We start from the raw sequence: 1,153,433 nt of genomic DNA, 5'->3' as shown, positions 1-1,153,433 counted from the left end.
GACGGGCCCTGTCCTGCTGCCATGCTCACTAGCCTTCTCTCTGCTTCTTCTCCAAAGGCCTTGTAACTAGTACTTTCTCTGTTTACTTCCTTCGTTTATGGTCTGCCTCTCCTCACTGGGATGCAAACCCCCTGGAGGCAGAGAGTTTTGTTCACTTCAGCATTCCCAGCCCCTATAACAGTGTCTGGCCCAATAAAAATTTGTTGAATGTGTGAACTGAAGGCAGTTTCCTCAGAGGCTAAACGATCATCGTCTGGAACCCCTTCTTTTTAGAAGTACAATGTCCACTCATTAATGGAGTAGATACCTTTTTGTTTGTTGGCTATAAAATCAAATCCATTTGCCTCTTGATTTTCATTATGAAATTAAAGATGCATTTCTATGGAAGAAAAAAACAAAACTCCCATGGAGATTAAACAAGGATTAGGACAACTTCCAAGCTTTTGACATTCCGGGCATCACTGCCATGCTGTGTTTGCTTGCTGCCTTGGCATTCACCCATCAGTTCCTGCTCCTTTGTAATATTTGTAGCCCATGGTGGTGATTCTAATGCTGTCGCTCGCTCTCTCTCTAAGGAGGGGATCTTTTTTTCTTTTTAAATGCCAGATCCCCTTGCTTCCTATTCATAATGTTCTGAACTTTCTTCTCTTTTCCTTATGCCTAATCTATAATGGTGTTGCCCAAAGTTTACCAAGCACAGCACCTTAAGGATACAAACGAAGTTGCTACAGCATCAATTTAGATTTCCTTTTCTTACTCTCTTACGCTGCACAGTCTCATGCCCTGAAAGCACCTCACCTGTCAAATATTGCTTGGAGTCCTCAAAGATGAGCCCCACAACTTAAAGGTCAGATGTAGACACTGTTTGGTGTCTATCATGTTTTTTTTCTCTTGCTTTGGCTCTTCTTAGTTGATACACAGTGCCAAAGTCACCATCCGGAGGACCTTACCTCCATCGGTGGTGGCAGTGTCTACTGGGAGCTGCTGTCTCCTCATGCCCTGAAGGCTGCTGGTTCTTTGGGCGCCCAGGGAGTTCTCACCTCCCAGAAGCGAAGGAATGACCTGGTGCCAAGGGCACTCCTGCATTTGGCGTTGAAAAATACTGCTTGGGGTTTCCTTTTTAGTTGCTCTTTGTTTAATGTCTACCAGAGTCTTTGGGATGATGATTGACCCAATGTCTACCATTCTTACTAATGTTTCAAAAATTTTAAGGTCAAGTTTTGATCAGAACTCAAGCCCAAGATTCCATGAGCTTCCTGACGCAGTAGGCATACCTGAAAGGATTTGAATGATCTCATTAGGGAGGTTTGGGAATGGGAGCCTTGAGAAAATGATCCACATCTGGCTCCAAGGGATCACTACTTTTTTTGTATTGTTATTTTAATAAAGGGGCTGTTTATTAAATAACAGGGAATTGTTATTTTAATAAAGTGGGGCTGTTGCAGGTATCCATGGTAATTTCAACACATGGTTCAGGTTGCGTTCCATTCACTCATTCTTTTATTCACCAGATCCACTGAACACTTATTCCATGCTAGGTGTTGGAGATACAACGGTGAGCAATCCAAACATGGCTCCTGCCCATATGTAGCTCACCTACAGTCTGGTAAGGGAGGCAGATATTAAACAGGTCAGGTAAATGCACATTGATTACAGATGAGTTCAAAGCATTAAAGGAAAAGTCCAGGTTTTCTCAAACTGTGTGGGAGGTGGCAGTCGGACAGCCTGTAGGGGTATGGGAAAGGAGTCCGGGACAGCCTCTCTAAGGGACTCATAGTGAGGAGAGTTGAGATGTGGAATGTGGGTAGGAGTTATCTAGGAGTAAAGAAGAGAAGAATGTTCCAGGCAGAGGGAAAAAAAAAATACAAAACTTCTTAAGATCAGGCTTTCAGGGATCTATGCATAAAACGTTAATTTATTAATTACAGAATGGCTGACTGTGATATGTTAAGTCCAATTTAAACATGGGTTGTAGTAACATCCAAAATAACCCATCTTATTTCCTGTGATTAGGGCCACATTTCTTTGCACCTGCTTCTACTCTGATAATACCGGTGTTAAGTGGATATTAATGAGAATGTGAGAACTCTTTGGTTGAGTAATTTTGGGGGTCCATTTTTTTTTAATTTAAATCATTCCCGGGTGCCTCGGTGGCTCAGTTGGTTGAGCAGCTGACTTTTAATTTCGGCTCAGGTCCTGATCTCATGGTTTGTGAGTTTGAGCCCCGCATCAGGCTCTGTGCTGACAGCACGGAGCTTGCTTGGGATTCTCCCTCTCTGCTCTTTCCCTGCTTGTGCTCACTCTCTCAAAATAAATAAACATTAAAAAATAGTAAATAAATCATTCCCGAAGCTAGTCCTTCACTTAAGCCACAGAGTTTCGTGTTTCTAGGTATGTTTTCCAAGTAGTCATTGGCTTCATGCTTTGGTAGGCTGGGTCAGCCCATGGAAAGCCCCTAAGACTACAGATAAGGGAAATCCCTGGATCCTGAGACACAATTAAAGGAAAAAAAAAAACATTGCATAAGGAAGGTGCAATAAGGATTTCAGTATCGAGACCTTAGACATTAGGCCTTGGTGATGTGGCTTGATGATAAGTGGAATGAAGGCACTGTACATGGGTATAAGTTGTTTTTGGAAATTGATAGAGTTTTTTTTTGGCAGAGAGTGGGTAAAAGCAAGAAGCCAGGGATCCCCTTCGTGTGGAGACCTTGGGACCTGGCTCATTTTTCACACATTATGGACCACAAGAATAATTTGCACTCATGAGACTCTTTGCGACCATTCACAAACCCATCTCTGTTTCTTCTAAATCTAAACCTAAGACACAAAACGTGGATGTCCAAAAGACTGGTACTTCTGGGTGTTGTGTACGTGGCACATTCAGTGTCCCTCTCATATGCCAGTTTTGACAGTGTCCCCATATTTGTCTATAGAAGAGTATTGACTTGCACATGGAAGAGGTTTAAAACTGCCCTGTGAAGCACGCACTGGTGTGTCACGTTCATCCAGTCAGCTCATACTTACCGAGCACCTACCACGTGTCTGTCTGGTGCTGTATCATGAATTGGTGGTGAACAAAATAAAATTCCTATCCTCATGGGCTCGCATTTAATCGTGAGATACAGGCAACAAATGAGTACATATGTAAGTAGAGAAATGTGTCAATAATATAAGTGCTAAGGAGGAAAAATGACAGGAGATAGAGAGGGACTTGGGTGGGGGCATACTGCTTTGTACAGGGCAGCCAGCAAGACCTCTCTGAGCAGATAACAATTTAGTAAATATCTGAAAGGAATCAGGCAAGGGACTGTATGGTTTTGCGGCATCTTACACAGAGGGCACGGCAGAGGCAAAGAGCTGGGGAATAAGCATGTTTGGCTTGTTCAAGGAGTAGTAAGGCCGGCAGCAGTGGTAGATTGGGGCATCAGGATGGTGGTCGGGGTGGAATGGGGGGCTGAGGGGAGAAGGAAACTGTGTTAGGACATAAAAGACTGAGAGGTGGTCAGAGACCAGAACAAGTTGGGCAAGGTGTGGACTTTGGGTTTTAATCCCTGTGTGAGTGGCAGCCGTTGGAAGGTCTTGAGCATCATCTGTAACATGATCTGACTTATGTTTTATTCAAGAGACTTTGGGGGTAGCAGAGACCTGGGTTGTTGGGCTGGGAGTGGTTGTCTCTAGAAGGGCTCTAGGCCTCCCGCCTGCCTTCAACCAGGGCAACTTCATTTTGGCCTATTTTATGTATTTGGCTTCTGGATAGATTTTTTTTTTTTTTAAAGAAAGGTTCTTACTGTTTTCAGATTTCTGAAAATTACTGTTTTATGTTGCCTGTGATATTTATAAAAACAAGTGGCAAGTGGAAAAATTAAAGAGGTAGGAAATGAACATCTCATACGTTTTACTCCATTAAGGCAAAGAAGGAAACTACTATGAAGACATGAAGTGATCAATCTTAACCTTAGCTGGACCACCTGCTTTTAAGCTGGTTGAATTGTTCCTTTGTATCAACCACAAAGGAAAATGGCAAAATTAAAAGTGAAGGTTGTTTTTTAAAATTTATTATTTATTTTTTAATTAGACTCCACGTGCAGTGTGGGGCTTGAATTCATGACTCCAGGATTAAGAGTCGCTTGCTCTGCTGACTGAGCCAGCCAGCCGCCCCCAAAGTGATGGTTATTTAGAGAATTTATAATACCTTTTAGTTGTGTGGGAATAGCTGTCTGTTCAAAACGGGTGGATTGTTCACAGCTGTCTTCAGGGACACGTGCAGTCACTTCAGGAGCACCTGTAGTCAAGGTGGCAAATGTCTGCATGATGCAAAACTGAGGTTTAAAAACACACTATAGGGGGTGCCTGGGTGGCTCAGTCGGTTGAGCAGCCAACTTTGGCTCAGGCCATGGTCTCACAGTTCGTGGGTTTGAGCCCAGAATCACGCTAGCTGCTGTCAGCACAGAGCCTGCTTTGGATCCTCTGTCCCCCCTCTCTCTGCCCCTCCCCCACTTGCCGTCTCACTCAAAATAAACTTAAAAAAAATAAAAACACATTATAAATTATCATATGTAATAGAGTTGATTGTTTTTTCTTTTTTCCCTTTGCGTTACATTGGTGGATAGGAAAAAATAGATAGTATATAAAATATATATAATAACTATATATATTTACTATATAAAAATATATAGTAAATTGATATTGTAAGAAGTTTTCAGGAATTTTTAAATTTATTATCTTGGAGAGGTACTGCTTTATTAACTTGTTCCCTGACATTTATTGAGCGACAACAATGTGCTAAGGCCTGTGATTTAATATGATTGATTTGAAAAAGACATAAAGCCTTTCAACCTCAAAGCCCCAGTAAAAGTATGTCATTATTTATAGGAAGCCTGCCCCTCCTAGGCTCTCTGTTGAATATTTTGCATGCATTAACTTATTTGATTACCACAATCACCCAAAACTTGGCATTATTTTTATCCATTTCATAGGTAAGGAAACTGAATCACAGAAAGCAAAGCATTTGACTTGGCATCATAAAACAAAGGAGTAGGCGAGGTGATCTTGGAGGTAAATCTGTTGGCCACAAGGCTGGACCTTTTGCCCTGCACAGAGCCATCTCCCAGGATGGGAGAAGCAGTTTATCTGGAATGTTCAAGATGGAGTCCAGATCTAGGTGGTAGAGAGAGAAATTTGACATCCTCTGCACCTTCTGTGAAAACCTATCTTTACTTGAGCCCATCATGTGGTGATTGCATAGAAACTCTTTGAATGCTCTGGGTTATGGTACTCTTTATGAGCATTTTTGTGTTTTTTGGGAGATGGATATTTACCATCTGAAATAGATTGTTTAAAATATGACATAATAAAACCTCAGAACTTTGATCTCCATAAAATAATATTAAAGGTGCTTGTCAGTGAAGTATGCCCTGGGATGTGAATTCCTGCTATGGAGACATGTTTGTCAAAGTCTTTCTTCTCAGGAAATCACGACATCTTGGAATATTGGTCTTCAGGATGTTCAGTGCTCTAATAAATGTATTTCTTAGTCTTGAAGACATGAAAGCCTTGTCTATATTCTTTGGACCTTAAAGTGTTAAAAAAAATGAAATTGATTAAAGTTAGATATTGACACTAAAGAGGGGGAACTGACATATTAAGTCACAATGCATTCATTAAATGTTGATGGAAACTGAATTTCTTCAGCTAGAGTAAATCAGGCTGAAGAGGGACTAAAATAGCCTTGAATCATTTTATCTTCAGTACCCTCTCTCTACCTTCTCTTTCTCTCTCTGTCTCCCTTCATCACTCTTTTACTTTTCCTTCATCTGCAAGATGAAAAAAAAAAGTATGAGGGTAACCAAAAAATTTCAAAAAGTAGGATAAAAAAATAGGGTCCCAGCCCAGTAGATTTTTAAATACATGGTAAGTTTACACATATTAAAACAGTGCTTGGCCAGGAATGAGGCAGCAGGTGATGAATCAGATGAGAAGGTCAAGAGACAGACTTGCTTCCAGTTTAATAAAGGAAAACAGAATCAGGGAGTGGCTGGATGGATTATTCAAATGTAATTTTTGAATACTTTTCTAATTCCTTAGGAAAAAAGAATGACAATGTGTTTTCTCACTGCTTACATCAAAATACATTCAATATGAAGAAGATTTTAATGTAAAAACAAAACTCCATAAAGTGTTAGAATGAAAGTAAATATCTTAGGATGGCAAAGGGCTTTTAAAGTGTAACTTTGAAAGCAGAAATAGGAACAGCTGATCTATTTTATTAAATTTTAATTAAGAACGTCTATATGGTTAAAAATATAATACCCAATTGAAAAGCATATAAATTTGGACAAAATGTGCACTCATATAAAAGTTAACATCTTTATTGTATAGAAGAGCACCCTTAATGTGGAAAAGACCATCATTCTAGTATCATAATTTAAGTTCATGAACAGAATTTCACTGCAGAAACAACTGTTTAGTAAATGTTTAAAAAGTACCTTTAGGGGCACCTGGGTGGCTCAGTTGGTTAAGCGTCCGACTTCGGCTCAGGTCACGATCTCACGGTCCGTGAGTTCGAGCCCCGCGTCAGGCTCTGTGCTGACAGCTCAGAGCCTGGAGCCTGCTTCAGATTCTGTGTCTCCCTCTCTCTCTGACTCTCCCCTGTTCATGCTCTGTCTCTCTCTGTCTCAAAAAAATAAACATTAAAAAAAAAAGTACCTTTAAGGAGCACCTGGGTGGCTCAGGCAGTTAAGCGTCCGACTCTTGATTTCAGCTCAGGTCATAATCCCAGTGCCGTGGGATAGAGCCCTGGGTTGGGATCTGCACTGGGAGTGGAGCCTGCCTGCTTAAGATTCTCTCTCTTCCTCTCTCTCTGCCCCTCCCCTGCTCGTGCTTGCTCGAGCACTCTTTCTCCAAAAAACCCCCCAAATTCTTAAAAAATACTTTTAATATCACAAGTAATCAAATATATGCATATTAGAACAAAGAAATTCCAGTTTTTGCATATCAGGCTCCCAGAGATCGTAAAGCATAATTTCTAGTCTTTCTTGGGGTATAGGGAATTTGGCACCAAGGATGAGAAAGTTATATAACATTTCTGATAAAAAATTTGGCAATGTGCATCAGAAACTTTAAAAACATTTATAGCTTTTGACCCAGTAATCTCAAAGTATTTATCTTAAAGAAATAATTAGAAATGTAGACAAAGAGGCACCTGGGTGGCTCAGTCAATTAAGCGTCTGACTCTTGGTTTTGGCTCAGGTCCTGATCTCACACTTCGTGAGATCCAGCCTCACATCTGGCTCTGTGCTGACGACATACTCAATCCTGCTTGGGATTCTCTCTCCCTTTCTCTCTGCCCCTCTCCTGCTTGTGCTCTTTCTTTCACTCTCTCTTTCTAAATAAATAAAACTAAAAAATTGACAAAAATGTTTGCACAAATACATTAATTATGGCATTAAAAATGCCATAAATTAAGAACAGGAATCCCATTTTATTAAGAATAAATGTATATATGGGGCGCCTGGGTGGCTCAGTCGGTTAAGCGTCCGACTTCGGCTCAGGTCACGATCTCACGGTTCGTGAGTTCGAGCCCCGCGTCAGGCTCTGTGCTGACAGCTAAGAGCCTGGAGCCTGCTTCAGATTCTGTGTGTCTCTCTCTCTCTCTGCCCCTTCCCTGCTCATGCTGTGTCTCTCTCTGTCTCAAAAATAAATAAAACATTAAAAAAAAAGAATAAATGTATACATACACACATGAATACCAAAAGAAAATGCATCAACTTGTTAATAGTGATGATCTCTAGCATTATAGATTATTTCTATCTTTAAGCTTTTTTCTATAATGTTTATTTATTTATTTTTTTTTTTGAGAGAGAGAGAGAGATACAGAGCGAGAGCAGGGAACGGTAGAGAGAAAGACACAGAATCCAGTCTGTGAGCTGTCAGCACAGAGCCCAACGTGGGGCTCAAACCCCTGAACCATGAGATCATGAACTGAGCTGAAGTCGCATGCTTAACTGACAGAGCCACCCCAGCTGCTCCTATTTCTATCTTTAAACTTTTGTGAATTCTCTAAAATTCCTACAATGCTTAGGTATTTCCTCTACACTTAAAAAGGAGCAGTGAATGTTAAAAAAAAAAAAAAAAAAAAAGGTTCCTTCTCTTTGGCTTCAGACAAATTTGAAGCAAATCTTCCTCGGATGGCTACCCAGTAAATTATCAATCTTTAGTGCTTCAGTGTGAATTAATATGTCTATTTTTTCCTTTGTGACCGAAAGAAGAGCCCTCGGCAAGGCAGTCAGAGAGGGAAGGCAGACCCAAGCAGGTTGCTTTATCCCCTAAGTACTTTCGCTCTGTGGGCTCCTTCCTCCATAAAAAATGTCAAAAATCATATTTTATGATTTCATTGGCATATAGATGAATGTAATCCACTCTGGTAGATTGTATTCATTTTTTTCTTCCGACCTAAAAAGAACGTAAATTAAAACAGTTTTTTGTGGGTTCCCGAAAGGATCGTGGCCCTAGGCACTGTGCGAAGCTTGCCTAATGGAGGAGCTGGCCCCGGAGGCGAGGTAGGAAGTACTGAGGCACAGGAGCTGGGGATTGTGGGGTTTGGCTCATGGAGGAGTCGGTTCCCAAAAGGCAGGCACCATCTACTCCACTGGGTGGCCTTGAGCAGCTCAAGTTTGTCGTTTGTCCTTTGGAGAACCACTCAAATTTCAGGCTACTAGGGAGTCTTTTCTAAACTCTGTTCTGAATTGTGCATTACATTTCCAGGGCCCTCTCTGGGAAGGTGTGCTAGAATTATGTGACTTTCTGTTTGGGGATAAGAGTGGTTAACAAGAGGCAGGGTGACTTCCAGATTTCTGACCAGGGCACCTGGCTCAGTGGAGGTGCCATTCTTCAATGTAGGTCACAGGAGGAGGAGGCTTTCTGTTTAGATATGTTGAATTTTAGGTGACTTGGAACACACAGAAGGAGGTGGGGAGTAAAGTTCTTGGGGATGTCCTAGGACTCAGAAGGGAGCTGCGTGTTAGATTACAGGGCTTGAGCCATCAGCAGACGAGAGGCGGGTGATGATGGATGGGACCAAGGGTGAGTGACTGGGAGAAGACTGGTGGCCCCAAGAACAGAATTCCCGGGATGGGGTGGGAAAGAGGAAAATCTCAAGATAGTCATGTCGACACCAAGAGAGGATGCAGTTCCTGATGGAGGACATGACTCACAGTTTCAAAAGCCACAGGGAAGTTTAGCAGGATCATGGTTTAAAAAGGAAGGTGATTGAAAAGTTAGACGGTTATTGGTGACACTGGTAAGAATGTTTGATGCCAGGCTGGATTAAAGTGGGTTTAGGAGTAAGTTCATGGAGAAATAGATTACTCTTGTGAGAAGCTGGCTCTGAAAGGGAAGAAAGAATTAAGGTCATAATAGACATTACTGTCACTAATTTTCAGTTTCATTTATAATAAGGGGAATTAGTAGATCATGCTTATATGTTGAGCAAGTATGAGTGTTTTAGGTTGAATTGTGTTACCCAAAATGGCATGTGTTGAAGTCCTAACCTCCAGAGCCTCAGAATGGGACTTATTTGGGGAAAAGGGTCTTTGCAGATGTAATTAGTTAAGATGAAGTCATACTGGAATGGAGTGGGCTCCTCATCCAACAAGACTGGGGGTCCTTATAGAAAAGGAGAATTTGGACACAGATATGTGAACGGGGAGAAGGCCCATATGAACATGAAGGCGGAGTTTAGGTGATGTGTTTACAAGGGAGGGGACGGGGGAGGGGAGTGCCAAAGATGGCCAGTAAACCACCAGAAGCTAGGACAGAGGCAGGGGGCAGATTATTCTCTAATACTGGGTACATGCTCTGCATTCTCTAGGGTACATGGTCCTACAACAACTGGATTTCCTGCTTCTAACCTCTTAGAACTGTGAGACAATACATTTCTGTTGTTTAAGCTGCTCTGTGGTACTTTGTCACGGGAGTCATAGGAAAGACACACAGGCAGGCAGTCAGAGAGACACCTGCATAAATCCTAATTCTAAGGATCTGGCCAAATGGTATTGTTAGTGCAGCATCTTGCTTAGTGAGCACCGTGGGAAATGTGTTAAAGAATTCATGAAAATGCCTGCAAATCGGACTAGGTTGCATGAAGAGGGCCACATCCAGGTTTTTGGTTGTATCTCTCCTATTCAGATGTCATTTCTACATACTGCCTGCTAGAGGCAAAACTCGTTGTTGTTGTTTTTTAATGTTTTTATTTTATTTTTGAGAGAGAGAGAGACAGAGCACTAGCAGGGCAGGGGCAGAGAGAGAGAGAGAGAGAGAGAGAGAGAGAGGGAGAATCAGAAGCAGGCTCCAGGCTCTGAGCTGTCTGCACAGAGCCCGACGTGGGGCTTGAACTCGTGGACTGTGAGATCATGACCTGAGCAGAAGCCGGATGCTTAACTGATTGAGCCACCCAGGAACCCCACGTTTTTGTTTTTTTTTTTAATTGATCACTTCTCTATTACATAAGTTCAATAAAATCTAACATCACATAGCATAATTCATACAGCTCTCAGAGATAACCGTTACAGTAACTTGGCAATATAAATCTTGGTAGTATTGACAAAAAGTATTTATATAGATATTTCCAAGTACCCTGACTTGAACAGAAAAGTGGGAGTGAATAAGTAACAAATTGCACTCAACAATATCTTAACAAATTGATTTCCACTAAAATGAAAATGGAAAAAGATTCCTATCTTGGGTGAATATTAATTCTTATGCTCTTTATAGAGAGCTAAATTAATCTTTAGGGTGAAATTCATAAGTTAGCCAAGGAAAAACTATATGCATCAAGAAGAAGAGCTCAAAATTTATTCAATAAATGCAACTACTATTTAATTCTAACATGATCGTCATTTATTTTGGGGGAGCAAATGCATTGTCAGACAATCGCTATTTTATTTACTTTGTAAATGACTTTTGATAATGTTGATTATACTAAAAGGATACAAATAATGTGTCAAACAGGAGAAAGGTTCTTTTGTGTTTATGGATCGCCTGGGAAAAGCAGCTTATGAGAAGAGGGAACGTTCAGAGGTGGAGTATGAGGTGAAGAGGGAGAGAAAGGGGCAGTAAACAGATAGGTTACAGTTTGCTAAGCTGTGTGGCCTTGGGCAAGCCCCTTAACCTCTCTGAGCCTCAGTTTCTTCATTTCTAACAGAGCCTTAATAAGACCTACTTCACTATTGTAGATGAAAGCATCTAGCAGAGTGTCTGAGGCAGAGTAAAGGCACAATTGACATTTGCAGCATCTTTTTTTAATACTAGAACTTGTAATTGGAGGCAGTGTGGTAGAGCATGAAACATGAGTTTTGGAATAGGCTGATCTGGATACAAATGTCAGCTCAGTTTCTCATCAGTGTGTGGTTGGATTCGATCAAGTTACTGAAGTTCTCTGGGCTTCGTTTTCTTCATCTTTATACTCTTTATTTTATATGGTTATGTATTGATTAAAGTAACAAAAGAAACCGTCTGGCGTTGTGACTCTCAGGGTCACTGCTGGTCTCTATGACAATTTTATGAAAATAAGAAAATATCAAACACTTCCTCAAATGATTTTACTTCTACCTATTAGAGAATTTTCCTAATATACTGATGATTATAACAAAAAATACTTTGCTGTTTATATTAGTTTGCTGGAGTTGGCCAACAAAATGCCACAAGCTAGGTGGCTTAAATAGTAGAAATTCATTTCTCATGGGGCGCCTGGGTAACTCAGTCGGTTAAGCGCCGACTTCCGCTCAGGTCATGATCTCATGGTTCGTGGGTTCGAGCTGCACGTCGGGCTCTATGCTGACAGCTCAGAGCCTGGAGTCTGCTTCGGATTCTGCGTCTCCCTCTCTCTCTGCCCCTCCCCAGCTCACCCTTTGTCTCTCTCTCTCTCTCAAAAATAAACAAACATTAGAAAAAAGGAAGAAATTAATTTCTCACATCTAGAGTCTGGAAGATCAAGATCAACGTGCTGGTAGGGTTGGTTTCTCCTGAGGCCTCTCTTCCTGGTTTGGGGATGGCCACCTTCTCACTGTGTCCTCACGTGGACTTTTCTCTGGCACACATCAGTGGTATCCCTTCCTTCTCGTATAAAGACAGTCTTATTAGATTAGGGCTCACCCTTTTTTTTTTTAATTAAAGAAACATGTTTATGTATTTATTTTGAGAGAGAGAGTGAAAGCACAAGTGGGAGTGGGGCAGAGGGAGAGAGAGGATCCCAAGCAGGATCTACGCTGTCAGCACAGAGCCTGACACAGAACTTGAACTCACAAACTGTGAGATCATGACCTGAGCCGAAATCAAAAGTCAGATGCTTAATTAACTGAGCCAGCTAGGCGCCCAAGGGCCCACCCTTCTTATTTAATTTAACCCTAATTACTTCCTTAAAGGCCCTGTCTCCAAATATAGTCACACTGTCGGTTAGGGCTTCAACATACGCATTTGAGGGGGACACAATTCATTCCGTAACACTACTATCTGCCAGAAAATTGTCAGAATATACAAATTTATGGTATCTACACTTTGAATGTGGTACCTTTGTGTAGTGCGCAACCTGCAGAGCCTTACACAAGTCTGGCACATAATAGATGCTAATTTAACATGTGTTTCCTCTTCTTCCCTCTTCCTCCTATCTCTGTTTTCCTTTCTTCCTCCCAGGCAGGGCACTCCCATGGATAGATCTTGTAGCCTTACGTGGGCAGTCTTCATTCTGAATGGAGTTGCCACAACCCCTAATGAGGAGTCTCCATAGGGAGAAAAAGTTATTGAGACTGTTCCCCATCGGTAACTTGATTTTTCTGGTCCCCACACATTTCTGGAGTCAGGGTTGACATTTCTACCCTGTGTTTTTCTTTGTCCCACTGCCTCCTTATGTCCTCAAGCTGATTTCCTCAGTGGGAAAAGGCAGTGGACTCTAAACTAGCAGTAGCCAAATGAGGAAAGAGGCAAGGGAAGAGGAGCAGATGTGGGACCAGGTGCTGAAGAGTCTCTCCTTTAATCTTTGTCCCTCCACTGCCACTTACTCCCTGGAGGCTTGTCTGCCGTCATTGGTCTTTCTAGTCACACCGGTGCTTGTCATTATTTTTTTAAAAGTTTATTTATCTGTTTTGAGAGAGAGAGAGTGTGTGGACATGAGTGGGGGAGGGGCAGAGAGCGAGGGAGGGAGAATCCCAAGCAGGCTCCTCGCTGCCAGCATGGAGTCTGATGCTTGGACTCCTAAACCATGAGATTGTGACCCAAACCAAAATCAAGAGTCAGATGCTTAACTGACTGAGCCACCCAGGTGCCCCAAAGTGCTTGTCACGATTGATGGCCTCAACTTCTAAGAGTAGATCCATCCAATACCCGAGCCGGTGACTTTCATCTCCATTCTAGTCCACGTAAGCACTAATCGCCACCAAATTTTGCACCGTTCCCCAAACTCCTGCTCCAGTCATCAGTGTCTTCAACTGAAACCTCCTGTGCACGCGGTTGTCCTGCATGGCCCTCCGCCATGACGGTTCTTTGGTGTCACTGAGATCTCAGGTGTGCTGATCAAACCCCTTTCTCTGTATCTTACAGCTCCCTCCTGCCCTGTTCTTGCTCCTGGTCCCACTCAGATTCCACAATCATTGCAGTCAATGTGGTGTAGATATCCCGAATTCCCTTGAATCTTTCATTTTTTGTTACATTTATCTGGCGAAGTTCTGACCTTGAACCCAAACGTTTGCCTTCCTTGAACTCGCACCTGAGCAGGTGGCATTGCCACATTGTACTGTGTGGCAGTCCTACCTCAACCTCAAAATCGACTTGCTTTCTGCTCTCCCAGAGACCATTTTATGACTTGCTTCATATTGCAGACATCCCTCTCCTTCCTCATTTCTCCCACCTAGTTTTCAGCTGATGGACTTGTCTTCCTTGGGAAATAGAAGCCGTTATGTGGGAGCACCTTTGTCTTTCCATCACCTCATCTGCAGATAGTTCTTCCTGTGTCTGCATCCGTCCCCTTGCCCTTCTCTTCTGTCACTCCCTCCCTGCACGTGTTATCTTTGTGCCTTCTCCTCTTTCCTTACCTTGCTCTCTCCCCTTTCTACTGGATCACACAAGCATCCTCAGGCTCCTCCCTTAAACCCATCTTTTTCTTGTAACTGCTCCATTTCTCTGCTTCTCATCATTGTCTGACTTCTCAGAAAAGCTGCCTGTCTTTTGTCTTTTGTCTCCACCAAAAATACTGATGTCATTTTCATTGACTGCCCTGTATGATGGGTCCTCTTCAGTCCTCACTTTATTTGGCTTAGTAGCAGCAGTCCACAAAGTTGAAAACCCCCTCCTCTTTCACACTGGGACATAACTCTCTTCTAATTTTATATCTACCTCCCTACATCCTTCTCCTCTAGTCTACCTCTGAGTACCAGATATTCTCGGGAATTGGTCATAGGTCCTCTTTTTTCTCCATACTCCCTTGCTCGGGGGTCCTCTCTGTTCCCGTGTTTTTTTTTTTTCTAAATATGTTTTTTGTTTGTTTTTTAAGTAGGCTTCATGCCCAGTGCACAGCCCAATGCAGGGCTTGAACTCATGACCCTGAGATCAAGACCTGAGCTGAGATCAAGAGTCAGGTGCTTAACCAGCTGAGCCACCCAGGTGCCTCTGTATTCCCATGTTCTTAAATAGCATCTATGTGATGATGATTCCAGCCCCAACCTCTCTTTTGAGCTTCAGATCTAATGGTATATCTGACATCTCCACTTAGATGTTTTATAAGTATCTTAGTAATGAAATGTCTGAAATTCTTGAGTCACTCCTCAAAATATGTATTGCCAAGCTTTTACTTTTTCAGTATATGATTATCACCGAGTAGCCTAACCCAGAAATGGGAGTCATTCTTGATTTTTCTCTCTCCCCTACCTCTTCCATCTAATTCATCACCTAAGATTTTATACTTCCAAAACGGCTTTCCGGTTGGTCTTCATCTCTCCATTTCTACTGCCATCAACCAAGCGCAGCCAACGTCAGTTGTCTCCTGGACCACTGCTCTAACCTGTCTTGCCCATCTGTTCTTGCAGCCCTCCAGACCACTTTCCAACCACAGCATGGTGGATGTTACACAATGTGCATTTCATTCTGCCATTCCCTTGTTGAAGACTATTCAGAGACCTTCCACTGCTCTTGGAATAAAAGCTGGACACCATTCCATGTCCACACAAGCCTGCCCCTCATGGTTTAGCTTCTCCCATCTTTATCACCATCATTCTATGCCCCTTTGTCCTTACTTCACCTTTCACTTTTTTCCAACATGCCAAGTTCTTTCCTTCTGAATCAGTGAATGGGCTCTCACTAGACATTGAATCTGCTTGGCACCTTTATCTTGGACTGGACTCACAGTCTCCAGAACTGTGAGAAATAGGTTTCTGTTATTTATAAGTCATCCAGTCTATGGTATTTTTGTTATAGTATCCCAAATGGACTAAGACACTTTCCTTGGAGTTCCAGTACATGTGGTACCCTGTGTCTTTTATTACCTTCCCTTCAATCTTTGTAAAGCTATTTTTCCCCCAACTTTGAAGTCTCTCTTTTTTTTTAAATTTTATTTATTGGGGGGGGGGGGTGGGGCAGAGAGAGGAAGAGAGAGAGAGAGAACCCCAAGTAGGCCCCACACTGTCACTGCAGAGCCCAAGGCAGGGCTCAGACTCATGAACCGTGGGATCATGACTTGAGTCAAAATCAAGTCAGACCCTTAACTGACTGAGCTAGCCAGGTACCCTAAAGTCTCTTTTTAAATGTCTATCCCCTTGCCAAGAGGGTCTTGCCCACCATCTGTCAAGTATGTTCTTTCCTTCACACATTTATCATATTTGCAATTTCATATTTATTTTTTTATCCACTTGTTTAAGCCTGGCTCTCCCTTTAGACTGTCAGCCCCATGAAGGCAGGGACCCTGTTGGGTTGTCCTCCATGAGAACCTCTGCACTTAGCATCATGCTTGGCACCTAGTAGGCACATATGTTGCACTTTTGATCGAATGAACCAGCTGTTAAGATTTTGGTTCAGTCTGTTATTTCCCAATTTCACCTTTCTCACCTGCATTCTCTAAATTATCACCCTAAGATTTATAAAATGATTACAAGAAACATTATTATGAGTCATTATATTTTTTAAAAGTACGTGTTTCCATTTTTAATTAGTATCTATTAATTCCCTGCTAGGAAAGGTTGAGGAAATTAGCACTCTCACTTCCTTCCCCTTTTCTCCCACATCTCCTGTTTTTGTTAGTTATATTATTTTATTGTATATTGGCAATGTTTATACCATTTACACCTGTTTTTGTATCTCTAATTCCCTCAGTTACTTCATCTTAGTTTTCTACTGAAATGGATTAATTGCTTACCATCTGTATCATTTTAGGTTCTTGGTTTTAAACAACAAAATTTAACTTCAGTTAATTTAAGCAGGAAAGGAATTGATCAGAAGGATGATGGGCGACCCACGGGTGGGAAGACTACAGGGAATTCTGCTCAGAAGTTGGGCAGGGACCAAGGCAGACAGAGCACCGAGAAGACCCAGCCCGGGTCCTGCCTCGTGGTCGGCTAGTTAGGACCCACTGGGCTCCCGCTGGACCCTCTCTCCCTCCTTTCCTTTCTCCTTTCCCCCGTCCTTCCCTGGCATTTCTTCCTCCTCTTTTGCTGTCATGTGTTTGGATGTCCTCTTATTTGTTTATCCTTACCAAGAAGCTTTTCCAAACAGTTTATCTGTTTTCATGTGGTGTGGATGAATTCCCCTTCCACTGGGGCTGAAGCTTTATCCTTTCCCGCACTCAGTTATTTGAACGCTGGATATTTAGTTTTCGTTCATCCCTGTTTTTATTTTTATATTTTGTACCTGAGGGATGAGGAGAAATGTGGTTGAAGCTATGGGAAATCTTTATCAGAAGACCCATCTTCTGTTTTGGAATCTGGTTTTGTTAAATGTCCTCTACGAGAATTCACTTCAGCTAGTGAAGGTGGATTATATTCCCATGTGCTGGGGACTCTGTGCTCCAGACTATTTACCCCTCACCCCACCCAAGGCCCTAGAAGGGGCCCGGGGCCTTCATATCTGGCAGAGAAAATGGGCCCCGGGTATCTACTATTTTATCCATCCCTTCTTAGGAGCCATTTCTATTTTCTGACAGTTGGAAGATGGGACATATAAAGATACACCCTTAATTCACTTTTGTCCTGATTTGGAATAAAGTGCTTTTTTGACTTTTTTTGCATCTGGTGGGCCAGGGGTGGTTGGTGGTGGATGTGTGGAGGGCATGGGGCTGAAGGCCATATTTAGGAGCTGTGCTAGGCCAGAAACTTGTGCTTCATTCCTCAGCTGCCCCTTCCCTTGTTTCATTGGTGAAATGTCTTCTAATTGCTTGACTCTCAGCATTGGAGGAGGGAGAGGATCTGTTTATCTTCATTGGTTCCAGCATCCTGATAATAAACCTCTATTTGCTTAATCTGGTTCAAGTTGGATTTCTTTCACTTGTGAACTGAGCAGTACTAACAGATGTAGTGCCGTAGATGCAGGGTGCAGCCTTCTCCAGTGAAAATGAGGGGCCCAGCTTGTATCTTATCAACTCCCATACCCTGTCTGCACAGAGGTGGGTCATAGGGAGCCTGTTCAGAAGCATCTCTTTCTTCAGGGGCAGCATTGAATTATCTGCTTAATCGTTCATTTTGCAATCTCATAAAATGATAATGGTAAGCATAAACAGACCCAGTTCAGACTGGATAATTTTAAGAGCAGCATGACGGTTACTATGGGCATGACGTGTCAACTGGGTTAGGCCCAATTATTTGGTCAAATACCACTCTAGATGTGAAGGTATGTTTTAGATGTGATTAACATTTAAATCAGTAGACTTTGAGTAAAGCAGATCACCCTCTGTAACGGGCCTTGTCCAATCAGTTGAAGGCTGATGACAGAGGTCCCGTAAGGAAGAGGGAATTTTGCCTCTAGACCACCTTCAACTCAAGCCGCAAGATCACCTCTTCCCTAGCTTGCCAGCCTGCCCTACAGATTTTGGGGTTTTGGATTTGCCAACCCCCATAATTATGTGAGCCACTTTCTTAAAGTCTCTCTCTTTCTCTATACACACGTATACACACACCACACTGCATACCCACACCCTATTGGTTCTGTTTCTCTGGAAGATCCTAATTGATACAAGGAGAAATTACTGAATACCACAGGCACCATAGATGTTGAATATGCTTCCTAAGGCTCAACTGATGTTGCCTGTTGCTGACTCCTGTAGGGTTTGCCAAGATGACTTTGCTGCCAAGGAAGCAGGCAGACTCTGGAGTCAGGTTGCCTGGTATCAATCCTGAGCTCTGTTACTTACTTGGTGTGTGACCTGGGCAATTTACATAGTCTCCGTGTGCCTCAATATCCTCATTTGTGAAATGGGACAGATGTTCGGGTGTGCCTATAACATTATGTGAAGATTAATTGAGGTAATACATGCAAAGCATTTAAAATAGTTTCTGATACATAGAAGCTCCTTAATAGGTCTTGACAAATCTTATAGATCTATTGTAATCCCATAATGGAGCATAGGCTGGGCCTACAGAGCATACCCTGTATGCTGTAAAACGCCACCAGGGGGGTCTGGGTAGCACCTGATAATAAAACTTGGTCATATTTCTACCGACTGAAATGCACTTAGAGGAGTAAACATAGATCATAAACAACTGCCTATCAGTTCAGGTCAGTTTTTACCACCAGGTGGGTTAGGGAAGGAACTTGGTTTTCAGAGCTTTTGGGATTAAAAAAATTTTTTTTTAATTTTTTTAAATTTATTTTTGAAGCAGAGAGAGAGCAAGACAGAGCATGAGCAGGGGAGGAGCAGAGAGAGAGGGAGACACAGAATTCGAAGCAGGCTCCAGGCTCTATGCTGTCAGCACAGAGCCCAACACGGGGCTCGAACTTGTGAACCATGAGATCATGACTTGAGCTGAAGTCGGACGCTCAACCAACTGAGCCACCCACATGCCCCAAGCTTTGGGGATTTTATTTTATTAAAAAAATTTTTTTGATGTATATTTATTTTTGACAGAGAGCGAGAGAGACAGAGCATGAGTAGGGGAGGGGCAGAGAGAGAGGGAGACACAGAAATGGAAGCAGGCTCCAGGCTCTGAGCTGTCAGCACAGAGCCCTACAGGAGGCTCAAACCCACAGAACGCGAAATCGTGACCTGAGCCGAAGTCAGACGCTCAACCGACTGAGCCACCTAGGTGCCTGGGATTTTAGATCTATGGGGAGGGGCCCACAGACCCGCACCCTCTGAGTCTGTTTTGGAGATTCCTGAAAACAAGTCGGCTTGCCGGGAGAGCTTGTTGAATCTCTTCTGCTCAAACATTGGAGCATGTTATAAAAATAATGTCTGTTGAGGCATCGTTGATAAAGAGCTATTTTTTTTTAGACTCAACCAGACAATGATAGCAGTTGCTTCTGGAGATCTCTCCTGGTATAACCTCAGGGGAGAGAATTCCTGTCTTTTTGCTGTGCTGTTTGTCACAGTAAAGCGTGTGCCTCCCTCCGCTTCATGCTAAATCCTCCTGTTTCTTACACAAACTTCGAGACTGAGACCCAGACTGGGCGGTGTGCTGGAAGGAAGCCAGAAGCCATGAACTCTCGCTGGAAGGTGAGGGAATTAGAACCTATTCCTTTATCCACTCAACATATATCTTTTGAGCACTTACTCTGTGCCAAATAGTAGAAGCTCTATCTGTATAGCATTTTGTGGTTTATAAAGTGGGTTCACATCCATTGCCTCTTTAAGTAACCCTTTGAGGAAGATGTAGTAAATACTGTTATCTTTGTTTATGGTGAAGAAGCAGAATCTTGGGAAGTTCAAGTGTTACTTTAAGGCACAGAGGTAGCTGAACTGAGACGCCAACCCACTTCTTCTATACCAGACATAATAGAGGTTTGTACTTCATGAACATGGGGTGAATATACATTTTTGGGTTTTAATAGTAATTTATTTGTTATTGTAATTTGTGACATAAACAAATCACAATTTATTCTGAATGTTTCTCAATAGTCTTTGTTTCCAAATAGAAATATTAAATGGTGGCGAAAAGGGGGGAAAAAGGAACTTTCAGTATTATAAAGGATAAAAGAGAATCATAACAAATCAAAGGCAACCTGATACAGAGCCCAGTGACCTCTTCGGGATACCTGAAATATAATTAAACTGTATCATCCAGGCTTTTCCAAGTCGTCATTCTAAATAAGAGTATTATTTATAAAGAAGTACAAATTGACTTTTATATTCAACGTTGGTTAAATGAAGGTATTCAGTAGTCTTATTATTTTGTAATAAAAGAATCTTCATCTACCCTTCTCTCAGTTTGTGATGATTTATTTCTCTTCTAAATGGAGGAAGGCCTGTGAACCATAAGATGCTGGAACTAAACTGGTTGGCATTAGTGCAATGAATTTTTCTTCTGCTGAAGTATTTTTTTTAAGTTTATTTATTTTTTATTTTGAGAGAGAGAGGGACAGAATGTCCAGGAGAGAGAGAGAGAGAGAGAGAAGGAGAGAGAGAATCCCAAGCAGGCTCTGTGGTGTTATTACAGAGCTGACACAGGACTTGACGTGGGACTCGATGTGACAAACCATGAGATCATGACCTGAGCCAAAATCAAGAGTCGGACACTTAACCAACTGAACCACCCAGGCGTCCCTCTGCTGAAGTTTTAAAGTGAATATATGTTAAACCAAGTTCTTTTGAGGTAACATACACCTTGTGCTGTGGTCAGGAACCACTGATGTTACTCTGGAACTGTTACTCTTCTGCTAAACCTCATTATTGCACAGGAGAAGTGTTCCGCCATTTTGATTCGTAAGTAGGTCTTGTCTTCTGAGCTTCAGAGCTGCCCAGGGTCTACCTGTTAGAGAATCAGCACCTCTAATGTAGTTAACAGGCCAGTCATCCATTTTCACCTCAGCAGTCACTGTGGCTTTGAGCTCCTTTGTGGTGATAAGCATCAGTGTTTTCATACCTAGCTTCTGTAGTGACAGCAGGAGCTAAGGGGTCAGACTCCATTACCTCGTAGTAATTGGGTGGCTGGAGATCATTCTTCGTCATTGCTGAGTGATTGCTGGGCTAAGATGACAGTCTCCAGCTTGATAGTGTTGCTGGAATGGTCTGTAGACTAACCCAACTATAGTAACACTGCATTTGAATGTTTCAGAAAACTCTCATTTGTAAGACTTGAGGGGAGATTTTGGCTGGTCCTTTGGGTAAACAGGGATGTTTCTGTATTTGCCAAGGCTAGCAAATCTACTTGTGGATGAAGAGTAGGTTTCAACTTGTTACAACAGGACTTGGAGAGCTGAAGTGTAAGTCTGAAAGCTGAGCGTTCGTGTCCCAGAGTGACTGAGCTCTCCCAGAGTGGCCCCACGCATTGGAGGGCTGGGACTCAGGACAAGGAGATTGCAGGACGAGGCTTAAGTTTCCCTGGTGGTATTGGCATCTTTCCTCTGGTTCTTATTTTGCTCCAAAATTCTTCGTTGTTTTTGAGTAAATCTCTCATATCCAAAGATAGCATTATCTAAATCCTCATTCACTTGAATTAGCTCAACAGTTACATTTTCATTCTCCACTACCACAAGCACATCCATGATCCCATCCTGTGTCTCCTGACCCATCTTTTATATAAAGTTTCTGCAGTAGCTCTATGCCTTCAAGATTTTCGGACCCAGGAACACGGTGAGTCTGCATCAGTATGGTGGACAGCACCCTCACATTCATTTTCACCATATCTAATTCACTGTGCAATTGTCCAATCTGTTGTGGGACCAGTGTAATAGTAGAGCTCTTGAGAACAATTATAGAAAGAAGAGCTGGTTCAGTAGAATTCAATGAGATCTGAGCAGTCTCTTGTCTTACTGTTTCATCCTTGCATCTGAGGGAGGAAACTGAACACCTTTCTTAAGAAGGTCAAGCTATACTTCTTTCACTTCGCTTACATCCACACCTCCTGGGAGATGCTGTGACCAAATCTTAATGAAATTTAAGAGTCTACTCTGAATGTCTAATGGCAAGATATACCTGGGATTCAGCAGCTTAACTAGATTATCATTAATGAATTCCTTCTTCACAATCAGAGATTGAAAACTGGGACCACAGTTCTGCGTGCACAGATCAGTAAGTGACAAGGTCAGTTGGATTTCTTAATGATTGTAGTTTTGGGAAATCCTTTACTTCAGAGCTTTTATTGCATCTTTTTTGCCCATGATGGGCAGTGTTAATTATGACACACGTGCACGAACTGGCCCCAGTCTTCTGTCTGAATGCTAGCATATGTAGCCTTTTTGTATTTTGGGGTGTTCTGTCCATCACTTGTAGGATACAGATATGACATTGTTTCAGAGGCAGGATTCTGTTCATCTCATAGTAGGCATCAGTCAACATACATGGTCTTCCTAGAAGACCACTTAGGGATCAAGCCACAGAAGCCATTCTGGGTGGAAAGAGTGGTTGGGAAGAAATGGAGAGTCAGAATCTTGTAGCACAGGACGCTACTCCCACAGGATGCTCATGTGTGACCAGTTCCAAATGCTTCAGATTATTGGTGTTCCAGTTTAACTTCCAGACTTGAACTTTTCAGAGTATGCACTGCTATTAGTTCTTTCACAGAAAGACCAGGTTCCTCTTGCTGTGCCTTGAGGTGGTCGCTGGTTAGGAAGTCTTTCTCCATTGGTAACAGTCCTACAAGGCCCGCAGATGTAAGTTCCACTGCCCCCCGAGCTGTGAGATCTAGGCAGCCGCAAAAATCGGGGTGCCTGAGGCTGGTGTGAGCTCCTTTCTGTTGACGCTGGTGAGCAGGGCAAGGCAGAAAGAAAGTAGGAAGATGGCACTGCCAGCAGCCATACCTGGGGGGTATTTCAGCAGACCCCCTGCTGTATGTTAAATTAGATACCTGTCCCTCAGGCCACTGCTTTCAGACAAGCAGATACACCTCCTTTCACAGAAAGTCTGGGCACTTTTTTTTTATTATTATTTTTAATTTTAGTTTTTTAAAATTTACATCCAAATTAGTTAGCATATAGTGCAACAATGATTTCAGGAGTAGATTCCTTAGGGCCCCTTACCCACTTAGCTCATCCCCCCTCCCACCCCCACCCCCCAGTTTGTTCTCCATATTTATGAGTCTCTGATGTTTTGTCCCCCTCCCTGTTTTTATATTATTTTTGTTTCCCTTCCCTTATGTTCATCTGTTTTGCCTCTTAAAGTCCTCATATGAGTGAAGTCATATGATATTTATCTTTCTCTCACTGACTAATTTCACTTAGCATAATACCCTCCAGTTCCATCCACATAGTTGCAAATGGCAAGATTTCATTCTTTTTGATTGCCGAGTAATACTCCATTGTATATATACACCACATATTCTTTATTCATTCATCCATCAATGGGCATTTGGGCTCTTTCCATACTTTGTCTGTTGTCAGTAGTGCTGATACAAACATTGGGGTGCATGTGTCCCTTCGAAACAGCACACCTGTATCAGTTGAATAAATACCTAATAATGCAATTGCCAGGTTGTAGGGTAGTTCTATTTTTAGCTTTTTGAGGAACCTCCATACTGTTTCCCAGAGTGGCCGCACCAGCTTGCATTGCCACCAACAATACAAAAGAGATCTTCTTTCTCCGCATCCTCGCCAACATCTGTTGTTGCCTAAGTTGTTAATGTTAGCCATTCTGATAGGTGTAAGGTGGTATCTCATTGTGGTTTTGATTTGTATTTCCCTGATGATGAGTGATGTTGAGCATTTTTTCATGTGTCGGTTGGCCATCTGGATGTCTTCCTTGGAGAAGTGTCTATTCATGTCTTTTGCCCATTTCTTCACTGGATTATTTGTTTTTTGAGTGTTGAGTTTGAGAAGTTCTTTATAGATTTTGGATACTAACCCTTTATCTGATATGTCATTTGCAAATATCTTCTCCTGTTACATCATGTGCCTTTTAGTTTTGTTGACTGTTTCCTTTGCTGTGCAGAAGCTTTTTATTTTTGATGAGGTGCTAATAGTTCATTTTCACTTTTGTTTCCCTTGCCTCTGGAGACCTGTTGAGTAAGAAGTTGCTGCAGCCAAGATCAAAGAGGTTTTTGCCTGCTTTCTCCTCGAGGATTTTGATGGCTTCCTGTCTTACATTGAGGTCTTTCATCCATTTTGAGTTTATTTTTGTGTATGGTGTAAGAAAGTGGTCCAGGTTCATTCTTCTGCATGTCGCTGTCCAGTTTTCCCAGCAGCACTTGCTGAAGAGACTATCTTTATTCCTTTGGGTATTCTTTCCTGCTTTGTCAAAGATTAGTTGGCCATACGTTTGTGGGTCCGTTGTTGGGTTCTCTATTCTGTTCCATTGATCTGAGTGTTTTTGTGCCAGTACCATACTGTCTTGATGATTACAGCTTTGTAGTATAGCTTGAAGTCTGGGATTGTGATGCCTCCAGCTTTGGATTTCTTTTTCAAGATTGCTTTGGCTATTTGGGGTCTTTTCTGGTTCCATAAAAATTTTAGGATTATTTGTTCTAGCTCTGTGAAGAATGCTGGTGTTATTTTGACAGGGATTGCATCGAATATGTAGATTGCTTTGGGTAGTATCGACATTTTAACAATATTTGTTTTTCCTATCCAGGAGCATGGAATCTTTTTCCATTTTTTTGTGTGTGTCTTCTTTAATTTCTTTCATAAGCTTTCTAGAGTTTTCAGTGTATAGATTTTTCACTTCTTTGGTTAGATTTATTCCTAGGTATTATATGGTTTTTGGTGCAATTGTACCTGGGATCAATTCCTTGATTTCTCTTTCTGTTGCTTCATTGTTGGTGAATAGGAAAGCAACCGATTTCTGTGTGTTGATTTTATATCCTGCGACTTTACTGAATTCACGGATAAGTTCTAGCAGTTTTTTGGTGGAATCTTTAGGGTTTTCCATATAGAGTACCATGTCATCTGCAAAGAGTGAAAGTTTGACCCCCTCCTGGCCAATTTGGATGCCTTTTATTTCTTTGTGTTGTCTGATTGCAGAGGCTAAAACTTCCAATACTATGTTGAATAACAGTGGCGAGAGTGGACATCCCTGTCTTGTTCCTCAAGCTCTCAGTTTTCCCCCATTGAGGATGATATTAGTGTTGGGTCATTCATATATGGCTTTTATGATCTCAAGGTATGATCCTTCTATCCCTACTTTCTTGAGGGTTTTTATCCAGAAAGGATGCTGTATTTTGTCAAATGCTTTATCTGCATCTATTGAGAGGATCATGTGGTTCTTGCTTGTCCTTTCTTTTATTGATGTGATGAATCACATTGATTGTTGTGTGGATATTGAACCATCCCTGCATCCCAGGTATAAATCCCACTTGGTCGTGGTGAATAATTTTTTTAATGTATTGTTGGATCCAGTTGGCTAATATCTTGTGGAAGCATTTTGCATCCATGTTCATCAGGGAAATTGGTCTATAGTTCTCCTTTTTAGTGGGGTCTCTGGTTTTGGAATCAAGGTAATGCTGGCTTGATAGAATGAGTTTGGAAGTTTTCCTTCCATTTCTATTTTTTGGAACAGCTTCAAGAGAATAGGTGTTAACTCTTCCTTAAATGTTTGGTAGAATTCCCCTGGAAAGCCATCTGGCCCTAGACTCTTGTTTTTTGGAAGATTTTTGATTACTAATTCGATTTCCTTACTGGTTATGGTTCTGTTCAAATTTTCTATTTCTTCCTGTTTCAGTTTTGATAGTGTATGTTTCTAGGAATTTGTCCATTTCTTTCAGATTGCCCATTTATTTATGTAATTTCTCATAATATTCTCTTATTATTGTTTTTATTTCTGCTGTGTTGGTTGTGATCTCTCCTCTTTCATTTTTGATTTTACTTATTTGGGTCCTTTCCTTTTTCTTCTTGATCAAACTGGCTAGTGGTTTATCAATTTTGTTAATTCTTTCAAAGAACCAGCTTCTGGTTTCATTGATCTGTTTTACTGTGTTTTTTTTGGTTTCGATAGCATTGGTTTCTGCTCTAATCTTTATTATTTCTTGTCTTCTGCTGGTTTGGGGTTTTATTTGTTCTTTTTCCAGCTCTTTAAGGCATAAGATTAGATTGTGTATCTGAGATCTTTCCTCCTTCTTTAGGAAGGCCTGGATTGCTATATACTTTCCTCTTATGACTACTTTTGCTGCATCCCAGAGGTTTTGGGTTGTGATTATCATTTTCATTGGCTTCCATATACTTTTTAATTTCCTCTTTAACTTCTGGTTAGCCCATTCATTCTTTAGTAGGATGTTCTTCAGTCTCCAAGTATTTGTTACCTTTCCATATTTTTCTTGTGGTTGATTTTGAGTTTCATAGTGTTGTGGTCTGAAAATATGCATGGTATGATCTTGATCTTTTTGTACTTGCTGAGGGCTAATTTGTGTCCCAGTATATGGTCTGTTCTGGAGAACGTTTCATGTGCACTGGAGAAGAATGTATATTTTGCTGCTTTAGGATGAAATGTTCTGAATATATCTGTTAAGTCCATCTGGTCCAGTGTGTCATTCAAAGCCATTGTTTCCTTGCTGATTGTTTGATTTGATGATCTGTCCATTGCTGTGAGTGGGGTGTTGAAGTTTCCTACTATTATGGTAGTGCTATCAATAAGTTTCTTTATGTTTGTGATTAATTGACTTATATATTTGGGTGCTCCAACATTTGGCACATAAATGTTTACTTCTTGGTGGATAAACACCTTAAATGATATAATGCCCTTCTGCATCTCTTGATACAGTCTTTATTTTGAAGTCTAGACTGTCTGATATAAGTATGGCTACTCCAGCTTTCTTTTGTTGACCATTAGCATGATAGATGGTTCTCCATCCCCTTACTTTTTCAATCTGAAGGTGTCTTTAGGTCTAAAGTGGGTCTCTTTGTAAACAGCGTATAGATGGATCTTGTTTTCTTATCCATTCTGTTACCCTATGTCTTTTGATTGGAGCATTGAGTCCATTGACATTTAGAGTGAGTACTGAAAGTTATGAATATTGCCATTATGTTGCTTGTAGAGTTGGAGTTTCTGGTGGTGTTCTCTGGTCCTTTCTAACCTTTGTTGCTTTTGGTTATGTATGTATGTATGTATGTATGTATGTATTTATATTTTCATCTCTTCTCCCCTCAGAGGGTCCCCCTTAAAATTTTTTGCTGGTTTAGTGGTCACAGATTCCTTTAATTTTTGTTTTTCTGGGAAACTTTTTATCTCTCCTCTTTTGAATGACAGCCTTGCTGCCTAAAGAATTCTTGGCTGCATATTTTTCTGATTCAGCACATTGAGTATATCCTGCCACTCCTTTCTGGCCTGCCAAGTTTCTGTGGATAGGTCTGCTGCAAACCTGATCTGTCTTCCCTTGGACTTTTTTCCCCTTGCTGCTTTCATGATTCTCTCCTTGCCTGAGTATTTTGTGAATTTGACTGTGATATGCCTTGTTGATGGTCGGTTTTTGTTGAATCTAATGGGAGTCCTCTGTGCTTCCTGGTTTTTGATGTCTGTGTCTTTCCCCAGGTTAGGAAAGTTTTCCTCTATGATTTGCTCACATAACCCTTCTACCCCTATTTCTCTCTCTTTCTCTTCTGGGACCCCTATGATTCTAATGTTGTTCCTTTTAATGAGTCACTGATTTCTCTAATTCTTAAATTGTGCTCTTTTGCCTTAATCTCCCTCTTTTTTTCTGCTTCATTATTCTCCATAAGTTTGTCCTCTGTGTTGCTGATTCTCTGTTCTGCCTCATCCATCCTTGCTGCTGCGGCATCCATTCGTGATTGCAGCTCAGTTATAGCATTTTTTATTTCATCCTGACTAGTTTTTACTTTTTTTATCTCTGCAAAAAGGGATTCTAATCTGTTTTCAACTCCAGCTAGTATTCTTATTATCGTAATCCTAAATTCTGGTTCAGACATCTTGCTTGTATCTCTGTTGGTTAAGTCCCTGACTGTCGTTTCTTCCTGCTCTTTCTTTTGGGGTGAATTCCTTCATTTCATCATTTTGAAGGAAGAAAAGGAATTAATGAGGTAGAAAAAATTAAAATTAAAAAATTAAACACACACACACACAAATTGAATAAATGATGCTAGATCCTAGGTGTGTTTTGGTCTGAGTGTTGAAAGTAGCTTGAAAGGGGCACCTGGGTGGCTCAGTCGGTTGAGCATCCGACTTTGGCTCAGGTCATGATCTCACGGTCTGTGAGTTCGAGCCCCGCGTGGGGCTCTGTGCTGACAGCTCAGAGCCTGGAGCCTGTTTCGGATTCTGTGTCTCCCTCTCTCTCTGACCCTCCCCTGTTCATGCTCTGTCTCTCTCTGTCTCAAAAAATAAATAAACGTTAAAAGAAATTAAAAAAAAAAAGAAAGTGGCTTGATAGATTAGAGAAAAAAGGGAGAAAAAAAGAAAAACAAAGGAAATAGTTTGAAAATTTGAAAAAAATGAATGCACTGAAGTAGACTAAATTGAAATGATGGAAATAAAATAGAATTTGAAAAAATATACACAAAAGTAAAGAATATAGTAGAAAAAAATTAAAGAAAAATATTTTTAATAAAAAATAAAAATAAAAATGAATTTTTTCTCTTTATTCAAGAAAAAGAAAAATGAAAAACAAAAATGAAAAAAAAAAGGAAATTGTTTGAAAATTTGAAAAGTTAATACACTGAAGTAGACTAAAATAAAATGATGGGAGTAAAATGGAATTTGAAAAATTTACACAAAAATAAAAAATATAGTAAAAAAATTAAAGAAAGATATTTTTAATAAAAATTGAAAATAAAAATGAATTTTTTCTCTTTTTTTTGCTGAATTCTGTGGTTCAGGTTGTGCAGATTGTTTTGTTAATCATCAGATCAGTTTTATAGGTGTGCAGGATGGTTTAGTGTTGGTCTGACTGTATTTCATTGACAAGACACACAAAAAACTTCCATGCTGTTCCGCCATCTTGGCTCCCTCCAAGTCTGGGCACTTTTTAATTTGGACCCTGGTGAGGGTGAGTCCTTTAGAAATGTTTCTCAGTTTGTACTAAAGCCTTGTGGATCTCTGGACACGAGCCCTGTTGACTTTGAAAACACAATGTTTTGGGGGCTCATCCTTCAGATGCAGGTCTTAAGATTTGGTGTTCCCATGGGGTACATGCGTGGCTCAGTCAGTTGAGCATTCAAGTTCAGCTCAGGTCATGATCTCACAGTTCATGAATTCGAGCCCTGCATCGGGCTCTGTGCTGGCTTTAGATTCTGTGTCTCCCTCTCTCTCTGCCCCTTCCCTGCTTGTGCTCTGTCTGGCTGGCTCTCTCTCAAAAATAAATAAATAAATAAATAAAAGATTTGGGGTTCCCAATATTGGTTTCATACCTTTTGCTCCTCAGAGAGAAGCTCAGTATTTTGAGCTCCCTCACCATTGTGAGTTGCCACCGCAGGGTGTGGTTTATGGTGAGACTGTCTTCACTTCTCCTCCCTGCTTGGATGTGGGTTTCTTCTCATTTGCTGGAACTGTAGGAGTCTCTCAGCTAGTTTTGGCTTTGTTTGTTTGTTTTTTTTTTTCCAGAGGAAATTGTGCTACATGTAGTTGTAGATTCGGTGTGTCCATGGGAGGAGAAGAATTCAGGATTTTTCTTCGTGGCCATCATGAACCACAACATCTTTAGTGTATAGACATGTTTGAACCCATAAGGATCAGACTGTTGAGCAGTTGTTGATGCCAGCCATCAAATCAGGATTTAAATAGCTTTGGTGATGGGGCGCCTGGATGTCTCAGTTGGTTGAGCGACCGACTTTGGTTCAGGTCATGATCTCAAGGTTTGTGAGTTTGAGCCCCATGTCAGGCTCGTTGTTGTCAGCATAGAGCCTGCTTGGGGTCCTCTCTCCCCCAGCAGCCTCTCTCTGCCCCTCCCCCACTCATACTCTCTCTCTCAAAAATAAATAAACATTCTTAAAAAATAGCTTTGGGGGCACCTGGGTGGCTTGGTTGGTTAAACTGAATTCAGCTCAAGTCACGATCTCACAGTTCTGTGAGTTTGAGCCCAGCATCGGGCTCTGCACAGACAGTGTGGAGCCTGCTTGGGATTGTCTCTCTCCCTCTCTGTGTCTCAAAATAAATAAGTAAACTTAAAAAAAATAGCTTTGGCAAAACATCTTCCATGGAACCTATTTCAGCTTAAGGTGGTTAATCAGAAATTTTATATTATAAGGGCTTACCCTTCTTTGGAGGATGTGATGCATTGCCCAGACCCCTGCTTAAGGATTAAAGGGCTCAGTCCTCTAGCTACTGAGAAGGTTGTTGGCTAATATCTGTCTTTGGGAATTGCCACCTGGTGGAGCCCAAGGTTACACCCCCCCGACTGGGGACAGCCTTCATCCCATGGTGCTAAAATATAAAAGCCCCTCCCCCTCTCCTGGCTGGGGAGAACTCGGAAGGGCCATTCTTGGTCCAGACTTCCCTCTGGGGTTGGCTGAGACTTGTTGTACCTGCTCCATAGCCCAGCTTCCCCTCTGCCCTATCCTGCTCTGTTCCCTTTCTCCCATGGGCATTGAACCAAGGGCACTCCCAAATACACCTCTGTACCCAAATCAGCATCTCAGAGTCTGCTTCCTGGGGAACACAGCCTGCGAAACCAGGTCTCAGTAGGAGGTGAAAAAAAAATAGTTCTCAGATCCTTATTGTGTGAGAAAATACTCACTTTTGAGATTTTCTGCCTTTGATCATTAAAAAGGAAAGAGAAAAAAATGACCCTTTTGGAAATTTGCTCAGTCTTTCTGCTGAACCAGACACTCTGCTCTATATTGTTTCCCTTTATTTACTAACTTTCACCCTGATTTTAATTTATCTCAAAATAAGAAAACCCAAACCTTCTTGAGCCCATTTTTGCAAGTGTAATTTGTTGCAGAACAGAAAATGACAGGAGGACCTTGAAGGACAAGGCATTTGTTGGAACAAGAAATGCAGAACATTATAGCAGAATGGAGTACTTTTGGTAATGATGCATGGGGTTGAAATGATGTGAAAGGGAGGTCATTTAACCATGTAAATTGAATGAAGGAGCATTCCATGAGAATGACCCCAGGCTCCAGTTTTCAGAACAAGAAGGTGGTAGGTCTCAGAATGAGGTCACCCTAGCACACGTGGCACTGAGTCCATCCATCCACTTGGGTTTGGCAACCTGGTTTAATTCTCTGCTGGAGCATGGATTAGTTTTCATCTCAACAGTCCTTCTGCTTCTCGGAGGGTAAAAAATAGGCCCATTTTATAATATACTGCAAGGTATCTCAGGGTAAGAGCTATCTTAGGGAAGGAGGATTTTCACAAACAAATTGGCGACTCAATTGGAACTGGAGTTGCTGTTGAAGGTCTCAGGAACAGGTTAAAACAGTTGCATTTGCTGGAGAAAAGGAAGAGGAGGAAGGGCTGTTAACCGTTGTCATTGTTTTTTCTCTAATATTTCCTACCAAGCAACTGCTTTGGGATAATAACAAAATGATTTCACTATGGAAAAAAAATGCAGAGAAAAGGAACTGGAGCTGTTTGATTGGCTAATAATGAACATAAAGGACTTCATGCTTGTTGAATGGCAGATTGAAATCCAGTGAGTATTCATGCAGATCTTATGGGGGTGGTATTGGATGGGACCACAAATTAGTGCTGGCATTAATGAGATGGAGGCTGTAAAATACAGAGAGTTCCAATAACCAGGATCTCTGATAAGGCCCGATTGAAAGCACCCAGACCTTTCAGACAAGTTCTGTGCGAGAGCAGAGCAATAAACAACAAAGACATTCAGAATGGGGGAAAACTGGGGATTATATAATGGACTGAAGTGGTGTTAGGACGCTTGGTTAAAATGACACAGCGCAGCTGAGTGACAAACATAGCCTTGCCTAGAATAATGATTTTTAGAAACAGACATTGTTTAGATGCTACTCAAATGATCAGAGAGAAAAATTATGCCTTTTTATTGTAGGGAAGTTGGTCTAAATGAGGAACTGCCCTGTGACAATACCACTACTGCTGCACCTTATATGTGATGGACATCGTGGTTTGTGGTTCATGGCACTGTTAACACTTGTTATCCGGTCCCGTCCTCACAGTGTTTGCACACTGATAGTTGAATGCATGTCTGTGCACCCAGTTAGCTTTGGAATGCCATGACAGGAACCGGATCATATTCATTCTATGAGGCTTCTCCTCTTTCCATTTAATTGTTTGTGAATTCTCCGAAGTAATTTGTCTCAAAGAACACTGCCTCGTAGAAAATCTCCCTTTCCCAGCATTCTGGGATTATCTGGCATATAGAACAAATGCTGTTGTGGCAAAGTTATATTACATAATGGCATTACGTTGATAAATGAATGGAAGACACCATGTAACATTAACATGGGTGGCTTGCGTTTGCATGGGTGGAATTCTTGGATAACTTCAGTCTGCAAAACTCATCCACAGCTGCTGTAGGTATATTCTCTTTCCCAAGCAGGCTAATAAGGTTTTGCTGAGCATGTGTGCTCTTTATAGAACCTTCTGGCTTTCTAGAACTCCATCAGTAACTTTTTAGGAATTTGTCTCCATTTTGTCTCAGGTAAACCAGCTGGTGCCTCTCCTGCTGGTGCCACTCATGCTTATTTGTTGTTCAGTCTCCAGTCTTCTATTTCCTGTCCCTCTCGGGAAGCCCTAGGTCCTAAAATAGCTATGGACTGTCTTTTGTTCAAGGCACACACAATGTTGCTGTGCTGCTATAGGGGACACAATTGGTGGGAGAACTTACTTCGTTTCCCCGATGGCCACCATCTTGGTTTTGTTCTTCCACATCCTCATTTTCCATATTACCTGAGTTATTTCAGTGCCTTAAGGTCTTTTAAGGGCCTCATTGTGTATGCTGGCTTTTAACCTGCTTTTTTGTAGTCTCTCCTTTCTATTGAGGTTTGATATGTGTTCAGCATAGAGCCTGACATACAGTGTATGTTTATTTAGTAATGTTGAATTGAACTACCCTGTGTGAGAGAGGCCCTTTTGTATTCATTGTATATGTAAGAACAGTTAAACCAAGAGAAGTTATATCTACAATCTTAGATAAAAATTTACAGCTGCGAACCCCCTTGGAAATCAATTAAGCTTTTCCATCTCATCCCCATTGTTTGTATTGATAAGAAAATTAAATTAGAAGGAAATTGACTTTCCCGGTATCTAGTAGTTAGTGGGTGGTTTAATAAAGGCTAGAATCCTGGGCTGTGGTCAATGTCTGTGTCCCCATATGTCTTCTCAAGGTTAAAGACGGTAGACACAGAGATACTCCTGTGTGCATCATATTGATCTTTAAAAAAATTTTTTTTTTAGTTTATTTTGAGAGAGATTGAGAGCAAGCATGAGTTGAGAAGTGGGGGAGGAGAGAGAGAGAGACAGAGAGAGAGAGCGAGAATCCCAAGCAGGCTCTGTGGTATCAGCACTGACACAGAGCTCGATCTCACGAACCACAATATCATGACCTGAGCTGAAACCAAGAGTTGGACACTCAACTGACTGAGCTACCCAGGCGCCCCATCATATTCATCTTAATTTCAACATGTTTATGCCAGGCCTGGCATGCCAGTGGCTTTTTATTTATTCCTTGATGATTTCATGTCTTTCCATACCAAGAATTTAAGAAATGCCAGGAAGAGAGAGCCTGGAAGTCTTCCTGAACTGGCTGGTATGGAGTCATAGAATATAAAGGTCAAAAGAGGTTGTACAGGTTCCCTAGGTCAGTCATGCTCTAAAATTTTAGTCTCCATCTATACCATTCTGCCAAGTGGTCAGCTAGACTCTGTCAGAACATTCCTGGTCTCTCTCTCTGGAAAGAGCTGACTCTTGGGGTTTGACTGAAAGCCATCTCCCTGGAGCCTTCACTTGAGGACCAAGTCTACCCCTTTGAGGATGCTCAGAACAACTGAATTTATGGCCTCCATATCAGTTCTTCCAATTTGGTTCTCCATGATGTTTCTCTTTCTACATTAACGTTTTTTTTTTTTTTTTTCTACCAGTGTCTCCCAACCTTTTGAAATCTAAGGCAGATACTGAAGATGATATTTGCAGAGTACCCTAGGGTGAACCTGAGAGGAATTAGGAATGTCTATCTGGGGATTGGTGAAAAATTCATTACATTTTTTTCTTTATAATATATAATTATGAGAGGAAAATAAAATATAAAATACTAGGGAACATATTAAATATTGAAACTGTAGAAAGCTTCCAAATAAAATCTTTTCAAAGGTTTGAAAATGAAAGCTTAGTTTGATTCCATGAACATAACCTTTAGTATCAGGTTTTATGTTTGAAATGGCTACTTATAATTCCTGATCAAGACTTGTTAATGATGAATTCTTCAAATTCTCAATAGTTGTGATGGACAAGAAGCTGTGATTAAAAATTTAATACCATTTTTTCAGCCTGTAAAAGACATACAGCAGTTGAAATTATAGGCTCTAATAGCTCTTTCTTCACTTTCATTGACAAATATAATGTTGAAATTTCTAATGTTGGTGAGAAAGGACTACTAATCCAATTGAATGTTTTCATGTTAAGTATTTCAAAATATGCTGAAGCTCTATTTTGCAGAATGCATGTGCATTGTTAGAGCAGACGCTCAGCAGTACGGATATCTCCTGGAGGGGTATATCAGCTACACGCAGAGGGAAGTGGTTGTTATGTGTGAAGAAAGAGGCTCTGGACAGCACAGTGATCACACCCACTGGAGCACTCCTTCTACTCCCTGCCTCCACCTGGTGTCCTTAGGGTAACCGTGTCCTTTGGGCACCTGGAATAGGGACTGACTACTTCAGCAGCAGCTTCTCCACCCCACTTCCAGGATGGGGAGATGTGCTCTGCCTCTGGCTGCCAAAGTAGAGGTAGAGGTGATAGATCTTGTTTAAGCTCAGTATATCCAGGCCGAGTAGCAGGTGCCAATGTCACTTTTCATGTCTTCCTCCTGGGGGACCGTGAAAGGCATCCACAGACCCCACAATGCTTGGACAGTTCTTGCACAGAACCTACAAGAGCTTCCTGGGCCAGAGCTGGCTGGCATGGGTCTTCAGCTGTCCAGGTCCTGCTCAAGAGCTGAGTGATCCAGCTCCGGGCACAGCTTTAGAGAATTCAGAGCACAGCACAATGCCAAGGCACATGGACTGGGAAGATCTTTCGCTCATTGCTTCCATGATGTGCATTCAGGTTCTTTCATCATGATGATCTTTCTCTGAGGTCACGTCTGATTGATTTCTATCCTTTTCACAGCATGATGACCAGACCTGAACCCCAGGTGCAATCTAATCAGCAAAGAAGACCCCCCAAGGATTTTCGCCTCTTGAGACATAGATACAGTGCTTCTATGTCACATCCCTGGTATCTACGTCATGCCGTCTTGTATTATGTTTCTTGGATATTTTAACCTTTAAATGGCTAAACTTGTCTGCAAAAATAGCCTGCTCCCTGGCCACAAAGGTAATTTTTGTGTGAGTCAAAGGCAAAACCTTGTTTGAGTATAGGGAGACTAGCTGCCTCTAAGGTGACAAAACTCTGCCACATAAATGGTGGCATGTCTGCTTGCTTTGGTAAAGGACAGTGAGTGCAAATGCTAGTTAAATGAGAAGGCATGTTACTCCTATAGGCAATGGTGGTCATTTTTATTTGAGAAGGCAAGTAGCCTAATCTAGTTGTACCCTTTTACTTTGCTTTAGGTTAGGATTTTTCTTTTTGTAATTTCTCTTCCTTTTTTTATTATTTATTTTTTAAAAAATGTTTATTTTGAGAGAGAGACGGAGTGCAAGCAGGGGAAGGGCAGAGAGAGAGGGAGACACAGAATCCGAAGCAGGCTCCAGGCTCTGAGCTGTCAGCACAGAGCCAGATATGGGGCTCAAACCCACAAACAATGAGATCGTGACCTAAGCCGAAGCCGGACGCTCAACCAAATGAGCCATCCAGGTGCTCTCTCTTCCTCTTTTTAAATAAGCCAATTATATTGAAATACGTATAAAGAAAAGTACATCAATCATAAATGTACACTTGAATGAATTATTATAAAATAAACACTCGGGGCGCCTGGATGGCTCAGTCGGTTGGGCGTCCGACTTCAGCTCAGGTCACGATCTCGCGGTCCGTGAGTTCGAGCCCCGCATCGGGCTCTGGGCTGACAGCTCAGAGCCTGGAGCCTGTTTCGGATTCTGTGTCTCCCTCTCTCTCTGACTCTCCCCTGCTCATGCTCTGTCTCTCTCTGTCTCAAAAATAAATAAATGTTAAAAAAAAAATTTTAAATAAACACTCAAGTCAAGAAATAGAACATTACCAAGAACGTAGAAGATTTCTTACTTCCACTTACCAACCACTTCCCCTCCTTCTTGTCCAGAGGTAACCACTGCCTTTACTTCTAATGTGTAAGATTAGTTTTGCCTGTTTTTGGACTTTACAAATGGACTTATGCGGTATATATTCTTTTGTGTTTAGCCAATGTTGTTCAGGATTGTGTCTGTGAGGTTTATCTCTATTGTTGAGTGTATCCATAGTTTGTTCTTTTTCATCATTCTGTAGTATTTCAGTGTATGAATATGCCACATTTTACTTATCAGTCTATTATTATTTGGATATTTGGGTTGCTTCTAGTATTTGGCTCTCATGAATAAGGGTACTAAGAGCATTTGTGTATGTGTCAGTGGCCCATATTTATGATTTTAAGGGATGATCGTGCTCTGTAGCCACTTGGAACCGATCTGCCCTGCAGGGGAGCCTAGGCATTCTTCTCTCTGGGCACAAAAGCAAGTAGTAGAGATTCCTTCTCAAACCACTGATGAAAGATATCCTTCCTGATACATATCCCGAAGTTGTCCTCTGGGAAATAATAACTTTGAATTTCTGGGGTTTTTTCTTGATGAAGTATGTATGTATCTATGTATTATAATTTCAGTATAGTTAACATACAGTATTATAATAGTTTCAGGTGTACAGTATAGCAATTCAACAGCTCCATATATTACTCAGGGCTCATTAAGACAAGTGTACTCTTAATCCCCTCCTCTTTTTTAGGGTACTTTCCTTTCTTTGAATTCCAAGTGTGCAGTCCACATCCATGCAAGAGAAGAAAACAAAAGATTGAGTTGTGAGTGAGTTTCTTAAGGTACAGCCCATGGGACTTCCACAGAGTAAAGGTTGGACTCCACTGGTGACATTGGAGGTGACTTCCCACTCTGAGAGCCTGTAAACTAATGAGATATTTTAAAGGAAGCGGTAAGAACCCAGACAACTTTATTATTTCTAGATCTGTCTCCATGGCAATTGAAGCACAGCCCTTTCTTACCCTGTAGCATATTGTATCTCAGTTATTTGTTTATGCCCATCTCTCTGTCTTAGTAGGGTCTCCTCAAGGATCCAGATGAAATCTTTTTCATCTTTTTCGCTTCTGGCACAGTGCTTGCACACAATAGATTCTCTGCTTGAATTCTTTCCTCAGGGTTAGCACTGGAGAGCTGCAGAGCTGCAGAGAGGAGGCTGGAGATTGGTCCTGAGAACACACCAGAGCTTTTCAGGTACCTCCAGATTTTTCAAATTTGTTCTTCAGTGTGGATGATCCACTATTAGCACCAGAGGCACAAAATGGTTTAAAATAATAAAAGATAACGTAGTTAATGCTGATTGACTCTTTCTAGTGACCAGGCACCATTCTATCTGTTTTACATTTGTGGACTCACTTGATCCTAGCATATCATGCCTGTTTTCAGGTGAGGAAGTTAAGGCTCCAGCAGGTTAAGTAACTTACCTAAAGTTAACCAAATAGAAGGACAAAAACAGGATGGGAACCCAGGCTGCCTGGCTGCAGACCCCATATGACAGCCATTCCTCAATGTTGCGTCTACCAAGAGATGCATAAGACAAGTACCTATTGATTAGTTTTTGGTGGAGATTATTCTCACCTTAAGGAACAAGACAAGTTCCTATGCTAATAGTTCTCTGGATAAATTAAAACATATTCTAAATGGAAGCCTTGCATGGTAGTTGGGTACAGAGTCCCAAACCATGGTAAAGGGGGTGAGAGCATGGGCTCTCAGATGGATTTGAATCCTTACTCTGCCTCTTATTCCTTGTGACTTTGACAATTGACATAACATCTCTGAGCCCCAGTTTCCTTATCTACAAATTAGACATAGTCACTTTCACTTAAAATTTTTTTTTGAAAATGGAAAAATTACATAGAATACTTAGCATTACTAAAACAATAATAAACACTCGATAAATGGTAGTAATATTGGTAGTATTAGTATTTCTATTAGTGTTATAAGCTATGGCATGACAACGGGTCTTTTCTTTCTAGGGATGTTTCTTTTCTGAAAAACTGTTCATCTCTAGCCCTCTACAACCAGAACCTTTTCTCTCTCAGGCAATCTTAGAAGAAAATAGACTCCATCTTCTTCTCCAATACTCATTGTTGTATTGTGGCAAAGTATACATAACATAAAATTTACCATTTTAACCATTTTTTAATATACAGTTCTCTGGCAGGAAATATATTGTGCAGTCACCACCACCATTCATCTCTAGAAACTTTTGGTTCTTCCCAAACAGAAACTCAGTACCCACTGGATAATAACTCCCCATTCCTCCTTTCCCCAGGCTATTGGCAAACACCATTCTATTTTCTCTGTCTATGAATTTGACTACCCTTGCAGCCTGGTGTAAGTGGAATCATACAATATTTGTCCTTTTGTGACTGGTTTATTTCATTTAGCATAATGTTTTCAGGGTTCATCCATGTTTTAGCACATGCCAGCATGTCCTTCCTTTTTAAGGCTGAATAATATTCCATTGCGTGTGTATATATATATATATATATATATATATATATATATATATATACACACACACACCACAGTTTCTTTATCCATTCATTTGTCAAGTGGTTGCTTTAGCCTTTTGGCTATTGTCAATAATGCTACTAAGAGTATGAGTATACAAATACCTGTTTGAGTCCCTGCATTCAATTATTTTTGGCATATACTTAAAAGTGGAATTGTTGAATCATATGTTAATTCCATATTTAATTTTTTGAAGACAAAATTTTTTTTGCCACAGTGGTTGCACCATTTTATATACCCATCAGTAATGGCTTGGGTCCCAGTTTCTCCACATCCTCACCAATACTTCTTAGTTTCTGTATTTTGTTTTTGTTTTTGTTTTTGTTTTTTAATAACAGCCATCCTAATGGGTGTGAAGTGGTATCTCATTGTCGTTTTGATTTGAATTTCCCTAATGATTGGTGATGTTGATCATGTTTTCATGTGCTTATTGGCCATTTTTTTCCCAATACCCATTGTTATTCTTTTTTTTAAAAAAATTTTTTAATGTTTATTTATTTCTGAGACAGAGAGAGACAGAGCATGAGTAAGGGAGGGGCAGAAAGAGAGGGAGACACAGAATCAGAAGCAGGCTCCAGGCTCTGAACTGTCAGCACAGAGCCCGATGCGGGGCTCAAACTCACAGACTGCGAGATCATGACCTGGGCTGAAGTCGGACGCTTAACCGACTGAGCCACCCAGGCACCCCAACCCATTGTTATTCTTAACAAAAAGCATACACACCCACTCAACTCTGACAGTCTATGAATTCATGCCAGGCAAGTCGCCATACAATACAGTAGGTGGTTGTTTCATGTTTTCATACTTCAGTGTCCTCCTACTGAGCACATTGCTGGGCCATTGTAGGCTGACTTACTTGCAGTAGATGGCTAATCTCAAATGCTAGGCACTGATCTTTTCTGCCATCAGTTTCAGAGGGTACTTTTTCATCCATCTTTTGCCTTATTCCAATGGGCAAGAAAGTTTTCAGTAGGTATTACGTCAGTGTGCAGGTAAACCCCATTGAAAGAATAAATGATGCCTCTCATATCCAAATAAATGTAATGAATATATCTGAGCAGCCTTGACAATGTTGACCACTCTGTCCTTTTTGAACCTGTCTTCTCCTGTGGCCATCTTGACAGCATCCTCTCTGGTACTCAGCCTGTCTCTCTAACTACCACTCCTTCTTTTAAAATTTTTTTTTAACGTTTATTTATTTTTGAGACAGAGAGAGACAGAGCATGAACGGGGGGGGGTCAGAGAGAGGGAGACACAGAATCTGAAACAGGCTCCAGACTCTGAGCTGTCAGCACAGAGCCTGACGTGGAGCTTGAACTCACGGACCGCGAGATCATGACCTGAGCCGAAGTCGGCCGCTTAACTGACTGAGCCACCCAGGCGCCCCTAACTACCACTCCTTCTAAGTCTTCCTCCCTTTTCTTTGTTCTCTGCCCGTCATTAAATATTGGTGTTTTCCATTTCTGCTTTGTTTTTTTGTTTTTTTGTTTTTTTCATCTGTGTGGTCTTCCTTCTTTACCCACCTTTGTACCTCCATTTATATATGCGGAAATTCCCAAACATGTCTCTTGCCTAAAACTCTGAGCTGCAGACTCATTTATTCAACTGTCCATTTCTACACAAAAGTTCCATGAGCACCTCAAACTCTACATATTGAAAATGGAACCCATGGTATTTTCCCGAAATAATATTCTTCCTTGAATCTTCCCTAAATGGATCAAAGACACTGCCATCAACAAGTCACAAAACAGGGAAATCATTCTACATTCCCCTCTCCTTTACCTCCCCACATCCAGTACATCACTGCTGATCCTCCCACCTATAGTCTTTCAACACCTCCCCCCACCCTCCCACCCCAACACCCCCCCCCCCCCCACCCCGTGGTTTTTCTTGCCCTAGGTCTCTGAATTCAGTAAGATAATGCTTACAATGTGTTGGCTCTGTGCCCTGCACACTGTAGCTTTTTCTACTAGTAGTACTTGCTTCAAACCCTTGTTACCATTTACCTAGGCTATTGCAATTCTCACCTCTTCTTCTGCTTCTGGTCTTGTCTCCATCAAATCCATCCCTTAAATTCTCTCAATCATTATTAATTTTTTTTCACAGCACACATCTTGTCATCTCACTTCCCTGCTTAAAAATGCTTTAGCGACTCCCTATTGCAATTACATTTGTAAGCTCAGCGTACAAGGTCCTCCAGCATCTGGCTCCTGGGTAAAGTTGGATCCATATTTGGCTGCTTCTTCACAGAGCCCTATGTTCTGCCCAGAGCAAATGCCTATGCTTCCCTGAACATACCACACTGCTGCGCAAGTTTATGACTTTGCACACACTCCTCCCCATGTACAAAACATGTTCTTACCTCCTTTTCCTCAACCACAGTTCATCCCTTAAAACCTCACCAGGTGACTTTTCTTACCTGTTGTCTTCCCTGAGCTCAGGTTTTCCAGGATGGTTGACCACCCTCTCCTTTGTGCTATTGTAACGTATACATTGTCAAGGCAATTCAGGACTCCAATGAATAGGACAGAAACTGCTGACAGCATCTTAGATGGAAGTTTTTCCAGCTTTGAAAATAAAATGAATTGTCGAGGTCTAGACTCCACTGGAAATCCTGTCATAGTACCATTTTTCCCCCAGCTAACTTTGTAATTATTTCTTTAAAAATGTCTGCCTCCTGACTAATGTAAAACAAGGGGAAAGGCCTGGGTTACAGTCTCCTTTACCTTCACACTGCCTGGCATGGTGCATCATACCAGGTATTTATTGAGCGCTGTCTGTATGCCAAGCACTGCTGTAGGGGCTGTAGAGATCGTAAGGAACAGAATTCCTGCCTTCACCGAGGAAAGCCTGTGCACTGCCCACCATTTTCCTGTCCCCCCCCACCCCCAGCCAAAGGCTGATGTTATTCACGGAATTTTCTATGATTAGTAATATAAAGGGGGAAAAATCACTCAGAGAGAAAATACGAACTGTCAGATGAGAATGAAATTATAAGTGGTAAGAGGAGAATTAAATTAAGAACAGTAAGCATCATGGATTTATAAAAACAAGTCATGTCAGACAAACTTAATTGCTTTTCCTGATAGAATTACCAAATTAGGGGATGGCGGGGTACAGTATCCTGAGAGCAGTTTCCTTCAACGACCAGGTAATGAATATTATTTTTGAAGTTAGCAGAACCCTTTGAAATAGTATCTGTTGAAATTGTTCAAAATGAATTCAAATTGACTTTGATATGAGTCTGGTTCACCGACTTGACAGCAGATTGAAAAGGGGAAAAGCCAAGGCAACTACAAACAAGATGGCACTAAGCTTAAAGATATTGCCTAGCAGGAGCTTGGGGGGGTCTTTTTATTCAGATGTGTTTATCATGATCATTATCGGGGTCAAAGTATGATTTTGTGGCATTTAAAAGACATTGAGAGAAAATCACAGTACTTGGGGGAAGTCATTGCATGGAACACACAAATGAGATGGTTCTCTATTACCATTATGATGGTATGGCCCTCGGAGTGATCACACTCAGTGTTTTGCATAGTGCTTTAAACCCTTGCTCCTCAAAGTGTGGTCTGTAGACAGCAGGAGCCCGCAGAGCTGTCAGGATCTGGGAGCTTGTTAGAAATGTAGAATCTCCCACCCCAGTGAATCCAAATTTGCATTTTAACAAAAAATCCCCAGGTGATATTCGCGTGCACATTGGTTTGAGAAGCACTGCTGGGCTTGTTTCGTATTGTCCTTTGTGATTTGATTTTTAGACCCTTCTCAGAGGCGCAAGACATTGTGCTGATCTCATAAATGGGACTAAGCCCCAGTCTCAGTAATTCCACTTTTTGCCCTTTTTGCTTTGCCTAAAAGCAAGCATATGGGGGCACTTGGGTGGCTCAGTCAGTTAAGCGTCCGACTTCTGTTCAGGTCATGATCTCGTGATCCGTGAGTTCAAGCCCTGCATTGGGCTGTCTGCTGTCAGCACAGAGCCCGCTGCAGATCCTCTGTCCCTCTCTCTCTCTCTCTGACCCTCCCCTGCTTGCACTCTCTCAAAAATAAAATAAACATTAAAAAAAGCACGCGACCATATGAAGCTGATGGAGTTCTATCCTGGGGGCGGTTATTTTAGTGGGTCACACTGTCTTCTGTAAAGTGGCATTAACCACCTGTGCCTCCTCACAGTGTTTCTATGTGCCACACATGTACACCGTCTGTTTCCATCCTTTAACATCATTGAGAAATGTCTTACTATTCTCATTTCACAGGTGTGGACTCTGATGTTTGGAGTGTTAATATAAATGGCTTTGGGGCACCTGGGCGACTCAGTTGGTTAAGTGTCTGACTTCAGCTCAGGCCATGATCTTGCAGTTCCTGAGTTCGAGCCCCACATTGAGTTCGCTGCTGTCTGCACAGAGCTGGACTTGGATCCTCTACCCACCCCCCTGCCCATCCCCAGCTTGCATTCTCCCTCTCTCGTGCATGCTGTCTCTCTCTCTCAAAAATAAATAACCAATAAATAGAATAAAAAATGATATATGTATAATTGGCCTAAATTTATATTTTTAGTAAATGGCAGAGCCAGAGCCAGGATTTAAACCTTGGTCTGTCTGACTCCCAAACCTTGCTATTTCATATCTATGTATGACAGAGACTATGTCATGGCTATGCGTGACAGGGGTTTCAGACGCTGGCACAGAGAGGGGGATTCATCTGAGAACTGTTTATTGAGCATCTATGATATTGTAGGAACCACTGAGAGTATTCATTAAGGAATGAAACAGACCTGGGCCCTGCCTTTGTGAAGTTTATAATCTAGTAGAGATGGGAGTATGTGTGTGTGTGTGTGTGTGTGTGTGTGTGTGTGTGTGTGTGTGTGTTTAAAGTAGGAATAGTATGGGAGATATTGCTTCCAAACTTGTGCTATTTGTTGGGATAATGCAGATATCAAGAATGATGGAAAATTGCTTTAAATATAAGGTTAACTGGATGAATGGTAAACATGGGGGTATGGAAACATTAAAATACGTAACAGACTATCGAGTTATTAATGACAAATTTTAACTAACCATTTTGCTTTTTAAGGATTTCTTCCAACTTTGTAAGGAACCTTGTTGGGCCCTTAGAGAAATCCGTGATTCAGTGAATGCCAGTGAGAACTCTGGAAAGGAAAGGTGATGGAGGAGACTAACATGCCATCTCTTGCATTGCTGACCTTGGCCTAGTGTCTGGGTCCCAATGCCTTTTGGTATTTGAGACTGAACTAAGAGAAGGATGTTTGTCCTCCATGTGAGCCTGGTCTCCAGAAAACTGCCGGATGATAAGCATTATAGAAAATCCAGAATCCAAGAGTCCTTAGTGGGGAGATGGTACATTGACACATGGAGGGCTGAGCATCTTTTTAGAAGCTTTTCTCCTAGTGAACTGTCCTTTATCCCTCAAGTTTCTGATCTTGCCGACGTGGTTAGGAGGGTGATATCTGCCAGATGGTCCTGCACAGCGTTACCTTTTGCTTTAAAGTTCTCATCAAATTGTAATTTAAAAAAAATTTTTTTTAAGGTTTATTCATTTTTCAGAGACAGAGGCAGAACATGAGGCGGGGAGGGGCAGAGAGAGAGGGAGACACAGAATCTGAAACAGGCTCCAGGCTCTGAGCTGTCAGCGCAGAGGCTGACATGGGGCTTCAACTCACGAACTGTGAGATCATGACCTGAGCTGAAGTCAGGTGCCCAACCAACTGAGCCACCCAGGCCCCCATCAAATTGTAACTTTAAAAATGTTTATTTATTTTTTAGAGAGATAGAGAGAGACAGAGAGCAAGTGAGTGGGGAAGGGGCAGAGGGAGGGGCAGAGGGAGACACAGAATCTGAAGCAGGCTCCAGGCTCCGAGCTGTCAGCACAGAGCCTGATATGGGGCTCAAACTCACAAACTGTGAGATCACGACCTGAGCTGAAGTCGGATGCTTAACCAACTGAGCCACCTAGGCGCCCCGGATTGTAATTTTTTTTTTAATATCCATTTCTTTCCACAAGTCCTCAGCTCCATGAGGGTAGAGTATTTGTCTCTTGCAATAAATACAGTATCCCCAGGATCTTGCAGAGTGCAAGGCAAATAGTAGGTGATAAATCAATGACTCAATAGTTGTTCTATTAAAATTTGAAAAACTGGTATTTTTAAAAGTCCTTTTTACTTTAAAAAATGTAGCTCAATAAATATCCTTTATTTTCTTGTGTGTGGCAAAATACACATAACATAAATTTACCTTCCGACCATTTTAAGCATACAGTTCAGTGGCGTAAAGTACATTCAGATTATTATACAACCATCGTTACTGTCCATCCGCAGATGGATGTCAAAATGAAACTCTGTGCCCATTTAACACTAACTCCCTGTTTTCTCCTCCTCCCTTTCCCTGGAATAATTTCTGCCTCTGTGAATGTGACTATTTTAGGTACTTCATACGAGTGGGCTCATGCAGTATTTGTCCTTTAAAGACTTTTTTACTTTTTTCTTTCTGAGTTATAAAGGGGCGCAAACTCTGTGGTAGTGTTTATTGGAGTGAGTCTTCCCTTCATCTGACTTAAAAAGAAATATGCTTATTCTTGGCCTGTTCATATTGAAAGAATCAGAGGATAGTAGAAGAGGAAGAGATGTGGACAGACCATCCTCTCCAGGCTTCTTACTGTTAAGCTTCAAGTATAAGTTGCTAGCCTAAAATTCAGGGATGTGGGAATAGGGGATCAAGTATTTCCTCCCTGTCTGTTGACCTATTGAATGTGAGAATCCACGGCAGTGTAATTAAGATAGCATTTCCCCATCATTACTTATTTTCACATCTGACCCAGACTCCCGACATAATATTGAAGAGAAGATATGAAATAAATATGAAATAAAACAGATACGAAATAAAACAGAACAGACGTAGCAGAGATCCTTGGGTGGTAATTTAATACCTGAATCTGGGGCATGGAGAAGGGACTGGCTCTGGTCTTTTTGATCTAACAAGGCCAAGCAAGTTACATGATGCCTGCCTGTGCTTTGACTGGAATACACTTACCACACAACACACACACACACACACACACACACACACACACACACACACACACACACATCAATGGTTTAGAGATGACAGAGAGGGCTTGCAAAAAGTCACATCTACATATGCAACATCTCTTGACCAGCCAGTGAATTGACAGCAAATAGAAAGTAAAGATGAGACTTCTGAGGTCCATGTTTAGGCCAGCTATCTGTATATACTATTCTGAGTGACCTCTCTGGTTCAGAGATGAAGACAGGAAGGGGCAGTGGTGTTTGGTGGGGCTGAGTATTTGGCTGGGGCAGGAAATAGGATTCTCTCGAGGCTTTGGACATCAATCAGATTCTGGGGAGCTCACGGAGCCAAGAACTGAATAAGACACCAGTAAGCCCATTTGGGAGATAGGAAGGGCTGCAAAATGTGAAGGGAGTCAGAGGTCATTATCAGAACTAAGAACTTGAAAGATAAGAAATTAGTTAGCATTTAAACAAGCATAAGTGGGCTGAGGTGTGTGGCAATAGCCTGGTTGGAGTGTTTTCTGTGATCATGGTCCATCATGAGGATAATACAGGGAAGTTTAAAGGGCTAGGAAAAGTACAGACATATTGCCTGAATTGTTAAACAGGTCACATTTATTTTACTGTGTGGATGTGTCCAGTGTGCCATGTTGATGTCTCTTTTCCCTAAAACCCAACTCCTCCACATCTTAGATGTTAGCTTTGTGGCGAGCTTTATATCCCTATTACAGATCAACTAGTTAGATGCCAAACACTGTACTGGTTAAAATGGTTAAGGGGGCTTCTAGTAAGGTAAGTGATTTGCCTGGTATTAGAAATGTGCATCCCACTTTGAGAGTCCTGCAGGTGTCTGAGAAGCTTTGGGGCTTACACAAAACCATTTTCATGTCTTCAATACACATTTAGCTTTTACTTGTGCCAAGATGATAATGGGCTTCCATTCATTCCTTCAACTTCTTTTGACTATTGAAAGAAGTAGTTAGAGTTTGCTGAGAATCTTTGCACCCCAAGTGCAAGTAAGAATACATATATAATGGAATACATATATCATAGATATATATCTATATCTATATCTATATATGTCATGTATATTTTTATTCATGAAAAGATGGCTTCCAAAATCATTGAACATATTTATCTTAGCTTTTGCGTTCTCAGGTCCTACTGCCAGACCAGGTAATGCTTTTCTTCTTGGATCATATAGTATGTGCTTCAGTCTGAATAACATTAAAAATATTTCTCTTAGCAGGATGTGGTGGAGTTGTTTTCTTTTTTAATTTCAAATAACACCACTCCTTGAACTGGGAACAAACAATTCACTTGCAGCTCAGCTCTGCATTTATTTGTAATTTTCACATAAATCAACTTATATGAAAATGTATTCATAATTTGAGCTTTCTCTATAGCGATAAAATGTTTCTGCTTCTGTGGTAGAAAATAGCTTATTATGCAAACAACATTGCCACTCTTACATTATGCATGGGATTTACCTGGAGAACATCACAAAAGCTTTAAAAAAAAGGCCAGGGGAGGGTGTAGGGTACTTCATTTACTGCACCATTTACCTATAATAATTAGCTACAAATGAGCTAATATCTGTATTTAGCAACTTATTTAATATTGCTTTGGTTAATTCAGGGAAACAATGGAGGAAAAAGAAAAAAATACAAGGGAGGTCTCCTGATAAATGGTGCCTTTCAGGATGTCAGCCCAATGAAAAATGAGATCTGGTGGTTTCAAACTTGGGCCAGTGGTGGTGAGTAATTAATGGCCAACTCATTTGAACTTGTGTGCTTGATCTAATTTGGGATATTGAGAGTTCACACTGATTTGCCTTTAAAAAGGATGTCACTGTCAAATAAGGTGATTGTATAAGATTGATATGGAGAGCCCTGACTTGGATGTATAGCACAATTTATATTTAGAGAGGCAGGAGCGGTGTTATTCCTAAGCGTGTGTGTAGCGGTTCCACCATATCTGGAGGGAAAGCTGGTGTTCTTTCTATATAGGATTTAAATAGGGATCTTCAGGTATAAATGGTAGATGGTATTTATTTTTTCAATCACATCACAAATATGTCTTAAATGTCTTTTTGCTGTGTTCAGACCTGCGGATAAAACAGTAATACAGTATGGCCTCTGCTTTTGTATTACCTCTGTTGTGGTTGGGGAGGAATGGGAAGGCAAAGAACAAATAGCACAAATGAGTACAATAATTGCAATAAGAATGATAAATGCTGTGAAGGAAACATACAAGGAGCATGATTTAAGGAGTTACAGGGTGGTAGATATAATCTTTAACAAGTGACCTAACCTTTTTGAATATACTCTTTGTAAATTATAAAGGACTGCATATACATGAATTATCATCCCCCAGTTATGTACAGTCCTACTGGTTGCCTCAGTGCATCTGCCATCTTGAATCACTGTTAGTGGTCCATCTGGGTGATCCCGTTTCGAAGAACCAAACACCAAGAGGATTGCTCTTTGGTTGTGGCTTCTCAGAAGCCTTTGCAAAGCTTATTATTGCTCTATTGAGTCCAAAGGGTGGCTTTCTTTTCTTGGGCCTGCTATGGGGTTTCTGCTAACCTTTGTTCAGGTCTAAAATTGAGGGTCTTACCTGGAGACATAAGGTGGTACAAGGTAGATCAAGATCCAGTTCTGGTATCAGAAGCCTGGTGTTCCATTCCTAGCTTTACCCCTTAGGGGTTTCTTGACTTTAGTCAATTTACAGATTTTTCCAAACATCTACTCCTTGTCATGTTTAAAAACCGTATAACAATAATATCCTCCCTAATAATATCTGACAGTGCTTTTCCAAGTTATTATAAAGTGAAAATTTCTATGTTATTTAATAATTTCAGGCCATGGAAAGAAAGTGGACCGTTCCTTAGTTCATTTTACAAAGCCATTGTAATCTGATATTTATGTATTGGTTTCACTTAGAAATATGGTTGCAAAAAGTCTAACTAAACCTTAGTTTACTGAATCTAGTCCTGTATAAAATGAATAACACACCATGACTGAGTAGGATTTATTTCTGTAATGTAAATGTGTTTTAATATCAGAAAATCTACATGATAGTTTTTTAAATCAACAAACTAAAAGAGGGAAAAAATCATAGGATTATTCGATCATTAGATACTATAATATAATTTTATAAGATTAAATAGCCATTCTTGATAAAACTACAAGCAAAATAAGAATATAGGAAAACTTACTTACGCATGAAAAGATTATCACATTCTTTTAGCAAATGTAATAATCCAGTGATGAAGTTATTTTGCTTAAAATCAGGGACAAAATAGGGCTCCCGTCTATGACCATAGTTATTTACATTGATTTGGAGGTAGTAGCAAATGAAATAAGATGGGAGAAGTAAATGATAAGTATAAATATTAGAAGAGATGAGATTGCTGTATTTGGAGATGGTATGACTAGATATTTAGCAAACCCATGGTACTAAAAAAAATACTATGTTATATGGGAGCTTTTGGTGAGGTGTTTTGTTATTTGATGAATATACACAATATATATTTTTTCCTTTTATTCGTATTAGTCAACTAGAAATAGACTTTGAAAAAATCTTCCATTGATAATAGCAACAAAAATTCAAACTACATAGGAATAATTTTATAAGATTTGTACCCCCCTTAAAAAAAACCTAAAAAATCTTATTGAATAAATGGAGAGGCATACTTCAAACCGTAAAATTTTCAATTCTTTCTTTTTTATTTTATTTTTGGAGAGCATGAGCAGGGGGGAGGGGCAGAGGGGGAGAGAGAGAGAGAGAGAGAGAGAGAGAGAGAGAGAGAAAGAGAGAATCTTAAGCAGGCTCCATGTTCAGCACAGAGCCCAACACAGGGCTTGATCCCATGACCCTGGGGTCATGACCTGAGCCAAACTCAAGAGTCGGATGCTCAATAGACTGAGCCACCCAGGTGCCCCAAATTTTTAATTCTTTGGAAATCATTGAACACATATTTGCAATTTCATTCAAAAACCTAATGGGATTTTTAAAAAGAGAATAATTAAGTTCAAATGGCAGAATAAGTATCTTAAAATAGTCAAGAAAAATTGTGCAAAAGAATAATAAGACATACTTACTAGATATTAGAACTAATTTCAGAGCCATGATGGTAAAAAATTGTTTGGTATCAGCATCAAATCAGATGAATAGATCAGAGAAACATAGTTAAAAACACCAGAAAAAGATCCAGGTGTTGATGAGAATTTACCATGTATCAAAAGTGGCATTGCAGCTTATTAAAAGCATGGTTTATTTAATAAAAGGTCCTGGCAAAAGTGACTACCCATGTGGAAGACAACAAAATTTATAATCCCTACGTCGTCATATAAGAAATCAAGTCTGGATGTATTAAAGAAAGTAATACGATCTTTATTAAAATGAGTAATGCACTTAAGCTTTGACCTTGCAAAGTGAGTGGGCTTCTAGCCAATAGAAATAAAGCACTGGTATATGAGGACATGTATACTAATATTTATTACAGCATTGCTTTTATTGGCAAACAAACAAGAAAACTGGAAACAACATTACTTTTCATCAATAGGACTATTGAATAAGGAGATCCATATATTGGAATTTTATGCAACCATTTAAAAGAATGAATTCCACCTCTATTTATTGGTTTGGAAGGATGTCCATAATGTAATTCAAGAAGGAAAAGCAAGCTGCAAAATTATGTGAAGAGTATGATCCAATTTCTGTATCTATATTTTATATAAACCAAAAAAGGAATAAAAGGGCTCAGCTGGCTGTTACTATTGGTTTTCTCTGGGAAGAAGGTAAGGATAGAGGGAAATGAAGAGGGAGATGCATAACTTTTAAAAATATATTGTTAGCTTGTGTCACTTGTTACAGTGAGCACTTACTCCTTTTAAATTAAAACAAATTATTTAAAATGTTAAAAGACCAAATAAGTTAGTGCACTGTCAGATTGGCATTACTTCTTGCTTCTGCCTAAATTTTTTTTTTTTTTTTTTTTTGCCTAAGAATAGAAAACCACCTTTTTAAAAAAAAAATTTTTTTTTAACATTTATTTTTGAGAGAGGCAGAGAGACAGAGTGGGAGCAGGGGAGGGGCAGAGAGAGAGGGAGACACAGAATCCGAAGCAGGCTCCAGGGTCTGAGCTGTCAGCACAGAGCCTAATATGGGGCTTGAACTCAGGAGCCATGAGATCATGACCTGAGCCGAAGTCTGACCCTTAATCAATTGAGCCACTCAGGCGCCCCTAGAAAACCAGCTTATTGAGAATGGGTCAGTTCTCATCTAATTAGGTAATATTTTTCAAAATATACTCTGGGAAGTAAGCCTTCCCAAAGATCCCAAAAACCCAGATCCCCAAATCCCAAGCACTTTTCCTTTCTACTCAAATTACCAATGTTAAAACCAATTACATTGGACAGTGAGAACAATTTATAAAAGTTAGAATAAAAAGTCCTTTGGCTGGGAAATTATATGGGGTCAGCCTCCAAAAAGAAGAGGCCTAGGGCCTGAAAGTTCTCAAAGGACACCAGTCTCACAGCCAGTAATGCTATGCTCCAACTCTCATATCTGACTTGGAATATGGTGTTCTTCCTACTGCTCCACAATATTGCCTGTCAATATGGGCAAAGGGCACTAAACCTATCCCAAATGGAAATGTTCTTTTCTCCCACCAATTTAGAAGACCTTTGAGGGCTTTACAGGCTGTTGTACTGAACCATAAGTATCATATAGCTGTAAGTATCAAAATGTTCTGCTGTTTTGAAATCTCTGGTTTTCAAGATACTCAATGATTAGAAATTTTCATAGGCTGGCCCTGACCATTTCCTGCCAGAGTTGGCATGACAACTAAAATCAAATTGATGCCAACTTCTACCTGTCTCATTTTTCATGTTACTGCTGTCCTAGTAAAAATTAGAGTTGGTTTGGTATCCAGTAAGAACTGGGCATCTCTTAGTACAACGCCACCATTCCCCATATTCACTATGCCCCTGGTGTCTAATGTGGGGCGAGTTATTTAGGAGAGGCAAGCTGGTGGCATGGACAAAGCACGCTGGGGAATTAGCATAGTAGCCCAGGCCTTTGGAGTGTGTGTGTGTGTGTGTGTGTGTGTGTGTGTGTGTGTGTGTGTGTTTGCGTGTGTGTTTGCAAGGCTTAGAATTGCCTCAGTAATGATCACAAGCACTTTTTGATGTTTGCAACCTATGAATGCATGCCAACAAATGACTGACTGGCTGAGCTGGATGAGTGTCCCAGAGGATGGGTTGTTGGCAGCTGTTCTTGGTGTATCTTCAAGCATAGTTACTTGTGAGAGAAGAAATAAAATTGGAGCAAGAGAACAGCTTGGCTTCATTTCTCTCATAGTGAGAAAGGGTTGTGACTTGAAGTCATTTGTCTGTATCCTGATGTTAAGAGTAGCTCAGATGTAAATTTCAAATTAAATAAGAAAGTCTAAGAGAATGCATTATGAGCTCAGTGCTCAATGAACAAAATAAAAATGATTTCTGCCAAGGGAGCTAATTTTACTCTGGGGATGAGTTTATATTTTTCCCCTTTAAGTGTGCTTAGGATTCAGTCTTGAGGGTCAAATATTGACATTTATAAGACAACTTCTTATCCTATACAGCAATGGTAATGAAGAATTGTAAGTACATGAAACATTATGAACAAATCTCACAACATAATGTTAAGCACAAGAAGCCAGGCACCAAAGAGTATACTCTATGATTCCATTTACATAAAGTTCAAAAGCTGGCAAAACTCATCAATGGGGCTGAAAGTCAGGAAAGTGGCTGCCCCTGGGAGCAGGAGTAACAGGAAGGAGCATGAGGGGAGGTGCTTGTCATGCTCAATTTCTTGATCTAGGTGCTCAGTACAAGAAATTTGAAAATTTCATTGACCTGTATGATTATGATAAGCATACTTTTCTTATGTATATGTCAATAAAAAATAAAAATAATCAGGGGCGCCTGGGTGGCTCAGTCAGTTAAGTGTCCAACTCTTGATTTTGGCTCCCATCATGATCTCACGGTCGTGGGATCGAGCCCTGTGTCAGGCTCTGTGCTGACAGCATGGAGCCTGCTTGGGATTCTTTCTCCCTTTCTCTCTCCCCTGCTTGTGTGCTCTCCCTCTCTCTCAAAATAAATAAATAAACTTTAAAAAATAAATAAATAAAAATAATTTCTCGTGTCTTTCTTACGTGCTCTTTCTTTAATTGGCTTATTTAGCATCCTTGGTAGATGGCAACCATTCTTCCTCCTTTGTCTCACTTTCATTCTATGGATAAATCTTTAATAATGCTTACAATTGATTAACGTTAAACCATTTTTTTAGTCCTTGACTACTTAGAATGAGTTCATTTATTATAGTCTTTTCCACCTGATACTTTACTGAGGGGGGCAGACTAATAAAACAGGTGCAGACAGCTTGAAATAAATGTTAGACATGAGGAAAAGATGGCCCATTAACCTCACACAGTGAAGGGTACTACAATCTTAGGTAGAAAGGCAGCTTGCGCTCCATTCACAAATTTACTTAGGGCATGGTCATCTGACAAAGCTTTTAATCCCTGTCCTGGGTAGTTTGTTAATTTATTCTGTCTAGAGGTGGGGCATCGATTGGGAAACCTCTGGAGATGTTTTCTGGTTGTTTCATTTCAAGTAATTAAGTCTATCAGGGAGCATGGTAAGAGATGAGGACAACCCCGTCATGAAAGTAAAACCTCCAGCATCCTGGGGCTGTGAGACGACTTCTGCTGTGAGTGATCCCAAGTAAGGGTCACTTAAGAATGAATGAAGGAGGTGATGGAGACTGGTTGGCCTCTAGGTCAGGACCTCCTGCCTTCAGCTCAGCAGTGTCTTTTCAGACCATACCCCAGACCCTTCCTCCTGAGTCCACCCAAGCTGCCAATGGCTGCACTCACCTTTGGTTTGTTTGCAACTCTGCTGTCCTGCCTCTACTTCTGTTGTGATCCCTTGGTACCCACACCCTGCGCTCATCTGTCTCTTGCCGCTGAGTTGTGTTCCCAGGCATCATCCCTCTCTGTGAGGGATGGCTGTCCACTCCTTGGCAATTGCCTACCATTATTCTCATCTCCTCTCTGCAAGGGGACTCCACCTGAACTTACCTTGGAATGAATGTTTTCTCACCGGGGCTTGAACTATCCCTTCCTCATGGATCAGTGGCTCTTAGCTGCCAGTGAACACATAAAAAAAGAGCGGGGAGAAGGAGAAATAAGGAGAAACTCTGATTAAAGTTACCAGTCTTTAGGGTGCTTCAGTTCAAATGTTACTTCCTTACAGAAACCTTCTCTAACTTCCCTTTCTAAAGTGACCCCATCATTTTCTATCATATTACTCTCTTTTATTTTCTTCCTTACTACTGAAATTATCTTGCTCATTTGTTTACTTGCTTGCTATCAAATTCTCTACTCCTGTATGACTGTGATCTCTGTAAAGAGTCCCTTACCAGTCTTGTTTGCTGTGATATCCTAATGTGAACAGAACTTGGCACTATGGTAGCACTCAACTCATAATTTTTGAGTGAATGAATGAATGAATCTTTAAAAACACTCTGAAACTTGAAGAAAGTTTGAGTGACTCCCATTCAGAGTATAATGTATGAAAGTAAAATAGTCTCAATCGGTCCTCCATGTGATTTTGTCTTGCAAAACCCAACTGGCCAAAGACTATAGAACACCCACTTGGGACAGTTACACTGTGATGCTAATATAGTCTTTGTTGGGCTAATTTGAGGTCATTGGCCTATGATGGCCACAGTGCTTACATAGGCTAGCTTCTGGCTATGGAGAGGAATGTGGCTTTTAGTTACAGAGTCGGGAAGGCATGCAAGGTTAATTCTGAGTTAAACTTCAGGATTTGACTCCCCTGGGAGACCTAGAAATGGCTAAGATCTCACATTAATATGTAACCAAAATTTAAACTCATATTTCAGCAACAAGGAATAGTAAATAATGCATTGCTTCATGAAGATTTGCTTAGTTTATTTACTTACATTATTTATAGGTTATGTTGGGAATAGACTTGGCCTGCTCTGCTTTGTTCACAGTAACATTCCATAAATATAACAGCAAGCAATAAAATAGCATTGATTCAGAAGTGAGCTCATTGCTTTGTATAACATCAAACAGAAAAGCTGTGTTACAATGATAAATACTAAATCTTTAAAATATCTTTAAAATATCATTGGCTTTTTACTGTCATTACTTATGCAGTGTGTATTTCAGATTTTCATATTCAGTCTTGTACTTTTTTATGTGTGAGTTATGCCCTGAAGCTTTTGGTATAGTCTGTACAAAACTGGCATTTTGAAGTTTTGGTTAGATGGCAGAAGAACTTGATTCTGGCTCAAAAGACCATCGTGAACTGTCCAGGAAGATCTCAATAAGAGAACAAATGGCAGTAAAATGTAGTGGCTTTTTTTTTTTTCCTGTGAATGTGAAGTTCAAGCAATTCAAAAAAGTGAGGGTTTAAACAGAAACGGCTTTTTATTCTTCCTGTGGTACGGAATGTCTTTGTTTTCCTACTTGGCATCTCCTAGAATTTTCTCAAGATTGTGGAGTCTCATGGCCTTATGTTGGTCAAAGGAAGCCAGGATGGTGCTTTGCAGACAATGGGAAATAGGTATGTAGTTAAGATCTGGACTATGGAGTCAGGTAGCTCTGGCCTTTGGTCTGGCTCTGTTACCCTATCAGCACGTTGTGTTGGGCACATGTTGTGTGTCTTTGGGCAAGGGACTTAAGCACTTGAGCCTCAATTTGTTGTCTGTAAAATAGAGATAATACCATATACTTAATAATGTAATGAATATCCAATAAGATAATGTTTCTGGAGCACAGTGCCTGACACATATTGAGGGGACCGTAAGTGTTGCATCACTTTGGGGAGGGGCTGCTGAAGAGGAGGGGGAGATTTCCTGACTCTGTAACCAAAATTGAAAGTTGCAAATCACCTGATATTTATGATGGAAATGGATTGTATGAAGTAGTCATAATTATATATTGAACCCCCACCTTAATGCCCTTTGGCATAAGGCATGTCTGTCTTGGACCCTTTTCAAGGAAATTTATAAAAACTGGTATCACAAAAAAACCTCTCATAAAGTGCATTTATACACATCTATCTCCTTGGCAAAGGCCTGAGGGCAGTGTGAATATGTTTTAAAAACACAATCTGCAATGTTGCTGAGTCTGACTGTTGGGTAATTTTTTGATTTTTTTTTTTTTTAATGCCCTTATGAAGGCACAGTTGTATTTTTAAAACATAGTGACAAACTGAAGGAGGGGTGGGGAAGATGGGAGGAAGCAAGCCCATGGAAGGATGGAAAATAAAGAGGGCTGACAAATGGCCCCCAGGTGGAACAAGTTGGATCAAGTCTTAATTTATGGGCCACCACTTTCTACCCTGGGTCTGTTTTTGACATGCAGATTGGAAAGCAGTGGCTCAGACAGATCCCCATGTGAGGTGACCTAAATTACAGCCTCCGTACGCTGAGACACAGGGGATTTGTTACAAAATGATTTCTATCTCTTATGGTATCCTCAAGACTTATTTAATCCTCTCTCAAAGTGTGAAGAATACGTAAGAGTTATGGTATCTTGTTGGGAGTATCTTTTTTTTTTTTTAATTTCACCTTTTAATTTGAAAAGTTTCCTATCTGCTGAAAAGTCGCAATAGCAATATAATGAATTGCCATGTATGTTCACCTAGATCTACCTATTGTTACTATTTTGCCACTTTCATTGTATCTATGCCTATCTATGATATGATGTATGATATATAACGTATTTTATTTACTTATCTTTTGCTGAACCTTTGGGAGTAAATTGCAGAGATCATGATGGTATCAGTGAACATTTTCTTTTTTTCTTTTTGAATTTAAATCCAAGTTAGTTAGCATGCAGTGTAATAATGGTTTCGGGAGTAGAATTTAGTGATTCATCAGTTACATATAACACCCAGTACTCATCCCAACATGTGCCCTCCTTAATGCCTATCACCTATTTAGCCCATCCCCCCACACAACACCCCTCTGGCAACGCTGTTTGTTCTCTGTACTTAAGAGTCTCTTATTATGGGGCGCCTGGGTGGCTCAGTCGGTTAAGCGTCTGACCTCGGCTCAGGTCATGATCTCATGGTCCGTGAGTTCGAGCCCCACGTCAGGCTCTGTGCTGAGAGCTCAGAGCCTGGAGCCTGTTTCCGATTCTGTGTCTCCCTCTCTCTCTGACCCTCCCCCGTTCATGCTCTGTCTCTGTCTCAAAAATAAATAAACATTAAAAAATAAATAAATAAATAAATAAAGAGTCTCTTATGGTTTGCCAGCAAACAATTTCTAAGAACATTAAGTGCATCAACATCATGAACTTATTAAATCTAGTAAGTTTCATGTTGATACAAGGCCATTATCTAACATGCAGTCCATATTCAAATTTGTCCCTTATCCCCAAAGTGTCCTTTCTGGCAATTATTTTTTTTCACTCCAGGATCATTCATTGTATTCAGATGTCAATGTTTCCTTAGCCTCCTACTGGAGGCTGCAGGCATTCCTTGGTCTTTTCTTTGTATTTCCTGACATTGACATTTTTTAATAGGACTGGTCCCTTATTTTTTAAATGTCCCCCAATTTGGGTTTGTCTGATTGTTTCCTTATGGCCTATTTCAAGTTCTGCATCTTTGTTAGGAATACCACTGAAGTGATGTTGTGTCCTTCTCCGTGCCTTAGTGCAGGTGACGTGTGGTGCTGATTAGAAAATTTTCATCAGCACTAAAATATATCTTTAATAGTCTTACTTCTTATTTGTTAAAATGAATACTCTGGAGGATTTCTTAGTTGGAAAAATCTCCTTGACAATCTTACTACATGAAACATTTGCCACTGTTTCTTGGAACAATGGTTATGGAATCATCTTGCTTTATCACTTTATCACTAGATAGAACAGTGCTGATGTGTTTGAATTTTGAAATCTTAGGGACTTCCCTAAGATGCCTTATTATCAGGAGATTTAAACTATGTTGGAAGTCTGAGGGTGCTAATGAATCCCTCTTCCCTTTCTGTAGGTTCTTAACCAATTGAGAACACAAGGAGCAAAATGATGATCAGCTTTATTACTAGGAGAGCTGGAAGATGTGGCAAAGCCTTTTCCTTCTTCTACAAGGCAGAACCTTTGATACTTTCCCAGTCCTGACCTAACCATTCTCAACCCACATTTACAAAGGTCAAGACCTGGCCAGACCTGCCACAAACTGGTTGGGAGAGGAAACACAGCTATCCATGTTGTTGAGTACATGCAGATCTGAGAGGCCAAGTGCAAAGGGAAAGGGAAAGCGTGGGACATAGCTGGCCCCCACTGCCTGGAATGGCCCTGACTAATGTGCCCATGACTGCCCTGCTCTTTCCGGTCTCATCCTCTTCTGTGGAGAGGAGCCAGTGATAGAGGAGAGAGACAAAGTGCAGGTGTTTTCCCTAACGCTCCCCTAGACGACAAGAGATGAAGTCTTGACTCTGATGTAGAGTGACAACGTGAGGATGGATGGAAAAGGGCTCTTCCTATAACAGTTATTTCTTGGGTTGCACCAAGTGGAATGGAAAAATGTGAAGTCTAATTGCAAAGTGAAATCTCATCTTTTTAATTAATGCTGCAGACTGCCAGGGACATCAGCTTTCTTTTTCAACTTTGGAAAACCCATTGAAGAGCAAAACATTTGTCAACTTTGCCAACCTAGACTAGTCTCTCCCACACTGTTCCCCATCCCCCCTTTTAAAGAAATAATACATTCACGTGGTTAAAATTTTTAAATTTACAAAATCTCCTTTTCACCTTTCCCTCTACTTCTCTTGTACCATTCTTAAAATCTATTCTTTTTTTTTTTTTTTTAATGTTTATTTATTTTTTGAGACAGAGAGAGACAGAGCATGAACGGGGGAGAGGCAGAGAGAGAGGGAGACACAGAATCCAAAGCAGGCTCCAGGCTCTGAGCTCTCAGCACAGAGCCCGACGCGGGGCTCGAACCCATGAACTGTGAGATCATGACGCGAGCGAAGTCAGATGCTTAACCGACTGAGCCACCCAGGTGCCCCTTAAAATCTATTCTTGAATTCTGTGGCTCAGGCATTCATTTTTCAGACAAATCATTATCACGTGAAGCTTCCTTACCCTTCCATCCCTCCTGTCCATCTTGGTTCCCAGTCTTTTGATATTAAAGCCAGATCCTGGAAAGGGGTCAGTGCTAGACAGGGAGAAGATTCTAGACATATGTGTATGCATATTTATGTGCCTGCATTTCAAAGTCAAATAAAAATGATTTAAGAATTGCTCATTTAGTCAATAAATCAAATCATATTTATTATTTAGTTATCATGTGCCATGGATGACACAAAGAGTACAAAGAATGGTCCCCTGAATTCAGAATGCTTTGGAGTTTATTTGTGGAAGCAAAATTAATAAAGATACCTGCAGACAACTTCTAAGCTGTGTGATCTCATTTGTGGGTACTGAGGTCTTCTGGAGAGAAGACTAGTGTGAATGGTGGGCTCTGGGGAGAGCTTCATGGAGCTTCTAGCTGCTTGGAAAACCCATCATAGGCAATCAGTAAATCCTATCTCATGGAGGAGCTTTGGAGGACAGGACTCAGTGGGTGTTGGGGAGGAGGGCATTCTAGGCCTGACTACTTAAGTCACACCGACCTCTTTGCTATGCCTTCAACATGCCAGGCTCATTGCTGACTTAGACCCTTACTGTTTCCTCTGCCTGAAACACTTCTCCTAATCAACTTAGCTAATTTCTCAACTCCAACTCACTGCTCTAATGTCACCTACCCAATGAGACCCCCCTGGCCACCCTATTTAAAATTGGAACCCCCCTCCATGATCTGAATGCCCCTTATTCTGATGTCATTTTTCCATAGCTATTACCAGTTTGTAAGACATTGTACCATTTAATTGTTAAAATTGTATTGGTTGGGGTGCCTGGGTGGCTCAGTCAGTTGAGCGTCTGACTTCAGCTCTGGTCATGATCTTGCGGTCTGTGAATTTGAGCCCAACGTTGGGCTCTGTGCTGACAGCTCAGAGCCTGGAGCCTGCTTCAGATTCTGTGTCTCCCACTCTCTCTGCCACTCTCCCTCTCTCTCTCTCTCAAAAATAAATAAACATTAAAAAGAAAATTTTAAATTGTATTATTTATTTTCTGTCTACTCCCACTAGAAGGTAAGTACTGTAAAGCAGAGGTTTTGTTTTCTTCCCTGTTTGCTGCTAACTTAAGCAGCTAGAAACTGGCCCATCATAGGCAATCAGTAAATGTTTGTTGAATACAAGAATGAATAAAGCTATCCCTTCCTTTCCCCCAGATAGAAATTGAGGGGAGAGAGAGTTCATGGGAAAAAATTTAATCAGGTCATCCCTGTGAGCGCAAGACCTCTTTGCATTTCTAAGGGACAGTTATTGAAAGTATATGGCTCATGGCTGGGCCTCTTTCTTATTTTCTGCAGGCCTGAAGATACACAATTTGGAAATAGAAAATGAAGGGAGGAAACTAAACATTGTTCTGCATATTAATGTGACACAGTGACGCTCTTGAGAGAACAGCACCTTGAAATTTATGAGCAGTTAGAAAATGATTTTTCTTCATCTCTCCAGGTTTAGATGGTGTTGAAGAACTGCATTCCCTCCCTCAGTCAGCTTGTCCAGCCCCTCTGCGTTAAATCCCCCTCTATATGCTGACAACACCGACACTTACATCTCTTAGCCTGACATCTGCGTTTGCATGTCTGATCTAAATTGCCCCCCTCCCAGGGCTCCTGGGTGGCTCAGTTGGTTAAGCCTCTGATTTTGGCTCGGGTCACGATCACACGGTCTGTAAGTTCGAGCCCCTCGTTGGGCTCTGTGCTGACAGCTCAGAGCCTGGAGCCTGCCTCGCATTCCGTGTCTCCCTCTCTCTCTGTCCCTCCCCCACTTGCTCTCTGTCTTTGTCTCTGTTTCTCTTTCTCTCTCTCAAAAATAAATAAATGTTAAAAAAAATTAAAAAAAAAAAAACCTGCCCCCTCTCTCAGCTCCCAGTCTTTACCACCTCCGTTAATGGCTCCATCACATACATAGTGGCTTCAGCCCCAAACCACCTGGTCACCCGTGATTCCTTTTTTCCTCACTCTTGACATCTCATTCACTGGGAAGTCCTGTGAGTTTTTCCTCCAAAAGGTATTATATCCCAACACTGCTGACTGTCCATTTCTACCACATCACGCTAGTCCAGATTCACCATCACTTCTCTGAACTGTTGGCCAGCAACTCCAATGGAGTCTTCCTGCTTTCTCCCTTGTCCCCAAGTACCTCTTCTCACAGATCAATTGAGGGAATTCTATCAAAGATGTAACTCCGATTATGCCACCCTCCTGTTTAAACCCCTTTAATCTCATTCAATTTTACTTCAAATGGAATCTAAACTCCTTAACCTGGCCGGGGCTCCACCTGATCTGGCCCTTGCCTGCTTCTGCATCACCGTCCCACTTCTCCTTCCCTACATTGGCCTCATTTTCCTTCTTTGAATATACAGAGCTCATTCCTGCTTTGGATCTTTTGCACTTGCTTTTCCCTTTGTCTGGAAAGCTCTGTCCCAGAGCATTGCTGCACTCTGTTCCTTAGTCAGGTCACCTACTCAAAGAGCCCTTCCTGACTACCCTGTATAATGCCTTTCCACCCCCACCCTATCTCCTCCTATAATCATCTAGGTTTTATAAGCAGTATCAGGAATGATTTTGATTGTGTGTCTTGCATCAACAAAGTCCCCCAAAGAACGTTCTGTTCACGTGGGGCAGTTGAAGAGAGGTTAATAAAAGCACCATTTCCAAAGATTTAGGGAGGTGAAGGGGAACCAACCAGGGAAGGTAGTACTACTTGCAGCAATAATAATAGAGAGCTGTTAACACCCCAAGGCCTGAATGGCGCGGGGCTGGGAGCAGCTACTTGAGCCTGGAGAGAATAGCTGTAATTTACAGGAGAGGCCATTTGGCAGGACTGTGGCCCAGCAGACAAGGTGTCAAGGGAAATAAACACTCAGACCTAACTCTCCTGCTTCCGTCCAGACTTCTGCTGGTGCTCCTCATTGGCCTAACCCAACCAGAAGCTGAAGGGCAAGACTACCAATTGATGCAATCCATAAAGGTCAGTCTCCATGACATAAAGTTGGCTTGAAAAGAGGGGAGAGAGGATATGGTAGGGCAAACAGGAGATATGCACCACACCCCTTTATTGGAATGCAAGCTTCATGGGAGAAGCAACTGTCCCTCAAATCTAGGAGAGTTTCTGGCACATGTAGGTGCCCAACAAGTATCTGTAGAATGAATGAATGAGAATTCCTTGTCTTTGGAGGATGTGTCTGCTTAGCCCAACTGTTATTAGCTTATAAAATTGGGAGAATAAATAGATGTGCTTTCAGTTCACAGTGATAGAGCAGGAAGTCAGGAATGGATTGACTTTGGTAGATGTGTGTCCCCCTGATGCTGAGCAGTGCTATGCAGCTGGGAGCCTGCCCCTACTAACCCTCCCGCTGAAGCCCTGGTCAAAGTGCTGCTGTATGCTTCACTACTCAGACTTGGAGAAACATACCTTGGATTAGGGTGTGGCGGGGGATGGATTTGCAACTGAGGCAAATCTCCAGAAGGAGAGGCTGAGGTTTCCCGAAAGATGGGTTGAGATTCATGGGGAAGCACGAGGGAGGTACTTTAATAAGGGTGTGCAAATCTGAGGGTAGAAGTTCCTCGAGAAGGATTTAACTTGTTACCTTCTGTATGTGGCACCTGAAACGTCTTAGCTGTCTGTTATGCAATCGTTCTCCTTCAACTTGGAAGAGAGAATATTAATATAAAGACCATTTTTCTTAAGGAAGATACGCTAAAGGATCACTGCACATGTTCTTGTATTAAGGAATAATGAATAGTATGTGTAGATTTGTTATCAGCAGTGCTCCTCTCTTGACACCTCCTAATATATATATAATGAGAGACTTGTTCCTTTGTTTAAGGCCTAATGGAATTTCACCTGGCCAAGATCTAATGGAGCTTTGTCTTGAACAAAGGCCTAATGGGATTAGGCCTTGGGGAGAGGAAGTTCATTGTGGGCCTCTCAATTTTTGCCTTGGGAAAGGTTAGGGGTGGGAAGAGAGGAAGGAGGGAGAAATTGAGAAAAGGAGAGGGAGAGGTAAATGGAGCAAACTTTTCAGAAAGTGGAGATAAATTTTAATACCTTCTTTGTGCCATGTCACAGATACATAATTTCATGTATTCATTATGACAATATTATGATGTCAGCAGTATTATTGTTTCATTTCTACAGATAGGTAAACAGATTAGTCAAGAAATTAAGTTGCCCAAAGTCACATAGACAGGAAGTATGGAAACAGTCCCCTGTGTTTAGTCTTATACTTCTTGAATCCATTCTGTCCACCTTTAGAAAGAATTAGAATGAAAGATTGCTGGGAATTCGGTTGCGACCTGAGGAGTTCTACTTTTCTTCTTCTTTGCCTTGGCGTATTTCTGACACAGTAGACTCTGCTCTGTATGAGCTTCTAAGTGAGAATGAAAGGTTGAGGGGGCTCAAAAGGGGGGGGAGGAAGGGAGTTAGTACATTGGTGTTTCATACTTTTTCTGATAGGGAGCATACAAAATCTGTTTTGGTTTAAGAAAAAACCTTCCATAAGAAAAGTCCCTTTTTTTAAAAGAAGAGATAGTGTGTGAATTTATATGAAAAATATCTTCCTAACCGAATAATATCAACAATGATTAACAATGCATATGGATAATGCATTGGTGGGTAATCAAGACTGAATATCACATAAGTCAGAGTAATGATCATCATTTCTTGAATTTCAAGGAGAGGACAGAACTTTCTTAGAAAGCATGGAAATATTGGCTCAATGGATTTGCCCCATTGCATGCTGTTTTTGTAGTCAGAGAACACTCTTTGTGTAAAGGAAATTTGGGATTGGGGAAGGAGAAATATGTTAACCTAGACTTTCCTTTATTACTGGGTAAAAATAAGAGAGAAAGCATAACAGGAATAATTTTTGAAAGAAAGGTTTGTGCAGGAAGAAACAAAGCCATCCCTACCTGTATCGGCTATATCATGTTGAGGTTTTATTTACGTTCAAACTGATCAAGTCCACAGAGCATGCGGCAAGGCAAACCAACCCAGGTATGGTACACTCTTGTGCTATCCTCGATGACGTTGTTTTTGAGGTTTAGAGAAGATTCTGCTGCCTCGGTACCGAACCAAACCAGTAGTGTGTACCTACTAGCTGTAATACACGTCACTAATGCTCACTGATATTTCCAATTTTTCTCCCCTCCTCAGACTTATGAAAGAGTATGTTTTCCTTCCCTTCCATTCATTGGGTGGAACAGAGTGACTAGTTCTAGCTAATAGGCTGGAAATAAAAATGACATGTGTCCCTTCTGGGGAAAGGAATTAAATGCTGGTGTGTTATTTTCTGTCTTTCTCCTAGCATGGTCAACTAAGAAGTATCACGTTGAGTTGGAGAAACCCAAGACTGGAGCCTGGAATGGTGAGCCACTACATGGGGAACAGATGTCCTGATGAGCCCCCTGGACCTGTAGTGGATTTAGTGTGAACAAAACTTTCGTTGTGTTAATGCCTGAAGATTTGGGAGGATGTTTATTACCATAGCCTAATCTGGCCTAGTCTAATATCCTGGTAGGTGGATACACACACACACACACACACACACACACACACACACACACACACGTCAAGAAGAATGTGCAGAGCCAGCTCTTGGTTCTATTTCTAATCATATCTTCTAATTCTCACAAATTACACAGAGGATGGGGGTTAGAGATGACTCCTCTCCTCTCCCTGTTGCCTCTAGCTCCTCACCCGGGGTACTGGGAACCTTGGCTCTCAGGGTCACCTCTTGTGCTTGCTTCTCAGGTGGTCATCGCTCATACCCAAGCTACTTGTCCTGACTCCCCTCACTCCCTCCCGGGGTCTGGCAGCATTCCCTTCCTAGCCTCTGGTATGCATTTCAACCATTCTGTTTTGTTCTGCGGGTAGGGCTCAAGGTATTTAGGATTCTTGTGTATGGATAATCTTCAGGGCAGTGAGAATTTTCCCCTGTCAGGCAGGGATTCATAGAGTCATGAGGCTAAAAGAATCCAGTGCTCTGGATTGTGTGTACCTTGTTCTGCCCGTGTCTCAGGAAGAGGTGTTTTTGTGTATGGGGAGAGGTAGCAAGAGGGGGAAACAGACCACCCTTCCTGCCACACTAAGAGACAAGAAAATGAAGCCTATCTCTGGTAGGATTCTGTGGATTCGCAGTAAATGCCAATAATGATGACGCCTGACTTTTCATTTATATGGTCTTATTTTGTTTCTGCCCTAACCTGAATGTGGTGTCAAGGGAACTATTAATGACTGCTATTCAGGGACATGTGACTTGGTATTTATATATTACCTGCCCACTTCATAAAGTGCTAATGAATGTTTGCAAAGCTCTTTGAAATCCTCTGGTGAAAGGTGCAACGTTAAGTGAAAAATATTATTATTATTATTAGAAGGTAATAGACAGCTTTGAATGATTGGTCATAAGAATAACTGACATAGCATTAAAAGAAGTGCCAGAAATCATCCAGACGGTTCCAGCTCCTCCGGCCCATCAGCCTCCACATTACATATATTACACTGTTTCCCTGACACCCATTCTAATAACTGTATAATTCACACATTAAATCACCACTTCCAGGGAAAGGTTGAGCTCACTCACAGCTCTATTGATGGTGACACTGAGAGGGTATTAAATGTTGGAAGGTCTAAAATGGAGAAGTGCTCTTAGGTGGAGAGGCCAGATAGAGCCACTGAGTGGCCACCATGTTTAAGGGGATATGAGAAGGGAATGAATCAGAAGCACCTTGGAAATGGAGAGGAAACTTTAAAATAGATGTGAGATTGAAAAGCCGTGAGAACAATCAAAATCTGAAGTGAGATAGCCGACACATAGCCATACTCTTTATTGCGTGCCTTCTCTGGTTTGAAAAAATAACGATAGCACAGACAGGTTTTGGTTTCCTACTTCCTTTAGCTTCGAGTTGTTTAACATTTCTGTCTTCTGCATAACATTCAGTCTCAGAGTTGGCAAGTTAGGTCCGATCTTGCTAACTCTGGTTGGATGGCAGTGGCCGTCTAAGTGTGGTATTAAGAGTCATGGGGGCACATTTGGACTTGGCAGGAAAGAGTGCTGTGATGCATTAGCAATGTCTCTGCCTAGGGAGAGGGAGAGGAAGAATGGCATGTATGTGGGTGAGGTCTGACTAGAGGTAAAAATGGCCAAAAAGGACGGCATGGACTTAGTTCAAGGTTGCTTTTATTCTGACTTATAACCAAAGCTATTACAAAGTAGTCTAAGGAATGCCTCTTGGTCACCCGTCTCTGGAAGCCAGAGGACCTTGTGTTCCTGGTCCCATAGGATTGTAATAATCCATGTCCCCCACGAAGGAGCTCCTATCCCTGTCTAGCACCCTGATTTTTCTGACTTCTGCCAGGAGGCACTTCTATATTGCCTGGGTTTTGTTGCCAGTAGAGCTTATGCCCGTGAATTCTACAGGACTATAACCAACCAAGAAACAGTTCTTTTTTTTTTTTTAATGCTTATTTATATATTTTGAGGGGGGAGGAGCACAGAGAGAGAGGGGAACAGAGAATCCCAAGCAGGCTCCATGCTGTCAGTGCAGAGCTGGATCACGGGGCTCGAACTCATGAACCGTGAGATGGTGATCTGAGCTGAAACCAAGAGTTAGATGTTTGACTGAGCACCCAGGCACCCCAACAGAGAAACAGTTCTTAAACATTTACCACCCCTAGGGCACCACAAGAGGCAACAAGCCCAGGAACTGGGTTTGTCTGTGCTGGAAGCCTATTAGCTGATCATCATGAGTGTGGCCTGAGGGGTGGGCTTCTGATTAGGAATGCATCTTGGGGCGACAGTAATTCTTTCCAGAGACCTCATAGGGCAGGTGCTGTCTTCATTCTCACCCTCTGTTGCACTCCAGAGTGCCCGTGTCTCCTGGAGGGAGCGTTACATGATTCTGGTGTCCTGCATTTTGTGTCTGGAGCTCCAGTTTTTGCAGCTGTCACCTCAGGGATGCCCCTTGATTGCCTGGCTCTGGTGGCCAGGGGCGCTTGCATTCCTGGGCCCCAAGAGACTGTAACAATCAGAGAGATGGTTCTTGGCAGGCTGTCATCCCCAGGGCACTGCACAGACAGCAGACTGGGATACATTCCCCAGTCCTTCTGTAAAGGAGGCTTGTCTTGGAGTTTTGGTCTGAGGGGTAGTACTCCGGTCTGGCAAATATTTAGTGACCTGTGGAAATGCTCTCAAGAAACATTGGCTGAAGGAGCGCCTGGGTGGCTCAGTCAGTTAAGTATCCAACTTCAGCTCAGGTCATGATCTCGTGGTTCGTGAGTTCAAGCCCCACGTTGGGCTCTGTGCTAACAGCTCGGAGCCTGGAGCCTGCTTTGGATTCTGTGTCTTCCTCTCTCTCTGCCCCTACCCCACTCATGCTCTGTCTATCTCTCTGTCTCAAAAATAAATAAACATTAAATAAATAACAAATAAAGAAGCATGGGCTGTGGATGCCATCTTGGTGCTTTTCCTGTGATTTGTCCCAACTCATCAGTATCACCCAGGAAAGAGTTATATACTCATGTTGATTTGTGTGGCTGACACTCAGGGGATGCCTCCAGATCCCTGGCTCTGGTGGCCAGTGGGGCTTACACTTGCAGTCCTATAGGACTATATACATTTGCACACTTTAAAAAGCTGATGCCTGAGGGTCTGGCTTTAGTCATCATGAATCTAAATGCTGAAATCCTCCCCTTTGGGACATGACAGGTTTTGGCACATCCTCAACTACTGGGAGCTATTGAAAATATAATAGGCTTCTTGTTTGGATGAGCGCAGAGGTTTAAGAGAACACCAAGAGCTGAGGCAGGGTTGAACAGGTGTCATCTCCTACACAAGCCACTCTTCCAAGACTGGGAGAAGTGGTTGTTTCAGTCTATCATATAGAAACCACCATAGAGAACCAAGCAAAATTAAGGAACAGAGGAATATGTTCCAAATGAAAGAACAAGATAAAACCTCAAGGGGGAAAAAAGTTAATGAAATAGAGATAAGCAATTCATCTAATAAAGAGTTCAAAATAATGGTCATAGAGATGCTGACCAAACTGGGGAGTAGAAAGGATGAACACAGTGAGAACTTCATCAAAGAGATGTGAAATATAAGGTAATACCAAATAAAAGAAGTCACAGAGCTGAAGAATACAATAACGGGAGTGAAAAATACACTAGAGGGGCTCAACCGTAGACCAGATGAAACAGAAGAAAGAATCCATCAACTCAAAGACAAGGCAGTGGTACTCAGCTAATTAGAGCAGCAAAAAGCTAAAAGGCCAAGGAAAGGTGAAAAGAGCTCAAGGGACATATGGGACATCAGATGGATTAACCTTCCCATCACAGGGCTCCCAGGAGAAGGGAGAGGAGAGAGGCACAAATCCCATTTGAAGAAATATGGCTGAAAACTTCCCTAACCTGGGGAAGGAAATAGACATCCAGATCTAGGAATCCCAGAGAGTTTGAAATAAGATGAATCCTAAGAGACCCACAGGAAGACACATAATTAAAATGTCAAAAGTTACAGACAAGGAGAGAATCTTAAAAGCAACCAGAGAAAAACAACTTGTTACATATAAGGGAATCCCTGTAAGCTTAACAACAGATTTTTCAGCAGAAACTTTGCAGGTCACAAGAGAGTGGCATGATATATTCAATGTGCTAAAAGGAAAAAAAAAACCTTTCCTACCAAGAATCTTCTCCCTGGCGAAGTTATCACTCAAAAGTGAGGAAGAGATAAAGATTCCCAGACAAGCAAAAGCCAAAGGACTTCATCACCACTAAACTGACCTTACAAGAGATGTTGAAAGGACTTCTTTAAGCTGAAAAGTAAGGGTTCTAATTAGTAACAGGAACACATGTAAAAGAATAAATCTCACGGGAATGGTAAATATAGTAAAGGTAGTGGATTAATCTCTTATAAAGTAGTATGAAGGTAAAAAGTAGTAAAAGTAACTATAATTATAATAATTAGTTAAGGGATATACAAGATAAAAAAGATGCAAAACGCTGGGGGCAGAGTAATAATGTTGAGCTTTACAATGGGATCAAACTTGTTACCAACATAAAATAGACTGTTGTAAGTTGTCATATGTAAGCCTTATGGTAACCACAGAGCAAAAACCTGTAGTAAGGATGTTTTGCTCTTGGATGTCTCCTCTTCCTTCTAAAAACTCAACTTCTCTAAGGTGATGGGGGAGTGGAGGAAAAGACAGACATCTTCCTGCCATCCTGGGCAAGTTCACATCCTCCTCTTGGTTGGTTGTGAGTGTTCTTCTTGCTCAGTGTCCATAGAGGAATGATGTAGATGTTGGTCAGTCATCATTGTCCCCTGACCTGGGACTCACTCCCAAGTAGTTCCCTGAGACTTAGCAGGTCCTTCCAAGATACAGCTGCATCTTTCAGAGGACCCTGGGCTGGTGCATTCCACTGAATTTCTCTGATGCATGCACCTTATTGGCCTTAATGCTGTGACAGTCCCCAGTCTCTGCTCCCAGAGCTAATTCTTCAGCAGTGCAAGATCTACCTTGCATACCTTCTCAAACTCAAGAGAGTGGTCCTGGCTTCCTCTACCCTGGCAGTCTCATGCCTGCTTCTCCCACCCTGCCACATTGCTTCCCCATAATTATCTTTTACATGGTCACAAGCACTTGGGACAAGTCAGCAAGTCTCCTAGCTAAGCAGTCATAACTGGTAAATGAAAGGCTGGTCCCCTCTTCCTTCAGGACATCCTTTCATGACCAGTGAGTCTCTTGAGGCCCCTGTTAGGATGAGTGGAGGGAACAGTCTCAGACACTTCACTCCCCCTAATGCCACCTCCCACTCTTAACCCCCACTTTATATTGACTGGGGTGATGCAAAGGAAGGTAGGCAGTTGTAGGACTAATCCAAAGATATTTCTGGGAAATTCTTGTAAGCCCTGGAGGGAGGAAACTATCCCTAAATAATGGCACACTTACCATGTGGTATACTGGGCCTTAGCTGCAATCCTAGGACATTAAGAAAAGTTCTAGTATACTTTTGCATAGACTTCAGATGAGCATTCTAACTCTTTATAGCCAGACTGTGCTTACCTTTAAACTAACAGAGTACAAGATAAGAACTAAAATAAAAGGCAAAAGGTAAATAAAGAATACAATGAGGCAAGTTTAAAGTATAAAGCAAGATATTTAGTGCAAACATCATAAACTCATTTTAATAATAATTTTTATATCGTTTACTGTGTGTCAAGCACTATTCTAAATTTACATGTATCATCTCATTTAGTCTTTGCAACAATGATAAGAGATAAATTCTTTTATTATTAGCTCTTTATAGATGAGATAATGGAGGCATAGAGACATAATCTGTCCTTAGACACAAAAGAGTGCATCAGTAGCAAATATATTAAAAAGATATCGGGCTAATTTTTATAATTAGCATTCCATGTGCACCAATTATGAAAACAGTGTTTAGGCTACTATAGCAAAATCTAGAAATTTGAGGTGTTAGCTTCATATCCTTTCAAGAGGCAGTACAAGTGTAGTTGTTAAGGTGTAGATTCCAGAACCCAATTGTATGAGTTCAAATTTTAGCTCTCCTTCTACTTTCTTGGTAGCCATTTAGAACTGGGGTCCCCATGCCTCAGTTTTCAATAAGTGGTATTTAGCCTAAAGGGGTTGTTGGCAGAATTAGGAGAGTTAGTACGTCTAGAGCTGCACTGTCAAGTAGAAGTGTACAAGAGCCATATATTTAATTTAAAATTTTCCAGTAGCCCCATTAAAACAAAAGGAAAGGGGAACAGGTGAAATTAATTGTAATAATATATTCCACTTAACCCAATATATCCAAAATATTACCATTTCAATGTGTAATTAATGTGAAATTATTAATGAGCTATTTTACGTGTTGTTTTTTTTTTTTTTTCTTTTTTTTTTGTTCTGGCTCTTTGGAATCTGTGTTTTACACTTACAGCACAATTCAGTTTGGACTAGCCTCATTCAATGTGCTTATAGCCATGAGTGCCTGGTGGCTACTGTGTCCAACAGTGCCACTGTAGAGTGCTTAGAACAGTGTCGGGCGCATGGAAGCTGTCAAAGTTTATAAGTTCTTTTACCTTTCAAACATTTTTCAGATGGATCACTTTTCTCATTCTCCACTGACATGCATAAGGCCAATTTGTCATCATTTTTGCCAGGAAAGATGGATTAGCCTCCCAACTAGGCCCCCCCTGTATTCTCTAAGCTACCTGTACTTCATACTGAAGTTCAAGGCATGCTTTCAAAATATGTATCTGACCATACCCCTGCTCCATTGCCCCTGAACCCTCTCTCTACCACATTTCTCCTCCTCTTTGCCTTAGCCACTAACCTTGTTCAGTTCCTTGGACTGTTCAGTTCCTTGCTGAGTCCTCGGACATGCACTCCCATTTGTACCCCTCCTTATACTTCCTCCCTCCTTTAGATCTTTTGGGAACCCCTTTCTAGTAGCTTCCAGTCTCTGTCAGATGACTTTATTAGGATGCAGGCATAGAATCATGTTCTTTTTCCAAGGCTCTTTTCCTTGTTTGTAATTTTGCTTTCATTAGTGCAATAAATTAATTAACCTGTCTACTGCCCCGAGTAGACCACAAGTTCTTTCAGGGCAGGTACTACATCAGTTTTTGTTCACCATTTTGTCCCTTACATCTACCCCAATGCCTGGCACCTCGTGGGCCCTTGTGAAATATGTTTAAATAAACTATTTGAAATAACTAGATATGCAAATATTACCCTACAGAACCCTACAAAAACAGAATGAAGGGAATTTCAAACAAGGAGGAAAATGATACAAGGTCAGCTTTTAGTTTAATTTAAATTCTTAAGGATAAGAACAGAGGGATTCTAGAGTAGAATAACGCACCATGTAATAAGATTCAGAAAACTTCACAAACATGGAAATACCAACATTTAGACTGACATAAGACAAAGACATGAGCAGACTATGTCCTTAACCACCCTGAGCATATAAAATCAGCCTATAAATAAGAGGAGAAAAGGAGATGAGGAACAGGAAGGAATATTGTAAGCCAGGTTTTACTTCTCATATGCCTGAAAAATTAAGTATGAGTTGGGCATGAGGGAATATTGGTGGTAAAGGAAGTATGGGGCCTTTGTACCCAGATTTTCTATGATAGTCCTGTACTATTTTCTCTGTAAACAAATGAAATATCATGGAAATTCAAGTATCTCAGCAAATAGTAATTAAATGAAGTTGGTCAATGAGTCAACAAGTATTTTTATTTTCCATAAGCTGTGTGCTGGGAATATTGTGGAAAGCAAGGCAGCTTGGTCTCTTTTTCTTTAGGTTTAGGGATGACATCCATTTCTTCCTTCCTTCCTTTTCAGTTCTATATCAACTGAGCTCAGACCTGAAAACTAGGTTAGGATTAAAGTACAGTGTCCAGGTACGTAAAATAAGTGACAGTAAAGGTGGTTCAGTGAATCTCATCCATAAGGTAAGTAACTCATCCTTGCCATCTACCTATTAGGGGATGGTGGAGAAGCTGAGTTGAAGAGTTTTCCAATATTGCTCCCCTCTGGACAGTGGATGACTGTTCCTCTTCTAAGAAAACATGAAAAAATAGGTAAGAATGTCTACTCACTACCGACATGAAGTTTCTGGTCCCATCAATTGAGTGGAGTGAGAACACTAGAGAGAGGAGCAGGTTGGAGATGGGAGGATGCAGAGAGAACAGGTGTCTCCATTTTGGATGAGCTAAACAACGCCCCTATAATAAGCTCATCACAAAATCTCAGTGACTTAACCCAACATGGTTTTACCTCTTGCTCACACAATGTTGTGCATTTAGTGGCTCTCTAGAGTAGCTCACCTCCAAGCAGTGAAAGAAATGCAGTCACTTTCATCTTGTGGCTCTGTTGTCTCATCCCAACTTCCAGATTTCCAGGTGACTTCTAGATTGCCAGGGCAGTGGGAGAGAAATCCAGCATTCACTGCCTCAATTTGGAAGTGACATACGTCACTTTTGTTCACAGTCCATTGTGCAGAACAGAGCTAGTCCCATGATATTCCCTAACTGCAAAGAGGTCTACGATATGTTATCTTCTGTGTGCCCAAGAAGGAGGACAACTGGATGTTAGTGAACATTAGGAATGTCCATACCCACTTGATGCACTTAAAGTACCTCCGAAATTTCCAAGTGGAAATATGCTATAGGCAGTTAGGTACATGGGTCTGGAACTGCAAGTCTTGAACTTGACTGTGTGCAAAAGAATCATCTGGAGGAGATTGTTAAAAATTCAGATTCTTGGGTCCTGCTTTCAGAGACGACTTTGGTAGGTCTGGAGTTAGGCTACGGATCTGAACTTTTAGCTTCTGCAGAGATCATAATTTGATAAACACTGGTATGGAACTTTAAAAGTTCAGCAGCATAGGGATGGTACTTGGCTGCTGTGGGGGGAGATGAGATCACCTATGGAAAGAATTGAGGAGGGTAGGGGGTAAAAAAGAGAAAAAGATCCAGCCCAAAACCCTAAGAAATACCAAGGGAAGAGACTGTTTTGAGAAGGCAGGGTGGGGGCACCCATTTATGTCAGGTGCTACTGGGAGATGGTATGGGATGAGAGCTGAAAGGTTCCTTAAGTTTAGTGACAAAGAGCTAGAGCTGGAGGTTGACACCAGATCTGTGTTTGTTGAACAGCGAGTGCTAATAGAGAAATCGTGTGGACTACTTTTTGAGGAAGTTGGGCTGCAAAAAGCAGGAGAGAGGGTGGCAGGTGAAGTGAGTGGGTGGGATGGAGGGAATTAAAAAAAATATAGGTCAGACTTGAACATGACCAAATGCTAAGAGGAGGGAGCCAATAGTGACACTGGATTAACTTGGCAAAATAGGAGATGGGAGATCTTCACTAGAGTTTCTGAGGGGGTGGGGGGGATGGGGCACTGAAGAATGGGTAGGAGAGACTTGCCTTAGCTTGGCAGAGGGAACACTCCTTTGGAACAGGAGGGAGAGAGGGAAAGATGGATGTCAGCCTTGGGCCTTCATCGGAATCACCTAGACGGTGTGCTGTTGCCCTTGTCCCAGCCCTGAGATTCTGCTCTGATTAGTGTCCTGTACAGCTTGGGCTCCAGGATTTTAAACAGACTCTCCCAGCTGACTCTAATGCACCACTAAAACTTTCAGGTTTTCACTGGAGTAGAAACAGGCATGTTTATTAAGGTTCTTACAGATTCTTAGGTCCACGGCTTAGACGGCACTTCCCTAGAGAAGGCTTCCAGGACAGCTATTAATCTAGGACCCTGGATGTATGTTCCCATAGAGTGTACTTTGCTCCCTTCCTTCACTTTTAATTTCTTATTTAGTGCAGGTCTTCCTCACTAGACCGTAAGCATGCAGCAGTGGCTCCCATCTGCCCGCGTTACTCCTGAGTCTCCAGCTGGCAGAGCAGACATTTTGCGTCTTCAGAACAAATGCATCAGTCATACCGTGGTGTGGCAGGAGAGGGTACAGGTTGAAGGAACACTGGTGAACCAGGCAACTGTGTGCACAGGGGCTACAATTGTGTCCAGCCATGGCAGTGTGGGAGGAGCATGCATGCTGGTGCCTCTAGATGGAGAACTCACCCAAACAGCATTAATGTAAAAGCCCATGTAATTGTAGCTGGCAGACAAAGTTGACTGCAGTATAAGGTGGTAACAATATTGAGCATTTCTTGTATAATCAAGCATAGTTTTACTTTGTCTGTAGTTTAAAGCTGTTTGAAGTTTAAAATTACTTAATTATAAAATTCTGGTTTGTTTCCAAATGAATACAGAGACTAGAAAAGAAAGGAGCCTTTTTCATGAGACTATTCAAAAGAATAGAACTCCTTAAGGAAGCATTGCAATCCACATGTAAGTTTTTGTGCCTTCATCCGGAAGATCAACTCTGCTTATAGCAAGACATCTGTTATTTCTTTTCTTTCATCTATAATGGTTTAATCATATATGAACTCATAGTATATATGAATGAGGAGCTTATAGTATGGAAAATGAGGAATCAGAAAATCATGGACCCAACAACCCTTTTGAGACAGGTTTTTCCTAATCATCCCACCCATAAGACTTTATTTTATTATTTATTTATTATGTCTTTTTATTATTATTGGAGTTGATAGACGTACAGTGTTCCATTAGCTTCAGGTATACAACCTGGAGATCCGATGGGGTATCTGTTCTTTTTTCAGCCTTCATCTCTTAGGTGTAACCACAGACTCATCCCTGTATCATGGTTGTGATGTGGTTGGTATGTGTGATGCTGGGTCATAATTATATATAGCCCAGGAGTTTGCAAACTTTTTCTGTAAATATATGTTTTGTGGGCTGTACAGTCTCTGTCGCAGCCACTCAACTCCACTGTTGTAGCCCCCAAAGCAGCTACAGGCAACACTTACACAAATGGGCATGGCTGTCATGTTGCTTTTATTGCTGTGTAATAAGCTGTCACAAACTTAGTGGCTTAAAACAATACACGTTTAGGAGCATCTGGGTGGCTCAGTTGGTTGTGTCCAACTCTTGATTTTGGCTCAGGTCACAATCCCAGAGTTGTGGGATCAAGCCCCACATTGGGCTCCACACTCAGTGTGGAGCCTGCTTAAGATTCTCTCTCTCTCCCTCTCTCTCTCTCTCTCAAAAATAAATAAATAAACAAATAAATACAATAAAATAAAAATAAATTTAAAAAATTAAAAAAAAAAACCCAAAAGCCCAAAACACATCTATTGACTTACAGTTTCTATAGGTCATGAGTCAGCTTAGCTGGGTCCTTTGCTCAGGCTACAGTCAAGGTGTTCTAAGCCTCATCTGAGGCTTAGGATCTTCTTCTCAGTTCAAGTGCATGTTGGTAGAATGCCTTTCCTTGCAGCTAACTCAGAGCAGTGTGTTAAGGATAGATGAGCTATCTCATCTTACTCATCTCAGCAGGAGACTGGGGAGAGTCCTAAGCCATCTTTTAAGGGCTCACCTCATTAGGGCAGACCCACCCAAGGTAGTGTTCCTTTGGTTACCTCACACTGAACTGATTTAAGGACTTAATTATATCTGCAAAATCACTTCAGCTTTGCTATCCAGGGTAACACGATCATGGGAGTGATACCTCATCATATTCACAGGTCCCACCCACACTTGAAGGGAGGAGAGATTACACAGGGCATGTATACCAGGGAGTGGGAATATTGGGGGCTATCTTAGCATTCTGTCTACCACATCTGTGTTCAAATAAAACAGCAGAGATACACTGAAATGTGACTATCAGATATTTTTTTCCCCTGTCACAAAAATAGTACTCTTCTCTTGATTATTTTTTCAACCCTTTAAAAGTGTTAAAAATCATTCTGGTGGGCTGGAGAAAACAAACATCAGGCACTGGCTAGACTTGGCTGGTGGTCTGTACTTTGTTATCCCCTGATATAAGCTGTGGAATGGAGTAAGGTAGCTCTTGTGGCTTAGGGAGAGATGGTTCCCAGAACCAGATGCTAGATCCAGATGTTCTGGTTTTGCAATATGGAGAGCAGTGCTGGAGTTCAAGGGTGACCTGTTGGGGTAGGGGACACTAAATCCCTTCTGCAGAGGTTGCTTCCTGTGGCCTGGCAGGATCTAACAGAAGAGCAGAGCCACGGCCCTAATCATAACTCCCACATGAGGACACAGGGGAATCTGAGAAGCTGTGCTCAAAACAGGCTGTCCCTAGCCCGTTCTCTCCCCGTTACTTCGTGAAGACATGTTCTTTGTGCTTATTGATGCAAATTGTAGCTTCCTTGCATTTATCTGTTCATGTGCTTATTTTCTTTAAGACTTCAATGGAATCTTCTGTGGGGCTATTGCAACTTCACATAGTCAATCAAAGATCAGCTTGCTCTTTAGTTTTACTGAAAATATAATTCTGCTGAAATGGAATTTATGGCAAAAAAAAAAAACCCAACAAAAAAAGCATTGCTTTTCATATCACAAGGCACAATCATGGTTTCAGAGATGTGGATTGTACATCTAGGCTAATTTTCATATTGTTTAAAACCAAATTTTCATCTGCACAAACAAAAAGATTAGCAACTGCAAAAAACATCCTTGTTCTGGGAGCTCAAGGAAACTATAATAGTATTGTGTGATCTTATTATTTTTTCTTTATTTATTTAAATTCAAGTTAGTTAACACACAGTGTAGTGTTGGTTTCATTAGAACCCAGTGATTCATCACTTCCATATAACACCCAGGGCTCATCCCAACAAGTGCCCTCCTTAATGTCCATCACCCATTTAGCCCATCCGCCCCACCCACCTCCCCTCCAGCAACCCTCAGTTTGTTCTCTGTATTCAAGAGTCTCTTATGGTTTGCCTCCCTCTCTGTTTTTGTCTTATTTTTGCATCCCTTCCCTTATGTTCATCTGTTTTGTTTCTTAAATTCCACATATGAGTGAAATAATATGATACTTGTCTTTCTCTGTCAGTCTCTGACTGACTTATTTCAGTTAGCATAAAACACTCTAGTTCCATCCACATTGTTGCAAATGGCAAGATTTCATTCTTTTTGATTGCTGAGTAATATTCCATTGCATATATGCATAGCACATCTTCTTATCCATTCGTCAGTCAATGGACACTTGGGCTCTTCCCATACTTGGCTATTGTTGATAGCACTACTATCAACATTGGGGTGCCTGTGCCCCTTTGAATCAGCATTTTTGTATCCTTTGGATAAATACCTAGTAGTGCAATTGCTGGGTTGTAGGGTAGTTTTATTTCTAATTTTTTGAGGAACCTCCATACTGTTCTCCAGAGTAGCTGCACCAGTTTGCATTCCCAACAACAGTGCAAAAGGGTTCCTCTTTCTCTGCATTCTCTCCAACATCTGTGGTTACCTGAGTTGGTAATTTTAGCCATTCTGACAGGTATGGGGTGGTATCTCATTGTGGTTTTGATTTGTAGTTTTCTGATAATGAATGATGTTGAGCATCTTTTCATGTATCTGTTAGCCATGTGGATGTCTTCTTTTGAAAAGTGTCTATTCATGTCTTCTGCCCATTTCTTCAGTGGATTATTTGTTTTTTGGGTGTTGATTTTGGTAAGTTCTTTATGGATTTTGGATACAAACCCTTTATCTGTCATTTGCAAATATCTTCTTCCATTCTGTCAGTTGCCTTTTAAGTTTTGCTGATTGTTTCCTTCCCTGTGCAGAAGCTCTTTATCTTGATTAGGTCCCAGTAGTTCATTTTTGTTCTTATTTCTCGTGCCTCCAGAGACGTGTCTAGTAAGAAGGGGCTGCAGCCAGGGTCAAAGAGGTTGCTGTCTGTTTTCTCCTATATGATTTTGATGGTTTCCTGCCTATCTCACATTTAGGTCTTTCATCCGTTTTGAATTTATTTTTGTGTATGGTGTAAGAAAGTGGTCCAGGTTCATTCTTCTGCATGTTGCTGTCCAGTTTTCCCAACACCATTTGCTGAAGATACTTTTTTTCCATTGGATACTCTTTCCTGCTTTGGCACAGATTAGTTGGCCATATATTTGTGGGTCCATTTCTGGGTTCTGTATTCTGTTCCAGTGATCTATGTTCTTGTGCCAGCATACTGTCTTGATGATTACAGCTTTGTAATACAGCTTGAAGTCCAGAATTGTGATGCCTCCAGCTTTGCTTTTCTTTTTCAGGATTGCTTTGGCTATTTGGGGTATTTTGTGGTTCTGTACAAATTTTAGGATTGTTTGTTCTAGCTGTGCGAAGAATGCTGGTGTTATTTTGATAGGGATTGCAATTAATGTGTAGATTGCTTTGGGTGGTATAGAAATTTTAACAATATTTGTTCTTCCAATCCATGAGCATGGAATGTTTTTCCATTTATTTTGTGTCTTCTTCAATTTCTTTCAGAAGCTTCCGGTAGTTTTTAGCATATGTATCTTTAACCTCTCTGGTTATGTTTATTCCTATGTATCTTATGGTGTTCGTTGCAATTGTAAATGGGTTTGATTCCTCGATTTCTCTTTCTCCTTCCTCATTATTGGTATCTAGAAATGCAACCGATTTCTGTATGTTGATTTTATATCCTGTGACTTTGCTGAATTCACATATCAGTTCTAGCAGTTTTTTTGATGGAGTCTTTGGGTTTTTCATGTAGTGTATCATGTCATCTGCAAAGAGTGAAAGTTGGACTTCTTTGCCAGTTTGTATCCCTTTTATTTCTTTTTGTTGTCTGATTGCTGAGGCTAGGACTTTCAAAACTGTTGAGCAACAATGATGAGAGTGGACATCCCTTTTGTGTTCCTGACCTTAGGGAGAAAGCTCTCAGTTTTTCCCAACTGAGGATCATATTAGCTGTGGGCCTTTCATATATGGCCTTTATGATGTTGACATAGGTTCCTTCTGTCCCTACTTTGTTGAAGTTTTTTTTTTTTTATCAAAAAAGGATGCTGTATTGTGTCAAATGCATTTTCTGCATGTATTGAAAGGATTGTATGGTTCTGATCCTTTCTTTTATTAATGTGGTGTATCACGTGAAACATTGGGTCTTAGAATCATGATACACTCGTCTAGCCACAAATGTACTTAAGTGTTTATATGGTGCTTACTATGTGTCAAGCACCGTTCTGAGCACTATACAAATATTAATTTGTTTAATCCTCATAGTAGTTTTTCAAAGACAGTATTATTAGTATCATTATAAGCATACTGAGGTGCAAAGCACAGTTAAGTAACTTGACCAGTATCTCCTGACTAACAAGTGACTGATATAGGATTTGAACCCCAGCAGTTTTCCCTAGAGTCTGTTCTTTCAACCACTACCTGTACTACTTCTCCAGCATATAATAATAGTTTTCAAATGTTTTTCTGAATATGTGGATGTAATTTATGATGCACAACTAATTAATAAGATATTTTAATGAAAACACTGAAATTAGTGCAAAAATTCACGAAAGTGACATCCTGCCAGGTGACTGAAGTGGCCAATTAAATGACCATCTTTCCTCTGGGTTCAGCATCAGCAGCCTTGTTGATTAGTTCGTCAATGTGTCATCCAGTATTTCTCATGCCGGCTTTGAGATTCTTTTCCAATAATGGCAATATCAGAATCTTGGGAAGGATTGGCTACATGGCACACATTTACAACGGTTGTATTAATATTCATCAGATTTTTTCAATTGATGTAGAAGTTGTTATTGTAAAATATTCAAAATTTGTTACATTTCTATAATACGAGTGAAGACATTGAAATAATTGTGTGATTTTATCAAAGACAAATTTGGTCCTATTCAAACATAAGATTTCTGATACAGATGCCTGTTCTCAGAAGAATGCTAATAATGTTACAATCATCACGTGCTTAGTTTTTATCAGCTGAAAAAGTTCCATTGTCAAGACATTTATAAAGACCCTAAATCAAAACAAGGCCATTGCAATTTTCCATGACACTTTTTTTTTTAATGGAGAGACAAGTGTTTCTCCATGTGAATCTTTGCATTTTAATCAAAATTGAAGAACAGGATAAAAATGTGAATGGTTTCATTCTAAAAATAAAAGAATTTCAGAAGAAAATTTCTAATATTGTTAACTATTCATTGTGATGTGGATTTGGTGAAAGGGACAACAGGCTGGGAGGAGAATTACCCACCTTGAGAAGGGATATATTACAGAGCCTTGGACGGTTTTGTTCTATTTAGTAAAAACCAACAAAAAGTTGTTAAAAGGCCCTAAAAAGGATTATCTGAAGAAGGCATGGAATAATTTCTAGGATATTTTGTTTTCTGTTGCTGGGAACACTGTTCAAAATGGAATCCTTAAATTATTACCTCAATACTTGTTTGCTGAGTAGAAGCAGAAGAAAACAAAATTCTCCAGAAAGCTTTTCATGGAAAAACATTACTATTCCAAGATTTTATACCACGTGATATGTGATTCCAGTTCATCAGTTCATTTTTGCTGACAGCTTTTGGAGGATTATTAAAGTAATTGATACAAGATCTCTCTTGATAATCAAATGAATTACTCAGATTTTCTAAGAGATGTTTGAAAAAAAAATAAGAACAGTTTTTAACTTCACAAGTTGAATTCTACAAATGAGCACAAACCCTGTCATCAGCTTCCACAGAGATGATGAAAATGACAAAAATTGTATTAATCCATTTGTAATTTTTTGCAGAATTTTGTATTAATTCTTACCTACGTTTACTGTTGTTGGTTAAATGTAGAATTCATAAAATTTATTTTTTCTAATTTTTGAGGCTTTCTAACAAATTCACAAAAAGAAAAACACCGTTTGTCAGAACATGAATTTAAATTTGGGGATCTGTCAATATGGTCACCATACGAGTGTTCTGGACCAGAAAGAGTCTTGTGAGCCAGAAAGAATGAAGCAAAGGAGTCACAGAGTGGATGTACATGAGCAAAAGATGAAGTGTGAGTGATTTGAGGATTAATGGGGACTTTTTTCTGTCCAGAAGGAAAGCATAGCAGACATAAGATGATTCTTGATAAGGTAATAATCACTGACTATGATCAACCTGTAAGTACTTTAACCAGAACCGCTGAGCCCCAGGAAAGGGCTATTAGGCATTGTTAAAGCAATTGACCGCTGTCACTCCATCATCATTGTTTGTATGCCTGGAATTTCACACTCAGAACTGATCATGCTGTGTTAGGAGGCCTGCTGAAATTCACAAATTTAGAGGGGCAAATTGGCTGGATGATTACAAAACTGTAAGGCTGTCTTTTCTGAACTGAACATCGACAGATAATAAAACATCATAATGCCACATACATTATCCAGGTACTCTGCGTTGGGATAATGCTTGTAAATCTGACATTAGGCATGAAGAAAGGAAACAAATAGTCTAAAAGATCTGGTAGTTAGTATTTTGGAACAACCAAAGGTTTCTGGCTAGGAAGGTGAAACACACTCCTATTTCCTGAATAGAAAGTTATGAAATGGCTCATTCGTTTGTCCAACAAATATTTATTGAGCGTGTACCGTGTGCCAGGCACCATTCCAGGCACGACAGATACACTAGTGAACAAGCTTAGTCACTGGGCTAAGAGTCCAGCAAAGGCACAGAGAATGAGATAATAGTATTATGTGAAAGCTGGGTTGACCGTATATAAAAAAAAAGCATACATTTTTATGAAGAAGGGGTATCTAACTACGTTGTTACTATTAAACGTTACTGGATGTCATATAAATACAGTCAAACTTCTCATTAACATTTCTTTTGCATGGAAATTATATTTGACTAATACATGTTTTGCCAGAGGATTGCACGGGCTTCTTTTTTAAAACTGTAATCTTTAACTATTGCACAATCCCAGAATTCCGTTCATCTAGTTTTTACAGAAAATTTAGGCCATTATTGATGATCGGCCAAATGAAAACTCATAAAAAAGTGGTTTTAGCATATGTAACCTGGGAGAATTTCAGCTTTGAGGAAAACTCAAACTCCATGTAGTTCCACTTTATATCTTCTTATAGTTAAAAGTATATCCAAGGAATACAAATTAAAAAATTAATAGTTCTAATATACTGAATTCTAGATGTTTGCATTGTTTCTCAGATGGACCAGGAAGATATTCTGATAGTTTTCTGTAAAGGAATAGTCCTGAAAATCAAATAAAAATTCTGAGCACTTTACACAGTACTTGGCACATAGTAAGTACTCATTAAATATCTGCAGACATGAGCAGGCAAATTGGGTATGACAAGTTAGCATCATGATAATTAGGTAGTAGGGGCAGTTCCAGTTTTGTGGAATCGGAAGCATATGCAATTTTGGGAGCCCTCTTTAAAAAACAGAATTCAAAATCATACATATAAAATTAGGCATGAAAGTGAATATCTATTTAGAATGAGAAAATAAATCACCACAAATTATAATACTTTAAAGGACAGACAATTGTAAAAAGGGGTTCTTTTCACATTTTTGGCTTCTACCAGAATGTTTCGTTTTGTCATATTTAATCAATAATCTGCAAAAATATACAAAATGAATCTGAAATTAAGGCATACAAAAGAAGAATACAAATGCATTTTTTAGAAGGCTTCCATGGAGCTACATAATTATGTAATCAAATTACTCAGATTACATGTAGCGACTGAGGAATTTTGTCATCGGAATATTTGTTTTTCAGGCCATTTTGCTGTGTTGGTGGCAAATTTGCATGCCTTTATCTGGAGCTGCCAGACCATCGGGACAAGACGTTTCAGATATGGTAAGGCGTGATTCAGTATACACTGGGATGCATAAAACATGTGACTTCCCACACAGATGCACTCACTGTTGATTGTACCACTATAGGTTTGTATCCTACGGACACAGGGACTCCATAAATTCCATTTCATGAGATTCCCATCAGAAGACAGAAATAATACATGGCATGTTTATAATTATACATGCTGCATTACTGAGCATATGCCTAACAGAATAGAACTCCTGTTTTGACTAGGCATTGTTGACAATTGAAACCTCCACTTAAGTTCTACATGTCTGATAATTGGAAGAATTCTCCACAGTCTCGTTATATTTTCAATCTTGTTTTTCTGCCACTAGCCACAGTCTGCTAGCTAGCGCTGGGTGCTCCAGAACATGTTCATATCGCTGTTCTATCCCTGGTCCTAATTGTCACGTCCTGACACTAGGCGAGTCGGCACAGGGGGCTTGGGGGTGGACTGGAAAGAAGTCAAAGGGTCTCATTTTAGGTGCAGCAGTCGACTCATCTGCTCCCAGACTTGGGGCCAAGTACCGGGGTTTGGGTTTCATAGTATTGAGATAGCTGAATGGCCCCAGCGTATTTATGAGTATAGCTCCCTTCCCCAGACCTGCTTTCTGGCCAAGAGAACTTTACCAATGGGTTGGCACCTAGTATGAACTCTGATTTGCACAAATGGTGTGATAAAAGACATCCTTCCAGTCCTTTCTCTGCGTAGCTTATCAATAAAGGGAAATCAGAGCTTATATAGCAACTTGGTGATGGAGGCAGCCTGTCAGCAGGGATTGTATTTACGACCTTGATGCAGACTTGTGCAAGAGGAGGAAGTTGTTGGGGCATCTGGGTGGCTTAGTTGCTTAAGTGTCTGACTCTTGGTTTCTGCTCAGGTCACAGTCTGATGGTTTGTGGGATCGGGCCCCAAGTCGGGCTCTGTGTTGACAGTATGGAGCCTGCTTGGGATTCCCTCTCTGCCCCTCCCCTGCTCATGCCCTCTCTCTCTCTCTCTCTCTTGAAATAAATAAACTTAAAAAAAAAAAGGGGAGAGAAGGAAGTCCTCAGGAGGACTCTCTTCTGAAAATATTACTCCCTGGCACTGCGGTCATGCTCTAGATCCTTTGGCCCAGACCTGCCAATTCTTTTCCTATTCCTACTGCCCATTCCTACAGCCCCTGACTGGGGTCCTGTTCCATCCCGAATGCACGGCCTGGAGAGCTGCTACCCTCCTGCCCAGAGACTTTGCTCCCCCTCCCAGTCTCCAGATCCATCCAGCACTTGGATGGAGTGCCTGAGTTCAGTGCAATCTTGGACACGGAGATCAAACAGTGCCTTTTGCTCTCCCCGTAGAAAGCAAACCTGAGATGAAGCTTGCCTCCCAAGCTTGGACACTTCCCTTTTTCTCAATGGGTACTATCAAGGTTGTAGGATCTCTCCTACAACCGGGTGGGTTGTCACGGGTTTCCTGATGGAGCCCGTCACCGCTCTCCTCACATCAATCCCTGAAGCTGGGCACTGAGAAAGATGACGCAGGACCCACCTGGACCCAAGCTGTATGTTCCGAAGGCCCGTTGCAACGGTAAACCAAAACTGTTCCTTTCTAAGGCTTATGTGGACAGGTATAGGCACGCGCGCAGGCACAGGAGGACCAAGGTTGGGGAGGAGCCGTCTGCCCAGGATGCTGAGGGCCGAGGCTGGGCCCCGGGCTGTGGGCCTGCCCCCTGGCGGCTGATGACCCCAAGAGGGTGGTGGTGGTGGCACTTCTCTGAGTATTGCGAGGGGCAGAAGCAGACTACTCTGTGGATACCCAGCACTCCTGTGTTCAGGGTTCCTGTGATTACACATGGTCTATGCACCTGTCTTGCTCACAGTTTAACACTTGAATTTTTTATATGTTATAGGTACACACTGTTTAAAAAATGCCAAGAATGCAGTTTGACTCCTTGAGATCCAGGCTTCTGCTCCTGATAATAAGCAACAGACGCCACTTGCTCAGCACTTTCCCGGGTGCTCTGCCCGGACTCCAGGGAAAAAGCTCGTCATCGCACAGCACACTGGCCTGCTCTCGTGTGTCTTTCTCTTCCGTCTGGGGTGCACTTTCCCTCTTCTTCATCTGGCTAACCCTTCATCCTTCAGAACACTCCTCACTCCTCATGGTGTCAAGGCAGCTTCTCCTGACACCCCCAGGGTCTGGATTAAGTCCTGCCCCGTGTGCTTCTGTGGCAGCCCTGCCTGCCTCTACCATGACACTTACTCCACTGTCTTAAAACCAGGTGTCCATTCATCTCAGCTCCCAGGAAGTCTGTGGTGTCTGGAAGAGAGGAACTACGTCTTTCATCTTGATATTTTGATGTCTAGTGCCCCGTAAATATGCAGTAGATGTTTGTTGAGTGAATGAATGAGAATTATTGACTTTTTGGCGTCAAACTATTCCAGACCCTGGTGATCTCAAATCCATCATCATATTCTGCACAAACTGATTGAATATCAATCCCTTGCCATTGCTTCAGGTTGAAAAAAAAAAAAAAAACCTTTTGAAAACAGGATGTGCAATTGTAGAAAAACAAAACTGTTCCTACAAGCCACACATAAATATCAGTCTCATTATTTTATGATTATCCTTCACAAGTGACTAAGAAAATTTGAGATGACTGAGTTGCAGTCAGACTTGAACACATGCTTCAAGAATCGTAACTTTGTTTGCTAGTACAAAACAGTTTCAACTGAAAATGTCAGAAAGACATCATCTGGCCAGGAGAAGATTTGCAAATAGTGTTTTATTTCGTTTCTGTCAAAACTTTACCTGGTTTGTTCCTATATCCCAATCTTCAACTTCTGTTTCTCAGTGAAACCTATACCATTGTCCTTGGACTCTCTCCTTGTGGACATTAACCTGCCACACACATAAAACTCTATGTAATTTGTTCAATTCCACATAAGTTAATGAATACTTACTACTCACATTGTGCCATTATTGAGATAATTTCACGGAGTCAGGGTATTTGTATTCCGTATTTTTTGTTTCTTATTCTTTCATTTATTCACTCAACAAATATTATAAAGCTTTCACGTAAAGGCACTGCTCCAAATGCTATTGGCGGTGGGGGCGGGGGGGGGGGGGGAGAGATCAATGCATTCCTGATTTCAGAGAAATTATAATTAGTGAGATAAGATACGCAGGCATACCATATTTAACATCAACGTGAGCCGATACTCTAAGATACGTCCCATGATGAATTCCCTCATGGTCGGTTCTCCCTGCCTGTGGGGTTTACCCTCACAGCAAGCAGGGTTGTGCTAGAATGAAAGAGGTTTCAGACATAGGCTAATGTTTGAAAACAGGGCAAGTTACTAGACTCAGTTGCTTAACCTGTGTCTACTGTGTGTAGAATTATTGAGAAGCGTAAACGTGGAAGTGTGTCAAAGTGCTGGCACGGAACACTCAGTTCTTGTGCCCGTTCTTCCCCAAGCCTCGGAGAGGAGGAAAAACACGCCGCGTCTTCCCCTCTACTCCGCCTCTTTGGGAAGGCCATGTCCTCGGTGGAGTTAGGGGATACCGGTGCCACAGGCAGGCAGAGCAACTCTGATGGTCCCTTCCAAAGTAGGCAGAGAAAGCAGCCCTGGCCGCTGCCACACTCTCGAGGGAGGTCCCTGGGGACTTTTCCTTTTGTCCTGTAATTGGGACTAAGAGTTAAAAACAAGAGGAGCTAAGTCTATCCCGGTGCTAAAGAAAGTTCACAACGATCCAGCTGCCAGCCACCCTTCCCTGGGCTTGCAAGTGGCCACAGCATCAGCCCCAGTGCACCATGGTGCTCTCCCCTCGGCCTCTGCTGGAAGAAAGGGCAAGAAACGAGACTCAGAGCACCTTTGAGGTAAGTTTGAAACGGGACTGGACTTGTAATAATCAAGAGCGATTGGAAATTATAAAATCTGTCCAAGATGTTGTGGAAGAACAAGGAAGGGGCTTAGGTGCAGCGCAGCTAGAAGTAGTGATGGGAAGATACGGAATGTTTTCATATTTATACTGCTACCGAGTGTCCTTCGCAAACTCCAGGTGAACCCAGGGACACACATGAGAGAGCTGCTCATCTTGGGGGAATGAGTAGACAAGGACACGGAGCTCATGGGCAGGAACGCTGCTGCCCTCCCCACTCCCCCCCCCCCCCCCCGCCCCAGTCGTGGTCTGCTCTGAATACGACACCCCACAACCCAAGCAGAAGCAAGAGCCTCCCATTTAGGAGCATGAGGGATTGATTAAATTAAGTTGAATTTGAAAGACCTACCTACGTAAGTGGCTGGAGCAAGGATCCTGTTAATTTTTTTCAACCTCAGTTTGCTTACCTATAAAATGGGGATAATAAAAGAACCTCCCTTTGATGTTTCCTTGGGGTTGCTTTGAAAAGGAAATAAAACACTTAAAACAGTGCCTTGCATAATAGCGATAAGTGTGTGTGTGTGTGACATACATACATATATATATATATATAAATATATATAAGTATATAAATATATATATATAAATATATATATAAGTATATAAATATATATAAGTATATAAATATATATATATATATATATATATATATATATATATATATATATATATGTAAAGTAATGAGATGTTTCTTATATGTCCAAATTTATAAGGTAAAAATTATGCCTACAACTTCTGGTTTCCGCTTTGGCACATAAGGAGTTGAGAAGTTACCACTCACTCCATTCTAACAACAAGCAAACAGCCAAATAAACTGGAAAACAATAACTCTTTTTAGATCTGTCAGAGAAGTGAGGTCACAGGGCAAGTGGTTATCCTCAAAATTGGGAGGATAGTATATTTTATTCATGCAGTGAACATTTATTAGGTACCTAAGTGCGAAGATCTTTGATGCAAAATAGGTTAAGATGTTTAAGATGCTATGCTTGTACTTTACCTGCAGAGTTGGTGACCTTGATGTCTATCCAGGGAAATCCTGGAGAGGCTAAGTTTAGGCAGCAAATTCCCTGGATAAACAAGAAAAGCAAGTGGAGATACTGGACACACACTCTCATCCCTGTGCTAGTGAGGTCTGCCTGCTTCTTATGGCTGCAAATACACAAGCTGATGTCCTTGTACGAGAGGTTTCTCCCTTTGACTAGTTTTACCTAACCTAAAGGGCATGGCTATAATGGAGAAAATGAGTGTCTGCCCTGAAGGAGCCAAGATAACCTTGAAGGGAATAAATGAATGTGCATATTGATGGAGCAGTTTGAGTAGGTATTGATTCCTGGGAGCTGGTGCCTGGATTCTTAGCTCATATAATAGGTGGGAAGGGTCACTTACAAATAAAGCTATAGAAAACTTTTTTTTTTTAACTCAATAAACCCTGGGAGATCTTTTTTTTTCTTTATAAATACTCAGTTGATGGAGAATGCAGTGTGGCCTGTGGCTTGGTGGTTATTGATCTTTAGGCATGATTAAAAGAGCCTACAGGTAGCTACAGAGACAGTCCTGAGCACAGAGCAAACATGATTCCCTGTTAGGAAATTGATAAGGAAAAGAGAAATTCTCCTGCAGAAGGTACCTATCAGAAAGGAACTAGGTTGATTTTTCTTCTGGAAGGAAGGAGATGCCATTCTAGGAATTTATACCTCACTCTAAACTAAATAAAGTGCAAGAACCAAGGGCAAGAGTGAATGTGATGGGCTCTGGGGTTGTGCTTCTACTTCTATTCAGTTGTCCACGATTAAGTCACTTGCATTTATTTAATGTCTCATGCTCTCCAAACGGGCTTCCAAGATCTTTTTTTTTTTTTTCACATCACTCTCATAGCATGAGGGAGACAGAGAAGTCATATTTCTGGCCACTGCATGAGAGCAGAACAAGGCTGAGAGTCCGTTGGTGGATTCCAGGGAAAGAGACACCTAGTAATATTACAGTTAGAACATCCATTCACCCGTCCATCTGTCCATCCATCCATCCATCCTTTATGTATTTGCTGAGTATCAGGCATTGTGTTTCTGCCTGGAGATACATAGGTAAACAAAACATAAGTCCCTAGCTCAGGACCACTCAGTCTTGTGGGGAAGATAGCCGTGCAAGCAAATATAGCTATCTTCATCCAAATTTAATTTTAGAAAAGTTGTTGGATTGCCTATTTTCAATAGGAGAACCTACGCCTTTTTGTTTTAAATTGGAAAAATAATGTGTCCCTATCCCATCCAAAAATCCCAATCAGTTTCTCCAAGAATCTATCAAAACACTTGTAAACATCTATACAATTATCCAATAAACATTTCTGGTTTAATAGAAAACATCTTAAACACCAATCATCTAATGTTTAGCACTTAATGAACTCCTTATTGTTTTGTGCAGTATACGATGATACTGAAGAGCACTAGATAAGAATCATGTTTTACTTTTATATCTAGAAAATACCCTTCAATAACGTACCCTCAGTGCATCCCATCCTGATTGTGGCCACTGGTCCACTGAATATAGTATTTCTATAGATTTAAAAGATATCATGCCATGACCAGCAGACACATGAAAAGATGCTCAATGTCACTGATCACCAGGGAAATGCAAATCAAAATGACAGTAAGATGTCACCTCACGCCAGCCATAGTGGCTGAAATCAGTAACACAAGAAACAAGTGTTGGTGAGGATGTGGAGAAAGGGAAACCCACTGTTGTTGTTAGTGGGAATTCAAACTGGTGCAGCTACTCTGGAAAACAGTATGGAGGTTCCTCAAAAAGTTAAAAATTAGCACTACTGTATGATCCAGCAATTGCACTACTGGGTGCAATTCTTTACCCAAAGAATACAAAAATACGCATTCGAAGGGACACGTGCACCCCGACATTTATAGCAGCATTATCTACAATAGCCAAATTATAGAAACAGTCCAAATGTCCATCAACTGATGAATGGATAAAGAAGATATGGTATATGTATACAATGGAATATTACTCAGCCATAAAAAAGAATGAAATCTTGCCATTTGCAATGATGGATGGAGCTAGAGAGTATTATGATAAGCAAAATAAGTTAGAGAAAGACAGATACCATATGGTATCACTCATATGTGGAATTTAAGAAACAAAACAAATGAGCAAAGGGGAAAAAGAAAGAAGCAAACCAAGAAACAGACACTTAGCTATACAGAACAAACTTATCGTTAGCAGAGGGGAGGTGGGTGGTGGGATGGGTTAAATAGATGATGGGAATTAAGGCATGCACTTGTTAAGATGAGCACTGGATGTTGATGGAAGTGTTGAATCACTGTATTGTACACCTGAAACTAATATTATACCCTCCATTAACTGGAATTTAAATAAAAACTTAAAAAAAGTAAAAGATACCATGCCACGTCTATTGAAGCTTTTCAGAAGCAACGACACTATTAACATTTCCTTTTGCATTTTCTCATGCATAGAAAAAAATAGTATGCACAGTAGATGGGGATGCATACATGGCCAAATGTGGGTCCTTTGTGTGTGTACCTCTCTGAGCACACGTTGTCCCTTCTAATGTGTGGACTTTCCCAGACACGTTACACTTAACTGCTTTCTCGGATGCATCTTCGGTGACATTTTTTCTGAAGGTTGCGGGGTATGTGAGAACAGTAATGCACAATACAGAACGACAGGCGCTTGCACTGAGATCCTTTGGGGAGAACAACTGACGGGGCATGCTGCTCCCCCCTTGCCTGTGTTTGCACGCCACCTAAGCATACAAATTTGTTATGATGGGTTTCTGACTTGGGGAGAGGCTGCTGGGTGAAAATTTTTGCAATTCATTACAGCAAATATTCATGCTATGAATTCCCAGAAAACTAGGGACACCCATAATTTCAAGAGGGGTGTGTAGAAGATAATGTGGTCACACAGAAGAGTGAGAAATCCTGCCCGGGGAGGTCAGGGAACGCCCAGAAGGGGAGCAGGACCAAGGAATAGCTGCAGGATGAAGGCTCAGCAGACAGGCCAGGTCGAGTGGTCAAGCGGAGGGCGTTTTAGGCAGAAAGAAAACATGAGCAAAGTCAGAGAGGCAAAAACAAAACAAAACATCCCATGATACCGTGCTCAGGGAACCAAGAGTATTTTTGTATTGCTGAAGTATACGGCATAAGGGCAATGAGACTGGAGAAAGACACATTAGCCTGAATGGGGAGGCCCTTGTTCGGAATTTATTCTGGAAGACATGGACCATAACTGAACACCTTTAAGCCAGAGAGTGTTAGCATCTCATAAAAAAGTGCTCTAGAAACAAAACAGAAGCAGGATCTGAGGATAGAGACCTGTAGCCAGAGATGATGAGAACTGGAGCAAGGGCCACTGTAGTTATGACAATAAAGAGGATGGGATCGTCTGCAGGGATGCCTGAGAAATGGAATTGATAGGAGTTAGTGATCTCTGCGATGGAGAGGTCAGCACTTTTTATCTCCATGTCGTACATTAGGAAATTAAGATCAGGGGCTATGCCTTTTCCATTTAGTGTCTCCCAAACCTTACACGGTTGCTGGCAGCCACCCAATACATGGTAAATGGATAAATTCCATTGTTCAGCTAGCACATCTTCGGCGAGGTGCTGAGTGAATGGATCAAGTAATGAATCAGTGAAAGAATTAATAAATTAAGTGACTCTTTCCTTGGTAGGGTCTGATGGTCTCCCATAGCATTCTGGCTTCTCTTTTTAATGCCTACTCCTGTCTCCGTCACCCGGAAAGCAGAAGTCTCACCTGAAATATTGTAATATCCTCCTCACCAATCCTGCAGCCTCTCTTCTCTTGCCTCAAGTCCCAAGCGGGACCCATCTTGGAGTGTGGTCTCCTGATTTTCAGTCTAGGATTTTCTTGACCTCAGCTGAGCCCCAGCCACTCAGCTTTTTCATCGTTTCTCTCTCCCCAGCAGAAATAATAATCCTTATTCCTCCACCTCACACAGATGTTGGACAGATTGATTATTTAATGTGTGAAAATTGCTTTGAGGATGAAAAGTGCCGATTATTATTATTATTATGTTGTCTAAGAGAAACTCTGCCTTTTAAAGGGAGTCACAGAATGGTCACTGATGTTTCATTTGAATGCTTTGCATCTCACAGGTGCAATATTTATTTACCAATAAAGAAAAAGATCTCCACGTTGGAGAGCTCCCCGAAGCTCGTTCATCTGTTTCCAAAAGACATGACCAAATTACTCCCATGGAATGTAACCAGGGCAGGCTGGTTAAGGTCAATGTCTAGGCCTAAGTCAGTTGGGCGTTTGTCAGGCACTGATGGCATGGCTTTGCCTTTGTCAGCCACATGTCACCTCCAATGCCACTGACATCAGCCTAAGTCATATATAGGCATCAGGTCTGTCTATCTATCTATCTATCTATCTATCTATCTATCTATCTATCTAAATTTTCTTCCATAACAGTTTGAACTTAGAACTTTTCACCTTGGCCAGAAGTGAAAAAGGGTTTCTCAGGGGGCTCCTTTTTCATTTGTTTGTTTCTATCCTGGGGTGATTTTTATGCATATACCTCAGGAAGTTCAGTATTGAATGACAACAACGAAAAGAATATTTTGAATTTTCCTTTTGTCGTTATTGTTGTTTGGGGCTTGATATAAAGTCAGGGAAAGTTGTAAGAAAAAGTTTAAACTGCATTTAAATAATGGGAGGGCAGGGGGACCCTTAATTTGAAGTGTATGAATGTAGAATTGATGCTGGTGGCTTGATACACCAAGCTTGATGTGCTGCTAGTTTTCTTTAGCAACTTGGGCTTTTAGTGTGATTTATGCTTAAACTTTTAGAGTGAAATTTATGAACTGCATTAAGCGCTAAGGAAGAAGCATAAAAATCAGTAATTTGAGAGTCTGGAACAGTCGAGTGCTGTGTACAAATAGGCTAAATGGAAATAATAGACTAATAGACGTGTCAGAGAAAAGCAAATGGCTTTCTGACATCAAGGAACCAGAGCTTTGGGAAATTCTTTAATTATCAGCTAATTGGCTGGATGAGATAGTGTTGCTAAAGACGTATGAAATCCAAGAAGTGTCATTTGAAAATGAAACATGTTTGGGTAGGGACATGGTGAAATGGATGGCAGAGTTTCATGAAGGTGGTCAGTTGGACAAGAGTAGAGAATCCGAGGTGGTGCTCCATTTTAAGACTTTGCCCAGCAGGTGGCAGATGTGAGACTTCAAGACCAGGGGTTGGGTAGCTGGGCCACCATCTGCCTGCTAAACTCTGCCCCTCTGGCTGCTGATACATCATTTGGATGGGTGGGTGTGGCTAAGCAGCCATCTGGATCCATCTTCCTGAAATGAAGCATGTTACATGTGTGGCTGGAACAGCCCTCGGTGGCCTGGTCATTCTGGCCATTTGTTCTTGCCTTTTCCCAGTCGTGTGCCGGGCTCTACTTTCTCCCAAGTTTCCTCTGCCAGCCATACTGGGGGTGTCTATGTTCTTTTCCACCTGCCTTTTCTCTTCAATAGAAAGCAGTTGCTCTGGACACTGATCTCTACTCTCTTGGCTCTCCAACAGTACTAACAGATTGAGCAGGTATGAGGGAGTGAGGTTAATGTATAAGGTGCTGAGCTAGGAGTTTCATGTCTACCCTTCTCATGACCCTATGTGAGAGATGCCATTTTCTTTTTCGATTGACGAAGAAACAGAGCTTCAGAGAGAATGAGGAGCTTGCCTACAGTTCACAGTAAATTTTAGGGCAGCAACATACTCTTTTCCCCTTGGTATTTCTCATCTTGACCCTTATACCAATCCCTGCAGTGTTTAGAGTCCTTGGCATCATGGACGTCCGGGATTGTTACAGAAACTGTGCGGGCATCTCAGAGTATAGGAAAACGACTCAAAGTAAGGTGAAGCCCTTGCCTCGGTCCTCCAGGCTAGATAGAGATTCTCTGGGTTGGCATATTAGTCAGGGGTCTCCAGAGAAACAGAACCCATAGCATACAGAAAGATAAACAGAAGGAGATCTATTATAGGAGTTGGTTCACATGATTATGGAGGCTGAGAAGTCCCCTAATTTGCAGTCTGCAAGCTGGAGGCCCATGAATGCCAGTGATATATCACCTGTCCAAGTCCTGAGGCCTGAAAACCAGGGTAGCCAATGGTATAAGTCTGAGTCTAAAGGCCCAAGAACCAGTAGCTCTAATGTCCAAGGGCAGAAAAAGATGGACGTCTCAGCTCAAACAGCAAATTCGTCCTTCCTTCACCATTTTGTCCTATGCAGGCTCTCCATGGATTGGATAATGCCCGCCTTCATTGGTGAGGGTGACCTTCTTTTCTCAGTCCACTGATTTGAATGCTGATCTCTTTGGGAGACATTCTCAAAAACACATCCAGGAATAATGTTGTTGTACCAGCTCACTGGGCATCTCTTAGCTGGGTCAAGTTGACACGTAAAGTTCACCATCACAGCTGGGGTGGGGAGAGTTGGAGAAGAGGAAGTGAGGAGACGCTGTGGGTGCCTGAGAAAGGGAGGCTCTCATGCCTCATCCTCCAGCCAGGCTGGGGGTGAGGAACCAGGGAAAATAAGAGCCCAGCTAGTTTTAGCGGGCGGGGTCCAAGTGCAGAGACATCTGTGATCCCCTCTCAGGTGGGGATGAGACCCTGAGGAGCATGGCTGTGGGGTGCTTGATGGCCGGCTGAGCCCGGGCAGCCTCACTGAACTCCTCAGCAGCAGAGTGGTCCCCCACACTCGGGAGAGGCACAGGGTTGGACCAGAGCAGAGGAGGGGGCCTTAGGGAATATGGAGGGTGCTTGGTGGCGACTGTGAAGAGAGATGCAGCTGAAATCTGATGGGAAGAGGAGGCTCCTGGCTGTGCCACAGGGTAGAGGTGCCGGTCGGGACCACAGGCTGCCCGGCTTGCAGGTGCCACCTGGGAGAAACAAGAAAGAACCCTAGTTGACTCGGATCCGGTTTCTGCCCCCTGGTGGAACGGGGGCTCATTACAGAAGTGAAGCTAAATTAGGGAAACTGAAGTTTACTGTTTCGTGTTTGTGGAGTGGGATCTGCACCCTCAAACAGTGTTGAATCAGGGTTTTCTGGCTCCAAAAACCGCTTGCTTCACCGCACTAAGAGGAAGCAGCAGTGCCAGATCCTGGATGTGACACGGTCTGAAGCAACCGCTGGCTGAATTATCTAGATGTGTAATGTTACTATTTTCAACCAAGTCAGTTCAAGTTTGTTTTTCCCCACATCATTTCCCTTCAATTTAATGAGATTTTACTCAGTATTTTATTAAGGTGAATCACCGGGGATCTCTCTTCAAATATTTTCAACGCACTGGACAGAAAAGGGCTTTTTTTTTTTTTTTTTTTTGGGGGGGATGACACAAATGGCTTGAGGATAGCACGTGGTTCCCAGTCACGCCACACGTTAGGGCTTCTCACGTGTGAGTTATTCATCTTTTTGAAGCAGGTTTTCATCCTTTGCTATTACCCAACCATCCTCAACCCTCAGCATTATATTCAAGAAGAAGAGTTCCAAGGACATTTATATCAAGAAGCTATTGGTTTACGGCGCCTCACTCCGTAGCTGTTGATGCAACATTTCCAGGATTTCCTCGGTGTTCGTTTTAAGAAGTTAGTGTGGGTTGCTGGTGGCCAGGATGGTACTGATTGGTTCTCTGCCAAGGTTAGTTGGACCTCAGAGTAAGGACAGTGAGGTGATTGTGTAGGGGTTACAGGGACTCACATTCTGGGCAATGATGGCTCTCACCAGCACGCAAGCGAGGAAAGCACACACCAAGGATTTGTAACGTCTTTTCCTGTTTGTGACGTCTTTTCCACGGGGTGCCAAGCTGTCCTCAGCTCTGGAGGTCACCCTGGCAGAGAGAGAAGCATCTCTCCAGGGGTTGATAAGGCTCTCCAAACTTCGGCCTGTCCAGCTCTTACTCTGATCACATCACTGGCTTTGGTCTGGAGTTATAAACCACCTGCATAAAAAGAGAAGCTGAAAATGCACTTGAAACTTTGCATGTATATCCTAGGAAATCTATGCTCTCTCCATAACTCAGCGGGCACGAGAGCGGCTTCGATGTGCGTGCAATAGAGACGAAACTCCTCTAGAGGGCACTCACGGCTTCTCCATGAACCAAAGTCACACCGTCGCAGTTTTACAGAAATGGCACACAGTCTGCATGGGAGCAAAATCTATTTATATAAATAGATGAATATGGATATGTAGATTTTTTTCATCAGCAAATAGTACCTCTTTGTCTTTTTGTTTTTTCAGGATTCGTGAAAATGATGTGCATGTGGGAAAATAAAATATGGAGGATTGTTTTGTTTCCTTTGAGAATAACACTGAAGCCTCACCTCTAGGGGAGTTTGCTGTAGTTCACTGCAATGTCGTATTTATAATTAGCGGGAATGGGAGGGAAATTAAAGGATTCAACTGCTTGACTCTTCAGCAGCTGAGCTGTCGGCCCTGGGGACGTGCCGGGAACTTCATGTTTTGGCGGAGCTCTGTGGAAATCCTCAGGACTGGCCATTTGACCTCTCATTCGGCCACCTGAGGAAATCAGCTTTGGTTAGATTAGATGGACCATAATTGGCTTTTGAGTTGTTGAAGCACATTCTGGGTACACATTTCTCCATGTTTTGAAAAGCGTGTGTTTAACTTGGATCAGATCGGTGCGGAGAGAAGTCAGTCACTGCCTGGGTGGGTGGATGGGCCAGAACGCTGTTTCCCATGATCCGCTCCATCTCTCAGCGTCCGGTGACATTGTCCTGCTCAGCCCCTCTGCCCTGCGCCATCCTCCCCTTCCAGCCTGGGGTCCAGGAGAGGATTGAACCCTTGTTGGTCTGCAGTATAGTTTGCAAAGGAAGTTTGGCCTGGATGGTTTTCAGGATTCTTTTCTCCCCTTAGGGTCTGTGAGTCCATGAGTTTGGGGATTCTGAAGGGAAGAGAACATAAAAATGAGTCAGTGTGACTCCAACATTGTGAAGGGTAGAACTGTTTCCCTGCACGCATGTTCCTCCCAGAACCATTTTCCCTTCTCTTTAAATATGTGTATCAGAGCACGGTTTTCCTTTCTGCCTCAAATTCTTCAGTGGCTCCACGTTACCTTCCTGAAAAACTCCTTAGCACACACCATTTACAAGGCTCTTCAAGATCCGGCCCACAGCCTTGGCCCTTCCTCCCTCCTGAATGCCCTGCAGCTCTCCAGGACATCCTTCTCTCTCTTGCTCCCGGGCCCATACTATCCCTACCACCTGGAACGTACCCTCCGCACCAACATACATACACCTTTGCCTGGCTGATGTTTTTCATGCTTTAGGTCTCAGCTTAGCTGCTTCTTTCTCTAAGAAGCCTTACCTAACTCTCAAAGACTGGGTTGGATGCCCTTTCTTATGTAATCTTGCAACTGTTCCATCCTTAACCTTGTAGACTTGGGGTTTGTCCTTAGAAGCTGAAAGGGCTTCCCTGAGGGTGCCAGGTGAGTGCTATCTAAATCTTCAGATCCATCTAGACCAAAGTTCAGGAAGTCATCTTGTCTACCTGAGAACCCAAACCGTCTATCCTCACAATAGCCTGGGCGCTGAGAACTAGAACCGTACTTTCCTGCCCTCATTAACGTGACTTTGTACTTTGCCTCTGTCTTCATTAGCTTGACTTTATTTTTCCAGGAGTCTGCTGTCCAGGCAAAAGTTTAACACAGCGTCTGCCCAAAAGCTTCTTCCCAACTCCTCAGTGGAAAACATCAACAGTTTGTGCCTGAAGAGTCTTTGAATCCCTTGCCTCAAAATTCTCACTGTGCTGTTTCCCCCAATTCTGGGCTATTGTATCATGATTTTTATCCAGTCCAAACAACTTCTCTTCTTTGGAAAACCCATCTCAAATCAAAAGTCTAATTCTCAATAAATTCTTACCTCATTTATTGCCTTGGAATAAGTTTAAGTCTCTCTCTTTTTTTTTTTTTACAATCAACAGGAATGGGGATAAAGATCGTGATGTGAACGGTTATAGTTGACAAAACAGCTTTTTTTAAAAAAATAGCTGAGTCATTGTGTAAACTTAGCTCTTAACACAGCGTTGGGTGTACCAAGCCCAGATCCATCCACCCATCCTTATTTAAATTCTATAATGAGATAAGCAAGGAATGTGTGTTTAATTTCTTTGTTCCATCATTATTTGTTGCATGAATATTATTTACTAGTTCTGGGGGGTAGCATGGCATGGGGCAGGTGTGATCCCTTCCTCAAACAACTGGTTAATTTGGACTAGAAGGAGGGGCAGGTGGTTTTTCTGTCTGGCTGCTCTGTCATTGTTGTTCACTGCACTCCATGGCCACTTGGCACGTATTTTCTGTGCCCACGATGTAACAAGTTAGCACAATTTATGTAGTGGGCCATGTGAGAAGGCATGGAGTGAAAACTCCAATTTCAAATCCACTCTCTTTTCTCAAAGATTCTGAACACTTACTGCTTTCTGGATCATTCCAACATGTACGTGTTGGTTGATCATTATATGCGCAGCAAATATGTATTCTGTTCCACTTTATAGGTGCTCTCTTAGTTGCCATAGATACAGAGATAGATGAGGCTCTTTCTACCTTCAGTTGTTGCCTGTCTATTGGGGACATGAATAAATCAAGAAACACTGAGATGGGAATGCAGTGAACTCTGCCTGATTGTGCGGTGGGGAGAAGACAAGTCTGCCACTTATGTTGTGCAGGGTGTGCACCTCACAAGGGTTCCAGGTCAGGGGGACAGAAATGCAGCCTGTGGGCTCTGGTACAGGGCTACAGATGCCAGGGGAAGGGTTGCATTTTCATCCGTACAAGGTGCCATTCACTCACCAAGTACGGTGGCCCTCCATCAGATGGACTGTGTTTACCAAGAGGAAGTAAAAACTCCTTGTAATTTGCATGAAAATGCTGTAAAATGTATCCAGTGGTCATGAGGGAAGTAAGGGGATATTTGAACTGCGTTTAAAAGACTGGATAGAGGGGCACCTGGGTGGTTCAGTCAGTTAAGCATCAGACTCTTGATTTCCACTCGGGTCTTGATCTCACAGTTTGTGGGTTTGAGCCCCACATCAGGCCCTGTGCCGACAGCACGGAGCCTGCTTGGGATTCTCTCTTGCTCTCTCTGCCCCTCCCTGGCTTGTGCTCTCTCTCTCTCTCTTTCTCTCATACACACACACACACACACACACACACACACACACACACACAAATAAACATTAAAAAAAAAAAAAGACTGGATTGAAATTGCCTAAAAGAAGTACAGAAGTGAAGATGAGTTTTCCAGGCAGAGGGATAGACAAGTGCAGATGTACAGGGGAGGGAGAGAGGACAGTGCATTTGAAGAACAACAAGCAGTTTGTAAAAGAGACTGTTCAGGAGAATTCTGGGCTATTAGACCACAAGGACAGACAGGCCTGTCACCGGGGGGCAGGTGTGCTGAGAAGTCTGCCGTTTGTCCTGCCACTCTGGGGAGCCGCTGGTGGATCTTAAGTATCACCTCCAGATCAATAGGTTCAGCGTGCCTTAATCCTTCCTCGCCAGGCAGCCCTTCTGTCCCCCACCAGCTTCTCTGTTTCTCTGACCTCTCCTTTTCTTTCCTGCCGTGGCCACACGCTTTGGGATTTGATTATAGTGTGCCTTGTTTCCATCTATCCACTTCCTGTGAAATCTTCCTCGCCCTTGATCTCTCACCAGATGTAATGCTTTGTGACGACACGGAAAGCGCCTTATACTCCTGAAGAAAATCTCTCTATTAGCAGCGTTTCTCAAGGTATGGTGTACGTATGATCTGTGGCAAGTGGGGTGGTTTTAAGTAGCAGGCCAACAAATATTTGTCTTTGAGTATATTTATTTTGTAGTAGCATACATTTTACGCATATATTTATTTTAATGTGCAATAAGAAAAAAGTACGACAGGCACACCAGATCCATGGTTTCACTGATGTGTCTGTTTAGGATGCGGCTCAAACGAAGTTAATGAATGAGTTGATTTAGGGGCACCCGGGTGGCTCAGTCGGTTGAACATCTGACTCCAGCTCAGGTCATGATCTCACAGTTCATGGGTTCAAGCCCTGCATTGGGCTCTGTGCTGACAGTGCAGACCCTGCTTGGGATTCTCTCTCTCCCTCTCTCTTCCCCTCCCCCACTTGCGCTTTCTCTCTCTCTCTGTCTCTCTCTGTCTCTCTCTCTCCCTCTCTCTCTCTCAAAATAAGTAAATAAACTTTAAAAAAAGAGAATGAGGGGTGCCTGGGTGGCTCAGTCGGTTAAGCATCTGACTTTGGCTCAGGTTGTGATCTCACAGTTCGTGAGTTCGAGCCCCATGTCTGGCTCTGTGCTGACAGCTTAGAGCCTGGAGCCTGCTTTGGATTCTGTGTGTGTCTCTCTCTCTCTGCCCCTCCCCTGCTTGTGCTCAGTCTTTCTCTCTCTCAAAAATAAATAAAATATTAAAAAATAAAAAAAAAGAGAATGCGTTGATTTAAAGAAGATATATTCTGGTGGCTCACAGATGCGGTGGGCAAATGACGTATTTGAGATCTAGCTCAGGGCCATTTACATGCTAGTAATGGCTTAATAAATAGCTATTGGAAAGTGGACTTATTTTTATTAGTTTAGTACTGCATATCCAGGAGAGTTTACCTGAAAGGTAACAGGATAAGAACTTAGAAGGAAGGACGAAGGAAGGGTGGGAGACAGCAAGGCCAGCTGTGGACCTCACGGCCTTAAGGGGGTGCAGGGGTCCCTACCGCCGGGCTGAGGGATAACAAGAGGGGCTCAGAACCGTGTGTTTTCAGGGGATCGACAGGTGCCAGGAAGAGGTAGAGTTTCATTCCTCACAAATGAGGTTAGCCAGGGCAGGGAGGCAGAGTTGTGTCTTCGTCTGGTGGTCTCGCCCACATCTATCTCCACTTCGATGGTGCGTCGCATGCTTGGTGGTGACTGAACCCTCTGCCCTGCAGTAGACACAGCATTTATTTACCCATCCACAGCCCCGGTCTTCCCTACGATAACTTTATCTGCCCTTCCATTCATTTGTTCATTCATTCCCATTTATGAGACACCTTTTACGTCCCAGATTCTGAACTCACTGTCACCATCCTGTGTGCATCTATTTTTTTAAGTATTTATATTTTTGAGAGGGGGGGGAGGGGGGGGCAGAGGATCCGAAGCGGGATCTGTGCTGACAGCAGCGAGGGCTCGAACTCACCAACCCGTGAGGTCGTGACGTGAGCCGAAGTCCGACTGAGCCACCCGGGCGCCTCTGGTGTGTGTCAGTTCGGATGCAAGTTCTGCCTTGGTTCTCCTCACACTCTGGGCTTCACCACCTTTGGTCCCTGAGTGATCCTTGCCATCTTCCATCTTAGGGGCCTTTACAAACCTCCACTCATCCCCCCTCTGCTCTCGCTTTGAGCTAATTCCTACTCCCCCTTCAGCTCAAGAATCTTTCCCTTATCCTCAAAGATTGTCTTTGGTTCTTGAAGTGTTTTTACAAACCTCCACTCATCCCCCCTCTGCTCTCGCTTTGAGCTAATTCCTACTCCCCCTTCAGCTCAAGAATCTTTCCCTTATCCTCAAAGATTGTCTTTGGTTCTTGAAGTGTTTTTAAAACAAGGCTGCAAAGTTTTGACTCTTGTTCCATAGAGAGGCGGGGACTGTGTCACCTCCCGGGGGGGGGGGGGGGTGGTTGGGTGATCTTCTGACTGCTTCAACCACTATGATACGTTAGAAGTGAAGTTGTGTGACTTCTAAAACTAGGCCATAAAACGTCATGCGACTTGCACCTTTATTTGCTGGAAAACTTGCTTTTGGAGCCCTAAGCTGCCATGTAAGAAATCCAAGTACCCAAGGCCGCCATGCTGGAGAAGCCACACATGGGTACTCCAGTGGACAGTCTCAGCCGGGCGCAGCCTTCTAGCCATCTCTGCCCAAGTGCCACACATGTGACTGGGCTGTCTTGTACACTCCAGACCTGTCCACACCCCAGATGTATCCCAGTGAGTGACCTCCACTGATGCCGTGATTAACAGAACAATCGTGCAGCTGAGCCCTGCCTGCATTTGTGACCCACAAAACCATAGGCTATAATAAAACGATTGTCATTTCAAGCCACTGTGTTTAGGGTGGTGTATTATGTAGGCGATAGATCACTGCAACCGTGCTCACTATCTGTGTTTCCATAGTGTTCCATTTTGTCCCCATGGTAGAACTGACTGCACTATGGCTTAATTTCCTAATTAATTTCCCCTGTCTTTCATAACAGGAAATATAAGGGTAGGAATGATGCTTTGCTGGCCATTATATTTATTTTTTTAAGTTTATTTATTTTGAGAGAGAGAGCACAACAGGGGAGGAACAGAGAGAGAGGGATAGAGAGAGAATCCCAAACAGGCTCTGCCTTGTCAGTGCAGAGCCCAACATGGGGCTCAAACTCATGAACCATGAGATCATAACCTGAGTCGAAGTCAAGAGTTGGATGCTTAACTGACTGAGCCACCCCGGCGTCCCATGGCCATTGTATTTTAAATATCTAGCATCAGCTCTGCAAAATATATGGGCTTAATTATTTTTTAAAATTTGGGTTGAATTGAATTAAATGGAATGGAGTAGAGCTGATTACAGGTAGGGCGTCCATGCAGCTGTGTTTGCCTGGGACCTATTGACCTAATGTAATTACTGAATTACAGTTTCACTCTAAAATTTAAAAGATAAATTATACAAACACCCAAATTAGAGGGGTCTTTGTGGGATCAGAGAAAGCTCCTGAGCAGTATCCATAAGGTTCATTAGAGTTTGGATTTGGCTCTTGTTGGATAAGAATGTTAGATTTTTAGATGGAACTTTGAAGAAGGACTGTTATTACTGCCATCGCCACTATATTTTGATTATGTGCTCTATAATTAGATGTTGAAAATGCTAATGTATATTAATACTTGATTGATTTGATTACCCATCCTAATTATACTTTGATCACTTTTGATAAATATATTGATTCCTATTTTATTTACTTCACAGAATTCTTTGTATAACTATGCTTTGATAATATCTGATTACATCTTAATATTTGATTGCTTTCAGTAGTGCTTGTTTTAACCGTTGGGAAGTTGGATCATATTAGCTGTGAGGTACCTGACTAGTAGTCACAAACAAATGTTGCAGTAAAACCCGCCTGGGTGTGATATTCCCTGCTACTTAACCACTGTGTGACATTTGGTTGGTCACTTAACCTCTCTGGCTTTTTGGTTTCTTCATCTATAAAACGGAAAGGTGCTGGGTGGATTCAATGAGATAATATACATTAATAGGGTCTCCTGACCGCGTGGCACTGACATACTAGATAACTCTAATGTGTAGGCAATGCTCCCTACGCCCACCAATATCTGTCTGCATGAGCTGATCGGGATTAAGGCTTTTTTGTTGCTTGTGTTGTTTCAGGAGGGAGTTGAGGGGGAAGGAGGGAGTAGTTTGGGGTAGGGTCCTGGTGAGGAGAGAAGGGGGAAAGGAGAGGACGGTGTGGCACGATCTCCATCTTCCTAGTCAGGACACGGGGCACAGGTGTTCATGTAAAGAGGGCTGGCAAAAGGGCAAGCGGGGTGGAAATCCATGTCTGGCCACAGGGCTGCATTGGTTTTGGGGGAGGGGTGTCTGGTCTAATTCACACGGGTCCTGAGAGCCACTCAGAGGAGCCATATGAGCCAGTGGTTTGAGATGCAGTAGAAAGAGAGCAAACAGGTGAAAGACCTGTGTGCGTGAAAGACTTTATGTTACTCTAGGCACAAGAAGGGCTGTTTTAGGGCCCAGGAGGATACCCTCCCTGCCCCCTCCCAACACTGAGGCATTCTGCACTGCGTCCCGGGGTTCCTGATGGAAGAGGGCTCTGTCTGGCCAATCAGTGTGCTCATGAAGTTCAGAGTCATTGGTGAGTATGTGTGTTGCGGGGAGGGGAACGTGTAATGTTTGTGTGTGTGTGTGTGTGTGTGTGTGTGTGTGCAGGAAGAGTGCCCTTTACTGTAATAGCTAGAAACTATAGGCTCTGGGGACTCTGCCAACACTTTACATACATTATTACTTTTAATGGTCACGACAACCATGGGACAACAACCACTGGTGCTTTTTTTTTTTTTTTTTTAAAATCCCAGTATAATTAACATACAGTGTTGTATTTGTTTCAGGTGTACAATACAGTGATCCAGCTGTTCTCTACACATCTCGGTGCTCCTTAAGATAAGCGTGGTCTTCATCCTCTGCCTATTTCACCCACCTCACCCTTCCCTCTGCTAACCATTGGTTTGTTCTCTATAGTTAAGAGTCTATTTCTTATCTCTCTTTTTCTTTGTTCATGTGTTTTGTTTCTTAAATTGCACATATGAGTGAAATCATATGGTATTTGTCTTTCTTTGGCTGACTTACTTCCCTTAGCATAATACACTCTAGTTCCATCATGTGTGCAAATGGCAAGATTTCCTTCTTTTTTATGACTGAGTAATATTCCACAGTGTGTGTGTGTGTGTATGTATATATACATATATACATATATATACATATACATATATATATACACACAAATACCACATCTTCTTTATCCATTTATCAATTCATGCACACTAGATTGCTTTAATATTTTGGCTATTGTAAATAATGCTTCAATAAACACGAGGTGTGTATATCTTTTCGAAATAACAACCACTAGTACTTTTATCATCCTTATTTTACAGAAGGGAAACTGAGGCAAAGAAGGATTAAGTAACTTCCCCCAGGCTGACAGAGAGTAACTGGCAGAGGCAGTATTTGAATCCAGTCTATAGATGCGAGAGCCACTGTTCTTAGCCATCATCCCAATTACCTTCTCATCAGAGAAACCAGAACGTTTCCTAAGCACAGGTGAGCCTCCCACCCCTATACTTGGGATCCCTGGAAAGGGGAGAAGCTGAATTCTGGCATGATCCTCTTGTCCTAAAATTCAGCGAGATCTGGACATCTGTGTTAATCTCTTCCCCCAGTCTGGGGACACCCTGCATTTGCCTAGGGTGTGGTCCGTGCTTAGAACTCAGTGCGGGGTCTGTGTTCGGTGTTATGAATGTTTGGCTTGGTAGCTCCTTTCTTCAGTAATACTTTTAGGGATGAGAACATGGAAACCCCCTCAAGCAAGCCAGTGCCCCCTTTGGCCTCGTGTTGAGCCCGTCCTCTCCTCTGACCAGCCTGAGGTATACAGGACACTAGAAGGAGACCCGGGGTGGGTAATGGTCCTCCGACATTGGGCATCGGAAAAGGCCATTGGCTGCCCATTGGCTGGAGTCACTGGCTGCTTTCCAGAAGATCCAGAGGCCCTGGGAACTTGTGAAGCAATGACTAGACACAGCCCATGTGCATGGAGCACCAGAATGACTGCCCTGATGCTTAAAGGACACTCTTACAGAATCCCATATAAATAACCACAAATAAGTAAGTACCTTCCTTTCTTCCTCCACAGAAAACCCATTTACCCTTGTCCCTCACACTGTCCTTCATTATTCTATTTTATAACTTCTTGAGTATAGCATAGTTTTATTTTTAATGTTTGGGATTTTCAAAATTAAAATGTTACTTTTTTTCTTATATAGGATGTTAAAAACCTTTTGTCACGCACGGATTTAGAGGGGGAAAATAAAACCTTGAAGGAAACACTGTAAAATGCCAACATGTCTGTGGGTGATGTGATTGTGGGTTATTTTAATTTTCTTCGCTCTTCTCAGGGAACATGTTCTGCTCTTATAATATGAGAGGGAGTGGATTTTGTTTGTCTGTGTGGGTTGGGTGGGGTTTTTTTTTGTTTTTTTGTTTTTTTGTTTTTTGAGATTAGTTGTCTTTCCCAATGCAGTTTTAGTCTATCAAGTGCAGACTTTTATTTGGAATAATAATGATAGTTTTTGTTTCTATTTCATTTTACTCCCTGAAATTCCTCCATGACAGACCTGAACAGCTGAGAGGGGAGATAGATTAACGACCAACAGGACAGACCCAGCCAGCTTCTCACTGGAGAGGGGAACGGAAAGAACTTTGGACCGGGAGTCCGAAGGGTGCGTTCTAGTTCTGACGCCATCAAACATGGGGTCTCCTCCTGGAGTGGATCTCAGTCTCCTCCTGGAGTGGGTCCGATGCCCCTTCCAGGGCTGACCTTCAGGGACTCCTTGATGCCTTCTGGAAGTCACTGGGGAAGCAGGTCAACAACTAGCCGGCAGCTGAGTTTGTTGGAGTATGACAATTTCATTACCCGAGGAGCCTGGTAGTTCAGAGGAAGCATGAGAATGGCGCTCCTTTACTTCCTCTGAGTGAAGGCAGAAAGCTCAAGCAGTGGCAATCTGCCAGGACTTCCTGGATTTGGTAGTAGGAGCTGTGTACTTGAGGTAGCGACAGGCGTGGATGGGATATGGAGGAGGAGTATGGTCTAGGAAGGATGGATTTCTGGGCAGATGTGTAGAGGTGGGAACAAGCCCATCGCGGGTGGATGATGGATGGGAGACTAACAGGCAACACCACAAAAAGGAAGCTTGAAATGTCCCCAGCTGGGGAAAGTACAAAGTCTTGGGTGTCCTTCTCATTCATGGTGCCCTGCGGTAGCCACCCCAGAGCGCCCTCCATATATTCTGTGACAGTTAACCAATCACTTCTGTTTTTCTTTAATTTGGCTATAAGTTTAAAGTAAATATTGACATTTTCGAAGATATAAAACCAGTCACTCATCACAGTACATTTTAACAAAACCAAACAGTTTGGTGCCCTACACTTACAGAGGTTTCTTCTAATTGGATACAATGATGTGGACTGTGCTTTTTCATTTGCCTGATTAATTACTGCTCGAAAACCCTTGAAAACAGACATGGTCTGTAAGTGGTATCTGTTGTTTAATCGAGGACAGATGTTTTTAGGCTTGGAGAGTTACTCTTAAGTGAATCATTGAACTGTATGTTTTAAAGTGACTATACCATGCCAGCAAAAAAAAAAAAAAAAAAACAATGCAATTTTTACTAACATTCAAGTATGGTCATCGTAATTGTGGTTTGTCCTAAATTCACCAGCACCAAGAAGCCACACCGAATAGTAAATGGCATCACCATCCATCCTGGGGTCTAGGCTAAAACCCAGTAGTTTCCCACAATTTTTCTTACCTGTGCTTCCCTCCCCGGCCCCTGCTGCGTCCAAGGTCTCTTGTCAAGTTCATCGCCTAAGTATCTCTCCAGCTGTTTCCTTTTGTCTCTTCCTACCATCACAGCCTAAGTTAAAGCAAGTGTATCAGTTCAGCCTGGGAGGAAACTAAATTCACCCCAGATGGCTTGAATAAAGACTTTAATGGGAAGACTATTGAGGGCGCGTGGTCAAGGTTAGGGGAACACACAAGGGAGATGAGACACCCAGAGAGCAGGGATACCAGTATGCCAAGGACATGACACTCCTAGGCTATGGACAGTGGAGGATGTTGTGTTCCCAAAGCCCAGAGAGAGTGAAGGAGGAGGATGCTGTGTCAAGGAGGGGCACAGAGCTGTGGCCATGTAGCACCGAGTAAGGGAGTCGGGGTAAATACTCCAACCTTTCCCTCCTCCTGTCCTTCAGTCCCCTGTTACACCTCCTCTTGGCCAAACCAACCGAAGCTCCAGGGATTCAGTCCTCAGGGGACAGCCTTCTTTAAGCACAAAGTGGGGCAGAGACAGGTGCAGAGTGCAAATCTTAAGACTCGAATGAAGGATAACTAGCACAGCAACCAGGACCCCACCCTTGAACTACTACCAACAGCCTCTTTAAAAAAAAAAAAAAAATGTTTATTTTTGAGAGAGAGAAAGAGAGAGAGAGAGACAGAGACAGAGAGAGACAGAGAGAGACCAAGCAGGCACAGGGGAGGGGCAGAGAGAGAGAGGGAGACACAAAATCTGAAGAAGGCTCCAGGCTCTGAGCTGTCAGCCCAGAGCCTGGCCAACAGTCTCTTAAAGGCCTCCCTGCCTCCAGGCTTGTTTCCTTTCCTAATGACTCTCCAGGATATGACCAGAATGTCTTTCTACAGCAGAAATCACCAGGTCACTACCATACCTACAATCCTGTAGTGACTCCCCATTGCTCTCAGGATAAAATGAAACTCCTCAACATGTCCCACACCCCCGTTCAAATGTCGAAACCTACCATCCCCATGTGATGGTGTTTAGAAGTGGGAGGTGATTAGGCCATGAAGGTGGAGCTGGTGCCTGGGATAAGTGCCTCTCTTGGAAAACTCCCTCTTCCTCCTGTGTGTGCCCCCTTTACTCTCACACTGCTACCACACTCACAACACCTGACACCACACATCTAACCATTCTGCAACACCAGCGGGGTGTCCTATGATTCAGCCCAATTCTGATGCTGTCTACCCTGAGAGAGCATCAGCTCCCACAGGTTAAGGGTTCAGTCTTAAAGGACTTAAGGACTTAAAGGACTTTACACTTAAAGGACTGCCCCCTCTTCAGACACCAGTTGTAAGTCCAGGTTGTTAACCTGTACTTCTGACCAACTCCTTGTAAATCAAGGTTCCCTCGACCTCCTCCTTCCTTGGGTCTGATTAATTTGCTAGAGTAGCTCAGAGAACTCAGGGAAACATTTTACTTGCTAGATCACTGGTTTATTATGAAAGGATGTAACACCGGGACAGACAGTTGTAAGAGATGTAGGGTAGGCTTTGTGGGAAAGGGCACAGGGCCTCCATACCCTCTCCGAGCTCATCACTCTGAAAACTCCATGTGTTCAGCCACACAGAAGCTCTCTGAACCCTGTCCTTTTTGGGTTTTTATGGAACTTCATTACTTAGGCACAATCGATTAAATCATTGGCCACTGGTGATTGAATTCAGTCTCCAGCGCCTCTCACCTCCCCAGAGGCTGGGGTGGTGAAAAGTTCCAACTCTCTAACCACATGGTTGGTTCCCTTTGTGACCAGCCCTCATCCTTAGGTTACCTATCAGGTTTCCAAAAGTCACTTCCTTAACATAGCAGCCACACCTTCATGACTTTGTCACTTAGGAAATTCCAAGGGTTTTAGAGGCTCTGTGCCAGGACCTGGGATGAAGACAAATACATATTTCTTCTTATTAATCCCAACATCAAAATGCCCTCATATAGGAGGCCCCTATCCCCTTGTCTCCTTCTGCCATGTGAGGAGACAGTGAGAAGACAGTCTTCTAAGGACTAGGAAGCAGGCTTTCACCAGACCCCTAATCCACTGGCACTTTGATCTTGGACTTAGCCTCCAGAATTGTAAGAAAGAAATTTCTGTTGTTTATAAGCCACCCAGTCTGCGATATTCTGTTAGAGCAGCATGAATGGATTAACACACACAGTGTAGTGTCCTGTGAGCCACATTTTTATTTACTTCCCTACCGTCTTTCACTGTATGCATTCCTGAGACTGAAATGCTCTCTCCCATCACCCAGCCTTAGTCCATGCTGCCCTCTCCTACAATATTCTGATTCCCTCGTGCCCTACTCTCTTTTTCATCTGGCTAAATTCTGTTGCAGTTTTTTTTCTTTCTTTCTTCAGACTGTCCAGGGTTCTTCCTACCTTTTTATTTTCTTATAGTTTTTAAATTAGACCTTATTTTTTTAAGAACAGTTTTTGGTTTACAGAAAAATCAAACAGGAAGTCAGAGAGTTCTCCATCTACTTCCTTTGTACTCCCCAATTTCACCCTGTTGTAACGTCTTATGTTAGCATGGGACATTTGTTACCACTGATCAACCAATATTGATATGTTATTATTAACTAAAGTTCATAGTTTACATTAGGGTTCACTTTTATGTTGTATGTTCTGTCGTTTTGACAAATGCGTGATGTCACGTAGGCATCATTACAGTATTGCACAGAATAGTTTCACTGCCCTACAACTCCCTTGTGCTTCACCTTTTCTTTCTTTTTTTTTTTTTTTTTTTTTTAATTTATTTTTGGGACAGAGAGAGACAGAGCATGAACGGGGGAGGGGCAGAGAGAGAGGGAGACACAGAATCGGAAACAGGCTCCAGGCTCCGAGCCATCAGCCCAGAGCCTGACGCGGGGCTCGAACTCACGGACCGCGAGATCGTGACCTGGCTGAAGTCGGCCGCTTAACCGACTGCGCCACCCAGGCGCCCCGACCTTTTCTTTCTTTAAAAAAAAATTTTTTTAAAATGTTTTTATTTTTGAGACAGAGAGAGACAGAGAGAGACAGAGCATGATCAGGGGAGGGGCAGAGAGAGAGGGAGACACAGAATCTGAAGCAGGCTCCAGGCTCTGAGCTGTCAGCACAGAGCCCGACACGGGGCTCAAACTCCCGAATCACGAGATCATGACCTGAGCTGAAGTTGGACGCTTAATCAACTGAGCCACCCAGGCGCCCCTGTGCTTCACCTTTTCATCCTTCCTGTCTCCCCCTACACCTCTGGCAACTCCTGATCTTTATACTGCTTCCACGACTTTGGCCTTTTCCAGAACTTCATATAGCTGGAAGTTCCAGAACTTCATATAGTTGCACATACAGTGTGCAGTCTTTTCACGTTGGCTTCTTTCATTTAGGGATTTGCACTTAAGTTTCCTGCACTGTGTGTGTGTGTGTGTGTGTGTGTGTGTGTGTGGCTTACAGCTCATTCCATTGTAGGGATGGACCACAGTTTGTTTAGCTCTTCACATATTGAAGGACATCTTGGTTGCTTCCGAGTTTGGGCAATTATGGTAAAAGCTGTGGTGAACATCGGTATGCAAATTTTTGTGTGGATGTAACTTATTTGGATAAACACCAAGGAGTGCAAAAGCTGGGTTGTACAGTAGGACTGTGTTTAGCTTCTGAAGAAATTGCCGAACTGCTTTCCGAAATGGGTGTATCAGTTTGCGTTCCCACCAGCAGTGAATGAGAGTTCCCATTGTTGCACGTCCTCACCAGCAGTTGGCGCTGTGAGCGTTTTGGTTTTTATTCATTCGGATAGGTGTGCGGTGACATCTCATAACGGTTTTGATTTGCATTTCCTTAATGACGTATGGCGTTGCACATCTTTCCGTATGCTTATTTGCCATTTCTGCTCCAGTTCGAACGATCAGCCTAGCTGAAGCTTCTGCAGAAAGGCTTCTTCCCCCCATTGTTTCATTTAGCTTTTGTTGTGTAACAAGCGACTCCAAAACCCAGTACAACAACAAACATGCATCTGTGGGCCTTGTGGGATTCAGCCCATTTAGGCTGGGCTGCGCTGGGTGGCTGTGCTTCAGGTTGTAGTGGGTGGAGCTCCTCTGCTTTGCACTGTGTATTTATGCGTCTGCTGGCCTGGCTTTGCTCCACGTGTTTCACACCTTTCTTGGACTAGTGGTATAGACAGCATATATTTTCACGGCAAAGGCAGAGGTATGAGAAGCTAAGTGGAAACTGTTAAAGGCTCACTGGCACATAGCCAAAGGAAATCACATGGCAAAGCCCAAAGTCAAAGGGCAGGATAAGGCCCTAGCAAGGGTAAGGATGCCTGGAAGAGGAGTAAAGGATTGTGCCCAACAAGTCCACCTACCGCTGTCTACCCTTTTGGTCACAGTTACTCACTTCCCTCCAACACGTTAAATATCCTCAGCCCTATCCTAGAGCTCCAGAGAATGTCATTCAGTCACGACATTGGCTCACGATCAAGAGGTCATGATCTATATCTCGTCCAGCCAGACATGCCTTCTCTTGACCCAGATACTTATGGACAAAAATGACAAGTTATCTTATATACCTGTCATGTACCCAACACACAGAGGTGGAAAAATGGGAAGACAATAAACACTTCTGTTTGACATACTCCTATTTCTGCCCACATGCTACTGGCCATATGAAGTCACACGACCAAGCCCACAGTCAAAGGGCGAGCATGATGAAGCCGTGGCCAGGGAGAGATAAAGAATCGGCACAATGGTTTACCCCGAGGCAAATGACAGTGGAAGGACCCTTGTCCTTCATTTCCATCATCTGCCTTGTCACTCTGAAAAAGGCTTGAGAAAATATGTCCTTTTTGGCATCTGAGCAAATTCTTCAGAATGCTTCCAACCTGGAGAAAGTTGGGGGCTCCCAGGTTTATATTTCACACAGTTGTAGCCCTTCTTAGTCAAGGCTAGAAGTGCTTTTGCCAATAATACTTTCAAAAAACCTTTCTGAGTTTACAAATAAAAGCCAGAAATGAAAAAGTGTAAAGGAAGCACACTTTGTCTTAGAAAAATGAGATATGTCTTTAGTAATACATTTTTGCAAATGACTAGTGTTGAAGAGACAGTCAAAAACACCAACCAAAATTTTATTCCATACGTGTTTCCTTACCCATAGGATTTCAATAATTCAAGGTTTGGACCAAAATATATATTTTATAAAATAATTTATAAAAAATATTATCTTAGTAGTAATATATTGAAATTGATACTTTAATTTTCCCCAAATCTTTCTGAGTATGTAAGGTTAAACAAGGTGTCCTTCAGTGAAAACATCTGTGTAATTAGTATAATTTGTATAATTAGTGGTTAATGTGTAAGTCCAAGAAGGTCTTTTTAGAAGATGTCACAAGCACTGAGAAAATGAAGGACTAATGTCTGGGTACAGGCTTTATGCAGGTGTGATAGTTCCTAATTCTTTCCATTAAAAACAATTGCAATAGAAGGGGCGTCTGGGAGGCTCAGTCGGTGAAGCATCGGGCTTTGGCTCAGGTCATGATCTCACAGCTTGGCTCGTGAATTCAAGCCCCGCATCAGGCTCTCCGCTGTCAGCATAGAGCCAGCTACTGACCTTCTGTCTTCCTCTCTTTCTGTCCCTCCCCTGGCTCCCTTGCTCTCTCTCAAAAATGTTTATAGCAGCATTTTCAACAATAGCCAAATTATGGAGAGCCTAAATGTCCATCAACTGACGAATGGATTAAGAAGATGTGGTTGATATACACAATGGAATACTACTTGGCAATGAGAAAGAATGATATCTGGCCATTTGTAGCAATGTCAATGGAACTGGAGGGTATTATGCTAAGTGAAATAAGTCAGGCAGAGAAAGACAGATACCCTGTGTTTTCACTCATAGGTGGATCTTGAGAAACTTAACAGAAGACCATGGGGGAGGGGAAGGCAAAAAAGTTACAGAGAGGGAGTGAGGCAAACCATAAGAGACTCTTAAATACTGAGAACAAACTGAAGGTTGATGGTGGGTGAGGGGAGAGGGGAAAGTGGGTGATGGGTATTGAGGACGGCACCTGTTGGGATAAGCACTGGGTGTTGTATGGAAACCAATTTGACAATAAATTATTAAAAAATAAAATAAATAAAAAAATACTGTAATAGGATTGAATTGGGTTTTCAGCTGATAGAACTTTTACATTTAGCTTTGACAAGTACTCACTCTGTGATTTTAGGATTTACCTCAGAAGAAGTCCAAAGAGTTGAATGACATGGCTCCAACCAAATTCCTTCCAGTCCCATTAACTTTAATTTAAGGGCTCGATGTCTCAGCACATAGATCTGTTATAAACAAGAAAATAAAAGGAATAAAATGGGGGAAAACTTCTTTATGAGTTTTTAAATGTATTTTATTTTAGTGTACTCATATGTCAAAATTGATTTGGGACATGCTTCTCTGTCCCCGTCGCTGTCTGTCTGTCTCTGTCTCTCTGTCTGTCTCCATAGTTGCTGTCACTCTGGGCATATCCGGCTGCTGTGGGACAGTGCCCTTACTTTTTCTGCCAACCTGGTTGTCCAGCTAAGAGGATGTCCTCGTAGACCAGGGTGACCCAAACATGCAGCATCAGCATCACCTCGGAGCCTTTCCAAAATACAAGTTCTTGGGCCCCTCACGGATCCGTTGACTCAAAATCTCAAGGGGGGTGGTGCCAAAGTATTTGTATTAACAAGCTCTCCGGCTAACTCTGAAGCATGCTAAAGTTTGAGAACACTGTACTGGGTGCCACCTTGTTTCTTTTACAGTTTGGTCATTACCTGGAGGACTTGGCTTAACTGGCAGTTAACTGGATCGGTCTTCGTTTCTAAGCCGTATCCTGATGGCCACACCTTGACTTGATCTTTGTCTCCAGACTATATCTTACTTGAGAATCTTTCATTGGCTGGAAAGTCTGGGAATAAGAAGCAATTTTATTTCCCAGCCCAGGTGGTTCCGGGCTCTCTGTGTGCCTTCTGAATTCTGCGCACAACTTGACCAGTTCTTCTCTGAGTGGAACCATATCGTATGCAGCTGAGAGCAACCAGCTTCCAGTTGTGATCTTCTGGCCGTCGTGCCCAAGTCTCAGGCTCACTAGACACGTTTTCTGTCTTCCAACTTAGTTCCGGTGTAACAAACCATTCCAAAACTTAGTGAGCGGCTTAGCACAATAATTATTTATTACCGCTCACATGTCGGTGGGTTGAGGGAGTTTCGGCTGGGTTGCCTGGGTGGCTCTGCCTCTCACCGCAGGCAGGTAGAAATAGGTGATACTTCTTACGTCCTGGGTTCGGAACTGCCATACTATCCTTTCTACCCACATGCCCCTGGCTAAAGCAAGTCACATGGTCAAGCCCAAAGCCAAGGGGCAACTGTGATGAAACCATGACAAGAGTACAGATACAGGGAGGGGTAAGGAACTGAGGACAGAACTCCAAACTGGCACCCCCTCCAGGATAAAAGTAGGCATCTGTCTTATGTGTTGCCATAGCTTAAAAAGTTTGTCCTTCCAGAGCCTTTGTGTCATTGTTTTTTTGTTTTCTTCTACCACCAATTAGATTAAGTTCCAGAAGAGCAGAGGTCAGGTCACCATCGTGCTTTTAGAGCCCGGACCATGACTGGCACATAATAGGGGCTCAGTAAATACTTGTGGAACAAGCGGATGCCTAGATAAATGAAGGAGTACTTTCCTGCTGGGGAGCCGGCCAAGTTAGATCTGTAGAGACCAGGAACTAAGTGCTGATTTAGAAGCTTGTCTGGACATTTAATTTGAACCTTCAAGATTTTCATCAGTATGTCTTCTTAGGAAAATAAAAGCTTACCTTTGCATTTGAACTTCACAGGAGGCAAGTGATGGTTAGCATTTGGGAGATACTACGGACCAAAAAAGAGTAATAAAAGAAAAAAAAATGGAAGCAAAGGGAAACTGTTGAGAGGGAAGAGGTGATGAAATACCTGTGTGGGTTTTCATGCTGCTTTCTCTCTTTTTCTCGAACTTTTTCTTTCACAAAGGATGAGTGAGGAGTTCTAAGTAGTTGTCCCAGGGGCACCCTCCCGGTCACTGCCTGGGTTTTGTAGTTGAAGCCAAGAATCAGCTGGGGCCAGTGGTGTGGTTAAACCTCCCTGTGAAGTCTTGTTGGGGGGCTCTGTGACAACCTCAGTGAGCCACGTGGGATGGTGTCCTGTCTACTGAACCTGTTCACACCCTTCTACCTGTGCTCACGGCCTGGCTGTGGCTTCAGATAACCTCGGCAACATCTCTCCCCTGCCTAACCCACTCTTCTCCCCTCCACTCTTTCAGAATGTTATCGTTCCAAAGTAACAAGCAATGCTTGGGGCCAAAAGGAGAGAGAAATCTTTAAATTCCACCTGACTTAAAGATTGTTGAAAGTAGGTTGATTCGCTCTATCTCAACAGCCTCAACCTTCTCTACTTCTCCGCACAGCCCTTTATTTGGGTTGAATCTCATGATTTTGCTCATGCTGTGCTGTCCTCACCTGCCTGCCCTTACTTCCCACATACAACGGGCCTCACCCCATCCAGCCTTCATGCCGGGAAGCATTCTAGAGAGCACAGGCAAGGAGGTGATCTGCATGTGGATCCAGACGCCAGCTACTTACTAACGGTGTCGCGTGGGGGTGAGTATTGGACCTCTCTGAGCTGGTTTTCTCATTTGTAAACTGGGAAGAAGCGGAGTGTTGTTGGAGGCGGGGGTTAGACACAGTATATAAAGCATAGAAGGTGTGCAGTGACACGTAAGCTCATGAGGTGATAGGGCGTGTTAATTAACTCCATGATGGGAAGACTTCCACGATGTGTACATATATCAAATCATCATCTAGTACATTTTAAGGATCTTACGATTTTATTTGCCAATTATACCTCACTAAGGCAGGGGGCAAGGGAACTGCTCAGGGCACAACTTATGAAAAAAGAGAGGGCTTCACCTTCTTCAAACTTCTCAGACCAGAGTTTGCCATCTTGTATGACCTTTCATTATTCCATGGATTCATTCTTGCTTGCCCCACCACATTAAATTTCATTGTGAATAGAAATCATTGGTTTTATTTCTTTTGTATCCCGTATAGTATTTGGTGTATGGTAGCTGTTGATTAATTATATAATGCAATAAGATTAAATAATTTAAAAAAAAAACCCTACCTATTTGTGTATTTATTTATTTTTTTAAAAAACCTACCTATTTTCAATGTTGTGCAAAATGTTCTGTTTTGTGTGCAGTTTCCAGGTATTTGAGGATACAGGATAGAATTTTGAAGATCTCTTTTAAGATGCTTTACAGTGATATGTGACATCAGGATTAAGAAAAATATTTAAGGAGGCTGGGATTCTGACAGAGTTTGTTTATTCAACACATTTTTATTTAGTCTCTACCATATGCCAGGCTGGCTCTTCTAGGTACTGAAACCTGATGAGCGAGACAGAAAAATAAAAATCAAACAAACAGGCAAAAACTACTCTGCATTGAGCACCATGTTCTAGTGGTTACTGTTATTGGAAGCTACGATAACATTTCTTGGACTTCTATTGAGGAGGAAGTGCTGAGACATCGAGTTTCTGAAAGTAATAGATTTTCAAATCTCAATTTATTTGACTAAAAATCCTCTGGTCTCGGCACGGTATCCTACTGCCTCTCCAAGGGCAGTAGTGGAGAAGCTGGTTTGGGAGGGGGATGATATTGGAGAGAGAGGTGAGTACAGGAGGCAAAGGAAGGGTGGGGCATGAGAAAGGCTTGAGTGCACTGTCGATGGGGATAGAATATAGTGTAGCTGCTGTGTAAAAACACTATGGTAGTCCCTCAAAAAATTAAACATAAGATTGCCATATGATTCAGCCATTCTAATTCAGAGATATGCCCAAAAGAATTGAGGGCAAGGGGGCACCTGGGTGGCTCAGTCAGTTAAGCATTGAATCCTGATTTCGGCTCAGGTCATGATCTCGAGGTTTATGAGATGAAGCCCCATGTCGGGCTCCTCGCTGACAGTGTGGAGTCTGCTTGGGATTCTCTCTCTCTCTCTCTCTCTCTCTCTCTCTCTCCCTCTCTCTCTCAAAAAAAAAAATAGAGTTGAAGGCAGGACTTGAACAGATATTTGCACACTGATGTTCACAGCAGCCAGAAAGTGGGAGCAGCCCTCGATGTCTAACGATGATGAATGAATGGATAACAAAATGTGGCATTTACATACAATGGAATATTATTTGGGCTTAGAAAGGAAGCTACCACATGGATGAGCCTTGAGGGTATTGTTCTGAGATGAACCAGTCACAAAAAGACAAATCCACGTGATTCCTGTCATGTGAGGTCCTTAGAGGAGTCAGATTCATAGAATGGTGGTTGCCGGGAGAAAGGGAAGGATGGAGAATTATCATTTACAGGGTTTTAGCTGGGGAAGATGAAAAGAATTCTGGAGATGGATGGCGGTGATGGTTGCACGATAACGTGACTGTATTTGATGCCAGAGAATTGTGCATTTGGAAAGAATTGAAATGGTAAACTTTGCTCTATGTGTATTTTACCACAATTGAAACATCTTGACGAAGAGCTCTGGGAGATAGGTCCTTTAAACCAGGAATTATGGGAGTAGTCGTTTGCCCTTTTCTTCCCCCTGTGTATGGGCTGCTCAGAGGTCATGTACACATCTGGGGTCACGCCTGAGAAGATTCATTTTGGGCCCTGGCCGTTGCTGTCAGACTCAATTTGAAGAAATTCTTTGCCTCACGACCGATGCCCATTCACAAGAGGAAATGGTTTTCTTTTTTCCTCCTGGATTTCAGCACAGTTGGAACCAGTTCAGGGCTTGTAGACTCCAAGCTTCACAGTGGAGCAGTTTCCAAGGTGAGAGGGGCGATGAGAAGCCGTTAATCTAAAGCTGACCTTTTTCTGCAGAAGCGTAGAAATGCTCATTTGCTGCCCCGTGTGGAAGCCGAGCACTCCGTAAGTTGTTGTGAGCCCACTTGGGACAAGGCTTGTCGGCCAGAAAACAAGCAGAGGTGCGGAGGGAGGAGACAAGGCTTCTGTGAAAGGTCATGCCCTTAGCCTTCCTAGGGGCCCCACACAGGGAGCCCAGAATGTACTCCCCCCCACCACACCCCCCGCCCAGGGAGCCACTCAGCTTTAAAGGCCACTGGGGTTTGAGTCTCTTGAGTTTTCCCTTGGGATAAGATGCACTTTGTGGGGCTTAGAATGAGGGGGTGCTTGGGATGAGCCAACCCCTTGGAATATACCAGCAGGGGTGCGATTGGAAGCGATTGCTTGGCCCACAGAAAAGGCAGGCTTCACCTGGACTGCATTTCATGAAGCTTGAGAAGGTTGGCATACGGCCTCTGCTTCTGTGGGCGCCTGTTCTAGACTGTGCCCTCCAGGACCCTCTAGGACGGAAGAGAGTTCCTGACAACAGATTGACATACCCCAACAGTGAAGGATGTTCACGTTATCGCCGCAGCTCGTCCCAGGTTGATGCCTATTTTATTTAACCAACACTTCCGTAAGTGGTTTATGAATGTTTCCTTGTATAACCCTCCTAACAACTTCACGAGGTATCTGTACCATTGTATAGATGAGGACGCTGAGGCACAGAGAGGTTAAGTAACTTGCTGAAGGTGACCCAGCCTGTAAGAAATGGAGCCAGGCAACCTGGTGTCAAGTCTGTTCTCCTAACCATCATGCTCCACTGCCCTTGCACATGGACGAGCAGCATGTTGCGTAAGTCACGTCATCTCTCCAAGCCTCGCTTTCTTGCTGCAAAATGGGGCCAGCAATATGTTCTCATAGGGTGTTTATACAGAATGAACGAGATAGTACAGGGATGGTCTGATCATCAGTCAACTGTGACAGGTGACATTTCTAGAGGTTGGGAATCTGGCTCCGGAACGGGCACCTCCCCATAAGAGCAGATGAGTTTCTTCGCTGGATGGTGCATCTGAAAGACCATGGACTTGGGAGCCAGCCGCTTCTGGGTTCAGCTCCTGGCTCTGTTGCCTGCCAACTCTGTGACCTTGGAAAATCACTCAAACTTTCTAAATTCAGCTTTCTCATTAATAAATTTGGCGTATTGATTCACATATTCAGGATTGCCAGTATTTATAAAATAAATGTAGAGGGTGTTTAAAAATGCTAGTTTCCCTCACCCTTACAGTTTATAGCTTCATCTGTAAAATAACAGTGATAATACCCGTTTCCAAAGGTTTATAGCAGAAAAACACCTATCCCAGTGTTCATTATACCTGTAATGGTTATTTTTGGCCATAAACCTTGTTGAATCACTGTAACTGCAGGAGGGACGAGAATCGCAGTGACTGGACATCATTAGAGAGGCGTTCTAGTAGCCAAATAAGCAAACCAGGACAGTTTGTCTTAGTCTATTTCATTCCCATGTGTCACTGGCGTATGCCTAATCTCTGTTTTGGGACTTGGGCACCTGGGCTTTGGGGAGGACAGAGCTGAAGAAGTCTTTCTTCTCCCATCTTTCTCTCTGTAAAATCATGTCTTGACAACATCTTCCAGTTTTTTTTTTTAACACTTTTATTTTTGACAGACAGAGACAGAACATGAGTGGTGGGGGGGCGGGGGCAGAGAGAGAGGGAGACACAGAATCTGAAGCAATCTCCAGGCTCCCACCTGTCAGCACAGATCCCAACGCGGGGCTGGAACCCATGAACTGTGAGATCATGACCAGAGCTGAAGTCAGACGCTTAGCTTGACTGAGCCACCCAGGCACCCCAACATCTTCCAGTTTTGAACCAATGGTGGGCCACTTTTGTTCCAATAATATAGGGATCTCTAGTGGGTCCATGAATGGGCTTTAAATGGGGTGCGGAGACTCCCAAAACTGTTTTACATTTCTTCCATTAGAGGGGCCACAGCGTTTGTGAAGCTCCATGATTCCCCCTCCCCCACAAAGGTTAGGAAACGCTTTCTGAGAGAAGATGGATGTGGAAATGCTACCACATTTGGGAACTAAACACAACGTATATCTGTGAAGGGATGTGAGGGAGATTTCATTGGAACTTTTCCCACTTTCTTTAGGACAGAAGTTGTGCAATTTTCCCCCCAAGTATTTATTTTTGCTCCCAGGGGAGGAAGTCCTGTGTCTTTGCCCAGTGGACTCCCATCTCTGTACCTGCTCGGAGAGCAGATCAACTTGCCTTTTCTAGAAGGTCTTTGTCCTTGAAACCCTTAACTCAGTGATGAATGTTGGCATTAAAAGTCCACAGCCAAGCAGAAGCACACCTGAGTTGTTGAGTCTCCCTGGCTCTGTGAGATGGTTACTGGTTAGTGGCTCTGGGTGACCCTGTAAACTTCCCTGGGAACTACTGCAAACAGCCTTGCCCGACATGCTTCAGCTCCAGATGCCAGAAATCTAGTTGCATCACTTACAGATTTCTTCTAATTCAGCTCCTAAAGGGTCCTCATTTGTGGCTTTTAAAGTAATTTGGCCCCAAATAAGCATCATAGACTGATTGGCTCTGTTGGGCATTTGTTTCCCATAAATCCAGTTCAGCTTAGGTGAACCTCGACTGGGACTGGAAAGAGAATTTGTTTAGTTATGCTGGACTGTAGGCACTAAATTGGGCCATGTTGTCACTTCTCTTTGGTAATGTAAACAAGCCCACAGACTGCTCAGCTCTTGTCAGGGACTGTAATCGGTCAAGTCTGCTCGCTGAGCTATAACTCAGAAGGAAAAAGTCCGATAAGTTAGTCTGAGCCCCACCTTCCATGAGCCATCAGTTCATACATCACCCATGACAGAAAAAGGGCTTCATTCCCACAGAGTTAGCCCCAGAAGGGTTTTCCCGGTGTTAAGTTCTTAAAAATAGCATCTGGGCTTAGGACATTATTCTCCAAAATTTTACACAAGTGCCAATGATTCCACTAAATCAGCCTTGCAGGATAATTCCTCAGGGCTCCTTCTGTTTATTTAGGCCAGAGTGAATATTGAGGAAAGTCATATTTTGCAGGTCAATATTTTATTGCTCGATCCAGCCTACAAGATGTTCTACATCTTGAACACTGGTCAACAGGGGCTCTGAGGCTACAGGTTCACCTGCTGGTCATCTAGAACAGTAATCATTCAACGCATATTTACTGAACATCTACTCTGTGCCAGGCACAGGCTCAGACACAGGAACTAAAGCAGAGAAGAGCATGAACAAGCCTCTTGGTCTTTTGAAACTTATATTCTTATGGAGACAATAGACCAAGTAAACGAAATAATTACCAATAGATTGTGGGACTGTGAAGGAACTAACTAGGATGATGTAGTAAAGACTAGTGAAGATGGGGATAATCGTGGAAGGTGTCTCTGAGACCAGACATTTCAGCTGACCCTGCAGGATGCAAAGTGGTCAGCTGGGCTAGAGGGAGAAGTAAGCCCGCAAAGGACCCTTTCCTCAGCTTAGTATTCCTGAGGCTTCTTTATCCACCAGATTGTTAGAAACCTGAACTTCTGTCTCACTTAAAATATCGCTTGAAACTAGCTAGCTGTGATGTTTGGAGATTCAAAACATTATCCTGAGTAATTGAGCAGTTTTAGAGAAGAATCCCCTTCCGCCGACCCCCTGCGGGAGCCTGGGGGTTGTTCCTCCCGCAGGAAGCGTGAACCTAGATCACCCCCCTGCCTGGTTCACTGCAGTCCTGGGAGAAGACCAAGAAGAAACTTTGTTGATCCACAGGCTCCCGGTGGAGAAATTACTTCCTGGTTGTAAATTAGTCACCGGGGGGAGTTGGTTTTCCTTCCAGAGGTCAGGCGTGCTGTTTAGTACCATGATTCCCAACTTAGGGAGAACCGGGACGCCCTAATGTCATTTGTTAGAGTTCATGATTACCTCATCCTCTGAAAGCACTAGGAGTCTTGTGCTTGTTTTAAACCTTTAACTGGATACAAAATTCATTTCACTTTGAGGAGTTTTGAGAAATTGATGAAACCCCAGGTGTTGCAAAACCGTTGCTAAGAATTGAATAATATAATGATACGTTCGAGACTCTAATAGCCAGAGAGAATAGCTAGTTTCTTAAGATGCTTATGTAGCTCAGGGAGGGAGTCAATCTAATGATCTGAAACAAGGTAAACTTGGAAGAAAAAGTAAGCGTGAGGCTTGTGTTTGGAGAGCTATTTGGGTAAAACGGTGGGTGATATGCCTTAGCTTTGAGAAGTACCAGCAGTTTCTGGGATCACCACCATCTCACATGGGTAAATCCCAGACTGCTGCTCTCCTCTGATAGCCACGGTTCCACTGGACCCCATTCCTCCCTTCATGGGTGTGGAGGCGCTGAGACTTCCTCTCCTACTCCATCATGAAGCCCATCAAAACACTCCCTGAGAGATGCCCAGTGAAATCTTTCACCTACTTACTGTTATGGGTTTAATTGAATTCTCTAAAAAAGAGGCTCAAATCCTCACTCTTAGTGCCTGTGAATAGGACCTTATTTGGAAATAGGGTTTTTGCAAATGATGGGTTGAGGTAAGATAAGGTCATTAGGAGGACTTAATCCAATGTGACTGTGTTCTTATGAAAAGGGGAAACTTGAGAGACACGAGTAGAGTGACTGCAATGTGAGGATGCAGGGAAAATGCCATCCACAAACCAAGGAACACCTACGGCCACCAGAAGTGGGGAGAGAGGCCCAGAGCAGATTCTCCGTCACAGCCCTCAGAAGGAGCCAACATGGCTGATGCCTTAATTTTGGACCTCCAACCTCCAGAACTCTGCAACAATACATTGCTGTTCTTTAAGCCACCCGGGATTGTGTTACTTCAGCCCTTATAGGTTTTCTCAATCAATACGATGTAAACGTGTACTTGATACGAGAAACTTCTCAGACCCTTTGGCTCCTGAGGGATCCAGGGCTCAAACGTTTTTGTCATCACCACCATTATAGTCATTGTCACTATGTATTCTGAGTCAAACTCTATATTCAATGCTTTATTTCCATTATTTCGTTTATTCCTTAAAAGGGTAGATATCAATATATCCACCTCACAGGAGGGTAAACTGAGATAAGCCATCTGATCAGAGATGTGACTTGGTTTTAACTACAGTGGAGGGGAGCCCCGGACCTGGCTTAGGGGCCTCTGAAGGACTAGGAGCTAACATACTAAAATACACTTCCTTATGGGTAAAGAAGTCTTTGGGAGGTGGCCTAGGAATCTATCCACCAAAGACCAAAGACAAGATCATGTTTTTGGGAAAAATATGTTCTGGGTTTCATATACATGACTGGCTAATGAATCTTTGAAACATGTTCCTTAGTTAGTTGTTTGTGGGTTACCTGAGTCACTAAATTAAAATATTGCTTTACTTGTAACAGTTATTCAGAATTGTAAAAAACACGCAGAGGTGTGCTATGCTTTTGCTAAATAATGTTGGAAGATTTAAAAATCTATCTTTTCTTCCTGCTGGATGAAGCAAAGTGTTAATGGGTTATTTGATCACAGATTAGCAGAACGGGAACTAAGTGGGGGCAGGGGATGAGAAAAACCTTATGTTCTAGCACAGGTGCTGTTGTTTTTTGGGGAATGACAAGAGAGACAATTTCCAAGAAATCAAATAACCACCCTTTTTGGATTGATGGAGATGTCCCTCTCCATTCCTTTTTCTCCCCATAAACATTTGATTCAAAGAGTATAATCATGATACGTAAATGTGCAGAATTATTTTTTTTTAACTTCAAAACCCCAATTTTTACTGCAGAAAATTGTAATCATAAAATTGACATATACTTTGATCAGTTGTAAAAGCTACTTAATAGACAATCAAAAGAGACTTATTTTTTAATTTTCTTGGTTAACATATTTTCTGAGGCACTGTATTAATCAGATCTCAGTCACATGCAAGTGTGAGATGCTTAAGTCAAACTGGCTTACGCTCTGGAAAACAGTGTGGAGGTTCCTCAAAAAATTAAAAAGAACTACCCTATGACCCAGCAGTAGCACTGCTAGGAATTTACCCAAGGGATATAGGAGTGCTGATGCCTAGGGGCACTTGTACCTCAATGTTTATAGCAGCAGTCTCAACAATAGCCAAATTATGGAAAGAGCCTAAATGCCCATCAACTGACGAATGGATAAAGAAGATATGGTTTATATATACAATGGAATACTACTTGGCAGTGAGAAAGAATGAAATCTGGCCATTTGCAGCAATATGGTTGGAACTGGAGGGTATTATGATAAGTGAAATAAGTCAATCAGAGAAAGACAGACACCATATGTTTTCACTCATAGGTGGATCTTGACAAACTTAACAGAAGACCATGGGGGAAGGGAAGGGGAAAAAAAAAGTTACAGAGAGGGAGGGAGGCAAACCATAAGAGACTCTTGGATACTGAGAACAAACTGAGGGTTGATGGGGGTGGAGGAGAGGGGAAAGTGGGTGATGGGCATTGAGGAGGGCATTGGGATGAGCACTGGGTGTTGTATGGAAACCAATTTGTCAATAAATTATATTTAAAAAAATAAAAAAAGACAAACTGGCTTAAAAGGGAGACAACATGGGGTTAATGAAGTCATCTAATTGAAAAGCCTAGCGCAATTTCTAGTACTTAGTAAAGACAGATTTATGGACTTAGAACATAACCTGTCTCACCCATTGCTAATAAGTATGTGGTGTGAATGTAAATCTAAGTTTTTAAATGCTTATTTATTTATTTTGAGAGAGAGAGAGAGCCAGCATGTGGAGAGGCGGAAAGAGAGAGAGAGAGAGAGAGGATCCCAAGCAGGTTCCACACTGTCAGTGCAGAGCTGGATGCAGGGTTTGATCTCATGACCATGAGATCGTGACCTGAGCCGAAATCAAGAGTCAGATGCTTAACAGACCGAGCCACCCAGGCACCCCTAAATTTCATAGTTCTCTGTACATTATCTTTGGATTGTAGCAGTTTGAAACCACCTGATGTCAGCAGAAGAAGGGCAGTGTGCAGATACACTGCCAATGTTGTGTAATTTTTAAATTACCATTAATGTGTTGGCTGTTTTTGAATGCCAGGAGAGACATTTTCAAATTTAAAATTTGCTCATAATGTTTATGTTATCCTCAGATATTAGGATAAATGGAAAACAGACACAAAGTTGACTGAATAACTCTGGCTCTTCCAAATAAATTATCCATGATATCCCAAGAAAGTACTTAATTCTTGCCACGTGCCCGAAGACGACCAGCTTTGATGAAGTTGCTTTTCAATTGCACAGTTCTTCGACGGCATTTAGCTGGCCTGTTGGACTCTTGGGAGTCAGGGAGTGTTTTTTCTGCCTTACCGCCTAGGCTATTGACTGTCCCATCAAGGTGGTATGGCTACATGCCTACACACAGGGATGAGGCCTAGCTTCCAAGCTCTAGATTAGAAGACGAGTAGTATGACTTAACAGGTGGATCTTCCTATTGGATGGCAGAGAAATGCCTTTACTGAGATATTTTTCTTGTTTTAGAATCCTGGAACTTGACAGGGCAAATTCCACAGACTCCATGTTGCAGGTATTTTGGTCAGGGCCGATAAAATCTCCATCGGTTAGTGGGAGACAGGGGGATGACATGGAAAGAGCACAGGGATAACAGTCTGGGTTTTATTCCCACTCTGACATCATCTCGGAGGCTTTTCTGGAAGGATGGTGGTGATGCCGTTCACCACGGCGGAAGGTATAGGAGGAGGAACAGGAGGGAATTACACAGTCCCCCACCCACAACAGAGCTGCCCAGACTTCCACCTTATTTCTATTTGAGGTTGGAGTTGTGTTTCCTGGATTATCACACAGCACTAAGATAGCTTATCAGTTCCTTTAAAAGTGATAGGAACAAGGGGAGTCTGGATGGCTCAGTCATTTAAGCGGCCAGCTCTCTATTTTGGCCCAGGTTATGATCTCACAGTTCGTGAGATTGAGCCCCCTGTCGGGCTCTGTGCTGACAGCTCGGAACCTGCTTAAGATTCTCTCTCCCGCTCTCTCTCTGCCCCTCCCCCCACTTGGGCACACACTCTCTTTCTCTCTCTCAAAATAAATAAACATCAAAAAAAAAGTGATAGGAACAATACTCTCACTTTTATATGGTGCTCAGTCAGGAGGAGAGCTGCCTGGGCTCCAGAGTATTAGTAATCCCTGAATAATTACATTTACACAGACAATAACCCTGGGGGAAAATGCCCATTGCTGGGTGGCTTTGGTGGGTTTCAGTGTCAGCTTATTCAGAGGCCTCCAATCAGGCTGTGGTGGGGATTCCGATATCCTGAGTGAGGTTTTCTGAATAGGAACCACATGGTATGTTCTAATAATAAGGTCTCTGTAGGGCTGAGACCAGTCCATTGTTTTGTGTCTTCCTGGTAATGAGGACGGGGATTTAGAGTCTAACTTCATTTTCTCCCAGAAAGCTCCACAATGTTTAGGCACCTATATATGTTAAAAGAAAACAAAACGTTGCTCATTTTACTTCACCATCAAGCAACCAAATCCCCAGTGAAAATGATCAAATTGTAAGAAATAATTCCCAAATCTACCACTGGGGCCACTATTGGCCCAAAGTCCAGGAAAAATATCCTTTCATGTTTGTTTTCAGCCTCAGAAATCCCTCAAATTTGGCAAATGTGATTCTGATGCGAAGGGTCAGTAGACTCCTACAGGAGAAGACGCATATTCACTGCGATGTGGTTTTCCAGGCTTTCTCATCCAGCTGTCTACTCGCTTGCTCTGGCTAAGCACACGTAATAGCATTTTGTAGAGTCAACAATGACTGAGGCGCCTGGATGTCTCAGTCGGCTAAACATCTGACTGGCTCAGGTCATGGTCTCACTGTTCATGGGTTCAAGCCCTGCATGGGGCTCTCTGCCGTCAGTGTGGAGCCCACTTCAGATCCTCTGTCCCCCTCTCTCTGCCCCTCCCCCACTTGCACACGCATGTGCGCTCTCAAAAAAAAAATGACTATAACGCCTTGAAAGGTCAAGCTGGATTAACGAGAGAAGAAAGAGATGTCACAGCCTTCAACAGTGCACAGCGAATATGATTACTCGTAGAGTAATCACATAATGAAAGGCGTATGCAAAGACCCAGGAATGTCCCTTCTCATCGAAAAGATCGCATAAATCTCTCTTATTTCTTCTTTCCAGACTATTGAGTATGATGGCAATCAGGGTTGTAACTTGTGTGCCGGCTTTTGTCGTCATCGTTGTTGTTCTTTATTCTGGTTCCATGATCCTACTGCATTGTTAAAGGGTGCTCAGTAAACAAGGTAGCCATGTGCCAGAAGAACATAGTTGGAACCACATTTACAGACAGAAGCTGGCTCAGAAGCCAGGAGTCTGAGCACTAACCACCACTAACTAGCTGTGTGACTTTGAACAAGTCATTTAACTGTCCCTGCAAAAGGAGGGTGATGGTTTCCAACATCCCGTGTGGTTGTTCTGATATCAAATGGGCTGATGTAGGAGAAAGTGCTTTGTTAAATGGAAAGCACGGGACGAATACCACTTGCTACTACTGGTCAAATCTCCCGGGAAATGGTTCCATGTACTTAACTCCCATTGACTTCCTCCATCCCTCCTTTGGGCTCACTGACTTCTAGCGGCCCCAACAAGGGGTGCCCAGGCATTGAAACAATCTCCTCATCACCTACCATAGAAACAGTAGGGAAGCACGCAGGCACTCAAGAACATATTTGCAGGAACACTTCTGGGCTTTATATCAAGTTGAGAACTCACGTCAAAAGGCTGATGCTTGACCAAACTATTTTTTTTTCTCACTCTGCCCAGTACCTAAAAAGGATCATATAGTCCTAATTAGGCCTAGAGAGGCCCACAAAAGAAATGTGTTTCCAAGAGCTTTGGATTTATGAACTAAAAACTGTAGGCTACTGTGTATTTTAATATATTCAGAGAGACAATTAAGATAACTTTAGTTATGGTTTTGGAAAATAGTCTGGGCAGCATTCAACTGAGCATATAGCCGTTCTCTGTCAAAAACCAAACTGAAATGACATTTTTGGAATCAACTCACTCTGTTAAAAGCAACCAACCATCTGAAAACACTCAATGAGTTGGAATAAAGTTGTATAAAGTTTTGTGATTCTCAGGAGAGGAACAAAGATTTGGAAGAAAGCTTAGCTGCCGAACTGCAGGAACAGGCAATTCACAAAGAAGGGAGTTAAATGGCCTACGGATGTGTGAAAAAATGTCCGCTCTCACCAAACAAAGAAATGTGCATTAAAAGAACAAAACACCTTTAACAGAGATAAAAGTAAATTCCAGGACTCAGTGTCAGCCAGGTTCTATAAAAACGGGCACTCTTGCATCCTGTGGGTGGAAAGGTAAACTAGTGCAATCTTTTTGGTTTGCAGTTTGGCAAGATCGGAAGTGAAACTTTAACTTCCTAGCTCTGCTTCAAGAAATTTGTTCTCAGAAATTTATAGGTTAAAAAAAATTGTGAATGGTGTTCACTGTAGTCTTATTCATAATAAGGAAACTGGATAAACCTAAATTGGAAAAAGTGAAGTGTTCAATAATAGGGGAATGGTTAAATACATGGGGATCGAACCATTTGTTGGGGACTATGTGCTTGTATACCGCTCAATTCCTGTGTTCAAACCCTAGCCCCAGTAGGATGGGATTAGGCAGCGGGGCTTTGGGGAGGTGATTAGGCCATGAAGGTAGAGCCCCTCTGATGGGGTTAGTACCCTCATAAGAAGAGGAAGAGAGTTAGCTCTCTCTCTCTCCACCATAGGAGGATACAAGGTAAAGGCATCAGTCTGTAAACCAGGAAGAGGGCCTTCACTGGAACCCAGCCATATTGGTATCTTGATCTTAGAATCCCAATCCCCGGAACTGTGAGAAATAAATGTTCGTTGCTTAAGCCACCCAGTCTATACTATTCTATTATAGCAGCCCAAATAGACTAAGACATCACCCATACATAAAATGTTATGCGGTCTTTATATTTTATTATTTTGAAGTTTACCTGATAACTTGGGGAATATTGTTCTATTATATTCATTATAATGAAGAAGGACTGAAAATCTGCCTGCAGTGTGTAATGCCTATCTGGGAAAAAAATGTATAGAAAAAAGAGTGAAACTCTTATGTGGATCCTGAGAAAGGTAACAGAAACCCATGGGGGAGGGGAAGGAAAAAAAAAAAAAAAGAGGTTAGAGTGGGAGAGAGCCAAAGCATAAGAGACTGTTAAAAACTGAGAACAAACTGAGGGTTGATGGGGGGTGGGAGGGAGGGCAGGGTGGGTGATGGGTATTGAGGAGGGCACCTTTTGGGATGAGCACTGGGTGTTGTATGGAAACCAATTTGACAGTAAATTTCATATATTAAATAAATAAATAAATAAATTAATTAAAAAAAATAATAAATCAGAAAAAACTATAAAAAAAATAAAAAAAAAAGAAAAAAGAGTGAAAGGGAATATAATAAAACATTAACAAGAGTTTCCACTGTTAGATAAGGATATGCATGGCTTCCATTTTTTTCTTTATATTTGTATTTTTTGTATCTTTCGTATTTTTCAAATTATATCTAATTAACATGGATAAATTGTCATTTTAATAATCAAGAAAAGTATTATATTAAAAAGAGGAAAAATTTGGTATCCTCTCAAAACTGTCGGCTGAGCTAGCTTGCACTGAAAATGGAGGCCCCACCTGTCCGTTTAAAGAGGGTCATCCTGATCTCTGCGTGTTTCTCTGAGAAGGATTCCAGCTGGAGCAGGAGACGTGTCATCAGAGTGAACACACAGAATTTTTAGTCCTGTCAGCCATCAGAATCCTACTAAGTACAACAAGAATTAAAAAGGAAGAGGGTGAAAAAAAACCCTTGTAATTTTTCTGTTTTTTCAGTTTTTTCCCCTTCCCCCTCACTGTAAATTCTGTTAAGTTTTATCTTCACATTCTGCCCAATTGATATTCTGAAAAGGAAGATAAAGGGAGTTAGACATTTAGAACTTTCTTGATAAAGTTAATTAAAATGGCCCGGGAAAGGCATAGCTGAGATTTCTTTTTATCTAAGATGGAGATGAAAAGCCACGTATTTCCAGGATTTAATTGCACACTTGTGAGTCTATTGTTTCTAGTTTTGCTGGCAAAAAAAGTGCTTTCTCCTTTAGACCAAGTAGAAAATGACTCAAATCTTATCCATTTCTCTCCCCCTCCCCCCACTGCCCACCAAACAGGCTAGAAATCACAGTGCAGAATCAAGAAGAAAAGAGCTCGTCAGCAATAGTGCTGGATGTTTCCTGTTTGTCCCTCTGGATACACTTTGCATCCCTTACCCTGTTCTCTGTCCAAGAAGACTGGCCTTTACAGACTGCATCCACGGCCCATGCCCTGTGCATTCCCGTTAGGTTTGGCCAATGGAAGGCACAGGCAGGAGAAAGTAAAGACCTTCCAGTATTTATTCCCCTGGCTCACTGCCTGCCGGGCCAGGGCTTGTCAGTGGCTGCATCTTGTAGGCAGCCTCTTCCAACAGCAACAGCTCTCTTTGGGTTCATGGCTGATTTCCTGCTGTCTCTTTCAAGTAGGTCATAGTAACTTCCTGTTGATTCTAGCACCTGGGTGTTTTACCATCACTTGCTGATTTCCCTTAAACCTGCATGGTAAATAAATAGAGCCTGCATCAAACTCGGTTTTATCTCCTTTTTTGTATTTGCCCTCTCTTTCCTGCCAGGATGCTGAGCTTTAAAATATCTTCGGAGATAGTGCAGTTTCATTCTGTGTCATGACTATCCGTGAGAATGTTCTGATAGCACAGATGAGCCCACTTTTTTTTTTTAAGTTTATTTATTTATTTTGAAAGAGAGAGAGAGAGTGCGTGCACCAGTCGGGGAGGGACAGAGAGAAGGGGAGAAAGAGAATCCCAAGCAAGCTCCACACTGTCAGCGCAGAGACCGATGAGGGGCTCGAACCCACAAACTGTGAGATCATGACCTGAGCCGAAGTCAAGAGCTGGACGCTTAACCGACTGAGCCACCTAGGAGCCACAATGAGCCCACTTTTCATAATTATATGGTTAGCAGAAGAGTTTGTGAACATCTCACAGTGTGACAATGGTCAGTCTTGTGCCCTTGGGATTTATAATAATGGATCTTAGCAACTGGGTTTCACAAAATACTGGGGAGTCAAAACAGAGGTATGCTGGAATAATTTATTAGTAACAATGAAGAACTGAGTTTTGTGCATTAAACAAATAATAAGAATAGACATTGTTAAAAAAAAAAAAACGCTGTCATTTTTAATCACAGACATTCCAGTAAGCTTTCTTGAGATGTAGGGAAAGGAGGTAGAAAGTTCCAGCATATACACCTGAAGTTGCCTATAATTTGTATGTATCTTATCTACATGCCATTCCATAGGAATGGCCCTGGCAATATGCCCCTTATCTTTTATGTAAGGGTGGAAAAAAGATGGGAAACTGTTGTTGGATCACAAAGCAATTCACTAAGGAATTTCTCTCACTAGTAGCTCTATAGTTTGTCATCCAAGTTTCCATCAGTCTGTGTAGTATAAAGTCACTAATATTTTAATTAACATTCACTGATAAGTGCCTTAGATGAATTATCTTATTTAGTCCTCATACCCATTCACATATTACCAATAAAGAGTTCATCAGTGGGCTGAAAGGGAGACGGGCTTTGAAGAACATGGCGTACCTTCACCAAGGAACTCTGTTTGGGGTCTCCTGGTGTGAATGTGAGCTGGGTGAAATGCAGCACTCCTTACTGCTGAGGCTGAGACTAATAGATCTCAAACAGTGAATAGAGCAAAAGAGTTCAAATCTCTTGCTCTGGTCAGTTTAATCCAATTAAATTATGAGATCTAGAGGATACTGGGATGAATGAAATATAGTTCTGCCCTCCAAGAATCGGAAGCCTAGTTGGTAGACAGAGATATAAACAAATAAAGAGAGAACTGTAATAAAATGTGATTAAAATGATCATAGACCATGCTTAAAATTTAATAGGAAAACAGATGAGGGAGCAATTACATCTTTGGGAGGTAAGGAGTTTCATGAAAAATTATGTACCAAAGGTGACAGTTAAGCTTGACCTTGAGGGGTGTTAGGAGTTTCAATAGTGAAACTGGTGGAGAAAGAGGTGAGAGAGCCCAGCAGGGGTTTTCCTTCTTATTCTTACCAAAAGCTCAGAGTCTCCAATTGCCTTAGGTGTCAAATGGCTTTTTCAATATTGCATTTCCTATGATTTGTCTAGATTTCTTAGTCCTCTTTGGGTCTAAGGAATTAAAGTACCATTGAACGGGTGCCTGGGTGGCTCATTCAGTTGAACGTCTGACTTCAGCTTAGGTTTTGTGGGTTCAAGCCCTTCTTTGAGCTCTATGCTGACAGCTCAGAGCCTGGAGCCTGCTTCAGATTCTGTGTGTGTGTGTGTGTGTGTGTGTGTGTGTGTGTGTCTGCCCCTCCCCCACTTGTGTGCGTGCATGCTCTCTCTTTCTCAAAAATAAATAAATAAACATCTATTTAAAAAAAAAGTACCATTGGTAAAGAAGCTTTGGTTGAAAGGAGAGCAGGCTGGTCTGGAGTAAAATCCAACCATTGATTGCTTTCAGCAGGACCATGTACCAACCTGAGAAAACCATCTAGAGACCCCAAGTCTGAAATCTGACAGAAATGTATAGTCTGAGATGTGTACCACAATTCACAGGGCCTGCCTTTCACCTGGTTTTACAGATAGTCTTGGAGACAACTATCTACCGGAGATTTCTGTGGCCACATGGAGTTTGGATCATGAAAGTATTAGGGAAATATTAAGAAGGGAGAATTTATAGAAGGGATTTATCAACTCAATACTATTAGTCATAAGTATACTGTATTATATCAGACCCAGAAGAGGAAAGAGGATTTAGAAGATTGTCTAAGACGTCATGAAGATTGATAGAGTTTACTTGACTGAGAAAAGCAGACGAGTTAAATCCAGTTTTAGATTTTTAAATATGTGAGAGACCCGTGACTCTTATCTTTGCCCCCAGACAGATGTGAATTCTTTCTTGCTAAGACCCAAAGACCTTATTCACCACTGTCCTATGTCATCCTGTCTTAAACTCTAGACCTACTATTGTTTCTTGTTCTCCCAGCGTGGTCAATGGACATACACTCAAGTCAGGCCAGTGAGACTTGCGGACTGGGCAAGGCAAAGGGAAATGAAAAGAAAATTGGGAATTTTTTAGAACCCAAAATCAAGTCTCTGGATCAGCTTGGCTTCAGAAAGTAATGGGTTGTAACAACACCAAAAAAGATATAACACTTAGACATAAATGTGCAGATTTTATAAGGGAAAAAAAACCTTTAAAACACTTTTAAGGGGCACCTGGGTGGCTCAGCCAGTTAAGTGTCTGACTTTGGCTCAGGTCATGATATTGCGGTTCATGGGTCTGAGCCCCACGTTGAGCTCTGTGCTGACAGCTCAGAGCCTGGAGCCTGCTTTGGATTCTGTGTCTCCCTCTCTCTCTGTCCCTCCCCCACTCACGTTCTCTCTCTCTTTCTCTCTCTATCTCTTTCCCTCTATCTCCCTCTCTCTCAAAATAAATAAACATTAAAAAAATTAAATAAAAACACTCTAAAAAGATATAAAAGTAAACTTAAATGGAAGGAAATCCCTGTTCTTAGATAGGATGATTCAGTATCATAAATGTCATAGAGACACCAGGTCTTTCTAAGTTAATGTGATCCCTACAAAAATACCATTAAAACCCTTTCCTGGAACTATGCAAGTTGATAGTAAAGTTCATACAGAAAAACAAAACAAAACTTGCAAGAATAGTTGGAAAAACACTGGGGGAAAAGAGCTACTTACCAGATATTACAATGTACTTTATTATAAAGCCTCTGAAATTAAAACAACGTGATACTGACGCATGAGTAGATAGACCATTGGAATAGAATAGAATAGAAAGTTAAAGAATAGACCCAAATATATGTGGAAACATAATACACAATAAAGGTAGCATCTCCATTGACTAAGGCAAAAATAGATTTTTTTTAATGTTTATTTATTTTGAGAGAGAGAGTGAGAAAGAAGGAGAAAGACAGACTGCGTGTGAGCAGAGGAGGAGCAGAGAGAGGGAGACACAGAATTTGAAGTAGGCTCCAGGCTCTGCGCTGTCAGCAAAGAGTCCAACGTGGGGCTTGAACTCATGAACCGCGATATCGTGACCTGAGCCGAAGTCAGACACTTAACTGACTGAGCCACCCAGGCACCCCAGGCAAAAATAGATTTTTAATAAACATTGTGAGGACCACAGGATAGCTGTATGTAAGAATAAACTCCAGCTGGATCAAGAATGAAACCCCTCAGTGTTAGAAAATCTGGCTAACTTTCTCTTATAGGTATGAGGACATCCTTTCTAAATGCAACTCAAAATTCAGATGCAACAAGACTGATAATTCAAGCTACCTAGAAATAAAATATACTTGCATGGTAAAATAAAAAAAATCATGACAAAGTCATAAGATAACTGGGAGAAAACATTTGAAACAAATATCATAATTAAAGGACCAATCCTCCTAATGTATGAAAAGTAACGGGATGTGGGAGGTGAGAATGCTTCTCCAGCTTTTTCCTGACTTAATGTCAGTCTTCACCCTGGGTTTTCTATAGAGGCCCCAGTAATTAGCTTGCTGTTGGGTTGATCTGATTTAACATTTCATGGTCACTTTGTTGTTATTTTTTACTAACTTGTACTTTCACTCCCTGGGACCTGCTTGATTTATAAGTGTTTTCTCAGATCACATTCTGTGCTGGGCTCTGCACCTGGTGTTTTTCCTGGGCCAGTAATGACGACTGGTTTGCTGGGCTCTCATTTTGCTGTGGGTTCCTAGTGAGATCCGCCCCTGTGTGGGTGGTAGGAGGCTCAGGGAAGGGTGTTGGATTGAGAGAGTCCTTTAGCAGAGATTAATATTCAAAAATACACTTAGCTTACAGTCTTGGGGATTCCTGGGTGTTGTTAGACACAGAGGGCCCTTTCTTGGGTCCCAACAGAAATGGGTAAGTTTTCAAAGGAGGGGAATAAAATAAATAAGTTTTAGGTTATAGATACCTAAATCAAATCTTCATTTCCATTGTTGTTACTTGAGTAATCATAGTTGAATGCACACAGACTAAATTTCATTGCCATTGAAATAATTAAAGTGTCATGGATAGACAGCAGGAAGATAATGGTGTTCTGGAATGAGAATGTTCTGGAAAATTAAAGGAATGGTGCCCAAACTGCCCCACCCCCACCCCCTCATGATGCTGGGGAGCAGCTTTAACCAGAGATCCATGCTCACATCAGGTCAGACGAATGCATTTCCTGGAAGCGTATAGTCTTGTAGATCTTTGGTCTGGATTCTGAGCTAGACTGACCCATGACTTACCTGCTAATATGACTACAACAGCACTTTACATTAGTAGAGGGATTTCTATTTTTGAAAGCATGTCCACATTATTGATCTCATTGGATCTTCATATGACTCTGTGAAACAGGTAGATATTACTGTCTCCATTTTGCAGGTGGGATAACTGAGGCTGAGAAAGGCTAAGAGATAAGAAGAGACAGCCCAATGGATGACTGGAGTAAGAACTGGGGCACCTGACATAGACTCCATTGACCTGTGGTTCCTGAGCAACTCAGTTTATATGAAGTTTTCCAAGCCCCAACTCCACCTTCAATTAAATGAGAGGTTTGCACAAGGTGGCCCTTGAGGCCCCTTCCAGGGTTACTGTTACCAGGAACTGGTTAGTGGAGGGGAAACAGCATACACTACCCCCTGGGGCTGCAAAGTTCTCCCCCTTCCTCTACCCCACACCGTACAGAACCAAGAACTCACTTGAGATAGGGGGTTAGCTTTTTCCTACCGCAGACTATGGATGGAAGGCATACACTCTCCTGCCCAATGACAGGAAATTTTTGAAGTTTATTTTATTTTTGTGTGTGTGACTTTTTCAATTCCTCCTATGTAGTTTTTATTAATGTTTTTTAATGTTTGTTAATGTTTATTAATTAAGCTTTATTGTGTTTGCTTCGGCAGCATGTATACTAAAATTGGAATAATAAAGAGAAGGTCAACATGGCCCCCCGCACAAGGATGGTGTGCAAATATTTTCCAGCTTTATTGAAGTAGAATTTGCATACCATGAAATATATCCATTGTAAGTATATAATTCAATGTGTTTTTAAAATAAGTTTATGGAGTTGTGCAACCGTCACCACAATCCAGGCTTAGAACTTCTCCTTTATCTTAAAACATTCCTTTGGGCTCACTTACATCAGTCCCCACTCCCTTCTCCAGCCCCAGGCCACCCCAGATATGCCTTCTGGGTCTACAAATGTATCTTTTCTGGACATTTCACATAAATAGAATCATGCAGTATGTAGCCCTTTCCACCTGGCTTAACTCAGCATAATGTTTTTAAGATTCATTACATGGTAGTACACATCCATGTTTCATTTCTTTTTATGGCTGAATAATATTCCATGGTATGGATATACCACATTTTGTTTATAGGCTATCAGTTGGATATTTGGGGTGTTTCCACATTTTAACTCTTATGAGTAATGCTATCATGGACATTTGTGGACAAGTCTCTGTGCAGACATATGTTTTGTATTTCTCTTGGGTAAATTCCTAGAAGTAGAAATGCAGGTTTGTTTTCTTAAGTTTTTATGCAGTATTTGGACCTCTGCCTTTAATCTTTATACTTAAATAAAAGATTCATAGGAAATGTGTGGGAGGGAAATGTGTAGCCTGTTTTTATAGGCTATATTAATGCCTGGTAGCTGTTTGTTTGTTTGTTTGTTTTGTTTTGTTTTGTTTTGTTTTGTTTTTTAGGCAGGTTTCATGCCCAGTGTGGAGCCCAATGTGCTGAGATCAAGCTTCAGACGCTTAACCAACTGAGCCACCCAATGCCTGGTGGCTTTTACAAGAGTGCAATCTATCTTGAATCTAGTATAATCTAGTATAATCATACAGAGTTGCTAGGGCTGATTTGTGTCCTTCCAGAACTCCTATGTTGAAGCCCTAACTGCTGGTACCCCAGAATGTGACTGTATTTGGAGATAGGGCTGTTGGAGAGGTGATTAAGGCTAACTGAAGTCATCAGAGTGGGGCCCTAATCCAATATGATTGGTGTCCTTATAAGAAGAGGAAGAGGGATGACTGGGTGGTTCAGTCAGAGAAGCTTCTGACCCTTCATTTTGGCTCAGGTCATGATCTCGCTGGTTGTGAGTCTGAGCCCCATGTTAGGCTCTGCACTGACAGTGTGGAGCCTGCTTGGGATTCTCTCTCTCTCTCAAAATAAATAAACAAACTTAAAAAAAAGAGAGGAAGAGGAAGAGACCCTAGAGGTGCCTGCACACAGAGCAAAGCCCATGTGAGGACACAGCAAGTATGGGGCCATCTATAAGACCCAGAGACAGGCCTCAGGAGAAACCAAACCTGCCCTCACCTTGATCTTGGACTTCCAGCCTCTAGAACTGTGAGAAAGTAAATTTCTGTCGTTTAAGCCATCCAGTCTATGGAATTGTGTTATGGTAGCAACAAACAAACGTCGAGGACTAATACACTGTCCTACATGTTGCTTTGCAGGGCCTTCGGGAGGCCCTTCACACAGAGTGTTCTCTAGTGAAAACGAGCACTCTGTTGGGCTTCGTGCCCTCCTTTCACAGCTGGCTTTTATTCTGTTCCTTCATGGGGGGGATGGGGGGGCTCCTCCTTGCCTTACTCTAGGTCACGGTCACATCTCCAGTTACTCCCCAGGGGGACTGAGCCCAACGCCCCCCCTCCACGAATACTTTCTCCCGTTTGGAAGCAGTTCTCCTCAGAACCCCCATCTATCTGACTCTGCCTTTCTATGGCAAGGACCCCGGCCCCGTCTTCCAGCTACTGGGGACATCTTATCCCTCGTGCTAGAGGAAGAGCTCCTTGGGACAGGGAAACTGCCATTTGCATTTACTGGCCTTCAAACCTAACCTCGGGCTCCATGTCCGGCACAATCAGAGTTTTTTTAGTTAATTAAAACCGACAGCTCCAACTACGAAAATGTTGAAGTTTCAGAGCTCTGTGAAGGCATAAAATACTGGTTAGTGAAGTGTGAGGAGAACAAGAATGGCTACAAATGCGGAAACAGCAAAGTGCATACGTGGGAAAGTCAGCGCTAGTGACCTTCGACTGAGTCACTTGTCCACACCAAACCTCAGCTGCCGTATCCCCAAGGGAAAAGGTTGATCTAGCAAAGGTCTGTTTTATGGTGAACATGTTAGGCCCCTCCAGCTCTTGGTGAGGGCCGCAGGATTCCTGTCTTTGACGTGTCTCTCTGGTTATGTGGCTGGCTGGAGAAGTTCAAGGTCTAAATCACACTGCAACTCAATTAAAAATGAACTTAAAATGAATTTTGTGTTTCTGTTTTCCACGTAGAACTTTTCCAAGTATATTCAATTTAGTTAGAAGTGCTAGTGATTACCTTCTGGTGGCCCAAACCCTTAGGAGGCAAAGAAGATATAGGAACCTATATCACCCTCCTTTTGACAATGAACAATTTTATTTTATTTTTTTAAAAGTTTTTAAAAATTATTTATTTGCTTTGAGAGATAGATGGAGCACGAGCAGGGGAGGGGCAGAGAGAGGGGGAGACACAGAATCTGAAGCAGGCTCAGGCTCTGTGCTGTCAGCACAGAGCGGGACACGGGGCTCGAACCCACCAATGACGAGATCATGACCTGAGCCGAAGTCAGATGCTTAACGGACTGAGTCATTCAGGTGCCCCGACAATGAACAATCTTAAAGAAATGTGCACACATGCGCGCACGCACACACACACACAACTAGCTTGGAACTTTAGAGCATCATGTTCAAATCAGACTCCATCAGAATGCTTTGTGTGGGAATTAACACCATGAAAGAGAATAAATCACAAAAATTCCCCAAATGATAAGAAAAGAAAAGCGTGTGTGGTAAACAGCCCCAGAAGAGGCTGTGCAAGTGGCCCCTGACTTTCTTGGCCCGAGTTTTCACTTCTCCCTTGGGTTTCTTTCACATTTCCTCCACTCTTCCTACCCTACAGTCTCCAAGGATTTGTAGATCTTTATTTCTTTAGGCGGAGGCACAGACAAAAATGCTTTCCTTCCTTTTCACTCAGCAAACCTTTGAGAAAAATGAAAAACTAAGAGCGAGAGAGGAAGGGAGGTGGAGTATAGGGTCAGTATAGGGTCTCTGGTCCCCAGGCAATTAAATCCCTACCCCAGGCTGGCCAGCCCTCTGGAAAGCGCATAGACCCATGATCCTTTTCTTGTCTTCTGCTGGTCTATAACCACGAGTCTACACTATCTCCCTGCTTAAGGATGAATCCACCCAATTACCCTGAACCATCAGTGGCAAAGGAAGACCAGTTATGTGCCCTTATGTGGCCTTTAGGAAGTTCCCTGATCCTTAGTAAACTCCCACCAACATTGTTTTTCTTTCACTTCTATTTATAGCTCTTGTTTCATCTACTGAGCATCAATAATTGACCCGGTTAAAACCCAATTTCTTTCAGTTTCTTTCTCAGTCCGCATCTAGTATAGATGTTCTAGCCTGCAAATGGTGGGGAAAAGCAGATTTCCAGCCCTGATCATTATGGCAAGACGTGGTTTCCTTTGTCCCCTGCTCTATCTGATGGGAAGGGTCTCTTTGGTAAAGAGTGTGGGACTTTGTAAGTAAAATAATGTATTGGGGTTAATGTGTTGGGCTCCTCTAATCATATGCTTCTACATCAGAGATTCTGATAGGAATATAAAGACGAATGTCGTACAGTCTTTGCCTTTGAGAAACTCAAGACTAAAAAAAAAATACGTAAGCTCAACAAGAGGAAAGTCATTGTCTTTTGTAGTTGTACAGAGACTTTACCTCAAGAATATTTAAATTAATTTTATTGTTTACCTGGGGCTAAAAGCAGTTCCCCCCTTGCTAAAGTTGGCACAACGCTGCCAGGGCTTTGCCTGCATGGGTCCGGGGTCATTTTATAAAGGTAGTTAGCAAAAAGGGGCTAGCTCTGAGCTCTCTATATTAGGCACTCGATTCAATTTGAGTTCCGAGTTAATTCCCTTCATTAAGAAAATAATTCCGGGATTGCTTCACTCTGTCCTTCTAAGTGTTCCTTGGGGTGACTTCCTCTGGATTTGGCCTTACAAGTAGCCCACCCAACCCACTTGGCTGGTGCACCCTCCTTAGAGGTCTCCCTGAGCAGAATTTAGAATCAATGCAGCAAGAAGCTTCTCAGAGCAGTTTGGCGCACCCAGCCTCTCTGGAGAGGATAGTCATTCATTCATTCATTCATTAAAAGGATGTTTATTGAGTGCCTATTATGTGCCAGGTGTTATCCCTAGAGTGCTGAATTCAATTGGCAAGTTCCAACCCTTCCCTTCGAGCTCGCTGTCAGAGCCAGCAGACCAAAGGAAGACCAAAGACAAACAGTAAACTTAAGGAACTGAAAATAAATGGGACAATTATGAATCATGATGTGAGCCAAGGAGGAAACAAACAGGACACAGATAGAGAAAACCAGGGTCGGGGGCATGGACCATTTGTGGCTGTCAGGAAGGCTTCTCAAAGGAGGCAAAATTCGAACTAAAGCCTAAAGATGAAGAAAGCGTCCGAGCTGAGAACCAGTGTTGAGGTTTCCTAATGGGAGGAACAGCACCCTCAAAGACTGGGAAAAGGTTGTCAGATCCCAGGAAACAGAAGAAAGCCAGTGAGGTGGGGCTTCGGGCAATGCTTCCTTACCTTGTGCCTTGGAGGTTTGAGGATTAAACACCAGGCAGTGCAATTGCCTGACGGTCAGGAATTGGGACAAACGTCTCTTTCTCTACCTACCTGTACTTTTCTCTGCATTTTGTTTCAGACACACTTACTAAAAATCAGAGGATCCACATGTACATACACAGGGACATAAAGGATGAAAAGAAAATTAGAGGTGAGGAGAGGAGGGAAGGAATAATTGGAAGTGGAGGGGCATATGGTTCTCTTAGAGAAATCATAAAACATAACCCTTTAAAGGTAGACTCAAAGCCACAAAATCTTATTTTATTGTTTTATTTTCTTAAAACTCAGTTTGGAAAGTAGGCAATTAAAATATTCAAATTAAAAAGCCAAAGTAAATCACAGTTACGAGCTCTAAATCTACTTGGATTCCCCCGTCCCCTTTTTAAATGTAGAATCACATTTCCTGTCCACATCCATTGAAACCAGAGCAACAAAATTGTTTCCCATGGAAGGAAGATAGGGAGGGGTCTTCTCACAAAATGTCCCCTCAACCAGAGTTCTCAGAAGATCATGCATTGGACAGTCGGATTACTCATATGGGCATAAGTTCAGAGAGGAATTTTGAAATGAATTACAACAGTCGGAGAAAAGAGAAACCATCCGCAAAAGGGTATCTTTTACTCTGAGCAGGGCAAGCTATCAGTCGTTATGATTTGTCAAATCTGTAAACACACAGCACAGGTCTTCGTTAGAGATTGCAATGGGGAGCTCAGAGGGCCAGGGGCAGAGAGAAGGCCCCTGGAGGGCAGGGGAAGAGTTCACCCAGGTCAGGAGGAAAGAGGCTTCCTAATCCTCTCCAGCTACTCCCCAACCAGATGCACATATAGGAGGGAAATCTAAAGCTGTCCCTTTCTCTGACCAGTCTCCACTGTGGAGGCATTAGATAGTTGGTCCCAGGAAGGACCAGCGTAGCAGATAAGAATTAGGCCTTCCCCGGGTTCTGTCTCTATGTGTCTTTTCACCAGCAATAAATTAGAATTTGACTCCCCGGTGGACACCACTGGCGTCCAGTCACCTAATACATTTCAAGACCACCTCGACGGAATTTCCAGATGCCCTTAAATCAAGCCAAATCCTCAAAAAGCTGCCGACTTAGACTGTGCCATCTTCTACGGTTTTGATTAAACGATCCTAATTAAATTTCTTACCACCGTAGAGCATGTGGTCTGGGAATCGGATTTAATTTGATTTATTAAAATAATGAATCTTTTGAGTGAAATTTATATCTGTTTCATTATAAATTAATATTACAAATTTATATCTGCTTCAACCATAGATGGTTCACTCTGAAGTCTGACCGGGAGAGGGCTTTTCCCTTCATTCTTTCCTCATAAACAAAGACCATGTAGCTTCCTGCCCCAGTTTCCTAAGGGGAAGCCCAAATGGCAGCCAAAGTAAGAAGTAAAGCAGCAGCAGCAGCAGCAGCAGCAAGGCCAGGAACGGGGGAAGAGAGCCAAACACACCCAAGGGACTATGGGAGGACGTGGGGGGAGAGCGAGGGGAGAGTGAGGAAACCAGAGAGGAAGGATAAAGTTAGACTCAAGGGGAGCAGGTGATAACTCTTCCACCACTGTCTGAATTTTGCATTTAGCGTGAGTGTAAGACTTTCTGTCAACTAATGAACTAGACCTTCCTTGCCTTGCAGCCGTTAGGATGACACTGAGTCACATGCCAACTCCTAGAGCCAGGAGGGTGGGTGGGGTCTCTTGTCAGGTCAATCCATCACTTCCCTCCCTTGGCCTCCTTTTCTTCTTCATTTGGCCCTTTTGCTAAGCAGCTTTGGCAGGAAGGAACTTCATTCTCTCAATATCCATTTTACGATGTCAGAGAAACACTCTGATTAACCTTCTTTGGGTAGTCCAGAAACGATAGCTCCCAATGTCCGCTGACCACAGTGAGGACACTGGCGTGGTTAGTATGGGAGGTTGTGGGGGTAAAGTGGGCCACTTTAGCACCAGCTTGTGGAAGCTGAGCAGAGTTAGCTGTTAGTGGTGCACGACAGGAAGCTATGGTAAGTTTTAACCAGAGAGAGGCCCTGATGAAATGGTACCAAGGGAGCTCACTTTGGTAGAAGTATTTTGATTTTATTAGGGAGAGGAATCATTGGAGGTCCATATGCAACAAATGAACCTTGACCCATATTTCTCACTTAGTATAAACATTAACTCCAAATAGATCATAGACCCAGGGGCGCCTGGGTGGTTCAGTGGGTTGAGGGTCTGACCCTCGATTTTAGCTCAGGTCATGATCTCATGGTTCATGAGATCAAGCGCCCGGTTGGGATCTGTGCTGACAGTCAGGAGCTTGCTTGGGATTCTCTCTCTCTGCCCCCTCACCCACTAGTTCTCTCTCTCTCTTTCTCAAAATAAATAAACATTTTTAAAAAAATGGATCATAGACCTAAATATAAAACCTAAAACTATAAAACTTCTAGAAGAAAACATAGAAAACCTTTGTGACTTTGCATTATAGAAAGATTTCTTAGCCATGACACCAAAAACAAGATCCATAAAAGAAAACGTCAGGAGACAAGAAGAGCAGCGTGTTTTTCTTTTGTTGGGTTTTGTTTTACTTAGTTATGAATCATTTGCTACAGTTCTCACCTTCAAGTTTGATGGAGCTATGCATTCTTGGAGAGCAGAAAGGGTGTTTTGATGATCATTGTATTTTCAGGGTCTGGCACCATATTTGGCACATCATGGACACACAATAAATATTGGTTAAATATATGAATAAGCAAAATGTGGGATGATCACAAGATGGCCAAGAGGAAATTCTCTGAACAGAAACATGAATCAGAATTCCGGTGAGAGAACGGAGTGTCGTGATAATAGAAGCAATGCTTCTATCTATTATGTAGAGGCCGTGGGAAAGGCTGTGGGAGGCCATGTCTTCCCAAGGGCAAAGTGTAGACACAGAGGAGAAGGTGCTTGGGGTCGCCCAGTATTAGAGGCTGGGAGGATTAAGGGGGTTGGGAGGTGCTGTGGAGGAGACGAGAAAGCAGGATTGAAGAGGGAGGAAGAGGGCTAGGGCCATTCAGGATCACGCAAACCAAGGGAGGAAGTGTCTCAAAGAGTGAAGGGTCCAGAGTGTCAGTTACAGAATGAGACTGGGTAGAATTTCTCTCAAGAGGAAGTCCCGGGTGACCTTACAGAGAGATGGTTTCTATCACATGTAAAATTTGTATTAATAGTCAATAGAAAACATATCAAAATAGAGGAAACAGTACAGAAATTAATAAACTGTAGAACAGGTCTCTGTCAATTTAAGGCACCCAACATAAGCGAGAGCAAACTTTGGCTTCCCGTGTCCTTGTCAAGAAAATGTCATGTGAAACTTGACGTGCGAACATCATTTTAAAAATGGGAAAAACTTGACACTGTCACCTTCCTCAAATACTGTGGGTTTTGTGTTTTTCTTTTTTCATTCTTTTACTTTTGGGAATAAAGAAAATAGCTACAGAGAATTCTAACAGAGGAGCCATATATTCCCATCTAAGCCAACTATTTTGGAAACAGAGGCCATCCAGACTGGGTTAATGAGGTATTAATTCGAAGCAGCAACAGCCTTCATTAATAATAACTTGATATCAAGAAGAGTCTCTGACGTAAACTAGAACTCAGATGACCAGTTGAGAGTCCAGTACAGAACTTGTTAATAAAAGTGAACTTGGGGTTCCACTTGAAATGGGGATTATTTACTCGGCTAAATGTGCTGATGCACCAAAGAATGATTATGGAGCATAAGGGATTCATTTATTTGATGGAGAATAAAAGGCCAATTCATTTCACTGAAATTTGTGATAGGTGCTAGAGGAAGGATAAGAATGCCCTACGTTTGGGGGCGCCTGGGTGGCTCAGTCGGTTAAGCGGCCGACTTTAGCTCAGGTCATGATCTTGCGGTCCGTGAGTTCGAGCCCCGCGTCGGGCTCTGTGCTGACAGCTCAGAGCCTGGAGCCTGTTTCAGATTCTGTGTCTCCCTCTCTCTGACCCTCCCCCGTTCATGCTCTGTTTCTCTCTGTCTCAAAAATAAATAAATGTTAAAAAAATAAAATAAAATAAAATTGACTACATTGAACATGTAAAAAACATTAAAAAAAAAAAAAAGAATGCCCTACGTTTGCATGCAAACAGATACCAAAACTGTCTTATTGAGTGGCTTGCTTCAGATATACAACCAGAGGACTCTGAGAAAGGACTCTGTTGAAACAACAGTAAGAAATTCTACAGCCTAATAAATACCGCAGGGAGAGAGGAGTTAGAAATAGTGATAGTTTAAAGTTCAATTATAACAAAATTATTAGTAACTTAATAGTAATAGAGAGGGAAACAAAACAGTAACTCCTTAAAGAGGACTGACCAAAATATCCCAGAAGAGCAATATAAAACATGCCCATTTGTTTTTAGGCTTCTTATCGTTATAAATTATGGACTATCAAAGCAATAGCAAACCCATTAATCAAGACTGTAAACAATTAAAATCTTTTTCCAGATCCGGGAAAGCATCAAAATGATCAAGACAGTGCCAAAAAAAAAAAAAAGGGAACATAAATTTCAGCCAGCTCTTTGGATCTGGGAAGTGTTTAGGCTAACCAGCCAAAAAGTCAGAGAGCAAAAAGTCTAAACTAAGCTGATAACAACTGATCATTAATTAGAACTGAAGCCAACTATCTCAGTCTAGAGAAATATCTTGGCTACTCAGCTAAGAGCCAGAAAGCCAAAGGTCCAAGTTGGGTTCATGATAATTAATCATAGGCAAAGCCACTGCCCAGAAAAGCCCCTATTAATGAAGGGGCGCCTTTGAGAAGAAGCAGCTCCAAGAGAAGCTGGCAGGGACACCCCTTTGTATAGTAGGGATAGGGGACCCTTTCCACTCTGCTTAGAAGTTTCATCTAAGGCTGAAGCCCTGGAATTAATAATCACGTATAACAGATTCTAGCATTAAAGGGAAAAACTGAGCAGCTGATAACTCATCTTTATTGGAAGGTTTTTTAAAAATGAGATTCAGATCTTTGAATTTCATTGAAATAGGAAGAAGGTACACATAGGAGAGCAAGGGAGCAATAATGGAGATTATTTATATAAAAGGTGTCCAAAGGGAAATGAAATGTTGATAGCACCAAAAGTCAGCCACCAAAAGGCAATATGTAAAAACGACAGTATGTGAGTGTGGGAAATAACTGTGGAAGGGTAGTTTAGAGGGGATTTAAGAATTGGATGTCATTTATAAGTTCATGCATATTGATGTTTAAATTCATTTCTGCATCTGTAAGAAAGCATTTTTCCTATTTAATTAGAGAAGGCACAAGTACCTTCTCATGCACACATCCCCTTTCCTTCTAATATCGTATTTCATGGTTTCTGAGCTGCACGTTATTTTCACATTTTAATATCTCTGAAGTCAAGAATGTTTCCGACAGTCAATGACATGTGACAATTAATTGGAAGTGTTTTTACTTTCTTATTGCTACCCAAACAACGACATTTCTTACAATGGATGCCGTTTAGATATGATGTCGTTCACGTATAGCCCCTTGCAATGCGTGGTCCCCACGCAGCAGATGAACGATGTGGCTGCACATCCCCTGCTTCCTGCTGCAGAAGAGGACGCCAGCCCTTTCCCTTGGGGTCTGAAATGCAGAGAGCCGGGGCATGCCTGAGGGCCACTGATGCATGCATAGCTAAGCAGTTCCAAGAAAGGCTTGCATGGTCTAATGCGGAAGGAACAGGGGTGTTCTGGACATGCTGTGGGTCTTTGCACACAATGCAATTTGTGATCTTGCCAGCTCATGCTGTATGGAGCACAGTTTCTCTTTGGGAACGTAGGGGAGGTGTTGGGCGGTGCTTGGATTCTTTCCTCACACTATACACCTATTTTCTGCTAATGACTCATTAAAGCATCATAATAACACAGTAAAGTTGGCACTGCAGTATCCTCCCCATTTCACAGATGAGGAAATGGAGGGTCCCCTAGGTGGGTAATCTGCCATAGACCGCACTGTTGATTAAGTGCGGAGGTCAGCGCTTGGATGCAGGTCCGTGTGGCTTCAGAGCACATGCACTTGACCATTATATCACCCTGACTCAACCAAGACAGTCTTTGGACAAGAAATAGTGTTGGTGATTCTATAAGGATTGTGTAGGAGAGGAGGAGAGAAAAGAGAATGGGGAAAATTGATTTTAAGAAGAGTAGGTACAAATAAGGAAGACACTCATCCTCAAGCTTTGATTCCATCTCTGATTGCGTGTTTTCATCCCACGAAGGTGGCTCTGTGGACGGTGGGGCTGGTGGCTATGAACACACTGCTTCTATATCCATGTATGGAGACCCCAGGAACCTAAACGAACAAACTATTAGTCCCTGGGATTCAGATGGTGCAGAAAAGTACCACTTTCCCACCACCAAAAGGTACAAGTTTTATTCTTAGAAAAGTTGATTAAAATTCTGTCTTAATTGTCCAAAGAAGGACTCGAACACTATATTCAAGTCTGAACTCCATGTGTGAATGTATGTGGAGTGTATGTGCATGTGTGTGTTCAGAGACACATGCCATGTTAAGAGCTATAAAATATAATTACTTGGATAAGCTTGAACATGTGTGATATTTCACAAGTACCACTCTGATACATCTAGGTCATGTTTACATATTTTAAGACACATTAGGGTAATTTCCTTTGGGGAAAAATGTGCATTTTTTTCCCAAATTCTATGCAAATGGTAATTTTGAATGCGTAAGTACATTTTTGGTTAAAGAGAACATCACTGTCACTTAATATATTACTGGAGATATACACAGATGTTGTTTATGTTTGTGCTTTATGTAAATTGCCTTTCAGCGGAGGAGAAATGTATACATAAGATTTAAACTTGCTATGTTTTACATATTTAGTTTGTGTAGTTTGTTTATACTTCACGAAAGCAAATACAGGAAAGCAATAGAAACCAGCATATTGCATCAAACTTTCTGATGGTTTTAAATTAAATGCCCTGAATTTGTGAACCTTAACAAATGCTGAGAAATTATGAGGTAATTTAGGAAAAGTTTGTCTTCCACTGCACTCCCTGTATATTGGCTTCAGTGGTTAACTGGTCCTCTCACTGTTCCCTGATGCGGTTATTTCTACCATCGTTTCTTTGTTCATGGTATCTCTTCAGATCCCATCTCTGTCTCAGAATGCGCTTTCTGTGACCTCATCGTATCTTACTTGTATTAGTTTTCCTGCAGCTGCTGTAACAAGTAACTACAAACTTGGTGGCCGAAACAACAAAATTTGTTCTCTCGAAGTTCAGGAGGCCAAAGATCTGAAATCAGTTTCACTAGGCTGAATCAAGGTATCAACATGGCCTTTCTCCTGCAGGAGGCTAGGGGAGAATCCATGCTTTGCTTTTTTTTAGTTTCTGGTGGCCGCGAGCCATTCTGAATTTATGGCCATATCCCGCCAGTCTCTGTTTCTGTGGTCACGTTGCCTCTCTAATGTGTGTTTAACACCCCCCACCCCCCCCCACACCTGTGTTATATGGGCACTTGGGAATGGATTTGGGTCACCTAGGTAATCCAGGGTAATCTCTCCACGTTAAGATACTTAACTGAGTCATATCTCTGAAGATCTTCCCTTTGTTGTAATGTTTACAGGTTCCAGGGATTAGGACCTGAGACCTTTGGGTGGCCTTTATTCAACCTACGATACTACCCATTCTTCTAACCCGTCTCAAATGCCACCTTTTCCATGAAGTAGGAAAATGGAAAAACATCTGAGCTGGGAGCCAGAAGAGCTAGATCCTTGTTTTGACTTAGAACTAACATGCTTTGTTACTTTAGGCACCTCACTTCTCTAGACTCAGTGTCCTTTATTGTAAAATAGATGCATTAGATGAAATTCTGTCAATTGGGTGCCTTGGCATTTTGGGGTGTGGAGGACTTTAATACACTTAGCATCCCCGGCCCTAAATATCAACAGGGATCCCAGTCAACATGACATCCCCACCCATATTTGCCAGTATCTTGTGGTAGGTGGGGAACAATATTGCCCCAGTTGGCAGCCATTAAAATAAGACAGCTCTAAGATCCCTTTTCAAAAGAATAGTACATTTATTGCTGATATTCCCTTCTGGTTTAGAAGAAATGTCATGCCAATTAAAAAATATTGAAAAATAGCTTAAGTACCAACAAGAAAGAAAATCATCCAAGATAATTGCAGCCAGCATTTTGACATTATCCAGTCTTTTAAAAATCTACTTTTATACATTTTAAAACTCTGATTGGATCTCACCATACATTTGTTCTGTAACTTATCTGTTGCTCTAGACCATAAACTACAAACATTCTTCCATGTCATGAAATACTCTTCTGAGATGATTTTTAATGAATCTTACTATTTCATATATGTCTTTGAGGTAACACACTGAATCACATCACTCTGATCCTATGAATACAGTGTATCTTTTCTTCTTCCCCTGTTTTTGGCACCAGATTATAGTGTGCCTTTTATTCACCATTTTTTAATTAAAAAAAAATTTTTTTTTAATTTTAATTTTTTTTAATGTTTATTTATTTTTGAGACAGAGAGATACAGAGCATGAATGGGGGAGGGTCAGAGAGAGAGGGAGACACAGAATCGGAAGCAGGATCCAGGCTCCGAGCTGTCAGCACAGAGACCGACGCAGGGCTCGGACCCACGAACCGTGAGATCATGACCTGAGCCGAAGTCGGACGCTTAACCAACTGAGCCACCCAGGTGCCCCTCACCATTTTTTTTTTAAGAGAGTGTATAAGATCATAAAATCCTTGAGAGCAAGTACTGGAAAAAAAACTAACTTGAAAGTTTCTTGGGTGGCTCAGTTGGTTAAGTGACTCTTGATTTCAGCTCAGGCCATAATCTCACTGGGCATGGAGCCTGCTTAGGATTCTCTCTCTCCCTCTGCCCCTCTCCCCAGCTTGCATGCTCCTTCTCTCTCTCTCTCTCTCTTGCTCTCTCTCAAAAAATCTAATTGGAATAAAAATCAACTAAATGTTGGAAGCAAACGAAAGATCTTTAAACCCTTCCTATCTAAATGTATGCTTCTCCCCCTGGGTTCTATCCTGGGGGTGGAGATATCAACGATAATTATAAATAATACTTACGTAGCATCTTTATGTGTGAGGCACAGTCTAAGTGTTTGACAGCTATCTATTCAGTTAATCTTGGTAGGCAATCTTAGAAAAAGAGGGTGCCTGGGTGGCTCAGTCGGTTAAGTGTCCAACTATTGATTTCGGCTCAGCCATGATCTCGCAGTTCATGAGTTTGAGCCCCACGTTGGGCTCCATGCTGACATTGTGGAGCCTGCTTGGGATTCTCTCTCTCCCTTTCTCTCTGCCCCTCTCCTGTTCACATGTGCACACACACACACACACACACACACTCTCTCTCTCTCTCTCAAAATAAATAAATAAATCTTGAAAAAAAAAAGCTTTAAAAAAGAAAAAAAATGGAGGGACAGAGAGACCAAGTAACATGGCCACAGGCCACTCAGCTAATAAGTGGCAGAGTGGGGATTTCAGCTCAGGCGGTGTGGCTCTTGATGCCTGCACTCTTATCCACTGAATAACCATACAGACTCTTAATAAGGCAGAGGGAGAGAGAGAGAGAGAGAGAGAGAGAAATGGGGAAACCATGGTGGATGGTGACCTTGCCTCTATCTCTCAGGAGGAGACGAGTCATTCTGTGTCACGTGGGTGATGGTGTAAGCATTTGGCACACTTTGGGTGCTTCTTTTATATTGATTTAGCTGGGTTAGACACCATCAGCAAAAAGTGTTCTGTTATTTCTGTTCTAGAGCATTGTTTACTTCTAAGCTAAGAGAATCACTTTTGATTTTTCTAGTTAGGTATAAAGTCGTGTTTGAGACCTGGGTTATTTGGCAACTTATTTCTGATTTTCTTCCTTCCCATGTTTTAGTGCCCTCTCAAGATTAGCACCTCAGGCTGTTGTGCAGCTGGCCTGCCCTTGGGCTAGCTCCTTCTGGAAGCTGGGGGTGATGTTTCTCTGGCCGCCTCTGGCATCTGTTGAGGAGTGAGCACTCCTGCTTCTCTCTCTCATCAGCTTGTTGACTGATGTTAAGAGTGACCTTCTCTGGGGGTGCCTGGCTGGCTCAGTCAATAGAGCATGCGAGTCTTGATATTGAGGTTGTAAGTTCAAGTCCCACACTGGGTGTAGAGATTACTTAAAAATAAAATCTTAAAAAAAAAAAAAAAAGAGTGACACTCTCCAAACTAGAGAAATGGATGGTGGACGGTCAGGCCAAATATTATTTAAATGCCAATAAAATGCTTCACAATAGGAATCATTTAAAAATGTTATCTGTGTTGTTTAAATGTCATTCATGAATAATTATACCATCAGTGATGGCATGGTTCTCTGCTTGGAGGGATCACATTATTTTTTTATTTTTATTTTTTGGAGGGATCACATTAAATAAACAGATGAACAAAAGATCTCTAGCATCTCGTTTTGGTTCTTAGAATTTCCATCTCTCTGCTTACATTGTCCATCTGTTCTTGCCTGCAGTCTACTTCATCCATTAGAGCCCTTAGCATATTAATCAAAGTTTTAAATTCCCAGTCATAATTCCAGTATTTCTGCCATGTTTGGTTCTGATGCTTGCTCTGTCTTTTCAAATTGCCTTTGTTGCCTTGTAATTTTTTTTTCTTGATAGCTGGACATGATGTATGGGCCAAAAAGAACTGTTGTAAATAGGCCGTTAGTAATGTAGTGGTGAGGTGTGGGGAGGGGAAGCGTTTGACAGCCGAATGAGCAGGGTTCAGTGTTTTAGTGGGGCCTGTGCTCCTGAGCTGTGACCCTCAGGACTGCTCTGCATTGTTTTCTCTCCCTTTAGAGGGGGACCAGATGACTAGATCAGCTGCAGTTCAGTATTTCCCTTCCTCAGGCCGTTAGGCTCTGGTTAACCAGTTTCCCTCGATAGAGGCCTTATTAAGAAGGACAGAATGCTGTGGCCTCCTTCAGAATGATTCCTTTTCTCTTCCCCCCGCCGGAAGTTCAAGGGGATTTTTCTCTGATATTTGTTGTGGGAGTCTGGTCGAGCTCCAGGAGGTCACAATATGGCGGAGGTCTCCCTATCACCGGGTATCTTTGGAGATTTTTAACTCTCAGATCTGGCTCCCCTGAGCCTCCAGCAATTTGCCAGTCATACTTCCCAGTTCCCATCCAGCCCTGGTTCTTACCCTGGTTTCCCCTCAGGAGTCTCTGCTCTGTCAGCCACAATTCCCTATATATGCCTTTTGTTTCTCTGGTCCCAAGGGAAAGCATTTTGCTCTGTGTCTCCTCCTCTCTTTGGATCCACAAAGGGTTGTTGATTTTTCAGTCTGTCCAATTCTTACTTGTTACAGGGAGAGTGGCTGCTTCCCTACTCCTTACAAATGGAACCAGAATAAGATGAAGTGTCCAGAGGAACAAGAAGAATGTTTCAAGTTCTGCCCTCATGGAGCTTATTCCCTAGAGGGAAAGTGGACAAAAACCAAACAAACATAGGCTAGTCTCCAGTGTAGCGATGGCCATTAGGAAGAAAACTAAAGTGGCAGCAAGAAGACAGAGAGGCTGGGGCTGGGGAGGAGGAGAGTGGCTGTTTGGATAGGATAGCTAGTGACTTGTGAGCAGAGCCTGGAAAGCAGGAGCAAGCCACACGGATAGCTGAGAAGGACCTGAAGGCTGGGGAACCTCATGAGCTTGAGGTGACCGGGAAAGGCAGTGTGACTAGAGAGGCATGGACTCAGGGCTGAGCCATCAGATGAGACCGGAGGTAAAGACAGGGACTGGATCCTACAGGAGCAGAGCACACAGTAAAGAGCAGAACAGGAAGACGGTGAAGGGTTTTGAGTAAAGGAAGAGATAATTTGATTTGCATTGTATACATTTGTTGCAGTGCTGTGTGGAGGATAGACTGCGGGGGGCAGGGGAGATAGAGGCTGAGATACTGGGGAGCAGCCCCTGCAGCACAGCAATGATGGAAGCTTGATTAGGCGGCAATGGAAGGGGCCAAAAATGGTCAGATTCTGAACATAATTTTCAAAGTAGATTTGACAGGTTGGTTGTGGAATGTGACAGAATGAGGGAAATCAAAGAAGATTTCTAGTTTTTCACCCCTCAGGAGCAGGTACTAGTGGGGAAGGATGCCAAAACAGAATCAAATATTGAATTTGGTTTGCCTGTAAGATACTGAAGTAAAATGTTGAATTAGCATCCGGATATATCAGTCAGGGGACAGGTCCATGCTACAAATCTAATTTGGAGCATATAGATGTGATTTACATCCATGAAATAAACGACAGTCATCTGGAGCTGTGCTTTCCAATATGGTAGCTACCAGTAAACATATGTGCCTATCGAGCACTTGAAACATGGCTAGCAGGACCATGGAACTGAGTTTTATTTAATGTTAATTTAATTTTAAATATAAAAATGGACACATGATTCAGTTATCGGAAAACTTCAAGTGTGCTTGGAAAAACATAGGTATAGTTTTCAATTGTAAATGTTGTCAAATCAGGCATTTCCTATGAAAATGTAGCATCTGAAGGAATATGTACGTAAGTGTAAAATATGTACCATATTTCAAAGTCTTGGTGCCCCAAAGGTAAAATAACTCATTAATAGTTTTTTTTAAATATTTTTTAAAATTTTTTTTAATGTTTATTTATTTTTGAGACAGAGAGAGAGCATGAACGGGAGGTCAGAGAGAGAGGGAGACACAGAATCTGAAACAGGCTCCAGGCTCTGAGCTGTCAGCACAGAGCCCAATGCGGGGCTCGAACCCACAAACTGCAAGATCGTGACCTGAGCTGAAGTTGGACACTTAGCCGACTGAGCCACCCAGGTGCCCCTCATTAATAGTTTTAATATTAGTTACGTGTTGAAATGATCACCCTTTAGATATACTGATGTGAGTGTGCCATGAAAATTAATTTCACCTGTTTCTCTTTGCTTTTTTTTCAAAACGTGGCTACTAGAAAGCCGAACAATATATACATGGCTTGCATTATAATTCTATTGGATAGTGCTTAGCTAGTAAAAAAGAAATGTCTGAAGACTGAACCCTGGGGGTACTCTACTATATAGAGATTTGGGGGAGAGGGGTCATCCTATGAAGAAGCCTCAAAAAAAAAGCAGCCTCATAGGGAGACCAACCAGGAGAGTGAGGTGTTCTAGAAATGTGTTAAGAACAAGAAAGCAAGCAATTGTGTTGGAGGCTGCTGAGAGATTAGGTATAATGTAGACTGAGAAATGGTCACTGGATTTAGCAACATGGAGATTGTTAGTGAACTTGATGGTTTCTGTGTGTGTGTATGTGTGTGTACAGGTGTCACAAAAAGCTGATTGAGGTGTATTGTAAAAAAATCAATCATGGGGGCATGTGGGTGCCTCAGTCAGTTAAGCCTCCAACTTCGACTCAGGTCTATAATCTCACAGTTAATGGGTTGGAGCCCCCCATTGGGCTCTGCACTGTCACCTGCTTCAGATCCTCTGTCTTCCTCTCTGCCACTCCCTTGCTCATGTACTCCCTCAAAAATAAACATTAAAAAAATCAATTATATTGAGGAAGAATGAAATCATGCCATTTGCAGCAACGTGGATGGAACTGGAAGGTATTATGCCGAGTGAAATAAGTCAGTCAGAGAAGGACAGATATCATATGTTTTCACTCATGTGGATCTTGAGAAACTTAACAGAAGACCATGGGAAGGAGGAAAAAAATAGTTACAAATAGAGAGGGAAGGAGGCAAACCATAAGAGATTCTCAAATACAGAGAACAGGGGGGTGGGGGAGAGGGGAAAATGGGTGATGACCATTGAGGAGGGCACTTGTTGGGATGAGCACCGGGTGTTGTATGTAAGCAATGAACCACAGGAATCTATCCCCAAAACCAAGAGCGCACTTTACACACTGTATGTTAGCCAATTTGACAATAAATTATATTTAACAAAATCAGTTATAGACTACTTCTTAAAGAAATTTTGCCTCAGGGTGCCTGGGTGGCTCAATCAGTTGAGCATCTGACTCCTGATTGTGGCTCAGGTCATGATCTCAGGGTTCGTGAGATCAAGCCCTGCATCAAGCCCATCGAGCCCTATACTGACAGTGTGAAGGCTGCTTGGGATTTTCTCTCTCCCTTTCTCTCGGACCCTCCCCCATGCTCTCTCTCTCTCAAAATAAATAAATAAGTGATTTAATATAAAAAAAGAAATTTTGCCTCTCAGGGGAGCAGAATAATGGAGGTGTTGAGGAATAGGGGTTTAAAGGAAGGCTTTTTTTTAATCTAATGAGAAACAGATAATTATAATAGCTACTAGTTTTTTTATTCTTTATTAAGTTTTGACCTAAATAAATCATCTTACAAATATCTATTAGCTAGGAAGATGGTTCTAATTTATTTAATCTAAGTTGAGGAATGTTAAAAATTTCCAATAAATACATGTGTCTTGTTTGGCCCACGAAATCATTGTGAACAAAGAGGTCTAGAATGACCAAATCTCTTTCTAGGATTCTAAAATGACTAACAGAACGCATTGCATACAGTTCCCTAAAATATGAAACTGTAACATCATCTTTGCTGCAGTAGAAGTATGTGGAATTCTAGACCTTCAGAATAGAACACAGGTCCCAGACTTGTATTAAATTTTGGTCATCATGTCTTATTTTAATTTCCATCCTAGTACTTGGTGCAGATTTTGGTACATAATTAGCATTTAGTGTAATGGAATGAACGAATGAGGATGATCTCAGCATCCTGAAATACTAAAGGGTCTAGCAATACCCAAGAATTCACCAACAGATGGCACCATTCAATTCTTAATTCGAGGGCTGGATAGGGGGGAATGGAATCCCCGGGAATAGATCTTGCTGCTTCAAATTACATAATTGAATTATTAAAACACATTCGTGTATATTTACTTACTACAAACGTCTGTGTTCCTACTCTAAATTGACTCTTTCTTTAGCTCAGATCTTGAAAGATAAGGAAGTGAGATTGATTTGTAGATAAGAGAAAATCTCCATAGGTTATCATTATTAAAATATTTGTGAACACTAAGAAGTCAAGTTGCTAATTGCTCCCCCCAAAAGATTAATATCCTTGAAGGCAGTAAAACCAAGGATGTTTTGCATACATCTGGAGCACTGGCGAAACACTCCAGAGAGCAGATGTTGCCTTTTGCGGTTCTACTGTGTTCAGCCCGAAAGTGACAAGGACTAAACACACCCCGTGCTTTAAAAATGTAAAACAAAACAAACAAAACCCTGTCCCATATGGTCTGCACATCCAAAGTGTAAAATTTTCAAGTGCCATATGTGAACAGTGCTCCCACCATGACCCCCAATTACTTTTATTTTCTGCAGAATTGGTTGTAATTTTCATAACTTCCTACATTCATGGTTTCACTTGCAGGCCTGAGAAGAGACCAGTTGTGCTCTAAGACAAGTGTTGTGAGGAGGCAGGCCTGGCAGCTCCGGGGAGTGCGGAGCCCTGGTCACACGCAAGACAGACGGGACGACAGCAGCAGCAGCACAACCTCTCAGTTCCATTTACCTAAAATCTGAGAACAGTGGCTACTGCCACGATTATATTTTTAGACTCATCAAGAAGCCTCTATCTCAGAGGTGGATACATCCCTGCAGAGAAATGTGACTGACCAAAGGTAAGGAAATGGGTACCTTCAAACTGACGGGATCCTGCTATAGTAGAGCAAGACCCCGATGCCCACAGTGCCCAGCAGCCTCTGGCTCTCTAAGGAGGGAACTCTGGAGTCTGGTGGCTAAGGTTCAGGAGGAGTCACTCGGGGCTAACCTGGGCTTCCCCAGAAGATCAGTAAGATCCACCCAGGTTCTGATATTTTTGGTATGGCCAATACCTTGCCAGGAGGGTTATCACGGCGTTTCTTGAGAATAACACCACTCTGAATTTAAAAATGTATGTGAATTGGGGCCTGGGTGGTTCACTCGGTTGAGCATCTGACTCTTGATTTCAGCCCAGGTCATGATCCCAGGATTGTGGGATCGAGCCATGTGTCAGGCTCTGTGCTGAGCGTGGAGCCTGCTTGAGAGTGTCTTTCTGTCCCTCTACCTCCCTCATTTGCACGTGTGCACACTATCTCTCAAAACAACAACAAAAGTATGTGCATAAATTACTAAGTATTTAAATGACACACACAATTATTTTCTCTGTGTTTTTTTTTCCCACCTGAGCACTCCTCAATTGCTTTTGTGGGTTTCTTTCATCCTTTTTTTTCTTGTTTATTTATTTTTTATAATTTTTTTAACGTTTTATTTATTTTTGAGAGACAGAAAGAGTGTGAGTGGGGGAGGGGCAGAGAGAGAGAAGAAGACACAGAATCCAAACCGGGTTCCAGGCTCTGAGCTGTCAGCACAGAGCCAGACCCCACGAACCGTGAGATCATGAGGGGAGCCGAAGTCAGACGCTTAATCGACTGAGCCCTCCAGATGCTCCTAAGTTTATTTATTTTGAGAGACAAAGAGAGCACGCATACCAGCAGGGGAGCGGCAGAGAGAGAGAGGGACTCCCAAGTGGGCTCCATGCTGTCAGTGCAGAGCCTGATGCAGGACTCCATCCCACAAACCGAGAGATCGTGACTTGAGCCGAGATCAAGAGTCTGAGGCTCAACAGACCTCTTCCAGCTCCCGGCTCCTCCCTCCACCTTCTGAACCTCTCTACTTGAATGTCCCTTTAGTATCTCAAACACAATATGTGGGGGAAGAGAACACCTCATTATTCTCTTCCCAAACCTGCTGCCCTCTGTATTCACCGTGTGTGCATGTGAAAGTCTTTTGGCATAATATTTGATACTTAAAAAAAACCCACATGACTTATGTAAGTTATGAAGCATAATTATAAAACAGATATTCATGAAACCTTCTTTTAACTTAGGAATTAGCACTAAACCAATATTTTTGCATCTGTGTAGAATTTTATTGTCTCAACCTTCTGATGCCTTCTCACAGTGTGTTAATTTCCCATTGCTGCTTTAACAAATTGGCACAAGTTCAGTAGCTTAAAACAACATAAATTTATTACCTTACAGCTGGGGAGATCAGAAGTATAAAATGGGTTAGCAGGGCTGCATTCCTTCTCGGGGCTCCAGGGAGAAAGCTGTTTCCTTGCCTTTTCCAGCTTTTAGAGGCTGCCTGCCTTCCTTGGCTCATTGCTTCGTCCTCCATCTTCAAAGCCAGCTGGGTAACATCTTCAAATCTCTCTGTCTCTATCTGACCTCCGCGTCCATCATAATATCTCTTCTTTGACAATCTTGCCTCTCTCTTTAAGGACCCCTGTGATTATAGTGGATCCACCATATAATCCAGGATAATCTTCTCATCTCAAGATCTTTAATTTAATTGCATCTTTTGTCATGCAAGATTTCATATTCACAGCTTCTGGGGATTAGGACATGACATGTTTGGCGGGGGGCATTATCCTGCCTATTACATGTGGGTAACCACTCTCCTTATTGTGTTATTTCTTTAAGATTGTATTACCAAATACGTATGTATCCCTAAAATTTTTTAATTAAATTTTGTTTGTTTTTGAAGTTCAGAAAAAGTATACATAGTCTTCAATCTTTTAACTTAGTGTTATGACTCTAAGACCCACCCATGTTACATGTAGTTCATTTATTTATTTTTACTTCATAATGAATTTTGTTAACATACCTAAATTTATTAATCTATTCTACAGTTGATGCATCTAGTGCTGCTATGAACCATCTTGTCTGCTGGGGCAAGAATGTGCATGGGTTTAGGGGCGCCTGGGTGGCTCAGTCGGTTAAGCGGCCGACTTCGGCTCAGGTCATGATCTCGCGGTCCGTGAGTTCGAGCCCCGCGTCGGGCTCTGTGCTGACAGCTCAGAGCCTGGAGCCTGTTTCAGATTCTGTGTCTCCCTCTCTCTGACCCTCCCCCGTTCATGCTCTGTCTCTCTCTGTCTCAAAAATAAATAAACATTAAAGAATGTGCATGGGTTTCTCGAATGTCTTATCTAGGAGTGGAATTTCTGGTTTATAGAGTACATCTTAGGGTATGTTAAAAATAGCTGCTTTTTGAAAATTTACACTTCCACTGTGTATCATTGCTACCATCTCTCCATATCTTTGTTATGCAGGCAATGCGGTGGGTATGAAAGGAAATTCCATTGTGGTTTTAATTAGAATTTTTCTAATTACTTGTAAGAGTGAATAGCATTTCATATGCTTTTGGCCAATTATGAACTCTCTTCAGAGAAGTAATCCTTCATGGAAGGTGCCAATTTTTCCAGTTGTAGGACTTCTTTATATATTCTGTAGATTTATCCCCCATTTGAGAATTGTATTTCCAATAAATTCTGCCAGGCTGTAGCATGTCTTTTCTCCCTTTCCTTCTTTATGGTGTCTGTGGTAACACAAAGTATGAGTCGCTCAAATCAGACTCACAGGAGTGAGAGGTCTCACCCAGTGTTAAGCTTTTTTTTTTTTTTAAGCTTTATTAATAATTTAAAGAATACAGTTAATTTTGCAATAAGTGAAGCAAGGGGAGGTCTGGGACCATTCATATCATTTCTTTAGATCCTTTCTAAGCAATGTATGAGATTCACATCACTTTAACAGAAAGAAGCCATTTTGAAAAGAAAATGTGCTTATCTATGCACCATTAATCCATAGATCTCAAGTTTGTTTGCCATGATCAATTCTGGACAATCAGATATATCCTGCTAAAAGCATTCCATGGATAAAGACATTTCCATCCACAAATTCCATTAATTCTCATTTGCCAAGGCATCTATCATTAGTATGTTTACAAAGAGATTAGGCTGTGTTCTTTCTTTCCTGGCATCATTGTTCCTCATTCCCCACCTGGAGAGTGAATTACAGACCTGCTGCTTACCCATTCATTTCCCAGTGTCTTTGATTCATGTGTCTGGTGTGAAGTAAAAATTCAGAGCATTTTTTATGAGGATAACCAGTAACAGTCCCAATAACATTTATTGAATTTCATGATTTTTTTTTCCATAGACTGTAATCTATATGATACTCAAGTCTGGAATATGTGATAATTGGAGACTTAATTTGTGAATTCGTATGTGGTCAAGATTTGAAATATTCTATATGTGTTGGGGAACATTGTGCATTATGTCTTATCTCTATCGATAGGATTCTAGAACTGCCCAATAAATCAAGTTGGTTAACTGCAGTTTTCAAATTTTTACTTTGAAAATTTTCACAAAGATTTCTTGTGTTCTTGACTTATGAACAATTGAGGTAGAGGTGTTGAAATCTCCCAATATCTTATCTGACAATATTCTTCTGTGGTTCTGTTGATTTTTCTCTATGTATGTGAAGGTTTCATTTGGGTGTGCACAAATTTAAAATCATTCTGTATCCCTGGTAAACTTATAATGTTGTGACCATCCCATTTCCTAATAAGGATTTTGTCTCTAAGTTTTTCTCGTCTCATGGTAAAGTAACTATACCAGCTTTTCAAAGTTGTATTTGCCTTGTTTTTTTTTTAATCTTTTTACTTTCAACATTTCTAAGTCCTTATGTTTTAAGTGTGTCTTTTGTAAAGAGCCTATTATTATTTTTTTGTCTTCCAGTAAAAAAAAATCTTTTGTTATTTTAGTCAGGGTATATTTATTGTGATTACTGACATATGTGAACTTGTTTATATCATTAGTTTTTTTCTCCTTTTCTTTTAAAAGTTGATGACATCTTGTTTTTATGTTATTTCTTATTTTGTTTTTTCCCACCTACTGGCTTGAAAGTATGGATGTTTCTATTCTTTAGTCAGTATATTTGAAATGTTATTATTTGTATTTAACAAGTATGACTAAGTAGAGGTTAAGTTAATGTCTTAGCCTTTCTTCTGAAGAATAAAATTACTTTAGGACATTTTAATTTCAGTCACTCAATTTTTCTTTTTCTGGTGATGTCTGTTTTTTCCTTATTCTTGAAATATAGTTTTGTTGGCTATACAACTTTAGATTAATGGTAATTTTTCTCAGTATCTTTGAGATTTATTTTACTGTCTTTTGGCTTCTGACATGACATTGAGAAGTTGGCTGTGAGTCTAATTGTCTTTTTTTCTTTTTATAGGTAATTGGCCTTTCGTCACTGCCTGCTTTTAAGCTCTTCTCTTTTTCATTGGTGTTCTACAGTACCATTATTATGTGTGTAGGTGTGGATTTCTCTTTTTTTTTTTTTAAGTTTATTTATTTATTTTTGAGAGAGAGAATGAGAGAGAGCAGGGGAGGGGCAGAGAGAGGGAGACAGAATCCCAAGCAGGCTTCACACTGTTGGTGCAGAGCCTGATGTGGGACTGGAACTCATGAACCGTGAGATCATGACTTGAGCCAAGATCAAGAGTAGGAAGCTTAAATGACTGAGCCACCCAGGCACCCTGGTATGGATTTCTTTTTATTTATTTTACTTGGTACATGTTTTGCTTCTTGTATATGTGGACTTATATCTTCCATTGTGTTCCTGGAAAACTTTCAGCCTTTATATCTTTAAATATTGCTTCTCCTTCATTATTGCTACCATTTCATTCTGGAACTCAAAATAGGGTATGTAAGACCTCTTGGTATATCATTAATATCTCTTAATCCTTTGTCCATATTCATAGCTCTCTGTGCTTCATTCTAAAAATGTTTTTTTTTTCTTTTTTTGAGAGAGAAGGTGCAAGTGAGTGAGTGGTAGAGAGAGAGGGAGAGAGAGAGAGAGAGAGAGAGGGAAGCAGGGCTCACCCAAAGCAGGGTTTGCATTCATCCCAAGTGAAGCTAGAGCTCACCTGAATCATAGCACAACTTCACCCGATGCAGGACTCAAACTCATGAACTGTGAGATCATGAGACCTAAGCAAAAGTCAGATGCTTAACTGACCGAGACACCCAGGAACCCTTAAAAATGTTTTAAGATACATCTTCCAGTCTACTAGCTGTGTCTCCCTTAATCTGTGTCTGATCTACTGTTTAACACATCCATTGTACTTTATTTTGTTCTTTTTTTATCGTGTTTTATATTATGATAATGTTTACTGTAAAAAAGTTCTATTTAATTATTTCTTAAGTCTACCTGGTAATTTTTAATAGACTCTACTTTAAAAAAATTTTTTAATGTTTATTTTTGAGAGAGAGCACAAGTGGGGGAGGGGAAGAGAGAGAGGGAAACAGAATCCAAAGCAGGCTCCAGGCTCAGATCTGTCACCATAGAGCCTGACGCAGAGCTCGAAGCCATGAACCACGTGATCATGACCTGAGCCAAAGTTGGACACTTAACCGACTGAGCCACCCAGGTGCCCTGACTCTACTCTTCTTAATTGCTTATTTTTTTATTCCATCTTCTTTCTTTTGAACCCAACATACAGATTTTAGAAACATTTTTTCTAATAATTCCAAATTCTTAAGTCTTGAGGGGGTTAAATGTGTATTCTGGTTGTGTCTACTGATTCTTATTTATGGCATTTTCCCCTAGTGTTTAACTTTGATTGTAGTTCGTATTTGTTTGAAGGCAGTCTTCTGACAGGATAAGCATTTGCTTTTTCTAGTTACTGGGGGATCTCAAGTCCTGTGTACCTGTGACAACTTTAGTCTCCTTAAAGTTTTTCCAGCCTCACATGAGAATGTCCAGTTCGGCTCACTTGCCTTGAACTAGCCTAGACAGGACCGGAGGCATATTTTGACTCTGCTCCAAAGGCCAGTCATTTCCAACCCATAACATTTAGGGTGAGTTGAATATCACACAAGTGTGAGTGAAAGAAATCTCCAAAGTTGATTTTAATTTATTATATAACCAAATTACTACTGAAAAAAAAACTGTTTTTAATTGCTGAAAGAAATGTCCAAGGATGAAAAGTTTAATTCAGTTGTGATCCATGGAATCTGAGCTTTTTAATAAAAAAAATAAAAAGAAACTGTGGGATGACATTCACTCCAATACTAACATGTTTAGACTGTCAGCTAGGCTAAAGTGTGCATAACGTTCAGGGTGAAGGGGCTGCTTGAGAAGCCTAATTCTCTAGCTTACTGCAAATCTGTCAACTGACTGTGGGGGCCTGGGTTCCCCAAGTAGAAGTTAATCAATATATTAAATCTCAAACGATGTTGGGTGAATTGAGGGAAAACCATAATCTATTTATTGGGAAAAATGAATCAACTTGGATTTTGGTATCACATATATAAAACAACCAATTGTTTAATGAAATATTTCCCTATTGTTCTCATTTGGAGCAATCTCCTACTACACAGACCACTCAGCAGGTGGATTCAGACTCTGGAGTGGGTGAGAACATTGGGCAAGTTTCTTAAATTTGGAATCTTCTCAGAGGATTGATGTGACCATTAAACAAGTTAACCCATAGCAAACACTCACCATAGTACCTAACACAAAGTAGGAACTGAAAAATGATTCAGAAAGACCCTCCACACTGAATTCATAAAATTAATTGTCATTTTGTGACCTTTGTTCAGGGGATTTCTTTTCTTTTCTTTTCTTTTCTTTTCTTTCTTTTTTTTCTTTTCTTTCCTTTTCTTCTTTTCTTTTTAACCTATAGGAACAACTTAACTCAATGGAAATAAGTTAATGTTTTATCTGCAAAAAAGTGATCACAAAGTTAACTTTAATAAACCAAAAACCCCAATGTTCACTAATAATCACCATTTTATATGAAGTTCCCCGAAACAGAGTGTTTCTTGTGTGAATAACTTATGTTTCTTTCTTATAATGAAACCTCTGAGGTCTAGCTATGCCATCAAGATGTTAGAATATTTTCATTCAATTAACTTAAATTATGTAATGTGAAAATGAATGATGGCCAGAAGTCTGATGCCAGTGTAATTCTGGTGAGAAATTATATTTCACACATTGGTTTATTTAGCTAGAATTTTCTTTGGGTAGTAAAAATAGTGTTACATAGAAATTAGATGTATCTAACCTCACACATACTGCCATAAATGGCTCTTGCAAATCCTATACTCTGAGTGACAGTGACAAATCTCCCCAGAAGGCAATTCCACAGTAAAATAGGGTTCTCCCTGACCCACTCAGATGAGCCGTTCTTGATAGCTGAATGTTCTAAATAGCTGATCTAAAATAGCAAAACAGTGAACATTTCAACTATTTGGATTGGAACATTTTCTAATTGTATCATACCCTTATTTTTTTTCCTAAACAGATTGTATATGGATTATGATGCAAACTTTTCTTAATGACTCATGATACATCCTTAGTGGCCTGGGTGTTAAGGAATCAAAACTAGATCTTGGTATTTGAATTATTCCCTCCAGGTCACTCCCGGGTTCACTTTTTGCCTTATGAATTTGCCAAAGGCCCAAGACATAATTCTAATGACCTGTCACAAGACATCGTTCTGGCAGGAATATCATCTAGATCAGAAGAGATGGTAGTCTCAGCAGAATGGTCTTGCATTACCTTCTCTTCTTGCCATTAATGCAGTATCCTCCAGGATTTGGCCTCTGTCATTCAATGTGGAACCAGGAAAGGAACTCAGAGGATTGGTGAGGAGACAGCAAGAGTTGTGACCCTTCTGTGGCTCAGTTGACTGTATTTTGCAAATCTGGAAAAATGTCACTCAAAATGTCCAGGTCACATACTCATTGTTTAGCACAGGTGTGTGATAGCATTTCTCCCACGTGCCAACAAGTAGGGAGGTGGGTGGTAAAGTCAGTACGTTAAAGCTGGTCCTTGGTTGCTGCCATTGCTACATTAACTAGCATCATAAATGGAAAGGAAGAGGAAATTAAAATACTTAAATTTACAAAGGGATCTAGGATAAGGGTTGTCAAACTATGGCTGGTGGGCTCAATCCAGCCCACTGCCTATTGGATATGGCCCACAATTAAGAATGGTCTTTACGTTTTTTAATGGCTGAAAAAAATCAGAAAAAGAATATTTTGTGACAAGTGAAAATTGCATGAAATTCAAATTCTAGTGCCCATAAATAAAATTTTATTGGGACACAGCCATGTCCATGCACTTATGTTCATCTATGGCTGTTTTCGTGCTACAACATCAGAGTTGAGGAGTTACAACAGAGAGTGTGAAGACTGCAAAGCCTGAAATATTTACTCTCTGGCTTTTTTCCAAAAGGGTTGCTGACCACTGGTCTAGAAGGATAAATTTTCTTTGTCTTCTGCCTAGAAAAATCTTTTTTTGGACTGAGAAGTAGAGCTCTTTCCATGCTTACAAAGCTTATGAGCCCACCCACTCTTATAAATAATGGTGAGGAATTATCCCAAAATCTCATGGTGGAGATACCAAGAATGTGTATGTGTGTGTTTATGTGTACAGACACTAAGTACTTAAAATACCTAAATGTACTCCAAGTTAACCATCACATGTGATGATAATTATGAACATAAATTATTCTTCTAAAAGGATAATATTTATTAAATTCTGTCACTAATTTAAACAATTTAAACAATAGCTCAGTTTTTGTAACTTTCCCCCTAACCAGCCAGGGGCAACCATTTACCTCGGGGTGTTCAGAATTTATTAAAACAAGAAACAGAGGGAAAGAAAAGGTAAGGCCCAGGGTTAGACTATCAAAATGGGATTTTTTGTTTTTAAGTCCGTAGAAAGACAACGGTTTTGAGAATCTTGAACATTTTCTAAATTCCTCAAGCTCTTCTTTACTTATTAAGACCAATGCCTGGGGCACCTGGGTGGTGTAGTTTGTTAAGTGTCCTTCTCTTGGTCTCGGCTTGGGTCATGATCTCACAGTTCATGAGTTCAAGCCCCACATCGGGCTCTGTACTAATGTGGAGCCTGCTTGAGATTCTGTCTCTCTTTCTCTGACCATTCCCCACTTGTGCTCGCTCCCTGTCTCTCTCTCTCTCTCTCAAAATAAATAAATAAACTTAATATCTATCTATCTATCTATCTATCTATCTATCTATCTAGATATATATACATGACCTATGCCTGTGCATAGGTCTTATGACTTATAAGTCATAGGTCTTATCATAGGTCTTCAGACTTATGATAATTCATTGGTAAAAAGAATTCAGTAAATGATGTGAGGGAAGACTCTGACCCATGGGAAAAAGGGAAAGCGTGCCCACTTGGGCCCCAGGAGAGTGTGGGTAACAGAAGGATATATATATATATATATATGCCCACACTCTTATTTATTTTTGACAGACAGACATAGACACAGCACCAGCAGGGGAGGGGGAGAGAGAGAGAGAGAAAGAGAGAGAGAGAGAGAGAGAGAGAGAGAGAGAGAGAGAGAGAAACACAGAATCTGAAGCAGGCTCCAGGCTCTGAGCTGTCAGCACAGAGCCTGATGCAGGGCTCGAGCTCATGAGCAGGGAGATCATGCCCTGAGCCAAAATTGGACGCTCAACCGGTTGAGATATCCAGATGCCCCACAGAGGGACATATATTTAAGAAGCAACTGGTGAGACAAGTATGCTCTGGTTACTTCTTTCCAAGCCCATTTGGGACTCTTGGGGGAGATAATCATGATGTGTGGTCTTCCTCCAGTGTGAGGAAACCAGTTAAAATGGCAGCGAGGGGTGGACAGGTAGAGGGAGAGAGAGATTGAGTTAGCGTTCTGGAGCCTCTCTTGGTTCCTGTGTACTGTGGAAGGATCTAAAAGGTTCCCCAGGGCACGAGACAGTCCTGATAAAGAGATTAACTTCAACTAACTGAATAAATAATTCAAAGGAAGCAGCTTAAACTAGCCTGATACACCTTTAACTGCCTATAATTCTGTGCATGAATCCCACGTGTCTTCCCCTGTCTGCACACCTAGCAAGGTCAGGGCTAACTTATCAGTTATGGAGAATAGGCAGCTTTTTTTTTTCTAGAACACATTCTTTTTTAGAACACAGGAATAGTGGCGTGCTAAATATTTTGACTCTTTCGCTCTATTCAATGTTGTGATTTTAGTTTTGTTCTAAAAAGGGCTTTCAAATGTTTTCATCAGGCCCCTCAGTAAAAAAAAAGCTATTTTATATCACTATCTAGAACATGTATGCTTACACATATATCTGAAAGGTCATGAAATCAAACTTACCTTTACTAGGGGTGATGTATTCTCTGTTTTGTATCCTGTTCTATCTTTAAATGAATACCATTAATGGACCAATAAATTGATTTCATGACCCACTCTGTGTGTTCTGACTCACAACTTAAAATATACTGTCCTAAAGCCCTAATGGGGTGAATAAAGCATCTATTTCTTCACAATATAGCTCCAGATGCTGTGCTTTCATATCATCCCATCTTGATAACTTTACCACCCCTCACCCCACCCCCTTCCAGGCAGCAGTCATTTATTAAAGCTGGCTCCATAATATTTACTGTAGTGGTCAGATTAGCTTTCAGTGATACGTGATCAGAACCTAAAGCAAACCGGCTTAAGCCAAAAGTGAACATGTCATCTCATGTAACAAGGAAGACGAGGATCGTGCGGATTTCAGAGTCCAGAGACTGCAACATTTTAGGTCTCTCCCTTATGATTCTTCTCTTGCTTCTGTGAGTTGGCTCTATTCTCAGTCAGGTTTACTTTACAAGGCCAGGAGCACATCTCTGACTGTCCCAAGCAAACATCTCTACAGTTCACAATCTAAAGCTTTTTTAAAAATGTTTATTTATTTTTTGAGAGAGAGAGAGAGAGAGAGAGTGAGCGGGGGAGGGGCAGAGAGAGAGAGAGAGGGAGACACAGAATCCGAAGCAGGCTCCAGGCTCTGGGCTGTCAGCACAGAGCCCAATGTGGGGCTCGAACTCACATGCTGTGAGACCATGACCTGAGCGGAAGTCAGACGCTCAACTGACTGAGCCACCCAGGCACCCCTCTACAGTTCACAGTCTAAAGAGAAGGGAGGCCCTGCTCAAATTTCGTGGAAGGACTCTGAGTGGCCATGCTTGAGTCACGTGCACACCCCTGAACCAATCACAAAGTCCAGGGAGATAAGGAATTCTGATTGCATCACTGAGATCTCACTCCCAACCCTTGGCCAGGAGTGGAATTCCATGACTGACAGTCCCTCCGGGCCCACACGGAATGGGGGAAAGTGGGGTACTGTTATTAGAATGAGGCGAGGAAGTCTGCTCAAGCCAAGAGAAAACTCCAGGGAGACAGAAAGATATAGATACAGAAAGACAGGCCTTGCGTGGGTATGTATAGCACTCTCTAATCAATAAGGCGAACTACATTTAGTACCAGACTTTGTGATTTTTCTATGCCTACTTTGGAAGATGATGGGGGGGGGGGAAGGGCGGCACATGTAGGTAAGGAAGATTGTTGCCTGCGTTTCCTATCTTCAAGAGAGCTAAGGTTGCCAAATAGGTAAGTTCTTAATGGAAGAGGCAGAATGGCACAGAAACTAAAGAATTACTGAATCCTAGATTTTTATATACTAAATTAGACTAGCCAAGCAGACAACTACAAATGTGGTCTATATTTCAAGCCCAGTTCAAGTGGAGAAGCCAAAGAAAGATGCTAAGGGTGAGTTTTCTTCTTGTCCTTGATTACAGACAGTATGTCAAAGAAGTATATAATGAGGTGATTGTACAGAATGAATGGTTGGATAAAATCAGATGGTGGAGGAGATAAAGCAGAAAGAATTGCAGAGCCCAGTTTTGAGGAGAGTATGAGGGGCACGTGAGAGCTACATATTAGACGCTGATATTTACGATGATAACACTGTTGACCCATTTGCTGTAGGAATGTATGACATTGAGTTCATTTTCCATGCTGCATACTTGATTGTGTCTGTTAGAGTCAAGTTCTCTGGCTGATGCCCTCCAATAACTCACAGCAGGTGTTTGCAAGCCAAGGTCAAGTGTGCATTCTGTATTCCTGAGACAGAGGAGAATTAGTTGACCCACAGGAGTGGAAATTAGGACCTTTGCCTCATTGGCCCCCCATGTTACCAACAGAGCTAACCAGATACAGGCTACTTGAAAAGGACAAAAATTAAAATAAAAGATAACTTTGGCAGCAACTATATGGTAGTTTTCCAAAGAATTCCATATGACCTACAAACTGCAAGCGTACTTAAAAATTTTCAAAACATTCTGTGTGGCTAGTAGAGGTGAGAAGGGGAGTAAGAAGGCAGAAATAAGACAAGAACAAATCTGTGTTTTCTTTGTTCTCTAAAACCCTTTCCCCCACCAAAAGAACACATGGCCACGGTGCAGCAACTTACCATTTTTCCAGGGTCAATTCACTTTCCGTGCTGCTCTAAACCCTGCTGAAAGCCAGCTCCTTGGGGAGCCCCAGGAATTGGGGCTGGCCTCTCTTCAGTCTGCAAGCACTCAGAAGGAAATGCCCCTTGCTGAGAAAGGGGTGGTGTTGGGGGGAATCCATCTACTGTCAAGGAAGTTTCAATTAAATACGGATGCCAATTAATTTAATTTATATTTCTGCATGAAAAATGTCATTCTATAATACATACACTGGAAGGATGCCAGGAGCCCAGGTTAATAAATTACATCTCTACTGACATAATATGGAATCACAGACTAATCGGATGCTTATTAAATGCCCACCTGTGCTGGGGGCTGCACCTTGTAGAAATCCAGCTGAAATAAAGTCTCTCCAGCAGGGCCTGTCCCTATACTATGATCGTCTGACACCCACCCTTATCCCCCTCTGCTCCTAGCTTTGGGGCATTTCTCAGGAGAGCAACTCTAAAAGCGAATAATCAATATTCAATTGCCAGTGGTTATGAATGGGCGCATTGAATGAATAAGGGAATGAACGATGGAGAACTGTAAATAATCCACTCAAATTAATCAGGGCACAGGCCCATTCTGGTTAGCAGGAGACTTGCCATGATTATTTGACTATAGATTCAAACCAGCTGGTGGTGGGTAATACCTACTATTTCTGAAGCCGCTATCCTGAGCCAGACTGCTACATGTTTTATTTCGAGCCCTTACAGCAATCTTTCAGGGTAGGGGTTATTCTCTCCCACTCCCCTCATGTCAGAGACATGGAAGCTGAGATTCAGTAAGCTGGAAAGGGCCTTGCTCAAGGTCACATGATCAGAAAGAGGCACACTCAAACCCAGACTTGTCTGACTCTCAACTAGAATATTCTTTCCACTGTGCCGGTTGGTTTTCTCTGCATCATTGTTCTGTTCTCGTAGACAAGTGTCGCCACGGTCTCCATGGAGGATCGTTGGTGACTGCTCTGTTCTGTCAGTACTTGAGCTACATTTACAGTTAAATTACGGGAGCTGACTCTTACAAACACCCCCTGCCTCAGAAATTTACAGTGCCCTCCACTGGTTCACTCCCAGGTACTCGTTGCAGCGCTCTATAGTAGTGAGACAGATGTCACTCAGTTGTCACAAGTTCTCAACCAGTCACCTATTGTTTACAGTCATTTGTTTGCTCAACATTTACTGAGCACTCACTGTGTACCAGATACTCTGCTAGGTTCCCGGATGTAATAATGAAAAACGAGGCCAAACTAACGGGCAAGACAGATGTCCTATCTTACAGTGAGATATGGTAAAGGCTATGACATCACTAAGGGAGAACATTAATTTTGCCATTTCTTCAATCATGCACTTATTCCCTCTGTGACAATTTACTGAGGCTCGCTCTAACATGTGTGAGCTGGGACAAGAATAGACCTGGAGGCCACCAGCCTGGTCTGCCCTGCCCCTTCCTTCCCACCTCAGACTCCATCTTGCACTGCAGGGAGCCTCTCCTGTACAGATTTGGACTCCTTAGCCTGTGTTTACATGTTTTTAACCACTTGGCCCTAGAACCACTTATGACCAGGAAATGGCTTCCGTGAACCATACAGGTAAGCTTGAGTCTGGAGGCGAAGCTGGTATCTTAAGGCCCAGAGAGTGAGATAGAAAGTGAGGAAATAGGCTTTGGTCAGGTCCCTTTGGCTCCATTCATTCCTACCCCTGTGGGTGGGGGCAAGGGCAGAGGAGGCCCAGAGGGGTGCCGAGGATGGTCCTCAGACCAGCCCTGGCATCACCTAGAAGCTTTTGGGAAATGCAGAATCTCTGGCCCCTCTGGAGACCCTGGGAATCAAACTTACATTTTAACAAGCCCCCCAGGTGATTCCTATGCACCTTATGGTTTGAGAAACACTATTCTAAGGGCACTATGTCCAATCTCCTCTTCATAAATGACGACTCTGAGGCTGGCTAATGCACGGGGCAGGTGGAGGGACCAGCTGGGAACTGGGCTGCTGGGGGCTGGGAGTACACTTCTGGGCACTGTGCTATTTATTCTCCAGTGGTGGATATGTGCTAAAGCAAATTTGAGGAAAAATACCTTTCTAGTAACTCAGATTGACAGGGTTGTGGAATAAGAGATTTATAGTGAGTGAGTGACTCAAGGAAGAAAATTCCATTAAGTCCTGGGCAAAGTTATAAAAGGAAGGTAGGTGATAAGAAATCACTTCAGGAAGGAACTTCAGGGGAGGTTGAACACTTTCTGTTTTCTATTTTATTCCTGGATCCAATGCAAATGATCTGGAAAGGATTTCCGTAGCCAAAGTGACTTGTCCTTTAATTAATTTATTAATTAATTAATTTTTCACTTCTGCATTCCTTTGGCCTTGTCGCCTCCCTTTCCTAGTACATTTTTATTCCAACCCTTTCCAATGCATTCATTTTGCCTTCCTTTTCTTTACTCGTCTGTGGTAGTTTCATGCTGCTATCAATTCTTATTGATGAAAAATAAAAGAACACTTGCATACGTAGCTTTTCTTCATGCATAAAAATAGAAAGAATTGCATTTCAATTTTACAAGTACCCTTCACGCAGCTACAATGATGAACAGATTGCCAGTTGTGTTTCAGATTCTTCTATTCCACCTTCCATTCTCCATTTCTTCCCTACCCTCTCTTTATTTCCATCCCTTCTTTCCTCCCTCCCTTCCTCCCTACTTCCCTTCTTTCCTCCCTCCCTCCCTTTCTTCCTTCCTTCCCTCCCTCCTTTCTCTCTCCCTCTCTTTCTCTCTCTCCCCCTTTCACTCTTTCTTTCTCTTTTAGTGGTGTTTATTAAAGCAAATTCCAGACATCATACTATTTAACTCATTTCCTATAGAATTTCCTGGAGGCAGGGCCACCAGAGAATGTAGGCTGAGGAAATGATCCCTTATGATTGTGTTATTCACCAAAATATGGAATTTGTGTTACTGAGATAAGGAAAAATATAGAATTTCCCAAACCTCCGCATAATACCCCAGATGGTATAGATTTTATTTTCCATCTCTCTGTCTTCCCTCTAGAGTCTTCAAGGGGGGGGGGGTCTAAGAGAACTTTTTAATCCTCCTTTACTATTAAAGTAATAACAGAATAACAGAAAATTTGGATGTTTAAAAGATACATATTCTTTTAGTATTCACAAAGAGCATTCTGAGAACATCAATTTTGCAGTTTAATTTGTCAGTGTAAATTTGAGGAGCTCTTTCACGGCAAAGAACCAAACACATTTCCTCCCCTGGGCACACCCCCTGAGCTGATTGTTGTAAGGCACCTGGATCTAGCTATGAAAGCGTGGCACACAGTTGCTCTAATATTCACACGTGTCCGATCTGTGGAGTATCAAGTAACTCGAAGGTTTGGTTGTTTTCCATGAGTAAATATGCAACTAAATTGGAGTAAAATGCCCTCTAAATAAGTCAAATAGACAGGAGCTTTGAATGAGGGAATTCATTACAGTTCATGTCCTAAGGAAAAGAATCCCACTGTGGCACGGAGAATGTAATTAATGGGAGGTGAGCGCCAACAAATCACTCCTTAAAATATTAATGCTATCAAAGAACAGCTGGATCATGAGAGAAACTTGACCCTTGGGGGACTAGCAAACGCTGCTGTCGCAGAACTTCTTGCAGTTGTGATGTAATGGAATTCCTTTAAATTTAACAAAAATAATATAAAGAGGTGTGGTTCTGGGAAAGTTATTAGCAGTAAACATGTCTTTGCGGTTTTATCATCTTATTATGATCACTAGAGCTCACTCTTGCTGTGGTTCTAAATGACCTTTTCCCTTAATTGCTCAGGATATATACAATCCAAACAACACTCCTAACACACAATTAAAAAAAAAACACACACAACTTTAAGTCTGGCAAGGACATTTTTTTTTTTTGTAAATAAAAACACTGTACCCAAGAAATTTCTGCAAAAACAATTTTTCAGTATGCTTAAGTCAAGAAAAACTGTCCCATTGTATGTTTGTGGATAAAAGCCTGAACTTAATGTGGTTTTATTTAATAGTTATTATTGTCCCGAGCAATATGTATTTCTAAGACAGCAATATAGTAAAATATTTACACAGTCCTACTTACCATCTGAAATGTTGGGCATTGTTTTTACGTTTTCATAACTAACTGCTAATCCCAATATTTAAATGAAGGAATCAGAAGAAATCGTTTACTTGGAATATACTTGCACTTGGATTTTAAGAAAGAAACCGTTTTATTCAGAGTTAAAAAAAAAAAAAAAAAAAGCTTCTCTGAACTGTGGATCACGGGGAAGCCGCGGGCGTGGTAAATGCCTTTGACCGCACACTTTTTATTGCTGGTGCACAGCAAACTTTTGTCTCTTTTGTTTCACTTAACTTGCCAACATCTAAATCAGTGGCACGGGCATTCAGAGTGTTTGACAAATTGGTTGAGATACGTGGACCATATTCACACATAGCAGTAAACGATGAGAGGAAGTTCAGGACGCAGTAAAAATAAATGCCTGAGTTTAGCCTGGGTTTCACATAACATCAGTTTCATAAGGCACTTACGCCGCTAAAGGAGCGGTGCCCCCGAAAATAGCACACAGGGGACACATCATTTAAATAAATGTGTTTCTTTGCCCGAACAGAAGTTCAGATCTGCTCAATTATCATTAATTTTGTTCCCTTATTTCCTTTGTGGGCGTGAACGAAGTCGTGCTTTTTGAGGGTTTTCGAGCTGCCCTCGGCTGGTGGAGGTGACCGGCGATTCTTCACCCGCCCGCACGCAGGTTGGGGGGGCTGGGGGGGGGGAGTGCGTGTGTGTGTGTCTGTTTGTGAAAACGTGCCGTTCCTCTTAGAAATGGAAACTTTTCGGTGGAAAACTTAGTGCAAATGTCGCCGGCCCCTTAAAATCACATTGTCCTTTCTGAACCCTTAGAACAGGTGTCCCAGGATCGAGTCCGCATCTGTGCAACAGGCGACGGAAGATTCGACAAAGTTCAGTCGCCGCACCCGCTTTTTATTACACCCATACACGGCAACCGCGCGTCTCCACCCGCGCGCTGACGCGCGTGGATGGCAGCGGAAACCCGCAGCTCTCGCACTCGCTCTGCGGAGCTCTGTGGGCCGAGCGAAACTTGGTGTGTGTGTGTGTGTGTGTGTGTGTGTGTGTGTGTGTGTGTGTGTGTGTGTGTGTGTGTGTGTGTGTGTGTGTGTGAAGGCCTGATGCCCGCACGTCCAGAGCTCAGTCCTGGGGGAGCGCGGTGGGCGGGGGCCGGGAGGGGCGGAGGGGGGCGCACTAACCAGAAAGCGCAGGGGCATCGGCGGCCCGCGCCGCGCCCCCGCGGTGATTAGCTCCAGCGGCGCGACCCGGGAGGGCGGACTCTTTCTTAACCCTCGGCGTCTCCCCCTCCCTCTTCCTTTTTAAAGGACGCCTTGCAGGCAGAGCCGTCAGCAACCGGGAGGCCGTTTGTACTTGGCCGCGGCGGGGCTGACTCCTGCTCCGGTGACAGACAGGGGCGGGGGTGCAGGGGCCGCCGGTCCCGGGCGCCTGCACGTGGGGATCTCGAATTCTTCCTCCTTCGGGCTCCGCTCCGGATCCCCGGCGACGGCCCCGAGGAGGGGCGCTGCGTGGCGCTGGGGTCGCCCGCCCGGGACGCGATGGCTCCCTTGAGGAGCGGGGAGGGCGGCGGCCGAGGGTTCAGCGCGCCCCTGGCGCGGGTCGCAGTATGAGACCGGCGAAGGGCGGCAGTAGCAGCCCCAGCAGCAGCCTCTGCCGGCGCCTCCCGCGGGCCCTCGCCCTCCGACCCCGCGCACCATGCAGACGCCTGGCCTGCGGAGTCCGCCGCGCAGCCGCTGCCGCCTCCCCGGCCCCCGCTAACCCCCGCCAGAGGGGCCTCGGACGCCGCGGCCAGCCGCCCGCGCCGCGCCCCGGGGGAGGCGGCAACGAGGCGCTCAGCCCTCCGCTCTCCGGCCGCGCGCGTCCCCCTCCCGGCCGCCCCGGGCGCCCAGCGGCGATGTGGGCGCTGCTGGCGCTCTGGCTCCTCCTGGGCTGGCTGCGCTGGAGCCCGGCGGGCGCCCAGCAGTCCGGAGAATACTGCCACGGCTGGGTGGACGTGCAGGGCAACTACCACGAGGGCTTCCAGTGCCCGGAGGACTTCGACACCCCGGACGCCACCATCTGCTGCGGCTCCTGCGCGCTGCGCTACTGCTGCGCCGCGGCCGACGCCAGGCTGGAGCAGGGAAGCTGCACCAACGACCGCGGCGAGCTGGAGCACCCGGGCATCACCGCGCGTAAGTGCGGGCCCTCGGCCTCAGCCCGGCGCCCGCGGGTGTGCGCCCCAGGCGGTCCTGGGTCTGCGCGCGTTGGAGCGGCCAAGGTGGGGGCATCGGGGCCGGAGCGGGTGGTCGCGTTTCGGGTCAGGCGCCCTAATTGCTTTGCAATCCCGATTCCCGCCACGCGCGGTCTCCACGGGTCGGCCCGAGGAAAGTTTGCAAGGGACGGCGAAGACCACAGGGCTTGCACCCGTTGACCCCGGGCAAGACAGTAGTAGGTCTCGGGAACGCGGGAGGTCAGGGGAAGAAGCTACCGGGACAGCGCCAGGTCGGATTGCGGTTTTCAAGGGCGGTGGAGGCTCCCCATCGAGCGCCCGGGTCACCCGGGGAACTGCCGGCGCCCGGGGAACTGCCGGCGGCGGGGGCCGCAACTCTTGGGGAGCGCTCATCTGCAGCCCCGCAGGGCTAAAGGAACTACAGCCACGTTTATCCTCCCTCCCCACTTTTTTTTGGTGGATCTTTGGTAGCTATCCTAAGCCTGTGTCTCGTTCTCCCGACTTCCTTTCATTTCTCTGCATCGAATTACCCTCTCCGACCCACCCCCTATTGTCACGCCTTTCAGAAATGCCCAGGTCCTCGAGGTGGAGATTTAGAAACCAGGGTCGCAGGGGCTGCCCGCCCCCTATTCTCCTGTCGGAAAACACGGGTCAAATTTCCGCTCACTTCAGAGCGGAATAAATCAAGACCCCAGCAGAGGAACTTTACACCTTAAAAAAAAAAAAAAAAAAAAAAGGGAAAGAAAATAAAGCTTTCCACCTGAATGGGAACGTCTGGGAAACCCGTTGGAGCTTGAGGCGATGGTTTTACCGGTGGAAACCCGGGGAGCGGGCGGAGCTAAGAATGGGTGACACCCCAGAACGCCACAGCAGAGGTCTGAAGCGGGCACCAGAAGTTCCCCGGGAAAGAATTAATGGTGCCCGAAGTCCCCCCACTCCGCCCCAACCCCGCCCGCAGAGAGAGTAACGACCCAGAGGAAAAGCAGACCCTGGTTTGTCTTAGAACCCCATTATACTCTCAAGGACTTTAACTTCTGGTGGATTGGGGAATTGGTTTCTGGAGAGAAGATGCTGGGGGGAAAGCAGAGAACTCAAGGCCGTCCTGGTGTGTTAAAAAAAAAAAATACAGACTCGTTCCCCTGGCTTTCCTCCACTCACCCTGGGGGACCCATTTGCTTTCTGCACAGACTTTAAGAGCGCAGTCTGCATCGGGGATTCCGTCCTGGGCCTCCAGGCTCCGCCGTGTTGCCCAGGCCAGCAGGAGAGAGGGCAGCATCCACACTCACTGAGGTGCGGTTAGCCAAAATCTCAGGGACCTTGGCCTGTGACTGCCTCTTGCCAGCTGGGTCACTTGGGCAAGTGACTTAACTCTCTGGGCCTCTTCTCAGCTCTAAAATGCATGTATTGCTGGGGCGCCTGAGTGGCTTGGTGGGTTAAGCCTCCCATCTCAAGGTTGGTGGGTTCCAGCCCAGCATCGGGCTCTGTGCTGACAGCTCAGAGCCTGGATTCTGCTTCGGATTCTGTGTCTCCCTCTCTGCCCCCTCTCCCCTCTCCCCTCTCAAAAATAAACGTTAAAGAAAAAAAACTTTTAAATGCACATATTGCTCTCAGAGGAGACAAACTGAATTAAGTGAGTGTATGGATGTTTAGAACAGTGGGGGGAGTAAGTGGCTGGTCAGTCACGCTCCCCTCCCCTTCCACAGGGTGCTACTAAACATGGCAGAAGGGGCGGTAGACGGTAGAGCTTACACCGAGGAACCCCCAACCCTCGGGGTTGATAGTTCCCTGTCCATCACTGCTTGTGTGTCTTTGGGAAGGTCAAACATGAGTATGTTGCCACATCTGGAGAACAGAGTACCATGCCTTCCTCACCGAGTGTCCAGGAGAGCTGACTCAGGTCATAAGTAAGAGTCAGGCACACAGTAGGGTCTTAGTTTAATGCAGGTTTTCTTGGTTCTACTTCTAAGCTGGAGGCTGCATCCAGAGGTGGCCCTATCAGACAGGAGAGACACTTGGAGAATGTCCCAAAGGTGCCTCAGGGGTAGGAGATTTTATGTCTGCCGTGCACAGAGAGAAGAAAATGGGTTTGCTCTGACGGAGGGATGCCCTCATGGAAAGTTGGGGCCACCAACACCAAGAGCTACCTCATGATCTAAGGTTGGCCAGACCTTCCCACAGTTTGGGTGGAAATTGAGGGGAAGAGGTGTGGCAGCTGGGGTGGGCATCCCAAATCATTTCCAGGAAGAAGTGTCCAGAGATGACCATTTAAGATGCAGTCACAGACACAGTTCGTTTGGGCCCACTATGGAGTTCTTTAAAACTTTTATTTTTATTTATTTAAAAAAACTTTTTAATGTTAATTTTGAGAGAGACAGACAGAACACAAGTGGGGGAGCGGCAGAGAGTGATGGAGACACAGAATCTGAGACAGGCTCCAGACTCTGAGCTGTCAGCACAGAACCCGACACGGGGCTCAAACTCACGAACCACGAGATCATGACCTGAGCTGAAGTTGGACGCTTAGTGGACTGAGCCAGCCAGGCGCCCCTATTTTTATTTATTTTTTAATGTTTATTTATTTTTGAGAGAGACAGAGAGTGAGCAGGGGAGGGGCAGAGAGAGAGAGGGAGACACAGAATCTGAAGCAGGCTCCAGGCTCTGAGCTGTCAGCACAGAGCCGGATGAGGGGCTCAGACTCATGAATTGTGAGATCATGACCTGAGCTGAAGTCAGACCTTAACCGACTGAGCCACCCAGGCGCCCCGTGGATTTCTTTCTGTGGTTCTTTCCATAGTCTCGTAATGGAGGGCTCATCTACAGGCCTGGCTCTCTTTGCTTAGATTGGAGATTCTTGGATGGGAGATGAATTTTCAGCCTCGGAGATGGGTCAGAGCCCTCAGTGCCCCACTGTGGTAAAACTACCAAAAACCTGGGTTTACATCCAGAAGTTCTGGTAACCAAAAAACTCACACTTTCCCTCCCTCCAGTGCATGAACAGGAGGGTAGATTCTGTCCCTTCTGACTTCCAGATGTGCAATATAACGTCTAATTGCTAACAGAGGCTACAGTATCAGTTTGCTTCCTCCCTGCTCGGAGCAAGAATATTGGGTCATCTCAGTTTGCACTTTAGAGGTTACCAGCTCTGAGAGGCTGGGCTGACAGCGGTGGTCATACTGGGTCACTCACCTCCCCCCCCCCCCCAAAGGTGCCTGGAGTTTGGGAGACTTGTCCAAACACCTGTGTGTGTCTCTTTTGTTTTACCTTTTAGAGCCCGTCTACGTCCCCTTCCTCATCGTTGGCTCTATCTTCATTGCCTTCATCATCCTGGGCTCTTTAGTGGCTATTTATTGCTGCACCTGCTTGAGACCCAAGGAGCCCTCACAGCAGCCAATCCGCTTCTCACTCCGCAGCTATCAGACGGAGACCCTGCCCATGATCTTGACTTCCACAAGCCTCAGGGCACCTTCCAGACAGTCCAGCACGGCCACCAGCTCCAGCTCCACCGGGGGCTCCATCCGCAGATTCTCCTTTGCCAGAGCAGAGCCGGGCTGCCTGGTGCCCTCCCCGCCTCCACCTTACACCACGGGCCACCCCATCCACCTGACGCAGCCATCCGGTTTCCTGGTGTCACCCCAGTACTTCGCTTACCCACTCCAGCAGGAGCCCCCGCTGCCTGCGAAGAGCTGCCCGGACTTCAGTTCCAGCTGACGGGCCACAGCGATAAATCCAGCCCGTCGTACAACGGCAGACAGGTGGAGTGCTGTCGCCATTGCTGCAAGTATTTCTGGGGAAATTTCCCTGGGAGCCGGCGATGTCATGGAGGAATGCGCTAGGAAAAAACAGCGCCTTCTTAGTCTTAAGGTTCCCAGCTCCCATCACAGAACGGGTGCGTTAAGAGAATTGCTTTCTGGCCTTGAAAACGTGGTGATTATTACATTTCAACTTATGCTGCTTTTATTCAAAATAGGCACCAGATCAATTTACAGTTGCAAATTGGCTGAAAATGTATTAATTAGACAACTCAGCTATAATGTTTAGGAAAGGCCTACATGTTCTTTTGAGTTGTTTAGTGAGTCTTAGTACAAATATATACATAAATAAGCAAAGTAAAATACCTGATAGTAATTATTGAAGGTTCTCTTAAAAAAAAAAAATTAACAACTAAGCAACCTGAAGGGACAGTGAGCAACCCATTTACGATTTTGGGAGAAACCTAACCAAGAATAACGTTAGCATCGCGAGAAGAGTTACTTTTTAAATTAATAATTAAATTTTGTTTAAAATATAAGAGCTTTTTCAGAATACAAGATTTCAGTAACCACATGGAGTTTAAAATTTTAAATATTTACTCAGATATTCATTGTAAACAGATCTTATGTAAAAGCATTTCCCGCACCCACCCGAGGGAATATTTATTGCAGACTTTTTGTTCAACAGCATTTAGTGTTTAAATGAAAGTTGGACAGCTGAGTCTTAAAACATTTATTTGTAAAATGAGTCCTGTACAAATGTAAAGATTTGTAATTTAATGTATTTACCACATTGACGGTACTAATTATTTAGTAGTCCACACTGAAATTTGTTATGTTAATAATAACTGTGGCGTTCAAAGTCCATCTATTGGGTTATAATCACCGAATATTACATATCTTACGTGCCACTCAGTTCCATGTCTGATGATCACATTTGGGCATATATCCTGCTGGGTTAGAATAAATAAAGTACTATGTTTTTGTGAACTTGAAATTTTAGATCAAAGTGCTTCATTTTATCTTCTTAATGATACTCTCTGCTATTCAATAAAAGAAGATGTCTTCACTTACTTCATATTTTGAAATTAAAAAATCCTACACTGATTTTGCATTACGTTAAAAAGCTCTTTTCCACATCAGGGCTTGTGGAGAGCAGCGAAGGAAGTGAATTCTTAGAGATTTAAAAATCGGAACATTTCTCATAAGAGTCTGGATTTCTGGCTTCTCGTGACATGAGGAAGATGTGGCACTGAGGTTCCTATACTGCCATTGGGCCAGGCCAGCCCTTTTCAGACAAGACACTCGTCATTCACCAGCCTCCTGCCTGGTCTCCACAACCTGGCCCCTCTCCCTCAATTTTGTTACCTACTTGACCTCTGTGGGTGTTGTTTTGGAGCCCCGGTTTATACGAATTCATGCTACGATATGTGACCCTCAATAGCTCTTTTTATATATATTTTTAAATACAACCATTTTTATTTTTTTAAAAAGTAAGCTCTACACCCAAAGTGGGGCTTGAACTCAGGACCCTGAGGTCAAGCGTCACATGCTCTAATTGGCTGAGCCAGCCAGGCATCCCTCAGTAGCTCTTTTTATAATTTATTTTATTTTATGGAGAGAGTGCACAAATGGGGAGAGGGGCAGAGGGAGAGAGAGACTCTTAAGCAGGCGCCATGCCCAGCACAGAGCCCGACACGGGGCTCCATCCACGACCCTGGGATCATGACCTGAGCAGAGATCAAGAGTCAGATGCTCAATGGAGCCAGCCAGGCCCCCTTGAGTAGCTCTCTCTCTTTTTGTTTAAAGTTTATTTATCTTGAGAGAGAGAGTGTGCGAGCTGGGGAGGGGCAGAGCGGGAGAGAGAGAGAATTCCAAGCGGGCTCTGCACTGTCTGCACTGTGAGGATAGAGCCCAATGTGGGGCTGGAACCCACAGACTGAGATCATGGCCTGAGCCTGAACCAAGAGTCAGACGCGTAACCGACTGAACCACCCATGTGCCCCAGTAGCTCTTTTTAATAGAGCCACTTAGAATTCTAACCTGGGGGAGTTGTTTGGCCTTACCCTTTTGCTTTCTAGCTGAGGAAGCAAATTCAACGGTATTGTGCCTTTGCTCGGTCTGATGGCAGAGGAGCTCTGACTTCTGGTCCTCTGCTTTCTCCCGTGACCAAAGTGGTGACTTCAGATATCCCATATTGCCCAAAATAAGAAATGAAAGGAAGAAGGGGGGGGGCAGGTTGGGAGGGAGGCAAGAAGGGAAAGAGGGATGGCCGAACAGTAGAAGGAGAAACATTTGTGAGCATGCCTCTGGTACACACTCCTTTGTCATTAGACTGGTTTTATTCATGTTTGTTATATATTGCTCCTTTGATATTTTAAAAGCTAATCTCTACTGGGCTCTTATGAGCCAAAAACTATTCCAAATATTTATATGCGCTAATTCCTTTCATCCTCCAAACAACTTCAAACAGGGAGGCATTAGAATTCCTATTTTACGCACTTGGAGGAGTGAAGTCACTTGCCCAAGGTCACACAGTCGGTCCTGGAGCTTCATACAAAACCAGTCTGAAACAGCAAGGGAACGCCTACTTTGAGGTTTTGAAGTTTCTGTGCATGAAATCCACTGTGGGGTAAAGCATGAAACCCAGTCCCAATCTCCGAAGCAATGACTGTCAACTCTGTTGGGCCCAGTGAGCTCTCCTTAGAACAAATATTTTGTGCCATCCCTTTAACTGTCCTAAATTGAAATTTATAGGTAATATTAATCACTTACAGATACAATTTTTAAAAATCAATACAGTGTCTTAATGGTAAATAGGAGAAAGAAAAGGAAAATACTTCCAAATGCGACAGTTTCAGTAGACCTAACGAAGGTCCTAGATTTGCACCTCTACGCAGAACAACCGAAAAGCGATAGCTCCAAATCCAGACTGATGCAGGGTTGCTAGACTGGCAACCCACACCCCCTGTTGCATTATTGCTGTTAATGTGATTTTTCCAAACAAAGCAAGGTCTGATCTCCTTTTGATTTTCACAGTCGTTATGTATCTGGAAAATCCAGTGTATATTAAAACAGTGTCAAAGATACTTTATAGGTAAAATAGGATTAGGTTTTTCCACCCAAAGGAACATTCCAAAGTCACACCGACGGTCAAGTCTTTGTTGGGTGGACTAACCTGTGCACTGTAGGATCTCTGTCAAGACAAAGACCCACCAATGAATACCCATGACACCTGCCCCTCCCCCTCCATCCCAGCTGTCTCCACACAATTCCACAATGTCCTCTAGAGGGCAGAACCGCCTCCGCTGAAAACCATCTAGCTTGTCAGCCTTCTCTAGTGGCTGTACTTCTATTTGCCATCCCTCTGGAGAGCAGTTCCATTAGGCAAAATAATGCTAAGGAATTCAAAAGATTCACACCTGCAAACTTCTCTTCCTTAGCCGTGTGCGGCAATCAAGTTCGTGGGCTCCAAGCTGTTTAAAATATGGAGACGTTGTGTCCTCATCGTAACCTGGCACTCAGTGACGCTGAATCAAATCATATCCCCACCTACTTGTTGACATAATACATGCCTTTGGACTTCTCCCTGAACGATATGTAGCTGATGTTATTATTTACACACCCAAGGCAGGCAACTTGGCCATCCTGTGGCAGATTTCCAGATATGGTCCGTCCGGCAAGCATTTACTGGACACCGTCTCTGGGTGAGGCACTGTGCTAGGGTTTGGGAGTGTCAAGATGAATAAAACGCAGGTCTGATTCAAAAAGCCACTATCTCCACAGACCCAGGCATGACGGCAAGTCCTTGGGATAAGCTGTTACAGAGGCTCTATAAAAGAAGCACATTGTCTTTCCTGCTTTCCAGGAGCTCGCAGTCACTTAGGGGAAGATGAACCCACAAACCGACGCTTAGAATTCATTCTGGTAACTGCAATGATAGGGGATGTGTAGAGTGTCCAGGCGGCACATACAAAGGGCACCTCGCTTTTCTGGAGGGGTTGAGATCGAACCTGGGCCTCTGGATGCATGGGATCTGAGTGAGGAAGGCTGGGTGGGGGGGGGGGGGCAGAGAGCAGTGCTAGGAATGAGAGGAAGAGCATATTAAGCAAAGGAAAGAACTGGTAGAATGGCAGAGAAGCACCCACCAGCATAAAAGAACAAGGAGCAGTCTGGAAACTAGCCAATTCAAAGAGTGAGGGTGAAGAGATGAGCAGGCTCAGTATCAGAGGTCTTGAAAACTAGGGTGGCTGGATATACATCACATGTAAGGGGAACCTCGACGAGGTCCATGAAGGAGAGCAGCTTGATCACGTCTTCATTTTAGCCTAGAGAGCAAGGGTAACGTCAAATCACCTGAAATTTCCAAAGAGAGGCTCGCCACAACCTGCCACAGCACCAAAGTATGGCGGAAATTGGGCTGATTGATGCTTTATTACTTTCCCCAAGAATTAGAGTCCAAACATCCTAAAACCATGATTATTTTGAAGAACGGAAGTTCTACACTTTGAAAGGTACTTATGCAAATAATGGGTAACATTTACTAAGCACCACGTGTGTCTCAAGTCTTTATGAACTGTAATATTTAATCCTCACACCCCTGAAGTGAGGGTTGTTATCACGCCTGTTTTGCAGATGAAGAAATCAAAGCAGCAAGGTCAAACACTATGCCCAAGGCCAGACAATAATAGCAGAGCCAAGATTTGAACCCAGGCAGTCTGCTTTGAAATTCTACATTCTTTATGATACATAACCACACAGCTCCCTCCCCACTGGAATGCAAGTTCTAGAATTTCTAGAAGGTCTAATTTTCTTGGGAAAAAATCAGCCAACCAACTTTTCAGAAAATCTATTGGAGACAAAGTGATTGATTGTGTAATATTGTACAAATCCTATAGAGAGAGGGGATTATAACAGTCAGTAGAGCTGTGCTACAGCATGAAACACAGAATTAAATGTAAAGCGCGAATAGAAATACTAGATGACAAACACATCTCCCTTTACACATGAGAAACTTGGGAGACCAGATGATCTAGCATGGATTTTGGAGTTATAGTGCCTGGCTTAGTTTTCTGGGTCTGTCACTTATTATAAGCTGAGTGACTTTGGGCCACTTACTTCACTGTGTCTCAGATTTCTCATTAAAAAAAAAATTTTTTTTTAATGTTTGTTTTTGAGAGAGAGACAGAGCGTGAGTGGGGAAGGGCAGAGAGAGGGAGACGCAGAATCCGAAGCAGGCTCCAGGCTCTGAGCTGTCAGCACAGAGCCTGACACAAGGCTCACACTCACAAACCGTGAGATCATGACCTGAGCCAAAGTCAGATGCTTAACGGACTGAGCCACCCAGGCGCCCCCTCAGTTTTCTCATTTGTAAAATGGACATATTAGTGGTACCTTATTGCTTTGGGTTATCTTGAGAAATAAGTTAGAGTCACTGTTTCCAATCCCTTGCATTCTAGTGGGGAGGGAGCTGTGTTGTAATTAATGACAAATAATAGAAAGCAGATGAAATACCCTAGAATAGAAACAAAAAGGCTAAGAATTGTTGGCGGTGGGATGGGCAGATCTAACTGCTGATTGGAGTGCAGGGAACAGAGAAAATGGCCCTGTGGTTGATGGAGTGAGTCATGAAAATCCATGGCCCCTTTTGCTACCTGGCCAACCTCCCCACGTTGCCAGGGATAGAGCACTCTCCCACCCCGCTGCGTATTCATGACCTGTACGTTTTATCATCTGCTTTAGAAAAATGTATTTAATAAATTTGCTTTAAAATGAATCTTCATTTTAAAGCCAACAGATTGTACTTTTAATTGTCCAATTGGATCGATTGTTCCGTCTTATTTTCCTTGCCTATTTGCTTTTTCTTGGTGTTATTGTTAGTTATTCCATTTGGTGGAGAACTTGCCAGACTGACTTAAACCCGTAAGATTTCTAAAGTGAGATAATGAAAAAGGTTCCTGAAAGTATATACAATCACAGTTAAGAATTTGATTCAGTTCATTGGGCTGGGATCTGTTTACCTTTGCACAACCTAAAAAACTTATTTAGTATACACTCAGGAAAAATAAGAAATTAAACATAAACTATTACGGAGACAAACTGTTGACATAATTTGACATGGATATGGACGTTTTAAAACTGCAATTAGTTATTAATGCAATTATTCTGACAGAGTTGTTATTTGAAATCCTAGTTTGTACATGAAATAAAAACAATGGTAAAACAGATTTCCTATTTTCCAGAAATTTTGACTAGCCTCCTAATGAAATTGTCCAGGTTAGGAAGACCTTTTTTCATTAGAATGAGTGGCTCTGTGTTACCAAAATGGAAGCTGAGCTTAGAGATGCCATACGCACACAAACTTTAAATGGGGAAGACATGTTGAATTTATGAGAACGTTATTTCAAGTTTGCTGCTTCCTTTAGTATTTAGGGCGTATTAGCATCCGAAACCACGGGGTCAGTATAAACAGCGTGCACGTTTCGAGGGGGCGTGGAGATACAGGTGAAAATCGTTTGACATAATTCACAGGTAACTTTTCTGTACACGTTGTTTTGCTGTGGTTTTGCTTGGGAGGCCCACGTGCAGCCCATGTCCCTGGAAAGACTGAGGGAGAGGAAGCGGGGCCCTCAGCCCTTGCTAGTAAAACCAGAGGCTTCTCAAACTGCTCCCTCAAGTGTTTCTCTGGGAACGAATCCCATTCCGGCAGTTTCCAAAATCGCTGCTTCATTTGTTTCTCTTTTACCAAATGATGCTTGTTTCTGATAAGACTATTGTCCTCATACCCAGTGTTTCTTGTGCTTTTGTGTCACATGTGTAACATTTTTTGGTTACTTCCTTCACATGTTACTGGCTAAATGTGGCCATGTAGCTTGGGTAGGTTTGCTGAGGTGAAAGGATGGAACCGTGAATTAGCTGTTGACTTGTAGGCTGATTTAAATATGGAATGGGGATAATCCTGGGAGGCTTTTCTGACTGAAGAATCAAATACAGGAATTTTATTCAAAGAAACTGGGGGGAGGGTACTCAAATTAACCATGTCTCTTACCAAACTAGACTTCACATGTTCCCCCTCATGTCTCCTTTAGTTGGATTAAAAGGAAGGGCTATTTTCTAGATCACTGGGGTTATAAACAAAATGTTAAAATGCCATTAAGTGGAGACACCTTCTCAGACTATAATTACACTGGCTTTGAAAGTTTTATAAAGCAACAAAGTTTTTAAAACTAGCAATTACAACTGCAACAATTCCTTTATGTAATGGTACAGTTTATTTCATTTTTAATAACAATTAGAGGACAAAATGTTTAAAATTTGCAATTTAAAACATGCACATTCACAAAAGGCCAATGACACATAACACTGCATAGAACTGAATATTACTCAACTTTAATAACTATTTATGAAACACAGTGCATTGAACATCGAGATAAACAAACCTGAGAAAACTATGATCACAGATTCAATACTCTCCACTCATGCAGCTTCACAATTTCTACAGCAGTTTCAGCAGGAATGGTTTTTCATGGAGCTGAAAATACTATTTTATCTTAAATGCAAACTGCAATTTTCCATAGTAGCTGCCTCCCAAGGCTGCCTTTTTTTTTTAAACTTAATAAACTTGAAAGTGTGAAAAATGAAGCTTGAAATAGCTAAACAAACAGCAAACAGTATTTACTGCATTTATGGCTTCTATTCTAGAACCATGAAACATAAAAATATTTATTATTTTTTAATATTCTGCTCTCGGTTTTTGCAAGAGCAGATTTACCTATGGAAAGTTGCTGTTAATTCAAAGTAAGCATGTATAAAATCTAGCTTTTTCCCCTCCTTACGGGAGATTTATTTGCTGAGAAGTTTTGTGAGCTTTATTAAGAAAAGTTCTTAGAAGCAAGCTAAACAAAAGTTGCAATTAATTTTTTGCAAATTTGTTTGTAAAATAATTTACTTATTAAAAAATTTGTGCAGAGAACCGATTAATTTGTCCACTGAATATTGAATTCCAGGTAGGCCATGACAGAATTTTATAAGGCAGAAATAAACATCAAGATTTACAGCAGTAGCCATGCATTGGCCTGGACCACTTTAAATATTAATTCATGCAAACCATAAACCTATCAAAAACACAGCTGCTTTCATACAGAAAATAAATCAAGACGAGAAATGGAAAACATTTATTTCCTTTCCTTCAAAGTTTAACTTACATTCCATTTTAATAGCCACTGAAGGTTAATTAAAATGCAGCAAGTATAACTAAGTCTCTCAAGTGACTTCAGTTATTTTAATGTGAGAAAAATCAGATTATGATCTCTTAAAGAAGCATTATAGAAATGTTCATCATTAAAAAGCATTTATTAGGCACCGAACTGCATGGTATTACATTAATTTACAAAAAGAATTCCACAGATCTGGTCCACATGATGTGAATGGGGTGGGTGTTTTTCCGATAAATTTTATAAATGGTTATTTATAAGGTTATAGACTTATTTGATGAAATAAGTTTTAGAACCGGGAACTCTCATAGGGCAACTGTGCAAAAATAAACACTGATGATCACGTAGCACGGTAACAGTTAGGACATTGTTATAAATAATTTAAAAACTACAAATATACGATCTTTTACTTTCAGACTTGCACTCAGTTCCTGAAAGACTATTTTCAATGACAAGTTACAGGTGATGTACAGTGCACACAATGCAGAACAAATTATCATGTGATGTTCACATCTGATACGAGAATGCTGAACTGCAGAATTATAAAACAAAACTTCATGATCAGAATAGGTGTTGATTTCTGGAATTCACTTTTCCCCCCTGAAAATTAAGAGGAATGAGTGACTCCATTCAATGACCATATAATTCATGTAAATAAATAATATTATTGAATAGAATACACGTTCATCCGACTCGATGAGAAAAAGGTTTCCCATTAAATCTGCGACACTGCTGAAGCTGGCTCACGTGAGATATCGAGTGGGGTGTGGGAGGGTGGGCAGCAAATGTATCATTTTAAATTTGCTACATTCCTGAGAAACATCATTCTCCTGCTAACAATTTCTGCCAGATAGCATCTTTCTGGGTGTGAGACCCAGATCTATTTTTATATGTATATATAAAACATTTAGAAAGTTCATGCTCAATATCACCACGTACTACCCAACACTAAAGAAGCAACTCCCAGCTTTTCAATGTTAAATGAACGAGGATTTTCTGCTGTAAGTAGTATTTTCTGAATTGTAAACCTTGTAAAGCAACGGTGTTAGCATTTGCCAAAGTCCCTACAAGGGACTTTTTAATTGAAGAGTATGTGTCCTTTATTTCAGAAAATACAAGTTGAAAGTCATTTCAGCTGTTTGTTTTAATCCCGGTAAAACTGTGTTACTTTTCCCCTCTTTGGAAGGTTAAAAAACCAGAGGGTTTTCTCTAACACTATGAAATCACTGCAACCGTAATGCTGTGTTTTAAGTTTTACCAAGGCGACCACTCCCTGCTGCCCAACCCCCTCTCTCACCCAAGAAGCAAAGGAATTGACTTAATAATTCATAAATAGGACTAGAAATTAGCCATATTTCAGACCATGATCTCGTACGTTAATTCACCATGGGTATTCTCTTCTACTCATGTTAAGAGCTCCATAGAAATAATCCATGTTTTAAGATAAAAATAAAACTTTTCATTTTTTGAAGCCAGAAAATTCAGTTCCATTATATTCATCACATTTTGCTATTAACATTTTGGAGAAGGACGCCGCTGACGAGGAGGAGGAGTTCTGATCTGTACCTGCGAGGAAGTGCTTCTCTGGAACGGGGTACTTCATTCTTGTTTTTGGATTTGTGTGGCTTGGCCTTGACTATCACCACTGCGAGGCCTGGGAAAGCTGCTCCATTCAGTGGACAAAAGTCCGTGACTGCAGAATTTTGAAGGTGATCTCAGACTCTTCTTACACGTGTGGACTTTCTAGATGTTTCGATTCACAATTTTCTTAATCTGAACCCCAAAGGGGAATGCTCTAGGAAGTGAACTATGTCAACCCCTTGCTCCCCTTGGAATTATGTATGTGTTATAACCTCTCTTATTTACAGAAAATGGGGGGGGGGGCATACTTGTAACTAAATAGCTAAAAATACAGAGAAGGAAATGACGTATAACCTAATTTTAAATCTAGATTAAGAAAAAGGGTTAAAAGAAGGAGACATTATTAAACTCAAATCACCTCTTTGCAATTCTAGTTGACTTTTTTTTTTTTCAAGAGGAAGTTCTACCCATTTTGCTGGTAAGTCCACTTAAAGGCAAACAGGATTCTGAATAAAAGGCAGAAAGTTTGCTTCAATCTCTGAAGTGTATCTGAAAACTAGAATTCCTTTTTATTTTTATTTTTAAATGAAAGCATTATTTTAAAAATAGTATAGAAAACTGGTTGTGGTTTTTAAACAGCCCCTTCACCATTTATCGTTGGTAGCAAAATAGGCATTTTTAGGACATGTCTCAGAAATGCTGAAAATAATTAAATTAAACTGAACATACATTTAAAACCATAGCAACAAAATCTACTCGTGATGAAGACTGTCTCTGACTGTAAAGCAACAGGCTTGAGTAAAACAGGTGTTTTTAAAACGGGGAAAATGTACCACTGATTTGTCCCAATTAGCAGCATGTGACTAATTTGGGGGAGCTATTTGAAAAGTGAACTGTGAAGTAATTCTCAGTGTTAAGTACAGGGGTGGTTGCCATAACACGGCGTGTGCTATATAAGACAGCAGGCATCTCTAGCAGGAACTATAGAAAGAACCAAAACACAGGACAAAAGCTGAGCCTACGTACATTACAAAAGCCCATGCATTTATCTGACATGGTATTCCAAACACCTCGACAGAAGCACTGGGACTCTCGCGTAAATATGTAAGCAAATTTTTCTTGAGAGAGAAAACTTTAAGACAAAATGACATCACTCAATCTTCAGCGGAAGCCAGGGTTTTAGAAAAATCTAGAGACACCTCATCAGAAATGACTGAGACATATATACAGATTAAAAATCAGTGTCATAATGACAGAGTCACATTACCACGTGTGCCCTCCAACTTCAACAAGTAAACAAGACAAACAAGAAAGAAGCATTTGTAAGGCCAAAGGTGCAACATCACAGATTTGAGTAGCAAATGCCTTGAAATACTCATTTTTGCAAATCACTCTTACATTTGAAAAGTCAAGCATGCAGATCCTACAGCAGAACTGGAGGTAAACTTTCTTTTAAATTTCTGGGCAAATGACTACTGAATGAGAAATACACTTATTGAACTTCTTTGGCAAACATTTATCAAGACAATTTTTGACACAAACACTTATTAATGTCTTGTTTAGAAATTTTGCTCAGTAAGGTGAGTCAGTTCCTTAGAGAAGAGTGCTGGTTTTTTTTCAGCATATTCTGAAATCTAAGTCTGGATATCAAGAGTCCCTTTAAATTATTACCATTTTAGAGTTTTTAAATGGTTGGTTGCCTTGTGGTATATCCAATCAACTGATAGTCAGTTACAGCCCCAGAGCAACGCCATAAGACTCCTGACCTATTCTGTTTTAAGAAAGCATTCTGGCAAGATACAAGGTCATTTTCAATTTCTGCTTACAAAGACTCAGCAAATACTTTAAAAAATCTGAAAGAGATGGTGATACAGTATAGTGGCACAGTGCTTATGTCTATAATATACATGAATCTGAAGGTCAATCAACGAGATGAGCTCAGATCCACTTTCCCCTCCTTGGACCAGACTGGAATTGGTCAGCAGATTCTGGGAAGACCTGGGAGCTCTCCTTAGAGACCTGGTGGAGCCAGCCTCGAAGCCCCGCCCATCACCATTCATCGGGTCTCTGCTTTGTGGTGTCATATGCTCTAATCACTTCAGATTGTGAGACGATCCCGTTCTCATCTTGTGAGAAAGCATACCCATCTATAAGTTAGAGAGGAAACAGAAATGATCATCGTGAAGTCACTGGGAATCTCTATTCTGAGTTTTAAGTACTTATTTTCCGATCGCGGGGATCTCATATAGCCCTCCTGTCCTCAAAAGTGTGCACGAAGACATGAATTTTTAACATCCGGAGAAAGATGCAGACTCAGCTATAACAGGAAGAGTGGGCTGACTGCAGGTTGTCAGCTGAGATTCTATGAACTCTGCCCCACGGATGCTTTCAACCCCCCTCGGTCTTCCTCATGGCATCTCAAATCCAAGCCAAGCCTTCCAACTTTTGCTTCCTGGCTACTGGAGGGTGTGGGAGTCTAGTCAAGTGGGCACATGCATTTCCATACACATCAGGTGGATGAGCCAGAAGGAAGAACAAAAGTGAGGAGGATTCACAATTAAACACATGTAACTGCCAAAGGTGGAAAAGGGGACTCCTTCCTTGGGACATCATCCTTGGCTCTTGGCGTCTACAAATAAACTCATTTGTGCCCCAACATGGCTGGGGATAAGCAATGGCCCCCAAGGGGGTCACATCTTTAGAAAAGGCCTCTTGAAGTATAGAAAGCAAAAGCATTAAACATGAGCATACGTAAATGAAAATAAATTACATGTGGAAACAACATGAAACAAAAGATATATGACTAACACAAATACATTTACTACAGGGCTTTATATATTATATTCTCTTTTAGATCCTTGAAATGTTAAGAGGGCATGATACCTAATAATTTCTTACAACTCTAAATATTCATAAACATTTTTGAAGGGGGAAATATATGTTTCTGTGCCGTATGAAAGCTGAAAAAGCCCTTGCAAAGTTGTTCAAGTAGAAAAGATAACAGTACGGAGGGAGCTTTTAAGACTTAAGATTTATTTTACTAGTTCGTCTTAAGATTTAAGGAAGCAAGGGGCATGTGGAGATATTATTTCTTCAAGTGAAAGCAGCAGGATTTTAACATGCTTTGTCTTGTCTGCTGGAAATGAGAGGGTTGTGGTCAGAGGTTTCTCTCACTGGTCATTTATGTAACGTGTTGCAAGTACGCAAAACTGTTTTTCGGTGTTAATGTTAAAAAGTTGAATATTCCCAAAGCCCAAACCCTGCTGTCCTAAACGCTCTGACGTGACGGCAGAGAATTTATTTGCAAGTCAGAACTCAGATACTCACGGAGCAGGTTTTGTTGCAGCGATTCAGATCGGTACAAGTTCACGTGGTTCTTCTTAAAGACGTTCTTGAGCAGTTGCGCCCTCTCCGTGAGGCTGTGGGGCAGGTGCAAATGTGTGAAATGAATTATCAACTCGGCAGAGACCCCAGTGTGCCCACAGGACCACCAGAGAATCAGACTTAAACAAAAGACTGCTTGAGAGGTCTGCAGTCTAGGGATTCTTTTTGCCCCGTTTTCTCAGATAGCAAATGAGATTTCAAGTATTTAGATACTTCCAAGGCCAGCTTTCCCCAGAGCTAAGGAGAGTTTTGTTCCCAATAATCCAGCCAAAAGAGTTCTCCACCCCCTAGTTATATTTAAGTCAAATGGGAATACAGAACCTGTACAACACAGTTAATAAAAAAATACAAAATCTGCCAGCAGCGTCATTAACTTCTAAAATCCTGGTTGACTTACTACGTACGTACCGAACGTGGCATTTTTAGAGTCACAAAAATTATTACTCTTTTTCCTACTTTGCACATATTTTGGTACAAAATAATATTTTTTTAGTGATGCAAAGAAATCCTAAAAATTACACGAAGAAGAGATTTCATAGACATTTTAATTAGAAAAGTTCCATTACCTGCTCCAATGTGGTATGAAATGTGTTCCTTAATTTCATTTTAAAATAAAACTATTTTCAGAAAATAATATTAGGTAAAACAACAAGGAAAATATTTATTTCTCAATAAACCTTTTGAATAATCTCCACGGAAACCAATCCACGTAATTAATTATGTAACGCCTAAAAGCAACATTGCAAGAAATAATGCATCTGTTTTTTTCCACTGCATGTAGAATGGTGTCTCCCACAGCAGGAAGCCAATTATTTGTCAAATCAATGAGTTCAAGTAATCATTGTGAAATACACTTTAAACATCACACCAGGCCTCCCAATCATGCCATTTCTCCAGTGGTTGATGTATAAAACTTTGCTTTGATATCAAAGAACATAAGAATCCTAATAAGTAATCCACATGTGCTACAGCAAATGTTTACGCAATTTTGTTTTAATCACCGGAATGCGCTCAGTTGAAAAATTTCCATCTTGGGTTTTTCCCCCTCTATAAAAGTTTTAGTTAAATTGTCCTGTCAGCTTTGTGTTTTGCCAAATTTTCTGAAATCCTGAAGTGGAACAATTGTTATCATATACAAAGAATAAAAATAAAAGAATCCTCTGCAGAATGAACTCGTAATTATGCAAACGTTTAGGCTTTCGCTGAAGTAAAATATTTAGCAATGTTGACATTTGTAGTTATCTTCACATATTTTTCAAGTCGAGGGATGCTGTAAATGGTACTTGTTAGACATACTTCATTGTCACTGAGAATTAGCTACATTAAGGCAAGAAAGCTAATTAATCTAAAACTCTGGTGGATTTGCAAATAGTTGTAAAACTTGTTTTTGCCAGTGAAATAAACAGATATGGGGAATGAGAAGGGGCCATTTTTAGAGTCGCTTTTCTACTCTGTTCTTAAAATGATCTAACATTACAGACCCAGAGACCCCGAGGAACACTAAAACATGTAACTGCTTTGAGGAAGTCGGCAGCCTTAGCGGCAGGTGGTCTGATTTTGTTAGCAGAGCATTGCGGACGGGGTGCTGGGAAGTCTCTGGTGTTTAAGATGGAAATGACTACAGACAACTAGAGGTTGGCAATGTATCAGGATGTAGCTTCTTCTCCCCCAAATACATTTTCCAGGTTTCAGGCTGGCCTTCCTAAATGCATAATACTTTAATATTATAACATTAAATGTTAAGAAGGCAGATGTGGGAATTTTATCTGTCCTATTACAAAACTTAGATGTAGAAGATAATGTAGTTTGTAATAATCATTCATATGAGGCTATCCTCTTACTCAGCTGTTGCATCAAGTTAATGCCTAGTGTTCAAAAACAAAGCGCAGTAAGAAAGCTTTCTCAGGAAAGGAGTGCATTACTGGGGGCAGAGCATGGGCTTTGGAATCTTAACTTTAATTCTGAGTCTGTTACTTATTAGCTGAGGAGCCTCAGGCAAACCTTTCTTGGTTGTCTCATACACACCAGGAGGATAATCCCTAACCAATGGTGGGGATTCAGGGAATTGTATGGTTTCTAGCACAGTGACTGGCACTTAGGAAGCACTCCACAAATGCTAGCCCTTCCCAACCTTGCCATTCTCCCAGCTCCCAAGGAGTTTATTAAAAAAATTTGTTTAATGTTTATTTATTCTTGAGAGAGAGAGAGCCAGAGCGTGAGCAGGGGAGGGGCAGAGAGAGAGGGAGACACAGAATCTGAAGCAGGCTCCAGGCTCTGAGCTGTCAGCACAGAGTCTGATTCGGGGCTGGAACCGGTGAACTGCAAGATCATGACCTGAGCCGAAATCGGACGCTTAACTGACTGAGCTACCCATGGGGCTACCCAGGCGCCCCATGACATCTATATAAACTTTTAAAATTCTGGCAGGTGGGGCAGAGATCTACTCATCTTATGACCACCCGAGACAATCTTCTTATGTAAATCCCTTGCCAATTAAACCTGACACCTACCCATCTGGAGTGGCCTGCCTCTTCTTTCTTTGGTCTCTCTCTCTCTCTCTTTTTTAATGTTTATTATTTACTTTTGAGGGGAGGAGGGAGGGAGGGAGGGAGAGAGAGAGAGAGAGAGAGAGAGAGCAGGAAAGGGGCAGAGAGAGAGGGAGACACAGAATCCGAAGCAGGCTCCAGGCTCTGAGGCATCAGCACAGAGCCTGACACGGGGCTCAAACTCACAAACTGTGAGATCTTGACCTGAGTTGAAGTCAGACGCTTAACTAACTGAGCCACCCAGGTGCTTCTCCAAGGAATTTATTATAAAAAAAGAATCCACCAAAACAGAGATCATCACAAAACAGAAGACAACTTTGTGAGGATCCTTTTTGATGCCTTGGCTTATGTTCAACATAAGCTCAACACGACGTGTCTATTGCTGCATGTGAGTTTTGATTTACAATGCTTCCACTCCAGTTCCACAGTAGGGAAACTACTAGGTTTTTGTTGTTGTTGTTTCCTGGACAACACCGAACGCTTGCTTTAGTTCTTGTAGAACAGAGTCCCTCCTATGAAATATAAATGCCATTCACAGGGGGGTGCTTAATAAATAATAAGTGATGATGATTTGTATTTGTCTAGTCTTATCCTACCTTTTGGGAGCTACTCATCATTTCAAAATTATGCAGTTCTAGGCCCTTGATGTTTATGGGTACTGATGTTACTATCAAGTCAATTATACATTGCATTGGTGACACGCAAACATTAATGGATATGTTAAAAAGTTCAGCTTTTCTTGAACAGCTTAACGCTGTGAGAAGAACAAAATGACTTTAGATACCTTCTCATTAAAACCCCATCCTTTTTTTTTTTAATGTTTATATTTGAGAGAGAGAGAGAGAGAGAGAGAGAGAGAGAGAGAGGGAGGAGACAGTGTGGGAGCAGGGGAGGGGCAGAGAGAGAAACAGAGACAGAATGTGAAGCAGGCTCCAGGCTCTGAGCTGTCAGCACAGAGCCTGACATGGGGCTTGAACTCATAGACTACGAGATCATGACCTGAGCCCAAGTTGGATGCTCAACCGACTGAGCCACCAAGGCGCCCCTAAAACCCCATCTTAATTACAACTGTTAGTCAGTAGTTACTAAATTTTGTATGGTCTTTCATCATTTACATACCAAGCCATGCAAATTCTTAATTTGTGCAATGAAATTATGCAACTACCACTTAAATATTGTTACCTTATTTCCAAGCCCACTAAAATGTTTCAACTTAGATATTTGGTGGAGGTAAGGTGTTTCAACACACTGTGTTTTAAAATAATATTTCATTTAAAAGCACTACGGAAAGCCTAGGTAAAACCCCATTTACTGTCCTGGAATACATTGCCATAAGGTATTTTTGTTTATTTTTGAAGATTGGTAAATTTGCATTTGACTTTATATTGGGTTGACAAAGCTACTTTGGTTGACTCATTAAAATGAATCCCCAGAAAGTAAAAAACCATCCAGACATGGCAGCTGTCCTGTGGTAGGTGGTGGTGGGGAGATAAACAGTGATTATAACTGTCCTGATCTCTGCTCTGGAGGAGATAATACTTGTCATTCTGTCACTTTTCTTTACAAATGCTGAGTAGAACCATTATCACAGTGATAAGAGTAGGGTGGAGGAAAACATCTGATATATGCTCCTGTCCTAAACCTCTACGGAGGTTCGAATATAACACTGATAGAAATCCAGTGTGAAAACTGAGACACATAGTTTCTTTTCTATTAGTTTGGGGGCAATGTTAAAATTGCTTTTTTTTTTTTTTAAAGAAAAATAATATAGGGAAAGGCTGAGAGAAACCATCATCACCATCCACATGGCCAAGTTATCTGACATCCATACTTCCATACTCTCTTCTTTAAAGTCAAGGCTGTAGTCAGTGCTATCGATAATAAACAAAGTATGGAAAGAGAACAAATGTCCAAAGACGGATGAATAAAGATGTGGTATACACATACAATGGAGTATTATTCGGCCATCAAAAAAGAATGAAATCTTCCCATTTGGAACTACCTGGATGAAACTAGAGGATATTACGCTAAGCGAAATTAGAGAAGACACATATCATATGACTTCACTTGTATGAGGAATTTAAGATTCAAAACAGATGAACATAAGGGAAGGGAAGCAAAAATAATATAAAAACAAGGAGAAGGACAAACCATAAGAGACTCTTAAATACAGAGAACAAACTGAGGGTTGCTGGAGGGGCTGTGGGTGGGGGAAGGGCTACATGGGTAAGGGACATTAAAGAAGACACTTGTTGGAATGAGCACTGGGTGTCATACATAGGGGATGAATCACTGGAACCTACTGAAATCATTATTGCACCATATGCTAACTAACTTCTATGTAAATTAAAAAATAACAATAAAATAAAAATAAAAATAAAATAAAATAAAATAAAATAAAATAAAATAAAATAACATAACATGAAATTTCATGGCCTCAAAAAAAAAATAGTCGAGGCTATAGCGAAGGACAAATTAATGAGGAATGATCTGAAGATCCTGGGGAAAAATTCTATTTAGTAATGGCTGATGATAATATGCTGGCTTATGTCTACGGTTGGATAATAAAACATGATGGATCTCATTATCACATTTGCCTGTACAAGATGTATATGCGTGCTTCTCATGCTTATGAAAGGTATCCCAGACTGCTCTGCCTCCAATGAGCCCAGTGTAAACATCCCTTATTTTAAAGCACTGGGTTTTTGAATTCACGTTTGTTTGTGTTATTTTGTTTTAGAAAAGATGTTACACACAACTTATTGATGTAGATCTCCAGTGAGATCTGAGAGGCCTCTATTCCAAAAACAAATTATTATTTCTGCTATAAAATGTATGGATATTTATATCATAGAAAAAAAAAACCACTGTCAATGCCTTTATATATATAGAACAAATGGTTTAGGTTCTTCTAGCAAATATTTGCTATAAACCTGTGAGGAAAAATTGAATTTCAAACTTCTTTGTATTTTGGAATTATAGATGCTTATGCTCCCGAGCGTTGGGGCCTATCCACAAAAAAGTAACAGCAGAGACAGGGTTTCAGGGCATATAAGTTATTTTCTTAACCAAAAATAATAAGCTATACCTACTTAGTGATCAGGGGCAAGACTTGCATTTATTCTCCCAACATTTTAGACTTAAATTGAATTTCACCATAACCCAAGGTTGAAAGCAACATACTGTACTTAGATGATCAAACACATATCCCACCCCATCCCCCCAAATTTCATTGTAAGATTGGAGGGAATATTCCTAATTCACTGGATAATATGGTAATTGACCTACTATTTCCACTAAACAAGACTGTCTCAACCAAAATGTTTTAGTTTTTGAACATGAGTAAACATAAGACATACATTATTGTAAGTGCTAATCTGGATACAGTGCTTACAAGTTATAGTTTCTCTGATGCAGTTTCCCTTTATGTACAGTTTGACTTCACAATAGAGCCTAGTGGAGACTGAAACAAATTGGGGATGGCCAGCTTACAAGATGGCATCATTCTAGGACAAAGAAGTAAACCACTGTTACTTCTCTGGGCATGACTAATTTGGAGAGTGTAACCTGTATAACTCTAGGTTCTTATTTATCGAATTTTTATTTAACTACCCATGAGTCAACCATCTATTTACCACCCACTACTCAGCCATCATTTCACCCACTCATTCATTCGTTCATTCATTCCTCAGGTCATTCTCTTGACCACTCGATCACCCATTCAACAAATGTTTATCAAGTGCCGTTATGTTCCTGGAACCGTGCTAGGTGTTGGGTCTCGGTAAAGACTAAAAACGGGGCCTCTCTTTCGAGGAGCTCCTTCTAGTAGGGGAAACAAACACACACATTATGATACAATAAAGTAAATGTGACAACAGAGGCACAAAGTACCCAGACAGCAGAGTAGGAACTAATCTCATGTAAGAAAACCTGAGGTAATTGCGTCGGAGCCGGGTTTTGAAAACTAGGAATCAGGCCGCCCAGTCTGGAGGAGGGTAGCAGCTTCTAAACAAGGGAGCAGCCTGTGCAGACTGGGAGGTATAAACATGGTGTTTTGGAACTGAAATAAGTCTGACATCACTAGACTACCCAGAAATCACAATTTCACCCTCTTTGAAAACGTAGATAAGATTAGCTAACTTTCTTGAAATTTTACATCCATCTCATTCTCCAGGATTCCTAAAATAACCCTGGCAGTGGGGTGCCTGATCGGGCCAGTTAGGAGAGCATGCTGCTCTTTTCTTTTTTTTCTTTTTTAATGTTTATTTATTTTTTGAGAGAGAGGTAGAGTGTGAGTGGGGGAGGGGCAGAAAGAGGGAGACACAGAATCCGAAGCAGGCTCCAGGCTCTGAGCTGTCAGCACAGAGCCCAATGTGGAACTTGAACCCACAGACCCCTGAGATCATGATCCTGAGCTGAAGTCGGACGCTCAACCGACAGAGCCACCCCGCCAGGTGCCGCCGGGGTGACGAATTTGTACAGGACTGTCACGGCCATCCAGTGTGACAGTGCATATGAAGTGATCAGTGCAGCACCTAGCATGTAGTGAGCGCTCCACAAATGGCGGTGCAAGGACTTGTGCTAGAGAGGCACAGACTGGTGGGTGTGTGACGAGCCCTCCTGGCCTGAGGAGAGTGAGCCCAGGCTGGAAGCCAAGGTCTCAGCTTGAGTTCCCAGTCTGACACTTACTTAATCCTGTCAAACTGGGTAACAACAGTGGATTGTGATGACAGCGACAGACACCCGAGCAAAGCAGTTCCTATGGTGTAGACACAACTTGAGCTCATGTTAGTGCGAAGAAGGAAGAAAAAAGTAAATTCCTGGTATTACCTTCGTAATTGTGTTTTATTATAGACGGCTTTCAAATCAGTTTAATCTCTTTCTTATAATGCTTTGTGAATTTAGTACATTGGATTAGGTGTCTAACCTCGCTCTTTTGAGGGAGTAGTGCTGAGGAAAGGACTTGGAACACACAATTCACTTCATAGATGACCCATGCCAAGGTCAGTTCCTAATAAGCACTTACTGCTACTGTAGGGCACTTTGCCCTACGTCAAGCTCTGATTTTCCTGACACGCTATTTTATTACAGATACAGTGTCAAGCTAAAAGTCTTTTTTTCCTTTCATTTTAATAACACACTAATATTTGTAACCACCATTTATTTAAAGCTCATTAAGCACCACACACCAAGCTACCTGCTTGATCAATTAGATCTTATTTAATTCTAAAAACTATTCATGAGGTAGGTAATATTGCCCCCATTTTCTAGACGAGAAAACTGAGGCTCAAGAGCATTTTGCGACTTGGCTAAGGTCACACATAGCTTAGTGAGTGACAGATTTGATTGAATCTGCATCCCTCTGATTCTGAAATCTATCCACACTGCTAGTTCCATGTAAAATCATAAATATAAGTTTTACCACTTATTTCCAACCACGAATGAAAGACAAAAGTTCACTTGGAAAAGAACATATTTAGTGTGTCTTTTACCTCTTTCCAAGCACAACTGCCCCTGGGTCTTGAGATTTTGCCTCCAGCTCCTGAACTTCATCTACCAATGTTTTAAAAGCAGTTCTCTTGATACTGGAAAAAAAAAAAAAAAAAAAAAGATTTGCATGTAAATCTTCATACGAAGACTTCACACTTTACAAAACTGGTTTATTAATGTGCTGCTAGGTACAACAGTAATCAGAGTACAGGCCAGTTTTCAATAAGAATCTAAAAATTACAGTAATTTTGAGCATGATGCAATTACAGAAACAACAGTCTTAAAAGGAATGGTTTAGGTTTATAAAAGTTAAAACTCTCAGAGTTATTAAATAAGCATCATAGAATTAACTTTAGGGATATCTTTTTTTTTTTTTTGTGGGAAGAGACAGCATTTTAAAACTGATAATCGTTGAGAAAAATGAGTACAGTTTTAGTTCCTTTCATTCTATATTTTATATAAGCTTTGAAACAGGCAGGCAAAAACCTTTTTTTCCCACAACTATTGTTCATAAATAAAATATATATGTGTTTGGAGATAACAGAATTTTTTCTTCTACCTGGATTTTTCTGGCTGATTTCTAAAAATGTACCGTCTACTATTAATAGAAAATACTTGCTCTATATCTTATTCAGTCTTTGTATTAATTTACTTTTCTAATTTCTGAATCACTCATTTCTTCTTTATTTATCAGGCAGAACTAATTAACACTACGAATTCTCACTAACATCATTGAGCTGATGTTACAACTGGAGAAATCTGAGGGTTAGCACACATCTATACTTTTGTGTACACAGCCGAATAGTATACTTACACCTTGTAGGCCACATCAAGAAGCAGAGACGCCACGGGGATAAACAACAGGCCCATCCAAAAGACTCCGGAGCTAAACAACATGGCAGCCTGGGTAAACCATCAGAAACAACATTACTTTAAAAACTAAGACATACATCATCCGTGTTTAGTTTTTATATGATTTTAAGTAAAATAATTTAAAAATATTTCATTCTGCAAGAGGATATACAATAACTAAATCCAAACTTGTGCAGAATCTGGAATCAAAAGCCAAATGTGTTAAAACATGTCTTTGCTACATCTATTTTTTTCCCCCTCAAGTAGCTAATATAGCAGGGTTTTACCATGTGCCAAATCTTTTCATACTTTTATGTGAGATTTTTATTACTGTGGTCACTATGCGGAGTAATAAACTTTGACCTTCTTTTATAACTTAGAATATCAAAATCAATCTTTTGGAGCAAATGTCAAATATACTCTGGCTTAAATTCTCTTATACTACAACATGTAAAATAAATCCTAGTTAGAAACTAAATTTACTATTTCTGGCCAATAAAAATTAACTTTGCTTTTGTAAAATATTACATTAAAAATCATCCAGATAAATCATGATATGGTATAATCAAATTAAGATGTCTATGATATTAGGCAGAATAATCTTAAGTTTTGTTCAAAGATTTACATAACTTGCATTGATATGTCCTGTTACTGCTAAAGTCAAACCAAATATCTACTGTGTAAAACTCAAAGAAAAGTGTATTAAAAATATTTATAATCATTCCTTTGTATCAAATACTAAATGGCTATATCAGAACCTTTTGGGTTGCAAAGAAAATGATTCTATGCTTAAAAAATTAATAAACCTATTAGCTATTTGAAATTATAATAAAATCCCTTTGTAATGTAATTAGATTATACAGAGTTTAAAAGGAATATGCCATACAGTAAAACCAAAAGAAATACTTTGTTTCACTTTGAGTCTCTGTTTACTAGAGTAAGTTTTCAGTACCGATTTAAGTGCATAAATGTATGGGCAGAACTCCATTAAAAAGCAGTCAACTAATGCATGTACATTTGCACTCTACTCAAATTCACAAGGATTTTTTTTTAAACCAGGTGTGGCTCAGGACTTAAAAATGATCTAGGGTTTTATTCTTATAGGCCAATATGCAATTACATATTAACATTCCTAATCAATCAGTCCGTACCTAATACAAAGATTACTACTTTTAGATTATGTTTGAGATTACCTATTCATTCCGACCCTCAACTAAAGACCAGGTACTGATGTTTAATTTTTTTTTTTTTTTTTTTGCATTAACATGGGCTCATTGATATAGACTGTCAGTTCAAGGATGCTACGGTTTCTTTTTCCCCATATATACGATTAAATAGCTCTGAGCACGTTCAAAATAAAAACACGGTATTACAAAAGAATTTCAGAAAATAAATGTGGCCACGTGGATTCAATGAAATAGCACCTATATTCTAGACACCGACAAGACGAAAAATATTCACATAAAAGTCACTTTATTTTATAAGCAAAACATGATCTTCAACATGTTTGCTGACATCGTCTATAGTGAAAACCAACAATTACTATGTAATAGGAAATGTCTATCAAATCAGTGGGATTTGTTTAGATTGAAGGCAGCTTTTTAGTGAGGTAAGGACCGAGAAAAAAAAAAACAAAAACCACAACAACAACAACCCCCAAAACCCCCAAAGCAACCACATTTCTTTTTTCTCCTGGGGGGAAAAGGTAGCTAAGATTCTAAGTCGCGTAACGGAAAATGCCCTCATTTGCGTGGCTTAATTTTAATCTATTTTAATTTAGGGGCCAAAGAAGAAAGATTTATGCTTGCCCTTGCCACCTTGTATTAAATGTCGCTGGTGGAAAAGGCAAAAGTGGTGGAGACTCTGGGCTGCTAATTCTGACCATTGTGATGTTAACTATGAATGGGGAACAAGGAGCGCCCACTATTCAGTCCACCAGCCTTTGGCTTTACAAATGAACAACATGAATTGAGGGGAAAAAAGTTTTTCTGCGTCATATCTGAAAGCCTGTCAGATTTTTTTTTTCTTTTGCAGAGTTAATCCAAACCTAAAAGATTTAAAGCCGACATTCGCATTAAAGACAGAGTCTCTTTGTATTTTTTGGATGAAGGGGAGGGTGGGGGGGGGGGGGAGAAAAAATAAAATCCCACAGAGGTATTTCCTTCCTTTCTGTACAAGAAAGCTCCCCCTCAGTCTGTAGAGACCATTTTTGTCTCTAACTTTTCACATCTCGCCACTCGCAGGCAGGTCAGCTGGGGAAAGGCGCCCGATCCCCGCAGACAATGGGGGTAACAGGAGCGGCCTGTTCGGGGCTGGGCTCGGGCTCCCTCCGAGAGCAGTTTGCAAATTGCTCTGAACGTGGGAGACTGCTGGGCCATGCCAAGCGGCCCCCACGGCCCCTCCTCGAGGCCCTGTGAAGCCAAATGGAGGCTGCCACAAAAGTGGCTCCCGGGGGACTTGAGAAAGGATCAGCTGAAGTCGCCGCAAAGCCGGTAAACCGGAGGGCACAGGCCTGCGCTGGGAACAAACGAGCGCTTGTCTCTGCACAGCGAGGCTGGCTCACCATCGCACCGTGCGCGCTCCCCAAAAGAACTAACGCAGCCTGAGAACCTGAAAACGCAGGTTCGGAGGAAGGAGGAATTGCTCTGAAACTTCCACGTGAATGAACTTGCAGGGAAAGAACATTTGGGAAAGCAGGCGCGGACGGGTATTTTGGCCATGCCAAGGGGCTTGCCCAGATAAGAGGGGCTTACCTTCGGCCCCACCTGAGGCGATCCCCTAGCACCTAGTTCCCACACTAGAGAGAAACACTTCTTCCCCTTCAGGGCCCCCAAGTTCAGTCTTGTAGGAGAGAGAATTTACAGGTGCTACCTGCCTACACAACTTTGGGGATGTGGTTCTTAACGCTAACCTCTTTTTACACTATAAACGTCAGAGTGGTGCACTAGGATTCTTATTCTTGGATAAAGTACAGATGTTGTCTAAAAGACAGGGCCCTTTGGGGAGTCCTAAGACTATCTCCTTGGACCCTGATTGGAGCAGGACTGATGATAAACAGCCCTGGAAGGAGTCCTGGCTCTGCCCTTCCTTGCTCTCCCATTTGTGGTTAGTAACTCCCAGCCTCTGCTTCCTCAGCTAGAAAGCGGGCTGGAAGAATGAAACCCCATGGTGTTGGTAGAGTGGCTGCTTTTATTACTGACACAGATGAACAGACTTTCCTTTCATTTAATTTTGAAATTTCTTAAAACACCCCAGGTCTTTTTTACTTTCTAGTGATCTCTCCTATGAGCTTTGAGGAAGAAAATTTTTGTCACAGTATCAAATTAAGTCTGAGCCAGTTTGTAAATGTAATGGTTTTTGTCGCATTAATGTTACAATACATGCTGGTCTCAAGACTGAAACTGACCAAGGTAACTGACCACTAATAAATAAATTGCCATTCATCTCAATTTGCTAATTTAAGAAATGGAGACAAATTATCTTTTTCATAACAATTATTAAAGACTGTCTGGGCATAATATATTAATTTAGGAAGGGAAAATTATTCAGAAAAGAGTGTTATAAATCTTGCTTAGTTGTTTTTCAGGGAGGGCAGCAATATAAATTCCAAGGAGGCTAAGAGTTTATGTCAATAACAACCAAAAACCAAGAAGTGATTATTAAGTGTCTAGATAAAGCTTTATAAAAGGCCTTTCTAAGCTTAAAAACAGTACACACACACACACACACACACACACACACAAAACCTACAAAAAGAAATGCTGTAAAGAATGGATTTATAAAAATGTATAAGTCCCACATATTTTAAAAGAACATAACTAAAAAGTAAATGATAAACAAGAAACTGGGAGAATGCCACAAATATATGAAATTCTGCATTAATATCTGATAATAAAAATAGACCATTTGTCTTCATAAGAATAGCTAAGGTCCCAACAAAGAGGCTAAAGACCAGAGAAGATTTTCACAAAAGCAGCAGTAAGTAACGAGAAACATGGAAAAGTGCTGAGCTTCTCTGTAGTCATAGAAACACCACATATTAGATCAGATTTAAACAATTCACTATCACAGCTGGTGTGGGGGCAACAGCTCTTTGTAACAATTTATATTTCTATTGGCAATGTACTCACCTTTGGGAAAGGTATTTGGCAATGTGCATCAAGTACCTAAACATATTCACTCCTGTTAATTTGATAATTCAGTTTCTGGAACTATGTGCTGAAATTTGAGACAACTTTTGCATATAGGTTAGTATCCCATGAGACTTCTGTGGTCACTAGTCCTGAGACCACTACCCCCGAAAAGCTGATGTAATGTCCCAAGGCTTAGTAAAGGTATAAGCAAACCATAGCAGCACCCTCTTGAAGGGTCACATCACAAAGCAGCATATTTCAGGCTTTGAGAAATCACTGTAAAGACCTCTACTGAACCAACCTTCCTCCTGTCTGTCCGTCTCTCTGTCCTTCCATCCATCCTTCCATCCTTCCTTCCTTCCTTCCTTCCTTCCTTCCTTCCTTCCTTCCTTCCTTCCTTCCTTCCTTTCCTCCCTCCCTCCCTCCCTTCCTTCCTTCCAGTTTTATTAAGTAATCTCTACACCCAATGTGGGGCTCAAATTCATGAGTCACACTTGATCACCCAACTGAGCCAGCCAGGCACCCCTGAATGTTTTTTTTAATCAAGGTTTCTCTAAATGTATTTATCTACCATGGAATACTTTTGCCACAGTCTGCTTACTAGCACATCCCATGGAGCTAATTTGGGGGAATGCAAATATTCCTTGTGGGTTCTTTTAAATAGCAAAACATCACTAACAGGACACCATGTGGCTGGTTATGTAAATGTATACCCATATTAGAGATCCTTCCTTCCTTCCTTCCTTCCTTCCTTCCTTCCTTCCTTCCTTCCTTCCTTCCCTTTCCTCCCTCCCTCCCTCCCTTCCTTCCAGTTTTATTAAGTAATCTCTACACCCAATGTGGGGCTCAAATTCATGAGTCACACTTGATCACCCAACTGAGCCAGCCAGGCACCCCTGAATGTTTTTTTTAATCAAGGTTTCTCTAAATGTATTTATCTACCATGGAATACTTTTGCCACAGTCTGCTTACTAGCACATCCCATGGAGCTAATTTGGGGGAATGCAAATATTCCTTGTGGGTTCTTTTAAATAGCAAAACATCACTAACAGGACACCATGTGGCTGGTTATGTAAATGTATACCCATATTAGAGAATATTATCCTAGCTGTTAAAGACGCTGTTCACAGACTGTAATTATTAGAAAACTAATTGTCTAAAAGAGCCCTAAACAAAGGGAAAGGTAAGATATCCTGCTATTCTGTCAGGAGGCTTCTGGTATCACGTAAACACGCACCCTGAGAAGGTTAGTGTTTTCTATTGTCTATATGGGGATCAGTCACAATCTCTTCCCGTGGCTTACATCTCTTGCCTGTACTTCAGACTGTCCAGCTCTGAACCTGTACTTCAGACTGTCCAGCTCTGAACTTGAACGTGGCAGTTACTTTGAACTTGATCCGTCTCACACTGAACACACACTGTTCTCCCCCCAAACCTGCTCTTCCGTCGTGCACTCTATCTAGAGAATGGCTTCGTCACCAACTGTGTATGACGCAAAACTGGGCTCTAGTCTGGTCTCTTTATACCACCAGCTTCCGTTGTGCACAGTATCTTTGGACCTACTACGTACTTTTTGCCAACCCTGCTGCCATCATCCCAGTCCAAAAATGTGCCCACCCTTGCTAAAAGCCTGCAAGCTAGACCTCTGACTCCAGTGTTGCTCTGCTTCTAGCCTTGTCTCCACACTGAGGCCAGAGGGACACTTCCAAAGTACAAATTAGATTTTAGCACTTCTTGGATTAAACCCATTCAGTGGCTTCGTACCGCCCTGAGGATAGAGGGCAAAATCCTTAACATGATTTCAAGACCTTGTCTACCTGACTTCTGATGACTTCTCACAAGTCATCTTTCAAGCCAGCCCCCATCTCTAGCTATACACGTGTCTCAGTTCTTGGGATGTTCCCGTTTAATCAATTTTCACATCAGATTGCACTTCCTTCCTTAGACTTGGGTTAGCTGACACTACTTTGGGCTTCCGTTTTGGTGGCACCTATCACTCATTTTCTAGGTGCTTCTTTATCTTCCAGTTAGACCATAAACTCTGTAAGAGAAAGAAATACATCTTGATGAATTCTCACAACCAAAGTGCTTAACCAGTAAGCAGGTACTCAATAAATGTTGATTAATAAATATGTTCTTACAATCCAGTGTTTGGAGAGACTGAAAGTCAAGAAGGCTGGAGCCTTGGGACTATGCTCCTGAGATAGGGCGGTTACAGTTTGCTTGGTTTCTTGTGTTCTGGCAGGGAGTTATCCTGGGAGCAGCTATAATGAGGTGTTTATGTGATCTGGGGAGGTGGGAGAAAAGGTTGATCCGGCTCCTTAACAATCCTTTTTCAACCTAGGTTGTCTTTTCTGTTAAAAAAGCTGAGCAACATCCATTAAAAGCGACGTATGTCAAACTACCCCTTCCCTCATCGGAACCAACGAAAGATTTCAGTGAGTGAACTGGGGAAAAGTAGGATGACTGGAAAAGAGGACATTTTAGAGGGGAGTCGGGAAAGGATGCCGAACGTGCAGGAAGACAAGGAATGTCTCCTACCGACATTAATGAGGACTTTTAATAGCCACATGAATACTTTGCGATGTCAAATAAAAAGGAGGCGACATAATCCCAGCCTTCCCCGTCTCAACAAACACAACCTTTATTCTGCCAGCTGCTCTGGCCCCAAACCTGAGAAGCCATCTCTGCTTTCTCCTTTTCTCCCAAACTGCACATCCAGTCTTTGGCAAGTCTGTGCTGCTCTACTTAAAAACAGAGCCCATACCAATGTTCACAGCATCAATATTCACAACAGCTAAAAGGTGGAAATACCAACAGATACATGGATAAATGAAATGTGGCTTATACATACAATTGGATATCAGCCTAAAAAAAATGAAATTTGGACACAGGCTACAATAATAGATGAATCCTGAAGACACTATGCTAAATTAAATACGCTGGACACAAAAAGACATATACTCTATGATTCCACGCAAATGAGGCACCTAGAATAGTCCAATTCAGAGGCAGAAAGTAGGATAGTGGTTGCCAGGGGCTGGGGGGAAGGGGGAACGGGGAGTTTCAGTTCAGGATGATGGAAAAGTTCTGGAGATGGATGGTGGTGATGGTTGCACAACACTGCGAATGCACTTAATACCGCCAAACTTAAAAATGCTTAAAGTGATTGGGGTGTCTGGCGGGCTCCATCAGTTGAGCCTCCGACTCTTGGGTGTTGGCTCAGGTCATGATCTCATGGTTCGTGAGTTCAAGCTCTGCATCTGGCTCTGTGCTGATGGTGTGGAGCCTGCTTGGGATCCTCTTTCTCTCCCTGTCTCACTCTCTCTGCCCTCCCCCATGCCCTCTCTCTCTCAAAATATACAACTACGTAGACTTAAAAATTGTTTAAGATGACAAGTAGTGAATTATGTACATTTTGTCAAATAAAAAATGTTTAAAACTTGTAAGGATTCTAAGAACAAAACCGTCCTCCCTTGCAAATCCAGACTCTACCCATTTGCTAGTCCTTCTGCCCTGGCTTCAGTTCCCACTGTGTCTTCTGATCTTTGCTCAAGGTCATCTTTCCAGTGATGCCTTCCATGACCACCCCCACTTAAAACAGCACCCCACCATCACAATAGTAGTTTCTATCCTCTTTCCTACACCACGGTTCTCCATGGCACTTACTACCACCATCCAGCGTGCTACAGAACAGACATACTTGTTTCCGTCTCCCTCTCCTCCTCCCCCTTCCCTTCCAGAATATAAGTGCCTGAGGGCAGAGTTTTCGATTTTGTTCACTGCTGTATCCTTGGCAACTAGAACTGTCCTTAGACATATATTTGTTGAAAGAATAAATTGTTGGATCACCTGGGTGGCTCAGTGGGTTAAGCACCCTACTCTTGATTTTGGCTCAGGTCATGATCTTATGGTTCCTGAGTTTGAGCCCCATGTGGGGTTCTGTGCTGACAGCACAGAGCTGGCTTGGGATACTTGCTCTCTCTGTCCCTCCCTTGCTCTCTCTTTCTCAAAATAAATAAACATAAAAAAAGAATAAATTGCTTAATCAAAGTTAAGTGTACAAATTAAGTGTATTAAAAGAAAAAAAAAGACTGGACCAACATGTTAACAGTGGTTACCTTTGAATACTGGAATAATGTTTTTTCTCACGTTTTCCCTATTTTCCAAAGTGTATTTAGTGACTCTAAGCTACTCACATAAATCAAAATTATGAATTTTACTTTAATAAGCAAAATTATCATCAATTTTCACTGATACAGAAACATTCAAAATAGTTATGATAAAACCACTATTTTCAGGCAGATCCTAATCTCTTTTTCTGCATTTAGGATTATCTTCCTAGGCTTAGTTACGATAATGAGGAGAAGACATATTTGCTTTTTTCCCAAATGGTTCTCTAATTGGGAAGAACAGATGATTCAACAGTGACCCTCCTGTTCGGAAACATAAACAACTTGTTTCTTTGTGTTTCTGTCATTTGTCTGATTTTCTAGTTTTCTTCTCATTAACCATGTACATATCTGGCTAAAGTCCCTCCTGTTGCTGCTGTGAATGGGACCTTTCATTTTCTTTGTGTAGGAGGGCTTATCTTTGAAGATTTAGGGCTTTTCCAAGGGAGTTAACAAGTTTTGGGGAAAAAAAATCCCAGCACTTATTATATATAACTTATATATCCCACTACATGCTTCTTGGGATTTGGTCAGTAGGGTGTCGGACCCAAGAGGGCAACTGTTCTTTCCGGCCATGGCACCTCTGAAACATCTTGGTAGAGTAACCCTTCCTGTGCAGGGATGGTCTGTGCTATGGTGTGGCGACCCTCATATCTTGCCATCTCCCACTTCTCTCTTTTTTCAAAGCCATCCAGCAAGTTAAAAGCTCACTTAACTTCTCTCACCTGCTCCTCTCAGTTAATCCTTCTGGTCTCCTCTGTAAGCATCTTCCTCACAAAATCATTTTCGTCAAAAAAAATTCAGTGCTCAACCTCAGGTTTTCAGGTATTGTTTCTTTTCATACAAATTTTCTGGGTCTTTCCAAGCACGTCGCAGCTCTTGTCTCCCTACCATGCCTCAATCCTTCGTCTCTGCTCTGCCAGCTGGATATTTCTTCAGAAAAGGCCCACTCTGTGTCTGCGACGTCCACTCCCATCTCATCCAGCCTCAGTTACCCCAGTGGTCATTTTCTCAGTCCCTAGTCTCAGGGGAACCGGGAGAGCTGATTCACAGAACCTGAGATACAAGGATCCTTTTGGTACCTTGAAGGCTGAAATCCACAACTTGAGCATCTATATTTTTGTGGCAAAATATCAATTTTATGTAAATAGAATATGACTTAGTGTATCAGAACTGTGCCTCCTCCTGGCAACACAACCACGGATGTATGGGAACTTCATATCGGCTCATCAAAATCAACACTGCTTTCGGACATTACTGTGCCATTTGAATTTAAACTTGCAAATGTTTCTGAAAATGTCTCTGTGTCCAAGGCTTGGGAAACACCATGGTGTGACCCTGTCAATGTCTCTAAGTTGCGTGAGGCTTTCCCAGAGGCTTGAGCCTGTCTGTCTAAATTAATTGTGGTACCTGGGTGTGGGGTTGGATTTGGAGGTAACTAAGGATCACTGGGTCGGCACTAAGTGGTACATTCACCACCTGATACTTTAACTAACAGAGAAACTTCAAGCTCATAGGAACTTTGGCTTGAAGACATGAACTTCCACTGAAATCCTTCAGGGGCTACACATGTGGGATAGTGTAGCTCAAAACCTCCCTCTGATAAAACCCAAAGACAGAGGAATTCACATGCCAAGTTCCATGTTCTGGTGCTTATTACTGAGAAAGGTCTTTGATGTCTTATTTTAGCTGAAAAAAATTCTTGCAAATTTTCAATTATATCATATTATATTCGCGTCAAAATTTAAAATGTTTTTCACCCCTTGTAGTTTATTATTAGCATTTATCTATCACGCCCTCTGACCCAAATCTTTATTCTATGGTTTCAGGTACTTTCTAGAACACTATGTATTTCATCACAATGAAAAGCCATTTGCCATGGCTTAAAGTAATGATGTTAATGACACTTAAGGAGGTTTCTGTGACCGAGTCTTTGCTTAACTTTTCAGCTCTAGCTCCAGACATTCTCTACCTTAGCAACCCCAAAGTCCTTCTTTGCTTGGGCTGCCCTTTACTTGGAAAGTCTTTCTCCCCCTCTTCTGCTAGCCGCTGTGTATCCTGATCACGGTAATTAGCATCCATCATAATTACCTGTGGATCTGTTATTTTATCCACAAGACTCAATCTCCCCAAGAGGACCCTCTTTTTTCACATAATGATCCACTGACACCCATTATAGATCTTGACACACAGGTACTCTGTAAATCTCAGTTGTATTGAGCTGACTTGGGCTCTTACATAGGATGAATTATTACTTTCTCCATAAAAACAGACAGAGCAGAACACCCAGAAAATAACTAAGGAGAAGGGTGTTTCAAATAAACTCCAGTATGTTTGCAATTATTCCCAGAAGCTCTTGCTTACTCAGAGACAAAGGAAACCCTTGGCTTGGAATATTCCAAATAAACAATCAAAACTCTTAGCAAATAGGCACATGGCTCCAAATCATAGACAAATATGCAAATTAGATACCAGCTCATAGCATTTATGCACTTTCCCTCCCAGTGGACATTTCAGGATGGTGGTGAGGGGCTCAAGCAGGAGCGATCACCCTGGGGGACTCAGAACCAATATTCCATCTAGCTGTATGATGCAAGCAGCAGACTTTGTATCTCCACCCTCTGGCAAAGGGAGTAACGAGAAAATAAACGATTAAGAAAGATGTTCGGAGGCAGCGCAGTAAGAGTTAGTTGGGACCTGAATTGATAAGTTAACTTTTTTAAAAAAGGAAAGTAAAATTTCACTCTATACACGTATATACTGAGAGCTGAACATGCAAAATAATCTTTCTGAAAAGGAATCAAGAGCGCTAGGATATATGTAGCTCTGAAACTTTATTTTCTAGGGATCTAGTTCCCAGACAGTGAAAATAATTAAGAACAGAATTTGTTTTGTTTTAATCTTATTGTACTATTTAAAAAACTTAAAAGTACAAGAAAAATGAGAACCGAGTTAGTAACCAAATATTCTTTTTATTATAAGAGAGATAATTTAAAAATGTTATGATGTTCCAGGGGAAGTTGTGTAAGACAGGGTTCATTATCTCAGTGCTCAATCTGTTTACCTCTTCTTTCATTCCTGCAGGTTTTTATAATTTTGTGATGGCTCTTTATCTCAGAAAACATCAATCGTTTGATTACTAGTAACACAATCTGTGAAACATGCCGACCTATAGTTCAGATTGTAGAAAATTATTTTCAAAAAATTTTAAATTCACTCTCCAGCTTTATTGAGACATAATTGACATGTGACATTATGTAAGTTTAAGGTGTATGATGCGTTGATTTGATACATTCATAAATTGCAAAATGGGTACCATTAGCATTAGCTAACACCTCCATCCTGTCACATAGTTAGCATCTCTTTTAGGAAATTATTTTTAAGAAACTCAAAAATTCAAAAAGCACTCAGCTATAAGAAAGACACAGAAAGGTTGTTAAATGGCTTAGGTTGAAAAATTACTGACTTTCATGGCAAAAATTTCTAGTTGTTCCCCAGTATATCCCCTCTCCCCTTCTTAGATGCAAACACTTGATTCTTGGCTGGACACTTTGTCCTCTAGCTCAGACTCTATTCCTCTGGCTCTCTTGTTGCAGCTAGGTGTGACTGTGTTACTAGTTCTTGGCCTGTGAGATCTAAGTGGAAATGTGGTGGGTGCTGTCTAGGAAAGAGCATCAAAGATAAAAGGTTAATCTTTCTTCTTCTTCCCTTTCTTGTTGGCTGGAATGTTGGTAAAGTGGCTAGAGCTGAAGCAGCCACTTTGGACTATGAGGAAGTACACTAAGGTTGGCCAGTGCAGCAAATACAAGAAACCTGGTTCTTGATGATGGTGCAGCTGCCGTACCAGCCTTGGACTGCCTGCCACCACTAAACTTCTTTTACATGAGAGAGAAATAAGTTGCTATCATTTAATCCACCCTTTTTAATATCAAAAAAATATGCCATAACCATTGAGGAGGGCACTTGTTGGGATGAGCACCGGGTGTTGTATGTAAGTCAATCTGACAATAAACTATATTTAAAAAAAGCCATAAAATAACTTGGTATGGATGATACACGCTAGGAAGCTGAAGGGACAACATGGAACAAAGTAGCTTTTGACCACTCACTGATGATCTCTTTATCTTAAGATAAACAATCGTGTTCAGTTATGAGCTTTACTGAAGCAGATCATACAGTGACATTTGTGATTTCCTTTACGAGCATTTCTGATGGAATCCCAGGCCTGTTATCCAGAAACAAGCTGTGCTGGTCTCATGAGTGAGAATGCTGAGCTTGGGGGTGTGGTGATCTGCCCTCTGCCCATCTCACTGACTCCTTCCCACCCTCTCCACTCCAGCATTCCTGCCTCAGAGCATGGGCACCTTCTGTTCCTTCAGTCCTGAAATGCTGTTCTTTACGCACGTATCATTTTAAGTTTCAGCTTAATCATTCCTTCTTCAAAAAGACCATTTTGGAGCAGCCATTAGAGTCCTGCCCTTTAGCAAATTATCCTGTTTTCTTTCTATCACTTTGTGAAATCACCTTTAGTCACGCATTAACTGACTTAGTGATTGTTTCTCCCTCCCATTCCCTGGTCCCTTCAATCTGCATGCTAATAGGGATCTGGCCTAATTAACTGATTACCTAGCCACAGTGCTTAGCACCCATTAAACACTCAACACACATTTATGGAATGAATGAATACAAGAAATGATTCCAGAGAACAGTCAGAGCTCTGCCAGACTAACAGCAGGCTTTGTTCAGTTTCCTGTGGTTTGCTCACTGCCATGGCACTTTGGGTGTACCATATCATCTCTTACATTTATGATATCAGCACGCATCATTAGCAATGAGATTCTTCTTATCTTTCTAATGTTGATTTATTTTTGAGGGAGAGAGTGTGAGCGGGGGAGGGGCAGAGAGAGAGGGTGACACAGAATCCGAAGCAGGCTCTGGGTTCCGAGCCATCAGCACAGAGCCCAACATGGGGCCTGAACCCACGAACCATGAGATCATGACCTGAGCTGAAGTCAGACACTTAACCGACTGAGTCACCCAGGCGCCCCTCATTAGCAATGAGATTCTTAAGGGAAAGAACCAACTCCATTCATCTCTGTATCCTCCACTGCCTAATATGAAGCCTGGCATACATTAGTCACTCAATATACATTTGCCCTGCATTATCGGAAAATATGCTGTACCTACAGAAAGCAATGCCAGTTCTTGTAAGGACCCTAAGGAGAGCTCTAATTTCAAAATGTCCTGATTTGCCATTAGAGTTGTCATATCCATAGCTCTCTTTGCTTCTTCGTGTTTCTACGTAGGCTTCTCTCTACAAAATGGGCTTGGAAATGGCTATGCAACCAGCTGCCTTAAGGACTGTGAAAGTCTGGCCTGTCTCATTTACTGTCAGGGGCATGAGGGCTGTTGACCAATGGCATGTTTTCCTGGATGGGCTCCCAACTGTTGGCTCACTGAAGAACATCTGAGAGAGTTCGGCGTAGTTGTTCCCTCTAGTCTCCTTGGCTAAGCACAGTAACTTGGATGAAGCTTCATCGTATCGTAACACTGTCCCACCCCATCGGCAAGGGCTGGTCTTGTGACCAATAAATCATTACATGCTATCTAGGTAATTAAAAGCTGATAGATGAATAAGGACTATTTCAACCAGGAAATTCCTCATACGTAAAGTAATTTATCGTGTCGGTAAAGTGGGCAACGGCACAATTTAGGAAAATCATAACACTAATGTTGTTTATTAATACCGTTCCTACAGGGGTGACACCAAAGAGTTCAACAAAGATTTTTATTGTTTTTCAGAGAGACTTTACCAACCTCAATCAAGAGATCTGAAATTCTGTAAAACACATGCTTGTTCCTTAACTTCAATTTCCTTCGGTAGTTTTATAGATCCCTTAGGCCAGGGAAAGCAGAACCAGACGGCGCTTGGGAGGACTTTACAGTGCGTGTCTGCAAAGCCACGATGAATTTAAAAGTTTTGCCGATACTAAGCTTCTGGTATTAATTGTGATATGAAACGATCCTCGATGTAGCTTCCTTTTCAGTTTTTAATCTGGTGTACTAACCATAGTGACTAAAATATTTTCTTCTGGAAAAAAAAAAAACCCAAAAAACTCAGTAACATCATCTAGACAAGTCGGAAAAGCAGGCTAGCATATGTTTATATAACATAACACTTCTCCCCAGGGTCTACCTTGCCCCATAAATTGTTGTACTGGTGTGAAAAAATACAAGTCAGGTCTGAAAAAAAAAAGTCCTTCTCTTAAATCACAACCATATTTGTGAAGAGGAAGACAGCGACATATTTAAAGTCACAGCCAAGCCTGTCACACTATTTTCTTTTTCTTTTTCCTTTCCTCAATAATTTCTCATCGTCAGATGTTCTACCTTTGCATCATCCACTGCCCCCACTCCGATATCAATATTCGGTCGTAATAGTTAATATTTCAATATCTGTGGTACTGGAATACTTGTTAATCATTATCGTCGAATCTTTATTCTGGACAGAGATGCAGAATTACTGTAATGGAAACAAAGTGCAGAACTATAGGAAGGAATGTTCCCAAATGGGAACACCCTGCCACCAACTGAGAGCCACCCAATCTGGCTGTAGCTGGAGTAACTGAAGACTGCATTAAACTCTGAGATATTTGGGGGACAGATTTTTGGAACTTCACGCATGTAGAATGTGCTGAAGTAAGGGGGAAAGAAGTGATCTGATGGTGTGAAAAGAACCCCCGATCTGTGATAAATGAGTGTAGCTTCTGAGTACAGCTGAAGATAGAAATAATATATACAGACAACACATTCCTTAGTTTACTGACCAGATGGAAGTCTTTTGACTGGTGGCACTGATAGGAAAAGGCATCTAACATCTTTAAAGTTGATGAGGCTGGCAGGAAAGGCCTTAGTGGAGATGGGAGAAAAAACGTAAGAAGAAACAGAGAACGGTATGTAAGGAGGTTAAGGGTACAGACTGTGTCTGAGTTCCAATCTCAGCTCACTCAAAGCTCTGTGACCTTGAGAACATTATGTAACCACCTGTGTCTGTGAAATGTATAACACAACTTACCTCACCGGGTTGTATTAAATATTCATAGTGTTAAATGAGTGAAGGCATGGAAAGTGCTAGAACGGTGACTGGCCTTCAGTAAATGAGGACCTATTACCATCAGAGTGGCAACCGTACATTCTCTAATGATAATGGGATGATTGGGTTTTCAATTTTATGTGTATTTTTAAAAATGAGAATGGTATTATTTATACTGGTATCACTGTTAAGAAGAGCCAAGAGTCTAGGTTATGAAATGAGATGGAATTTCTATAAATGTATTTAGGAAGTTAGGTAGGTGTTGAAAAGGGATAGTTAAAAATTTGGGGACTTTTTAAGAGAGATGGGCCAACTGAGGGAATTTTGTAATTGGCCAACTTAGGGAAACTGATGAGGGCCCCAGGTATCCCAGGAAATAGATAAATCAGAGAAATCAATGGAGTGCAGGCAACATAATTCCAGGAAGGAAAGAAAAAAAAAGACTTTCCCACTTGGGAGTAAGGAAGATCAAGGGCCCCAAAGAGAAGGTATTTCGATCCTTAGGATGTTAGCGGAAACCAGAATTTGAAAAGAAAACCTGGGGTAACTTCTCTAGGTCACTTGCTATTGTTTTGCTTACCACAAAGGTTTATTATCTGGGTTTAAATAAAACAAGGAATGCTTGAAATCAAACACAAGTGCCTGGAGAATATGGTGTGTGCACAGTAAATGTTGGTTCCCTTCCCTTCTTAGTGTTGCAAGGATTTTCTTTCAACATGTTGAAAGATACAACTCTGTCTTCAGATGGGCTGCAATGATGAACTAAGAATGTAGATTGGAAAGGACTATAAAATCCTGATCTATGTGTGAAGATGCATCAAGCTGAATATAGAAGCATGAGACCTGTACCTGTAAGTTGCCTAATTTGTGTACAATTTGCACCCCGAGATCCTGTTAACTAGAGCAAAATAGTCTGTGCCCTTGCAACATTTAAGATGTTCCTCTGGAGAGAACTGAGTGAAGAGAAGCACACAGAGAATCTGAATCTTAGGAGTTGGAAGGCAGCCTTGGATGTGCAGATGATAGATTCTGCCTAAGAATCACTGGTGGCCCACTGGCACAGAAAGGGTTTCCTCAATGAGCCCAGCATCCTATTCTACCACTAGACGTCACTACATATTGGCTCTTTAGATGTTCTATTTGTGCTGAAATCTGCCTCTGTATCTTCTGTGCATCTCTGCTTTTTCATCTGTAGAGTGGTTATAACCAGTCTGCAGTGAGGATCCGGGGAACAGAGGACAAGCACTCCTAACGAAATTCACAGACAACACTATGGGGTCTGCCTTGGCTTCTTTCACTCTCACTCCTGCCATCTGGTCTGTTGGCAAACCCAATTGGCTCTACCTTTAATGGAGATTTGGAATCTGACCACTTGCACCACTGCTGTCCTCCTGACCCATGCCACTGCGATCTCCCGCCTGGGTTACTGTGATAACCTCTGCAAAGGTTTACAACACAGCAGCCATGGTCCTGCCATGAAAACCTAAGTCAGATCTAGTCACTTTGGCTCTTGATTTGGCCACAAGTAAAAGCCATTAGGCTGTATGGGAAACACGACTGAAATCTTGGCTCTTGGCCCTCCTTACCTGCTATAATTTTCTCTATAATACTTGTACTTGTCTATATGTTTCACTTAATTATTTGTCTGTCTTCTTCCACTAGAAAAGTGAGCTGAGAAGTACATGAGTTTTTGTCTGTTTTATTTCCTAATGAATCCAGTGTCTAGAGCAGTGCCTGAATGATTGAAGGATCTCAACAAATAGTTGGTGTATTGACTGAGTGAATGCATATAAAGTATTTAGAGAAGTTCCCTGGATACAGTGTTCAATACACTAAGTATTTAATATACACTAGGTATATTATTTTTCCTAGAACCTTGGTTGCCTTTTTGAATAACTGCTCTGTCTTGCTGATGCCACACAGTGTATCACCATCCCCTAAAATATCACCTGGACCAGGATGGGCCAGTAGGGCTATTATTTTCAGTTCTAGGAATTCTGGACTATCCTGTGGGCCCTTATTATGCTTTTAGGCAAGCAAACATGCATACATATTTAATTGATTGTTTCGTTCTGGGAGAAACTGCTGCCACATCAATATAGGAAAGAACTGGAGTCCTTGGGTAGAGTCTTGGAATTAGACACTGAGACTCGGTAGGGGTTGTGACAGAAAGTTACTACACACCACACCACGAATCCTGTGGAGGAGCCTTAAATCCCGGGAGCTACCCCGGGCCCCGTGTTTCATTATGTGGGTCACATAAAACATGTCGAGTTGAGGAATGCTAATATTTATACTTATCCTGATGTTATTTATAGTAATATATTACTATATGTAACACTCAATAATATATATGTAGTATATAATACCATTTTGCTATGAAAGTTAACAGATGAGTAAATCTTATTCAAGATGGCTGGCCAATTATATATATATACACACACACATATGTGTGTGTGTGTGTGTGTGTGTGTGTGTGTATAATTGGCCAGCCATCTTGAATAAGATTTATTTATTCATCTGTTAACTTTCATAGCAAAATGGTATTTTTTATATATATATATATATATATATATATATATATATATACACACACCATATATATATATACACACATATTATATATATATGGTATATATATATATATATATGGTATATATATATATATGGTATATATATATGGTATATATATATATATGGTATATATATATGGTATATATATATATATGGTATATATATATGGTATATATATATGGTATATATATATATGGTATATATATGGTGTATATATATATATATATATATATATGGTATATATATATAAGTGGTATAATACATACAGGTATACATATTGGTACATAAATAAATTTTTCATATATTTTCATGTTTGTATATATGTATGCTATGTATCTGGCTACACTCTTGACTGAAATATAGAATTTTAAGCTTAGAAAAATGTAAACCTAAGGGTAGTTGCTTCTTTCTGAAATTAAACTGGATTATAGTAGAACTAGTGACTCTCTACACATAATAAAAATGTTCAAAAACTGGGGCACTTGAGTGGCTCAGTTGGTTAATTATCTGACTGCTGATTCCCGCTCAAGACATGATCTCATGGTTCATGAGTTCTAGCCCTGCGTCAGGCTCTATGTTGGCAGCATGGAGCCTGCTTGGGATTCTCTCTCTCCCTCTCTCTCTCTGCCCCTCCCTTGCTTATGCTCTCTCTCTCAAAATAAATAAATAAACTTAAAAAAAAGTCCAAAAAATTGAGTATTGCTACAAATATTCTTGGGATCTAACCCTAGTGCCCAGGAAACAGTAAATGTAAATTCTCTATCCCTGAGAATATGAGTGGCATTCTTGTTAAACTCTTTTTTGGCAGTTGCCATGAGGCTCATTTGCACACGTGCATACACACACACACACACACACACACACACACAGCAAAAGACTTGGTAAGCACTAAGTACTATATAAGTTTAAAGTATTCTTTTCTTTGAATAAATTCAACAGTCTTACAGTCAAGTTTACAGCTAAATTAATCCGTTTTTCATATTTTCAATGGAGCCCCAGGTATTTAAACACTGTATTCAAAGAATCGGTAGTAATAACAAGAAAAAGAATCCCTGTTAGCACTTCCCACTGTATGTGAAGTGAAGAGAAACGTGATGGAGTACTGACATTCACTTCACTTTGAATTAAACACAGCATCACCGCAAATCTCAAGAGATGATATTAAGTTCTCTGTGTGGGTAATACCAGGAATTCTACAGGCAAGGGTAGAATTATATTTGGTTGGCAAAAAGCCAATCAAACTTCACACTTCTTTTAGAAGTAGGTGGTCAAAGACTCTGTTCTTGTCATCAAAGCTGTTGGCTACAGTGGCTTAAACTATCTGAATCTCAACATCTTCTGTGACATTCATTTTGAAGATAAAACATTAAGAAGTGAGGTAAAATGAGGTCTAACGAAAATGATATTGAATTGGAATTTTAACCTCAGGGAAAAGCAGGTCCGGTGAGACAGAGAACATCAAATAAAAACAAAGGACTGATTTTCCAAATGGTATCTTCAGACACACATAGTCTCTGATTTTACTTCTTCAGGAAAAAAGGACTCTAAGCAAGGTAAGCAGATGCATTCACAGCTTTCTGTTTTCCTCACAATACATGCTGTAAATTTTCCAGAGTTCATAGTACATGTTTCCAAAGAGGCCTTCACCTCTGGTGGAAGGAAGTACATGCTCCTTGATACGTCTGGTTTTGCTGTAATAGTATATAATACCTCTCTCTAATAAATTGAACCACAAAAATTTTTTTCAAACGTGTCTGCATTCTGCTAATTTATAAAAAGCAGGATGCTGTCAGATAAAATTTCATGAAAATGATCTATAAACCAGACTGTCAAAAGTGAAAGGTACTCAGGCAGTACTTAGGGGCAACAAATCCATGGAAACCACTGGAAATCTTTCCTGTGGCTGCAGGACAACAATGTACTGTAACGGAGCTCACATTTCCTTGATTTGCAAGTTACTGTGAGGTCACAGGAAATCCTGAAATGTTTTCCACATTTTCTTTTATACATTTTATGTCAAATTTCCTGCAATTGAAATCATAAACCCTCCTACTGCTGGAATCTCTTCTGAAGGAAAGGAGATCTTGTGACACTCCCCCATGAACACCTAATAACTCAATTCCTACCAGTGTAACCAGAACCTAAAAGACAGAATTGAAAATGGACTGTGATAAGGCTGAAACGTCAGATGCCCTAACTCGTTCAAAATGAAAACTAAACCAATCTCATTAAGACGACTCTAAAAGTGCATTTAATCTAGTGACGGTACACTTTTCCCTAGAATGAGAGATAACAGAAGAAATGACAGACTGTCCCAAAGACATCAGCTAACCATTTCTCCAAATCTCTGATTCAGAATGTATTTGTGGATTTATAGTCTAATTTTAAAATGGCATCTTCTAGATGGAGATTCTTAACATGAATAAAGCTCCTGACCACATTTTAGTGTTCCAGCTAGGCTTTTGAAAGGGTAAGTCAGATTTAAGTAGAATGTCCAAGTTTAAAATGTTCTCTCAAGATTTATCACTTGCAACTGTGGAAATTAAAAATAGCTTTTAAATGGCCAAATACTATTTTAATACAAATCCATGCCAAACAAGGTTCGTTAATGAACACCAATTTTTAAGATTAGTTGGATCGGGAGTTATCAGGACACATTACCTCTCCTGACATATCAGGGGCCATCGGAACAGCAGGCCACAGAGATGAGTAGATTCCAAAAAACACCACCCAGAGTACGATGCTGCCCCAAATCGCAATATGGCTGAACTGTGAAGGAAGAGAATCTGAGTCACGTGACTTTTAGGTAGGTCGGCTCCACAAACACTAATGAAGCTTTCACAAATTCCCTTATTAATTTTTTACTACCTCCATCAAATAGTATCTATAGGAATTTCTAAATAATGATGTGGGCGTGTTTAACTAGATCCTTCATCAGGGCTAATGCTAATGTCTTCCAACCACGGCTAGGATGTTTGTGCTACTGGCATTTAGAAGTGTTCCGTCTCTGTCTCCTTCGGGGGCTTTCTCCCCTGAATCTCCTCTTTTTCATCTGCTACCATCTTTAACCTCCTTTGTTTTCACTTTGCATGCTGTCTCTGGGAGAAGTTAGACACGTGGGAGAATGCTACCTGTATGTTGATGACGGTCAGCTCCACGTTTCTTGTGCCCATCTTTCTCCTGAACATCAAACTTTCATTTCTTTTTGTTTCTTGGGTCTCTCTACCTGGATACTGCAAAACTAATGTTCTAAACTGGAACATGTTTTTATCCAAACTGGGTATTTACAAATATCTGAGGACAAATTTTTGCTAATATTGCTGGTCTTCATAATGATTTTCCAGTGGATTTTCCGCCAAATGCATCTTGTGACACATTCTACTAAGAAAAGACTCTTAGTCAAATAAGTTTGGAAGCCTCTCTCCTTCCTGGGATATTCACAATACACAATAATATATTCAAGGCTCTGAAACTCTTGTGGTCAATAAACCTACTTTAGTTTTCTTTATTCACTGTTTCCAAATCAGACAAACTAGAATCCCCAGTTCTCCTCCTTCCACCCAAGACCCCTCACAATGAACAAACTGTGGGACCAGGGAACAGGGATACACAAAGTTAGTATAAATAACAACAATGTTCACAGTTAACACCTAAATTAACGTGAAATGCCTTGGTTGTGGAGAGAGACACTCTTACCCATGTCCAATATGAGGTCTCCAATCCAGCTTTCAAACACACGGTTATCACCACAAACTAAGACAGAAGGGAAAATGTTATTTTATTTCATAAATGTGACAGTTCCAATGATTGAAGTGAGGTTTATAAAGACTAAGTATTACACTGTGAATTAGACTATGGGACTGGTACATGATTCACAGCTTGCCTTGTATGTGCACCAAGCAAAGAAACAGGTGGGCTATCTGCACATGGTGGCCATGGCCACTCAGAACCGCCCATTAGCAGCATCACACTCCTGCCACCATTCCTGCTCTCCTCACCTGCACAGCCTCACGGTCCATCCACGAGGTTTGTGCCTGCCGTTTCCTGTACAATTCGTGAATGGTGAATGCAAACCTGCGGTAACTTGGATTCAAGTGTGCTTTAATTTGATTTTAGGGGCACCTGGGTGGCTCGGTTGAGCTTCCGACTTTGGCTCAGGTCATGATCTCACGGTCTGTGAGTTCGAGCCCCACATCAGGCTCTGTGCTGACCGCTTGCTCAGAGCCTGGAGCCTGCTTCAGATTCTGTGTCTCTCTCTCTGACCCTCCCCTGTTCATGCTCTGTCTCTCTCTGTCTCAAAAACAAATAAACATTAAAAAAATTTTTTTATTTTATATCATCTGTAATGGGGTGCCTAAGGTGGCTCAGTCACTTAAGCGACCGACTCTTGATCTTGGCTCAGGTCATGATCTCACGGTTCGTGAGTTCGAGCCCCACATTGGGCTCTGCGCTGACAGTGCTGAGCCTGCTTGGGATTCTCTCTCTTCCTCTCTCACTGTCCTTCCTGTGCTCTCTCCCGTGCTCTCTCTCTCTCAAAATAAGTAAAATAAAGTTAAAAACTTTTTAAAAACATTAAAGAAATATCATCTATGAGACTTAAAGCCTCTACTTTCCGAACTTTAGAGATAAATTCTAAAATTCTAATATAACTGGCTGTTTAGAAATTTAAACACTTACTCTGTAACTCTACTTACTTAAAAACCCTACCGATTAGGATATAAAAGCCTGTTATGCCCTCCGTGATGCACACACCCATTATTGACTCTGCTACTAACTCTGCAGTAAGGGAACCTGCTGTAATGAAGTGTCCTGTGTTTTCCACAGGGTGGCTCAAAGGTTAACTGGACATGCCCTGGAGTCACACTACTTGTGCTCAATGTGTCACCATTAGGCACTTTGGTCAAGGCATGAGGCAAGTTACTTGACATGTGTGTTTCCGCTCCTTCACCTGTAAACTGGGACTGATGTAGGTCACCTCCCTCACAGGGGTGTGGGTATAAAACACTAAGAACAGTGCTTGGCGCTGAACTGTTATCTGCTATTATCTTTTTATAATTAAAAATGAAGTTCTAAGGGGCGCCCTGTGGCTCAGTTGGTTGAGCGTCCGACTTCATTCAGCTCAGGTCATGATCTCCCGGTTCGTGGGTTCGAGCCCCACGTCGGGCTCTGTGCTGACAGCTCAGAGCCTGTAGCCTGCCTCGGATTCTGTCTCTGTCTCTGTCTCTCTCTCTGCCCCTCCCCTGCTCACACTCTATCTCCCTCTGTCTCTCAAAAATGAAAACAGTAAAAAAATTTAAAAAGTATAAAAAAAAAAGTTTTAAAGCCTGTCAGTAGTCAAAGGAATTCTGGGCACCGAAGGCGGTGGCAGTGTGACACCAGCCTCGCACGGGTGGTCAGGGCACGCTTGCTAGCTCTGCGTTTCGGGCACTTTCAGGGTTTGCAAATGACATTAGGGGCTTCCCCGTGGGGTCATAAAGCCAGGTTCAAGTGAAGCGTGTGGGCCTTCTCAGCAAGATATCTAACGGCAATTTAGGATTAATATCTGTAGAAATAAAACTCTTAAAATGTAAGTGCTCATTAACAAACCCTATAAAAGTTCAAAACTAACAGGCGTAGGTTGACATAAAGAAAAACACCTTCCTGAGACCTGAGTGCCTGAATGTGTCCCTAAAACACATCCATGATACATCCTCCGATTAATTTCTAAACGTACTCTATCAAGTAGTTACTTATTTGTTTTGGCACCCACGCTGCATGAGACCAAGTCACCAGCGCCCCTGACCCGACACACTTTCTCTCTCTGTCACTACTTCAGTTGGTTGATGTCAATGGAAAGAAGACCTCTGGAAAAAACTTAATCCCTCTGTTACTTACTGGCCTTAACATCCTATCACTCAGTAACTTAAACACTTGATATTTAAGCATCATAATATAGTTTTTCTACCAACTGAACCGGCCACACTGACAGCCACTTAGTATTTGGAGCAGCACACTGCTTTCATCGGGGGGTCATGGACAGGGACACAGGATTAGAGAGGAGGGAATGCTGGCCTGAGAATTCAGAGTTGAAGGTGAGTAGAAAACTTACCAGACACCAACCACGTGACCTCGGGCATTAGCAGTCAAGTAATAGTTTTGACTTTTAAGGTTAAAGTGGTTTTAAAACATTTTTTGGACCTTTATGGCAGGAACGGGATTGCATGCATGTCTGTGTCCTCTGTAAGTGTTTGGACAGTGACTTAACACAGTGGGTTCCATGCCTTGTGTGGATGAAATGTCCCTAAAGAGTGATTCCTCTCCCATTTCAGTCATCATGAGACTCTAGAATAATTACTGGTTAAATACCCAAGAACAGTATGATAATATTTGCCATAAATTCAGGAAAGCCAAAAAAAAAAAAAAAAAAAATTAAGGGCAGTAAAATAAAAATGAGGAAAAAGAGACAAGGAAGAGAAAAAGGGCAAATGGGGGGCACTAAGAGTAAAGAGGGAATACTGAGAATAGCAACCAAAGTCTTGTAAAGTCAGTGAGCCCAAATGACATATTAAGAACCTAACATAAAAAAACCTCTTAATAGTCAAAACATCTATTTTCATTTTTATTTAGATTATTATTTTTTAATTGATTTATTCTTGAAAGAGAGAGAGAAGGAAAGAGCACACAAAAGTGGGAGAGGGGCAGAGAGACAGGGAGAGAGACAGTCCAAGCAGGCTCCACACTGTCAGTGCAGAGCCCTTCACGAGGCTCAATCCCATGAACCGCGACATCATGACCTGAGCCAAAATCAAGAGCCAGATGCTTAACCAACTGAGCTACCCAGGTGCCCCTCATCTTATTTCTTTTTTAAGGGGAAGTGTAAACAACTCTAGATCCAGCAGTGCACACAGTTAAAAGGATTTGATCTGATATACAAACTAGGCAAATGTTCTGCACTCACCGTGTAAACAAAGTTTCCCAACAGCAGATAATCGGAGGTTTTCCCATTTCCAAATACGGTACCTGTATGACAGGAAGAGAGGCTTGTTAGAAATGAAAATAAATGAGGTCCTTTCAGAATCCTTTCAAATATAAATCAATTTACATGTGTTAAACAAAAGAAGGGGAACCAAGTGGCACACAATAGAGCCAGCAACTAGCGAATTAAAAAAAAATTGTAAGAAGTCTCACAAAATCGCTATGAATGTGGGTCACAAAGTGAAAACAATTTTTCCAAAAGCCAACATGAAGGAGGAAAACCGACTTGTTAACCAATTCTTAGGATCCATGAGATGGGGAAAAAAAAATCGAACTAAGTATTAAGCAAAGCCTAATGCTATGGACACTGAGACAGGAAAGCATCCTGAACCCTTAATAAAGAACTCTGTTAACAATATAGATGAAGGTTTTAGGGAGGCTTCGTACTTTCTCTTCATAAAGTTGTTGGCATTGGTCCAAAAGGGATTCATAAATGCAACTCACAGAAGACTGAGGGCACCAATATGATTCCAGGCATATAGCTCTTGGAAGGTCTGGCTGAATTTAGGGGCATATTTTAAAGTATTTTGTTATCCCAGAAATGACTAACTAATGTGGCTTTAGATGAAGGGAGTGGTAGCTAACAAAGAAAAATGATTACTGTTAAAAAAATTAAAATAATAAAAATAAATGAATAATCATATCATTGGCACCACGGAAAAATGTAAAACTCATGGCATAGGCAATACGATATCCTATTTATACAAATAGGCAACAATATTTATTCAAAGTCTCACGTGCAAGGACAAAATATGTTAACGTATGGGATGAACCAGGCAGAGTGGCACTGGTGTGAAAAGAAGGAATAATCAGGTGAGTTTGGGCGACACAGACTGGGGCTTGGTTCTGTGACTAATTGTATCACGTTGGTGTATAATCAATCTCCAGCCAACTCAGTTTCTTCACTTAAAAGATGAAGTGAAACGAACCACCCTGGAGGAGTTCTGAGATTAAAATGAGGCTTCATATGTAAGGCACCAAGCACAGTGTCAGTACTGGGAGCACGTGGTAGGGGCTCCATGATGTGGCTCTACCCTCTCTAAAGTTTTTGGTACAAGTAGTCAGGAAGGGCTGCTTAATGGCTTGGCAATAGAGAGGACTCCTTCCCTCTGTGGGGGTATTCCATGATTAGGGATATAGGAGCTGCCGTGCTATGTCTTATGAGTACATTGGGGACAAACTTGTAAGTGTCTGCAATCAACCTGCAAATTTCCATACAACCAAATTAACATACTCATAAATCTACAAAATAACTGGAAGTGTCTTATGATCACTTCCTGTTTTCCACGCATTTACATAGGTCCCTTAACCAAAATATATAAGTTATCAAAAATGATCACATTTGGGTCCAAGTAATAAGCCTTCTGGTCATGACTGGTTCATCATGAAGAAGCCGAAGATTCATTTGAAGATCACATTGAGAAAAAAAATTAAGAGCCTATTGTGGGGTTTGTTGGATTCAGCATTTGGATCATTCAGGCAAATCATTCGTTCTCATACTTTCTCATCTCTAGACTCCTTTGCACTTAAAAATTATTGAGGATCCCCAAAAGCTTTTGTTCATGTGGTTTATATCTATCGATGTTTACTAAGTTAGAAATTCAGGCAGAATATTTAAAAATACGTATTGATTTATCTAAAAATAATAGTAATAAACACAATACATACAATATAAACAGATTTTATAAACAATATTTCCAGAAACAGAGCAGGTTAGTGAGAAAATTGGGCACTGTTTCACATTTTTATAATCTAATGTCTTGCTTAATGGAAGGCAGCTGGATTCTCATATTGTTCTGGTTGAAATATATGAGGGAAATTCAACTTCACGGAGAGATGGAGTCATAGAGGAGTGTTTTAAGAATCTTCTCTAACGAGATTCTTTGATACTACATCAAAACTCAACAAGTAGTTTCGTGAAGGTTACACGTGGAACCTGAAACTGTATTAGTGAGCTTTCAGTGCTCTAATTACAGTAAGATCGGGGGTTCCACTTGACACTCTGAGTGGATCTTCAACCCAGGCAGGATTCTGCAGCCTCTTGAAAGTAGCTGGTTCAGGTCAGAACTCGCATGGCGCATAGGGCACTCTGCCCGGTTCAAGTCTCACTGGTGCGCAGCACAACGGCTTTCTGCTCCCTTCCCGTTTTGTCACGCAGAATATTAATGAGACGTGCACCAGGTTTCAGGATTTAACAAAGGTATCGGTTTTACAGCTTCTTCAAGGCATGCTTAAGTGCAACTGGCTTCTGTTGTTGTTCTTTAATGTGGGTGCCTGGCAGGGAAGAATACCACTGCCCAGTGGTCCGGTGGTACCACTATGTGTGCTAAGGTACCAGCAATTTTACCCGCCTTGCTTTTGTATCAGCCGTGAAAAAAGAAAAATCACATCTGGATAATACGATAAAAATTTTGAAATTTTGACCTCAGGTAGCCCCAAAAAAGGTCATGGGTATTTACAGGTGTCTATAGGCCATACTGTGAGAAGTAAGGAAATGAATATTTCGCTGTACTTTCTATAGCCTTACATTTCTTGTGTACCTCATCCTTTCAAGAGCTACAAAAACAAAAACAAAACCCCAAATCTAAAACCTCTCCTTATTTAAAAATTAAAAATAAGGCAAAAAAACCCCACAACAAACCCCTCAACATTAGAATGTTACAAGGTAATTTATGCCAGATGCCATTCATGTCATAAGAAGAGAAAGCACGCGTGCCCTTGACTGGGCTAGGTCTGGGTCTACAGGTGGCACCCTTTTTATCAACTGCCTCTGCTGATGGTAGCTGGCTCGGGCAGTTTCTGGGAAACTGTGAATATGCAAAGGGAGTCCTAGGATCTGTTCGCCAGGAGCTGGAGTTACCTGGTAATTCCTTTCAAACTCTGTCACTGTTCAGGTGTTTTTAGATGCTACTCGACTTGAGATACTTTGGATATCCAATTTCTGTTTTCTAATTTACAATGCTGAAATATCAAGAGATGGCCATGTGTAGTCTTTCATTCCTATATTGATTTTGCAATCTGAAAATAAGGTTTACGTAGGGAAGTTGTCTAAGGTCCTGCATTGTACCCTACATCTCAATGTCCCACGGCTCCAAAGAGTGGAAGCAATCTAAATGTCCGTCAGTGGAAGAATGGATAAGCAAAACATGGGAAATCCATACAACGGAGCATCATTCAGCTGTAAGAGGTGAAGTACCGATTCATGCTGCAACTTGAACCAAGGCCACATATTACGCGATTCCATTCTTCCAAAATGTCCAGAACAGGCAAACCCACAGACAGCAGTGAGCGGCTCCCAGGGGCTGGGGGGGGAGGAGCGATAGGGAGTAACTGCTAACGGGTATGGGGCTTCTTTAGGGGGTGATGGGAATGTTCTGGCATTAGACAGTGGTGAATTTGGGCAATTCTGTGAATATACTAAAAAACGCTGAATTGTACAGTTTAAAAGGTGAATTTTATGGCATGTGAATTATTATCTCAAGAAAAAAAAAATCCATTTTGGTTCTCCTGGCCCATCCGGGTCAAGAGGCTATACTCGAATTGGATTTTCTTACCACTCATTTCCATGGCTTAGAAAATGAGAAGTATTTAGTGCACTGGCAGGGAAATTAACAAAGAAATGAGATGAAAAATCTCTGATTCAGATATGAAGCCCTCACCCTCCTTGTAACATTTACCCCATACGTGCCACGTGTTCCCATGAAGGGACAGTTCACTAACTAGGTATTGTTTCAAACACTGCAAGTACAACATTGAACCACATGGGGAATCCCTTCTGGAACTCTGATTCTTTTTTTAATTTTTTTAAATTTATTTATCTTTGAGAGGCAGAGAGAGAGAGACAGAGAGAGAGAGAAAGTAGGGGAAGGGCAGACAGAGAGGGAGACACGGAATCTGAAGCAGGCTCCAGGCTCTGAGCAAGCGGTCAGCACAGAGCCCGATGCGGGGCTCGAACCCACGAACCATGAGATCATGACCTGAGCCAAAGTGGGACACTTGACTGACTGAGGCACCCAGGCGCTCCTGGAACTCTGATTCTAACTAAGGAGAAAGACAATAAAAAGTGAGCAAATATGTCACACCCTGGTAGTCAAAGACCTCACGAAGAGGACAGAGGATAATGAGGAGGAGCAGAAGCAGAGAAGGCAGTGTTGGTGGCTCTCTGGAAGCCCAGGCCTGAGGCACAGAGGGAGAGAACCCGCTGAAATATCTGGAGGACGAAGTCAGCAGTGCATCCAAGCGGCAGGCTGGGGCCCCGCGGCCAGGAAAGCAGGGAAGACACAGGTGGAGGAGTTAATCCCGGTGAGGGCTGTGCATTTCGTTCTAAACTCGACAGAAGTCTGTGGGTTTGTGAAGAGCGAGGCACGTGGTCCATGTCCCTTTTACCAGGACCACCTTGCCTGTGGAGAACAGGGCGTAGGAGGGCAAGAAGGGACCGGATGCTGGCTCTTCTATTGCCAATCGTTAACTCACAGCCGGCGGGGGAAGGCCTGCACTTCTAAAGGACGGACAGACCTGGGGTGGGGTAGGTGTCGTGTTTTCAATGCCTGTAGTTTAGGGGCAGAGGCCCCCAGCAGCCGGCTGCCTTCCTCGGGATCTCCAGCAAGGTCTGCTCCAGGGGACACGGCAGTACCAGCTCGAGAGTCACAGGGATCACTTTCTAAAGTGGCTACTTTATCATTTTTATGTGCAGAGGCGATTCACCATCATCCTCTCTCTCAGGACTGACGGAATAAAGTCACTCCCTCAAAACAAGCAGAGGAAAAGCTTACACTCCAAGATGACCATAAAAACATATTAAAAATCTCATTCAAGATGTCGGCTCACATCGACTTGAAAACACGAGTGTTGTCTTATCAGGTTCAGTATAAAGGGCTTGGTACAAGCCTCGCAGGTATAATAAATGGACTACATAAAATATTAGCACTACTGTCTTCAAGCTCTACATCAATGGAGGAAAAAAAGAGCCCTAAAATTTAACTCTCTGCAAGTTTGGAAAACATGAGAAGTGGAGAAGAAAGGCTTTGCATATATTAAATCACTTTGCTCCCAAAGGAATAATAAAAATCTTTAAAGTGTGTACAGTTTTTGGATGCATGTATTTTAAGTTAAGGAAAACAGCATAAAATGAAACACTGCTATAATTTTTAACATATATTGACATTGAGTTATTTTTCTAAAAACGTAAAAAGTCATCTCTTAGCATTCATATCCTTTCTACTTACCATACTGAAGGGCTTTTAGTGGAAACCAAAACAGAATAACTGAGTGGAAGAGGCCATTTAAACAATGAACCCAGAAAACCTGAGGGAAAACAAAAATCCATGAGAACCATTTGCGATAAACTAGCTCTGTGAACTCTGACCTTTCTTTTTATCTGTGAGCTAGATTCACAAAACGTGTTTCTGTCGGGCCACCACTGTGAATTAATAGAACTGACAGACACTTTCTGCCTCTTAGACCTTCATGGGTCATTTATTTATTTTTATGTTTCTCAAAATGTTTTCTCAGCTTCACTGAAATTTTTTCTGCTTTCTGAAAGCCAAGTATTAAAAGTTTAAATTTCTTCCTGCAAAGGAAAATAATATTTAAAAGACATGTAGATCCTGAAATTCTTTAGGTGCGACTGTTTTCATAATTCCAGAAGAACAGACTTTTGAAAAGACTATAATTTGGTGAAATCCCTACTTTCTCTTTCCCATGTGCAGTACAAGTGTAAATGCTTCAATGGTAAGGATGTAATGCATCCTTTCTCTCCCCCCACCTCTCTCTCTACACACACTACATGCTAGAAATAACAGGTACACCATTTGTGTGATTCTTTACCGCACTGCCACTGTTACTGAATTTATAAAAGGCTTCCACAACTTTTAACACCTGTCAACGTCAAAGTTCCTACAAGTGTAACGTCGTTTTAGTTAGTACTTTTCTATATCGATTGTACTTTAAGAACAAGGGAGCATGTATGGCCGGTACTTTCTCCGTGGCAGGGATGTGCAAGATTAAGTTATAGGAAAACCATTTACAATTCTTATGGTCCTTTGAAGTGCGGCAGTTTTGTCATTTAAAAGTGCTTCTTGCAAGCAAAACTTATGCTAAATAAAACTGGCATGTATTAATAGTTTTAAGCTGTTCAAACAACAGAAATTAAGTTGCCTGCCTCCCAAAATTTTCCACTGTGATCTCAATCTCCTTTGTTAGCTCACCCAGCCACAGCGGATTGTATGATCCAATTTACGCTCCAATACATTACACATTTGAACTTGTGTTACTCATTAACCTTTGTCTCTTCTCCTCACTATGTCATTACCACAAGTTTTTATTTGACAGAAAGCACAGGTGGGTGCAAGAAAAATTAGTTCTACTTTTCCATTTTCCTGACCGATACTTATTGTCACATGCTAATCCTTTAACCCCTGTCACGACCTCAGAACCTCCGACCCTTTTTACCATAACAAACGTAATCATCATCATTCAGGGCAACAATGCTTCTACACTGGGGATCCACAGCAACTGCTGTGTATACAACTATGCATTTTGTAGCCATTTGTCCCTGAATTTTAAAACACTTAGATGGGATTTAATCAAAGAATTTTCACTGAAATCATGAGACAATCCATAAATACTATTAAAAATGGTTGGCAACTTGTATATAAATATTCAAAGGATAGAGAAGTTGTATAATCTGTTTGTCTTGATCTGATGACTTTTGAAATGCATGGGCTCTGCAGACAATGAAATACTTTGTAAACAACAAAAGAACAACAAAGGATACAAGGAAGTATGCTTCCACACTGAAACTATAAACTACCTTTTCCCTGGCCACAAGACTGTCTAAAGTTGCCATGTGCAGAGGGCACGAAAAGATGTGACTTTCCAGGAATGGCTTTGGATACTCATGGCAGGATCAATTTATGTTTATAAGCAAGAGTACCATGGCCAAGTCTGTGGCTGGGAAGTTAACTCTTGAGAGAGTATCGTGGAGCCTGAGCTACGGTAGACTGGACACCTGTGACTGAGCTTGATACAACTGTCCAGGTTAGTGAGAATTACTGTTAGCATGCCAGTAGCCCTGGAACTTTTCCAGCTCTCAGATCACTTTTCCAGGAAAACAACAGTTCACAGTCCATTGTATCTGCTCTGTGTCTTACCGTCATTTGAAAATACCCACCACAGGTAACGAAAAGAATTTACAGCAAAGTGGTGCCATTTAATAAAAACTGGACATCATAAATAAATTTTTAAAAGTCCAAAAATCGGGGCGCCTGGGTGGCTCAGTTGGTTAAGCGTCTGACTTTGGCTCAGGTCATGATCTTGTATTTAGTGAGTTTGAGCCCTGCCTTGGGCTCTGTGTTGACAGCTCAGAGCCTGGAGCCTGTTTTGGATTCTGTGTCTCCCCCAACCCCCTCTCTCTCTGCCCCTCCCCCACTTGTACTCTGTATCTCTCTCTCTCTCAAAAATAAATAAAGGTTAAAAAAAATTTAAAAATCCAAAAATAAGACATTCAAAAATTAAAGCATGCATATTGCACATTATAAGCACTAAACATTTTCAGAGACTATTAGAAATACTTTTCAGAACCAGTGGCCCAGGACACTTCAGCTTTTGTTGTTGTTGTTAATTGACCAAGTTCAGTTATTAAAAACAATGCCAACAAGTCGTATCTGCACACCTGGATACGCATGCACAGTGCATTCATGAAGACCTTGTCTCAGAAGATGAATGACACCCTGGCTATCAAGTTAGCGTTTCCAGTGTGAGCTTAGCGGAAGTGAAATGCCTTTTACTTTATTCTCTTGGTGTACTGAGAAAAAATGTCCTTTGAGGGTTTTACAAATTAATAAACATTAAAAATATCCTATGGTAACTGTCCTAAATTCAAAGCATTGAATTTAGGTCACATCTGATTATTAGTAATATGCCAATAACCACGTACTGTACTAGATGGGAAAAGTTCTGTGAAGGTGTATTATATTCGTGGCTTTTATCATATTTTCAAAATAGCATCTACCTTGACGGTTACAAAATTAAACATTTTTCTTTCACTTACACTGAACAGAAACCTGAATTATTAACAAACACTGGTGGAAAGACTTTAAAATATAAACCTGAGGGAAAGTAAACTATGCAAAAATAAATGAGATATTTTTGTTGTTGGGATGAATAAACACCATGACCCCAAAGGATGACAAATAGTCCATGGTGTGTTATGTAGGGTACAAACTCAGAATGTGATTTTAGATAAACGTTAGATATTTTATCTTGTATTTAAAATTTCATGGGTTGGAAATACTGAGTATTATGACTGAGTTATTGGCCAGAGATTGTAATGCCCAATACAATCTAATATTCTTATGAGGTTGAAGTTATTTCACAAAACAGAGAATTGATAAAGAATGATACATCATCCACCCCGCCACCACTTTACACATGTAAAGACAGACCTTATCGGTCCTGGATGACTGACCCCTGGGAGGAGTGAGCCTTTCCCCACAACGCTGCAAAGACAGAAAGCCGGAGGGCCAAAAGGACACTCTTGTCTGTCTTTCAGACCCAATTTACTGCTGCCTGGCAAACCCCAGTGAACTGTGGTTACAAGTTAATTTTATAAGAAAACAAACATATAAAAACCCTTCTCAGTCCATATCAGAACCTGAGGCAAATATGACTTGCTGTGGTCAGAACCCTGGAGTTGTTTCCTTAGCTTTGGAAGACCAGATGCCCCATGTAATTAAAACAGGAGAGCAAGTCCCCCTGCCCGCCCCAAACATGCGCCGGGACATCCTGTCCTACCTTGGTGTTGAAGTCCAGTGCGTTCTGAGACGTTTTGTATAATTCAGGATACTTTAACATATTCTCTTTTCTGCATGATCTCTCAAATATTCCGAGCGTTAAGGGAGGCATTGCTGTAAACATCTAAAGGGCACAAAGTGGTTATTACTCCAAGCAATCTAACGCAGGGTGAACCTTTATCTCAAAGTATTTAATGAAACAAAAATAATCAAATGTCCTCAACTTACCACATTGTAAAGACCTATACACCATCTCTCAAACAGGATCTGTCCAGAGAAGCCATTAACAAAGGCAAACCAGATCTAGGAAGAAAACAACCCCAAATCCCTCAAATTAGAACACAGAAAATATAAATGCGTTGCTTAGAACCTGAAAACTCAACCACTGTATAATGGCCGTATTAACATATTATTTTCACAACTTTCTTAAAAATGGCATTTATTTTTTAATTTGAAGAGATGCTTTCAGAAGATATTATTTAAGTCAGAATTGGCTTTAGGTGTTGGGTCAAAAAAGAATCCTATTAATAGGCAATCATACATTAAAAACATTAAATATAACTTTATTTTCTAAAAGGTACTTTAGGGAATATATTTTAAGCCACTAAATTTTTAGAGGTTTAATTCCTTTTTGAAAGATTTAACTTTTGGTAATTAAATATTATTGTTTTTATTATAAAAGAACATTTGTTTATTTAGCAAATGAAATGATTTCCTATGACAATACCATAAAGATTTTCTTCTGTGTTGGCTGTATTCATATAGGTCATCTATATACATTCACAAGTTTACCTTACTGGAAAAGTGTTAGATAGTGTCATATCCTGTTCCTTTCCCTCTTAACAGTATAAAATACACATTTTCTCAAGTTGTTACATATCCTTTAAAATGACATTAATAGATGGACATCTTCTATAGCGTGACTCTAACTATTTTGGGGTATTTTGTTTGCTTTCAGCTTTGGTATTATATATAATTCTGAACTAAAATTTTTGTACAGAAATCCCACACATCTCTATTTTCTAAGGACGGATTTTTTTTTTTTTAGAAATAAAAGCTTTATGAAGGTATAACTAATATACAAAAAAAAATGCACACAGTTAATGTATACAATTTGTTAAGTTTGGACATATGTATATACTCGCGAAACTGCCACTGTAATGGAGGCAACCTACATATCCATCACTTCCAAAAATTTCCTTGTGTCCCTTTGTTTTTTTTAAGGATGAATTCTCAGAAGTAGACCTAACAGGATAAAAGTTGATAAACCTTTTAGCATTTCTTGATAATTATAGCCATCAGAATGTGAAATCTGAATTATATATTAAAAATATCTGGTAATGTGAATTTATGCTTTGAGTATAAATAAATCTTCAAGTATAAAGAAAGCATCATGTTCTTATAAATTTTGCAATTCTCTTAAAAATGGAAGACTTAACTTTGGATATAAAATTAAAAGACAATATAACAAAAAACTTTAACATGTTTAAGACAAACAGAAAATGAAGTGAATATTAGTAAGTCAATCATACATATATTACTTTTAAGAAAGCAGACTGAAAATGTAACTAAATCTCAAGTTGATCCAGAAGAAAGAGAAGCGTAGCCGGCAATGAGATTACATAACCACACACCCAAAACCAAACATAACAACAACAACAACAAAACCTGTTCCAGGAAAGCAGTCCTGACATGCCAGTCAAGTGAATTTTTGAATCAGACTTGCGGGGACTTTGCCACACTTCACGTTTCATTTAACCTCATTATGGAAGCATGAATTGCTACAAATTCACCATTTATCAATATGTACCCAGGCTGGCCTCCCTATGAACAGCTTCTGTACCCACATTGATCTTTTTCCTTTTTATGGAGGAAAGGATTGATTGAGCATATATAAAAACGAATGTCTGCTTCATGAGATGGAAAAGAAAACAAAGGAGAAGTAGCACATGAAAAATAAGTCCAAGTTGTGTTAGGGCTGTAACACACATTAACAACAACAATAGCAACAGCACAGGGACCGGAGTCACATCTGAAATTCTTGCTTACTTTGCTACATCTATTTACAGAAAAAAATTGAACATCTGCCCTAGACTAGTAGTCAGGTCATTCATGTGTGCGTGCTTTAAAAGAACTTAGTATCTTTAAATGAAGGTACATTTATTCCTTAGGGTGGTGCTGCTGACTTTACACTCTTTTTTTTTCTTTTTTTTTTAAAGTGTAAGTAGACACAAGATGACAAGATGAACTTTAATGCTCTCTTGCGTTTTCACATTTGGCCTTTTTCAGATATGGATTATGTAAATACGTATTTGTGATACTCTGGGTGGCGGTAATGTTCTCCCTGACGGGGTCTGTGATTTATTGTAGTAATACACTCTAAGAAGCTCCTTCTGATGCCTTAGAGTATGATAGCAATATATGGAATTATTAAACACCAAGTTTCAAATTATGGCCTCACTAGACTATGAAGATGTGGTCCAGTCTTTGTTGGTCGGAAAAAAAGATGCACACCAAATTTATCCAGTTGACATGACCTGGATCAAAAGGGTCTAGTAATACATGTATCTGCAGTCATCGATGCTGTGTACAATAAGAAAATTATGTTACGTTTGCGTGTGAGTAAACATTTGTAAATGTGAATGGTCTCCTACCGTCTTTGTATATAATATTCTGTGCTGATTCAAATGCCACTATGAGCCTGAAATTTAAGAACCTCCCTCAAATCAATAAATATTTACAGAAAGCTTAACATTCAAAATAATTTGCACATAAACGAGCAAGTCTGCATTCAAAGTTCATTTAAAGAGGCCTCACTGCGTTATGAAAGAAAAGCAGCAAGTTTTAAGTGGAAAGCTATAGACACATTTTTACCTTTTCATTTCTCCTATTGAAAGAAATGCGAACATGTTTTTAGAAATTACCTTCCTGCATTTGAAAAAAATTCTTATTCCAGTTTCTTTTTTAAGAAAGGAGACATGACTAGAATATGAACAGAATCCTTTACTATGGTATGCTGCACTTTCATACAAATATTTTGCCATTCGAGTGTACATACACTTTAAAAGAGAAAGGCCTTTAATAAAGAAGTCTACTGAAAGGATTTCAAACTAGTGTGATTTGTAGTGAAAAGATATATTAGAAACCTATCCCATACTAAATAAAACAACACCTAAATGACTACAAACACATAAAAGCCCCTTCTTTGACTCAACCAAAACCATGGATGCAGAAAGAAAATACCAGTCTTTCTGGGGAGGTTTGGAGATTATTTAAATTCACAAGAAATCCACGTCCCAGCACAACTCGTGCTGGGAAAGTATCACCTCATTGACTTTAATCAAAGCTTCTGGAAATTAGAAACACTACATTGTTTTGGGATCTTACCAGAAAACCTGGATGCGACCAATCATTTGAAAGAAAAGGTCCTATTTTGTTAGGAAGGAGTCAGATATTTCAGAGAAAAAAAAAAATCCCTTTAGAAAGAGCAATTTCAATGAACACCTAGGGCTGCCGCTGGGTGGCCACCACAAGTGAGTGTTTTATATTGCCACCTGCCGAATCTGTATTTATTTGTCTGGCTGTAATTTATGGCAATGGAGTCACTAGATAGTGACATTCCTGGCAATACAGCAATGGGAAAAGCAGGTTTTGCAGATAATCTATAAAACCCATGGTGTTCCTTTATTAGCAAAGAAACTTCAGACCTGGTATTATTTTCTAAGTTCCACGTCCCAACAGAGGCGTGGCAGTTAAAGCTTCACAGACATTTTCCTCATGGAGCATTTCTGCATATTAAACAGCAGCTTACAAATAGTCAATGAGTCCTCTGCTCCCACGCCTGATCAGCACAAAAAACTGAAAGGAGAGATTCGAGACTGGCAGTTATCCTCGCTAGAGACACCCAGTGATGTGTTTTCTGTCTATTCATTCACAGTAGTGACATGAGCCATTAACAACTGCAGAACTTGTTTTAGCTGGCAAAAGTTGGGTATCTGGGAATTGATTTAAAAGGTCAATTCCTTTCCAAGACAGTTGAATTATATTCAAAATATATTTCCATAAAGTGCTAAAAGAAAAATACCTTAAAAATGAGATTTCCAGTAGAGTTTAGGACTTACTTCCTTTTCAATGTGTAAAGTATTTGATCAGTGCTAAATATCTCATGAAGAGGCTTTAAATTCAAAGCCAAGTGAAATTTAGGGCTAATCAACCACAAATCGCGTAACTCTGGAGCGGAAACAGAGCTTGCAGTGTTCGTGTTTCAGTTGAATATATTTTATTTCCCCCACTAGTACGTAACTTTTGCCCACTTCATTGTTGATTGTCAATGTAGATTTTAAGAAAAAGCAATGAGCTGACTACTCATTTCATTGCACAGAACTAAAGTTTTGTAGTAGATTTATTGCTGCTAGTGTTTTTAAACTCCTGGTGTCTTCAAAAGTATTTGTTACCACCTATGTAATCTGATATTCTTTTGAATATCAATGTTTTGGGATGAGAAGAAAATTAAGAAAAACTAGAAGTATAGAGGGGATTGGGAATCCAAAATTATTATTTTAGAAAAGAATCACAAATCTACACATACAACAGAGAACATATCTATATTTGGATCTCATAAGCTATTTTAGAAGTGCATTTTTCTTTAAAACACAGACTATTCCAGGCCCAATTCAGCAGTGATGAACAATAAACTCGTAGATTATGCTGTTTAGGTCTCCAAGCATTTGCTTATTTTACCTAATGGGTTGTAACCTAATTATAGAATTTTAGTGACCAGTAAATGAAAGTGCCTGCACACTTTGAAACTAAGTTTCAATTTTCCTAGCCTGAATCTTAAGAACTATGTTGTATCAACATTTTAATAAGGAGATAAGCATTCTGACAGAGGCATAAAGAGCAGCTGAACCAAACATACAGCAGTTCCCAACCAATGTGCCAATAGGGTAAATGTGAAATCCACTGATGTTTTGTTTGTTTACAGTGTGACTTCTCTGGCGTAAAGTATGAGCCATTATTTCCATACAGCGAATGGTTAGCTTGTGTCTCTCCTGACAGAAGTGTAGGAACAGCAGATTAGAGGGCAAGGTGGCATAAACAAACGTGTGAGAGAGCCCTGGGCAGATTTATGAGGGTGTGGGAGGCCCTCTGACAGGAGTGGAACACTCCTGGGTTTTCCTAACAAAGCTACGGGGATCTTATCGACACACTCTGTAGAGCAGGAGGAGCAAGAAACTGATATCACCTAGAACTTAAATACTACAAACACAGCTTCTAATGATATCTAGATGTTGGAAAAAAAAAAAAGTAAATAACTTATCTATTATGTCCTGGTTAGCCACGTAGTTCAATTTGTCCACTTAGCCACAGGCCACACGTGGCTGCTGAACACTTGAAATGTGATCAGTCCAAATGGGGATGTGCTGTGATGTAAAATACGCACCAGATTTTAAACACTTGGAATGAAGAATGTAAAATACTGCATTGAGTTTTTAAAGCGGTGACATGCTGAAATGGTAATTTTGAATACACTAAGTTAAATAAAATATGATTTTATTAAAATTTTTTTTAATGTTTATATATTTTTGAGAGAGAGAGAGAGAGAGAGAGAGAGAGAGTGCGTGAGCATGAGCAGGGGAGGGGCTGAGAGAGAGGGAGACACAGAATCTGAAGCAGGCTCCAGGCTCTGAGCTGTCAGCACAGAGCCCGAGGCGGGGCTTAAACCCACAGACCTTGAGATCATGACCTGAGCCGAAGCTGGAAGCTTAACCGACTGAGCCACCCAGGTGCCCCTAAAATATCATTTTAAAATTAACCTGGGGAGAGAGGCAAACCATAAGAGACTCTTAAATACAGAGAACAAATTGAGGGTTGATGGTGGGGGGGAGAGGGGAAAATGGGTGATGGGCATTGAGGAGGGCACTTGTTGGAATGAGCACTGGGTGTTTATGGAAGCGATGAACCACGGGAATCTACTCCAAAAACCAAGAGCACACTTTACACACTGCACGTTAGCCAATTTGACAATAAATTATATTAAAAAAAAAGAAAATGAACTTGGGCTTTAACTTTTACTTGTTGCTACTGTGCTTCCTAAAAAATTTAAAATTACAAATATGGCTTACATTGTATTCTACTGTCAAGCTTCTGGAGGACAGAAGCTCGATTTACTTTGTAGTTGCTGAACGTGCCTGGCACCTAGTAGGTGCTGCAAAAATGTTTATAAAACAGAATGTTTTAGAGGTGATATTCCTGACCTGGGGTTAAGTTTTAATTTTAATAATAATGTTATATTTGATACCAGAAAAGGGATATAGCGATTTGTTGCTATCCAGACATAGGAACTGAACGTCCTAATAATTTTTAGACAATTTCCTCACTATCTGAACTGTCAATACCTACCAGCTCAGAAGACAAAACAGGTCTGGATAGCAAAGGATACATATACATACATATATATATGTATATACATATATGTATATACATATATATATGTATACATATATATATGTATACATATATGTATATACATATATATATGTATGTATATGTATATATATATACGTGTATATATGTGTGTATATATATATATACGTGTATATATGTGTGTATATATATATGTATATATATATACGTGTATATATATGTACACATATATACACGTGTATATATGTGTATACATATATATATATATACGTATATATATATATGTATGTATATATATATGTGTATATATATGTATATATATAAAAGTTTGGAGCATAATAAGAACGACTAGATGACCAATACAACACAACACAAAAGTATGTGTGTATCCTTCTGATTCTACCCCTTAGTAGAACTGCTACCCTCAATTTTATGTCTGTCATTCCCTTACTTTCTTTTAAGGTAGTTTTCCATGTGTGTATCCTTCAACAGTGTCCTGCTTTCTCTAGTGTGGTTTCGAGCTGTATAAAACAAATGCTATGTAGTTGGTAGTCTTTTAAAAACTGAAAACAGTTTTCCTTCATTAACAATTCTAATTCAACACTATCTTACCAAAGCAATGTAACAATTTTAGCCAGGAATTTAAACACTGATTATTCTCTGCGGCCAACATGTTTGTAAGTTATAAAAAGTGGGCAAATGAAGGATTCACGAAAACAATGAGAAAACTTTCACCACATATGCACGTGACAAGGACTGCACACTTAACCTGCTATTACCTCAATAATATAGAGGACTATGTTCTTGTAGAAGCAGTACAGGATGCACTTGGAGACTCTGTTATAGTTCCAGGCACCGTGAACCATCAACAAATTCTTCAAATACTTGAACTAAAATAAAAGTGGAAAGGAATTAGTGTTTTTTCCCTCCTACTGTCCAGCTGACGGGGACAAACGGCGCATTTTGCAGCAACGCTGCTTTACCTGAGCTATGGAGTAATCCGAGGAGTTCGCGGCCTGAAGGCCCTCGTTGCCACTGATCCCAACCCCGACATGGGCCGTCTGTATCATGCTGACGTCATTTGCTCCATCCCCAATTGCAAGCGTTATGACTTTGACTTGTTTCTTAACCATCTCGACAACTTCAGATTTTTGAAGAGGAGAAACCCTTCAATTAGAACAAAGTATCAATTAGCTCTGCTTTCTGAGAAAAGGAGTTTTGAAGTGTTACGGTCTTGAAGGATAAAAGCAGCGGAAGATCCAAAGGGATAGTTCTAGGAAGTACCATTGTGTAAAAGTCTTTGGTTTGCAGATGCTCAGTTCTGTTACCCTGGTTGCCACTCTAAGGGAAAAAGAGAGTCTAAGAAGCAGGCCTGTAGGTGAAAGGTAGGAGCTGCAGGGCCCCGTTAAACACTACTTCACCGGAATGGGTGCATTAATTTGTTAACAAAATCACATTTGAATTTAGAAATTCCACCGCTTCCTAATAAGCAACATCAGAATTTCAAATTCTTCACATTTGAATGAGAAAGGTCAGGACAGCTGCTGGATGGTAGTCTAAATGTTACACTAACTAAATCCTATACTGTACCTTGGAAATAAAAGTTTTGAGCCTCTGTAAGCAGATCTTAGATAATGTACTATGCACAACTTCAAACTCCAAGGAGCAGTAGGGAACTGGCTAACCTCTTGATCTGTTCTCATACACCATGATGAGAACATACAACCACAATAAACACCAAATGCCTGATTACATAGTTCATATGCCTCAATTTTCTTCCAAAGATACTAGCGTCCAAGAAGAATCAAGCAACCTTTTCTTTCTTTCTTTCTTCCTTCCTTCCTTCCTTCCTTCCTTCCTTCCTTCCTTCCTTCCTTCCTCCCTTCCTTTCCTTTCCCTTCCCCTCCTCTTTCCTTCTCTTTCTTCTTTCTTCCTCTTTCTTTCTTTCTTTCTTTCTTTCTTTCTTTCTTTCTTTCTTTCTTCTTTCCTTCTTTCCTTCTTTCTCATTTATTTAGAGGAGAGAGACAGCATGCAGGGGAGGGGCAGAGAGAGAAGGAGAGAGAGAATCCCAAGCAGGCTCCGCACTGTCAGCATGGAGCCTGATGCAGGGCTCGAACTCACCAACTGTGAAATCATGACCTCAGCTGAAATCAAGAGTCAAATGCTGACCTAGAACTACCCAGGCACCACAAGCAACTGTTTATACAGACAGGGGTCGGGAACAGAATACACCAGCATCTATACTAAAATCATTTTTGGTGTTAACTTTGGATCAATTTATCACAGATTTTTAAAAGCCATTTAAGGGGGGGCCTGGCTGACTCAGCTGATGGAACGTGAGACTCTTGATCTCATGGTTGTGAGTTCGAGTCCCACGTTGGGTGTAGACATTACTTAAAAATAAAAGAGCCACTTAAGAAATAAACCCCATGGCAATGACAGAAGGGTTCAAAGACAGAATGCCTCAGCGTAATTCCTATATCATCCACAATTATTGGCAATTAAAAACAAAGAGGAAAACTAAACAGTGAACTGAGTCCAAAAAGTATGAAGACAGTAATTAAGTATGAAGAAACAACTAACACACACAATGTTAGTGATCAGAGTTAAATTCTTTATCAAGGTGAAGTGGAGTAGGTATCTGATACCTATCTGCTGGAACATCTGGAAAATCATTTATTATTCTATTTAAAAATGAAGACCCTACTCTGAAAGATGCTACCTTATAATTTTCCTATTATCAATTTCCTTAGGAACAATTCCCAGCAGTGGATACTCTGCACAGATGTGTACCTTCAGGTGGCCCTACTGCCTTTCTGAAAAGCTTTCCATCAGAGCAGCCCCAGATTTTATTTAAAGTTTGGGAATCATTATATTAGGCTGTGAGTTACTTGCAGAGTGAACCAGCCTCCTCATCTTTGATCCAAAATAGGTACTCAATAAACGGCTGCTACATGAAAGAATTCTTTTTAATTCTTTCTTTGGATTTCCTTTCAGAGTCTGGCAATAGCACAAAATGGCCCAACTGTGAACACTGCAAGGGAATGGGTGAGTACCAGCCATTATGGGCTTTTTCACGGTTAGCCCCCATTTTTCTTTGAGGTAATTTTCCGTTCATTTTCACATTTCATTTAATTTTTCTTAACAGACTAATATAAACTGGTAAGCCCACTGGTTGTAGGCCAATGGTTTAAACATGGACTACAGCTAACATGTAGCAAATGTCAAAAAAGCATGCTCACCAAGAAATGATCTAAATAGCAAATGGGAAATGGACATGAAAAGAGAGAATCATTTGAAAACATTCATCAAATTGCCTTTGTAAGTTAACAGGATCACAATGTAAATAACTGTGAAGTCACGCCATGGGATCGATGGAATTAGAAAACGGTGGTATCTGTTTTCATCGGCTGAATGTGTCATAAAAGAGAAATCTCTGCATGGGGAGCTAAGACCAGAGATTGGAAGTAGCATCAATTTTGTTTTCTTTCTTCATGGCTATCACAACCAACCACTATTTCTTCTGCCTGCCACTATAATTTTCAATGTCCCCAAATTAAAATTGGCTGAGGATTTTCTCCAACTTCGTGAGCGTGGTTATCTCAGGTGTTAAAAATGGAGTATTAATCCCCTTGGCAAGAACAATGCCTGTGTGTGTGTGTGTGTGTGTGTGTGTGTGTGTGTGTGTGTGTTTTAAAAGATGATGATATAGAGAGAGGCGTCCCCAAAGTTACACTGTAACTCTTACTAGCAGCGGCATCTGCTTCCTTTACAAGCTAACAGCAGACAAGGGCTTGGAAGAAGATTCAAGAAACGGCAGAAGCCTTCATATCTGATGTGTCTGACATAGCCGTTGCTAAGTGGGGATTCATAAAAAATAAAATATGCATACATAAAATATTTAACTCATGAACCCACAAACTTGTGATGTAGAGCAAAGAGCCTTACTTTGCAGAGGGGTCTACTGTTTGAAATTCTGCCTATTTTTGTGGCACAAACCTCACTCATGAGGCACACTCCACGGCCGGTTTCATTCAAGTGGAGACCAGAACGTAATGACGCCTCCACCCCAGCTCACTGTTCTCTTTCCCACTCTAAAGTATACAGCAAATGGTTTAGCAACTCTGAAAGTCTCTCTAGAGTATTATACCAGGCTTTCCTAGCAACAATTTTGACTGATTCCTAGCAAGCACCACGTCATCTCATGAAAGCAAAAGTGCAGATGTGTCCTGAGAAGCATCCTTCCAGGTCTGGCCTAGATGTGCTGTGGGCATCTCTTAGGGGGACAAGGTGGTTCAAGAGGATTCAGGTTAGTTGAGCTGAAATCAGTTAAAAAGCTCTACTGTTTTTACAGCATCCACTAAAAAAATTTTTTTTTAAATGTTTATTTTTGAGAGACTGAGAGAGACAGAGCATAAGCAGGGAGGGGCAGAGAGAGACACACACAGAATCTGAAGCAGGCTCCAGGCTCCAAGCTGTCAGCACAGAGCCTGACGTGGGGCTTGAACTCATGGACCACGAGATCATGACCTGGGATGAAGGTGGACGCTAACTTGACTGAGTCACCCAGGTGCCCCTACAGCATCCATTTTAAAAACTGTTCCTTGGGGGCGCCTGGGTGGCTCAGTCGGTTGAGCGTCCGACTTCGGCTCAGGTCACGATCTCGCGGTTCGTGAGTTCGAGCCCCGCGTCGGGCTCCGGGCTGATGGCTCAGAGCCTGGAGCCTGCTTCCGATTCTGTGTCTCCCTCTCTCTCTGCCCCTCCCCCGTTCATGCTCTGTCTCTCTCTGTCCCAAAAATAAATAAACGTTAAAAAAAAACAAAAAACAAAAAACAAAAAACTGTTCCTTGGTACAAGGCAGTTACAAGATAGCACAACAAACTTAGACGACATTAAAAAGGAGTGTAGCATAAAGCTTTTTGATATAATTGCCAGTACTTCATAACTTCAGAGGACGTGGAAATCAGAATTGCTTGAAAGGGGCTTCCTTGATGAGTTAGAATATGACTTGGCTTTGACAAGGAGAGGAGAGCTTATTGTCAGGTAAAAAAAAAACCCCAGCAAATAGCATATACTAAACTTCTTCACTGTTCGAAATCATCTAGAACATATTCCTTCTACCATTGTCCTTCTGTCTTATAAGAAGTCACTAACTGAAGTCACGCATTAGAATTTATTTTCTTGACTTTCATAAACATGCTTCTATATTTGTACAATTTCCAGAATAGTCTAGAACAATGTTACTACATGCTAATTTTCCCAAATGTCTATCAAAAAACTAGAGATCCATGTTTGAGAGTAACTAAAAACTGAATTTTACAAACGCCAGTAGTGACCCAATGTACAATTCAGAAACATAAAAGCACTGTTTTCTACTCTAGATTTTTTTTAAAACCACGCATGGGTCTGCGTTAGGACTTCAATTATACACAGTTCTCTTCTCCTCCATTGTTGCTCTTTTCTTCTTTGGGAGAAGCCAGAGCCTCTGTGGACAAAGACTAATCAAGTATGTGCTCTAAAGATACAGTTTTCTTCCTGTGGCTCCACAAACAGAAGGTGGTCTTTTGCAATACAAATTAGCAGCACACTGAGTGTAATAGCTTTTCAGATATTATTTTGGCTATATTTTCTGCACATGCCGTTCAGTATTTTTCTTATTTGCTATGTAGTAACTCTCATTGTCCAGTGGACATTAGATCAGTGTACTGACAATTTTTACCATTTAAGCTGCAGGTATATAGAGAGCACATCTTTAATGAGCCTCATTTTGCACTCTTTTAATGGGATTAGCTAAACGAATTGCCTTTTTGAATGGAATACGGATAAAGACAGAATATTTTAGGGGAGTTTTTATAGGTAGCCAAAAGGAGTATAATAATTTATCTTACTGTATTATGTTTTTAGGTTACTTACCTAAAAAACATCTTATATATACACTAGAAATAATATTGATAATATATCTCAAAAACATACTGAAAACTTAAAAGTTACTATAAAGTTGCTATTAGAAAGTGAATCCAGAGAAACGTTTTAAGAACACGGAGGAAGAGAGTATTTCTTAATTATCCTGAAGTGTTTTTATAGTGACCCTGTGCTTATAGAGCCCCTGTATTTACTAAGCTTGAGAACTGCTCCTGGTGACTATTTAGAGGTCAGGATCATTAGTAGGGGGTTCTGCTGTATTTTCCAACACTTCTGAAGATTTCTCCTTGTGACTATCAGTCTATTTATTCCCCATTGAGTCATATTCTGCTAATAAAAAAAATATAAAAAGAGAAAAAAAAAACCTAAGAGAAAAACTTTTGAGATCTTGAGTCTGAACTAAAATTTGTTAGGCTCATTTGTAAAGTTTTGAATTGAAGAGGAATTAAAATTTGGCCCAAAAAAAAATCCGTTACATGTACCAAAATTACATAAACATTAGAACACTTCTAGAAACTCATCATTGATTACTGAATGAAAACATCCACGTATATAGCATCTTCAAAACTATACTTAGCATATGGTACATAATGAAACATTCAAATACTTCTAGGTAAGAGAACTGTGTTATTCAAATGACTGATGAGTGAGTGCTTTCCTAGCCTCCAAAAGCAACATCTGTTGATATACTGTGCAGTCAGAGGCAACAAGGGGACCTTATAATACAGGGATTGAGTCTACAGAAATAAAATGCAGATAGCCTTTTCACAGGGCAAAAAGGGAAAGTAATTTTAAATAAGATGTCCTTCTGCAACGCATTTTAGATGCAAACATTTTCCCCCCATAATCATGGTTGTTATAGATGAACTACTCCTGTCTCCAGTTTCAATGGTTCTGATAATATTTTAAATAGGGACTGATTGTATTGATAGTGTATATTTGAATATGCATTTATGTGTGTGTGTTCACAGACACTCCAAACTACTAACTGGCAAATGTACCTTATAAATACCCGCAAAAGGAAAAAAAAATTCCTGATAGAAATCTTCATTATAGTATCAACACCAGAGAATAGTTTGTCTACAATGCTACTGTTCATTTTCTTTCTTTCCTGCTTTCTTTCCTTTCTCTTTTTCTCCCTCTCTCCCCTTTTCTTTCTTTCTTTCTTTCTTTCTTTCTTTCTTTCTTTTCTTTTTTCTTTTCTTTTCTTTTCTTTTCTTTTCTCTTTCTCTCTCCCTTCCCCTTCCTTCCTTCTCTTCTCTTTTCTTTCATCATCTAGTATCTGGAACCCAGCACTAGACTCAGCCCAGAGCAAATGTAAAATGCTAGTAGAACTGAATAAATGGCAATTTTGCAAAAACAAGAAATTCATCTCATTATCTCATTATACTAACACTACAACTCTCACTCTTTTTTTTTTTTTTTTTTTTTTAATTTACTGTTTGCTGTCAGGAGGCAAAGTCTGTTTAATCTGCTCTGTATCTAGAATGCAGAGGAAGTACATAAAGGATATTGCATTCTCCAGGCTTTCTCACATGGATAGGAAAAACAGATGGAAAATTATTAGGTGGAGAAGGAAACATACCACCTTTTCAAGGGAAAGTGGGTATAGTCCGAGTGGCTTAGAGCCAGATGACAGGGGGCCTCTGCATGTCAGGATAAGGAAGTTTGAATATCACAGCTACTAGCTCTAAGCAACAGGAGGTGTTAATTAAAAAGATTTTGAGCCAAAAAAGAGCATGGTAGAAGCAGTGCATTAAAAATATTAATTTGGATTGCCCCCAAAATGTATCTTTTTTATATATGTAGATACCTACATCTCTCTCTACATATGTATCTGAACTGAAAAGAAAATGAAAAGAAAGGACATATGGCTTGGGTGTGGGGTTTGAATGGAAGTGGGATCAGAGATGACCCTGAGGTTTCAAATGTGAGTGACTAAGAAAATGATGGCCTAAACATCAACAGAAAAGGCAGGAATATGTATAGAGGAAAGGTCTCAGGAAGTTATAGACACTTGGAAGTTTAGAGAGCATTGGGATATCCTAGTGGCATCATTAACTATACTGACTGAAAAGTCAGAACTAAGCTTGGAAAAAAACTCAGAGCTGGGGATGTGCATTCAGGCATCACTCGCTTATTAAATATTTAAGTGATCCTTTGGTATGTGATGAAATTTATATGGAAGAATATTAAGAGAAGGAGAAGAGCCTTCTTCTTAGGGCCATCCTTCTGCCCGTTATTAATTTAAGAACTTTCACTGACCTGACCTACTGTACCAGGAGTTAAATATTATGAGCCTATACATAGGACAGTGGTCTATGAATTCTTGCTCCAAGGAGACAAAAAGTGCTAGAGACAGAAATCTCTCCTGCATGGGACAAGGTCCAGCTACCTCTTTTTGTCTAGGGAGCCTTGCCTATAGGAGTGGTGTGGTCCAACTGGGAAGCATGTCTACTCCAGAAGGCCAAGAGTGCTTCTTCTTCAGGTTCTGCTCTTTTGCGACCTTGCTCTCAGAGTGGTAAGAGCTATGGCCTCCATCCATCTCTTCCTGGTTGGAGCCTATATGGGCACTTGCTTTCTTCTCTTTTCTTGTGACTCTGAGGAGGTAAGGAAGGGTTGGAACTTCCTTAGGCTGTAAGAAAATCAGCTTGCCTTTCCTTTCTTCCTTCCCTCCCTCATTCGTAGGAATTCTGTCCTATGTGGATGGGTTTCACCAAAGAATTGTCTCTCATCTTATAAATATCTAGTAGAAGATGAAACAAGTGGTAGTGTTGGCTACTGCCCGAAATTGAAATAAAATCCTGAAGATGCCAGGAGCTAAAGAAGCTCGGTAAATTTGAGGGTCACAATCAGCAAAAATCGATGAGAAGCCTTTGGAGAAAGACGAAGTGCTGGATACCTGTCAGAAGGTAAATGAGTAGAGGGAAAGAGTGGTGTTCCAGGGCCATAAATACACAAACAGGCAGGGAAAGCTTTTCAGATGCACTGTTCATTCTCTGTGGTGTCCCCATGGAAGCCCAGGCTGACCAGCGTCAGGGAGGTGAGAGTGGGCTGCATGGAGCAAAGGGGTTCCTCTCTCACTGTAAACACTTTGGCTTAGGCTTAGAGCTTATAGAAACTCAAACTCCCCCAAATAACATGTTGAAAGACACCCCAATTCTTGGGAGTATCCACAATGCCCTAAAACTAAGACCCCAGGAAAATTCCCATCTCCTACCTTGGGACAGGAGAGTTGGAGCCATTTGGTCAACCTCAGGGCATGGAGCCAGGCAGGGACAGGTGCCAATGATGTGGGTGTGTTAACAAGGCCTTCAGTGTTACCTTATGCAGGTAATCTCACCAAAACGTGGCTGCCTCTAAGAAAAGCAACACTTGGGTAAAGGAATGAGGGGCAGGGGACAGGGATTCACTAAGCTCAGATGGAGCCCTGGCTCCAATTTTACCGCAAGTTAGGATGTAGCTTTCATCTTTCTCCCAAAGGACTTTGCTGCTGTTAGGGAAAATGGGGAAAAAAATCTCACAGGTAAAACAGGATATCATGAGCACAAAAGAAAAAAAAGCCTTATAATGGCTTATAAGGAAATAGAACTGGTATAAAAAGATATAAGAATTTTGAAAAAGTATGATTAAAAAAACAACAAAACCTTGGAAGAATTTGGGAAAATAGTGAAAACATGAAACCAGAACAAGCAGTTATAAGCAGAACAAGCAGTTATAGAGGCTCAGTTGGCTAAGTGTCCAACTTCAGCTCAGGTCATGATCTCATGGTCTGGGAGTTCGAACCCTGCATTGGACTCTGTGCTGACAGCTTGGAGCCTGGAGCCTGCTTTAGACTCTCTCTCTCTCTCTCTCTCTCTCTCTCTCTCTGCTCACCTGTTCTCTCAAAATCAATACATATTAAAAAAATAGTAAGACAAAAGAAATGAGGCTGACATAGTAATAATTATAATAAATATAAATAGATAAAATTCACTGACTGAAAGAGATTCTCAGGTTATATTAAAACAAAAAACAAAAAACAAATTCAGCAATACGGTGTCTAAAAGAGACACACTTTATAATAACAGGTAATAATAACACTTATTTGCTCACTATGTTCTAACTTTACTTTACTTGTTTTAATTCATTCAATTCTCAGAAGAACCCTGTAAGAGGTTACTATTATTGTCATTTTACAAATGAAGACACTGAGGCACAGAAAGATTATATAATTTAAGGAAAAAGAGCAAGTAAGTGGTGAAGCCAGGATTGAACCCTAAGCAATGTGGACTTAGAGACAGTATTCTTAACCACTATATTATACAGAAGGATTGAACATAATGGTTTAGAAGAAAAAAAAAAAGACAAAGTATATATATAAAACAAAGGAAAGCCAGGTTAGCATTATTAATATAAGATAAAACAGAATTTAAGCCACAGAAAAGGCAGTGATGGTCAGAGAGGAATCTTTTTTTTAATGTTTATTTTTGAGAGACAGAGAGAGAGAGAGAGAGAGAGAGAGAGAGAAAATGTGAGTGGGGGAGGGGCAAAGAGAGAGGGAGACACAGAATCCAAAGCAGGCTCCAGGCTCTGAGCTGTCAGCACAGAGCCTGACACGGGGCTCAAACCCATGAACTGTGAGATCATGACCCGAGCTGAAGTTGGACACTCAACCGACTGAGCCACCCACACGCTCCAGAAAGAAACCTTACGTATGATTTCTCACCAGAAATATTCAATTAGGCCATAAAAAACCCCAGCCGACAGTTCAGTACCCCTATTCTTCTTCAGTGGGCTGCTTTTCTTTATAGCAACTATTACCAAGGATTTCATATAAATCTATCTGATATATAATAAATCAACTACGACCATTTATACACACAATCATACACAGTAATTATTACCTTTGAATATATATGTGTAATGATTTTATTGAACAACAGCTACAATGTGAAGGCAGGGATTTTCCTCTTGTTCACTGCTCTATTTATAGAACTTATACATAGCAAGCATAGCGAGTGCTCAAAAAATATTTGCTGAATGAATGAATGAATGAATGAACTTCAAAAGCAGAAATCTAGAGAGGTAAGTAGTTATATTAAGAGATGCTAGGGGTGCCTGGATGGCTCAGTCAATTAAGCGTCTGACTTTGGCTCAGGTCATGATCTCGCGGTTCGTGGGTTCGAGCCCCACATTGGGCTTTGTGCTGACAGCTCAGAACCTGGAGCCTGCTTCAGATTCTGTGTCTCCCTCTCTCTCTGCCCCTCCCCCACTCACACTCTGTCTCTCTTTATACTAAGAGATGCTTAATCTCCCTAGTAATCAGAGAAGTGAAAACAACAAGGTGCTTTTCAACCATCAAATTGGCAAAGTTATAAATTCAGGAATGCCCAGCATTGATGTTAAGGTGCGGAAACAGCAACCTTCTCACATAAAGCTGGGAATGCACACTCTGAGTAGAGCTGCTTTGGAGCAATGGGGCAATTCTGATTGAAACAAAATATAGATATAGCCACAGCCACACACTTCCATTCTTAAGTATATATTAAAAAAACACTTGGCATGGTTATGTAGAGAGGATATTCCCTTTAGCACTTTCCAGGGTAGCAAAGGTTTAGAGGCAACTTATATGGCCATTGCTATGAGCATAAATAAAATGATGTATATTATTATGATGCATTAGATAACAATAAGCAGTGGTGAGAAGAAATAAACTTGCTTTCCATCTGGTAACATGGATAGTCTCCCAACTGTAGAAAAATTAAAGAGGCAACAAATTTGTGCTGGAGTATTATAAATATAGATCTCTCATTTCAACACACATATAACCATATTATGTATTTTTCACAGTGGCACATACATACAAATAAAGTGTGGCATTTGGAAGGGAACATGTTAAATACTTAAGAATGTTTTCCTAAGGTGGAGTGCAGAGGAGGTGGCATGTAGGGCAGAAGCTAAAATAATGCATAAAAATCAAACAAGAATTTGCTTCACTTTGGCTTTGGACCACTTCCAGCTTAAGGGGAAGGCTAGCTTGTGCCCCTTCCCGCCTGGTCCTTTGGCTGGAATTGTCCTTTTGCATCTTGCTGGCACATCCCCCTAGAACAGAGGGGAGGCATTTCGGTGACAGAGCAGGATTTGATATCTGTGGTCCTAGTTCCTCATCTATCTCCTACTGAGACACATAAATATCTATTGACACTTCATTCAAAAACAAATTGAATTCTGGAAATTCCACATTTTAACGGTTTTTCTTGAATCCCAGGACACAGAGAAATTTAATGGACCCTCTAGAGTGGCTGTATAGCTGTCACTACGGAAAGAATGTCAGTCATTTTTGAGGAATCATGGAGAAAGGGAAACAGGCAGGTGGAGAGAGACTGGCAAATGTCTCAGTTTTCCAGAAAAGAAAGATGGAAATTACAGCCTAGGGAGGTTGGAGTGAACCTCATGGATGTTCTGTCAGAATGTCTCCCGCTTATCATTCATTCACCAGCCACAGACACCATGCAGGGGTCAATAGACTATGACCCCAGGGCCAAATCTGGGCGGTAGCCTGTTTTTTACATAAAGACTTATTGGATCACAGTCACCCCCATCATTTATATTTTGTCCAGAGCTGCTTTCACGCTATCGTGGCAGAGTTGAGTAGCTGTGACATAGACTGTATAGCCCAGAAAGCCTAAAATACTTACTATCTGGCCCTTTACAGAAAACGTTCGCCCACTTTTGCTCTATGAAATACTCCCTTCCTCTTGGAAAATACTATCTGGAACCACCTCCTCTTTCATGCCTTAACTTAAAAGCTTATTATATCCATTTTTCGTCTCTCTGTCTGCTTCCTTGGTAATATGCCTCTTGTTTTGCAAGATCATTTTCCTCTAGGATGTGCTCTTTTCCTTCTCTTTACTCCATGCCCTACAGCTGTTCAACAGTCATGGCTTACATCCTACCTGGTCTTGACTCTTGAAGCCCTAGCCTGGCTCAAAATGCCAAGCCTCTAACTTGCTCTAAATGGGGATGGCTCACATGGGTTTATTAGAAAGAAGGTAATCACTAGAAACCCTATGGGTTCAAGGAGAACCAGTTACACCAAAGTAACTCTGTTTTCCTTTCCCCCACAAAATCAGGTCAGTAGACAGATTGAAGAAATATTGTAGGTTCCATATACCATGTCCTTAACAAATCGGAAAATGAAGCCCTTTATTCCATCACCATAGAACTGAAAGAGAACTGTACATAATCTATTAGGTGGATTTGTTTTTGAAGACACATTAGAGTGCTGACTATTGATTTATGTAAAGCTTTAGGGAGGCCTCAGTGGAAAGCTGCAGAGTCTGTACTTAAAATTGCTGAACAGAAAAGAATCATCAAGAATTTGAATGTAGTTATGGAAGATACATACACTTATTCCAAGTTAGCAAGATATAAAACAGAAAAAGACTGAAACGAGTAAGATAGCATTTAAGAAGCATGATCATGGAAATCAAGATAGCACTTACTCTTGGGAGGATAATAAAGCTACAGGGAGGGGAGCGTGCGGGGGCTTCTGAGGTGCTGGTTATGCTCGAGTACTTGATACAGGAGTGTACTTGCTTCATGAAAATTCACTAAGTTGCATGCTTATATTTTATATACTTTCCAGTACAAGTTAACTCTGTTTTACTGGAGTTATATGATCTGCAGTTCTAATCGGTGTCTGTGTGTGTGTGCGTGTGTGCGTGTGCACGTGCGGCTGTTGGGTGATGGTGGTTTATCTAAACTGATCATATCTAAAACTATATCATGTTGAATTGTAGTGGAATTCTGAAGTGTTGAGATTTATTAATATTTTACTGTCAAATATGGACTTCCCTGGTGGGGAACTGTATAACATAAGTGGCTACCAGACTGTACCGTGGCCTTATTATTTAACATTACTCAGGAGGGGTAGAGTAGCAAATGAGACAGACAGGGCTGAACAGCTTATTATATGATGTTAAAGCAAAACATGGGCATTTTATGAAGTTATAAAACTTATTCAGCATGTCCTCTTTTAGCCATACATGTATGAAAGAAATATTCTCTCAACATTTCCAACATTTATTCATATTTTCTTGGAAGCAAACACGGGGTTGACATTCATTAACAGTTTGTAAGTCTTCTCAAAGCCAAACATCTGCTTGGCATCCAATGGTGTTCACAAACTTTTTTCTTTAAAGGAATGTCTGTTGAGCATTTATTAGCTTCATTTGTGCTTTATGACTACCCTTTAAGTGCAGAACATTTATTTAGGGAAATCCTTCAAGTTTAAGACAATCCCAAAAGATTCAAGAAGTAGATCTGTCTTGACCCTTTGCTTAATGCAGTCATGCTATGACACAGAGTATTCAAAGGGTCCCTTTAGACCTTTTCTAGGAGGACCGGTTGATCAGACCAGGGTGAAAGGTTTTGTCTGGAATGCCACTCCTGAGTGACGACTCTCACTGAAGTCAAGTTGTTTTTTTTTTTTTTTTTTTAATGCACTATGGGGAAAATGGCCCAAAACGGGGTTAAACTTTGATTAGAGATGTTGCAAGTCGGGAAAAATGCTTACTTCAATTTAACTTCTGCTTTTCAGAAGACATAAGTACATAAATTATGTAGAAGAACGGTGATTACTAGACAGTCTAAAAGCTGGAGGCTCTAGGCCAATTTTCAACCAACTGTCACAGAACATAAGTTTCAAAATATGTTTAAGCTAAACTGACAACTACAGAAAAAATGTAAAATTCTTTGAAAGGCTGGGTTATGTGAACTGATGAGGATCTCAGAAACCACATGCTATTTAACACACAGCAATACTTCCCTGTAACATTCCCACCCTCTTCTGGAGGGAATATTGAAAGAGGTAGAACAGATGCTTCCACAAATTAAGCTGATCCAAGCGGTAGACAGACCCGTCCCAGCATAGAGTGGCCCACAGAAGAAGGGTTTGTCCAGAAAGTGAAAGGGCCAGGAGAGGTCCTCTGGCCCAGTGGCTTTCAAGCTGGAAGGAAATAACTGAGAAGGTGTGTATGTGCACGGCTCTCCCACGGCTCTATGTCAGAGAAGCTCTACTCTCTGCTGCTTAGACCTCCAGGCTCTGTAGGATTTGAATCATTGCTATGTGCCAAGCTCTTCTTTTTACAGGTCACAAAACCAAAGCCAGAGAAATTCCACTAGGCGGCCAAAGTGCCAGAGAGGTAAAATTAGAACAAGAATTTTATGAATCCTCAGATAAAATGCCATTATATGTACCAATTATGCAAGCTCTAAGAACTTAGGGCATAAAATGTTGGTAACTGAGATGAGGAATTATTTACCTGGTACAGTAACATTGCAGAATAGGTCTTGATTTTCGCTGGGCACAGAAATCTCCACAAGTCTTGGAGCAAGCCTTTCCCTCTCCTACCTGTGTAAGAGTTTTAGGGAGTGTGTGAAGCCCCTAAAATGGTGAATTCAATTTTACATATTTGTGTATATGTGTATTTTGCGGGAGTGGTGGGGGGGGGGGTGGGGGGCGAGGGGTGTTGAAAATGATGCAGAGTTTTCATGTTCTTCAAACATCTGATCCCACCAAATGATGGAATTGGTACATTTGAGCAAGGGAAAAGAAGGAAAGAAGGACCACAAGGAGTTTATGTTTATAACCAGGAAAACTGATCAGAAACTCCTCTAACGTTAGATGCATGTTTCCTATTAAACTATTCAGGTTATACAGGTAAGTGTACACAGAGGTAAAAACAAAACCTGCATGGTATCTATAAAAATACAGGACATGTTGGGCAGATAAAAACAGATTTCATTTTACTTCTTGGGTTTTACATACTTAAAAAAATTACTTGAAGTATAACATGAAACCTTCCCTTTGTAAACCAAAACCAGGACTCCAAAGCCCTGAATAATTTTGGAACGAGGGGATTATTTCTGTCTCTGAATAGTCCCTTCAGAAAATGGCGGTGAGTGAGAGATATAATGACTACTGACTGAGAACAACTGTTTCTTTCAATTCAACTGTAGGCTTTTCAGGAAAAACGCTCATCTTTATAACTGTGTCAATTAGGCAAACACTGAAAACTGCCTTCTGCCCTCTCTGCTGATAATGTCAGGGAAGAAAGTGGCTGATGTAATCCTGAAGATGGAACTAATATTGAGAGCCTCATTATCCATTACGGGAAGGCTTTCCTCTCCACTTCCACTCTAGCTGTGGCCCAGAGCAGACTCTGGATGATTTTCACATGAGGACTGACCAAAAAAAAAAAAAAAAAAAAAAAAAAAAAAAAAAAAAAAGAATATCAGAAAATAGTTGGGCGGGGAGAAACCCATAAAGACAGAATGAACACAAACAAATTTGTGAAACAGTAGTGTATTTTGAAATAATATTCAGTATCTGTCTGGAGTGTATGTTCTAATAGCAGAAAATAGAGAATTTCCTGAGGCTGGGAGACTGTCATCTTCTGGGAACCTGGACTGCCACTTGCATTTAATGGTAAAGAAAGATCTACAGAATTGCCCACCTATTCCTCACAAGTGACAAAAGCACATCATGGAAATTGTACTTCAAGGTTAGTAAGCTGAATGAGAGGAATACGGTCTGTGCCACTGGATAAAATGCCAGGAGGCACTAGGCGGCCAAGAAGGTGAACAGACATAACTGCAGCAGTGGCACTGATGAATTCTCAACACCAGACTGGAAGTTGAACCACAGTCCTTAGGGGAAAAGAGAGAGTATGAAGGCACTCAGAAGAAAAAGCTGAGGAAAGATATTTTACTTAAAAAAAGAAAAAGCCCTAAAAACTCTAAATAAAACCCAGTGTCTGCATAGGGACCTTCAGGTCCTCAAACATGCATAAAACAGGATGGAGGGAGGAAGGGGCCACACACATCTTTATAAGCTCAGTTTCAGAGCTGAGTTGCACGTGCATGGCAGAGTGTGATTCCCTCCCAGGGACCTGGGCCCAGAGGAGCCCTGAGATCCATGTGACTTGTGAGCCATCCAGAACAAGGATCTCGGGAGAGAATTTCACAAGCTCACAACATATTTCTTCTCCCTTGACTCCGCTTTCTAGTGTTTCTCTCCCTCTGCTATTGTTTAATTTTGTGGTTCAACTTTTGGAAGAATGGTGGGAGGTACTGTGTTAAGCAATGCTCTAAGAATGAGATCAGCTGCAGGGACTGCATTATGAGAACTGGCCTCCCACAGCTTTCAAAGCAACTGTGATTCTACTTAAAAGGAAAAAAAAAAAAGGATACATGAAGGAGAGCAGGCAGGAAGTCTTATTCATCCTTGTAGGTGTGGCCCATCTGCTCAGCACACAGTAGGGCCAGACCAAGGGAACCGATCACTGAATCTAAAGAGCTCTGTATTCCGTTTTGTTTTCAAGCAGGAGCTAACAGTCATATCACTTAATGTGCTTTTGAGCAATCTTTTGTTGATCCTTGTGATCCCATTAGTGAAAGTGATTAACAACTAGATCTGGCACACAATTATCCTGATGGAAGGGTGTCAGAGTTGAACACTACTAAGACTTGGTCAAGAGATTAGCAAGGAATCAAGAAAGGTCATTGGAAAAAGCAGATTTTTAAAAAGCATGGTGATAGCAAAGTACAAATGAGACCATCAAGATAAATTAATCTCTAATTCTTTCTTCGTGATTAAGCAGAAAGCCTGAATATTACTAATATTAAGTATGTACAACATGCTATCCAAGAGCTGTTTTACAGCAACATTTATCAATACATACCACAGTGAAGAAAAATAAATGACTAAAGTAATACGATTCCTGGAATAAGCACTTTTAATTCTCTGAGTATAATTTCATAGGTTGAAAATGATGCTTTATAAAAGGTATTTATTAAGTTAGGTTTAAATATGTTTCACAAAATAGGTTCCAGCTGAAATTTCGGAAAGATCTACAAGGCATGGCTTACAAATGTGGAGGCAGATTATAGGCAGGATATTTAAGAGAATAAGCCCAGACAAAAAAGGTTTAAAAAGCATAACCTTCTTTTATCAGTAAATATATATTTTAAGATAATAAAAGAAAATAGAAAACATTTAAAGATAATGTTAAAAGAACAAATTCTGAGAAATTCTTCAGAAGCCTTGCTAAGATTTCATCTCCCAGGAGGATAAACACTGGAGACACTGCCACCTGGACCTGGTGTGACCAGCTGGTAAGACTCAGTAAGTGGATGGCAAAGAGGAAAATCCCCGGGTTCCACGGTGAAGACACTGGGCATAGTCATGAATACATTAAATTAATTAATTAATTTTAAAATATTTATTTGAGAGAGAGGGAGAGAGAGAGAGAAAGAACACGAGTGGGGGAGGATCAGAGAAAGAGAGAGGAAGAGAGACAGACTCCCAAGCAGGCTCCATGCTATTGGTGCAGAGCCCGACTCAGGGCTTGCACTCGTGAACTATGAGAACATGACCTGAGCCGAAACCAAGAGTCGGACGCTTAACTGACTGAGCCACCCAGGTGCCCCGTATTTATTTATTAAAAAAAAAAAAATTATTTAATTATTTTTTATTTTAGAGAGAGGGAAAGGGTGAATGGGGGAGAGGGGCAGAAGGAGAGATAAATAGAATCTTAAGCAGGCTTCATGCTTAGCATGGAGCCCAACGTGGGGCTCCATCCCATGATTCTGGGATCATGACCTGAGCCAAAATCAACAGTTGGATACTTAACCAACTGAGCCACCCAGCTGTCCCATGAATATTCTTCCTTCCTTCCTTCCTTCCTTCCTTCTTTAAAATTTTTTAAGGTTTATTTATTTTGAGAGAGAGAGAGAGCACAAGCAGGGTAGGAGCAGAGAAAGGAGAGAGGAGAAAGGAGAGAGGAGAGAGGAGAGAGGAGAGAGGAGAGAGGAGAGAGGAGAGAGAGAATCCCAAGCAGGTTCTGTGCTGTCAGCACAGAGCCTGATGCGGGGCTCAAACTCAAGAGCCACAAGATCATGAACTGAGCCAAAGGCAGACACTTAGCCGACTGAGCCACCAGGTGCCCCATCAATACACTTTAAATTTTAGGATATAGGGGAACAATGAAGACAAAGATATGGGGAAGATTTTTTTTTTTTTTTATTTATTTTTGGGACAGAGAGAGACAGAGCATGAACGGGGGAGGGGCAGAGAGAGAGGGAGACACAGAATCAGAAACAGGCTCCAGGCTCCGAGCCATCAGCCCAGAGCCTGACGCGGGGCTCGAACTCACAGACCGCGAGATCGTGACCTGGCTGAAGTCGGACGCTTAACCGACTGCGCCACCCAGGCGCCCCTGGGGAAGATTTTTTGACAAGAAGTTTGGGAAGGACTGGAGTGAATAGTTTACAAAAATGTAGTTCTATGGATTCAAGCCTTGATAACTCAAAACAGATTCTAACTTAGGAAATGAGCAATATCATAAATTACAGGAAAGAGGAATGTACAGTCAAGAAACAGTCTTGAGGAAAATGACCAAGCACCTCCCATCCTGCCATTCCCTAAAGTTAAGTCCTTGAAGCAGGATCTAAGATTGATGTGTAGAAAAGAGAACATTTACAGAAATTACCAAACATGGAAATGTAGGTAAATAACTGATTTTGAACACAGGAGATGGCAATAAACTTGTTGATTCAAATTATGAAAAATAATTACTAATGATCACTAAGACTCTGCTGCCAAATTCTATTCCAGGTTGTAAACCTTCAGTCTTGAGTGAGTGAAATAACAAATAACCTGACATTTACAAATTCTGGATAGAATCTGGAAGTTCAAAAATCAAGAACTTAGGAGCAAGGTGCTCTTTACTGAAATCTGACAATATTAAGGAGAACTTACCTGCAGCAAATAACAGCTTTGCATGACAAAGCCAAGTCCAGGAAATACTGTCTTACTCCAAAAGTTAAGGCATACTTGAGGGTTTTCCCATCAATTATAAGAGCAAAATCATTCTCTTTTCGAAGAGCATCACCAAGGGTAGTGCAGTGGCGACTGAGAGTTTCCCTTGTTGCCTGTAAAATCAAACAAACACTCTCAACATTTTGCTCCCATTCGTTCTACTAAGATGCCTTCAGGATGTTCAGCAACTACATTTAGTTATTTTTAGTGCTTTTCTGTTTTAAATTGCTTTCACATAACTCCACTCATTCTATTCTCACAAAAGTTCCTCAAAGGAGATTGGACAAATGTTATCAGAAGAAATAAATTACTCCATTAAAGTCACACGTCTGTGCCTACCAGGGTTGGGATTACAAATCACTGATTCCTCTGCAATCTTTGCTCATTATTCTAACCACACAAATCACAGTCCTGCAAAAATATTTTCACTAAATTATCTTATTACAAAACAACAACACTGTCCTAATTTATGAACTAGTCAAAATTGCTTAGCCATGAATCCAAGGGAAAAGTTGAAGAATATAATTTAAATAACTTATTTTTTCAGAATTCCTCAATGCTACTGAAACTTAATTCCCAGTAACCAAGAGGGAAATGCAGTATCTGTCATCTCTTGCCACTTCACAAATTGGTTTCTATAACTTTAATCATGATTTCATGATGCTGTATTTCAGTTAGGGATGGGGACATGTGGCTTGGTAATCTTGATGGATCAAATAAAAGAACCCCTCCCATCTATAGAGTATTAAAAACCTTTAGTATCAAGGAAAGCTTTGTTCACCTCAACTATACAGAGGGGTTGTATTTATCTCCCTCGTCAAGAACTGCTTTCTCAGCTCTTCAAAGGCAAAAAGTTTCAAGATATTTAGCTTCCCTGCCCCCCCTGCCCCAAATCCTATAGACTCTTCCTATAACCTAATGGTGTCGGCTTTCTGTTTTACAAGAGTCCGAACACTGAGAAGAAACAGAACACTGGCTCTGCACAAGGAAATATAAGGAACAATTCCTCTACTACTGGAGTTGTTCAGAATGCTAGCCTTCAGTTATTTATATAATAAATACAATAAATATATATGTATATATATATTTGTACTTATTATGTATATATATACATATATGTATATATGTATATATACACATATATATGTATATGTATACATATATATTATTATGTATACATATATACATATATATATATAAAATAAAGTCTACCTTTAATAAAAGTACTTTTAATTTTTATTGCATTCATGGGACATAATTATTGTTCCAATTTAAGAATGTGGCACTGTTTTTTCAGTTGCACTCACAAACAGGGAAGTAAAGACATAGGGAATTAAAATGTTTATTGGAGATTTTTGAAGGTGTTTCTGCATTCATATTTGAATGAGGTTCACACTGTGTTCTGGGATTTCAAAATCTGTTTATCAGAATAATATAACCACATTGTGCCGTAAAGTAAGCCTGCCCAAATTTCCTAATACTGGAACTTCACTTAACGTCTCCCCTGTTCCTCATGATCTACAGTGACACTAAGGACCACCATGCAGCAGCATTCTCTACAAAACTTTTGTTTATACTTTACATCCAGGGGAAGTAGCTGTTTGAATTTACAGGCTTTATCCTCCTATTTCCTGCTAAAAAAATTTGGTCCAAGAGCACTTGAGAAAAGAAGGTGAAAATTTCAGAAAAATTCTGCAAACAAAATTTACTAATGATAATACAGATTACTCTAGATTGCCTTAAAAACAAATGGACAAAGACTAAACGAGCAAGTAAATGAATGAACTGAGAAAAAAGATAAAAATAAAATACTTAGCACAGAGTACATACAAGATTCTAATGGCTATGCATACGCATACATTTAGTAAACACTTGTTATAACCCTATGTAGAAGGCATCATTGCTACCCCCATTCTGCAGATGAGAAACAGGAGACAGAATTTAACTTCCTTGCCCATGAACACTTGGCTACTAATGGGTGAAATCAAACTCAGAATTAAAAAAGTTCTGTGCTAGCTTGCCTTTCTCCATATAATCCAGCAAAAATAAATAAATAAATAAATAAGTAAATAAAGAGTAAAAAAAAAAAAAGAGTTAAAAAAAAAAACCCCACCCCAACTTGAGACAGTACCAGACACAGCAACTTATAAATGGAATGCCCACATCATTCCCTCTGTTGTTTCCCTAGAGCTCTCATCATCTGTCTCTCATCTCGTCTTTACTGCCAACAGAGATTTCTCTTTATAAAACAAATGTAAAACACAAACCACATCTCTTGCTCTGAAATTTTTCTATGGCTTCCTACTGTTTACACTGTAAAGTCCAAACTCTTAAATCAGCATTGAAGACTCTCTGAAATCTAGGCCCAACTAATTTTCATTCATATTTCCCTTCACAGTCTTGACCCCTTCATGCCATCTTTGGAATGTCCTTCCCTTCAGAGGTTAGTCTATCACCTTCTAAACCAAGTTTATCCACTAAGCCCTCCCAGACTTGGCCCATGTGACCAAGTGTAACTCACTCTAGGCCAGCAAAGTCTTCAGTTCCTTGAAGGGAGAGAGTACGTTTAACCCATTTCTCAGCAGCAAACATATTGCCCATGATTACAAATGCTTGGGAATTGCCAATGTATTGAATGAAAGCACTGATAAATTCTGATTTCTTTCTACTGGCAGCTCTTCAATTCCCTGTCTTTTATCACTTCTGATTTGAGAGTGAGTGAGCGTGTGCATGCATGCGCGTGTGAGAGAGAGAGAGAGAGAGAGAGAGAGAGAGAGAGAGAGAAACAGAGAGACAGAAACAGAGAGAGGAAGAGAGGGAGGGAGGGAGATCTTGTCTTGCTTGCTCCTTAATTTTTTAGAGAACAATCCATCACTTCAACAGTCTTTCAAACCAAGGCACTGATCACTAAAATGCCATTGTATTTTTTATGCTTTTGCCCATGTGACTCTTGGGCTGAAAACCCAAATGAAAGCTGAGGTAGAGCCCAGGAGAACTCCACATTTCCTTAAAGATCAGCGGCAGAGCAAGACTGAAAGTCAAGTGAGCCCTGAGCCTTGTAAGCTCCCGCATTAACTGAAGCCATGGGACGCGGTCCGGTCCATCCTCCTACTCTCTCTCCTTTTGAAAAGTGTTCTCTGACACCTTGAAATGTGTTGAGAACTGTCTTATTTGTAGCATTAGTACCCAATGGGTTTCCTTGGTGATTTTCACAGATCTTCAGCAAATCAAAAGGTGTCAGGACATGTAATAGGGGCAACATTTCAGAAGGTGAGTCCAAGAACTTCCCACTGTGAATTTTCCAGGCGGCCCACCTAGAGTGCAGGGTGACAACAAAAAGCTGCAAACATTTCCTTATTTTAGTTTATAGCTTTCTTTTGTAAGGAGCTCTGTTGTTGGCTGTTACATGTTATATTTTACTCTTATTTATACTGCCAGGAGTATTTTAAAATTATTTTATTTATGAAAGTTTATTGCTTCTCCCCTAAGCCTGGGAGCCATACTTTATGGCCACATTGCATTGAAGCTTATCTCCTGTAGCTAGAAATAAATTTATTAGTATATTAGCTGTTGCTTTGTTTTCTTTTTGGCTACTGGAGGGGGAAATGTTTAAACATTTAAACTTAGTGACATGTGAAAGTGAAAATATATAAATGAGAAGCTAAATCAGAAAAAGGATAAAGGACCACAGAGTAGAACAAAATGAAAGCTCTGTAATATCTCCTTATTCTACACAGTCTTATTTGTGGGCTGAAAGAAAAGGAGTGTGTGTTGCCATAACCATGGCTGGTGTGAGGTAAAGGCAATTTGGGGACACAGATAGGCGAGGGGCAAGGCAGGGGTCCAGGTACCTTACTCGGCAGCCATACAGGTGAGGGAGGGAAAGTAGGATTTGTGTGCTTTCTCTTACCCATATGGGTAAGTGTCCCTTACCCATATGGACACTCCAGTCAATCCTTCAGCTCACCTCCCCCCCCCCACCCCCAAGCCCTGCACACAGCCAAGAGCTCTTTAGAAGCTCTTAGCCCCTGGACCTCCTGCCATGCTTTCCTGCCTCGCCAATTCAGTTTAGGCCACAACCAACACTCTCCTCGGTTCTTAGTTTTGACAACATGGAAGGGAAAAACCACCTCACTACGAGGACAGGCTCTATTCCAGCTCTCTCCTCTTGCATGGGTGCTCATTACCACTAATCCATGCTTTCATCCATGCCCACTGGATTCCATTTTCCCACAGGCTACTCCAGACCCTTTCTTCTCCCTAGATTCCGAATTCGGCCCTTGTCACGTCAGCCAACATCTATCTGCTTTACTGAGAACGTTTATGCCAGGAAGAATTCCCTCAACTTTCCTTCCTCAACCTCAAAACTTCCCTTTACTTTTTTCTCCCTAATTTTTGAGGCAGGGGAAGAAATGAATTTTTCTCGCCTCTGGTCCCTCCACTTTTCTCTTGCATCTTCCTTCTCTCCATTGTCACTGTTTTTCTCCCTTTAGGACTGCAAACTAAAAACAGTGAACAAATAAACGACCATGGCTCTATTGCTCCTGAGTCCTCCAGGTGACAGGGGTGCTACTATCTTTCGGACTGTCACATACTTGTTTATACTTCTACAACACAGCACGATGTATAGTCATTTATCTCTTCTTCCCTTTGGGACTGAAGCCTCTGACAAAGAAATAAAGGCTTTGTAATGAAAGAATAACCAAATTATTAATGATTGCAGAATACCTTGTGGGAAGTTACAATAGTTTTTGTGTGACTATTTTGAAGATTGCTTTTGTTGAGTATACAACTCCTGTGTTTCATAAAACTCCAAGAATGTCTTGGATATTTTTTTTAAGATTTTACTTTTTTGTAATTTTTTTTTAACTTTTTATTTATTACTGAGAGACAGAAAGAGACAGACGTGTGAGCAGGGGAGGGGCAGAGAGAGAGGGGGAGATGCAGAATCTGAAGCAGGCTCCAGGCTCTCAGCGGTCAGCACAGAGCCCAACATGGGGCTCGAACTTATAAACCGTGAGAGCATGACCTGAGCCAAAGTCAGAAGCTCAACTGACTGAGCCACCCAGGTGCCCCAAAGTGCTTATCTTCTTATAGAGGAAATGGACAACAAGGTGGTAGTGATGATCTAACATCTCTTTCTGTCTCATAGAATATAAATTGTCTAATAAAAATAATAAACACCTAGACTAGCTATTTCATGATCAAGCAAGGTTATGCAACAGTGGGCCAAGTAAACAATATTTATTTGCTTTCTAAGAAATATGCTTAGAAAAGAAAAAGAAAGAAAAATGCTTGGCAGATAATTAGGCCAGTAGAATTCCTCATAAAGACAACTCTGACCAGAAGGCTTTCATGGAGTTCTGTTTCAATCTTTAGGGGATAGCCTGGAAAAATAGGTAACATGTTCATATAAAACCCTGCAATAAAACAAAACAAAACAAAACAAAACAAAACAAAATAAAATAAAATAAAACAAAATAAAACAACAAACTTTAAGAAATCAGAGACTTGTAGCTTTATGGCAATCTTTTTCAGTGCTTTTACATGACGTTTACCAAGGAAATCCTTGATAAAAACCACATAGGGGAGCCTAGACAATGAAATCTGACACAATTTTACAGTGAAACAAATTGAAAGCCCCGATTTGTTTGGAAAGTATCATAGCATGCAAGATGTCACTTCCATTTTGGCAAAAACTCTGCTTGGAACAGTCTAAAGAACCCAGAGGCCAGATGTGCAAAGAACATGCTAGGCCACCTAAGAACTATGTTTTTGATGGCCTAAAATGTAATGTTGTAGAAAGCACCTGCATAAAATGGCTCTTTTCAGCCATTTTTCTAGTTTTTGGTTTTTTTTCCTGATTCTTTTCAGAGGTTTATACATAGACAGTCTTACTTAGGAACATATCCAAGGAACACCCTCATAGAGAATGTGGAAATACCCCTAAGGAAAGGAAAATAAAAGCCTTTAGCCTTTGACTAGAAGACTAGTTGGCCAAATCTCACTAGCAGAGATGAGGTAAAGATTACAGATAAATGTTCCAATATGCCAGGCCTCATGGTGGTGACTTCCACACTGTGCTCCAGGACCACGGTTACTTACAGGGACAATAAGTGATGTTTCATCACTCATCTACATCCCAGAGGGTATCATCAGCAAGGCCAAGCCAGAATGGCAAAAGCTAAAGGAAAGAGGTATATTTATTTATCACAAAGTATATGTTGGTGTTTGGGTGACTACAGACACTTGGCATTTATATTTCTTCCTGGCAATCTGTTAAAGTATGTGCAGGTCAAATGATAAACTTATGTTTTAAGGAGAATTCTATTCCCAGAAAGGAAAAAATGATATATCAACATTCTGAATTACACGTTGACTTTCAGACACAGTATTTAACAATGTATTTCATTGTTCTTGGATTTATTCTTTTCCTTCATGAGTTCATCACCGGTTAAGTGAAATAAGCATACGATTGGGGCTAATGATGAATCACACTTGGGAGACACACAACTCTCACCCTTGTCAGATGGACTGAAGTTTATGAAGCTTGTACTTCTTGGTTTAGTGGAAACACCACAGGTTTCTGTTCACTTGCTTCCCATAAAAAGGGCAAAATGCAACCCAACGCTACAGGAAAACACCTGCAGGGATCTTGCTGAACAAGGATGGCGACTCTGCTAAAACAAGATAATTTGCTGGAAGCTGGGCCACTGTAACCTTGTCAGCTGATGTGCAAAGTCACCAACTGATGCAGAGAAAGCAGGCATCAGTATACAATGTGCAAATGCACAGCTATAAAAAAGCGGACTCTTTTTGTCAGAAAGTCAAGGGTGGCCATGAGGGTTCACAAGATACTTCTGGGCACTGATCACATCTGAAGCAAGATCACGAAGCCACGTTGTAAAGAACTAACATTCCAGAAGCTAGAAGGCAATAATATGGTATCAGAATGGCACTGTTCTGCCCTTTATGGATATCTTTATTCGCAGGTTATTTTACTTCTTGGAATCAAACTTTTCTCATTCATGAGATTGGGTTAATATCTGTTTTGTAGGGTTATGGTAGGGACAAAATAGCTCTTTTAATTGTGAGTCAAGCACCCAACCCAGTGCTTGGCTCATAGCTGACATCCAAAAAGACTAGTTCTTTCCCTTCCTCTGACATTAGGTTTAATGGAGGTACCAACATCTGATAAAGAAGGATTCTCAAAGTGTCAAATACTGTACAATATTAGTACAATACAAGTGGTATCATGAGGAGAATTGTAAGTTTCCTTTTGAAATTTTCCACTGGCAATTTATTTCAATCCACTTAACATTCAACTCTACCAGCCACTTCTGCCACATGAAAAGTATCTGGAAATCTGTCTTGCCCTCAACTCTAGAAAAGTTAGCATTACTTCTTCACATACAGCATATGGCTCTTGCTATATGGCAGGAAGATGACTATTTATTTATTTATTTATTTATTTTTAAACATTTATTTATTTTTGAGACAGAGACAGACAGAGCATGAACGGGGGAGGGTCAGAGAGAGAGGGAGACACAGAATCTGAAACAGGCTCCAGGCTCTGAGCTGTCAGCACAGAGCCCGAAGCAGGGTTCGAACTCACAGACCACGAGATCATGACCTGAGCTGAAGTCGGCCGCTTAACCGACTGAGCCACCCAGGTGCCCCGGAAGATGACTATTTATATAACTAAACTAGATTGTTTTTCTTTAACAAATTAGTTTGTCCCAATCTGATAGAACTCTTGAGTGGAAAATAACTTGAAAGTTATAAACTGACTTGGTGTTTTTCTGTGTGTGTGTGTATAGATGCCCACATCAATATATATGTTAGACTTTAAGCTCCCATAAAGAATGCAAAATTATATATATGTAAAGTTACATGCAATAACATTAAACATGCAAATGTGATTCATAAATACTAGGTTTAAAATAGCTAATGATAAAGAAAACACACAGGCTGGGGCGCCTGGGTGGCTCAGTTGGTTAAGCGTCTAACTGTTGATTTTGGCTCCCATCATGATCTCATGGTTCATGAGATTGAGCCCTCCATTGGGCTCTGCACTGATAGCGTGGAACCTGCTTTGGATTCTCACTCTTACCCCTCCCCCTCTCATCCCCCCCCCCCCCCCCCAATAAATACATATATTTTTTGTAAAAGGAAAAAAAAAACCCACAGAGGCCTTGCTTTGCTGGCATGTTCTTAAGATATAACACCATAACTTAATTTTATAGATATGTTTTGTTTTTTAATAGCAGAAAAATAAATATTTCCTGGGGGGGGGGTGAAAAAAACCTTACTTTAACTTGCTAAAGGTCTACCTTTTAAAACCTATTAGAAGTTAATTTAAAATGTCAAATAAGAGAATATATATATAAGAATCTTAAACTAACACATACTTTATTAGCTGTTTTTGTGGTTTGTGGCCTCACCTCATCATCATTTAAGCCATGAGGTATTTACAAATTTATGGTCAAATAACATTTCATTCTTTCTCTACTTTTACACTTTCCAAATGTTCACACCCTCAAATTACAAATTAACAGAACATTCCAAGAACATTCTTAATAATACATTATGACCATATCAAGTATGGACAATGTTAGCAAGTTCTTAAAGAGTGAGTTATGACTCCCATAATAGCAACATGGATAAACCACTGGGTGTTACTTATTTTTCGACAATGTGTTATTGATTCAGTGGAACACTGGACCTTCCATATACGCCTGTATAACACATATATCCACTATTCCACTGGCTACTGCTGGCAGCAGTAAGTTGTAAAGAATGTATGCCTGAGAGTAGAGAGAAACTACATTTATATATAATTGGTCCATTTAGTATTCATTCCAGTAGAATCACCAGCATTCTTGGACATAGTTTTTGACTAAAAAGCTTTGGTGTTTTTAAACTCCCAGACTATATGAGAACATAACCCTAAAAAACGTATTTGTATAGAACCAAACTAATGTAGAGTAATTTTTCCAAAGTGGATAAGGGCAGACAGAAGGTGAAATCATTAAAAACATATGGTCAAAGAGGTCCTCCAAAACCGCTTAGTGGAAAGCAGCCAAGGGAATGCATTTAATCAATACATATTGCTAAATATAATGAAGAGGGGAAAGAGACACACAAAAAAATTCCCATGCTTTGCTGATACACAGGTACGGGTTTTCCACGGTGGGAATACATATAAAACACTGTAACTGAGGAAACAGTCCGATCTCCCAGCAGGGTCACGTCATCAGAAAGGTTAGGGGTCACAAAATGGAAGGTAAGAAGAGGACACTGTGGCGCTGGATAAATTGCTCTTGGCCCCTGAAAAGAGGTTTGGGATGTGGGATTATGATCGGTTCCATCAGGCAAATAACTCCTTATGAGGCATCTAGTCTCACTTGGGGTATGCTAGAGAGAGAGAGGCAGAGAAGTGTCGAATCTGGGTCTGAGGCTACGGTTCAGTGTTGGGGTATGGGCACGCAGCAAAGAGAAACAAATCCAGTGAAAGGAAGGAAGAGTGAGGTAGGGGATATAATTATATCATTTAAATAGTTTTGTGGATAAAGGCTTTTACCCAAGTTCTCATGGTAATTATTTTAAACCACCACTGAAAGCCTCCTAAACACTTATTTTGAGCTTGGTATTAAATATTCTCTGGTGGCGGCAGTGACTTAAACACAGAAGGAAGAATTCTAGAGGAACTCGGTCGGCAGACATCCAGTCTCTCATACGGTCTTCGATTCAGCCAGGAAGAGGATGCTCAGAACATACAGCTGCCTTTTTTTTGGGGGGGGGGGGGGAATATGCAAATTACCAAATCAATGGTTTGGAGAAAGTTAACAACCAGGAAGCCTGTGAGAAATTGTTACCCCCACAAAGAAAGAACCACAAAGAAAGCTAATGTTGGGTCCATTTTCCTAATGATTTGAATTAATTAATGTAGGAATGCAGAAGAATCATTATCTGCTGTATATTCTCAGTGCAAACCCCAAATCCATACCGTTTCCATTATTTCATAGGTACATTCAATAAAGTCTTCCATACAGTCATTGTGTGAGTACAATGAAACGTAGTCTTTCCCGAGTTCCATAAATACAAGATGCCCAAATGCCACAGTTTTCCAGAAGAGCATCTGTCTTTCAGCTGCTTTGTAGTCCTAGTGGTGAGTGGGAAAGGAGGTAGGAACAAAGTAGAGGGACAAGGCAGAAAACGTGGGGGATGCCTCCCAGAATGCTTCCTCCTGTGACTGTCTCCGCTGCCACTGGAGAAGGTATGGTTATTTAAAAACAAAAGGAAAAGGGGTGCCAAGGTGGCTCTGTTAAGCAGCCCACTTAGGCTCAGGTCTTGATCTCAGGGTTCACGAGTTCGAGCCCTGTGTCAGGTTCTGTGCTGACAGCTCAGAGTCTGGAGCCTGCTTCGGATTCTGTGTCTCTGTCTCTCTCTGCCCCTCCCTCGCTCATGGTCTCTCTCTCTCAAAAGTGAATAAAAACATTAAAAATTTAAAAAAAGAAAAAGAAAAAAATGGTTTTGGACTTAGAGCGATCTAGGTCAAAGTGCTGGATTCTGCACTTGCTAGCTGTGTGAACTCCAAAGTCTCTGTATGTGAGACGAATTCTGCCAGCACAGAGCAGCAGAGTTAATGTAGGCAGATACAGCTGGCACATAGTAGGTTTCCTCTAACCTGTCAATTGCATGGTTGTGCTGACTCATCAAAAGAAATGGGGGGTGGAGATGCAAAAAAAGTCACAGGGCATGGCCTGCTACCCTCAAAAATGTCAACAAGCTGTGGGGAGAGTGGCAGGGACACAACGGTTAGAAAGCATTTATCTGTAATTCTAGGACTCAGGGAACTCTTGGAGGAGTTCAGATGTTCAGCCAAAAGAAAAGAGAGAGAGAAAGAGAAAGGGAGAGAGATAAAGCATATTCAGGCTTGCGGGTAGGAAGAATTTCTCAAGACAGAAATACTATGAATTTGTGAACAATTTCACTGAGGATTCTGCACAGCAGCCAAGATTACGGAGTTCTGTTTAAGGAAAGGGGACACATTTAATTTTTATGAGACCAAACAATGTGTTTGATGGAACTTTTTCAACCACACACTTTGGCTTGTGGCAGGCAGCATCCTCAATCAGAGGAAAAGAGAACAGATTATTTGTTCATATGCTCTTTTCATTTTTTGTAATGTTTACATTTGTTACTAACTCATTTCTTTCAAAAGTAACAAAGTTGGCTTTCTTGGCTGAGAGCTATTTGGAGGAAGCGGTGTGTCAGACACTATTTCAACAATCATCCTGCAACGGGACGCTATAAAAATGTAACTTTGCTTCTGATAGGGATATATTAACACCTTGAAAGTTAAACTAAGATCTTAAAATTTTCAGGCCCAAAACAGCTTTGCTAATGGTGAAAGAAAATTCCCAATACTAACGCCGCCATGCTGGCAGTGGAGGAAAACTCAGTGTGGTTTAAAAGCTGCCTAAACTGGTTTTCAAAGCAATACAAAATGTATTGTACTGGACTCATGGGACACATCAAGACAAAACCTGAAGTAGCCCCAATTCTCTTTGGTCCCCCCTCCTTTTCTGGAGTCAAGTCAGTAACTTGCTTATTCTGGATTGCTTTCAGAGGCCATTCAACAGTGGCTGGTTCCCCAAACAGTGAGGTTTGTCTGCGTAATACATAGAAGTCGAGCTTAAAAGGATACAGATGACAACCTCACCATTTATGTCATGAATGTCCTGTAAGTTATACTTGAGGCTTACACGGTGTTAGAAAATCAAATTCAGCTAGGAAAAAAAAAAAAAAAAAAAAAAAAAGACAATCCCAGAAAGGGCTTTATTTTACCAAGGTGTTGAAAAATATATATTCTTAGGCTTGTTAATACCAAATGTGGTTAACAATTCATTTTCTGTACAATAATATATCAGTGAGGAAAAACACTGATATCCATAATCAAACCTGGGAGTCATATGTTCAAATTAAGGAGAGACGTTTAAGTAGTGAGAAGGAAGGCTGTTTAAAATCACCTCTTAAGGGGCTGGGTAGGGGGGCACCTGGGTGGTTCAGTTGGTTAAATGTTTGACTCTTGATTTTGGCTCAGGTCATGTCTCATGGTTGGTGAGATCAAGCCCTGAGTGGGGCTCAGAGCTGACAACACAAGGCCTGCTTGGAATTCTCTCTCCCTCTCCACCTCTCCCCTGCTCTTTCTCTCAAAAATAAATAAATATTTTAAAATCAAATCAAATCAAATCACCTCTTAGAGCAGCTGGCAAGAAGATGCCCCTCCCCCTCCACGCCCCAGGAATAATCATGCTAAAAGAAATAATAATTATTATGGTTATGATAATGGTCCATATTTTTAAGTGCTTACCAAATCTTGGTTGCTGTTTACAAGTATTTAAAAGGTACTGTTTTATTTAATCCGCACAATGTACCCCATAGATGGATATTATTACTATTTTTGTTTTATAAGAGTAGCTGGCAGCTGAAGCCCAGAAAAATCTATTTGCTTAGACTCCGGAATCCAAGTACTTTGATACATCCTCAAATGCTGATTAGCACTGGAGGTCAAGGTGAACTTTTAGAATGGGCATAATGGTATCTGCCTACTAATGTTGTCAAGTTTAAGTGTGATTTTTCCTATAAAGTCCTTATTCCAGTACCTAGTACAAAAAATAAGCTTCATAAACCTAAGCTAGCCTTTTTCTTAGGACTAGAACTATCCCGCAGGGGTAGCAGTGTTCTCTTTTCACAAAAAGTCAGAAAGCTGCATTTTCCTTTGGGATCCATTCACTACCTCCCATATATTTGGTGCTGACTCCTCATCAGGCTGAATGTGAATGTCTACAGCAGCATAGACTACCTAGAAAAACTGCCCAGGTGATCTCCAGGACAGGTAGGCAGGGATTCTTGGGAGTTCAACTGGAAAACACTGGAAGCCTTTGACTATGAGTGTAGGAAATTATTTCTCCAAGCTCTCTACATACATATTTAACCATCATTCCTGTTAATTCAATAAATATATAGTAAATAATTTTCTCCTCTGCTCTTTTTTTGTTTCCTAGGGAAGCCGGACAGTAGAAAGGAAAATGGATTTACGATCCAGCCCTACCTCCCAGGACACATCCAACAACTGTCCATGTAAAAGAAATGCTATAAGAAGGAGAGATCAAGGTTAAGGGTATATTATGTGAGACTCAGAAAGATTGTTCTGGCACCTATAGAGTTAATGGCTTAAGAAATTATGGTCCCTCCCATTCACCCTAGACTTGACAGATGAGAACAGTGGAATCTGGATGTAGAGAGCTTTTTGTACATTTTGAAAGGCCTTAATTAGATACTGGGAGCTAAAGACAAATTGAGATTCCCTAGTTCTTAGCTCACATTTTTAGACATTTCCAGTTTTAGCAGACAGACTTTGAACAAATCATGACAAATTAAAGATATAAAAGCGATGCTAGAAGAATCCCTTCAAGCTAGGTCATTAAGTGGAAGGGGTTTCTGAGAAGTGGGATGTCCGCCCCCCACCCCAGCCCCGGGAATAATCATGCTAAAAGAAATAATAATACTCATGGTTATGATAATGGTCCATATTTCCTGGGCATTGCTAAGGAATTACAGAAGAAGTACAATATACCCTTCACGCCAGGAATTTGAAATTCCTGCCTTTGCAGACCCTTAAAGAAATGTCTCATACCACGAAAACAGTCAGAACTTCTAATAAAGTGATTCAAAGTAGCACAGTAAAAAATTATATATTACCTAAATGATCAATTTATTACAAATATCTAATAGATTTTGATCAACTTTAAGAGGATTCTTTAGAAAAAAAAATTTTTTTAAGTTTATTTTTGAGACAGAGAGAGACAGTGTGTGAGCAGGTGAGGGACAGAGAGAGGGACAAAGAATCCGAAGTAGGATCCAGGCTCCGAGCTGTCAGCACAGAGCCTGACCCAGGGCTTGAACTCACGAGCTGTGAGATCATGACCTAAGCTGAAGTCAGTTGCCCAACCGACTGAGCCACCCAGGAGCCCCCAACTTCAGAGGATTCTTAATGGCGTGGACCCATGAAATTCTTACTTTCTAAACTAAGAGAAAAACATGATCAAGGTTCCTAACAAACTCTTTTGCTGACACTGTCAATGTTAAATGGTAGCTTGGTAGGTAACTGGGTGCAAGCACCCGACTGTGCTCCGGGCAGCTGCTGGCAGTGGAGACCGCTCTTGCCATGAAGGAAGCCAGGGATGGGCAGATGCAGAAAAGCCCGTCAGATTTCCCTATCAGATCTGTGGAGCAAGACTTTCATTCTGTATTTTCAACTGTGGTTTGGTTTTATATATTTACTTAAAGGTTTTAAAAATGCTGAATGGCCATTAATTTTTCAACACAGATAACTGTACTGAAACTCAAAATGAGAAAATTAGAAATCCAAATAACTTTTTTTTTTTTTTGGACATGCGCTAGATTATGGGAAGACAAAAAAATTCCTTTACTGTGATTGCCAGGAAAAAGTCTTTTCTATTTGAAAACTCAAGAGCCTCAAATATAATAGTTTACTTATACAAGTTGAAAAAGAAGATTCAACTTTAAAATGTTAACAGTATTAGGAGTATCTTGGTATAAAATTTGCACAGTTCATAGCACTAGGTATCACTTCTGCAAAAGAAGATCCACATTTATATCTTGCTTAGGAAAAAAATGAAAAGATGGGGGAATAATGTATCTTTCATAATAAAAATGGTCATTATGCAAAACAACTTGCAGGCTACCGAAATAATATTTTTCTACAAAATTTTATAATATCTCTTTCTCGTACGTGCCATGCCCTGTACTAATCATGGCAGTCCTGTGCCAACGGTAACATTATCCTTGCTTTGCAGGCAGCAAAATTGGCTCAGAGCAGTTACCTAATTTCAATCTGCCCAGGGTCCCACATTCAGAATAGGGCAGAACTGTAACATTTAATGGAATAATTTAAGTGCGTTCGTTAAAATTGCCACTTGATGAAACATACACCCACAATCTATTTACTGTTGTATTATTTCCTGAGACATTACGTTCCTACTAAGTTTATTGCTTAAATGTTAATTATTTGTTTGTGCTGATGGAATGGGAATCCCATAGTGTATCCTCACCAGTACAATGTGAATACACAGGATGCTTTTCTTTTCCGTGACAATGGAAAATAAATAATGATGTATCTGCAGGCGTTCTAGCACATCTCATGATTTCCTTGAAATCTCAGCTGTGGATTTTATGACACAAGACCTGAAGGAGCTATGCAAAGTGATGTGTCCTTTCCTGCTGAGAAGCAAATGAGTGCACCAGAGAGGGTCTGACCCCAAACGGCCAGATTTGTAAAGTCACCACTTAACTCCCTGGGAGAACAGCCTGCCCCCGCCAGCAGGGAGAGAATGCATGGCGGTCCAGAGCTGGATAAATGAGTGCTAATCCGTCAGCCAGGGTTTGCCTATGATCTTCCACACTACATTGTCACTTGAATCGCTAAGAACCTTTCTAACTACTTTACTTTAAAAATACCAGGTAAGATCGAGTACTGCCAAATTTAAAACTGATACACAATATATATTTTTTAAAGGGAAACCCTTAATTGAAAATTACTCTGTGACTTAATTCTCAAGTGTTTATGGAGTACTTATGGGGTAGGCAGTCTGCTGGGCATTGAGAGAGGCCGGCAAACCAAAATACATAGACACGGACCTGCTTTCCTGAAATTGAGTATTCCCTTGAGAGTCCTAGCTATGTTTGGTCCCGTAGAAATAGGGAGTGCAGGTACCCCTTGAGGCAGTTATGTCTTAGGAGTTACCACTCTGAAAACTCCAAAATGCAAGTAAATGCCACTGGCTTAACAATACATGATGCAGCACGCTATCTTCGGTATTTCCCTTTACTTTTTTATTCTTGAGATTACTAGTTTTATCACTCGATACCCGCAACACAAAAAGAACGTGCTCATCCCAGTTGGAGAAAAATTATGAAAGAGATGAAAACAAGAAGCGTTGCTGTCGTAAGCTACATAAGATGAAAGCTTACAACCAAACAAAAAGGATCATGTGACAGGTCAAGCATGGCTTGACATGCTTTTGCTTTGACGTCAGAGGTCTCACCTCTGACTTCTTTCAAGTGTCAGAAAAACCATCTACTACCTGTAACCCATGTTGCTGACAAAGGCCTACACGTCTACAGGGACTAGGAAAATGCTTCCATGGAGGCTCTTGTAATGTTGTGAACAACCATGGCCCAGTTCTGGAGCCACTCTTGATGGCTTCCTCTTTCTCCAGGGACCACATGGGAGAAGTCTCCCTGAATTTCTCTCCCATAACATGGATGGCAATGGCACCCCCATCCCCTATTACCTAACTCTTACCCTGGCCTGCTGCCTGCACCCCATGACTCTCCAGCCTTCCACACTTGTCTATGGTCGGTTGCTTCGACACATCATACCTCTCCTAAAGAGCTGATGAAGTTTGCAGTTTCCTTATGAATACTGTGTCACCATTTAAAAAGAATTAGGTAGCTTCACACACGTTATTGGAGAACAACTGCTAAGATAATATTAAGTGACAAAAGCAAAAAGTAGCATGGATAGTGTGCTGTAATTTGTGTTCAATAACAAAGCACGTGCACATAGATATACACAAATATCCCTCAGACATGGCAGAATATCTTGGGATGAACACTTGGAAACTGGAACCAGCGGTTGTTCCTAGGGAGATAAACTGGGTAGCGTGGGGGTAAGGATGGGAGACTCAGTTTTTAACGCTTGTACTTGTCCCTTTCTGTAACCTGGATTTTACCTTATGTATCTGCATTTATTCAAACAAAATACTTTAGACAATTACAACCTTTTAAGTTCAGTGTTCCTCTTTTACGCCCCCAAATGTACCTTGAACTTACATGTATTAACTTTCTGCTTCAAGGATTCCTCCATTACTCAACTACTCATCTCCATCTAACTCACGGTCGCTTACTTTATAAACACTTCCAAGCCTCACAATTGTGTCATAGCAATACATCCACCTTATCTGTGCATCTGTTTGGTACTGTTACTTATATGCATTTTACTTCCCTTATTATCTGTAAGCTTTTGAAGGGTATGGCTATCTTAGTTCTGGTTTTTCATAACACTGTAACTTGAATAAACCCAAAATTAATAATATGACTGGTGGGGAAGAGAGACAACTGTGAGCCCTAAGTGGCAGAGTCCGCTGAGTGCTTACCCAGCGGTGTGTCCTCGGAGCCTAGCAGAGGCCTGCTGAATGAATAAATAAAAAGGACATTCTTCCAACCACAGGCTAGGTGTTTTTTTTTTTTGGTTGTGTTTTTAGGATTAAAGCGTGGTTCACACAATATGCTTATTAATAAAGATGTGACCAACTTTCATGGTTTCAAAATCAAGTATTATTCCTTAGGCTACAAGTTTCTCAAAGGTTTCACAAGAAAGGGAAAAGGATCCCAAGGATTGTCATGAGGACAAATAATGAAGAGATCGTCATTCCAATTTAAAAATCGGAAGTCAAATACTTCTGACCTGTAATTTCTGTTTGCCACCTGACTTCTGCTAAATGTCTGCCTCTTCACCATCCTTTCTACATACCTGGCCTCTCGGCTTCACCCACGTCCTTAATTATCAGGTTTTCTCTGCCCTTTGCGTCACAATGTCTATTTCAAGCAGTTGTATAGTCACCTCCCCTGTTCTGTCTTCCACCTTAAGTTACAAACAGTCACCTTTTTACTTTAAAATTCTTAACGGGTCATTTGACCTGCATATTTAAAAAAAATTTTTTTTTGGGTTAACTTCTATTTTACACGGTACACCTCACAAATCTTTCCCTCTTTCCCAAATATAACTTTGTGTGATCACAGCCATGAAAAAAGGAATTAATATTTCAGCCCAGAAGTTAGGACATTAAAAAAAACAACGTGGCTTTCCTTTTAGGAATGGTGATTTTCATGCTGTCCAATAGGTTTCACAGATAATTTTTTTTTAAGAGAAGCAACATACACATTAACACTGGAAGCTAAAGAAGATATTAAATGTTTAACATACAAAATTCCCAGGTAGACATGATCAAATTGCAGTCACTCAGTAACCTCCTGACATAATGCTTCTGCAAAGCAGAAAAGTTTTGTCTCACACCATCAAGCAAATCATTTAGCAACTTCTTTTAGCGGTCACGGACATAAAGCTGGGATCTATTTACAACAATGTGGTTCAAAACAATATGCATTATGTTACAGCAGAGCAAGAGTAATAAATCTCTTTTAACCTAAGGAAGATCAAATATTTTTACAGCTATTTGAATATAAAATAAAATATAACAAGATGGTTAAGTTATTAAAGGAATTTTTTTTTAAAAGATAATTTTACTTACATCAAGAGAGCCTTCATTTATAACAATCATTCCCATGTTCTTCCTCAAAAGTTTGCAGGAGTGTCCTATGTCCAAACATAGAGTAGATTAATTGATATAATTCATTTCTCTACAGAGCAGTGGCGAAGATGTTAAAGTGATAATACTGTAAAAATATCAAATTTTATTTACTTTTAATCTATTTCATTAGATAAAACTAAAGCTTTATCTATTTTATTAGGACCGGTGATAGTTGTTTTCCAGGTTTGCAGAAGTTAAAAAAGAAATGCTCTTGCTTGTTATAGGAGGGCTACAAGGATAATATTTGGTAAGTTAAAGCTGTCTTCAGACACAAGTATGGAAAGAGAACGTGGTAATGACTTTCAATGTCCTGAAAAGCACCACACTTACATGCAACATCCTTCATGATGACCAACATGAGGAGATGGCTGTTTTGGAGAAGGGTGCTAAAGGTTGTCTGGCTATCTTGTGGACCGTGGATCCCACCACTGTCCCCCTGCCCTTGGACTACCGTCATATCCTCTACCGTCCTGCCTTTCCTCGCTTTGCTGTACTTGCAGCAGGGCAAAATCACCTGCTGGTTAAACTGACACTGCCTGCTCAGAACCCACTTGTGTACAGCTGAACTTGGCTGGAGAAAAACAAGCAACTCGGCTGGCTGGTGTTTAAAATATTACCATCACATTTAAAATAGTATCATCTACCTTACTCCTTTTGTGATCTCTTTCGATATATATATATATATATTTTTTTAAATGTTTATTTTTTATTTTGAGAGAGAGAGAGAGCACGCAAGCAGAGGAGAGACAGAGAGACAGAGAGAGAGAGAGAGGGGGAGAGAGAGAGAGAATGAATGAATTCCAAGTAGGCTCTGCACTGCACTGTCAGTGCAGAGCCTAATGTGGGGCTTGAACTCATGAACCGTGAGATCATGACCTGAGCCGAAATTAAGAGTCAGACACTCAACTGACTGAGCCACCCAGGTGCCCAGATACAATGGTTTTAAATACCATCAAAACAGTGACCATTCTGGAACTCATATCTCCTACTAGAGCTCTTTCCTGAACTCCAGACTCTCATATCCCAGTGCCTATGTAAGAGCAGACACTTAGGTGTAAAACAGGCATCTCAAACTTAACATATCTCAAAACTGGATTCTTGATCTCCTCCCAGAAAACCTGCTTCCCCTCGGTCTTCCTTATTTTGGTTAATGGCAATTCAATCCTTCAGTCACAACAGCTACGATGCCTTGGAATTATGCTCCAGTCCGTTCTTTCTCTCATACCTCACATCTAATCAATTAGTCCATCATGTGGGCTCTACCTTTAAAATATATACATATTCCAGCCATTACTCACCACTTTCACTTTACCATCCAGGTCCAAGTAACCACCACGCCTCACCTGGATTAATATAACAGCCTCTTCACTGGTCTCCCTGCTTCCACACCTGCTTCCCTCCCAGCTCATTCTCAGCCAGCCTAGTGGCCAGACTGACCGTTCTTGCAGGAAAGTCGGTCCACATCTTTCCTCTGCTCAGAACCATCCAGTGGCTTCCTATCTCACTCAGAGTAAGTGCAAGGCCTTTACAGCAATCTGGGAGGCCCTGTCATGCGGCTGACCTGCTCTCCTGCTCCCCGCTTTGCATTTCTGCTCTTTTTAGAACAGTAGATAGCTTTCCCTAATCATCCAACGACAAGCTCCCTTTCCTCTCTTAGGTCATTTCTCAAAGGTCATCCTCTCAGTGAGTTCTTCCTGACCTCCTGATTTAAAACTGAATCCTTCTGTGTAATGCACATTTGCTGTGTGAATGAAATGAATGGATGTCACCTACTTTATTCTAGGAAAAAGACCCCAAAGATTATGGCCCAAGACTCTAAAAGTTAAATGTTACCAAATGCCACCTCCACACTCTTCATAGGAACTGTCATAATGGCTCCGTCACTCAAGTGTTCTCAGCAGCACTTATTTTCCTCACATATCACTCTTTGCCACCCTACAGTCTTCCTCTAGCTGTCATCATGCTTTTTGTTCAGCCTATTTCTGTTTTTCAGGTCTCCCAACTCTAAAGTATTCTTGTACACCATCTTTCCATTTGTGTCTAACACCAGTGATACTTTTTGTAATCAAAATTAACCATTTGTTTGGCTTACAGATTTACACTTATACTAGCATCTTTTAAAAATTAATTGTCCTCTACGTCCAGCAATTTGCTATAAATCTGTTGTAGTTTTTTGTTTTTTTTTTTACATTTTCTTTTTTATTTTTGATAGAGAGAGACAGAGCACAAGTGGGGGAGGGGCAGAGAGAGACGGAGACACAGAATCGAAGCAGACTCCAGGCTCCGAGCTGTCAGCATAGAGCCTGACACAGGGCTCGAACCCACAAACCGCGAGATCGTGACCAGAGCCGAAGTCAGACACTCAACCGACTGAGTCACCCAGGCGCCCCTCTGTTGTAGTTTTATATTTACAAAATGCTGCAATTACTAAAATTTCTAAAAGGAGTACTAGCGAAATGTTTCTTAAATAATGATACTTGATACGGACTTTCTAAGAATGTGATTTCATGCTGTCAATACCTTTGAATGGTTTCTTCCACTTTGGTAGAGTTTTGGATGTAATTCATAGGATTTATATCCAGAGGTTGAATCTATGTCAGGGATTACAGTGCTCAGGCAAACTATTATTACCGAATTTGGAAGAAAAAAAAAAAAAAAAGAGTGACATTTCCTTGCATATTACTGGTATATGGGCCTTAAACCAAATACCAACTTTCTTCTCAGGAAGACCTCTGTTATGCACAGGGTTGTGTCTCCTTAGTTTTACATGTTGGAACCTGAACCCATAATGTTTGGAGATTGGGTCTTCCAGAAGATTGAGTTAAACGAGGTCAGAAGGGCAGGTTCATGATCCGATAGGACTTGTGTGCTTATAAGATGAGAAAGAGACACCAGGAGTGTGTACCCGCAGAAGAGAGCCAGCTGAGGACACAGTAGGGAGGGGGCCATCTGCAAGCCAGGAAGAGATGCTTCGGGAGAAACCAAACCTGTGGACAATCTTGGACTTTCCAGCTTCCAGAACGGCGAGGAAATAAATTCCTGTTGTTTAACCCACCCAATCTGTGGTATTTTGTTATGGCGACATGAGCTGACTAATAAAATCTCTTTGTGAAAAATGACACGATTGCAGGATGAATGAAAGCTGGCAACATTACCTCCCATCTCAGAAATAACCTTTGGTCACATAAACAAGTGCCGATACACGAGTCTGCCACAGTCCCTATCTCCAGACTTTCACAGACAACTGCAGACATGTTATCTACATGTGTCAATTATGGATGGAAGGTGGGGGGAGGCAGAGATAGAAAGGTGAGAGAGGGTTACTTTGTGATTGCAAGAGCTGAGGTTTGCACCACTGCAAATTTAAAGGGACATTGGGACCATAAATGAACAGATAAGCCCAACAATATTATAAATATGGAAATCTTACAAAACCAAATCTTTCAAATCTTGAAATATCTCAAATTTATCTTCTAAAATACGTCAAACTGTTAAAAAGCATCACGATTTAAAGGTTGAATTAGGTTAATTACCAATGTTAATGGCAGTTTCTTGTTTGTCCCCTGTAAGGATCCAGATCTTGATGTCTGCTTTCATGAGAGTTTCTATGGTTTCAGGCACTTGATCTTGTAATTTATCCTCAATGGCTGTAGCTCCAAGTAGCTGAAGATTCTAGGGAAAATGAGTGGCAAAAATTTTAAGAAGAAAACCCATTTAGATTCTTTAAGAACTAAAGTATGTATATGTTTTTCAGAGAATAATGGTAATATGTAGACTTTGATATAAATTGCAAGTATCCCACTGAGTTTTCTCTTAAGGATCCCTGACTTTCATCCAGTACTTTGACATGAAACTGAAGATACCTATATTACCTTACTCCTAAGGTAGGCAACTGATTCTTACAAAAACAAAAAATGAAACAAAAAGCCACACACAAGGGAGAAATCAAAAGGGAGTTAAAGACCAGCAGGCAGCTACAAAAAAACAACAACAAAAACTATGGAAGATCAACACACCAAAGAAGCAGTGTTCACGACCTGTTTGAAAAAGAGTAGGAATAAATGCTTATGAAAAAATAAATGCTTACGCAATTAAATTATAATTTGATGCAGTGTCAGAAAACATACACATAGCAGACAATTAGAAATGCTGAGGAAGAGAGAAATAAACCAAGCGACAGCATCAGTCTCTGTAAGAAAGAATAGGTTGGGTAATTATCACATTACTCCATATTTGTGCTGTGGAAGGCCAGAGTCCGTTAAAGATTGCTTGCTCACTAGTTGGTATGTTTCATACAAGACTGAACATAATATGTTCTGCAGAAAGCTCTTCTAATCACTCAGAAAGAAGAATGGTTTCTACTCTCATCTTCCTAAATAGAGGAAAAATGAGAACAACTCTTCGGTTGTTAGGGAAACCTGGCTCAGTACAGAGGTAAAGGGGATGGTTCTTGGTCCTAAATACATAGGAATGCAAACTGGCAAACTAAGCCACAATCAACTGATTCTTGGATTTTCCCTGTAACCTAACCACCAGGATGATCCTCTATGTCAACATTTATCTTTCTTTTCAAGCTGTTTCTCCCTTCTTGCCTTCATTTTTATTTTAAAACACCAGACAAGGACAGTATAGATATAAGGGAAATCAACTGCTAAGGATAGTGTCTAAATTGGTCATAACAAAGAAAGCATTCCATCTTCTTTCTTCTAACATGAAGTTCTGCTTACTATTTACCAAAGTGTAAGTTTAAAATTAGTCCTAAGTCTTGGTAGGCATGGGAAATAAGGTTAAAATATATGTAAGCAAACATGAGTGAGTGAGAGAGGGCTTATGGGTATATTACTTAGGAATGCTTCTGGCTATAATAGAAAAAGTCTAACTAACAATGGCTTAAATGAAGATTTGGTTTTCCTTCCCTAAGTAGTATTGGGATAGGCAGTTACAGGCATTAGACTGACAGTTCAAGTCACTTTCCAAGACTTTCTCAATGTCTCAAGGTGGCTGCCACAGCTATAATTATCACTGCTACAACTGAAGACAAGAATAAGGGGGCAATGGCAACTGTATCCATCTCTTACTTGAAAGCAAAAGTGTTTCCAAAAGTCCCTAGCAGATTTCCAAACATGGCCATTTTTGTTTATTTATATTTCCATGGCCATGCTTCACTATCAGTACTGAGCTTTTCCAGCCTCCATAGTGGGATGACAAGACAGAGGAGGATGGGAACGGGTGTTAAATTAGCCAGCCAACAGTCTTTGCCACAATGCTTAAATATAGCTGGGCGTGCATGTGCACAGGTGTGTATGTATATGTGCATGTGTCTTTGTGTGCATGTATGTATACAGAGGCACACACATCCTCCACTGCTTTGCCTGGGGAAACCCAGCTCATCCTGCAAGGCCAGTCTCAAAAGTTAACTGCTTCCTTGAAGCTGTATTTCTAATACAAGTCTTCTCCTCTACGGTGCTCTGACAGAACTTTGCTCTGTCTTTACTCGTTTTAATGTACCATATTCAGATTAACTGTTTCAATGTACGACCCATAGTTTTGTTCGAGAGGAGGCACCACATCTTGTTCACCTTTACACTGTATCTCTGGAACACTGGCAGTCAGCATTCAGTGTTTGCTGAGTGAATGACAAAAAAAAGTTAAGAAAGATTCTGAAATCTAGATATTATCCAGTACTGTTGCAGTCTAGACTACATTCTCTTCAATATGTTCCAAATACATTATATAGCTATTAGATACTCTTGGCGCATGACTTCTTAGTTTATAATATGTAAGACAGGAAGGCAAATTCCCTTCTTTAAGGAGATAGTATTATTTTATTATCTTTAATGGGAAGCAGATTTGAAATCTATCATAACCTGATGAATAATTATCATCAAGAAGTTCAAGAACACAAAGGAAGCACAGGTCAGCATCAACTATGCCAACATCACAATGGCTATATTTCAACGTTTAGACAATGACTCTATCCATTCTTTCAGCTACTTTCGGGGCATCTGCAGCTAAATCATCCTGGCCCACATCCCAGGGAAGATCAGAATATACCTGTGTTCAAATGTCAAATAATCCACAGAAAGCATGATAAGATTTTTTTAATGATCATGGGGGACAGTTCAGTAATACAAGCTCTTAAAATTTTCTAAACTAAAAAAATATTTTCTGGTAATGTCTCACAAAACCCTGAGGTAACTAGATAATGGGAGAGTCAAGATGTGAACGCATTCATTAGAAATACATAAACAAGTGTATTTGTGTATCTTGTAGCTCCAAGGGGAGAAATGAGCTCAAGAAGTCTACAGGCATACATTACCATGCACGAATCTAATAAAAACAAAATAACTGCATGGGTGAGATCACATTGAAGCCATATTTGAAGGAAGGAAAGCATCTGATTTTGCACAGATGAAAAGGAGACATTCTTTAAACCAGGCAAAAATAATATAAAGGACTAAAGAGGCAGGGCCAGCAATGAGCATGCGGAGAAAAATTACAAGCAGGCTAACCTGGGGTGTGTTGGTGGCTCTAATAACAGGATTTTCTCAAAAGGGTAATGAAACAGTTCTGAATATGCAGCAAAATTGCAGTGGGTCTACCCTGAAGCCTACAAAAGAAAAACTGTGTCCCCAAGCCTGTTACTTTTTCTTTTATCCTAAGAGCTCCTGGAGCACAGCGTTTACTAATTTTAGTGGAAGGCCCCACAGCCTCCTTTCCTTTGGCCCTGGTGTCATTTATTGTGAGATTAAGATCTTGAGTGATAGGCTGTTTGCCCCTGGAAATTAATATCTTTAGCTACATAATGACCACTAGAAAAAAAGATGTGAACTTTGCGTGCTTTTCCTGATCATAACACAGGAGTGTTTAAGCCGTAATCAATTTCATCCCAAACATGTATTACCTTACACAGATGGCCACTAATGTGCACTATGGGAATTACATATTCAGCAAGTGTTGAAACATGATAAAATTCCCCTGGCATTTATGGAATTAAAAAAAAAAGTGCAACACTAATTTTACTTTCAAAATGTCACTATGCCAAAAGTTATAAAGGTTTCAGGTTGAGGACTCTTTGACATAATGTAGATTTAATTATCACTGAAAAATCATGAAATAATATTTATTCACCCAGTAAAGCCCTCCACAATCTTATTTTCTCTTTCAGATGTTCATAAAGTAGGCAGAATTTTAAAAAGGCACATAATTGTAAAATTTCAACCCTAGTCAAGATAAAAGCCTTCATGCAGAGTACTTAAAACCTGTATGGTAAAATGTATCATGATGGATTTAGAAATTATGTTTTTCCCATTCATTGTATATTTTGCCAAATAACAGAACCTCAGAATGACTTATTACCATATTAGCAAATGTTTGGTTAGTACTTAGATTTCTTTGTATTTTTAAAAAGTTTGTGATAATGTTCCTAAATGATAAAGAGTTTAATAATCAAACTCAAAAAACAATTAGGCTTCAGATTACAACATGGACTATTTGGCAGAAGCTTCTTTAAAGACAAAGACAGAATGCTGGTAAGCAAAGTTTTCCTACTAGAGTAAATATAGATAAATACTAGAATAACCTATATTTCAGTATGAAATAAGATTGTGACCAGGAAGATGAAATATTTCCTTACTAGAAAGAATGTACCAGACACTGCTAAGTGCTTTACATCTATTAATTCAGTTAATAGCTTTGGGGAGGTTGAGCAAATTAGGGTCAAACAGAGGTACAGTTGAGCTACGTCGGTGCGAACAAAGTCCCAGGAATCAATAAATACCCAAAGGTAGAGAATGAGAAGTAAAACTGAGATTAAAGGAGTTAGGATTTTATTCAAATCATTAGGTTTTTAAACATTTGTATCTGTTCTTCAGTCTTTGGTAATAACTTTGTTTCTCTGAATGGGTTTCAGACTCCGTCCAGAGCCACTCCTGCTAAGGGTACCTATTTGTTTCCACTGGAAGGCTCCGGAATCCCATTTTGGGACTGGCTCCTCTCCAAGCACACCCACACACCTGCCCTCATTCTTTCACAGACATACTCCGGGCAGGTACTTCTGGGCAAGAGGGTGGGATACAGCAGTGGGTTCCTTCCTCTGCAGGAAATTTTTATTTTAGAATGTACCCTTAGAGATTCTTCTTTGGATTCCCCCTCATCTTGTTTTCTCATTGTACCTCCTTTCCTTTTGCTGGATCTGTTTCTCTTAGACCCCGGCTGCCTGGCTATCATCAAGCCCCAAGTAATTAGCCATGGGGCCAGGAATCTAGAGTGGTGGTTTTCAGAGTCACCTGAAGGGCTTATTACACACAGATTTCTCATCGAGTAGGTCTGAGGTGAAGCCTGGGAATGTGCAATGGTAACATGCTCTGGGTTTGAGGACCTCACTACAACAACTGCTTTTTTAGAGCAAGCTTGACAACATTTTTCTGTGAAGGGACAGAGGGTAAATATTGTAGGGTTTGGGGCTTGCTGCAACTGCTCAATTCTGTTGTGGCATGAAAACAGCCAAAGACCATGTGTAACCAAGTGGGTGTAGCTCGGTTCCAATAAAACTCGATTTACAGAGCTAGGCAGTGGGTGCATTTGGCCCTTGTGCTGGAGTTTGCACACCCCTGGTGCAGAATGCTGTGAGCAGCCCATTTTTGCACTGGGTTCCACCCTGACTGACTGCTCTGGATATTTCCTTATCCAAATCCGACCATTCTTTCTAGCCTGACCTCAGATCCTCTGGTCCCAATTCTCTCTTCTTGCAATCCCAAACTGCAGACAAATAACTCTTAACTGTAATACAGGGCTACCGTCAAAGTGTTCTCCCCAAATGATCATATTACATATGCTATATGCTACCTTAAAAGTAAACAAAACATTTTCTGCAGGTACAAAAGAGACACATGGGGAAGAGATACCTTCTTTAGTCTGGGTGGCTCAAAAACCCAATCCCACATGAGTTAACACTTGACCTTAAATGAGGAATTAAGGCTGAGCCAGGGTGGGGGGAGGATGGGCAAAGGAATTCTAAACAGAAGAAATCACATGCGCAAAGGCAGAAAGTATGCAAAAGCATATTGTACTTGAGACGTTGCCATTCAGACAATATGGAAATAATACATGAAGCGAGGTGTGGTAGTGATTTACAGACTACTAATTTAGTAGGATTGTTTTAAGGATGAAATTGGATCAGTAGTCTCAAACTCTGAGTAGTAAGTTAGGAAAAAGATGGGGCTGGAAAAGCTGGTAGGGAATGGAAATGGAAGGGTCTGGGTGTTATGTGCAGGGTTCCAAAGGCAAAGGTTATTTGGAGAAGAGTTTTAGACGAGGAACAGGATCAGATTTACATTCCAGAAAGTGTACTGGTGGCCAACTAGGGATGGATTAGGAAAAATAGAGGCCTTAAGACCAGTTAAGAGGTTATGGCAGTCCTCATTCTTTTCAGCTTGAAAATATGGCAATCCTGGAATACGGATGTGCTGGTGGGTATGTGATTCTTAGTCATTTTATAATGCTGGCTCACAAAGGTTGCCAGCGTCCTCTCTGTTCTGCATTCCACTGGTCAACATTCACTCTTGTAGTTTTTCTTCTCAACCTCGTTTAGCATACAACAATGGGGTTTTATTTTAAAAAGGAGAATCTCATCTTTCCTTCCAGTGTAAGTGGGGCTACAGAACGCTAGGACAAAGAGCATTAAACCACTGGAATGGCTCACTTGCCTGCTTCTGGAGAAATCGTGCAACCGGTTAATTTTTCCAAGGCCAAGGAGTAGATTTTAACTTAGTGCTTTGTGAACCACGGAAATCATATTTGAGCTCTCATGCAGCCAAGGGCTTGCCAAATAAGGTCAGAATTCACACACCCAGCTGAAAGGAATCAGGATTTGAGAGGCGATTGGGTGTAGCCTGCAAAAACAACAGCCATCTTCTCTGGGCGAGAAGGCAGCAATACGCAGTGTGGAAAGCCTACCGCAAAAGGCTCGTCGTAAGAGATCTATCAGGCCAAAAAGGAGAAGCATGTAAACAGAGAAAGAGTACTAAGAAAACCTTAAGTACTTTAAATACGATTCCCAAGATGAGTTGAGGGAAAATCATGAAACACAAATTTCTACCTTCATTTTTAAGGAAAACGATGCACAGAGGCTATCTCGTTTACTACGGGGACATGTCCTAACAATGCCATGCCTCTCAAGTGCTGATCTGGTGATTAGGCAGCTACACACTTGGTTACGTTTTATTTTTCAAGTTTACCATATTTTACATACATTCTTGCTTTCTTCTAAGCCACACCCACAGAATAACATATGGTTTATTAACATGGGATTTGGAATTAAGACCAAACTGGGATTTGAATCCCTGCTCTGCCAACCACTGGATATGTATCCCTCAGCAAGTAACTTTCCTAAGAATTTCTAAATCAGCAAGGTAAGGCCAATTAACACAGACTGAATAGGATCTTTCTGAGAAATGATCTCAAAACTTTTTTTTTTTTTGAGTAGTATATTAGGAAAAAATGTTGAGTGCTTACCTAGGACATTGTTCTATTTTTGTATAACAAACTCTGTTAATATCAATAAATTCTGTACTTTGCAGAGTAAAGAGAAATTATAAAAAAGTTGAGATCAAATATAACTAGTAACAGAAGTTGTAACATTCTCTCACCCCAACGGATCATTTCGTGTACTCCACTTTTATAGGCCCTTTAACTAAGTAATTAGGGTAAAAAGCAGAGGACCTGGAACTTAGTAAATGCTCAAAAAGTGTCAGGTCTTAGTGGATGAGCTGACAGGCTGCAAATATTCTTTTTTTTTTTTCAACGTTCTTTTTTGTTTTTTTGGTTTTTTTTTTTTATTTATTTTTGGGACAGAGAGAGACAGAGCATGAATGGGGGAGGGGCAGAGAGAGAGGGAGACACAGAATCGGAAACAGGCTCCAGGCTCCGAGCCATCAGCCCAGAGCCTGACGCGGGGCTCGAACTCACGGACCGCGAGATCGTGACCTGGCTGAAGTCGGACGCTTAACCGACTGCGCCACCCAGGCGTCCCAGGCTGCAAATACTCTTAAGCAAACAGTAAAACAGGAAACTACTGGAATTTTAAACCATGAAATCACCAGTACATCATGTAAATTTTCATCTAGTACATTTCATTTTTTAGTACAAATGAAAGGGATATTTGCAGCCTCTAAGAATAGAAGTGGTAGTTTTATCTGAAAAAGCATTACATTCTAATACAGAAGTTACTGTGAACTTGACAGTCATAAATGCTCAAGAAAAGTCCTGTTTTCCATTAAGTTTTATATTTTTCTAGGAATCCTCTAAACCACTCGTTGCCACGTGTTGCGAAGGGTGCTAAACTGTTGTGTTTAGTCACACTGTGTGTCATGGTTGATCTATTTATCACACCACATCAAAGAAGTCTTCATGAAGTCCCAAAAATGTCAGCCACGTTCGAGGGGGAAGTTAAGGAGATAATGTAAAAAAGGTCACTCCACCTCACGGTCTGACCTTGGGGACTCATCTCAGTGCTCGGGGCACTAAGCCCTGTCTGGAACTTCATTTTTCAGTTTACAAGTGCACTGCCTGTCTCAGCCCACTGAAACCGAAGACAGGGATTTTTCTCGGTCCTTTTCCCTTGCTGTGCCCCAGATCCCAGAACTCAGCCCGCCATGTGTCCAGGCGTCTGCTGATGAATATTCTCAACCGTGTGCTTGTCACGTTCATAGGTTAAATAATTTAGGAAGTTTTCAAAATGGCTGTGACATTTCTACAGAATGCATTCTTTAGAATTATTAGCTCTTTTTTCCCCCGACATATCCTTATATTAATCCTTAGTGACAACACATGTGACACGAACATCCTCCATGTGAAGAAAACATGGACTACATACATTAGCAATAGGGGCCAGGCTTTCATTAGGCAAGCACCTACTAAATAAATTTAGCTTCTGAATAAATTATTTAACTGAATCGTTTATTTATTCATCAAATATTTATTCAGTAGTCAACATGGGCCAGACAGGCAGAAACTGGAAACACAGTGACGAATATGAGAAAAACAGTCCTTGCTCTCATGAGGCTTCAATCTAGTGGAGGGTACAGGTTACAGAAATCACAAATTGTGTGTAAAACATTGCTCTCTGATTCAAAGGAGAGCTAGATTGTCAAAGTTGCAGTGTTCTGATTACTCTTTTTTAAAAAAAAATTTTTTTAGCGTTTATTCAGTTTTGAGAGACAGAGAGAAACACAGCATGAATGGGGGAGGGGCAGAGAGAGATGGAGACACAGAATCCGAAGCAGGCTCCAGGCTCTGAGTTGTCAGCACAGAGCCCAACGCAGGGCTCAAACCCATGAACTGTGAGATCATGACCTGAGCCGAAGTCGGTCACTTAACCGACTGAGCCACCCAGGCACCCCTACCTTGATTACTCTCAAGCTCTGAAATGATCTTCTCTGAACCATAATCTATTAAACAAAACTGCATCAGCTAAGTTGCTATTTTTTAAAAACATATTTCACAATCTATGCCTCATAACAGGAAGAAAAAAGAAAACACCAATTTGATCACCAGGGAAATACTGCTTCAATCACTGCCCACTATTATATCTCACTCTGTTTTCGGTTACTGCTCAAGATAAATAATTTGCTTTCATAAACACTAGATGCGATCAGTAGGTAATCTGTGTAATGCTAAAGATATAATTGCATTTCTCTATTGAAGCAAATAAATATAAAACATTTTCAGAAATCTATATTTACCACGAAGGGACACCTTCCTATTTCAGCCAATGGTTTAATTAGAAAATCTTCCCTGATAAGATCAGAGCCCTCTGTACTATAAATTTTCAAGGGAACCCAGCAGCAGAGTATGAAGATGAGGCAAAAAAAAAAAAAAATTGTTTTAGAAGGACGTTAGAATAAATTTAAAGTGACAGATCAAAGAACAAGGTGAGAAATTTCAGGGAAACCACTGCTAATGAAGCATAAAGCTCCGTAATTATTCTGTTACTTATCTGTAATTTCTCCTGACCAAATACATACAAATGAGTTCTAAATGTTATTCTAAAAATCAGATTTTTAAAAATGCAGACCAGCATAGTATAGGTGGTTTCATAATCTAAAATTACAAGTCCAAATACATGAATTGTTTTTCAAAAGAGCAAGGTTAAAGTACATAAAGCAAGTCAGGTATACTGTCTGAAGAAGGGGGAAACGAGGTTCTCAGAAGTGGTGGTAAAGACATGCAGAGTTGTTACCGTCCATAAAATCCAAATTGGTGCTACAATTCCCCTTCCTAAACCAGGTCAGGACACCTCAAGTATCTAATATGATTCTAATAATCCCTTTTGCATTTTAACCATGTGACCCTTCTTGTTCCTGTACGATTTTGTCTTCCTAGGAATCAATGCTGCGTCTTGGCCTCCATTGGTAACAGAAAAAAGATGTTTCAGGAATATCTTGACACAACCCATAGCATTAGAAGTTCTTTTTTTTTTTTTTTTTTTAATCCTGAAAAGTTTACCATCTGAATACAAGGGTTGGAGTCCAAACCATGAGCAGAGATGATGCTGATATTTACAGATGGATGTAAAAGTCCTAAAACTTCTCCTCTAACGACAGTCAGTAGGGATAATGGTATCCAGAGGACTTTTTCAAATCTCTTATACATTCTTCTTTCCTATAGTGCCCTAGAGGATGAAGGGAGTGCTTTCTAGTGCTCAGATTGCTGGGAAAGAAAAGTAACAAAGCACTGTGCCAAGGGACCAAAGTCATTATCTTCTTGGATGTTTTTGGTCTATTTGGATATTTTTTCAGCTTATGCTAGGAGTTACTGCACCCAAAGGAATAAGGTTTTAACTAAATTTCAAAAACTGAGTTACTTCTTTGAACAAACACTGGAGGGATAAGATAGTGAGTAGGGTTTAAAAGTACAACCTTATTTATAAAATTTTCACTTATTTTGTAACATATTAAAAATATTCTCATTTTCAGGAAAAGCTCTACGAATCTTTCAAATTTTGAATGTCTTTAATGTAATACTACCATTAACATGTCAATGGCATTTTGCATCATTAATTCAAATATGTTCAGAAACCTCTTGTGCAGGGACCACAGTGACGATCTGGTTTTTCATTGAAAAGTGAAAAGCATTGAGGGGCACCTGGGTGGCTCAGTTGGTTAAGCATTCGACTCTTGATTTCAGCTCAGTCATGATCCCAGGGTCATGGAATTGAGCCCTGACTCTGGCTCCACACTGGGCATGGAACCTGCTTAAGATTCTCTCTCCTTCTCCCTCTGCCCCTCTCCCCCGCTCATGTGCGTGCCCTCTTTCTTCCTAACAAAACTGAAAAGCATTGAAAATCTATAGTATTTTGAGAAGAACATTTTCTAAAAATTTCACACACAGATGGAATATTATATGGTTTCAAAAGGTGCTCAGTGAAGCCCAGAATCATGAAAAGCTTCTCACTGACCATGATGAGGGCAAGGTGCTGAGGCTGAGGGGAGAGCCAATTTGGGGTTCCTCTCCACCCCTCCACCCTAAATCAGAGCAACTCTGCTTGTATCTCTTATACATATTATGATTCAGGCAATACTTTGTTTGCTAAATGGGTTTTGCTGTTAGAAGAAAGATTTAAAATTCACTATCTACATGCTAAGTCTAATATTATGGTCCACCCAAAAAAACAGATTGCAATCACATAAAAAGAGACTACTTAATCCACACGTCTCATTTAAAGTAGCCAAAGAACGCTAGGGTGCCTCAGTCGGTTGAGCATCTGACTCTTGATGTGGGCTCAGATAATGATTCCAGGGTCATGGGATCAAGCCCCTTTGGGCTCTGTGCTGAATATGGAGCCTGCTTAGAATTCTCTGTCTTCATCTATCTCTCTGCCCCTTTCCCCTGCTCATGCAGTCTCTAAAAATAAAAACAGATACAAAAATAAAAATTAAACTAACTAACTAACTAACTAACTAACTAACTAACTAACTAACTAACTAAAGTAGCCAAAGAAGAAGCCAAAAACGGTTGACCCTTAACATTATGACAGCTAAATGTAAAGCCAGGGCAATGCACCCGCAGGACCCATGCTCTGCCATGTTGAAACTTGCCTCAGTAGGGTGGTTTTAATGACAATCACCCACAATTCCTACTGAACACTCACCCCAGTGATTTTAACCCAGAATGCAAGCTCAGACCAAGGAAGCAGTGATATCGCCCTGACTCTAGATACATTAAAAATCCTAGAGTCTTCAAATGATCAGGGATGGGAAAAGTATTTTCAGAAAAATAACTCTTCGTTACAGAGACTCTTCAGTATTATTGTGCCTGTTCTTTTTCCCTAAAAAAATCTCTGACCTCTTTTAACTGGTAAAATAATCTTTTGGGGTTCATTTTATTTTTTATTATTTAAAAAAAAAATTTAAATGTTTATTTTTGAGAGAGGCAGAGACAGAGCACAAGCAAGGGAGGGGCAGAGAGAGGGAGGGAGACACAGAATCCAAAGCAGTTTTTAGGCTCTGAGCTGCCAGCACACAGCCTGACACGGGGCTCGAACCCATGATCCAGGAGATCATGACCCGAACCTAAATCGGATGCTTAATTGACTGAGCTGCCCAGGAGCCCCTGGAGTTCATTTTAAAAGTTATGTCTCTGGAACTACCATTGGACCAAGCTTGTGTGTCACCATTTCGGGTTCCTTCCGAATTCCCCACTTAAGGAATTTGTTCAGACCATGATGCTCAGGTCCTCCACCGAGGGAGTGTTCCTTATTTGCCTGTGCTTCCCCAATACATAACACCTATTAGCAGTCTAATTAAAATTAATGGAATAAATACCCGAGTGGAATTATGGTTTTAGGGATAGGGATGGACACAGAAATCCAGCCCTTATTTGGAAACTGGCTGAGCAAGGGAACCAATCCTTTCACCTTTCTGGTTCTTAGATTTTTCAATAAAACTTAGAGACCATGGCTTATCAGAAAGTAAAAAGGAATTAGCTATCAATCTCCTTTTCATTCATTTTAGGAAAGAGGCAGTCAGAGGGAGGCATCTGTATGTGTAAGCTAAAAATATACATATACATGTAATGCATTTCCCAGACAAGTTAAATTTTTCCGTGTGACTCACGATCACCATCTGCTGGAGAAAGGTTGAACTTCTATTTCATTTAAAAGATGGAAGTCCCAAGGCTTTTAATACCAGATATTACACTTACTACACACACACACACACACACACACACACACACACACACACGCATGCACGCACGCACCCAACTGCAACAACTGTTAAACCTATAAAACCTAATCTATAAACTCTAGGGAGTTCAGAGTAAAACTGTTATTAGGCACGTTAAACATTCAACTCCAGAATTTTCTACAGTATGCTTTATGCAGAAACAACATTTAATGGTTAGAATCCATTTGCAAATATTTTATTGTAACTTCTTATATATTAATTCTATCACATTACCATGGAGGTAAAGGCTACATTATATTCAGGCTGTGTACAAAAGGAGGCAGGAGAAAAGTTATTTCCAAACGTATTTCCAAACGTTAGTTTTTTTGTTCTTAGTCCTCAAAACAATAAGAAAAAAACAACAGATTAAAAACCTAAACCATTAGTACTTTAGGAAACATGTAACTTTGGCTGGAGAGATTGAAAGAGATTATGGTCACGGCATTGTAAATAATAAAGTATTTTATTTTACCACATTATGCCCCAAAGACATAACCATATATAAATATGTTAGGGAAAAAAAGAGAGGGAGAGAGACCGATTCAACAAGTTAACTGATAACAAGTTGTGTGTGTGCTTCTAAAACTGGGGGGTGGATGGGTATTAAGTTGGAAGGTAGCATATATGCCATCACAAGTCTTCTGAGAAATAAGCAAGATACAAAAAGAAGTTCAAATGCAAGGAATGTATGAGAAACAAGCTAGCTTCTAAAGTGATCACAGTCCACTGAGGAGACAGGAGAACAGTATCTCGAGTCACAAATGACCACTGTATACAACAGAGAAAACCACCTGCAGCTGGGGCACGACATTCCCCAGTATTATACACAGAGGCAGCATATGGGAGCAGAAAGGGGAAGGAGGCATCAGTGGGGCTAACCACCTTTCAGACAGGAAGTGCCAGAGAGCAAACTGTTTGAAAAAGAGGAAGGAGTAAAAAAATGACAACTTTTACTAACCTGCAGGCAAGATCCAGTAAGCTGAAGCTAACAGACAAACCAGATTCTATGTAGTACAAACATGAATACAGTCAAGGAATTATGCAGTAAAGAAGTTATTTGATGGAAAGTGAAAGGTTAGAATGAAGATACCTGAGTGGCTAAGAGCATGGACTTTGGAGCCAGAATGAGGATTCTGGCTCACCCTCTTATGAACTGTGTAATCTCAACCAAATCACTTAACCTCTCTGTTTCCTTGATTTCTTCATCTGTGAAACTGGAGTCATTAACATTACCTGCCTCCAAGGGATGTTGTGAGGACCAGTTAATAGATTCAAGGGCTACAAAGGCATTTGGCACACAGTAAGTACTACACAAATATGTTTGCCATTCTTAATTAAGGAGGTGAGATTTCTTGCTACTTATAAGGCAGCGATCATAGTGTATACATCACTTTTTGGCTGAATAGCCTTGGTTTCCTTATCTGTAAGATAAGAGTATTTTTGGCTGTGACACAAATGAGGGATGTCTGTATATGTATGCATACGTGTCTGTGTCTGTGTGTGTGTGTGTGTGCATATACACAATGAATAGCCAGGTATAAGCACTGAATTGTTCACTTATGTCTTCTTCATTATTAGGTATAGAGTCACACAAGCTGTGTTTTTACATTATTTTGTATTACATATTATAAATCTTCATTTATATACATATATACATATTCAGGCTGTGTACAAAATGAGGCAGGAGAAAAGTTATTTCCAAACGTATTTCCACATATACATATATATGTATGTATACATATATCTACACACACATATACATATATATACAGACACACGTAGTGAATGTAACTTGTGTGCACGTGTGTGTGGAGGAGGGCATGCTTATCTTCAACGATGCGGAAGCAATAGTGTACATTGGCAAGAAGACAGCTAAACTAGCCTAACTCCAATCCAAAATTATATAAAAAAAAGAAGGTCTACACAAAGTAATTCCAGAGACTTTTCAGCAAAAGTTTTAACCGTAATTAATATCTGTTGATGCTTCGACCCGAGGAGATTCAACAGTGAATGGTGTGTCAAAATGTTCTGATCTTTATTTATTGGCTCCTGAAAAGACTGAAATTTTCTGGAAACCAAATTTTCTGTATGAGCAAAATGGTCTTTCACATACCTTTTCAATTAACTCATAACTCTCTTCGAGTTTGAGCAGTCTGTTCTGCACGGATGTGGATGCACGCTGATAGACGGCTCGCCACTCCTGAAAGTCGCTCTCTGAGATCTCAGCCACAGCAAAACATAAAGTTCGTAATCCTGAAAAAAGGTAGCATACATCCCCCCAACACCAAATAAGATTTTATTCAGAAGACCCTTCCACTTTTATATAAATAAGTCTTATTTTGAAAAGACTGGCTCAATTCAAACAATATGTTGAAGTCTGATTCAGTTGTGACACCACTTTAGTGTAAAATGGGTATTCGTGCTCCCCTCACCTTGAACCGGCACCCTGCTTCTGATCCCTAGCTCTTTTGATACATCCTTTGTGCCTTTCCCAAAGTGACTTTTCCAACATCCAAATCTTATCAGATTATTCCTTTTTTGAGATCTTTCAATTATTCCCCGGGATAAAGTCCAAACCCCCAAATCTGGCTCACTTACCCTGTACCAATTGTCTTCAACCTCCTTCTCTGCCATTTACCTCCTATACACCAGGGTCTCTGCACATGCTGGTCACTTTTCTCCCCTTTCACCCCCTCCAACTCCCTCAACTGTCTGCCTTGCATCTGCCTTAAGACTCAGTTCGTAACGTCATCTCTCGGAAGCATTCTCCTCTCACTCAGACCCCACAGGCAGAAATCCCCAAACACACCTATGGTGTAAATGACAATGTTTCATACTGTTTTTCTTGTGGATTTCCTGTATTAGTGTCCAGATCCTGGAGGGAAGGGGCCCTGAGTTCTTCATATCTCTAACTCTAGTACTGGGCACAATGGCTGGCTTGTAGATGCTTCATAGATGCTTATGAGGAAAAAGAGGGACCCCAATGGGGTCTCCTAGGAAAGCCATGTGCCTCATACAGGGATATATGCTTGTATTTATTGTTGTTCTTTATCACCATAAAAGTGTAGTATAAAGAGTCTAAAAGACCTGAGGGATAGTGACAAAACAAAAGTACTCATCAGAAACACCCTAGGAAAACAATCAAATCTGATGTTTGAGATGACCTACTCCTCGTGATCAGTGTCTATCAATTTCATAACTCACTTGGAAACCACCTTCAGCCAAACAAAAAACAAAAAACGGTGGATTGGAACAAGGAAGAAGCAAAAGCATTTGTCAGCCAGGACAAATGCAGTTAATTGGGTTCCTGAGAAGACAACACCCTCACTCAAAGTCATTAACTCATAGAATAACGAGGTGCTAGTGACCTCAAGCCAAATAAAATATGACCAGGGAACATGTCAGAAATAAGAAGCAGAGAACATAAAGTGCCCAGAGGACTCTGTCTTCCAAGAAAGGAGTAGGGTTGTCCATTGCCAGCTCACGGAGAGTAGAAGCTAAATCTTTGGGGCCATATTAGGACATGTTTTTCTCTTCTGGAAATTTGGCTGAAGACTTACTCTGGGGTAGCCATGGAGTAAAAGCGATGTTCAGCCCAGGGCCAGAAAGAATAGGGTGGAGGTGAAGACCAAGAAAACTTAAATTTGTCTAGGAGCTGGACTATCCTCGTATCATAACCAGAGAAGAGAGAGATGCTCCCTCAACCCTCCTCCAGAAAAAGAACCTGGGCAGGATGCTGGCTAGGTTGTACCCGCCGAGCCCAGCTGAGGATGCACCTTGAGGAATCTGAACTCTATGAACAGGAGTGTCTCCATGCTCTTGCATTTTTGGAGAGCTGGGAGAAGGTTCTTTATGCCCTTGCTTTTCAAAACCTTGTGCTTTTTAAAACATTCCTATCTTTTTGCAGCTTTTGGATTAAGAGGAAAAAGGATTTGATCAGAGGTCAGGCTTGCTGCATTTGGTGACCGTTGTAGCTGAAGCAGACAAGAGTGAAACCTTAGATGGGAGATTTAGATACAGCTCTGACTACTTCTGTTAAGTTCAGAGATAAGGCTCTACAAATTCTTGTAGTAACAGACCCTACTGTTTAAGGACTCTCGAGTCCTCCCATCTAATCTAGATCATTCCCCTAGACTATGCACTGCTCTGCTATACAGATCATATGTTTCAGGAGGACACAGAGACAGGACTTAACATGTTTAGATCCCAAGCCTCACACAGAGCCTGCCATGTGCTAGGGGCCTAAGAAGTCTTGAGTTAAAACTATACCGAATAACTATTCTTATAGCCATATAGGCTTATTTTTCTCCTCTTTCTTATTCAGACTAGCATAGCCAGTTGTTTTGTTTGTTTGTTTGTTTGTCTTCCTTCTACACTGCTAGAGATACAACATATTTATAATGTGAATAGTACCCATTGTAAAAAGTGAACAGATTTATAGGCCCTATACCCCCAAAACTTGGGGGCTAAGTCTCTCAAAATTTTAATACAGAAAAGCAAAGCAAAAATAATAGGAACAGCATATAGTATAATCTAAATTATCAACATTAATTGTTCTCTTACTTTAGGAATTTCTAAGTCAAGAAACAACAATCTTGCAAGACACCAGAAGTATTTGATTTCTTTTTATTTTAATCATGCTGTATTGCTGTATTATACTCACCTTCTGTAGCAAACTGCTCTAAATGTTTTAGGGTAATTTCTTTGTATTTTGAAGTCTCTGCCAGTCGATCATAAATTACAGTGTCCTTGAAAACAAACAGAAGGTAGAATGCAATTAAACTAAGCATCTTGAGCTTAATGAACATTAATGTTGGCAGCATTATTAGCAGCAAATCAGTATAAAAACAAGCAATCACTTTGAGCATTAATTTTAAAGCACAAAATATTTTTTGCCTAATAACACTGTTTCCCTAGTGACACTAAGAAATAAGCTTTGAGTCATATATTTTCATCTTTCTCCTTTCTTAATACATCCGTAGTTACTCCAGTGATCAACATTTCATATTCTAGCAGTACCGCACTTATCTTGCAAGATCTTCCCCAACCCTGAAGGTAGGGCAGGACGCTGCAGTGTTCCTGGGTGCCACAGGGAAAAATGGTCCAGTACTCAAAAAGTTTGGGAAGTGCTGGGCTGAACGAGGCTTGCCCTGTAGGAATACTTAGAGCCCTTAAAATGCTAATGTGAACAGATGTCTAAGGGGGCCGTGTGGTATGTTCCCCAGACTCATTCACTATGGAGCCCGGGCTAGGGATTAGGGGATCTCTATGGGGCTGGTGCTCACAGAGAACAAACTTTGAGAAACACAAGGCCAAATCCACTGAGAGGGTTGGTGGGTATGATAAGGAGAATTCTGAACAAATCTAGCATTGCCTGATAGCTGAATATTTCTGATTGTGTCACTTTATCTTCTGAAAGCTCAATTAACTTAGTCTGTAAAATGCAATTACTGGATTATCTTTAAAGTGCCTTTCGGCATGAATGTTGTGCACCACTTACAGTTCTCTGATTTTTGCCCCTTTATAAATTGCTTATTGTTCCTTTAGTTATTCCTCAGCTTGGATTTAATGTTTTAAGAATTTTAATGTTTGGCCTTCATGGTTTTATTAGACTAGGAAAAAATAAATCATTTACCTGCAATTACTTTCTCAGTGGTATTACCCATTTTGGGGTCTCCAGTCTCAGGGCTCAGATTTGGAAGGAGGCTAATGGAGTATGATTTAGAACCCTTGAGAGAAACAAGAACTTAGTGACCTCAGGACAGATGGAATATTCCAGGCCCCAATTATGAATTTCTTTTCATTCTTTAGTGGTGGAATAGGAAGGGGGGGGGGCAAAGCAAAAGGAAATGGTAATTTCCCCTCATGGTTCTTTTCTAGGAATGAAAGGTATAACTTGTGAAATCTATTTTTTTCCAGAGGCTAATGACTTTTTCAAAGAAATTAAATAGGCTGCTTTGAAACTAAGAAAATCTTTTAAAAAATTAAAGTCAGGAAAACCAAAGTGATAAGGAAGATTAAATTCTGCAACGTAGCCAAATTTTCTAGCGGAAGACACTGATGTCCAAAATAGAATTTTCTATTTTCCTTATGGTATCAAGGAACGCAAGAGACAGAATATACATGAATTATATGGTATGTTTTTAAATGATAGTCACAACTGGCCATGCTTACCTGTCAGAAATACATGAAGATCAACTTTTTACCCAGAGTAATGCTCATTAATTCAGAGAGCTACATCAAATATACGGTACGTGGTTAGGACCAAAAAAGGTTTCTTCACAGGAACGAAAGCGTGTGCACCCTTAGGATTGGATTAGAACCTACTGAGTCTACATTTACAGAAGATCCTAACTGGATTTACTTATCTGGTGTCCTAGCCCTCAGCAAGGTAAGATCAGAAAACAGTGCATGAGGGGATGTTCCTGGAGTGCACGGCACAGATTCCAGGTGTTTATGTGAAGAGTCTACAGCTTCAAGATGAATAATAACTCATCTTAGGTCGATTTTCACTTGAAAAGTTGTTTTCCTGTTCATCTTTTATTTTTTTAATTGTTAGTATTTTTAAAATGTATTTTAACGTTTATTGATTATTGAGAGAAAGAGAGAGACAGAGCATGAGCATGGAAGGGGCCAAGAGATGGGGAGACACAGAATCTGAAGCAGGCTCCAGGCTCTGAACTGTCAGCACAGAGCCCCACACAGGGCTTGAACTCACAAACCGAGAGATCATGACCTGAGTCAAAGTCAGACGCTTCACCGACTGAGCCACCCAGGCGCCCCTATAGGCACCCCCTATTGGAATAGCGTTTTTATTTTCTTGAATAAATTAAGATTTTATTTGTGTCGATATAACTTTTTAAAAATAGGCTACTATTGCAGACATAAACTGTATATTGTATACTTTTCCTTTTTTTTTTCATTTAAAATTAAAAAAGCAAGGCAACTTCATTGCAGAAAACCTGGAAAAGAATAAAAAAATAAACCATCCATATCCACACACACAGAGAACCACCATCTCTCTGTGCTATATTCTAGATGAACTCTTCAGTGCTGTCTTCCAATTCACTAACTCTGCCTCTGCCCCTTCCACTCTGTTTAGAGTTTATTCCATTTACTGATGTTTTCTCTTGATCTTTTATGACTTCCAATTTAGCTTACATGTACCCCCACCCCTCAACCCCAACTTCTTTTTGATTAAAAATAGTTGTTTTTTTTTTAAATCATGTTGAGCTCTAAGCATCCTTGGTCAGACCTGTCTGTACAAATGATTTCACCTGGAGTGAATTCGTGTCCTGTGGTTTACATGCTTGTTCTCTCTTCGGCATTAGACTTTCCTCATGTGTCCCTAAGTTTTGCTCTCACTCTCTCCCTGTTTGTGTGTACCCCAATCTGATGGTTTTATATTACCCCCCAGCAGAGTTGGTATGAACTTTTCTTAGTCTCTTCTCATAATTAGGAACCTCATCACTGTCTCAGGCATCAAAGAGGCTCCCATCCACATTTTACAGAAAGCACTATTTGCCCCCATTGTCTCACAGAAACCAAACTCCAACCACTGCTCCCCAATCCTGATCAAATCTCTCTTTTTAGATCCTCTACTCTTCACTTTTAGCCTCTTCTTTTCATGTAATATCTCCTTACAAGATCTCATCAATCCTCTGCTTTTAGTTTCCAGCTATACTTGTTAACTCCTAAATCTGTATCAGCACCCTAGATTCCTTCCCCTGTATAATCCAAACATCTCTGCCTCATGGCCCAGATGTAGTTCCCAACCCTCTATCATGGGACATGGTACCACTTCGTCTACCCAGTTAAGTTGAAATTGGATAACAATCCTAGATCATGGTTTCCCTCATCACCCACATGTAATCAGTTACTAAGTCCTAAATCTCCACCCTCTCAATCCTCTCTGCAACTGTCTTGGTTCAGATCCTTATCAACTCTTGGGACTATAGTCAATAGCATCAACTGGTAACACTGTATGCATCTCTTTTCTGCCTTAAGCCATCTTCCTAAATGGCATCAGAACAATTCAGAAAAAAATATAAGTTCGTGAGCATGAAAATAATGCATGACCTAATGCATGCTCACCTTGCCAGCCTTGAATTCTGCTATTCTCTGCCAAACTATGTGCAGTTCTCAAGTGTACCTTGCTGTTTTACATATTTCTGCCTTTTTAGCATTCAGCGGCATTTCACAGCCAACTTGGTTGGGAGTGAGGGGAAACAATGCAATAAGCAAGTTAATGTATACAAACTCTCCATGATTATACAAAAAGGAAATCCAGTGTTTTTATAGTTTATTCAGTGCTTTAACTCCCCAAAGGTTCTAGATGGACGATTACTCAAAACTAAGAATGGAAGGATGTAAGTTGAGTGTAAACTGGACACATATCAATCATTCCCTTATCACTAAATACTACCCTTGGAATGTAGGAGAGCTTTAAAGCATACCTCAATATTGTATACTAGTCTTCTCTTTATATATATTTTCCTGACTAGGCTCAGCTCCTGACAAGTGTTGGGTCTTATCTTCCTTTTTCCAAAATCCAGCTGAAAGGCTGGTAGATAAAGTGCACACAATGAATAAATGTTACTTGTTTCAGTCAACAACCGGAGGAATTCTAAAGCTAAATTTATGAGACGTCACGAAATAATTCTACCAAAATGCTTTAAAAACACGGCATTCAAAATTGCATTTCAATGCTTTAAAACCAAGGCATTGAAAAACATTTTCAACAAAAACTTAAGTAATAAGCTTTGGCTTCCTAATAAGTTCAGTTTCCAAGTTTCATTCAATAAATCAAGGTTGCAATTATATTTAAAATTGGAAAGTTCTAAGTTGGTAAGTTATCTGACTAGTCCAAGTAGATTAGGTGTCTAGAAAGGATAATTCAGAAGAAAAATGCTAATTTTAAGAACAAAAAGTGGCTCTGGTCTGTAGACCCCTTATTTAGATTTCTATGAGTGTAAACATATTTTAACTAGGAAAATTCACTTCGAATGACAAATTACTATTTTTGTCAATATAACCTGCCAATATACAAAAGCCAACCAATAGTTAGAAATTCTGTTATAATTAGAACAATGCAAAACAAATAGTAATGACCATATGATGAAAATTACAGCAGTCACTGTGATCCAATTTTTCCCCACGTTTCTATGGTCTTTAAAAAAATTAGATTCAAACTGGTGTGGATCATTACATTTCTAATACAATTTCAAAGCATTTTCTACTTTAATTGTCTTCTAACGTATTTTATAATATAAACCTCAAATATTATGTATCAAAAATTGAATTATATACATAACCTAGGCCAAATTTTTTCAAAGCACCAAATTTACCCAGAAGGAATTCCGCATTTCACCAGAAGAGGCTGAACACTATTACTATAAAACACCAAGGAAAGTGGATGTCAGCAACTTTATGCTAAACATCTGTGTTACATTTCCATAGCAGAATGCTGAACGTATACATTATAAACCGTCATAAATCAAAACTGTTAAAGACAAAAATAAAAACTTACAGCTCCTTTGCAGTAAAGTCGTAACTTCCCGGATGGAGTGCGAACAATCACCGACATTCTTTTTCTAGCGCTGAAAGAAAGAGGTTTTCCATAATGTGTCATCATACTGAGAATATGCATATATATGTTTGTCATGCCTCACATATTTTAACGCTCACAGTGAAAAAGTAAATGTGACCAAATTATGAGTCCTATCCTTCAACATACACAAACTGTCCCCTGGGTGTATGGTTGGGTATCTTTGAAAGTTACATTACGTCTTTTTAAGGCACCAGGGTACCATCCACTGCCCTAAAGGAATAATTTACAAAATGGATCCCAGGAAGCCTGCAAGAGCAGAAGAGAGTTCTGGCTCAATGTTTTAAGATTTAAAAAATATTAAAGTCAGTGTCTTTTAAGGGGAATTGTATGTTACAGCTTTAAATACAAACAGAAATAATAATCTATGTTAAATATATACCCAAACCACACAGAAAGGCAAACACTGGCACTTAAAAACTGACTTATGCATTCACAACGATTGTTTTTCAATGATTACTAGCAAACCACTGGCATCATGTAAAAAGCCCAATTTATATGACAAAGCTAAGCTAATGAGCACAAGCATTTTAACACCGCGTTGGCGATATAAAAATGGTAGTCAAACACACAGCATCTTGCACTGCATTTGCAAAGAGATAGCAAATGACACTGAATAGAAGTGGCACAGACTGCATAAGATATGCCTCATTTAGAAACAGGCGCATATAAGCATTCTCTCCAGAAATGAGGGAGAAGAAGGACTTCTCCAGGGTCTGTATCTATTTGTTTACCTTACAATATTCTGCTACGAACTGAGGTGAGTCCAATATAAGGAGCAGTTAGATATGGTATCCTAGCATACCACACAGTCAGGAGTTTCTTTCTGAGGTATCTAGAAATATTGAGTCTTCTGTTCCTCCATCTAGAATCCCCACTGTATTAGTACCTCTGATCGCTGTCCCTGTGCTTTGGGAATACATTCAATTGGGCCCTCTCCGTAATGACATTGAATAGTCTATATTCTGTCTCAGCCCTTCTTGGTGCCTCCTTAATCCAACTTTAATGAGATGGTCCCAAACTCATCAACTTTTCTGCTCCTTTTTTCTCCTGGCAAAACTCACAAATCTTGGGGAAATGGGAATGCTTTCTGTGGCACCACAGTAGAAGGACATAGTTGGAGAAAAGTCACCCTGCCACCGAGTTTAGGAAATCCAAGATATCCATGTCACCTGGGTGCTCACTACTGCTCAGCAACATGTCACCTTTTTCTAATAAACTTGCTCTCTATCTGCAGGATTTGGAACACCTTCTCCCTTCTCCAAGTCTCTAATGAACCCTTGTACTCTGGATCCTTTGAATTTTTGCAATTCACCTTGATGAAAGCTACAGACAAAACATCTCTGTTCTTTTTGCCATTAACACCTACACATTTATCTGCTGGGCATCATCCTCTCTGCCTCTTTTCCTGACAATGGAGGAAGTATTTCTTTTCTTATCAGAGGACTTCCTTTCACATGTGAACCTCCTCTCTCACTCTTCTTCCTCAGTAACCTCACTCCTCAAGCTATGCTGCCCTCCCGAGTCTGCGTCTTCCACTTCTAGACTGGGTCCTCCTCATCAGTTGCGCATGTTTGAGTCTCTCTCCTACAAAACTCAGCCCAAAGAATGTGCCCCAAGAGAGCCACATCCGCATTCACAACTCAACCTCAAACAACTGCTACACTCATGGTCTCCACCTATATCCCCTGAACGCCCCCCCACCCCATCACTGCCACCTGACTTCTCTCTTGACCTTCCCACTGAGTGGCTAAATTCAGCATATACTTTCCACCTTCAGCTCACCTAACCTCACTGCAGTCTCTGACACAGAAGACCACGGTCACCTTGAAATTCACCTCTTCTCCTGGCTCTATGCAGTTATTCTCTCTTTATCCTCTACCTCTCTAACCACAAAGTAGTTTCTTTTGCAGATTCCTCTTCTTCTAATCAACCCTTAGAAGTTGGGGTTAGTCATAGAGCAATCCTCAGCCTTTCTTATTTCTCTCATTCTGTATTTTATATCTAAGAGATCCAACTCATTTCTTTGGCTTTAATTATTTTAGAGAGAGAGAGAGAGAGAGAGAGAGAGAGAGAGAGAGAGAGAGAGAGAGAGAAAGCCCATTTACAGGCCAACAAGAACCAAATTTATATTTCAATCATAGGCTTCTCTTTTATGTTCCAGGCCCTCATATCCATGGCCTGTCCCACCACCTCCATCCGTATATCTCAGGGGCATCTCAAACGTAATGATTGAAACATCTCATCCCGCACATCTATTCCTATATCTGCCATCTGTATAAACGGCACCTCTACCTACTCAGCTGTTTACGCCAGAGGCTCTAACCCCTTCCTCCTTTCTTCTTCCACCTCCAATCCATCCCAAAGGCCCCCTGACATTCTTCCAGAAGGTATCTGGATTCTATCAACTTCACTTTCTTTGCACTACCATCATCCTAGTCTGAACCACTAATGTTTTTCCCAGAGCCTCTTTTAATACCACCATAGCCACTTTTCTCACTTTTATCCTTATGCCTGCCCCATCGCTACATCCTGATAGACCTTAAACCCCTGACCGTGCTTTATTTTTCTTCATGATGCTTCCAGGTATGTGTTAATAAACAAACATACCCAAATGCTAATGATATACTATTTATAGTATCTTGTGGATATAATGCAAGTGGACTTAGCAAAAACAGCCACTTTGACATGAAAAAAAGAGGCCAGGAATACATTTTGGAAATATATATATATATGCTCTATTATATATAGAAATATATATATATATATATATATATATATATATGCTCTATTATAGTTACTCATCCAACTTCTCATGCATTTTCCCTTGAGTCTTTCAGCACATACAAGTAAAGAGAGCAGTGTTTAAACAATACATTAGACAGACCCCATTATTTTTTATATTAACCACTGGCATGCGGTCACTCCCAACCAAGATAGCAACCAAAGCTGGCATAGAAAAGGAAATGACTTTTTTTTCCCAGTAAGTTACAAGTGTTTCTATTTATTTATTTTAGTTTTTACTTAAATTCCAGTTAACATACAGTGTATTATTAGTTTCAAATGTAAAATTTAGTGACTCAGCACTTCCATTCAATACTCAGTGCTCATGATAAATGCATCCCTTAATCTCCACCACTTATTTCACCCATCCCCCACCACCCCTCCCCTCTGTAACTGTAATCAGTTTGTTCTTCTAAGAGTCTGTTTCTTGGTTTTCATCTCTTTTTTCCTCTATGATCGTTTGCTTTGTTTCTTATACTGCACATGAGTGAAATCATATGGTATTTGTCTTTCTCTAACTTATTTCACTTAGCAAAATACTCTCTCGCTCCATCCACCTTGTTACAAATAGCAAGATTTTGTTCTTTTTTATGGTTGAGTAACATTCCATTGTGTATGTATATCACATCTTTACCCATTCATCAGTCAATGTACATTGGGTTCTTTCCATAATTTGGCTATTGTTGATAATGCTGCTATAAACATCAGGGTGTATGTATCCCTTTGAGTTGGTATTTCTGTATCCTTTGGGTAAATATCTAGTAGTGCAATTGCTGGATCATAGGGTAGTTCTATTTTTAACTTTTTGAGGAACCTCCATAATGTAGGAAATGCCTTTTCTAGTCAGTGAGTGTATAAGCTTGCCTTATGTAGGAGAAAGTTCAAGGATTTAGGTAAACTCTTATTTCCTTGAAGAGCAGTGTTACCTCCTGGCCGTGGCCTAGCCTTAAGTGCCCTGTTAATGGTGATGCAATCTTTAAAAACCATCCTGTTAACTGAGGTCTATTTGCCCTAAGAATGTAGGTTAGGAAACTCCATAGTCATGAAGAAATAAAAAAGCCAAAATCACGGAGATATCACTGATTATCATTAGAAGGCATCTATTATTTGACCTTAAGAAATAAAGTAGGATAATCTCTTTGATTGCTGCTTTTCCCTATTAGATGGTAACTGATTTTATACCTAATGGAGGGATGGATATGGTTTCTGAAATCTCAAAGATAATTAGATACAATGAACACAGAATTAGACTGCTGGGTTCTTGACTCTGATTCATCTTCACTACACATAAATCCTAGTGCATCTAAGTATAATGTGTCCAGATCACCAGCCATGGGACTCTTGGTCCTATACTCCACAGTTGTGATGCAGACCAGCTATGTTCAAAAATATTTTTACACTGCCTCCAGGAGTCATGTCCTGCAGTACTCTGAAGATGGGTGTTTATGACTTATTGGCAGCTATGACAATTATAAACTACACTGATGATTTTAGTATTTTGTCTAAATAAATTTAGCTAAATAAATAAAGCACACTCCTAGTTATTTAAAAGAGAAAAACAAAAATGTATAGAATTTCATCTCACAGATATAAATCACAGAGCAGCTGTTTTACCTGGTGAATTCCAGAACATTGAGCAATTCGTATCTTTCTTCTTGCCCCAACTAGAAGAAAAGGAATATGTGATTACATCAGGTTGGAAGTATCTTTGGCTTTTTGGAAATAAACCCTATGCATGAAGTTTTAATGTAAAAAATAGCACAAACAAAGCGTCCCTTCTGAATATATCCTCTTTAATTGAATTTATTAACTTTCAGGTTAAGATGGAAGACTGAACATATGCATTTAATTTCTGTCTATCCCAAAGTCTCACTAAAACTAGAGTAAACACTTAAAAAAAGGAAAAAAAAAACCCCAAAACAAACCTTACAATGGCAGGAAAGTCAGAAAGAGGACAACAGCACCAGAAATTTGCAAGCTAGAACACAGATCAATGAATGGCATCTTAGCAGATACAAGAAGGCTGAATGCTATAGTGGTCATGGGAAAGGCTGACAATCCACTTGATTTATACCACATAATCCTTAAATGGTTTAAGGATGTGAGAAAGCAGAGAGCTCTAGAATTCTGAGACAAAAGAGGGGCCTAAAATGGGAAGAACTGGGTAGGAGCCACTTGAAAAGCAGCTCTCAGCACTGGCCCATCCTTTTGTCTAGAAGCTGACTGGCACAGCTGAAGATACATTGTGCACTGCGATCATATTCATATCAAATGCTGGGTCCCAATACCCATAACTACTCAGCCAGACCTTCCCAGGCAGAATTGCAACATTACTCTCTGGGGAATTCAATAAGCCCGAGAGAAGCCTTACAGGTACAGACACTATGACTTCCCAAACAAATCCCCCCAGACCAACCTAGAGTAAAGCTCAGTGTTGACAAATACCCCTGTAGGCTCAGAACCGTCACATCAGCTTTCAAATTCCTCATTCTGAACCATAAGATTAACAGACATCTAAGGACACTAACATGGAACAGAGATATCAAAAACAAACAGATAAAAGCAATTTCGAGGAAAAAGAATTCAAAAACAAAATTTCAAGTTGACCTGCAGAGTTTCAGGGTTGGGTTTCCTGATGGGCACAAGAGGCTCCTGAGCAGCCTGAATGTCTCTTCACTTAGTTTCAAAACCAGACTGAAGTGCTTTGTCACATGATTCATATGTGGCATTTTCTGTTCTATTACTGGAACTGGATAACTGTGCCTTTCTGGTGGCATAAAACTTTTTTTGCAGTGTTATATACCCTTGGAAATCCTGCTGCATTAGCCAGTACATGCTTTTTAATGGGACCCATGAAGAAAATGTCTAAAACAATGAGACTGTTTGTAATAATTCTTATGTTTTTAGGATTCATATTTATACCCTGGCTACTGCTCTTTGGTAGTATAGGAGGAAACTGGCCTTAGTATTCTGCATATTGCAATGTGTGTCAAAGACCTGGTAGAGTCTGCCATACATTCCATATGAAGGGATACGGTAATTAAATGCCGTTCTTTTCTCCTAAGTAGAAAATGAGAAAACTTAGGAAAAGAACATTTAGAAGTTGATTAGCTTTTGGTGAAGTACATTTTCTCCCAAAACTATAATCACTACAAAGCAACTGCAGTGACAGTTTGAGACCATTTTATATTCTGGAAAAATCTGTAGTTTAACTAAATGCTTATAAATGCTTTGTAATTAAATGCTTTGTTAAATGCTTGTAAAATTTTTTTAGATGAAAATTTCAAAAAACGGTCATTATTCCTCTGAGAGAAGTAATATATGTATTACATTCATGAAAGAAGAACAGGATACTATTAAAAAAGAAATATCGAGAGAACAAAAAAGCTTCTTGAAACCAAAAACATGATAGAAGAAATAAAAAAAATGAGTAGAAGGCTGAGAAGATAAAGTTGATGAACAGTTTCAAAAAGTAGAGAAGGCAAAGACATGAAAAGCAGAAGACAAAAGTTAAAGATTACTTCAAGAATTCTAAAAAGAGAAAGTAGGTTGGGAAGAGGGAAGGAAAATGGAAAAATTTTCCAGAATTTAATTTTCCAAATGTAAAAAAAGGGTCCACCAGTGCTCAGGACAAAGGGTTAAAAATACTCCCGGTAGGGTACACTTTTATGAAATAGCCCAACTCTTGGAAGAGAGAAGGTCCTGGAATCTTCTAGAATGTGGGGGAGTGGGCAGGGGCAAGCCATAAAACCTGTGGAATCATAATGGCTTCTGATTTCTCAGTTAGGTGTACTGGAAACCAGAAATATAGTGGAGCAGTCAAAATTCTAAGGAAAATAATTTCTATCCTGGAATTCTATATTTATTCAGACTATCTAAATAAATAAATTACTCCCTATGTATCTCTTCCAAAAAGTCACTAAAGAATGTATTCCACAAAAGTAAAAGAGTAAACCAAGAGCAAGGAAGACATAGGATTCAGGAAAAAAAGATCTAACACAGACTAGAGGTAAAGAAAGTCCCCAGGAAGGGGTGCCTGGGTGGCTCAGTCAGTTGAACATTCGACATTGGCCCAGGTCTCACGATCGTGGGTTCGAGCTCCGCATCAGGCTCTGCACTGACAGCTCGGAGCCTGGAGCCTGGAGCCTGTTTCAGATTCTGTGTCTCCCTCTCTCTGCCCCTCCCCCACTCATGCTCTGTCTCTCAAAAATAAAATAAAACATTAAAAAAATTTGAAAAAAAAAAAAAAAAAAAAAAAAAAAGAAAGTCAGTCCCTAGGAAGACAACAAACCAATTCCAGGATGACAACTGTGAACAGAATGGTGACCCATCAACTAGTGTATCTGAGATCCTGAGAGTCAGGAGCTGGACTTATGGAGGACTATCACTACTATGTCCTCTGCTTTGAGAATGACTTTTTAACCTGAAGAAACAAACAAGAAATGTATCCCATCAAAACAAGGAAGTTCACGAAGAAGATCTGAGATACAGGAAATAGTTCAAAATGGAAGAAAATCAAAAGAAAATCTACAAAACCCAAGTGTTGTAGAAGCAGGTCTTAGACAACACTGGCACAGACCAAAAAGAATGATGAATTTCTAGAGGGATGGGGAGGTCTCAAGGTAAGAACTGCCAACTGACAGATTACATGGTGTGGCTGTACTGATAAGAGTGTACCAAGAAGGTATGGCAACAATCACTAATAGGTTAAAAAAATAAATAAGGCAATTGAAAAAAAGATAAGGGACTTATCTTTAGGAAATAAAGGAAAAATTATTTTCAGGAAATAATTTATAACAGGAAAAACAAAAAGAGAAAAAAATTCCTGAATACAACAACATTCAACTATGAACACTGGTACAGGCATAATAACAAACATCAAATGATGATTTTTTAATGAGATGCAACTTACATACAATGAAGTATGCCGACTTTAAATGTATAGGTCAGTGAAAACTGTGTTATTTGACAATGGTACAGTTGTGGAACCACCCCAATCGAGATAGAGAACATTCCCATCACCCCATAAACTGCTGTGCCCTCCTCCAATCCATTTCCTGACTCTGAGGCAATCACTGTTCTGAATTCTATCCCCACGATCACTTTTGCTGATCTTGAGCTGTATATACATGTGCGTGTGTCTTTTTTTTTTTTTTTTTTTTTTTTTTTTTAAATTTAGAGAGAGAGAGTGTGAGCAGGGGAGATGGGCAGAGGAAGAGGGAGAGAGAGAGAGAATCTTAAGCAGGTTCCACACTCAGTGCAGAGCCTGACATGGGGCACAACTCCAGGACTCTGGGATCATGACCTGAGCTGAAATCAAGAGCTGGACGCTCAACCGAGCCACCCAGGTGCCCCTCGAGCTGCATATAAATGAAACTAGAGAGCATGTATGCCTTTGTGTCTAGCCTCTTCTGCTTCAACATAGTGTTTTTGAGATTTACCCATGTTGTTGATGAATCAATAATTGCTTCCTTTTTACTGTTTGGATATTCCATTGTATGTGTATGTCACAATTTGTTTACCCCTTCTCCTGTTGATGGACGTTTGGTTTGCTTCCACCGTTTGACTGCTCTGAATAAAGTTGCCATGAACATTCCATTAGATGTCTGGGGACACATGCTTTCATTTCTCCTGGGTCATTATGAGTGACGAGTACCATTGCTGGGTCAGGTGCAGGTTTACCTGTGTTAGAAAACTCTAAGGGTTTTTCCAAAGGTCTTGTGCCGTTTAACATATCAACTAACAACATATGGATGCTCCACTTGTGCCACATTCTCATTGACATATGGTGCTGCCAGTGTTTTTAATTTTAGCCTTTTTAGCGGGTATATAGCATCTCACTGTGATTTTAATTTGCATTTCACTGTTTACTAATGATTTTTTTTTAATGTGCTCACTGGCCATTCATATATCTTCTTTTGTGAAATGTTTGTTCAAGTCTCTTGCCTATTTTAAAAATTGGGTCCGAATACCTGTTTAACTAAAAACTGTCATGCAACTACAGTAATATCAGGAAGGGATAGTGAATCAAGAGAGATAAACCCTCATTTAATCTAACAGAAGACAAAGTCAGTAGATAGGTTTAAAAGTGAAGAATCAAGACCTATATCATTAATCCCATATGCTTTTGAAAATATGAGATTTTTACATGCCTGAAGAAAGAGATATAGCTGCTTCTGGAGAAGGGGATTAGAGTAAGGAACGTCTATTTTATTATGATCCTTTGATATGACTTGATCTTTGAAGTTATGCATATGTCATTCCTTTGATGAAAAAGAGACTTAAAAATAACTTACGGAATCTATAATCACTGAGTCAGGTGTTCTTCCAGTGAAAACAAAATTCAATTGTTTGGCTGCTCTGACCAGTGCTCCTTCATCTGTTTTAGGAAAACAAATGAAAGCAAATACACGGTGAGATGAGAAATTATCCCCAGTACAACAGAAATACATTATTGTAATATATTTTCTGTTTAATTTTAAAAGAATTAAAATTCTGTTTCTTCTGGTCCCTGTTATTGAAATCCATTTCTTTTAAAATTATATGACGGGGCGCCTGGGTGGCTCAGTCGGTTGGGCGTCCGACTTCAGCTCAGGTCACGATCTCGCGGTCCGCGAGTTCGAGTCCCGTGTCGGGCTCTGGGCTGATGGCTCAGAGCCCGGAGCCTGCTTCCGATTCTGTGTCTCCCTCTCTCTCTGCCCCTCCCCCGTTCATGCTCTGTCTCTCTCTGTCTCAAAAATAAATAAACGTTAAAAAAAAAAAAAAGATAAAATTATATGACAATGCCAAAGGAACGAGTAGAATCATCTTAAGGATCTGAGACATGTATAGAACCAGGAGACATATTTTACTGTTAGTCATACACAGCTAAGAAGGAAAATTTAAATGTACCTTTGGTTCCACATATTCTCTAGAAAACCTTTCTCAAAACAAATGCACAAAATTGTCTTGCATTTGTGCTTTTCTCCTAAAACACTGAATGTAAAAAAAAATACTAATTGAGGATTCAATTTAAATGGATATAAATGCACTGTCAACACTTCAAACTAATATAACATTGTGTGCCAACTCTAAAAAAAAGAGAAACTTGGACAAAGGAAAAAAAGAAATGGATATAAATGAATTGATGTTTTATTTTATCATGTATTACTTTCATCACCATACTACATCAGAATGAGATGTAATTTTTTTATGCTTTTTAGGAATTTGGTACATTCTACAAGGTCATGGGTGCTGGTTTAGAATACAGCTAAAACATTTAAAATGAAGTTCTTTAAAATATATTCCTTCTTTCCTAAAGTCTTGCAATCATCAAACTGACTGCCTAATTACATTGAAAACAGGTTTAAAATTAAGCCGAAGTATTAAATATTGATAACCATGCTAATACATATTTTATTGAATCCCTTTCAAATGTGTGAATTTTCTGCATCCAAAGAAATACTCAAGCTCCTTGATTATCATTTCCAAAAGAGGAAAGCAAATTTGTTATTTCAAAGAAGGGAGAACTTACTGTGTGTAAGTACTTTTTAGTACTTTATACTTGTGTGAATTTTGTTATTCAAATTTCCACATAATTTATGTCATATACCAAAAGTTATATATATGAAGTTACATATTTTAACCTATATATTTAATTCTGAAAGCCAAGTTTTTCTAATTAGTAAACACATTTTTTTAATAAAAAAAACACATAACTTGGTTATTTCACTTTTTCAAATTAAACTGATTTTTTTCTAGACAACCTGAAATTTCAGAACAATTTTCCACTGAAAAAAATATAATTCCTTCCTTTGTACCTGGAGATGCTGCTTGATAAATAATCTTATCGCCTTCTCGCTCTGGCACTGCTGTGTGACAAACGGCCATCATTGTAAGAAATTCACATATTATAGGTGCAGTTGGCTGTAAGAAATAAACACATAATTCAGACTTTTTCACCTAAACATTTTGACACTAATGATAGCAATATTACTTCATGTCTATTAAGACTGTAGCTGTAAAGCATTGAAGGTGTGAGGGTATAGACAACTAAGAAGCCAACAGTTACTATGAATGTATTTTTAAAATCATTCATTCCTACATGCTTTCATTAATTTTTCAAACAATTATATAAGACAACTTGGTGGTACCAAATAAAAACAGCACAGTGAAAAAGGTAGATATAGTCAAATCCTGCCCTTAGAAGACATGAGAGAAATTCTAAGATGCTCATTTACCTGGTTCTAAATCTTGATTAGATTAAGCTTTTGGCATTTGATCTTACTAGGGTTCCACCACTTTGTTCGGTGATAATGGCAGGATACCTCTCTGTAAAGCTTTGTCCTCCCTCTCTCTACAAATGACAACCCTAATCTGAAACATGTTTTACTAAATACAAAGATTTGGTTGAGCAATTACTATGTACAATGGATTCTTACAGCCTGAGGAAGACATAAAAGCGGATCCTTTCTGCAAGGAACTTAGAGCACATAGGAAAAAAGAAGTCCGATCTTTTATTTTTTTTAATTAAAAAAATTTTTTTAAATGTTTTTATTTATTTTTGAGACAGAGAGAGACAGATCATGAGCAGGGGAGAGGCAGAGAGAAAGGGAGACACAGAAGAAGGCTCCAGGCTCTGAGATGTCAGCACAGAGCCTGACGTGGGGCTCGAACTCATGGACTGTGAGATCATGACCTGAACCGAAGTCAGACGCTTAACTGACTGAGCCACCCAGGCGGCCCAAGAAGTCAGATCTTTTAAATTAAACATCTTCCTGTTTGTCCCCCGGTGAAAAGAAATATCAAATAAAAAATATTCTCCTATGGTCTTGGTCAAAAAGCAAAACAAAACAAAACAAAAAACAACAAACTAAACGAAAGCACAACTGCAGTGATTGGAAGGGTAAATCATAACATTATTTGAAAAATCTGTTCTCAGGCTAGTACAGTAGACAAAACAGACATGGTCCCTGCTGCATGAAGCTTAACTTGTGGGAAAGAAAGAACACAGATAAATACACAAATATTTATTTATAGTGTGAAAGGACCATAAAGGAGAGAATGTGCAAATATCATGTAATGTGATTTGGGCCAGTCTGATGACGTTTGGCCTCATGAAGAACTGAGCAGAGTTTTGCATCAAGCAGGAATCAGACATGACTGAAAAGTTCCTAAAGGAGGAAAGAATGAAGTGTGTTTGAAAACATATAAGCCAGTATGGGCTGGGGGAAAGAAAGAGCAGCTCAAGCGAGGTTGGTGATTTAGGTAGGGGCCGGACCATGTATGGCTGAGTTAAGAAGCCGGAGAATGGTTTTGAACAGAGAAGTGATGGAAGTGACTTCCAGTTCCATCATTCCAGTTGCCATGCACAGCAAGAACTGGAGGGGAAAAAAAAAATGGAAGCAAGGAGACTGGCTGGGGAATGCTGGGAGTCTGGACGAGGGTCGTGAAAGAGAGAAGGAAGGAAAGAAAACAAACAGGATATATTCTAGAAGTCAGTACTGATGAGGGCCTGGTCACCCCATAGAGCTGGAGATGGAGGGAAAAGGAGGTATCTAAAGCAGCCCTCAAGTTCCCGGAGAGAATACTAAAAAAACAGGTGATGGTGCAATTTGAACCCGAGAACACAGAGGAAAGAGGTGGTCAAGGTTTTTGTGGATCCTGAACCTCCTATTCTAGTTGTGAGAAGAGACTGCTAGAGCTCCACTCAGGGGCACAGGTTAGTGAGACCATGAATGCTAGAGGAGCATGTTTTGAGGTAACGATTACCAGTTCAAGTTTTGACATCTCGAGCTTGCGATGACGATGGGGAAAAGTTCTGGGGTGTCAACTTCAGGAAGCCGTATCATTTGATCTGACAGAATTTTTATACTAAGTGACAGTAACTTCGTAAGTCAAGCAGTCACTTTGAGCAGCAGGTATCTGGACTTCTTACTCTACAGAGTTGGCACTGGCCTGTTGTTTTGAGCAGGTAATTCATTTCTAGCATTTCTACAGATACTCCGAAATGGTGAATAGTGAGTTGTTTCATATAGAGTTCTATAATTATTTAATAGAAGACATTTTGAAAAGACAGAATATTGATTAACAATACTATTAAAACTGAATTTCTAATAACCATGAATTTGTGTTGACCAGGTAAAAGGATTTAATAAGAATAGATTTTGGTAAGTATTAAATGATCCTGAAAAAAAAGAATATATAAAGAGAGATGATAATCCAGAGAAATACTCATTAGCTTTCACTCATTAACAAAAAGATAATGGTTTTATGTTGCTTACATGATTATTTTGGAGGTTTTCCAACAATGATGAATCACTAAATGTTTTTTCGTCTCCAAACTGTGAGCTCTGCCTGAAGGGGAAAATAAATGGAGCAAAACTGGTTCATTGATACAAGTCATTGTTCTACTTGTGACTAACTTTTTAAATAAATCATTATGCAAACCCTTAATAGATTCAATATAGTCTGCATTTCCAGATATCAAAGATTTCATAATTGAATCATACAATATTTTCAATGATTCTAAAATGTAATGGACTTTTGCAGTATAATAAAAATAGTATTTTATAGTTCATTTTTCTGGAGTGAAATTATACTGTAGCCACATGAAGTTTAAAAACTTTTTAAAAAAGTAATAAAACTGTTAAAATACCTGGAATTTAATTTCTTCTACTCCCATTAATTTTTTCCAGGTTTTAGAGTTTGAGAATCAAGTTATTATAAAAAACAATATTGATTCTTTTACTTTAGCCAAAGAGAAATCTTTATTTGTAGTGACTAACATTACAGAATTATCATATGGAATATAAAAATATAAGGAATAAGCTTTTTATATATCTTATCAACATCTGTCACTAACAGATGTCTGGTATATTTATGTATATATCACTTGTTCTGTGTCTATATAAGAAGATCAAATCATAAAAATATATGGGATTTTTTTTGCGTTGTGGCTATCTTTGGATGAGCAAACACTTATGTACTACATATGAAATAAATGGAATCAAAATTGCGTCTTAATCTAGCTATTATTAATCTCATGGCCATGTGGTTTAATATCAAGATGTTGAGATTAAAAGAACAAACAGCATTTAAGTGGGAATGTCAAAACTAAAGGGTGTATTTTGCAATGGTTCAGTGAAAATATATACATCTAACCTTTTGTGCATAAAAAAAAAATTCTGGAATTCACCAAGGAAAAATATGTATCCAGTAATAAATAGCTGTAACCCAGAAAGCTCTTAATCACAATTTTTACAAGTTACAGAATATTATCAATGCCAATATGCCAAATATCAAGAGTTTCATATTTTAAATCCAGCAGTTTGAAAGGAAGGAGAAACTGAAGAAAAAAAGAATTTGAAATAATGAAACATACACAGTATCAATGAAATATATATTTTCCCATAAACCAAAGAAGGAAGTTAGAACGTTTATAATAAAATACAGCTCCATTTACATGTAGTAGTTTGATCTATTAATTATGAAAATTATAATATAGTACATCTTCATTAGCATGTAGTAGTTTAGAATTCTCAAAACATCCTTAGGAGACAGAATAAACACATTACTACTTTTCCTCTAGTTTTAAAGATAGAGGGGAAAATCCAGTAACTTTTAAATGATTTATCAATGGGAACATAAAAAACTGACATAAGTTTTCCTCCAAATACTACCATTTCTTAAAAAGAGTTTATTTCTGAGGCTCCATAAAGTCTCCCTATTATTAAAATGTATTCATTAATGGTTGTTATACATTCCTACTTATTGGTTAGATAAATTGAAATGTCAAGGAATAATCATAGTAACATCTTGCATGCGGAGGCCTATCTTCTTTCCAAAGGATTCCAGACTAAAAGCTTTCACAAATCTGAAGATATGTCTTGTTAATCTCAACAGAAACCCTTTAATCTCATAAATCACAGTTACCATAATTGATACAACTTTCAAATGTATTTATAACAAATAACTCTAGATGTGCAATTGAAATCTTTACATGCACACATCCTACCCTCCATTTACCAGTGAAGCTTCTTCTACCATGAATAATGCTAAATAAGAGCTCTTCAACCAGGAAGTGGCTTCTTTTCTAAGATCATAAAAAACACAAATAAGTCATCTGCTAATCAACATAGCCTGGGTTGGATAACTCAGGCATGGAGCTCTCACTACTCCTCTCTGAAATCTTACAAAACATTCACTGTTAGTAAAAGTAAACATAAAATTAGAAGGCTCATGTCATTTCAAAATAAGAACCAACTGCCTTAAAAGTAAAAGTGAGAATTTAAACTCAGTTGACAAAACTGTATGAATCAGCAAACCGCTCACAAATACAAATGTCAAGTCAACATTTTGTTAGATTTTTCCACAGAAATTTTCAAGTAGCATGAGGCACACAAGGAGACAAAGAAATTATGGTGTTTTGCAAGAAGGAATAAGATAGGGAGCATAACATTAAGGTACGGAGAATAAGAAGCAGGTGGCCCACAATGCCACATAAATGGTAGCTTCCTGCAGGCTTATTTAAAAACTAGGATACATTGTAAATAACTATTCCCTGAGTATACAAAAATGAAGATCCCCCAGAGCAATAAAAATTAACAGAAAATTTAGAATGTATATGGCTTCAGTCAGTACTACTTATTTTCATCTATGACATCATGGACTATGACATTTTTTAAAAATTCAACACTCATTACAATGTTTTCTAAGGTCATTAGAAATAAAGGAAAAAAACAGGTGGAGCCATACTTTTCACCTTAAACCAAATAAACCCCAGATGGATGAACAATTTAATAAAGATACTAAAGATAGGGGAAAATTTTTAAAATAACTTAGGAGTGGGAAATGCCTACGTATCACATGCGTAATTCACAAAACAAGTAGATAAATCTGACTGCATAAAATTAAATGTTTCTGCATAGCAAAAACTACTGCAAGCAAAAATCAAAAGCCAAATGAAAAACTGGGAAAAACTGTTTCCAACTCATATAGTGAAGGTCAGTTTCTGTAAAATAAAAAGAACTCCCAGAAACCAATATGACAGAGATCAACAATATGGCAGAACAATGAGCAGATGAGGAAATACGAGCGCTTTAAATACAAGCTCTGGTTTACCTGAAAATGAGAGAAATGAAATTTAAATTTATCAATTTGGCAGAAATAAAGTTTGACAATTCTGTGCTGTTGTGATTATGGAAAAAGATAAATCACACCATTGGTGAGAATGAAAATTGACATAACTTCTCAAAAGGACAATTGGGTAATTTCTACCAAAATTAAAATGCATGTATCCTTTGATCCAGTAATTTCAGTTCTAGGAGTTTACACTAGCTATCTACCTAGTGCAAAATGTACGTACAAATTCATTCTTCGCAGCACATTTTTTTTAATAGCAAAAGATTAGAAATAACTCAAGTACTAAGAAAGATGTTGCTTTAAAGAATTGTGGTACATCCACATAACGGATACTATACAAAAACCAGGAAGGTCTTCATTTGATCTTGGACCAACCAAAAAGATGCACTGTCAAAAGAAAAGCTGGTACAAAACAGGGTGTATAGTATGCTTTGCTTTCTGTAAATACATGAGAAAAAAATACGTGCATGTATATATGTAGAACAGATCTGGAAGGATACACCTGAAACTGATTACACTGCCTGCCTCCAGGAGGCGAAATGAAGGGCTCAAAGAGAGAGAGAAAGGAGGAAAATCTTCCCTTCCTTATACCATTTGAATTTGCAACATGTCATTGCATTATGAACTTTAAAAAATAAAATTTAAATTAAAAATTAAAAACAAGAATAAAATCCACATCAGCCACAGCCTACACTAAATGTATACATTATGCACATACATATAATACACATGTGCACACACAGGAAGACAAAGGTGGTGTGACTATAAAGCACCAGTTTTTGAAAGGATCTGCACCTCTGGCTTTTAAGTTTCTTTATTTTATTATATATAGAGAGATTGTGTGCATGAGCAGGGGAGAAGGGGCAGAGTGAGAGAGACAGAATCTTAAGCAGGCTCCATGCTGAATGTGGAGCCTGATGTAGGGCTCGATCCTATTATCCTGGGATCATGACTCGAGCTAAAATCAAGAGTCAAAGCTCAAAGGACTGAGCCACCTAGACTTCTGTACCTCCTACTTTTAAATGATGCTATCGGTTGCAAACTAAAATCGCTTAAAAGGAGATTTAATTTTTAGAAAGGACTTTGTTCTTGGGACCTCATGAAGATAAAAACCTTCTGCACTGCAAAGGAAACAATCAACAAAACTAAAAGGCAACCAACAGAATGGGAAAAGATATTTGCAAATCACATAGCAAGCAAAGGTCTAGTATCCAAAATCTATAAGGAACTCACCAAACTCCACACCCGAAAAACAAATAATCCAGTGAAGAAATGGGCAGAAAACACGAATAGACACTTCTCTAAAGAAGACATCCAGATGGCCAACAGGCACATGAAAAGATACTCAACGTCGCTCCTCATCAGGGAAATACAAATCAAAACCACACTCAGATACCAACTCACTCCAGTCAGAGTGGCTAAAATGAACAAATCAGGAGACTATAGATGCTGGTGAGGATGTGGAGAAACGGGAACCCTCTTGCACTGTTGGTGGGAATGCAAACTGGTGCAGCCACTCTGGAAAACAGTGTGGAGGTTCCTCAAAAAATTAAAAATAGATCTACCCTATGACCCTGCAACAGCACTGCTAGGAATTTACCCAAGGGATACAGGAGTGCTGATGCATAGGGGCACTTGTACCCTAATGTTTATAGCAGCACTTTCAACAATAGCCAAATTATGGAAAGAGCCTAAATGTCCATCAACTGATGAATGGATAAAGAAATTGTGGTTTATATACACAATGGAATACTACTTGGCAATGAGAAAGAATGAAATATGGCCTTTTGTAGCAACGTGGATGGAACTGGAGAGTGTTATGCTAAGTGGAATAAGTCATACAGAGAATGACAGATACCATATGTTTTCACTCTTATGTGGATCCTGAGAAACTTAACAGAAGACCATGGGGAAGGGGAAGGAAAAAAAAAGTTAGGGAGGGAGGGAGCCAAACCATAAGAGACTCTTAAAAACTGAGAATAAACTGAGGGTTGATGGGGGTGGGAGGGAGGGGAAAGTGGGTGACGGGCATTAAGGAGGGTACCTGTTGGGATGAGCACTGGGTGTTGTATGGAAACCAATTTGACAATAAATTTCATACTTAAAAAAAAAAGGACTTTGTTATTCAGAGTCGTGTCCAGTCAAGTCCAAGAATATGAATAAGTGATAGAATTCGATAATGTATTTGTTGGACATTGGTTTTAACCAAAGTAGTAAGACCTACTTTTCCATATGGCTCAAAATGTTTTTGAAGGCAATTACAAAGGAGGAGTTCCAAAAACATTCTGTGAAACAGCTGCATCATTGGAATAAATAAATTACCTGTCAACGTAACTACTTTCAAGACTAACACTAATTTGGATGTGTTAGATCTCATTATTATACAGTCATACCTGGAAGAATGTTTTCATGAGTCTAGCTGCTGCAGCAGAAAAAATAAATACCACTCATTCCATACATAATTATATGCCAGAAGAAAATGAGAAGATAAGACCAGAAAATAGTACTATCTACTGATATTATGATAATACCAATAACCACAGTGAAATGACTAAGCACAAAATACAATAAGGGAATCCTTCTGGAGAATCATCTTCATTAGCATTAACTTAAAAATATACCAGAATAGTGTGGGATCTATATTAAATAGTTAAGGAAAACAAATATGTTATCTGGGATTTGGTTCAAAATAATGGTGAAATTGGTCTTAAGTACATTATTATTGAAGTGAGTGAATGCGTAACCTGTCTACTTTTGTTTATGTTTGAAATTTTCCACAGCGAACATTAGGAAAAGAAAAAAATGGCTATGGAAATATACAGTTTTGAAAAATAATCATATCTCAGGGCTACATGAATAGAATAAGCAGAACTTTTTTTCCATTGGTAGATTTTTAATAGAAAAGAATTACTCTGTAAGGTTATATGTTAGCTTACCATACTTGGCAGTAACAAAAAAAACCCACAGCAACTTTGAAGTGGCTACTGGTTGGGAAATGATCTTATCTCTGTAAACTATTTACACTAATATATTTAAGTGAGTGAAGCTACACCTGTCATCCATTATCTTTAATGTCAAGGGAATGTGTTTGAAGATACTCTCAAGAGAGTATTATAGGTTTGCCTTCAAATTCCATTAAATGTACAATCATCTACATACATTTAAGTGTTAAATATTATGTGTTTTTTAAACTTGACATTTTGTGGTGAATATGGTTCAAGGAGGGCAGTAAAATATATACTGGCTACAGGTTTTATATATGGAATTCAATGAACTTCACATTGAAATGTGAAGCTGTTGACAGACAGGAATGAACTTTGATTTTGGGTTTATATACTCATCTACACTCTCTAGTTTATCCTTGAAGACCAGCATCATGAAGATGTGGTCAGATGCCTGGAGCATAAGATTCAACCAGGATTACACTTTTTTTTTTTTCTTTTTCAGGATCACACTTTTGAACTTGGTATTATTGGCAACATAAAATCAAGTGGATGAGGTTGGGAAGATTCCACACTTATGAATGTGCAAAATTTTGCTCCCTGTGCTAAATTTTCACAAAACAGTTAAATTGTACCTGCTCTTGCCACCTTAACAAGAAAGAAAAAAAAAAGCCTGAAATGGTAAGGATATTTTGTGCTCTAAAAGCGTATGTTTTTAAAATTCTTTAAGTTCTATAGGACAGAACGTGACCAGCACCTATTGTCTAACCAGGCTGGGTGAGGTTTTAACTGTGGCTTCCACGTTTCCTGGTTGTGTACTTTGGGGCAAGTTACTTTGCCTAAATTTCACCAATTCTAATATGGTCATGTCAATCACAACTCTTCAAATGTGTCATCAGGATGGAATGAGAGACATCAGAGCTAACAGTCTCTGTGAGTATACTATGTCCAGACTCTATTCTAAGCACTTTAAAAACAGAACTCACTCAATATTCACAACCTCCCTATGATGTTCAAATTCTGCCAGATGAGGACAGGCAGGCAGAGAGATCAGGTGACTTTTTCAAGGGCACTGGTAGGATCAGGACGTGAACTTGGGTGGTCAGAATCCAATGTCTGCATCCTTGACCACTGCCGAAAGCCGGGACAGAATAGAGACTCAAGTACCACCTATTCTTTCATCTTTGCAGGTCTACAGGTAACTACCTGATAGATGGGGAATCTAAGCATATATTTAAATTAAAGCTCACCTTATTATCAAGGTGATAAATGCCTTCCCTATGGTTATTTTTTAAAATACTAATATTTAAGTGGAATCATACAATTTATGCAAAATCTGGCATTTCTTAGAGTTATCTAGTTTAGAGTATCAAATATCAAATTTTCCAAAAGGGTGTTTTACAAAAAGAAGTTAACTAGATAATATGCCGTCCTCTCTTTCCAATAGTGATAAAAGTAATAAAACAACTTCTATTGAAAGTAGGATATTTTAAATTACCTGAGTAAATAAACAATTTTTAACATTTCCATTCAATCTTAATGAAAACATGGTAATGGTAATTTCCTTCTCTTAAGAATAAATGAGCTTTCTGGGGCGCCTGGGTGGCTCAGTTGGTTAAACGTCCGACTTTGGCTTAGGTCAGATCTCATGGTTCGTGAGTTCGAGCCCCACGTCAGGCTCTGTGCCAACAGTTCAGAGCCTGGAGCCTGCTTTGAATTCTGTCTGTCTGTCTGTCTGTCTCTCTCTCTCTCTGCCTCTATCCTGCTCATGCTCTGTCTCTGTCAAAAATAAATAAACATTAAAAAAAAAAAGAATAAATGAGCTTTCTTAGAAAAATGTGTATTGATTCTACACTAGTGAACAGTATTTAAAATAGAATTATATTAATGTTACAGAAAAACAACAAATAAAAGATGGTCAAAATTTTACTACATTCTCGAAGGATTCGACAAAAGGGAATATCTACAGCATTAAAGTTGAATTATCTACCAAAAGTAAGAAGCCTTGGAATATTTTTAAAAATGGTAAAAATTACTCAGTTGTGTGTAGGTGTTGAAATTGGAAGACGCTCCAAGCAATGAGCTTAGATGTGATGACTCATCAGTTATCACATGAACCAAACAGCTGTCTCTATCAGTATTATAGGTATGAGGTTTACTGCAAATTGTTACCAAATCTCCACTTTACTGCAATAAAATTCAAGTTGAAAAAGAGTAAATAATGTTATTGGACTTCCATGCATATTGGAAATGTGGCTAAATCATAAAACGCACGTATAACCTGAAAATAAAAATATAACCACTTATAAAACCACAATGTTTTCTATAGTTACCAGCACTAAAAGAACCTGTTTTCTGAAGTTTCATTGGCCACTAAATCATGATGAATTATAGAAACGGCAAAATAAATTTATACTGTTCTAAATGAAAATGTAAATCCATGTGGGGGGGTGGTGGTTTAAGGGAACACAAAAATCCAGAAATTAAAACTATAAAATGCCATCTTTAATTAATTCTAAAATTAATTAGATTCCAGTTAACTTTAGTCCTTGGTAGCATTAGTCTTCCAACATTTGTCCCAGACATTTAATTTTAAAAATATTCCTTTTCTAGCCCATATTCATTTAGATTTAGCAAACGAATGAAAAGATGTGAAGAGCATTTCCACTTCTTAGGTAGGTTTCAATAGCATCTTTTTTGTGGCTCTGTAGAGTACGTAAATAGCAGCAGAAGGTGGCAGTGCTGCGCTAAAAAACATCAAACTTCTTGAGTTCCAACTGAAATCGGCTAGTTCACAGCCCAGGGACCCAAAGCTGATCATTACAGACTTTATTATAGATACATAATGCAGAACTCTAGCAGGCCTAACCATTAAATTAAATGTTTGTAACATGACTAAAGGTTATGCAATAGGAAATCAAGGATATTCGATGGATTTTAAGAAATACATACTTTACAGCATTGTTACCCTATTTTATCGATAATGCTTTTCCCCCCTGAAAGTAGTGAAATGTGTTTATCAAAACAACAAAATGAAAACCTCTTAAAGGAATCAATGAGACAGAAAGGTCCATGCAGCTTACCATTCATCAGGAGAGCAGCCATAATCCTCAGGTTCAGGGACATGGCTTCAGAAAGCAAGAGGAGGGGCAGAAAGAGAGGAAAAAATAATCACAGAAAGGCTCAAAACATAAAAGCATGAATAAAGGAAGTACTGAAAGATGTATCTTGAAAAAGTTAAGAAAATGAACTTTTAGTTGATTTTGAAAGAATGGCAGTTAGCATAGAATTAGAACATGATGATTTATGGTAACTAAGCAGGTTTACAAAATTATTCTATAACAGGAAAGCCAAATTGCCTCTTGACCATGGAATTTACCCATTTTATTCACAGAATATTCAAAAAGAAATATTTCAACCTAGAGGTTTAAATACATGCTAAAACCAATGGAAAATTAATTACATGTTGTATAATCAGAATAAAGTATTTTAATGAAACAAACATGCTAATACCTAGGAACAAACGATCATATTGATAAAATTTCCCAGGTACATTTGAGAAGTAAGTTTAACCACCATGAAGTAATGTGTCTTTAAACAGGTATAACATTACAGTAAAATATTACATTTCTATAATTAAATGGAACTGCATTTTAAAAGATGAACTGATAGAATTTGTCACTGAAACCATAATTCACTCATTAAGCCATTTGTTATCTCAAACAGAACACACATTCAACAATAAATTTAATTGTACCCGTTAGCTCATTTGAGAACCAGGAAAAGTCTGACTGATGTATTGCTTTTGCTTCAACCAGCCAGTCATGTATTTAGTCAGAAGTGGCTCATTTAATACATGACAGAGCAGATTTTCTTTCCTCTCTCCACGGATTTATTAAATTTTTATTTTCGTTGTTTAAATTTTTTCAGCTTTATGGAGATATAATCGATGCATAACACTGTACAAGTTTAAGGTATACAACATGATTACTTGATACACTTACATACTGCAAAATGATTACCACCACAGTGTTAGCTAACACCTCCGTCACATGGGTACCATTTCTTCTTTTGTGGTAGGAAAAGGTAAGATCTATTCTCTCAGCAGCTAGAACAGATTTTCTTATCTCTCATGTCTTTAACTATATATGACCACTCCATATTTTTTTTTAAATTAAATTTGTTAGGTAGGATTTAAAAAAAATACAGAGTTGAGTACAAATGTAAAGTCACTGTTTTTGACAAATGCAACATTTCACTGAAAACTTGTGGTGTCCTTTCACTCCCTCAGTGTCCATCCCACTCTCTTTACCTTTCCACCCAACTGGCTATGACATATGTGGGCCTCATCATTCCAAGGCACCTCTTCCACCTCCAAAGCATTAAACCTCCTCCAGAGCAGTATGCAAGACATAGTCATAAAAGGCAGTCCCCTCTACTCTCTATTCTCTCTCTATTCTACTCTCTATTCTCTCTCTCTCTATTCTCCTCTGGTTTACCAAAGGACTTTTGTTGATGCTTGAGAGGAAGGGCTAACCAAGCCTCTTGTGGGCTGGACTCCCAGAAACACTCTGTGGAAACTGGCTGAAGCCAGCGCTTAAAGCAATCATTTCTCATCAACCTCAAAGCTTGGACTCTAGCCCTCCACACTATACCAGAGGAGGGCCAGTGATACCCCAGCAAAAACACTGTGCCAATGCTCTGCCAAGTTGCACTGGTGTTGGACAGCAGTGGCCGATCTCACATCAGGAGAGAGGCCGGTGCTTCTCAAGTCATACAGGTTAAACGATGCAAAGCTGAAGGCTCAGAGTCCCTCTTCCCGGTTCTGGTCCAGCCCTGGCCGAGGCTGAGCTGAGCACTATTCAAATGAGATGAGCAGTAGGAGAACCACACACCTGCTACTGAACCTGTCTGCATGAGTGTGCCCACGGCTGCTGCTCCAGCAGCTCGGGGGTGCATGTGCTATCTGGTCATTTGCTGGTATGTGCATGTCAACACTGCTGTATCTGCCTGGTAAGCTCTTCACTTAACCAAACCCATTCTTAGATCTCAGCTCAAGTATCACTTTTTCAGAGAGCAGTCCCTGACCTGCCTGATTTGATCAAATCCCCATCACAGACTCAAATGGACCTCTGTACTGTGTTTTATTTTTGTTTGATGACTTAATTCACATCCATTAACCCCTAATTAGATCATAAACTAATTAGATTAAAAGCTGTTACATCCCCATCATCTAACAAAACGTCACATACAGAGAAGGAGATAAAAATATTTGTTCAGGTATGTAAATAAGCAAACAAATGGTGTTTACCCAGCTCTTACCGCGGTAAGATAAATTTGTTGGTTATAATCTAGACCTTGGGGGGAAGTTTTATGACAATTGTGATATTTCTTGTGGTGAATCTCTTCTCAGTGTACTGATCCTTTCAGTAAACATATTGCTAAACAAAATACCATCACGTTAAGCTATTCACATATTGTATTAATATATAAAGATTGCTTTTTAAAAAATATTTTTAATGTTTATTTTTGAGAGAGAGACAGGGACAGCATGAGCGGTGGGGGAGGGGGGGCAAAGAGAGAGGAGGACAGAGGATCTGACAGCAGAAAGCCCGATGTGGGTCCTGAACTCATGAACAATGAGATCATGACCTGAGCTGAAGTTAGACACTTAACTGACTGAGCCACCCAGGCGTCCCTCCATAAAGATTGCTTTTTAGAAAATTCATTATTTACTTAAAAGGAAAATGTCAATGAAATGTTTTTAACACTGATTAAATGGCGAAGTCAACAAAAAAAAGTTTAGTTTCTGTACTAGAAATTTTTTTTTTTAACTTTAGAGACTGTACTATGTTAAGCCTTGCCCAGCTTATCAGCTTAATCTAATAGTAAGGTCTAAATTATCAACAAAGGATTATACTTAGGACTGTATTATATATGCCGATAATATTCACTATATAGAGAGTCCTAGACACTGAACATAGAAGCCTCTTTAGCCATTCATGGTATTTAAGTTACTATGATAAAACTGACTCATTCTCTACAGGAAGGAATTTGTGGAAATGATACTTTAACAAATGTTTAACAGTAGAATTTCTGGTTTGTAGTAAGTTAAATTTACAAATGATATCATTTTACATTTAATCAAAGAAAGATCTAATGAAACAATCTAATAAGTTTAAGCACAGTGGCAATCTGACAAAGTGGATCGCTATAAAATAATCATTATTGCTAAGCATGTACAAATCTTTATTTCGTTGCCCACCATAAATCCAATTTGGGGCAGTGGTTATGGCAAATGAGAGAAAACTTACCAAGACTAAATTCTGAAGCACTGCTTTCAGTGTTAAAAATCTTTTCACAAATCTAAGGAATGCTAGGAAAAAATTATACTTCAAGTCTTATCCTTTAAACTCATAAAAGCCAACAGAACTCATTACCCAGGGTAAAACTAGGGTTTGTTTTACTTCTTAAAAATGCTGAAGGAGGATCAGTTCTGAAATTGTGACCCCAAAGGCATTTGTTAGTCTGTGAAAATGTGTGGTGTTCTTTGCTTTGCCACATCCTGGGGGGATAAATACCATCCTTTCTTCTGCTGGAGTTGAAAGTGCATGTACATAATAGTTCCCCATATTAAACAAGTGTTAACACTGCTGTAGTGCAAATGGGATTGCAAAACCATGTTATTTCCCCGTCTGGGTTCTGATGACCCGAGAGTGCCTGAGGAAATTCTCATAGGAAGATGGTTGACAGTAATTACTTTTCTTGCTGAGTTTGGTGGAATTAAGGAACAGTGGTGTGCCTCCTACTGTAAACACCTAAGTATCTGAAGCCTCCCGGATCAACAACTTCATATATGAACAACTCTACAATGTTGACATTCCAAATGTCCATCAGGATATTTGGGGGAGGGGATGCTGACGAAGCGCAATCAGGGCTAAGGATCCTAAAAGCACATACCCAATACAACACAATTATTGGAAGCAGTTTAACAACTAGCTTCACTCAGCAAGGCTTCTGGGATTCTCAGAAACATGATGTATCACCCAGGAAAGAGATGTATGTCTGTTTATGTAGTTAAATTTTGCAAACAAAGAAACACCTGTTGTTTTTTTTTTAATTTCTAAACACACTTTTATGATTTTTATATCCAGAATTTTGTATCTGGAAAAGAACTGTAGAGATACCGTATCTCACTATCCTCATTGTAAGGAATTTGGAACATTTGAAAAGAATTATTGATAGTTACATGGTGAGTCAGTTACAAAGCTAGGACTAGGGGTCATGTCTTATGGATGCACCTCAGTATTAAGAGATGTTATTTTCCCAAGAAGAATTTGTCTTACTGGAAGCTTAATCTAAATTTTGACAGTTCTTAACTCTTTAAGTTTATTTATTTATTTTTGAGAGACAGAGAGAGAGCGTGAGCGCACAAGCAGGGAAGTGACAGGGAGACAGAGAATCCCAAACAGCTGACAGCACAGAGCCCTATGTGGGGCTTGAACTCATAAACCATGAGGTCATACCCTGAGCTGAAATGGAGAGTTGGATGTTTAACTGACTGAGCCATGCAGGCGCCCCAAGCCTTAATACTACTTTAATATTTACCAGTCTCAACTCTACCGGGTCATATAACAGTGGTTAATGCTGATTATCATCAATGGATCCAGGAGAACCCTGCTATTTAGAACTCCTGCCTGGAAGTGTTGAAGGACTTGTTTCAAGAATAAGAAAACACTTGATAAAATGAAGGAGAGAGGCTAGACCTCATTCTAGCTTTCTGTTCTCCTAAGTTCATAATCAATAATTACTAATTTGAAGAACTTGCTTATTCAACTGAAAACTGGCAAAATAAAAAAAGGATGTCAATTATCAAACAGACCACTCTAAAAATAAATTCACTTACGAATGCAGAATTTTTGTAAAAACAATCTCCACAAATCTGTCAGCAAGTATAATTCAACAAACTGTAGAATCCTGTAGAATCACAATAGGCCTTTCCTTTCTTGCCTGGGGTAACTGTGGGTCAAATACACATGACGTCACAAAATGTGGCTCTGTCTCCCCCAAAATGGCAGCTAACTAAATTACAATGCCGGTAGCAATTGGTGGGGGGGAGTAAGGAGAGCCTTTTCTAGGGGAACTGGGGGAGCTCTGGATAAAGAGGAAAGATGCAAAGTGGCATCCAGCCCTGGAAACAGTGAGCACGCTTCTTAAATTAACATCCTGTCTCCGCAAGTGTGAAAAAGCCATTCAATCAAATGTCTTTTCAGCTTCAATTACACACATAGTTTGAAGCCATTTTTAGTCACTGTCTCTGCTAACCCAAAGAATATCTGCCTTCATCTACTTCTCTTTGTAGACCGTTGTACAGGAGTCATCATTTGTTTTTAGAATTTTTAACAAATGGCTATTTATTTATAATTTTAACTACGGCATTTTCAAAATTCATCCATAATTTTTATACTAGCTTACTGCTTGGAGACAGAGTGTGAATGGGGAAGAGTGGGTACAAGCCAGAAAACCCAAATGCGAGTGCCCTTGCCTGAATGGTAAAGAGATCAGTATTTCCCAGTCTCACTTGCAGATAAAGACAGTTGGAAAATTTGATAATAGGTCATGGTCAAGGTCATTCCAGACAATGAGAGTGTTTCAACTTTTGATCATGTCCTTTTAGGAAATGTACAAATTAATTTTCTCACATTACCCTATAAAGTATTTCAAAAGGCTTTTGAATGGTTTAGGCAAACATAACTCGAAGAAAGAAAGAAATGGGTTCTAAACAAACACATTCAAAAGAACATCGTGAGCCTGATAAATATTTCTGATGGCATTCATCACGCCCTGGATTTAAGAGTTTCGTGTCCCTACCTCCTTCCCATCATCAGAAATTTAGACTGCTCTGTGACTGCAAAGAGGAGAGGTGTAAAAGGAAAAAAAAAAAAATCAAAGGGATAACTATCAGGGAAACAACAATATTTTAACTTGGAAACTGCCCAAGGACACTTTGCATGTTCTTACAACATTGTACTCTAACTTTACGGCAATGCAGAGGGAACTGTGTTTGTACCCCGTGATGGGAGCCAGACAGTGACCTTCAGCAACTCTAAATATGGATATACTACTGGGCAGAGCCTCCACCCCCTAGGTAATTCCAAATGACAAACAAATCCAGACTGTAACACAGAAAACATACATGGCTGCTGACATCAAAATAGGGGCTTTCAATTAAAAAAATTTCCCCTGATGAGAACTCTCAAAATGTACCAAACTATTAACAGTAATTAAATGTATATATTCATACTCTAATTAGGGGGAAAAAACTCACCCATATGCAACTCCAGCTATGGTACACTTCTTAAACTGCATCACATTGCAGGTCAGAGTGCCTGTCTTATCAGAAAATATGTATTTGACCTAAAAAAGTATAAAATTTCTCATTAAAATTTCATAAGTCTTAAAAAAATTTTTTTTAACGTTTATTCATTTTTGAGAGACAGAGAGAGAGACAGCACAAGCAGGGGTGGGACAGAGCGGGCAGGGGCGGGGGCGGGGGGGGGGGGAGGGAGACACAGAATCCTAAGCAGGTTCCAGGCTCTGAGCTGTCAGCACAGAGCCCAATGCGGGGCTTGAACCCACGAATTGCGAGATCATAACCTGAGTTGAAGTGGCAAGGGGCCCCTTCAGAAGTCTTTTTATGCTACTCTCTCACAGAAGAGGAAAATACCCCTTAAATAATTCTTTTTATCAATCTTGTTACATTTTAGGGCTACAATGAATGCTATTAACTGCACATTAAGTAATATGTTCAACTGCTTTTTTTTTTTTTTAAGTATTTTAGCAATGAATCATCTCATGTATGAACAGTGAAGACTATCAGGATGTTAGAAAACCCTGTAGCCATGTAGCAATCTGCCGTGATATGGTCTGAATTTCCACTAGAAAACACCACTCCTGCTACTTAACATTTATGGAGCACTAAAACCAGCACTTCTCAACATAACACACAACTACAGAAGGGGGAAAGCGTGTGCAATTAACTTCACGCAACATCTGAATTGGTAAGAAAAAGGATAATTCTGGCCTAAATGCTATTTAAAAAGTAAGACTTTGCAAATGGCAAAAAAAAAAAAAAAAAAAAAAAAGAATTTTTCCTCAGCTAGTATGTGTAAATTGATTACAAATATACACATATATGTGAATATAGTATCAATTTTAAGTCCAAAATTCCTGTTTGATTACTTTCATACTTGGACTTACATAACATCACTGATCGATTTAACCATTTTTCTTCCTTTCTGGTCAAAAGCTACGAGCAATTTTAATAGTGAGAGTTTATAACTCAAAAACAGCCAACACTTTACTACTAACCAGATTACATACTGAAGGACATCCCTTAGTGAAATACTTTAGGTGAGAGCAAAATATGTTTTACATAATGTTTTTAAAAAATTCATTTACTACAAATGAAAATCGATAGTTATCTGCTAACACGTACGTATGCCGATCATTCAAGCAATGGGACATTCGGAGCTGTCGATTCAGATGAAGTTGCCACCCATGGCAGAAATGACAACAAATCTGACTTCCAATTCAACACATCACTAAGAAATTTAGTTTACCTGGCCAAGTTCCTCGTTCAGATTAGATGTTCGAGCCATCGCAGCAGTGTCTGTGGGTTCATAGTGCATGTCGAGATCCTTTTTTTCAAAAGAAAAGAAATTACTGAATGCAACTGGTATCAAGAGGTTGACTGAAATTTCATTTAACTCAGGAGCTATATATGTAACCACTCTCATCTCTTGCCATCACTTTACCATTTCAGTTGATTTCCCTGAAAAGGACTCAGTATAGAATATTATATTTCCCAGTAAGGGCAGGACAGCTTGGTAGTTAGAGCATATCTCTGGAATCAGGAAATCTTAAAAAAAAAATTTTTTTTTAATGTTTATTTATTTTTTGGAGAGAGAGAGACAGACAGACCATGAGTGTGGGAGGGGCAGAGAGAGGGAGACACAGAATCTGAAGCAGGCTCCAGGCTCTAAGCTGTTAGCACAGAGCCCGACCTGGGAGTCAAACTCACGAACCATGAGATCATGACCTGAGCTGAAGTCGGATGCTTAACCGACTGAGCCACCCAGGTGCCCCTGGAATCAGGCAATCTTGATTTATTATAGTTCTACCATTTTCTACATATGTGACCTATTGTAAGATTAAATAAGATAACGTATGTAAAGTGCTTCCTAAGGTGTCCAACACAATATAAATCCTTAATGTAGCTAAAATAATAGCAACTAGACATTGCTCAAATAATTAAGACTGAAAGCCCCTGGAAAAATTACCTAAGAGATTCTGTCTGGCTGTACTTTCTTGGCCTAAGTTTCTGCCACTGTATATACTTGAAAGTAAAATGAGTGCCCTTCTCAAAACCCAATAAAAAATGTACAGCTTTGTACCATTTGTACTTGCTTTGTTCACATAAATTATGAGGTGTGACTATTAATCTTATACAAATTAATATCTTCTACAGTATAATATTCTGTTGGCAAGTCAGGGTTCACAGGTTTTCACATGTCAAACGAAAAGGACAAATCTGATCTTTCCCACATCTGCATTCCCCATCTGCTGATGGGGATCAGTTCTAAAGTAGGCCATGTTTTAAGCAGGATATTAACCAAGCGGGCAATGTTCAGAGAGGAATAAAGGAATGGGGAGTAGGATGGAAATCAAATCTAGTAAGGAACAGAAGGATATGGGAGAAGATACCATAGGACAATAGGCATCGTAGCTGAGTTCTAATACTTTGCAAGGCTATCATTCAGAAACAAGGTTTTAGACATTTTCTTAAAAGGTCAGGTAGAACCAGTATCAAAGGGGAGCAATTATTCATCTCATTTCCACACAAGAAAGAGCTTTCTGGTAAGGGAAGACCTGTCAAGAATGTTATAAAATCTCTGTATAACAGAAAGGTAGTTGAAAAAAGCATAAGACTGCTAGGTTATTCCAACATTCAAACTATGTCATTATTTGAAGGAAATACTATTTTTGAAAATCCAAGTAAAAAATAATAAAGTGACTAGTTATTTGACTTTCATAATAAATCACTTTATGATTTCTTATTGTAAGTGGGAAACCTTAATTTTAATCCTGTTTTTAACTCTATTTACAGAAATTTTATTACATAATTCTTCAGCAATGTATCCCCTTGCATGAAATAAACCACACCTGCAGCTCATTTTAGATTTCTAAATTATACTGGTCTTCTGAATGAATTAGCAATTGACTGCTGAGGCAGGTCATTCACCATGAGCAGTGGCAAAAGTATCGTCAGTTATATTTTAGAAAATCCCAATACTGTCCATTTGAAAGACTTTTAAATTATTAAAAAAAAATAACATCAAAAGATAATACCAGAATTTCTCAAAAAAAAAAAAAAAGAAAAATTAAAACTTTCTGGCAGATTAAGTCTGAAGATGTATTCAATTTACATAAATTCATTAATTTTAACTGTGGTAAAATAAAACTAAGAACAACACATTTTATAAACAAAATATTTAGGAAACAGATGTCTAGCACATTTTTTCCCCAAGATTAAAAAAATTTTTTTCAGAAGAAAAAAATTAAGAAAAATTCAAGCACAGCTGAATTTGTTTACAGTATGGAAAAATAAACTACATAGATACATAAAACACGATAGACAGCCTGGTTGTTACAAGTAATGAATGTGGTATTATTTCTCCAGCACTTAATCGTTGAGGAGGCTGTGAGATTTCTTTGTCGTGAGATTTCTTTGCTCTGTATCACCACCATGAGATGTTGGTGAACTGTGTTTTATCATTCCTGTGTAAGGGTCCAGGAAAATCAGCCTCAAAGAAGTCAAGTGGCTTGGCAAAGTTCACACAGCTAGGAAATACAGAGCTACAACTATAGTCTAGATATTTTAGCTCCACACCCCATGGTTCTCCTTTGCCCCAAGATCACTATGAAACCCGAAATAGGTTTCCTGGAGATCTTGTTCCCCAGAATGTCGGGTCCGTAAAGTGGTGTGATTCTGAGATGAGAGATTTTGCTACTGATTTTACATGTCAAATGATTTTTGTTATAATTATATTAGAGCCATAAATATTTTGAAATGCCATCTTGTAGTCAACAAAAGGTAAGGTAAAATTAAGATTTTGTTTCTGAGAGATCAAAAGACGCTATCAGGAAAAAAGACAAAATGCATACTTAGAATGATGGAAAACAATAATAATTCATATTTACCCAATTTATGAAGTATGCCTGGGTAAATTTCACCACTTCTAATGTCACCAACAAGCTGATAGGAATGAGATTGTTGAAAAGGATGATGAAGGTCAAGAAATTCAGTCCAAAATTATTAGCACCACCATCTGTTGGGGGAGGTGGGAAGAAAGTCATTTACCGTTTTATTTTTCATCTGCATTGGCCAGAACTTTAGCGTAACAAAAATTTTCCGTATCATACAACAGATGCATATAGTTAGGCGGGATTCACTGCGCTGATAACATCTCCTTATTTTCAAATACATTCAGGATGAAACAGCACTATTTGTGTTCAATATGTTGTTAGTCCTGTTAAGAGCTTCATAATGGTATGAAAGAATGAAGCACTACCAAGTATTTCAAATCCTGTTCCAAATAGGAAGTTTAGAGATAGCAGGGATAGGATTGTGGGTTTATAAATGTAAAATCTCAATTGGGTAGAATCACTTTTATATAAACTCTTAAAAAAGATTTTAAAGCATGCCTGAAAAGCAATCAAACAAAAACAGCAGCAGGAAAACTAACCCAAGTAGCAAAAACAATGTAGGGCTGTACTTTAGGTAAACTACATTCTTCCTCTTCAATAAAGAAAATGGAACAGCTACCCCAGACACACAAGAAACAAACTGATGGTACTCATAACAGTTCTAATGTTGAAACAGTAAATCAATGACTGTAAAAAAAAAAAAAAAAAAAAAAGTTGGAACAGCTGCAAAACTAAATCAATATAATAAAAACTGAAAAAAATCAATTTTGCTACCAGGTTTTACTAGAATTTGTTTTTGTACGTTTGGAAATTAAATATTTATTGGCAATCAAAAGACAATGCAAACTTATTTTCCAGAAATATTCAGAGATGGTACATTAATCCCATAACAGTAAAAGGATAGATGGTCCAAAAAGAACCTATTTAATAGGACTTTCCCTGAGACAGGATGACCATTAACATGGAATTTACTGCATTCATAGATTCAAGTGAAAGTACGTTCAATTTAAACATTTTACAAGCATGTGGTTTACTTTTGGTGCTTTAAATATAATCAATCTGCTTTCTTTACACAGATAGCTACCTAACCACCTGTGTTAAAATATTTTAAAGAATAAATGAATAACATTAAATAAAATACAAAATAACATTTTATGTTATTACAGAGTGCTCATTATATTTTTAAGAATTCTCAAATTTTAGAGACTCTAACATTTTACTTCCTTTTGCTGGAAACTGCATTGAAAAATAAAAATTAAATGCCCAGTTATCTTGGCAACAAGGTTTCCTTTTTAGGAATAATAGGAAATCTCAAGTCAGCCGTGAAATAAATACACGTTTTAATGAAAGAAAAACTAAGTACAATAGGCACTTTAATGCTTACAGTTTAGATTGAGATACCAGTGCTTTCCAGAATGCCTCCGATTCCAAATGGCTGAACCCACAGAACAGATAAGAGACATGGCAATTAAGATACAAAATAAAATCAAAATTTGTACATTTGTAATCCGTTCCACATTTGAGAGTTTAAGTGGTGGACTTGTTGAATTCTGTAAAAAGAAACAATATGAGCAATAAAAATGTGGACACATTGATTTAGTAATGTATATTTGGTATTTTGATGAAGACGACAGAGTAAGTCACACCTCAAAATCTAGACATGAGTAGATACATGAAAATCACACAGAAATAAGCTGTCAAATGTTAACCACCTTTCCCTCCCCACCCCGCCCATATCTTTATCTAACGTAAAACAATAAAAAGAGAAGGAAATGATATTCCTTTATAGACACGACTTTTGCATTGAGGCAGGCAAGATGAACAATGCATTACTTGACTACTTAGACTAGAAGCATCTAGCATCTCAGCTCTGGAAGAGAGGCAGAGAAGGTGGCCTATGCACCCACAACCAGAGGCCTGGAAGTTCCAAACTATGAAGACCACATTTAAAGGATCTCTGGTTTCCACATTTCTGGTGGCAGTTAGCAACTCTTTTACTGAATACGGCAACCATCTAAGTGGCCCTGGCTGTAGGAAATGACAGAGGTTTCCTCAGCTGTATTTAATGATAAAAATCATCACGCTAGGTCAGTGCTAACCAAGGCGTCCACAGAAGAGAAAATTAAATCTGTGATAATAGATATAAAATAATGGCTTACAGAATTTATAGAATGGCTAGGGGTGGAATCATTAATAGCAGTCCTGTCTGCCTGTCGATAACGTCTCCACGACTTTACAAAGTTATCAGAACTGAAACCAGTTTTTCATTTAGTATCTTAAAATGGTATTCCCTACCCACCTAACCAGTGAACACTCCTATTATATCCCCAGGCGCATGTAAACACTAGAAGTGCGAAGACTAAAGTTGATTAAACGTGGGCTAACGTTAAAAATGTTACCAAAAAATGGTCAACATTTGACTCTCAGATTCTTTTCATTTTATGAAAAAGTGAAACCAAGTTCTAAAATTTGATCACTGTATTAAAATAAAATTATAAGACAAATACTTTAACATAGAGCACTCGTCATTACATAGACATCTAGTATTAATCACTGCAATAGTTAGTAAATGCTGCCAAGGGGCCAACACACAAAATCATTAAGAGTTCATGCACTGTTGATGCCTGATGAAACTTTCCACTGTTCTTGTGTGCATGAACCATTTCATAGCCCCACACACCGAAGAATGAGATTCTGAATGTATAGAGTGGGGCTCAGGAATCTGTGACAGATGGTCTGCTATGTTTCACACTACTGCATAGAGAGCTACAAATAGCACATTTTTCAAGAGAATAGGTCCAAAAAGTTTTCATAGATAAGAATCCCACCTGCATCAGCTTGGTATCATGTCCGGTGTAGACAACTATTCCATGAACCCACTGTGTGTTTCTCAACTGGGCGCCTCGAAGAAGAATCTGATCTGCTCCCAGGGGGACAGTGCTAGGACAGATCATGTTGTGACATTAGAAACATTTTCTAAAATGCTTAAGAATTCTATAGTTATTACATAGTTCCAACAAAGGTTCTGTTATTAAAATAACCCTTCTCACATTCACTTTATTTTTAGAAAAGAAGTAATTTTCCTACCAGTAAGAATAATTTTCTTACCCAAGGACAGCTGGAAGGAAGCATTCCAGTTGCTTCTCCTTAGCACCAAACCAGCCATTTCCTACAACTTCATTATCCAAGACAGTAGGCAATATTTTAGAACTCAGAGGTTAATTTTCAAACCTATTTTAGACTCTTCCTGATTTAGTAAGTCTGTTTAGGTTTCTAAGATGTTTGGAAGCGGTGAGGTTAGGGGATCTGCTCCCCTCCCACACCTAATTAAAAACAGCTTTGTGCATAATAAAGGCCCAAATAATATACAAGGCAAGGTAAATACATAGATCTCATCATCCACTTGCACTGCCACCCCTGCCCTGCAGAGATAAATCCCTGTATTTAAAATCTCTAGGATAATTTATCATATTTGAATATCAATTATCTAAGAACTATGAATAAGTTTCCAATAAATGGTAAGCATCTAATGTCTTAAAACATTCCTCTGAAATGACAGCAAATTGAAGATATATATTCCATCTAATTTAAAACACATTTTTCATGAATAAAGGCCAACTTGAGTCTTTTGCAAGTTCTTTGTAAAACTATCCACCCTGGTAGGTTGTTGGCTGACACAACCTTACACAGAGAGGTACAAGCTATCAGAGATATAGTGGGATTCTTGACGGAGATGTACTGCACAAAATGTAATGGCTTAAGGATTTCTATCACTAGGTCTTCATTTTAGGAAAAAAAGCAAGAAAGAAATGTCAAATATAAAGAAAAATACATTAAAAAAAAAAACCTGGAAAAAGAAGGCAACAGTTGGTCCAAGTAAAGTCTCTGGAGAACCCAGAACTTCTTACAGAACTTCTTTGCCAGCAGAGGGCAAAGTGAGGTTGAGTCTTCCATTCCTGGTGGGCTTTCATGGTCTGTTAGGTGGCTAAAGCTAGTAGCAGCTTGGGCCTTAGACCTTCTTTCAAGAACTGCCCAACGATCACTGGCTCAGGTGACATCAGTTCAGGTCATAACAGCACCTGAAGGCCTCTACTTAAGCAAGCCTTTAAGAAACGGTGTATGCCAATCTAGAAAAAGACTACAGTATCTATAATTCTCATTCTTTCTGTAAACAGCATGCTTTTCAGACCCAGCTGGAAGGGAACCCTTTGTGTATATGTCTCAAGATGTTTCAGAGTGGGAGGGGACCTTAGGCCTAAAGCACGTTTCCAAGAAATTCTTGGGAAGCTGCTAGCCTATACTTGAAGCACGTAAGTGCCAACCATTCCTCACATATACAATGAGGTACAATAGGACAACTGTCACCTTGGCATTTGTGGTATGGATTGATTGGAATTAGGTACAGACTCTTCAAAAAAAAAAAAAACCAAAAATACTCTTTTTCAATTATGAAGATTCAACATAAGTTAGCTATTACTACATTTCATCAGAGGTGGAATTCCAAAGCTTCTGGCATTAGACAATGACCCTCATCCTTAATAATGGAATCAAAGTACACATGTTCCAAATAAAGGGGCTCCAAGAGCTCTGGGTAATCACTGTAAAAGTCAAATGTGCCACAATACGAAGGTATTGAAAATCTGTTTCCACCTTTCATATATATTAAAGCTTATTGTATAAATTCTATCTTACCCTAAGTCTTGGCACTATCATATAGTTTCTCTTTCACTGCATTGATTTGCTTGGCATTGACTTCATGGGGAACTGATAAGAAATGGAAGCTGGCCAGTTAGGAATGTCAGACTACAGAAACATTACTTATATAAGTGGCCAACTCTATTATTAGTCTATAACCATATGTTCACTCTGTGAGGTCACTCTGTGCAAATTTTAGAACAATATATAATTCATGAATTACAGGAAAGCTTTTGGTGGATCTGAATGAGGATGACAGTTTAGGGTATATCTTACATGTTCTTTAGAATTCAAACACTGTAATAATGCAATTATAAAATAATGAAGGCACTGATAATCTCTCAGCCTGGTGGAATGACTAGTGCATTTAGCTGGCCACTACCTATGCCTGGGGGTAGAGGAGACAGAGGAGAAGGAAAGCGAGGGCAAGAGGAAGAAGTGGCAGATGGGAGAGACCCTACCCTTCCTTGCCAGGTTCTGCTCCATTTCTGCTCCCTTTTCTAACAAAGCTCCTTGAAAAGGCTGTCTACACTTGGTATTTTCAACTCCTCTTCTTCCACTATCTCAGACTCACTTCATCAGGCTCTGCCTGCTCTAACCAAGCTCAAGGATATCGACTTGCTAAACGGAACTGTTAATTCTCAGCCTCATTGTGCTTGACCAACAGCAACATCTGACCCATGTCTGTCACTCCCTTTGCCTTGGTAGACTTTCCTCACTCCATCTCAGCTTTCTTCCTACCAACCTGATTTTGGTTTCTTTGGCTGGTCTCTCCCTTTTCCCAACCTTAATGTTGCAGTCTTAGGACTGTCCTTGGGACTCCTCACCTTTCTCTCCATACCGTTTCACCTTCAGTGATTTCTTCCACTTCCATGGCTTTAATTATCTATGCCAACTATTCCCAAATTTATCTCATGACCCAGACTTCTATCCCAAGCTCTAGGCTTATATATTCATTTGCCTCCCTGACACAAACTTATTTGGCCCAAAACTGAACCGCTGAAATCCCCTTTAAAAACCCTCCAATGGATCACCATTTCACTCAGAGTAACACTCTACAATAGCCTTCAAAGCCTTGCATGGTCTGGCTTCCTCTTACTCCTCTACCCTTCTTTTATTACTCTTTCTTGGTAACTCTACTTCAACCACGCTGTCCTCCTTGAAATTTCATACCTACTCCAGGCACATTCCCACTTTAAAATGATGCAATAAATACAACTAATAATTTGCGCTGACTATTCCTTCTGTTTGGAATTCTCTCCCTCCAGTTGTATAAATGGCTAACTTGCTCTCCTCCTACTCACAGGCCTCAAATGTTACCTGATGAATGAGGCTTACTACAACCATTCTAACTCAAAAGTGATTTGCTCTCAAGGACACCCAAACTGCCTTGTCCTGGGCTATTTTTTTTTTTTTTCCAAAGCATTTATCACTTTCTAACCTAGAACAGAATTTTCTTATTTATCATTTGTTGTCTATTTGCCCTTTCCTTACTGCAAGAAAGTAAGCTCACAAGGGCGGGCATATTTATCTCTTTTGTTCACTGCAGTCTCCTGTTCCATCTCTGTACTTAGCCTACCTAGCCCACTGGGGGCTTGAGAAATACCGGTTGAATCTATGAAGAGAGAGACAGGAAAGAGAAGTGGGAAGGAATGAAGGGTAGAAAGGATGTAACAGTAAAGATAACTGTAGATGATAACACGGCCTAGAAAAGAGCATATGGAATTATACAGAGAAGACAAGACAGACAAGAAATTATCCAGTACAGTCAACTCCTTGCGGGTAGAATCTGATTATCTTTGAGGCACCTAGAGATCACAGGAAAGGACCCAAGCCATGGAGATTGCAGATAGGCCTATGACATAAGTATTCTGGCCAAAGAATATGCCACTAATTAATGTGCCACAAGCCTGGCATATCCCTGAAAATATCCAACTGTCATCTTGAGGAAGTCTTCAGTTGCACCATATGCATGGAGTTAAGAGCTAACATTTCTGCAAAAAGACTCTTGGTAGAAGTAACACAGAAATACTTAAGAAGAGGTTTTGAGTGTTCAAACTTAGAGCATGAGAAAATAATATGCACCGAGGCTTGGAAAACACTCAGCAATACACTGAGACGCAGTGAATTCTGTTTTTTGTTTTGTTTTGTTTTTTATGTTTATTTTTGAGAGAGAGAGACACAAAGCATGAGCAGGGGAGGGGCAGAGAGAGAGGGAGACACAGAATCTGAAGCAGGATCCAGGCTCTGAGCTGTCAGCACAGAGCCTGACGTGGAGCTTGAACCCAGGAACTGTGAGATCATGACCTGAGCCGAAGATGGATGCTTAACTGACTGAGCCACCCAGGCACCCCTGAATTCTGGGTTCTTATAAAGACCAATTTTACATACCTATGTCCATCAAGCCTTATGTTTCCAACAAAATCGTACAGATGTCTGTTTGGACTTTCACACTCGATTCTGCCAGAAATTCTCATCAAACTGTCAATGTCTTTTATATCTGATGTTGCTGGTAAGCCCTGTTCAGAAATTTTTTAAAAAGCAAAAGAGTATATTAATTGCATTGTGTGCAGGAGGAGGGGGGATTCTGAATTCATCTCAGTCTTAGGATCTAAGAGGTCCCACTATTTTATAAGCAAGTCTCCTCCCTTACACAATACTGTTTGTCAAATCATAATTAAGGGTCACCTTCCTCTCTACTTGAATACAAGAATAGGGTAGCTTTTGTGAAAGATCTAAAACATACTTGAGACTATTAACTTGACTGCAAAGGTATTTTGAAGTAAGTCCTCAAAGAACTATGTGTTTCCAAAAATAAAATTAATATTTAGCATTATACAGTCTGCCTGCTGAATCTCAAAAAGAGAATGCAAAATAAACAGAACTATGTCCAAAGAGAATCGTTACATTTCTTTTCTGTTAGTCCACTGAGAAGGAAAACTCAAAAATAGTTCCTCCCTCTGGCCAACTAGCTTCTACTGGCTGGCAGTGAACAGGCCCCCGCTTCCTGGGGCACTCTGAGTTCAGGTGCCCTGATGACCTACTTCCATCACATCCCAAACTTCTCACTTGTCATTTCCATCATCCCCCTAGAAGCCCAGACAGTACATTTTTAAAAGTCTCCTCCTTAAAAAGACCGTTGCTTTCTATCGGAGATGGTATGAGAAGCAAATACAGAAATCCTAACTATTCCCTGAGATTAGTGAGACTTTTAGAACAGCAATGGAAACTATGCCTTTTCGATACAGCAAAGCCAAATAATAATTTGGGCCAGGCGAATGGGGACGATTAAATACGCGAACACATGTCAAAGTACTTAGAACTACTAAAATTATCATCATCGGGCTGTTGGCTATTACATGAAATATTAAAAATGTTACAAATAATATCTGTGTGATGGACTATATTTAATCAGGCAAGTAAATCTGAGTCTTCATCTCAGTCAAAGACACCTCTTCATAGTGGCTCAGCAAGAAAGTATTTGCAATTAGATAGTCACTTCAATTCAAGACAACACCAGAAATAAAGCTCTTGATTCCATGTAATAAATCAGTAAAAATTACATAAACCTGTATTAGATCTTACCTGCCTAATTTTCAGGTTTGTTTCACCATCTAAGTTGGATGTTTCAATGTAGCACATGGCCTGGGGTTCACTGTTATTTAAAATTGAAAAGCAGAGAGATTTAGTGGGGGAAGAAAAGCATAATAATAACTTATTTAAATGCTTAGACTCACTGAAGCCTTTTGTTTTGAACAAAGCTTTAGTCGTCTAGTTTCATGATGATTTCCATTCTAAGTGCTAAATGCTGGGAGGCAGAACCCATGCGTCACAACTCATGGATCAGCTTTTCAGCTAGAACGACCACAAAGCAATTTCCTGATGCCAATCAGTACTGATCTTCAAGCTAATGTGGATGATTAGATTTGTCATGTGCTACTTAAATTGCTCATCCATAATGACACGACACAGACTGTATCTGAAATGTAAAAGCAGTTTTGTGTCCAGATTTATCTTTAGCTCAAAAATATCAAGTGAGATTACATGCTTGTAGCCCATGTATAAATTGGTTAAGGAAAGTGATTAGAAAATTCCAGATTGCTGCTTCTATAAACTTTCAGTGACCACCTTTTAAGAAAAGATGAACAGGATCATATGAACCATAATATTTAAATTTTAAGGCTACTTTTAAAAACTGTGTGAGATTTTACAATGGAAGTAGATATATACTTTAGATACATACTTCTGTTTTTGTTTTTTTCTGCTCCTGTTCTCTTTCTTAAGGTTATTTCAGAGATTCTTGTGGCAGAAAAAGCTAAAACTAAAACCAGCCAACTTGGCCATATTGCTCCTTGACCTGTCCATTTCATGGGTCCCCACCAGAGTGTGTTTGGAAAAGTTTAGTGAGTGGTGGCTGGCAGAAGGGATGCACATTCTCCAGCATTATCACAGGTACTACATCCTGGACTGTGTATATCCTTTCCCTTCACAATCTGACTTTATGTGCCCAGCAAGTATAGGCAGGTGAGTCTGTCATCTAATTGTATCCTCAAGTGTAAGGGAAAACGTTCTGAAGTTAAATCAATCTCATTAGCACTTGGTTATACAATAAGCCTTAGTAACATCATGGAAGTATAAATGTAATCTCTGATAAGCATATGTATTCAAAGTTAGAATGGAAAAAGTTTGTCAGTTACAAATACCTGAATCTTCTAATCAACTTCCAATTTGTACATGTGCAAAACACATTATTTCAAGTTTCAGAAATGGGCAGGTAGCTTAGTTTTGTGGCCTGGAGATTTGTGAAAATTGCTGAAACATACGGTCAATGATCAAATATTTTACAGATTCATTTTAATGTAACTTTGCAAGTTCTTCAATTCACTCAGTGGATTTTTTTTTCTCCCATAAAGGCTTATATTTTTTTCCCAACTGGAGAAATTTTTCAGTATTTATATTTTCGCTCTATTATATTCAACATATCATCTATCCAACATTTAACTTGGCTCTAGTAACTGCTAATTTGTAACTTATATATATATACATTTGAAACATAAATGGCTTATGAAATTTTAAAACATATCTTCCGACAATATAGAAGCATGGTGACAGATGTTAGGTGAACAATGCAGATTCCATACTTTGCCAGTAAAATGCATTAAAATATTACTGATCAATATGTCCAAGGCCATTCTCACATTAAAATGAGACTACCATTCTATCTTTTTTTTCACAAAGCAATTTTTCTAGGACTTTACATGGCTAGGAAGTTAAAAAGTTAAACGGCTGACTTCTATTTGAAGTGGGGCAAATAAAATATGCATCCGAATTCAGAACATTCTTAATCCCTTAAGACAGCTGTTACTGAAGCAGTTCTTAATAGTGTTATGAAAAAGCAGCAAGAAGTTTTACATAAGGGATCATGCTACATAATAAATATTTCAGCAAATTATGGTGACATCCAAACGCAAGCTACAGTCAGAGAGGCAAAGCAGGCTTTTTGATTAGTAAGTGGAAAGATGAAACAAGATGCATATCACAATACAGACACTGGTAGACGGCTGAACTTTACCACGGGAACATGCACTTTGCCACTAGTAACAAGTGGGATAAAAACTGATCCCAAAGCATGCGGTACAAAAGGTACAACATCCAGCTTTGTGCAGGGGGTCCTCTGTAAACCCTATACAAGCCCAAATTATAGTCATAATTGCTGAAGGGATTCTACAGAACTCACAGTAAGTTTCAAATATAAGAATAAGGCAAAATTTCAATGACTTCATTTCATGAAAAGCTTAACACTGTTCAAAACAGTATCCTGGAGAGGTATTAAATTCAGCCTCGGTATTTAGGCATGTTGTTAAATATGGATATATATTAATGATGCACAGGAAATTAAAATCTACCTTTACTGGCATGCCTCATGAACTCCTATTGAGAACAATAGGAGCTGAATCTTCCCACCTGAGGGACAAACAGCATCCAATGTTGCATTCATAAAAGGCCTTTAAAACATTTGTGAAATGTCTATCTCCAAGAAGTATAAACATTTTTGTGTTTTACAGGAAGAGACATAGAACTCAACCATCTTTGGGTGTAATTGTTCTCTGCTGTAGGGTGAGGATCCACATACACACATCCTGTACGACTCAGTGGTTCTAACCTTGAGGACAGGCTGATGAGATCTGCTGGGAGATGTTCCCCATTGGTCACTTTCACTATTTCCCCTACTGCCACCTACAGGTCCCAGTTTAAAATAATTGAAACGGAAAAAAAAAAAAAATGAAAAACAGAAAAAAGAAGAACCAAACAAATGGACAAAAGAGACAGAAAGTTTGAAATTATTATAGAAAATAATACATGTTAATAAAAATGTCTAATGTCCATTTTTTCAAAATTTATTTTGATCAGGTCTAAAGGCACAAGAAAATGTGAAATATTAAAGGTTTACTCAATTTGAAGCCCAATTTTCAATTTTTAATGTGGAAACTTTTGCTCCTTTTTTAAAGTTTATTCACAAGACTGTCTTCTCAAAAACAAAATTTTATATAGTTACTTTATCTTACAGATTTTCCTTTCTCCAATTCCTCACTCTCACGCCATCTAGTGTATGACCACTCCTACCCAAAAAGGAAAGAACTGTGGGAACAATTCTCTGAGAAACCAAGTATATTAGTCCTCTCCACCACCATCCCCAATACACTTAAAAAAAAAAGTATTAGAAATTTTCTGATTCCGAAACATTTTGAAAGTTAACTGCATACATATCATTACCTTTAATGCAAAGCTGTAAAGACATGGGTTTTAGAAGGCATAATTGCAGCCTTTTGAGTTGTTCAATAATTCATTAAGTCTTGGTGATGCATTGTCTTAAAAGGGTAATAAGCCTTTGAACCCAGGAGAAGTTTTTCAGAGAGGGTATGAAATAGACATGCCAGGAACCTGTGTGGACTTGAATTAACAGCTTGAGTTATTTTACTCTATATCTTACTTTCTAAACTTATATATGTATTTGTTATAAACTAAAACTTGTTTCTTCAAATGGAAGTGAAAAATCAATGAAACACCGTAACTTTCAACAATGTTCATGCTTTATTTTCAAACTACCTCAGAAAGGGTACACTATTAGTATTAATAATTGAAAATATTTGGAAATTAAAATGTTACAAACTGTTGTTTATGTTTACTGTTAAATAATGCTCATCTGCAGGTGAGAATCACCATGTCCTTATTCTGATAGTGGACAGTGTGGCATAATGAAGAGATCAGATTAATTAGGGATTAAATAGTCCCACCTTGACTTAGTCGTTAGGTAAAGTTAAATGGCAAAAAATAAGACTTGAAGTCAAAATTACGCTTTCTGTTCAATGAGGACACAAACTTCTACCTATTTGTTAAGGTTAATGTACATTCACAAGAGTAGTGCAAAACTTTTTGAGAAAAAACAACCCTGAAAGGTGGCACTTTGACACTGGGATATAAATACATAATGGAAGAGGCTTTATACTTTGAGTCCTACTAAATAACTAAATGCAATGAGTCACACAATCTTTTAAGAAGTAATAATCTTTGGAGGAAGTTAATCTCTGTGGCTGCTATAGTAAGATATAGAAACTACTGGGGCACCTGGCTGGCTTAGTTGGTGAAATATGAGACTTGATCTTGGAGTTGTGAGTTTGAGCCCTACGTTGGGTGTAGAGATTACTTAAAAATCTTTTTAAAAAAAAAGATAGAAACTATTTCCATCTACCGTATCTATAGTTATACTACAGTATCTGTGAGCCACCAGTGAGTGTTTTTAACGTTGAGGAAATAACTCCTGTAAAAATGCTCCAAACTTTAAAAAAATATGAGCATAGAGCTTTCTGGGAGTTTCTGGGGGTGGATAGAGGCTGATGAAAAGTATTTTTTAAAACTTTCAATTCAAAATTATGTATAAAGTCAGGGCACTATAGTCAAGTATCTTCATGCTTTGGAGCATACAAAAAATAAAAACTGTAATTAATGGTACACATACATGATATTCTCTATGGTAAATTATGTCTCTCTGATAGGTGTAATCAGGAAAACACGATTACTTTCTTAAATTGCTGGAATGCTGTATTATCACTTTGAACTTTGACCATTTAGATGGTCAGTCATCCATTACATTTATCAAACTTTTATTTAGTACCACCGAGTGCCCATTGTTCTGTTGGCTAGGCATTCTTACAACTTAAATAAAAACTCACTGAATCTAAAGAAGAAGGAGAATCAGGGAATATCAGAGTTTTGTCATCTACTCCTTCTTCCTCACTTTAAAAGATGTGAAATCAAGGCCTGGGAGATGAAGTCTTTTGTTCAAAATCACCAAGCCAGGGTAAGAATCCTGATTTCCTGTCTCCTAGGCAGAGTGTTCTCTAGTACCTTATGCCATCTGGTATGTTGAGGCAGTGACAGCAAGCTCAACCGTTAAACTCATTCTCACACAGCCACATGTGGACCAGTACCTCTACTTCAGTTTTAGAAACCGACCCTAATTAAAGCTATGAGCAAAGAAAAATTAGTAACGAAAAGGCTGATTTAGAAACCCATTAATTTTAATTTTTCCGGAAATAAAATCTATAGGTGACACAAAAATCTCCCAGCTATAAAGTATGAAAGTACAACTACCTACAGTACTTCAACTACCCATAGACTTATTTCTATAAGTATCTGGAGAACTTCTGGCTCGGTTAAGTGTCACTAACTTGTTATAAATCCAATCACTTTAAATAATGACCTGATTAAATAGATTTTGAAAAAAGGACACTGTCCATATTTATATGTGGATTTTACAAATAAAACTGTCCAAGGAAATGATGATAAACAACCTCTAAGATATTAAAAAACATTTTTCTTAATTTATATTAGGACCAGTTTTACAGTTTTTAAACCCCAAACCACTTGAAAACCGCATTCTTTAAAAGGTAACAGTGCCATATGTTCTGAATACTAATTCATGACTGTCTTAAATATGAATAAAACAAAAATTATCTAAATTCAGTCATGGAAAGAATTTAAAAGAGCAAAATACTTCAATTTTTTTGTTGTTGTTGTTGGAAGAGTATGGCGTTTCAAAAGGTATGACGACAAAAAAGAAATCATTCATCCATTTTCTTGCACTAATGTCCCATAAAGATCAAGAAAGTTTGGAGGGATATATTAATGCATCATAGAAGAATTTATCATGAACAAGGACTGCAAGATAAAAATCAATAGAACCCCATCCATGTATTATATAAAATAAACAACAGGAAATCTCATGAGTTAGTGGTCCACACACAAGGATCTGGATGTAGCCAGAGAGAGAGCAGACTTCTAATTGTAATGATAACTTTTGAATTACACAGGATAGTACCTATCACTTATTCTATATGGCAAATAAGAAAGAGTCCATTAAGTCCAATCAATTTTTTAATGTTTAATTCAAAATCATTAGAGAGGTTTGAAATTCTTCGTTTATTCCTTATTTCCTTGGAGAAATCACAAGGTCAATGCAGGGTAGAGAAACCATCCTCTACACTGTTTGAGCATCAGTAGGTAATCTCTACCTTGATGAGAGAAGTACAGTGTCAGCAGGTATATACTCTTTGCCTTTTATTATAACTATATCTCCAACATTTACCTGAAAGAAAACTGGGAATTGGTTAATTATCTGCATTGAAAGATAGTTACAAATATACAACCCACTGTATTTAAGCATAGAACACAGTAAAAAATGGTTACTGGCAAACAAGAACCACTTATCTTCACAAAATGGCATAAAATGATCTAGGAGTGAGGCCAAGGATGGGACAGTCCTTTAAAATATGAACACTGTATCTTTTTTTTCCAACTACAGGGCTTAGCTTAATAAATCCATCCATTTTATCCACTGACATCTCAATTTCTCACATTCTCTATGACATAAAAATAAAAAGGAGGAATTTACCAAAGGTGATCTTTACCCTGCTTAAGGAAATCTCAGTGCAACTGGAAAAGCTAACTACCATATATATGATCATTATTCCTCATGATGGTCCTATAAAATAGGTTTTGATTATAATTTACAGTTTAGAGAGGAAAAAAAAAGAGCCTTATTAGCTTCTAAGTTATTTCTCTAAGATCACAGTGAGAGGAAGAGGTTAGACTCAAACCCTTATCTGACTGGCTGCAAAGCTTGATTTTGCGTAAGTAAATATAGTAAACCTATGTTGTATTTTAAATTAAAAAAAAAAAAACAGCTTAATATCTTCCTGGCTTTTCTACCCAGTAGCATTTTTGTGAACATGTCCTAAAGACACATTAAAGATATAATAAGCCCAGAACCTTTCTAGAGGTGATTTAAGTGATAGGTGTGTCATAGAGTTTTGAGCAAACATTAGGACTCCAACTAAGTCACAACTGGACCAAGTTACACTGATAACCACTCTCATTAGATCACGAAAGTGCCCTGTTAGGAGCCAAATAAACCTCCAAATAAGCTTCAATATTTAATCAAGAGAAGAAAAGTCTTTTTTTGTTATTGTTAAAGCCTTTTTGTTCTTTCCTCTCTCAACTTTTCCTTGAACCCTAAAATAACACTTTATTGGATGGGGGGGGGGGGAGGAGAGAATTGTGTCCTCAGCAGGAATCACAATAAGAAATTATTGCAGAGACAGACCACTGTGGTTACTTTATATGCCGGGGGAGGAAATTAGGCAAGGTTGGAGGGGGTCTTCTCGTGTATGGTATGTATGTTGGCTATCCAGGTAGGGAAGCTCCAATTCAAGGGAGATTTTAGCTGAAATCTGGATGATTGGAAACGGACAAATTTCCAGGGACGTTGGAATCAAACACACCAACCCTCAAAAAAGGGGAAGTAACAAAACCCCAGCAAGTATAGGTGTAAACAGGCCTGTTATGTGTTGTGATTGTACTCTGATCGCACCCAAGATCAAGAAGTATAAGGTCAATGGAGCTACGGCATTTGGAGAGAATGTTACCCAGGCTACCATTTAAATGTTCTTTAATCTCCTATTGCATGTTAATGTTTGCTACCCAATCAGACTATATGCTTCATAAAATCGAATAGTTGTCCACATTATAGTGTAAGAGTTTAACAGTCAGACTTACAAAAATCCCTTACTGATCCCACTGCTTTTCCACATCTTTATTCATTGTTAAGACAAAAGCCAGGCTTGTGGTCATTCAACTGAGGACTGAAAGAAACTATTAGCACCTTACACGGTGGTATGAAGTAGTTAGTTACTCAGGGGCCTGTGAAAACCAAAGGCTCACCACCGAGAGCTAAAGCAGTTCTTGCAGTACTATGAGGACAGCAGGGAACTTACCTGCCCCCTCCTTTTGATGCCTGTTTTAGATCGCTTCTCAAACACGACCAAGCACCTCTCTTTCTTTTTTTGGTTTTGCATTCCTAAAGTGGCATTCCCCCTTTCCAGCCTAGTGTGTGCATAAGATTAATGGACAGAAGAGAAAGTCAAGTTGGTACAAATTGCTTGACCACATGTTCTCAGTGGAGGAACATCATGACAGAGCACTTAGTTCCTCAAATACTGATGTTAAGGAAATATTCAGGGCTTTAGACCATCACCTTGAGCCTTCTCAAGTCACTGACATTCATACCTACAACTGAGGATTATGTAAAAGAGTAAGTTTATCAAACTGTAATGGACTGATTTAGAATCTTTGTCCAATTAAAGACCCCAGCATATTAATATTTTTACTAAGAAATTTTTGGAGATATAAATTCTAAATCCAAACAAAAGCATTTCATGCTGGAAACTTCATGTCTTAAAGCAGCTTTAGGGAGTGACCTGTACACCTGCAAAGAGCCCACCACTCCATACTTCTCTACAAAGCCAGGAGAATGTGCTGAGTCTAAGATCCCTCCTAAATTCTCCACCTGCAACTATCTCCAAAACCTGTGAACAATTTCAGCTGCATCTCAATTTGAAGAACTAGACTTTGCGGTCAGGGCCATGGAAGGCAGTAGCTTACACGTCAAGAATGGAGATGCACTGCCTTGTATAGGGCTTTGTCACTGCAATACTTGCTTTGGAAGTCAGACAGTTTGTGCAACAGAGAAAAGTCTTCAGGGTAAAACTGGAGAGATGAACTATTAACGTCTGAGAGCTGAAGTGTGCCCATCTGTGAATGACTGGACGTATGCTGTGCAAAACTGTAGGTCCTCTGAGGACAATTAAAAGGTAGCTGCAGTAGCCACACATTTAGAAAAACAAAGAAATCAAGTCCTGAAAGAAAGCCCCATTAGCGCCGGTAAGGGTAATATGCTTATTGTATTACCCTGGCATGAGGATCAGACTCTTGGTTTCAGTTTATTGATTTTATTTTTAATTGTACAAAATGTGACATAAGCTAAAGAGAAGACTTGTCCCACAACCTGGCTAACCCAACAAGCAAGGCTGCTTGCCTGTCTACTCAGTGTTCAATAAACCATTTTTACATAGTTGACATCTTAGCATAAATGCCTCTGTTCTTCTCACCTATGATTATATTTCATGACACAGGGACCCTCATATGTCTTGCTTGCTGTTCATTGCTTGGCACATACACTCAATAAATATTTGCTGAATGAATGGTATAAAATCTTTCTATGATGCCACAGTATTTGAAATTACAGCTTTTACTTATCACAAAATATGCCAGAGTGTAGAATGTTGTAATTTAAAAAACATTTTCCCAGGGCACCTGGGTGGCTCAGTCAGTTGGGTGTCTGACTTTGGCTCAGGTCATGATCTCACAGTTCGTGGGTTTGAGCCCCATGTCGGGCTCTGTGCTGACAGCTCAGAGCCTGGATCCTGCTTCGGATTCTGTGTCTCCCTCTCTCTCTGCCCCTCCCCTGATCACTCTCTGTCTCTGTCTCTCAAAAATAAAGGTTAAAAAAAAAATTAAAAAACACCTTCCTTAATGGTGGATATCCACATTAGTCTACCTTTTCATCGTTATAAAAAATGTTACAATAAATATTTTTATGCATGTACAGGTTTTTTCCTCTACTTAATCATTATTTTCTCAGGTTAAATTCCCAGAATCCCCTTTTTATGATTCTCAATATGAAGACCTAAATTATTAATCCACAATAGTATGTGAATGAAATACTTCATAAAACAAAAAATCTTAAGTAAAGTAGAAGTATAGCAAATGAGACACCAATATTGCTTAAATTTGCAACTTTAATAACTAGGTTGAATATTACACTGAGTCTGGTTGCTTACTACAGATCTTCTTGCTTATTGCCAACTTTTATTTCCTATTTATATAACAATTTCAATCTTTTGTCCTATTTGGCACAACTATTTTTCCCTATTGTGCCTAATTATTTGTGCTTTTGCTGTGCATTTTTAAAAAAATTTATAGGATCAAATTCCAGACAGCTTGAGATCTTGCTCTTCTCCAAATATTTCTTAAAGTCTTTATTCTATTTGTATGTTTTTCAAGACCAACATTTTAACATTTAAGCCAGTTGGAATTTATTTTAGCATGGGATGTGACTTAGATATAAACTGCATTATTTCTTGAAACTTGCAAGTTGGTGATTTCCAACATCATTTATTAAATAATTATTTTATCAATGATTTTTTGCCCTCTTTATTAAATATTAAATGGGCTTTATTTCAGGGCATCCTTGTCCCTTTTCTTCTAGTCTATTTTACTCTATTTATCAATGCCTATTTTGGCAACAGAACAATACTATCTTAATAACTTCTGCTCTCCATTTTACTCATCCTTGCACACAGCTCATTTTCCCAAAATATTCTTCTATTTTCTTGACTGTTTCTTTTTGAAATTAAGATGAATAATTTAGTCAACTCTTGAGGAAAAAATAATAATTTCCCTGGGATTATATTACACCAATACTTTGGAACAACTGGTACTTTTGGTTTTGCTAGGAATTTGACATAATTGCCCATTTATGTCAATCCTTAACACCTAAAAAGCTTTGATGTTGTCTTTACAAAGGTCATATACATACCTTAAATTTATTTGTAAGCATCTCACATGCCACTGGGAATGAGATCTTTCATTGTATTTTTCTAATTTGATATCTCCAACAAAAGAAATGCTGTTAATTTTTGAGTATTTATCTTGAATTCATCATTGAGCCAACTTTTAAAAATTCTAGCTAATTAAGTATCTAATACAAATTATTAAGTAACATCAGTTCATGCTGGCTGGGTAACTTTTGGCAACACTTTAAATTTTATTCCTCTGCTTCTGTAAGTGGGATGCGCAGGGAGGGTGTGGCACTGATCCCCAAGACAACAAAGAATGCTAACATTATGGGTAATCATGGGCTGCTGATTTCCTGTCTGTGAAAAACTGAGTTACAGTAATTCACTCAATCTTGAAATAATGAAAAAAAAAAGACATCAGTAAAATAAGACATTGTAATAGGCTAATTTTAGAGGAAAGTCATGCATGCTTATCTCCTGACTTTATGACTGCTTACTTTGGATAAGATGGTAAGAAACTGATATATCAATTTATTAAGAAACGTGTCTAAGCTAATTACTATGACAAACCTAGTAAATGATACACATTTATAATACAATTCAATTCGTCATACTTGATTACATCCTACCAATCTTCTAAAATGTTTAAATCCACAAGTGCCAAAGAAGAGCAAAAGGAAACTTCTTTTGAAGCAATTTTTTGAGCTTTTTCATTTTTTTATTGTGCTTCTCTGAGCGGTGACTATGAAAGGACTAAGGAAAGCACAGTCAAGGTATTTTCCTCTTTGTTACTTTTATGTCAAAGACCAGAGAGAGTAGTGAGTTTTTAAACACGCAGGAAGGGAGATGTCAATCTTTATTTTGGCCACTGATTTAAAATGAGAAAAATGCAATCAACTGAGAGGGAATTTGTTCCCTGCAGGGACACAAGGTGACTATGAACATCACAGGGCAGAATTAAGGGAATGGCCTTCAAGCTGCTGGGAAATACTGGAAGGCAAGTAACCAGCTGAGTGGGACACCTAAGCTGTTCCTAGCAATCTCAGAAAACAAAATCCCCCAGGTAGAGTGGCTTTGCCTCCAAAAGTCTTTCACCAAGTTATAAAGGTTCTTTGCTTGCGAATAGAGTTAGACTCTAGTTAGACTAGAGTTAATGGTCTCCCAGGACTAAGGGAGAACTAGTAACAATTGCTTACCTTTTGAAACTGAGGTCTTAAAAGCACTTAGATAACACATGTTAAATGATGACTCAACTCACTAACTGCCATGTTACACGTCCTGTGAGCGTGTTAACCTCTCGAGACTATGGAATTGATTTCCAGTTCATTAGAAAATGATGTTTAGGTTAGTAAGTTTTTTTTTTTTTTTTTTTTTAAGGAACTCTAATTCTTAGTTTTGCTTGGACAGTAGATGATTAAAGCAAAAAGTTTCAACACAAAACAGTTCATGGTTAAATGAAATCTATGAAAAACAGTACTCAAAATATACTATGAAAAACAAAGAATTCCAAATATTACTTTTCAAGTCTTTCTAGCATATTTCAGAATTAAATGAGAGTGACTAAAGACTCCATGTATGTTTACAACATTAATTACTAAACAGCTTTCGTATCAGAATTCATGACATTTGTTTACATCACACACAAAAATTGTATCTATTAGAGTACACATCGATGCACTTCTTCTGGAACAAAATAAAAATCAATGCGTACCTTTTCCCAGTGCACAATTTCCCAAGCACCATTTCTCAAAACTGGAAAAAGAAAAGGTGACATTTTTAGAAACATTTTTACTACTTATTAAAAGCCTGCTTCTGAGGAAATGATCATTTTAAATGGACAGCTTCAAAAAATGAACCAGCAGCAATTTTTATAGATTTAAAAATTAATTATGACAGCAAAGATGCTATAAAATTTCACACAGAATTAAAAAAACAACCCATGCACATTTTAGATCCCACAATAAAACATTACTAGCAGAGGGTAATCTCACTGGTGCTCAGGGGCTTTCTTGAGCACAAAGAAGAATTACAGGCCACGGCTGGAGGAGAAAGCCACACAGATGATGTGAAAAGGGAGTGGCAAGCTAAAAGAGCATTTCAGAAGCCATACAGTAGCAATGTTTAAAAAAAAAAAAAGAAAGGTTTACAGGCACAGAAGAAACAGATTTCACATTGGTTAGTAAAAATTTAACACATAAACAGATAAAGAATTTGCGCCTTTAGTTTTCTAATAGGGCAAAACTGCGTAAGTTTCTATATTTGGTTTACTGAGAAGAAATGAAAGAAGAGGCTACTATTAAATTATGATAGAGGGATACTTTATTAGTGTCTTATTATTGCTTCACAGCAGTAATGTTGCTCAGTACATCTTTTTTCATCCCCAGTATGTGTCTGTGGCATAATATTGAATATACCAATAGACACTAAAAGATAAAATAAAAAAAAAAAACAGTAAAGATAATAATGCAAGGTAGAAAGTACAGCACTTAGTACTTAAGGAATAGGTCAAGGTCAGTCAACAAATTATCCCCACAGTAAACTGCATGAGGGCAAAGCCAGTATTTGCACCATTTAATAATATTCCCTGGAAACAGCACAGTTCCTGGTGCAAAGGAGCTACTCAGTAAATATATGCAGGAGAAATAATTGATAGGTACAAAACTTTAGATTCAGATTCTTTTGATGTTAGAAAAGTTGAAACCTGAGCCCTCTGAGGTAAATCACAATGATAATAACCTCCAAAATGTTAAACAGCAAAAACAGCATTAGTCACATACCAACAGGTCTTGCAGTCAGTATTACGATATAAATTAGTTTAATGTAAATACAATCTTTTTTGCTTTTCAAAATTCCCTGAACACAAGGCTGTGTCTTATTCATTTTCTCATGGTACCTCACAGCACTCCTAGTAAGACACTCAAATGTTTGTTAAAGAAATGAATAAGTCCAACAACGAATATCCTACAGTGCATTTTGGTGAATCCACTTCATTAAATTAAAACAATAATAATTCCACGTTGAAGAGCTAACACTAAAATATTTCCAGTACAATTTCTGTAACTATATGACCAAGTTAAAGTTCCAATTTTTGCAATATCGTACAGTTATGGGTCAAGGATCTGAACCTCAGGCATCCAAAAGTGATCACTACATTCTAAAACAGAACTCTAATGCCCGCAGAGTTTATCAAACTGATCCCAGGACTACACCTGCTCCTTAATGCTGTTCCCTGAGTACAAGAGGGTCAGGGCATGAGACAGAGTAAAAGGCCACGGGTACAGATGTCGTCTGTCGCTGCTTAGCAGTGTCTTTCTCACAATTAGTTGTTACAAAGAATAAAGAATAAATGAGAGGGCTCTGCCTTTTAATGGCTTAATCCAGTAGCTACAATATAGTAAGTACACTTCTCAACAAAGACAGCTGGCCAAGTGCTGCTCAAATCAACTATAACTAAGATTAACTGACACTGCATAATGGGGTCAAATTTGCAGTATTTTAAATTAGAAAAATATTATTCAACAGCAGCCAGAGTCCTTTACTGCCATTTAGTTTCTTCTGATCCTATCTCATATATTCTCTCAATTGCAGTACTTAGGTTTTTAAAAAAAATCAGTGCCCAATATTTCTAGAATTGAAATTTGGCATGAAAATGAAGACTTCAGCTTATCTGGAAAGCTCAGAAGGTCACTCAATTCCCGTCTAAGCCTCGAACAGAGCAGTGGCCACCTTTCTCCATGGGGCTCACCGCATTCATGGTTTCCTGTGTTCTCATACCCAGCCTGCTTCCCTTATTTAGGGCAACTGCCTGGCTCATGCCTACGAGGTCTTCTTTTATTAACTGAGGTATAACAAAATGTACAGATCTTAAGTGTTCAATGAGTTTTGAAAACTGTAAACACCTGTGAATCTACCACTCATCACAACATGTAAAACTTCAGAAAGATCCCTCACGCTCTTTTACAATCCATCCCTCCATCTCTAGAGGCAAATATAAATTAGTCACCATAGATTAGTCTTACATTTCGTATACATGGACTCATACAGTATGTGTGTACCTGAGATTCTGTCTATCTGTAAGTGACGAATCATTAAATTCTACACCTGAAACTAATATTATACTGTATGTTAACTAACTGCAATTTAAATAAAAATCTGGAGAAAGAAAACATATATTTCTCCTTAAGGTGAAAATTAAAAAAAAAAAAGATTTTACATTTTCCTAATTAAAGTAACGTGGTGCTGTACTAGATAGATTTCTAGACTCTGTATTTATTTTACTGATCAATTTGCATATCTTCACAATACATGCCATCTTGATTATTGTAACTTTATGGCAAGTTTTGACATCAAGTAAATCTTCTCTTTTGTTCTTTTTTTATGTAGTTTTGGCTATTCTATGTCCTTTGCATTTCCACATAAATTTTAGAATCAAATCATTAATTCTTAAAACAATACCTCCTGAGATTTTTGATGTGGGGCTTGAGTCTTTCAATCCCTGGACAACCTCTATCTCTGTATTTATTTACATCTTCATTAATTTTTCTCAGATTTGTTTTTGTAGGTTACTGTATAGGAGTCTTTCATTAGATTTATCTATTGATATTTGATAACTTTTTCTTATATTGTAAATGGTATATTTACTTCATTTCCCACTGGTCACTGGTAGTCTATAGAAATGAATTAAACTTTCATACAATGACCTTGCTATCTGGTAATTTTGTTAAATTTACTTATTAATTTAGATAAGGTTTTCTCACTGTTTTTGTAGCAATACTTTTAAGAAACTTAAATTCTCCTGATTAGTGATGCTATATTGTTGTTTGAGGTGGTTTTATTGTTCTCATATGCCTCACTGTTCATCTCTTTATTTTTAAAATCTCTTCTGCTCTTATGTAAAAAAAAAAAAAAAAAATCACTGAAAATTAGGAAGACGTTTTACTACTAAAAATTTCCTGTTGATTCTATGTCTTGAGCATCTCCAATTCGGCATCTCCTCCACCATCACCAACACCAGCACCCCTACTTGAAGCAACCATCATGTGCCCCCAGCTAGAGATCTGCATTAGCCTCACCATTAGTTTCCCACATTCATTCCTGATCTCGTTCAAATTTAGTGTCTATAGCATAGCTATAATAACTATATGTAATGATTATCTATATTTGTACAACTATGGATTATTATGTATCAGTCCACATATCCTTACATACACACAAATATATATATTTATATATATAAGCGATATATATATTATGTTATTTATATATTATATATTATATATATATTTTATATATTATATATTTATATATTATATATTTACATATATATTTTATATATTTATATATATTTATATGTATATTATATACATATAAAATATGTATATATATACATATATATGCAATATAATATAAATTATAATATAAATATATTATATATATTTATATGTATATTATATACATATAAATATACATATAAATATATATAAAATATACATATATAATATACATATAAACGATGAGGTCACCCCTTGCTCAAAACTCTTCAACTGGCTCCCCTTGGTTCATAAAACAAGTCCAAACATCTAGAAGGCCTTTGATTAACAGCTCCTGTCTAGTCTACCACCACCTCCCATAGCTCCCTCTGCCCCTCATACCCTGCGGTGAAAGCAACATGCTGTTTCCTGCCTCAAATCCTTTGCACATTTCCATGACTGGAACCTTCTTTCCCTCCATCCTCACCTAGATAACTCCTACATAAGTTCCAGATCTCAGCTTTAACACAACTTTTCAAGGGACACTTCATGACACCCACTCCTTTACCACTCCCCTCAAGTCCAAATAAGCTTCCCGCACTTTTCCTTCAGAGTATTAAGGCAGTTCTACTATGTATTTAGTTGAGAGACAATTTATGTAAGGGCCATCTCCTGCCCAAGGCTGTAAGAGCTGTGACAATGGGAACATTTTCTATTCTGTTCACTGCTGAATACCCCGTGTTACAAAAGAGTGATACAAAGGCACTCAGTGAATACTTGCTGGATGGAAAGCTGGATTCACTAATGTGTTTGGGACCATATGAAGCCTCAGTAATGGTTACATAGATTTACTAAAGATACAACCCTGACTCCCCAGTAAGTCCCATGTTAAAAACAACAGATACACAATGTTTACAAAAGAGCTATATGACAAAACAAGTTGGTAATTCCTCAGAAAGTTAAGCACATAGCTACCATATGACTCAGAAATTCCACACCTAAGTATGTACCTAAGAGAACTGAAAACATATGTTCACATAAAAGCTTGTACACAAATGTTTATTGTAGCATTATTCATTCATAATACCCAAAAAGTAGAAACAACCCAAATGCCCATAAATTAATGAATGGTTGAATGAAATGGGGCACATCCACATGATGGAATATTATTGAGCCATAGAAAGGAATGAAATGCTGATACATGCTACAGCAAAATGAATCCTGAAGTATGCTAAATGGAAGCCAGACATAAAAGGCCACATATTGTATGATCTGATTTGTATAAAATGCCAAGAATAGATAAATCCATAGATACAGAATGTAGATTAGTGGATGTTGGAGGCTTGTGGAAGAGAGGAGTGGGGATTTAATGCCTATATGTATGGAGTTTCTTTTTGGGGTGATGAGAATATTCTGGAATCAGTGGTGATGGTGTATAACTATAAATACATGAAAAAACCAATGTATACTTGGAAATAATGAATTTATGCTATGTGAATTATAACTCAATAAGAAACAGCTATATTAAACGGTGCCAATGAACTCTTTAAACACTTGCTTAAAATAGACTTCTCAGTTTTGTAAGTTCCTAAAATGATTCCAGTGTATGGACTATATATATATAGCCAGCGTGAGCAGTTGGAAATGTTTATGTAACCATCGGATGCACTAACATGAGTGTCCTCTGATGTCAGCTCCAGGCCACCCCTTCCAGATCTGTAATCTAAACGAGCCCTCCTTGAAATGCTGCCACTTCGCAGATGTTTGTTCGTTCACATCTAAAAATAGCCCTGAACCACTCTACTGGGTCCCACTGAACAGGATGGAAGTGTCATAACAGGCTTCCCAAACTCAGAAGACCAGCCAGGGAGTCTTTGCTCCACTAATGAGGGTGGAAACCTGTAGTACTTTCACAGAACCATGGAAAACAATCCTCCAAACCTGCTTCATGTCCCCCTTTTCCCTCTGCTCCTTCCTCGCATCCTTGCTCCCAAGGCTTCTTTCTGCACAATTGAATTGATCTACCTCCTTCCCTTAACCGACCTTTCTGCACTTCCTTCACTCTCAATCCACCTGTCCTCCTACTACCCCCTAGGGGCTCTCTGCCTCCACCCAAACGTTCCCTCAAAATTCATCGTTGAAGAGATACACTGGAAGATGTGGCTGGCTGCAAAAACGTGCACGTCTAAGAAACTTTTAAATACATATTCAGTGGACGGTGCTTTGTATCAATTATAAAATCAATGCAAGTTTGTAACAAGCCAGATAGAGCTATATAACAGGTGAGCTGACATTCTCTCATCACATACCACTTTCTTCAGCTGAGGAATACTAATTGATGCATCGTCACATACCTTTCTCTAGACAAACATGAATATATGGGGGTGCCTGGGTGGCTCAGTCAGTTAAGTGTCCCACTCCTGAATTCGGCTCAGATTGCAGTCTCATGGCTCATGAGCTCAAGCCCCATGTTGGGCTCTGCACTGATAGTATGGAGCCTGCTTGGGATTCTCTCTCTTTACCTTTCTCTCTGCCTCTCCCCTGCTCACTTGCTCTCTCTCAAAATAAATAAATGAACTTTAAAAAAAGAACATGAACATATGGACTTTTGTTTTCTTTTCTCTAAAAATTTACTTCTCTGCAGCTTGGTTTTCCACTTAACATGCCACAGATGCTTTCAGAACAAAGCACAGAGATGAGCCAGTTTTGAAAAACAAGCCACTACATGGATACATCCATTACAATGGGTCAGCTAACTGAACAGTCTTGTAAGACTCCGTAGAACATATCCACAAAAAGCTTTATCAAGGGAGAGGATATGGTGCAGCAGAAACATGAAAGGACAGGGAAGCATCAGGAGTCTGAGAAACTTCCAGGCACAGTTCTCCAGGGTCTCTTCACACTCATCTAGGACACAGATTTTGAACCTCCATTAAATGTACAATAAATCTTAATTTTAAGGAAGCCTGGAGAAAAGTTTCCAAGAGGTCTTTTATAGCCCCTAGTCAATTAGCCAAAGCAGACTGTATAACAGGATAAACCAAGTAAGCCATCAATCTATACACATCCTTAAACTAAGTAGAGAAGCGGGTCTTGGGTGCCTCTAGGGGAGTTTCAAACCCTAGACAGCACTTTATAAATCACCAGCTAGTGCATCTTGTTCTGCTCATGGCCAGGTGTCCCAGAGATAAGCATTGGGTATTTCAGCCCAGCTGTGAAACAATTCTGGTTTACACAACAGCTACACACTAATGTATTTAACTATCTTTAATTTTTATTAAAAAAATTTTTTTATGTTTATTTTTGAGAAAGATAGTACGAGCAGGAGAGGGACAGAGAGAGAGAGAGAGAGAGAGAGAGAGAGAGAGAGAGAGAGAGAATCTGAAGCAGGCTCCAGGCTCTGTGCTGACAGCTTACAGCCCGACACAGGGCTCGAGCTCACAAACCGTGAGATCATGACCTGAGCCAAAGTCAGATGCTTAACCGACTGAGCCACCCAGGCGTCCCTCAACTATCTTCCTCTTGATGGAAATTCTGATTTCTTTTTTTTCCCTACCACCTCAAACAACACCGAAATATATTTATATGACTGTATTCTATTGGACAGGATCCTAAGAGGAAGATTGCTGGCTCTGGGCATTTGTGTTTGTACTTTTATCAGACATCAGATATAAACCACATTACCGGCCCAAGAATCATGTGCAATCTATACTCTCACATGCAACATATGAAGTTCACTGACTAAACCTAGACAAGTGCAAATTGTTATCAATCATTTGGTTTTTGGCAATCTAAATGGGTATTTGTTATCTATTCTGAAGGCTATAATGGCCTGGATTAGTCAAAGTGTAAATTACCTTTATGTCTCTACACTGAGTTAGAATTCTAACCCAGTGCGGTAACATTGCTTTGAATGTACTACAGACCCTCGCTGCTCAACCAGTGGTCCAGGGACCTACAGCATCATCATCATTTGGAGGCTTGTGAGAACTGAGAATAGGTTTCTACCTTCTCCTTTTCCCTTTCTTTTGTTCTTGAACTATAAAACTAGAACCAGAAATAAAGACCGGAAGTGCATAGGTTTCTTCAAACTTGAGGCTAGACCCATCTTAGGATACAGAATTCTGGGGAAATTGAAAATCAGCTCATGACATATAAAATGTTTCTGTACAAATGAAGGCTTGAATACTGGCTAAAGATAAAAGTCGATCATATAATTCACTTTGTCTCTACTTCAGAACTGGTTCCTAAACACCCAACCATAGAACAATTAAAATAAGCAATATCACGTGTATTATGCTGGTGACTGAAATAACAACGCAGTTATTTTTAATCACTGACCTCCTCTGACCCAGCTCCAACCACGTTTAGAGGAAGTGAGAAATTACGCTGGGTGCTTTTCTGAGCTTTTAGCTTTCCCGGCACCCAAAGTACTTACCCCATACCTCTAGAATATCAGAGTTTAAGAAGGTGAGCTGTGGGGATGATTAGTGATGCCTAGTGAAGGGGGCTGAAAGCAAGCCATGGCAGAATTGAGAATGGCCTGTCCTATGGTGCATTAATGGCTCATTCCTTTATTGTTTTTCATTTTTTAGTTTTTTTTTTAATGTTTATATTTGAGAGAGGGAGAGAGAGCGAGCGAGCATGAGTGGGGGAGGGGCAGCAAGAGGGGGTGTCAGAGGATCTGAAGCGGGCTCTGTGCTGACGCAGTGAGCTCGATGTGGGACTTGAACCCACAAACCATGAGATCGTGACCTGAGCTGAAGCTGGACGCTCAACCAACCGAACCAGCCAGGCACCCCTAGCTCATTCCTTTAAATGCAAAACTCCTCTCTCTGCAGTTCCAGCCAAATACACCTGCTACAGTTTTCACCCAGGCTAATTAGTCTGACAGCATGCAGAAGAGAGCTCAGACTTTCAACAAATACCTCAAATGTAACCTGTTTTTACTTAGCAGGATACTCCTTAACAGCTTTGTTGTAATGGATTTCTGTTTCGAAATGAAAACATTCTGTTAGAGTCCCTTGGGAGTTCCCTCATCAAAGGCCCTGGAGAAACTGGCAGGCTCTCAGGACCCAATCAAACGCTGCACAGGTACAGGTGCTCACTTAAGAGTCTAACACTGGGCTTCTCAGAGAGAAGCTGTCACCACTGTAAATGAAAGAGTTCATCACTGGGGCTGTTACTGAAAGTCGCTGGGGTGCCATTTGTGGGCAATCATGCTACTTCTTTAAGTGGGTAACAAGAGGCGAGTTATCCGAAAGGATGATGGGCACCAGCGAGGTCACAGAGGATGGAGAAACCACAGAAAACGTGGTACACTCTGGTTTCTACTTGGCTGTAGGCATTAGAGAGGAGTTTCAGTGCCTTGAGGAGGACAGGGCAGTGCTGAGACTGTGCCTTTGAGCTTCGCGAAGAAAGAAAGCCATCATACCCATATTAAAGCATCAATTCAGTCACTATGTAGACCCTTGCATTCCAAAGACAGTTTTAAGGCAGAAACCTCTCTGCGGCATAAGCTGACATTGCACAAAACTCTCCTGTGTGATACCTGCACGGTCAGTGAGGAGCCTGCTTGGGATTCTCTCTCTCTCCCTCTCCTGCATGTGCACTCGCTCTCTCTCAGAATAAATAACTTTAAAAAAAAAAAAAAAAAAGGCAAGTCAAGCAACAATCTGCTTGGAGTCCACCAACACAAAAGACAAAAGCAACTTTCTGAATTCTGCTCTTATCCCTGTTCTATATATGGCTTTTCCATCGGTGATACCACTTCCATTACCCACTTACAAAACTTGTAACAATGGGCCTCACTGGCAGCATCAGTGTTCCTGAGACCTTCTTAAGAATGAAATCCTGGGGCCCCTGGGGAGGCCTACAGAAACTCTAGGGGCATCTCCCAGAAAGCTGTTTTTGACCAGTGACTTATAAAAACGAAAATATGGGTGAGATGATGTGATCAGAGAGCACGAGGATCAGCAATCCCCTTTTCTCAAAATGTTTCCCCTCAATCCTGCTCACAGAGTCATCTATCATTCGCTTTTTCCCTCACTGACTTGAACAATTCCTTGAAGGAAAGATCTCCCTCCACTGCCGCAGTAATCAATCCATCCCACCATTCTTGCAGCCAGGCTCTAGCTCTGCAGCTTAGAGCTGGGGCACCCGGGAAGACTCACGACTTCTTAAATGCTGGACGTAGTGGGTGTCACAGTCTAATTCGGTGGTATTTGCTGCTTGATGAGGTTCCTTCTCCTTCGCCGAGCCCAGGTGGATCTGTTCGCTGTGCATTTTCCTGTGCCTTCCTGTCATCATTGCCCCACCCCTCTCCTTGATTCAGCAAGAGTCGATCTCTTGGGGCACCTGGGTGGCACAGCCAGTTAAGCATCTGACTCTTGATTTTAGCTCAGGTCATGATCTCATGGTTTGTGGGATTGAGCCCCATGTTGGGCTCTGTACCAACAGCATAGAGCCTGCTTGAGATTCTCTCTCCCTCCCTCTCTCTCTCTCTCTCCCCCTCCCCCACATACTGGCCCGCACACTCTCTCTTTCTCTTTCAAAATAAATTAAACTTAAAAAATAAAAGTTAATCTGTCTGCTCCCCGCACCACCCCAAATTCTTCTTTCAAAAGCACAACTGGGAACCTAGCCATGCTCTTCAGTATTTCTTTCCAACTTCTCCACGCTGGTTTTCAAAAGCCTCCAGAAAAGGACCCTAACTTGCCTTCCAATGCTTGCCTCCACTGCTCTGTGACAAGTATCTTATGCTCTAGCTGAAATAGACTATTTCCCAGAATACATCTCAGGCCTTCCCACCTCCTCCTGAATCACCCACTGCTACCATTCCAATAGCTCTGTTTACTGAAAGCCCACTCGTCCTTCACGAGCCTGGAAAATGACATTTTGGAATTCCCACCTCTCTCATTTGGTCCCTTCCAGTTTTTCGATCTTGTATCATAGTATTAGTGGGCATCTTATGTCTCTGCCAGATCATCATTTCCTGTAGAACAAGAACGCAGACTGGTTTCTTTCTGTGTTTTCTGCACTGGGTCTTATACAAGGTGGATTCGCGGTGAGGACTTACTCAAGTGAAATAACTAATGTTCGAACTTTGATTCACACCTGTTTTTCCTCTTTAACAATGGCCCTAAATTTCCTCAGTGGTTTTTTGCTCCTCAGTGTGCAACTTTTATTTATGGGACAAATGGAAGACAATCTGGGGTTGTATTCCCCTCATATAAATGCCTGGTCTCCATCGAGAGCTGTTGCTGAAAATACCTAACCAGTTCAATTTATACAACTCTAAGATCTTTGTGACAGTTTGAAAATATTAACAGTCTTACAAGTGTCTGAAAACATTATTTAGGCCATACATGTGCTCCATTTTTAAGCCCGATGTTTAAGATCATGGAAGCACTAGTTTCTAGGAACTATTTATAGGTAAGACAATGCACATGTGGCAGAGTATATGTTCAGGCCTACTGCACAGACCAGATGTGGGGAGACCTCCAGGGAGACAAAAAGGCAGCACTCCGGCTTTTTCAACAAGCAGGACAGTGGTACTACCTTAAGTCCCTTAGCATGGGATGAACTTAACCAGATGGATTCAGCCTGATGGTAGGCCGTTTCAGGGTTAACGTCCTGAAACATATTCCACCCAGGCCAACTCAACACCTTTTTCACAAAGGGCTTTAAAGGTGAAATGGTTTCCAGTGGGAGACAGGCAACTACGTGCCCTGCAGGGAAGAAGCCCCTTAGTGGCTATCAGCCAGTACCAACTCAATTCCACTTCTGAAAAGGCTGATGTAGCTCCAGGGAAGGAAGACACAAGTAAAGCTGAGATCTCCTATTTTTAGCTACATGCCTACTTGTTGTTGTCCTTTTCTACATTAAAACTGAAAAACAACTATTAAAAACCTACTCTAGGGGTGCCTGGGTGGCTCAGTCCCTTTTAAGCTTCCGACTCGACGTCAGCTCAGGTCATCTCATGGTTCATGGGTTCAAGCCCCATGTTGGGCTCTCTTCTGACAGCTTGGAGCCTGCTTGGGATTCTCTCTTTTCTCTCTGCCTCTCCCCTGCTCATGCACTCTGTCTCTTTCTCTCAAAATAAGTAAACCTTAAAAAAGTTAATCTCATGTCTGCTACATGATAGAGCAATGTATGAAACAATCTAACTAGGAATTTCTGGTGGTCCTTGTTCAACTATGGCATCAGATCAGGTGACTGATGGGCTGCCAGGTGTCACAGGTAGCTCCCATCCATTCTCCCCTGTGAAAGGTATACACTCCACCCTTCAGGGAAGACAGCCAAACCTGGGATTTTAAAAAAGCAAATCTGTTTCATTGGGGGATTTTTTAATTTTAAGATCCTAAATATCTCTCTCAGTCTGCACCTGAACCCCATTTTTCCCCAGGCGTCCGTAATGTGATCTTGTGTGAAACTAGTGTTCCACTTGAAATGCTGGCATGCTAGCCACAATAGCATTTCAAATATATGTTTACGTATTCAAAAGAGAAGCAGCTCAACCACTATAATAAATTCATACAGAGATTGCCTTCAATTTACGTATCATAATGATAATAACAAATTTATATTCTACAAATTCCTGCCAAGCTAAATTTGGCAAAACCACCCAGATTAGGGAAAACTATGAGAGACTGCTTCCAGTGTGTGTATGTGTGTGTGTGTGTGTGTGTGTGTGTGTGTGTGTGTGTGTATACACATGGAGTGAGGTATATCAAATACCGTGAGTTCAAATATAGAGGAAGAAATCAGAGAAAATGAAGGTAAGTTTAGATGCAAAGAAAACCAGGGCATTCTGAATGCCCTGTTCTGGAGCAGTGCTCTGGAGCTCTGGGTAATGCAAGTGATAAGTGGACCCAGTACTGTGTTCACAGGAGGCAAAGCAGAGTAAAACGATGATATGATGGCTTCAACAGACAAGGTGCAGAGGCAGCAAGAGCTTCTGTCACATTAGCATTTTATCAGTGCCTGCAGAACAGTCTGGGACACAGTGTTTTGAAAACACTGCTCTTCATCTTGCTTATAGCCCAGATAATGAATTTCTAAGGCGGCTCCTTTCATTTCTAGTCTCTTATTGCTTTTTGTCTGTACTCAAGTCTATAGATGGAGAGTGGTTCATTCATCCATACAGGCAGGCCCCTGAGCTAAGAGACATGGGGAACAGAAAGATGAGTAAAAGGGCCCACCTACCTAGTACACACAAACCATCACATAACAAAAACACAGGAAGCAATCACAATTTATTGGGAGGAGCGAACCACAAAACTCAAAGACTCACTCATCCTCCCTGGACCTCTGGCCATCAATTTACACTGCTCTCCCTCAGCAACCAGGACCTCAGAGACCAACATGCAGTTTTGCACTGGCCAGCCCACTGAACCATTTACCTAAGCAACTTCTCTATCTCTAGGACAAGAAATGCCTTGTTCCCGTAAGTACTGATGATAGACACAAAATGTAAAGTTTATGAAGTCATGCATTAGGTCCTAAATCCGTAATTTAATCCCTGCTTGGAATCATTAGTTCATGAAAATTAAGCATCAGACAATCTCCAGTTAAATGGTTGAAAATGTTGTAAATGAAATTATGAATTTATATTTCTGAAGTCATTAGGGAATGACAGAGATAAAAGTCACTCTCGAGTGTTTCAATGTAAAATGAAGAGACAAAATATTTATTTCTGTAAGAATATATGATTAATATTTGAATCTGACAGAATGGTGTCCTCTTAAATATTACATGGTCTTGAGAAACATTTATAAAATGAAAATTTAAGTTAAATACTTCAAATGTCTGTCAAAAATTAATTATCTTTCAAAAATACCCCCCTTCCCACTCCTATACCCATTCTTGCCTCCAATTCAGGAAGGCAAATTGAATTTCATTCTGGTCTAATGACAACAGATGGCTTTTATATCAAGCAGTTTGAGTTATCTGACAGCAAACAGTATCCTACTCAAACATTTCTGTTACCTCCTATTAACTAACTACAATACAAAAAGACAACCAACATTCAGCTAGGCAAAGAGGAAAAAAAGAAAAGTCTATTCCCTCAGAAAATAAATTCAAGTATCAAACTAAGAGCCATAGTTTCTTGGAAATAGAATTTTCAAGTTTTCTGCTGACTTGAAGTGGTTTTTATACTACTAAGCTCTAATATTTTATTTTTGACATGAGTTTTATGTCACTACAGAAGCTTTCTCTTCTTCATTTTTAGCCAGAGAGCTAATCTTGTTAATCCAGGATAAACTGATGAACCAAGAAACAATATTTTCTCTAAATAGGAGAGAAAAGTGAGTATTTCCGGCAGTAGGTAGTACCTGGAAAATTGGAAAACCCATCAGTACAAGGTGTGGTAGCCTACAATCATCTTAGCTATGATGGCTGCTCTTCAATGTTGACTTCTTGGGCCAGTACTTGAAAATAAATAACTGCTAGTCCCTGAAGATAGCCCTTTGCTACAAGATACGCTATGTATTGGAAAAAAAAAAAACCAGTTACATATTTTTGGTTCAAAAGATGCTGCTGAATATTCTAAGCAACATGGCAACAAGCGCAAATGTATTTTCTCACATTGTCCAAAATACCAGAACCTGTAACGTGTGGATTTTTTTTCCCCTTTCAATTCCCAATGGTTGTCTCTTCACACCCAAATTCCTGGAGTACTTTGTCCCCAGGCTTCTAATAGCTTCCTATTCCATTCCACTCTGTTCTTTCAACTTTAATCTGGATGGTCATCCTGTCTCTTTTCCACTTGTAAACCTTCAATAGCTACTCAGTACACTCAAGAGAAGTTGGAATCTCCTTGGCTTGGCATTCATTCAGGCCCTGGAAAATTTGACCTTGACCCTATTTTTTAATCATGTGTTTGCTTCCCTTTGATATGAATCTCCTTTCTTCATCTGGCAATCTGGTAACAGTTCAACAAAGCAATCCAGAAGCCTTTTTCATCTCTGTTCAGGATAACGTCTGTTCCTTCTTTCCCAACACACATGTAATATCTTCCCCATTTGGATGCCTCTGCTCATCCAAAGTGTTCCCCAAAACTCAAGATCTATCTCAAATTACCCCACAATTTCCTTTCCTTCTCTTGGACCCATATAGTATTTGACATAGGAACCATTATTTGCCACAAAAATCTACAGAGACATTGAGATCATGTATGCCAAAACTTTCATTTTCCACACAAGAGCATATTTTACCCTTGGGCTTTTATATAGTTCCCATCTTACACTTTTTCATATGTCCCATAATAAATATTATAAGCTCAGTAAATATTTTGTAAACGTATTAGAGGATACTTTAATTAATGTACCTTTCACAAATGTATCAAAAATCAGCAGATAATCCCTTTAGTGGAAGGTAAAAGCAGATGATCCCTTTGGAAGAAAAGCAGGGTGTTTGGCAGAGTCCCATAAAAATCACAGCAGTATAAAAATACTGTTTTTAATCACCAGCTGATTTGGGCACACATGACTGTTCCTCATCACATTAGGAAACTTCAGAGAAAAATGAGATTCTCAGATGGGGCAAGCTCAGGGATGGGTTAAGGTGTCTATTTCACGTGATCCTGGGTATTTTTTTTTTAAGAATATAAGAGCATTATGGTCTATTTACTTGTGTGAGAGGTCATTTTGATTCTTGCTGTGTCAAAATGAGACCCACAACAAAAAAGCCAGGTCAAATGCCATGTACTTCCCAGAAGCTGGCCTGGTTTTTGTTTTATTTATTTCTGGAGCATATATCATCTGTGTGTACAGTATAACACAAAGTGTTTCCAACATGCCTTTTAACAAGTAGCTTCACATCTGATTATTTTCTATAAATCTTACCTAGAGTAACATCTATTGATCACTAACAAAATATAGACATTTTGCAGCATTTAAACACAACTGATTTCATGGACAGTACTCGGGAATGCATTGCTATGAGGCACTTACGCATATTAAAAATGTTATCTTTCAAAAGTATTACTACTGTAAATCACTCTAATGTGAATTTAAGTATTATGCTAATAAATACTACAAAAAAAAAAAAAAAAGAAAAGATAAAAAGAGTCTCCCCTGGAACAAAAACTTAAGAGATACAAGGTATTTAGGTATTTTCAATTGAATTACATTTCATTGATGTGACCTATATATATTACCAGAGTGTATTTGACAGATAAGAGAAATTAAAATGTAAAATTCCTACCTTGTGTCTGTTTCTTGTTCACTGCATTATCAGCTTTATGTCGTTTCTAAAGTTTAAAAGCAAAAAACAAAAACTGTGAAAAAGTGGATGAGATGAATAAAACAAAGTAGCATCTTTATACAAAAAATATTTCTTTTAATTTATGTTTCTCAAGGCTTTTATCCTTTTATACCCATATCAATTTTATAAGCATGCTGGGGTGTGCCGATAAGAAGAATCAGAGGGTATGTGGGAATTTTAAAATTGAAAACACAATCCATAGAATGTTCACATAGTATTCCTCTTCTGGGAGCACAGAGTAGAGTCCTCAGAAGCATCCTACATTATTATACAGGTAAGACTAAAATTTTAATGTACTAGAAAAGGCTGATTTAGCCTTTTACTTAAATAATTCACTTAAAAAAGGCAACTGCCTAAGAGAATTATCTGTAATAACTACCGTTTAATAATGGTACTGAAGTATTTTCAGCTTCTTATGAAATTCCTTATCTAATTAGGCCAAGTACATCTTCCATAATTTAATGGCATGCTGATGTCTGCCAATGACTAGAACCAAACACATATACCATTTTCATAAAGCTTCTTCTATCCACTGCTTCTGAATGGTCCCTTCTCCCCATTATAAACCATTTAATCACAGGATATCCTATTCTCCTTCCTGTTAAAAGCATCAAAAAAAAAAAAAAAAAAAAGGTAAACAGGTGTGTTAGCTTAAGTCTAAGTGGGTGAGTTTGAAGAGTCACATAAGCCAAGGTTTTGGAGCAGAGAGTAAAAGAAACTAAAGGTCAGAGGAAAGGTGAGAATTTGAGTGGCCAAGGGAAGCTATCTTGTCTATGGTTCAACTAGAGGTTTTTCATAGCTTCTGTCTAAACTTACAGCATCAAGTGTAACACATCAGCCTTGGTTGACGTTGCAGGAAAGTGTTGAATTTAACTAACTCTGAGCTCAAAGATTCTATCATATAAAGCTCAAGGTCAGATTTAGCTGCATATACATGACTTTAAGGGGGGTTGGAATGCACATAAAACAACTGAGTTCCTAATTTTTTCATTTGAGAAGAAATACAGTTTTTAGAATCACAGTACACAAATGACAATACTCTCCAAGAGAAAAGGCCAGAGTTGTGGATTAGCCCTCCTCCCAAACACAGCAATACTCAGGAGGGATGACATAATAGCAGGCAGTGTGAACTCAGTTTAGCCAAACAATCAGCCACTGAACTGTACAAAGTGCAAACAGGGCATTCAAAACGCCTCTGTGGAAGGCTTGTAGAAGATAATTCTTGCCATATCCATATGTAGGAACACACTACAATTCTTTCTCAGAACAAAACACTCACTAACAAAACTGGAATAATGTAGACTTTCATTAGGCAAATTACTGCTTCCAAAAGTAAGCTTATGATTTACCAGCAAATGTTCTTAAATGAATTTTTAAAGTTTGTTTAAATTTGTAGCATTAGGGGCGCCTGGGTGGCTCAGTCAGTTGAGCATCCGACTTTGGCTCAGGTCAGGATCTTGCTGTTCCTGAGTTCAAGCCCCGCGTCAGGCTCTGTGCTGACAGCTCAGAGCCTGGAGCTTGCTTTGGTTTCTGTGTCTCCCACTCTCCACCTCCAACCCCCCTCAAAAATAAGTAAACGTTAAAAAAAATTCAAATTTGTAGAATCAGTAGAGAATATTTTACAATTGATAAAACTCTAACATACTCTTGTTAGCAATGATCTTAAGAAAATTAGAAAGTAACCCAAAATAAATTTTGGTCCAAAATAATGGTCCAAAGCAAATTTAGATATTTGAATGAAGTACAAATACTTCCAAAACAATGCATATCTATGACAGACAATGGTTAGACTTCCAACTGAAGGAGACAAATAAAAGCTAATTAATGAAACATTCCACTTAAACAGGAAATTTAATCTTAGTGAAACCTAAGGAGATCCTAAACATTACTTTCCATCTACAGAGAATTCTTGTACAGGAGCAGCCCTTTCCTCAGCCTTCCCTCCACAGAATAAATTAGGTTGCTTGCAAGAAACAATTGTGTTGAGTATACATAAGGATCCAGCCAGACAGGCAGGTTCTAACCTTAGTACTGTAAAAAGATCATATCTTTAATCCCAAACAGATCATTATTCCTTCTAAAATGAACAGTTCAAAGAATATTAATGGAGTTACTCTGTGAGTTCAAATAACTCCACTGTCCTATAACGAGAATTCACTTAATGTCACTGAGGGCTCGTGAACTATTTAATATTATCAATATTTAGTTGACAGTGCACCAATAAACTACTGTGTAAATAGTGCCATGAACTTCAGGATACTTAAGTACGTAATGCTGACCACACCCTCCTGGGAGCTGTCTCCTGCTTCCTAAGCATTTATCACATCATTGTCCAGGTGTTCCATCTGTAGCTTGGCCCCTTCTTTGTCTCTTCTCTTGTTACTCAGTGATGGAATTGTTCAAGGCTTATACCCAGCCCTCTTCGCTTCTTATTCTATACTCTCTCCCTGGCTCAGCTCATCCATACCTGCAGTTTCAATTATAATTGATACATACATATTTACCAGCCAACATTCTCACTGGAGCTCCAGATGGTTATATCCAGTTGCCTCCTTGACATCTCCCTCTGGCAGTCTCAGAGGCATCTTGAACTATGACCAAAAAGCAATCTAGGACTTTAACCCCCAAGACGTGGTCCTTGTTTCAGACATGGAACCACATACCATCTACTTGCACAAACCAGGAACTTGAGGGTTAACCTTAGCATTTTCTTCTCCTTCTCACTTCCATCCAATCTATTTCTTATTCATTCAATAATGTTTACAAAACAATATGAGCCAGGCCCTGTTACTGAGGGTAACATCCCTGAGGATGCAGCAGTGAAAAAGCACAAAACTCTTAGTCTTTATGGAGCTTACATTCTAGTGGTTGGAGAGAAAATATGAACAAAATAAGCATGTTGGATGGTGATAAGTCTTGTCAATTCTACTCCTAAATATATATAGAATTCATTTTTCTGTATTGCTTTATCTACAATACCACTCGGTCTCAGACCTCATTTTTTTATAGCAACTACCAGAATATTATTCTAACTAGTCTACCCAAATCCTCTCTTTCCTTACAATCCATTTTCTATATTTTAGTCAAAAGGATATTTGGATGATGACAATACAGTTAGCATTTATTCATCACCTTACTATAACTAGGCATTGTTCTAAGGACTTCAGTGTATCATTTAATTCTTTTGTTTAAATTTTTTTTAAATTTTATTTATTTTTGATAGAGAGAGCACAAGTGGGGGAGGGGCAGAGAGAGAAGGAGACACAGAATCCGAAGCAGGCTCCAGGCTTGGAGCTGTCAGCACAGAGCCCGACGCGGGGCTCGAACTCACAAATTGCGAGATCATGACCTGAGCCAAAGTCGGACGCTCAACTGACTGAGCCACCCAGGTGCCCCAGTGCATCATTTAATTCTTATGATAGCTGATAGCCGGTGTGGTTACTTGATTGTCTGTCTCCTCTACTGGGCTGCAAGTTCCATCATGGCTACTTTTATTCACTAACACATTCCCAGTAGTTGGTCTCTGAATATTGTAGACTTTAAAAAAACATCTGTTTTATAATGAATAAAGTTGATCAGAGCTTAAGTTAACAAGTGTATAGCAAAGAAGGCATGTTTTCTGTGGTGAATATCATCATTTAGCAACCAACCTTGACCCTTATCATAAGAGTTGACATTTGACACGATGCTTTTTTTTTTTTAAATGAAAAGTTCTCCACTAATTTCAGAATATTTTCAAGTAGGTATTTATGTCATTTGCTACCTGCACATTAAAAACAGGAAACTGCATTTTGTTGAGCTGGACAAAGCATCAGGTGTTAAAATGCACTGGGTGCATAAGTCTTAGGTGTCTCACCTGGAGTGTTCAATATAAAAGAAGGTTTACTGTAATGTAAGCTGTGTTTTATTCACTGATGAAAGAGTGGCAGACATTACTGGTCTTCACCACTATCTAGTTCTCCTCTATTTTCATGGACACTGAGATTAGCCTCCTTTTTGTTTTGTCACTAGTTCTGGTATCAGACTGTAAGCAGATGTGATGTGCTTTATTTTTGGGGCAAAAACTTCTGGACCTCCATTCTCTCTCCCTCTGCTCTGGTGACCACCAACGTTCCACACAGTAGACCCTTGATTCAGCTGCATCCCTGAGTGACTACATGGTGCGTCCTGCCCTCCCTTCCTCCCAGAAAAAATACCTGCAGTGTCTTTGAGTACGTGAAAAGAAACTTAGGTTTAAGCCACTGATATTTGGGACATGATTACTACTGCAACAAAAGTTCAGCACATCCTATAAGTAACCTAGTAAATTCTTGGCACCAAAGTACTGCTTCATACATTTCATTGAAGGAATGGACAAATATATGTATTCACTGCAATTACTGATAAAGATACATTACTGATAAAGATACTCCTTGGGCAATCATCTAAACCATTTGATTTTTTTTCCCCCTAGGGAGTACTTTTTCAAACTTTCTATCACCTTACAAGTTGACATAAATGTCTTGTTAAACCATTCTTAAGGACTTATTTTACTCAGTTTTTTTTTTTTTCAGTTTATTTACCTTGAGAGAGAGAGAGAGAGAGAGAGAGCGAGCGAGCACACATGCATGCGCCCACAAGCAAGGCAGGGGCAGAGAAGGAGGGAGAGAAAGAATCCCAAGCAAGCTCCATGCTGGCAGCACAGAGCCCAATGCAGGGCTCGAACTCACAAACCAGGAGATCATGACCTGAGCCCAAATCAAGACTCAGATGCTTAACCAACTGGGCCACCCAGGTGCCCCTATTTTACTCAATTTCTTAACAATGATTTTATTGGAAAAGCACTCCACGTAATACTATTTCTCCCCACAAGTATTATTATATCCTCCAGGAATTGCCTGGAAAGCTGCTTTCTGATAGTACACAATTATTACATTGTGCCAACAAGAGTTCTATTTAAAAGAAAAACACCTTTTGGATAATATTTTATTCACCTTTTAATAATATTTATACGTTTCCATAGAGAGGGGTTCTAAAAACCATAGCTAGAGAACTTAGAGGTTTGTTAGAAGGAAAAGAAGAAAGATAGGCAGCTTACAGCAGGGATGATAATGCAGGGCTCTGGAGCCAAACTGCCTTCTTTTGAATTCTGACAGCCCCAGTTATTAACTGGATGACCCTGAGCAAGTGACCTTGCTCCTCTATGCCTCCTCTCCCTCATCCGTAAAATGGGAGCAATATCAATAATCCTTTAAAGAGTTGCTGTAAGACTTAAAAATGTAAAGGATATCGAACCAGCACATGGATCCCAGAAGCTCAATAAATGTGATCGATCCTACTGTTGGTGACTTGCCACAATATAGAGGAGCACTGGATGAGACAGAGCTCTGATCCCAACTGCGTTCTTGGACAGGCTCATGACCTCCCTAAACCCCAGTTTCCTTACCTTTAAAACGGGATTAATATTCAACTTTTAAAGGTACTGAAGAAATGAAATGGGAAAAACATGTACAAAAACAACAGCACAATGTCTAGTAAATAACCTATGCTTAATCAAAATTATGTCAAAGAGAGAAAAGGGACTACATAAAGCAAAGAAAGTGACAAATTATAGTAAAGACCGATCCTTATGGACTGCCAAATCCAAGTACAATTTAAAGGATTTAAAGGAAGTCTGTGTGGAACAATACAGGTAAAAAGAGAGTCCCTGACATTTTCAGTTTGTGGTCCCCTTCAAGCATGTTATTTCCAGGGAAGAGGATAGTGATGTTTTACAGACATGCAAACAGACAACCTCTGTCTATACTCCTAGACACTTGGAGGTTTTTGAGACTGATGCTTCAAATGGACATTTGACCCATTTCAAATGAGTCTAGTGAAGCTATGGCTCATGCGTTCTTATGAGTTCCCAATTTGATTCTCTACAGAAATAATATTAATGTTTGTGCAACTTTAAATTGGAGCTTCCCAGAGAATGTCTCAGCCTTTCCTCACCTTACCATCTGACTTGCCTAAGGCCTGACAGAAAGTCATTTCAGATTGGCCAAGTATTTAAAGAGCATAGGAAAAAATACATTCGCTTCCTCAACTGAGGTAGTTAAAATAACGGTAAAACAGAGGAAAAAAGAAAAGTCTGAATTTATTTTGGGGAACTTATTTTATTTTATTTTGTTTTTAATTTTTTTTTTAACGTTTATTTATTTTTGAGACAGAGAGAGACAGAGCATGAACGGGGGAGGGGCAGAGGGAAGGAGACACAGAATCTGAAACAGGCTCCAGGCTCTGACCGTCAGCACAGAGCCCAATGCGGGGCTCGAACTCACAGACCGCGAGATCGTGACCTGAGCCGAAGTCGGCCGCTTAACCGACTGAGCCACCTAGGCGTCCCGGGGGAACTTATTCTATAAAAGGGAAATGGACTTCCTCTTTTCTCAGCTACTACAGAATAATAATAAAAATAGCATATATGTTGGTACTTTCTTTTAAGAAAATAAAAGGAAACTTAGAACTACTAATGATGAAAAGGAATCAAAAGTATTTAATAAAGTAAAAACCATGCCTATAAATTAAAAATACATTAAAAGCCCTTTACATTTAGATAATTTGGAGGGTACCATGTTTAACTTGAAATAAAGTTCAAATTGAAAACTGGGCATAATTGAAATTAATGTTCAAATATAGTTTTCTCTCCAAGCCAATTATTACATTTAATTTCTTGGGGCACATGGGTGGCTCAGTCGGTTAAATGTCCAACTTTGGCTCAGGTCATGAGCTCGCAGTTCGTGAGTTCAATCCCCGCATTGGGCTCTGTGCTGACAGCTCAGAGCCTGGAGCCTGCTTCGGATTCTGTGTCTCCCTCTCTCTCTCTGCCCCTTCCCTGCTCACACTCTTTCTGTTTCTCAAAAATAAATAAACACTAAAAAAATGTTTTTAATTAATTTCTTTTATTACTAAACTACAAACATGGAGAACACTCTAACAAGTGGTCTGTAACAATAAAACTGTAGAAACTAAGAGGAATGAGCTCCAGAATACATTCTACATATTTTTAAGTTGAATAAGCATTTTAAATAGCCTCTGCCAAGAATTAAACTTAAAGAAAAATGTATAAAAATACGTATATAAAATAACCATCACATTTGTTTATGAAAAAAATCAAATACTTACAATATCTTCTATTATCTCTTTGATAGCTGCCACAGCTAAGATAAATAACAGAGGAACCAGTGTTGTGTAGCGACCTGTTGGTGATACATCAGGTATTTGCTATTTGGGGGGGGGGGGGGGGGAAGAAATCCAGTGAGAACCAGCAAGTTTATAACATATTTAAAAACAACCCCGTCCTAGTGCCTCTTAAAATATGCTTCAGTGATTTTACTCTCACGGCAGACTAACACTGGGTGAGGCAATTGGCTCGTATCTAGTAAGTGGCTGGAAGAACATGATAGCTCGCTTCATGGCAAGCTGTTGTATGTAGGGGAGTTAAATTAATACCATACCATCTTTAAAACTGATATTTTAAAAACACACTGAACCACATGGGAAAATAGCCACGCATTGCTGTATGGTTAAAGCAGAATGTAAAACATATGTATTATACGATCTTCTTTTTGTAGGCTAAATGAATAAATAATATTTAGGGTTGGGAGGGGCAGGGGGAAAGATGGCCAGGAGAAAATACACCCCAAATTTTAGGGTAGTTGTCTCTGAGTGGTGGAAAAATAATAGTTTTAATTTTTTTACGCTTTGTTGTGTTTTCTTATTATTTTTACAATGAATGTATGCTTTTTAATACAATGAAACTTGTTTTCCCTGAATTACTACTCAATTACAAAAGGAAATGTTTAAAAAAAAATTTTTTTTAATGTTTATTTATTTTTGAGACAGAGAGACAGAGCATGAACGGGGGAGGGTCAGAAAGAGAGGGAGACACAGAATCTGAAACAGGCTCCAGGCTCCGAGCTGTCGGCACAGAGCCCAATGCGGGGCTCGAACTCATGGACCATGAGATCATGACCTGAGCCAAAGTTGGAGGCTCAACTGACTGAGCCACTCAGGCACCCCAAAAAGAAATGTTTTAAAATGGTAATTCTTATATTCTAAGGTTCAGAACTATTACTGTTACTAAAATAAATTAATATTTAATTACTATTTGAAGAAAAACTTCCCTCCCTCTTTACCATCAAATGTCCTCCCTGCCACATTGAATGTATAGAATGCTAAAAATAAGCTGACAAAAATGAATCAAAAGGCTTGAAGAAGTAGTGGAATTCTGATATCGCCTGCAGCAGGAGTTGGAAATGTCCACCCCAGCCAGCTTGTCTCTCTGTGTTTTAGATGCGCTTCAGGAGATGGGTCATGGGCTTAACAAAAACATTTATTAATATCTGAACACTTGACTTTGAACTAAAGTTTTATGACATGACTTTACCTGCAGCAGTGCAATAAAGAGAAAAAATGAGTTAGCAGCTCTTCTGAACTGAGAGTAGAGAAATCTTGGAAGGAAGGTGATTATGTTGTATTTCGCAGTGCTAGAAAACAAAATGAAAGGTAGCATAAAAAATTAATCCATAATTAGCACCCACATTTACAAAATTCTATTACTATCATATAAAAAATGAGATGGACAGCTGCCCTCTATTTCAACTTGGGAGAATACTGCAAATGGTCATTAACCTAGATGAAAGTAAATGAAAAGACTTATCTAATTAAGTAGTAAGAGTTTAATTTTTCTGCATAATCTCTTTTGTTCTCTTTGGCCGATCATCCTTTTTAACATACTAGGAGTAGCTTACAAAGAAAAGCAACTTTAGTTAGGAGAGTATATAATACACTAATAAAAAATAAAATCTTACCAAAAAATCAGGAATTTGAGCAAGGCCAGAAACTTTTTCTTTTAATATTACTTATTTTTGAGAGAGAGACAGACAGAGACAGAGTGTGAGTGGGAGAGGAGCAGAGAGAGAGGGAGACACAGAATCCAAAGCAGGTTCCAGGCTCGGAGCTGTCAGCATAGAGCCCACCGTGGGGCTCGAATTCACGAGCCTTGAGATTGTGACCTGAGCCGAAGTCGGACACTTAACCGACTGAGCCACACAGGCGCCCCTGTAACTATTAATATTAAATGGTTATTTCTCAAATCCAGGAATTTGGCCACTGGAGAAACACTGGGCTCGTGAGAGGGGTGATGGGGTACTCACTCCATCCAGAGGCCACTCAGTGAACAGTGTTTACAACGGTGATAATTTTTATGCTGTTGTTGGAAGGCAAATGTACCAGTGCAGGAACGCAACAGCCCTCCATTCCTCAGCACCATACTCAATCTTACAGCTATCAAAAGCCAGAATTTAAAGACTATTTAACCAAAAGGAGTTCTTGGTGAGGGACTGCAAAGGCTTCTTACCAAATCTTGAATTTTGTTAGCCAAATAACTGACTAACAATAACCACTCCTTCTTGTAACAGCTTTACGACAAAGGCATTTACCCATGAGCAGCTTTCACCATGCAGACACTATACATAGAATTGGTACAGTTGGTAGGGTATGGCTGTTTACCCTTTCTGTTTACCTCCTTCCAGCTTCCAGATTCTTATTAATATCTCCTTATTGACTAGAGGATGCAGAAAACAGCAAATTCACACTGCCTCCAGTAAGTTCTCAAATATGAACCGATTTCACCGAAAGCTCTTGGTGAGCATTTTTGTTTCGGCCAGAGAGGAGAAATGGCCTATCGGGTGTCGCTGTGATGGCTGGCCTGACAAGCCATCTTTGGCAGTTCCTACCTGACTTGGTTATTGCAGAATTTTGTCAGCTGGGGCTGGTTGATGAATATAGTCCGTATTTCCTCCTGGTCAGCCAGTGAAGTCTTCTCTGAAACATCATCTGTCTTCTCATAACCTTGAAGAGAGACAGTCTTTTGATTCAATAAGAAACGTTTCATTTTATCATCCAGACCACAACATACTTCATAACTACTTGAGATTCTAAAATTTGTTCAGAGCTATAAGCTTCTCCCTGATTGGTGTTCTTGTTTCTTTCATAATAGAAAAGGAAAATCCCCACATCTAATATTTCAACTAAAAGTCAGCATTTAATAATCATATAAAAACTGACCCATTTTAAAATCTTTGCAAATTTTGCAAATTCTTACTCATTGTTCCCCCATAAATGGTCAACTTATTTCCTTCTGTTATGTAAGAATCCATCCAAAAGTAACAAAACATTTTAAACTAGTTTACCTTACAGTTTTAGAGAAGAAGAATAAGACAGAGGTAATTCAAAATATATTTAAAAAACTTAAGTATACATATTTAATACCTCTCTGGGATTTTTTTTTCCTTTTTGGGTGAAGACAGAAACAAGATAAACATTAAGGTTTACAGAGGCAACCACCATGTTCTGATATGACCACAACTCACTGTAATCATCTTAATCTTTCCACTAACTGCAATTTATGTTCATAAAGAGCTTCAAATTTCTTAAGACCATTTCAAGTCATCTCAGGGTCATTCCTTCTTTTTATGTTTCTTTTTTTTTAATGTTTTTTTGTTTTTTAGTGTTTATTTTTGAGAGAGAGAGACAGAGTGCAAGCAGGGGAGGGGCAGAAAGAGAGGGAAACACAGAATCTGAAGCAGGCTCCAGGCTCTGAGCTGTTAGCACAGAGCCTGATACAGGGCTCGAACTCATGGACAGTGAGATCATCATGACCTGAGCTGAAGTCGGATGCTTAACTGACTGAACCACGTAGGCGCCCCTAAAATTTTTTTTTTAATGTTTATTTATTTTTGAGAGGCAGAGTGTGAATAGGGGAGGGGCAGAGAGAGGAAGATACAGAATCTGAAGCAGGCTCCAGGCTGGCAGCAAAGAGTCTGATGGCGGGGCTCGAACTCACAAACAGTGAGATCATGACCTGAGCCAAATTCGTCCATTTAACCGACTGAGCTACCCAGGTGCCCCTGTTTATTTATTTATTTTGAGAGACAGAAAGAGAGATAGAGAGAGACAGAAAAAGAGGGATGGAACAAGTGGGGGAAAGGCAGAGAGAGAGGGGGAGAGAGAGTCCTAAGGAGACTCCATAGTGCAGAGTCCAACTCAGGGCTCGATCTCACAAACCATGAGATCCTGACCTGAGCTGAAGTCAAAAGTCAGGCACTCAATGGACTGAGCCACCTAGGCGTCCCTCAGGATCATTCTAACAATGCAACAGATTCAAGCAATTTCAACTGGGTAACATCTTATCGCAAAGTTGACAACACTTTAAAAATACATACAAATTCTCAGGGTACCGGGATGGCTCAGTCAGTTGAGCATCTGACTTTAGCTCAGGTCATGTTCTCATGGTTCATGAAATTGAGCTTCATGTCGGGCTCTGTGCTGACAGCTCACAACCTAGAGCCTGGTTCAGATTCTGTGTCTTCTTCTCTCTCTGCCCCTCCCCTGCACGTACTCTCTCTCTCTCTTAAAAATAAATAAACATTAAAAAAAATACATAGAAGTTCTAAAAGAACATAAAACATTAAACTGCTTCTTTTACCTTCTAGTAAGAATTAACTGAGACTAGATTAAATCAGTCCTTACTCCTTTCCTAGAAAGAGCCACCAACAGTATTCTATTAAAAACCCAGTTTTCTTCTCTTTTTATTCAGGCAATTCCAACTCCTCCTATAAAACCTGCTGACAGGGTTTCTTCTTAAGTACTCTAAGATGCTAAGTCAGTGTTTCTTCTCTGTATTCCCATAGCCCTCTGCACTTCCCAGTCCCCAGCAAAACACCCAAATCAGAAGATTTTGTTACTGCCTGCTTCTGAGTCTGTCTCTCCTTCCCAGAATGGGAACTCCCAGAGGCCACACCCAGAGGGTGTGTTACTCATCATCCGAACACCAGTACCAACCAACAGCAGGTACTCAATAAATGTTTGCTGAATAAACACCAAATGACAAAGGAGTGGTTATTTGGCCTTTTCTTTTCTTTTCTTTTTTTTTTTTTTGAGGGCAAGTAAATGCTTCTCCACCCATTGATAAAGAACTAATGGCAGCCAAGTGCTGGTAACAAAATGTATAAGAAAAGCTTGCCTGTGGGGTCTGTTGCTATATGAAACCAGAAAATCACTTAGGCTTTCTACAGAGGTGGGCAACACGAGTATGGGGACGCAGTTGTGTGCAGAGGACGCAACAGAGCTGAAGCATAGACAAAGGGCAAGGTAAAGGCAGTGCGATGTGCTGAAAAAGCACACGGGCAGATCTCAGGAGACCTCTCATGCTGGCGAAGAAGTCTGGAACGCATCCTCTGGTTGGCAGCGAGCCACTGAAAGCTTTCCAAGTAGAGAGGCGCAGAGTGAGGATGGTCACTCTGGAGGCCACATGGCTCCCAAGTGAGTGCTGTCATATCCATTTTACAGTCTGAATGAAGCACACGGGCAGCTTTGCCTCTGCTCACATGGTTAATAACTCTCTTTCACTGCACCACGTTTTAGATACAGGTTTCCCCCCTAGTTTTATATAATCAAAATTTTATATATGGATTGCTATAGACTGGACATTTGCATCTCCCCCAGATTCATATGTAGACAGGTAATCCCAAATTGATGGCATTAGGAGGTGGGACCTTTGGCAGGTGATCAGGTCATGAACCCTTGGGGCTCAGGCAGTGGGATGCCCTGCGCAGGTGTGATACTGAAGGAGGGAGGGAGAGCTGCACTGAAAGCAGGGAGCCAGGCACTCCACCAATGGGAGCTGCCAGTCACCCTGTCCTATCTCTTCAGGGCTCCAGGGAGCTCAGCCACCCAAGCTCCTCCATCAGCAGTGATAGAGAGACCCTGCAGGCACCTGAAGCCCGTTCCCAGGATGTCGAAAGCCAGGTGTCACAAGTACCACCTAGCATTTGGCCCAGAATCCCTAGTTACTCCTTGCAGGTGGCAGCAAGCCAGCAGTAAGTAGACACAGGGACCTCAGGAACTCTCAGGAATATCTCAGTGAATGTACCTAACCTCACAGGTCCTCAGGAATAATCCATGAAGGCATCTGGGAGAAAGGCTGGTATTCTTACTAAACTGGAATGGGAAAGTCTGTAACTGTTATACTTAGAATCTTCAAGGAACTCTCATCTTACATTATAGAAATAAGCAGGTTAGGTCTGGACATATGGGTAACATATCAATCCCTCAACATCTGATGAATTAACCCACTGGTAGATGATAAGAGTCTAACAGCATCGGGCTAGCACAGCCTGATGCACCCAATCTCACAACAGGGGTAGACGCACCCGTAGAGCCCAAATCTTCAAAGTCTGTTGGGATACCTGGCAATGGGGCCGTGCTTCAAATCTGTTGCACACAACTAATTCTCTGCCCCTCCACAGAGCTGAGAAGGGTGCTACCAATGTTTAACTCCCTGACTCACCTCTTTCCTGACCATCTCCTTCTCCAAGTTGAAATTGACATTTAATCTGTGAATGGGATTTTTACCATCAAACCTTACAGGCCTAGGAACAGATATGTCTCTCTTGCAGGCGAGTCTGCTCCTATCATGAGTTGAGCTTACAAAAAAAATAAGAAAGCAAACTCATTTCCTGCATTTTCAAGTTCTTGGGGGAGCGGGGGCGGGGGGGGGGGCATCTCAATATGGTCCCAAGTACAGACACAGAAATTAATGATAGTGACACCAGATCCACACTCCTTCAACACATCTTGAATATTCCAGGAAAACCACCCCTAGTCACCCCCGTGTCCTCAGTGTTCACTCAGGCATTTGACATCTGCTAATAGCATCATTACTCTTCCTAAACTAAAAGTGCTACAGGGCGAACCCTGGCAGGCACAGTCACACACAGCACTGTAAGGAACAGACATGAAGCAAGTCTCAACGGTGTCTTCTGAACCACATTAGCTTCTTTCAACATTGCACCCTCGAATGTCCGTAATGTCTTAAAACCAATCAGAAGGAAACCAGTCTCCTAAAATAAACTATTCTGCACTAGCTTTTACGGAAATGAATAAGTAGGATACTTTTCCCTATTTATGCAAGAAAGAATAGGCAATGATTCAGTAATTCAGAATTCCAGGTACAGTGAAAATTCTATATGTAGTGTCGTATCCTGCTTATTATTCCCCAGCAGAAAAGCACTTTTGTTTTCCGAATTGTTTTTAACTATTTCAATTAATGACAAAGTTAGTATTTAAATGATAAAATTACTTCACAAACCAGGGATTTTACCAGGCTCATTTCTGCATTCTTAGTTATAACAGAACCAAATGCTATTTCTAGACTTCTGAAGGACCAAGAGTTTCAATATAGGGAAGCAAAGAGTCACATATCACTTTTAGCCACTGAACGTGCTACAAGAAGATACTACTTTGTATTACTAAAGAGGGATATAGAAGCAACATCCTCCCGGTGACCATTTCGGCTTTCAGCAATAATTTTCATTACCGAGTAAACAGAAGGTGCTGACGAGTCAGCATTCTAATCATGGCCCTGAAGTGAACAAGCGTTCATCTTCCCCTAACGGTGTTTGATCATTAAACCCACTTGGTGGTTGTGAGGCAAGCTGTGGTTCTTCCACTGAGTACTTATGTGACCCTGTGAAAACCATGCAATCCCTGGGGGTTATTTCTCTCCCCTTGTAAAAATGAGGAAGGTAGGCTAAGGTTCTGAAGTTCTTTTTCAGCTCCAAAGTCTTATGAGATTAGTATTTGCCAGGAACCAGGGAGAAAAAAGTCAATACGTCATTTGTTCAGAAAAGCAATGAAATTTAAAAACAAAACAAACATTTCCCTACTTCAGCCAGATGATTCACAGCAACAGCTGCCTTATATGGCCTGCAGTAGAACTCAGTTACAAAGTCAGACTGCGGTCCGTGTTTGAAAAGGTAAGTAGTGACTATCATCTATTGCCAGCAACTACCTGGCACCCACTTATGACCAGGGACTACTGGGTTAATTAGTATATTCACATATAGTCTTTCTTCCTCTGCCCAGACTCATGGTCGCATGCTTGTATGCACACAATATAATGCGACAGAGAAGAAAAATGTCTAACAGATTATTAAAGTGAAGAGCTTTGAGTCCTTTTCATACAATTAGAGCCGAAGTATCATCTTTGAAATTTTCTATTTCTCACCACAAATATCATGCCCCAATAAGACTGATCATGTGTTCGTTCATTTGTTCATTCATTCATGCATTCACTCAACATATTTCAGCATAAGTGCCTACTATGTCCCAGCAAAAAGCTTCAGGAACAGCAGAAAATTAGACACAGTCCCTTCTCTCAGGAACTGGCTTTCTAGAGTAGAGCAAGATAAATATAGATCATGGTAAGTGTGATGAAGAAAATAAACCAAGTGATTGACGGAACCCTCTGTGCTTCAGTTTCATCATCTTACGATGGAGATGATAATAGCGTCTACTTCAAAGGGAGGTCATGAGGCTCCCATGAGCTAATAAATACAGAAAACAATGCCTGGTATATAGTAAAAGCTCACTAAACGTTAGCTGTTCTCATTGTTGCTGTTGTTACCACTACCGCTACTGTGGCTTTATACTGAGTGGTAAGGGAAGGCCTCCCCAAGGAGAGGCTGAGGAGGGACCTCAACCAGGAATTAAATAAGGGACAGGGTAAACCCAGCTGGGGAAGAGCAGGATGCGGTCCGTGTTTGAAAAGGTAAGTAGTGACTATCATCTATTGCCAGCAACTACCTGGCACCCACTTATGACCCAGCTGGGGAAGAGCCTTAAAGACAAGAATAAGGTTGGCATTTCCAGGTACATAAGGATCAGTAACAGTGAATAGGAAGGCATCAAATAAGGAGACGCAGGGCCAGATTGGAAAACAGTAAGAAGCCTGAATATATATTCTTAACGTGGTAGGAATCCACTGAAAAGTTGTAGGCAGGAAGATCGTTTTGAGGCTACTGGGACAATTCAGGTAAAAGATGATGGGGCCTGCGTGCCATAGCGGTGACAGGAGATGAAATGGATGCATACACATTTTTTTTTGGAGGTGGAGCTGCTCTGACCCTTACAGCCTCTCCAGAGCACACATTACCATCGTACCCCTGTATGATGCCACATATACACGCTGTCTGAAGCTAAAGCCCAAGATGAGGGAGACCTTTAGGATTTTAAATGCAACAAAACTGGGGTGCCTGGGTAGCTCAGTCGGTTGAGCATCCAACTTTGGCTCTGGTCATAATCTCATGGTTCATGAGTTTGAGCCCTGCGTCGGGCTCACTGTGTCAGTGTGGGGCCTGCTTCGGATCCTGTGTCCCCCTCTCTCCCTGCCCCTCCTCTGCTTGCACTATCACTCAAACAAATAAAAATAACAAATGCAACAAATGATCAACCCCTTAACAGAATCTCCATACAAACACTCCTATCCTTAAAAATCATGCATCATTTTCTTTTTACAACATACCAATTGATAATACTAAAACCAACGGTATACTCAAGGAAGGCATGACAGAATCATAACTGGGAGCACAGACCATGGAGTGAGAGATACAGTTCAGGTCCATCCATCAGTTATGAACTAGGGTCATCTTTTAAAAAGCTTTTTTAAATATATATATATATATATATATATATATATATATATATATATATATATTTATTTATTTATTTATTTATTTATGGGGGGGAATGCAAGCAGGGAAGGGGCAGGGAGAGACACACACACACACACACACACACACACACAATATCTGAAGCAGGCTCCAGGCCCTCAGCTGTCAGTACAGAGCCTGATGCGGGGCTTGAACTCCTGACCCACGAGATCATGACCTGAGCCACCAGGCGCCCTGAGCTAGGGTTGTCTTAAGCAAATTACTTAACTCTAGCTGCCGACTTTGTTTCATAGGTTTTTGTGGGGAATAAATGAAATAATGCATGTGTATAAAGTACTCGGGATAGTGCCTAGCTCCTCATGCTCATACAACAATTCTAGCTATTATTTTTATTACTATAATCAGAGAGGCAGACTGTGGGGAAAAGGAATAGGCTTTATGGTCAGATATGTACACAAATTTGTACAGAACACCACAAATTATTGTGTTCTGAGCCTCAGCATCCTCATGCATAAAATAGTTATTAAGAGAATTAAATGGCATTATGTTAGCACAATGTAGCACAATACTTGTCACTCGTACATTTCCTGTCAGCCCATCCTACATCCAGATATTATAAAATTAATCTCCCTTTCAAAATACTTGAAATGAGAAAAACAAGTCTTAAGGACATCAATGTAGGTATTAATATTTAAAAAACATTTTAATGTTTATTTTTTTTTTAAGAGTGAGTGAGAGACAGAGCACAAGTTAAGGAGGGGCAGAGAGAGGGGGAGACACAGAATCTGAAGCAGGCTCCGGGCTCCAAGCTGTCAGCACAGAGCCTGATGGGGGGCTTGAACTCAGGAACCGTGAGATCATGACCTGAGCCGAAGTTGGACGCTTAACCAACTGAGCCACCCAGGCACCCTGGTATTAACATTTTTAAAATTTGTGGATAAATTATAATGAAAATTGTGACCAGTGTCTAAGTATAGATAGCAAAATAATGCATTTTACCCTATGATTTTATAAATTAATATTAAGTAAGTAAATGTTTTCCCCCAAATTGTCATCTGTGTGGGGGGTTATGCAACAGAAAAGCAGGGGTGGGTAGGTAGGAGGGAGAAAAGAACAAAATACAAAATCATTCTGTTGCCTGGTAATATGGTTATAGCACCACTGAGTTTCTGTAGTCTCAAGTTTATTGCAGTTATAAGTAAGGCTAAAACTGGAATCAGAGTTATCTATTACGTTATCTCCTAACATATTCAGGAGAGTCCAACTGTATATCCTTTTGCTCAGTGGCCTCAAATATTAGACATTAAAGAGGTCATATTAATTGCTCATGGTTTTTGACACAAAATGGGGTCATCAGACAAACAGTCTTGCTTGCAAGAGTCATTGGATCCAATAAAAGAATATGAACTGGAAAACTGGCCAGAGACTTTAGAGGCACAACTACAAACTTAGGTGTAATTAAAGTTAAGGGCTACTTATTGGGAAACCATGAGCATTATCCTTTCCAAAATTTTAGTATGTTTTTATTCTGTGAGAAAAATAACAATTAGAAGTCATCATGTAATAGTAGTTTTGCTTTGTTTTTGGCTCAAGTTTCTGGAACAAAGCAATCTTTGGCTAAATATAATTTACAGGCTTGTATTTATTTTGTTTTTAATGGTATCTTACTATATATATAGTTTATTAGAAACATAGAAGCAGTTACTAGAGGTACAAAAGAGATTTGAAATCCCATATCCTGTGCTGTTGGAGCAGAAGAGCGATTTCAAATGTTCGATTGTGAGCTTGGCAGCAGCTGCTGAGGGAAAGAACAAAGGGAAGAAAAACCACGGGGCTGGGAACAAGGAACGGGGTGCTTTAGAGATTAAGACTCACACGCTACATTTTCAAAGATGGCATTGAAGAAATCAAACACCTTTAAAAGTATGGAAAATAGAAATTATTTAGCAATCTGTCTCAAATTTCTAGATCATGGTTGCAATAGCCAGAAGGGAAATGAAATTTTCAATTGCAGCAATATACCTTCCTGTTGATTTATACCTGACTGTTGATTTAGGCTCAGTGCAGTGGACATCAGCTGCTCATTTCAGCTCAGCATCTGCTTCTCCTGAAAAATCCTTGGTTTTCTTTGGAGAACTCTTCTTGCACAACTGCTGGCAGTCTTTAGGGTCTGCTGCATCAAGTTAGTGTTCCCCTTTTTGACTTAAAGGTGGGCACATGGCCCATGGTCGACTAGAAATGGTCAATGTGCAATCTGGATGTATGGAAAGGTTGAGCACACATAAGACTGATCTGAGCTATCCATCTATTAGTCAAACTGCCTTGGAGCATCCTTGGCTTTCTTATAAAGCTTTTCGTTTGATTCTGGGAACTACTCTTACGTACTTCATGAATATGCTCAGCTTCCATACTATGGAATTTTAGCAGAGGCATTTCAGTCCTCTGCTGGAAGTTTTCTCCCAATGTCCATCTAATGCAGACCACTGACACCATATGTGGCCCAGGCCACCAATCACCAGCTGACTTTCCTGCTCTGCATGGAATAGTGACCTGCAACCATAATGCAACTTCCCTGCCCACAAAATCACCAGGCTGCCTAGAACCTTCCCCAACTGGCCCTACTTGCTAGAGCAGATCTCCTCTGATGTTAACAGCTGTCCTAACCAAGCCCCGAGTCCAGCATGTTCTGAGATAACTATGGGTTGTCACCCTAAAGAATTTGCACTACAGTCAAAAAGCTTTCCACATCCCTCGCTTTCCTAACTTCCCCTCCTTTTTTTAATCATTCATGCAAATGGTAGCTCATTACCCTCAAGCCCAACTGAGTTACAACAAAATGTTGTAACAAAGGACATCCACTTACTCCAATGATGTAAAATACGGTTATCTGCTTCAAAAATGGGTTGCTTTCAGTCTTTAAAAAAAGGAGTGAACCCTTCTGTAAGGGTTTTAAAGAATTTTCTCAAAATGATGAAGATACAGGAACTACTTCTAATGGAGAACTGCTCATGGTCAGAGCCAGTGAGTATCATACCCAGGACAATACAGGGAAACCGATTAAAGTACAACCTAGCTCTAAAGCTTTAACACTAATGGAGGTATTCATTCATTCAACAAATAAGCTTGACCCGACTTCTAACTCTATTTCTCCTCTACTTTCCCTGTTTCATATCAATAGTTTTTCCAACCATAAATCTCTCCTACCCTCATGGTCTCGTTAGATGCTACTTAGATGTGAAAGCACCCTCTCTGACCATTCCTCCTTGAAGTATCACCTACAAAAGTTTTGAATATAAAGTGGTCTTGTGATCACTCCAATATTAATCTTTTGACCTATAGTTTAGGTATATTGTGGTAGGGTCCCCTCACTAAGGAATGGAAACAAACAAACAAACAAACAAAACCTTAAGGCAACCTGGCTATACCAGTATGTGACAACATCCCTCATGACCTTGTAACATGAGACCACTTAATCAGACTGCATGTTTGTGTGTTACCATATATGGGAGACAAAGAAATAGAAAATGTATAAAAAAAAACTGCCATGTGGTGTTCGGGGCTCACTTCTTCGGGTACGAACCCAACTGAACAGTGCCGGCATGAATAAAGCTGCTTCCTGGAAAGAAAAGCCTCAGTGTCACAACTCTCTGTGTAAGAATACTGCTACATTACAGCAGCTGAGAATAACAGATGTTACAGATAAACCTAACTTATGCACTGAGACAGGACAGGCATAAGGGCACATGAAAGTAACTGTCTGGTATGTTACTCTAATATCAGGAAGAGACGAAGAACACATCAGGAAATTTTCTTGCATGTAATAAATGTTCACTAAATTTTCTATTTTAATATCAGGCATCCAAAAATTCCCAGTAGTTTACAGTTTTTTTGCCTGTCTTGATACCCACTAATATATTCTTCTATCAGGACCTGTCATACAATAAATGGTAAAGATATTTTTCTTTAAGTGTCTTTGTGGGAACTGATCTAAAAATAAATAAGCGTGAAACCACATAGACAACATTTCTTATCTAGAATAGGAAAAAAAAAAATGGCTATTTCCTGAACTCATGCTGAATTGCAGCAAACTCCAAAAGCAGTACTATCAATTCTAAGTGGTGGACGCTAAAATAAGTATTCCTGACATCAGGAAGAAAGGCTTTCCTTAAGCAGCATCACATGAAAATCTAGGGCCTGCCTAGTGTTGAACCTCACACATAGTAAGCACCCAATTTCCTTGGCCGTCAGCCTTGCAAGTTAACCTTGGAAAATAATCATCTTGGGCATGCTGAATTGTTAGAAATAATAAACATTTTTATTAATGCTAAATCATGCTTAACAGGAAAGGAAGAAGAACAATAAAAGATGGAAGGAATTTAATGATACCTCCTTGAGAACAGGCCATAGATCACTTGGTCAGATAAAAGCAATAAATGGTATGTTCCCGAGAATACATATATTAGATATAGACTTAAAACTTGGCACAGAAACAGACTGCACTAGCAGTGAGGGGTTTCAACTGCCAGACATCCACCAGGCATCTCCTCGAAGTCTCAATTAGCTAAAAGCACCATTGACTTGTCTCGCATTCAGATTCATCTCTGAGAAGGCACAGACACAAGATGAGGAATTGCCACCATGGATTGGACTCTAATCAGTGCAAAAGTGATAAAACAGAACTGAAACTGTAGAAAACATAACTGTACCAAAGAGCTTTTGACAGGCAAAAAAGGGGAATACCAGGCTAAACCAGACACGTATGTATTCTAGACTTTGGGAGGACACATTTTAAGTTATCATCGAGACCCAAAAAGGACAGAAGTCTGGAAGGCTGTCTAAAGCAACATGCTGACTGACTGTGGAAGTCCTGACACAGGGGAAAGGGAGGTGTATTCAAAGAGAGCAGTGCCACTGCACCAGTAAAACATAAACAAGATCATGGAAAAGGTTGGAAATCGGCTCACAAGTTCAAGAGTGAATAATAACAGATGCACAGACATCTGAGAACAAAGGAAAGGTGTTTTTAAAAATGTTAGACTGGGGCGACTGGGTGGCTCAGTCCGTTAAGCGTCCGACTTCGGCTCAGGTCACCATCTCAAGGTTTGTGGGTTCAAGTGCCATGTTGGGCTCTGTGCTGACAGCTCAGAGCCTGAAGCCTGCTTCGGATTCGGTGCCTCCCCCTCTCCCTCGGCCCCTCCCCCATGTATTTTTTTCTCTCAAAAATAAAAATAAACATTAAAAAAAATGTTAGAGACTACTAAATGTTTTCTTGCCTTCCATGTGGAGTACAAGGAATTGCTGGGACAGGTGTGCTGCCTGCAACTGATGGCATACTGTTAACAGAAAATAAAAGAAATAACAGCATTTCTCAACTCCTACTTTTCCTACTTCATTCTCTATCAAGGGTGATCAACTTAAGACTTTCTTAGAAAAGTTCGAACAAACATTAGTTGGAGGAATGAGGCACAAAAGAAGGTAGAGGCTTGCTAAAAAAAGAAAAGCCCGCACCTAGCTGCTCTAAATGAACTCATATCTGACAGCATATCTAGGCCTGCATCTACATACACACACACGCTTTCAAACCTGCAGAGCTATGAGAACCTGCAGAATCATTCTGTGGATTGTCACTCATCATAGAAGACACCATGGTGAATGCGAGAGGTTACAGAAGTTGAAGGCAAGAAACAGCTGTCCCAGTGCTCTAAACAGAAAAGAAAGAGAATCCTGTACTTTAGAAACTGTTTACGAACATAGTCTACAGAGGTGCTTTTAGAGTTCACAGATTTACATAATGGGAACTACAATTTCTAAAGGTTATGGTAAAAATCTGAAAATAAATTCTCCGGCTAAAAACATTTCCCTTTAGCATTGAGAATTCAGTTAACATTGAATAGGACGTCACTGTTTAAAAAAAAAAATTTTAATGTTTGTTTATTTTTGAGAGAGAGACACACACAGAACACATGTGGGGGAGGTGCAGAGATGGAGGGAGACACAGAATCCGAAGCAGGCTCTAGGCTCTGAGCTGTCAGCATACAGCCCGATGTGGGACTCAAACCCACAAACCACGAGATCATGATCTGAGCTGTAGTTGGGCTCCCAACTGAGTGAGCCACCTAGGCACCTGGATTTCACTCTTTTAAAAGCAGCATTTCTCAGGGCGCCTGGATGGCTCAGTTGGTTAAGCATCTGATTCCTGATTTCGACTCAGGTCATGATCTCACGGTTCATGAGTTTGAGTCCCACGTCGGGCTCTGAACTGACAGTGTGAAGAATCCCTGCTTGGGGTTCTCTCTCTCCCTCTCTCTCTGCCCCTCTCCTGCTTGTGTTCTCTCTCATTCTCAAAAATAAATAAACTTAAAAAAAAGGGGTATTTCTCATACATGGGATATATACTCAGATTTTTAAAAAATTTCCCCTTTGGGGTGCCTGGGTGGCTCAGTCGGTTAAGCATCCGACTTTGGCTCAGGTCATGGTTGGTCTCACGGTTTGTGGGTTTGACACCCACATCGGGCTCTGTGCTAGCAGCTCAGAGCCTGGAGCCTGCTTTGGATTCTGTGTCTCCCTCTCTCTCTGCTCCACCCCCACTCACACTCTGTCTCTCTCAAAAATAAATAAACATTAAAAATTTTTTTTTAATTTCCCCTTCAAAAAAAGGTCTTTTATATTACCTAGGTCTGAACAATACTGTTACTGGCCAATGAGTTTGGGGTCAATGCCAGTCAAAAATCAAGTGTAGAGGACTAAAAGAATGGTTTAAAGGAAGGAGGAGACCATCGGGGACCAGCAAGCCCACAGACTCTTTCCTTTTTAAAAATGGAGACTTTAGCATATGGATTTCAACAAGGCTTTCAGCTAGGCTCTATTCTTTTAAACACAGACATATAGGTTTCATGATCATGTAACGATGTAGATTCTCAACTAGTTGACCAACATCGTCAGACAGGGCTCACACTGGAAATTTCCTTTGGTTCCCCCCTGCCTTCAGGCCCTTCTGAAGGAGCTTACCCTGAGATACCCTTGGTTCCTGCCCCTCTACTCCTCTCCTGACCTACTACCCTGGCCTGGGGTGTCAGGGTTAACAAGGGGCACCTGACCAGCTAGGCCAATCAGATCCCCTCCTGGGAATATGGACTTATGGCCCAGAGACATAGGCAGGCAGACTCAGCACTGAGCAGGGACCATCACAGAGAGTGGGGCTGGAGGGGGTCACACTACCCTGAAGCCACATGCAGGCCAAAGGTACAAAGTATCTTTGAAATAAAGTACATTACAGGGAGGAAAACACAGGACAATACTGTCCAGAATGAGTGACCCCGAAGACTGAGTCCCATGAATCTATGCTCTGATACAAAAGGATCCCTTGGGACAGTTAAAATAAAAACATAAGTTCAAGAGGGCTCTGGAGCCAGACTGCCTGGATCCCAATGACAGGATAAGGACATACATGGCACTACTAATAAACGTGCAAATGACATAAAAAATCAGAATTGGAGAGGGTTTTGGGAGTTTGGATAAACTGAAGGTTCTAGAAAGCACTTGCTAAGAATTAGACGTGGCTGAGAATGGAATGGGCTGTCTATTTTCACACTGAGAGGTATTCAAGCAGGAACTGGGTAACCAAGTGCTAGGCCAGCTGTGTCAGGGACTGTGTTGCACTGTATAATCTCTCAGCTCCCTCCCACTCTGCAATTCTACAAGGCTATCTTTTTAAAATGATTTTTTTTTTTTTTAAGAAAATTCTGAGGTCATCAGAGAACCATAAATACAGTGCCAATACATGACCAAGTTTTAATCACTTTATACATGGAGAAAAGCATTAATGAATTGATAAAAATCCTTGCAAGCTAGTCAACCTCTTCGGTAGCAAAGCGTTCCTAGGAAGATATAACTGAATGACCCAGCCCTGAAAACATACTGGTGAAAAAATACAAATAAACAATCATGAAAATTATCTGAATTATTACGACTTTCATTTTTAGAGCCATTTATGCATTTTATAATGTAAAAACAGGTAGACACATGACTGGTTCCAACAGACTAGTTCTCATTTTATTAAAAGAAGCAGAAACAGTCAAATAACATTGTTTTGCTGCTGTATTATTCTCAGGATGAGTCAGCGGAGTTTGACAGCCACCTGCTTCTTACCTCCATTGTGACTTTGCAAGAGAGAAATAATACTTCTTTATTTTTTAACAAGGCCTCAACCATCAAAAACACCCTGCAAAGAACATAAAGCCTACCTGCTAATTACGACTTTGGCAGAGAAGTCGGTTTAGCACACACAGCAACATAAAATGCCCACAAGCAAGAATAGCATTTTACTCTACAGGACGCTGCCCAGGGTAAGGAAAGGGGTGAAACTCTCATCTGCCTATTGAAGATGAGCAGCGTCACAATCTGGCATGCAAAGTATCCAACAAGTCCACTGAACAAGGCTAGAAAAAGGGGAAATCCATAAAGGAACACCAGAGAACTCCACCAAATCCCAACGTGACCTTAAGAATGGGTGTGGCTGGGGAGGGCTGGTCTGCAGTAGGCACTGTGGTTAGTATTAAAGAACCTACCAAGACTGGTTAGACAAGATAGGCTCAAAGATCTAGGAGTCACCTTCACAAAAGCAAATAAGGCAGAGCTGGCTTCCTTCAGGATGTGGCTAAAGAACAAGGGAGAAACCTCCACCGAGCAGATTAAACCAGGGTGTGTGAATGACAGCTGGTGGGCTGCAGAGACTGAGGAGACCCAGCACTGTGCTCAGTGACATCAAAGCAATGACACCTACACATGTGTGAGACTGCCATCAACCCTACCCAATTCGCAGGTGGAACAAGAATGATGCAAGGATGGATGGAACAGATGCTTCAAGAACCTTCTAGCACTCTAAATAAAAATCACCCACTGCAGGGAGACCCTAGTAATTCAGTGCTAGTGTCTCTACAGGCTATCACCACTAATTAGAATCACAAAGTCAGCCCTGTAGATCTGCTGGAATGGCTTGGCCATTGTTGAGCAAAGGGGAAAATACTCACTGAGATTTTAAAACCACTCCAGCCCATTAAAAACCTCAGCTTCCAAAATCTGAACAGCTTGATCTTATCCCAATCACTCAGCAGACACAGGTTCAAGTCATATTTGCTTAGCTTAGCGCCTACTTTATAGGAAGTGCTTTCATTTAATTTCTCCACTCTGAAGGATGTCCCTGCAGCTTGGAATACCTCAAGAACCAAAAGAACATGATGAGGACATGAAAGAAAGTTCTCATTGACTCTGATTATGGAGTGAAAAGTCATGACAGAAGTATCAATCCCAAATAGATTAAATCCATACAGTTCCTGGACTTCTAAAATCCATTGCAGCAGGTAAGACACTGATAGTTATGTTTACTGAGGTTCTAAAGAATATTCAAAGAAGATAAAGGAGGTAGAAGATGGAAATCCTGATTTTAGAATAAGTGCAATATTCTAAGAAAATTTAAAGAAATGCACACAAACATACATATGGGCACATGTGGGCCTTCCCACTCTTTTCTAAGATGCAAGGATATTTTCAGTCCTTCATGCCGGTGTTTTCTATCTTAGTAAATGGCACGATCGTTCTGGGCTGAGGGCCTAAAATTTTATTAATTCTTGACTCCTCTTTTTCTCTAATGCTCCACATCCTATCCATAAATGAATCTGTTAAATCTACCTTCAGACCATGTTCTCAATTTGACCACTTCTTGTCGCCTCCACTGATACCTAGTAGTCAAAGCCACTATCACTGCTCCTTGTTTCATCTCCTATCCCCAAGGTGAAATCAGAATCTCCGGGGGTCAGTGTGCTTCAAGCTCCTTGGGAGGTCCCAGCATGCAGCCAGTCTACTCTCTACACAACAGGCAGAGGATTTACCGGTAGGTATTACGACCATTCTGTCAAAGGAAAATGGAGTCTCAGGTTATGTGACTTGCCCAAGGCCACACAGCTTGGGAGAGCCAGAAGTCAGTTATCACTCCAAGCCTACTGGGAGCCCAAATGCTTCATTTTCTCTTAAGCCAACTATTATTACAAGGTGACAGTGTAAGGTGCTGAGGAGAGTGGTGACAGTGCTAAGAAAGTTATAGTCTCAAGTTCTGTTGTTGTGCCACTGAAAACAAAGGCACTCCACTTTTTAAGTGGCTACCATGTTAAATAGTCTGGTACCAAATAGACTAATAACACACGAAGTATAAAGAGTAAAGATGTTGATTCTAGTTTGAGTCAACGGAATTTTTTAAAAAGGACAATTCCAGGGGCGCCTAGGTGGCTCAGTCAGTTAAGCAGCCAACTTCGGCTCAGGTCATGATCTCGTGGTCCGTGAGTTCGAGCCCTGCGTCGGGCTCTGTGCTGACAGCTCGGAGCCTGGAGCCTGTTTTGGATTCTGTGTCTCCCTCTCTCTGACCCTACCCCATTCATGCTCTGTCTCTCTCTGTCTCAAAAATAAATAAATGTTAAAAAAATTTTTTAAAAATATTAAAAAAAAAGGACAATTCCAGCTGAACATATGGAAAAAATGTCTGATATCTCATAAGGAAAACTATTATACATATTGAAATCTTGGTATTCAGACTTAGTTAAAATTAAAACATAAGGGAGTAGTTCACCAACCATACGGACAAATTCCACAGGGAAAGCCACTTAATAAGATCAAGAAAGATTCAACTTGGCATTTGGGAAAATTAAGAGAGTTTTTTTTCCTTCTTTCCTAATTCACTAAGAAGTCAACAAAAGGCCAACTTGTGTAATGATTCTTTCATTGAACTTTAAACAAAAAGACAAGAATAAGTAGCCATCTGGGGTTAAATTGAGCCAACAATTTGTAACTTTCCCTCAATTCCTAGGTCAAAATCAGGCTTTTAAAAAAGATTTCCATCTGTGGAGTACAAGTCACATTATCACCTTGGGGAAAAAAAAAGTCTAAATGCCGAGACAACAAGGATAGAAGAGAACAATAAAAAACAGTCACATAACAATCGGACACGATGCATTGGCTCTAAGGCACCGTGGAGTTTCTTTTCTAATCCTCAGTTTGAAATAATCACATCCTGAAGCTAGACACCCAGCACCCATACATGTGGCCACAGAGAAACCCCACTGGCTAAATTCAGTGTCTCAAAAGTGAGTTTCATCTCAGCAACCAGAGAAAGCAGGTAAAGGACTTGTAAGTTTTCATTTTCTGTACATTAACTGGTAAAAGACTGAACATCATTGTGGGATAAATGAAAGAATACAAAAATACTAATTCAAAGGGACACATGCACCCTGATGTCTACAGCAGCATTATCTACCATAGCCACATTATGGAAACAGCCCAAGTGTCCTTCAACTGATGAATGCATAAGGAAGAAGATATATACATGCATGCACACAAGGGAATACTACACAGCCATAAAAAGAATGAAATCTTGCCATTTGCAAAGATGTGGATGGAGTTAGAGAGTGTTATGCTACGCAAAGTAAGTCAGAGAAAGACAAATACCAAATAATTTCACTCATGTGTGGGATTTAAGAAGCAAAACGAACAAGCAAAGGGAAAAAAAAGCTAGAGGCAAACCAAGAAACAAACATTTAACTACAGAGAACAAACTGACGGCCACCAGAGGGGAGGTGGTTGGGGGGATGGGTGAAATACGTGATGGGGATTAAGGAGGGCACTTGTGATGAGCACCAGGTGATGTATGGAAGGGTTGAACCACTATATTATACACCTGAAACTAATATTTCACTGTATGTTAATTGGAATTTAAATAAAAACTTAAAAAAAAAGAAAAAATTATAAACTGAAGAAAATAAACCCTTTAACATAAAGTTTCAGACCCTTAGCAAAGCATTCAGGTATTTCTTCTAGGTGCAGATGATTACATACGTAGGCTATAAATATAGGCTGAATAAAGAGATTAATTAACTACCACACACTAAAAGTAGGTAGGCTAGCAAAAAACTAGTAATGACACTACAGAAAGGCTCAAATTCATCACACTCCCAGAGTAGACATAACAGCTAAAAATAAACTGAATGTATTTACTCCTCATTTGGTTATACAAATTAAGCATTCAGAATTTTAAAGAAAGTCTTCAAAATCTAATAATCGAGTATCATCCTATAAATGTTACCATTTCTGAGAAGGGTAAGCAAGGGGAGGATAATTAGACCCAGTAGGTAACTGGGAAATAGACAAAAAATTTTACCCTAATACCTACATGCACTTGGTTTATGGCTGGCAACCTACATGGCTTTATATATAGTCTGTTCCTCCTCCTCTCTGCAAAGTAAGCAAATTCACTACACCAGTATTTTTCAGCATTGTTGCACTTCAGAATTACCTGGGAGAGAAAATATCAGTGCTTGATCCATATGCCCAATGGACCAGACTGATTCCACTGGTCTGTGATGCATCCAGGTATCAGTATTACTTAGAAGCTCCCAATCTGATTCGCTGGGCAACCCGGGTCGAGCAGCACTGAGGTACACACAACAAGGCTATAAAACAATCCACAGTACACAAGCCTCCCCCTGCCTGACCACGTCGGACACACATTAAAGATGGCAGACAGAATCATTCTTCTTCACGTCATTTCTCTAACCACTATTCATAACTGTGAAAATAAAGTTACAAAAGTGGAGTAAGTCCACCTGCGAACTTTTATCACAATCATTCTGGCATTGATGGTGGAATGAGCCCAACTTAAGCTTAAGGTATAGAGCACCATATCAAATTTGGGTAAAATCTATACACAGAGATCTTGTTTTATTGATTTAATTTTGTCAGATAGGACATGGCCTGGGTTATAAAAAAAAAAAAAAGTAAAGTAAGATAGACTAGATAGGTGGGAACTGGAAAGGGTCAAACTTGTCACAGCCATTAGGATAACAATACAGTGGCAGGGCAAGGGAGGGATCCAGGAAAAATGGTCATGGACTACAGATGCACCCAGAATCAAAGAGCTCCAACATGGAGCGATGGGTTTGTCCAGACAGCTGGCCAAGAGCAATAGTGGGGAAGGTGAAAGCAAATGATATCCAGAACTCTTGGCAGGCCTGGTTTGGCATCAGACTTGCTCACAAGTACAGTTTCAAGCTATGGTCAGGAAGGAGGGTCTCCTCTCCCAGAGTAAGGAAGGCAGGGCCCCACTCCAGGAGCTCTGAGCTGCTGTGATAGGTACCAAGGTCAAGGAAATGGTGACAGGGTGATTCATGCCATATCCTTAGAGTGCTAAGTCAGAGCTCCTTAAATGTCTCCTATCTTTAAGGTTTGCAGGGCTGGGGCAGGGCTAAGTCCACACAAAGGTGAGGGAGAGATCAGAGGAAAAGTTGGGACGCAGATGCTGGAAAGGGATTTCTTTGACACCAAACTGCATTTCTTTTAGGACCTGAGGTAAGCAATGAGACCCAAGCCAATTGCAGAAGCTATTCTAGATTGTGTCAGAATAAACCAACTCTCAGATCCACCCTCGTATACCACTGTTTGCCTGCTTCCCTCATGAAAGCCAATCTTGTATTCTAAATAGGTCTGGCCTACTAAAGTGGTTTCCTGGTCGAGAATCCAGGCTAACTCTGGCCTTCTTAATAATAACCTCTGCCTCAACTGTCACCTGACTAATCGGATCCTGTTAAATACAACCCCAGATAGATCAAGATCAGTCATCTTCAGGGCACCTGGGTGGCTCCCTCAGGCTCCGGATCAGGTCATAATCTCACAGTTCGTGAATTCAAACCCTGCGTCGGGCTCTGGGCTGACAGCTCAGCGCCTGCAGCCTGCTTCAGATTCTGTCTGTCTGTCTGTCTGTCTGTCTCTCTCTCTCTCTCTCTCTCTCTCTCTCTCTCTGCCCCTCCCCCGCACGCACTCTGTCTCTTTCAAAAATAAACATTGAAAAAATCTTTTAAAAAAAGATCACTGATCTTCAAAGATGTCTCACACAAAATAATGAACAGAGGCTCAATTTAAAATGGACATTTTCGGGGTGCCTGGGTGGCTCAGTCGGTTGAGTGTCCGACTTTGGCTCAGGTCATGATCTCACAGCTCGTGAGTTCGAGCCCCGTGTCGGGCTCTGTGCTGACAGCTCAGAGCCTGGAGCCTGCTTCGGATTCTGTGTCTCTCTCTCTGCCCCTAACCCACTCACATTCTGTCTTTGTTTCTCTCAAAAATAAATAAACATTAAAAAAAAATTAAAAAAAATAAAATAAAATGGACACTTCCCTTTGCCTAGTTAGCTGTGTAAATGACTGGGAAGCCAAGTGCTACAGTCCCCTTAGATTAACCAAAGTGATGGCAATGCTGTATATAAAAGCACACTACTCAAAGTTACTATCTATGTATACACATCACGTGTTAACATTTAAGCGGAAAATAATAGGAAGGTAGAGCAGGATGGCTTTTGCTCATTAAAGAGATTTAAAAAGAGAATTAAAAAAAGAAAAACAAAAAACAATAGCTCCAAAAGATGCCATGATGTACTTACATAAAACCTCTAAATTGCCACAAGGGCCATGTCAAAAGCAGTATCATTTAAGCACTGACAAGGTTTTATGAGCGTATTCTTGACAGCCTTCTACTGTAAGAAAAGAAGCTGAGAGGCACAGCCACACACATATTTTTAATACGCTTACTTCGAGCCATGATTTCCACTGTGAAGTTTTATTCTGAAGAATGCTAGTAAATCCTAACATGTAAACACATGGTAGAGGTGTAGTTTGCAAACTGTGCTGCCCAGAATGACAGCCACTGGCCACGTGGGCAGCTGACAACATGAGACTAGTGCAAACTGAGATGTGCTATAAATACAAAACACTCAGCAGTCTGAAACATAACACGAAAACTGAATGCAAAGTACCTCATTATTAATTTTTATATCCAAAATACGGTGAAATAGTATTTTGGATATACTAGGTAAAAGAAAATATATTATTAAAATTAATTTCACCTGTTTCTTTTCATTTTTAAACTATGGCCACCAGATTATTAAAAACTACACGTGTCTAGCATTTGTAGCTCACATTCTATTTCTCTTAGTGTTGATCTGAGATAGGAATGCCAATTTGACATAAACAGATTCCATGGAATCATTAGTTAAATCCCAGTTGGTCTAAATTCTGACCTGTACTCGTAGCAGAAGAGTAGTATCTCGGCTACTTTGTAAGGGCTCTTATGTGAAACCTTCAAAGTAGTCTGTTGGAACCAGAGTCCACAAGACTTCAGCAGATGAAAATGAACCAATCTTGCTAAAAAAAATAGTGTAACCAAAACATACCTGATCAAGTTTAATTGAAAACTCCATTTAAAAATACTTTGTTTCATGACATACAATATAACTTTACAACTTCTAAAGATGAAAATTATCTGAAAAACTACTCAAAGAATTCAGACTGATGGTCAGTGTCAAAATCAAACACCTCACATGTGTTAGCAGTCAAACAAGAACACACAACGTAGAAAGGATTCTATTGACAATATCTTCATAAAATATAAATCTATGAACAAATTATTAAAGTAGACAGGATTTATTTGAAGATAAATACCAGGAGAGAATACAGGAGAGAAATACCAATAAATGGAGAAAAGAAACCAACCTTCAATGACCCAACATATGAAAGATGTCAACTTTCTCAGTAAATTCATAACAATGCAATCTCAATAAATATCCCAACACATTTTTTTAAGTGTTTACTTATTTTTGAGAGAGAGAGAGAGAGAGAGAGAGAGAGAGAATAGGGGAGGGGCAGAGAGAGAGAAAGACACAGAATCTGAAGCAGGCTCCAGGCTCTGAGCTGTCAGCATATATCCCAACGCAGGGCTCAAACCCACAAACTGCACGATCATAACCTAAGCCCAAATCGGACGCTTAACCAACTGAGCCACCTAGGCGCCCCTCTCAAAACAATTTTAATCTTGACTGAGTGATGCATTCACTGGGTCAAGTGGAAAAATAAACACGAAAAAAATCAGATAAAAGAGCAGCGAGAGTAAGAGAGCTATGAGGATAGTTCCTAATTGCGGAATGGAAGTTGATAGCAGGGGTCAAAAGAGACCAAAACAGAGAGGGGAGGGCAGAGAAAAGGGGGAGAGAATGCTCCCAGAAATGACTCAACTACATATGTCAATTTAGTAGATAAAAGAAACACCTCAAAGCAATATGAAAAGAATGTAGTATTAAATACATGATTATTATCTCACGTGGATTATAATTTGAGGAAAAATAAAATTAGATCCCTACCTCCCAGTTCACAACAAAATAAACCCCACAGGAATTGCACATACAGCTGTTTAAACTGAAATGCAAAAGTACTAGAAGAAAAATGTAAGTGAAAAATTACCTTTACCTTGAAATGAGAAATATGACATTAAAGTATAAATTTTAATGACAAAACTGAAAGATGATACATCATAAAAATTAACTTGGATGTAGGGAAGGGTCCAAGATGGCGACGTAGAAAGACCTTAAAATCCCCTCTTTGGTGGACACACTGAATCTACACCTACATATGGATGACTGCAGCTTCTGTACAACAAAAGTTAGAGAAACCACATAGAGGGTGGCAGGAGAGTCAGAGACATGGTAACAACTGGGAACGCCTACCTCCAACACCATGAACAGCAGTACTGAGGGACTGTAAGCAGACTCATCTGTCCTGGGGCACAGAAAAAAAGCTTCAGTTTAAAAGAACTGTATCCACCAAGCACTGGCGGGCCTGCTGGAACTCCCCAAGTCAGTGGGGTTGGCCACCAGCAGCCCTGTTACATTATATTACCCCTCCACCTGGATAGTGCAGACAAAATTGGGGTCTGGGCACCCTGGCTGGTCTGCTGTCTCCGTGAGCGTGGGCCCATAACCCTGTCCAGCCACAGTTTAAAACAGCAAATAGAATATAAAGGAAGTTATCCAGAAATGTGCTAAACCACAAGGGAGCCATGGAATACTCTCCAGAGTTAGACGGGTTGATGAGCGCCACTGTTTGTGCCACTGTTTGTTGACAGAGCAGATGGGAGCTGAGTCTGAGCACCCCAGCTGGCCTGCTGCCTCAGTGAGCCTGGACCCCTCGCCGACACCAGCTCAAGCCATCCCACCAAAGTGGGCCCCAGTGCGGTACATGCTGGGACACCCTAGACAGTACCCACGATAGCTACAGCCATCTTGCCAAGGGCACTCAAGGGCAAAGCATCCCAGAACACTCCAGGCTTGCACAGCCCCAGCTACAGATCCTCACTCAGCAGCCAGGCCATATGAGGCCAATATTCCTGATAAACATATATGCAAAAATCCTCAACTAAATATTGGCAAACCACATTCAACAATACATTAGAAGAATCATTTACCATGATGAACTGATATTTATCCCAGGATGCAATAATGGTTCAATATCCAAAAATCAATCAACATGATGCACCACATTTGGGGCATCTGGGTGGCTCAGTAGGTTGAGTGTCCGACTTTGGCTCAGGTCACAATCTCATGCCTTCTGAGCTTAAGCCCTGCATTGGGGCTCTGTGCTGACAGCTCGGAGACTGGAGCCTGGAGCCTACTTCAGATTCTGTCTCCATCTCTCTCTCTTGGCCCCTTCCCTGCTCACACACTGTCACTGTCCCTCTCTCTCTGAAATATAAATTAACATAAAAAAAAATTAAAAAACATGATGCATCACATTAACAAAATGAAGGAAAAAACCCATATAATCATCTCAACAGATGCAGAAAAAGCATTTGACAAAATTCAATATCCATGGATAAAACTCTTAAAGTGGGTTTAGAAGGAATATATCTCAACATAATAAAGGCCATATACGACAAACCCACAGCTAACATCATACTCCATGGGGAAAAGCTGAAGGCCTTTCCTCTAAGATCAGAAATAAGACAAGTATGTCAATGCATGTCACATTTACTTATGATAATACTGGAAGTCCTAGCCACAGCAATCACACAAGAAAAAGAAAGAAAAGGCATCCAAATTGGTAAGGAAGAAGTAAAACTATTTGCAGATTACATGATTATACACACATACTATATATGCACATATACACAAATATATATAAAACCCTGAAGACTTCACCAAGAAATTGGAATAAATGAAGTCAGTAAAGTTGCAGGATACAAAATACACAGAAATCTGCTGTGTTTCTATACACTAATAACAAAATAGCAGAAAGAGAAACTAAGAAAACAATTCTACTCACAACTGAACTCCCCCCCACCCCACCGAAAATACCTAAAAACCAAAGAAGTAAAAGACTTGTACTCTGAAACCTAAAACACTGATTGAAGAAATTGAAGATGACACAAATGGAAAGTTATACTGTGCTCACAGATGGAAGAATATTGTTAAAATATCCATACTGCCCAAAGCAATCTATAGATTCAATGCAATGCCTATCAAAAACCAATAGTATTTTAAACAGAACTAGAACAAAGAATCCTAAAATTTATAAGAAACCACAAAGGACCCTGAATAGCCAAAGTAATCTTGGAAAAGAAGAACAAAGTAGGAGAGGACCACAATCCTAGATTTCAAGCCATACTACATACAAAGCTATGGTAATCAAAACAGTATGGCATTGGCACAAAAATATATATATCAATGGAACAGGATAGAGAGCCCAGAAATAAGCCCATGCTTATATGGTTAATTAATCTAAAACAAAGGTGGGGCACCTGGGTGGCTCAGTTGGTTAAGCATCCAACTTCAGGTCAGGTCACGATCTCATGGTTTGTGGGTTGGAGCCCCATGTCGGGCTCTGTGCTGACAGCTCAGAACCTGTAGCCTGCTTCAGATTCTGTGTCTCCCTCTTTCTCTGCTCCTACCCTGCTTGTGCTCTCTCTCTTAAAAAATGAATAAATAGCCAGTTAAGCATTGAACTTTAGCTCAGGTAATGATCTCAGGGTTCGTGGGTTGGAGCTCCACATCAGGCTCTATGCTGACAGCTCAGAGCCTGGAGCCTGCTTCAGATTCTGTGTCTCCCTCTCTCTCTGCCCCTCACCTGCTCATGCTGTGTCTCTCTCAAAAGTGAATAACATTTTAAAAAAATTATTTTTAAAATTACAACAAGGGAAGCCAGAATACACAAAGGGGAAAAAGACAGCCTCTTCAATAAATGGTGTTTGGAGAACCAGAGAGCTACATGCAAATAATGAAACTAGACCACTTGTTTATGTCATACACCAAAACAAACTCAAAATGGATTAAAGAGATGAGATATGTAAGATATGAAAGAATAAAACTCCTTAAAGAAAAAATAAGCATGGAGCACCTGGGTGGCTCAGTCGGTTAAGCATCTGACTCTTGATTTCGGCTGAGGTCATGATCTCATGGTTTGGGAGATTGAGCACAGAGCCTCCTTGGGATTCTCCCTCTCCCCCTCTCTCTGCCCATCCCCAAACTGCCTGTGCACACACATGTGCGCTCGCTCTCTCTCTCTCTCTCTCTCTCTCTCAAAATAAATAAGCAAACTTAAAAAAAAAAAGAAAGAAAAGAAAAAGTAGGCAATAATCTCTTGGACATTAGCCTTAGCAACATTTTTCTAGAGATGTCTCCTGAGGCAAGAGAATCAAAAGCAAAGATAAACTATTGGGATCCCACCAAAACAAACACACAAACAAACAAACTTTTGCATAATGAAGAAAATCATCAACAAAATGAAAAAGAAACCTAGTGAATGGGAGAAGATATTTGCAAATAATATATCTGATTAGGGGTTAATATCCAACATATATAAAGAAGTTATACAACTATCAAGAAGACAAATAATCTGATTAAAAATGGGCAGATGACATGAAGAGACATTTTTCCAAAGATGTACAGAAGGCCAAGAGACACATGAGAGTATCTCAACATCACTAACCATCAGGGGAATGCAAATCAAAACCACAATGAGATATCACCTTACACCTGTCAGAATGGCTGTTATTGGAAAGACAAATAAGTGTTGGCAAGGATGTGAAGAAAAAGGAACCCTCATTTACCATTAAGGAGAATGTAAACTGGTATAGCCACTATGGAAAACAATAAGGAGATTGTGCAAAAAAATTGAAAATGTAAATACCATGTGATCCAGTAATACTACCACTGGGTACTTACCCAAAGGAAACGAAAACACTAATTTGAAAAGATATATGCACCCCTATGTTTATTGCAGCACTATTTACCATACTGAAGATATGGAAGCAACCCAAGAATCCACCGATGGATGGATCCACACACACATACATACATATAATGGAATATTACTCAGCCATAAAGAAGAATGAAATCTTGCCATTTGAGACAACACATCCCTGTGGGATGGGCCTACAGACTCCAGGACCTACAGGACCTGCTAAGTGAAAAAGGTCAGAGGAAGACAAATTACATGATTTCACTTATGTGTGGAATTTCATAAATAAAAGAAATGAACAAAGAAACAAAAAACAGAAACAGACTCACAAGATACAGAGAACAAACCAATGGTTGTCAGAGGCAAGGGGGGTAGAAAGGATGGGCAAAACGGGTGAAGGGGAGTGGGAGGTACAGGCTTCCAGATATGGAATGAAAAAGTCATAGGAATGAAAAGTACAGCATAGGGATTATAGTCAATTGTATTGTAACAGTACTGTGAGGTGACAGAAGGTGGCTACACTTGGCAGTGAGCAGAGCATAATGCATGGAGAAGTTCAATCATTATGTTATACATCTGAAACTAATGTAACATTGTATGCCAACTACAATGATTTTTTTAATTTAAAAAATGCTTCTGAAAATTAACATACACTAGAAAACACTATAAAGAAGTTAACAAACTATAAGCAGCGAAAAATAACTATCTTTAACATATGAGAAGCTCTTAAATTTCAATACAAAACAAATTCCATGTCATTTTATGACAAAATATATTTAACCTAATAACTGAAAGCAATGTAAACTTAGAGATTCATTTTTTGCATCAGATATTCATAAGGGTGAGAAAGGTGGCAATACAATGTTGGAGAAGGAATAAAGAAGTATGCACTCTTGGTTACTTTTAGTAGATGTATAAATTGATACAATCTTTCCAGCAATTTTGAAATATGTATCAATAGCCATTTAAAAGATGCATACTTTTGATCCAGAAATCCCTCTCCTAGGGCCTTTTTACAAAGAAATAATCAGAAAAGTGTACAAATGTCTAAAAATGCTTATTCAAGAATCCTTTTTAAAAACCTGAAATGACCTAAATGCCATAGAAAATCCCTTAGTAATTATACACTAACATAAAAATGTTAAGCTTTCATGAAATTAATGATCTATGTATTCAGCAAATAGTATTGAGCCCCTACTAAATTCGAGGCTCAGCTCTAGGCAGAGAATATAAACTATCACTGTTTCCCACTGGAAAGCAGTTGCGAATATATACATATATATATATTAATATGTTAACAGTAGTTATATTTGGAAGGCATAGTTTGGGGTGATTTTTACTGTCTTTCTGACACCTTTTACAGTGCGCATTTTTTTCCAATGAGCAAGTGTGAAACTTCTAAGATCCAGAGAACAATGTTAGGCTTTTCCATTAAAAACAAAGTTCAGAGTTATCCATTCATGTGACAAACATGGAGGGCCACGACCCGAAGTGCAGTGTAGAGCAGTAAACAGATCACACTGTTCACACTGTTGTTTTTGTTTGTTTTTTGTTTTGGTTTTAAATTGCTCTCGCAGGAGGAGGGTGTCAAATAGGTCTAGTTGTAAGGCATCTCTAGATCATCTTATCTCTAAGTCATAAGATTAATTTATTCATTCAACAATATCTGAGCTTCTATTACATTCCAGGCAACGTCCTCAGTGGGAGCCATGTATCGGTAAACAAAATAGACAAAAATCCCCGCCTTTAGTTTAGGGAATTGACGATCCAGAGAATAATAGCTTTGAAAGGTACGGGCTCCAGCTAGCAGTGAAGAATGAGACTGCTGCCTTTACAACATTTACATTCTAATGAAACTCTGTGAACAGAAACCTATACTATAGGGTTCATACTAGAGAAACTCAACTTCAAAACTATACTCACCACACAAACTGTCCTATGGTTGTAAAGTAGCACATGATTCAGTTCTCACTGTTTTTGAAATGACATGATGAAAATGTGAACGATATGCTATATTTTAGAAAACCTTAAAAATTTTAGTTCTGCCACACTTACTATCTCTAGAATTGCACTAAGCGAAATGAAATGTATTGGGGATTCTCAAATACTGATTTTGTGAAGTATCACTATACTCACATTCCCACTCCCTCACAATGCCGTATCAGTTCTAAATCTAAAACCGATCTCCAGGTTTCCTTTGGGATCTCATTCATTCACCACACCTTTTTGTCTCATCACCCAACTAGCTGGCACACAGCAGGTGCATAATACATGCTTATTAAAGGAACAGGTATTCTTAGTCATCTTTTACCTGGACAAATGAAACCTCCCCCAAATTTCCCTTTAACAATTCTTACAGAAACTACTCGAATGTTCCTTTCGCTATCTTTTAAGTAAATAAAACACAATATGCTATAAAATTGCAAACATTTTAAAGTTGCCATTTACACTGACTAGTTTAGGAAAACAATGCCTAAAACAACTAAATTGATCACTTCGCACATATTTTACACAACCAAATGAATGCCTTACATTTTAGCCTAATATTCAGCAAAAGAAAATGCAAACTATTGGACAGGTGTGTGTGTATGTGTACATTTCCTTAGTTTTGAACAATTAAATGCTTATTATTTTATCAATTATGAGCTCCAGAACACTCCTTTATTTCAAGCAAGAGCCTTTGCCAATCTCAACACCTGAAGGTCTCTGTGCCTGTTAGCTGTGTACCCAATAGCCATTCTTTCTTTCTCCTTTAGTAATAAAACACTGAGTAATGTGGCTAGCTAGAAAATTCCATTCCCAGCTTCCCTTGCAGATGGAAGCCACAGTAAAATAAACAAGAGTCTTTGTGTGGTACTTCCAGGAAAACCCTTTGGTCTTTCATCTTTCTGTGTTTTCCTACCTGGAGCTTTTCCATGATGGTTGGAACCCCAGCAACCACGTTATGACTTCATGGAAGATGGTGAAGCAGAAAGGTGTAAGGAGACAATGTCCCTTCCAATTTTATGTACCAAGCATAGCTGCTCTGGACTGCTTACCTCCATTCTAGTGTTACAAGAGAAAATTCTGTATAAACCACCACAATTTCCGTCCCTGATTCTAACATTCCTAATGTTGTATTCAGAGACTCATTTGATTTAGCTGGGGTAAAAATGAAGAAATTCAGAATTCTTAGTCTTCTGTTTCATCCTGTTTTGCTTTCTGGAAAATTTATCTAGTCTCAGGGATTACCTATTACCTCTGAACTCAAGATTCCCATTTGATTTTGCCCACATCTACCTTCCAATTCTAAGTATCTTCAAAACACATCCCCTTGGATATCCCACAATTACTACTTCTCATTGTATTGACTCTCCTCAAGTTCCTTATCTTTTAATAATTTTCCCAATCAGTCAGATTCAAGACTAAAGCAGAGGTCCTCAAAATGTGTTTCACTTATACCAGAACATCCTGGGACGTTCATTAAGAATGTAGATTCTCAGTCCTGCAGATCTAATGAAGAAAATCTTCATGAGTAACACCCCCAAAATGTGGCTTTAATGAGATACTAGAGATCTTACAAACATTAGAATTCAAAATTCCTGCTTTAGAATTTCCTTTTATTTTAATCCATTTGTCTCCCGATCTATATTGCTATGTTCTATGATGTGACTTTTGTGACCTCCTTTCCTACTATTCTCCCCCACACTGTTCCTTTAACACTCCTGACTCTCTTGTCTTGGGGGCCTGTGCTGTGACTATTCCCTCTACCTAGAACACTCTTCCTTCCCCTAGATCTCCACAAGGCTAATTCCTTCACTTTCTCCATGGCATCTTTTCAGTGAAGGCCAGCCTAATCAACCTATTTAAAATTGTAATCCATCCACCAACCTTATGCATCGTACCTTCCTGTTATATTTCCTGTAGTACTTACTACATAACAAATTCTATAATTTGCTAATTCATTGTGTTTTCCTGGTCTCTTAACTCACTAAAATGTAAGCACCTCCAGGGCAGAGCTTTTTTCTATCCTGTTCACCAATGTATCCCAAGTACCTGAAATAGAACTTGTAGGAGCTCAACAGATACCTGCTGAATGAGTTAATGTTTTACTCAGCAATATCTCAGATTCCTCCCTTCCCATTCTCACTGCTGTACTTCAAAACTAATCCTGACCTTTGTCATTACTAGATTTTTTTTTAATGATAAGAGTCTATCTTGCCATTCTCTCCAAACCATCCAACATGCTTCCAGATGCATCTTTCTAAGACATTTACTTTTTTGGGGATGTCATTCCCCTATGATGATTTGGGGCCTAACTGGACCTGTTACATATATTACACACTGGACTCATGCTTGAAGGAGAAATGGATTAGACAAACTCTAAGATCTCCTTCAAATACTTGATTCTGTATCCAAATGACTCATCTTGGCATTTGAAATACCTTGTAATCTAGCAGTAATTTACCTATACATATTTATATCCTGCTCCTTCCAAGTCTCCTCTGCTCCTGGCTAATTTCCTTAATATCTCTCAAATAAGCTATGTTGACTTTCACCATTTTTTCAATTGGTTACTCTCTACCTTTAACACCCTCCCAACTACTGAAAGAAAAAAAAAAAAGGCAATATCCTTTGAAATCTTGCTACACAGACCTGAAGGCCAGTGCCATCCAGCATTATCTGGGAGTTTGTCAGAAATGCAACAGCTGCAGCCCCATCCCAGACCTACCAACTTGGAATCTATACCTAACAAGATCCCTAGATGACTGATGTGTTCCTAAAGTTTGGGAAGCACTCATCTCAAATTATTCCTCAATGAAGTATTCACTCAGTAGGCCTCATGTTCTATGTCCTGACCTCCAATGGTATGTATGTCAGCCATAGAAAGCACAATGTTCAATTAATAGCATCCCCTCGTGGACTATTTATTCCTTATTTCTTGTAAGTTCTCTAGCCCTAATTGGGATGTAAATAACTTGTACACAGGAAAGCCGTGCATCTGGCCAATCTGGCTGCAGGGAACAGAAACCCGTTTAAGTCACCTGGAGGGAAAAAAAGAGCTTATTCTAACACTGCTTGGGAACAGTGACTAGAAAACTCAGGGAGGGAGGAGTTCCAAGGCTGGGCTACTGCCTGTCAGCATCTGTCTCTCTGCCCCATTCTCTCCATCCAATCCATTCTCTCTCTTATTTTTCTCTGTTTACCATAGTTCCTGCTTCCTCATGACAGCAGCATTCATGTGACCTATTAGAGCCAGCCATTCTTTCCTCCACTAGCCTATTCACCTCTGTCCCTTTCTGTTTCAATTTTCACCCTCCGGCTGTAAGCTTAACTCTTCCCATGAGAGAGATGCTCACCACAGAGAATCTTTTTGAGCCAAACCACAAGGTTACAAGTGTCTGCACTACCTTGTAGGATTGTCTGCCCTTGAGTCATGAGACCACCCTGGTCCAATCAGCTGAGCCAAAGGCGTTGCAGTTCAGAACAAGGCCCTTTAGGCAGCAGGAGCTGTCAAAGGAGAATATGCCTTAGGAAAGAAAAGTGTGGGCAGGGCGGGCAATGAGCCATATCTCCAGCCTACAGAGTCATTATTTATGTTGTCCTCACCATAGTCCTGAGCAACCTACTGAGCACATAATAAACTGAAATCAACCACTATGCGAGGGAAGAGTCATTCACCAAGCTCCATTATGGCCCTGACCCCGGGATGCACAGGGAATACAAAGATTAAATAAAAAAGTCCTTATTTGCCCAGAGCTGTAAGTCCAAACGTGTCACTGAACTAGCTACTTGACCTTGGGCAAGTACCTCAACGTGGGCCACGGTTTCCTCAACTATCAGATGAGACCACCTTCACTTCCAGAAGTGTTGAGAAAATGCTTGGAAAAATACACATAACAATAAAAAAACAATACTGTAGCATTTCGGTATTAATAACACCCACTCACATGCCACAGGTTTTGCATTGTTTTCTGGTCTTTTCTCTTTTTCTGATTTCCCATGATACATGGTTCATTAGTTGCTGCTATTTGAAAAAACAATCCCAATTATTACCACTCTATTTTCATTACCTGTATGGCTCACTCAGATGATTAGAAATATTCATTCATTTCACTCAGATGGATAAGATGAAAAAGAACGAATAAATTTTTTACCATGTACTTTTAAAAAATGATACTACCATTTATTCACCTTGTATCCAAAATTGTCATGTCTTACATACTTTTCCATTACAGTACAAATAACAATAAGTATGTACGAAATTCCTATGTAGGACACAGGTCAGCTTTGACTCTTGTGTGGCCACTACTCAGAACCGTTTCATTTAGTATTGCCTAAACGCTGTAACAAGTAAACCACAGATACTACAACTCGATGTCCCCATTTTTTTTTTTTTTTTTTACATGAAGATTCTGAGGAGGAAAAACAGTAAAATGGCCTGTCTCAAGCCCTGGAGTCTTAGTCTCCTAACTGCTAGACCTTTCTAAAACCACTTTACCACCTGCCTCACATTAAGGGAGGGGGGGAGGGGGGAGGGTGGGAACCAGTGATGACGGCAAGATAGACTAGTTCTCAAAACCATGTTATTCCACCCTTTGCAAATTCAAGTCCTGGTTTATGGGAGAGAAAAACAAAACAAAACTCGAGATATGTACAACCTTGGCTTTGCCATAAGCAAAATCAAGAAATGTTTACCGAGTGACTGTCACTTGCCAGGAAGAATGCTGAGGGCTCCTGAGATGAGATGAAGAGGGTGTCTCAGCCCTCCAAAAGCTTACTTGCTATACCCTTGGGCATCTGTTGCTCACTGCTGACAGGTGTAGCCATTCAACAGCTGGCCCTGGGTGGAGCAAAGAAAACGGCTTCCACCTAGCTAAAAAGTCAGCTTAGCTGGCCAAAGTGAGGACATCAAGGAAAAGGAAAAACAAAAATGAGATCGCAGACGGAAGCTGGGTGGACTCCACTGCAGGAGGGAGAATTGCAGACCGTAATGCACAGAACCCGCTGGGCACCCAGCCGCAATTAAGGCTGCTCACGCTGTCAGAGGCAAGGGGCTGTGGATCAAAGGATCCTGAATCTGGAAAACGCACCCCGCTCCTTGGGGAGCCGCGGGCAGGGAGCTGCAAAAAGGTGGGTGCCAGAGGCAGGGGCGGCGGGCTGGGGTCTGTTCAATAGGGTGAAGAAGCCAAGTGGAGACAGGGTGGCTGGTGCGCTAGCGGGGAGGGCGGTGGGCAGGACGAGAGCCCTCGGTGACAGGAACCGAGTTGTCACGCTGCGGTGTAAAGCAAGCCCTGGGGCTCCCGCCGAGGACACCAATTTCAGGGCTCTAGAGCCGGGAAGGGGTCTGCGAATGCACTGCAGGCGGCGCTGGGAGAAGGATCTGCCAGGGCAGGCACGACAGCCAGACTTACCTAGGGGAAGAGGTGGGACGGGGGCATCTTTTCCCTAACACACACACGGCCCGACCCCAAGCTGGCCCTGAGCCACCCCCGTGCGCGCTGCGCGCACAGCCCCGCGCTGCGGCGGCCGCTCACCCTCCGCGCGGGAGCGGATTTCCGACACGGTCCTCCGCATGGTGGGCATCGCTGCGCCCGCCGCAGGTGGATCCTCAGCTGGGACTCTGCACCTGTCACGGCACCGCGCGGGCGGGAGACCTGGCTGCGCGGCGCCGAGTGCTCAGCGGCCGCGCGGGCCCCGCAGCCCACCCAGGGCAGCGCCGCCGCCGGACGGCCCCCGCACGCCGGAGCTGGAGGAAGAGACTACGAAGGTGGTGGCGTCTGCGGCGCTAGCGAGCTCTCCCGGCAGCCGCCGAGGGGGCGGCTCGGCGAGGGGCGGAGCTCGGGTGCCGACGCCGGGGGAGGGGTCGCCAAGGCGCGCGCTCACTCGCTCCCGCGGCAGCCCGGCAGGGAAGTCGGGAGAGGGGCGGGGAGAGAGCCGGGAGAACCTCCTCCGCCCCGCCCCGCCCCGCCCCGCCCCGCCCCGCCCCGGACCGTACCATTCCTGCGGGGGAAGGGTGGCCAGCTCTCAGCCTCCTCTTCACCCCCCGGGCGCCCTCGCTCCGTCTCGCAGCTTCGGCTCGTCCCGTCCTTGCTCCACACGGTTCTGACTCTGCCGAAGTCTTGACCAGAGAGGAAGGTGTGCTTTGGCCCCTTTATCTCCGTGTATCTCCTTCCCACTACCCTGCGGCTTTTAATAGCAATGGAGTTGGCCTTGGTCTAGAAAGTAGTGTTGGGTCCGAGTGGACCGGCGAAGGGGAGAAGGCTTGGGACGCCAAGGGTTAAGTCCCAGTCCCGGCAATGGAAAGGGACCGCGAGTTCGCCGCCTGGGTGGAATTCTAGCCTCCCAGAGCGGCCGGCAACCCTCACTGCCTGAGCCTTACTTGCCCCATAGCCCGGCCCGCGAGCAACAGGCTCTGAGGCCGGACTTCCCACCCCCGCGCCAGTGCTCCTCCGGCCACGGTGCTTGGTTGTAGGCGGACTGCTTGCGAGTGGGCAGTAGCGTCCCGCCAGTGTGTGCGCTCAGTCCGACGACGCTCGGGAATTGCAGTAAATTCAACAATTGTGCTAGGTGGTTCACAAAGGACTTTTTTGTTTTGGGTTTTTGCGTGGAGTCAAACCTGCAGGAAGTTGAGTGCAGTAGTTTTACTTGAAAAGGGGAAGTGCCCTAGCATAAAATCCATAAATGCTACATTTTAATTTGCTCCATACCCTAGTGATCATCCTAACCTCATTACCTTTTATTTTGTATAGCAAGGTCTATGCTAACAAGTTTTTGAAACTAGTACCGTATTCTTTTATTGCTGATTTTATCTTCAAGTTAGGATGTAAGGTTTTATGTAGATTCTGGTGAGCTGCTGAAATGGCAAGAAAGGAATAAATTAAATTAAAAGCAATTTGCTTCTTCCTTCATCTTGTGCTCTTCCTCCAGTATCCTGTGGAAGAGAGGCCTTTTATGTGAGTTGTTTTCAGATCCTGAAGGGAGAGATCTGAGGAGGTTTGACCAGAGAGATAAGTGATTATTCCCAACCCTCAAGATAAAATGAAATCCACTAACAGCATCTTATCTCCATTTGTGGTATTTCCTTTGCCTCCTGCAGGTAACATTTGCTAATCAGAGCTCTGCCCTACATTAATACTCCCCGTTATGTGGTCAATGCATATTTATGAAGAGCCCACTCTCCTAGGCTCTGATTCAAAGGCTGGGATTAGAACAAAGAAAATGTATTTCCAGTATTCCTGAAACATCAGCAAGGGTAGAGCAGGGCTCAAGATAATTGTGTTTTAGTGATGGTCATGATTTGCAAGTATGGTCTTTGAAAAGTAAGAAATAAGCAGTCTTGTTAGGACTGTCATCACTGGCCATTTTTATTTCTTCCAGGTCCAGGACTTCCTGTATAAAGCAGGTATCCTCTGGCTTGATGAACATGAGTCTGGAACAAATTAAAAGGGTAAGTACAACCATGGAGACAGTAAAAATAAAATAAAACAAAACAAAACATCGGCTTTAAAAGTTAGTGAACAGAAACCAGAGAAAATGCTGTGCTTTTATGATTAACATTTTAGGTATAGTTTTATAAAAAGCCAGAGCCAGTTTTTATTCAAAATCAGTGCACAGCAGCATGACGGTTTCTGATTTATGAGCAATCACCTTTGTAATTCCTAACGAGCCCTCAAGTGAAGTTCAATTCTGCTTAACTGAAGGGAGTTTCAGAGATTACCTGTATTTTCTAGAGAAATCTGTTTTATATGGTTCTGTGCGTGTGTGTGTCCCATTACCAACCCATCAGGAAAGTTGACAACATATGCGATTCATATAGGAAATGACCACTGTCTTTCATACAGAGACGATCATTGCATGGTACAGTCTAGCTTACTGTGTGTCCTTTTCCCAGATCATTCTATCACTATCCATAATGGTGATAGTATGCCAATCAACTCATTTCTGAAAAACCACTCATTCCTGATGGCTAGAAACCACACACATTCGTATTGGGGCAGAAACCTGACTGAAGTAGAATATTGAACTAATCTGCATCTGCTTGATTTCAATTTTTTTTTAAATGTTTATTTATTTTTGAGAAAGAGAGAGACAGAGCATGAACGGGGGAGGGTCAGAGAGAGAGGGAGACACAGAATCTGAAACAGGCTCCAGGCTCTGAGCTGTCAGCACAGAGGCCGACGCGGGGCTCGAACTCATGCACCGCAAGATCATGACGTGAGCGAAGTCGGACGCTTAACCGACTGAGCCACCCAGGTGCCCCTGCATCTGCTTGATTTAAAAGCCCTCTCAGATATTCTCACCTTCCATTGTTGTGTGAAGTACAACGTGCCAGCCTCTGGCAGGGAACTCTGATTCCGGCAACATGACCTTGTCACAGAATCTGTGGTACAATTTAGATGTCAGCAAGATCATTTTAAAACTTTCAGGTTCTATGACCATGCTACTGGTGGATTTAGGAGGGAGAGGGTTCTTCAAGGACAGCTTCTCTAAGGACCAGGTTTTATCATCCTCCACAAGATATGTATCGAATGCATAAAATGTGTGAGGCACCAAGCCAGAGTGCTAGGTGACAAAGACACATAATGCACATGTGAAAGCTAACCAGCAATATGACAAAATGGCTGACACTTAAAGTCCAATAGACTATAGACATCGAGAGAAGGAGAGAGTCCAAGAGCTGAGGTGATCAACATGATTAAACTAGGTCTTAAAGTCAGAGTTAAGGATGTAGAAATGGAGGGAGACATCATTTCAGGTAGGGATGCTTGACATACAGTAAATACTCAATAATGATTGTTTAGTGAATGTTTAAGGTAACTGGAATGATAGAAAAGCATATATCCTTGGGAGGAACAGAGAGATCAATTTGACTACAACAAAGCTTCTCCTCGGGAATCTGTACACCTTAAATGGATGAATTGTGTGTTATATGAATGATAACTTAATAAAGATGTTAAAAAAAATATCTCCAAAGTTGTCAGCCAAAAATTATCAAGGCCAGAAAGTCAAAAAGAGATGTCAGAGGATATTCCTACCTTAGTGGGTTTTCACTTACCTGATATTGCCTGGGTCTTTTGTTGTTTGGGGCCACCAAGGGTTAAGAATTTGGTCTCCTTTGGGAGGAACTCATAGTCATATAGGTGCTCACTAATATACTGATTTATAATAAAGGCTGATGTGTTTTGTGAACTTGTGGCCCAAAGGTAGAGACATGCCTGAGAACCCTGCATCTGATTAGGACTGAGGTGTGGAAAGTTGATTTCCACACTCCTATAAAATACAGACACTGAATAGTGCTGGCCACCAAATTCTATATTCTTTTGCAGGTGCATAAAATAATTGGATAAATTAATCTTAAATTGTAGATAATTACAATTATCTTTTAGTTTAAAATTGAGTTATGACAAAATTCTATCAGATTGCAAATCTGCCTGCTTATTTCAAGGAAAGATGCTTGTTACCTTTGGTATATAGTTGCTATTATATTGATTCAACAGATAGTATAAGGTTAAGATAATATATTGTTAGATTTGTAAGGCACGTTCCCAAAGTCTTCCCATCTTGATTGCTCTCTTTGTGTCACCATCCCTTAACATGCATACCCCTCCAACAAACCAGCACATTCTTTAGGCTCTGTTTCTAAAATATATCTTAATTCTACCCACTTCTTTTCATCTTTGCCACTCTTGTACAAGTCACCATGATCTCTCGCCTGTAAAAGCCTCCTTACTCATCTGTCTGCTTTTATTTTTGTCACACATTCATCTTCTAGAAGCCATGGTTATTATTTTAAAGCACAAATCAGTTTATGTTATTTCTTAAGACTCTTCAGTGGCTTGCCAGAACACTTGGAATGAAACTCAGACCCTTTATGATTTTCTCCTTGCCTGCCTCTCAGACTCCTCTCCTTCTGCTTCCTCATTCAGTCATTGGAGTCAGATGATTCCAGCCCACCCAGCTTAGATTTCCCCACTTCGCCCCCAGTGCCAGCCCCCACCACGTTGCCTTATTCTGTCTTTCTCATAACACTTATCTCTATCTGAAGTTTTCTTATTTGCTTACCTGTTTAGGAGAACTAGGTCTTGCTACGTTTCTCTCATTCCAATTTGTGTCTGTCATATAGCACAGTATCAATACATATTTGTAGAATGAATGGATGAGCTTAAAATTGTGTGCACTGTGATTGATCTGGTTCCTTAAGATTCGAAACTGGAAATAGGTAGAAGAATGGGTAGCATGCTATTTAAAGATACAAGAGGTTGTGCCCTTCATAAACATATATACTGGAATATATTACTTTGTCAGAGTCATTTACATGAAATAATTTAGAGCATATTTATTGTGAAGTACTTGATATTGAAAAAATCTTGTGAATACCATATTGGCTTTTGTCAAAATTAAGTGATGAAATTTTAAAAACGAACCAGTTTCAACTAAAAGCTCTAACTCTGTTGTCATTGAATAATTCAGGCACTTACTCTTACTCATAATGATAAGATCAATACTTTTCTCTCATGCCTGTGATTCATTTCTCATGACTGTATCATCATTCTCTTTTCAAACACCTTGGCAAGTTTTTAATTCAGAATTATAATGTCTTTATTATAATGTCTTTAAACATTATTATCTTCTTCATATACTGGGAATTCCCAACAAAAAGTACAATGATTTTTTCTTGACTATAATTGAAAATACTCTACTCATGTTTAAATGAAACTGGAGTTTTAAAATGTGGCTTGGTATTATAAGAAAGAACTTTTAATAGAAATTTTAAAAACTAAAAAAAAAAAAAAAAGAAAATTTAAAAACTATCATCCAATATATTTAAAATAGCATTAAGTTCACATACAATCATTTTGGAAAATAATTTTCCGAATATTTTACTGAAAAAGTAAATGAACATTCAAGGGGAAACAATCCTGTTGAGAACTTAAATTCATATTTCTTATTTGAAACTGGTAAGAAACTAATTAAAAACAATCCTAGTGTTGAGAACTTAAATTCATACTTCTTATTTGAAACTGGTAAGAGACTAATTAAATGGTAAGATTTTTACTTCAAAAGTCTCTTTCCTATCAAAGCCAGGAATTGAAAATTAATACTGTTAATGCTTCCCCCCAACCCCATTACATTCTAGTAATGCTGATCCTTTGTAAAATGCTGTTGTAAAATACCCCATGAACTTCATGGGTAATACATTTAGCATATCATGTTATAGATTTTGACATTTTAAAAAAGCAGCTTTATTGAGGTATAATTGACATAAGCTTCATATGTTTAAAGTGTAGAACTTGACAAGGTTGGACATATATGCACCTGTGAAGCCATCACTGCGTTCAAGATAACATATCTATTACTTTCAAAAGTTTCCTTCTGTCCCTTGGTGTGGTTGTTATGTATAACTAGAGATGCTTTTTCTCCACTTTATTGAGTGCCCACCATGTTCTAGATACTGAGCTGAGTATTGGAGATTGAGTAGTCAGCTAAAACAAATAAGTTTCAGGCCCTTATAGAACTTACGACATTAGTCAAATAATTATGTAAACAAATATAAATATATATCATACTCTAAGGAAATGTAGTCTACACCTGTATATATTGAGTGTATTACAAAGCATTTCTGGGTTTTCACATTGTATCTAGAACTCTTCAAATTTGTTTATATGTGGCTTTGTTATAGATCTAAAAAAGATATACTAACAGTTTGTTTCTACTGGATGTGATGGCTTTTATCTTGAAAAAAGTGTGGTATTTGTTATATGGAAAGGATAACCACTAAAAGCAAGAACTTTTATTATAATATATTTCCTTGATGTTGCCCAGAAAGCCAATATTGGAAATAAAAAGAAACACCCAAGAAAATCTCTTTTTTTTCTTGCCATGTCAATTAGGTGCTCTTTCAGGGAGGAAAGATGACAATACTGAGGAAAAAACTATTGAAAGAGATGAAAATCTCAGAACTTTTTTTGAACAATTGAGTATAACAGTAAATGAGATAAATATAATTATAAATACAGTTTTGTAACTCCATGACTTTTAATTTAGAAACAATGCCAGGCTTAAAAAATGATTTCCTGATTAACTGAAATAAGCCATAACTTTCAACTATGAAATATTTGCCAGTTGTGTTTTGGCCTCTTGGATGATGTAGCCTCTGCTCGGGTTCATAATTCACTGCAGTGTTTAGCAGATTTATTGGAGAATAACAATGTTTTTTTCCTCCCTCTGACCCTAAAAAATCGGAAACAACATCTGCTGGAAAGAGGAATTATTTATCACCGTAGTTTCTTGGCAACTTTGAACTCTAAGGAAATCTACCAAATGGAGAAAGAGAATCAATCCAGGGTTACATTTTAGTCATCCCCCAAAGAAAAGAAGGTAGGGGAACACTATAAAGAAAGGATGTAAAGGAAGTGAAGTGACTGCAGGTTCAAGGTTTGTGGAGCTAGAGACACTGGAGGTGAGAGCACAGTGAGCAAGTGCTAAGTAGGAGAGCAGACGCTTGGACTTTTGTATAGATGGGCTTCCCTATGCCAGACTTTAAATGTGGGCCCCTCTTCCCTGCCTTTTTCTCTTGTCTATTTTTTTTTCCCATTTGGTTTGTACTCTTAAAACTGACCTCAGCCTGTTAAATTGGAACCTCTTTCCTCCTATTCCTGCATCCATGCTATTCTGACTCCCGCTTGATGCTCATGCTTTCAGAAGTCATATACTGTCTAACTGAGGCAGCTGCAATCTGTGGCCTGCATCACCCCTCAGTTTCCAGTGCCCACTGGCTTCATCTTATACCTCCTTCCGGCTCCTGTTGGCTTCTGACTTGTTCTTGATCTACAAAGTGCAGGAGGCAAAGGGAAACCCGTAGTTTGGGAAATACTGAGAGATAAATTTGAATAAATGCACAGGAACCAAATTAGGGAGGACCATGCAAACCAGCAAAAGTGATGGACTGTATGCACAGAATGAAATGAGAGGCAGTGTGGGGTCTGGACACAGAATAAAATTGGGCTTTAAAAAGATCCTTGTGATAACAGAATGAAGAGCATGAATTAGAAGCAGAGACTCCAAGTTGGAAAGGACAAAGATCTGTTCAATTAGCAGAGAAAAAGGTGATTTTTATTTTTATTTATTTTATTTATTTTCTTAAGTTTATTTGAAAGGGAGGGAGAACGAGAGATTGAGAGAACATGAGTGGGGAAGGAGAAGAGAGAGGGGGAGAGAATCCCAAGCAGGCTCCACTCTCACAGTGTGGAGGCTGATGTGGGCTTGAACTCACAAATCCAGAGGTCATGACCTGAGCTGGAATCAAGAGTCGGATGCTTAACTCACTGAGCTACCCACACACATGGAATAGGTAGTTTTTGAAAAAATTGAACATAACATGAGGAATTTTTAGTAATACTTATGGGACTATGGAGAATAAAGGACATGTTAATCTGAAAAATATAGATAATTTTCTCTGTATAGTATAGATATAACTATAGACATAGATAATGTCTGTATTTGAACTTTTTAGATGTTGAGTCGATTTCCTATTGAATCAATTTATGACATTCAAAGAGGGGAGATTGCCTTTGCTACTTGCTTTGAAATGTTACGTATGTTATATTTGAGCATATGCTTAATTAATGGAAGTGTTTCATTTATCTTTTAAAGCTACTATACATTTCAGTAGCCCAGAGAAAATGTATGATTAATCTAAAAACCTCATTGGTATCAACACTGATGTAATGAAAATCACTGGACTCAAAAGACCTGGTTTGCATCTCAGTTCTGGCCGTTTCTAGTGGCTTGATTTGGGGAATGCCATTAAAAACCTTTCTGAACTTCAGGTTTGCTTAGTGGGTTACATGGAGGCTTTGCAATCAAACAGCTAGATTCATATTCACATTCTATCTCTTACCAGGTTACCTAATTTCTCTCTGCCTCAGTTTCCTCATCTGTAAAATGGAAAATAATTATAATGTCGATTTTATAGGAATATTGTGAGAAATACATGAGGTAATTTATTACAATGTAATAGACAAATTTTAGTTAATAAATTTGTTAGTTAATAAATTATTACCATTTAATTAACCCAACATCTCTTTCTACTCCGAGTGACAGAAAATTAAATGATTTTAGGTATCAGAGGCATATTCCTAACGCCTTCTTTTTTTGTATAGTCAAATAACACAAGTTTACTTAATTTATCACTTGTATGACAAATAGCACAAATGTTGGATATATAATTTTAATGCAGGATTCTATTTATTGATTTTCAGAGACTTGTTGGGAGGAATACTCATTAGTAGTATTTATTAAGATGCCAGGGGTGCCTGGGTGGCTCAGTCGGTTAAGCGCCGGACTTCAGCTCAGGTTATGATCTCACGGTTCGTGTGTTCGATCCCTGCATCGGGCTCTGTGCTGACAGCTCAGAGCCTGGAGCCTGCTTCAGTTCTGTGTCTCCCTTTCTCTCTCTCTCTGCCCCTAGCCCCCCTAAAATAAATAAACATTAATTTTTTTTTAAAAAAGATGTTAAAAAATATGCCTGTATGTGTCACTTAGAATAAGATTCAGTTGCCCATAATATTATGAAAACCCCAAAATAACAGTGGTTTTTACGAAGTTGAAGTTTGTTTCTTTGTCATATAAAAAAAGTCTGAAGATAGGCTCTATACTGTCATCAGAGGTCCAGGGTCTCCCCTTTCTGCTCTGCCATGTTTACAAGTGGTTTCCATCCTCAAGGTCACCTCTGGGTCCTGTCTGGCTTCTGTTGTGCCAGCCAGAACATCCACATTGAAGATGGGGAAAGGAATAAGGATAAAAAGGGATCCCAGCATGCTTTAAGCATCTGTTACTGAAATCTTACCTAAAAGTTATGCTCGTATCTTTCTGGCTAGAACTCAGTCACATGGCCACAGCTGAAAAGGAGGCTGGTAAATTTAGTTTTTTATTCATCTGGCAATGTACCTGGATAAAACATGAGGTTCTGAGGAAGAAGAGAGTGGATTTGAGAGTAGGCAACCTACATTCTCTGGTATACTTTCAGTTAAATCTCAGAAATCATTCTCAAGGTTGCATTATTAAAATTTTGGAGTTCTTCATGGACATTGTAGTGGAACTATGTTTTGGTCAAATAGTGTTTTAAATATGTATAAGAAAAAAAAGATTTTACTTCTTTTTAGAAACAGGCTTGATTAAACAGGTTTGTAACTGCTGAGGCTTAGCCCCAAATTTATTAAATGCTAATTGAAAATAATATTGAATTGAGGACAGTTGAAAATAGAGAGGGAAATTAATTTAATGAGGTAGTAACTTAGTTGTTAAAGTGACTTCCTGGTTAAAAACAAATAGAATCTGAGAGATGAAAAAGAGATGGGCAATGGATGACGTAGAAACACAGAAAGATCTTCTATTTCAGCTTTTCCCCCTTCTGTTCACATCAGAAAACAGAAAGATCAGAGAATTTGAGGTGTGAAGAGAGACAATATATAATGGCATTTGGGGAACATAAGTCTGTCAGCTGTACACAGATTGTACTTTGTGGGAAAAGGCCCAGACCTTGCTAGGAAGCTATTGGGGCCCTGTTGTCCATGGGGGTTTTCTGTGTTCTTGACAATGGCTTTTGGATCCTGAAAGGACTATCTGAAGCAAACTTTATCTTCTAAAAATTAGTATTTAATGTACTAAATACATATGTTAAAAAATAGAGTTCTTTTTTAAGCTTTAAAATTCAACTTGATCGGGGCATTTGGTGGCTCAGTCGGTTAAGCATCCTACTCTTGATTTCAGCTCATGTCATGATCTATGGTTTGTGGGTTTGAGCCCCACGTCCGGCTCTGTGCTGACAGTGTGGAGTCAGCTTGGGACTCTCTGTCTCCCTCTCTTTTGGCCCCTCCCTTGCTCTCTCTCTCTCTCTCTCTCCTTCCCTCTCAAAATAGATAAACTTAAAAAAATAAAATTCAACTTGATCATTTTATTCTATTTAAAAATCTAGCAGATTTTAAGAATTACTTTTGAGGACATGGTTGATTAATGTTTGATTCCATTCATAAACTAAAATGACTTTAAGCATTTTAAACTACACTTATGAAGTTGAATTTTGTTTTCTTTTTAAGTCCTTCAGTCATCTGTAGGCTTTCAAGTGTTTAAGTAACCATTATAATAAGATAAATTTAACTTATGAAAATAAGTCTTAGGCTTTCTCAAATTTTCAAATAACTGATGGATTTCAGCATAAAATCTTTGGTATAAATCAATTTTCCTGTCCCATCAATTTAATTTGGAATCATAACATGACATATTTTTGTAGTAGGTCCAATTCTCTGGATTATTATTTCTAAACTTTACTAAAAGATATTAGTACTTATAGGTTTGATGTACTTAGTCATATATAGACTTAATTCTCCAAGTTTAAAGCTACTAATTCTCTTGGAAACAATTATGCCATCCAAACAATTTTACGGTTAGCATTCCAAGTACTTCTGGAGGTTACACTTTAAATTAGCTAAGACTGAATATTAACCAGAGATATCAACTGAGACATCTGAGCTCTGGAACTACGGATACCCTTGAAATTTGTTTTAGATCTTTGGCTGTCAATGGGCCTCAGTCCTCAAGATTCAAGTCCCCATTACCTCACATTTCTCCTCACATGCAGAAGTTATATTTGATCCATTTGATTGGCTTCAGCTAATCTATTACTGTATTATTTTACTTCAAATTATTTTCAAATTTTTTTCCTGCTAGTACTAATATGTATAGTTCTTTTCATGACATTGGATTGAGTTTTATTTATCTTCCAAGACTTTTTATAATTGGCTCCTTTTAGTTTTAAGGTCTAAGCTTATAGTCAAGGGACCCTGAACTAGGGTGGTGGCAATTGGAATGGAAACAAAGGGAGAAATGGAGAGGTGTCACGAGAGGAGAATGGAGAGTAGATGTTAGGATGAGGAATGGATTCGTAGAAGAGGAAACATCGAAGAAAGATCCCAGAGGTAAGTTGGAGATTGGCAGTTCCAAACCCTCAGTCCATATCTATTCCCCCTACAAATCCCCTGCAGTTGGTGATATGCTCTCCTACTGACCCCTATGAGAACACACAACCTGGAGTATTTATCCAGACTAAGGTATAGAAAATCTATAATTCCAGAGTTTCTTCTGGGTCTTCTGGTAGCTATAATTTGGCAAGCAAGGACAGATAACTGTTGTTTGAAATGATGGATTTTTCTTCCTCACCAATAGGCTCTTCCCTGTGTTTTAGAAAGTGGAGGCTGAATATGAGAGTAGAAGTTGGAATGTACATTTGTAATGACAAGTGCTGTCTTCTTACTGAAAGAGGGACTGTGTGAAGATTATTCAATGTTTAGGGAACTCTCTCTTCTTTAGTATGAACCTATTCTGTATGGTCTCAGAAAATCACTCTCAGGGGGTGTGTGTGGTAGAAACAGAGATGTACAAGTTCAGTACAATTTTTATTTTTTAATTGATCAGGGAGAATGAGGAGGCATGTTGTCTCACACTGATGGAAGGATGTCCTATCAGGCAGGTCCTTAAAGTACCACTATTCATCCATCTACAGTCCTCACTGTTTATTTCATTCTAGACTGAGTTATTCAGTATTTGGAAAGTAGGCGATCGAGTCCACTGTATTCCACTGGTTTCAGGAGAATGGGGATTTTCTTAAGTAGAAATGGAAGTTAGCACTGAAGGTTTAAACATTTGGGGGAGAGGGGCGCCTGGGTGGCTCAGTCGGTTAAGTGTCCGACTTTGGCTCAGGTCATGATCTCATGGTTTGTGAATTCGAGCCCTGCATCAGGCTCTGTGCTGACAGCTCGGAGCCTGGAGCCTGCTTCAGATTCTGTGTCTTCCTCTCTCTCTGTCCCTCACCCACTTGTGCTCTGTCTCTCTCTTTCAAAAATAAATAAACATTAAAAAAAAGCATTTGGGGGAGAAAGGAAGAAGGGGTAGTGAGACAGGTAAGCAAGTCTAGAAACTACAGTATTCCTTCAAAGAGATTCCCTGTGAATGGATTCAGCTACCTTTTTTCCTTTCCCATTAGACTATGGAAGCATATTTATCTTAATGTTTTATGTTACAAATTTTCAACAGAATTTTGACATGTTTCAGATTTACAGAAAGTTGCTAAATGTAACAAAGAATATTTTACTATTTTTGCTTTATCCTTCTCTGTTGTTTTTCTGAAAAGTTTGAGAGTAATTTCCTGACATGATACCCCTTACTCCTAAGTAATTCAATGTGTGGTTTCCTCAAGTAAGTGCATTCTTTTACATAGCCACAACACAATGATTAAAATCAGGAATTTAATGTTAAAATGATACTTGTCTCTAATCCCCAGACCTTACTCAGATTTTGACATCTGTTCCAACAATGTTCTCCAGAAAGTGTGTTGCATTCAGTTGTCATGTTCCTTCTGTCTTCTGTAATCTGGACCAGTTCTTCAGTCTTTCTTTGTATTTCATCACCTTGACACTTCTGGAGAGTGCAGGACAGTTGTTCTGTACTATCTCTTTCAGTCTGGGTTTGTTTGATATCTCCTTGTGGTTTGGGCACGATTACTGAGGAAGTGAGGCTGTGTTCTTCTCAGTGCACCCTATCAGGAGGCACACGATGTGGATGCTTCAGTACTATCGATGTTAATCTTGATCACCTGGTTAAGGTTGTAACTACCAGGCTGTCACTATTTGTCCTCTTGTAATTAGCAGTATCTGTGCAGGAGACCGGTTTTACATTTTTAAAACATTTTTTAATACATTGTACAGTTTAATTCTACTCTCCATATTTGGAAAGGAAGTTTTGTTTCTTTTTCATTTTTCCCAGATATGCTCTTTGCTTGTCCATTCTCCGCTGTGCCACTGGTACCCACCCCTTACATCTCTGCCCTGGGTCTGTTCACACTGCCTCAGTGGAGTATTGAGGGGTGGGAGGGAGAGCCCACAATTCCCATCACTCCCCCCATCTCTTCAATTCCCAGGACACAACTGGGAATTGTAAAATGTAAAATTGTAAAAAATCCGTAAAAATGACAGGAACATTTGGGAGTTTTTTGAAAGGGAGTATATGAAATGGAAAATAAAAGGATATTTGATGTACTTTTCTCACTCTGTGACATTTCTGAAAGCTTTCCCTGCTGAGTAGTTTTCTGAACACCTTTCTTACAAAAGACACTGAGCCAATTTGTTCTGTAGACCTTACGTACCCCTCCTCTTCTGTTATGTGGGAAGCTTAGTTCCTACATGAGATCAAACTCACTGAACTTAAAAAGTACTACAATCACACCGAAAAACTAATATGTTAATATTATTACACATCTAGTAAAAGCTCAGAATTCCTTCTCATTTAGCAACTCTTTGTAGACAAATTAAATATAAAGCTAGAGGAAATGTTCTCATTATAGAAAAACTCAGCATAATGAACAGTCATGGTGAAAGGGAAGATTTTACTCTGACCTATAAGATATCTTGTTGCTTCTGGTTTTTCTTTACAGGTTAGTGGGAAATTTATAGGGTAAAACATGGGTATTTCAATGTCTGTTTCTATAACACGTGAGATAACATGTTCAGGGAATGTGCGTGTGAGAAATGAGATACCACTTTCAATGAGAGGTAATCAAAAGAGTTGCATGCTTACTGAAATTTCCATTCTGCCAAAAACCTGCTCCAATAAATATTTCATTCTAAATAGGAAGAGGAAAAGCTAATCTCACATTCTCTCAATTTCATTTTAGATTGTTTTCTGGCATTGGGAAATAAATAGGGAGACTTTTGTTTTTGCTTTTGTTTTTTCTTATCACAACACAGGGTGTCTTGGAACTACTGACAGTTGAGAGCGTTGAAACAATGAGTGAATTATTTGGATTGGTTACCTTGAAGAAGCCTCAAGGATTTGGCAGGCATTCAAAAGCCAGAGATTGAACGAGTTAAGGATAAAATTGATCTGCCTTACAGCTTTCTGTCCAAAAGACTGCCTGGTTTTGTTGCAGCTTTGGAGTCTGATCTGTCTTGTCTAGAACCCTGAGAAATTTTGAAAGCCCCGACGAACACCCAGTAAAATCTACCAAGCAAGGTCCAGGAACCTGCCTCCTTCCACCAAGACACAGGCATCTAGGCACCTTGCTCAGGCATAGACAGCGCATCTTGGAGCAATCAGCCTGTTCCCCTTGAGCTCTGTTCTCTTATTTCCTCAGTACATGCAACTGTCTGAGCTTCTGACTTAGACACAGCAGAGATACTGTTGCTGCCGGAGGGTAATAGTTTGTTCTGTTATCCTGGAATGCCCTTGCACTGAGAAAATTAGAAGCTGGAGAGCTCAATGAATTTTCCCACTGTACATTTCTCGTTAGCTCTTCCTGCCTCTGATTCTTCCTGCCATTTTAGAGGGAAGAGCCATCCCACTTCTCAGGCTTCCAGCTTGCCCATGGAATCAGTTGGGTACATTTAATGCACACAGAGGAAATGCTTATAGAGCAGGTAGCAAAAATAAGGACAGAATGTTTTGTTTTTCTGATCCCTCAGAGAATGGGATATTCCATGTAAGTGTATTTTCTAGACAACTGAATGAAACTTCTGCCTTAAACATCAAAGTCTATTTTTAACTGTGAGAAGCAGTGTAGCATAATGATTAAGCACATAGACTCTGAGGCAGATTATCTGTAAATAAATCCTGACTCTACCACTTTCTAGCTTTGGAACTTTTCGTCCTGTACTTAACCTCTTTTAGCTCAGTTTCCTCATCTGTAAAGTGGGGGCGAAAGTAGAGTTATTGTAAGAATTAAATAGGATTAGATGAATTAAAATATGTAAAGCATGTAAAACAGTGTTAAGTATGTTGAGTCCCAGAAGTTATTATTAATTCAACTATTCATATGCAAATCTTGCTATAAAATTGTACCCACCTTCTTTTTTTATTTTATAAAACACATTGAACATTGAGTACTTGGTGCCTTCATACCCAGAGAAATAATAGTCATGCCTTCAGACCCTGCTATGATGACGCTAATGGTGAAAGATAGCTAATATTGTTTATTTTGCAGGTTTCGTGAATGTTATTGGTAATCCCTATGGTACACCTCTAAGATACGTACACTTATAAATAGGCTGAGAGGATTTACGTGCTTTCCCAATTTCACACCACGAGAAGTAAGATTTGAGATGCAGATCCAGAGGCTGTGGGTTGGGAGCTGGTGCTCTTGGTCACCTCACCCCACTTTCTGGTGGCTGGGCTTTCTTGTCACCACACCAGTCGTTCTCAGACCTGAGCATGCATTAGAGCTCCTGGCGGCCTTGTGAGAGCATTTGCTGGATGGCTGGCCTCCTACCCCAGAGGTTCAGATTCAGTAGTTCTGGCATGGAGCCCGGCACTGGGGTGCTAGCTTGCTTGGTGCCATGGATGCTGCTGGTCCAGATTACCCTTTGAAAACTGCTATCCTGCACCCAATGACTCCATACTATTTCTAATTCCAACTTTTTTTTTTTATTGCCCCATTACTGTTAACGGCACTTGAAGCTATCTCTGTTCTTTTGCTCTCAAACCCTATTAAACATACGTTCAGCTGTTTTAAAACCCTCTGCAGCTTACCTCCTGTGGTATTGAATGTGTGCATTTTATGGCAGCAGTTGCCGCTGAGAGGTTCCTACACTTGTAGCTCAGCTCCTTGGAGCATTTGGTTCATTAACTCTGCGAGGAGCTTCACTTACTTCTTTGCATAGTGCTTCCTTTTATTTAAATGTGGGAAAAGTGTTGAGTAACTAAGCTTAATAGATTTAAAATGCCCATCATATGCCACTTTTCTCTCCTCAATGTTGAAGCCTTCACACCCATCGGAGGATATTCTCTGATATCGCATAGTACAACCTAGCACACCGATGACTTGGGTTTTTAGCCTCCTCAACTCGGGAGTCTAGCTCCAGGACCTAGAAGGACCTCTCCTTCTCTCTCTGCCCCTCCCCTGCTTGCACACGCTCGCTCTCTCTCTCTCTATCAAAATAAATAAACTTAAAAAAATTTAAATCTAATTTTTATATCATCTCTTCTAGAAAATAGAAGAGAGGGAACACTTTTCAATTCATTATGAAGCTAGTATTACCCTGGCACCAAAATCAAAGACCATACAAAGAAAAGAAACCATATACAATATTCCTCATGAATATAAATGCAAAATCTTTAACAAAATCCTGGCCAATAGAATTCATCAATATATAAAAAGAATTACATTCCATGATCAAGTGGGTTTTATTCTGGGGATGCAATCAATGGATTTTTTTAAAGGATTTGAGAATAGAATAAGATCAGGACTAAATATAAGACTATGGAAAATTTTGTATTTATTTCCTTTCTTTAAACACAGAATGTGTTTGGGACCCCTGGGTGGCTCAGTCAGTTAAGCCTCTGACTTGGGCTTAGGTCATGATCTTGTGGTTTACAAGTTCGAGCTCCTCGTTGGACTCTGGGCTGACAGCTCAGAGTCTGCAGCCTGCTTCAGATTCTGTGTCTCCCCCTCTCTCTGCCCCTCCCCTGCTCATGCTCGCTTTCTCTTTCAAAAAAAAATGAACATTAAAAAAAAGTTTAAGCACAGAATGTGTTCAACAGTGCTATAAAATGCACCATGCTGTTTAGTTATTGTGTGAGCTCTGTGCACCCAGGAATATAATCCATGGTGTTGATTCTGTTTTCTTTTACTAGTTATATAATTTTACCTCAGGCAAACTTACAGCAATTTTGTGTGTGATTTTTTTTTCATAAATAGCATTTGTAAAAGAAATATAACTACTACATTGTTTTCAAAATGAAAGTAAGGGGTGCCTGGATGGCTCAGTTGGTTGAGCGTCTGACTCTTGATTTTGGCTCAGGTCATGATCTCACGGTTCATGAGTTTGAGTGCTGCATCAGGCTCTGTGCTGACAGCGAGGAGCCTGCTTGAGATTCTCTTTCTCCCTCTCTCTGCCCCTGCCCCACTCACTCGCATGTGTGCCTGCGCGCTTTCTCTCAAAATACATAAATGAAAACCTAAAATCACTGCATTGCTTCATTAATGATATGCACAATTTGGCTTTTTAAAAAAACATATCTTAGTAAATGATTATACTTACGAATACAATTTTAGTTAAATGATTGACTCTATTGAACACCAAGTGATCAAGCATTGTCAATTTTAAAAGGCTTTTAAGGGGCGCCTGGGTGGCTCAGTCGGTTAAGTGTCTGACTTCGGCTCAGGTCATGATCTCACAGCTTGTGAGCCCTGCGTTGGGTTTGCTGTTGTCAGCTAGGAGCCCAGAACCTGCTTCAGATTCGATGTCTCCCTCTGTCTCTGCCCCTTCCCTGCTAATGCTCTCTCTGTGTCTCTCTCTTAAATAAACATTAAAAAAAAATTTTTTTAGAGGCTGTTAAAGCAGTCTTTTCCCTACTCCCTCTTTGAAACAAGTTATGAAAATGGAAGGACATGCAGTGTCCTTTTTTCTCATGTGAAATTAATAAAGCACTATGGAATTATTTTTAATATTCCAGCGTCTTATTGTGATCAAGATCCAAGCAATTTTGTGGCTACCTTAGAATGTAATGTACCAGTACCAGGCATCAACTTTATTTTTCCATATATCTGTATAGACATTATTTCTAGAAGTTTCTATGTTACTTGTGGTAAGGTTACCTAGAATACATCCCAATGATTAAGAACAGATGAAGACACAGTTTACACAGCTGAATATTATCATTTTTCACTGGTAGAAAGTATAAACAAGAATAGAATGACCAAAACAAGAACGACAGAAGCAACAACAACAACAAAACAAATTAAAAATTACATTTATCTAGGCAAATGTTACTTACTATACTTATTTCTGGAGATGAGTGTAATATTGGTAGGCGAGAATGTGTAGTAGTTTATTATTGTGTTTAATATTCCTTTGTATAAAACAATATTGGCACTCATATTCATAGGACCACTGTGGTTTTTATTTTTATGAAGGCCCAGTAGCAAGCACATTTGTAACATGAAAAATTTGTATTCAGTTCCCTTTATATGAAAGCAACCTAGTACACAGAGCTCATTAATTTATCCTCATCTGATATATAAATGATTAATCTTGATTTGCCAGCTAAATGGAATATGAGATCTCAACAGGCAATATTTATTAATTTTTACACTGGGCTTTAAATATTTCTACCCTGCTTCTGAAAGATACAAAGAGGAAATTACAGCTGTTGTGGTTTCTTAAGACATTAGTATAATCCAGTTGGTCCTAAATTGCAGAGTAGAAATTCAACTTTAAGATTTCTTTTGTATTGGTTTACCTCTGGCTACCTCATCAGAGGAACATGCTTTTTGGTTAAGATTTATACTTTCAGGTGTTAATTCATCCCCTTCCTTCCTTCCTTGATTTTGTCTTTTCATTTAAAAGGATATCTTTCATGAATTGCTGAATTGTTAGAATCATGCATTCATTTGCTCTTTTTCTTGTATTACAGACTTTTTCCAGAAAATGATATGAGATTCCTGGCAGATGATTAGATTGGCAAGTAATAAGGGCACATGTGAAAATATATATCAAAAGCAAATTAGAAAAACTCAATATTGGGGCGCCTGGGTGGCTCAGTTGGTTGGGCATCCGACTTCGGCTCACGTCATGATCTTGCCGTTTGTGAGTTTGAGCCCTGCGTCGGGCTCTGTGCTGACAGCTCCGAGCCTGGAGCCTGCTTCGGATTCTGTATCTCCCTCTCTTTCTCTCCCTCCCCTGTTCATGCTCTGTCTCTCTCTGTCTCAAAAATAAATAAAAACATTAAAGAAAAGAAAAGAAACACTCAATGTATATAATGATACCAAATAATAGTAAGGGGGTGGGGGTCAATGAAATCACACACACGGTGCTTGAAGTATAGCTTGGTTTGATGACTTTGGAGAGCAATTTGGGAATCCTTTGTAAAGTTGAAGATCATCTACCTTACCAAGACACTACTCCATCTCTCTACCCTAGAACAACCCAGGCATTTGTGCACAGGGATATTCTTTCAGAAAATTTGTAATACAGGAAATAATCCACTTAACAATGAATAAATAGAGGCGCCTGGGTGGCTCAGTTGGTTAAGTGTCTGACTTCTCATCTCTCCTTAGGTCATGATCTCGGGGTTCATGGGATCGAGCCATATGTTGGGCTCTGCGCTGAAAGCACTGAGCCTGCTTGGAATCCTCTCTCTGCCTCTCTCTCTCTCTCTCAAAATAAGTAAACAAACTTAAAAAAACCCAGTGAATATTTTTATTTATTCAAACAGTTAGTATGCAAGATTTATAATGAATGGTCCAGGTCTACATGAGTAGACAGTTAATTTCAAAAATGCAATGCTGAGTTAAGAAAAAAAAGTGCATTGTAAACGATACTTAAAGTATAATTTATGTAAAATTTAGCAATAGTACTATTTATGGAATCTAGATACATAATAAAAGTAAAAAAAAAAAAAAGCCATGAACACAATACACACCAACAATAGGATAGTAGTTACTACTGGGGAAGAAAATGGCAGGTTGAGGATATAGACGTTATCTGTAGCATTTCACTTTTTAGAAAGCAAAGTAAGAATTGAAGTAGAGAAAGCAGAGTATTAACATACGTTAAACTTGGCATTTTAGCATTGCTTCATTTACATGTGTCTTTCACATTATCTTTTGTACTCTCTTATGTTTAAATGGTTTCCTGATTAAAAAGAAAAATAATTTCTAATTACCCACTGTGAAGGACTGAGTTCAACCAGGTGAATATAACTCCCATTGGTTTAAAACCAAAGTAGGGGAATTAAAGAGGTTTTCTCTTAAGCTGGCCAAGGAATAGCAAGAGGAATAATTTGTCAAGGAATGAACTTTGAAAATAGACCAGGATACATTGTTCTTTTCGTGGGAAATTATTCTGATACAGTCTTCTTTAAAAAAAAATCTTGATGAATTAACTTGTCCAGTGCTTATATTTTTCTCAGCAATAAAAAGTAATGATAACAATATTGCATAACACTTAATGAGCCCTTATTATATTCAGATTCTACTAAATTATTTCTATACTTTCTCACCTAATTCTCACAATGTCTCTGTGAAGTAGGTATTATTATAAACCACTTTTAAAGATGGGCTAAGTACTTTCCCTATTCACATAGTAGGGCTAGTGCATTACTGGCAAGAGTAACCATTAGTATCATTTACTCTGTGAGAACAACGAATTAATAAGTAAGTCTGAAATATTTAAGGTAATGGAAACGGTCCTTCCAGCATCCCTCTGTCCTCATTTTGTATTGGATTACTCCATCGGTTGCTACTGAAGTAGTTTGATAATTAACTTTAGGGAGATTAAATTTATGTACTAACAGACCATGTGCCATCCCCATTGAATATTCTATTTAATGGTCCTGTTTTTGTTTCAGTGTTAGGAAGTTAAAAACTAATTTTTGAATATGTAAACATTAGTTTAGATTAACAGGCATCTGTCTGAATGGAAAAGATATGCCTACATCTAAATTTTCTTCCAGCTCGAAAAATTTTGTGTTTGTATGGTTAGATTGATTAGAAACTAATTATACTTCTGAGAAATAATAATCTTTTTATTAAGAAATAGGAATAGTTCATTTGAGCATTTAAAGGATCTTCAAATTTAGAAACTGTAGGTAGAGTTTTAATATATTAAAATCAAAGCAGAAATATTGCCTAAAGTGTTACTCAAGTGTATTTGTTGCTCTCAGAAATTGGGAAAAGCTGGGGCATCTGGAGCCTCAGTGTGTTAAGCATCCAGCTCTTGGTTTCGGCTCAGGTTGTGATCTCAGAGTTCAAGCCCTGCATTGGGCTCTGAGCTGGCAGTGCTAAGCCTGCTTGGGATTCTCTCTCTCTCTCTCTCTCTCTCTCTCTCTCTCTCAAAATAAATAAATAAACTTAAAAATTAAAAAAAAAAATAGGGAAAAGCTGAGAATGGGATTGTCTTTAGGATCGGACTGTCGAAGTTTAGTTTCTAAAGTTATTTGGGAAGGAGCCTAATTTTTATTTTAGAATTAATTATAGTTAAATTTATTGGGCCTTCAAATGCTCCAATAAGCACCCGTTGCTTTTCAGATACTGAACTGTGCCTCTTTACAAGTGGGATTTCATTTAGGCCTAGCAACCTTGTATACTCACTCTGCAGATGAGAAAACTGAGGATATGAGAGGGTGAGTAAAAGGCTCAAGGTTGCACAGCTTGAGAATAGCAGAGTCATGATTCAACCTGGAGCGGATCCATGTTGTCAACTCTCTACTTTTCTGCTCCCTTCAAGCTGTTAAGGGAACTCAATGTAAAAACCTCCCTAACTAGTTCAAGGAAAAAGAGGTGAATCTGAGCTCTGAAATCTGCAACACCTTTTGACGGCAGGCTGAACACATACTTACTTTTTATGAGAAACAGTCACAATTAAGGATAGCAACTTAAGGGACCTCAATAAGAGAATTTTAAAGGACTGGGGTAGAGTTTCCTGGAAAAAAATGTTCTGCTTGGAAGGCATGCTAGGGAACTATGAATGGCTTTTCTTCTTTTTAGCCATGAAAAGATTAGAAGTATAATATTCTGAACTATTTTCCAGGCAGAGAAACTGTATAAGAGTGTAAGAGAGAGAGCAGGATTCAGAATATTTTGTTTTCCTTATTATTACAAAAGCAAAATATGCATATGGTAGAAAATAAAATATTGACAAAGAAAAGAAATTAAAAAATCTATAGGTATCACTGAGTGATAAATACTATTATTACCTTAGTGTTTACAACTCTCTCTGTATTCTTTAAAAATAAAATCATGCTGCTCAACCTGTTTTGTCACCTGACTAATCTTTTAAAGGTTAAAAGCATTTCTTTTTATTCTTTAGGGCATAAATGGAGCTATAGAAATGTCAATACAGTAAGTATATATCCACGAAGTTTTTAACTACCTTTCCATAAAACTTACTTTAATGAAGCATTATTTTCTTCTGTTCTGTATTCAATGTAGTTCATGACAATTGTGGTCAGGACTTTCATGAATTGAACAAACCTGTATGTCAATCATATGATTCTCCTTCCAGGTTAGAAGGCTAATCCAGGGCCAAAGTTAAAACAGAAATAACGATAATTTGTGAAAGGTAGAGGAGATCCTATAGAATGAATATTTACCTTACATGTGAGGAAAGTGAGAACTTCAAAATAATGTCCAAAGCCATACAACTTGTTGGTGAGAGCCCCTGGCTGAAATCTAGCTGTGCTAACTTGGTCCATTGTTTTCTCTTCTACTGCACAAGGTTTCTCACTTAGGATCCCATCTCATGAGATTGCAGAATAGAGCACTGTGTTCTAGCTTTATGAGGAGCAGTGTTTCCAACCTCCACACTCGGGGCCCTGCATAAAGAGGGCCTTGGAAACATCTCCACCATTAAGAAATTCCATGAAGCATAGTAATTGTTCCCATTACTCCTTAAAAGGCCTTTCTACCATTGGAGGAACAGAATGTCCATTCATTAATCTTAGAATTTAAGATAGCCATTGGAAAGATTTTTAATTTAGTTTTCAAAGTCCTATTACTGGCCTGTGAAGCATGGGGAGAGTTTAAGGTAGAGGGAGAAATGTGGAGCAGAAGCTGGCCAGGGAATAGCCAAAGGTTTAACTTCACCAATAGGAATGTTTTTCTTCTTTTTCCTTCCTTTATCAATTGTCATTGTCCCTTTGAAATCAGTAGTATTATTTTTTTAAATCTAACATATACTTACTGTAGTCAGATAATGAGCTCAGTGCTTTTATATACATTATCTCCTTTAATCTTATGAATCAAATTATGTTTTTTCCCATTGTACAGATTAGCTAACTGAAGCTCAAGTGACCTTAAAAGCCTCCTAGCTAGTAATTGCACTAGGATTCTTTGGATCTCTGGAACCCACGCTCTTTACTCTGCTGTTCTTTTCCTCTGATAAGCATCCATGAGGGGTTGAGGCCCAAAAACCCCAATCAAGGTGCAGAGTAAGCTTAGAATTGATCTGAACAGTGGTATGAAAAGGGAGGATCTAAGCCAAGACGCACGAAGCCCATGGCAATGAACTTTCTGAGTCCAGTACTAGGATTTTGATTTGTCTCACCATCCCGAGGTCAGGCCCCTGGGGTGGGGTGAGAAGGATCTAGTAACATCAGAATGACACTCCCAGCTGTACTTTTTGTCTAACAAGAGACGATGAAAGTTAGGAATCAGGGCAGACATCCAGCAGGTGTGCTGGCTCTTGGATTTATGCTAGATGTCCATTGTCACAAGGTATAGTTCACTCTGAACACTGTGTACCCAGGCACTGACCGATGGAACAGACCGATTCCAGAGCTTGTTCTTCCAGGTGTTGCTGTTGGATTGGAATCTAGAGAAGGTTGAAGCAAACAGAAGTCATCAGTCTGGGCTGTTGGGGGAGTCCTAAGCAGAGGGAAGCAGACCTCCCTTACCCACTGGAGCAATATTAATAGACATCATTAACAGGGATTTTTGATTCTATGGAATGACTTCTCTTTCTTGGACCAAGTTTATTTTATGTGTATTTGTTTTATTTTGTATATTTATAAATATATACAAACTTATGTATACATGTGTATGTATATACATACATATATATAAACATATGTATGTGTTTGTTTTGTTTTACATATGATCCCTATTTCCAAAGAAGAAACAGTGGTGGAACTGAGTCGGTGCAATTTACATGCTGTGTGTGGTTCTTGGCAAGTGAGAGGCAAAAGAGAGTGTGGTAAGGGTCAGGGTAGGGATGGGAATAGTGAGGATCTTCCAACTGAAGAAAACATGTGCAAGTCACAATAGGGCGGTGAAGGAGCACATTCAAGGTAATAGATGCCACTCTGAGGGGTGGTGGGCCAGCTTTCTCTCTGTAGTGTTGTTGGTGGGGTATGCATATTTTTTAATTTGAATATTTGTAGCCAGAATTCTCAAAGTGTGGTCTCCAGACCAGCAGGACCAGAACCACCTAAGAACTTGTTGGTAATGCACATTCTCGCGCTCCATCCCAGACCTACTGAATTACAAAACTTGGAGTGGGACAGGTCTTGGATCCAGGTGACTGGTGCAACTAACATTTGAGATTCATGGACCTGCAGTATTACAACATTTCATTGTCAGAGCAGTTGTATGGGTCAAGAAATATTATCTCTGTTTTACAGAAAAAAAAATCAAGAAATGTCCTGTTAGTGTTAGGTATCATGCCCAATTAGTAAACAGCAAAGCTGAGATTAAAATTCACTGTTACATGGTACAGTTTAGGCGCCGTGCTGCCTCCAGATAATTTTAACTGTTAATTGAATTTAATCTTTGACTTAATCTGTTTGGACATTTTCTTCAGATGTTATTACACTTTCCTATTATATGTCCTCAAGTATTGTACCATGATATATATGTTACCTCTCACATAGCATTTAGATGATATAATAGGAGCTACCTTCTATATGAAATTATCTGGAAGAACTTTCAGATCAACTAACTTTCCTTCCTTTTCCCTTTAGCTCTTTTTCTTCCACAATTTATTTAAAAAATTCTCAATGCTGGGGCGCCTGGGTGGCTCAGTCCGTTAAGCCTCCAACTCTTCATTTTGGCTCAGGTCATGATCTCATGGTTCATGAGTTCAAGCCCCTCATCGGGCTCTGCACTGGCAGTGCAGAGTCTGCTTGGGATTCTCTTTCCTTCTCTTTCTGCCCTTCCCTGCTCCTTTACTTTCTCTTTTGCAGAATAAATAAACAAACAAAAAGAAATACAGTTGTCAGTGCTATAAAAGTTAAAAGAATAGTCAAATAAGCAACACGTGTTTTTGCTAGAGTTACCAGTTACCATTTTTGCACATAAACTTTTCTCTCTTCCTGTGTGTATATCCGTGTGTATATGTGTTTGCATATCATACATGTTTTCCTGAGCTATTTGAAGATAAGTTGCAGATGTTATAACAATTCACCTCTAAATGATTTAGCATGTACCTCCAAGAAGAATAACTTTTTTTACACAACCACAGTACTACTCATACACCCTATTAAAGTGGCAGTTCATATTCAAATTTCTTTAATTATTAAAGAACAAGTCCCTTATAGTTTTTTACTTCAAGATCCAACAAAAATCATGCAATGCATTTTGCTGTCATGTCTTTTTAATCTCCTTTATCTACAATAGTCCCTCTGTCTTTTTTGTTTGCTTTCATGCCCTTGACATTTTTGGAATATGGGCTCATTGTCTAGAAGAATGTCCCGCTTCCCATTTGTGTATTTCCTGTTGCATCACGTTAGGAAGCACATGATGTCTGTTTGTGCCATTCTAGATTACGAACAATTTGGTTATTTACTTATTTGCTGTCTGCTAGATGTCTGCAACATAAAGGAATCCCTTCCTCTTGTAAATGCCAAGTGATATGTGAGATGATGCTTTTTTCAGCTTTTTTTTTTCAACTTTTCACTCAATGGTATAAGCATCAGTTTCACATAGGGAGTTGCAAAATGGTGATTTTTCTAATTCTATTTCTTTTTTTTTTAATTTTTTCATGTTTATTTATTTTTGAGAGAGAGACAAAGAGAGGCAGAGCATGAGCAGGGGAGGGGCAGACAGAGAGGGAGACACAGAATCCTAAGTATGCTCCAGTCTCCGAGCTGTCAGCACAGAGCCCTACGCGGGGCTAGAACTCAAAAACCGTGAGATCATGACCTGAGCCCAACTCGGTCACTCAACTGACTGAGCCACCCAGGTGCCCCTTTCTAATTCTATTTCTACATTTATTAACTGACATTCTTCTGTTCCATCATTTCCCCCTTTCTCCCCTTTATTTTGTGTGTATTATGTATTAGGTATGTATATACAAATTTAGATATGAATATGTATGTCTATATATGTTATCACCATTTACTATAATTTACATTATTCTTAATATTTTTTTATTTAAGTCTAAGGTTAATCTATCATTTTTTGAAATATAAATGCATCATAATTTTTAATGAATGATACTATATGGTCACTGGGTTTGTACTAGATAGAAAAAATAGAAGAGATAAGATGATTTGTGTAGCCAATGGGACAGATCAGCCCTTTACTGGTCTAGTCTTTGTTACTCTTTACGATTTTGTTGAGAGATTTTGGGCAGAGTCAGGGGAGGAAAGATGGCCAGAGAGAATCTTTTAGATCGGGTTTTCCCCCCCAATTCCCGTATTTATAGCCTACTTTTACTTTTAAGAGAAATTTGCTTTGAATTAGGGTGCATTTTTACATTTTTGTGAGTTTAGTGGTTTTCAACAAGTATTTTATATACGTGTAGATATGGTATATGTTATATAATTATGCTTTATATCTATACATATTCAATTTTTATGAGAAGAGGATCTCTATATTTTCTCTGAAATATGAGTCATCATCAGGTTTTAATATTGCTAAGGGGAAAAGAAATAACGAAGATTCAGAGACTCTTTTATGTTTTTTGAATAAAAGTTGTAAAATAGATCACAGTGGTTAGAGACAACTTTTACAATACATGAAAAATGTAAGCATGATGAGTTGTGAGAAAATAAAATTTGATTTGTGCTAGAGTGAGTGAATTGAGTTAAAGGTAGTAAGTTACTTCATTATTTTGAAGAGACTCAAAGCATTATTTAAAAAGTAGACTTGTTTTAGATAAAAAATGCCATGTTAAAGTTAAATTATTAAAAAAATCTTAGGGGGGTGTCTGGTGGCTCAATCGGTTAAGCCTCTGACTTCAGCCCAGGTCAGGATCTCAAGATTTGAGCCCTGCCTAGGGCTCTCTGCCCTCAGCACAGAGCCTGCTTTGGATCCTTTGTTCCTCTCCGCCCCTCCCGCCCCCCTCCTCCAGCCCCTCCCCCACATGCATGTGCATGCTTTACACTCAAAAATAAATATTTTAAAAGATCTTATCATTTAGACTTAGTCTTGTGAATTAATATTACATACACTTTAAAAAGCACAATAGAAAAAAAAACTTGGGAAAAGTAGGATTATCTTCAAAATAGAGATTAAGAAAAATCAAAGTAGCTGAATATAATGATTTCCTAGCTGTGTTCCTTCTGGTTTTCTTGAAAACTGTGCCCTCTAAGTGCTGGTAAAGCTCAGAAAAAGCTTAAATCAGTGGTTGGGTAAGTGGGTTGGATATTAGAAGTGCATCTGCAAAACTTCAGAACAAATCTGTTACTTTAAGTAAAGCTCCCAGGAATTTATTCTCCTGATTCTTTCATTAAAGGATGTATAAGTGTAGGATAACCACTTAGGGGATGGAAATTTCTCAGAGTTTTTTGAGAAAAGAATTCGAGGCAAAATATCTCAATCTTTTAGGTGCAAGCAAGGCTGCCGTGGACTGTTGGACAGTTTGTGCCCTGCACTAGGGCTCCTGGCTGGGAGGAGAGTGGGGGCCATGCTCTGGGTGGCAATCTATGTACGGGGGCAAAGATCAAGAGGTTCAGTCTGGAAGAAAGGATGCCTTTCTGTAATTTGCACAGAGGGCACATAATGGCCTATGTTAAACCTGGCCACAATATTGGTGAAATTTAGAAATAATTCTCTCTCTTTCTTTTTTGAAGTAATTTTTGTTTTTTTTAAAAAAATCTTCATTTATTTTGAGAGAGAGAGAGAGAGAGAGATCAAGGGAGGGGGCGAAGAAAGAGGGAGAGAGAGAATCACAGGCAGGTGCCCTGCTGTGAGCACAGAGTTCAGTGCAGGGCTCCAGCTCAGGAGAACTGTGAGATCATGACCTGAGCCAAAATCAAGAGTCAGACATTTAACTGACTGAGCAACCCAGGCACCCCTGAAATAATTCTCTTTTAAGTGCTGTTCCATATGACTGTGTCAGAAGGAGACATGGGGAGGGAGAGTGAAGGTTTAAAGGTTATACTCCTTGATTAAAATGACAGGAATTGATTATCATTTTTTATCTTTCCTGGTCTCTTCCAGAAGAGGAAAGAGAGTTTTCAAATCTCTTTATGATGAAAAGTAGTGCTTGTGTTTAAAGAAGTATTTCTGGTGTTCAAAGTGAACAACACATTATTAATGGAATCTTAGTTTGGGGTATGTCTACTTTCATTTTTAGTTCCTAAATTTTAGAATTTCAAAAGAAAACCATTTAAAAGTACTATTTGTGGTTGTTTTTAAACTACTTTCAACTTTACTATTCTTTATATTTACTCTCTGAAATCATGTTAAGGTATCTTGTAATAATAATCAGCGCCTTTCAAGGGACCAAAAAAGTTTAACCACAATAGGTTAAGGGATTAATAAAAAAAAAAAAAAAAGATCTTAAAAGAGGCATCTGGTACTATTAATTTTTCATCATCCAATAGGTCAACCTTAAAAGTAAAACAGCCAGTTATTTTACCAGCAAAATTGGTTTATTCAGGAATAGCAGAGGAATTGCAATTTGGGGCAAGCATGTGATAGCCAAAGCCATAGGTAAGTCTGGAGAATAAAAGAAAGTAACACTCTTTTATAGAGGAGAGTGGGTAGTTGGGAAGGGCTGTTATAAACAAAAAGCCCAGTGGAGTAAACTGGGAGTCGAAAGTGTAGTGGTGTTTCATTGGCTGAATTTTAGAGTCTCTTCATTGGCTGGGCTGTTGTCAGACAAAGGGAAAACCTTCCCTCTTTCTGGGGTAGTAAAACAGGCTTTTTCCTGTTGGGAATGTAAGGTACATCTCTTCATTTGGGTCTGCCATTGATGACAAGTAGTGATATGTGAGAGGGCCCCCTTTTGGCTTCCTGACTCCATGTTAAATGGGTGTCTTTTCTTTAGTTTCACACATTGTTATTTATTATTAATATGGCTGATTCTCATTGTTACTTCTTGATTTTTTTTTTCTGAGAGCTTTTGAAAACTATTCCCTTCAGAAGGAAACAAGGCAAAGCAACAGTTAACTAGTCTATTTCTTTATCAGACTTTAATATTTTAACAATTAATTTAAGCAAATTTTATATAAAATTATATTGCCATTATTGTTATGCTCAGAGTGGTTACTGATGTTTAGTAATCTTTGAATTGCACTGAAGTTAGTTGTCTTTGTATCCCTTAGGGAGAAATTTACGAAATGATGGTGGATTATTGATAATAGATAGTTACTCCACTTTTTTTTTTGAGACATACCTGTTGAACTTCTTTTTTATTATGTGTATGTGAGTAGCAATACTTATACATATAGGTCATTTATAGATAATCAAATTCCCTCAATCTTCTGAATTCTTTGTACTCTCCAGTAGCTATGCCTGATTCATTTCTGCCATCATCCCCACTAAATGCCTCACTACCATACCAGATGGGCCAGATGGCTTGTTTCTCTGTGACTCCTAACATGCTACCCTGGAGACATGCCTAAATCCTGTCATCGTTTGTGGTTTTCAGTGGTTCATACACCTGAAGTGAGTGTTAGAGTAACTAACAGTAACCTTTTTGAAATTAGTTTTTCAGCAGGCAATTTCTCTCTAGTACTCAAGCATGGAGAGACCAGGAAATATATACAGTAGGTCCTTCTCTTCTCACACTGTCCAGCTGGGGCATGTTTTTCTGGTTTCAACAAAATATTCAATACATTTCAGTCCGGGCCAATTGCCAGATTTTTCATGGCACTGCAAATCTTTACAATTGATTTTTGAAAGTAGCTATATTTTTAATTTTTCTCTTATAACATAGGAGGATAAGTTAATTCTCCAGAGTACACTATAAAATAACAAAGCAGTGATTTCACTGTTTTTTTAATGAGTCAGCAGGAGAGGCTATGACTGAGGAACTTTTACGGATCACAGGATTTATAATTTGGAGAACTAAAAGAAGAGATAAAGAAATAACTAACTGGTATTCTTGAGGTCTTGTAACTGATATTCTTGAGGTGTTGCTGACCTGGGATAATGGCTCCCATGTTAAATTCCCTTAATTATGCATTGATTTTTTTCATAGTAGTAAGTTTTATATTGTCTGGATTCCCTTCTGATACTTTTGGGAGCACAGAATAATATGTTTCTGATCTTTGTAATATTTAGGATTAACAGGAAGCCCAAAGTGAGGGTGGCTTAAAGAAGGCAGAGGTTTATTTCTCCTTCTCATAAACAGGAAGCAGAAGTAGGCAATCTACAACTAATAAGGAAACTCCACAAACATGGAGGACTCAGGTTCCTTCCATCAGGTCTCTCTGTCATCTTAACATACAGCTTCTAACTCAGGATCCACGATGACTGCCCCAGATACAAATGTCACATCTGCTTTGAGCCAGAGTGAGGGAGGAAGGATACACCCTTCCCTATAAGGAAGAACACATACTAGAGTTGTCATAGACCATTTCTGCTTATATCCTTTTGGCCAGAATCTAGTTACATCGCCATGTCTGGCTGTAAGGAATACTGTGAAATGTAAATCTCATTCTGGGCAGCCCTGTCGCCAGTTAAATATTGGTGGTTCTATTATCAAAGAAATAGAGGAAGATGAAGATTGAGGCACAATTAGCAATCCCTGCCATAACTTTTCATAGTTTGCTTGAGAGGCTTTATTTGTTCATACTTTCCAGGGGCAGTTGTCAACTTGTACACTATTTTCACAGTTGGCAAATTTTCCTTAAGACCTTGATCTGTTTTCTGCGATAGTTCAATGCATTTTGTTAATGACAGTTTTAAAGGGAGATTCTGGTCTTTCTTAAATGGTACAAGAAGAATGGGGCACAGATTACACACTCTTTCTCATCCATCTGCTCTAGCACAAGATGTACCCAAACCTCCACAGGTGTGTGGCCAAATTTTGATCAGTGAGAAAAGCTTACTAATTTTGGTAGCTGATTATGTATACAGTTATGCAGTGTTGTCATTTAGAACATTGACTCAGTAGATGCCCAGAGGTCATATACAGCAGGTACAGACATCAAGAGCAGTATGGGGAGAGCTCAGTGTCGGAGATGCTCGCTCTACCTTGTGGATTTGCTGTCATTGACATGGGCTTCCATTTTCTACCATCCTTCCCACATTCCAGACAATAGGAAGGAAATTAGAGAGAGGAGCGCATGCCTTCCCTTTAGTGGCAGAATCTGGAATTTGCACACATTACACAGGTAGATCTTCCTCCCTCCCTCCCTCCCTTCCTTCCTTCCTTCCTTCCTTCCTTCCTTGGTTCCTTCCTCTCTCTCTCTCTTTCTCTTCCTTTCTTTCTACCATCTTCTACACTGGGCACCCGGGTGGCTCAATCAGTTAAGCATCCGACTTCAGCTCAGGGCACTCTCTCATGGTTCTTGAGTTCGAGCCCCACATCAGGCTCTGTGCTGACAGCTCAGAGCCTGGAGCCTTCTTCAGATTCTGTGTCTCCCTCTCGCTCTGCTCCTTCCCTGCTCTTTCTCTCTGTCTCAAAAATAAATAAATAATAAAAAAGAAATTAAAAAAAATATAACCATCTCCTACACTCAGACTGTTATATTGCTTAAATCTAAGATGATTACATCTAAGGCTCTTCAACTTTTACATTGTTTGCTATTATTCATGATTACAAACAGTAGCATATATACTTTGAAATATATAAATCTAAATGTATTTAAAGATAAGTATGTGTTTCACAGTATAAATTTATTGTCTGCATTTTGAATGGTTTCTTTAGATTGTGTTAGTAGAATTGGGCAAACATAGATTTGATAAATATTTCCAGTTTACTTTTTTAAAACGTTAAACATTTACACTCTTATCAACTATATTTGAGAGTGTTTATTGCAAATTTACTAGCATCAAGTTTTCTCATACAGTTATAAGAAATATGTAAAATGTCTTCATTTTAAGTGAAGATAAATATTTATTGTCTATCCCTAGCTTGTTCCATTTTGTTTTTTTCTTCAGCAATCATATTAGATGTTTATTTTTAAATAATGCTAATTTTTATTCTGTCATATTTATCACTTAAAATCTCAATATATTCTAAGTCTTTTGAATTCTTATTGAAGAATTTAATGACAGCTTAATTATTATTCTTATTGAAAGAGACATAAAATGCTTACATAGGTCAACTTATTAATCATAAACATTGTAATTTTCGTTCTACTGTTTGAAAGTATACAAGATAATTACCATCCTGAGATTCAGAATTGCATAAATATTCGCCTTAATTATGTTCTATTTTATTTTTTCTTTAATTTAATTTGGTAGATGTTATGAGGTAAGGCTCTAAATCTATGTTGTTCCCAAATAGCAAACTGTGAATCCCCGCTGTTCATTGAATAGTCTTTTTCATTCCCATCAATTTGTAGTGTTTTATATATTATTTAAATGCCCAAAGTATAATATGTATTTTCAACCTATCTATTCTGTCTTGGTGCCAGAAATGTTTTTGTGGCAGAATATTTGCATGTATTAAAAAATGTTGTTGTAGAGAGTGTTTTGATGTCCTTAGAGCACAGTTATTACCATTTTGAGCCAAAAAGCAAAAACAAGCATTTTTTTTAATGCCAATTTAGAAAGTGCTTTTCCATATGAATGTCCTGCAGGCACTTCAAACTCAATGCATCCAGAAGAAACCCATCATTGGTGGCCCCATTACAAGTCTCCTCTTCTAATGGTTCCTAGTGCAGTTAATGGCATAGCTTTCATCCAGTTCCCTCGCTACAAACCTCAGTGCCATTTCTGACTTTTCCCTCTGCTTTTCACCCTCCGTACAATTATTTCCTAGTGTTTTCTAACTCTGTCCTGAAATATTACTAGAATCCACTTTTTCCCTTTGCTTGCCACTGCCTCTCCTTTCAGGGCTGTGCTCTCTCTCCCTTGGACCTTGACAATGGCTTCGGGGTCTTGTCTCCAGCCTCCCATCTGTCTGCCTTCTGCATAGGTACCAGTTGTCTCTCTAGATGACAGACACAAACACATTACTCCTTCTGCTCCTAATTCTTGGGTGGCTTCCCGGTGGCTTCAGAATAGAGTTCAAACTCATTACCATGCTACTCAAAGCTGAACAGAAGATGAGTCTCCTTCTAACTTTACTTTATCAGCTCCCTTCATTCCTGGCCACCCACACACCCTGTGTTTCTGTCACCCTGGTAAATGGTTCACCTTTACTTTGAAATATTTAGACATCCTTTTCCCTTGGGCTGTTTTGTCCATAGCACCTCACTCTGTTTTCATAATCCACACTTTAACTCCTGGATCAAATATCATTGGCTTTGGGAAGCTCTCCTTATTTATGCAGTCAAACTTAATTGCCCTGTATTCTGTGCTCCTACTGAATTTGTGTACACATTTATCACAGCCCAGATTACTTTCTAAATTATTTAAGATGCAGTATATCTGGTGAGACTGTACATTTTAAGTGGGCCAACGTAGCCCATCTGTCTTTGTAGACACAGAATATGACCTCACAGCAGATTTTCTGTTCTGGGAGAATAACTTAAGCATTCCCTCTTAACTGAAATGTGAGTTCGCAGCTACAGCATGGACAGTATCTAAGCCTCCAGCCCTCTGGGATTCCTTAACATGCATTCTTCATTCCTGGGGAAGATTTAGGTATGTTTACAGACATCCAAAGACTATCCTAGGAGACTTGCTGAGGTACCATCCTCTTTCCTTCCAAGGTTTAATGGGGTAACTTTTCTGATGGATTGAAAAGTTCCTGATGGATTTACTGGCCCTCTGTCACTAAAGCTTATGAAAGACCTGAAAGGGAGCAGCATACCGTGAAGGAAGATGGTCCTGATTAGTGACCCAGATTCATTGCCACTGTCCCTATATGTGGGATTTGATTGGTGCTGACAGAGCTTGAGTTTGGACTGGAAACTTCTATGACCTGGCATCCTGGCTTGGATCCTGACCCCCATTCATGATGGGCTTCTGAGTACAAAGGAAAGGAGGTAAAACCTTGGGAGCCTAAGCATAAGGCATCACTGCAGCCTTTGGCAAGGATCTGGCCCAGCAAGGATGACTTAGCAGCCAGAGACCAGGACCCATTTTCAATTTCACCAGCAAAAGAAATACAGAAACTTAAAAATTGAGGCTCATAGCGTCCTGATCAAACTCACCAGTTTTGTCTTATGAACTTAATGTGGTCTTCCTTAAACTGAGTAAGCACCTCGCCCGCACGCCTAGATTTCTGCTGGAGAAAGAGCTGAGATAATTCAGGTGTGGGGTAATTGGATTATTAAAGGAGCACTCCATGTTTGTATCTCAAGCTGGCTACGCAGGTTATCCAGGTGAGACGAGTGTAAGGTAAATATCTGCAAAGTGGATCTCCCTGGTGATGAGAACAGTGATTTGAACATGGTAAGTATGTGAGTTTAATTGCTTCTCCCCCATGTTTATTTTAATGTTTAGAACTATAGCCATAACAGGTAACATTTTAAAGTTCTGTATAAAAAAGGTATTTTTTATTTGCAAGTATTCTTATAGAAGACACAGGCTGCCTGGAATACTGCATGAAGCAGGGCTGCCTCTGTTCCTTGGGGTCTCAAGCTACAGTCTCTGCTGTATGTTGTCATTAAAACCCAGAAATATGCGGTGCCATTACAGTCTTCAAAAACAATTTGGTCTACTGAGGTTGGCACTGGAGAGGATTGTCCCACAAAATCAGCCCCCAGTGTTCTAGTTGACAACTTTTGCGAATTTGCTTGGTCTTGCTGTCTTATGTAGAAACTGGTTACCCTTTGTTGCAATTTAAAATATCATTTTTTCTTATTTAGAGAGGAGGTTTCTAAGTGTACCCTACTATTGGAGAATGTTTATGCTGACCACCTATGATTTAGCATATATAAATGTGCTCCCTGGGGCTTGTGCTGGCTCAGCATTTCCCCCCAAACTCTTCAAAGAGACTTGTGCCAAGTCTATGTGGTTTGTAAAGTTAGTTGCCCTCCCTATTCTTGTCTGTTTCTGTGAAACGGGTGTTGCTTGAGTGTTGCTTTTGTGCCCTGTATGAAACCATGTGTGCTACATTCCAATGGGAAATACATATAATATGCAGTAGTTCAGCTGAAATTTAGAAGAATTTTTGTTAAAGAAAATATAGAGGTGTTTTGCAAGGCAAATAGTGTTGATCTATTTATATATGTATGCATCTATATATCTACCTATCAACCAACTGCCTAGCGGTAGGCTAAATGTTTAGCAGTAGACTCCCCAGGAAAGAATAATGACTAATTTTAAACTTTTGCCAATTTCTCAAGCATCAGTACTCTACCGTAGCTCATTTCAAGCTACCCATATGATGTCATTGAACACAGAGTTGGGAAGTGATGCATGGTAGAACACTTTTATATGATATTTTCACCTTAAAGATACAATACATGCAAATAATCTCAAGATCACACATAATTGTAAAATATAGTAAAATAACAAGGAAGTGATCAGTTTTGATTATTATCTTTGTTTTAATGCAATTTATTTCATTGTCAATTTATGTAATTTGTTTTTTAATAACAGTTGTGTTTAAGAACTCTTGCAAAGTTCCTGAAAATTTAGCAACTGGTCTTGCAAACCAGTATAAACTGGCTCCAATACAACACTGAATTAATCTATTTACTTCTATTCACTCCTTTCCTTTTTCTAAGTAGAGTGGGCCCTGTGGCTGGGGAGATCTCTGTTTGTTGAACTTTTTGGTGGGAGTTTAGGTAAGCAAGTCTGGAGGCAGAAGCAGGAGTAAATTGCAGATGTTTAGTAAAGGATGCAAGGTTTTGTGTGTGGAGTAGGTGGATGCTAAGATTACAGGGGACTGGAGGCAAGAGTTAGCTTGCTCTGTGGTGGGATGGAGAAGGAAACTCTATTATTGAGAAAGCCTCAACATATACATATTATTTATTTTGTGCAATTCTAAACTACTTGAATTTGAAAGTGTTGCCTAAAATACTAATAAGCTTTCCTGTCAAAATGTTTTTAAATAGTATAATCTGATCTTGCACTTAAATCTGTGGAATAACTATCTTCCAAGTTGCCAGAGTAGAATGATCAGAGTATTTAGGAATGCAGCCGTTGCGTAAAACACTGCAGTCTGCCACGAGGTATTTGGTGCAAATCCCTTCTTCTGTTTCTTATGAAATCTTTGGTAAAATCTACACTGCTTCATAATGCCCTTTAAGGAAATGGATTCTTTTTGGAGAGGGAAATAATATAGAGTTTTATGTCAAAGTTGCGGCAAGGCAAAAACGGAGACTATGTTCTGGTTTACACGAGGTATTTGAAAATAATATATCTGGGACTGAAAATGAAATCACATTAGGCGAAGTACAGAATCATTTGTTAAAACGTGAATGTGGGCAGCATAGGATGGGACTTCAGGGTAGAGATTCTACCGCCCAACTTTTGGAGTTTGATTACAGATTCTATCACTCATTATCTGTGTGACCTTGGACAGGTTATATAACATCTCTGAGTTTCAGTTTTCCTGGCTGTAAACTTGGAATCTTCACAATACATATTGCATTGACTTGAGGATTAATGAGCTATATGGAAAACACTTAGAATAATTCCTGGCACAATGCAAGCAACAGGGTCAGCTATTATTTTTAATTGATTTAGTGACTTAGGGATACAATTAATCAGAATATAACATGTATATAAATATTATGTATGCTGTTTTGCTGAGGAGTCCAGATAAGGATCCTTTTCCCTGTGTGAGTTTTGAACCAACTGAGATAAAAGAAGTGACAGTAATAGAGATGAGAGAATCAAAACATTACCTTTAATACTGGTAATGCTGATAAAAGCACAAGGTAGTTGCATCTGTAGGCAGGTGGGCTTCCTAATTCAGAAATTTAAAATTAGGCAGATTTCTGCAGCCCCAGTCAGCTCTGGAAACCTACGAGAATCCTCTTTAGGGGCAGACCCTCTCACCATGTGGCTGAGAGCAGAACAGAACACACACTCATTGAGGGCGGGCTGACTTGAAGAGGAAAGGGGAAGGAGAGAGGCTGGGATCTGTGTGCCCGGTTTCTCCTTGCACACTCTTCGTTAAATTCATTACCTCCTCTGTCAGTGGGTAAGTCGGTACAGGACAGAGAGAAGTCAGGATTATTTCATAACTGGAGCTCCTTCCATGTGGTAGGGAATTATAGGAAAAAGGAACGCCTTCCCTTCCATATCACTGTTCAGTAACACAGAACTACTGATGTTTTTAACAGAGGACAGTGTAATTTACTCAGGCCAGGAAGGAGTTGAGAGGCCCAACCAGAGACGGTGAGAGAAGTCAGAGATTAGTAGCCGCAGGAAGACATTACCCTCCTTGAACAAAGGGAGTTTATGCTGTTACCAGAGACCAGAGTCTGAAATCACCCAGCAGAATCCTGAACCGTAGTGGGTCTGTGGAGCAGGAGCTGGAGCCATGAAGATACTGACTAAGGAAAGAAATACCCTGACTTCTCCCTCCTCCAGGTCTCCCGTCTCTCTCCTGTGCCTCTCATTGGTTGCCCTCAGCGGGCAGCCATTTAACAGGGGACCCTGGGAAATACAGCCTCACAGGGCAGCCCCATTGCTGTACAAAGCAGAGAGGGGAAGGACAAGGAACTGATCTGTGGGCAAAGGGGGCCAGGACCTGCATGCCCCCGCAGGCACATACACACACGCACACATTCGTACACACACACTTAAACACCTTCTGTTTTGTAGGACTCTGCTTTTGAACTCTCTGGACTAAGTAGATCAAAATGCTCTTTCAGATGGTACAATTTTAACATTGCTTAGAGACACTGTCTATGGAAGTAAATTGAAGAAAGTTGAAAATCAATATACAATTTGGCCCATCTTTAAAGTTCTGGCAAACATCCTCTGCAATAGTTCTAGATAATAAATCTCCAGACCGCTGCCTGACAGTGTCAGATTATTGCCTAAATTCTTTATTTTTTGTTGTTCTTTTAAAGAAAGACACAGATATAGAATTCTGCTCTCAGAGTGCAACTTGATACAAGTCAGACAACATTGACTCTCTGCCTATTCAATTTCTTGTACCAGTTAAAAACTTATAGCAGTTATCGGGCAACTTCGGCCTTGGTTCCTCCATGAGGCGTTCATGCGTGCGGTCCTCAGGGAGGTCTCCAACACTGACTCTACTGCACTTACTTTCTGTTTTGGCCACGTGCAGTTGTTTTATGTGTCTAGTCTCGTGTGTCAGTCACCTTAAGAATAGGCGCTGTGTTGAGGCACCTGACTGGCTCGATACAGTGTGTGACTCTTGATCGTGTGGTTTTGAGTTCGAGCCCCATACTGGGTATAGCGACTACAAAAAGAATTGGCACTCTGTCATTAAAGTCTGTCATAAATTTCCCAAGAAGCTAGCTGGTTCAAAGCCAAATTATGTGGTTCTAATTAAAAGTCCACTCTTATACTGTTGCTGAACAAAGTTTTCTTGAAAGCATTTCATTTTCAGATTTATTTAGTACTCACAGACAATTCCGGAAAGTGTTGAACCCAAACAGTTACAGAAATGGAAGCCTTGAATTGCATTTGCTTTCCAGAGAATTGTGAGGACACCAGGTCAGAATTACTCACTGTCGAGGTCTGGTGTGAGAACCGTCTACAGTAGTAGAAAGATTAAAAGCCAGATGGCTTGTATTAGGTCTTGAGGTAAAGGAAAATCAGCAGATCAAATAACTTCTGTATGCGTCAGCTTCCTTACACGAAAAGTAACGACAGAGACGGTATCTTTCTCATGGTTGTATTATATGAGATAGCCTGTGCCTATTGCTGCATCCATGCCTAGCACTCGGTGTTATTATAATACAGTGTGTTGTCTGTAGAAGGTCATTTTTAGATAAAATCCTCAGAAATATAAAAAGTTGATTTTCTACTTTGTGCGGAACAGTTTATCTCATATGCCTGTCTGTAGGAGTGCATCAGGGGAGCAGAGACGCTGAGTAGCTGCCTGGGGCACCAAACTCTCAGGGATGGTGAAACATCACTGGAATTGAAGCAAGAGGGAGAAAATTATCATTATTGGAATTGCTGTTGCAGGCCTATTGTGCTTTGATGGAGGGGGCTTTAAAAAGGTCCTTGGGTTGGGGGCACCTGGGTGACTTAGTTGCAGCTCAGGTCATGGTCTCACAGTTTATGAGTTTGAGCCCTGCATCGGGCTCTCTGCTGTCAGCATGGAGCCCGCTTTGGATCCTCTGTCCCCCTCTCTGCACCTACCCATTCATTTGCGCTCTCTCTGTCAAAAATAAATACACGTTAAAAAAAAAAAAGAAGGCCTTAGGTTGGGGGAGTGAGAGACCCCAAGAGGCATGTTTATGTAAGGATAGATGATTGCTAAATCGCCTTTTCAGGAACGGGCCCAGATGACTGTAGGGATTTTGCTTTGCTGATGCAAATGTGGGCTAGTTGAGAGTAATAGTGCAAAGGCTGAGGGCCCCCCAGGGATGGTCCTTTGCTACCCCTCTCCCAAGTGCCACTAAGCTCCAGAGTTCCTCAAAAAATAATATATAAAACAATATTTTCCCAGAATGGAGCACCAATATATTAGCTCCGTGGTATATATGTTTAATGCCATGAATTAGTAAAATGGGGGAATTTTAAATCCCATCAGTCAGGAACCAAGGAATTGGAACACAGAAATTCAACATAAAAAATTGTTAACTAGGCATAAGTTTGTTAACTAGGTAACTGAAAGGGCCAGACGAGGCTTTAATGTGTTCTGGAGGAAGCAATAGCCAAAGATCAGCTAGGGTTGAGGGACCAAGGGAGTGAGGCTGGAATTCTAAAATGTAGAGTTCTAGAAGGCACCTGTAGGGCTGGAACACACCTGTAGGGAGGAGGTGTGCTGCTCAGGGGGTGCTGGTGTCTCTGAGCTCCGGGGAGAGGCCTGAGCAGGAGATGTCCCTGGAGTCCCTGGAGAGGGTAGGACTTGAAGCTGGTTCTGTAAGCGCTGGAAAAACTACCAGCTGGGTTCAACAGCTGCTACAAGAAAGAACTGCTCACTGGAGGAGAAGCAGATAGGAAAGAGCAAGTCTGTTCTTCCTCCCCCCGCACCTTGAGGCCTCCCTCCACTGTCCCTCTTGGCAGAGCTAAGTCCAGGTGGCGAAACAGGATACATAGAAGGGTGGCTTCGGAGCTGAGACATAGTCACTTAATAACTGGGACGTAAATATCCTGCAAAATGGAACAAGCTACTCAGTAGACATTGGTTACTTGGTCTTGGGCAAATAAATCCTTTCTGGAGTATTTGCTACATGCTTCTGGGAGTACAGAGCTGAATGTGACCTGTCTCTGCCCTCAAGGAAGAGGGAAGGAGGCCAATTTATAGTATCAGTTATAGTATACCATGATAAATGGTCCAACACAATTATGATGGGAGCATAGAGAGGGGAATCAACTGAATAGGTAGTGAACCTAATAATCTTTTTTTTTTCACTAGTTAGGTGCTATTTAGGTAGTTTAATTATATGAAAATAGAAAAGCGGCATCAATGTTCATGCCAGTTTAAAGGTAATTGGTAAAGGTTGTGCAGCACAATTTTGAATGTTTTCCTTATGTTTCCTCCAACTTAGTCTCCCCAAACCGGTACAATCTACTTTGTGTGTGTGTGTGTGTGTGTTTAAATTTCAAAGAGTTCTAATCCTGCCCATAGGAGTGTGGACAATACTGACTCCATCTTTGGCCCTCTACCTTGCTCATGTCCTTGCAATGACCTCCCTCAGGGTTCTATGTTCTAGGCCCCATGGAAGTTAATGTGTGCCCTGACCAGAATTCAAGTTGCACCGAGAAGGCTCTACTTTAGACAACTAGTAGAGATGACTGGCACAAAGATCCACTTTAGATAACTACCCCCATGACCTCACCACCATGCCCCTTGCTCCATAAAAGCTCAAGATTAAGGTCTGGAATGGGCAGAGAATAGCTGTGAAGATTGGGGGTGAAGAATGAGTTTAGCGCCTGCATCCTACATCTGTGCAATCCCCCGTGTCAGTAAGTTACTCAAAACATACACACACACACACACACACACACACACACACACACACACACCAGTGTAAATGGTATGGAGTGGCTTGCTTCATTTGTTGGTCTTAAAGTGCCTTCTCCATCTGGAAGATATTTTACTGACCCTCTTCCACCTTCTAACACTAATTCAAGACATTTCTTCATTCAAAGAAATAATTATAAATTTATTTTGTTGAGTGTTACCTTTTAGTATGCTGTAAAATAGGATAATATTTCATAGGCCTTGAGTCATCTTAGTACATGTAATGTGCCGGTGATATTTTACAAAGGTATTCCAATATTTGCTCTAATTTATTAACTTAGTACACAAATATTTGCTTTGTACTTCACTAGATTCTGGGGAAATATACATTGAATAAGACGTGATGTGGTAGACACCTGGCTAACACATCAGCCATTGCAGTGCGCTTCCCTTGCCGACAGAACCTGGATTTTGCTCGGGTGTTGGGAAGCAATAAGACCAACCCAGGGGCAAATCATGGTTTAAGACAATTATAGTAATCCTGTTCCCCTTTACTAATGGTTTAGGGTGGGGTTTGTGACCAGTTCTGACAAATCCATTATAGGTGATTTCTGCTGTGGGCTTCTGGGAAATATTTTCTTCCCTGATAAAATGTCCTATTGGACATTGTTGTTGGAGGACATGATATTTGGAGTTATGACAGCTATGTGAAAACTTTTAAGAGGACAGCTCTGAAAGTCAGAAATGCCACCTGGAGTCCTGTCATTGTTGACTCACTAAATTAATCACCCTGGACTGGCCTAATTTGCTACTTATTTTGTGAATAATAACTTATTGTTGAAGCATTTTTAGTGGGGTTTGGTTTTAGATAAAACAAAAGTAATCCTAAACAATGAACATGGTTTTTGCCTTACACAAATCTTCAATTTTTTAAAAGAATTCTAAAAGTGAAGTAGTATTTTGTTGCATATATGTTATTCTAAACAAGCAAGTGAAAGTCTCAGGGAGTAGATATCATATAAAACTATTAATAGGGTATCTTGCTCAATAAGGGACCTTCTCTCTTTTTTTGTGATATACTATTTTTTTTCTTTTAATTCTGAAGTGGATGAGATTTAGACTTGGAAAACCCACCTGGAACTCTTCATCCCCCTCTTCTCACCCAAGCTATAATTCTATGTTGAGTTTTATTTTTATGACATCATCCATTTGCCTTTATTTAACTACTCCCAAGCAAAACCAAACAAAATAAACAAATAAAAAAACACGGTATGCTTGTTATTTTGTTCTTGAGTCAAACAAAGCTGTTAACAGGGTGAAGAGTCAGTATACAAAGTATTCAATGAAAATTGTATGAAGCCACTCTAAAAATGTCATTAGTACAAATCCATTTGTGATGCATATTCTTGAGAACAAATAACTGGTGAAAATCAGTTCTTCATCTCATAGTGGTAGCTTTTAGGGAGCCTGTCTCTTTCAAAGAGAATTGTCTCTATGGACATCCAATAGACTAGGAACATTGTTATTACTGGAGCATGTTCTTGGTTCTGCTCTGCTGACCTCCCTTTCCTTCTGTTAGAGATTGCCTAGATAAGGTATAGCTAGACTTCTTCAGAACCACCAACTTGCTCTTGAACGTAAGAATTTCTAAGAAGTGTTGATGGGAGACCTACTTCATTCCCTAGGCAACTTTGTCAGTACAAACACTAAATTTTGGGGGATATTTGGAAGGGCTTCTCTGGAGGCAGAGAGCAGGGTCTTTACAGTATTTATGTGGTTGCTATTACTTGCTTGTCAGAGAAGATGCTCCCTGGGTTATCTGTTCTGAAACTGACCCCATAATAAACTATTTGCTTTTGTCATTCACTCAGTATCTCTCCTGCCTCTGCTGTAAACTCTAATAGAAATTAATCCTAAAGAACAAATTAACAAATCTTGCGACTAGAAAATCTACAAAACAGGACATATACAGTGAACCAAGTGTTTAACCTAACCAAAAAGTACATTTAAATAAATATAAAGTATTATTTTCCTGTTCATCAGATTCACAAAGATTTGAAATAATAAAACACTCAATAAAACACAAAGGCAACTTATTGAATGGCAGAAGATAGTTGCAAATAATATATCTGATAGGGGTTACTATCCAAAATACATAAAGAACATATACAACTCAATATAAAAAAACAAACAAACAATTTGATTAAGAAATGAGCAGAGGACTTGAGTAGACATTTTTCCAAAGAAGACCTACAAATGGCCAGCAGACACATGAAAAGATGCCCAACATCACTCATCATCAGCAAAATGCAAACCAAAATGACAATGAGACAATCATCTCCCACCCACCTGTCCTAGTGGCTATAATAAAAAAGGCAAGAAAAAAACCAGTGCTGGTGATTATGTGGAGAAAAATGAATTGTGCACTATTGGTGGAAATGCAAATTGGTACAGCCACTGTAAAAAAAAAAACCAACAACATTATGGAAATTCCTCAAAAGAATTAAAAATAGCATCACCATACAACCCAGTAATTCCAGTACAAGGTGTTTACTCAAAGAAAACAAAGACACTCATTCAAAAAGATATACATACCCCTATGTTTATTGAAGCATTATTTATAATAGCCAAGATATAGAAGAAACCTAAGTGTCCATCAATAGATAAATGGATAAAGAAGGGGTGGTGTGTACATATGTATGTGTGTGTGTGTGTGTATACACATACATACACATATATACACACACGCACACATATACACGTATATATACATACATACACACACAATACATACATACACACACACAATGGAATAGTACTTAGCCATGAAAAAAATGAGATCTTGCCATTTGCCACAACATGCGTGGATTTAGAAGGTATAAAGTTAAGTGGAGTAAGTCAAAGAGAAATACCATATGATTTCACTAATCTATGGAAATTAAGAAGTAAAACAAATGAACAAAGAAAAAAAGAGACAAAGAACAAAAAAAACAAAAAAAAAACAGACTCAAATATAGAGAACAAACTGGCAGTTGCCAAAGGGGAGGTGGAGGGGGGTGGTGGGCGAAATGGGTGAAATAGACAAGGTGATTAAGAGTACACTTACTGTGATGAGCACTGAATAGTGTGTAGAATTGTTGGGAAGATAAAAGGAAGGGATGATCACAGTGATGGTATAGAACACATGACAAATAAGTTGTAGAAAGCCTGTCTCCCAAGATGACATTCTCCATGTGGAGTCTGAGGTTTTGGATAAAGAGAGATTACATGTACTTTGCAGGAAGGATATAAATACACACTAATAGGTGCAATAGTACTTTAATGGTAATGATGATAATGTTAGCTACCACTGATTATTTACCATGTGGCAGATATTAAGCATTCTACAAGGATTGTCCCGTTAAGTCCTCATCACAACACTATATTTTGGAGTAAATTATTATTTTCTCTCCCATTTTAGAAAAGAGAATATTGAGGGTTAGAGAGGTATCTGCCCAAGATTACATAGCTAAGAAATGGTGAAGATAGCATACAAATCCAAGGTGGTATAATTCTAGGTCTGTTTCAGCTCTAGGAAGGGGGTCAGAAAAGACAAATTGTATCTACTTTTGATCCTTTTGCCTTAATTTAAAATTGTTATGTCTTAAATTATGCTCAAGTTAGTGAACCAATATCCCTGGATTTGGTTGCGTGAGGATAAAAATGTATATCTTTAGGAAGAATTATAGCCATATATATTAAATTCTCAAAAATATTCTTACATTTTCAGTCAACTATTACACTTCTAAATTATTTTATTCCACTTCCACTGATCCTAAAGAAATAATCTTTAATGTAGAAAAAATTTTGTGTGAAGTTATTTGTTGCAGCATTATTTATAAATAGTGAATGGTTAGAAACAACCTAATTATTCAACACTAGAGAAAGTAAATATATTTTGGTACATCCACATAATGGATGCAAATATAAAATTTATGCAATATAAAAATTATGGCTATATAGGGATGCTTGTGTGGCTCAGTTGGTTAAGCATCTTTTTTCTTTTTTACTTTTTTAATGTTTATTTTGAGAGAGAGAGAGACAGACAGACAAATGGGCAGAGAGAGAGAGGGAGAGAGAGAGAATTCCAAGAGAGAAAATCTGTGCTGATAGCACAGAGCCCAACACGGGACTCAAACCCACCGAACTGTGAGATCCTGACCTGAGCCAAAATCAAGAATTGGATATTTAACTGATGCCCCAGGCATCCAACTCTTGAGCTTGGCTTAGGTCGTGATCTCACGGTCCATGGGATCAAGCCTTGCATTGAGCTCTGTGCAGACAATGCAGAGCCTGCTTGGGATTCTCTGTCTCTGTCTCTCTCAAAATAAATAAACAAACTTAAAAAAATTATGGGTATACAATTTTACATTCTGAGTTAAAGGCTGTTGTTTTAATGTTAACCAAAGGAAGCTAAAAATTGTATGTACTATATATAATATCTTTACTATGAAAAAAGCCTATGGGAGAAAATACAGCAAAAGTTTTAGCAGTGGTTTCCTCTGAATATGAATGATTAATATTTTTTCCTATGTACTTTTCTATATTCTCTGAATTTTCTCCAGTGAGCATGTATTACTTTCCTAATCAGGAAGGAAATACACAATTTAAGAAAATGCTCATAAGCGTTTTCTTATAAGAATGACTTAGCTTCTGTTGTTTAAAGAAGGTTTTCCAACTGCTTTTTTTCTCATCTTTAGAAAATATCAAACCACTACAATGTACAGCTTTTTTAGCACTTGAGGTTTCAAAAGTACAATGAAATACAAAGGAATTTGGTTCAATTTCATTCTTTTTCCAATCGTCATCATGACAGTGCATTTATAACAGGCAATTTTCTGTTCTCTGGAAAACTAGGTGCATCACATTAGAAACAGATTTTTATCTGGTGTCTCAGAACATTTCCTGCTGTTCAAACATTGATGTTGTATTGGCACATATCTTTTTGATATGTCTTTCCCTTTTACGGTTTGATTTTATTGTTTCTCGTAAAATTTGCACTTCTGCTGAAGGCTAGGTATATATGGGATGCTTGATGTCTGTGGAGCTGTGAGTGAATAGCTAGGGAGTGAGAAGAATGAAAAATAACAATACAGGAGTGTGGGAGCACATACTTCTCTTCTTTGTGCCTTTTGAAGATTGCCTTTGTGCCCTGGGGCCAAGTCTCTGACTAATCACAAGTTAATGGTGTCTATCATCTCATATATACAAGCACATGTAATTTAGTACTCTGGTCACATTTCAAGTTTGTATGTAATTATACATTTTTTAATCTTATTTTTTTTCCTGATTATTAAAGTAATATGTACATTCTCATTATTTAAAACATGAGGAACATATTAGTAACCTTTTGCTACAAATTATCACAAATGTAGTGGCTTAAAACAACACAAACTTATTATATTAAATACTGGAGGTCAGAGCTCCAAAATGGGGCTCACTGGGTTAAAATCAAAGAGCTGGCAGGGCTATGTTCCTTTCTGGAGGTTCTTGCCTTTTACAGCTTCTGTAAGCTGCATGCAACCTTGGTACATTGTCCCTTTCCACCTTGCTCAACCAGCAGTGGCCGCTTGAGTCTTTCTCACGTGGCATCACCCTGACTCTTCTGCTTCTCTCTTCCACATTTAAGGACTCATAACTCTTTTGGGCCCACCCAGATAATCCAGGAGAATCTCACTATTTAAGGGTCAACTATTAGTCACCTTAATTCCATGTGCAACCTCAATTCTTCTTTGCTTTGTAACCTAACATATTTATGGTTCTTTAAGTGTTCTTCCAGGTTTTTTATGAAAACACATGTGCCATAGCATTGTTGTTCCTTGTCCCATGTTTAGCCCTTACCTTATTCCATAGTGGGAGTGGACGTAGGGAATTCTCCATGCACCAGACATTGCAATAAGTGCAATCTTAACAACCCTATGAGTGGGTACAGTTACTATCTTTATTGTTAAGATGGAGAACCCGAGACGAGAAGTTAAGTAATTTACCCATGGTCATATATGTGATAAATTATAAGGTGGGATTTGAACCCAGACAGTTTGCTTTCATAGCCCTCATGCTTAATTACTGTTCTCTATTCCCTATCCTATATGATGAGCATATTACTTGCTAATTTAAAGAATTGGTTACAATTTCTTTGTCATCTCTAGAAATCCTGTGTATAGTAGTGACCACATCAGTATGTTTACCTCACAAAGTCATGTGTTTCTGGGGAGGTATGCCAGACACTCTTGGTTGGCTACTCAAGACCTATACCAACAGCCATTCCCAACCCTTTTCTCTGTTGCAGGTACCCACAAAAGAGCTCACAAAGCAGGACATGCTTTCAAAGCCTCCATGGAACTAGGAGTAGCTATATGGCTCAATTCTGGCCAAAGGGACTGGAACATTTCAGAGAGACTTCTGGGAAATGGTTCCCTCCTAATGACATGATATGGGTCAGTCAGGAATCCTCTCTCACTCCTCTTTCTACACCTTTGCCTCCCTATGGACATAACCACAAGAAACTATATTCAGAGCTCAGGCAGATCTTTTGCAACCATGCAGAGGAAGGTAAGAGAATTTCAGATATTTTGAAACAGTGCCTGACACTGTGGAGTTGCCAAACTTGGGACCAGCTGTCAGCTATTTCCAGGGCTTCTTGTTAAGCAAAATGATAAATAGTCTTTTTTAAAAGATTTTTTTAGAGTTTGTTTATTTTGAGCAAGAGAGAGTGGGGGAAGGGCAGAGAGAGGGGGAAAGAGAGAATCCCAAACAGGCTCCACACCAGCCGCACAAGCCTGATGTGGGGCTCAAACTCATGAACCGTGAGATTATGACCTGGGCTGAAGCCACGAGTCAGATGCTTAACTGACTGAGCCACCCAGGCACCCCAAATAATAAATAGTCTTATTTTAAAGCCCCTGTTAGTCATGTTTTCTATTACTTGCAGTGAGACACAGCTTAATGGATACAGAACCCAATAGCACTACTGAAGAGAAAGCATTTGGAGGGTGTACCTTTTAAGAGGGATGTGGACAAATTGTAATATAATGAGAGAGCAGCCTATATGCAAGGGGTTTTGAAACCTTTTACAGGAATTGGGAGGAATTATCCTAGAAAGGATGATCAATGGGGGGATATTATAATAAATGTCATATACTTGAAGGGCTTTTTGGCATATTGAAAACGTGGTTGCAAACTCTTCCCATCTCCATGTGCACAATCACTTTGCAATGTAACATTTTACTTCCTCCTGTTTAGTGGTGAAGTTTTTTTCTCCATCCCTTGAATCTCTGCTTGGCCATGTGATTTAGTTTCCTAGGGCTGCCATTACAAACTGCCACAAACTGGGTAGCTTAAAACAATAGAAATTTATTCTCTTATAGTTTGGGTTCTGGAAATCTGAAATCTAGGTATTGGCAAGGCTGTGTGCTCTAGGGGAGAATTTGTTCCATGCCTTTCTCTTATCCTGTGATGGTGTAGCCTTGGGCTCTTTTGAGTCTTCACGTGGCATTCTCCCTGTGTGTTTCTGTGTCTCTTCTTTTCTTCTCACAAGGATATAAATTGTATTGGATTAAAGGCCCAACATACCCCAGTATGACCTCACTTTAACTCAACTAATTCCATCGGCAATAATGTTATTTCCAAATTAAATCATGTTGTGTGTTTCTGAATAGGACATGAATCTTAGTGGGGACACTGTCTAACCCAATACACTGGTGTTATTGCCTTGGCCAAAAAGATATTAGCAAACATGGCATATCAGAGGCTGGGAAAGCATTGATCTTAGTTACCCTGCAGAAGCCCAGCTGAGACCACCTCTAGAACCACCAGCCTGATAACTGCCAGATGTGCGAATTAGGCCATTCTAGACTATCCAGCCACAGCTGAGCCAGCCAGACTGGAAGTTACCCAGTTGACCCTCAAAATCTTGAGAAATAGTAAGTGTTTGTTGTTTAGGATGTTTGGGATGATATATTACTCAGCAAAAGGCTCTAACGTGGAAAGGAGACTTAACTTGTTTGTGGAAATTCTACAGAACAGAATACTCTTAAGATTCTTGCCAACTTTGAAATGCTGTGGCTTTAGGATTGATTTTCTGAACAGCACCTGAAAGGTACCGAATGGGAGATTTCAACTGAATGTACCTATGGACTTTCTGATAACTGGATCTGTCAAACACTGTAGCTGGCTGCCACCTGAGGGGAGTGTTACAAAGGCTGATGTTGTTTGGGAGATGGAGTCAGAACCTCTAATGTCCATTTCAAACCTAAGACTTTAAGGAGAAAAGGTTTCGATGGTGGAGTTTTAGAAACGAGAAAAAAAAATCATTGTTGGTTTAATAGTCTTTTAATGCACTGTTCATGCCAGAAATTGTGAAAAAGCCCCACACTGCTCAGCATGCTCTATAAAATTCCAGTGCCTACTGGCATTATTGCACAGTCTTTCTAAATTGAGTCTTGCACCAAGAGTTGAAAGAGAGCCTTTGACTTTGGGTTTCTACATTGCCCTTTCCATTTTATCACTGGTAGTTCCTAGGGCTAGAAACACACTGGTTTCTTGCCAACTGATGAATCAGTCCTGGGATTGGTCCAGGACTGAAAGTGGTAGTGGTGGAAAAAAGTCAGAGACAGGGCCACCAGGCAACCCTCTAGAATGATGTCATTTATCTCTTGACGTAACACAAAAGGAGGATAATGGAAAGAGCCAGAGAGAAATGAATGAGCTGACTTAGTAAAAAAGTGAGATGGCTTCGAAACACAGGTATCTGGAATGGAACATTCTTGGGATGTGGTACATTGAGTATAGTTATGCTAACCGAAACAAAAGAGGATTTAATTAATAAATGTTCTAGTTATGTTTTATTGCCCAGTATCCTACCCTTGTCAGACTGTAGCTATAATAAGATTTTCTATGCTATCTCAAGCAAATCAAGAACTTCTTTAAGCTTCAGTTTCTTGGAGGAATTATTCTTAAATTATCACTAAAATTTTATCTATGAATATAATTCTAGTACTATGCATAAGCAGTACTCTCAGATATTCAAGTTAAGGCTTAAAAAGTATTCAATTCACTTATATTTCATTTATAATGTTGAAATTATAATTGATTAATTTTTTCCTGAATGCCTGGAACTGAGAAAAGAACTTTATATTCGTTATCACATGTATAGAACACAGTGACCATATTATATAAATAAAACATCTGAAACTTAGAGTGATCACAGAACTAGTAGTAACTAGATTTCTAGTCTGTAATTCACACTGAAATTATTTCAGGATAAACAGTGTTATCTAAGTGCGTATACAGGTACATACTCTATTCCTTAGCGATGCATCTGAAAGACCCTAAGAAGAATCAACATCCAAACAACCATCCAGAGGTAGTTGCTTAGTATCTCAGTTAGTTTGGGCTGTTATAATAAAATACCATAGATTGGGTGGCTTAACTAACAAACATTTATTTCTTACAGTTCTGAAAGCTGAGAACTCAAAGATCAAGTGCTGGCAGATTCTGTGTCTGGTTAGGACCATCTTCCTGGTTTTCAGTGGCCTGCCTTCTTGCTGTGTCCTTACATGGCAGAGACAGAGGACTGGTCTCTTTCTGTTTTCGTAAGGGCATTAATTCCATCATTGCACTCTTACTCTTATAACCTCATCCTAATCTAGAGGCTCTACTTCCAAATACCATCACATTGAGGATTAGGGCTTCCATTTATAATTTTTTGAGGGATACAATCGTTTAGTCCATAGCACTTAGCATTTTAAATATCATTATCAAAATTTGTGTCTGACCAGTAGCACCATTATGGAAAGCAGTATAGAGGTTCCTCAAAAAATTAAAAATATAACTACCATATTATCTAGCAATCTCACTTCTTAGTAAATCTCCAAAGGAAACAAAATAGGTATCTGGAAGAGATGTCTGCACTGCCATGTTAATTGCAGCCTTATTCACAATAGCCAAGATATGGACACAATGTATGTGTCCATTGACAGATAAATGGATTAAAAATGTGACATATATATATATAATATAAATACATAATGTTATATAAATGATATATTAAAGCATAAAAAAGAAGGAAACCCTGCCACTTGTGACAATACAGGTGAACCTGGATGGCATTATATGCTAAGTGAAATAAACCAGACAGAGAAAGACAAATACTATACGGTATCACTTATATGTGGAATCTAAAAAAAAAAAAAAAAAAAAAAAAAGAAAAAAGAAGCCGGTCTCATAGAAACAGATAGTTGAATGGTGGTTGCCAGAAGCTAGGGATTAGGAGAAGTAGGGAAAGACAGGTCAAAGGGAACACACTTGAAGTTATAAGATAAATAAGTTCTAAGGTTCTAATATATAACATGGTGACTATGGTTAACAATACTGTATTATATACTTGAATTTGCTGAGAGTAAATCTCACATGCCTTTACCACATACACAAAAAAGAGTTTAACTATGAAGTAGTAATTAACTTGATTACGGTGATTACCATAATCTCACAATGTAATCACCGCATGTTCACTTTAAATATATACTATTTTTTGTCAATTATTTTGTCAATTATTCCTCAATAAAGCTGGAAAAAAGTTTATATTAGAGTTTATAAGTTGGCATAAGGATGGTAGAAATGATTTTTCCTTGATGAATGAATGGCATTCAACATACATAGCTGGTTACACATTTGCATAGATTCCATTACTGTTGCACAAACTCACCTGTCTACTAACAACTTCAGTAGTGGGGGGCTAGGTTCTGGCCTCTCACTCATCCTGCATCTCTCCAATTCATGGAAGATTCTCCTCCCCCAACTTCAAGACTGACCAATTCTGCTTTTAGACATCCTTATATTTGGCACAGACCAAAATTTTCATTCAAGGAATGAGGCAGTGTGCTATTTTAAGAGAATATGGGAAAACAAATAGAATAAGGTTATAAATTTGCTCCCTTGCCCTCAATTGTGATGACTGTCATATTTCTTTATTTTTGTAAATCAGCGTTGATTGATTTAGTCCCCACCCAATCGTTTCTGGGGAAACCACCTTCAATGATTTTAAGAATCGTCCCTGTTTTGGGAATCCATATGAATACCACCTCTGGTCTTAGTTTCATGGTCACTGCTGAACTGCTTTTTGGTTTCCCTGAGTGTCAGGGCATCCATTACCCACAGTCCCAAAGAGTTTTGCTCTGTTCCAGTCTTGACCAACAGGGTCTTTTGCTCAGTTTCCAAGGTATCTGTGCATGCTCAACTTGAGTTCCTGCCACACCTGCCAGATTGGTGAGACGTGAGAGCCCTGGCCTATGCTGTTCACAAAATGAAACTTCTTCCCAACCCCTTCACTTTTTGGGGAACCAGTTCTCCCTACGTTGTACCTTCTCTTTCTACATAACCATCAGACCCCCCTCCTTCTCCGATAATCAGACCTTTGTACCTAGGCTTTCAAAACAAAAGTGTGTTAATTTTTCTCTGGGGCAAAAGATGTCCTATAGAATTCCGGAGCTAGGTGGATCTTGTAGTAAAGGTAGGAGGATGAATTGGGAGGAAAACTTTTTTTTCTTCTTATTTTCAAGTTTCTTACAGAAGAAATTATAAGAATTACTCTCTCAAGAAAGTATCTAGCTATGCTTGTAATGCCATCCAAAGGCAAATTTACATGGTTTTTGGCTTATTTGGTATTTGGTGTTATTCATGTTCCCATTCATTAGAAGAGGCAAAGCTACCTAAAATCAAACCAAATCAAACCAAACCAAATTATATTATCCATATACTGCTTTGTCTTGGAAGGTATCATTGATTCTTTCTTGACTATGGGAAAAGTCCCAAATTCCTGAGTTTGGCTTTTAAATCCATCCAGTAATCTAAGCAGACCCTTATCTTTGGCTTCTCCATTACTGTCTTTACTTCCTCACTTGTAGAGACAATTCTCTTGAGTTGGCCTTTCTCAATTGTAGTCTCTCTGACTGCACATGAAATCTTTTCTTTTTAATGTAAATAATACCCTTTTTCAAGTTCTAGCCCATGCCCCTCCTCTTGTGATAAGGTCTGCTATTGCTCCTAAGTTTCTCTCACAGTGCTTTCTCTCAATAATACTACCGCTTCTAACATTCATTTTGACATTTAATTGTGTACCGTCTTGCACGGTGACTTATTCTTTCACAGACACAGGTCTTATCTTCCCAAATGGATTTTAATCTTGCAGGCAAGAGGGCATAGAATTAGGCACTGTATATCATCTCTTTCTTTTACCTTTAGGAGCATTCATTCCATTGCTGCACACATAACTAAATGAATGGGTAACTGAGAATTAATGCTACTCATCTGTCTCCACATGTACATCACACATGGGAACAGGCAATAACTACGCACTGAGGTATTTGCCAAACCTAAAAGTCAGGGACAACAGTTTCTTTCTTAGTAGCTGTGTTACTATCACCTCTGAGCACTACAGATCATGTTAACTGACAAAGAAACTTTTAAAAAGGGATTTAATTACATTGGGATACGCAGGATCACAACTGAAGTGAGTGGCAAATAAAAACCATTCAGTGTAAAGTTGTGGAAGATAGGCCATTGTATGCTTGAATATTTTTGTAATATAAACTCTCATCTTCTAGCTCTAACCATGCAGATTGTAATTCTGTGCTCCTGGCCATTTATCTTGAGATAAACATGCATCTGTGCACTTTCCATAGTCTCTTACCCTGCTTAGTGATTCTGTAGAGGATGGATGTGTAGGAATTAGTGAACTAGTGAATAAATTTGTTTCTAAGCCATCCGTGCCGCTTTCTTCCTATTATGCTGTTGATTCTGGTATAGTCACTGCTATAGTAATCTATTTTTAAGATTGGAAAAGGGTCTCTTCCTTGTCTCCTTTAGGGTAGATAAAACATTGCAAATTGTTGTCACATATTCTTCAAGATGCAGCTCAAATGATTCTACTGTAGAAACTTCCTAAACCTCAGTCCCTTTCCCCTTGCTTACCTACCTCCTCCAGTACATGGTAGTCTCCCTGCTCTGCCCCACCCCCATGAACTTTTGTTCACCTTGTGGAATTTATACTTTGTGGCCTTTAATTATGGTTTTCTAAAATTATTTTTCTATTTTGCAATTACTGATATAAACATCTGTTGAGTGGCTAGACCAGAAGAACATTTTAAGGGCTATGTTAGGGTGGCTGAAGGCTCTTAGTTTTTATGTTTATTTATTTTTGAGAGAGAGAGAGAGAGAAAGAGAGAGAGCGAGCAAGTGGGGGAAGAGCAGAGAGAGAGGGAGACACAGAATCTGAAGTAGGCTCCAGGCTCTGAACTGTCAGCACAGAGCCCAATGCTGAACTCGAACTCACAAACTGTGAGATCATGACCTGAGCTGAAGTCAGACCATCAAGTGACTGAGCCACCCAGGTGCCCTGGCTCTTAGTTTTTAGATGTGTTTTCAGGTTCTTGTAACTTGGGTTGTATCTAACACCAAGAAACCGAAACACACATGCTTTCAGGTTAAACAACTACAGCACAACAATGAGATTGATTCTCATCCTCCCCTAATCTAGAAGGAGATAGAGGGAAAGTCCCTAATAGATGTTGGGATCTATAGTCTCAACTGTCTGGCAAAAGGAAGTCTGTGCATGTTGAGGGAAAGTAGGAGGTAGTCTTGGTAAGCTGAGTGTGCACCAGGCTGCTCTTCTGTTTAGCAAAGTGCTTCCAAAACATTTCCAACAGGATCGGTATGGTCACAGAGCATCTTCCTGGTGGGCAGAGCTACTCTGCAAAGAGAGATCAGTGTTTGCCTTTTAGGAAGCTTATTGGATAGAATGCATGTTCAGCTGCTTCACTGCCCACTCCATACCAACAGAGAAATATGCTTGCTTAAAGTTCAAATCAACACTTAACATCACAGCAAAATAGTGTACTGTTAAGTTAAAAATTTCTAATAATGGCTAGCATTTATGTTTAGTATGTGCCAGGCATTGTTCCAAATAGTCTGTAGGTATTAAAGTACTTAATCTGCACAGAACTCCATGAAGCAAGTACTGTTGGCATAACCATTTTGCTTAAGAGGCAAGTGAGATACAGAAAGGTCAAATGATTTGCTCAAGGTCACATAGCTAGTAAGTGCCAGAAATGAGATTTGTACCCACATATTTAGTTCAGAGTCTGTGCACCACACTGTTGAAACAGTTGATTTCCCTGGTGTGTAAAGCTGGGCAAAGACAGACCGCAGGGATGTTCTGGGTATTTCCTCTAGCTACGAGGTGTTTCCAATCTTGAGATTCTCTGATTTATGTGGTCATTTTCCCTACTAATTTGCAAAACCAATTAAGAGACAGATCAAAGAGCTTCCTGGGGATCCAATTAATCAGGAGATACTAAAATCTCACTGGAATGAATGGGAAATATGGTGTTCATTAAGTCTTAGTTCTATGAATAATCCTTACACAACTGGAAAAATGCATACTGTTCTTGCTCTCTACCTCCTAATATAGAGGGCCAATAAATGGAAAATTTTCAGAGGTCTCTCTTAGGTGTTCTTTTATCTCCTTGCACTATGTTTGGGATACATGGGTACACGGGGCTGTGCTACCACTCCGACACCAGCCATTGACAGCTCCCTACAGGCAGCAGTGAGTCAGCTGGAAGTCTAGTATAATACTATTTCATGAGAATGAGTGATTTATTTTGAACTTTTAAGTATACCTCCCAAGATTTTATCTAGTTTGACGATTGCAAAGGAAAACTAAAGAGAAATAAAGAACTATAGAAATATAGGAACTATTTTGCCAAAAAACCCTCTCAAATATTTGTTGAACAATTATCTGTAACTATAGTCTTGTAACCTACCTTGACCCTTAGTGAATAGGAATTGTTAACATTATTCAGGTATGAATGACAGAAAACTATGACCAGGAAGATTTTCCCAAGTAGAAGTAAATGTTATTTTAAGTTTAATGCATAATTTTGAAGTGAAGAAAGTATATAATTTTATTAATAATTTATCAGTTTCTTTCTACTGCTACTAAAATAAATGTTGAATGGGCATTTAAAAAAGTTATTAGTTTGTGCAGCACATAAAGCATGAGTCAGGTTGTCCCTAATGATGTATATACTCTGTTATCCTCTATTATGCCCTATATGTCATTGGTATTTATTCATCATTTTCTTGAATGCATGCATGAATGAATTATTGAAATGAAATAGATGTATACAACTTAGATATGTAGAGTTCCTCCTTCTAATTTGATTTGGGTTTTTTTCCTGCCTTGTGTATGTCCTGGATGATTGAATATGTATACCACAGGAGCAAATTATCTTAATTCCTGTTACACATTGAGTTGTTTACCACCAAAATTCAGTGTTGAAGTCCTAACCTCTCATACCACAGAATAGGACCTCATTTGGAAATAGGGTGATTGCAGATATAATTAGTTCAGTTAGATGAGGTCATCCTGGAGTGGAGTTGGCACCTAATCCATAAGTGGCGTCTTTATAAAAAGGGGAGATTTGATGGGGCGCCTGGGTGGCTCAGTCGGTTAAGCATCCGACTTCAGCTCAGGTCACGATCTCGCGGTCCGTGAGTTCGAGCCCCGCGTCGGGCTCTGGGCTGATGGCTCAGAACCTGGAGCCTGCTTCCCATTCTGTGTCTCCCTCTGTCTCTGCCCCTCCCCCGTTCATGCTGTGTCTCTCTCTGTCTCAAAAATAAATAAACGTTAAAAAAAGGGGAGATTTGGACCCAAATAGGTGAAATGCCATGTGAAAATGAAGGCAGAGGGCAGGGTGATGCTTCTGCAAGCCAGTGAATGCCACAGATTGTTAGCAAACCTCCAGAAGTTGGGGCTGGAGATAGAGGGGCAGATGGAACAAATTCTTCCTCACAGCCAACAGAAAGCACCAGCCTTGCTGATACTTGACGTTGGGCTTTTAGCTTCTGGAACTGCAAGACAACTCACTTCTGCTGTTTAGGTCGCTCAGTTTGTGACACTATGTTACTGCAGCCCCAGCACATTAATATGATTTCTATCATTTAATGAAAGGAGGATAGATTCATGTGGTTGAGGTGGAATGACTGGGATTTTCTCTTCATTTTATCTGGGACATCGTGTGATGATAGAACTACATTTAAACTGCTACGGGTTTTAAGAATTGAAGCAAGGGGCGCCTGGGTGGCTCAGTCGGTTGAGCGTCCGACTTCGGCTCAGGTCATGATCTCACAGCTTATGGGTTCGAGCCCCGCGTCGGGCTCTGTGCTGACTGCTCAGAGCCTGGAGCCTGTTTCAGATTCTGTGTCTCCCTTTCTCTCTGACCCTCCCCCGTTCATGCTCTGTCTCAAAAATAAATAAACGTTAAAAAAAAAATTTAAAAAAAAAAAATAAAAAAAAAAATAAAAAAAAATAAAAAAAAAAAGAATTGAAGCAAAAGTGGTGTATATAGCTGGTGGACTGGGTTCTATTCAGGACTTTTGAGGTTGAGTATTTAAAGATACATTTTTATTTTCAGTGTACAAGTTGTTCCAAAATTTTATATATATATATATATGTATATATATATACTTATATTATATTATATTATATTATATTATATTATATTATATTATATTTATATTATATATGTCTATATATCAATAAGATGTATATATTATATATTATATATAGTATTATATATGTATATCTGATATATATATGTATATATATATAGAAAGTGTGTATGAAGCATAGATGCTCTGAAGCCTCTTGTAGTTAATATTATGATTATTTAATCTGCTAAAAATAGAGATGTTGGCTGATAATTTGCTCTCAACCACTTAGAAATCTAGCATTTCAAAAATTTTAATCAGCATGAATGACTTTATGGACTATAAAGTTTAACAGGGAAAATAATTTGCACCTGAAATGTATTTGTAGCATATGTAGTCCAGGGTCTGGGAGCCTGAAGAACAAATAGTATACCACAAACCAGTTTTGAAAAGTACCCTGAGAACACTTTGTTTTTTTGAGGTTTATGGCTTAGTGGGCATAGATCTCTCACAAGAGTTCCTGAGATTTCCTTAATGATTACAACAATAAAGCCCACACTTAACCATTATGCTTTGAAAAAAGTATCAGTTAAATTAAAAGGCTGTGGTCTGAAAGTGTCCAGTCTGCAGTGGAAATAAACAGATATTCCTCTCACTGATGCATGGCTAAGACCTCAAAGTTTAGTATTAAAAAAAATCACAAGTTTCTATGTTTTGTGATTTCTGACTTTTGAGGTCTTGTTAGAACTTGTGATAGTGTAAATTATGCTTGTGATGGGTGAATATTAGGTCACTCCACAGGGAGCATAGCATATTCAAGATTTTTCTCTTTCTTAAAAATGTTTATTTATTTTGAGAGAGAGAGAGTGGGGGGAGGGGGCAGAGAGCGAGAGGGAGACTGAGAATCCCAGGCAGGCTCAGTGCTACCAGTACGGAGCCCGAGGTGGGGCCTGAACCCACAAACCATGAGATCATGACCTAAGCTGAAACCAAGAGTCAGATGCCTCACCAAATAAGCCACCCAGGTGCCGCCAAGATTTTTCTAAAAAATTCTTACACTTTTTCCCACTTCTACCTGCACCTCTTCCAGCCAAAAAGACCACACCTTCTGGTCTTTTTGAGGAGACCAGACATTATGTCATTTCATCCAAGAACATTTCAGTTTGTATCTGTAAATTGCTTAAAAACATAACTACAATATCACTGTCACACGTAAAACATTGACAATAATTCCTTAATATCAACAAATATCCAGTCGGTGTTCAGATTTCCTGTTTGTGTCCAAAATGATTTTTAAAAATTTTGGTTTGTTTGAATCAATTTCCAGTGTTCTTGCATACATTTGGTTCTCACATGTGTCTTAAGTCTGTTGTAATCCATAGATTCCACTCCCCTGCCTTTTTTTTTTTTTTTTAACCCTTACCAGTATGTTAAAGAAAGGCAGCAATTTATCTTATAGAATGTCTTTAATTCTGGACTTTGGTGTTTGCTTCCTTGTGGTGTCATTTAAAATGTACTTTTGCCTCCTATATATTTCCTGAAAACTGGAAATTAGATCTAGAGGTTTGGCTTAATGGTTTGATCCAATTTAGGTTCTTTTTCCCCCCCCCCTTTAGGAATCCCTCATAGATAATGTCTGTCTCTCTCTTTTTTGTGTGATGTTAGTAGCCATTGTTGAGTATTGCCTAGATTCATTATTTTATTAGGGTTTGAAAAAAAGTGATGCTCTAACATGTCTTCACTATTTAACAGCTGGAGTATTACATTTTCTACTTTGTACCATATGTTGTATTTATAGAATTACACAACATCCCTGAGAGATCTTGGGCTCTTTACACATTTATGTGATCTAAATGGATCCTGAAAACAATCCTGAGAAATGTTTATGGTGAAGAACTACTGTCATTCTACAGAGAAGTTAAATCCCTTATTTAAAATTCCACAGCAAAGCTGGAACTTTTGGAGCCAGGTTTCCTGCTCTTTCTATGCTGCCTCACTAACGAGGCACAGAGATCGTGACCTTACATTTGGAAAGGAATGAACAGTTCCATGCTTAGACAGTGCTCAGTGTGTGCAGCATGTGCCCAACATTACTTATCATTCAACACATGAAAGGACATAATGTGTATCTTGAAAAAGCCTGAAGAAAATAGGACAGGCTGACTCCAGAGTCCCTGACTACTTTCCTTTCAGCTGCCCTCCCGTCGGAGAGTGATACTTCTTGCTTTTACGGGGTTTACTTTCAAGGGACAATGAAATCTGGTTATCATCTGCACAGGTGGTAACACTATAGCCCTCCCTCACAGTGTGTTAATAACATTGAGCTGATATCTCATTGTACTTCCCTGATGATTAGTGATGTCGTGCACCTTTTCACATACCTGTTGGCCATTTGTATGTCTCTTTGGAGAGATTTCTATTCAGATCCTTTGCCCAAAATTATTTGTTTTTTGTTCTGGAGTCATAGGAATTCCTTATATATTTTGGATATTAACCCTTTATTAGATGTATGGTTTGTAAATATTTTCTCCCATTCCATAGGTTGTCTTTTGACTTTATTGATTGCTTCCTTTGCTGTGTAGATCTTTAGTTTTGTGTAACTCCCATTTGTTTGTTTTTGCTTTTGCTGCCTATGCTTTTGGCGTTATATTCAAGAAATCATTGCCAAGGCCAATATCAAGAAGCCCTTTTCCCTAGGTGTTCCTCTAGGAGTTTTACAGTTTTAGGCCTTATGTTTAAGTTTTTACCGCATTTGGGGTTGATTTTTGTGTATGGTGTAAGAAAATGGCCCAATTAAATTCCTTTCCATGTGGATATCCAGTTTTTCCAACACCTTTTATTGACAAGACCACCCATTCTCCACTGTGTATTTTTGACACCTTTGTTGAAGATCAGTTGACCATATATGAGAAGGTTTATTTCTGGGCTCTCTATTCTGTTCCATTGGTATATGTGTCTGTTTTTATGTCGGTAACATACTGTTTTGATTATTATACCTTTGTAACAAACTGTATGGTGTATTTACACATTTTCTAAGAGGGTAGCTGTTATGTTAAGGTCTTATTATACATACAAAAATAAAGAAGGTAGGAGGAAACTTTTGGTGGTAGTGAATATGTTTATGGAATTGATTGTGATGATGGTTTCATGCGTGTATACTTACGTCCAAACTTATCAGATTGTATACATCAAAGATGTACAGCTTTTTTGCATGTCAATAATATCTCAGTAAAGCATTAAAAAAAAGAATATTGAGCCAGCATGTGTATAGTAAATACTTATAGTACAAGTTATGTTTAGTAGAGATAAAGGAGGGAGGAAGGACATGAAGGAAATCTTAGATAATGTGTATATATATATCTATTTTTATCCTTTATGTCTTTGAGAATATTATTCTTTTTTAAAATTTTGGACCCATTAGTTCCAATAGTTCTAATTCATGTATATGTTTTGTTTGGTTCATTGTCTTTTTTTTATTAATTCTTGGAAGTCTCATTATTTTGGCTTGTGAGTGAATGTGTATATAATGATCTCTCTTAATTTTGTAGCAATGGAGTAATACTCTATCAAGCTATATATAATTTATTTAAGGGAAAAAAACAATTTCTAACAATTCCTCTTTAATTGTAGAAGAATCATTCTCTAGGTTAAATTGTCTGAAGAAAAACTTGGTGGATATCAATTCAAATTGCTTTTCTGTTCAGAACTATTCTTCTATGAAGAATTTTTTCATTTTTACTGCTTCTTATGGGTAGGTTGAATCCCTAAATGTGATTTGGATATGGTGGTAGTCACAGACCACAAACAAGAGAGTGAAAAGGAAAAGGCATTTTCAAGTAACATGTGCGAGCGTAGGAGCTGAGTGGGCTGGATTCTGGCTCTGTACCTCTGGAATAAATTGGTTCACTAGGTATCTCCTTATAAAGACATAATGTAAGAGAACCAACAGCGTAAGCCCAGTGATAACCTGAAGCTAACTAGCTTCATGAAAACAAAAAATTATTTATCACACAGAAAGCTTATTTCAAATGAAACTGGTTCCAACATGAGGACATCTACCCATTTTTGCATTCTGAATTACCCAGGTCATCATGTTGATTTCTGAGTGAAGAGCTTTTCATAGCCACACACAATCCTGATTCTTCCAATATTGTCTTATACCCCCCATTTAACCACTGCCCTCCCATTTACAGAGGGATGATTAGCATTATTTTGCAGTCCCGTTTTGTCCGACATAGAAAAGAAAGTTAACAAAAATGGAAAACTCATATGAATTACTGATTCCTTATTTCAGTGTCTGCTTTGAAGAATCTCCAGAAGTAATAAGAAAGTTTGTATATAAGGAATTGCCAGGAAAAAAAAAAAATTGAGAAAAGCCAATACAGGTACCAAAAGCTTAGGCTAAGGGTTACCAGACAGCAAAAGGAAGAGAGACTGGGGGACAGCACTTCAGTCCGCTTTTGCCTCTTACTCACATGGCCTCTGGGCATTCATTACCTGCCCCATAGCCACCAAAAATCTGCAGCAACAGCCCAGGGCCCCTGGGCCATCAGGCAGTGTTCCTTATCAGTTCCTATCAGGTACTGCTGGGACAAAGAGATGATTCAAGCAGGTGTATAATGAACACGCTTTTATGGTTTTATTCCCTTACATCTTTTCTTTCAAACCTCAGGACAGGTGGACCACAATATGACTTCCTCTCCCCAGTATCACTTCATTTTAAGAGTTGCAAGGTCAGTCCCTGAACAGAGGAATTTCCTTGTGGAGTAGTCTACATTGAGTCTGCAGTGTCCAAGCTATACCCATGGGCTAACTTCCCTGCTCTTTTTTTAAAAGTTACCTAGGGGCATCTAGGTGCTAGATGGCTCAGTTGGTTGAGCATCCAACTGTTGATTCCAGCTCAGGTCATGATTTTGTGGTTAGTGAGTTCTGGCCTCACATCAGGCTCTGGGCTGAAAGCATGGAACCTGCTTGGGATTCTCTTTCTCTCTGTCTCTCTGTCCCTCCCCTCCTTGCTCTATCACTCTCAAATAAATAAATAAAGTTAAAAAAAATAAAAAGATAAAGTCACCTGGAGTGATGCAGATTAGAGACTAGACTTCTCTTCTCCAGTACATATTAGCAGACAGACTAGCTGATAGCCCCAGGGGTGTACAAGCTCACAGAAAAAAAAAAATAACTAGGTTCCCAGAGAGTTCATGAAAGACAGATAATGAAACATTATATACCATACAAGTTAGAAACATGGGACAAATAAGTCAAGAATTTAAAAGGAGCACACTAAAGATCTTCAAAGAGATAAGGGGGTTGTGTTTGTTTCCCATTGCTGCTGTAACAGCAATTTAATTACAATTAAAGTTATAGCAAACTTGGTAATAAAAACATGTATGTATTTTCTTAACATACCAGAGGTCAGAGTCAAAGTGGGTCTGATGGGGTTAAAAATCAAGGTATCATCAAGGCTGGTTCCTTCTGGAGGCTCCAAGGAAAAAACTTGCTTTTCTTTTCCAGTTTCTGAAGACCACTTACATTGCATGGCATATGGTTCCTTCTTTGCTCAGAGCCAGCAGTATAGCATCTCTCTTTTGTAACTTCCTACTTGCCTCTTACAAGAATCTTGTGATTACACTGAGCCCACCTGGATAATCCAAGATAATATAATATCCCCATGTCAAAATATTTAAGTTAACCACAACTGCAAAATTCTTTTTGCCATGTGTACTGGGCTGAATAGTGTCCTCCAACAGGATACGTTCAGATCCTAACCTCCAGTAACTGTGAGTGTGACTTTATTTGAAAACAGGATCTTTTCAGATATTATCAAGTTAAAATGAAGTCATACTGAATTAGAGTCAGCCCTAATCCAGTGACTGGTGTCCTTCTAAGAAGAGGGAAATTTTAACACAGACACACACAGAGGAATGCCAATTGATTACATTGGTATATTAGAGTGATATGTCTTGAAATCAAGGAATTCCAAGGATTACAGGCAACACCAAAAACTAAGAGAAAGGCATAGAACAGATTCTCTCCTAGACCCTTCAGAGGGAGCATGCCCTGCCAACACCTTGATTTTAGATATCTAGCTTCCAGGACTGTAAGAAAATACATTTCTGTTGTTTTAATCCATGCAGTTTGTGGTACTTTGTTATGGCATCCTTAGGAAATTAATATACCATGTAAGGTAACATATTCACAGGTTCTAGGGGCTAGAATATGGACATCTTTAGGAGAGCTAATATTCAGCCTACCACAGGAGTATGTTAGTAACACAAATTAACAACAACGAAACCAAAAAGAACCAAGTTGAGAATATTGGATATGAAAAAGAGTTGACGTAAAGAACTAATTAGATGGAATAAATAGCAGGATAACAAGAGCCAAAGACTGAGTTTGTGAGCGGGAAAATTGGTCAGGAAATCTTTCAGAAGGAGCAGTAAATAATGAAGGAAAGGATATAGAGAATAAAAGTCCCCAAATTGGGATTTAAGAGGATATCCCAGAAGGGGCAGAAGGAACAGAGAGGGCAAAATAATGATGGTAAATATCTCAGAATTAAAGAAAGATGTAAGCTTTCAGATTAAAAAGGACTAAAGGTTGCCATGCAGAATAGGTATTGAAAAACCTATGCTTAGACACATTGTATCAAAAGTTAACTGTACTGGGGCACCTGGATGGTGCAGTAGGTTAAGCATCTGACTCTTGATCTTGGCTCAGGTCATGATCTCACAGTTTGTGAGTTGGAGCTCAGCATCGGACTCTGTGCTGATGGCATGGAGTCTGCTTGGGATTCTGTCTCTCCTTCTCTCTGCCCCTCCTCTGCTTGTGCACATTCTCTCTCTCTCTCTTTCCCAAAATTATAAATAAGCTTAAAAAATTAACTGTATTAATAAAGAGAAAACTCTAAAAGGCCACAGAAGAAGAACAGATCAACTAGAATAGTAATTGGACTGACGTTAGAATTCTCAGCATAAGTGCTGTAGGTATGTATCAGAGAAGAAAACTTGATGGAATTAATGGAAAGAAAGGACAAAAAAGATAAATGGCGAGAGTAAAATCACTGGAAATTGTGAAAAAGTAATCCTAATATAATAATAGTTTTAATAAATGTGAATGGTCATCTCACCAGTTAAAAATATGGAAGTTTAGATGATATTTTAAAAAATAAAATGCAAAAAATCAACAGTGCACTATTTAGATTCAAATCAGGCAAAAAGACACAGGAAATTTGAAAACAAAAGGATACAAACTGATATTGGCCGTTATGAACCAAAAGAGAGAGGCCATCTTAGTATCTGACTCCAGTTATGTCAGAGCAAAAAATGTTATATGGGGAAAAAGGGTGATGGTGACACATACTGGTAAAATAATAGAGCAAGGAGGTATAACCATCATGAATGCATATGCTTTAACAGTATAACATCAAACTATACAAAGCTGCAATAGCATAATGGCAGAGAGACATAGTTGTATCAATATATGTTGCAAGAGATTTTAACCTGCTTTCATCAGAAATTGATAAATAAATCAAACACTAAAAAAAAATAAATCAAACACTAATAGAGATGTAAAAGAACTGAGTAATGTAATAAGGAAGCTTGAACTATTTTATATATAATATAGACATATGTATGTGTATGTATATACATACACATGTGTATATACACATACGTGTGTGTATATGTGAGTTTGTATGTGTTTGTGTATTCCCCACATGGAAAATTTACTACACCATAAACGCAGTCTTAAATTCCAAAGAATCAATATCATGTATGCTGTATTCTCTGACCATAATCAATTAACACTAGAAATTTTAAACAGGAAAATAAGCATAGTTTACATAATCCTAAATGTCAGGTTTTATATTAATAAATAATCCTTGGATTAAAAGGAGATTATGAGGATTGAGGTAAGATGGCGGGCTTATGATGAGTGACTGTCAGGGATGAAAATAGGTATGCCTGGAAGCAGAATTTAAAAGCAGTTTCTCTTCAGATCATCTTCTTTCATACCACCTGATAAGCATCTTGAGTCACCATGGTATTAGCAGCAGTAAAATGGGAGATATCGAACAGAACTATCTGGAAACATTTATTTCCAATTCAAAACAGAGCTTTATATTGTGTTTGTCATAAACCTACGTATTCTCCTCTTCCAGATGACCATAATTGCAAGTAGAGTTTGCTTTGACATCTGATGACAGGATGACAGTATGCTACCACCCTTCTGTGGACATTCCGTATGAACATACAAAACCTACCCCACGGCCAGATCCTGTGCATAATAATGAAGAAACACATGATCAAGTGCTGAAAACCAGATTACAAAGAAAAAATGAACACTTTGAGCAAGAACCTATGATAGAACAACGTAGCAAAATGTTCTTTACTAAGCATCGTTTGTGTCCTCGTGGACAGTATCATAGACGTTGTAGGAAACTGGATCCTCCAAAAGACAGATGATATTGAGGTTTTCAGGAATCAAAGAGATGTTATCTTGTGTCTTATTTGCCATTTGAGGAAATGCAATTGAGTATATTCACTGTTATGTAGCAAAACAATAATAAAATGTCTTTTTATATATTAAAAAAAGGGGGGGATCATGAAAGGAATTTTGAAGTTTTAGGACTTAAACAGCAATAAAACCTCACAAGTTACTGTTTGTAAGACACAGCTAACATAGTCCTTTGATGGAAATGTGTAGTTTCAAGTAAATTTACCAGAACACAGAAAGGTTGAAAACAAATAGGCTAAACATTCAGTTGAAGGAGTTGAAAATGTAGCAGAGAGAATACAAAGAAGCCAACTGAAAGAAACAAGGATGAAGAATTAACAACATTAAAAAAGAAATTAATAAAATGAATAAATAAAAATAATAAAAATATGGGGCACCTGGGTGGCCCAGTTTGTTGAGTGTACAATACTTGATTTCAACTCAGGTCATGATCCCAGGGTCATGGGATCAAGTCCTGCATTGTGCTGAGCCTGGAACCTGCTTAAGATGATCTCTCTCTGCCCCTCTTCCCTGCTCGTGCTCTCTAAAATAAAAAAAATAAAAATAAAAATATCAACAAAACTAAAGCTCTCTAGCAAGATCAAGCAAGAAAATGAAAAAGAATGAAAACAGAAACTTGCAATGAAAAAGAAAAATAGCTACAGATATAACAGATTTTTAAGTAAAAAATATTATGAGTAACTACGTCAGAATATACTTGGTAATTTGCAAGATCTTAGCATAAGCTACTTGGAAAAATACAAAGGGCCCAAATTAGAAAAAGTGAATAGGTCAATAAGCAGTAGAGACATTTAATGGTTGTAAAAGACCTCCCTGCCACCAAAACTTTGTAGCCCTTGGTCTCTTTCACATGGAATTTCTGCTAAATTTTCAAGGAAATATTAATCTTATAATTTTTTTTCCAGAAAAGAAGCAGTTCAGCTTATTTAATGAGATTAGTGCAATCTTGATTCCGGTATCAGATAAAAGCAATAAAAATATTATAAGCCAGTTTCACTTGTGGATGCATGTTCCAGTATTCTAAATTAAATATTAGCTATAGAAACATTTGATAATTAAAAATTAATTCATTGTTCAGATCAAGTTCTCCTAGGAATGCACTGAAGTCTCAGCATAAAAAAATATGTCAAGGGAATTCACCATATTAATAGACAAAAAAAAGTGACTAAATTGATGCAGAAAAAGCATTTGATAAATGTAAACACTTATTTGTTGAATAATATGCACCAGGATATGTTAAAATCTAGAGGAACTATGCTAATGTAATATGTTCTAGGAATCTAGGACAAGCTTAGAGTTTGTTATGGCTTGGTCTCATCATTTAATTCTCTGTACTTTTATTGAAGTTGTTCTTCTATTCCCAGAGGTCCATTAAGGAAGGCAGTAAGAATTTTGCTGAAGCATAAAATGACTGGGCAGAAAATGGTCAAAACAGAGGATGGGTTTTAGCTGCAGCTTTTCAAATAGCCTAGGGCAGGGTGGGATGAGAACCAGGGAAATCAATACAAAGATGACTGTAAGCCAAGTGATACACCACTAGTTGCCTAGCCAAGTTTACTCATTCATTTCCTAAACAATAACTTGTAATTTTTGCTCTTATAAAAATAGTAGAACTTTGGGGGGAAAAGATCCTACTATTTCAGTAGGAAGAATATTGTATTTCCCGGCCACAATGTCTGTTAACATTTTGGTGGATAGCCAAATACATATAATATGAAGGAGGAAGAAAAATCCATAACCAGAGAACATTTTTTTTGAAATTATTGCCACCAGCATTTTTTTTTACATTTATTTTTGAGAGAGAGAGAGAGTGAGCACAAGTTGGGGAGGGGCAGAGAGAGAAGGAGACACAGAATCTGAGGCAGGCTCCAGGCTCTGAGCCATCAGCACAGAGCCTGATGCAGGGCTTGAACTCACAAACTGTGAGATCATGACCTGATTTGAAGTCAGATGCTTAACTGACTGAGCCACCAGGTGCCCCTTGCCACCAGCATTTAAACTCACAGCTTTTCTTCTCCGTAGTCCATGCTCTTTCTTGTTTGGGGATCACAGATTCAAATGACTGCAGTGGCCAGACAGGTTTGAAGAGACAAGTTAAAAAGGGTGGCTTGATTGTGTGTTCTGGAAAAAGTGTGATGGTCCAAGGACATTTGAGACAAAGCACGTCTATAGGTCACCAGTTTGCAATCCCCACTTGGCTTACAACTCTTACCCTCATAGCATGTACTACGTAGCTGGGGAAACAGATAAGACATTTTGCATGTGAGAGGAGTATTTGGCAAGAGATAATCCAATGGTATACTATGTGGTATTATTTATATGATCCATAAGTATACAGAGGAAGAGAAATCACTTATGATGTTGGGGTGTTGTTATATCATCATCATTTGTCTTGCTTTTTAGTTTACAAAGTGTTATTAGAATCTTCACTCTATTGTTTCTCACAGAAACCTTGGATGGAAACTAGGAAAAATGTTGTCCATGTTTTACATATGTGGAAGTTCAGTATCAGAGTGCTTGAGCAATTTACCCTTATTCTCATAGATATTAAATAACAGAACTAATATTCACAGTCTTTGTGCTGGGATATTGCAGTGAGCATCTGTGGGACTAGTTATGTCTTTCACTTGTCACAATGTCCCTTTGAGCATTCTACATGGTACCTGTGAAGGAGCCATGTTACAAGTTGACTTCAGCCCTTGGTCAAGCTGGCAAATGAGTTTCATCCCTAGAATGTGGGTACTCAGGACAAAGTGATGGCATAGTCTCTCCAGAGGGAAAGAAGCTGTGATAGGTAAACCTTTATAACTCTTGGCACCCTATCAGATGATGCAGTCTATGGTTTGGGGAACAGAAGAAACAGTCCTTAGAGAAATAAGGGACAAAAAACATACATTTAACAGTAAGCAGAGGCAAGAGATGGAGTCAGAAATTCTATGGCATTCTGGCCTGTGTTTCTAATGACACCCAAGGGCCACCTGCATTCGTATCCTTCCCACAGTTTAAATGTCTAACTTTTGGGCCTCCTGGGTGGCTCAGTTGGTTAAGCGTCCGCCCTTGGCTCAGGTCATGGTCTCGCAGCTCATGGACTCTATGCTGACAGCTCGGATTCTGTCTCTCTCTCTCTCTCTCTCTCTCTCTCTCTCTCTCTCTCTCTGCCCCTCCCCCGCTTGTGTTCTATCTCTGTCTCAAAAATAAATAAACTTAAAAAAAAATAAATGCTCAACTTTTCCTTAGATTATACATATTTTAACTAATTTTTTAATTTTAATTCCAGTATAGTTAAAATTAAGTGTTGTATTATTTTTCGGGGAACAATATATTGTAATATGGATATTCTATACATTACTCGGTGTTCATCACATTAAGTGTATTCTTTAATTCTCTTTGCCTATTTAACCCATTCTCCCACCCACCTCCCCTCTGGTAACCTTCAGTTTGTTCTCTATAGTTAAGAGTGTATTTCTTGGTTTGTCTCTCTTTCTCCTTTGCTCGTTACTTAAATTCCACATATGAGTGAAATCATATGGTATTTTTCTCTCTCTTACTGACTTATTTCACTTAGCATAATACTGTCTAGCTCCATCCATGTTGTTGCAAATGGCAAAATTTCATTATTTTATATGGCTGAGTAATATTCCATTGTGTGTGTGTGTGTATATATATATATAGATATAGATATAGATGTATATATGTGTGTGTGTATATATATATATATATACCACATCTTTATCCATTCATCTATTGATGGACACTGGGGTTGCTTCCATAATTTGGACATTTTAAAAAGTGCTGCAGTAAACATAGGGGTCCATGTATCCCTGTGAATTAGTGTTCTTGTATTTTGGAGTAAATGCCCAGTAGTGTGATTACTGGATTAGAGGGTAGTTCTATTTTTAACTATTTGAGGAAACTTCACACTGTTTTTCAGAGAGGGTGCAGCAGATTGCATTCCCATCAACAGTGTAAGAGGGTTCCCCTTTCTCCATATCCTCACCAGCACCTGTTGTTTCCTGGGTTATTAATTTTAGCTATTCTGACAGATGTGAGGTGGTATCTCATTGTAGTTTTGATTTATATTTTCCTGATGATTCGTCATGTTGAGCATCTTTTCATGTGTCTGTTGGCCATCAGTATGTCTGTTCATGTCTTCAGCCCATTTTTAAATTGGATTATTTGGTTTTGGGGTGTTGGGTTTTCTAATTTCTGTATATATTTTAGATACTAACCCTTTATCAGAGATGTCATTTGCAGATATCTTCTCCCATTCGGTAGTTTACCTTTTAGTTTTGTTGTTTCCTTTGCTGTGCAGAAGCTATTTAGTTTGATGTAGCTCCAGTAGTTTATTTTTGCTTTTATTTTCTTTGCCACAGGATACATATCTAGAAAACTGTTGCTATGGCCAAAGTCAGATAAAGTACTGCCTGTGCTCTCTTCTAGGATTTTTATGATTTCAGGTCTCACATTTAGGTCTTTAATCAATTTTAACTTTATTTTTGTCTATAGTATAAGATAGTGGTCCTGTTTCATTCTTTTGCAGGTAGCTGTCCAGTTTTTCTACACCATTTGTCAAAGAGACTTTTCCCCATTGTATATTCTTTAATTCTTTGTTGAAGATTCATGAGATCTTGACCTGAGCTGAAGTTGCATGCTCAAACCGCTGAGTCACCCAGGCACCCCAGCTTCTGGGTTTTATTTTCTGTTCTATTGATCTATGTGTCTATTTTTATGTCAATCCCATACGATTTTGATTGCTATAGCTTTGTAATATACCTTGAATTCTGGAATTGTGATACCTTCAGTTTTGTTCTGCTTTTTTAAGAATTCTTTGGCTATTTGAGGTCTTTTGTGGTTCCATATAAATTTTAGGGTTGTTTGTTATAGTTCTGTAAAAAATGCTATTGGTATTTTGATGGGGATTGCGTTAAATGTGTAGATTGCTTTGGCTAGTATAGACATTTTAACGATATTAATTCTTCCAGTCCATGAGCATGGAATATCTTTCCATTTGTTTGTGTTGTCTTCAATTTCTTTCATCAGTGTTTTATAGTTTTCAGAATACAGGTCTTTCACCTCTTTAGTTAAGTGTATTCCTAGATATTTTATTATTTTTGGTGGAATTGTAAATGGGATTATTTTCTTAATTCCACTTTCTGCTGCTTCATTATTTGTGTATAAGAATGCAACAGATTTCTGTACGTTGATTTTGTATCCCATGACTTTACTGAATTCATTTATTATTTCTAGTAGATTTTTAGTGGAGTCTTTTGGGTTTTCTATAAATAGTATCATAGCATCTGCAAATAATGAAAGTTTTACTTCTTCTTAACCAATTTGAATGCCTTTTATTATTTCTTCTTCTCCTTCTCCTTCTTTCTTTTTTCTTCCTTCTTCCTTCTTCTTTCTGTCCTCTTCCTGCCTGATTGCTGTGGCTAGGACTTTCAGTATTATGTTGAATAAAAGTGGTGAGAGTGGACATCCTCGTCTTGTTCCTGACCTTAGGAGAAAAGCTTTCATTTCCCCATTGAGTCTGATGTTTGCTGTCGGTTTTTCTTCTTCAGGTTATACTTAAGATAAATTTTCTTCCAGTAAACTCCCTTTGTGCTTAAGCATTAGATGCAGGAAATTTTTATTAGACTTAAAAATGACTTACTCTGTCTTTATACCTTCTGGGTCCAGGAGGGGTTAAAAGATGAGTTTTTCTCTCACGAGGCTTTCAGAGATTCTATCACATATTTGGGAACTTCTCACTTGTAGTTATCTTGTAATAAGTGATGCATTTTCTTCTAGTTCATCACTCAGTCTCTCCTCAGTTACTAGGAATCCAGCAGGGTATATATAAGTCCCATTGCCCTTCCCAGTGGGTCCTGTTGGATAGGACATAATACAAACCTTCATATGTTCTTCTTTTTATGCATGATCCATAATTGGGACACTGGAATCTTTCATGTACTCTTTGATCTGATAAACTCTGGAGTGTAGGTAGACCTCACAGTCTGGATTCATTCATCAGCAGGTAAATGCCTTTCCTCTGGATGTTTAAATTCATCAGATGAGAGTCAGATTCCAATCTACTGAGTTTTCCAAACTTCATGTTCACATATTAAGCTCATATCAAGTAGTTATGTTGAAGCTCCTTTAACTAGTTTGCAGGTGACAGTGGGTACAACAGACCCACTTTTTTCATAATTTTACTTTGATCACCTAGATTATAAATTTCTAGTCTTAAAGTCTAGGAGAGCCAGAGTTAGAAAGTAATACACGTGCTCTGTGTTTTGCCCAGAGAAGAGTTGAACCCACCAGGTTTCCTACTATTATGTTTACCAATTAAGATTTTAAATTCTCTGCGGGTGTTTTTATTTTTGTTTTTTTCCTCAACTTAATGTTTTTTGAATCCATTGTATTATAAATCATTTCTAGAAATATTTCCTACTACAGTGAAATGCTGATTTGTGACCTTGTTTTGGAATATTTTTTTAATTGGACTTTTGTGGAAATCACCTGAATAATGATTAATAATAAGCAGAATAAATTTTATGTGAAAGTTATTTCAGAAGTCATTTATTTTAGTTCTGTGTGACTGCTGTTGCAATTTTCTGGGCATACTAACCAACTAATTTGAAAGTTAAGCTCTTTGTGTGATTGCATGTTTCTTGCCTTTAGAGTAATGAAGATTTTGGAAAGACATCATCAAAGCAGAAATAGGAAGCTTATTGACTCTTGAATATTTAGTGTTTTATTACATTTACCATAAATTCTGGTTTCCTAAGTTAACTAACATGAAACGCATCCAGTTGTAACAGAGTTTGTGTTACCTACAGATTTCAATTTAACAATTTTCTTTCAAGCTTCAGATTTGATGGAAATCCATCAAGTTTCCCAAGGCATGTCTAGCAGAGTGAGGTTGTACATAAGTGTTTTTGCTTGAGTTTCTAGGAGCAGAGCATGGGACAGGAATTCTTGTTCAGGTGGTTTATCAAAAGAGCACTTGAAGAGAAATGAGGACAATAGGATGAAACAGGAAAAAAAGACAAATAAGAAGCTGAGCCAGAATGTGGGCTTAGCTGGAGACTAGCTTGTTTAATCCCACAGGAAGCTTCAAAGTTCTCCCACAACAAAGTTTCTCCTACATCATGGAACTCAGTCATTGGCAGTGGTCTTCCCTTGGAGGGGTAGGTGATCATAGCCTATTAGGCAAGGCTGTTCCTGTTCTTGTGAGGGCAAGTTTCCAGAGACAGGAGTAGCTGTGAGTTATCAACTAATATAGTTGTGAGGGAAAAGTTGCCCCCCCTGTTTACATGATGATGGTTGTTTACCAGCAGGATTCTTTACAGTCCATCCTTTGAGCTCAGATACCCAGAGGTCATGGCACAGCCTCTTCAGAATTCTGATTGGAAAACCTTACAAGGGGGTTACTTGGAGGAGCTCTAGCTGTTGCTGCTGTAGTTTGTCCTGAGATTACAACTAATATGCATCACTTCCTGCCTCCACTGCCAATTTTAAATTCCTCTCCCCAGTGATTAGCGCTTCTGCCAATCTGTGCAGTTTGCCTGGTGGAATGCCCCAGGCCTCATCCTTATTCTGAAGGGTGTGAGCCTTTTGGTCACTCTGCCTTTACCAGGTCATGGTTTCTGTGCTTTCCCATGTACAATTATAGCTGGGAATGAAGGTTACATGGCTTACCTGAGTGCTCAGCATATTCTCCCTTGCCCCTAATCTGTCACAGAAGTTATGGTTCCTCCTGATTGTCCTGGTCCATTATTGCTGTCAGAGTAGTAATCCTTTTCTTCGCTTGCTGATCTCCTGGCACGAGGATCCCAAAGTGAACAGAAAGCAGTGTTAACTCTAAGATTAGTGGGATTCTTGCTGGGTCCTTGGAGGAGGGATTACACAGAACCTAAAATTGTGGAGACATTATGTGTGTTTCCCCAAGTGGGTTTCTGGGGGGTGAGAACGAGTGGGACTGCTTCTTCCTCTATCCCGTCTTAGCCAGACCATTTATTCTACTGTTATGGACATAGCACTATAGAAGGGCTATTGGATTAAGATACTATGCTGAATGATAAAAAGATAGGGCCGTATCCTTTCAAGGTGTTCTCTTCAAGCTTCTATTTTAGCAGCATATTTAAAAGTCCATTTCAATCTCCTAATGGGTTGGCAGCTTAGATGGCACAATATGTGGTAGGAACAATGGATGCTGTTGACACAAGACCACTGTTGCTGCTCCTTCACTGTACAGTGGGTATGTAGGTACATGGTAATGTTATGCAGGATTCCATGGCAGTAAATTAGACATGCTCTGAGCCCTAGGTAGTGGTGCTGGCTGGGAGTTGTGACCCCAAAAAGGCAGAGCTGCACCTGGAATAGTGGGTCAAGCACAGACAGGATGGAACATTACTCTTTCCAGGAGATAAGTGTCTTATTGGTCTTACAGAAAGATAGCACCATTTGGACACTCACTGTTGTTCTCTACTGCTGGCAAGTTAGATGTTCAGCAGTGGCAATAGCAAGATCAGTATTGGTGAGAATTAGCCCACGCCGATGGTCCCTGGACCCACAGACCATGCAAAGGTCCATTTCTTCCACCATGGCCATTCTAGTTCTTGGCTGTTCTATTCCAGCACCAGAGAAGCTGAAGATAGAAGGTGGGTGACCGAGTTATCCTGTTTCTGGCTGTCGAATGCCTCTTCTGACGTAGATTCTCTCTAGTGGATGTTAACATTTGATCTAAAGGTCCTCATTTCAGTTGAACCTTTTTTACATGTATCATTTTCTAAGGGGTTGCTTTAGTTTTATGATGAATATATGTAATTGTGATAACAATATACTGGAAAAATTTTGCCGTTTTACGTGTAGAAATCTTACTTCCATTTAGGTCCCGTAATCCTCTCCACTTTAAAAATTTATTTTCTCTACCCACATCAAAAACCCCATCAACTAGTATTATAGTTTTTGCCTCAAACATGAAACATGATTAAAAAACTCAGGAGAAGTATCGTCTATATTATGTTTACTTCCCAACCTCCCTCCCTTTTTTTAAACCTATTGCATTGTTATTTCTTCCTTTCTGAAGTCATTTACTTTCTGTTTGGAGAATTCCCTGTCTCCATTCTCTATGGGTAGGTCTGCTGCCCTTAGAGGTACACATTCCTTTAGTTTTACTTCATCTGAGATTGTCTTAATTTGCCTTCATACTTGAAGGATATTTTCGCCAGGTATAGAATTTAGGGTTGACGGGTTTTTTTTTTTTCCTTTCAGCACTTGAAAATGTGCTACTTTAGTGTAATATAAACCAGTACTTCTAGGGCTAAAATTTAATTATATGGTTGTAGCCTAAATAGCCTATTTTGATTGGAAAAAGAAAAGACGGGGTACAATTTTTGTTCCTTTTCTTATATTGCAGAAAGTATTTCTTTTTGAAAGGAAATACACATGAAAACATTTTTTTTGGCTGCTCCCAATTGCAGTTGAATACTAGGTAGTTGTTTATTGCTTTCTTTTTCTTCTGAGACATGCAGAGAGAAGCAACTGTTCTGAGGGCAAAGAGGATGAAAACACAAACTAACAGTTTAGTCCAAATGAGCAGCCTGCTGTGTCCAAATGAGAGAGAAGAGAGCCAGTTACACAAAAGCAAAAATCCATCTTGGGAAGCTCTCTGAGGTGAAGTGTCGGGAGTTTGGACTCAGGCATGCCTAGCATTGAATCCCATCTCCACTGTTTACTAGGTGTATGAACTTTGGTGAGTAATTTATCCTCTCTAGATGTCAATCCCCCCACAGGTAACATTGAAATTATACTACTTGGCGTCATTGTGAGAATTTAAACAACAGCAGGATCCTAGCATTCATTCTCAACTGTCTTTCCAGGGTGTTTCAGTTGTATTTCTTCTTCTCCTTTTCATGTAGAGGCAATGTAAAGAAAGATTAAGGAAAACCCACTAGAAAGGGTGTCTGGCTCCAGCTTGGGAAACATGATGAACTAGCAAAGTTAAGATTTATTGTGAAAGGTATAATTTGAATCTTTTATTTCTTTAAGAGTTGTGATGTTATCACCTCCTAAGTTTATAGAGAGCTACTATTATTTAGTTTATTAGTTTCATTATTTTCATGAAGGAGAATATAAAGAAAAGTTTATTAGTCTGGGTCAAATCAAGGGAGAGATATCTTACAGCAACTTGAACAGGAAAGGTTTTATATAAAGAATTATTAACTGCAACAGGACATTGGAGCAATTAGGGTTTTGCTAGTAATAAGTAAAGAGAACATTAACGAATACAGTATAACAGACATAAGTGCAGTTACTACCCAGGGCTGAGATAGAGAGTCCTAAGAATAGATCCCATTTTGCCCCTCTCCTCCACAGCTGAGATCTGAATCCTGTGGGAAAAAGCACAGCCCTTTTAGTGACTGTCGCAGAAGTCACTGTGAGGGTACCCTGGGGGAATTTACTGGAAATGTGTCCTCAGGAACTGGCCAGAATTCTGCTTTCTAGGGCTCCTGGAAAAGTTGTTGAGGAGGTGTATCATTTGAAGCAGTGGTACAAATCTGCCCGAGGGTGGTGATGACCACTGTACTGCTGGCCACTGTGTATTTCAGGAGACTGGCTCTGAAGAAGCCATATACACTGCAGGAATCTGGTGCTGGAAGTGGACTACACTATAGGAACTAGACACTGCAGATGCACTGTGGGAGTCTGCCAAGTGAGTGCATCAGAACGAGGAAGCAAAACCCTTTGCTCCTGCAGTGTCTCTCCAGCACCGTCTACTGACAAAGTTTGACATTATGTGGCAGACAGGGGACAATATTTAAGGGGCCCAGATCCATTCTCACAGAGCAAGCAAAAAGTAAGAATTTGAAGCTAAGAGGTAATAATTTATGACTGGCACATAAGGGATGGAGAATTTATGATTGGAAATCTGTGTTAGAACTTAGTAAGAGTGATTGTCTTTATCTTATGAAAAGCATGGTCTTAATTATTCAAACCATGATACCAATGCACCAATGCCTCCTGGTGGTCGTAATTTGAAATTGCATTTCAAATCTTTGCACCAGTTAGATCTTTTATAATTGAAATTGTATAACATAAGCCATAGGATTGTGGCAAACATAATACTCTATACCCAGAGTTCCTAAATTATAAATTACATTTAAAAGCATATTTCTGGTTAGAGGCACTTAGACTGCAACAGATATTATTGTATAAATTTGAATACGACTTGATTTGATCCTGAAAAATTTATTTAATATTAGGGTTAGGAGTTCAAATGATAGCTAATGTAACTACTCAGATGATTCAGGTTTAAGCCTCTCAGGTTGCTTTCAGGTTTGCAAAATGAGTTAGATACATGGGTTCTAGGGTAAGTTCATGATCCTACTAATTGATTGACTGCTGACATGTGCAAGGGTCTGCAGGACCAAAGAGTATTATTCACGGACTTTCATTAGAAGTAGATGCCATGTATAATTTTTTACTGGATTTTTATAAATGTAATTTTTTACATGTTTAATTTACTTTTTCCTTCTCTGTGACATTTAGCATTTTCTAAAAATTTAAGTGTAGTCGACACACAATATTGTATTAGTTTCAGGTGCACAGCATAGTGACTCAACAATTATATACCTAACAAAATGCTCACCATAGTAGGTGTAGTTACCATCTGCCACCAGAAAAAGTAATTACAATATTATTGATTATGTTCTCTATGCTGTACTTTTTATTTTTGTGACCTACTTATTTTATAACTGGTAGTTGGAACCCCTTAATACCCTTCACCTTTGACAACACATTTCTTTAGGAAGTTCTCCTCTCCTTTGTTTTACATGGCCCTGCTTATTTTTCTCTTCTGGGCTTGTTTTGTTTTGTTTTGAAGCACTTAAAGTGTCAGTATTCCTAAGTTCCATCTTAGATGCTCTCTCTTATTCTGTATGTTTTTTTCCAGGGTGGCAGTATAACATCACACTTAAAAGCATAGAGCTTCTAGTTAGAGAAATCTTGAATATTAGCTCTGCCATTTCCTGCTTTGTGATCTTGGGTAACTTAGTATCTCTAGGCTCAATGTCCTCATCTGTAAAAATGAGCTATCTCCTCTTACCTCCTAGAGTTGTTGAGATTTTGAAATGAGATATATATAAAGCCTTTATCATAGTGCTTAGTGCTTGGCACATAGAAAGTGCCAGATAAACAGTACTTTTGATTATCTATTTGTCTACTTCAAATAATATGCTTATGATTTCAGATCTTTAACTAAAGCTTCTCTGTTGGGCTCCAAATCTCTGTATGAGGTGGTTTCAAATGCCATTTGGGGCCTGTTGTACATCAGTGATGAGGATTACATCAGTACAAGAGGAATTGAAAAAAATAAGGATGCTTCAGTTGAGTTTTGAATTGAAGGCAAGTTAACAATTAAGTTAACTTATTGAATTAACAATAGCCTTTTGTATCAAGATTCATGCCTTAATTTTTGGTGTTGAAATATCCTTTTGTAAGAATGAAATGTTGATATTATAAGATGATAGTTTTTTGTTTTTTAAAGAACACATCCTGTCTTATCAAAAGAAAAAATTGGCAGTCTTAAACTGGTCCCTCATATTTATTTGAAAATTTTGCTGGTATGTGAAACCTAAAAACCTAGGAACCTCTGATCTGTTGGACAGCTTTACCTGAGTAAACTATGAGTGCCTCAAACTTGACACTATAAAAAGTATACTCATTATCTCCTTCTTTCTCTTCACACAAAACCCAACTCCTTTTTATTATATACTGTAAAGGATGTCATAACTCTCCATCCCAGTTAATTGTCAGAAGTGAGTTATCTTCAAACTGCCCCTGGTCCTGTTACCCTTACATTTAATTAATTGCTAATTCCTTCAGTCTGTCTCTTATTATTTCTTGATTCATACCCATTGCCACTGTCATCTTTTTTTGTTGGAATTGTTTTCTTCTTACCTCCAGACTCCTTTCATTCTAATTCATCCCATCTGAAACTGCCAGAATGATCTTTTACTTTTTGGTCTAAATTCCCTCATACCATCTTCTTTGCGGTTAAACTTTTCAGTATAGATAGAAGGTCCCGCCTTTCCCATCTGCTACTCCTCCCTCACATGGATCTTTCATGCCTGCCATAATTAGCTCTTTACATCTCAATTGTTTTGGAATCTTTGCACATCCACTTCTACCTGTTAGTGAATATCCTCTCCTCATCTGGAAAATTCCAATTAGTCCTTCAAGGTTCCATTCGCGTTTCTACCAACAAGACAGATGTATAAAAACTGTATTTGGTATGCCAGCATATTTTCATGCCATTTATTTTCATTATTAAAAGGGCGTGGCTGAGGGTACAACTAAGGGATAGGCAGAAGGAATAGAATGCATGCTGTTAGCACAGCCATGCATTCTTAGCCTCTAGCACTGATCTGCAACCAGGACTATTTGTAAATATCAAATGTGCCCTTTCCTTTTAGGTACTTAGGTATGTCTTCTATGCTGTGTGTAGTAATAACCAGAAATAGAAATTTAAAAAAAAAGATTATCAGATGAGATCAGCTAATGTAACAGCTTATCTTCTTGAGGAAAAGTTCTAAAAGCTTAATCATTGTCCACTATGTTCTTTTTCTTTTCTTTTTTTTTTTTTTAACATTTATTCATTTTTGAAAGACAGAGAGAGACAGAGTGCAAACAGGGGAGGGCTAGAGAGAGAGGGAGACATAGAATCCGAAACAGGCTCCAGGCTCCGAACTGACAGCACAGAGCCTGACACGGGGCTCAAACTCAAGGACCGTGAGATCATGACCTGAGCCGAAGTCGGCCACTTAACCAATTGAGCCACCCAGGTGCCCCAATGTCCACTATTTTCTTAAAGATGGTTCTTGTTGTGAATTGCACCTCAAGACTCGGGACCCAGAAGTATCATTGCTTATCCTTAACTATGCCTTTCATCTCAGTCAGGCTATTCAGAGGAGCATATTAGAGAGAAGAAACTCCCTTTCCCACTCAGGGCAGCTGACTTCAGGAATAGGCTTATATTATCTAAGCCTGATCAATGGCTTAAATTTTTTTGTGATCCATCATATCATATATGTTCTCGATATTTTGAAAGTGCTTTGATACTGTTTCAGTTAAGATGATAGGTCTGCAATTCAACACCCAACTGAGCATTTGGGACATTTTATTCTCTTACAACGCATATGAAAGAGGCAGTACATCAAGTTCATCAGCTCTGTGATGTCATCAGAGACCCAGTTTCTTCCCACCCTTCTGTTCCTCGGTGCATTTAATTTTTATCCCCCTTTTTGCATCAGGAGGCAAGGTGGCTGCTGAAGTTCTAAGCATCACTACTATGACATGCCATCATCCCAAATAGGGAGGAATCAAGATGAGACATTAAAGTCACGATTGATAAGACTAACCATAATCCAGTCCTTGGGGCTGGGCACATTGCTAACCCACACACAAATGGGTTTTGTCATCAAGGAAGAAGGGAGAGAAAGGCTATGGAGTAAGCAACTAACATTGTCTGCCACGCATAATCCTTCCCTTTTAACTGTGTGAAATATAACAGTGTGGCATAAGGGCTCCACCTTGGCATTTTACTTCTACCATCCAGACCAGTTTTCTTCTCCCTTGTTTCCCCTTGACTTTCTACAATTTAACCTTCCCTTCTCCTGGGACGTCACCATCACCACCCAGTGGATTTAAGCAAGTCCTACTGTATATTTACTACATATGTTAGGTTGAACGATGTGAACTTACCAACATTAACATATTTTTCCAACAAGAATTTCAGAATTTTCCCAAATAATTTAAGATTCGTGGACGTAAATGATAACTGTGGGAAAGTAAGTACATAAAATTTGCTTAAAGCCAACAATGTTTTGAATGATGAAAAAATCAGATTTGCAACTGAAATAGTGATAATTTACATTGGACATCTTCATTTGGAAAAGGGGGAAAAAAATCACCTGCTAATAACATTGAGTCCCATTCCTAGAGACTGACAATGGTTGATAAGTCTATTTTTATTGCTTAAATTTGAGTAAGGTAATCTAGTCGTACCTGCAAAGACAGAAAAGGTATTATTTTATGACTTTCTTGTATAGTATGAACTACTATTTATCTTATGCCTTCCTTTCTCCAAGTTGGGTATATCACAATGGCTGCACAAATATTGGAGAAGGAGTGCGACTCAATAGAGAAGAATTAATGTTTCTACAGTAGGATACTAAAAATTAAAAAAAGATGAGTGGAAAAAGCCAGCACAGAGGGGAAAGATAAGATAAGTGTCTCAAACACTTGAACATGGAGAAGATCCAGCACTTTGCAGGGAGCCGTAGCCAGACTTTGTAACAGGAGAGGAAGTCATCTGGAAAATGGCATTTCTCACACACCAGCTGTAAGTCAATCTCCTGGGTAAGAATATCAAGTTAAACAACCTCGTAGGTCTCTCGTGTCTATGAATGTAATAAGATTCCAGCAATAGAATCATTCTTTTGTTCCATAGTTTCCCACTTGCTGCTCATATCCTGCTAAAGTCATCTTCTTCTCCAAAGTCTTGCCCACCAAGTTCCATGTGCTTAGTCCCTTATGTCCCTTTGGTGGAAAAAATAGATCAATAGTATCAGAAGTCACCCTGAGGTATAGCCAAATAATAAAGAAAGCTGAACTGTGATGATTACAACATAGGCTATTTAACAGCTGGACAGGGACTGTATGAGAGCTTTTGAGGAATTAAGAAATGAGAAAAAGGAAGAGAATGAAATACAAATACACAAATTACAAAAAGAGAAATGAAGATTGTCAGGAAATAAGGGCATAAAAACACATAAGGCAATAGCAGAGTGAGAAAAAAGATTTGTGCAAGTTGGAAAAATGTGGATTACAGTTCTGGCTTCACCAACTAGTCATGAAATTTTGAACAAGCCACTTAATCTTTACTTTTTAAAAACTGCTTCATTGAAATATAATTTACATTTAGTACCATGTACCCATTTAAAGTATACAATTTAGGGCTTTATAGTATATTTTCACAATTGTATAATAATTACCACAATTTAATCACAGAGCATTTTATTACCCTCCAAAGAAATCTCATACCCATTAGAGATATTTTCTCCTCCCCCAACTTTAAAAACCACTAAGCTACTTCTGTCTCTATAGCTTTGCCTCTTCTGAATATTTCATATAAATTTCACTTATGTAATGATTTCAAGGTGCATCTGTGTTATAGCATATATCAGTTCTTCATTTTTATTGCTGATTTGCATTGTCATACTTTATAATTTTCTTTAAAAAAACAAAGCCATTTACCTAATATTTTAGATTACCTCTGTAAACCTTTTTTTCTTTTGAGTTAATTATCCTTGAAAGAAAAATAAATTGTCACCCCTTGTCTGGGAATGACTAAGATCATCATAATTTCCTTTATGAAGCAGAAGTAAAAATGAGAAACAGAGAAACATCTGTATTTTCTGAAATGTAAAGGAAACTTACCTCAGACCTTGTGACTCCAAGGACACAATGCCATCTTTCACCTGTTAGTCATTAGTTCATTCATTCAACAGGTGTTTAGACTTCTACATGCAAAGAACTGTATGTCCCTTTATTGTCCCCTATGGAGGGATATGGAGGTAACTAAGATAGAATTAATTCTTATTACCCTTATCAGAACCACCAGACCTGGGAATAAAATGTCTTCATCTAACACCTGCTGAAGTGTGGCATCACCAGAACCAAAGGGAGAATGAAGAGAGAGAGAGCCAAAGGGCTGGGAGTCATAGTTTTCTTCTCAGGTTTTATGGACATTGGAGTCAGTGTGCTTAGACACTTACTAAAAATATAAAATCCTTCTGCTTAGTTAAGGCTATCTTGGGTAGCTTCCTTGTTTTTGTAATATAAACACATAGGAAATCTTCAAGTACTGGGTGAGAGCTCCGAGTTGTTTGGGGTTGTGGAAAACTGGAAGATGTAGTGGCAGAGAAGAAAGCAGCCAGAGGACACAGTCTCTGAGGTCTTAATAGGAAAATTGGTGATGAGGAAGCTTATCTTGGGCAAAGATTTCCTCTGGAAAGGGTAGGAGGCCTTTGCCTCCACTCACCCACTTTGTGTAATATCCTTATTCAAGGCCCATAAACATCATTAAATAAAAATAGCAAAGTTGGTCTTTGGGTTCCTAAGATCATTCTTTTATTTTTTATACCATTGAGCAGGTAGTTCTAGACTCTGATTAATATCAGAGTTCAGTGTTTCAAATTTGAAACATTGGTAGAGACCCTAGAAAGAGCTCAAAGGAATATATTAAAGAGAAATATAGGGCTTGTGAATAAAAACTTACAAAGAAACATTATGCTATTATTCACCATGAGGAAGAGTTGGAAATTTATTTCATAAAAATGAAAGAATGGTTGCTCTTTATGGGTCTGAACACAGAATAATTACAAATATATCTTAATTACTGAGAAGCTTAATAGTAAAAGACTAGTTTAACAATAAAAGGCCTATCATTTTTTGGTAATTATATGCCTTTTTCCTTTGAAGCCAAAATAATTGACCAGATTGATTCAAGTCGTGCAGACAAAAGCTAATTTAGTGAAAATATATATATTCTGAACACACTCCAGTGAAATTTACCCAAGAAAAGGGAGAGAAAAGGACATATCTAAAGATGCAGAATAAAATTACAGTACTGTGAAGAATGAACACTCTTGTATAAAAAAAACTTACTTGTAATGGACTATTTCACAGAAAAAAATTACTTAGAAAAATTGAATGAAGTTGCAATAAAACCCAGAAAATCTTAATGGATCTATAACATCTAAAGAAATTGGATTTAAAAACCTAGTCCCCCTTCCATTTAAAAAAGCCAAAGTGAAAACCAAAACAGAAAAAAACATATAAAACAGATTTAGATAAATTCAAAAGCAAGTTATAACACATCATCAAGAAACAAATTAGTCCCAAAGCCATATAAATCCCTTCAGAGAAAAGAACAGATAACACTTTCCAAATAATTTAATGAGGTTGTGTTATTATGAGGCTAAAACCAAATAAAAGTCATTCTCCTTTCTGAATAGAGATATCAAAATTTCTAAGCAAAATTATTAGCAAACCAAATCTCACAATGTATTCAAAAATACCTCCTGGAAAAATTGGACTCTTCCAAGGAATTCAAAGAAGATGTAATTTAAAAGTACATTGCAAAGTATGATGCAACTATTCATTTATTATTTTTAAAATTATTATCTTCCTGATAATTTAAAAGTCCAATAAGGGCAAAATTGTGTCTATTTTGTTCACTGTTTTATCTCCACTTCCAAACATATGTGCTCTTGGTAGGCACTCAAATATTTTTTTTTCCTATTAAATTGAATGCCATGTAGTTGGATATCATAGAAATTTAATTTCAGAGGTATTTATAGAAACCAAAATGTGTCAGATGTTTTAAGTCAGTTAAAAAGTGGAAAATTATTTAATCTTTTTAAAAGTAATGTCCTAAGGAATCCTTTGCAGTTCTTTTGCAATAAAGATGGCAAAAATATGTATCTAGTACTCCATTCGTGGTTAATATTGGACTGACCCTTCATCACTGAGCCATAGATCCTTCCTTAGAATCCTTCTCAGTATGGTTCTAGAGTTACTTAAGTGTCAAACAATTGGAATTGGCGCATGCAACACAAATTGGTATTTCTATATTGTCCTGGGGGGGGGAAATCACATTTTTTACTCTAAGAAAATATTTCATTATATACTGACTGATGATACTAACATAGAAACAGCCTCAGGAAAGCCTACCTTTTAATGTAGTAGTGTCTCTACTTTCCCACTGGAATGAATATAGGACCTAATGGCAATAATTCAGGACAGATTATCATTTCAGATTCAGGCAAAATCACTTTTGGCTTTTATTCTTAAAAAAAAAAAAAAACAAACTAATGGTTTGGTGAAGAATTTGGATTGTAATTGCAACTTGGTTTTGGCCAAGCCAAACAAAGATTATAAATACTCATGTATCTAGATTCTATATACCAAAATTATTATCCTTAAACCTCTTAACTAAATTCTGACCAGAAGAAGAAACACATTTCTCAATTACTTTTTGAAAAGTCATATGTTTAGTGGCCAAGAGGTTCAAGATAGTTCTAATAAATCACATAATGGAGACAGTCTTACTTAAATTGTGGAGAATTATCTTGCAAAATTAATTTGAGTTTCAGAGGCAAGATAATCAGTATCATTTTCTCTAACAGTCAGGCATTTTTAATTGAGTATTGCTACTCTATCCTTAGGGGTCCTTTTTTTCAATTTGAGCAATCATAATGTTAAAGTGCCACTTTCAATTAGTCTTGCACCAGAGGGTACCATTTGGCCATATAAATATCATCGAAGAGATCTAAAGATGCTTTTGCTGTGAGGATTTAGATATTGAACTTCCCTGATGAACTTATCTTTCTGCATACAAATCTCACTTTCTCTACAAGCAAAGACTGAAAGGTGTTTTCCAATTTTAACTTGCCTTATTACTTACAGATACAATACTTTTCTTATTTAAATTAAAAAAATGAACTATCAAAGCTTTTCATTTTTTTTTTGTATCTGTGTATGGAGGGATAAAGCATATTTCCTAGCATTTTTTTCAAGTAGTTGGCTTTAAAAATTTTCTCTCACAGTTAAATGAAAAGTAATTATAAAACTTGCTAAAGACAATGGCAGCTCTTAGAAATATAACCCTATAAAAATTAGAAAAAATTATGAAACTTCCTGAAAATGGTTAGAAGCATTGGGCTGACATAGGATTTGAGTGATTCAATAAATGTGCACAAAATCATTACAGAAATACAAATAGTGCAAATTACTCAAAATATTAGCACTATCTTCTAGGCTTTAATTTTTATGGACAGATATTTTTTAAACATTTTTTTAAGTTTGTTTATTTTGAGAGAGAGAGAGAGAGAGAGAGAGAGAGCGAGAGCATGCAGGAGAGGAGCAGAGAGGGAGGGAGAGAAAATCCCAAGCAGGCTCCACACTATCAATGCACAGCCTGACGCAGGGCTCGAACACACCAACCATGAGATCATGGTCTGAGCTGAAATCAAGTGTCAGATGCTTAACTGACTGAACCACCAGGTCCCTTTATGGACAAATTTTTAAAAATTGAGTGGTTATATAAATTTTAATAAATAATAGAAATTCGGTATATCAAATTATAAAATAAAGAGGTTGGTTATAGTTCTGTAAGGAGTTCAACTTTCAAGTAGGGATATCATAGAGAGACGGTAAAACTTAACTAAAAATATCAGTGCTTCTAGGAGGAGCTAATTCTATGCCTTGGGAAGAGATATTTCAAGATGAGTCTAGAAACTTTTGTTGCCAGAAAGCAAGTACACTTTGAAATGTTCTGATGTGGTGTTGACAGGACTCAGAAGCCAACTTAAAAAGAGCTTTCATTGGCCAAGCTGTGACAATTTGAGCATAAAAAAGGATAAAAATTAGACTGATTAAAACAGCAGAGCCTAGAAGAAGCTGTTTTTCATAATTATGCTTAAAAGAAAATGGGGCCTTATTTTCTCTTCATAAAAAGGGTACTATATTCCGGTTAATTTCTTTAGAGAAAAATAATATTTTTAAAGTTTAATTATATATACTAATTAAATATTAATATATCTGTATGTGTATAAAATTTTTAGGATGGGTAAGATGATATCCACACACAAAGAGTAATGGCCACCACCATCGTTATTAGTATTTTATGGAATTCACTTGGCACACCATTCTTGTGTGCTTTTTGATCTCCCTTCAGGGATCATTTGTTCTCTTCTAGAAGTATTATAAGTGATCTCATTTAGGATGCATTAATGAAGGGATATGTTTTCATCTAATAACTTACTTGTTTTGTCCTCATTCTTGAATGATAATCTAGTTGAATATACAATTCCAGATTGGATTTGAATATAATTTTGAATACATTTTCTCAACATTTTTGCTGGCTTCCATTGTAATTGCTGACTTGTTTTTGGCCGAATTGTCACACTTAGAGATATCCTTTCATCTGTGGATGCTTTTAAGTTCTATTTTTGTTCTTTATATGCAAACAATGACTGTGTTTTTTGTTTACTTTTATATCCTCAGAGCTCAGAATAGTGTCTGATAGTACTTGCTCAATAAATAATTTTTGAATGAATAACTTAAAAAAAAAGTTTTCTGTAGCTTGAAGCTGACCTTTTTTTTTTTAATTAAAAAAAATTTTTTTTAAACGTTTATTTATTTTTGAGACAGAGAGAGACAGAGCATGAACAGGGGAGGGGCAGAGAGAGAGGGAGACACAGAATCTGAAACAGGCTCCAGGCTCTGAACGGTCAGCACAGAGCCCGATGTGGGGCTCGAACTCACGGACCGTGAGATCATGACCTGAGCCGAAGTTGGACGCTTAACCGACCGAGCCACCCAGGCGCCCCTGAAGCTGACCTTTGAGTAACATAAGGCAAAGTGCTTGAAGAATTTATTATGGTACCTGGCACATAATTACTACTCAATAAATGATAGCTTCCATTTTCATTGAGAGAAAAAGATTATTAATCTGTGTAAAGGAAGAGAAGGAGCTATTTATTAATCTATGAGGTTACATTCTAGAGAGTAAGCAATTCTCTCTCTCTCTCTCTCTCTCTCTCCATATCTTCTCATTATAATTCCAAGTTTAAATACAAACGTTGATTTCATTTCTTATTTTTTCCCCTTTGGCACCCACCAAAAGTAAGGTTTACAACAAAAAGATTTACAAAACAAAAAAAGTCACGTCTCCAGTTCTGTTTAATGGGGCCACAAATATGAAACAAAGATTGCTTGCTTAAGAGTAGGATATGGTCTTTACAAACTGAAGAGAAGGTTGATTCTGTCAAAAGGGCATTTTGATGAAACTTTGTTCATGGAGTAAAAGCATTAGACCAACTTTTGAAATAAATTGTAAATGAAAGGGTTAAAAATAGCGATTCTCAGGGTAAAGGTGATATTCCTGTGCCATGTTGTTATAGATATTTTTTCCTGCAGTGTTTTCATAAAAGGGTCCTATTCCATGTGTACCAAGACTTCTAAACTTCTCTCTGAATAACTTCAAAGAAATGAATAAAATTTTTTCTAATTATGTTCCAAATCCATCAAATAATTCCATTTGAGATGTCTGAGATTATTCTATGCCCATATATTCATTGTGCTTATTTTTTTAGGATATGGTTATTTCTACTTGGACAGAATTCATTATATTAAAGCAAGTATTTAAAATACTTATATGATTCTAAACTCACACATTCAATAAAAGTCATCATGAAATTAATTATTTGATCAAATTATCTTTATGTACTTTGCTAAATGTATACTTTGCTTAAATTTATAAAGCCTACTTTCTGAAAACATCTTAAAGATGATGAAATTCAGTGTTCTGTGGTTTCCACTTGGGCATATTCAACCAGATTAGGTTACCAGCACTGCTAGAAGGACTCTCTAGTGTTTTATAAGATGGTCCTTCAGCTTGGAATTTCAGAGTGAGTGAGATATTGATTTGAGCTCAAAGCATGCTTAACATAATCCCTCAATATGCTCAAAAAATACCTGCTGAATGAATATCTCTCAGCCCTGGAGTAGGGAAAATGATATTTAACACATGTGAGTGTTTTTTTTGCATGTTGCAGGGAATGTTGAACGTTTTATTTGGTTCTATATACATATTCCAATGTGATGCATTTAGATTACATTTTGTTTCGTTCATGAAAAACTGACCATACCTTGGAGGTTGCAAATCTAAGTGCCCAGATCAGTTTATGGCTTCTCTTTTTCATCTAGCACAAACAAAAAAGTGTCAAGAGAGTGGAAGAAAGTCCTTTTCCCAAACATCCAGTGAATATATGTTCTTTTGAAAGTAGAGAGGAAATTAAACTGTGGCTGAACCATTTTTCTTTTTTCTTTTTGAAAGCTGTCTGTTGTTTGATGTCCATGATGATCATTTATATGACTCCAGAGGCTGCTGGAATAATATACTTACTTAGCAGAGCCTGGATATTTCTTAAAATTGAAAAAGGCAAAGCTCAGAAAAATAAATTTTGTTTCTGTAGTCCTTGTTTACATTTTGTGTTTGGTGAGACTTACTCTATAATGCGTTGCATTTAGGCAGTGTAATGGTCGCATCCTATGCCAAATTAAAGAAGAGTGTTTAAGCCTGAAAGATGTTGTTTTCATTTACTTATTGGTGTGCCTATTTATACAAAGTTAGGTGAAAATGATCTCATAGTTTCCTATCAACTCTACAACTCAATGTACCGAATGACTCTATGATTTTGCCTTAAATCTATGGTCCTTAGGAGGATTTCTAAATTATCACTTGAGAAATAATTTTTGCATTTATTTTTAGAAAGCAGAAGTTATATGAATTTGTAAGTCTATTATGGATTAATACACCTGTTGGTTGGAGAAGAGAAGTATGTTTTAATACTTAAAGTGACCTTGTTAAGAGATGGTATAATTAATCAGCTCAGTGTATGGGTGTTGGATTTCAGGCTGCCCTGGGTTGAAATCCTGGCATGGTATATCAGTTAACATCTTTTTATTGCAAAGAAACAAATATTGGCTAAATTAAGCAAAAAAGCAGTAAACTAAGAAATAAATTAAGTAAATTTATTGGCAAACTGTTGAGATATAACCTATTTGAAGATTGGAGAACCATATTTTGACATAAACAGACACCAGTAGTTTGGGACATGTTGGAGAAGCAAGAACTAAAGGAAATTTCTCAAAATAGGAATAGTCAGATCAAGATGCTGCTTCTGATTGAATGGGACCTCCCCATTTTTTAAAACTTCTCACTACTTCCTCAAAAGCCAAAGTCCCACAAAAGAGTGGCTACATTTTGTCCCTCTTCCAGTGCCAGTCTAGTGGAAAGATAAATCTAGCCCTTCAACTTTTATAATGGAAGTTGACTATTTTCTACCTATGAAGACTGTTCTTAATGAATGAGATACAGTTCCCTAAAGATAAGTTGGAATGCTGTGGGAAAGAGTCAGTGATGCTGGGGACCAAAAAATGACAAGTGTGTATTATGCTTGGTTACGTACTAGTAATGTAATTTTGTCAAGTTACTCAATCTCTCTTAGCCTCAGTTTCCTTAAGGCTGTCGTAGACTCTTAGTCTAAAGTTCTTTCTTGCCCAGCAAGAAAGTGGGATGCAGGATTAAAATGTGAGAGATGGCTAATGTCCGAGAAGAGACAAGAGCCCCAAATAAGGGTCCTTGCTCCAGTTTGATTAGGATCAGGAGGCTTACAAACATGGTGATGGACGTGCACAAAGAGACAGTAAATCTGTGAACATTAACTCATGGATGTGAGGGAAAGGGGGTCTTGAAGATATTCGGGGTTAGGGGTTTGGGTAAATACAAAACAAAATCTTGGTGCCAGTGGCCAGGAGGAAGGTTATTTACAGTGGACATGAGGTACCACGTCTGTTTATCTTAGCTACCTAGACTAGGGGATGAGAAAGGTAGAGCAAATAACCATAGGGTTAACAAGGCACCTTTCTTTTGTTAATCAGCTCTGCTCTGGGCAGCTTCACCCGCAGTGCAGCTGGTCTATAGCCCTATTTACCTGTTTACCTAATTTGGTCTTTCCTTCCTATGAAAGCAACTTTCTGCTATAGTACTAAATTGGTGGACGTTTTCACCCTTAATGCCTAATCTTGCTTACCTCACATACCTTTGTATTTGGGCCTTTGCCCTCCTCTCTATTCTGGGGCCTTTGCCCCGTTTCTCTATTCTGGGAGCCTTTGCCCCCTCCACTTTATCCTGGGGGCCTAATCTTGTTTACCCAAGCTTGAGTGAGAGCGCCCTATGGCTTTGTAATTCTTTATGCCTTGTTAACCATCCGTGCAGGCTCAGGGAATTCCTAAGCTTATTCCCCATGCTTTATCTCTAAAATGATTATAATGCCTACCTTACTGGGTTCCTGTGAGTATAAAATCAGGTAATACATAGAAAGTACCAGGTGTGTAGTATTCACTCAATACATATTGGCTATTGCTATCATTATTTTATACTTTCTATGGTTCTTTCACATACATTTGCTTCTTTAAATCCTCACAGTATCTCAGCAGGTAAGTGTAATAGATTTTATTATCTTTATTTTATGGATAGGATAAGAAGCTTGGACTTAAGAGGCATTGCCTGAAGCCTAAAGGCTGGTTTTCCAAATCCTGTATCTTTTCTTCTACAGAGTGCAGTTCGCTACTACAGTATCATTGGTGTGGGAAAAAAGACGAGGGGACAACACTGAGACGGAGTTTTGTTTTTGTTTTGTTTTTTTTTTCTGAGAAATAGATTCTCTGTCAGCAAAAGAATTGTATGTTTGCTGCTTGGCTACAGGTCAGTTTGGCTGTTGTATATATTTCCTAGAAGCAGGTGTTCTGAGAGTCAAATCCTGATGCACACTCACAGGATTGTATTCGCGTGGCACTTCCATGCTGTGATCTTGTGGCTTCATGACAAACACATCCAAGTTTGTAAACCTATGTACAGCTGTTCGCCTGTTAACAAAATGTGAGAACAGAGAAGTACCTGTCACACACCGTGGAATTTTCCAAAGCAGTTCAGGACTATGTGTGCTGGCTGATCTGCATTTGTCTTCCCTTTCAGCTTGACACCTGGACACCTGCGTGGAGGAGTGGGCCAGGGTGTTTGATAACGAGCATAGATTTTTGGCCTGATAGTTTTACTATCCCTGCAAGGCGACATCTCTGCCAGGGTCAATACTTCCGGTCTAGGAAGCTATTTTCAGAAACCAGGAGGAAGCTAACATTTTTCAGCTTCCTTTCTCTGGGGTCCTTCTTCCTTCACTGCTCTCTGTGGGACAAGAAAGCAGAAGTATGCTGGTAATAGTAAAAAAAAAAATCTCAATTCTCTAATGTTAAGAAAATGAGCAGGAAATGGACCAGCATTTGGGAGAATGCATTTAATTTCTTTTGGGACCTACTGACTGATTTCTTGATGGTCTTCCTTATTTTTCTACATCACTTTCTTAAAGCACTTGAAGGGAGATTTTGAAAACCACCCGAGTTGCAATTTTCTGCTATGAACTGCTTGGTGTTCAACATTCTCTTTATTACTTGCCCTTTGCTGCCTGGCATTTGAGTTCTTACAGTTTACGTCTGTGCCTCCTGTGAGACTGTGAACTTCATGAGAACTGGAGACAATAGCTCATCCATTCTTTGCATCCTTTATTGCTTCTCAAAGCACCATCTGTGGACTAGAAGCATTGGCATCCCCTGGGGGCTTGTTAGAAATGTAGATGATCCAACCTTACTCCTGACTTACTGAGTCAAAGCCTCCATTTTAACAAGATCCCGGGTGTTTCGTATACACATTATAAATTGAGCAACATTTCTCTTTAGCACTTTTCATATAATACATGTTAAATAATAGTAAAGATAGCATGCATGTGAAGCAGGTAATTATGTATCACTTACAGAACCCACTCCTTAACATTCTGTAGTAACCTCAGAATCCTAGAAGCCATGGGCACTTCATACTTCTGAATACAGATGAAGTTGGCAGCCTCAGAATCTCCTTGATCAACTAAAAAAAAGAAAGAAAATTGAAATAAACAATCAGGCAGTGAGCAGGGATGGAGGAACAGAGTCCTTGTACATAAAGTTGGGTTTGGTGCTCCAGCCAAGGACAGTGCTTGCTGCCTACAGATAATTGCTGTGGGGAGCTCCAAGGAGCAGTAGGGGTTCTAAGGTGCTAGCTCCGTTTTCCTCATCCAGCCTCAGCTAGCTCATTCACTTTTCCCTGGTTCATTTGTTGATTTTCCTGCTCACACTTAATTTAGGAAAAAAAGTGGTCACCTCAAAATAGGTACACAAAAAATAAACACAAAACAATTTCCACCTGAAACCTCAAAAGCAAAGTTTAAGAACCACTTCACTAAGCCATACATAATAATATCAACAAGGGATAGATTGTTAATGTGTTCCATGCACAGTATACAAATTGGCGTTTAAAATTTGTAATTAAATGATGATAAGTAATGACTTAAAATTTCTTTTTGATGCTTATTCATTTTTGAGAGAGAGGGAGAGAGAGAGCATGCACACAAGTGGGAGAGGGGCAGAGAGAGAGGGAGACACAGAATATGAAGCAGGCTTCAGACTCTGAGCCATCAGTACAGAGCCCAACACGGGGCTCAAATCCAAGAACCTGTGAGATCATGACCTGAGTTGAAGTCAGAGGCTTAACTGACTGAGCCACCCACATGCCCCAGGAGTGACTTTAACAGAAGATTGCCAGTGGTCCTTTCTCTGCTCTTCAAATTCCCCCTGTCAGAAGCTAACTATTTTGTTTAGCCGCAGAATTCATTTTGGGGGTGATTATGATTGTATAAATGCAAAGTGCTATTCCAAGAAGTGATTTTAGTTGAGTTTTCTGTTCGATATTTAATGATTAGATGCTCGGTGGCAGGGACTGTGGTAAGAGCTGGATAGATAAAGATGAGTATGACAATACCTGCTCTCGAGGAACTTTTAGGCTAGTGGGCTGGGCAGACACTTAAATAGATCATTTCAAGAGACTAAGTATTTGGTCAAGGATGCTCAGGGTGCTTTGGGTCTCAGGAGAGGGGCATTGTGCTATTGGAGAAGAATCAGGATCAAAACTATATATTTTTAAATTTTTTATTTATTTTTCGAGCAAGAGACAGAGAGTGTGTGAGCAGGGGAGAGGCAGAGAGAGAGAGAGAGAGAGAAAGAGAGAGAGAGAGGGAGGGAAAGAGGATCCGAGGCGGGCTGTGCACTGACAGCAGGGAGTTCGAACTCCCACATCATGAGATCATGACCTAAGCCTAAATCAGATGCTCAGCCAGCTGTATTTTGTCAAAATGTCAAAATACTCTATTTTGAATAAAGAGTGAGAAGTAGGTGAAGAAAGGAATGTTGGAAACACATTCCAAGAAGTTGCAGTGAGGCTAAAAATGCTGATGTATGAAACAGCATGGTCTGTTTTGGGAACTTTGCCAAGATGCAGGAAACCACAGATGATGAAGCTGAAGAGATAAGCTAGGGCATTAAATATGGAAGTCTCTGGAAAGTTTCTGACAAATTTGCCATGCTTATACTTATCAATAGTTAATTAACACCACAAATTCTATGTTAGGAAAAAAACCCCAAACATTTGTTCAAAAGAAAAATGCCATCATTTTCAACTTTATTGTGAAAGTATTTGTTCTTTTTCTTTAGGGTGTGTTGATCTTCCTCAATGGGGGAATATCTTACACAGTTATGTCTCTTCACAGCATATTGAGAGAAGAGACATGAACACAGTGGGAAAGAATTATAATTCAATAAGATAGTAACTATGTCAGCACTGCATTTATTGGGGGCATTGAAAAGAGCACTCAATATTTTGTGTGGACCGTTGTGACTTAGACACGTGTATATGACTGTAGTGGTAGAGTGATCAGCTGACCTCTGGAAAAGCGAATGAACATGCAGTCTTTGTTTTTGAAGAAACCACTACTGATCCATTGCAGTGTCTAGAAATTTAAAGCAATGGCTATCAGGAGAAGGCATATTATTATTATTTACATCATAAGAGGAGGGAAAAAGTACTTATATATTCCCCATATACTCTCTGTTTTCTTCTTGGTAAAGGGAATGTTTTACAGTAAAAATTAAACTTCATGGGGACTAACGTGGTTGTTGTTTCCTGTTGAACTCATAACATGTAAACACATAGTAGGGACACAAGATTGTTTGTTGAATAAACAAATGCATGAACTAACTCATTAATTTGAAGGGGGATGGACTGCATTTTTCTTAGCAGTGGCTTAATTAGCTAGATTCTATCATTGATAAAGACAATGAAAACTAGAGGGAATAATGCCCCTGAGCACATGGTGGTGAGCGATGTCCAAAGGTGGGAAATCCTGTTGGTCAGAGGACACATCCTCTATTAGACACGTTGAGGAAGTGGGGGAGAGGAGCTGCATAAAATTTGAATTGAAAGTAAAATATAAAATTGTCACTGGGAATTCTAAGAAATCCTCAGTAATGTTTAAAAATATATATAAAATAAATTAATACATGCTTATTGATAAAATACAAGCAACTTCAAAGACATAATAATAAACCAAATAGCGAGCTCATGCTGGATCCACATATACATGGGACCCTGGATCCATTTACTGTGAAGCAAAAAAAAATCTTAGCTTCAGGGCCCCTTATTTGCTTTAGGAGGGACCTTCCTAAGACATTCACATTGTTCTATGTTTTAGGGAAATTTGCAAGAGTAAGTTATTTTTGCCAAATTAGTGAGGATCACTAGCTTTTGCTACTCTGACTGTCCCCTCATTGCACTTCCCTTTTTGTCTTTTGGTATTTGAATGGCCATGGAACGTTTTGAAATTCAGTTAAGAGGAAGTTGAGTTGGGAATGTGCCATTTTAACTGCAATTTGGAAGATGTAGAAAGGAAATGAACAAACAATATAATGAAAAAGAAATTCAAAAAGGTAACAAGCATATGTTAAGATAGTCACAAGAACTGGTAATTAGAGGATCCAAAACCAAATGAAACATTCCTGTTGTAATTATTACCCCTGTCAGTTGGGTAATGGTGAGTGTTGGCAGGAATGGGGGGATATGGAGATCCTCATGCCCTGGTGGAAGTATAGTTTGAGTGTATTCATCTTGGAGATGGTATATTATTAATAAAGTATATTTGTTTTCCTAATGGCTCTAGAATAATGCTCTGGATTATATCTCCTAATGAAATTCTTCTGTGTACATATTGCCTGAAGTATTGTTTCTGGTACTAGGGAAGTGAGACAAGCTGGCTGTCCATCATTGGAGAGGGGATAGTTATAATGGAGTAGTATGCCGCAGTTAGAAGCAAGGCTTAGGTACTCACATAACAGTATGGATGGATCCTAAAACATAGGGCTAAAAGAAACCAGTACAAAGCGGAATTTTAATGTAAATATGCAGCAACTAGGTAAATATTGAATGCAAATGTGTGTACATACATGCTCATAAAACAATATGCATGTTGCAAGAATGCATCAAAATAAAAGGTAAACTTTAAGTACTATAAAAGGATTAATAAACAGGTCTCTAACTTGGTTGCTTTCTCCCTGCCTGAATTACTTCTGACCTTAGCCAGACCCCTTCGTTATCCAGTTAATGGAATTTACTAATTGGAAGGTAATTGAAGATCTTGCAGAGGGTACTATATACTGATTTCTTATCTAAGGAATCTTTATAGTAGGATGAACTTCGTATGTCCTGATTGTTTATTATAAATTAGTCTTCAGTTCATGGCTTTATGAACCATAGCTGGATTGAATAACGGAAGTTAATTGTATAGAGTTTCTTGCTACATGACTAGAGAGTATAAAGGTTGAGAGACCCACAAAACTAAGAGGCTTCCTGGTGCTATTTTGTATTGGCCATAGTGTGCTTGTCACTTTGAATCCAAAGTGCATCCTAATGTTAAAAAGGGATTTAGAAAGATGTCTTCTGATGTGATATGGCTCCTTTCTTATAAACTTTAATAATTATTAGTAAAGCTTGGTGCTGGCTATAACTTGGATTCTGTAAATCTGATTGATGTTTTAGCGCACTATGTTAGTATAAACACATTATAACAGTTGCCAGTGGAGTACGAGGAAAGAACTAAGAAGAAGACAAAAATAAATAGGTAAATATTAGTAAATAATATAAAGAAGAGAAAGCCTTACTAGGACAAATAATAATAATACGTTATGAACTGAGGATGTGATTTAGCTAACTCATCAGTGAAGATCTGAGAGAAAAATATAAACAATTTAAAGGTATAGAAGTGAAGGTCCCTTCCATGTCCCTTGTAATAGGCAAGAACTGCTTAGTTTGTATGCTTTTAAATACATGTATACCATATATGCTATATGTATTTGTACATATAACTATGTATCATCTTTTTATAGCATTTCTTGGGAGTTTATATAGATCCATTCTCATTGTTAAACTATGTGAAAATAGAAGGTTTATATATTTGTAATATTTGGATTGTTGTACTTAAGCCCTACCTTATCCTTTCCCCACCAAATGTTCTGAATCCTCAGGACCTGGGGAAATGACTCACTTTTCCTCATTGGAATAGAAAGACCTTCCTCTTCCTTGAAGACTATGAAGAGACTTCAAATGAAGCAAATGCCTTAAAAACAATGCTTTCTCTCCTTCATATCTGTTCCTGTCTCCCCTCCTGGTCACCAGACTCATATCTAACATAAAGTCTCAGTAAACTCTACTGGGAAAATGCAGATCCGAGGAAAGGGGAGAGACTGTACACAAAGCAGCAGTAGGACTGCCTAACACATGCCAGCAGGAACCATGGACGTTTGTCTAGCTGTAGATCCTGATCTTGGGGACTTTGTCTAGGAGTGGACCAAGCAGTTGTAGGTATAACTTTGGATAAGGGCAAGTCTGGTAATGGCCCTAGGAAATAATCCCAAGATGCTACTGGGGTGAATCTTGGAAGCTTGGAAAACGTGATAAAGTATTAATCACTGATGTGAGGAAGTGAGTGTTAAATGAACTAGAGATATAAGAAATGTCACCGCAGACTGTGGAGGAAGGGATCAAAACGCTCAAAGAAAGGGCCTGCTAGAATGGATATATTGAAAGATTGGAAAATCTTCCAGCTGACTCTGTTCCTTGGAAGAGATGACAGGTACTCTTTCTTACCAGGTCAATGAGGTTTGCAGCAGTGCAGGAAGCACCAGCATCTCCAAGAAGCTCAGTAACAACTCTCCTTTGTAGTGCAGGGCTGATTGTAGGAGATACTCCAAAACTGAGCTCCACAATGACAGTAGAGAGGATAGAATCCCAGAACAACAGAGGCCAAATGACAGCACTTAACTGTCAGAAGCAAAGTGGGAATAATAACTGTAATTGGCAGTAAATTAGGAATAGGGGTCAGCAAGACCTGACCCAGGAAGGCAGGGCCACTTCATGGATGTGTGAGTTGTGCTTAGATGGGATGCTAAGTTTGTTTAATGCTATGCTGTCACCATCTTGAATTTCGTTATAATTCTTTAATTCCTTGCCACAGAACTCCACATTTTCCTTTTTCCCTGGGTCCCCTAAATTATGAGGTCACAAGGATTTTATAGTAATCTATGGAAATGGTCCACAGAACATGGGCTATTCCTAGGGGCAAAATATATGGGTAGCCAAAAAGGGATATTGCTTAAAATATGTAATTAGAAGAGATCAGGAAGGATGGGCAGAAGATTTTAATGGAAAGTCATGATCTCTTAACCAGATTTTAGACCTTAGTTATTTATCAGCCCTAGAACTCATCAATGGTTGGAGAGGCCCAATTCTCATCATGAAAGTCCTTTTAACACCATAGCAAATGTATACAGTAGTGATTCTCTTAGTCCTTTTCTCAAAGGAATTTATCATCATTTACTTGGATAACTAAACACTGGGGTAAAGGGAATATTCAGATCTTTTAAGAGTTATATGCAGAAACTATTGAATATAGGGCCTGAGTTTATGCTGAAACCTAGAAATCCAAAATGCCATCATGGCCTCCTTTAGAGTAGAGATGATAGGACGTGGAGGTGTTAGTGTATATATGAGCAAATAACTTAGTTGTTAGGCTAAAGGTATGCAAGAGGAAGATTAGAAGGTCAGGGACAAGGACATCTTGGGAAGAGGCATGCAGATGGACCTAAGGGAGTGAGTACAAAGTGTGAGAATCTTTGTGTTGTATGTCAATGCTCACTAGAGAGCATTTACTGGAGCAGAACCACTACACCACCAAACAGCCTTTGTCCTTGACTCCCCCAGTGCTTGTGCAATGGGTTCAAGAATGGAACAGCTACATCCTCAGACGAGCCTATGCATGGGCACAACTACTCAGACTTTTCTCCCCAAGTTTTATATACTACTTCTGAGGCAGAATGTTCAGACTACAAGCAACAGAAACCAAGAACCCCTAGTATGATCATTCTAGGAAACTAGCCACATCAAGACAAGTTGATTGCGTTAGGCCCCTTCCACTGTAATGTTTCATTAATCAACCACACGTGAGAAAGAATAGACCTTCAGAAAATGAATTCATTGCCCTTTCCCATGCTTGCTTCCTTCCAGCTAAGCTAACTTTGGGAAACAACAGCCAAGCCGCAATACTGACAAGCAGAGATGATGTGACTCTGTCACTTGGTGATAATTCATCATTATTGGGATGGACATGTATTCTAGATACTCTTTTATATTTCCTGCCCACAGTGCCTCAAGCAGCACTTATATCTTAGGGCTCATAAGGTGTATGGTCCGCCAACATGGGATCCTCCATAACATTGCCTTGGACCAAGAGACCTAATTCAGGGCAAAGGAGGTATGGTGGTGGGCACAGGACAATGGGACCCACTTCTCCTTCTCCACATTGCACCATCTAGAACCTCCCTGCCCGAAAGAGTTTTGGAAGGGCCTCTTGAACACCCCGTTGGACACCAGCTTAGAGCTCATAATCTGGGTGAATGGGGTGATTTCAGAATGTGGTATACACCTTAAACCAACATTCACTGAATGACACTCTGTCCAAAATAGGCAGAATATATGGTCTGAGGATCAGGAGGTGAAATAGGAGTGGCCCTACTCACCCTTACTCCTAGTCACCCATATCTGGCAATTTGTCTGGTTCTATACATTCAGAAGTTCTGGTTCATACTCTGGTCAGCATAGGGCAGTAGGGCTGCTTCTTCATAATTGGGGTACAGAGGAGTATATGTGGCAATCAGGGGATCCACTGGGCAACTGCTGGAACTTCCATTCCCAGTTTTTACAGTACATAGGCAAGTAAAACAACCACCGAGTAAACAATGGTTCAAATTCCTCAGTGATGAGGGGGCTGGGTCACTCCACAAGACAAAGTACCTTAACCAGTATTAATGGCAAATCTAGAATGGCTGATGCCTATCAGTTAATGGACTTGGGACCAACTAAGCAGTGGCAGTTGTAGTTTGTCCCACTACCTTCCTTTCGTAAGTTTTTCCAGGAATTGTGACCAGCCAGAATCTCAGAAAAGCTGCACCTGAATTGAATGAACTTAATAAGGGAAGTAAATGAATCTGACTGATGCAAGTGTTGGACTCTAGTGGATGCTGTTAGACTTCGGCTTAGGTCTCCTTTACCAGTCCAGTGTACTCATCCCTAAATGCTATGAATTTTGTCTGCTAATAGTCTAAGCCAGTCGTTCTCTTCAGCAGAACAGAAGCCATCAGAGTTTCCGTGCTCTTTCACCAGGAGTATTCCTTAGCCAGTGACTGATTAATATAGGTGTATAAAAGGCCAGCTGTATAATATGTATGCTCTATATCTCCCTGTGGGTTTAGCCTGTAAATTGGACTCTGGGTGAGGCTATACTCTTGCTTAGCTCCTTCACTTTCTCTCCTGCTTCTTTTGTTCCCTTTGTCTAGAAAGCACTCTCTCGGTATATTACGGGCACCCACACACCTGTCTGAGACTCTTCTATGGAATCAGACCTAAGTCCGCTTGAGGTAGGTAGATATTTATTGTTTTACTTAACAGGAAGTCCTGAGGTAGGGGAGTTCTGAGTTTGGTTAGTTCAGTGTCTCACTGACATCACGAAGGACTAAAGCTCTGTCTACCTTTTTGCTTTTCTATCCTTAAGATTTTAGCGTTTATTCATTTTAGGGCCTTTCATTGTTGCAAGATGGCCATGGCAGCTGAAAGCATCACATCTTTGCAAAACAAAGTTCAAAGGCTGAAGAGCTGTTGTTCCCTTCTCCTGACTCTGTATGAGTGAGAAGTACCCTTTAACTCATTTTTTTATCTCAAATCTGAAAGGCTAGAGTTGCTGTTTACTTGCCCATTCTTAAACAAATCAGGTTTAGCTAGCAAGAAGGGCAGTGAATTTACCGTTATTGGCTTAATCTAAAAAATAATCACCCCTTGGGTGAGAAGAGTTCTAATTTTCCTCTGAAACTTATGAAAGTAATAGGTAGGAATAGGAAGAGAGAGACTGATACTTGGCCACAATCAAGAAGTGTCTGCCCTAAACTGTAATTTAGGAACTATATCTATTCTTATATAAATACTGCAAAAACACTGTTAGGCATATATTTCTCAGTTGTTTTGGGGGATAGGAAAAGTGAGACTCCTAAGATAATGCCAAAGCACCAGTCTCTTAAGAGTTAAATAATCTTAAAGAATTTGTCATTGTATATTTTTTCTGACTCACTGGTATGTAATAATAGCTCCATGTTTTTTTTAGAGAAAACTTTTAATAGTAAAGTGTCAAACTAGATTTCTCAAATAAGCTTTCTTTAACTTCAAAAAAAGTACTCTTCAAATTCACTGAAGGTATATCCTACTGAGTCATTTCTTGGTGGGGGCTGGGAATGTAACAAACATTGTTAAGTAGCTATTGTATGCTAGAGGGTTCTTGGGTGGTCTTTTGTGACTGTTTTGACCAATAAAATACAAGAAAGCAACACAATGAACATGACTTCTGAGGTCAGTCATAAAAGGCAATGCAACCTGTACCTCATTTACTAGTACCTTGCTCTTAGAGCCTTCAGTCATTTTGTAAACAGTTTGCTCTGAGACCATGAAGCTGTGAGAAAGCCCAAACTATCCCACGCACAGAGGCTTCATGGAAAAACTCTGAGACAAGAGGAAGGGACAGACCTGTCCGGACGGTCCCCAGATGTTCCATGCTCTTGCTGTTTCAGCTCCAGCCATCATCTGACTGCTTTCACCCAGGAGATATGAAACCGGAACTGCCCAGCCAACCCTTTCTCAAATTTCTGACCCAGATAAACCTCAAGATGTTAGAGAATGATTCTTGTTTTAGCCACTGTTTTGCAGTGAGTTGTTATGGAGCAATAGATAACAAGAACAGAATTTGGTATTTGGAGATTGGCTGCTGCCATGAAAAGAAAACAGTGAAACATGTGGACTGGAGGGTGTGTGGACTTGAGGAGACTGTTAATAAAATCTTGAGAGTCCATGAGAGCAGTTCCTAAAAATGACCTCAAGTAGCCTAGTGGTAAAGGATTAGAGAAGAATGAGAAATGTTTTAAAACCTGGAAGAAGAGAGACTGTTGTTATGTAATAGAAGTTTTATCAACATTGTTTCATGCGGTGATTTTGATGAGGTTTTGGAGGGTGGGGTTCAGAGCTGATGGCCAGGAAAGAATTCTTGAAGACGTCTTTGGTGCAAAAAGGTGATTTTATTAAAGCACGGGGACAGGACCCATGGGCAGAAAGAGCTGCACTGGGGTTATGAAGAGTGACTGGTTATATACTATGGAGCTGAGGGATAAAGGCAAAAGAGAGACCTCCTGGAGGACTTTGATATGCTAAAAAGGACTCCTAGGATACCTGAGGCCTTGCTATGGTTAAGCCAAGGTTGTTTTTCTTTTAGTGAGGCATTAACATTAGGGCAGTAGGGGGTTCCCGGAGAAATGTTATACTCTGTATTTACCTCAAGTATTTGCCAATGGGCTGCAGGTTATAGGGACATTTAATTTTACCTGCCATTTCCTTCTTGCCTTTGTTTCTCACATCACTATGCAGGGGAGGTGTTGTTGGGGCTCCAGGAAACTGAGTCTATAGGTTTCTGGAGATTAGGCTATTGATAAGATCGCCTTTTTCTTGTAATTTACTAAGATATTTGTAAACTACAAATAGTTTAGAGACTATTGTAGTCTCTATTGTAGAGACTACAAATAGAGACTCATGTCTTGCAGGACCGTGATCTCTATCAGTTAACCATTTGTTTTCCTTCCTTTCCTTTGTTCTTGGGCAGCAAGGAGTGCCTGAGGAATATTACACACGTCCCACCTGGGGGCGGGAGGGGTGTGTGTGCAGTATGTTAGCTTGTACTTTGCCCTCAGCTTGCCTCATGGTCCCTCATCAATGCAGATAATACAAAATGTATCTAATGTACCCAGTTATCTAGCTAAGAATATTTCCACGTAGAACATTGAAAGTGCTACCTTGCTTCATCTTACTGCCTATCATGCAAATAGTGAGGGATGAGTGAAAAAAGAAACAGTTCATCTTTAGGCATAATTTAGAGGAAACATAAGCAATTAAGGGTTTGGTGGATTTGAAACAGACTTTTCATTCCTGGCCTCTCCACATGCAGAAGATTCTCAAAGTAAGAAAGTTCATCAGGCCAGACATAAAATCTAGAGAACTGTCAGAAAATCTAAAGATAAAACAAATTGTGTGCTTTAAGAATCCTTTCTTGAGGTAAAGAAGATGTGTTTCCTATTTTCAAAAAATTTGGATTCTGTTGTAGATTCTAAAACGGCAAGTAAAGCAATACATAAAATTTAGTGTGATAACAGCCCTGATAAAAGTAAGCATGGGGTGCTATGAGAGCCTGTAATAGGGATGCTTCAGACAAACAGGAAGTAGGGTGACATTAGGATAAGGCTTTCCAAGAAAGGGCATATCTCAACTAAGCAGTGAAGAATAAATAGGAGTTAGGGAAGGTGGGTGTGGGAAAGGAGATGTTTTCAAGTGGAGAGAGTTGGGTGATATTATAGGAAACCCTCAGAAAATCTCCTAAAGGAGGCCTGAAACCCTTGACATGTCTTGTAGTGGTTTTCCCCTTTTATAGGAATAAATGTGATCAACCAGCTCTAAAGAGTCTCTCTTTTTAAAAAAGGTTTTTGTTATGGAATTTAAAAAATATGTGCAAAGGAAGAGAGAATTGTATAATGAACCCTCATGTGCTAATTACTCAGTTTAAAAATAATCAAACTCATGGCCAATCTGGTTTCATTTGTGATTACCCCCTCCTGCATTGCATTATTTTAAAGCAAGTCCCAGGCGTATATAATTTCATCTATAAACGCTTTATCCCTAAAGCATAAAGACTCTTTTTGATTAATAGTCACAATACCTTGATCACACACACAAATCAACACTAATTCCGTAATATTGATGCTTCCTTTTGAACAAACGAGGCCAGTGTTGCTGGGTTCTTCTGGGAAGTAGATCACTTAAACCATTCTAATGCAGAAAGAGAATTATTCAGTACCTGAGGTCTGTGGTTAAAAATTTCTTATTGGGGGGGTGGTGCCTGGATGGTTCATTTGGTTAAGGCTCTGACTCTTGATTTCGGCTCAGGTCATGATCTCATGGTTGGTGGGATTGAGCCCTGCATCAGGCTCTGTGCTGACAACGTGGAGCCTACTTGGAATTCTCTCTCTTCCTCTCTGTCTGTCCCTCCCCTGCTCATGTGTGCTCTCTGTCAAAGTAAATAAACATTTTAAAAATTCATATTTTTTTGGAGGAGACAAGGATATGAGAAATTATGCTAGCTTCCTCTTTATAGGTATTTAGGGGTAGTAAGTGCAGAAAAACATCTGTCCTCAATGATCCAAAAAGTTATGAAAATATAAGAAATGGTTGCTGTAGGCACTTAATTTTGTTTCTATGTATGTTTTCTTTAGGACAGTTGTCCAGTTATACCTAGGGAGGTCTAGCTGCTGATTTCAGGCAGACCTTCTGTGGTCTACCCTTAGTGCTAATTGATTTCATCCTAGACTGGCTTAGGTTCTGAGCTGGTGTGGGTGGATGAAGCTCTCTTACCTTTATACAAAGGGACAAAATTCAGTGCAATAACAGAAATAAGGAGAAAGGATAAACAGAACCAGACCCAGTACCATTGTACCTTGGGACTTGTGTTTGAGTGTGAATTTATAATCATATGCCATCTGGCCTTAGAGTAGTAACTGCAGGGGTGGACACTCCAATTGGCTGATCTCAGCATACATGTGCAAAGACTTAAGAGACTTGAGATCATGACATGCTCTGAGATCTGCGAGGATTATTTCCCAGTACAGGGTTGATAAGGCAGGTACTGGGGAAGTTAGTGAGCACCAAATTGTAAGTAAAGAAATGAGGAATTATTGGAGCATTTTAAGTGATAGATTTCTGCGATCAGATTTGTGTCAGAGTGGGACATATAGGCGGGCACAGAAGCCAGTAGGATAACATTTTATCAAAATAAGCAAGAAATGATCAGTGCATGACTGAATGTAGTACCATTGAGAACTATGAGTGTGGACAGTGTGGAAAGATGTTTACAGACAAGTCCACAGTACTGGGAGGCCAGTGTGATGGGAAGTTGAGAGGAAGGAGTTAGGGATGGCTCCCACGTTTGTAGCCTTAGAGGATTATGGTGTGGAGATTTCCAATCCACAGTGCAGTGTTTCCTGGCTGATGCGTAAATTCTGCTGGATTACTAGTTAGTGACCGTTGCTATTCTAAACCCCATTCAGTATTATAACAGTAGCATTTCTGAAGTCAAGGCTATGGCCAGAGAGTTAATTGGAGGATCAGGCAGTTCATATTGGAGCTAAGTGTTTTATTCATCCGACGTGTCCTCTGCTCAGCATAGAAAACAATTCCCAAGTTCCCATGTTCACATGAACTTCTTCATATTCCTTAATGTTTTATTTTTAGTTACTCTTACACTAAAATAAGGTTCTATTTGGTCTTTCCATCCTGGGGTCTAGTTGATCATATACTACAATCTTATAGGTTATAAGGAAAAACAGAAACACTTTGACTTAAAGCCTATTGTATACTAAACTTCAAATTAATATTTCCATAAATTAGATAGAACCTCTGTACTAGGTTTCTCCTATATCTTGATATTGATTATTAAAATCTTTAAATTGAGCTTCATCTCTCTTCCAGAAAATAAGTATAGCTCTTGGACCGTTTTCCTTCTAAAACAGAAGATGCAGCAGAATATTTAATAATAGATTGTTCTGAGGTCCAGCATCGCAGCAGGCTTTATAAGCTGGCTCTCTACTTTCTCTGTGAGGATTGGCATTCATTTTATATAGTGACAAAAGGATGTGGGGACAGGATCTTTTGTTCTTTTGAAGAATCATTTACACCAGCATTATGGGCTGGAGGAGTTTCTTACCACCTGTTCTCTCCATAAGCTGTTTCATTCCTATGAAATACATATTCCTACATCAGATTTCAAAAGTTAGTCACCTAGCATAGCTGGAGAGAGGTAACACAATGGCAACATTTATTATCTAGAAGATAGGCACATTTTCCCCTCATATCTCTCACGTCTAATCTTTTTTTCTATTTTTCAAGTTATGCATACAGCAGCAAAGTGCATCACCTACCTGGGGTAAATCCACTGACTGTCAAACATCCAAAGACCAAGAAAGAATTTTTGGTGATCTTTCTAGTAATAGACACAAAAATTTAATAATATTTTAATTTATTATCTTGTACCCAGAAGTTAGTTTCACTGGTGATTTACTACCGTCCATAACCTACTGGGGTCTGGCACTGATGGTTGATTTACTGTTCTATCAGTTACTTAATTAGAATGAATTATTCATAGTTTTTCCTGATGAACGACCTAATTATTATGCTAATCATAATAATCTAAGTCTTCAGTGTTTTCTAAAGCATCCTGCCTAATGGGGTTATTAAATATGTGTATAATTATAGTCTTATAAAATTCAGAAACATGCTTTGACAGACATTTTTATTTATATTTAGACTTTCAGAAACATCAAATGTAAGATATCTTTTGCCCTGAACTCAATTAATTTCTTAAATGTCATTTTCTTTCCTTAATATAAAACCGTGAATGAGTGTGACAAATAAAACTGTAAACAACTTCATTATGAATACTAAGAAATAGAACAGAATTTTATACCCAGTCAAGTCCTGCTTTTGAGGACTTTGGCTTTGACAAGAAAATTGTCCTTTATGATATTGGGATTGTATTGGAGGCAAAGGAGTGAACTGACCTGATATTTATTGTTAAATGGTCAACTCTTAATTGTTCACAGGAGAGGCAACTGTATTGTGGGTCAATTAGCTATTAACTGTTCATACTTGGGACATTTCCCTCCTACTTCTGTATTTGTTTACAACATCTCAGGCCCAAATTATTACATTTGCATGTGCTTGTCTTACTTCAGGGCAAAAGTTAATATTTGAAGATATTAGGATATTCTGTTGCTTTCAGTAATAATAACTACATCAAAACCCAACTCCTCAGGGCATCTAATGCTTGAACATCTGACATAGAAGGCAATAATAAGATCTTTAGCTGTTAGATTTCAAACCAAGCGTTTGACAGCCGATGGCTGGGTCTATTTAGCCAAATATAAGTTAGAATTAAAACACACATTATGCTCAATTTTTTTTGTAGTCCAGTTGTTAAAGGATTCTTTTTTGAGACTTGGCAACAATAACTGATGGCTTTTGTGAAACATTAAGATTATTCAAAGAAATAAGATTGGCTCCTTTTTGGTCATAACTTCATTTTGTCTTTGAGAACAGAGATGGACATAATGAAAAGGAACACTTTCCATTATTTAATAGTTTATACTCCTTGTAAGGTTTTTTCCCCTTATTTTTAACTCCCTTATTTTCTCTATCGTTTTTAAACCATCAATTTACATTTGAAAATCTGGAGATCAGTGACTGTGTCCTCCAGGACTTCCAAGTAGAAGACACTTGAGGAACTTCTGGTCTCACTTGTAATCCTCCTCTTCACCTTAGTTGTTCTAGGGATCTCTGGTACAGCTGTGATACGAAGCCAACTAGTGTGCTTTGGTCTGAGCAAAAGTCCTCATGCCCATCTCTCTGGAGCTGCTATGACTGGACACAGTGTTGGACAGGCCAGCCCTGCTCATTCCCTTTACACCGTGATGATGATTCTCGGGTTGCATGACAGTGGGTGTCTTTTCAGATGTTAGAAGTAAAACCAACATTACATGGTTTCTATTCTGCTTGTTTTAAATAATTTTTGAAGTTACATGGGACACAAATCAAGGGAAATTAAATGTATTCCTACTTCTGGCTGAGCCAGCTTCAGCTTAACCTCTGGCCCTGACCACCTTTTTCCTTTGGGATTTGTCTTAGTCTGTTCAGGCTGCTATAGCAAAAACACCACAGACTGAGTGGCTTATAAACAACAGAATTTATTTCTCACAGTTATAGAGGTTGGGAGTCTGATGTTAGGTTGCCAACATGGATGGGTGAGGGCAGATTTCTCATTGCATCCTTACATGGCACAAAGGACAAGCAAGCCCTCCAGACCCTTTTTGATAAATGTACCAATCCTACTGATGAGGGCTCTGCCCTGGTGACCTAATCACCTCCCAAAGATCTCATCTCCTCGTACCATCACCTATTGGGTTAGAATTTCAACATATGCATTTTGGAGGGACACAACATTCAGACTATATCAGGGTCCCTACAGAAAGGACACTACAGAGCTGAAAAGCATTATAAGGATGGTTTTTCAACTGCCTTGTGTTCTTTCCTCTCTAGAGGGGACTTGATCTCAGCTCTGGTTGCTTGGACGGTGGTGGGTATGATATAGCTCTGAGATACCTCTTATTCAAACTCTCTTTAAAGTCCAGCTCCTTTACTTTGCTGGAGTAGGAGGAAGGAGAGGATAAGAGATAATTATCTCTTGCCTTAACTGGTCGGTAACAATGCCCTTCTTTTGCTGCTTTTCCAAGCAACAGTAACTTACAGTCATTTCCTTCTCTATGGCAGGTAATCAAATACTGACTCCTCCTAGGACACATGTATGAGTCTTTGGAAAGGTTTCAAGGGATGACAACACTGAATTTTTCATTGTGAGGTCCAGCTCTGTCTCTTTTCCTTCCACCTCCTCCCAGCTCTGGCCAAAACAAGCCATGTTTCAGCTTCTTATTGGAGAGATTCTGTCATGGGTGAACTGAGCCTTACATGGGGGCCTGTCTAGATGGTCCACGTCCACCTGCCTTCTCTGTTGGTCACATGACCTATGGGAAACTCTGGCATCATTGTTGGGGATGTGGTAAACAACTCTGTACATCTGTCTCTTCAGGGACCTTGCGAGACCTTCTTTTGGAAATGACACTCAAGTATGGAACTGCTGAGTCATGTGGTTCATATTTTGACTAGAGCCATGTTGCTCTTCAGAAAGGCTGCGCTAGTTTATGTTTTCACCAGCATGGACAAAATTCCTAACTACCAGTATTCCTATGAATGGTTGACATTATTCAGCTTTCTAATTTTTGCTATTCTGTAGTAACTTACTTTATATGCATCGCTGTAATTATCAGTCACTTTGACCTGTCATCTATTTGTCAGTGTCTTGGGTTTCTTCTATATATTGGATATTCATATTTCTTGCTCATTTGTCTGTTTGGGTTGCTGTCTTTCATTATACACTTCTAAGATTTTCTTGTATAGTGTAAACATTAATCTCTTGTTGGTTTTGTACTTTGCGAATATCTTCTTCCATTCTGTCAACTATATGTTAACTTTATCCTTAGTTTCTTATTGACCAGAAAATCTTTATTCTGATATAGACAACTTAATCATTTATTTCTTTGTGCTTTTGAAGTTCTGTTTAAACAATCTTTCTCCTTCGCCAGGTCTGTAGCTATTGAATATTTTATTCTACCAACTTTCTAGTTTTATCCTTCACCTTTAGATATTTATTCCTGTTGTTGTCTACTTTGATATGTAAGGTTAAGTAGGGATTCACTTTTCTCAAACCATTTTACTAAATAATTCATAGTTTTCCCATGAATTTGTGATACTAGCTTTCATTTATATAAGAGTGGCCCATATACATGTTTTGTCCCTGAGCTATTATGTTCCATTGATCAACATGATTGTTCTTGTGGCAATATCTTAATTTTCTTTAAAAAAAATGCTTACTTATTTTAAGAGAGAGAGAGCACGTGAACAGGGGACAGGCAGAGAGAGACGAGAGAGAGAATCCCAAGCAGGCTCCATGCTGCCAGTGCAGAGCCCTACACGGGGCCCAATTCTGTGAACCGTGAGATCATGACCTGAGCTGAGACCAAGAGTTGGATCCCCAACTCTTAATTTTTAAATATCTTAATTTTTAAATTATGATTTAAAAGAATCAATAATTGACAACTTGCCCCTCTTTTCTCCCCCATTTTTTATAAGGTTGGCTTCCTTCTATTGAAAAATAGAATAAATTCATTTAATTCTTAAAAAATCCAACTGGAACTATAATTGATTTACATCAGATTAATAGAATAATTAGGAAGAATAAATATCTTTGTAATGTTAAGCCATCTTATCTAAAAAAATAAAATGTCCATTTAATTTATATATCAACTTATATGACCTTGATTGGAGTTTTTGTTTTCTCTATAGTTATTGTGTGTTCCTGGTTAATTTCTAGATATTTTATAGTTTTTGTTTTCCTTTTCTTTCTTTTTACTACTGTTATATTTTCTAATTGGTTATGGCTGAGGTAAGTTAGCACTGTTGATTTTTTAAGTTATCTCCAGTTAAATTTCTGAACATTATTTTTAGTTGCTTTTTTGGTGATAATTCTATGGTTTTATTGGATGATAGTATTATGGACTAACAGTGACATTTTTTTCTCTTTCTCCTAAATATTTTTCTTTTCTTTTAGTATTGGTAAGACTTGTAGAATTGTATCAGTCAGTTGTGGTGTGAAAATATTGTGTTCTATTTTAAAGGGTATGCTCTCTGTTTTTCTCCACTAAGGGTAGTGTTTGCTATAAGGTTTGGATATACAGTGTTCACCACTGTGAGGAAGTTCCCTTCTAGTTTTAGTTTGTTCAGATTGTTGAAAAAAATAGATATGTCCTGAACTTTATTAAAGTCTCTTTGCATCATTTGAGTGATTGATATGATTTTCTCTACTTTGCTAATGACATAATGGTATTGGTGGGTTTCATGAAATATAACTATTTTTGCATTTCTGGGATTAACCTCACTTGAGGTGAATGTGAACTTTTTTCTTTTTTTTATGAATTGTTGGATTTAGTTAGCTAGCTGTATGACCTTGGGTAAGCCACATAACCTTCTATGCCTGAATTATTTATCAGTAAAATGGATCATAGTCGAAGAGCTGTCTTTGAATTACATATGTTCAGAATTTAGATGAGTGCCTGATACATAATAAAACCTATGTAAAAGTAATATAAGTATAATATAATTGTGAATTGTTTCTGGATACTATTCAACCTACAAGTACCAGAAAATTTCACCCCCTTTCTGTATCTCCTGAAACAGCATATCCTGTGTCTCCCCTCCCACTGTTTTTGATTGCTTAGAGTGTTTTTATTAGGGATCTTAGCGTATTAAACCATCTGAGGCCTTCAGTGCCGAAGAGCACTTTTTACTGTGCTCTCATCTTTGACTTATAATTTGCTTGGATATAAAATTCTAAGAGGAAAGTTCTTTTCCTTTATTACTTTCAAAATACGGTTGTGTTGAATTTTTGCATTCAGTGTGTGGTTGAGAAGTCAGATGCCATTCTGATTCTTTTTCTTTTGTAAGGGAGCCGTTCTTGCCTTTGTACATTTTTATTATTTTCCCTTACTATGTCTTTGATATCCTTCATTTTAATAATAATGCACTTAGGTGTTTGATTTGTCCTTATTTCTTCTGTTTAATAACCTATGAGTTTATGCCCCTTTTCAGTCTGCAGGCTTTTCTTTCTTTAATTCTGGCAATTTTATCCTTTTTGTTTGTTCAAATTTTACTTCTATGCATGTTTTCTCTATTTATAGGAACTCTATTGTCTACCTGTTACCATCATATATATGTGTGTGCCATATATATATATATATATATATATGGCACACACATATATATACATACATATATATGTAAATTTTTATTATCCTTTTTGCTGCCTCTGAGAGTGTTCTTTTTTTTTTTTTTTTTAACAACTCATTAACTCATTCTTCAACTTACTGATCTTGGTAATTAACTTACTTATTGTGTTCTTTATTTTAGCTGTACTTTTCATATCTAATATTTCTATTTGTTTTCTCATCATAATTTCTCATTACTGCTCCATGTTACTAATATCTTCTCTATCTTCTTATGCTTATTTTGAATTTTTTGCCCATATTTCCAATAATTCTGCTTTTAATAACTTATGTGGTTGAGCTTATTTTTATTTTTAGCAGTGGTTGCAGTGTTCAAGTCTCTGTTTTTGCTTGTTTGACTCAAGGAATCACATTTCCTTGCATCTAATAACGTGTATGGGACATGCCAGAGACTAGGCCCTCATCATCTGGATAAGCTTAAGGAGAGGGGAGGATATGATCTCTGGGTACCAAAAACTACTACTCGTATCTCTCCCATTTACTACTACTCTACCACACAACTCAAGAATTTTACCTTTAAATTAATAAATAAAATTAATTAATTAATTAAGAGACATTATCCCGAGTGAGATAAGTCAGACTGATAAAGACAAATGCTATGTCCTATCACTGTACAATCTAAAAAAGCCAAACAGTAAGATGGTGGTTGCCAGGGGATGGGGGAGATAGGGTAGAGGACAGATGATGTTTAAGGGTACAGACTTGCAACAGGTAGTAAATAAATCCCAGAGATCTAATGCACAGTAAAATGAATATAGAAGACAATATTGTATTATAACCAGCAAATGTGCTAACAGATTAAATTCTAATTACTTCGACCACTAAAAAAAAAATGATAATTATGTTATGTGATTGAGGTACTAATTATAGCTATAATAGCAATCTTTACAATAGGTATCAAATTAACATGTACACCTTAAATTTATACAGGGTTGCATGTCAGGTGTGTTTCAATAAAAAACATATGTTAGATGTAAAAATTTTTAAAAATTAATAAAGGGATGCAGCTTTGGAAGAGCATAGTATCTTTAGGTTGAAAGCTACCAGTTTAGGGGATTGAGGGAAAAGGGTTGGAGAAGTTGGTTTCCCATTTTGGCCAAGTAGCTCATGCATTTTCATCTAGTGTTCACCCTCACAGAGATTTTGCAGTGCGTTTACCAGGATGACTTAAACTCATGTTGCTAATTTCTGTCGTGAAAGGCCAGACGATGATCATCGCAAACTATTGTGGAGATAGAAAAGAGCTGACCTAGAAGTTTCTCTCCTCGTACTGCTGGTTTCGATTCTCACTGACCACAGGCTGCAGTCAGTCATCAACCCCCACAACTACTCCACTTAGAAAAAGCTTCGGTTCCCCAGAGTTTTCATGAGTGTATGTGTTTTCTGTGTCCTGTAAACTATAGTGTCCTCTTGCTTCTGTACTCCTCTAGGGTTGGGTCGAGGAACCCACGAATCCCTACTATTTTGCCATCTGTTCTGAAACTAGGAGACCGTGATTGTACTTTCATTTTGGTAATGTGTTGGTTTGACTTAGTAGTCCTGACATGCCCTGGGAGCATTTAGACTCAGAGAGGAACTTTCTGTATTTGGCACATTCTCAATGCTGTGACAAAGGACACAGTCAAAGCTGATTGCTCTGCTGGGCTTTGACTGGGGGCCTTGTTATTAACTAGGCTCAAATGAAATTTTAAAAGAAAAGGATATTTTTCTCATTGGCATTTGAGAAATTGTGCTACAGGAAGCGGTATATACTTGTCCTTTCCCTTGACAGAGAACACAAAGTGCTGTGGATTGTTCAGGGGTCCCTCAGCACATTTCAGCAAAAGAAAAGCGGACATTTTAAATTTATTGCTAATCCTAGAGAAGAGCTTACTAAATTTTTCACTCAAATGTATCCACTAAGCTACCATTAATTGTAATATTTGTTACATAACTAGAATCTAAAGTAATCAGTCATTAAATTAAAATATCCTTCTGAATTTCTCTCATTCTATTATACTTGGTTTACAACTGATAGATATGTATAAGATATTGATCATCATGGCCACTAGCAGTTATCAGTGGAACCAGTACATTATTTCAGAGGGTATTAGACCTTGAGTTGTGGTGTATATGGAAGTGTAAAGCATGAGGAGGTATAATATGGTTATATTTCAGTCTGGCCTAATCTTTCCCAAATATAGATATTGGAGGTTTTTCGTTTATTCATCACCATTCTTTTTGATGATAAGGACCCCATTTCCTATTTTTGGTGCTTTGTGATTCTCTTGGGTCGTTGCAAAGGAGAATGTGTCCACCTGAGACAGTCAATTAGGTTTAGCAAAGTCTTAGCTGTAGAGAGACATCACTTCTGCCTAGGTATTCCGTGGGTGACATGCCTGCAATAGTTAAATGGCTACTCTCTGTGAACACTCTCACCAGATGATGAGGAAAACAGCTAACATGGCTCCTCAGCAAAGATGACATTAAACTGTTCTCTTAAACTTACTCATTTAATGGCACAACAAATGTTTATTGAGCATCCACTGTGTGCCGGGAGCTTTTCTAGACTTAAGGAGATACTACAGTGAACAAATTAAATCAAGTTTTCCTCTCATTATTAACAATACAAAAAATGAACAAAGTATGATGTAGCAGTACATTGTGCAAACATACTAACTGAGGGAGATGATAGAGTGATTGGGGAACTACTTTAGCTTGGGTGGGGAAGGAAAGCCTTATTGTAAAATTACATCTGAGCTGATGCCAGAATGATATGCAAAGATTTGAAGACACAGAATCCCAAGTGGAAGGAAGGGTGAGTGCAAAGTCCGAGATGCATGTGTTTTCACATAGAGAACTAGGATCAGTGTGGATTGAACTAGGTGATGGAGGGAGAGAGTGGCATGAAATAAGATTGGAGAGGTAGGTAGGAGTCAGTTCATTCAGGGTTTATGGACCCTGGTGAAAGAACTTGGGTAATGGGAAGCATATTCAATCCAATAGCAATCCTGTCATCTATACCTTTAACATACATTAAAAATATGACTGCTTTTTATCATCATACCAACACTTCCACTTTTAATCAGGGGAATAACTGGATCAAGTGAAATAAAGAAAAGGAAACTTTAAACACTCTGTGCAGAATGGATTGTGGAGAAGCAAGTGTAGAACTAGGGATATCAGTTAGGAGGTTATTTTATGGCCCAGGTGGGAGATAATATTGGCTTTGATTAAGTCAACAGTGATGGAGGCAGTAAAAAATGGACACATTGGTGTATAATTTGAAGGAGTGGTTGACAGGACTGCTGTTGGATTGGATATGGCAAATGAGTAAAGGAAAGGAATAGAAGACAGCGTCTAGGTTTTGAAATTAACATCTAGGTGAATGGTGGAGCAGTTTATTGAGGTGGGAAGGACTGGAGGAAGGACAGGTTTGGAGTGGAGAGTGCAAGAGTTATGTTCTGAGATACATATTAAACATTCTAACAGTGTTGTCAAGAAAGATGTTGGGTAAATAAGCCTAGGGTCAATTGAGTTGAGAGCATATATATGGTTTTTAAAGCCATCTGAATAAATTATATAACCTGGGAGAGACCATAGATAGATTGGAGAAAACAGCGCAGGGACCAAACCTTGGGGAACTCCAATATTTAGAAACTGAGCAGAAGAGATTCTTGCAGAAGAAACTGAGAAGGAGCCTCCAGAGAGGTAAGAGAAACCAGAAGAATGCTATGATTCAGACCCTAAGAGAGGGAAATGCTTTAAGAATAAGAGAATGGTCAAGCTGAAGTTGGAAAGGTGGATAAGACCCAGGCCTCGATTAGAAGTTGGGCTGTTATTCTAGGTGCAGTGAGGAGACTATTGAAAGGGGTTAGGATGGTGGTAGGGTCTTAATAGGATCATATTCACATCTTACTCTGGTTGCTGTGTGGAGAAAAGGATGAGGGAGTGGGGGACAAAAGTGAAGGAGGTGAGAGACCACATAGGAGACCCCTAAAACAGTAGAGCCTGAAGGGTCATGAGTTAGATCAGGTGCTGGCAGTGGAGACTGAGAGAATTGGACACTTTCAGGACATATTTAAGAGCAGAGTTTTAAACCTTAAGCCTATTGACATTTGAGGCCAGATAGTTCTTTGTTATGGGGCTTTTCAGTTCACTATAGGAGTATTTAGCAGCAATCCCTGGCCTCTTCCTCTGCCAGTGGCACTCCCTGATGTCTCCATTGTTAAAAACAAAAATGTCTTCAGACAGGCAGGTAGTCCTTATTAAATATCCCTTGGGGACAAAATCTCTCCTAACTGATAACCACTATTTTAGAGAGACAATGCATGGGAATGGATACTGGATTAGATGTGGGTGGGAAATATCATGAATGACATTGGTTTCAACAGGCAAATACATGGGTGTTGGTATATGGAAATGCAGTGGTTTGAGGAGGAGAATATTTGGGAACATGTGTTTTAGATATGACAAATTTAGATGCCTGGAAGACTCCAAGAGGAGAAGTCAAGGAGATAGTTGCTTATATGAATGAAGAGGTTTTAGCTGGAAATATGAAGAGTTATGGGATTGGACATGATCACTGATGGAGAGGGTACAACTGAGAACCAAAGAGGCCTGGGGACTGAACAAAGAGGAATGCTAACAGTCACAAAAATGTTATATAAAGAAAAAATAAAATGCAGAATGTTTTGATAAGTGCATAGTAAGTGATACTGAATGAGGTGGAAAGTTCTAGTTATATAAGGATTGAAAAGTGTCCATTGGAGTTGGCAAAAAAGGAGGTAACTCTAGGGGCCAAAGTCATAATGGGGTAGGTTGAAATGAGAAAGGAAATTGGACCACATATACAGACAATGATTCCAAGAATTTTTTTTTTTCAAGCAAGGAAGAAGAAGCAACTAGAAGAAGGTGTGAAATCAAGGAGACCTTTGTAAAAACAAAACAAAACAAAACAAAACAAAACAAAACAAAAACAGTAACATATGACTAAATGCTGCTGGACAATCTGATAAAGAAGGAGGGAGGTCAAGAGTAAGGAGAGAAAGGTAATAACAGATTCACCAAAGTCCTCTGATAGTAGGACACTATTGGCTTTTACCAGGGAGAAAGTTACTTTCTTCATTGTAACAGAGTGATAATATTAGTAATGATGATGCTAATTATGGTAGCTGATATTTATTGAAGGCTTATTGTGTGCCAGACCTGTCACATGGTCTAAGATTAAATAGGTTTAATCTTCCCAGAAAACTTGTGAAGTAAATCCTGTTACTATTTCCATCTGAAAGATGAGAAAACAGGACTAAACAGGTTAACTAACATGATCAAGTGGCAGAGCTTAGAATGTAGCAGGTCTCATTCTAGAACTCATGTGAAATCACCTTATGCCAGAGCCTAAGCTCTTAACAGAAGCAGAGAAAGAATCATGCCAATTCACTTCCAAAAGAATTGTTAAAATCCATGAGTTCTTGGCTGTTACCATGATGTCTTAGAAGCAGCTGGACTTGAATCACAGTTACCTCCCACAATGAAATACTCCATGTTTCCTTATACTTGACCCTATTCTGAGGTGGCAACTGGTTTGGTCTCATCTTTTATATTTATTTATTTATATTTATTTTATATTTATTTATTTATTAAATAAATCTCATAAGCCAACAGGGGAATGGTCTGGGCTCAGACAGGACAGACTGGTCTTGGGTTGGAAAATGCTACGAGGTCCTCAAACTGGCTCTTCTCCTCAAATATCCTTTTCTGGATCAGAAGCAAATGTGGATCCTGCTCTGTGCTAGGTCCTGCTTGTGAGACCAGCTATGAACTCTTGTTACAGCCTTCCAAAAGTTAGTCACAGTGCCCCTGAAATTGGTTGGTGATTGGCATAGAAAAAAACACCATTGGCTTGACTGACCCTGGGCCTCTGTTTATGCTAGTCATACTCCTAAATTCTGGTGACCATTTTGTTTTTATAAGCACATGATCCCTGATATTTGACCATGGTATCAATCAGGGACTGATCTATCTTGACTTTTGGTTTTCTTTCTAAGCTTTCTACAAATTACGTGTGTGTGTGTGTGTCTGTGTGTGTGTCTGCATGTCTATGTAAATGTATAAGGATATCTTCTATAGTTCTTTTTTTTATTTTTGAGAGGGGAAAGGGGCAGAGAGAGAGGGGGACACAGGATGCAAAGCAAGCTCTGTGCTGAGAGCAGAGAGCCTGACACAGAATTCGAACTCTTAAACCACAAGATGGTGACCCGAGCTGAAGTTGGACACTCGACTGACAACCACGCAGGTGCCTCAGGGATATTATCTAACATCCAAGGCCTGTTATGGCAAAATATGACCTTTGGCCATTTCCTGAAGACAAGTGAAAAAAAAACCAGTTCAAAGTTTTATCTTCACAGGTATATTTATAGCAGTGCCTTTTTTGTCTTACAGTGTTCCTTGGATAATTTGGTTCCTTTTTTTAGTTTTCAGAGTGATGACACACAAATAAATTAGCGTTTCCACCTCTACTGCCTCTTTTGGCAAGAATAAAGGTTCTCATGTCAAGGTAAATAAAGAGGGAGGCAGAGACCTAGAGAAAGTAGACAAAATTGGAGTCATACTGAGCAATTTATGTGCCGACACGTCCCTTTAATTGTTAACAGCCACAAAAAAGAAAGAGAAAAAGGAAAAAAACATTGCTGCACAGTGAATGTGAAACATGTGCTCAGGTGTTCAGTGTGTAGAAGTATTTGGGCCACTAATATCTTTCCAACCTGATCTTCTGAAAGATCCCAGCTTTTGACATATCCCTTCCTCCACAAATGTGTAAAATGTAGTTGTGTTCCTCCAGAGGTTAGACCTTTCCTTTGTTTTGAGCTCCCTGGAACCCACTCTAGTTGCTAGATCAGACGGAATAACAAGCAAAATGAAAGAAGTATGGTAAAACCTTGGTTTGCGAGCGTAATTTGTTCTGGAAACATGCTTGTAATCCAAAGCACTTGTACATAAATGAGAATTTCAAGAACCATTGGCTCACTTGTGATCATGTGACATTTGGCATCAGGTACTACTCGTATTGTAAGACATCACTTGTTTATCAAGTTAAAATTTATTAGAAATGTTTGTTCATCTTGCAGAACATTCATAGAACAAGTTACTCGCAATCCAAGGTTTTACTGTTTACCCCATAGGGTAGGTGGAAATTGGGGATTTTCTCAAGTCGTGTGAGCTGAAAGCCTTCTGTGTATAAATGTATATTTATGTATATGTAGACACACAGCCCTGAGACTTTGCAGTCATGTTTCTAGATTGTTCTTCCAATATTGGAGGAAAATGATCCCATCAGAGGGTTTTGTTTTCAGAAGCAGTCACAGGGCCCAGGTAACAGAGCGGCTTGTCCCCCGAGTGGCAGTTTGTGAGTACTGCAGCTACCACCCCAAATTGTACATCACCCTTTAGGGCATGCCAGCTTCCTGTCCCAGGAGAAAGCATTTTCCCTTGGGTATTAATTAAAACCCCATGACCCACAAAAGGAGATGTAGGAGTTTAGAAAACTCAGCTCTGCCACGGTCAATGTTTGGAGGTACTCAGGGGTCAATGAGTGAAGCAACATAGTGAGTGAAAGGCTGACCTTCCTTTCATGTTGAACTGGAGCCTTGCATCGCCCCAAGCATTTTGCTATCCTTGAAACCACATTTGAATCAATAACTGGGAGCAGAGCCAGTTCAATCATGTGGCTCTCTGAGGCCCAGCTGAGTGACTGACAGTAATATGTTTTTGAATGATTTAAGGAAACCCAGAGGACTGTTGACCAGCAGGACATCCCAACATTATTAGCTTCCTTCTGATATGTCAGGGCTGCTAGTGAATTTTAGTTTTCCCAAAGGTTCTTTCTGATCTTGGAGGCAGCACTGAATGAGCTTCTAGACTCTCATATTTGCACCGAGTTCAACTGATATTTCTTCCTAAGACTTTAAAGGTTCATAAATTACCACAGGCTTTTGGTCCCAGAGCAGTCAAGGCCCTCGGCTGAGATAAATGTGCTCAGTAAATGTGTGTTTTGATGTACTGGACTTTTGTAACTAGTCCTCCAGTTTTGGGAGAAATAAAAGGAAGTATTAGAGACATAAGAGATGAAATATGCTTTATAAAATCAAAATATTTTTTAAAAAGAAAAACATTCTAATAATTTGGGTTCAAGCTGGGACTTCTGGTTTAAAACTATCTTAATTTGGGAATCATTAGTTTTCCTTATAGTTAAAGCCATAGGCCTGTAAGAGATGGCTCCAGGAGAAAGAATGAACAGAGAATGGAAATGGTCCAGCATGAGCCCTGGGGGATTCCAGCATTTAGATGCCATATTGACAAGAAGGGAGCAGCTGAAGGTTTGGAAAAGAAGTAGTGAGCAGAGGGAAAACACAAGAAAATTTTGATATGTCCAGGGAAGGGTTAATTGTATTTGTTGCTACCGAGCAGTAAATATGAGGATAGAGAAGTGACTCAAGATAAGAGTGCTTCATGGGAGCCATGGGGATAGGGCCCGACTGGAGTAGACTGTTATGAGAATTATAATCCACACAAAGCAAGTGTCTGGTATACAGTATATGCTCACTATATGGTAGACATTACTGAGAATTTGGTGTTAGATTTTACGGATTGCCTGTAAGCAATCATTCTCCTTGCTTCCTTTCCCCATCCCCTAATTCCTTTTCTTGGACGATCCCTCCCTGCAATTTGTAAAAGTTTTCCACTCTCCCATATGCCTAGGATGAGGCACTATTAATCCAGGCCATTCTTGGTGATGTCATTCCCCTTACCAGTGACTAGCCCTGGCCATAGGCATTGTGACACAGCCCTGCCCAGTGGGATATGAGGAGCAGCCAGGTGAGGGCTTCTGGCAAAGGTTTTCTTTACTAATAAACAGACAGTCATGGGAAGAAATGCCCCCCTCCCTCACAGAATATTATTACATCTGTTTGGAATATCTGGAATTGCTGCAGCGATCTGCAGAGTGACTGGGAGAGGAACTCTCATGGATAAGCTATGGATGAGTGGAAACATGAAAACCCGTTTTTGTAGACCTAGATCTCAGTCTCATGGTGGTACTAAGCAATCTTTAAAGAAGTGTTTCTCTGGATATAAATTCCACAAAGTGCTCTGTATGATGCTGATACTACTGACAAATTACCTAATGCTAGACACTGTTTTAAGCTTTACTTATTTTTTTGCAGCTGAGTAAACGGAGACCGAGTGAAGTGAAGTGATTGGTCCAGGGGCATATGGCTAGTAGGAGGTAGAGTGAGGATCCCAACCCAGGTACTGTAGTCATCATGTGAATGCTTCATCTCTATAGGTGATGCCTAAACAGGGCATCTGCAAATAAAGATGTGTTTGTTAGGTATCTGTATTTATTTATTTTTCTTTTTTTCTTAATTTAAATTCAAGTTAATGGACATTTAGGCTCTCTCCATAATTTGGCTATTGTTAAAAGCTCTGCTGTAAACATTGGGTACATGTGCCCCTATGAATCAGCACTCCTGTATCCTTTGGATAACTTCCTAATAGTGCTATTGCTGGGTTGTAGAGTCATTCTATTTTTAATTTTTTGAGGAACCTCCACACTGTTTTCAAGAAAGGAAGGGGGGAAAATGGTTACAAACAGAGAGGGAAGGAGGCAAACCATGAGAGGCTCTTGAATACAGAGAACAAACTGAGGCTTGATTGTGGGGGGGGGGGGTGGCGCGGTGGAGAGGGGAACATGGGTGATGGGTATTGAGGAGGGCACTTGTTGGGATGAGCATTATGTGTTGTATGTAAGTGATGAATCATGGGAATCTACCCCCAAAACCAAGAGCACACTGTATATACTGTATGTTAGCCAACTTGAAAATATATTAAAAAAATTTTTAATTCAAGTTAGTTAAAATATAGTGTCATATTGGTTTCAGGAGTAGAATGTAATGATTCATCACTTACATATAACAACACTCAGTGCTTACCCCAACAAGTGCCTTCCTTAATGCCCCTTACCCATTGAGCCCATCCCCCTACCTGCTTCTCCTCCAGCAACCCTCATTTGGAATTTAAGAAACACAATAGATTAACATAGGGGAAGGGAAGGGAAGGAAAAATAAGATAAAAACAGAGAGGGAGGTAAACCAGAAGAGTTTACCTCTGCCTCTTAAAGGCAGAGAAATACAGAGAACAAACTGAGGTATCCATATTTAAAATGATGGGTTGTTTTCAGATTATTTCCTAATAGTGCCAACTAATTTCAGACTGAGTTTCTCCCTTTGTCAACTAATGGGCCTGGGAATGCCAAGAAGTGTGTGTCAGCCATCTTTGGTCAGGATACACACTGGAAGTACCAGAATCCAGCTTCCAAAGATTAACACGGCACAAATGAACACCCCAGTTGTATACATGGTTAATTTTAAAACACATATGAAGTAAGAATAACTGCTATTAATCTAGAGCTTAACATCTTCTTATGTGCAGTGCTTTAAGTACATTGTCTTACCAAATCTTCACTGAATCCTGATCCCTAGGAAGTATATTTTACACATTTTACGACTGAGGAAAGTAAACCATGGAGGATTTAAGTATTTTGCTCAAAACTATTGAATTTTAATCCAGGTTTCTCATTCCAAAGGCCACATATTTAACTATCAAATGAACGCATTAAATTTTAACTCAAATTATGGCATAAACGCGGAGGCTACCTAGCACATTGAAGGAGCATATTGTCTGCAAAAGGATTTGTACATAGAGAAAAGCCTTGGAGGAAGTATGTAGTATCAACAATAGTGTTGAGAATTATAGTTAATTTTTATTCTTTTTAATATATCGCTGTTATTAAAAGAAAAAACTTGTAAGTGATATTTTTTAAAAAGCAGGTTGTTTTGTCTATAGATCTGGTGACCAGATGCTGGGAAGAGAAGGATTTCTCAAGATCATGTAGGATCACTTTGCCACCAACCATCACCTTTCTTTTCCATTCTAGGTTCAGTTGCCTTCACCTCTAGGTGAAGAGATACTCACTTTCTCCTTTTCCTTTTGCTCACAAAACCTGTGCAGGTCTTTTCTTTTCTTTTCTTTCTTTTTTTTTTTTTTTCTTTTTTTTCTTTTTTTTTTTTTTGTAAATCACAAATGTCTTCTCTCCATCTCTGTGGGCAAGACTGAGTAATCAGGTCGTTCATGTCTTTGCCTCTCTGCTCCTAAAACGTTCTAAAGACAAACAGAAACCAGTTGCCTAGCTATTTATTTTGTGTTGGATTCATTGGTACATTAAATAAGTGAAATCAGTATTTTGTAGATAAAATAGGCATGTGTGTTGAGTTGTTAGAGTCCCTTTTCTATTAACTCTAGCTAATGCCCCATATTTAATCACAGAACATTGGGTGATTACTTAGTAAATAACCCCAATCACCTCTCAGATATCTACTTCATCACTATTTGTATAGCAAACAGAGCCTTGATAAGATCCAGGTTGATTGCAAAATGGATTTCCTGTATATGTTGCCAGTATTTTTTTTCCTGGCAGCCCGGTTATATTTTACAGGTTTGTATTGCCTTTCAGAATTTGCATTCTTCCACCTTCAGATAAAACTTTGAAAGATATTTACGGAATGCTGTTAGTGATATTGTAGAACACAGGTGGCCAGGTTGGAATTGAAATACCTCTGCAAAGATCAAAGAGAAATTTTTGTAACTTAATAAGTGTTTCAGACAGGAAATGACAGTCCTTCTTGTGACAAGAGCTGAAATACTATCAAATTCAAGTAATTGTGTTATAAGAAGACATTTAAATTCCATATGTCCTGAAATCTGAGTTAAAGAAGTGGCTCTTTAATGAATGGCACTGTCCATCTCTGCCATCTGTCTTTAAAATTTACTCCGTTTTATTAAATCCTTAAACACAGAGAGAGAGAATCTGAAGCAGGCTCTATACTCAGTGTGGAGCCTGATGCAGGGCTTGATCCCAAGATCCTGGGATCCTGACCTGAGCTGAAATCAAGAGTCGGATGTTCAACCCACTGAACCACCCAGGTGCCCCAGGTCTTCATGTGAAACTTATATTAAGTACATTTGTATGATTTTCTTCTCTTCTCAGTCTGTTGCTGGTCCAATTAGGGAGCCCCATCTGGAGAACCCAGGAGGGGAATAGGAAAAAGGTATCTTTCCTCTCTTACATAGGAAGGTGAACGTTTTTTCTTGTGTTTGCTGGCCGCTTACACTTTTCTCTCATAAATTTCCTATCCATGGACTTATTTTCGGAAAATTCATAGACAAAAAATCCTCTACAATATTCCTTTAAGATAGTACTGCAGTAATTTTATTAAGGAAGGAAGAGACTGGGGATTGATTGAATCAGACTTAACATTTGAATGAAAAGTCTTAAAATCTATAGAGTGCATTTAAGAAATACAATACTTTGAGAGAACACTTTTCTTTGCTTCAGTAATCAATGTGTAGGCCAGAACATGTATTGCTTTTGTAATTTAAAAAGAAAGATAATGGGAAAAGTCAAGTTTTGGTATAATACGAAATATAACAAACACATTTCATTACAGAGCTCAGAGGACTATGCAACCATTTCTTTGAATCACAGAATCAATTGTGAATTTGACATTTTGTGATGAAAACACTGAAATGCTGCAGCTGGTTACCAGATTGGGGGGAAATGTGCTTTGTATGTAATTAATAGAGACAAGCCTTTACAGAGAATAAAAAATAAAATTAAATATAAGCGTATATATCAACTGCTCGGGGAGATGAAATAGAATATAAATCATTTTATTTTGGTTGAAAATAGATAATTATAGTGTGAGGTTTTATATCCATTCTACTGTGGCACTAAGCATCTTCACTAAGTTAAAGAAACAGTAGATGTGACTTTAACCAATCAATAGAATTAGCATGAACCTAGAGCCAAAACATTTAAGCAGGAAAAAAAAAGAAAAGAAGAAGAAGAAAAGAAAGCCAGATTTGTAAATCTGCAGAAGGCACGTAAAAGCTAACAGGCTTACAAAATTCTTGCTCTAATTGAGTGTATGCACAAATGTACTGAATTCACAGTTAGTGAGGAAGAAACCCGAGGAATGGGGTCCATTACCTAGAACGTTAACAGTACTAACAAGGGCAGTAGTCAGTGTTGGAGTGTGTTCTCTGTGTGTGCACTGTGCAAGGTGCTTTACATACAGTACTTCCTTTAATTGCCACAACTCATGAGGGAAGCATTATGATCTTTCTAGCAGCCCACAGTTATGGATGGACATAGCTGATTTTCAGAGGCATGTCTCTTTTCAAAGCCTGTGTTCTCACCGCTTGGAGATGTTGCCACAGAATTTCCCTAACCCCATTATTTTTGTTCTTCTCCATCTCTGGCTCAATTCATGCATGCATACATTTTATACCAAAATAGTTATAGAGTTCTTACCATACACTATGTCCTGTGCCAACATGCCCTTAATATAGCAGGGAATTTGATGGTGATGTTTCTGCCGTTCATGGAACTTGATCAGAGGAAACCAAGAATTACAGTCTCCTGATAATCATCATCAAACAGCATTTATTAAATACCCCCAAAGTGTCAGACCCGCGTCTAGGCACTGTCTGTGCAGTCCGATTTTTGCAGCAGTGCTTTACTGGGGTGTTATCAGCTCCACTTCGTAAGTAAGGAAACTGGGGTTCGGATGCATTGGACAGTTGGTTCAAGTTTCAGTCAGTGTGCAGGGTCTGCTCTGGGATTCTAGCCTCAGCCTGCAGGAGCTCCACTGCCTCATTACCACATCAGACCGCTTTATTCCCATGCCCCTCAGTTCTTCAATCGATTTCACACCAGAAATACAATTCTCAGTGCCACCATCTTCTGCATTTTGGTCACTGCCACGTTGCTACTCTTCATCTGAGTCACGTCAAAATAATGTGGTAATATTGTCTCTAATGGCTCCTACCCTCACCTCCCCCCAGAAACACACACATACGTACACACGCACACTTGTGTATGTTCACACCCCCCCCCCCCCCACACACACACACCTTGCCCATAGGGGCATGCATTAAACAAACTAATATTCAACATGTTAATTAAGCAGTTTCCAGAAAAGTCAGACTCTAGCTTTTTGCTTTTCAAGGCACGTATATGCAAATGTAGAGCAATTTTCAACTGCAACGACATTAGCCATAATGCCTCTAAATCAGTCTTCTTTTTAGGATGCCTCATAATCTTGGGTGATGTGATGCAACTTAGACACATCTTTCCAAATCATTTCAATCACTCCTATAAATGTGTCATAACCATATGCTAGCTCTGGCAAAGTGATAAATCTTCCCTCTACTGTAAACTATATGCTCAGACTTGTAGGAGTATCTGTTTAAGGAATATATGGGCTATAAGAAGCAGCTAGCTCTCTCTTTATACACTGTGAATTCTTTGAAGAGCATTAAAATATTTCAATGTAAGGTATCTTAATTAAACAAGTATTGCAGATACTGTAGGGTCCCTATCTCAGAGCGAGATTGGTGGACATCCTTCTCAGGGGTTAACACAGTCACCCTGGTGCATGACATAAGACAAGTTACTCAATTTCTCTGTAAGTCCAAATTTACTTTTTTAAGAGTGGGTATGATATCTTTAGTGACTAAAACCTGACCAAAAATTCTATGACATACTTCCCATCAACAGGTTGAATCTATGTCCCCTCTCTTTGAAATGGGTGGGCTTGTGACTGCTTGACCAATTGAATCCAATGAGGCGACATGATGTGACTTCCAAGGCTAGGTCATAAGGGTCATGCAGCTGCCATCTTGCTCATAGGAACACTTGCTTTTGGAGCTCTGTGCCTCCATGTAAGAAGTCTTTTTTTAAAAATGTTTATTTATTTTTGAGAGACAGAGCATGAGTGGAGGAAGGGCAGAGAGAGAGGGAGACACAGAATCCAAAGTAGGCTCTAGGCTCTGGGCTGTCAGCACAGTGCCTGACACAGGGCTCGAACCCATGAGCCATGAGATCATGACCTGAGCTGAAGTCGGACACTTAACTGACTGAGCCACCCAGGTGCCCTTCCATATAAGAAATCTTAATACCCTGAGTTACCAAGTACTGTGGTTGATGGTGTCAGATGAGCCCAGCCTTCCAGCCATCTCCACCAAGGTGCTAGACATGGAAGTGAGGCCATCTTGGGCCCTTCAGACCAGTCCATCTGTCAGCCAGATACTACTGAGTGACTTTCATTGACATCACACAGAAGTTTCACCCAGCTAAGTTCTGCCCGAATTTCTGACCCACAAAATCATGAAGTATAATAATTGTTGGTTTAAGCCACCCTATTTGGATAAGTAAATCACTATCTCATCCATTGTGAAGTTTATTGTAAGACTCTTAGCTCAGGGCCTGACTTCTAGTAAGTACTCAGTAAATGTTAGCTATTATTTCTATTTATTGAGCATCTTTTGTGATCACAAAACTGCAGAGAGTGTTTTGAGGCATAGACAAGCAAAGGCATACTCTGCAGTGATGTGGCAGTGAAAATGGATACATGTGAAAAGATAATGTATGTATCATTAGAATAGTAAAGGTTATAATTGCCAGAGGAGTTCCAAGAAAGGAGAAAGAGCCACTGCAAAGAAAGTGGTTCTGAAAGAGCCACTGCAAAGAAAGTGGTTCTTGCGCTGAAACTGAGGTCTCATCTTCAGGGGGAAAGGAAGGGAATATTTGCCGACCTAGACACTGTAAGATAGTTTATCTGATTTGGGGGAGGTGATTGTATTTGAATTCCCATTTTATAGATTAAAAGACGAGAGAGGTGATGCATGTGTTTTGATCACCTTCTATGATGCAGAGGACAGCTGGGGCCAATAGCAGTTCATTAAGGGGAGAGGGATGCCTCACACTATGCAAGGCTCCACAGGTTTGTGCTCAGGAGCAGAGTGAACAACCAGGAGCTGTGGGAGGTAGGGTTTACGTAATCAGGAGTGGGCCCTCGTTCCCAAGGGAGGATGTGACTTCCCTGATTTGAATAATTCCAAGGGCTTGCAGGGAACTGAAAGCCACTACTCAGGGATAAGCCAGAACTGTGCCTGTTCCTTTTGATAAGGAGGATGGATGACCTTATGTGCTGTATTGCTGTCTGTGAACCAAATAGCCAAGGCTATTTGAGGCCCTCCTGATTTTACCAGATACATACATTTTAAAAGCAGCATGTGATACTGAGGCATAATTTTCAGCCTTATACCACAATATAGCCTGCTTAGGATGCCAAAGCCAATGAGAAGTGGAGCTTGGATTTGAACTCAAGTGTGTCTGGCCCCGAGTCTGGTCATCTGGCTCAAAGTCCATGCACCGGATGCAAATGAAGGAGAGGGCAAGTATATGAATACCACTGAGTGAGTGCTACTTCTTTTTATGGAATCATTCTCTCTTTCATTGAATTTAATCTAATTACAAGGCACCCAATACCCTAAGAATGCTCATGGGTATTATACTATAGTTATCAATGATGTCACCATTGGTGGGAGAGTGCACAGGTAAAGGGTACACAGGACTACTTTTGTAACTTTCTGTGAGTCAATAATTACTTTAAAATAAAAAGTTTTTAAAAATTCTCCTGGGGCCTAAGATTCTACACTGTGGTCCTGGACTTGGAGATATTCATTGTAATCACTGTGGGGCAGCGCAGTTGTGGTTGATCTTACTGTGATCAATCTCACACTTTTCACTTTCTCATCTACTTCATGCCCTCGTGTCCTTCCATATCAGCTTAATTCCAGAGCAATTAGAGAAGTCACTGTCTTGTACACACTCCTGATTCTTGATTCTCTCTGTCCAGTGTCTTTGTAGTCATTGGCTAAACCACAGCCCTGGTTAAATCCAACTCTGCCTCTGCTGTGTTTTTACCTGGAAATCTGGGTCTTGATGGAGAAAAGTTCACATCCAGGTTGACCGGTGTCATTTTAAACTCATGACCTGACCCTCTACTGGTCCCTTAGTGCTACTTGGTACCATACAATGGATGTTTGTGTCCCTCCCAAAATTCATATGTTGAAATGTAACCCTCAGTGTAATGACATTTAAAAGGGACAATCTTCGGGAGGTGATTAGGTCATGAGGGTGAAGCCCTCATGAATGAGATTAGTGCCATTATAAAACAGACCCCACAGAGCTCTCACTTCTTTGGCAGTGAAAAGACTGCTCTCTGCGAACCAGGAAGCAGACCCTCATCAGACACTGAATCTGTTGGCACCTTGCCTTGTACTTTTCTAGCCTCTAGGATTGTGAGAAATAAATTTCTGTTGTTTATTTTGTAATAGCAGCCAATATATTTTGTAATAGCAGCCCAAATGGACTAAGACACCTGGCAATTACTCTTCACTTCCCCACTTTCCTTGATGTCAAATATATACCTTCTCTTCTCCCCTGAAAGCTCCAGCATCTTTTTTCTGACCCCACTCATGGTTTCTTATTTCACTGTTCAGATAGATGCAACCAGAAAAGAACTTCAACAAGCTCCTTGGACAAGCCTTTCACCTACAGATTCTACCTTTCCTTCCACTGGTGTGATGGAGCTTTGCAAGCCAAGTGAGACCCACACTTCTGCTAGTGTGTTAGACTCCATCCCCTCCTACCTAGTCAAGGACAGTGCTTGGCCAATTATCCTCTCTCTCTTCCAGATCATCAGTTTCCCTCTTAACTAGATTATTCCTGTCCTCATACAAATGTCATTATTTCTTCCATCTAAAGAAGAACTTTCTTTGCCCCATCTTATTCTCTGACTTCCTGCTCCCCTTGCAGTAAAACTCTTTGAAAGGATTTTCCATACATATGAACTCTAAATCTTCCTTAAAGAAAAAAAAAAGTTTATTTATTTATTTTGAGAGAGAGACCAAACATGCACATGCATGAGAGTGGGAGAGGGGCAGAGAGAGAGAGGGAGACAGAGAATACCAAGCAGGCTCTGCACTGTCAGCACAGGAGCCTGATACAGGGCTCCAGCTAATGAACCGTGAGATCATGACCTGAGCTGAAATCAAGAGTCAAATGCTTAACTGAGTGACCATCCAGGTGGCCCTTCCTGTCTGCCTTTCGAATCCAAACCAACCAGGCTTTTGCCCCAAGCACCTCATGTCATGGTCATCAGTGACATCTCATTGCTAAATTCAGGGTCCATTGGCCTATCAGCACCATCTGATAGGCTTAATCAGTCTTTCTTTCTTGCAATACTTTCTCAACTTGGCTTCTAGCACACTGTCTCCTGGTTTTCCTTCCATTCCAGTGTCTGCTTCCTTCCTGATCTCATTTGCTGGTTTCTTTCCCTCTACTTCATATGTTAATGATGGAGTGTTCCATATCTTCATTTTTGAACCTCTTCTCTGTCTCTGTCTATACTCACTCCCTTGGTGATCTTAAACAATTTTATGGCTTTAAATACTGTGCATATGCCAGGGCCCTCAAAATTTATAGCTCCAGCTTGAATGTCTCCCCTGTGCTGTAAGTCCAGAATTAAATGTCAAGATTTCCATTTGTCTAATAGGAAGATCAAATGTACCATGTCCAAACTCAAAGATCCCTATTCTTCTCCCAAACCTCATAATTTTACAATTCTCTCCTACCCAGTTGACAGAAACCCCACAAAATGCTCTTTTCCTCACATTTCTCATTAAGTTGGTCAGCAGGTATTTTTGGCCCTACATTTAAAAATGTATTCTAATCTGACAGTTTCCCACCACCTCCACTGCCACGACTTTTGTTCAACCCACCATTGTGGATTACTGCTGAAGTCCCTGTGGGGGAAAAATCTTGGGCCCTACCTCATATACTCTCAACTTACCTTTTTACTCCAGCCATTGCTTCCACACCTGGCTGCTTGTAAGTGTAACCTGGTGGTACCTCCCCTCAGAATATCTCTAGCTTTCTCGTCTCTTGCTTTCCCTTAGGGTTTCTTTGCCACCACTGGGTGTGATATCTATGGGAACTTGCTCAGTCACTCTTGCTTTCTATTTTCAAAACTGGAATTAAAGAGAATTACATCTCCATGGGACAACACTTAGCTGGTGGAGAATGAGAGCTGCTGGGAAAAAACTCCCTCCTCCATCTTTTAGGTGGAAAATTCTGAGTGTCAGCTTTGTATGTCTTCAGAGGCTGCCCTGCATGGAACCCCACTTGCTCACAGTGGCTAAGCTTCATAAAGCTCTTAATTGGCTTTATTTCCCTGTTTCCCTCTTCTTAAGTGTCCAGTCCTCTCCTTTGGGGTCACTTTACAGAATAATCTATCTGTGGGCATCCATTGTCTCAAGCTCAGCTTTGGGAGAAACCAGGGCTAAGCTCCCCTCTAGTTGGTCTCCTTCTTCCATTCTTGCTCCACACAGTCTAGCCTCAACTGAACAGCTACGGTGACCCCTTTTAAAACATTGATCCAATTATGACACTTCTTTTTCTTTAAAATTTATAATGGTTTCCCATCTTATGCAGAGTAAACATGGAAAAGTATTATAATACCTTCATAGGCCCTGCTAAATCTGTCCTTCCTGAACGTATCTGACCTAACCCATCTCTGTGTCATCTGCTGGTCACTTCCCTCTGGTGTAAGTGGCCTCTTTGCTGTTTCTTGAACACACTAGACATACTTCTCTTTAAGGGACCTTGAATTTGCTGTGCCATTTTCATTCAGTTACCTGCATGGCTCATTTCCCTCACCTTCTTTAGATCCTTACTCACATGTCACCTTCTCAAGAAGATCTACCCTAACCATTATGTTTAAAATTGAAAACTCTACTTGCCAACATAATAATCTTTTTGCTTGTTTTGTCTTTCTCCATAGCCCTCATGTCGCATTTAACATTTAATATATACGTATTTTAGTATGTTGTTATTTATTTATTTAGCCTATTTCCACAAGGGTGTAAGCTCTAGGAAGGCAGGGATTTTTGCTCATTTTCTTCACTCCTGTATCTTCAGTGCCAAGAATAGTGCCTGGCACATAGGAAGCATTTAATGGATATTTGTTAAATGAATGAATTAATGAATAGTTATCTTTTTGATGTTTCAGGCACCTAGGCAGCTATAAAGATGTCGCATTAAGGACAGTAGACATTTTCCCCTTATCTTCTTTATCTTTTTTTTTTAATGTTTTTATTTGTTTTTGAGAGAGAGAGAGAGAGACAGAGCATGAGTGGAGGAGAGGCTGAGAGAGAGGGGGAGACACAGAATCTGAAATAGGCTCCAGGCTCCGAGCTGTCAGCACAGAGCCGGACGCGAGGCCTGGACCCGTGAACCACGAGATCATGACCTGAGCTGAAGTCAGACGCTCAACGGATTGAGCCACCCAGGTGCCCCATCTTCTTTATCTTTTATTCTGTTTCTAGTGTCTCCCAAATTCAGAAGCCTGAGTAGAGCCAACATACAATAGGAAACTCTATGGAAGGCTCTGATATTTATTAGCTACTTAATGAAGTCTTTTGATATGTCACTCTGAGAGGCAGAACTAAGTAGAAGGAAGAGACATTCATTATAGACATTATTTGATTTGGGGATACCTTCCACTTAGGTAGAAATTCAATTGTGTAAATGAAGTGACAGAAGACGATGAAGATGTCACTGTCCAAATGTCTTGATTACTTTCTTCAGACCAAAACCCACTAGTAGAGATGCATAGGCATTGCAGTTTCTGCTAAAATGTAATACCTAGGAGATATAACAAGCAATTAAGAGTTATTTCCATGTGATTGTAAATTTTTTCTAATAATATTTCTATGCGAGTATTTGCCACATTCATTTTATTTCATTAGTTAATACATTTCATTTTATTCATTTCATTAATCTTCCATGGCTAATTCAAATACCATTGAAAAAGAAAATTCACACCAAGCTTCCCCTCAAAATCTTACTCCTTCTTATTTAATTACTATTATTGTGTTTTAGCAAGCTATTGCTGCAAACAAAACTAAGATTTTTATGGTGTAATTTTTTGAACCTAGGGCAACTGTAAATCTCAATTAGATTGTAACAAACTCATTTGTATTTATAATTAAATTTGAAAATTAGACCCAGTAATTTGGGTCTGATTCATTTGAGATATATTTATTTATGGTATTTATAATACCTAGAACATATTGGCCATTCTTCATTAGAACCTCTGTCAGTATCATTTTCCATTGATTGAGGACTTCTGATTTCAGCTTGTTTTACCAATCTAGACCCACTTTGCAGTGTATTCAAAACAACTTTATGTTATATGGGTTACAGGTAGCAAATGAAAAGCAGGCATGAGTTAATGCTTTTAGCTTGGGATACAGAATATTTTGGAACATAAGTTATCTTTAAGTGTGGTTATAATGGTATCTTAATGTATAAAGACAGTCTAACAAATGCTAACTTTTCTTAGAGAAGGTAGCATGTAACAGTAACATCATAAAAATATGCTATATATGTGTTCCCACAATTCTATAGATTACATTAACTTCAGAATTTCTACATAAAAACAATAAAAGCGTTATTTTGGACTCAGGTCTTGCCCACTAAGGAGCAGGAAGCTCATGCCCAGATCTTTCCCCTCTGGAAACTTTATGAGTTTTTCACATGTTCTCTGAACACTCTTTCTAGACAGAGAATAGTACAAGAATTGAGGGAAGGAGGGGGAGAGGAGAATACATTCCTAGAAATGAGAACATTTACTGTCACTGCTGACATCACTATTTATGATATTTACATCACTATGCATGTAAACATGCAGTGTCTTAGTAATACAATTCCTGTTATCAACACCTATCTTACTTCTCCTCTGCTTCCCAATAACCCATGGGTTACTTTTCAGCTTTCTTTTAAAAGGACATCATCCCAGGAGCGCCTGGGTGGCTCAGTTGGTTGAGTGTTCGACTTCGTCTCAGGTCATGATCTCACAGTTTGTGGGTTCAAGCCCTGTGTCGGGCTCTGTGCTGACAGCTCAGAGCCTGGAGCCTGTTTTGGATTCTGTGTCTCCCTCTCTCTCTCTGCCCCACCCCAGCTTGTGCTCTGTCTCTCTGTTCCTCAAAAATAAATTAAAACGTTATAAAAAAATTTAAAAAAATAAATAAAAGGACATCATCCTACTCTATATTTTGGGTCAGGCATTGGTAGGACAGCTAGTGAAAGGTGGAATTGGGTAGAAACTAGGAGCAGACAGGCAGGGGCCAGGTTGTAAGAGGGCAAGTATAAACTGGTGGAGAAAAGTCAAGTAAAGTGAAGGCCTTAGAGACAAAAAGGTTCAAACAGCAACAGGTTGTCCTGAATACACAGAGGCTCAGCCTGCCCAAGGTGACACTTGAGAAGTAGGTGGAGATTGTGATGTGCATGTCTTTCTGACCCCTGTTTCCTATCCTCTCTGGGACCATGCTCTTGAAACTCTCCTCTTTTCCTTTGAGAATCTGTGTCCTTTCCAGGCCTGCAGTGTTCACACTGCTTCCCAGAGAGTTGGGCTGTCCTGGTCCCTTTTTCCCCTACAGAACTTTCCAGCTCAGGGTTCTAAACCTTCAGAGATTTGTTCTAGGTGATTTGGTAACAAAATTGCCTAGGGATTTGGTCACCAAATATATACCAAGGGATCAGTAGGTGCTACAGCGTACGTCACCTTTTCCAAGCTAATTCTATGAAACTTCTATTGACTCAATGAAAAGAAATAGGAATTTCAGACAGATCAGAAAGGAGACAATTTGGGTGAATAATTTGGTCCTTGATGCCTCCAGAATTCTATCTCATAAGAGGTCTTTCTAAAGTGTTCAGCATTCAGAGAAGAGATTTACCTCAGAATCATAGGATTTTATAGCTAAAGAGGGATTTTTTCTGTCAGTATTTTCTAATCTCCTAATCACTTCCCGTGCACATCTCCACAGCAGGTGCTCACATAATGTTTGTTAATAAACAACAGTAACAGAGAAGGAAAGATTTCTGTTTTATAATGACCTCTGGTGTCAGTATTTGTGACATGCACAGAATAGTTGAAAAAATCCATAATTGAAATATGAAGGCAACTCTTTCAGTGTTGTGGAACTGAATTGTTTTAAGATCTTGGCACTTGGGCTGGTCGGTTTAATTCTAATTTGGTTGCTGTAGGTACAGCGTTTTTACAGAAGGCTCTATCGATGAATGGCAGTGGCAGATCGGCTACTGAAGGGATTTTAAGGCTGCTGGAAAAGCCCTCTGCCATCTGCTCCCTAAAATGCTTTCCATGCTTTCTGTTGCCTGAAATTCCATAAATGGAGCCCCAGATTTTCCCTTATGTTTCCTTTCCCTGTGAAAATAAAATAACAGTATAGATTCACCTGGGGAGATGCTAGAAAAATCTCCATGCTTGGGTCCAACCCCAGAGTGTCTTCTCTTACCGGTCTGGACTAAGGCCCGGGTACCAGGTATTGGTATTTTTTAAAAGTCCTTGGGTAATTTTAATGTGCAGCCAGTGTTGATCAACACTATGTCTGTGGGACACGAAGATGTGCTCATTTGCACCTGAAAAGCTGAGTATGGGCATTTTGTTTTTGTTTTAGATCCAATATCTTCCTGCAAACCAGGTTACTAGAAGGGAGAAGGGTTGTAAAAAAAGAGAAATCTGGATGCTAAAGGAAACTGAGCTGTCAAACCAAAGAGAGACTCAGAGTGGAAGACATGGGGATTCCAAAAACAAGCTCAGTCCATTTCACAGTACTTGAAGGCCAGGCTTGTTAGTATTAATGACAAACAGCGAAGAAATGCCAAGTAAAAGGATCCTATCCCTTCCCTTTCTTCCCCTCCCATCCCTCCCCTCCCCACCTCTCCCCTCTGCCCACGCTTTCCTCTGGCATTCAAGGAGCCATCCATGCACACATACTGATCTGGAGGCAGCACAGGGAGTTTTAAGATGCTGTTACCACTGTCGCTGCCGTTCTGCAAACCTATCAGGGAGATGCATCATCTCTCTTTTGATTTGAAGTTTCAGATTAATGGGCCTGAAAATGGAATTAGCTCAGTGACTGTTCAAAGATCCATGGTGAAATGAAAACAAGCCAGAATAGAAACAACCTGTGGCTAGTTGCTGCAGAAGCTTTTCAGCTTGGAGTTCTCAGGGTTAAAGTGAATCCAAAATGGTAATAGAATGTGGACAGATCAAAGTTGGGGCTACAGCTAAAATATTAAAAAATATTCTCAAGTATCAAAATGTCATAGAGTGAGCAACCAATACCTAGATATCTTTCTTCCCAGCTGTAAATCCTTTCTTTTCTTTGCTTAGATACTCAAGTTTTCAAAGCAACAAGAGTGGTCAAAGAAAATACATTAATTGAGGGACACCTGGGTGGCTCAATGGGTTAAGCATTTGACTCCTGATATCAACTCAGGTCATGATCTGGTTCCTGAGATCAAGCTCCCCATGGGGCTCTGTGCTGACAGCACAGAGCTTGCTTGGGGTTCTGTCTCTCTCTCTCTCTCTCTCTCTCTGCCCCTCTTCCCTCTCTCTGCCCTCCTTTGCCCCTCCCCCTGCATGTGCATGCTCTCTGTCTCTCTCAAAATAAATAAATAAACATTAAAAAAAAGAAAATAAATTAATTGAAGGTGGGACAAAAGTAGTCTTTGTAAGGCGTTAGCTTATGCTTTTAAATTGCTTGAGGTCCTAGAAATTAAGTTGTCTCCCTGACTTTGCTCTGGAATGGGTCCCTCCAGGGGTGGATTTCTCTTCAGCAAAGCTAACACACCCGTCTCACCTACACTAGCTCCATCTGGGGCCCTAGCAATGAGTTCTAATGGTCATATGTTTTGTAACATTTGAAAAACATAAGCTATTTTAGCAGCAATCAGCTGGGACTACTTGCTCCCCTCCAGATTTTCCTTTGACACGCTTCCTCTCCTGGTCTGTGGTGTCAAAGTAACTGCATGCATTTTGGGGGGATCTGACTAGGGGATTTATGAGATACTTTGCATAATTTTCTGTCACTTCAGATTATACCTGCATGACTGTTCATCATCCTGGTGAACACATAAGCATCTTGACCTAAAACCGTAGTATCATGATATAAACCAGCTCCGGAAACGTGTAGGAAAAGGGGTGAAATGAAGCTTGGAATATATGGAGCCAGAAACTAGTCTATGGAAAATTCTCCCAACTGTCAGTCGAATGTATAAAATTGTAAGTGGAGGACTCCGTTCACAGTGACACCTAATTAAAGCAGAAGTTCTTTCTAGTCAATTAAACTCCATCTTTTTTTTTTTTTTTGATGAGAATTACATGAAATAGAATTTATCAAAAATTCCTGTGTTTATGGGACCTAAATCTATAGCAGTAGGACAGACTAGTGAAATTCTGTATTTTGCATGTTCCAGCACATCAGATGGTCCCTTGGCATATCTAGTATGTTTTACTTTAGTGAGGTTTGTCAGCTCCAAACTAAATGGCAGGTAAAATTGCCTTCAATAAAGTAGAACAATCAGCCATGATCAAGGAAAGACTGATTTATTGTCTAATCTCTGTATTTGGGTAATGTTTTAAAGTTGTTGGGTGAAGAGGTGATCAAGGAGTATGCAGCAAAAAAAAAAAATGTAGGAAAAGGTAGTGTAGAGGTATTTCTGGAAAATGATTAATAAATATGTTATATTATTTTTCAGGGTTTGATAATGTTTTCATTTTTAGTCAGTTTTAAAAAAATTCTAACTTGCTGTGACTTCTTTGATTCCAACCAGGTAGCCCTTTTATACCTAACCTTATATTCTCAATTTTGTATTCTTTTCTTAAAGAAGGAGCTTCCAAATTGTCTAAGCGTCAGGCTGGACAAAACCCAGACCCGCCCCTCTCTCTCTGTGGCAGCAATTTTCATGTAGTTGGACAAACCATTAAGTATGAGTATAGAAGGGAATTTTGGCCCCTGAGCTGATACCTCTCCACTTGGTCAAGAGTCAGAGCTGGGTTCTCTTCTGGACTCCACCATTTATTGGTTGGGTGGTCAGACCCACATCTCTGAGGGAGGGAAAAGGGGAGAGAAATGCTATTTAGACAGCATCCAGTAATAAAATGCCAGGATCCTACTAGTGCTTTTTTATTTATACATTATCCCACTTAATCTTCACAACTGGTTTATGAGAGTGGAGGAAGCTAAGACAAATAGAAAGATGAAGAGCCTACCTAAGTGAGAGCGCTGGAATTGGAACATATAACTGTCTGACTTTATGGACTGTGATTTGTGCCCTGACTTACAGATTTGAGACTCTAAGCTTCCTCAGCTATAAAGTGAGGATAATTAGGTCTTATTTACCTGCTTCTCAGGGTTGTGTCAGCTGTCAGTTGAGTGAGCCTCTGAGAAAGGACTTTAGACATTATCCTATAAATATGAAATAACGTTATTGTCTGAGGATCTGAATGCAGGTCGTATGATTTGGGGTATTCTATTATTTCACAGCTCTGAGATAATGCAGCAAGTGGGGTTACTTAAATATGTTTCACGGGTAGTGGCATGGTAGGTGTTCTGTGCTGACTGGAGTTAGTTGTTTCCTGCTTGGACCCCAATAGGGAAGTATCTCATCTTACAAGTTCTTGATTCCACATCAGGGCAGAGAACAGAAATGTAGAATGATAATCACAATAGTAAAAAGAGATAAAAGGCTTAGAGCTGAGTTTGGAGGGAAAAACAAAAGGCACTGAATATACGGTATATTGGAGGAAGTCATCATCCAACAAAAGTACTTACTAAAGATTTGGTCATTTCCATGAACCTTGTACATTTGTAGAGTCTCAGAATTAATATGCTAACTAATATGTTAATAATAACAGGCTCAAATAACAAGGTTACTACCAGAATTTTCAAGAAGATAAATCCAAATTGGACCAAAACAGAGTCTATACTCCTGATGGGCTGGGTAAGGAAGATGTATTCCTTACTGAGAAGGAACTTTTGGTTAACCTCAGGATGATGTTGCTGAATTGTTTAGAGAAAGCTGTGTATGTTAATGTTCAAGTTCAGTGTATCTTGCTATGTACCGTTTCAAATAGAGTTCAAAGTATCTATTGAGCAGTTCTCAGTGAAACCATTGTTTTTCTTCAAACAGTATGAATTTAAAAATTATTCTAAGTATTTTCATAGATAGGTGCTTGAACCAGGTAGATCATGCCCACTTATTGTAGTGAAGATCTGGCTTCTGGAAAAGGTAGAACAGGGTCAGAAGAACTGCTTCATGAGGTGTTTTACTGAATGTGCTGTGTGACAGGGCAGACTGATAGGCAGATTCCTTGATACCTTTTTGATAGAAATTTTTAAAATATATTTTAAAACTTTTATGTAGTGGAGATGGTGAGAAAAATTTTTTCTAAGAAGTTATGTGGACATAGTCATGTGTTCATTCATTAATTCCAACCAAAATATTTGTCAAGCTATTTCCTATTTTATCTGCTTCTTATCCTTCCATTTCCCTTTTATAATTTTCTAACTTGTAGACATTATAAGTTGGAGGGAAGAACAAAAGGCAAAACAAAACTTGTAGAGTTCCAAGACAACTTCTTAGAAGACATAATGCAGGTTTCCAATTTAGTTAACTACATTATTCATTCCCCAGAAGCAGACCTTTGACTTTATTTAGTTTTAAAAGCTCAGCTCACTTTGCTGGCATCTAACTCACTAAAATTATATATGGGTAGGGAAAAATTACTCAAAAGACAAAGTAATGCTGTAAAGGGTGTTTTTAACTTTGACTTGATTCTATCTACTTTAATGGGAGTGAGACCAATTTATACTGTGTGAATTTATCCCGGGAATGCTATCTCATGCATTAGAAATCAGCATCCCAGGTAACCTCCTGGTTAGTCTGCCCATTAATTGGGCTCCAGATACAAGTCACTTATTTTATTTTTTCTTTCCTCTTCTAAATTATATTTTGCTTCATTCTTATTTTTAATCTCTGCTTACATTTTGCTGGTTTATTGTGTGTGTTCTGCTGTGAATCATATTAAATCTTTTGTGGAAAGTGATAAGGCATAAAACAAATAATATTGGCTGGTTTCAATCTGTCTTGTCTCTTCGATCTTCAAGATGTCTTGGTAACATCTTTACCATCTGCCTCAGAGTTATCAGAATTCTGATGATATGGTGACCTGCCATGTCCCTATTGCCCTGATACTCGCTTTCAATTCTAATCTAAATACCAGCTATCTTTTCATAGAGAAACAGGTGCTTGGACTGAAGGATGTATGTGAAAACTTTGACCCTGACATAGGCTAGAAGTTTAGGATGATTCTGTCTTGGCCTGAAAGTTGATCTGGGCTGAGAATTTGAACTCTTTTTCCTGAAGAGAGATTATACCTTAAGATCTGTGTAATCCGAAGAGGAAAACCTTGCTAGCCTATACATGGCATTCCAGGCAGACCTGCTGATTGTGAAGGCTTCAGAGGGCCCTGTGAAGGCAGAGTGAGGACTCTGCCTAAGAGAGCACCAGTCAAGCTTCTGCTGGATGGTTGTAATGGGGACTGAAGAGTTTCCAGTTTTCACATCCCTGTCTGTGAACAGCAGTACTTTCTGCCACTTGTTGGGTTTTAGTCACTCCCAGGTACCCTATTAGCTTGGTATGTAAATAGACTTATGTGTATGCAAAGGAAATAATCACAATCTAAGGGGACGCAGCAGTGTCTCTGAGTTAAAACAGAGGATAGGGGGAGAGAGAAAGGAAGAGTGAGGGGGAGAAGGGACAAGGGGAAAAAGAAAGAAAGAAAGAAAGAAAGAAAGAAAGAAAGAAAGAAAGAAAGAAAGAAAGAAAAAAGAAAGAGAAAGGGAAGGGAAGGAAAGGAAGAAAAAGGAAAAAAGGAAAGAAAAGAAAAAGGAAAGGAAAGGAAAGGAAAGAAAAAAAAAGGAAGGAAGAAGAAAGAGGAGGGGGAGGGAAGAGAGAATTAGGGAAAGAGAAGAGAGATTCAAAATTTGAGATTCTATTATTGCTTTATAAAGACTTCCTGAAACTTAAAAATCTGATAAATTTAAAATTTAAAAACTGAGTGGATAAGTTAAGGAGAGATTAGTCATCATAGAGATTAGCCTGGAGGGTCAAGTGGAAGACACATTTCAAAACACAGCAAAAAACCCAAAGAGAATGAAATCTTGAGGAAAAAGCTAAGAGACTTGGAGCACAGCATCAGAAATTGTAAAATGTGGAGAGTTAAGGATTCTACAAAGGAGAAAAGGGAATAGGTAGAAGGAAACATATTACTCAAAATAACAATTGGGAAAATAACACTGGATGGAAAAAAGACTTGTATATTCACACTGAAAATGCCCAGGCGAGATCGATTTCTGTAGCCGAGGACTGGATGTGAGTGGGAGAGAGAGAAAACAGGCCGGTGGTACTGGCTTTTCATTCTGCTCCCAGTCATACCCCTTTGGGAAGTCCATAGTGCTTTTATTGTGTACTGGAGGAACCTTGATATTTCCTGATAATGCCATCGTGGCCGCACCTTAAATTTCTCACATGACATGTGAACCCTTGTTTCATTGGCTTCCACATCAACTGTCATTATCTGATGGGTGAAAAAGTTGTGGATAAGCACACCTGCCATGTAAGGGAGTGGTTCTTGTTATGTGAGTTATTTTGAGCTGGTCTGCACCCAGGTAGGTTCAGACGAACAAAATTGGCCTGAAAACTGGATTTGGGGTTGGGAAATGAAGAGAGTATATTTCTCTGCAATTAGGAAGAATTTGGCAAATCAGAAATAATCTGGAAAGGAGGAATGAGACTGCATGCAGCTGGGGTTTGGTGTAGTGTAAATTATCTGATGAAAACTCCCACAAGGAATTGATCCAAAAACAATAATAAAGAAAGGCATCTAATGTCTAGTGCTCTTGAAATTGTATTTCTGTGCCATAAACTCTTCATGGTTCTTCCCCTCATTTATATTCAGTTAAATCTACTATTAGGAATACCACTCTATGTATTTGAAGCAGAAAGAGGTTTACTACACAAAAATAGGTGTTTACATAATAATTGGAGAGGTTAAAGGAAGAGGTCTAGGTTGGGTTTCCAGAAACGTCTTTAGGAAGATTGGATCACTGTCCCACTAGGTGACTAATGTCTCTAAAGCCTCCGTGGCAGTCTTGCAGGAAGCAGGGAGCCTCTGCTCTCAGAGAGCCTGCCTCTCAGCCCATGGAGCTGGACAGTGGTGGCCACTGGAATGCTGATGATGGAAGATCTTATATTTCCATGTCCTTTTTTGACAGCAGCCATAGCCAAGAGTTGCAAGAATATGGTGTTCACTGTATTTCTGCCTTAGGAATTTTATGAAAAGGCATCTGTTTAGCACAACCTAATTTACTAGCTATAACACCTAGAAGATATTTGGTGTATAAGAGAGACCATCCATACGATGAAGCCAACGACTGATTTCATAGGGCCAATGAAGTAGAGACAGAGAGATCATTAGTATTAGATGCATGAGTGCATTAGATGGTGTGGGGGGCAGGAAAATAATTCATAAACAGGAAATCGGGGGGAAGAAGGATCTGGGAAACAGAATGATCATAATGCCACAATCTAGGTTACAACTGTCTTTGGGTAATTTTGATTATCTTAAGGTGCCTTAGGATGAGTTAGGATCATGGAATAACTATACCCCCTCCTATATCCCAACACATGGCAAACGTTAAGAAACTACAATGACCAGGGCACCTGAGTGGCTCACTTGGTTAAGTGTCCAATTCTTGATATTGCCCCAGGTCATGTGTTGGGCTCTATGCTGACAGTGCAGATCCTGCTTGGCATTCTCTCTCTCTCCCTCTCTCTCTGCCCCTCCCCCCCCCCCCCGCTCTCTCTCTCTCTTTCTCCCACTCTCAAAATAAATAAACATTAAACAAATTAAAAAAGAATATACAGTGACCTGCTATTCCAGATACCTTGGCATGTTCAATTAAATCTTTAGAAATTCAGTTTACTAATTTACTGGAGTTGTCACTAAGAGAGAATTGAAAACTGTTTGCTATCCTGCTTGTCAATACTTATGAGACAAACTTAAATAGTCTAACCTGCTGCAGTATCACAGAGCTGTTATTGTTTGAAACTTGATGACCAAAATCAGGTGGGCCACACGCAAAGCTACCAGCCATAAATATTATTTCCTACTTATAGAATTTATTAGAAGGTGGTGGCTATGTATGGCGAGAGTTAGAAAATAGCAAGTAAACAATAGAGGATCCCAGGCAGGGGAGGCTGGGCATAAACCTGCCTGTGCTTCAGAGTGGCTGGTGGTCTAGTCCATCAGGCAGAATCGTCTGCCAGAATTAGCAGAACCATTAGCTCCACTGAAGTAACTTACCTTCATACTTCTACCTATTGTTCCATATTGTTGATGGTCTTAAGAAACTTGTTCTCATCTTATGAAAAAAGGCACAGAGAAAGAAAATATAAGTATAATGATGATGTGTTAGAAAGTTTCCTATGTAACATCCGTATGTGTTTATGTGTGCTCTGAGTTGAATTATGTTACTTCAAAAGTCGTGTATCCTACCCTGCAGTAACTGAGAACATGACCTGATATGGAAATTGGGTCATTACAGATGTATTTACTTAAGATAAGGTCATCGGGGTAGGCCCTGATCTAGTATGAGTGTCGTCTTTATAAAAAATGGGAACTACATACACAGATACACAGCGGGGGCATCACATGATGATAGAGGCAGAAGTTGGGATAGTACTTATACAAGTCAAGGAATGCCAGAGATTGCTAGCAAACCACCAGAAGCTGGAGGCATAGAATGGATTCTTTCACAGCCCCCAGAAAGAAGCAACTCTGCTGACACCTTAATGATGGACTTCCAGCCTCCAGAACTGTTGGGACAATGTGTGTTGTTTATGCCATTAGATTTGTGGTACTTTGTTATGGCAGTTTTAGCAAATGAATACAAAGTATAAAATTCTAAAAAGCATATAAAGAATATTAATTGATAAAGTAAAAATTAAGAAAAGTGAACATAATGACATGTATACTATGCGCACACTCTGGGACCAATTAGGTATCACCTTTCCAATGGTGGGTCTTGGGCCACAAATTTCAATATGGCTGAACCAGCTGTAAGAAAATTCTATACTGTCATAAATCAATGAAGAATTTTAAAAAGGAGGAGGGCATTTGTGATGAGCACTGAGTGTTATATGTAAGTGATGAGTCAGGATATACTACATTGTATGTTGACTAACATGAATTTAAATAAAATCTTGGAAGAAAAAAAAGAATTAAAAAAAGGTATTTAATTCCATAGGAGTGATATGATTAGAAATGGAACACTTGGAAGCAATCTTTACCCAAAGATCATGAATCAGTAAAGGAAGATGAGTCAGAAGTAGAAGGTTAATGTCATTTCAAAAACTATATGTAGACATATGGCTTCATTTCTGACCTAAAATGTCCCCTGTGGTATCCTAATAAAAAAGATAACCAACTTTCGAGGACTGTCTAGGATGAAAATTACCCGGGCTTTTGACATTTAGATTTTCAAATGAAATTGCGTCTGCTTTAACTGTATATCAAAAGCAGGCTGGTAAATAGATCAACAGGTACATACAGCCCGGTGATGTCTGCCCTAGAAGAAATATAAAGAGGCCACATCACTAATTTCTCCTCCAGGAGAACAGTTTATAACCATCTTGTACACAACACCTGTTGTATTTTGGAGCAAATCTGGAGTGCTTGGTCCTCAAAATAGGGGAATGCATTTTTATTAATTTGTAAAGCTCTAGCAGTTAGACTGAAAAGTTTCTTTAAACTTTTTTTTCTTCTAGAGCCCCCACATTTCTATTTTCTGAGAATGTTTTTTCTACCAGTGTGCATACTTTGTAAGAAATAGGCAATTTCAGGGGCGCCTGGGTGGCGCAGTCGGTTAAGCGTCCGACTTCAGCCAGGTCACGATCTCGCGGTCCGTGAGTTCGAGCCCCGCGTCGGGCTCTGGGCTGATGGCTCGGAGCCTGGAGCCTGTTTCCGATTCTGTGTCTCCCTCTCTCTCTGCCCCTCCCCCATTCATGCTCTGTCTCTCTCTGTCCCAAAAATAAATAAAAAACGTTGAAAAAAAAAATTAAAAAAAAAAAAGAAATAGGCGATTTCAGAAATGAGAAAATATTTTAACTTTCCATATCACATAGGAAAATTATGATTAGGTTTTTCTCCCTTAGGGAGAATTTATGTGCTGTCAAAAATTACCATTTCAATGCATTCAATGAAGGCTTAAGTCTAGTCGGAAAGGAAATACTACAGGACAACATGAGAATTATTTTGCCATCAGTCCAAGAAAGAACCAAGAACTTCTTGGCGTTAATTTGAACTGGGACTCAAACAATGTTTTGAAAGTTATTTAAGTATTTGTATGAAATTAGCTAGTAGTAGCTATCATTTATGGAATGCTAACCATGTGCCAAGCTCTTTATTAGTGCCTTATATACTTATACATACAGCATATTTATGAGGACCAAAATCCTGTATGTGAAAAAAGTAGGGAAACTTGAAAGTTGCTGAACTGGATGGAGCTCAAACCCAGGGCTAGAGTTCCCTGTCCATCGAAACACAAACCACAGGCTATGTTCACATATTTGAATGTCCTAACTCACTAATACATATTAAGAAGCCTCAAAAGGTTTTTATCAATTAAAAAATTAATTAATAATGGCCAGCACTGAGAACTGGAATGCTCTGCTTTGGAATGTAAACAAGTTTAGTATAGTTGAGGTGGGTGGGGTGCTCAGTTCAATACCCTAAGAGTTAATCACCCTGCAGGCATACTTATTTAGATGTGTTGGTTTGAAATCTCAGGAGTTCCCCCCATGAAATCTGAAACTGGTCCCTGTACATGGAGGACAAAGAAAGACCGAAGAAGGAGGCCATTCCAGATTTGTAGGTAACAGGTTTAATAAGCAAGGGGATGTACATACAAGGCTTGTCTTGGACAGCTGCAAGTCTAGTAGTTTTCTGCATGTGCCCTCCAGAATCCTTGAAATTTATTTAGTGGCCTTAACTGGGTTCAATCACATATGTTATCCAGATGGTCTCAACAGCACCTTCTCTCTCAAGCCTGAGTGCTTTGAAACAGCTCCTACTGTGGGAACGGTGGGCAGACCATACATTCCAAGAATAGGAGAGGAGGTGAGGAGCCTCTAAGTGCCTGGGTCCAGCTTGAGGGTCAACTGGCAGTCCCATTCTCCCAGTGGCCATCTCCGACATATTGTATAATGTGTGCAGTTTATAATAATATTAAATAGTTATTTATTCTATTCCAAGTTATTCAAGTTATTCATCCAAGTTATTGCTTGGATCAGTAGTTCATTACCTATTGCTGAGTAGTATTCCTTTGTATGGATGAACCACAATTTTTATATCTATGGACTTGTTGATGGACATTTGGGTTGTTTCCAGTTTAGGGCTTTTACAAATAAAGCTGCTGTAAACATGTATGTATCAGTATTTCTATCTACATATGTTTTTATTTCTTTTTTTAAAATTTATTTTTTCAAATTCAATTCAGGTTAGTTAACATACAGTATAGTATTGGTTTCAGGAGTAGAACCCAGTGATTCATCACTTACATATAACACTCAATGCTCATCCCAACAAGTGCCCTCCCTAATGCCCATAATCCATTTAGCCCCCTACCCACCTCCCCTCCAGCAACCCTCCATTTATTCTCTGTATTTAAGAGTCTATTATGGTTTGCTTCCCTCTCTGTTTTTATCTTATTTTTCCTTTTCCTTCCTTTCCCCTATGTTCATCTGTTTGATTCTTAAATTCCACATAGGTGTGAAATTATATGATATTTGTCTTTCTCTGACTGACTTATTTCCCTTAGCATAATACACTCTAGTTCCATCCATGTTGTTGCAAGTGGCAAAATGTCATTCATTTTGATCGCCGAGTATTATTCCCTTGTACATATATATACCACATCTTCTTTATCCATTCATCAGTTGATGGCCATTTGAGCTTTTCCATGATTTGGTCATTGTTGATAGCGCTGTTATAAACTGGGGTGCATGTGCCCCTTCAAATCAGCATTTTTGTATCCTTTGAATAAATACCTAACAGTGCAATTGTTGGGTTGTAGGGTAGTTCTATTTTTAATTTTTTGAGGAACCTCTGTACTGTTTTCCACAGTGGCTACACCAGTTTGCGTTCCCACAAGCAGTGCACATCTTCACCAACATGTGGTTTCCTGAGTTGTTAATTTCAGCCATTCTGACAGGTGTGAGGTGGTATCTCATGTGGTTTTGATTTGTATTTCCCTGATGATGAGTGATGTTGAGCATCTTTTCATCTGTCTGTTAGCCATACGGATGTCTTCTTTGGAAAAGTGTTTATTCATGTCTTTTGCCCTCTGCCCATTTCTTCCCTGGATTATTTGTTTTTGGGGTTTGATAAGTTTGAGTTTGGTAAGTTCTTTATAGATTTTGGATACTAACCATTTATCCAATATGTCATTTGCAAATATCTTCTCCCATTCCATTGGTTGCCTTTACTTTTGTTGATTATTTCCTTTGCTGTGCAGAAGTTTTTTATCTTGATGTTCCAAAAGAGAAATGTCAGGAAAACTTCCAGACTCAATCTGTGCAGCCAGCATTACCTTGATTCCAAAACCAGACAAAAGACCTTAGTACAAAGGAGAATTACATCATATCCCTGATGAAACTGGATGCAAAAATTTTCAACAAGATACTAGCAAATTGAATTCAACAGTACATCAAAAGAATTATTCACCCTGATCAAGTGGGATTTATTTCTGGGATGCAGGGCTGTTTTAATATTTGCAAATCAATCAACATGATATACCACATAAATAAAAGAAAGGATAAGAACCATCCTTTGATCCTTTCTATAGATGCAGAAAAAGCATTTAACAAAATACAGCATCCTTTCCTTTTTTTTTGAAAAGGAATTTAACATAGTTATTGTATTGTATTGTATTGTATTGTATTGTATTGTATTGTATTGTATTTTACATAAAACACCCAGTGTTTTATTTTATATTTTATATACAGCACCCTGTGCTCATCCCAACAGGTGCCCTCCTCAATGCCCATCACCAACTTTCTCCTCTCCCCCACCCCCAATCAACCCTCAGTTTGTTCTCAGTATTTAAGAGTCTCTTATGGTTTGCCTCCCTCCCTCTCTGTAACATTTTCTCCCCCATCCCCTCTCCCATGGTCTTGTGTTAAGTTTCTCAGGATCCATATACAGAGCATCGTTTCCTGATAAAAACCCTCAAGAAAGTAGTGATAGAAGGAATATACTTGAACATCATAAAGTCCATATATGAAAGACCCACAGCTAATGTCATCCTCAATGGGGAAAAACTGAGAGCTTTCCCCTTAAGGTCAGGAACATGACAGGGATGTCCACTCTTACCACTGTTTTTCAACATAGTACTGGAAGTCCTAGCCTCAGCAATCAGAAAACAAAAAGAAATAAAATGCATACAAATTGCCAAGGAAGAAGTCAAACTTTCACTCTTCACAGATGACATGATACTCTATGTAGAAAAGCCAAAAGATTACACCAAAAAACCGCTAGAACTGATATATGAATTCTGCAAAGTCACAGGATATAAAATCAATGTACAGAAATCGGTTGCATTTCTATACACAAATAATGAAGTGTCAGAAAGAGAAATCAAGGAATTAATCCCATTTATAATTGCACCAAAAAACACAAGATATCTAGGAATCAACCTAACCAAAGGGGTAAAAGATCTATACACGGAAAACCATAGAAAGCTTATGAAAGAAATTGAAGAAGACACACAAAAATGGGAAAACACTCCATGCTCAAGGATTGAAAGAACAAATAGTGTTAAAATGTCAAAACTACCCAAAGCAATCTACACATTCAATGCAATCCCTCTCAAAATAACAGCAGAATTCTTCACAGAGCTAGAACAAACAATTCTAAAATTTGTATGGAACCAGAAAAGACCTCGAATAGCGAAAGTAATGTTGAAAAAGGAAACCAAAGCTAGAGGCATCACAGTTTCGGACTTAAGCAGTATTACAAAGCTATAATCATCAAGACAGTATGGTACTGGCACAAAAATAGACACATAGATCAATGGAACAGAATAGAGAACCCAGAAATAGACCTACAAATGTATGGCCAACTAATTTTTGACAAAGAAGGAAAGAATATTCAATGGAAAAAAGACACTCTCTTCAGCAAATGGTGTTGGGAAAATTGGACAGTGATATGCAGAAGAATGAAACTGGACCACTGTCTTACACTATACACAAAAATAAATTCAAAATAGATGAAAGACCTAAATGTAAGATACGAAACCATCAAAATCCTCGTGGAGAATACAGGCAGCAACCTCTTTGACCTCGGCTGCAGCAACTTCTTACTAGACATGTCTCCGGAGGGAAGGGAGACAAAAAGCAAAAATAAACTATTGGGATCTCATCAACATATGCTTTTATTTCTTTTGTGGAAATATCTGGGACTGGGAATCCCTGGGTTATATAGTAGCTGTATGTTTAACTTAAGAAACTGTCATACAACTTTGTAAGGTAGTTGTGCTAGTTTAGTTTACATTCCCATTAGCACTGTGTGAGAGTTCCAGTTTTTCCATATTCCCTGAATACTTGGTATGGACAATCTTTTAAATTTTAGACATTCTAATGTGTAGTAGTATCATAGTGTGTTTTTAATTTGAATTTCCCTAATGATGGATGATGTTGGACATCCTTCATATACTTATCTGTGATCAGCAAATCTTCTCTGGAAAACGTTCAAAGCATTTACTGTTTTATTGTTTGTTTTTTTTTTCTTATTATGTGCTGATAGTTATTTATATATTTGAATAAAAGGCCTTTCTCAAATATGAAGTCTTCAGGTGTTTTCTCTCAGCCCATGATTTTGTCTTCTTTATTCTTTTAACAGTGTCTTTTGGAAAGTAGAAGTTCTTTATTTTGATGAAGTCCAGCTTACTAATTTTTTATTTTATAGATTGTGCTTTTGATACCTTATCTAAGAAATTGTGACCTAACACAAGGCACAGATTTCCTCATGTTTTGTTTTAGAAATTTCATAGTTTTAGATTTTGCATGTATATCTATGATCCATTTCTGAGTTAATATTTTTCTATGGTGCGAGATATGGATTGAAGTTTATTTTATATGTATATGAATTTTTATTTGTTAAAAGGCTATTCCCTGAATTGTATTTGAAATTTTGTGGAAAAGCAATTAATTATATATATATTGGTGTTTTTCTGAACTCTATTCTAGCCCAGATAGATCAATTTGCCTATCTGACAACTGATTGACTTGATTGCTGTAGTTTAATGATAAATTTTAAAGTAGGATGGGAAGAACTCTCTCTTTTTTTTAAGGTTATTTTGGCTCTTCTGGTTCCTTTGCATTTCCAAATAAATTTTAGAATTTCTTGTGAACTTCTACAAGGCTGCTGGGATTTTTATTGCAATTGTGTTGAATCTATATATTCATTGTAGAAGAGTGTTCCCTTAACTAGACTGAGGCTTGTGATGGTCCACAGACATGACATATTTCTCCATTCTGTCAAATATTCTTTGATTTCTCTTTTCAGTATTTTATATCTTTCAGTGTTATGACTTGCACATATTTTAACAGATATACCCCTAAGTAGCTCATATTTTTGTGCTATTATAAATTATATTTTTAACCGCAGTCTTCACCATTTGCTAGTATATACAAATTACAGTTGAGTTTTGAACATTGGTCTTTTATACTGGAACTTTGAAAACTCAACTTATCAGTTGTTGGAAACTGATAGATAGATTTTCTGCAAGGATAAATTATCAGGGCATCTGCAAATGACTAGGTATATGTATGGGTGGTGGGATTATGAGGGAAATTTGAGATGCCCATCACATTCCTGAGGTGGATTGCTGGATTGACATTGATATAATTAATAGGGATGAGAAATAGAGAATTAATGTGTTTTACAAAAAAAAATATGATTAAATTTACTGCTGGATACATTGACTTCTTGGTTCCCATAAGAATTCAAATGGAAACGTTTATTAGACAATCCTATCCATGTTTAGGGGAACAGTCAGGAATGAAGATATACATTTGGGAGTCATCACTATAGGTGGTGGCCTGCTTCGTAGGAATATATAATGTAACAAGAAACAGAAAAATTGTCAAGGAAAGAACTATAGGGAGCATGAACTTTAATTTAGGATGGAGAGACTTGGATATTTTCATGGGCTGAGGCAAGAAAGAGGAAATTAGTTTAGAGGAGGACTTTTCAATTTCCTTTTCTTTAGCACTTTGTTCTGAGTCGCTAATATCTCTTTGAATCCAAAAGAAAGTATGTTGATTCCTACAGGGAATCATATCTCTGTCTCTGGCTTCTGTCTGGATTCAGGGTTCATGAACATAAATTTGTTTCTCAGCCTGACATTGTGTTTCTGAAATTGCAAATCTGAGAGACAGGTTCTATATGATAGTGAGTTCACCTATATGTCATAATTATTTTAAAAGGGCTTTTATTCAAATAATTTTTTTAAAGTTATAGAACTAATGTATGCATATGTAGAAAATCAGAAAGAAAACAAGAATAATTAGAAAGAAAACAAATATCACATTCCCACTCCCTCAGGGATCACCACGGTTAATACCTTAGTACATATTAGTATTGTACACCTTGTTTTGTAAGCTTCTTTTCTTAGTCAGTGATCTTCATCTTTCCTGTTCAGTAAATTTTTATCTCACTTTAAACCCAGCTTATATTCAAATTTCTATAATTGGCTAAAATGTCCTTTACAGTTGGTTTGTCTAAGTCAAGACCACACATTGCATTTGCTATTATGTCCCTTGGGTTATTTTGATTTGGCAGCATGTTTTTTCTTATGATCTTGATATTTGTACATCAAAATATTAAAGACTTAGTTTTTAATTTATTTTATTTCATTTTTTTCACTTCGTTTCATTTTAAATGAGAGAGAGAGAGAGAGAGCGAGAGAGAGAGAGAGCGCATGGGTAGAGAGAGAGGGGAGAGAGAAAATCCCAAGCAGGCTCCATGCTGTCAGCACAGAGCCCTATGTGGGGCTTGAACCCATGAACCGTGAAATCATGACCTGAGCGGAAATTAAGAGTCAGATGCTCAGCCGATGGAGCCAGCCAGGCGCCCCCAAGACTTAGTTTTTAAAAAGCAGCCAGCTTATTTTGATAGAGTTGTTCACTGGAAAATACTGTCATAACAAAAATCAGTAATTAATCTACTCATCAGTTTACTGACATACCAGTCCATACTTTGTCAAGTCAGGCTTATTTATAGAGGATACAGACTATATAGAAGAGCAGTATGTATGATGGAATAATTAGCACTGTCTCTGTGGGCTTGAAATGGCAAGACCTGGTTTCCCTTCTGTTTCTCTTATGATTCCTGTGCGGCCTCCTCTATGCCTCCAGCACTGGCCTTTGTGGTTCCTACTCCACAACTCTTGGTTCTTGTAACATCGTCTCTTAATGTTGTCCCAGACATAGGGCTGGTAGCTGCTTCCTCTGTCTCATGGGTTTTAAATGTGTCCACAAATTCCCTGACATTCTTACCACCAGGGGGCCAGTGTCCCCTCCCCTTCTGTCTAGACCAAACTTAACTAACCCACAGAATATGGCAGAAGTGACAGTAGTGTTTGAGGGTGGGTCAGAAAAGGGGATGGATCTTTTGGATCCTTTCTCTTTTGGATTACTTGCCTTGGAAGCCTGAGCCATCAGGTAAGAAGTCTGAGATGGTCATGTTATGAGGAAGGTCAGGCCACCTGGAGAAGTTCCGTGTGAGTGTTCTGGCCCCAAACTCCTGCCAAGGTCCCAGCCAACAGCCAGCATTGACTATCACACATGTGATATCACACATGTGATGTCCAACTTCTCCACCATCTAACTGCATGAGAGAACGCAGGTGAGAGCTATCTAATGGCGCCCACTCAACTCCCAGCACTATGAAAGATAATGATTTAAAAAAGATTGTTGTTGTATTGAGCTCCTAAAGTTTGAGGTACTTTGTTATGCAAAACTACAGAAATGGAATGGTCAGTGACTCATTTCCGAGTTACCTCGTCACGCCTGGTTTTCCCTCTCATCTAGCACCTGAGTAGCCGATTCTATTAAATATCCTCTCTTTGCAAATACCTAGGGTTGTTCCTGTTCTCCACTAGAATTTTACTGATAATCCTCCCGGGCAGGGTGTATGCAAAACAGCCAGGGAAGATTAAAAAAAAAAAAATTCAGGGGCGCCTGGGTGGCTCAGTCGGTTAAGCGTCCGACTTCGGCTTAGGTCATGGTCTCACCGTTCGTGAGTTCCAGCCCCGCGTCGGGCTCTGTGCTGACAGCTCGGAGCCTGGAGCCTGCTTCGGATTCTGTGTTTCCCTCTCTCTCTGCCCCTCCCCCGCTGTGCTCGGTCTCCTTCTCTCTCTCTGTCAAGAATAAATAAAACACTAAAAAAAAAAAAAAAAAAAATCCAGATCACATGTTGGTCTTTTTTAGTTACATGTGTTTTGATGTTCATTATCAACTGTTTCTCTAAAACCAACATTGTGAGATATTTCTGTTCTCTCAGGAACTATAAATGTAACCTTTTCATGAAAGTACGGAAACTGCACTACCTTTGAATAAGTACGAGACATCAGAATTTCGGTATTTGTTATTTAAAGTTCTTCTAAAATAAACATGATTCCTTAGTGACATCCTTTATTTTTTTCACTACAGCAAACTGCCTTTTGCTTCCATGCCTGCTTCCTCGAAGGTGGAAAGGTTTAAAAACACACCTTTAACTTTATTTTTACTTTAATGTGTTTTCCTTAGGAAAGTTATAGCCTGTGTGTGCAATATAAGGAAATGTAGTGGAGACGATTCTGGCACACAGTCGTCCTCACTACTTAAAAGCTGGCTTTGCTTGTGATCCGCAGCGTATGTGGGAAGATGCCTGCTGTTCCCAGAAGCAGTCATGTGCGTTGGGGTACTTAAGATGAGGGGCTTAGATGTATGTAGATAGAGGAGGCAGTAATTCCAAAGCGGACTGCACGGGGATATGCCTCTCAGGGTGTCAGGCTCTGTTGGGTACCATAGGGGTTTACATTTTATAGCCTTGGAGTGCCTGGGTCCTGAGCTGCTCAGATTCCAGGAAGCTAGACTTTGGTGCCGGTTCCATGGAGAAGAGATACTTCCCAGAACAGACTTTGCCTCCGTTTCAAAGCCTTGTTTTGCATGGGCAGCAAGTGTGCTAACACGGTTAGTATCGTGATGTTGATTCAGCTCTCATGTTTCCCTTTACCATCAACTCCTTTGTCTCTGATTTTGTTCTGCATACTAACCATGGCCTGCAACAGCCTCAGGCTTCTCCGGTTCAGCTTTGGGCATGAGGTCCCATTCATTTCCTGACACAGGAGAGACTGAAGTAGAAGACTCTAGTTGGTCAGGTGGTGGAAAACAAGTTTTGCTGCCAAAATCCACAAAACCAGTGCAAGCCCCCATGAGGCACTGAAATGCGGCCTTACCTTAATTTCTTCATTCTTGACCTTCTCCCTTCGGTCGGATTTCTATGTCTCAAGTTCATTGCATCAGGTCCTAGGGCTTAGTCCTGAACCCTAATATACTCTAATGGGTCTCTGATAACCTGCCTAGTTCTGGCCTAGCTCTTTTTCTAGCTCCCTTTTTACTATCCATGTCTGTAAGCTGTCTCCCATTTACTTGGGCACAGAATAGAGTCTGTTCCCAGAGAATGAGGACTCAGAACCCCAACTCAGTCCCCTCCCCCATCTCACCTTAGCTTTGCATTGAAAATGACCCCTACCTGGACTTTCCACTGCCATGCCCCACCTACCCCACCCCTCATTGAATACAGTTGTGCATCTGAATGGGAGGTGAGCGTCATAGTCTTCTGGATACTGATTGTTCCTTTCTGGTCAGTTTTCTCCACCTTGAGTGCTGTCCATTCCTGGTTTCTTCTCTTTTCACTCCCCTCTCTCCTCTTTTCAGTCGGTCCTTTGTCTGAGTCTGCCTGAACGATGACACTCTTCTTTGGTCTTAACCTTTTTCTTGGCCTCAACCAGGCTTCACTTTCATTCTGTTGTTCCAAATAAAATAACATGTAAAGCTTTGCATTGAAATTTGAGAGGGAAGGAAAATAATGCCAAGGTAAATTTGTAAAGCCAGATGCTGTGGAGCCCAACAGGTGTGGAATAGAAGGGAAAATAATGGAGAAACAGGTGACCAGCATTTATCAGGAAGAACTATTAGGAAAGAGGATCCATAACAATACTTATAGCCTCAGGTGGCTGTATAGTCAACAATATACAGAGCACAGCAATAGACAAAGTGAACTTAAAACTTAGCTCAAGAGTGTAGATATGATCTCGGGCATTATTCAGACTTGGTAGCATGGAACAGTGGTAATAGAACAATGTCTCCATTGGAAGCCAGATCTAGTTTGGGTAATGTTCCTAACTATTCATGAGACCACTCTGGTTCTCTCCTTTGAAAATTGATCAAACATATTTTAATATCTAAATTTTTTTCTAGTTCTGGGACTCCTGGTTAAGTTGGCTCAGTTGGTTAAGCATGTGACTCAATTTCAGCTCAGGTTGTGATCTCACAGTTCGTGAGTTCAAGCAATGGGCTTTGCACTGACAGTGTGAGGCCTGCTTGGGATTCTTTCTTTCTCACTCTCTCAACAATAAATTAACATTAATAAGTTTAAATTTCTTTCTAGTTCTGACGTTCTGTAAGCATTTGCCCATGGCCCCATTCTTACAGTTGCACCTATACATTATGAGTTTAGCCAACTGCTGTTTTCAGGTCCTTCAAGAGGTACACATGTCCCAGAAATGGAAGAAAAATTATAGTTACTGGGATATGATGATATATGAAACCAACTAGATCAGTAGTAAAACATTATGCACTGTTGGGCAGAAACTGTCAATTTCTGGTTTCATAAAATTCACAACATTTTGGCATCTGGCTCATGAGGGAATTACCACTAACAAGTGAGTTTGTACTGCCATCTCTCAGAGACTTCTGTTTATTTTTTTACACAAGATGCTTCCAAAAGAACTGTTTGAGGGGTGCCCAGGAGGCTCAGTTGGTTAAGTGTCCAACTATCGGTTTCAGCTCAGGTCATGATCTCACAGTTTCATGAGTTCGAGCCCCATGTTGGGATCTGTGCTGACAGTGCAGACCTGCTTGGGATTCTCTCTCTCTTTCTGCCCCACCCCTACTCACACTGTCTCTGTCTCTCTCAAAATAAATAAATAAAAACTAAAAAAATTTTCAGAATAGCTATTTGAATGAAACCTACTGCCCAGAAGCTGTGGGAAGCACAAGTCATAGAATAAGGAAACATTAAGAATAAGAAGCCAGGAACCAGCTTCCTGGAAGCAAGAACCAGCAGTGTGAGAGGAAAGAACATCAATGAGTTGGGTCTTTCAGTTCTGATACCATGATGTCTATAATCTGGAATGCAAGATTCAGCCAGCCTTGTGTTTGAATATCAGCTCTGCCTTGATGATTTTGAGTAAGTATTTAGTGTCTCTGAGCCTCAGTTTTCTCATATGTAAAGTTGGAACAATATTACGTATTTTATAGATTTATTTTAAGGACTAAAAGCGGTAACATATGGAGCATTTTTGGCACATAAGAAATCCTTAATAAAAGTTATTTTTTATCATTGTTCTTTATTATTTATGAAGCATCCAAAATGGAGACTATATAGCAAGAAACACATCAATATAAGCTAAAGTGAGTTTCTCACTTCAAATTACATGTTTTAAGTATCCAGGTTCTTGGTTCCAATTAGATTTCACAATTCAAAATTACACAATTTAATTTCTGAGACATTAAGAAAAATATAGTTCACAAGTGAAAAACCAAGACTATTTTGGCATTCAAAGCAGCAAATGGTCTAAACTTATCTAAATAGGCCATGAAAATGGAATATGTTTTTATATCTTCCAAGTTTGAGAAGTAACTTCTCAGTTGAATGTTCCAGTTATGTTATTACTTCCAAAATAGCAAAAACAGGTTTTTTTCCAGGAACGTTTCTATTTAAAGAGCTAAGATTACTTACTGATGGTAAGTTACCACACCAAGCTTCTTTTTATTTATCCTCTCACTTTATTTGTAAACTAAGTAGACAGTCAGTAGAAGTGGTACAAATATGTCTTTGGACAAACAGTGCTTTTGGACACTTGTGCCCTCAACTGTGGCTATCAAAATATATATCCTTTTTATAAAGAAAGTGAGGAAAAATCAGATAGCATCTGTGGAATATTAAGAACTCTTGTGAAGGAAATATTTGGGTAGATTTTCTTAATCTAAAGCCCAGCTTTGGAAAATGAAAATAAAGAAAATGAAAATAATGACTTAGAGTTATATATTTTATAGGTGCCTGATAAGCCTGTATTTATAGGTGTTTTATAAAGATTGTTTTTGAATGAATGAACTACTATTCATCCAGTTTTCTTTCCATTGAGGATGAAACTCGGAAAAGTAGTAAATTATCTTTAAGTTTATTTATTTTGAGAGCACAAACACACACTCACACACACACATACACATGAGCAGACGAGGGGCACAGAGAGAGAGAATCCCAAGCAGGCTCCACGCCTATCCTGGAACCCAATGTGGGGCTTGATCCCATGACCATGAGATCATGACCTGAGCAGAAATCAAGAGTTGGCCGCTTAACCGACTGAGCCACCCAGGCGCCCCAGCAATAAATTATCTTTAAATGTGCAAGCAATATTTCTCTTTCTATTTGCCTTTATTGCAAAAGGCTTTTCTTTAGCATTCTTGGAAATTATACCAGGAATAGCCACTGATTTTTTTCTCAGAAACTGTCTATGACCTTCTATGTCTAAGTATCACCTCTACCTTCCATACTCCTCAGCACTCCATTTATCTCTATTATACTGCTTCTCCGACTATACTGGAAGTTCTTGGAGGGCAGGAGTTTAGCAAGTTTTGAATCCCTGCTGTTTAATGTGACATGTGCTCAATCAAATGGGTTGAATGAACAGTTGAAGAATAGGAACAAGGAAAGGTCTTGGGGAAGAAGCAGGGGTGATATGCATTCCCGCAGATGCAATGCTGCTAACAGCCATAAGATCAGGATTCCTGTTTGGATGGGACTTACCGCAGAGGGAGGTATCTGAGATTCCAGAGTATCAGCATGGCTTTGGTTAAGATTCAGTTCCAGTTGAATGTATTTTCCAAATCCTCCTAAGGCAGTTGGTCTGAGAGAAACTGAAGATAAATGAGTCCAGTGGTTCTTAGTAAGAGAATTACTGTCCTCTGGGGTGGGAGCATTCTGGAAATTATGGGAATGTGTTTTTTTTGTTTTTAATATTAGGGGCAGGGTCTCCTATGTCATTTAACAAAGTTGGATCCAGGGATGCTAGATGTCTTGCCATGTGTGAGAGAGCCCTGTACAATAGATACATATCTATCCTGTACAAATTTCATATTTTCTTAGCTTTGAAACAAACTGTATCTGATGTATGAACACAGATGCTTTTTTTTTTTTAATTTTTTTTAACGTTTATTTATTTTTGAGACAGAGAGAGACAGAGCATGAACAGGGGAGGGGCAGAGAGAGAGGGAGACACAGAATTTGAAACGGGCTCCAGGCTCTGAGCTGTCAGCACAGAGCCCGACGCGGGGCTCGAACTCACGGACCGTGAGATCATGACCTGAGCCGAAGTCGGACGCTTAACCAACCAAGCCACCCAGGCGCCCCTTTTTCTATTTTTTTTTTAATTTTTTTTTTTTTTAACGTCACAGATGCTTTTTAATGAGGCTTTCATATACAGTTTACTTTCCAGGAAATGCAATTGAGGTGTAAATTGAAAGGAGTATTGTATTTTGCTGTTTGGAAATGTACCAGAAGTTATTCATCATTTCAGAAAATTATGCCATCGTGCATTGTGCCTGTTGTACCCAGTGGTGGGGGCTTCTCTGTCCCGGTGCAGGCATCAGACCGCTTCAGTACATCTGCTACTATATCATGTCCAAGGACTTCCATAATGAAATATGTATGGTTTTTATAAATTAGTATCCTTTCATTTCTTCCTCCTGCTAGAGTTATTAGAGTGTATACTGAGTTTCTGTGTGAAGGTAGGTTACATAGTTATGAAAACCTTTTGATGAATTTCTTAGCCAGAAGTATTTTCAGTCTTTTTTTCAGATTTTAGAAAACTAGTGAAGTACATACACCTAATATAATGTAATGGTCTCTGTGGGATATGGGACCTAAAACCAATTACACTGATTTTGTTGTAGCACATATTCATAGTAGATGGGATACATAAAATAAATTATTCGCATCAATTCAGGTCGGGGATGGGGCCGTGTGAGATTAGGAGCCAAACTCTGATAAAAGTTTTCAGATTTCAGAGCTTGTCGGGCTTTAGAATTGTAGAAAAGAAACTATGGAATGAGTGTATTATCTCTGTGTGGATGGATTAAAGTGCCTATGCATTTCATTTCAGGATAGTAAAAGGGATATTAAAATATTTGGCAGAAAAGGAGATTTAGGATATGATACGGTTAGGGTCCACTGATACAGTTGAAGAGACTCAGACTTTTAACTAACCATATGCAGTGAATCATGGAATGAGTTATGACTTAGAGTCTGAAAAAATTCCCTAAGGCTAGAGTTCATTCATAAAATATTGAAATGTACAAGCCAGGTTATTTATCTCTATTTGCTTTTACAACAAGGGATTGCACTCAGGGCCACTGGTGCTTTGTTGATATGAGAATGTTATTTAGTCCTCTAAAATATGAAACATAAAACAACAGTTAGAAAAGCCAGATGAACTCTCCAGGTTGTTAAAAAGAGGTTTTGTCCTTTTCCATTTCCCATAAAAGCCCAGCTGTACCTTCTAAAATTGGAACTTATTCATGTGCTCTCCAGGTGCCAGAGCATAAAAATCAAATGTGGAAAAGCTGAAACAAGATATTTCAAAAATAGAAACAGGAAATGGGCATAGGGAAGGAGGTAAATGAAAAGTAAGTAAATGGAAAGGTAGAAAGGAAAGAAAAAAAATAGCCATATGGAAAAACTTTTATGGGGTAAAGTACACGTGTAATTTTATTAAACAGTGAATTTATTGGATAAGAAATGATAATTGTTTTAGATAGGTTAGGTGCTCGGGTTCATCCATCCAAATTATCTGGCTTATATTTTTACATGTAAAAACTCAAATTTGTGAGTTTTTATCTGGCTGCACTCAAAGCCAGTTAGTAGGAAGTTTGGAATAAAGTAAGATCGACCAGTTCTGAGTGCGGTTTTCTTTGCACACTGAGGACTTAGGCTTAAGCAGAGACTCTGAGGATGGGGAGAAAGGACACACCTGAGATATGGTTAGAAGGGCATGCAGAAGTACTTGTGGGTGTGGTAACCAGGTAGAGAGCGACAAAGGGAGAGGACAGGGTTGGAGAGCAGAAATTCTAAATCTGCTAAAAAGATTCTTCTCTTGGAAGAAGTGGAAATGATTAGAAAGAAGAAGATGAGGAATAATGAAGTTCTATTAGATATTTGTGCTTAGGTAACAGAAGCACACCTTGTTGGCAATGTCTGGTGGGCATGTGGACATAAAGGAAATAGTCCAGGAAGTAGCTTTGAACCATCAATATATTTTCATTCCAAGGTTCCATTTCCCTAAAGGCAATCTATGTATAATCAACTCCAGAGAGTTAAAGTTCTTCCCATTTGGAATTTTGGGTCCCAGAGAGAGGTGAACTCCAGAGGGTTTATTCCTGGATGGCGCTTTACAGGAATAAGAAGGAGCAGCCCCTTTGGCGAATTTTCCCTAGTGACTCAGAGTTGGTGGTGGTAAGCAGCATGAAGTCATTCAGACCAGGTTAAATAAACAGGTGAATTAACTAGAGGTATACATGGGTGGATATTATGCCAGGCCTCATGATGAGCCAAGAGCTGGAAATCTCTGGGAGTGAAGGAAGCTGTTTTCTTTATCTTGTTCACTGTTGGAAGTTCTTAGAATTGCTATGCTCTATTTCCAAGTAATCTTGTTGGGCCAGCCAAAGGGCAGGGTTATATGACCCACTGCACACTTGGGTAGAGCTGTTGAAACATACACTCTGTAGAGGTTCACCCAAGGCAAGCAATTTGAAAATATGCCTGCTGAATGCCATTGGCAAAACATTCTACTGGGAATGTGGAGGGCGGTGGGTCCCGAGAAGGTTGGGGGAAATACAGCAAGGCAACAAATTTGCAAAAACATACTGCTGTGTTAGAATGTTGAAATATTTTAAGAAAAGACTGGATATGGGCTTAGTTGATTACCTTTACTCTTAGTTCACCAGATAATGAAAGTAAATATCACTGTTTATAAGGGAAATTTTTGTCTCATTCCTTAATTTTTAAATTCATTCAACAAGTATTTTTGGAATACCTTCTAAGTGCCTTCCAGTGATTGTTCCAGATGCTGGAATATAGCATTTATCACAATAGTTTTGAGTCTTTGATCTAGAACAGCTTACAATGGGAAGACAGACTATAAGAGATAAATCATTGTGATATGAAAAAGATTAGAGCAGGTTAAGGGAAATAGTCACAAATTTTATCTAAGCTGGCAGGGAAGGCAGAGTGACTATATCATTTACTTCCTTTATTTATTTATTTTTTTATTAAAAATTTTTTTTAACGTTTATTTATTTTTGAGAGAAAGAGACAGGGCATGAACAGGGGAGGGTCAGAGACAGAGGGAGACACAGAATCTGAAGCAGGCTCTGAGCTGTCAGCACAGAGCCCGATGCGGGGCTGGAACTCACAGACCGGGAGATCATGACCTGAGCCAAAGTCGGCCGCTTAACCAACTGAGCCACCCAGGTGCCCCTACTTCCTTTTTTTTAAAAAAATTTAATGTTTATTTATTTTTGAGAGCAAGAGAGAGCAACAGTGCAAGCGGTGGAGGGGCAGAGAGAGAGGGAGCCACAGAATCTGAAGCAGGCTCCAGGCTCCGAGCTGTCAGAACAAAGCCCAGTGTGGGGCTCACACTCACAGACCACGAGATAATTTACCTGAGCCAGTCGGACACCCGACTGATTGAGCCACCCAGGCACCCCCTCATTTACTTTCTAAGGGAGGTATTTCGAGTGTGGAAACAAGCACCGTTTAGTAATTCTGTAATAACAGATGTCAACTGGGACTATCCCAAGCAACCTGGACAGTAGTCTGGTCACCCCACATCATGATAGTGTGACATAAACAAAGACCGGGAAAAATTGGGAAGCAGGTGATGTATTTATTTAGGGGAAGTGGTCCATGAGGAGGGAATACTTGAACCCTTCTGCACAGACTTTGGGCATTGGGGATTTATAATTTTAGAATTTCTAAAACAAGAAGAGGACTCCACCGTGGCATTGCCTTTCCTAGGAACGGCACCTTACGGACTCGCCACACGAGGACTGGCTGACCTGCCCTGAAAGAGCCTGACCACTGACGTAGGTGATTGTCATTGTCAGCGTAGGCATAGAAGGATTGCCAGTCAGGAGACAACCTTTTCCACACTGTGGTCACAGAAAGATGGTGCTAAGATGAGGTCACTTTGTGAAAGGCTGAGCTCACCTTGTGGCTCTGTTTTGAGAAGCCTTTTCTGTCTAGACATGTGGCTCAACCGAAGCCTGAAGCTCCTGTAGGGTAAACTGCTGCCTCTTCCTTCTGGGTGTGACCTTTGCCTCACACATGAGCCTCTGCTTCTAGGTGCCCTCAAAGAGCTTGGGCTGCCCACCCTGCGGCTGTTGGCTGTCATGGCTCCGTTTGCTGAGCACAATGCAACTGCCTTCCTGTGGCTACCTCTTCTCCACAGGTCTTGCTCAGCTAGGTGGGATCATGTTCTGTTAAGAAACCATATTCTGGGGTTAGTCAGCTGGGGAGCCCAGCAGCTGGGAGAATTTGGGCGTTATGGCATATTAGGTCCTCCTCCTCCTCCTTCCCTTCATCATCATAAAGTACCCATGGGCACAAAGGGATTGTTCTGGATAACAGTAGGCAACAGCACATTAAGATGAAAAGCTGTTACTCATTGGGGTGTACTTTTGCCAGACATTAAAAACCATTAGGCATTAAACACTCAAATTTTCACTCACGTGTGAGACAGGTATAATGCTATTAGGTTTATCCCTGGGAAGTTTCTGAGACTCTATCATTTCTGACCTACAGAAATGACATTTTCATATGGGTTTGGACGCAAGAGTTTACAGGCAAAGAAAGTTCAGGGATGTTAAGAAAAATAAACTTACCAACGTTGCACACCTTGACTCAGAACTGGTATTTTAATGCCAGCCAGTTGGCTTCCGGGTCTACAGTCCGTGCACTTTGCCTCCCTGACAGCTGTGTCCCATATAAAATAGATGAATTGCTTCTTTCTTTGGAGAGCTTCAGGATAGAGCGCACAGATGCAGATGCATTCACAGAGCCTATGAATCCCCCTAATCCTGCAGAGAACTGACCCACTGCTGGAATATTAAGACCTGAGGGAGAGACCCTAATACGCAAGCTCATAAACACTAAGAGGCCAATGTGAAATCAGAAAGAAAAGGGGAGGTGGGCAAAAGAGTCAGTTTGGAGGGAATCCTGTTAAGAGAATATACAGGGACATTGCTCTGATGTGGATGTGAAACAGGAGCCTGCCAAAAGCTGGCACCAGTTCCTAGTGGGGGTTCCTCACACCCCAAGTTCTTCAAGAGATGTCTGAACCAAATAGGCTGGGAAACTAACTGTATTCTCCTGCAATCAGACCAGAACCAGTAATGGGAATGAGACTGGGAACTAAGGAACATTTCTCTGTTTCTCTGTCCTTCCAGCACCCTCCAACCCCAAACTCTGCTTCTGTTTTCCTCTGGATATCTGCATTTCCTCTTTCCCTCTTTTACAAATGGCTTTCTCTGTTTCTTCATGCGTGAATAATTATCTGAGAATGACTCTAAATTTCAGTGCCCACAGACACTGATGAGAATCACTGCATGAAGTTAGAAATTCTGCAGAGACAAAGCCGAATGATTAGGGTTAGGTCGGAGGTCTCCTGAGGCCAGGGAGAGGTTCCATGCACACTCCCTAAAAGGGGACATAGTACAGTAGGCAAATGGACTTGTTTCCAATAATTGGTTTCAAGCCAAACTGAGAAGCTAGAGAAGTCCACTTTCATATTTGCTTATTTTCCTCTTCTGTTGTGTCTGTGCTTAGTAATCTTCACAGTCTACCCCACAATTGGGTCTATCTTCCCTCTTCCCAAGCTGTCCCATACCACAGGAGGCTATATACTAGCTGTGCTTCGGGTAATAGTTTTCTGAGTTTGCAAATGATTACATATTTGGCTGCCAACATATCACCTGATTGAAAATTAAAGTTTTTTTTTTTTTCTCACTAAGAAGCTATTTGGATGATCATTTTGCAAATCGGCTTCTTCAGATCCTATTTCTTTGACCCAGTGTGAAGGACACAGCACGTGAGAGCCATCGGAAGCTAAAGCACGAAACGGATGCAAAATCTCACTATCATGACTTCATGATGAGTTGAGAGGCACCTGGACAGCAGAGTAGAAGATGCTTCTCAAGATTTTGGTCTCAGCTGTCCTTGGTCATCTTTTAGATTACAGAATTTCAGTTGATGATCATTGCCTATTTCTAATAGGAATAAGAAACCTGACCAAAGAATAAAGTTGATGATGCTAGGTCATTTTCTGTACCCCCTCATTGATACTTCTTTGGAGTGTGTGTACTGTGCTGGCTGAGCGTGGTTGTTTTGTTTTGTTTTGTTTTGTTTGTTTTGTCTTTTGAACAGATGCCTGTAACAAAAAGTTAGCTGGGTTTTAGGGATGGCTAATGTCTCTACGGGCTGCAGAATGTTATTAAGGCTTGATTGCAATCTCCCGACATGATAAAACTGAATTAAAGAACAGGAACTGCCTGCTTGGCAGTGCTGAGGGCAGTTGGAAAGCTCAGCAAGGAACAGGCATTAAGGAAGAAAGAATGCTGACAGAAGCTGGGCAGGCAGACAGGGCTATTTAATTCAGAGGGGTGGGTGTTAATTAATTTATTTTGGGTGAGGGAGATCTGATTTCTGAGCTAGACTACAAGCTGTTGCTGGTGTAGTTGGGGACAATATCCTAACAGCTGTAGGAATATCATCCATCGTCTGGGTGGCTGACCTCATATCCTATCCATCTTCCTGTGTCCAGGCTCACCGTGCTGGGTCAGTTGGATGCCAACAGCTCAGTTTTCTTACCCTTCCATGTTACTCTTGTCTTTTGCTTGTCTCTGTTTCTTATATCTCCAAGAACTCCCCTGAAGCCCCAAAATGATCCATGAAAGGAAGAAGGTAGAAAGAAGGAAACCAGGAGTGAGTTGGAAGTTACCACTCCTTCTAAAATGGCATATTTTTCAATGTATGAAATCTTGGCTTCCTATCCTTTTAAGATGGGTCAACTGCTATTCAGAAAAAAAGGTTAGTCATTAAAATTCACCAAAGCAAATGTCAGGCTTGCAGCCTCCTGATTTTCTATCTGGTCTCTGATTTCTCACTGTGAAAAATTACTTTCTCTCAATTCCATTGTTTCACATAACAAAGGGCACATCTAATGATGTCTTCCCACATGCAGTTCCATGGAGGCGTTTATTATAGTAATTAATTTTTCAAAGGTAAAAAAAATGGTATGATGTATTATGAAATACAAACAGAAAGGCATGAAAATTTGGGGGTAATGTTTTAGAAGTTATTTTGATGTAGTGGGAAAAGCACTGGGTCTGGGTACCAAAGCTCTGGTCCAAGGAAGTCCCTTAAAAGTCTAAGGAGTCCTGTATATATTTGTTAAAACTCATCAGTCAGTAGCACTAAAAGGGTGAATTTTATTGTGTGTGAATTAACCTGTATAAACAGAACGTGAAAATCTGAGGAATAACTATATTTAGTAAGTATGAGGATAAAACACTTTGCTCATCTGAAAATACAGAAACGCACAAAAAAGTAAAAACTAGCCATAACACATCAACTGTTAAGATAATCACATATCTATGTTTGGTTACAGTGAGGTGAATTAATGACATTGTGCTCTTCAGGGTCCTCTGTCATCACTGGGCCATGCAGAGCCCCTCATTTCCTGCTTCACGTCTTCTCACTCTTATCTCCCTCTTCTGTCTTATGTACACATACAGAATACACTTTGATTTGTATCACTCTTGTCAAATTTGTAGTGCTGCTTTGTGCATGCATTTGTTTTTATTCTGCTTAAATTGTATGTTAGTGTCTGTAGAACCCATTCAATTTCTAAATTATTTCAGTCAATACCGGTACTATGTATTAAAGGTACATGGAGTTACGTGTGAACTTAGCTCATTGATCCCGATTTCTACATAGCGTTTACAGGGCTATTGTTTCCAGTTTCCCACAACCCCATACAATATTGAAACAAACCTCCTCATACATGTCCCCTTAACGGACCTTGAGGTAACATCTCTAGGTTATATAATTCTGAGTGGGTTTCCTGGGTCTTGGGATCCAGAACGGTTGCATGAGTGTATACACCCATCAGTAATTTTAGGAAGCTTTCAATTTTCCACATCCTCCAACATTTATGTATTTAATTAGTTTTCTGTCTGTATTTTTTTAAATATAAATTTTCTTTTGTAATTTACTTTTAAACTGTTTTACTGTGACTTTTTTATTATTTAAAATAATATTCTATGTTGTATTCAAAGCTAGACCTTAATTATTGGACTGTTGTCATTTGTTTAGCTGATAGCCTGTTTTGTGATATACTTCTAAGATAGGACATAAACAAGTCTACAGTTAAGGCAACATAATTATCAAATTAATAAGTTGAATCACTGATATTTGGACATGGGTAGGGATCTACTTCTTACCAGTGGTGCAGTATTCCTAAGTGTAACTCTTTGGTTAGAGGAAACTAATGAAACTTTGACTGTATTAAGAGAAATAATTCAGTCGGTAAAATGATAAACTAAAGAGAAATGGAAACCTGCTTCTGGAGCAATCCTGTACAGGATACGTTCTGACAGTTAAGTTGCTGTGCATGCATTTAGTCAATGAAATAAAAAACAACTATCAGGTATATCATGTCTCATATGTAGAGGAAGACTCATTGGCCAAATTACCTTATGATAGAAGATATTTTTAAAAAATTTCTCCATTCAGGGGCTCCTGGGTGGCTCAGTCAGTTAAATGTCAGACTTCAGCTCAGGTCATGATCTCACGGTTCGTGGGTTCGAGCCCCGCATCGGGCTCTGTGCTGACAACTCAGAGCCTGGAGCCTGCTTCAGGTTCTGTGTCTCCCTCTCTCTCTGCCTCTCCCCCACTCTCTCTCTCTCTCAAAAATAAATAACATTAAAAATTTTTTTTTTAAATTCTCCATTCAGCCATATGTTTACTTCTTTACATGCTAAACTTCCTTGTATGTTTTTTTTTACAAAGTTGAATAAAATTAAGCCAACAGTTATGTTAAATTCTACAGTGATTCGATATTTTCAGGTGTCTGATGTACATATTGATTATTGTTCCATTACTCACACCATATCTGATACAAATACTCCAGTTTTTATTGAATGTTAGTCTGATACTCTGAGAGTATCAATGATTTTCTGTACACTGGTTTTGGAGAATTCAGTATTGGCATGTTGAGCCAAGAGAGTTGATATTAAGAAGTATTTATTTTAGTGTACAAAAATGAAATAGATCTGTATTCTGGTTAAGAATTCTCCTTTGAAAGAGTCTTCAGCTTTTTATACTGAAGATTTTTTATGCATATAGCATACATCATGATCGACATAAAAGGAATACTAGAAATCCTAGTGTAAGAAAAAGAAAGATAAGAGGGCTGGTCATGATTCTTTTCTAAAATGTAACATTCTGCATTTGTCTGAGATTTTGTTAGACTTTTATATAAGGGCTGATGAGGAAAACCAAAAGAGATGAAGTAACCATCAGTGAAAATGTTCTTTTTTGATGATAGGATATTATTCACTATGCACTGTGCTAATCAGGACACCACAGTTCAAGTCATTTATTTGTGAAGGACAAATATATTTCTTAATAAGGGAGCACAAAGCAGACTGTATACTAGGACGTGCCTCACTTTTTCTTGTGTATTTACTCAGAACAAAGAGGATTATTTTCTGTGAAGAACATTATTTTTTTGAGTTACTGCCATTTAAGCACACATGATCGCAGAAACCTTGGGAACTTTTGGAGGTTAAGGTGTTTATGTTCAAATCACTCTGTTGGTGTTTGAACTGGATGTCAACCTGGAGAGGAAGAAGTAGAACAGACCACTTTCTGTGTCACTGGAGATTAGCCTTGTTTGTATTTGTATAGGCAGGGCCAAGGGCAATGCCCGGTACAAGAAACCTACTAAAAAGTATTTGCTGAGAAATGAATGGGTTGGGAAGTTAAGCAGTTGAGTTTGTGAGGGACAAAGTGAAAATACAAAGATGGGGATTGGTTTTCTGGCTTTCTGAAAGGTTAGTGGCATTCAGCTTCAATTCACATGTTTCACTTATGTCAGACTTAGACTGTAGATGAAACTCAGATGTTTCATTTATGTAGGACTCAGATTGGTGGGATAAGCAATGAATTAGGAATAATTTCATCTCATCGTGCCTCATTTCCTTCGGTCTGGAGGTTGAATATATTAATATTTACCTCCTATCTTTATTCTTTTTCTGAATTATTTTAAATTTATTGTATGTTGCTATATTGTATACATTTTTGTAGCCTTCTTTTAGTCCCTATGAGAATTGGGTGAATATAAATTGAAATAATAATAGCTGTTTTGTTTTAAATCAAATTAGATACCCTATTAGTAAGGCCTCATAAATTCATCATTAAGCAAACATTGATAAACATATGAGAGGTTATTATTAACACACCTTCTGCTCATTACTATTTTTTTAAGTTTATTTTGAGAGAGACAGAGACAGCACAAGAGGGGGAGGGGCAGAGAGAAAGGGAGAGAGAGAATCCCAAGCAGGCTCCATGCTGTTAGTTCAGAGCCCAATGTGGGGCTTGAACCTACGAACCACAAGATCATGACCTGAGCCAAAACCAAGAGCTGGACTCTTAACCGACTGAGCCACCCAGGCGCCCCTCTGCTCATTACTATTTTAAGTGAAATAAAAGGTTATTTTCCCCCAATGTAAGTCACAGCTAATGCACTGCCCCAGCTCCTCATTCTACATGTCCATGTTAGAGTTAGTGCATGACTCACCATTTAGTACCAATGTACCCATCTGTAAAGTGGGTGTTGTGTAATCCCCTATTGTCAGGAGTGTTATGAGATTAAATCAAACAGACAGTGTTCTCTGTGTGTTTCACCCAGTTCATTCCTTCCCACCCTTACCTTGCTGGTGGAGACTTCCTGTGATGTACCTATCATGTATGCTGTGAGATGTACTCAATACTGGCAAGAGAACATCTTGGGGATTTCAGAGATGCTCCCTTCTGAAATATCTGAAAGACCTGAGGATGTCCCCATGGAGGGGTGAGAGGAGCCAGATTCAGTGGCTTTGACCCCACAGTGCCAACCAAATGGAACCAGAGTCCTGGGAAGAGAGCAGACAGGCAGAAAAGGAGGAGGATAGTGGGGAGATGGGAGTGGCAAGGAAGAAATGTTGGATGCCTCTCTGAGGCTGACTTTATTGGATAGAAAGGTGACCCCATGCTGATAGCAAATAAATTAATAGCCCATCCTCTGGATCCCAGTGTGTTCCAGACCTCTAATAAGAATGCATCCTTCCTGGTAATGAAGTTCTTTCTTGCCTGTGCCTCTGGATGTTGCACAGCATTAAATAAAAGTTACATGTACATGGGAATTGTAGCGTATGCCCATAGTTCATTGAATCTAAGATGCTGTCATCTGGAGGATGCATCCTTATTTTATGAACCACCGAGAAAGAAAAAAAAAAAAAAGCCCTGCTAATTTAACCATGGCATGATATTTTAGTATGGCTTGGCAATTTTAAACATATGGAAAAGGCTCTTTCAGATGTATTTATATAGATATTGTTCTCATATAGCACTCTTAAGCATACATATAAAGGCAAATAAATACAAAATAAATTGATTAGGATATTCCTAAATGTGTTTGCACTCAGTTTGAGTCTTGTTAACCACTTTTCCCCTCAGAGTCATTGATGTGTGTGATTTTTCACACAAGTCCTTCCTGCAGTCAAAAGCATTGGTGATGCAGTGTTTATTAAAAGTGTACTTTGCTATTGTCTTGGGTTTTCTTAAAAAAATTTTTTTTTAATGTTTGTTTTTGAGAGAGAGAGACAGAGCATGAGCAGGGGAGGGGCAGAGAGAGAGGGAAACAATCTGAAACAGGCTTCAGGCTCTGAGCTGTCAGCACAGAGCCCGACATGGGGCTCGAACCCACAAACCGTGATCAGGACCTGAGCCGAAGTCGGACGCTTAGCCAACTGAGCCACCCAGGGGCCCCAGTGTCTTGGATTTTCTTCCAAGCCAGTGAAACCAGTCTATAAGTTTTAATGTGCAGGCAGTTATGTCATGACTGTCACAGACTGATCTGAGGGTCAGATGCCCACCAATTTCAGAGATGTTAACATGTGAGAAAATGCACATCTTAGAACTGGTAAGACCTGGCATAAATCCTCAACGGTGCTAAGGTGCCCAGATCCTTTTATGAAGTACCTGAAAAGCACTCTGGGTTGAGCCTTTCACATTTATGCAATGGTGAACATATGATTCAGGCTTATACAGCCTGTGAAAATAAATGATTCCTAAATTATAGTAGCTCAGAGCCTCCAACAGATGGATGGCTGGACCTCAGGGTCCCTTGCTCCAAAGCCTCCAGAATTATTTCAGGAGAGGGGGTTCAGTGAGTCTCACATGGGAAACTGCACAGCCTCATGTGGCATGCTCTTCCCCTTTGGCTCATGCTTATCAATATCCATTGGCCCCCAAGCTGCCTGGACAGGTCTAGCAGATGTCAGCCGCTGCCCCTGCCCCTTGTGAAGCCACAGTGTCGGTGCCCAGGTTGTTACCTTCTAATGTTCCAGTGATTGGATTATTGATCTCCAGAGTGTCAGGGATGTGGCAGTTGTCATGCATAAGTGTGGACAATGGTTTCCTTAACTCCTCATCCTATTTTACTCCCTGGCTCTCAAAGCATCGAGGCTTACCCCTGGAGTCCATTGAATCTTCCAAGAGACTCCCAGCTTCCAGAGTTAATGGTGGGCAGTCAATATAAATGATTAACGAATTTTTATTTCGTTTCTAATATGACATATATTCATACTGGAAAAAAGGTTCTTTATGCAAACAGAGCAGATCAAAGCCAAATCAGGTTAGTTTAAGAGTTCCAGGTTTATATATGCAAAAGCTTTGGAAACTGCATTAACTCATTTGCAAAAGACGATGCAAAAAGAGATATCTGCAGAGGACCCCCTTTTAAATGTGTAATAGATACTTTGGGAGATTTAACTGAACCCTGTGCTCTCTGGGGTGGTGTGCCTTTTCAGCCACAGAGCTCATAATCCATTTTGCATTATGCCTTCTCTTTAAGGGAACTTGCCTGGTCTTGTGGACCACTTGTGTGCTCTTACAGAACTTTCTATTATATCTGTGGACTTGAAACCACAATCCCACAAGGAAAACAGAAACTCTAGATCTCTGAACGAATGCAGTTGTGTTTTGTTTTTGTTTTTTTTTTCTGTCTTGGCTCCCTGTTTTTCTTCTCTTGCCAGTTTTAACCTTCACGTCAGACAGTAGAATCAGCAGTCCCCTGTTACCCTGGCAACGGTGGTAGGCTAATAGAATTGGGTTGTCCCAAGGCTCCATTCTGGCATTATGCTTTTGGAAGAAAAACAACAACATGATTATGAAATACAATTTGTGGTAAATTTATGGCATTTATTGGTAAAAGATAACGTATGTCAAATTTTCAGTGATTCAAAAAAAATTCAGCCACAGGAATAAGAAAGGAAGTGTGTCTCAGGATAAGGATTTCTTTAATATATATTTTCCAGTCAGCTTTGCATGTTTCTCTGGATATTTTATTTTTTCATCAACTTAAAACTAATGACTAAGAAAAATTTAGCAGGGTAGTCTCTGAGAGCATTGTTATTTACCTGAATAGATTTAAAAATCTGTAAGGATCTTTTACATTTTCTGCAAGCACATTCTCCTGGAAAAATAAATCGCCACTCTAGGGATTTGCATGGGATTTACATTCTCATGCTACCACATTCAGCATTGATGTTCTGTTAAAATCCACTGCTGATTTGAAAAACTGATTTTAGTTTTCTAGGCTGATGTTTCTAAGACTGTGACTCTATTTCTCTGTTCTCTTATTTCTATCCTGATTCTGGAAATATCTCAGGGATGAACTCTGGTCTTTATGATACTTAGCAGGATACCTTGAGTATCTCTGGATCTGATCCAGTGTTTTTAATGCTTTATTCATTAATCTTTATTCTCAGGTGCCACATTCATTCATTCTATCCAATCTTTTCTCCATCCCATGGTAGTTGTATTTCCTTGGATGGTTCCAAGCAGAATTGTGAGAAGTAGTATACTTCCCATGTGTAGGATAAATGTATGCATAATTTGGTTCATTGATTATCTCTTTATTGGGAATTAAGAGATGTTGAATCCGTCCACCAATATCCTGGAGTAATAATGCAGTTAGTTTAAAAATCTTTCTACCGAGGGGATCCTGAGTGGCTCAGTTGGTTAAGCGTCCAATTTCAGCTCAGGTCTTGATCTCATAATCTCATGGCTCCTCAGTTTGAGCCCTGCACCGGGCTTTGTGCTGACAGCTCAGAGCCTGAAGCCTGCATCAGATTCTGTGTCTCCCTCTCTCTCTATCTCTCTGCCTTTCTCCTCACACTCTGTCTCTCTCTCAAAAATAAATAAACATTAAAAAATTAAAAAACAATCTTTCTACCATAAGACGTATCTTACAGGTATTCTCCATAGTGACAATCTGATTGAAGAAGGATATAAAAGTGATTTTTCTCCCAGTTTGAAGAATCTTAGGGGCGCCTGGGTGGCGCAGTCGGTTAAGCGTCCGACTTCAGCCAGGTCACGATCTCGCGGTCCGTGAGTTCGAGCCCCGCGTCAGGCTCTGGGCTGATGGCTCGGAGCCTGGAGCCTGTTTCCGATTCTGTGTCTCCCTCTCTCTCTGCCCCTCCCCCGTTCATGCTCTGTCTCTCTCTGTCCCAAAAATAAATAAAAAACGTTGAAAAAAAAAAATTTGAAGAATCTTAGCCACACAGTACACATGAAATTCCTTATTCAGGGGAAAAGAGTCAAGTCCTTGTTTCATGCTTGAGAAACATACTTGCATAAGCCTGAGCTTATAGCTACTTGGTGCTAAGTGGATTGGATGTTTGAATCCCTTGGCTTTTATAAGCTGAAGGCAGCCAAGTCAAGTTTTTAGCACTAAATAGGTAAACTTGATTTATTTCTCTTTGATTTTCTTTCTGGGACTTGGATTCTATAGGCAGAATACACTATTTACTCTGCCATCCAACAATTTGTAATGTAGTGTAGATGGTGCCTTTAAGGACACCAATAACTTTATAGGATGAAGATATTTTTGCCTGAAGAGTAAACATTATTTCCCACCTCACATATGGACCAGAAGCAGGACAGAAAGAGATGGAAGTAATCATGTCAGTGGTTAGTTACCTCTCTCCTAGAATGTGAGGTCAGTTTGTTCTGACATTAAAATCCAACTAATTTTAATTCAGCAAACATTTTTCTGAGCACTGTTTATATACAAAACACTCTGCAAGATACAGAGGGGAATCAAAGAAGAAAATTGAACTGTTAAAGTCCATTCGGGGAAGTTGTTTCTCTGGGGACTCTTTATTGATCTTCCTTCATCTGTGGTTGTGCTAATTTTAGAGAGTTTATATAATTATCCAATGGAAATGCTGGGCTGCATGTTGAATCCATAGCTGGGCAGTGTGGGATTCTGACACAGCCACGGCTGCTCAGGATCCATAGTGACAGGAAGTAAGCCAGCACTGAAGCCTTCTGCCCCCAGTACAGCATTTAATATATGATGAACTCTCAGTCCAGAGATGTAAAGAGTGAACAAGGCTTTGGAAACTGGAGCCCTTCTCCAGGGTCTTAGTGATGACAGACTGGTTCAGCCTTGAAGCCCCAGAATCAGACGAAAAACAGAATGGGATTTCCTTGACTTCCATCAATTAGTTTCATCTGGTTCCATTTTCTCACTATCCTCCAAAGTATATGTAGCTAGTTCAAGTAACTGAAAGAATTTATGGTTATCATTTGTTGAGCAGCATGCTAAGCAGTTCATATACCTCATTTTGTTTAATCTTTTCAAACACTCTATGCAATAGGAACTACTATCTGACATATGAGGAAACTGAGGCTCAAGGTCACTTAGAGGGTGGCTGATCCAAGATTCAAACCCAGAATCATGTATACCCACAGCCCCCATTCATAACTAATCTATAAACTAAGAAAGCCTGCATCTTTCTTGTTATGTAACAATAAAATAGTCCTGTTTTCAAAGAATAAATTCTTAAATGCACTTAGTTTCTTCTCTAATTAGAAGCTCTCTGTGCTTCAAATTAATATTTGAACTGTGAATTTTGATTTGCAAAGTCATGTTTGTTAAAAAGGGTTCAATATTGTATATGCTGAAAAGTTTCAGAGACAGTTTATTTTCCCTATTTCACTGATGGTTAGTAAATCTCCTTCCCCCTCTAGTCACCATGTAGTTAGAATATAAAAATCAATAGGTTCTCTCCATCCAAACAGAAGTTCTGAGAACAGTACTGGGGAGTGAGTCATGGCTTATTGCTTCTCTGTTGACAAATGTTGCTGGAGAAAAGACAATTACTTTGTTAATGACTGTCAGAGTTTCTGCTTCACATTCAGTGACCAATTTTTACTGTTTTGAAAACCAAAAAACAAAACAGTGAATGTGATAATTATAAAATAGCAGCAAATGGAGACATGTGCATATTTACTATGATTCAAGGGAATCTTAAAAATTGTGCTCCAAAAGCCAGGAATATGGTTAAAATTATTTTTTACCATGTAGTGTTAATCACACACAGAATGGTATGTGGGGCAATATTTGGAGATGGAATGAGTGAAAGAATAATTAAATTTTAATGTCCTGCTTTCTCTACAAATAAGGAAATAATTAGATATTCTACTTAAAAAACCGACACCAACAAGAAATATCCGGGCTTAGCTCTAGCTGCTAGGTTATCATTTCTACTGGGAACTGAACAAGGGGCATTTATTTTGTCTTTGAATTGCTCATTAATTGTATTTTCCAAAGTAGTTCTAGTTTGGTTAATACAACATTCTATCCTCTATTTAGATTCTAGAATTTATAACTTACTATTTTAAAGAAACAGATGCCCATTGGTGTTAAACTTACGAGTATTGGAGATATTTCTATATTGGTAATACGGTTTATAAGTTTTTGGTTCAAGTTTTGAGGGGGTTGCATAAATTAAGGATTAGGTTAAAAAGGAAAAGTCTTGTTAGTATTGTCCTTTTTTTAAAAAAAGTTTATTTATTTATTTTGAGAGAGAGAGAGAATCCCAAGCAGACTCTGTGCCATCAGCACAGAGCCCAACACAGGGCTCGAACCCACAAACTGTGAGATCATGACCTGAGCCGAAATCAAGACCCAGATGCTCAACTGACTGAGCCAACCAGGTGCCTCAGTATTGTCCTTTTGAGAAGCGCTTTGTAGGATGGAAGTCATAGTTATTTTCAGCCACTCTGCTTTTATTTAGTTCTTTGAACAAACCTGCTGCGTTTTGGTCTCAGGGCCTTTACACATGCCACCACAGCTGAGGAACTATCTCCAACTACTCCTGCCCACCTCAAACTTTTACGTGAGCAATCTCTTCTACTGTCTCCTTTTCAGAGAGGCTGACTGTAACTATTTCATCTGAGAAGGCTCCCTTCTTTTATCATTTCTTGTTATACCCATATCTTTTTCTTAGTAATGCTTATACTTTTTATTATATCTTTATTTGTTTATTATATGTTATCTATTTCTAAAGGCACGGAATGTGCCTGTTGTGTTCACCTGTATAGATCCAGCAACTCTCTGATATTTATTAGGGGTTCGATAAATATTGTTAAATGAATAAATGATTGAAAGAGTACATCCAAAGGAAGAGATGAAGGAACTTCTTTCTGAAGGGAGGATGCTAACCTGGCAAAGTGATTTAAAAATAGAGAAAAATAAACTGATTCTGGGAAAAGGTGGCTGATGGAGTAGTTAGAAGTTGCTATATTAACATCCAGCAGCTGGGAACCAATTGTAAGCAGAATAAGAGTGGAAAATGCTGCTAATAGTATTGATGTCTTTTATTGGAGATGACTGGAAACTTGGCTATTTCAAGGAAATGGGATTATATGTTAGTTTAAGATACACTACACTGAGCTCTAGCTATTTTGTTTAAGCATATGTTACCAATAGAAGGCATGGGCATACTTTTACATATCTTTATATTTACCATAGTGTCTTACCGTGTCTTATCCTTGGGTGGCACTCAGTAGATACTGATGGAATACTCATTGCCTGAATAAAAGAATAGTTACAAAGCTATCCACTGAAAAGAGCACCTTAATTTTTAATTGTTTTAATCTTTATTTTTGAGAGAGAGAGAGAGAGAGAGAGAGAGAGAGAGAGAGAGAGAGTGAGCAGAGGAGGGGCAGAGAGAGAGGGAGACACAGAATCTGAGGCAGGCTCTAGGCTTTGAGCTTTTAGTACAGAGCCGGACGCAGGGCTCAAACTCACAATCTGTGAGATATGACCTGAGCAGAAGTCGGACGCTTAACCGACTGAGCCACCCAGTGCCCCTAGAGCACCTTAATTTTCATTTTAGCTTAAGATAAGTATGTGAATCACAGTTCTCAAGGCATATTCTCACACCAGCAGATACCTCCTTATACTTGTAGCAGGCTGGTTTCCAGTTTACAGGACTTTCAGTTCATCCATAAAAGAGAGATGACTTTTAACTAATATCATTATTTTAAAATAGTATGTAAATATTAGATATGAATACATATGCATGTGTTTATGTACATACACACACTGTGTATTTTTAATATATATATTTAAAATATCACAAACTTTGAAATCATTTTATTGAATTCTCTCTATCCTTCAAGTATGTTTATTAACTGCAATCTTGTGTAGCCACTGTCTTGCCTTATTCAGGCTAAAATTAGTTGTTTCCATCCAAAGGACGCATAGTGTATGTACACACCATCAAAAACACATTGAGCAATGTGTTCCAGATACTTCCAAGCACAGCTCACTAGGGTAGATATTGTTACCTTCATTCTACTGATGGGAAAATTGAAGACTTCAGAGGTGAAAAGAGTATTTTCACTGAGGTATGCTGGAATTTGAACCTAGGTTTCTTGACTTCAAAATCCTGTTCATGCTATATAGCCCTCTGTCCAACTCAAACACCTAGAAAAATGGGAGTGGGAAAGATTAAATGGGGAATTCAGGACAAAAATTAACTGGGACAAGCACAGGATTTTGATTTTTTTTCTTGATTAGGCTCATACTCATGCCCTACCCTATGGTGTCTTTTAAAGATTTGGACATTTGGGCATAAAGCTGAATTATTTTTTCTCTTCTTCCCCAATAAGTATTTCCTCACTTATGTTCTCTTTTTGTGTACTTTGACTACATACTCTTTTACTTTGCCAAATTAAAGCCCCTTTATATTGTCACTTAGCTGATCTCATACTTGATCTTTCCCTCTCTCTCCCCCTTTCACCCTTCATCTCTCCCTCCTTCTTTGGCATTATATAGAATTCTCTAATATTTGCTCTCTAATTTGATTAGCCAAGAGGTAGATGTTTCCATTTTTCTCCATCTTTTTCTTCAGTGAGAGCTCTATATGAAGAAAATATTCAGAATGAAAGTCCTCAACAGTGTTCAAAGTTGGGAAACTATAACATCACCAAAATACTACTTTTCGACTTGACAAAATAAACGTTGTTGAAAATTGGTAATATGCACTGTTGGCATTGGTTAGAGACGGTCAAATCGGAACTCATATGCTAGTAGAAGTGTAAGGTATACAACTTTTCATATCAGCAATTGGCAATTTATATCAAAAGCTTTGCATTAAAAAAATTCTTACCTCATCGATTTTACCCAAAGGAATTGATACTAAGGGACTACTTAGATATATGTACACTGATTTTTGAACAAGAACATTTAGTGCAGCATTATTTTACTAAATATTTTAAATAATTTAAACATCAGGCAATCCAGAAAGAGAAATAAAACGTGGTACAACTAGTGGAAAGACTTTTAATATACACATCAAATTCATGTTTTTTCAGAAATATATAGGAAATGACTCACTATATAATGGTGAATGAAAAAAGCAAGATGTTGAATATATGAGAGCACATTCAGGACTGATAGATGCCCTAACAAACAATCCTTAAATTTCCACCTCCACTGCTTAACACAATAAAGGCTTAGTTTTTGCTCATAACATAGTTTAGTGCGGGGCGGTGATGGTTGTGAACCTGTGGCTCTGACAAGCTCAGTATATGGCTTCAAGGGTCATCCAGCTAGCAGATGGCGAAGGAGGAGAAAGGGCGTGGATGGGGCACTCTCTCTCTCTTAACTGCCTTGGTCCACAAATGAGGCGTGGCTTTTGTTCTCATCCCATCAGTGAAAGCTAGCACTTGTTCCTTCTCCTCTTAAACTGCAAGAGGCTGGGCGATGTAGTTTTGTGACCATCAGAGCATCCCGTCTTCATAGGCACTGGGAGATGTTTCACGAAATTATTAACATCTCCAGGGAGGTGATTTGTGACTCTTCTTTTTTTGTGTGACTTTATTCACAACATCGTGCTATTATTGTCTGAATTTTCTAAAATAAAAGTAAATTAAGTTTATATCACATAAAACTATACATTAAAAAAAAAAAAACTTGAAGTGCAGTATGAGGGCCAAGTGTGGATCCTCCCTCTGGAGGTGCAAACAGGTTGGGATACTCACCACAGTGTATGTTTTAATATGGCCCTTGTATCTTTTTTTTTCCTGAGAATTAATTTTTTTTAATATATGAAATTTATTGTCAAATTGGTTTCCATACAACACCCAGTGCTCATCCCAAAAGATGCCCTCTTCAATACCCATCACCCACCCCCATCAACCCTCAGTTTGTTCTCATTTTTTAAGAGTCTCTTATGCTTTGGCTCTCTCCCACTCTAACCTCTTTTTTTTTCCTTCCCTTCCCCCATGGGTTTCTGTTAAGTTTCTTAGGATCCACATAAGAGTGAAAACATATGGTATCTGTCTTTCTCTGTATGGCTTATTTCACTTAGCATCACACTCTCCAGTTCCATCCACGTTGCTACAAAGGGCCATATTTCATTCTTTCTCATTGCCACGTAGTACTCCATTGTGTATATTAAACCACAATTTCTTCATCCATTCATCAGTTGATGGACATTTAGGCTCTTTCCATAATTTGGCTATTGTTGAGTGTGCTGCTATAAACATTGGGATATAAGTGCCCCTATGCATCAGCGCTCCTGTATCCCTTGGGTAAATTCCCAGCAGTGCTATTGCTGGGTCATAGGGTAGGTCCATTTTTAATTTTTGTGAGGAACTTCCACACTGTTTTCCAGAGTGGCTGCACCAGTTTGCATTCCCACCAACAGTGCAAGAGGGTTCCCGTTTCTCCACATCCTCTCTAGCATCTATAGTCTCCTGATTTGTTCATTTTTGGCCCTTGTATCTTAAGAGATTCTTCAGTCACTCACCAAAGTGTCAGAAAATGCACTGAGCATGGTGTTAGGAGGTCCGTTCTGTATGCATGGGTGATTTGGATATAATATGCATTAATGCAGATCACCAGGACCTCTTTGCCTGATCTGGCTGGCTTGGAAGATTTTCCATTCCTCCCTCATTGTCCCTTATGTTTCCTTCCAAAATCCTTCCCTCTGAGAGAATTTTCAGCTAGCGGAAGTGGGAAGTAACAAGGCAAATGTTCTCTCTTTTCACAGTTTGTTAAAAAGTTATTCTTTAGCAAAACCCCTTGTGCATGAAGATGTGTATTGAAAATGCATCTTATACAATGCTGACAAAGTCGAAGAGATTATTTCATAACTAATATTAAAAGCTCCATGTTGGCAAGTAGCACGTTCACTGCCCTTTTGAAAGATCACAGTGGAAGATAGAAGAAAGAAGCCCTGTGGGAGGACTATGACACGTCCCATCCTACACATTAGATTCCATACTTTATCTCTGGCCTCCACTCTGGACAGCGAATTGTAGAGATACTCTTCTGTTAAAGATCCTTTTCAACATTCATCATTGGCTTCAAAGTTCAGGTCTTTCGTTTCCTTGCCCCATACTTATTTATTGTTTCATTACCTGCCACTTTCTTGCATTTGTCCTGTTAAAGAGTCCACCATGGCTGTTTAATATTTAAAGGCTGGGATCATTTGCAGGTTTTAGTTTAAAGGTAACCATAGCACACGCACACACATTCATTATTAATAGCAGAGACGCACTGTAAGTTCTTAGGAATCTTCTTTCGATGTTAGTTTCACATGGGTGCTGCTGCTGCGAGAATGAGGCTCTGATATTGCTATGTGGCAAGGGGACTAATGCAATAACACTGATCCAGAGATTATGTGAATTGTTTATGTGGGTGGAAGTGATCATGCTAAAAAGGGACATAAAGCCAGAAAATGACAGGCCACGGAAAGTCCGGTTTCGGATCGCGTCATCTCACAGCGGGCGAGTTCTGAAGGAAGTGTATGAAGATGGGCAACCATCAGGCTCCCTGGATTCTGAATGTGCCAGCATCTGTGGGGTAGATGGACTGAGTGAGTCTGATGGACAGCAAAACGGCCACGTGGGATCAGAAGGTGATGAGTATGAGAAGGACCAGGATAACTTGCTGGTGTTAGCGAGGGCTGCCAGTGAGAAGGGTTTTGGTACAAGAAGAGTCCACATTTTAAGCAAAAATGGCACAGTCAGAGGCGTCAAGTACAAAGTGAGTGCCGGCCAAGCTCTATTTAACAATTTGACCAAAGTATTGCAGGTAAGTCAATGCACTTTGCTTTTCCCGGGCTTTGTTCTTAACTCACCATCTCAACACCTCTGTGCCCTCCAGTTGAAAGCAAGCTTCTCTTATTCATGACTCCTACATACTTCATGAGTCACTCCCCCATCTAAGATATTGTCTCAACAGCCATCGATTAAAAAGAGGGTCATTATGCTTAGCAAATTAGATGGATTCTCAAAGTCATATTTCTAAGTGGTCTTTTCTTCCAGTGTGCAGTGACGAAAACAATGTGTCTGTTTCTTTACCAAGATGATGGTGTTCAAAGCATCTGAGCACAACTTAGGAGTTAATTTTTGGTTTATCACCTTCCAGATACCAGATTAGCACTTATCATCACTTGTATGGATTTTAAACCAGAGAACATTGAGAGCTGCATTCAGTGGCGTTGGATTCAGTTGGAAGGTTAGGAAGCTGTAAAGACAAACTTCGACTTGCCCCTACTACTCTGGGGGTTGCAGCTTTTATCTGAGGTGCCTTTCTTCATTCATTTGCCCATGGGAACTCTAGAGTAGCACTTGAAAAAAGTTATCCCACTGTAAAAGTATGGAGTGAGATCCAGATCTTATAGGAAAAATGTTAGCCTTTAAAATGTGATAGATTCTGCACAGTAATGTAGGAATGCATTATTCAGGTCTGGAGGCCTTTGGCAATGATATAATGTTTAGACAAGTTTTTGAAATTGCCCAGAAGCATTGGTAAAATGATTTTCTGTTAAAAGCAGGGATCATTATTTCAGGAATAGAATTCATAATCACTATCATTAAGGTAGCAAACCAATATTTTTCATTATAATACCATTCTGTATTATTTTCAATATTTAAATAAAATCTCCTTGATGAATTATCCAGTGCCTCTGCATTATAGACAGATATAACAGTGGTAGGGAGAAAGGATTTTAACCAATAGTATTTTATTATTTTTCATTTCAAAGAAGTATTTGGAAAGATCACATCACCAGGATTAAAAAAAAAAGAAATTAAAGGGTAAAAGCAGTTAAAATCAAAGGTTATTTTCATATGTAGAATTTACCCATGAAAGATTTCACTGATTAGGGATGAGGTGGGAAATCAAAAGTTAGAAACTGATGACTATGTTTGACTAATTTAGAGATCTTGTATAGACTTCTAAAATAATCTTAGTGGCCTCTGTGTTTTATCTAATGCAGAAATTATTATTGTCAAAGTATAAGCCAAGACTCTGTAATAAGTGTAAAAATGTTTGCATTTATTGTGATTAATTTAGCTTTTGATTGAGTCATGATTTGAATTGCTTTACGATCTGGAAGGTTATTTACAAAACTTCTGCACCAGTTATAGTACTGTGATTTGAATTTATTCGTATCTCCCCCCAAAATTATTATTTATGGGTAAATACCTTAAATCTTCAAGAGAAAATGTTTTTTCTCCCTATGGCTTTGTCCTGAAAGAGCTTATAAATTCACATATAGGAAATAGAAGAAATTCTCTAATCAGATGTTATTACTACATTACTTTATAAGAGTTAACTTGTATACTTTTCAATGTGTAATTCCATCACCCTTTTTCTTTTGAAAAAAAAATCCAGTGAAACTCATTTTTTAATAACTTACCCATATTCCATTTACCCTTTGCTTCAAGAGGACAATAGCGATTACTAGCAGAAGTCCCTCAAAGACTGGTACTTAACCATTTTTATTTCTAGCCGGTCCTTCTTTCTGTATAATGTGGGCAAAGTAATCAGCATATTGCAAGTATTCACAAATTTTGGCCATCATCATTACTTTTATCATCATCATCATCACCATCGTCATCATGGAATGTTCTCTGATCTCTCCAGGACAAAACATAAGTTAAAGGAGTTCCTCTCTTGGATGGGGGCTGCTAGTTGTGCTATTTCAAGGGGCTCCATTCACATCACTGTCTGTGTAAATAGCACCCCTCAGAGTTGTGCAAGACAACCTATGCAGCATTATATAGAGAGCTGATTTGGATGCTCGCTGCTTGTTAAAGGATAGGTGTCATAAGGAGTGACAAATGTCAGACATGTGCTTTAGGGTGACTGAGTAGGTTTCCATAGGCATCCCACAATGCAGTAGCAGAGAAGCCCCGGGGACTAAAAGCAGAAGTTACCATGAAGTTACTTCTATACATGGTTATGGGACCAGATGTGACTCTTCCCTGGATATCTGTATATTTTCCACATCCCTTAGAAAATAAGCAGCAAACCTAACTGGATGTAACTGTGATGTAGCAATTTCTCTCATGGAGGAAAAAGTGAGGAGTAATATTTTGGATATTTGATTAAGGTTTCAATGCACAATCTTATTGAAGCAAGGCACTATAATTGAAGACACAGGTTTTTCTTCCTGTTTTAAGTCATAAAATCTTAAAGCATTCAACTTGAAACTTGAGAGGAAACCCGGTTATAAATAAAAGCTTTCAAAGAACCGGTAAATAACTTGGCTTCCTCTCTGTTAGTTTCCCATTCTGTTACTCCTGTCTCATAAAATATTGGCATGGAGCTTGCAAACATTTCAGCTGTGCAGAGAATTGTCATTGAAATTATTTGCCTCAAATATTTTTACTTCTTAGGAACACTTATTTAGAATGTTGTGTATAAAAGGGATATTAGAACAAATTCCCATTTCATGTGTTAATTAGTTTACTCTATAGAACTCTGGGTAATTGAGGATGTGCAATATTAATTAAAGTTTTTGAGGGTAGTAATGGACCATGAGGTAAAGAGAGGAAAGTCACTTAGATGTGCAGGTGGGCCTTGTAGAGGGTGGTTCATTGTTTCATTTGTGAATCTCTCAAAGCCTCCAATGCGTCTAGATTATAGCTCTTCAGATACAGGTGCTTGGTTTTTCCATTTCTCCTAGAAACAACAAGAATGTAATGCTCAAGAGAGGCTCATTTGGAAATCTAAGAACCTGGAATCTAGTGATGGCCTGGAAATATGCATTTATTAGAAGCTCTTTAGGTTGTTCATCCATACACTGAAGTTTGAGAATCATTGACCTAGCATGTAAAATGGAAATTCATCCAGTTCGCTAGAGTTAATAAAAATATTCCTTAATGTTCTTTATGTCTTCAATATTTAAGGGGGAAAACAAAGAAGTTATGTATTCATCTGTCATTTGTTCTTCTGATCATGTTAGATCACCAGGGAGGGGTTTCCTGAGCCAAAGATAAAGATATTCTGACAGACTTGTTTCCTCTTGTATCCTAATTTATCAATCAGTTGGTTTAGAAATGGTTCCTGAAATTACCAGTACATTCTGATGTAGGTGTGGTGTTTTAATTTTCTTTAAGAAATTCTGTAAGGATAATTCTACCTAGATAAATGATTTTACTCGTCATTACTGGAGAATTTTAGAAAAAAATTATTTTGTATTTATTTTTTACAATTAGTCACTGTTACCTCATGCAAGACAAATTCTAAGACCACTATGTGGCTCATAGCGCTCATCACTCAGGGCATGATTAGGTTCGAGATACACCCGTGGGGCCGCCAGGACAGGCAGTGAGTGACCCAGGTGGTTGGGGAGGAGACAGTGCAAAAACCAGCCTGTAAAAAGAGCTCAGGGACTTAATGATTTCATATGTGCCAAAATTACTTTGAGAGGTTTAAATACGACAGTTTTCTTGATTTGAATAAATTTATAGCAAAAAAAAAAAAAAAAAAAAAAAAGATTTGCAATACACCTTGACCTTAGCAGCAACATATTTCCAAAGCTTCTTGGGGTGGGTCAATGATGCAGATAATTAAGGTCATTAGTTTTTTTCTAATTTGTTCCTATGGGATTAAATTTCAGGCAGTAATTAAATATCAGTAATTTTGTCTTCATCCTATTTTCAAACTTGTATAATCTGTTGTATACTCAGTTATAGTCTTTTTTCTGTAATTTCTATACTTTTAATTCCCTCTTTTTACAAATTTAAAGCTACTGTATTAGAGAAAAATAGATGCCAAGAAGGACAATAGCTATCCCCATGTTATAATTTGCTGGTTCCTTTCTAAAAACTCAAACATATAACTTTTCATCTTTGTATTTACATGCACATCTGTGATTAATGTGTTTATAAGCATTTTAACATTTCGAGACAAGTAAAATAAAAATAATTTTACATTTGCAGAAGAATTTATATTTTGCAAATATTTTTGGGTACATTATTTTACTTGATTGTTCCAAAGATTTTGTGAAATAAGGAGCGATAATGCCTGCTTGTAGTAACTGAGAAATCAAGTGTCTGGCCCAAAGCTAGTAACCTGGGAACCCTGCCTTTCACTGCTTTGGCTTTGTTAGGTTTTCAAAGTGCAGTGCTGTATACAAAAACACTCAACCTTACCTTTATTTTTTTTAATTTATTTTGAGAGAGAGTGCACAAGTCGGGGAGGAGCAGGGAGTGAGAGAGGGAGAGAGAGAAATCCCAAGTAGGCTCTGTGCTGTCAGGGCAGAGCCCAATGTGGGGCTTGAACTCATGAACTGTGAGATCCTGACCTGAGCCGAAATCGAGAGTTTGATGCCCAACTGACTGAGCCACCCAGGAGCCCCTTAAATTACATTTTTAAAATTTATCAAACCTTATCATCTCTATAACATCATGTGATTAAACTCTTTTCAGATTGCAAGGGTTGACACTGGGAAGGGGTGACTGGGTTAAGTCCGGGAAGACCCCTGCTCAGCGTTGTTCACTAACTTTAGGATGAATGATTAACAGAAATTTCTGGCTGTACTTATTCATCTCTAGGAAACTTTATCTAGCTTTGGCAATAGAGTAATATTCCAATGAAAACAAGGCGATACTCTTGATGACTCCTTGGTCCCAGTGGTTTATTTGGACCACTCTGGAAAACAACAACAATAATACTAAATATTGATTAAGTACTTACTAAATACACTGTCCTTATTATTTATGTGCATTGACATTTATTTCTCATAGCAATTTCATGAGGTACTATCATTATTAATTAATAATAAGTTGAGCATATTCTCTGCATATGAAACATTGTTATAGGATTTAAAATCTCATTCAGAAAAATTATTATGTAATGTTCTATCAAAATAAGCATCTATTAATGGAAATATTGCCTTTTTTAGCTATCAGGAATAGCAAAAGCTGCAGGATTTTTTATGCAATTCCAAATGATGCAAGAAACTACATTACAACCCCAAAATGGGTTGGTACAAATGATATATTTTTATGGAAAATTATATAATTGCAAACTGATACACCCGAAGTTCCTGTTGTTACCAGACAGAGAACCAGTTGCAAACTCTGGTTCAGCTGCTCACCTTTCGAAATTCAATACTCAAGAGACAAGTGATGGTGGGAAAGGAAAGGTTGCGTTATTTAGGAAGCCTCAACCTGGGAAGATGGTGGACTAATGTCTTAAAGACTGTCTTCCCAGTCCAGGTGAAGGCAGAGGGTTTTAAAGGGGAAGGGTTGAGAAATGGGCGGGGGTGGGGTTGGGGGGGTTGGGAGGGGTGCTAACATGCAGGAGAAGCTGATGCTCTGGCAGTTAATTATATGTCAACATGACCCTCAACAGACTTGCTGGCATCGATGGCAGCTGTTTTTAATGGGGTCAGGGCTTATCTTCCAAGAAAGCCTGGTCCTTTATTCGTCAAGGCCAGTGATCTGCAAAATCTCAAGGAAAAGGCGGTTAGTTCTCCTACAGACCAATGGACTTAGGTTAGCAGGCAAGGAGTGCATGATCTTGAAGGAGTTAACCCTTCAAACTTGTTGAAGTGCTGTTATGATGACCACCTTCCACATACTAATGCTTTACTACTCTTGGCCACAGCGTTTGACACTGATGCTGATTAGGACTTCAGTAAATGTTCTTTCTTTGAGTTAATGAATTAAGTGAAATTCTCTTACAAAGTGATTATTTTTTTTCTTTTCCATCTCTTTTCAGTTTGGAGATTTCTCCTATTGGATAGGAATAGGTTTTGCGTGGTGAAGTGTTAGTAGCTCCCTCCATTCGGTTCTTTCTGTTGTGGGTTATCTTCTAGATTCAATTAATCATGTTTTTAATTACCATTTGCTACATACCTATTATGGAGCAGGCACTAAGTAGATAATGTGAGAGGTAAGACCCAGCTTTTGCCTTCATGGACTATTCAGTAATGTATTGTGAATTGCTGTGTAAAGTGATTTCTGGAAGAATTCAGACACAAAACTTGACTTTATCTTCTTTTTCCAGAGGCTTTTCCCTCTCTGTTTTCTTACTGGCCTAACATAGTCTCTGCTACCCATTCCTCGTTTCTCCCATGCTTATATTTTTCTCCATTTAGTCTTTCTCTTCCTAGACCATCGTTTTATTACATTCCTTCCTTCAACTTCTCTTGCTTTCTTTCTAATTTAGGTCCATTTCAAGGCCCAAGGACTGAAGGGTAATCTATATAATTAATGACTCTTATCTTGATCCTACAAGGCTCCAGTAGTCAGTAACAGTGACTCTGACCATGAGTACTTATCCCAATTCCATGAATCTTACTACAGATTTCTCTCATTAGTTCAATGAGTATCTAGTTGGAATATTTCTCATTCTCTCCTATGCACTTGTATCGTCAGGACATGGGATCATTGTGACATTTTAATTTGTGGAAGGCTGACGCTTAATCCATTAATTTACCTAAATTCTGACATCAGAACAACATGCTGAGAAAACCCACAGATTGTACAAGATGACTTGAACCTGCTTAGTGAACTCTTATTGATAGCAAATGGTTACCACATAATTAGGAAATTAGCACCTGCTGCTTCCAAACATTATAAAAGCAATATAATAGCAGGGCTAGACAAACATCTTTGGGTGGTCCTACTCATGCTTACAGAGTTTCTGATATTTTCTTTGAAACCCGGTACCTTGAATTTTGTATAAAAGCAATATAAATATTTAATAGTCTATAAGTTGACACTATATAAATACATCACTTCCTCAATCACTATTGCCTGGAAGGAGTTTTAGAGATTATAGACATGTTAAAATGTCATACAGAAATTTTTTAATGTTTATTTATTTTTGAGAGAGAGAGACAGAGTGCAAGTGGGGGAGGGGCAGAGAGAGAGGGAGACACAGAATCCAAAGCAGGTTCCAGGCTCGGAGCTGTCAGCAGAGAGGCTGATGCAGGGCTCAAACCCACGGACCGTGATATCATGACCTGAGCCGAAGTTGTATGCTCAACCAACGGAGCCACCTAGGCACCCCCATACAGAAATTTTTATTAAGGGACTTTGGTTCATGTACACAAGTCTATTCAAGTAATATTTAGGATCTCTTTGCTCAATTTTATTTTTGTAATAATTCATTATGTCACCTAATTTCTCACAAATTATTTATGCCTTAGAACATTTTGTTAGAAAGAAGTAGGTGCACATTTTGTTCATGTAATTCCTTCATAGTTAATAGAATACATTGTAGAAGTATTTATTATTTTTTTGATTCCTAAACAACAAAATTGGTGTTAGTTCACAACCTCTGGAGCTTCCTGGGTTAAATTTGAAACAAGCTCCTGTACATGGAGGGCAGGAATTGACCAGAGAAAGAGACAGGCCACTCCAGATTGGTAGGTGGCAAGTTTAATAAGCAAGGGAACTTACCTATGAAGCTTGTCTTGGGTAGCCACAAGATAAGTATATCTCCATACCCACTGGAATTTTAAAAGTTTATATAGAGGCCTTAACTGACTTCAGTTACAAATACTATTCAGATGACCTCAATAACACCTTACTCTCTCAAGGCTGCATCCTTGAACAGCTTCAGCTGTGGGAATGGTGGCTGGGGGCATACATTCCAAGGACAGGAGAGGAGGTGAGAAGCCTGTGACTGCCCATCAGTTGACAGCCATGTCCTCTTGATTAACTCCTCCAACAATTAGGCCATGGAAGAATTAAGTTGCCCCCCTTTTTTGCACCTTTTATGTAACTAATGATATAGAATTAAAGATCTTTATTGTATGAAAAGTCTGAAAGCTTGACTAGTCCACAGAGTGGGTAGAGTAGTGAAAGCCAGGTTGTTGATTTGCAAGAAATAGTTTTTGTTAGAAGAGAAAACCTGGGGGAATTATGTGCTGACAAGTCAGTGGAAATCAAACAAGGAGAAAGAATGCCAATCTGGTAGAGACTGAATGAGGGTCATTTTGGGAAAGGAGAATAGTTGGATGGGCTGTGACCTCAGGGGAAATTGGCAGGTTTAGAGATTGGAAAGTGGGCTTTGTGGATTAGAGCAGGGTCAGCATGGAGAAGCTGTGGGATTACCCTGCTCATCAGTGCTCCAGAACCAGCCTGTGCTGGTAGAGCAGCTGTGCTTACCTGCACGTTACGTTTGGTGTAGAGCCAGGTTCAGTGTCCTCTCATGACTGACTCATGAGCACCTTCTTTTGACAGCTGTTAGCATACTGTTTGGGAAACATCTGGCAGAAGTGATGCCCTCTCATGTTTCAAGATTCTGCTGAGCTCAAGTAAACACTGCCCTTTTCAATGACACAGGACTCAAGGTTTTCCCTAGAAATAAAGAGCAAGGCCTTTGGCATCCAGATTAATTGTGTGGTTATGTGAAAGAAAAAAAGCCTGCAGTATCCATATTTAGGGGGATTGAACAATGGTAATAATTATTCACCTAGTGTATTACTTTCCTATTGAAACAAATCGCCATAAACTGAGTGGCTTATAATAACACAGATTTATTACTTTATAGTTCTGGAGGTCAGAAGTCTGGAAGGAGTTTTATGGGACTAAAATCGAGCTTTCTGTAGGATTTTACTCTTTCTGGAGGCTTTCTGAAGAATCTGTTTCTTGCCTTTTCCAGCTCCTGGAGGCTCCCTGGGTCCTGGTTCTGCATCTCTCTGACCTCTGCTTCCATTGTTACATCTTTTTTTCTAACCCTTCATCTTCTTTCCCTTATAAAGACCTTTGTGATTATATTGGACCTACCTGGGTAATCCAGGATGATCGTCCTATCTCAAGATCCTTAGTGAAATAATATCTGTGGAGCCTCTTTTGCCATATAAGGTGACATATTCATAGGTTGTGGGGATTAGGACATGGATATTTTTGGCCAGCCATTAGTCTACCTGCCATACCTGGTAGGTACAGTAAACTTATTTTGTCTGTGAGAAAACTAAGACTTTATGGTAGATTCAACTTTTTTCCAATGTGTGTCACACGTGGACGCACTTCTGTCATGACTGCATGAGGATAAGAGTGGACTTCTACAGCCCTTGACTTTAGCGTTGGCCACATGACTCCCTTTAGACAATGGGATGGTAATAGATGTGGTGCATGAAAAAGCTTGAAATGTGCTTGCATGATTGAGTTTTCTCTCCTGCACTCTTTCCAAGAGAAGGCGTGCTGCAGGAGGCTGGCTGGTCCTAGGAGAGGGAGACACATGAAGAACAGACCTGGACCCAACCAACATTTTGAAGCCAAATCCTTCATAGCTTAGCCCCGATCTGCTGACTGCCAGCTAAACTGCAGACTCAAGAGTGAGCCATAAATGTTTAACGTTGCATTTCACTCTGTTTGGGGTGGTTGGTTAAGCAGCAGGAGCAAACTGGTACAAGTTCACAGATTCTGAGTACCTTGCTCAAAGTCACATGATGGTGAGTGATACAACTATCAGAAAGTTTGATTCCAAAGCTTGGGCTCTTATCCATTAGGCAACTAGTGTCCAACCACTCATTGGATGCCTGAATTTTCTCTACAGCATCTCTGTCAAGGTTTTACCTAGCGTTTGGTGGGGATTTCTAGAGGGAAGAGATTCAGAGTCTTGGCAAGACAAGGATTCAAGTCTCACTATCCTGTGGATATTGAACCTACTGAAACTGATCATACCAGGATAGAGTGAAGGCCATCTGTCACCCACTTCCATGAATATAATTTAAGACTAAAATAATATTTTTGGTGGCCACATCACACTGTTGTGATGTTGGCTTGTTGACTCATTCAAACATCTTTTCTCAGTAGAAAGATTCATGAGGTTAAAACTTTCAATCTCATAAAACATCTGTTTTTATTTAATGTAATACTCTTGTTAGTTTTTTTTCTGTGTTTACATACAGGACTCTATATTCCACAAAATTTAATTTTATTGTGTTAGTCAAAGATGTTAATCCTTTTAGACTCTGGTCTTGTAATTAGCTATGCCTTAGCACTTTATGGAGTTGATGGAACACAGTTTTGATTGTGGCAAACTATCAGCATGGAATAACACTGAGTAAAAAGAATTGACCTTAAAGCAAATAAAGTTATCACTAATGAAGTGGCAAATGTATTTTATTAAGTATAAGAAACCAATAAATTTATTTATTTATTTATTTTTTAATTTTTTTTTTAACGTTTATTTATTTTTGAGACAGAGACAGAGCATGAGCGGGGGAGGGTCAGAGAGAGAGGGAGACACAGAATCTGAAGCAGGCTCCAGGCTCTGAGCAGTCAGCACAGAGCCCGACGCAGGGCTCGAACTCACGGACTGTGAGATCATGACCTGAGCCGAAGTTGGACGCTTAACTGACTGAGCCACCCAGGCGCCCCGAAACCAATAAATTTAAACTAGTGGTCTTTTTAATACAGAAAGAGGAGAGAAATGAAAGATGGGCAAAGAGGAGAGAAATGAATTATGTGTAAGTGGTTGTACCATAGACTGTATCAGCCTCAGAGGGTTTCATGGATTTCCTTTTAGTAGGCTCTTTAACAATGATCTTTACACATTACTCATATAGTGCCAGAAACTTTGTTCAGGAAGGGAGCCATTTGTCTCCCAGGGGTCATGGATCCTAATTCCTACAATCTCAGGGAAATAACTGTGATTCTGGGAAGCAGATAACTTGGAATGGCACAAATTTTGTGTGGTGAGTCCGTCAGACCAATACTCAGTAGTAGTGCGTTTCTAGAGTCATGGAACTTCATTCACAATGAAAACACAGCAGCAAGAGCCTGAAGGCTGAAAATTTGCCTCTGTGAGTACCTTGTGCTTTTAACTGTAGTTCTAGGACAACATATACACATTTGTCAGTTAAAAGAAAGTATTAGGAAATTTCAATAACCAATAAACCAACCAAACTTAACTAAGGTTACCACCTCTCTTTTGAACCATATAAAAAACTAAATCATGGAGCTTTGAGACACAGCATCATGGATTCTCTTAATTAATCACAGCTGTCAGGGCTCCTCTTCTAATTGTGGGATTTTTCTTTATATATATATATTTTTTTTCTTTTATTATTCTTTATTTCTGCCTACTTCAGCATCTTCCATGGCCAGTTCTTTCTGCCTCAGTTACAAGTTAGCTTTCTCAAAAAGTCTTTTTCATATTTCTAAGATTTCTAGAGATGGAATTATGCCCCCAAAGAAGTGACTTGGTGGTGAGAGCCTATGAGGACTGAAGCAGACCCAAAGCCTGTGCTGGAAATTAGGTAGCTGCCCACTCAGCCTGCACAACAGGCTTTCTCTCTCTCTTCTGTCCATCCTTTCTGTTGGAGGTAAATGTGAGGCACAATAAACCACTGCTGGAAAGACCACTTGACTTGATTTTTTCCATACTGGATTCAAAGTGACTATTGGCTCCTATTTCGTACGGTGGGCAAGAAGTCCTATACTAGTCATCACTGGGGCTTCTTTCCCTACCATTATGATCTGCAGGATCTGCTTGAGGGGGTCAGAAAACCTAGCCATGGTCCTGGTCTGTGGATTCTGGCACATTCATTTTCATTTCTGCTCTTCCAGCCCCTTGATGCTGCACTGATGCTGCTCACGGGCCTTTCACATAAGTTGTCTCTCAGAATACCCCACTTCTACTTTTTCCAGTTCTTGGAACTACCCATCTTCATCTTGTATATGTCCAGGCTCTTTTTTTTAATTTTATTTTTTAACATTTATTTATTGTTGAGAGACAGAGAGAGACAGAGCACGAGCAGGGGAGAGGGAGACACAGAATCCGAAGCAGGCTCCAGGCTCTGAGCTGTCAGCACAGAGCCCGATGCAGGACTCAAACTCACGAACTGCGAGATCATGACCTGAGCCGAAGTCGGACGCTCAACCGACTGAGCCACCCAGGCGCCCTGTGTATGTCCAGGCTCTTGAAAACATAGCTCCATCAATTATTCACAGGAGCAGGAAAAAACCCAAATTTCTAAGAATCCCCACTTTTCTTTGTGAGTGAAAGAAGAGACAAATACCATAATTCTTTAGTAGTGTCTTAAATGATTTTTGTGTTCTCTTTTCCTCCATGAAGGGGTAAGAACTCTATTCTCTGGAGGGAGGTGACCTGGTTTCATATAAAGAGTCTGCTATTTCCTGGGTGGGTGTGATGGGGAAATTTACCTAACTTTTGTAAGCCCTAGTTTTCTTGTTGCTGAAATTGGGATAATGATCATGATTATTTCCTATGAACTGTTGCATATAAACCATTTTGCACAATGCCTGGCATGTTATAAGGGCTCAATAAATATTGTTATTACTTTTATTATCCACCTCAACAAACAGTGAATTGTTAGGGATGAAGACCTTCTACAAGGGCCTTCTAGCTGGACTTGGAATCAAACTGACATAATTCAGATGAACATGATAAAATAAAATTTAATAGTGTATGTAAGGGAATCCACATAGACCTGGAAATTCCAAGAACAAGGCACATGAAGCTTACGTGAACTAAGGAGAGAGGTAGAGTCTGAAGATACAAAGGGGGGGAAGGTCATTAGCAGGAAGGTGAAAGGAGATGTTTTTAAAAACAAAGTTTGCCCTATTACACAGATAAGTGTATTAGGTAAAAGGGAGTCTCTGTTAATAACTCTTCCTGATACAGGCTCTCCTTTACAATGTAAATTTAGGCAGTTGAGGACCATGAAGAGAGCTTTTCTACATCTACTGAGTTTTGATGACTTTTAACTCAAAATGATGTTCACGCCAAAGTGGCCTATCTTGGGGAAGCCTGCCCTTGGCCTCTATAGAATCAGTCATTGTTAAGTACTCTGCTAGGCAATGAGGGTGCACAGAGATGAACAAAACATGATTCTGTCCTCAGAGGAATTAAGTTCTTTCTTATGAGGAATACAAACTCATAGTTACTATAGAATGTAGTAAGTACTCAGAGTTTACTGGGGGACAGAAGCAGGACATCTGAATTCTTTTAAATTCAGAATCCTATAGAGATTCTGTTCTCTTCACATAACATCTTTTAAAACTAGGGCTGCATGGGAACTCTGGGGCACTCCTTAAAAGGCATTATGGTACTACAAGTTTTGTTGGCTGAACTCACTTCCTTTTGGGAAATCTTAGCTTCTGCATCTAAACTTGGCTTAGCCTCTGCCACACAAAACTGTTTTCCTGAGGCCAGTTTCTGTGTTTGAGTTTCTCATTGGCTTTGGCCCCTAACTGTGTCTTTGTCTTGGATTCTGTAGTTTTAACTTCCTGTGACTACTTGGCCATGTGTTTGCCAGCCTGGCTGTGCTGCACTTGGCTGTGTACCTGTGAGCTCAGCCAGCTACCTCAGTGCCTTGTGTCTGAGCATTCTCGTACAACACCTGTCATCCTGAAAGCCTGGCCTGCCTCTTCTGGACAGAGGCGGGCTCTCTCTGTTCTTTCGTAATAGCCTGGATTGACTTGTTATGCCTTTCAACAATAATTGGGGAATTATTTGTAAATAAATGGGATGTGCTCTGCTATAAGGCACAGAGTGGACTACTAGATATGGCTTGAAATACTTAGACATTTGTTATATCAATTAAGAAGTTTAGAAGAGGCTCAGGTTGTTGGTGGCTTGATAATGTGATAAACAACTCCATTTTTCCTGTTCTGTGCTCTCATCCTTAGCTTGTTTGTGATGCTCCCTCATGGATTCAAGATGACTGCCATAGCTTAAAGCTAATCCAGAGGCAAAAAACAGAAGAAGAGGAAAAGCAAAAAAGAACATTCTTTGTAGGTGTGCCTCTTCTATCAAAAAGGAAAAAGAAAATTCTGGAAACTTTCTAGAAGCACTGTCTGACATTTCATTAGCTGGAATAGGGTCTTAGGGCCACTATTTGTTATAACAAGAGGCTGGGAATATGAATATATGGCATTGCCTCTCTGGTAGAGCATGGGTTTGGAAATAGCTGTTGGATAGACAAGCAACAGCGCCTGCCATGCCATTACTAAACAACTTTGGTAAGATTTAATTTTTATTTTATGCAATTTAAGTCACATTAGATCATGCTACTTGAATTACTAAAGCGCTTTAATAGTGATCACATGTCATAATATTTAGTTTGCTTATCCTTGTTTTTTTCTGTCTTTTCAGGTTCATTTCCTCTTTTTTTTTTTTTTTCAGTATTCATTCCTTTTGATTTCTGGCTGCTATTCATCTTTTCTAAGGCCTAGAGCTTTTTACCTGATTCTATTATTCTAACACTAGAACTTCACAGACATCAAATGATATTAGGGGTGGTAAGCAATTTGTTATTAACTAACAGCAATATAAGTCTAAGCCTGTCAGCTATCTGCCATATCCATAGTAGGGCACTAATTGTGTAATTTTAAACAAGTGCATGCCACATTTGACTTAAAGTGAGCAATCTAAAACAGAAAGGAACTTCCCCAAGTAGTGCACATTGCTTTGTTTTTTCCCTTCTGCTTGCCTACGTGGAATCAAAAACAAAATAAAATACTGAACACAATGACTACAGAGTCACAGCGCTCATTCCCAAGGCTTCTTCCTTCACTGCCTCTGTCCGCCTCCCCCTTCCAAGCCTCAGGGGCTCTGCAGTCAGTGAGGTGGAACTCATTTCACATTTGAGGAGAACAATGATAGGAAAGCTCTCTGCATGCAGAGCAGGGCAGACTCTCTCTCAGCAAGCCTGTCAGCAATGCTGCTCTGGATTCTGCTAGTCACAAACAAGCTTTTTAAAACACTGACTTAAAAGAATATTATTAGTACTGGTAATAAGAGCAACCCTTTATTGAATGTCTACATGTGACAGAAATTTTCTTAGGTACCTTTCTAACAATACGGTTTCTTTAATCCTGGCAAATTTGCAAGGTGGATATTAACTTATTTTACATAATAGAAGCTGACAACATCCCAGTATGATTCGAAGGACAATGAAAAAAAAAAAAAAACATTTGTCCCCAATTATTTTGGTCTTCATTTTGATCTGCCACCTGAAATCCTTTTCTATTTTTTCCCCCCACTTTCCTGCTCCAGCTAAGTGTCTTCTGCTTAGGTTGAAGTTTCTAGAAGTAGAACCTGAGATTGGGTTCTTGTGAAAAGTGATTTATTGAGGAAGTACTCTCAAAAGTAAGGGGTGAAGGAAGCAGGTTAGGGCAGGGGAGGACAGCTCAGCCAGGGAGTGGTCTTGGCTGGAGACCAGATGCAGTCTGGGTACTCAGAATACAAATTGTACCATGGATTTGTTTCCACCTTGCAGTAATGGGCTGGCATTTTGTATGCTTCTGTCTGTCTGTCATCAGCCATTGGCTGTCCATGTATGTGTGTTTATGTATGTGTGTCAGGGCATCATCTGTTCTGCTGAGATGTTTATCCAGAAAGGGGGAAGCTGTGAGTTTTTAGCAGCCAATATTCATGCTGCTTGGGGGGTGGGTCAGCCAACCTTGTGAAGGGAGTTCTGGGTGCATCCACTACAGTCCACCTCTTGCCCTGTTCAGATTTACTTGCTTCTTCCATCAAGTTCATTTCATCCAGGCATAGCCTTGCCACAGTCAGTGGGATAGTTAGTGGTATATAAATTATAGCCCCCATGCTGTCGTTGGTCTCAACGTGATAACTGGTATTTATTTTCTCCCTCTTTTACCATCCATTTTAGACCCCCTCCTCCTACCTAGCTAGCACTTCTGCTGGCCTAGGTGGTTTGCATGAGTGGGTGGCCCTTATTTTTAGTCCTTGTGGAGTCTGAGCCTCTGATCACTGTTTGTCAGGCAGTGGTTGCTGTCCTTGATCATTTACATTTAAAACCATGTGAATACCAAGAGAGGCACCAGAGTCCCAGCTATATTTTTATCTGCCCTTAATATGTACCAGCAGTTCTATATCTTTGAGAAAATCAGGGTCAATTCCTTCTGCTCGTATAATGATTCCTTTTTATACCAACTAGATTACTGTCATGGTGAACCTAAGGTGACTAGATATCAACTGTAGTTTTAAGTTTAGTGAGCCTTTCACTGTGTTACTTGGTACAAGTATTCCCTTCCGGGACCAAGGGCTTAAAACTAATAATACCTAAAGTTGTAGTAATTCCTAGGCCCAAGGTGAAGGCCTAGGAATGATGGCGAATGGGATCATTCCTACAGCTTTCCGTTGGTTCCTGGACCCATGAATTGTAGGTATTGGAAATATAGTACCACATAATAACCACCATATAAGCCTAACATAGTACTGGCTTAAGGTATAAGTGGCATCCTGAAGAATGATGCCCCTTTCCCACAGGGTTTCATCTCCAAGCTGATATATCATCTGTACCTTCAACATGATATATCTGTTCGGTGGCAGGTTCTGGATGATATGACACATGGTATGGCATGGTCTTGGTCCTGATCCTGAACCCTAGGGGTTGGTGCTATGTCTTTCCTATTGGTGCTATGTCTTTTCCTATTTCCTGGCTAGTGATTTGGACATAATGCCCTTCTTCACTACAGATACTTTAATAACATGGAATCTGCTGCGTTGTATGCATGAACCACAATTCTCGGTTACTTGTATTTCAGCCTCCAGCTGTTCTTTTTGTCAGCCCTACCCCAAACTAACAACCTTCTGTGCCACTTGATAAGTGGATGTGTGTCTTCTAACACCTGAAGAGGTCCACAGAGCACTTTCTTTCTTTCTTAGAGATAGAAGGGGCAAAAATAATTTGCCCTTTCCTTTTGAGAGGAGGTTCCAACATGCCTCAAACCACCAGACTCCTAAAGAAACTCTGTGGGGTTTATCTCCCACACTCTGGAGCAGTGTATCTTATATTCAGGTGTTTAGTATTCCTTGCTCATCAGGTCTCATTCAGAGGAGTTATTAATACAGGGGGACCAGTGTGGGGTTCTGCGCAATGTCAATAGTTGGCTGCCCTTCCCCCCTTCAGTCTCCTGGATGAAGAGGCTCCCATTCATCTGAAGGAATTATTCTCTGTTCTGAGGATAGCAGCAGAGACAGTTAGCAGCCACCAGTCATAGTATCTGAGGACAGTGGACAAGCCTGGCGAAGGGGAGGGGTAGGGACACACCCTAGCACCCACCACACCCTATAAACATAAAATGATGTTATCTGGAGACAAAGGAGGAGAAGCATTGGGTGGGGAAGGGATCAAAATTGAGGATACTAGGATGTCACCAAAACATTGCAAAGAAGAGCAGTGGAAGGCAGTTGCATTGCAATAAAGAGAGGAAACTAGGGTACTGGTTGCCAGAGTTCAGAATAGCCCCAGGGCTTTCCTGTGGAAGCGGCAGCAGTGTAGGGGTGGAGAGAGGGTTGTTACATATTCAGAGAATTAGCAAGTCAGTTTTGAAACACTTGGCTGTTTGAAATTGGCTATGGTGGGAGTATTCCCAGCACAGAAATCAGCTAACACGGGGAAATTAGGGCTTTTATCCTCTCCCTGAAAATAGTTTACCAGCTCATCATTGTTACTAAAAAGTTTCTGAAAAGAATATCAAAACGGGAAAAGGTGAAGAGTGGCAGAGCCCCCAAGCCCCAAACTCTCCCTACTTAATAATTTACCCTGGAGCCAAAGTTCATCCCTGCACATTTTGCTTTTCCGCAAATGCAATCAGAAAGTGCCATCTGGCTAGCCATTTTTTTTGAGGCCATTATTGTTATTTTTTCTCGTGTAAAAAAAAAGTCCATTTACTTCCGGGGTTTTCTCAGTAACTTTATGTTGCCATAGATATGAAGAAACTCTCCCCATTCTGTTTTTCCGCCTCCTGTGGATTGCGTCCTTGTATAATTGAAAAGCTAATCATGTTACTCCCCTGCTGAAAACAAATCAATGGTTCTTGGCAGCATTTACATATAAAATCTAACTTCAGAGTCTGCTATATGACCTGAGTTCTTCTCAGAAGCAGAATATGAAATGAGGACTTGCGTGCAGGTCGTTTATTGGAGAGGTGATCTCAGGGCAGGAGGGAGAGATGGAGAAATGTGAAAGAGGGAAGGGGATAGAGCCACGGCAAAGGTACATTGATTACTGCCGTGTTTAATGAGGGTCCTTCGATCCTGCATCCTGCTGGGGCCTTCTGAAGAGTATCTAAAATGCCTTTCCGAATCCACATCAACTGGGAGAAGCATTCTTTTATGGTCTCTTTCCCTTTGGTGAGGATCGCCCCACGGGATCTATATTCCCCCACTCACCACACACACTTGTAGGCTACACATGCCTAAGAGCTGAGTGGTCTTCTTTCAGTGCCCCACCCCGAGGAGCCAGAGAAAAGTCCGAGCTGAAAACATGGCACTGAGTCACAGTGAGTATCTGTCGGTACCAAATGACACGAAGCTCATATGGATCTGTTTCTTGAAGCCAATGGGAGGTGGAACAAAAGAGGCAGCTGATACATATGGCGTATAAAGCCTTCCCTGCTTTTCCATTTTACTCTTGCAGTCCCATCTCTGGGCATGGTCTCCCTTACAGCCCGTATGTACCGATCCCTTACTCTAACCAATCTTTGCCATTCTATATCATCTGATTTTTTTCGCTTTGCTTTTGGTACATGCTGATTTCTCTTCTTGAAATGCTGCCAGTTTTCTCTCTTGGTTAACTCAATCTTTTAAACTAACCTCAGACGTGCCTCTTTCCTGGAAGCTTCGGTGCTTGCCCTCATTTAGGTTCAATGCCTCTATAACTCTCAGAACACCCTCATTACAGCTCTACTAAAGCCCGATTGCCACATACTATAACGCTAACACAGAAGTCTGTGTACTACTCAGCCTTCCACACAGGTCCACAAGGACGGGATTTTAAATTTCCACATCCTGGGTGCCTACCACAGTATTTTGCTGCATAATACATGTCCCATAAATACTTGTAGACTAAATGAATGTGTGCATTTTGATTTTGCAGTGGACTGCATCTCCTAAACAAAGAAAATCTAATCTGAGGCCATTCAAAGAATTGAAACATGCATATATTTTGAAAGAAGTTTTCTAGGTATCCAAGTATGTCTTGGATATATATAAAATCAACAAAGCAATAACAATGAAACTGTAAAAAAAAAGTCAAGCAATAAATTGGTGATTATAAACAGAAGGCTCCTGCTCTCATGAATTAGATTTGTAAGACACAGACACATAACGTTATGAATAATGATAAAAGAGGGGAAAATAACACACCGAGAATTGAAATATTATAAGTTAGTATAATTACTAGGAGATCAGAGGATTCTGGAATCTTCTGCGGATAGAAGGGCAAGGAGGTTTCTAGGCAGTGGGTGAGATTTGAACTAGTATATGTAGTGGTGGATAGCAGTGACTCTGGAAGAGAACCCATAGGTTCAAACTCCTAAGTCACATATCACCCTTTATCTGTGTCATCTTGGGCAAATTATAGTTGCCTCATCTATAAATTTGAGTTAGTAGTTATACCTAATTTATGTGGGTATTGTGAGGATTAAAATAAGTAATACATTTATAGAGATTAGAACAGGGCCTGGCATATAATACTTGTATTATATATGGTATACTTACCTTAGAAAATGGGGAGGTGAGTGTCTTAGCAGAGACATAAGATATGTTTGGGAGTCAATAAAGGGACTAGTTTATTTGTAGCACAGAGTTTGTGTGGGGGAAATGGTGGGAGGTAAAACTGGAAAGCTATTTTTGATTCTTACTGAGAACCCAAAGAGTCAGTATAGCCAGCAATGAGAGCAAAAACGAGGTAAGGTGACTGTACGTCTTAGTTTCCCCTGTGGTTTAATTACTGCCTTGTTATAATTCCTAGGATAACTTTCACTTTCAAAAGTGTCTTGTTTGGATAAAAGATACCTAAAAAAGTGATATTTAAACAAGGGTCAAAGGGATTTGTGGAGATTATCTGGCATAAATGTATAATATGCACTACAGAAAAATATAGGTTGTTAAGAGACTGTTGTGCGTTTGTTTAAAATCATATTTGTTTCCACGGAATCATAAAAACTCAGTATTGATGGGGACCTTGAGAGAATGTGATAGAATTCATTCTTCATTTTTATATTGGCACACCGTAATTTGCTCTCAATGTATTTTGAAATGTTCAAAGAAGTATGTGAAGCCAAATTCTTTGCATAAACAACAACAACAAAAAACAACACACACGCAAAATAGGCGGAAGTCAAAGCTCGTGACAAGGAAATTACAGATAGCTCATGTGCATGGGAAGTTCTTTACTTCATATTCAAATGGCAGCCCTGAACTATTTCCATATGCCAGATTTGGAATTGTATGCATTAGTCAGTACTTTGGTTTGGACAGTGACAACACCATTATGTGGCAGTGTTTGTGGGATGATGTCAACATTCTGCACTTTGCCCTTATTATCTAATGAGCATAAGTGAGAAACTGGGAGACTTAAAGTGCTGATACTAGTGCTACGAACTATGGTTCTTATAATTTTAATAAGGCAAAATTTGAAATCATCAGTTGGCTTAAAAAAGCACCTATCAGTCTAGTGTTGAGTCAACCTAAGTCCACTCACTGGGCAGGAGTAAGAGACGCAGGACAGACCTTCCATGTGTGAGCCCTGTTACCCTGTGCTCACTTGAAGCTGGTCAGAACCCATGCAAAGCTGGTCACCTCAGTGGAGAATGAGATATGAGAGATGTGACCTGGTGAAGATCAGAAGTGGTATGTGAGAGGTGTCTGATACAAAGTCTTTTTTAGATTGCATTGGTATTTTCATTTCACCTGTACTGACTTTTTCCTAGAGTTCATTTTCTTCACACACTTGGAATTAGGGTGTGTAGAGTCACCTTGAATGAAAGGATATTTCTTTCTCCCTCCACTGACCAGTTTGGTAGTTTTGGTACCACTGCTTTATTTGTAGTCTAGAACCATATTTTAAATGGTTACTCAAGACTGTTGTTGTCTAGTGATACTGGGTATGTTTTATATCTAGTTACAAAGCCAGAGAGTAGCTTGGCTCAGGTTCTGTTTGCAAGGCTCTGTCTTGCCACATGTCATATAAACTGTATTTCCAGGCAGCTAATGAGGCGATTCTCCCTGCCTCCCCCCACCCCCCTGCCCCAGGTACCTGTCATGAGATGGTAAGTCCTAGCCTAGCCCAAGTTCTGGTAATGAATCTGGCTTCAGTCTATTGCTGTGGGAGCTATGTGACTTCATTCCTACCTACCACTTTGTTTCTGTTCTATTTCTGGACCTTGACATGACTATCTTTTTTTTATTTATTTTTTAAAAATCCACTCTTTTTTGGGGTGCCTGGGTGGCTCAGTCGGTTGAGCGTCCGACTTCGGCTCAGGTCATGATCTCACAGTTCGTGAGTTCGAGCCCTGCATCGGGCTCTGTGCTGACAGCTCAGAGCCTGGAGCCTGCTTCAGATTTCTGTCTCCCTCTCTCTCTCTGCCCCTTCCCCGCTCATACTCTGTCTCTCTCTGTCTCTCAAAAATGAATAAATGTTAAAAAAATTTTTAAAAATCCACTCTTTTTTATTTTAATCTCCCATACTACTTGGAACATTGAGTGGGGGCATATCTATACCTAAAGCTACAAAGCTATCTTGACTGGAAATCTCTTGGAAAAATTATTTTGAACAGATAATTCCCCTTCCAGGCAAACTACTAATCAAGTGTAAGTGTAAAACGAAAATGTTTCCATATGTGCAAAGGCTCAAGAGAGTTTGCCTTCTTCACATCATTTCAGAAAAAAAAAAAACAAATAAACCTGCACTTTTACAAAAAAGAAAGGTACAAACCAAGAGATGAGAAGATTCAGAATTTAGGAAACATTTGATCTAATTCAGGAGAGCAGTAAAGAGAAATACCAGGAAGAAAGTCTTCAGGCAAGATAGGATTCACAGGATAAATAGTAGTAAAGGGAAGTCCTCAGGCATAAAGTGGGTTATCTGAGATGCACTGACACATTAATCAAGAGAAAAGAAAGTAAATTATAAACAACAGGTAAAACCACAGAAGCTGAAGATTAGTCATGCTCCAATATGTAGCACATGGAAATTTATCATTTTGAAATGGTCCTCAGCCTTTTTTGGTCTTTCGTGCCATCTACATTTTGAAGAATACAGTTATTTAGCAGAATATTCCTCAATCTGGGTTTCTCTGCTGTTTCCTCATGATTAGAATCAGGTTATATGGGGCACCTGGGTGGCTCAGTCAGTTAAGCGTCTGACTTCAGCTCAGGTCATGATCTCTCGGTTTGTTGGTTTGAGCCCTGCGTCGGGCTCTGTGCTGACAGCTCAGAGCCTGGAGCCTGTTTCAGATTCTGTGTCTCCCTCTCTCTCTGCCCCTCCCCCACTCGCACTCTGTCTCTGTCTCTTGAAAATAAATAAATGTTAAAAAAAATAAAAAAATAAAAGAATCAGGTTATATATTTTTGGCTGGGATATTACATAAGTGATATCTTTCTGGGGTATCACATCTGAAGGCACATGTCCATTTATTCCTTTGAGTAATATTCATTTTGGTTTTTATTATGGTGTCTAATATCTCCACTGTAAAGTCATTTTTCTTATTTTAATTAATAAATACTTTATTGGGAGGTACTTTGAGGCTGTGTGATTATCTTGTTACTCATCAAACTTCCACAGCAAAGATTAAGCACATGTCGATGATTTTTTTCCATGAATAAAATTTTAGAATTATGTTTGCAAAGTGATGATTTCCCCCTATAGTTGTTAGCATTCTTCTGTAAGAAAGATTCTCTTTTCTCCTTTGTTTATGGATTTATTTATCTATTTATTATCAGTATACAGACTGTGGATTCTTATTCACTGGGTTATAATCCATTGCTGTCCTTATTCATTTTAATACTCTAAATGTTCCATTTTTGTCCAGTAGGAAGGAGCCCCTTAAACTGGCACTGGTGTCTTCTTGACATGCCCACGTCAAATTTTTAAGCACTTCCTTACTTTTTTGGCATAAGGTAGTTCAAGCTTACTTTATACTTTCTCTGCTCATCCCAGGAATCAACCATTTCTTCAAAGAGCCCTGGTATATTCTGGTGCAGAAGGGTATTAGGAAACCAAAGTCTGGATGGTAGGTTTGCTCACAACTGCTGGTATGTCATAACTCGCCTGTCCTTTCATTGGACAAAGTTAATGATGATGGTGGAGGAAACCCTGTTGTAATTTGGATGTATTTTTTTTAGTTAATTCGAAGCTCATGCTATTCTTTGTCTCCTAGCAATGCTGAGGCATGGAATGTGTGGTTTTATTTTTGGTCCTTGTTGATCTTATTTTTAGGGGGAGGATGTGTACAATGATTCGGATTCAGGAAGCCATCACTATGAGTGCCGACCAGAACCTCCAAGATCTAGTCTTTTGGTGTCTTCCTTACCCAGGGCATTTTCAGTGCCCAGGATAATTAAAATTTAGATGGAGATTTTACAATGTACATGCCGATAAAAACTTTGAGCCTAGAAATGTATGCTTTAACTCCCTACAATCTTTTACCTTAAGAGTGTGTGGTTGCTTTGGAGTCAGAGAAGGAAGTTTGGAAGGAAATAAAGTCAAGAATTACTTCCTTCAAATGAACATTGATAGGAGGATAGCTCTTGTAATTTGCTTTTATACATTGCCTTCAGAGGCTGCTGCTGTTTTCCCAATACATTTGGCATTCTCTCTCTCTCTCTCTCTCGCTCTCTCTCCTTCTGCGTACATGTGTGTGTGTATCCAAAAGTGTAATCCTTGGCATTTATGAAAGTCTAATCTGCTTTTATTGCTGAAAGCAGAAATATATAGAGGAGGGAAAAAACTATCCCATTTCCTGCAGTATTGACAGCACAAATGAGGACTTAGTGTTGCATTCCAATGAGATTGTGGCTTTCATTAATTTCACACCCACGGCTGATGAATGAAAATTGTTTTGTTGTATGAGGCAGACTGCTCCTGCAGAGTAATTAATCCCCAGTGCAGGGTTGGAACAACTGCCACTGAAAATGCTGTATGTCTGCAGCTCAGCCGAGACTCGCCGGTGAGGGCTCTCCTGGCAACCACGCGTGACTCTATGATTACTTACACAGGGAGAGTGACAAATGGAACCACTGACACTCGTTTTAATTAAAGACTCCAAAACAGGTGGCCAGGCGGGACGGAGGAGAGGTACAGAGGGCTTCTTAGATAAGAGCTTCGTAGAGCAAATACATTTCACCATGAAAGAAGCTGTCCTGGGTGGAAAGACTACCTCCTATTTCTGGCCAGAACAGGAACAACTGGGATGATGAAGTGCAAACTGTAGTCCTCTGATAGGGAAACAAGATAGGAATTAGACAACGTGATAGGAAGAAATGAAGTCCATGAACTAGTCACCTTAATATTTAGTTTTTCAATGTTTCGAGATCTAATATGCGTTTTAAGATTCCAGCATAGCCGGTGCTTACTTATATCCAAGTACGGATAGACTGGTTTGAAATCTGTTTTCTATGCACCTAATACTTCTCTCAAAGTCACTGTGGTGAGTGCCCCCTCCACTTTGTCACACCAGCCTCGCCTTCGTGAAGGGGTTAACCTGGGATCGCAATCATATATTCCTTGAGCAACTCCAGCCCTCACAAAGTTTTGTTTTTTTCTTGGAGCACTAAAGTTCCCAGAAAGAGTTAAGCCCCCTTGCTTCTCCACGTGTCATGTAAGGAGCGGAAGCCGCACCTGGAGGTTCACCATAAGAAACAGAAGTTTTGGTTCCACCGGACTTCGGGAATCAGAATTGCATTTTAATAAGATTCCCAGGGGATTCCTGTGCAAACAAAAGTTTGAGAAGCACTGTGTGAGAGGACTAACTCTCACCATTGACTTTCCGGAACCCTCCAGTTTCTCCTCCTCATTCCAGCTCCATTTTCTGCCTCTCACTGTTGCTGGTCACAGGGATGGTTCCTTAAAGTTTCAGGTTTGTGTGTCTTGTTCCCTTAGAACATAGATTCTGTGTTCCCCAAGAGCATGTCTTGTATCCGCCAGCGTGCCATTACCCTTGGCTTTAGTAACTATTGGCTATAATTGATTAACTGATAGATTTGATTGATTGGAAAGTGAGAACTGGAAAGAAACCCATGAGAGCACCCCCTGCTTCTGCCCCTGCAGGTGCCCATGTGTTCTGTGCTGAAGCTCTTTGTGCTTTGTGTTGAAGGACTAGATGGCAACACAAAGGATGCTTGTCCCCACGTCTGCTGCCTCTCATCAGTTGGTAACAAATTCCTGTGCTCTGACCATCTCTCTTCTGATATGTGAATTCTTTCCCAGTCGGTGCCTGGGTCTACTCACATGAATAAACCACTAGGTCTCTCTTCGCCTTGTATGTCTTATACTATACATGCTAAACCCCAGTCTGAATCTGTCTTAGGTTCAAGCTGGGAGCTCTACCAGCTGACATTTTAATAATAACTATCGTGTGACTTAATAATATTCTGGGTTAAAAAAATACCTCTACTAGCTGCTGATATTTTTAAATCAGGGAATTTTACATAAATACAGATTAGTAGCATCTCTTGACACATCTGGGTCTGGCTTTCCTCAGGTGACATCAGGTAGAGCTGCATAGTGGCCGGTCGGTCAGACAGGGTTGCACCTTTCAATATGCCACTTTTTCTCCTCTTTATTATGTCCCTAACTCCACCTTCAAGGGTCCTTGGTATTTATCCTCACATCTACACTGTTGTTGTGGTTTTTTTTAATACCTGGCCCAAGTCCCTCATTGCCTGCTTATTTCATGGGTATTTGAGTTTGACACCATGGTCCAACTTCTTAGTCTACTTTCTTGGACATGGCATTTTTATTTATTTATTTTATTTTTTATTAAAGAAATTTTTTTTTAATGTTTACTTATTTTTGATACAGAGAGAGACAGGGCATGAACGGGGGAGGGTCAGAGAGACAGGGAGACGCAGAATCTGAAGCAGGCTCCAGGTTCCAAGCTGTCAGCACAGAGCCCGATGCGGGGCTCGAACTCACGGACCATGAGATCATGACCTGAGCTGAAGTCAGAAGCTCAACCGACTGAGCCACCCGGGCGCCCCAGACATGGCATTTTTAAAGCATGCCGTTTTCTTTTGCTTTCCATTTTATAAGGATGCCCTATAAAATGCCATTCTTTTCCAGGGTATATTTGGGGTACTGTGATCCTAGGCACAGAAAAATTCAGACCTTTCCTATCAGCGCCTTCAGCATTGGGAGCTTGTCAGAGTGTGAGAAGAATACATTTGAATGATGTAGAAACCCACAGGCCATGTTTTCTTGGTTGTTCTCACTGGACTCCTTAGAATACACTAAACTTTAGAATGGCACTGGCCATTTCCAATAACCTATAATGTACTGGATAAAAAAAAAAATCATTTCTCAGAACTCACTATTTTCTACTTGGAGCTTAAAATTTTAATTTCTAGAGATAGAATTTTCTGTAATAGTTCTCCATTTATATTTTGGATTTGGAAATCTATCATTGACTTCCGTATCTCTCAAGGAGTCTGATGCATCTTACTGCTGGTTTGCTTTGGGAGATATGGAGTGTGTAGAATTATCACGTATGTCTCCAGCATGCCTTTGGAGTGTCTGCACTGTGTGAAGTATCATGGCTCTTGTGGCACAAGGGAAAGGATCCTGTACCTTCCAGAGGGAAGCCGAAAGTCTGGCCTGTGTGTAAAGAGCAGGCAGGGAGTTAGACACTGCTGACCATCCAAGGGGAGAGCTTTTCCACAGCATGCTTCCTCTGCATTTCTGGCAGAAAGAGTTTATTATAGGACATGGGATACACTGACAAACGGCTTTTAGAACTGGTTGACTTCCTTGGAGTCAGCAATTGGAAAGGTGAAGGGGGAGGGTGGAGTGGGGGGAGAGAGCAGCACCGGGCACAGACAGTGAATATATTCCTTGGCAGTTATCCCCACTAAAGAGAGTATTTTAATGTTTCTAATCATATGCATACCCATTCAGCCAAAAAGGCTTTTATTTTACGGCTTATGACGAACTCGTGTGAGAACTAATTTGCTTCCCCTGTCATCTGCACTTAATGCACACATCAGGAAGAGCGGCATTCAAAACCCATTACTAAATTATGATATATATGTTGGGACAAGGTGTCACATAGAAATAGCAAATAGCAGTGTGATGTATGGTAATCATACCCAGAGGAGCTGGAAGCTTAGAGCATCTACAGAGCACCCATCGAAAGGGTGCCCAGGTTCTACTTCAGATCCCACCTCTGTGCAGTGCACAAGAGTGAGTCCTCCTCTCTATCAAATTAGGTTAACCCTGAAGAGTCGGTTTCCCCCTCCCTCCTTTCTTCACTCCTTCTTTCCCCCCCTTCTTCCCTCCCTGTTTTCCTCTTAGTTCTTGCAAAAATCTCTGAAAAGTAATTTTCAGAAAATCAAATGTTTTGTTCTTTTCTCATTCCCCACACTAAGTCATTACATTAGTCCTGATTAAATCTTTATTATAGATGATCCTAATAGCTCTTCTGTCTGGTTTTTCTCCTTCAGTCTTCTTTAGCAAGCAGAGGCCAATGAATTACAGCCAGTTGCCTTTGCTATGGGGTTATTTTCCAGGGCTGCAATAATTTCCTTTTAAATCTCTATCCCAGAAAATAAATGCCAATGAGCTTTCCACACAGGTTCCATTTGTACCCACATCCCCAGTTTTACCCATTTCTAGATTTTCCTTTTTTCTCTAAGGATCATCTAAATTTGGGACTTCAGAACTATATCATGGTTTTGATTACTGAAGACCCCACTGTAGGAAATACTATGATGGAGGACAGTGGGTCATTTTCTAGTTAGAATGTTGGGGTGGGGCATCTTGTACATAGGAAATACACACACGTTGGGACATATAGTCCATCTTTAAAGAGTTTTTTGAAAAGTCTGAATTTGGTGAGATTTACAGAATATATGGTTTTATTCCTTTTAAATAACTGTCTTTAAATACATTTTATCCAACCTCTCTTTTTAAAAATTTCATTAACATCTCAAATAAATCCTATGATTATTCCAAACTTTTCTACACCTAAAGCATTACTTCTCTTATCCCATTTAAGGATTTTCTTTCTCTTTCTGCTAATGTGACTTAGGGTGGAAGGATTTGGGGGGATGAGAGGGTGTGGTCTTCTCATAGACCGTACATCTGCCTTCCTTTCCCTCACCCTCCTTTCTTTTCCTAAGTACCCATCCTTATGCTTCAGGAAGGAGAGAAGTGATTGAAACTGACTAGTGTTTCTCATTTATATCTTGGCTGACACTGGTTGGCTTTCCTGGATGCCTCTCTATTACCTCCCCCTAACATCTGTGGAGCCTGGGGTGAGTATAGATGGAGGCTTAGACACCCTATGTCTAAATATAAAAAGTTATATATCAATCCAACAAAGTGTTAAATATATTTATATACATCTCATGATATACCTTCAGAATGACCTTCAGGACCAGGTTAAAATTTAAAATTCTCGAACCCCTTATATTCTTGTGTGTAAACATGGGATGAACTGTCCTGTCCTTCTCTCCATCCATGGCCCAAGGCCTACCATCCTTGTCTTTTCAGTTCTGGAATTGTTTTACATTGATCATGGCCTTGCACACTTGTGTGTAGTTGCTGGAGTCAATATGTCGAGCTCTGTTTGACTTCTTGCCACTTGCTGCAAATATTCACCCTTGGCCACTCTTTAGGTGGAGGGGTTGTGCTTCTCAGGGAAGAAATCTTTGTGGGCTCTAGAAGCAGGCTTAGTTAGGATCACCAGGAGAGAGAACTCAGTGTATCATTTGAAGAAGGTACCGGCTTCAGATAGGCACATCCCTTTGTCTCTTACCTTGTAGGGATGGGAGTGGCTATAGGAGGGCAAGAATTGGGGCCTCTAAATAGCAAGCTAATGACTAGCTACTGTAATAATCCTCTCTACCCCCCTTTATCTTCTGTTGATATAAGGTCGGGGGGGTTGAAGAGAGTGGAGAGGTGGTTGGAGGGTAGCAGAGCTTATTTATCTGTTTCTTAATAAACCCAGGAGAGTCTGTTGGTCCCTAATTATTGGGTAATCTGTGCCTCTGTGTTCTCAGCTTATAGTCTTAGTGGCCATTCTAGGGCCAATAAGAAAGCCTCTCAATAACTTAATATGCATGCAAACCAAATGTCTTTTCTATTAGAGTGGGTAACTTTGCCAATTAAAAAGGAAAGGACTGTTTAGACAAATATTTACCTTGATCTTTGCTTTTTGTGTATAGAAATTTTCTTTTACTTCACAGTATACAAATAGCGTAATTGTAATTTGGCTTAAAAATGTGTTCCTAGCAACATGCAAATTACCAATTTAATCTCTTCTCTTCCTAGCTTCGCCCCATGCTTCTGTACCACCATCTGTCACCAGGTTGGCAATGCTCATACACAGTATTCCTACAAACACCAATTCCTAAAAACTCTCCAAAGATGCGTCAACATGTTTGGTTTTCTTATGTAATAGATATTGCTTACTTTCTAAGCATCATTGCATTGGCAAGGAATCTACACCTTCTCATATGATGCCTTCACTCTGATATTTCTCACTCAAGGCATCATTTTAAAAAGCTGGGGACTGAGCATGAAGTTGTTATGGGGATAGCCTTGAATTCACTCCATATTAAAATGTAAATCACAAACATCATTGTTACTATTGGTAAAAATTACCACAAATTGCACAACTGATTATGATACTAAAAAGACAAGCAATTCCCTTATGATCTAAAGTAGAAAAGGCAAAAGACAGCAGGACATTGTAATGAAGACAGAGAATCTGACCTGGGCGGGGGGGACCCTAATTTATGGAAGGTCCTAGATAAATGGAACAGGTCATATAATTCACTTTGAAATACAACAACTCAGTAGCTACTACCATGCTTTCACATAGATATAATACTTTTAGAAATATTTACGTGAAACAAGGTGAGAATTATATAATAAACACACGTGTATGCACATATGTGCATGTAATGTGCCAGGAATAATGATTGATAGATTAATGATTTTACCTGTATTTCACATTTATTCCTTAAAACAACTCTGTGGGAGAAATAAAGGTAATTCCACTTTATATATACTGCATACTCAGAGAACTTACATAATCTGCCCAAGTTCATTTAAAATGCAATGAACTAGTATAGCCACTATGGAGGTTCCTCAAGAAATTAAAAATAGAACTACCATATGGTCCAGCAATCCTACTTCTGAGTATGTGTGCAAAGGAAACAATATCATTACTTGCAGAGATACCTGCATTCCTATGTTTCTAGAGCAATATTTAACAATAAGCAAGGTATGGAAATAACCTGTCAACAGGAGAAAGCAAATGTGATACACACACACACACACACACACACACACACACACGTATATATACATATATATTCATATCAAATCAAATATTGTTCTGCCTTAAAAAAAAGAAGGAAATCTTATCATGTGAGACAACATGGGTGAACCTGGAAGGCGTTATGCTAAGTGAAATAAGCCAGAGAAAGACAAATACCACACAGTATCACTAGTATGTGGAATCTAAATATGTATGTATATATTTATATATAAATATATAAAGTTAAGCATTTAAGTTCCATATATGTATATATTTTCATATATATGGAACTTATAGAAATAGAAAGTAGAAAAATAGTTGCCAGGAGCTGAGGGGCGGAGGAAATAGAGCTTGGTAAAAAGATACAAAATTTCAGTTATAACCCGAATAAGGTCTGAGGATCTAATGTATAACATAGTGACTATAGTTGATAACACCATATTGTATAATTAAAATTTGCTAATAGAATAGAACTTAAATGTTCTCACATACACAAAAAGTTAAGTATGTGAAGTGATGGAATGTGTTGATTAATGCAGTGAGGGGGAATCCTTTCACATGTACACATGTACCAAATCATCACATTGTGTATTTTAAATATCATACAATTTTACTTGTCAATTACACCTCAGTAAAGCTAGAAACATGGGAATGCAAGCTGGTGCAGCCACTCTGGAAAACTGTATGGAAGTTCTTCAAAAAACTAAAAATAGAACTACCCTGCAACCCAGCAATTGCACTACTAGGCATTTATCCAAGGGATACAGGGTGCTATTTTGAAGGGACACATGCACCCCAGTGTTTATAGCAGCACTATCGACAACAGCCAAAGTATGAAAGAAGCCCAAATGTCCATTGATGGATGAATGGATAAAGAAGATGTGGTATATATATATATATATATATATATATATATATATATATACACACACACACACATATATATATATATATACACACACACATATATATACACAATGGAGTATTACTCGGCAATCAAAACGAATGAAATCTTGCCATTTGCAACTATGTGGATGGAACTGGAGGGTATTAGGCTAAGTGAAATTAGTCAGAGAAAGACAAAATAATATGACTTCACTCATATGAGGACTTTAAGAGACAAAACAGATGAACATAGGGAAGGGAAACAAAAATAATATAAAAACAGGGAGGGGGACAAAACAGAAAAGACTCATAATATGGAGAACAAACTGAGTGTTACTGGAGGGGTTGTTGGGGGGGATGAGCTAAATGGGGGTAAGGGCCACTAAGGAATCTACTCCTGAAATCATTGTTGCACTATATGCTAACTAATTTGGATGTAAATTTAAAAAAAATAAAAAATAAAATTAAAACAAAAGCAAAAAAATAAAATAAACATTGAAGGGCGACTGGGTGGCTCAGTCAGTTGAGCGTCTAACTTCAGCTCAGGTTATGATCTCATGGTTGATGAGTTCGAGCCCTGCATCGGGCCCTGTGCTGCCAGCTCAGAGCCTGGAGCGTGCTTCGGATTCTGTGTCTCCCTCTCTCTCTGCCCCTCCCCCACTCATGCTCTGTTTCTGTCTCAAAAATAAATGAACATTAAAAGTTAAAAAAAAATAAACATTGAAAAAAAAGAAGGTAGCTTTTCATTGTCACTCATCTTTGCAGGAGGTGATTTTCTTGCATTTAAAAATTTCTTTTAAATTTTTTTGCTACTGATGTCCCTCTTAAATACACAAACACTCACCTAGTCCATTTAAAATTTCTCATGTTGGGGCATCTTGGTGGCACAGTCAGTTAAGCATCCGACTCCTGATTTCGGCTCACGTCATGATCCCATGGTTTGTGAGATTGAGCCCTGCATTAGGCTCTGCCCTGACAGCGCGGAGCCTGCTTGGGATTCCCTCTGTCTCCTGTCTCTCTATCCCTCATCCCCTTTCTCTCTCTCTCTCTCTCCCACCTCTCTGCCCCTCCACTTTTGGGTGCTCTCTCTCTCTCAAAATAAATAAACTTAAAAAAATAAAATTTCTCATGTTATGGGGATACAAGGTACAGCATAGAGAATATAGTCAATGGTATTGTAATAGCATTGTACATACAGATGGTGGCAACACTTGTGAGCACAGCATAAGGGATATATACACTTGTTGAATCACTGTGTTGTACACCTGAAACTAACATTGTGTGTCACCTGTACTTAATACATTATTTTTAGACAAACAAACAGCCGGAAACAATAACAACAGAAGAAGCAATGAAACTGTGTTGCAATACAGGAACTTCTAGCTCCAAAATCAATTTTCCTTACCACTATTTCCTTCTCTCCCATTCTCTTTTACTTCTTTTCTTAACAGAAAGGTATGAAGTACTTGGTATGTGCCAGGTATGTTTCCAGGGGCTGTGTGCGCACCAGGGGCAACCCAAAGTTTCTGAGCCTTTGGCTTGCAAAGGCAGATAGTAATCAAATAAATAGCAAGCTAAAATAAATACATAATGTACCTTGAGGTGGTGGTAAACTTTGTGAAGGAAATTTCCAAAAGGTGAGACAATTGAGAATGAGGGATGAGGTAACAGGTAGGGGCAGGGGTAAAACTGTCTTTCAGATATGGAGGTCAGGGAAGTCTAGCAACTGATGTGCTTCACAAGGCATTGACTGCCCTATTGAAGTGTCTAAGTTCCACATGGCCCTGTAAACAAGATGCATTTGTCAGTGGAACCCCTTAGTTGCTTTCGGCTATCTGCAATGTGTCTGTAGCTCATGGGTTTTGTGAGGAATGTACGCATGTTCATCCTTCATGAAAAAGAAGTGTGTGAGATGTTTCTAAATGCATAAGAATGATATTTGTCTTTCTCCATCTGACATATTTCACTTAGCATAATACCCTGTAGGTCCATTCATGTTGTCACAAATGGCAAGATCTGGGGGCCCCTGGGTGGCTCAGTTGGATAAGCCTCCAACTTTGGCACAGGGCATGATCTCACAGTTTGTGGGTTTGAGCCCCACGTCGGGCTCTGTGCTGACAGCTCAGAGCCTGGAGCCTGCTTCAGATTCTGTGTCTCCTTCTCTCTCTGCCCCTCCCCCACCCACACTCTTTCTCTCTCTCTCTCTCAAAAATAAATAAACGTTAAATTTTTTTTTTTAAACAAATGGTGAGATCTCAGCCTTTTTTATAGCTGGGTAATATTCCATTACATATATGGAATGCATCTTTATCCATTCATTTATCAATGGACATTTGGGTTTCTTCCATATGTTGGCCATTGTAAATAAGTTGCAAAAAGCATAGGGATGCATATATTTTTTCAAATTAGTGTTTCCATTTTCTTTGGGTAAATTTTCAATAGTAAAATTGCTGAATCATAAGGTGTTTCTATCTTTAATTTTTTGAGGAACCTCTAAGCTGTTCTCCAGATTGGCTGAACCAGTTTACATTCCCACCAAAAGTGCACAAGGGTTCCTTGCCAACCACTTATCTATCTATCTATCTATCTATCTATCTATCTATTTATTTATTTATTTATTTATTTATTTTTATTAACATTCTAGCCATTCTGGCAGGTATGAGGTGATATGTCATTGTGGTTTTGATTTGCATTTTCCTGATGTTGACCTTGTTTCCCATGTCTGTTGGCCATCTGTATATCTTCTTTGGGAAAATGTCTGTTCAGGTCCTCTGCCCATTTCTAAATTAGATTATTTGTCCTTTTTGGTGTTAAGTTATATAAGTTCTGTATATATTGGATATTAACCCCTTATCAGATACGTTGTTTGTGAATACCTTCACCTATTCAGTAAGTTGCCTTTTCGTTAGGTTTCCTTCACTGTGCACAAGATTTTAACTTTGGTGTAGTCCCAATTGTTTATTTTTGCTTTTGCTTCCCTTGCCTCAGGAGATATATCTAGAAAAATGTTGTGACAGCTGATGTCAAAGAAATTACTATCTATGTTTTCTTCAAGGAGTTTTATGGTTTTGTGTCTCATGTTTAGGTCTTTAATCCATTTTGAGGTTTTTTTGGTGTGCGTGTGTAGATGGTGTAAGAAAGCGGTCCAGTTTCCTTCTTTTGTATGTAGCTGTCCAGTTTCCCCGGCACTATTTATTGAAGGTACTATCTTTTCCTCCTTGTATATTCTTGTCTCCTTTGCTATAGATTAATTGACCATATAAGTGTGGTTTATTTCTGGGGTCTCTATGCTGTTCTATTGATCAGTGTGTCCATTTTTGTGCCAGTACTGTAGTGTTTTGATTACTACAGCTTTGTAGTATACAGTAAAACCTTAGTTTGTGAGCATAATTCATTCCAAAAACATGCTTGTAATCCAAAGCACTTGTATATCAAAGCAAATTTCAAGAACCATTGGCTCAGTTGTGATCATGTGACATTCAACATCACGTACTACTTGTATTGCAAGACATCATTCTTTTAGCAAGTTCAAATTTATTAGAAATGTTTGCTCATCTTGTGGAACACTCACAGAACAAGTTACTCCCAATCCAAGGTTTTACTGAAATCTAGGATTGTGATGCCTCCAGCTTTGTTCTTCTTTCTCAAGATTGCTTTGGCTGTTTGGGGGTCTTCTGTGGTTCCAGATACATTTTAGTATTAGTATTAGTATTAGTATCTGTAATTCTGTGAAAAATGCGGTTGGTATTTGGATAGGAATTGCATTAAATCTTATTAGATTATTTCAGTTAGTATAGACATTTGAACAATGTTAATTCTTCTAATCTGTGAACATGATATATTTTTACAGTTAACAATGTATAATATCAGTCACTGAAAATAGTGATGGTTTTTAATCTTCCTTTCTGATTTGCATGCATTTTATTTCTTTTTATTGCCTGATTACTCTGGCTAGGACTTCTAATACTATGTTGAATAAAAGTGGTGAGAATGAGCATAGTTCTTCCTCATGTAGGAGGAAAAGGTTTCAGCTTTTTATCATGGAATATGATGTTAGCTGTGGGCTTGTCACATAGGACCTTTATTATGTTGAGTACATTTTTAATTGTCCATCACAAAAATCAATCCCTAAGTAACACATTGGTTTTCAGTGATTTTCTTTTTCCATTTCTTCTGGAGTTACTTCTTCTCCATTAATTTATTAATTCAACTCATGCTTATTGAGCACCTCCTATGTTTTGTAGTACAGCTCTTGCTGCCAATGCAAAACTTATTGCTGTACAATGTAAGCTCTGGAGTTTATGAGTGAAAGAAAACAAACTATTTCCCAAGCATTATTATTCTTCTGAATTATTTGGCTCTACTTTTATACCATTATTGACATTACCTAGTATGGAATGGGACGATCTTAGAGAACATTAGTTAGTTTGAACCATTCCAAAAGACCTAGAAATGACCTAGTTTAGTTGTAGGGTAGGAACGGATCAGCTAGTAGTTTTACACTAAGACTTTGGAGAGTTGCCTAGGTTTTACAGTTTAGTATGAAATGCACTGTGTTCTGTTTCAGTATTGTGAAGGGCAGTTGTCTTGCTATGAGCTGAATACCATGACCAAGGAATCTACAGCAGAACCAGATGTGGACACAGATACTAGACTTATGAGGCCAAATTTGCGGGGACAGTACTCTAAATCCCTCCTGTGGCTATACTTTCATAGATCTCAAAGGAGTCCCTCTGAGGCTGGCACCTGACAGTATCCAACTTATACTTGATAAATTTGCTATGAACTTATCTACAGATACTTAGTGAATATTTATGTGCTAAATACCATGTTAGGCATTTTGAGGAAGTAGGAAGGTGTTTAAGAACCAATTCCTTCTCTCAAGTTCTTTACATGTCACTTGGAAGAGACAGATCAACTTGTGAAACAATAGTAGTAGCAAAAGATGGCTTAAATGCCTGGATTCAAGGTAGAAAGGAATGCAAGTAAGTAGAAAAATAACCACTTGGAAAGTTGGTGACCTGAGATAACCTTGCTTTGAAATCTGGGAAATGAAAATAGAATAAGAATGTGCTTGGTTGGGGGAGGGGAATTTTCCAATCCAGAGTAAATGTTTGTTTTAGATTGGGTTCCCCAGATAAGGGTTTGAGTGTACCTAATGTATTTGGGAAGTGATCACAGGAAGCCTCCGTAGGAGAGTGGAAATTGAGACAGAGAAGGGAAGGAAGCAAATAAACATTGTTGTTGAGCAAGTTACTGCTCTTGACAACCAGAGCTCAATCCTACAATATAGAATGCACTTCAAAGGGGCAAGAAATCTGAGATATTTATTCGCCACCCTTCATAAATCACTGGCTGAGGGCTGTTACGAGGAGGTATTAACTCCCCGGAACTTCCTGCTTAGAGAAAGCCAACAGGTAGAGAGTCACAGGTGTGTGTCCTAGAATCAGCAGCATACCCTGGAACTATACACCATGGTGAGATAGGTGGGGCTCCTACTCTTGGAGCATGTGTGGGAAATAGTCCTACAGAGGCTCTCAGGCTTGGCATTAAAAACATTCTGATACTTAAGTCTATTAGAAGTTAAATTTGCTGCAATAGATGTAAAAGATACACACTCAGCAAATGGCACCAAAAGATATTAGTCCGGAGGATATTCAGGAAGTTTGGTTTCTTACGTCCCTCCATTTTCTCTTAAGGGATATGTTTATGTTAGCAGCAGCGGCCTTCTGCCTCCCGAGGATGAGCCCCTACTGGGCAGAGGCTTACTACAACTTCTAGACCAGTAACTGCTTTACTTTGTGTTCTGGATTCTTTTATGAGATGGCCAGTCAGGTGTGGCCACAAGAGAAGACAGAAGACAGGCTCAGAAAAGCAATGTTCTTATACTCACAGCTTCTAGGGGCAGGAGGCATGGAGTGTCATGCAGAGCTATATGGAAAAGCTACCAGCGTGAACATGATGCAGAATATAGGAATGAGGGGAGAGCTTGGGCCACAGCCTTTGTTGGGGTTTCCATGGAGAATGTGAGGTGGGGCAGGGTAAACAGTTTAGGATTAGCTAAGATTAGCTATATGAATAACTTTGGCGGACTCTCAACTATGGGAGTGGTCCCTAGTTGTCCTAGTGGTCCTGGGGTAATTAAGGCAGAAGAATATTGCCTTTGGGGTATGCAGACCAGAGAGAGGATTTAGGGTTCTTGACTGGTTAGTTTGCATATGTAAGGCATGCTCTTGGCCAAATCCTTTACTATCTCTAAAAATTGGCCAGCCTGAGAAGGGGCAGTCTTTCCCCAGACAGAAAAAAATTTAAGATGTCAAAACATTATAATATCTGGAAAACAAAAAAATGCATACAATACACTCTGGAACTCCAGATACTACCTTATTTCGTTGTAGAAATTGCTCACCTGGACTTAATGTCTGTGCTCTGGGTATAATTTCTTACTCCACCACCAGCACCCTCTTACTATACTGCCCATAAGTTATACACTAACAACCAGCTAGCACATATATGCAGTCACTTTGCAACTATGAAAGTGGTGTCCAGTCTATGAGCAGGAGCCACCATTTATGTCTCAGATGGCAAGGCCTTGAGAAGGATTCATCCCAGCAGGCAAACCTACCACACCAGGAGGTTTGTGCAGTGATGTATACCAGGGTGCGTGGGGGGAGCAGAGAACCCTAAAAGAGAGTGCTTTCAGTAGGTGCTCATGAGTCACAGCATGAGGGCCTTTGGCAACAGTGTTTTCATGGAATCTTCTCATCAGAAACCTTGTCAGTAGACAGGAGAGACAGATGGAGCAGGAGAGGAGAAAGATGATAGGCTCAGAATGGCTGCCGAGACAATGGTACTCATTAACATATATGAGTTCCTTTATGAAAGCCTAAATTTGTTTGCAGGAGGATTTGGAGATTGGTTCTGTGTGTGGAATGGTGGACTTGGTAGTGGGTGTGAGGAGGAAGGCTGAGAAATGCTGTCTCTTATAGTAATATAAGCGTAGGCTGCCTGGGCATCTCCGACATTTTCTGAATTATATAGGTCACATTTTTATGTGATAGTCAAATACAATGACTGAGCCCCCACCCAATGAATGGTGGGAAACACAACATTCCTTAAAATCATCATCAGTAGCCACGACATCACCAACAAAAGAGTTCCAGGCATTTTTATATTCTCTCTCCATATATTATCTAAAATAGTCTCATAATAACTCCTTGGAGTAAATTCTATTATAATTTTCATTTTAGAGATAAGGAAACAAGTATAAAGAGGTCAAACACTTATCTAAGACCATGGTTTTAGTCTGCTTGGGCTCCTATAACAGAACCATAGATTGGGTGGTTTAAACAGCAAACATTTTTTTCTTCTAGTTCCAGAGGCTGGGAAGTCCAAGATCAAAGTGCCAATGTAGTTGGTGCCTGGAGAGAATGTACTCCCAGGTTCATAAACAGCCATAAGTCCTCACATGGAAGAATGGGAACAAAAGAGCACTGTGGGGTTTCTTTTAAAAAGGCACTAATCCCATTCATGAGGGCTCCACCCTCATGACTGAATCACATCTGAAAAGCTCCACCTCTAATACCATCACACTGGGGTTTAGGTTTTCAACGTATGAATTTGGGGGAGGTTAAAAATATCATCCATTGCATTCTGCCCTGGCCTTAAAAATTCATGTCTTTCTCACATGCAAAATGCATCCATTCCATCCCACAAGCCTCCAAAATATTAGCTCTTTTTTTAGCATCAACTTTAAAGTCCAAAGTTTCGTGTAAATATCATTTCAATGAGATACGAGTGAGACTCATCCTGAAGCAAAACTCTTCTCTAGCTGGGAAACTGAAACCAAACAACTTATGTGCTTTCAAAATACAGTGATGGGAGAGGCATGGCATAGACATTCTTATTCTAATGGGAAGAAGCCTGCATTCATTCATGCATTCATTCATTCATTTAAGTAGGCTCTATGCCCAACATGGAGGTGGATCTTACAACCTCAAGATTAAGAGTCACACACTCTACCGATTGAGCCAGCCATTCCTATGGCAATTGTGGCTTTTTCTAGCATGTATCTCAAACTCTTCCAGTCTCTACCATTACCCAGTTCCAAAGCCACCTTCACGTTTTCAGTTTCTTACAGCAGCACCCCACTTCTCAGTACCAATTTTTGTCTTAGTCAACTACACCATTGGTAGACAGCAGAACTGAGCAAGCAGTCTCTAGGGCCCTAACCTCTGCAATCTGATTTTTGGTGTTTAGTGGATTCTCTGTGTCTATTTTATATCCATTCTCTATATCACTTTTGTTTATCTGTCCTTCTTGACCCTCTGTCATCACCCTCACACATTTCTTCATTCCTTTAAAATTTCATCCACATAAGTCAGTTGTGTGTAGGAGATTGTCAGTTAAGTTTTGGAGACTGAGGGAAGGGGATTCCAGGCTAGCCCAATGCAGGTGAAGCACCAACTTAAGACTTCTTACTAGATATGACAGTGCTACGTGAAAAGATGTTCAATGTCGCTCCTTATCAGGGAAATACAAATCAAAACCACACTCAGATATCACCTCACGCCAGTCAGAGTGGCCAAAATGAAGAAATCAGGAGACTATAGATGCTGGAGAGGATGTGGAGAAACGGGAACCCTCTTGCACTGTTGGTGGGAATGCAAACTGGTGCAGCAGCTCTGGAAAGCAGTGTGGAGGTTCCTCAGAAAATTAAAAATAGACCTACCCTATGACCCAGCAATAGCACTGCTAGGAATTTATCCAAGGGATACAGGAGTACTGATGCATAGGGGCACTTGTACCCCAATGTTTATAGCAGCACTCTCAACAATAGCCAAATTATGGAAAGAGCCTAAATGTCCATCAACTGATGAATGGATAAAGAAATTGTGGTTTATATACACAATGGAATACTACGTGGCAATGAGAAAGAATGAAATATGGCCTTTTGTAGCAACGTGGATGGAACTGGAGAGTGTGATGCTAAGTGAAATAAGCCATACAGAGAAAGACAGATACCATATGGTTTCACTCTTATGTGGATCCTGAGAAGCTTAACAGAAACCCATGGGGGAGGGGAAGGAAAAAAAAAAAAAAGAGGTTAGAGTGGGAGAGAGCCAAAGCATAAGAGACCGTTAAAAACTGAGAACAAACTGAGGGTTGATGGGGGGTGGGAGGGAGGGGAGGGTGGGTGATGGGTATTGAGGAGGGCACCTTTTGGGATGAGCACTGGGTGTTGTATGGAAACCAATTTGACAACAAATTTCATATATTAAAAAAAAAAGATATGACAGTGCTAAACATCCATCAGTCATTCTCTATTATGCAGTTTTTCTCTAGTCCATTTCTCTACCTGAGTCGGGTCTTATCTCCTCTTTCTTAAGGTTATTCCTTGTAGCAGATTAACTTCAAACTTCTAATCTCCACCAAGCCGTGGGCCTGTGTTTGCATACCCAGAAGTTTGTTTAGAGCATGTTAATTTTGAGATATTCATTAAGTTCCCCGTGTTTCTTGTTCTTTCTTTTTATTCATCTATTTGGTTTGCTAGCCTCTGGCACTCAGATCATACTGCTAATATTGACGCTTACTGAAATTGAGACTGGGAGCCAAAATAGGAATTCATGTTTTTTATTGCACTGGTTTGCTCAGATTGGAGTATAATGGAGTCAGCAAGGTCTAGGTTAAAAGCTAAGGCTTGGTGATAGCTCAGTAGTGGATAAAATCAAGTAATGTCTGATTTCTTCTCTCTGTATCTTTTCTTGTTTGTGTAACATGTACATTAAATGAGCTGGATTTGTTATACTATGAGCTCAAAACACCTATGCTCCATTTCCCTGATGTCTTTCAAATGTATGAGTTAGTTCTTCCCTCAAACTTTGGAAAATTTTCTAGCAGATTGTGTAGCTGTATCCCTTCTTAAGTAAAAGGTCTTCTGGCTTGGTCACAGGCTGTCTCAATAAATACAGTGTCCAATCTAGTGCAATAATAAAAACTTTGAACTACATTCAAAGTTACTTTTTCCATCCTTCAGTTGTGGTCTCCTGGGTCTGGTAGGTCTGCTGTGGGGAGTGGGGTGAGAAGACTTCATCTCTGTTTCCCAGCCTTGTTCTCCCCACCCATCCATTAGACTTCCTTTACCTTCTTTAGGGTTTGCTTTGTTTGTTTGTTTGTTTATAAAGTTTATTTATTTATTTTGAGAAAGAGAGAAAGAGAGAGTGTGAGCAAGTGGGGGACGAGCAGAGAGGGAGAAGATCCCAAGCAGGCTCCACACTATCAGTGTGGAGCTGGATGCAAGGCTTGAACTCGTGAACCATGAGATCATGACCTGAGCCAAAACCAAGAGTTGGATGCTTAACTGACTGAACCACCCAGGTGCCCCAGTTTAGGGATTTTGTTGTGGGCAAAGGTGAAGTCTCAGGTGGCTGATAAAATGTAATCTGTGATGTTATCTTCCAGAAGTTTCACCTGTCCAAGGCTGACTCTGTCTCTCATGAGATGCCTCTGTGTCTGTCCGTGGTATCTGCTCTGGGTCCTTTCAGTGGTTATCCTCTGCATGCATGCAGCATCGGTCCTGCCAGGCCTGCACAGATTCCTTCTTCGCCTCTGGCATCCAGCTGCTTGTGGTCTGTCCCTTGGAGGGGTCTTTCCACAGCAGTGTTCTTTTGGGCGTGATTCCCAGCAGCTGCAGGCAGCTTCTTGATTCAAGGTCCAGATGTGGTCCACACAGAGAAAACGCATCAACCCTCCAGAGTTGGTTTCAGTGCAGTTTGTTCTCAATGTCACTTCTTTATCATGCAGCAAAGGTCTCTTAGCCATCCTCTTGCCTATAGACATTTTCATAAACTCCAAGAGAAAAGAAGCCAAACTCTCTCTATTTCTCTTAAAATTCCCTTTTGCCTCCAACTAGATAAAGGACAGAGAAATGCCACAACCCTCCAACAACACATTCTAAGGAAATACTCTTCTCTTTTTCCTTTTTGGTTTCAATTCTTTTATACACTTAAGGTCGGTGAAGTTAGGGTTAAAGCTAGCATTAGCCCTTTTGCAGGCTCTATGCGTGTGGATTGCCTGGGGATGCTGTTAACACATAGGAAAGGATCTGATTTTGTAGGTTTGCATTGTGGCCTGGGATTCTGCATTTCTAGCAGGGGCCCACATGATGCTCTCGTTGCTGGTTAATGTAGCACACTGGTCACCCATTTTAGAGAATATCTTTTTAGAATACAGGAGTCATTTTGGCACCTATGAATTTATGTCCACTTTAGGTCACAGTTAAAATTGTAACAGAAAGAGTGCCATCTCATCCTTCTGTCAAATGCCAAATGGTGAGATATTGACCAGGAAACCTTTTAAGTATGTTATTATACTGGATAAGTAGTCTCTTATCCAGGTACTCTATTAGCCTGTTAGCAAAACATTTACCAAGTGCCTCCTCTGAGTCAGGAGGTCTTCCAGAAGCTGAAGAAACTACTGTGTTGCAATATGTAGACAGGATTCTAGCTTATTCATTTCACTTGCCACTCCTTTTCGGAAAGTCAACACCAAAGATTGGAAAGCTGGTAACCAATGTCTTTCCTGATTTAGTATCATCCATTGAAATTTCAAATGTGGTTGAAGGCGTCTCAGAATTCATAAGGTAAATATTTAAACATGGATCAAAGTGTCTCTCTCTTTCTCTCTCTCTCTCTCTCTCTCTCTCTCTCTCAGGGTGCCTGGGTAGCTCAGTCAGTTAAGTGTTCCACTCTTGATTTTGGCTCACGTCATGATCTCACAGTTCTTGGGATCAAGTCCTGCATTGGGCTCTGCACTGACAGTGAGGAGCCTGCTTGGGATTCTCTCTTTCCCTCTCTCTCTGCCTCTGCCCCACTCATGCTCTCTCTCTCTCTCTCTCTCTCTCTCTTGCTCTCGCTCCCCTCCCTCTCTCAAAATAAATAAATAAGCTTTAAAAACTCTTTAAAAAAGTCTCTTTCTCTGGCCTGTAAAGCATACAAAGTAAGTTTACTTATCATCATGAGTAGATGAGTGTCTCCAGAATGCAACGACTAGGCCACATGGTTAAGGATCAACCACCGGTGGCTCTAGAATAAATAAACGAATATTTTTTGAGCAGCAGCACAGGGCACTGTGCCACATGTGGGGCCTCAAAGAAGCATGAGGTGTCTCTGTCCTCATAGTTATTTGTGGTTTATTAGTTGAGAGAGAATTTATTTCCTCTTGCCCTGGAAAGACCAAGGCTAAGTACAAAAGGAGTTAAGTGCTCCTGAGTTTTAGAGAGCTGGCCACAGTTGGAGATGCCTACCTCCCAGTAAGGTTTGCTGGGAGAACTTTCTCATTCATTGACCACCATCCTTCCCCTTGAGGTAGAGAGGGAAAAAGTGTGCTGGTGTCTCCTGTTTTTTTAAGCTAAGGAAGGTTAGGGGAGAGAGTGATGAGAGAATAATCTGTGATTTTAGGGAGACTCAAAGAAGGAGAGACTACCACTTTGCTCAACTTAAATAGACATGTACTTCGTGAGAGAACCTTCTAAACTGCCGACATGAAGCACATGAAGAGATAATTAAAGAAAGATGGCACGATGAGAAGTTACTAAGCAGAGAGGAAACCAGGAAACACTCAAGAGAGGACACTCTTCCACATGCCTGGCTATTGAGGGCAGTGATACTGGAGTCTTTCTGGAACCAGTGCTTTATGGAGGGAAAAGGACACCATGAGTCAGGGGGATATTGCCTGAATCCATGAGGTGGAGATCATCCAGAAGTGCTTCCATTTTACAAGGGACTGCCAGAGTGGAACAGTGCTGTCTAGGCCTGTAAGCACTGTGCCCATGTGCGCCTATCTACCATGTGGCTAGAATCTAGCACTATCTAGCATGTGGCTAGAATAGCTGCCATGGTACGTGGAGGGGAAGCCAACATGCTCACACCCTTTCCCTCTTCCTCTTCCTCACCTGTAAGGAGGAGGAGCTGGTGCTCTGAGAAAGGAAAAGGGGAAGCAAAGAGCAGACTACATGGCTCCCTGTCTTTCTCCCAAGTGAGTTAGATGCAAGGAGATATGTTGCTGAACAGGGAAGAGGAAAAGGAGAATCTGCTTTAGGTTTTAGAGTGAAATTTTAAAACCAGTAGTACTACTTAAAATATCTAAATGATGTCATTCTAAATCTGAAAGGGGAAGTTCTAGAATCCTTAAGGAGACCTCTTCTTTTTAGCGCTTTAGTGATAAAGCACCATCTGGGCAGTTAGCTGAAAAAAAATAGAACAGTTTGATGTTGAGTTGAGACTCTGCAATATACCCATTACATATGTATGATATGACACCATAGATATTCAAAAGTCTCCACATGGTTTAGCATATTCTAAGTGCAATCTTGGTAATAGAGAAAATGAGCAATAAACAAGGGCAGAGGAGATGCACTGAACAATTTTGTAATGAGACAAATGGTAGCTCAGTTTTAACACCTGCCTCTGTACCACACATACACATGGAATCTCTCTCTTTATTTTATGCCTGAACGCATGGATTAGCACTTCTTTTCATAGAATTCATATAATTTTCTTGAGAATGCAAACCTATAGAGAGGATTTTGAGGCTGCACAGAAAGGAACAATTTCTCTCTATCTTAGCTAACAGGATACTACATATTTTCCAAGCCTGCACTCTGTCATGTGACAGAGTTAATTTCTTTTTACTTGGCTTCTGTTTTGTTTTTTATAAAATATTTTCGCTTACCTTTTGTCCATGTTTGTATTAGATCTGCTGTGTGAATAAACTTTGAAAAAAATCAGAGCCATAAATGTAACAGCTAAAACTGGTGCCTTGGATGAATTCATGTGCAAATACGGCTTGGGTAGGAGATGACTGGTGATGACAAGTCTCCATCAATGAGCCCAGAGAGAGCTCAGGAGCCCGGACAAAGATTATGCTGTGGTTAATGGCACTTTTCTGTGAGATATAATAAATTTGGTTAAGAACATATCCTCCCCAGAATCTGAGTCTGAGATTGGGATTTTGGTTGGAGATTGTCGGGGGTACTCCATATTCTTGGCCTCTCGTGATAGGAGAAAGATTTTTAAACAAGTTCCTTGAATATGCAGATGATATTAGAAATTCTCAAACCATGACTTCTCAGGAACATGTTAATGCAACAAATATTTGTCATGTGTGTTAAACATTACATTTGGTAGGTTACCATCAAGTGAAGAACTTATTTTTTGCTTTCCAACAGTTATGTAAAAGAAAAGACACATGCATTCAGAGACACACAAATAATAGTCAAGTTAGCACTTTCTCTACTGAAGTATATGGATTTCTAGTGCTAAGAGATGGTCAGGAAAAACTGGGTAAAACCAAACAAAAACCAGATGGTCTGTGGAACACATTTTAAGAAATACTGAGTAAAGTCATTGGACGTTGTGCAGTCAGTGGCAAAGTTAAGTATCATAGACATTAGGGGGAAGAAAGAAGAAAGAAATGGCTAGGGCCAGGAGAGATCAGGGAGAGCTTGTGCAGTATGATAACTTAAGTTGGTCCTTGAAAGAGGGAAGACTTTGGAGAGGAGGGAAGGAAGGAGGCATTTCAGATAGTCAGGTAGGCGCAATGTCCTACGCAAGTCTCAGAAATGAAACTAATCTCCAGCTGAAGAGAAAGGAGCTTTGTATGAGGAGAGTTTTGTGGTGAAAGAATCCAAAATATGGGCTAGACATGTCATGAAGGATAAATAGACTGTAGAGTAGAGGGGTGTGAATGCCAGGCAGAGGCATCTGATATGATTAAGAAAAGCATTTTGACTTATTTCTATTAAAGTTCCTTTTCCTGAATGATCTGAATGCACTTTGTTATTTAAAAATATGGTGTGATTTCAGATGTTAATATGCGCTTTGTGAAAAACTGCATGATGGCCATAAAAAGTGTCTTTACTCTAGGACTTCCCAGTTTTCTATGCAAAGTACGCTGTAGTTTTTCAAGAGAACAATGGAATATTTTGTTTAAAAAAAATGAAAAACCTCCTGTTTTACTCTTCTGTTTTTCCTATAGAAAAAAATTTGTAATTTTATGAAATTAAATTTGGAAAATGCTCTACCAGGTATTTTTTTGCTCTTCTCTTGGAGGAGGAGAAGAAAAGCAAGAACTGTCCTTCTTTGGAGTGACTCTGTTTCTTTGTCAAATAATAGAAATATTAGAAAAATAAGACTGTCATTTTACTTATAGTTTCCATAAAAATTACAGTATACTAGAATGTGCTGATGTATGAGACCACATACCAAGCTGAAAATTAGTCTTTAATGAGGGAACAACAGCCAATTCTCTGTTTTTAATTAGTTATATGAGTTATAGCAAACTATTAATATTTATATTAATTTGTGAGCTTTTCATTACTAGTGTTAGATTTTTTCATGTTTATTAATGTTTGTTTTCTAAAAATTAAATGTTTTATTTAGAAGAGTTATTTTATTTTATTTTTTTAGAGACAGAGAGCATGAACAGAGGAGTGGGTAGAGGGAGTGAGAGAGAAAAAGAGAGAATGAATCTCAAGCTGCCTCCATGCCAACATGGGGCTCGATCCCATGACCCTAGGATCATGACTTGAGCTGAAATAAAGACTCAGATGCTCAACCAACTGAGGCACCCAGGTGCCTCTATTTAGAATAGTTTTTATAAAACAATCGTGGCAATAATACAGAATTCCCATTTATCCCATGGCTAATTTTCTCTATTATTATTAACATCTTAAAATTAGTATTGCACATTTGTCACAATTAGTGAAACAATATTAATACATTATTAACTGAAATCCATGATTTATTCAGATTTCCTCAGTGTTTACCTAATGTCCTTTTTCTGTTCCAGATCCCATGTAAGATAACACAGTACATTTAGTTTCTCAAAGTTAACTTGGGTTTGATGACTTTGTTAATTTGGGACAGTATTGCACAGATACAGAATTTCTCTCAGGATTTGTTTCATGTTTTTCTCATGACTAGACTGGGGTCATATGTTTTGTGGAGGAAGATCACAGTGGTGAAAGCACCATTTTCGTCATATTTTGTTAGGATACCCTCTATCAACGTGACTTTTCACAGTTGAAGCTGAACTTGACCGCCTGGCTAAAGCAGGGCTTGTCAGGTTTCTCCACTGTATACTCACTCTCTTCCCCTACTTTTCCTGCTGTACTTATTGGAAGGAAATCACTCTGTGTAGCCTACACTTAGGGAGAAGGAATTAGCTCCAACTGCATTTCACAGGGGTTACTCTTTCCCCTTAGCCTGGCAGAGCCTGGGGGGAATCTTTCTTGGTTCTTCACTGTGAGAACCTGTTGGGGTTCCTGGAAGTAAAACTTGTGAGAGTCTGGAGATCCCCCTAAAACAACAGTCACACTATCATGTTCGTCCACACTTGGCCTCCAGCAGTATCACAATTACCATTTAAGTGCCCTACCCATTTATGGCCCCAAAGACTTTGGTTCTAGGTAAACAGAAGTCAGCTGTGTCTCTCTGAATACATCTGTCTCTCTGGGTTTCAGGGTGGCAACTTGCCCTGCAAACTCGGTACTTTGATGGACCCTTCAAGTCAGTGATTTTAGTTTCATCTGGCTTTTACTTGGAAGGGACACAACTTCCAAGCCTTTACATGTTGGAGCTGAAACCAGAAATCCAAACTATCAAGTTTTAATGATGATCTCATTTGGTATTTTGGATTAAAATAAATTGTTAATTCCTGTGATCTGATGGCAGCTATAGTACAGTTCAATAAATGGGTCGAGGAACAGTGTCCACTGGTTTCTAGAACTCTCTTCTACCTACATTATTCTGATTCTATGACTTTATTCACTTTCAGATGACATTGATAAAAACACTTTTTTAAACATTTATTTTGAGAGAGAGAAAGAAAGAGAGAGCATGAGCTCTCAAAAAAATTTTTATTTTGAAAGATAGAGGGAGAGAGAGTATCCCAAGCAGGCTCCACACTGTCAGCACAAAGCTCTAACTTACAAACTGTGAAATCATGACCTGAGATGAAACCGAGAGTAGGATGCTTAACCGACTGAGCCACCCAGGCGCGCCAATAAAAACACTTTTTATTTAATTGTAAAAGTTATTAACATTTTAGATAACTCACTTTTTATAAAAATTTACTTCCATTCTTATCCTCTAGCTTGTTAATAACAACTGGTCCTCTATGTACACAATGCTAATTCAGTAATTTAGAGACATCAAAAATAACTTTGATTATTTATTACTTTAATGGAGTAAAACATTAAATAATGTTAACATATAAAATATTTCCTAACTTTCACATATTATTTTTGTCCTTCATTAAGTCTCTTGATTAAGGTTTGTAACTTGAATATTTAATCAACTTTGAAATTGATTAAGCCTCGTTTGCTCTGTTGCATCGTGCTTTCTAATTTTTTTTAATGGAATGTTAGGCATTTATTAGAAATGAGATTTACGAAGGGTTTTTTTATGACATGGAGAAATGCTCCTGACAACATGTAGTATAAAACATATCAATTAAACACCTAAATTAAAAATAAAATCAGAATTATGCAGTATGATGTCTGAATTCAAAATGTGTGGAACACTAACCAGGAGAAAATATGTCGAATGTTAAGAACGGTACATTGCTTCCAGGGAGCAGGCTCATGTGAGTAATAATTGTTTCGCTGGTTTCTTTATACTTGAAAAAGAAATAAATCCAAAGCAAAATTAATGTATCTTAAACACAAAACTTGAGGATAACATAAGGCAATTGCAACATGAAAACATAAGGATTAGTGTGGACAAGTTATTTAAACTCTCTATGCTTTGATTTTCTTCTCTGGAAAAGAGGGATTATAACCATATACCCACCTCACTGAGTAACTATAAAGATTACAATGAGTTACTCTAAGTCTTTAGCTAAGAGCCTGGCGACAAGTAAGAACCCGATAGATGTTAATTTTTGTTATCTTTATGACAAGGTGATTTCAATTACCATTACTTGTTATTTTAGAATCACGTATGGTTAAAGCTGAGAGGTACTTGAAAAACTATCTTGTGCAGGGATCATAAGTAGCTTGTGGGCTAAATTTAGCTTCCAGAGGTTTGGTTAACACACTGTTTTAAAATTATTTCCAACTCGAATGCCTTTTGAGAGGGCATAAAATCCAGTCCTGATAATCCCCACTACTGCTGTCATCTTCTGTTAATGCTTTACCTGCCCAGCTCCTGAGAAACCTTTGAATTTGTGGCCCTTGATTTAGTCCGCTCCTCTCATTTGATAGAGGCTAGTGAGTTCTGGAGGGAGTGAGTTCTGAAGGGATCATATAAAGGCCCCGAAGTTGTGGCCAAACTGGAAATAAGATCTGGGACTTTTGATTCCTAGGCCAGTGTTATTCCCATCACACCACAGTGTCTGCTTCAGTTGGGATTGCTTAGATCAAGTCCCTCTTTAATGAAAGTAGACAGAAGGGCCTAAAATAGATCAGTCATCTTATAGTACATGTCAGCAGGGAGAGTGTAAATTCTTAAGGATGCAATTATCCTCACAATTAGAAATAAAACAAAAAGCTAAACAAAGCAAAACGAACAGAGCTTAAGGTATGTGGCAATGTCCTCTTCCCCTTTTTAAAATGATATAGGTGGATCAAGTTAGGAAACCATCAAGAAGCTTTTTCTTATCCTTAAACCTGGCATATCCTCTAAACTAAAACAGCAACTTGAGCACGTCATTTGAAAAGCTGCTCACAAGGTTTTCAATTCACAACCTGTTCTTGTGCTGTCTTTAAAAGAGGAAGTAAATTTTTAAAAATTAAAAAAAAAAGGAGGGGGGCAGCGCCTGGGTGGCTCAGTGGGTCTGGTCGGCTCAGGTCATGATCTCATGGCTTGTGGGTTTGAGCACCCAGCTGGGCTCTGTGTGGACAGCTCAGAGCCTGGAGCCTGCTTCAGATTCTGTGTCTCCCTCTGTCTCTGCCACTCCCCTGCTCATACTCTATCTCTCTTCCTCTCTCTCGAAACTGAATAAACATTAAAAATTAAAAAAAAAAATAAAAGAGGAAGTAAAAGAAACAGATTTACATAACTACAGAGAACAAACTGGTGGTTCCCCGAGGGAAGGCGGTGGGGATATGGGTGAAATAGGTGAAGGGGGTTAAGAGGTACAGATTTCCAGTTATAGAATAAGTAAGTCACAGGGATGAAGATTCTGCATAGGGAATACAGTCAATAATATTGTAGTAAGTTTGTAGGGTGACAGATGGTAACTACACTTAACTGTGGTATGCATTTGGTAAGGTATATAATTGTTGAATCACTGTGTTGTACACTTGAAACTAATATAAAATTGTATGTCAACTGTACTTCAATTAAAAAAATATCAAGTTCTGTTTGTACTTGAAAGAAAGAAAGAGAGAACAGCTGAAGTTATTTGCGTGGGACTAGAGCATCATAATTGGAAACTTCTGGTCCTAGGCATGATAACAACAATGAAATCATTCTAACAAAATATAAGAGGAGAAAAATTATACCCTTAATTCTGAATACTCTGGATCTGGTGAATTGGATATAATGTGAAGCATATACAAGGAGAAAAGTTGGAGAAGTTGAGGTTTAAGTAAAATGAGTTGAGTGTTTTAGCGATCATTTGGATTTTTGTGTAAGATTTCACTCTACCTTTGGGGTGCCTGGGTGGCTCAGTCAGTTGAGTGTCAACTTTGGCTCAGGTCATTATCTCACGGTTCATGAGTTCAAGCCCCACGCCCGGCTCACTGCTGTCAGCGCAGAGCCCACTTCAGATTCCCTGTCCACCTCTCTCTGCCCCTCCCCCCTGCTTTCTCTCTTTCTCTCTCAAAAATAAACATTAAAAATATTCACTCTAGCTTCTGTTACATTTCCTTCACAAAATCAGGCAAGGAAATAAGACAGTGCAGGTGCCTGAGCCTGACTTACTGTCAGCTCCATGGGAGGTTTTAATTAGGAGCCCTTCTTTCAGTAAAAAAGAGAAAAGGGTGTCAGTGTCATCCACTGATAGTCATCAGAATTAGGCACAGCTCCTATGGAATGTTTGTTTACTCTCGAAGGAGCACAAATAGACTATGCTGTTTAAAAATTCCGTTTTGTGGCAAGAACATCCAGAGACTTCAGGTTTCGGTGATTCGTAGACTGTAGTGTGCATAAGAATTCTCTGGGGTTCATTCCTGGGGCGCCTGGGTGGCTCAGTCGGTTAAGCGGCCGACTTCAGCTCAGGTCACGATCTCGCGGTCCGTGAGTTCGAGCCCCGCGTCGGGCTCAGGGCTGATGGCTCAGAACCTGGAGCCTGCTTCAGATTCTGTGTCTCCCTCTCTCTCTGCCCCTCCCCCGTTCATGCTCAGTCTCTCTCTGTCTCAAAACTAAATTAAAAAAAAAAGGTTAATAAAAGAATTCTCTGGGGTTCTTATTTCAGTAGGAGAGCTACTGCTCCGGAATCAGGGGGGGAGGAGCCTGGGACCTGCATCCTGGGGATTTGACGCAGGTGCTCTATGGGCCATATTTTGAGAAGTGATAACAATGTATCCTGTTTCCTATAAGAATTTTAGAAAATTTGATTCTCTTCCTTCCTTCCTTCCTTCCTTCCTTCCTTCCTTCCTTCCTTCCTTCCTCCCCTCCCTCCTTTCCTCCTCTCCTCCTTTTCTCCTTCCCTCTTTGTCTCTTTCTGTCTTACTCTCTCTCTCTCTCTCTCTCTCTCTCTCTCTGTTCAACTTTAACACAGGGATGGAAGACTTGAAGATCTGAATATTGTCTTTTCACAACTATTTGTCAGACATAATGCCATTCATGACATAGGAAATCACAGATTGAAGGGTAAGGGGAGAATAGGAAGATGCTTGAGAATGAAAGAAAGGCACACGGCCTCGATGGAAGGGCTGTGATGTGGCAAGTTAGTGGAAGGCACTGCTTCATCAGTTTGGGAGGTAGACATACTAGTGTTCAATTCTGTTTTTCCACATCATAACCCCATGATTTAGGGCAAGTCGTTTTATATCTCTGAGCCTCAGCTTCCTCATCTAAGAAATAAAAACATTTACATTACATAGTTGCAATGTGTGTGTACGTGTGTGTGTGTGTGTGTGTGTGTGTGTGTGTGTACCTATGTATATAAAATCAGTAAGTTACCAAGAAGATTTGAAGATTTTAGAGAGGAGATATTGCAAGGGGTAGAAAATAGAATTAGACAGGTTAGGATATAATAACATAGGCAAATGTGATGAGAGTTTAGTGTTGCATGAGGGCAATAAGAAGAGAGCAATAGAGATGTGTGAGAAATTTATAGGGACGCGACCACAGTAGAAACTCGTTTATGATTGGATCTGATCAATAGAGAGGAGTGGTTGGAAGGCAACTCCAGGACCCAGTAGAAGATGGACAGACCAAAGCCAGAGGTGGAAGTTCAGGGAGAACATGAATTTGGGGAAGAGTATGACCTTAAACTTGCTGAGTTTGAGGCTATGTCCAGATTTTAAAAAGGAAATGCTTCTTAGACTAGCTCAGGTGAGAAGCAAGGAAAAGAAATATTGACCTGGGAGCCAGGAGCAGGAAGGTGGTAATTGAAGGCAACCAAATAGGTTAGTCCTTCAAGGGAGAGAATTTATAGAAAAGATATCAAAGATTCAAAGATTAATTCCTTTTTTTTTTTAATGTTTATTCATTTTTGAGAGAGAGAGAGAGGGAGAGAGAATGAGCGGGAGAGGGGAAGAGAGAGGGGGGGACAGAGGATCCAAAGCGAGCTCTGTACTGGAAGCAGCGAGCCCAATGTGGGGCTTGAACTCACAAACCATAAAACCATGACCTGAGCTGAAGTTGGATGCTCAACCAACTGAGCCACTCAGGTGCCCCTCAAAGATTTATTCTTGAGAATTGCAAGTAATTAATAGCACTTACTTATGCATGGCTGTATAGACTACAGTAATGCCATCCATTTTGTTTGATCCCCATGAGTTGGGTGATGTGGATGCAGGAGGGCTTTAACTATTTTATGAATGTGGGAATCAATTTGTTATAGGCCACTTTACTACAGATTAGCAGAGATGAGATTCACAACATAGGTTTCACCCCTCCAAATTCAGAACTTTTTTTAAATTTATATTATTTTTAAAAATATTTTTAAATTTTTTAAATGTTTATTTTATTTTTGTGTGAGAGAGAGACAGCGTGATCAGGGGAGAGGCAGAGAGAGAGGGAGACACAGGATCTGAAGCAGGCTCTAGGCTCGGAGCTGTCAGCACAGAGCCTGACGTGGGGCCCGAACCCATGAACCACAAGATCATCACATGAGCTGAAGTTGGTGCTTAACCGACTGGGCCTCCCATGTGCCCCCCCATTCAGAATTCTTCATACCATGAAGTCAAGAGGGAAGAGATCAGCCAGCCGTTCCTGAAGTCTTCAGCCACTGATTCTGTTCGAGCCTGGGTGATATATGAGTGTGGAAATAGGCTATGTCCCAAGCACGTGAAAACTGCTAAAAAGTCTGATTTCCCCTAAAAAGTTTGTTTTTATTTCTGGAGAGAAAAATGTCATCACTAAAATTCGTCGCATCTGCTGAAACCCCAGGTATTGTAACAGCATCTTGGTTGGTTGTGATAAACATGACCACCTCAACGCAAAAAATACAGGAAAAGGAAGTTATTTATCGACTCATGTAAATTAACCGTGACCATGACAGGGGTGGAGAAGGAAATGAAAAGGGAAGTGCTGTTGCAAACTTCTCTTTTCAGTCTGTTTCCTTCCTCCTTTCTTCTTTCTCCACATTTGGGGGTGATGAGAACATCATGTCTGGCATCTTCTATACTTGAATTCTCATAGCTTGAGAGCGAGAGAGAAAGGTGGTTTCTCTCTCCGGGGGCTGGCTGAGGGTATGACTGTGCCATGCAGGTTTGGAATTGTGAGTTGATCTCTTCAGAGGGTGGTTGTTTATGTCTAGGGACTTTAAATACCATTTTAGTAGAAGCAGCCAGGTAGACGGTGGATGACAGTAAAGGCAACAGGCTAGCCTTTCCTCAGGCATGGCTAACATCTGCACAAGCATTTAACCCCATCTTGATGGAGACTAATGTAGAGTAATGATGTTCTCTATTCTATTTTAAAGGTGGTTAGCCAGTTTTTATCCTACCTCATGCTTCATATATGTATATGTATATGTATATGTGTGTATATATGTATATATATGTATGTATATATATATATATATATATGTGTATATTTGAGTACCACTTTATTGTCTTATCCTTCAGTATTTCTAAAATCATCATTTATTTGAATGACACTACATTATTTCATCTTAATTGTAAACACAAGTCTTTTGGTCTTTTTTCTTCCCTTTATTGAAAAAAATAAAATGAGGATGAGTGAAAGCATCCTTTGGCGGTTTGTTTGAATGCATCCTGTTGGCTGCTATGCAACAGTCAGCCTTCAGCTTTTGGCCTGGCAATGTACTATCAATTGAGTCAGAGATGACTACTACAAAATTATCCTCTCCAGAATTACATACACCTACTGCAATGATCAAGCAACGGCAACAGCCTGCATTTTCACCTTGGGCATTTTGCCTAGAGTAAATTAGTTATTATATCAAAAACTTGTTAATGACATAGGAAAATATCCACTGTAAATATTTCCTTAAGTAACAATCAATTTGTTGGTATAATAGTGTGGTTTTGCTTATTTTTGTTTGCTAATTTTGGATTAAAAACATCACTTTGGAGAGTTTTCTTTTTTTCTTGATTTTCCCCATATCATGCTGTATTGTGTTATTATATTATAGTGGGGAGTGCATACTTTAGGATCTGACAATCTTAGGTTTTAAATCGTGGTTTGTTCTTCATTCAACAAATGTGTTTAGTGCCTCTGATCATGTTCCAGACATTCTACTAAGAGTAGAGGGGGCAAAATTAAATAACACAAACTCTTTGATCTCAGGAAACTCATAGTGTCATGGTGGAGGAAGAGAGGGTGGTGCAGAGTGAATCTGGGAGTGCAGAAGATGGGCAGCACATATCCCATTGGAGAGAGGAGTGGAAGAGGCTCCCTTGAGAGATGCTGCTGATGTGAATTGTGTCTGTTGAGAAGAAACAAAGAGTGAACAATGGAGAAAAGTGTGTTAAAGGCATTAGGACGGGAGAAGAGAAAGTCAGAGGCACTAAAGGACATGGCATGTTTGGTAAAAATGTTTTGCTACATGTGGAAAACTTGGCACAAAGTTGGAATTTATAAATATTAGTCAGGTAAATAATCAGTGCATGGCAATGAGTGCTTTGGGAGACAAGGTAGGGGAGAAAGTAAGAAAGAGCCACACCACAAAGGGCTTTATAGTATTTGACCTTCATTCTGAAAGCTGTGGGAAGCAAATGTTTATTATTATTTTATGTAAAGAAATGACATGATCAGATTCTTACATGCACTCTGGAGAATGGATAGAAAGGGTCTACTCTAGGGGTGTGGATTCAACTGGAATCCATACCCCTAAAGTAGACAGGCTATAATGTCGGTGAGAAATTGTACGAAACCTGAGTTAAATCTGTAGAAGTGCAGACAGAGAGAAGGAGACAGGCATGAAACATACAAAGAAAGAATTGATAGGACTGCTTCATTTGTAGAGTATGGGGTTGGTGATACGGGAAATCTCTGGAGGAACCAGGACTGTTCCCAGATTTTAAGCAACTGGTTTTAGGTATAGTGGCAATGAAGAGGTTTGCTTCAGGCATTCTGAATTCTAGTGTAGAGGGTATATCCAAGTGGAAATGTTACATAGGTAGCTGGATATCTAATCTGGATTGCTGGAGTGGAGTCTGAGCTGAGGATATACCCCTGAGAGTTCATCAGCCTTCAATTAGCTATTGAAACTTAGATGAGATCATCCAGAGAGAAGGACATGGACCAAGCTGAGAGCCCAGGGGAACCAGAATTCTTAGAGGAAGGAGGAGCTCTAGCGAAACACAAAGAAGGAACAGCCAGACATGTAAGAGAAAATCTAGGAGAGGTGGTGTTACATATGCCAACGAGAAAAGATTTTTATGATTATGTGCCTTGAGAAAATTTGCAACCTCTCTGTGACTTTTTTATTTTGTCGGTGAAAATGGAATAATCATATCTGTTGGCATTGTATGTTGTGAGGATTTTAGTGACAATAAATGGATTCATTTACATGATGCCTGTAACATAAAAAATCATCAATGGATATTTTCTTGTTTCCAGTATTGATCAGGTTACTAATAAAATTATTCACAATGAAATTTTCCACTTAATGGGACTTAGTATTTCGTTCAATAATTTAGTCATATTTCTTTCCTAATAACTGAATCTCCAAAATTCAATAATCAGCTCGAGTCAGGAGCTCTGGTATTAAAGCAAGCAGTGTCTGCTGAGAAACATTTCCAGAAATTATTTTCTTCCTTCCGATAATACTGTGATTAATCTTATTTAAAAACACCTGCATTTCTTATTTGAATATGCAATCAATATCAAGTAAACTTCCTTTACAAAATTACATTGGTCATCTCAAATAGTATGGTATATACTTGAAAAAATATATGACTTGTAAGGTTTTGAGCATTATTCTTCCTTCACATCTGCTTCTGTGGGATTCATGGGCTTCACAATTTAGTTACTTTTATTAAGGCAACCTGATTTGGGGAAATTTGAGAAGACATGGAAAAGCAACATTTTCTTGCCTTTGAAATCTTACAGTTATTTGTTTATCTCTTTGAAGCTGTACTGAAAAATTAGTCAGTTGCTTTTGTGGAGAACACAGACAAATTCAACCTCTGGCTTTATGCGGAAATTTTAAACATTTTCATTTGTGTTTTCCTTTTCATGTAACACAAAGTACCTCCCTCATTTTGTCATGCTTAGCATCTGGTTTTTCAGAGCAATTTCTAAGGCTTGTTTGGAGGAAGCAAAGCATATTTTTAAGTAAAAGGTAGAAAAGGGAGACAAAGCACACTGGTTAGATAAGGATCAGACAAATCTTTTTTTTCTTTCTTTTGAAAGTTTCTTTATTTTGAAAGAGAGAAAGCATGAGTGGGGGAGGGGCAGAGATAGAGGAAGACAGAATCACAAGCAGGCTTCACACTGTCAGTGCAGAGCCTGATGCGGGGCTCAGACTCATGAACTGTGAGATCATGACCTGAGCTGAAATTGAGAGTTGGCTGCTTCACCAACTGAGCCACCCAGGCGCCTGACTTTTTTTGTTGTTGTTGTTTTGTTTTTTGTTCTTGCTTCTTTTTAAATATCCTTTCCATTTCTTCAGTAGCAACTTGGAGAAAGTTCTACTCAAGTGATTGTGTCGAAGGTCTTAGAAGAACAAGGTGTTTCATACCTACCTTACTAGAATTACCTTATTTTGTGTTTATAAAGCAAGTTGCTAAGCACAATGAGGAAGATATAGTTCAATAACCAGAAGTTTGAGCATATTCTTGATATTGCCATACCTTTGTCCAAGTTGGACTAAATGATCTCCATTTTCCTTTCTGTTTTAAGATTGTATAACTTGAAGTCCTTTATTCCTGTACCTATGATCCAGTACCTTAAAACTATCTATCTATACTAGGCAGAATAGTGGTTTCCCACCATCACCCCCATCCTGTCAAAGGTGTTTATGTCCCAATTCCTGGAAACTGTGAATATGTTACCTGACAGCAAAAAGGACTTTTCAGATGTAATTAAGTTAGAGATCTTGAGATGGGAAGATTATCTTGGATTATTGGATGGGCCCAATGTCATCACAAGGGTACTTACAATGGGGAGGCACAGGGTACCTCGATGGTTCAGTCCGTTGAGCATCTGACCCTTAATTTCAGCTCAGGTCATGATACCAGGAGCTTGCTTGAGGTTGTCTCTCCCCCTCTCCCTCTGCCCCTCTACCTTGCTTACCCTCTATCTATCTCAAAAAAAAAAAAAAAAAAAAAAAAAAAGAGGCACAAAAGTCAGTGAGGAGATGTGGCAATGAAAGTAGAGACTGTTACACTATACTTTGAAGATGGAGGAAGAGACCAAGATCAAGGAATGCAGGTGACCCCTAGACCCTGGGAAGGGGAAGCTAATGGATTTTTCCCTAGAGCCTTAGTGAGAGCATAGCCCTCCTGACACCTTGATTTATGCCCAGTCCCATTTGGAACTTCTGACTTTCAGAATTGCAAGGCAATATATTTTTGTTGTTTTAAGCCACTCACTATGTTTGTGGTAATTTTTTACAGCAGTCCTAGGAAACTAATATACTATGTATCTAAAATCCATATATATATGAAACTTTAGGATTCATAAATCCTGTATCTCTCCCTCTAATATTTTGTTCTCTACGGGATGAAATGGGATATAGATACACTCAAGCAGAGTCAGTACATGGCCAATAGCACCATGTAAAGATTTGAGTTCTATGATTTACTCAGATCAAATACTAGCTCCATCATTTGCTAGATTTCTGGCTTTAGACTTGTCACATACTTCTCTGTGTCTCAGTTTCCTCCTCTGAAAAGTTAGGATAATGATAGTGCCTCTGTTCCTTATAGAATTGAAGGACTCAATGCTCAAAAAAATACATATATCAGCTTCATGTGGCAACTTCCAAGCTTTCCATAAGTACTCTCCAGCAGTTTCTTCTCCTGTGTGCAATGTTTGGAATCTGGAGAAGAGCATACTTAGGTGAGGTTGGAATCATGACAATCAGAATAGTCGGGAGGACATAAGAGTTAAACCTGGATACCCCAGGAGGAGGCAGGAATAAGGATTTGCCTGGGGCTGGTTCCAATTTTCTCGACTTCTGAGTTTTCACTGCCTTTGTTGCTCTTGGTTTTCAATCTATTCTGGGAATTCCACAGAGACTAAGATCACTTCTCTTCATCACACTGATATTTCTGAAACCATGAAGCTGAGATGAGATGCAGGTATTATAACCTCTAAAGGAGATTCCTGTCACATCCCAACCCATTAAAAGGGATTGATCTCATTTAGCTGATTATTCAGCCTTTTTTTTTTTTTGATGTAGAAAACTGAGGAAGATTTTAATCTTTCATTGTTTGATTTTGATTTATTTATGATATGTATATATTTGGGAGAACGGAAGAAAAAGGGCACCTATACCTTTAAGAAAGAGTGCCAGGTTTTTGTGAAGTAAAAAGATGAAAGGCATTAGGAAAATGGTGAAGGCACTCTACCCACTTATTATTCTGATGTTATTGTTCAACACTTTCATCTCTTCTGGTTTTGCAATGTGAATTTTCAGAGGATGAGAGGGGAAAGGTTTTTGTTTTGTTTTGTTTTGTTTTCCCCCACTGTCTCCATTTGCAGGATGTTCCTAATTCAGTTGCTGCCTGGCTTCTCAGTGTTGTAAAGCACATCACCCGGGATTGGATGTTCCTGAATGTGATTTTGGCACTCACCTTGATGGCAGTTTTATCTGCAGAGATGAGCAGAATAACAAAGGCCAATAAATAATATTTCTGACGATGTCTGTAGAAAGCAAAATATTCATATGGGAGGAGAAGTTTGGTTTGGTAGGAAGGTGGTTTCCATTAGAGGCTTGTTCCTTTTCTCTCAACTGGATGGCTGGGCAGTGATGACAGCTGCTGTGTTTGTAAAGTATTATAATTTACAGTGTGTCTTCAGGTGCATTTTACATATGATCCTACAACTCCTTTGTCAGCTGGATTATATCTATTCCCATATTAGAGAAGAGAAAAACTGGTTCCAGAAAAGTAAACTGATTTCCCCAAGTTCTTGCAGCTACTAAGTGCCAAAGCGTTGGCTCAAGATGGGTTCCCCCCCCCCACTACATGTTGCTTCCCCCCAAAAGTTGATTCAAGTAAATAAACTGTGAGTCTCAGTTTCCTCCCATATAAGGTGTGTGTACAGACTCACTAGACTGGATGCAGCATCACAAGCTCTGAATGAAAGAAGCAATGCAGGTAATGTTAATGCAAGAAATTGTCTAGATCTAAGGGAATGACATTACACGCAGCATCAGGAGACATATGCCACTAAAGAGGGTAGCTGCCACCAAGCTTCAGTTACTGTTTTTGTACAAGAATGCAACAAAACTAATGTTGTCAGATTCTGTTTTTTGAAGAACAGACAAAAATCTATATTTTCAAGTGAAACATCCCCGTGCTTGATTAATACAAAGTTGGCAGAATTGAGACATTTTTCTAAGGTCTCTATGGCGGAGGAGTGGGGCACCTTCATTTTCATTAACTCAGATGTGCTATGAAATCAACATTGTTTCAGCTTAACTTTCTGGAAAAATACATTTTTGTTTGTTTGGTATGAAGAATTCATTAGGTTCATTGACTTTTCAGTTAATGTCTAGGCCAACTCAATAATTGATTTGGACAAGTAGATAATTCCTGAGGTAATAACTGAAATTCATTAACTTATATGGTCTTAGAGCATTACAAAAACAGAAAACACACTCTTCAGAAATCTTTGCATACAAAGATTGTGCCCATGCGTTTCTTTCATGCCACCAAGGGGACACCCAGAGTTAGAAAGGAGGGATTTTTATGGCATCTGATGTATATGCTCTGCTTTGTTGTTTTCACTCTTAGAATTGATGGTGCATCCAAACAAATGTAACTGGAAATTTAACTCATTAAAAAGATTTAATTTTTGATCATTGTGTAAATATGAGGTTTAACTTTGCCATTCAGGCTTATGAGGCTGATGACATGTGAATTTGGACTTGGTGTTCCATGAAAGGGAGGTATGCGCAAAGTGACCTCCAAACGCTGAAGGAGATGGGAGACTGAAGAAAAAGGCAGATAAGTCCAACTTGATAAGAAATGGCTTATTAAGGGGATTTATGGACAGCAGTCTTGGGCTTCTGCCCAAGATGAGGAGATGTCCACAACCCCACTTCCTGTAAGACCTGCTTTTGTCTCCTAGAGGCTGGGAGTACTGATGAGGAACAACTGGGGGGAAATGTTTGAGAATAGTTGTGGGTCATAGTCATAGCTCCAGGGCAGATCAAGAACACTATGCCTCAAGGGTGTACTTAAGGGTTATTATGTGTGTGATTAAATAAAAAGAAAGAATGTGGAGGGGGGGATGCTGTGCTCAAGGCTTCAGGTCTCTGAGTGGTTATCATGGTGGAATTGTCCAAGATGAAGTTAGTCTGATTCACATAGTTGGTTATAATGATGGGGGTGATAGTGCTGTTGGTGGTGTGTGTCGATAACGTTTTATAATAATGGTAATACTAATAACAAAAGGTAACATTTATTGAGTGTTTATTATGCATCAGGATTCATGCCAAGGGCTTTTCTATTCAGTAAATCATTGAATCCGAAAACATCCTCATGAAGGAGGCATTTGTGTCCCTATTTTATAGATAAGAAAAACTCAAATTTGAAGAGATTAAAAAACTGTCCAAGAATGTACAGTTTTTACGAGGCAAATTCAAACTAAGATCTAATTAAATGTGTGGGAAAGAGGCCAGAAGGTACTTATTGAGCATCTACGACGTACCGGGTCATATTTTTGGTTCTTAATTCTTGTAAACAAAACTACAAAACTTAGTTCCTGCTTTGGCAGGGTAGTATTTTATTTGGGGGGAACAGACAGCAAATCAATAACCAAACACAAGGTAATGTCTAGCAGTGCTAGGTAGTATAAAGGAAAGAATTGGGTATGAAGGTAGAGGGCCCATTTTCCATATGATGATGGGTGAAGGTCTGTGTAAAGCAATGACATCCAGCCAGAGATAGTAGAATGAAGTGGAGGGATGAGTGAGGGGAATTTCTAGGACTGTCCCTGTGACAGTTCGTCCATGGTATATTTCATCACTCAGTTCTAGAACAGTATGGCCCATTGGTTGGGTGTATTTAAGAGGGGTATATAGTATCTTCCTGTGGCAAAAGCAAGGACTTAGGAGGCAGACCCAGGTTAAAATTTTGGTTCTGTTCCTTTTTTCCTGAGGTATTTGGGCACCTTAAGTTTATTCTAAGCTTTAGTTTCCTTATTTGTAAAGCTTGAATTATAATCCTTATCTCTTGATAAATGAAAGTTCTACATGTAAAGTCCCAAGAACTTCATATCTATGCAGTCATACAGTAACTAATAATTATTATAATTATTTTTATAATCTGTGTCTTATAAAGGGACACAGAGAAGTTCCCTGGGGGGTGCATCTCAGAACATGCATATAGCTATAGGGATTTACAGAATAGCATGGAGAGGGAGGGGGAGAGAGAGAGACAGAGAGAGAGAGAGAGAGAGAAAGAAAGAGATATAAAATTCTCATCCTTTACAAAGGCCCACAGCCCTGCTTCCACAGGCAAGCACCTGCTCTTTAAAATGGCAGTTCCAGGGGGCACCTGGGTGACTCAGTTGCTTAAACATCTGACTCTTCATCTCAGCTCAGGTCATGATCTTGGGGTTGTGAGTTTGAGCACTGCATTGCAGTGCTCTGTGCTGGGCATGAAGCATACTTAAAAAATAAACAAATAAAAATAAATAAATAAATAAATAAATAAATAAATAAATAAATAAATAAAACAGTGTTTCCTGGAGCCAGTTTCGCCCATTGCCTGCTAATCAAAAAGTCTGTCTGAGTCTAGTCCCAGTTTACCCTCTGACATGCTGTGTGGCTCTAAACTAATCATTTCACCTCTTTGTTCTCAGGTAGAGGAGGAAAGATCTCTACACCTTCCCCATCTCCAAGGAATATCTTCAGACTGAAACAAAGTTTAAAATGCCCCTCTTGTGATGTTACTTCCTGTTACATGTGTGAACATAATTTAGGAAAGAGTTAAACCTCTTTAAATCACAAACATTTCTCACAGGTGATGAATTAGGTCTATAGCCATCTGTGTTTGGGCAACAGCTTTATCCTGGGGAGATAGTAATAAAACCAGAGGATCATTTGGTGGTTCATCTTGGCTCAGTGGAAACACGTGGATTTTGGAAAGATGTGCATCTGGTTCCAGTTTTCTAAATTACTGAATTTTGATTCTGTCACCCTGTTTAGGACACTTATCCTCTCTGAGCCTAGCTTTCTCAGTCTACAAATAAAGCAGGCAATAACAAAGTGTAAGCGATTGTAATGATTAAATGAATGTAAAGTTCTAGCATTCTATCTGCCATTGATGTTTAAAATGTTACTTTTGGTTTTGGTTTTTATTTTTGTTTAAGACCTGAATTCCTGGAGGTGTCTGGGGGCCCCTATTTCAGGAGGCCTTTTTAAACCATTGCCAGGCTGGACAGGCAAAGGGTCAAATGGAAATAACCCACTGGATTTCCTCCAGCCTGAGGAGCTGGGTCTGCTCCAGGGATCCTCTGTCAGGGAGCGGTGGGGACTAATTCTTGGCCTGAATTCCAGTGGCAGCTCCTGTGGGCATGGGGGCTTCAGTGGGCGTGGGGGCTCCAGAATTGCCCCATGATGAAGTAACTGGAATACTACAATTTCACAGTGGCTCTTGCAAGGCAGGTGCAGGTTGAGGACATAAATTGGCTATTGCGTAACCTCTATGTCTTGTGCGTAGCAATTTCCGTCCCTTGCCAACGTATCTGCGTTTGCTGCAGGCTCTGGTGAGGCTTCAGGTCACTCCTAAGATTCATCTGTTTAATCAGTGGAAGGGAAGAAGTGGCCTGCCTTTATGAATATCTAGGTCGGCTCTCTCAAAACAAGCAGGCTGCAAATCCCAATGGCTTCTCAGCACTGTCTCAGATGCATCCATCCTTCATTACGCTATTCCCATGGTAACCCCTAGGAAGGGAGAAGAAGGACAGTAACCACTGAGCGGCTATTTTTAGATTTCTGGCCAGATGCTTTGACAAATCTGTTGAGGGACAGAAAATGACACAAATGTAGAAGAGGATTTTTTTTTTTCTTTTTGCCAAAGACAATATCATTTAAATTCATCTTATAAAACTGGAAAAGACTTTGGGAAATCATTCAACCTACTTCTACCTCTAGGAAGATCTACTTCCAAATCATACCCCCCAAAATTGTTCAATAAGGTCTTTTTAGAACACTTTCCTTAACAGCTTATTCCAATAGATAACCAAATTTCCTACCCTCATTTTATCCCGTATTCAGTCTCAGTTCTCAGACCAAGGGAGTTGGGAATAAGACTGAGTATGATTGCTCCAGTTGTGGGCTACACAGCCCTGAAGGAATCATTCATTTAGACCCTGCTATACACATTCTGTGCAACTATCTGCACTCGCCCTGCTGCACTTACTTTTTTTTAATGTAAATTCCTCCCTTCTTCCTTAAAAACTTTCAGGAATTTCCCATTGCTCTGAGGTTGAAGCTCACAGATCTTTAAGGTGGTTATAAAGGTACAACATGATACAGATCCTGCATACCTGTCCAGAATCATCAGTACTACTGTAGTTCTCTTTCTTTGTGTTTTGGCAAAAGACTTTCTTTCTTTTTTTTTTTTTATTTTTAAATTTTTAATGTTTATTTATTTTTGAGTGAGAGAAGGAGCGATAGAGCACAAGCTGGGGAGGGGGAGAGGGAGACAAAGAATCCAAAGTAGGCTCCAGGCTCAGAGCTGTCAACACAGAGGCCGACGCAGGGCTTGAACTCACGAACCCTGAGATCATGACCTGAGCTGAAGTCAGACGCCTAACCAACTGAGTAGCCCAGGTTTCCCAAAAGACCTTCTTTCAGAGTCTCAAACATGCCATCTTCCTCCCATCTCAAGGTCTTTGCACTTACCTATAATACTTTACCCCATGCTTTCTTACCTACTTAATTTCTCTAACTCCTTCTTGTCCTTCAGAGCAGAGCACAAATATCAGAAAACACTTTCTCAAACTCTGAAACAAGAAAAGGCACACCTTCAGTAGCCTCTGATAACAACTTGTGCATTTCCTTTCCAACACTTAACAGTTTGTGAATCTATATTTATTTATGTAAATAAAAAAAAAACTATGAGCTTCAGGTCGTTAGGGAACAATATTGTTTGTTTACCATTATATATCTAGTACCTTAGCACCATGTTTGGCAAATAAATGATTCTAGTAACTGAATGAATGACTAGCGGTTATTTTAAAGGGACATAAACTCAGTTTCTCCGTCAGGTCAAGCTGTCAGTGTGATTGCACTGGGGCTCCTTAAAATGTAATATGAATCCAAATTCCCCAGAGAACTTGTTAAAATGCAGATTGTGACTCAGCAGATCTAGGGTGAAGCCTTTTTTCGGCATTTCCAACTGGTATCTAACTAGTAGAACTTGGTTGCACATTGGAATCACCTTCAGAGCTCTAAAAAGAAAATCACAATTCTGAGATTTTCACTCCTGGTGATTCGGATTTAATTATTATGTACTTGGCCTGGGCTTTGGGCATTTTTAAAAACTCCCCAATTTATTCTAATATCCAACACATTTGGAGATCCACTGATTGCAGGTGAAGCTCATTCTCAACGGGAGGTAAAGTGATATCTTTGTTTCCTTTTACATTAAACAGCATCCAACATGGCCACTAATAGGGGTCCATCTTATTACTACTTTTTAAATGCGTGTCCCTTAGAGACACACAGAGACACACAGAAAAGTGGTACAAGCAAAGAGAATCCTATGTGAGCTGGTTACTGTGACAGCAGAATGGTCCGATCTTAAACTCTCCCACCTCTACTCATGGGGAAAATGTATGTCTTCTCAAATATTTCAAAAGTTAAGTGTAGCTACTGAAAAAAGTGGAACATGTTGGTGGAATCAAATGTGGATCTAGCAGCCTTGCAGCCCGAGGAACAATGCATACTTACGCACATAATGTCATCAGAGAAAAGGGACCCTGAGTGCAATTCCAGGAGCTGCAGTATTTGTCGTGAGTTTCTTGATTCCCTACTTGCCCATAACCATGAACATGAAGATAAAACCAATGCTTCTTCATCTAGAGCATAGTAACAATCCCCCTTTCTTGTCATTAACTCCACTCATTTTTTTCCCACTGATTCATTCTTGTTTGTGTTTTTAATCTTACAAATCCCACAATGTGGAGTGTAATACTGTGTAACTGAGCACAGTAGTACATGTCAAGCCCTACACTAGTTGTTTTCATTTTCTTGGCTAGTCTCCTCAGCAAACCTGCTAGGTAGATCACATTTGACAGTTGACAAAACTTACTAGTTTGAGGCTTACTAGTTCATTAGCTTCTCCAAAACACAAAGATGGCCAGTGGCAGAGTCTAGATGTATCTAATGTTTCTCTACTCCAGTATTAATTAACAGTGTATAGGCCAAATTCAGCCTTCAAATATTGTGGTCCACATGGTCTGAATACATTTTTAATGAGGGTCTGGCATTTGGAAAGAATAAAATTTTCCATAAAACGCCAGATTTTGGGGTACCTGGGTGGCTCAGTCGGTTAAGTGTCCAACTCTTGATTTCAGCTCAGGTCATGATCTCATGGTTCATGGGATCAAGCCCTGCATCTGCCTCTGTGCTGACAGTGTGAAGCCTGCTTGGGATTTTCTCTCTCCCTATCTTTCTGCCCCTCCCCTGCTCATGCTCTCTCTCTCTTAAATAAATGAATAAATAAATAAATAAATAAATAACCTAAAAAAATCAGATTTCAAGATTATATTTAAAATAATCATGTCATAAATAAATAAATAAATTAATTAATTAATTAAACAATCATGTCTGGCGACAGTGAGTAACGTGCCTGGCAGCCTGAAGCTTGCCTAAAGCTGAGTGACATTTTTTATCTTCCAGATGACTTTTTACCTCTCACGAATATCTCTTTTATTTCTGGTCTGGCCCAGCATTTATGACACCTGTTTGGTCCCCCCAAGTCTCTGGGTTTTCAGCTTAGCGCGTAAACTCTATTGAGGGAAGCAGTGATTCTTTCATCCCTGATATATTGTGTCATCAGGAAAAAATGTCCTCTTTCTTGGTGAGGTGGACATCATTGCCTTGCCATCTTAATGACTTTAGACCTTTTTAGGACTATGTGTACATTCACCTCCGATGCACTGTGCTGACTTCTTTGAATACAAAGTGGTGGAGCTTAGTATCCTACCTTCTGATTCTAGCATTTAGTTGTCTGGACTGGTTTCCAATCAAAGTTTTGCCTTAACAGGGGTTTGTAAGTTGCGTCCTTGTGTTTCAACAACTGTGGCCCAATGAGAACTCACGTATCCCTTGGTCTCGTGGTATAGTTGTATTTCGTTTAATCTCCCTCAAGGAAGACTGTGACAAGGAAGAAGAGGATCTTTCCTAATGTTGTCAGGGCCTATGTTGTGTGGCCCTAGCAGTACTGGGCAGGTTTTCTCAGGAATGCAGTCACTGACTTCAGATGTAGCAGGAAATATAGAAGACAAGATTCACACACAGAGAATCATCTTGCTTGTGAGAGTTGCTTGCCTCTGTTGTAGTGTACCTGTTTCCTTCCTTCCTTTCCATGCCTGGCTCTGACCCGCTGGCCACTATGGTGTTGGTGTCTATGCACTCCCTCTGGGTCACTGCAGAGCTTTCTCGCTGCACATTGGAGCTCTGTTGCTCAACAGAGTGCATGCACATTTGCTGTGCCACTTAAACCTCAGAACAATCCTATGATATACATCTTGTTATTTCCAGGAAATAGTGGCCCAAAGACCATAAACTTTGTTAAATTGATAAGTGGGAGGATTTTCAAATGGTGAAATACTAACCTTGACTGTTCTGTCACATTTTTTACTTTGGGTTTAAGAGGCAGATCTAGTAATTGAAAAATGTCTACAAAACACAAGAGAGATCATTCAATCATTCCTTATCTTACCACACGGTATGCCATGTGAGACATCATCAATTGAAGATATACCATTATTTGATTTGCACTGAGAACAGAAAAAACACTGTGAATTAAATTATGCCATTTAAATTATGTTGATTGTTATCCACTTTTTACTTACAGATTTTCTAACATAAAAACATGTCTTAGAATTGACAAATATGGCACTTCAACTTTACTGCAGACTTTTAATGTATAACACACTGAAATGCTAATTGTCTTAAAATAATAAGATGTAAGAAAGTAAATGCAAATATTGACACTATACTACAATGTTTTTTCTTCAGCAACCATCAACTGACCTAGAATTTGACCGTGTAGTGATTTATACCACTTGCCTTCGTGTTGTACGAACAACCTTTGAAAGATGTGAACTGGTTAGAAAGATCTTCCAAAACCATCGAGTAAAATTTGAAGAGAAAAACATAGCTTTGAATGGTGACTATGGAAAAGAGCTAGATGAGCGATGCCGGCGTGTTTCTGAAGCTCCTTCCCTCCCTGTCGTGTTCATCGATGGCCATTACCTGGGGGTAAGTACTCCGCAAAGGAAAATCTTCTTTTTTATTGAACCCAACCAGCATTGTTAGAAATCTATAAGCCTATGACAAGGCAACTTGCAACATAACTCCTGGGACATTTGCTATTTTTTTGGAGTTCAAACCAAAGGAATTGAAGCACTTATTTCTGTCCCAAATGATGTGTTGCTAACAGTGTTCATCCCTACAGAAGCATGGTGAGATAAAATCAGCATTAAATTGCCTTTTTGAATAGGAATACATTTTTTAAATGTTCAGTTGACTTGAGTTTTGCATTATGAAGTTTGACATGTGAGATAAAAACTATTTTTTATTGCACACAAGAAAAACAGAATATTTATAAAGATGTACATTTGTGAATTCTCTTATACCCCATTATCGAACACTCAGTTTCCTACCTAATGAAACTGAGATGGTGGTCCTGAAACAAAATCAATAAGAAATGGGGCCTGGAGCCAGAATTTTATCTGCTTGTTGTTTAAAATTATTCTGAATTTTGGTAATTTGTCAGTGTGAGACACAAATTTAGGCTTACAGGAAGAAGAGAAAACTCCCAGAGAAGCCAGGAAACATGACTGCTTCATTTTTCTTTGAATAATACTGTTAGGGTTAATTAACCCCCATCGATCTAAGAGCACGCACAATCGCACAGTCATTAAGAAGCCCGAGAAGAGAGCTCTGGACAGTGCACTTTAGAAAGAGTAAGAACAAAGAGCCAAGGGACACCAGTGGTTGAGGGAGTGGGACTGACTCCCCCCAGATCACTTATCAGGGAACAAAGAGCTGCTGTCAAAAGGCAGATGGATATTTGGATCTTGGCTTTGTTTTGCATCTGGTCTTAACCCTCAGCTTTCAGGGAAGGTTAGAAAAAATCCAGAGCAGGAAATGCTCATGTTTTGTTACAGGGAAACTGTTCTGATATTCTGTCTAGAGCCATCACTGTTAGAGACAGCCTGTCATCTTATGGAAAGATAAATGCAGTGAAGCCATGATTCCTGGGTATGACTTCTGCAATCCTACTTTTAACCTGAGCTGGACACAGACTACATTCTGAGGCAGAGGACTTTTGATTTGATGCATTGAGCCTCTTTTATCATATTTCAACATGTACCCTTAGGTCCCAGAAAGCTACAACAATGGCAGTCATGAGTGATAAATTAATAATAATAGTAGTAATAATGATACTATACTGCACTCTCAGCTTTACACATTCATCTCATCGAATCCCCAGGATAGCCTTAGAGAACAACTCTGCTCTACTGGTTGAGAAGCAAGACAGCCTTGTTTCAAATTCATGCTCCAGCACTTCTATGTGATTCTGGGCAATTTAGAAATCACTCTGTGCCTGGGTTTTCTCATTTGTAAAAGGAGAAGCGTAATAGAACCTTTCTCACAGACTAATTGTGAGAATTTTACCATATGTAATATATACAAATGCTCAATTCTTGTGCCTGGAACAAAGTATGTTTTTAATAAATAGTAACAACTTTATCCTTATTTTGCAAAAGAGAACATTAATTATTTTGCTTCAAGTCACAAAGCCAGTCAAGTGACAGGGCCAGGACTCAAAGTTAGGTCTGCCAGACTCCTCAAACCCCAGCTTTTTTGGCACATCACCTCAAGGAAGGGATCTTTGATACTTTGTTTGCTGATGCAGTCTTAATACCTAGAAAAGGGTTTTGGCACAAAGTGCTCAGAAATGTATGTTGAATGAGTGTATGATGCTCTGTTGTCCTTTCATATTCTTTCCTTCTCTCTCTATGACATTCTCCTACCATGGAAGGATATGATAAACTCACCCACAGCAGGGGGAAAAAATCACTGATAAGGGTTTTGGTCATTTGCCTTTTAACCCTGGAAAAATTCTGATGATGGTAGAAGATATTTCCCTTTGTGGAATTTTGGTTTCTGTGATCTACCCAATTAAACATAGTGGGTGACTGCCTCCTTATACAGGTGGAAGGTTGGCTTTACCTGATGCACTGCTTTTGACCATACTTATCTTCTTCCTACTTCTAAGATGATCTAACAGGAAGTAATGCTATTTTTCTTTCCATTTGATGGACAGAGGGATAGTGCGACAGACAAGAGAGGTGGGGTACAGATTTTTTCTCAATTGCTTTTTTCTGTGATTACTTTATTAATACAGTGTCCTAGAGAAGGAAAGATCACAGAGGTGCTACCTTATTGCTTCTGCAATTTGAAGCTAATGCCCCAAATCTGGAAAGAGACCAGAGACGGATTTCTTTTTCCTCTTCATTTTTTTCTTATAAAAGGAGATTTACTTCTAAATCTATAATTTAAATGGAGGCAAACACCCCAGAAAACAACTTCTACAACAAACTCCCCTCCTACTACAAAAACCCCTTTATTTAAATTCCAGTGTGCAGTTGTAAATGGAACACAGTGCTGGAACTGGAGAGAGAGCCTTTTCCCTGCAGAGTTCATTCATCTGAAATGGAAGGATGCCCTCTGCTGGGTTTTGGCACATGGTGAAGCATGATTCCTAGGGAGGAAAAGAAGCTGATGTTGGTAGTTTCCTTAACATCTGTGATGTTTTAAACGGTCACACGAAACCATTTGATTTAGCTTAAATTTAGATGAGAAAAATCAAGATGTATGAATCATCTGTGCAATACAACTGTTTGAAAGGAGGGAGAGAGAGAAATTGAGAGGGGCAGAGAATGAAGTCGACAGAACAGAAACAGGCATATGGAGGCACACTGTGGGAGACAGTGAGATGGGGTGGAGAGAGCATGAGGCCGTTTTGCAACAGCTCCCTTATTTTCCTGCATCATTGCTGCCAGACCCAGGGATGGGTCTCCACTGCAAGGACCTTTACAGAGTACAATGGGAAAGAGCAGAGGAATTAACAAGAATGCTCAGCTCTTTTTTCCTGATGACCCTCATTCCCAGCCAGACTTCTATGTAAAGATGGAAGCAATGAAACAGTCAAGGGAAAGAAATTACTTTAGAAAACAAATCTTCACTGTCCTGGCATGCGCCATCGGGGGAGGGAGGGTCAAGGAGCTAGTTGGGGGCTGGGAGGGGTGGAGGGTGGGGAAGCAAGTTCAGCTTGAAACTTTTAAAACAATAATCTTGTTGATTTGGCATCAGGAGATCTTTACACAAAAAAAATTGTGTTCCTGAAGTTTGGACATAAGTTATCTTAGAAATTCTAGTAGGAAATAGGTTAGAAATAGTGTGTTGATTCTGGACCAACCATAAAACTTTTACAGTAGAAATCTATAAAACCCACATTGGAACTGAGCTATAAAACATAGAATGAATCAGAGTGGGGACCCTGGTAATGAAGAGGAGTAGAAGAGCTGTTGATCTAGGCAGGTCTCTTAAACTAGCTGATATTGAGCTGTGACTGCTTGATAATTCAGTATCCATTGAAAGTGCTATTTTATTCAGTTCAAGAATGAAGGAATTGTTACCAAGCATAGGTAGTTTATAGACTAGAAATATAGACTCTAAGCCAGCTTTCAGAGAGAACTTGTATAACTTCTCTGCAGAAATGGGCCACCAAAGAAGCCTGTGCCACAATTAGGAAGGTGCTGGCTCCAGAAATGCCTCTGGATTGGGTCCTCTCCAGCAAAACAGATGATTTGTTCTCTGCCCCTTTTCCTACATAATTCTGTTCCTAAGTAAAGTCTCCAGTGAATGAGTATATCTGTGGTTACTGAATCAGTCACATATGAAAACAACAGAGGACAATGGGAAATGTGGCTTTTAGGTTTCTAGCCTTTACAGTACAGGAAGACGCTTTAGAAGGAGACTGGATTGGTTACGAGTGAGCCGAACCACAGTATCTGCCAGATGCACTGTTTTGTTTGTTTTAATCAGATTATTGAGGTACAATTTACATATAATAAACTGTATTCATTTAAATTATAATTTGATGGGTTTGGGCAGATATTTACACCCATGAATCTATTAATACATTTGAAATACAGAGCATTTCCACCCCCACACCCCCAAATATTCGTCATGCCAATTGACAGTCAGTCCCTTTCTCCAACCCCTGTCCCTTGGTGACCATTAATCTTTCTGTCAATATAGTTTTCTATTCTTCTAATGTCTTTATCTGGTTTTGGTGTCAGGGTGATGATGACCTCATCAGGTGAGTTTGGTAGTGCTCTAACTTGTGCAACTTTAATTTCTGTTTCTCTTTATTCTTTGGTGTAGAGTATTAAATCATTCAGCATCACTTTGCTTTTATGTGAAGGGCTTCTTATACACTATTATTGTAGTGTGGGTCTGCTGTAGATGAATTCTTTCAGCATTTTTATGTCTGAAAAAATTCCATCTTTGGTTCTTACAAGATATCTTTGCTGGATATAGAATTCTAAGGTTGAAAGGATTTTTTTTTTCTTTTAGTACTTAAGAGACATTGCTCCTCTATCTTCCATTTGCATTACTTCTGATAAAACATATGCTGTCATCCTTATCTTTGTTCCTCTGTATGTGTGTCTTCTCCTTCCCCTTGCTGCTTTTAAGATTTTTCTTTTAATCACTTGATTTCAGAAACTTGATTATGATATATCTTGGTATAGCTTTCTTCATGTTTCTTTTGCTTAGGGTTCATTGACATTCTTGGATGTATAGTTTTTTCTTTTAATCTAATTTGGAACAGTTTCAGCCATTCTTTTTTCTTTTCTTTTTTTTTTTAATATGAAATTTATTGTCAAATTGGTTTCCGTACAACATCCAGTGCTCATCCCAACAGGTGCCCTCCTCAATACCCATCACCCACCCTGCCCTCCCTCCCACCCCCCATCAACCCTCAGATTGTTCTCAGTTTTTAAGAGTCTTTTATGGTTTGGCTCACTCCCTCTCTAACTTTTTTTTTTTCTTTCCCTTCCCCCATGGTCTTCTGTTAAGTTTCTCAGGGCCACATAAGAGTGAAAACAGATGGTATCTGTCTTTCTCTGTATGACTTATTTCACTTAGCATAACACTCCAGTTCCATCCACGTTGCTACAAAAGGGCATATTTCATTATTTCTCATTGCCATGTAGTATTCCATTGTGTATATAAACCACAATTTCTTTATCCATTCATTAGTTGATGGACATTTAGGCTCTTTCCATAATTTGACTATTGTTGAAAGTGCTGCCATAAATATTGGGGTGCAAGTGCCCCTATGCATCAGCACTTCTGTACCCCTTGGGTAAAGTCCTAGCAATGCTATTGCTGGGTCATAGGGTAGATATGTTTTTAATTTTCTGAGGAACCTCCACACTGTTTTCCAGAGTGGCTGTACCAGTTTGCATTCCCACCAACAATGCAAGAGGGTTCCCATTTCTCCACATCCTCGTCAGCATCTGTAGTTTCCTGATTTGTTCATTTTGGCCACTCTGACTGGCGTGAGGTGATATCTGAGTGTGGTTTTGATTTGTATTGGCCTGATGCAGAGTGACGTTGAGCGTCTTTTCATGTGCCTGTTGGCCATCTGGATGTCTTCTTTAGAGAAGTGTCTATTCATGTTTTCTGCCCATTTCTTCACTGGATTATTTGTTTTTCGGGTGTGGAGTTTGGTGAGTTCTTTATAGATTTTGGATACTAGCCCTTTGTCCGATATGTCATTTGCAAATATCTTTTCCCATTCTGTTGGTTGCCTTTTAGTTTTGTTGATTGTTTCCTTTCCAGTGCAGAAGGTTTTTATCTTCATGAGGTCCCAATAGTTCATTTTTGCTTTTAATTCCCTTGCCGTTGGAGATGTGTCAAGTAAGAAATTGCTGCGGCTGAGGTCAGAGAGGTTTTTTCCTGCTTTCTCCTCTAGGGTTTTGATGGTTTCCTGTCTCACATTCAGGTCTTTATCCATTTGAGTTTATTTTTGTGAATGGTGTAAGAAAGTGTTCTAGTTTCATTCTTCTGCATGTTGTGTCCAGCTCTCCCAGCACCATTTGTTAAAGAGACTATCTTTTTTCCATTGGATATTCTTTCCTGCTTTGTCAAAGATTAGTTGGCCATACTTTTGTGGGTCCAATTCTGGAGTCTCTATTCTATTCCATTGGTCTATGTGTCTGTTTTTGTGCCAATACCATGCTGTCTTGATGATTACAACTTTGTAGTAGAGGCTAAAGTCTGGGATTATGATGCCTCCCGCTTTGGTCTTCTTCTTCAAAATTACTTTGGCTATTCGGGGTCTTTTGTGGTTCCATACAAATTTTAGGATTACTTGTTCTAGCTTCGAGAAGACTGCTGGTGCAATTTTGATTGGGATTGCATTGAATGTGTAGATAGCTTTGGGTAGTTTTGACATTTTAACAATATTTATTCTTCCAATCCATGAGCAGGGAATGTTTTTCCATTTCTTTATATCTTCTTCAATTCCCTTCATAATTTTCTATAATTTTCAGCATACAGATCTTTTACATCTTTGGTTAGGTTTATTCCTAGGTATTTTATGCTTCTTGGTGCAATTGTGAATAGGATCAGTTTCTTTATTTGTCTTTCTGTTGCTTCATTGTTAGTGTATAAGAATGCAACTGATTTCTCTTTATTGATTTTGTATCCTGTGACTTTGCTGAATTCATGTATCAGTTCTAGTAGACTTTTATTTTTTCAAATATTATTTAGATCTTCCCTTCCTTCTCTTCTTTTCAGAGTCTCTACTTACATGCATATTAGGCTGCTTGAAGTTGTTCCATAGCTCACTCCTTTTCATTTTGGATAGTTTCTCTTGCTATGTCTCCCAATCTATTCCTAATCTTTTCTTGTAAAATGTCTAATCTTGTGTTAATCCCATCCAGTTTATTTTTTTTTAATTTCAGGAATTATAATTTTATCTTCAGGAATTTAATTTTTAAAAAATATATATTCCATATCTCTACTTAACATGTTCAATATATCTTCTAGCTTTTTTAACATATGGGATATAGGTATAATAACTTGTTTTAATCTCCTTGCCTGACAGTTCTAGTATCTGTGTCAGTTCTGGGTTGGTTTTAATTGATTGATTTTTTTTTCCACATTGGGAGTCATATATTCTACTTCTTTACCTGCCTGGTAATTTTTTTTATTGGATTCTGCATATTGTGAATCTTATCTGGTTGGGTAAAAGTATTCCTTGTTGGGATATTTTTGTATTCCTATAAATATTCTTTTTTTTAATGTTTATTTATTTTGAGGGAAAGAGAAACCAAGCAAGCAGAGGAGGGGCAGAGAGAGATGGAGAGAAAGAATTTCACACAGGCTTCACACTGTCAGCGCAGAACCTGATGCGGGGCTGGATCTCACAAACCCATGAGATTATGACCTGAGCTGAAATCAAGAGTCAGATGCTTAACTGATTAAGCACTCAGGCGCCCCTGTATTTCTATAAATATTCTTAAACTTTTTTGCTGAGATGCAATTAAGTTACTTGGAAAAAGTTTGCTATTTGGGGTTCTGTTTTGAAGATTTTCAAGACAGAATTAGCTTTAGTCCAAAGCTAATTATTCCCTATTATGGAAGCATAATGTTGTGGGATCTTTATCTAATGTCCCACTGATTATTGGGAACAGGCATCCTTCTCAGACACTGTCCCTTTTAATCTTTTCAGGTTCTTTTGCTAGCCTTCTGTACTTGCCTTACATGCATGTGCTGATGAGTACGCTGCTGAATGCAAGCTGGCTCTCTGCACATCTTCAGAGTTCTCCACGAAGCCCTTCATTCTCTAGCACTTTGTCCTGTAAACTCTAGCCATCTTAGTCTCCTGGGCTTTTAGTTCTGTTTCCTCAACCCAGAGTGTCTACCAGGTTCTGCTTAGGTTCCCTTTTCCTGTACACAGCTTGGAAAACTGAAGAACTCACTTCATTTATTTCCTGGGTCCCAGGAAAGATGAGTGGGAGGATGAGTGGGGGTGGGGAATGTTTGATAATTTTGGTTTCTTTATGGGAATGTGTTATGATATTAAATAAGTAGTTTCATAAACCACCAATGTAATCAACGTAAAGTTAGATGTTTTGTTAGGTTTTGAAACCATTCTATTTTAAACCTCTTGAAAATATTTCCCATATATATGAGAAGTGGTTTTTAAATGTTTGGGCCATATTCTTCTTTGAAAATCTGATGAAAGTTATAGACCTTCTCATTATACATGTACACAATCTTCTTTACAATATAAGAGCTTTCTGAGAATTTATCCCTAGGTAACTAACTTTTCAATAAAAGGAGTACTTTGGAGATGGTGCCTATTGGAGTGTATCCCACTTCTTAGTTGTCTTTGAAGATCTTACTTAGTAATGTGACCCACTTCTTCACGAGTAAGTACAATCATATCTCATGTTGATATTTTTGTATTTAATTATGGAATCAATGAATTTAGAACTTTATCTTATCTTCTTCTTCTTTTTTTTTTGGAAGTCATCAGTATCCTTTGTGGTCATTTTCTTAATCATTAGCAATTTCATCAGAGGTCCAAATGGATGGAGAATCTTCTGAACATTTGTCTACCCCTCTTGCCTTGGATCTTATAGACACAGTAGATGTTTAATCTTCAAGCCTCCTTCATCAAAGTCATAAATTATTTGTTCCTGGCCTGTTCCCTCCACTTCAGAAGGCACGGGGTTAGAGAAGTCTGAAATTTGAGCCTAAGTCAGGTTCTTGGAATTTAATTAGGCAATATTTTCTTGTGTGATTGCTTCTTTGTCCTTTTTTTTCTACTTAATTGAGGATAGTTTTTGTTAGCAACAACAATGACAATAACAGTAAAAGCTAACTTGGATGATACACTCTGCCAAGCGTTTTGCCTCCTTGTTCTCTTGTACATTGTAAAATAGTTCGGTGGATAGTACTACTATCATCTTTCCCACCCCCAGTTTCGTACCTGAAGAAAAGTAAAGCTTAGAGAATTTATGAAACAGTTTAAATACCTTCAGATCACAAGTGGCAGAGTGAGGATTCAGCTTTGGGTGTGTCTGTGTCTGACTCTAGAGTTTGGAACCTTTTAAAATCAAGGCTGCAAAGTTCTTAACCTTCATCTCCCTGGCTTTCAATTCTACTGTTTAGCAGCGTAGTCACACCCTGAATTACTTCATCAGGTGAAACTTCTCCACATTCAAGATCTTAAACTTAGAAACATCCTGCTGTGGCCCCAATGTTCTGTCCTTCTGTCTATCCCCTTGTCTCTCTATTGAACTTGTTCTATCATCAGTGATATTGTGTGTCCTTTTGCCTTTTCTACTTCTCTCAGCTTATACTCACAATTTTGGTTTCACTTGTTTCCCTCCCTTACTGTGTTCAGGAATATGGTAATACTTAGTCTGTTATCACCTGCTGGACAGGCTCTGTGGAGCTCCCAAGTTTGTCCATTCCCAGTCCTAAGCAACCCCCTTCATCTGTTTTTCCTCTTTTCCTCTAGTATAACCAAGGGCATTATTGGAGAATATCTAAAGTCATAGCGAAGAAGTCTCCAATGAAGTTGTATTATCAGCATTATCTAGGCTCATTGTCTAATTTTCATATCAATACTTTGTTGGTTTTCTTTTGTGACCCACATAACCAACTGCTCCAGTGTTTTCTAATTTCACCAAACAGAAGTCCCATTGCCATCTTCTGCTCTCTCTTTATCACATCCATTATTATCTTTCTCTTTTTCTAGTCTTCAAGTCTATTTGCAGCTCTAATCTTGTACGGTATTTTAATTTTACAGATATTTTACCTAAACATTAAAAAAAAAAAACTAGCATAGAATGATGCCTCATCATTAGTTACTTATTTCAGTTCTCTGCTTTTGATTAGTGACCCCACAATTTTCCCAGTCACAGAGACTCAAAGTCTCGGTTTTCTTTTACTCCATCTTTCTCTTACTAATATCTGATCACTTGCCAAGGTTTACACTGTATCCATTGGGATCTTCATTTTCACATTTTGGGAGCTCCTCCCTGGAAAATAAGAGTAGCAAAGTAAAGTGGAAGCAGACATCTGGATACAAGAGTAAGTTCTTTTCCTTGCTAGTATGGGTATTGGTCCAGTTATTTGGTCAATTTCTTTAAGATGAAGATAATAAAATACCTACAACATTCGGTATTTTGAGAATTAAGTGAGATGAAGCATAAAAACTCACAGTGCCTGGAACATGGTGCACTCTAACCCTTTGCTAATATTATTAAGGCAAAAGCTTTAGAGAAAACATATACTTAGGATGTATAGGTGGGGAGAGATAGAGATAATAAAAAGAATTAAGAGAAGGCTGGGTCAATAAATCATGAGAGGAGAAAAGGTGGAGTATATTCTGAGTCTATCCTCAGACATCAATGTCCAAGAGGTCTGATTCATGGGGGCAGGATGCTGCACAGCATCTGAGCTTCTGGATAGTGGTAGTGTTTTTAATATGAAGCAAGTACTATGGTCAAATGCCATTCAGTGTCATGTGAGCTGATATGTGGGCTGTTAGAGATATTCCATCTCAGTTCATGACACTTTTCCATAAATATTAAACATAATTATTTAAATAGTGTTGGGCGCTTGGGTGGCTCAGTCAGTTAAGTGTCCAGCTCTTGGCTTTGGCTCAGGTCGTGATCTCATGGTTCATGAGTTTGAGCCCTGAATCTGGCTCTTTGATGTCACTACAGAGTCTGCTTCAGATCCTCTGTCCCCCTCTTTCTCTGCCCCTCCCCTGCTTGCACTCTCTGTCTCTCTCTCTCTCAAAAATAAACATTTAAAATAAATAAACAAAGTTATATTTATTCATTTTGGTACTAGGTAGGTTATTAATATCTTCACTAACAATGCTATCTACAACATATTACTGAGAGTTTATGAGATTAAAAAATTATTAGCAACACACCTATTTTTTCTTAAGATGAAACATACCAGTTACTTATAAGATACTCTACACTATTATTTCCTTACAATATGACAATGATTTTCACTCTCTTTTTAATAGTAAATACAGTTTTACCTTATTCAACTCAGAAAACATTTTTTATGTGAAAATGTTAAAAAGTGACATCTGATTTGTTCTTTATTATTAGAACAAAGCTAATCCATTTAAACGTGTGTCCAAGTAAGAGGCAGAAGGCTGAAGGAATTAATTTCTTAGGTTCTTCTGTTAGCACCTCTTCTCTCTCATATCCTCTCAGATCAAGACCAAGTTGGAAGACTGATGGGGCTACCAACAAGATGAGGTTGCCAAAGATTTGCCTTATTAGGTTTTGAAAAGACAAATGTAGAGAGATGCATGCAGATGTTTCATACAGAAACAGAACCTTGGATTAAGAAGGTTGGTTTGGATGTCAGCTTCTCAAGTGTTTCTCTCAGTACATGAATTCTTTCTACCATATCCCTAGGCAAAGATGAACAATCTTTGAACACACCCAGTGACAACAACCTCACTGTGGTTCAAGGCAACCTATTTGATTGTAGTACCCCTTTAAATATTACAAAGTTCTGCCTTTAACTTCCTGCACTTGTTGGTCTTAGTTCTTGAACCTAGAAAAATGAAATTAAAACCATTCCCTCATTCATAACTATAATTTCATTTGCAAAAATATTGGGAAGTTTTCTCTGAGGTTCCCTTGACTCTTGTCTCATGGTTTTCTAAACTTCCACATCTTAATTATTCTCCTTAGGACCTAATCTCGTCTTTAAATGCAGCACCCAAAACAAGAGCTAGTTCTAGATTATTGTCTCTATGAATATTATCTCTATCACTCTATGAATGGAGCCTACATTTAAGCATCTATGCCATACAATGAATCCTACTGAGTCTGAGGCTAGTTAAAATACTTATATAACTTTCATGTGAACGTTTCTCAAGATAAAAATTTCTTATACCCTTGGTTTTTAGGTCCATTTTACTAGGTCTCAACATCCCTTTCCCATGGATATGTGGTTAGTAGACAATAATTAAGACAACAAGGAAACAGAATTTTCCTGTGAAATACAAGCTGCTATTTTTGATGACTATCATTCTCTTTCTGGAAGCAGATCAGTCTGGAGCTAGTATCATTCCTTAGGTCATGGAGTAAAGAATTTATCAAATGACTCAAGATTCCATCTCCAGAAAAATGTGGTCATGGACTATAACAAACCATAGTCAAAGTTTGGGCTTTATGATGGAAGTAGCTGTTAACAGCTTTTGCTACGTAACAAACCACCCCAAAACTTAGTGGTTTAGAACAACATTTACTGTATAGATTGTGATGTTTCCTGGACTTGGCTGCTTGTTGTGGTCTACTTGTGGCTCGGCTAGAGCTGAGTGGTCTAGGATGATCTCACTTACATGGAAATTGGTTCCTCAGATGTTCTCCTCTTTAGAAGCCTAGCTGGAACTTGTTACGTGGTGGCAAAGACGTTCCTAGAAGTGAAAGAGGCCAAGCTGTGAAGCTGAAGCACATTAAAAACCTCTGCTTAAGTCATGGTTGTTTTGTCTCATTGACTAGAGCAAGTCACAGGGTCAGGCCCAGATTCAAGGTGGAGAAAACAGACTCCACCTACTGATCAGAGGACCACCAATGTCACGTCCTAGAGTGGTGTGCACACAGTGAGGCATGAACACCTTGGTGGCAATGACTGCAATAAACTACCAAAGTGCAGACCTTTGACATCATCTAATCCTGGCTTTTTGCCTGAGTCAGATGTGCTCAGTGACATTTTCGTGTTGGAGGATTGCATACTTTTGATTTACCGAAGTCTGTTAATGATGCTTTAACACTGCATGTGGTCATGAAATTAGTTTGTGTAACAGTTTGGCATTCAAAGCACAGCTCTGTAGAACTAAATCAAGGAATCAGTCCTCTTCAAATTGCCACAGTCACATACCATCGTCTCAGTCCTACAGTAATCCTGTAGCATCACCACTAACATCTCGTGATGTGCTGGTTCCACTGACCAAATCTTTGCCTTCAGCTTTGCTGATTTGTTTGGCTCTTACCTTATTCTTGCAGAGAAAATGTGGAAGGACTATGATTATAGTGTTTTCATCTCATATTTTGGGTGCTGCCTTTAAATCAATGACACGAAGAATCATATAGCAGTAGGTACCTTGAAACCTGTTTATGTGCTATTTAACTTTCACTCCAAAAATTTAGAGTCCGTTAAAGAGAGAGTTTTTGAGGCATGTAGGCATTACGTATTCCAAAATTATAGGCCCAAGGAACAGCTTCATCCGTATAGTCTTTCCTTAATATATATATCCTGGCTTTACCATTTCACAAATTTTAGTGAATTGTCCCACTTGATCAATACTTTGCCGCATTTAGTTTTGCCTGCTGTAATTGTCTGTATGGCAGGATACTTATAAAGTGTCTGGTAGGTACATTGTTTAATTACTTGCACAATATATCAAAACTTGAGGCTTAAATTTGATGCTATGTACCTAGGCACTATGAAAGTATAAAATAGTTGTGTTGAGGGGAGCCTAGGTGGCTCGGTTGGTTGAGCGTCTGACTCTTGATTTCGGCTCAGGTCATGATCCCAGGGTCGTGGATTGAGCCCTGCGTCAAGCACCACACTGAACATGAAGCCTGCTCCAGGTTTTCTCTCTCTCTCTCCCTCCTTCTGCCCCTCCCTGCTCGCACACCTGCACATATACGCGCTCTCTCTCTAAAAAAAAAAACAGAAACATAAAACCAAAAACAAACCAGTTGTGTCTGTTTGTGACTTGGACACAAATTAAAGAGGACACAGAGCATCCCATCTCATAAAGGGCTCCAGGAGCCAATTTGCCTGTATCTCAATTTAGATGTAAATTGCTAACTATTCCCAATCTGATTGAAAAGAAAATATATTTGTGCATAATCAGTGTTTTCTTATTTGGATTTAAAGACATAATGTAAGCATTGAAGCTCTTTTTTTTTTTAATCTTAGAAACTGCGTAAAAATAATGTACCATTCTATGAGTAGGTGAGAGTTAATAGAAATTTTAATGAGCATCCATTTCTAATAGAACTTGAAATCGCTATCTCAGTAAAGAAGAGCTTTGGTTGGTAATGAGCTGTATTTCTGTTCTTGTGAGCAGAGAGACTTAGTGTTTTCTCAACCAGCAGAGGGCTCTCACAATATAAGAAAACACATTAAATATAAAGTAGGATAAATGAGCTCAATTAAAATTAAATGCCTTAAATATCTGGATAATAGACAAAGTTTCAAATGTATATTTCCTTTCAGGAAAAGAAAAAACTAGGAGGAACAATTTTGAACTGACTATTCAAGAACTTAAAACAAATGTCATAAATATTTTATCCGTCGGGGGCCTAAGCCTGAATCAAACATTTATACCATTCATTTACATTTTGAAAGGAAAAAAATAAGGAAAAAGAAAGTGGATGTATTTTCTCTTGGAGTTTCTGGCCCTTAGGACCTATTTTTCTATAAACATCTAGTTTGTTACTGTGATATTATATATGATTACAACCCTGAAAACATTTCACATGGGGATTCGACAAAGTAAATAGCTCCTGTGCCAAGTGGCAGGCTTCCTTATGTTCAGGTAGGATTATGATACATTGTGTTGTGTTTTGTTTTGTTTTTAATCACTCCTTGGACTCCCAGCTTGGTTGAACTCAGCCCAAGATGCTTTTCTCTCCAAACACAAAAATTAAGCTAAAGACTTGACCATATGTTTGGTCCTGGTTGGTGTTTATTCTCTGGATTAGGTTCAAAGAATCAATAGGGTGAATAAAACGAAGCAAAGTACCTGTCTAACAACAAGCCCTGAACTGCTGAAGCAAAGACGAACCCTGGGCTTCCTCTCTGGGTGCAATGAAGTCAGTCTTGTGGGGAATCAGTAGGGTTCAGTGGCCCCAGGAACCAGGGCTCATGCATTTATTGTGGATTTCAGCCACTCTCTCAGACTCCTGTGGCCTATTTGAGAATCTGAGGAGGTGAATCAGAATTAGTGATTATCAAAGTGTTCTCTGTGGTGCCCCAGACGTACCCTCAACCTTTCCTTAAGGGGCCTCTGATGGGTAGTGGGAGTGGGAAGGATTTCAAGCTCTGCTCAGAATGCCAAACTATACCCTGTGATCCACACATTCGATAGTATTCCACCTATGGTTTCTGTTGAAAGATCTGAAATAAACAAAAAAAGTTCAGTTAAGGAACTTGGGAAAACAGAAACAAATGTCTTAAGTTTTTTTTTCATTATTTCTATATTATTTAAATTTCTCTGGAACTTGGGTCTTATTGCTACAATGCAGGGTGGGAGTTGTGATCTACAGTAGGTGGGGCAGATTTGGATGTGTCCCTGTGTATGGCTTCTAGGCTATTGTAAAAGTAGTAATTCTGAAAAGACTACAAGGAATAAAATGAATAGTCATGGAGCAAACATTGAGTGCCCTCTGTGTACAAAGCAATGTGCAATGTTCTAGAGATTCAAAGATTTTAAATGCACAGTTCCTTTATCTAGGGTCAAAATGTAAGAGATGTGTGTGAGGGGGAGAAGGAAGTGAGCATGACACATGCTATGTCACTCTAAGCTAGTTGTGCTAAGTGCTAAGTTAATCGTAAAAGTTTAGAAGGAGAAAAAAGATGTATTTCAGTCAGGGCAATGAGGGAAGGTTCTAAGCAGGAGGGAGCCTTTGAGCTGTGCTTTGCAAAATGAGTAAGATTTTCATAAGAAGTGGTGGGATTGTGCCCCTAATTCTGTGCCACATGTATTCCTAGCATAAGAGATTTCTAGAGAGAAATCTAGAGTTATGCCTAACTTGTGGACATCTTTGATTCTTTCTAATGAGGTGTGATTCAGTTTAGTTCTGGGAAAGATCTAGGTGATGAATTGCAGGGTAAAAGAATTCTAGGGACTTACTGTTTTTTCCTGAAGGAATAACAGGTCAACTTAGATCTCTATAAAATGGTGTTAACTAAGGAAAAAGTTTTTATGAGTTTTCTCTGACATACAGTTTAGCTCTGTGCTGATTGTATCCAGCTTCCCTGCCACCACTGAGGTTGCCCCGTCAAAAGCCCCGAAGACATTAGTGTCCACTGAGGGCAGGAAGTTCCTTCCTTGTTCTTCTCTTTGGGGTCCTCAGGTATCACACATTTTTTGGAGTGTGCTGTGCTTTGGAGCTTGAAATGACCTTAGTGTGAACCTTGGTCTTTTGGTTTAAACTTGAATGAGTCAGGGGAGTTTAAACATGTAGTAAAGGGAGTGAGAAGTTAGATGGAAGGACCTAGGTGTTGCCTTGGCTATGGGAATATTTGCGGAGGAAACGGGCTCCTGTCTGTCTATTGTGTTTTGTCTCTGAGAGAAAAAAGGGTAAGATCTAAATTTTCAGATTTTTACAAGTCAAAATGGGAAATAAATCAATTTCATTCTGTCACTGGTTGAGAGCCCTGATGCAGAAATGGCAGCAAATCTCGGTTCCTTCTCAGGCAAAGCATGCAATAAAAATAACAATGTGATCTTTCCTGAGTTTGCGAAGCTCAGTCTACCCTTTCACTTTGGGTAGTGCAGAACTCAGGTGACAGGCAGGTTATTCACAATGAATATTCAGTCAAGATCATTCTTTTCCCTGGGTTCAAAAACATGTATTTAAAAAATGCATTGCAGGGGCGCCTGGGTGGCGCAGTCGGTTAAGCGTCCGACTTCAGCCAGGTCACGATCTCGCGGTCCGTGAGTTCGAGCCCCGCGTCGGGCTCTGGGCTGATGGCTCAGAGCCTGGATCCTGCTTCCGATTCTGTGTCTCCCTCTCTCTCTGCCCCTCCCCCGTTCATGCTCTGTCTCTCTCTGTCCCAAAAATAAATAAAAAATGTTGGAAAAAAAAATGCATTGCAATTCACAGTATAAGAAGTGGAGGTTGAAAATATAATTGAATGTTTAATTATATTTTTATTTTGTAGAAAAACACTTGATACATTTTCCCGAACTTCTCTTCATCATTGACCGGTTTAATACTTTTGAAATGACCGATAAATGAATGAATGAGGACCTAGTATGTGCTATGCCAGGCCTTTTGGAAGATTTAGTAGCAATATAAACTGTGATGTTTGCATACCAGGAACTTGCAGTGAGACTGTGAAGTCAAGAGTATGTGCAGGATTCTTTGTTCCATATGGATTTTTTTTTTCCAGGTTATAAAGGCTATAGGACACAAGAGGAGAAAAAGATTGGTGAAAGATGGAATTATCTGGAAAGACTTCTTGAGCTCATAGAATTTCATTCTTTCATGATCTCTCTCTATATACATTTAGCTCAACTTTCTGAGTGACCTTGAGCACGTTAACACTGCGTATGTCAGTTTCCACATGTATAAAAGAGGAACAATCCTATCTGCTTCATGGGATTATTTTTTAGGTATTGTTTTAAGCAATGGAAATATGGAAAGGGTAACGCCCCAGTCTCTGCCCACAAGGAACTCACGGTGTGCAGGTAGACACAGAAACAAATTTGTCCCTTGGCGTGAAAGTACAGTGAAAGAAGTATGTGCTGTGTCGTTGTGTTATGACATCTAGAGGCATCAGGAGTGACTGCCTGAGACATTCTGGGAAGGCTTCACAGCAGAGAAAATGCTTGCTTGGGTCTTTCAAGGGGACTAGAAGTTTATACAGTGAGCAAAGGCGGGAACAAAAAAGTAGAACGTGCAAACTCACAGACATGGTACTTTCTGTACATGCTTTTAGTTGGGTATGACTCAAGTTCCGACTGTGTTTCAGGCATCAAGTTCCTTGTTACAAGTCACCCCAAAGTTTAGTGATTTGCAACCGTTTCTTTTGTTTCACAGTTTCATGGGTTGAGTGCACTCAGCAGGGTGATTCTTCTGCTCCGTGTGGCATCTGTTAGGGCCACTCACACAGTTGCTTTTGGCTGCCAGCTGGGCTGGGCTGGGAAGTACAAGAACCCTTCACTTAAAGGTTTTATTTCTTTGCTTTATTTTATTTATTATTTATATTTGCTTTATATTATTATTATATTATTTGCTTTACATTATTTATTATTTATTTTATTTATTTATTTGCTTATTTATTGTTTTATTGTTTTAGTTGACCCAAAGAGCACACTTCTGGTGCTCCATGTGGCCTCTCTAGGTAGCTGTCTTGGGTTTCTTCACAACTTAATGATCTCAGGGTAGTCAGCTTTTTATATGGCATCTGATGTACAAAAGGGAAGAAGCAGAAGATGCTAGACTTCTTAAAGTCTGGGCTGAGAGGTTCCAGAACATCATATCCCTCACTTCCTTTTGGTCAAAACAAATCATAAGACCAGCTTAGATGCAAGGTGAGGGGACAGACTCCATCTTTCCATGAGTGATGAGACATGGCTACAGGGAGGGAAGGAAGTGATGGTGGCCATCATTAGATATTAGCTACCACAAGTGTATATAGGGAGCTGGGAAAATATGATTGGGGAGGTTCCTGGAGCCAGGTAATGGATTCAGTCATGGGTTGTGTTCTGCTGTATGGAGCTGGTTGGCTTTGCTTATGAGCTTCTAGAGCCAGACTGTGGTACCAGGAAACGTGCCCAGTATTTTCCACCCACGTTGTGAACTGCCCTAAAAGGCTTTTAGAGTCTCCATAATGATAAAGTCTTTTTTAATGGTTTTATCATTTTTTTTTCATCTGACTATATTTTGTTTTTTTTTTTTTTCATCTTTCCTCTGCTGTTGAAAATTTGGGCTCAGGATTGTAGAAAATACCGCAATAAATATCTTTGTGAATGTAATTCTTATATAGTTAGAGTATCTTTTTTAGAGAACTTTCCAAAAACAAGAAAATAGAAGCCAAGGGCATTAACATTTTAATGTAATTCAAATATTGAGCAAAGAACACGGACATTTTAGTATAATCAGGACCTGAGCTGTTGCTCTTCTCTGCTCACCCCTTAAATGTAATTCTAAATTTACAACTTCATTATTTTCTTCTTTTTTCTTTGATAGGATACTTTTGAGGATCATTGTGCAATTTCTTGAGTTTACTTTCTTTAAGGAATGAAAACTCATGGATTTGAATTTACTTCTTTTAAAAAAAATTTTTTTTAATGTTTATTTCTGAGACAGAAAGAGACAGAGCATGAGTGGAGGAGGGACAGAGAGAGAGGGAGACACAGAATCTGAAACAGGCTCCAGGCTCTGAGCTGTCAGCACAGAGCCCGACACGGGGCTCGAGCTCACAGACTGTGAGATTATGACCTGAGCCAAAGTTGGTTGCTCAACAGACTGAGCCACCCAGGCACCCCTGAATTTACTTCTTAAAACTGCTTTCACTATGTATGTAAGTTTGATCTGTAACATTTTTTGTTTTTATTTTTTTTAAGTTTCTTTATTTGAGAGAGACTGTGTGTATGTGTGTGCGCAGCAGGGGCAGAGAGAGAGAATCTTAAGCATGCTTTGCACTCTCAGTGTGGAGCCCCATGTGGGGCACTAAGTCACAAACCCTGAGATCTTGACCTGAGTCAAAATCAAGAGTTAGATGCTTAACTAACTAAGCAACCCAGGTGCCCCAATCTGTAACATTTTAATTTTTATGTAAAGTAGTTGGTAATTTCAGTTTTTTTTTTCTCTCTTTGACCTAATTGTTCTTTGGAGAATGGGTTCATTTCCAAGATATTTTTTAATCTGGTTTTACATTTAACTATTTGTTTCTAATTGTATTGCATTGTGGTCAAATAATATGACCTATGAGATGATTACTGTTTGGAATTTATTGAATGATGTTTTCTATGTAGTCTAATATATAATAAAGTTATGTAAGATTTTCATGGCTTCTTGAGAAGAACAGGTAACCTCTATTTTGACAGATACATATATATAAATAAAACACAGTGTTTTAATTATATAATTATACCATTCAAGGGGCGCCTGGGTGGCTCAGTCAGTTGAGCGTCCGACTTTGGCTCAGGTCATGATCTCATGGTCTGTGAGTTCGAGCCTCGCGTCGGGCTCTGTGCTGACAGCTCAGAGCCTGGAGCCTGCTTCTGATTCTGTCTCCCTCTCTTTCTGCCCCTCCCCCACTCATGCTCTGTCTCTCTCTGTCTCAAAAATAAATAAACATTAAAAATTTTTTTTTAATAAAAAATAAATAAAACAAATTTTATAATTATACCATTCAAATACTCTGATTTTTATTTCAATCTTTTTTTCCCATCAAATTCTTAGGGTCAGCTAATATACTTTAGTCTTTATCGATGTGGCTTCATATATTTAAATATGTAGCGATAGATACATTCATGGCTTTTTCTAATAATCATCTTTGATAAATCAGTGCTTTTTGGCTTGAATTTTTCTTGTCTTATATCACTGCTCACACAGCCCACTCTGTATGTCCCATGGTATATTTATGTACTTTATTTTTGTTTGCCTGTATTCTTTTGCTTAGTAATTTTGATTTAGGTATTTCTTTTGTAAACAAAATTATACTTGGATTTTATTTGACATAATTTGTGAATCTTTATGTTTCAGGAAGAGAATTAATCCATTTAAATTTATGGTCATCACTAAGGGCCCCTGGGTGGCTCAGTCAGCTAAGCATCTGACTCTCGATTTTGGCTCAGGTCATGATCTCACGGTTTTTGGATTCAAGCCCTGCATCAGGCTCTGCACTGGTAGTGAGGAACCTGCTTGGGATCCTCCCTGTCCCTTGCTCTCCACCCCTCCACTCCCCTGATCACACTCACTCTCTCTCTATCAAAATAAACTTAAAAAAATTTTATTGTCATCACTAGAATTTTTTTCTTTAGTGTTGTCATTCTATTTTATCTTTTGTGTATTTTTCTATTTTCTGTTATCTTTAAAAACAAAACCTAACTCTGGGGCACCTGGGTAGCTCAGTTGGTTAATTGTCTGACTCTTGATTTTGGCTCAGGTCCTGATCATGGGATCAAGGCCCACATTGGGCTCCGGGCTAAGCGTGGAGCCTGCTTAAGATTCTCTCTCTCCCTCTCCCTCTGCCCCGCCCCCCCCCCCCCCCCCCCCCCCGCTCACTCTCTTTCTCTCTCTCTCTAAATAACAAACAAGGAAACAAACAAACAAAAACAAAAAACTTTCTTTTGTTAAATGTACTATGCTTTCTTTGCGGTCTAAGGAGAACCAGTTGGAGATTGCACGTAAGGTATTTGCAAGAATACGCTGCCTCTTTCAGTGAGGCCTCTGGCACGTGCTTAGAGCACTGTGAGCAAGTGTGAACTCTGTCATCACTGCTCAATCATTCCTGGATCAGAAGCCCTTCTCTGTAGCTGACGATGTATAACAGTGTTTCTCAACCTTTTTATTTTTCGTTATTGCCCTCTATCTGCGTGAGTTTGTATATCATTATAGAGTATATATCACTTTCTCCCACCCCCTAAGAATCAACTTTCACTTCCTTGAAGACAATGCTGTTCTTTTTGAGGACGCTCGCTGGACAGAGATCACCTGACTGCCACTCAGCTCTGAATGAGCAGGTGTTGATCAAGTATTTGAAGCCATGCACTTCCTCCCGGTCATACAGCCCCTTTAATGGCAGAGTTCATGGAAATTTCAGTCCTGTTTGCCCTTCCTTTTACAGCATTTCCCTTAAGACCCTGGCATATGGATATTACCCTGTCCTAGTTCTTATCACTAAATCAAATTTTCCGTAGCTCTTACATTCCTTTTTCTTTTCCAGGGAAATTTGTTAGTGGAGGATAGAGGAGTTAGATCCGAGGGGTAATTGTCAGCGTCTCACCTAGGTATCCGTATGGCTGCTTCCTAAGAAATTTCTGGAACACAACCATAGGCATGGTGTTAAAATGAAACTGAGCAAATGCCCTTCTTCAGAGAGCTAAGTAATTTAACATGATTGATAATTAATAGTCAGGAGAAGGGGAAGCGCTACAAGTCAAACCTGGGATCACTGGGATGTAAATTTCTCTGCACACCAACAGTCATTCTTTAAAGTAATTAGAACACAGATGACTAATTTATTGTGATTTTGTGCTTTGTTATTACATGAGATTAATTATGCAGCCTGCTATTTTTTTCTGCCTTTGAAGATTGCCAGCACTTTATTATGAGATGCATAATTTTCATTTTTCTCTCTGGTCACAATTTCCCTGCTTAGAACTCCAATATTAGTGTGGAAAAGAGTTGAAAATAAGATTTGTTCACATTATATTATATACATTCATAGTGGATCATGCTCTTTCCTCAGTGACCTAAAAACTCTTGTCCTCGTTTTCATATTGGGACCCAGAAGCCCATAATGTTTGGTAGCTTGATTCAGGCACATAATGTCCAAAATGCCTTTGCACTGCTCATGGCTAACAGTACCTGCAGAGTGTTAAAGTGAGCTGGTTGTGAGTCAGGGTAAAGTTCACATGTTTTAGTACAATTATTTAAATATAAAATATAATTAAATTCCCTTCTTAAAAAGATTTTAAAATATTTTTATAACAATGTTAACATTTCTGTTCTTTTTGTTTATCAATTTTTAAAATGTCTTGCATTCCCTTCTTACATTTCCAATTTGGGGAGAAAAAATAATGAAAGCATAGTTTTTCTTAAAAACTCTTTTTTTTTCTCTTCTCCTTTCTTAGCCCCCATTACACATACTATACTTCAACTTTGAAAATGGCAAATGCCACTTTAATTAGTGGTAGGATTTCTTTCTTTCCTACCTTCATTTCTTCCTTACTTTCAGTTAAAGTGTGTTTTACGTCTCATAGGCAAAACATACATGAAATTAGAGGAACAGCTGAAAATGTGCTCCTGGCCAGATGGAAGCAATTCACTTCCGTAACATCTCAGGAACACCCCCTTCATCTTCATTATCTGTCTCCTTCCTGCTTCTCCTGGACTCTGGGTTATTAATTCCTTGATGCATTGCTACCTTGAGCTGGAATAGTGGGAGAATGTAGTGAGGGTGCAGACTTTTGCTTTTAGCCTCTCGTGCCAATTTCAGAACAGTGAGCCCTAGTTTTCAATGACTTATTTTCAGCTAAAAAATATTGGTAGGCTCCAGGTAGGCTGTGCCGGATGCTGTGTATATTCTGAGGAGTGAAACAAACGCGTCTCTTCTCTCTTTCATAAATAAGCAAGTGTGGAAGAAAATGGACCAGAGCTCTGTGAGCATAGCCTTTATTTGATAATGCCCACCACAAGAATGCTTGGCAGGAGCTAAGTTACTAGGGAAAAGAAGAGGAGGGGCACCCAGGTGGCTTAGTTCGCAAACGTCTGGCTCCTGGTTTCAGCTCAGGTCATGACCTCACAGTTTGGTGGGTTCAAGCCCCACGTCGGGCTCTGCACTGGCAGCACAGAGCCTGCTTGGGATTCTCTCTCTCTCCCTCTCTCTGTGTCCCTCCCCCACTTGAGCGGTCTCTGTCTCTCTCAAAATAAACTTAAAAAGAAAAAAGGAGAGAAAATGTTTTATAGGACTGCATCATGCATAGGTGAGTGGAAATTCAACAAGTTTAAGGAATAATTGGCTAAAACTGGTTCTTGAAAGAGTGACCATTGTTTTTTTGTAGATTGGCAACAACTGCTCGTCAGTATGGACGGTATCAGGAAGGAGGGAGAGGACGGGTTAGGGGCTGAAGTCATTGTGTAGGAGGGTATGGAAGAGAAACAGCTTCAGGAGACAAAACAGGCAGCCCAAATGAAAATTTTTCAGTCTTCCAGTGTGTCTCATTCTACATGACATGAGAAGTTGATAGGAGGAAATAAAGAGACAGAGATTCTGATTAACTCTGCCCCAGTATACTAGGTAATTCTAAGATCATCAAAATTCTTATGTGGATTGGGGAAAATTGCAAAGTGAATGAAGGATCACACCTGTGCCTTGGCTGGGCTCCAGCTGCTTCTGAAGTGGGGGCAGGAAATTGTGCACGTTGAATACCCCACTGAGTACGTGCTGCCCTTCAGTTTATCCCACAAATTGTATTGAGTGCTTCCCGTGTACAGTTTTTCTCTTACGATCTAGTGAAAGACACAAACTCTAGCAGTCATCCTAATAATCACAAAGTGAGCGATATGTTCTGCAAGAAAAGAATGGGGTCTTTAAGAACATCTAGTAGAGTACTTTTACCCAGATAAGGGTGTTAGGGAAGACTTTCCTGAGGAAGTATGGGGGTAGGCTGTAAGGGTGAGTAGGTGCTAGAGAGGAACAGTTGATTAGGTCGGAATTTTGAGAAGTTCATTGTTAGCTTATTTGTATGTGTTACTTTGAAATAAATTTGCAATTTAGATATTTTCTTGAACATTTTTTATTGAGAAAACAAAAGGCATTTTAAACATTAAAAAAAGGGGCGCCTGGGTGGCTCAGTCAGTTGAGCCTCCGACTTGGGCTCAGAGCATGACCTCACAGTTTGGATTCGAGCCCCACGTCCGTCTCTGTGCTGACAGCTCAGAGCCTGGAGTGTTTCAGATTCTGTGTCTCCTTCTCTCTCTGCCCCCTCCTCAATTTGTGCTCTCTCTCTCTCTGTGTGTTTCTGTCTCCCTCTCAAAAGTAAATAAATAAACATTTAAACATTAAAAATATACAATACACAGGATTTTTAGGGAAAATACTCTGTATGATACTATAATGATGGATATATGTCATTATACATTTGTCCAATCCCCTAGAGTATACAATACTGAGTGTCAACCCTCATATAAACCGTGGACTTCAATGATAATGATGTCAGTATAGGTTCATCAGTTGTAACCATGGGCCACTCTGGTGGGGGATGTTGATAATGGGAGAACAGGGAATATATGGGAAATCTCTGTACTTTTATCTCAGTTTTGCTGTGAACCTAAAACTACTCTAGGAAAAAAGAAATTGTCTTTAATAAGAAAAATACATAGTATTACTGCCTTCATACAATCACGTTCATTTTTCTATATTCCCTTCCAGTATGTATGTATGTATATATGTATACACATGGTTATATATATTTTATGGTGACATTTCACAACGAATGAACTATTTTTCTCTGCTTTTTAAGCCTAGTATTTATGAAAAACAGCATTCACTTTTCCCCTAGTACTTATAATTAAACTTGAGAATGACTTTATTATATATCATCATGGTGACATATTTGAATTTGTTAAAATCTTTCACTCTTCTTGGAAATTAATCTTTCCAGTTTTGTGGTTTGCTTTATAGAGAATGTTGGATATAGATTTTTGTTCCTGTTGAATTGTGTTTTGGGGACAAAATCCCAGATACGGGAATATTAAACTATCGTTGTATTTCAGCAATATTCATCAATAAACTTTAGTTTTCCTGCTTTGGACAATTTCCAGTGTAGTTTTTATCAGTAAGAGTTTTTTAAAATGTTTATTTATACATGTATTTTCTTTGCACGTGTGGAAGCGGGCTATTTAAGAATATTTCTGGTAGCAGTAACTGGTTTTTAGTTTTTTGTTTGTTTTGGAAGGGAATGAAGCGGTATGTATCATTTTCCCTCTTCGTTTGGATTTTGCTGGGAAGAGATGATTTGCACTTCTATGTGCCAACCACTAGGAGTCACTAGTTTACCACATCCACGCTATAAGAAACTTGTATCTGCAATCCTATACAGCCGAATTGGCAGTGTTTGGGAAAGCACATGTGGGGCAAATGTTACTAAAATGCCAATGCATCTGCTACATTAAATAAAAAGTACATTACGTATATGTATGCCACACTTTAAGTCAATACAATGAGTTGGCAAATTAGGGAATGACATTGTAGATTTTTAATGGTTCTTCTAAGGTTCCTTCTAAGGCAGTGTGCAAAATAAACAGAATTTTACCTTTGAAGAATTGAAGGGCCCACTCAGTCAGCTCAAGACAAGGTCTCATGGAGTCTGAGGGCTTAGAAGTTGTTTAAAGCAAAACTATGGTATAATTGTTCAGGCAAAACCAGCTTTCCTACTGCTGTTTACTCTTACCAGAGAACACCTCAGATATAAACATCCTAAAGCTTTCAGATTTCATTACCCTACTTTATCACGGGCAGCATTTAATCAATAAAGAGTAGATATCATTTTTTGAGACTATTGTGGTTACTTTAGAAACCTGCAGAAAAAAATTATATATTTTCTCCAAGTAGGTTTTTAAAGATGAAATTTAGGGTCAAACTGATATCATTAGAAGCAAAATTATTATGGGAGTGAAGTGGAAATTTAATCTGATTTATAAATCCTGCTTATATGCAATGTCACAGAAATCTATCTCTAACATAAATAGAGTTACAGTCATCTGTCCTTGTGACTTGTGGTTTGCTCTGCTGTGGCTAATACTGTCTGATTAAAAATACACATTATGGCAGGGTAGAAATAGCTTTGGTTACAATATGACAGGGAACAAAGCAAAGACATAAATTTACTACATCCACTGCTATTTTATGACCCTAATAAGTCATCTTTAACTTTGACCTAAAGTTACTTGGAGAATAAATCATCGTCGTTTTTTTCAACTTCTACTTTTTGATATGTGAACCCTTTGGTTTGCACAATGAAAAAATCTTGACTAATAATCTATGTATTTGGAAGGTATATTTTTTTAATTCTAGTATCATAAAAGATTTGCCTGTGACCAGTTTTTACTTTTGCTTTAAAAATTGTCAAGTATTCATCGCTTTGCAAATTTACATAGCAAAACCCATAAATCCTCCAAGTTTAGATTTATTGTGGAGAGCTGTCATTCTTAATTGCAGTGTTTTGAAGATGACTGTTACATACCCTCAAAACTGCAATTATAAAAGATGGTAAAATAGCATCCTGACTGTATAAAAATGTAAACTCCAGTAGATACTATACATTTTATAAGTTAATCTTTCATACTAACAAAATAGGCATTAATCAAAGATGAGTATCTTACAATATGTGTGTGTATTCCTCTTTGTCTCTCATCACTCACAATGGGATGGTCACCCTTGGTTACGATCCCTTGACCTACAGGAACTCTGGATTCTACCTCCTGAATATTGTTTCTTTCTGTTCCTTTTCCTTAATTCATTAATTAAGGCTCTTATGTCGAGTCTATAACCATTTTGACCGCATTAATTCAGGCTCTTATGTCGAGTCTATAACCATTTTGACAATTTATTGAGCAAATGAATGGCGTACAAACTGTGTGTCACTTATGGTTATCTTAACTGATAGATGTATAAAATATTCTATATTAATAGGAGATTATTACTCATAGGAATGATACCTTATGGGTAGATAATGTCTTTAAATAGATCATTGGAAGTTGAAATTTGGATTACCTATATGCTATTTTCCTTTTCTGCCATCTATGAGAAACTTCAAATATTTGGTGAAGTTAACAATAAATTATGGAAATATAGATGGTTGCAGGGCACCTGGATGGCTCAGTCGGTTAAGCTTCCGACTTCAGCTCAGGTCATGATCTCACAGTTCGTGGGTTCGAGCCCCATTTCGGGCTCTGTGCTGACAGCTCGGAGCCTGGAGCCTGCTTTGAATTCTGGGTCTCCTTCTCTCTCAGTTCCTCCCCTATTTGTGCTCTCTCACTCTCTCTCTCAAAAATAAATTAAAAATTATTAAAAAAAAGAAATATAAATGATTGAATAAAAGTCATCCAAGTGGCCAAGTTTTATAAGGGAAAAAAACTGTGTCTTTTCATTGAAAAAATAAAACAAAGCAAATACAGCAGGGTCTGCATTCGAGCAGGCCTACTTGAATTTCATGATGATTGCATTTCCCAGCAGAGAATCACCTCATCTGCAAATGGGAGGCGTGTCCTGACTACTTCATAATGCAGAGGGTTTGTTTCAGGGAATAATGACCTCTGAAGACAGAAATTTAAACAAGAATTTTTTTACTTTTTTCATCTTGCTTCTTGACTTTGGTCATTGTTCAGTTTTATCTGTCACGGATAATTTTTTTTAAGTTTATTTATTTCTTTTGAGAGAGAGAGAGAGAGAGAGAGAGAGAGAGATCATGAGCAGGGGAGGGGCAGAGAGAGAGAGAAAGAGAAAGAGAGAATCCCAAGCAGGCTCCGCACGGTCAGTGCAGACCCCGACACAGGGCTCCAACTCACAAACTGTGAGATCATGACCTGAGTTGAAATCAGAGTCGGACACTTAAAGGACTGAGCCACCCAGGTGTCCCTGTCACAGATAAATTTTGAGAACTGACTTAAAAAAAAAAAAAAAAAAACTGATTAACAAATGAACAGATTTGGCTCTCTTGACTTTGAAATACAACTCGTGTTGTTGATCTGGTATTTAGTACCTACATTTGGTCCTTCTGGGACATCAAAAAGTATTTTAAAATTAACAATTTCAGAACAAAGGGCTTAACTGAAGCACAACCCACATGACACCTGGGTCTCCTGACTGCTTAGGATTTGGGTGACATTCAGTTAAAGTGTAAAACTTCATTCCTGATACATGTCCAACATCCTCACTGTGATTTTCATGAATTCTGGAGGGTGAAAGGGGAATGAGGGTGGAGAGATTAGCATTGTTTTTTTTTTTAATTTTTTTACATTTTTTTATTTTTGATAGAGACAGAGCACAAGTGGGGGAAGGGCAAAGAGAGAAGGAGACACAGAATCTGAAGCAGGCTCCAGCCTGCGAGCTGTCAGCACAGAGCCCAACGCGAGGCTCGAACTCACAAACTATGAGATCATGACCTGAGCCGAAGTCTGACGCTTAACCAACTGAGCCACCCAGGCGCCCCAGAGAGAGATTGGCATTCTTGAGATCACTTCTGCTGCGGATGCATTTCTTCTTTGTGCAGTTTCTCTCCTGTGGCATACTCAGCCTTGACATGAAATTTAGTCTTTTGCTGGCTTCTCTGTACATGATACCCACAAAACAAGCGGGAGCAGAATTTACTCAAGACTCAGAGCAGAATTTACCCAAGACTTGCTTCGCGCTAAACAAACATGCTTTGACAGAGACAACTTCCAATTAAACAGGAGCGTCTTCAAAGTTGTTTTGGCTGCAGGGCCGGCCCTTCAGGTGCCTCACCACATAGCCTCGGATTGCCCCCGTTTATCGCTGCACTCCCTCCCCTCACCCCGCCACTCTCTCAGTCCTCTGTCCTCTTTCTCTCAAAGCAAACACAAAGAATCTTTGTCTATCTCCTACAGAACGGTGAGGCCATGCTCCTTGGCCACCTCTTGTTTCTACTCCTTCCATCCTCAGGCTTACCTTTTCCCTCAAGCGGCCCCCAAACACGGCATATCCTTGCCACAGCTTTTTCCCTTAAAGGTATCTTGCTTGAGGCAACAGTGAGAATTAAAAAAAACAAAACAAAAACAAAACAAAACAAAAAAACTCCTATAAAGTTCATCATTCGCTGAGTTAAAACAAACAAAAAAAAGCTTCCATTTATTAATACCTCAGAAAAGCGTATGTTGGCTCAACAGTGTGTAAGCATCAGCAAGCAGACAACAAGCCTACTCCATTGGATATCAGAGGGTTGCTGGAGTTTAATTTCACCTTAATGTCCCGTTTGTTATTTGTGATGATATATAAGCCTGTCCTGGTTGTGTTAGTATCAAACCACATGGTGGGAGGAGGCTAAGACCGTATTACCAGTTCATGGATTTTTCAGCCATACATCAGGGATAACATGTGCAACTACAGGCATTTTCCTCCTTCTTCCATTCAACTCTTACCTCTTCCCAGAGATTGTTGGATGGCTTTGTACTACGGCCAGATTTTCTTTCCTTGATCTTCAATTGAGTGTGTTTGAAGTAAAATATGCTTCCAGTGAGTCTCTGCGTCATTTCTTTGCTTGCCTTAAATATGGTTGTCTAATTTAGTTAGTTAGGTTTTGAATTCACCTTGAGCAGGGGCAAAAGCCCCTCATGCCTCCCTGGATGATAGCTCGGCATGGGGTTTGGTGCTCAACTTTGCAGAGGCTCATGCTTGCTCTCTCAGTTGAGTTTTTGACTCTTGGAAAGTATCCGATGTAAAACACTGAATTCCGGAGCCAGTGACAGTTATTTATTCTGCACTGTGAGAAATGGTGTCTGCATTTATGTGGAGTTTCTCTGCAGGGGAAAACTATTTGTTTGTACTCTTCAGAGTATACATCCTTAGCAGTGTGTGTACCTTACTGGGGGCTTCCGAATGCCTTGCTTGTGATTATTGGGCATGCATGTGATATCCACCTTAGATTTTAGTTGATTTGTTCCTGAATGCTGAGCTAAGTGAACCAGTGCTATGATTTTTCTTTTTTCCTTCTTCTTTTTCTTGTCCTCTTTTATCCTGATCAGAAATGTCAGGGATAAAGAGATGATAGTTGATTTTGGTCTCATAGAAAAGGTTATTGATACTTGTGGTCTGATATAGACAAAACCTGTATTGAACAGAATTTAGTTTCTGGGTGTTTGCCGGCATCTTTAATTTAAAAAATATGCCCATATGTCATGGTAGCCTTTGAGAGACTGGTTGGATGCATTTTCTTGTTTGTAACACATTCTCTAGCTTTAATTCTATGCTCCTTTTTTGTGGGCTGGCGCGTATGTATTAAGTTGAACCATAACAAATTGCTGATGTTTGCTCATTTTTGGCAATGATGACAATGCTGTGCCATTCAACCTTATTTTGTTCAAGAACAAAGAGTCACTGTAGGAGAAGAGACTGTGACCAGATTGCAAACTATACCCATCAAGGAGATGGCCACAGAATTCAATCTTGTTGTACCCAGTTATCCTGACACTAATATCCAAGGTGGGCAGCACTCATGGGCAAATGAGATGCCAGGTGTGGGTGAAGGGCATGTAGACCAAGCATCCTGCTTTCTGTTCCTTGGTTCTGAATCATGAGGATTCTTGTCCACTAGGGAGTCCAAAGCCTTGGAAAGGAAGCCCGCTCTGTGGTGTTTCATTCAGCAAATATTTATGAGAAACGAATAGGAGTCCAGCCCGACGCCAGATCCCAGTTATATACAGTGTTGAATCAAATAGCTTATTGTCTCTACTTCTATGGAGCTTACATTCTACTAGAGGAGATGAGCAGGTAAATAAATATGTACTAAATTATAGATTGTAAACTGCTAGGAAGTTAATAGGATCTGGGACTCAGAGTAATTAGAAAAAGGTTTAATTAATTTGGGTGATCTGAGAAAGGTTTGTCTGAGGATCTGGGACTTAAAGCTAAGACTTGGAGCATGACGATGAGGCCATTATAAAGAGATCCTGGGAGTTGTGCATTCTGATTGTAGAGATTTGGTACATTTAAGTACATGCCAACACTCTAAGGCAGGAACAAGCTGGCATGTTCTAAGAGTAAAAGAACGTGGAAAGAAAGCCCAATGGGAAGTTTGTGAGCTTGAGACAGAGGTGAGTCTAACCCACAGGGTGGGTTAGAGAATTAGGACCATGGTGCACAGGGTCCTATATGTCACAGTAAGAGATCTGGCTTCTGATATAAATGGAAAGCAAAGGTGCTTGCTGCTTTGAATCAGGAGAAAGCAAGTGAAGCGACCCTTCTGAATTTGTAAAATATTATTCTGGCCACCATGGAGAAGAGAATTGGAGGCATGCAGGAATAAAAGCAGGGAATTGCAGTAGAGGTGATGAGAAATGGGTCGATTCAAACGGAACATTGCAGGTGAATCCACAGGATTTCCCGATGGGTTGGATGTGAGGTGATAAAAACCGAGGAGGCAAGATCGACTGATGGCTATGATGTGATTAGAGGACCTGGCTACTTGGTGGTACCTTTTATAGTTTAGTAACTAGGTGCTTTGGCTTTGAAAGCCTGGTAGTTTCCATACGAGGGTTTATGCTTCTGGTCTCAGAGGCTGCCTCATTTATACGTTCTAATAAAACTCTTTGGCTTTTATTATCATACCTTGTAATATCTTAACTGGTTAATTTCCTATCTTCAAATATTTTTTCCCATTTTATTTTTAAAATGTTTCTGGGACTCTCTTTATCTTAATTATCTTAGTCTGCTGTGTCCTTGGTTATAATATTTTATTTCACTAATATCTTTTTCCTAGTTTTTATTTGCTTCATTTTCTCTAGTTTTCATTGATTATATTACACTTCTTTTTATCTTGGAATCCACTTTTTTATGTTACGTTTTACTGCTTCAAGTATGCTTTCATTTCTCTTACTTTATTTCATCTTTTTAGTATTAGTATATTCTTTATTATCTATGACTTTGCCTTACCTTATTAAATGGTTGGGTGAGATAAATGGTCATTTTCTGGATAACTTTTGCATTAGCTTGTCTTCTAAGTAAGAGGGCTCATGTTTACTCTCTGGATGCCCTGAAACACACCCGCCTATGTCCTCTGACAGATTGCCTCGATTTCCAACCATTTACTTCTGTGCTTCAGGAAGGCAAATAGGAGACCTGACACAGGTCAGGACTTTAAGGCAGAAGTTTGCCTACATTGGTGGCTTAAATGAAATGCTGAAGCAGTCTCTGGGACCCAAGAAATGACAAGATCTAAAGTCTATGGTCTTTGTCATCTACCATCACTGAACATTAGATAAAACTTGTGATATATTAATATCGTGGTGTATGAGTATAGTACAAAAGTTATAGTAATAATAGTAGTAATGGGCATTATTTTTAAAAATTTTTAGAGAGAGAGAGCAAGAGAGCGTGAGCAGGGGAGAGAGTCAGAGGGAGAGAGAATCTTAATAAGCAGGCTCCATGCTCAGTGCAGAGCCCAATGTGGGGCTCGATTCCACGACCCTGGAATCATGACCTGAGCCAAAATCAAGAGTGCGACACTCAACTGACTGAGCCACCCAGGTGCCCCTGGTGCACTTATTATGTTCTATATTAAACTGTGGCTTAACATGTGTTAATATCATGCTTTATTCTCACAGTAACCCTTAGAGGTAGATATTATTTGTAAATATATATATGGAAAAAGTGAAGTTCAGTGAAGAAAAGCATAGTCTTTCGAACCAGGTAGATCTAGATTTGAACCTTGACTCTGACAACTATTAGCTGTGTGATGCTCTTGAACAAGTACTCTTGTAACACTTGTACTTTTATAATCTCTTTGAGTCTCAGTTTCCCTATTTTAAAACTGAGGCTTTTAAAAGAGGACTTGTAGGGATGCAGTAAACATTAAGTGGGTAATGCTGTAAAACACATGTTTAATTCTGGGTGCTCAATAAACTATTAGAAGCTTCACTTAAGGCCCTTGCTCAACCCCCCCTCCTCCCATACCCTTTAAGAACTGTCCTCCTGGCATTGTTCTACCACTGCAACAGCCAAGTTCCTCAAGAAATGAATCATGAGAACCTTATAACTTTGAGAAAATCCCAAACTTGCTTTTTTTGGAGGCTGTAGAGGCCAAGACAAAGGGAGATGACAAAGGAATACCAGGCTTTGTTCTCAGTCCAGATTTAGAGACCCGAATTTTAGTCATCCTTCCTGACCTGCCTACACAATTAGTTCCTTGGTGTCCTTCTCCAAATAGAAGACACTTCTGGCAGGGAGAGTTCTGAAAGGAATGGAGAAAGAATCTAAAAATATCTACAAGAAATCTCTCTGGACAAGGCTATTATTGCCATCCTGTTTCACTTCTTTTCCTACATCTTATAGCTAAGAAAAAATTCTTAAATTCTGGACAGTACCCAGAAGTTTGTGCTGGCCTCCAACTCACTTCTATAATGTCATCCTTATCCTATCTCTATCTTCTCTATCTGTCTCTGTCTTTGTCTCTATATCTCTACCTAAATCTGTCGGTCCATCCATCCATCCATCCATCCATCCATCCATCCATATGTATGTATATCTGTATCTGTTTATGAATCGTAGGTTATTTGTTCAAATAAGGTAGATATTTATTTGTTTCTCAAGTAAGTCTGAGCTGGTAGTGATCTATGGATATAGATGATCTCTGCTCCATAAGTCATTTTTGTCTTACTGCGTCTCCATTCAGGGTAAGTCCTTACTGCATGGTTAAAAATGGCTTAACTCATCACATTTTTTTCCACCTTGTTAAAAGATAAAAAGAATAAGAGTAGGATGATCCGTTTGCTTTTAAGAGTCTGGCCTGGAAGCTGTATGCATTACTTCTGCTCACATCTCACTGGAAGGTCTTAGGCACACGGCTACATCTAACTACACAGGAGGCTGGGAAAAATACTCTTTCACAAAAGCTATGCCTAAATCAATTTCAGAGGATTTTGGAATGAAAATGACAATGAAGAGTGGACAGTGACAATGGAGTATAGGTAATTAATATTCTCTCCACACTACCAATAGAAGGAGAATAGTCCCACTGTAAGGAGGTCACAGCAGTTGATTTAAAAAAGAAACACTTGACAATGAGTCCTTCAAAATGGATCTTTGGAATTAGGCTCAATGGAAAGTCCATTACTAATCTTCTGAAAACAATAAAAATAAACAAATATTATTCTCATTACTAATGGTCTATATGTACCTGGAACTATGCTAAGTACATAACATACATTATCTCACTTATTTCTTACAACTGTACCTGATAGTGATATTTTTCTCTTTACTTTGTAGCTGAGAAAACTGAGGTTTTGAGGACATAAGTAACTTGCCCAAGCTGCACACCCTATTAAGTAGCAGAGATAGGATTTAATATATGGCTGAACCCACAATTTTAACTCCAGTGGTTCAGCCTTTCCAACATATCTGGTTACTCATGCGATTCACTTCCTTTCACCATAGGATTACAGAAAGGTTCTCGTCATTCTTATTCTCTTGTTCTGAAGACACATAATAAATGGACTCAAACTGGGATCGTTTCCAATAGAATGAAAGGAATCATGTGATTCATGGCTGGTGGGCTGTTTCCCCTTTTTTCTGTTTTCCCTTCCAGATCCATTCTCTCCCCTTCACTGTTCTGAGCCACAGAAAGGCAAACTTTACAGATGCCTCCAAGCAGATGCTTTCGCCTTCTGACTTCAGTCACAAGGAGGCTAAGGGGGAGATCTGAGTGAGGTGGGACAGAGGTATTTACGTTCCCTGCTCCCATCACACTGAGGTGCAGTTCGGGCAGTTGCTGAGTTCCCACAGCTACTGCATACAATGCCTTCCTCAAGATTGTTAGACCTACAGGTAGTTACACCGTCATTGTTGCCCACCCCCCTGGTGATTCACCAAGCCCATTGGTTTATTTACTGTTGTCCACACTTCTGTAGATTATCCTTTCATTAAATGCTCCTCAATTAAAGTCTTAGGGCATCCAAGTTTCCTGCTGGGATCTTGGAAGATGCATTGGGTTATTCTCATGAGTTTAAAAAACAACAATTATTAGATAACTGATGACTCTTTAACATTATAGTACCTTATAAAAATAGGTCATCTGCTTCATTTCATGACCATGAACTTCAGTACACTATAGAAAAGTGTTTCTAGTAGCAACTAGGTAGGAGTGATAATTTTACTAAGATCATAATACTAAAGATAAGGTAATTTTTATTGAACATCTAAGCTGCAGTGATGATTCTTCCATAGCCTGTCCATGTCTAAATATCCTTGGATCCCATTTGGGATTTAGGCCTATTTAAGTAGGATCTCCTTCTTATTAATGGAATTATAATTGACATTTGGATCAACTAATTATATTTCTCAACTACCCTCACCACATGAATCTTCCTCATATATTTTTCCTGAGTGATTAAATTCTGTGTTACCCAAGAAAAATAATCGACTTGTCTTCAGTAATATTGTTCACTAACTGTCCTCAGTTTCTGACTTTCCGAAGAACCTTGGCTGAAAGCTAGTTAAATCTCTCATAGTAGTTTAGCATGTCTACAATGTAGCTAGAAAGTCCTCAAATTTCATATCACCTTTCTTTTTCAATCACAAAATTGAGATTTTAATCCCAATATTTTGTATGATCCTCTACCTCCCTTTTTATTACATTCTCTTTACTTTACGGTGGCATCATCTGAAAGCAATATAATACTCTTATTGACATCCTTTTCTAAAAATTATTTATTGACTCTAGACAGGAAATGTTTGTATGCTCAAAATTGATCCTAAATTATAAATTTTCTCAGAGTTCAACAACAACAATAATAATAAATAAACAACTACTATTTATTGAATTCCTAATATATGCCATACATTGTTGTAGACTTATATATCTCATGTAATCTCTACAACAACATTACAAACATAATTATACCCAATTTACAAATAAGGAAACTGAGTCTTTTTTAAAAAATTTTTTTAAATGTTTATTTATTTTTGGGAGAGAGATAGAGCATGAGCTGGGGAGGGGCAGAAAGAGAGGGAGACACAGAATCTGAAGCAGGCTCCAGGCTCTGAGCTGTCAGCACAGAACCTGATGTGGGGCTCGAACTCACAAACCATGAGATCATGACCTGAGCTGAAGTCAGATACTTGAACAACTGAGCCACACAGGCTCCCCAGGAAGCTGAGTCTTTATTTACATTATTTGTCCAAGTTAAATTAATTTGTAAATGGGGGCACTAGGATTTAATCTGGAATTGTATTCAGAAAACCTTTGGCTGGGGTGCCTGGGTGGCTCCGTTGGTTAAGCATCCAACTTTTGATTTTGGCTCCACGATTCGTGAGTTCAAGTTCCACGATTTGTGAGTTCCAATGAACTCACAATTCATGAGTTCAAGCACAGAGCCTGCTTGGGATTCTCTCTCTCTCTCTCTCTCTCTCTCTCTCTCTCTCTCTCTCTCTCTCCCCTGCCCCACTTATACTCTTTTCTCTCCCTCAAAATAAATAAATAAACATTAAAAAAATAAAAAATAAAACCTTTGGTTGTAAAAATATACAAGTGGGACTATATCAACCAAAAAGCTTCTGTACGGCAAAGGAAATCATCAACAAAATGAAAAGGCAGACTACCAAATGAGAGAAAATATTTGCAAATCACATATCTGATAAAGGATTAATATCCCAAAATATAAAGAACTCATACAACTAAATAGCAAAAAGACAAACAATCCAAGTAAAAAATGGGCAGATGATCTGAATACATTTTTTTTCCAAAGAAGACATATAGATAACCAACAGACACATGAGAAGGTGCTCAATATTACTAATTATCAGGGAGGTGCAAATGAAAACCACAGTGAGGTATCACTTCACACTGGTTAGAATGGCTATAATCAAAGACAAGAAATAACAAATGTAATGGAGGATGTGGGGATAACAGAACCCTTGTGCACTGTTGGTGGGAAAGTAAATTGGTGCAGCCACTGTGGAAGACAGCACGGAGGTTCCTAAAAACATTGAACTACCATATGAGTCATCAATTTCGCTTCTGGGTATTTATCTAAAGAAAACAAAAGCACTAACTCGAAAAAGTGTATGCACCCTGTATTCACTGCAGCAATGTTTTCAATTCCCTAGAGATGGAAACAACCTTGGTGTTTATCAATGGATGAATGAATAAAGAAATTATGATATACATATATATGTATATATATACATATATGCACTATATACACAATATATATACACATATACACACATATACACAATATACACACAGCCACACGTATACACACATATACACAATATATATATTATTCAGCCATAAGAAAGAATGAAATCTTGTCATTTTTGACAACATGGATGGACCTTGAAGGCCTCATGCTAATAAGTGAAGTCAGACAAACAAAGACAAATACTGTATGATCTTACTTATATGTGGAATCGCAAGGAAAAAAAATCCTGAGTTCATAAATACAAAAAACAGATTGGTGGTTGCCAAATGTGGGGGCATGGGACAGGGAGGCAAAATAGGTGAAGGGGGTCAAAAGGTACAAACTTCCAGTTATAAAATAAATAAATACTGGTGACGTATTGTACAGCATTGTGACTACAGCTCACAATACTGCATTGTATATTTGAGAGCTTCTGAGAGTAGATCTTAAAAGTTGTCATCACTAGAAAAAAATTTGTAACTATGTGCTGTGATGGATGTTAACTAGACTTATTGTGGGGATCATTTTGCAATATATACAAATATTGAATCATTATGTTATGTACCTTAAACTAGTAACATGTTATATGTCAATTATAGCTGAATGAAAAAAAAACTTTGGTGAACTTAATCACTGCATTCTAAAAATCAATTTATGCAGGGAATTTTGTGACATAGTAGACAACAGTCTTAAATCTATTAAGTAAAACTGTTTTCCGGCTTCTAGCTCGATCCCCCAATATTATCTTTTTTTTTTAAATCTAGTAGTGACTTTGGGGCGCCTGGGTGACTCAGTTGGTTGGGCGACTGACTTTGGCTCAGGTCATGATCCTGACCCTGGTTCCTGAGTTTGAGCCCCACGTCGGGCTCTGTGCTGACAGCTCAGAGCCTGGAGCCTGTTTCAGATTCTGTGTCTCCCCTTCTCTCTACCCCTGCCCTGCTTCCGCTGTGTCTCTTTGTCTCTCAATAATAAATAAACGTTAAAAAAAATTAAAAAAAAAACAAAACCCTAGGGACTTGATGTCACTTTTATGTGATTCAATATTAATTTTAAAGGAACCAGAAAAAATAAATAAAAGAACAAGAGAGATGGATTTCTGCCATAGAAAAGAGAATAATATATCCCCATGATCATCTACTTTGATGATATGGCTTTATTATAAAGATCAAGATTGGTTCCATGAGAAAAGTGTTCTTTGTAGCTACACTGAAAAAAGTAGCTCAACATTAATTACAGAAAACCTAAATCACTGCCTTTGGCAGGCATTTTTCAACACCCAAAAGTCTGTATTATATAATTACACAAAACAAGTCAACTAGTTTAATTTTGCAGTTAATTCTTCCTGCCAGGGACACAGGAAAACCATGCTCTTTAGAATGAGATTTTCTGAGGAGATTTTACTGTGTCTTTTTTAAGACACTGGAGGGATATCACCACACCTGCTTTGAACATCTTCCAGGCCTAAGTGTTTGGTGTAGAACTCCAGGGTCTCCATGGAGTTGGTTCACGTACTGGAGATGATCCCAAGCCGATTCCTGAAGTAAAGTCTGCCGTTGTCAGCAGGGCTCGGGTGGCCTGGCTCCAGGGTTGACGTAACCTCCCGTTCTGGTGGGTCTGGCAGCCACAGAAACAAACATTTACTGAGCACGTCCTTTGGCAGGCGTCATGCTAGGTGTTGGTTGAGGTCCTTGAATGCCAGCCCTGCCATCTGCTCTCCTGATTACACAGCAGAAAAATCCTTCAGTAGCTGGCACCAGACAGCCCAGCCTACCAGTCGTCATGAGAGCGCAGCCTCCAATGGTTTGCTCTTCATTTCCTGTCCTGTGCCCAGCTAAAGGAAGTGATGGTTAGGGGGAAGCAGTCACACAGTCTCCATACCCCTCTCTCCTGTAGGTGTTTGGCAGTCCATCATCAAATCGCATCAGCTTGCAGATTTACCTTCACCAAGGTGCCTTTTGATTTATGCCATTGTTATTTTTCCTTTTTGTTTTTTTTTTAATGTTTATTTATTTATTTGAGAGAGAGAAAGAGACAGAGAGAGAGTGAGTGCAAGCGGGGAGGGGCAGAGAGAGAGGGAGACACGGAATCAGAAGCAAGCTCCAGGCTCTGAGCTGTCAGCACAGAGCCCGATGTGAGGCTCGAACTCACAAACTGTGAGATCATGATCTGAGCTGAAGTCAGACACTTAACTCACTGAGTCACCCAGGTGCCCCTATCTTTCCTTTTTAAATCAGCAGTCATTGTGGGAAATAGCCATTTGGAATGTAATGCTTTTTTTTTTTTTTTTACTAAATTTTTTATTACACTTACTACATTTAGTATTTACTAATGTATTTACTACAAAATGGCTGAAGATGTTAATATGGCAAATACTTATTGAGTGCCTATGGGGCACCACGCAAAGCGCTGGATCCTTGAAGAAGTCCCAGTTGCTTTAATCACCACTGGGCTCACAGTGCAGGGGGGCACAAAGTGGTCTCAGAGCACAGAGGAAGGAATACTGATATTTGCCTGGGAAAATCAAAGAAACTTCATCAATAAGGTAACATTTCATTTGGGTTTGGAGGGATGTCTAGAAGTTTTTGGGGAGAGGCTGCGAAGGATAGAATAAATTTGGGGCAAAGGTACAGAGCATGTGCAAAGGCATATTATCTCATGGAAGGACCTGGTATGTCCAGGAGAAGGAGAGAAATTCAGAGTATTAGGAGTACATAGCATTAAAGGACAGGGCTGGAAGGGTTGGTGCAGCCAGATAGTGGAGGTTTGTGTCAACCATGCTCAGGAGTCTGGGTTGCATCCCAGTCACTAGAAGGTACTCCAACAAGCAATGTAGGGTGTGCAGTTAAATATAGAGAAATAAATTGCAGGGAAGTGGTTAAGCGAAAGGGAAAAGGAGCCTGATTTAAGCCAGCAGGAGGGATAAAAAAAACTTGTACTATTTGAGTCAAGAGCCACTTCTGTGATGGCATTTATTTAGAAACTATATTTTTATGGTTAATGAAAAAGCAGGGGTATTATTTATTATAATAGCAAGACCATCTAAAGTGTTATGTAAAACATTGCATTGTTAGAGTACTACACTAAAACAAACTTTGTTTGAATTCAGGATCTGCCTTAGAATAAATTTAAGTCTCAATAATAGCTATCATTTTGAAATGTATTTAGGACATTTCTTTTGTCCTGAATTTTTATTCAAATTTTATTTTATTTTATCATTATATGTATCTTTTATTGCAGGCAACTTTCTTAGTAAGACGAAGTGGTATATGAATAAATGCAAATAAAAGTTAAAATTAAGTAATATATAACATATATGCATACACACAATATGCATATATGTATATATACATTAAAATTTCTGATTTTGCACAAAAACAGACACTCAGATCAATGGAACAGAATAGAGAACCTGGAAATGGACCCACAAATGTATGGCCAACTAATCTTTGACAAAGCAGGAAAGAATATCCAATTGAATAAAGACAGTCTCTTTAGCAAGTGGTGCTGGGAAAACTGGACAGCGAAAAATGAACCTGGATCACTTTCTTACACCATACACAAAAATGAACTCAAAATGGATGAAAGACCTAAATGTAAGACAGGAAATCATCAAAATCCTCAAGGAGAAAGCAGGCAAAAACCTCTTTGATCTTGGCTGCAGCAACTTCTTACTCAACACATCTCCAGAAGCAAAGGAAACAAAAGCAAAAATGAACTATTGGGACCTCATCAAAATAAAAAGCTTTTGCACAGCAAAGGAAACAATCAGCAAAGCTAAAAGGCAACCGATGGAATGGGAGAAGATATTTGCAAATGACATATCAGATAAAGGGTTAGTATCCAAAATCTATAAAGAACTTATCAAACTCCACACCCAAAAAACAAATAATCCAGTGAAGAAATGGGCAAAAGACATGAATAGGCACTTCTCCAAAGAAGACATCCAGATGGCCAACCAACACATGAAAAAATGCTCAACATCACTCATCATCAGGGAAATACAAATCAGAACCACAATGAGATACCACCTCACACCTGTCAGAATGGCTAACGTTAATAACTCAGGCAAGAGCAAATGTTGGTGAGGATGCGGAGAAAGAGGATCTCTTTTGCACTGCTGGTGGGAATGCAAACTGGTGCAGCCACTCTGGAAAACAGTATGGAGGTTCCTGAAAAAATTAAAAACAGAACTACCCTACAACCCAGCAAATGTACTACTAGGTATTTATCCAAGGGATACAGGCATGCTGTTTCGAAGGGGCACATGCACCCCAGTGTTTATACCAGCACTATCAACAATAGCCAAAGCATGGAAAGAGCCCAAATGTCCATCAGTGGATGAGTGGATAAAGAAGATGTGGTATAAATATATAATGGAGTATTACTTGGCAATCAAAAGAACGAAATCTTGCCATTTGCAACAACGTGGATGGAACTAGAGTGTGTTATGCTAAGCAAAATTAGAGAAAGACAAATATATAACTTCACTCATATGAGAACTTTAAGACACAGAACAGACGAACACAAGGGAAGGGAAGCAAAAATAATATAAAAACAGGGAGGGGGACAAAACAGAAGAGACTCTTAAATATGGAGAACAGAGGGTTACTGGAGGGGTTGTAAGAAGGGGGAGGGGCTGAATGGGTAAGGGGCATTAGGGAATCTACTCCTGAAATCGTTGTACTATATGCTAACTTGCAGGTAAATTAAAAAAATAAAAATAAATTTAAAAAAAATTCTGTTTGGTTTTGGTTAATGAGAACATTATTTTTAGTTCTTCTGAACCTCTCAAAAATTTCAGGTCAATAGTTTCCAAACATTTGTGTCCTACGTGGAATCTTAGAGCCTGGGTATTAGCGTGGAGGTATATCAGCCTGGAGCAGCTAACGCCTGTATGTGTGATTTTAAGTAATTCTTGAGAAAAAATACTTAAATGTCTGTATTTGTTTATATCGTTTTTTGATGATGGTCAAGGAAACCCTTGGCCTAACAACTCTTCACAGAGATCTAGAAGAGTGTGGTGAATCCAAGCTGGCTTATACCAATCTAAACTTTTCCTCATCTTATTGGTAAAATAGGTCACTGACCCTGTGGCCTGGTATCTTACCTATGTTTCCTCCAGGGCACCAGTCCAAAACACTATGCAGAATCTGATAGGCAGGTTCATTGAACATAGTTTTTCTTATTTTGAATGAAATAAAATGGTGACCACGAAGGATCATGTGGCCTGGTATCTTACCTATGTTTCCTCCAGGGCACCAGTCCAAAACACTATGCAGAATCTGATAGGCAGGTTCATTGAACATAGTTTTTCTTATTTTGAATGAAATAAGATGGTGACCACGAAGGATCATGTACATATGATATTTGGTAACCTTATTGCTCTAATTAATTTCCTTCCTTCATTCTATCTATGTACTCAGTTACCTACTATCAATCATAAAAATAACAACTTAATCATTACTTTATGAAGTTTTCCCTCATCTTGTTGATTAAGTTAATCGCACCTTATTAGATACACTTTCACAACATCTTGTACCAACAACTCTTTTGTAGTATTCATGACGGTTATAGTTTACATTTATTTGTATGACCTTTTGTTTAACATCTGTCTACTCCAAAAGATTTTACATTCTCTCAGGAACAGGGAGTTTTTTTTTTTTTTTTTTTTTTGCTTATTGTTTATATCTCAAACACTTAGCACAATGCCTAACCCATAATGGAGACTCAAAATTGTGTTGAATGTGGAAATAAATGAATGGACATGAGTACAAATGAGTATGGTGGCCACTTTTGTACATTCATGGATCACAAATGGTGGGTGAGTGTCCAGCAGCCCTAATCAGCAGGGGGCTGATGTCTTTTCTTAACCTGTTCTTGTTGCCTGAAGGTGTGGGTCTCTTTTTTGGTGATTCATGTGACAAAAGATTATGTAGACTGTCTGATCTCTGGGAAGCTTGTTACATATAAAGTAAAGTGACTTGTTCACATGTCACAGCTCACTGCTCAGAATTTTAAGGGGGAAAGAATTTGAGAATAGAGTTAATTTCATATATTGGAGTTTATAATGAACTAAGTCCTTTTCTGGAATATGCAATGTATTTGAAATAACTGAAAATACCTGACACTGAAGTAAAAAAAGAATAGAGATGTTCCTTAGCTTCTCTGATACATTCATCCTGTTTGGAGTCATTGCAGTGAAGGCTTTCATTCACTTGGCTTTTTTGGGACCCATGTCAACAGTGAATCCCAACACAGACTGTCATGTTACTCAGACTGGGAGCTATCTGTACCATTTTTTCACTAATAAATTATATCAGTGAGCAGGCAGCATGCATGGAACAATGGAAAGAATGTATGTTTTGAGACAATATGACCCGAGTTCAAGATCTGGACAGGCTTTTTATTGACTAACTAAAAGGTGCTGGGCATGTTCCTTATTCTCTTCAAACTTCAGTTTCTTCTTTAAAAAAAAAAAGAGAGATAATAATGCTTATCTTGCACTGATGATTAAAAAAGCCAATGTCTGTAAAGCACCAAAAGCATATTACTAGTATCATTAATTTCAGGATTAAATTAATTTTCAGAAAAAAAGATTCTGAATCAATTGAAAAATGCATTAGAGATATTTCCATAGGTATCCTGGAAGTCTTGGCAAACTATGCCAATAATAGATTAATTTCTACTTGCATGGAACTGAATAATAGACTTACATTGTAGAAGTTAACAAACTCATATGTGATACTCTTAACCAAATACCAAGCGGGAAAAGATTATCCCCTAAGAATGTTAATACTTAAAAAAAAATACGCTCTCAGAGTGCTTGGGTGGCTCAGTCGGGTAAGTGTCTGATTTGCGCTCAGGTTGTGATCTCGCTGTTCGCTGTTCGTGGGTTCGAGCCCCACAACGGGTTCTGTGCTGACAGCTGGTAGCCTGGAGCCTGCTTCAGATTCTGTCTCCTTCTCTCTCTGCCTCTCTGCCGCTTCACACTTTCTTTGACTCAAAAGCAAATAAACATTAAAAAAAATAATTAAAAAAAAATACGCTCTCTTCTTTGGGCACACAAGTGTCTTTATAGACCAAGTAATAATTAGAATGTCTGTGGTGGAAAGCTGCAGGGAATGAGACCTTTGGACTGGGTAAATGCAGAGCAGCGCAGGGCAGGTTGAGCACTATCCAAGCCTCAGGATGGGAGGAACCTCATTTTCCCTGACACTTGCCAGCAAGGCTGAGATCCCTATCCTGCCTCAGCTGCTGCTGCTGCTGCTGCTTAGGAGCAGAGAGGGCAGAGATTTCCTTGTCCTGCCCTGTAAAATCTTGCACTTCAGTTCAGCAAGGACAGGTCAGGTGGAGGTTGGGGACTTGGAACCCAGTGGGGAAGCAGGGGATTTTGACTATTGTTTCTGTTCAGTACTTGGCAAAAGAACAGAGGGCTCCTTCCAAGGAAATGATCTGGGGGCGGGCCAGGTGGAGTTGTGGGTGGATGCTATATTGAGTAGCAGCAGTTGAGAGAGGGAGCAAGTACTCAGCTCTCAGGTCTCTGTTCCAGAGAATTTTCTCCACCTTTGGCACTTGGTATGCCACCTGTGCACCAGACCCCAGGTGTGTCTTGAACAGAGTTTGGGTACGTTGCTTAATGTGAGCAAAGCCTGCGTTTCTATTAAAACGTAGAATCTACTCTTGTCGTGTTGATGGTGCTGGAATTATTTGGCTGAGGCAGGGCAAATTTCATGTGTTGATGGGTAATGAGAAAGGCCTTTCCTGGTCTCTGCATCAGATTCTAAACAACTGGCTAAGGATCGCTGACAGCTGAGAGAAGAAAAGAGCTGGAAAGCAGATGCCTGATAGCTTCTCTGGTGCATTCGTTTTGCTTGGGGTCATGTGGTGCATTTTCTTTCATTGTAGAAAAATGATCTATTCCCTTGCTGCTTTAGTTGGTGGACCAGAGTCCCCAGGGGCTTTTCCCATTTTAGCGTGGCTGACTCTTAAAAGAAATAGAATGTAGCAAAAGTAAAATATTACCAGTTATTCCTACATTTTAGAGTTTAATGTTTTGTTTGGTGCTTCAATCACTTTGGTTCTTGCTTTAGGTATGTCTCTTCTGTCCTCCTGGCCAAACCACCCACAAACTAAAGAATATAACCTGCCTTGTACAGTTACGTATATCCTCTGTAGCCCTGTGTGTTAATTCCTAGTGCTTTTTAATATATGAGGTTGACATTTCTGATGGTGATTAAGATGACATGAATTTTATGAGATAAACTGAAGTAAAATAAAACCCAGAACTAAAGGTTCCTATACATCACTACAAAAATTGCCTACCTCATCTTAGAAACCTCCCCTAAGCTTCAAGGTCCAGATCAAATTCTGCCAAGCTCAGAAAGCCTTCTCTGCCATCAATAAGCAGATCCGTTTCCCCCATGTTATGATGTCCTAGTTGCCCTTTTCTGCATCACCCATTTGACATTTCTTTTCTTCCTCCCCCCTCCCTCTCCCCTCCCTGTCCCCTCCTTATTTTTCTTCTTCTTCCTCCTCCTCCCCTTCTTCTTCTTCTTCTTCTTCTTCTTCTTCTTCTCCTTCTCCTCCTCCTCCTCCACCTCCTTCTCCTTCTTGCCATATTCCTTTAATTGTCATGAAAAAGGTTCAGGGGACTTTAAGGTTTTATATCTGTGGTAGATAGTTTTAACATCTGTCAGTAATTCCAGTTTTCACCTTGTATATCTTCCCTCTATCTCCTTTAATAGATGTTTTAATGTGGAAAGATGCTTTTAAAATGTTAGGTTTTCATTTCGTTTCATTAAAATATCCATTTCCTCATCTTGTCATTGCCAAAGAACAGTCTCTTGCTCATTTTTGAGAAACCACATAAGTTGCTCGAACTCAGACTTTATTTCTTCTTCAGTTCCAATGATTTTCTGGTTTGCATAGTTATCCCCTTTTCTACTTGTTCCACTCTCTCCTTCCATGGTTCAGTGCAATTCTCCAATCTTTTCCTGTGATGGGGAACAGCCTTCTCTCCGGGTCAAATGCAGTGATTCCAGTGATCAGTGGAGAAACTACACTGTGGACAAAACTTTCCAGTCCTTCTGACAGAAGAAGGCCACACTTAATTATGCTTTTTCAGATACGAGCTTCTCTTCCTTCTTCTTCCTCTGGCTTCTTCTTATTTATAGTAGCTTAGCGATTTCCATCAAATTGCCCAGCTGGGGATTGCTTATGAATTTCCTTCCTGGAGAACAATAATGGCAAAATGGACAGGGTAAAGTATCATTTAGATCCTTCCAGGACAGACTGACTCAAGAGAGACAGAAGTTATGCCCACACTGGGTCTTTCAAGTAGTCCAGACAGATGGGACAGCTAGCCCCTATTTGGAAGCCTGCCAGGGACGTCACACACTCCATTGAGCCATGAACAAAGGTGGTGGATGAGGTAATCTGTTCTGTAGTAAAGCCTGGCCCGCTAACACTCGGGACCCAGTGAGCGATGGGTATCCTCCCACAGACCTTGGAAACTGACCAGCTTTCATTTTCACCGGATTGGCATGTTGATGATAGCTTGTATAAACCTGTTTATCCCTTTGCCCCTTAGCTCTAGAGTCTCTTGCCAAGAATACTCCACAGGCTGGAGTCGATTACATCCTAGAACAGATTAGCTGGGCTGCTGTTTTTTCCACTCAATGATGTAAAGTCAGGCTAAATGACTTTCCCATTCAAGAAAGTAGCTTTAGGTCCAAGACTAGGAATCTTTCCTGGAGCAAATGGCTGAGCCCCTCTCTGGCCAGAGACTGCTGTGGCCCCAGAGCCTGGTTCCAACACCTATTTCCCATTCTGCATTGTGGTTTACTTTGTTGCATGTTTACATAAAAGTCTATAGTGACCTCCTTATGAACAAGGACGTTTTAAATATCTTAAGTGAGTTTTTGTTTTCCATCCTGCCCAGCACAAATAGGAACTCAAGAAGTATTTATTGTGTGGTGCTATTTCTCCCCATTTTGTTGATCAATCAAAAACTGATTCAACACCTATTCTGTGCCAACAACTGTTATTCCATGCCAGGGAGATGTTGTGAACAAGGCACACATGGTCTCTGCCTTTGATCAGAAATAATTTCCTTCCTTATCGAGGAAAGGAAAATCGAGCAGGAGAATGTAAGAAGAGGCTGGAAAGGGAAGGAAAATCAGGCAGTTAGAAGAAACACTATGATTTGTTTGGAAAGTGCATACATTGCCCCCATTCTCATTTTCATAGTAAAGTTTTAGAAGTTAAAAACAATGGCTCTGGAGTGAGTTCCCTGCTTGTGTTCAGATTCCCATTCTGCTTCCTTTCGGGGTGGCCTTGGCATTGTTATTTAATCTCACTGAGGCTCACTTTGTGCTATTAATAGAGCCTACAACTTCCAATTAGATGATGTTGGGTGCCCAGCTCATAATGTGTGCTTAATTAGTGTCAGTGGTTATTAATTTTATTAGTATTATTAGCTGCCGCTATCTCTACACGTGAAGGAAGGGTCATGTCAACACCACTGGGAATAGGGTGGAGACAGCCCAGGCTGGGAGTTTGCTCAATGGTTTCCTTTCCCAGATGGCAGAGCTGCCTTCAGGCTCTCTGAACAACTCTGAAGGGTGTGCTGGAACCTTCCATATCTGGACATAATCTGACATTTGTGGGATTCCCAGCTCTCACCTTCTGCTGGCAGTCGTCCTCTTGCTCCCACTAAGCCTTACTAAATGGGAGGATATATGGAGGAAAAAAAGAAATTTCCTCCCTTCTTTGGCCTCCTGGTTGTAAGTTTACTTACAAGGGAAGAATGGTGTTCAATATCTTGTGGGTTAAGCTCTCCTGGCTAGAACTTTGTTTTCTCCAATACTAACAAAATGGATTTTCTTCCCCCACCCCACCCTTTCTTGTTAATAGGGTGCTGAGAAAATTTTGTCAATGAATGAATCAGGAGAACTGCAAGACCTCTTAACCAAAATTGAGGTAATTGTGCTTTTAGCAACTTATTTTTAGTAATCAAAATGTTAAAACACATTCTGATTGTAATTGAGTTTTCCTAATTGAATTTTTCTCCCCATGTTCTTACAAATATGTAATGGGATACGTGTGGCAGTTTTCATTTGGTATCACCTGCCATTAGGTTTGCTCCAGCTAGAGTGACTTTAGTGTTAGCTTCTCCCCACCTCATAGTATTAGGTGAGAATCCCAGTCAGCTTTATTAGAGCCTAATTCTCTGTAATAGAGCTGTTGATGAGGTGTTTCAGAATCAGGCAATTGTCTTGAAGCACGTTTACAATTTTTCATTTAAATTATCTTTCCCACGGACCAGCTTACCATTTCTAAAGATTTCAGAAAAATTATTTCTCCTAAAGTGCACACTTTAACTTTGTTCCAATACTTACAATTGTAGCATCAGAGAAATGCATGATCAAATATGTAATGTATCAAATCAATATGGAACCAGAGAGTCCTCTGCTAAACTATATTATCAGCCTGTTTCTCTCCATAGGTAGGAAAGTCATATCTTTTCTGGCCCAAACTGGGACACTTTGAGAGTAAAGAGGGTGTGTTAATGATTTCTCTGGGACAGCACACATGAACCAGGACATTCCCAGGTGAATTAGGCAATATGGGCCCCCAGTATCTATAAGCCCTGCCAGCTCTTCTTGGTCTAGTCTCCTCCACTGACCTCACCTCTGATTCTCTACCACTTTTTGTTCTTTAGTTGCAAGAGACAACTCTCTGTGGCTTCTTCCTACCATTCCTTTGTGCAAGCTGATTTGTCTGCCTAGAATGCTCTTATTCCAGGTCCTCATTTACTTACACCATCTTCAAGGCCCATCTTACAGTATCCTTTCTTCCCCAGATCATTCCTGGTCTCTTGCACCTTGGAATTTTTATAACCCTCTTTCTGTTGGGTGCTTACCACAATCCTTTGACTTGTGTATCACCTTTCCTTGGGTATTTGATGGGTGTCCCAAACGAACCAAGGGCTCCTTGGTTTTAGGAATCATGTTTCATTCCTATTGTGATTTCTCTTTTTTTTTTTTTTTTTTTTTAACGTTTATTCATTTTTGAGAGATAGAGCATGAGCGGAGAAGAGAGAGGGAGACACAGAATCTGAAGCAGGCTCCAGGCTCCGAGCTGTCAGCACAGAGCCCGATGTGGGGCTCGAACTCACGAACCGTGAGATCATGACCTGAGCCAAAGTCTGACGCTCAACCGACTGAGCCACCCAAGCACCCCCCCATTGTGATTTCTTCCAGAAAGACAAACACAGTGAGGGCATGGACTATATAGTCAGCAACTCCTCTCAGCTTGAAAATCTGTGTGGATGGACTTATTTCTTTCTTTTTGTCCCTATACTCGACTCCAACCCCCTGAAACCATGAGTTTAGGTTAATGCATATCTTTTATTTAAATGATTTAACTTGGTTAATATGTATTATTGTTTTCTGCGTACATTTTTGTCATGCTGTTATGTAATATAGCATTGCATTTTTGTTGTGTAATATTTTACACAAATAAAATATTTTTTATTTTGTTGCAAATTGTCTTCACTAGGCACTATGTTTTGTTTTTAAGGGCCATGTATGTTGCTATGTGAACATTTAATACATTTCTTCTAACTACTCCATGATGGAAACATATCTGTATTGTCCAAAGTGGTAACCATGGGCTGTATGTGGCTGGCTATTGAGCACTTTATAGTCACTGTTATAGCAAGTAATATGGCTAGTGTGACTGAGAAACTGAAATTTTAATTTTATTTAATTTTATTTGATTTAAAATTAAATTTAAATAGCCAAATGCTAGTGGCTCCTGTTTTGGACAGTGCAGCTCTGTGGTGCCTACCCACTATTTTTTATCTACCTGCTTTTCCATTGATGGATACCCAGATGTCATTCAGTACCCTCCTCAAACACTGCTTCCAGGAACAACCTTGAACATGTTCCTTATGGATTTCTGTGGGAGTAGAAATTGCTTAAGCATACGCTTAATTTTCCAAGTAGATGGCTCTCTGGACTGGTTGCACCTTTCAAATACTCCCTGTTGTAGGGAAAGACGTTTTTAGGTGTTCCCACATTCTTCCTCCCCACGATTCTTGACAATATTTTACATTGTTCTCTAATTTACTGTTTTCTAGTTTTTGCTAGGGTAGTAGGTGTGAAGATATATTGCCTTATTGTTTTAATTTACATTTTTCTGATTACCACTGAGTTTGAGTGTCCCATTGTATGCTTGTTAAATTTTAAATTTCTTGGGGCACCTGGGTGGTTCAGTCAGTTAAGCGTCTGACTTCAGCTCAGGTCATGATCTCTCAATTCATGAGTTCCAGCCCCATGTTGGGGTCCATATTGACAGCTCAGAGCCTGGAGCCTGCTTCAGATTCTGTCTCCCTCTCTCTGCCCCTCCCCCACCTTGCACTCTCTCTCTCTCTCTTTCTCTTTCTCAAATATAAACATTAAAAACATTTTAAATTTCTTGTGTAAACTGTGTATTCTTATACCTTCCCTGTGAAAGTCTTGGAATTGTCTTTTTTTTCTTCTTGGTTGAGTTTTGGAAGAATCTTCTACATTCTAAATATATTTTTTCTTTGTTTTAGTCATTGTCAATGTTTCCTTTCCTTTTTTCAGTTTCTTTCATGATGTCCGTCACCCAACAGAAATCCTCTGATATAATCAAATTGATCATGCTTCCTCATAACGAAGTAGTCTTTTATCTTAACGTTACATAGATATTATCCTGCATTCCCTTCTATTAACTTTATAATTTTTCATACCTAGGTCTTTACTTCATACAGAATGCACTTGCATTTTCTTATTTATGATGAGATAGCTTCCCCAAACCAGCTACTAAATAATCTACTATTTTTTTTTATTGCTCTGTTGTGCCAATTTTATATTATAATAAATCCCCATGTGTACTTGGGTCTTGGTTTGACTCTCTACTGAGTTCCTTTGCCAGTCTTATTCTAGCAATATCATCCTGTTTTTATTTCTGTGGCTTAACAGCATCTTCTAGAGTCATATAGGGTAAATCTCTCTCATTACTCTTTTTAAAGATTGATGATCGGCTTAGCTCTTCATGGACTTTTATTCTTTGAGTCTACAATCCCTTAATTCTGCAAGTTGGTGAACACCATCACGCTATATAACATAACCTCTGTCTCTCAGCTCAAAGAATTTTGGAAAGAAGATTTTGTTCTCTTCATCAAATCTGTCTCCATTCTACAGATGGCATAAATAAGGTGCAGACATTTAAGACTATTCATGATGTTGAAAAGAATTGTATGGTACTGACTTCTGCTGTTGTAGGAGCTGTAAGGTGTTATAACTCTGTTGGGCTGCTTTTCCCATGTAACAAAACTGGTAGAGAAATTGTAGCCATCCAAAGAAAGCCCTAATTTGCCTGTGAGAGGAGCTAGGGCTTAAGGCACACTAGCCTAGGTAAAGATATTGACCCTCAAGAGAGGCAGTTGGAAGAGCCAGGAAAAGTGGATAAGGGATGCAAAATTCCAGTCTAAACCCATCCCATTCTTCAAGTTTACTTTTGGCAGTGGAGTAGGAGTTAAATATTCATGAGGTTGGAAACATTGGAGTCTTTACTATGTAGCAAGTAACATTCTTGATGTTTTGTAAGTATTAAGTCATTGAAACGTCACAACTCTGCAGGTCAGTTTCTATTATTATCCTCTTTTTACTAACCAGGAAATGGAGGCACAGAGATTAAATCACTTTCTGAAGACCTTACAGACAGTGTTTGATTCATGATTATAATCACCTTGACTTAAAAACCCATGGTCTTAAGCATGAATTTATGCTTCCATGACTCTCAAATTAAGTGGCATGTAGTTGTCTGGGAAATCTGACCATATGTGGTAGGACCCAAAGCTCAAGTGAGAAGTTCGCTGTGAGGTAGACAGAGTATGAGGTCCAGGGAACAGACTAGGCTTTAACACTGGACTCTGAAACTAGAGGGGAGGCCATCCTGAAAGATGGGTAAATTGGTGGTAACTTTAGAGAGAAACCAGACAGATCTTGCCAAATTCTAGTTTGCTGTTAGTTCGTACTACATGGTAGATGATGACTATCCTGGTCCTCATAATTCAGGTCCCAGTTTTTAACAGTTATTCCAAATGATAGTGAAGAAAGAGAGGTAGCAGTTATGGTTGGGCCATCGGAAATGGAGTCAACAAATAATTTCAAATTTCCAAGTCAAAGCATCTTAGCATACATCCAGCCCAAGTGAATATTGCTCTGGGAAGTCAAGTGGGCCTGATTCATTGATGAAAATTGTCAGTGGATTCAAACATGAGGCTATGGCTAAAGCCAGCAGAAGCAAGTGAAATATAACAATAGCTAGTGTGGCTACTTGGGTTCAGTGGGGCTAGGTGCACCTGGGAGGATTCTGTTCCTGAGACAGAATTTGCAGGGTATATAGTGTGAGCTCCTAATATATAGTGTGAGCTAATATAGTGTGAGCTCCATGTGGACACAAGATCCTTGTCTCTTTTGTTCTATTCTGTACCTTTAGTGCCTAGAACAGGGATTGGCAAATAACAGACAATAAATATTTGTTAAGTGAAAAGATGAATGAATCCTCTTTCATCCAAGGTTCCTTTTTTGAAAAGGCAAAGCAGTGAGCTGATGAAAAGGAAGAGAAAAATAATTATTTTATGTAGGATAATGCTTGAGTGAAAGGATGAAATGAAAACACCATTTTAGTAATATATTTATTTATTTATTTATTTATTTATTTATTTATTTATATTAATAAACAAGCTGGAGATTAGAAGCAAAGACGTGTCTACGATTCCCCTAAAACAATAACCATGATGGATAGCTGATCCTGCTGGTGTTCACACAGAGGAAGCCCGGGGAGCCTTGAGATGTATTAGCAAACACCTGGTTATGGCAGATCCTGAATTAAAGATTGCAGATGGTAGAGAAGCTCCAAGTAAGCTCTTGCCTTGCTATTTTTTTTTTAAAGTTATGAACAAACATTCTTGTCATTTCTAATGAGATTGCCAACATATGCCCATTTCGTGTCCTTTTTTTCTTGTAAAATCTGACTCTCCCCTGAGGGCTGGTGATTACTTATTTATTGCTCACGAAGAGCACAAGAGTTTCAGCTACACACGGAGGATGCTAGAATGGCACAGGCTATTTTTGCAGGACGTTGGTGCTACCAGACACTGTCTTAACCCTCCCTGGAGAAGCACAGTTCTGGATGGCGACCCTCCCAGTGCGGAGGGTGGGGCAGTGGCCATGGCATATTCATAGAAGCATCAGAGACCACTGACTCACCTGGGAAATCAGGCCATGTACTCTGTCTGCCTCTCTCTGAAATCTGAACATCTTTTTAAGTAGGCTTATGGCAGTCCAGCACACTGGGTTCAAAAATCAGACTCCTATATTTAGGCTAATGAATTTAAGATTATAAGCCACAACTTTCCTCTGTGTCGACAGTTAGTTCAGGGGCTTCTTTCTCAAGGCTGCAAATTACGGATGCTGGAAACTCTGATCATCAGGATAGATTGTGTTTATCAGCAGCTTGATCAGACAGAGGTGTTTAGCAGGCACTTAACAAGCATTTTCTGAATTAAATTGTTGAATGTAGTTTAAAACAAAATACATAGACAGAGGTAAATCATCCAGAGATGATTATATGCAAAGTGTGCCCTCTTTGACAATTTGTTATATGGATAAATTTGCTTCATAGACAATCTGGATGACGAGATTTATGGTTCCAGAAAATCAGGTGAATTACTTCCTCTTTAGTGGAATACTTAAGAGACTTTCAAGTTCTACTAGAACAGGAATAGGTAAATCTGAGGTTAAAAATAATAAGTGCATCCATTTCCTAATCTCCAGGAAGATAGTGAAAGCCCTTGACATTAGCATCCTCCTTCTATCTTAGATAATAGGAAAATCTCTTTGTATTTCTGAATTTGAGTTTGTGCTACAAAGGAAATCCATTTGACATTCATTCATGAGCTCTACCCTTTCATCCTCATCCTGTCGATCCTTTGTGAGAGACTCCGGAGTTCTTGTGTGCTTTAATTCCGATGACCACAGTATGGCGTGGACCCATTCAAAGCTAAGGGTAGGGCTGAGGGCTACTATGAAGTGAACAGGGATGTGTCTGGCCTCACTGCTTTATCCCCAGTGCCTTCCACAGTGCCTGGCAAGTAGACACTCAATATTTGTGGAATGAATGAATAAATGAAAGTGTCTCACCCTCTGAGTCTTTTTTTAAAGTCTCTCGCCAAGTGTATGAGAACAGAAAGAGGTAAAAAGAGAGGATGATTTCTCACTCCTTTTTTTTTTTTTTTCTTGAATTCCACCCCAAAGGGACGTGCTTCCACCCAAACCACTATTCAAAGGAGGGCCATTCTGTGAACTCAGTGCTCTGTGTGCTGTTCTCACCCAGGGCTGCATGGTTTCTCCCTTTGCTGGGCAACTGGGCACTAAAGAGCTAGTTGCTTGAAATTCAGTGTTTCTGCAGTGGGCTTCTTCATTGAAAGTGGAAGTCTGTTTTGTTGCTTTTAATAATGACTGTCGTTAACCTCAGTTCCTCCTTCCTCCTTCCTAGAACATTGTCCATGTTTGGGGCAATTTTCTAGCCCCTTTAACACCTGTACTGGGGGCACAACCATCTACTTACCTGCATCTGATACATTTAATACAAGCCAGTTTTTTCTCATTGTTGGAACTCTTTAAATTGGAACCACAGACTAACAAAACTATAACATTATAACAAAAGTGCTCTCTGAAGGAGATAGCTAGGGATGACTGAATTATTTATTTTTATTAGAGGAACAAATGGAGTAGATTGTAGTGGATGGTGTATCAGGAATGAGATACCTGGAGGCTAATGGAGCAGTGAGAGCTCAAGACCCGCTCAGAGCCACCCCCACTTCTGCCTCGGTCACAGCATTTATCATTCAACTCTTTTATGTTTGAGGATCCCATGTAATGTTATCTGACTGAGACTATTATGGATGTAAATAAAGGTGAAAAACTACTACTAAAGAGGAAAGACCATGAGATTTTCTCTTTTGTTAAAAGTTTTTATTTGAATTCCAGTTAGCATACAGTGTAGTGTAAGTTTCATGTGTACAATATAGTGATTCAACACTTCGTAACAACAGCCGGTGCTCCTCACAAGGAGTGCTCTCCTTAATCCCCATCACCTGTTTAAGCCTTCCCCCCCACCCACCTCCCCTCTAGTAACCATCAGTTTGTTCTCTACTATTAAGAGTCTGTTTCTTGGTTTGCCTCCCTCTTCTTTTTTTCCCCTTTGCTCAATTGTTTTATTTCTTAAATTCCACATAAGAGTGAAATCATGTGGCATTTTTCTTTCTCTGACTGACCTATTTTGCTTAGCCTAATACCCTCTAGCTCCATCCATGTCATTGCAAATGACAAGATTTCATTCTTTTTGATGGCTGAGTAATAGTCCACTGTTTGTATATTTACCACATCTTTATCCATTCATCAGTTGAGGGACACTTGGGCTGTTTCTATAGTTTGGTTATTGTAGATAATGCTGCTATAAACACTGGGGTGCCTGTATCCCTTTGAATTAGTATTTTTCTTTTCTTTGGGTAAATATCTAGTAGGTGGGAATGCAAACTGGTGCAGCCACTTTGGAAAACAGTATGGAGGTTCCTCAAAAACTTAAAAATAGAACTACCCTATGATCCTGCAGTTGCACTGCTAGGTACTCACCCAAAGGGATTTGCTCTTGAAGAAAGTTCTTCAAGGTCCAATTTTCTAATTCCCCTGTGACCTAAACATTTCTTATAGTCATTAAGAGTTTTTGTTTCTTCGTTTGTGAAATCAGGCACGTGTGAGAGTTGGGAATAGACGCTATATAATATGTATGCCATTCTTTTCCTCTCCTCAGTTTATGGCTGAAGCAGCTAATTTTTACTGAGAATGGAAATGCCTTCACAATCTTTCCAATCCTGTGTTCCAAGACATCAGCTGCTTTCCCAAGACAACTGAGCATTTCATACCTTCCCTGTCAGCAACTTCTCTATGAGGGATGCCATACTAAATATGGACTGCCCACTTACATATAATTCTCAGATAAATGAGAAATAATTTTTAGTTTTTGTATGTCTCATGCAATGTTGGGGACATACCTATACGAAAATTTATTTGTAGTCTCTCTGAAATTCAAATTAACCAGGCATCTTGTATTTTTAATTGCAAAATTTGATGATACTATTCTACTTGAAACCCAGATCTAGTTATAATCTAGCACTAATGGGTGAAGTCCCCGAGTCAGGGGCCCTAAAGGTCCTTTCTCCAGGACCTAGGCCAGCCCAATATCTGTTCTGATCAGTAGGTCATTGTATGTGTGTGTGTGTGCGTGCGCGCGCGCGTGTGTGTGTATAATTTTTTTGAGAAAGAGAAAGAGTACCTGTGTACATAAATGGGAGGGAGGGGCAGAGAGAGAAGGAGAGAGAGAATCTTAAGCAGGCTTTACACCCAGCACAGAGCCTGACACGGGGCTTGATCTCACAACCATGAGGGTATGACCTGAGCTGAAATCAAGAGTTGGATGCTTAACTGACTGAACCACCCAGGTGACCCACAAGTCATTATGTATTTTTAATATAAACTTCTGGCACAGCTCTCGTGAATGTCAAGAATCTATCTATTTTATCATAGTTTTAAAATTTGATAAGAACACCATTATTTACTAATTATATTATAATTTGCTTTTATTACATTTTTTTCCCTTATAATTTGCTTTTAAACTACCCTCTTGTTCCATCACTGGGTTTGGTTTTATTCAATTTATTTTCTAAAAACATTTTAATATTATGTAAAATTGTAAATTCACTATACCATGTTTTGGTCAATACTTGCACAGAGAAATGACAAAAACCCGCCTACAAAGTAACTAATTGCTACACACACTCAATCTAACTTTCTGGAAGAGTTTTGAATCTGTAGTCTTGATAAAGTTCCCTCTTTGTGTCATCCGGTTTGCCAACCACTACTTTCCATCAAGTAATTCTGTGCCGCTAAAAATGAGGTATTATGTGGATTTTGCCATCTTGACATAATAGCTAAGTCAAACTATATTGGCAGGTGAACTTTGCTATACACAAAAAGTGCATATCTGAAAAGTGGGGACATAAATTTTGAAGCAATCATGTCCTTAATGTTTATTTCCCGAAGCACATTCCATAAAGTACTAATTGTGAGAGAATTATGGTTGTTTCCTGGGAAGAGTTATCATAGCTGTAAGTGCTGGGGAAACGGTGGGTTAAACCCAGTTAATCAGGTTCCTTTTCATTTGGCTGCTTTGGAGACTTGAGTACGTGCAGTTGTGAATCTCCAGAGAACAGCCATATGTCTGTGTATATAAACCACGTTTGAGTGTGTTTCTGCCTGTGTGTGTGTGTGTGTGTGTGTGTGTGTGTGTGTGTGTGTATTGATTCACATTTCCCAGTTTTATTTTAGCAATTATCCTCTTCACAAAGCCAAGCTTTCAAATATTGCTGCAAACTCCTATTTTGCAAGTCAGAAGCTTGATAATTAATTCACTTTCACCTCGTCTTCATTCTGTAATGGCTCCTAATCTCCCCACCGCTGATGGATACCACTAGTGAACTCTGGCAAAGGATATGTGCTCAAAGAAGGAAATAGAAATGTGTGTGAATAATTTTCAAAATATTATCCTCGATACAATGCATGGTTACTTTCATTTTAGTAGGAGAGTATTTTATCTTTACTTGAGGTAGAAAGGCAGATAGCCATTGTGGGGCGTTTTATGGACTTGGATAAATACCTTAAGATTTCTATGCCTATTTCCTTAAATATAAAATAAGGATAAAGATACCTGAATATCTGCTTTACAGTCGAAGGTGTCTGTATGTGTAAAGGATGGGATGAGGGACGATTCTATACAATAATGCATTTGAAAGTGCTTTTAAAAAAACAAAGCATTATTCAAATGTGCAATGTAACGATAAATCTTCAGTTGATAGTGGCTCTTTCACACTCAGCTTTTAGTGTTTTGATTTTCCAGACTCACTATTAGTGATACTGTTCTATGAACAAAGATATTAAACCATTAGGAGGTACTCAAGGGAAAGTTACAGTACTTCCCTCTAATGAAAATAACCATTTCCTGAATTGTTTGGTTTGTAAATATGTGTTTTCATATGATAGATCTCCTGAGATCTGGACCCTTTAACCTAAAATGTACCAGTCTTCACAAAACAAGGTTATGCTATTGATGGCCATCAACGGGGTATTAAAGAAAACTTCAGCTAGCTTTCCCCCTGGGTCTCTGCATACATGGTAGGTGATTTCAAGTCCACAGCCAGCATTGTTTTACGACCATCCACAATGCAGGCAGACAGGAAGGCTGGTTGAGTTGTTCATGCTAACGCCTTTTCTGTCCTCTCTTGTCCCCCTGCCGCCCTCTACAGAGAGTGCAGCATCCACAGGAGTGTCCCTCCTGTGGAGGCTTTGGCTTTCTTCCGTGCTCCGTGTGCCATGGGAGCAAGATGTCAGTGTTTCGAAACTGCTTTACAGACTCTTTCAAAGCTTTGAAGTGCACTGCTTGCAACGAGAACGGCCTTCAACGCTGTAAGAGCTGTGCTGGTTAGCCGGAGATCTCACCCAGGGAGAGCCTCGTTTTATTAACTGAAGTCAATCATATGGTTTATACGTGTTTTTATTTTTAACTGTCATGTTTATGAGTTAATCAATAAACTTTGTTTAGTATAATTGCCTTTGTTTTCAATTTTTGCTGTGGCCATTTTCATTGACTCATGAAATAAACGTTTGTTTAACACCGATTTGCCATGCCCTTTGCTAGACCCTGGCTTCTCATTGAAATTAGTGGAGTACCCAGTACCCTTTCAGGATATCCAAACTCTGATTTGTTAAACGTGTTTGAGTTTCTAAAGAAAAGACTCACTGTATGTAATAGTGCCAATTGCAATGTCACCCTTTTGTCTAGAAGGAGTTACTCCAACTCCCTAGATGCATAACTCATTTCTGTGTGTCTCAGCTACAGAGAAGAAAAGAGCTCTGGACAGTGGAAAAAAATATGGTCATATTTATACTTAGAATTTTTTAAAGCTGTAAAATAGTCTTAAAGATGATAACATTAGTGACAAATCACTAATGTTATCAGGTGGATTTCTTGGTGATGATGTAAAAGTTGCCAGAAGACTTATCTGGATTTAGTTTTGTAACATTTGCTTTGTGCTATTGTCACTGAAAACCCTTTAAAAAGGTGCTATTGTCAGGGGTGCCTGGGTGGGTCAATTGGTTAAGCGTCTGACTTTGGCTCAGGTCACTATCTTGTGGTTCGTGAGTTTGAGCCCTATGTTAGGCTCTTTGCTGACAGCTCAGAGCCTAGAGCCTGCTTTGGATTCTGTGTCTCCCTCCCTCTCTGCTCCTCCATGCACACTCTCTCTCAAAAATAAGTAAACATTAAAAATTTTAAAAAAATAATAAAAAACAAAAAGCTGCAACTGTTTGCACACATAGGCAATGTTAGTAAAGTGGACAAAAAGAAATTATGTTATAAATATTGGACACCCCAGTCCATGTGTCTGTATTCTGACGGATTCTCTTATGAATGACCTTAATAAACCACATTCTCAATATTTGTGAAAAGGTAATCAAAACATTTTACACCTCAGTATTGTAAAAAGATACAAATTTTTACTGAGTACTTACTAATCAGTGAGGCACAGTATAGGGTATGGTTTTGGTTTCATGCAGTGTATACTCTAAGAAGGAAGGAAGTATTAAACAAATAACTGTAAACAGGATGAGTCTTAGACCACAAATGATCTAGTGTACTATGGGAATGATAGCAGATGGACCAACTTAGGTGAGTTAGAAATGGAAAGAAACGACTTCGTTGAGCAACTGATGTTTAAACTCATGCATGAAGGGTAATCAGAAACAAGTTAGCCAAAGAGCAAGGGGGATTGTGCTTCAAGTAAAGGAATAGCACATGTGGAGTCCCAGAGGTCAGAAAAAAGTTGTGTGTTTGAGGAATTGTAAGAAATCCAATATGGGGGATTATAATTGGTAACAGTGGAACAGTTTATAGCAGACGAAGCCTCCTACTAATAACACATTTATTTGGAACGAAATAATGAAAAATAAACAACTGTTGAAGGCATTGGAAAACAACAAAAACCAGAAAGGAACTGGAAAGAATTCAATCGCTGGAAGAAGGGAAACAAACAAAATGAACCTACATTTATCCAGCTTATCCTCTGAGAACACTTTCCAGTTTGCACAGGATACAGCTCATAAAGAAAGTGCAAACTTACTGGATTAAAGAAATAAATATTGACATTTGGGCTTCCAGGATGCCTGGAATCGAGTGGAAACTTCTAAGAAATGAGAGGACCAAGGAGAGGGGCACCCCCAAATCTGTTCTTTAATTCCACTTAATTCCTTGCCAGATTCCCAACATACCTACGCAGGGTAATATACTGGGACCAGTTGCAATGTATGGGGGTTTTCCCCATACCACCAAGCAATTCTCTGACACCAGCTGGGCATCCTATATTTCAACTCAATTCTGACACTGTCTAATCGGGAGAAAGTGTCAGATCCCACAGGTTAAAGGCTCAGTCCCACAGGACAGCCTTCCCATTACCACTTCAGATGTCTGCCAAAAAATCGAGGTTGTCACCAGCACTTCTAACCAATCAGCTAGAGATATGAGGTTCCAATGACCCCCAACCTGGGATTGATTAGAGAACCCAAAGAGACATCTTATGTGCTAGATGACCAGTTTATTATAAAAGGCTATAACTCAGAAAAAGCCAGATGGAAGAGAAGCATAGGGCAAAGAGTGGGGCAAGGAACGTCCGCGCCCTCTCTGAACACTTTGAGCACATCACTCTCCCAGCATCCCCACGTGTTCACCAACTCGGAAGTTCTCTTAAATTCTAAGGGTGCCAGAAAAGGGCACAAAGACCAACTGTGTATTTATCATAAATCACGATATCCCCCAGAAAAAAGAAGTAGCTGAGAGGCCAGAGAGTTGTGCAGAGATTTCAACAGCTGCTCGGGTTGCAAAGTCAGAGTTTGGAGTTCAAGTGGTCCACACAATGGATGTTTCCTTGAAATCCCAGAAGGGCCCCATATTTAGAGTAAAGCCAAGGATTGAGGGCTATATTGTAGAGCTAAGGGAAAAAACAAAACACACTTGCCTTTAGAGCGCCAAAAACAAAACTTTCATGATATCATGGTATCTTTGGCTGCTTGCTAGAGCAAAACCCAACACTTGAACTAAGACTAGAAAGGAACTCATTGAATATGCAAATCGATAACTAACATTATATTTAATGGTAAAAATATTAGTTTCCCCTTGAAATCAAGAAGAGTACATGAATGTTCACTTTTATCACTCCTCTTCAATATTATGATGAAGGTCCTATCCAGTGAAACCAGCAAGAAAAAAAAAAGTCATAAAGATTGGGAAAAAATAGAGCTCATTCTTTGTAAACCACATGACTAGCATGTAGAAAACCCAAAGAAATCTACAAACTACTGAACTTCAGAGTGAAGTTGAAATTATTGGATTTGAGGTCCTTTTATAAAAGTTAAAAATGCAGCACACAAATCACAAACAATTTGAATATAAATTAAAACAATACAGTTTATAATATTATCAGCAACCTTTAAGTATATGGAATACATTTTACAAAATACATGTAAGACCTCTACATTTAAAACTAGAATGTAAATTTTGCTGAGAAAGCATAGAACCCAAATACATGAGGAAATAAGCCACATTTTGGATTGGAAGATGACATTTTAAAGATATTTATAGTTTCAATGTCTCAATGCAATAATCTCAATTAAAATCCATCAGACTTTCTGTAGAATTTGACCAGCAATTTTAAATTTATATTAAAGATGCAAACAATCTAGAGTATTCACGAACATTTTTAATAAGTAGAGTAAAATCAACAAGTAGACAAGTGGAATAAAGAATAGAGAAATAGACCCACGCAATGAGGTCAGGTGATTTTCAAGAAAGATGCCAATTCAAGGCAGTGGGGAATGGAGAGTCTTTTTTGACAAATAATCCAGAACTACTAGATTCACATCTGGAAGAAAAATGACATCGAAAACTGCTACCAATGCCACCATTCCTGCCTCAGGCATATAGTAGTAGCTAGAGGCCAAGGATTCTGCTAAATATCTTACAAGACACAAGACAACCCCACCCCTCAAGTGGGTCCAGTCGGAAACGTCAATCGTGTCCAGAGAGGCAAACTCTGCTGTAAATGTTAATGCTAGAGGTGCCTGGGTGGCTCAGCTGGTGAAGCGTCTGACTTCGGCTCAGGTCATGATCTCACAGTTCATGAGTTTGAGCCCCACGTCGGGCTCTGTGCTGACAGCTCGGAGCCTGGAACCTGCTTTGGATTCTGTATCTCCGTCTCTCTCTGCCCCTCCCCCACTCGCACTCTGTCTCTGTCTCCCTCAAAAATAAATTATCATTAAAAATAAATAAATAGATAGATAGATAAATAGATAAATAATATTAATGCTAAGCCAGGAGACTATCCTTACAATCCTGGGGTAGCAAAGATGTTTTGCATAAGTCACAAAGCACCTAACTATAGAAAATGATAAATTGGAATTAATTAAAATCTCCTCATTAAAAAAATATGAAGAGGGAAGCCACAACTGGGAGAAAATGTTTACAGTACAAATACCTGTTAAAGGACTTATAACTAGTATATATAAATAACTGAAAGAAACACTAATAAAGACAGTCTAAAAAAGCAGTGGACACTTCACACAAAAGAAGACATGAATGGTCAAAAACAAGGGGAAATATACATATTAATCATCAGGGGAATGTGAATTAAAACCACAGTGTGCCCTTACTATCATATTTACTATCATATTATCATAAATACTATCATATTTAGAATAGCTAACATTTAATTTTATTTATTATTATTTTATTTTAGAGAGAGAGAGTGCATGAGCAGGGGAGAGGAACAGAGGGAAAGACAGAATTCCAAGCAGGTTCCATGCTCAGTGCAGAGCGCAACGCAGGGCTCCGACCCACGACCCTGAGATCACGATCTGAACCAATATCAGGAGTCGGATGCTCAGGGTGCCTAGGTGGCTCAGTTGGTTGAGCTTCCGACTTTGGCTCAGGTCGTGATCTTAGGGTTTGTGAGTTCTGTGAGTTTGAGTTTGAGCCCCGCATTGGGCTGTCAGCACAGAACCTGCATCAAACCCTCTGTTCCCCTCTCTTTCTGCCCCTCTCCTGCTCTCTCTCTCTCAAAAATAAATAAACGTTAACAAAAAGGAGTCAGATGGTACACCAACTGAGCCACCCAGGCGCCCCAAATAGCTAACGTTGTAGAAGATGGAAGATGTAACATGTGGGTGTAGATATGGAATGACTGGATCTCTTATCCATTGCTAATGAGAATGTTAAATGGTGCAACCAGTTAGGAAAACTGTTTGATGGTTTCTAATAAACGTAAACATACGCAATTGCATGCCCAACAATTTTACTCCTAGTTATTTATTCAAGAGAAATAAAAAGTCTCATGTCCACATTGTGTAAGAGTTTCATGGAATCTATATTCATAACAGGCAATAAGCAAAATGCCCACTGACAGGAGAATTGATAAGAAAATTATGGTATTTTAAAATGGTATATTAATATGATATATTATTACTAAGCACACTACCTGGTGATAAAAAGGAACAGGCTATTGATTCTAGCAATAACATGGATCAATCTCAAAAACATTACGTGAATAAACTAAGCAAGACATGAAGCATATATACGATGTGACTCCACTTATATGAAGCTACAGATTAAGCCAAAATCAATCTATAGAACAATTGCCTCACAGCGGGGAGGGGGCAAAAAGAGGAAATTAAATATGACCAGAGCTAAGACAGTGGTACAAATTATAGTTGTTGAAAGTAGGCTTCTCTTCTGTCAAGAAAGGGGGGAAGAGCTTCTCCCATGAGTGAGCAGATTCTTAACATAGTTCCAACATATTTCTGAGGTTTGATTAACTAATAGGGCCTATCCGGAAATTTCCTAACCACTCAGGCACTGGCTATGTGTTGGCAAATCTAGTCATACTCCCAATATCCTCCTTGTCTGGGGTATAACCAGGATGGAGAATTAGAATAGTACAGTGGATTCTAATTTTCAGGCCCTATCTCGGATTATGAGCTTGAAGGACAAAAGCTCTCTCAGTTGCATTCAGAAGGAATTTGTTTTTGTTTCTATCTTTTATTCTTTTTGCCATGCATTGGCATGGAATTAAAGTGTTATGTTTTCTGCTGATTATTTGTAGGCCTCTAAAGAAGAACATTATGGAAAAGTAATGAAATTAAACAAAACAAAACAAAAACCTCAGACATCTCATAGAGTTGCAGAAGTTAATGAGACTAATAGGCTCATAAATAGGCTTATTTAAAAATAAACTTACGTTAACTTTCTGGATGAACTTGATTTAGAAGTTTCATGTCTGTTTCAGCTTTATAAAATGCAAGTAGGAAATAATTATACCTGCTATATTTATCCCACATTGTTGTTCTGTGTGATTAATTAGAATATATAGGAAAGTATATCTATTTTAAAAACACAGAGCACGACGCAGAAGCATAGAACAATTTCATAATTACCATAAAAGTTGTGTCTCAACAATGTATCTTTTTACTGACCAGATAAGGAAATGGACTAACATTTATTGGACGCCTTCTGTATGCTTGGGTTTTTAGAAGGTGTCTCATATATTCTTTAGTGTACTGTGAAGAAACTGTGATTCAGAATGTCAGTTAATTTTCCTAAAGTCTTAACATTTATATTAATGTATTGTATCATAAGTGTCCACATAAGCTGGCTTTATTTCTGGTATAAAGTGGGAAGTCAATCAAGGAAATAACAAACTTGCTCAAAGATGAACACCTACATAAGCAATAGAATAGGAATGAAAAAAAAGTCTGCCCTGTGCTCTTATGGCATTACATTTCATATATTCTTGTCTGCATTCTTGCCATGTATTTCAAAAGCCAGGCAATGCTGGCTGTTGGCAAAGGCTATACAGTGAGGCAGTCAAGGCTAGGATGGTCCAAGAAAACATTTTTAACTAAGATTGGTGTGTGTGTGTGTGGGGGGGGGGGGGGGGTCTTCAAGAATGATATATACCTAATAATTATAAATGAATATTTGTTTTTTAATTTTCTTGTCATCCCAAGGTCTTTTTGAAAAAGGCTAAATTAAGCCTTTTGACTTGTCTTTCATGCACAAACATCACACCCAGCAAAGAAGTCAGTCTGGAGTTCTTCAAAGTGGAGTGAAAATTTAAAGACTCTTTGGGCAAGCAATCTGACAGTAATACTTTTTAGATTTGGGGGATTGTTTTTTCTGCTTTTTTTTTAAAATGTTTATTTATTTTGAGAGAGAGGGAGAAAGAGAAAGAGGAGGAGTAGAGAGAGAAAGAGAGAGAGACAGACAGACAGAATCCCAAGCAGGCTCCACACTGTCAGCCCAGAACCTAATGTGGTGTTCAATCTCATGAACCATGAGATCATGACCTGAGCTGAGATCAAGAGTCAGATGCCCAACCGACTTAGCCACCAGGCACTTCTCTCCCGCTCACTTGTAGTTTTGTCAGCCACAATAATTTGACAATAACTTTTTTAGTACTTGATTTTGTAAAGTTATTTCTAAGGCATTAAACATAGTTCTCATAGAATAAACATCTTTCTCTTTGCTCTTGTATTTAACCCGTCCATGTAACATTTAGTTATAACAAATTATTTCACTTAATCAAAATTAATGTGATTTAGCTATACAATTATATCTATAGTCACCAGCACAATTATAAATCTAACAGGTTTGGTTACAAACAACTGATTCACGGGAGATACATTTGTCTGCTGGTAGCCCAAGTAGGCAGGCAGATAAGAGTGTTTCTCCCTGTTGCAAGCATCAGCAGCCAGAAGTCGTTGGAGGAATGTATTACAGAGGGAATGGGGAGCGTATGCCCATCTGGAACGTATGTGAAGTGGAACTTGGCTAAAAAGCTTTAGCTTGGGTCACCTGGGTGGCTCTGTCAGTTAAGCACCTGACTTTTGATTTCCACCCAGGTCATGATCCCAGGATCATGGGATGGAGCCCTGCATTGGGTTCTGTGCTGGGCACAGAGCCGGCTTAAGATTCTCTCTCTCTCTCTCTCTCTCTCTCTCTCTCTCTGCCCCTCCCCCACTTTCACGAGCGTTCACTCTCTCTCTCTCTCTTACTCTCTCTCTCTCTCTCAAAAAAAAGCTTTAGCTAACTGATGACTGATGGGACCATAACAATAACCAGAGACATGGTTGATAAGATGCTCAAGGTTATTCACCATCACCTTCCTCACGTTCAGGTTAAAAAAAAATTTTTTTTAATGTTTATTTATTTTGAGAGAGAGGTAGAGTGTGAGCAGGGGAGGGGCAGAGAGAGAGGGAGAAAGAGAGAATCCCAAGCAGGTGCTGCACTGTCAGCGCAGAGCCCAGGGCAGGGCTCGAACTCACAGGGTCATGAGCTGAGCTGAAATCAAGAGTCAAATGCTTAACCAGCTGAGCCACCCAGGCATTCCCACCCTTCAGGTTTCTTCTAATGTAGGCTGTGTTTGACCTGCAGGGTTTGACTGGAGATTCAATTACTTTGGAAGACCTGTTGCTCTGTGCAAGACTGAAAGACCCCCTCACCTGTCTCACTTAGAGACAGTCTCTTTCTGTCTCTGGCTTACTTCACTTAGCAAAATGTCCTCTGCATGTGGAATCTAAAAACATCTGGAAAATACAGAATCTGAGAGGAGACTGGTAGAGGAGAATGGTAGATACCAGGATAGGAGAAGCGGGGAAAACAGAGATGTTAGTCAGAAGGTACAAAGTTTCAATTATGAAGGACAAATAAGTCTTAGAGATCAAACACATCAGAATGACTGTAGTTCAAACCAATGCACTGAATACTAGACATTTAAGAGAGTAAATTTCAGAGAGTGTGCTTTTTTGGACACACACACACACAAAGGTAACTATGTGTGGTGATATATTATATATGCATATATAATATATATGTGTATATATTATGTATTATATATGTATTGTATATACACACACACACACATATATATATATATATATATACATATATATATATAATTTTAGTGAGAGAGAGAGAGAGAAAGAGAGAGAGAGAGAGAGAGAGAGTGAACTCAAGTGGGGGAGAGGCAGAGAGAGAAAGAGAGAGAGAGATTGAGAGAGAGAGAATCTCAAGCAGGCTCCATCCACGCTCAGATTGGAGCCCTGCAAAGGGCTCGATTCTATGACTCTGGGATCATGATCTGAGCCAAAATCAAGAGTCAGGATCTCAATCGACTGAGCCACACAGGCATACCAAGGAGATGGTATGTTAATTAGCTTGACTGTATTAATCATTTCACTATGTATATCAAATCATCATGTTGTGCACCTTACATATATAAAATTTATATTAAAATTAAAAAAATAATTTCATAAAAGAGAAACAGTCTCCTAGAACATGCAGCTGTAGCGGACTTTTGTTTCCTGGAAGTGATCTCAGGGGACACTGACCAAGAAGTATTCTCCTTGGGAGAACCACTGGCCTCTGGAAATTCCTGGATGGGAAAAAATCCATTATTTCACCTCTGGGGAGGTATCCGTGTCTCAAAGCACACTTCCTTCAAGAAAAGGATTGCTCATTCTGAAGGCAATGTCTTGCTCTAGCCCCATTCTGAACTGTTTGAACTCTTTCATTAAACTTAGCACAGAACACACTGGAAAACTCAGAATGCACAGTTTGGTGGGAAGGTGACTTTGGGAATATAGCTTTCATAAAAGAATATAAGAGGTCCTGAAAGCATTGCTTACATGCCGCAAAACTGAAGACTACCCTTAATATTAATCGATATCTGGAAAATCCATATTGATTGCCCACACTGCACCTGCCTCAGGTATCATTCTGCACTTTTGTATTTTATTCTCTATATTTTCCGTGATCTTCACCCTTTTCTCTCTGCAACCTTGTTTGAGGGATATCAAAATAAGATGTTACCCGAAGACACGAAATAGAGGTAATAGAAAGCAAAACGTGTGCAAAATCTGGAGAGTGGTGGCATGGAAGTCTGGGAAGAGCGCTTATCTATTGCAATAAAAGAAAAATGTTGAGACTGATGGGAATGGTGATCTTCAAATGTTTTTTTACGCACCGCTGGTTGCTTTGATGCACATATTATATTAGATCCACATAATATATTACGTATTGCTTTGCATTTGCTGAACGAAGCCACCGGGAAGCCTGAAAAGCCCCTAGGAGGAGCACTGGTTCCAAAACTAAGGTGCTGTTTCCTGGAGAAGCAGATGCCATTTCACTGCTCTGAAGTTTACATATTTGCTTTGACCTTTAGAGGTCTATTTTGAGTGGTTTGCTGTCTGCTGTAGGTTTTACCTGGAGACAGAATTGTCGATATATCTACTGTCACGTTTTTGTTTGCTGGCTAGGAAATATTACAGCAAGCTTTATTCTTAAGAAAGAGAAATATATCTGTGTCTCAGAACATTCTTCCCCAAGGTAAAATTGTCTGTACTTTTCGTGGGCTTTTTTTTTTTTTTTTTTCCAGTAGTTGCTGCCAATCCTTTGCTGTTGCAAATATGGGAACGGCTACCGGCTGCTGCCCTCTTCCCTTTTTCTTCTCCTTCCATGCTTGCGGAAATAAGAATTGGGGAAAACTATTGAGCCTACTTCTGAAGCAGAAGTTTCTGAATAAAACATTTAAGTGAGTTAGTAACGTTATTGGGGTCGTTAATTGTAGAAAACTCCCCGAGTTCCTGGAATAAAAACGAAGCCCGTGACTCTCAGTCAAAACATGTACCAGGCACCGTGAGGGATACAGAGGCGAGTATGATGTGGCCTTGTCCTTACCATGATTGGGGAGATAAGGCATGTCATAGTGTTATGCCCAGAATTCGTGATCCCCAAAGACCACCAGAGAGTCAAGTCCTATGCAAAAGCAAAAGAGACTTTATTCGAGCTAGCTCGAGCTCAATCTCCTACCTGCACCAACGCAGCGGTGAGATACCGGGGAGAGAGAGAGCAAGTTTCAAAAGCGCGAAGGTTTTATAGGGATCATGGCCTTAGCTGATTGGCTGGGGAAGGGTCGTGGACTCAGCCGATTGGCTGCCAAAGTGTGGTCCCAGATCAGCAATTACCAGCATCACCTGGAACTTGTTAAAAATGCAAATGTTGGGCCTGGTGGTCACAGACCTACTGAATCAGAAACTCCGGGGGTGGGGCTCAGCAATCTGTGTTTGAACAAGTCTTCCAAGAGATTCTGATGCACCTGAAGTTTAAGAACCACTGTGTCTGAGGATCTCTAACATGTTCGGCCTCAGTGTATACAGAACATTTCTCACTGGTCAGCTATTAACCATTGGCTGTCAGCCTTGCTGTGCTATATAAATACCTAGCACCAAACACCATCCCCAGAGACTGATTAATTGGTTTGGGGAGGGGTAAAATGCTCCCAGGTCATTCTAAGCCTGGACAGGGTTGAGGGCTCCTGCCTCTGGCCCCTACCCAAGAGAAGCTCTCCCTCTTCTACCCACACGTTCCACGCCTCTCACACTCCCCTTCCTCCCACCTCAGACTTCGGAAGAATGCATCAATCGGTAGCCTGCTTTCTTAGAAAACGTAAGTTACTCAAGGGGAGGAGGCGTGTTCTGAGGTTTGAGCAGGAACTTCTTTCTGCGGCCATATTGGGGACATAGTCACTAGTCAGCCGGCCTAGGTCTGCTCTTTCAATAGATAAACAGAATACAAGTTCTGTCATGAGATTATTGTCTGGTAAGGACACTAAATATTATAAGGAGCTCAAAACAGCCGGATATTTGAACATGGGAGCCTTTTGGGGGGACTTAGCTGGAAGCCGTGCCTTTGATAAGAGCTAGGATTTCTATAAGCCAAGACATGGATAGAAGTCGTGGCCCATGCTAAGCACAATGCCTGGCGGATGACAAACATTCATTACATGTACCAAGTGTCCCCAAAGATGATGATAGGCAATGTGTCACTGGGGCTAGGAGCGCAGGCTCTGGATTTGAACTCTCTGGTTTTGAATCCCAGTTCTCCTATTTACCAGCTATGACTTCAGGTAATTTTCTTATACTTACCGTGCCTCAATTTTCTTATTTGTAAAGTGGGAGTAACGCTAATCCCTACCTTATAGGGTTGTTGGGAGAATTTACATTTAAATTTCAGTACCTGCCACATAAGACTAGAGATCCTTTAGAAATTGATTGTGAAAAGCTTTGAAAGGACAAAGCTTTGTACTCATCCTGGAAGCAATGAATGCTTTTTCAATCACGTTATTTACATCATGAAAGATTGGTTTGGAAAAACAAAGTGATTATTTATTAAAAGTGATGGAATTGGGAATAATAAGAATTTAGGGCACCATGCATACTCTTAACCAATGACAGTATACGGTGCTGGGTTGTTTTTTGGTGTTTTGTTTGTTTGTTTGTTTGTTTGTTTGTTTTAATTCTCAGAATACATGAATCTGGGAACCAAGAGGTGGAAGTAAGTATGGATCCTCTAAATATTACTCTTATAGTCTGACTCAGAATATGTTTGCCTCTATCCCCATGATGTTATGCTCTTGATATCTTAGTATTCAAAGGACAAGAGCTTGCATCAGGCCCCAAACAATGGTCTATCAAACAAAGAATTGAGACTTCCAGAAGGGCATTTTTAGCTTCTGGTGACACCAGACCTATGGAAGAAAAAGTTACTGTTTGGCAGACTGATTGATCCTGCTTATGGAGAATAGCATCGGTGCTACACAATATATACAAGAAGGGAGATATCTGGAATTCAGGACATTTCTCAGTCACCTTCTAGATACTGCCATATCCAGTGATAAAGGTTCATGGAAGATTACAGTCTTGCAATAAAAGCAGGGCAACCAAAAGGTAAGATAACCTGGAAAGGAGGTTTTGAATAACTCTACTAGGAAAAGAACCCAGTCTACTGAGGTGCTGACAGAGGGCAGACTTAACATGAAATAAGACAAGCAAGAAATTTGGAAATACACACCAACTTTCATGACCAGTTGTAGAAACAAGGATGAGAGTAGCTATCCACATGTTCTAACTGACCTCCGTATTTTCTTCCCCCTCACCTTCCCCCACTACTGGGCAGAGTGTGGAGTTGGTAGTTTGATAACTGAGTCCATATTTAACTTTAAATTCCTATCAAAATCTCATCAATCATTGTCTGTCATTGTCTCTGTCCCTGGGTCAGCTTTATTTCTTCTCTCTAGTTCAGCTACGATTTCATTTTGATGCTTAGGAATAGCCTGGGTAAAATCAAAGATGTGTGGGTCCTTGTTGGGGAAGATAATTCAGCATAGCCTGTAGCTGAGGCAAAAAGCTTTTTAAACACCAGGCTAGTTTGTCATTGTGCTTTGGAGAACAGTGACTGGAAATGAGAATGTGAAATAAACGAATAGATCTGTGGGCACCTGGGTGGCTCAGTTGATTAAGCATCCTACTTCAGCTCAGGTCATGATCTCACGGTTCGTGGGTTTGAGCCCCACACTGGGCTCTGTGTGACAGCTCAGAGCCTGGAGCCTGCTTCAGATTCTGTGTCTCCCCCTCTCTCTGCCCCTACCCTGCTAATGCTCTGTCTCTCTCTCAAAAATAAATAAACACTAAAATAGTAAAAAATAAGTAAAAAGAATAGATCTGGTTCATTTACTGTGTCTTGGGCAGGGATCTGGAAGAGGAAGTGTATCTCACTAAGAAGTGACAAGCACCATTCATCAAACTGTGCAGGGTATGTCTTCAGTATTGGCCCGTGTCTGTAAAAATCATAGCACCAGTGGAATGATCAGATGCTAGCTCAGGAAATCAGGGTCTCCTCAGAATTTTGGAAAATCCAAGGGCTTCAAGAACTTTTCAAGTGAGAGATATTTATTCCCCGCTAATGAGGAAGATGCATATTTGAGCAATTGTTTGGAAAAATCAAAGTAATGTTACAGTAAGCTTTCATGCCAGCACATTTTCTTCGCATATCTGAGTTGCAGGAGTGATTTTTGGTGCATATAATTACTAACTTCTGACGATTAAATTTATACATGATCACTGTAATTTTTTTTAAATAAAGATAAAACTAAAGAAAAAAACAGCACAAATGCACACTTTGAGGTTATTTCCTTTAGAACTTCTCACTTATATTTGTATGAAATGTGTACATTTGGATCATTCTTTTTCTTTTTTTTAATTCTTTTTTTTTCAATATATGAAGTTTATTGTCAGATTGGTTTCCATACAACACCCAGTGCTCATCCCAAAAGGTGCCCTCCTCAATACCCATCACCCACCCTGCCCTCCCTCCCACCCCCCATCAACCCTCAGTTTGTTCTCAGTTTTTAACAGTCTCTTATGCTTTGGCTCTCTCCCACTCTAACCTCTTTTTTTTTTTTTTTTCCTTCCCCTCCCCCATGGGTTTCTGTTAAGTTTCTCATAAGAGTGAAACCATATGGTATCTGTCTTTCTCTGTATGGCTTATTTCATTCTTTTTCATTTCCAGCCTTACGAAGATATAATGGGCAAATAAAAAGTGTATATATTTATATTGTACAATATGATGTTTGTGATATATGTATGCATTGTGAAATGGTTACCAAAATCAAGCTAATTAACTGGCTTTTATTACCTCATTTAGCTATCTTTTGCACATGTGTGTGCATATGTGTGTGATAAAAACATTTAAAGATCTAGTCTCTTGGACTAGAGTCACCATGTTGTACATTGGATCTCCAGAATTTATTCATCTTGCATAACTGAAACTTTGTGCCCTCTCACCAGCATCTCCCCATTTCTCTGAACCGCCAGCTCCTGGCAGCCATCATTATACTCTGTGTTTGGGGGAGGTCAATTGTTTTAGATCACAAATATAAGTGATAGGAAACAGTATTTGTCTTTCTATGACTGACTTATTTAACTTAGCCTAATGTCCTCCAGGTCCATCCATATTGTTGTGAATGATATGATTTCCTTCTTTTATAAGCTAAATAACACTTTGATGTATTTATATGTAACATTTCTTTAACCATTCATCCATTGAGGGATACATAGGTTGTTTCCATATATTGGCTACTGTGAATAATGCCACAATACACATGAGAGCACAGATATCTTTTCTAGATACTGACTTCATTTCCTTGGGTATATATATCCAGAAATGGTATTTCTGGATCGTGTAGTAAATCCATTTTTAATTTTTTGAGGATCCTCCATACTGCTTTCCACAGTATGGTTGGTTTACATTCTCACCAACAGTGCACAAGGGTTCACTTTTCTCCATTTCCTTATCAACACTTAAGTATCTTCTCTTTTAAGAAAAATTTTTAATGTTTTTTATTTATTTTTGAGAGAGAGAGAGAGAGGGAGAGAGAGAGAGAAATAGAGCATGAGTGAGAGAGGGGCAGAGAGAGAGGGAGACACAGAAACTGAAGCAGGCTCCAGGCTCTGAGCTATCAGTACAGACCCCAATGTGGGGCTCCAACTCATGAACCGCAAGATGATGGCCTCAACCGAAGTTGGATGCTTGACTGACTAAGCCACCCAGGTGCTCCTATTTTTAATAACAGCCATTCTAATAAAAATGAAGTGATGTATTGTGATTTTGATTTGCATTTTCCTGATATTAGTGATATTGAGCACCTTTTCATACACGTGTTGGCATTTGTATGTCTTCTTTGAAAAAAAGAAGTCCTTTTCCAGGTCCTTTGCCAATTTTTTAATCAGCTTATTTGTTTTCTTGCTATTAAATTGTTTAAGTTCCTTATATGTCTTGGATATTAACCTATCAGATATGTGATTTGTAAGTATTTTCTCCCATTCCTTAAGCTGTCTCTTCACCCTGTTGGTTGTTTCCTTTGCTGTGCAGAAGCTTTTTGGTTTGATAATGTCCCACTTGTCTATTTTTGCTTTTGTTGCCTGGATTTTGGGATCATATCCAAAAAATCATTGCCCAGACCAATATCAAGAAGATTTCCCCCTAATCTTCTTTGAATAGATTCACATTAAATTTTTAACTCATTCTGAGTTGATTTTTGTATACAGAGTGAGATTAGGGTCCAATTTCATTCTTCTGCCTGTGGGTATCTAATTTTCCCAGCAGCATTTGTTGAAGAGACTATTCTCTCTCCCTGTGTGCTCTTGGCACCTTTGTTGAGATTGACCATTTATGTGTGGATTTATTTCTGGGCTCTCTGTTCTGTTCCACTGGTCTGTATGTCTGCTTTTATGCCAGCTTCATGCTGTTTTGATTACTATAGCCTTGTAGTATATTTTGAAAGTATACCATGATAGTTTCAGTTTTGTTCTTCTTTCTTGAGATTGCTTTGGCTACTCAGGGCTTTTGTGGTTTCAAATGAATTTTAGAATTGTTGTTTTCTATTTCTGTAAAAAAAAATGCCATTGGAATTTTGATAATAATTGCATTGCCTGGGTCAGCAGGTAGGTGGGTCTTGTGCCTGAGTTCACAGGGTCCAGCCTAGAGCTTTGGTCCATGGGAGTGGGCCTAGAGACTCTGTCCACGGGATTATGCCTGAAGCCTGGGTCCATGATGGACAATCTGACGCTGGGGCAGGTGTGGTGCCTGGGTCCATGGGGATGAGCCTTGTCCTGAGTCTGGGGCTGGCCTGGCACCTAAGTCCACAGAGATAGGCCTGGTGCCTGGGTATTTAGATGGCTGGCTTGTTGCCAGGGTCAGGTTTGAAGCCTGATTCCTTGGGCAAAAACTGGACCCTGAATCTGTGACGACTGACCTGGAACTGGGTGCACAGGGGTAGTCCTAGACCCTGGGTCCACCGGAGAGGACCTGGACTTTTGGTTTGCTGGAGCCTTGGGCCACACAGGTTGTTCTGGGCGGGGGGGCAGGAGCCTAGGGCCAAGGAGTTGGCCTGGTACTGAGGAGGGTCTGGTGGCTGAAGTCCATGGAGAAGTCTGGGGCTCGCTTCACTTTTCTTCTCTCAACCCACAGGGAGGGTATCCCTCTCTGTTTCACTGCCTTGGCTTGGGGAAAAGGCGATGTAGGTAATGTGAAACTGTCTTTCCTACACTCTTCAATGTGTCTTTTCTTATTTCTGTGCTCCATCCAGGTGCTGTAATCTCTCACCTGGAATCCTTAACTCTTGGGAAGGTATTTTTTTCAGGGTAGTTGTTCGGATGGATGTTTCTGTAAGGGGATAACCCCTGGAAACTCATTCTGCCATCTTGCTAGCATCATTCTCTGTATCTTTCTGTATGTATGTTTCTTCTTGCTAATTACAAAAATATGTGTGTGTGTGTGTGTGTGTGTGTGTGTGTGTGTGTTTATTTTTGAGAGAGAGAAAGAGCTGGGGAGGAGCAGAGAGAGAGAGGCAGACACAGAATACGAAGCAGGCTCCAGGCTCCAAGCTGTCAGCACAGAGCCTGTTGCAGGGCTCGAACTTATGAACCATGAAGTCATGACCTGAGCTGAGGTCCAACACTTTACAGACCGAGCCACCTAGGCTTGCCTCTTCTTGCTAATTTTTAATCAAGAAACATAGAACTATCCCTTCTTCAGCACTTTATTTCAGTTTGGCTTAAATGTCACTGCAACCAGGGAGCTTCCCTGACTACCCTATTTAAACTATCATCCTCTGAACCCCCATATTGTTTCTCACTTTGCTTTTCATCATAACATTTATTGGTAGCTAGCAATGTATTATATTTAGTTGTTACTATGGCAGGGATTTTGTTCACTTCATTATCCCTAAATGCTAGAATAATGACAGTTATGTTATAAATACTTAGTAAATATTTATTGAATAAATTTATTAAAATATTTACATAATTCAATAAAGCTTATTCATGTAGGGAATTCAAATATTTTGTTAAAATTATTGTTTATTATTGTAAATAAATAAAATTATTTATTCTACTTTTTTTTTGCTTTTTTTATTATGGTAGAATTACTTTGTGTAGCCTCCTCCTTTCTTTTGTTAAAGTTATTATGATGAATGATTCTGTTTTCCAATTGTATTTCTGAGTGATTTATATGCAGTTTTCTTTTTGAAAGTTGGTTTATAAAATTATTTTGTGTTGGCCATTTTTTGGACTCTATTACTGATTCTTAAAATATTAAAATTGATTCATTTGCATTTTTTAAATATATATTTATATAATTGGGTGCTGAAAATGGTTGATTGATTAGTTAGCTCATGGAATATTCTGAATACACTACAACCTTTCTGTTGGTATTAATAATATATTTTAACCTTTATGTTGTCAATGCTAAGGATGACTCTTGACTTACACTATCTTCCTAAAATTTGCTCAGTCACTATCTGATTGCCCACACATTTTTACTTATGCCACCCAAATCCCGTTAAGTACAGAAGCATACCAAGAGAGAATGGCCAAGGGAATTATGGCTGCAAGTGGTCAAAATCTGTAAATGAATAATTTCTTTTGGTCCCACTGAAATCCTCTTATAAGAAGGTAAAGGAGGTGGAGTAAATGGAGAAGTTCCATGGCTTGATATGTGTCCCCAGCCATGCAAATAACTATATTTGTTGTCAGGTTCAGGAAATTTGGGTTTCTATTCTTCCCTTATTCTTCCCAATTCTATTCTGAGCAGTGCTCAATGACTCAGAAAGAGCTAGGTCAACCACATTCATGGATTCAGCACATTTATCCATTTTCTCATTCCAAATGTAATTAACTGTCAGTAGGTCTAGTGGCCAGAAAAAGCTCTATGAAATATACAGAGATTAAATTCTTTTCAGAGATTCTCCCTGGACAGTAGTGATGATGCTTCTGTCACTCACTTGATGATGCCAAGTGAGTGCCAAGTATTAAAGGAATCCTTTAACTACTTGAGCTATACCTGTGGGGTCACTGGATTTAAGGAAGAGTCTGGATCAACTAGTAATATTCTAATCTTCATAAAGCCCTTGGCTAAATTCCATGTGTTTTTTTCCCCTCTGTAATAGAGCAGATGAACTTCTTGCCAATAATGTTTGGTATATATACAAAAAAGCATATATGTGGTAGTGGTGATTCACTCCTAAATTGTACTTCACGGTTTGCAAAAATTGTTACTTTTCTAAATAGAGGTAGGGCAATCACAATTCAGATTATAAATGAAAGTTTTTCTGACATTACATAGAACCTCCCACATGTAGCATCAGTCTACATCTAAACGTTTTTTGTGCTTCAGAGACAATTAATTCTCCCTCTTGTCTGCCAACTGGTCCCTGATGCTGTGTATACAAAAATGCAATGAGCATTCCAAATGCCACAGAGATGTTAAAAGGGAACAAATGGATGAAACTCATTAGAATACTCATGAAAGATTATTGAAAAACATTAGGACAGAATTAGAGACCTTTAATTTACAAAACAAATGAAACAAACTACCTCTACAACCTTTACGTGTAGTTTTAAGTAGTATCAGAAGTATAATTATAGGGGTGCCTGGGTGGCTCAGTCAGTTGAGCCTCTGACTTCGGTTCAGGTCATGATATTGCGGTTCATGAGTTCGAGCCCCACATCGGGCTCTGTACTGACAGCTCAGAGCCTGGAGCCTGCTTCAGATTCTGTGTGTCTCCCTCTCCCCCTGCCCATCCCCCACTCGTTCTCTCTCTCTCTCTCCCTCTCTCCCTCTCTTTCCCTCTCAAAAACAAATAAAAAACATTAAAAGTTAAAACAAATAAAAGAAGTATAATTATAACCTATGTATTTTGCAGTTTCTGATGCTCTGGGTTAATGTCTTCATACTAAAGTATATTCACCAATATTCCAGCTCCTCTGTCTTTCCAGGTTCTAGAAACTTCAGTGTTACTCAGTAGAGGTCTTACCTTCTGGCATGTTTGAAAGTGGTATTCTATAAACATATAACGAATATAAAGTTGGATTATAGAATATCTCACTTACCTTTGGAGTTTATTGTTGTAAAAGTGTGCTGGTATTTTTGTCACTGGTTCAAAGTGAAAAGTGTTTGCTTGTCTTATGCCAGTAATTTTTAAATCTGAAATCCAGGAGATACTGTGAGAGATATTCATCATGACTCAAATAAAATAGACAAATCTTCAAATAAAAAACTGGAATGCCATTATCTTGTGCTTCTTCAAATATCTAGTTGTGCTTATTAAAGAAAAGTGACATAGGACTTAGATATTATTACTTGGTAGTTTCTATTAGTGCTGACATCCCATCTGACAGCTTTGAAAGATGTTTCTAACTAAATTATTCAGTGATTTTTTTATGGGCTAAAATGATCCAATGAACAAATATGAACAAAGATTCACATGTGTAAATACCCCCTCCACCCCCGCCATATAATTTCCCAGACTGCATTTGTACAATGTTTTGCCAAGTAATTCTATCAATCCTTTCGTGCATAGGAAGTCCTAACACAAAGGCTACTAGTATTTTTAGATTCCCCCCACCGCCCTGGATGTAGGTATAGGGTATGAACTCAAACACAGTATGGAAGATTTGACATTCTGAGATCTGAACAAAACCCACATGGTTATATAATTTTGACAAGGAAAATGATGGTAAGTTTTTAGTAAAACATCTTCTGAGATCTGATGTAGACATAGGCTTTCTTTTGAAATTCTTGTTGCCTCTTATGTTAGAGCTTACATATAGCTCAAGGGGGATGAATCTCTAACTCTTCTCTAATGGACTCTCAGTTTTATTTAACTTTTTCTGAGTAGATGAGAGATTCTTGCCATCATCCTCCTTGGCTCATAGTTCAGAGCCTGGGAATAGAAAAGTTTGATCTTTTTTCATGCTTTCTTCTTCCTCAAACTGTTGTCTTAAGAAAAGCCAAGTGATGAAGTAGAGTATTTGCTAAAAATGTGCTGCTTGATGAGATACTGAGCACTTCCTTGGTAGTTTGACAAATAAAGTCTCTAAAAACTCCCCTGAATTTTTGATAAGTGAGGATGACTTAGAATTGGCGGGGTAGTATCTGCCTCAGTTATAGAACAAAATTGATCGAGAATCGACACACATAATTATGTTCATAACCTTTTTTTCCAGAACGGTGAACAATGACGTTGATGAACACATTCGGAATTAAATGTGATTGAAGTACAATGTCCGGTTTTTGTTTTTCAGTCTGACAGGTATTTTCCCAAACTCTTGCCACCACAGCAGATCTGGGCGAAATGCAGTGACATCATTTTTTTTTTTTTTTTTTTGATGGTCTGAAAAAAGGTTGTGGCTGCTGCTAACAAACGTGCCAGTATTCTTCACTGCTTGTCACATGAAACCCTGGAAGTCCGTTTTGCTTTTATGCAGGTACCGTTCTATAATAAGAAAACAAGTTAAGGAAATCAGTGCCACTTGAAGAACAAAATCTCACATGAAACTGTTAGTCGGGCTGTGACGACATACCTTACCCAAGCGGTGGGTGTCAAAGTGCGTGGAAAGACTTTCATAAAGAAACGCTTCGACAGTTATGAATCCAACCTCACCAGTATCTTCCAAGGAACTGTAAGCTTTCCCTCATCCCTTCCAAAACGTCTAGCCAAGAGAATAATAAACTACCCCCAGGCACGTTTAGCGCAACGTGTGACCACCATAGTAGTATGCAGTTAGTTCCTTTGCTTTTGAAGTGAAAAGGAGGGTTTCAACATCTGGGTTTCAAAGACCACGCCAATCTGAACAGGACAGGGCCACTGAAGTGGGCATGCAAGTATTGCGTTTGGCCTGCTCACTTGAAGCCCTTTTCTAGCTGTGCGCGTGTTTTCCCAAACCATTCATCTCATATCGGATTTCTTGCAAACATCTAGACACTTCTGCCCCTTTGCACAACCCACCTAATGCTTTATTCATTTGATTGATTGATTTATACTATGCCTCTTTCTCCCAGTGCTCGGACGTGAACTTAATACACATTCAATACCCAAGGCAAACCCGGCAGCCCAAACCGGTTTCAATGAGAGTAAATACTTACTAGGAAAGTATGGAAAGAGGAGCCATGTGTTATATGCTAAGGATCTTCCAAAGGTGTTCCAAAAATAAAGATACTTTTGCCTCTGAAAACTTTCAAAGCACACAAATGGGTTGCCAGTCACCCTCAAAGCAGCACAGAATGAGAGAGAAGCCTGGGTTTTGAGGGCTGCTTTTTCATGATGACTGGACTGTCAGTCTTTTTTTTTTTTTAATGTCTTTATTTTCATTTCTGAGAGAAAAGAGAGAGACTGAGACAAAGACAGAGACAGAGACAGAGTGTGAGCAGGGGAAGGGCAGAGAGAGAGGGAGACATAGAATCCCAAGCAGGCTCCAGGCTCCGAGCTGTGGGCACAGAGCCAGATGCGGGTCTCCAACCCGCGAATCATGAGATCATGACCTAAGCTGAAGTCGAATGCTCAATCGACTGAGCCACCCAGGTGCCCCTGGACTGTCAGTCTTTAAGGCTAACTTATAAACCATTGCCAAACTCCATTCCCACAGACCTCTCAATATATTAAGGGAAAATAATACATTATAAACGTATGAGGCTGGTGGTTCTTTAACTCCCTAGGATGACTCTGGGTCTCATGATTGTCCACACATCAGAGGGCAGCGGCCTCTGGAAAACAATGGCTCCTTACCAATCTCATGCAAATGCCTCTCTTTGTCAAGTTCTAGCCCAGAACTACACAAAGAAGAGGACTGTGGACAATATAGAATATAGTCCTTACCTTTACAGTCCTTACCTGTAGTCCTGGTTTAGAAGCCAAAGGTATGGCGGTTGTGATAAATTGACAGTGAATTCTCTAGCCCAGTTTTTGAATTTTTTTAAATTTTATTTTAGAGAGAGATAGTGCACCAGCGGGGCAGATGGTGGAGGGGAAAGAGAGAGAGAGAGAAGAGAGAGAGAGAGAATACAAAGCAGGCTCTACACTCAGGACAGAGTCCGTAGCCCAGTTTTTGAAGGCAACTTCATGGAAGAACAGGAAATTGTGTTTCAGATATGAAAACCTGAAAAACACTGGCAGAAGTAGACACTGGAGGGAGAAAATCTGACACTCAGTTTACAAAGTATCTCATACAGGCAAACTATAGAGTTCTGGAAGTCTGACTTCTTAGTGCTTGATACATTACTTTAGGAATGCCAGTTATTAAAGGATGTGACCTAAAAGAAAAAATTGCTTTAAAATGGTTAAGCTACAAGTTTCTGTGGTGAGCATATATTGAGTTTCTGCCCAGCTCGTGAACCAATAAACTCTTCTTTGCTATAGAAATTTATGACAACCCTAGTTCCCAAAGCCACATAATGAAATCTTTGTTCATAGTTGATTTGACCATGGGAAAGCAGTGGCTCGAGGGAGACTGAGTAGATTCTTCCTTCAGGGGGCTTAGGGGAGTCTGGGCTTCTCTTGCGCATACCAGACCTAAACCTGGTAGCTTGGGGTTACCCACTTTGCTGCCATGTAGACAGGCAGAGAGAGATGATGTGGGCAGAGAGAGCGTAACAGGCTGAAGGGTGTGATGAGAGCCCTACCTCTCTCCAGTTCCGGATTGCAGTCTCTTTTGGAGCCATGGAATTGTTGCCCTTGGAAGCTGTGAAGTATCCCTGTGTCCATCTAGTAAATTCCATCTCCTCAGCCTGTCTGAACTATTTTTTTCTTTTTCTTTAATATATCTTGAGTTGGCTTCTGTTACTTGCCACCACAAACCACCAACAAGGGATGTTCATTACATTTAAAATACTATTCAATTTAGAGAATATCTCAGGGGCTCCTGGGTGGCTCAGTCAGTTAAGTGTCCAACTTTGGCTCAAGTCATGATCTTACAGTTCGTGAGTTTGAGGCCCATGTTGGGCTCTGTGCTGACAGCTCAGAGCCTGGAGCCTGCTTCAGATTCTGTGTCCCTGTCTCACTCTGCCCCTCCCTCACTCATGCTCTCTGTCTCTCCCTCTCTCTCAAAAATAAATAAAACATTAACAAAATTTTAAAAACCATTTTACTTGAAAAATAAGAATGTCTCAATTTAATTCAAGAGAGTCTGTAATGAACAAAAGGATTCCATCATTGCTTACTGTCTTTCTGATGCATTTCTTCACTTCTGAATTCTTATTTATCCTGATGTCCTGTGATATTTGAGGTTTTAACTGACCTTCCTCCTCCTGTCTCCCACCTTCCCAACCAGTAAGAAGATGAGAAGAGAAATACAATCTGAAACCCAAACCATGTAGTTTGGACTTTGCTAAAAGTGGCAGTAAATGTGAGACAATTAAATTTAATGACAAAAATGAGGTTCTACTAAGGCTTCGAGGTAGTCTGTTCCTAAGCCTGTGAGGCAGATAAAGTACAATATTATCTCTTAGCAATATAACCAAAGCTATACCCCAGAGACAATGCATTGGATTGCACATCAAATGACAGATTGCCAATTTCTCTTCAACAAGGTAATTGGCCACACTGGTAAGTATATTATTGCTGATATAAAATATTGTAATAGGTAATAAGAAACCTGGGCTAGCAATGGCAGATTTAGAAGAGAGTTACAAATTTAGCAGAGGAGCATTTATTTGCAATCGACTTTCATACGAGTTTAAGAGATGGAGAAGGCTAGAGACAGAAGGGAGTAATTTCTTGTTGGCACAGGCTTTACTAAAGATATAAGAAGAAATGTGTATTATTGCCGAGATCTACTTCATCATTCTCCTAGGAAAAAACCATGACAATCACTTCATGTATTATTTCTACCCATTGTTTTCATATTACAGCATTAAAGCTGATTTGATTCACTTAGGCCAAGACACAAAATGCGACCACAAAAGCATTCAACAGGAAACATTTATGCCTTAAATAATTCAGCCCACAGAAGAATTCAGATTACTTAGTTTCCTTTAAATAATTTAGGGGTGGCACTCAGGGCACTGAATAATCCACCTTTGAATTGAGGAGCAAAATTATGGTATGTAAGTTTTGATATTCAAATCTTAGATGTCTTTCCTTTCTCACGCCAGCATAATGAATCTGGAAGGAATTGTTTTAAACAGGACGGGTCGCGAGTAGGTTTTGAAAGTGCCAGCTCTTAACAGCTTATCAGCACTCTCCGCAGTGGGGGCTGCAAGAGCACAGAATCTAAGGCCCGCCCGGTGTCAACCTTGCTGTACTTTTTCCTGCAAGTCTTACATCACACAAATCCGCTTCCCTTTTCGGACACTATGTACTTCTTTTAGAAGGACCACTGTCTCCTTGAATGCTTGATATATTGCTCTTCAAAGATGTTGGTCCTGTAGCAAATAAAAAAGCTTCCAGTTTGGGAAGAATAGGTGAATTGTGTTCAGGTGCATTCGAGTCGTGATACAGCTTTTGGTACAAAACATTTCAAATAATTTAGAGATCTGCATAAGGAAGCCACAGAGTTCTCCCTCACCACTCCAACCCAGGCGTTTGCTAATTGAGTTGTTTGCTGTCAAAACACAACATTTTCTAATTGCTTTTATTGTTTTTCAAGTTTATTTATTTTTGAGAGAGAGAGAGAGACACACACACACACACACACAATGCAAGTGGGGGAGGGGACAAGAGCGAGGGAGACACAGAATCCAAAGGAGGCTTCAGGCTCTGAGCTGTCAGCACAGAGCCTGACCTGGGGCTTGAACTCATGAACCGCGAGATCATGACCTGAGCTGAAGTCAGATGCTCAACCACTGAGCCACCCAGGCATCCCACAACTCTTTTTTTTTTTTTTTTTAACAAAGCTTAATTAAAGTTAAACTATTAGGCTAAGGAACACCTTAAATAAACAAATTTACACGATGGAGTGATTTGGTTGAGAAATTTTGTTTTTGTATAGGATTTTATTAAAAATATAGCATTAAAATTAAGAGACAAAACTAACCTAGATACTAATAAGTTTATTATATTTACTAGCCGATTTTCAAGTAACAGATAGTTTACCATCTCATGGCTGTTTATTAAAAATTGTTCCAAAGAGAACAGGCTTCTTGAAGTTTATTTTTATTGATATTTTACTTGCTGTTTTGTTTTCTCAGTTGCTATTGTTTTATTATTACCAGCAATATTTTATTTTAAAATTAACCTTAGTGAGATATAATTGCATACAATAAAACTCAGACTTGGGAATTTTGACAATGGTGTCCATTTACCTAACTAACATCCTTGAGAACATAGCACATTTCCATCGTTCAGGAAAGTTCTCTTGAGCCCCTTTGCTGCCAGTCCCTCCTGATCTCCACCCCTCGAGACCCAGGCAACTACAGATATTATTTCTATTTTTATAGGTTAGTTTTGCTTGCTCTAGGATTTCTTATCACACTGTAATATCTAAAAACACAGTAATTATATTTTTGTGTCTCCCTTTTTCATTTGGTGTTGTAATGCCTGAAGTTCCAAAACCTCCCACAAAAGACCACCAGAGTCGTAAGTCAAAGCCAAGCGGCAAGGGTCATTTATTGCAGGTTCGAACCTGGTCCTCTGCGCACTCGTCACCGGTGACACAAGAGGCCACGAATAGGGTTGGTATAGCGTTTTTATAGACAGAGACAAATAGCACAGGGGAGGTTTTTTTTACTTGTGGCGGGAGGAAGAAAGGGGGAAGGGGGTAGGTGAGGAATGTGCTAAGCAAGCAGGTTTACAGAAGCGAGAAATGCCGGTTAGTTTGTATACAATCACTCATTCCATTACATATCAGACTACATTTAGGAAGTTTTACAGCCCATTCTACAGCAGGTTACAATCAGGAAAGGTCTCACAATGCTCATAGCAAACAGCAAGCAAAACAGACTTCTCAGCAATTGTATTTCTTATCAAAGATCCATAATAAGCAGAAAAGAGAACCTAGCTTTAAACTAAGGCAGGGCTGTCATTTGGATTCAAAGCTGTTCCTTTCATTCCCCCCTTTTCCTTGTGCCTAAAGAGCCAATCTTGGATCTTTAGTTTTTTATTTGTAATGTCTCGAGCGGTTGGTACTGAGTTCGTAAGACCATTAATTGTACAGCATTGAACCTGTCTTGGATAAAATTAATAATTTTGTTTATGATGCAGAGGCCTAACGTGAGAGCGAGAAGTAGAATGGCCAGAGGCCCGAGTAAAGCGGAGAGCAGGATAGTATTATAGACTTTCTGGGTTTTTAAATTAGAAACCTCCCAAGTTAAAGTATAGGGTATGTGGGGGTTGCCTGCAATACTTATGAGTCCGTAGGAGGTGAACAGGAGCACGCTAGTGAGTGTTCCTCCGATCATTGTGGGTCCGGAGCTGCTGCAACAGTCTTGGTATGGGACACCCAGGCCTTTGGTCTCAGCTGGTTTTCGGGGTCAGGTTTTCGACGCAGAGTCAATTTTAAAGGATGGGTCTTACTCTGGTCAACCGTCCAGGCGGTGTTGGCTTCCGGCACGAAGTCTTCTCAAACCGCAAAGGGATCAGCTGGTCGGGCGTGGGTGTAATGGATCCAGGTAGCAATCCTATCGACTTTGAGAGCAGTGGGTGTGGTTAGGATCACAATATAGGGTCCCTTCCACCGTGGTTGGAGGGTCTCTTGCTTGTGTTCCCTGCACGTATACCCAATCTCCGGGTCGGTAGTGATGCGGCTCAGGAGGGGGCCCGTTTTCATAAATGGCTCTCAATCTGGGCCAAACTTCCTGGTAGGTGTGCTGGAGTTCCCTCAGGGAAATAAGAAGTTTATGATCATCAAATTCAGTTAACACATTAGACTGTAGGTTGGGAATTATGGGGGGGGGCACTCCATACATGATTTCAAAGGGGGTTAATCCCAGTTTGTAAGGGGAGTTCCGCACCCTGAACAGAGCGTAGGGGAGTAAGACTACCCAATTAGCGCCAGTCTCCATGGTCAATTTAGTTAAGGTCTCTTTTAGAGTTCTATTCATTCTTTCTACCTGTCCTGAGCTTTGGGGTCTATATGCACAATGTAGTTTCCAATCAGCCCCAATAAACTGCGCTATCCCTTGTATTACCTTTGAAATGAATGCTGGTCCGTTGTCTGATCCTATTAGGGTAGGAAATCCGTACCTGGGTATGATGTCTTCTAACATTTTTTTTGCTACTACCTGCGCAGTCTCATGCTTGGTGGGGAAGGCCTCTGTCCATCCTGAAAAGGTATCTATAAACACTAACAAATATTTATATCCATATTTTCCAGGCTTTACCTCGGTGAAGTCTACTTCCCAATAGGCTCCCGGCCTGGTTCCGCGGGTTCTGGAGCCAGGGTTTTTCCCGTGGTTGGTGGCGTTAGTTAATTGACAAGCTTTACAGCTAGTAACTATCTGCTCAATTTTTGTCCTGGAGTCTTTAATGGTGATCCTAGCATGTCTTATTAAGTCTTGCATTTTTCTTGTGCCCATATGAGTGGCTCGGTGCATCTTGGATAAGACTTTATTTCCCATTTCTTCTGGGAGGATTATGCTACAGTCTGCTGCTCTCCACCATCCGTTAAGGCACTGAGTTAAAGGTAATTTTTGGATCCAGTTTAGGTCTTCTTTAGTGTAAACTAGCTGAACCGGGGTCTGGTAGGGTGGTCATTAAAGCACAGTCCACCTGTAAGGCTGACTCTCGGGCTACCTGGTCAGCCAAATTATTTCCTCTGGCCACCGGTGTGACCAGTTTTTGGTGGCCTGGGCAATGTATGATGGCTAGTCGTTTAGGCAGCCAGAGTGCCTTTAAAAGAGCCAATATTTCTTCTTTGTTTTTGATAGTTTTCCCCTCTACAGTTAACAGTCCCCTCTCTCTGTATATAGCTCCATGTGTGTGGGCCATAGCAAAAGCATATCTGCTATCGGTATACACGTTTAGTTTCTTGTCTTTTCCCAAAGTCATTGCCTTGGTTAAGGCCACAAGTTCAGCTCGTTGGGCAGAGGTGCCAGCTGGCAAAGGCTCTGCCCAAACAGTCTCAGTTTCAGTTGTGACTGCTGCCCCCACGTACCTTTGACCTTGATGTACAAAGCTGCTGCCGTCAGTGAACCAGGTAACCTCAGCGTCTGGTAGCGGGTGATCCTGTAAATCTTCCCGAACTCCATGAACCTGTGCCAATATCTCAGCGCAGTCATGGAGGGGGGTATCCAAGTCCGGGTCTGCCTTCGCGTTGTGGGTCGGGGGATGCGGAGGACGGTTTCCTTCCGTGCATCAGTGAGCCATCGTTGGCCTTCTCTTAACAGATACCCCAAGTAGGTTACCTCGGATCTGCAAATTTGGGCTTTCTTTGCTGAAGCCCGGTACCCCAGGGCACCAAGTGTCCGGAGGAGATTTTTGGTGCCTTGCAAGCAAGCTTCAGCAGTCTCAGCGGCAATTAAAAGATCGTCAACGTACTGCAAGAGAGTCACTTTGGGGTTTTGATTCCGGTACTCACCCAGATCCTCGTGAAGTGCCTCATCGAACAAGGTGGGTGAGTTTTTAAATCCTTGGGGGAGCCGGGTCCAGGTGAGTTGCCCATTTATGCCTCTCTCAGGATCAGACCACTCGAAGGCGAAGAGCTCTTGACTTTTGGGGGCCAGAGGCAGGCTGAAAAAAGCATCTTTTAAATCAAGGACAGTATACCATTGTCTTTCTGGGCTGAGAGCACTTAGGAGGGTATAGGGGTTGGGTACTGTTGGATGTATGTCCATGACTCGGCGGTTAACTTCTCTCAGATCTTGTACCGGACGATAGTCCGCACTGTTAGGTTTTCGTACAGGCAGCAGGGGGGTGTTCCAGGCTGAATGGCAGGGACGCAAGATGCCTAAGTCTAGGAGGCGACGGATATGTGGCGTGATGCCATTTCTGGCCTCCATTGACATCGGGTATTGTCGGACCCGAACTGGATCTGCCCCTGGTTTCAGCTCTATGAATAGAGCTGGGCGATGTTTAGCCAACCCCATACCCCCGGTTTCAGCCCATGCCCCTGGAAACTGTTGGAGCCAGGGCTCTATGTTTTGACTTTGTGAGGGTGGCCCCTGGTGGAGTCGGTATTCATCTTCTAATCTTAGAGTAAGTGTGGTAATGGGTTGGTTGTGAGGGCCAGTCACTTGGGGGCCCCCTGGCGTAAAATGAATTTGGGCCTCCATTTTAGTGAGTAAGTCTCTTCCTAATAAGGGGCATGGGCTGTCGGGGATGACTAGGAAGGAATGGGTGACCTTTCCATTTCCTAGGTCCACAGTCCTCTGGGTGGTCCAGGGATATTTTTTTATTCCGGTAGCCCCTTGGACCCAGGAAGATTTTTTAGAAATTTTTCCATGCGGCCTGATCAAGACCGAATGTTGTGCTCCTGTGTCAACTAAAAATTGAACTGGGTTCCCCTCCACTTGTAGCGTTACCCTAGGTTCGGGGAGGGGATCCGAACCCCGTCCCCCCTATTCTGCATCTTGAGTGAAGAGGGCGGGTGTGGTTTTTGGCTGCCACGGTTTCTGATCATGACGTGGCTTTTTCTTTTTAGGGCATTCTCGGGCCCAATGGCCTTTTTCTTTGCAATAGGCACATTGGTCCTTATCTAGGGGCTTTTGGACAACAGCGGCCAGGACTTTGGTCATTTTCTCGGTGGCTTTAAGTTGCCTGTCCTCTGGAGTCTCTCTATTATTAAAGACACGCTGGGCAATGCGGAGTAAGTCCTGAATCTGTTTTCCCTCCAGGTCCTCTAGTTTCTGGAGTTTCTTTTTAATATCAGTGGCTGCCTGATTTACAAAGGCCATTACAACAGCAGCTTGATTTTCGGGGGCCTCGGGGTTCATGGGGGTATACTGTCTGAAGGTTTCCATTAATCTTTCTAAATAAGCGGCAGGGCTCTCTGTCTTACCTTGTATCACTGAATACACTTTTGCCAAATTAGTGGGCTTGCGTGCAGCAGCCCGGAGACCCGCCACTAGAGTCTGGCGATAAATGCGTAGCCGTCCCCTACCTTCTGCCGTGTTGTAGTCCCAGCCATCCTGTGGGGGTCGGGTCAAGGGAAAAGCTGCATTAATGAGATCAAGGTTAGCAGTGGGTTGGCCGTCATCTCCAGGAACCAGCTTTCTTGCTTCCAATTGAATTCTTTCTCGCTCCTCAGTGGTGAACAGGATTCGGAGGAGCTGGTGACAATCATCCCAGGTGGGTTGGTGGGTAAACATAATGCTGTCTAAGAGACTTATTAAATCTTTAGATTGTCAGAAAATCGGGCATTCTGGGTTTTCCAGTTATATAGGTCACTGGTAGAGAAGGGCCAGTATTGAAGTCGGGGGTTCCCCGTCTCATCGGGAGGCCCTTTTTCCTGTAAGGGTAAAGCTACGGTGGAGTCAGGAAGGCGGAGTCCTGGCTCATGTGGGGCCCGCCTACGGGTATGTCCGGCAGCCCTTGGACTTTGCCCCCACTAGGCTTGGGCGCGGGTTGAGCCTCCCTATTCTCTAGTTCTCCTATGGGCTGGGCTACGGGAGGCTCTGCCGGCGCAGCAGGGATAGGGGCAGCTTGCGGAATAAGAGGAGGAACCTGGTAAGGGGGAGGGTCAAAGGAAAGTAAATCTTGGTTGTCGGGGAGAACAGCGGGTGCAGTTGGAGTTGGCGGCTTGGGAGGGTTGATAGGTTTAGCCGCTAGGATTTGGCATGACTCTGCTATTAAGGAAGAGGCCATCCAAGGAGGTGGGTTTTCTACTAAATCTTGCCACACCAGAATATAGGGAATCTGATCCGAGTGACCTTCTTTCCCTGGTAGGAAAATTTTTTATTTTACTTTAAGGACCACAGGGAGGCAGAAGGTTCCCTCTGTAGGCCAATTGACCCCAAAGGTGGGCCATGCAGAGCGGCAATAGGTGATCAACTTCCTTTTGCGAATGTCTAGGCTTAAGTTGTGTCCTCTAGCTTTTACGTCCCTGAAGTTGGCGAGAAGGAGGGAGAGAGGGGTGCTCTGCGTTTGGCCCATGTTATGATTCTGAGGAAGAGGAGAAGAGAAGGGGGCGGCACGGAGGGGGCCCTGAAGCGGCTGAAATCAGCGATGGAGTTCGCACAGGCGACCTCCGAGGGTGAGACCCCTGGCGGCCTGGCTGGGCCCCGGGGGGAGGGGCGGGAGGGAAAGCCGCAGGCAGCTGAGGAAGGAGGAAAGAGGAACAAAGGATGGAATAATTAATTCTGATCAGCCGAAAAAACACTTAATTCCAATAAAACATCCGACGCACGAAAGAAAAACAAGAGCCAACAAGAATCTCTGACAGTGGTTTCAACTTTCTGGGGCCGTCTCGGCCAGCCCAACAGAAAGGGTTATGGCTAGGACGGCGGTTATTACAAGGGCCCAGGGGTGACAATACATTTAGACTGACATAGAAGCACTCGCGTACTCGCCCGTCCGCGTCCCTCGCGGGAACTTAGGTGCCTCTTAGCATGGGCGGGCAGGTATAAACCCCCTGCTTGGATCAAAATAAATTTTGACCGCCTTAAGCCGTATGAGGATCACCGCGGAAATCGGGTTAGAGCCCACTCGAATCCCGTAGCTTATGCCGTGGGACTACACATAGGGTAAGTCAGGCGCGTGCCCCTGACTCCCAACTCCAGTCGATTTAACAGACAGACACACAGACACACATCACATCAAAATACGGGTAACAATTGGCATGCCTAGATGGTTTTTTTTTTTTCTTTTAGACGCCTAGAGATATTTCTTAGCACTCTGGAAGTTCATAGAGAAAATGAAAGTATTTAGTTCGCAGGCGCGTTGGGCATAAGCAGCCCACAGAAAAGAATCCTGATGGGCCAAAAAGGCCCCCCGATGGACCAGGAAGGTCCCCTGATGGACCAAGAAGGTCCCCAGATGGGCCAAGAAGGCCCCCAGATGGGCCAAGAAGGCCCCCAGATGGACCAAGAAGGTCCCCAGATGGGCCAAGAAGGTCCCCAGATGGGCCAAGAAGGCCCCCAGATGTCAGTGGACGTCTCCAACTGACCCCGGCTGGGTGCCCTATAGCGCGTCCGCCAGGGTCACACCAGCTTCCAGACAGAACCGGTTCTCCAGAGAAGAAACACAGATCAGAGAGAAAAGGAAGAACGTTAGAGCCGGCTTACTTACCGATCGGAATCAAATACGACCCGTTGACCAGAAGTCTGGTGGGCTCGGGGGAGATCTCGGTGGAACCTCCAAATGTAATGCCTGAAGTTCCAAAACCTCCCACAAAAGACCACCAGAGTCGTAAGTCAAAGCCAAGCGGCAAGGGTCATTTATTGCAGGTTCGAACCTGGTCCTCTGCGCACTCGTCACCGGTGACACAAGAGGCCACGAATAGGGTTGGTATAGCGTTTTTATAGACAGAGACAAATAGCACAGGGGAGGTTTTTTTTACTTGTGGCGGGAGGAAGAAAGGGGGAAGGGGGTAGGTGAGGAATGTGCTAAGCAAGCAGGTTTACAGAAGCGAGAAATGCCGGTTAGTTTGTATACAATCACTCATTCCATTACATATCAGACTACATTTAGGAAGTTTTACAGCCCATTCTACAGCAGGTTACAATCAGGAAAGGTCTCACAATGCTCATAGCAAACAGCAAGCAAAACAGACTTCTCAGCAATTGTATTTCTTATCAAAGATCCATAATAAGCAGAAAAGAGAACCTAGCTTTAAACTAAGGCAGGGCTGTCATTTGGATTCAAAGCTGTTCCTTTCAGTGTAACGCCTGTGAGATTCATCCATGTTATTACATGTATCAGTAGTTCATTCCATTTATTTACCTAGTAGTATTCTGTTGTATATATGCTACAATTTCTTCGTCTATTCATTTTTTGATGGACATTTCAGTTGTCTCCAACTTTTAGCTTTTGTGATATTTAATTAATTCTAATTGGTTATTTATTAAAATAATTTAAATTCAGAAATAATTTCAAACTTAGATAACTAAGTTACAAGAATAGTATAAAGAATTTGGTTTTAGTCATTTAAGAATTTGTCGACAGTGCGATGTTCCCTTAACCCAAATACTTTGGTGTATAATTCCTATGCACAAAGACATTCTCCTATATAATCATAATACAACCATCAAAATTAACAGTGATACATGATCACCATAGAATCTACAGAAGGTGTTTGAATATCACCAGTTTTCCCAAGAGTTTCAACCAAAGTTGCACGTTGAAATTTGCAGTTTTTGTGTCTTTTTTTAAATTGAAATATAGTTGACACATAATGTTACATTAGTTTCAGGTATATAATATAACATGTTGCAATTTTTTAAATACACTTTAATCAGAAACAATGGCTTAGTCTTTGCCTTTTCTGATCTTAATATTTTTAAAAAATTTTTTATGTTTATTTATTCTTGAGAGAGAGAGAGAGAGAGAGCACAAGTGCAGGAGGGGCAGAGAGAGGGAGACAAAGAATCTGAAGCAGGCTCCAGGTTCTGAGCTGTCAGCACAGAGCCCAACATGGGGCTCGAACCCACGAACTGTGAGATCATGACCTAAGCTGAAGTTGACACTTAACTGACTGAGCCACCCAGCGCCCCTGATCTTAATATATTTTGATGATTACAGCCAGTTTCCTTGTAGAATGTTCCTCAATTGGGATTTTGCCTGATGTTTTCACATGATTAGATGAAAGTTATACATTTTTTTGGCAAGATTATCAGAGAAATGATGTTGTGTTCTTTTCACTGTATCCTATTAGGTGGAACACAATTTTAATTTGTCTGGTTACTGGTGATGTTAACTTTGATCATTTGATTAAGGTGGCATCTGCTGTGTTTCTCAATGTAAAATTACTCATGTGCCCTTTTGTGATTACTAACTATTTTGCAGAGAGGTACTTTGAGACTATGCAAATTCCCATTGCTCATAAACTTTAATCATTTTAGCATCCATTGATATGGCTTGGGTGAATTAATATTACTATGCCAAATTGTGATTTTCTAATTCTATCATTCACTCTACATTTATTAGTTGAAATTATGCCAAACAAAATGCTTTCTCTTATCAGTTCATTTGTATTCATTTATTTATAGCAGGATGGCTTCATGGATTCCTGTTTTTTAAACAGCTTTTAATTTGTTACTGTCATTATTTATTTTGATATTCAAATTGTCTTAAATGCGACCAGATAATCTTTTGAAGTCAGTTTTTTTTTGTTCTTTTTGTTCTTTTAATATGTCTCCATCACTTGAGCACTGTCTTCTTTCTGATTCAAGATTTTCCAGGCTTACTTTCTATCCTCTGCCCCAGCTTTAAAATTAGCCCTTTCACCTAGAAACCAAGATCTAGACACCAGATGTGCTTATTGCTATTGGGGGATGGTCACTACTCCAGACCTTCTCAGTGGACAGAGTTAGGGGAAGTGTGTATGTAAATACACATACACACTTAAGTATATAGATATTTATATAATATTTATATATCTATATTTACATATATACACGAGTTCAAGTGATGTCCTCAATTCTCATTCTGTAAAAAAGTGTTCATTCTAATTCACTCCTTTTCCATATTTGAAACTCTCTTCCCTAGAAAAACAGAGATCCCCAAATCTTCAATCTGTAACTTAGCGAATTCAGTCCCCCCATGTTTCCAATCTCCCATCGCCACTGTCACCACTCTCTTAGCCCCTTATGTGGATGCTCTCCTCGCCCTGTTTAGGTTTGTTAATAACCTACCAGGGTCACTTACAAGGGCCACTTACCCTTTTCATCTTGCTCTGGCTCCAACATCTTCTGTCAAATGGGTGCCACTGTCCCCAACCCTGACTGACACCTCCCTGGCTTGCCCCCTCCTAATGGCTAAATTATTCAGAAAGAAAAGAAGGAAGGAAAGAAAGCAGGCCGAAGTTATATTTAAAGAGTTTATAATCTCAAAAGAGGATTTTTTTTAAGTTATCTATCTAAATCATTACTTAAGGGTAACCAACCAGGTAAAGAGAATTGAACTATGGCTTTTCTATTTTCATGTAAGGAGCATGTTGATTAACATATTATTCATTTGTAACTATTGCATTTAAGAACTATCAGCTCAGAGGTTTAGAACTAAAAGAGGAATTGGAACTCCATATCGAGTCACTTAACAGCTAAAATAGGGTGATGAACGTGGGATGATGTTCCCAAAGTCATATAATTGGTAGGCATTAGAACATCTGAGTTCAGTTAACAAAATCAGTAAAAGGTGTTTTTATAGCTTTGATTTTTTCCTGACAATTTGTATTTAATTTTTCATTAATGCCAATGAGGGCCTTTCAGAACGATTCGTTATTTCTCTGGTATAGGCAAAAAACCAAGACCCAAAAAACACTAACCATCATTTACTGAGAGCCTACTATGCGGCATATAATGTAGAAGCTTTCCATAGGCTTTTTATTGATCATTTGGGTTTTATTCTTTGTATATAATAAGAAAACTGGGGTTCCTGGGTGGCTCAGTGGGTTGAGCGTCCTACTTTAGCTCAGGTCCTGATCTCAAGGTTGGTGGGTTGGAGCCCCACGTCAGGCTTTGTGCTGGCAACTCAGAGCCTGCTTCAGATTCTGTCTCCCTCTGTCTCTGTCCCTCCCCCACTCATGCCCTCTCTCTCAAAAATACACATTAAAAAAAAAAACCTTAAAAAAAAAAGAAAAATAAAAAGAAAACTGCATTCCAGAGAGGTTAATTCATTTACCCAGAGTTATATTGGTAGAATTAGGATTTACACACGACTGTGTATGATTCTAAATCTCTTCTGCTATGCTGCGGAACCTTGCTATATTTTAGGCAGAGGCCCATGCATTAGTATTAATGAAATTGGCTTAATAAAAACAATGTTTTTTGTTTTTTGTTCATATACTTGAAAAGTCCTGGGCTAAGTCTGATTTCAGCTGCAGCTTGATCCTAAGGCCTTGTCCCATGCTATTTATCTGTGTTCCTCAGCTCAGCAATGTTTTCTTCCATGTATTTCTCTGTTCTCAGTTTCCACGAGGGGCAAGTTGGTTGTAGGAGTTACTGTCACATTCAACCAGGTTTAAGGTCAGGGGGAAAGAGATGGGAGTCTTTTTCCTCTGGATTCCTGGCAAAAGCTCCATCCTGTTTCACGATTCCTGGCTGTGCCATGTGTCCATCCCTTGACTAATTACTATGGCTAATTAAAGCTGTTTGCTGAAGCAAATCTCCCAAATCCTCTAGCATGGCATGAAAGTAGGTGTAAAGTCCCTTTCCATAGGAAATTTGGAGTACTGTTTTAAAAGAAGAAAACTAAAGGGATGTTCGGTGGCAGAAGCAAAGGATATTTACTAAATGTCATAAAGAATTATTAGCAAGTAGAGCTCCTGATTCTATCATAGTTAACTGCCATTTACCCTGCCCCAAAGGGCCAATACACCTCCCACATCACTGTCCTGAATGTGCCTAAGGCTTTATGGTTACCTCACGGGCAAGAACACGAGTACCCTGGGCTTCAGAGTGGGGCAGGAGTAGCAGGCTGTACTTTCTTGCCAGCATCTCTAAAGCTTGCACATTCTGCCAGTGTCTCAACTATAGGTTTTAGTCACTGTTTCCTGATATTTCTTAATTCCCATAATTTACCCTTAGCTTCCTTCTTCCCTGTGCTATCTACCTTGGCTTAGCTTCAGATTCTTACCACCTCTCTGATCTTCGCTCTCCTAGGTAGCCTAGGAAATTTCAAAAGTGAAAGAAAGTCAAGTCCTAATTTTCTCACTTTGTTTCAATATTCCATATTCAGACAAGGTCAATGTCAAACTTCATACATCGCATTTCTTTTTTGAGCCTTTAAAAATTTTTTTTTAAATTAAATTCATTTATTTATTCTTGAGAGAGAAAGAGAGAGTGTGAGGGACAGAGACAGAGAATCCCAAGCAGACTCTGGGCTGGCAGTGTAGAGCCTGAGGCGGGGTTCGATCTAACAAATGGTGAGATCATGACCTGAGCCGGAATCAAGAGTCAGGCACTTAACCAACTGAGCCGCCCAGGAACCCCTCTTTTTGATCTTGTTAGTAGGTATAAGGGTTACCATCCAGGAATAATCAAGTGTATTTATCTTCCCAGTAAGTAAAAACTTAACCTATTTTCTAATTTTCCATAGTGTATGGTGAACTCTTGGAAAGCAGTTCTCAAGCTGGGTGATTTTGTCCTCATCAAAAGTACAAGAGATAGAGAATGTTCAAGTGGAAAATCTGATTTTTTTTTAATGCCATAATTAACATCAGAGATAAGAATTAGATCACGAATAAATTAAGGAAGACAGGCAGAATTGTTAAGTCACATCCCACCGGAACTTGATACCAGTGTTGTCAGCATATTGCTATTGATTTAATAACTTCTTACCGGGGTGTAATTCAATCTTAGGACTTCTCTCCTTCAGTTAGAACACTGTGTTTTATTTTCCTTAAATGGTTCTATCTGTGATGGTTAGAATGTGCTGAATTTGACCATACATAAGAATCAGACATTGGCTGATTTTTGGATCTCAGAAGTGTAGGGGATCTTTGAGGAATTTGGAGTCATTCACAGTCACTGTAACTCATCTGTAACTGACGTGGGTCCTTGGGCTCCCCAAGCAATAGAAATTAACTAGAGGCCAAACAAGAGTTCCAGACATGGCTTTTACTGGGGCATATGCTGGAGCATAAGGGAGACAGCGCAAAGGAAAGGGGTGTTCAGCCTGGTCCCCCGAACAAAGGCTGGGAAAATTTTAAAGAGACTGAAGCAGGAAAGGGGTGTCATTTAAGCGTCATTGTCATTTAAGCGTCATTAAGCCTGTGGAGGTGGGGAGTTCTTGGTGCCTGTGCACATAAATGTCATGCTTTAACGTGTATTGTAAATCTAATTAGCATGTTAAATCTCCACCCCAGGGTGTGATTTTTAGTATTATAATGAGAAAGAGAGTCCATGAAAGGTCAGTGCTGGGGTCCACCTTGGCGCAGACCGATTTGGTTGGATCTTCACTAGTCTTTGTAGTAGAGACTGTCCTTCAGGTAAGCATCCTGCTTCCGATTCCCTGCAAGGTATGCTACTCAAAGGGCATGGACTTTCAGCTATCCAGGAACACTGGATTTTGTGGTTCAGGATGAGGGGGCCCAAGTCCAGTCTTTGCTCTGTCTTATTACCACCATTTTGTTTTACCAATTTCGCATATGCAAACTACTAGCCTAGGCATACCTAACCACTGACTCATGAATATCTTTTTTGTCATACTAACGGCAGATCAATAAGTTACTCTAACTGAAGATGAATATATAAGTACACATTTATACTGTTCACTTGATTTTCTCAAAACGTGTACCAAGATCTTAAGGCATTGGGAGAGATTATAATGTCTACAACATCCATTAACATTTGATTCATAATTTGTTTGAATTTGACACCAAAATACAGAAGATGAATCCTTTCAATGTGCCATTAATAATGAAAAAACTCATATACCAAGACACTTCACAATTGTGTGTTCTGCTAGTTATTTAAAAAGAATAGAAACGTTTTTAGGGGGAGTTGCCTAAGCCCCACATTCCAAAATAGATGCCACAAGGTATAAAGGGATGAGTGTATGACAAACTAAAGAAATGATCTAAAGAATTCTTTGGAAGATGCATTGAAAAGCAGTTTAATTCTCCTTCAGAAGATCTACTATGTGGAGCCAAACCCTATCTGCCATTTCCCATTCTGAAATATGGTAATACGGAAATTCTTTTAAAAAAACCAAGTAAACAAACAAGAAAGAACAAACTTTATGCAGCCTTCAAAATAGTTAAAAAGGGATCAAGTATAAATAGCAACAATTCTTTCCTGTTATGACCATGTTAAGAAACTAAACTAATTGTGCTTAATTATGACATAAAAATGCATTTAAAATACTTAAAAAAGACATTGATAATAATTACTGTGGAGATCCTTCATGATATGCATGCACACTACCCTAATGCCTTGCATTAGTTGCATTCTGTTTGAAGAGCAATTGGTGTTACCTGTGACTACAGATCCAAGAGCTAAATCTCTAGGTAGTCTGTCCACACCCTAAGACATACGTTGAATTATGAATGAACGGGACTGCGTCTTGGGACTAGATGATCTCCTGCGTAAGAGAGTAGCAAAAGCGCTGGTTTATTTTGTCTCCTCGTGAGCATCTAACATATTGCTTGGCACAAAGAAGTGCTTGATATGTGTTTGCTGAGTTGGATTAGTAATCATCCTGCAGTGAAGTTCTTACTGCATTGTGCTGTGATGGTTTGTTTGCTTTTAATTACTTGTTTGATTATTTAACTTACTGAGAGTAAGTCCCTGTGTTTTCAATACTGAATGCTTAGAGTCAAGTGTAGGGCTTGGCACCTATTAAGAGTCCAGTAAACATTTGTACCACAAACAAATGAAAGTTGAATTAATTATGATGCCCTTGAAAAGTACTAGATGGAAATGCCTCAAATGTGAAAGATAAAGTTACTGAAACCAGAAGTCTATGATGGATTTTCCCAGAGAGAACAAATCATAGACTCTAATTTAGCATTCAACTTTCTATTCACATGGTTTATGGATCATATACATCGACATGTTTTGCCTGTTACTTTCTTTTTTTTTTTATTTTATTTTTTTTTAAGTTTATTTGCTTTATTTTGAGAGAGAAAGAGAGCAAGCAGAGGAGGGGCAGAGAGAGGGAGAGAGAGAATCCCATGCAGGGTCCGTGCTGTCAGCACAGAACTCGATGGAGGGCTCGATCTCACAAACTGCAAGCTCATGACCTGAGCCAAAATCAAGTGTCCGATGCTTAACCAACCGAGCCACCCAGGTGTCCCTGCCTGCTACCATAAAATCAGAACTGCTTAATCCTTCACCAGTAGCTATGGCTGAACAAATAAATCGTGTGTTTCAAATGCTGATTGCACCAGAGCATCGCCTACTGGGAGAGTACACAAACCAGCCCAATAAAATAGGAAAGGTTTGAAAGAGATTTTGGTACTGAAATAGTTTCTGTCTTACTGTTGGTATCCTTATCGTTTCTTCTTGCCTGAACTAACTGTCCTTTTCAGGTTTTGATTTCTTGTGGACATAAAACATCTCTCTAGTCTACAAAATGTCCTTCGTAGTTTTCTTAGTGTGACTGAAGTGTCACAGCCTTTAATCTTTCCCTATCTTATAAATGCTCAGTTAAGGTCTCTGACGGTTTGGAGTGCAGGCGGCACAGGCAGGTTTGATGGTCAGTGAGCTGCTCCTTACCTGAGATCACTCCCGCGGTCTGAAGATTCCCAGCGTCCCAAGGGTATCCCTGTTCTGTCCCACCGCCTGTGATGATGCATGCTCACAGTACAGATGTGGAATAGGTAGGGGTTTATACATCACATGCCGTCAAGTTCTTCCACGTACAGGATTGTATGTAGAGACAGAGGAGATAATAAAGATAAAGTTACTTGAGACTTGCTTTCAAAAATAGTATGTCATGATGGGGGAAATCCAACTGCAAGTTTTCTAAGAAAGGAAGGGGGATCTTTCCCCTTATTTTCTTTTTGTTTGTTTATTTGTTTATTTTTGAGAGACAAACAGAGAGAGTGACAGCAGGGGAGGGGCAGAGAGAGGGAGACAGGGGATCTGAAGCAGACTCTGCAGCAACAGCAAAGAGCCCGATGCAGGGCTCGAACTCACAAACCGCGAGATCATGACCCAAGCTGAGTTGGACGCTTAACCGACTAAGCCACCTGGGTGCCCCCTTTTCCCTTATTTTCAACAGGGAGAATTTGTAACATCCATTTGTCCTTACGATATCTGAGCATTTATCACATTCTAATGTATATTATTGTCTTGTTGGTATAATTATCATTGCAGACACTGCCAGGACCCCTTCCATAGGCCCTTGGCCCAGGGTGGCCTCCACACACAGAATGTTGTTAACCCTGAACACCTCTGACTCTTGGTCTGAGGGCTGTTTGGCTACCCAAGTGCTTTTGGCTCAAGAGCAAGGTAGGCTGAGTGCTAGGGAATTAATGCTCCCGGAAGCAGCCTACAGCCAATGATGGACAGGAAGTCAAGGGATGGGTACCCCACCTTCCCTGCCCCTTGCTTGGGATAACTGAAGTTCTTGTCTCTCTGCCGAGGGAGTAAAGTTCTATTGCCCAGAGGTAATTGCTAGATAATGAACTTTCTTGGCTCTGTTTTTACTTCCTTGCTTTGTTTCTCACACCCTGCAGGTATTTCCTGGGATTGTCTCCTAAATAAACTATTTACGTTTGAATTCTTGCCTCAGAGCCTGTTTCTGATGGAACTCATAGCCTAGGTTATACTGCAGTGAACTGTGAGCAGGGATTCCGGCTGCTGTATGCATACATCTCACATCATAGGCTGGAACAGACTTGCCCAGAGCTGGCATTCAATGCCGATTGAATGGTTTTCTGAGTTTGCACAGCAATGCATTTTCTTTGAACAGGGATCTGCATGTAATATTAGACACGCTCCTATGAATCTTCAAAATATGCTATGAAGAATTAAGTACTGGGACACCTGGGTGGTTCAGTCAGTTAAATGTCTGACTTTGACTCAGGTCATGATCTCACGGTTCATGAGTTTGAGCCCCACATCTGGCTTTGTGCTGATAGCTCAGAGCCTGGAGCCCGCTTCGGATGCTGGATTCCCCTCTCTTTCTGCCCCTCCCCAGACTTGTGTGAGCTCACTCTCTCTCTCTCTCTCTCCCTCTAAAAAAAAAAAAAAAAAAAAAAAAAAAATTAAAAAAAAAAAGAATTAGGTATCCTATTCAAATGATAAAGTTATCTATTGAATATCTCTAGTGGTTGCTACATTCCGAGGTTGACTTTCAGAATGGACATCTTATTTTATCTTCATAGAGGCATGAAGAACTGGCTGAGAAGGACTGTGTCTCTGGGACCAGACTGTCTGACTTCAGGGTCCACTGAGACCTTGGAAACTTCAGGAAAAGAATTTTCCTATCTATGTCTGTTTCCTTTCTTATAAAATGAAATGAAATTACCTACTTTACAGGGTTGTTAGTAAGATAATATGCGCCTTTAGCCAATATCTCACATGTTCAATAAATGTTAGCTATAAAAAGAGCTAATATGATTGTAATGCCTGAAGTTCCAGAACTTCCCACAAAAGACCACCAGAGTCGTAAGTCAAAGCCAAGCGGCAAGGGTCGTTTATTGCAGGTTCGAACCTGGTCCTCTGCGCACTCGTCGCCGGTGACACAAGAGGCCACGAATAGGGTTGGTATAGCGTTTTTATAGACAGAGACAAATAGCACAGGGGAGGTTTTTTACTTGTGGTGGGAGGAAGAAAGGGGGAAGGGGGTAGGTGAGGAATGTGCTAAGCAGGCAGGTTTACAGAAGCGAGAAATGCCGGTTAGTTTGTATACAATCACTCATTCCATTACATATCAGACTACATTTAGGAAGTTTTACAGCCCATTCTACAGCGGGTTACAATCAGGAAAGGTCTCACAATGCTCATAGCAAACAGCAAGCAAAACAGACTTCTCAGCAATTGTATTTCTTATCAAAATCCATAATAAGCAGAAAAGAGAACCTAGCTTTAAACTAAGGCAGGGCTGTCATTTGGATTCAAAACTGTTCCTTTCAATGATATATCATTATGAAGAGAAATGATTCATCTTTTTTTTTTTTTAACGTTTATTTATTTTTGAGACAGAGAGACAGAGCATGAACAGGGGAGGGTCAGAGAGAGAGGGAGACACAGAATCCGAAACAGGCTCCAGGCTCTGAGCTGTCAGCACAGAGCCCGATGCGGGGCACGAACTCACAGACTGTGAGATCATGACCTGAGCCGAAGTCGGACGCTCAACCGACTGAGCCACCCAGGCGCCCCGAAATGATTCATCTTATTAGAGTTGTAGTTAAGTGTGACTCATGGAATTTTGCCCAAGACTCTACAGTAAGAAGGGTGCCTGACTGGCTCAGTTGGTTGAACACCCAACTTTTGATTTCAGCTCAGGTCATGATCCAGGGTTGTGGGATCTAGCCCCATGTCTGGCTCCACACTGAATGTGGAGCCTGCTTGAGATTCTCTTTCTCCCTCTTCCCTTCTCCCCTGCTCACACACACACACACACACACACACACTCTCTCTCTCTCTCTCTCTAAAATAAAAATAAACTAAAAAACATTTTAAAAAAAGGACAGTATAGTTAGTGTCAGAGTCTGGATTGGACATTTTGTCTTTCTGAACTAGCACTCCTCAATCCGTTCTCCTCTGCCCATTACGCACTACTTACTACCTTCATCCTGACCATCATCACTGAAATGGGGATGTGGAGAGAAGAAATGTTTGATCTTTCGTAAATGAATTGCTCTTTTTCTAGTCAGTTTTATCATTCACCACTACGCTGTCCCTTCCTTTCCTGCCACAGTTCTACCCATCACTGGCCAAACTGTGAGCATTCTGGCACTACTGACCTCTGGTTGAAATGCCTCCCTTATGCCACCCTCCCCCTCTTCATCCTAACTCACAGTTGTTTTAGGTGTCAGCCGAGATTTTTATGCCCTCCACAAAGGCTCTCCTGATGCCCCGGCCAGAGTTAGGTAGTTCAGTGGATTGTGGATGGCCATAAGGTGTTTGACACCTGTTCCCTGTCAAGATACATGGTAGAAATTTGAGATACACATCTCATTCAGGCCTACTTTGACTGAAGGCCCAGATTGTAAGAGATTGGTAACGTTTACTCCTCGTGTCTTGAAACATCCTCTCTTACAGTCCTGGACATATAAGAAGTCCTGACAGAGTTGCAGTATTATGAGGAATTCTAAGCTAGCAACATGTAGAGGGTGGAAAAGGAGATAGAGATAGAGAGAGGTACATGGCCAGCCTGCAGTCATTCCAGTCCTCGGCGATTTTAATTATTATAGCTGAGGTCTCAGGCATCATGAGTAGGGACAAGCCATCCTGTCTATATTCTGCTAAAATTGCTGACCCACAGAATTATGAGATATAAAAATAACACATTAGGGCACTTGGGTGGCTCAAGTCAGTTGAGTGCCTGACTTCAACTCAGGTCATGATCTCAGGGTTTGTGAATTCGAGCCCCACATCAGGCTCGCTGGTGTCAGCACAGGGCCTGCTTCTGATCCTCTCTCCCCCTCTCTCTGCCCCTCCCCCACTTGAGCTCCCCCCCCAAAAAAAACAACAAAAAACAAATTGTTTTAACCCCTATCCTTCAGGACAATTTGTAACTTAGCAGTAGATACTGGAATTGATACCCCTCCAATCTACTTCCATGGCACTCCGTCTTATGCTACCGTAATGCCTGTAACAGTACCTCATCGTTTCTTACCATATGTTTCTCCCACAGACTTACAAATACCCTAAGTGCAGAGATGGTGTCTGGTTCACCATCATTTCCTGGCATAGATCTGGTGCTCCACAAATATTGGCTGAATAGAGAATTTGGATATTATTTATTGGTGCATAATTATGGGAAATAAAAATAGTTTTGCATTATTGCTTTATGAATCATAATCTTTTCTCCCTGTCTCAAGATTCCTGTTATCTTTCTCACTTTTTTTCATTAAATATCTATGGCACATATGCTATATTGCTGACATCAGGGTGAAGGTTTGGAATACAGCAGGGAACAAGGGCCCCACAGTTCTTGCTTTCATGGAATAGATCTTACAATCTTTTCAGAGTGACAAACACAAATTTGCATAACTAAAGATGTAATGAAAAACTATGAAAGTGGAAGCTTATACCAGAACATCTACCAGGGAGGCATAAGATAGCTTGAGAGGTCTGGAAGGCTTGCCTGCAGAAGCGACTGGAAGAATAAGTAGAAAGTAGGTAGTCAAAGCATTGAGGGTAGGCTGGAGCAGGGTAAGCATTGTGGGGAGAGGAAGCAGTTTATGGGAAGTCTCTGAAGTAGCCAATGTCTTTGCAATTTAAGAAACTGAAGAAGGTCAGTGGAGCCGGATCATAGTTTCCTTTCATTCTCCATATTCCAGAAAACCGTACTTTCATTTTTGTAGTCACAGATTTTCCCTGTACCATCCCATAAGTGTTTTTCAATATCACAGATCTCTTATTCATCTTGAAGAATGAAAGATTTTTTTTAAATATTAAAATCTTAATAAAATAAAGTTAGTTCTAGCTGACTCAGTTAGAGGTAATTTTTCAAAAGTTCTTAGATTTAAATATTCTTTTGTCAGCTCAACTTTAATTCCAGGGGTTTTAGAGAAAGAATAATTATATGCTGATTCTGATCTCAAAATGTCACTGAGAATAATTAACCAGAAAAGAAAGGGGTATTGTATTTAAATATTTTGTATCAGAATGAAGTGAAAAAAAAAATAGGTCTTATTCTTTTGGATTTTGAGCATTATCTATGAATGCCTCTGTTCATACTACTTAATGTTTTTAAATATTTAAATAAAAATGTAAAGACATTCAGGTTTTAACAGCTATATGTACAATACAATTTATAGTAATTTCATTGATATGGGGTATTATTGAAATATTTACTAATTTATAATGTAAATGTTTACAAAATAATAGAGTTGGCATAATAACAATAGTTTAATATTATCCATAAATTAAAAGGATGAGCTTAAAGTCTCCTTGTTTTTAATTTGTAATTTCTTGCTATCATTCTGATCAGCCAAACTAAATGAGATAATATGTGTAAAATACTTAAAAGAGTAATTGGCACATAGTAGTAAGCATTAATTTTTTATCATTGCTGCTTTGCCACACATCTTGACTTCTCTCTGCATACATTAGCAACATTCACCTACAAGAACTTTAAAAGCCTCTGATATGCAAATATAAAGCTTTTGCTTGCCATCAACCAAGACTAGGATTGACCCCACAGCATAATGACCCTGAAGTGCCTCCTTTTAGTATGCAGAACCCCGTATCTACTATGACTAAGTAGAAATCATTAGACTGCTTATTTCTGAGTAATTCAATTCCCAAAATACTCCATATATTTCTTTCTTTTTCTTGCTATTATTTCTAAAAATCAGCCAATCCTATTGTTATGAACACTTACAGGGACCTCCTGTCAAAAAGTCCTCCTCTTCTCCGTGCCTCTAGAGAGAAATGGGTTTCGCAGTCATTCATTTTACCCCTCCTTGCTTCAATCTGGGTTCTCGGTGCCTAAGAAGGTCAAGATTCCTTCACTAGGGCTGGGTAGAGGAGTAGGAGGTGTATATGTAATACAGCTGAATTCCGTTTGAACATCCAAGCTGCCACCTTGTAGAGATCATGGTTGCACCTGCAATCCAGGAAGATCTTTAGTGACTTTACAGAAAGAACATATTCAGAGAAGTGTTACTGGTAGATTTGAGAAAACAAAGTAACCATTTACTTTGATTCCTTCACTGGGCGTGGGTAAAGAGCTAGGGGCTGTACTATAATTATAATAATAATTCAGAGGTAGTGTTTGTAGACAACCTGTCACTAACAATAAAATCATGGAGAAAAGGGTAGAAAGCAACTAAAGCCAGGTAAGAATCTTTGCTCATAAACTAGCATGAAATAGCACATCCCCTGGCTTTCTAAAATCAGCTCACTTTTGAGCATTCCCTTTCCTTCTGCTGGAAAGAGGTGGTTTGCAAGGGAATAGACAACCCCCCCCCCCCCCATCATTGTTGCTGTTCCCATTCTCTGGAGAAGTGCAGTGCACTGTGGATTTCACGTGAATGTGTCCAGGTCCTGAAGATAATAGATGTTATCGGTTATCAGTGACACAAATCATTGTAGAGATATCCAGGGATCCCTCCCACTTGGTTCTGCTACATCTAGGTCATACCTAAAGCATGAGAGTCTGTTGAGGCTGGGGCGCCATTGCTCAAATCCCTAAAGATGATGTGTAGTAACCCTTTTCCAGTCTGGCCCTCTCTTGAGGTATTGGTCTGAAGCTGTATATAGGCCTTAGCTCCTAATGAAATCCACAGACTTCTGTCTCCTATCCTGGTCTTCAGAAAGGTCTTCTTCCAGATCTTCCTCTTTTTATGTGTTTCTCAAATGGACTCCTGTAAAGTCAAATTTCTTCTCTCTCTCTCTCTCTCTCTCTCTCTCTCTCTAGGAAACATACCTCAATCTTGTCAGTGGGCTTGGTTTTGGGAAACAACAGTTGGGAAGGGAGATGTCTTTCAAATAAGTTTGCTTTCACTACTGCTACCACATTTCCACTAAGCAAAGATGAACAGAGCAAGCTACTGAAGCTTAAGTTAATGAAGCAATAGAATGTACAAGAACAAAAATATTTCCAAATTCTCTGCTGAAACAAAAGCAGCATTAGTCAAATAAATGCTTTCTTTGGTTGCTCTGATCATGTTTAATGATAGAAGGAAATTTATTTTTATTTGTATTTTTTACTCTTTTTTTTAAATATAATTTATTATCAAATTGGTTAACGTATAGTGTGTAAAGTGTGCTCTTGGTTTTTGGGGTAGATTCCCGTGGTTCATCGTTAATATACAACACCCGGTGCTCAACCCAACAAGTGCCCTCCTTAATACCCATCACCCATTTTCCCCTCTCCCCCACCCCCCATCCACCCTCAGTTTGTTCTCTGTGTTTAAGAGTCTCTTATGGTTTGCCTCCCTCCCTCTCTGTTTGTAACTATTTTTTCCCCTTCCCCTCCCCCATGGTCTTCTGTTAAGTTTCTCACGATCCACATATGAGTGAAAACATATGGTATCTGTCTTTCTCTGACTGACTTATTTCACTTAGCATAATGAAATAATGAATAACGAAATGAATAATGAATAAAGAAATGATTCCTTCCATAGAAGGAAATCTAAATTCTAGAGGAATTATATATATTTGTGTGTATATGCATACATATATATGCTTTAAAGTCTCTGAGGACTTTTTGAAGTGGAATTAACATTTTCAGACCAAGTTTTAGCTGTGGCTCCCATCATCTGATACTTAAGATACTTAAAACCCATCCAAAGAGTGACCCCAATGATTTCTCAGATCCCCAAAGAAGAACATCACTTATACTCACAAAGTAATCTATCTGCTTCAGTCATTTTTCCCTCCCTTGATTTGACTCACCAGGCCAAAGTCTACCTCCCTTCAATTTTCATGAAAGAGTCTTACTGATGCCCTGTGGGATTGGCAAAGCCCAAACAAAGAGACTTATTTTTCAAATTTCCCAACTTGTGCCCGATCAACACTCCTAATGCCAGGAGACTTACAAAGGCATTCATGAAAGCAGTTATTTCTGCTGTTCCCTTCTGGCCCTTCTCTTTTACAAATACTGACATTTTACTGTCCTCTTCATGCTTTCCATCTCACTTTTACAAATGTACACAGTAATTTGGGCCAGAGCCTTACAAGTCTCAATCCATACGTAGTCGGAATCCACTCTTCCATTTTAGTATTTCTCGCGATACAATAACCAGTGTTATTGGCACCAGTTAACTGGCAGAACAAGGGTCCCCAAGATGTCCGTGTCCTAATCCCTAAACTGCAAGTGTATTACCTGACGTGGCAAAGGAGAATTAAAGTTGCTCAGCAGCTGACCTGAAAATAGAGATATTATTTTGGATTGTCCACTGGCCTCAATATATAATCAAGATCTTTATAAGTGAAGAGGGAGGCAGAAGAGGATCAGAAGGAGATGTGACTATGGAAGAATGGCCAGAGAGACATGATGTTGTTGAACTTGCAGGGGGAGGAAAGGAACCACAGTGAGGAATGTGAACTGCTTCCAGGAGATGGAAAAGGAAAAGAAACAGATATACCCCTAGAGGCCCCAGAAAGGAAGGTAGCCTTACCAGCACCATGATTTTAGCCCAGTGAGACCGTGTCAGTCTTCCAAACTACATAACCGAATGGTAATGAATTCTTATTGTCATTAAGTTTGTGATGATTTGTTCAATAGAAAAAAAATAAAGGTTTTTTTCTATTTTTCTGTTTTCTATTTTTCTACTACAAAAATCCAGTATACACATAGAAAACCAAGAAAAGTCTGAAATATAATTCTTAAGCAATATATAAAGTCATATGGTCCATGTAAAACATAGGCATTTAAGTTAATGTTTGCATCACAGTTTAACTTCTGGCTTAATATTTGAATAATATCAAGAGCCAACTTGAAGCGATTTTCCATGGGGGGAATGCTGGCTGCATCAAAGAGGAATTAAAATATTTAATCTAGAGGCCTAGAAAACAGTTTGCAGCTTTCATACTGTAGCTTTATTTCAGTCAATGTTTCAAATACCTTAGGGTTAACTCTCAACTGGGGCACATGAGTAGAGAGAAAAGCTAGATCAATATGGCAATGAAGTCCCATAGGGAGTGGGAAGAGAGGGAGGATTTTGGAGTCTGATGCAGGGCTTGATCCCACGATGATGGGATCATGACTTGAGCCAAAATCAAGAGTCAGACACTCAACTGACTGAGCCACACAGGCGCCCCTAGCATAAATTTCTAAATGGCTTTTTTTTTTTAAGTAAAATATTTAAGGCAACTTATAAACCAGGTAATGTCTGCAATTAAAAACAAAACAACAAAACAAAACAAAACAAAACAAAACAAAACAAAACAAAACAAAAACACTTCACTATATTCCTCAGCCTCCCTTGCAGTTAGATGTGTCCATGTAACTGAACTTTGGTCAATGAAATGTGAGCTGATTTCATGTACCCCTAGTCTAGGCCCATTGAAACCTCTTGTGGAATTTTGCATGTACGTTTCTTTCTGCAGTCACTAGTTACAAAAAGAGGAATCAAAGGGCCCACATAGAAGATCCTGGGCCCCTAAGATACACATCTGCCATCCTAAATTAGACTATGATTTGAGTGAGAGATAGACTACCATTAAGCTGAGCCACTATAAGTTTGGTGTTGTGGGTTATAATAATTTGCCTGCCCTGACCGGTAGCACTCCTTTATCTTCGTGGAGCTCAGTTTCCTCATCTATCAGATTCCTCTTAACTCTATAATACTGTAAAATTTTAGACTGTGGAATACCTCATGAGTATACTCCCTTAGGGAGTGAATAAATATTTATTATTATTACTTTTTTAAAGTGCGTATTTATTTATTTTGAGAGACAGTGAGTGGGGGAGGGGCAGAGAGACAGAGAATCCAAGCAGGCTCTGCACTGTCAGTGCAGAGCCCAACGTGGGGCTCGAACTCAACAAATGGCAAGATCGTGACATGAGCTGAAATCAAGAGTCAGATGCTTAAACTGACTGAGCTACCCAGGCACCATGGGAGTGAAAGTATTTAAAGGTGAATCTGGGACCAGGGTACATGCTGGTTCACAACCTCCTTGGGAGCTTTCCAGGTATGATCTGAAACTGGCCTCCACACATGCAGGGCAAGAAGAGACCAAAGAAAGAAGCAGGCCATTCCAGACTGGTAGGTGTCAGACTTAATAAGCAAGGAATTTACCCATCACTCTTGCCTTGGGCAGCTGCAAGACAAATAGATCTCCCCATCTTCCCACCAAATCTTAAAAATTTATATAGAGGCCTTAACGGGATTCAATACCGTATACCATCCAAATGGTTCCAACACCACTTACTAACTCAAGGCTGTGTCCTTGAGGCAGTTTCTGGGAGCAAGGAGCCTCTGATTATAGAGGTCTAACTCAGGGGTCAACCAGTGGTCATGTCATCTTGATGAGTTTTCTCATCAGTAGAATTTGGCAAGATGTGGGTGTATAAGTGTCTCTCCTTAGTCTGTGTTTCAAGCACACAGGTGATGCATATGTATGTTCTGATTTTTTTTAATGCTAGATTTAAAAGAATGCCATCAGCTGCTACAAATGGTGGGCTAGGAGTCCTTACCATCTGTGACCAGGTTGCTATTCTGCAGGTTCAAATTGGGAGGTTTGGGGAGGATGGGAGTGAGCGACTGAAGATTTCAGGGAAGGTGGAGAGCAGTCTGAATGACTATCAGGAAAAAGACTAGTTAGTGGTGGTCATATTCCATTAAAGATTGTCAAAGTAGATCATGGCTTGAGATGCTGAAGTCCATCCACAGGCCAGTATATAAAAAATAGAGATGGAAGTTAATGGCAACAAAGGTATTCAGATAGAAATATCTGAAAGGCAAATAAGAAAGATGTCAGGGACAACATCAGAAAATGGGTTAGAGGTGGAGATTATGAGCTTGGGGTTGGACCTGGGGATATAGAAATGGGTCATATTTTATAAGTGAGATTGAGAAACATACAGAATTCACCCAAGAAAACAACAACAAAAAAAATGGGATGGTGTAGCAGAAGAGAAGCTGGTTCATCCCCTTACACAACATCAGGGTGACGCTGAACAAGATATCTCCTGATCTCAGATTTCTCATCTTCATAGATGGGAATTTTATAGCCTGGCCTGCCTCAAAGATCTGTTGGGAGAGCAAATGAGATAAAATCTGTGGGAACACATTCAGGAATATGTAAAATTTTGTTTCAAAATAATTAATTGAGGCTATACTCCTCTGACTCCGGATTGACTAAGTAAACCTAAGCTTAACCTTGCAGAGAGTGAAAAAAAAAAACCTGTACACGTATGTTGATATGTACACGTATGTTGGAAAGAACAATTATATTATTTTAAAATGGGGCCTTTGATGATTAATCTGTTGTGGACATGGAAAAACACTATAGCAAGCATAGGAGAGTAGAATAAATTTATTATACTTACAGGTCCTAGAAGAGGGAGGCATGGCACACCATGCAAGGGTCTATACAAAAGGAACTCCAAGAGAGTGGGCTCAAGCAAGCAGAGGGGAGCTGAGAGCAGATGAGGGCGTGTGGGCAAGTGTTTTCATTGGGGGTCATGGTGGAGTGCTCAAGCAAAAGGCATGAGGGGATTTCATTGGTGCCTTTGAATGTCACTGGATCCTAGTCAGAGGAGGGCTAGAGGGGAACTTGTAACAGAGACCAGCCTTAACACACTGGTGTGTTTGGTTACCTTCGGATGGTACTCACAGCCCATTTGTGGGGACGTTGAGGCATCAGGAAAACATGGAGTCTTACAAATTACGATACAATGCACCTGTTCCAACTGGAGTGCCAGCTTTATCAAGGCTTCCATGTCTCATGTCTTAGTGGTGACTAAGAATATGCAGCGAAAAAACAAAACAGGTAAGGAGATACTTTTCATCCCCATTGGATTTTGCCAACTGCAGTGGACCTAGATTGATTGTGGGCGGCTCCTCCTTCATCCATGTGTCCTATTCACTGCTCACTAGAAGCTAGCATTTACTCAACTGCTGGCCTCATATTGGTCAGAGAATAATTCAGCTTTAAAAAAAAGAGCAAGTATAGCCTCACTTGAAAAGGCACTGGCTCTGTGACCAGACTGAATATGTTCAAATCCTGGCTCCTCCATTTATTTGGGATGTATATTGGGTGAAGCTATTTAATTGTTCTGTGTGTTGGTTATTTATTCATCAGATGATTCTACATGTTAACTCACTGAGCTGTTGTATGGATTAAAGAGTTAATATATGTATTTGGAAGGGTAGTTAGCATATCCAAAGTACTTAATACCTATGAACTATCATAATTTTATAGTTATTTTTTTCCAAGGGAAGAATTCTAGTGCAGTGAAGACCACTGAAATATGGGTCCAAAGACCTGAATTCTTGTCTGTATTAGTCAGGTAAAAGTGACAGAAACAAAAAAACAGGCTAGATTAAACAAAATAAGAAGGAATTTGTTGGTTTGTATAACTTTTTTTAGCAGCTATTTTTTTTTTAATTTTATTTAAATGCAAGTAAGTTAATCTATATTATAATAATGGTTTCAGGAGTAGAATTTAATAATTCATCACTTACGTATGACCCCCAGTGCTCATCCCAAGGCTCATGCCCTCCTTAATGCCCATCACCCATTTAGCCGATCTCCCCACCAAACACCCTTCCATATTTAAGTCTTTCATGGTTTGGGGCGCCTGGGTGGCTCAGACAGTTAAGCATCCAATTTCAGCTCAGGTCATGATCTCACAGTTCATGAGTTTAAACCCCGCGTAAGATTCTGTGCTAACAGCTCAGAGTCTGGAGCCTGCCTAGGATTCTGTGTCTGCCCCTCCCCCACTTGTGCTCTGTCTCTCTCTCTCTCTCTCTCTCTCTCTCCCTCAAAAATAAATAAAAACATGAAGTCTCTAATGATTTGCCTCCCAGAGTAGGTCTGGTTTTGAGCACAACTGGATGTTACATTCAGGGATTCAAATGATGACCCCAGATGATCTCCTTCTCTCTCTCCCTTCCTCCCTTTTTTACTCTCCCTCCTCCCTCCCCCTTTTTTGGCATTACTCTCCTTTAATTTGGAACTGCTAAGCCGGCATTTTCCATATGACATGTGGTGACCTTTGATAGACTTGTGTTTCCAGCTAAGCAACTTACATAGCCCCAGAAAAAAAAAGAGATCCCTCTTTGACACATGTAGTAGGGGTTCTAAAACCCACTCTGAACCTATGAGTGGTGTTGGTGACATTAAAGCTACATGATTGAAGAGAGGAGGAGTGATGGTTCTTCCCAAACAAAATCAGGATATTATTTTTAGAATAGATAGTAGCAGATGCTAAGCGGACAAAAATACCTCATATGCTCTAAATATAGACCCATTTCTGAAGTGTGCCAGCTATTTGACTATGGACAAGTGACCCAAGCTTTCTGAATTTTGGTTTCTCAAGTATATAATGGGGCTTAATACCAGCTTTGTTTAAGTCATCAGGCAAATAAGAAGGTTCAGTGAAAGAATGTGAAAGCCCTTTGTTAAACAAGTTGGTCCTATAAGAGTGTAAGGAAGCAATATTATCTTCCGCATGACTTCTCTAGGGTTTAAAACATCTGTCACCACCACTATTTCCTATTCATTTAAATTGATGTGCTTTAAAAAATCTGCTTCTTGAATCCATTCAGAAAAATACTACGCCAAGTAAAAGGCAGCCTGGACTTCTATAGATTCTATTAATCACATCACCCCAACTCAACACACCGTCATTTATCATTACTCTGTGTTGATGAACGTGCCATCCATTTTCAGTGCATTTCATGGGAGCCCTACTAGTACTAATTAATTCTAATTAGTGAGAGTCTGAACAGAGCAGTAGACTGTTTGCTCAGGAACATTTTCTTCCCTGTAGTGTAGCAACTGTGGTCCTTCTTTTTGTCTATTCTGCTGGTTGTACTGGCTCTAAAGTTTACATATTCGAATGTGCTTTACTACTCACAGTATTCTTTCAGGTAAAAGTGACCTAATTTTTTAAAGGGTATTTATTTTGTTAAAAGTGGAAACAATATGAGGACAGGCAAGTTTAGGACCATCCTCTGACGTAGAAAGGATGCCCTACAACACAGGGACCAGCAGCTTCTTGGGACGATTGCTTCTCGATATTGTTCTAACCATAATCATAAATGAATGATGTTTTTTTTGTGCAAAATTGATCCCGCTGCATGTGTCATTCCCTACATCCTTATCTAAAAGCCCTCGTGAGGTGGGTATTATATTCTCCACTCTACAGGTTAGCAAAATGAAGTTCTGAGAGCAAAGGTGTTTAGCACAGTGTTACACAGTTTGGGAGCGGTGGTTGCAGGACTCAGTCACAAATCCAACCGCAGAGAGCCACTGGAGCACCCTCCCTCCCAGTGAGAAGGGCTAGGGAGGGGGGCCATGCTGTGCTGTTTTGGGGGGCAGCTACTTCTGCCCGGCATTTTTACTCCTGGCACGTGGTTTTGCTCAATGAATGTATTGAACTTTCAGTGGCAAGTGCAGAAAAGGGCATTCACCCTGTTCCCAGAGCTATGAATCAAGTCACGGTCAGCCCAGGTGGGCCAATCTAACACCCGAAGGGCTGTTTCTGACATCCAAGCTGTAGGTTGCCAAGCGTGGGCATGAGTGGCTTTTCATCATTTCTGTAATATGCCCTAAAAATATTTTGAGCGATTTTACTGAGGTACAATGGACGTACAATAAATTGCAGCATTATAGCTGCATATAGACAGGGGGAGTAGCATATGAGAGGAGAGTGGAAGAAATCATCAAAGGACAGAAGGACATTTTGGGAATGGAGAATATTTTCATCATGTTGATTTTGGTTCAAGAAACTTACACCACTTACACCTCCAGGCAACCACTGCTCTACGTTCTGTCACTGTAGATTAGTTTTCAGTTTTCAGAATTTTATGTAAATGAAATCATACAGTATATACTCACTTTTTCTTCTGCACTGGCACAATAATTTTGAGGTAACACCCATGTTGTGGCATGTATATCTACGCTTCATTTCTTTTCATTAATGAGTAGCAGTTTGATAAGTATGGATAAACCGCAGTTTGCGTAAACATTCACTTGTTGATGGGCATTTGGCTTGTTTCCAGTTTTGCCTGTTGCAAATCAAACTGCTATGGACATTCATATATAAGCCTTTCTGTGGCCTGAAACTTTGAATTCTTTTGAGCAAACACCTGGGGGTAGAATGGTTGGTGCATACTTTTTTTTTTTTTTTTTTTTTTTTTAAATTTTTTTAACGTTTATTTATTTTTGAGACAGAGAGAGACAGAGCATGAACAGGGGAGGGTCAGAGAGAGGGAGACACAGAATCTGAAACAGGCTCCAGGCTCTGAGCTGTCAGCACAGAGCCCGACGCGGGGCTTGAACTCACGGACCTCGAGATCATGACCTGAGCCGAAGTCGGCGGCTTAACCGACTGAGCCACCCAGGCGCCCCGATTGGTGCATACTTAATTTAAGAGACTCCCGAAGAATTTTCAAAAGAGATTCCACCATTTACATTTCCACCCACGATGTATGAAAATTTCAGTTGCTCTACATCTTTGTGCATGGTTGGTAAAGTCAACTTAAGGAAGTCGTTTTTAGCCAATCTAATAAGTGTGTAGTGGTATCTTATGGTTATAACTTGCATTTTCCTAAAGACCCAAGGACTAATGATGTTGAACATCTTTTCATGTTCTTATTTGTCAGCCGTGTGTCTTCCTTGGGGAAGTGTCTGACCGGATCTTTTGCCTATTTTTTAATATGCATTTTTGTTTTCTTATTATTGACTTTCGAGAGGTCTTCATGCATTCCGGATACAAGCCCTTTTCCAGTTATGTGACTTGAAATATCTTCCCCCAGTCTTTGACTTGTCTCGTAATTGTCTTCACAGTGTCTTTCAAAGAGCAAAAGTTCTGAATGTAATGAAATCCAATTTATTATTGCTTTCTTTTATGAATTATGCTTTTGGCATTATAGCTAAGAATTTTACGTATAACGTTATATCAGTTTCAGGTGAATGGCTAAGAAATTTTTGCCTAATCCAAGAAAACAAATATTTTCTCTTTTGTATATGGTTCAGGCTATGAATTCAAGTTACACTTTGTTTGCATATGGATATCCAATGTTCAACATCATTTGTTGAAAATATTACCTTTTTTTTTTTTTTACATTGCCTTTAGACGCTTTAAAAAATTAACTGACCATATAGACCTACTTCTGGGTTCTCTGCATTCTGTTCCAATAATTTATGCCAATCCAATACATGTCTTAAATGTTTACCTTTATGATAAATCTTGAACTTAGGTAGTATTAGTACTCCAACTTTTTACTTTTTCAAATATATTTTTGACTATTTTAGGTCCTTATGAATTTTGTGGATAAGAGATGAGCCATGCACAGAGAGAGCTGGTCTGCAACCAGTTAACATCTTGCAAAGGAGGATGGAATCTTATCTGGGTCCCCAGCCTGTTGGGACTCACTGTCTACTGTCAAAGAGTGCAGCACCCACATCAGGGATCTGCAGTGAGATGTTTCAGCAACTGGAAGCTATAGGAGAAGTATGTCCTGAGGAGACCCACAAAGACTCTTAAAAGGAAAAAAAAAAAGTTGTGAACACTTAACATGTTCAGAGAAACCAAATATCCTGACACATCCTGATATTATCACATAAAATCCTAATCTGCTCTCCTTCTCTGGGGCCAGACATTAGAGTAGACAGGATTCTCAGCTAGTGGTGCAAAGATGGAAGATGATTCGATGGTAGGAGAGGGAGTAAGAGGAAGTGAGTCACACAACCCTTTCCTTCTTCAGGGGCCAACTTTAAGGAAGCCAGAACTTGGGGAGACAGGAAGTCTGAATTTTGGCTGTAGTTCGGAGTTTTGATTACTACCTAAAAATGGATATTTCACTTCTTAGAGACACAATTTTTTGGTGATTAAATACGGTTAGAGGAATTTTTATTTTCTGAGTAAAAAAATATTATGGATATACTTTCATTGCTTATGAGTAAATATGAGGAGTGGAATTGTGGTCCCATTTGGGGGGTACATGTTTAATATTTTAGGAAACTGTCAAACTGCTTTCCAAAGTTATTAAAAACCATGTTAAATTCCCTCCAGAAGTGTCTTAAAGTCTCTGGTGTTCTATGATCTCTCTAATACTTGGTACAATCAGTCTTTTTAATTTCAGTCTTCTAATAAATGTGTAGTGGTATCTCTTTGTGGTTTTAATTTGAATTTCCTTGGTAATGAATATTGGTGAGCATCTTTTCATGCATTTATTTGCCATCCATCTATCTATCTATCTATCTATAGATATAGATATAGATAGATACAGATTTAATCTTTGGTGATATCTGTTTAAATCATTCCCAATTTTTCACATGATTGTTTTCTCATTATTGAGTTTTGATATTAAAAAATATATTTTATATATAAGCTTTCAACATTTATATGATTTGCAAATATTTTCTCTTCACCTTTAGCTTGATGTTCCCTTACCAATGTTTCTCAAAGAGCAGTTTTTACAAATAATCCAGTGAAGAAATGGGCTGAAGACATGAATAGACACTTTTCCAAAGAAGACATCCAGATAGCTAACAGACACATGAAAAAATGCTCAACATCTCTCATCACAGGGAAATACAAATCAAAACTACATGGAGATACCACCTCACACCAATCAGAGTGGCTAAAATGAACAACTCAGGAAATTACTAGATGCTGGTGAGGATGTAGAGAAACGGGAACCCTCTTGTACTGTTGGTGGGAATGCAAACTGGTGCAGCCACTCTGGAAAACAGTGTGGACTTTCCTCAAAAAATTAAAAATGGAACTACTTTACGACCCAGCAATAACACTACTAGGAATTTATCAAAGTAATGTTGATTCATAGGGGCACATGTACCCCAATGTTTAGAGCAGCAGTTTCAACAATAGCCAAATTATGGAAAGAGCCTAATGTCCATCAACTGATGAATGGATAAAGAAAATGTGGTCTATATATACAATGGAATACAACTTGGCAGTGAGAAAGAATGAAGTCATGCCATTTGCAGCAATGTGGATGCAACTGAAGGTATTAGGCTGAGCGAAAATAAGTCAGTCAGAGAAGGACAGATACCATATGTTTTCACTCATATGTGGATCCTGAGAAACTTAACAGAAGACCATGGGGAAAGAAAGGGAAAAAGTAGTTTCAGAGTGGGAGGGACACAAACCCATACGAGACTCTTAAATACAGAGAACAAACTGAGGGTTGATGGGAGATGGGGTGAGGGAGAGGGGAAAATGGGTGATGGGCATTGAGGAGGGTGCTTGTTGGGATGAGCACTGGGTGTTGTATGTAAGCAATAAACCACTAAAACCAAGAGACAGCTTACCAATTTGACCAATAAGTTACATTAAATGTTAACCAATTTGACAATAGGTTATATTAAAAACCAAAACCAAAACCAAAACAACAAAAACAAAAAAAGATCAGTTTTTTATACATTCTTTTATGAATTGTGCTTTTAATTTCATATATAAGAAATCTTCATCTAACTCAGAATTACAAAAAATATGTGCATACAAAGTCTTGTACATGAATATTCACAGTAGCTTTATTCCTAATAGCAAAAAACTGGAAAGAACACAAATGTCCATCCACAAGTGATTAGGGGTCTCTTGGGTGGCTTAGTCAGTTAAGTGACTGTCTCTTTTAAAAAAAAATTTTTTTTTTAACGTTTATTTATTTTTGAGACAGAGAGAGACAGAGCATGAACGGGGGAGGGTCAGAGGGAGGGAGACACAGAATCTGAAACAGGCTCCAGGCTCTGAGCTCTCAGCACAGAGCCCGATGCAGGGCTCGAACTCACGGACCGCGAGATCATGACCTGAGCCGAAGTCGGCGGCTTAACCGACTGAGCCACCCAGGCTCCCCATAAGTGACTGATTCTTGATTTTTGGCTCAGGTCATGATCTCACTGTTTGTGAGTTTGAGCCCCTTGTCGGGCTCCACACTAGCAGTGCAGGGCCTGCTTGGGATATTCTCTCTCCCTCTCTTTCTGACCTCCCCTGCTCATGCTCTCTCTGTCTCTCAAAATAAATAAATAAACTAAAAAAAAAAAGTGAGTAGATTTGTGGTATTAATACACACCATAACATGGATAAATCTCAAAATAGTGATGCTGAGTTAAAGATATAAAAGATTACATGCTATATGATTTCATTTATATAATATTCTAGAAAATTCAATGTGATGTATAGTGACAGAAGCAGATTAGTACTTGTTTGGAGATGGAAGTAGAGGGTGGAAAGGGAGGCTGGGAGAGATTAAAATGGAGCATAATGAAATTGGAAGTGATTCATTATCTTGATTATGATAATGGGTTTGAAAGTACATATTTATACTTTCTGTATCACAACCCATCAAATTGTATACTTTAAATATATGCAGTTTACTATATTTCAATTATTCTTTAATAAAGTTGCTAAAAAAAACTGTGTGGAATCAGATTTTTTCCACACTTAGAGGAAGAACCTGCCAAGTTTGAATGGACAATTAAGGATAAAAAAAATAGAATTGTTTTCTGAATGGATTCTGAGTATCTTGCTTATTCACTATATCGGTTACATAATTTGAAAATGGAAAATCTAGGTGAGACTCAGCAGAAAAGTAAACAACAATAACAACCATTTAATGGTTTACACATTTTTCTGGCTTTTACCTCCACTGGTTCTGCGAAGAACTACTGAGCCAGTTGGATATCTGATATATATGGATCAGATAGGAAGGAATCAAGTCAAATTAAAGCATAACCGTGAATTGTACAGCCACAATGAAAACAAATGATATTTCTGTGATATGTTGTGACAATTCAGTCACAAACCTGAAACAATTATGTATTTTGTAAATGGTGTGGAAAAAGACCTGAGGTACTTACTACAGAGAAGAAAATGGGGTAACTTGGAAAATGCTTCTTGAATGGAAATTCAAATTCACCATACATCCTTAGTAACTATACAATTTGAAAATGCAAGTGATATTATAGGTCAACAGAGGTTTTAATTTACTCTTCCGGTGAAAGCTGCACAAAACTTACCACTCGCCCTTGAGATTGACTAATATCAACAAGTATACAATATTCCACAATAGCCAGGGTACTGATTGTGGCCATATTTATTTTTGCATTTTGCTAAAATGAACTCTATGTCCTCATCTGTTTGCTTGCCAAGAAGATAGTATCACATTTCTCGGGGCTCCCCATCTTTGACCCATTAAAGGCTCAAAGGACCTGTGTAATTCAAAATAAAGTTCCATGTGATTTCTCTCTCCAGGAAGAAAAACCCCTCATGTTCTTCAGTCCATCGCTGCCATTGGTGTCCTCTGTTCTAGAGGATGATCAACTAATCAGACACTCTGTCCAACATGGGGGATCCAGCAGTCTCATTCCTAGATTCCAAAGAGGGAGATATCACAAATTACAGTGTTCGTTCTGAATTTTCTGGCTTTGGCTTTCACAGCTACTGTGCTAAGAGTGTGTCCTGGCAGTCACCTCCACAACCCTGTCCCTTTAAATCCTCACACCTCAGAGACACTGGCCTTATAGCAGGTTCAGGTGTTCAAATCAAGAGATACAGAGACTTTTCCCAATTCTGGGGGCCAGGAACTGGGTCAGTTTTATGCCAGGGGTACACATAATTTATTTTCATTTTCCCAAAACCCCCATGTTTGTTCTATTCCTTCTCCCACCACCACCACAAAATTTATTATTACTTTCTTAGCAACAAAGTTGAATGGAAAACCTTGAGTAGCTTATATCATAAAAAACATTAAGGGCTATTACCCTTCCTAGGAGTAAGAGGACAGAATACTTTCCCTAAGTCTTTTCCTCCCAACTTCCTGCCCCTTTGCTCCAACCCTGTTTTGTCTTGCCTTAGCATCAAAAATACTGTATATAATTTTATTTCATTCTTTTAATGTTTTTTTTTTTTAAATTAATTTTGAGACAATGCAAGAGACAGAGTGCAAGTGACAGAGGGGCAGACAAAGAAGACACAGAATCTGAAGCGGGCTCCAGGCTCCAGGCACAGAGCCTGACGTGGGCTAGAACTCATGGACTGTGAGATCATGACCTGAACCAAAGTCGGATGCTTAACTGACTGAGCCACTCAGATGCCCCTGTATATAATTTTAAAAGTTCTTGATTTGACGGCCAATTAAAGAATATAAAATAGAAAAGTTAAAACGTTTATTAAAAACACACTACTACATCTAAGTGGTAGAAAAGGTGTGATTCTCAATTACACCTATGCAACAAAAATAAGGGATGTACAACAATTGTACCCACAGAAGAGGCTAAATCATTCTCTACTGAATTATAAATGTATAGCTTCTACCCTTACAGCTTTGGCTCTGTGCAAGTGTCAAGAAGTGTTCTGCTTGTTCTTCACTGAAGTTTGGGGACTTCCATGAATAATCAGTGGAGAGTAGGATTTTTCTATCACAACTAAAAAACATCAGTAAAATAAAAAATATGTCTTTCAAATATTGGCTTTCACTCCTAAGGTATCAATACACCTTCTCTTCACCCCTGAACACTCACAAGTTATCTTTTGTTTACAGGATTCAGTAGCTCCAGGAGCTAGCTGTCTATGATTGACAACACACATCTTACTTTAATAGAATCCTTGGAGTATCAACCATGACAACCAGGTACTTGCTCTGGGCACATGACCTTCCCAGTCAATGGCTGACCCACCCTACAGGTCCTTGGGAGCAGAAGCCATCAAGATGCTCTGGAGCCATGTTTAAAATTTGTTCCTTTACCTACATGTCTTCCTTTCTATCCCCACATCTGGCTAGGCATCCTGGGGATAAGAGAGATTAGCACAGACTGGAGGAGTATAGGAGGGAGAGTTTTGTAGCCCTTCTAAATACGTGTTTAAGGCGGAATTAGCTGGAGGTAGACCAACAGTTATCCCAGGAATAACTTCAAATCAGAAGGAAAGGCAAATTTGCATATTGCTTTCTATTTTCCTCCAACCCTTCGCATGGACACATTTAGAATGAGACAATCCAAGCCTAAAGGAGGACAAGGTAACAGATAATGTTATACATGGCATGCGTTGGCTTTTATATAAGTACTGAAGTTAGAAGGGAAGAGGAAATTAGGAGAAAAGTGAAGGGAACTAAGATCTATACTGAATGCTTACAAATTGATTGAACTTAAACTTTTAATCTGATTTTGTCCTAGCAAAATCCTGTGGAAGAGATAGGATTACACACATTTTGCACATGAGGCACCAGAGGCTCACATAAGTAAGAGGTGTTCCCAGGTCAGAAGTGGGGAACCTGGGATTTGCACCTGGATGTTTCTGACTCCAAAACTCATACTTTGTCATGTCATTACAGAACATACTTGGACTGAGACTAAAGAGAAGTTGGAAAAATTAGAGTAAAGGAAGGAAAGAATAAGAAATTCAGTCAGTTGTAAGCCAACCAAACACATCCTTAATGCCATTTTACTTTCAACATGAAGAGAAATTAAAAAAGTATTTTCTAACACTAGTTGCTGTTTCAATAGTAGAATAGTGCCATATATTCACATAAGTATTCCTTAAGGGAGGTTTCCATCTCCTGTAATGTATCTTATCCCAAATTTTTTGAAATTGAAAAAACATCACATTTTATACAGAATGAATAAAACTGGGTCACACATAAAATACAATGTAAATATTAAAACATTTCAGACAGAACAATGTATTCTGGGCCCTAAAACTGGAAATGTCTATCAACAATCATTTGTTTTCACTTCAGTATCACATTACAAGCCACGCTTGGTTTCTATCCCGGGGAAAAGCAGGAAACTTAAGGGAGACCTCCATGTTGTCTTTGTGCTGAATTCTTATTGAGCATTTAACTTAAGCCTGAGGAAATGACAAGAAGAGCCCTAAGGGGAAAGAAAAAATCCCATATACTATATTTAATTTCAAAATTTCTAGTAATTATTTATATCTTAAGACTAAAATTTTGAAATATTTCCATTAAATTGAAATGCATCATGTCTAAAATGTGATGTTAGGTTTGTATTTTTCTTTGGGATTTGGCAACCTGTTGTACATGAACAGAGTTCAAAGAAAGTAGCAAGTCACTTTTTGTTGTTGTTCCTTGAAAGTTCAATTTGCAGTATTGCTCAGGCAGTAGTATTTTTTTCTTTTATTTATTGATTTATTTTTAAAAATGTATTTATTTAAATTCAAGTTAGTTAACATACAGTGTAGTGTTGGTTTCAGGAGTAGAACCCAGTGATTCATTTCTTACATATTATACCCAGTGCTCATCCCAGCAAATGCCTTCCTTAGTACCCATCAACCATTTAGCCAATCCCCCTACCCACCTCTCCTCCAGAAATCCTTAGTTTGTTCTCTGTATATTTTTTGAAACATATGTCACATGTGAAGAACTTTAATAATGAACTTTTGCAGGCCTTTTTTGGTAAAATCATGTGTGATGGTTAACAACATGTTAAGAATGCAGTCTATTTCTAAAAATCACACTAAATAGAATTGTATAGATTAATGTCAAACAAACAACAACAAAAATCACATTAAGAACTTATACTCAAAAGAATTAAATGCAGGGAAATGATCACACAAGAAATGGAAGGGTGACAAAGTCAAATGGAATGGAGGAACAGTCTGGAAATTAGCCATGGAAGGAAGCCTGGACCATCTAAAGAGGGAAGAGAAGGTATTACTGGAACCCATGTACAGTAACCCCATTCTCTCCACCCTCCTTACCAACCAGTAATCTAGAACCATAATAGACTATGGAGAGTTGCAGGGAGGGGGGAAATACCCTGGCTTCTCCCTACCTCCTCACCTCCTGGAAGCTTTCTGTTGGCTGAACGCTTCTGGATACCACTTGTTGGGGGGTCTGTATAATACATCCTGTAGGGATCAGGTGCCCTGTAACAGGAGCAAAGGAGGAAATAGGATTTGGTAGCAAACTGATCCAGGATCAGCAAAAGAGGATATGAGGAAAATCACTTACCTATTGACATATGTTAATAAATGTAAGCTATGAAACATATTTTAATAAACATAAAAGTCAAAATGGAGGCTGTAATATTAAGTGTAGATATGAAAAAATGGAATAAATGTTAACAAAGTAAAGATTTAAATTTACAAAAAAAATGATTGAGAAAAAAGGAAATAGATAATAAAATGGTTTGGATAGTAAAAACGAGGCAACAAAGGTACAAACTTTTATGTATGTTTCGAGTCCTAGGATGGATAGAATGAATTTGGATACACATTATTTGTGACATCTTCTTATTATGGAATTACTAGAAGAAGAATAGAAGAAGGTTGATTATTCAAAAAGAAGAAGCTTGAGTAGGATTCCTCTAGACTTGAGATCTGCAAACCTTTTCTGCAAAGGGCCAGATAGTAAGTATTTTGGGTTTTGGATGGGGGTGGGGGGATGGGTGGGGAATCCAATCTCTGGTGACTACTCAACTCTGCCATTTTAGTGCAAAGTCAGCTATTGACAAGACATAAATGAGTATGGCTGTGTTCCGATAAAACTATTTAAAAAATGGTGGATGACTGAAATTAGCTCACAGACTGTAATTTTCCAACTCTGTTCTAGAAAAAAAAAATTATTATAACAATTATGTCTTCTAATTTTCACTGGTTAACTTAGAGAGACACAATTAGTTCTTATATTCAGGCTCTCACAGTGGGCTCTGGTTTCAGACTGCCTTGGTTTGAATTCCAGCTCTACCATTTACCGGCTATGTGGATTTTGCTAAATCTCTCTGAGAAATTAGGTTCAGGATGGCAGTGACCTCACAGGGTTGTGGTAGAAATCATGAGATTATGTATGAGAAGCACAACAACACCTGCCACATAGTAAGGGCTACATTTATATTTGTTCATCTTATCAGTTCTAGCTTTCACTGTTTCATAGATATTGAGCTTTAGGGGAATATATTTACTCGACCTAATACATATATTTAAACACATTTATCAGCAAAAAATGAGGCAATACTTAACATTTATTCTAGCATTTACTACTTATAAGCAGCAGCAAATTTTACTTCAATAACTGTTATCTACAAAGTTATGAATAAATAAGTATAGACAAATTACAACCCAAACACTGAAGAGTTTATCCAGGCAATGAAAATTATAGGATCCATGGGCATAAAAGAGGACAATTCAATGTATTTGTTAAATGCCATGTAACTGGTACATACATTAAGTATGGTAGGTACTCAGAAGAAGGAATAAGGCAACTCACAAGTGGCCAAGAATGCCCATATATTAACTATGCTAATAAGTTAAGTTGACTGCAGTTGTCGTTTTTACCTCCCCAGTAATCTCTACAATGGAATCAAATTTATTTATTTTTTTTTATGATCAGGTTTAGTTGAAGAACTGGGTCAAATAAATGAACAGCAGAAATGCTCACATAGCCAAAAGTTCTATTTAGTACATTTTTGAGCTTCAAAAAAGACTGGAGGTTGGAGAAAATAGGGTCCTTGAAAATTTTAAAATATCTAGTTCAACAATTCCATTTTAGAGGTAAAACTGACACCCAGCAAGTGCCCAGTGATGCAAAACTAGGTAGGGAGAGAATCAGGATTGGGACTCTAGTCTCCTAACAACCAGATCCCTTAATTTACATTTTAATTCATTTTCCACGTCCATATTGAATCTCACTAAATTCTCCCAAATCTTCACTTTTACTTTTCCAGATAAATTTATTTTATTTTATTTCTGTTTTCAAATAGGGGTTTCATACATGTCAATTCAGCCAAACTGGTTTAATATCTTCTATGCAGGACTCCATGCTTAACCTTTGATAGCTTATACATATAGAAAGACAATGATGCTCTGTACAACTGACCTGTGTACTGTACATGATGCTGGATGCCTAAGGCATCACAATAGACATGGAGCTCATGGCAGAATAATTAACCTGCTGACCTATCACACCTAAAGGTTGTATATATGCTCAATCAATGTTGCTACTTAAATGCCATTTTCTCCCCTTTGGTTGAATAAATTCAGCCAGGACTGCAAAGATTTTCTGAACTATTTTACTGGAAAGAAAGGTATTGGAATAAACTCAGTTATGCATTTCTGAATAAAACTAGAGCAGTATAATAAATACCCACCATATTCACTCTAGGACACAAAATAACAGCTTTCTTTTAGTCTTCTTGTATTTTTTTTTAAAGGTAGTTTGTTTCTGGTGTCAAGAAAAACAGAGGATCAGCTGCCACTTATGGTCTCAAAAGGATTAATTGTGAAATAGAACCTTTAATGCAGAATATGGCCCAAACAAGGTATACAATAAATGTTCTAATTTTTTTCCTTTTATGATTTAGCCTTTTGAAAGTCTTATCCTTTTGAAGCCAGTGGTATTATTTAGATTCTATGGATAAACATATTGGATATAAAGCACAAAATAACTTGTTCCAATTATGACCACAATTGAGTCATATTAGGTTTAGGAAATCCCTAAACCTTTGTTTAGAGATTTAACACAGTCTATTATAAAACTGTAAAGAACTCAGAGAATTTACAAACAAGAGGACACCATGCACCGTCCAATCTATCACTCATTCAAGGAAGCATGCATTTCTCCCTCAAATATGGGTTACAACAAGTGGGACTGTTGGATTTAAGTGGGATTTCATTCCCATTTCTAGGCAGGCTTCCATGGTCCTTATTCCCTGCCTCTCTCTAGAGCTTACTCCAGTGAGGACCCATATTTCAACACATTAAATAAAGAATAATCTAATGCAAACTCTGCCACTATAATTCCCATTGAAACTCCATTAAGGAAAGAAAAGCTGTCAAGTATAAAATCTGCTGATCCTTAGGGATGATTTGGAGGACATTTTTCCTTTAATGGCTTCATGCTTTGCCAAGCCATAATTCACTTATATTTCTGTCAACAGCTTCATCAGTGTGTGTTTGACTTTCCTGAAAATGACATTATGGCAACTTTCCTTACTATGCAAAGTTATTGTCTTGAAACCTCCAAGTGGGAAAATGGAAGCTTTTAGTCAACTCTGCTGTGAAAGGAGACATTACAGAACTTGGCTCTTGTGTCATAAGAAACATTTTAGCTTCTTAAGCAACCTCAGGATGAAGTAGACAGCAGAAACTGAGTGATTTTCACCATCAGAAACTGTAGTAATTCTCCTAAAGTGCTTTTCTTGGGTTGCTTTTACAGCTTTAAGAAATTGAGTTTAGTAATAAGCCTAGTAGGTTTTCAGAGTTAACAAAGTCATAAAATTATTGATATAGGAAGAGAATAAAAAGAAGTAGATTTGCTTTTATTTATTTTTAACCTTCTAAAATACAGTAGGAAATATTGGAGTTATGTTTTTCATGTTGTCTGCCAACAAAACTGAAAGAAATATATCCTTCACCAGAGAGTGGTTTTAAGTAAATTAACATTGGAATAGAATTGTGATATTTATATATATAGAAAACTTTATAGAAGGGTGCCTGAGTGGCTCAGTTGCTTAAGTGTCTGACTCTTGGTTTTGACTTAGGTCACCATCTCATAGTTCTTGGGTTCAGGCCCCCTGACAACACGGGCCCACTTGGGATTCTTTCTTTTTCCCTCTCTCTCTGCACCTTTCCCTCCTCGCATTCTCTCTCTCTCTCTCTCAAAATAAATAAATATTTTTTAAAAAGAAAAAAAACTATAGAATGAACATATATGTTTGTATGTATATATTCCTGTACATATATACACATGATTGTGTGTGTGCATATATGTGCATATAAACCAAGAGAATACACACATCATAGACACACACAAACACACATGCACATTTGTGTGTATCTGAGAGGAAAAGCCAGTTACCAGAACTACTGCTGGGACATATTAAGAAGAGTCTAGGACTTACGCCAACATTTAGTTACATGTATCAGGATTGGGTGGGAGGGTACATTGGTTGGGCTAGAATTTGGAAATTTGTGCCCTGACTCTTTTACTCAGATATGAGTATCTAGAAGTGAGACTATGCTTCTTGCTGCCACTTGCAGAATCTTCAACTTTTTTCTTTAATGACTTACTCCCAGAAAGAGCTCGATGAGTGCATTAGAGAGCTATAAGGGTCATTGAGGCAGTATTTGGACTAAAAGAGAGCAGAGAGTAGTTGAGGAACAGATAGATGTTGAGGAGAGAGAATTCTTGCTTGTCAATGATTTATACGAATAACAATGAGCCTAGGAGGCCCAAGGGAGAAACAACCTTCTAGAACATCAGAAGCTGCTACTACCAAATTATACTTCAATCAAGAGACTATGAAGAACCTCTATAGGATATCTTTCTATAGAAGATGTCTGCCATGGTCCTCACTATGCCTGAAGGAATATAATATTCCCACAGGTGAAAAGGGGTGTCTCACCTTTATGCTTTGTGGTGTTCCCCACCCACCAAGCCTGAGTCAGGGATTCAGGTGTATGTGTTTTATTGAGGAAGGAATGAATGGCCCCAGGACAGGCCAAGAAAAGCAGTTTAGGAAGGATGTGGTTTTGGCAGGAAACTAGCTTCTGCCTGATTCCAAGGAGAGTGCTGGGGTACAAATTACTGAGTCGGTCCAGCTGTTTAGCAAGGAGGAGTCTTTTGTATCTCTGGGTCATTGGCTGCAGGGTTCTCTGGCCAGGGGAATGGGGAGGAAGCACAGAGAAAGGAGGCACAATCTCCCAGCAAGGCGGCTCCGACTGGCTGAGCAGAATTCTCCAGAGAAGTATGTAGCCGTGAACTATAAGCAGCTAACATGTAGAAGGGGATCAGGGCAGGGTACTGAAAGCATATGCCACTCTTTCCCATCTATGTACCCTGATATTTCTGATGGAATACAAGATTATTATAAGTTCTTTTTTATTTTACTTCTTCCTACAAAATTCTATCTTATGCCTCACACTTTCAAAAGGTCATGATAATTTTTATTTTAATTCCACAAATTTATCAATCTTTCTCTGTGAACATTTTATTATTATTATTTGTCATCCTACCTGTTTTTCCACTGTGAATTACCCTTCAGTCCATGGAGGAAATTAAAACTTTCTCCACTATGAAGGCATTCGGGAGGCCTGCTGGTCTTATATCTGAAAACTTTTTTCTTCTCAGTATCACTGAGTTTTATTGCTTCCTGTGTCATTATTAGTTTTGAAAAGTGAAAACCAAAATATTGATCAAACAAACATAAGACATCGAGATACATATTGATTTTCCTATGGATGAATTAGGGGAATAGGATCATAATCTCATTTGGGGTTTAATATTACTATAGTATTTGGTGCAGAAGGGCTTGAATAAAAACTAAAATTATAATCATGATCATAGTTTCTTCAGAATTTATAGAGGAATAGTATATTTCTTCCTCTTATAGATTCTTCTTATAGAAATCCAGTCTAATTAGAAAATTGGTAACTGGAAGTGACTCTTAGTTGCCCACCAAATGTTTATCTCCTATTACTTCTTTGCTAAAAGTACTCTGATTTTGTTTGAGATAACAACATAGCAGGCCCTACATAATAGGTCTTAATTGGTGTAAACCAATCATGACAATTATTTTCTCAGTTTTCTCAGTTTCCTTTGTAGTTTGGGGTGGCCATGTCACTCACTTAGGAGATAGAGATTTACGCATAATTCTCCTGGGAGCTGAGCATGGGCAGTTTTGGAAAATATATGCCTTGGCTCCTTCCTGTTTGTTCCTGAGTTACACATGTTATTCCTGAAGCTTATAGAAGCCATTTGTGACTTTGGGGGAAAGGCCTCGTGAATTACAAGGGCACTGACCTGTATAGATTAGCTAAAAAATAAATAGATAGATAGATAAATAGATAAATAGATAGATAGATAAATGAATAAATGCATCATACATAAATACATAAAAAATAAATCTGTGATTTGAGAGATTTAAACATGTAATTAAGTCTGCTGTGTGTCAGGTTTTTCTTTTACATATAGCTGAACACATTCTTCATACGTATTTAATAGTTTAAGGGCCATGTATTTTTGTCACTCTTTTGTGAACCATGGTATACATGCACAAAGGACAGATTAGTTACAGTTTACATAGACACAATATTGTTTCACCCAATTTTAATTTATTGCATGGCATTATCATATTTCACATTTTTCTTGCTTCTGTATGTACCATTTTTTTGTTCTCTGCCTACACCACTAGAATGTAAGTCTTCAGAGCATGGACTTTGTTGGTCATGTTCACTATTGCACCCCCAATTCACAGAAGAGTGCCCAGGGCATAGTAAACATGCTGCTGCAATGTCTTGTTGGTTCAACAAATGCATTCGGAGGCCATGTCGAAGCAGAAACTAAAACTCAGTGTGTGACACAGAAATATTTATGGGGTGCTTGGTGGCTCAGTTGGCTAAGCATCTGACTTTGGCTCAGGTCATGATCTCACTGTTTGTGGGTTCGAGCCCCGCATCAGGCTCTGTGCTGACCGCAGGCTCAGAGCCTGGAGCCTGCTTCAGAGTCTGTGTCTCCCTCTCTCTCCATTCCTCCCCTGCTTGCACTCTGTCTCTCTTAAAAATAAATAAACATTAAAAAAATAAAAAAGTAGAACAGAAATATTTGGCCATAAGCTTGCAGAGTCAGAAATTCCATTTTCAAAAATACTCAGAGGGAGAAGGTGGGGTTCGTGTCAGAAGAGGAATGTAGTAGAAGGACAGCTGGGACTGGAGAAAAAGCTGTGTAAGTAGCAGAACCTTCCTAGTGAGAAGGGGAAATAGTTTCCATTCCAAAACCAACTGGGATGGACTCACGGATGAGCTGTGCTCCGTTTTAGTCACTGGTCTTTTGACAATTCCTCATCTTAGGAAAGTTTCCTGTTTATCAGACATGGGTAACTATATAACCTTTGAACAGAAAGTGGCTGTGAGTAAAGAGTTAGCACAACCTTTAATTCCTTCTACATGAGAATTTGACCTGCAGTCAAATTAACTTTTAGTTCTTTAGTTAACTTTTGTTAACTTTCTAGTTCTTTCTCTGAAAACCTGATAAATATTAAAAGTCAACTATTGTACTAGACAACATTGTTTATAGTATAAACACCCTTTATTGGTAGGGCGACTAGGTGGCTCAGTGAGTTAAGCCCCTGACTCTTGGTTGTGACTCAGGTCATGATCTCATTGTTCATGGGTGTGAGTCTCACATCGGACTCTGTGCTGACTTCACAGAGCCTACTTGGGATTCTCTCTCTCTCTCTCTCTCTCTCACACACACACACACACACACACACACACACACTTGTGCTTGCTCTCTCTCTCTCTCTCTTAAAATAAATAAACTAAAAAAAACCCACACTCTTTATTGGTAAATTTCCTTTGTAATAGGATAGATTATAAATGAACTACAAATACCTGATGACAAGGTCATCCATATTCTAGACTTTTCTGAATGTGATGACTCTTTATTTTTAATTTATTTTTTAATGTTTTATTTTTGAGAGATGGAGAGAGAGACATACAGAGCATGAGCAGTGGAGGGGCATAGAGAGAGAGATGGAGGGAGACACAAAATCTGAAGCTGGCTCCAGGCTTCGAGCTGCCAGCATAGAGCCCGATGTAGGGCTCGAACCCATGAGATCCAAGATCATGACCTGAGCCAAAGTTGGATGCTTAATGGACTGAGGTGCCTCTGAATGTGATGGCTCTTAATGGTGCACATCCCTTACAGGAATCCTGAAAAATATGCCTGTGGAATAGGTACAACGGAAAAAAGTCTTGCACACTGCCCAAAGTGAGTATCATTCCTGTGCACTTGGACAGAACAAAGAGGAGGGCGTCTAGATGGCCATCTGAACCACCACACACAGCTGTAAAGATTTCCACGAAGAAAAACACCCAACACTGCCCTTCTCCACACAACAGTATATTATTTCAGTTATTGTGCCTTTAGAATATTTTCTAATATTTGGAAAGACAAGTCTTTCTGAAGAAAAATTTAATAAAACATTATTACCTAGATGATGGTGAAACATTTCCCCCAAACACTTCTTCCACAAGCCCTTTCTTCTTCTACATCCAGGACTCATGCTGAATATTATCTTTCCCCCAGACTGAATGAGTCTCTTGCGTCTTCGGTTGTGTTTGCCAAGTCACGCTGGTGATCTCCGTCTACGTTGGCAGCGAGGGGGCTTAAAAATTCCCCAATTGCAGTCACTTACTTCACCCTGACTCAGTTGATAATTCAGAGCTCCACGTTTTTTTCTTATCACTATCTTAGTGTACTTTGACATAATGTTTAACATACTATCAACATTTTTTTTTTTTTGGTAATCGATGGACCCTGTAGTGGTTACTGCCCCATGTGGATGACCTAGATAATGTGCTTAGAGTTTCTCCTATTCCAGGAACTTGGTGGACCATATGGCCAGATACACTTGGCTCGTGGTTTTCAATTTGCAGTTTGTAGGTCATGAAATCAGTTTAGTGGATCACAACCAAGGTTTGCTTGTTATAAGAATATAACGTAATAGAACAGAAAATAGGAGGTGACTTAGCATGTAGTGAGGGTAGATACTGTCTTGTGAAACTTTATTTCAGTCACATCATACACACATGTGCATTGTTAGAGACTGAATTGTGTCCCCTTCAAATTCATGCATTGATGTCCTGACCCCCAGTACATTACTTAGAATGTGACTGTTTTTGGACATAGGGCCTTTAAGGAGATAATCAAGGTTAAATAAGGTCTTAAGGGTAAGGCTCTAATACAGTGAGACTAGTGTCTTTTAAAAAAATTTTTTTTAAATGTTTATTTTTATTTTTGACAGAGAAAGAGAGCACGAGCAGGGGAGGGACAGAGAGAGAGGGAGATACAGAATCCGAAGTAGACTCCGGGCTCTGAGCTGTCAGTACAGAGCTCAATGTGGGGCTCGAACTCACGAACCACGAGATCGTGACCTGAGCCGAAGTCGGACACTTAACCCACTGAGCCATCCAGGTGCCCTAAGACGAGTGCTTTATAAGAAGAGAAGAGATACCAGGGATGGGTGTGCACAGGGGAAAGGCCACGTGAGGACACAGGGAAACGGTAGCTATCTGTAAGCCAAGGGAAGAGAGGCCTCAGGAAGAACCGAACCTGCCGACACATTGATCTTAGACTTCGAGCCTTTAGAACTATGAGAAAATTAAAATTAACTTCAGACATCTAAGTCACACACTGTATTGTATTTTATTACAGCAGCCCCAGCAGACTAGTGTACATATGCCTATTTGGTGTACTGGGCCACATGTAAAGTGTTTTTGTAGAAGTTGTTTGTGGTCAAAGATGTTTAAAATCTAGGCCCGAGTCAGGTTAGCCACAAAGTTGTATTTACTAAGGATAGTGACTTAGTATCTGTCAAATTCCCTTTATTGGTTGTACCCTTGGCTAAGTTTGTATGTACAGGATTCTGGCTGTGGTATGTTAGCTCTTCCCACGCATTTTATATCGCATATTACTTTCTATCTGAAATGCAAAAAGCTTTGAGGAGCAGGGTGGGAATCTAGGCATTTGTGGGTATCATACGGCCGCCTTATGTTTTCTATCTTCGTTAAAAGTGTTTTCCTTTATGAATATAATGCAATTCGCGCTCATCGAGATAGGCCTTATTAGTGTCATGTCCCTAAGGGGAGTGATTTCAGGGTTCTGCAAGTGTCTCTCCTAGCATACAACCAAGCATCCCGTGAGCCTTGAGCAACATAGTTGCTGATAGAGATTCATGCAATGTGGAAAGAAAAGACTGCTTATCAGGGGTGTCTTATGTGGAGAGAGATGTGCTGATTGAAACAAAAATAAAACTAGTCCACATGTGTTTATGGGCAAAACCTGGCATTGTTATCAGGCAGGTGAAGGATACGCCTTTTGGAGATTTCGCTTGTATCCCCCCCTGTGGTCATGTCAGGAGAGAGGAGATTTTGCTTCCAGAACTTGAAAAACGTTCTGGTCTGATTGGTGAGCTCTACTTCCCGCCAGTGGTTTCCTTTAACGGACTCCATTTGTAGGATTCTCTTCTGGATGGGCCCTGAATCATGTACTCTCTTTCCAAGAGGAGAAACATTTTCTCCCCTCAGATCTGTGGTCAGTGTTATAGTCTGCTTGGGCTGAATAGCACAGCCTGGGTAGTTTCTGAACAGCAGAGATTTATTTCTCATAGTTCCGGAGGCTGGGAAGTCCAAGATCAAGAAACTGGCAGATTCAGTATCTGGTGAGAACCTGCTTTCTGGCTCATAGATGGCTGTCTTCTCCCCATGTCCTCAGGTGGCAGAAAGGGAGAGGATACTCTCCGGGGTCTTTTTCATAAAAGCCCTAATCCCATTCATTTGGGTTGAATCTCCTCCCAAAGGCCCCACCTCCAAATACTATCACGTTGGGGATTAGGTTTTTGAGGAGGACACATTCAGTTCATAGCAGCCAGTTTGTGAAAGTCTAATTCTCAGGCTTGTTTCCTCCTTCACCGTCTTCAGGTCTGTTTTTCAGGCAAATACTTTAAATGAGGAAAGAGTGGGTTTTAGGTTTGGCTATTCTATTGATTGATCCCTATGGATGTGCTGAGATATTTGTTAAGAACAATATGATTTTTTGTAACTTTTGTTGAATTTTTCTCAGCCTTTAAACTATGGACTGGAATAATGTAAGTTAATCTGCATGAGCTACAAATTTGCTCTGGGTTACTAATGCATATATTTCAACACCCCTGTGAGGAATAAAGTGGGCAAGGATGTTGTCCTGACAGATTATATCAAAATATTGGATGACATAAAATTGCAGCCTTCTCAGGTCCCACCTCTTTCCCTTTTGAAATGCTTACATCTTTAGATTATTTGGATGCATTTCTTCTGAAAAGGAGAAAATGCAGAAAAATGCTTAAGATATAAGTTGGTTTTAACAAATCATGGATTTGACAAATTATTGATGATATCTAACTAGCATCAGAAAGCATGACATTACAAATGCTAACAGACTGGGGCGCCTGGGAGGTTCAGTTGACTGGTTAAGTGTCCAACTCTTCATGTTGTCTCAGGTCATGATCTCACTGTACGTGAGTTTGAGCCCTGCATTGGGCTTTGTGTTGACAGTGCAGAGCCTGCTTGGGATTCTCTCTCTGCCATTCTCTCTCTCTCTCTCTCTCTTTCTCTCAAAACTAAATAAATGAACTTAAAAAAAAATGCTAACAATTTAAGGGTATTAATTTGATACATGTCCTGATAGCTGCATAGAACAGATGAATAGATTAGGTAATTAAGAGTTACATTTTACAATCTATTGAGTCTGGCAAGCAACAATGTCTAAAAGTGGAAGCACACTGAGTTACGTTTGAAATTTATGGCCTATATGCAGTATAATACTACATTTAATATGTTAAGTATATATCAGCATATATATTTATTATTTTCTTTTCCTGTTTGGCTTTCTTGTCTAATTTGTATTTTTCTTTATTCTCATTTAAAAGTATATGTGTTTATTTACATTTTACAATTTTATTGTATATAATTTGTGGAGGTATTTAAATATGTTAATTACGGTGGGGTAGAAATAATAATATAACCCAGTGATAATTTATCTGGTAAGTATCTGTTGGGCCAGTGATAATATATTTGCTAAGTATTTACTGAAACAATTTATATGAATAGCATGATTCTTGGGGTGCCTGGGTGGCTCAGTCGGTTAAGTGTCCAACTTTGGCTCTGGTCATGATCTCACGGTTCACAAGTTTGAGCCCCTCAAGCCCCTGTGCTGACAGCTCAGAGACTGGAGCCTGTCTTCAGATTCTGTGTCTTCCTCTCTCTCTGTCCCTCACCGGCTCATACTCCGTCTCTCTCAAAAATAAATAAAACATACAAAAAAGAACTAAATATATTTAACTGCCCTCTCTGTTAAGATCTAACACTGAGAATTACTTTTCTAAAGAAAATAATGCAAGTAACTTTTCAAAATAGATTTTTGTTTGATTAAGTCATCTGACGTACTCTTTCTCTGTTTAATTTCTGAATAGGTCAAGCTTTGGAAAATAAATAACAGTCATGGCAGATTTTTCCTTTTTCATGAATTATTGTGATCTGGCTTGGAAAATATTAATACAGACCATTTATATGATCTTTCAAATGCCTCTGCGTAATGTTCATAATACATTTAGTGAATTATTCAGCTGAGTTCATTAACAAGCCATTTAGACACCAAAGATCCAAGCCAGCTCAATAAAATGATGTATTCCATAGCTCAGTTTCTCAATTATTTCATTTACTTGTCCTTATGCACAGAATGCTGATGTAAGCCTCTCTTGTGAAATAACCGTAAGTTGTTCACATGGGCACATACATCTGCACTCCACCTACATTAGCAAAGCCAGTGTCATTTCCACAAAGCACTGTATAACTGATGGTTTTCTCCAGAAAGACTTACTGTTCTTCTTCTAATTCAAACAGATGAATATAAATGCCTCTACACAAAAGCCAACAAACCTTAGTATGAAATAGTAGTTTGTATTGACAGACTTCTTCGTAAAACTGAGAAAGGAGCCAGGAATCCAGTGTTCCATCCTTTTTTTTTTTTTTAATTTTTTTTTAACACTTATTTATTTTTGAGACAGAGAGAGACAGAGCATGAACGGGGGAGGGGCAGAGAGAGAGGGAGACACAGAATCGGAAGCAGGCTCCAGGCTCTGAGACATCGGCCCAGAGCCCGACGCGGGGCTCGAACTCACGGAGTGTGAGATCGTTACCTGAGCTGAAGTCGGACGCTTAACCGACTGTGCCACCCAGGCGCCCCCAGTGTTCCATCCTTAACACGATGGATGATTTTAGTAGATTTTATTCTGGAGCCTGTATCAGTTTGAATCCTGGCTCTATTAAGCAGACTCCATCTTATTAGCAGGATAAACTGGGACAAGTTAACATTTTATGTAATTAAATTATCTCATCTGTAAAATAGTGACAATGATAGTATCTAGCCCAAAGAGTTGTTGGGATGATTACTATATGGGTGAACATTAAACTCTTGGAATAGTATCTGGCATATTATGAGTGTTGTATAAGTTTGTAGTTGTTGTTGTTTTTACTTGTTCTTAAAATTCAGTGTGTTATAGACTGAATTGTGTCCCCATGAATTCATATGTTGAAGACCTAACCTCAAAGTGTGACTATATTTGGAGACAGGGCCTTCATGAAGATAAAGATTAAATGAGGTTATAAGCATGTGACCTTACTCCAAGAGAACTGGTATCTTTATAAGAGGAAGAGATGACAGAAATCCCTCTCTGTAGATTTTCTTTCAGAAGTGACATTTCAACGTATCAAAGCAAATTAAACACATGTGCTTATAGAAATATACCATTATGAATCAATTACATAGTTAATATCGTTTGAAAGCTTTATTTTTTGAAATAGCTATGGCAAAAATTCAGTTATCACAGGTTTGAATCATTCAAACCATATTCAATTATCACAGGTTTGAATCATTCTGACCATAGTCCACACCATGGACTGACCATAGTACGATTGTTATTTAAGTAGTTTGCATAGGTAAATTTCACCAGCTTTTAGGAACATCTGATATATCATTTAAAACATAGTCTGTTGTTCTAATATACTTATCTATCTATCTATATATATATATATATATCTATATATATTATCTATCTTATCTATATTGTAAATCGCAGTTTTTGTAATGGTTTACATTACACGTTGCATTTTTTTCCTCTTCAACTATATGTTAAATATTTTGGGGTAAGAGCCATATTTATTTTTCACAATATGCTATATTAGAGTTGTCAAAAGAGTTAGAGATTGTGATGTCATCAGTTTATTTTGTGCTTTAAACATATTAGGTCTGTGAAGCATACTTAATTCACATGAGACAACAGGACTAATAAGGTTAGATCATTTGTCTTTACCTTATAATATTTTTGTGTTTCTTACAGAATTGGCACAGTAATATGCACAAAGTTAGTATTTAATACATTTTGGTCATTTATAAAGGAACTACCCTTTGAAGACCCAGTATGTTTTGAGTACTGAGCCAAGAATTGAAAGTACAAGATAAGTTAGCAACATTGCTGCCTTTTGGACCAGTGTTCACAGTTTAAATCGATCACAGTTTTAGTCATGTTACTATCAAGATATTTATAAAAATATCTGACTTTAATTCTTCCTGTTAGAGTTTATGCATTTTTACTCTTATTTTAGTCACCCTGCAGCATTTTATGAGTGGTGAGTTGGCGGAAAGTGATGTCACTTACATACACTTGCTACAAGTTACTGATTTATTTGGCCACCAGTACAGAAAATTAACAGGAGTGAATTGGATAACTAAGCAATAGATGAACATTTCTCAAATCAGCTTTTTCATGGCACGTCAGCTCACTAATCTTGGACACGTCTTCTCCTATCCTCTCTACAAATGTAGGATCTTTTTAGAGCTAAAATAACAGCTAAATTCTTCCTATGTGAAAAGCCATTGCTGTTTGAGGTTTACCAAGTAGCATGCTGGAACTGGCTTCTGCCGGTTTTACCAAATTAGTTGCATTAAATCACTTTTACTCAACAGTCATCACTTCCCAATTATACTATTATATACTTGCATTATCTATGCTATTAAGTAAGATGATTTATATCTATTGTATCCATATGGATACTGAGATACTATATAATACTATATAATATTATAATACTATATATTATAATACTAATATAGTATTATATTAATATATAATATTATAATATTATATATTATAACATTATTAGTATAATAATATAATATAGTATTATATTAATATATAATATATATAATACTAACACTTATATATATATATATATATATATATATATATATATATACTATATAATACTATATAATACTGAATGTTGTGTCCATATGGATACTGAAATGCTATATAATACTATATAATATACAATGGAAATACTATATAATGCCACTGTGCTTGTAACCTGAAAGCATCTGTGGTGGGACAATTTACACCACAGAAACTGGCAAACTCTACAGTTGAGGATTTGGTCTACTGTTTTGTTGATTGTTTTGTCTCCAGAAAGTGGTGGAGAAAATGAGAATAAAGTAGAGTGACCGTAAAATGGAGTCATTCTGTTATATTATGAATGGCACAAAAAAATTTGAGGAAACATCAGTGCAAAATTATTGTCTGATTCAAAAAGGTGTCACTTACATTTCTTATAGATAAGTAAAATTCCAATCTTCATCTTCATTGTTTACTTTTATCTTACTTGTTACAAAACCAAAAACATCAGCCAACATTCATGCTGGCACTGCACTTGCTCATCAGCTGCCGCCATAAATTGGCTACAGATATAAGAGGTTGGCAAAGATCAATAACAAAATCTATGATAGTCTATTGGTTATATAGAGTTTGTAATAAAGAGTTATGTATGTTTTATCATTTGTAAAGTGTGTGCTACACATCCTAATAAGTAAATATGTGTATGTATATTTATACACAGGCAAGTATACACGCATGCACACACACACACACACACACACACACACACACACATCTCTGTGGGAAAGATGGTTGCTGAACATTTACCAACACACCACAAGCGGGCATACCTACCCATTCCAGATAACTGATTTTTATATATAGTATGTCACATATGCCATTTACAGATGCTATATTATTTATGCTCTTACATATGCTACTAATATAAAATATAATTAATATCTAGTACTTTTCAAAATAAAATATTTGCCAACTTAAGTCTCTTGATTATTGAGTCAAAGTTTGCACTGGCCCAGCCGCTCCTTTTTGAGAAGGAGAAAGCAACAGCATTTATGTCTGAGTCCTATTTCTGCTGGAATCTCCAAAATCCCGTTTTCTTAAAGTCTACTCTTGATTTTCATCTCCTCTCACTGTGTCTCAGTACTTCTTTTACTTTATTTGGTCCAAGCACCATGACCACAAATCCATTTGCTTTCACTTTTCTCCAAACCTCAGACAACCATGGAAGAATTAGTACTTCTTGAAGCAATTGTCACGCTTCAAGAATTTTTTAATTATTGATTTCAGAATTTCTTAATTATTGATGCCTCATCAATTTTTCCTGGTAATGGTGTATTGGCAAGTAAACAAAGACATGCATAAATCATAGCACCATGACTCACGGAAGAAAGTCTCCATAGCTTTTTTCAAGTGAGGAGGAGATCCATTAATAATTCCGTTTCTTTGGTTGCATATTTTAGCATGTTTTTAGTGTTGCGTGGTTGCCAGTCAGGCTTCCTTGCCAGAATGCAGAAGGAAGTTGGATGGGTGCAGACATCTGTGACTATAATGAAGCAGGGTTAGTAGTCATTTATTTTAAATACGAATTGTGGAGAAGTACCACGATAATGAGACAAATTAAAAAGTTAATGACGGTTGCACAGCTATAGATTGTTGATTTTTAAATTATAGATAAACAAATATGCTTGGTGGAATTTTCCTATTAAGAGGGTTATTCAGTTTAATCCCAAAATTTTTGAAGTTTATTTTTTTTGAGAGAGAGAGAGAGAGCACGAGAGAGCAGGGGAGGGGCAGAGAGAGAGGAAAAGTGAGAACCCCAAGCAGTCTCTGCACCATCCACACAGAGCCTGATGTGGGGCTCCATCCCACAAACTGACATCACGACCTGAGCCGAAATCAAGAGTCAGATGCTTAAGTGACTGAGCCACCCAGGTGCCCCAGTTTAATCCAAATTTAATAAAATACTTCATTTATTAAAAATCTGTTATATACATTAGAAACTACTTAATGAATTCCAATAGTATTTCCTGTAGTACTAAAAATGTCCTACTGAATAAACTGACAGCTTTTAATTTAGAAACGTACGGTCTTTCCAAGTTACTAGAGAAACAGGTCAGGATCACATGAAAGGTATCTGTTGAGACATGCCAACTTAGTACTATAGATAATAATGCTACTAGTTGACAGTTGATAAATACAATAATTTAAATGCATGGTAATTAAAATACACTATGTGTTGTTTTAGTGTTTTACATATAAATTCTAATTTAAGCTTCAAAACAAGCCCAGCAAGCCTTAGGGTCTTTTTTCCTAAACAGTCACAAAGAGTACAAATAACTTACCATATGAGGTAGGTGGTAGAACTAGGATCTGAACCTGGATGGTCCGCCCCAGAGTCTGTGCTCTTAATTCTCATTCTATACCCCTGAGGCAGAAGTTCCAAACGTCGCTCTTCAAGAGCACTGGTCTTCATGGAACAGTTAGGGCATGCATTGGACTTGGAGTTGGGTAAGTTTGAATAAGAGGGAAAATATGTATTCATTCAAAATATATTTGTTGAGCTGTCTTTTTGTCCCAGGCCCTATGGTAGATGACCTAGATGTAGGTCCAAATGAGATTGATCACATGAAATTTGCATTCTAGCATTAAAAGGACTTGAGGTACAGAGATAGAATGAGCATATTTTAATGATAGGATATGCATCATGGGACCACTTTAACAGAAATGTGTTAAATATAAATATAAAATATAAAGATATATTTTATGTACATATAAATCAGGAAATTTATAAATATAAATAAGGACATTAGGAGAATTTAGAAGTTCTGTGTGTTTATGACATTTTGAGTTATCCTAAAAAAAAGATCCCTAAAATGTATATTTTGAACTACATATCTGTTTGACATTTTATCCTGCAGAGCAGTGTACCTTACCAAGATTTGGGATAAGTGAGGGTTGTGCCTTTCTTGAAAAGCCGGAAGATGGGTTTGGAAATGCAGGCACGTGCCTAGTCAGATCAGTTTTTATAAAAACAAATTATGAAAGTCGAGAATCTGGAAAACGGTTTGTTTAAAACCACCTATGCCTGTATAACCCTTGGAAAAGTGCACACGTCTTAGTCTGAAGAGCATGGATGTATTGGGCCCACCGCTGCAGTCTGTGGTTCTGGCATTTAGCCCCAAGTTTAAGGTCCTTATTGAGACAATCTTTGCTCTAAGCAAGGACTGTCCTGGGCCATGAGTCATCTTAATTCTCAGAGGTCTGTCACCAGGCATTCCAAGCTTAGGTTAGCCACCAGGGTGGACTCATCTATCTGTATCCTTGCTACTTCCATAATTCACTGTCATTCCATATTAGAATGCAGTGCTGAGCCCTAGTTGAGGTTATTCTTTTCTTTTCTTTTTCTTTCTATTTTAGAGAGAGAGAGAGAGTGAGAGCGTTAGCAGGCGAGAGGGGCAGAAGGGGAGAGAGAGTGAATCCCAAGCTGGGTCCACACTCAGCATGGAGCCAGAGACTGACACAGGCTCCCACCACCAGGAATCCCATGACCCTGGGATCATGACCTGAATTGGAGACTCAACTGACTGAGCCACCCAAGTGCCCCTGATTGAGGGTCTTCTAATGGCCTGTATATTTAAATCTCCTCTTACTTTGCCCAGGAAAACAGGGCTCTAGCTCTGACATTTTTGGTATCCCCATACATGTCTTGGTGTTTAAAACAGAGTCTATTCAATGTACGGACTGAAATGTGGAATAAAGGGGTGAGAAGAGAAGGATACTGGGGTCTGATCAATTCTATCATTCCTTTTCCCAATTTCTAGGATAGAAAAGGCAGATTTAGTGTTTCCACCTTCCTCTGCATGACCTCCTCCCTTCTAGCTTCGTATAGCAAGACTAATAGGCTAGTTTTTTTTTTTTTTTTTTAATAGAACTAAATAAAGCTTGGGGCATAGGAGATACTTAATGCATAATTGTTGAATGATTGCTTGAATTAGTGAAAAAATGATTATCTATATTGTAATTGGTAGAATCTGATTTCTCATGCTTGATTATAGGTACACTAGTATAATAGCTCTCAAGACGATTTCTTCAATTCCAAAATCCTACATTGTCAGTCAAAATATGAAGTCCATTTCATCAATAACAGGCTAAACCAGTGATTCCCATCCTACCTCTATCTAATCCATTACATCAACCTCTTTCATCATCCAAAAGGAAAGATTTTGATGACTAACAAGGTTATCCTCATGGAAATGCAAAACAGGTAGGCACATTGATATTTATTTATTTATTTATTTATTTATTTATTTATTTAAACGTTATTTATTTTTGAGACAGAGAGAGACAGAGCATGAACGGGGGAGGATCAGAGAGAGGGAGACACAGAATCCGAAGCAGGCTCCAGGCTCCGAGCGGTCAGCAGAGAGCCTGACGCGGGGCTCAAACTCACAGACCGCGAGATCATGACGTGAGCCGAAGTTGGACGCTTAACTGACTGAGCCACCCAGGTGCCCCTGATATATATTTTTAAGTTCCCATTGAAACTTATTCACTATTTAATTTATTTAAAGTGTATTGAATTCTCATAATCAATTTATCAATTAATTAATTTAATTTCTGTACAATGGAGTAGTTATTTTCGGCATTTCAAACTAATACGGCAAAACTAGAGATTTTGCTCTTCCATTCTCAGCTTCTCTTTCCTGGGCTTAACTTATCTTGGTCAATGGCACCACCATTTACCCAGTTGTTCTGTCCAAATGCACAGAAACCATTATTGATCCTTCTTTCCTCATCTCAACCCATAATTCAGATCTGTCAGTTTCACCTCAAAATTTCAAAATGTATATTGGATGTCAATATATCTTTAATTACGGTTGGACTGCTCCCAGACTAGATCTCAGTAACCATCTTTTCTTAGCAGTATCATGTTCCTAAATTGATTCCAAAATAGGCACTTCATACCTGACTACTCTTTGTCCATTACCCACCACCCTTCATTGCATTCTTTATAGTGCTTATCATTCTGTTTGAATATATCATGTGTTTTTTTCTTTATGTGTCTTATTATTTTTGTCCTACTAGAATGTCAGCTCCATGAGAGCAGAGACCTAGTTCTGCCTCTATTGTCTAGAACAGGTCCTGATGCCTGAGATTCAGGATGTATTTACAGAATGAATAAATGACCAAATAAGAGAATCCTGACAATAAGAGAATACCTTAAAATTTTTCTGAACAGAGGAACCATATGATCAAAAATCCAATTTTGATGGGTCATTCTGGCATTGGGAAGACTGGAAATCGGAGGTAAGTATGGAGAGTATTGTAATGTCATGGGTAAGACATGCTGGGGGCCTTAGCTAAGGTAATGATGTAGAAATAGAAAGAAGGATGGTAAATTTGTGGAAGGTTAATGAGACAGAATAAATGTGACTTAAATGGTTAGATATGACCAAATTAGGAAGAGGGATGGGGTTGGGGAGACTGCTGGGTTTTCAGCTAGGGGACCTTGTAGCGCTGACATAGGACTCATAAAAAAGTTGCTTTTTTGCTACTTTCTTGCTTCTATTCTTGCTAAGATCTGCACCCACACTCCACTTTACACATGTCTTGTAATGCAAACAGCATATGTCCTCCTTGTAAGGGACAAGGAATTAATGATTTTGCTAGAAGAGATAACATCTAAGGAAGGATGAGGTGAGAAGGATCAGATGAAGCCATCATGTGTGTATTCCAGACCATTGGAGCCAAACATCTTTACACCAAGGCCCTCTGGCTCCAAAACTAACACCTATGCCCTCATCTTTGTTCTGACCAGTTCTTAGATGCCCGAGGGGACACATACACCAGATCGCCGTCCTCAGTAAAACCTCCCCAGACTCCGAACAAAAACGAGACTCATGCTCTTCCTTTCTGAGTCTCCCAGATGCTCCACTTGTCTCTATATATCTTCAGGAAACTCTGCTGTCACTTCCTGCCGTCTCCAGCTTGATTTCCATCCTACGGGAAGCCAAGGACCCTCTTGGCTGGTCTTGCAGGACCTCCTTGGGGTCCTTGGACCTGGCTTGCCAGCATCAGTGCTGATTCCTGAGATAAGGAATATAAAAAAACATGTTGGAGTATGGAAGATCCCATTATATACATCATCTTTGAAATATTTCTAGAATATTCTGTTAAAGATATTTAGAAACTGTTGAAAATAGAGGCTCTGAATATAAGAAGAATGGCTATAACTGGAGGTTCAACTTTGTGAGTCATTTGCTTAAATTGGGATGCTGACATTAGGCTAACCAAGTATGGAGTATGGAGAAGCAAGGACGAAAGAAGGCTAACTCCTAGGAACCACTAATATTTGAGAAGCGGACTGAGGGTGGTGATGTAATAAAGAGGACACTGAATGTTTTCTCTCAACAACATTTCAAATGATTCCTTTTCATGTACTCATTATTTCATTCAGATTGAAACTTTTTGAATATGCTCTGTGTTTTCTCACAGGCATTCTCCTGTTTATAATATAGTTTCCTTTCCCCAGAATGCTTCTCCATTTTTTACTGAAATAAATGGTGTCTGTTTCTTAATGCCCACTGTAAATATTTGCTTTAGCATTAAAACTTGCTCAGATTCCTCTTACACTGTACATTCTTTGTGAGAAAAGACAAGTCTCCTTCCACATTATTCTATGAACATAGCAAGTTTTCAATGAATATTTAATGAATAAACCTGTGGTAGATTGCCTTAATGTCCCCAATTCTTTCCTCCTCCCCGTATCTGTGTTCTTTGATACTTTTTTTTGGGGGGGGGGGAGGGAGTGAGAGAGAGTGAGAGAGCATGCACACAAGTGGGGAAGAGGCAGAGAGAGAAAGAGGGAGAGAGAGAGTCTTGAGCAGGCTCCCTGCTTAGCTCAGAGCCTGGCACAGGGCTCGAGCTCACAAAGCATGAGATCATGCCCTGAGCCCAAATCAAGAGTTGGATGTTTAACCCACTGAGCCACTCCGGTGTCCCTGCCATCAAATTTTGTGATGCTTTTTCACTCTGCCACTGGCCTCATCGATGTGACTTTCTTTGGCCAATGTTAGGCAGAAGTTAATGGTATGCCTCGTCCTCAAGAGACCTTGCATGCTTCTGCCTGGTCTGGGGCTCCTGAGAAGGAGGTCCCCAGGCGTGTTTGCTAATTGTTTGCTAATTGTTTGCTAATCCCAGAAAAAGGATAGCAGAAAAAGGATAGTGGAAAAATTTTGTGTCACTCTAGCCAAGACCAGTATAGATCAGTGGAGCCTGCAAAAACATGAGAAATAAACAATTTTTGTTGTATGACATTGAAGTGTCATGATTGTTTGTGATGATTTTATGGCAGCAATTTTAGAGCAATAATTTTATGGTAATAGCTAACATAATTTCAAAGTGGATTTTTTTAATAGAGAAGGAAAATGGTGTCTCTGCAACTTAAAAAAAAAATGAGAATTACCCAATAACAAAGAATAGAGTCACCTATAATATTACGTGAACAGACTTTTTAAACCAGCTTGCGATAACTAACATGTTCAAATGAGTGTTGTCCTTCAGAGCCCTCCTCTTGTGAGACTATTCACTTATTTTAATCATGTTGCTGTAGGTTAAGGATTTCTCTTTGTGAATTACTTGCACAGTCAGTGTTTGAATCAGCAAGGAACATCTGGGGTTATTTACTTCACACTCCTATCTCGAGAATACAGAAAACCAAAGCTTCATTTTAAAGCTCATCAACACACTTGTGATACAACAATTGGATACTGATCCAGGCAGCTTTAACACGCTCAGCTTGATTAACAACGGACAACTGGCCCTGACCTCCCTTTTCTTAGAGCATTTACTTTTGAAAACTTGGCAATTGTAAATTCTTTGCTCCTTAGAGGTAGAGATTCTCAGCCTCTTGCCGGTTTTACAACCCAGAAATGTCTCTGTCAAGTACCTGAGAGCCATCCCTTTGAAATGGAATCACTGGGAAAGATAGCACTCCTATCTTTCTGGGTAGAAGCCTAATTTAGAGAAACACCAATTAGCAAACACAGATGGCCTAATCTCATTGACCAACCGCCCTCTTCAGTTCTCAGGTGCACTTCAGCACTTTAAAACCCTGCCATCTTTTGTTCAATGTCTCTCTCCTACTGCGGTAATCTTGAGTAAGTCTTCCTTGCTGGTTTAATTCTACCTGGTATAATTCTTTTCCCTTCCACTCTCCTTCCCTCCCTCCCTTCCTTCCTTCCTTCCTTCCTTCCTTCCTTCCTTCCTTCCCCACTCTCTTTCTCTTCTTCCTCTCCTCCTTCTTCCTCTTCTTTGCATAACAATCTAACCTAATTTTCTCAAAACAAACCCAGCATGCATACCTTTTAAAAATTATTATTACTGTAACCAAACCCAACAGGAATAGGAAAATTGAAGTGACTTCATGCAAATTCTTATCTGAGCAGCTCTCAAACTTCAACTTTCCTTTGCTCTCATTACTTTTGAGGATTTTAGGTTTAGTTTTTTTTCTTAACACACTGAATTGGCACTTTAACATTTGAAGGCACATACATCTTCAGGGAATGAACTTTTCTTCTTTCAATCCATCCTCTAAAATTTTACTAATGTTGAAGAAACATTCTTTCTCCATAGAGGCTTAAGATGTTTAAAAGTAAAATGCAGGGATTTTTTTTTTTCAATGTAACTCTGACATAAAGTATATTTTGTATTCCTTTTGAGTAGGCTATCACACAACATTCGGTAGTGAAATATTTGAGGTAGGCAATTATGTTCCCTTAGAGGGATCTCTCTTAAAGATGCCACAATCAATCATCATTATCAGTAACAACAAAAACAACAGGGAGGGACGCGTGGGTGGTTCAGCTGGTTGAGCATCCAGACTCTTGATTTCTGCTCAGGTCATGATGTCGTGGTTAGCGGGGTTTTGGGTTGACAGCATGGAGCCTGCTTGGGATTCTCTCTCTCTTCCTCTCTCTGCCCCGCCCCTGCTTGTTCTCCCCCTCTCCCTCTCCTTCTTTTTTTTCTCTCTCAAAACAAATACATAAACATAAACAAAAAGGAATCAAAATTATCTTTGATAAAAGTACCATTGGAACTTCTGAGGCTTTTTGAAGGAAATTTCGAGATTCTCAAGGTTTGTTTCCATTGACTATATTAATTTTAATTAATCATTTGGAGCCAGCTTTAAAGTGTTTCCACAACTGTGTAAACAGTTGCCTTTTTTGAGGGCAGTTTTTTTTTTTTTTTTTTTTTTTTTTTTTAATAATGTGAGGGAGAGAACAGAGATTTTTCTGGGTCTAAATTAATCACAAGTTGAGGAGAGAAATAAACTAAGGTTTAAAAAAATTGCTTTTATAAGACAGAAAGATATTCATAAATGGCAGGCAATATTAACTTTTTTTAGATAAAAGATAAAGGGAAGAGAGTGTCTTTTTCATAGAAACATACACAAAGGAGGAATAGTGGAGAAGAGAGAAGTTTCTTATATATCTAATGAATCTCGAATACTTGTTAAGCACAGGTATGAGGCCTTCTGCATTGATCACTAAGCTGCACCTGGTAAGTTAATTTTACTTTTTGAATCATAATTTGGGACACTTATCCTGGTAGTTATACATCTATGCAGAGAGGACAGTAATTAATTGCTTATTATATACTGAAACCAGTTTTAAAATCTTTTTGGTATGACTGTAGTGAGTTGAAGTTTGGCTACTCCATAAGGAAACAATAGAGTAAAAGTGTCGCACGGTGTGGTCGTAGAATTGGGAAGAAATCAGAGATTGGGGGAAAATATGAGTGCCAAACAGTAAAATTAGAATGAAATGATCTTGGTAGAAGAGAGGGAAGAAGTTAAACACCTTGCTAGCTTTTCTATGGCAGTGCCAGCAGGTGGCGATAGTGTGCTTCTGATAGATGACAGTAGGCTGTAAAAGCTGAGGTTTGATGGGTAATGCAGATCTGCTCTCTGCAGGGTTTCTAGAGATGAAAAAAAAATATGCAGTCTAGTAAAAATCGGAGATATATACCTCTTTTAGTATATATGTATTAAAAACATGCACATAGAGATAACCATTTGTATCTGTAATTACAAACGCAGTCATGAGTTATTTCTAAAGAAAATGCCTAATAATAAAAGGGTGTACTTAAAATCACCTAATGTAAGTTAAAAAAAAAAAACAACAACTTCCAAACCTCAGTTTTCCTAAGTTTCTTTTAAGTTCTAGACTAATCTATCTGCCAAGGGCCACAGTATTTTGTAGGTAGATAATTAAGAAAATTAACAAGGTGCTATGGAGCTGGGCTCCTCAAATTTGAACGTGATGCACATCACCCAAGGATCTTGTAAACTGTAGATTTTGATTCAGTATATCTGGGTGCACCCTGAGAATCTGCATTCCTAACAAGTTCCCCAGTGATGCTGATGCGGCCAGTCCTCATACTACACTTCCAATAGCAAGACTATTGAGGAATTCATATCAGACGCATGGCTGGCCTGGGTAATCTTTAATTAGCTCTGTGACCTTGGCAAGGTCATTTCATCACTTCGATTCTCTAATAATGAAACAACAAAAAAAGTAATCTCTCTTCTGTTTTTTGTTTATAGCAGCTATCTTAGAATCCTATAAAATCCTGAATCATCTACCAAAGAAAACATTCAGTTATATTTTACATGTATTCAGATAATAAGTTGAGCATGCGGAATTGAAAATTTTAGACCATGCCTTGCGCGTGAAAATAAAATTATTGGCTAAGTGTGTAAAGTTTATTGAATTCAGATCGTATTTTCTGGGTTGACTCTTAACCCAAAGACACCATTAAAATATGAAGTAAGTGCCGTGAAGGGTATCTAAAATGAAAGCATTAACAGCAACTCTGAAAGCCGGGTAAAATACTTCCCTAGAAGAAAGAATGAAAAAAACAACAATTCTAAGTAATGTCACTATGATTTTAAGTAGCGCCCCAAGATGGAATGAGAAAGCAATCGTTACTCATTTAATTATGTGATTATAATAATAAATTAAGATCTCAACGGGAATATAGAGATCAGTACAGAAAGCTTACTTGGTGTCTGTGACGTCAGGGGGTGGAGCTAGCGCTGGGCTGACCAAGCTCTGCTCTTTAGGTCAAGTCTCGTGGCTAGTGTGATACCTGATCTCTTGTTTGACCCGAGAAAAAGTTTCCTGATGCATACTGCTTGTCCATATGTGTCTCAGCAGCAGGACACCAACTAACAGCAGTTTTATTTGATTGGGCATTTGTTACTTCGGTAATTAATGCTTGTGTGTTAAACAACGGAGTAGCTTCAATAAATGGCTTCTCAGACCGGCAGGCAGAATGAAGCAGGATGCATCCACAGGCTTCTATCCAGAAGGGCGGTATTCAGTCGTTCAGTCGTTCAAGTATTGTTTTCTCTTCTCTTAGTGGTAACTTTGGAAGTTCATTTCCTAAGGTGTTATTCTAGTACCAGTTTAGTGACCTGGGTTTGGACAAGTTATGCCATGTCTCCAAACCTGTTTCCTTGTCTTTAAAATGCAAATATTGGCAGAGCATAACTTTATAGGGTTGCTGAGGAGATTGAGATAAGATATGGAAACACAGTTCTGTATGGTGAGCCATCAATGCACTGGCTGCTATTGTTACTTTTGCCGTTATTGTTTTCAGCAGCTCTTATTTCTGGGTTGGAGGAATGGATGCTAGAGCATTTCTGATTTCTCAGGTTGTGGTTTACTTTAGGATGACACTGACATCGATAGCCACCAATAGCCAGAATTCAACTGTCAGCTGTGGACCATTAATACAGTTTCATGGCTTTAGCCTTGTTTTAAAGTCGTATTTTTCCTGTAGTTATCATTTTAATCTTTGGCAAAGATTTCATCCTCTCTCTTTTTTTTTTTTTTTAATTCTTTTTTGGTGTTTATTTATTTTTATGACAGAGAGAGACAGAGCGTGAGCCGGGGGGGCAGAAAGAGAGGGAGACACAGAATCTGAAGCAGGCTCTAGGCTCTGAGCTGTCAACACAGAGCTCATTGTGGGGCTTGAGTTCACAAACCATGAGATCATGACCTGAGCCCAAGTTGGACGCTTAACTAACAGCCACCCAGGCACCCCAAGATTTCATCCTCTCTTAACATGGAGTCATGTTAACTGGTTAATTACTCTAACTCTTCAGGTAATTTAGTAAATATTTTTAATATTTTGGATCATCGTCATTACTAATAACTTGTGCAGTTTTGTTAAGAAAGCAGTAACTATCGCTTGCGTTTTGCACATTGACCTTTAAAAAGCATGAAAGCTGAATTTTTCTATAGATAAATTCTCCTAAAGGTCAATCTAAATATAAAAGTGCAAATGCACTTAGTGAGTTTCATATATTCTGTATGTTTCACCAGAGCTATCTTTTGAAAGGCACACAGCAATTCCATAAGGTAGGTAGGTAGATGTTGTCATCCGCATTCCATGAATGAGGAATTAGGTTTAAAATGCTGCTTCAGTTATTCGTCCACAGTCATGCAATTTACAAGCAGCAGAGAGGAATGCCAGGCCCAGCCCTCATTATTCCACATCAAGTACTCTTTTCAAAACACAAAGAATCTTTGAACTCAGCTGTAGGGTCTGGTGGTAAGCTACAAGGGGATGTTGTGTTCGACTCTGAGCAGGTATATTAGTCTGTATTATGGAGTAATTAATTACAAGTTGTGAAAATTATAAATCTGAGAAGTGCTGTCGATAGGAGGAGCAGACTCTTGGTGCAGATGGTGAATTGGAGGTGGGGCGAGTGTCAGACAAGGGCTCCAGGTTTCCTTGCTCTACAGATGAGCAACTGAGGTCCTGACAGATAAAACCGCTAAGACCCCACTTAGGGAGGCAGTGGACAGACCAGCTCTGAGACCTACAACTCTCCACCCTAAGTTCCAGGTTTTTCACTTGATGTCTTCATGTAAATTAGTATTTTCAGATAGCCTAGTCGTTTTAAAATCAGGTAACTATTTTTCTCAGATACATGGAACACCAGAAGGTGCCTGGGTTGTGACTCAGTCAGTTAAGCCTCCGACATTGGCTCAGGTCATGATCTCATGGTTTGTGAGTTCAATCCCCACGTTGGGCTCTGTGCTGACAGCTCGGAGCCTGGTGCCGGCTTCCGATTCTGTGTCTCCCTTTCTCTCTGCCCCTTCCCTGCTCATGCTTTGTCTCTCTCAAAAATAAGTAAACATTGGGGCACCTGGGTGGCTCAGTCGGTTGAGCAGCCGACTTCCGCTCAGGTCACGATCTCTCACTCTGAGTTTGAGCCCCATGTCCGGCTCTGTGCTGACCACTCAGAGCCTGGAGCCTGCTTCCGATTCTGTGTCTCCCTCTCTCTCTGCCCCTCCCCTGCTCATGCTCTGTGTCTCTCTCTGTCAAAAATAAATAAACATAAAAAAAGGTAAACATTTAAAAAATTAAAAAAAAAAAAAAAACGACAGAAAAGGAAGTCCTTTTCCCCAAGGAAAGGACATAAAGAGTAAGTAAAATATTTAAGAATTGCTAAACTGAAGTGAATTTTTGTTGTATGTTAGTGTATATATTGATGCCACTATATATATATACACACACATATACAGATAGAAAAAGAAATAGATGGGGTGCCTGGGTGGCTTGGTCAGTTAAGTGTCTGGCTTTGGCTCAGGTTGTGATCTCACGGCTCATGGGTTCGAGCCCCACATCAGACTCTGTGCTGACAACTCAGAGCCTAGAGCCTGCTTCCCATTCTGTGTTTCCCTGTCTCTCTGCCCCTCCCCTACTCACACCCTTTCTTTCTCTTTCCCAAAAATAAGTAAACATTAAAAGGAAAAGGAAAAGAAAAAGGAAAAGAAAAAGAAAAAGATGTTGGGGCACCTGAGTGACTCATTTGGTTAAGCATTTGACTCTTGATTTCTGCTCAGGTCATAATCCTAGGGTCATGGGATTGAGCCGGCATCAGGCTCCATGCTGAGTGTGGAGCCTTCTTGGGATTCTCTCTCTCTCCTTCTGTACCTCCCCCACCCCCCAAATAAAAATAGAATAAAAAAAAATTTTAAAAAGAAAAAAATAGATGCTAATCATATAAAATTGAAGCCTCTTACCCAGGGCCTGTCATTAAAGTTCTTCCTGGCATCAGGCATGATCTCAAGGTAGAAGTCACTAGTCGTGCCTACGACACCTAAGATATGACCATCAGGGAAAATAGCCTTGGAAAAAGATGACCAAAATAACAAGATTTTTCAGAGACTGTATCTTTTATCAGCATTTATTGGCCCCCATATGGGACTGGGAGTCAAATCTATCTCTAACCGTCTAGGAACTACTAACTGATACATGGTACTCATCCATTAAAGGCTAGTTCAATTTAAGGCGAATTATTAAGGGGATGAGTGGGTTCCACAATTAAAGTATAAAATGCAGCATTTCCCAGAAGATTCAGTCATATCCACTTCTAGGTGATGAACTGTTAGTATGGGGAAAGCAGAATGGAGAATTAGATGCATCGGGTCACCCTGCAGTCAGGCTTAGGGCTGGCCTATGAACTTGATTTTCCAATTTAGGGTTGATAAACATGAACTTCAGGTCAACTCCATCATCTCATGGACCTCTCTAATTCTTGGAAGTAAAGAAGCCATGTGCACATTCGAAATGGAAAGCTATTCCTTGGGGCTTCTGAGGCCTAACTGTCCCTGGGAATGTGGCTGCCCTACACTGCAGAGTGTCCTTGAGGGGTGTGGCAGCCTTTAAGGAGACGTCTCAGAGTTAAGCAGAGCCTCTTGTACTGATGTTATAGTATTAAACCAGTTATTATCAAACTCTCAACCCTAAGAGTTCCTTTTTGTTGATTTTCCTCTAATGGACCATAAATTTTCATTTTTACTTTTTTTGCTTTATTGTACTTATTAAGGGAAAACCATTAGCTACCACATGGTTATCATTCAGATGCATGGAATCACTAATTAGAATTTCTGAGATAACTAAGGTAATGAGTGGTACCATACTGAGCTATCAACATTTTTGACAAATCAAAACAAAACAAAACAAAAAAAAAAAAAAAAAAAACAAACAAAACTAAAACTAAACTTTCTGGGTGTTTTTTTTTTTTTAAATTAATGTGTGGAGTTTAATATAAGACTAACTTCACTATTTTTGAAAATGTTGAATTGAGCACCTCATTGTTAATTGAAATGTCTTTTGTGGGAAATCACTAGGTTAAGTTTTATGAGTTTGTCTCCTTTCCTTCTTCCCTCTCTCTTTTCCTTCCTTCCTGCCTTCCTGCCTTTCTGCCTTCCTTCTTTCTTCTAAGCTTTAAAAGTAAGCATGGAAACATTTAATGAATATGTATTTGCTTAACTCCTATTATATACAACATCACTGTAGCAGTCAGAGATCTAGCAGAAAACAGAATTCCACTTAGATTGACCAGGCAAGGACATTTTAACAAAGGGACACCTCCCAGAGATGTGGGCATGGTTAATGGAATTGGTAAGGGATACTGAGGCACCTGGAGACCAGCAACAGTGAGAGGCCATCACTACGCCGCCCCCTGCCTGCCACCAAGCATGAAGGTATCAGAGGAAGGAGTAGTGATAAGGGGCTCTGTAAAATTTGGAACTATAAAAGAGGGCCTCTTGGCAAGAGCTTTTCTTCTGGAGGGATACTGAGATTGTAAGAAATATGGTGCCAAAGCAGGGAAGGAGTGAAGAAGAGATTCCTGTACTCTCCACTCCAGTTCCCCAATTCCACGTCTTGGATGGGCTTTACATACCCTAAGAAAGATGGTAGCATTCTACGAAAACCTTGTTTGGTGTTTGCACAATTTAATGTATAGGGATGGAATGGTCAAATATTACTAAACACATAGAGAAATTTAGGTCCTGACTTGGTCTTGGGAAATCAAATCAATTTAGTTCTGAGGACCATACAATGATGAATGCACTTCTGGTGTTGGGATTAAAATGAGTGGAGAAATATATTCCTGCATTAGCAATTTCACTGGAGTCCTATCAAGTATTCTGTCTCCTAGAAGAGCAAGATTTACTTCTACTACTTTTTTCTTAGAGGAAAACAGCAGCATGTTCCCAAAATATTTCCACAAAGGATATTAGCTCCAGATTTGTATTCTTCTTCCCCAGAAACATGAAAGGTGCAATTATATGTAAGTGATCATAGGTTGTTAGATTCTAAACTCTACCCAGCATGCTCTGTAAGAAATGAGAGACAATTTTCATAATCCTCAGCTCAATGACCAGTTTCATTTCTGTCTAATCATCAGTCTTTAGTGTCTGATACATGTCTCACATACGAGGTAATAATCCAAAAGCTAAAGGGATCTTTAGTCATTACCGTGGAGTATAATATTCTGATCAACTGTTGTCATTCCACATAAAATATGTGCATTGTTTTCAGTCTCTTATTAAATTAGCTCTATACCATTCCATTTTAGAGGCATCTAGACAATATAAAATAACATGGCTTTCTAGTTATTCTGCTAAGGAGTCAACTCTGAACTTGACAGTCATTGGGCTGACAAGCCAAGATTTCTTCCTCACATTTAGCATAGAATGAATCAGTTCTTTTAGTGCTCACTTCACTGCCTAAGTGTGGCCCGGTGGAGCAGGGGCCATTGGGGGGTTGGAGAGGAGAAGGCTTTAGCAAACAACAAGACTAACAAGACAAACAAACAAACAAAACCCCAGGACTCAAATATCTTTTGGTAAAATTATACTTTTTTTTTTTTCATTTTCATGTGTTCTCCAAGTTTTTTCATGAAAAAAAAAATGTAACAGCACTCAACACAATTCCGTTGGATTCTGTACTTGGCTCTTCACTAAAACAGGGAAATATTTTTGTTGTCTGTGTTTAGTGATTAGATTACCTTCACCAATCACCTCGCTTCTTATCTGGCTCCGCTCTCACCCAAAGGCCATATATGGTAGTTATGCTTAATTACTTAACATTTTCTTGGGTACGTGGTTAGTTTTTACGGTTAAAAAAAGCAAAATGGCTTCATTTTAAGAGACAAAATGATCAGCTTTATGGATTAGTTAGTTTACCTTACTAATTATACCTTCTGTATAATAACAAGCTACTTAATCTCTGTAGGTCTCAGTGTCCTCTTATGTAGATGGGGGATAAAATAATTATCTGTGTTGTAAAAAGTAAACAAGACAGCATATGTACATTGCCTAGCACAGTGACTGGCACATAATCGGTGCCCAATTAATGTTCCTATTATTTTCGTTCACCTTATGTAATAACCAATAGCTCTGTAATCTAAAAAGCAATTCTGTAATGCAAGCGTGTATAAAAAGCCACCAAGAATAATAGTCTGTAAGAGCTTGAAACTAGAATATATTCAGCAGTAGCTCATCTAGACTGGCAGTAGAATCAGGTAACCAGAAGACCATAGTATCCAGATCACCATGAAAGATAGAAGTCCTGGTTAATGTGTCTATTTTAATAATCACTATCATTAGAAATGGATGATAGTATAATTTGTCTTGGAGACATCCTGATATACATATATGGAGGGGTGATCCGAAGAGAGAAGATACAGGCGGTACAAAAATGGAAACTTCCTTACCTTTGTATATTTGATCACAGACTTATAAATATTCTGCCTACATTAATCCCAACCCTCTGACCTTCACAACAGTTATTTTGTGGTATCCAAGAATATTGACTTACAAATGTGCTGTTATTGCAACTGGAGATCAGCCAAAGGCCGTTCATAAAGGATTTTCTTGTCATGAGGGAGCAGCTGAGTTCTTTTTATTTCCCACACACTAATATCTCTATTACAGTAGTGAATATTCATCATTTTATACATTTATTCAACACATAGGTATTGAAAAACTACTAAATGAAGGCACAGTATTAGGCTTTGGAGACACAAAGATTTAGTACAGCGTGAAGTCTTTTTCTTCAAAGATCTCTTACTCTAGCGGTGAAGACAGACTAGTACAACAAAAATGATAACTTACTGCCTAATAACACCTAGGTCATTCTGCACACACACATCATAACTAAAGATTATTGAGCATTTACTCTTTGTCAGGTATTCATAACTTCTGAGCCTCACAACAACTGTCCCCATTTTGCAGGAGGAGAAAATGAGATAAAGAGATGCAAAGTCACTTACCCAAGGTCATATAATTACAAAAAGGCCCAACCCAGATTTTATCCTTTATTGTTGTTTGACTCTAACAGGGATGAATATATGGAAATTAGACACTACAGAAAGGAGAATGATTTGGGCTGATAAAGGGTTTATTTCCTGTAGTGACAAAGATACTCTGTATTTTGCCTAAATCTTACTTTTTTTTTTTTTTTTTTTTTTTTTTGGTAGTGAAGCCTGAACTAGAAAGGTGAAAACTAACAGGCTCATTAAAGGCTGTCACTGCAGTTCAGGAATGAGGTGACAGGGACTTGAACTGGATCTGTTGGAGAGGAGAAGGTGGATCACAGATGCTTAGTAGGTAGAACTCACTACATGTGGTGAGTAGTTAGGTGTGGGGAAAGAGGGGTCAATGCAGAGTGTGTGTGATCCAGAAGACAAAGAAATTTGGAATGACTTATGTTTCATATTTGGGAGACACGTTGCTTTCAACAAAAATTAGGAATCTACAAGGAAGAACAATAGAGCTATTTTGGGGTGGGGGAGAGGGAGAGGAGGTAAGGAAGTGAAAAAAGGAAAACTATTTTCTCTTCTTTCTTTCCTTCTTCCCTCTCCCTCCCTCCGTTTCTTCCATCTTTCCTTCCTTCCTTCCTTCCTTCCCTCCCTCCCCATTATAACTTATTTACTTGATTTCTTTTCAACTGAGTATATTAATCAACATTTTTGAGATGCTTGACATCATTAAAAACCTCCTTCTGTTGCTCTGTTTGAACAATATGTTGAATAATTTGTTTTCTACTGAAAATATGTTGAACATATTTTCTCTAGGGTAAAGGAAAACATGGCTTCAAATCCTATGTTACTTTGATTCTTTTTTAATGATGAACTTGACTCAGGCCACGTCTCTGAGCAGATTGAAAAAAAAAAAAAAGATTGCACATATTTGAGTTTGGACTGACAACCTCTCACAGCTACCTTTTTATTTGTGTGTTGGAGAAAATCTCACTTTAACTGAAAGAATACTAAGAATACATGACAATCATGTCCAAAATATCTTGGCAACTGAATCTCAGTTATAGCATGTACCGTCATTTCATATAACCGTCTCTTCCACCACAAAGATTTTCTAATCAATATATTATCGATTTATTACATTTTCATTCTGATTACTCCCCCTTACCTCCCCACCCCCCACCCCACAAAGATCTTTGTGATCTTTGTGATCTTTGTGATTTGTGACCTTTGAGTGACTACACTAGCCAGTGAAATAATAAAACATGAAACCAAGATACCTTACGTTTTGTTTGCCAAATCAGCGGTACCCGGGTTGCTAAAATCCAGGTATCTTATTCTCCACAGACTTTTCAAGAAGAAACATCAATTTGTTTTCTGATGGAATTGACTGACAATTTCTTCTTTTATTTTGTTCCTTGAATTGATTAGTTTTATTGAATTGACTGGCTCGCCCATCAGCCGAGATTCCATTCATAAAACAAGAATTGTCTATACACATATTAAACTAATTTATTTAGGGTACAAAGTAACTTCTTTTAGAGAAGAGATATTCCTATTAAATAGCAGTTTCAAAAACCTCTTCCAAAACAGAGAGACCCCCGTAGGGAGAAAATAGCTAGAATAGAATTTTCATCTCTCTGTGTTGGGTTATAAAAATGAAAAAGAAGTTCATATAGCTTGTGTTGCATAACAAATGAGGTTTATGTAACCCAAATGTTCTCTGGCCTGACCACCTTATGACTACCACACATCATAATAAATAATTCCAAATATCCAAATTTCTAAGGCATCATCCTTATGTGCTTGAATGACAGAAATTAGCATCTCTCAACATGTCCTCTAGCTATTTCTAAGAGCTCCACAGATAGCTGTCACATGAGTGCTCAGAAATAAGTCTCCCACATTATTCTGCCTCAGCCCCCAGACATGCTGCCACAATGCTGGCTTTGCTGATGATGGCTGTGGTGGTATCTCCACTCTCCAGGCACAGCTGTCCTTTGCCAATGACTGTGCTTGTTGCTACCACTCTACTCTTATGAAAGGGATCCAGCTCTCCTTTTTCGTTTCTAATTGGAAGCCTAGGTAAGATGCATTTGTAATTCTACATGTAAACGCAGAGCCCAAGCTCTAACTTTCAACTTGACCTCACTGAATATTCAGAGTAATAGAAATGATATACAGTTTACAGTGTGTGTTACTGTAGGTTGATATGTTGAGAGACTATCAGCATATTCCTTTTTCTGGGGAAACCTTAGTCAATCTGCTGATATCTGGTTTAGTTCTTTGGCACTCTCATAAACTTTAGATTAAACATATGATAGTTCTTGAAGTCTGGGTTATGCATTCTCTCTCAGTACAGCATGTGAGGGCCATGGGAAGGTCAGATCAAGTCATGCTATGCCAAGCTTAGGCCCCTTGGTTGACACAATCTCTCCTGCAGTGCAAAGTGAAGGAAAGATCTGTACTTCCCTATGGCGCTTTCCCCATCTCTATGCTCTATCTACCATGAGCAACTCTTTAAACAGACTCTATCTAATTCTGCAAGGACATGCACTAATAGACAGGCATGGAGAATTCAAACCATATGCAATAAAGAAGCATGTATTACATAAGGGAAATGATCAACAGATAATCAGATGACAAAGCACTACACAATGTTAGAATGAAATTGTCTCAAGTATTTTCATTTATGAAAAGAGACTTTGACTAGTGTTTAATTGAAATGACCAATCAAATGTTGTTTTTTTCCAAAAAAAATAATCTGAGGATGAAGTGAACAACTCATAGTCTTGAAATTTCATTCCCAGGCAACTACACCTATTTTTGAAATTATATCAAATTTTACTAATGTTTTGCATATCCTATAAAGTCTGACAATATAACGGATAAATCATAATCTCCTTCTGAGGTGCGATTACAATTAAGATAGTGGGATTTTGGGGCATCTATGTAGCTAGTTGGTTAAGCATCAGACTTGGTTTCGACTCAGGTCATGATCTTATAGTTTGTGAGATCAAGCCCCATGTTGGACTCTGCCTCACTTCAGGCTCTGTGCTAACAGCATGGAGCCTGGTTGGGATTCTCTCTCTCACTGTCCCCTGCTTATTGTGCATTCTCCGTCTAAAAAAAAAAGAAAAAAGAAAAGAAAAAAAGTGAAATTTTCTTAAAATATAAACTTACACACTGTTACTGTGATTTATAGCCCCCAGACATGTTGCCATAATGCTAGCTTTGCTGATAACACTTTCAAGAAATATGTGTTTGCTCTTTATCCATAGTTTCTGGCTCATAGCTCCCCAAATCTTAGAATTTCCTGATCAATAACAGCAACAGAAACATCTTTTGTTACGATATTTAGCCTCTTGCCTTCAGTCGGGGAGGGAAGGGAACTTCAGGATCATAAAAGTGAAATAGGTGTCTTGTTATAACAAGCCCTTCCCCATCACAATAGGATTTATGTTAATGAGGTGATTTTTGGAAAAAAAGCTAAGGATGGGGGCTGGTCACCAGAGGAACCAACCTTGAATAGAGGGTTGGAACTTTCAGCCTGATCCCCCAACCTCCAGGTTGACTCAATTACCCATGGCCAATGATTTAATCAGTCATGCCTATATAATGAAGCCTCCATAAAAACTCAAAGAAGCGAGTTCGGAGAGCTCTGTATTGGTAATATATGGAGATTTGGGAAGAATGGAAAACTCAGAGAGGGCAAGGAAGCTGTGAACCTCCTTCCCACATACCTTGTCCTATGCGTCTCTTTCATCTGGATGTTCATCCATATTTTTTACCATATCTTTTTATAACACTGTTAATCCAGTAAGTAAAACGTTTCTCTGAGTTCTATGAGGCACTTTAGCAAAGTAATTGAATCCAAGGTGGGGTCACTGGAAACTCCAATCTATAGACCATCAATCAGAAGCACAGGTGATAACTTGGGCTTGCCACTGGCATCTGCAATTGGAGGGGGAAAGAATCTTATAGGGTGACTGGAATCTCCAGGTAGATAGTGTCAGAACTGAGTCGGATTGTAGGACACCTTGCTGGTATCTGGAACATTGCTTGGTTGGTAGTGTGGAGGGAAGATTCCTCCTGCATACATTGGAATTGGGTCTAGGGCCCAAAATATACACATAATACATTTTCGATACATATTGAATAAAAAACACAAGCAAATATTAATTTTAATATATATTGTTAGCATTACAACTATTCAGTGTTTACAAATTAGGGTATGTCCTAAGTATGTAATATAATCTAATATAACAAAACAAAATATTACTCTATTATTATCTAGGTAAGTATATAATTCAAAGGCAATATATGTTTTTTCTGCTCTTGATTCAATGAGGAAGGATTTTCTCTATGTGCCTCTCCTCCTTTACTTACTACATCTCCTATGTAGGCTATAAAATTTCTCAGTCATGTTAAATGTAAGTTACTTTGTTGACAGGTTAATGAATGGCCAGTATGGGCTGGAGTTCTGAAGATCTGGCTTTGAGGAAGGACTTCAACTATCCCTATTTTGATCTTAATCTGTTCTTTCAAATTGATTAAGTTCTTCTTTTCAGTTTATCTTTCAACTCAGGCAAAAGACCCTGTGGGAAAGCATCCCATGATGGAAACCAAAACTACTCACTCAAGCAATAGGGAATTCCCTGAGCCAGCAAGAACCCATGTAATTGACCCCAAGGCAACGATTCACCTGACCTTTATTTCCCAGCTACACATACCCACCAGCCTTTGTCCCACATTTTCCCTATATGAACCTAGAAGTTAAATATCAGTGAGGATCATTCTGGATCCTAAGGTTGGCAGAAACTTCTAGAATAGAGGCAGCAATTCCAAAAATCTTCTGGTTGGTTGGTGCCAATTTCAGCAATTTGATAGAAGCAGATTTGATCAGGAAAATGAATGCCAATGACAGAAGATGAGCTTTCCCCCTCCCAAGCTTCCTGAGATGGGATTGGCTATCATTTTACTGCCATGCCTCATCTTTTCTTCCACTTCCTTTCCTCTTTGGAAGTTCGGGAGTTTTTTCTATTCTCACTTGATGGTTGGGAGTCTGGAATCAGGAGAAAAGCCAATCATGATACGTGTTATACACGAATCTGCATAACTCTACGGTACACATCTCAGCATTTATTATATCTGATTTCTAAATTTGAGAAGAATAACTAGATATTCTTGCTCAATGCTATCATTCTTTCTCTTGGAGCAAATTTGCCTAAAAAGAGTATGGAATACCACATGTGTACCATATAGGACTGTCCCAGTTTAGATCATCATGAATAAATGAGTAAGTCTTGGGGCACCTGAGTGGCTCAGTCGGTTAAGCATCCAACTTCGGCTCAGGTCATGATCTCGCGGTTGACGAGTTTGAGCCCTGCGTTGGGCTCTGTGCTAACAGCTCAGAGCCTGGAGCCTGTTTCCGATTCTGTGTCTCCCTCTCTCTCTCTGCCTCTCCCACACTCATGCTCTGTCTCTCTCTGTCTCAAAAATAAAGATAAACATTAAAAAAGAAATTTTTTTTGAATGAGTAAGTCTTTCAGATTTAAGATTCAGTATTGGCAAACCCATTTGGGAAATGGATTTAAAGTCATATTTCTCAACCTGGCCTCTTCAAGCAAGAAAAATGGTAGTTTGATTTCCTAATTTTCTTACTAAAAGATAAGTCTTATTACCAGTTTATTCAGAACCTGGGCAGGGAGTAAGGATAGCATTTACTGGGTTATTTCTCATTGTGATATTATGTATAACATATAATGTTATATATATGTTATATATATGTATATACATATATTATACTATAATTGAAAACAACCAACACAATTCAATATTTGGGAGACTAAGCATTCCTATTAGGGAGAGACAGGGGACAGGGATTAGTTTTGAAAGGTAAACTGTAGATGTATTTGAAGGTCTTTATGTTCAGGATAATGGATTTTAGTTTTGTTCTTTATGCAATAGAAAGCCATCAAAGATGTTTAAAAATGAAAGATGTGCTAAGATTTGCTTATTAGATCTCTACTACAGTAATATCGAATTCTGAGCTGGCTTTGGTTGTCTAGTACTAGGAAATTAGAGAAGACTACGATAATGCTCATGGGTGAGATGAGTGAAGTCTTAACAAGAACAAAGTGGACTGACTGTAGGTAGTTTTAAATTGCACTTAACACACTATTAGATAAGGCTTCTAAATAATCTCTTTGTATATTGTTTTCTTTGGGATCAGCCGCATTTCTTTTATTTTAAAAAAATGTTGAAATTTGAGGATAGTTGACACACAGTGTTGCATTGGTTTCAGGATATGTAACATAGTGATTGAACATCTCTACACATTATGCTCTGCCTACCACAATGTAGCTATCATCTATCACCATACAACACTATTATAATACCATTGACTATATTCTCCATGATGCATCTTTCATTCTTATGACTTATTCATTCCATAACTGGAAGCCTGTATCTCCCAATCCCATTCACTCATTTTGCCTATCTCCCCACCTCTCTTCCCTCTGGTAACCACCATTTTGTTCTCTCTATTTATAAGTCTGATTCTTCAACCTCACTTATGTTTCATTTTTTTACACTGGTTAAAAATCTGTGCAGAGAATTATAACTACATTTAAAAAAATAACCATTGAAATTACAGTATTAGTTCACAAAGAATAACAATATAATCAATAAGTAACTATTAAAAAACAAGACTGGTTCAATTTGGTCATTTAAGTAAAGGCAACCATCATTTTTTTTTTTTTAAACAGTTGACTCCATGCCCCTCATGGGCTTGAACTCATGACCCTGGGATCAAGAGTTGCATGCCTTACCAACTGAGCCAACCAGGCACTGCATGGTAACCATCATTTTATTTACATGTGAAATATTTATTCCATGTAAATACTAATGGCAATTTTTATTTTTATTTATGTATTTGTTTTAAAAATTTTTAATGTTTATTTATTTTTGAGAGAGAAAGAGAGAGAGAGAGTGAGCAGGGGAGGGGCAGACAGAGAAGAAAACACAGAATCCGAAGCAGGCTCTGGGATCTGAGCTGTAAGCACAACTACGAACCACAAGATCATGACCTTGTGGGACCCAAGGAATTTAACAAAAATCCCCTACCCCTGGACAAGCAGAGCAAGACTAACTCCATTTTGTGCTATACCCACCATCTCATGTATAACCCCCACATGACCTACTTATTGCTTAAGACTCCCCCACCCTAGTCAAGCCGCTGAGCACACCCTTACTGGAAACCAGCTCATATAAGAATGCGGAACCCTTAACCGCCAAAGAATGTAAACCCCACCTTTTGCCTGCCAAACTTGCGCACCAATTCTTAAACCCCACCTTTTGCCCGCCAAACTTGCACGCCAGTTCTGACCAGAGTGATAGCCTAGTTCAAACAGTTACTATAGGGTAAATTGTAATTCAATTGGCCACCCGCGTGTGGACTGACATGACTATGCAACTTTCTGTGTGTGTTACAATCTCATTGGCCACTGGCCCCTATAAAACTGCTATGCCTCTTAACCTAGGGGTCCAAGTCCCTGCTCTGCTGTGTCGGGTATACTTGGGCCCAAGCTCGAGCCTACAAATAAACCCTCGTGTGTTTGCATCGGTATCGGCTCCTTGGTGGTCTCTCGGATTCGAAATCGGGGGCATTATAACCTGAGCCGAAGTCAGAAGCTTAACTGACTGAGCCACCCAGGTGCTCTTGAGAGTAATGGTGATTTTTATGTGATATACTTAGATATATTATTTTTTTATTTTAATCCTAATAGAATTGTCCATTTTTGAACTTTTCATTTAGTTCATTGTAGAGCTTACCTTCTATACCTAAACTGAGCATCACCAAAGACAACTGTTACCTAGAGTATTATGTCTTGAAAATTATTAATGTAGAGCTGAGTATCATTGATAAATGAGAGTTACTTATCAGCATTTGCCATATAGTGAAATATGAAATTGACTAGTGTAATTTTTCAAAAGCAATTAGTTGTCTAAGTTGAAGATAAGGGATTAAATATAAAATATTTCTAAATCAAACTAAGGTAAATTAAACATTACACATTTAAAAGTTTAAACATGACACTTGCAAGCTAACATTACCTTGCAGCATGGTGATGAATGTCAGCGTGCTTCTTCCAGGTAAACAGAAAAAGTTCAGTATTACAATGACAGCTACAGGTCTTAAATAATTGCCTTGAAACATTAGATGATAAGGTATTCCAGTTGTTCCATGTTTCTTTGCTGCAATAAAAGGACAGTGAATAAACCATGCCATTCAAGGTCTATTTAAATGGCAGCAGAGTAACCAGAAAATGTCAAGCAATCAAGATGATATGAGTTTTGTCCTCTGAAATCACGGATTTTTTTTTCCCAACTAAAAATGAAGTTATGTTTTTACCATGACAAACCAATTGAATAGTTAAACATACTTGGTAAGAACTGATTGCTTCGATTCATCGTGGCCTTTAATTAGCTTGAATTATAACTTTCATTGATTTGACTGATAAGCGGATAGTATAGCGCCATAAAGAAACATCTTCAGGGTGCCTGGGTGGCTCAGTTGGTTAAGCATTCGACTTCAGCTCAGGTCATGATCTCACAGTTCGTGGTTCAAACCCCGTGTTGGGCTCTGTGCTGACAGCTCAGAGCCTGGAGCCTGCTTAGGATTCTGTATCTCCTCTCTCTCTCTGCCCCTCATGTCTGTCTCTCTGTCAAGAATGAATAAACATTAAAAAAAATTAAAAACAAAAAGAAATATCTTCTTCTGCTTCCTATTTGCAGAAATTGATGAAATTTCAGTGGGGTTTAAAAAAATATTTGTCGAACATCACTATGTGGTATACTTTGTGCTGTGTACTGCTGCTTTATGAAGTGAAAGGAACAAAACATGAACTAATAACCACAATCACTGGTCCAGATAGTGTGTTAACATCATAACATCAAACATAAATGTACTAAAGCTAAATGCAAAACTCTCAGGAAAAAGGGTAATATCTACTTTTGTATTAGTAAGTATTTCACATATAGATATATCCTGAGCAGAACGGGCAGACTGTGTAAAAGCAAGTAAGTGTAATCACAAGAAAATTGGTGTCTTGGGCATTAATTTGGAGGTCATGAGACTAGACAGGTAGTCAAACACTGGCTCATAAAAGTTCTAAAATTTGTTCTAAATCTTACAGGTAACAGGAAGTCAATGACTGTTTTCAACAGAGGAATAGTTTGACTATTTTTGTTTCAGAAAGATTTGCTTTGAAGGCAGTTTAGAGAATGGATTTTAATGGTGACAGATATTCCATGAGACCAGTTAGAAAGTAATAGTAACATTCTACTGTGTAGACTGTTTTGGTTCGTTGGCTGTGGACATGAGAACAAAGGAAATCTTGAGAATAACAACCACATTCCAACTTGAGTCATTGAGTAGCTGGTCATGTTAGACTCCGGGATAAAGAATATGGGAAGTTTTCTTGAGAGCCAATAAGGAGTTATTTTAGACACAATTGAGTATAAAATTCCTTCGGGATGTTCCAAGAGGTAGTAAGTAGTTTACTTAATGAACTCAGGGTAAAGGTAGAGCTTTCTATACATATTTTGCAGACATTAGCCTACAGATTATTGCTACAACCTTTAGTTAGGGCAAATTAATTTGGAGATAATATTTGGAATGTGAAGAAGAGTACAATTGTTGCAAACTCTTACACTGAAGGAGTGGGCAGATAAAGAGCACGTAATCAAGGAAATTAAAGAAGAATAATCAGAAAGTAGGAATGAAAAACAAGAAGAGCATCATGAAAAGAAAGGCAGTGTTGTTTTTTTTTTATAAAGTTTTATTTTTATTTTTTTTATTTTGAGATAAAGAGAGAAAGAATGAGGAAGGGGCAGAGAGAAGAGGGAGAGAGAGAATCCCAAGCAGACTCCACACTGTCAGTGCAGAGCCAGACTTAAGGCTCAAACCCATTAACTGTGAGATCATCACCGGAGCCAAAATCCAGAGTCAGATGTTTAGCTGACTAAGCCACCCAGATGCCCCTGGTTTTTTTTTTTTTTTTTTTTTAATGTTTATTTATTTTTGTGAGAGAGAAAGTGTGAGGGGGGAGGGGCAGAGAAGAGTGAGACACAGAATCCGAAGCAGGCTCCAGGCCCTGAGTGGTCAGCACAGAGCCCGACGTGGGCCTTGAACCCATGAACTGTGAGATCATGACCTGAGCTGAAGTCGGACGCTTAACTGAAAGAGCCACCCAGGCACGCCTGTTTTTTGTTTTTGTTTTTGTTTTTTTTTAAGAGTAAGAACTATAAAAATTCCATAAAATATTCAGCTATAATGAGAACTAAAAAGTATAAAAGGGTTTATAGAAAATCATACCCATGATGAAAGCAACCTCAACAAAGATGTAGAAACAGAAAACACAGTCCAATCATGGAAAATTCAGTGTGGAATGACAGAAGAGAGATGGGACGTCACCCACAGGGAGACAGGTTCTAGGTAAGATACTTGAGTCTTAAAGAAAAACCTGTACAAATAGCAATAAGTGATGTCCAACATTAGCCAGGTAAGATATTTCTTAATTTTCTGCTTTTCAATATTCCAGATTTTTTTTAAATTTTTTTTTTTTAACGTTTATTTATTTTTGAGACGGAGAGACAGCATGAATGGGGGAGGGTCAGAGAGAGAGGGAGACACAGAATCAGAAACAGGCTCCAGGGTCTGGGCTGTCAGCACAGAGCCTGATGCGGGGCTCGAACTCACAGACCGCAAGATCATGACCTGAGCCGAAGTCGGATGCTTAACTGACTGAGCCACCCAGGCGCCCCTCAATATTCCAGATTTTAAAGTAAAAGCAAAGACAAGTAAAGAAAAAGTGTGATTGGAAATGTTCTCATAGAATGTTATTTTGGAGGTGGTACAGTAAAAGAGTTCAGTAACTTCAGTTCAAATTACGCTCATTCCCTTGCTAGTTTCTTGATCCCAGCCAGTAAATAAATCCCCTCTGCCTCAGTTTTCTCATCTGTAATATGAGTACATGAATGGGTTTATGTCAAGAATAAATTAGCATATATTTATGTGGGTATATATATATATAGAGAGAGAGAGAGAGAGAGAGTCTTGGTCCCGACACAGGAGTGCTTAATAAAGGTTACTTTTATTATCTCTCTAGTAAAATATATGTCAAAATATGTATAGGCCAGTGAAGATTTTAAGTAGCTCCATAGCGATCCTGAAATTTTGTCACATGATAAGCATACCACAAATTCTGGTTTTCTTTTCCTTTTTTAAAGTTTCCCTTTACCACAAGTGGTATTAGATGGTGGCCATGGATTGTTAGAAGATATTAAACAGTACTCTTGTACATTACCCTTAATACAGTAAAAGTATTCCATATTTTCATCAAAGTCTTATAGTTGTTATTGCACAAATCTTTCATTTCTTTTGTTAAATTTGTTCTTAAGTATTTTATTGTTTTTAATGCTATTGAAAGAAAGGTTAGACTTTCTTTCTAATTACAATTTGGTACCTGGAATTGGCTATTTAAAAAAAAAAATTAATGTTTGTTTATTTTTGACAGAGAGAGAGAGAGAGACAGAGCATGAGTGGGGGAGGGGCAGAAAAAGAGGGAGACACAGAATCTGAAATAGACTCCAGGCTCTGAGCTGTCAGCACAGAGCCCGATGTGGGGCTTGAACTCACAGCAAGATCATGACCTGAGCCAAAGTTGGACGCTCAACCGATTGAGCCACCCAGGTGCCCCTGGAATTGGCTATTAAGTGTGATTTCATGTAGATCTGAGATAGGTATGTTATCTGATTTTAAGGTACACAACAATATTTTTAATTGTTAAAATTCTCAATTGCCAATCAGTGAAAGAAAAAGAAATTGGAGATTGGAAAAGAAGGAAAAAGAAGTGGAGGAAAAGAAGAGAAAAGAAAGGAAGGCGAAAAAGAAAGAACAAAGGAAGGAAAAGAAGGGAAATATGTACATAGAGATCAACTATATTTTAATTTATTTTAATACATATATAATAAAAGATTAGTTAGAAAAATCTACCAAATTCATAAAAGCTACTGTCTTAACAGTGATTGTGTTTGCCTGTTGGAACATATTTTTTTCTTCTTAAAATTTTTAGTTCTTTTTTGTATTTTCTATAATTAGAACACATTTACTTTTAACTTGGAAAAACTTTAATTAAAAATCTCATATGTGATATATTTTCTCTGCTTCCTATGTTGAATGCAAGTCTTAAACAGAATTGATTGTTGTGATGGTTTTGAACAAGCTAATTTAGGGCTTCTCAAAGGAGTCACCTCATCAAAGTCAATTTCACACTATCATTTGTAAGAAACATATTGGCTTTATACAGGGGGTATCATTTTCCAAAAGCCTATATCTTCCTTATATGACACAGCAGAAATATTTCTAGTGTTTTGTCTAGTCTTACTTTAAATGATTTCATACTATTGATACTCTCAACTTGTCACTATGTAAGCTCTTACAATACTGTTGTGCTCAATTTTATCATGAATCACTTCCTATTTCACCAACTCTTCCATAAAATGCATTGATATCAATGGCTGAATGTTTAGAAAATCCAATTCCATATCTTATTTCCGAGGCCAGGATTTGAATAATTTCTTATATAAAAAACAATAATGCAGGGGTGCTTGGGTGGCTCAGTCAGTTGAGCATCCAACTTTGGCTCAGGTCATGATCTCATGGTTTGTGAGTTCGAGCCCCATGTCGGGCTCTGTGCTGGCAACTCAGAGCCTGGACGGAGCCTGCTTCGGATTCTGTGTCTCCCCGTCTCTCTGCCCCACCCCAGCTCACACTCTGTTTCTCGTTCTTTCAAAAATAAATAAACATTAAAAAAATAAAAAAAAACAATAATGCAGAATAAACATCTCTTGAAAAAGATGGCAAAAAAAAATCAATATTTATTTAGCAATTGTCTGAGGTAATTAATATATGTTACATGCATTCCTCTCAAAAGCAGATCATGGATAAGGAGACAGAGCTTCAAGGAGGTTAAAGAACAATCGGTGATGGGGCCAGTACTACTCAGTAAGAATTAATGCCTTTTAATTTCTATCACATCTCAGTGCTTTCCACATTAATTAAATCATACAAATGAAAAGAAATGTTATTTATAAAACCAAACAGAGAAGATTAAAAAAAAAACACAACTATTTTTTTTTTTTTTTTAATATATGAAATTTACTGTCAAATTGGTTTCCATACAACACCCAGTGCTCATCCCAAAAGGTGCCTTCCTCAATACCCATCACCCACCCTGCCCTCCCTCCCACCCCCCATCAACCCTCAGTTTGTTCTCAGTTTTTAACAGTCTCTTATGCTTTGGCTCTCTCCCACTCTAACCTCTTTTTTTTTTTTTTTTTTTTTCCTTCCCCTCCCCCATGGGTTTCTGTTATGTTTCTCAGGATCCACATAAGAGTGAAACCATATGGTATCTGTCTTTCTCTGTATGGCTTATTTCACTTAGCATCACACTCTCCAGTTCCATCCATGTTGCTACAAAAGGCCATATTTCATTTTTTCTCATTGCCACGTAGTATTCCATTGTGTATATAAACCACAATTTCTTTATCCATTCATCAGTTGATGGACATTTAGGCTCTTTCCATAATTTGGCTATTGTTGAGAGTGCCGCTATAAACATTGGGGTACAGGTGCCCCTATGCATCAGTACTCCTGTATCCCTTGGATAAATTCCTAGCAGTGCTATTGCTGGGTCATAGGGTAGGTCTATTTTTAATTTTATGAGGAACCTCCACACTGCTTTCCAGAGCGGCTGCACCAATTTGCATTCCCACCAACAGTGCAAGAGGGTTCCTGTTTCTCCACATCCTCTCCAGCATCTATAGTCTCCTGATTTCTTCATTTTGGCCACTCTGACTGGCGTGAGGTGGTATCTGAGTGTGGTTTTGATTTGTATTTCCCTTATAAGGAGCGACGTTGAACATCTTTTCATGTGCCTGTTGGCCATCCGGATGTCTTCTTTAGAGAAGTGTCTATTCATGTTTTCTGCCCATTTCTTCACTGGGTTATTTGTTTTTCGGGTGTGGAGTTTGATGAGCTCTTTATAGATTTTGGATACTAGCCCTTTGTCCGATAAACACAACTATTTTTAAGTCAAATGGGCACCAAGTGCTACCTTAAGCTGTGATATACATGTATATATGTGCGCGCGCGCACACACACACACACACACACACACACACACAATTTCCCCATGGGAGTTCAACTCTAATCCGTGATTCAATCCATTCAAGTACTCCCACTTCATCCAGTCTTAATTATTTTCCCCCCAAAGACTCATCAAATGGAACTGTGATAGACCCTGCTCATACTTTTTCCAGACATGCCCAATTCTGTCTGAATCACGTGTGGAACACAGTGAAAACTCTCAGGTCCGAAACCCTGATATACTTCATATGTCTTTTAAACCCTAAGCCAATTATGTTCTATGGGACTCTTCTGAAATAATTTATAAAAGAAACGATTATTGTCATTCATTTTAGTTCATTCAGGTTAAAATAACTGGTGTCTATTCAACTGTGCTGCGGCCAAGTTTCAGTGGAAAGAACCCAGATTGTTAATAAATTCAATTATTTTTGCTTTACTTTTGAGAGAATGATGACGACAAAAATAATCTTTTTTAATAATTTATTTTAAAAGTAAGCATTTCCAAAGATGTCCTTTTATCAATATTCCTTCAGGATAATTTTACTTATCATTTTGTTCTATTCTACAGCAATAATGAATGTACAAAGGGGGACCCTAATTAATAAACCAAAGAATAACTATTTTACACTTATTGTATAGAACTCAGGAAAATACAATCTTCCAACATTTTCAACATGAATCAAACAAGTTTTCTACGAAACACAATTAATGAGAAAATAGTCTTCATAGAACACCCCATTTCCAATGCCTTTTATTGGATAACTCTGTGCTAGAATTTTCTCACCTATCCTTTTTTCTTATTTCTGTGTAGTGACAAAAATAAACCCTCTAAATTTTCACTAACTGTCATAAAGACACAACTTAAGATTCTTTTTAAGGATGTTAATTATTTTTAACATATACAAACATGTTTCATTTATGGTTAAGTAAGCAACTAATTTTAAAATATGCCTCAGATTTATGCTAAAAGTTACTTGTTGATAGATCTGTCATAAAGTTTGCCTTCACACTCAAGTAGATGTGACAAAATGTGATGGAAAATATATAAGCAAATGGTTCAGTAAGACTCCTAAGAATACTAATTAAAAGAGAAAAATATTCAAGGAAGAATTTGAGCTTGAAAATTCTAGCTTGAAAGATGCATAACCCCAAGAGACAAAGGAACAGAAAAAGACTTTAACTTTGTTATTAGGGTAAATATAGACCTGTTCACATATTTTATTATTCTAATTTAAGTTTTTAAGAGTTTAAAAAGCTTCCCAAAGAAACTGATGTCTAAATGATATATGATATTGCTGTTTAATAATATTTTTGAGAAAGAGGAAAACATCACTAAGGGGATGAGATTAATTTGAGCACTCTTTACATTCAAAGAATAGGTTATTTCAAGTTCCTAAGAAATGAATTTATTTTGCCTTGGAACTAGCTTTATAAAAGAGACCAATTTTTCAGGTGGCAGAATGACAAAGATGTTACTGTAGTGTGGCGAGGATGGCTTAAAGAATTCTGAACTCTTCGTGTCTGTTCCATAAGCCCTTACTATACTATAACCATGAAACAAATGAGCATCCACGATACCACTATGACTTTGGGAACACTGACTTGGTATCTTCAGGTGATGCTCTTTTCATTTTGAAATGTTTTTATTCTGATACTGTTTTTCTGCAATGAGGAATAGGGAGTGCAAGGAATATATACACACAAACAAGTATTGTGGCAATGACATTTTCACCCCTCTTTGAATATGTCCCCTTTATTCGAGACTATCGCAGTGCCTTCACACTGTGGGCAGTGTTTATTTCTCTGCTTCCTGATTGTGTGTTTGGGTATATGATTTCTTTTTTTTTCCCTTTTTTTTTTTTTTTTAAATGTTTTACTTATTTTTGGGAGAGACAGAGACAGAGAGTGAGCCGGGGAGGAGAAGAGAGAGGGAGACACAGAATCTGAAGCAGGCTCCGGGCTCTGAGCTGTCAGCACAGAGTCCGTCACCAGGCTCGAACCCATGACCCGTGAGATCATGACTCAAGCCGAAGTCGAACGCTTAACCAACTGAGCCACCCAGGTGCCCCAGTACATGATTTCTTTAGGCTAATAGAATAAGGTGGAAGTGATCGTGTGCCAGTTCTAAGCCTAGGCATCAGGGGATCTTTTGTGTTTCTGCTTGCTCTATTGCACCCTTGCTATCCCCACTGGAACAACATGCTATTGCAAACTCACTGGTTCTAAAATGGAGATGAAATACAAGTGGAACGGAGCCATCACCAGCTGAGCCAAGCCAAGATCAGCATCTCCTAGCTGGCTGTAAGCCCATGAATGAGCCCATCCGAGACCAGTAAAACCACCCATCTCAATCCAGTTTAGGCCAGCCAAATCCTCAGTTGGTCTGCATACTTGTGAGCTAAAGAAACGCTTACATTTTAAATCTGCTGATATATTATTTGTTATGCAGCATCGTTGTGGGCAAAGATAGCTGTGAGAAGTATGGCTTCTTGGGGCACCTGGGTGGCTCAGTAGGTTAAACATCCAACTTCAGCTCAGGTCATGATCTCGAGGTTTGTGAGTTCCAGCCGAGCATCGGGCTCTGTGCTGAGGGCTCAGGGCCTGGAGCCTGTTTCAGATTCTGTGTCTCCCTTGCTCTCTGCCCCTCCCCCATTCACACTGTGTCTCTTTCTGTTTCTCAACAATAAATAAACGTTTAAAAAAATTAAAAAAAAAAGAAGTATGGCTTCTTTTGTTTTTTAATGTTTAATTCCAGTATAAGTAACATACAGTGTTGTATTAGTTTCATATAATATAATGACCCAATAATTCTATACATTGCTCAGTGCTCATCATGGTAAGTGTACTCTTAATTCCGTTTACCTACTTCATCCTTTCCTCCACCCATCATCTCTCTGGTAACCAGTTTTTCCCCTATATTTGAGTCTGGGTTTTGTTTTTTTTTTGTATCTTTTTTTCTCTGTTCATTTGTTTTGTTTCTTATATTCCACATATGAGTGAAATAATATGGTATTTGTCTTTTTCTGATTAACTTGTTTCACTTAGCATAATACCCTCTAGGTTGCAAATGGAAAGATTTCATTCTTTTTTGTAGCTGAATAATATTCCATTCTATATATATATACACATATATCTTAATTTTTATAGAAATTTATGATTATGAAATATGTGTTTAATATATAATATATAATTTTATATATAATTATAATTATAAATAATATATAATTATTTATAGATTAATTAGTGTTTTTGTATTGTTTGAGTAAATACTTAGTAGCTGAATGACTTGATCATACGGTAATTCTATCTTAAATTTTTTCAGGAATCGCCATACTATTTTCCACAGTGGCTGCACCAGTTTGCATTCCCACCAACAGTGCATGAGAGTCCCTTTTTCTCCCCATCCTTGCCAACACTTGTTGTTTCTTGCCTTTTTGATTCTAGCTATTCTGACAGGTGTGAGTTGATATCTCATTGTGGTTTTAATTTGCATTTCCCTGATGATTTGAGATATTGAGCATCTTTTCACGTGTCTGTTGGCCATCTCTATGTCTTCATTGGAGAAATATCTCTTCATGTCTTCTGAGTATGGTTTCTTTCTTGAAGATGTTTACAGTGAGTTGGGAACAGACATGAGTAATGGAGATCACCTTGCAGGCTGTTGCAGTGTTCATGTGTTCAGTGATCTGAATTGCTTATTAGAAATTAGAATGGTAAGTAAAAGACCTATATGAAAGGTATTTCAAGACGAGTATGGATCAAATTAGAAGACTTACTGCAAAGTGAAAAGAAAAAATATAGATTAATTAAAAATGAATATGTAATATATAGATCTTCACTGTCCAATAGAGCAGCCATTAGCTACATATGACAACTTAAATATAAATTAATTAAAATCAAATAAAATTAAAAATTAGTCCTTCATTCTCACTAGCCAGATTTCAAGTGCCCAACACCCACATATTCTTAGTGGCTACCATACTGGAGAGTTCAGATCATAAAACATTTCGATTATTGCACAAAGTTTCTTTAGATAGTGTTAGCAAGCACTATCTAGATGACCAAGGGCTCTCTGAACCTAAATTTCTTTATCTGCCTTATGAACATAATAATTATTGCCATAAATATCCCCAGACACAGTAGTGGGGGTTCAGCTTAATGCATCAAAGCACTTTGCAAACCAAAAAAATGCTTTGTAAGTATAAAGCATTGTTGTTGTTTAGTGGAAAGATCATTATGCCTTTGACTATAAAAAGAAATCCTTGTATCACAACGTCTGTAGGAGTTGGCTTCACTGAGATATCCAGTGACCTTGGTAATTGCTCTAACTCATAGGAAGCAAGCTGTCATCACAAAAATATTAAAAAGGGAATTTCCTATAAATGAGAATTCAGATTATTGCTGTTTTAGCGGATTCTAGTGAGTCTGAGAGACGAGAAAATTTTATATATTAATGCTTGGAACTCAGCAATATTTATTGAAGTAATACATGATTTTTAAATAATTTCCCAGGACAAAAACCAATTCTAAGGAAATGACAAATTGTGGTTCCAACAGTCTGCATATTTTATGAAGTTAACTCTTTATTGTATTTAGTTTAAGTAGATATAGGCAAGTAAACTCCTTAGCTCAAATTATTAGATATCTTATTTCTTGATATTATCATAAATTCAGATATATTACACCATGTTGACAAATGTAGCAACTAGGATTAACATTCCTTCAAATTTCAAATATGTGACCATAAAGCCTGCCCTGTAAACATACTTCAATCACTGGATGCAGAGCTAGATGATGTGACCTTTAACTTCTCTTCCTCATCTTGCTGACGTGCTATAAATGTTGAACTTGAAAGGAACCTTAGACACAAGTTGTTCAGTCTACCAAGTGTATAAACGGAGGCCCTAAAGTTCACGATCATACATCTAGGACCTAGCAGGTAACCAGGGGCAATGCCACTATCTCAGTTGAGTATTCTTTCTACTATATCAGGCAGCTTTTGCAAAGGAAGATTTTAAAAAATTGTTGAATTTTAGTCTTTTGAGCAGAGATCACAAATTAGGGGTTCCCTCACCTCCTAATTTTTTTAAATCTTCCTTTGCAAAAGCTGCCTGATCTAGCCGTAGGAGAGGTGGCACATTGGCTGAATAATGTTGGTAGAAGTGCTTTTTGAAACCTAAACATCATTTTACAGTCATTATGGTAAACATGTAAAAGTCAGAATATTTTCTATTAAAAATATAGATTTCCATTTTCTTTTAAAAAATCGGGATACATTGGGCATATGTTCATTCTCACCTGCATGGTGACTATAGCCTGACACTGGAGAGTTTTCGACACCCCAACCCATTACCAACCAGAGGATCGATGCTCTCCAGTGTATCATAGTCTCCATTTTTCCCAATTTTTTTGCACCAAGCTTGTTTTCCCCTTTATGTTACCTGCCTGGTTCCTGTATCAGTTAGAGCTTTTGATCTCTGCCTTAGAGATTAAATCTTCAGTGGTCCCTTACCTGAGATTGTCTTTCCTCTTCAGAAATGGAAAGCAAAAGGCTCATACGTGCACTGAGGACTAGAGAATGAAGTGCTGCTCCTGATGGAATAGCTCAATTCAGTTAGACGAAGGCATGTCAAGGTAATTTTGCGGTGTTTTGCCTCTTATACTTTTATTAAATCAGGATGCTACCTGTCCCTACCATTTACATTGGACTTTGGGTGGTGGCCATGCTATCTTTATGTATACATTAACTCACCTGGTTTTTCTTTTACTGGGGATTACCTGAATAACTATTCTCTGGATAATGACTATGATTGGAACCTTAGGATGCAATAATTTAAAAATTCTTGGCCTCTCTCTATATACCCATTCCCTGCTGAGAATAAAAATGTGGAGGCACCTAATTGAATGTTTGAGCATATTCTTGTTTATACTGATGCACAAGTCCCCAAGGTCTGTCTCTAACATTGTCCTGCAAGCAACACGTATTTAGCAGTGGCATATGCCAACTCCCCACTGTCATCAACCCTCCAGAGAAATTTGAATTTTAATTAAGCGTAGAAGAGGGTTTGCTTTTGTTCGAGAGCTGATTAATCAGAACTTTGTCATTTGTGTTGCAAAAGGGGAATAAATTAACTATACCTTTAATTAGACAAGGAGGAATTTACTTTCACCATCTTACATCTAGCCAAAACAAGAGCACATATCTCCAAACCAAGATATAGAGTGGTTGGAATATTCCATAGCAACTAGTGCAGTGGTTAAGCCTTTGGTGAGTTCTGCGCTGTGCGTTCATTGAATTCTTTTTTTTTTTTTAAGTTTTATTTTTATTTATTTGAGAGAGAGAAACAGAAAGTGTAGGTGGGGGAGGGACAGAGAGAGGGGAAGGAGAGAATTCCAATGTAGGCTGCACTGTCAGAATGGAGCCAGACACGGGGCTTGAACTCACCTACCATGAGATCATGACCTGAGCTGAAATCGAGAGTCTGACACTTAACCTACTGAGCCACCCAGGAGCCTCCATTGAATTCCTTATTTTATTAGGATAATTTATTTTATTATTTATTTTAACTCTCATATATATATATTTTTTTCTCAAATTGCTCTCAGTGAACTTTTGGGATGAAGATTAAGTCAAATGCTTTCCTCACTGCATTAGTCAGAGAGGGCAGGCATAAGAAAATATTCCAGACTGGTGGCTCATGGTTCTGGAGGCCAGAACCCAAGACAAAAGTCTGGCAGCATTGGTTTCTTGTGAGAGCTCTTCCCGGCTTGCAGATGGCCACTTTCTGGCTGTGTCTTCACATGACAGTGAGGGAGCAAGAGCGAGCTCCTTGGTGTATCTTTTTCCTCTTTTAAAATCTATTTACCCATTCTTCTACCCACCTTTCCCCTGGTAACCAGTTTGTTCTCTCTATTTGAGTCTGTTTATTTATTCCTTTGTTGGTGTCTCTTCTTATAAGGATGCTAATACCATTGGATCAGGGGCCATCTTTATTGACCTCATTTAAACTTAATTACCTTCCAAAGGCCCTATTTCTAAATATAGTTACATTGAGGGTTAGGACTTCAACATATGAATTTTGGGGGGACACAATTCAGTCTCTAGCACTCACATAAGGCCTCCTATTCACTCTTGTCCATTATCTTTATCTTCTTTTGAGTAGAAACTTTGAGGCTGATGTGGTCTACTTAGGTTGAATATCTTTTGCACTTGTCAGCAGAAAAGGTTAAATTATGAGTGGAGACCCAGGGCTTCTTCTCTCCTGGCCCAGATATCACAACTTTCTATTATCTACTCCTCCTTACCTATGTCTTCCTTCAGCTTTTCCTATTCAGAAAGCAGAACTGTCAGAATCCCAATAAATGTCTTATTTGATAAGAGAGGAGAGCCATGAGTACTGAGTAAACTAAACATGTGACCCCTTGGCCCTTCTGAATTTAAATCCTGAATGTGAAGCTTGAAACAAAAAATAATCTTAACTATAAATGCCATTTTTTTTTTCATAATAGCTTTCAAAAACCCCTTTTCTCTGCCATGGTGTGTATTTCTTTGGCAGATTTTTTTTGAAATGAAAGTTTGCATAGACAGGAGTTTGCATAGACACACATGGACTACATGTCCTGAGTGTGCACACATAATGTCTTTTAATCCTTATAGAACCCTCTATAGACGTTCTTTCCACTCATTCTATTTTAACTGAGAAAACTAAGGTTCACACAGAAGTGATTTTCACAACTTTACAAACTTTAAAAGTTAACAAAAAGTAGGATTCAAATACAGCTTTGCTGGACACCAGACTGAAGGAAGACTCCCAAGTGGACCCAGAGTCATTACTTTACCATTTTTTTTTTCATATAAAAGAGAACTCCATAGTTCCAAGAATAAGTAAATATAGATCTGACTAAATAAATGATATGATTCCTTCTTTGTGTGAATAGATTTCCCCCTTTGCCTCTGTTGCCTGGAAGCTCTAAGCCAAATGGGAATTCTAGTACATCAAGTTGATAATTCTATTGATACATTTATATTTTCATTTCTGACATTCTATTTCTACTTATATTTTTCTATTTAAGACTATCTATTTTGACATAATTCACTGACATTTTCTTGGAAGGGAGTGAAGATGTTAAGGACAAGCTTCCAATATTCTGCTTTACTTATTTCAGGAAAAATCTTATGTCATGCAACTCTACAAGTTTATGTTAAACACAGAAAATGAATTTATAGCAAGAAAAGCCAAATAAGGTAATATCTTTAAATTATACTTTTGTGAAGTTAAAAGTAAAAAAAAAAGTTATACTTTTTTACTTTTAACTATCCATTGAGAAAAAACATATTTCAAATTTTTGGAAGAGTCATGTAGAGATACTTTCATATATGGCTTATTTCTTTCTTTCATTCAACAAATATTTATTGAGTGCTATACTTTGGGCTAAATGCTGGAGATAAATATTGATTAAGCTCTCATAAAGTTTACAGTGCAGTGAGAATGGCAAACGTTAATCAAATAACCACACAAACATGTAAAATTAATCCTGATAGATGCTAAAAAGGGCAGACTGTATGTTATGGTGTCTATGATAGAGGTAGTTAACCAAGTCAGGGAAGGCTTTGACTGGTGTCTAAAAAATTAATAGAATTAACAAGGTAAAGAAGAGAAGGAGGCAAACCATGGGAAGAGGAAATATTACAAAGACTCTTACTGGAGGGCAGATGGCATTTGGACCCTTAGGGAAACTCGAGATCATGGGAAGCAGGTGACATAATCATATTTAGGTTTTGAATAGCTCATTCTCACTATCATATAGATAATGAACTGGCCATGGTTAGGAGTCCATTATAATAGTCTAGATGAGAGTTAAAGGTAGTTAATGGTAGCTAGAGATTCTTGCATGTGCCACAGTTACCTATGATATAGTTTTCATGAATTGGCTCCTGAAAAAAAGTCAGGTGAAAACATTTTGGGGGTTGGAAATTTGTTTTATCTTTTTTAACATTTTTCCAATTTTTTATTTTTTAAAATTTGTTTTTTTTTTTCAACGTTTTTTATTTATTTTTGGGACAGAGAGAGACAGAGCATGAACGGGGGAGGGGCAGAGAGAGAGGGAGACACAGAATCGGAAACAGGCTCCAGGCTCCGAGCCATCAGCCCAGAGCCTGACGCGGGGCTCGAACTCACGGACCGCGAGATCGTGACCTGGCTGAAGTCGGACGCTTAACCGACTGCGCCACCCAGGCGCCCCCCAATTTTTTATTTTTGAGTAGTTTTAGATTTGCAAAAACCAGAGAATTCTCATATACTCTTCACATTGATTTTCCACACGTTCTCATTTTATATGACCACAATATAATTCTCAAACCCAGGAAATTAATATTGATGCAATGCTATTAACTAATTTGCATATCATATTCAAATCTGGCCAATTGTCTTACTAATGTCCTATATCTGATCCAGACATTGATCTAGAGTCACACATTGCATTTAGTTGCCGTGTCACATTAGTCTCCTTTAATCTGGAACAGTTTCTCAGCTTTGTCTTTCACAATCTTGACGCAATCTTGAATTGAATGATCTTCAATGTGAGATTGTCTGATGTTTCCTCCTGATTAAGTTTAGGTTTGGCAAAAATGCACAGAAGTGCCTTTGTGCCCTCTGTACAGCATCATTTCAGGGACACATAGTGTGAATTTTCTCCTTGGTGGTAATGTGAGTTTTGATCACTTGGGTAAGGTGGTGGCTGCCATTGGAGAGTTCCTGTCACTCTTTTTCTCTTTGTAATGAATACTTATCCTGAGGGGATATACTTTGAGGCTGTATAAATACTCTGTCTCATCATACTTTTGCTCATTAATTTTAGCATCTATTGATGAGTCTTGCCTAAAACAATTATTAGTAAGGTCTTTGCTAAATAGTAAATTTTTTGTTTTCATCATTTCTTCTAAATATGTTGATTGGAATTTTATGGTAAGAAAGAGTTTTCCCTTTCCCTCACTTATTTTTATTCAATTATTTATTTAGGCCAATTATTTATTTATTTATATTTATAGTATTTATATTTATATTTATTTATACCATTTACATTTAAATATATACCAAGTGTATTTATTTATTATTTATACATTCAATTATTTATTTATATCAATTATTTTTATTTATTTTTTAAATGATTTATTACATAAATATATTCATTGTTTATTAAATATTTTTATATTTTAAATTATTTATTTATATCAGTTTTATTTATTTATATCTATATATTACATTTTTTACTTATTTATTCATATTGATTAATTATAAACTCATGGATACTTGGTTTATTCTATAGGTTATAATCTATTGCTATCATTATTTTATTTTGTTCCTCAGATTGTCCTAGGTTTGGCATTTGGAAGTCTGTTTGAGTTAACTCCTGTGTCCTATGGATATGTCTCTGTCATTAAAATTTTTTTTTGTTGTTACTTCTTGGCACCACAAGTTTGTCCAGGATTATCTTGTACTTTCCCTGTCCTAGTCCTATAATGCCATTTATTAAAGCAGTAGAGGCAAAGAATCTGTAATATGTTGATCATCAAAAAGGCCTCTCAATATGAGATAAAATTGAACTCCCATACTAATTTTATGCTGATCTAAATGTAGAAGTCATTCTTTTTTTTTTTTTTTTTTTTTAGAGAGTGCAAGTGGGAGAGAGGGGCAGAGGGGGAGGGAGGGAGAGAGAGAGAGAGAGAGAGAGAGAGGCTTAAGCAAGCTCCATGCTCAATTCAGAGCCTGACATGGGGCTTGAACTCATGACCCATGAGATCATGACCTGAGCCAAAACCAAGTTAGGTGCCACCAAGTGCCCCATGTAAGAGTCATTCTCAATGAGCAGACCATCCCAAATTAGTTACAGAAAAGGGAAACTCTTAAGAAAGTTAAACAAATTTTATAACCTATATAGAAAATAAGTATTTATGACAGGAACTAGTTAAAATTTAATTCATTTTAACTCAGGTGGTAGAAATGAGATGTGGAGCTAGACAGAAAAATTGTTGAGGGTAGCTTATTCCTAAAGCCCAATGCCCCAAACTCAAATATTTATGTGTGTAGACAGATTCCTTAACACTATTTCCCTAGAGATTAACCCCACCCAGGAAAACTGCCCAGACTGCAGGGTCTGTCTTCTTCAGGGTATGTCAGGTCTGAGAATTAGTTACAAGGCCTTACATAGCAGGAGAACGAAAGGAGTCAGTCCATAAAAACCCAACTCTTTGAGCCTAAGGTTGAGGGTTGTGAGATTCAGGAAGTGATTGTTGGCCATACTATTGCACTGGCTTTTGCAGCATTTGGACAAATTAAATATTTGATTTAGCACACATTAGAAGACCCCTGTGATGATGCAACTCCTCTCTGGGACTAGGCAGCGTTTAAACACTTGGGCCAGCGTGTTCTTGGAGAGAGTCACTGAAATGTGTAGCAGCAAGAACAAGGAAAACAGGGCCACAGAGTTTCAGAATATAACACATATAAATAGATACAGACACATGCTTGCATACACATTGATATCAATGATTTTTCAACAACCATACTTGGGAGAGAGTTAAAAAGGAAAGCAATGGTTAAACTGAACTAGCGATCTTCTTTAAAAAAAAAAAAAAAAGAGCATTCATGATTGTTTTGGTGGTCATTTTTTTTTCTATAGACAGTGGTTTTCTTAATCTCTTTTGAGATATAATTCATTTGTAGAGAATATAATAAAAGAATCAGGAAGAGCTGTGAGAGAGCAGATAGCTAGTTCCAGCTTTCTTTCGATGCCTTAAGCTCGCTGTCCATTCTTGAACACTAGAATGTAGACTTAAGAAGACCAAACAAAATTACTAGTGTGAAGTCTCCAGTCTCCTACATAAAAGAGCTGATCCTTTCGTTTTCAGGGGCAATTTATGAAAGAATTTGTTCACTTAATGGCATATCAATCTTACTTTAAGACATAATATAATTCTCTGCGTACTCAGCATGCTGCTTCAGATCTTAGAGATATTTAGCTAAATCAAAAATAGCAGGTATATTTCTTAAACTAGAAAGAGAAATAATTACAACTATGTTGGAAACCATTTTCAGAAGAGTACTGGTGGGGGAAAGAGGACAAGATTTGCCATTAAAAACAATATTAAATGGTGAAAAGAACTATTTATATAAATATTATGGGATAATGATATAAGTCATTTGATTTTGTCATAGAAACTATTTATTTGAATATTGAGTTTATTTTTTCATTAGTTATATCCAAGTCTCTGTTACATTCAGGTCTCTGATATCCATGTGCAGGTGAGAAAGCCTGGTCTAACTATTCTGTCTTACACCTGTCATTTTCTTTTAAGGTCTACCTTAGTATTCAGCCAACAAATGACTGCAGAATAAAAAGTACCATAAAAATAATCCCAAGTAAAAGATAATGAGGAACTAAACTGTAGAAATTATATATAAAACTGATTTAAAAAGATTATAGTAGAGCTTTCTGTTTTGAATGCTTCTCGTCTTTGCTTTCGATTATTAATGCTTTGGTGGAGACCGTAAGCCATAATATTGTGAGGTGAGTGTGAGACATGATATGCTATACTTTCATAATATTTCCCCCTCAAAGACGTTAATACGGGCATCAAATCTTTGAGGTGACAACAGTCATAATTGCATGATAGAATAAATGATGAAATATTTTATTGGAAGTAGAGAAGGCTTAGGGATACAAAGGTAGGTTGAGACCTAAAACTCACAAAAAAACCCCACCCTGTCTCTTCCTTTCTTATTTTTCTTTCACCTTTTCCCCCTTAATTCAAAGTGTGACCTGAGTTTAGTAAAAATAATATTAATAATCCATTTTGAATGCTAGTCAGGAAGAAGTTACATCACCTTCTCATTTGAGGACTTTTGAATGACAGATGTAGTTCAATTGCCTGAGCAGCTAAATTGATTCTGTAATATAATTGCTCGAAGACCACAGATGAGGAAAATGATTTATGTCTCTCTATGCAATTTTTTCTAGTCCATGTCCATCATCTTGCTGAGATGGAAACATCTAAAAATTTGTTATCTGTAGACGAAGCATCAAATACAGTTTGGCACTTTTCTATCGCATATGACTTAAATGCCTTTGGTCTGCATATTTTGTATCATACCCCTTCCTAATAAAGTAGGGAGAGCCAACTTTCCTGAACACTTATATTATGGAGAAAATAGAGATATTGATAAATGCATAATCATACATCAAAATGACTGAAAATTTCCAGTCATGGTACAGTACCAATATGAATATTTATGTCCCTAGGCAATAAATATTCTTCCTATAAATTAATAAGTTGGCATCTGATTTAGAAATCAGTATTTGTTAATTTTGTTGACCTGAGTCTGTCCACTGGGCAAACTAACTAAATAAGATTTGCAGATCTGCAAAATTAAGAATCAGCTTAGAATAGCTTCTCCTGGTGACATCCGAAAATAATGTGTGGATAATAGCTTTATACATCAATCAAGGAAAGCTAATACAAATATAAGTATAAGGAAGCCAGAAGTACAAGATAAGAAAATGCAGAACCTCCTAATTCAGAAATAAATCCGCCTATTCACTTCTCAATTATTATACTGTGTTCTCAAAATTTCTTAAGCCTCATATCACTACCTGATGAAACCAGATTGTATTCAGTGTTGTTTTTTGCCACAGAATACCTTTGTGGTTTCAGCACAGTAAAAGCAACAAAAACAACAATAAAATCCTCACTGCCATTTTAGAGCTGCAGAAAAATTTGTTTGTGAATGCACATGACATACCTTCTGGGGCTTCCAGAACGAAATCATGACATAGATAGTTGAGGATTAGTTTCCAGAGAAATGCAGAGACCTATGGAAACAAGTCCATTGTTAACCAACAAGTTTTTAGCTGGACTTACTACATCCATTCAACAAATAGCACTATTCTGTCTAGGTATAGTCTCTGTGGATTTTTCTCCCCCGTACCTTCCCGTGGAAGAAGGACCTTTGGCACATAATCCAGCGTGAGGAATAAAGGTGATGCTTTAGGTGAACCTGCTCGCAAATCTATTGCTCAGTAAATACTAAGCTTTCGTCTTAATATTGTCCTTGCCTCTATGGGAAGAATCTGTACATGGTGAGGACTATGCTCTTGGGGTTGTGCCTTTCTCATCACTTTGAAAAGGAAACACCATAAAATATATTAGAATCAATGAAGCAATAAAACATATCAAGTGACAGCATGTGATGTCTGACAATGTGTGACAATGTGTACTATCTCTGTATCTGGGATGCCTTTTTGGACGTGTGCTCTGTCTTCTGGAAGTTTCCCAAGGAGAGTTATGAAGTAACTCTGCCTTAGAGATGTCTTGACTGCTTTTTCCATCTGGGAGAGTACATGAGGGAGAATCTTTTCCCTCTGTGTAGCTATTTTCCCAACAGATGTGAAGAAAAATGGAGAAAAGATGCCTCTATATAGATTGGATGAAAATATGAATCTGAGTTGCCTTGTTGCTGTGAACAGTTATAATATAAGTGGTCACTGGTAGAGTTATTTATATATACATCTTCAAATTAGTAGAGATGTTTATTGAAGAATGTTCATAAACTGGTGATAGTGTGGAAAAGTAAAAGGAGCCCCAGACTCATTGCTCAAGGACCTGGGTACAATCCCTGACCTCACGTACTTCATACAGCTGTGTGACACTGCTTTGTGATTTTAGCTTGGCAATATTTGGAAAGTCCATAAATCTCAGTGAACCATCATTCTTTTATGTGTCAAATGGGAATAAGAACCATTTTACTGATGTGAGAGGTAAATGTGATATCTCATGTGACCACGATGGTGTATGATACTGCTCACTTAATAGTTGCCATTAGTTATTATAATAAGTAATCTCTGGCGACAAACTCAGAAAATGCATAGCAGGTAGATAGCTCAAACTGAGTTTACTCTTTGTTGTGACGAAAGAACCCACGGATTTCTCCTCAATGTAAACGATTTACATGCTTCTATACCATGTGTCATTTCAGAAAGAATAGAAAATGGAGGTGTTAATACTTACTGTGTGACATAGCTTTATGATATTACACTTTTACAAAGTATGTATTAATACCTTCAAAGCTTTCAGATGACATACTATTTGTCCTTCAATATTGCCCAAGTTTGGGTTTCTGATAGGATTGTTTAAAATCTAATTCTTAGTGATAGAAAAATGAATGTATGCAGAAATTCTGATAACAAATTTATCAGCTCCATAAATAATTATTTGTGAATTTATATTGTGATTTAGGAAAATATGTATATGGTTACGATTTACCTAGAAAGTGAATGCAGCAAAATATTTTGTAGTTCTGTCTTTCAAAATATCATAAATAGTTGGAGAACATGGTTATTAGTCATATACTAACAATTTTCAGAATATTAGCATCCAAATGAAAATGTTCAGGTCTTATTAAAATGTTCCAATTTTAAGACCAAAACCTTTATGTGAAAATTCATCTTTTGTACCATCCATTCATTCCACATGAATATTTATTGGGTCCCTGAATTTACAATGCAGAGAAAATGAGTTTCCAAGTTCATAGTTGTGGTTTATGTGGACTCCAAATTATTTCACCACTGAAAACAGTAAAAATAGAGCGTAGCTAGACAGAGATGGTAGTTAAAGGACAACATGTGCTGATGTCAGTGATGTGGCCCTGTCCATCTTTCACATCATATCACATCACCAACTCCATCTTGTGCCACTTTTGTCCTCTGTGATCCAGATATGGCTCTCTTCGACATAGTCCTGTTATATCTTGGTCTAGTTCTGCATATAAACCTTCTTTTAGTTCTTTATATAGCAACTTGAGGCCATAACTTCCCCCAAGGCCTTTGTATAGTCCGCGAATGCGTCTTTCCTATTATGTCTGCCTTTCTGCATTTGTGGGAATCCCTACACCATGAATTTCACGTCCCCAACGCAAACATCGTAACTCAAAATCCCTGGCTTCCTTGCATTAGGAAGCAAATACATGATGAGGACTCACCAACCAGACATACTCTTGATAACCCCTCAAAAGTTCTGAAAAATGCTTTACTTTTTGCTGTCACTGAAGACGATGGAGACATCTGGATTTTGGTGACGATAGTGGAAGTGGTGGCAGTATTCCAGTCGTTAGGAAGTCAAGTTCTTCACACGAAAGTGACATTGGTGGGCAGGAGATATGGGTTACCCTTGTCATGGTGGATGACCAGAAACATCACCAGCTGTTACTTCATCAGCCCAGTTTTTTATTTTTATTTTTATTTTTATTTTTTCAATATATGAAGTTTATTGTCAAATTGGTTTCCATACAACACCCAGTGCTCATCCCAAAAGGTGCCCTCCTCAATACCCATCACCCACCCCCCCCCCCCCACACCCCATCAACCCTCAGTTTGTTCTCAGTTTTTAAGAGTCTCTTATGCTTTGGCTCTCTTCCACTCTAACCTCTTTTTTTTTTCTTCCCCTCCCCCATGGGTTTCTGTTAGTTTCTCAGGATCCACATAAGAGTGAAACCATCAGCCCAGTTTTGCTGTGGGGCTTGGGTTTTGTCCTGGCTTTGTCCCAGGCTCTGGGATGTTTTGTTGTGGGGGCTTGGGATGTTTGTCCTGGCTTTGTCCCAGGCTCTGCTCAATGTTGTAAGCTACCTCATATACTTTCAATAATTTCTGATGACCAGCTAGAGTTAGCTTCTGTTGCCTGCAACAACGAATTCTATCTGTTAAACATTCCCAATGCAGCCCTAAGAGAGCCTCCCTTAGCTATTTCCTTTCTCAGAGTGCTGTCTGGTTTCCTTCTTAGCAGTGAACACAACTTCTAATTATTTATTTATTGACTTGATTTTTACATCTCCAAAGGGACTGTGAGCTTCTTCAGGGCTGAGGTAGTCTTCTTATGCACCACTGTATAAACTGCCCCAAGTACAGTACTTGACATGTAATAGTCACACAGTAAATGTTCTTGAAGCAATATATGAAGGATATGAGAGCTTTCATTTTTCTCAGCTTGTATTGTTTGCTTGGTGAATGAATTGATGAATCAAGAACCTTATTCCTTTCTGACTTAGTCTGATTTCCCCAGATTAAATGGAGCTCGAGGCAAAGGTGTATGGTTTATACGTGATCAGGGAGTGTAATCCCAGGGAGCAGAAGTGAACTACAAAAGAGAGCTAAGTAGGTCTAGAGAGAGTCAGTGTGAGAATGTGCTGTGGAGCTGACTGCCAGTATATGAGTCTGTCTGTATGATATTGTTGGATCACTTCATGAGAAGTCATATCCTTGTGTCTCTGGACTGTCTACCGGGAGGATGAAAGAGGCAAGGATTTATCAACAAAGGTGTACTTCCTGGAGTGTTATGTTCCCCTCCCATTTGGGTTCACTATAGGTATTCAGAAGAGCATCCTAAGCTTCCAACAGGGAAGCATCAGGGGAGCACACAGGGGCACACAGTACCAGCAAAAAGAAAGGTGTTTGGCTAGGTCATGCCTGCAGGAAGGGTACTGCAGGTTACCCTGAGCTTCTGGCTGTAGTGACAGCTCAAATGAAAGAAAGGTAAAATCTGAGTTCTCCTTAAGTGACACTTTTTACTTCTCAAACTGTACTTTTGGGAAATAGTTGGATTGAAACCTTGTTCTGAGCATGAGTGAAGGACATTCATTATATTTTTTCTTAGATGTGTGTGTGTGTGTGTGTGTGTGTGTGTGCGTGTGTGTGTGTGTGTGAGAGAGAGAGAGAGACAGAGACAGAGACAGAGACAGAGACAGAGAGACAGAGAGAACTGAGTCTTCATTCGAATGGCCATGGAAATGGCTTCTGATAATTTGTACAATGGATCTAGACCCCTGGCTCCTTTTGATTAGTTCAGAGGTGAGCTCCTTGAACTTGTAATCTGTGGCAGCTAGAGTCCCATTTTGGTGATTTGAAATTGGGAGTGGAGAAAAGAGGATTCGGTCTATTCCTAGGTGTGACATCTGTGATGTTTAAAGACAAAAGCTCACAAATGAAGTATGCTTATTAAATAAAATCTTAGGCAAAGGCATTTTGTTTCATGAAGTTAAAATAACAGCTTAGTGGGAGCACCTGTAACAACATAAATGGAAAGCAAAGACAGTGAGAGCAATGCTAAACATATTAGCATTCCATTAGGTTTTTTCTTCACTGGAGACTTAAGGCTTCAGTTGAGAACTTAAACGGTTTTCATATATTCTTCTGATCTCCTCCTAGTAATTAGATCTTAAGACTTGCTCTCCTTCTGAATGCTCCTACTTGTTCACGTCACTCATGCTCTGTGGTACATTTTTGTTGATCCAGGATCAGGCTTCCCCAATACTTTGCCTTCCCTTGCTGGTACACACTGTTGTCGGTATTTGCCTTCATAACTCTTTTGGGGATGAGCAAGCCATATCCCTGAAAAAGGTATGCAGGGGTGACATTTCCCCTAATTCAGGGGTTTTCCTATTGTTACAAAATTTATCTTTAACTGTGCTTGTGAGATACAATTTGTGGCTAGAGGTATTTTTGTCTTGCAAGTTTAAACAATTGGCAGGTTGATAGCAGTGCCCGTGATTATATAAGTTGAGAAACAAAGGGTAAGCAGCAATCAACATACAAGGATTCCATCAAGTTAATATTTTTCCAGTTTCTCTTTTAAAGAATTTTGATTGCATTCCCACTCTTAACAGTTAAGTCCATTAAAAATGCAGCCTGTTCAAGATGATGGTATTTTCCTGTGTCACTTTCTCACTTGATCTAGCAATGTGATAAAGCATCTGCACTGGGGTCAGAAATACATAATCTTATTTCCTCCACTTTGAATTTTCCTATTACATTTTCTAACTCCATTTATTAAGCCGAAGTTCAAATATTCAAGTCTGTTTCAGAAAATATAGTTCAACACCCTTGACATTTTTTCAAAAACTCTCTAAGTGCTTGCAAAATTCCTTCTCAGGTGAAATGGAAAAATATGTAATAATGATAGTAATAATTACCTACCACTTCCAAAATATATTACCAGTTATTAGGGCAATGCTGGTCTGAATGAGAATTACATAGAATAAAACAATATTTTTTTTTCTAGTCAGTTATGACAATTGGACAGTAGGACTTGCAGATTATAAGGATGGCTTTGGATTTAGACAAGCCTAAATCTAGATTCTGGTGTTGCAATTGACATGCTTAACTTACTAAAATGTGACCTTGAGCTCTGTTTTTGCATCTTGAGGAGATATGTACTCCTGAGAGTAGTAGTACAGAGTAAATGAGATAATGGAGGGCTTAGCATATACTGAATACTCAACATAAGACTGCCTATAAGAGTTATTATAGCTTAGTGATTAAGAGAAGAGGTTTTGGATTTCAACAGACCTACCACATACTACTGCTCATGTGATCTTGGGCAAATCTATTGGCTCACTGAGATTTAGTACTTCAGCTATGAAATGGTGGCTATGGTACACATTTCACAGGGTTTTTCCTTGGAAAAAAAATTATATTATGTATGTAAAGCACTACAGTACCTGAAACATGGCAAATACTTAATAAAGACTACCTATAAGAGATTCAATGTCATCAGAAAAGATGTAGCTAGTTATACTGAAGCTTCTTGAAAAATTTATTAGGGTAATATTCAGATATTACAATTCAACTTTTTACTTAAATGTAAGTAAAGGGAATTGTCAATGTATATCGCCAGACGTAATTGATAAAAAGATACCTTTTATTTTAATAACTGATATATTAGGTAATAGTATCTATAAGACTTGTATTTTTCCCCCATTGGACTATACATATAGACCATAACTTTCTTTTTAAAAGGAAAAAGAGCAAAAAAAAAATCATAGCATTCCTTTCATAAATTGTTTATTTCAAATCACATCATAGTCATAATTAAGTGCATTCTTCCTTTTTGTGTCTTTATCTCATTTTGCACATATCTGCCTAGTGTTTGTTATTTTTGCTAAACCAACACTCATTGTATTTTGAATAACAAAAGAGAAATCTTAAAAAAACAATATAAATATAGAACTAGTAATATGTTTTGGAAAGTACAGTATCTGGTATTGCTCTTTTTTAGAATTTAATGTATTTCAATATTTTATCTGGATGATTTATTTTGGCAACTTTTTCCCCTATGCTGTGGAAGCAACTTTCTGGAAGAAAAAGTACTGATTGAGTGATTAAAGCCCCTATTTGTAGACAAGTCTACTTTTTCACTGTTCCTAGGACCTACAGATGCACATATTCAGTCTTAATCACAAAAGACCTGTTTCCATAGTAGAGCAGATAATGTGGAATTTGTCAAAAATACGTTTACTTCGCGAATGACCCCAGGCAGGCCATGATATTACTTTTCTTTAGAATCTTCAACTTCAAATGTTAAAGGAGCAGTGGAAACTTACGTACAAATACCAAGCCTACAAATGCCTGTTTTTGTGTAAAATGACGGCCTAATACCAAAAATGTGTGCTTTTATGTTTGTATTCCTAGATTCTAGCAGAGATTAGGAATTTGGGGAAAGAAGAGATGAGAAAATACCTGTGTTTGTAAATTGAGGGAAATTTGTGGCTATTACTGGATATTTGCCCTATAGGATGAGTTCATTTTTATTGTTTTTAAAAATATTTTCGTTAAAAGTTATGAAATTCTCTATTAAGCAGCTTAATATTCTCTATTAAGCAGCTTGTTTTATGTGAGAAAAATATGTGTGTGTGTGTGTGTGTGTGTGTGTGCGTGCATGTGTGTGTTCTTTATATGTGTGTATTTGTGTGCATATTAGCAAGGACTCATTATGCCCCAGGAGCTCTGGTGAATTCCCTATGGACATTTTGTCTTTGGGCCTTCATGGTACCCCTATGAGACAAAAACTCTTCTTCCTTCCATTTTATAGATAAAGCAACTGTGACACAGAGAAGTTAAGTAACTTCATCAGTCACATAGCTTATGAGTAGGAAACAATGTTTTAATTTAGCTAGCCCTACTTCAGAACTCTTGCCATAACAACGATACTAGAACCTTCAGAAACCTGTTTTCTGTCAGAGTGCTGGTTCAGTTCTGAGCACCATGCCTACCTCACTGTCAGGCAACTCCTCCTTGCTCTCTAGTTCTCCCTTAGACTTTCAGACTGTGCTTAAGTCACCTTCATAAAAGTAAAATAAAATAATAGGATAACAGTGTATTAGGCAATTAATTGTGACAGCCTTAAACTACTACAGCAAAGGTGATATTTGGTAGAGTTGCACAGAAGGCATGATGGAATCATAATTATGGCTGTTCTGTTAGAGAAGCTTTTCCTGGTAGTTCCTGAATCCTGGAAGCTTTCAAATTAGAAGGCACTTTTTTCCTGACCAAAAAATGGGGGATACAAAGCCCCTTTTTTCCCCTACAATGAAGTTCTGCTAGATGCTTCACTGAATAGAAAGAAAGAGGAGGAAATGAGTGGTTAGTAGGATTGAGCTGGCGAGTGTGACTGGCTTGTGTCAGAGCAAACATTGGATATTTCCACATCTCAAAAAGATGTGCAAAGAGGAACAAGCGTTAGAGATTTAGAAATACAGTGGATGAAGATACTGCATTTGATGTTTGAACTTTGGCCCAATTTGGAGACTGATGTTTTTTGTTACTAGAATTACATTCTTTGATACAGAAAAACTTCCACTTTTGTTGTGATGGGATGGAACAAGGTAAGCATAGGCTATAGAGAAGATCAGCTTCAAATATAGTCTAGAGGACAACACAAGATGAACGAGGGTGACCTGGGGTAGATAGAGTGTCACTAATCCCTTAATGAGGAGGGATTGATGATTAGGTCAGATTGCTTTTTCTTATAAACAGAAAAAGAAAAACAGCACCTGACATCATCAGCTGGGTCTTGGTGTTCTCCAGTTGAACATAAAATATTCATAGAATATCACTATCAGATGAAGCCACTCTACAATCATGCTGGATCAAAATGAAAACAAGATCACTCAATCATCATGTCTGAACATGTAAAACACTGTATACTATCCACACCACAAGAATGACCAGAACTGGCTGAGGTGGCTGCTGCTTCTCCACCAGTTATATTTGTAGCCTCACTCTAGTCTTCTCTTCTTCTAGCTAAGATTTATTAAGATACCCAATCCCAGAATTACGCTTCCTGACAGCGGCCAATCTAGAGCAATACCAAACTTCCCTAAAGCCTCTCTCCAAACCATAAGTCCAAATCCTGTAATTAGTCTGTTCTAACACACTCTGCTGGTCCACAGTTCCCTGGTGAGTGTTCTTCCTTGCTGTGATGTGCAGTCAAACCCAACTTATCCAACCATGGGTGTATTCCTGTTGGTCTTTGACTGGATCGCACTGGCAATAGCTTCCTCTATGAACAACTATGCTGAAGTTAATTTTAGGAATGCGTTATTTAAAACTTGGCTATGGTAAATAACATAAACTCACTTGAACCAGCTTAAGCTAAAAGGGAGATTTAAAAAATATCAAATACATGAGTGGCTCAAACACACAAAAACTGAAAAGTAGGTAGACCTGAAGTAACAAGTGAAAAGAGAAATTTGACATCATCAGAACCTTAAAAAGTATTCTCTCTCCATCTTTTCTTTATCTTTTTCTCCCGTTTCTTGTTGAGAATTTATTTTGCCTGATCTCAATGTTCTCTTTTTCCTGCAGCGTAGCTTTCCCTAGAATAACATGGCCTCCTTCAGTTGCTAAAATACATGTTATACTTCAGTCACATACAGAGGCTAATTCCAGGGCTGACATGGTATTTAGCCACACATGGATACTTCTATCTTTCAGTGTCTTGTCCTTGTACTGACTGAAAAAAGTAGGACTGGCTCTCAGCTTGGATCACATATGTTATGGTTGAATCAACTTAATACCATGACTCATCTCTGAATCCTGCTAATGATGGCTCATGGGTGAGGAAGAGACACTAGAAAGTGTTCACTACATATCATTTGTATTCTGTAAGCTGGTTTTAGTCTCAATTAATTATTTTGCTATCTTTATGATGTCTAAACAACAAACAAAATAAATGAATAATTTTAGAGATTAATTTGAGAATTGAGATAATAGTAAATAATAACCATGGCCAATGTGCTAGTGTCTCCAAGGCACAGAACTTTTTCCAGTATTATAGACTACTGTAATTTCCCCCAGGGTGCATGATATATTACACATTCATGACAGCACCCATCAAATTTATAGAAAAACAATAGTAAAGACAATATTTAGTGTTTAAGTCATTACTATGACCAAATCAAACAATTTTAATTTTTTTCTCATTACTTGGAGTAGCGATGATTAGCTGTCTCTTAAATCTCTGATTCTTGCCCAAAAATCTCCTGTTTACCATGTGACTAACTTTAGGATAGAGCTGATTCACAAAAAATGAAAATATTATGAAAACTCCACCAACACAGATATTTATAAATAGACTTGATGTCTCTAAAGCAAGGGATTTTTATTGGGTAAAAATTAAATATTTAAAAATTAAATGGTTTCAGTTTGTTCAACATTTTCTCAGCCCCTAAATGCTCAGTTCCATAAAGTCAAAAGTCATGCACAAAACCCATGGATTTATGAAAATTGTTTAGTTGCCGATTTGTATTGAAAATCATAGCGTGCTATTTTATTCAAGCATTTAATGACTTTGACCCATATAGATACAGCCTCTTTGATATTTTACAGAATTTTTAGCTTGGCTTACATTGGTAAATACTGTTTTGATTGGATCCTTAGGTTTTCCAGGAGATATTTTGACATCTTTATATACTTTAGTATATTGGTACTTAAGTGTTCTATCTCTTACAAAAATGATGCAGTCTCTACAATAGATTTAAACTCATGTTAAAACAGGTTAACACTAATGAAGATTGGTTTCCCAAATCGTCCAGCAATATGCAATATGCTCTCAAAGAAAAGATTTCTGTGCAACATTATGCTTAGGGAATTCTATACACTGTTTCGTTCTGTTTGATATTCACAATTCATTAAAAATATATTGAAATTCTGTGGCAAAGAGATTGGTTCAACTTTAACTTGGTATTTTAAAAACTCCTATATCCACGGAACTCTTTATTTGTGAAATATATTTTCTTAGAAAATATTTGAAAATGTTTTTGTAAGGAAAAATCAGTTTATTACTTATTGCTTTTTCTTATAATAACCACAAAATTTCTTAGATGAGGGTAGATAATGTCTGCACTCAAATTTGAAGGCAGACATTAAGATAATTAGTGAGTAATACATAGAACACTTATTGGCTTTCTGTTCCATTTTAGGTGAACATATCTAATTGGAATATTTTATTTCTGACACTAAGGCCCTAGAGGCTTTCCTCTTTCAGTTTAGGAAAAATTGAATTCAACAGCAGTCAGTGTCTTCCAACTTTGGGCAAAGCATCGTTCTGAGTCTTATTAGAGATGGGAGGATAATCAGACATCAATTTTTGTCAAACAGAAGTTTACCATATAGCAGAAAATCTCTCTCTCTCTCTCACAAACAAACACACATTACTCTAAGATAAATTGTGAAAATATTGGAATGAGGAGGGGACAAAATGTTTAGAAGTTAGAAAGCATAGAGAATAGGAGATATAAACTTCCTGGAAGGGGATACAAGAAACCTTAACAGATTTGACATTTGAAATAGATTTAGGATGATGGGGATATAACCTATGAGGCTAGTTCACAGACAGACAGTTTGAATAGAAAGAGCTTGAATGTGGTGAGAGAAATAGGGAATATTGTTTGCTTTTTAGAGAGTTGTTATCCAGCTTGCACCATATTCAAAGGATGTGATACGATACATGATAAAAATCAAAAAATAGTTCCTGAAGTATTGCAGGAGATCTACAATTCTAAGCAAAAGGATTTGGACGTGTACTTTATAATGTAAATAATTGGATATTGAATAATCAATTGAAAATTTAGATCATGAGATTTCCTTTTTGAGTAAAAAATAAACTGCTTTATGAAGATAATCCAGGTTGTAAGAAATAGGATAAATTGACAGAGATGTGAGCTGGAGACAAACCCATTTAGAAGCTATTTCAATAACTCAGACAAGAATTGATGGAGACTTCACTTGACAGTAGTGAGAACTTGGACCTGGAGCATGAATGGGAGATGTTCCAAAGACAGAACAGCATTAATGATCGAGGGGCAGTGTGGGAGAATGAAAGGGTTTGAGGAAACACTGAGGTGGTACGAAAGCCTGGATCATCAGAGAGGACGTAGTTGATCCAGTCTTCCGGGCAGGTGAACCTTCCTCCTCCACTTCTAATTCTTGTTCTCTGATTAAAAAATTGCCTTCAAACAGATAGCGATCACATTCACTACAGGATACCCAGGATTCTGTATTTATCTTTGGAAATTCTGAAGTTTTTCTGGGGGGATGAGAATGCTATCAATTAAGCAGCAGGAGCAAGAATGGGGAGGGAAAGACTGGTACTGTAAAACCTTGGATTGCAAGCAACTTGTTCTTCAAGTGTTCTGCAAGATGAGCAAACATTTCTAATAAATTATAACTTGATAAACCAGCAGTGTCTTGCAATATGAGTAGTATGTGATGCTGAACGTCACATGATCACTACCGAGCCAATGGTTGGTTCTTCTCTCTCTCTCTCTGAAGGATTATGGGTGATCATCAATGCTATGTCACATTTCTGTGAAATCCTCAAAAGAAGGCAAAAGCAAATGCCATTGGATAGGTTCCTTGTTAAAGTTGCTTGAAAAGAAAAAGATTCCATTGAGCCAATAGATAGCAGTGATTCTGGTAGTGATAGTGAAAGTCGTCTTACACAATAACCCTCCTCTCTCTTGTCTCCCTCACATCAGCCACCAAGGTTTTCAAAGGTAAGTGCAAGTTAATTTGTTTATTTTTCTTTATATTTTGTATCTTCTTTATCATTTTGTGTTATATTACAGTATTGTAATCATTTTTTGTATGAATATTTTTGGCTTGTGGAATGAATCATCTAAGTTTCCATTATTTCTTATGGGGAAATTCACTTTGATGTAGAAGTGCTTTGTATTACAAGCATGTTTTTGAAACCAATTATGCTCGCAAACCAAGGTTTTATTGTATTTATCTTTGACTAAGTTCCTACTGTGAGCAGGAAATGATGCTAGGCCTAAGAAAATAAAAAGGTATAACCTTATCCCTTAACATTTATAATTCTATCATTTAGGGAGATAGGAAATAATCTAAAGAATTAATAACCAAAGCATTGGAGATTCAGTTTAAAATGAGTACCTTAGAGAATAAATTCTCCAGAAGTTCAGGGAAGAAAGATATCAAAAGGAACTAGATTGTTAAAAAATAATTTACTGAGGGGATCCTGAGTGGCTCAGTTGGTTGAGCATCTGACTCTTGATATTTGGCTCAAATCATGATCTCATAGTTGTGGGATGGAGCCTTGCATCAGGCTCCATGCTGAGTATGGAGCCTGCTTAGGATTCTCTCTCTCTCTCTCTCTCTCTCTCTCTCTCTCTCTCAATTTGCCCCTCCCTTGCTCATGCTCTTTCTCTATCTCTCAAAAAATAAAAATAAAATCATTTACTGAAAGTTGCTCTTCTATCGTAGGGCAGAACTTAGCTAAGCAAGGAAGAGTGGAGAGAACATTCTAGGTAAGGAAAATGTAGTAAAGACAAGGACTCCTTGTGTATATGTAAGTTCATGTATTTACCTACCCATCCATTCACTTAATGCATTTTCAGTGCCTACTAAAGCCGAGCAAACTCTATAAAGAATATTCAGAAACAATAAAGTTAGCAGCCTTGATTGCAATGATGATTTATATCCAACTAACACCTGCTAGACACTGTGAGAGGTGTTTTCCCTACTTCGTTGACTTAATTTCCATAATATTTCTTTAAATATAAGTAGCTTATAATTCAGAGATATTGAGGAACATGCTCAAGGTTACATATACTATCTTTTCAGGAAGGAAAATTACATCAATCACATAATCGGACTCTAAGCACTTCTCTTATATGTCTCTTGCACTAACTTCTGATGTTTGGACATTTTTAAATTTAAATATTAAGAACAGAGCAAGATTGTGAAGGTTGTTGAAGTGAATTAAGAGGTTTGTTTGGTTCTACGACAAACAGGGGGCATGCTAGTTCTATATTTATCAGTCTCCAAGAGGACCACAGATGACTTTCATGAGCCCCTAGGCACTTTTGCTTTTGTGGGTCTCTTCATTTAAAAAAAAAATAAAAATTATATTTTATGACTATATTGGTATAAAGCAAATATATGTGGTATAAGACCCAAAAAGTTCAATATCATGTGCTACCTTGACAGTTTGTGAAATGCAGAGGGCCTCAAATGGCTTCACCATAAATTCTTCTCACTACTCTACTCTCATGGATGAGATCTGCGGACCAAACAATCCTCTTTATCAGAGACCAAGCATAGTTCCTGCTTATCCCTGGGTAATTGATTTCAGTTCCTGGCCAGCCTGTGGAATTATTCAAACCAGCCAATCCCATTCTCCTATGGGAACCAGGAGGCACCTCAACTTCTTAGTATTAGAAAGCCTTCCCGACAGCTCCCAGCTGTTCACTGTGTTCTGAGTGCAGCCACCATGGGGCCCTGCGTGCTCTTGTACCGGGCTGAGAATCTCTGTGACCAATAACCCGCTATCCATCTCATCTGTACATAGTCAAAGTGTCACATTTCTGGCCGTTGCCAGAACCCTAGGTCGGGAATCCCTCCCTTAGTAATGGGATAGATAGGAGGCAATCAAAACAACCTGTTAATATTATATAGTAAACCATTTCTTTGACCTAGCTCATTTTTATAAATCCTGATTTTAAAACATATACAACATTTTCAGGTGCCCTGAGAAGTATCATGGCCCTACTATGTACTACTGGAGAGGTTGGCCCTGGTCCAATATCAAACTCCATTAGAGTAGAACTTTCTACTGTACTTTTAATTAATATATAGTCTTTTCATCTCACATGCTTTCTAAAATGATGGAAACAAAAATGTCCCCCATAATTTTTGTCAAGAAAGAAACCCATTCTAAATTACACTATTTTTTTCCTTCCTTATTATAACTAATATAATGACTTATGATCACCTTTAAAAAGTTATTACCAGATGCTTTTAAATGATTTGCTGAAATAGAACCTGAATGCTGAGGTAGGAAGGACACAGATAATATACTTTAAATCATTTTATGAGCTATAAAACACCACGAGAGTGGTTAATATGTCATTCTCATCTGGGTCAGTGATTTTTAAACTATGCTCAAAAAGCCATATGGGTTCCTCCAGGGTGTCTTGGGGTTGTTGGAAGGGCAGGTATTAAGGGCAGGTATGGGGGGGTGAAATCAACAGGATTCTGCCCCATCTTCTGCCCCTTTGTCTTGTCTCGCTCCCAGGGAACCAGAGCAGCTCTGCTTATCTATATGACCAATCACAGAAGAGGTTATTGCTAGCAATGTTCCTGCTGCACGAAACGTTTTAAAACGCTAACCTTATTTATCTCCTACTTCCTCGATCGATCAGGCATACTGGGAAACTAGGGAATGAAGCCAAAGTTAATTCAATAAGACAAATTAATGTGAAAATTAACCAGTTACTGACAACTTGGTAATAATGACATATTATTAAGACAAAGGGATGATGAGGTAGAGATACTGGTTTTTGTTTTCCCTGGTTGAACATGAACATAAGGATCTTGAGAAACCTCTGGACAACTCTGTGAATTTAAATTTTTTAAAAAATTTAAAATTATTATTTATATCAACCGCGCACAAGAATGTGTCTGACAGTGTCCATAATATGATCCAGGGTTATCATCCCTATTAAAACAAAATCCTTTCTAACAGCTAGCCTAACTCCCCTACACTCTCTCTCCAACCCCTTTCTCTTATCTTGCTCTAAATGGAGATGAAAAACAACCAGCTATCATCCTGTTCATAACAGCCCTTATTTGAATAACAGCCCAATTATTTTGAAAAAATAATTCCCCTTTGAGTTGTCTTGAAATCCCAATTTTCTCAACCTTTTTACATAGCGATTGTTTTCCAATTCTTTAAACATCCCTTTGATTCTTCTGAACCCTCTCCATGATCTTTCTGTGTGCTTTTTATTTTTATTTTTTATTCTTTTAATATTTATTTTTCGGAGAGCACAAGTGGGAGAGGGGCAGAGAGAGCAGGCAGAGGATGTGAAGTGGGTTTTACTAACAGGCTGACAGCAGTGAGCCCAATGTGGGGCTGGAACTCATGAACCGCAAGATCATGACCTGAACCCAAGTGAGACGCTCAACAGACAGCCTCCCAGGTGCCCCTCTGTGTGTACGTTTAAAGAAGTAGATTGATAAGCCTCTACCGAAGATGTTGGTATTTTTTAAGGACAACTCCCCTACACAAAGCAATGTTTTCCTTGTAAGAGCCATCATTTTATTTTCTAAAGACTAATATTTTAAATATTCTACTTATAAAAAACTGAATGTTGGAACCATATTCTAAATAAAGGTATCTAAATAAAGGTATTTGCCGAAACTCCCCCCGTGATTATATGTTATAATCAAAATGATACTGAGTTAATAAAAGGCACAATGACAAAATGCTCACAGTCAATGTGGAACAAAAGAATAGAGCAGAGCCAATAAAACTAAGCTTACCTGTTTCTAGGTGCCTTGTTCACAGGATAATTAATATTTCCAGGACTGCAAAGATCCCGGTGTGGTTGTGGCTGAAAATGACCTATGGTAATATGTGTAACTCCCATTACCTGATATAGTGCTTCAAAAAGTTATGGGATGATTGGATTTTTTTTTTACAAAAAAATCAAATTCCGTTTCCAATGCAGTTGTGGGAGTATGCTTTGTAAGTGATTCCTGACTCTGATCTTGCTGTGCCTTAAAATGTCTGCAAATACCAGGAAAGCTCTTGTAAATTGTATGAGGTACCTTGTGCTTCCAATGACTGTGACAAAGCAGCTACAAATATGCAAGGTTATGGGTGTTCATCCAGCTACGAATCCGCTGCAGACTCACCCGTGCAGACCCCTGTCATTGCCAAAGCTGCCATTATCTGATGACTTGTACCAATGGAACCAGCCAGACATTTCCATCCTTTTCTGTCCCTATTCAGTTAATGTCCATTTGGTAGTTTAGGGGGTTACTTCTGTTCAGTTTTACTCTCTCCTTTTTATAGTCTCTGTTTACTAGTGTTCAGCCAGGCACCTACAGAAGCTGGGCCAGCAGATAGTCTGGTGGCCAGATATTTGACTGTAGTAAAGGCAAAACATTATTATACATCTTGACACCTTTCTCCTAGGTGAGTTCTACCCCAGAAGCATAGTGAATTATTTATACGAATAGAGCCCAGGTGGCCCAATTTCACCAGGCTTTCCTAGACATTTCTCAATCTCAGGGTGAGTACAACTTAAGCTCCGTTGGAATCCTACTATAGTTTTCCAATTTAATAACCATGAATGCTATCAGCCACTGTTCAAGTCTGCTTTAATTCCAAAGAATCCTTCCTTAAGTGACATTTGAATACTTTTAGGCTTGGCTTCCAGGAGAAAAAGTTGCCCCAAATTCCTGGCACCAACGAGACAGGCTTGGCTTTCAATTGTATTATTTTTCCTTTCCTATGGAAACCGATGGTACTGACCCGCCATTTGCTACATACACAGGGCTCTTCCAGCACTGTGTCTGTTCCCACTAGCATTCTGCAGCAGGTGCTGCTGGCCTCATATCCTATTCCCCCGGACCACCTGAGTTCACCTGCATCTACGGTTCACAATTCAAGGCCTCTATTTGCTTCAGAATAATTTCAGAATTTTCTCATGCAACATTTAAATGACCTAATTGAACCATGGTGCAGAAACAGTTTCAATTACATTCATTTTAATTATTTTCAGTACATTTAAATTGCACAGTAGGAAATCGAGTTGCTCCTCACTCTTAATGCTTTTGTGCAGCAGCTCCGTGATGGGTTTCTCTTTCTCAGTGTAAATGTTACAGTTTTTGTGTATTTCAAGCTTAATTCCGTTTGTACTTCTTTTAAAGCAAATCATTTGAGTTAAAATTATTTTCCCTTTCTTGAAATTGCATTTGCTCATTAAAGTTAAACCGTCGCATGGAGTTTTCAAAATGTTGCTCTGTCATGTCTGAATAAGATGGGTCCGAGGAGGGCCACTTTCCAAGAAGAAACAAAGAGTTTTAAAAAAGAGCTGAGGGGCACCTGGGTGGCTCAGTCAGTTAAGCATCAGACTCGATTTTGGCTCAGGTCATGATCTCATGATTTGTGGGTTCGAGCCCCGAGTAGGGCTCTGCACTGACAGTGCGGGGCCTGCTTGGGATTCTTTCCCTCTCTCTGCCCCTCCCCACTCATGCCCTCGCTCTTAATAAACTCACTCTTAATCAGTTGGCTTAACCAACTGAGCCTCCCAGATGCCCCTGCTGAAATAATTCTTGATTGTTGGATTGTTCCGATGTTTCACTGAACTTTCATTAATACCATTTTTCCTTGAACAAAGGTCAGGCGGTAAATTTCCCATAACATTACTTTTCTCTGTCGCTCCTGAAGGAGTGTCTTCTTGTTTATTTATCCCAAGCTGTTCACTCTTACTATTTCAGACATGGAGCCTTTTGCTCACCTTCGTTGCACCTGATCATTCTCTGCCTTTGCTTTCCTTTCTTTCCTTGGGCTTTCTAATTGGTCTCCCTTTCCTCATGCCCACAGTGGGCCACCTTTTCTCTTTCCAAAAGTCTACCTCAGGTCAGAGCCCCAGCTACCTGCTTCCTTAACATAAAATTTTAGATGGTTATTGCCTTAGATAAAAATCTACCCAGAGTAGTGAGCGAGTCTTTGTGTTGTGAGAAAAGTGAAACTGTAAGAAATGGTACAAGATAGAAATAATAAGGATGAAAAAGCAAAGAAACTTCCATCAAGTCAGTGGAGGGGTTTTCACACACCTATTTATACTTTTATAAAAGGTAATGAAGCTTGAGATTCCTAGTGATCCAGTAAAGTGGCATAAATCCTTCGTTCTTTTTTATTTGTTGATGTATAATATACAGTATTCTAATTTCTAGTGTATATCATAGTGATTTGATATTTTTATGTATTACAAAACGATTCCCACAATGTCTCATTTCCACTTGTCATCATAAAAACTTATTACAATATTATTGACTATATTTCCTATACTGTATATTATATCCCCGTGTCATCCCATGACTTATTTATTTTAAAACTGGAAGTTTGTACCTCTTAATCCCCTTCACTTATTTTGTCATCCCCTTTCCCCAACCAACAACTTATTTCCTATATCTGAATCTGTTTTTCTTTTTTAGTTTTGATTTTTAGATTCCACAAATAAGTAAAATCATATGGCATTTGTCTTTCTTTGACTTATTTCACTTAGCATAATACCCTCTAGATCCATCCACATTTTCACAAATGGCGAGCTTTTTTTAATGTCTGAGTAATATTCCATTATATATATATATATACACATATACAATATTCATATATATATGTATTAACATCTTCTTTAGCTATCCTTCTATTGATGCATTCGGTTACTTCCATATCTTGGCTATTGTAAATAACACTGCAATAAACGTGGGAGCCCAGACATCTCTTCAAATTAGTAATTTTGTTTCCTTTGGATAAATACCCAGAAGTGGGATTGCTGGATCATATGGTAGATTTGTTTTTAATTTTTTGAGGAAACTTCATGCTATTTTCCATAGCAGCTGCATCAATTTATATTTCCACTATTTATTAGTAGAGAGATCGGTGGTTGCCAGGGGTGAGGGGAAAGGAAAAGTTAGTAGATGGAGCACAGAGAGTTTCTAGGAAAGTGAAACTATTCTGTATGAAACTATAATGGTAGATATTTGTCTTTAGGCATTTGTCCAACCCCTTAGACTGTATGCCACCAAGAGTGAACCCTAATGTCAACTATGGACTTTGGGTGAAAATCATGTGTCAGTGTAGGTTCGTCAATTTTAACAAATGTGCAACTGTCCTGGGAGACATTGATGGTAAGGAAGGCTGTGGGGGGGGGGGGGGGGGGGGGCGGGGTGCAAGGATATACAGGAACTCTGTGTACTTCCTGCTTGATTTTGCTGAGAACCTAAAACTGTCTTTAAAAAATGTCTATTGGGGCACCTGGGTGGCTCAGTCGGTTAAGCATCCGACTTCAGCTCAGGTCATGATCTCACCGTCCATGAGTTCCAGCCCCGCGTCGGGCTCTGTGCTGACAGCTCAGAGCCTGGAGCCTGTTTCAGATTCTGTGTCTCCCTCTCTCTCTGACCCTCCCCCGTTCATACTCTGTCTCTCTCTGTCTCAAAAATAAATAAACATTAAAAAAAAAAAATGACAAAAAAAAGTCTATCAAGAAAAAAAGAAATCATATAAAAAGAAAGTTACAAATAACAGACATTGCTTTCTATATTTGAGCTCTGTAGAAGATAATTATCTAAAACAAACATAATAGTGTTATCTTGTAATTCATATTACATATATGTTATACATATATACATATATAATGTATACATTATACATATGCAATACACATTATATATAATGTGTGTGTGTGTACTAAAATGTATAGCCAATAATAGCCCAGAAGATGGGAGGAAGAAATTGGAAGTATAGAGTTTCACAGTTTTCTGCCATTAACATGCACAGATAATGCAGTCCACAAGTCACTGAGACACAAGCCACGATCCATAGATGGCCGATAACAGAATTGGTCCTGCAATTGTGTCTAATTGATCTGTCTGGTAAAATACCCACAGCATTTTAAAAAGTTATCAGTTGCCAATATCAATTAAAATTTGACATCAAGAGAAACATTTGGCTATATCGCATAAATTCCTGACTCTTGATTTTTCCAAAAATCAGCTTGAGCTTAGTAACCACCGCTTCCTTGGGTAAGTCCAGGTATTTCCAGTTTTCCTTTACTTTCACCATTTTGTATTTTATTCCTGACACTGCCAGTGAGTTCCTCTTTATCATCGTATTCCAATAGTGCATACTGTTTCCTTGAGTTGTCTGATGCTAACAGTCATTTGATTTGTGATCACTGGTCTAAATGCTTATGGAGAAAGAGAAAAAATTAATAACAATTCTAGAAATGTATATTCCCCTTGAGTCAAATATCATATAAAAATTGCTGCTATACCTGGATAAAGATCCAGCAGAAAGAGTCAAATTACCTTTGGTGTTTTTTTTTTTTTTTCTCCAGTTTAGGGTTTCTTCTTGTATCATGGCACCTTGGTTTTTCTCTGGGAAGCCCTCCCTGCCCCTCCCTCCTGCTTTGCCCAATTGCTTGTTTTTTTAGTGCATGCATTAATCAAATTATTCACCCCCTGCAGCCATCAGGCTGGTAATTTGAAGCCTGAGAGAATAAGAATGGAGAATCTTCATTCTGGCTGTTTGGCTGTAAAGGAAATCGTCATTTGTTCTCACTCTGGTTTCTGTCTTTCCTGATAGCAGAGATTTTAACTCTCACATTTTTTTTTATCTGTGAGCTATTCCATATTATTCTAATAAAATGTGATTTTCTTTAAATTACTGAGAGTCAGCAAATATTGCTGCAATCAAGCAACTCTAAGAAAAGACTTGATTAAATGTTAGGTAAGGTTCTACCTTGTACCCCAAACTCTGTCTAGGAAATGTATATGGGGTCAGGGCTGGGTGGTTGGGCATAGTTCTCTGTTTTAATTTGTATCTTCAAACAATTTCTGTCTCTAGAATTAAGCATTATTTTCCTGTCGTATTGAGTATTTTCTTTTTTAATGTTTATTTTTCTATTTTTGAGAGAGAGAGAAAGGGAGAGAGAAAGAGAGAGAGGGTGCACACAAGCAGGGGAGGGGCAGAGAGAGAGGGAGACAGAATCCAAAGCAGGCTCCAGACTCCCAGCTGTCAGCGTAGAGCTGGACGCAGGGCTCAAACCCAGGAACCTTGAGATCATGACCTGAGTGGAAGTCAGACACTTGACCACCGACCGAGCCACCCAGGCACCACCATATTGAGTATTTTCTAAAGTTTCTTTTTGTTTGCATCTTATTTCTCCTCTTTTTCCTTATGCTTTCTAGATGCTTTCAAGTTTTTTTCTGATCTTCCCCATCAACTAATTTGGCTATTATACATTCTTCTCTTGTTTAACTGATTTATCGTACCATTTTAATATGAAATATTTGGAACACTTTGAAGTTTAAGCAGTTTAAAGATGATCAGTATCTCTACTCTTCTATAGAATGATACAAACACCGTAGAATGCTTAGCACTGTTACCATCTTCTACCTTCTGTGTTATAGTTGTTCGGTAATTTAATTAAACCTGGTATTTATTGTCCCCTAATTAAACATTATTATTGTTTGATATAATCATTATTGTGTACATATTGTCTTCCTTACTGTGCTTTTGCAATTTACTTCTTTCTTCTAAGTTCATGTTTCTTCTTCTGCAAATTTACAGCTTTTATTACTTTGTGGACAGGAAGTAACACAGGAAGCTGCTAGTGGAAGTTCAGGGCTTGATTATCTGAATCTATTGTGTCCTCCATCCTGAATGATATTTTAGCTCAGTATAGAAAAATGGGCTGCAGCTCTATTAACTGTCCGCAGATACTGTTCCATCGAAAACAGTCTGCTGTTTTAGAATTGTTTCTTTGTAACAATATGAATTCTTGCTTTTAAAACCTTTGCTGTAATTTTAAATTCTATGGTTACACTACAATATGGATGGGTGTGGATTTATTTTAATTTATATCCTCTTTAAAAATCTAGAGTCAGAGAAATATGTCTTTCACCAATTCCAGAAACTTCTCAGGCATTATATCTAAGAACATTGTCTTTTCCCATCTCGCTTTTCTTATACTTTGTAATACTTACTAGATTTGTGACTTCTAACCCCTGGTTCATGTTTTCTCTCATTTTATTTTTTGAGTGTTCACTCCAAATAATCTTTTCCAGCCCACTAACGCTTTTCTTGTCTGTAGCTAACCTAATATTCATTTGGTGACATTTTATATTTCAGTAATTATATTTTTCATTTTTAGATGTTTTACTTGGTTCTTTTTCTTACCCATTCTTTTTTCATTGTGACTTATTTTCCTTGTTTTTTTTTTTTTTTAATTTACATCTCTCATCATTTTAAACATGCTTTTTCTATCATCTATATATAATAGTTGTATTATCTGATGCTTCTGCTTTTTTGCTTGTTGACTCTTAAGTCATCAGAGGGTTTTATTCATGGAAATTTTGTGTAGTCTGTACTGAGAAATAATTTATGAAGAGAGGAGTTCAATTTGCTTTGGCCATAAACTCTAGGGGTATCATTAGCCCCCAAACACTTTATTCTAATTTTTAGTCTCCCAGAAAACATAGGTTTACCAAGTTGAAAATAAACACCAATAACATGTGACTCTCATCCCATGATTATAAATTCTTAAGGGAGACTAATTTTTCCATGCAGTGCCCAGGTGTCCAGATATTGACCCATAATTTTTCCTTGTGCGGGTGCACATATCTTCTAAGCCGATCCTTTCGCTGAGGATGGAGTCTTTGGAATGTCCTGACTTTGTGAGAGATATCGGTTCCAAGTCTTCATTTTGCACAGGTTGTCTCTTATCCTATGAACATCAAACCCCAAGACTCTATCTAGGTCATCGTAGCAACAATTTCCCCGACTACTTAGTGTTCATCCTTGCGCTGACCACTCTGGCTTTTAATGACCTCGTTGCTTTAGCATCCTGGGGATTTCCCTTATATTTGCTACTACAGGTTTGAATTTAAAAGTGTATCTATTTTGCCCAGCATTTCTCTTTGCTGTGTGGAGAGGAGTTTTCAGGATATCTACTCTTTAGTATTACAGGGAGTGGAAGTTTCCATACTCAAAAGAGGCTTGCATGTATTCATTCATTTATTCCAAAAGCTTTTACTGTCTACCATTTGACAGGCAACGTTATTTTACAATTTTTAAATATAGTGGGACATAAATTAATAGAAAAAGAGTAAATGAATGAGGTGACAGGGCCAATCTCTATTGCCCAGAGTCCTTGTTTTTCTTTATTTGATCCCTAATGTTTCATACGCTCAAAAAACAACACTTCTGGCATCTGCATTTTTTCCCCCCATTTCACAGCCTCATATAACAGATTTCACTCTGACCACATTTCATTTCATCTTGACTTTTACTTTCCCACCTTTCATTTGAATGGGAATAAATAAATGTTTACACAAACAATATATTTTATGTGTGGCATATGTTTTAATTTAAGCTGTTTTCAGTTCAAGTGTCTAAAACCATAGATGATTGTGCCGTTTTCTATCAGACTAGGAATAGAGTTAATATAATCAGTTTTTTTTTTTAATTTTAAAATATTTTATTTATTTTTGAGACAGAAAGAGAGACAAGGGTATGAGCGGAGGAGGGGCAGAGAGAGAGGGAGACACAGGATCTGGGAAGCAGGATCCAGGCTCTGAGCCATCAGCCCAGAGCCCGACGCGGGGCTTGTTCTCACAGACCAAGAGATCTCACAACCTGAGGTCTCACAAACCTGAGCTGAAGTTGGACACTTAACCAACCGAGCCACCCAGGCACTCCATAGAGTTATATACTCAGATTTTTAATCTTCTGTGTTCCTATCTGTTCTGAGGTGATTTCAAAGGAAAGGATTGGAGTCATGAACCCTAGAAAGGCAATATGGAGATGAATCAAAGACTTTAGCCCTTTTAATCTCTATTGATTTTCTCTGCCCTCACCTTTCCCGGTGGTCCATAAACCTATGATCTGAATAAAAATAAGATACTTGCTATAAAATCATATATAAGGATTAGTGCTCTGGAGCAGTGCTTCTTGATCTTTAATGGGAATGTCCCCTGGGAATCTTGTGAAAGTGAAGGTCCTGATTCAGTAGATCTGAGGTGAAGCATATTTTGCATTTCTACCAAACTATCACATGCTGCTGTTACTTCGCATGAGTTACTCTTCGCATAACGCAAGAGTAAGGCTCTTGAGTTACAAGACTTGGATACTTTCCAATAGTAGATAATTAAATCCTTCTCTTTTTTTAAGTTTATTTTGAGAGAGAGAGAGAGAGGGAGGGAGAGCACATACGAGCAGAGGAAGGGCAGAGAAGGAGGGAGAGAGAGAATCCCACACAGGTTCCCACACTCGATCTCAGGAGCCACTGTGAGGTCATGACCTGAGCTGAAATCAAGATTCAAAGGCTTAACTGACTGAGCCACCCAGGTGCACCTACTATTTACTAAATCCTTCTAAGTAGAAAGTTTGAAGTTGTAACAAATACAAAAGCAAAAGTGGAAGGAATTGCACATTGTATATTTGTACAACGTATAATAACAGAGAGGAAAATTATACTTTAGTCAATGATTATATCAAAATATTTACCACCTTTATATAGGTGTATTATATAGGTGTATATAAGATATATATTATATATATATAAATATATATATATTTACCACACATATATATATATGTATAAAAATAGAAGGTTATTCTTATCTTCAATAAATTTACTATTAAAATGTTGTTTTGTTTAATTACAAATCTAATTAACTCTTATGTAGTTAATTCAAACAATGTAGAAATATTGGAAAATATCTTATTTCCAATAAAATATATTATAAAATTATATAATAAATAATAAATCTATATAATAAATATAATATCTATATGATAAGAAATGAATGTTTCTTGACCCCTCTTAATTATGTTTTCAGAAGTAACCAGTGTTGTTTATTTATTACTCTTCAAAATATTTTTGTATCTTGTGTAAGCACATACACATACACTCAACTTTCGTTGGTTGATAAAAACAAGATTTTACTCTGTGTTTTTTTTTTTTTTTCTGCAACTTACTTTTTTTTTTTTTTATATTTTGTGATCATTTCCATTTTGGTACATAGAAACTTTCCACATTTTTAGTGGTTGCATGGATATGCTGTTCTATAAATTTAACCATTTTTAAAAATTGACAGACATTTAAGTTAAGTCGAATTTTTTGTCCTTAACTGAATAGTCTATAAGCTAAAAAAAATTATCTACCCAAACAATTATAATGCAATTAAAATGATCTGAATGGAGTATGAGTACTTCCCCCATTCATTACAATTTCACTTTGTGTTATGTAGATCAAATCTAAGATCAAATTTGAGTCCTGGCCTATAAACAGCAGCACCCCCTTCCAGGCCGCACATAACCTCCAGATTCTCCACTTTTGTTCTATAGGGGAAAATGAAATTTGATTGTTAGTAAGAATACTCCTCAAAAGCAGGTATGAAAAAAGCAGGTGACCTTCAAGGGTTAAAATGTAGTATGGTACCAAAAGCATGCCCCCAGTGCATAGCTCAGCCGTGTATTTTTAAACCACGCTAAAATTAATATGTTCAAATATCTTGTTTGGTTTGGATGAATAGCCTATGGTTTGCAGAAAAGGGATTATATGTTTATTTTAGTTTATAAAAAAACATTTTAGAGATACAAATCGGATATGAGCCTTGAGAGTTATGAGACTTTCTAACTCATAAAATAAACATAGCTAGTTTCCATATATTTAAAGGAATCAGTCTATAGTGCCATAAGTCTAGACTCTAAAGGGAGAAAAATCATTTCCTCTAATGTATATTTAATAAACAAAACTGTCTACACAGAATCAGTAATAGAAATTGCTTGGCCTGCCAAACATTCTCTGACCTTAAGGAAGATCATTAGAGAATGTTCTTGCAATATTTTGAAAGAAAAGTCAGCTGTCTTTATTTTTTATTTATTGATAGACTACTGCCGGTGATAGGTATAACAAAAAATCTATTTCTTATTGTGTTCTACCCAAGAGCGGGAATTGCAAACTTTTTTCTACTGACCTTGAAACAATAAACCCACTTCCAAAGTGGCAGATAACTTCATTTACTACATTAGTAAGAAGAAAAGTCTTATGCAAAGCATTCTCCTCAGTCTCTTCTTTCACCCTTAAAATCTGTCTGTAGATTTACCAAGCATTTTCTCTCAAGTCTACAGGAAGATGTATCCTTGCCCTTTCCCAGAAACAAGCTCTTACCTCTGCCCTCGATTTTATGGTATAATTTTACTATTTCTTTACATGTTTATTTCCTCATTGGTTTAAACTCTTGGAAGGCAAGAACAATATTTTTCTTATATTTGTATGTTCTCAGTGTCTATCTCTTTATCTTATAAGGTAGCCAGAGTCAAATATGATTCACAGCAGTAATGGCCTCGTACTAGGATTCCTACATGTCTCTCTTGAGTCTTTTCGGTTTCATAATTGGCTTTCAAATTTTGTTGAATAGCTCTCTAAATCTTTTTGGATGTAGGTGTAAAATAAACACTAATGAAATGAGTGATTAATAAACATTGAGGGCATCAGAAATCTTATGGGTTTACATTTTGTGAAGTAAAAAAATATAGAGACTAATTGCTACTGTTCTAGCATGGCACACTTTTATTAGACTGAAGTTTAGATGCACATTCAATTCTACCTTCCTTTTTTATGTATCTTTTATTGTTTTTAATGTTTAAGATGTGCAAAATATGTTTATTTACATCGTATTTGGTCCTTACAACAATTGTGTGGTTTCCCTGGCTTATGATGTGCTACTTTTTCTACTCTAAAAAAAAAAAAGCCACTTTCACTGCATTGTCTTAGGTGATTCTTAAGAAACTGAAAAATTAATTGTCTAAAATGTCAATAAGATATATCATATCCTATTTTCTCCCCAGGTAGTGCAACACAAATACCACAACACAAAGATTTGTGGGTATAAGTGATACGATCGTCTCACTGATAAAATTATAGTTGGGAAAGAAATCTGGACCAATGGCTGGGCCATAGCATTCTTTGGTATTACTTTTTAAAACCTCCAAAATCTCTAGATAAGCCTCTGGTGCTCAAGCATCTGGTTGCTAAAATTCTGAGGAGTAAAGTTTTCTGATATAGGTGGGGTTGGGGTGAAAAGTAAGATCATTGGTCTCATTATGGTGAGATCTCCCCAATGAAGAGAAAATATAATAATTAATTAGGTCATAAATAAATGGACTACCATAATTACATATACATCTTGTGGAAATAAATGCAAAATTTTGTTTGGTTTGCTATCTGCTTTAGATGAAGAAATTTGCCAGAATCTTTCTGGAGAAAAGAGAAACCTACATGAGCATTCAGCAGGCTGAAGCTCCAAACCTTTATGTTTTCAATGAAGCACACAGCCATTGCCTCTTAAAACAAAACAAAACAAAACAAAACAAAACAAAACAAAACACAACACAACAACAAGAAACAAACAAAAACCCACACAAAACACAACAACAACAACAACACAAACTACCACCATTTCAGAGAAAGTGTGGTGTCAAATATCTCCTCAGTTTCTGCAGCAGTTGGAATATAGCACCGGAAACAATAGATTCGGTCCTTAGTGGCCCATCAGTGAAAGTCTCAAGCTAAGCTTTTTCAAAGAGAGGAGACACAGCAAGAAAAAGAGAGTAAAGGTACATTCAGTAACACACTTAACAGACTTATAGATACAGGAAAGAAACTGTTGGTTACCAGGCAGGGGAGGATTCAGAATGAGGGAAATGGGTAATGGGGATTAAAAGGTACAAAACTTCCAGTTTTAAAATGAACAAGTTATGGGGATATAATGTACACCATAGGGAATATAGGCAATATATTGTAATAACTGTTTGGTGACAGATGGTAACTAGACCTCATGGGAAAGATTTCATAATATATAAAAATACTGAATTACTGTGATGTACACCTGAAACCAAGAGGATATTGTACATCAATTACTTTTCAGTAAAAAGAAAAGGATTGTGGGATGTGGAAAAAAAAGTTTGTGGGATGTGAATGAAAGAAAAATGGCAGCTCGGATGTGAATGCAGGGAAAATGGTGGCTGAGGGGCATGAAGTGGAGAGGCAGGGGGACGGTGGAGAGCAGCGGCACCTTGCCCAGTGATGCTGTTCTGGAGGACGAACAAAATGCTAACAACTGAATCCAGGAGAGAAGAGAGCCCTGAAATGGAGACAGAGGAGGTACATTTGGAGAAACTGCAGTAAGCCAAGAAAAGGGTAGAGAAGGAAGACTTGCTTTGCGGGATAAGAAAGAGAGTGAGCAGAAGAGGCCATCAGCTGGCAGAAAGGGAATAGTGATATTACTAGTCGCTGAGGTAGGATACCTCTCAGCTGAATGGTTTACACTATAAAATGTGCTTGCTTATTAAAACATTATCTCAATATTATTCACAATATCACTTGGCACGTTCAAAAATCTTGACTCCCAGTCTGCTGATCTTTTCATTATGCTATATTAAACTGCCTATTAAGGAGGAGGAGAGTAGAATTGGGTAAATGCCTTGTTGCTGCTAACAAGGCATTTTTTGAGATAAACCAAGGAAAATTAGGAAAAACATCCTTTCTCTAAGCTCTTAGTAATTTTGGAGAGGTCAACTCAGAGTTGAGAAATGGAACTCTTGAGACCACTCATTCTAAGATTCTGCCCCCCCCCCCATCCCACCTTTTTTTCTTAAAATGGATATACCTAGACTTCAGGGGGAAAAAGTGGGAGTTTTTGAAAGGAGAGGTTCCATAATGGGAATACATGTTGAAGTACCACCTTTTCTAGAATTCAAAAGTCTACCAGAACTATATGCAAATTTATACAAAACAGGAGTCATAGAACATGAATCTGAGTCTGCTCTTATCCCTAATTCACTTTGATATATCTGTATCAATCAATGACAATCAGTATCAGCATCAGTTGAATGCATATCATTTCTATGAAAGCTGAGATTAATGGTTCATGGTAAGTTTTGCCATTCAGTAGAATTTTGAAATAACAGTTCAGGGGTAGCCTGGGTGACTGATCCCAAGTTTGATTTTCCCTGTAAAATATATTTAAAAAAAAATCTATTTCTGACTGACCTCATCAGGTCTGAAAGAAATGATATTTCGTAAAGCTAAAAAATTTTAAAAAGAGAAAGGAGTTGACTTCAAAATCAGCACACTACAAAGCAAAAAGGCAAACTGAAGAAATTTAACTCTGAAAACTTCACTACTTTCCATGTTTCTTTTTTCCAAAAATTGGTGAAAATTTTATAATAGACTAGTCTGAGCCCACAGAAAGCATTTGGGAACCACTGGTTTACCTTATAGTGTCATGGGTCTGGAAAGTACAGTGAGATCTGTAGCCAGTCTCCTAACTTGACAATTGGAGGAGCCCGTCTTCCAGGTATTCAGTGATCTGTGAAAGGCCACAAAACTAAGGTAGTAATAAAGGCCCATCTTGTGGCCCAGTCTCTTAATTTCCATTTCCAATCCAGTGTACCATTGCTACATTTTTACAATACTATCTCTGGTACATTAGATTTGACTAACTTTTGCTTTTTTCTCTTATGCATTAACGGAGATGTCACAGCTGGGTTTTCTGGACACAGAGGCTGGGGTGGTGTTTGGGATACGAGAGATTTTGTAGGGATCAATGCCTGTGAAAGCAGGGGAAGAAGCAGGATTGGACAAAAGAAGTTGAACCTTGGCACAGGTCTGAAACCTTAGCTAATTCATAGGGTGAATCTGGAATGTGGGATTTCCATCAGAATTGCTCTTTACTCTTTCTAAGTGGTTCAAGCTTTGGACCCTTTTTTGTGAAGTTACTGGATGTAGGTCACCCCAGGAGAACATGATCTGACCACATTCCTCAAAGCTGGAAACTGAGTCCTTCATTGAAGAGGAATCTGGTCATCATTTCTCTGTGTCTACCACATGTGACTGTGATTAATATTTAAATGGCTGAAGTAAAACTATCAGACTAATTATTGGATTTTTAAAATCAATTTTTCTAACCTACCTACATAATTCATGTTTAATTTTTTCATTCCAAGATTTTTTAGTTTGTAATCATTTCACCTCTTTTTTAAGATTTATGTATAATAATTTCAATTCTGTATTTGACTTTTAGAAACACAAACATAAAGGATACCTATCGATCTGAGAGTCAATTGAACATACAGAAATTCATCAATAAACATGTAAATTAGTAAATCAATGAAAGATTTACTTTCATATATATTTCTTTACCTATAAGCTGAAAACAAAGAGTATTATTGGAAACTTTCCTGAATTACAAAGTGATATAGAGATGATTGCATTTGTTAAAGGTTTTGAGGAATTAACTTGTGGTTGGCTTAAAAAAAATGGAGTCATTTTGTCAGAAAGTGTATGTCCTCAAACACCGCAAACACTGCATTGGAAATGAATTATTGCGAGATAATTCTTTGTTCTATTCAATTTAATTAGTATATAAACTATAAAAAACATTTTTGGAATATAAACCTATATGCCTTCTTGGTTTATTGGATAATGATGATTTTTAGGATGATTTAATGAAGTAAATCAAGTAGACAGCTGAGATGATTCTATAAAGAAGAGAAAATACCAATAGATCATTCAAAATCTATAATAATGCCATGATAATAAACTCTCTATTCTGTAGCCCTTTGATGCCAAACGTAATGGAAAGTGAGTTTATATTTAATCAATTATTTTTGATTTGCTGCCATTTTACATGGTAAATTTACATGATAAATTTTAGTATGCAAAAAGATATGACCCATAGAAGTATTTGACAACTTTGTAAAAAGCAGTTTTAGAATGAAATTTACAACTTATTATGATTCAAGTCACTCTTATTTTATCATGTATAAAATAAAGACTGAAAAATCTGAAATCTTTTCACAATATTAGGAAGTTACAGATCAGGGTCTGCCAGTCTCCTAAAATTAATCATAAATACTTACACTTACACTTTTATCTACATAAGATAGAGTTATGTCTGTCTTACCGCAGAGCGTAATTTTATTAAAGTATTAATTTTTCCAAACAAAAAATCAATAGTAGAATGGTTTTTAGGATACTTTTTGGTCTCTTAGTAAAATAAACAGAAAAACAAAAACAAACTATAGGGGGTCACTGCCCTACAAGAGCTGACCTTAGCTAAAATGTATTTCAAGTTGAAATATTCAAAAAGTATATTCCAAACAACAAAAGAAAACCTTCCTATATCAATAATGCCACTTTCCTTGGATGATTTTGTTGATTTAACTCCCGTAGCTGGGACAGAATTGATTCCCCTCCTTTTAGATGACAAAGTGCACATTGTGTAATAAAAGGTTGTTGAAAAATGCTGACATTAGGATCTATCGTGTTATTTTATGATGGCGTCCTAGACTTTGAAAACCAAAATCATGGAATAGACAAGATTAACAGTATATGCTAACTGCAGATTACATTGTCTATTTTGGATAAGGTATGGTTGCTCAAGAATGGAGTGGTCAAGGAGCTGATAGCAGTTGTTTAAATTAAGAGATACTGATTTAAAATATTTAAGTCTTGTTGTATGAAGATGTCTGGATCTACTTCTGGTCACTTACCATTTTGCAAGATTGGATTACTTGTTAAAACTCAAACTTTTGATTGCTTTAATTTGATCTCGAATGTTTAGAAAAAAAGGTGAATGTTAAAAGTTTATAATCCAGGGCACAACAGACCTGAATTTTTAGAATATTCACTCAGTGATCAAGAGGATTGGCAAAGTCAGATAAGACATTTGTCAGATTTAGAGAAACCAGTTGGAAACTTCTGCGTATTCTGATGAGAAAAGCTGAAAAAAAAAAAAAAAGAAGGAGAAGTAGGGGCGCCTGGGTGGCTCAGATCGGTTGAGCATCCATGTTTGGCTCAGGTCATGATCTCGTGGTTTGTGAGGGTTCGAGCCCCACATTGGGCTCTGTGCTGACAGCTAAGAGCCTGGAGCCTGCTTTGGATTCTGTGTCTCCCTCTCTCTCTGCCCCCCCCCCCGCCCATGCCCCCCACTCACTCTGTCTCTCTCATCCTTCAAAAGTAAATAAACATTAAAAAAATTTTTTTTAAAAAGTGGTTCATGCTTTTCATACTTACATTTTTTTAAAAAGACTATGATATTCAACCAATTAAAATTTAAGCTGAGACTATTTACATTTACATATATTTTTTATATTTTACAGGGTTAAAGTCCCGAAAACAGGCCCTGGGATCAAGTTGAGTCTTGAACTCCATCTGAAACGGTACCCTTCTTTGACTTTTTCACCTTTTCTTCCCTGTCTCCCCTTAATCCATGCCGGTTTTAATGTTTAGTTTTGCTTTTGGAGTGAAGTTCGTGATAAGGCCCTTATCCTTCTGATAAGGATTTCCACCAAAATCCTTAGCTTGGGTATGGCTCTGGGAAAACACAATCTATGACAGAAGGTAATTAGACTTGGGAGTCAGCTTGCACCCTGAGTACAACAAGGCCTTGGGATTGAATTCTCAGAGCTCTAACTCAGTTTTGAGCCTTTGGGGCTTTCTCCCTTCTGTCTTACAAGAATAGTCTAAAGGCCAGCTGTTGATATTGGGAGAGTTGCCTTGTAAAGTTAGGGAGAACGCTGCTTATTCAGAGGGAAGGTAGTTTTTTTTTCTTCCTCAAGAGGGTAGCTATTCTTCTGTTACCTCGAAGACCCAGTGGCATTACAGGAACAAACAAACTAACTAAGGAATGTTAGCAGGGAAAGTAATCATTCCCACATCTAGTGTTTCCTTCCATTTGGGAAAGGTCTCCCCTATGATAACTTTCAGTTACATGGAAACCATCACTCAATCCTCCTAGTAAAGAGCGAAACTCTTAACCCCAATAGTGAGTTTTTGAAGGAGATATTAGGATACCTTCCTCTTCTTTCCTTCTGGGAACAATGCGTTTGCAGAATGCATGAATTCTTCTCTGATTTGCTCATTTATAAATTTTAAAGGGGGCCACTGCAAAAAATGCTTTCTTTTCAAGTCCTCATTTTCTTTTTGGTTCACTGCTATGAAGACCGTCATCACTCGAGCCATTCATTTCAAAGACGGTATCAATCTTCCTTCTTCTTCTTTTTTTTAAAAATTAAGTTTATTTATTTTGAGGAGAGAGCACAAGAGGGGTAAGGACAGAAAGAGAGGGGGAAAGAGAATGATCCCAAGCATGCCCCACGCTTCAGCGCACAGTCCTGATGCGGGGCTCAAACTCCCGAACTGCGAGATCATGACCTGAGCTGAAACCAAGAGACAGACTTAATCGACTGAGCCACACAGGCACCCCATCAATCTTCCTCCTTTTAATCATCTCCCTGTCTGCCTGGTCTGGCCTGAGCATCTAGCACATCACACTCTTCTCTAATTCTCATTCTATTCTCCCCATATAAATTGAATGCCTTCTCTCTCTTGGTCTCCTAGTGCAATAACTGCCCTTGTTTGTTTATTTATTCACTCCACAAACATTGAGTTGGATCTCAACGGGCCCGCCTTCTAATAGCCGGGGATTTTATACAGTCTATGTATTCTGTCCCATAACCTTTAGGAAGGGATGGATCGAGGAAAAGGGAATGAAAAATTTTCTTATTTTATCTCACCCTTTATTATATCCCTTTTTAAAGAGTCCCAAACATTCTAGCTCTTGAACAAATGATAAAACTAAAAAAAAGCAGATAGTATTCAAATTTTCATAGTCCCCAGGCCATAAATGCTTTTTTGATAGTAGTTTGAACTCAATTAACTTTTTTTTCTCACTTTGTAAGTAAAATGTACATTTATATTAATATAGATTGGGGGGAATATAAAAGCAAAAGTAGAGAGAGCCATGCCTAGTGACGGCAGATGCTGTCCTTATAGGGGCACAACGTTACCTAATGGTCTAGTAATAACACGAAATATAAAGGTCGATGGTGTAAATGTGACTCCTGATTTTGATTCTGATTTTGAGATCTTTTTAGGTAATAAGTTCTTGAAAGGCGGCTGTCATGTCTCCATGGATTCTTCTAGAAAGGATCCAACATAGCATATTCAGTAATGCAGAATGTAGAGAATTACTATAATCTACATTCTGTTAGCCTACACTGTACTTGTTTTAATGGAGGGGAATTCTTCTCTGCTTAGGCAAAAGGAAGCACTGGTTTGGCAAAAGATCTTATACACTTGAGGGCTGGAGCCATTCACGTTCAAGAGGAGGCATGCTTAACTCGTTTCCTTTTCACAGTCTTAATTACTTTAAATTTTATGTTTATACTGAAGGCTTGCAAACATATTAATTATTAATTCTTCATTTATGAACAGGGAACTGATCTAGATGTGCTGGAGACATAGAGGAAGGTTCTTTATGTTTTTTGTTGTTGTTGTTTTTCTTTTCTTTTTTTTTCCTAGTGAACTCCCACTTTCCTTGCAGAATTTTGCTCAGTTATTATTTCTCTCGGAAGTCTTCCTGATCTCACTAATCTGGCCTCGGATGTCCTTTAGTACTTCAGCTGTACCACATTAACAGCTCTGTCATGACACTTATCTTGCTTGTCAGTTCATTAGTCTTTCTCTTACCTAGAGTTTCGGTGCCCTGAGGATCAATCTCCTGCCACTGTCACTTGTACTCACATGTGTTAAATATTTTCTATTCACTAGGTATTTGGGTTGTCTGTTTACTTTGTAAAAACTACCCAAAAGTTACTGGCTTGAAGGAGTAATCATTCCACCTGCTTACCAGTCTGCAACCTGGCCTGGGGTGGTCTATTGGTTTTGCCTGTGTTGAATTTAGTCAAGGTCAGCTAAAGACCGGGACCCCAGAGGAAATGCTGAGAGGGCCGGACTCCCTCCCAGCAATGTAATCTTAGGGTCTTTTCCTGTCACCTCTCCACTTATCTTTCCTTTAGGATAGTTGGATTCCTTCCATAACGACTCTGCCAAACCTTAAAATAAAGGGATAAAACTGGCATAGTGTCACTTCCAGCACATTTGAATGAATAAGAGAGGGTCTGCCGAGATTCAAGCAGAGGGGGCGAAGAAAGAACCCGAATACCGGAGCCACTAACATAGTAGACCAACCCTAAGCTATTTCTTTTTAATAGCATCTGACTCAGGCTCAAATCCTATCCTTAGGTCTGTAAGTCAGGCCATAGCATGGAAGAGATTTGCAGAATATGTTTGTTGGGGACTCAGCTCCCCAAGTCCAGGTCCTCTGGCTTTGAGGACAAGGGAGTCAATGGGACAATGACCCGTCTCACAGACTCCCAAGTACAACGAGATGCGTCATTTGTAGATAGGGCAAGATAAGCACTGTCAACTCCACCTTCCAGAAGGTGGGGAGGGGAGGGGAGGCCAGAGGTGCGAAGTGGCAGCACTTAGCAAGGGCAGGTGGGGTGATGGGACTGTCTACCCATGTCGGCAGTGAGGGCTGCATTGTCTGGAAGAATTTAAAAACAACCGTATACTTGTCTAAATCTTAGAAGGTTCTTTGTTACCAGGCCCGGGCAAGTGTAGACGGTGTCAGGGATGAACGCTCCTCCTGGGAGAGGCAGGTTGCTCCACTCTTCTGCTTTTGTCCACATGGTATAGCTGCGTGCAACCACAGCAATTCTGAAATATAGTAAGCACGTGCCACCAGTCCCTTGCTTAGGTGCCAATCTGTCCCTGGGGAACGGTTCTCCATGGCCCCCAGGTTTTGGTTTCTCTCTCTCCTTGCAGGCAGTTCATGTCAATGGTTAAGGTTTAAAAGCTCCGTGATTTGCTGTGTGACCTTGAACAGGTAACTATCTCTCTGAGCCTTCATGTCTTTATCTGAGAAATGGAGATTTTTCTTATAGTAATTACCGCGAGACTTAAGTCTTATCAGGCTGCTCTGAAGCTTAAATGAGATGTTACATGTACAATCAACAGTATTTTATATTTTGTGAAATATTACACATAAAAATGAAATATTTACATACGTTATATTTTAAAAATCTGAAACTGTGCTTGGTGTTGTAATAAATTCTCAATAGATGTGCACTATTATCATTGGTCATGTTACATATGTCTCTTTTTCGTAAATGCGGTATAAAGGTTGGAAGGATGTCGGGCCCAGAAAAGTACTCTGCTCAAATAATATATGATACAAATGTGTGGTACGTCTATGTATAGATCGATGTGCATATGTGTATACATATATGTGTGTGCATATATATTTATATGTAGTGTTATTTTCCTAGGTATTCATCTATACGAGATAACATTTGGATAGTATCATTTTTTTTTGCAGTTGGGAAGAAATGCTTACAGAGAGGGAGATAAAATGAAAACTCAAGATCAGAGCTAAGTGTAAATCTTAAAGTAAAATTGAAACATGAATTGGTCCTGGATCATACAGGACACAAAATCAGTGTAAAACACTATCATTGAGTTAAGTTTTCCAACAGATTTAAAACACGCTCAGGGCAGCGTGAGGGATTTTGTAATGGTCTCTTTTGTTGTGAAAAGGGCACAAAATGTAAAATCAGATGCCATGGTGCTCTCATTGCTGTGAGCATAGTGTCCAATTATCCTCGTCCATTACTAGGAGGCTGTGTAGTGAAATGTTATGTGGTGGCTGTTTGCAAAATCCTAAGTGACAGTCCTGGTCAGAGTCATATCCCACTTACCCTTCCAGCCAGCACTGAACTATTGAGAAAAATCAAGAATTGGATCTTTTCAGAAGACTTGATGAAAATGATGTATGTGGGAAGGGAAACAACAGGTGCATTAGATGTCAGGGACCATGCTTAATGTTAAAATGTCTTTTAAAAACATACTATCTGTCAGCATGCCTGGGTGGCTCAGTCGGTTAAGCGGCCACCTCCTGATTTCGACTCAGGTCATGATCTCACGGTTTGTGATCTTGAGCCCCTCGTCAGGCTCTGTGTTGATAGTGTGGAGTCTGCTTGGGATTCTATCTCATCCCCTCTCCCTCTCTCTTTCTCTGCCCCCTTCCCTGCTTTCTCTCTCTCAGAATAAATAAAATAAACAAACAAAAAAAAATACTATCTGCCCCTGCCTTATTATTTTTGGATTCTATCTTTTCTTGGCTTCTCTTGAATCCTTTCTTCAACTTAGACAGATTTGGATCTTTTCAAGTAAGCCAACCTGCAAAGGAGCAAGGTAAAAATTGTAAAAATAACCTTTTGTCTAAATAATGGAGGAGAATGTGAAATTCAATCATATGCTTGTCTGGAAGCTTATGGCCCAATGCTTGTTTTGGTTGATACATATCTCCTCTGTGTGTCCAAACCACGATTTCACAAGTTCACTATTTGACCTCAACTACCTACTTCCTCAGTTAGCAGGCTCTGACTTTTTCTTAGGTGTTTGCTGTTTTTAGGCTGGCTGCTTCTGCTAATACAAATAGACCACCTCTTCTAAGTAATCAAACGAACCCTAATAAATATATAATATATACACATATATATATAGTTTTATATATATATAGTTATATATATTATAGTTTTATTATATATAGTTATATATATATAAATATATATAGTTATATATATATAGTTTTTATATATATATATATATATATATAAAACTATATAACTATATATATAAGTTTTTGTTTGTTTGTTTTTTTACTGAGACCCATGTTAACTTGGTTAGAAGTTGCTGGTCACCCTTTGAGACAGGAGATCTTGCCTTTATGATTCAGTCTTTTGGTGCCTGCTGCATTACAGACATTATTTTAAAAATGATTGTCACAGTTCTCTGTTTTGAAATCCCTGTTACCTTATCCCATCAGCCGACTACCTCTGGTGGTCTCTAAAACAAATCCATAGACTATTGGCATGTCTTGGGTACTGATTTTGTACCATCCGGATGCCCCTTTGTGGAATAAAGACAATTGTTCTTGGTAGTTCTTTGTCCCACCCTGTAAAATTGTCTTCACTTCATATCTTGATCTGGTACAAAGATCAAATGGATCTTATATTCTTAGCTCAATTTGGGACACATGTGATTTCTGTTTTTGTACTTAGTGTGCTACTTAGCTCTGTTGAGTGAACAGCCATAATGATACGTCAATGGTTTTGTTTTGGTTTTCTATTTAAAAATATCTCTAAATTTTTGTCAAAGGAAATACTGCATTTGTTGACTAGTTTAACAGAGCAGGATATGTTCCATATGAGATAATTGAAATCTTTATAGGAAATTCTTTTAAAAAATGGGATTAGTCAGTGATGCTAATCAGAGCAAAAGAAAAACAAATACAGATAATTGGAACCCAGAGATAATCTGCATACCTCTACTTGGGGTAAATAGCATCTTTTTCTTCTCCTTCCTTCCTTTCTTTCTTTTTTCTTAGCATTGACTATGCCAGAGTGACTAATGCATCATCAAATGGGCTGATAGGACTTTTTCATCTTGTCTTTCTCATTGTTTGATAAAAAGAATTGTGAATACAAAAATCATCAGCAGAAGGCGGGTTGAGGGGTGGGTACCAATATTCCTAGATAAGCAAGAATTGACTGTTTCTTGTTTCTACCGATATTACCCTGAGACGGTCCGATGGAGGAAATAGCAACCCAGTAACCAGACCCCACGCACTAGAAGGGGAGCAGGAACCTGTCTTATAACTTGAAGCAGGGCTAATTCTTTAGCTGTTGCCACAAGAAAAGCCAGACATAATCCTGCAATCGAGTAGGTCCCACAGGTGAGTCCTGCCTTAGACTGAGACAGACGTCTTATTTGAATTGAAGATGTGCAGGACGATCCCTGTCACCAGTGAACCTTGCCACTCCTCATCAAGAGGTAGAGTCTATTTTTTCTCTCTCTTTGAACCTGGGCAGGCACAGACTGTTCTGACCAATGGAGTACCGCAGATGTGTTGCTCTGTATCTTATGATATAGCTTCAGTCTGGCTCTTTCTTTCTGTGACACATCCTTTGGACCCAGCCCTCATATTATGAGGAAACCCAAGCAACATGTGGGTACAGTAGAAGGTGTTCAGGAGGGCAGCTCATCTCCTAATCTCCCCCTAACCTCCAGCATTTTTGTGGTTGGACTGAGCCTTTATAATATATGATTCCAGCCCCATCTTTGAGACTGCAGCAGGTTCTGACACATCCTAGAGCACAGACAATTCTTTTCCCGCTGTGTTCTGTCCAAATTCTTGACTCAAAGAATACCCGAGCATACAAATGTTATTATGCATTGAGTGTTGGGATAATTTGTTTTGCAGCATTAATAATTGGAACAACAGGTAGTGACTGGTTGATTCTTAAAGGAGCCTAATTAGTCTCAGCATATGTCCCTGTAATAAATGTAATTGGAATATAGAAGTGAAACAAACGAGAAACAAGCCATACTTACTCTTCTTTCCTCTAACTGGAAAGCCAAATATACTTTCAGAAGTTCAGTTAGGGCTTTTGTATTTTTTATCACAACTTGAAAGTTCTTACCCATACTGAAATTGATAAATTTAATCTTATAAAGCCACCAGATTTCTGCAAGGCAAATTCAAAAGACAAATTATTAACTGAGGGTAAAACATATGCAACTCACTTCACATAAGGTTAATTTCTTTGATTTACAGTGCTCCCATAAATCAGTAAGAAACAATAAACTGATAGAAAAATTGGGAACAAATGTGTCCATCAGATTCACAGAAAAGGAAATACAAATGATTCTTAGAGACCTAATCTCGCTTACAATAAAAGAAATGCAAAGTAAATTAAGATAGTAGGATTTTTTTTTTTCCCCATATCAGATTGGCGAGAGTCAAAAGCTTGGAAATATGTTGTTCAGGGGGCAAAGAAACAAGCATTCTTATACTTTGCAGGGCTGTTCGCACTAAAATAGCTTCACAAACACACACGTACATACATACATATACACACATGATTTATGTATTAGATTATTCACTGTACCATTGGTTGTTACAAAAGAATGAGAACAATCAAGACATTCCTCAACTGGGATTTGGTTACATAAATTATGGTATATCCCTATGATGGAACAGTATGTATCCAAATTTAAAAACTAATAAGAGGGGTGCCTGGGTGGTTTACTCGGTTAAGCGACCGACTTGGGCTCAGGACATGATCTCGCGGTTCATGAGTTCGAGCCCCACATCGGGCTCTGTGCTCACTGCTCAGAGCCTGGAGCCTACTTTGGACTCAGTGTCTCCCTCTCTCTCTGCTCCTCCCCCGCACACTCTCTGTCTCTCTTTCCTTCAAAAATAAATACACGTTAAAAAAAATTAAAAAAAAAAAAACTATGAGAAAGTTCTTTATGTACTGATCAAGTGATACACAAAATATCAGAAGTAAGTAAAAAAGGAAAGCTGCAAAATCTTGTTTTGTTTTTAGAGCACCTATGTAAAATTTTTTTTCTGATACTGTATATATATAAATGCATATGTATTTGTTTATATACTCATGGAATATCCCCAGATGGATATACAAGAACTGTTAATATTCATTGCTTCAGGAGAGGGCAGCTGAATAACTGGGAGAAAATGTAAAAGGAAGAATTTTCATCAGTTTACCTTTTTGTAACTTTTGTAAAATATTTATTTTAAAATAAACAAAATAGGGGCACCTGGGTGGCTCAGTCGGTTGAGTGTCTGACTTCGGCTCAGGTCATGATCTCGCGGTCCGTGGGTTCGAGCCCCACGTCAGGCTCTGTGCTGACAGCTCAGAGCCTGGAGCCTGCTTCACATTTTCTGTCTCCCTCTCTCTCTGCCCCTCCCCTGCTCGCACTCCATCACTCTCTCTCTCAAAAATAAACATTAAAAAAACCTTTTTAAAATAAAAAAAATAGGCACACCTGGGTGGCTTAGTCGGTTAAGTGTCTGACTCTTGAATTTGGCTCAGGTCATGATCTCACAGTTCATGAGATTGAGCCCCGTGTAGGGCTCTGTGTTGACAGTGCTGGGCCTGCTTGGGATTCTCTCTCCTCCTCCTTTCTCTCTGCCTCTCCCCTCATTCACACACATGCTCTCTCTCTCTCAAAATAAATAACCATTAAAAAATAAAATAAATAAAATAAAATATTAAACAACAATTCTGGTTTATATATAATTCTGGTATTATATAATGGTTTTATTTATGTATTTGTATCTCCTCCCAGACCAAGAGCATCTAGAATTTACTCCATTTATTCCCCTAGTGCTGGCTGACATTAGTGTTTAGCACAGAGCAGGCAATCACGCATTTATGGGAGGAATGCGAGCTGGCCTCTGGTAAGAAGGGTGACGTAACCCAATCTGGTGTGCTACAGGAATGTAGGGGACTAAGGTGAAATTCCACATGACAGCCTTTGGGAAGGCTTCTGGGTAGACCTGCTGTTTCAGCTGGCCTTCATGCAAAGAAAGGGGCTGTGCACGTGAGATAAGGGATGAGCAGGAGGGTGTTAGAGGCACAAGAGAAAAGGATGTCTTCTGGAAAATTGGAGTAGACCGAGGTGTCTGAAGCCGGCTTGCTAGAAGGGGAGACAGTCTGTAGTTAAGAGAGAAGATCAAGGATGATCTGCGTTTTGTGAGTCTGAACAGGGAGCATCAGTTGTTTATCTGGTTAGTGCAAAGGCCCTGGCCGTCAAAACAAAGCTTGATGTGTTTTAAATGATTGATGGCTGATTGAATCAGGTGGTTACTACCTACTATAATTCTTTATCGCTTCACTAACTGAGCTACCATATGTGGCCTGCGTGACAGGTGCTAGCTGCTTAGAATGGGAAATGTGTTTCAAGGAAACAATTTTTAATGCTATAGTGCCGATATAAAAGCCACTCTGTCAGCCTCTAAAGATAAAAAATGGATATATTCATCTGAGATTTCTAAGTAGATGAATTCAGTTTATATTTACATTTTGAAAACATATCTCTTTCTACACACACAAATGAACATTTATAATATTCACATCTGGTGTTTATACAGTGTAGACAATCCCCCACCTTGAAGTTGTCACCCAAAAGTTCATTTATGAGTTTGTTATTTTCCTGTAGAAGGAATGCTGTAAATGATACCCAGATTATCAGGCCAATTTTCAATAATTAATTTAAGCATCATATACCTGAAGTCTTATTGGTGTGTGTGTGGGGGGGCATTCTTTTGACTCTATTTCACTATTATTTACCACTTTCTCTGTGTGTCTGAGAAAATACATTGCATCAGGAACTTATTTCTTCTTTTATCGCAATAGAGAGAGATAAAAGTACTGGCCTCTGAGCATGAGTACATTTTTAATGTTGTTTCTACCTCTCTACCGTGTGCAGTAAAAAGATTCTAATCTAGGGATAACAAAGGGTAATTGCTCCTGAGATTTGACATCCAAAAGTCTGGTGTGGGAATCCAAGCCCCGCCCCTGATTTGCAATGTCTCTTGATAAGTTAGTCAATTTCTCTCTTCCTCAGATGTTCATCTGTAAAATGGGGATAAACCTATCTAGTTCACTGTTCTTTGTGACTATGAAGTGCCATAAGATACCCATTAAGTAGAGGCAGAATAGTATGTTCGGATGGGGGAGCCCTACTCAGGCTACCTGAGTTCAACTCCTTGATCTGTATGGGTCTACAAGACTGATCTCAGGCTAGTAGTTCAATCCAATGGCTCTTAATATTAGAGAATTGCTCATTTTCAACTATTATTAAATAATTTAAGAATTTGAAATTTTGTGCTGCATATGAGAATTGTCTGGGATGCCTTAAAAATGACCACTGCATGGCCCCACCTCATATCAGTTAAATAAGAAATTCTGGGGTTAAGGCTCAGATGTCGGTATTTGTGACCTCTCTCCCTCAGATGGTTCCACTGTGTAGCCACGTTTTGGTTTCTGTTCATCATCTGTAAAATGGGGGATTTTAAAGCTTCTATGTCTCAGTGGAGTTAGAGAACTGAAAAAAATAATTTGGGTAAAGCACTTAGCACAGTGCCTGGCACATGTTAAGTACTTGATATGGTTTTACCTTTAATCTGTAAAATGACTGTGACAGTGAATTGTTCAACACATCTGTGCTTTTTAGAAAACGGAGGCTTGGCTCTTGTTCCAGTTCCTTCTTGTACTTAGTTTGTATTCTCCATTCCCCAGATCATCTGTCACAGTTTCCCTGTATAGTAAAATTGTAATATGTGGGAAAAGGATGAACAACACCTAGGTTCCAAAACTAGATCTCCCTATAAATGGCCTTGTGATTTTGGGCAAGGTTTTAAATCTATCTGTGTCAATTTACTGTACATTTTCTATAGACTCCAGCTCACTAAATACTCGCATACTTGAAAGGAAAGAAAGGCATTAGTAGGCTCAGGGAGCCAGGGCAAATAAATACTCCTAGTGCCTCCTGACCTTTCCTGGCAATGATGGCTGTTGTTCTCTGGAGGGAGGATGAGAGGACGGGAACATGTATTTTTGTTATAGCAACCCAAACTAACTGAGACAGACATTGGTACTGAGACATGGGGTGCTGCAATTGCAAATACCTAAAAATCGGGAAGCAGCTTTAGAACTGGGTAATGGGCAGAGGCCAGGGAGTTGGAAGGTGCTTGCTAGAAGCCAAGATTATTGTGAAGGGACTTCTAAAGGCCATTCTGGTGAGAGCTCAGAAAGGAGAGAGGAGAGCTGTAGAGAACGTTTCTGTCCTCTTAGAGAATGCCTTAGTAATTAGTAAAAACGAGCAGAATGCCTATAGAAATATAGACGGCAAAGGCCATTCTAATGAGGCCTCAGCCAGAAATAAGGAACATACTACTTGATATTGGAGGCAAGGAGAGTTTCATTATAAAGCAGCAAAGATCTTGGCTGAATTGTGTCCGTGTCCTAGTGTTCTGTGGAAAGTAGAAATTAGATATTTAGCTGAGGAGATTTCTAAACAAATCTTAAAGGAGTGGCTTGGTTCTTCTGGACTGCTGATAGTAAATGTGAGAAGAGAGAAATACATCGAAGAAAGGATTGATAAGAAAAAAGGAACCAGAAATTAGATATTGGGAAAATTCTCAACCTATCCATAGTGCAAACACCGAGACCTTGTATTTGGAAGCTGTGGCCATGCAACCATTTGATAAAGAGATTAGTATGCATATGAGCCATGAACCTAATCAAACAAGTCAGCAGAAACCTGGAGCTATTCTTTATGACAAGTAAAGAATGACTCTAAAGGTGATTCAGAGATCACTGGAGCTGCCTCCTCAGTTTCAAAAGGTGGGGAGTGGGGGAGGAGAGACTGTGGCCTTGCTTTCAAGTTCAGATGATTTCTGCCCAAAGATCTGGGTGTGAGGCTTCCCAGAGCCCTGGGGGTTTGATCCCCACCCAGCAGAGCTCTGGGGGCAGGACTGCTGCCCCAGTGAGGTGGAAGGTGGGACCACTGACTCATAGAGACTAGAGGGCAGAGAGCGGAGCCAAAAAGGATTATTCTTGAACCTTAAGATCATTTGATGTTTACCTTACTAGGTTTTGCTTGGGACTCACCACCCCTGCTTCCTCATTTCATCCTTTTGGAATGGGAATGTCTGTCCTATGCCTGTCTCACTGTTGTATTTGGAGAAATACAATTGTTTGGTTTCCCAGTTTCACAGCTGGTGAGGAATTTTGCCTCAGGACGATTTGTCCCTTGAATCCCACCCACCTTTGTTTAGATACTATTGTGATGAGATTTCAGACTTTAGACTTTAGAGTTGATACTGGAAAGAATTAAGTCCTTTGAGGATATTGGGATGGAATGAATATATTTTGCACGTGAGAAGGACATGAATTTGGGGAGGCCAGGGGTGTTATAGACTGAATGTGTCCCCCTAATATGTTGAAATCCCAACCTACAACATGATGGTATTAAGATGTGGGGCCTTTGGGAAATAATTAGACCATAAGAGTGCAACTCTCATGAATGGGTTTACTGCCCTTATGAGAAGACACATGGAAACTACCTCTCCTTCCCTCCCTGTAATTAGAACACCTAGGGAGAAGCAGGCCATTTATGAATCAAGAAGGCTTTCACCAGACACTGAATCTGTTGGGGACGTGACTTTTTATTTCCCTACCTTCAGAACAATGAGAAATTTCTGTCGTTTATAAGCAACCCCCCCCCCCCCCAGTCTTATAGTATTTTGTTATAGCTGTCCAAAGTGACTAAGATAATCTTTAACCTCTTTCTTAATTATCTTTAATCAGACACTACCCTTTTTTTATATTTACTCTACTATGAAATATCTCTAGTAAAGAGAAACCACTGAGATGGCCTTCCTAAGAACCTTATCCCTTAGGGCAAGCTTAATATAAAACTTTGATATGTGTTCACAACCCATTTGTCTGAGGAGCTGCTTTAACATATTCCTTATCACTGTGTAACCAGGTGGTTCCACAAGTAGCCAACTTTTTTCTTTCCACAAGATTGACAGCAAAGTCAGAGATTCAACATGGGTATTGGTCCAGCCTCTCATCAGCATTTAATCTAGGAGACGTTTAATGGTGTTTTCCAAGTCATGTGCTTTCCAGTTAATTAACTTTGTTGAAGCCTGATTTATTAGACAGACATTACTGAGAATTATGTGTTTTCTTCTCGGGCTTCAGCTGTAGAAGAGACACTGAGACTTCTGTCACAAAAGCCCTCAGTTATTAATAATTATAAAAGTCACAATCATCCTTTTGTGAACATTTCCCCTGACACTTTCATTTAGAATCTCAGCACAGGCAAAAGGTGAAGAAATTAAATGTGCAGACTGGTCAGGAGTAGGAAGCTAAAACTCAAGGATGTTGTCTGGTTCATAGGCACTCTGGAAACCAGTAACTGTTTTGACTCCCCACCCCGTTATTGCTTCATTCTCCCCTTCATTCAACAAACATTTGTTTAATACACACTGTATTCTTGGCAATGGGCTAGGCGCTAAAATGCATCAATGACTAAGGTGGATCTGGTTCTTGTCTCAGGTATCACGCTGCCTGGTGGGAAGATGGATTTTTTAAAGTAATCACAATTACAAAGGGGGCAAATAACAGAAACAGCCCAACCTAGATTGGGAACTCAGGTCAAGTCTCCCTGAGAGACATGATGATTGATCAGGAGATAAGTGGGAAGTGTGTGAGGAGTGAAGCATTTTGCCATACAATAGGTTCAGAAAGGCAGCCCTTAAATGTTACAGTCCAGAGAAAGGAGAGCAAATTATAGAGCTGTAGAGCAGCAAAGGACCACCTGGGCTTCTTATTCCTGATCTCATAAAGATGTGCCCCCCACCCTACCCCTGATACAGGTTCTCTTCACATGATCTGAACTAGAGGGCATGTGTGATATTCTATCCCTAAACTGTATTTCTTTGGATCAAGGCATTGTTCCCTAAAAAAGTATTAAAATACATTGGCTTCAGAAAGAAATATTCCAGGCTGTAACTCATTACCCCGAAGAGAAAATTACATTTAAAATTGGAAATGCATGGGTTGAGGAAGAAGGGCTAGCTCAGGAGGCACCCAAATAATGACTGCATTCAAGGACTAAACTCAGAGATTTGGTGAAGTAAGAATTACTAAAGTTTTTGTTTTTATTTTGAGAAATATTTTAAGATAGAGAAAATACATAGAATATTTTTTTTTTATTTTTATTTATTTTTTTTATTTTTTAATATATGAAATTTACTGTCAAATTGGTTTCCATACAACACCCAGTGCTCATCCCAAAAGGTGCCCTCCTCAATACCCATCACCCACCCTGCCCTCCCTCCCACCCTGCCCTCCCTCCCACCCCCCATCAACCCTCAGTTTGTTCTCAGTTTTTAACAGTCTCTAATGCTTTGGCTCTCTCCCACTCTAACCTCTTTTTTTTTTTTTTTTTTTTTTTTTCCTTCCCCTCCCCCATGGGTTTCTGTTATGTTTCTCAGGATCCACATAAGAGTGAAACCATATGGTATCTGTCTTTCTCTGTATGGCTTATTTCACTTAGCATCACACTCTCCAGTTCCATCCATGTTGCTACAAAAGGCCATATTTCATTTTTTCTCATTGCCACGTAGTATTCCATTGTGTATATAAACCACAATTTCTTTATCCATTCATCAGTTGATGGACATTTAGGCTCTTTCCATAATTTGGCTATTGTTGAGAGTGCCGCTATAAACATTGGGGTACAGGTGCCCCTATGCATCAGTACTCCGAAAATACATAGAATATTGAAATAAATGTCTCCTACCACTGTCCAGAATTGATAATTATCAATATGTATTGTCATATTTCCCTTTTTAAGATGAAAGAAATCATATATTACAAAGTTGAAGTTGAATATGAAATCTGTATCTAAGGAAGTACAGCAAGCTAAGGATCAAACATTAAAGGTTGGACAAATTAAGTTGGAAAGTGTTTCTGGCAGCAGGAACACCAAATGTCAATGTGAGGTAAAGAAGGGAAGGAGAATGATTACAGAAGATGAAGTGGGTTCTTGTGAGCTGGATTGGAAGTCACAAACTCTAACTTTCAGAAGCCATAAATATCATGTAGATAAATAAAGTTCCTTTAATGTAAATTGCTATGGAGGGTGAAGGTGATGACAAACTTCAGATTACATGGCCCTGCTAGAGGAGGAAAAGGAGGAGAAGGAGAAGAGAAGGAGGAGGAGGAGAGAGGGAGGGAAAGGAGGAAGAAGAGAAGAGGAGGAGGGGGAGGAAGAAGGGAGGAGGAGAAGGGGAGAGGAGGATGGAGAAGGAGAAAGAGAAGGAAGAGGAGGAAGGAAGTGGGAAAAAGGGGGAGGAGGGGGGAGGTGAAAGAACAGGGAAGAAACAAAATAAAATAGGTCAATGCAGAGTTTAATCTTTGATGTTCTGTTTGGAATTTCTGGTCAAGACAGAGAATGGGGTGGAGAGGGAAAAGGGAGGAAGAGAACCCATCAAACAAGGTACTACTGACATTTATGGTCCATTTATGGCCAAGGATGCATCTCTCTGTAGCCTTATCTAAACCTAAGGTCTAGAAATCTTGGGAGAAATCTAAGCTATCTATCATCAGGCAGTGGTACCCTGGGGCATATGAATCTTTCTCACTGACCTATGCTACTTCAGCTAGCTGAGAACTGGGCCTTCCAGGAATGGGTCGACAGCACTGTTAAACTTTGAAAGTCAAGAAGGAGGTTCAGAGGCTAGAGTGCTACCAAAGAAATGGAAACCTGAAACAGTTTCTCTTTGATAGGATCCAAGATAACCTGCACCTTTGGCCTGGGAAGTGGGAAGATGTGCAAGGAGGGAGGGAGAGGAGAAAGGGAAGGAAGGGGAGAGAGAGAGCAAGTTAATAAAGGTGAAAGGGATCCCAAGGCAAAGTTCCTATCTTTAATATGATCCCACATACAAGATCTTTTGAAGAAAGATCATTGGACATTTTGTCAAAATGCATCAGCTAGTATTCCAGGCCCTGTTACTTCCTAGATGTATCTTCTTGCACTAGTTATTTAAATTTTCTGAGCCGCCTTTTTTTTTTTTTTATGCCTAAAATAGCATCATAAACATCTCATGGATTTACTGTGAAAATTTACTAAGATCCTATGTATGGAACAGCTTTATCAACTCTAAAGTGCTGTAAAAGAATATAGTAGTATTTTACTCTACCATATGTAAGCATCATTTCAGCATATATATTCCTGGGGACTGGACAAGAGACAGAGAAAAGAAACGGATTTTTGTTAGCATCTCCAGATGTACCATTTTCTGGGTACACATACCACAAATACTTTCAGTGTTGTCTTTCCAAGGGCATCTTTTATAACCACAGCAAAAAATATGTATACAACCAACATAAGGCCATATATTTAGACCCTCTGTGGTTTACAATTTGAAAACTGAATGTTGGGGATTAATGAAGACTCTGCTAGGGGCCTGTGTTGATCATAACTTTTCTTTCAACATTTGCAATTATATTAATTCCCAGAAGAACTCAAATATTTAGTATAAAAAATTACCCATGCTGTTAGAGTAGCATTCAAACTGAAGTATGGCAGTTGCAATTTATTTCCCCCTAGAATTAAATTATCTGCCTGCTCCGTCATCTGGGTACTTCTGCATTATGCCTCACTTTCATCATAATCATTTGTGCCAGCTTAAAATATCTTTTTCTCCACCTGTCAGGAAGCTTAAATTTCTACATTTACAGATTTATTCTTCAGGAATCTTCAGTTAGAATATATATATATGTTTTGAAGATGAAGGAGAGTAATATATCAAGGCATAAATTGTTAAAAGCTTGGTGGGAATTCGTTCATCATGAGCATTAAATTACTTGGCAATTGACTATGTATAGTAGGGTCAATAGCTGTATCCTATGGCTTTCCTCTTGATCCTAACTCTCTAAATATTTTTCAGATTTCTCTCAATATTTCCATCCTCACTGCTCCCAAGTTCTGTTTCTTTCTTTTCTTTTATTTTCTTTTTCTTTTTTTTTTTTTTTGCATGATATTCTTCTAACTATGCTCCCAGAACAAAGCCTAGTGTTTTCAAACATCAACATGGTTAACAAGGATCTTGGGGTGCTTGTTAAAATATGCAGAATCTCACTGATCCTCTCAGTAGATGCAGAAAGAGCATTTGACAAAGTAAAGCATCCATTCTTGATAAAAACTCTCAACAAAGGAGGGATAGAAGGAATATACCTCAACATCATAAAGGCCATATATGAGAGACCCACAGCTAATATTATTCTCGATGGGAAAAAATTGAGAGTCTTTCCCCTATAGTCAGGAACAAGACAGCAATGTCCACTCTCACCATTTTTATTTAAAATAGTACTAGAAATCATGGCCTCGGCAATCAGACAGCAAAAAGAAATAAAAGGCAATCAAATCAGGCAAGGAGTAAGTCAAACTTGCACTATTCACAGATGACAAGATATTCTGTAGAAAACCCAAATGACTCCACCAAAAAATTGCTAGAACTGACACATGAATTCAGTAAAGTCACAGGATACAAAATCAATGTACAGAAACCTGTTACATTTCTATACAACAATAATGAAGCAACAGAAAGAGAAATCAAGGAATTGATCCCAATTATAATTGCACCAAACCCATAAGATAGCTAAGCATCGACCTAACCAAAGGGGTAAAGATCTGTACGCTGAACACTGTAGAACACTCATGAAAGAAATTGAAGACGGCACAAAGAAATGGAAAAACATTCCAAGCTCATGGATTGGAAGAACAAATGTTAAAAAGTCTATACTGACCAAAGAAATTTACACATTTAATGCAACCCCTATGAAAATACCACCAGCATTTTTCAGAGTTAAAACAAGCAATCTTAAAATTTGTATGGAACCACAAAAGACCCTGAATAGCCAAAACAATCCTGATAAAGCAAAGCAAAGTTGGAGGCATCACAATTCTTGACTTCAAGCTATATTACAAAGCTGCAGTTATCAAGATGCCTAATTAATGTTGGAGGAAGATAAAATGACCCAAGGCAGCAGAATATATGTTACTGCACACTTCTTGAATTTGTTGGGGCAAAGTGAGAGAGCTCTCTGGAGGCTGTTTAATTTTAACCCAAGAGATTTCCTGTTTATGGGTTAGCAGATCTCAAGAATAATATCCCTGTGGGGTAGAACTTCTGGGAGTTTGAGGGCAGGTGCCTATGTCATCTAAAGGAAAACCTGTATTTCCCACATCAAGGAGCTATAATGGAAGTTTCCCAAATGGGAATTTCCAAAGATCACACAAAGGTGCCCAGGAGAAGGTAAGTCTTAAACATCTGTTATCTAAACACTCCAATTCATGCAATAATGGCATCCCTGATGACAATGTGTCTTCCACCCCCCCCCACCCCCGCTCCCCATCTGTGGAAAGGGAAAAGGGAGCAAGCAGAGAAAATTACATAAGCAAGCTGGAGAGGGAAGAATGGGTAAGGATTTTAGATAAGAGAAAAACTGAATACATACTCATTCCTGAACTAAAAGTTTTATTTGCTGAAGATACCAAGTCAGGAGAGGGGGAAAAGATTTACTGCTAAATTAAATGTAGGGCTGGATTAAATGTAAAGGCTTGTTTAGGACTGAGCATACTAATGACAAATTGAGTCATCTGTGTTTGTGACTTAAAGGGCATTGTGAGCCTCAAAGTAGTCTCAGTGTGTAGGTTAACTGGCAATTTTTATCTCAAGGCAGGGAAGTACCAATGAACAACATTTAAAGAGTCAATAAGAACTAAAATAAGCAAGTCAGTAAGTAAATAAATATGTAAAGAAAGAAAGAAACAAGCAAATACATTGTGCTTGGATTCTTGCAGAACATCAATTGCATAAGAGCTGTTAGAACCCAGATGTCTGTCCACAGGAAGCCTTCATCCTCAGAGGGTTGGAGATGGGAATTTTACTGTCTGAAAAGTAAAACCTGATAATCTCTTGAGTTCCAGTTCTCAGGCAGAGTTGAAAACAGGGCTGAGTTGCCATAGTGAAGACAGCAGGATTATATGAAAGTCTGAATACTGAATGACAAGGGCCCATCCCCTTGGATGGCCCATTCCCTACTTGGTTTAGAGAATTCTGGCATCAGTAAGGATGAGAGTATATTTGCCTCTAGAGAAAACAGATAGGCCAAGGGGGAAAGACCAACATACAGATAATAGCAGTGCAGTATGACTTTTAATAAAGCCCAGCGCTTAGCTCTCCGATTTCTCTCTCTATGCACACAAAATTTCTGGTGAGCTTTTCCCTGCTGTACTCTTAAATAGGAACAGAAATCCAAGGATCATCCAAGAAAGACTCTATTGTGAAAGATGAAGACTAAAGTGAATTAGGAGAAAACAGACACAATTCCCAGGGGAAAGCAGAGAAAACTGAGAGAAAAAAGAATCATACTTAACACCTTCAGACTATAAAAGATGCCATTATAGAAAGGAAAAGATTATAATAAAGAATTGAGTAACAGGAAAAAGATGCTAGAAGTGTACCAGTCATTATGATTTCAGAAGTGAGAATTTAACAGAGGGCTTAAAAAATAAAGTTGAGGAAAATCACCCGGGAAGAGAAACAGAAAAAAAAAAAAAAAATGAGGAAAAGGAAAAGAAGAGAGAAAGGAATTCCAAGAGCAAAGTCAGAGACGTTCCAGAAAGAAGGAAGAGATAAAATGAAAGAGAGGCAACTATCAAAGAAATAGTTCATGGAAATTTCTCAGGATTGAAGATAGAAAATTTCAAGTTGAAAAGGCCCACTGATTGCTGACCATGATGGGGAACCAAACATACAAAGTAGTGTTACTGTGAGATCTCAGAACATGTTGGATAAAGAGAAAATATTAAAACCTCTCCAAAAGAAAAAAAAAATGTATAAAAATGCTGTTGCTACTGTTGTTGTTGTTGTGGTTGTTGTTGTTTTCTCAAGAAGCAATAAGGATGTGTCCTCTCCTAAAACAGAGGAGTGAACAAAGACAGGGCCAGATGTAAGAGAGAAGTGAGAGGAATATCCCGGACGGTGGGCACATTGCCCTCAATGCACCCTCAATGCACAGCCCATTTTTTCCCCACTCTGGCAACAGAATCTTGACAGCAATCATTGAAAGTGTCTCCTTAGCCCTGTGATAGACCTAAAAATACCTACAGCATAATTTTTTTGTGGGAATTTTATGAAGATTCTCAAAAAACTCACAAATTTTATTCTATTAAATGAGAACTCGGGGCGCCTTGGGTGGCTCAATCGGTTGAGCATCTGACTTTGGCTCAGGTCATGATCTCACGGTTCATGAGTTTGAGCCCCTCATAGAGCTCTCTGCTGTCAGCACAAGCCCACTCAGATCCTCTGTCCCCCTCTCTCTCTGCCCCTCCCCAGCTCACGCTCTCTCTCTCTCAAAAATGAATAAACATTAAAAAAAACCTGGAAAAATCCATTTAAAAAAATAAATGAGAACTCCATAGTTTACTATATAATTAAACATAATTGTGTACAACTGTGAAAACATTACTTATCCATACTCCAGGATAGCTTTTATCTCTTTTGCTACCTTTTACAATTTTCTTTCTGATCTAAGAACTGTGTGGATTACATATTAGGCAATCAATTCTGCCATGATGTTCTCTGCCTCATTAGGGCAGTGAGTTATTTACATCCTGTTCTCTTAGACATCAAGTTCAGTTTCCTCATGGAGGACCTCAGTTTACAGTGAATCTCTTCTCAGATTAAAAAAATGCGATGGCCTGGAGTTGACTATTTTTATCACCCACCTCTGCATCCTATAGGAGCACTGATATTTACATCCACCTTTCCTGGGATATTGAACTTTAGCTAGTGTCGTGACTGAGCTGCTATTACGTCGCCCTTAAGCTTCCCCCAAAAACGCCTCGAGGAGGGTATCGTTGTACAACCTTTAAATGTGTATTTAGTTTTGAGAGAGAGAGCATGAGCGGGGGAGGGGCAGAGAGAGGGCGCGGGTGGGGGAGGGAGGGAAGGGGATCTGAAGCCAGCTTGCGCTGACAGCCTTAGATCTATGGGGGGCTCGAACTCACGAATTGTGAGCTCATGACCTGACTTGAAGTCAGATGCGCAACTGAGCCACCCAGGTGCTCCCAGTTGTAAAACCTATAAATATTCGTATTCTAGAATGGGCATTCCTAGTACATTGGAGAAACAATGTAAAATAGCTTTAGTGGTCAGTATCTACATAAAGTTTTCAATTCAGCGGTTAATAAGCACCTACCAACGTAGCTAGCACTGTCGTAAAGCAGTAACAGATGCAAAATTGTGTAAAGCACAGTTCCTGACCTCAGTGAATTCCTTAGGGAATTCACCAATATATAACCATAAAAAGGGATATAAGATATTGTTTAAGTATCTAAATGTGTGGTACAGAGCACGGATGACTCTGGAAGCAAAAGACAAATGTCTGTTTCTACAAAAGAATGATGCCTATGTCCCTCTTACAAAGTGATATTGATTCCATCTGGCACTCGAGCCTGCAGAATGGGAGCCAGCCAGCAGTTGAACTCATGTGGCGGACCATATGTCAAAACTAGACCTTTCGTGAATAATGCAGAGTCTGTCCTCAGTAAAGCCTTTGTCACAGACAAATATTTTAAAGATAATCCTAGGGCTCAAACGCCATTTTAACTCTTAGTGGAGATAAGCAAAAAGTAGACCAAAATGAATGTGGAGTGGCCGACAATGTTGCCTTACCAATCTGCTATATGAAATACGATTGGAAACTCCAAGTTTCCGCAAAATAAACTCAAGATAACAAATTTTCCTCCATATGGGAGTGCGTCCTTCCTTCCTTCCTTCCTTCCTTCCTTCCTTCCTTCCTTCCTTCATTTATTTATTATTTATTATTATTATTATTATTTTTTGAGGAGTATGTGTTCTGATGTGAAGGCTGACCCTTAAGGTAATAAGGACACCTTGTTTTTCTTCAGGGACACTTGCTAAATGCAGCCTATGTTTAGGCTTATGAAAATTAGATGGGGAGGACGAATTTTTTCCATGAGATGGAAAAATTCATTATAAGAGATGTAAGGTTTTAAAAATGAATCCAAAAGATATTTGAATATATTTAACAACCATACAGATTTTTGTCTGCCTTCAGGAGAAATACTGTAGATTTTCATTCATATTACAGATAAATGTAGACATTCAGTTCACACTGTCTAAAGTTAACTTTGGTTTCAGCGTGTCACATGAACAAGGTGCGTTGTACAACTGTTGAATTTTCTAAATTCTCTAAAGTGGGCTTCAGAGTGTACTTATTACCAGTTCATGCATCTCACCAAAGCCAGATAAGTTCTATGAGATTCTGCTGGAACTGGCCGGGCTGCTTGATGGTTTTTACCTACTGTCTTTCGACTGCTTCTCCCTGAACTGGGAATAAGAGAATAATAACTAGGAATAAGAGAAAAATGTCTAATATTGAGAAATACTTACCACATGCCAAGCAAGTACCACAGATGTAGCGATTTCTAATTTTCCTTTTCTTTTCTTTTCTGTGAAGATTTCTTGAAACATTTCTTAAAGTGGAAGTAAAATCTCATTTTTTTTCTTATATTATTGTTGTGAAACCCAAAAATGAACCATAAAAATCTTGCATTTTTGAAGTCATATTTTCGCCCAGCCTACAAAGTGCCTAATTATGGTTTAAATGCCATTCATCCTCGGCATGTGGACCAGTCGGTGTAAATTCAGATGACCTCAGAAGCCTTCTTGGAGGCAGGATAATAATCCAATTGGAAGCAGCTTCAAGTATCTGCCACAGCAACACCATACCTTCATTTTACACTTCGTACCTTTGATGTCCATATGCATAACATCCATGTCTTCTCAAAAACCTCCAATGATATAACTTATTATTTCAAAGAACATGAAAATGTAGAGCCTAACATAGGATGTAGACATTAAGAACCAATTACTAAAATGTAAAAAAAAAAAAAAAAAGTTATTTCTCTTCTGAATTTCTCTGGATTGTGGTTAAGACCACATTCCAATACCTCTATGGAAATAAGATCTAGTACAGTTCCGCAAAAGGGGGGTAACTTAAATACAAACTAGTTGTTTGGGGGCCCTGTGTGATTTTTCTTGATCTGTACAATTACTGCAACAGCATCATCCAACTCAAGAGTGTTTCCTACTGTGCAGAACTTGTGTGAGGCACTCTCAAAGCATATGGTCAAGAGGTACAATGTCCAGAGTGGAGCCATGACCCAGATAACGACAGCTTCTGAGAGCTCAAAACAAATCTATCACCAGATACCCGGCTCATGGAAATGGTTGAAAAAACACTTGGAAAAAAGTCACAAGCTGTTCCCTGAAAGAGCCTTAAGCACAGTTTGACTTCTGCCAGCATTTATGGAAAGTGACAAATGAGAGTCTTAAATAGAGAAGTGGCTGAATACATGCTGCTCAGTTAGGAAAACAAACAAAACACTCCTTTTTATATCAAATAGTTAAATAGAACTTTTTCACTCACCCCATTCACGACTTTGTAAATTTCGCTTCCCACATAAAGGATTGATAATAATAATCAATGGGGAGAAGTGATGTTTTCTACCTCACATTCTATGCTAATGAGCTTATTTAAGAGGAAACACAACTAAAAGTTACTAATATGTAAATTAAATGTTTAAGGTATGATTGATTAAAGTAATGTGGGGTGTTCGCCTGTAAATCTTATCATGTCCGTAAAATATCAGTCCTTATAATTTCTCCTTTGGTCATACTTGTCCCCTAACTTATAACTTATTTCTGAAAAATTATCCCTCCTGGAACCATCCCACTCTGTTTACTCTGAAATGTTTTACTCTATAGAACTCTTGGCTAGGGGCTTCCTTCCAACTCTCTGCTTTGAAGAATCTTCCCTATTTTGGTTTGTTTACCTCATTTTTGGCTGTGAAATACTCTCTAGCAACTTCCTGAAAAAATAGATATTGGCAGTACCTTTCTAGAGACGTTGAACATTTGAAAATATCCTAATTCTACCCACAAATTTGATTCACAATATAGGTTTGTATAAAACATTTGATGGAAAATTATTTTCCTTGAAATATTAAAAGAATTTCTCTTTTGCTTTCTTGCTTCAGGAGTTGCTTTTGAGAAGTCTCACGCAATTCTGGCATATCATTCTTGTATGTGACCAGTTTATATTCTCTGGAAATTTTCAGTATGTTTTCTTTATCCTTGGTGTTCTGAAATTTCATGATGATGTGCTTCAGTATGAAGGTTTTTCATTCACTGGGTTGCATTCTGGAATATGATGTCCATCAAGATGGGAGAAATGGTTTTTATTTCTTCCCCCCAAGCGTTTTCTGCTCTCTCTTTCTGAAACCACGTTGTTGAAACTCTTGGATTGCTCCTCAAGCTATCTTATCTTTTCCTTTCTATTTTATATATCAATATATAAATATTAAAAAAAATTGTTAGCTTTTCCCAACCTGTTTTGTCCAATTCTATCAAAATTGCTATTATATATATATATATATAGATAGATAGATAGATAGATATAGATATATGTATATACAATCATATTTATAAATATATAATTTTTAGCAGATTTTTGGTTATTTGAATACTTTCTTTTAATGTGATTTTGCTCTTTTTTTAAAGATGCAATGTCGTTTATTATTTCTCTCAGATGTTATATATATTATATATGCAAATTGCATATATATATTGTTAATGTTCTTATTTTAACCTACATTGTCTCTATCTTGAGTTTTAGTTTTTATCATGTCTTATCTTTCATGCTCAAATGTTCAGTAATCATAAAACCTCGACTGCACGGAGGTAGGCTGTAGATCAGTGATTTCACTGTGATGTCATGAACTGGATTTTTTTTCCCCAGTCAGTATCTATAGAACTCTTTCCTACAGTGGTTCAGTTTTGCAGAAGAGGGTCCTACACTCTCTTGCCTAACAGATTCCTGGCCACTGCAGTTCTGAGCCAATTCAAGCAAGGGACACATCTTAGACCCTTGTACTCGCTAAAGCACTTTACCTTTCCATCTGGAGACAACAGTGCCCTCTGTTTCCAAGGCAAGGGCCTCTCTGTTTCAGTCTTTCTAGACTCTATTCCTTCAAGGGCAAGGAAGAATAATAGTCACCTGACTTGGTAAGTGCAGGGAGATCAGCACAATGTGAGGATCTTCTTGCAGTGAAGCAGATTTTCAAGCAATTGTCCTTTTAGACCCTTGCCTCCTCTCTGCCTTGAAATGTAACCTGTGCCTGCAATTCCTAAGCCTTTCTGGAGTTTGTCCAGGAAAATTGATTTGTCCTTTTTTTCTTTTTGCTTAGGTTTGATCTTATCTCAGCTAAGCCATTTACTCTTCTTCTATTACCTTATTCTGTCTTTTTATATTGTGTTTCAGGATTACAAATATCTCCTTGTTTCATTGAAGGTGGATTTTACTTTTTTTTTATTCTTCCTTGGTAGATGATTTTTGAGAGGGGAAGGGAGTAGACTGGTTTTGCTCTGTCCTCTCTTTGGTTAAGTATCAGGAAAAAATAAAAGTATTTTATATTATCTGTTTTGTTTCTATCCTACGTACCCAATGACCCTTATAATATTACCCATATTTCTTTGTGATGGATGTAAGGAATCTGAGAGACCAATTTGTAATTCTCCTCTGGTTGAATGTGTGTCATGAACTGGTCCATTAACCTAAATCCTAATTTCAACATGTTTCAGTATCATTTTCACTTCAATAAGATTACACATATGTATATGCACACATATGTATGTGTATACATGTATGTATATGTATATGCATGTACATGTATACATACACACATACAAATGTATGTGTTTTAATTTTTTTTTAATTTATATCTATTTCTGTAATGAAACTAAACCAACTGTTCTCTCACTCTTTGGGAGAAAAAAGATAATAAGTTAATACATGGAGAAGGGATAGAAGGAAGAAAGCAAAGAGCAAAAGTAAGGAAGAGAGTATGGATTAAAAAAATAATTTAAGAGGAAAGAGAAAATTTTAGCATTCTCTTCTATAAATTGGGGATAATAATGTTAGTTCTCAGAGTTATTTTAAGTTGATATATACTAAGACATGTAAAAATCTAGCACACTGTAGACACTTAACAAATGTGCGTCCCACCCTCTTCCACTCCAAACACACACCTTTCCTCTTCACTGAGCAGCATTATCCCCTGATGAAACGTTAATCGCAGGAGGCATGTTTAATAATAATAAGAGTAACTGATGAGGTTTTGGGGTGATGGGGGTGACGTCTGGAGCACACAGTCAAGAAAAAATTCATGAAGGGACACTTGGGTGGCACAGTCGGTTGAGCGTCCGACCTCGGCTCAGGTCATGATCTCACAGTTCGTGGGTTCGAGCCCCGCATCAGGCACTGTGCTGACTGCGTGCTCAGAGCCTGGAGCCTGCTTCAGATTCTGTGTCTCCTTCTCTCTCTGCCCCTCCCCCACTCATGCTTTGTCTCACTCTGTTTCTCAAAAATAAATAAATGTAAAAAAAATTAAAAAAAAAAAAGAATTCATGAAGAGATGACCTCTTTGGTACAAAAAGGTGATTTTATTAAAACAATGGGATAGGACCCGTGGGCTGCACTGAGGTAGTGCAGAGGGACTGCTTATCTACTGTGGAGTTGGAAGAGGTAACGTCAAGAGGAAGTTTCTTGAAGGGATTTCCATACGTTAAAGAGGATTTATAGATTACCGAAGACCTAGTTATTGTCAAACTATGGTTGTTTCTCCCTCTGGCAAAGCATTATTGTTAAAATAGTAGGGAGTTCCCAGAGATTAGGCTATTGATAAGATTGCCTGTTTCTTGTGATATTAACCATTTGTTTTCTGTCCTTTCCTTTGTCCTTGGGCAGCCAGGAGTGCCTGAGGAATATCACATATATCCTACCTGGGGAGGGGGGTTGTTGCAGCAACCTGTGCTTGGCCCTCGGCTTGCCTTATGGTCCCTCATCAGTAATGGCCACTGCCACCTCAGAGAGCCCTACCTTGTGCCAGAAATTGTACTGAGCTGTTCACAAAAATTTCTAGGACTAACGGACATGACAAGTGAATACACTTAGCACAATAACTGGCACATAAAAACTGCTCAGAAATGTTTTTCTTTCAAGTATTTATTGATTTTCTTTTATAATTTCATTTATCTTTCTCTGGACCTTTTCTACCTTTTATTTGTGGCTTGATAGCAGCATTCCAAGCCGTTGCCCAGCTTGAGATTTTTCTGAGCAGCGTTGTTTCTCCATATATGTACTTTCAATAGGGCCATTGCTTGATTGTTCTGTGTGTGGCTAGATCTCATGGGCTCTGGGCAACGGGACACACTTCTGGCCTCATGCTGACCACAGCTCCCAGGGAAGACACATCATATTTTCAGGTCACACTGTAAATAAACTTGGAAACCTGCACATTGTGATGAGGGATTTCGGCTTCGTATTGACAGTACTGTATGTTTCTGTCCTTATTTGCTTTAAAAGACTATATATGCTTGTTTTCCCCTCAGCTAGTGTACCATTGACCATTTAATTTAAAAAGATTGCTTGTTACATGATTTCCTTACATGCATTTCAGTTACACTCATTGTAAGAGTTTATTTCAGGCCCTTTGTTAGGGATTTTCAGTGCTGCAGTTTCTCTGGCTATCTCATGTTGGCTCTTCAGTGTCCTCTGTGGGGACTTTTCCAATGATGTTAAGATATATATTAATATTATATTGTCCTTTCAAACCCAACCGATAAAGAGCCCAAAGTGGATGAGAATTGGCCAGTTTTTCCACTTCTAAATTAGACTTCACCGCCATTTAAAAAATACTCAGTGAGATCTATCATGATTTCCCAAATGATGATACGCTCTGAAAAGCTGACATTTTTCTTGGTAATAATCATACCTAATTTTTGCAAATTCTGAATACCAAAAGTCTGGCACAGAATGAAGTAATAATTATATTGAATGGAACTGAAAACAATGAGAGGCCTCACGGGCTCATTTTTCCTTGATAGGCCTATGTTATTTCATACTGACTCGCTCAGGAGAAGATGAATGAAACTGACAATCTAAATGACAAGCAAGCTGATAACTGAATTCTAAATGTTCATCTCTGCCCATTGATGTCAACTGAGGGAACTATTAACACCTGAGAAAACTATATAAATAGCTTCTTAACTGGTGGCTAGAACAGAAAAGGAGAGCATAATGGGGTCAGAACCAACAGGAATGGTTAAGAGAATATTTATGGCAGAATATTCATCTGAAGTAACAAAAAACTTTTATGGATGGTTTTTTAAAACTGTGAAAAACAACACTGAAATTTGTTTGTGAGATTGCTTAACTGCTTTCACTGTGCTGTGGGGTTAATCTATATCTTGTCTCTGGTCTTAAATTTCAGGTAGCCTTGGCTTTTACTATTTTTAACTAAAAGTAAACATAAAATATATCTTATATGCATATAATATATTATATATAAAGTTTATATAAACTTAATTCAAAAGCAATTGCACAAGTATAACATTTTTAGTATTACTAAAGTCTGACTATATTTTAATTTTACTGATTTATAATTCCGTTTTCCTTCTTTACTCTTGGGATATACTTTCACTACAAATTACGTTGCCTACATGATTTCAAATAGAATGTTCCTCAAAGTATTTTCTTTTCTGTATTTATATTGTTGCTATTGTGATTATTGCAATTTAGTAAGATTGAGTTTGGGTATATCCTAAAAATTTGTAGCAAATTAGAAATCTACCACTTTTCTTTACAAAACATAACTAATGATATCTTTTAAAATGTATCTATTAACATTCACCTTTTAGTTTTACATGGGCTATTTGCTGGTGAATTTATATATTTGTTAAAAATAGAAATAAAGAGGGGCGCCTGGGTGGCTCAGTCGGGAAAGCCTCCGACTTCAGCTCAGGTCACAATCTCGCGGTCGTGAGTTCCAGCCCCGCGTCGGGCTCTGGGCTGATGGCTCAGAGCCTGGAGACTGCTTCCGATTCTGTGTCTCCCTTTCTCTCTGCCCCTCCCCCATTCATGCTCTGTCTCTCTGTGTCTCAAAAATAAATAAACGTTAAAAAAAATAGAAATAAAGAAAGAAATTCATAGCCAAGAATTCTCTGATTGTGTGTTTAAACTGTTGAACAGAGCTTGGGACAGCTGTTACCCTGTTGTGGACACTGAAAAACCAACTTGTCTGTTGTTTGATTTCTGGAGAGCAGGGGGTATCTGTAGAGAGTTCTGAGCTTGGTTTTACCATATGGGCACTTTCCTGGTTGAAAGGAGATATGTTTTATCCAAAAAATTTTTCTAATGTTTATTTTTGAGAGAGAGAGAGAGAGACAGAGACAGAGACAGAGTGAGAGTGAGGGAGGAACAGAGAAAGAGGGAAACACAGAATCCAAAGCATTCTCCAGGCTCTGAGCTGTTAGCACAGAGCCCATCGTGGGGCCTGAACTCATGAACTGTAAGACAATGACCCAAGTGGAAGTCAGAGGCTTAACTGACTGAGCTACCCAGGCGCCCCAAGAGATTTTTTAACTGCTTTCCTTTATTGCTTCTATTTAAGCCAAATTTCTATCTGGTGTCTAAACTGATACTTTTGGGCCAACTCTGTTCTTTTTAAAAAAAAAAAAAATTTAACGTTTATTTATTTTTGAGACAGAGAGAGACAGAGCATGAACAGGGGAGGGGCAGAGAGAGAGGGAGACACAGAATCTGAAACAGGGTCCAGGCTCTGAGCTGTCAGCACAGAGCCTGACGCGGGGCTCAAACTCACAGACCATGAGATCATGACCTGAGCCGAAGTCGGACGCTTAACCGACCAAGCCACCCAGGCTCCCCAGGCCAACTCTGTTCTTAACTAATGAGAACTTCAAGTACTGTCTCTTCTGAGTTTTTGATACTCCTGAGCCAATTAAGCAAGGGTTTGATGTGTGATAACAGCACCAGTGGGGGTGACTGTGGGGTAGAGGATGAAGGGTGTGTGTGCGTGTTGTGTGTGTGTGTGTGTGTGTATGTGTTTGCGTGGAACCAATATCCACTAATGCATAGTTTTAAAACTAAAATTAATTAGGTTCAGTTTACAATGATTTATTCTGTAGATAAGACCAAAGTTTATTCAAGATGGAAAATTGTCCTAATGAACTAATATAGACAACATAACTATATTTACATAAACAGCCAAATGTATACATGTCCATATATACCACTTTCTTCTAGACGAAAACCTAAGTATTGTAAAAAATTTCTATTTGTAAATATGTTTTTAACAAGGTATTAAATCACATCTTTAATGTTCTGATGGAACCATTACCATTTGGTAACATGAACTTCACAGGTTAGCATTCTGATTTATAATTCCTTGGGCATTTGCAGCTTTTAAGAGTATCTTGATCTAAATGAGATGAAATAAATGGAACCCTGGTTAAAAAAAATCTCTTCTCATTCACAAGTAAGAATGCAATGCAGAACAATGAAAATACACTCTCAGTCAGAAAACTAAAAAAAAAAATTAAATCACAAGAACATCAAAGTGAATCATTCCAAAGGCAGTAAGGTCTTATGGATAAAGTTTTCCAGTGGTAAATAAGAATTCTGGGTTTAATTCCCTGTTCAGCTGCTGAAGTTGTATCTTTCATGCCACTTGTCATTTAACCATTCAGTACACTAATTGAACACCGCCCACAGGAACAGTGACATAACATAGTGGATAAGCTGATGAAATCTGGAACCAAGTTTTATTTGAATTGTCCCTCTGCTATTGTTATATGACTTTGTGAAAGTCACTTAACTGCAGGTGGCTTAGATTCTGTGGGAGTTAAGCTTAGGAATCCCCGGGTTTGCACCAATGGGTAAACAAGGCATAAAGAAATACAAAATCATAAAATGCTCGCACCCGAGTTTGGGTAAACCAGATTGGCACCCCAAGAATAGGGGGTGCAAAGGCACCATGAGAATAGGGAGGCACAAAGGTGCCAGGAATAGGGAGGTGCAAAGGCACGCCAAAATAGAGGCGGGGTGCAGAGGCCCCAGAATAGACAGGGAGAGGCAAAGGCCTAAAATAGGAAGGGCACAAAGGTGCCCAATACATGGGTATATGAAATAAACAAGATTAGATATTCAGGGTGGAAGCACCCCCAATTTAGTACTATAGCAGAAAAGCTGCTTTCACAGGAGGATAGAGCCAGGTTAGGTAAACTGGTGAATTGGACTGTGGACCCCTGCACTGCAGGCAAAGCAGCCCAGAGTGGAGAAGGTTAACAAAAGAAAAGGTGCCTTATTAAGCCTGAGGTTATTTTCCCTGTCTGTCTCATCCCCTAAGCTAGCTAAGTTAGACACAGTACCTCCTGTCTGCCGTTAACAAACATCTACCCATCTGCCTGGCACCAGGATTTTGTTTTACATTGACCCAAACCCCAAACACTGTATATCTTCAAAAGCCCCCTTTTCCCTCATGTCCCCAAGTTAATGTCCACAGTTTCTGTGTCTCTTTGTGCCCACCCATCACGTTCGTAAGCCTTCTGATCTGAATAAATATGGGGCAAGGACCCTTATTCAGAGCTCTCATCTTTTCCTGGACATTAGCTGTCTCTTGCTTTCAATCCTGCATCCTGCTCTTTTGCTAGACAAGGGAGAATTTTAGACCCAGAGTCTATGACAAGATTTGTTATCTGTAAAATGGGAACAATGAAAGTACCTTACACATTTGTTGTACTTATTTTTTTTAAGTTTATTTATTTTGAGAGAGATAGAGACAGTGCTAGTGGGGTAGGGGCAGAGAGAGGGAGAGAGAGAGAATCCTAAGCAGGCTCTGTCCTATCAGCGCAGATCCCGATGAAGGGCTCGAACTCAAGAAACTTGAGATCATGCCCTGAGCTGAAACCAAGAGTCAGAGGCTTAACCGACTGAGCCACCCAGGTGCCCCTGTTGTACTTATTAAATGAGTTAATATGTATAAAGAACAGTGTTTGGCATACATTGTATATTATACTCATCCTCAAAGTAGAAGAGGTAAGACATGCACACATGTGAAATAGAAATAATTCTGTATTGGGGTGCCTGGGTTGCTCAGTTGGTTAAGCATCTCACTTCAGCTCAGGTCATGAACTCAGGGTTCATGGATTTGAGCCCCGTATCGGGCTCTGTGGTGACAGCTCAGAGCCTGGAGTCTGCTTCGGATTCTGTGTCTTCCTCTCTCTCTGCCTCTCCCCTGCTCATGTTCTCTCTCTCTCTCTCTCTCTCTTAAAAATAATAAACATTAAAAAAAAAAAAGAATTCCGTATTAATTAGGACCTATATAACTATTATTTTTGTCTATGCATCACTCATTATACTCTATCTGAACCCCACTGCAATTTTAACACAGCCCATGTGGTCCAAGTAGGGTTTAGTCTTTTGTCTAATTTATGCCTCAGTTCCTAAGGTGGACACTGCTCCAGGTCTGGCTAAGAAGTATGTTATCCCACTGGCTACAACAATCGTTAGGATAAATATATGAAATAATGTGTATCTAACGAGATAAAATACTGACATTTTCACTGATTTTATTTGAATGGAGAAGATTTTGATCTATAGGTATCCTTATCCTTAGTTTTAATTATGATGCAAACCTAGAGGTGCCAGGAACCAGGACAGAGAAATAGTTTGCATGAGAATGAAGTAAACCAGAAGAAAATAGTGTGTATCTAAAGGGGGAGAAGCCAATGAGAGACAGAGTTGAATTCAGTTGAATTCAGGTCATCAGTTGAATTCCCAGATGAAGCTGTACTTGAAGTGAACAGGTGTCTGGGATTTTAATCTGTGGAAGTCAACATTTCTAAACAAGTGTGAGGCGTGTGTCTTTCCTTTGATGACAAGAGTTCTTCTTAATGCATAAGAGTTAATAATTGTCATAAGAGATGTCCAAATAGTATGGTATTGATATTCTAAACACTGAAGTATTGCGTTATCAAATGGCATTGAGCCTAATGACATTAAAACTTTGAAATCCCTAGGTTTCAAAAATTTTGTTACATATAAAATCTTTACATATGGCAACAGAAAAATTATGTTTTAATCTTTGCTTTGCAATCTACCTTTTGAAGGCACTTCATCTGGAAGGTTTCTCTATCAGGCCATGTCACAGGGTCTTCCCCCACTAGAAAGGCTGGACAGTCATTCATTTCTTGGTCCTCTTATACTGTTCATAAAGCCTTGACCAGGGTTCCACTTAAATTTATGTTTTTACACACGTGTGTGTCCCCAGTGAGAAGGTAGTCCTCTCGAGAGCATAGGAAACATCATGTTCTTCCTTACAAGCTTCGCACCTATTACAATACCTGAAACATAGCACTGCTGTTTGTTAAATTCCAGGATCAGGCAGTAAAAACTGAGCAGTGGTGTGGTTACGTCCATCATGAAGTGATGTTACTGTTGCTGAGACCAAAGCACAACAGAGATCAGGTTATGTTAGTTTTCAAGGGCTGCCGTAAACAAAGTACCACAGTCTGAGTACGCTTGACCTTAGCCAAAAGGCCGAGAAGTGATACAGTCTGAGTAGTTTAAACCGAAATTTATTTCCTTAGATTTCTGCAGGTGAGAAGTCTAAGGTCAAGGTGTCAACAGGTTTGGTTTCTTCTGAAGACTCTCTCTCTTTCGCTTGCAAATGGCTCTTTTCCTTCTGTTTTCATATGGTCTTTCCTCTCTGTACACATATATCTATATCACATTTCTAGTCATATTGGATTAGAGATCTTAACGATCTCATTTTAACTCAATTATCTCTTCAAAGATCTTATCTCCAAATACAGTTACATCCTGAGGTACTGGGAATTAGCGCTTCAACATATGGATTTTTGTGGAACACAATTCAACCTATAACATGAAAACAATGTACAAAATCACCTTTTACTTTGGATTGAGTTCTAATTCTAAGTTGAACAGAATGAAAGTGATGCCATTTCAGTGGATTGTCCTTTCTGTTTATCCTCAGCTTGAAGTTGTTCATTCTACCCCAGACCACTTCATATTGACTTTCTTCAGGTCTGTCCTACATCCTAGCTTTTCATCGTTCCACCCACCTTTGGTAATTTTTTACTCTTTGTGGTTTCCTCTCCTTTTCCTCATCTCCTTTTCCCTTCCACCTCCCTTCATGGAGATGCTTTTCCTTCTCTATCTCAAGTAGAATGGTCTACCACTCATTTCCATCTAGTTTTACTGTTTAGAGAGCCCTATTTTGGGACAAGGTAGGGGAGGAGATGGTAAGCTTTGAATCTGTAAATGTAAGAGGGGAAGGGGAAACCTGTTCATCAAGGTCTGATCCTAGAATGTGCTGTTTACAAGGCAATCAGTGGATCCACTATCTTCAATATATTCCCTGCAATAAGATAAAAATGCATATCTCTTTGTCTGTTTTCCTCTGCATTTCTCAAATTTCCCTGCATTTCCCTTGCTTTACTCTACCAAAGTCTGAGGAAGGGATGTAGCAAATGAGGAGAGTTCATCTCACCACAAGCAAATGAAATAAATTTGGGATTTTCAGCTAGTGACTGGCATTGAAGAAAACAAAGATTATGTCCTAGATAGAAAATATCATTGGCCCATTTGTGGCCCAACTGATGTTGATTCTCTCCAGTGGCATATCCCTTTTCTGGCATTTTAAGCTGCTTGCTTAAGCCCCATAGGCAGGAGCAGGGCTTTCTAGCACTGAAAAAAATAATTACACAAACATGTGTAATCCAGTTATTCAGTAAGACTGTACTTATGGGAAATAAATAATACAAAAGTTCAGATCGCAAAATATTAAAAACTCTTGCTTTGAAAGTGCTTTGTTAATATTAGTTAGCATATTAAGATGCCCTGACTCCATTCTAATAAAAACATATAAAAATGTGCATTATAAGGAAGGTACAATTGAGGATATCACTTATTTTATGGAGCAGTGTACCATTATGTTTGCCAGTCAACCTTTACGACCTACCATGCACACTGTCACTATTTGGAAAAATGCATGCCATTAGTTGCTGCAGTAAAGGTTGTACACAGCTCAGTGAATAACCATAACCATGACAGAAACCTTATTCAAACTGGAAGACAGTTGAATCAGCAATGTAAAATTGATAGACAAGGGGCAGCACGTTTTCTTAAGAATCCTAGAGATTAAGGAGGGTATTGATACATTTCAGTACTGAAATAATTCATAAATGGAAATTTGTACATATATCATGATTTGCAAAAGTTGAAGATTTTTTTCTTTTGTGTTTCAGATTATTTTAAAGTTATTATCTCTTACTTTCTTGTAGCAATAATAATGATAACATTAACAATAATAAGAATTGCTGACATTCATTGGATGTTTACTATATGGTAGGTACTATGCTAAGCCCTCTGCATGGATTACCTTATTTCATGCTCACAACAACCCTACAGATTAAGTACTTCAATTACACTCATTTTATCATTAAAGAAACTGAATTTAGGCATATTGAGGTGAAGTAATTGACCCAAGGTCATATAGGTAAAAACTTGCAAAGCTTTGTTTCTTATTCCCGCGTTCTGACTCCAAAGCTGGCACTCTTCATACTTAACTAGAAACTCTTAGGTCAATTACAAGAAACAAAAAAAACAACCCCCCAAAAACCCATTTTATACAAGGTTAAGTTTGACTTATGCAGCTCACAGTAAACAGATGCTAGAAGAGACCCTTTGACTTTCCCATATTCTTTTAAATCCAGATTTGCTCAGAGTGAAAATTATTATGTACTCCTTAGTATGTAGGGCATGGCCCCAGTTAATAACTGGTTTCTTTCAATATGCTTGAGGGTTTGAAGTTCCTGGACTCCATTCAAACCGTTAATAGCCTCTAACTATAATAAACCCTGGTGAGCTGTGATTAACCTTTTCATTACAGTTTCATATATGGGATAAAACAGCAACTGCAGGAAAGCCATCAAGTGCAGTAATAAGTTATGCCGATAGGAAAGATTCAGCAACTTTCAGAACAAATAATTTCTCAAGTAGTCATTTTTTTCCATAAAGATCGCTTGAAGCCATCCATGCTCTCAGTGGTTCTGAAGTTATTTCTTTCACCTGTAGGAAGGTGAGTGGAAGAAGCTATGGCTTGGCTTCCCTTTCTTTCCACCAGCACATCCATTTTCAGTAAGGTTTCTTTTTGGAATTAATGCGCCAATCCTTTAGTAGATAGATAGATGCATGCCTTGGTATCTGTCTCTCCTGGAACAGAAAACTACAAGACTGGTTCTCTGTGGGAAAGTAAGAAATATATGTGCATGTGCTCTCTGCATTTTATCTATTTATGTATGCCTCTAGGAAAACACATGTTTGTATAAAAACCTATTTTGAAGAATTACTTGAAATCTCTTTAAAACACCTTAAAATTCAATATAAAGAGAGAGAGGAAGAGTGAATGAGCTTACTCTTTTATGAACGAACAGTAGTTTGTCCCTGATAGAATAGTTAGGTCTGCCATAATAACATAGTGAAAACAAATCGTGGACGAAAAGTCAAAGTCAAGAAATTGTGGTTTCACTGACAACTCTACTTGGATTTTTTTTTTTTTTTTGCTTTTTCTCTAGATATATTTAAATGTTTTCTTTCTTTGTTTCTAATTGCTGCTTTTCAGTGGTACAATGGACCGAATGTTTGTGTACCACCCCCACTCCCCCAAATTCATATGTTGAAACTCTGTGATGGTATTAGGAGGCGGGGCCTCTAGGAGGTAACTAAGTCATGAGGGTAGAGTCCTCATGAATGACATTAGTGGCCTTACACAAGAGACCACTTAGAGGTTTTTTTGCCCCTTCTGCTGCATGAAGACACAGCAAAAAGATAGCCATCTATGAACCAGGAAGTGGGGCATTCATCAGGTACAAAATCGGCTGGCACCTTGAGCTTGAACTTTCCACAGTCAAGAACTGTGAGAAATACACGTTTGTTATTTATAAGCCTCTCAGTCTATAGCATTGTGTTATAGAAGCTCAAACCGACTAAGACAAATGGAAACAAGGGAAAATGCAAGAAAACGTGATTCTATTTACATCTGAACCCAACCTCATCCCTTATGTTTTGTCTTGTGAGGTATGTGGCATTGCCATGTGATCCTTGATGCCTTTATGGATTCACTTTCACTCAACCATAACTAGCTTATTTCTTATTGTCTGGAATTTGCCTTTTGGTTTAATTCTTTCAACAGTGGGGACAATGCTAAGGAAGTTACCCAAAGACATCAAACTATTCTGTCTCAGTGTTCAAATCCCAACTGACACTTTTGGAGAAAACCAAACAACGGAAATCAGATTTTGTGTTCCTTTGAAATGTGCATTATTCAGTTTTGCAGCAAGTTATTCAGAAGCATAAATTCTGAATGACTTGTTTAAGCAGCTCATTGTTAAAATTTCATTATAAACTCTAAATTTTGTTCCCTTTAATCAACCAATTCTGCTGATCCTGGGATTGTCAGACCTGTGGATCTTGCCAGCCCTGTTTTTGAACTGCTCAAGGCAAATGCCAGCTCTTGAAGTTCATCCGGTCTTCATTTTAGCAACGCAGGAGTGAGCAACAGGGAGTAACGTGCAATGTGCCTCATCAGTAGAAAGAAGTTTGTGGAGGTCTGAGCTAAGTGTCTATGATTTATTGTGAAGACTGGGAACTCCCAAGGAGCTGAAGCCACTATATTTCTTTTTATAGCACAAGGAAGCGTTGCCTGCACAACTTTTCCCCCTGCTCATGAATTGACAGATAATGCATTTTTTATATATTTCTGCAGACACATGAACTTGACGGCTAAGCAATAGCAAGGGCATGTGCAAAATAGCACACAAACTACAGGAAAGTCCGTGGAAACTGGGTGAGGAAAACTTTCTCATATTCAAGTAATGTCCTCAGCAAAATACCTCCCCATGAATCTTAGCGTTAACCCTGAAAGCTGGCTTTCTGATTTCTCCCTTCCTACAAGATACCTGGTTTGCATCAGTGCTGCATAAAAGGTCTGGCCTTAGGCTTATGTCTCAAGGCCATTTCCATGGTGCTTGAAGGCATTTGTACTACTATCTAGGCTCTCAAGGTTCATAAAAAAATTATTTGTGCTAGAGTGAAGAGGTGAAAAGAAATCAGACAACATTTTAAGAAACAATTTATCATTCACAGTGGCTTCTAACCAGATATTAATTGTCCTGTAAGAAAGAACAAAGCTGTTCCTAAGTCAAAATATTGAATCTCATGCTGGGTTCTAACGTTATGCATTATTTATCTAAGTGGTGTCTAGAAATGAAATAAATGTTTGCAGGATTCCACCACCACGTACAGCCTAGCGGTTGAGTCATTCCTCTGACTCATCAGCCCCATACTGTTCCCTTTGGATAAATTAGGCAGAGTGGCAAGATATTGACCATTAAAACAATTTTATGGGGTTAACTTTCCAATTAGTGCTAGATGAAATTTCTGATTTTTGAAATGAGTCTCTTGTGATCTAACCAATGAACCATTCTACCGTAATGAATTCACCACACATATATTTGAAAATAATTCTACAAAATAATTTGCAATACTGAATAATAAAGCATTATGGAATCTTTTGGCTTAGTATGTATGATTTCAAATTTCAAGAAATAATTAAATGCTATTGTCTCTGCAGTAACATAAAGAAGCTAAGTAGGTTTTAGTGCCGTATTGGATACATGAATAAAAGGTTCATGATGGAATATTTGTCGGTATTTTTCTGGAGATAGAAAGTGTGTCCCTTAGGGGAAGACCCTTATTCTCTTATTTTTTTCAATCCTTTTTAGTCGTGCTATGTTTGTAATTGCTTAATTATACCAGTGTGGCTTCTGCATTAATATAGACTCGCATTGTACATGCTTACAAGGATGTAATTATCCTCATATTAAAAATGTAAGATTTTATTATATAATGTTGTAATTATTTATTATATGCACAACTCATATGGAATAGCATCCTTGATTTTAAAACAAAATTCAGAGTGTAATGAAGAGAAAAATGAAGAAACATGTCAATGATCCATCCGTCCTCAAGCTGCTGTTATTTAAGGGGATCCCAATGATACTGAATACAATTCCATTTCATCCTTAAGAAATATCCACTCTGCTGTCATCCTACCTATAATCTTTCCAGTTGAAATAAAATCAGTGAGCTCAACCTTTATCCAAAAGGAGGAAATCTCACAAATTTAGCTTCTTTTTCATTTTAAAGTAAGATGTGTTGTTAGCACCTTAACATACTTTCTTCTTGTTCTCAGTTTGCATGTATGGAAAATGAATCAAATTGTAGGCCATTTGTTTATTATATTCATGCAGCATATATTTACTGTGTCTCAGGCAGTACTCTAACGCTTGTGATCTATCAGTAAAGGACAAATATCTCTGCCCTATAGAGCTTGCATTATTCTGAAATGTCTTATATCAGACCAGGATAGACAATCAAGGCGAGGCAAAATTGACCCATTACCAAACTTCCATTAGATGAGCAAAAGGGCACTTTAACATCAGACCAGTCAATATTTGGGGAAATCATGGGGGTTAATGTCACACACACACACACACACACACACAAACACACACATGTATCTAACACACAACTGTGTGTATGTAAAATATATGTATATGTACATTTGTTATTTTATATATGTGTATATGCTTATTTATTTTAAGGCTATGACCTTTAATATACATATTTTATTGAGAAAAATAGAGTAAATGTTAATTAACATTAATAAATCAATGAAACAGTAAATAAAAATGTGGAGTAAAAAGGATTATCAAGATATTGACATCCTATTAGACAAGTTTCTCTTGCTAGTTAATATTTACTTAAGACATATAATATAGTTAGTAAAAGATCATCTGAAAAAAGTCCATACCACTTCTGCTTCTGGGATCTGATAAAATGTGATGCAATCTTGCTAAGTGATTTACATATTCAAATCCTGTTTTCTCATCCAACGTTTCTAAGCTCTTTGCCTACCAGAGCAAATGTTGCAAAATGCTATCCATTTCTCCTAGAAAATTATAAATCTATAAATAGAAGATGTAAGATATTAAAACCAAATCATTTATTTTAGAATTATGAATGCAATTGTTATGTGCTGAGGGTAATTAACGCCTGGGCGTGTGTTAGCAGTTATCCTTGGCTGCAGAAGCCATTTGCAATTTTTCTCTATAAAGCTCATATAATTTCTCTTTGTATCCAGGAAGTAAAAGCTTCATGGAATTAGGTGAATGCTGAGTTACTTGGCAGAAACATTTTCAGGTAGAGAAATTTGCCACTATAGGGTCTTCCCCACGTTTATTATATAGAGTACCTGTTTATTATACAGAGGATACACAGGCTTCTTGTGAAAAATCTACTTTACAGGTAACCTGGATTCATTAGTAACCTGGAATATAGGATGTTAGTGTTGCGTCCAGTTCTAAATTCTAAATGGTGTGGGTGAATGGAGGCTTGAAATGGAGAGAACTATGTTTTAATGACAAGGCTTATTTCACAATAGCGAGAACATAGATTTTGGTGAGAAACCTTATAATTTTCTAAGTTGAGCTCTACGATTTACTATCTGGGTGATCTTCAGCAAGTCTTTTAATCTCTCCGAGCCCTGTTTCCTTATTAGTAAAATGTGGCTAATAATCCCAGCCTTGAAAAGTTGTTGCAAGGACTTGTTAAGAGGAACTCAGTTCAGTGCTGTGCAGTCCCTGAGATGACTATTTTTTCACGTGTAATCAAGTTTTGTTGACAATTGTAATCTTCCTTCTCTAAGGAAAACAGAGAAGGGGGAATTTCTAGTGCCAGTAGTAGAAATGCTGATGAGCCCGTCATCAGGGAAGCTAAAGAATGGTGATACTGGCTTTATTCTACATTATTTTTAGGATTTGTGGCATGAGGTACTCACCCTCAGAATACAGAAGAACTTCAACTTGAGGTTAGACCTATGCCTGCTTTTTAGAATGACAGCATCCTTTTAACCCAGTTAACCTAGGAAATGGCAGAATCAGTCTCAGATTCAAGAAATCTGAGATTATAGTCTGTATTAGTTTTCTATTGCCATGTCACAAGTCACTACACGTTTAGTGGCTTCAGACGATATACATTTAATATCTCATAGTTTCCACGGATTAGAAGTATAAGCACCACTTAGTTGATTCCTGTGCTCTGTGCCTCATGAGGCTGATTCCTGTGTCAGTCAGGGCTGAGGTCTTACTCGAAGCTTGAGTCCTCTTCCAAGTTCATTAGTTGTTGGCAGGAATTAGTTCCTTGTGGTTGTAGGACTGGACTCCTCAGATCCTAGAGGCTATTCCTTCCACAGGAAGTTGATGATATGGTTGTTTGCTTCTTCCTGGAGGCCAGCAGAGAATTCAAATGCCTTCTTTAAGGTATTCAAACACATTCTTTAAAGGTCTCATCTGATAAAGCGAGGCCCGCCCAGGATAATCTCCCTTTGGTTAACTCAAAATCAACAGATTGGAAACCTTAATTGTATTTGTAAAATCCCTTTAGTTTTGCCATATAACTAGAATATATGACACCCAGTTAAATGTGAATTTCAGATAAACAACAAACTGTGTTTTTCCTTTTTCTGAATATGTCCAGTCCTCTTAATAAACATCCAGTCCACAATCTCTTAATGAACCTGCTGCTTACCTTCTGGATAACCTCCAATCTTTTAATTTCTCTGTATTTTTCCATCATGGGTCAAAATAACCTAAGTCTGGACTATAAATCTAGGTGTTTTGTTTAATAGACTAGCTCTTCCTTCCCTCCTCACTTCCTCCCTCTCAGCTTCCCTCCTGCCTTTTTGTATTTCTTCCTCCCCATCTTTCTTTCTCTTTCTTTCTTTTCTTTCTTTCTTTCTTTCTTTCTTTCTTTCTTTCTTTCTTTCTTTTTCTTTCTTTCTTTCCTCATTTAACAAGGGCATACTTTCTCTAGTTGCCATCAGCCCTGCTTGCTATTGTTTTGAGAGCTTGTTTGGAGGTTATAGCAGGGGAGAGTAGCTACTCGTATACCTTTGACCAATGGCCCTCCTCTATCGGGGAGGGTCCTCCTCTTCTACCGACCTCGTGCAGCTTCTGGAGGGACCCACGTGGAGCGGTGAGGGAGGAAGGGGACACCCACCTAGCCAGCCAGATCATCCTAATCAACCCTGGCGATCAATGGAGTAGAAGATGTCCTAGCCAGATCGCCCTTACATCTGCTATTGTTTCATATTCATTCCTAATTGCTTTTTTTCTTTCATGCCTCTGACCCGGAGGGTATTTGCCTTGTAATCATCATTCTAGTTCACTGGCTGTGTCTTGATTTCACTTGCCTCTCAACACAGATAGGACAACCTGGTTAGCCATGGTGACATCAACAGTCCCTCCAACCTTGGGCCCCATCTTTCTTTGATTTTCCTTGGTGCCCTTCTCTGCTTACCAGTGCCCCAGTCTCTATCATCTGCTAAGGATAAAATTACCCAAGTCTTTGCATGATTTCAACAACTTTGTGACTCTCTAGCCTGTGCATTGCTTCTGGTGATGAGATTTGTTTTTTTTTTTGGCTAGTGTACACTCCACAGGAGTCTAATCTAACCATTTTTTTTTTAAATTTGTTTTTTAACGTTTATTTATTTTTGAGACAGAGAGAGACAGAGCATGAACGGGGGAGGGTCAGAGAGAGGGAGACACAGAATCTGAAACAGGCTCCAGGCTCCGAGCCATCAGCCCAGAGCCCGACGCGGGGCTCGAACTCACGGACCGTGAGATCGTGACCTGAGTTGAAGTCGGACGCTTAACCGACTGAGCCACCCAGGCGCCCCTAATCTAACCATTTTTATGTCACCTCTTTCTCTCCTGAAAAAGTCCAACCCCAATAATCTTGATTTACCAATTTGCAGCCTTAAAATCAATTTTCTTTCTTTATCCATCTTCCCTCTTTCCTTCCTCTGAGTGAGGAAGACTTTTTATCCACATCTCCAAGGCTTATTTCTGCCTGAACTCTCTTCTGCTCTAACATGTTTTGAGGATTAGAGCAAATGCTTTTCAAACACTGCCTTTCAAATATCTGATTCAAATAAAAATTCTACTAATGGAGCTTAATTGGTCTTAACTTCAGATTTTGGTCTGAAGATTTCTGTATTTGTCTGGGAGAAAAAGTTTTTGTGGCTTATAATTTCTTTTGCAAATTTCCAATTGTGCAATTACCACTTTGTCACATCCAGTTATCCTATGTCTTTTATATATCTGTCAACATTCCTGTTCTGTAATCAATTCCAAGGCAAGGATACTACCTTATTTATGGTTTTATTCCATGAAACAGGATGCTGTCGGAAAAACTACCGGATGCCAAATAGAAGTGAGGCAAGATTTTATTCACCACCGGGCCAAACCTGACCTCCTGATCTTGAGAAAAATGCAGAGAATGGCCCTGAACAAAGGTAGCAGTGAGCTTATATGGATTTTAGCAAGTCAGAATACGTCATTATTTGGTTAACTAATTACAATTTACAACATTTCATGGTAGCCAATTATATTGTGACACACAGACGTTAGTTTTGGTGGGAACCTATCAATTTAAAGATCTTTGTCCTAAGAGGGTTTAAAATGACCAATCATAGTTAGACACCTGAGAGGCCATAGGGTAGCGAGTATGTGACTTTTTACATGTTGGTCTTGCCTAAGCCAGATCTTGGTAGAAGGGGTGGGGGAGCATTTTGCATTCTAAGTTATCTATTTAGCAAGCAGGCGAGGTCACAGAAGCGAGATAGGGCAGTTAGTAATTTCCTATAACCCTAATAGGGAACTACATAAGCCTTTTATCTCACTTATTCAAGAAAGGTGAGTTTAAGCCGAACTTATATACAATAAGCTTTCTGATATCTTATAAGTTGACCTATTACATCCAAGGATACAATACTTAATGCGTACTTGAATTTAATGAGTGATTGTGGAAGAAATAAATGCCAAGTTGTTTTAAATACTTCTACTATAGTGTATTATTTTTTTTACATGTTTGTGTGTTTGATTTGGAGTATTGGTGACAGCATCCAAATGATTATCTATGTGGTTTGCCATGATTTGACAGATCTATCTTGGTGGGGGAAGCTGTATGTGTAATAAAAATATTTTATTTTTGGGGCGCCTGGGTGGCGCAGTCGGTTAAGCGTCCGACTTCAGCCAGGTCACGATCTCGCGGTCCGTGAGTTCGAGCCCCGCGTCAGGCTCTGGGCTGATGGCTCGGAGCCTGGAGCCTGTTTCCGATTCTGTGTCTCCCTCTCTCTCTGCCCCTCCCCTGTTCATGCTCTGTCTCTCTCTGTCCCAAAAATAAATAAAAAACGTTGAAAAAAAAATTAAAAAAAAAAAAATTTTATTTTTTAAACAACTTTTTTGAGATATAACTCACCTACTATGTAATTCAGCCATTTAACATGTCCAGCTCAGTGGATAGTATGTTCACAGGATTATGAACCATCACAAAATTAGTTTTAGAATGTTTTCATTGTTCCAAAATGAAACTCTGTATTTATTATCAGTCAGTACCCATTCTCTCCTAACCCTGAACACTCCTCCTCCCGTGTGCCTCGAAAGGCAACCACGAATCTACTTTCTGTCTCTATAGATTCCCATTTTCTGGCATACAATATACATCTCATATAATATGTGGTCTTTGTGATGGGCTTCATTTAGTTAACAAAATGTTTTTCATATATAAGAACTTTATTCTTTTTTACGAATAATGTTGTAATTAATTAGTAAGTATTTTAAAATAATTATTAAATAATAATCATAATTAGTAACATTTGCTGGTAAATTCATAGGCCATGCAATGCTCTAAGAGAGAGGTTGGCAAACTATAGCATGGGAGCCAACTGCAGCCCATGAGCTGTTTTGTGCACCCCAGGAGGTAAGAATGGTTTTTACAGGGGTGCCTGGGTGGTTCAGTCGGTTAAGTGTCTGACTCTTGTCTGGTCACGGTTTGTGAGTTTGAGCCTCGCCTAGAGCTCTGTGCTGACAGCTTGGAGCCTGCCTAAGATTCTTTCTCTCTGTTTCTGACAAAATAAATAAATAAACAAATTTGTTTAAAAAAAGGATTTTTTTACATTAAAAAATGTTTTAATGTTTATTTATTTTTGAGAAAAAGAGGCAGAGTGTGAACAGGGGCGGGGCAGAGAGAGGGAGACACAGAATCCTAAGCAGGCTTCAGGCTCTGAGCTGTCAGCACAGAGCTGGACACAGGGCTCAAACCCATGACCTGTGAGACGATGACCTGAGCCGAAGTTGGACGCTTAACCGACTGAGCCACCAGGCACCCTTGTTTTTACACTTTTAAATTGCTGAAAAGAATCAAAAGAAGAATATTTTCTATCACATAGTTCAAATTTGGGTGTCCATAAATAGTTTTAATTTAATCAGTAAGCTATTTGTGATTTTTTTCCTCTCTTTTTCTAAAAGTATTTATGTAACATCTTCAAGTTTGCTTGGCCCACAAACCCTAAAATGTTTCCTCTCTAGCTCTTCAGAGAGAAAGTTTGCTGACCCCATTCTAAAAGAGAACAAATCGGTGGCCCACAGTGATGTAGTTAGTATGGGGTTGGATTGGAATTCAACTCAGCGTGAGTGATTCAAAATTCTTTCTTCTACCTTTAGTACTTACTTCAAGGGATGTTTTTCACTGTCCTCATACATGAAAATGCACCAATCTATTCAGAAAACACCATCTCTAGTTTCCTCACATATCTGCAGAGGCATTCTCTAAGTAGCGGATGCCATTTTTGGGTGGCTTTTTGTTTTTTGAATGAATCCTAGATGTGCAGCTCCCCACCTGCCACGTCCTCCCCTGTGCTCATGGTCTTGGCTCAGAGATGGGCTGGAAGAGGAAATGCTCAGCTGGAGGATCAGCCCAGCTGTTTTTGCAGCTTCAAATCCTTGATGCTGTGGTTTTGCACCAGTGTGTTTCAGCACTTCTTAATTGTCAGCTCTAAAGTTCTGCAGCTGTCCCTGTCCAATTTGTCTGTGTTTTCACCAACTCCTGGGGAGGTTGATTGGTGTGATACCACATTTTTTTTTTCTTTTTAATTCACCCCCACCATGGTTTCTTTTCAGCTAGATACAGGAAAAGTGTTCTCACTCTGGGTTCCAAGAGCTTCTGTTGCTCTCAACAGAACAACATCTCAAAGTTTGGGATTGATCATGAGACTTGCGTCTTTGTGTTCAACTGTAGGGATGGCAATTTATTGAGACAAGGGTTTAGAAATCCCAGGTCCGTCCCACAGAGCTTGGAATATTTCCTAATAAGTCACATTTGCTAGTGACATCATAAGAATTACTCAAAGTAGATGTGTAGATTGAATATACGTGATGGCCATGGTTTTTAACAAGGGCTTGTGAGGGTGATCGTTTGATAACTCATCCACTCAAAAGATGATCTTTAATGATGGAATGATCATATGAGTTAAGGAAAAATATTTAACTGTAAGAAAGTCAATTTTATTTCCTAAGATTTCTAATTTTTAGTCACTTAAATGACTGCATTCTTCCATAAATATTGATTAACCTTTTGGGATCCCCAAAGAAAGTAGATTTAAAGCTTTATGTGCAAACAGCACATCATTTAAAATAGTTCTTGATTAATATAAAAAATAGGCTCATAGGTAATAAGAATACCATGGTTTATATCATGTTCAAATTTTACATTATTTGTTAAGACTGAATAACACGTTTTATTTATTTATTTATTTATTTATTTATTTATTTATTTCCTTTTAAATTTTTAAAAAGTTTTTACTTATTTTTGAGACAGAGACAGCGCATGAGCAGGGAAGGGGCAGAGAGAGAGAGGGAGACACAGAATCCGAAGCAGGCTCCAGGCTCTGAGCTGTCAGCACAGAGCCCGACGCGGGGCTTGAACCCACTGACCACAGAGATCATGACCTGAGCGGAAGTCGGACGCTCAACCGACTGAGCCACCCAGGCGCCCCTGAATAACACGTTTTAATCTTAAGTATCTTCCACTAAAAATCAACTGGTTTTCTTTCTGTGTTTTTTTGTTTGTTTGTTCCTTTCTTCTAAAAAGAGTCATATGTCATATTAGTCCTTCGTTATTCTGGTGGAATGCTGTTTAAGGTGTGCTTGTAGCCAACATAAATGGCCTGCTCAGTCAAAAGTGCCCTATTCCAAATGGGAGATACCAGCTCCCAGTTATGGAGTGAATAAGTCGTCAGGATAACAGGTGCAGCATAGAGAATATCATCAATAATATTATAATAGTGTTTTATGGTGACAGTGGGTAGCTACTCTTGTGGTGAGCGAAGCATAATGTACAGAGAAGTTGAATCACTATGTTGTACACCTGAAACTAATGAAACGTTGCGTGTCAATTATACACAAATTAAAAGAAAAAAAAAAGTCGAACTCATAGAAACAGAGAGTAGATGGGTGGTTGTTGGGGGGCTGGAGGATGGGGGAAGTGGGGAGGTGTTCGTGGAAGGATACAAACTTCCAGTTTCAAGATAAATACGTTCGGGAGATTTAATGCACAGCACGGTAACTATAGTTAACAATATTGTACTGTGTACTTAAAAGTTGTTAAGATAGTAGATCTTAAATGCTCTTACCATACACATACACCAAAACAAGAAAATTATGTGAAGTGATGGATATGCTAAGTAACCTCATTGTGATTATCATTTTGCAATATACACGTGTATCAAATCACATTGCACATCTTAAACTTACCCTGTATTCGATGTCAATTATATTTCAATAGAATTGGAAAAGAGCAGAAAAGAAAAAAAAAAGTGCCCCCCTTCATAGCTATTTCCTCAAATGGTTCAGGATGATGGCAGACTGTCCTTCTCAAGATTGCCTCACAAAACTGTCGTGCTGCATAGAATGTCTATACTGACGCATATTTCTCCAGAACCCCTTTCCTGCAGATTTATAGAATTTAGTTACAGATTTATAGAATAAAATCTCAATTTGATATAGGAAATGTTAGAATACTTATTTATTTTTTTATTTTTTTTAAGAAGTGCATCTCAAAACCCTCTTCTCTCTTTCATTTATTTGACAACTCGATCTCCTTAGCCGGCTTTGGGCTGGTGCTGTTTTCGGCGGTGTCTTCTCTTGTGTATATGTTCCCTTATCCTGTTCCTTCCACTGTCACTATTGCCCCTTCTACTGACCCTCCCCTCTTTCCTCAGGCCTGATGTAAGCACTCTTCAAAAACTCTCATGGTTCAATTTTTGGCTATCATAGTTCTCAGAAATAAGGTCTCATTCCTATTTTAATTTTCATTTCTCAATCACCAGATAGGTCAAACATCTTTTTGACTAATTTTGGCCCATAGATTTTGGAATTATCAACATTCACATACTTCACATGTCTCTCACTATATGCTGCATACGCCACATATTAACTTGTTTAATCCTTTAAAATTTTGTTTTGAGAGAGATACTATTATTCACTCGGTTTTACCTAGAACAGGATTGTGTTAAAATAATTTCTACCCGGCCCAAAGTCTCTGTTCTCAACTACCACACTATGCTGCTCACAGAATCCTCTGGTGATGCAACGCAAAGGCTTTTCAAATCCCCTAGATTGTTTATTTTCCTCAGGAGACATTCGTAATCCTTCACAACCTCAAGGAGTTTGGATTTCAGATTCTTCTCATTGATGTTGTTTCATCGTTCTTATGGAGAAATAGAATAAGAATGGAAGAGATTTGGTTTTTCTCTTCCTTTTATATTTACACGTGATTCTTGTGGTTACCCATACAGTCAAGAAGTGATTCTATTCTATATTTGTGTCTGTCTATGTTAGATGAAGAATTTTGAGGCTCATCATCTTGATACTGACATCAATCCCTCCTTCCATTCTTGTTTCTGATTCTGTTAATATTTTCATATTATTTTCATATATTATTTTCATATTTTCATTCATTATTTCATTATTTTCCTTCACCAGGACTTCTACTAATAAAATACCATTGCAGACTCATTTACTCATTTTTTTGGGTGTGCTATGCAAGTCTTAAAGTTTAAGCGTTGGTGAATTGACTTTCATGCACGGAGGTGGTATGGCCTAATGAACAGAATTATTTCTTTAAGAAACTACTTTACTGAGGTATAATTGACTAAATTCTGTACATATTTAATGTATAACTTGGTGGCTTGGTGAAAAGTATCCATCCATGAAACCATCGCTACAACCTATGTCATTGACACATCTATTACCTCCCAAAGTTTCTTCCTGTCCTCCTTATTATTATTAGCTTTTGCAATAAGAACACTTACTGTAAGATCTACCCTCTTAGCAAATAAGCATACAAAAGCATACAATAGAGTATTGAACAGAGCTCTTGACTGAGAATCACAAAAATTGGGTGCTGGCTGTCTTGCCAACAGCATCCATTTAAGAACATACTTTTGAGTGCTTACTCTTTGCAGGCACTATTTTAAACTGTGTATATTTCATTATTTGATGCTCAAGCCAATCCAACAAGGGAGACAGAATTGTTGCCAAATTGTAGATTAAGAACCTGAGACCCAGAGAGGAAAGTCACTTACTCAAATTTACGCAAGTAACAAGTAATTCACAAATCTGTACAAGTTTTGCCAGTTCATCTTATATCCATGGACCTAATTCTTCACTGGTAAAATTGATGAGTTTCAGTAAATGATTTCTAAAGGTCCCCCTACCTCTCAAATCCATTGATGTCTTCCCCTAACAACTTTATTTTAATATTAGGAAAATCACCTACTTCATCTGTATTCATTTACAAATCCATGCTCTTCTGATTTTTTTTTTCTCCTCTGAGGCTATATGTTTTTATTTATTTTATTTTTAATTTTTTTTAATGTTTATTTTAGGGACAGAGCACAAGTCGGGGAGGGGCAGAGAGAGAGGGAGACAGAATCTGAAGCAGGCTCCAAGCTCTGAGCTGCCAGCACAGAGCCCAGCGCAGGGCTCAAACCCACGAACCATGAGATCATGACCTGAACTGAAGTTGGACACTTAACCGACTGAGCCACCCTGGCGCCCCTATTTATTTTTATTTTTGAAAGAGAGTGAGAGCATGCACACACATGTGAGTTGGGGAGCGTCAGAGGGGGATGGGGGCAGAGGATCTGAAGCAAACTCTGCCCCAACAGCAGTGAGCCCAATGAAGGGATGGAACTAATGACCTTGAGGTCATGACCAGGCACCTCTTCTGAGGCTATTTAGAATTAAACTGTAATTTTATCTTTGTAGTTGCCTAATTTTATAAACAAAACCCTGAAGGCAGTGAGTCCTTATGTAAAATTAGCATTTTAATTTTCTTTGTGCAACAACCAGCACCAAGTATAGCAGCTGGTCCATAGTAGCTTCTCGTGAAATGTTGAACTTTGAATGTATATACAGGTATATTATTATTTGGATCTTGTTTTGCTCACTGGATTATAAATTCACTGAAGACTCTATGCTGACGTTTGATTTAGGAATAGGGCAACAATTAGATCTAATCTGCCAAAAGTTAATTTTGGGTCTTGAGTCTAAGTTCCAAAAAGAAACACCATGCATACCCTAAGACCCAGCAATTGCACTACTAGGCATTTATCTACAGGATACAGGTGTGCTATTTTGAAGGGACACATGCACCCCCATGTTTATAGCAGCACTATCGACAATAGCCAAAGTATGGAAAGAGCCCAGATGTCCATCGATGAATGAATATATAAAGAAGATGTGGTGTATACACACACACACACACACACACACACACACACACACACACACACAATGGAGTATTACTTGGCAATCAAAAAGAATGAAATCTTGCCATTTGCAACTACGTGGATGGAACTGGAGTGTCTTATGCTAAGTGAAATTAGTCAGAGAAAGACAAAAATCATATGACTTCACTCATATGAGGACTTTAAGAGACAAAACAGATGAACATAAGGGAAGGGCAATGAAAATAATATAAAAACAGGGAGGGGGACAAAACAGATGAGACTCAAATATGGAGAACAAACTGAGGGTTACTGGAGGGGCTATGGGAGGGGGGTATGGGCTAAATGGGTAAAGGGCACTAAGGAATCTATTACTGAAATCATTGTTGCACTATATGCTAATCTGGATGTAAATTTTAAAAAATAAAAAATAAAATTAAAAAAAAAAAAAAAAGAAAGAAACACCATGCAGTGATTTCTCTGTATTTCAGCATTTTGCACACCCAGAGCATTTGGGAGTCTTGCTGCCTTCATTCATTTCTGCAGATGGAGACATTAATCTCTTCTGAGCACATGACCAGTTAACTTTCTGCGTTGTGAATATTTTACAATTTGTCAAAAGCTTTATGTGGAAATAGGGAATGGGCATGAGGTAGAAGTGAAGATTTTAGGGCGCTACTCACCATATACTTTATATTCCAGTAATTATTAAAAATGAACATGGGATTTAGAACCCCAATTTGGGAGATAATACCAAGGAGAACTAACAAGAATTAAGAGTTCATCTTTCTTAGAAAAAGTTAAGCTTTCACATAAATTATTAATATTCTATGGCATTTTCGTCTGTTTTCTCCTCCCCCTTTGGGCTGTCACTCACTGCCGATAAGAATTATTAATTTTAAAGTTGTGCTTCTTTGGCATTTTTTTCTCCCTGGTTTTGTTTTATGAACTGACAAGCTTTAAAATAAAATTCGTATTTGATTTTGTTAAGCCCTTATTTCTCACAAAGCCTGTTTGCCTGTTTCATATTTTCACAGACTAGAGTATTAATGACTAAACACAAATTTTCAGAGTGTAACTTCCCATTGTATTTTTAAAGATGACTTTTTTTTTTCCAGGTAATGAATTATTTCAAATGAATAGACTGCCACACGAAGTGTGTGTTCCTCATATTTTAGGTGATAGGCTTATAATGCCTATTCTTCACTGGCTCTGGCTTAATCAATCCATTAAGATAGGAGGATATTAACTACTTTTTCCATTATTAGATATTAATATTAATTTCACTATGGACTGGTAGCTCATTCTGCCACCTCATTTTGGAGGAACCATTTTTCAAATTCAGAAGTTATCGGAAAGATACCTATCTAATGAGAGATAGCCTCAGTATTTTCTAGGAATTGATTCCAAAGCAATGAATATGATGGCATTGAAAATCAATCATACTGGTTCTTAATGAGGATTGAGGAAAAAAAAAAAGAAGAAGAAAGGAAGGAAAGAAGGAAAGACAGAGACAGAGGAGAGGGCTGAAGGGAAGGAGAGGGAGAAAGCGAAGGGAAAAAGGAAAGAAAGCAGGTAGGCAGGCAATATGTTATAAGGAAAGAAGGAAGAAAAAAGTAACAGTGGAAGATAAAACATTCCAGAAATAGATTCTCTGGCTCCTGGAAGAGTGATTGCTTTCACTTCTTGTCCAGTTTGGTAGCGATATGAACACTGGCTATAAAGACCCCTATAGCATGCTATAGCACCAAGCTTCTAGTATGATGATTTGGGTTTTCCATCTTTTAAATATAGATTTTTTAAAGGAAAATGAATACATCGATAACATTATTATGGATATTTGACCATCTCTGGCCTAGTGATACTCTGTGGCTGATAATATAATATTTTTCTTCTTATATTTCTCCTTATATCCGTAAGATTCACAAAAATCAATATGCAAATATTAGCACAGAAATACAGAGGAGAGGATGACCAAACCAGACACATATTCCCATACCTCAGTTCTGTAACTGAACTTCAAAAACTCTTAAGGGGACTTGGAGATTATTGAGTGTAGACCTTTCACTCCATAAATTTAAAAAAGATATCAAAGAAGTTAAATGATTTGTTCAATGTTATGGGTTGATCATGATCATTTGTGGATGGAAGCAGACAGAATACCAGATTATGATGTGCAGATTTTTTGAACTCACAAAAAAATCAACAAACAAATATTTCCAATCATAGGAATTATTACAGGGAAAAGGGAAGTCTAGGATTGAAAGACCGGAAGAGTGAAGCATACAGGGAAAGGCACTTAGCATTATTCAGCAACATCTGAGCCAATAATTGTATATATGCATTTCATTCAGTGCTCATGTTAACACTATATGGTAGATATTATTCCTAATTTTAAAATGACATGATTATTCTGAGAGATTAAAAATCTTGACATACTAATAAAGCAAGGGTTTAAACCCACATCTGTCCTAATTGATTGCCCATTTTTTGTTTAATAAAATATTTAGAATTTAAACCATAGGTAATAATACTTTACATTGGTATATAGCTTTTGTATTTTTTCACAATTCTTTATTACTCACCAGTCATTTATCTGAAACATATTTATTGAGAGTTTACTACTGGTAATCTCTATACTATGTGCAGAGGGTAGATAAAGACCTTCTGTTCCTGGGAGCCTACCATATGGTACTGTTGTTCAGGGAAGTATGGCAATGTGTCATAAGACAGGTGTAAGTGACACAATAATTCAAAGATGGGAACGATCACTCTTTGTTCTTAAACCATGAGAAGTTTTCATGAAAGAAATATCCTCTTTTTCCCCCCTAACTGTTGATTGATTGGAGGAATAATGTTCCATGGGAGAGAATCGCAGGAACCAAGGAACAGGTGTTGGAAAGCAGAGAGCATATTTAAAGATCTTTGAGAAGTACAGTCTGACCAAAATGCTTCTACTGTGAAAAAGTGTCCTACACAACAATTCTGGATAGATAGAGTGAGATCACATTCCAGAAACTTTTGACCATGGTAAAAATTTTCAGTCTTATTCAGTAGGTGATGCAAAGCTGCAGATGAATATTGAGAAGTTGTCACATGATAAACTGTCATGTGATAAAAATTGGTTTGAAGTCTTTCTCTAATGCTTTCTCTAATGCAATACCAGTTGCACAATACTGATCAATTAATAAATGTTTTTGAGCCTTGGCTTCCTCATTTGTAAAATGTGGAATAAAATGTCTTGGGTTAGTATCTCTTGCCACAATAATGCTATGTAAGAAACCTCTCCAAGCTGGCTAGCTTACATTTGTAAGCATCTGTTTGCAGTATGTAGATGGACTGAGGACTGTGCTTTCTGATCCAGCATGAATTGGTTCAGTGGAACAACTCTTGTTCAGGTTGCTGGTTGAATTCAGATCCATTCTGTGGATATTTATTCTGGAGCTCAGTTTGGAAAATGTCTTTTGTTACCAATGAGTCAGGCTCTGGAAAATAGATCCTGAGATGGGCATATACACACAGTAAATATACTTGGAAGGCTCTTGGAATCAAGAGGGAAAGAAGATTGGGCAGGAGGAAGAGTAGAACTCACTGATGTCACAACAAAGGCCTCTGTTAATTTCACAAGATACTCAGGAGCTAAGATCATTCCCAGAACAGTACCACATGCATGGATATTGATATTAATTCAATCCCGTGTCCAATAAATCCTTAAAATGTTTAGATATTACTCTGTTTTTCTGGGTATTATGCTGCAAGCCTCAGGAAGGAAGCACGACCTTGGGTCAGATAATTTTCTACAGTTCAGGCAGTCCTTAAAGAGAGCCAACAGATGAGGCACTTCTCCTGGCAGTAAGCCCGGCACCTGGGGGATGATACTTCTGATGATATTTCTGAATGGGATATATGGTAACGTATCATGGCGTCTATCACAATTATTGTCTCCACTTCTTTAATTCTAGCTCAGAAATTATCCCCACAACCTTTTGACTTTCTTAATCTCCATTCCACTATGACAGTTCTAGCAAAGGTCATCAATGTCCTCTTTATGGCTATTCTGGCTAAAAACACTGTGGTTGAATAGTGCCCTTGGTCTGACCCATTATAGTGCTCTTCTGTCTTTGAGGGAGCAGAAAGCATAAGTAGAAGAACAAAGCCTGGCTCCAAGTAGACAAGGGAATGTGATTTTTAGGTAGGTGATTCCCTCATAACACATTATGCATAATGTGGTCTTAGACTTGCCATATTTTACTGTATTCTTTTGTATCTGTGCCTGTTTCCTACAAAGAGTAAAAGTCTTGAAGACAGAGACATTCATACTTGTATTCCTGTCAACTATTACAATTGCTAATATGTATTTTGCTAGTTTCCTGATCCCTTCCCTCATGGTAATGGTGGCCCAGGAACAGAATATCAAGATGTAACACCAATGAAGATGCTACCATGGTAGGTCAAGCAACAAAAATTAAGGCTGACTTAGTATATGGCAGTGAGGATAGGAAATGCAATAGATAAGAATGATAAAAAACACAGTTGATTTGGCAAGATTTTATGGATTTTCCATGAAGCTTTAGGGAAAGGTAATGGGAACAATAATGATATTGTTAAGGATACAGATGCCACAGGAAGCCTGGTTTGAGGACGAGGGAAAATGGTGAGCTCACTTTTGGCCATTTGACTTGAAGGCATTGAAGGCCCCAAATTGGAAATGTGAGATTGGACATTGGAAGGTGGAGAGAACAGCACCAGAAAAAATAAATCCAAAAGTTATATGGATAATGCTCACAATGGAAACCATTAGAATGAGTTGCCTAAAAACCCTGTAAAAAATTTAGAGAGGAAAGCTATGAATTGAACCTTGGGTAACACCTGAATTTGAGGACATAGAAAAAGGACACCAAGAAGGAAAGGATAAAGAGAGTAAAGCAAATGCCGTGTAGTAACACAGATGCTGTTAAAACTAAGGAGTACTTCAAGAAGGATGAAACAGTAGAGGCAGCGATGTTACAGGGATATCAAAGAGGGTAAGGAAGTTGGAGAAGGGAACAATGAACTCACCAATTCTTTTACATCATTCCATGAACAAATATTTTTTGAGAATTTTTTCCACGCCTTGTGATAGGCATCTGGATATACAGCAAAAAACAAGGCTGATACAATTTTAGTTCCTATGTAAGTGGAAACATTATTGAAAAAGGAGCTTCATCAAAGGGAGCTAAAAGGGCATAATTAGAAACACAGACTACTCTTCCAACTAGATAGGTCAGAGATCTTTCCCAGCTTCTGCCATCTGAATTCTACCATTTCCTTTCTCTTTATGGATGTGGCCAGGCAGTATTTACTTATTTGATTTTTCAAACGAAGAAATAAACACAAAGAAATGAAAGGTCTTGCCCACATCATAAAGTGATTTAATGGCAAAGCTAGGAAAAGATTCTATCTTTTCTTTATTGTGTGTATTCACAACACAAGTCTGAATATTTTTTGAGTTTGGAAACAATTGCTTAGAACTTAAAATTAGAGGTTTAATACTTCTTATGAGGATATATCATTATTTTCTCATTTTTGTTACAAATCAACATAAGAAAATACCACCTACTCACCGTGCTAGGCACTGAGATTCAAAGCTGAGTAAAGAACTGTCCATCATTCATGGACCACACAGTGAAGTAGGGGATACATGGGAAAATACAAATAATCTCACAAATTAAAAAGTCTGCAAAGACCTGTGAAGAAAAAATACAAATTGACATTTGGACTTTTTTATTATTGCTTAATCATTTTATACAAATTTTGCTAACTCATGCTTACCTTTACTTGGTGAAATACTTTACAGAAAAGTGTTACTTTCTAGACCCTTTACCACATTAATTTTTTGTTTGTTTGTTTCGTTTTGCTGTTTGCAGTGTTAAATCCTATTCCTCTTTTTTTTTGCTTTTTCGAGTTTGTATTTCAATTCCAGTTAGTTGACACACAGTGTAATATAGTTTCAGGTGTAGAATATAGTGATTCATCACTTCCATAAAACACCCAGTGCTCATCATAACAAATGCCCTCTTTAATACCCATCATCCATTGGCCCCATCCCTCCACCCACCTCCCTCTATCAACTCTCAGTTTGTTCTATATAGATAAGAGTCTGTTTTCTGGTTTGCCTCTGTTTTTTTTTTTTTTTTTTTTTCCACCAAGTTCATCTGTTTTGTTTCTTAAATTCCACATGAGTAAAATCATAGGTATTTGTCTTTCTCGGACTTATTTTGCTTAGCATGATACTCTCTCGCTTCCTCCACATCATTGGAAATGCCAAGATTTCATTATTTTTTATGACCGAGTAATATTTTATATACATATAAAATTTTATATGTAATATTAAATATGTAAGTAATATTTTACATAGATATTACATATTTATATATTTAAATCTTTACATCTTCTTTATCCATTCATCAGTCCATGGACATTTGGTCTCTTTCAATAATGTGGCTATTGCTGAGAATGTTGCTATAAATATTGGGGTGTACATACACCTTCAAATCAGTATTTTTATATCCTTTGGGTAAATACCTAGTAGTGCACTCTCTGGGTCATAGGGTAGTTCTATTTTTTGCTTTTTGAGGAAACTCATCTTATTGTTTTCCACAGTGGCCACACCAGTTTGCATTCCCACCAATAGTGTAAGAGGTTCCACTTTCTCCACATCCTCGCCAACAATTGCTTCCTGTGTTGTTAATTTTAGGCATTCTGACAAGTGTGAGGAGATATCCCATTGTAGTTTTGATTTGTAGTTCCCTGATGATGAGTAGCACATTAATTTTCAAGTAGTAGATTTACTTACTGACCATTTACCATGATGTATGTAAGGCCATATAGAATTATTTGTCCTTATATTTAAGTTCTGTGAGTTTAATCTAAAAACACACACCACTTCCCATACCCCTCTGACTGGTTCAGAATAACATAACATTACATTTTAATTTATTAAAAACATAATACAACATAATACATATTTATATATTATTTATATATAATATAAATTTGTTTCTACTATAGTTATATATAATACAATAAATTATGTCATTTTATATGATGTGATTATATATATTATATATAATTATAAATATGTTTATCCTTATATGTTACTTATATATATTATATAATAATATGCTTATATATGATGTAATTAATTTAAAGCTCAGGTTAAAATTTTTTTTTTTTTAATGTCTATTTATTTCTGAGAGAGAGAGAGACAGAGTATAAGCAGGGGAGGGACAGAGAGAGGGAGACACAGAATCCGAAGCAGGCCCCAGGCTCTGAGCTGTCAGCACAGAGCCTGATGCGGGGCTCAAACTAACAGACCGCGAGATCATGCCCTGGGCTGAAGTTGGATGCACAACCGCCTGAGCCACCCAGGTGCCCCATAAAGGCCAGGTTTTTAATCCATGCATGCAAACACTCCTATGTTTGCCAGTAACTTGCTGGGTGCTAGAAAACACAAAACAATACTTAGTCCCAGGCCTTACTGTGGAAGAGCTCCCAACCTCGGGAAGATAAATATATAAGGAATTTCATAAATGTGCCTTTCCCAGAGAAGTAAAATCTATTTTGTAGGGGATCAAATTAATACAAGCAAAAGAAAATAACTTTAAGAATATTGGTTTCTAAAAGGCATCCCTTCTCAATGAATGTACCCTGAATGTAACTTAACCATAAACGACTGGCTTGAGTCACCATTGCCCACATACCCAGTGTATATAGTTGGGATGTACTGCTGAGGGCTTGAGAGGAAACTGACATATAGAAAGTTGTTTGTATTGTGGGGCACCTGTGTGGCTCAGACAGTTAAGCATCTGAGTGTTGAATTTTGGCTCTGGTCATGACCTCATGGTTCTTGGGTTTGAGCCCCGTGTGGGGCTCTGAGCTGACAGCATGGAGTCTACTTGGGATCCTCATTCCTCCTCTCTCTCTGCCCCTCTCCTGCACTCTCTCTCTCTCTCTCAAAATAAATAAATGAACTTAAAAAACAAGAAACTTGTTTGTACCTTACATATAAACTCCAATCTGGTGTGTTTTCAGTTTTTTTTTCTTTTCCAAACCTATTTATTCAATCTTTTTTTATTCTATAAAGTAGGAAATACATGCAAGGGGATAGAGTGACTTACCAAAATCCTCAAGTGCCTTGTTCACTATGCTAGGATGAAATTCCAGTTCTACTTTTTTGTCTGCTAGTTTTTCTTGCACAAACCTAGTTACGTATCTCATTTTGTTACTGGACTTCTGCAGAGACTCTCTCTTCTAATCTCCAGGACACTGAGGGCTGCGCTGGGATGGTTTCAGTGTGAGGGTCATAAAGAGTGAGCAGGCATTTAAAGGTGGTCCAGAAGAGAGTGGCACAGCCCCAGTTAGTCTCAGTAAAGTTAAATTCCCAGGAAAGGTAGTTATTGGTTGAAGTTACCAGCAGCCAAGAGGTGGCAGTAAGGGGATGGATGTTGTCATTTAAGCTAAAAAAACACAGGCTCCTCCCCCATCCATATTACCTAGTCAGGTCCCTACAAACTCGACACCAGAATCTGTTCTAGTGGTAACCGCACCACTTTCTCTGGACAAATGAAGCTGACAAATTGGAATATAAAATACTGAACATTTGAGACCCAACTTCCAACCTCCCCTTTGCTCCAATCATTGACTTGTAATAAGAATGCTTTCCAGGCTAGAGTTGCTGAAGGAATAAGCACACCATTTCTAGAGTAACATTTTTTTTAATCTGACCACTTTATTCTTGGCAATGCATGCTAACATATACTACCTTGTGAATGATAAATAATTCATAGGATGTGTTGTATTATTCAGGGGTTTTCTATGAGACAGACACCTCTTCATCCACTGAAATCCTAATAATTGTTATTCATAATACACCTCTATCATCATAAGCAGGCTGAACCTTTCTGTAAGGATTACTTTTCTCCCAAATTTAGATAGATTGCCACGGTAAGTGTTTCAAGTATTTTATTGATGAATTTCTTGCTCAGTACATCATATCCTGGAGATTTGTAAAAGCAGCACAAGTATCTGGAAGCTCATAGTAAGAACTGACCCATTACTGCAGTTAGCCCAGGGTTTTCTTATGATGAATTAGCTGCAGCAGAGCAGAAAGGGAGATGATTCTATCACTAGCATGAGGGCCTAGGCTTATAGGGTGACGTGATCCATTTGGTGGGTTGTACTTGTAGAAACAGAACAGGCGTCAAAAGAATTTAACGACATAGATTGCACTGTACTGCTTTGAGTATCTGAAAATCACATTAAATATAATAGACCGCATGAAGATGACACTTAAGAGAGCTTACTTTTGAGCTACTGAATTAAACAGATGCAGGGATGTTCCCCAAAGCTTTCCACATGCGGGTGCATACGCACCCATCCACCCCCTCCCCCAACCACCACCCAACACACACACTCCGAACACTGCCTGTTTTTCTCCTTAATTAATTTCTATTGCAACCCATTTTCAACATTATAGAGGAAATTTTCATGTTGACTTTATAGACGCAGTAATAAAATTACACATTGATTAACCTGACAAAATAAATCCCTTTGAGATTTCACATTAAGGAACTCTTCAAATTTCTCTAGTTTTAGGGTTTAGTTTAGAGATTGGCAACTGAGTAGACAACATTGCATTTAAAATGTTTTAAATTACTTCTGTAATATATACATATTAACTCCACCGATATTTGATTAAAAGGTTCCACTAGTGTTTATTGGGTGCCAACGTGTTTGGCACTGGTCTAGAAGTAAAGGATTTAGCTGTGAACAAACCAACAAAAAAATCTTGCCTCTGTGGAACTTCCGTTTCAGCAGAATATCTTATTTGCATTGTCCTTTTGAGATTTAAAGAGCTTTCCTTCTGTTCTTTTCTATCACGATCCCCATAAACATTTTTGGGGCAGGCATTATTAGCAATGCTTTGCACAAATGAAGACAACACAGCTTCGTTAAGTGATTTCCCCCAAGTCATACGGGTGAGAAAGCGCAGAATTTCTCACTAATCCTAAATAATTCTAAATCAAAACCTAATTGTGAATACAACAAGTTTTTTCTTTCTGCCTTAAAGTCTTAGAATGCAGCACTTTTATTTCCACATTAATAGAACGTAATACTTGGAAGTGACTATCTCGTGAATAATTCTTCTACTCACATAATCGAAGTGTGAGCTGTAGCTCAGAGATGACGACGCATAAAATCAATAAATGATGAACTCCTGTCCTTAGATATGAAGTAGTGATACTTATTCATTAATGACTAGGATTTATTCTACTAATAAACATCATTAAGTGGCTCTATTTAGCCACCTCAAACTTGTGTGTCCATCTGGATATAGCAGATTGTGGGGGCCTGAGTGTCAACTGACTTTGAGACATGCAAGTCCAAAGATAAATTATGGTTTTCCCTGCCCTCAGGGACTTAACCAATAGAAAAGGTTCTATGAGTAGTAATTGCAACAACATAATTTGTGATTGTTTACTAAGGGGAATTTTATGAGAGCAGAGACTCCTTACTTCTGTGATTACATTCTTAGTGTCTAAGAGAGCGCTTGGAACAGAGTAATTGGTTAGTAATTATTTATTAAATAAACAATGGATGCAACAAAAGCTATAACAGAGGTATGTACAAAGTTTATTCCACTGGGCTCAGGATTATTTGGAAACTCAGCCAATAGAGGAAAAGCTTTGATCTGAGGCTGTAATAATTACTAAGTGTTCATTGGGTAGATGAGAACAGGAAGAAGAGATATAACTTGCAAAAAAAGGTAAATATGAAATATATCATGCTGTGTCGGTATGAGACTGTAAAGTTCTCAGTGGATCAATGAATAGAAAAAGTGTTTTTTTTTTTTTTTTTTTTTTTGATTAATGGCTTACATGTATTGAAGCATCTGATCTGCTTCTTCCTGAAGTACATCATTTGGAAATCTCATTAGTGAGATCTATTTGTAGTGAAATCTCTTAGTTTTTGTTGCTATTAAAAAAATATATATTGCTTGCAACATAGATTTTGAATGATAGTCTGGCCATATAAAAAACCAAAAATAACACAGTTATTTTCTTTTATTATTTGGACAAAATTATTCTACTGTTTTTTCACTCATTGTCAGGTTAAATTTTATTCATTTTTAGGTTATATGTCTTTTCTGTCTGAAAATCCCAAATCTATTTTCTATATTTGTTATATTCTCTTTCACTGGATTCCTAACTTATGGTTGATGATATGTCTACTTCAGATCTCCACTCCTTTTTACTCTTATTCTGTGTTTTTCCTCTATATACTCACTTCTGATTTCTTTTGGAAAGATATTCCAGTTCACTAGCTTGTCCTTGAATCTCTTGGACATTTCTTACACATATTGAATTCTTTATTTCAAAAATAATATTTGTCACATTTCGCTTAGTTCCTCTTTAAAATAATTTATTCTTGCCTCTTTTACTTCTCTGAAGTTATGTATTATGCTTGCTCTAATTTCTTATTTGTCTCTTTAATTAATTCTTGCTCTAGTATGGGTGATTCAATTCCTTTTTAAGAACTAAGCTCCTCAGCTAGCTGTTACTTTTGCTGTAGGGGTCATTTTCCTATGAGGATATGGTCTAAAATCCAGTCTTACTCTTCTTTTGAGTGTTCAGAATATTCAATATTCTGATGTCCATGTGAGGTAATCCAGCACCTTGGATTTTGTCAGTAAATAATGTATGAGGATTGCCATTGGCCCTACATGCTTCACTGGAAACTGGTTGAATCCTCTTCTCAGGTGATGGATGTACACCACACAATGACAAAAGTAAAAATCCATTAAAGGACATAATGCGTGAATAATACATACACACCAGTGTGTATTTTTAGCCATACACTTATCAGATAGAATTGAAATGTGTCTCAGTGTAGAGCACAAAATAGATTGGGAGCCTAAACTCAAGAAGATGGCATTTTGAATTGTGTCTGTGTTACCTGATTATTTAGTTTATTATTTAAGAGAAAAAGCTGCTCTCTGGAAATATTAGGTACTATAGAGACTTGATAAGCTAGTATATGAGTAGATAACTTACTCCTTTATAAACCAGCAGATTGGAGTGATCCTAATTTTTTCAGAGTCTTACCTTGCTCACCATGTATACAAATAAAACTGATGGCAATATATATTGAAAATATTATGACACAGACTTGAATGTATTGAAGTAAGAATATCTTTTAATATTTTTTTTTAAATTTTTTTTAACGTTTATTTATTTTTGAGACAGAGAGAGACAGAGCATGAACAGGGGAGGGGCAGAGAGAGAAGGAGACACAGAATCGGAAGCATGCTCCAGGCTCTGAGCCATCAGCCCAGAGCCCTACGCGGGGCTTGAACTCATGGACCGTGAGATCGTGACCTGAGCTGAAGTCGGACGCTTAACCGACTGAGCCACCCAGGCGCCCCTCTTTTAATATTTTTAATGTTTATTTATTTTTGAGAGAGAGAGAGAGAGAGAGAGAGAGAGAGAGAGAGAGAATCTGAAGCAGGCTCCAGGCTCCAAGCTGTCAGCACAGAGCCTGACACGGGGCTCGAACTCACGAACCATGAGATCATGACGTGAGCAGAAGTCGGGTGCTTAACACACTGAGCCACCCCAGCACCACAAAGTAAAAATATTTTTAGATAGGACATCACAGCTGCAAGATGTGGTTAATAGTGTAGGGTCTAAAAACTGATTGTCTGGGTTTGAACCCTGGCTTCACCTCTCATTAACTAGGAGACAAAAGACAAGTTAGTTAACTTCTTTGAGCCTTAATTTTCTCACAAAGTTTTTTATCATTAAAAAGCAAGATAATATATATAAATACTCATAAAAATGCCTTACTTCTTATAAATGCCTAATCAATGTAAGTTGTTAGTGGTATGGCCACATAATAAGGCTTTCAAGTATATGTTTTTTTTTTTTTTTTCTGTTAATTGATAAGCGCCTAAAATAACTTTCAGAGGATTTAGAAACTATACAATCACAGAATTCAAGGGAATATATCTTTCACCAAGTCTAAAAGCATTTTGTACATATGGAAACTGAAATACAGGTAAGTAAAATATTTTACCCAACATTACATGGTCAACACCAGATCGTATCCCAAAACCTCTGTCTTTTCACTAATTTTTCCTTCAAATGCACTCTCTACTAAGCTTCTGGTAATCATAACCATTTGATAGAAGAATGTGAAACTGTTTGGAAGAATCATATGTGGATATTTTCTAAAGGTAGGTGTAGCAAGATATTAATCTTAGATATGAAGCATCATGTTGTTTTTCACTCCATTTTGCCTAAAAATGACTGTGAAGTTTTCTACATTCATTAGAATGGGAGGCATCAATATACATAAAATAGAACTATTTAAAAATTACATTTCAATTTTTTGTACCCCTGATTCTTTTTTTTAAGCTTATTTATTTATTTTTATTAAAAAAATTTTTTTTTAACATTTATTTATTTTTGAGACAGAGAGAGACAGAGCATGAACGGGGGAGGGTCAGAGAGAGGGAGACACAGAACCTGAAACAGGCTCCAGGCTCTGAGCTGTCAGCACAGAGCCCAACGCGGGGCTCGAACTCACGGACCGTGAGATCATGACCTGAGCCTGCGAGATCATGACCCGAGCCGAAGTCGGCCGCTTAACCAACTGAGCCACCCAGGCGCCCCTAAAGTTTGTTTATTTTTGAAAGAAACAGAGAAAGAGAGAGGGAGAAAGAACCAGTCGGGGGAGGGGCAGAGAGAAAGGTGGACAGAGGATCTGAAGCGGGCTCTACACTGACAGCAGAGACCCTGATGCAGAGCTTTAACCCATGAATCGTGAGATTATGGCCTGAGCCGAAGTCCCACGCCTAACTGACTGAGCCACCCAGGCATCCCTGTACCCCTGATTCTACATCTATGAAAATACACGGAATAAGACTTGTAAAGAGTAGAGTCTGGTAAAGGGAACAGGTTTATTCAACAAGAAAAAGAATTATCATAAACAAGATGAGATTTCAAAATGCCTGAGGCTTAGACATGCTAAATTAAAATGTTTGAAATAAGTGGATTACAAAAAAAAAAAAAGAAGAATGGGTTAATCAGTGGATTAATTTTTAAGACTTCACATAAGATGCTTTAACTAATATGGAGGTTAATACAATTTAAGTTTTGAACTGGGACCTTTCTCGATCCTCTGAGAATGTGGTGGCCTCTATTTGTGTTTCACTCAGGAACTTTCCACCACCAGTTTTCCCTAGCTTTGGAGTTCTGCATTATTCATGAGGGTGCTCTTTCTATTATGTAGAAAACTAGGGGATACTTCAGATATCAGATTTATCAGTCTAGCACCTCCCCCATCTATAACATGATGAGACTCACGAACGTGGAAAAATATTAAAAAAATAAATCCTTTTATATTGGATGGTATTTAGGTAGCTGGCCCAGGAAAGAGGATGCATGTGTTTTCCAAATGCTACTGTTTTCTCAAGGATGGAAATGAAACGGATGTTTTCCCACCACCACCTACTGCTGCTTTGATAACATTCTCTGATGCACCAGATGGTGGAAAACAAAGTTACTCTGCCGCAGCTCTTTTGGTTGAACAGTTATTTATGGGCCAATGGGATCCATTTATCCACCTTTATTACAGCTTTTTATCCTTACAGACAATAAATCCAAATAGCATGATCCTGGTAAGTCGATAAAATTTACACAACTGATGAGCTGAAGTGTATGGGAGTATTTATTGGACTTTCTGTTCACCTAGCAGTTTATTACTTCCTCCAAAGAGCAGAGGAATACAAGAAGTTTATTACAAGGAAAATCATGTCTTGTGCCTTAATAATTACACTTAAATAGCAAGGGGTACCTGCTGAAGGAAATCATACTCTTATATTAAACCATCCATATGAAGCACGGTTTTCTGGTTGTTTTTTCTTTTTGGTATGTTATTACAATGACATTTACCTATAATGTGTTGATTTAAACTTGTATGTCTGTTTACGGCAGTTCATAATCACAATAATAATAATAATAATAAATAAGAATAATAATCAGTATGTGCTTATTGACAAGTATTTGCCTGCAGACTTTAGCTATTCCTTATTGTTCAACAGCTCTTCCTTACATTCTGCAACTCTTTTTCAGCCTTTGAACAGCATGCATGAAAAGAACTGTTCATCAAACTTGAGTTGCTTTTAAATTCTTAGTAACCCAGCAGGCCTTGAGGGGACCTGTACTCATTTATGTTTTTGCTGGACAAACAGACTCAGAGTCTTTTCATTTTCAGTCTCAAAGAGGAAACTCACAGTGAAAATGTGAAGCTGAAATGCTTATTCTAAATTTCTTCTCTCTCCCTCTCTCTTTTTTTTTAACCCCACACTCATTTAAAGCTAAGCATAATTTGAATGATGGGAAATACTGCATTTTCTCTTTTATATGTTATGAAGATGACTTTTCTTGGCCTCATGCTTTAGAACAGTGCTTCAAAAACATGAATGTATATGTGAATGACAGATCACTTTAAAGTGCAAATTCTGTTTCATCATCTCTAGTGGGGCTGGATGTTCTTCAGTTCTAACCAAGATCAGTTGTTGCCTGTCTTGGACCATTCACAAATTTTAGACTTTAGAATATGTGGTGCATTGTCACGTAATTCAACTCATTGGGCACTTGCAAAATTTTGTAATAGAGAAATGTAAAAATTTTAAGTTTTGCCTAAAGTTGTATCATGAATAAAAACTTAGATCAGGACTCTCACCCATATTTGCGGATACTGTACTTGAAATTCTTCCTAGCACAAACTCTGCTGCTATAGATTGGTGGTTCTCAAGTCCAGCTGGCTGCCTATCTGATCTACCTGAGAGATGCTGATTCAGTTTGTCTGGGTGAGTCTGGTCCTCAATATTTTTTAGAAGGATAGGCAGATCATTCTAATGTTCAGCCAGATTAGGAATCCCTGTTAAAGATGAAGGCTGGGGATCAGATGTACATTTGCCCAAGTCCTTAACCATGGATTAGGCCAGTTTTCTTCAAACTTTAGCAATATGAGCATCTAGTAGAAGGCTTGCTAAAACACAGATTGCTGGGCTTTATCCCCAAAAGTTTCTGATTCAGAAGGTTTGGGGTAGGGGCTCTAGAATTTGCATTTCTAACAAATTCCCAGTTCCTGACATTGCTAGCGCAGGGACCGCACTTTGAGTACCACTGGGTGAGGCAGAAGTGGTGATGACTCACATGAACTCTGGAAAATTAATGAACTTACCTCTACATTTGATTATTATAGCTCCTTAATATCCAGCCAACATGATTTATTCAGACTCCAAACTGTAAAGACTTTCTAATAAATCATTTTCCAACAAAAATAACATGACAAGAAGGATGCTTTATAAAGAAAATGTTGCCACAGGGTAAAATATCTTTGTCTTGCAACAATACTAGATTTCATATGGGAAATTTCAAGGTACTATACTTTTTTTCCCCCTCCATTTACTTAAGGAATGAAATCCATGCACCAGAGGAGAGAAAAAGGAAATTATATGCCTCACAATGACTTCTCTCAAATACTTCATTCAATCATTTAAATGATTTCAACAGTGCATTCATTATTATCTGCAAGTACTTAATCTCATTCTAGAAACACTGGTGGTGAAATTTCAAATCGTTCAAATTCACGGGGAGCAGTAGAATTTCTGGTACCATTTTTTCACTCAGGTTATAAAAGAAAATTACTCTTGTACCTTACACAGATATTAAAACAAATTTTTCCCCTAAGAAAAGCTCTTAAAATACAAATGACACAGAATTAATCTTTTTTTTTTTTTTTTTGTAAGAAAATTGAGGTCTTGGTACTTTAGTATAGATGCAATATAGGATGCCTAACCATAAACACAAGAATGGTCTTCTATAGTAACATGAAATTGGTCAAAGAAATAATATCAATCATGTTGATGTTAATGACTAAAATGGACATTTAGCCCAAATTCCTCTCTCTGAAATGAGAACCCATGTTTTGGTGTCAGCCATACTGGAGTTGAATCCAGGTGCAGCCCTATACTAGAGATCAAGCAATATATGTACCTTTCACAGCAGTAAATTATAACTACTGATTAATTACAGTGCACATCAATCAAATGGCATCAGTAAAGCATGTCGTACATTACTTAGCACATATTAGGTGTTCAATAAATGGTAACATTCCTCCTCATAAAAGGTCATCGAATCTCAGCTTGAAATATTTATCATTGAACTATTCATGCTGTTGTAATTCCATTCCATTTATAGGGTAGTTTACAATTGAAAAAATTCCTTCTTATGTCTCCACATACATCATTTCAGCCACAATAAATTGCAGCAACTACAATATGTTGAGGAAATAAAAGGATGAAACTTTCAGCAATAATTTGAAGTATCTTATAACCTAATCTGGACCTAGACAACCTTAAAAAAGTACAATTTTGCAATGAAGAAAATAAATACCAAATAAAGTTAAGAGATATAAGGACCTTGATATGGATGTTTGTTCTAATTTTGGTAAGTAATAGGAAGCCATTAAAAGAAAAAAAAAAAAACAACACTGGCATGATTTCTAATTTTAGGACTTAAAATTTTTTGATTTTAATTTTTTTTTTTTTTTTTTTTTTTTTTAGTTACAATCCTCCTTGACCTCTTGCTTCCATTTTTAGGCTCACCACTTTCATGAATCTCATCATGTTATAGATGGGGGGAGTACGAGATAAGGAAGCTTAGCCTAGTCAGTCTAACTCACCAACACTCACTATGACTTTTTGATAAAGGCCATTCTGACAGGTGTGAGGTGAAATCTCATTGTGGTTTTAATTTGCATTTCCCTGATTAATGGTATTAAATGTTCTTTCACACACCTGTTGGCCATTTGTATATCTGCTTTGGAAAAACGTTCAGTTTCTGGGGTGCCTGCTAGTTCAGTCAGTTAAACACATGAGTCTTGATTTTGGCTCAGGTCATGGTCTCACGGTTTGTGGGTTTGAATCCAGAGCCTGCTTGGGATTCTCTTTCTCTCTCCCCTTCTCTCTCTGCCCCTCCCCCTCTCTCTTTCTCTCAAAAATAAATAAATAAACTTTAAAAAGAAAGTTCAGTGTCTGTGGCCATTATTTAAATAGATTGCTTTTTGAGTGACATGAGTTTTTTTTTATATATATTTTGGATATTAATTCTTTATCAGATATATGCTTTGCAACCTATTCCATAGGTTGACATCATCTTGTTGATTTATTTTCTGTGCAGAAGCTTTTTAGCTTGTCCATATTTGATTTTGTTGCCTATATTTTCAGTGTCATATCCAAATAATCTTCGTTAAAACCAATGTTCAGGATCTTTCTCTGTCTGTTTTCTTCTAAGAGCTTTAATAGTTTCAAGTCTCACATTTAGATCTTTAACCCATTATAAGGTAATTTTTGTGAGTGATGTAAAATAAGGTTAAGTTTCATTCTTTCATATGTGGATGTCCAGTTTTTCCATCACCTATTGAAGAAACTACCCTTTCCCCATTGTGTGTTTTTGACACCCTTGTCAGGAATTAGTTGACTATATAAGCATGGGTTTATTTCTGGACTCTCAATTCTGTTCTATGTCTGTTTTCATGCTAGTACCATACTGTTTTGATTACTATAGCTTTGTAATATAAGTTGAAATCAGAAAGAGTGATGCCTTCAGATTTGTTCTTTCTCAAGATTGCTTTGGCTATTTGGGATCTTTTGTGATTCTGTACAATTTTTTTTTTCTCTTTCTGTAAAAAAAAAATGCCACTGAAATTTTTATAGGCATTGCATTGAATCTATAGATCACTTTGGATAGTATGGAGATATATATATATATATGTATATATATATATATATATATATATATATATACACACATGGATATATATATACACACATACATATCATATATTTATAAAATATATAAAGATATATATTTGTTCTCTAAATGAGCAAAGATTACTTGTTCATTTAGAGAGAGAGAGAGAGCACAAACAGGGAAGAGACAGAGAGAGAGACGGTGAGAGAGAGAATCCCAAGCAAGCCCTGCACTATCAGTGCAGAGCCTGAGGTGGGGGTTGAACTAATGAACCATGAGATCATGACCTGAGCTGAAATCAAGAGTCAGACGCCCCACTGAGCCACTCAGGTGCTCCAGTTAGTATGGATATGTGAACAATATTAATTCCTCCAATCCACAAACGTGGTATCTTTCCAGTTATTTGTGTCTTCTTTGATTTTTTCATCTATGTATTATACTTTTTAATGTACACATTTTTCACCTTCTTAGTTAAATTTATTCTCAATTATTTTAATGTTTTTGATCCTATTGTAAGTGGGATGGTTTTCTTAATTTCTCTTTCCAAAAGTTTGCTGTTAGTGTATAAAAACACAATTGATTCTGTATATTGATTTTATATCCTGAATCTTTACTAATTCATTTATTAGTTCATACAAATAGTTTTTTTGGTAGAATCTTAGGGTTTCCACATACAATAAAGTGTCATCTGAAAACAAAGACAATTTTAGTTCTTACTGTTTGATTTGGGTGCCTTTTATTTCCTTTTCTCGCCTAATTTCTCTGGCTAGGACTTTCAGTACTACATTCCATCTAGACCTAACTTGTTGAGAATTTTATCATAAAAGAATGTTGAACTTCGTCAAATGCTTTTTCTGCATCTATTGAGCTAATCATGATTTTTATCTTTTTTTCCATTAATGTAGTAGATCAATTTTCATAGTTTCAAGAGAAAACCAACTCTTTCTTGAGTTTTCTATTTCTTTCAGTTTTACTCATTCTCCTTCATTTTAGCTTTCAAATATATACATGCGTAAATAATATTCCACATTCCTTTTCTCTAAACTTTCTTCCACGTCTCTTTGCTTGCCATTCTCCATAAAATTACCATTGTTAAGGTGCTCAGTGTCTTTGCTGCTAAATCCTACTTTTGTGATACTGGTCTCACTGATTATTTCATTGATTATCCATATCAACATTCTTAAAGTTTTCTCATTCTTTGGCTTTCCTCCCATTAGTCTTTTGGAGTACATTCCCAAACACTTTTGCCAGGTTTTATTCCTCTATTTTTTTTTAAGTAGTATCTCTCTATGTTTTGTTCCTTGGCCCCCTCTACTCATTAGAAAAACACTATACTGATGATTTCTAAATATACAAATCCAACATGAACATATATAGATATATCCACCTTTGGTCATTTGTACTTTGTTTTTCCATTGGCACCTCAAATTTAACTTAACCAAAAATGAATTTATCATATTTTCCCTTATCGCTCCGGCAGAACACATTTTCCCTTAAACTTATTACCCGTGTATGTATGTGGTACTTTCATCCATTCAGTTACTCAAGGTAGAGCCCTAAGAATCACCCATAAATCCTCTATCATCTTTTCTCCCCACACTATTGCTCCATCCTCCCTATTTTATTATTCTAATTTCTTCAACCTTTTTAAAAATATATCTTGTCTCCTTTAAATTCTCAATGACGCTATAAAAATAGGGCTTTTAGAATTTCCTCCGAACAGCCTCCCTGACAACAGACTTGCTCCCTCACATGACTCCCAGTGTCATCCTTCTAAACTACAATTTTTCTCTGTTCACTTCTTTGCCTCTTGTTTTTTTTTTAATAATTGGGAGAAAATAAAAACCTCAACATAACAATCTAAAAGCTTTTATCTATCTCTATTTTTCCAGCTCCATTATGTAGTCAACTCATTGCTATACTTTACTCTCTGATTCTATTAAATTATATGCATTTCCCATAACTCAGTGGTTCTCAGCCATGGGTTATTTTGCTCCCTTTCCACTTCCAAGGCACAGAGGCATTGTCGGAGTCATTTTTTTTTTGTTGTCATGGTTTGGGAGGAGGTGCTTCTGGCGTCTATTAGGTAGAGGCCATAACTGATTTCATGTATATGTAGAATCCAAAAAACAAAACAGGGGTGCCTGGGTGGCTCAGTCAGTTGAGCGTCTGACTCTTGATTTCGGCTCAGGTCATGGTCTCATGGTTCCTGGGACTGAGTCCCACATCAGGCTCTGCACTGACAGTGCAGAGTCTGCTTGGGATTTTCTCTCTCCCTTTCTCTGCCCCTCCCCCACTAGCTCATGTGCGCATGCTCTCTCTCTCTCTCAAAATAAATAAATAAACATTAAAAACAAAACAAAGCAAAGAACCAAACAAAAACAGAAACAGTCACAAATACAGGGAACAAACTGGTGGTTACCAGAAAAGAGGTTAGTGGAGGATGGGTGAAATAAGTGAAAACTACCCTAATTCAATATCATAGTTATCGTTTTTGTGCCTTTGTACATGCTGTTCTATCTGAGTGGAATGTTCTTCCCTTAATGTCTATCTACTTTCTACTAGTTATTCAAAGTTCATTCTTTGCCTCCCTTCCCGTACTATTATTGACTAATCTTATTCAGTCCAAATTATACTTAGGACAATTTATTTTACTCTAATTAAATTATTCCCTTTCTCAAAATCATTCGCTAGCTCTCCACTATCTCCATTCCAATAACCTTTGGTCTGGTATTCAAAGCCCTACAAAATATGGCAGCAAATTACATTAATGTTACCCTCCTCCAGTGTTTTTTATTCATATTCTATGATTCATCGAAAATGAATTACTTCGCATTTTCACAATGTATATACTCCTGTTTCGATCAGTTGTTCCTCTTAATTTATGTTTCTCTGTCTGTCTCTTCATCTCTACCAACCAAACTCTTACCAGGTTCTCAAAATTTAGTTGATACAAATCTTTGATTCTTTAAAGCACATTCTTTAAAGCTCTACCTTTAGCTTATCCTCATTCTGGTCATCTCACTTTATTTTTGGTTACTTCTTGTTACTCACTGAAAACTTTAGCAGCAAAATCAGTTTTTGTATCTACATAAATTCTAATATGGTCCTGAATGAAATCCACGTGGAGGACTCTTCTAGTTGCTTAGAAGTCTCATTTCCAGCAATGATGATAGTGTTTTAAAATATTACTTACTACTGGGAAACCTGGGTGGCTCAGTCTGTTAAGCATCTGACTTTTGAGTTCAGCTCAGGTCATGATCTCGTGGTTATGAGATCAAGACCCTAGTTAGGTTCCACTCTAGGCATGAAGGCTGCTTGGGATTTCTCTCTCCTTCTCTCTGCCCCTCCCTAGCTTGTACTCTCTCTAGCTCTCTCAAAATCAATTAACATTTAAAAAAATAAATAAAACACTACTACTGATGATTATGATGACAACAATAATAATGATGATGATAGTGATAAATAGATGACATTGAGTACCTACTGCATCCCAAGCACTGTGATAAGCCCCTTAACATCTGTTGTTTTTCTTCTTTATCCAATACACATATTTCCCAGCATATTGATTTTCATATTGTAAATCATTTTCTCTGTCTGTAGGTAGTGAGCTCATTGTCTCTCCAAATACATTCTTTGTTGTTGTCCACCTTTCTGTGTACGCTATAGATGAATATATATGAACTGCATCCATGGGCTCCTATGCTTTTTGGCTTCCATTTTGATTTTGGCCAACAGCGGGCATCATCAGGAGATCAAAGAAGAGGAAGCTGGGGTGTTTATTCCTCTGGCTCCTAAGCGATGGGGTCACTTTAGGTTGGCTTCCTTGCTCTATTGACTGTAGATCCTTTTACTCATCCTTCCAGGTTACTTATCCTCAGTAACACCTTCTAAGCAATTTTTCATGAAGACTCCCTGGCAGTTGATCCTACCATTTCATCACCATCATTCCCCTACTGAGTGAAACCTGTTGTTATCTCAGAACAGATGAGGTTTTCCTGACCCTTTCCCAATAGCAACTTATAATATAAGTGTTTGTTTAATATTGCTGTTCCTCATTAAAATAGGTTTCTGTTGTGTCCATTTCTGTTTGATCATAGTACCTGGCAGATGGGAAACACTCCAATAATATGTTGAATGACTATTTGTTTACAAAGGTGACATGAGGGATGTATAGTATGGTGAAATAGGATTAGAATATGAGATAATTTATTTTGGGGTAAAAAAAGCCTTTTAAGGAAGAAGTGAGTTCTAAGCAGAAGCTTCTTGTGTATCATATTTCCTGATGTCTTCCAAGTTGACTTGTCCTTGTATTCGTTTGAATTCACATGACGTTTTGCTTTTTTAGGCCATCTTTCTAAATTCTACTTTGCATTTTCTGTTTGTTTGCATATAATTAAAAAAATAATTCCAGTATACTTAACATATAGTGTTATATTACATTCGGGTGTATAATATAGTGATTCAACAATTCTATACGTTACTCAGTGCTCATCATGGTAAGTATACTCTTAACTCCTTTCATCTGTTTCACTCATTTTCCAACCCACGTCCCTCAGGGATAGTTCAGTTTGCTCTCTATGGTTAAGAGTCAGTTTTTTGGTTTTCTCTTTTATTATTTGTTTGCTTTGTTTCTTAAATTTCATATGTGAGTGAAATCACATGGTCTTTGTCCTCTGACTGACTTATTTCGCTTAGCATTATATTCTTTAGATCTATCCAGTTGTTATAAATGGCAAGATTTCATTCTTCTTACAATGGAGTAATATTCCATTATACACACAAACACGTATACATACGCGTGCGCATGCACACACACACACACACACACACCACTTCTTTATCCATTTATCTATGGATGGACATTAGGTTGCTTCCATAATTTGGCTATTGTAAATAATGCTGCAATAAACATATGGGTGCATATATCCTTTCAAATTAGCGTTTTTATATTCTTTGGGTAAATATCTAGAAGTGGAATTACTGTAACATAAGATAGTTTTATTTTTAATTTATTGAGGAAGCTCCATGTTGTTTTCCACAGTGGCTGCACCAATTTGCATTCCCACCTATAGTGCAAGACGGTTTCTTTTTTTCCACATTTTCACCAACACTTATTTCTTGTGCTTTTGATTTTAGCCATTCTGAAAGGTGTGAGGTGATATCTCATTGTGGTTTTGATGTTCATTTTCCTGATAATGAGTGACATTGAGCATCTTCATGTGTCTGTTGGCCATCTGTATGTCCTCTTTGGAGAAATGTCTGTTCATGTCTTCTGCCCATTTTTTAAATTGGATTATTCATTTCGGGGGGTGGTGAGTTGTGTCAATTCTTTTATCTCATATGTCGTTTGCAAATATCTTCTCCCATTCTGTAGGTTGGTTGTCTTTTAGTTTTGTTGATTGTTTCCTTTGCTATGTAAAAGCTTTCATTTCATTTTAATATTTTATTTTCGCTTCTGTTTCCCTTGCCCCAGAAGACATATCTAGAAAAATGTCACTATGGATAATGCCAGAGAAATTATTGCCTGTGCTGTCTTATAGGATTTTTATGGTTTCAGGTCTCACATTTAGGTCTTTAATCCATTTTGAATTTATTTATGTGTATGGTATGAGAAAGAAGTCCAATTTCATGCTTTTACATGTAGCTGTCCAGTTTTTCTAATACAATTTGTTAAAGAGATTGTCTTTTTCCCATTGTATATTCTTGCCTCCTTTGTCAAAGATTACTTGGCTATATAATCATGGGCTTATTTCTGGGCTCTCTATTCTGTTCTATTGATCTATGTGTCTGTTTTTTGTGCAAGTACCATACAGTTTTGATTACTATGGCTTTGTAGTATATCCTGATATCTGGGATTGTGATACCTCCAGTTTTGTCCCTTTTCAATATTGCTTTGGTTATTCAAGGTGGTTCCATACATTTATGAAAATTATTTGTTCCAGGAATGAGAAAAATGATGTTGGCTGTTTGATAGCAATTGGATTAAAACTGTAAATTTTTTTAGGTAGTGAGGACATTTTAACATGATTTATTCTCCTAGTCCATAAGCATGGAATATCTTTCAATTTGTTTGTGTTGTCTTCAATTTCTTTCATCAGTGTTTTATAGTTTTCAGAGTAAAGTTCTTTCACCCCTTGGCTAAGTTTATTTTCTAGGTATTTCATTCTTTTTGTTACTGCTGTAAATGAGATTGTTTTCTTAATCTTTCTTTCTACTTCTGCATTATTAGTGTATAGAAATGCAACAGATTTCTGTATATTAATTTTATATTCTGTGACCTTACTGAATTCATTTATCAGTTCTAGCATTTTTTTGGTGGAGTCTTTACTATTTTCTATACAGAGTATCATGTCATTTGCAAATAGTAAAATTTTTCCATCTTTCTTACCAATTTGGATGCTTTTTAATCTTTTTCTTGTCTAATTGCTGTAGCTAGGACATCAAGTCTAATAAAAGTGGTTAGAGTGAACATCCTTGTCTTGTTCCTGATTTTAGGGGAAAAGCCCTCAGTTTTTCACTATTGAGTATGTTATTATCTGTAGGTTCTTCATAAATGGACTTTATTATGTTGAATTATGTTCCCTCTGAACCTACTTTGTTGAGGGATTTTATCATGAATGGATGTTGTACATTGTCAAATGCTTTTTCTGCATCTATGGAAATGATTGTATAGTTTTTATCTTTTCTCTTGTTGATGTGATGCCTCATGTGGGCTGATTTGTGAATACGGAACAATCTTTTCATCCCAGGAACAAATTCCATTTGATTGTGGTGGGGTTTTTTTGTTTTTTTTATAATGGCTTTTTTTTTTTTTTTTTTTTTTTTTTTTTTTTTTTTTTAGGAGTGCTAGGGGTGGGAGGGGCACAGGGAGAGAGAAAGAGAATTCCAATCAGGCTCCACACTCATGCAGAGCCTGACATGGGACTCAGTACTCCCTGGGATCATGACCTGAGCCAAAATCAAGAGTTGGATGCTCAACCAGCTGAGCCACCCAGTTGCCCTGGTGATGATTTTTTAAAATGTATTAGATTCAGTTTGCTAATATTTTGTTGAGGATTTTCACACCTATATTCATCAGAGATACTGGCTTGTTTCTCTCTCTCTCTGTTTCACTTTTTGTAGTGTCTTTATCTTTGTTTTGGAATCAGGGTAATGTTAGCCTCATAGAATGAATTTGGAAACTTTCCTTCTATTTTTTTTTTTTTTTAATAGCTTGGAAAGAATAGGTATTAACTTTTCTTTAACCAATTGGTAGACTTCACTTGTGAAGCTGCCTGGTCCTGGACTTTTGTTTGTTGTGAATTTTTGATTACTAATTCAATTTCATTGCTGCTAATCTGCGTGTTCAAATTTTTAATTTCATCCTGATTCAGTTTTTGTAGGTTGTATGTTTCTAGGAATTGATCTATTTCTTCTAGGTTTTCCAGGTTGTTGACATAAATTTTTTCATAATATTTTCTTATAATCTTTTGTACTTCTGTAGTGTTCATTGTTATTTCTCCTCTTACATTTCTAATTTTGTTTATTTGGGTTCCCTGCTTCTCTCTCTCTCTCTCTCTTTCAATGACCTTGGCTAAAGTTTATCAATTTTGTTGATCCTTTCAAAGAACCAGTTCCTGGTTTCATTCATTTGTTCTATAGTATTTTTTCTAATTAATTAATTTAGTTAGTTTCTATTTATTTATGCTCTAATCTATTATTTCCTTCCTTCTACTGAATTTGAGTTTCATTTGTTCTTCTTTTTCAGGCTTCTTTAGGTGTAAGGTTAGGTTGTTTGATATTATTCTGGCTTCTGGATGTACAGCTGTGTTACAATAAAATTCTCTCTTAAAACAGCTTTTACTGCATTCCAGAGATTTGGGACTGCTGTGTTTTCATTTTCCTTTGTCTTTGTGTATTTTTTAAATTTCCTCTGACTTATTTAGTTGATCCATTCATTGTTTAGTAGCATGTTATTTAACCTCCATGTATTTGTGTTCTTTCCAGACTTTTCTTTGTAGCTGATTTCTATTATCATAGCCCTGTGGTTGGAAATGACAAATGATATGGTTTCAGTTTTTTTTTATTTGTTGAGATTTGTTTTATGGCCTAATATTTGATCCATTTTGGAGAATATTCCATCTACACTTGAAAAGAATGTGTATTCTGCTGTTTTAGGATGGAATTCTCTGAATATATTTATTAGATTCATCTGGTCCAATGTGTCATTCAAAGCCACTGTTTATTGATTTTCTGTTTGTATGATCTATCCACTGATGTAAGTGGGGTGTTCAAGTCCCCTACTGTTATTGCAATACTACTGATTATGTCCTTTATGTTTATTATTAGCTGCTTAACGTATATGGGTGCTTCCATGTTGGATGAATATTTATAATTTTTGCAACCTCTTGTTGGATTGTTCTCTTTATTATTACATAGTGTTTTTTGTCTCTTTTTATAGTCTTTGTTTTAGTCTTTTTAGTTTTTTTACAGTCTTTGTTTTAAAATCTATTTTGTTCAATATAAGTATTGCTACCCTAGATTCTTTTCACTTCCATTTGCATGATAAATGCTTTTCCATCACTTAACAATTTTTTTTATTTTTTAAAAATGTTTTATTATTTATTTTCAAGAAAGAGAGAGAGAGTATGAGTCAAAGAAGGGCAGAGATAGATAGAGAGACACAGAACCCAAAGCAGGCTTCAGGCTCTGAGCTGTCAGCACAAAGCCCCAAAAGGGCCTCGAACTCACAAGCTTTGGGATCATGACCTGAGCTGAAGTCAGACACTTAACCAACTGAGCCACCCAGGCATCCTGTCTATCACTTCACTTTCAATCTGCATGTGTCTTTAGGTCTGAAATGAGTCTTTTGTAAGCAGCATTAAATAGGTCTTGTTTTTTTGTCTATTCCATCATCCTATGTCTTTTGATTGGAGCACTTAGTACATTTATAAAGCAATTATTGATAAGTATGTACTTATTACCATTTTGTTACTTGTTTTATGGTTGTTTTGTAGTTTGTGTTTCTTCCTTTATTCTCTTGCTCTCTTCTCTCATGGTTTGTTGGTGCTCTTTAGTGATATACTTGGATCCCTTTCTCTCTCTCTGTCTCTCTTTTGCATATCTATCACTGTGTTTTGATTTGTGGTTACCATTAGGTTTGTATATAAAATCTTCTGTATATAGCAGTCTATATTTTCTGGGTTACTTATACTGATTTGGGTGTTTTCTAGTTGTATCCATGGAACAAGGTGAGCTTAGTGTCCTCTTATTCTGCCATCTTCCTTGGAAGTTTCTACTTTGTATTCTTACTACTGGTATATTTGGCAGCCTACTCAGCATTCTTGCACCCCCTACATGTTGATTATTATCTCTCTTAGAAATATAAGTCTTTCTTTACTTTGCATGCACTGTAGTATCTGGCAGAGACCTTGATATAAAGGTGATACCTATTTTTTGATATACTATATATATCTTAAGACTCAAGGCCAGCATTGTACCCCAAAGTTAATTAATTAGTTTCATATTAACTTGTTAAATGCATCATATTTACCAAACTTGTCTTACCTTTAACTTGTTACTAGTAAAATTCTCATTTTCTTTCAAATGAACTACAACTGAGTCATGTCACTCAGTTTGCACCTTTCTGTAGTTAATTTTTGTTTTATGAATGCATAATCTTCACTTAATTCTGTTAAAATCACTTTGTTGCTTTTGGCTCCTTTTCCAAGATTTGAACTGATAATTTCAGAATAACACTCACAGAAGTGAGGGAAGCCCTCTATCCAAGTGACATTGAAAATGTATCTATTAATTCACTTGATAAAACATTTCCATTTGGCACATTTCAATAAAATGCGGGATCTTGTTGATAAAAACCCACTGGGGTATTTACCTTACTTATATTATCTTTCCTTTTCAAATAAAAATAGATATCCTGCTTGTGCCCCCATGTGTATGATGTGTTGAATTGTGTCCTTCCAAAAAAATATATGTTGAAGTCTTAATTCCTGGTACCTCAGAATGTTATCTTAGTTGGAAATAGTATCCTAATAGAGATAGTCCAATTAAAATAATGTCTTAATACAATGTAACTGCTGTCTTTATACAAAGAGGGTTTGGACACAGAGACAGACATGCACAGAAGGGAAATATGTGAAGACACAGGAGGAACGCAGCCATGTGACTAAAGGTATGCATTTGTGAACCGAGGATTGCTAGCAAGCACTGAAAGCTAGAAGAGTTAAGAAAAGATTGTCCCCTACAATGGTCAGAGAGTATGATTCTGATGACACCTTGATTTCTCATTTGTAGATTCCAGGACTGTGAAACTATATTGTTTTAAGTCACCCAGGTTTTGATACTTTCTTATGGCAACCCTAGTAAATTAATGCAAGTGTTTGAATGATGCTCTTTTCCTTCTTCTGCATCTCATGGTAGCATAATTAATTTTCCTCAGTTTGTAACCACTAAAACTTCAAAAGGAAAGTTTCCAAAAAATCAGCACCAATAGCTATAACCTTATAGTGACAAAATAGTAGAATAATGAGACTTCCAGACAAATGAAGTTTGCTAACACCATCCATAAGTGTTAGGACTCAGATACTCAGATATTCATGTGTGTACTTAGAACATGCATTTCACCTCTTAAAAATGTCTGTAGAGATAAAGGCAGGACTTTTGTTTTAAGTAGTATTGGTATTATAAATTCTAAATAATCTACCTTAAAAAATCAATAGTAACTTCTGAAAGTTGTACAAAATAAATTAGCTATGGTTATGTGTAATTATTTTATACAGGAGAAACAATTAGCAGGGCTTTCATATTGCTTTATGAATCATTTGAATTTATACAAATAATATCATCAGTAACTCTCTGTATTTAGTTCTGTTTACTTTCCTTATTCTCTTTCACAGTAAGAGTGCGATTCTGAATATTTTTCCTGACATTTGGACTTCATAAGGTCTTTAGAAATACAGTAATTGAATTTTTTCACTCACAAAGTGTAGCACCCTGCCTTAAGTCAATATTGATACATTCATTTTTGTTAATAATACATGGGCACTTACTCTCAGGCAAGAGATGACCCCTGAACATTGAGCTTTTCTAAGTGCATGCAGTGCATTCTTAACTCACAGCTGATGGATTAGCCTCAAAGTTGTAGATTTTATAGTAGATTTATACCATGGTTGCTTAGTACCTGAGTTTGATGGCCGTATCATGTTATGTCTCCTCGGAGAGTGATATTCCAAATAGCCTTCAATAAAAGCAGCTCTCCCTGCCCCAGTTCTAAATGAAGAAGCACTTTCCTATGAGTACTTGTTCAAAAGAGATAATGTTCCATATCCATACGTGGAGGTCAGCAGGTACAGACTTTGTTCTCTAGAACTGTGATTTGGTTTCAATATGTATGTCAGTACTCTTGATTCAAAAATATGTGTACACCAAGACTACATTACTGGCATTCTGCTTGTAAAGAGCAGAACAAGTGTTAGCAAGACCACTGAACCAAGCCATCTCTATTTCCTTCTCTGATAATCTCATTCATTGTCATTATGTTTACTGTGCTGATATCCAAATGGTCTCTCCTAAGGAAACAGACTCAATATATTAGTTATGAGACATTCTAAGGTCATAGAAAGAGACTACAAAATTCTTGTTTTCACTCTTATTTCTTACTGGACAAAGTACTTTATGATCCAAAGTCATATATCCTTGAGTCTGTTTTAGGACTATACTTTTCAATGATATGTCTATTTGTCAGTATCACCCTGTTTGAATTATATGAATTCTTATTACATGTCAGTTAAATTAAAGTAGGAAATAATCCTTTATTATAGTTCCTTAAATTTTTTCCAATTATTTCATTTTACTATTCTTTCAGATTAATTTTTCAAGTTAAAATATTTTCTATTTTTACTGGGATTTTGTTTCATATACAAGTTATTTGGGGGACTAATGGAAAACTTTGCAATTATCAGTTCACTTTCATTAAGAAAAGCAGTATATTTTTAAATTTATTTAATTCTTTTATAACTTTCTTTTCTTTCTCTCTCTCTCTCTCTTTCTTTCTTTCTTCTTTCTTTCATTTTTTTTTTTTGGAGAGAGAGAGAGAGAGAGAGAGAGAGATGTATGCCTAAGTGGGGGAGGACAGGGAGAGAGGAAGAGAGAGAATCTTAAGCAGGCTCCATGCCCAGCACAGACCCCTATGTGGGGTTCTATCTCACAACTTGGAGATCATGACCTGAGCCAAAATCAAGAGTCAAGAGCTTAACTGACTGAGCCACACAGGCACCTCCTTCATAACCTTTCTGAGTCAAGTTTCAAACAAGCTTCCATTTTGTGATGAATATCTTCAGATAAAGGGGGTAATATCCATTACTAATCGCATTTGTCTGATATGAACAAAAAGCTTAAGTGTCATTAGTTTAAAGAAGATAGAGATTTGTTTTCTCTCCCATAATTAAGTCTGAAATTTGGTTGTCTAGGTCTACTATTGTGGCTTTATGGTGTACTTAATATTCCAGACTTCAGCTCTCCACTCACACTGCCATTCTTTAAACATGTAGCTTTCTTCTGAAGATTGCTTCATGGTTGAAAACTTGTGGCTGCAAAGCTAGCCATAATATCTACAAAGCAGCTGTTACAGGTACAATTCAGGAAAGAATGGGAAGGAGGGGAGATAGGGAGGACAACATGACTCATGAATCCCTGGGAGAGATTTCCTGGAAGTCCCACCCAATGACTTCTGCTTGTATATTATCAGACATGCAGGTTTGCAAGTGTATCTGGGGAATGTAGGATTTCTTTTCTTTTTGATAGGCATAGTTCTACTTTAAAAATACAGTGAATCTTGGAGAAGGGGGAAGATGGCGGCATAGGAGGGTGCTGGGCTCATCTCGTCCTGCTGATCACTTATATTCCACCCACATCTGCCTAAATAATCCAGAAAACCACCAGAAGACTAGCAGAATGGACTCTCTGGAGACAAGCATAGACAAGAGGCCCACGGAAGAGGGTAGGAAGGGCAGAGAGGTGGTGCATGCTTCACGGACTGGCGGGAGGGAGCCAGGGCGGTGGAGGGGCAGCTCGCTAGGCAAGGCAGAGCCCCTGAAGTCTGGCTTGCAAAAGCGGAGGGGCCGGACTCCATGAGTTCTGACAGTCAGCGGGACTTAACATCTGGAATGTTAAAAGTCAACAGCTCTGCTGTCAGACAGTGGGGAGGGTGAGAGGGCACCAGGAGGAAGAGTTGTTGAGCCCTGGAAGACAGAGCTCAGCTCTGCAGGGAACAAAGGCACTGGCAAGCACCATCTCCCTCTCCCATCCCCCACCTGTAATCCCAAAGGGAACCAGTTCCCATCACTGAACTTGTACCGCACAAACACCCAATGCTGTGCTTCTGTGGATCCATCCTTCTGATGGGTCTGCCTCCCTCCTGGTGCTGCAGGGCCCTTCCCGCAGGGGACCACCGCTGGCAAAGGGAGCTAAGCCTGCCCCTCCCGCCCCTGTGCACCTTGCAGATCCACCCTGGCTGATATGCCAGATCCCATCAAAGCAGCACCACAAGCCTGGCAGTGTGCAAGTAGCCCAGACAGGGGTCACACCACTCCACAGCGAGTCCTGCCTCTGGGAGAGGGGGAAGATAAGGTACACACCAGTCTGACTGTGGCCCCAGCGGTGGGCGGGGACAGACATTGGGTCTGACTGCGGCCCCGCCCACCAAGGCATGTTACTACGGACAGCACAGGGGAAGTGCCCTGCAGTTCCAGCACCACCCCAGGGACTACTCAAAATGAGAAATGGAAGAATTCTCCTCAAAAGAAACTCCAGGAAGTAGCAACAGCTAGTGAATTGATCAAAAACGATTTAAGCAATATAACAGAAGAAGAATTTAGAATAATAGTCATAAAATTAATCACTGGATTTAAAAAAGTATAGAGGACAGCAGAGAATCTATTGCTACAGAGATCAAGGGACTAAGAAATAGTCAGGAGGAGCTAAAAAATGCTATAAATGAGGTGCAAAATAAAATGGAGGTGACCACAGCTCAGATTGAAGAGGCAGAGGAGAGATTAGGTGAATTAGAAGATAAAATTATGGAAAAAGAGGAAGCTGAGAAAAAGAGAGATAAAAAAATCCAAGGGTATGAGAGGAGAATTAGAGAACTAAGTGATGCAATCAAATGCAACACTATCCGTATAATAGGAATTCCAGAAGAGGAAGAGAGAGAGAAAGGGGCTGAAGGTGTACTTGAACAAATCATAGTTGAGAACTTCCCTGATCTGGGGAAGGAAAAAGGCATCGAAATCCAAGAGGCACAGAGAACTCTCTTCAGACGTAACTTGAATTGATCTGCATGACATATCATAATGAAACTGGCAAAATACAAGGATAAAGAGAAAATTCTGAAAGCAGCCAGGGATAAACATGCTCTAACATATAAAGGGAGACCCTAAGACTAGTGGCAGACCTATCTACTAAAACTTGGCAAGCCAGAAAGGAATGGCAGGAAATCTTCAAAGTGATGAACAGAAAAAAATATGCAGCTGATAATCCTTTATCCAGCAAGCCTGTCATTCAGAATAGAAGGAGAGATAAAGGTCTTCCCAAACAAACAAAAACTGAAGGAATTCATCACCACTACAAACCCTACAAGAGATCCTAATGGGGATTCTATGAGTGAAATGTTACAAGGACCGCACAGTACCAGAGACATCACTACAAGCATGAAACCTACAGACATCACAATGACTCTAAACCCATATGGTTCTATAATAACACTGAATGTAAAATGGACTAAATGTGCCAACCAAAAGACATAGGGTATCAGAATGGATAAAAAAAACAAGACCCACCTATTTGCTGTCTATAAGAGACTCATTTGAGACCTGAGGACACCTTCATATTGAAAGTGAAGGGATGGAGAACTATCTATCATGCTACTGGAAGTCAGAAGAAAGCTGGAGTAGCCATACTTACATCAGACAAACTAGACTTTAAATTAAAGGCTGTAACAAGAGATTAAGAAGGGCATTATATAATAATTACAGGGTCTATCCATCAGGAAGAGCTAACAATTATAAATGTCTATGTGCCGAATACAGGAGCCCCCAAATATATAAAACAATTAATCACAAATATAAGCAACCTTATTGATAAGAATGTGGTAATTGCAGGGGACTTTAATACTCCACTTACAACAATGGATAGATCATCTAGACACACAATCAATAAAGAAACAAGGGCCCTGAATGATACATTGGATGAGATGGACTTGACAGATATATTTAGAACCTGCATCCCAAAGCAACAGAATATACTTTCATCTCGAGTGCACATGGAACATTCTCTAAGATAGATCACATACTGGGTCACAAAACAGCCCTTCATAAGTATACAAGAATTGAGATCATACCATGCATACTTTCAGGCCACAATGGTATGAAGCTTGAAATCAACCACAGGAAAAAGTTTGGAAAACCTCCAAAACCATGGAGGTTAAAAGAACATCCTACTAAAGAATGAATGGATCAACCAGACAATTAGAGAAGAAATTTAAAAATACATGGAAACAAATGAAAATGAAACTACAACAATCCAAATGCTTTGGGATGCAGTGAAGGCAGTCCTGAGAGGAAAATATATTGAAATCTGGGCCTATCTCAAGAAACAAGAAAAATCCCAAATACAAAATCTAACAGCACATCTAAAGGAAATAGAAACAGAACAGCAAAGACACCCCAAACTGAGCAGAAGAAGAGAAATAATAAAGATCAGAGCAGAAATAAACAATATAGAATCTAAAAAAACTATAGCGCAGATCAACGAAACCAAGAGTTGGTTTTTTGACAAAATAAGCAAAATTGATTAACCTCTAGCCAGGCTTCTCAAAAAGAAAAGGGAGATGACCCAAATAGATAAAATCATGAATGAAAATGGAATTATTACAACCAATCCTTCAGAAATACAAGCAATTATCAGGGAATACTATGAAAAATTATATGCCAACAAACTGGACAACCTGGAAGAAATGGACAAATTCCTAAACACCCACACACTTCCAAAACTCAAACAGGAAGAAATAGAAAACTTGAACAGACCCATAACCAGCAAGGAAATTGAGTCAATTATCAAAAATCTCCCAACAAATAAGAGTCCAGGACCAGAGGGCTTCCCTGGGGAATTCTACCAGACATTTAAAGCAGAGATAATACCTATCCTTCTCAAGCTGTTCCAAAAAATAGAAAGAGAAGGACAACTTCCAGACTCATTCTATGAAGCCAGTATTACTTTGATTCCTAAACCAGACAGAGACCCAGCAAAAAAAGAGAACTACAGGCCAATATCCCTGATGAATATAGATGCAAAAATTCTCAATAAGATACTAGCAAATCGAATTCAACACCATATAAAAAGAATTATTCACCATGATCAAGTGGGATTCATTCCTGGGATGCAGGGCTGGTTCAACATTCACAAATCAATCAACATGATACATCACATTAGTAAAAGAAAAGATAAGAACCATATGATCCTGTCAATCGATGCAGAAAAGGCCTTTGACAAAATTCAGCACCCTTTCTTAATAAAAATCCTTGAGAAAGTCGGGATAGAAGGAACATACTTAAACATCATAAAAGCCATTTATGAAAAGCCCACAGCTAACATCATCCTCAATGGGGAAAAACTGAGAGCTTTTTCCCTGAGATCAGGAACATGACAGGGATGCCCACTCTCACCGCTGTTGTTTAACATAGTGTTAGAAGTTCTAGCATCAGCAATCAGACAACAAAAGGAAATCAAAGGCATCAAAATTGGCAAAGATGAAGTCAAGCTTTCACTTTTTGCAGATATGATTTTATACATGGAAAATCCGATAGACTCCACCAAAAGTCTGCTAGATACATGAATTCAGCAAAGTCACAGGATACAAAATCAATGAACAGAAATCAGTTGCATTCTTATATACTAACAATGAAGCAACAGAAAGATAAATAAAGAAACTGATCCCATTCACAATTGCACCAAGAAGCATAAAATACCTAGGAATAAAACTAACCAAAGATGTAAAAGATCTATATGCTGAAAACTATAGAAAGCTTGTGAAGGAAATTGAAGAAGATATAAAGAAATGGAAAAACATTCCATGCTTATGGATTGGAAGAATAAATATTGTTAAAATGTCAATACTACCCAAAGCTATCTACACATTCAATGCAATCCCAATCAAAATTGCACCAGCATTCTTCTCTAAGCTAGAACAAGCAATCTGAAAATTTGTATGGAACCACAAAAGACCCCGAATAGCCAAAGTAATTTTGAAGAAGAAGGCTAAAGCGGGAGACATCACAATCCCAGACTTTAGTCTCCACTACAAAGCTGTAATCAAGACAGCGTGGTATTGGCACAAAAACAGACACATAGACCAATGGAGTAGAATAGAAACCCCAGAACTAGACCAACAAAAGTATGGCCAACTAATCTTTGACAAAGCAGGAAAGAATATCCAATGGAAAAAAGACAGTCTCTTTAACAAATGGTGCTGGGAGAGCTGGACAGCAACATGCAGAAGAATGAAACTAGACCAGTTTCCTACACCATTCACAAAAATAAACCCAAAGTGGATAAAGGATCTGAATGTGCAACAGGAAGCCATCAAACCCTAGAGGAGAAAGCAGGAAAAGACCTCTTTGACCTCAGCCGCAGCGATTTCTTACTTGACACATCTCCAAAGGCAAGGGAATTAAAAGCAAAAATGAACTATTGGGACCTCATGAAGATAAAAAGCTTCTGCCCTGCAAAGGAAACAATCAACAAAACTAAAAGGCAACCAACAGAATGGGAAAAGATATTTGCAAATGACATATCGGACAAAGGACTAGTATCCAAAATCTGTAAAGAACTCACCAAACTCCACACCTGAAAAACAATCCAGTGAAGAAATGGGCAGAAAACATGAATAGACACTTCTCTAAAGAAGACATCCAGATGGCCAACAGGCACATGAAAAGGTGCTCAACATAGGTCCTCATCAGGGAAATACAAATCAAAACCATACTGAGATACCACCTCACGCCAGTCAGAGTGGCTAAGATGAACAAATTAGGAGACTATAGATGCTGGCGAGGATGAGGAGAAATGAGAACCCTCTTGTACTGTTGGTGGGAATGTAAACTGGTGCAGCCGCTCTGGAAAACAGTGTGGAGGTTCCTCAAAAAACTAAAAATAGATCTGCCCTATGACCCAGCAATAGCACTGCTAGGAATTTACCCAAGGGAAAAAGGAGTGCTGATGCATAGGGGCACTTGTACCCCAATGTTTAGAGCAGCACTTTCAACAATAGCCAAATTATGGAAAGAGCCTAAATGTCCATCAACTGATGAATGGATAAAGAAATTGTGGTTTATATACACAATGGAGTACTATGTGGCAATGAGAAAGAATGAAATACGGCCCTTTGTAGCAACATGGATGGAACCAGAGAGTGTTATGCTAAGTGAAACAAGTCATACAGAGAAAGACAAATACCATATGTTTTCACTCCTATGTGGATCCTGAGAAACTTAACAGAAGACCATGTGGAAGGGGAAGGAAAAAAAAAAAAGGTTAGAGAAGGAGGGAGCCAAAACATAAGAGACTTAAAAACTGAGAACAAACTGAGGGTTGATGGGGGGTGAGAGGGAGGGGAGGGTGGGTGATGGGTATTGAAGAGGGCACCTGTTTGGAATGAGCACTGGGTGTTGTATGGAAACCAATTTGACAATAAATTTCATATTAAAAAAAATACAGTGAATCTTAAAAAAAATACACTGATTCTTTCATGGAATAAATAGATACTGAGTAGGATCAATCCATGTACATATTTCTACCTCCCATTCCAGTTTCTTATTATTTTATATATCAAGAAAAATTCAATATTGAAATTTGTTTTTAAAAATACAGTTATGAATAACTGAATGACAGTAAAGCTACATGATTAACCTGGTAATGAATCCTCAGTTATCTTTGCTGCCTAGTACTTTCTACCATTGATCATTTACTATTATCTTACCTCCTAACAAACAGTGGAGATCTTGCATGACTAAAGCAGGCTGGGAACAATATATGTGTTCAAAATGCAACTATAAAACTGACCTGTAACTCACAAGTTCTTTTAAGATTTTTTTTAATGCCTCCCCTGCCAATTATGCCACGGAGTAACTCAATTTTCCCTCTACTTTTATCAATTTGAACTACTGTTAGTTTGTTTCATACAGTATGCTATGACTTCATTTAGGTATGACATAAATATTTGATTCATTGATTAAATTCTGATTCTATTATCTCATTAGCCTGAGGGAAAATAGTATGATACTGTTATTTACCATATTCTTTTTGTGATGGCAAATCACACTTTCAATTTATTAAAAAACTTGGCAAGTAAAAGTCTAAGTCTATGAAAATGTCTCCTGATCACAAATTAGCCCAGCATTTTATCAGAGTTCTGTCAGAAACAGAAATGACTGCTAGTATTGCAAAGAGAGAAAATTCAATAGTGGTAATTGGATACAAAGGTGATAGAAGACTTGAGAATTTATGCAGAGAAACAGGAAATAACCCAGACAGTAGAAACAGCATGAATCCACTACCGCACCCAGGCTGGAGGGACACAGGAGATAATATTATCTCAGTCCAAAAGCCTAAATTTACAATTGAAATGGAAATAGTATTACTGCCCTGTTCTGCTCTACCCAACCCTATGAGAGCTGGGACTGTGTCTGTTCAAGGGTAGCTAGACCATGGAGGATATTATCTAGAGATAATGTCTGAAGTAGAGAGAATTTGGGACAGACAGCACAACTTTTGATTTCCTTGAGTCCTCTAATCTCTCTGCCCACTAGCTCTCAATGACCAGAGATGGATGGGCAGTGAGGAGCGCACTTGTTGGGATGAGCACTGGGTGTTGTACGTAAGCGATGAACCATAGCAATCTACCCCCAACACCAAGAGCGCATTTTACACACTGCGTGTTAGCAAATTTGACAAAAAATTATTGTTTTTATTAATTAATTATTTATTAAAAATAAATAAGGTATAAATTGAAAAAAATAAAACAGACTGTCAAAAAAACCACAACAAGTCGGTAGGAGAGTCTGAGAAATTCAGTTCCCTGTGTTAATATCAGATCAAGGAAAAGGCAAGTAAATAGGTCTGAGAGCAAACAGACAAACGATAAACACACCTCTTTGTTTTCCCTATAGATAATTCTCCATGCTTTTCTGCTCAAACCTGGGGCCCTCAAGAGTGACCTCCATGGACTACATACATCACCTCTCTTGCCTTTTGACATCCATTTGTGTCTAGTACTGGTCGCAGATTGGAGAGTTTAGAAAAAGGCAGTTGTGGATATTTATTCTCCTAATTCCTTGTATGCCAGATATAATCAGTCCTATCGTTGGGCCTCTTTTTCCTGGTTCTGGCTCCTGGGTTCCAGTAACTTTGTTCTCCCATTTCCCTCTTTGGGTTTAGATGTGGTAAAAGTTGTTCTTGCTAGTTCCAGTGTACTTCATCATCCCTTATTGGTCCTTTTAATTCTGCAAATATATTTGTAAATACTTCATGAAACTATCAATTATATTAAAAAAAGAAATAGAAGTGAATGACTCAACCTAAAATAAATAAATAAACAAACATCTTACCTCATTATAAGTTAGTTATAGCTGAGTAAAACTGAAATTTAAAGAAAAGTAGTACACTTCCTTGAAAAAATATGTTTTCTATATTTCTTAATAAAATTGTAAGTAGGGAAACGGTGGCCTTAAATCTTATTCCTAACCAACCTTTGCCCTCTTTCTGCCCTCCAAACGTTCAGTTTCAATTGCCTTTTGGCACTAACAGCAGATGGTGGTGGAGGGCCCTCTTGCTACTTTTGGAGTTCTTTGTTAATTCCCATATAAAATTTGAGTCTTGCAGGACACCTAGATGTACTTACACTTCCTAGATTTTTTATTAAAAATTCTAGCAACCTCAGGAATCATTTCAGACCTTGCAGCCTCTTGAACTTAATTGTTTTCCAAAAGATCTTTTACATGTAGTGGATGAAATTAAGTTTGACAAGCTGAAGCAAACGAGATTTAGTACCTTTGTGCTTTGCCATTTTTCAGCTTCATGTTCACTTTGCATTTTGCAGTTCACTTTTTCTTGGTATCTTAAAATGTCGCCTCCCCCTACACAGAGCTCACACCCCCTCCCCCCTTTCACCACTGCCAGCTAGGAGATATAGAGAGCAAAATTGGATAAAAAAAATGTTCTTAGCTGCTGAGTTTTGTGTTTCCTGTGAATTTTTATAACAAACAAAGAATTTTAACCATTGTGTTAAACTTAAAAGCTACTATTTCAATAAAATGGAATTTTGCCAAAATGTTATAAAATAGCATACTATGTATGTAGTAAACATCTGATCTAATAATTCACAGCAGCTCCTCTATTTTATGTGGTCTAAACATTTCATGTGTGGAGTCAAAAAATAATTGACATCATTTCATGACCTTCTAAAATATATGGGTCCCTCTGAAACCATCTCTATGGTAACTAGGAAAAAATTTCCCAAATGAGATAACATTGATGCTAGCATTAGTTTTTTATTTTTTGTTTTCTTCTTCAAGTTTATTTTCTCATTGACTATGTTCTTTTAGAAAGAATTTTTATTAGTTGTTTTTTAATACATCCTTCACATTTTGACTGACACTTTGTTTTTTTTTTTATAAACTTTCCTCAGTCTTCTTTTTATTTTTCTGTTTTATTGAGTTTTATTGAGTTTTATTGAGACATAATTGAGATGTAACATTATGTAAGTTTAAGGAGCAACATACTGATTATATATATATATATATATATATATATATATATATATATTGCAAAATGATTACCATCACAGTGTTAGCTATACCTCCATCATGTCACATAATTACCATTTCTTTTTTTGTGATGAGAAAATTTAAGATCTATTCTCTTAACAGCATTCAAGTTTATATAATACAATATTCATTAACTATAATCTCCATGTGGTACATTAGATCCCCAGAACTTAGTTATCATATAGCTGTAAGTTTGTATACTTTGGCCAACATCGCCTCATTTCCCCTACCACCCCAGCCACTGGTAACCATCATTCATCTCTATTTCTATGACATTGATTTTTTTTGGTTCCACATATAAGTGAGATCATACAGTATTTGTCTTTCTCTGTTTGACTTATTTCACTTAGCATGAAGCCCTCAAACTTAATCCATGATATTGCAAATGGCAGAAATCCTTTCTTTTCACATGGATGAGTAATGTTCCATGGTATCTATACCACATCTTCTTTATCCATTCATCCCTTGATGGACACTTAGTTTGTTTCCATATCTTAGTTACTATAAATAGCGCTGCAATGAACATGGGAGTGCAGACATCTCTTTAATATCCTGCTTTCATTTCCTTTGGATATATATCCAGCAGTGGGGTTGTTGGAGCATAGGACAGTTGTATTTTTAATTATTTGAGGAAATTCCATTCTGTTTGCTATAGAGACTGTACCAATACGTATTTCTACTAACAATGCACAAGGATTCCCTTTTCTCTACATTTTCTTCACCATGTGTTATTTCTAGTCTTTTTTATGATAGCCTAAGTATGAGATGTCCTGTGTCTGATGATAAGGGTGTTGCTTTCTTCCTGGTACAGGGAAGGCATCTTCCATATGGAGTTTTTATCTCCTGCTTTCAGGAAGAAAAAGGAGAGGTCAGAGAGCCTTCCTGGCACCTGCTGTTTTTCAAGTGACTTTAGCTCACAATAACCCTTAAGCTTAATTGGTATACTTTGGAGTAACATATTATGCTAACTTTCAAGTATTAAAGAAACTCTTTTTGCCCTTAAGAGCTCTCTTCCATACAATAATAACATCAGAAATGACAATTGAAGAAGTATAGACCTGGGATAGATTTCGTTTATTTACATGGTTCATGAAAAGGGCATTAGCGGACAAAATAAGTCTCTGGAATGGAAGAAGTTCCCCCTTACACAGACCCAATTTAATTTCTTTGTATGTAATTTAAATTCTTTTCTTCCTTATATTGTTCTTTGTTAAATGCACAAAATTCTCTAAAAAATCCTTCTCAGACTCTCTCTTAAGTCAGACTATTTAAACAACATCTTTTTGCAAAATACTTTTTTGCTAGCTACTACTGACTTAATTAACATACAACCTTTTCCACTATAATGTCATTTGTAAAAGGAGAGAGCCCTGTTGCTAAGGACTACTATGTATGGTTCATTCCTAGTTCAATCTTTGCTGAGCCCTCAGCTCTACTTGATCAAATGCCAATTATGCCCTTAATTTGCTACAGTCCTACAAACCTTCTGTCTCCTTTTCCTTGCTCTCTCTGCCTACCCCCAGGGTGTCACAGATCTGTGTCTTTACTTCTGAATTCAATGGATTTAACTCATATTACCTCTAGTGACTACTCCTGAGAATTTTCTCTTCTTCAATCCAAGAGATTCTCTTTAAGAGCAATACCACTCAAAACACTGACCAGTATGAAGTGATTATCTCAGTGCCTGGAATGTAATAGGCATGCAATAAAAGATGACTGCTATGTTAGGATAATTCTTGTGACGTGATAATCTTTCTTTCCCTTATTGTTTTATTGACCTCTCCTCATCTAACAAAATACTATTGACTTAAGTGGTAAGATAAGTCATCAATTCTCTTGGCTTTTTGTTTCCTTTCTTCCCAGAGAGAAGAGAGAATTCTGGGTAGAGGCAATACATCTTGACCCATAATTTGAGGGGAGAAGGATTCTCTATGAATCTAGAATAAATTATTGTGAGCTCTAGGAAGGAAAGATGAGACAAGAGAGCTGTATGTCTAAGAGCAGAGGGTTCCTGAGAGCTGCCAGACTGGGAACTGACATACGTACAGGCTGGTGGATGTCTCAGAGGCCAACTGTGGGAACGGATTACTGAGGTCTATATCCTTCCTTTTCTTCTCTCTTTGCTCCCTGATACTTTCATTAATTCTTAATCCTGAGGAGTTGTATTGAAGAGAGATCAAAGAAAGACTAATACTGTTTTCTCCCAACTGAGTCCTATGGGGATCAAAATAAGAATCACTTTATATCAGAGGAAAAAATATATACTTCTAACACAATTGAAAATGTGGACTATAACTTATAAAGGTTGTATTATTATTATGATTATTATTCTAATTTCATTATTCTTGTTCTCTTCATTATCATTATCAAGTGAAAGGGCTTATAGAAAACAAATATCCTGGGGTCCATAATTCCAATGGTCTGGGGATGGGGACACATCATACAAATCAACTAGGATAAAAATTTAGCAACTTAATAACTTATAACCAGTAGTAAAAAGTTCATCTTTTACTTACATATTCCCATCACACACACACACATAATAAAGCATTCAGCTTATCTCACTGCCCACCTGAAGCCCACTGTCCCCTTATCAGCAAATATAATTATATTTTCATGGGCTTGCTTCACATTAAAATTTTTTTACCTCTCTCTTGCCCCAGTTTTTTCCCTCATGGTTTGTATAAATTCTCTTTCCCCTCCCATACCACTCAGCCCTGAGATATTGTGTGAATTTCTTTGCCCCTGGTTTTTACTTTTGGGAGCTTACACAGACAAATGGGATTTTTAATTTTTTTTTCTGATACTTTTCTTTTTCTCTAAGCCCCTTTTTTATTTATAGTTTTTTGCTATTTGTTTTCCTCTTGTTGGGTTTTTTTCTTTCTTTCTTTCCTTCTTTTTTCTCTCTTGGCCATTCTCATAATACTTTTTTAAATGAATGTATGCTATATTTAAATCTTTAAATCACCTTTCATATGAGGCAAATTAAGAATTTCAACCATATTATTACTAGAGATGTTTCTTTAACAGCATTTAAAAGAAAGGACAGCAACAGTTATTGCTATAAATGTCACTTCAAAACTATTTGTTCATTCACTCAACAAAAGTGTATTGAATATCCACTATACCACAGGCTTTATGCTAGTTCATGTAGTTGAAAGGATCCTGCACCTGTCTATGAAAACTTTGGAGAAGGTAGACATGAAAAAATTACGAAACAAAATAATCTTTGCTATAATGTAGATGTGTAATCTGCTCAGAGAAAATTTAGGGAAACACTTCAAAGAGAGACTAAAATCCTTAATTTGAAGAATTAAGTATACCACACCCCAAAAGAAAAGTTTTTTTCCAGGGAAGTTACAGGCAGGGTGCTTCACACAGAGGGAAGATCATGTGAATCCACAGCGGAGTGAAACATGGGGGTCATTGTTGCTACAAGAGCATGGAGGGCTTGTTGTGTATGATTTTCAGAGGCAGATCATCATTACAGACACTTAGGGTGGATATGGCTCATGATAGTGAAGGATCTCCTATACTAAGTAGAAACATTTATAGTTTATTGTGTAAAAGTTATGCTTCTCTAACTAAAGTATTAATGCTCTAAGGGTAGGCTCGGTTAAACACTAAAAGCTATAGATCAATATGGTGACTTCCCCAGGAAGATATGAGGGCACTCTACATTTTCAGTCTATTTTGAATTGGTATGTGGGAGATACTTTTTATACTAAAAGTCATATGACTACCTGTAGGAGAAGATAAAATCTACATGATATTTCAGATACAATGAGTTCAAAAATACTTGTCTTGCAGAGAACCACTTTGAATTTTCTTCCATGTCCGGGATTCAGTCCCCTAATGCTCAATGAGGACATTGAGAGTTACTGCTTAGGGATGCAGAGCCACTGAAGAATTCTGAACAGGATCATGGCATCATCAGACTGGCAAGGGTGCAAGCCTGGACCGATGGTGAAAGATGGATTGGCACATCACAGAGATTAGAGGAAGGGAGACTAGTAGAGAGCCTAGGACACCAATGCAAAGGATAGATGAAGATGGTGTTTCATGGTGTAATAAGTCTGTTGTTCAATTGATGATGGCTTTTAAGCCTTACCTCTTCATTGTGATCCCTGTTTGGGGAAGCTGGTAAGAAAGTCTAGTGTTTTCTCGTTTGGCTCTGGAGGGTAATTCAAATCATACAAGCCCTTGCCCACACACTGTAACCCTCATCCTTGCCCCAGATCCTAACCACAATAAATACCTCCAGCCAGTCTCCTTTCCTTCCCCTGTCAGGCCATTTTCAGACCAGCTTGGGAAGTCTGCCCAGAAAGTCTCCAGAAAGTCTTATTTTCTAAGTGACGAGACTTATCATACCCTCTTGGTATGTGTCTGGGATCATCAATTTGGAGATCTGAACCAAATTTTGGGTAAGGGTGCATCCCGCTTCTTCACGGTGATCACAATACATAGGTAAACATTTAGGATATGAGAAGGCAAAAGTGGTGATTAATTGGATGAGGGGATAAAGGAGATGATAGAATCTCTCAGTGTGGTAGAGAATGAGGCCAAATCACACATATGGAATCAGAGTTGTTAAACATTTGCCAATAAGTGGGTTTTCAAAGACTAAAAAAAAAATAGAATGAGTAGAAAGGTAAAACAAAGAGAAAAGTTGTCAAAGAAAGGCCTTTAGTATCTGAATCTCTTTGGCCTTTCACCATTAAATATATTCATGAGTTAATTTTAAGAACTGAAACAAGGTTACATGATACAAGAGAAATAATTTTTAAAATTATTTTAAAATAATAATTTATTATTATTGAAAATAATTTTTAAAATTATTTTAAAATAATAGTTTATTATTATTGAAAATAATTTACCTGAAGGATACACATACACACTTAATCTAATTATTATGGCAGATCTGGATGTCTAAGACCGTGAGAAATTAGAGGAGAGCTAAGGGGTCCATTTGTTCATTTCCAACATTCTATCCCAAGATTGATATGCTTCTGATTCATTTGGTAGTTTGCCACCAGCTTATTTTTTCCCCTAAAATGCTATTTTTATATTACAGCTTTGCTTAAAAACCTTCAATAGTTTCCCTCTGCCTATACAAGAATATAAAACAAGGCAACTCCCTTGCAAAGCCATTAATTTCTTCAAGAGTCTAGTTCTAAACTTCCATTCCATCACAATACATTTTCAACACAATATAACCTTTCCCCTCCAGCCCATAAGGTCTACCCATTTTCTCAAAATATACTGTGTATTATTGATATGCCACAGTAGTTTTACTCATACCTATTTTCCCTGCCTGAAAAGTTCTTTTCTTCTTTCTTCTTTTTTTCTACTCTTTACATACCTTTCTTTTTTCAAACTCTGACTAAGCCCTCCCTGGGATACTGGCCCTGAGTAAGCAGGGATCACTCACTCCTTTAAACCATTTTTGTTGTTGTTGTTCTCACATTTCCATTTTATTTTATTCGTTACTTAAAATATATGTTCTTAGAATTTGAGGACACATGTCAACTCTGCCATCAAGCAATTTTCAGTGTGAGGAGAAAACAAGTATTTAGGCAATTTATGGATTATTATTTTATCTTCCTCACTTGAGGAAATATCACATGAGATGGTTAAATCTCATAGGAGTTAACTTATAGATGGTTAACTAGATCGCATGAGATAGTCAAGTCTTGTAGGTGTTTGATCATGCATAAGTGCCCAGGACATTATGTTTGGAAGGCACCGTTTTTGCCTTTCTTTATGTTTCCCTGTGACTCAGCCTTTCGTTTGAGCAACACATGGCTTTTCTCTGTTATCTCACTCATTTCTCTAATTATGGGGGGAAAAAGGCTAGCTTGCTTCATTGGCACTTACTCTAACTTACGTTTTCCAATATTTGTATTATCAGTAATAAAAGTGGTATCTTGATCCCCATATGCTTGACTCCTATATTGATCTTTTTCTTAGTTCTGAAGTCGATTTGGAGGACCAGGATAATAGCTATTAGGCCCACTCTTACCCCAGCATGCTTCTTTGTACATGAAGTTATGCAAGACATATTTGACCAATTTTCCCCCTCAAATAATGGTTTCTAAAGTAAATTTTTGGCGACAGAAACAAGTTTGGTGTATACTGTTGCATACACAGCTGCTGTTCTTATCCCGAGAGGCTACAATGAGGAAAATGATCTCATTAAAGTTCAAATATTTAACTACAGGTCCAATTTGAATTCTTAATTGTGGTACATAGCATATTATTTTTAAAATTACCCTTTTCTGGGCGCCTGGGTTGCTCAGTCAGTTAAGTGTCTGACTCTTGATTTCGGCTCAGGTCATGATCTCATGGTTCCTGAGATCCAGTCCTGCTTTGGGCTCTGCGGTGACAGCACAGAGCTTACTTGGGATTCTTTCTCTCTCCCTCACTTTCTGCCCCTCCACTGATTTCTCTCTTTCCCTCTCTCTCTCAAGATAAATAAATAAACATTAACAAAATTCTTTTAAATACCTTTTTCATTAAGATCCGTTTATAATTTTGAGTGGGAAGAGATGACAGGGGCAGCATTACTGGATTATGACTCAGTATATTCTCTAAGTTCATCTAGCTCTTGCATTTTTTCATCTCCTCAGTGAACATGATGAGTTCCTTCTATGAATGAGGCCGCCAGGCGCCGGGGTGGCTCGGTTGGTTATGCTTCTGACTTTTGCTCATGTCATGATCTCACTGGTTTGTGAGCGTGAGCATGAGGGTGAGCCCTGATTCTCTCTCTCTCTCTGCTCCTCATAGGATTCTTTGTCTCTCTCCCTCTTTCTACCCTCACTCATTTGTGCCTTTTTTCTCAAAAAAAAAAAAAAAAAAAAAAAAAAGAATGAGGATGCCTATCCACAGACTGAAAAAATCACCCATTTTACTTTCCTATTTATGCCTCAGGTATACTTAGGGCACATTATATAAAATGAGAGAAGATACAAAAGTTACCAATGGAACAAACCAATGTGACTTTTTTTTACTATGACAATATTTTCCTGTTTTACTTGAAAAGGCTGCTTTCTACTATTATAGAAAACTCTATTTGTTACATTAAAAAAACTATAATACTACTTAAATAAGAGTCTCTTCAGCCACCTCTAAAATGTAGATAGCTAAGTTGTTAAACGCAAAGATTCAGAGCTATTAGATTAAGAAGTGAAAATGACATACTTGCTCAAAACTGCGTGGACAATTTAGGCTGAGAACACAATTTCCTGGCATGAAATTTAACCGTCTCTTAAAATAGATCCAGAGGATCTTGAATGACAATTGTTCTGTGTTGCTGTTTCATTTGAAAATTCAATGAATATGTATTGGACATCTAGTGAGTCTATTTTTTCTTATTTTACAACTTATTTTCCCTATAAAATCAGCATAACTATATTTTGGAAAGTTTGAAAAATAGAAGTGGAAAAGAAATCACTTATATTCACTATTAACGGAACTATTTTTCTGGTTTGGGGTATGGTTTAGCCTCTTGGGTAACTTTGAACAAATTATTTAACCCCTCAGAGACACTGATTATATTCTGAAATAGGCAAAAATAAAATTAATTCTTGCTGAGTTGGAGTAAAAATTGGAAATACCATATAAAATTTTATAGTAAACTGATCCACCAAATCCACTTAAGAACAAGGCAAGGCATAAATAAATTTACAAGGTAATTAGAAAAAAAATTATGTAGAGAATTATTTGTTTTGTTGTATTTCTTGTCAAGACGTTTGTAATAAATGTGGTTCCATCCATTTTTATAGTGTATGTAACACACACACACACACACACACACACACACACACACTCACACATTAGCCTGATCTTTCCCATAATATTTCCCAGAAGTCTCTTCTGGAGGATTCTGGAATGCTGTCTCTTTAAAATAGCTGCACAATAGGCATTTTGGGTTTTTCCTAACCATCCTTCTGGGGCTTCCCTTCCTGTATCTCTTTTGTTGGAAAAGCTACCTGTGATAGCTGACTCTGATAAGTTTCTTTCTTGGTTTAATTTTTCATTTCTAGAACACATCCAACGGTCACCTCATGAGTCTCCTGGTTCAGATTCCCTAGAGACTAGCTGACGTTATGCAAGAAGAAAAAGCAAATATGCAGCTAGAATATGTGTTAATTCCTACATACCTACAATGTGTTAAAATAAGCTGCTCCTTTCAGAGTGGAGAGTCCTGTGAAAGAAATCAACTCACCACCAGGGGGACTGTTGAAGAGATACTGCCATATTGAGGCTCAGAATTGTCCTTTGTTTCAGCAGTAGCTACATCAGCCTTGGTAGGTGAGACATCAGGAATACTCTTCATTCCTACCACCATGACTACTTTGTTCAAGAATCCACTGTGGCAAGGTAAGAATGTCCAAAGACAGGTGTTGGCTCATGTCAACTGTCTAAGCCATTCTGTCTACTTGATTTTTTTTAGTGCCTTTTCCATGGTGAGTACTCACTGATGGGCATTGGCATATAATACAAATATATTTACACTGCATGATCACTCATCTACATGGATAGGTCCATTCACATGTTTCTTCCACAACTTTTAGTTCCTTACCTGCCAGTCTTTGTCTCTCCAGGTCCTTAAATAGAAAGTTAAGTCACTTTGCACTGTGAATTTATGTGCAACTTTTCTTTCTAAACAATGTGAAATATCAGGTGTAGTACAAAAAGTTTCTCCCACTGAAATTATTTTTCACGTCACTATTTCAGGGCCATTCTGAGTAGAACTGTTCTGATCAGCAATGTATTTTCAGCTTGTACTCATGTACTGAACTGACCTATTTATAAACCAAACTTGGCCTTTCTCCTCTTACATCCATTTTTCATAAATTCTCCTTATCTAACTTTTTACCTCATCCACCTTGATCAGCCCTTTCAGATTCCACAACCATACACATATTACTGTGGGCCTTACTGATACGTGTTGGCGATACCCTATAGCTCTTTTGGTTTGGTACTTCTTTTTATTATTTTATTATTTTTTAATGTTTATTTAATTTCAAAAGACACAGAGAAAGAGAGAGAGAGAGAGAGAGAGAGAGAGAGAGAGAGAGACAGAGCACCAGCGGGAGAGGGGCAGAGAGAAGGAGACACAGAATCTGAAGCAGGCTCCAGGCTCTGAACTGTCAGCACAGAGCCTGACACGGGGCTCTAACCCACAAATCATGAGATCATGACCTGAGTCAAAGTCAGAAGCTCAACAAACTGAGTCACCCAGGTGCCCCAAGTACATCTTTTTTAATAGGCTAACATATCTTTGGATTATATTGTGATTTGGACTTAATTTTTTGTCTGGTATCTAGGAGAATCAGTGGAAATAGATCCTGAGGGGTATATATTTTTCTAAAATCCAGAGGCCTCGGCATCATCTTTTTAAAAACAGGAGCATGCTAGACTTTAATGGGAAAGAACAGACCACTTTGAAGGCCTACAGGTTTCAGGAGAAGCTCAAATGTCTCCAATAAAAATTTTAGGTTCCCACTCCTTCCTAAACTGAACCCTGATTTTTGCATAGCACAATTGCCAGAGTTGACAAATAGACCTTTTCTGGAACTCTATTTCACTTATAATTAAGTCCTAGATCTGAGTCTTAGCTTTTTTGGCCTCTGGCATCATTAAACCTCATTGTCTTTCTCCAGTGCATCAATAACATGAGCAAATAGCATCTTATTCTGCTGCCATTTTAATAACTGCCTCTTCAGAACCTATCAAATGCCTGAGATAGTGCACCTGCTGGTGCATTTTCTTTAATTGATTTCCCATCCCACTTTACAATCAATGCACATTTTAAAAATTTCCCTGTTATAATATGCCAGTTGCTTTCATCACTCCAATTACCACCCATGATGCTGTACTTGTTGCCAGCCATCTGGTGATGATCTAGCTCCAAACTCTCATTTTTAGACTCTGCTTCCTCATCTACTTCTGGTAAGAATTGCTTTTCGTTGGGTTACTTGGGAAATAGTTTCAAGAAGGAAATTTGTATGCAAGAAGTTTTTTCAGGAATGCTCTCAGGAATGCTTGTGCAGAAGTGAGAGAGTTGGGTAGAATGAGACGTTGAACTGCAATACAGAACACAGATGTCAGCTGATGCAGAGGGAGTTCTGGAGCTGGGATGGCCCTTCAGAGTTGTTGCAAACTGAGGACAGATGTCTTATTATTTATACCCTTCCTCACTGACCAGCCACTGGATGGAAGTAGGCTCTTCTGAGGGAGGGAACATAATTTTAGATAGAAATGCTCTCTTCAGTTAAGGACAATTTCCAAAGAAGCACTTAGTTGTGAGTAGTCAGCAGCCAGTATTCCCAGAATCTGGGGAGTCAGTGCCTCCATTTGCATAGAAGATGCCAGTGATGCACCGTAGCATTCCCTCACAGGGAAAAGGTGCATACAAGGTAAAATTTGAGACGTTATAGGTCTGAAAATGCTGTTCATTTATGTTCATATACAATCATAATTTGGGGCATAGAATGCTAGTTTAGAGAAATTTAGTCCCTCTGAATTTTAAAGCATTGCTCAATTGCATTTTAACTTCCAGTACATGGCAGGCAGCCACTAAAATGGTCACCTCCTGATATTCACATCTCTTTGTAGCCCTCTCCCCTTGAGTGTGGATTAGACCTGTTTACACAGTGTTAATAGAATAATGGAGAAATGGTGGGATGCCATTTCTGACACTGGACAAAAAGACTGTGGCTCCTGTTCGGGACATTCACTATTTCATTCTCTCACTCTCTTACTCTCTTGAAGAGAACAGCCAACGTGTATGTCCTGAATGGTTTTATGGTGAGGACTCCAGGGCAATGAATGGAGGTCCCCAAGAATCAGCAAGGACCTGAAGCCAACCAATAGCCATGGGTGAGTTTGGAAGCAGATTCTCCTCCAGTTGAGACTTGAAATAACAGCCACACCTTGATTGAGCCAGAAGCACCCAACTAGATCACTTGTAGGTTCCTGACCCAGAGAAATTGTGAGGTAATAGATATTTGTTGTTTTATGCTGCTATATTTGGGTATGATTTTTTTTTATATAGCAATAGCTATATATATATATATATATATATATATATATATATATATATATACACACACACACATATATATACATATATATGTGTGTATATATATATACACACATATATATGTATGTATATATATATATATAGCTATATAGCTATATATAGCAATAGCTAGCTAATATATGGTGTCTCCATCTAGAGGTTCACTGCTATTTTGACCTGAATCTTTTATACAAACCCTGTTCCTCTTTATCTTCTTCTGTCTTTCTCTATCATAGTCTGAAATTTTTTAGGACCTTTCCTTTGTTTCCAGAAATTTTAATATTCACAATGATGGGTTTTAGATGGCATCTATTTGTTTGCATTTACTGGGTGGAACATTCTTTGAAACTTTTTCTAACGTATTCAGTTTGGGTAGTTTTCTTGGATTGATTATGTTTTATATTTTCTTACATTTCTTTTGGGAACCTTATAATTTTGTTTTATTGTGGACCACCAACACTGTTTTTTTTTTTTTTTTAATTTTTATTTACTTTTTAATTTTTTCCTTCTAACTTTCCACTTACATGCCTTTACTTATTCTTGTGGGATATTTCCTAAACCTTATTTTTAAACTTTTTACTGAATTTTAAAATTTCTGTTGTAATATTTCTAAGAGTTAATTTTTTTATAACGTTATTTTGATAGCATTATGTCTTATTTCAAGATCTTTTTTTTTTTTTTGTCTCTGGACAGTAATGATAATGAGGTTTTAATTTATTTTCTAAGTTTTTATCTCCCTACATAGTTACTATTTTATTAGCTATTTTCCTTCTGTTTGTTTTTCTCAAATCATCTTTGGTAAATTTATCATTTAAGAGTGATGCATTAAAAGGATGTTTGGAGGGGCGTCTGGGTGGCTCAGTTTGTTAAGCGTCTGACTTCAGCTCAGGTCATAATCTTGCGGTTTTTGAGTCCGAGCCCTGCATCAGACTCTGTGCTGACAGCTCAGAGCCTGGAGCCTGCTTCAGATTCTGTGTCTCCCTCTATTTCTGCCCCTGCCTTGCTTGCACCCTGTCTGTCTCTCAAAAATAAATAAACATTAAAAATTATTTTAAAAAAGGATGTCTGGAAGTTTTGTGCTTGCTAGTAAGGTTTGTTATTTGAGGCTTCGTGGTCCAGTATCATTGGGATACTGCTGTTAGTATGTTTAGGTCTTTCTTTTGGTCTAATCAGATTTCCAAGATAAGACTCTTCCAAGATAAAACCTGGAAGGTACACCTTAGCTGCCAAGTGAAGTAAGAATGTTGGAAGTTATGATTTAATATGTAAATTTCTATGTACCCTCTGTTTTTAATATAACATTTCGGCCCTAAAATATGCTTGATATCCCCTCTGGTATCCAGGAAACCCTGTTCTTCCCTCCAGTACACTGCTAGGGTTTGGGAATGGACAGATCCCTAGTCATCAGCAAAGAGGAAACTATGTAGGCACCTGGCCGGCTCAGTTTGTAGAGCATGTAACTCTTGATCTCAAGGTTTTGAGTTCAAGCCCCATGTTGGATATAGAGATTACTTAAAACTAAAATCTTAAAAAAATAAATAAATAAAAGGAGAGGAAAAACTCTGTGGAAACTTTTTGCCTAATGAGCTCTCTTTCAGTTTTCTATTGCTACCTATCAATCCCACCCTGAATCCAAAACTTAGTATGAATCAGCAACAATTTTATTATGCTTTCAGATCTTGTGGGTGAAGAATTTATTAAAAAGTACAACATGGGTGGCTCTTCTCCTTCCGGGATACTTGGGGCTTCAGCCAGGGTGACATAAATGACTGGTATTGACACAAATAACTGGAAGACAGAGCAGCTGTGGCTGGACAATTCAAGTCCAAGATACTTCCGTCAGTCAAGATCCTGATGAAGATGCCTGCAACTGTCAATGAGAATTGCCTACCTGAGGTTTTTTTCACCACGGTAGTCTCAGTGTTATTGACCCTCTGACACGGCTCCAAAGCATGTATTCTGATGAACAAGGCAGAAGCTGCATGGCCTTTTCTAACCTAGCCCCGGAAGTCACACTGTATCACTTTTGTTGAACTTCAGTGGCAGAAGCAGTCACGTGCCTGTCCAAATTCCAGGGGAGGGTATGCAGTCTTCACTTCCTGATGGGAAGAGTTTCAAAGAATTTTGGGTTATGTTATAAAAGTACCATTGGGTTTAATTGCACTACCATTGGGTTTAATTGCACTTTTAAGATTTTTTTTTTCAATATATCCTTCTGGTTTTTGATCAACCTTAACTTCCTTATTCAGATGTACAAAAGCTTTTTGTGGTTCTGTGGTGTGAGTTTGAATGTTTCTTGGAATCTCTGCCAGCTAAAGATTCAGCTTTCTGTGATCTGCTAAGTCAGTTATCATGCATCCCTTTATTTTCCATCTTCTAAAGTGTAGAGATATTTTCTATTCCATTCTCTTTGCCTTTGGGTTTTGTGCCCCACCCCATTTTTTTTTTTTTTTTTTTTTTTTTTTTTGTCAAAAGTCACCTTCCATTTATTTTCATTTCAGTGATATTTAGGGAAAAAGAATAGCTAAATATGTATTATCAGTCAGCCACTTTAAAGTCTGTTCTTTCTTTTATAAAATCCTTAATATTTACCTAATAAACATTTATTGAAAGACTGCTGAATAGATATGCGTCAAGGTTGTGCCATCTATTTTATATTCATTATCCTAGAATAATCTTATTTAATATCCATATCCTGTTTAATATTTATAATCCTTTGAATGTATACCATTAGCTCTGTTTTACAGATGGAGAAACTAAAGCTAAGGAAATTACATAAGTTTACGAGTCACTCATCTGGAAAGTGACAAGCTTGGGACCAAAATTCAACTTCACTAACTCCAGAGTCGATGTAACGTGCTCTCATATATCATCAATGCCTACCATTCTGTCTTCAGGAAGCCTTGTAGTACAAATTTTGCTTAACACTGTAGTTAGCTATGATAATGACAATTTTATCAGAAGTAGGCAATGTGGGCCACCAGCTAAGTTGGTCGTGATGAGATCTGTGTCTAATAACCTTTGGGATGACAATTTATTTTAAACCTTTTCTTTTTTAATGTTTTATTTATTTTTGAGACAGAGAGAGACAGAGCATGAGCAGGGGCGGGGCAGAGAGAGAGGGAGACACAGAATCCGAAGCAGGATCCAGGCTCTGAGCTGTCAGCACAGAGTCCCGACATGGGGCTCGAAATCACAAACTGTGAGATCATGACATGAGCCGAAGTCAGACAATTAACCGACTGAACCACCCAGGCGCCACTGGGATGATAATTAATACAGTATCTGTGTTCAAGAAAAGATCTGTGTAAATCTTTTTTCTTTCTTCTCTCTCTCTCTTTTTTTTTTTTTTTAGTAAGGCAAAAGACTTTTTGTTTATTTATTTTTTTGAGTTTATTTATTCATTTTGGGAGAGACAGAGACAGCGGAGGTAGGGGAGGCACTGAGAGAGAGACGGGGAGAGAGAATCCCAAGCAGGGTCCATGCTGCCAGTGCAGAGCCTGATGTGGGTCTCAAACTCAGGTAACCGTGAGATCATGACCTGAGCTGAAACCAGAGTCAGGGGCTTAATTGACTGAGTCACCCAAGTGCCCCAGTCACAAGACTTTTTATATTTATTTATTTATTTATTTATAAAGTTTTATTTATTTTTGAAACAGAGAGACAGAGCATGAGCAGGGGAGAGGCAGAGACAGAGGAAGACACAGAATCCGAAGCAGGCTCCAGGCTCTGAGCTGTCAGCATACAGCCTGACGCAGGGCTCGAACTCACAGACCGCGAGATCATGACCTGAGCCGTAGTCAGACGCTCATCCGACTGAGCAACCCAGGCACCCCACAAGACTTTTTAAAAGCCTGAAGCACTTGTTACTTAAAAGGCTTTTTTGATGAATTGTTTTGGGAAGCTAATGATTATTTTCTATGGTTCTAATGACACCCAAATTTACCAGTAGTCTACACTACTGGGATTTTTGGTGTTTGTATTGAACATATTAGTATTGATGTATTATATCACTAACTGTCTTCCAAAAACATTCACCATGGGAGGGTAAATTAAAATGGAGAAAAAAAGCATTAAAATCTGTCAATTTCTTACTGTGTTTTTGCCTTGAAGGTGGTGGTCGGGAGTATCTATGGAGAAATTCAAAGGGAGAATACTAAGTCATCAATAATACAAGCCGTGTAACAATAGAAGTAAATGGCATTTTATTAAGAGTTTATCCCAAGTGGGGTGCCAAACGCCTTCCCTAAATCACCTAATTTAAGACAAGCAGACAAGTACTCTTCCCATTTCCATTTTTAACTCAAGAAATTGAGGTACAAACCAAAGGCAGTCATTTTTTCCCAGATGGTGAAACTGGTATTTAAAAGTGGGATAGCTGTCTGACTCTCGGACCCACCGCGCTCTACTGCTGTGTTTATCAGACGTGCCAAATCATAAGATTCACTCAGGTGAAAGTCCTGGATCCCTGATGGAATCTTCCCGCATTATAATCTCCAGGGGATTAGATTAGCCTGAGATCCTACAGTTCGTAAAACGAACAAGGTGATTGTTTTTTTTAACCACTCTCATTTCGGCAAATACCATATTGCTTTCCATAGCCTCACTTGATTTGAGAAGCGATGATCAAATAAAGAGGTGGAGAATTGTTGGGTCTTTGGTGATTTCTTCTAGCCTGCTGAGTAGTAACCAACCAAAGCATACTAGTTCTCTAATAGCTGCACCCTGTAAGATCCACAGCAACTGCTGAGGCCACATTCCATCCAAACAGGCCCGTCAGAGGAATAGGTGTCCAGCGTCCAGATATTTTAACTACAGGATTCCATGCGTCCTGACGATCTTTGCTGCATTTCTTTCTCTCTTTGACACCTTGCAATTGAAAAGGCCTGATTCCTCCGCTTGATTAGTTAGAATACACAGGGCAACGATAGTGTCTTATTTGTCTGAAGAGTTTGCTTCTTCTGAATTGGGTCACACATCTTTCCTCACACTCTTATGTGTGTCTCCACACCATAAGAGTGTTCTGCAGGGTCTTGCAGATATATACTGGCGCTGTCATTTGCTTGTATTCCCCACCTTCTTGCCTTTCTCCTATCTTTGTAGGTTTTCGTAGCCAACGTTTTATTATTTTTTTTAATTTCTTAATTTTTTTTAGAGAGAAAGAGTGTGCGAGTGGGGGAGAGGGGCAGAGGGAGAGAGAGAGAGAGGGAGGGAGGGAGAGAGAGAGAGAGAGAGAAAGTGAGAGAGAGAGATACAAAACTTTTAGGCTTCTCATCTCTGTGTTCCCCGGACATGACTTCATTTCTCCCCTTCCTCTCCTGCTATTTCTTCATAGGTCTATAATGGGGCAAAGATACATTGAGAAGCATTCCATTAGAGGAATAACTTCAGACCTGCTTTTGTGATACATCGCTGAGGTTCCAGTTACTTTTCAGGGAGAGGCTATAAAATTTTCAAATACCTCCTCCATAAAATACTATCTTACTATAAGACACTTGGCGGTAGAGATATTAGTGTGAAATCAAATAAATAACAGATTCTGGAAACTTTAGTTTTAGTGATCTTTTTTGCTGAAATGATTAATATCCTTTCCAATATACCTACCTGAATTTCAAGGAGAGACTTAAGCTTCTCACAGAATTTAGCCTGTAGGCTATTATTTATAATCTTTGGAGAAAAAAAAAAATCCCCACATCTAATATATACCTTTATGAAAACACTATATGTAATCTAAAAATATTTAAAATCATTTTATTTTGTCAGTAAAATATATCAAAGTTGAAGTCTCTCAAACTCTTCTCTTTTAGAAAAGTTGAAGCAAGGGGCTAAAATTGCCTTTACGTGTTCATTCAGAAGTGGTTGCAAAATGTTTTAAAAATATGATCTTCTTTGCTGAAATTGTAAAAAATAATCTTAAAGAGGCACTCACAGAACACAAGCTCCTTCTCTGGGAAAAAGAATCATCGCCTTTGTTATCCTGTGAAAATTCATCTTCTCCTTTTCAGCGGAGACGAAGACTTGATCTGTCCTTCCCTTTAGGTGCCATCTGTGTCCAAATGAGGCTGTTACTCTAACTCAAAACAGACTTGCAAGAATAAAATAATCAATCTTCATCATATTGCTGCACTTTCGACAGTTAATTTTCTAGAGTAATTTGTCATTGTGAGGAGCACAAGATTTGTCTGAATTTGTGTCAAAGGTTATTGACTGAATTGCCACCTCGTCTTTTCAGTCAATCTATAAATATGGGCAGAACCTAATGGCCTTCTTGCTGAGTGGATGAGATTGTCCAAGTTAGGCATCTGATAAGAGGTAGAAATATCTATTGTTTCACTCATTTCTTGTGGTGGTGTTGACTCAGTGTTAATCTTAGAAACTTCACTTAAATTTCCTAGCGCTTTATTTCTTTATTTTTCTGTAAAATGGGGCTACACAAAGGCACGACCATATTCTAGTTTCCACAAAAACTAATGTATGTATTAAAATGTATATCATGAATGGATCTGATGACTTTGAGAATGGCCTTATGTTTTCCACAAAACTGAGGGTGAAAGGTACTTATTTAACTTCTATTGCATTTTTATGGATAGCTTCATAGACTGCTTTTATTTTGTAGAAAACACATGTCAACTTTACACTAATAGTAATTATCAACACTTAGGTCTTATGCCTTGTTTGTATCCAGAGTCTTCTATCGGGAATACGTCTAGTGGTTATGTGAAGGATTTCATTATGCTTGCTGGCCTGTTACTTTCCTTGCTCACGTTAATAACCTGATAACAAAAGTTAGGTTATAGATTTTTATCAGGAAGTATCCATTCTCAATCCCTGCCAATGGTAGTGTTTCTTCAAGACCAGGGGAAAAAACAAAGAGAAAAACAGTCCACATATTATGGTTAAACACTAAGAAAACATTTGGCTGGATATCTTTCTACATGGGCTACTGTAGAACAGATTAGCTTAAAAACACATCTAGCCCTGAAATACACAGTTGGATTATTTTTCATAGATACCAATTATTTTTGCTATTTTATTACAATCTTTTTCTTGCTGGTATGTGAATCCTCAAGGGCACAATCGTGGCAATGTTAACAACAACAATAACTGCCATAGATAACTAACAGTCCTTAAACTCTCCCTGTCTGCTATCCAGTGCTCTGGGTGCTTTATATGAATAATCATAGTTGACATTTGTAACAAACATAGGATCACGAAGAGAGCTAAAGAATGGATCCCCAAAGATGCCTGTGTCCCCTGTAACCAGTGAATTGCTACCTTAAATGGCAGAAGGGGATTTTGCAGATGGGGTTAAAGCTAAGGATTTTAAACAGGCAGATTATCCTGGATTATCGGGGTGGACCTTTAGAGGTAGAAGGCAGAAGAGTAGGTCAGAAAGATGTGACTACTGAAGAAAAAAGCAGGATGGACTCAACCTGCATTACTGACTTTAGAGATGGAAGAAGAAAGCCATGAGCCCCAACATGCAGCTACTTCTAGAAGCTGGAAATATCTCTCAACTGGCAAACAGCTAGGAAATGGAGACCTCAGTTCTATTTGCAGGGAAATGAATCTTCTAAGCATCCAAAGAACAAGGAAAGGGATTCTACCCCAGAGCCTCCAGGAAGGAATACAGACCAGCTAACACCTTGGTTTTAGCCTGGTGAGATCCATGTTCAACCTCTGATCTATGGAACTAACTATAAGATAAAGTTGTGCTGTAGGGTGCCTGGGTGGCTCAGTTGGTTAAGCGTCCGACTTTGGCTCAGGTCATTATCTCACAGTTTGTGAGCTTGAGCCCCGGGTTGGGCTCTGTGCTGACAGTTCAAAGCCTGGAGCCTGCTTCAGATTCTGTGTCTCCCTCTCTCTGCCCCTCCCCTGCTCACACTCTGTTTCTTTCTAAAAAAAAAAAAAAAAAAAAAAAAAAAAACCCTTAAAAATTTTGAAAAAAAAAGATAAAGTTGTGCTGTTTAAGCTATTAATTTTGTGGTAATTTTTAAAGTTCACAATAGAAAACTAAAAAAGAGGTAAATAGCATCTCCATTTTACAATGAGGAGACAGAGTTAGGATACAATTAAAAAAAATAAACAAAAACAAAACCTCAGTTTGGGGCGCTTGGATGGCTCAGTTAGTTAAACGTCCCACTCCTGGTTTCGCTCAGGTCATGATCTCAAGGTTCACGGGATTGAGCCCCATGTCGGGCTCTGTGCTGACAAGTGAGAAGCCTGCTTGGGATTCTCTCTCTCTCCTTCAGCTCCTCCCCTGTTCGTTCTTTCTCTCTCTCTCTCAAAATAAATAAATAAACTTAAAAACAACAACAACAACAACAACTCAGTTCTAAGCAGAGTGCCTGGCATATGATAATGTGCACTTAATGTATTTGCATAATGAATTTATGACTAAATGAATAAATGGAGTTTTCATGTGTTCCTCCTAAACCACTGCATATTTAGTTCTCTCTTGGAGTAGGTATTTTCCTTGTGGAAATATTTTGATTAGTCCGTGATTCTATATGCCTGTTCTGTTAATATTATTGCTCTCTAAGGGTATCTATATGAGCCTTTAATAAATGTTCAGTATCACCGAAGAGAAAAAGAAAGAGCCATCCGAAGTTAGGTAATTACTATCCTCTTCCTTCAATTCAAAATGTCTACATTTGTGAGCTTTTATGTGAAATTTGGAAACCATTCTGGAACCATCATATATTTTCTCTGTCCCAGGTATATTTAGCACTAATGGCATACATACAGACATGAACTTCGTGAGAGTTCTGTTCCGGGTATCCAGGGAAATGATGCCTATCTTTTTATACTACCCTCACCTTCTTCTTTTTCCCATAGTTAATTTCCGTCTGCCACAGAGCCTGCATTACTGGTACAGGATACTGGTACTATGGGTAAGGTACTGGTGCTCATTAATACCCTAGTTTCAGCTGCTGTGCAATATGGTGGCAGGTCTCTAGAGGATGGTTCCATGAAGTCCTAAGATTTGTGCAGGACAAGTAGCCGGTACCAGCCTCTCACAGCTTTCGCACCTAAGTTTGGTGAAAATCTTCTCTGGTCAATTTGGAATAATACAGCAACGAATATTTATTTATTTTTTTGAAGTTTATTTATTTGTTTTGAGAGAGAGTGAGTGCACACACAGGGGAGGGGCAGAGAGAGGAATAGAGAGAGAACTGCAAGTGGGCTCTATACTCTCCGTGCAAGGAACCAACACAGCAACAAATGTAACGTGTTTTTGATGGTTATAATATTTAGATGATTTCAGAAAAAATTGAGATCACCTCACCTGAAATGATTTAAAAAAAAAAAAGAGAGAGAGACATGATTCAAAAAAAGAAAAAAAAAAAAGACAACCTAAAGAGCTGGAAATAGACTTAAGTCTGGAAGTGTGTGTCAAATTTAATTAAGCAGAAAGGAAGTAAGTAGATTACTCAAATGGGAGAAGAACATGGATAAAAGCAGGTGGTGGGAAATAGCCAGGTGTTTTGAGAGGATTGCTAGCAGACTAGTTTAAATAAAATTAAGTGTAAATTCATGGGAATTATAGGAAATAACCTTGCACAGTTATGTTGGAGTCATAATGTAAAAAATGTTAAATGTAAAAGGAAATCCATGGACTAGGAGAAGATATTTTCAAAAGACTTACCTGATAAAGGGTTAGTATCCAAAATATATAAAGAACTTATAACACTCAACACCCCAAACACAAATAATCCAATTAAAAACATGGGCAGAAGACATGAACAGACATCTCTCCAAAGACACACAGATGGCCAACAGACACATGAAAAGACTCTCATCATTACCTACCATCAGAAAAATGCAAATCAAACTACCATAAGATATTACCTCACACCTGTCAGAATGGTTAAAATCAACAACACAAGATAGATGTGGAGAAAAAAGGCACATTTGTACGCTGTTGCACATGTGTAGATTTTCACATAGGGAATGCAAACTGGTGCAGCCATTGTGGGAAAAAGTATAGAAGTTCCTCAAAACGTTAAAGATAGAACTACCCTATGATCCAGAAAAGGCATTACTATTTACCCAAAGAATACAAAAACATTAATTCAAAGGGATACACGCACCCCTAAGTTTATAGCAGCTTTATGCACAATAGCCAAGATATAGAAGCAGCCCAAGTGTCCATTGATTGATGAATGGATAAAGAATATGTGAAATATATATATATATATATAATAATATTATATATAGAATATTATATATTAGAATATTCTAATAGAATATTATTCAGAGAATATTATTCACACAATATTCTATTGTGATGTGTAACCTTTGATGAACAGAATTAAAAGTTTTTATGTCCAATATTTCAGTGACGTAACAGGGAGTGTAACTTATGATCACAATCCATTTGAATTAATCTGGGGGTCTTTATTAAATAATCCTGAAAGTGACAATTTATTTCACTTTTCCCTGTGAGAATTCCTTTCAAAACTAACAGAGAAATAACTATTTCGAAAGAGCATTTTCTATCTTCAAATAAGTTAAAATGTAGTCTTAACTTGCACGGTCAATAGAATAGAATATTATTCAGCCATAAAAAAAAAAAAAGAATCAAACATTGCCATTTCCAAGGACGTAGATGGAGCTAGAGAGTATAATGTTCAGCGAAATAGGACAAATACCATATGATTTCACTCATACATGGAATTTAAGAAACAAAACAAAGAGGGCAGTGTTTGTGATGAACCCTAGGTGTTTTATGGAAGTGATAATTCAGTGAATTCTACTCCGGAAACCAATTTTGCACTGTATATTAACTAAAATTTAAATAAAAATTAAATTAAAATTAAAAAGGGACACCTGGGTGGCTTAGCCAGTTAAGCATCCGACTCTTGATTTCACCTCAGGTCATGATCTCACAGTTCATGGGATTGAGCCCCAAGCTGGGCTCTGTGCTGACAGCATGGAGCCTGCTTAGGATTCTCTCTTCTTCTCTCCCTGCCCCTTCCCAACTCATGCTCTGTCTCTCTCTCTCTCTCTCTCTCTCTCAAAATAAACTTAAAAAAAAATTAAAGAAAACAATGGAGTAAGGGAAATAAGAGAGAGAGAGAGACAGACAGACAGAAGCCAAGAAACTGACTCTTAGCTAGAGAGAACAAATTGATGGTTACCAGAGGGGACGTGGGTGAAGGGATAGGATAAATAGGTGACAGGGATTATGGAGTTCACTTGTCATCATGAGCACTGTGTGATGTATGGAATTGTTAAATCACTGTATTGTAGACCTGAAACTAATATAACACTGTACATTAACGGTATTAAAATAAAAATCTTAAAAAGTGTTAAATGTTACAAGAGAAATTTGAACCTGGTCTTAAGTCATTCAGTTTAGCCAAAAGCCTTTTAGCATGAACAGTGTTAGCATGAAAGCAAGTTTTACGTATTCAAAAAGTGTTACCTAGTATGTATTTTTAAATATATGTGGTAGATTAATTCATAATAAATGATTTCTAAAGATATTATAATTCCATTCAAGTCACTTGATAGAATTGGCATACATATATAAATTTATAAGTAGAAAAGTGGTAAGCACACTTTTTTATCTATCTTAAGACATGACTTCAGAGATTGCACATGAATGAGAGTATACGTTGAAAGGGAAATAGTGGGTGGGAGGCTATATATTCAGCATTAAATTGTATCTTAGATGGACATTTATGGATGTGGCGAGTTTCAGTATCTTTCAGTTGAAACCTCTTGCTGCTTACTGTTTTGGTTGAATATGCCAGTGAGATGAAAATTCAGGCTTGCTCTTCAGGTCTCTGAGGATTAACCTGGTGATGAAAAAAACCCAAAATCCCACTCTAGGAGAACTGATGACACATTGTGTCCAATTGACTGAGATGAAATAAATTGGCTTTTTCTAAAACGCGTGCGTTGAAAATTCAAGCGTATGATGATCGCAAAAAAGGGGAAATCAGGGTGAAACTTTTTTCTCATCAAAACAAGCCTAGCAATTTAAAAAATCTGGAAGATAAATGTAAATTTCATGCTTCAAGGAAAAATCTAATAAATGTTTAACATTCTATTTCATGAGACAGACTTTGTGTATGCTGTTGACACAGGGCTGAGATAGAATTGACCGTGCAAGTTAAGACTACATTTTAACTTATTTCAAGATAGAAAATGCTGTTTCGAAATAGTTATTTTTCTGTTAGTTTTGAAAAGAATTCTCACAGGGAAAAGTGAAATAAATTGCCACTTTCGGGATTATTTAATAAAGACCCCCAGATTAATTCAAATGGATTGTGATCATAAGTTACACTCCCTGTTACTTCACTGAAATATTGGACATAAAAACTTTTATTTCTGTTCATCAAAGGTTACACATCACGGTGATTTCATATGTAGTTATTTGCAGTTAAGATGCTGCTTTAACCAGCTAGTGTGGCTTTTGTGACTTGCAGGGGAAGTTACAAGTGTAGAAGATATCAATCACCGTAACAGGTTTCTCCCAGCCGCATAAACTTAGGATATGTCTATCTCAGGACTGTGCAGAGAAGTCAAGTTGCTGTAAGAGAATGGTGGGCACATTAGGTTTCTGGAGTGAATAGAAACCGATTATTCTTACGGCCTCAGGCTCTACATGGATACACCCATTATGTGCCTGTCGTATCTTTATTTTTCCTAACAATCTTGTTCTCCCAATTTTCCCTTGCCCTGCTCTCTCTCCTCTTGTTTCTTCCTTCAGGCTTATTCACCTTTTCTATACTTGTACAATAAAACCCAAACCAACAAATTAACATTTTATGACATTGAATCTCACCTTTGTTTTTGTTTGTTTTAGTTTAACTTCCAGCTCCTCCCCTCCTTCTATTCCTGTGTTCTTAATGCTTTAACATGCACTTCGTTTTTTTTTTTTAATTTTGTTTTTTTTTTTTAACATTTTATTTATTTTTGAGACAGGGAGAGACAGAACATGAACGGGGGAGGGTCAGAGAGAGGGAGACAGAATCCGAAACAGGCTCCAGGCTCCGAGCTGTCAGCACAGAGCCCGACGCGGGGCTCGAACTCACGGACCACAAGATCATGACCTGAGCCGAAGTCGGACGCCCAACCCACTGAGCCACCCAGGCGCCCCTGCACTTCGTTTTTTAAGTTAACTGACACTTGGCTTCTGGACTCAACCAGCCGTGGGGAATGAAGAATTTTTTCACATGTAGCATTCCTCCAGCTGAGGGACCTGTCTTGAACCACACTCAGGGGAAGGGAGCAGCCATGGGAAGATGAGGCCATCAGGTCAGGGAGTCATCAGGGGCCAAGGCAATGAGACAAGTTGCTAAGCTCTTCTCTCATAAATGAGTGCTAGTAGGGATGAGGAAGGACAAAACAGAGAAGAGGGGACAAAGGAGAGAGGATGACCTATTGTCAGAGAAGGCTTCTAGAAAGCAGGGAATTGAATTGAGAAAATGTTCTGGAGGCTTTTAGTACCCGGATTCATCACCACAAGATTTTAAATTACTTGAGTTGTTGCAATGTAAACTCCTACGCTTGTTTCTAGCACTTTTAATAATAGTCTTCCACACACACACATACTTTATTTGAGTGACTAGTCTATTAAAGATTAAGAAAAACAAATGAAAAGCAAACAAACAAATGAAATGACTTCATTACCTAGGTGAATCAAAAGACATTACAGAGATAAGTCAGAAGTCATAACCAGAGGTCACAGTAAAAAATTCTGGCTCCCTGTGAATTTACAGAAGTTTTGATAGCTGATGTTTTTTATTCCGCAGAGCAGATAATGAGGGTGGGAACAATTCAAAATAGATACGAAAGGGCAACCAAATCCCTGAGTTACATATGGTTTTATTGAGGTTGTTTTCTTAAAATTTCTGAGCATCTCTGTATGCATTTGGGATCTTTGGATGTGTGATGATTAATCTTACGTGTCAACTTAGACCAGAGGGTTCCTATATTAAACATTATTTTTGGGTGTCTGTGAGGCTGCTCCTGGATGAGATTAGCATTTAAAATGGTGAGCTCAGTAGAGCACCCTTCCCAGTGTTGGTGCACATCATCCAACCCTTTGAGGGATTGGATGAAACAACAGACAGAGGAGGGAAGAGTTTGCTCCCTTTTTTGCTTCACTGTTGAAGTGAGACATCTCATTTTATCTTCTGTGGACCTTGGATTAGGACTTACACCATTGACTCTCCTGGCTCTCAAGGCTTCGGTACTGGACTGAATCACACTATTGGCTTTCCTGGGTCTCCAGCTTGCAGATGGCAGATCTTGAGATGTCTCATCCTTCATAAGTGCATGGACTAGGCCCTCATAGTATATCTCTTTATATATATATGACATAGTGTGTATATCTATATCTATATCTATATCTATATCTATATCTCTATATCATCTATATCTATATCATCTATCTATATATCTATAGATCTATACCTATATCTATCTAAATATCTAGATATCTATGTATATCCATATCTATATCTATCTAGATATCTATATAGATATAGATATATATAGATATATCTTCTGCTCTTCTAGAGCCACTCACAGTACAAAAATCTGTATTAGTCAGAGATTAATGTTTAGAGAAACAGAACCAATTATATATAATTGTTTCTGTTTATACACACACACACACACACACACACACACACTATGTGAAACATACATACACACATACATATACAAAATGTATTAGGACTTACATGTTATGGTATATATAATCTAACCATTATATATTATATATAATGGATATTTATAGGTTCTGTTCATATAAGATTAAAGATACTAGAGCTGTATTTATTTTGTATTTTTTTCTCAAAGGGATAAAGCTAGATTTATTAGTTGTGCTATTCTTTTCTTCTAGTTCATCTATTTCTGCTTTTTGTTTTATTTGCTTCTTTCTCCTGATTGTCTTAGTTTTATTTATTGCTCTTTTATTTTTAAAGTTTTTGATAAGTTTCTTTAGAAGGGAAAACAATTAGAAATGTGATTTTTTTAATTATGAAAAACATTTTATTTTGAAAGAATTTTAGATTTGCAAAAGTGTTGCCAAGAAAGTACAGTGTTCTGATCTATCTTCCGTAATTTCCCCTAATGTTAATATCTTACACAGCCATGTCACATTTGTTAAAACTAAGAAATAACATTAGTACAATACTATTAGCTAAAATACAGACTTAATTTCACCAGATTTTCCAGTGTGTCCCTTTTTCTGTATCAGGATCTCATACAGGGTGACACCTAGCATTTAGCGATCATGTGATCATGTTTGCTTAGTCTCCTTCAGTCTGTGACAAACTTTGAGTCTTTCCTTGTTTTTCATGACCTTAAAAGTGTGGAAGAGTACTGGTCAGATATTTTGTAGAATGTCCCTAAATTTGGGGTTGTTTGATATTTTCCCATGATTAGCCAAAGGATATGGATTTTGGGGAAGAAGACCACAGTGGTGCAGTGCACTTCCCATAATATCATATACGGATATGATATCAACATAATATCAGCACGAAGTCACTAATGAGGCTAACTTTGATCACTTTGTTAACATTCCATCTACAAAGTAAAATTTTCCCTTTCCGTGCTACGTTAATTAGAAGCAACAGCAACCTCCTCCAAAATGAAATAACCCCAAATATCCACCGACTGTTGAATGGCTATACAAACTGTAGCACATCCATAGGATGGAATAGCTTTCAACAACAAAAAGAAACAGACTGTTAGTATTTGCAGCAACATGCTGAATGCATTAAGTACAAGAAGCCTGACTCATAAGCCTATGTATTATATGATTCCGTTTATTTACATTCTGGAAAAGGCAAAACTATGGAAACAGAAATTAGATTAATTTGATTTTAGTCCAACTTGAAATGAGACATATTTTGTATAAGCAGGGTTTGTTATTTATTCTATTTTTATTATTTCAACTCAAGAGTGTCCATACTTTCATGAGAGATGAAAGGGTAATTTGAGTGAGGCAAAATGGTGTGGGGACTAGAGATATTAGCGTGTTTGAGATCTCTGAATACACTTGTGTATCAAGGGACTCTCTTGGAAGAAAGACATTGCTGCACATAAATGTGAAGAATTATTACAATACCTAGAGACTTTCTATTTGAATTAGTTCACTATATATTATTTTGGCTTGAATGCATTTGATTTTTTTAATTAATTTATTTTAAAACATTTTTCTATTGTTTATTTATTTTTGAGAGAGAGAGAAAGAGAGAGAGAGAGAGAGAGAGAAAGAGAAAGTGGGGGAGGGGCAGGGAGAGACGGAGACACAGAATCTGAAGCAGGCTCCAGGCTCTGAGTGGTCAGCACTGAGCCCGATGCAGGGCTCGAACTCACAAAATGTGAGATCATGACCTGAGCCAAAGTCCTATGCTTAACAGACTGAGCCACACAGGTGCCCCAAATTTATTCTGAGAGAGAGAGAATGCGAGCAGGAGAGGGGAGAGAGAGAGAGAGAGAGAGAGAGAGAGAGAGAGAGAGAGAGAGTTGTCAGCTCAGAACCTCACATGAGGCTCCATCTCACAAACCATGAGCTCATGATCTGAGCCAAAACCAAGAGTCAGATACTTAAGCCACCCAGGTGCCCCATAGCTTGGTCACATTTGTAAAAAGGGAAACAAATTGAAAAACCATTAACAAGAATTACTTTAAATTAGAGGACTATATATAATAAATGTTAATGGAGTTGTCACCCTGGCTGATAAGTGTTTTTGAAGGTAGTTAAAAAAACAAACCAATAGCTATTTTAATGAAAGAAATTCAATCATTAACACCTCAATCAACATTCACAACATGTTTCCTAAATTGTGTTATTCTTTTTCATGCCACCATATAAAACCATTATGATAGTAATAAGAGAAAATTGCAGTCATTTTTTTGCATTTTCTAAGTATTTTTACATCACATATATTTAAAATTTTTTTTTTAGCATTTATTTATTATTGAGAGACAGAGAGAGAGCATGCGCATGGGAGAGGCAGAGAGACGGGAAGACACAAAATCCCAGGCAGGCTCCAGGCTCTAGCTGTCAGCACAGAGCCTGACGCTGGGCTGGAACTCACGGACGACGAGATCATGACCTGAGCCTAAGTCGGACGCTTAACCGACATCATAATATTTAAATACACACACACACACACACACACACACACTCACACACACACCCATAGAGATGATACCAAATATTAACCATTGGTCAGAGATTAAAACAACTTTGAAAACAAAACAAAACAAAACAAAACAAAAACAACAGCAACAACAACAACATAAAGGGGTACCTGGGTGGCTCAGTCGGTTGAGAGCCGACTTTGGCTCACGTCATGATCTTGCGGTTTGTGAGTTCGAGCCCCTCATTGGGCTCTGTGCTGACAGCTGGGAGCCTGGAGCCTGATTTGGATTCTGGGTCTGTTTCTCTGCCCCTCCCCCACTCACACTCTGTCTGTCTTTCTCCTTCAAAAATAAATAAACATTAAAAAAAAATAAAAAAAATTAAAAAGAAAACTTTGGCATGAGTTGACATATAAGGAAGCAGAAATATGAGAAATTTCCTGTATATTGAAGGTTATTGGCAGTCAAGATAATAAGAGTAAGAAAGAAATTGTTAATAAGCTGAACAAAAAGTGTTTTCTCAGATTATTTTTGTTGTAAGAAAATTTTAAGAATGAAATATTAATGTCTCTGAACTTCTTTATTTTTAAGAACCATGATTAATTATTACTTATAATAGATTTTCTGTTACTAACGAAATTTGTTCTTTTTCTGCCTTTAAAAGTCCTTAATCACACAAGAATACCTTCATGTGCCTCTTGTTTATAGATTCTAGATTTTAAAAATATGATTTTGCATGTTTCTTACCCACATGGGTGTATCTAAGAATTCTATAAATAGGGCATGGGCTTGCTTGATACAGTTGGCAACTAAATGCAGCTTCTGACAATGTGGTCTGGCTGCAAAACCAGCTGTGTGTGCAAGAGTAAAGAAGTAGATGGCCACTCCCGCACAAATGTTTTAGGTCTTTTACGATTCACAAAAGCTTGTGACAAGCTTTTCAGATGATGACAGATGAGACGAGTCATAAAATACCTGCCAGGAGAAGTTAAGGAGCTCGAGAATATGCAAAACAAGACACTGCTGTGATGGTTGAGCTCCATGTGCTCTAAGAGAAGAAATCAGTCATTGTTGGGAGCTTTGCACAATGCAGGTAAGATATGCTCATATTCTCAGGGGGAAATGTAAGGTGCTCACTGTTGCTAAATGGATAGTAGAAAAGTGTTCACAGATAATGTACAAACAGAAGATCCCTAATCACACCTCATGTCCCAGAAGGTGTACTGGCTTGAGACTTAGACTCCATTCATTATCTCATCTCTGAAAGATACTAGAGTTTTGAATTTCAAAACTAGTTTTTATAAACATTAGTCTTCTCATGAGTAAAACAAGAATAATAATACCCCTGACTGTGCAAGAATCATTATGATGTGATACATGTAGACAATGCTATAAACTTTAGACCTCAGTACCCAATATATACTCAGAGGTATCAATGTTATAGACAAAAAGGGTGGCACTTTGTGGTCAAACATGTAGACTCAATCCTAATTCTACTCTTTACTCCCCTATTTTTTGTGTCCTCTGATCATCAACTTTTTTCTCTTTAGAATAATACTGTTATCCAACTCAGCATATTTTTCTGGATATTATATGAGATAACTTACATAGAGCACTTTGGCACATGTCAGAGCTTCATATAGAAGCTGTTCCTTTCTTCAGTAATTTCTAGCACTCGTAAAACATATACTTCGTGCAAAGGCATATGTATGTGGTAACTCATTTCATTCTCACATCAACCCTCACAGGGATCTATGTTTATCATATCCATTTTATAGGTGGAGAAACCTGGGTGCATGACAATTAAGTACTTTGTTCAAAGTCACATAATGAATAAATGGTGGCACCAGGTTTCAAAATGAGGCAATAGGATTTCAGAATTCTGCTGTTAACCCTCATATAATATTGTCTTAAAGTGGAATTGTTGAAAAAATATTGTTCATAATCATCTACTGTGTGTAGAACTCTGTTCTGAGTACTGTGCATATATAGAGGAATGAGACAGAATTTGATATATATTTAGGCTCTGTACAGAGCATGAATAATTCGAGGGAGACTAGGTGTCCCAGAGTGTTTAGAAAGAGAAATATCTCTCAAAAATGATATGGTTTCATAGCAAAGGTGGAACCATTCTTGTGTTTTGAGTTCCAGGTGGACCTTGGACAGGCAAAGCTGGTGGAAAGAAGGAATTCTGGAGGAAGGAAGGCAGAAAATCAAGGGTGTGTTCAATGTGTTTGGGAAGAAGTGGCAAATCGAACCCCCTTTGAATTCCTTTAGTGATTTGACTGTGATAAAATTGTTACTCTCAACAAGCTCATTATGAATTTCTTATCATTGAACGTATCAGGCTGAACAGAATCCTAACAGTTTGAAGAGTCAGATTGTAAGTTCAAAACTATTTTTGTTTGGTAAGAATTCCCACTACCATAATGGGGATGCTTTGTTTACCTTATTAATTGCACGTGGATCTTTGGGAAGCAGTTGTTTTTATGGTGAGAATGTGGTTAAGTTTATTTCTTGGCTAGCTTCAAGTCTGAATATATTCTGAGATTTCTTATCAAAAGGAAAAATTGCCACTTTACGCGTGATAAAATCTATTATTTTCAGATAATTCCAGATGGGAAGGCAGAACTATTGGTAACCTGTAAAGATGGATCTCCCTTGCTTATCAGAAGGCCTTGAAATAGGGCCTCAGAGAAGCAGCTGGCTTACAGCCTGTTACCCAAAAGAAAAGTCGTAGTTACACCTTCTTTTTCTTCTTCTTCTTCTTCTTTGTTTTTTTTTTTTTTTTTTTTGCCAGGTTAGTATAAAATACTATCCACATTTGTAACAAATAGCTTGAGGAAAGACTGATAAAAATCTGTCATGCAAAAATATTTTCACCATAAGAAGTTAAAAAGATAAATAATTTAAATCTCTTTACTTTCATATGTGTATATTTCATTGAAATTGGAGGGACAATGTCCTGAGACCTGAAAGCTGAAATAATTCTTCTTTCCCTTATCTAGGTTGTTAACTTAAAATGGTGTGCCATATGTCTCTAAGCCATATGTCCACTATTTTTTTAATTCTGATTTCTGCTAGAAAATTGGCTCTGACTGTTAACTTCTTCATGCTTGTTCTACTATTGCTTTTAAAAATTTTCAGTTCCTTAGAATGAAAGGATTATAATCTGGGTTTTTCCCTGGATTAGGATCCAAAGACCTACGGGCAAGAACAACACCATATCTGCAACATATCTGGTTATTTAAAAGTGCACAGAGGTGTGATGTGCTCCCTGGAACAGAAAATCCTCCAATTCCATCGGAATCCTTAAGGGGACTTGATTAAACGATTTTCTCTTGAAATTGGAATTAGCAAGTATGTATTCTTGTGTATGGTAACATTGAAAGCTATTACATACTTAGTTAACACTCTATAATTTAGTAATTTGTTCCTCTGAAGTTATAGAAAATAAATCTAAGCTATGCAACTTAGGATAGTTGAGTAAATGTAGTTCATAGGAAAAAGTACAGTCTGGATTTTAGGCCATTGTTGCAGTAGACTACTAAACATGCAAAAAAGTAACTATTGAAAGAAATGATGAGAGCCACACTGGCTTTTCTGGAATGCCCATAGAGTAGCTCTCTAAAGCTTTGTGTTTATGGAACAATGTGATGGAGCTGGGACAGAAAGTCTCTCAGATGAACTTAGTAGGAACTGAAGTATGTGTTGAATAAATGAATGAATGCATGAATAAAGCCATTTTAATTCAAACTAAACTTTCTAAATGAAGTGAATGAAGGTTTGGATTCATGCCATTTGTGTTAAATGGAAGTTTCAATTGAGGCTGAATTGGTCTCATGTACAGCACTGGCTGGCATAGGAAAGACACCCAGAAACAACAAGATAGGATTTTAGGATTAACCAAGTCAGCATGGTGTAATGGAGGAAACCTTCCAGATTTACATTTTTAACACGTGGATTTTACTCCTCATTTCATTTATTGATTGGTTCTACAAGTATGAATGAAGGCCTACTGTTGGTCAAGAAGTATGCTGGACCCTCAGGATGTAAGCATGAGTGGTTCCTACTCTCAAAAGTCTCTGATAAAATGAAAAAGACAAAGAAGCAAACAGTTTACCCAAATTCAGTGTGATTCATGCTACAATGGAGATTTGTTCCAGGCTTTATGGGAGCAGAAGAGCAAGCAAGCACAGCAGCTTTCAAGACTGGAATAAGTTTTACAGAGGAGGTGGGATGTAGAAACACCCAACATTCAGCATTTTAAGTAGAGGAGCAGAGTCTGTAAACATATAAATGAAAGGAGAGTTTGTTGTGTTTAGAAAGTGTCAAGTCTTCTCCACGGGTGCACAGAATATGTTTGGGTGGTAACCAGTGATGACAGATGAGGCTGGTAAAATCATTCGGGGAAGCACTTTTGATGACATTTAAAGGGGATTTAATTTTTCCTATAGACAGTTAACTTGTATGATCTAGATCAATTGACAGGTAATCCATGCAGAAAAAGGTCAAAATAAGGTTTTGTTTTATGTCACTCAATGCTTGTAAACAGGTGAACTTGTCTATTTGAAGGAAAAAAAAATGCATTGAATCTCACTGAATTTCAGTTTCCTTACCTTTAAAATAAGAGAGGGCACGCAAAAATATTTCTGAGGCCTTTCTTGCTCTATAGCCCTAGAAGTAATAAATGTCATAGAATCAATCTATTCTAAATGATTCACTTCTCAGATTGCTTTGGTGCTTATAATTTTCACCATTCAACTCATTCGCATGGACACAGATATCCTCTGAGGAGGTACATATCAAAGGGTATTCCCATGAAAGATACTGTATCTTTCTTGAGTGCTTAGCCACTCAAGCAGGCTTGTGGGTAATGCTTGCTGTGGTCTTGTTTGAGAGCCCTGGGGAGACATCGGGAGGAGAAAGGTGAACCAACTTAGCTCTGTGTGGGGTGAAGAGTTTCTCGGGGATGTTAAAATATTTCTGACTTTGTGCACGTGTGAGCACCTCTAGGTTCATATGACTTTTTAAGAAGGATAGTGTCCCCCCAAATGACATAATAATGGAACCATAGCTTTAGTAGAATTCCAAGACTGTTTGGGTTTCTTTTCAGGACGACTTTAAACTTGGTAATTTTATGTAGACATAGACCAAATAACATCCTTCACTAAGTGCCGCTTTCCTTTGGGTTTTTAAGAGGCAGCTAATTAGGTTCTGTCTGAAGATTTTATTAGACAATTAGTTAGAATTGGAATATGTGTTTCCATATTGAATTAGCCAACATTGACAGAGCAACAAGGCCTCGTCCTGACATTTCCCTTTGTGAGCATTCCAAGGTGAAGAGGAAGAATTTTTTTTTTAATGTTTCTCTTCTATTGATGAAAGCAGACACTAACTAGACATAAACTGTTGAGTAATGATAGTGCAAGAATACTTAGGGTGATTTGTAAACTTTTTGAAAAATTTACCTTATTTCGAGAAGAACATTGTATACGTGTAAATCCAACACATTCATTTGCTCAGACATCAGGAAAAAACAAATACCTATAATCTCAGTTGTTAACTCTTTGATGTAAAAAACAAAACAAAACAAAAAACATTATCTAAGTTTTAAAATCCAAAGCAAGTGAATTAAAACAACTCTAGGTTGGATTTTCAAGCCTGAAGAACCAGAGCTCCATCTGTCTCTGAATCTCCATGAAGTTGATTAAACCCAGAAACTTGAATCTCTTTTCAAAACCAGTGAAAGTTTTACTTCAAAATTTTCGTAGTAATGGAGGTCAAAATGACCTCATGTTATATTTTAAGTCATGTTTTCCATACGCTGATAATTATATATGCAAGAGAAGAAGCGTATGTAAATTCTTATTTAATAATAAAGCACAAATTGAAATTTACTTTGTTTATAAGGAAGGTTTGGCTGTTTTTTACAATTTATACCATTATATGCATAGCAGAATGGACCTGTACACATGGATTTGTCTTCAGTCTTGAAGAGAGACCCAGCATGATACAGTAATTCAGGTTTCAACAGAACAAGAGTGATCTTGCTAATTTCATTAACATTTTTCTTCTCCACAGAATGTGGCTAAACAATGTGTCTTATATAATTGCTGTGCAGTCAGTAGGAGGCAAGATATGTTAAAAAGCATTTTGTAAATTATTAAAAAACTACAGAATACATAAAATTTTAAAATGTGATATCGAAGTCTTACTTACAATGTGGCAATTAGGGGGAGCCTGAGTGGCTCAGTCAGTTACGTGTCTGACTTCAGCTCAGGTCATGATCTCACAGTTCGTGGGTTCAAGCCCCATGTCAGGCTCTGAGCTGACAGCTTAGAGCCTGGAGCCTGCTTCGAATTCTGTGTCTCCCTCTCTCTCTGCCCCTCCCCTGCTCTCACTCTGTCACTGTGTCTCTCAAAAAAAAAATAAACATTAAAAAAAAAAATTAAAATGTGGCAATTAGTCTTATTATACTAAATTTGTTTAAATTCTAATTTCAAAATATTTCCTCCCTGTACATCCGATGTATACTATCTCATTCCCATTACATACAAAGATCTAATAAAGACATTGATTTTGTCCTTAAATTACAGGTTTAAAATTCAATTCTATACATACCAGTGGTCAGGACTATTAAACTTATTGCAGATGAAAAGCAAATATAGGCATTCCTAGATATACTTATCCTCTGTAATTATGTAAGGTACTATTTTTATAAATATCTTTGATGAAGTAAAAAATAAGAAATGTAATATCTAATAAGATCCTTAAATAAAATCATTCAGTGTTTGATAATATATATATAAAATTTAAATATATATTTAATATTATAATTATATATTCATTATATATTATAATAAACATATATTATATAATTATATATAATTATAATTAATTATATATTAATGAATATATATTAATATTTATATATTTAAATATATATAATATATATAATATATAATTCTTTAAGAATTCAAGAGTCAGAACAAACATAGGATTAAGCCTTATTATATATATATATATATATATATATATATAATTTACTTTTATTTTTGTCTCCTCTACTAAAGTTCTAGCAGACAGCCCTAAGCAAGACTCAGATAGACTACTGAATACAATTTCCTGACCTCACTTTTTGGTCGGAATCAATCTGTTCACCATTTCACAGTATAAACAGATCAGGGCGAAAAAGAATAGTCAGGCCTTATTGAAAGCAACAGAAAGAAAAATCGATCAAACTCGACGTTGTCAAAAATGGTATATTTTAATAGGTGAGTTTTGCCGGGATGTGACCTGGAACTGCTTTCATGCTGAATAGGATTTGTTAGGAAATGACAGTGTGTGGAAGGCCAGTCATCATGTCTGTGATAGTTACGGTGCATTTAATGACCTTCAATAAATATGTTGGTTACTGTTACCACAGGTTAGTCTGATGGTTACTGTTACCATAGGTTTGTCTGAAATTAAATATCTGTCTACCAGTGATTGCATGCATTTTAATCCATATATCATCTGTAATTACCATTACTTTCCCAAATGCTGCTACCTTAACATAGTTTCAAATTGGAAGCATTTCATTGCTAAAAGGTAATGTAAGTTTAACCTAAAAGCCAAGTATTTTGCTTTGATGATTATTTAAGAAGTAATATAATATAGTGCAAAGATATTGGCCTGACTTAGAGACACCCTGGGATCTCCTACCTTCAGCCCAAGTACTGATTTATAATATTTGATACACTAAACATACTAAGAGGCTTGAATTTTTTTCTTTAAAAATGGAAATATCTACGTTCTCTATCTTACAAGATGCTTAGGTTGGCAATATCCAACAATCCAAGTTCAATGAAGTACATTAGAATTTATCTTGGACTCTAATTTAATCTTTATTTACCTTTGAGTTCTTACATTTTATAGAGTAACCTCAAGGACCTTCTCCAGGTGACAAATGCAATCTTTTTTTTTTTTTTTTTTTTTTACAATAACCTATCTTGTTCATATCATACTCTCAGCTTTCTGTGTAAACTTTTGCTTTCCTCTATTGTCAATAAACACTCAATTGCATTTTGCATTTTTCTTCTGCCTCATAAAATATTTCTTGGTTGTGATAAAAATGCCAGAATCATAATACTGATGATAGTAAAGTGAATAGCAACTTGGTGAGTGCTTACTGTGTGCCAGGAAGCCTTAATATCATTCCCATTTTACAGATAAAAAGATGGCTCTACAGAACAAACTGAGGGCTGATGGGGGGTGGGAGGGAGGGGAGGGTGGGTGATGGGTATTGAGGAGGGCACCTTTTGGGATGAGCACTGGGTGTTGTATGGAAACCAGTTTGACGATAAATTTCATATATTTAAAAAAATAAACTAAAATAAAAGAAAAAGAAAAAAAAGATGGCTCTACAAAATGTCTAAGTAATTTGGCTACGATTACGTAGTTGTCAACTGTGGAGCTGGAACTAGAAATCAGAGGCTCTGACTCCAATGTGCATATATTCTTAAAAATTCTATAACGCTGTCTTTTGTGACCTGTGTCTCCATATGGCAGCCCTGAGAAGGCTTAATCCTATGTTTGTTCTGACTCTTGAATTCTTAAAGAATTCACGTGATGTTTCTTTATCTCCTTGGAATGAGACAGATGAGAATATCATGACAAGGTAGGTCAATCGTGTATTACCAATATAAAAAAAATAAATGATCTTTAACTTCAAGCTCTGTTTTTGGATAAAATTAAGTAGGGTATGTGATATGCATATTAATATAAGGATAATAAACAACGTGCTTTTATGCCAACCTCTTTAATAAAATTTGTAAAGGAAGGTGAGATATTTGTGTGAAGTGAGAAGTTGTCTAATCACAGACTGACTCTAAGAAAATAATTATTCTTTATCAAAATGTGTGTGCAAGCTTAGTAAAATAAAAAATGGAGAATTTCTCCACAAAAATCATTAAAAACCTTTAACTTAACTCAAATTTGAGTAAATATCAAACTTACTGTCTATTTGCTTCCAAAATTGCATTCTGTTGTGTTCTAGGGAATATGTATTTAACATTGGATAGACAAACAAAATTATAAAAGTTGGTGCATATCTGAACCTTGAAACTTTTTTACTAGGTCTGATATAAATTGTAAACTTCCCTAGAGCACTGTTCCCAGAATTGACCTAGAAGAATTTTGTCCAGGAAAGACAGGTATATTTCTAAAATCATCACTTTACACTAATGTAGCAGAAAATAAGTATCTAGTTTGCTCCTATTCTGGTGAAGGGAAGTTAAATATTTTCTTCTTTGGAATAGTAGAAATATAACTTCCTACTTTTGTGGAAGTTCAAGGAGAAATCTAGGTTTAAACCTCAACATACATTATCTTGTTCACTTTCAAGCAGAATTATGTAATGAAAATTGTTTTGGTGTTCTAAAATGAAAACTGGAAACACTTTAAAGGATAAAACTTCCCTAAGGGAAATAAAAGTGTCGGTTCACAATGAACATTTGCTCAGGTATTAAAACACAGAAGTCAAATGTCCTACAAACAGCAAGGTGCCCTAATAACAATCCTGGAGGCTCAGAAAGATGTGTGTCTGGTAAATGAGGCAGAGGAAAAATCTGGACCAGGGTCAGAAAAAAAAAAAAAATCCTTCAAGGATAGTTCACCACCCGTTGTTCCTGTTATTTAATGTCATTTCTAAGACTTGAGGGAAACTAGTCCAGGAAGATCAGGCTACATTTCAATGTCACAACTGCCACGTATCTAAGAGAAACAAACTTACTTGTCACGTTCAGAACATGCTCATGTTACTGAGACAACACTGCAGCAACATTGCATGAGGCTGGAGTTTGAGTGTCAAAGAAGGAATTCACATAAGAAGAGAGAAAAGCATTTTCTGATAGATGCAGCACGATGGGAGGCTGTGCACGTGCTTGCCTGGATGGCAAGAACACCTCAACTAATACCTGGCCCACTGTTTTGTAATTGACATCCAAACAGCATCCCAGGAATGATACAGCTTGCTGTTATCTTTCCTGTTAGAAGAGTATTTCTTAGATGCAATGTGTATAATCATTTTTTTGAATTGCTCTTCATAATAACTCCCAAATCATTTGAAATGCATTCAGAATATATTGATGTTTTCACATAGAAGTCAGACTTTGGAGTTATAGATACATGGATTTTTTTTTTATCTGTGATCCTCTGGTAAAACACATTAATTTTTAATTCAATTTTTGTCCCAAATGTTAGTTCTCTGTTAAGGCTCTGTCCCGTTAACTAAGGAATATGTAAACATCACCTTGTTCACCATGAAGATTTTGAAAGATAAATATTTTATGCAAAACCAGAGGCGACTTGGTCTAGATCAGAAGTTCACGGTTACAGGTGGAGAAAAGGAGCTTCTGGTTAGTGAGGGGAGGTGACAACGAGTTGGAAAGCTATTTCTTTTTGATTTGTGGCGTCAAAGGAAACTGGAGAGAGAAAATGTTCAAAACTTCATTTAATTTTTTTTAGTATAGTTGACACACAATGTTACATCAGTTTCAGGGTACAACATAGTGATTCAACTTCTCTGTATGTTAAGCTATGCTCCCCACAAGTTTAGCTGCCATCTGTCACCATACAAACTATTATAATATCAGTGACTATATTCCTTATGCTGTGTGTTTTACTCCTGTGACTTATTCGTTCTGTAACCTGAAGCCTATATGTCTTAGTCCCCTTCACCCGATTTGTCCACTCCCCACCCCCTTGCCTCTGGCAACCATCAGTTTGTTCTGTGTATAAATCTGATTCTGCTTTTTGTTTATTCATTTGTTTTGTTTTTAGATTCCACATGTAAGTGAAATTATATCATATTTGTCTTTCTCGGTCTGACTTAATTCACCGAGTATAATACCCTCTAGGTCCATGTATGTTGTCACAAATGGCAAGATCTGATCTTTTTTATGGCTGTGTAAGATTCCATTGTATTTATATACCACATCTTCCTTCTCCATTTGTCTGTTGATTTCCATATATTGGTTACTGTAAAGAATGCTGCAACAAACATAGGGTGCATATATCTTTTAAAATTAGTGTTTTCATTTTCTTTGGGTAAATACAGAGCAGTGAAATTATTGGACCATATGGTATTTCTAGGTTTAATTTGTTCCAAATTCCTTTTGATCAGTTTGCAGTAATAGTATAATTTGCTTATTATTTTCATCTTGTTTTGTTCATGCAGAATAAATCTTAGAGAACTGTCTGGTTTTGATGAACACAGAAATTAGGAATTGGATAAGAATATTACTTGTTGCAGGATACTTTCAAAAGAAAGTACCTCACGTATCCAAAGCAGACTTAGGCAATATACAATGAACTGAACTAGGATAGAAAGCTAAAGGTGAGTAAATATCAAAATATCAAGGAGGGGAATTCTGTCAATGATAGCTAGCTAGATACATAGATACATACAAAGGTACATAAAAAAGAAAAAAAGTGAGAACAAAAATTGGAGGGAACTCAATGAAATTGGAACCCTAGACTATCAAGAATAAGTGAAGCGTGAGGTCTTAGAGCGAAGGTGGTAAAAATTGAGCACAGAACTTCTGTAGGAAAGGAATGTTTTATACAGGACTGATTCATAATAAAACAAGTAAACAAACAAAGAAAAAAACACTAAAAGGAAAATTCAGGATTGAATAAGAACCTGATCATAATAAAGGAAAATAAAAATTTATCTCTCCTCCTTCACTTTCTGCTATATTTTCTTTGATAGCTGAGAGAGGGGAAAAGTTAGTTGTTATGGCACTCGAATATAATGAAAGATAAGTCCCTACTTTAGGACTTTATGTAGAACTCTGGAGACACATATACAGATGTTAGGATTTTGAAACTACTAAAAAGCAAGTAGGTAAAATAAGGATTCAAGCACTTTTTAAAGTTCTAAGGAAGCAAAAATTTCAGAAAATTAGGAGCTAATATTAATAAGAATATAAAACCATGATTTAGGCTTTATTAACTATAAAATTTAACCTGAAGCACTATGCTATAAAATGTAGAAACTACATGCAGAAACTCAGTCTTGAAGTCGTTGCAATTTAAATTTTTCTGAACTGCAGGTTTATGGAAGAGGCAAATCAATCACTTCAACAATATTTATCGAATTCCTTATTTATAATAACTATTATAATAATTATAATTTCTTACTTATAATAAGGCCTCTAGAAATGCAGAGATGGATAAATGTTTAATAAATACCGTGTTAGTGGCAGGCACGAAATACTGGAAAGGAAGAGATACTTCTATTGAGACATTCAGTGGTATTTTAGGGGTGAATGATCTAATTAGGAGGCAAAATTTGTGCCATGTTTTATAGTTTGAATAGGATTTTGCCCGATGGAGAACAGCGAGGGTATGTGTGTGTGTCTGTGTCTGGAGGTGCGAGGTCAGATTTCTCCCTTCTGTCAGTAACAAGAGCTTGAATAAAGAAAAGTGAGAGAGTTTGCTCAGGGCTCATTCGACACACTTGTGTCTGATGGGATTCTCGGGTAAAGAGGGGCAGGAGAACATACAGGGATAAGGTGTAATATAGTGGAAAAAAAAAAAAAAACGTTATGCATAAAATTCCAGACTAGCTGGGGAGGGCAAACTGGAAAAGCTGGATGACTTCCCAGAGGATAGAGGCTTTCATAGGATGGGAGCTTGGCTGTAGAGCAAGCAGAGGCTGGAGCACCAAGTCAGAAAAACTGGAGCTCATTTGACATAGAGCCAGGGATAAGGTGGTGAGGGTGTGGGAATGTGGTGTGTGTGTGTGTGTGTGTGTGTGTGTGTGCGTATACACTGTGGCTAAGCCTGCAAAACTTCTGAGTCTGACTTGACCACCTATGGGAGAAAGGGAACTAGTGAGCCTTTATATTGAGCCTCATTTGGGGCAGAATCAAGTCAGCGTGCATGGTATAAAGTGGTATAAAGGCATTAATCCCATAAAAACAGGCAGAAGAGATCATCAAACCCAACACTCCGTTTACCTGTAGCAATTAAAGTGTGCTAACATCCAAAGAGGGAAGCCAGTGGGTTGAGTCTTGTTGAGGAATTTTCGCTTTTTCTGAAGGCCCGAGTCAAAATCAGGCAACCATGCTGAGCTCTGTCTTCATTCTTGCGGTTTTTTCCCTCCCAAAGGAAAGCATTTTGCCAACAAAACCACTCCAAATAACTCTGTGTCTTTTCATCCTTTTTTCTTTTCACAGTTACAATTTTTTTTCTAGCTCACCATACCCACGCACACACCCACACACACATGCACACACATTCACACACTCAAGTCGTGCTCCGCGCTAGTTAATCCATTTCTTTGCATATCCTCTGACATCAGACTGATAGGCTATGTGTGCGTGGAGAACCGCCACCTTGAGTCCCATCAATTGTACGGTTCATTGCCCACGGGCACAGTAGTGATCGTCTTTTTTACACGTGTCAAGTGTTACACGTGTCAAGTAGCGGTGAATGTCACACACCATCTTAAGTAGGAAGTTAAAATTAAAACCAAGACAGAGGTAGCAAATGCCTTATCTCTCCGTACAAAATCTCTGTGCGAGGAGACCATAGGCTACTCCTATTCCTGACTTAATCAAGCCTCAGCTACATCTTACCGACCTTACTTACAGAAAGCAAAAGCAGAGCTGCTTCTCAAACTACAGAATTCATAAAATTAGGTAAAATTATGCAACTGAAATTTCAGACTTCCTAACTTTTTTGTACTCACTGCCTTGTTATAATCATTGCCAAACCAGTGAGGTGATGAGGCATGGTGTCCCTCCCGGCATATATCTTCGGTTTACTCAGCCTGCGAGGAGAGCTATTTGAATGTTTCTGTCATACAAAAAAAATTAAATATTGTCATTGATGCTGTATGAAACGCGATTCTGTAAATTCTGTATAAAGACAATATTCTGTTACTGAGTATGCCCCAATGCACTGATTCTGACAAATAGCTGCAGGCAAGCTCTTAAACATTTTGGATTGTAAGTGTTTAAAAGTCTATTTCCATGAACCAGCATTGCTTTAAGAAGAAATGGATTTTACCCTGAGATTTCTTTGAGTTAAATCACTATCGTGTTCACAATATTCCATTTCTAAATTGTCATTCTTAGGAAGTGAACACATGTTCAGCAGTATGGATGGTCTAAAAGAAAGACTTAAATGAACATCAGGAGAATTAGGAAATAGCTGTACTTTTAAAATATTAAGTTGTAATATGTTCCATGATTATAAATCCCTTGGGGCAAATGAATGCTCAAGTTGAAGTGATATTTAAGAGAAATGGCTTCAAGAATATTTGCCAAACAGATGTGCTAGGTAGTGCTAAGGTCTATTTACTTTCATTCATTTAAACAAGGATAAAGAGTAATGTACAAAAACAAATAAAAAAATACACACAAACCTCCCCTCCACCAAACTTTAATTCCTTGTACTGCTCCCAAGATGTGAAATTTCCCAGTTTATCTCCATGATTAAGCAAAATAGAAGTTAGGCAATGCATTGTCAAACATACCCCTACTATGCCCAGTCCTGAGATGCCATAGTGATGAAGAAGGATCAGCTTTTTCTACTATTCTTTTCAGTAGTCTGCATTTGTGGATCGATCAGAAATGGCCATTTACACACATCCAAACCAAGTGAAAAGCTCAGATTCCTTCACTGTTCTGTAAGAAAGAGTAGAACACATAAAGAATGCCAAAAAAAAATAGGGTCTGCAATGGGAATGTTTTCACTGGGTGTGATTTGGGGTCATAGGAAATGAAAGAGGCACGTCCTTTTTACGCCTTGGGGATAAGCTTGGGAAGAGATGTTCACAGCATATATACTGCCCACACAGCCTGGTAGAAAGAACCCACCGAAATGGCAGTTTGAGCGCCTCAATTCTGGTCCTAATGCTGATGCTGATCTTCTGAATGATTTTAACCAATACCTTGTTATTTTCGGGTACAAATTTCTTCATTCGTAAAATGATATATTTACATTAGATAACATCTCTTCCAATTTGAAAATATAAATGCTATATACAACGTAGGCAGAAATACCAAAATTCTTGAGAGAAAACACTTTATCATTCCGTGAAAAATACAGCTAAGGAGGGGCGCCTGGGTGGCTCAGTTGGTTAAGCCTCCGACTGTGGCTCAGGTGATGATCTCAAGGTTTGTGGGTTTGAGCCCCGACTTGGGTTCTGTGCTGACAGTTCAGAGCCTGGAGCCTGCTTTGGATTCTGTGTCTCCCTCTCTCTCTGCCCCTCCCTGCTCATGCACTGTCTCTCTCTGTCTCTCAAAAATAAATAAATGTAAAAAAAATTATTTTTTTTTAATATTGCTAAGGAAAGGCAAAACATAACTTTGGAAAAGGAGGAGAAATGGATTCATTTTGAGCATTTATTCTGTATATTGCACTCTATTAAATTCTTACTTATATAACCTTATTTGATCCTGCCAACCCCCCATGAGATGTAGACACATTGTAGCTGTAATTTGCCCATATTATAAAGGTGAGTAAGCTGACACACATTGTCAGAATAATGACAGATATAATTCAGATAAAGCACTCTGCACACATGGAAATGGTTATGGGGAATATTGAAATAAAAGAAAAATAGATTGGGGACCACTTTTTATGGTAGATGATTATTAACCTGACGATTAAAGTTGGAAGCTTAAAACCTAAGGTTCCAATCATGGTTGTTTTGAGAACAACAAAATCTATTTATTTTTCCTTTAAATTTGTTTCTCAGATGCATTCAGTCGAACAGAATTAATCCCTACTTTTTGAAGGGGTTAGGGAACATTAGAACTCAATGCCTATATTTTGGTCTTGCTTTTAAAAGGCTTTTAAAAAGCCTCCAGTCAGGCAAGGCACATAAGCTAGGTCAAAAATCCTGAAAGTTTTTTTTTTTTTTTAAAGTTTATTTATTTTTGAGACAGAGCTTGAATGGGGGAGGTCAGAGAGAGAGGGAGCCACAGAATCGGAAGCAGGCTCCAAGCTGTCAGCACAGAGCCGGAGGCGGGGCTCAAACTCACAGACTGTGAGATCTCGACCTAAGCGGAAGTCGGTCGCTCAACCGACTGAGCCACCCAGGCGCCCCCAAAATCCTGAACGTTTTAAGCTACTTATGCCAACAGATATTGGATCCCTTTCTCCATATTTTGGGACTACACATCCACACTCTTTGCCATGTAACTTTACAGTGCCTTTTCCTATGGGTGGAGTATACTTCCTGCTCCATTGATTTTGGGATGGGTGAAATGACCTGCTTGGGTCAATGGAACGTGGATGGAAACACTAGTGTGCAAGTTGTCAGCAGAAGCCCAAAGAAGCAGCCCGTGTTGCCACATTAATGCCCATGCTCTGGCAACCCATGTGTAAAAAGGCATTCAACAATAGCTGGTTCAGCCTATTCAACCCCAGAGTGAAGGATGGGGGAGACCTGCACCCAAGAGGAAACCTGGAGCCTGGCCTCACCCAGCCCAACCCAGCCTAGATCAGTCAAACTATAGTCAACTCGCACTCCATGGACGTGAAAGTACGTGTTTATTGTAAGCCACTGAGATTTTGACATTCGTTACTTCGCAGAACATGACTAATGCAGTTCTCAAACCATTTCTAGCAGGAGTCATTTTTTATCTTTTTAAAATTGCAGAATCTTGTAGAGTTGAGTCGGAAGAATTAATGCGTTGCTTTAACAAACTTCTTTGACTACACTTGTACAAATTAGATATTGTGCAATTTAAAGATCGTGCGATACCCTAGACCGGATCCTCATTCATCAAATGTTTCATAGATTAACTCATTACTTCTATTTCTCAGCGTGGTGAAAAATCTATTTTCTAATATTTAATAACAGGAAGATTAGATTTGTAAAGAAAGATTTGAACATACCCAGTGATAATAATTTAAAATTTTATTTCAGAATTAAGTGCCCACAAAGGGGCAAATTTTTGGAATTTGTAGTCAATAGTGTTAAAATGGAGAAATGCCATTTCTTATTTCAAAACTTGTAAAATCATAACTGTACATACTGTGTATTGCACAAAATTAAATAAAGATCTAAAAACACAACTTTTATCACAGATATATTTTAACTAATATTAAACAACTACCATTACTTTGTTGAATAAATTTGGGGTTTTCAATTAATAATGTCCTCCTTTGCTGTTATTTCAGGGTGGCCAAAATTTTATATATATATATATATATATATATATATATATATATATATGATGTAAAATTATAACATCATTATAATTAAATAACTTCACATTAATGTTATAACTTTAGATAACATAAATCTTACTAAATCTATATAAAGAAGACTATAGAAGGCTCAGCTGGCTTTCCTTCTATTTTTGCCATATAGACAAAATGTACTATACTGCCCTAAATAATGAGAGTTTTAATTTTGAACAGAGCATTTCAGTTTCAAAGGGCAAATAGTTACATAAACCTGATAGAGATCTTATTAAAATGCAGATTTTGAACCAGTAGGTTTACTGTAGAGACTAAGATTTCTGCTTCTCTAACAAGTTTCCAGATTATACTCATGCTTCAGTTCCATAAAACACATGTTGAGTAGCAAGGTCCTAAAATATTTCTTGGACCAAAAAAAAAAAAAAGACAAAAACCAAAAACATAAATGAAAGACAGATGGCTTAAGTGGCATTGCACATACTGTGTATTGCACAAAATTAAAAAATAAAGATTTAAAAACATAACTTTTATCACAGATATATTTTAACTCATATTAAACAACTACCACTACTTTGTTGAATAAATCAGAAGTTTTCAATTAATAACGTCCTCCTTTGCTGTTGTTTCAGGGTGGCCAAAATTTTATATATATGTAAAACTTTATATATATATATATATATATATACACACACACACACACAAATATATAATGTAAATGTTATATACACATATATACATAATCTAATATAAATGAATATATATGAATGAATATAAATAAAAATGCCTTAAATATTTATAGCATATTCTAACATGGTTGGAAATAATAACTTTGTTATGTGAATTCCTGAGTTGGCTTTTTTTGTTTGTTTTACTGGTAAAGAGGAAAGGAAGGGACATAGAGTAGGAATAATAATCTTCTTATAGGAGGATAATCAATCCATGACTATCTTTTAACAGGAATTGTGATTTGAGTTGACAGAGGTGACATAGCTAAAGCCTTGCAAACCATGAGCAAATTAACTTCATTTTATTCCAGATTTGATCTGTATTGCATTATCTCTGGAAACCACCGGCAATTATAGAACCTCTCCCTGTATTTCTAACACCATCCTGAGTAATTCCACCACGATGTGGTTTGCTCTCTGTCCCCAGAAACTTGAGAGTGTACACATGCTGTTTTCACTCTGAGTTCACACAGAAATATATGACTCTGAGTGTCATGTTCTACAAAAACAACAGCACCAAGCTCTCTTTTCCTTGGACTTTGGTAGCCCCTAAGCTGTCATTCTCTTCTTTATTTCCTTCTATGATCAAGTGTTAGGTAACTATGGCTCTGCCTCGTGTACTGTTCTCTTTTCCTGCTATCCTTTGTTCCTCCGTGTGCTGCGACCTGGCTTCCATACAGAGATGTGACTGGAGTATATAATTAGAGACCACCTGAAGGTTTTATTGATAATTCAATAACATTCGAAGTCTTATTTCTCATATTCGTTGTATTTTCGGTCATTACCAATATCTTCCTTCTTGGGATTTATAGAGACTCTATTCAATTCCGTCTTGTTTCATCCTTTTTTGACACATGCTTCTTCTTTTCCATTCCTGTCATCTAACCAATCTGTGACAAAGACTCCCACATACAGGGGGAAAAAAAAATCTTTCACACTCTATGTCATAAGTTAAGTTATTCTACTTTTAGAAAAATAATCATTTTTTGAAGATTTTTTATGTTATCCAGAGGCCACACTTGAAAATATTATTATCCACATCCTATTTTAGAGATTAGCTGGCAGGGGTTGTGTTCAGTCACGATTGGGTATGGGGCAAGGACAGATTCCGAAAGGGGCTTTGGCAGGGTTCAATCATCTACTTTCTAATATTATCCATGGAAATACAAGTTAGAAAAAGGCTAGCAGAGACGCTTTAAGCAATACACATATTTTTTAAAAAATAATAGTTGCTGTTAAAATTAAGGTAAAAAGTGGTGTAATATGTTGTATGTAGAAAAATATGTATGGGTTGACGTGGTGAAGACTGAATTTGTGATTTAGAGCCTCAGAAGTCTTCCTGCTGAGACCGTTGAGATGAGACACAAGGAAGAACACAATTTGGACTTTGACTTCTTTGGAATTTAATTTGAAAGCAATGCAATTTTAGCACTTTTGTTTCTTCCCAAGAATTTGATAATGGGAAAGTGTTCATTCAAATTTGGGTCATGACTTTTATACATTGTATTAATGGAGTATATTACATTTCACTTTGAATAAAATTGTAAAAACTCTAATGAACTATATTGAAAAATGTGCCTGCACGTAATTTGTGATGTGAAATGTAATATGTAATGATTTTTTAGTCTTTTGTATCTTGGAATTTTCCAAGACTTTTTCTGGAACACGCTCTGTTTTTCTCTTAAATGTTCTCATTGATGATTCTTTGTTTTCAATGTTCTTCTTGGTCCTATTAATATAATGCTGGACACTTTCTTCCTATTATTTCATACCTTACAATTCTGAGAAGTTCTTCCCACAGTTTCTTAACCCCCGTACTCAAACATTAGCCCAAAATTTTAGAACACCAGAAAAGAGACTTTAAGTGGAATTAAATAGTGTTGTGTGTGTCTGCATATTTGTGTGTGTGTGTGAGAGAGAGAGAGAAAAGGAGGGAAAGCATGTTTGAATGAGTTTTATTTTCTCTATATGACTTCTGTATGTTCTATTCTTGTTTTCATAGATCCATAGTAATCAGAGAGAAATAAACCATGACACTATGGAAGTGGTGAATCTACTATATAGAGTTTCCATGTAAAGGGGCATTTGCACTTACAACATACCAAAGATCAATACTTGGCTATTGGCTGAAAACTCTAAGAACTTCCTGTTTTGTGTAAAAACTGTATCCCGTTAGGATATACTTTCTGGTCTAGCAAAGAGAAATACTCTTAGTTGTACATATGAAGCTGTCGCCAATCAATTGACCTTAGTGTGAATTATGTCATTAAATCTTTGCCAAAATAAATGACAGCTATGGGAACACCAATTTTTATTGACAGTGGGAAAGGTGAGAGAAAAAAAGGTAGAGATAAAAAGCAAATAGGAAATGAAGCGAGATTTTAAATATCATATTTTAAAGTCCTTGATCTGTGAAAAGTATAATAGTATCTAACCTCACAGGTCCATCATACTTCAGGTCAGTACATGCCTGGAAATAGGGACTGTGTCTTCTCTAAATGGGAACTGAACAATTTCAGATCTCCTGTAGGAGCTGATGAAATGCTCTATGCTGTCTTGGTAAAAATTAATGTCTGTTCTTGACCATAAAATCAATAGTTCAGCTCTAGGGAATGTTTTGAATCCAAGGAACTAGACATTAGTGAAGTATAAGTTTCTGAGTTTTGGCTAGTTTTTAGGGATCCTTGGAAGATAAAAATTTTAAAATTGGATTCCTTCCCACTATGCTTTCTTCACTAAAATATAAATATTTAATTAGTTGCTGAGGCCTCATTGAGTTTTCAGCACCTTTCCACTTTCCTTGAAAATTTTGGGAATCATGAAGCCATATTTTTAAAAGCTGCTGAGTAAAATGACTATTTGATAACCAATGCTGTCTTCTATTCATATATTCATACAATTTGATCTATAATTAAGGTTGGATATTTTTAGGCTCCTTCAGTTCTTATAGTAGTTACTTCCTTGTTTTATTCAGCTATGGATTTTTGGTCCAGAGTAAAAAAAAAAAACAAAAAAAAAAACAACATATGGCCACTGAACACATACAGGAGAGAATAAATTGTCAGAAATATTTGAATGCTTAAAATTTTGAAAACAAAAATATTTAATGGGGTTAAAATGAGCAGAAAAGTCCTTTCCACATTGTACCTTGGAAACACCTTTTTGATTTATTGTGTCATTTAAATTTAACTGTTTGCTAACATCTGCTGCACCACTATTATTTTCTAAGCCCTCTCGTAGGGACTGAGGATTCAATATCATACGGAGTTTTCCTTTACGTATCTGCTGTCCCTTTTAGAAAATAAACATATAAATGCAAATTCAATCTGTCCATCATCCATTCATTTCCTCAACAAGTACTTACTGAGTACTCATTTTATACCAAACATTGTTCTCAACTCCAGGGCATAACTGTGAGTAAGAGAGTAATGGCGCTTCCTTTTGGAGCCTTTGTTTTAGTGCGAGAAATACCTAGTCAGTACACAAACAAATATACAAATAATTACGATATGTGCTCTTAGGCCACAGGTAAAGGACCAAGACAGAGAATAGCATAAGTGAGTGGAGAGTGGAACTTCAGAAGATCTTTCTGAAAGGGTGACATTTCAGAGGACACGGTGACTAGATAGGTACAAAGTGTTGTGGACATCTAGTGGAGGACCATTTGTTCCATCCTGGGCAAGTCAGACAAGGCTTGCTACTACCAGGATATGTCTGAGAGCCACATAAGAGTTAACACCTCAAGGGGAGAAAAAAGCAATGGGGAAGGAGAATGGTATGAATAAAGGCAGAGAGGGACTACTGAGTATGTCATAGGCTGTGCTGTTCATTTGGGAGGCCAGTGAGTAGCACAAGATGAGATTGCAGGGGGGTTTGGCAACCTTGTCATGGAGAATTTCACAATAATTTAAGCAGAGTGTACTGTCATTGTTAGCTGTGACTCCTAGTATGAGCATGTGACATTTTTAATGTAACAAAGTTCCCATTTAGGGTGCAAATTTGTCTTGTCAGCTTCCTGTCATTGAATAACAAGGGGCATCGTCTTAAAACAAAGACTTGTGTGATTTTCTGAGCTTACAAGAAAGTGTATATTGAGGAGAGGTCATGTGGGACATGGGATGGTAGGGATTGAGAACATATTTGATTTTTGAAAACACATAGCAAGCGTATTTTACGAATCCTAATCAGATTGGAGCATCTACTTCAGGCATCCAAGGACAGAATGATGAGGGAGAGGCATCGAAGAAATGCCAACTCATTTCCTCTTCTGAGAGAAAGAGTCACCACAGTAACTTTATCTCTGTCACAAAAATTAAGTGTACCAGTCAGAGTGATAGGTATTATTCTTCCTGCATTCATTTGTAGTGACTTTATAAGGTTAGTGATCTCTAAATTGAAGGCTGTGCACAATCTCTTCCTAGTTAAGCTTAGACACTTGCACCATCACGTTGCAAAGGTAACCTAATTAGTTGCAGGTCTGACAGGATGAGTCCTCTTATTGGCATTATTTTCCTTACGTGCTTTGAGGCATTCTGCCCTGAACTACAGTAGACATATTACTGAAACAAAAGAAGAAAAGAAGAAGCAAGAGAAAAAAGAGAACTGATCAGGACGAATTTGCTTTTGGTGCCCTTGTGCTCAGTAATTGCTTTGGTGAAGTTCCTATTTGTATTAGAGTTCATATTACAACTGATAAATGGTGTTGACACTGCATAAAATGCTGGGTTTTGTGATGCTCAGGGCAAAATTTGTTTCATCTACAACATCCAGACCCCTTTCTTTTGCAGTAAAGCATTCTCACAGACTCATTTTTAAAGGTATTTCCAGTTTACATGCATTATTGCGTATTGCCTGAGACGTGTATTCCTTATAGTTTCTACTGCTGCAGTAGCCCAGCTATTTGCTCAAACTCTCATAGAAACTCGGTAGTGGAACTCAAATATAGCTGTTCTGATATTTAGTGCTTAATGCAGTAAGCTGTTTTTCTCTTATGACTAAGTAGAAAAAAATAAACATAATCAAATCTCTTTTCGATGATTGGAAATGTAAGATATTGTGTTCTAATTTCCATTCATATAGTTTTCATTGACCAGTGTTAGAACTTTATGAGATGTAGTGGGTTGAATTTTGTGCCTCAAAAAGATATGTTCAAGTTCTAACTTTCTGTACCCATGAATGTGACCTCATTTGTAAATAAGGTCTTTACAGATATAATTAAGTAAAGGTGAGATAACACAGGATAAGGATGAGCACTAAATCCAGGGACTGGTGTCCTTTAAGAGGAGAGAACACACAGAGACACACACAGGGAGGAAGGCCTATGTGAAGATGGAAACAGAGTTGAAGTGATACGGCCACAACCCAAGGAATGCCAAGAATTGCCAGCAACCACCAGAAGCTAGGAGAAAGTCATGAAACAGATTCTTCCTCAGTGCCTCCAGAAGGAACCAACCTCGAGGACTAGGCTATGCTCAGATGATAAATATTCCCAGGCATAACACCCTTATACATATCCATTCAAAGTTGACTGGGTTCCATACTGCTTCACTTTCAATCCAAGATCTGGGATGAGGAAATAGCTAATTATCAAAAATTGCTCAACATCTCAGTAGATAGAAAAACAAAATGGTGACGCATGTACTATCTCTTAAAACATCTGCCCAGAAGTGATATATGTTGCTTCCGCTCACATTTCTTTGGCTAGAGCATGTCACATGGGCCATCGTCACTTCAAGTGGGAGGTGGAATACAATTCTACAGTATGCCAGGAAGAAGAAAAAAACTGATGTATTTGCGAACAGCATTAATGATACTATATAGAAGTTTTAGTTTTTGTCCATTTCATACAGATAAACAAATGAAGGCACAGAGAGCCTATGTAAATTGTTCAAGGCCATACAGGTATCAAAACTTGAAGTTAGGAAACAAATGCAGATAGCTTATGTCCAAAGCTTTTGAAGATGATGGACATGTAACTTCATGACAAATTTTTGCCTATAATTTCAAGGGGTTCCTAGATGTCCATTCATCAACTCTGCCTAAGTCAAGACTGGCCAAATTATACTGTGGTAGGAAGCCACCACTCTCTGGGTGGATTGGCCTGAAACAACAACCCCTTATTTCTGTATGCTTCATTTGTCCATATGTTGGAAAGGGGTTCCTCTTATTATTGTCACTTAGGATCCCAGACTGAAGGAGCAGCCTCCCTCTCAAACATTCTGAACTGATACATGCGAAGGAAATACGCGTTCTGGGATGTTTCACACTGCCAATTTATGCTTGGTCTAGAAGACATCTCCGCCACTTCCTTTTACAGGTCAGTAGCTAGAACTTGTCACATGCCCTGACTCAGTCACATAGTGTCTTAATATAACTCTACTATATGCTCAGTAGAGGTAAGAACCAAAAATAATGGACAGAGAGTACTAATGATACCTACAGATCCCATCTGAGTTATTAGTTACATACATTACAATGAATTACAAAAATACTGATGTGATGTGGCTTTCCCACAGGGGTAGCATATATTTATGCAGAAATATCACACACATTTTAAAAGAAGGTTTTAGCCTTTTATTTATCAAGTTGTTTTCAAATAAATCTTCACCTTAAAATAACATTTATAATATCAAACCCTCCCTTTAACTCCAAATACTAGTTATCCATCCCATTACAACTTTTTTGGTTGCAATCAATAATCCTATTATTTTCCAAAAGGTACGTGACATTTTTGATGTATTTTGATTACTTGTCCATCACCTTTTTACTCTTCAACATGATCCCCACTGCAAATGCTGAATGCGAATCAAAATGGAAAAGAGTTGGTTGTGGTTGTGTTTAAACAGAAAATTACTCTGGTCTGCAGGATGCCTTTAGGATATATTTAGCAGACAGGTGTAGCAGATGGTATGCAGTGGCTGTCCATCACTGAAATGGGATGGATTGACCATTAAGGAGGCAGGAGTGTGGGAGTCAGTATCTATTAACTTTCATTAAATATCACCCAACATAACACGCTGAGCTCTTCCATCAGCCATGTTCACTCCATTACTTTAAGGCACAATGTTTAAAGGTGAGAAACCCAATGATAAATGAAAAACTGCCTAAAAATATAGTTTTTACTTAAAATTGGCAGCCATCAAAAAAAACCCACACCAATGTTTTTGAGGTTTACTATCTCAAAAACACAAAAACAGGGGTGCCTGGGTGGCTCAGTCGATTAAGCATCCAACTCTTGAGTTCAGCTCAGGTCATGATGTTGAGGTCTTGAGATCAAGTGGAGTGTCAGGCTCCATGCTAATAGTATGGAGCCTGCTTGTGATTTTCTCTCTCTGCCCCTTCCCCACTCATGCTCCCTCTCTCAAAATAAATAAATAAACTTAAAATAAAACCCAAAAAATGAAACAAAAGAAACTAAAACAGTAAGAAACACAACTTCTCTGGTTCTCCCTCTCTTTCATTCTTCACATCAGATCAATCATCAATTGCTATTGATTTCCCTTTACGATTCTTTTACTTTTGGATTCTCTTTCCTATTTCCACTATCATTTTAATATTTTGAATCTATGCTCCATTCCAACAGGACTTTTGCAATAAATTTACAATATCTCTTCCTATCACCAAGCATATCTACTCTTTATCCAGCACAAACAGATTAATACATTTCTCCTTTTCTAAACATTTTCACAATTCCTTGTTCAAACCACTGCTTCTCAGTGAGGGTGACTCTTAACCCTCAGAAGAGTTTTGAAATTTTGTGGGCAAGGTTTTGTTTTTCATAATCAAGGATCCTGGGGCCAAACTGCAACATGTAGGGCAGCTTGATATCACAAAGAATTCCCTGACATCTTGCATGATTTTCATCATTTGGTAAAAAATCTATTTAAAATTATATAAATCTAGAAACTAACCCTATTTTTCAAAAGAACATAAAGTATTTTATACATTTTTAAAAATGTTTATTTATTTTGAAAGAGAGAGAGAGCGTGAGCAGGGGAAGGCAGAGAGAGAGGGAGGCAGAGAATCTGAAGGGGGCTCCAGGCTCTGACTTGTCAGCACAGAGCCCGAAACGGGGTTCGAACTCACGAGCGGTGAGATTATGACCCGAGCTGAAGTCAGACGCTCAACTGACTGAGCCTCCTAGGTGCCCCAGTATTTTATTCATTTTAATATGCAATACATTTTCTAAGATTTCACTAATAATTACTTCAAAAGAATACTGTCTTGGAGCTTGATGAAGAATTATTTAATATTTCTGAAAATTATATCACTAACCCTCATTGTACATGTAGTTTTTTAGACACAATAGTTAACACTTTATTACACATTTGTAACATTCATTCATGGTGATTCCGCATATAGATGCGTTTGAACTTCATTATATACTCTATTGTAGACATGTCTAAGCATTTGTAGACCGAAATACATATTATTTCCTCACAAATTACTTTCCATATATGTTTTCCTTCATATTACATTGACTTTACATTTATATTTTTGATCTGTTTATAATTTACTTCAGAGTATTCATAAAGGTTTTATCACAAAATATTTGCTATAAAAATAGTCTCGTATCTAATACAGATGAGAAACTGCTTGAATACATGACATATTATTTTACTTGTCTTCTCTGGCCCCACGAAATTTCCTTTTAGATCTTATATTCTACTATTTCTCAACGTGTACACTCTATTTCTGCCAAATTGGTCGAATGCCTCTTCTCTGAGTAATCTTTAGCACTGCCAGGAACACCTTCTCTTCCTTTTTCCTCTCTGTCAAAAGACTCATTTTTCAAAGCCAATCTTTCCTGATTGCCATGACTTTCAGTGAGAAATCTGTATCTTCAATCTTCAGTACCATGCATTAGTCACTTAAATCATGCTGTGTATCTGTGTTTTTGTTTGTGTCTTCCAAATCAACTTTCAGGTTCTTGAAGAGTAAGATGTAGAAACCCCCTCTCAAACTTCTTTATCCTCCTCATTATGCCTAGCATTTTATATAAATATTATATTTATATTATATACTTATATAAATATAATATTTATATAATATTTATATAAATATAAATATTATATTTTATATATAAATAAATTATTTATAATTTATATATAATACATATAATTATATATTATATTCTATCAATATTAATAAATATTAATTAATAATTAATTAATAATTAATAAATATTAATAAATAATATATCTTATTATATATAAATAAATAGAATATATATTATAAATATAAATTATTATAATTTATATATACAATATATAATTATATATTTATATATACATATAATAATTTATATATAAAAATAAAATTATATATTGTAAATATAAATATTTGTATAAATTATATATTATATATTTATATAAATATTTATTATAGTATAATATATAAATATATATACTTATTTATAATTATTTATATATTTAGTTATATATTTATAATAAGTACTTAAGTATATTTGTCGATTGATGGGTTTTATGGTTAATGTACACCTCTGCGCTTCTCAAAACAGGATCATATGGGAGGTTGTTCACCGCGCAGTAGTGAGGTTGTGTCGTGCAGGTCTCAGGTCTAGTCTATTGATCTGCAAATTCAGAGTCTATTATGAGCACTGGATTCATCTGATCGGTAACTCTCATGTCTTTGTGGAGTGTGAATCTAGCTGCCCTTCTCTTGATGTCACACAGCATTTGTGATGAGGGCTAGTTAAGTGTTGCTGCAATTTATCAGAGAAAGCTGGTGCCGTAAAGCACAATATGGCCCTTCTATCCCTGCTCAAGGTGTTGCTCCACTGAGCATCTGTAAAGTACCAGCTTTTTGTGCCTGCGTAGAAACAGCCAGGATGACAAATAATTCTATCTCCAATGATCACTTCTATTCCACTACCCAATTTTAGTTGCCAAAACATTGAGGACTCCTGATAAATCACAGGGAAAATAAATTGTGGGCAACATTTCTCTTGCAGTATTCATAAAATTTCCATATCCATCAAAACTTTCTACTTTCCTTGTTTATTTCCATACATACATTATTGGGTAAAAATTTTATCCTTAGACTATGCCGTGAAACACAAAATAAGGAAGCAAGCAAACAAAACAAAAATAATCTTTATTTTTCTCCACTCTGGTATTATCATTCCAACTTCAGGCAAAGGTCAAGTAATTTCTCTCTTTGTTTTAATAAGCACCCTTAATGTTACCATACAAATATAATTCCCATGATTTCCATGACACTGAAATGTTATCCAGAAATAAATATACATCTACTAATATTCTCCTTTTTTTTTGTAAAGTACATAAAATGGACCACTGTATCCAAGATCAAATTTTGTTGAGTAGCCTGCCAAAGCCAGTTGTCATTATTTTCTTCTCCAGTGAAAGAAACTGTCAAATACTCTTGCACAGACTAAAGATCACCTTGAAGCAATTCCTTGGAGTGTACCTCAATTATATGAATATGTTAGGGGTTAGCTCCCTGATCAGTGGAAAAAAGCATATATCATTCAATTGTTCATTTGGTAAATAATTTTTGAGTCCCTCCATGTGTCAGACACTGTTTTAGGTATTGAGAATAATACAACAGGGACCACAACAGGCAAAGTCGCCATAATCGTGTAATTTATCAGTGAGAGAGAGAAAAAAAGAAATCTAGATATGTGATAACATATTGGGTTATGTGAAGGGCCGGGAAAAATAATGAACAGGATTAAAGTTGTAAAGAGTGATAGTGACTGCTTTTTTTGATAAGATTGTTAGGAAAAGCCTCTCTAAGAAGGTGGCATTTGAGCAGGGCAAAGCAAAGCAAAGCAGGGCAAAGCAAATCTCAGGCAGAAAGGAACAAGTGTAATGTCAAGTGTGCATGGCATGCCGGAAAAACATCACCACAGTCTGCTGTGATGGGGTCTTTGTGAGGGCCCCTGAAATAACTTTACACAGGAGTAGAATGAAACATGACCGTTTGGCTTGCTGTGGCACTGTGTTCAGAAACGGGTGAAAGTGGGGCTGCTTTCGGGACGCATGAATGGCTGGTTCCGACCCAGCCCTCCTGTAAGTTCTCAGCCCTAAGCAGTGCCGTGTTTGTGTAACTAAGGGCTGTATCTGTGGGTTTCCGACCTGCTAGGGCACTTTCAGTTGAACAGAACCCAGAGCGTTACTCCTCCTTTAGTGCAAATGCTGCTGCAAGAGGTTTTAGTGGCTAGTTGGGGAGGTGTAGAGAAAGGCAACTTGGCCTTCACAGACAGCTCAGTCTCCATGAGAGCACCTTCTGAGCCGCATGGCTTTAGGCTGTCGACTCCTTGTAGATGCGGCTTCTCACCAGGTGTAGCCCAGTGGTGTCCTGGTCCCTGAGCTGTGCTGCACACACACGCAGCTTCAGTCCCAGGGAAGCTTTTACCCCCCAGGCTGGAACGTTCCTGTGCCTGTGACGGTGATGCCCATGGGAGCCTGCAGTGAGTGACCTCCCGGGATGCCTCCTGCCCTGGGGAAGAGGGTAAATAAGAGGATTCGAAGGACACTGACTATTAGAAACTTGTCCAGCCTGTAGAGGGGCATCCCAGTTAGGGAGACCTGGAGCTTGTTTAATTTTGAGGGTCTCCCATAAGAAAACTTACAAGTATGGAGCTCCTGGGTGGCTCAGTTGGTTAAGTGTCTGACTTCCACTCAGGTCATGATCGCATGGTTCATGGGTGCGAGCCCCATATCAGGCTCTGTACTGACAGCTCAGAACTTGAAGCCTGCTTCGGGTTCTGTGTCTCCTCTCTCCCTGCCCCTCCCCTGCTCATGCTTTCTCTCTCTCTCTCTCCCAAAAGTAAATAAACATTAAGAAAAATTTTAAAAGGATGTCAGTTCTCCTTAAAGAAAAAAAGGAAAACATACAAATATGAAAGAAGTTTGAAAGTAATGTTTATTTTAAATGAGAAAATAAAACACAATGAATTATGAATTTTGTATGCTGACACATTCACAAACATTATAACATTCAAAACTAACAGCATTAAAAAATTGATCTCTTTACACATCATGCTTTCCCCCTGTATTTTCTGCATATATACTCTTTAATCATCTCCTCATAAAACAATAACTTCCTACCATCATTTTCTACAGACAGAAAAGAGAATTCTATCTTTTGTCTAACATGACTGCTCAAAATATTTGGTTTTCATTATTGGGAGTTTAGAACAGTGTGGGCAAATTTTCTCAGAAGGGGTCAGACAGTTGACATTTTAGTCTTCGTGAGCCAACAGACAAAATTGATAATATTATACAGGTGTCTGTATAAGCACTTAAAATGTAACCATGTAAAATGTAAAAAATCATTCTCAGCTCGGGGGCAATAATACAAAAGGAGGCAGTGGCCAGATTTGATCCACGGATGTAGCTTACCAACTCCTGGCTTGGAATATTTTCTTTTAACTTCACAGCTTGTTATTTGTAATGTAAATTTGGGAATTGTTGTTAAATTTGGAAAATCCCCATCAAATTTCTTTAGGATGGTGATGCGACTTATTAACCAAAACTCTGAGAGTAAAAAAGAGTGCTGTTATGAATTGAACTGGATCTACAAGTGTATACCTGGATATCCTGAACAACTACAACACATGGCCATTCTGCATTATTTTGATATCTGACCTTTAATATTTAAGGACCTGTCCAACTTTCTAGTGCGATAACTCATCAAATATTCTTCTAATTCACCCTACTCATTAATACGATTGTAGTGGCGTTTATTAGTTTTCTGTTGTTGCTATAACACATTACCACAAACTTGATGGCTAAAAACGAGACAAATGTATTATCTTGCAGTTCTGTGTGTGATGAAGTCTGAGACAGGTGTCAACTTGGCTAAAATAAAGGTGTTAGCATGACTGCATTCTTTTCTGGAACCTCTAGAGAGAATCTAATTCCTAGCCTTATTTAGCTTCTAGAGACTACCCACATACCTTGGCTCATGGCTCCTTTCCTTCATCTTTAAAGCCAACAAGGTTGCCTCTCTCTGACCTATCTTCCTTACTCACATCTCCCTCTGACCATAACTGGGAAAAAAAGTATCTGCTTTTATGGAAACATGTAATTTAACTGGGTCCATAAGAATAACCCAGGGTACTCTACAGTATTCTCACCTCCAGGTCTTTAATCACATCTACAAAGTTCTTTTTGCCATGTAAAGTAGTATATTCATAGGTCCTGGGGATGAAGACATAGGCATCTTTGAGGACCGTTATTCTGCATACCACAGGTACGTTATTAATTTTTTTCCATTGTATTGACTTCAGGCTTTTGTGTCAAATCAGAAACAAATTTGATATTTTTCATAACTGTTCTTACGATACAGTCATTTTCATTAGCTGGATTATCGAATAAAACAGGAGCCAACCTACTACTTTGATTTAAAAGCTCTTTCTTCACCTTAATCAATTACCACTTTTACTGTGAGCTTCATGCAGTTACGTCTGGGTCCACCACACTTCATTAGGACAAGACGCATTAGATGCGCTAAAGTGACCGTATATACTAGAATGCATAAAACATGTGACTTAGACAGAAGTGATCAGTGTATGTAGCCTTCTTCCAAACTTGTTCTTTATACATTCTGTTTAGCATGATTCTATCAAAGAAGAAGAAAAAAATGTATGGCATATTATTAATTATATATGCTGCTTTATCAGAAATATTTCTAACTGGAAAGAGCTTCCATTTTGGCGAGGCATTAATAGGAACCAAATATCCTGCTTAAAATTGTATAGATGATGATTGAACAAGCTTTCTGCAAACCAGTTTCTGGTTCCAGAACTTGTTTCTTTTCTCCGTCTATTTTCCACGATAGACACTGTGGGGCGTATTCTTATGTGAGAGAACTTCTGGTTCTGCACCTGCGTGTCGGGATAACACGTGGCTGCTAGAAATACTGGAAGCTAGCACCATCGCCAACTGTGTACAAAATTAATAGCCAGTCAGGCAACTGTATCCCACAGAAGCCAGGTGATTGTATTCCCGATTCGACTTCTCCTCACTGGAATTCCCAGCTGAAATGACATTCTTTTTTTTTCTTTTTTCTTTTTTTTAAATGTTTATTTATTTTTGAGAGAGGGTGAGAGACAGAGCATGAGTGAGGGAGGGGCAGAGAGAGAGGGAGACAAAGGATCTGAAGCAGGCTCTGTGCTGATGCAGAGAGCCCGATATGAGGCTCGAACTCACGAACCTTGAGATCATGACCTGAGCCAAAGTTGGACGCTCCCTGACTGAGCCACCCAGGCGCCCCTGAAATGACACTCATTCCAATGCCACATGAGGGGAGGCACAACCAAGGGGATGTCAGAGAGATGAAACAGCTGTTTAGATGGTTTGTGGCTAAAATGTCTTACTTTGCACTTGATAAAGCACGTGCTTATGTGAACACATGTATGGGAGCTCTCCCATGGTCTTGGAATAGACTTATTTCAAGCAAAAGACTTCGTAATATATCCACTTCTGGCCAGTTTGAAAAAGAGCCCTCTTCACTGAATGTGACACTGGGGAGCAGGTCTGCTCATCTTTAAAGTTGCTCTACAGCAGGAAAAGATACAGTTTTTGGTATTTGGAATAGTATCTTCCACTGAATAGAAGACTTGACTTAGCTCTGTTCTTCAGGCAGTACCTGATTTTCCTCAATAGTCATAGAACATTCCTTCGTAGTACCTGAATCACCAACACAGGTTAAACAAACAAACAAACAATAACAAACCATGTTGAATTCTTCCTGTTTACTAGACCTAAGTGAGCCATCAGATCTTTGGGGTGGGTGAAGGAAACTTCCTGTATTTGAGAAGGATTTTCACCTACCATTAGCAGTGAGGACTCAATCCCTGCACTTTGATATTGGACTTTTGTTTACCCCAAAATGTAGAGAAAAATCAATAAGAAATAACCACCACCATGGCAAAGAGATTAGAATTTTGGAGTGTTCTTTAAAAAACGTTATGTGAGGATGATATATATTCTGAGCCCTGGAATTCAGTCAGGAAATCAGAGAGACAGATTTCAGAGAGGGAATTTAGAGCCTGCTCTTACCTATAGAAATCTCTTTTTTAAAATCGAGGTGTTTTGTGGAGGTATTATGAGCTAAGTCAGTGTCCAATAGAAGCGACTCATATTTGTAAAGCAAATTGGAGCAGCTGATATGTGCTAGATTCTCACAGCAACACTGCAAAATAGCTGTCCGTTTTGCAAATGAAGAAACAAACTTCCCAACCCAACCCAATCCACCCCAGACCGTCTAGGGGCAAAACTTGGATTCCAAACTCAGACTGCTCTTATCACTGAATTTCTCCTCTTTCTTATATACTATATTGCAAACAAACAAGCAAGAACAAAAACAAAAAACTACGCTGGATCTGTACTGGAAAAATTTTAAATATAAAACAATTTTCAGTGCTCAAAAAACTTACAGCATACGTAGCAAATATGTTATGAAGCATACAATTACAAGAGATGCTACAACTCAGATTTTATGAATGCTATATGATTAATCACAGAAAGATTTGTCCCGAGCAATCTGAATGCGTTTATCTCAAACCCCACAGGAAATCCTTAATAGCTACCTTCCATAATTCTTTTCGTATTTAATTATATTTCTAGAATATCAGAGATAATGTGGGTTGTGTATAAACAATGAGGTGAACTTGGTATCTTCTGATGTGACTTTTAGATATCATCTTTTTCTTTTATTTTTTCATAAGGAAGAATAACCATGGAAAAATGACTGGCAACATTATGGCTCCTGGTGATGAGTGGAGATGTGCTTAGCTTTCTTCATATTAATGAAAAAGTGACATATAAAAAATGACTTGCATTCAAAGGATTGATTCACACTCCATCATGCATCAAGTAGGGTTATAGGACATTGCCTTGGGTTTTTCAAACCGGTCTAGGCTAAATTAAAGACATGGTCTTTTACGAAAAAGTCTCACCTTTTTCAATTTCATCTTGACAATTTGATGATTTAAATATTTTTAATAGCTTCAAGGTATAATATTTTCTGAGTGTTGAGTGGGTTTGATGAAACATTAAAATATAGATACTGGACAATCCCTACAAGCGTTTTAGCTGATGCTACTGTGTGAGTGGTTCTGACAGCCGGTGAAAGACACATTTCTCAGATCTTGAAAGATGCCTATTTCTCTGTCAGTTAGCTGAAGACATCAGTGAAGGCCACTTCCATAACTGATAGTAGACTACAAGTAAAATATCAGATCCAACAAATATCTTATTCTATCCACAGACTGCCTTCCCCTTAACGTGTTATTTTATTAAGTGCTTATTTTATAAGTGGTATTTTATAAGTGCCAAATCACAAGCCACCATGAATCTCTGGAATATGAGAACTTAATTACTTTTTAAAATTCCTTGCCATAAGAGAAAAAGAAAGAGTTGTCATAACAACCACATGAATTTTATTTTGGCTGTTCATGATATTTTGAAAAGATAACTTTATTTATACAACAAAGTCAGAGGACTTGTAGAATTTGTAGTCATCTAAGTACATACCAGTGTCCCATTTATCTTTCGTTTTTTTCAGGGACATTTTGGAAGACTGATTAAATGTTAGCTCTGCTAACTTTTCATAGCTATGATTATTTTTTTATAATGGCTCAGTATTTCTTCACCTTTATTGTTCTTCAGCCCTTAACCTTTTGGCCTCTAATGGGTTACACAAACTTTATAAGACATTGAACGCAAAACTCTTTCCAGATATATTTTCCTTTAGCCCTGGATATTCTATTTTCATTTGAGGTCATTTAACATAAGGGTAAATCTTACCCCAAACTATGCCAGGAACATTTTATCTAAACTGAATTACCATAGACAGCATGCCTACTAGGTTTTAGACACAATGCTAGGTAGTTTCGCATATCGCTGGCATTTTAATACCCACAGGCTTTTAAGTTATGCCATCTCATGTTGCAGGGGAGATAAATGAAATTTATGTGAGTTGAGTGACATCTTCAAGTTTGTGTAATAGGTAACAGGCCTCCCTTTTTGTTAAGTCTTGAGATTCATTTTTTTATGACAATTTCACATATATATGTTGTACTATGGAATTGCAGTTAAGAGTATAAACTCTGGAGGCAGGCTGCCTTTGTTTAAATCTCAGCTCTGTCACTTTATTTATTTACTTTTTTAAAGTTTGTTTATTTTGAGAGAGAGAGAGAAAAGGAGGGAGAGAGAGAGCACAGGAAGGGCAGAAAGAGGGAGTGAGAGAATCTGAAGCAGGCTCTGCAGTATCAGTGCAAAGAGCCTCAAACCCACAAACTACGAGATCATGACCTGATTTGAAATCAAGAGTTGGATACTTAACCTACTGAGCCCCTCAGGCACTCTTGTCACTTTATGACCTTAGAAATGTGCCTCAGTTTTCTTCATACGATTATTCCCATTGACAAATGGCATCCAGTTCAGAGCAAATTTCTGCTTTCTTTCACCTTCCTCCAATCACCTAACACAAGCCCAAATTTTATATGTTCTTTCTCCCATGTTCTTACTGAGACGGAACACAGTTCTCCATGGTATGCATTCTTTCTCACTGCAAAGAGTCAATGAACCCAGCTTTATTCAACTGCAGGTATGCCTCTGGTGGTCTTTGAATTGCAAGGTATAGACAACATCTGAAAAATGTCCTCAACATTATTTACTCTAGTTATAATCTATTGCCTTTTATCTACCATGAGCAGATTAGAAGCCTATGGCTCATCTTCAACCCACTTCTTTTATTCTAAGCTTGATTGAATCGTTTTTCCCCATTGCAATAATCTTTAACTTACTAGCATCTCCTACTGAGATAAGTTCTAGAGCCTTCTAACATGACTCTCATCTTCCATTTTTATTTCAACACGGAGAGATTTTTCTAAAGATCAATGTAATCATGTCTCTCCTTTGCTTATTACTTTTGAATTAGTTCCCATCACTCTACGATAAAGACCAAAATCTTTAACGTGGTCCATACATAGAAATATTACCTATTCTTACTTGCCTTGGAGAGTCCTGATTTATGCCTGGTATCCAGGAAAAATTAGTAACCTCACCTTTCATTCTTGAAGTGTAGTAGTTTGGAGGATAAGTTGTATGGTCACTACATTCATAGTATTACAAAACAAAATTAAACTGTGTAAACTTGAAGATCTAATTGGCTTTGTTAAATGATTCATGCACCTGGCAGCGTCCCATCTCAGCAGGTAAAAAGGAGCTTGGAGGAGCTGCACAAAACAGAAACCTATAATGGGCAGAAGGGGGTAGGCACAAAGAAGTCACAAACAAAAGAAAGGGTTGTTTCAGGTAAGGTCAACCTCCTTTGGGGGAAGTGTGGGGATCTATCTTGCAAATGACTTCACTGGTGTTGATCAGGAAATTTTACATTGATTCCTTTAAAATTCCACTCCTGGGAGAGGCAGAAATGCAATTAGGTTAGGTATTAAGTCTTGGTTTGCTGGTGTGGGGTTTAGCACAAGTGACTTCATTTTGAACTTGTTCTGATGTTTGCTGCTGTTGTTGTTGTTGTTGTTCACACTAGGGACCTGCATTATCTGGTCCATACCCACATCTCCACTCCCATCTTAGGGTACCCTCTCTCTCTCTCTGTACTTCATCTACACTTGCCTTTTTTCCTCTTTCATTTTATGACTTTGACATGACCCTTTTATCATTAGCCTTCTTTCTCCATATCCCTTCCTCATCCTCTCGCCTTCAACATTGTTGTGAAGCCCTTTTAAATATTTCAAATCTTAGCTCAAAAGTCAGTTTCTAAGGAAAACTTCCGACCCTCCAGACAAGAACAAAATCTGCTATGTGCCTACACAGCGCTCTGTATTTATCACAGGACTGATCACAATTATACTATCGCGTGTCTGCTTTGTTGATGTCTTTTTCTTTAGCTGGATTTTAAGTTAACCTGGTAAAGAAGCCAGGTTTTTGTTTGTTTGGTTCTTCACTCTCCATTTTATTCCAGGGCCTAATACAGAATAATAAGCATTAAATAATTTTTAATGAATTCTCCTTACGCAGAAACAGATTTAAACCATAAATAACCCAATTAATTGTGACACTCAGGTAGCCAATAAAGAGGCATCTTTAATCTCAATCAAAACACTTGTTTATCGGTTTCACCTCCAGGAAGATATGACTCAAAGATCACCCTTGAATGATAGTAGAAAGCATCAGCTCTGTCTAGACAGGGATTGTTCCACATGTCTGCTCACAGAATTAGAGGAATTAAGGACAGGTTAGAATGATTTATTCCAATCTTCCCTAACTTAGCCATGTAGACTGATAAAATTGAGAATTTTTTTTTTTGTATCAGGTGCTTGAATAATATATTATGAACAAAGAAGGCATGAGCGACCACTACCTAGTCACCAGATTGCCCTTGTACGGTCCCAAGGAGAGATAGTTTTCCTGTCGTAGTGATTTTGTTAAGGACAGATATCGCTGTTGGCAGATGCAGTGTGGGTGGTTTCCCCTGGGAGCAAGCACTTGAAAGTTTAGATCCCTGGAAGTACTCCTATCTCAAGACACTTCATTTTCTTAAGGATGTGGTATCAGTAAATAAATAAGGAACATTCATGATATGTTAACTGACAGGACTATTCCCTCAGTTCTCCAGTATCTTCATAGACAGACACACACACACATAAACAGATACCCAAACCCGTCATCACGGGAAGAACTTGTCTGATTCTTTGTTCCAAATGTTCTATGGTGCGAAAACGTATTTCTCATTGACGTATGTACTGGTACAACTCATTCAACTATATATTTAGTAACATTAAAAATTACAGTGTATCTGGATATCAGGTGAAGAAACCACTAAATACAACTTAAAGGAATGTTCTATGTCAGTGTAAAACAGAATACAATATATTCAGTATTTTTATGACTTGTGCAAAAAAAGGGGAACAAGTCCTTTCAGGAAATCTGGATTTTGGTTTTTAATTTTATTTGAGATACTAATTATCAAAAAAAAATTTTTTAATGTTTATTTATTTTTGAGAGAGAGAGGCAGAGCATGAGCAGGGGAGGGGCAGAGAGAGAGGGAGACACAGAACAAGAAGCAGGCTCCAGGCTCTGAGCTGTCAGCACAGAGCCCGACGCGCGGCTCGAACTCACAGACCGCAAGATCGTGACCTGAGCTGAAGCCGGACGCTCAAACGACTGAGCCACCCAGGCATCCCTGAGATACTAATTCTCATTTCCCAAATTTACTTTTTATAGAAGACTGGTATCATGACACACATCTTCTCAAATACATTTATTTTCACAACTCACTGACTCATTTGGAAGGCATAAAAAAGTACTTTTCTAGTGGCGCTTGGGTGGCTCAGTCAGTTCAGCATCTGGCTCTTGACTTTGGCTCAGGCCATGATCTCATGATTTGTAAGAAAACATGAACTCATGGTTTGTGAGTTCAAGCCTGTGCTGCATTGACAGTGCTGATCCTGCTTGGGATTCTCTCTCCCCTTCTCTCTCTCTGCTGCTCCCCTGCTTGCTCGTGCACACAAGTTTGCACACGCTCTCTCTCTGTCAAAATAAATAAATAAACTTAAAAAAATAATTTTCTGTTAAAAACAAGTTAAGCCATAGAAAAAGAAGAGGCATTTTATAATTCAATGAGATATAAGTATCAAAGCTTACTTTTTAAAACTCATATTCAAATAGAAATATTGTTTTAAATTCTCCGTTGTGCAAACTCATAACACCACCCTTCTAGAACAATGTGCATACTAAGAGTTGAATGTTAGGTGCTCTTCTTTCTCTCTAGAGAACCAGTTGAATGTGAGTTTCTTTTATGAATGAAGTCAAGGGCAGCAGGTGAGGAAGCAACAGACAGACACTTGGTCTACAGTCCGGACTCTGATTTCCTGAAGTAAGAATTATAGGCATTTTATCTGACACATGCTCATTTGTTGCAGAGTTTTTGGGGTAAAGATAGAAGCCACTGAAGGATGAACCCTGAGAAAAGATCATTGCTTTTATTATTATTGTATGTGATAATACGGTGTTAATTAATTGTCTTCATACGAAGTTGATGGAGGTTTTTTTTGTAGCAGCCTTGAGCTCCAGAGGTTCAGTGCCATGTTGTCTTTTGTGACAAGTGACCAGTGAAGGTTTGTGGGAACTGGGGAAGAAGTTGAGCTGTGCACAACACGTGGGAAAATGCAATAAATCAGGGTTTATACAGGTGAAGTCCAAGAAGATCAGCTAAGGAAAACAAGAGCCAGGAATTCAAAGGAGCAAAGGATTGAAGCCAGAAAATTAGCTCAGGCAAGGATAAGAAAACTAGATTAAGAGACTAGAGAGCAAAATGTCAGGGATTAAATATTCAGACAGCCGGAGATTGACTCTTGGAAAGGTCTGGCAGCAGAAGTAAGAAGAGTTGGTATCGAACTGTGGCTCATGCCTCTCTTCTTCGGCTGTGATTCCTCCTAGATGTAGCAGCCATCCTCGAAGATGGTTTTCAGTGATCTCTCTAACTCCTGATTTCTCACTCTTGTGAGTTGCTCTTGCATTACACCGGGGTTTGTTTGACCCATTTTCATATTGCAGAAATGATGATATATCAATTCTCCGATTAAGTTATCAAAGACTGTAGTTTCCATATTGGGTGCTGCTATATAAATGGGCCAAAGACGGTCTCTGCATTTTGATCTCTATGTTATTTGCTTCTTCACAGCGGGGTAGTACCATTAGCTCAAAGCCCACCGGTACCACGCTCAAATTCTTACACATCCAGTTTTTTTTTTTATTGTTTTAATGTGTATCTATTTTTGGGAGAGAGAGAGAGAGAGAGAGACGAGTGGGGGCAGGAGTAGAGAAAGAGGGAGACACAGAATCCGAAGCAGCCTCCAGACTGAATTGTCAGCACAGAGCCTGACATGGGACTAGAACCCACAAGCTGTGAGATCAGGACCTGAGCCAAAGTCAGAGGCTTAACCAACGGAGCCCCCCCCCCGCCCCAGGCGGCCCCCAAATGGTTTACAAAGAGCCAACATAGGCCTATTTTGAACTATTTTGAGCTGCTCTGTTTTGCATAGTCTGTGAAACTGTGCTTGACACCCGCCAGCCACAGGTAACACAAACCCTGTAACTCGAAAAGACTCCAGACTGCTGCTACGTTGGAGTTCCCTGATCCAAACACTCCCATCTTGGCTGAAGGACATCACTCAGACATGCAAGCCTACTCTCCCCTGCCCCAGAGATCCCCTTGCTCCCTTCTCTTTCTGGGTGGTGGCCTCATGCTGCCTTTGGAAGCTCTTCTGCTGTGAACTACGTGGCCCCTCATGCAACCCTGTCCAAGCCACCCTTTGAAGCTTGTTGTGTGATGCTGTCATGAATGGAATGTGAGGTCATTATGCTAAGTAGGATAAATCGGAGAGAGAAAGACAAAGACTGCATGATATTACTGGGATCTAAAAAAGTTGAACTTGTAAAAACGGAGTAGAATGGTGGTTAACAGAGGCTAAAGATGGGGGCATTGGGAGAGATGTGTAAGGGTAGAAACTTACCAGTAATAAATAAATAAGTCCTGGGTATCTAATGCACAGCATAGTCATTATAATAAACAATACTGTGTTATAAACTGCAAAATTGCTAAGGCACTAGATTTTTAACTGATGTCACCACACAAAACAATAATTATTATTATGTGATATGATAGAGAGCTAGCCAATGCCAGGATGATAATCACAATGCAATACATAAATGTATCAAATCAACATATTGTATACCTTACACTTACACAATGTCACATATCAAGTATATCTCAAAAAAAAAAAATGAAAAGGATTTCCTGGATGCTGTGCTGTTTTTATCATTTGAGGGTTTTTGCTAAACCAAAATTTTTGGTTAAATAGGTTGGATGCCTTCTTGTATCAGTATTTATTAACTGTAAACCGTGTTGGCAGAGTAAGAGAGGGTACCAACTCAACTGCTCGAATTAAGGTAACGAGGCAGGAAACAGCTGACTCTTGAAAGGAGATGTAGAAGGAAATAATCGTCACACTTCTTACCATATCCATTTCTGACATTATTATTAGAAAAATCTATATTTAAATCAAGAGCAAGGAAGGACTAACACTATTAAACATTTCCACTGCTAAGCACTTTACATAGATTATCTCCTTGTTCATTTTCACCTGTCACCTGAAATTGATAAAATTATTATCCTTATTTTACAAAGAACAAAATCAAAACTTAGAGTAGTTAGTAATTTATAAAAGATCACACAGTTGGATATAGTCAAATTTTACAGTATGCTGCTATATATCATCCATTTTTGAAACTATTCATTGGCTTACAAACCCAATCATTGTTATTCACAGAATTTTATATTTACTATAGTCACTAAAGATTTTCTCTATTCCGAGCTGTCACTATTTAAGCCTTGAAATAGGTGCGTATCTGTTCTTCATCAAGTCCTATCTGTATCCTATAGAATATACATGCAAAAGAATGAAAATTACACTACAGAATCAATCAACTGCTATCAGAGGTGTCTACTTGAGTTACCTTCAATCATTTTAATCAGCATCTGAGGAGCCCTAACTACAGAATGGGTAGAGAGAGCTGGATCCTGAATCCAGTTACTTTGGTAGCAAAAATGGCACAGAAATAGGATAGATAAAGGAGTAAAAGTCTATTAGAAAAAGGTCACATCTTCTTTAGCAGTTAATCTGTTAGTAGGTTGGCAATCTAGTGTCTGACTCAGGTTGAATTTAAGGTTATCATCGTCTGGTTGTGTTAATCTATTATCTAGATATGAATTCACTTTTGATTGACTTTTGAGTGAGCTTGCTTATATCAGCTGCACACACTAGTCAAAGTTAAATTGGAGGACATGTTGTTATTCACAAATTTATTTCTATAAATATCTTGTATGCAAGAAAACTATTGAGGCATTCTCCCAGAAACAAATTATATCAGTTACTTATAAGACAGTTTCTTTTAGTATGTTGCTATATGTGCTTTAGAAAATCTAAATTTCTTATTTAAAAAATTATCATATCTCCTGTTATTTCTACAAACAATATCTTACTCACAAATGCATATGTTACAGCACAAGATATCCCTAAAACCTCTATTAATCAGAATGCTTATTAATTAGCCTATTTTTTTCTACCTAGATGTGCCAATTAGGAGAATTCTATCATATTATCATCTTGTTGATATTCTATATCATATTTCCATCATCAGCATTCTTAGCTCCTTTAGCTTTTAGAAGTATCTTGTATGGATAATGATAATAGCTCATTGGAATAAATTTCTTCCCAGTGCAATTTTTTTTCCATATAGTTTTTCTAGTGGAGTTCCTTTCTTTGTTAAATAAATTGAGGTGATGGAAAGGAGCTGTCAATATAATTTTGGGCTCTATTAACTTCTTAGGTGTCCACACACACTGTAATATAAAAATTGAAGAAAATCTCTATAATAAAAATGAGAAATATTTTATTAGGGTTTAAGTATTTCTTACTTGTAGCCACTGGTCTATAATTGACTTACTCTGGGATTAAAATTTATTTTATTTGTCCTCTTGGGAAATCATCCAGTCATCTATTGCCTCTTTGGAGAGAATTTTTGGTTTTCTCTACCCTGTATGTGATGATGCTCTTGGATCCTTGACAGGAACACCTATTTCTTTTAATAAAGTTGTAATTCTATAATGTTAACATTAATAAATTAAATTCACTCAGAAGAAAAGTAAAACTTACTGAATACCTACTGTGTGTTAAGTACTGGACCAGTCAAATTTATTTTTACTAATTCGTTACGAACTGGAAAAAAGACTTTATTTTGTTATCTAATCTGTAGACAATTTTTCTTTGATTCAAAGTGATCTTTCCTGTGATTAGTCATTTGTGTTGCTAACATAATCTACTTGTTAATGTTAGCCAACTTTGGTGAAGCAAAACCAAAAGACAATGTCAAAGAGCCATTGGTTCAAAATGGCAGGGGAATATTGAAATTTTAAAAATATCTACTGTAACCGAATTTCATAGCCATTCTATTAGGTCAGTGGAGGGGTGTGTGTGTCTGAGTTGGGTGGGAGTGTTCAACTCACATAGAAGTGGGGAGGAGGGACATGACACGCCTCTAAGAGAGAACTTCTGGAGCAAGTTGGAATTTTTTGTTTTCTAAATACCTTTGATTCCAGACTCACTGCTTGGTTTTGTGGTTCCAGGGCAGGAGAGGAGGTTTTTTATTCTTGGCTAGGTGATAACCACCATAGATAGAATGAGGCTTACCCTAAAACAAAAGACAGAAAACAAGGTGTAAATCTTTTATTTCATATACGGTACCTCCAGTGAAGAGAAAAAAAGAGTGAATACAGTGTGAGAGAGGAAAATAATTTTCCCTCTACCCTTCTAGATTCTTGTCTGAGCATCCTCTTGTAATAAATGGACAGATTAACAGGAGAAAAATAAACAGAAGTTTGACAATTGAGTAACTCTCTGAAATAGTCTAAGTCATCACCTTAAGTGCCAAGATGTTGGGGGTGGAAGTGTTATGGAAAGTTACAAGGACAAGCTTTAAATATATTACCGAATCTGAATCATTACTGAATAAGCATAAGATTTAGTCATCTTCTTCCTGGTACAAAGAAGGAGACACACACATGGAGATTTCCCTTATAAGTGCTTCTTAACCAAAGCATAACATTTACTTGGTTTTCAGAGCTTCTCTTTTGTCTGCTGTTTCTCAAAACTAATCAGCTCGAGGTAAACCTTATGGGAAAGGGGCATATTTGCTCCCCTTAAATAGAATAAATAAACTAGTGCACATACAGGCATTATATAATAGACTAAAACCTCTTCAGAAATATGAACAAGGATTTTTGGTTAGTTTATAGTGAATCTTTGTATCTATAAGATTGTAAATGAAAGAATGCATTTTTGGATGATTAATTTTTCTTTTAATTCAGACATTTTAGTCCAAATTTTAATTCAATATTAAAAGTGGCTTTGTAACTCTTCTGCTTAAATGCTCAATTTTTAAAAAGCCTTGCTAGTGAGGGAGTTCAGAACAGGCCTCCCCAGGATTTCCTTCTTTGGCATGTGGACTATTTTGAGCTGAAGGTAACTGAGACCCTGTGGGTTCAAGAAAAATTTTGCTCCCCTCTTAATTACTTAGAAGAATCTAAATTGATATCTTTCCCAAAATAAGAGTTTATTCCAAGATAAATTTTATGTGAGCAATCCATTTGTATGTCAGGGCAAACATCTACTTAGTATATATCAGCTCCTTATTGCCTTGTGAATTGTCCTCTTTCCTAAAGCCCCAGGCCCCTACTCCATTGCTTAACTCAGGATGACTTACATACCTCATTTTACCTTTCTGTCTTTGAATCTCTCCTGCATGTGGGGTTCCCGCATATACAAAATTAAATTAAATTTTCTCCTATTAATCTATCTCATGTTGTTTTAATTGTTAGACAAGCTAGAAGAAACTTTTGAAAGATAAAAGAAAAATTTTGCACCCCTATATTGGTGTGGTATAATGGAAAGTCCTAGGGCATCAGGAGTGCTGTGTTTGAATCTCAGCTGTGTTCCCGTACTCTGGAAAAGTTGCCCAGGCTTTCTGAATCCCCAAATCCTTATCAGCATATCATGCATAATTCCACCTATCTTGCTCACTTACTGTATTTTTTGAGGAAGTAGATAATACTCACATAAACACCATATAAGTTATAATATTCTATCAAAAAAAAGTTACTTTGTGTTCTATATAGCAGATTTAAGAATTACTTTTAAAAGTATATGGTTTATAGCTATAGATTTACTATAAGAATCTGATATTAAAATCTTTTTGAAATATAGAATATTAAATATAAATCATGAAAGAAAAGCTGTCTAAAAAGAGCTATGAGAAATATTTTATTTTTCAGGTACTATATGGGCAAAGGCATGGTTTTGTGGGAGACAGTGACTGTTGCTCCCATAAAATGTGGAAGAAAATAGATTTGCTTCACATATTTAATTCTTCCACTATGTTGTGCTGGGCCTTTGCTAAGATTATGTCAGCAATAGGGCAAGTGAAAGAAACTGCTATGTAAGTACAGTATCATTTTGTCTGTATTTCTTAATGCAGAAAGATTTGTGTAACTGTTCTTTCCAAGATCAATGGATAATGAACAAATGTCACAAACCTTCACATTTTGAACCAAATGATGTTGTAACTATAAGGGCAAATACACATATAACAAAAGGAAAGAAAATGGATGTTCCCTTGTATAAACAGGGAAAGAGACCTTCCTCTCTTTCTCTTTTCTTAGAGAATTTCCCTGAGGAAACCTGTAACTATTTTCTTTCTGACTCTTTGAGATGTATGTAAATCATGTTAAAAGTAAAATAAGACTTTTTGTCAATTTAAGAACCATGAATGCCTTTCTGAAGGAAGGACCTGAGAGCTATCTCTTTGAAATATAGTCATCACGTAGAGAGCCCTCCCATGTCCCAGTTCCTGTGGGAAGGCAGGAGCCTAACTTTAGCTAGTGCCTGGTTCAAGCTGCAAACCTCTGTCATAAGGATATGAACTTTTTTTTCCTGTGGATAACGTCAATTAGCTAACCTAGATGGTCACCCCAATTACCAGGTCAATTTAATTTTTTTTTTTTTTAACGTTTATTTATTTTTGAGACAGAGAGAGACAGAGCATGAACGGGGGAGGGGCAGAGAGAGAGGGAGACACAGAATCGGAAGCAGGCTCCAGCCTCTGAGCCATCAGCCCAGAGCCCGACGCGGGGCTCGAACTCACGGAGTGTGAGATCGTGACCTGAGCTGAAGTCGGACGCTTAACCGACTGAGCCACCCAGGCGCCCCTACCGGGTCAATTTAGAGTGAACTGTGTGTGATCAATGATTCTGTCAGGTCCTCTTATTTGAAGACTAGTTTATCTTGAGAAGATGCATGCAGGGCCGTGTATCTACTCTCATAGTAAAGAGTGAGGTTTGTTGGTTTCCTTCTTTAGGATCCCTTTAACAGATTGCCTGCGATGCGCATTGCATTCTAGCTTAACGCTCATTCAACATTAAAGCTGTTTTCATTCTTTTCTACTTTTTTGGAGAGGTTTTGGGCTGGTAGGTTTGGGTTTGGGATTTCATTTTTAATTTTATTTCTCCAACATCAAAAATATCTGATTACATCACGATTTTATTCAAACTTTTTGGATGGCTTCCTTCTACCAATGGGATCACATCTAAGTCCCCAAAATGAGATCGACCACGTTTTACCTGCGTATCTTTCAGCATCACCTCTGAGTGCCTTCTACATAGAAGCTATAACCCAATGCACTGTCCTGTTTCCTAAGCGGGCTGTGCAAATTCAAATGTCTGTGCGAAAGAAGGTGCTGGGCAGGACTCCAGAACGGTAGGGTAAGGATCTTGGTGGATCATTTCCCTAGCAAAATAACAATTCATCTGGTGAGAATTATAAAAATAAATCATCTTAGAGTCTCTGGAAATTGTCCTAAGGGCAGGCCTGGATATATGCTATGGAATTACAGGATATAGGGAACACAAAATATACAGAAATGCTAATTCAGGAATATTTATTAAGTCTTGGTAAGAATGTGAAAGTTGGGGGCATTAGAGCCATTCATTGCTCCCTTACACCTTCTCCTCTCACAACCCCACACTCTCTACTCCCCGCAGTGCAGTCACACACACTGGGCTGCCTCTCCTGCTCGATGCCAGTCTAGGTAGGACTGGGAAGCCATGCTTCAAAAATCCGAGGAAGGTATGATGCAAACATGTTACCAAATAAAGAATAACAATAAGGACACATGAATTGTTAAAAATAGATATGTGGGGTTGGAAAGAACAAGTGAAATTTAAAAATTCACTAGCAGCAAATCAACAGTAGATTTTAGCTGCTCTCAGAAGAAAAAGATCAACAAAATTGAAGAACAATGAGTAGGGATTATTCAATCTGAAGAACAGATAAAAAAATAAAAAGAATGAAGAAAGTTGAAGGGTTTCAATGGGACACGTGTATAGCTTTGAAACAGCTAGAAGATGGGGGCGCCTGGGTGGCTCAGTCGGTTGAGCGTCCAACTTCGGCTCAGGTCATGATCTCACAGCTGGTGAGTTCAAGCCCCGTGTCAGGCTCTGTGCCGACAGCTCAGAGCCTGGGGCCTGCATCAGATTCTGTGTCTCCCTCTCTTTCTGCCCCTCTCCTGCTCACACTTGCTCTCTCTCTGTCTCTCTCTCTCCCTCTCAAACCATAAATAAACATTAAAAAAAAAAAAAAGAAAGAAACAGCTAGAAGACAACGCCATCATCCAATGAACCTAGAGATGAAGAAAAAAAAAATGTGTAGAAAGTATAACTAATATAAAATATGAAATACAATGAAATATAAGAGTTCTAGCTTCACAGTACTTTCAAGGAAGTTATCTGTTGGCTTGATTGATCAGTTAGAAAGATGCTTTATGTTGAATTAAAAAAATAAGACCCAATAATTTTCTCAAGATTTTTCAAGATTTTAAAAATATACTGAAGGTTAAAAATAAAAGGGTTGAAAAAGGATACCAGGAAAATGTGCACCATTATAAAGGTGGATGTAACAATGTTAATAATGATCAAAATGGCATTTCAGGTGAAAGAAAAAAAATAAGGTCAGAGTAAAGAAATCTTATTTTTTAAAAAAATGTTTTAAAACTTTTATTCAGTATCCAGAGACAGAGAGACAGAGTGTGAGTGGGGGAGGGGTGGAGAGAGCAAGAGACACAGAATAGGAAGCAGGCTCCAAGCTCTGAGCTGTCAGCACAGAGACTGACACGTGGCTTGAAGTCAAGAACTGTGACATCATGACGTGAGCCAAAGTCAGGCACTTAACCAACTGAGCCACCCAGCTGCCTCTATTAGCTCTATATTTTAAAGGAGCAGAATAAGATTTTGAATCATTTTAAGGTACCCCCCCCCAAAATAGTGTCCAAAGAAAATTAGTAACTTTATTAATGATAGATAGCAATCTTTGGTGACAATAATGGACAAAAGTGACTTTAAATATATAGTTTCATCTTAAAAACTATTTTGGAGAAAATGTGTTTTTCTTAATTCACTCTAATCCTGGAGTAGCATGAAAGTTCGGGGCGCCTGGGTGGCGCAGTGGGTTAAGCGACCGACTTCAGCCAGGTCACGATCTCGCGGTCCGTGAGTTTGAGCCCCGCGTCAGGCTCTGGGCTGATGGCTCGGAGCCTGGAGCCTGTTTCCGATTCTGTGTCTCCTTCTCTCTCTGCCCCTCCCCCGTTCATGCTCTGTCTCTCTCTGTCCCAAAAATAAATAAAAAACGTTGAAAAAAAAAAAAAAAAAAAAAAAAAGAAAGTTCAATAATATAATGAAAAATGATAAAGAACTAATGAAATTCACCTGGAACGGTGAGATCATGACCTGAGCCAAAGTTGGCTGCTTAACCAACTGAGCCACCCAGGCGCCCCTTGAGAAAAGAAATCTTGTAAAAGGAACAATGGATGAAAAAGTTATATTCATCAGAAACATGTATAAACTACTTCAAAATATATTAAGTGGCTTCTGGCAGAGCCACAGGGTAAATGTGAATCAGAAATTGTCATTTTAATATAATCCTCTCACAAACATTGAGATCAAGCAGACAAAAAAAAAAAAAAAAAAAGACTTGATCGTATACCAAAATTTTTCAATGAATATAAGAAACCTTGAATGAACTACTTTCTGTCCAATTATTTTGAGGAAGCTTTCCTGTTCATTCAAAAAATAGTCAAACATCTGCCTATAGTTCATTCAGATATTTTGTGAATTATTTGTTGAGAGGTGAAAAACTTCTCTGCCACAAGGAAGCAACTTCACCCTATGCTGTCAATTTTTACCTAAAACATTTTTAAAAAGTAGGGATCAGCAGCTTCATTGGAATTAATGTCTTGCAGCCAAAATTCAGACTTTCCTTCAGAATCTTTGGATGCTATTTGACAAATGTTTTATGAATCATGGCTCGTTTGCATATTCTTATTTGCCCAAACAGCAAAACCAGTGTTATTAAGCCTTGCAGATATTCTATTTCTGAACAGAGAATCAAGAATTTACTTTTAGTAAAGAGTAAATTCAGGAGATTTTGATGCTTCTGAAAGAAACTCTGCAAATAGAAATTTTTTGATGTCATCTGAGTGCACATAAACTGAAATCTAGGAGCTGGCTGCACCAAAGATATTTCGTTAGTTTTCATGTATCTGCATGCAGATGAGAAAAGAGCCCCACTAGTTCTTCGTGGCCTTCTCTAGTATATTAGAAAATGGCGACATGTTTTGAGGGTGGGTGGTGTCATTTGTCACAGGTACTGCTTCACTTTTCTTCTTAAACAATAAGCTACAAATTGACTTATCTGTTGCCAGGAAACATGGTTGTATTAAGGTCTCCCCAGTTGTGGGCAGCTCTATTTCATAATTAGAAATGGAATATGCAATCCTATAGAATGTTCTGCAGGATGGGTTTGATTCACAACAGCTTTAATTTCCAGGCTCTTTAAACCAAGCCATCTTCTCATGAGAGATACCGATGCTGTGTGACCTGTTCTCAGGTTCCATACATTGGAACAGCTTTTTCAGCCTTAATGGCCTTGGGTTACAACTGGCAAAACAACAACAACAACACATTCCATAAATACTGTGGTTGGGGCCCCTGGGTGGATCAGTCAGTTAAGCGCCTGACTTCAGCTCAGGTCATGATCTCTGAGTTCATTCGTAGGTTCAAGCCCCACATTGGGTTCTGTGCTGACAGCTCGGAGCCTGGAGCCTGCTTCAGATTCTGTGTCTCCCTCTATCTCTGCCCCTCCCCTGCTCACACTCTGTCTCTGTCTCTCAAAAATAAATAAACATTAAAAACAACAACAACAACAACAACAACAACAACAACAAACTGTGGTTTTTATGTCCAGTCATGTGCTTCAATGAAATTAAAATCAAAAGTAACTTCTCCCTCCCTCCTTCCTTCCTTCCTTCCTTCCTCCCTCTCTCTCTTCTTTCTTTTTCTTTCTTTCTTTCTTTCTTTCTTTCTTTCTTTCTTTCTTTCTTTCTCTCGTCTAAGATAAAATTTTTAGAGCCAAAAGAAACAAAAGTAATTTCAATTTCACTTAACTCTCTTTTCTTTGATAGTTTCCATCTTAATTATGCTCAATATAAAAAATGGAAAAAGATGTTTTTTATTAATTTATATCAACCAGAAACTATTTTAAATGATATTCTAAATAAAATATGATGTGATGACTATATCCACGTATGTAATCACAGTAGTGTATTATACCATTTAGAGCAGACATAAAAGCAACAATGTAACATTTTCTTCATAGACAAATAGACATTTTTAAACACAACAAAAAGGTAATTTAAAAAACGTTGTGTGTGTGTGGGGGGGGGGAGAGAGAGAGAGAGGCATCTTTTTCAGGCTACCCCTAGTTTATAGAACCCCTAAGACTATCCATAGGTAAAAGACTAAAGCTCTTGATCTAGATGAATTCTAAAGGAGTTTTACGAAAATGGGGTGCAGGATCAGAGGTGTGTTGATTTGTAATTCAAATCTGAGGCCAGTCCTGCCCCTTGCTGGAGTGGACTAGGGGGCAAGGGTTACTAACAGAAAGGTCACAGCCGTGATTGAGTAATGCCCCTTGCTCAAAATAATTAATTTCTACTACATTCAGAGTAAACCAAAACTCCTTAATTTTATATTAAAGACCCTCATGATTTCTAAGCCTACTTTCAGCTCTTTTCCATCAGGAAAACTCCATTACAGCCGAATGGAACTACTGAGTTCTTGTATATGTGCCCACTGGTTCCTCGGCTCCGTTAAAAACATACTTTGCTGTTTCCACACTCCTGTTTCCTCAAAGACTAAATATTGCTCATCTTTAACAACCTAGTTTAAATTATATGCCTTCTCTGTTGCCTACCCTAAGGAAGTCAGTTAAAAATAATCTTTTCAACCTAGAGACTCTCTTGGGGTTTTCTGCACAATTCTGGTACAAAAATTCTCACTTTTTATCCTGTATTCATCACATTTATGTATTTTTATTAACTTTGTCCTTCTTGATTTATTTTTGTCAATTCTGTATCATCTCAGCGCTTTGCACATCATAGTCATTCATTAACTACTTATTGAGTAAATGAATCAACAAATGAAGTAATATTGAAGGATAGAATTTTTTTCTTAATAATTCTTTACTTTGGTTTTTGTTGCCCACCGACTCAAACTAGCAACACCTCTTGCTCTCAATAATTTCACAGTTGATTATTTGTGTAGCAGTACCCTATGAAAAAACAATTCTGAGATGGGAATATCGGTCCAAAGAACCATTTGCTTTGCTCTCATTGATAACATTGTGCAAATAATGAATTTTTAATTGTCAAGAAGCTAGCAATCTTAAAATTTGTTAAAAGAATCTTGATGTTCTCATTATATAGTTCTATTCCTCACACAACAGTGAAGTCTTCTGATAGTCACAGATTTTGTGTTAAAGGCTGTTTATGATCCAATTGCTACCTAAGTGTCTGTTGTAAACCAGGCGTTGTGCACAGACTTTACATCAAACCTCAGAAGAGCCCTCAAAGGAGATGTAACTCCACTCTTCAGATGGTTTAAGGCCCACAGAGATTAGGAGGGTTCACATCATACAACTATTGAATGGAGTAGATTCAAGATTCCTAATGAGGTCTGTTCTCCTTCCACTGCACTTGCTGTTAAATTTCTTGTAATTTTGACATTGGAGATATCAGATATAGAAAATTTGGCAGAGTGAACAAAATCCTAAAGCAGGAGTCAAGAAACTAGGGCTCCAAAAAGGAAAAAGGATTAAGCCGGGGTGTGTAGGAGTGTGACGAGTTTTATTCGGGGAGGTAGAATATAAAATGTAAAAGTAAAATTCAAAAGGTGCAACCAATGTTAACCAACTGTATAATTTGGGGGAAAATACTAATAATATCTCTAAGATGAGGATGATACTAATCTCCATTCAGTTTTTGTTTGTGCTTTAACTGACACAATACATAATATTTGACATTTAGTAAATGTTCAATAGATTTTTTGGGAAAAATTTTAATCAACTCGAACTAAAACAATATATTAGTTCACTAGGACTCCAATAATACCACAAACTGGATAGTTTAAGCAACAGAAATTTATTTTCTCACACTCTGGAGGCTAGAAGTCCAACCTCCAAGGAGTTGGCAGATTTGTGTTTTCTGGAAGCCTCTCTCCTTGGCTTGCAGATACCCAACTTCTCACTGTGTCCTCACAAGGTTTCCCTTCTGTGTTGTTTGGGATATAATTTCTTCTTCTTTTAAGAACACCTGGCATACTGGGTCAGAGTGCACCCTAATGACTCCATTTTAACTTAATCACCTCTTAAAGCTCTATCTCCAAATACGGTGACATTCTTAGGTACTGGGGGTTAGGCCTTCAACATATGAGTTTTGGTAACACAATTGAGCCAATAACACTTGGAGACCAAGAATATAATCCCAGGAGATATTATTTTAAAAACTAAATTAAGGACATATGATAGAAATACTGGCATGCCTTGCCACAGCATATGACTTCATACTATAAATACTACTAAGCTATTAAATATTTTTCAGCAAGTGGAGGATGAAAACAAAGGTTTTTTTCCTCAGGTATTTTTAGTTGCAGTCTGACATTTCGGTACTTCAAAATTTGAATGGAGGGTTAAGACAATTGACAAAGTGTAGGGTAATGTGGATTAGTTTTACTCCATGAGAAAATTACAGATATATGGATATGCCATTATAAGCATGCTCTAAAATCAATTCAGCACCCAAAGCTGTGATATTTGGTTCTTACTGACTGGAATTCATCTCTCTTAACTTCCATTTTTCTTTATCCTCTCAAGAAGCGCTCTAATCTTCAGAAAACCCTGAGACACCTAGGAATAAGATGCTTTCATTTTCGAGGTGAGCCAGCAAATTCCTCCTAGCCACCTCCCTTCCACGGTGTTACTTAAGCTGTTCCCATTTTGAATATCTGTCGAGAACCCAGACGTGGTAGAATAAGAATCCTCTTAGCTTTTGTGATGGCATGTGTTAGATTTCTATCTCATCTTAGCCAAGGGTATATGGCTTCCTGCACTATTTTCTTCCAATGATTCAACAGAGGGACCGTCCCCACTCCCCAAGGGAAAATTTTTTTTTTTACTATGAAAAGGAGGCCACAAAGCCCTGTTTTATATTTCCCCTCCTTATTTTCATCAGCTGCTTGAACTCTTTCTTCCTGAAGGAATTTCTGCAAGGGGTTTGAACTTTCTCTCCTGTTGAAATGTTTACAATATATTTTAAACATAATACTTTTCCTTCTACTCTCTACTCAACGATATTATTTCTCCATGTACAGCAGGTATTGATTATTTGATTATTTATTGTCTAACAAAGAACGCTTTTATTAAGGAGTTTTTTTTTTTTTTTTTTTTTTTTTTTAAAGCTTATACATTAGGGCTTGAATTAGTTTCCTTTAAGAAAATCATTTGGAAATCCACAGTTCTTATTCTCCTTTTCATTTTGAAGATGAACTGTTTGTTCTTTTCTAATTCACATAGCTCAGGGGTGTCCCTGACGTTTTACTGACCCAGCAAACTCCTTTTCCACAGTGAAAATTCATTCACTTTGTTTGCCCTCCAACTGATCATTTTAGTTATGCTGGTAACAGTCTTATACATACACGCATAAGAACACAACACGGTGAATGAGGAGAGTGAGGAGGAGAAGGAGAGAAGGTAATAATTAATTTGGTAGGTTTGGCCGTTCTGAAACAATGAATGATTGAAAGAATTAACTTATATTAAAGAGGCTCATTTATTCCTCCCCAGATCTTTCATTTACTCACAAGATCTGAAACCAACATAGGTCAACCACACACACAAACTGTACCTGTTTTCTTATCCATGACAATCCACAGTAAACTTGGAATGACACGTTTCTTTTGCATTTGCTTCACATTACTCTGCTAGGTTTTGCAGAGTAAGTTATATTGTGTATGAATTCTGAAATGCCAAGAGAGGCAGAGTAACCTGGGAAGAGCATGTTATAAAGCTAAACCTTTATGATTCATCTGCTTTGTCCTATTCCTGAAGATATCTGAAGCCATAAGTCCTCACTAACCAAAGCCAGCCATAAATAATTTTTTAAATGCATTTTAAATTGAGGGGCGCCTGGGGGCTCAGTTGGTTGAGCTTCAGAGTTGAGATTCAGAGCCCGCTTTGAATCCTCTGTCCCTCTCTCTCGCTCTCTGTCCCTCCCCCACTCATGCTCTTTCTTACAAAAAATAAACAAAACATTTAAAAATAAATAAATAAACTGCCTTTTGAATTGAGAGTCTGGGGCCTTTTTTCTTGGATAGGCCAGTATCATTTGGATTAAGTTTTAAGGTGGGTCTTTGTTCCTCATATATGGAGTGACTTTTAAAAAAAATTTTTTTAAGTTTATTCATTTTTGAGAGACAGAGCACAAGCGGGGGAGGGACAGAGGGAGAGACAGAGGATCAGAAGCAGGCCCTGCGCTGACTGCTTTGATGTGGGGCTGGAACCCATAAGCCATGAGATCATGACCTGAGCCAAAGTCAGGAGCTTAACCGACTGAGCCACCCAGGCACCCCACAGAGTGACTCTTAAGAAGGACATACATGAGGAGTTTGAGGAAATAGCAAGCACTTATGAACTTATGATTTGTAATATTATCTTTATTTTTTATTTTTGGTTTCAGTTTTTTGGTATCCATTAACCCAAGGGACTTAGTGGAACAATTGTATAGTGCATACCCTGGAAAGTGTATGGTCCCTCTTTTCTTCTATAGTCTTGCTCTAATAAAGTATTTAATTGCACAGAAAAAAAAAAAAAAGCTGTTCCAGAGGACAAATAAAATAACAAATACTTCCTTTTTTCCTACACTAATTTCTGGTGTATATAAAATGAAGAAAATATCCTCTATAGGGACTTAACAGAAATAAGTTGTTTGGGTACAGAGTGGTAAAACTTGGGGGGCACGAGACAGTCTCACTCGAAATTGTTGCTGATGCCAAAACTTTTTCATAGCTGTAGCTTCTGGGAAACTTTTTTTTTTTTTTTTTTTCCCAAAGAAAATAAAGCCTAGTATTATGGACACAATTGTATCCTCCTTCAAATTAATGAGGTTAAATGAGATCTTAAGGGTGGAGTCCTAAGCCAATGGGACTGATGTCCTTTAAGAGAAGGAAGAGACCCCAGGTATGACTGCATCAAAGAAAAAGCCCTATGAGGATCCAGTGAGAAGGTGACCATCTGCAAGGCAAAGAGAGTGGCCCCAAGAGAAACCAAACATGCCAGTACCTTCGTCTGAGACTATTCGCGTCCAGAATTTTGAGGAAATAAATGTCCATTGTTTAAGCCACCAAGCCTGTGGTATTTTTATGGCAGCTCCTTTTGACTAATGTACCCAGTGAGACTTTTGTTAGGGGGAAGATGTATCTTTTTAAGTCAAAGTATCCCAGGGAAGCTATTCAAAGTGATATATAGGCGGCCCTTAAAAAGTATTGCAGGGGAACCTGGGTGGCTCAGTCAGTAAAGCGACCGACTCTTGATTCCGGCTCAAGTCATGATCCCAGGGTCATGAAAGTTAGTGCCATGTGGGGCTTCATGTGGAGCCTGCTCGAGATTCTCTCTCTCTCTCTCTCTCTCTCTCTCTCTCTCTCCCACACTTGTGTGCATGTGCACTCTTTTTCTAAAAAAAAAAAAAAAAAAAAAAAGGTATTGCAAAATTGCAAAATCCTAGTCCTTCAATGACCTTTTTCTTGGTCGTCTTCACAGTTTTTTTTTTAAATTTTTTTAAACGTTTATTTATTTTTGAGACAGAGAGAGACAGCATGAATGGGGAAGGGGCAGAGAGAGAGGGAGACACAGAATCGGAAGCAGGCTCCAGCCTCTGAGCCATCAGCCCAGAGCCTGACGCGGGGCACGAACCCACGGACTGCGAGATCGTGACCTGAGCTGAAGTCGGACGCTTAACCGACTGAGCCACCCAGGCGCCCCGTGTTCACAGTTTTGATTTTCCTTCTCCATATAAGGCAATAATCACCTAGTAGGGAGGAGCCAGCATTGCGGCAGGAGAGGTGGACAAGGCCACTGTTCACATGCCACTGGTAACAAAAACAAGACTTAATTCATGCCCATGAGACAGCAGAAGGCTTCAGCATGTGAAAGTGGAAATTAATACTTAGGAAAAAATAATCCAAAATATACTTAGATGTTGATGGAATCTGCATAGTTAATCATCAAAGAAACATATACAGAAGAATTTTTAGACCACTCCCTGAAACTGTTGATGTTTTGTGCTTCTGTGTAGAAAAGAAAATCTGAGCCACCAAAAGTTCATTTTCAGGGGACAAAAAGTAATGATCATCTGATTCTTGTGCATGATCAATTGTGTATTCACAAACAAAATGCTTTGTATAATTCAGGGAATGCTTTTAGGAGTTGGAAAACTATGGATAATGTAACTAAAGTAATAAAAGTAATTTGGGATCAAGAAAACTGTGCTATGAGGATAATATACAGGATTAGTACATATCCTTCAGGTAAAGGCAAAGAAAAGCAAGGCAAAGAAAAAGAAAATGGTTAGGTTCTACATTATTATTAAGGATAGAAAGTGGGGAGTAGAATTGTTTAGAAAATTAACTCCAATGGCTATAGTGGATATTCCTTGAAGTTTGAACAATTTTAATCATATAATAATACTTGAAGAACGTCACAAAGGAGTTCCTTTTCTTTGTGGTGAATACGAACTTATTTCCTCACTCAATTCTACTGATTGCATCGAAGTTAATATTACAATGTATCAATAGCCTATACTGTTTCCCAGTAATTGGTGGACCTTGATAGAAAATATAGCAATTGTGAAGAAAAAAACCCAAATGTTTCTCCTCTTTTTTCTACTCATCTAATAATTGAACAATGGCACTTATATCCCTGAGAAACTATGTATCAATACAATAGTGCTTAATTAAAAAAAATCTTTAGGGTTTGTATATTTATTTTTTAAAAGCCTAAGTCATTCTTTTTTGTTTTTATTGATTGATCAACTGACTGATTGATTTTTATTTATTTTAAATGTTTATTTATTTTTGAGAGAGAGAGAGAGCAGGGGAGGGGCAGAGACAGGGAGATAAAAGCTCTGTCCTATGAGCTGTGTGCTGACAGCAGGGAGCCCAACGTGGGGCTCAAACTCATGTACCAGAAGATCATGACCTGGGCCAAAGTCAGACGTTCAGTGAACTGGGTCACCCAGGTGCCCCTTAAGTCATTGTTTTTTAAAATCAACATACTATATGGGGCGCCTGGGTGGCTCAGTCGGTTAAGTGTCCGACTTCAGCTCAGGTCATGATGTCACGATTCGTGGGTTCGAGCCCCGCGTCGGGCTCTGTGCTGACAGCTCAGAGCCTGGAGCCTGTTTCAGATTCTGTGTCTCCCTCTCTCTGACCCTCCCCCATTCATGCTCCATTCATGCTCTGTCTCTCTCTGTCTCAAAAATAAACATTAAAAAAAAAATTTTTTTTAAATAAAATTAAAAAAAAATTAAAAAAAAAACATACTATGGCTGTTGTGGTAGATTCTCAAGATATTTATTCTAATGTAGTTGGACAAAATGATGCAAATGAAAAAAAAAGTTCATAAATTAGGATGTGAGACATCTAATTAAGATCCATGATAGAGAAATAAGGCAACATTTTCAAACCCAAAGCACTAGAGGATTTTATTTAAAGAGAGCATGAGAATACACCCAACAGGCTTGTGAAGAAATACTCCTGTGTCTGTGTGATGTTTAATTACAGAGCTTTTGTTGTTTTATCTATCCCATCCTAAGATCTAATAAAAATTTATTTTTCCATATACTGCAAAGCAATTATCTGATTGAAGGAATTGTTGGTTAGACCATTTTAAAATGGTTTTCATTATTTAAAATATCAAAATTATTGATTTTCGATGATTCTTCTCTTTATCTGAGGGACATTTTCAAACAGTACTAATAAAACCTTTCAAGCTAGTATGTATTTACAAGACCAGTGCTCTAACCCCTGAGCTATGGAGCCTCAAGCTAGTATGTATTTAAAATGTATGTAAAACTCTTTCCATTATGACTCTGACTCTAGCTTTCTTTCGAAACTTTTTCCAACATACAGTGATTTAAGACGTCAGTTAAGGACAAAGCATATTCTTTTAAGGAAATCGATGTTTTCCATATAGTAAGTAGCAGGTACGTTGGGAACAGGGCTTCATTTGTCAACACAATAGGTTTCCAACTATATTTCACTGTGGTTTTTTCTTCTTCCTTTCTTAATGTAGAATGCCTTCAGTCACCTTTACTATCGCAGGTTAAGGAAGATTTATATTTAATGTCAAATATTGTTCACATGCTTCATGGTATGACAATGGTTTTTGTTCTTTAAGATTCTTCAATGAAATTATTTTAAAATAAATTAAATTATTTTAAAATAATAAAGTATTTTTAAAGTAATTAACAAAAATAATGTTTATTTATTTTAGAGAGAGACAGAGACAGAGATGGAGTGCAAGCAGGGGAGGGGCAGAGAGAGGGTGACACAGAATCTGAAGCAGGCTCCCGGCTCTGAGCTGTCAGCACAGAGCCCGACGCAGGGCTGGAACTCAGAAACCACGAGGTCACGACCTGAGCAGAAGTCAGACGCTCAAGCAACTGAGCCATCCAGGGGCCCTAAAGTATCTTTTTAAAGTAACTTTCAAAGTATTGCAAAAGAGAAAACATTAAAATGTGTCTAGGCCTTGTGCTCAGAAAACAGTTAAGGAGAAGCAAATTTACTGGAGGATAGCAGTCTGGAAATATGAATCTCTAGGACATGAAATTCTTCTTCAAATTAGGGACATGTGACACTTTCACAAGTATGGATCAACCTTTTTATTTGTTGAACTTTGCTTCCAGAGCTGGTTAATCATAGGATACGTTTTTACAATCCTGGACCAAGAGGGTAAATGAAACGGCTAAATCCTCAGCTAGGTATACCAATGACTCTATGACCTATTACATGCTAGTATAGCTCTTTGAAATTCAAAAATTGTAAAAGCATACAAGCAAAGGAGGGCTCCCATCACATGAATAAGTTAGAGGAATCAGAAATACGCTCTAGAATATTGAATATTTGTTTAGGTTACATTTTATTCATGTGCATGGGTCAAAACTACTTTGAAATGAGGAGCACATTATTTTTACACTTACACTTAGAAGTGAATATTATCTCATTTAGTAGATAGCTTACAGAAAAGCAAGTGGAAAGATAAAAATATAATTTTATGTATTTTTCTTGCAAAACCCTCATTCCTTTTAAGAGTTTCCACTCTTCTAGAGATATTTCACAGTTAAGGAATATTTTTTTAGAAAAAAAAGATACATAGCATCCAGTTACATAATCTTCTGCAGGGGCAAAAACAGATCTTTTGCAAATAAATCTTTTCTTATTAGTGTGTCAGCAGCTTCTACTTTTGCCAAGTTAATCATTTAGCCAGCTGAAATCCCGCATGGTTGTTATGCTAGTTTGGGCCCCGTCAGCAGTAATGCAAGTAAAAACAGTTTTCTTAATACAATCATTTTTCCTCCCCTTTACCTTAGTTAAGAGAAATAAATCCTTGTACAGATTTTTTTTTCCCCCTCGGGAAAATTACTTTTTTAAAAATGTGTATGTGATCTAGAGGGTGTTTAATTTATTAAGATTTCTTATCCCATAAGTTGGATCAGCTCTCAGCAGATCTCCAAAATAGGTATGGTTTATTTTCTGCAGTTAATTTTGTGATCCTATTTCCTCATATTCTTTTATAAACCTTCTATCAGGTGCTCCAGGATTATCTCCAGGTGATCAAAGAAAGTGTGCCCTTGAAATACTTTACTCACATAAGACAGGGAAACCTCTAACTTCTCTGATGTATTTACTGATGAAATTGATAAGTTCTATGTACTAGACCTCACATACCAAAGGAAGATAATTTGGATAAATGATCACACTAAAGTTAAATACATGAACTATTATACGTTGCTAGCGAGGGTACAGATTGGTAGAAACTTTCTGGAATAAAACCTGGCAAAGTATTTTCAAACCTTTAGATATTATATGTGTGTTGATCCAGTAATTAAATTTGTAAAGCTCTATCCCAAGGATATAATCAGAATAGAGTTTAAATTATATACAAAAAGCTGTATCACAGGGTTATCATAAAAGTAAAAAAGAAAAGAAACATCTTGAGTGTCCAGCTGTGTTATTGTAGAAAGTAAATAAGCAAAGTCATGTGATTGAGCAATAGGAAGTAATTAAGCACACACAAAAAGGTCTGCTTTTGACAATTTGTTGGACTATATACCATGAAGTGCTTCTCACTATAAAACTAGATTTTGGGAGGCACCTGAAAGAGCTGGTTGGCCATGTAATGCTTGATTTCAGCTCAGGTCATGATCCCAGAGTTATGGGATCAAAGCTCTGCATTGGGCTTTGCACCGAGCGTGGAGCCTGGTTGAGATTCTCTCTCTCTCTCTCTCTCTCTCTCTCTCTCTCTCTCTCTCTCTTTCCCTCTCTCTCTCTCCCTCTGCCTCTCTCCTCTGCTCATTTGCTCTCTCTCTCTCTCAAACAAAACAAAACAAAAAACAAAAAACCACTAAACTTTCAATAAGCCATTTCTTTTCATATATTTGTGGGCTTTCAAGAAGTAAGGGCAATCTACAAGGATCTCCTCTCTTCACACACCTAAACATAAACAGAGTGGTGGTATCTCGAGGGACAAGAGGATCATCAGCACAACAAACCCATCTGCCAAGGGGCAGGATTAAATCTGAGGTTCTTCCATTAGGTCTGTGATTTTCAAAGGGCATGAATGTGGTCCTAGGTTAGCACTACTCTTAATTTCCATCACAAGCAAATGAAAATCTTTTCCAGAGTAAAATATCCCCAACTGAGGCCTTTAGGATTCCTAAGACTATGGTCAAGAAAATGTGAGCCAGCAAAGATCCCCAAGACACAAGGAAATAAATCAACGTGTTTGAGAGACAACAGAAATAATTACTAGATATAGTGCCCACTTAATTCATATATTTTATTTATTTACCTATTTTTAATTTATTTTTAATATTTTTATTTATTTTTGAGACAGAGAGAGACAGAGCAGGAGCAGGGGAGGGGCAGAGAGAAAGGGAGACACAGAATCCAAAGCAGGCTCCAGACTCTGAGCTGTCAGCACAGAGCCTGACGCGGGGCTTGAACTCACAGACTGTGACATCATGACCTAAGCTGAAGTCGGATGCCTAACCGACTTAGCCACCCAGGTGCCCCAATTCATATATTTTAAAATGGAGCTGGAGGGGCTCCTGGGTTGCTGACTGTTGATTTTGGCTCAAGTCGTGAGTCAAGCCTGTATCAGGCTGTACACTGTCAGATTCTCTCTTTCTCTCTGCCTTGTACTTTCTCTCTCTCTCTCTCTCTCTCTCTCTCTCAAAAATAAATGAATAAACATTAAAAAAATAAAATAAATGAAATGGAGCTAGACTGCATTATGCTAAGCGAAATAAGTCAATCAGAGAAAGACAAATACCATTATGATTTCACTCATTTGTGGAATTTCAGAAACAAACAGAAGAACATATGGGAAGGGGAGGAGGAAGTGAAGAAAAGGAAACATCTACAAGAGACTCTAAACAATTGAGAATAAACTGAGGGTTGTTGGAAGGGAGGCAGGCAGGAGATGGGCTAAATGAGTGATGGGCATTAAGGAGGGCACTTGTGATGAGCACTGGGTGTTGTATGTAAGTGATGAATCACTGTCTTCTGCTCCTGAAACCAATATTGTCCTGTATGTTAACTAACTAAAATACTAAAAATAATAATAAAATAAAATAAAAATGAATTTAAAAAATACCAACCAAAAAAATCAAATACAAGATATGGGCTATTAATTCAATCTCTATGCCACATATATATAGTGGCAGTAAAACAACACAAGTTTATTGTTGTACAGTTCTGGAGGTCAAAGGTACTAAAATCACGTGTTGGCTGGGCTGCATTCCTTCTGGAGGTTGGAGTGTAGTCCATTACCTTGCTCTGTCCAACTTCAAGAGGCCGCCCGCATTCTTTGCTCATGACCCCTTCTTGGCACTTCAACCTCTGCTATGTTCATCCCATCTCTTTTTCTGACGCTTATCCTCCTGCCTCTCTCTTACGGATCTTTGTGGTTGATCACATGGAGCCCAACTGCATAATCCAGGATAATCTCCCCATCTCCAGATCCTCAACTCGATCCTCAACTCGAATTTTAGAGTCTTTTTGCCATGTAAAGCAATGTATTTAGAGATTTCAGGCAATAAAATGTGAACCTCTTCTGGGGATATTACTACGTCTACAATAGCCCCATCTGTAAAATGGGAGTGGGGTGAGGTGGGTATTAATGTCTACTTTCTAGGGTTGTTACGAGGATTTCATCAGGTTAGCCTTTTTCTTTAATTACATAGAATACGGCTAGCACACATTAAGTGCTATAAAAATGATGAATAAAATAAAGAACTGCATGATCTGACTCTTTTATTGTTTAATTATTTGGCTTCGTGATCATTTCCCACTAGCATGCCTGGTTCTTTTTTGATTGAATACCACACAGTGCACATAAAATCTATAGAGATAAATTGAATCAGTAGATATTCCTCCAGGTATTTGTGTTTGCTACCTGCTGGCCTAAACTCACTAGCCATCCCGGATTAATTTAATTTAATTAGGAATTGAGACATTTGTAGTATGAACCTTCCATCTATGAAAATACTCAAGCTAGTTTCCAAGGGGCTCTACTTGTGAATCTAAATGCCAATCTTTGTCTTTCCCATCTGTCTGTGGAAAGCACCACTCACTTACCCTGTCCTCTCCAAAATTTTCAGGGTGAAGCGACTGTGGACACAGCCTCACCTCTCCTAATTTTCTTCTAAATCCTTGTCTTATAATTCTTTACTACTTTGACAATTTTCAGATGCATAATATTCTCTGTGGCTCTTCTCCTTGTCTTTAGTCAACCATTATCAGCAGCCAAATTGAACAACTGTATTTTGCTTCAAGATCATGTGTTCTTCAGAAAATAACAGCTCTTGTCCTGAGAAATAGTTTTCACACTGCCAGCACCTTGATAGAAACTGGGTACTGGATTGTGGGAAACTTGGTGATTATGTCATATGAGCCATGGAGTGACAGATCGAGGAGGTCTAACAGCACATTTTCATCAAGTGAAATGGTATCTGTCTGACCATGCTGAGCAGATCCTAAGGGCACAAAGAGAGAAGCAGAACTATGTCCAATATAACTTTATTTCCAATTGTTAAATATTGACAATTCTTTACAACATGAAAATTCATAAGGAAATTTGGTATCAAACATAATGGAATATGATGAAACTAAAATGCATGAACTAGAATTTCTTGTATATATCTGAACGCTTCCAATTAAAAGGTTATGAGAAAAGAGAGTCTGTAAAAAACATGTGTGTGTATATATATATACGTATATATATGCAGTCTAATACAATCTATTTGAAGACTAGGACATACTAAACAATACTATTTATTATAGAAATAATTATGTATATTATGTACATATTTATACATATTTATATGTGTATACATATTTATTATATATGTACATAATTTATATTACCAAATATGCTTATATATCTATATATTATGTATATAATTGAAGTAAAATTCTAGATACACTTGTGGAATTATCAGTTATAAAATTCTCTAGGAATGAAAGGGGACAATGTTCAGAATTACATGGAGGGCTTCAACTATATATATATATGATATATCATATATATATTTAAATACATGAAGCAAACATGGGCAATTTTTAAGATTAGAAAAATCTTAGTATTCTAGGGGCACCTGGGTGGCTCAGTCGGTTAAGCCTCCTACTTCGGCTCAGGTCATGGTTTCACAGTTTGTGAGTTCAAGCCCCACGTCAGGCTCTGTGCTGACAGCTCAGAGCCTGGAGGCTGCTTCCGATTCTTGTGTCTCCCTCTGTCTCTGCCCTTCCCCTGCTCACGCTCTGTCTCTCTCTCTCAAAACTGAATAAATGTTAAAAAAAAATTTTTAAAAAGAAAAAAATCTTAGTATTTTATACCTTTCTGTGTCCTTGAATTATTTTATGATACAAAATAAAATTTTTATATTAAAAGCCTTCTTAGAAAAATGTATATTCACCCAGTGGTATTTATATCTCTTTGTGTTACTAATTGTGCTGTATTTTGTATTTACCTCATCCTAATCCACTCTCTGTCCTTCTCTACCACGCATTGCCCTAGGACGCTGAATCTTGTGAACTGAATACACCTTCACATTTCCCTGACAGTCTTCTGATTGAGTCAAGCCAACAGGAGCCACTGTCAGACTGTAGTGGAACAGAAGAAAAGGCTATATTTTCTTCTGCTCTTTCCTTTCTTTTTACAAGGTTTCTGGAACTATCTGTATGCCAGCTGGCCACTCCTCCAAAACTCCAGTCCTCAGCGGACTCTGGTTCATGCCCTTGTCTTTTCAGCCCTAGGAATGGTAATGGTTTTGCGTTTCTCTTACAGGTATCTCACCATTGCTAATTTATCTCCTTATCCCCGTCCACTCCCCTGTAAATGAGGGTCCTTTGTAAGTCTGCTCATTGAAATATTTGTGTTTCCTTACGGTACCTTGGTCAATGCATTGATGAAATGAGAAAGCAAAATAATACAGTAGTATCATAGGTGGCAAAACCTGTGGAAACTTGCCACTTAATTTATGGAGTGTGAAAAAACTAAAAAGTGTGTAAAACTTTTCATGAGTTGATTAACTTGCAAATCAGATTTGTTCATACAGACTCCAAAATATATGGTCTATTTGGAATGTCCCAAGTCATGAAACAAACTGACTTAATGATAGTTGTCAGTTGTATTTAGGACAATTAAAATAGTACTATATGCAAATGTAACTTTCAATATATGTAATTATTATCTTGAAAGGGACAATTGTAATAGCTGTTATGATCATCAGTCTAGTGGTCAGGTTTTAATATGGTTATAATGATGTGAAATTTTAAAATGTAGCAATGATGTTGTAACTCATTTTCCAAAGATGATTCGCTAGAATTAATATGTCTCATTATAAGCCCAAGGGTTTTTAAAATGGAAGGTAACCATGCTCTTTTAGCAAAACTGATTAGTCTGTCCTCCTACTTCAATGTGTTTATCTATTAAAGGCAGACTAATTAGCAAATTCACTAATGAGGTTCCTATATCTGTTGTAAAGAAAAACCTTTCCTTAGCAACCTTGTCATGAAAATAGTAAGCTAGACTAAAGCTCAGCTTGGCAAAACTGAAATTCATACTTGAGAAATGTAAGCATGTTTTCCTTTACTGCCTGTAATGTTTATTGGTAATAACAGGATCTCAGTTCAAACAAATAATTAGAGGTGCTGATAAAAGGGTAAACATAACCCTAATTAATGACTTTGCTAATAGCTGTTGCTTGTTTAGGGTATTAATCCAAGTTCATTGTTTAGCCTCTTCAGACTTACTAACTTATATGAAATAATTAACAATTCATTGATTCAGTCTTAAGGCACTATGTGATGATGCGTGACTGTATCCTTGAGGTGCTGCTAATGAAGATTTTGCTTATCCACTCTGCATTTTGGCTGGATCTTTTGCTGCAGTTTTCCATCTTGAGCTAGACTTTCCATTTCCACAAACTCCTTTTGGAGGCAACGACTGTATGCAGGTTTTTTTTTTCTTTTTCTTTAAAATGTTCATTTATTTTTGAGAGAGAGACACACAGAGCACAAGCTAGGAGGGCAGAGAGAGAGGGAGACACAGAATCCAAAGCAGGCTCCAGGCTCTGAGCTGTCAGCACAGAGTCTGATGCAGGGCTCGAACTCACGAACCGTGAGATCGTGACCTGAGCTGAAGTTGCACGCTTAACCGACTGAGCCACCCAGGGGCCCTATCTGTAGTTTTGTAACCACAGATCACCTGGGGTTGTGGTGGAAGAAAATGGCATCTGGATTAATGACCACTCTCAACCTACTTGCCTACTGCCTATGAGCAGAGCTTTTGCATAGTACTGGATGGTGATTGCTTAGACCAAGTCAGATCCTCCCATTTTGTCTTTGAATTTAAACCTTGCAACATGTTTTAAAAGCTAACAGACAGGAGAACATGGCCCTTCCAAGAGTAGAAAAACACTTAGTGGGGCAGCAGAAATGACTAGAAAGGAGACCGCAGATAAAGTCATGGTTCATATGTCCGAGAATTTGCAAACCATCATAAGGCTTCTGACCTTTACCATATGGGTTACTGGAACTCTTGACAGATATAAAACCAGAAAGCAATGCGATCAGATTTATGTTTTTGTCTCTTTGGTTTATTCCTACCTTAAAACTTGATTGTTGCAATATTTTAGCCTCTACTTCTGCTTCTGTTAGGAATCTTGCTTTTTTGTTTCTGTCGTTTTTTTTTAGCTACCCTTGCTCAACTTCTTCTAGTCTAGATAATTTTTGGTAGACCATGTTTTCCCACCGTTAAAGCCTACAGCAGCAGATTTTTGTCTTCTCAGATGAGATTCAAGGTCAGAAGTTTGTGTCTCAGCTCTGCCCCTTGGTAACTACATGACTTGACACCATGTCCTCTGATTCTCATGGACTGAATTTATTTATTTACTTATTTATTTGTTTATTTATTTGTAAAGGGATATTTTATTTATTACACTTTAGAGATTTATCGTGAGGGAAAATTAGAAAGTCTCGATGAGGGCTTTATAGATACAACATGAGATGCACGACTATGTAAAGTGAATTTGATTTGTGGATAGTATTGAGATGGAGCAAGACAAGGCAGAGTCGTTTCATGATTGCAAGCGTGGGCTTTGGAGTCAGGTTTCAATCAGACCTTTGCTACATAGCATTTGTGCAGCCCTGGGCAAATTAAGTCCCCAAAACTTCAGCATCTTTACCTACAAAAGGGATATAACAGTATGTACTTCACAATGTAGGGATTTAATCAAATAACCTACATGAATAGTTAAGAAAAAAATCAATTGGGACATAGTAGGTGTTCAATAAGAGGTAATTACTTTATTAAGTACTAAAAATGTTTGCATTTTAAAATTTATATTGGATTATAGGAACCTCTTATAATTGATTCAGAAGTAATAGCACACAGAAAACTGATTTGGATGAAGTAATCATTTTGCGTGCCAAAATAGTCTTTGGGAAATAAAGCTTAAAGAAGGAGTTTATAGGAAGTTAGAAGCTATTTTCAAAAGCGAGAAGAGGCTCCTGGGGGGCTCAGTCGGTTCAGCGTCCGACTTCTGCTCAGGTCATGATCTCGTGGTCTGTGAGTTCGAGCCCCGTGTCGGGCTCTGGGCTGACAGCTCAGAGCCTGGAGCCTGTTTCGGATTCTGTGTCTCCTCTCTCTCTCTGACCCTCCCCTGTTCATGCTCTGTCTCTCTCTGTCTCAAAAATAAATAAAATGTTAAAAAAAAAAAAGCGGGAACAGGATTTGTCTTCTTTCTGCCTTCCCAGATTAACTTTAACCTTAGTGTTGAATATCCAACATGCTGGTTACCAGGTGTTGTTAAATAGACGAATGAAAGAAAGAGTCAATAACTTAAGACTCTGTCTGCACAGAGTGGTGGCATATTCGGATCGCTTTATGCATCGGGGGATACAGTTAGGGCCTGCAAGGGTACAAGGTGAAACTACCACTCTAAAAGTAGCTCTAAAGAGTAGACACAGAAGTCTGTGGGGGAAAAAGTCGGTGCAGCAATAATACATAAACAACATCGTGAGGATGAGGATGATGCTGATGATGCTGATGATTATATCTAACATTTATTGAATGGTTGATAGTGCCAGGCACAGTTTCAAATACTTTACATGTATTATCCACCTACTTGTCTAACATCCCCTAGGATTGGGTACTAACCCTGTTTTTGTAGGGACAAAGTAAAGCAAAGAAAGACTAAGAAATTTGTCCAAATTTACATGCTATTAAATAAGTGTGAGAAAAATACTATACGAGAAGATGATCTGATCCTAATGCCCCAGGTCCCAGCCAGGTGACGAAGAGCCCGACAAGCCTGTATCTTGCAGGTGCCCTGGGAAGAGAGAGCACGATCCAGGTGTTTAAAATCCCCAGAAGAGTGTAGCCAAGAGAGCCTCGTGCCTGCTCCATGGAGAAGGGTTTGTCTGTCCTCTCAACTGCAGAAGGGCCTGGCGTTGCCTTCTCAAACCTGAGGTGAGGATATTTGCTGTGCCCTGATATTCCTCAGGATTGAGGTTCTTGGATCCTGCCCGAATGAAATACATTCCTAGGCATTTAAGGAGAAGAGCTCAGATTGGCTTAGGACATGAGTAGTGCTGACAGACAAGAAGCATGAAGTTTTCAGGTGCTAAGGATTTTAAATTTGCCTTTCCGTACTTTTCCCGTTTCGATTCCTTTTTCTGTGTTCCTCTTTATGTTATCAGTTGCCGTGAATGTACATAAGCTCATGGTGTTACCAGAAAACATCCCATCTATGTTCTAGTCAATGAGAATCCCGCAGAAAGGGCAAACATAGGTATTTTCTCTTCATACATGGGCACGAGTTCACGCACACACATTTAAACATTCTACTTTTTCAGCTTGTGCTAACTTTCCTTTTCATAATTACTTGGGAGTTTCATTTTTCTTGATCTCCCTGTTTTCCGTTGCTATCCTTTCCCCTGGGTCTGGTTTGCCAGGCTTCCACTTCTCCTTCCTGTTCTGTCAATCCTGTTTGTCTTGGATTTTCACACTTCTTCTCCCTCCCATGAAAGACTATATAAGATGAGCTAGTGTCTCTCTTGTTAACACTGATCACATTTCACAGCATAGCTTTAAAGTGTTATTACCCAGCAGATAGCAGTGCAGCTAATACAAAGTAAGTGTCCAGTGAATAGTTCATGCACAAATGTAGAATGATGGCTATCTCCTCGGCTTCCACATACTGTAGAGACAGACAAACGGGTTGAAGGGCATAGACTACCTCATCCTGCCCCATGAATTACTGCTGTACAAAAGAATAGATGTTTTATTATTGAATTAAAAATCTAAAAATCCAGCAGTAGGAAATTAAGCCCATTTTCACAGAAATTTAAAATAATTTCCTTAGGACCACTTGGAACTAATTAAAGCTCAGAACAAATTATAGTGTTAAATATCAAGACTCATCATTGTATAAATTTTCCCTGTAAGGAGAGTTCTTCGTGGAACCTCTTCTAAAGCTTTTATCATTAATAGTTACATGTAGATCAGGTAAAACTGACTTGCTTACTTCACGTTTTAGTAACACGGTTCTACAAGGACACAACAGTGACAAAGATGTTATAATTATAACCTGATCTCTCTCTTTCTTTTTTCTGATTTTTATTTTTTTAATGCTTATTTATCTTTGAGAGAGAGAGAGAGAGAGAGAGAGAGAAAGTGCAAGCAGGGGAGGGGCAGAGAGAGAGGGAGACACAGAATCCGAAGCAGACTCTAGGCTCTGAGCTGTCAGCACAGAGTATAAAGTATTTTTGAATTTGGAAGCTTATAAATGGAGTTTGGAATTTTGGTCTAGTATCCCCATATCTCCAGTGTTTCTTGTAAACTTAAAACAATTTTATTTTGGGGGGTGCCTGAGTGGTCAGACGGTTGAGCATCCAACTTCGGCTCAGGTCATGATCTCTGGTTCGTGAGTTCGAGCCCCGCATGGAGCTCTGTGCTGACAGCTCAGAGCCTGGAACCTGTTTCAGATGCTGTGTCTCTTTCTCTGTCTCTGTCCCTCCCCCTCTCACGTTCTGTCTCTCTCTCTCGCAAAAATAAATAAACATTAAAAACAACTTTATTTTAATTATCAACACTGTATCTGTAATGTTTAACTGGGGTATGGTTCTGAATTTTGTGCAGAAGTACCTTTTATCATACGATGGTTTTTCTTGCTACTGATTTTAGCCTGTTCCCCATTTTGTATGTGGGGCTCTCAAATCCCTATCCGGCTCTTCTTTCTTACAAGGTATTTTTTTGTTCACTTCCAAAGATGTCCATTTTGTCTTAAAGGTTAAACTATTTTTTTTTTTTTATAGTAACTATTTCTAATAGAACTTAATGGTTTTGGTCACTAACTTGTGTCTGATCTTAGGATGATGTCTTCCTTTTCAGAAGTAGGGACTTTGATTCAAACTCCGGGAGAAAAAGAAATCCATTTTCCTGGAAGCCTCTGAAAGTGAACTGTAAACACCCAGAGTGTGCGGGAGTTATTAACCTGGTAGTTTCACTCAATTTAAAGTCTAAATTGCTCACCGCTGATTGTGTCATGACCTCATCATCTCCTTCAATGTTTCTATCTAGTCTTTTTTTTCAAACAACAATTTCTTATTTGCTGCCCTCCCTCAGCAGCAATCTTCTCATTCTTCAGTTTCCACGCCTCCCCCCCCCCCTTACCACTTTACTCAGCAGATAGGAATCATCCTTACCAGTTGGCATTTTCTGCCATCTTTAGACTCTTTCTGAGACCCCGCAGCCATTCTTGGGAGTAAACCCAGCACTGGGGCACAGCAAAGTGCTAAAGTGCTTATGAAGCTAAGTGGTCTGTCATGACTTGTTTGCTGCAAAGGAAAGTCAAAACTTTTATTACAGTATATGAAGTTGATATAAAGGGCAGTATAATTTTGACTCATCTTCAAAATCTAAGATGGAAAGAGTTGCACCTCGGAGAAACAATCTGTTACCATAACTGCTCTCACGTTTTGTTCAGTAGCTCATCCCTTCTGAATCTGGCTGGATCACCTCATCTTTTACCAAGCACATTTACTACACATCACCAACCACTATCCTTAGTCTCAACAAATCCCTTTTTCTGTTCTTTGTTTCCATTCCTCAACAACCTTATATCATACACATGAATAAACACACACACACACACACGCATGCACACACACACACACACATACACACACACACACACACCATGCTACTTTTCCAGTGTGCCAAAAACTGACCCGTCTTTCAACTCCGTCCATATCACACCAACAATATGGCTGACGGTCCCAAATCCAACAAAGTCACCGTCTCCACATCTTTGTTTCATGGTTGTCCCCAACACACCGCGTCTGGTGTGAAAAGTCAGTCTTCCCACGTGCTTTGCACAGTGTGATTGAGCACGTGTTAAAGTCTTAGTAGGCTTAAAGCAAATAGACTAACCGTATTGAAGCAATGTTGTTGTGGTGGTGGTGGTTGTTGTGGTGGTGGTTGTTGTTTTTGCCCAGACATCAAATGGCAGGAAAATCTGAGGTGGCCCATGTGGCTATTTCTCATGATTCGTGGCCATATTTAGAATAAACTTCCAATGCCCGTGGAATTTCCCATAATGAGAAGTTGGATACCTCAAGTTAGAAGCCAGAAACTCACCTTCCCAGTCCTTCTGTGTCATGTGATTTAGACTTTATCAAACTGAAAATGCAAGACCTCTGTGGTAGTATTTTTCTCAAAGAAGTTCTGTCTTTCCCAGGAGGGAGAAGCATTGGTTCTGGCATCCTGTGCCACACCTCGGTGTTGCAAGCTGCACTATCTGTGCCCATAGCAGAGGAGTGACGTCTTACGGGGTCAACCTGGAGGTGTGGGCTGGGGTTTGTTTTTGGCTGTTTGAGGTACAAGCTTGACTATTTGATTCACCAGGAGGTTCTTTTATGCTCAGATTGGCTGGAGGGGATTTTACTGTTCGTGAGTTAAAACTCCAACTGATATCTAACCTCAGAGCCACATAACTCAAAATAACAAAACAATCAAAATAATTAGTCTATCCTGACATGCTGCCTATTACTAGATCCTTCTTTTCCTTATCACACTTCTTTTCTTATCCTTTCTTTCAACGTCATATGATTCCTCTTCCTTTCACATTTCTCTTTAGCTGACTGGATTTTGAAAAGTTACTCAACTCTTCTTGAAGACGTGTGTGTGAGCGTGTGTGTGACAGAGAGTGTGTGTGTCTGTGTGTTTGTGTGTTTTCTAGGTAGAAAATAGTGATACAAAGAGGAAGAATGTCATGCCTTTGTGTCTGGTAGTGGGAACTGAAAACACAGATGTATTAGGATCATTTGGAAGTGTATAAAATGATTTCAAGTTAGCCACGAAAAAGGGAAAACACGTTCATAAATAAATTCACTGCTGTTTTGTTAAATGAATGACTGATACATAAATATACTACTTCTCATTTTGATTTACCTAAAAATGTGTAACTATTCATTACAGGCTACTCTGTTCCTAGAAAAGGATTTTCATGAGGATCCCCTCTAGGGAATATTCTATTTTTTTTTTTTTTTTAATTTCTGATTTCATTCAGGCATCATTACACGAGAAAGAGTCAGAAGACCTAATCTGATGTCTGGCTCAACCATGAATTCACCTCATGACACTGGTAAATGTATTCAATCCCTATCAATCCTACTCTCTTACTAGATGCTGTGGGTGACATCCTTCCATAAGCAGATCAGGAAACTGTGTTTACTGTGCACATTTGTTTTAGGGAAAGCCTTTGAGATCAATGTCTGTGGAAAGCAGAGGAAGGAAGCAGGAGTGCAGAGAGGTAGATGTTGAGCTGGGATGCAGGCCTCACCATCTCAGCCAACCCTGTGGGAGCTCTGGAGCTAACATGGTCTGCAGAGCTGTCTGGCTCTGGGCCAGAACTGGTTGTGGGCTGCACCAGAAAGGGCCTTGCCCTCGCTCAGGGTGTTCTCTGCTGTTGAGACAAAACCTGAAGGGACTGAGATCTAAAAGGTATCTGCCAACAGCAGGCCCTAGGAGCCAAAGCAAGAAGTTCTCATTGTGTCCCCAACACTACATGAATAAATAGTGACCATGATCTTCCCACCTCAGTCGATTACCATGGGAACGTGATCACATTTTGAAAACAGTCTGAAAAATAGAAAGTGCTGATAACTATATGTTATAGATCTCTATCAGTGTCTGTACATTATGCCTAAGTCTTCATGTAGCAGAATCCTCATCTGTAACAATTTTCTTTTTTAAACAGATGTATGCAAAACGAGTAACAAATTGACCACGTTGAAGAATCAGAGTATTTTCTAATGTTTTTAACAAAATAACACTGAATTTTTTTCAATATTATGATTCCTTCCCAGGGTTTGAAGGTCATCTTCTGACAATGCAGGACAGAACACGAAAGGAAGAAAAGCTGAATAACTGAGCCACAGGTCGGGATGAAGCAGGAACTGGAGGTTGGACCACTTCCTGCTCCCCACACCGTGGAACTCAATTTCATTTTCCTTTACGTGAACCGCTACAGCAGAGAGGCCTGCGAACAGATCTTGGTTTTCTCTATGGAGTGCTGCAAAACTCACAGTAAACACGTCCAATGATGCATTTCAATAGAAATCTCTATCTGTGTTTCATTAATTTCTGATATATGATAAAGAACTGTAATTTACAACCTCTTACCATCTTTACTCACTCTTATATCTATGGTTACATTGAATTGTTTATTATAATTCTTACTTTGGCTTTCTTGCATCTTTTCTTGATTGTTTTTTCCTGAGCTTTATTTATTTTCTTGGGGTTTTCAGAGAAAAACACCTTTGATATGTTTTTTAAATATTTATTTTGGGGAGACAGTGTGCCAGTGGCGGGAGGGTCAGAGAGAGAGGGGAGACAGAGGATCCAAAGTGGGTCTGTACTGACTGCAGCAGGCCTGATGTGGGGCTTGAACTCATGAACCATGAGATCATGACCTGAGCCGAAGTAGGAGGCTTTACCGACTGAGCCACCCAGGTGCCCCTAATATGTTTTATCTTTTCTACATTTTTTTTTCTTATTTCTGTCTCTTTTATAAATTCCTTCTTGAGTTCTTTTCTGAATTCTTTCTTCTAGATTCCTTATTACTATTTAAAAATCATTATGGCCACTTTATAATGATGACAACAATCATTATTTATTAAGATGATCTCTGCATCGTTTAAATACCTCCTAAACACTACATTTACTTCATTCTTTTTTGTTTAATATGAAGTATATCATTTCATTTTCCTGTAAGTTGGTCACATCACCTGAACCTTGAAAAATGTAAAGTTCTTGTTACTTATCCTTATTCTCTTAAAACAATTTTTTTATTTATTTTGGGCATAGCTCAAGCAGGGCAGGGGCAGAGCGAGCGGGACAAAAGATCAGAAACAGGCTCTGCACTGACAGGCTGATAGCAGCCAGCCCGGTGTGCAGCTCGAACTCATGAACCACAAGATCATGACCTGAGCCAAAGTCAGATGCTCAACCAAGTGAGCCACTCAGGTGCCCCACTTACCCTTATTCTTTAATTAATTAATTAATTTGTTTATTGAGAACAAGCATACCCGCATGTGAGTGGGGCGAAAGACGGAGGGAGAGAGGGAGAGAGAATCTTAAGCAGACTCCACATCCAGCGTAATGCTCCAGGTGGGGCTCCACCCCAGAAGCGGGAGATCATGACCTGAGCTGAAATCAAGAGTAGGATGCTTCATCGGCTGCACCACCAGGTGCCCCAACTTACCCTTCTTCTTTTTTTTTTTAAATATTTTTTAATGTTTATTTATTTTTGAGACGGAGAAAGACAGAGCGTGAATGAGGGAGGGTCAGAGAGAGGGAGACACAGAATCTGAAGCAGGCTCCAGGCTCCATGCTGCCAGCACAGAGCCCCACACGGGGCTTGAACTCACAGAGTACGAGATCATGACCTGAACCGAAGTTGGATGCTTAACCGACAGAGCCACCCAGGCGCCCTTTACCCGTATTCTTTAAATAGTCTATGAATAAGACTTTTCTTTTCTTTTCAGTTAAAATTTATTTGGAAGAGAGTATATTTTAGTTTCAAAATTGTCTTATAAAACTTGATCCAAGGCAACCTGGATCTGTTGGAGCCCTGACACTTAGTGAGTCATACTAAGTTTAAAGAGGCCACATGGGGTGAAGATCCTTCATCCTAATGTTAAGATGCCATGTCCTGGTCCCTCTTTTGTGCTTCCTGAAGTTCTGTGGTAAGGAGACCTAGGATATGTATGTTACATTTTCTCCCTCTTTTTGGATTTTTGCAACTGGAGGGTAAGAGAGCCAGTGCCTTTCTGCCCTGTGTGATACTTCTCTGTTTGCTCTTAGCCCACGTGAATTTGGAGTTTAGGCAACCACTCTGGTTTTGAACTAGACAGCCTGATCCAACTACATGTGGGCATATTGGCAGTGGGGCTGAATACCAATTCCTCTAATCCCTTTGAGCCTCGTGGATATGTTTTGGAGTATTCTTTCCCTTCACTGCAAGGGTGAAGTCCTACCTTCATATATGAGGTCTTCAATATTTCCTGTCATGTTCATGCCAGGCCTTTGGAGGCAGAAAACAATATGGGAAAAATTAGGGTGAGCAGTATTACTAAGAGCAGCTGTTGGGTCTGAGACAAGTCCAGGCCTCAAGCTAAAACATTAGGGAACGAATCTTGCTTTGGAATGTGTTGAGGTAGGTCTAGAGCATGTAGGGGTGAGGGGTGTCCTTAGTAATCTGAGACTTTAAAGACTGCTTCTCTTCCTATGGGTAGAGTTCCACACGAAAGAACCATTAAATTATTTGTTGGGCCAAAGAAATCTTTATTATTATTATTTTTTAATGCTTTATTGTTGAGAGAGAGAGAGACAGAGAGACAGAGAGAGTGAGCAGGGGGATGGGTAGAGAAAGGGAGACACAAAATCCAAAGCAGTTTCCCAAGCTCTGAGCTGTCAGCACAAAGCCCGATGTGGGGCTTGAACTCACGAACTGTGAGATCATGACCTGAGCTGAAGTCAGATGCTTAACCGACTGAGCCACCCAGGCACCCCAGGACCAAAGAAGTCTTAAAACAAAACAGGCAGAACTTCAGTATACGGGTTGCATAGGCATTATTAAGTGAAATAGCTTTTTATATCTTTAGTAGCATAAGTATCTATTCCTCTCCCTGTTTCCCTTGTTTATCATCTGGTATATTTCTCCAAGGAAAACAAATTCTACCATGAAAAGAAAAATTTGGGGAAATAAAGAGTTTTTTGTTTGTTTGTTTTTCTTTTAATAGAATAGTGAAACTAGTAATAAGTAGTGAAAGTAGTAATCTTGTCTGATACTCTGTAATGATTCTCATTCTCTGTGTATCTTATTTTCTGGAATTGTATATATTTTTGGAGTTATCGGATACCAGAGAATTTGTTTTTAATTTTTTTCTAATTCGTAGGACATCTATGTTTCAATTTATTGGTAGTTGAGAAGGCCTCTTTAAGAATTAAGATGGGGTGCCTGGGTGACTCAGTCAGTTAAGCTTCTGCCTCTTGATCTCAGCTCAGGTCTTGATCTCAGGGTTGCGAGTGTAAGCCCTGTGTTGGTCTACACGCTGGGTGTGGAACCTACTTAAAAAAAAAAAAAAAAAGAATTAGGATGGATTTTCATTAAAATATTGGAGACTCATTTATTTATTTTTTTTTAATTTTTTTTTTTTTTAACATTTATTTATTTTTGAGACAGAGAGAGACAGAGCATGAACGGGGGAGGGGCAGAGAGAGAGGGAGACACAGAATCGGAAGCAAGCTCCAGGCTCTGAGCCATCAGCCCAGAGCCCGATCTCACGGACAGCGAGATCGTGACCTGAGCTGAAGTCAGACGCTCAACCGACTGAGCCACCCAGGTGCCCCATTAGAGACTCCTTTAAAGAAGATATTTGAGATTGTCCCATTTCCCCAGGTGAGAAGTTTTACCAAGTAAAATCAGAGGTGTCATTTTAAAAAGATCTTGCCTATTAGATAACAAATGGATAACCATTTTAACCTAAAGATTTTTTTTTTTTAAACAGAGTCTTCTCAAGGTTGCTTTTGAAATGTATTAACATAAAGAGAAAAAAGAACATGCAGGGGAGCCTGGGTGGCTCAGTCGGTTAAGCGTCTGACTTCAGCTCAGGTCATGATGTCACAGTTCCTGGGTTCGAGCCCCGCATCCAGGTCTGTGCTGACAGCTTAGAGCCTGTGGAGCCTGCTTCGAATTCTGTGCTTCCCTCTCTCTCTGTTCCTCCCCTGCTCATGCTCTGTCTCTCTCTCCTTCAAAAATAAATACAAACATTAATAAAATAATTCAAAAAAAGAACATGCAAATTTGCTCTTAAAGAATATGTATATAAGAATACATACATCTATATGCATATATATACATACTTATGTATACTGAGTAACTAAAAGCATAGATTTTGAAATTAAGGGTATGATTATTTCTGAGTCTCTGTGCTTTAAAAATCACTAACAGAAGCTCCATAGTCACTTTTCTTTGCCATTGGGCATTTGAGTGCTTAACATTAATCAGACTGAATGTTATAACTGACTGGCTTTAGGAGCCTAAATAAATGAAGCTAAAATAAATGTTGTTTAATCTAATAGCCTCAAATTGATGGCATACCCACAAATCATGTGATACCTTTCAAAATGACATTAAATTATTACTTTTGTAGGATCAGTTTTTCTTCCTTCATGCAAGCCCATGGAGACAGATCTTTGAAGATGAGATCTGGCAGTCTTTTAAAAATGTTTGTCTAGTAATAAAGTAGGTCTAAGTACCAGGAAATGAACTCAGCAATAATTTCTGCTCTGATACTGAAAAATGTATCATTTAGGATTAATATTTTTCTACTAATTAGAAGAAATGAAAAAGAGAGTTAACAGATTTTTAGTGACTTTCACATATCAGGAATCCAGTGAAGATTTATTGAGTAAATAAAGGTGACAGTTTGGCTGATTCTCAAGCTTCTTTTCCCTTCGCCTGGGTGGCTTGTCGGTTAAGCATCTGACTTCAGCTCAGGTCATGATCTCATGGTCCGTGAGTTCGAGCCCCGCGTCGGGCTCTGTACTGACAGCTCAGAGCCTGGAGCCTGTTTCAGATTCTGTGTCTCCCTCTCTCTCTGACCCTCCCCTGTTCATGCTCTGTCTCTCTCTGTCTCAAAAATAAATAAACGTTAAAAAATATTAAAAAAAAACAAACTTCTTTTCCCTTAAGGAAAAGTCACCCATAATGGATGGCATTTATATGCATGACAGTGTTCTGGAAGCATTCATATTTTGATGAAACCAAAAAAAAATTTTTTTAAGTAAGTAAAGCTTCTCAATAATTTATATGCAGCACAACCATTAGGTCCCAGAAAGAGTTCCTCTCTGTGGACTGAGGCTGGAAAAAAAAAAAAAAAAAAAAAAGCAGATTACAGTCTGCTTAATTCCAAGGACACTGCTCATTACTTCATGTTCTTTTTACCCACACAGGAAAAAAGATACAATAAAGCAAATGATAGATAGTCATTGCAAGGATAAGAATGGGATTCTTTTAAGTCATTCAAAATTCACTAATTATCATGAAAGTGTCTATTTTTTAATGCATAACAAACTAGTTTTAACCAATCCTATTATCCCGGTAGGTTGCAAGGATACTGTGGAGAGAGCCTAATTGCTTTAATCTTGAAACGTAAGAGAGAGATAAGTCGGCTGTTTTGAATAGTTTGATAAATTTGAAAGGCACCAACCATCCAAGGATGTTATTAAGAGCATTGTCTTTATCTTTATTTTATGAATAGGCAAAAATTAAGATACGTATGAAAATAGAAATAATTTATAAAATCCAATTTACATAAAAGATAATAGTAGATCATCCTCTTAAAATACCAAACGTAAAAGTGCTTTCTTTCTCTTCTCTTTTTTACAAAACACCTTTTGTTATTGCTCATTTGTGTCTTTTTTTTTTTTTTCAGTTAATAAAATTTAGGAGGGATAGTTTTTGAGATTTCCTTTTAGAAAAGAGACATCAAAGTGGTATTTATTTATACAAGCTCGTGGAATGTTGTGTCATTAAATGATCCAAACTGTTGATAAGTTTTGGGTAGAAACAAAAAGAAATGAACAACCTGAGAGTGTCTTATATCTATTAATGACTAAAGTCTAGCATTGGTACATATCCAAAAATTTTACCCTGCAGCTTTTTTTTTTTTTTTAAAGAATATAAGAAAAAACGGTGGCTTTTTTGTAACTACACAAAATTCTGTTAATCTGCCTTTATATGTCTCTAGTACCTCTCCATTTTAATGGTAATTGGATAAAGGAATTTGTCACTGAAGGTGAGGGGTAGGTGAATGGTTATAAATCATCACTGAAAGAGACCTCATCTAAAATCAACAAGGATTTGAAATTGTCATTCTGTTCACTAGGAGGAAGAAGCTGAGAGGGGGAACCAGGAATTGGGAGCAGTTTTAAGAGAGGGCTGGAGAATCAGAATAGAAGATGTTGTCGGACTTCGTTCTTGTGTTATGCAGAGTTTAAATTCTTTATTTCAGTATAATCAAATGGGATAGCTAATTGCTTATATTTATACACCTTGATCTGTGTAGATGTGTAGCTGGTCTCTGGGAAGACTAAGAAAAAATAAATTAAATGTTATCACGATGCCTGTGTTTCTGCTTCTCTCTCTGTTGGCTTTATTTCCTACTAACATAAATGGGCAGTCTCACAGCAGTGACTGACACAACACATTGCTCTTTCCTCAAATACTTCTAGCCTATCAATCAGATGAAAAGAGAAGTTGATCAGCCCTTTATGGGCTTTGAGCGTTACGTGGATCAGTCCCTAAGTCATATTACACATTATAATGGGCCTACTTTGGGACGTTTACCATTTGTGGGACCAGGAGAGTAGGACCTTTTATCGGAAGAATGAGGGTTAGCACAGACCTGTCGATACCAAGATATGAATCTAACAGGAGGTTTTCTTTGTAGCAGAGCCATGTTAAAGATAACATGATGTTTCCCTGTCAGAAACACGGAACACCTGAGTCATGTGAAGTAAATAATTTATATTCGTCATTATTTAAAAATAATTTGCTTAATGTATTTCTAAAAACTGTCTGAAAACTAGTTTGATTTTGAAGGTGGCAAGCACTGAGCCAAGTATTTTTGAATAATAATGGCACTAGCATTGTAAGGTAAATGAAATAATAATATTTGTCAAATATACACATAGATGTATAACCATTTAAGAGGTTACTCATGAGATTTTTAAAATCTAGTCAGAAAACTTGACATTCACTAAGACTAAAATTTAGAAAAACGACTTCAAAATACAGATTTTGTTCAAGTAAACTTACTTGCATATTGATTGTGCCATTAACAAAATTTTTAAATTTTATTTATTTAGCTAACTTATTTCTTTGGGGTTTTCCAGAAGCAGTTAGCCCTCAGTGTGTCTTCTCAGGCGTACTAAGGTATGCACCGACCTTTCTAGCTAAGAGAAAGACATACAGATCTTCCTTAGCTTATGATAGGGTTGCCTCCCATAACCTAATAATCAAACATCATAGCTTAGCCTCGCCTTAAATGTGCTCAGAATACTTACATTAGCCTACAGTTGGGCAAAATCATCTGGCACAAAATCTATTTTATAATACAGTGTCGAGGGGCACTTGGACAGCTCGGTCAGTTAAGTGTCCAACTCTTGAACTCAGCTTAGGTCTTGATCTCAGGGTTGTGAGTTCAAGCCCCACACTGGGGCTTAACTTAAAAAAAAGAATTATGATATAGTGTTGAATATCTCACGGAATTGATTGAATACTGTAAGGAAGGTGGAAAAAAACCAGGTTATATGGGTATCTGTTGTTTACCCTCATGATCATCGGATGAATGGGACCTGTCACTCATTGCTGCTGCCCAGTTTGTCCATCGATACCCTAGGAAAAGATGGAAATTGAAAATTCAAAGTATGGTGTTTTTTTTCTGTTTTTTTCTTTTTTAATTTATTAACGTTTATTTATTATTGAGAGACAGAGAGACACAGAGCCTGAGCAGGGGAGGGGCAGAGAGAGGGGGAGACACAGAATCCGAAGCAGGCTCCAGGCTCTGAGCTGTCAGCACAGAGCCCAATGCAGGGCTCAAAGCCACAAACCGCAAGATCATGACCTGAGCTGAAGTCGGTGGCTTAACCGACTGAGTCACTCAGGCGCCCTCAGAGTATGGTTTTTATTGAGTGTGCATCACTTTCACACTATTATAAAGTCAAAAACTCTTTTAAGTTGAATCATCAGAAGTTGGGGACATTCAGCATGTGAAAAGTCTTTGCTAAATGTGTTAACAACAACAAAAAACAGACAGGAAAATCTTCTTTCTTTGGCTTAGTGAAGGATACTGGATGCAAATCAAAAATATAACCAACTGACTAAATAAATAAGGTATTCTAGAAATGAAAATGCAATATCTGAAAAATTAAAAAAATCATCATATAAATCAATATTTTTTAGATGAGAAGACATGCTATAAATTTGCTCCAATAAATTAAGCTGAGGAAAATAATGTTGCATCATGTTTTTGTCAAACGACTTTAAGTATTATAGAATAGATATAATATTTTGGGAGAATACTTATTTGGCATATATGATGATATACTTAATTGTTAACATTTAAAGGGGCTGGATGTCATGTATATAGATTGTCAAAGATTGATGAAAAGCTATTTACGGAATACCTTGGAAACACAAGTGGTATAATGGAGCACGTGGTGGAACTTCCTTTCCTGCGGAATTTACATTTTAGTATACTGGACTTTCAACTAATTTCAGGACATGTAACAAAGTGTTATGTCAGAAATTTTGGCTTTGAAAAATCTTTTCAACAAAGATGTTATTCAAAAAGCGCTGGTTTTTCATGCTCTATTGAAACATTAACCTATTACTTAACAGTTGTTCAACCTTCCACAAGCCGTGCTAACTCTCTATTCACTTTTAAAGTCAAGTGTTTGGACCAAAGACTCTTTGTAACATTAAATATTCTGAGTCTATGGTTCCCGGTCTTAATCTTACGGTCATGTTCACTGAATTTGAATGCATGATATTTTTAAGCATTGGCTGAAACACACTTTGGGAAAAAAGAATTTACATATTTTAGATTAGCAATTCAAGGTATTTTATTATCCCCCCAATTAAATTCCACTGGCTCAGGGGAATATTATTGAGACAGATTCAACCTTTTCTTTTGGGGTTGAATTCTGAAGAGTAATACCATTTTCAGTGAAAGTGTAAAATATCTTAGAGTGCATAATAATTTTTTCTTCCGTCATATCACTATTTATTTATAACATATTCTGTTTGCTTCTAAAAATCCTATATTGGGGAGCCTGGGTGGCTCAGTCGGTTAAGCATCTGACTTCGGCTCAGGTCATGATCTTGCGGTCCTTGAGTTCGAGCCCCGCGTCGGGCTCTGTGCTGACTGCTCAGAGCCTGGAGCCTGTTTCAGATTCTGTGTCTCCCTCTTTCTCTGACCCTCCCCTGTTCATGCTCTCTCTCTGTCTCAAAAATAAATAAATGTTAAAAAAAAATTAAAAATCCTATATTGATAAGTCTGAACAAATTCATAACAGTAATGTCTAATTAGTAATACCTCCATTATTTACTAGGTGAAATAATTCCATGTGATCAATGACAGAGATTTTATTTGGATGTGTTCGTGCATTCGTACATCAAATATACATTGAGCCCTTACTGTATACTGAGCATTTGTTCTAATCATAGCAGTGCTCAATGCTACAAAGGAAAAGTGAAGGAAGTATGAGTCCTAGTGGCTGGTTTTGTAGAGAAGGGGTGGGTTCTTGTTTAAATACAGTGTTCAGGAAAGGGTTTTGTGAGGAGGTGGTTTCAGAGCAAAGATCTAAATGAAATAAGGGTGAGGAAGAGCTCTGTAAATTTCAGACAAAGAGAGATCCAGGCAGAGGGAAGATTAAATTCAAAAGTCTTGCATCAGATTACAATGAGCATATTTGAAAAAAGAAAAGAGATAACTATGATAAGATCACAAAGAAAGAGAGGTCTTGTTTGTAACTTCACCATATCATATTTATATCTTAGTGCCTATAACAAATTCCAAATAAACATCCTGTAACTTTCACTTTATTTTATTTTTTTTAATGTTTATTTATTTATTTTGAGAGAGACCATGTGGAGGAAGAGGAGAGAAAGAGGGAGAGAGAGAATCCTAAGCAGGCTCCACACTGTCAACACAGAGACTGACACTGTCTCGATCTCACAAACTTTGATATCGTGACCTGAGCCAAAATCAACAGTTGGATACTCAACCATTGAACCACCCAGGAGTCCTGTGTAACCTTCATTTTAAAAGGATGACTGGCTACTAGCCTTTTGTCCGATATGTCATTTGCAAATATCTTTTCCCACTCCATGGTTAGCTTTTAGTTTTGTTGATTGTTTGCTTTGCAGTGCAGAAGCTTTTTATCTTCATGAGGTCCGATAGTTCATTTTTGCTTTTAATTCCCTTGCCTTTGGGGATGTGTCAAGTAAGAAATTGCTGCGGCTGAGGTCAGAGAGGTTTTTTCTTGCTTTCTCCCCTAGGATTTTGATGGTTTCCTGTCGCACATTCAGATCCTTTATCCATTTTGAGTTTACTTTTGTGAATGGTGTAAGAAAGTGGTCTAGTTTCATCCTTCTGCATGTTGCTGTCCAGTCCTCCCACCACCATTTGTTAAAGAGACTGTCTTTTTCTACTGGATATTCTTTCCTGCTTTGTCAAAGATTAGTTGGCCATACTTTTGTGGGTCTAATTCTGGGGTTTCTATTCTATTCCATTGGTTTATGTATCTGTTTTTGTGCCAATACCGTACTATCTTGATGATTACAGCTTTGTAGTAGAGGCTAAAGTCTGGGATTGTGATGCCTCCTGCTTTGGTCTTCTTCTTCAAAATTACTTTGGCTCTTCGGGGTCTTTTGTGGTTCCATACAAAGAAACTTAACAGAAGTCCATGGGGGAGGGGAGGAAAAAACAAAGAGGTTAGAGAGGGAGGGAGCCAAAACATAAGAGACTCTTAAAAACTGAGAACAAACTGAGGGTTGATGGGGGGTGGGAGGGAGGGGAGGGTGGGTGATGGGTATTGAGGAGGGCACCTTTTGGGATGAGCACTGGGTGTTGTATGGAAACCAATTTGACAATAAATTTCATATTTAAAAAATAAAAAATAAATATAAATAAATAAATAAATAAATAAATAAATAAATAAATAAATGGATGACTGGCTACTGGATGGACACTATGGAAGTAAGAATAGACATTGGTAGACCAGGTAAGAGGAAATGAAACTCAGGGAAAACAAGACCAATATCTTAGACTAAGAGATTAGTGACTAAGGAGCCATTTTTTTCTTAAACTTCCACTAACAGTATAATGTGTGAAATCACCAGTGGCTTTTACTTCTGGCTTGTGGCCTGGTTAAAGGTGGTGTTGCCTTAATCGAGAAATTCATGGTTTTCCTGCAACTATTTGTAATCTTTTCTAGGTTAGATATAGATTGCAGGAGTTCGTGTCTTAAAAGAAGTGATTTTCAGCCTTGTGGTGATAACAATATCCATAGCCTAGATTCAGCTTTTAAACAAGCTTATAAAGTTCTTGTCTAATTTAAGCTAGTCTATTTCAGGATGTGTAGAGAGAACTGGGAATTCATAATATTTTGTAGGCAGTAAATTCAGTTGCTTGCCAAGCAGGGTAGAAGCTAAGGTTAAATGAGATAATGCACTAGAGAGCACTTTAATTTCTTTAGAGGAAAGTTGTTCTGTACATTATTATATTTCTGTTGTTCTACATTTTATGTGGTTTATGCATATAACCACACCATTTAACATGGTTTTATAAGTATTTCTTTTTTAATGCAAGTAGAGTTATTTCCTCGTTGCCAGATAGGGTGAGATTGGCTCTTGCCCAATATTTTAATTTTGGTGTATGTTGTTATTTTCTAGATAGGTGGAAAATTTGCCCACAGAAGGCATTTGAATACACATGATTTTCTTCTCTTAAGAAAACTCAATACATACGTAGTAAATTAAGAATTGATTATTCACTTTACAAGGGAATTCACAAAAGGAGTTTACTCATCTTGTAAGATCCTTAATGCATTTGTAAAATGATCCAGTTATGAAAATATTCCATTGAAAAACAGATTTACAGAATTTTCAAAGATAGGAATTGTATTCATGAGTTACCCCGGCACCTTCAATACAGTCTTCTTTATAGAACTTCTTTAACCTCTGCTTTTTGTCCTTACTTCCCCCCAAAAGCATCATAGAACACACCTCAGGGATAGAAATACGGCAAGACAAAGAAACATTTTATACTCTGTTATGTGAGTGAGCTAACACGATACGCTCTGTCAGCTGCCATTCTGCGTAAGTGTCAGAGATTCCCCCAGGTTCATCTGCAATGCTTGATTTCTCACTGATTACCTCTGAAAAGCCAGCTTCCTCTAATTCAACTTAAATATCTCAAAACATAATTTAATGATACTATTTTAAGACTACTTTAAAATCCAACTGCATTCCTATGCCAAATAATTTTTGGCCAAGAATCCATTCATTTATTTTTTAATTCATCCATCAAAAGTATGAGAGACACCTATATTAGACCTGCAAAGTCCCCTGTACTTTGAATCTCATATTTCAGTGATGGGTGTATATATATAGTATATTTTATCTATCTATCTATACACACGGACACACATGTGTATGTTCATGTATACATAAATGTATACACATGCACATAAAAAATGCTAAGATGTGAACATAGTACTCTATTATGTGTATATATACTGAGGAAACTGAGACAGAAGTAGGCTTCCTTAACTTAGCATTTTATACAGGGGGTACTTATCAGAGTTTACCAAAAGTTGAGTAACAGAGTCCTGGATCTAAAAGAACACCGTAGGATGATACGGACAATAGTAGCTTGTATTCTCTGACTAGAAACTTTTGAGACAAGAGAAAAAAAAGTACCCTTTTCTGAATGCACTTGTAGCAGATGCAAATTCTGTAATTAGAATATATATATATATATATATATATATATATATGCGCACACACACACACACATATATATACACATACATATATATAATTTTAAATTGTACATAGAACAAATAGTAAATAATATATCATGAAATCACCAGTTGCTCACTTCCAGAAGCAGTTGAGAATCCTTAACAAGTGTGGCCAAAAAAAAAAATGCCCTCATGTAAAATATATTTTCATTTGTAGTACCAACATGCTTTTGTTTGTGGATATCAAAATGCACGTATTGATACTGGCTTCTGTTTCTGGAGCTAGCTTCCAGCTTCTCTTTCTTTTCATTTGATAAATCACAGAACACCTTCCCCCTTGTTTACACAAATAATCGTCATGGAATCACTTTTGGGGAAGGATACATGTTCCGCCAGTAAGTGATGCTTGATTTTGCTAGCTGTTTTGCATGGTTCATATAAATGGCAACTAGCTGCTGCCATAGCTTCTGCCTCTCCAGCTTGAGTATTTTGTGCCCAATTCGGAGGGACCAGTGGCCTTTCACTCACTATCAGCATGCTCTGAAGTCCCCTCTGATGAAGGAATTGCTTTCTGCTTAGAGCCCGAGGTGACACTTGGCTCTGCTCATCGTGTAAGCTCTGCTACTTTCTTTACACCGACGTTAAAAGCTCTGCTCTAGCAAGAGTTCATGGATATAACTTTTCAGCCCTTTTGTGCTAAAATCATGTTATCCTTCCAAACACAGTGGAAGAAATTATTAAACTTGTGCTGAATGTCAGGAAAGTCTTCAGAGAGGAGACATGAGTTAGTGCTTCAAGGCAGAGGAGACATTTTCCAGCAAAGGGGGGGGGGGCAGAAGACTGTGTGATCACTCTATAGACACAACACACAATCAAGGCTAATTCAGTGAAGAACTGGACTGTTTCTTATCTAACGGTGCATGACATTTCTTTCCCTTTATCCCACAGGACTTACAGGGAAATCTCCAATACAGGAAAATAGAAGAATAAGTTCTCTCTGGCTTGTGGATCTTTACACATACTACTTCCTCTGCTTGGAATAGTTTACTCCTTTCCCTACACAATATTCCTGCCCATCCTTCACATTCACATCCTTCAGTTCTCAGTTTGGCCATCATTTCCCATAATCAACCATCAGTGGCTCAAATTCCCCCCATCTGCTTCCAGGCATGTCACATGTGCTCCTGTGGCATCCTGGACTTTTGTTCAATAGCACTGACCTCACCACGTGGCCTTAGCCTTTTACTGGCTTGTCATCACCACCACAGCAGGAAGGAAGGGACAGTGTTTATTTTTATTGTTGTACGAGCAAATACCCAACTCCAGCTTGACCTACAGTAGTATTTCTGAAACCTTCTAGAACGGTTCAGCGTCAGCATTAACTACTCCATGTTGTCATGTTATAAACGTCACCCAAAAATACTCTATACAAAAATGTATCTATGTAGGAAAAATAAGACATACTTTCAGGTTACTCATATTAATTTCATTTTCAATGCAACCCACTTCTTTGTCAGGACTGATGTCACCAGAATTGATACTACTGAACCAGACCAAGTTTGGGGTGTTTGGTCTTACTATAACTCACATGGTAGCTAGAGGTTCCCTCTACCTCTAGAAGGTTATGGAATGAATGAAATTCTTGCTTGACTACATTCTGGTTCTGGAAACTCTCTGTCTTTGTGCTATCACAAAGATTAATATTCCAGCTAATCTAGATGCAAACTTCAAGCTTTCCCTATTATCTCTCGCAAAGAGAGGCAAGTAGGTACCTTCAGAACAAGGATGCATTCTATATTGGGAATGTCAAAGCCACCAGCTAAAAAGAGTTGACTCTCTTTCCCCAAATGAACACCTTATTGAGGTAAGTGAAGAAATAGAAAATACAAAATGAAAAACTGAGGCACGAGCAGTCATTTTTCCTGCACTGAAATGTTAATGTGAAGATTTGACCCATCAGTCTGATTATTCAGGTTGGACTAGATGCGTGTTCGGGAGGCTCCTGCATTACTGCATTCAGCTTGTAAATAATGCAATATCACTAATGAGAAATGGTTGGTCAGCAATTATATGTGAAGATAGAAACTAAGCACGCAAATGACTAAAGCTGGTGTAATTACTGTGGTGTTGGGGGAAAAAATTTCAGTTGTACTCCAGCAGTTTTTAGGTTGGGTGCTACGGTAAGCGTATTGTTTTAGGAAAATACTATGTCACTTCTCGAATGTGATAATGTATTTGGCAAAACATTGGAGTCCAATTCCTGAGCTTGATTGGATTGTCTAGGAAGCAGAAGCTGAGAAGAAGTTAGCAATGCCGATTTACAGGAGAGCTCCATCTGTGAAGGGAAAGTGAAGGGAAGGAGATGGAGTATGAATGAGCAGAGGAGTCATCACGCCAAGGTGCAGAGACCTGCCGGTAGTACTATGGCATGAGAAAGCTCTAGAGGGAAGACTGCCCACATGTGTGGACACCACCAGGCTTGTAAACCACTACTGTGATCAATTAGTGTCTGGGGATTGCCCAAGAATAGCATGACCTTGAAGGCTGAGGTAGACTCCAAAGAACTGACAACTGGAGGTTTCCAGATGACCCATATGCTTCCTGGCTGGGAAATAAGTCTTTGTTTTTCGAGGGGACTCTGAGCATTTCATAGCTAAGTGTGCCATAATTCCTAACGTGATTTTTTTTTTTTTTTGGATTTGTATTTCTCTAGCTACTTTATTTTAGAATGTAGTAAATACATAAAAAAAGTTTGATAAATATTAATCTTGAAGCTTTAACCAACTGCGCCACCCAGGTGCTCTATTAATCTTCAAGCTTTAAAACAAAGACACCAAGAAATTTTCTAATACAATCTTCTTCTAAAATACAGGCTAGAAAACTTTGCTAGTTTGACAAACATAGAAGACAATAAATTATTTAATGACACTGATTTCAGATGGCAACTTTTTAGAATCTAATATACTCAATTTATCTAGATAATTAATTTTTATGAGATTCACAAATTACAAATTCTATTTATTTAATTTTTATATCCCATATAACATTCTGGCAACATCTGATCAATCGCATTTGTATGCTTCAAATGCAGCAGCAATTTATATCTGAATAATTTATTAAAATGTATCTCTTAATTTTATAGTTAGATGACATGAAATGTGTGTAGAAAGATGCACAAATGAATGAATAGCTGTGGCAAAGAGATTTTTTTGAGGCAAATATTTAAAACTAAATGAAATTTGGATTACATATGCATTCAATAGCACTGAGTCATGAAACATTTAAAAGAAAGAATGACTTGTTTATTCCATTTGCTAGAGAGTTTTGTGGTTTTGAATATTTCTAAGCAATACTAAATGCATTAGACATCCAGGCAGTAAAAAATAAAACCTCAATATTTTCTTGATGAAAAATCTCCATAAGTCCCAGAGTTTGCCATTGCCTTACTCCACATCTCTGATTTTGGAAAATTCTTGATTTTAAATTCTCTTTCTTCCTATGTACTACATTTTTTGCTATTGTTTTATGTTGAACTGGTAAAAAATATTCATAGCAAAACGCTATTTCCTTTAAGATTTTTTCAGGTTTTTGAAAAAGTTTATTTATTTATTTTGAGAGAGAGAGAGGCTACACGTGTGAACTGGAGAGAGGCAGAGAAAGAGGGAGAGAGAGAATCCAAAGCAAGCTCCGTGCTGTCTGCACAGAGCACAACGTGGGGCTCGATCTCACAAACCACGAGATCATGACCTGAGCCGAGATCAAGACTTGGATGCTCAGCTGCCTGAGCCACCTAGGCGCCCCAAGATGTTTTCAGGAAACAGAGGCATATATTAGGGGCGCCTGAGTGGCTCAGTCTGTTAGGTGTCGGACTGCGGCTCAGGTCATTATCTCATGGTTCATGAGTTCAAGCCCTGTGTAGGGCTCTGTGCTGATTCTACGTGTCTCTCTCTCTGCCCCTCCCCAACTCACACTATGTCTCTCTCACTCTGTCTCTCTGAAGAATAAATAAACATTAAAAAAATTGTAAAAATAAACAGGCATACTTCAGAAAAAAAAATCTAAGACATCACTAAATATTTCTATTCATTTTTCACTAGATGCATTGAAACCATTATAAACAACAGTTCATATTGATGTATACTGTACCAGACATTGTAACTCATCAGTTATCACAAGTTTTCTTATTTAATCATTCCCACAACACTATCATATAAATGCTATTATTTCCATTTGACCATTGAAGGAACTCTGGCACAGAGAAGTAGGTGTTGTGCACCAGTTTATTAAGTAAGTGAGTGATAGTGTTAATGCGTGAAACAAAATTTGTCTAACCTGAAATTTGTCTAACAGCCTGAGCCCTCTCAGCGACATTACCTAAATATACTTGCAAACAAATAAATCAGTTTTTCCTGCATTTAGTTACATGTACATGAAATCACATGTGTTAACTGATAATGAAGAGAGAAGCAAACAGGTAGCAGTTCCAATTTTTAAAAGACAGGAGTTAAATCACCAAGGAATATAAAAATAATTGTCTGATATCTAGGAACAGGAAAAATGATACCAACTTCATAAGTGTTTTGGTGAGAATTATATGAGAGTAACTGAGATCAATTAAGAGGAAGTGCTCATCAATATTCTTGATGCAGTGTATAATCACTCAAATATTAGTTTCTTCCTATCGATGCCTTCTCAGTGTAGGCAAAGCCAAAAATTACCTTTAATAGTAGCTTAACAGACACCAAAATAGATTTTAGAAAAAAAAAAGGGGGGGGAGGCGGGGGGGCAGTTTACAGGATAGGCAAGTCTTTCTCTGCTACCTTAAAGTTAGAAATCAGAAAAAGCAAACACTGAACCCCAGCATTATTCTGAAAAGGACTACCTTCGTGGAACAGGACAAAGCCTGTGGAGCCAGCCAAAAAATTGATTTTAATGGGAGCTTTAATTTGTTCTTTGAGATAAAATTTTAGCTCAAAATTAAATTGCAAAATTTGAAATCTGATGTTGTGAATAAAGTTAAATTTTCCTCACAACACTGAAAATTTTGAAACGATTCTGAAGTACTTTCTTTGCAATGAACTCAAAGTGGGTTCTCAAACAAATCTGGTCTTTCTGAAATACTGGAATATTGGCAAATTTGAATAAAACTTCTGGTAGAAAATCAGGCCATAAATTCCATCCTATGCAAAGAGAAAATAGGGGGAAAAATCTTACAAAGAGAAACCAAATATCACCAATATTTGCAAAAGAAATAGCTGTCAACTTATAAATTGTGAACCTCAGATGATAAAGCACTAGAACTTAGAAACCGTCCCAGTGTTAAGAGTTCCGACTGGAGACAGGCACATTTGGATTTGATTTGTGTCTCCTTGCACTATTCGTTGTCCCAAAAGAATCACTTCAACCTCAGTTTGCTCTTCCCTCAAATGGGGATAATACTATTACTGGGTTTTGTTTTTTGTTTTTTGTTTTTTGTTTTTTTTTGGTAAGAATTGAAAGAATTCAAGAAGGAAATCATATGACATGGTATATGACAAATAAAAGAGGTTTAGTAAATGTAAATTCATGTATTCACAGGTAGATATGTGATCAGTAGTCCAAAATTAATTACTATTTAAAAAATTTTTTTAATGTTTATTTATTTTTGAGAGAGAGGGAGACAGAGCGTGAGCAGGAGAGAAGCAGAGAGAAAAGGAGACACAGAATCCGAAGCAGGCTTCAGGCTCTGAACTGTTAGCACAGAGCCCGATGCAGGGCTGGAACTCACAGACTGCAAGATCATGACCTGAACCAAAGTCGGAAGTTCAACCTACTGAGCCGCCCAGGCGCCCCTAATTATTTTCTTATATACCATTATTATCCTACCAGAAAATGTAGTAGAAAATTGTGATGTGTTTGCACATCAAGAAAAGTTTGAAACACATTCCAATATAACCATGCGACTTTTGAATACTTTGTAAAAGAAAATCTGAATAAACATGAATAAAAGAGATAATATACCATGTTCATCACATAATACTTCTCAGCAACATAGTCTAAAAATTCTTTGGGGGTGCCTGGGTGGCTCAGTCAGTTGAGCATCTGACCCTTGATTTCAGCTCAAGTCATGATCCCAGAGTTGTGAGATGTCAGGCTCCACGCTGAGTGTAGAGCCTGCCTGGGATTCTCTCTCTCTTTCTCTCCCTCTGCCCCTCCCCTACTTGAGCATGCATGTGCTAACTCTCTTTCTCTACAATAAATAAAACAATAAAATAAAATTAAGTAAAATTCCTTTGCAATAACCACAATACCACTTTACAATTTATTTATAATTTACAAATTGATTGTGAAACGTATGTGAATGAATGTGTGCATGAATATGGCTAAGCCATGTTTTAAAAAAGAATAACAATAATGACGGACACGTCTTATCAAATGACAACATAATCTAAGATCTTTTGGAAAAGTGTGGTCATGCCAGAGATATAGATAAATAGATACATGAACAAAATACCATTAGAATGTGATATGTGAGGGGTGCCTGGGTGGCTCAGTTGGTTAAGCTTCTGACTCTTGATGTAGGTTCAGATCATGATTTCACAGTCTGTGAGATCAAGCCCCGCTCTGGACTCTGCGTTGACAGTGAGGAGCCTGCCGGGCATTCTCTCCCTCTCTCTCTGTCCCTTTCCCATTCTCTCATTTTCTCTCTGTCAAAAATAAAGAAATAAACATTAAAAAAAATGTGATATTTTAAATCAAGAGGGAAGAGATGGATTTAGGATAAGCATAGGTCCTTTGAATAAAGATAAAGATAGATCCCTATTTTACATCTTATAGAGAAATTGATTTCTACATAAATTGAAGAACTAGTTTGAACAACTGAAACCAAAAATATATTAGAAGACATATGGGAGACCATTTTTATAATCCTGGAGTGTGGTTCCTAAGTTTAACAGAATCCAGAACACATGAAGGGAAAATATTGACAGATATGAATACACAAAAATTTAGTTTTTACAAAAGAAACAAAGAAAACTCAGTGAAAACTGAGAGAACTGCTAATGTATGGAAAAAGGCAACAATTTATTTGTGCCTTTATATGAACACTGGAAATAAGTACATGGAAATCCAATAAAAAAGTCAGAGTATGAAGTCAATTACCAAAAATAGAAATTAAATAGCCAGTGCATATATGTTTAATCTTACAAGTAATGGAATGAATACAATGAAAACAACAAGAAGATATCATGTTTTTACCAACTAGATTATTGAAAATTATCCAAAAAGATTCAGAGTAGAGACAATGTGGAAATGGAATGAATGTTGGTGGAATGAGACTGATAGAGTATTTTTAGAGAGTAATGTGGACCAAATCTATAAATAAGTTTACATAGAGCTTGTACCTACCTTGACTCAGAAAATTCACTTGTAATAACCAATTAAACACAAGTATATGCATATTTCACCAAAATATATTTACAAGTATACTTATTACAGTATTGTCATTACAAAAAAATAGAAATAACTAACCATTAATAAGGGAATTATTGCATAGACTTTCATATACACATAATAGAGAATTATATGCACAGCATGGAAACATTTAAAGATATATTGTTAGATACAAATTTATACATTGTCATAACAGAAAATTAGAAACTACTTACATGTCCATCAATAATAACATTATATATATATGTATATATACACATACATATATATGTATATATACATACATATATATGTATATATATATGTTATAGAATTACATATGCATGACATGGCAAAATTTAATATATGCTATTTTGTGAAATAAGAAAGTTCCAAAAATAAGCATGAGATTATTCCATTGTTGTTACATGTGTAATCAGACACGCACATTTGCACATATGTACACATGTGTACAAATGTTCTTTTAAGAGTGGCTCCACCATCCAATAAGGAAATGGGAGGTGGCAGGAAATAGAAGGGGTTTTATGTTTTGATTTTATATTCTTTGGTATTTGAATTTTTTTAAAAACAACACTGTTGTTATTTAGGAATGCTGAAAAGAATACCAACTATGACATTTCCTCTTACATATCAGAGCTTCAAGTCATTTGAGTCTCTTGATCAACTTCTAGATCATTCTTTCTTAAATTACATTCCCAAAGATTTTAATGTCTAATGAATTGCACCAACTTGTTCTTGTACTAAAATAGAATATTGGCATTTTCCCCTAAGTTCACTGGAAAATAAGTTAGTAAATATACTTTCCTCAATTTTGTGTTGGCTTTTAAATATGTTAACCAAGCCAGGGACTCCATTTTGCCAATGTTCATCTTCAGCCAAGTGCCACGTTGCTGCCGACATAATGTGTATAAGTTTTGTGTTTCACTTGCAGTCTGAGTCTTGAAGGAAATGGGTTGGCCTCCTCTCCTCTCTCGATTTATTTATTTATTTTTATTTTTAAAATTTCAGTATAATTAACATACAGTGTTGTATTAGTTTCAGGTGTTCTAGTGATTCAACAATTCTATATATTCTTAATCTTAATTTAAATAAAATTATTTAAAAAAAAAGAGTCTTTTTTGAATCTCTTTGTTGTTGGTGGTGATGGTTTGTTTTGTTTCTTAAATTCTACATATGGGTGGGGCACCTGGGTGGCTCAGTCGGTTAAGCGTCAGACTTCAGCTCAGGTCACGATCTTATGGTGTGCGGGTTTGAGCCCCACACTGAGCTCTCTGTTGTCAACACAGAGCTTGCTTCGGATCTCCTGTCTCCCTTTCTCTCTGCCCCTCCCCTGCTCAGTCCCTCTCTCAAAAATAAATACTAGAAAAATAATATATCCTTTAATCATACTACTGTATAATTGTTTACAAAATCAACAAGCAGCAATTGGACACATATAATATGCCAGCTATGGAAATAAGAACTGAGAACAAAATATTCGTAAGACACATTTACATTCTAAATTAAATTTGATTTATGAGAGGAAGAACAGAAATATATAGTAAAATTATTGTTAAATATATTACTATTTATCAAGAAAAGATTAACAAATATTGTTTAACTCTTCAATAAATTTCATTAAGTGAAAGTATGCTAATAATCACAAGTAGCAATTATACAGTACAATAAAACTGTAATAGAAATAAATACAAACATATCTTACAAAATTGAAGAGACTAAAGGAATTTTCTCAATAAGGGTAAGTTGCATATGTGCCATTAAACTTCAAGGTGAATTAATGGAATATAGATTATGTCTTGCAAACTTTCATGGTCATTACTAAAGAACATAATCATTATGTGTGCTTGAAGATAATTCTACCTTTGTATTAGGAGCAATAATGCTTTTACTCATTCATTTAAAATATTTAAAAATCTTATCTCCTTCATGATTTTAACCACAGAGTAATTGTTTTTTACTGAATTGTTCCATTAGTTTTTATTGAAGGACATTGCAAGATTGTTGTATAAAATCAATGCAGTAATGATTAAGAGCAATTCTATAACATTGCCCAGACATCCTTTTTTATGAGAATGTGTGGAGAATATTATCCTGTCTCTCTTGGAGAGAGGTCACATACTTTCCTCAGCTAAAAAAAAAAATCTTTAATATGCTGACTTTCTTTTGATTTTCTGGCTTTTGAGATACTTTTTAAGGTGGGACTGCCAATTGCCTCCATCCCTCCAAATTCATTCTTCCTTTCTTCTTATCGTTATAAGAACCCCAAGCTTTAAATGTATATTTTAACTAGTACATTGATTATAGCATAAGAAATTAACTAAACTTGTCATCAAATGGGTTCTGTTTATAGATAAAACTGAACCGTGGGACACGGTAGGAAAGTGTGTATACTAATACGATATCTAGAAGAGCTGGATATGTCCAAACTACTCTGTAAACTTCACTTTTCTCCTTCCCCATAAACTCTTCTACTGTGCCCTCAGACATTTTTAAGCTGAGGTAGAAAAGTATACCACTACACAACTATTAAAATTGACCAAAATCTGGAATGCTGACATGACCAAATGCTAGTGAGGATATGGCATAACTCCCATTCATTGCTGATGGGAATGCAAAACGCTTCAGCTACTTTGGAAGTCAGTTTACCAGTTTCTTACAAAAGTAAACACACTTTTATCATAAGTTTCAGGAACTCCTTAGTATAAACCCAAAGAAACTGAAAACTTATATCCACACAAAAATCCGCACATGGATGTGTATAGAGCTTTACTCATAATGCCAAAATTCTTATTCTTTGTATTGAGACATCTATGCTATGACATATACAAATTTTGTATATTTAAATTGTACAACTTAATGTCTAAACTTGTCTGAATTATTGTCCCAGCGTGGTAGCTGGTATCCATAATCCCAATTCATTCCTTTTTCTCCCATATATGATTCCAAATTATCTGCTGATAATGTAAATAGAGTCATGTAATTTCCTGTCTAAAATTCCTTACTGGGTTCTTATTCCTATTTAAAAAAAATCCAAACACCTACCTGATCTAAAAGGACTTGTATGATCTAGTTGTCCTCCCTTCAAGGACACTTCTGCCACTTATGCTTCATATACATGGGTCTTATAGGATCATTCTAACCCTCTAACATCTCAAATATATTATTTCTTAACATATGTCTTTGTAAAAAGGAATTTTATTTTTGAACATTCTTTTAAAAAATATTTTTTTAACATTTATTCATTTTTGAGAGACAGAGAGAGAGCATGAGTAGGGGAGGGGCAGAGAGAGAGACACACACAGAATCTGAAGCAGGCTCCAGGCTCTGAGCTGTCAGCAGAGCCTGATGCAAGGCTCGAACCCACGAACCGCGAGATCATGACCTGAGCTGAAGTCGGACGCTCAACCGACTGAGCCACCCAGGTGCCCCTATTTTTGAACATTCTTTCTTGTACCTTCATATACCTGAATCCTTAATCTGTTTTAGATTTTAGCCTAATTTTTTCTTTATAAAAATTCTTTCCATCATTAGCCTTTCAAACTTAGACCCTTCTCCTTCCATCATTATAAATCACCTCTCTCAGACTTCTATTTTTCCTTAATAATTTTATATTTTATATTGCACACAGTATCTTTTACTATTTCTTCCACTAAATGGTAAATACATGAGGGTGAGTAGATGATCTAGCTCAGTGCATGGAAGGAAGGAGACAATTACTTTGTATTTCCTGAATGAAAATAAAATTCTTGCTTCAATAGAATTCCTGAGAGTTTGTGTTGGCTAGGTATTCAACTGTTTATAGCAAAACAGAGTTCACTCTATTCACATAGTTACTTATAATACCACCTGGAGAAGTTACTTATCATGGGACTTTAAAAAGACCGCAAAATGATGTGCTAACAGTGACTCACATTTTCTGATAATAAAAAGTTAGCTAGATTTGATTCTATATATAATATATGAGAAATTAAAGGCTGTGCCAGGGTTCTTGCTATAAAATTATAGGGATATGCTTTTCGAAGGCACTGACAAAAACCCCTAAGCCACAGTGCTGGATACCTTCAGGTAGAGCCAGGATCATCTTGCAAATCTTTTGCCATTATTTCATTCTAAGATCTCCATGCTGGGATAGCCACTTCTTGCTTCAGGGGACTTATTACTAAACACAGCAAGTCTTCTATCATTGAGTCCTGTAAGAACTGAGTTTTTATAAATTGATTGTTATGGAAGACTTCTTTTCTTTTTAATGTCTTCTGCTTAAAACTAGCTATGTGTTTCACATCTGAAAGAAAGTGGCTGTGTGACACTTAAATTCTTATTTTCTTTAACCTGAGAAAAGTGTGTGTGTGTGTGTGTGTGTGTGTGTGTGTGTGTGTTGGGGATGTGAGCGGTCTTGTTTCCTACTGTAATCAGCAGCCTCTGCTACTGGGTGATAGGAGAGGTGGTTTAAATCTCTTTGATGAAATAAGCCATTTTCTGCTTGGTCTCAAGCTTAAAATGGATCCCCCATTGTGCAGCAGCAAAAACACCATTATATGTCTTCCATGAGACTGTTAAATTTCCCTCTAAGAAATGCAAGGAAAATGTTAGAGCAGTGTGTTTAATCACTACACGACAAATGTTGTGCTGGTATCTCAGTATTTACTTACTTTACGAAATATATTTTAAGTGAAAAACTCATATTACAAGAGCAATTTAAGAACTTAATAGCACTAGACAACAGATTTTCATTTGTACTTCTACCTTTAATACCTATGGATTTGGACATAAACAATAAATAACTTCATAAACAAATGACTGATTATCATATTATGCTTACCAACACATAATTGAAGAAATGTACAAATCAAGAGAATGCAAAAGCTCTACATAAGCATTCAAAAGAAGTTTCTAAGAGGAGAAGCAATTAGGTATTTAGTCCAGTAATAAAGAACAAGATAAAGACCACAGGGAATAATGTGAAAAACAAACTGGACAGTTTTTGTCATAGCAACAATGTAATTAAGGATGTAAACAAGGACTAATCTCACAATTTATTGTAGGTATTAAATAGGCTGCAGAAAATTCCCTAATTTATTTCCTAATAGAACTAATATTAATTAAGTAAGTAGATTAATACTATTACAGTGACTGCTTTCTGGGCAAATAACACTAATGCTGGCTAACAGGAACACAGGAAGTTAGGAACAAGGTAGAAGGAATGGTTAATGAAGAGTGGAAATGGCACACTCTAGTTCAATGGTTCTAAAACTTAATTGTCTCAGAGTCGCCTGAAAGGATTGTTACAATTCAGATGGCTGGGCTCCATCCCCAGAGATTCCAACTTAGCAGGTCTGGGATGAGACACATGCGTTTCCGTCTCTGACAACTTCCCAGGTATTGCTGTTGCTGCTGGCCTGGGACCACATTGAGAAATGCAAGCCTAGTTAAAGAGAGAAGTCCCACACGACACGGGCTAATAATATTGGCCCAGCCCCAAGATCAGCGGCAGTGTATTCGTTGTGTGATAAGGACCAATGAACAAGGTCAGAAATCAGGAGACAAGCAAGAGCTGAAGAAACAGAATTAAATACGAGATAAGGCAATATTTTCCAGGATTTGAGTTCAAGTTCTGAACCAAACCAGAGGCTTAAAATGATCAGAGTGTTGGCCGAGCTTAGAAGTGGAGCTAGACAACTCAACTGGCTAGAATCATAGGCTTTCCGTGAGAAATCTTAATGAGAACTTAGACTATTAGAATAGTAGAATTTAAAACGCATCTGTTGTTTCATTCATTTAATAGGAAAGAGTTTGTAGTTCATGAGATTTATAGGTTTATATAGGCATCTACTATACAATTATAATTTGAATGGTGTATAAGCAATAGACTAGATCCATAGCCAAGTATATGGCAGTGAGCCTCGGGTGACTGCTCGCAGGGCAGCATCTGTGAACAAGGGTGAGCATGGAGGAGAGCTTAGTGGCCATGAATGGGAAATCAGCACACATCTCTGAATCTGTTAGTCACCACATCTGGACTCGACAAATGCCTTTTAAGGATTACAGTCAATATTGCTATTGTGCATTCCAAACTACTCATGAGTTTCTCTTTTGGCTAATTTTAATCCAGAGACATACAGGAAAGACATTCTTGAAAATTTAATTTCCAGTGTAACCAAGCCACAGAGAAAAGTCCACCACAGTCTACCCCTTGTCTGGTTTTCATGCACATCATTTTAGCCATATGTAACTTCTAAATAAACACAATGGATTTGAATCTAACACAACACAACTGTCCCTCGTAAAACCCAAAACATGCTGATCTACTCCCCCAAAAGAGGATACACAAACTCTTACTTTATTCATCTTGAGATGATGTTCATTCTTCTAAGTCATACTCTCCCTTTGATGTTTTCTAACTTTGATATCTCCTCAGTTAAATACTAAATATAAGGTTTACCACTATTAACACATCAACATCCTTTATCCTTGATAAAGAAACAGGAGTGAAAAAATAAAAAGAATAACAATTGGCATACCCACACGTATACAAATGCCTTTTTTTATATACATGCACACACATAAGTGTATGCACAGCACACGCACACACAAGGAAGAAACAGCTATAACTGCTAATCCTCTTTGCTGCAAGTGATCATGTGGTCGTAGCTGGTATTGATAATTTCCATTTTATGCTAGCAATTTCATATGTCTTTTGTCCTCAGAAAGCACCTCAGATGATTATGATTTCTTATTTGGTGCAGTGACCCCCCAAGCTTCATTCCTTAAGGGTCTGTACCATTAAGACCACCTGCCTATTTCATCTGCAGTTTGCCATTAATTGTCATCACAATACGTAGGAGTAAGACTTTTGCATTTCATTCATTCTCCCTACTTGCATTGTGCAGCTGCGGCTACCTACCCCTTAGTAGCTGGGAAAGAGGTTGAGAAAACAGATGATGGATTAAAAAAAAATTATGAATTGAACTAACAAGGAGCCTTGCAGTGACCAGTGGTGATTACGTGTCATGAACTGAGGCATATGATTAACTCAATTTATAATATTTGAAGCTAAAAAAGCTTATAGGATGAACACGGATTTTAACATGAAGTGATCAATAAAGATGAATTTGCTGAAACGGAGTCTCCATCAAGGGAGGGACTGTGTAAAATATTAAACAAGGCAACAACATAGACCAAAAAGTGAGAACCTGACTTGATTTTATAGGCCCCCAGATTATAGCACCGCTATATTTCTTGGCTTAATCAGAAGTGGCTCAGGAACCGGCTCAGTACAGGCATTGTAGAGATTGTGTTGATGAGCAAATGTAAAAAGCTGAAAACAAAAGGAACGAGGTAGTAAAACATATTGGGACTGACAATTGACTTTTTTTTCTTCTTCATTTGCATATCTGGCTCACACAGATCCTGGTGAAGAATTAAAATGAATAATTCTTTAACGTAAATTATAGATTAATTCTTCTGATAGTCTAGCATAAACTAAATAACTAATTTGCAATCCATTTTATAATGCAATAGGGTTCTTAGCTTGAGGCCCTGGCTATTTAATTTTTGCCTATTTTAATAATGAATAAAGTCTTGCAATGTTTACTGCATCCTTCTCTGGCTTGCGGAACTTAGATCTTTGTCTTTTTTGTGAATTGTAGCTACTCTGGTGTCATTAGCCTTTTTTTCAGTTGTGAACACCTGGAACATTCGAGTTGTCTTTTGTAGCCTGGTATCTTAGCACATATGATTATTCATTTGCTCCAAATCTGATATCTTCCAAATGCTTTACAGCCTATGTTTTATAAGTTGCTGTTAAAAAGCAACCGTGTAAATCATCTCTGGGATATCATCTTTTTTTTTTTTTTTTTTTTCTTGTTTGTAGGGGGAATAAAGCAACATAGAGAATAAGCAGCTTGCAATCGTAGCAGAAGCATCAGGGCAGAAATCTACATTCCTCTGAAGTGAATGCACTTCATGTTCTACCCACATTCTACCTCAAGATTTGAGCTATTTTTAGAGAAATGAAAAGTTGAAATGAAAATAACCAAATCAATATTACAGATAGAGTTATTATTCTAGATAATTCGATGGTTCCCTCTATTCATGGTTTCCAAGAAACCTATGGTTTTATTCTTACAATATCTATTAAACATTTTCCAACTCTTCAGTTTCCTTTATCTTTGTAAACATGGTTCCTGGTTGGAGAAAAACTTCAGTCTGAAGTATTACTTTTTTTTTTCCCCTAGCATATATAAACATGGCAAAACCTATGACTATTTTTAGGTTAGCGTTTCTTTAAAATTCATGGTGTCTGATTTATTTTACTCTCAACCTGATCTCAACTACTCTACACTCCTCTGCACTGTTCTACCAAATACAAATCTACTATTTCACTGTAATATATTATTCTATTCTGTAGCTCTTGGCTGTGCAGCAAAGCATCATATGTTTCAGCAAGGTCTTTAACTGAACTGTGAACTACAAGCCAGGTAGAAAAGCACAGATTTACAAAATTCTGAAACCTAGTATAACTCAAATATTAATTTCTTGCTGAACCATAAACCAAACTTATTATTTTCTTATAAAACAGCCATTTAGAATGTCAGTGTTCAGTAGAACTAAGCCAATATATTTCTTTATTCTGCTGAACTAGAGGATCAATTGGTTTTTTTCTGGTCTTTGAAATATTCTTCCAGCAAGTCCATTTTCATTCCTGTTCCTGCAGTGAATTTCCTAACACAGACCCTAATCTCTATGCTTAATTACCTTTAGGGCTTTCTAACTTCTTTTCCTGGAGTTCTTTATTATTATTATTATTATTATTATCATTATTATTAGTGTTCATTTAGTTTTGAGAGAGACAGCACGAGCAGGGGAGGGGCAGAGAGAGAAGGGAACAGAAGATTTGCAGTGGGCTCCATGCTAACAGCAGAAAGCCCTACTCAGGGTTCAAACTCGTAAGACAGGAGATCATGACCTGAGCTGAATTCCGACGCTTAACTGACTGAACCATCAAGGTGCCACTTCCTGGAGCTCTTTAAGCAGAATAGTGTTCAAATAAATGTACTAGACCCGTTAGTCATATCCTTCCTTTGAGCCAATACGTTTAAGGCCATTGTAACACACTTTTATCAAAGTTGAATTGCTCAGGAACATATTAATTTTTATCCCATCTAATCCCATCCTGTCAATTCTGTCTGTACTAAATGCTTTGTAATTGGGTTATTTCTATTTTGTAACGAGTCAGCTGAAACTGAGAGAGAAGTTAAATATCTTGAAACTGTTGCTCATCTAGAAAATGGGGGAGTCGTAATTTGCGGCAAAATGTTGTTTGTAATTTATGCTTTTCCCATTACCTTCTTCATATGTCATTATCTGTATGCTTTCTTTGTAATGAAAAACGCTGATCAAACTGTATTTAAAAAAAAAAAAAAAAAAGAATGCATTCTTTGTAACCAAAGTGTAGTTCCTAAACTGGGCTGGTTCAAAAACTTAGCATGTCCAGGACCTCACCAATTGTGGTCCATTTCTCAACCCTCCTTCTTCAGTGTTGGCTTCATTCTTGGAAGGATGCTCCACTTAGGGTCCCATGATGGCTCCTGTGCCTCATTACTTACGTATGTGGGTGAATGACTATGTTTGAGAGAATTGTGATAGGACCAGAAGAGGTCAGATGCCCATCATTTCATAAAGCAATGTGGACAATATTGACTTAGGCTTGAATCACATTCCTTGCACCTAGCTCAAAGAGTGAAATCAAATTATGCAATGTAAAATAAAATAGATAGGACACATGCTACAACCTGAATATTTGTGTTTCCCTAAAATTTATATGTTGAAGCTTAATCTCCAGTGTGATGGTATTTGGAGATGAGCCCTTTCAGAGGAGATTAGGTCATGAGGGTAAAGCCCTCATGAGTAGGATTAACACCCTTATAAAAGTGATCCCACAGAATGTCCTTACTCCTTCTACCATATGAGGACACAAGAAGACAACTATCTGTGAATTAGAAAGCAGCCTTTTACTAGACACCAAATGTGCCTATTCCTTAATCTTGGACTTCCCAGCCTCGAGAACTGTGGGAAATCTGTTTTTGTTGTTTATAAGCCACCCATCTATGGTATTTTCTTATAGCAGCCCAAACAGACGAAGACACTGACAAAAGAAGGAAAGAAGAGGGAGATATATTTACACCAAAGTAGAATTACAGAAGGAGAAAGTGAATATTAAATGATTAAAATTCATTATTAAAATGATATTTTTATATTTTCTTTTTTATCTACTTAAACACTATATTTTGGGGGGAGCTTGGGTGGCTCAGTCAGTTAAGTGTCCGACTTCAGCTCAGGTCATGATCTCACAGTTTGTGAGTTTAAGCACCGCATCGGGCTCAGCATCGGGCTCCGTGCTGACAGCTCAGAGCCTGGAGCCTGCTTCAGATTCTGTGTCTCCCTCTCTATCTGCCCTCTCCCCCTCACACTCTGTCTTTGTCTCTGTCTCAAAAATAAATAAATATTTAAAAAAATTTAAACACTATATTTTTATTAAAAATAGTGTTTTTAAATGTTTATTTATTTATTAGGGAGAGAGAGAGAGAGAGAGAGAGAGAGAGAGAGAGAGAAAGAGAGCCAGAGAGAGAGGGAAACAGAGAATCCCAAGCGATTCCCAACGAACTGTGAGATCATGACCTGAGCCAAAATTCAGAGTCAGATGCTTAACCGACTGAGCCACCTAGGCACACTTAAACACTGTATTTTTAAAGCAATTTTAAATTCATAGCAAAGCTAAAGGGAAAGGTACAGAGATTTCCTATATACTGTTTGCCCCTGCACACACATTATCAACACCCTTCCTGTTATCAACACCCCCCTTCCTGTTATCAACACCCCCCACTAAGGTGGTACATTTGTTACAACTGATGAACTTACATTGACACATCATAATCACCTAACATCCATGGTCTATATTAGGGTTCACTGTTGATAGTATATATTCCATGAGTTTATGCAAGTGTATAATGACACGTATCCATCATTATGGTATCATAGAGTGTATTTTTATTACCCTAAAAATCCTCTGTGCTTTGCTTATTCATCCCTCCTCCTCTCTCCAACATCTGACAATTGCTGGTCTTTTTATCATCTCCATAATTTTACCTTTTCCAAGATGTCACGGAATCATACAGTAGGCAGCTTTTCCAGATTGACTTTTTCCCTTAGTAATATGTGTTTAATATTCTTTCATGTCTTGTCAGGGATTGATGGCTCATTTCCTTTTTAGCACTGAATAATATTCCATTGTCTGAATGTCCCACAGTATGTTTATTCACTTATTTACTGAAGGACATCTTGGCTGCTTCCAAGTTTTGACAATTTGAATAAGGCTACCACAAACATCCATACACAGGTTTTGTGTGAACTTAAGAGTTTAACTCCTTTGAGTGAATACCAAGAAGTGTGATTGCAGGATTACATGGTAAGAGAGTTTACACAGTTTAAAAAAAAATGTGAAACTCTCTTCCAAAGTGGCTATTCTGCATTCCCACCGACAATAAACAGGAGTTCCTTTGCTCTGCATCCTGACCAGCATTTGATGTTGTTAGTGATCCATTCTAATAGATGTGTTCTGGTATCTCAGTGTGGTTTTGAGCATTTCCCTGCTGAAATTTGCATTGAAGCATCTTTTCATATGCTTATTCACTATCTGCATATCTTCTTTGGTGAGGTGTCTTGGTAAGATCTTTAACCCATTTTTTTAAATCAGGCTATTTGTTTCCTTATTGTTGAGTTTTATATCTTTTTTAATTTTTTAATGTTTATTTATTTAGAGAGAGAGAGAGAGAGAGAGAGAGGGAGAGAGAGAGAGATTGTAAGTGGGAGAGGAGCAGAGACGGAGGGAGACACAGAATCTGAAGCAGGCTCCAGGGTCTGAGCTGTCAACACAGAGCCCTCAGGGCTGGAACTCACAAACTGTGAGATCAAGACCTGGGTGGAAGTCGGATGCTTAACCCACTGAGCCACCCAGGCGCCCCTCCTTGTTGAGTTTTAAAAGGTCTTTTATATATTTTGGATAATAGTCTTTTATCAGAAGTGTGTTTTGCCAGTGTTTTCTCTCAGTATATGTCTTTCACAGAGCAGATTTTAATTTTAATGAAGTAAGAATTATCAATTAATTCTCTCATGGTTCATGCTTTTGGCATTATATCTAAAAAAGTCATCCTTATACCCAAGGTCATCTAAGTTTTCTCCTATGTTATCTTCAAGTAACTTTATATCTTTTCTTTTTACATATGGATCTGTGATCATTTTTAAGTTAATTTTTGTACAGGGTGTAAGTTCTGCATCTAGATTCCTATTTTGCATATGGATGCCCAGTTGGTTCAGCAGAATTTAAGAAGACTATCTTTGTTCCATTGTAGTGCCTTTGTTCCTTTGTCAAAGATCAGTTGATTGCATTTATGTGAATTCATTTTTGGGTTCTCTATTCTGTTATATTGATTTATTTGCTTTCTTTTCAATACTATGTCTTGATTGTGGTAGCTTTACAGTAAATCTTGAAGTTGGGTAATCCAGTCCTCCAACTTTGTTTTCCTCTTTCAATATTGTATTGGCTACTCTGATCTTTTCCTCTTTCCATATGCATTTTAGAATCAATGTGTTTATATCTACCAAATAACTTCCTAAGATTTCAATTGTGATTGCTTGGAATCTATCGATACAGTTGGGAAGAATTGACATCTTGACATGATTGAATTTTCCTATCCATAAACATGGAATACATCTCCATTTATTTACTTCTTTGATTTTATTCATCAAAGTTTTACTCTTTTCCTCACATAGATCTTGTATAGATTTTATTAGATTAATACTTATGTATATTATTTGGGGAGTGCTAATGTAAATGATATTGTGTTTTAAATTCAAATTTCACTCATTCATTTTTGGTGTATAGGAAGGTGATTGACTTTTATATATTAACCTTGTATCCTGCAACCTTGCTACATTGCTTATTAGTTCCAGGAGATTCTTTTGTCAATTATTCCAGTTATTTACATAGGTGATAGTGTCATTTACAAAGATAGTTTTATTTTTTTCTTTCCCAATCTGTATACCTTTTATTTCCTTTTCTTGTCAAATTGTATTTGTTAATACTTCCATGACATGGAAAAGGAATAGTGAGGGGGCATTATCACATTTTAAAATTATGTTACGGCTAATCTAAAAGTTACATTCCACAAAGAAATTAAAAAAAAATTTAACATTTATTTATTATTGAGAGACAGAGAGAGACAGAGCATGAGCAGGGGAGGGGCTGAGAGACGGGGAGACACAGAATCCGAAGCAGGCTCCAGGCTCCAGGCTCCAAGCTGTCAGCACGCAGCCCTATGCGGGGCTTGAACTCACGAACTGTGAGATCATGACCTGAGCCAAAGTCAGATGCTTAATCGACAGAGCCACCCAGGCGCCCCCCCCCCTTTTTTTATTAAAATTTTTTAAATATTTACTTATTATTATTGAGAGCTTAAATTTTTTTAACATTTATTTATTATTGAGAGCATTCCATGAAGAAATTAAAAAAGGTTTGATACTTAAGCAAACTGATAGGTTCAGTATTTGGAAAACAAAAACAATTAAAATTTCAATAACAATTATAGAAATTTCTATTTAATGATGACAATGTGAAGATATTATTACTTACTTTCCATCCTTTGAAATTTACTAATAAGCATAACACCAAAATTAGTTCCTGAAAAAAATATGTTTAAAGCAAATAAATTAATAGAAGTCATAGACAAATTATATGCGACGATAATCCCAGAAAATGACATAGTGAAATTCAATAAGTGAGTAGAAGAATACTCAACCTACATAATAATTATAGACACACAACTTGAAACACTAACAAAATACTTTATATCTCATGGGTACTAATAGATAAATTACTAATACATTGTGCAAGAGAGTGCAAAAATACGCACTCATACCAATTTTTAATGAAAGTATAAATTTGTGCAGGTTTTCAGAAAGCAAAAGCAGTGCCTATAAGGATTCTTTTAAAACATGCATAGCCTTTGCCCCTAAATTCCTCTTCTAGACTTCTGTTTCATAACAATTTTAATATGAAAAATATTTAAGTTGGCTTATTTCTTTTGTCTCTTAGATTTCATTTATGATTAAAATCAGGTGATATTTGTCTTTCTCTATCTGCCTTATTTTTTAGCAGAATAGCCTTTAGGTCTATCCATGTTGTTGTAAAGGGAAAGATCTCATTCATTCTTTTTTTGTGGCTGAGTAAATTCAGGGGAGGTGACCAGGGGGTGGTGTGAAAAAAATAAAGAGGATTGAGAGGTACAAGCTTCCAGTTATAAAGTAAGTAAGTCACAGAGATGCAAAGTACAGCATAGGGACTATAGTCAATAGTACTGTAGTGATTTTGTTTGGTGACAAAGGGTGAAGACCCTTGTGGTGAACACTGACCAATATATAGAATTGTTGAATCAATATGTTGCACACCCGAAACTAATATGACATTATATGTCAATGATGCTTCAATAAAAAATTTTAAGTTGAAAATATAATTGGTAGCATTGTATGTGATAGCAAAAAATAGTCTATCAAAAAGGGGCTAGTGAACAAAATGATCTATGAGCTGGAAACTTTAGGAAGCCATGAAAAGATCATTGGCATGAAAAGATCACCAAAAAAATGTAATAGCCGCTTTATTTCATGATACCAGAGGATAATCATTCATATTATTTAAATAGAAAAAAACATGGTAGCCCAACTTTTTATATTAAAAAATTCACCCCATGTGAACATTTGTGTACATTGAACTATGAAATGGTGACTCTCACTACTTAGACTAGCAAAGCCTTGCACAGTTCTTCAGCTATTACCATGACTTTTGGGGGTCAGAAGTTCATTCTATTGTTAATTTGATGGTTTTGTACTTTCAGAGGCAGGCATGGTAATTGCCAACTACAGGCAATTTCAGCCAACTGTAAATGTAGGCGTGTCAACACTAGATACTAAAAACGGGAATGAGATCAGGGCCTTTCTATTTTCGCTGTAAGTAGATTTCACTCTGTGTCTTAACACATTTTGTCCATAAAGAGCTCTAATATATCTTGGCTTATAAGTACAGTGCATTAAAAATGTTGCCAACAGGTTTTTTTCTTAATATGTAAACATTGTTTTCCACCGTCACTTAAAATGATCTCTTAGAAACTTGTAAAGCACTGAGAGCAGAGAGATTCTTGTTTATAAAAAGACAAAACAAAACAAAACAAAACAAAACAAAACCAGTTTGGACAAATACACATTTCTCCAAGATATCTAAAATATTTTGAGCTAGAAAACAAGAGGAGATAGCAGTTAACAATGGCTGTAAAAAAGATAAACAGAATAGTTTAGAAATCATTGTAGATAAGAATGCTTTAAATATATTTTATTATTTATTTCTGAAGCCAGCCTTGAAAAAATCAGAATATGGTTTTGGTTTTGGATTTAAGCTTCGGTTAAGGTGAGCAGAATGTCCTCTGATATGTAGTTTACAGGGACTATGAACTAACTCAAAAGCTTGTGTATGAACAGAGACTAAAACCCTGATTATAGGTTTTTGTTCTTATGAATAGTGTTCTTATTTACTTTTCCAGTTTTATTGAGATATAATTGACATATAACATCATATAATTTTAGTGATAACAGCATAATGATTTCATGTTGTATATATTGTGTAATGATCACCATAATAAGTTTAGTTAGCAGCCATCACCTCACATAGTCAGAATTCTTTTTCTTGTGATAAAAACTTTAAAGACATTTTCTCTTACCAACTTTCAATATACAAGACAGTGTTGTTAACTATATTGGCCATGCTGTATTTTACATCCCCACAGACTTTTTATCTTATAACTAGAAGTTTGTACCATTTGACCATCTTCACTCCTTTCCACACCCCCCACCCATTTGTTCCCTGTTTCTATGAGCTTGCTTTCCTTTTCTTTTTCTTTTCTTTTCTTTTCTTTTCTTTTCTTTTCTTTTCTTTTCTTTTCTCTTTCTTTCTTTCTTTCTTTCTTTCTTTCTTTCTTCTTTCAATTTTTAGATTCCACATACAAAGTAAGTCATACAGTATTAGTCTTTCTTATTCACTTAGCATAATGCCCTCAAGCTTCATCCATGTTGTAGGATTCTCTACATTACTGTGGCTGAATAATATTCCATTGTGTATATACATTACCTTTTTTAATCCACTCATCCCTCAGTGGACATGTAAGTTGTTTCCATGTTTGGGTTATTGTAACTAATGCTGCAATCAATATGGGGGTGCAGATATCTCTTTAAGATAGCAATTTCATTTCCTTTGGGTGTATACCCAGAAGAGGAATTACTGGTTTTGTGCCAAAATTGACTTAAATATTTTATATGTGCCCTTTTAATTTATCATTTTAAAAATAATAATTTAAATGTACATTTAATAATACATTTTAACAACAATAAGTTTGCTTTGGAGGATAATTTTTTTTTAACTTCTCCATCAGATTTTTTTTATAGTGACATAAGAATCATCAAAATGATTTATAAAAACCAAATCTAACTGTGTATTAATTTTTATCATTTTATATGATTCACTGACTGAAGTAAACTATACCTAAATCATCTATTAATTATCAAGATAGCTAATCAATCATCGTGAGGCTTAGATTGCCATTGACCAAACTTTCTTAATGACCCTTATATTTCCCCATAGCTGAAAACTGTCCGAATTTATACCTGTGTAGCTAGTGACATTGTCTATTTCTTTTCTGTTTAATTGCTCATGTGCTGCCCTGTGACTTTTCCCTTATGTTCTTAGATGTTAAAGATCTAAACACGACATAATTGTCTAATTTTATATATTTCCCTACCTTTCATACACATCTCTCTGCATATCTCCTTGATTCAAACAGCTTTATTTTATCATTATTATTTTTACTGTTTTATTTATTTTTGAGAGAGAGAGAGAGAGAGAAGAGAGAGACAGATAGAGTATATGCAAAGGAGGGGCAGAGAGAGAGGAAGACACAGAATCCAAAGCAGGCTCCAGGCTTTGAGCTGTCAGCACAGAGCCCAACGTGGGGCTCAAACTCACAAACCACGAGATCATGACCTGAGCTAAAGTTGGAAGCTCAATTGACTGAGCCACCCAGGTGCCCCTGATTCAAACACCTTTAAAGTTTGTTCAATTTATTACCCACCAGACATATTATTACAATATTTTGTGAAAAATTACTTCATTTGGGCCTAATCTTCATAGTCATTTTTTTCAGAATTCATGTTTTTTGGTAATTTATTAAATAATATTTGTTGTTTGATATTTTTGAAGAGTTTATACGTGTAGGCATATCTTAGTCTTAAAAAATTGGGGCACCTGGGTGGCTCAGTCGTTTAAGCGTCCGACTCTCAGTTTCGGCTCAGGTCATGATCTCATGGTTTGGTGGGTTTAAGCCCCGCATCTGGCTCTGTGCTGACAGTGAGGAGCCTGATTGAGATGCTCTCTCTCCCTCTCTCTCTGCCCCACCTCTGCTCACGCTGCCTCTGTCTCTCTCAAAATAAATAAATTAAAAAAACTTAAAAGAATTTATTAAAATAAAAAACAGCACACATAGCACTGTAATGTGCTAAGTTATTACTCTATAAAATGCTCACTGCACCACTGTATAGAGGTTTTGATAAGAGTTGTAGTTATGCAAAATATATAGAGATATGGATTTAGGTATGAAATCAGTTTTAAAATTTAGTAGTATTTTCCTTCCAATTTCCCTTTTGATGATTAATTTTTGTGCTTATAGATATGACTGACATGTCATAAAATGCCTTGGAAATTATCCAGCAACTCTCACTTTCACTGTAAAAAAGCTAGAATAGATAGAATCAATAATACTTAAGGAAATATTCTCTATTATGGGAACAGCAACATAACATCAACCATTTGCCTTCTTTTAACATTCTCCGTTGCTTAAAGAATAATGTCTACAGGGTCCTCAAGGGCTTCATGAGCTAATCCTTGACTTTCTATTTTCACTACTCATTGAAGAAAGGACATGGGCTTGGAAACTTGAGAAAAAGAGGTGAGGTAGGAGGATTTTGTAATAGTTAATATGAAAGTCGAAAAAGCTTGAATGAAGGCAGTAAGGATGGGAAAATATAATGGGATTCAAGAGACTCTTTTGATAGAGTTGAGATATTTTGATTATTGGTTGAAAGTAAGAAGAATGACAGCAAAAAAATATATACATGGAGCAAAGGGAAAGTACATGTCTTTTCACTGAAGTGAAGATCTGTTCAGTAATGAGATCCTAAGGAAGCATAGAAAAAGAGTAGATCTGAATGCATTGCATTTGGGATCAGGTTAATGGTATGTGTTCAGTTTAGACACTCTTGAGATTTTCTGCTCAGGAATGAGAAGGTAAATGCTACAGAGGAAAATAAATAGCATGGCGAGCAGTGTTCTCAATATTTGGTAAATACATTGTCCATTAAATGAAATGCAATTTGAAAAGTAGAATCTGGAGTCTGTAGACATATTTCAGAAATTGGAAAATATTTCAGTGTAGGAGGACTTTATGACAAGTCAACGTTTATAGAATCATACCATTGGATATTAAATTATGTATCCATGGACCATTGAGTAGCAAGCACACTGACACAAAAGTCAAATAATGTGAGTTTTCCCATTCAACAAGACATAAAAAAAATGAAAACAAATGTTAACAAAATCTCTCAGTTTTAAGTTTCCCTGCCCAATATTTTTCAACTTTTGATAACTAGCAAGAAACAAAATAAATACCAAAAAACAGAAAGTTAAATGAAATTAATGGAAATGTCAGAAATTTGATTACAAGAAAATCTTATATGTATTACTTTTTAGTTGTGGAAACTTGCTTACATATACTCATGTATGTTGTTAATAAATTTGTTGCCACTTCATAGAAATGATTAAATATATCAATTCTACTGCAATTCTTGAGCAAGCAGGGTGACAGAATCCACCTTTTTAAAAAATATTTATTTACTTTTGAGAGAGAGAGGGGGAGAGAGTGGGGGAGGGGCAGATTGAGAGAGAGAGAGACACACACACACAGAATCTGAAGCAGGCTCCAGGCTCTGAGCTAACAGCACAGAGCCCGATGCAGGGCTTGAACCCGCAAACTGTGAGACCATGACCTGAGCTGAAGTCAGACACTTAACCCACTGAGCCACCCTGGTGCCCCTACTGCAATTCTTTAAACAACACCATGATTTCTATACTCACTGCTTGCCCCCTCCCAAGTGTGAATTATAGTTAGGAAGCTACCCTGGAAAGAATAGGTAGGGATTGAAATGGATAAAAAAGGAAAAAAAACGAGAGAGAAAGGCAGAGGAAGGGTGATACAAAGGGAATTAACTTTATTTCTTACTCTTCTACCCTTTTCCAGTCTCTGTTATAGGACTGATTTTTTTCATTATTGTATCTATTACCTTCAGCTCCACTATGAGACGGCATAAATAATTTTAATAAACAAGTGAGAACCTGAAGTCCAGAGAAGTTCATTTACTTCCTCCCTAAGCTTCACAGCAAACAGATTTCTGAGGTAGGTTAGTCTGATTTCAAAGTCTGTTTTGTTCTCCCAAAGCTAGGCTATTTTGAAGACATTAAATTGAGAGTGGTTAATCAGCTAAACTCAATAGCATATTAGATAGATTCTAGTTATTTAAAATTTAATGGAAGAAAATAACTAATATTTTTATTTTGGGGCCAGTGTTATTATTTACACCTCCTTAAATAGCTCAAACTCAAATGGCTGTGTTGTTTTGCTCAAAAATGGAAAACAGTTTAAGAAATGCACATTTTAAACTGGAATAAAATTAAAATAAGATAGAATTCCAGAAAACCAAGGAGAATTCAAATAAGATAAACACAGATCTCGTGACCTCATTTCAATACACTAGAATTAGGACATGCTCCTTGAATTAGGATGAAGTTTAATACATGACCACTCAGTTTAGATCTACTTTAAGGACCATTGGTGGAATGCAAGTGCCATTCATTAGAATCAGAACTTTTCCAGAAGGTCTAGGCTCTTTCAACATAGCAGCACTATCTAAAAATTGGGACCAAAGATATGAGTCAGGTCCCAAAACTCAAAAACTTGACTCTAGCCTTTGATTAAGCGACAAAATGGCCTGGAATTAATTCCTAGAATTAGGTCAGGTGTTTGCTCCACTGCATATCACTTTTTTCTCCCCAATTCTGATCTCAGCTTGATAACAGAGTCTACGATTACTCTCTTCCTGTGATCAGATTCTTAGCTCAGACCCCAGAATTTACTAGGCCTGGTTTCTTTCTGTGTTGACCATCTACCCATGTAGACGTACATTAGGACTGCTGATACTCTCTGCCTTCATCACACACACTCAGGACAAGAAGACGATGTTTCCAGTTGGAGGTCTGACTGTCAGGGAGCACAGGTGTTTTTACTAAAAACTTTCCAACACAAGCGATGAAGCTAGAAGCAAACTTGAGATATTTAAATAAATCCATAAATGATAACCATGCGGTTGGTTTTAAGGGAGATTGTGACAGTCTGACCAGGACCATGTTTCACTTGTATGTGTGGCATTTGGCCCAGTACGTAGCATTCATAGAATAAACGTTCAATAATCAGGTGATTAGTTGAAAAGAAACTTTGACATCACTAAGGTTCTTAGAATTAAGCAAATGAAACTGTCTCTGCCTGGTTAAAGCAGCAAAGGAATTGACTGAAAGCCTGGCTAAAGAGGTTGGGGCATGAGTTTTGTAAAACGGACAGGGACAAAGGAGGTGAGGGGAAAGTGAGAACCACAGAATTGCTTCAGAGAATGAGTTTGGTGAAGACACCACAACCACTGTTTTGTTTTTTGATTTTTTTTTTTATTCTCAAGTTAGTCAACTGACAGTGTAGTCCTGGCTTCAGGAGTAGAACCCAGTGATTCATCTCTGACATACGACACCCAGTGCTCAACTTGAATGCGCCCTCCTTAATGCCCGTCACCCTTTTAACACCTCCTATCAACCCTCTGTTTGTTCTCTGTATTTAAGAGTCTGTTGTGGTTTTCCTCCCTCTCTGTTTTTATCCTATTTTTCCTTCCCTTTCCCTGTGTTCATCTGTTATGTTTATCAAATTCCACAGGTGCATTAAATCATATGATACCTGTATTTTGTTTTGAACCACAGATACCATAGCTTACTCCATCATCATGACCCATGCGAGACACCTGACTCTTCCTCTTGTGTTGCTGTCACTATTACCTCTAGCAGCTGGATTATGTGACTGCCATCATTTGGCCACCTCCAGTATTCAGTGTTCGTCTGACCATGTCTCAACTGTTTGATTTAATTTGAATATTGTATTCTACATTTAAAAAAATAGCAGCAAAATAGACATTGGGGTGGTTAAAGGATAACTGGTTGAAATATTTAGCTTGGGAAGATGAATGAAAGCTGTTTTAAATATTTAAAAGACATACATATGAAATAATTTCAACTTTTCCAGAGGATGGAGCAAAGACTAATGAGTAAAAATTATGATAAGGTAAGATTTCTTTTTAATATTAAAAACATCCAAAATTGGAATGGGCAAGATCCCTGCTATTAGGAGTAATTATGCAGGAACAAGACAGTCACTTCCTAGGATGTCTTGGAACAAATTACTGTTTGAGTGTGAGACTGGACTACATAATTGGTAAGATTAGAGTAACTCCAAGTCTCCATAGTCCTTTGATCTCTGCCTTTGAATTTCATGTAAAATATTTTAAATAGTTTACATTGCTAATTGGTCTTCAAGTTGAAAGAAATTTTACGTTTGTACAAAAGAGCAAAATTTGCTTCCAGCCTCTTGAGCATGGCTATTTATGTGTGATGCCATACCATAATTATTCCCCAATGCTTTTCTTAACAATTAATTGTGTTAACAGATACATTTCAACTTGGTGTGACATGTATCCTGAGTGTGATTTTGGAATTCAGTAGTATTATTCAAATACTTTTAGTATTAATAGTTGTTAGTAGTATTATTCAAATAGTTTGCTAGATATTATAGAATGCATTATATATGTTTATATGATTATTTAGCTTTTTATCTTGAAAAATTGAGAAAGTCTAAAGTTGCAAAATAATAGAATTCCTGGTTGCCATTCACTCTGGTTTTCCCCAAAGTTAAGGTTACTGTATTCATTTAATCATTTTTTTCACTGTGTGTGTGTGTGATCAAAGACAAATTAGACTGATGGAGTTAAATAGGCAATAAATAAATAAATAAATAAATAAATAAATAAATAAAGATAATTCAAGGCTATTGCAATGGAAGAGAGAAACCGAACTCAGTCCTATTGAAACAAAATGTGGGAGGATTTTTTAACTTTGGAGTGATCTAATAGGTAAGTACTGGAGGACATTACTCCAGTACTGTCCTCCTAGACAGTACTGACTAGGGGGTGATTCCTAGATCCCTGAGAAAGATGTTGTTGGGTTGTAAAACTGGCAAAAGCCAAGAAAATATTTACGTTCCTAAGGGGCAAGAAAGAATTTACAATTACAAGTTTTCTAAAGTAAGTATTCTAAGGAAAGTGAAGCCAGGGGCCTAGAGTTGGGAAGGAAGCTCTCTCTAAAGGTAAGAAACATGGTAAGGCCATGTTGGGTCTATATGGATCATGATGATGGGTACAAACTATAGCATTGAGAATTCAAAATAGTGGATGAGTACACACACATAATACATAACACATGTACCTGTATATGTGAATGTGTGAATATTTATATTTTTGTGAAATATTTGAGAATAAGCTGCAGACATGATACCTCTATACCTCTAAACATTTCAGGATGTACTCATAAAAACAATATCCTTCTTTTTTTTAAATGTTTATTTACTTTTGAGAGAGAGAGAGAGGGCGATGGAGGGGCAGAGACAGAGAGGGGCAGAGGATCTGAAACCTAAGCGGACTCTAGCTGACAGTAGAAAGTTCGTTGCAGGGCTCAAACTCATGAACCATGAGATCATGACCTGAGCTAAAGCTGGATGCTTAAATGACTGAGCCACCCAGGCGCCCCACAATATCATTCTTTCATATACATTTTCATGTGTAGATTTTCTTTCATTTTTTCCCATTACATAACCATAGTATAATTATTAAAATTGGAAAGTTAATCTCACATATTTTTCAAAACAATCCCAGACTGAGCAGTTCCTGTTAGGCTACTTTCTACACATGGAGGGACCATGCATATTGACATTTGGCCCCAATACTGGGGACCAGAGATCTTCCACAGATTCTATCAACTTTAGTACGGAGTCATTCGTTATGACTTACTTGCACTTTTTTCCCTCAGGATGCTGAACAGTAATTGATAGTGGTTGGCATGTTAGTAATGAATATGAAGATTTGTGTTTTAGTAATCTCATGAGAATATATTTTCCATCAAGATCTGTAGAATTTTGGAATTCCCTACTACTTCTGGCTGTGTCAGAAAACTGAGTAGGTTGAATTTAAATGCCTGTGGTGAGACCCATATGTTGTATTATGCTTTTGCCAGGTTGACGTAGGAAGCTCAACAAAGACAAGGGAGTCCCTTCCATTATTAATGATTCTCTAGGCCCTTAGCCACATTCTGTGAGCCACGAAAATAAATAACTGAAATATTCATTAAAATATTTAAACTATCAATATTGTATAAATGAAGATAAAAGGAATGACATGATATGAATAGGCTCTAATTAGACCAAGTTACCATGTCAAAATTTTCAAGAAAAATGAACAGCTTTTGAAATCCCTCAACAATTCAGAGGATAAATTATTTTCTGTAGGTGTCCATAAGTCTTCAGTTCAGCTAGACGCAAAAATCCACAGATATCAGAATGAGCATTCTTATGTGTTAAAAATATCAGTAAAGAAAATAAGAGAATTATCCTCCATTTTACTCTTTCTAGTAAATTTGCATTTTTAAGTTTTTAGACACAAACTAACGTTTATGATTTAGATTTTTTTTTTTAATTTATTTTTGGGACAGAGAGAGACAGAGCATGAACGGGGGAGGGGCAGAGAGAGAGGGAGACACAGAATCGGAAACAGGCTCCAGGCTCCGAGCCATCAGCCCAGAGCCTGACGCGGGGCTCGAACTCACGGACCGCGAGATCGTGACCTGGCTGAAGTCGGACGCTTAACCGACTTCGCCACCCAGGCGCCCCTATGATTTAGATTTTAACAGCATCTTGGATACACAATCATTTGTATATGCAAGATACCTGAATTGTTGAGCAAGAGTGTTGATTCAAAGTCTCCATCAGGAGTTGGCACACTTTTTCTGTAAAATGAAATAGTAAATATTTTAGATTTTGTAAGCCATGCATGGTCCTAATGACATATTTTTTAAAATTTCTTTTGCAACTTTATAAAAATATAAAAATTATATTTAGCTCAAAGGCCATGCCAAAACACACCAAGTATAATATTTGGTACGTGGGTTTGAGCTGTTTGCTAATCCTTGTGTTATATATATATATATATATATATATATATATATATATATGTGTGTATACACATACATATATATATGTTATATGTTATATATATGTTATATACATATATATATTCAGCTGCAGAAGATTATAATACACATGGTTTCTTTATATGGACTCATAGAAATTCTTAATTTTTGTTTAAGTAATTCATTATTTTAATTTAACCAAGTATATTCAGTGACAAAAATTCTAAAATGTATATATTGCTGAACTTCTTGCCAAAATGACCACCAAGCTAGTGATTCTATGAACACTTTAGGGCTGAATAAAATGAAAGGCTGAGTTTAGGTTTAGAAAATATGTAATTAATACTTATCAACCTCCTGGCATCCTCATATAGGCAAACCTAAATGTGAGCATGTTCAAGGCTATTATAAATCAAAACCTAAATGAATATTGAAATGGTAGTGCAGGGATTTCCTAGTTATTGTGTATGTTTGTGTGTGTGTGCATGCATTTGTGCATTTGAGTGTTGTGTGTGATTATATCATGCAACTATTACAATTGCTAGTTAGCCTATAATAATAATAATTGGTGTAACCAATCAATCTTAGTGGCAAAAGGAATAAGGCTGACATGAGATGGGCCAATATATTATGGTTTATTTTACTCACCACTGTAAATTAGTATTTAGGAAAGTGTGTGGCACTGAGGATACTAAATAAATATTCAGTGAATGGGTAGAAAGAAGTTCTGATAATCAGACTACTGATATCAGTGGGGCCTTAGTGGTAGAGAGAAAGTCAGGCCTGAAGTAATAAAGGTACCAAACAGAAAATCAGGAGAAGATTCAGACTCAAGGGAGGAGACAGAGACAACTTATGGAAGAGGAATACATGACAACAGTTGAAGGTTAGAGTAGAAGTCCTAGTACTACAATTCAAACATGACAACAAAGGAGAATCATGCTGAATCCTTGACTTGCTGGGCTCCAAATACTTGTTTCTCTTAACTAGTAATAATATTTGTTTCTCTTGACTAGTACCATTGGCCTTTGAGTATGAGTTGACTTGACCCTACAAGTAGTGATCTGATGGTTTCTCTGAAAAAAGACATTTTTGATTTGCATTTCCCTGATGATCGATGATGTTGAGCATCTTTTCATATGTTTGTTAGCCATCTGTATATCTTCTTTGGAAAAATGTCTATTCAGATCCTTTGCCCATTTTTAATTGGACTTTTTTTTGGTGTTGAGTTGTATACATTTTTTAAAAATATATTTTGGATATTAACCTCTTGCCAGATATGTCATTTGCAAATATCTTCTCCCATTCAGTAGGTTGCCTTTTTGTTTTGTTGATGGCTTCCTTTACTGTGTGAAAGCTTTTCATTTTGATGTCATCCCAATAGTCAAATATACTAAAAACAAAACAAAACAAAACAAAACAAAGATGGGTTCCAACCTAAAAAGAGACATCTTTGACTCTCAAAGGCAGACCAGAGACTGACATCTAGCAGTTGTTTCCTACTTACTTAAATAAGTAGAGTGGAAAATGAGCCAAGTAGATCATTGAATTTGTATTTTTAAAGATTTATTTATATGTATAAAGTATCACATAGTTTTTATGAAATGATTACTAAATATGTTATGACTCATAATGACTAACAGCTCAATACTAAACATCATTTTCTTTCCATGATGATTCATAGTTATTAATTACCCATCAATTACTTGTCATGATTTTGATATTAATTCTTTGAGTTTTAGGACAAATATCAGTTCAAACAATGGACATTTTTCCCCCTTTCTTATAAAGTTAGAGTAGATATATGATAAGAAAATATCATTTAAAGATAATATTACATATTATAGACACTAGTAAAATGTATAATTTCTGCAGTAATAAACCATTATGAAAACAAAAGTATTTAATAATTTTATTTCACAGACAAGGCTGGATTTGAATGCGTGTTTTTTATTCGTTCAAAACTGAGAATTGTAAAACATGTTCACAAAGGAAACAGAGTGGTAACTTAAGAGAAAATACCTAAGCAACTTTGTAGTGCTGTTAGCAATGAACTTGAATAACAGAAACAGTTGAGTTGCTCTTCCATAACTCCTGATTTTCCTGAATTCCCAGCCAGCCTAGTAGCTGTAATACTTCACACAGTTCTTAGCATATCATAATAACCCATAAATAATTGATTTGCTACAAAACCACAATCCTGGGTGAAGTTTCAAACCATTATGCAGTGGTGCACTAAAGCCGGCCCCTATTAGTTCTCACAAGCAAAATGTTCAATTTTTGGGAAAAACGTAAAACTTTATTGAACAATTAAATTATATGAACTTAAAATTAAATAAATCATATTAAAAACAACAGTAAGAAAAACTCAGAACTCATCACTTCCTAGTTATTTGATCACATTGTACAACCTGTGATCCTAAGATTATTTATGTCTCTTGTTTCCAATTGGTAAAATTCTGTATAAGGGTATATGATGGTACATCACTTCCCATTTCTTCATTGAGTGATGTCACTTAATAGCATGAAATATGCCATGGTGGAAGCATTTACACCAAGGAAATTAGCAAATATTGTAAACCAGAGCAATTTCCTGTTAGAAAATCAATCATTAAACAGTGTATCAATCTTCATCAAAATCAACAATTTTTTTCTTCTATTTGTAGGATGGCCATATAAATGAGACAAGGTTTGGGAAGAGAAGACTTGACTCAAAAGATTATACAAGGTAGAAACAAGTGACATGTTCATACAGATTTACTCAGTAAAAAAAGAACTTTGGATTAGGTAATAGTACAAACATTTTACTTGAAAAGACGGTCTGAATTATCTATTAAGAAGCTTTGCTAAGGTAGATCAATCAACAGGCAATTGTCTCTAAATGGCAAACAGACAAGTTATGTATGCACACCATGCAAGTTACAGACTACAGTCTGTAATGTATTGATCAGTGATATTCATAAAAGTTTAACTTTTTCTCAGCCTTGAAAATGTCAAACATGTTTTTCATTTTGATGCCTACATTGACCACTGAATTAGTAACTATGCAACATGTTATTAGTGACGTGAGCAAGCTTCCAGAATACCAAATTGGATTCAACCATTTGGTACATTTAGTAGAGCCGAGGCTGGACATCATTACCCTCTCTGAGCATCCTTTTTGTTAGTTTCACTTCCTATGGAAGGAAACAAGTTTGGAAGAGAGATTGGCACTCATCAAGGGGAAAATAAAAAGTTGAGGGAAAACAGATTAAAGATTTGTTTCAAGATGAAGATCTAAATTTTTCCCTGTTAACCAATTGGGTTTGTATGGATATAGCAAATGACGAGGAATTAAATAAAATTTAATTTACAAACTCCAGAAATACAGATATCTATATGAATGTGCCTATGTAAATATATTTGCATATGTACACAATAAAGAATTTCTCACCAAATATTGACAGTAGTTGTCTCTGGGTGGTGGCATGTTGGTGATTTCACTTTCTTTTCCTTTTTTATTTAAAAATTTATCATTAAAATTAGCATGCATCCCTTTATTATAAAAAAACAAATTAAAATAAATAGAAATTCTAGAGACTTTAAAAAATTAAACTCATAATATCTTCAAATTTGATATGGAGTTAGATTACTTCTAATTTTCTTAAAAAATAGAATTTAACGCAAAAAGCCAAGTTTGCTCTCTTTCAAATGCTGTAATGTGTATTTTTGTCCTAAAAAAAGTAGGAAACAATTCTGTACAATAATACATTGATAGGATACTGTTCTGTGTGCAATTTAAGGCTGCACAAAATACTTGTTAAAAGTATAAGCTGTGAATGTTGGCAGATGCAGCTTGAAATCTCCACCACGCCTTTTACTATGTGACTTTGAAGCAACTTATTTAACCTTTCTCCTCGCTCTCTCAACCATAAAATAGAGATAATAAAATCCGTCTTGTAGGAATTTTACGAAGATTACACATGAACCTATGTCTAGCATGTAATTAGCAATCAATAAACAGTAGCTTGAAATCTTGCTGAAAGTGGGAAAGGTATGGCAGAAACACATCTGAGCAGATTGCACTGGGACTCAGATATTCAGTCCTGAGATTTTGTTGTAACATCAGAGCAAATGACTTGCACGTTGGAAGATGGAATGCGCGCACCTCGGATATTCCAAAGGATAGCCACGATCCAAGCGTTCACTACAAACTAAAGTAAATTATGCTGCTGGGATGTTTGTATAATCTTTGCTGCTCTCCTTTCTGTTTCTGTACTGTCTCTCTCCTTCTGAGCAGGCAGGGGGCTAAGTTGCATATGCTGTTCCAGCTGCTGTTGCTTCAGGCCTCCCACTTCAGCGTTAACTCAGGCTTTAATGTATAGAGCCAAGAAGCTGCTCGAATTTTTTCACAACGGGTTTACGTGGCAAACTGTTCTGTTGCAATATATGAGGGTGGGTATTGCCCAGAGTTTGTTTTAACGTAATGCTTTCTTCAAATACGGCTGAAGTCCAATTTAATGTCCTACACAGAGTCACCAAGTACTTATGGAGAGGCCACCATGTGCTGGGATGGATATTATTCCTGGAACTAGAAATCAAGGGACACAGCGAATATGTATATTTTATGAAGCTTATCCTTTCGTTGTAGGGAGATAATTGCAATAAGTAAGTAATTTATATATGTTAGAAGGTGAGAAGTACTGTGCAAAAACAGTGCAAGGTAAGAGAAATTGGTAAGTTATATTCACATGCGCTTCTAGTCCCTGCGTAAATATCACCTCAATGACACCTCCCCTGACTACACTATATATAATTGTAATCTCTCCCCAAACCCAAACTCCAATTTCCCTGAACTTGCTGTATGTTGTCCATAGCAGTTATTGCTATTATTGTTTATTGTCTTTCTTCTCCCTCCCACTTGCATGTAAACTTCACGAGTGAGAGGAGTTTTGTCTGTTCTTTGTGTTATTCTCACTTTAGGCAAAACCACTGGTAAATGGTTCCATGATGTAGCAGAGGATTTTGAAAACTGAGCAAGGAACAGATGACGAAGGGCCATATAAAGGAATTTCACACTTATTGAACAGGACATTGTGAGCCACTGAGCACACAGTGTAATAACCCATTTTGCACTTTGGAACGATTGTTTCACTCTCGCGAAAGTGTGAGGGTGGATGGAGGCTCCGGGAAATGATGATTGCCTCCTCCATGTAGACGCAAAGAGACTTATGAGCTGTGATGTCAATAAAGGTGGGTGGGACTTGGTATCGAGAACTGAAATCTCAGGTGGAAATTGAGAGACTTAGAAGGACTTTCAATTTTAACGAACAGTGAGATTTTTAAAAAGAGGAGTGGGGGGACACATTTGAGAGTGTATATTCAGTTGAGACATTCTGAGTTTGGATAAATATCTGGGATACTCAAGTAGGGTAAGTAAACATTCACACTCAGGACTGGAGTCCCAGAAGTATCAAGATGGGAATTATAGCTTTGGAAATTGTGAGCATATTGGTAATAGTTGAATAGTGTGGCTAAAAAAATGATAATGTTTTATGTGCTGGAGGAAAAGCAAATAAAAAGAGGATGTTTTTAAATTTTTTTTTTTTAACGTTTATTTATTTTTGAGACATAGAGAGACAGAGCATGAATGGGGGAAGGTCAGAGAGAGAGGGAGACACAGAATCTGAAACGGGCTCCAGGCTCTGAGCTGTCAGCACAGAGCCCGACGCGGGGCTTGAACTCACGGACCGTGAGATCATGACCTGAGCCGAAGTCGGACGCTTAACCGACTGAGCCACCCAGGCGCCCCAAGAGGATGTTTTTAAAGCTGGGTAAAATCTCATTGGTGGAACAACCCAGAACACAGGTAAAATAACTCTCTATCCCTGAAATAGGCCAGGAGGATACAATGGTGTTTACCCTTATTCTTACTGACATAGTTTGCCTCTATTCCACTTGACCTAGGTACACATCTTAGTAATTGTTTTAAAGAAGCCAACCTTCCTTCTTTCATTACCCTTTCATGTCTGTTGTACTTAAGGATTTAGATGATGTTGCGTTTTGCTACAAAGCAACTAAAGATCTGGGATAAAAGCACACTTGGTCAGCACCAGGCAATTCTACCTTTCACCTTGTCTCATAAGGGCCTAGATCGCTGCTCTTTTTTTCCAAAGACTCTTCATCTGGTGCTAAGGTTATACATCAGTGACTTAGATCCTCTCTTCTAAATTGTAAATCCCTTGGGAGTAAAATCACGTAGGACAAGAAAGAGTTTTCCATTGCTTCTTTGTCCTTCTTTTGCACCCATTTGGAAAATTCATCTGTACAATCTAGTTTCTACACCTGAGCTATTGAGCACATCTTGAGGAAACCACATATATATGTTCATAAGGATTATTATATGTGTATCATTAGAAATTTTTACTGGAGCCTTATCACTGATGGACAAGGATCTTATTTTCCATCTGTTTCCTCCCACATTTAGAGCAATTGCCAGTTTACTTCTTTAGGGACTTTTAGAAGCCTAAACTTCAACACCACTGACACTTAAAAAATTTTTTTTTCAAGTGTTTATTTAGTTTTTGACACACAGGGAGAGGCAGCACAAGCAGGGCAGGGGCAGAGAGAGAGGGATACGCAGAATCCAAAGCAGGCTCCAGGCTCTGAGCTGTTAGCACAGAGCTGAACGCGGAGCTCCAACCCACGAACCGTGAAATCACGACCTGAGCCGAAGTCAGACACTCAACCAACCGAGCCACCCAGGCGCCCCCAACACCACTGACACCTTAGTCCAGTACAACTCAATCCTCTTACTTCACAGAGGAAACAGAAGCCATAAATTCCTTTAACTTCCTACCACTGACATTTTTCATCTTGCACCATGCTATTAAAGCCAAAAAAGATATTCTATTGAGATAATTTTTTCAGTAAATACCATCCAAAATTATAATATTCTAATATCATAATCTTACAAAAATTTGTACCTTATGCTTTTTGCCAAATATTCCAATTTACCATTATACTTGTATTTCCAATTCTGTAATCCATGGCATATAATATTTTTTTTCTTGATTCTTCTTTCTCTGTTTTTTTCCTTATTGTATATTTTTCCATTTACCACCAAGCTTCTTATAAAGATTGTCTACCTTTTTGGCTCTTCGTCTGAACATCAAATTGTCTTTAACATTTGCATTATGGTTTCTAGCATCCACTAACATTTTTACATTGACAGATCCAGTTGGAAACAAATAAGTCTATTATCTTATTTCACATTTCTTCTATAGCATTTGATACTTTTATGTAAATGTACCTTTTGAAATAAAATTCTGCTTTTGGCTGCTAATATGCAATGTGCTTGTCTTTTGTTCATTTCTCCTTGTCTATAGTTTTTTTTCTCCCCCTTAGTATCCTTCTATTATGTATTGAATATTTCCCCAAATTCCACTTAAAAATCTCTTCTCATTCTGTGTAAATAACTAGTTTCTCTCCCTTAGCTTCAAGTGTCTGTCACTATATATTGACCGATTGAAATCTAAATCGTCAGCCCAGATTATCCCTCTGGAACTCCAGATTAGAATATTCAGCCGTTCATTTCTCCCATGAAAACTTCATTTGACTTTTCTAAGATATTTACAGGAGATTGGATTTTAGGCAAAACTCTTTCTCTCTCTCGTTCGCCCCAACACACTTGTGTCTTCTTTTTATTCCTTACCTTAAAGACATCACAACCCCAAACCAGAAAATTGGAAGTAATTCTGGCTACTTCTTTTTCTATTGAATCTCACAATTTACCAACAAGTTATTTCCTTCCTATCCTCCTAGCATCTCCTGTCCTTCCTTTATCAAAAATTCTAAAGATTTATCCTAGATCATCATCAAGTCTCCCACTTATGGCATTAGTTCTCTGACTAGCCGCCTATTTTCAGTTTACCTCTTGTAATTTTATGTGCTGCTTCCAGAGCAAGGTTTTTCTAAGTGATAATCATATCATGTCAGTTTGCTATGGGATATGTTATAATGTATATCTTTTTCTCAGCATTTAAACTCTTTTTGAATGTACAATTGAAGTCTTACTGAAGGCTATTCACGATCTTTTAATCACCCATTTGACCTGATCATATCCCCCTATGTTATTTGCTGCTTTTAGCATTCCATAATCCTTACATACATTCGACTTTTTGATGGTTTTGTTTTCTTGAACATATTTCTTCAGTCCTTTGGAAAGATCTTTCCTTCTTGTACATTTGAAAAATTGCATTTATTTTTCTTAACATAGTTCACATCTTCATGAAGTACTTACAAACCTTATGATATCTATAAGCACACTCATGATACTATACTTTGTGAATGATCTCATTGCTTCATTTATAATATTTTATCATGACAGATTTATTCTTTTATCTGTATCCTTTCTTAAACTGTAAGTTTTTTGAGCTCTTTTCTCTCTTTTTCTTTATTCCTTTAATAGTACCTGAAACATATTAGAAGGTTGATAATTATTTACCAATTGAATTAAATAAAAAGGTAATATCATTATATTTATTTATCAATTTTTCTTTGTTTAAAGAAATTTTAATTCCAGTATAAATTACATACAATGTTATGTTATTTTCAGGTGTATAATATAGTGATTCAACTATTTTATATATTACTCAGTGCTTTTCACATAAGTGTACTTTTAATCCTCTTCTCCTGTTTCACCAATCCCCCCACCCATCTCCCCTCTGGTAACCATCAGTTTGTTCTCTATTTTTAAGAGTCTGGTTTTTTGTTTGTCTCTCTTTCTCTTTGTACATTTGTTTTGTTTCTTAAATTTCACATATGAGTAAAGTCATACGGTATTTGTTTTTCTCTGACTGATTTATTTCACTTAGCATTATACCTTCCAGATCCATCCATGTTTTTGCAATGGCAAGATTTCATTCTTTTTTATGGCTGAGTAATATTCCATTATATATATAAATATATATATATATATATATATATATATATATATATATATCACCATTCATGTATTGATGGACACTGGACTCCATATTTTGGCTACTGTAAATAATGCCTCAATCAATATAGGAGTGCATATATCTTTTTGAATTATGTTTTCATATTCTTTGGGTAAATATTCAGAAGTGAAATTACTGGATCATAAGGTAGTTCTCTTTTTAACTTTTTGAGGAACTTCCATACTGTTTTCCAGAGTGGCTGCACTAGTTTGCATCCCCATCAACAGTGCAAGAGGGTTCCTTTTATTCTACATCCTCGCCAAGACTTGTTGATTCTTGCGTTTTTGATTTTAGCCATTCTGACTGGTGCAAGGTGGTACCTGATTGTGGTTTTGATTTACCTTTCCCTGATGACGAGTCATGCTGAGCATCTTTTCAGGTGTTTGTTGGCCATCTGTATGTTTTCTTTGGAGAAATGTCTGTTCATGTCTTCAGGTCTTTGCTTATTTTTAAATTGGAATATTTGGTTTTGCGGTGTTGAGTTGTGTCAGTTCTTTAAAAACTTTGGATACTAACCCTTTATCACATATGTCATTTGCAATTATCTTCTCCCATTCAGTAGATTATCTTTTAGTGTGTTGATTATTCCCTTTGCTGTGTAGAAATGTTTATTTTGCTGTAGTCCAAATAGTTTATTTTTGCTTTTCTTTCCCTTTTCTCAGAAACATGTTTGTTTCCCTTGCCTCTAGAATAATGTTGCTACAGATGAAATCTATAGCCTACTATTTATTCCCTCTAGTATATTTTTAATTTCAGTTAATGAGTTTTTCTTCTCTGATTGGTTCTTTTTTATGTTTTCTACCTCTTTGTTAAGAGTCTCACTCAGGTCTTCCACTCTTCTCAAGTCTACTGAATATCTTTATGACCATTACTTTAAATTCCCTGTCATGCATATTACTTATCTCCATTTAATTTAGCTCTTGTACTGAGATTTTGTCCTGTTCTTTCATTTGGGAATATTCCTCTGTGTCCACATTTTGTATAATTCTCCGTGTCTGTTTTTGTGTGTTAGGAAAATCAGCTATGTTTTCTGCTCTTGAAGGTAGAGGCCTTCTGAAGAAGACTTCCTGAAAGGCCTGACAGTGCGATATCTCCTGTTTACCAGAACCTGGTGTTTCAAGAGTGTCTCTTGTATGTGTTGTGTGTGTCCTGCTTTGTGGCTGAGCCATGTTTGTCTCCAGTCTACTCATCTGTACTGGCTCTCTTCGCCTGTCGTGGGCAGGGTTTGGTCCCTGTGTTTAGCGGGCCAGTTGTGGGCTTGAGTTGAGTCAGATCAGGCGTTTACCATAGCTGCCAAAGCACTGAACTGCAGGGTGCTTTCCCTGGGAGGTTTTGACTGGTGGGTGGGGCCTGCAGTCAGACCTGATGTCTGCCCCCAGCCCACTGTTGGGGCCACAGTTGGACTGGGATATGTGGTTCTATTCCCCTTTTCCAAGGACAGGAGTCACTTTGGAGTGGTGTTGGCTCCCGTTGGGGCTGCTTGCACACTGCCAGGCTTGCAGCAGTTGTGAAGCCCCACTGATTGTAGGAACTCAGGAAATTAGACCTCTCTGGTTTTCAAAGCCACATGTTACAAAGAGTCTTCTTCCCAGTGTGGACCTTCATGCCTGGGATACCTGTATGGGGTCTGCTCCTCTCCCCTCTCTGTGCTGGTGGAAACACAGAGTGCTGGTCCTCTCCACTGAGGACAGTCCTGCAAGTCATTGTGGCTCCTGACTACATTTTAGCCCTTCCTACCCTCTTCATTGTGGCTTCTTCTTTACAGTTAGCTGCAAAGAGTCCTTTCCATCAGTCTTTGGGTTGTTTCCTAGGCTATTTACTCTGATGCGGATGTTAGCTAGGTGTATCCATGGGAGGTTGTGTACCTAGGATTCTCCCACTCTGCCATTTTCCCCCCAAATCTCCTCTCATATCACTATATTTAAATATAACCTTCGATCCTTTATAATCGCATTCTTTAGAAAATTGAGAATAAATTATTTTCTTCATCTGATCCTGGTTATAGTATATGCTAAAAGCTTAGACAAATGAGAAGTCTGCCTTCTTAGTACTTTCAATCATATTGAAATCGATACATTTCAGTTTTCATATTCTTGCTCATTAAATGTTTGATGATTTTTTTCTCAATTATCTTCCTATTTTGTATCTTCTGAAAGTTTTTTTTTAGCTGGCTGAGAGAAGGATTAATATAATAACCTAGTAGCTAGCTATATAGTTCACTTTTAGCTTGTAGACTTAATCACTTTTCTTATCTCTTCAAAATACAAAAATTAATTAGCTTTGTGATAAATGTTTTATGTTCTTTGTTTTGATGAATCATATTTATCCAATAACCACCTTATTTTACTTTGCTACAGCGTGCTAGCTTATTTGTATAAATTTATTAGCATATTACTTCTTTGTCCACCAGACTGCCTCCTTTAAGAAATTATGAAATGACTCCTGTTCCTGTTTTTAGTTTAGTTATGCATTATGCTTTATTGCATTTTCTGTTTGACTTTTATAGTTTTAATTCGTTAATGACAGAGAAAGGAGCAGAACAAAAGTCAAAGGCTGAAGTCTTTCCAAATTTGATGAAAATCATTATTCTGTACATCTCAGAAACTCAATGAACTGTAAGTAGGACAAAGCAAAGAAATCTACACACAGGCATGTCACAGAGTAATGTTGAAACTGAGAAAAAGAGAAAATCCTGAAAGCAACAAGAGAAAAATGATTTGTCATGCACAAAGGAACCCCAATAAAATTAGCACTAAATTCTCTTCAGGCTGAAATCAAGTGATCTTACACACTAATTTAAAATAAGAATGACAACAAAAACAAAAACAAAGAATACCAGTAATTATGTAATTATAAAAGCCATTGTAAATGCATGTTACATCTCCTTTCTATTCTTAACTGATTCAAAAGCAATTGCATATATGTATCCACATCCATATCCATCCATATATATATATCTATACCTGTATGTGTATGTGTATCTGTATCTATATCTATTTACCTGTACAGTATGTTGTTGGAGTTATAACACAAATAAATGTAATATATTTGACAAAAATACACAAAGGAGGTAGGTAGAAACAAAGTTGAATTCTCTATATATTTACTCTCCTTTATTCTCTGTGTTTTTAAAAATTATTTTAGAGAGAGAGTGTGTGTGAATGCGAGACAAGAAAGAGGGAAAGAGAGAATGATTCTTAAGCAGACTCCACACTTAGCAGGGAGCTGGACATGGGGCTCAATCCCACAATTCTGGGATCATGACCTGAGCCAGAATCAAAAGTCTTACATTCAACCGACTTAGCCACCCACCTGCCCCATGTATTTCCTTAAAAGACAAAAAAAGTAATACTTGTAACAATTTATATTTGAGTTAGTAATATATTGATGCAATATATATGACAATAATAGCACACAGCACAGGGAGAAGAAAGAGAGCTATATAGGAGCAACACTTCTTTATTTCATTGAAATTAAGCTGTTGTAAATCTGAATTAGATTTAGATGAGTTGAGATATATATGATAAGCTCTAGAACTACTAAGAAAATCGCTAAGACAATATGTTTAAAACATTATGGAAATTAAAATGTTACACATTTTAATGTGTACATTAAATATTCATTAATGTGTACATTAAATGTTCATTTAATGTGAACATTTAAATATTCAATTAATGCAAAAAACATTAAGGAGAAATATAAGAATAAAAGATATATGAGACATATAGAAAACAAAAAGTAAAATGGAAGATGTAAATCCAACTGCATCAATAATAACACTAAGTATGAGTGGATTAAATAATCTGATCAAAGGCAGTTTATAAATTGGATATATATATTTTTAAAGACCTAACTATATACAATCAACAGGTGTCACACTTTAGAAATCAAACACCTAGAAAGATTGAAGATAAAAGATTGGGGTGCCTGGGTGGCTCAGTCAGTTAAGCAGCCAACTTTGGCTCAGGTCATGATCTCATGGTTTGTGAGATTAAACCCCATGTCTGGCTCTGCACTGACAGCGGAAAACTTGCTTGGGATTCTCTCCCTCTCCCTCTCTCTCTCTCTCACTCTCTCTGCCCCCCACCCCGCTTGCACCTTCTCTTTCAAAATAAATAAATAAACATTTGTAAATAAAAATAAAAGTTTGGAAAACAGCATCCATAAGATGTGTGTTGTTATGTAAATATAAGATAAAATAGACACTAAAACAACAAAAAAATGAGGGCAGGGACAGGGACATTTCATAATAATAAGTTTCAATCCATCAGGAAGAGATAAAATTATAAACATGTATGCACCTAACAATAGGACTCCAAAATATACAAAATACCAACTGACAGAACTGAAGAGAAAAATAGACAATTCAACAATAATAGATGGATATTTTAATATCTCATTTTCAATAATGGAAAGATTACAGAAAAAAATCATAACAAAGAAGAACAATGTTGGAGAACTCACTAATCCAAATTTCAAAACTTACCACAAATCAATATTATTTAAGACAGTGTAGTATTGCCATAATGTTAGAAATGTAAATCAAGCAATAAAATTGAGAGTCAAAAGAATAAACTTCCACTTTTACATTCATTTGCTGCTTGACAAAGGTACAAACAAACACAAATGAATGGGAGGAGTGACTGCAAGTGGAAAATTAATAAATACATTGTAAAACATAACTTATTATTGATGTGTTTTTTTGCTTTCCGAGAAAAATTAGTATCTAAACTTACAGCATAATTCTTAAAACATCAATATTAAAAATAAGATTGTATTATTTTCAATTCCTGAAACCAAAAGAAGGATGAAGCTCCCCTTTCTTGAAAACTAGGAAAGGGGCACCTTGGTGGCTAAGTTGGTTGATCCTCTGACTTTGGCTGATGTCGTGATCTCACGGTTTGTGAGTTCAAGTGCAGTGTCGGGCTCTGTACTGACAGCTCAGGGCCTAGAGACTGCTTCGGATTCTGTGTCTCCCTCTCTCTCTCTCTCTCTCTGCCCCTCCTTCCTTTGCACTCTGCTTCTCTCTCTCTCTCAAAAATAAATAAACTTTTAAAAATTAAAAAAAAAGAAAACTACGAAGAATCACAATAAACCAAAGAAAAGAACATGTCATTATTTCTGCCATACTTAAATTAGCTTACTTTCGATCATTTACCATGGGGTCGACACTGTGCTAAACACATTAAACAAAACTTTTTATTTAATCCTCCTTACAACTCTATAAGAGAGCTACCTCATTTTTTAGATAAAGAAACTGAGACTTAAGACATGTATAATTGTCCCAAGGTGATACATAAAATGATGGTCTTGTCTCAGACTTTGGCAATTTGACTCCAGAACTTTTATGTTTCATCATGTGTGGGAAAGGAAGTCACACACACACACACACACACACACACACACACACACACACTTAACCAAGGGAGAAATAAATTAATAAAGAACAAATCTTATGATAGTCATGTTCTGGACATACAGACCAAGTGTGAAGGTGAAGAAGCAGCAAAAGAAGGTGTAGTTGTTTCTTATGTCCATTCTTATGTCTGTTGCTACTTCCAGAGCAGTGGAGCATGGAAACAGAGAGCTAGCAGCCCTCATAAAAACTGAAAATTCTTGCTGTTTTCTAGTGAAACTAAAAATGGGTCACCTCGATTTGAATTTAACCCTATGTACATATTAGCCTTACTTTATTTTGACCATGTAAGCGTCCTATGTTCTCCTATGACTCGACCTATGAAAAATTTCTTACTGATACTCAAGTTGCGAAGAGCTCCAACCTCGGATCGTTTTCAAAGCAAAACCAGCTTCAAGACGCAAAATCCTCTTCTCTTAACTGAAAGGATTTAAATTACACTGTGGATAAGATGTGGTAAGCAAAGCAGCTAAAACAGTGTGCTATTGCGGAGGTAAATGGACTGAAACAGATGGAAGGGGGAAGAGGGGGGCTTTCCTAGAGGCGCAGTGTCTGTGTGTCACCAGCTGTTGCTGGGAGATAATGTGCAACGGCAAGTGATATATAGGAGGAAATCCAAATGCCTGTAGTCCTCTGCTTTGGACTGTTAGGAGAAAGAGCCTCTACTTGAGTTCTTTTAATTGAAGGTGAAGGCTGGAATTTGCAATGCCCACCGAAAATGACACTTCCTTCTTTGATTGAAATGTAACACAGGACTCAAAAATTGCCCATTTTATTCCACAGTGGGATTCAGCTACAGCTGAATTCACCGAGGGAGCCGTGGGGGTTTTGGGGTGGGAGAGGGGTAATGGGTAGAAGGTAAGGTAGAGTAGAGTCTTAATCATGCTGTCTAGTCTGTAAACATTTTTGTCATTTTAAGTTTAAGTTAGAATTTGTTAGTTTCAATGTTGTTATGTAAATATACAGAGGAGGGGCGCCTGGGTGGCTCAGTCGGTTGAACTTCAGCTCAGGTCATGATCTCACAGTTGGTGGGTTTGAGCCCCATGTGGGGCTCTGTGCTGACAGCTCAGAGCCTGGAGCTTGCTTCAGATTCTGTGTGTGTGTTTCTCTCTGCCCTTCCCCTGCTCATGCTCTTTCTCTCAAAAATAAACATTAAAAAAAAAAGTTTTTAAATAAATAAATAAATAAATAAATAAGTAAGTAAGTAAATATACAGAGGAAAAAAAGTACCATTTAAACCACAATTGCCTGAATGTGTTTTTTAGGAGAAGTCTAATTTCTACATTAATTGATTCTTTTATTATTATTATTTAAATTTTTTTTAATGTTTATATATTTTTGAGAGACAGAGTGAAGCTGGGGAGGGACAGAGAGAGAGGGAGACACAGAATTCGAAGCAGGCTCCAGGTTCTGACTCTCAGCACAGAGCCTGATGTGGGGCTCGAACTCACAGACCATGAGGTCATAACCTGCGCCGAAATAGGATGCTTAACCAACTGAGCCACCCAGGCTCCCCAATTCCTTTATTATTAAAGACAAAATGCCACTGCATGATGTGGATGGCCTAGATAGGACTGCATTTATCTGGAAGTTAGAGATTTTCACAAAGGCTGTTTAAAAGAGGGTCTGTGAATACGAGGCAGTTAGAAAAGCTATGATTAGGACATGAAGAAAGGCTCTCTGGTGGTAAAGAAGCCAAAATAAATAGAAGAAACCTGAAGACAAAGTAAAAGGCAGCAGTTGAATACTTGAATACTTACATGATATTTTCAACAGGTGAGGCCTTGTGAGTCATCTCTGGAAAATTGGCAAACTGCACATGTCAAAAGCGACTATAGAATAGTATCCCGCAATTACAAACAAGGTATTTTATATGCACACACACACATGGATGGGTCTTAACAACGGTGTGCTAAGTGAAAAAATTAAATGATGTATAATAATATAAAATAAAGCTTTCTGTAAATTATAATATATGCATGCAAAAAATATATTTTATGATTTTTCAATGAAATAAAAGATACTTTTAACACACCAAAGTGATCACAGAGTGAGGTGAAGGGGTTCATGAAGACAAAGTATATGGGGAATGAATCATAAAACTTGAAATGACCCAAGACCTGTGATGGACATTCATTTACTCGCAGTTCTGGAGCTAGACATCAACGATCAAGGTGCCAGCAAATTTAGTTTCTGGCGGACTATCTTCTTGGGTGTAGACCTCCCCTTCTCACTGTGTCCTCACATGGCCTTTCCTTCGTGTTCCTTCAGAGAGAGAGATCTTTGGTGTTTCTTTCTCTTCTTTCGTGACACCAATTTTATCACATTAGGGCCACATTTATGACCACATTTAACCTTAATTACTTCCTCAAAGGGATCACCATGTGGTAACAAAGGAGAAAAAAAAAAAACCTGCAATAGAGGAAGACTTATCGCTTTCTTCATTGTTGCGATATAGTTTATTTACACCAAACTATGATAATATAGAGAAGGAAATGAGGTAGAAGCTGCCAGAATCTCTGTAGATTTACAAATGCAAACTGGGTGAAGAGAACTCCTTGAACCCACACACGCTTCAGTAACAGACAAGTCAGTTGCATGTACACAGAGAACATAAGACATGAGACATTTCATAGGTTTTTTGCTTTGTGTTGGCATTTTAAACATAATGTATGTTACAACATTACATTTTATTTTCTTTTACTTTATTTACAATTCTTTTAATGCTCATTTATTTTTGAGAGAGAGAGAGAGAGAAAGAGACAGAGCATGAGCAATGGAGGGGCAGAGAGAGAGGGAGACACAGAACTGGAAGTGGGCACAACTTTACATTTTATTTATTTATTTTTTATTATTATTTTTTTTTATTTTTGGGACAGAGAGAGACAGAGCATGAACGGGGGAGGGGCAGAGAGAGAGGGAGACACAGAATCGGAAACAGGCTCCAGGCTCCGAGCCATCAGCCCAGAGCTTGACGCGGGGCTCGAACTCACGGACCGCGAGATCGTGACCTGGCTGAAGTCGGCGCTTAACCGACTGCGCCACCCAGGCGCCCCACAACTTTACATTTTAAATAACTATTCCACATACTTTGTGACAATGATCAAGGATATAATGGGTTTTAGCCATTGGAATGAGATTAGGAAGACAGAGGACAGGGAATCCGTTATCTCTTCTGTCAGTGGTCGGTAGATATTTGGGAAAACAGCAATTCTAGGATTTTCAGCAGTTTCAGATCACCTGCTTTCGTGCTAGAAGCAATTGGGTTTACCAGTGGTAAATTCCTGTTATTTTGGCATTTTCTAATTCCTTTTCAATCAGCAGTCAACTTTTCATAAATTTTATAAGCATGCAATTTGCTATATTCAATCCCTTCTTGTTAAAATATCTTGAGTCTTTTCTGTTTCCTGGATGCTTACTGAGTAATCATAGTAATCATTTACTAGGAACATTCTAAATCCTCTGTTAATAAATTAAGAATAAAATCTGGTTGATCAGCATTTAACTAAGCCAAACTTCTATTTATATTTAAGGTTTTATGACCTATAACACTTTCAGTGAAATCTCATCTTGATAATTTTAACTTATGGTAATAAATTCTATTGAAATTTTGTCCAAATTATACAAGAGTTCAGCATTTGAAAACTATAATTAATGCAAGTTGAACTGAGTTTTATAATAAATGTATCCAAATATCAGTGAATTTATTCCAAATATTAAAGAACAAACAAAAGAATTTGGAAAATATTGAGTAATGGGGCTTAAAATGATATTTTTAACTCCTAAACATAATTTATTTTTAAAAGTATTTATATACTAATTTATTTTTGTTATTTTTTAGTGTTTTTTTTTTTCCCATCATATTGTCCTTCAGAGGAAAAGAATTAAGTATAAGTAAAGATACGGGACTAGTTTAACTGGTAAGGGAAAACTGAGGTGCCTTGCTTTATTATCATGTTATTTAGATCACTTATGTATTCAAAAATATCTTTAAGAATATTTTTCACGTATATAACTCTAATCTCTTTTTAGAATTCTTTTTTCTTCCTTCTAGAACTGTTTTTGATTAGGGCTATAATTTTTCTAAATTATTTACTTTTCACTTCTTGATCCAGGTATAATTATAATCCTTTAAGTCTTCGGAGGAGTAAGACTTGATTTTGTTGACTATCCCATTATCTAAGCTTTTAGCTTCTTGCCTTATCAGTTCTGCAATGGTCCATCATGCTGTGCATTACTATCTTTATTTCTTGCTTTCTTTTTTTTTTTGTTTGTTTGTTTCTTTGTCTTTTCTTTTTTCTTTTTTTTTTTTTTTAAGAATTACATTGTGTATTTTTACTTCAGGTGAATTCTGTAATAAAAATATATAATAAAAATTCCATGATAGTCACAAAATAGTCACATGTTAAGGTACTAGGGACTAAAGTTGGGTGATAATAACTGTTGTGGAACAGTAGCCTCTATTAAGCTATAACCAAAGGTGGAAGATACACTCTCATGTCAATAAGTGGCCATTTATGTATGTAGGTTCTAATAGGTAGAAATAAAAAAAGGTTTTGATTTACCTAACATGTATGAACTGTATCATGCAAGACAAAAGTAATGAGAAAAAAATTCTAGAAAGCGTGAAGTGTTTTAGCACAATAATTCAAACACATTTGAAGAGAAAAAAAATGTGCACAAATGTGACTTTCTAAATATATACTATGAATAATCATATTCCAGAGAGAAATAATAATCATATTTCCAGAGTGTAGAAAGGAAAAAAAATATTTAAAATAATTAATACTTCAATTTATTATAAGCTAAGTCACCATTTATTTTAAAATTTAAAAGTACTGCTCCTGGTTTTCAAAATGATACTTTAGAATAAGGATATGTAGTTACTAAATATAGCAGCTTGATTTTTTTTCTGAAACGGTACTTCTCAGTTTCAATGAGACACACAATTTTGAGAATGATTCAAGTACAACGAAGCTCTTGCAGAGTTTCATGGTTATTATAGGTCTTTGACATTGCTGGAAACAGCAAGTGAGGATTTAGATAATTTTCTATGGCAGCAAGTGGATATAAAAATTAAAAAAGAAAAGGTAAGGATGAAGCTGACAAACTAGATGATTTGTTTCACTTTCAATTAACACTCAGCACATTTTGTGAAATTATTGAACGTTTTTCAATATTAAATTTTATTTTTTAAATGTTTCAAAAATCTTAATTATTTTGTTATTATTACCCATCTATATTTCACTCTTCCCTTTGTTTTTTCTTGTATGTTTTGACTCACATCCTGGAAAAAAGGGAGGAAATGAATTGCAGTGTTTGGCAAATATTATTTTAGGCATGTTGATAGAAAGTCATTATCAATTGTCCTTTATGCTTTCAACCATGTGTTAAAAGTATTTTAAAGTTTATCAGTGCTTACTGTATCCAAGAAAGAGAAAACACTTTCCTTTAAAAAGACTTGTACTCACTAAAATTAATAATTTTAGGGCCACCTGGGTGGTTCAGTTGGTTAAGCTTCCGACTTCAGTTCAGGTCATTATCTCGCAGTTTATGAGTTCTGACAGCTCAGAGCCTGGAGTCTGCTTCGGATTCTGTGACTCCCTCTCTCTCTGCCTCTCCCCTGCTCATGCTCTGTCTCTGTCTCTCAAAACATAAATAAATATTAAAACATTTTTAATTAATAATTTTATAACATAATTTTGTATCACTTGTCTGCTGAATTTGTACATTTGGTGATTCTTAAGATTCATACAACTAAATAAATAAACACAATATCTAAAAAGTATTTGGTAGGGGCTCCTGGGTGGCTCAGTCTGTTGAAAGACCAACTTTGACCCAGATTATGATCTCATGGCTCATGAGTTTGAGCCCCACATCTGCATCCGGCTGGCTGTTGTCAAAGCAGAGCCCAGTTTGGATCCTCTGTCTTCCTCTCTCTCTCTGTTCCTCCTTTGCTCGAGCTTTCTTTCCCAAAAATAAATTTAAAAAAAAATTTAAAAAAACTAAAAAGTATTCCATAAAGTTTTGTTACATTTTGACAAAAATGTTAATTTTGACAAAATTAGTTTTCCCTAGAATGTAACTTACCTACTGGGTTGTAGATTTCAGACATATTGCACTGAATAATGAATGTTAATCAAGAGTGCTGATATTATGTAAATATAAGTAGTTTATATCTGTTGATGACAGAGATCTAGGAAATAAAAAAATCATGAGAGGACTAATGAGGAAAAACAAAGAAAATATGTACAACTGGGACATTTCATTTTTTTATTATTTATTTATTTATTTATTTATTTTTATTTTATTTAAGGGAGAGGGACAGAGAGAAAGAGAGAGCAGGGAAGGGGCAGAGAGAGAAGGAGAGAGAATCTTAATCTTAAAAGCAGGCTCTGCAACAAGAAGGGGCTTGATCTCATAATGGTGAGATTGTGACCTGAGGCAAAATCAGGAGTCAGACACTCAACTGACCACCCAAAGTCATTTTAAAATAAGAAAATGTGAAAGAATACAGTGAGTTTTCTAAATCTCCCAATATTTTGAACTCCAGCTACGTCTAATACTTTCAATATTGAAATTTCTGTGACTCTTTTGGGTTCATCAGATCGCACATGACTTAGCTCTCAATGGAGCTTCTTTAAACTATTGGTTATCCTTCTGCCAAACTGGAAAGATGACATAGAACAAGTGAGATCTCCTCTGCTCTGGGCCTCTGCATCACAATCACTGCCTAGTACACGTCCCCTATATTCTCACCACACATGCTATGCAGGGTCATATTGTGTTATATTTAGTTGTATGCACACCTATTTCCAAAGTGGGATCAACAAGGCCGTGCTTTTAAGTTTAAATGGCAATGACTGAAAATTTTAGCTCTCTGTGACAGTCTTGTAATATCAACATCAGAACCACTACTGGGTAAAATATATAGATAAGATTAAACTAATGTTAATAAAAAAGTGATAAACTTAACAAAGGGCCAATTACTGTGGAGAATTTCGAGGAGAAAAAGTGGTTTTGATACTACAACAAGGAATACTGCTTAACAGAGGCTCGGGGCGCCTGGGTGGCTCAGTCGGTTAAGTGTCCGACTTCGGCGCAGGTCATGATCTTGTGGTTCGTGAGTTCAAGCCCCCCGTGGGGCTCTGTGCTGACAGCTCAGAGCCTGGAGCCTGTTTCAGATTCTGTGTCTCCCTCTCTCTGACCCTCCCCCATTCATGCTCTGTCTCACTCTGTCTCAAAAATAAATAAACATTAAAAAAAAATTTAAAAGAGGCAGCATTTCAGGTGGACCTTATACATGAAATTCATTAATTTTCAGGGTGGAATTTTAGATATGGATTACTTGTTTTAGCTGCCATTAGTCATTTTCATATTCTAGCCTCAAAGGAAAAAACAATAACATGTCAGCCAGCCTTTATAAACTATGGTTATACACGGACAAGAAGATGGAACTTTCCTTTTATATTGCTTCCTCTTCAATTGTTATAATGATATAATTTCAGAAACAATTTCCAATAAAGTTATTCAGTGTTATTTTATAAATTTATGATAATGAGGCACAATTTTCATTAAATTGCATTACTAGGTCAATAATATTACTTGATATGCTGTAAATACAGGTTCAGACATAGGGAGCATATTAATTCCCAGAAAATTCATCCCTGATTGTGAGCTAAAAGGTAAAAATGGTGATGCAACATTAATGTGCAAAAATCTGTTGCATTTCTATATACTGATAGTGAAGTAGCAGAAGGAGAAATTAAGAAGACAGTCCCACTTACATTTGCATCACAAAGATGCAATGTATTGTATATACCTAGGAATAAACTTAACCAAGAAGGTGAAAGATCTGTGCTCCAAACACTATAAAACATTGATGGAAGAAATTAAAGATGACACAAACAAATGGAAAGATACTCCATGATCAAGGTTTGGAAGAAACAATATTGTTGAAATGTTCATTAAAAGAGCAAAAATGGGATAGAGTTGAAATGTATTATGACTGTTGTTTTTGTTGTTGTTTGATATGTCTTCTAGTAACAGTTGTTCAGTTTGAAACATTGTGTGACTAGCACATGTCCATAAGGGAACATTCTGTGATGAGGACATGTTTGACATTTCTACTCATTTTCTAAATTACAACTAATATGTGAAAATTAGATGTTCCTTAGTAAAGACTCTCTCTCTCTCTCAGTCTCTCTGTCTCAATCTGTCTCTGTCTCTTTCCCTCTCTCTCTATATAAATACATACATACATATATATTTAATGTCACATTTAAGGACGTTGCTAAGAGTTATCACTTCTTCAGAAGTAAATATGATCATTTTTTGCCTGCTTATTTGGACATTTGAATAAGGAAAAGATTGCTTTACCGAAAACTGTTAAAAATTATGCAACAAAACTTACTTCACCCTGTGAACTTGCAAAGCACTATTTTCACATGCAATCTTTTTTTTTCTTTCCCTTTAAGTGATACCCTTTTTTTTTAAATTGAAGTATTGTTGACACCCAGGGCTACTGTAGTTTCAGGTGTGTGACACAGTAATTGGACAAGTCTATACCTTGTGTGTCCATGCAATCTTTACGCGGTGGGTTTTAACTGAGGGGTAAAAGTTATTGATGTACCTCGATACCTCTATAGACATCTATAGATATGCCAAATCTATACATAGGCCAACCCTTTTTAATTAATGTTTGAAAAAAATTTTGTAACAATTCTAGATACATAATATTATCATGTCCACTAGCAGCTGGAACATTGAATTAAGTGTGGGATAATTAAATCGTACACCAAATTATTAAGAAAAAGAAAGTCTTACACAAAATAAGTACTGTTCTTAAATTGCTGTGAATAAAAGCTCTGAAACAGAGGGTAAATTTAAAACAACATGCTCCAGTGCATCTCCTAGATGTCTGTTGGACCATGCAAAACCTCTTCTTAGTGAATATATAAATGAGCAAAGTCAGGAAATAAACTATTCTACTCAGTGCCAGAGTGCTCAAGAACAACCATGTGGAGAATGCAATGAAACAGAATCCAATTTAATTTCTTCAGCTGAGTTGCCAATAAAATATGTTTTCCAAGTGTATACCTCACGACAGAAAGCCCAACAGCCTCTTCTCCAGTTGACTATGTTCAGTGTATATTATCTGTAACTTTCCTCACTTTATATCCAGCATCTCAAACTGGATTTACAATCTCTCAAGTAGGCTGTACTTTCGTTTATCTGGACTACGTATCGTAAAATCATGCATTGAGTGGGTGTTCTATAGATATCTATTGATTCTGTGTGGAGAAAAAAAAATTTCTACTTTATCTGAGTGGAATATTGTTCTATGATAAAAAGCAAACAAAAAACCAAAGTATAACACATTGGAAAAATGGTATTATGCATAAACACCAAGTGAATTATTTTTTTCAAGATTCAAGTGTATTCTCTGTGACCTATTTAATTCTCCAAGTCTGTGATTTGGCTAAGAAATAATTATCCAGTGTTGTCTATATTTTATTCTTATAGTGCCATTTGATTCAAAAGTCTATTTTCTTGAATTAAGTATTCAATGCACACCCCAACTCCTGCAAATGATGAGTAGATTTTTTTTTTTTTTTGGCAGGCTTGCCTAGGTAGTTTTAAAAATGAATCCAGCCATTAACTGGTGTGTTTTAATTGCCATAATTTGAATAATTAATTCTATGTTTAGAAAATGAGTTCAAGGTGGTGTGTGATTAACCATGTTTAATGAAGTCATTACCTGATTAAAAAGCATTTCATGCCCATGACTGATTATATCCAAATGCTAATCAATTTGATTTAAATTGTCTCTATATATTTGAATTTGTTACAATTTTGTGTTATACCTACTGTGATGAAAACTACATTGATATTCTATTGTGGGTTATTGTCTATACTTTTGGACTTCCTATTTCTAGAAGTACAGTATAGGAAACAGTGTTTCAATTCCACTAGCAACAACATCTGCAGAAAATGTTCTTGGCTTAGGAAGTGATTTCATTTTGGAAAGTAGAGCTTTTAATAGAAGGGACTAGTTTGATTAAGAAGAGAGCTCTTTAGTGATAAATTAGATGGCTGAATTTCTGAGGGGTTTTCTTATGTATTAACTCAAGCTCTTAGTCTCCAAAACCAGAACATGTCAAACTTTCCATGTGGCCTCGAGACAGTGAATGATTTTAAAGAAAAGACATTTGAAGTATTTTTAATAATAGATTTCAGGAGCATGAAGAGATTTTTTTTAGACGACAGGTACCAGCTGTTTTTCTTCTATACTGAGCACAGAACAAGGGAAAATGCAACTAAACTAAGAAGTGAGGTATTTTGGTTCTTAGGATTGCTTTGGAAGTATAAATTAACTCTTGTGTGTGAAGATGCATTGCTGAGGTTAGACTATGATCCTCCTTTGTAGAAAACTTTAAAAGTTGCATCATTTCTCATGTGATTGAGTTATAATACATGACTTCCTGCCTAAAGTAGTCAATAGCTTTCCAAAGTTGCTTCCTTCAGCAAGCAATCTTTTAGTGCTGTGGGACACCATTTTCATATTTTCAGTACAAATCGGGTTTCAAAAAAACAAGCCATTGTTTATGCTATAAACTCAGCTGTATGGACATCTTTGACATCTGCAGCAAATAATGTGCATACCTACTTATATACGTACATACACATGCATACCTGTATGATGCAATGTTCTTCCACTATATATTTTTTTTCTTCCACTATACTTTAAAAAATGTGTTTCATTCTACAAATTTTCACATCTGAGGATAATAGGTCCTTCAATGGTTATTAAGACACTGTTGCTATTGGCCGATGGACAAAAGACAAATATATTTTCAAGAGAAATATGCTTTGGATTTGTCGCATAATGCAGGTGAAGACTTTGCAAACGCATAAGCAGATCAAGGTCTTTCCGTCTTGGCACTAACGACATTTTGGGCGGGATAATTCTCTGTGGTGAGGAACTTCCCTGCGGGTGCTGCAATGGTTAGCGACATCCCTGGCCTTTATCCAACTTATAGTCATGATGATAAAAAAAATGACTCCAGACATTGTCAAATGTTGAAATGTTGTCTGAAGGGTGGGGGACATGGTGGCGGTGGTGACAAAAGTGCCCTCAGTTGGAAGCCAATGAAGTAGATAATGACGAGTCTATATCAGCACGGGTTTTGATGATATTTATAAACATAAACTGATGATTGCCAGTTATTGTATGATAATTCACGTAAGGCAATGAAACTAATGCAGTCTCTAGCATATAAGCTCACTCAAGAAGCGCTTTTGTAAAAGTGAATAAATGGAAAAATTAATTAACATTAAAGTGAATAAGGGAAGTAGAAGAAAAGTAAAAATTCCAAAGAACACTACAATCTGAAGGATATTCCTTAAATTTTTTTTTTAATGTTTTATTTATTTTTGAGACAGAGAGAGACAGAGCATGAACAGGGGAGGGTCAGAGAGAGACGGAGACAGAATCTGAAGCAGGCTGCAGGCTCTGAGCTGTCAGCACACAGCCCAACGCGGGGCTCGAACTCATGGACTGTGAGATCATGACCTGAGCCGAACGCTTAACCGACGGGAGCCACCCAGGCGCCCCTGAAGGGTATTCCTTAAAAGGTACTGATAAAGTTTGTATGTGTCACTGTTCAGCTCCAAAATAGATCAGCTTAAATGATCTTTATTTCTTGTGCATAAAGACAAACATAAAGACCTGTAAACGAAGCCAAACTGAATTTATTTTTCAAATTTCTCTAAGCTTTATAAATTTCCTAGATGTTTCAACATAGTCAAAAGTAATTTGAATTTTTAACCATGCTTTACATTTTCAACTATTAAACAGTCTTAATACATTTTTACAATAATGATAAAATTGATTTTCTTTTCCCCTTTTCCTTGATTATTCCCTTCTTGGCAGTGGCTACCAGTAACGTGAGGTACACAGATGTGACTGATAATAGGAAGGAACATGGATTCATGATCATATGTCTGCCAACTCATTTTTTTAAAACCACATTTTTTTTTTTTCCCCAAGCAGGAGTTTAGCTTTCTACATTTCTAAGAATATCTTCCTTAATACCTTAGGGAAGATCATATTAGTGATTCTTAAAATGACCAAAGCTGACATTCTCCCAGCTTGAACTTCATTATATTCAGAGGATTTTTTCGTCTATGAAAATGTGCACTACCTAGGAAGTGGTCTAAATTTTTAAAAATGGAAGATAGAGGTATTTAAAGTCACCTTTAAGTCATCAGTCATCTAGGCTGTCACCACCTTCACATCTGAGACCACCATACACCCGCCAACCTTAGTAGGCTCACCCTTAAGGTGAGATCATTCAAGCCATGTGAACCTTACACAGTCACCAGTACAAAATCATGATCGAAATACACATTGTTTCAAGGTACCATGTTTTGAGACGGTTTGTTACACTATGAAAGCTGGCTATATATAATGTCCTAAATAGCAAAGTATAGTAGAATTAAGTGTACATGACATTCTTTTGATTAAGAATTATTATATTTTTAATCAAGAGACTGATAACAATAATTGAACCTCCCAAGAATGTGTCACTTATTTATAACTTAAGCAGTCTTAATAGAGTACAACACCAATTAATACTTTACAGAATTACAGTTCTCAGAAAACCACATAATTCCATTAGACCTAAAAAAAAAAAAAAAAAAAAAAAACTATCCAAAAAGAAGCACATTAATTTCTATAGAATGAATAACTACAATATAAGTAGATATGTACATACATTACTATGAAATATAGTCAATATTTATTAAATGTTAACATTCAGATATAGCAGGGATCTATGAATATTAAAATTTTTGATATTAATCAGTGTTGTTTTGCACAACTTTACAATCTTAGAATGACTATCATCTGATATAGTTTGATAGCTCAAATATTTTCTGCTCCATTTAAAATAATCAAACCAGTATTTTCCTTGTTTTATTTGCTCACAAGTACTTAAAAACTAGAAATATTTAAACAAATAAAACAGGCTGAGGATCATTTGGAAATTCTGTCACTACATATAAGTAAAAGAAATATACACAGGTAAGTTTATTCTTGAAACTATAGTAATATATAATGGAAGCATTTTCAAATCCAAGAATGTTATTTCTCTATGAAATTTGAAATAGACATGTTATTAATAAATGGATATTACTAACATATTGACAAGATGACATCCTTTATCATTGATCCCTTCATAATATTTAGAGTCTTAGGCTTTGGTAAAAGTATAAAAGAAACTACCTTCATAAGGCACAGTATAAAAAAGCAATATTTCAATTCATTTGGCTTTAAAAAAATTGAATTAAGGCAGTGCAAAGTACTATATATTTAAAGTATATATTTAATATAATGAAGGAAAAAGTTTATTAATTATGTCCACACACTAGTGAAAGAAAGAATAATGTCCTAAGAATTAGTTGAAAAAGTATGTTCTCATGGAGTAGAAAATATTCTTTTTTTATTAATAACTTTTATGTTTTAGATCAGTTCTATTTTTTTTAGCTCAGTTTTAGATACACAGCAAAACTGAGCAGAAAGTATAGAGTTTCCATAACCCTAGTATCAACATCCCACATCAGAGCGGTACATTTGTTACAGCTGATGAACCTAATTTGATACATCATTATCCCTCAAAATTCATAGTTTACATCAAGGTCATTCTTGGCGTTCTATAGGCAAACCATATTGTTTTTTAAAATTTTTTGATGTTTATTTTTTAAAAAAGAGATAGAGACAGAGTGCAAGCAGGGGAGGGGCAGAGAGAGAGCGGGACAGAGAATCCTAAGCAGGCTTCAGGCTCTGAGCTGTCCGCGCAGAGCCTGATGTGGAGCTCAAACTCGTGAACCACGAGATCATGACCTGAGATGAAGTCGGGCACTTAGCCGACTGAGCCACCCAGGCACCCTATTTTATTCTGCTTCACTTTGTTGCACTTCATAGACATTTCATTTTTTACAAATTAGAGGTTTGTGGCAATCCTGTGTCAAGCAAGTCTATCTGTACCATTTTCCCAACAGCACTTGCTGACCTCATGTCTCCATGCCACATTTTGGTAATTTTCACAATAATTTAAACTTTCATTATTATCATATTTGCTATGGTGGTCAGTGATCGGAGATCTTTGATGTTACTAGTGTAACTGTTTTGTGCCATAGTTGAGTCCATATGACAGCGAAGTTAATCAATAAGTGTTGTTGTGTTCTGACTGCTCCACCAATGACTGTTCACCTGCTTCTTCCTCTCCTTGGGTCACCTTATTCCCTGAGACACAACAAAGTTGAAATTAGGCCCATGAATAACTCGATAAGGGTTTCTAAGTGTTCAAGTGAAAGGAAGAGTCATACATCTCTCACTTAAAAAATTTTTTTTAATTTATTTATTTTGAGGGAGAGAGATTAAGCAAGAGAGGGGCAGAAAGAGAGGGAGAGAGAGCACCCTAAGCAGGCTCTGTGCTGTCAGTGCAGAGCCTGATGCGGAGCTTGATTTCACAAACCGTGAGATCATGACCTGAGCTAAAACCAAGAGTTGGACATGTAACTAACTGAGCCACCCAGGTACCCCCGTATGTCTCTCACTTTAAACCAGAAGTTAGAAATGATCAAGTTCAGTGAGGAAGACATGTTGATAGCCAAGATACACTGAAAGCTAGCCCTCTTGCATCAAACAGTTGGTGACATTGTGAATGCAAAGGAAAAGTTTTTGAAGGAAATTAAAAATGCTACTCCGGGGAACACATCAATGATAAGAAAGCAATGCGGCCTTCCTACAGATATGGAGAAGGTTTGGTGTTCTGGACAAAAGATCAAACCAGCTACAATATTCCCTTAAACAAAAGCCTAATGCAGAGCGAGGTCCTAACTGTCTTCAATTCTATAAAGGCTGAGAGAGGTGAGAAGAAAAGTTTGAAGCCAACAGATGTTGGGTGTTGAGTTTTAAGGAAAAAAAGTAATCTCCATAACATGAAAGTACATAATATAAAAAGTGAAGCAGCAGGTCTGGTGTAGAAGGTGCAGCAAGTTATCCAGAAGCTCTAGCTAAGATAGTTAATGACGGTGGCTACACTAAACAACATTTTTCCAATGTAGATGACACAGGCTTCTATTGGAAGAAGATGCCATCCAGGGCTTTCATAGCTAAAGAGGAGAAGTCAATTCCTGGCTTCAAAGTTTCAAAGGCCACTCTTCTGATGGATCTGGGCAAAGCAAATTGAAAAGCTTCTGGAAAGAATCTACTACTTTAGATGCCATTTGTGATTCCTTGGTAAAGGGGTTAAAATCCCAACATTGACTAGAGTGTGGAAGAAGTTGATTCCAAGCCTCATGGAGGACCTGGGGTTCAAGACTTCAGTGGAGAAAGTAACTGTAGATGTGGTGGAAATAGCAAGAGAACTAGAATTAGAAGTGGAGCCTGAAGGTGGGACTGGTTTGCTGCAGTCACATCACAAAAATTTAACAGATGAAGAATTGCTTCCTATGGATGAGCAAAAAAGTGGTTTCTTGATATGGAACCTACTCCTAGTGAAGATGCTGTGAAGATCTTTGAAATGACAACAAAAGATTTATAATGTTACATAAATTTAGTGGATAAAGCAGCTGCAGTTTTTGAAGGGATCGACTCCATTTTTGAGAGAAATTCTACTATGAGTAAAATGCTATCAAATACCATCACAGGCTATAGAGAAATCATTCATGAAAAGAAGAGGTGGTTGTCTTAAGAGATAGCCATAGCCACCTCAACTGCCTGCAACCACAACCTCGATCAGTCAGAAGCCATCAATACTGAGGCAAGATCTTGAACCAGCAAAAGATTTTGACTCACTGAAAGCTCAGACGATGGTTAGCATATTTTAGCAATTAAATATTTTTAATTGAAGTATCTACATTGTTTTTAAGTCATAATTATATTTCATACTTAATAGACTACAGGATAGTGTAAACATAACTTCTGTATCCACTGGGAAACCAACAAAATCATTTCACTCACTTTATTGCAACATTCACTTTGCCAAACCCACAATATCTTTGAGGTATGCTTATCATACTGAGTTCTAAATACGGCAAACAGTCATCACAGTCCCTTAAGGTAAAATAAATTACAAGAGCAATACATGAAATGTGTATCTCCAGAACTTCAGTGATATTACCTAATGTTGCAGAAGTATTTTTGGTGTATTTTAAATAATGTATTAAATTGCATTTGCATAACGTAAACATTTACCTCACTCAAACTGTCTTTATCCTTACTGAATTACAAAGTAACAGGAAATGCTAAAAGATGTTTTACCTTCCTTTAAGAAGAATTTGACTATTGAAACACACCTCATTGAAATGATTTGTTTATAGCATATAATTGTATAGAATGTGTGCATGTTTTGAATTTAGAAACATGTTCAGGTGACACCAGTACATACAATTTTAAAAGGTATTAGAAAAATAGAAATATTTAATTAACAAACTTTTGGACTAACAATCATGACATCATAGACTCTTAGGTTTGGAAGGGACTTTGAAATCTTTTTATTTCAGTACCTAAGTCACTTATTCATTGCAAAGCTCAAAGCTCAGATTTTACAAGCTCATGCTTTGACAGGTATTAAATGACAATAGTATAATATCTACTTCCCTTGTTTT

At 38.8% G+C, this 1,153,433-nt stretch overlaps 4 protein-coding genes, 2 long non-coding RNA genes and 3 pseudogenes across 15 annotated transcripts; 5 read left to right on the top strand and 4 right to left on the bottom strand.

Annotated features, from left to right (window-relative positions):
• Positions 1–20,991: 20,991 nt before the first annotated feature.
• Positions 20,992–22,414, bottom strand: LOC109275215 (TOM1-like protein 1; annotated as a pseudogene).
• An 8,370-nt stretch (positions 22,415–30,784) lies between these two features.
• On the top strand, positions 30,785–72,996 carry LOC128776622 (uncharacterized). Its single transcript, XR_008421790.1, has 5 exons — positions 30,785–31,636; positions 35,308–35,514; positions 62,052–62,130; positions 64,469–64,528; positions 72,519–72,996. It is a non-coding gene; the product is annotated as an uncharacterized LOC128776622 (long non-coding RNA).
• Positions 72,997–136,459: 63,463 nt separating this feature from the next.
• LOC128776805 (U6 spliceosomal RNA) lies at positions 136,460–136,560 on the top strand (annotated as a pseudogene).
• Positions 136,561–174,831: 38,271 nt separating this feature from the next.
• Positions 174,832–179,605, top strand: SHISA3 (shisa family member 3). The gene is made up of 2 exons (XM_019413164.2): positions 174,832–175,740; positions 179,047–179,605. Exons 1-2 carry the CDS (start codon positions 175,176–175,178, stop codon positions 179,484–179,486), a joined length of 1,005 nt encoding a protein of 334 aa, XP_019268709.2. The 5' UTR covers positions 174,832–175,175; the 3' UTR covers positions 179,487–179,605.
• Positions 179,606–186,779: 7,174 nt separating this feature from the next.
• Positions 186,780–418,653, bottom strand: ATP8A1 (ATPase phospholipid transporting 8A1). Of its 7 annotated transcripts, none has more exons than XM_019413074.2 (37): positions 418,342–418,653; positions 383,952–384,066; positions 382,601–382,700; positions 381,337–381,435; positions 374,131–374,176; positions 358,383–358,423; positions 352,268–352,341; positions 346,281–346,350; positions 345,087–345,214; positions 340,829–340,940; positions 339,385–339,550; positions 337,995–338,122; positions 335,354–335,431; positions 334,060–334,148; positions 327,815–327,859; positions 318,930–319,002; positions 316,467–316,572; positions 314,964–315,046; positions 310,282–310,331; positions 305,806–305,875; positions 300,940–301,024; positions 298,390–298,529; positions 283,584–283,722; positions 279,991–280,055; positions 261,527–261,699; positions 242,781–242,964; positions 242,577–242,687; positions 235,600–235,674; positions 235,373–235,495; positions 231,805–231,883; positions 226,503–226,564; positions 223,262–223,318; positions 222,227–222,334; positions 201,556–201,644; positions 200,744–200,836; positions 192,649–192,740; positions 186,780–191,468 (listed from the first exon to the last, which is right to left on the bottom strand). In XM_019413074.2, exons 1-37 carry the CDS (start codon positions 418,388–418,390, stop codon positions 191,371–191,373), a joined length of 3,495 nt encoding a protein of 1,164 aa, XP_019268619.1. In that variant the 5' UTR covers positions 418,391–418,653; the 3' UTR covers positions 186,780–191,370. The 7 variants fall into 7 exon arrangements, with proteins under 7 accessions (XP_019268619.1, XP_019268606.1, XP_019268612.1 ...); XM_019413061.2 differs by lacking the exon at positions 418,342–418,653 and adding an exon at positions 396,312–396,398; XM_019413067.2 differs by lacking the exons at positions 352,268–352,341; positions 418,342–418,653 and adding exons at positions 348,859–348,932; positions 396,312–396,398.
• A 160-nt stretch (positions 418,654–418,813) lies between these two features.
• On the top strand, positions 418,814–727,029 carry GRXCR1 (glutaredoxin and cysteine rich domain containing 1). 4 transcript variants are annotated; one of them, XR_008421787.1, is made up of 5 exons: positions 418,814–418,942; positions 420,185–420,254; positions 519,181–519,261; positions 539,628–539,712; positions 667,812–667,902. XR_008421787.1 is itself a non-coding variant. In XM_019413139.2 (4 exons), exons 1-4 carry the CDS (start codon positions 598,966–598,968, stop codon positions 726,906–726,908), a joined length of 999 nt encoding a protein of 332 aa, XP_019268684.2. In that variant the 5' UTR covers positions 598,577–598,965; the 3' UTR covers positions 726,909–727,029. The 4 variants fall into 4 exon arrangements, 1 of the variants encoding a protein (XP_019268684.2); XR_008421788.1 differs by lacking the exon at positions 519,181–519,261; XM_019413139.2 differs by lacking the exons at positions 418,814–418,942; positions 420,185–420,254; positions 519,181–519,261; positions 539,628–539,712 and adding exons at positions 598,577–599,475; positions 716,183–716,248; positions 726,729–727,029 and having other exon boundaries at positions 667,812–668,054.
• On the top strand, positions 483,841–487,851 carry LOC109245668 (39S ribosomal protein L42, mitochondrial-like; annotated as a pseudogene).
• Positions 510,167–520,487, bottom strand: LOC128776620 (uncharacterized). Its single transcript, XR_008421789.1, has 3 exons — positions 520,415–520,487; positions 511,186–511,294; positions 510,167–510,246 (listed from the first exon to the last, which is right to left on the bottom strand). It is a non-coding gene; the product is annotated as an uncharacterized LOC128776620 (long non-coding RNA).
• TRIM61 (tripartite motif containing 61) lies at positions 714,156–714,670 on the bottom strand. Its single transcript, XM_019413112.2, is given in 3 exon segments — positions 714,156–714,339; positions 714,341–714,592; positions 714,594–714,670. Coding segments are annotated over 3 exon segments (513 nt in total).
• Positions 727,030–1,153,433: the final 426,404 nt, after the last annotated feature.

This window comes from Panthera pardus, unplaced genomic scaffold (genome assembly GCF_024362965.1).
Source record: "Panthera pardus isolate Hobbes unplaced genomic scaffold, ASM2436296v1 HiC_scaffold_13, whole genome shotgun sequence".
Lineage (NCBI taxonomy): Eukaryota > Metazoa > Chordata > Mammalia > Carnivora > Felidae > Panthera > Panthera pardus.
The sequence above is the reverse complement of the archived record's forward strand: the minus strand, read 5'-3'. Positions and strand labels throughout refer to the sequence as shown.

Excerpts from the sequence above, each read along its gene's own strand:
- SHISA3 (XM_019413164.2), top strand. The coding sequence starts at position 175,176 with ATGAGACCGGCGAAGGGCGGCAGTAGCAGCCCCAGCAGCAGCCTCTGC. Across the intron at positions 175,741-179,046 it reads GCACCCGGGCATCACCGCGC|AGCCCGTCTACGTCCCCTTC; the intron begins GTAAGTGCGGGC and ends TTTACCTTTTAG.
- GRXCR1 (XM_019413139.2), top strand. The coding sequence starts at position 598,966 with ATGTTAGTTTCACATGGGTGCTGCTGCTGCGAGAATGAGGCTCTGATA. Across the intron at positions 668,055-716,182 it reads TCGATGGCCATTACCTGGGG|GGTGCTGAGAAAATTTTGTC; the intron begins GTAAGTACTCCG and ends TCTTGTTAATAG. Across the intron at positions 716,249-726,728 it reads ACCTCTTAACCAAAATTGAG|AGAGTGCAGCATCCACAGGA; the intron begins GTAATTGTGCTT and ends CGCCCTCTACAG.
- ATP8A1 (XM_019413061.2), bottom strand. The coding sequence starts at position 396,375 with ATGGTGTCTTCTATGATGAGTGACAATCCACAGAATGATTCTGCAGGT. Across the intron at positions 315,047-316,466 it reads TTATCAAGCAGCATCTCCAG|ATGAAGGAGCACTGGTCAGA; the intron begins GTACAAAGGAAG and ends TTCCTAAAACAG. Across the intron at positions 261,700-279,990 it reads TAAATGAAGGCTCTCTTGAT|GCAACAAGGGAAACTCTCAG; the intron begins GTAAGTAAAATT and ends TTGATTTTACAG.